The following is a 1,153,433-nucleotide window of genomic DNA, read 5'->3' as shown; positions in this document are numbered from 1 at the left end:
GGCAGCCAATCAATCAGGGCGCAGAAACCTTCCACAACGTCATGAAACTATTTATGTAATTGGCTGGTGAAGTCACATGTCCCTGGCCATATAAAAAGTGGACATCTTGTTTTTTTGGCGCCATTTTCTCAGTGTTACAGTGCAGAGAAGCTGCTCCTGCTAGTGCTGTAAGTGAACTTGGCTGTTAGATAGGATCTTGTCCTGTGTGAAATCAATCTTCCAGCATCTAACTAGATTGTGCAAAAACTGTGTTGCAGTCTCAGGAGGCCCCATTTGCTAATCCAAATCATTTGAGATAAAACTATGTTTCAGTGAGAAATCAGAAGGCCAGATTTCCACTTAAAAATCATTAGGCCTAATATTGGGGTGCAGCCAGGAGGCCCAATTTGCTAATCCAAACAGTTTGTGATAAAACTATGTTTCAATGAGAAATCAGAAGGCCAGATTTCCACTTAAAAATTGTTAGGACTAGTATAGGGGTTCAGCCAGGAGGCACTTTTTGCTAATCCAAATCATTTGGGGTAAAACAATCTTCCAGTGAGGAATCAGGGAGCTACCTTTGCTTAGCAAAATTGTCAGGAATAAGAGTTTTGTTCAGACAGAGTACCTAAGAAAATAAATATTGATTGTTCATTTAATAACAGCTGACTGGCAGGTGTGGCCTTAAGTTTGTGAAACAGCAGGTTAAAAGAGGGGAATGGTACATACAACGTGTGGGAAAAAGCGATGTTGTGGTGGAAGGGTGAATAGGATTGGAGATAGACATGTACATTGCTGAGGTGTTAATTAAATGAAACATCAACTGAACAAACACCATCTCGTCCTATACAAAGACCATTGAAAACATCTATTACTGGAAGGGCTACTGGACTCCCTTTCTTTGGCAGCTACACTGTGGTACACCTGGTAGATGAGGCTCGGAAAGAGCATGTGCTCCAGTGAATGGCAAACGCTGCATAAAATGGCCTCTACTCCTCTTCCTCCACCTTAACATCGCACACAGTACAATCCTCAGGGGATCACCATTGTTTCCCCAATATCACAAATCTCCAAATGCCCAACTAGCTGCAGGGAACTGCAGATGGGCCTTTCTGCTGAGCTGTTCACTCATTCTGTTCCATGGGCATCAGAGGTCTGCTCCAAAGACTAACAGAATCCAGAGGTGAAAAGCATCTGTGCTGATGGCCCAAATATTTTCATGTTCGATCCAGGGCTGGATGAAGTAGGGTCAGAATCCAGACCCTCATCACCAGACGTTTACCACTGGGGGTGGAGGTGATCCTGATGAGACTCAGATACCAAAGGTGCATGTGGACTGTACTGTGGTGCCAGAGCAGGAAGAGGAGGGTGACTCTCTGGGTGAGGAGTGTGAAAACAGAGAGGATGACGATGAGGTTGTAGATCCCACTTGGTATGAGCCCAGAGGTGTGCAGCTGAGCAGATCAGCAAAGGAGGTGGAGGAGGAGGAAGAAGGGGAGGTTACGTTGCGGCTTCCCACACAGAGATGAAGTGATGCAACCATGACAAGCACTGCATTCTCAGTCTCAACTCTGGCTGTGTGCAGCACCGGTCACAAGTGTGCCTTGCCTAGGCCTTTTTTGAGACTGCAAAAGATGACCCAACTCATGTTATCTGCCAAATTTGCAAATAAAAACTTAGTAGAGGCAAAAATTGCAACATATTGACAACTACATGCATGACACGGCACATGCAGGATCAACATGCCTTAGTGTGTGAATCTCATTGAGCTAAAATGCCTACTAGCGGGCTTCAACAACACCAGCTGTCCCATTAACCACACCTGCTGCTTTTTCCTCCTCTGTCACCATGCCAAGTCTTCTCACATAGATCTCAGGCCACAGAATCTAAACTTCTTTACCTCCTACAGCTATGGTGAGTGAGAGCCCGTCAGCTGTTAAGGAAGTGGACATGCCTGCTGTATTTGTATCACCTAGCACAAAACATCTTTCTGAAACCACCATAACAACTCTGTCTGAACCTCATTCACAGTCCAGTAGTTTTTACTGTTCTCTGTACTCCACCCTCTCTCAGCATAGCAACCAGCCCTCGGTCCTGCAGCTGTGGTGACATAAAATAATGTTTCCTCCTACACATGCCAAAGCTAAGAGCTTAAACTCCACCTTTTCCAATCTGTTGGCCACGGAAAAACTGCCTTTCTACATGATGGGTAGAGACAGTTTCAGAAAGCTGATGGCTGTCGCAGTTCCCCGATGCAGTTGCCCAGTCGCCATTACTTCTATAAGAAAGCTGTGCTTGCCCTACACCAGCATGTTGCAGATAACCTCTGTTTTCCCTGAAAACATCACCCGTTCCCAGTGCCCAGTCAGAGTTACATCTCGCTGACTGGGCACTGGGTGACTCTGGTGGCTGTGAGGGCAGGTGGTCATGGAGCTGTTCCACAAGTCTTTAAATTCCCAAGGCTTGCAAGACAAACCTCTGTATCTAACACTTCCTACAGTGCTTCTACTCCTCCACCCCCTCTAGGGCCTCCACCTGTGCCCTCAACCTCTCCCTTAATCAGACACTCATTCCAGCAGTACATATAGAATCCCCCCACCTCCATACTGTGCTGCTATAGCTCACCATGGACAGCTATCCAGGCCAAGTCAGAGCAATGGCTGTCACCACTGAACCTGGAGCCAAGGAAAGCCATGTGCGATAACAGTGCAAACCTGATGGTAGCCCTATGCCAGGGCAACTTTACTCATGTGCCTTGGATGGCTCACATCCTCAACCAGGTGGTACAGCAATTTCTCCGCCACTATCCTGGCCTAGATGCGCTGCTGCAGAAACCACGATCACTGTGTGCTCACTTCTGACGATCGCACTCCTAAAGTCATCGACTTGCATCTCTAGAAATGTCTTTCAGCCTATCGGTTAAGTGTTGGATTTGCGATGTTCTGACATGGTGGAACTCCATGCTGCACATGTTGCAGTGACTGTGGATGTAGTGACAAGCCCTGGTGCAGTAAGTCTTTTTGCATAGCCTGGGCCAATGTAGTATGGACTTGGTACAAACCACGCTTGCGGAGTGGGCACATATGAAGGACCTCTTACCCTTCTGCACAGTTCGAAATGGCTACTAAGATGGTTAGCACTGATGATGCCATCATCAGCATCACTATTCTGGTCATCTACTTGCTGGAGCACACTTTGGATAGTCTGCATGAGTAGGCTGGTCCCAGAAGAAGAGGTGGAAGCAGAAGAGGATGCAGAAGGGATAACAATATCTCAAATCTCTGGACTTTCGTTGCACGGGCGTGTGCCATGGGAGGGTGGCCTACAATGATTGAGGGGGATTCATGGTACCAGACAAACCGTTAGTGAAGGTGCAGGAGCCGAGGAACAAATGGAGGACTATGAGGAGGCAGAGGTGATGGACACACAACAGCCAGGAGATGAAGAGGATAATAATCACCTCTCCGTTGGCCATGGTTGGCGGGAGGGGACAGAGGAAGCAACCTTGAGTGTTACACCGCCACCAACACACCATGGACTTGGATTTCATAGAAGAGCCAAACACATGAGTGCCTTCTTGCTGCACTATCTTCAACATACACATACAGGAACATCAGCCATGTATTGTACTACCAGAAAATGGCGACTCAACCATAGATATAGCACTAATAGGAGAATCATGAGTCAAAAAAGTTGCCAAAAATAATTAGAGCAAAAATAAAAAATGTATTAAAGATACAATCGATATCAGGATAAAATATTACCAGTTACAGTAAAGTGACTAAATCCGTGGATACAGTGGTGAGCTGAGAACACCAGGACGAGACATAGAAATCCTAAGGTATATGAATATGTAATACATATGCTATTACGATCGTATGTACTGAAGGCAAACTGCCAAAAGCAGGCAGCCCAGCACAGAAATGTGATGGTAACATAAGGTGCAGACGTACTAAAACACTTAGCCGGGAGCTACAGCACACACAAAATAAGTAAGGCAGTTAATTACCCATGTGGGATGATATGGAGGTCCCGTCCGGCGCCCAGTCACATACCCCAACGCGCGTTTCGCGTTTGAACGTTGCCGCTTCCTCAGGGGGCGTGGCTTAATTGAGATCTCAGTCCCATATAAATAGCGGTCACATCCGATCATGTGACCGAGTGAAGCAGGTGAAAAACTGCGCATGCGTGAACCGCAAGTCCAGCGCTGTGCATCCCAAGCCTCATTCCCATGACGTCGACGCCGGTCATGTGAGCGGGCAGGCGCCACGCCCACAACACATGACACGGGACCGCGGCATAGGAAGAGGTCGAGAGATAACACAGGCCAGATTATGCGGTATATTAAGAAGTGACAGTGCGAAAAACAGTGCCAAAGTACTAAATAGTAAGATACCAATATATTGGAAATAATTAAATTGAGTTATATAATGCTAAAACATGCGCTTGCGCACATGGTAATAAAAGTGATAGGTTCTCCAAAATCCAGTTTCAAGGATCCCATGATGGATGTCGATACTGAGATCCACTCATATACAAGATCAATGAGGCACATGGCTTTTCCTCTTATCTTTGAAATATATAAGCTTGTGTTTCCCGTTCCTTCGGTTTTTCCTGCTGTCCCCACCATACCATATCAGTTTTTAATTGTGTGTCTCTGTCTCATATTTTAGTGTGTAATTTTTTCTCGACGGTGTCCATGTGATGTCTGCTATCTGGGGACATTAATCTGAGGTTGGAGCGGAACTGAAGATCTACAAGCTTCAACATTGAGCATCACGTAGAGTTTAGAATGAACATTATAACTGTGAATAATGGCCTCTGCAGATATGAAGATTTGTCATATATGGTTTATGGCCAATTGCTCTACATCATACATTGGAGAATGTGCTCTTTTTTAGATGTCCTTAATTGTGGACTCGTTCATGTACACCGCTGGGATATTTTATCTTTGTTATTGTTGTTAATGTTGTTATTACCATTTACTGTTATAATGTTTGTTTATCGCACACAACATTTTCTCCTGTCCAGTCCCCCCTGTATTTTTTGATCTTGTATATGGGTGGATCTCAGTATCGACATCCATCATGGGATCCTTGAAACTGGATTTTGGGGAACCTATCACTTTTATTACCATGTGCGCAAGCGCATGTTTTAGCGTTATATAACTCAATTTAATTATTTCCAATATATTGGTATCTTACTATTTAGTACTTTGGCACTGTTTTTCGCACTGTCACTTCTTAATATACCGCATAATCTGGCCTGTGTTATCTCTCGACCTCTTCCTGTGCCGCGGTCCCGTGTCATGTGTTGTGGGCGTGGCGCCTGCCCGCTCACATGACCGGCGTCGACGTCATGGGAATGAGGCTTGGGATGCACAGCGCTGGACTTGCGGTTCACGCATGCGCAGTTTTTCACCTGCTTCACTCGGTCACATGATCGGATGTGACCGCTATTTATATGGGACTGAGATCTCAATTAAGCCACGCCCCCTGAGGAAGCGGCAACGTTCAAACGCGAAACGCGCGTTGGGGTATGTGACTGGGCGCCGGACGGGACCTCCATATCATCCCACATGGGTAATTAACTGCCTTACTTATTTTGTGTGTGCTGTAGCTCCCGGCTAAGTGTTTTAGTACGTCTGCACCTTATGTTACCATCACATTTCTGTGCCGGGCTGCCTGCTTTTGGCAGTTTGCCTTCAGTACATACGATCGTAATAGCATATGTATTACATATTCATATACCTTAGGATTTCTATGTCTCGTCCTGGTGTTCTCAGCTCACCACTGTATCCACGGATTTAGTCACTTTACTGTAACTGGTAATATTTTATCCTGATATCGATTGTATCTTTAATAAATTTTGTATTTTTGCTCTAATTATTTTTGGCAACTTTTTTGACTCATGATTCTCCTATTAGTGCACTATCTTCAACATGATGCCCATATTCTTATGGTTAGAAATACTAACTGGGTTTCCACTCTGTTAGATTCATGGTACAAGAGTAATTTTAGCAAGACGCTGCCCCCCCTGGAAAGAGACGCGCATGCTGAAGAGTAGAGACACTCTAAAGAGTGGTTTTCCCCAGAAAGTCAAGGTGTCATCGCTAAAACATTAGCAACAGCAGCAATGTAAGTGGCATAACTAATTTCTGTGAGTCGTTTCACACATTTTTTAGACCAGCCCGTGCACCAGCAGAACAGAGTACAAGTCTGACACATTGTGAATGACTGGAGGAAATGGGGCTGGAGTATCTGGAGGTCAATATCAACTGAGCCTTGCAGAGAGAGACCCCTGCTTTCACTGCCGTGGTCTGGAGTCATAAAGTGGTCACCCCTGAGTCAACGCGTACTGATCCCAACTGAGTGCAGGAGATACACCAAGACATTCATTACATTCGAGGTAAGCTGTGCAGCATCAGAGGATCCCTTACGCCAACTGTCTGGTTGATCCCTGACCTCACGTGAGAGGAGGTCAGAATGGGAAAGTCGCTCATTCCAGACCACACATAGCCCATCAGCGGAACGTGAGTAAGAGTCTTGGGCCTGCGGTGGATGGGGGCTTATTTCAAGAGACTGTGCGAATCGTGAATGGAGGATGTTAGGAGTCGAGTTTCCTCTGCTGCACAGGGGGAATCTCGATCCGTGTCTGCTGCGGTCTCCCATTCTGCATCGGCCACAGTGGAGCCTGCTCAGCGGAGATGTCGGTCCCAGTGTCTCACTAAGACTGATACTGTGCAAAGGGTTACTGCTGCCTCTCCAGGCTCTGTTATTGTACCCTGCACTGATCTGCGGCGAGCAGGCTTTTCTGGGACTAAGTCCTACTTTGCACACACTGAGCATGCCCAGGGTAAGATCTCTCAGTAGAGATCAAGGGTCACATGCTCAGGTACTGCAGCCAGATCTATTGGTCCTTCTAGGAAGGTCCTGTAGGTGCGCAGGCTCTGTAGCAGCCTCTCATTGGTCCTTCTAGGAAGGTCCTGTACGTGCTGCAGCTATTTAAGGCTCGCATGGCCGCACGGCCATGAACTAGTATCTTCCTAAGTTATGTGCTTTGCGCTAGTGTGGTCATGTGTTTGCATGTGTTCAGGGACCCGGCTGAAATAAGCCCCTAAAATGCTGGCACCTCCGGCGAGGAGATTGTGTTTGTGTATATTCAGGGACCTGGCTGAAATAAGCCCCTAGAATGCTGGCACCTCCGGCGAGGAGTTTTGTGTGCATGCATGACCACTGACTGCTCTCATTTGGGTAGTTAGCCTGTGCCTCTGTGAAAGTCTAAAAGGGCACAGAGCTTTGCTTTCTCGGCCGCTCTGTGAAGCTAACAGAGCTGGTTCATACCGCCATATAGTGCCGCCAATTACTTAGCAGCAGGTTCTTTCCTGCACGGTGGATCCCGGGTTGCGAACGCACCAATCCCATCTAATAAATATATTCGGTGCGTTCCGCCAACCCTAACAGAGGAGACGGGGCGCCCGTTAAGCTAACGCGCCCACAGTCTTGGAGCATACTGTGGGGTTTCGAGGCTCAGAAGTTGGAAGATAGAATTCTGAGGATATTATCTCTGAGAGATCCATTACCTGGGCTGAATTCAATGGGCAATGCATTCACTGCTTGATGGACATGGGGTCTCAGGTGACCACAATGGATGAGGTGTATTTCCAGAGTCATTGTCCCAAAGTTGCTCACTCCAAAAAAGAACACATCATCCAACTGGTGGCAGCTAATCAACTGCCTATCCCAGTAGCACGAGTAGTGTGGATGTCCGCTCTGGTGTGAGGAAAGGATCTGGGCCGAAAATGAATAGTGTTGACAAAGGGGTCCGGATGCAGAGGACCCATTTTAACCCTGAGCATGAATGTGCTTAAAGAAGTGGGACAATTCTTAGCAGAGATCCCCGATAAAACAATTGGACCCATGCCACGCGTGACCCAGCCAGTAAGAAGGTGTTCCAGCAACTAGTGCGAGTCAGCCAAATTCAAAAGTTACCCGCTGCCTCCCAGTATCTCGGCAAGGTACTGATACCACCCTAAGCCACAGTAACACTGCTGGTGGGACAGACTGTACTAACTATGCTGGTACTGGCCCATGTATCCTTAGAGGGTGTGAATGTCCAAATTTAGCCTATAGAGGGAGAAGAAGCAAGTCCTGGATTATTGGTTGCCTGCACCATGGCCACCGTGCGGCAGGGGCCAGTACCTGTGTGCTGTATAAACTTAAGTGAAGCAAGTCTGCAGTTGATGTCATGACAAGAAGTGGCTCGAATTTGCATAATGCCGGAAGATCTCCCCAGAACTGATGCTATAGGACTAACACCTATGGGACGAGACCCATGGACCATAGCAGTGTTGCTCAATAGTCAGGAAAACTGAAGTGAACACTGGCTGGATGTCACCTCTTAGAACAGATGGAGGCCAACCTCACAGAGTTTTCATTGAAGCAAGTTGTACAGGTTGAACAGTTATTACAGAGATTTCAAGGTTGTGATAGCACAGCATGAAGATGACTTTGGGTGCACACAGGCTATTCAGCACGAGATCCCTACAGGAACCACTGGTCCTATTTGAGAGAGGTATCAGTTGATTATACCTCAGATGTACCAGGAGGTGAAAAAACTGTTGGCCCACATGAAGCGCAATGGCATGATCCATGAGAGCCAGAGTCCCTGGGCCAGCCCCCATCAAGTTAGTTTGGAAAAAGGACTGTACCCTGAAGTTCTGCATGGCCTACCGGAGGCTGAAATGCGTGCACCGTACTCCAGAACTGAGAAGTTTCTATCTGCATTAGGAAAAGCCAAATTTTTTTCCTCACTTGATTTAGCCAGTGGCTACTGGCAAGTACTGGTGGCTGAAAAGGACCGCCGAAAACAGTCTTTGTCCTCCCTATTGACCTGTTCAAGTTCAACCGGATGCCTTTCGGACTGACAAATGCACCAGGAACCTTTCAGTGGTTGATAGAGAGACGCTTGGGGGATCTGAACTTAAAGGTCACTTTGATCTATTTGGATGACTTAATCATCTATTCTGCCACATTTGAAGAGCATCTTCACTGGCTGGAGCAAGTGCTGGAGCGGTTTAAAAGACATGGCTTAAAAATTAAGCCCTGGAAGTGTCACCTATTCAAGTGGGAAACTGAATACCTGAGACAAACCATGTCTAGTGCGAGAGTTTACCCCACTGCAGAGAAGGTGGCTATGGTACTGAAGTAGCCCACTCCCACGGACCTGAGAGAACTGAGAGCAATCCTAGGGCTAGGCGGATACTACCGATAGTTCTTAAGGGACTCTGCCAAGATTGCGGTACCACTCAATGAGTTGTTGCGGGGCACGGCTGGGGGAATCAAATGTCAACCCATTCAATGGGGCCCACGATGAGAAGAAGCACTTCAGGCATTGAAGTTGGCATTGACGGATGCCCCAATCTCGGCCTACGCTGACTTCTCGCTCCCTTCATGCTGTACACTGATGGAAGCCTATACAGACAGTAGGCAGTATTAGCTCAGGTACAAGAAGGAAGAGAGTGGGTGATCACATATGCCAGTAGGTCACTGAGAGACACGGAGAAGAAAATGGACATCAATTGGAGTGGCCGGTGCTGGTATGGGCCATAACTGAGAAATTTGCAGAGCATTTGTTGGGGTCAGAAATACATGTGTGGATGGATAACAACCTCCTGGTCAACCTAAAAAACGCAAAGCTGGGAGCGCTAGAACAGTGGTGGGTTGCAAGAATGTCTAAATACCACAAGATCTCCTATCAATCTAGGTCCCAGAATACGCATGCAGACGCCTTGTCCCGGGTCACCCAAGCAGGACCAAAGATAGACATGGATGAATAGCTAGAGGATGATGAGTTCCTAGGCTAGGAGCCTAGAGAAAAGCAGAGACACACCCAGATTCTTAGCCGATCAAGAGACGAGTGGATACACCTACAACAGTCCGATCCAGAGAAGGTGAAGCTGAGGAAATGGGTCTCTCTTGGGCAATGGCCTGATCAGGAAGCTAGGGCTTTTTCACCCCAAGTACCCTGCAGTGGGAAAGGTTCTTCCCGAAAAATAGCCTGCTGTGCCAAAGGATTTAACTCCCTTGAGAGTTCAATGTTACCTGGCAAGTAGTGGTTCCAGAAGAACTGATAGTGCAGCTATCCAAAGAATCTCATGAGAGGGGTGCCCACTTCGGTGTAGAGGAGACCTAAAGGAAGCTGGTTAAGCAGAAGTTTTGGGAAGTGGAACATTCAAGTCGGTCCCCAATGTCAAGTGGACAACTTCAGCCAGGGGACTGTGTGTTGGTGAGAGGTAAACGACCCAGGAACAAGTTGGATCATCATTGGGAGGCAGTACCCTACCGAGCGGTGAGGAAGATTCACCCAAATAACCCAGTCTACAAGGTTAGACCTGAGGGAGAAGACGCCGTGGCACATTGGGTATTGCATAAGAATATGCCGTGAGTCCGTGACCCTAATCTTCTGAAGCAACACAGTGTACCGAGGCAGGGCCCCCAACATAAGTGGTTTAGGTCCCTTAAAGGGCAGTCTTAGTGGAAAAAGAAGAATAGCCTAAGGGCTTATGAGTTCACTGGAGATGCTGTTGCCACTCTCGAATGGGACAGAAAACGAACTCAGAGTCAACTTACCACGTCCACCTTACCACCTTACCACCTTGAGTCTCCAAATACCCCAGACGCGCTTTTGCAGGAAGAGCTCCGCAGGACTGAGTGGGCCAATGCCGGGATTCCCCCTAATCGGTATGCTCAGGATTCATCATATGAATTCATCTGGTCCCAGATATGGCAGAAGACACAGGAGAGTGTTGGCTGAACTCGGCTACCTGTGGGGAAACTTTGAACTCAAAAGAATTCCACTTGCCCGAGGACTGGCGAGCAAACAGGGGGAAGGAATGTAACAAAATGCTAAAGGCTGCTGGAAAATTAGTGCAGGATGTGCCATTAATGAGGCAACACTGCCATCTGCTGGCCAGCAGAAATCATGCGGAGCCATAGTGTGCTAGAAGATTTGCAAGGGGAAGTACCTATTGTGCTGGACTGGATCAGGTGACCCTCAGTAAGGACTTACCTGATATAAAACCATTGCACGCCCAACCACAAGGAGATTTGGCACCAGGGAAGAGAGCAGCATGGACATGCTCCAGAGACACCTCTGAAACCAGCGTGACAAGCATCAACGGGGAATCTGTGCTACTCAGATGTCAGTCACCACTTAGCAAGGTCCGGATTCCCCTGGAAGATATTCTCAAGTAAGGCATAGGCTGGTCAGAGCTGGAATCTGTAACCTGTGCTAGTTAAGCCTTCAAGGTCCAACTACGTCTGTCTAGAGCTGAATCCCAGTTCTCTCTGCCTGGAGCCTGAGAGACTTCTACTGATGGTCAAGCCGAGAATAGCCATGCTGCGACTGCGACAGGAGATGCAAAACTGAGAGAAATGAGGAACATTGCTAATGAACACGGCTGTCACTTCCAGCTATCAACTACGGTACTGGGTTGGCTTGGACTAGGATTACAGGTTGGGGGGGCCGGTTGGTGTGTGGGAGGCTCAACGGGCTTTAATAGACTGCGTCAGGAAGAGAGTTGTGGCCTAGCGGGAAAACCCGATAACCCCCGCTAGGGCTAGAGCTTTGGGCGAGAACTCACTTGGTGACTCCCAAGACTGGGCACACCACTAACATTAAGTAGTGAGAGACCTTCTTGCTTATTCAAAATCTGTTGAGATTCCCTATACTGTTAAATAGCATATCTACTAACCCTATTTGTTTAAAAGCTGTTGTTGTATATACTGTAAATACCAATACATCAACCCCTGCCTGTTTCCACCTCATGGTTTCTGCTTGTTGCATCCAGACACCTGCATTGCAAGAGCACAACAGATAAGATTAGTTTGTGATTGGCTGCTGCACTCTGCGTAGGTACTGACCTAGATGGCAAAGCTCATTTCATTATACTGATAGCTTTGTCATCTCAGACGCTGCCTATGCAGAGTGGAGAAACTAATAACAAGCTCATTTCCACTGCTGTGCTTTGATTAGGCAACACATTACATACACTTTGTGTAAGGCCTCCTTTACATGTCCTGGTGAATCCTGTACTGGAAAAAATAGTTCAGGTGAGATCTGTGGTTTGTGTCCATGTGCCATCCGTGTGCACGTATGTGACATCTGTGTGTCATCCGTGTGACATCCATGTATCCGTGTGTAGAGATGGACAAACTCGAACAGGAAATTTCTGGGTCCATACCGAACACCTATTGTTCGGGCACGGACCCTGAACATGGACTTCACCAGGAAGTCAGTGTTACTGTTTGGGTTTGGCACCCCAAACACGGCTTGTTTCTGGTGCTGTTATCTGAGTCTGTAAGACGCCTTTCCATTACTAATCCTATAGTTGTATAGTAAATAAACACACTGCCAGAATAAAGTATTTTACTTGAAATAGAAAAACACACTTTTGCTTTTTTATTTAAAAATAACAAACACAGTTATATCACCTAATGCCCAATTCAACTGAAGCCAACGTCTTCTGTAAAAAAAACAAAAAAAAAACATCCATATCCCACACTTATCCATCGTTCTGTCCCTCACCGCAATCCATGTCTTGGATAAACAGGTTTCAACCTGAACAGGGCCAAGATGTAACCGTCCAGTCTGAGAACCACTGCGCAGCCTCAGTGACTAGCGGTGATATCATCAAGGTTACCGCAAGTCACTGAGGTTGCGTTCCCAGCTGGGACCCTGAACTGCGGTGACCTCGGTGAAATCACCACTAGCACAGTAAAAGTCTCACTACAATTCACCAGGAGATATGAAATGTCATCCGTGTGTCATCAGTGTGCATGTGTGCAGCATGCATTTCGCATGTAGTACATCATTAAAAAAAAGTACACGTCTTCGAGTTTTTCACATGGACATGTGGTCTGTGTAAAAAAAACCTGACATGTGCACATCACCATTGAACACAATGGGTGTGCATATGTCGGTATTTGAGGTCCTTAAAAAACGGACTGCATATTGGCATAAAAACGGAGGTGTGAAGAAGGTTCCCATAGACTTTGGTTTTAGGAAAACCCCACTTCAAGCATTGCCGCTAAAACTAAACATTGCCTGACATATGTGCATAGCTGTTTCATCCCAATAAGCTTCAATGGAGCAATAAGGAAAAGTGTCCACAAGTCTGACTCTGGAATAAAGCCATATGCATGTGAACCCATTTTTGTTTTTAAGATGAAAATTCCTGATGAACTTTTTCTATAACACAAAAAAGTAGAAGAAAATACAGCTTTTTAAAGAATTTGCATTCTGAAGACATTAACTAAAAAGCTCTTACAATAAATATTGGCCATGAACAGCTAAAAGCTTCTTGAATATGCAATAAAGATACCTAGTGACCTTACTTTTACTTTGCTGTGCCAGGTGAATTTTTTCTGTAATAAATTTCTTACAATCTAATTTTCCATACCGACAGGCATAGAGGGAAAAAAGGAATCCAGTCTAGTTCACCGAATGCTGCCCTTGAAAGAGGGACTTTCAGTTCATAATTCAGCCCCTACATCCCACTTTATATATTTCCTGGTAAATTCATTGACTTACAATTTCCTGCATGGCTTGAAATGTAATGTAAAATTTCTATTTAAAATCATATAATATTATACGGTAGCATATAAAACGTGTGAAGTCAAAAACCGATAGTTAATTTTTATTTTGTACCACTAAATTAATAAATCATCTAACCTTTTTAAACTCGGCCTTGAACAGGTCACATTTCTACAAGTAGAAAAGAACATAAATAAAGATAACACATTATACATAAATGATAAGCAAAACAGAATTTTCATTACAGCTTTTAGGATTTTTATTTTAATAATTTGTATTTTTTATATCAGCACTTTAAATCTAAACTTTTATGCAGGAAAATGTGTTCTTTTTTTCCTGAAACTTTTCATGATGTAATGTGCAGTGCACTTATTAACAGACTTAGGCTACTGTCACACTAGCAGTATTTGATCAGTATTTTACCTCAGTATTTGTAAGCCAAAACCAGGAGTGGAACAATTAGAGGAAAAGTATAATAGAAACATATGCACCACTTCTGCATTTATCACCCACTCCTGGTTTTGGCTTACAAATACTGATGTAAAATACTGACCAAATACTGCTAGTGTGACGGCAGCCTTACACCCCTCAACATTGAAATTATAACACCAAGTAAGAAAACTCATGGTAATATTTAAATCACAAGATTGACAGAAATGGTAATGATATGCAAATAATTAAAAGATGGAAACAAAATTTTCAAAACATCCCGATTTATTTATTATCGTGGTTATCCATTGTTGGAAGCTCCCTTTGCAATTGCCGACCAATGATGTCCCAGATGTGTGCAATGAGAGACAAGTCTGAAGACCCTGCAGGTAGCACATTTGGGCCATGTAGCTTGCTGACCGTGGCATTAGCAACATGTGACTTGGCGTTATTGTGTTGAAAAGTGGCCCTGGTACACTTTGATTGTCTTGTGGAGCCTGTCTTACAGACATTTTTCTCCAATGTAAGACTCTATTGTTGATATATCTGAGATAAAGACTAAAAAAGTTCCATCATCATACATCATGCCATGACCCTGAGTATGGACCCAATCACCCACTGCGCCACAGGCCTGGTTTACCCTGGGCTGCCGGTAGACATCAGGTACAACTTCAGGGCAGTCCCCGGTACTGCAGCAGCTGACCGGATGGTCAGAAGTGCAGGTAGAGGTACAGGAGGGTAAAGACAAAGACGTGGTAAGATGGCCAAGGTCAGGGTAGTCAGCATAGGTTCAGGATACTATAGTGCAATGGGGTGGGTGCAGTGCGACAGATAGGCAGGGACCACAGAAAGCTCAACAAAAATGGTGTCTATATTTTTAGAACTCCCACATAGGAGTGTTGTCCTCCGGATCACAGACAGGTTTCCATAAACACAGCCCAGAACTCAGAACCCATTGCCGTGGACAATGCCACCGCCATGTCTTCTAGGTGTGTCACCCGTCTGGAAGTCCCTGGCACTGTGTTGGCTCCACACAGACCTGGGTTGCACAGAGCCACCTGACCTGCACCTTGCAAACTCCAACATTGACATACCCAAGGCGAAACTGACATATTTAAATGGAATCGTGGCCATAGAGCTACTACCAAAACCCAGAGTGGAGAGAGGGATTTGCCCCACTACCAAATATGCAAATTCCTCTAAAAATAAAAGCCCTCAATGGGTTTTCCTAAAAGTCTGACTGAGTCACTGCTCGCACCCAATCCATACTTTCTTTTATTTTGCCTTGTGAATCAAAGGCGTCCTGCCGTGAACACAAGGCACTCCAGCGGGTTTAATAGGACTCCATCTGCATCCTGGGAGACACATATCGACCTTTGCATATAATCCCCCTCACTTCCTCACAATACGTAGCCGAGGTCAGGAGCAGAAAGTCAGACAGGATGGGTATATGAGCCGAATCAATAATGGGAGAAACAAAACACACACGCAAAAACAGAACACTAGCAAAACAAACTAATTAGGAACCAATGTTCAGGTTAGGAGTGGTGGGAGTAGCTGCCTAGTTAAGAGCCTGCTGGCATGGGAAAACTATTCACTGTAGGACACAGCAGGGTTAAATTCTTTCAAAGATCATCCATTCCTCCTAAAGTGAAATGGAAACACATTCAGATACAGTAGTGCTGAGGAGGGCTGCAAGAGGCAAAACTCAGCAAGTGGGCCTGACAAGATGAAAAGTCACATGGTTACCATGGTGAGTAGGGTGGCACTGAGGAGGCATGTAAGTTACCACTGTGACACATGCCACCCTTCACTGTAATCCCAGGAGTAATAATGATGTATTATTTCCTCATGAACGCCTCTTCATAATGTTGCCCATGTGGTCTTGTCAAATTTGAAAAATGGTGCATAGTGATCCATTCTATACTGAAAGAATAATGAGACATCATATACTATGCATAACGAGTCAGACAATGTTTACATAAAACAGCAGAAAGCATTTGTATGACAGGGTTATGAGCCAGACTACCAGCTACAGGTATGTCAATGACCTCACGCTAACACTCTTAAAGGCCATCATCGTGCAGAGCAATGTGGTAATTGAGACTGGAATAGATATCTAACCTGTTTCTGATGAGTCTTGGATGCAATGATTGCCAGAGATTAGTCTGGAAGCCATGTGGGCAATGCCTATATGGCCTAAATGTGCTACCATTGCCTGAAGCATTGCCGCATTTGTCTCCCACCAAGCTCATCTGGGAAGTAATTGGTTGGCAATTGCAAAGGGAGCTGACAGCAGTGGATATTGATTATTTATGTGCTAAGGAGCCTTCAGAGTGGCAGAACATACTTCTGATAACCGTTAATAACTTCTTTCATCACAGCCAAGCCATAAATGCGCAGATATTTCTGAGGATGGTGCTCATACTTGATACTGAATAAATAAAAATGTTTCCATACTTTTACAATTTTCATACCATTAACATATCTTTGGAATTTCATAACTTTATAAGAAAAATAGCTATTATAACTATGATTAATATATCATTTTAGGTACAAAAGTTTACATATACATAGTATATTTTTTAAATATAGCCCCTTCCTCTGCCACTAGCTTCTTATGTAGAAGCTTATGGAGCACAGATTGGAGCCTCATTCACACATCTGTTTTAAAACCTATGTGAAAAGATGGCACCGTGTCATCACTGTGTCATCTGTGTCCGTTTTTGTCATCTGTGTCTGGTTTTACCGTTTTAACGTTTTCTCACCACAAGCAATTTTTTTTCCTCCCACTTTTCTAATAAATATAACATTTTAGTTTTCTGTCAACATAGTCATATGAGGGCTTGTTATTGAAGTTTTGAATGACAGCATTCATCTTACCATACACCATACAATGTACTGGAAAACGGACCAAAAGTTCAATGCAATGGTGAAAATAAACGCGATTGTGTACTGGGCTTCTCTTTTAATGATGTTCATTGTGCAGTAAAAATAACCTGGCAACATGATGCTTTAGGTCAATACAATTATGTTGATATGAAAAGTGTACAATTTTTTATTTTTTTAAATGATCAAAAAATTCTGATTTTTTTAAAAAAATGCTTCCTTCTATCGACATTTTTTTCCATACCTTGTTATGTTTTGTCAATAGAGCTGTGTGAGGGTTTATTTTTCACATATTGAATTTATGTCTTTATTGATACCATTTTGATGTACCCATGACATTTTGGCAGCATTTAGTTGCATTTTGTTAGGGAGGTACAATGACCGAAAAATGCAATTCTGGTGTTTCAATTTTGTTACTCATTTTCGCATTTAATTAATTTTATGTTTTGATAGACCGGACTTTTACATGAGTCAATAGCATGTTTTTTTTTTCTTTATTTGCAAACTGTAAAATGGGATTGATTCAAACTTTTATATTTTATTATATTTTTAAAAACGTTTTTAAAAACTTATTTTTTTTCATTTATATGCTAGCCTTCTTTGGATTTCATAGGAAGACAAGCATGTCAGGCATTGGCTACCAGGACAACTCCTTAGCACCTGTTGAGTCCTGGGAAGGCAATGGGAGCAGATGCATACACTGGCAAGCTAATCCATTTAAATGTATATGAGAAGAAAAAATAGTGGCGCTCATCGGTCCTGTAAAATCCAATGTATTTATTCAGAAAAACATGTTTAAAACTGGCTTCAGTGAGGGAAGGAGTACATAGCTTCTACATATAGATAATGATCCTAAACACAAGTCAAAGTCCACAACAGACTACCTCAAAAACACAAACTACCTCAGCACAAGCTGAAGATTTTACAATTGCCCTCACAGCCCCCTGATCTGAACATCATTGAAAATCTGTGGCTAGACCTCAAAATAGCAGTGCATGCAAGATGACCCAGGTTACAGATCTGGAAGAAGTTTCCAAGGAAGAATGGATGAAAATCCTTCAAGAATTGAAAGACTCTTGGCTGACTAAAAAAAAAAAAAGCATTTACAAGGTGTGATAATTTCAAAAGGATGTGCAACTAGGTACTAACCATAACTACACAACTGAACCCATAACAACTCATATGGCACAAAAAACTGCATATAATATCAACCACAAAAGAAAGAAACAGTATATAGTGCCAGTATATCAAATTTTTATTGAATCCATAAAAATTACACAAACATATATAAGGTGGCTACTTTAAAAGAGCAGGGACAGCCACTGCCGGTGTACTAGACCAGCTATACAATCATAGTAATGCCTGCGTACTTATATATTAAATGATGCTAGTAATTTACATGCACACCAACTATCCAGTATAGGGGCATATCGCCCAGTAAAAATCACCGATGGCAATGCAAAAGGTACAACCAGTAATAAGCAGCACTTACATGAAAGAGATGTCTTTGTAGTGTGGCGTCCCCGCCGCCCCAACGCACGTTTCGCTTCTTCGTCAGGAGGCGTGTGTTGGGGAGGGGTGAGGCTGTATTTAAAGTGTGACTAACCAATCAAATGCTAACATTGCGGAGGCACGTCTAAGCGCAACAGGTGGTATAAGGCAGCTGATGTATTAGTTCCGGAATCATTGCTGCGCAGGCGCGGCCGACGTCACTCTTCTATGAGACGCATAGACCCGCGGCCGTGAAGCGCAAGCTAACATGGGCCGTCATAGAGACGGCGCATGCGCAAGTCTTCTGATGGCCACTCGTATAAGCGTCAGAGAGTGAGGCAGCCGGGCCCGCGCTGATTGCGGTAACTATAAAGAAAAAGGAAAGAAAGAGTACACCAATGTGTCATACTAGAAGATGTGAGAAATATATATGTAAAAACTAACGTATGCTATATAAACGGACTACCTAAAAATTAATAATTAAAAAGTGAAAGTGCTATGTGCTAAATTACAAAGATATATAACTATATCAGCTTAAAAACTAAAAAGGTTTAAGCCCGAAATTGTGTGTCCTATGTTTACATAATAATATAAGGCTTATAAATATAAGACTAAAAAAGTGCAAAGTGCAGGTGAATAACCACATAGTACAATATAACCATATGGATCAAAACAGAACAAAGAATACATAATTTGTATATATACATATATTTACTACAGACTTGCTATACATAGCTTGCTAAAATATTAAACAATAAAGTGCAGAGTGCTAAATGGGCAATAGGCATCGCCCAGGGTACAAAAAATTGAAAAAAATACATTAAGAAATATATATAGCGCGCACACTTCATAGGACTACATGATGCTATTGTGATCTTGCCATAGTACACACAGGCAACAGTGCTACACATTGAGTTACTTTCTTCCTATCTTCTTATTGCACGATGTCCCTTGCATTGGAATGGCCTCCGGAAATATGTCCATAACACCAATGATAGAAAAGATGATTTGATGGTAGTCATTTGCTAAAAAACCCACAGAGGTTTTCAGGTCGCGCTAGGTCCATATGCCCAATAACAATAAGAACTTAATATGTATCTAGAAAAAGACAATACAAATTAATACCGAACACCAGAAAAAACAGCACAATTAAAAACATATAATGTATATCCTATAATAAATACCCCCCCTCCCCATAACCCAAATAAAATTGCTAATTCAGAGAAAAGAACTAAACCCAAAGTTCTCATTAAGACCCTGAGGGGCCACTGTTTGTAGTCGGTAAATCCACCGACTTTCTACTTGTGAAAGTCTTTTAAACAGATTCCCACCCCTCTGACCCATTGAGACCTGATCAATTGCCCTTAAAATAAGCTTACTGGAGTCTGAGTTGTGAAACTCCCTAAAATGTTTAGGTAAGGTTTTAAGGGGTTCATCAAGATTCTTGTTCTTAGATTTTTCGATGTCCCTTATATGCTCCCTTACCCTTACTTTAAATTCTCTGGTAGTCATGCCGATATATATTTTCTCACATGGGCATTGAGCATAATAAATCACCCCAGAAGATGAACAGGTAAGTCTATGCAAAATCTTGAAAACACGTGTCCCTCCTGAGTTGCTAAACTCTTTGCATTTAACTAGATTTTTACAGGCTTTGCACAAACCACAAGGAAAAAAACCTTGTGAAAAGACAGGAACCACAGGGTTATTTTTGACAATTTTGGGGGCATAATGGCTATCAACTAGGAGATCTCGTAGATTTTTACTCCTTTTTGCTGTTATTGCAGGTTTTGCTAAGATGAATTTTCGCAAAATTGGATCAGTTTCCAGCACTTTCCAGTGTCTATTGAGAATCTCAATGAGTTGGTTCCACTGGTTATTGTATGTTGTTATTAGTCTAACCTGTTGGCCTTCCCCATTCTGCTGTCCTGATGGTTTATATAGCAGTGCATTCCTAGAAGCCCCTTCCGCTCTATGATAGCCACGGCGAATTGACCTATGACTGTAGCCCCTTTCTCGAAACCTAGAATAAAGTTCTCTTGCCTGTTTATGAAAATTCTCTTCCGTAGAGCATATCCGTTTAATTCTCAAATGTTGTCCAATAGGGATCCCTTGGATTGTTGATCGTGGATGGGAAGATTGAGCATGGAGTAGCGAGTTGGTAGCAGTCGGTTTGCGGTATACGTCTGTATTCAGCATACCCTCTGGAGTCACCTGAATGTCAACATCCAGAAAACTAAGGTGACGACTGTATGTATATGTCAATTTAATGTTTAGATCATTTGTATTTAGATCATCCATCAAGCATTTCAACTCATCTACGGAACCCTCCCAGATAAACCATATATCGTCTATATAACGAATCCAGTGATGTATTTTGTCGGTATATCTGAGAGGGTTAACCAAGAATATATCACGCTCCCAAGCTCCAAGGAACAAGTTGGCATATGAGGGGGCACATGTGGCCCCCATGGCGGTCCCTTGGAGCTGGAGATATACCTGGTTATTAAATGTAAAGCAATTATGCTTCAATATGAATTCCAAAAGACTAAGAACAAAATCAGTCAACGACCTGTCAAGACTGCTTGTTTGAAGAAACCAAGACGTTGCCCTTAGTCCATCATCATGTCTAATTGATGTGTATAGACTTTCTACATCGGCTGTTACCATGATCATATTCTCTTGTAGTACTAGCCCATCAAAGTGGCCAAGAGCCGATGTAGTGTCTTTAATATATGATGGTAAAGAAGAGACAAGTGGTTTGAGATAAAAATCTATAACCTGGCAAGCTACTTCACACGGGCCCCCAATCCCTGATACTATGGGTCTCCCAGGGGGGTCCATACTGTTCTTATGAACTTTAGGGATCAAATAGAATGTAGGCATACGTGGTTTAACTGTTATAATTGCCTCCATCATTTTTTGGGGGATAACACTATCCTCAAATGCCCTGGTTACAATTATCGATAGCTCTTCATGGAATCTTTCAATAGGATTATAGGATAATTTTTTGTAGCAATTTTTGTCTGATAGTAACTTATGTGCCTGTTTTTCGTAAAGTATATTGGGCCAAATTACAAGGTTACCACCCTTGTCGGCAGGTTTAAAGGACACATCCGTCCACGTTTGCATGTCTCTAATTGCCGCCATCATTTGTTTATTAGAGTGGTCCCTGTTCCTTTGACCAAGGTTCTCAATCTCATTTGTTACCAATTTGACAAAAATTTCCACTGCCGGACATGAGTTGAGGCTAGGGAAATTTTTGGATTTAGCATAAAGGTGTGTAGGAAAATTACTCACCGAGGTCGGTTGTTCACCTTCAGCAAGAGATTCTAATATATCCAAAACTTCTTGATCATCAATTTGAGCAGAGGGGGTTTGTATATCGTTTTTTTCATAAAATCGTTTTAGTATCAATTTTCTCGCAAAAAGATGTACATCCTTTACTGCTGTGAAAACATCCAAAGGAGTACCAGGAGAAAAAGTTAATCCTTTTTCAAGAATACTTACTTGTAAATTTGTCAACACATGAGTAGAAAGATTCAATACCTTAGCTTGATCATTTTTCTTGCGGTACGGGTGAAAAAAGTTTCTATTATTTCCATTTCCTCCGGATCTTGTTTTCATTGTTCCATAATTGGAAACTCCTGAACCAGAGGACATATTACTAGCCACTGATGATAGTGATGAGTTGGATGGATTCCTGGAAAGAGGTTTATCATGTTGTACCATCCTTCGCTGCCAGCGATAGATCTTTTTAGTCTCATAGTCATTAACATCTCTCTGATATTTTTTCAACTTTGTTGCACTTATCTCCTGCTCCCACTTTCCCAGCTCACCATCCAATTCTTTGAGAAAATTTTCAAGCATATCGGTTTTGAAATTTTGGCTCATATGTATCTGAGATTGGCTAATTTGTATATCAATATCCTCCAACATTTTGCCGTTTTTCTCATTAATAATCTGCATAAATGATAGAGAGCATATAGTAGCCGCCTCCTCCCATTTCTGTGTCAAATGTTCATCTTCCAGAGGGAATGTAGGGTACAGCTGAATCCGAAGGCCTCTAGGTATGATTTTCTGTTTGAGGTAATTGTCAATAGATGTTTTGGTCCACCATAATTTAGTTTTCTTGTGAACCAAATTCTTATATTTTTTCGTAGTTTCTTTAAAATCTGAGTTAGCATCATTAAAATTCAAAGCAGCACCTTGTTTAAATAAATCGAAGGCTTTATTTTGCCAAGAAAGTTCTCTAGCCTTCAAATCCATTATATTCTTAAAGGGGTTAAATCTGTTAATAAACAGGACAAAAGCCATAACTACACAACTGAACCCATAACAACTCATATGGCACAAAAAACTGCATATAATATCAACCACAAAAGAAAGAAACAGTATATAGTGCCAGTATATCAAATTTTTATTGAATCCATAAAAATTACACAAACATATATAAGGTGGCTACTTTAAAAGAGCAGGGACAGCCACTGCCGGTGTACTAGACCAGCTATACAATCATAGTAATGCCTGCGTACTTATATATTAAATGATGCTAGTAATTTACATGCACACCAACTATCCAGTATAGGGGCATATCGCCCAGTAAAAATCACCGATGGCAATGCAAAAGGTACAACCAGTAATAAGCAGCACTTACATGAAAGAGATGTCTTTGTAGTGTGGCGTCCCCGCCGCCCCAACGCACGTTTCGCTTCTTCGTCAGGAGGCGTGTGTTGGGGAGGGGTGAGGCTGTATTTAAAGTGTGACTAACCAATCAAATGCTAACATTGCGGAGGCACGTCTAAGCGCAACAGGTGGTATAAGGCAGCTGATGTATTAGTTCCGGAATCATTGCTGCGCAGGCGCGGCCGACGTCACTCTTCTATGAGACGCATAGACCCGCGGCCGTGAAGCGCAAGCTAACATGGGCCGTCATAGAGACGGCGCATGCGCAAGTCTTCTGATGGCCACTCGTATAAGCGTCAGAGAGTGAGGCAGCCGGGCCCGCGCTGATTGCGGTAACTATAAAGAAAAAGGAAAGAAAGAGTACACCAATGTGTCATACTAGAAGATGTGAGAAATATATATGTAAAAACTAACGTATGCTATATAAACGGACTACCTAAAAATTAATAATTAAAAAGTGAAAGTGCTATGTGCTAAATTACAAAGATATATAACTATATCAGCTTAAAAACTAAAAAGGTTTAAGCCCGAAATTGTGTGTCCTATGTTTACATAATAATATAAGGCTTATAAATATAAGACTAAAAAAGTGCAAAGTGCAGGTGAATAACCACATAGTACAATATAACCATATGGATCAAAACAGAACAAAGAATACATAATTTGTATATATACATATATTTACTACAGACTTGCTATACATAGCTTGCTAAAATATTAAACAATAAAGTGCAGAGTGCTAAATGGGCAATAGGCATCGCCCAGGGTACAAAAAATTGAAAAAAATACATTAAGAAATATATATAGCGCGCACACTTCATAGGACTACATGATGCTATTGTGATCTTGCCATAGTACACACAGGCAACAGTGCTACACATTGAGTTACTTTCTTCCTATCTTCTTATTGCACGATGTCCCTTGCATTGGAATGGCCTCCGGAAATATGTCCATAACACCAATGATAGAAAAGATGATTTGATGGTAGTCATTTGCTAAAAAACCCACAGAGGTTTTCAGGTCGCGCTAGGTCCATATGCCCAATAACAATAAGAACTTAATATGTATCTAGAAAAAGACAATACAAATTAATACCGAACACCAGAAAAAACAGCACAATTAAAAACATATAATGTATATCCTATAATAAATACCCCCCCTCCCCATAACCCAAATAAAATTGCTAATTCAGAGAAAAGAACTAAACCCAAAGTTCTCATTAAGACCCTGAGGGGCCACTGTTTGTAGTCGGTAAATCCACCGACTTTCTACTTGTGAAAGTCTTTTAAACAGATTCCCACCCCTCTGACCCATTGAGACCTGATCAATTGCCCTTAAAATAAGCTTACTGGAGTCTGAGTTGTGAAACTCCCTAAAATGTTTAGGTAAGGTTTTAAGGGGTTCATCAAGATTCTTGTTCTTAGATTTTTCGATGTCCCTTATATGCTCCCTTACCCTTACTTTAAATTCTCTGGTAGTCATGCCGATATATATTTTCTCACATGGGCATTGAGCATAATAAATCACCCCAGAAGATGAACAGGTAAGTCTATGCAAAATCTTGAAAACACGTGTCCCTCCTGAGTTGCTAAACTCTTTGCATTTAACTAGATTTTTACAGGCTTTGCACAAACCACAAGGAAAAAAACCTTGTTTTTGAATGGGGAAGGCCAACAGGTTAGACTAATAACAACATACAATAACCAGTGGAACCAACTCATTGAGATTCTCAATAGACACTGGAAAGTGCTGGAAACTGATCCAATTTTGCGAAAATTCATCTTAGCAAAACCTGCAATAACAGCAAAAAGGAGTAAAAATCTACGAGATCTCCTAGTTGATAGCCATTATGCCCCCAAAATTGTCAAAAATAACCCTGTGGTTCCTGTCTTTTCACAAGGTTTTTTTCCTTGTGGTTTGTGCAAAGCCTGTAAAAATCTAGTAAACTCAGCCTGTAAAAATCTAGCAACTCAGGAGGGACACGTGTTTTCAAGATTTTGCATAGACTTACCTGTTCATCTTCTGGGGTGATTTATTATGCTCAATGCCCATGTGAGAAAATATACTGTATATCGGCATGACTACCAGAGAATTTAAAGTAAGGGTAAGGGAGCATATAAGGGACATCGAAAAATCTAAGAACAAGAATCTTGATGAACCCCTTAAAACCTTACCTAAACATTTTAGGGAGTTTCACAACTCAGACTCCAGTAAGCTTATTTTAAGGGCAATTGATCAGGTCTCAATGGGTCAGAGGGGTGGGAATCTGTTTAAAAGACTTTCACAAGTAGAAAGTCGGTGGATTTACCGACTACAAACAGTGGCCCCTCAGGGTCTTAATGAGAACTTTGGGTTTAGTTCTTTTCTCTGAATTAGCAATTTTATTTGGGTTATGGGGAGGGGGGGTATTTATTATAGGATATACATTATATGTTTTTAATTGTGCTGTTTTTTCTGGTGTTCGGTATTAATTTGTATTGTCTTTTTCTAGATACATATTAAGTTCTTATTGTTATTGGGCATATGGACCTAGCGCGACCTGAAAACCTCTGTGGGTTTTTTAGCAAATGACTACCATCAAATCATCTTTTCTATCATTGGTGTTATGGACATATTTCCGGAGGCCATTCCAATGCAAGGGACATCGTGCAATAAGAAGATAGGAAGAAAGTAACTCAATGTGTAGCACTGTTGCCTGTGTGTACTATGGCAAGATCACAATAGCATCATGTAGTCCTATGAAGTGTGCGCGCTATATATATTTCTTAATGTATTTTTTTCAATTTTTTGTACCCTGGGCGATGCCTATTGCCCATTTAGCACTCTGCACTTTATTGTTTAATATTTTAGCAAGCTATGTATAGCAAGTCTGTAGTAAATATATGTATATATACAAATTATGTATTCTTTGTTCTGTTTTGATCCATATGGTTATATTGTACTATGTGGTTATTCACCTGCACTTTGCACTTTTTTAGTCTTATATTTATAAGCCTTATATTATTATGTAAACATAGGACACACAATTTCGGGCTTAAACCTTTTTAGTTTTTAAGCTGATATAGTTATATATCTTTGTAATTTAGCACATAGCACTTTCACTTTTTAATTATTAATTTTTAGGTAGTCCGTTTATATAGCATACGTTAGTTTTTACATATATATTTCTCACATCTTCTAGTATGACACATTGGTGTACTCTTTCTTTCCTTTTTCTTTATAGTTACCGCAATCAGCGCGGGCCCGGCTGCCTCACTCTCTGACGCTTATACGAGTGGCCATCAGAAGACTTGCGCATGCGCCGTCTCTATGACGGCCCATGTTAGCTTGCGCTTCACGGCCGCGGGTCTATGCGTCTCATAGAAGAGTGACGTCGGCCGCGCCTGCGCAGCAATGATTCCGGAACTAATACATCAGCTGCCTTATACCACCTGTTGCGCTTAGACGTGCCTCCGCAATGTTAGCATTTGATTGGTTAGTCACACTTTAAATACAGCCTCACCCCTCCCCAACACACGCCTCCTGACGAAGAAGCGAAACGTGCGTTGGGGCGGCGGGGACGCCACACTACAAAGACATCTCTTTCATGTAAGTGCTGCTTATTACTGGTTGTACCTTTTGCATTGCCATCGGTGATTTTTACTGGGCGATATGCCCCTATACTGGATAGTTGGTGTGCATGTAAATTACTAGCATCATTTAATATATAAGTACGCAGGCATTACTATGATTGTATAGCTGGTCTAGTACACCGGCAGTGGCTGTCCCTGCTCTTTTAAAGTAGCCACCTTATATATGTTTGTGTAATTTTTATGGATTCAATAAAAATTTGATATACTGGCACTATATACTGTTTCTTTCTTTTGTGGTTGATAGGTACTAACCATGCAGGGTGCCCAAACTTTTGCGTCTGCCCATTTTCCTTTCTGTAATTGTTAAAATATAAAAGATTACAATTGTTGCCTTAAAATGCAAAGGAAATATGTCATCTTTAACTGTAGGCCTTTTAGAAATCATTTCATATTCAACTTGCTTTACTGTTGACAACAACAATAATTTTGACCACAGGTGCCCAAACTTTTACATGCTGCTGTATACTATATTACTTAGCTCAAAATTCTGGATCTCAAATTAAAATTTTCTATTCATGGTCTTACAGTTATAAGTATCTATATCAATAAATCAAATCAATGTTAGCTATTAGGATATTTTACTTTTACAAAAAAGTTTATGTTCTGTATTACACAAAAAAAATACAGCTGGAAAAAAGGAAACTTTGTTAGATATACAGTAGATACTACATCATATTTAGTGTATAATATCATATCTTCATATTGAGAGGAAACAATGAACTGGGTAATCTCCAGCATTCTTTTTTCTCATTGGCATCTGACAAATGGCTAGATGCAAATCATAATTAATGTTTTATTGTCTGACTTATAGTGGCAAACCGTAGCGCAAAAACAAAATAAACTTTAGTCAATTGTTACTAATTTGCCCATCATTGTTATATTATTATATAATAACTACAATAATAATGTATGCAATATAGATATTATTACTATTTATGGTATCATAATAGAGAAGTGCTTTCTGTTATAAGGCAGAAGTTGAGACATTGCTGAGATAGCAGTCTTTGATGCATTTTAGTCAAGTGCATTCTTTAGTTAAAGGTTGAATATTATTCACGTGGGATGACAGCTGTAAATGGAGGACTTATACTTCTCCTTCCTGTTGGCTCCACTTCTGGCTTTAGCTTAAAAAAATGCATAAAACAACTGCAGTGAAATTTTTCAAAAAACACTGGGGGATATTTCTCAGTACTGTCTAATTGTAAATGCAAGCTTAGTTTAGTCAGATTTATCATAGTGGCTTTTTCATTCTGTTTGGTAAATCTGGGTCATCGTTAGAGTATAAAGTCTCCCATACACAACACATGGTTTGGCCGATCATTCAGATGGCAGCTATCTCACACACAAGAGCAATTGCTTGACCAGACATATCTGGCAGTGGTTTATTCAGACAAGCCGGAATCTTAACGCCCTATAAAATAAATTGTCCAGGGTTCCCATACACCCAAGACTGTTGGCGAAATGCATTATTGACAGGTTCAGCAGACATTAGTCTACTGTGTATGAGGGGCTGTATTTTACACGATCTATGACTTAGCTTACTTTGTTTCAAAGATTTTTACCAATTTTTTTTGGGGGGCGTACTATTAGGTCATGCCCGATTTTTGCTAAACCACTCACATTTTCCATTGTTAGACAAGTTGCATAATTATGGTGCATTTAGCTTTTTAAATCTCCCCCAAGCTGTATGAAACCTCTTTGAATGATACTCTATCAAGACACTGTAGTTCCTTTGACTGGTCAGATCATAAATAAGCTAAAAAGCTACAATATTCCACAAACATGTCCATAGTAACATAGCTTTTATAACATGTATAGAGCTAACGACAAATATACATGTTCAACATGGTCCTTATTAATAAGAGAGGAGGTCAGCTATTTCAGAAATCAAAGAAATTCAGCATGCCACTGAGCATGGCTATGAATAAGTATTAGTGATGAGCGAGTGTGCTCGTTACTCGGGTTTTCCGAGCATGCTCGGGTGGTCTCCAAGTATTTATGGCGTGCTCGATGATTATATTTGAGTCACTGCAGCTGCATGATTTGTGGCTGCTTGAGAGCCTGAATACATATGGGGATTCCCTAACAAATAAGCAACCCCCACATGTATTCAGGCTGTCTAGCAGCCGCAAATCATGCAGCTTGCAGGGACACAAACACAATCTCCGAGCACGCCATAAATACTCGGAGACCACCTGAGCATGCTCAGAAAACCCGAGTAACGAGCACACTCGCTCATCACTAATAAGTATATGTTCGCGCAACCACTATCGTATAAGGGATGAGACTGAACTTGCCCTAATTTTTATATTAATATATACACATCAAGCTACTATATGTTAAATGTTTGACTGAGAAGAAGACTATAATTTACATCAAGGGTCTCAATATATCTATTTCATTTTATAGAGACCTTTTGAACTACTGTAACAAACACATGATAAAAGTGAAGTTCTCAGAGTAAGGTGTTATGAAAGTTGTAATAGTATTCATATTACTAAATAAACATGGCTACCATACTTTGCTATTGGTTCTCAAGTCCATTTGATTATGGTCATCAGACATTTCCCAATACATGTTATATCTACCTGGATTACAAAAATGGGATTTTTTATGTTCTTGCATGAAAAAATGCATGTGTTAATGTGCAATTTGTTTTTTAGTAACCTTTTTATTCTTCTTTTAATTTGCACCTTTTTTTTAAGTCTATCTTATGTGCGTTTGCCCGTGTTTTTTTCTTTTATGTTCACCATTATGGACTAGTTTTGGTGTTTTCAGATGTTTTTAGGTGGTTCAGAAATTGCAACTTTTTAAGAAGTCACAATATTTTTGTGCAAATGTACTAGAAACTTTATGTATGCATGAATTTTTTGTGCAAATTTTGTGACATTTTGACATGACATGTCACTTTTTATTCTAGAAAGGTGCAAAAAAGGTAAAAGATAAAAATGACGAATATGTTTTATGTTGCACAAAATTTATGAATCACCTGACCCATTTTGAAGAGTTTGGCACAAAAAAGTAAAAAAAATACCGCAAGACAAAATAAAGGAATTTAAAAAAAATCTTCAAATTACAAATGTGGTCCATTTAAAAAAAAAATGACACAAAACAACAGTGAAAAAAAACAGTAAACAGAAAAAGGCCCATTAAATGCCACTTTCAATCTCAGACAGTGACATTTAAATGATGTAATAGTGGGGAAACAGCTGAAGGCCTATGTATCAGCCATGCTAGTCCTCCCGTGAAGCTCTGTCACAGAGTAGATTTCATAGAACTGTGATTTTGCTATATATTGCAAATCTGTGTTATTGGAGTATATAGCTTAAGAAATCAAACTATTGCAGGTTCAAGTCCCATAAAAGGAATTAAAAGTAAAGTAAAATAAAAAAAAATTCATAAAGTTGAAGTTACCTTTCTTTACCCACTTAAAAAATGAAGAAGTTAAAAAATTAAACATTTTGAGTATTGCCATGACCAAAAACATCTGACGTATCAAAGAAGACACTTATCCCTTAGTGACGGAGCCAAATTTTTGAAATCTTACCAGTGTCACTTTATGTGGTAATAACTCTGAAATATTTCAACAAATCCCAGTGATTTTGAGACTGTTTTTTCGTGACACATTATACTTTATGATAACGGTAAATTTAGGTTGATATGTTTTGTTTGTTTGTAAAAAATATCAGAAATTTGAGAAAAATGTTAAAAAAATTGCAATTTTCAAACTTTGAATGATTATCCCTTTAATCCAGATAGTCATACCACAGCAAAACATTAATAAATAACATTTCCCTCATGTCGGCTTTACATCAGCACCATTTGTAAAATGTTATTTTATTTTGTTAGCATTTTAGGATGTTTAAAAATGTAGCAGTAATTTTTCATTTTTTCAAGGAAATTTACAAAATTTATTTTTTTAGGGACCTATCCAGGTTTAAGGTGCCTTTAGTGGTCCCATATATTGGGAAACCCCCAAAAGTTATATAATTTTAAAATTTAAAAACAGCACCCCCTGGCATATTGAAAACTGCTGTCAGGTAGTTTATTAACCCTTCAGGTGCATTTCAGGAATTAATGCAAAGTGGCATGACAGAAATGAAAAAGCGCATTTTTACCACCTAAATGGCCCTAACTTCTGAACAGATTACTACAGCCGTTAGATTCTAAGGCCGCTATTTGGTTGTGAATTGCCATGGCAAACATCAGGACCACACAATCATGATCTGAGGGCACCGATTGGGATAAAGAGGAAGCCCCCACACTCTGTTAACCATTTAGGCCATGTGCACACGTTGCGGATTCTGCTGCGGATTTTTCCGCAGCGGATATGGAAAATCCGCAGTGCAAAACCACTGCGGTTTTCACTGCGGATTTTATCGCGGTTTCTTCTGCGTATTCCTCTGCGGGTTGTCAACTGCACTTTCCTATTGGTGCATGTTGAAAACCGCTGCGGAATCCGCAGAAAGAAGTGACATGCTGCGGAAAATAATCCGCTGCGTTTCCGCGCGGAATTTTTCGCAGCATGTGCACAGCGGTTTTTTTCCCCATAGGTTTACATAGTACTGTAAACTTTGGGAAAACTGCTGCGGATCCGCAGCGTCAAATCCGCTGTGGATCCGCAGCAAAATCCGCAGCGTGTGCACATACCCTTATAATGATGTAGTCACTATTGACAGCAGCATCTAAGGGGTTAAACAGATATGGACGGTGCAAACACTGAGCATGGCTGATGCAGCAAGTTATGAAGGAACAGATGAATGACCTCGGGGAGACCAAAACATCCAACACTGCGGAGACACCATCACGTGTTTCTCAACGCAGTGATCCAGAACACTGCCCCCATCCCTTATGGGAAATATGCAAACGCATGTAAAGTAAGCTGCGGAGACACCATCACGTGTTTCTCAACGCAAGCAATGAATAGCCAGGCCTTTCTCTGGGAAGGAACAACCACGGGAAGGGCAGCATCCAATAAAGGAGAATATCCAATAAAGGAAGTCCACCTATGCCAAGCATGGTATCCATCCACAAACAGCTGTTTCGGGGTTTTTGCCCCTCATCAGTGTGGAGTAGGAAACTGGCTATTAGGAGCAGTGCCTGGTGAAAGGCTATGAAGGAACAGATGAATGACCTCGGGGAGACCAAAACATCCAACACTGCGGAGACACCATCACGTGTTTCTCAACGCAGTGATCCAGAACACTGCCCCCATCCCTTGTGGGAAATATGCGAACGCATGTAAAGTAAGCTGCGGAGACACCATCACGTGTTTCTCAACGCAAGCAATGAATAGCCAGAGTTTCCTACTCCACACTGATGAGGGGCAAAAACCCCAAAACAGCTGTTTGTGGATGGATACCATGCTTGGCATAGGTGGTCTTCCTTTATTGGATATTCTCCTTTATTGGATGCTGCCCTTCCCGTGGTTGTTCCTTCCCGGAGAAAGGCCTGGCTATTCATTGCTTGCGTTGAGAAACACGTGATGGTGTCTCCGCAGCTTACTTTACATGTGATGCAGCAAGTTGTCAGCTATAGTGTACAGCCGGCAGCTGCTGGATTGTCACCTGTATGGGGACGCTATTCTCTTATATCTCAGGTCAGTTAAAAGACGTATTGGCGGTCATTAGGGGGTTAAACCACACATTAAACGCCGAAAATGAAAGCTAAGATCAGAATTCCAGAATTACTATCTTAAGTCACCACACATCCAAACAAAATGCAATAAAAAGCTATCAAAATGTGTCATATGTACTCCAAAATGGTATCAATAAAAATGTTAGGTGTGGGTGCTAAAATTGACAAAAAAGTTTTTAAAAAGTTATGACTTTCTGAGAATGGTAACCTAAACAAATATTTTTATTTACAAATTTCAGATTTTTGTTCACTACTAAAATTATATAAAAGCTAGACAAGCTTAATATCACTGTTATCACACCAACTCGGACAATCTCATGCCAGGTCAAAATTATCATACAATGAAGGCAACAAAAAACAAAACTCAAAAATAATAGCAGAATCACAGATATATTTTTCTCAGCTTCATCAGTGTTCGGTCCTCACTACACGTCAACCTGAGTTGTGTGCATAGTCAGATAGGCAGCTAAACCGATGGAACCATAGTCTTATAAGAAGACTGTATATTGAAGTCAATAAAGAACAAGACTAAACTGAATGGCACTAGGAACAAGGTGGATACTCACTGATGAAGCAGGTTAGCTGAGTCGACAACACCCCTTGCAGTAACTCTCCGAGAACTTGGTGTGCTCACTTGAAAAAACATGTGTGATCAATCCAAAAGTAGAAGAAATTAGCCGCACCACACAAATCTTCCTTATCTTTAAAAACCTTTGTCCTTTATTGCAAACATCGTGATGTGGACATGGTTACAAAGGGCAGGATGGTTGCAGATCAAGCTGGTGTGATCAATGGACGACGGCCGTTTCGCGTATTGCACGCTTCAACAGGTCCACTTCTCCCTCCCCTCTGAGCCCTGCCATGCGCCCAAACAGTTGCTTTCCCCCACATATGGGGTATCGGTGTACTCAGGAGAAATTGCACAACAAATTTAGTGGTCCATTTTCTCCTTTTACCCTTGTGAAAATAAAAAAGTTTGGGCTAAATTACATTTTTTGTGAAAAATATAAAATGTTCATTTTTTTCCTTCCACATAGCTTTAGTTTTCGTGAAGCACCTGAAGGGTTAATAAACTTCTTGAGTGTGGTTTTGGGCACCTTGTGGGGTGCAGTTTTTATAATGGTGCCACTTTTGCATATTTTATGTCATATTGACCACCCAAACTCACTTCAAATGTGATGTGGTCCCTAAAAAAATGGCTTTGTAATTTTTTTGGAAAAATTAGAAATCACTGGTCCATTTTAACCCTTATAGCGTGCTAACAAAAAATTATGTTTCCAAAATTGTGCTGATGTAAAGTTGGCATGCTGGAAATTTTACTTATTAACTATTTTGTGACACGACTCTCTGATTTAAGGGTACAAAAATGTAAAGTTTGAAAACTGCAAAATGTTCTAAATTTTTGTCAAATTTCCATTTTTTCATAAATAAACACAATTCATATCAAAGAAATTTTACCACTAACACGAAGTACAATATGTTGTGAAAAAACATTCTCAGAATCAGTGAAATCCATTGAAGCGTTCCAGAGCTATAACCTCATAAATTGACAGTGGTCAGAATTGTAAAAATTGGCTCAGTCACTAAGAGGTTAAAATGATGGATGCTCTCTGAAAACCAGCCTGTGAGCTAATTAGCTTCTTCTTCCCAAAATGCATCACTATAGAGCAAGAGACAGGAAGAGCAGAGGGACAAAAATCTTATGCCGAAAAGTAAATTCAGCCACTAGATGAAGCCTGTGTACTGCAAACAAACTCAACAATGAGACTTAATGCTGAAGGCATGTCAATCTGACTTCTATTTATTTGCCAGTTTTCTAGTACATTGCATGGTAAAATGAATGGTATCATTCAAAACTAGGACGTCCAGGACGAAGCATTTCATTGCGAAACGCGCGTCGGGTGTGGTGGGTTCCCAGGAGTACTCCAAAGGTAACTATGCACATTATTGCTTACGTATACACTTGTATTATGATTTATTTATTATATATTGTTCAGCGTCTATATGTGTCCTCAGTGCATGGTTACATAGTACCATCTTTTGTACCTATAAATTTTCTGCAATGTTAATTATTTGTTCATATGGATGTACACATATTTGGGTAATTTCCTGGGTTGCCCACTGTATTTATCTGTGCTTGTGGTGTTTTTGCCCACTTTTTAATAGGTGTATTTTATTGATTCTAATAAAGAATATGGTTAGTTTTACTGGCCTTGTGTGGAGTTTGGTTCTTTTGGGTTATTTATAATTGTTGACTTCATGGCCCCCTTTTTTTGGTGGATATGCTTAGGTGTTTCTCAATAGCATAACAATCCTAACACAGATATGAAAATAGTGAAATAGTGTTGTGATTCTCATTACTGATGCTGTGATTCAAGTACTCAGTTATTATTACTCTAAGACCCAAATATAATAAAAGAAGCAAATCATCTTCTGTACATAGTCAATTAAAAATGATATTTTTTATTATTATTTGGTCCTTAAATGGACTCATAAAATGGTTGTTTTAATTTGAGGATTATGGCCATTCTGATATAGCACACCAGCCTTATCAGGTCTAGGATATTTAATTTATCAATGTATGTAGTTTGCATTGAGAAATCTGGCAACATATCAGTTTTAAATTAATCATTAAATTAATAAAGAACTTGGCACTTGTTGAGGAATGTGTAGCAAGGTGACTTATTTACAAATGCAATCCACAGTAAATGCATGAAAAGGAAAGTGCCCTATGGATAGCGGATCGCCGCTGTGTGAGTGGCGCCTGTGACGCACCTGTAAATAAAGCACCTTGATACACATTCCTCAACGGATGCCAAGTTCTTCAATACTTTACGTATTTGGGTTGGGTCCCTATATGACTGCTATTGTATAAGTTCCTATTTTATGGAAAACTCCTTTAAGTTTCTTTTTGTTAGATGTGCATGTCTATGATAATGTGCTTTTCTTTGGTACTTACACTTTATGTTGCTCTCTATGTGCCGGATTCTATGTTTTGGTTTTTCCGTTGCTAATGTGCTGTTAGTAGTTAGATTTACATTTGCTTTGTGATCATTATTCTTTTTTAAAAAATTTTAATTTAACTCTTTTTTCAAATTTTCAAAAGAAATTATTGAAATATGATTATGATCCTATGCGTTTCTGCAGATGATGTGTGTGTGCCATATAAGCAAAGATTTAAGCCATTACTTCTTAATCTGTGTTGCAGGCTTCATCAGTGAGGCGCCTCCAGTTGTTGGTAAGCTGAAGCTGGTGGAGCAGTATGTACTAAAGTGATTATAGGCCGCACAACCTCTGTCTGGTTTAGGCACTGTTTAGACGGCCATATTTCACGGTCCGCATACAAATCATAATACGAACTGCTGGGCTCTGGACTCATATGTGTCTATGAGACTGCAAGTTTCTGGTGTAAAAACCCACTGTCAGTCTGTGAATTCTGGTCTATATACAGAACTTGAAATACAGCTGTCTAAACCAGCCTTAGCAATGTCATTCACTTAGTTTTGCACTTATCTTAATGTTATACAGGGTTCAGGAGACAAAGAAAAGATAGCTTGAGTAATAATATTTTGTGTTCATCAGATAGTTAGAAAGATTTAGTAGTAATTTAGTACCAATACTCATAATTTATTTAATTTGACTATAAAAGTAGGAGAAATTACAGATTAAATGTTCTTAGAGGAGTTTCCCAAGAACAAAGTTCATTTTAATCAATAGATCCTGGAATAATAAAAACTTCTGCAGTGCCCCAAGGTCCTGGTCGTCGCAATGGTATTGCTTTCCTCCAGGGGAGAGTGATGCTACGTTTGGAGGCAAGAAAGGATAACTGCATCCAGGTATCACAAACATGCAACACATTCACACTCCAGGCCACCAGGGGGAGCTTTTTTATTTACCGCTACATGCGAGTAGCGGTGGTGTATCGTCCTCCCGGCCCCTCTCATCAGTTCCTGGATCACTTTGCCACCTGGCTTCCACACTTTTTCTTCTGTGACACCCCTGTGATAGAAATATATATATCATGTAGATCTCACTTGCATGTATACTCCTCTATAATCAAATATATACTTATATGCTCACAGCTAATATATATATTATAATCAATGGTTTAAAATGGCTGACACGAACTGAACTGATATAAGCCTGATATAACCCAGACAGATCATATGGGGTTTTCCACCCCTAAAAGCAGAAGAGAGTCAGATGTTTGGTGACTGCTGGTCAGGTGTCTCCACTTTGTCCTAGACAGAGAACTCGAGTTTAGTTGCTTGATCAGCAGTCATATGAGCATTAATCACAATATTCCATAACAGAATGGCGCCCAACGTGGGGCAAAGTTACAGTTAGCTGATGTTAGATTGCTGAATACTAATACATGGTATGAAGTGGCAGCAGAGCTTACATCGTTTAGGTGGTACAGAAAGTTATGTGAGCGAACCAGGAAGTGATTTTTGTGGGTATGAGACGGGAGAATCTGCGCAGTCTGCTTTTAGCAGAATCCATGGTATAGGTAGTTATTTTTGCACAGTATGTGGTGCGCCCCGTCTCTCCCTACAGGGAGAAGGCATAATTGCTCCTCTCTATTATTCTTGTTGTTCTCATCTATCCTCTTTTTTTCTCTGTCAGTCTTTTTCTCTCCGCATTCTCTCTCCTTTCTCTCTCCTCTCTCTCCACATTCTCTCTCTCTCTCCCCCCCTCTCTATCTCTCTCCTCCATACCCTCCATCTTCTCCTCCCTCCTTCTCCACTCCCCCACACCTTTCTCCTTCTTTTCCTTCTCCACACCCATCTCTACTCCCTCTTCTCCTCACCCTCTTTCTCCCCTCCTTCTCTCTCCTCTCTTCTCCTCCCTCTCTCTCCACATTCTCTCTCCCCTCCTACTATTCCTTTGTCTCACTCATCACCCCCTCCTCCTTCTTCTTCCTCTTTTTTCCTCCGTGTTGCCAGCTGGGCCAACGCCCAATTCAAACAATATGGTGCTTACAGCACAAGGTGTCCCTGGCACAGTCCAGCCATTGCCAGTTGTGATATCGGGGAAAGAAGGTGAAAGCCCCCCCTACAGTGGGCAGCCCTAGACACATCAGGTAGCAGACAGCTCAGCCCTGGGTGCAGAGGGGGGAGGAATGATATCAGAACGAGCTCACTGACAGATCCTCCGTTACCTCATTTCACAGTCAACGATATTGTAACCCTTAAGGTTTTACATGAACTTTGATATCACCATGTATTGATAATGTACAGCTTCAGCACCGGTCAGAGCTGCCTACATCCACATTCACACCAACATGAAACTATAATCCTAATCCATCATAGCTTCAGCAAGGGGGGAGACATCCTCACATAAAAAAAAAAAAAAAAAAAAAAGCAACTTCTAAGTCCAAAATCAGTCAGTGTACGACCCCAGTACAAGCTATCACAACTATTCCTCTGATGAAGATGAAGAGGGAACATCATACATGCTGTCTAGTACTAGAAAAGAAACCCACAGGCACCAAGAATGCAGGGGCAGATAGAGGCACCACCATTACACTATGTGCACTGCACTTCAAGTCAGGTGACAATAGTCCAGACCCAGGGATGCATCCCATGCCATTTTACCGAAGAATGTAGCAGAAGCAGCAAACATATGCAGGCAGCTGCAATGATCTCTGGGCCATGAATGAAAATAGAAGCAGGTGATGCACTCTGGCCAATCATGAAGGAACAATTCAAACTTCCAGCAGAATCAGACGTACACGCTTGGGAGTCAGGGCCACAGCTAATTGAACAACTCAGAGAGTGGGCCAAAGGCAGATTGGCAGGAGAAGCCATGACATGAGCCAAGATAAGACAGAGTCTGTAAAGAAGTTTCAGTGCAGAGTAATGCAAGTATTCCAAGACTTGGGCTTCACCATTGATGACCAGATACACAGGCCTTTGTGCATGGACTGAGACAGCCAATCAGGAAACCACTGATAGTGGCTAGGCCTGAGAACAGGTCAATAGCAGTGGACTGACCCAGAAAAAAATGTTTTATGTGCGCCTAGGAGACTGTTCAATGCCAATTGTCACCAAAACTGCCGCTATTATAGCACCACAAAGAGCGTGAAGAAGGAGCAGGTGCCGTGCTGCTGAGAACACCAGAAGGGGAGCCAGAGGTGAAGACGCTACAAAGTGCCGATCGACACACCGGAAGAACCGCTGCAGACTCCAGAGAGGAGACACCGACCTCAATAAGGTTAGCAAAGGGGAGAAGCTATGTCAGACCAGGGGTAAGAAGTGACGGCAGATGCAGCCGCAGCCCCTGTAACGCCCCAAGACCTTGGGTTGGATGCAGCCGCCGGTCTCATGGCACCCCGGGCCTCGTCACGAATGCACCTGCAGGCCCCGTCTTACCACCGCAGCTTCAATCAGCAGGCCGGACCCCGCTGCCGCTGCAGTACCCATCAAGGGATTGAGTCACAACCAGGGGTGCAGAAGACAGCCCCTCTCATGGTGACCACTGACCTGGAAGCCCAACCACCCTACAAAGACAGAAGAAGTGTCAAGGGTTACATCTGTGGCAAGTTTGGCCATTTCCAGAACCAGTGCAAAGCACTCACGCCCCCGAAGAGACTGGACCCATGCAACCCAAGAGTTGGTCCAGAGAAACAGGTCAAGGAGGAAGTGCAGAAAGCAGTGAAGTACCCCATTCATAGGACAGAGGCAAGCAAGCCAGGTCCGCAAGACACTACGCTCCTGACATGTAAAACTTCATCTGCAGGACCAATACCTCAAATTACCTTTAAAAGTGGATGGCGTTGTCAGATCCAAAGTGGTGCAGCCAGAAGTGTGATGACACCTGTGGAACTCGCTGATCCCACCTGCCTATCAGAATCCTCTGTGTCTCGCATGGGCATTGATGGTCAAGTCAGACATTCTCAGCTTACAAAGCCACTGAGCGTGTGCACTCAGCCAGGACACTCTATCCTGTCCCAGTTTGTGGTGTAAAGGACCTGCCACTCAACCTGCTGGGAGCGAACCTACTGCAGAAGCTGAAGGCAACCACAGTGTTCCAGGAAGATGGGACAGTGACACTTTCTTCATCCCTGACCCGAGAAGAGTCATGCTGGCGGCCCTACAAGAACATTAAACAATCGAGGCCTACCCAAGGAGGTACTGGATGTAGTACCAGAAAGTCTATGGTCTAAGGGACCCCAGCACATGAGAAAACCTCAAGTTGCCCCAGTACGGGTGTCACTCAAGCCATGTACCCCGTACCCTCGTAAGGCCCAGGCCAGGCCTAGAGTCAAGCTGCCTCTGACCAACTGAAGGTCTACCTGGAAATAGGAATCATTGTTCCTCGCACATCGCCTTGCAATACCCCGCTTTTCCCCGCCAAGAAAAAGACTGTAAAAGGAGAGCCAGCCAAGTTCAGAATGGTATATAACCTGAGAGCTGTGAATGACGCCACAGTGTTTGAAACTGCAATTATGCCGAATCCGCACACTCTGCTCTCAAATGTGCCTGCCACAGCAAAAGTGTTCACAGTGAACAACCTGGCTAATGTTTTCTTCAGTGTTCCCCCTCATCCGGAAGACCAGTTCCTGTTTGCCTTAATGCACCAGGGGGGACACCACACATGGACAGTGATGCCACAGTGGGCCCAGAACAGCCCTTCACAGTTCACCAAAGCAATGTCCACAGTTCTCACCAACTGAGTCACAGAACAAGCAGAAGTAACCCTGCTACAATACATGGACAATCTACTCCTTTGTGCAGTTGACTTTGACACGTTTAAAGCCCATTCCTTGTATCTCCTACTCTACCTGGCGGAGCAGCACTGCAAGATCTCAAAGAACAAAGTCCAGTGGTGTCTGAAGCAAGTTACGTTCCAGAGACACTGTATTGCTCACCAGGTGAAATACCTGACAGATGACCGGAAGACCACAGTAGAGAAGATGGTCCCTCCGACAACTCCAAAGGTGCTACAGGCCTTCCTTGGTCTAGTTTCATATTGCAGAGCCTGGATCCCTGATGCTTCCGTCCTAATGCAGCCTCAGTGTGAATACGTCAGTGTGACCCCGTTCCTCCAGACAGATGTGGCCTTCAGTTCGTTCAAGAAGTTAAAAGGCTCTGTAGTCTCAGCGCCAGCACTAGGCCTATCCGACTACAAGAAGCCATTCCATCTCTACTTGATGAGAAAAGAAGGCCTTGCTACTGGAGTCCTGACACAGCTTCAGGGGGGAAAGCAGAGACTTTCGGACTACTTTTCAGCTTGCCTGGATCCAGTTGCAAGGGAAGCCTCTTCCTCCCGCATGAAGGCAGCAGTTGCAGCACACGCCCTCCTGGACAGGACTACTGACATCAGTGGAAAAACCATTGGAAATCCTGGCTCTGCATGACATCTCAGCAATCCTCAACCAAACCCAGCCAAAACATCTCTCCACCGCCAGGCATCTTCGCCTCCAGTGCTCTCTACTCCTGCCCGACAATGTCACCATCTCCAGATGCACAGTCCTCAACCCGTCCACTCTACTCCCACTCCCAAGGGGGGATACAGATACGGATCCTCAGATAAAAAGTCTGATCAAAATCTGCATGATACCTTCTGCAGGGATCTGAATTTGCTCCGGACGGATGACCATGATTGCTTCAGCATCATGTAACAGGAAACAGCAGGACTACCCAAGGTGGCAGAAGAGCCACTGACCAACCCAGAGTTGATCCTCTATGTGGATGGCTCCAGATTTGCAGATGATGAAGGAAGATTCCACACGGGAGGTGCAGCGACCAGCAATCAAGAGATCCTGTGGTCCAGAAGTCTGCCGCCCAGTCTGTCAGCCCAGGAAGCAGAACTGATAGCGCTGATGAAGGCCTACCAGATGGCAGAAGACAAGACTGAGAAAATGTATACCGATTCAAGGTACTTGCATGGCATAGCACACGACTTCGGACCCATCTGGGCTGCAAGGGACTTCATAACAGCCAGCGGAACAACCGTGAAGCATCAATGGAGCCATTAAGGACCTGCTGAACACACTTCAACTTCCAAAAGTGGTGACAATGCTAAAAGTCAAGGCGCATGGAAAACTGAACACAGTAGGGGCAGGAGGCAACAACATGGCGGATATGACAGCCAAAGAAACAGTCAAGGGAAGACAATATGGACAAGTGGAAGAGGTCGTAGAGCCGGACGGCTACTACAGGACGGCTGAAGACAGGAAACCTGACAAGATGACATCCTGGGATCTGCTCAAAAAAGTTGCAAGAGCAAGCCCCAAAGGACAAGAAGGAATGCTGGATGCAGAAGTGAGCAACACATGAAGAAGGAAGGGTATACTAAATGGACTACAAACCCTGTTTACCCCGAAGCATGTACCCTATGGTGGTCCAGTGGGCACATGGGCCCACACACAGATTAAAGACACAGATGAATGATCCGATTGGTGCTTACTGGTTCGCTCCAGAAATCTCCACCCTAACAGCCAAGTTCATAAACAGCTGTCTAACCTGTGGCAAATGCAACCCTGGAAGAATGAAGAAAGTTCCCACACATCGTCTTGCCAGACCACTGTACCCCCTTCCAGAGGATCCAGATAGACCACATCCAGACGCCGCCAAGTGGAGGATTCGAATATGCCCTTGTGGTCGCGGACGTGTTCTCAGGATGGCCAGAAGCTTTCCCAGTGAGGAACCAGTCAGCAAAGACTACTGCAAAGAAGCTACTCTCAGAGATGAGATATGCAGCCATGGGGTCCCAGAAGTGATAGAGAGTGACCAGGGACCTGCATTCACAGCAGACCTCACATGAGAGATCTAGTCAGCAGTAGGGTCAGACTTAGGCCTACACACTCCCAATCACACTACTCAGTGTTAGGCACACTCCCAGAGGCCCAGAAAAGCTGTCACCATATGAAATTTTGTTTGTGTCTAGTCCCAGGTTAGGGGTATCCTTTCCCTTAGCAGCTGATTATGCAATATGATACTTTGTCTGCTTATGTAATTGAAATCACCAAGAAACTTGCTAACATCCATTCTCGAGTTTTTTTTTCTTCATTGCCAGATCCAGATTCAGTGTCCGGTATGCACTCCTAGAAGCCAGGAGACTGGGTGTTGGTGAAAAAGCTTGTAAGGAGAACACCACTCGATCCCAGATTTGATGGTCCTGCTCAAGTGCTGCTGATGACACCAAACTCTGTGAAACTGGAGGGAAGACTCGCTTGGATCCACTCATCGCATGGCAAGAAAGCTCCCCTACCAGAAGATGACACCCAAGCCAGAATGATGTCGTGGATGCCCTGCCTGACCGAATAGATGACCTCCCTGATAAAGACTACACATCGCTCACTACACATGCTATTGACTAAGAGACTGATTGCAACGAACCCCCGTTAGGGACAGATCTCCTGACCGCCCATTTGCGAAAAGTCTGTATGGAGTGGGGCACAGGCGTTAGGCTTGTGTCAGTTCGCCAACAGCACAAAAGAGTTGCAGCGCTTTGGGACAGGAGGCTAGGATTAGGGCAAGTGATATCTAAGGGGGGCTTGTGATAGAAATATATATATCATGTAGATCTCACTTGCATGTATACTCCTCTATAATCAAATATATACTTATATGCTCACAGCTAATATATATATTATAATCAATGGTTTAAAATGGCTGACACGAACTGAACTGATATAAGCCTGATATAACCCAGACAGATCATATGGGGTTTTCCACCCCTAAAAGCAGAAGAGAGTCAGATGTTTGGTGACTGCTGGTCAGGTGTCTCCACTTTGTCCTAGACAGAGAACTCGAGTTTAGTTGCTTGATCAGCAGTCATATGAGCATTAATCACAATATTCCATAACACCCCCACCCTTATCATGGGTGATTTGGGTGAACATCCCCATTGCTTCTCCCCTTTCCCCATCTGCTTCTCACCTTTTATCTCTAACCTCCTCTTTCGGCCTCTCGCAGCATACTAACTCTCCAACGCATGAAGATGGAAACTCCCTTGAATTGGTCTTCTCCCGGCTTTGCTCAGTGGACGATTTCACAAACTCCCCTCTCCCGCTCTCTGACCACAACCTTCTTTCATTCTCTATCAAGAACTGCCATCCCACTCAGGTTATCCCCACTTTCCACACTTATAGAAACATACAGGCCATTAACACCCAGAAACTTATGAAGAACTTGCAGTCCTCATTGGCCCCAATCTCCTCCATCTCATGTCCTGATTCTGCTCTGAAGCATTACAATGAAACCCTGCAAAGTGCCCTGGATGAAGCTGCACCTCCTATACATAGAACAACTCAGCACAGATGGCGACAACCGTGGCACACGCTGCAAACACATTTCCTGCAGGGGTGCTCCAGGTGCGCTGAACGTCTGTGGAGAAAATCTAATCTACCCGAAGATTTCATCCATTATAAGTTCATTCTTAAAACATACAACTCTGCCCTTCACCTCTCCAAACAAACCTATTTCAACACCATCATCACCTCACTGTCAAATAACCCTAAATATCTCTTTGACACTTTCCAGTCCCTACTCAACCCAAGAGAGCAAGCCCCAACCACGGATCTCCACGCTGACGATCTGGCCAATTACTTCAAATAAAAAATTGACCACATTCGACAGGAAATCATCTCCCAATCTCTTCATACCATGCACTGTCCTCCCTCCCCCACTGCATCTAGTTCACTCTCTGCCTTTGAACCAGTTACAGAAGAAGTAATCAGGCTCCTTGCATCTTCTCGCCCGACCACTTGCACCAGTGACCCCATTCCGTCACACCTCCTCCAGTCCCTTTCCCCAGCTGTCACCTCTCACCTAACAAAAATATTCAACTTTTCTCTCACTTCCGGTATTTTTCCCTCCTCATTTAAGCATGCCATCATACATCCATTACTTAAAAAACCCTCCCTCGTCAAAACTGTGCCGCTAATTATAGACTTGTCTCTAACCCCTTCATCTCCAAACTCCTGGAACGCCTGGTCCACTCCCGTCTTACCCGCTATCTCTCAGATAACTCTCTTCTCGACCCTCTTCAATCTGGCTTCCGCTCTTTACACTCTACTGAAACTGCCCTCACTAAAGTCTCTAATGACCTACTAACAGCTAAATCTAATGGTAATTACTCTATGCTAATTCTCTTGGATCTCTCCGCAGCATTCGATACTGTGGATCAACAGCTCCTCCTCACTATGCTCCACTCCATAGGCCTCAAGGACACCGTTCTCTCCTGGTTCTCCTCCTATCTCTCTGACCGATGCTTCACTGTATGTTTTGCTGGTTCCTCCTCCTCCTCTCACCTTCCCCTTACTGTTGGGGTTCCTCAAGGATCATTCCTAGGCCCCCTCCTCTTCTCTTTGTATACTGCCCCTATTGGACAAACAATCAGTAGATTTGATTTCCAGTACCATCTCTATGCTGACGACACCCAATTATACACCTCTACTCCTGTTATCACGCCGACCTTTTTAGAAAACACCAGTGATTGTCTTACCGCTGTCTCTAACATCATGTCCTCCCTCTATCTGAAACTGAACCTGTCAAAAACTGAACTCCTCGTGTTCTCTCCCTCTACTAACCTACCTTTGCCTGACATTGCCATCTCCGTGTGCGGTTCCACCATTACTCCAAAGCAACATGCCCGCTGCCTTGGGGTCATCCTTGATTCCGAACTTTCATTCACCCCCCACATCCGATCACTGGCTCGCTCTTCTTATCTGCATCTCAAAAAACATTTCTAGAATTCGCCCTTTTCTTACTTTCGACTCTGCAAAAACTCCTACTGTTTCACTTATTCATTCTCGTCTGGACTATTGTAACTGTCTACTAATCGGCCTCCCTCTTATCAAACTCTCCCCGCTCCAATCTGTCCTGAATGCTGCAGCCAGGATCATATTCCTCACCAACCATTACACCGATGCCTCTACCTTGTGCCAGTCATTACACTGGCTACCCATCCACTCCAGAATCCAGTACAAAACTACTACCCTCATCCACAAAGCACTCCATGGCTCAGCACCACCCTACATCTCCTCTCTGGTCTCAGTCTACCACCCTACCCGTGCCCTCCGCTCCGCTAATGACCTCAGGTTAGCATCCTCAATAATCAGAACCTCCCACTCCCATCTCCAAGACTTTACACGTGCTGCGCCAATTCTTTGGAATGCACTACCCAGGTTAATACGATTAATCCCCAATCCCCACAGTTTTAAGCGTGCCCTAAAAACTCATTTGTTCAGATTGGCCTACCGCCTCAAAGCATTAACCTAACTATCCCTGTGTGGCCTATTAAAAAAAAAAAAAAACATAATCAGGTTCCTCGCATCATGTTCTCATACACTGTATACAGTTAATAGCCCTCTGTGTCTGTACTGATACACACTTAGGCAGTTAACTGGTTCATGCAGCTTTACATGAACACCCGAGCCTTACACTATGGCTGGTCCAAATAATTAAAGCAATTGTTACCATCCACCTCTCGTGTCTCCCCTTTTCCTCATAGTTTGTAAGCTTGAGAGCAGGGCCCTCATTCCTCCTGGTATCTATTTTGAACTGTGATTTCTGTTATGCTGTAATATCTATTGTCTGTACAAGTCCCCTCTATAATTTGTAAAGCGCTGCGGAATATGTTGGCGCTATATAAATAAAAATTATTATTATTTATTTGTTCACTTCCCACATATATATAACTGGTGGTCTGTAGGGAAAGTCAGTCAGTTCCAGACAGAAGTTAGTTGCTGGCTGAGCTCAGCTCAGTTAGTTTCAGACCGGAGTCTGAGGAGGACAGAAGGTTAACGGAGCTGTGCATGCCCTCAGAGCTGCAGCTCCCAGAAAGAGACATTGCAAGGCAGAATTGTATTGCAGCGAGCGTGAAGGAAGTTGAAACAAAGGAGAGGATACCAGAAGGGGACCAACCCTGCACAGGCTGCCTCCTTCTGAGGCACAGAATGTCGGTAGCCGGAACACCGAGGGAGTAAGGACCTCTATGCCTTATTTCAGAGACCGGCAGGACAGTTAATTGCAGGTTACCTGTCCGCACCTACACCCAGGAGGCACGGTGACACCTACAGAGCCGGGTTATCTAAGAGACCCTATAAACAGGCTCAAGTCATCAGTCATACGGGTTTTGTCCTATCCTAAATGGGGGACAGAGAGAGCACATCTGTGAGACCCTTATGTGAAGCCATAGGCAGTAAGGGACTACACCACCGCAGCGCAAGGGTAGGCTACTGATTTCCACCTGGACAAGGGAACTCTTGACTTGCCTCCAAACCGGCCGGACTCTGTCTGCCCTGTGATCTGGTGCCCTGGACTGTGGATGCTGAAGTCTTCAGTAAAGAGAGTAGAGTAAAGACTGCAACCTTGTGTCCTCATTCTTCTCTGCGCCTCTCACCATACCATCATCTACATCGGGAACCCTGGGGACATACTTCACCTCTGGGAAGGTATACCATCTAGCTGCCATAACATCACCCCAGCGGACCCCTTAAAGCAGCGTCAGTCCCTGACCAAATACCACAGGTGGCGTCACGAACATAAACTTTATCCCTTTAAAGACCTTTCCCTTTTATACGGACTTCCCAGGGCCACGGACCGGGTCAGCCACCGCGACATCCCCCAGTGAACATCGGACCCGGTACCGAGTACCCCACGGCCCTTGGGGGGCGATCCACTTCCACATTTGGATGTGTTTTAAAAAAAATGTTCTTGTGCTGAGATAATCTTATAAATGTGTCCCTGCTGTGTACTATGTAATGGCTGTGTCTCACCATACAGGGACATGGTCTGATCATACTGCAACTCCTGGGAAGGGGAGGCAGCAAAAGAGTATGCTGACAGGACAGCACGAGATCACAGCTGATTATTTTTGTGAGGTAAAACATTCACTGCCTGATTTAAATGGACAGGTAAAAATATTTACCTCACAGAAAGCAGCGGTTGCAATCCCATGATGTCCTGTCTATATACTCTTTTCCTTCCTCCCCTGCCCAAGAGATGTGATATGATCAGACCATGTTCCTGCACTTTTTTGATACATGTTCCTGCACTGTCAGACACAGCCATTACACTGTACACAGCAGGAGCACATTTACACATTATCTCAGCACTGGACTTTTTTTAACACATTCAATTGTGGAACTTATTTTTATTCTAATATCTACTGGTCAAAATGAACTTTGTTCTTGGGAAACCCCTGTATGTAAAAAAAAAAAATATATATATATATATATATATATATATATATATATATATATATATATGAGTCCTTGCTTGGATCTGTCATGCCAAGTTTCCATATATCTGTAACATCCAGATCAGTTATCACTTGTCCCTCAACTAATGACAACTGAAGTAAAAATGGCATTAGCTGTAGCCCTACTTTTTCATTAGTTTCTACCACAAAACAAATGAGCAGGATTGAAAAACACAACATGTTATTTGTTCTTGCATCAGTTTCACTTCAGAGTTTAACTGCTATGCTGGAGGGAAATAAAGACCCCTGTCAGATAGATGGAAAATCGGCCTCACATTATTAATAATTGATATTACCTATGTCTGCATAACATTGCTAAGGGTCACCATCTTGCTGTCTTTAACTCCGTTGTGTCTAACCTGGCATTCAAATAACAACTTAATTAGGCTAGACTTTAGGACAGCTGGGTGGTAAATAGGCTATAAGGTTGCCCTCTGTAAAGTTGTGACTTGTGGTCACAAGGCAAAATGTACTACTGTACATGGAGTCCTATGGAGACAGTGTAGTAAGGCGTATTTATCTAAGTGATGACATTTGGAGCAGCATTATAGCGTATTTATTTATTAGAAAGATAGAAAGTTTATAAAACATTTCTAACTTGAATATTGATTTAACATTTTTTTACATGAACATGTGCTGACCCACTCAATGACATAGACTTAACAAAGCGCTGGGGACAGTGCCCAAGATAATGACAATCTACAAAAATCAGATGTTGCTGCAGGGAGTTATCCATATTCCTAGATATACAAGAAAATGGGTCACTCATTTCTCGTCCTTGAGGCAAAGCATAAGCATGCACTATTAGAAAAGTATACTCCTCTAACTTGACATTTTAAACATCGAGCTTTAGATTTAATCACATTCACTTAGAATGCTTTAAATACATTTCAAGACTAAGACACAGAAAATGCTTTTCCCAGTACATCAAATGGAATTCATCTTGTTTAGCGCTTGTATTGTATACATTATGCCTTTTATTGCTGAACTTAGCTCAGTCATTCCTTTCTCATCTTCAGTCCTATACTGGCATCTTGTGTTAAAAAAGAATAACTACAAAGATAGTGACATCATCAAAATGTTATATCATTCAATGAACAAAGAAATCATACTGAATATTACTAGCACTAACTAGAAATGAGCGGATTTGGTAACATTTGAAATCCCCAAATCAAATGGATTTTCATAAGAAGTTAATCAAAGTTATTCTCTTCGAACTGAATGTCTCTTATTATGCTCTAGGATCCCTTTAGACTCCAGAGAGTAATAAAAATAAGATGTAAAAAATATAGAAAAACTACCTATGCTCACATCATCACTCGCCTGCCGGCCCCTCCGCTGCTCGCTGGGCTACATCCGTCCTCAGAGCTGCCTCTTCACTGTCATGAGTTGCATCTCCTGGCATATTCACTCTAGGCCGTGACCAAGCCACAGAGGTCACTGCTCATGAAACGTTATGATGTCATGGACATGTGACACGCGGTGACTTCTGAGGCCTAGTTGTGTTAGGAAATCCTGGCCTAGAGTGAACAGGCTGGAACTACAATAGCAAAAAGAAGAGGCCCTGAGGACCGTCCAGTCCTCTTCTTTCCACTGTCATATCTTCAACATGTTCACTCTAGGCCATGACTTCTAGTCGTAACCAGGTCTCAGAGGTAAATCACACTAATGTGAATTCACGACGTGTAATGTGCAGTGATTTAATAAGCCTGCTCACAGCCTAGAGTGAACAGGTCAGAAGATGTGGTTTGTGATGGAGGAAAGAAGAGGTGGTTCTGATTGCTGGACTGTGGGCTACGAGCAGCATATGGGCCAGACAGGTGAGTGGTGAGGTGAGGACAACTTTTTATTTTATTTTTAAAACTTTTGTTACCTGTGGTTCAACAAAATGGTGAACAGGCACTCACCACTCTCCTGTCTGCCTAGCCGGATGCCAGTTTGCTGAATCCTCACAAAGCAAATTTGCAAAAATCTATATTCTCAAAAATGTGGATTATTTGTATATTCAAGTAGAATTAAATTCTACTAGAATGAATTTGCTCATCTTTAGCACTAACATTTATAATTTAATGAAAAAAACAAATGAAATCTTGCATTTTCACACTGGCCACAGATCCTCACAATAAATTTGCACTTCCTATTCTGTAGAGATCACTAGTCAGCAAATGAAATGTAACATCCATATATGAAAAAACACAGGATCCACCATTCAAAAATAAGTGATGTCACAGCTCACCTTTCCCCCTCCCTGCAGAATTACCTCTGCACATCATAGAGCATGCTGAGAACACTCTCCCATACAATGCAATAAGTTATGTCCAGACTTTTGGTCTGGCTGCTGTAAAACATATTTTTAAATACTGTTAACAGCAGATCATGCAAGATGGCCCAAAGTCATGTTGACCCCAAGCCATGGTTTTTCACATTTTGGAACATTAATTTGTCTTACTTAAATGGGTGTATTTGTTACTAAAAATTAAGCATTTTTGCAATTAAGTAGTTTCTTTACAAATTTTGCTCCATTTGACTTTTATAGCCTCTATAGCCTCTATAGCATTATCTATTGCTGGCTGCAGAATGAGCTAACTGAGAATCCATTAGTCAGTCCACTGTGATTGTCTGAGAGATAGTTTGTAACTCATCTGTCTTTTCTGAGCCCCTCCCAGCTGATTTATGACCACAGACCGCATCAAAGTTAAATTTGCAGGGACACAATGATCATGCGAGCGGCATGAGAGAAGCTGCAGTCACTTCTCTAACACTGTTAATGAAACATAACATCATCAGAGGAAAGCAGTGACAAATTTGCCTCCTGATGATGCTTCATGTCCAAGCGGCAAAAGAAGAAGTTGGAGTGACAGCAGCCCCAGCCTCCTGATGACAATCCATTTCAGAATCAATCACCAGTGCATGCTGGGAGACTCAAACTAATTGTCATCGACAGTAAGAAAAAAAACTCTGGAAGTTAGAGTAGAGAGAGAAGGGTAGAGCATTTCTGGTTAGGTTATTAAATTAAATAGACATATCGTATGAAATTCACTTAGATTCAGACAATCACTTTAACGCAAACACAAGTCTGAGCAATGTCAGAGTGATCTCACCATAGAAACTGATGGAAACCCAGCACCCCATTTGATAACACAATGCACTGAAAATTAAAAAATATTCCAAATCAGGCAGACCATTCTATGCAAAACACTGACTCAAACTGAAGGGGTTGCTATTAGAGGTAATATCATCCTGCTGTGACTGAGATTATATTATCTTTGGGAATTTAACTACAGGTGCAGTGACGATTTTACTTCATGGGTGTTTTCCATGAACAAGCAGCAATTAATATTTCTGAGTATTTCTGAGTGAAAATTGCCACCTGCCACTTTAGTGACCAGTACATTGCAGTCACCAGTACGTTATACCCAGCTCGTGCTTCTGCAGACATGCACCCATAAGTTAGGCGGGCTGTCAAATATGGCATTAACAGATGATGGACCTGAGTGGGGGCTTGCTTTTTTGTGGATTGAGTTGAAGCTTTTATTGGGAACATTCTGCATAAAATTTAGGATCACATTTTTCCGGTGCTCTACCCTGAGTACTTAGTGTTTCCATCTAACTCTCCGAGTGATGTGATTCTGATGAAACCCACAAAGGATCCATTCACTATAAAGAGGCAGCAGAGTTAATCTGGACTCCGTCTGACCTCTATTCACCGTTGTCCTTATTTTCAGAATTGCACAAAACACAACACTTTTAAGATCACCTAAAAAGACAGACACTGCCAAATCACAGGTCCTATGCTTCCAGAGTGCCTCCATCTGCTTCATTATAGGGAATTTTCCGACGGTGTTCTGTCTAAATCATGTATTTCTGAGATTTACATGGAAACCCCGATGGCATCGCTCAGTGCAGAGTGCAGGATAAATGTGCGATCTTTGGGAGGCAGAATAAACAAAACAGCAGGTGAAGAATTGGTTTTATTTTTTTAACATCATTCCTCATGCGGGATAAGTAATTAGACAACTTTATTTTTCAGTTAGGTGCGATTACAGCGATACCAGCGATATGTTTTGCAGCTGCCACACACTAAAAAATGCTTTTCTTTGCAAAAATTAGTTTTTGCATCACCGTATTTTGAGAGCTATAATTTTTCCATATTTTGGCCCAAAGAGTCATGTGAGGGCTTGTTTTTAGGGGGACAAGTTGATGTTTTTGTTGGTACCATTTTCAGACACATGACATATTTTGATTACTTTCAATTCCAATTTTTGGGAGTCAGAATGAACAAAAAACATGAATTCAGGAATTTCTCTTTATGGGGGGTTTATGCGGTTCCGTGTGTGCAGCTTTATTCTTAGGTCAGTATGATTATAGTGATAGCACGTTTATATCTTTTTTTTATGTTTTGTCACTTTTACACAATAAAAACATAAACACAATAAAAAAGATTTATAGAAAAAATAATTATTTTGCTTTGCTTTCTTCTCAGATCTATAGCTTTTTTATTTTCCACTGATGAAGGTGTGTGATGGCTTGTCTTTTACAGGACAGCAGTACCATGTTTATTTACATTTGTCTTTTTTATCGCATCTTATTCCACTTCCTTTGGCAGTATGATGATAAAATATTGTATTTTGCCTTGTTTTTTATTGATTTTTTTATGATGTTCACTAAAGGGGTTAACTAGTGGGACAATTTTATAGGTCCTGTTACACTTTTTTTTATTATTATTATTTTTGGCTTTTACAATTATTTTTTTTTTACTTGTAATACTTTTTTACTTTGTTACACTATGGGACTTTCTTTTTTTGCAGGCTTATCACTTGTATAGCATAGAGATGCAGGAGCACCTTTTTAAATGTCTATAAAGGGCATGTTTTTTGGCTATTTTTCTCTGGGTTTTTTAGAAAGCACCTATTACAAAAGCACTCAATTTCTCTTATCTGAAACTGAAGACAAACTCTATTCAATTTCCACTGAGCCTGTCTTCAGTCACAGGAAAGAGCACAAGTCAGCTGAATGTTTCTGCCCATTTATTTCAGCTATCACTGGGGTTCTCAGCATCCAGACCTGCTGATCAAAGCTGCAAAATTTCTCTAAAACATGTGCAAATTGTCTCTTCAGAGAGAAAGAGGACTAGAACTCTAGTGCCACCTATTGGAAGTAGCAATCCTAACAGTCAATGTCGACCCTTTAACGAGCCTTGTCACATGACTTAGGATGATAGCCAAACCAGAATCTCAATTTGCAGACACTGTGTTTCGGGGTACTGCCCCTCATCAGTGCAAAGTGGAGATCTCGTTTGGCTGATTGAGAGGCGTCTGACCGGGATCCAAGAAGTATCGTTTCTCCTTGTGGAGAGTGACATGATAAGCATGTCGAGGTGAGGAGACTTAAAGCCGCAATGCTTCTCTGGGAAATATGCAAATTGTCTCTTCAGAGAGAAAGAGGATGTAAAACATGTGAAAAGTTTTCTAAAAAAGTACCTAATCCAGAATGATATTTGACCAAAATGCACTGCTCCTTGCATATTTAATTTGAAGGATTAATAAAAGGTATAATTTCAAGAAATAACTTGAGAATGCTGGAAAAATATTTAAACACATACAGTGGGGCAAAAAAGTATTTAGTCAGTCAGCAATAGTGCAAGTTCCACCACTTAAAAAGATGAGAGGCGTCTGTAATTTACATCATAGGTAGACCTCAACTATGGGAGACAAACTGAGAAAAAAAAATCCAGAAAATCACATTGTCTGTTTTTTTATCATTTTATTTGCATATTATGGTGGAAAATAAGTATTTGGTCAGAAACAAAATTTCATCTCAATACTTTGTAATATATCCTTTGTTGGCAATGACAGAGGTCAAACGTTTTCTGTAAGTCTTCACAAGGTTGCCACACACTGTTGTTGGTATGTTGGCCCATTCCTCCATGCAGATCTCCTCTAGAGCAGTGATGTTTTTGGCTTTTCGCTTGGCAACACGGACTTTCAACTCCCTCCAAAGGTTTTCTATAGGGTTGAGATCTGGAGACTGGCTAGGCCACTCCAGGACCTTGAAATGCTTCTTACGAAGCCACTCCTTTGTTGCCCTGGCGGTGTGCTTTGGATCATGTTGAAAGACCCAGCCACGTTTCATCTTCAATGCCCTTGCTGATGGAAGGAGGTTTGCACTCAAAATCTCACGATACATTGCCCCATTCATTCTTTCATGTACCCGGATCAGTCGTCCTGGCCCCTTTGCAGAGAAACAGCCCCAAAGCATGATGTTTCCACCACCATGCTTTACAGTAGGTATGGTGTTTGATGGATGCAACTCAGTATTCTTTTTCCTCCAAACACGACAAGTTGTGTTTCTACCAAACAGTTCCAGTTTGGTTTCATCAGACCATAGGACATTCTCCCAAAACTCCTCTGGATCATCCAAATGCTCTCTAGCAAACTTCAGACGGGCCCGGACATGTACTGGCTTAAGCAGTGGGACACGTCTGGCACTGCAGGATCTGAGTCCATGGTGGCGTAGTGTGTTACTTATGGTAGGCCTTGTTGCATTGGTCCCAGCTCTCTGCAGTTCATTCACTAGGTCCCCCCGCGTGGTTCTGGGATTTTTGCTCACCGTTGTGATCATTCTGACCCCACAGGGTGGGATTTTGCGTGGAGCCCCAGATCGAGGGAGATTATCAGTGGTCTTGAATGTCTTCCATTTTCTAATTATTGCTCCCACTGTTGATTTCTTCACTCCAAGCTGGTTGGCTATTGCAGATTCAGTCTTCCCAGCCTGGTGCAGGGCTACAATTTTGTTTCTGGTGTCCTTTGACAGCTCTTTGGTCTTCACCATAGTGGAGTTTGGAGTCAGACTGTTTGAGGGTGTGCACAGGTGTCTTTTTATACTGATAACAAGTTTAAACAGGTGCCATTACTACAGGTAATGAGTGGAGGAAAGAGGAGACTCTTAAAGAAGAAGTTACAGGTCTGTGAGAGCCAGAAATCTTGATTGTTTGTTTCTGACCAAATACTTATTTTCCACCATAATTAGTGTTGAGCGATACCATCCGATACTTGAAAGTAATCGGTATCGGAAAGTATCGGCCGATACCGGCAAAGTATCGGATCCAATCCGATACCGATACCCGATACCAATACAAGTCAATGGGACTCAAGTATCGGACGGTATTCCTGATGGTTCCCAGGGTCTGAAGGAGAGGAAACTCTCCTTCAGGCCCTGGGATCCATATAAATGTGTAAAAGAAAGAATTAAAATAAAAAATATCGCTATACTCACCCTCCGACGCAGCCTGGACCTCAGCGAGGGAACCGGCAGCGTTGTTTGTTTAAAATTCGCGCTTTTACTTGGTTACGTGAAGTCCCGGCTTGTGATTGGTCAGGGCGGCCATGTTGCCGGGACGCGGACCAATCACAGCAAGCCGTGACGAAATTACGTCACGGCTTGCTGTGATTGGTCCGCGTCCCGGCAACATGGCCGCCATTAACCAATCACAAGCCGGGACGTCACGGGAGGCTGGACACGCGCCCATTTTAAAAAGCGCGCGTGTCCAGCCTCCAGTGACGTCCCAGCTTATGATTGGTCACGGCGCCATGTTGCCGGGACGCGGACCAATCACAGCAAGCCGTGACGAAATTACGTCACGGCTTGCTGTGATTGGTCCGCGTCCCGGCAACATGGCCGCCATTAACCAATCACAAGCCGTGACGTCACGGGAGGCTGGACACGCGCGCTTTTTAAAATGGGCGCGTGTCCAGCCTCCCGTGACGTCCCGGCTTGTGATTGGTTGCGCCGCGGTCAACCAATCACAAGCCGGGAGGCTGGACACGCGCGCATTTTAAAATTTTAAAATGCGCGCGTGTCCAGCCTCCCGGCTTGTGATTGGTTGATCGCGGCGCAACCAATCACAAGCCGGGACGTCACGGGAGGCTGGACACGCGCCCATTTTAAAATGCGCGCGTGTCCAGCCTCCCGTGACGTCACGGCTTGTGATTGGTTGCGTCTCCCATGTGACTGCGACGCAACCAATCACAAAGCCGGGACGTAATTTTAAAATCCTTAAGGACCTGAAATTACGTCACGGCTTGCTGTGATTGGTTGCGTCCCGGTCACATGGGCGGCACGCAACCAATCACAAGCCGGGACTCACGTAAAGGAAAGAAAAGCGCGAATTTTAAACAAAGAACGCTGCCGCTTCCCTCGGTAAGGTGCAGGCTGCGTCGGAGAGGTGAGTATAGCAATATTTTTTATTTTAATTCTCTCTTTTACACATTTTTACATTAATGTTGTTTCGATACCGATACCCGATATCACAAAAATATCGGATCTCGGTATCGGAATTCCGATACAGCAAGTATCGGCCGATACCCGATACTTGCAGTATCGGAATGCTCAACACTAACCATAATATGCAAATAAAATGATAAAAAAACAGACAATGTGATTTTCTGGATTTTTTTGTCTCAGTTTGTCTCCCATAGTTGAGGTCTACCTATGATGTAAATTACAGACGCCTCTCATCTTTTTAAGTGGTGGAACATGCACTATTGCTGACTGACTAAATACTTTTTTGCCCCACTGTACAAGTGCTTCACACTACATTAGAATTAGAATTATGACTGACACATGAATGTATAATAATATCGGCCCAAAGCAGTCTATGGAGGACACACGGGTGTGCTTCTCACAAAATTAGAATATCATAAAAAAGTAAATTTATTTCAGTTGTTCAATACAAGTGAAACTCATATATTCTATAGAGTCATTGCAGAGTGATAATTTCTGTTAATGTTGATGATTATGGCTCACAGCCAGTGAAAACCCAAAAGTCGTTATCTCAGTAAATTAGAATACTTTATAACACCAATTTGAAAAATGATTTTAAAATCCGAAATGTTGGCCTACTGAAATTACTGTATCAATTCGGCGTGGCATGGAGGCGATCAGCCTGTGGCACTGCTGAGGTGTTATGGAAGCCCAGGTTGCTTTGATAGCAGCCTTCAGCTCATCTGCATTGTTGGGTCTGGTGTCTCTCATCTTCCTCTTGACAAAACCCCATAGATTTGCTATGTAGTTAAGGTCAGGTAAGTTTACTGGCCAATCAAGCACAATGATATTGTTGTTTTTAAACCAGGTATTGGTACTTTCGGCAATGTGGACAGGTCCTGCTGTAGAATGAAACTTCCATCTCCAAAAAACTTGTTGGCAGAGGAAAGCATGAAGTGCTCTAAAATTTCCTGGTAGATGGCTGCGCTGACTTTGGTCTCGATAAAACACAGTGGACCTACACCATCAGATAGCACGGCCAGCACTGATTGTAGGAACTTTACACTAGACCTCAAGCAACTGGGATTGTGTGATTCTCCACTCTTCCTCCAGACTCTGGGACCTTGATTTCCAAATAAAATACAAGATTTACTTTCATCTGAAAACAACACCTTGGATCACTGAGCAACAGTCCAGTTCTTTTTCTCCTTGGCCCAGGTAAGATGCTTCTGGCGTTGTCTATTCGTCATGAGTGGCTTGACACAAGGAATGCGACACTTGTAGCCTATGTCCTGGATACGTCTGTGTGTGGTGGCTCTTGGAGCAATGACTCCAGCAGCAGCCTACTTCTTGTAAATCTCCCCCAAACTTTTGAATGGCCTTTGCTTAACAATCCTTTCAAGGCTGCGGTTATCCCAGTTGCTTGTGTACCTTTTTCTACCACACTTTTTCCTTCCACTCATCTTTCCATTAATATGCTTGGATACAGCACTCTGTGAACAGCCAGCTTCTTTAGAAATTACCTTTTGTGGCTTACCCTCCTTGTGGAGTGTGTCAATGACTTCCTGCTGGATATCTGTCAAGTCAGCAGTCTTCTACTGAAAAAAATTAAGGAACCTTTTTAAACACTTAGGAAGGCTTTGCAGGTGATTTTTTGTTAATTATTCTAATTTACTGAGATAATGACTTTTGGGTTTCATTGGCTGTAAGCCGTAATCATCAACATTAACAGAAATAAACACTTAAAATAGATCACTCTGTTTGTAATGACTCTATATAAAATACGAGTTTCACTTTTTGTATTGAAGAACTGAAATAAATTAGCTTTTTGATGATATTCTAATTTAGTGAGAAGCACTTGTATGTGCATCTGAAACATCAAAGTATTGTTCATGGAAAATATGCAACATCTTACAGTTACTGAAAAATAAATGTCATTTCTAAAATTGTATTCACATGATGAATATTTCCTTGAATTTTTTGATCTTCAGAGTTTTTTATAAAAGTGCAGCATGTCAATTTTTTCAAAGGTTTTACTGTAGTTTTTCCCAGTTTAGATAAAATTAGACTAGCAATAAAAAAAACACGCACCAAAATCCCTCCAACAAAAGCATCAAGACTGCACATAATTTATGCAGCTGTTTTTGGGCCTTAGTCTGCATTTTTCATCCAAAAAATGCATCAAGAAAGTTATGAGTGAAATAATTTTAGTGTTCTAAGACAAAAAACTGATAAATGGGAAGAATTGGGGTGTTATTATTTCAGTCTTGAAGAGGACCTGACACCAGGTGGACAGTTTTTGCTGTTATTTTATTCCAGCTGCTCCCCTGTATATTCGTTTTTATTTATTTATTTATTTTTTTAAATCAGCCATATGGTCCCAGAGATATGGGCCTTTTTATGTAGTGCTAATTTCTCTTTACAAGGAGGCATTGCTCACAGGGTAACAATACAGCATAGCCTAAAAATCATGCCCCCTGAGGAAGGAAGTTTGTTACTTCCGAAACGCGCGTCGGGGAGGGTGGGAGTCTGCATGGATCCCTGTCACACACCACTTGGTATGTTATGTCAGCGTGATGTTTTTATAAATCTCTAATTATTGTTATTTGACAACATGTGTTAAGCATCTATTGCTGTGACAATAGGGTATTTGTTGCAGTTCCACACCGTTTTTGCCGTGATATGGTTCACCCCTTGTTCCAGTCCTATCCTTGTCTTTTGCCTTTGTATATTAATAAACATTTTTGATATTTGTAATATTGTTGCGGACATTTTTCCACTGCTTCTGTTGTGGTGTTTCTTGCGATTTCAGTGGGTCCTGATGGTCCTATTTATTTAGCTATGGATTACCTTCATATTTTAATATCCATATATATATATACTTATGACGTACATCCATTATGAGGTATTTCCCTAGCTGTATGTGTTTATCTATCTGCTATTAAAAATAAGACCCTACAGAATCTGTGAGCCGTGAACCCGCATTCAAGACCAGAAAAATTATTACTAAATATGCCTTTTATATTTTAAACTGGATTTTTCCAAATTATGTATCATAATGTTTTTGAATCTGAAGATTAATAGACAATTTCTACTAGTGGCTAAAGGTGCAAATCGCCTCATGTGTCCAAATAAAATCTGTACACACCATATTTGGCATGCACTAAACACATTAGAAATCATCTAACTTACATGCCTTACAATGGCATAAATCCGGGTTTGCTTTCATTCTTCGTCATGGTTTCAGTAGTATGTTCAACAGTTTTTTTCTAACTTTATAATTTTTTTGAAAAGGCTGCAGTGAGATGATACGTTTAATTCTATAGTAAAATGTTATAAAATTTACTTACATAGGACTCAACTCATCAAGCAGTTGTCACCCGAGTTCTCGCCAAAAAGAAGCTGTTAGAAGAGCTACAAAATTTTTGTGCAACTTCTAGTTTTCTGACTTTTACTGTTCTTATAAAAATCTGAGCCAGTTTTGCCCACTTTTTGAACAGTGAGCTAAGCTTGGGCGGGACGGGACACATCCAAATGTTCCCAAAAAACGTTATCTTAAATTACGCCTCAAAAGTGGCATAAGTTACAACATAAATGCATGACAGCTCTTGGAATTTTTAAAGTGCATTACTTGGGGAGGCAGATGGCAATTGAAATAGGCACCAAATTCATTAATGTGTGCATGCCTCTTAACGAATGTGTCAAATCTTACTTATTACTTATGGAATAAAAAATCAGTCTTAATAAACTGGGTCCACGGTGGGGGGGGTTTTTGCCATTATTGTAGAATTACTGTAATTTTTCTGCCTTTGTTTTTTCATATGCTGTACAAGCTGGCTAAAAAGAACACATTGAAAAAAACATTAATGAGGTTGTCCACTACTTTATCATTGATGACCTATCCCTGCGAATAGGTCATCAATGTCCGTTCGGTCAGGGTCCAACACCCTGGCCCAAGTCAAATATGATTTCCAGACGCTAATGTTTACTAAAAGGAGTCTTATGGTCTTTATTAAAATTTGTTAAAATTGCCTTTTTTGTTTCTTTTGTTTTCTCCCTTATCACTCCTAAACCTTACGAAAGATCACAAAACCCCTTTACCGAAAGTATTCTTTTGACTTGCTAATAAAAATATATAAAACAGACAGCGTGCAGCTAAACATACTAGCGTTATAAATAAAACGATCACAAAATGTCAATCTTGTCACAGTGTAATTAACATAAAATACTTAACTATAATGTTTTAATTTGAATAGAGACAAACAATAAAACACAAAAGAAATTAAACCTGACATTAACGTATAAATGTCAGATAAATCCTGGAGCTCCTTTGTCTGCATTGCAACATTAACCAGTTGATGCATCTTTAGAGGTTTTTTATTTTTATTTTCATTTTGTTCAGAAGAACATTTCAGAGATAGACCTTAGGGAAGCCAGAAAAAAGCAGCAACACATTTAGTTTTCTCCTATTAAATGACAGTGATAACAAAATTGAACATAAAAGTTATGATCGCTTACAAATAAAAGATCCTAAAGCAATTGTAATCAATTGTAAAGATTTCAAGTGATGTGCAAGGTGTCATACTACAACCATTTAGAACCACACAATAATTCCACTTTTCTGTATAACTATTATTTTACTCCTGTGCTCTATATGCAGAAAGTTTTCCTTATAATCCTAAAGTAATAGTTCTGCTTACGCTTGAAACTCCATGACACACACCTGACATGCTTAGAAAAGTACTGTCACACTCGCATTTAGGCCCCCTTCACACGTCTGCTTAAAAAACCATACACGCGCGATGGTCTGTTTTTACTCAGTGTGGTTTTTCTGTTGGAAGTCCATGTGTACCATCTGTGTGACATCCCTGTGCCGTCCGTGTGACACGTACCTGAATTCAATGCAGAATAGAAGTTACAGATTTTTAGGTATTAAAGATATGTAAAGATAGAGATAGATAGATAGATAGATAGATAGATAGATAGATAGATAGATAGATAGATAGATAGATAGATAGATAGATAGATACATACATACAGTGGGGAAAAAAGTATTTAGTCAGCCACCAATTGTGCAAGTTCTCCCACTTAAAAAGATGAGAGAGGACTGTAATTGACATCATAGGTAGACCACAACTATGAGAGTCAAAATGAGAAAACTCGCTACTTCCCTGTTTCTCCCCTCTGCAAATCCCTCCACTGGCTCCCAATTCCCCAACGAATCCAGTTCAAACTACTAGCACTGATCTAAAAAGCCATCTATAACCTGTCCCCTCCCTATATCTCTGCACTAATCTCCCAATATATTCCCTCACGCAATCTTCAATCCTCTCAAGACCTCCTACTCTCCTCCACACTTATTCGTTCCTCGCACAGCCGCCTCCAAGATTTCTCCCGAATATCCCCCATCCTCTGGAATTCCACTCCTCAACATGTCCGATTATCCACCACCCTCCTTCAGATGGAACCTGAAAACCCATCTCTTCAGGAAAGCCTACAGCCTGCAATAACCATTCTGCTGCCTCACCACCACCGGAGCTGCCGCCTCACCACCACCCGAGCTGCCGCCTCACCACCAGATCTGCCGCCTCACCACCACCAAAGCTGCTGCACCCCCGACCATCTGTCTCTTCCCCATTATCCCGTAGAATATAAGTCCGCAAGGACAGGGTCCTCTCCCCTCTGTACCAGTCTGTCATTGTAAATTTGTTTACTGTAAATGTAGCGCCCCCACTGTCGCAGGGCCGAGGGGTACCCAGTACCGGGCCTCTGAGTCTCTGTTCTGGGGTTGTCACGGTGGCTAGACCCGGTCCGTGACCCTGCTGAGGGGCGTACAATAAAGGTGGAGGGAATGGTGATGATGTTGTGGTGGTGCGGTGCAGGTCGCAGTAAATAACGAGGACACCAGGTTGCAGTCTCTTTACCTCTTTACTGAAGGTCTCAGGATCCTCAATCCGGAATACGGTTAACCGGGCTGCGCAAGTCCGGCCGGTCCGATGGCACCTCCAGAGTTCCCTTTGCAGGTGGAAATCTGTGCCTACCTTCTAGCGCTTGTGTGTTGTGGTCCTCCCCTGCTGTGCTTACGGGATAGTCCCCACAACTGTTGTGTCTGTTTCTGAAGTTCCCTCACAACTCGATTATGATGTTCTGCTTCGTCCCCCAGATGATATGGCTAGGACGCACCCGTATGACGGGTAGGCTCGGAGTTCTTCCGGGACCCTAGCGTCGCCCCTCTCCTATTGTTGCCCCCTGTGTCTTCGTAGGTGATTTGTGTGAGACAGCCCGCCTATAGCTGACTGTCCTGCCGTAGGTTTGAAGTATTGCTTGGAGCCTAGTACTTCCTCGGCGTTCCGGCCACCGGCTATGCGCCTCAGTAGGATGTTGCCTCGTCTTACAGCACGACTCCTACTGGTATTTCTCCTTGTTGCGTTGATCTCGTTTCTCACTCAGCACAATGAACCTCGCTTCTTGTCCTTTCTTGGGGTACCGCTGCTATCTCGAGCAGGCGCGGTCCCGTAACGTTCTCTCTGTTCGCTAGGCCTCTGTCAGGATCCCACCCCTGACAGGGACCCCCCTGAGTCTCTCCCCGCAACACCCTCTGCCACAGGGTGTTGCCTGTTCGATTCCCAGTCAGCTTCTGACTAACTTTCTGCCTAACCCCCAGTTTTACCATATTGTGAGGAGTGGCCTAATACATAGAACCCTTAGCTCCCCCTGGAGGCCAGACTGTGAAGTGTATTGGTGACTGTGATACCTGGTCAGAAGAACTCCTTCAGTGCCATCAGACGTACCATAGCCCCCCTTAGCGGCAGAGCATCAGTACTGCAACGACCAGGACTCTGGGGCGCTGCATAAACGATATCTATAACTCTGTACGTAACCCCTTTCTCATGTACAGCACCATGGAATTAATAGTGCTATATAAATAAATAATAATAATAAATAAGTATTTGGCCACCTAAAAACATGCACATTTCTGGCTCTCACAGACCTGTAACTTCTTCTTTAAGAGGATCCTCTGTTCTCCACTCATTACCTGTAGTAATGGCACCTGTTTGAACTTGTTATCAGTATAAAAGACACCTGTCCACATCCTCAATCAGTCAAACTCCAAACTCCACTATGGTGAAGACCAAAGAGCTGTCAAAGGATACCAAAAACAAAATTGTAGCACTGCACCAGGCTGGGAAGACTGAATCTGCAATAGGCAAGCAGCTTGGTGTGATGAAATCAACTGTGAGAGCAATAATAAGATAATGGAAGACATACAAGACCACTAATAATCTCCCTCGATCTGGGGCTCAAAATTATCACAAGAACGGTTAGCAAAAATCCCAGAACCACACAGGGGGACCTAGTGAATGACCTGCATAGAGCTGGGACCACCGTAACAAAGGCTACCATCAGTAACACACCAGGGACTCAGATCCTGCAGTGCCAGACATGTCTCCCTGCTTAAGCCAAAACATGTCTGGGCCCGTCTGAAGTTTGCTAGAGAGCATTTTGATTATCCAGAAGAGTATTGGGAGAATGTCATATGGTCTGATGAAACCAAAGGAGAACTGCTTGGTAGAAACAAAACTCATCATGTTTGGAGGAGGCAGAATGCTGAGTTGCATCCAAAGAACACCATACCTACTGTGAAGCATGGTGGTTGCAACATCATGCTTTCGGGATGTTTTTCTGCAAATAGACCAGGATGACTGATCCGTGTACATGAAAGAATGAATGGGACCATGTATCGTAAGATTTTTAGTGCAAATCTCCTTCCAACAGCAAGGGTATTGAAGATGAAACGTGGCTGGGTCTTTCAGCATGATAATGATCCCAAGCACACTGCCAGGGCAACGAAGCAGTGGCTTGGTGAAAAGCATATGTAGATAGATAGATAGATAGATAGATAGATAGATAGATAGGGGTCATGGCCAGCATCTGCCAAGCTACTGCAGTCATTCTATCTGTGCTCTGCCTGCCATACCCTCCCCACTCGCCATCCATGCCTGCTTATTTCTCAGCTTCTTTATGATACTCATAGCTCCATCCATGTTCCTGGACATGTCATAAAAAAGCTGCAAATACAGGCTACCATCAAAAGCAGAACAAGTCATGGCAATGCATAATATGTACTGTCATGTATCAGGCAGGGAGCTTTGCCATTGTTTTGCAAATCCAATTCCAGAATTTTAAAATTCATGGGGACCTCACAATTAGGGTAAGGTCCCATATAGCAGTCACTGATCACCCAGCAGACAGCCAAGAGGTGGCCCTGTCATAAAAGCACAAACAGCATTAACCCCTTACGTCCAATGACGGGCAGAGTGCGTCATGAGACGCCTCCACTTGTTTCGTGCAGGCATCAGCTGTGAGCCCGCATCTTTTCTGGCACATGACAGCTGATCTGATGAACTGACATGTGCCCCTAACAGTCACGGGTGGAATCGCTAGTCATCCGTGGCTGTTAACATGTTAAATGCCGCTGTCAAACTCTGACAGCGGCAATTAACATGCACGCGCAGGAAGCGTGTCATTACCTCCTCCCAGCGGCGCCCGTGTCACATGACAGCGGGGCACCGATGGGTTGGCATGACAACCGGGGGTCAGCAGGAGACCCCTGTGGTTGTTATAGCTGGATAGCTATGTGCACCGCCCAGCAGTAGGCACTCATAGCAAGTGAGCATTTCTGGTACATAAAGCAGGGCTGAAGTCCTGCTCTATGTAGAACAAGCGATCGGCTGATTGCAGCTTCTAGTCTCCCATGGGGACTATTGAAGCAAGTAAAATGTAAAAAAAATGTATTTAAAAATATTAAAATTAAAAAAAAATTAAAGCTCAAATCACCCCCTTTCGCCCCTATTCAAAATAAAACAATAAAAAAAATCAAATATACACATATTTGATATCACTGCGTTCACATTCGCCCGATTTATCAATATAGAAAAACAATCAATTGCATCAATAAACGGCGTAGCGAGAAAAAAATCTAAAAAGGCCATAATTATGTTTTTTTGGTAGCTGCAACATTGCAATGAAATGCAATAACAGGCGATCACAAGATCATATACACATCAAAATGATAACAATAAAAACGTCAGATTGGCACGCAAAAAATAAGCCCTCACCCAGCCCCAGATCCTGAAAAATGGAGACACTATGGGTCTCGGAAAATGTCAACATATTTTTTTCTTTACAGACTTCGGAATTTTTTTTCGCTACTTAAATAAAGAAGAATCTAGGTATGTTTGGTGTCTGTGAACTCGTAATGACCTGGTGCATTATAATGGCAAGTCAGTTTTAGAATTTAGTGAACATGGTAAAAAAAACAATTGTGGAATTGCACTTTTTTTTCAATTTCATCGCATTTGGAATTTGTTTCCCATTTCCAGTACCTGATATGGTAAAATCAATGGTAAAATCAATGATGCCATTCAAAAGTACAACTCGTCCCACAAAAAAGCCCTCACATGGGCATACTGACTGAAAAATAAAAAAATTATGGCCGTGGAAAGAAGGGGAGGGAAAAATGGAAGCACAGAAATGGAAATACCCCTGGTCCCTCAAGGGTGGTTTGCACGTTAATGACCGGGCCAATTTTTACAATTCTGACCACTGTCCCTTTATGAGGTTATAACTCTGCAATGCTTCAACGGATCCTGCTGATTCTGACAATGTTTTCTCGTGACATATTGTACTTCATGATAGTGGTAAAATTTCTTTGATATTACCTGCGTTTATTTGTGAAAAAAATGGAAATTTGGCGAAAATTTTGAAAATTTGGCAATTTTTCAACTTTGAATTTTTATGCCCTTAAATCACAGAGATATATCACACAAAATACTTAATAAGTAACATTTCCCACATGTCTACTTTACATCAGCACAATTTTGGAACCAAAACTTTTTTTTTAGGGAGTTATAAGGGTTGAAAGTTGACCAGCAATTTCTCATTTGTACAACATCATTTTTTTTTAGGGACCACATCACATTTGAAGTCACTTTTGAGGCGTCTATATGATAGAAAATAACCAAGTGTAACACCAATCTAAAAACTGCACCCCTCAAGGTGCTCAAAACCACATTCAATAAGTTTATTAACCCTTCAGGTGTTTCACAGGAATTTTTTTTAATGTTTAAAAAAAATGAACATTTTTCACAAAAAATTTACTTCAGCTCCAATTTGTTTTATTTTACCAAGGGTAACAGGAGAGATTGGACCCCAAACGTTGTTGTAAAATTTGTCCTGAGTACGCTGATACTCCATATTTGGGGATAAACTACTGTTTGGGCGCATGACAGAGCTTGGAAGGGAATGAGTGCCGTTTGACTTTTCAATGCAAAATTGACTGGAATCGAGATCGGATGCCATGTCATGTTTGGATAGCCCCTGATATGACTAAACATTGAAACCCTCAACAAGTGACAACATTTTGGAAAGTAGACCCCCTAAAGAACTTATCTAGATGTGTGGGGAGCACTTTGACCCACAAAGTGCTTCACAGAAGTTGATAATGCAGAGCCGTAAAAATAAAAAAATCATATTTTTTCACTAAAATGATCTTCTCGCCCCCAATTTTTTATTTTCCCAAGTGTAACAGAAGAAATTGGACCACAAAAGTTGTTGTGCAATTTGTCCTGAGTACGATGATACTCCATATGTGTGGGTAAACCATTGTTTGAGCGCATGGCAGAGCTCGGAAGGGAAGGAGCGCAGGTTGACTTTTCAATGCAAAATTGACGGGATTCGAGATGGGATGCCATGTCACGTTTGGAGAGCCCCTGATGTGCCTAAACATTGAAACCCCCCACAAGTGACACCATTTTGGAAAGTAGATCACCTAAGGAACTTATCTGGATGTGTTGTGAGAGCTTTGAACCCCCAAGTGTTTCACTACAGTTTATAATGCAGAGCCATGAAAATAAGAATTCTTTTTTTTCCACAAAAATTTATTTTAGCCCCCAGTTTTCTATTTTCACAAGGGTAACAGGAGAAATTGGACCCCAAAAGTTGTTGTCCAATTTGACTTGAGTGCATTGATACCCCATATGTAGGGGGGAACCACCGTTTGGGCACATGGCAGAGCTCGGAAGGGAAGGAGCGCAGTTTGGAATGCAGACTTAGATGGAATGGCCTGCATGCATCACATTGCATTTGCAGAGCCCCTAATGTACCTAAACAGTAGAAACCCCCCACAAGTGACCCCATATTGGAAACTATACCCCCCAAGGAACTTATCTAGATGTGTTGTGTGAACTTTGAACCCCTAAGTGTTTCACTACAGTTTATAACGCAGAGCCATGAAAATAAAAATCATTTTCTTTCCACAAAAATTATTTTTAGCCCCCCAGTTTTCTATTTTCCCAAGGGTAGCAGGAGAAATTGGACCCCAAAAAGTTGTTGTGCAATTTGTTCTGAGTACGCTGATACCTCATATGTGGGGGAACAACCGTTTCGGCGCATAGCAGAGCTCGGAAGGGAAGGAGCGCCATTTGGAATGCAGACTTAGATGGATTGGTCTGCAGGCGTCACGTTGCATTTGGAGAGCCCCTGATATACCTAAACAGTAGAAACCACCCACAAGTGTCCCCATATTGGAAACTAGACCCCCTAAGGAACTTATCCAGATGTGTTGTGAGAACTTTGAACCCCCAAGTGTTACACTAGTTTATAACGCAGAGCCGTGAAAATAAAAAAAACATTTTTTCCCACAAAAATGTTTTTTTAGCCCCCCGAATGTTTATTTTCCCAAGGGTAACAAGAGAAATTGGACCACAAAAGTTGTAGTCTAATATGTCCTGAGTACGCTGATACCCCATATGTTGGGGTAAACCCCTGTTTGGGTGCACAGGAGAGCTTGGAAGGGAAGGAACACTGCTTTACTTTTTCATTGCAGAATTGTCTGGAATTGAGATCGGATGCCATGTCGCGTTTGAGGAGCCCCTGATGTGCCTAAACACTGGAAACCCCAATTCTAACTGAAACCCTAACCCAAACACACCCCTAACCCTAATCCCAGCCATAACCCTAACCACACCCCTAACCCTAATCCCAACTGTAAATGTAATCCAAAACCTAACTTTAGCCCTAACCCTAACTTTAGCCCCAACCCTAACCCTAACTTTAGCCCCAACCCTAACCCTAATGGGAAAATGGAAATAAATATATTTTTTAAAATTTTATTATTTTTCCCTAACTAAGGGGGTGATTTACTTTTGTAGCATTTTTTTGCGGATTTTTATGATTGGCAGCCGTCTCACACTAAAAGATGCTTTTTATTGCAAAAAATAGTTTTTGCATCTCCACATTTTGAGAGCTATAATTTTTCCATATTTTGGTCCACAGAGTCATGTGAGGTCTTGTTTATTGCAGGACGAGTTGACATTTTTATTGGTACCATTTTCGGGCACATTACATTTTTTGATCGCTTTTTATTCCGATTTTTGTGAGGTAGAATGAACAAAAACCAGCTATTCATGAATTTCTTTTGGGGGGCGTTTATACCGTTCCACATTTGGTAAAATTGATAAAGCAGTTTTATTGTTCAGGTCAGAACGATTACAGCGATACCTCACTTATATAATTTTTTTATGTTTTGGCGCTTTTATACGATAAAAACTATTTTATATAAAAAATAATTATTCTTGCATCGCTTTATTCTGAGGACTATAACTTTTTTATTTTTTTGTTGATGATGCTGTATGGCAGCCCATGTTTTGCGGGACAAGATGAGGTTTTCAGCGGTACCATGGTTATTTATATCCGTCTTTTTGATCACGTGTTATTCCACTTTTTGTTTGGCGGTATGATAATAAAGCCTCTTTTGCCTCTTTTTTTTTTTACGGTGTTCACTGAAGGGGTTAACTAGTGGGACAGTTTTATAGGTCGGGTCATTATGGACGCGGCGATACTAAATATGTGTACTTTTATTGTTTTTTTTTATTTAAAGAAATGTATTTATTGGAACAATATTTTTTCTTCTTTATTTAGGAATTTTTTTATATATTTTTTTTAAACATGTAAATATTATTTTTTTGACTTTTTTACATTGCCCCAGGGGGGGGACATCACTGTATAGTGACAGATCGCTGATCTGACACTTTGCAGTGCACTGTGTCAGATTGGCGATCTGACAGGCACTGCAGGGAGGCTTCCCAGCGCCTGCTCTGAGCAGGCGCTTGAAAGCCACCTCCCTGCAGGACCCAGAAGGCCCCTCCGCGGCCATTTTGGATCCGGGCCTGCAGGGAGGAGGAGGTAGGAGACCCTCGGAGCAATGTGATCACATCGCGTTGCTCCGAGGGTCTCGGGGAAGCACGCAGGGAGCCCCTTCCCTGCGAGATGCTTCCCTATGCTGCCGGAACGCTGAGATCATCTTTGATCGCAATGTTCCACGGGTTAATGTGCCAGGAGTGGTCCGTGACCACTCCTGGCACATAGTGCCGGATGTCAGCTGCGATAGTCAGCTGACACCCGGCCGCGATCGACCACGCTCCCCCCCGTGAGCGAGGCTGATAGCGTTTGATGTATTATCCTGTCGGTGGTCATACAGGCCCACACCACCTCGACGGGAAAGTACGTCTAATGTCAGAAAGGGGTTAATCCTGATCTTGATCTCTTTCTTCTTTTCTTCCATCTTTTCTTCTTTCTGCTCTTCTTCATCTTCATCCAGGTCCATACAGAGTTCTTTAGCCAGCATTGCCCTTGCTTCTTGTTCTGTAATCTGCATCCTCCTGGATGGTGTAGGCTGCTCTTCATATTCATGCCTTGGTAGATATTTCTCCTGAGCTGTTGGGCTTGTCGGCATGAGGCACTAAGAAGTTAATAGATTAAGTTAGTATTTTAATAAGCCATTCCTATACACCACTTTGTCTTTAAAAATGAAGGCGGGGTATAGTCATCTTCTCATTAACCTCCATCTTGTAGAGAGGTGACGGGAGAAGCTTCACACAGAAGGCCAGTCTTCTTAGCGTCTCCTCAGGTGTGCTGATAACTGTAGAAAAAATAACCAAACATTAGAATCAACCATAACTGAACAGAAGGTGTGGCAACGTGGCACTTCTGACCCCAAGACTAGGAATCATCCCACTAAGTACAAAGAGAGGAAATGTCAGCAAACAGAATTGCATAGTGAGCGGTGACTGCACTGCTCTTTGCACTGAAAGCAAAAGGCTGCAGGGGTAATATAAGTTTATTTTCTCCATGTAGCCACTAATTCATTAAGGCAGGCAGATATGATTTTAATTCTATTTACCTGCAGATTAACTGTATATATGAACTTAAGTAGCATTTCTGAACATGATAGATTCCTTTTAAACTTTTTTTTGACAGCAAGACTGAGACAGTCTGCAGTGATTACAATTACTGAAAAATACTGGAAACCTGACATATCCCATAAAAGTAAAAGAAAAGCTGTACAGAGCTAACTGACCAGAGTACAGAGAATGGTTGTTTAACAGAATCTCACTTGATCCAACGCAGGCTGATTGTTCGATATTGATTATTATATATAACATATGTGGTGTATATGGAGCACTTTCTATCATGCATGTATAGTAGGATTAAAGGGAACCTGTCACCCCCAAAATCGAAGGTGAGCTAAGCCCACCGGCATCAGGGGCTTATCTACAGCATTCTGGAATGCTGTAGATAAGCCCCCGATGTAACCTGAAAGATGAGAAAAAGAGGTTAGATTATACTCACCTGGACGGGTGATCCGATTCGATGGGTGTTGCGGTCCGGTGTCTCCCATCTTCTTACGGTGACGTCCTCTTCTTGTCTTCACGCTGCGACTCTGGCGCAGGTGTACTGATTTGCCCTGTTGAAGGCAGAGCAAAGTACTGCAGTGCGCAGGCGCCAGAAAAGGTCAGAGAGGCCCGGCGCCTGCGCACTGCAGTACTTTGCTCTGCCCTCAACAGGGCAAATCAGTACACCTGCGCCAGAGTCGCAGCGTGGACAAGAAGACGTCATCGTAAGAAGATGGGAGGCGCCGGACCACGATGCCCATTGGACTGGACCACAGCGGGAACGCCCCCCCAGGTGAGTATAATCTAACCTCTTTTTCTCATCTTTAAGGATACATCAGGGGCTTATCTACAGCATTACAGAATGCTGTAGATAAGCCCCTGATGCCGGTGGCCTTAGCTCACCTTCGATTTTGACAGGTTGCCTTTAATAGACTTCGGGCCATTCTCCACGCTGCAGGCGCCGTTCCCTATGGAGGATAGAGCTGTTGTTAAATATTGGACTCCCATTACTGGATGCACCAATATGGAAGATATGACAAGTGGTGAGAACTAGGGTTGAGCGACCTTTAGTTTTTTAGGGTCGAGTCGGGTTTTGTGAAACCCGACTGTCTTAAAAGTCGAGTCGAGTGAAATCGGCCGACCACAGTGAAAAGTCGGGTTTCGGCCGAAACACGAAACCCAGTGAAGATATTATTATTTTTTTTTTTCTCTCTCTCACTCTCTCTCTCTCTCTCTCTCTCTCTCTCTCTCTCTCTCTCTCTCTCTCTCTCTCACGATAGGCGTTCACTCCCCTAACACCTATGTCATCACTCTGCCCATGCTCATTCATTGGCTGAAAAAATGGCGCTAATCGCGTCATACGAAACGCGACTTTGGCGCCAAGATCGCGTACCGCATGGCCGACCCCCACAGGGATCGGGTCGGGTTTCATGAGACGCCGACTTTGCCAAAAGTCGGCGACTTTTGAAAATGAACGACCCGTTTCGCTCAACCCTAGTGAGAACTATCAGCCCCAGCCTCTTATCATGGACATGGAAAGTATTGGGGTACATGATAACAATTAGTAACATAACGTCTTGGTTTCTTCTGTACGGACATGTGATGAGATAAATCAGCCGTTACTTGTGTGCTGGTGTCTGTCTTCACTCTCTGCTGAGATCCCACAGACTGAAGATAACTGACTTTTTTTCTTTCAAATTCAAATTCAGCAATCCTATTAGTTTTCTATTGCCACAGTAACAGAAGTCGCTCATAATTTAAAGGGACATGACGCTGTTATTGCACTATAGTGAATTTTACTATATATTTAATATAATACTGGATAAAAACATGTACCTGTAGAGGTAATGTGTGAACATACAGTTGTGCTCAACAGTTTACATACCCAGGCAAAATTTTTGCTTTCTTGTCCTTTTTTCTGAGAATATGAATGCTAACACCAAAACTTTTTATCCACTCATGGTTAGTGGTTGGGTGAAGCCATTTATTGTCAAACTAGTGTGTTTTCTCTTTTTAAATCATAATGACCTCAGTAATTGGAGGTATAAAGTTCACCTCCGGTCACTGGTATCAGCTGATGTGACTACAGCTCCCATCAGACAATGCCTGCTGCCGCTAATAACAGTGCGAGCAGGAGCGGCTGATGGGAGTATTCACCAGCCGGCTCCTGCGCTGTAAATAATAATTTAAAAAAAAACCTGCGTGGGTTCCCCTGTAATTTGGATAACCAGCCATGCAAAACTCACAGTTGGGGGCTGCAACCCTCATCTGTCAGCTTCAGCAAGTCTGGTCGTCAAGAATAGAGGGGTCCCTACTCCCCACCCCGTATTTTTCTTAATTATTTAAATAAATAACTTAAAAAAACGGCATGGGGTCCCTCCCATTTTTGACAACCAGCCCTGCTAAAGCTGACAGCTGGGGGCTGGTATTCTCAGGCTGGTAAGAGGCCATGGATATTGGCTCCCCCAGCCTAAAATAGTATCCCGCAGACACCTATAAAAGGCACATCTATTCGATACACCAATTCTGGCTCTTTGACCGATTCTTCCCACGTGAAGTGTAGAGGTGGTAAGTGGGGTTCATATTTGTGGGGTTGATGTCACCTTTGTATTGTTATTGTTAAGTTGTCAGCTTTAGTGTACAGCCGCCAGCTGCTGAATTGTCACCTGTAAGGGGATCCTTTTCACTTATGTCGCAGGTCAGTAAAAAGATGTATTGGCGGTCATTAAGGGATTTACCTACTAACAAAAGTTTGGAATTTTATCTCCATCTAAGTTGATCCATTCATATATCTTATCTGTTTTTCCTTCATGGAAGTGGTATTTTTCCAACCTACAGAGGACTGACTACACATCGCTTTGGAGAGCTATACGCCTACAACAATACCAAGCCAATACTGCCTGCAGACTTAATTTTGTCACCAACAACTTTTAATAGTCCACAGAGTTATCCTTGCTCTTAACAATTTTCTCCAGAATTCTAATGTAAATCTGGTCAAGACCTTGTAAAATGTTTGTGAAACTTGTAGTTTTGCAAACGTTTAGAGATTTTTACAATTTTTACACTACTCTAGCGAACGTATTGAATTAGTGGAGTTTAGACAACAGGAAGCAAAGTTGAATACGACTGACAAATTCATCATAATGTACACTACAAAAGTGGCGCAAGCGTAGGACACATGTACGAAAGTCCCCAGTAGCTGAGCTGGAAGGATGGGGAAGCTCTGCCCAGTTATTCTTTATGAATGTTTTTGAATAGTGAAGCCATGTTTCTTATCTTATAGATTTGGATTCCACTGTGAAACTATTTTTTTTTTGTTTATATGGCCCCTTAAATTCCCGCAGCTTTTTACAGACATCATCATGACTGTGCCTACAATATAAATTCCTTAGCGGTAGGTTTTGGGGGTGTTCGAGACAACCCACACAAAACACATTAAGAACACACAAACTCCTAGCAGATATTGTCTGAACCCGAAAAGCCGGCGCAGCAAGGCTGCAGTGCTAGCCACTGAGCACTGTGCTACTGATTAGCATTAGATCAGTTTTTTCATTAGGTGCGATTAATAATTATATCTAGTAATATTCTTCATCATAAGAGCTGTACTGCATCTGTTTTGATTCTATGTACAACTTGTTATTTCAGTCGTCAACAAAACAAGATAAAGAAAGGCCTAAGACCAATCACTAACTTTGAACATATTCAGGTTCCAAATATCTTCTTCTTTTCAGCTCTGTGGGGAAAAAATAAGGCCCATTCTTTAGCAAAGAATAGCACTTTAGGTAGTAATCACAACTCACAAAATGAATCCACCATGAGAATATTCCTATGAGTTAAAAGAAAAATAAAAGGTTTTGGTACCAAGTTGAAAAAAGATTGATTGTTCTCAGTTGGAGAAACAAATTAATAATCTTGAAATTATAATAACTTTTAATGGCTAACAAAAAATAAAATAAGTGATGCTACTTAGGTCTCTTCATCAGGCTGGGTATAACAAAGTATCTGAAGAAACACAAGTATATGCACAAAAAGAACAAAGACATGACATGATAAATGGATATTTAAAAAACAAACTTTGTAGTTTTCCTGTGTAAAGAACCTTTCCTAAGTAATATGCTGTCTCCAGAGAGGTCAATGCTAAGCTCTGCCCCTTAGAGGACAAGATTTAACAATGTTTTTTGTGATCCTTGTTTGAATTTGCTGGGATTGACGAAGTTCAGGAAATTCAACTCGATGATGACTCGCAGTGGACTGCTAAATATATACAAAAACCCATCACGCAGCAACACTGATAAGAAAATAAATATTGAGTGATCAATGATCATGCAATGAGAAAATGAAAACAGAGAAATTACAGTTTCTATCCACTAGATGGCAGCATATAGTCAGTGAAAAATATATACTGATTTTAAGTACATCTATTCAAGGCATTTATTCAATGTCTACTGTGAAATGTGCATAGAATTATCACCAAAGTCTGCATGTAACTATAATGCCTCCTTCACATGTGCTGGTGATTCCGGTACTAGAAAAACCAGTACTGGTGAGATCTATGATCTATGTGCCATCTGTGTGCACATGTGTGCTGTCCATATCCGTGAATCCGTGTGCTATCAGTGTGACATGTATGGAATGAAATGCAGCATAGAAATTAAGGAGTGTTTTGCATTAAATATGTTCAAACATAGAGATAGATAGTGATGAAGCACAGAGATTGATAGACATACAGGATGTCAATGTGATATGTAATTATTGCTTTGTGTGTGTAGTTTTCTGTAGAAAGAAGAAATATAAACCAGCTCACCCGTGATGCATAAACCAAACCTCGGGAGCACGGACCCGCTGTGTCCAGGCGTATAAAGTCCAAAAAAAAAAGAATGTCCAGCTTCACCGAGTCCGTAAAAAAGAGTTTTCTTTATTCACAAACTTTAAACATGGAGGATACAAACTTCAGCACGAAGCATATGGGTAAAAATCTCAACGCATTTCTGGAGACTAAGCTCCCTTAACCCCTTTCTGCCATTGGACGTACTATTCCGTCCATGTGGGGTGGGCCCTAATTCCCAAGGACGGAATAGTACGTCCAGCACGATCGGCCGTGCTCACGGGGGGAGCGCGGCCGATCGCGGCCGGGTGTCAGCTGCCTATCGCAGCTGACATCCGGCACTATGTGCCAGGAGCGGTCACGGACCGCCCCCGGCACATTAACCCCCGGCACACCGCGATCAAACATGATCGCGGTGTGCCGGCGGTACAGGGAAGCATCGCGCAGGGAGGGGGCTCCCTGCGGGCTTCCCTGAGACCCCCGGAGCAACGCGATGTGATCGCGTTGCTGCAAGGGTCTCCTACCTCCTATCCCTGCAGGCCCCGGATCCAAAATGGCCGCGGGGCTGCATCCGGGTCCTGCAGGGATTACTTCCGGGTGCCGTGCAGGCACTGGTAAGCCTGCACGGCTGTAAGTGAGATCGGTGATCTGACAGAGTGCTGTGCACACTGTCAGATCACCGATCTGTAATGTCCCCTCCCTGGGACAAAGTAAAAAACTAAAAAAAAAAATTCCCACATGTGTAAAAAAAAAAAAAAAGAAAAAAAAATTCCTAAATAAAGAAAAAAAATATATATATTATTCCCATAAATACATTCCTTTATCTAAATAAAAAAAATCAAACAATAAAAGTACACATATTTAGTATCGCCGCGTCCGTAACGACCGCACCTATAAAACTATATCACTAGTTAACCCCTTCAGTGAACACCGTAAAAAAAAAAAAAAAAAAAGAGGCTAAAAACAACGCTTTATTCTCATACCGCCAAACAAAAAGTAGAATAACACGTAATCAAAAAGACAGATATAAATAACCATGGTACCGCTGCAAACGTCATCTTGTCCCGCAAAAAACGAGCCACCATACAGAATCATCAGCGAAAAAATAAAAAAGTTATAGTCCTCAGAATAAAGCGATGCCAAAATAATTATTTTTTCTATAAAATAGTTTTTATCGTATAAAAGCGCCAAAACATAAAAAAAATGATAGAAATGAGGTATCGCTGTAATCGTACTGACCCGAAGAATAAAACTGCTTTATCAATTTTACCAAACGCGGAACAGTATAAACGCCTCCCCCAAAAGAAATTCATGAATAGCTGGTTTTTGGTAATTCTGCCTCACAAAAATCGGAATAAAAAGCGATCAAAAAATCTCCCGTGCCCGAGCATGTTACCAATAAAAACGTCAACTCGTTCCACCAAAAAACAAGACCTCACATGACTCTGTGGAGTCAAATATGGAAAAATTATAGCTCTCAAAATGTGGTAACGCAAAAAATATTTTTTGCAATAAAAAGCTTCTTTCAGTGTGTGACAGCTGCCAATCATAAAAATCCGCTAAAAAACCCGCTGTAAAAGTAAATCAAACCCCCCTTCATCACTTCCTTAGTTAGGGAAAAATAAAAAAAATTAAAAAATGTATTTATTTCCATTTTACCATTAGGGTTAGGGCTAGGGTTAGGGTTAGGGTTGGGGCTAGGGTTAGGGCTAGGGTTGGGGCTAGGGTTAGGGTTGGGGCTAGGGTTGGGGCTAGGGTTAGGTTGGGGCTAGGGTTAGGGTTGGGGCTAGGGTTAGGGCTAGGGTTAGGGTTGAGGCTACAGTTAGGGTTGGGGCTAAAGTTAGTGTTAGGGTTGGGGCTAAAGTTAGGGTTTGGATCACATCTACGGTTAGGGTTACCGTTGGGATTAGGGTTAGGGGTGTGTTTGGATTAGGGTTTCAGTTATAATTGGGGGGTTTCCACTGTTTAGGCACATCAGGGGCTCTCCAAACGCGACATGGCGTCCGATCTCAATTTCAGCCAATTCTGCGTTGAAAAAGTAAAACAGTGCTCCTTCCCTTCCGAGCTCTCCCGTGCGCCCAAACAGGGGTTTACCCCAACATATGGGGTATCAGCGTACTCGGAACACATTGGAGAACAACTTTTGGGGTCCAATTTCTCCTGTTACCCTTGGGAAAATACAAAACTGGGGGCTAAAAAATAATTTTTGTGGAAAAAAAAATATTTTTTATTTGCATGGCTTTGCGTTATAAACTGTAGTGAAACAATTGGGGGTTCAAAGCTCTCACAACACATCTAGATGAGTTCCTTAGGGGGTCTACTTTCCAAAATGGTGTCACTTGTGGGGGGTTTCTACTGTTTAGGTACATTAGGGCCTCTGCAAACGCAATGTGACGCCTGCAGACCATTCCATCTAAGTCTGCATTCCAAATGGCGCTCCTTCCCTTCCGAGCCCTCCCATGCGCCCAAACAGTGGTTCCCCTCCACATATGGGGTATCAGCGTACTCAAGACAAATTGGACAACAACTTTTGGGGTCCAATTTCTCCTGTTACCCTTGGGAAAATACAAAACTGGGGGCTAAAAAATAATTTTGGGGGGAAATTTTTTTATTTTTATTTTCACGGCTATGCGTTATAAACTGTAGTGAAACACTTGAGGGTTCAAAACTCTCACAACACATCTAGATGAGTTGCTTAGGGGGTCTACTTTCCAAAATGGTGTCACTTGTGTTTTTTTTTTACTGTTTAGGTACATTAGGGCTCTGCAAACGCAATGTGACGCCTGCAGACCATTCCATCTAAGTCTGCATTCAAAATGGCGCTCCTTCCCTTCCGAGCCCTCCCATGCGCCCAAACGGTGGTTCCCCTCCACATGTGGGGTATCAGCGTACTCAAGACAAATTGGACAACAATTTTTGGGGTCCAATTTCTCCTGTTACCCTTGGGAAAATACAAAACTGGGGGCTAAAAAATAATTTTGGGGGGAAATTTTTTTTATTATTATTTTCACGGCTATGCGTTATAAACTGTAGTGAAACACTTGAGGGTTCAAAACTCTCACAACACATCTAGATGAGTTGCTTAGGGGGTCTACTTTCCAAAATGGTGTCACTTGTGGGTTTTTTTTTTACTGTTTAGGTACATTAGGGCTCTGCAAACGCAATGTGACGCCTGCAGACCATTCCATCTAAGTCTGCATTCAAAATGGCACTCCATCCCTTCCGAGCCCTCCCATGCGCCCAAACAGTGGTTCCCCCCCACATATGGGGTATCAGCGTACTCAGGACAAATTGGACAACAACTTTTGGGGTCCAATTTCTCCTGTTACCCTCGGGAAAATACAAAACTGGGGGCTAAAAAATAATTTTTGTGGGAAAAAAATGTTTGTTTTATTTTTACGGCTCTGCATTATAAACTTCTGTGAAGCAGTTGGTGGGTCAAAGTGCTCACTACACCTCTAGATAAGTTCCTTAGGGGGTCTACTTTCCAAAATGGTGTCACTTGTGGGGGGGTTTCAATGTTTAGGCACATCAGTGGCTCTCCAAACGCAACATGGGGTCCCATCTCAATTCCTGTCAATTTTGCAGTGAAAAGTCAAACGGCGCTCCTTCCCTTCCGAGCTCTCCCATGCGCCCAAACAGTGGTTTACACCCACATATGGGGTATCAGCGTACTCAGGACAAACTGTACAACAACTTTTGGGGTCCAATTTCTTCTCTTACCCTTGGGAAAATAAAAAATTGGGGGCGAAAAGATAATTTTTGTGAAAAAATATGATTTTTTATTTTTACGGTTCTGCATTATAAACTTCTGTGAAGCACTTGGTGGTTCAAAGTGCTCACCACACCTCTAGATAAGCTCCTTAGGGGGTCTACTTTCTAAAATGGTGTCACTTGTGGGGGGTTTCAATGTTTAGGCATATCAGGGGCTCTCCAAACGCAACATGGCGTCCCATCTCAATTCCAGTCAATTTTGCATTGAAAAGTCAAATGGCGCTCCTTTGCTTCCGAGCTCTGTCATGCGCCCAAACAGTGGTTTACCCCCACATATGGGGTATCAGCATACTCAGGACAAATTGTACAACAACTTTTGGGGTCCAATTTCTTCTCTTACCCTTGGGAAAATAAAAAATTGGAGGTGAAAAGATAATTTTTGTGAAAAAATATGATTTTTTATTTTTACGGTTCTGCATTATAAACTTCTGTGAAGCACTTGCTGGGTCAAAGTGCTCACCACACCTCTAGATAAGCTCCTTAGGGGGTCTACTTTCCAAAATGGTGTCACTTGTGGGGGGTTTCAATGTTTAGGCATATCAGGGGCTCTCCAAACGCAACATGGCGTCCCATCTCAATTCCAGTCAATTTTGCATTGAAAAGTCAAATGGCGCTCCTTCGCTTCCGAGCTCTGTCATGCGCCCAAACAGTGGTTTACCCCCACATATGGGGTATCGGCGTACTCAGGACAAATTGTACAATATCTTTTGGGGTCCATTTTCTCCTGTTACTTTTGGTAAAATAAAACAAATTGGAGCTGAAGTAAATTTTGTGTGAAAAAAAAGTTAAATGCTCATTTTTATTTAAACATTCCAAAAATTCCTGTGAAACACCTTAAGGGTTAATAAACTTCTTGAATGTGGTTTTGAGCATCTTGAGGGGTGCAGTTTTTAGAATGGTGTCACACTTGAGTATTTTCTATCATATAGACCCCTCAAAATGACTTCAAATGAGATGTGGTCCCTAAAAAAGAAATGGTGTTGTGAAAATGAGAAATTGCTGGTCAAATTTTAACCCTTATAACTCCCTAATAAAAAAAAATTTTGGTTCCAAAATTGTGCTGATGTAAAGGAGACATGTGGGAAATGTTACTTATTAAGTATTTTGTGTGACATATCACTGTGATTTAATTGCATAAAAATTCAAAGTTGGAAAATTGCAAAATTTTTAAAATTTTCGCCAAATTTCCGTTTTTTTCACAAATAAACGCAGGTAATATCAAAGAAATTTTACCACTATCATGAAGTACAATATGTCACGAGAAAACAGTGTCAGAATCACCAGGATCCGTTGAAGCATTCCAGAGTTATAACCTCATAAAGGGAAAGTGGTCAGAATTGTAAAAATTGGCCCGGTCCATAACGTGCAAAACACCCTTGGGGGTGAAGGGGTTAATCATGACATCATGTTGTCATGATTAAGGGAGCTTAGTCTCCAGAAACGTGTTGAGATTCTTACCCATATGGTTCGTGCTGAAGTCTGTATCCTCCATGTTTAAAGTTTGTGAATAAAGAAAACTCTTTTTTACGGACTCGGTGAAGCTGGACATTCTTTTTTTTTTTTTGTAGTTTTCTGTACTTGTATTTATTGAATAAACAAAAAGAATTGCATGGGGTCCCCCTTATTTTTTAATAAACAGATGAGGCTGCCTGCTTAGCCTTTACTGATTATTAAAAAGGGGTGACCCAAAAAAATTTACGTTGAGTCCTCCCTTTTTTAATAACCAGCAAAACATCAACAGACAGCTGCAGACTGATTTTAATATGCAGGAAAGGGGCCACAGATATTGTGCCCCTTCCAAACTAATAACACCAACCCTCAGCCACCCTAGATGACGGTGCACCCACTAGATGCACCAATTCTGGCACTTACCTTGGCTCTTCCCGCTTGCCCTGGGTTAGTAATGGAGCGGCCTCTGTCAGACACCCCCAGTACTTACCCCATAGTCAAAAGTAATAAACACACACAGAGAAAAGTCCTTTATATGTAAAAATCACTCCCAGACAATTACCCACGTTTTAAAAGTAAAAGTAATCTGCAGGTGTGCGCTGTAAATCCATAATAAGTAGGTCCCACAGCAATCCCCTAATCAGCTACATCCGGACGCTGTGGTGAGCAGTGACGACAATAATGTGACCGCTCAGCCGAGCGCTGGAACACACTGAGAGCAGCGTGAGAACCCGAGCGGTAATGTCATTAAGGTTACCGTAGGTCACAGGCGGCGGTTCTCACGGTAACCTCTGTGTGAGTCGGTCTGTGAGCTGCAGTAACCATAGTGATGTCACCGCACACAGCATGAGAACCCGAGCGGTAATGTTAGTAAGGTTACCGCAGGTCACAGGCGGCAGTTCTCACAGTAACCTCTGTGTGAGTCGGTCTGTGAGCTGCAGTAACCATAGTGATGTCACCGCACACAGCATGAGAACCCGAGCGGTAATGTTAGTAAGGTTACCGCAGGTCACAGGTGGCAGTTCTCACGGTAACCTCTGTGTGAGTCGGTCTGTGAACTGCAGTAACCTTAGTGATGTCACCGCACACAGCGTGAGAACCCGAGCAGTAATGTTATTAAGGTTACCGCAGGTCACAGGCGGCAGTTCTCACGGTAACCTCTGTGTGAGTCGGTCTGTGAACTGCAGTAACCATAGTGATGTCACCGCACACAGCATGAGAACCCGAGCGGTAATGTTATTAAGGTTACCGCAGGTCACAAGCGGCAGTTCTCACGGTAACCTCTGTGTGAGTCGGTCTGTGAACTGCAGTAACCTTAGTGATGTCACCGCACACAGCGTGAGAACCCGAACGGTAATGTTATTAAGGTTACCGCAGGTCACAGGCGGCAGTTTTCACGGTAACCTCTGTGTGAGTCGGTCTGTGAACTGCAGTAACCTTAGTGATGTCACCACACACAGCATGAGAACCCGAGCGGTAATGTTAGTAAGGTTACCGCAGGTCACAGGCGGCAGTTCTCACGGTAACCTCTGTGTGAGTCGGTCTGTGAACTGCAGTAACATTAGTGATGTCACCCCACGGAGCGTGAGAGCCCGAGCGGTAATGTCATTAAGGTTACCGCAGGTCACAGGCGGCGGTTCTTACGGTAACCTCTGTGTGAGTCAGTCTGTGAACTTCAGTAACATTAGTGATGTCACCCCACGGAGCGTGAGAACTGCTGCGAGCAGTGACGTCAGTAAGGTAAAAGCAGCAAAAATGACCTGCCAACCTGATTCCTCAGGTTAGTACATTTACAGCAATATTTTATTTAAGTGATGAAAGAAAACTCTTCATCATTCTTATAGAATAGTTTTGCTTCCATTTCCATGTTTCAAGACCCGTAATGTTTTTATTTTTTGATCGATGGAGCTGTGTGAGGGCTCATTTTTGTCCCCCGAGGTGAAATATTTTTATTGATACCATTTTGGATTAGATTCAACCTTGTAATCACTTTTTAATGATTTTTTTACAGTGTTGCGGCGACTGTAAAAGACCAGAATTCTGGTGTTTTGCTTCTGTTTCTTGTTACGCCATTTACCATTCAGGTTAATTAATTTTGATTGACCTGACTTCTACAGTCATGGAGATACCAGACATGCCTATTTTTTTACTTTATAAATGGAAGAAAATGGGGCGATTCCATTTTTATATATTTCTATTTTACATTTTTTTTAGCTCTTTTTTTACTGTTCACTGTAATTTGTAGTCCCCTTAGGGGAAGTAAACCTACATTCATCTGATCTCTTGTACTATAAACTGCAAAACTATAATTCCACTCTAATTGTGTGGGTAATTTCAGTCCATTTTCTACGTTTAAACCATAGTTATAGTCAGTGCCATCCTTATCATTTGGTTATTAGGACACAGATAATGTTTCGCGTCTTGACAAGGACGACTGAAATTAGCACCCACAAAAAGTATACAGTGGGGCAAAAAAGTATTTAGTCAGTCAGCAATAGTGCAAGTTCCACCACTTAAAAAGATGAGAGGCGTCTGTAATTTACATCATAGGTAGACCTCAACTATGGGAGAAAACTGAGAAAAAAAAATCCAGAAAATCACATTGTCTGTTTTTTTATCATTTTATTTGCATATTATGGTGGAAAATAAGTATTTGGTCAGAAACAAAATTTCATCTCAATACTTTGTAATATATCCTTTGTTGGCAATGACAGAGGTCAAACGTTTTCTGTAAGTCTTCACAAGGTTGCCACACACTGTTGTTGGTATGTTGGCCCATTCCTCCATGCAGATCTCCTCTAGAGCAGTGATGTTTTTGGCTTTTCGCTTGGCAACACAGACTTTCAACTCCCTCCAAAGGTTTTCTATAGGGTTGAGATCTGGAGACTGGCTAGGCCACTCCAGGACCTTGAACTGCTTCTTACGAAGCCACTCCTTCGTTGCCCTGGCGGTGTGCTTTGGATCATTGTCATGTTGAAAGACCCAGCCACGTTTCATCTTCAATGCCCTTGCTGATGGAAGGAGGTTTGCACTCAAAATCTCACGATACATGGCCCCATTCATTCTTTCATGTACCCGGATCAGTCGTCCTGGCCCCTTTGCAGAGAAACAGCCCCAAAGCATGATGTTTCCACCACCATGCTTTACAGTAGGTATGGTGTTTGATGGATGCAACTCAGTATTCTTTTTCCTCCAAACACGACAAGTTGTGTTTCTACCAAACAGTTCCAGTTTGGTTTCATCAGACCATGGGACATTCTCCCAAAACTCCTCTGGATCATCCAAATGCTCTCTAGCAAACTTCAGACGGGCCCGGACATGTACTGGCTTAAGCAGTGGGATACGTCTGGCACTGCAGGATCTGAGTCCATGGTGGCGTAGTGTGTTACTTATGGTAGGCCTTGTTACATTGGTCCCAGCTCTCTGCAGTTCATTCACTAGGTCCCCCCGCGTGGTTCTGGGATTTTTGCTCACCGTTCTTGTGATCATTCTGACCCCACGGGGTGGGATTTTGCGTGGAGCCCCAGATCGAGGGAGATTATCAGTGGTCTTGAATGTCTTCCATTTTCTAATTATTGCTCCCACTGTTGATTTCTTCACTCCAAGCTGGTTGGCTATTGCAGATTCAGTCTTCCCAGCCTGGTGCAGGGCTACAATTTTGTTTCTGGTGTCCTTTGACAGCTCTTTGGTCTTCACCATAGTGGAGTTTGGAGTCAGATTGTTTGAGGGTGTGCACAGGTGTCTTTTTATACTGATAACAAGTTTAAACAGGTGCCATTACTACAGGTAATGAGTGGAGGAAAGAGGAGACTCTTAAAGAAGAAGTTACAGGTCTGTGAGAGCCAGAAAACTTGATTGTTTGTTTCTGACCAAATACTTATTTTCCACCATAATATGCAAATAAAATTATAAAAAAACAGACAATGTGATTTTCTGGATTTTTTTTTCTCAGTTTGTCTCCCATAGTTGAGGTCTACCTATGATGTAAATTACAGACGCCTCTCATCTTTTTAAGTGGTGGAACTTGCACTATTGCTGACTGACTAAATACTTTTTTGCCCCACTGTATACCAGGAAGGAGCCCAAGATGGGGTACATTACTACATAGCTGGTAAGGGGGTGCAACTCATATGTCCTTATATGATCTAGGAAGCATCAAGGGCCCATACATCTGACAAACACATGAGGCCCAGGTCCATATTTTTCACCGGAGCCCATCACGCTTTAGTTACACCACTGCTTGTAGACACTCACAGTGAATACAGCTATTGTCTTTGAATCAGTGTTATGGATTATGAACATGCATCACTTAAAGGGAACCTGTCATGTAAAAAAGGCTATTAACCTGCAGATATGGGGTTAATCTGCAGGTTAATATGAATATAAAGAAACGGGGGCACCACCCCTGACGAAGCCACCTGTAGGTGTCGACACGCGTTGGGCATCCGCACAGCCCGCACCACAGCTTGTAAGGGTGTCTCATTTTTTACATGGCTTTCACCATGGCCAGCTAAGGAAGGGTAATTATTATAGGCAGGCAGGCCAGTTCTATAGACTATTCCATCTTGATGCTAGGGTTTATCTTGAGACTGGGCTTTGTACTGGTACCATGCATTCTTTAGTCTAGCCTTCTTCTGTCTGCCCACCCTGTTTGGTGGTCTGGTGTTTCACTGCAGTATATACAGCATTATATTATTGTGGTTACTATATAGCTTACTATAGCGTGGCTGGCTGTCATGTGTTATTATGCCGCCTGAAAATAACCATATGTAAGATTACACACACTGTTTTTCAATTTTGAAATGTTGGTCATGCTGTTTACACTAGCACATTATTGTTAGCCATGTTCATATCATTCCTTCATGTCTTGTGCGGGCTTTAGCCTTATTTGGGGCAGTTTTGTATAGGGCTGTCATGTACTCCCTTTTTAAATGGTTTTAAATGTTTGTGCATTGCCTTTTGTTTATTTGTTGATTTTTTTGTAATAAAGCTGTGTGCATTTTGCTACATCCTCTAGTGTGGTGATCCCCATTCTTAAGACCTACTTTTGCCTTTTGGCACCTTTATATTAATCTGCAGGTTAATAGCGCTCTAAAGCCATGCGACCACTGCACTGAAAGCATGGCTACCGGAAGGAAATGAACTTTATTTCTACTAACAACCTCTAGTTTTTAGTCATAGAGTCACTGCTCTCAGTACTGTAAGCCACGGATGTAACCACGCCTCAGCGATGACTGACAGCTGCTTTGTACTGAAGCATAGCTGAGCCCGATGTCAGTCAGTGCCGGGCCGCTGTATACTGAGCATTAACTGAAGCTGCCACAGCCCCGCCTTTGACTGAAAGCTGGATGTTGCCAGGAGGAAAAAAGTTAATTTCTTCCTGACAGTGAAGATCTCAGTGCGAGCACCAGGCAGCTTTAGAAAGCTATTAGCCCGCAGATTAACCCCATTTTTTTTTACATGACAGGTTATCTTTAACCCCTTTCTGCCATCCAACGTACATTTCCATCCATGTGACCTGGGCCCTAAATCCCATATAGTACATCCCATGAGATCAGCTGCGCTCACGGGGGGGGGAGCACGGCGGATCGTGGTAACAGACTGCTCCTGGCACTTTAACCCCTGGAACACTGCGGTCAAACAAGATTGCAGCGGTCCGGTGGCATAGAGAAGAATCACGCAGGGAGGGGGCTCCCTGCATGCTTCCCTCAGACCCTCAGAACAATGCAATGTGTTCTCGTTGTTCTGAGGTTCTCCATGCCTGCGGACCCCCAGATCCAAGATGACCACGGAGTCCTTACGGGTCCTGCAGGGAGGTGGCTTCTCAGTGCCTCCTGAGAGCAGGACCTGAGAAGCCTCCTTCACTGCCTGTCAGGTCGCTGAACTGACACAGAGCTGTGCAAAGTGTCAGCTCAGCGATCTGACTTTATTCAGTGATTACCCACCCTGGGACAATGTAAAAAAAAATATATTATACTGTGTAAAAATATATTTTTTTAAATTCCTAAATAAAGAAAGAAAAAAAAAAAAAAATATATATATATATATATATATTATTCCAATAAATACATTTCTTTATGTAAATTTAAAAAAATAAATAAAAGTACACATTTAGTATTGCTGCGTCCGTAACGACCTGACCTATAAAATTGTCCCACTAGTTAGCCCCTTCAATGAACAACGTAAAAAAAAAAACTGAGGCAAAAAACTATGCTTTATCATCATACCACCGAACAAAAAGTGGAATAACACGCGATCAAAAAGACGGATATAAATAACCAAGGTAACGCTGAAAACGTCATCTTGTCCCGCAAAAAACGAGCCATCATGCAGTATCATCAGTAAAAAAAATAAAAAAGTTATAGCTCTGAGAATAAAGTGATGCAAAAACAATTATTTTTTATATAAAATAGTTTTTATTGTGTAAAAGCGCCAAAACATAAAAAAATTATATAAATGAGGTATCGCTGGAATTGTACTGACCCGAAGAATAAAACTGCTTGATCAATTTTACCACATGTGGAACGGTATAAACGCCGCACCCAAAAGACGTTCATGAATTGCTGGTTTTTGTTCATTCTGCCTCCCAAAAATCGTAATAAAAAGCGATCAAAAAATGTAATGTGCCCGAAAATGGTACCAATAAAAACATCAACTCGTCCTGAAAAAAAGAAACCTCACATGACTCTGTGGGACAAAATATGGAAAAATTATAGCTCTCAAAATGTGGTGATGCAAAAACTGTTTTTTGCAAAAAAAAAGCATCTTTAGCGTGTGAGAGCTGGCAAAAATAAAAACCCGATATAAAAACCCGCTATAAATAGTAAATCAAACCCCCTTTATCACCCCCTTAGTTAGGGAAAAATAATAAAATTTAAAAAAATTATTTATTTCCATTTTCCCATTAGGTTTAGGGTTAGGGTTGGGGCTAAAGTTAGGGTTAGGGTTGGGGCTAAAGTTAGGATTAGGGTTTGGGTTAAAGTTCATTTTAGGGTTAGGGTTGAGGCTAACCCTAGGGTTAGGGTTTGGATTAGGGTTGGGATTAGGGATTAGGGTTAGGGGTGTGTTAGAGTTATGTTGTGAAATTGGATTTTGGGTTCCCCCGGTGGCCACTGGTGGAATTGAACTTGTGTGCATCATCCCCTCTGTTCACCTGTTCCCATCAGGATGTGGGAGTCGCTATTTAACCTTGCTCCTCTGTCACTTCCATGCCGGTCAACATTGTAATCAGAAGCCTTTCTGTGCATGTTCCTGCTACCAGACAACTTCCAGCTAAGTCGGACTTTTGTCCTTGTTTGTTTTTTGCATTTTGTTCCAGTTCACAGCTGCAGTTTCGTTTCTGTGTCTGGAAAGCTCTTGTGATCTGAAATTGCCACTCTGATGTTATGAGTTAATACTAGAGTCTTAAAGTTATTTCAGGATGGTGTATTGATAGGGTTTTCAGCTGACCATGAAAGTACCCTTTCTGTCTTCCTGCTATCTAGTAAGCGGACCTCGATTTTGCTAAACCTATTTTCATACTACGTTTGTCATTTTCATCTTAAATCACCGCCAATATATGTGGGGGCCTCTGTCTGCCTTTCGGGGAAATTTCTCTAGAGGTGAGCCAGGACTATATTTTCCTCTGCCAGGATTAGTTAGTCCTCCGGCCGGCGCTGGGCGTCTAGGGATAAAACGCAGGCTACGCTACCCGGCTACTGTTAGTTGTGCGGCAGGTTTAGTTCATGGTCAGTTTAAGTTTCCATCCTTCCAAGAGCTAGTTCCTATGTATGCTGGGCTATGTTCTCTTGCCATTGAGAACCATAACAGTTTGACCGGCCCACAAAGGGTTAAATTAATTGGCAGAGAAAGGAGAGAAAAAAGAAGTCTGCTGAAAAATTTTTTTTTTTTTTTCCTTCAGTTCTGAGTGTGCTTTCAATTGAATCACTTGCAAGTCTGCCTATATTGCAGCCTTCCTCTCTCTCTCTCCTTCTAATCCTGGAATGGCTCTGTGTTCACCTGTTTAAAATGGATATTCAGAGTTTAGCTGCAGGTTTGAATAATCTCACCACGAAAGTTCAAAATTTACAAGATTTTGTTGTTCATGTTCCTATATCTGAACCTAGAATTCCTTTGCCTGAATTTTTCTCGGGGAATAGATCTTGCTTTCAAAATTTCAAAAATAATTGCAAGTTGTTTTTGTCCCTGAAATCTCGCTCTGCTGGAGATCCTGCTCAGCAGGTCAGGATTGTGATTTCCTTGCTCCGGGGCGACCCTCAAGATTGGGCTTTTGCATTGGCTCCAGGGGATCCTGCGTTGCTCAATGTGGATGCGTTTTTTCTGGCCTTGGGGTTGCTTTATGAGGAACCTCATTTAGAGCTTCAGGCGGAAAAAGCCTTGATGTCCCTATCTCAGGGGCAAGATGAAGTTGAAATATACTGCCAAAAATTCCGTAAATGGTCTGTGCTTACTCAGTGGAATGAGTGCGCCCTGGCGGCGAATTTCAGAGAGGGTCTCTCTGATGCCGTTAAGGATGTTATGGTGGGGTTCCCTGTGCCTGCGGGTCTGAATGAGTCCATGACAATGGCTATCCAGATCGATAGACGTCTGCGGGAGCGCAAACCTGTGCACCATTTGGCGGTGTCTACTGAGAAGACGCCAGAGAATATGCAATGTGATAGAATTCTGTCCAGAAGCGAACGGCAGAATTTTAGACGAAAAAATGGGTTGTGCTTTTATTGTGGTGATTCAACTCATGTTATATCAGCATGCTCTAAGCGTACTAAGAAGCTTGATAAGTCAGTTTCAATTGGCACTTTTCAGTCTAAGTTTATTCTATCTGTGACCCTGATTTGTTCTTTATCATCTATTACCGCGGACGCCTATGTCGACTCTGGCGCCGCTTTGAGTCTTATGGATTGGTCCTTTGCCAAACGCTGTGGGTATGATTTAGAGCCTCTTGAAACTCCTATACCTCTGAAGGGGATTGACTCCACCCCATTGGCTAGTAATAAACCACAATACTGGACACAAGTAACTATGCGAATTAATCCGGATCATCAGGAGATTATTCGCTTTCTTGTGCTGTATAATCTACATGATGTGTTGGTGCTTGGATTGCCATGGCTGCAATCTCATAACCCAGTCCTCGACTGGAACGCTATGTCTGTGTTAAGCTGGGGATGTAAGGGGATGCATGGGGACGTACCTTTGGTTTCCATTTCGTCATCTATTCCCTCTGAGATTCCTGAATTCTTGTCTGACTATCGTGACGTTTTTGAAGAACCTAAGCTTGGTTCATTACCTCCGCACCGGGAGTGCGATTGTGCCATAGATTTGATTCCGGGTAGTAAATACCCTAAGGGTCGTTTATTTAATCTGTCTGTGCCTGAACATGCTGCTATGCGAGAATATATAAAGGAGTCCTTGGAAAAGGGACATATTCGTCCTTCGTCATCTCCTTTAGGAGCCGGTTTTTTCTTTGTGTCTAAGAAAGATGGCTCTTTGAGGCCGTGTATTGATTATCGGCTTTTGAATAAAATCACGGTTAAATATCAATATCCGTTGCCACTGCTGACTGATTTGTTTGCTCGCATAAAGGGGGCCAAGTGGTTCTCTAAGATAGATCTCCGTGGGGCGTATAATTTGGTGCGAATTAAGCAGGGGGATGAGTGGAAAACCGCATTTAATACGCCCGAGGGCCACTTTGAGTATTTGGTGATGCCTTTTGGCCTTTCAAATGCCCCTTCAGTCTTTCAGTCCTTTATGCATGACATTTTCCGTGATTATTTGGATAAATTTATGATCGTGTATCTGGATGATATTCTGATTTTTTCGGATGACTGGGACTCTCATGTCCAGCAGGTCAGGAGGGTTTTTCAGGTTTTGCGGTCTAATTCCTTGTGTGTGAAGGGTTCTAAGTGCGTTTTTGGGGTTCAAAAGATTTCCTTCTTGGGATACATTTTTTCCCCCTCTTCCATCGAGATGGATCCTGTCAAGGTTCGGGCTATTTGTGATTGGACGCAACCCTCTTCTCTTAAGAGTCTTCAGAAATTTTTGGGCTTTGCTAACTTTTATCGTTGATTTATTGCTGGTTTTTCTGATGTTGTTAAACCATTGACTGATTTGACTAAGAAGGGTGCTGATGTTGCTGATTGGTCCCCTGCTGCTGTGGAGGCCTTTCGGGAGCTTAAGCGCCGCTTTTCTTCCGCCCCTGTGTTGCGTCAGCCTGATGTTGCTCTTCCTTTTCAGGTTGAGGTCGACGCTTCTGAAATCGGAGCTGGGGCGGTTTTGTCGCAAAGAAGTTCCGACTGCTCTGTGATGAAACCTTGTGCTTTTTTTTCTCGTAAATTTTCGCCCGCCGAGCGGAATTATGATATTGGGAATCGGGAGCTTTTGGCCATGAAGTGGGCTTTTGAGGAGTGGCGTCATTGGCTTGAGGGGTCTAGACATCAGGTGGTGGTATTGACCGACCACAAAAATTTAATTTATCTTGAGTCCGCCAGACGCCTGAATCCTAGACAGGCGCGCTGGTCGTTGTTTTTCTCTCGGTTTAATTTTGTGGTGTCATACCTACCGGGTTCTAAGAATGTTAAGGCGGATGCCCTTTCTAGGAGTTTTGAGCCTGACTCCCCTGGTAATTCTGAACCTACAGGTATCCTTAAGGATGGAGTGATATTGTCTGCCGTTTCTCCAGACCTGCGGCGGGCCTTGCAGGATTTTCAGGCGGATAGACCTGATCGTTGCCCACCTGGTAGACTGTTTGTTCCTGATGATTGGACCAGTAGGGTCATTTCTGAGGTTCATTCTTCTGCGTTGGCAGGTCATCCTGGAATCTTTGGTACCAGGGATTTGGTGGCAAGGTCCTTCTGGTGGCCTTCCCTGTCACGAGATGTACGAGGCTTTGTGCAGTCTTGTGACGTTTGTGCTCGGGCCAAGCCTTGTTGTTCTCGGGCTAGTGGATTGTTGTTGCCCTTGCCTATCCCGAAGAGGCCTTGGACGCACATCTCGATGGATTTTATTTCGGATCTTCCTGTTTCTCAGAAGATGTCTGTCATCTGGGTGGTGTGTGACCGTTTCTCTAAGATGGTCCATTTGGTTCCCCTGCCTAAGTTGCCTTCTTCTTCCGAGTTGGTTCCTCTGTTTTTTCAAAATGTGGTTCGTTTGCATGGTATTCCGGAGAATATCGTTTCTGACAGAGGAACCCAATTCGTGTCTAGATTTTGGCGGGCATTCTGTGCTAGGATGGGCATAGATTTGTCTTTCTCGTCTGCTTTCCATCCTCAGACTAATGGCCAGACCGAGCGGACGAATCAGACTTTGGAGACATATTTGAGGTGTTTTGTGTCTGCAGATCAGGATGATTGGGTTGCTTTTTTGCCTTTAGCGGAGTTTGCCCTCAATAATCGGGCCAGCTCTGCCACCTTGCTGTCTCCTTTTTTCTGTAATTCGGGGTTTCATCCTCGATTTTCCTCCGGTCAGGTGGAATCTTCGGATTGTCCTGGAGTGGATGCTGTGGTGGAGAGGTTGCATCAGATTTGGGGGCAGGTGGTGGACAATTTGAAGTTGTCCCAGGAGAAGACTCAGCTTTTTGCCAACCGCCGGCGTCGGGTTGGTCCTCGGCTTTGTGTCGGGGACTTGGTGTGGTTGTCTTCTCGTTTTGTCCCTATGAGGGTTTCTTCTCCTAAGTTTAAGCCTCGGTTCATCGGCCCGTACAAGATATTGGAGATTCTTAACCCTGTGTCCTTCCGTTTGGACCTCCCTGCATCTTTTTCTATTCATAATGTTTTTCATCGGTCATTGTTGCGCAGGTATGAGGTACCGGTTGTGCCTTCCGTTGAGCCTCCTGCTCCGGTGTTGGTTGAGGGCGAGTTGGAGTACGTTGTGGAAAAAATCTTGGACTCCCGTGTTTCCAGACGGAAACTCCAGTATCTGGTCAAATGGAAGGGATACGGTCAGGAGGATAATTCTTGGGTGACTGCCTCTGATGTTCATGCCTCCGATCTGGTCCGTGCCTTTCATAGGGCTCATCCTGATCGCCCTGGTGGTTCTGGTGAGGGTTCGGTGCCCCCTCCTTGAGGGGGGGGTACTGTTGTGAAATTGGATTTTGGGTTCCCCCGGTGGCCACTGGTGGAATTGAACTTGTGTGCATCATCCCCTCTGTTCACCTGTTCCCATCAGGATGTGGGAGTCGCTATTTAACCTTGCTCCTCTGTCACTTCCATGCCGGTCAACATTGTAATCAGAAGCCTTTCTGTGCATGTTCCTGCTACCAGACAACTTCCAGCTAAGTCGGACTTTTGTCCTTGTTTGTTTTTTGCATTTTGTTCCAGTTCACAGCTGCAGTTTCGTTTCTGTGTCTGGAAAGCTCTTGTGATCTGAAATTGCCACTCTGATGTTATGAGTTAATACTAGAGTCTTAAAGTTATTTCAGGATGGTGTATTGATAGGGTTTTCAGCTGACCATGAAAGTACCCTTTCTGTCTTCCTGCTATCTAGTAAGCGGACCTCGATTTTGCTAAACCTATTTTCATACTACGTTTGTCATTTTCATCTTAAATCACCGCCAATATATGTGGGGGCCTCTGTCTGCCTTTCGGGGAAATTTCTCTAGAGGTGAGCCAGGACTATATTTTCCTCTGCCAGGATTAGTTAGTCCTCCGGCCGGCGCTGGGCGTCTAGGGATAAAACGCAGGCTACGCTACCCGGCTACTGTTAGTTGTGCGGCAGGTTTAGTTCATGGTCAGTTTAAGTTTCCATCCTTCCAAGAGCTAGTTCCTATGTATGCTGGGCTATGTTCTCTTGCCATTGAGAACCATAACAGAGTTAGTTTTGTGGTTAGGGTTATGGTTAGGGCTGGGATTAGGGTTAGGAGTGTGTTGGGGTTAGGGTTGGAGTTAGAATTGGGGGGCTTCCACTGCTTAGGCACATCAGGAGCTCTCCAAATGCGAAATGGCATCCGATCCAATTCCAGCCAATTCTGAGTTGAAAAAGTCAAACGGTGCTCCTTCCCTTCCGAGCTCTGCTATGTGCCCAAACAGTGATCTACCCCCACATATACATAGGGTATCAATGTACTTGGGACAAATTGGACAACAACTTTTGGGGTTCAATTTCTCCTGATACCCTTTTGAAAATAAAAAATTGGGGGCGAAAAGATCATTTTTGTGAAAAAAATGTATTTTTTTATTTTAACGGCTCTACGTGATATACTTCTGTGAAGCACCTGGGGGTTCAAAGTGCTCACCACACATCTAGATAAGTTCCTTAAGGGGTCTAGTTTTCGAATTGGGTTCACTTGTGGGGGGTTTCCACTGCTTAGGCACATCAGGGGTTCGCCAAACACGACATGGTGTCCGATCTCAATTCCAGACAATTTTAGTTTGAAAAAGTCAAACCGCGCTCCATCCCTTTCGAGCTCTGCCATGCGCCCAAACAGTGGTCCCCCCCCCCTCCCGTATGGGATATAAGCGTACTCAGGACAAATTGGACAACAACTTTTGAAGTCCAATTTTTCCTGTTACCCTTGGTAAAATAAAAAATTTGGATCTGATGTACATTTTTTTGTGAAAAAAGTTAAATGTTCATTTTTTTTTTTTTAAACATTCCAAAAATTCCTGTGAAGCACCTGAAAGGTTAACACACTTCTTGAATGTGGTTTTGAGCTCCTTCAGCAGTGCAGTTTTTAGAATGGTGTCACTTTTGGGTATTTTCTATCATATAGACCCCTCAAAGTGACTTCAAATGTGATGTGGTCACTAAAAAAAATTAATTTAAGTATGTTTCAACAAAGTAGCCAGAAGATTACATTAAAGTATGAAATTCTATATTGGGAATTGTACAATATGTAGATTTTATATTGTTTACTTAGACCTGGAGAGTATGGTGAAATATCTCGTGCAATTTCCCAATTCAGTCTCAATAAAATGAGTAACCCCTTGACGACAAAAGCATGTGTAAGCACAGACGAGAAATTTTGCAATATTACATGAGAGCCACGTTCCTAGGAAAATGTCTGGGTGGTGACGTTAGTGTGTCTATTACTAGTTGACCACTAGATGGCAATACATACTCAGTTTTTTCATAAAGCTATTTAATAAGTTGTACAATGTCTTCCATTTATCACTTTTCCAGAAAAGGCTTTCCTAAAATGTAGTTATAAAATATACCCTGAAAGGTCCTTAGTAAGTTCTTTCCTAGGCATTCTCATCTACACAGAACTACATCATGAATAATGTAGAGGGGTAACCCTATAGCTAAACACAAGTGCACAGCCTTCTGTTATCATAGCACGTACAAGTACTTCTCCCTAAATTAGAATATCATCAAAAAGTTAATTTATTTCAGTTCTTCAATACAAAAAGTGAAACTCATATATTCTATAGTCATTACAAACAGATTGATCTATTTTAAGTGTTAATGTTGATGATTATGGCTTACAGCCAATGAAAACCCAAAATTCATTATCTCAGTGAATTAGAATACTTTATAACGCCAGCTTGAAAAATGATTTTAAAATCCGAAATGCTGGCCTACTGAAATGTATGTTCAGTAAATGCACTTAATACTTGGTCGGGGCTCAATTACTGCATCAATGTGGCGTAGCATGGAGGCGATCAGCCTGTGGCACTGCTGAGGTGTTATGGAAGCCCAGGTTGTTTTGATAGCAACTTTCAGCTCGTCTGCATTGTGGGGTCTGGTGTCTCTCATCTTCCTCTTGACAATACCACATAGATTCTCTATGGGGTCAAGGTCAGGTGAGTTTGCTGGCCAATCAAGCACAGTCATACTGTTGTTTATAAACCAGGTATTGGTACTTTTGGCAGTGTGGACAGGTGCCAAGGCCTCCTGGAGAATGAAATTTCCATCTCCATAAACCTTGTCAGCAGAGGGAAGCATGAAGTGCTCTAAAATTTCCTGGTAGACGACTGTGCTGAGTTTGGACTTGATAAAGCACAGTGGACAGAAAAAAGGCAAGAAAGACCAAACAAATAGATTGGTGTGCGCACCTAATTCAATAATAGAAATAGGCCCGATGCTATTGCATCGAGAGTGCGGTGAAATGAACATCCCCCTGACGCTCAGCCAATGACCGGCGTGAGATTTAAATCCCCCGCCCCACCGGCTGAGCCAATGAGCAGTGCCACACCGCTTTGGCGGGGAGATTTGAATCCTGCGCTGCTCATTGGCTCAGCCGGCGGTAGCTCAGCCAATGAATCCCACACCAAAGCTGCGCGGCACCGCTCATTGGCTGAGTGGCACGGCTTTGGAGGGGAATTTGAATCCCGCGCTGCTCATTGGCTGAGGCCAGGTGCGCTCAGCCAATGAGAGGTGTCCCCTGGCTTGGCGGGGGATTCAAAACCCGCGTGGCAACGCTCATTGGCTCAGCCGGCAGGGGGAGATTTGAATCCCGCTCCGCTCATTGGCCGCTCATAGAAGCTGAGGGATACAGTGCGGAAGGATACCTTCCGTCATTGTATCGCCGGAGCCCCTGGAGAGTGGTCACATCATCTGATGCGGCAGCTCTCCACGGGAGATCATCGTGGGACACTCGTATTAATTGGATTACTGCGGATCAGGAAGTATACTGTTTGTTTATTATTTTAATATTTTTTACAGGTGATCAATGTATGTTGTATGTACTGTCTGTTGTATTCACTGTATGTAGTATGTACTGTATGTAGTATGCACTGTATGTTGTATGCACTGTATTTAGTATGTACTATGTACTGAATGTAGTATGTACTTTGTGTTGTATGCACTGTATGTAGTATGCACTGTATGTTGTATGCACTGTATGTTGTATGCACTGTATGTACTGTATGTTGTATGTACTGTATGTTGTATGTACTGTATGTTGTAAGAACTGTATGTTTTATGTACTGTATGTTTTATGTACTGTATTTAGTATGTATTGTATGTACTATGTACTGAATGTAGTATGTACTGTATGTACTGTATGTTGCATGTACTGTATGTTGTATGCACTGTATGTAGTATGTACTGTATGTAGTATGTACTGTATGTACTGTATGTAGTATGTACTGTATGTTGTATGTACTGTATGTTCTATGTACAGTATGTACTGTATGCAGTATGTACTGTATGTTGTATGTTCTATGCACTGTATGTACTGGATGTTGTATGTACTGTATGTTTTATGCACTGTATGTTCTATGTACTGTATGTAGTATGCACTGTATGTACTGTATGTAGTATGTACTGTATGTACTGTATGTACTGTATGTTGCATGTACTGTATGTTTATGCACTGTATGTTTATGCACTGTATGTTGCATGTACTGTATGTACTGTATGTAGTATGTACTGTATGTAGTATGTACTGTATGTACTGTATGTTGTATGCACAGTATGTACTGTATGTTGTATGTACTGTATATTGTATGTACTGTATGTTGTACGTACTGTATGTTGTATGCACTGTATGTACTGTATATGTACTGTATGTTGTATGTAATATATCTATATCTATATATATCTGTCTGTCTATATGTATGTACTGTATATGTGTGTATGTGTGGTTTTTTTTACATTCAACACATTAGCTGGATGAAGGGACTACTACTGTCCCATCATTAGCTAATGTGTCAATCACTGTAACTGTAGTAAAAGAAAATTGGCGTGCACTCAGGATATTTAAGGGAGCGAGGTGCTGGTGTAACGGGCTGTAAAAAGCCCAGAATACAATGAGAATATAGTACACCGCACACTCTAGGTATGTATGATGCAACAGTGACAATTTATTAATAACATGAACAAATGTGTGTTTGAAAGCGACCAGAGGTAATTATGACGTTTCGGCTCTACCAGAGCCTTAATCATACAATTGCTAGGAGAAAACAAAAATAAGAATAAACCATTAATATACAATATGTACAATGTTCGAGAGTCAAACAAAATTACAAAAATATAAAACAAAAATATAAAACAATATAGTTCCCATCTTGAATGAAAGGGAGAAAGCAGAGGGAAAGGTTAAACAGAGCAACAGGACAAAAACAAAAATAACTACAGAAATAATAATATATAGCTTATGAAAAACAGTACCCGTATACTGAAAGAAAGCTAACAATAGATTAACATGAAAAAGGGGGGGGGGGGAACAGAAGGCTAAGGAAGCCAGGTCACATGACTATGCTAGTAAGGAGGAAAGAGAGATTTATTACCTTTAATTTGCATAGAGTAGAGGATAGAAACCCATGAGGATTCATAGGTCAAACTGTGAAGAGACAGTGGCTATAAGTAAATGAGTCAATTTAAGGTACATAGATAGTATTACTGTTATGAAAGCCTGACGTATAGTGTACCTTTTTAATGTGATATCCCCGTGGTGGGTCAGTTGAGTACCCTGGTATGGGGTCTGTAAACAAGGAAGGGTATGAATGAATATGGGGAAATGGGGCACGATCAAGTAGCCATAAGAGGTCCTGTTGTGAGCGCCTAGTTACCTGCTATTGTATGCCTGTGAGCGGCGCTCCCACACCCTGCTGCAGGGATGTAGCGTGACCGGTGGTAATGGGGCTTATGTGTACGCTCAAGAGACCGGAAGGAGGACCTTAGGCCCGGAAGTGATGTCATAGAATCGTGTAGCAGTGACTGTGCATGCGCGGCCGGCGCAATAGTAAATGCCTGGTTGCTAGGGAACATAGACGCTGCAATCGAGCAGCTGCTCTGTAAAGGGTTTGGGCAAGCAAAGCGCATGGCGTGTGCACATATAAGATATGGTACAGCAAAGTAATGTTGATGGCAGATGGTGTTGTAGGCATGTGGACAATTTGGTAGTAATGTACACTCACCGGCCACTTTATTAGGTACACCATGCTAGTAACGGGTTGGACCCCCTTTTGCCTTCAGAACTGCCTCAATTCTTCGTGGCATAGATTCAACAAGGTGCTGGAAGCATTCCTCAGAGATTTTGGTCCATATTGACATGATGGCATCACACAGTTGCCGCAGATTTGTCGGCTGCACATCCCAAAGATGCTCCATACAAGGCAGGATGGATCCATGCTTTCATGTTGTTTACGCCAAATTCTGACCCTACCATCCGAATGTCGCAGCAGAAATCGAGACTCATCAGACCAAGCAACGTTTTTCCAATCTTCTACTGTCCAATTTCGATGAGCTTGTACAAATTGTAGCCTCAGTTTCCTGTTCTTAGCTGAAAGGAGTGGTACCCGGTGTGGTCTTCTGCTGCTGTAGCCCATCTGTCTCAAAGTTCGACGCACTGTGCGTTCAGAGATGCTCTTAGGCCTACCTTGGTTGTAACGGGTGGCGATTTGAGTCACTGTTGCCTTTCTATCAGCTCGAACCAGTCTGCCCATTCTCCTCTGACCTCTGGCATCAACAAGGCATTTCCGCCCACAGAACTGCCGCTCACTGGATTTTTTTTCTTTTTCGGACCATTCTCTGTAAACCCTAGAGATGGTTGTGCGTGAAAATCCCAGTAGATCAGCAGTTTCTGAAATACTCAGACCAGCCCTTCTGGCACCAACAACCATGCCACGTTCAAAGGCACTCAAATCACCTTTCTTCCCCATACTAATGCTCAGTTTGAACTGCAGGAGATTGTCTTGACCATGTCTACATGCCTAAATGCACTGAGTTGCCGCCATGTGATTGGCTGATTAGAAATTAAGTGTTAACAAGAAGTTGGACAGGTGTACCTAATAAAGTGGCCGGTGAGTGTATATTAAGGGCGAGGTAACTCAATATAGCATAGAAGGTTATATTAAAATAGTATAGGGAAAATGGGGACACTGGATCAGTACTGAGTGGATTGAGACATTAAACGTGGGGTTTGTAAATATGTGGTAGATGCTGGGGGATGAGAAACTCACCAATGAATTCAGCGTGTCTGTGGAGGAAGAAAAAGAGATAGTTAATATTTGTCTTTCAAAGTAACCAATCGATCTCCCTATTAAGTCCTCTTGGAGAGAGGGTGTCTAACGTATAAATCCAATACGTCTCCTTGGACTTCAGTTGTTTGACATGATTGCCACCCCATCTAGGGCGGGGTACCTGCTCGATAATCTGAAATTTCAATTGCGCCACGGAGTGTCTGGCTTTGGAGAAATGATCTGGGAGAGGAAGCCAAGTTTTGTTACAGCGAATGGTAGATTTGTGGCTAGCAATCCGGTCTCTTATGTGTTGGGTGGTCTTATATTTGAAAAAACTGACCGTCACATCCATACATAGACTAAGTGTGAACAGGTGCTGAACCTAGAGTAACCAACTCATATACAGTCAAGTAAAAAAGGCAGCACACTGCAGCGCTAAGACATGCAAACATGAAACATGAAAACTGAACTGCAATACTGCACTAGAAATATGAAAAATGAGAGCGTTTAGCGCATAAAAATGGCCAATTTTATGTGTACCTGATAGCCCCTTTACGGCATCTCTCGTATATCAGGTCCTACGCTTGCCTACCTCGCTGAGAATAAACGTCTCCATGTGAATGGGTACCTGTGAAAACCTCTTCCTAGACTCATATTCTCTCTCTCTGTGGAGGGGTACTGGACCTACTGCGATTAAAACACCTGGGCTAGGAGGTGGAGTGCTCAGTCAGAAGGCTAAATAATATATTTGAAAAAACTGACCGTCACATCCATACATAGACTAAGTGTGAACAGGTGCTGAACCTAGAGTAACCAACTCATATACAGTCAAGTAAAAAAGGCAGCACACTGCAGCGCTAAGACATGCAAACATGAAACATGAAAACTGAACTGCAATACTGCACTAGAAATATGAAAAATGAGAGCGTTTAGCGCATAAAAATGGCCAATTTTATGTGTACCTGATAGCCCCTTTACGGCATCTCTCGTATATCAGGTCCTACGCTTGCCTACCTCGCTGAGAATAAACGTCTCCATGTGAATGGGTACCTGTGAAAACCTCTTCCTAGACTCATATTCTCTCTCTCTGTGGAGGGGTACTGGACCTACTGCGATTAAAACACCTGGGCTAGGAGGCGGAGTGCTCAGTCAGAAGGCTAAATAATATATTTGAAAAAACTGACCGTCACATCCATACATAGACTAAGTGTGAACAGGTGCTGAACCTAGAGTAACCAACTCATATACAGTCAAGTAAAAAAGGCAGCACACTGCAGCGCTAAGACATGCAAACATGAAACATGAAAACTGAACTGCAATACTGCACTAGAAATATGAAAAATGAGAGCGTTTAGCGCATAAAAATGGCCAATTTTATGTGTACCTGATAGCCCCTTTACGGCATCTCTCGTATATCAGGTCCTACGCTTGCCTACCTCGCTGAGAATAAACGTCTCCATGTGAATGGGTACCTGTGAAAACCTCTTCCTAGACTCATATTCTCTCTCTCTGTGGAGGGGTACTGGACCTACTGCGATTAAAACACCTGGGCTAGGAGGCGGAGTGCTCAGTCAGAAGGCTAAATAATATATTTGAAAAAACTGACCGTCACATCCATACATAGACTAAGTGTGAACAGGTGCTGAACCTAGAGTAACCAACTCATATACAGTCAAGTAAAAAAGGCAGCACACTGCAGCGCTAAGACATGCAAACATGAAACATGAAAACTGAACTGCAATACTGCACTAGAAATATGAAAAATGAGAGCGTTTAGCGCATAAAAATGGCCAATTTTATGTGTACCTGATAGCCCCTTTACGGCATCTCTCGTATATCAGGTCCTACGCTTGCCTACCTCGCTGAGAATAAACGTCTCCATGTGAATGGGTACCTGTGAAAACCTCTTCCTAGACTCATATTCTCTCTCTCTGTGGAGGGGTACTGGACCTACTGCGATTAAAACACCTGGGCTAGGAGGCGGAGTGCTCAGTCAGAAGGCTAAATAATATATTTGAAAAAACTGACCGTCACATCCATACATAGACTAAGTGTGAACAGGTGCTGAACCTAGAGTAACCAACTCATATACAGTCAAGTAAAAAAGGCAGCACACTGCAGCGCTAAGACATGCAAACATGAAACATGAAAACTGAACTGCAATACTGCACTAGAAATATGAAAAATGAGAGCGTTTAGCGCATAAAAATGGCCAATTTTATGTGTACCTGATAGCCCCTTTACGGCATCTCTCGTATATCAGGTCCTACGCTTGCCTACCTCGCTGAGAATAAACGTCTCCATGTGAATGGGTACCTGTGAAAACCTCTTCCTAGACTCATATTCTCTCTCTCTGTGGAGGGGTACTGGACCTACTGCGATTAAAACACCTGGGCTAGGAGGCGGAGTGCTCAGTCAGAAGGCTAAATAATATATTTGAAAAAACTGACCGTCACATCCATACATAGACTAAGTGTGAACAGGTGCTGAACCTAGAGTAACCAACTCATATACAGTCAAGTAAAAAAGGCAGCACACTGCAGCGCTAAGACATGCAAACATGAAACATGAAAACTGAACTGCAATACTGCACTAGAAATATGAAAAATGAGAGCGTTTAGCGCATAAAAATGGCCAATTTTATGTGTACCTGATAGCCCCTTTACGGCATCTCTCGTATATCAGGTCCTACGCTTGCCTACCTCGCTGAGAATAAACGTCTCCATGTGAATGGGTACCTGTGAAAACCTCTTCCTAGACTCATATTCTCTCTCTCTGTGGAGGGGTACTGGACCTACTGCGATTAAAACACCTGGGCTAGGAGGCGGAGTGCTCAGTCAGAAGGCTAAATAATATATTTGAAAAAACTGACCGTCACATCCATACATAGACTAAGTGTGAACAGGTGCTGAACCTAGAGTAACCAACTCATATACAGTCAAGTAAAAAAGGCAGCACACTGCAGCGCTAAGACATGCAAACATGAAACATGAAAACTGAACTGCAATACTGCACTAGAAATATGAAAAATGAGAGCGTTTAGCGCATAAAAATGGCCAATTTTATGTGTACCTGATAGCCCCTTTACGGCATCTCTCGTATATCAGGTCCTACGCTTGCCTACCTCGCTGAGAATAAACGTCTCCATGTGAATGGGTACCTGTGAAAACCTCTTCCTAGACTCATATTCTCTCTCTCTGTGGAGGGGTACTGGACCTACTGCGATTAAAACACCTGGGCTAGGAGGCGGAGTGCTCAGTCAGAAGGCTAAATAATATATTTGAAAAAACTGACCGTCACATCCATACATAGACTAAGTGTGAACAGGTGCTGAACCTAGAGTAACCAACTCATATACAGTCAAGTAAAAAAGGCAGCACACTGCAGCGCTAAGACATGCAAACATGAAACATGAAAACTGAACTGCAATACTGCACTAGAAATATGAAAAATGAGAGCGTTTAGCGCATAAAAACTACTTGACTGTATATGAGTTGGTTACTCTAGGTTCAGCACCTGTTCACACTTAGTCTATGTATGGATGTGACGGTCAGTTTTTTCAAATATATTATTTAGCCTTCTGACTGAGCACTCCGCCTCCTAGCCCAGGTGTTTTAATCGCAGTAGGTCCAGTACCCCTCCACAGAGAGAGAGAATATGAGTCTAGGAAGAGGTTTTCACAGGTACCCATTCACATGGAGACGTTTATTCTCAGCGAGGTAGGCAAGCGTAGGACCTGATATACGAGAGATGCCGTAAAGGGGCTATCAGGTACACATAAAATTGGCCATTTTTATGCGCTAAACGCTCTCATTTTTCATATTTCTAGTGCAGTATTGCAGTTCAGTTTTCATGTTTCATGTTTGCATGTCTTAGCGCTGCAGTGTGCTGCCTTTTTTACTTGACTGTATATGAGTTGGTTACTCTAGGTTCAGCACCTGTTCACACTTAGTCTATGTATGGATGTGACGGTCAGTTTTTTCAAATATATTATTTAGCCTTCTGACTGAGCACTCCGCCTCCTAGCCCAGGTGTTTTAATCGCAGTAGGTCCAGTACCCCTCCACAGAGAGAGAGAATATGAGTCTAGGAAGAGGTTTTCACAGGTACCCATTCACATGGAGACGTTTATTCTCAGCGAGGTAGGCAAGCGTAGGACCTGATATACGAGAGATGCCGTAAAGGGGCTATCAGGTACACATAAAATTGGCCATTTTTATGCGCTAAACGCTCTCATTTTTCATATTTCTAGTGCAGTATTGCAGTTCAGTTTTCATGTTTCATGTTTGCATGTCTTAGCGCTGCAGTGTGCTGCCTTTTTTACTTGACTGTATATGAGTTGGTTACTCTAGGTTCAGCACCTGTTCACACTTAGTCTATGTATGGATGTGACGGTCAGTTTTTTCAAATATATTATTTAGCCTTCTGACTGAGCACTCCGCCTCCTAGCCCAGGTGTTTTAATCGCAGTAGGTCCAGTACCCCTCCACAGAGAGAGAGAATATGAGTCTAGGAAGAGGTTTTCACAGGTACCCATTCACATGGAGACGTTTATTCTCAGCGAGGTAGGCAAGCGTAGGACCTGATATACGAGAGATGCCGTAAAGGGGCTATCAGGTACACATAAAATTGGCCATTTTTATGCGCTAAACGCTCTCATTTTTCATATTTCTAGTGCAGTATTGCAGTTCAGTTTTCATGTTTCATGTTTGCATGTCTTAGCGCTGCAGTGTGCTGCCTTTTTTACTTGACTGTATATGAGTTGGTTACTCTAGGTTCAGCACCTGTTCACACTTAGTCTATGTATGGATGTGACGGTCAGTTTTTTCAAATATATTATTTAGCCTTCTGACTGAGCACTCCGCCTCCTAGCCCAGGTGTTTTAATCGCAGTAGGTCCAGTACCCCTCCACAGAGAGAGAGAATATGAGTCTAGGAAGAGGTTTTCACAGGTACCCATTCACATGGAGACGTTTATTCTCAGCGAGGTAGGCAAGCGTAGGACCTGATATACGAGAGATGCCGTAAAGGGGCTATCAGGTACACATAAAATTGGCCATTTTTATGCGCTAAACGCTCTCATTTTTCATATTTCTAGTGCAGTATTGCAGTTCAGTTTTCATGTTTCATGTTTGCATGTCTTAGCGCTGCAGTGTGCTGCCTTTTTTACTTGACTGTATATGAGTTGGTTACTCTAGGTTCAGCACCTGTTCACACTTAGTCTATGTATGGATGTGACGGTCAGTTTTTTCAAATATATTATTTAGCCTTCTGACTGAGCACTCCGCCTCCTAGCCCAGGTGTTTTAATCGCAGTAGGTCCAGTACCCCTCCACAGAGAGAGAGAATATGAGTCTAGGAAGAGGTTTTCACAGGTACCCATTCACATGGAGACGTTTATTCTCAGCGAGGTAGGCAAGCGTAGGACCTGATATACGAGAGATGCCGTAAAGGGGCTATCAGGTACACATAAAATTGGCCATTTTTATGCGCTAAACGCTCTCATTTTTCATATTTCTAGTGCAGTATTGCAGTTCAGTTTTCATGTTTCATGTTTGCATGTCTTAGCACTGCAGTGTGCTGCCTTTTTTACTTGACTGTATATGAGTTGGTTACTCTAGGTTCAGCACCTGTTCACACTTAGTCTATGTATGGATGTGACGGTCAGTTTTTTCAAATATATTATTTAGCCTTCTGACTGAGCACTCCGCCTCCTAGCCCAGGTGTTTTAATCGCAGTAGGTCCAGTACCCCTCCACAGAGAGAGAGAATATGAGTCTAGGAAGAGGTTTTCACAGGTACCCATTCACATGGAGACGTTTATTCTCAGCGAGGTAGGCAAGCGTAGGACCTGATATACGAGAGATGCCGTAAAGGGGCTATCAGGTACACATAAAATTGGCCATTTTTATGCGCTAAACGCTCTCATTTTTCATATTTCTAGTGCAGTATTGCAGTTCAGTTTTCATGTTTCATGTTTGCATGTCTTAGCGCTGCAGTGTGCTGCCTTTTTTACTTGACTGTATATGAGTTGGTTACTCTAGGTTCAGCACCTGTTCACACTTAGTCTATGTATGGATGTGACGGTCAGTTTTTTCAAATATATTATTTAGCCTTCTGACTGAGCACTCCGCCTCCTAGCCCAGGTGTTTTAATCGCAGTAGGTCCAGTACCCCTCCACAGAGAGAGAGAATATGAGTCTAGGAAGAGGTTTTCACAGGTACCCATTCACATGGAGACGTTTATTCTCAGCGAGGTAGGCAAGCGTAGGACCTGATATACGAGAGATGCCGTAAAGGGGCTATCAGGTACACATAAAATTGGCCATTTTTATGCGCTAAACGCTCTCATTTTTCATATTTCTAGTGCAGTATTGCAGTTCAGTTTTCATGTTTCATGTTTGCATGTCTTAGCGCTGCAGTGTGCTGCCTTTTTTACTTGACTGTATATGAGTTGGTTACTCTAGGTTCAGCACCTGTTCACACTTAGTCTATGTATGGATGTGACGGTCAGTTTTTTCAAATATATTATTTAGCCTTCTGACTGAGCACTCCGCCTCCTAGCCCAGGTGTTTTAATCGCAGTAGGTCCAGTACCCCTCCACAGAGAGAGAGAATATGAGTCTAGGAAGAGGTTTTCACAGGTACCCATTCACATGGAGACGTTTATTCTCAGCGAGGTAGGCAAGCGTAGGACCTGATATACGAGAGATGCCGTAAAGGGGCTATCAGGTACACATAAAATTGGCCATTTTTATGCGCTAAACGCTCTCATTTTTCATATTTCTAGTGCAGTATTGCAGTTCAGTTTTCATGTTTCATGTTTGCATGTCTTAGCGCTGCAGTGTGCTGCCTTTTTTACTTGACTGTATATGAGTTGGTTACTCTAGGTTCAGCACCTGTTCACACTTAGTCTATGTATGGATGTGACGGTCAGTTTTTTCAAATATATTATTTAGCCTTCTGACTGAGCACTCCGCCTCCTAGCCCAGGTGTTTTAATCGCAGTAGGTCCAGTACCCCTCCACAGAGAGAGAGAATATGAGTCTAGGAAGAGGTTTTCACAGGTACCCATTCACATGGAGACGTTTATTCTCAGCGAGGTAGGCAAGCGTAGGACCTGATATACGAGAGATGCCGTAAAGGGGCTATCAGGTACACATAAAATTGGCCATTTTTATGCGCTAAACGCTCTCATTTTTCATATTTCTAGTGCAGTATTGCAGTTCAGTTTTCATGTTTCATGTTTGCATGTCTTAGCGCTGCAGTGTGCTGCCTTTTTTACTTGATTGGGTGGTCTTATGACGTAAATCACAAAATTTGATTCACACGTGTAAAACCCATGGATGGGAAAAGATTTCCCGGTCCTAGGGTGGGTCACATTGTCGGATTTAATCACATTGGAACAAGCAGCACAATTCAAACAAGGAAAGGTGCCATTACGGCGTGAGCCGAGGAATCTCTGAGTGGGCTCTCTGCGTATGCTGCCTATATCGGCCCTGACTACTTGGTCATGGATATTCAGGGGTCTCCTAGTGCTCATGAATGCAGGTACTTTAAAGGATGCAATCTCTGGGTAGGCCCTGCCTAGCAGTGGCCAGTGTCTCTTAATGACAGAGTAGATTTTATTCATGAATGGGTGGTGCGTGTGCACGAATGGTATCCTTTCTTGAGGTTGACGTGGGGCTGGCGTGGTAACTGTATTGGAGGATCTCATGAGCTCCTGTTCCAGAAGGACAGAAGGGTAGTTTCTATCGCTGAATTTTTGTGCCATAGACTCTAATCTATCCTGCCGTGTCCCTGGGTCTGTGACAATGCGGGAAACTCTCTTAAATTGGGAGCGAGGTAAACTGTTCTTGGTGGTACTCGGATGGCAGCTGGAATAGAGTAGTAAACTGTTGCAGTCCGTGGGTTTAGTGTATAAATCCGTTGTAAGGAGTCCATCGGTGTCTTTTAGTACTAAAGTGTCCAGGAAGGCAATCTGTGTCTCATTTGAATGGATGGTGAATTGGAGTTCATGGAAAATTGAATTCAGAGTAGAAAAAAGGATTCCAGGGTACTGGGTGTCCCGGTCCAGACAAGGAAGATGTCATCTATGTACCGGCAATAATTAAGGACATATTGTACAAATAGCTCATTGGTATAGACATGGTGTGTTTCAAAATGGTTCATGTACGCATTAGCGTAGGCCGGGGCTACATTTGAGCCCATCGCGGTCCCGCACGCTTGGACATAGTAGGTGTCCTCATATAGAAAGAAATTCTCATAAAGGACTGTTCTCAAGAGATCAAGACAAAAGGAAATGGCGTTCTGGGACATATCGGTCTGCTCGAGGAGTTCTCTGGTGGCAAGAATGCCTTTCTCGTGAGTTATTGACGTATACAAGCTATTTACGTCCAATGTGACAAGAAGACTATGTGGGGGCACCTGATGGATCTGTTTTATTGTTTCCAAGAACTGGCTAGTATCCAATATAAAGGACCTGGTGGTCTCAGTTAGAGGTGTCAAGATTTTTTCCAAGAAGACGGAGAGGGGTGAGAGAACTGAATCGGTGGAGGCCACAATCGGCCTCCCTGGAGGGATTCATGAATTTTATGTAAAATGTAAAAGACAGGGGTGATGGGATGGGGGTTCTGTAGGAAATTGGCTGTTTTGTTATCAATGGTACTGTTGTCAAGGTACAATTTGATGAGATCATTAATTTTTTGGGTGATTGCTAGGGTAGGAAGGATCCCTAGGGATAACCTTATAGGTGTTAGTGTCAGAGAGTTGTCTTAGTACCTCGCCACGATATTGTGACCGGTCCATGATGACAGTTGCGCCCCCTTTGTCCGCCGGTTTAATTATGATGGTCTTGTTGGACCGTAGTGAGGAAAGGGCCGGTTTTTCCTCTAATGTCAAGTTAGTGTGTGTTGGAAAAAAACCTAGTCTCTGCTGATGTGACAAAGATTTGATATCGCGGTCCACAAGAGAAATAAAGGTTTCAGTGGCATGATGTGAGTGAGGAGGTGAGAAAGTACTAGTGTTCCGAAGCCCCAGAGAGGAAATGGATAATTCAGGAGCAGTACTTGTACATATGGAGGATACCGCAGTAGTTGCCGGCAAAGGCATGACGCCAAAGTGGGTTTTGAGTCTAATCATCCTGTAAAAATCGATGTAAGTCCTTTTCCAACTGGAATGGATCCCGGTGTGGTGTTGGACAGAAAGATAATCCTTTCTGTAATACTGACAGTTCGGCAGGAGACAGGGAATAGCTGGAGATGTTTACCACCTGATTCGATGGCTTACCTGGCTGCGGGTCACCATTCTTTCTCCGCGCTCGTCGGGTTGGTCTGTTGGTTGAGGTCCCCCTCTGCGGCCTTTGGCTAAAAAATGCTGTCTGGTGGAGCCGGTAGAAGAGTCGCTGCCAGAACTGAATGACCCTGGTCTTCTGTAGTTGTTGCGACGTCGCCAAGGCGTACTGTTGGTGTATTCTTCCATTTATATACTTTGTTGCTGGAATAGTTCTCACTGTCGCGCTAGAACTTTTGTCTTTTACGATCCTGGAGGGTTGATTGGAACTCTGTGATGGCTTTGTCCGTCTTGTTCTTGAGAGCAGTCCAATCCGTGGACGAAAGGGTAGTGGTTAACTGGGTCTCAATGGCTAGAATGTTTTTTTTTTTTAACATCAGTAATTTCCTTCTGGAGGTATTCAATCGTGAGGATGATAATGTCTAATGAGCATTTGTTAAGAATTTGTTTGTACTTTTCACAAAATTCTGGATTGTCTGAGAATACTGTAGGACGCAGATTACATCTCAATCCTCTAGGAATTTTGTTCTGACGGTAATACTCAGCGAGTGTGGTACAGTGTAAGTCATATGAGACTAGCTTACGCTTAGTCTTCTCATAGTCCCTGGTTTTCAAGTCAACAACGGGTGTTTTGAGAAACTCAGTGGAACCAGTTACTGTAGAGATAATATTAGCGCTAGTGGCTGTGTCATAGGAAAAGGTAGTAGTTGACATTAGGGCAACCTGGTGCTGCGGCCAAGTATAAAGCCAAATAGTAAAAGAAAATTGGCGCGCAATCAGGATATTTAAGGGAGCGAGGTGCTGGTGTAACGGGCTGTAAAAAGCCCCGAATACAATGAGAATATAGTACACCGCACACTCTAGGTATGTATGATGCAATAGTGACAATTTATTAATAACATGAACAATGTGTGTTTGAAAGCGACCAGAGGTAATTATGAAGTTTCGGCTCTACCAGAGCCTTAATCATACAATTGCTAGGAGAAAACAAAAATAAGAATAAACCATAAATATACAATATGTACAATGTTCGAGAGTCAAACAAAATTACAAAAATATAAAACAAAAATATAAAACAATATAGTTCCCATCTTGAATGAAGGGGAGAAAGCAGAGGGAAAGGTAAAACAGAGCAACAGGACAAAAACAAAAATAACTACAGAAATAATAATATATACCGTATATACTCGAGTATAAGCCGAGATTTTCAGCCCACTTTTTTGGGCTGAAAGTCCCCCTCTCGGCGTATACTCGAGTCATACCCAGAGGTCGGTGTGGGAGGGGGAGCGGGGGCTGTGTAAAAATACTCACCTAGTCCAGGCGCGGTCCCTGCAGGTCCCTGGCTTCCCCGGCGCCGGCAGCAGCAGCTTGAGCTTCTTCCTGTACTGAGCGGTCACATGGTACCGCTCATTACAGTAAATGAATATGCGGCTCCACCTCCCATAGGGGTGGAGCCGCATATTCATTACTGTATTGAGCGGTACCATGTGACCGCTCAGTACAGTTAGAAGCTGCGGCGTCGGGGAAGCAGGGACTGCACAGCGCCAGGACCAGGTGAGTACACGGGGAGGGGAGCGCAGCGCTGCGCGATAGTCACCTTTCCTCGTTCCGGGCGCCGATCTGTCTTCAGCAATGACGCTCAGGTCAGAGGGCGCGGTGACGTAGTTAGTGTGCGCCCTCTGCTGAACGTCGGTGCTGAACATGGAGTGGCGCCGGAACGAGGTGCGGGTGACTATTGAAAGTGCCGGGGGCCTGACCGACGGAGAGGTGAGTATGTGATTTTTTTTATCGCAGCAAAAGGGGCAAATTGTTGTGAATTCCGTTCTCGGGCTCCCTCCTGTGGTCATGAGTGGTACTTTCTGAGTTCTGTTCATGGGTTCCCTCTGGTGGCTTTTAGTGTTACGGCTGGTCTGTAGCTGGACTCCAGCTGCCTCGTTTCCTGCTAGGCCTGCTGCCTATTTAACTCCATCTGGACCTTTACTTGTGGCCTGCTGTCGTTGTATTCAGTACTGTTCAGATCTCTCTGGGACTTCCCTTGTGACCTGTCTCCTCGTGGAGAAGCTAAGTTCATGCTAGTCCATTTTTGCTCATTGCTATTTGAAAATGTGTCTCAGTATGTTATGAGTTCAGTCCAGCTTGCTTATATGCTATTTGATTGCTAGCTGGAAGCTCTGGGGTGCGGAGTTGCGCCCCTCACATCGTGAGTCGGTGTGGGGGTCTTTTTGTATTCTCTGCGTGGATACTTTTGTAGTATTTTATACTGACCGCACAGATTCCTTGCTATCTTCTGACTATTTAGTTATTAGCCGGCCTCATTTGCTAAAACCTATTTTCATTTCTATGTTTGTGTTTTCCCCTTAAACTCACCGTTATTATTTGTGGGGGGCTGCTTACACTTTGGGGAAAATTTCTCTGAGGCAAGTGAGGCTTTGTTTCTCTCTAGGGGTAGCTAGTTTCTCAGGCTGTGAACGAGGCGTCTAGGCCGAGTTAGGAACGCTCCACGGCTGCCTATAGTGTGTGTTGATAGGATCAGGATTGCGGTCAGTAAAGTTCCCACATTCCCGGAGATTGTCCTTATGTTTGGTTTCCCCATCAGGTCAGTTCATGTGTTCCTTACCACCAGGATCATAACAGCAAATATCTGTATGGGGCATCTATGGGGCCATAATGTTTGTGCAGCACTATATGGGGCCATAACGTTTGTGCAGCACTATATGGGGGCCATAACGTTTGTGCAGCACTATATGGGGCCATAACGTTTGTGTAGCACTATATGGGGGCCATAACGTTTGTGCAGCACTATATGGGGGCCATAATGTTTGTGCAGCACTATATGGGGCCATAACGTTTGTGCAGCACTATATGGGGCCATAATGTTTGTGCAGCACTATATGGGGCCATAACGTTTGTGCAGCACTATATAGGGTGTTGTGAAATTGGATTTTGGGCTCCCCCGGTGGCCACTGGTGGAATTGAACTGGTGTGCATCATCCCCTGTTCACCTGTTTCCATCAGGATGTGGGAGTCGCTATTTAACCTTGCTCCTCTGTCACTTCCATGCCGGTCAACATTGTAATCAGAAGCCTTTCTGTGCATGTTCCTGCTGCTAGACAACTCCCAGCTAAGTTGGACTTTAGTCCTCGTTTGTTTTTGCATTTTGTTCCAGTTCACAGCTGTAGTTTCGTTTCTGTGTCTGGAAAGCTCTTGTGATCTGAAATTGCCACTCTGATGTTATGAGTTAATACTAGAGTCTTAAAGTAATTTCAGGATGGCGTTTTGATAGGGTTTTCAGCTGACCATGAAAGTGCCCTTTCTGTCTTCCTGCTATCTAGTAAGCGGACCTCAATTTTGCTAAACCTATTTTCATACTACGTTTGTCATTTCATCTAAAATCACCGCCAATATATGTGGGGGCCTCTGTCTGCCTATCGGGGAAATTTCTCTAGAGGTGAGCCAGGACTATATTTTCCTCTGCCAGGATTAGTTAGTCCTCCGGCCGGCGCTGGGCGTCTAGGGATAAAAAACGTAGGCAACGCTACCCGGCTACTGTTAGTTGTGCGGCAGGTTTAGTTCATGGTCAGTTTAGTTTCCATCCTTCCAAGAGCTAGTTCGTATGTTTGCTGGGCTATGTTCTCTTGCCATTGAGAACCATAACAGTTTGACCGGCCCCAAAGGGTTAAATTAATTAACAGAGAAAGGAGAGAAAAGAGAAGTCTGCTGAAGATTTTTTTTTTTTTTTTCCCTTCCCTTCAGTTCTGAGTGTGCTTGTAATTGAATCTCTTGCAAGTCTGCCTATATTGCAGCCTTTCTCTCTCTCTCTCTCCTTCTAATCCTGGAATGGCTCTGTGTTCACCTGTTTAAAATGGATATTCAGAGTTTAGCTGCAGGTTTGAATAATCTCACCACGAAAGTTCAAAATTTACAAGATTTTGTTGTTCATGTTCCTATATCTGAACCTAGAATTCCTTTGCCTGAATTTTTCTCGGGGAATAGATCTTGCTTTCAAAATTTCAAAAATAATTGCAAGTTGTTTTTGTCCCTGAAATCTCGCTCTGCTGGAGATCCTGCTCAGCAGGTCAGGATTGTGATTTCCTTGCTCCGGGGCGACCCTCAGGATTGGGCTTTTGCATTGGCTCCAGGGGATCCTGCGTTGCTCAATGTGGATGCGTTTTTTCTGGCCTTGGGGTTGCTTTATGAGGAACCTCAGTTAGAGCTTCAGGCGGAAAAGGCCTTGATGTCCCTATCTCAGGGGCAAGACGAAGCTGAAATATACTGCCAGAAATTCCGTAAATGGGCTGTGCTTACTCAGTGGAATGAGTGCGCCCTGGCGGCGAATTTCAGAGAGGGTCTCTCTGATGCCATTAAGGATGTTATGGTGGGGTTCCCTGTGCCTGCGAGTCTGAATGAGTCCATGACAATGGCTATCCAGATCGATAGGCGTCTGCGGGAGCGCAAACCTGTGCACCATTTGGCGGTGTCTACTGAGAAGACGCCAGAGAATATGCAATGTGATAGAATTCTGTCCAGAAGTGAACGGCAGAATTTAAGACGAAAAAATGGGTTGTGCTTCTATTGCGGTGATTCAACTCATGTTATATCAGCATGCTCTAAGCGTACTAAGAAGCTTGATAAGTCTGTTTCAATTGGCACTTTACAGTCTAAGTTTATTCTATCTGTGACCCTGATTTGTTCTTTATCATCTATTACTGCGGATGCCTATGTCGACTCTGGCGCCGCTTTGAGTCTTATGGATTGGTCCTTTGCCAAACGCTGTGGGTATGATTTGGAGCCTCTTGAAACTCCTATACCCCTGAAGGGGATTGACTCCACCCCATTGGCTAGTAATAAACCACAATACTGGACACAAGTAACTATGCGGATTAATCCGGATCATCAGGAGATTATTCGCTTTCTTGTGCTGTATAACCTACATGATGTGTTGGTGCTTGGATTGCCATGGCTGCAATCTCATAACCCAGTCCTTGACTGGAAAGCTATGTCTGTGTTAAGCTGGGGATGTAAGGGGACGCATGGGGACGTACCTGTGGTTTCCATTTCATCATCTATTCCCTCTGAGATTCCTGAATTCTTGACTGAATATCGTGACGTTTTTGAAGAACCTAAGCTTGGTTCATTACCTCCGCACCGGGAGTGCGATTGTGCCATAGATTTGATTCCGGGTAGTAAATACCCTAAGGGTCGTTTATTTAATCTGTCTGTGCCTGAACATGCTGCTATGCGAGAATATATAAAGGAGTCCTTGGAAAAGGGACATATTCGTCCTTCGTCATCTCCCTTAGGAGCCGGTTTTTTCTTTGTGGCTAAGAAAGATGGCTCTTTGAGGCCGTGTATTGATTATCGGCTTTTGAATAAAATCACGGTTAAATATCAATATCCGTTGCCACTGCTGACTGATTTGTTTGCTCGCATAAAGGGGGCCAAGTGGTTCTCTAAGATAGATCTCCGTGGGGCGTATAATTTGGTGCGAATTAAGCAGGGGGATGAGTGGAAGACCGCATTTAATACGCCCGAGGGCCACTTTGAGTATTTGGTGATGCCTTTTGGTCTTTCAAATGCCCCTTCAGTCTTTCAGTCCTTTATGCATGACATTTTCCGTGATTATTTGGATAAATTTATGATTGTGTATCTGGATGATATTTTGATTTTTTCGGATGACTGGGACTCTCATGTCCAGCAGGTCAGGAGGGTTTTTCAGGTTTTGCGGTCTAATTCCTTGTGTGTGAAGGGTTCTAAGTGCGTTTTTGGGGTTCAAAAGATTTCCTTTTTGGGATATATTTTTTCCCCCTCTTCCATCGAGATGGATCCTGTCAAGGTTCAGGCTATTTGTGATTGGACGCAACCTTCTTCTCTTAAGAGTCTTCAGAAATTTTTGGGCTTTGCTAACTTTTATCGTCGATTTATTGCTGGTTTTTCTGATGTTGTTAAACCATTGACTGATTTGACTAAGAAGGGTGCTGATGTTGCTGATTGGTCCCCTGCTGCTGTGGAGGCCTTTCGGGAGCTTAAGCGCCGCTTTTCTTCCGCCCCTGTGTTGCGTCAGCCTGATGTTGCTCTTCCTTTTCAGGTTGAGGTCGACGCTTCTGAAATCGGAGCTGGGGCGGTTTTGTCGCAGAGAAGTTCCGATTGTTCCGTGATGAGACCTTGTGCCTTTTTCTCGCGTAAATTTTCGCCCGCCGAGCGGAATTATGATGTTGGGAATCGGGAGCTTTTGGCCATGAAGTGGGCTTTTGAGGAGTGGCGTCATTGGCTTGAGGGGGCTAGACATCAGGTGGTGGTATTGACTGACCACAAAAATCTAATTTATCTTGAGTCCGCCAGACGCCTGAATCCTAGACAGGCGCGCTGGTCGTTGTTTTTCTCTCGGTTTAATTTTGTGGTGTCCTACCTGCCGGGTTCTAAGAATGTTAAGGCGGATGCCCTTTCTAGGAGTTTTGAGCCTGACTCCCCTGGTAACTCTGAACCTACAGGTATCCTTAAGGATGGAGTGATATTGTCTGCCGTTTCTCCAGACCTGCGGCGGGCCTTGCAGGAGTTTCAGGCGGATAGACCTGATCGTTGCCCACCTGGTAGACTGTTTGTTCCTGATGATTGGACCAGTAAAGTCATTTCTGAGGTTCATTCTTCTGCGTTGACAGGTCATCCTGGAATCTTTGGTACCAGGGATTTGGTGGCAAGGTCCTTCTGGTGGCCTTCCCTGTCTCGAGATGTGCGAGGCTTTGTGCAGTCTTGTGACGTTTGTGCTCGGGCCAAGCCTTGTTGTTCTCGGGCTAGTGGATTGTTGTTGCCCTTGCCTATCCCGAAGAGGCCCTGGACGCACATCTCGATGGATTTTATTTCGGATCTTCCTGTTTCTCAGAAGATGTCTGTCATCTGGGTGGTGTGTGACCGTTTCTCTAAGATGGTCCATTTGGTTCCCCTGCCTAAGTTGCCTTCTTCTTCCGAGTTGGTTCCTCTGTTTTTTCAAAATGTGGTCCGTTTGCATGGTATTCCGGAGAATATCGTTTCTGACAGAGGAACCCAATTCGTGTCTAGATTTTGGCGAGCATTCTGTGCTAGGATGGGCATAGATTTGTCTTTCTCGTCTGCTTTCCATCCTCAGACTAATGGCCAGACCGAGCGGACGAATCAGACCTTGGAGACATATTTGAGGTGTTTTGTGTCTGCAGATCAGGATGATTGGGTTGCTTTTTTGCCTTTAGCGGAGTTTGCCCTCAATAATCGGGCCAGCTCTGCCACCTTGGTGTCTCCTTTTTTCTGTAATTCAGGGTTTCATCCTCGATTTTCTTCTGGTCAGGTGGAATCTTCGGATTGTCCTGGAGTGGATGCTGTGGTGGAGAGGTTGCATCAGATTTGGGGGCAGGTAGTGGACAATTTGAAGTTGTCCCAGGAGAAGACTCAGCTTTTTGCCAACCGCCGGCGTCGGGTTGGTCCTCGGCTTTGTGTTGGGGACTTGGTGTGGTTGTCTTCTCGTTTTGTCCCTATGAGGGTTTCTTCTCCTAAGTTTAAGCCTCGGTTCATCGGCCCGTACAAGATATTGGAGATTCTTAACCCTGTGTCCTTCCGTTTGGACCTCCCTGCATCTTTTTCTATTCATAATGTTTTTCATCGGTCATTGTTGCGCAGGTATGAGGTACCGGTTGTGCCTTCCGTTGAGCCTCCTGCTCCGGTGTTGGTTGAGGGCGAGTTGGAGTACGTTGTGGAAAAAATCTTGGACTCCCGGGTTTCCAGACGGAAACTCCAGTATCTGGTCAAATGGAAGGGATACGGTCAGGAGGATAATTCTTGGGTGACTGCCTCTGATGTTCATGCCTCCGATCTGGTCCGTGCCTTTCATAGGGCTCATCCTGATCGCCCTGGTGGTTCTGGTGAGGGTTCGGTGCCCCCTCCTTGAGGGGGGGGTACTGTTGTGAAATTGGATTTTGGGCTCCCCCGGTGGCCACTGGTGGAATTGAACTGGTGTGCATCATCCCCTCTGTTCACCTGTTTCCATCAGGATGTGGGAGTCGCTATTTAACCTTGCTCCTCTGTCACTTCCATGCCGGTCAGCATTGTAATCAGAAGCCTTTCTGTGCATGTTCCTGCTGCTAGACAACTCCCAGCTAAGTTGGACTTTAGTCCTCGTTTGTTTTTGCATTTTGTTCCAGTTCACAGCTGTAGTTTCGTTTCTGTGTCTGGAAAGCTCTTGTGATCTGAAATTGCCACTCTGATGTTATGAGTTAATACTAGAGTCTTAAAGTAATTTCAGGATGGCGTTTTGATAGGGTTTTCAGCTGACCATGAAAGTGCCTTTTCTGTCTTCCTGCTATCTAGTAAGCGGACCTCAATTTTGCTAAACCTATTTTCATACTACGTTTGTCATTTCATCTAAAATCACCGCCAATATATGTGGGGGCCTCTGTCTGCCTATCGGGGAAATTTCTCTAGAGGTGAGCCAGGACTATATTTTCCTCTGCCAGGATTAGTTAGTCCTCCGGCCGGCGCTGGGCGTCTAGGGATAAAAAACGTAGGCAACGCTACCCGGCTACTGTTAGTTGTGCGGCAGGTTTAGTTCATGGTCAGTTTAGTTTCCATCCTTCCAAGAGCTAGTTCGTATGTTTGCTGGGCTATGTTCTCTTGCCATTGAGAACCATAACAATAGGGGCCATAACGTTTGTGCAGCACTATATGGGGCAAGTGTCTGTATGGGGCCATAATTAACGTTTGTAGGGCACTACAGTATTTGGGGCAAGTGTCTGTATGGAGCATCTTATAGGGCCATAATCAAGGTTTGTGCAGCACTATATGGGGCAAATATCTTTATGGAGCATCTTATGGGTCCATAATCAGCATTTGTGCAGTATTATATTGGGCAAATGTGTCTATGGAGCATCTTATGGGGCCTTTATTAACCTTTATGCAGGATTATATGTGGCATTTTTTAATATGGAACATCTTATGGGGCCATCATAAACTGCATGGAGCATTATATGGGGCTCCTGATTCAATATGGATATTCAAAAACACTTAACCTACTGATGTCTCAATTAATTTTACTTTTATTGGTATCTATTTTTTCTTTTGACATTTACCGGTAGCTGCTGCATTTCCCACCCTAGGCTTATACGCGAGTCATTAAGTTTTCCCAGTTTTTTGTGGCAAAATTAGGGGGGTCGTCTTATACTCGGGTCGGCTTATACTTGAGTATATACGGTAGCTTATGAAAAACAGTACCCGTATACTGAAAGAAAGCTAACAATAGATTAACATGATAACATGAAAAAGGGGGGGGGAACAGAAGGCTAAGGAAGCCAGGTCACATGACTATGCTAGTAAGGAGGAAAGAGAGATCTATTACCTTTAATTTGCATAGAGTAGAGGATAGAAACCCATGAGGATTCATAGGTCAAACTGTGAAGAGATAGTGGCTATAAGTAAATGAGTCAATTTAAGGTACATAGATAGTATTATTGTTATGAAAGCCTGACGTATAGTGTACCTTTTTAGTGTGATATCCCCGTGGTGGGTCAGTTGAGTACCCTGGTATGGGGTCTGTAAACAAGGAAGGGTATGAATGAATATGGGGAAATGGGGCACAATCACTGTCACTGTAGCAGGCATAGCCGGATGGGGCTTGTAGTCCCATCGGATGATGCCTGCACACACACACGGACACCCCCGGCAGATACCCGCACACCCATGGGATTTGAATCCCCCGCCAGGGGCACTCAGCCAATGAGCGGTGCCGCGTGGCTTGGCGGAGGATATGAATCCCGGCCGCCATTTCAGAATACCAATAACTTGGGTGTTCCAATATGGCGGTCGGCGTAGTTCTGATGCAAGCAGCCAGGAGATGAGCGGCTAGCGCCGCTCATCTCCCGGCTGCGTCACCACTGACCTCCCTGCAGCGGGAGATGTGCGTTTTTTGTCACAGCTTCCGGTCGCAGTGGATTGTTGTAGCAACACAATCACCGGAAGCTGTGACAGAGTCGATTAGCAATTATATATTAGATAGTATAAAATGTATAATTTTAAAGGAACACTGGAACATACAAAACCACAAACATAACCTGTATACAGGGATTTATGTGGTCCAATCATTCCCCATATTTGTGGCGCAATATATGTACCTTACAGAAATATTTTGTGGACTGTTTTTTGTAGGGAGTGTGAGATTGCTCTCACTGAGTGTATTGGGGGACACTCGCTTGGCACGGGATTAACGTAGTCAGGCACGATTTTTCACACAAAACAGTCAATACAGTTTATTAAAGTGTCATAAACCGGGTTTGCATAGTTCATATTATACATTTCATGAAACACAACAGGCACCAACTGGTGATATTAACTTGCAGCTTTATCTTAAACACTTCATATACGGCTTTGTCTCACAGACAGTAAACATGCTGGACCTCTCACTTTGTCCAGTTCCCATGGGTGTCCGTACGCCGAACAGTTCACCAATGTCCCTAGTCATGTAGCGCACATGACATTGGGTCGCGGTCTCTAAACATGCTGAACCTCACTTCGTTCAGTTGCCGTGGGAGACCACACAGTTCATAGACTCTCACAAGCACCAACAGTCAATGGTACCTTATGGGAGCTCCTGCTCCACCTGCTGACTCCTCGTCAGTCCTCTCTCCTGGGGAAACTGCCTTTATGGGGTTCACCAACTTGCCTGGCCGGCACACAACAGTCAGTCCAGAGCCACCAAAGGACAATAACTTCCCCAACACAGACCATCCAGAATCATAGTCTTACTGTGTGCTATTCAGGACGTCCATCCCACATGGGACCGTCCAACACACTGTCATGTGCTCTTCAGGATTCCTACTCCCAGGAAATCCAACACAGGTTGTGCTCTTCAGGAAGCCTACTCCCAGGTCTTCCAACACAGGTTGCCCAGTGTGCTATTCAGGACATCCATCCCACATGGGACCGTCCAACGCACTGGCATCTGCTCCTCAGGATTCCTACTCCCAGGAAATCCAACACAGGAACCGCACATGTGACCTGCCCAGGTGCTATTCAGGACCTCGTCCAACACCCCAGGCATATGACCTGTCCGGTGCTATTCAGGACCTCGGTCCAACACCCCAGGCATATGACCTGTCCGGTGCTATTCAGGACCTCGGTCCAACACCCCAGGCATATGACCTGTCCAGGTGCTATTCAGGACGTCAGTCCAACACCCCAGGCCACCAGGTCTGAAGCCCCACCATGTGCTATTCAGGACTCCTACTCCCAGGAAATCCAACACATACTTCCAGGACCTTCACCACTCAGGTCCAAACACTGGAACCACACAGGACCATGTGACCCTCACCCTGGTCACATTATATACCCTTAACCACTCCCCTGGGTGGGAGTGTGGATATGTGGCTAGTTTGTCCCGCCCATCTCACATAACTAGCCTAGTAAGTCTCCCTTACAACTACATCATACATATACACACTCTTGAGGGACTACAGGTCCCAGAACAACAACATTGCATCAGACTTACCACGCAGACTCCCTCTGCGACACATATCGGCCACTCACAATTCTGCCAATCACTGTTTTACCACCATTATAACAACAAATACGCCTCCATGCATATCCCAAGGAGCACACACAGCGCCCCCTAGCTGCCACAGGGGTCACTGCATCACAGGAGGTTATTTTTGCTTACTCTGGGTTTAACCTCACATATCAGTCCCTGACTCTGTTTGCATTTATTACTGATTGTTAATTATTTATTGTTGGCTCATGCTTCATATGTGTATTTTGATAAGGGATGCCACGTCTCGATCGTTAGGGGTGTTGGCAGATCACCATGTTGTATATGTGTTTTAATTGTTTTTATGTGTTTGTGGTATTGTATTTTCCAGTGTTCCAATAAAATCAATTTCTATTAGTCTATGCCTGATGAAGAGACCTGTGTAGTCTCAAAAGCTTTCAATTTGTTACCATCTTTTCAGTTAGCCATTAAAAGGTATCAACCACTGAGGACTCTCAATTCTAAATATTTTTCCAATAAAATCATATATTTTATACTATCTATTTATATTATTGAATTAGGTGTGCACATCAATCAATGTGTTTGGTCTTTCTTGCCTTTTTTCTGTCCACTGTGCTTTATCAAGTCCAAACTTAACGCAATGAAATGCAAAATTTATTTTCATCTGAAAACAACACCTTGGACCACTGAGCAACAGTCCAGTTCTTTTTCTCCTTGGCCCAGGTAAGATGCTTCTGGCGTTGTCTATTCGTCATCATGAGTGGCTGGACACAAGGAATGCGCCACTTGTAGCCCATATCCTGGATACGACTGTGTGTGGCAGCTCTTGAAGCAATGACTCCAGCAGCAGTCCACTCCTTGTGAATCTCCCCCAAATTTTTGAAAGGTATTTTCTTAACATTCCTTTCAAGGCTGCGGTTATCCCGGTTGCTTGTGCACCTTTTTCTACCACAATTTTTCCTTCCACTCAACTTTCTATTAATATTCTTGGATACAGCACTCTGTGATCAGCCAGCTTCTTTAGCAATGACCTTTTGTGGCTTACCCTCCTTGTGGAGTGTGTCAATGACTGCCTTCTGGACATCTGTCATGTCAGCAGTCTTCCCCATGATTGTAGAGCCTACTGAAGCAGACTAAGGGACGTTTTTAAATGCCTAGGAATCCTTTGCAGGTGTTTTTGTTAATTATAACTTAGACTAGATGGTAGCCCGATTCTAACGCATCGGGTATTCTAGAATATGTATGTAGTTTATTTATGAAGATTTTAGAATAATACATTGAATACACAGGATTCGGCCGGACTGCGCCTGTCGCTGATTGTTCGCGAACGGCCATGTAGTATATAACAGCCCACGTAGTAAATAGCACAGCCACGTAATATATTGCACAGCCACGTAGTATATAGCACAGCCCATGGAGTATATAGCACAGCCCACGGAGTATATAGCACAGCCCACATAGCATATAACACAGCCACGTAGTGTATAACACAGGCCACATAGTGTATAACACAGGCCATGTAGTGTATAACACAGGCCACGTAGTGTATAACACAGGCCACGTAGTGTATAACACAGGCCACATAGTGTATAACACAGCCCTTGTAGTGCATAACACAGCCCACATAGTGTATAACACAGCCCATGTAGTGTATAACACAGGCCACGTAGTATATTGCACAGCCCACGTAGTATATAGCACAGCCCACGCAGCAGTATATTACACAGCCCACGTAGTACATTGCACAGCCCACATAGTACATTGCACAGCCAACATAGTATATTGCACAGCCAACATAGTATATTGCACAGCCCACTGTTATGATTTTCCCAATGGCATGGAAATCTAAATAACAACGGACTAGCTCTCGGGTGATGGGAACTAAAGTGACCGTGACCTGAACCTGACACGACACTGGAAGTAGCCGGGGAGTGTTTCCTACGATGCCCTAGACACCACGCGCCAGCCGGAGATCTAACTACCCCTATCAGAGGAATATACAGGCCTGCCTTACCTCCAGAGATGAACCCCAAAAGGAGATAGCAGTCCCCCACAGATATTGACGGTGAGTCAAGAGGAAAAGACATACGTAGGATGAACAGCAGATTTAGCACAGTGAGGTCCGCTTACTAGATAGCAGAAGTACAGGAAAGAGTCACTTCACGGTCAACTTCAAAACACTACTCAAAAACTCCATCCTGAAATTACTTTAAAACTCCAGTGACAACTCATGCCACTGGAGTGGCAATTTCAGTCCACGAGAGCTTCCAGCTACAGAGAGTCACATTGCAAATAGCTGGACAAAAATAGCATTAACTAGAAACAAAATACAACTTAGCTGAACAGGATCTTGAGGCAGGAGAATGCAACAGAATGCTACTGATACATTGTTGGCCGGCATCGGACCAGCAGCCAAGCAGCCTTAAATAGGAAACTCCCCTAATGGGTGTCAACAGGTGATCAAGGATAGAAGAAGGCAAATAAGTGGCAATACCATAAAACACCACCGGGGGAGCCCACAAACAGAATTCACAACAGTACCCCCCCCTTAAGGAGGGGGCACCGAACCCTCACCAGAACCACCAGGGCGATCTGGATGAGCACTATGGAATGCACGAACCAAATCAGGAGCATGAACATCAGATGCTGTCACCCAAGAATTATCCTCCTGACCATAGCCTTTCCACTTAACCAGATATTGAAGTTTCCGTCTGGAAACACGGGAGTCCAAGATCTTTTCCACCACATACTCCAACTCACCCTCAACCAGCACAGGAGCAGGAGGATCAGCAGACGGAACAACCGGCATCTCATACCTCCGCAATAATGACCGATGAAAAACATTATGAATAGTAAAAGATGCTGGGAGGTCCAAACGAAAGGACACAGGATTGAGAACCTCCAGAATCCTATAAGGGCCGATAAACCGAGGCTTAAACTTAGGAGACGAGACCTTCATAGGAACAAATCGAGAAGACAACCAAACCAGGTCCCCAACACAAAGACGAGGACCGACACGCCGATGACGATTAGTGAACTGTTGAGTCTTCTCCTGGGACAACTTCAGATTGTCCACAACCTGTCCCCAAATCTGATGCATTCTATCAACCACAGCATCTACTCCAGGACAATCCGAAGACTCCAATTGACCGGACGAAAAGCGAGGGTGAAACCCTGAATTACAAAAAAATGGAGAAACCAAAGTGGCAGAACTGGCCCGATTGTTAAGGGCAAACTCTGCCAATGGCAAAAAATCAAGCCAATCGTCCTGATCAGCGGACACAAAACACCTCAAGTAAGTCTCCAAGGTCTGATTAGTACGCTCAGTCTGGCCATTAGTCTGAGGATGGAATGCAGACGAAAAAGACAAGTCGATGCCCATCCTGGCACAGAACGCCCGCCAAAATCTAGACACAAACTGAGTACCCCTGTCAGACACTATATTCTCAGGAATACCATGCAAACGCACAACATTCTGAAAAAATAGAGGGACCAGCTCAGAGGAGGAGGGCAATTTGGGCAAAGGTACCAAGTGAACCATCTTGGAAAAACGGTCACACACCACCCAGATGACGGACATCCTACGAGAAACAGGAAGGTCAGAAATAAAGTCCATAGAGATGTGCGTCCAAGGCCTCTTAGGAATAGGCAAGGGCAACAACAACCCGCTGGCCCGGGAACAGCAGGGCTTAGCCCGAGCACAAACATCACAAGACTGCACAAAAATACGTACATCTCGAGACAAAGAAGGCCACCAGAAGGACCTAGACACCAGATCCCTGGTGCCAAAAATTCCAGGATGACCTGCCAACGCGGAAGAGTGAACCTCCGAAATAACTCTACTGGTCCAGTCATCAGGGACAAACAGTCTACCAGGCGGACAGCGATCAGGCCTATCCACCTGAAACTCCTGCAAAGAGCGCCGCAGGTCTGGGGAGACAGCTGACAATATCACCCCATCCTTCAGGATGCCAGTAGGTTCGGAATCACCAGGCGAGTCAGGCTCAAAACTCCTAGAGAGGGCATCCGCCCTCACATTCTTAGACCCAGGCAGATATGAGACCACAAAGTTAAATCGAGAGAAAAACAACGACCAGCGCGCCTGTCTAGGATTCAGACGCCTGGCTGACTCAAGATAAATTAGATTTTTGTGGTCAGTCAAGACCACCACCTGGTGTCTAGCACCCTCAAGCCAATGACGCCACTCCTCAAATGCCCACTTCATGGCCAAGAGCTCCCGATTTCCAACATCATAATTTCGCTCAGCGGGCGAAAACTTTCGAGAGAAAAACGCACATGGTCTCATCACTGAGCAGTCAGGACCTTTCTGCGACAAAACTGCACCTGCTCCGATCTCGGAAGCATCTACTTCAACCTGGAACGGGAGCGAAACATCAGGCTGGCGCAACACAGGAGCAGAAGAAAAGCGGCGCTTAAGCTCCCGAAAGGCCTCCACAGCCGCAGAGGACCAATTAGCAACATCAGCACCCTTCTTGGTCAAATCAGTCAAAGGTTTAGCAATGGCAGAAAAACCCGCTATGAATCGGCGATAGAAATTAGCAAATCCCAAGAATTTCTGAAGACTCTTTAGAGAAGTAGGTTGTATCCAATCACAAATAGCCTGAACCTTAACAGGGTCCATCTCCATAGATGAAGGGGAAAAAATATATCCCAGAAAGGAAATTCTCTGAACCCCAAAAATACACTTTGAGCCCTTCACAAATAGAGAATTAGCTCGTAAAACCTGAAAAACTCTCCTGACCTGTTGAACATGAGATTCCCAGTCCTCAGAAAAAATCAAAATATCATCCAAATACACAATCATAAATTTATCCAGATATTCACGGAAAATATCGTGCATAAAGGACTGAAAAACGGAAGGGGCATTCGCGAGACCGAAAGGCATTACCAAATACTCAAAATGGCCTTCAGGCGTATTAAATGCGGTCTTCCACTCATCCCCCTGCTTAATCCGCACCAAATTATACGCACCACGTAGATCGATCTTAGTGAACCACTTCGCCCCCTTTATGCGAGCAAAAAGATCAGTCAGTAAAGGTAACGGGTACTGGTATTTAACTGTAATCTTATTCAGAAGTCGATAGTCGATACAAGGTCTCAATGAACCATCCTTTTTACCCACAAAGAAAAACCCTGCCCCCAATGGAGACAAAGAGGGGCGAATATGACCCTTTTCCAAAGATTCTCTGATATACTCCCGCATAGCAGTATGTTCAGGTACAGACAAATTAAACAAGCGACCCTTAGGAAATTTACTACCGGGAATCAACTCAATAGCGCAGTCACACTCTCTGTGAGGGGGGAGAGAATCAGTTTTAGGCTCCTGAAAGACATCATAAAAATCTGACAGAAATGCTGGGATCTCAGAGGGAGTAGATGAAGAAATGGGAACCAAAGGTGCATCCCCATGAATCCCCCGACATCCCCAGCTCAGCACAGACATTGATCTCCAGTCCAAGACTGGATTATGAATTTGTAACCATGGTAATCCAAGTACTAATACGTCATGTAGATTATATAACACAAGGAAACGAATAATCTCCTGATGGTCTGGGGAAAGATGCATAGTCACTTGTGTCCAATATTGTGGTTTATTGCTAGCCAAAGGTGTAGAATCAATACCCTTTAAGGGAATAGAAACCTCCAGAGGCTCTAAATCAAACCCACAACGCTTGGCAAAGGACCAATCCATGAGACTCAGAGCGGCGCCAGAATCCACATAAGCATCCACAGTAACAGATGATAAAGTACAAATCAATGTCACGGACAAAAGGAATTTAGACTGCAAGGTACCCATAGAAAAAGATTTATCAACCTTTTTATCAACCTTCTTTATGCGTTTAGAGCATGCTGATATAACATGAGCTGGATCTCCACAATAGAAGCACAACCCATTTTTGCGCCTGTAATTCTGTCGTTCGCCTCTAGACAATACACTATCGCATTGCACATGCTCTGGTGCCTTTTCAGAGGTCACCGCCAAATGATGCACAGGTTTTTGCTCAGAAGATACCGCCATATGGTGCACAGGTTTTTGCTCAGAAGATACCGCCATATGGTGCACAGGTTTTTGCTCAAAAGATACCGCCATATGGTGCACAGATTTGCGCTCCCGTAAACGCCGATCAATCTGGATAGCCAATTTCATGGCATCATTCAGACCTGTAGGCACAGGGAACCCCACCATGACATCCTTCACGGCATCAGAGAGACCTTCTCTGAAATTAGCTACTAGAGCGCACTCATTCCATTTAGTAAGCACCGACCATTTACGAAATTTCTGGCAGTATATCTCAGCTTCATCTTGCCCTTGGGAAAGAGCTATCAAGGCTTTCTCAGCCAAAATCTCTAAATTAGGTTCTTCATAAAGCAACCCCAAAGCCAGAAAAAACGCATCTACATTTAATAACGCAGGATCCCCTGGCGACAATGCAAATGCCCAACTTTGTCGGTCACCCCTCAATAGAGAAATAACAATTTTAACCTGTTGCGCAGGATCACCAGCAGAGCGAGATTTCAGAGACAAAAACAATTTACAATTCTCTCTGAAATTCAAAAAACGGGATCTGTCTCCGGTAAAAAATTCAGGCATAGGGATCTTAGGTTCAGACATTGGAGCACGTATAACAAAATCTTGTAAGTTCTGGACCTTTGAAGCCAGGTTATTCAGACCTGCAACCAAACTCTGTGGATCCATGATTCAAACAGGTGTAACCAAAGCCATTCAGAGATTAAGAGGAGAGGAGAAAAAAAAAAAAGGCTGAAGACTGCAGTTTAAGCAAGGAGTACAAATAAGCACTAAGGTGCACTTTCCAAACACAGAAGGAGAAAAAAAAAAACCTTTTCATATCCTTTCCTGCTTTAGTGCATAGTTTTAACACATAGGGCCGGCCAAACTGTTATGATTTTCCCAATGGCAGGGAAATCTAAATAACAACGGACTAGCTCTCGGGTGATGGGAACTAAAGTGACCGTGACCTGAACCTGACACGACACTGGAAGTAGCCGGGGAGTGTTTCCTACGATGCCCTAGACACCACGCGCCAGCCGGAGACCTAACTACCCCTATCAGAGGAATATACAGGCCTGCCTTACCTCCAGAGATGAACCCCAAAAGGAGATAGCAGTCCCCCACAGATATTGACGGTGAGTCAAGAGGAAAAGACATACGTAGGATGAACAGCAGATTTAGCACAGTGAGGTCCGCTTACTAGATAGCAGAAGTACAGGAAAGAGTCACTTCACGGTCAACTTCAAAACACTACTCAAAAACTCCATCCTGAAATTACTTTAAAACTCCAGTGACAACTCATGCCACTGGAGTGGCAATTTCAGTCCACGAGAGCTTCCAGCTACAGAGAGTCACATTGCAAATAGCTGGACAAAAATAGCATTAACTAGAAACAAAATACAACTTAGCTGAACAGGATCTTGAGGCAGGAGAATGCAACAGAATGCTACTGATACATTGTTGGCCGGCATCGGACCAGCAGCCAAGCAGCCTTAAATAGGAAACTCCCCTAATGGGTGTCAACAGGTGATCAAGGATAGAAGAAGGCAAATAAGTGGCAATACCATAAAACACCACCGGGGGAGCCCACAAACAGAATTCACAACAGCCCACGCAGTATATTGCACAGCCCACGCAGTATATTGCACAGCCCACCTAGTATATTACAGCCCACGCAGTATATTGCACATCCCACGCAGTATATAGCACAGCCCACGCAGTATATAGCACAGCCCACGCAGTATATAGCACAGCCCACGCAGTATATAGCACAGCCCACGCAGTATATTGCACAGCCCACGCAGTATATTGCACAGCCACGTAGTATATAGCACAGCCCTTGCAGTATATCGCACAGCCCCAGCAGTATATTGCACAGCCCACGCAGTACATTGCACAGCCCACATAGTATATCGCACAGCCCACGCAGTATATAGCAATGTGGGCATCATATCCCTGTTAAAAAAAGAATTAAAATAAAAAATAGTTATATATTCACCTTCCGTTGGCCCCGGATCCAGGCAAAGCGTTTACTGATGCTCCTCACGCGCTCCGGTCCCAAGAGTGCATTGCGATCTCGCGAGATGATGACGTAGCAGTCTCGCGAGACCGCTACGTCATCATCGCGCGAGAGCGCAATGCATTGAGCGGTCACCGGGGCGTCGCGAGGAGCGGGAAATGCCGGTTCTGGATCCGAGGGGCCGACGGACGGTGAGTATATAACTATTATTTATTTTTTTATTATTTTTAACATTAGATCTTTTTACTATTGATGCTGCATAGGCAGCATCAATAGTAAAAAGTTGGTTACACAGGGTTAATAGTAGCGATAACGGAGTGCGTTACCCGCGGCAAAACGCGGTCCGTTACCGCTGCCATTAACCCTGTGTGAGCGCTGAGTGGAGGGGAGTATGGAGCGGGCACTGACTGCGGGGAGGAAGGAGCGGCCATTTTGCCGCCGGACTGTGCCCGTCGCTGATTGGTCATGGCAATGGTTGTGGGCGTTTTGCCACAGCCAATCAGTGACTTGGATTTCCATGACAGACAGAGGCCGCGACCAATGAATATCCGTGACAGACAGAAAGAAAGAAAGAAAGAATGAAAGACAGAAGGACAGACGGAAGTGACCCTTAGACAATTATATAGTAGATGGTTAGTGGCACTAGTACAAAAAGGGGGGGGGAGGATAGAGCTGCAAGTAAGTCAATAATCACACAATTGTCAGATAGGAACAGTCTACAGAAGCTTAAAGTAATAAATTTGCGCCTTCCCTAATGGGAGATAAAAAGAATGTGGACTGGCAACGCAAGCTGTATGACCATAGAGGAGCCCATGCCATGGTTTAAATTCAGCCCCTAAATTGCCATCGGGTGCCAGCTAAATAATTAGTACTCTAGGGAGTCTATACATACCCAAGATAAATAGCCTAAATATCCAATGTCTCTAGTGGTGATCATTCACATAGGGTACAAGTGTGCCCCAATGAACTGATAATGGGTGTTGCAGATCGTTTAAAATAAATAGGATACAACACAAACCTTGTGCACATAAAAGTAATTATAGTCTTGCACACATGTGTGTGATAACTACGGTATTGGGGAAAAGTTGTTTAACTTTCCCGTGTAAGAGGCCAAATCTGTAGTCCGATATCTCTGGATGAAAATCTTCCGTGCCGACTCTAGTAAATATGGGGGCAAATTGTGAGCAGATGGAATCAGAGCGCTGACAAGCTCTCCGTGCGACTCTTCCGCCCAACCGCAGGAGTGCGGGCGCTTCAATGGAATTTTGCGTGCTGGTAAAGTCCTGATGGTTCAGGACCTGTGTGACGTAGGTGGTCACGTGGGGCCCACATGACTTTTGTATGTTAAGAGGCGCTGAGAGGACCAATTCTTCCTATGCGTTTCTGAAAACTCCGGTTTCCTTCCTCAGGGCTGGTCCTGCTACTGGCAAAGATGCTTTAAAAGCATTCAATAATGTCAATCAGGTGTGGGTTAGTAGAATCTGAATAATTCTACCTCGCTGTTTAACCATTTAGGTTTTAAGGAGTCCAACTGAAATATCCACTGTTTTTCAGCCTGTGACATCTGTTGTATAAAATCCCCTTTCCTCCAGTGTTTGTGGACAGTTTTGTGGACAATTTCTATGCTAGTTACAACTATACCATGCATCGAACCTCCATGGTGTTCTGCAAAGTGTTTGAACAAGGGACGGCCCTCAAAATTCTTCTTGATGTTCATAAGATGTTCATTAATTCTTACATTCGTGGGGCATTTGGTGTGCCCTACATACACTTTATTACAGGGACATTTGAGAGTATATATAACCCCTGAGGTGGTGCAAGTAATGTATTCCCGGATATAGTATTCTGTCCCTCCTTTGTTAATTGTGGTTTGTTTTTTATTGTGTAACATTTGGCAGGTTTTACATTTGCCACAAGGAAAAAAAACTGCCAGATTGCTCTGAAAAAATGAGGAGGATTTTTAGTATGATTTTCCTGGACTGAGGGAGCAATGATGTTTCTCAGATTGCCAGCTTTTTTGGATACAAACTTGGGGAATGTGGGCAATTGTTCCCTCAGGATTTTGCCATCTTTTAATATGTCCCAATGTTTTATTACAATTATAGTATATGAGCATTAGAATTGTATTGGGTGATAATAAGCATAGCAACAGAGTCCTTAGGGATTTTAGTTCTTTTGTTACCGTCGAGGAGTTCTGACCGAGATTTCTCCTCCACCGACTTCCTGGCTTTTAAAAGGAGGTGGCCCTCATACCCTTTGTTTAACATTTTTTTTAGTTAGTGTCACCGCCTCTTGGTCAAAGTCTTGGGGTTTAGAGCAGTTCCGGTAGGCTCGAATGAATAGGCTTTTGGGAACATTGATTAGCCAGCAAGGTAAATGACAACTGTCAACAGAGATGTAACTATTGGCGTCGGTAGGTTTGTTGAAAGTCCGAATGTGTATAATTCCCTCCTCTATAAATATATGCAGGTCGACAAAATTGATTTTTTCAGTACTCGTGATTGATGTAAATTTTTTTAAAAATTCATTTTTATTAATGTCATATGAATATGACGCTGTCTATGAAGCGTTGCCAGAGGACCAGATTCGCATGCAGCACACCCCTGGGATAGATGGTCTCCTCTTCCCATCTCTCCACATAGAGTTTGGCATAACTGGGCATAAAACATTGCTTTAAAACAGGCAGGGAAATGTTTTACCTCACAAAAAGAATCAGCTGTGATCAAATGCTGTAATGTCTGTTACTGTATACTTTTTTGCTTCCCCCTCCCCCTGCCCAGGAATTTTGGTATGATCAGACCATGTTCTTGCATGGCCAGACTCAGCTATTACACAGTGCACAGCAGGGGCACATTTATAAGATTATCTCAGCATTTTAATTAAATACATCTGGATCGCCCCCATGGGGCCGTGGGGTACTCGGTACCGGGTCCTTTGGTTCACAGGGGGATGTCACGGTGGCTGACCCGGTTCGTGGCCCTGGGGCGTCCGTGTAAAAGAGAAAGGACTTTAAGGGGAATGTTTGTGGTATTCGGTCAGGGTGACCGATGCTGCTTTAGGGGTCCGCTGGGGTGATGTTATGGCAGCTAGATGGTATACCTTCCCACAGGTGAAGTATGTGCCCAGGGATTCCCAGTGTGTAGATGGTAGTATGGTGAGAGGCGCAGTGAAGAATGAGGACACAAGGTTGCAGTCTCTTTACCTTTACTGAAGACTTCAGCATCCACAGTCCAAGGCACCAGATCACAGGGCAGGCAGAGTCCGGCCGCTTTGAAGGCATGTCCAGAGTTCCCTTATCCAGGTGGAAATCAGTAGCCTTCTTCCCTTGCTCTGCGGTGGTGTAGTCCCTTACTGCCAATGGCTTCACATAAAGGTACCATCACACTCAGCGACGCTGCGGCGATCTAGACAACGAGCTGACCTAAACTAGATCGCTGGAGCGTCGCTGTTTAGGTCGCTGTAGAGACGTCAAACACAGCAACTCCAGAGCGATGCAGGAGCGATCCAGTGACGTAACGGCGACTCACTTATCGTTCTCGCTGGTTGATAGCTCCATGTCTGGCATTGCTGGTGTCGTTGCTTTTGATGTCAAACATGACGATACACGCTGACCTAGCAACGAAATAAAGTTCTGGACTTCTAGCTCCGACCAGCGATGGCACAGCGGGATCCAGATCGCTGCTGCGTGTCAAACACAACGAGATCGCTATCCAGGACGCTGCAACGTCACGGATTGTTGTCGTTCTCGTTGCAAAGTTGCTGAGTGTGACGGTACCTTAAGGGTCTCACAGATGCGATTTTTCACTCTCTCTGTCCCTCATATAGGATAGGACAATACCCGTATGACTGGTGACTTGAGCCTGTTTATAGGGTCTCTTAGATAACCCGGCTCTGTAGGTGTCACCGTGCCTCCTGGGTGTAGGTGCAGACAGGTAACTTGCAATTAGCTGTTCTGCCGGTCTCTGAAGTAAAGCATAAAGGTCCTTACTCCCTCGGTGTTCTGGCTACCGGGATTCTGCGCCTCAGGAGGCAGCTTGTGCAGGGCTGGTCCCCTTCTGGTATCCTCTCCTTTGCTTTGCTTTCCTTCACGCTCTCTGCAATACAGTTCTGCTTTTCAATGTCTCTTTCTAGGAGCTGCAGCTCTGAGGGCATGCACAGCTCCTTTGACCCTCTGTCCTCCTCAGACTCTGGTCTGGAACTGACTGAGCAGAGTCCAGCCAGCAACTGACTACTGTCTGGAACTAACTACTTTCCCTACAGACTACCAGTTATCTATATATATGGGGAGTGACCTAATAAATAGTAGAAGCTCCCCCTGGTGGTCTGGAGTGTGAAATGTGTTGCATGTTTGTGATACCTGGATGCAGTTTTCCTTCCTTGCCTCCAAACGTAGCATCACTCTCACCGAGCAATATCACTGCGACGACCAGGACCCTGGGGCGCCGCACATCCATCCGTGGAAGTTATTATTATTTCAAAATCTACTGATTAAAATGAACTTTTGTTCATGGGAAAACCCTTTTAAATAGGAGCTGATCTGCAAAACCCAGTTGCGACTGCTACATATTGAGCAAGCTGTCAACATTTACATCTAGCTGCTGTGAGAGCTACAATCAGCTAATCATTGGGGGTGCTGGATGTCGAACCCCATTAACACAATACTGATTACTTTTCCTGCACTATATTGTAATTTCAATGTTATTCATAATAGGGCCCAGTCTGCCTGAGTATGAGGCGTTCTTACATGCTATTACACAGTGGCCCTCACTTATAAAGGTGTACAGTCAGGGCTGCCACAAGGAATTTCGGGGCCCCATACTGGCAAAATTTTTGGGCCCCCTTGAGACTCCACCCAGGCTCCACAACTCCGCCTCCACCCTTCGAACCTTCCACAGTCCCACCGCTCACTCTTGGAAAAACTCAACTTCTCCACCACGTCCTCATCAATCAGATATTAACAGTTCCCATCAAACACCAGATCACATTCATAACCAACAGCTTTTGTTCTGTCCAAAAGAATTTTAAACCGCCACCACGACATGGTAGACTCTTTTGGCCAGACCCTACTCTACTCTAACCTATTAAATATAAATATATTTTTTATATATTTTTCTTTAAGAGAATAAGTCACATACATTTTTTTAAATGACCATTAATACAACATACAAGGGACAAATACCGTCACACAATGACCAGACCACATATTACCACCACATAATGACCGATAATACCACATACAAGGGAGAACTACAGCCACACTATGGCCGGACCACATATTACTACCACAGAGCGACCTATAATACCACATACAAGGAACAAATACCGCCATACCATGGCCGGACCATATATTACCACTACATAGTGACTGAATAATACAACATACATGGAACAAATACCGCCACACCATGACCAGACCACATATTACCACCACATAGTGACTGAATACTACAATACTGATCATTAATAAAAAAAAATACAATACTAAGTGACATTATGCACAGGAACTCTGTATTTACTGTGAGTGTACAGGTAATACAGTGATAACCAGTAACATTATACACAGGACCTCTGTATACAGTGTCAGTGTACAGATAATATAGTGATCACTGACACTATACACTATATACTCTGTACAGAGACCCTGTGTATAATGTCATCAATGTACAGGTAACACACTGACTCATGCCAGTAACGTCTCTAGCTGAAGTCCTTCATCTTTGCTTTTCTTTTACATGAAGCGCAGATCGCCATCACTTTTCCAGCCACGACTCATCCCTACATAAAATAGCACAGTTACCTACAGCACGGCTTCCAGAGCATATTCCCCTCTTTTTCCCTTTCTTCTACACTACACATCTGAATATAGCTATGCACCCAACATTAATATATAATTGGTTATTATGCAACCCACCATTCCAAATATAAATTATAATATGCCACTGAGCCCCTTCTAGCTATTCATAGCCACTTTCCCCACCTAATAAATATATAAATTAATTAGCACGTGTTCTCTTTGCGCCAATTCATCACCAGTCACTGCATACTCAAGCCCCCCACTATGTACTTCCCGCTCCCCTGACTCATTATATTTACATGCCCCTTCTGCCCCAATTCATTGTCATGTCTTCTCCCTCCCAGCCTCTATTCATTATCAACTTTTCAACAGCTCTACCCTCACATTCAATACATCATTTACTCCCCCACCCTCAAAATTCATTATTATTTACTCTCTCCTGATCATCATTTGCTCTCCCCACCCCTCACCTTCAATTCAATTGCTGTCCCTCTTCCCTCACTCTCAATTCATCATTTGCAGTCTCCCGTCCCCTCCCCCACTTTATCATGTGCAGTCTCCCTCTCCCACTTCATCATGTGCAGTCCCCTTCCCCCCACTTCATCATGTGCAGTCCCCCTTTAACCCCCCTCCCCACATCATGTGCAGTCCCCCTTTAACCTCCCACATCATCATGTGCAGTCCCCTTTACTCCCATCTCATCCTTTGCAGTTCCTTTTAACACCCCACTTCATGTACAGTCCCCCTTTAACCCCCCACATCATGTGCAGTCTCCCTTTAAACCCCCTCCCCACATCATCATGTGCAGTCCCCCTTAAAACCCCCTCCCCACATCATCATGTGAAGTCCCCCTTTAACCCCCACATCATCATGTGCAGTCCCCCTTTAATCCCCCTCTCCACATCATCATGTGCAGTCCCCCTTACTCCTTCCCCCATCATCATGTGCAGTCCCCCTTCCTCCTCCTCCCCTCACCCATTTAATTCATTTTGTACAGAAAACAAAACGGTTTTGCATACTTACCTCACAGTCGCTCCCCAGCAGCGCGACTCCAGCGTCTGGTACATGTCGCATACGTGCCATCTCCTGACATAGAAGATGGAGGGAGCAGGAGCTGCATAGCCGTCAAGCTCCCGGGCCCCAGTGCCGACGTGTGTGCCGCAGCGCACACCACTTTGCTGCAGGATGGGGCCCGATGAACAGTAGCACATAAGCGGGGCCCTGGACCTGCGGACCCCTTTGTGTACTGCTGTTCACCAGGCCCCATACAGCAGTAAGGACAGTAATGCCCTGATGGTGGCCCTGTGTACAGTACATTCATGGTACAAATCTGTGCCTGTTTATGTTTGCCAGCACAGACCATTCCAACTACCTCTTTTGCTTAGGGCAGAGTCAGATGACCGTATAAATGGGAGAGATAGAAATGCAGTGCACAGACTGGCTGGCGGATCTCCTGACAGAAATTGATGCAGCTGTCACACTCGGGTCGGGAGAGCTGCCAGCCAGTCCGTGCACTGCATTCCAAGCATGCCGATTTATATGGTCTTCAGACTCTGCCCTTAGACTGACATAAAAAAGAACTGATCTTGTGATATAGTAGGTACAGATTAGAGGATGTATGCCAAGGCTTCCGTCCACCATAGGGACCCATTGTAAAAAAATGTATACTGCATGGTACTGTATACATTTTCTTGCAGTTGACGACCTCTGTAATGTCTGCCTTCCTGTTCTAAACAGTAAAACAAAATGGTCTGCCGATGCATAACAGCCTCTGTCTGGTGAATGGCAGTCTATAGCAATGTTAAAGAATATTTCAGGAAAAGCTCCGCTTGTATACTGTAGTCTAACTGCACAGACACCATGTGCATCTAGACTAAGTAAATGTTATTCAAGGAGTTCAATGATAAGTAGCCTTGTTGGTCGCACACCCCCAGTCTCCACTAGCCTCCCCCTGGGCCCTGTTGGACACAGACCCCCACTCCCCACTAGCCGCCCCCTGGGTCCTGTTGGACGCAGACTCCCAGTCCCCACTAGCAGTGGCGTAACTTGAAACTCGTGGGCCCCGATGCGAAAGCTCCAACGGGGCCCCCAAATATTTTAATTCTTTTATAGTAATAGTCTTTTTCTATAGGCCAAGGGGCTTTTAGGGCCCCCTAGGCTCCAGGGCCCAGGTGTGATTGCAACCCCTGCACCTGTTGTAGTTACACCTCTGCCCACTAGCTTCCCCCTAGGTCCTGTGGGACACAGACCACCAGACCCCTCCCTAGCTTCCCCCTGGGCCCTGTTGGATGCAGATCTCCAGTCCCTTCACTAGCCTCCACCTGGGCCGTATTGGACGCAGACTCCCAATCCCCTCACTAGCCACCCCATGGGCCCTGTTGGATGCAGACCCCAGTCCCCACTAGCCTCCCCTGGACCCTGTTGGGCGCACACCCCCCAGTCCCCACTAGCCCCCCGGGCCCTGTTTCACGCAGATCCCCAGTCCCCACTAGCCTTCCCCCATCAGCAACATGCTGCCAGACGCAGCCACCTGAAGCGTCTTCTCACCAAACACAGTCTCCTCACTTTCAGCTGCTCGCTGCCTCAGCCTGCCCCCCAAAAATACATGTGGCACACCGCAAGCTGCTCTGCTCTGGAATGAGGAAGACCACACAGCGTGTCACATGATGTCAGGACCATGGTGCACCTGGGCTGGCCTCAGCTTATAGGTAGAGTGCCTATTTCCATCCGCCGGATGCATTAACAACACTCTGGGTATATCATTAAATCACTACAGTGTTATGCAGCAGGTGTGAGACAGCCTTGAACAAAATGACCCTGGGGCCCGGTGAGCAGAAGCAAAGAGAGGGAGGCCCACCCGGAGCAGGCTGCCAGCGTGTTTGGGCCCCCCTATTTGCTTTTGCTCACCAGGCCCTATACAGTATTAAGGGCAGTGATGCCCTGATGGCGGCCCTGCAGAAAAATAGCTAAAACTTCAACAGATGAGAAAATCATAAATATACATTTTCTCATAATGAAATTTGTGCTCTTTAACCAGGAATATAGTAGAGTATTTGTTAGGCAGATGACTAGCAGTTTCACAATTTCCTTCCTAGCAGTGACTAAACCTTTATGTGGCACATTCTCCTTCAAAGCAAGCTGCTATGGTATGTTATCTCTATACTGCCACCTCTGCATCATGGGTTGTATGCTCTAATTAATGTTCACCTACATGTAAAAGCATGAAATGTGTACATGAAACGTTGTGGAACTATGTAAAGAATTCTCTGTTACATCTAAATATATGCTGTCCCCATACAGTAGATCTTATAGAACTTATGAATATATATTGAGCACCAGTAATAATTAGACTACAGTGCCGAAAAGAAAGGATATAAAGGGTTCTTTATCCTTAAGATGTATGATCAATATGAGATCACTAAAGGTCTGACTGGTGATACGCATGCCAGTCAGCTGATTAAAGTGGTCGCCTATTTACTGAAGATTAAGCTGCAATAATAGGCGCAGTCTCTACAAAACTGTAAGACTACATTCACACGATGAGCTTTTGGTGCGTTTTTGGCACTTCATGTTTTTGCTGTGTCAAAAACGCAGCGTCCTACATTTCTAGCAAAGTGGATGGGATTTATAGACATCTCACGCCCACTTTGCTTCTTTTTAACGCTGCATAAACTCCCCTGCTCTGCACATTTCAGATCTGCAGCACGTCAATTTCTCTGGCTGGTACGTTATGTTTTCTGTTCTGATTTTCCCCATAGACTTACCTTAGCTGCAGAAAATCCACAGTAAAATACACACATTATTCATTTTTAGTATATTTCCACTGAGGAAATGAGTCAAAAACGCGAAAAGAACTATGTTAAAAAATTCACATAAAAATGCCATGAAAAAATGCAAGTAACCTAATTTAAATAACAGGTGCAGTAATTCAAAAACATCAAAAACTCACTAAAATCTCAATGTGGGAACATAGCCTAAGGGTATGTGTCCACTTTCAGGATGGCCGGCGGTTTGGACGGAGCGGCAAACTTGCTCCGCCCAAAGCTCCGCCCCCTTCTGGAGACGCGATGATGCCGGATGTGTTCATTGCACACATCCGGCATCATCGCACCCCACACATCGGGCCCTGTGTTTTACCTTGCGGCAGCGCAGCGTCGCCGCAAGGTAAACGGACATGCTGCGATCTAAAAAGACGCGCAGCATGTCCGGAATCGCAGGGCCGATGTTTTTATGTGTTTAAAATAGACTTTAGGGCATCCTCCCCCCTCCCACCCCCTGTGAGCCCGGCCGCCGGCATTAAAATACTCACCCGCCTCCCTCGACGCTTGCTCTCCGCCCAGCAGCTTCTCCTGCACTGAGCGGTCACGTGGTGTCGTCCATTACAGTTGATGAATATGCGGCTCCACCTCCCATAGGGGTGGAGCCGCATATTCATCAACTGTAATAGGTGGCACCACGTGACCGCTCATACAGGAGAAGCTGCGGGGCGGAGAGCAAGCGTCGAGGGAGGCGGGTGAGTATTTTAATGCCGGCGGCCGGGCGCACAGGGGGTGGGAGGGGGGAGGATGCCCTAAAGTTTATTTTAAACACATAAAAAAATTAAAAAAAAAGATTTTTCATCCCTTCTCCCCAGCGAGCGCTGGAGAGAACGGATGAATGGCGGCTTCAGCACCATGCGGGGGGGACAGCACTTACTGTAAGCGCTGTCTCCAGCACGGCACACGGACTGCACACGGAAAACATCCGTGTGCGGTACGTGTTTTACATGGACCCATTGACTTTAATGGGTCCGTGTAATACGTGCGCTCCCACGAACACTGACATGTCTCCGTGTTTGGCACACGGAGACACGGTCCGCAAAAAATCAATGACATCTGCACAGATGCATTGATTTCAATGTGTCTACGTGTGTCAGTGGCTCCGGTACGTGAGGAAACTGTCACCTCACGCACTGGAGCCACTGACGTGTGAAACCGGCTTTACACTGAGAAGTAATGGTGCACCCATAGGTGGCTATGAATGGCTATTGTAGTGCAGCAGCAGTGGGTCACTTATACTCAAATAACTCCAATCTGTAAAGATAAGGAGAAATAGATATATGTCAGACAACTTATGAGTACACAGCTTTTAATACATTTAACTGTTCTCCAAGGAGGAGTTTTTAATACAGCCAGTGCTACATGCACTCTGTGGCGATACAACTTTATGATTGCAAATGTGGCCACATTCGTAATCATTATTTTAGATCAATGGGGTCCGACACCCTACATCCCCCCGATCCGCTGTTGGCATGTCCTGCAGACCCTGGTGGTAGACAGTGTACAGAGCTGGAGCACCAGAGTACATTGCACTGTGTAGTGGCCATGTGCCGGTACTGCAGCTTAGGTCTCAAAGTAAATGGGAGCTGCAGTACCCAAGAATGGGCAGTGCACAGTGTACGGAGCTGTGTTGTTCCACTGTAAACATCCGGCTGCCACAAAACCTGCAGACAGATGATTGGTGGGAGGACCGAGTGCATCACCCCCACCAACATGACATCGATGACCCATCCTAAGGGCTTACATATAAGACCATAACAACTGGACAGATACTATCCGTTGTTTTGACAGCACTCAACCCATGTTATTCTATGGGGCCGTGCACATGTCTGTGCACGTTTCCTTGGTCTGAGGAAAAGATCGCAGCACGCACAATGTGCCTCCGAGAATAGGATGGCACTTGACAATTCAACTTTATGGGTCTGTGGAAAAAATGTTCACGGACTGATAATAAAGAGGTGGAGAAACTTTATTTTTCTCCACCTCCAAGAAAATCAGATCACACTCTTATCAAAATCTTATCAAACTCTGATCAGAGTGTGATTGGCATAATCGGACTGATTTTTCTGGATCAAAAAAAAAATGATCATATGACCCTGGCCGAAAGTTGGATCATCACTATCTACTGGGCAAACCCTTTAGCTTCCACATTCTGACACATGACAGATTTAATGCATTCTTTATATCGGAAATGGCTTTCTACACCGAACCATCCAAATAGTTCTAAGAACTGCAATGGAGACAACTGCATCCCTCACACAATGCAATGCCCAGGTATAAAGTCTGTCCTCTGAGCTGAGAGTCAGTCACCACCAATACATACACAGACTGATACATAAAGCCCGGCTGATTACACAGCCAGGACACACTGAGCACAGTTGTCTTTCTCATCATGTGATGCTCCATTTAGCTTCCTGTCTCAGAGGAAAGGGAAGCAAGTTCTTTCAAGACGCTATAATCATTTTCAGGAAAGCAGAAAAACTCTGGAGAGTATTTATAGGATACAACACTGAACAGACTTCGTTAAAGAAGCAAGATGAATAAAGGATAACGTTCTGAACTCATATTTATTGCATTAAACAAATCATTCAAGACTAATGAGAATATAACAAAAGAAAAACATCACTAATTATCATGGTATATGGGGCATAGCTATCCAGCCATTGTGCCACGGCATGGCCATGAACGCAATGTATGTCAAACCCGCAAACCTCTGCAAGTGTCAGAATCAATTCAGTGCGGCTACCAGGTTATTTGCAATGCAACGTCTTTACTAAAAAAGAAAAGAAAATGTCATTTTTTTTTTAAAGACAATTACATGTATTATATGTTTTTGAAAACAAAGAGGTCAGTAATCTGTAATACTTACTGTCTAGTAGCCTTAGACAAGCTCTTTTTGTACCAAGGGCATGTGCTGCACTCGGCTTTTCCATAGGAAATGAATGGAGCAGCAGTCGAGCGTCCCACCTGCCACTCCATTTTATAATAGAGATAAAAATTCCTCTTTCAGCTGATCAGTGCGGGTCCCAGCTGTCGGACATCCAGTGATCAGCAGTTATCACTTATCTTGTGGATGGGGACAACCTGTTTTAATTGAACAACCAATGAAAAACCCAACACATCTCCACTTTCATATTTATTAGTGTGTCATCTGGGGTCTATAAGTTGTAACAATCAACATCTGGAGTGCCGCAGGCATCAATAAGAGAGCAGCATTATTGGATTGTATCTCAGGCTTCTACCTGACAAACTGCTAATAAATAAGAACTGGGAAACTCTTTGAGTCTTTATTAAATACAATAAGTCGTATGTTTATTTCACTATAGGGTCTCAATAAGGAAAGATAGTGTTAAATAAGGAAAGAAAGAGGGACAGTGCTGGACTCCCATAAACAAACATGGAGCAGGTTACAGAATAAGAACAGAACATGGAGCCACTTGGGGGACAATGACTTCTGGTTATGTATGTGAGTCGGGCAGACATATCTTTGGTGCTACCTGCACAGCTGCATAAGGGCATGATAAATAAGGGGGCTCATCTCCACTTCCAAAAAGTGGAATTGTGTATTATGATTTGTGGACGACTGCAAAAAACCCATATACACTATGCACAAAGGCCCTTTTCTGTGTCCTCCAGTGATGCGAGTGCCCCATTGTAGAGCTCTGTTAGGCAGAAGTCACACTACTATATAGCATGGCCGAGTGCTATGCCATAAAACATCCCATAGCACTCGTCCCAGTGTTATTATTCTATGGGGCAGCTCAGATCTGCGATATTTTCTCAGACCGATTCGGCATCAGAGAGCAATCATACCATTCTGTGATTGGCATCGAGACTCGGCTCACACACTCCCATACAAGTCTATGTGGGTTGTCACCCTGTGCAGTCCGATATACGCCAAGTTAGGCCATGGAGGAGATGGAGAAATTACTTTCTCCGCCTCCTCCGCAGCTGTGCTATGATTTCCTGTCATGCGAGAGGCTCGGACCGAGAGGTCTGTGCAAAATCACAGAGATAAGTCTGATATTGATTTATTAGTTTTGGATCAAAATTGGCAATGAAAGTCTAGGGATCAGTGAACAAAATCTGACAGCATTTGGATGCTATCCATGTACTGTCTATTTTCCATTAATTGATAAATAGGGGAAGGTGGAGAAACTTTATTTTTCTCATCGGGAAAAAAAACTGATGAAAATCTGATGACAATCTGATGAAACGCGAATGAAAATCAGTGATGAAACTCGGTTCTTTTTTTCTCCTACATCAAAAAACTGACATCTGGATGAAGCCTTATTTTTTTGTACATTTTAATTGGCATAAGGTGAGGGACTAGCAACTAAAGATACAAAAGTTAAAAAGAAACCCAAAAATCCCTTACATGTACATGAGAGCGCACAAAAACAGTAACATTTTGCATAAAATTGTGAAGTTTAGAGAGCCAGTCAAAGCTGCCAGCAACTGTGGTGATCAACCGTGAGTCATACCCACTGTTCTCCTCCCTAATGATGTAACTCGTAGAAATGTCATTCTTTTGTTATGTGAATTGTAGACTTGTCCTGCTTATATATACACCCTCCAGTATATTTGGATAGGTTCACACGAATGTATGAAAAAATCATTCAAGGTTTCATCCAGCAAAGTGGGATTATTTTTGTCTCACTTTTCTCAAATGTCTGCATTCCATTTTTTACAGCACCTATTAATCAATTATAAGACCATTTACAGTTTACTATGTTGCAGAAAATGCATCCTTAAAAATCAAATGGTTTATTTTGCCTCTGTATAGCATCCAATGTTTTTCACGCACCCATAGACTTAAATGGATGAGCTTCATCCGGTTTATGGAGGACAGTATTGTATACTGCAATATTTTTTCAAGGGCAGATTTGATCAGTGAAAAAAATTGCTCATCTGCCCTGTCCATTTAGAGCTCCATCTATCTTCCCACCAATTCTAATCATCTTCCTCGTCTCTGCTGAAAAAAACAATTCCCAAAGTATGATGCTGCCACCACCATGTTTGACGATGGGGATAGTGTTTTCAGGTTTATGTGCAGTGTTAGTTTTCTGACACACATAGTCTTTTGAATTTAGTGAAGAAAGTTCTACTTTGGTCTCATCTGACAAGAGCACCATCATCCACATATTAGCTGTGTCCCCTACATGGCTTTTTGCAAACTACATACGGAACTTCTTTTGGTTTGCTTTTAAAAATGGCTTATTGCCACTCTTCCATAAAGGCCAGATTTCTGGAGTACACAACTAATAGTTGTCCTGTGGTCAGATTCTCACACCTGAGCTGTGCATCTCTGCAGCTCCTCCAGATTGACCATGGTCCTCTTGTCTGCTTCTCTAATTAATGCTCTCCTTGCTTGGGATGTCAGTTTAAATGTCAGGATTTTATTTAGGGGTATCAGACTAGAGAAGGCTAGATACAAATGCACATAACGATTTTCACATTTATATTTTTAAAATATTTAGAAAACTATGTATAATTTCCTTTATGCTTCACAAATGCTTGCTACTTTGAGTTGTTGTCTAACATAAAATTCTACTGAAATACATTTAGTTTGTGGATGTAACATAAAAAATAGGGAAAAGTTTATGGGGTATGAATAATTTTTCAAAGCACTGTAACTGCCTGTTTTGACTAGCGCTGATCTCTGTCTGTTAAGAGCAGTCATGAACCGCTCCTGCCTGTGATTCTGCGTCTTCTGGTGATGTCACTTTGACAGAGCAGCTTCTCTACCGCTCTGAATTGTTCATGGGGCATTTCTGCCAATGTCATGCTGATTGATAGCCAGCTCCCCGATGCCTATCTGCAGGGAGTTGGCTGTCAATCAGCTGTATGCTGACAGTGAGACCAAAAGCAGAATAGGCCAAAAGAGGAAGACTTGCTTTGTTGACGAGAGGTCATCTGAAGCAGCAGAATCGCTGGCAGGAGCGGTCCGTGACCACTACTCTGAGCCAACAGAGATCAGTGCTGGGCAGAAGAGGCAGGTATTTAACAACTACCTGCCTGTAAGTTGTTAGCCCCATTAAAAAAAAATACAAAAGTCACAGATAGCCCCTTTATAACCTATTTAAAGTAAAACTGCAACAGATGTCATATATTGACTTCCATAATAAAAAAAGATGTATACCGCACAGTATTTGTTTTTTAGGGTACACAGTTTTTACCAGAATCCACAGGATGGATTGCACAGTCTGGTACGCTATTTATTACCTTTTTTTTGCAGTATTATGAAATATATTGGCTAATGTAACCCTATGAACACATTTACCATATACAGCACAAATATGAAATGAACCTAGGCCTAATTCACACGTCATTGTTTGTCGTACACACGCTGTCAGTGTTTTTCCCTGACAGCACACTGACACATTATATTCTATGGCCCCCTTCACACTTGCTTTGATGTAACGCACATTTTTTATGTTAAAGAAAATCTCTAAATCTTGCCAAGCACTGTATTGTTCCTCTATGTATGTTTTGAAAAGATGTATCCCAAATAATTTCATACTCTGCATACATCACTCAATTAATAATTGGTAACATGAGTTACAGTCCAGGAAGAGGCCCGCACTCAGTTCATCCATAAAAAGGTTTTTATTCCAATAAAGTTAACACAATTCACATAGCACTACTCCAAGAGGGAAACCATAGAAAGGCAACATGTTTCTGACCTTTGTGGTCCTTAATCACCTCCTAGGCTTTGAGTTTTCTGCTTTGAGCTTTTTTGCCCGTGCACTAAGCAGGTGAGCTGAGCTTCTAATTTTTTTCTCTTTAACAATTATCATTATTATCCTTCAACATAGGGATTTTCACTTTACCAAACTTCTTAATTTAAGGCAAACAACAATTAAAAAAAAATTTCAAAGGATATAGGCAAGCAAATCTATTATTATTTTGTCTGCAAAATATCAGTTATAAACCTCCTAGAAGCCATCATTCCTTGTTTTAACCCACGCATCTCTGTGTGTGTGCAAATATGAGGTTCCTTGTAGACACCATGGTGATTATGGCTGTAATCTGCTGAATTATGAATATTGCAGTACAGGTGTTCGACCACAAGGTGGCAGTAAATCTATAACATAAATCAATGGTTGGAAATTCAAGTGGTCATCTGAAAAAAGAAAGGAGACTATGATGAAGCTCATGTGCAGGAGGCAAGCAGGGCAGGACTCTGGGGACCTTGGAACTCAAGCTGGCACTTCAGCAATTTTGTCTGTGACTTGCACTATATCAGCCAATCTAAAAAGAGAACACTTGTGCCAGCTTACCTAAGAAATCTCTATGGCTAGCAGGGAACATATCTGTGCAAAGCAGATTGGGGGTTAGCTGAGATGGATGCACTCATGTGGGGCATCTTAAGCCTAAAGGGGTTTTCTGTTCAGTTTTCTGACGATTGAGTGTGTGTGAGGACCATCACTGATCCTGAAAATTCTGATTTAATGCTGCAGCCCTTATATAAATTTTCCCTGCTCATTGACGCTGGTAATAAACAATTACTTTAAATTAGAAAGACATTTTAAGGTATTATTGTTTACCTGCTCGAAGGCTTCTGATGGTTTTTAATGTAATTTGCTTTGTTTTTAGCAAAGAGAATACCCTTTTCATTGAAATTTTGTTTTCATGCTATTCGGTCCTTTCTTACTCTCTCTGCAGCAGATGTCTTCTCAACTATACCGCCATGCTATACAGACCGTGAGAGCATGTGTGACCCCCAGCACTCAGCTGATCAGGTGGACGTGCACATTGCTACAGTGGTTACAGAAAGTATTCAGACCCCTTTACATTTTTCACTCTTTGTTTCATTGCAGCCATTTTGTAAATTCAAAAAAGTTCATTTTTTTCACATTAATGTACACTCTGCACCCCATCTTGACTGAAAAAATTGAAATGTAGAAATGTTTGCAAATTTATTAAAAAAGAAAAACTGAAATATCACATGGTCATAAGTATTCAGACCCTTTGCTGAGACACTCATATTTAAGTCACATACTGTCCATTTCCTTGTGATCCTCCTTGAGATGGTTCTACTCCTTCATTGGAGTCCAATTGTGTTTAATTAAACTGATAGGACTTGATTTGGAAAGGCACAAACCTGTCTATATAAGACCTCACAGCTCACAGTGTATGTCAGCTCAAATGAGAATCATGAGGTCAAAGGAACTGGCCAAGGAGCTCAGAGACAGAATTGTGGCAAGGCACAGATCTGGCCAAGGTTACAACATAATTTCTGCAGTACTCAAGGTTCCTAAGAGCACAGTGGCCTCCATAATCCCTAAATGGAAGAAGTTTGGGACCACCAGAAGTCTTCCTAGACCTGGCCATCCAGCCAAACTGAGTAATCATGGGAGAAGAGCCTTGGTGAGAGTGGTAAAGAAGAACCCCAAGATCACTGTGGCTGAGCTCCAGAGATGCAGTAGGGAGACGGGAGAAAGTTCCACAGAGTCAACTATCACTGCAGCCCTCCACCAGTCAGGCGTTTATGGCAGAGTGGCCAGACGGAAGCCTCTCCTCAGTGCAAGACATACGAAAACTCACATAGAGTTTGCTAAAGAACACAAGAAGGACTCCCAGACTATGAGAAATAAGATTCTCTGGTCTGATGAGACGAAGATTGACCTTTTTGGGGATAATTCTAAGCGGTATGTGTGGAGAAAACCAGGCAATGCTCATCACCTGCCCAATACAATCCCAACAGTGAAACGTGGTGGCAGCATTATGCTATGGGGGGTGTTTTTCAGCTGCAGGGACAGGATGACCGGTTGCCATTGAAGGAAACATGAATGCGGCCAAGTACAGAGATATCCTGGATCAAATCCTCTTCCAGAGTGCTCTGGGCCTCAGACTTGGCCGAAGGTTCACCTTCCACCAAGACAATGACCCTAAGCAAACAGCTAAAATAACATAGGAGTGGCTTCAGAACAACTCTGTGACCATTCTTGACTGGCCCAGCCAGAGCGCTGACCTAAATAAACCCAACTGAGCATCTCTGGAGAGACCTGAAAATGTCTGTCCACCAACGATCACCATCCAACCTTATAGAACTGGAGAGGATCTCTAAGGAAGAATGGCAGAGGATCCCCAAATCCAGGTGTGAAAAACTTGTTGCATCGTTCCCAAGAAGACTCATGGCTGTACTAGCTCAAAAGGGTGCTTCTACTCAATAGCGAGCAAAGGGTCTGAATACTTATGACCATGTGATATTTCAGTTTTTCTTTTTTAATACATTTACAAAAATTTCTACATTTCTGGGGGGTTTTTCAGTCAAGATGGGGTGGAGAGTCTACATTAATGAGAAAAAAAATATGAACTTTTTGGAATTTACCAAAAGGCTGCAATTAATCAAAGAGTGAAAAATTTTAAGGGGTCTGAATACTTTCTGTACCCACTGTATACACTTGTAACATGTAAAGAGCAAGCATTGCGGGTGAGACTTTGAGGAGGACTTTCCAGAGTGAAGCATACCCATGAAAACTTTCTAGTAGGCCCAGCAAAGTCTTAAAAAGGAAATAAAAACAAGAAGAATGAGTATCCAATAAACAAATACCAATATATAAATTTTATTGAATAATAACATTTACAAGACATGATTGTGCAACATTGTTAAAAAGCATGAAAAACATGCTGAAACAAGACATAGAAGATAAAATCAAATGATGGAAAAATATGTGAGGGATGGGTGTGTCAAACGGCCAGCAGAAGTAATTAATAAAAAAGGTATAAATTTAATATTTGAATAAATAATCACAGAAATCATCAAGAATAATAGTAATGAATATCGATTATACTGGGTAGGTATAAATTATATTTTGATGTATGGAAAAATTCATATATAAATATATATCTGATGGAAACAAATTCATATCTCAATGCATAGTGCATATATGAAGTAATTAATTATAAAAATTGATAATAACTATGCCACCAGACAATATGAAGTTGAATAGATATCAAATAAAAACATCAAATTACCCAGTGCATGATGAAAACATATAGAACATGATTACAGAAAAGCATATAATAACTATAACATAAGATGGTAATAGATTAAATAAATATCAAATACATATGTACAACATGGTAAAGATGCATAATGCAAACCATGATACCATCAAATAACAAGGTAATCAAATGCAATAGGTAGGGTATGAAATCCAAATGTTATTCCATGTTCCAATACTGACCAGGATGCACAAGCCACCCCCTCACTGCACTCCAAGGCGCGTTTCGCTACCGCTTCGTCAGGGAGTGCAAAGTCTTAAAAAGGCCCTGCCCTAAACATGTAAAATGATCATACAAAATAGTTTCCAAAATACTTGGGATTGGAATATCCTGCCCATCCCAGGAACAACTCCAGACTGCCTTGAAAGCCCACTTTTAGGTGGGCTATGCATCAACTGCCCCCACTAAAAATACCTGGGAAAGACATACTGTACATGGTTTTAAACTGTATGAATTATTCTTTACTGTGACCTCCAACTACAAGTAACAACAGCTACTACAATTTAAGTAATGGACAAGGCTGTGTTTCCGCCATGTTTTCTATATGCATTTGTACAGTACTGTGCAAATATTTTAAGCAGCTGTGGAAAAAACGCCGCAAAGTAAGAATGCGTTTGAAAATAGAAGGGTTAATACATTATTTGTATAAACGAACAAAATATGAAGTGAATGAACAAAAGAGAAATCTAAATCAAATCAATATTTGGTGTGACCACAGCTTTTCATCCAAAACACCATCAATTTTTTCTTTACACTTGCACATAGTCAGGGATTTTGTAAGATTATAGTCAGGTGTATGAGTGAGCAGCTATACTAAATAAGTAATAATGATCAGAATTATCATATGTAGGATAAAACAAAGTTATTAACTGAAACAAAAACTGATATATAGGATGCTTAAAACTGGATGAATAACTGTCAAACTTTGCTACATATGTGAGCTTGTGGAAGACAGTTTCATGTCATAGGTCACACACCATGGCAAGACTGAGCACAGCAACAAGACACAAGGTAGTTATACTGCATCAGTAAGGTGTCTCCCAGGCAAAGATTTCAAATTACACTGGGGTTTCAAGTTGTACTGCTCAAGCTCTATTGAAGAAGCACCAAAAAATGGACAATAATGAGGATGTACAGTATATGCAGTTATTAGCAAAGGAAACTTAACGCAACGGATGAAAGACACATCATGCTGACTTCCATTTGAAATTGGAAGATGCCCAGCAATGCCATCAGCTCAGAACTGGCAGGAACTACTATAATCCAGCTACATCTGTCTACTCTTCAGAGAAACCAGTCCAGAAATTGTCTTCATAGAACAAATGCAAACAAAAGCCATATCATCAGCATGAAAACGAGGCTAAGCGACTCAGCTATGTAGTAAAACATAGGAACTGAGGCAAAGAAACATCGCAACAGGTGCTCTGGACTGATGAGTCAAAATATGAAATATTTGGCTGTGACTAAATATGGTTTGTTCACTGAAGAGATGGAGAGCGGTACAATTAGTGTCTGCAGGCAACAGCAAAGCATGGTGGAGGTTCCTTGCAAGTTTGGGGCTATAGTTCAGCAAATGGAGTTGGTAATTTGATCAGGATTGTGTCTTCACTGTTGAGAAATACTGGCAGATACTTATCCATCATACAGTACCTCATGGAGGCATCTGGTTAACTCCAAATTTATTTTGCTGCAGGAGATCACAAAATATACAACTTAGGCTACTTTCACACTAGCGTCGGGCACTGCACGTCGCAATGCGTCGGATAAAAAACGCATCCTGCAAAGTTGCCCGCAGGATGCGTTTTTTCTCCATAGACTTTTATTAGCGACGCATTGTGACGCAGTGCCACACGTTGCAACCGTCGTGCGACGGTTGCGTCGTGTTTTGGTGCACCGCCGCCACAAAAAAAGTTACATGTAACGTTTTTTTGTGCGTCGAGACCGCCATTTTCGACCGTGCATGCACGGCCGAAACTCCTCCCCCTCCTCCTCGGACCTTACAATGGGGCAGCGGAAGCGTCATAAGACTGCTTCCGCTGCCCACGTCGGGCATTTTTTGCACAGTATGCGTCGGTACGTTGGGCCGACGCAGTGCGACGGCCCCGTACTGACGCTAGCGTGAAAGCAGCCTTATGGGTCCAGTGCATCAAGCCTGGTGTTGTTCACATGCTCAAGTCAGACACTCCTGATTCATGATGAGGCTTCATGAATCCGGAGTGGCTGATTAGTGGCGTACACCTCGGTGTGCCATGCCACAAATCCTACTCCAGCCTCCGCTGGAGTTAGATTTGTGTCGTAGCGAACAATGCCATTCATCACGAATTTGACAAGTGGTGGTCGCTATGCCCCCCTGTTCCTGGCCCAGCTCTAGCCATTTTGTTGAAGCTGGGTGAAACTGGTCAAAACTTTGCTAAAAGCCACAAATTTGTACCTACATTTTTCTACCTTTCAAAGCTTTTATGCCAGAATTCTGGGGCAAAGCTTTGATGCCTAAGGCCCAATGTCTTTAAGAACTATCTTCAACAAAAAAAAGAACAAGGAGTCCCGGAAGTGATGATGTCCTGTTAGTTGAATCTATGCACTATAGTTATGAGTTCATCCATATTCATAGACTTCTCTGAGCTCCAATGATTTCAAAGGAGCCGAAAGAAAGCAATAGAAAGTTGAGCGAGCATAATGTCAGTCAGATCACACATGACAGCAAAATACAAAATGCTGGGCTGGGGAATTGTTGAATTATCACATGATTTTCAGTACCAACATATGAAGTAAATGGCAGCAATGGGCTATAAAAGACATTCAAATGTTTTAGTTTTTTCTTTAAAAATAGCCACCAATTTTTATTAGACTTTATTGTAGATGTGGTCCCAATATTCCAAATGTTGATAACAATATGAGGTGGCGGTGTACTTATATATGTCTGAGCACCATATAAAGGCTCTAAGCCCGAAGGCTCAACAACAATGGAATAGTTTGCGGAGATAAAACCTTACTTGCAGAGCTGGCATGCAAAATGCATTCTCCCCTTTGTGTTAACGCATGTTCAATGTATGGCTCCGATGCCGTGTCACATTTCCTGAACAGAGCTGAATGGGGCTTACAGCTAGGTCATGTCCCTAGAAATTTCAGTTCATGCAAGAGAGTCCCAGCAATTGTGTTAATTAAGCTTTGTCTCGAGAGGTTCTGATAATAATGTAAAGATCCAATCCAACAATGGTAGAAAAAACTGAAGCTGGTAAACTTTAAGGGAACATATCAAATACAAAAAAAAGATATTTACCTTCAGATGTATTGGTAATTTGTAGAGAAATAGCATCCAAATCATGTCTGACTCATTTTAAAGCTTAAAAACCTACATAACATGGAGTGTGAGGCACAATATCTTTAGAAAATGTATTAAGTTTAATCTGATATAGAAAAGTTAAAAAATACACACAATGTAACGACATAAAAAGAACTAAAAACCAGTGAGTATTAACATAATCCACAGACAAATAGGTACAAGGAAGCAAAAACCAATACAAAGTGTGTACAGTCAATGTATACATAGTCAACAATATCGAGAACAAATTCTTCAATGAGGACTAGGTCAAAAATGGTAAGTGTTAGTAATATACAGTTTAAATGTAGATAAGGAGAGAAAGAAGATGTAAAATATAACCGAAATTACATCTTTGTAGAAGTGTAAACAAAGCTAAAGTTGCATAAAGCACACCTCATCAATCCGAGAGAACGCACCCGACGCTTATTTCTCACCTTGCTTCGTCAGGAAGTGCTTCCCTATATTTGTCAGTGGAATGTCAATACTTCACAGGTTAGTAGTTCTTTTTAGGTCGTTACATTATATGTATTTTTTAACTTTTCTACATCAGATAAAAATTAATAAATACATTTCTTAAAGACATTGTGTCTCACACTCCATCTTATGTAGGTTTTTGTTGTAATACTCTGCTCAGTGTATTTTACTTGTTGACCATCATACAAATATAAATTTGCTCATTTGGAAGCACAGCTGCAGTGTAAACAAGAAGTTATATTCTCCCTGCGACCATTTGCTTCTAGTCATTGGAGTGCGAAAAACTGACTGACTGATCACTCCACACACACACCCCGCCCCCCACCCCCTGAAAACTGGAAGTGACCAGCTGTTGGGAGAGGTTGACTTAATTTTCTCCCTGAAGCCATGCTTTCAGTAAATTTGCCTAACATGATTTAAATACCATTTACCTGTAGATTACCACTATATATTCAGGTAGATAGCTTTTTTTGGAGCTCACAGTTTCCCTTTAAATCTTCTAAATCACTGAAAGGGAATCTGTCACCCCAAAAATGGCCTATAAACTAAGGCCACCAACATCAGGGACTTATCTACAGCATTCTGTAATGCTGTAGATAAGCCCCCAATTGTAATAATTATAGGGGATAACTCAGGAGACTCTTTGCGCGGAACAGGACAACTACAGGACACAGTTTTATAAGGCTACTTTCACACTAGCGTTTTTTGCAATCCGTCGCAATGCGTCGTTTGGCCGAAAAAACGCATCCTGCAAAAGTGCTTGCAGGATGCGCTTTTTCCCCATAGACTAACATTAAGCAACGTATTGCGACGGATTGACACACGTCGCAACCGTCGTGCGACGGTTGCGCTGTGTTGTGGCGGACCGTCGGCTCAAAAAAAACGCTACATGTAACGTTTTTTGCCGCCGACGTTCCGCTTTTTCCGACCGCGCATGCACGGCTGGAACTCCGCCCCCACCTCCCCGCACTTCCCCGCACCTCACAATGCATCCGCTGCCCCCGTTGTGTGGCGCAGAGAACGCTAGCGTCGGTAACCTCGGCCCGACGCACTGCGACGGGCCGAGCCCGACGCTAGTGTGAAAGTAGCCTTAGTGGTAAAATCTATATTATCACACGGTGATTCAAACAGGTGCAGAAAGAAACTCAAGTCCACAACTCTTGGAGTAAATATTAAATGCAGCTTAGCAGTCTATAGGAAACTTCAGAGGAAAATGCAATCACGCAGAAAGTCTATGAAGCACAATTATTCTTGAGGATACTTGACACGAATAAGTCCTTGCTTAGTCCAAAACACAGATAGATATGCTTTTAAGGCAGTTCAAATAATATCTTAGCTCAACCAGGGAGGCCTGGGTAATAGTCTCAGGTTCTTGCAGAGCAGCAACAGCTTACATCTCCAGCAAATGCAGATGGAAGTAAACACGAGCAGCAGATGAAGGAGGATTACTGGAACTGGTGTATGCAGCAGGAACTCAGAGCAGAGTAGCAGGATAACCCCACAGGTTCACAGGAGCAGGTATATAGCCAGGGAGTAACCAGAGGTCAGGAGCTGGATGCAAGGCAGAATACTCTAGCACAGACTGAAGGCTGGGGTGGAGTTTCATAGCAGGAAGACACGGTGCACATGAGACCAAAGATGCCATCTTGGAAAAGGGCAGTAATGCACAAAAGGTAATAAAAAATGTTCAGAGTCCTGACATTACTCCCTCCTTAGAAGCGGCCTCAGGACAATCCTGGACCTGGTTTCTCATGGAATCTCTAATGAAAATGAGAAATCTTCTGTTGGGCATTGATGTTTTCCACAGGTTCCCAAGAGTCTTCCTCAGGGGGATATCCCTGCCATCTTATCAGATATTGGAGCCGATTCCTGCGAATCCTGGAATCAACAATTTTCTCCACCACAAATTGTTCTTGCCCATCAATCACCACAGGCTGTGAAGGTGGCACAACACGTCCCTGGAAGGTATTAGGAGAGACAGGCTTTAGTAAAGATACATGAAAAACTGGGTGTACCTTCATAGTCCTAGGCAGCTTCAGCCAGCAGGCCACAGAGCTCACAATACCGTTGATCCTGAAAGAGCCAATGAATTTCTGTTCAAGTTTTTGTGAAGGAACGTTTAACTTCAGATTCTTAGTTGCTAACCACACGAAATCTCCTACCTTGAACATGGGTGCAGGTTTACGGAATCTATCAGCCGATCTCTTATAACGTTCTTGAGCTGTGGTCAGGGATTCCTTCAGAACCTCCAGATTTTGCCTCATCGCAGTCAGCCTTTCCTCCACTGCCGGAACCGGAGAATTAATTGGAGACCTAGGTAAGATACACGGATGATAACCCAGATTGGCAAAGAAAGGTGTAAATTTAGTGGAGGCACTCTGAGAATTGTTATATGAAAATTCGGCTAACGGCAGCAACTCCAACCAATCATCCTGGAGATGGCTGACATAGCATCTTAGATATTGTTCCAGCATCTGGTTGGTACGCTCAGTCTGACCATTTGTCTGGGGATGGTAAGCGGAAGAGAGACAGACATTAATATTGAGTGCAGAGCAAAACCCCTTCCAGAATCTTGAAGTGAACTGCACTCCACGGTCAGAGATGATCTCATCCGGAACCCCATGCAACCGAAAGACATTCTGTATAACCAAGTTCACTGTATCTTTAGCTGAGGGGAGGCCGGTGCACGGATCAAAATGAGCAGCTTTAGTCAGGGGATCAACTACCACCATGATTGTATTCATGCCCCCCGATGTAGGCAGCTCCACAATAAAGTCCATTGATAAAGACCCCCAAGGACGGAACAGGTAATGGTTGTAGAAGACCCATAGGTGCCACATGAGGAGTCTTGTAAAGAGCACATACCTCGCAAGAGAGAACATAGTCCTTGGTATCGTTCAGGCAAGTTGGCCACCAGAAGAATCGGCTCAGGAACTCTTGTGTCTTCTGTACCCCCCTGTGACCAGCCAACTTGGAGTCATGTACCAACTTGAGGATCTGCAGACGGTTGACCTCAGGGATGTAGATACGTCGATCTCTGAACCACATGCCACCCTTAAAGACAAGATTAATATCCACAGGTGGGTTGGCCAGAAATACATCACCGTCATAGGCCTCCCTGCACTCCTTCCACAAGTCCTGATCGTGGATAACTCTGATAAAATTGGCGTCAGATAGAATGGTTTTGGACGGGGCTCCAGGTACGGAATCCGCAGCATGGATTCGGGATAAAGCATCAGCCTTCCCATTACGAGAACCTGGACGGTACGAGATAACAAAGTTAAATTGATTTAAAAATAAGTTCCAACGAGCCTGACGAGGAGAAAGACATCTAGCGGATCTAAGGAAATCTAAATTGCAAAGGTCAGTTAGCACTATGATCTGTTGTGCAGCTCCTTGCAGATGATGCCTCCATTCTTTGAAAGCCGCAATAATAGCCAGCAATTCTTTGTCTCCCACGTCGTAATTCTTCTCTGCTGAGGTTAGTTTCTGGTGATCTTTTTAATCATAGACCTGAGACAGGGACAAGGGGGCATCCTCTACGTCTGGAGGAAAGAAGGTTTAAGCATAATAACAGACGCGGATTCTTTACTGTAAGAGCAGTGAGACTATGGAACTCTCTGCCGTATGATGTTGTAATGAGTGATTCATTAATTAAATTTAAGAGGGGACTGGATACCTTTCTGGAAAAGTATAATGTTACAGGGTATATACACTAGATTCCTTGATAAGGCGTTGATCCAGGGAACTAGTCTGATTGCCATATGTGGAGTCGGGAAGGAATTTTTTTCCCCATGGTGGAGTTACTCTTTGCCACATGGGGTTTTTTTTGCCTTCCCCTGGATCAACATGTTAGGGCATGTTAGGTTAGGCTATGGGTTGAACTAGATGGACTTACAGTCTTCCTTCAACCTTAATAACTATGTAACTATGTAACTATGTAACTATGTAGTCTACGGGAAAAGAAAGCACAAGGATGTAGCAGACCCTTCTCTCCAGTTCTTTGGGAGAGAATAGCCCCCAAAGCATTATCAGAAGCGTCCACCTCTACAATGAAAGAAAGTGTTGGATCTGGGTGTATCAACAGCGGTGCTGATGTGAAAAAGATCTTAAGCCGATCAAAAGCTTCTTGAGCCTGTGATGACCACTTAAAGGGCTTTTCCTTCTTTGTCAAGGAAGTAATGGGACGGACAATATCAGAAAAATTTCGAATGAAGCTTCTGTAGAAATTTGCAAAACCAATAATACGTTGGACCTCCTTAACGTTCTTGGGTACCGGCCAGTCAAGGATAGCCTGAATCTTACCAGATTCCATGTTCAGCCCCTGGAGAGAGATGATATAACCTAAGAACTGTATCTCAGAATGATGGAACTCGCATTTCTCCGGCTTAATATATAGGTGGTTCTCTTTCAGACGTCTTAAAACAGTTTTGACATGTTCTTCATGTTCCTGTAGAGAGTCAGAAAAGATTAGTATATCGTCCAAATAGATCACTACAAACTGGTCCAACAAATCTTTGAAAATGTCATTAGCAAGGTGTTGAAATGTTGCAGGGGCGTTACAAAGCCCGAAGGGCATCACAAGAGATTCAAAGTGTCCATACCGGCATCTGAATGCTGTCTTCCACTCATCCCCTGGACGAATACGCACCAAATTATAAGCCCCACTAAGATCCAGTTTAGAGAACAACTTAGCATGGGGGACTTTTTTCAGTAATTCGGGAATCAGAGGCAAAGGGTAACGGTTTCGTACGGTTACCTTATTGAGTTCCCGATAGTCAACACAGGGTCTCAGGGTCCCATCCTTCTTCTTTACAAAAAATATAGGTGCCCCTGCTGGTAAGGAAGAAGGACGTATGAAGCCTTTGGCCAGATTTTCATCAATATACTCCTTTAAGGCTAGAAGCTCAGGTGCCGCCAAAGGGTATACGTTACCAAAAGGAATAGCTACCCCAGGAAGCAACTCAATGGGACAGTCATAATGCCTGTGTGGAGGAAGCTGATCTGCATTCTTCTTGTCACAGATGTCAGAGAACTCTTTATATGCTGGAGGTAAAGAAAATACCTGTACATGTGGTTCCGTAGCTGTGGACTCAGGGACAGCTTCTGTTAATGCTGAGTTGCTCCTTGTTGGAAAGATAATCTCCTTGGTCTCCCAGTTGATAATTGGGTTTTGAGAATGCAACCAAGGAATGCCTAAAATCACAGGAAAATGAGAAGAAATTAGCAAGAAAGAAAGTTGCTCCTGATGATTAGGCTCCAACAAAATTTCAAGGGGTACGGTCTCCTGATCCACAGACCCAGAGATTAAAGGTGACCCATCCACTGTTTCCATGGTAATTGGAGAGGCTCTTTGCTGAATTTCAATACCATGTTCTTTGGCAAATGCGATATCCATGAAATTGCCACCTGCACCAGAGTCAATCATAGCTGCACTGGAAATCCACTGACCTGAACACAGGATCTTAATAGGGAGAGAACAGTGAGAGTTCTTTTCCTTAAGCTCCTTGGGGGCTGAAGTCATAGAAAGTGAATGGAATACAGCGTTTAAAGGCAGGCTACATTCAGAGATGTCAGATTCATCATCACAGTTGTCATACTCCCCTACTGCTAGCACCTTGTTAGGCCGTCTAGGACAGTTAGGACAATTGATCAAGAAGTGGTCAGACTGGCCGCAGTAGAAACAGAGTTTCACGAAGGCGATGCTCCTGGCGCTCATTGATCTCGCGCCTCTGAACGGAATCAATTTGCATGGGCACCTCCTCCACCTCCCGAGATGTTTTACCTGCAGGCTCTTTGGAAGGAAGGGAAAAGTTAGAAATACGGTTATATGCAGCAAACTTCTCCTGCCTACACTCAGTAAGGCGAATGGCAATGCGCACACAATGCTGTATAAATGTCTCTAGCTCTTGTGGTGACTCAAAGCGAGCTAGTTCATCTTTTACAATACTAGACAGACCCCTTTTAAAAATAGGCAATTGTGCATAACTGTCCCAATTGGTATCTACCACTAATCTCCTGAATTCAGTAGCATACTCAATAACAGAACGTTTTGCCTGGCGTAAAGACAATAAAGCAGATTCAGCGGTTGCACGGCGATTAGGAACATCAAATATTCATGCCATAGCAGCCAAGAAATCATCCAAGTTATTTAACCATGGGTCACGAGACTCAATCATTGGATTCGCCCAGGCGAGCGCTCGTGCAGTCAGCAGCATTATCACACACAATACTTTGGATCTATCATTAGGAAAACAGTCAGCATGCACATCAAAATATAGCATACATTGATTCACAAAGCCACAAAATTTGTCGCGATCACCATTAAATCTGAATGGGGGCAACTCAGGTGGGCTAGCTGGTGGCGGTTGCCCAGAGGGAAAAGTCGCTTGTGCAGCTATTTGCGTGCTTATGTCCTGAAAAGCCCGTTCATACTGGGACTCTATGCCAGCAAGTTTGTTTTCCTGGGCTGCCATGCGGGTGCTTAAGTCCTGCAAAGTCTGTCCAAACACTTGTTGATTGTGTTCAAAGCTTCCAAACTTCTTTTGCAGACCTTCCACATCTTTCTGCAGTGATCTAATTATGGAAAACACCTGCTCTAGTCTGCTTTCTGCAGTCATTGTTCCAGCAGTCTCCTTTTTTTTTTAGGCTAGAGTATCCTGTAATAATTATAGGGGATAACTCAGGAGACTCTTTGCGTGGAACAAGACAACTAAAGGACACAGATTTATAAGTGGTAAAGTCTATATTATCACACGGTGATTCAAACAGGTGCAGAGAGAAACTCAAGTCCACAACACTTGGAGTAAATATTAAATGCAGCTTAGCAGTCTATAGGAAACTTCAGAGGAAAATGCAATCAAGCAGAAAGTCTATAAAGCACAATTATTCTTGAGGATACTTGACTAGAATAAGTCCTTGCTTAGTCCAAAACACAGATAGATATGCTTATAAGGCAGTTCAAATAATATCTTAGCTCAACCAGGGAGGCCTGGGTAATAGTCTCAGGTTCTTGCAGAGCAGCAACAGCTTACATGTTGTCAGTATTCCGGGTTTTCCAAGTTACCTTGTGAATGATTTTGCCCTTTGTTAAGATGGAGTTTGCTGTTTTTGTCTGCCCTACTTCCTGTTCATTTGTTTAAAACCCGAGTCAGGTGTCAGCCTCTCTGCTGGAGTATTCTGCTTGGTTTCTCCATCAGCTCAGCTGCTTGTCTGCTGCACTTCTACCCATGGCTCTGGACATTCTCTGCCTATGTAAGTTACGCTCTCAGTCTGTTGGCCTGGGAACTTAACCCTTGGTTCTCTCCTCCGGGTAAGGACTCTGTTTGGGAACTGTGTTTGGAGCTTGCTGCTGGACTTAGACTGTGTTTGCTACTTAATCCTTATTTGCTCCCCCCGGTGGGAGCTACTGGAAATTACACCAGTATAATTCTTTATGTGAACTTGTTTCTGGACTTACCCGTGTTTATGCCACAACTGAGATAAACTTGAGAACTTGTTTCAGGACTTACCCGTGTTCATCCCACACCTGGGATTAACCTGAGGACTTGTTTCTGGACTTCCCTGTGTTTACTTCATACCCGGATTTGACTCTTTCTGCACCAGCTGTGTTTGGATCTGCACGTCACCCGTCTCACTCACCTTGCCAAGGACTTTGGCCTAAGAACTCTTCTGTTTTGCTGTATATGATTAAGGGACTTGTTTCATTGCGAGTTATCAGTATATTGTTTGTGTGTTTTTGCTGTGTTACAAATACACTATTTGCACTAAGGAAACCCGTCTCTGTCTGTTCATTGCCCCATGCAACCAGAATCTTAGAGTTCCTACAATAGTATTACACATGTCCAGCAAATGCAGATGGAAGTAAACACGAGCAGCAGATGAAGGAGGATTACTGGAACTGGTGTATGCAGCAGGGACTCAGAGCAGAGTAGCAGGATAACCCCACAGGTTCACAGGAGCAGGCATATAGCCAGGGAGTAACCAGAGGTCAGGAGCTGGATGCAAGGCAGAATACTCTAGCACAGACTGAAGGCTGGGGTGGAGTTTTATAGCAGGAAGACACGGTGCACATGAGACCAAAGATGCCATCTTGGAAAAGGGCAGTAATGCACAAAAGGTAATAAAAAATGTTCAGAGTCCTGACACCAATGTATCCTGAAAGATAAGAAAAACAGATTAGATTATACTCACCCAGGGGCGGTCCCGCTGCGGTCCGGTCCGATGGGCATCGCAGTCCGGGTCCGGCGCCTCCCATCTTCATACGATCACGTTGTCTTCTTGTCGCAGCTCCTGCGCAGGCGTACTTTGTCTGCCCTGCTGAGGGCAGAGCAAAGTACTGCAGTGCACAGGCGCCGGGCCTCTCTGACCTTTCTTTCCCAGATTTATTAGAGCCATTTGCTTCAAATACGCTTTGGTGAGTCTTTTGTTAATTTCTTCTGAATTTGTGACATGCTTTTGAGGTTACTCACTGAATGATTCGCTGCACTACTAAGCTATGGACATGAAGATAAGTTAGCACAAAACTTCACTGTTGAGTCACAATCATTCACATTTATGCAAAAATTAAAGCACTGGCTTGTTTAGGAGCAGAATGGGATTGCTCCAGGGCAAGACAGTCCCACTCCTAACATTCTAAGGCCCATGCAAGTAATCAAGTGATATGACGATATGCTATGTCACCACTGAGTCATAAGTCGAGGCTTTAGGATATTTATATGATCACATGTAGGTTAATGGGTTATTCAATTTCAGATTTGTATTGTTGAGACGAGCACAGGCTGATATATCATTGGTGCAACCTGTGCAGCTGCACACGGCTTATTTCCACTTTCGAAAACATGTGGAATATCTATTGGACTGTAAATGGCCCATATATTGTTCCTGTAAAGGGGCCCATTTATGTCTGTGTCAGCCAATGGAGACAGGATATACTCTGTCCAGGCGCAGGCAACAGAAGATGATGCACCGAAAGCAGACAATTGAAGCCGAGCTAAGCTGTGTCAGTAACTCCCATTCATTTCTGGAGTTAGGCGAGGTGCACATTGCATCTGAGCACTTATCCTTCGGTATATGTCCAGAGCTTTTCCTCATATATACTGCAATATCACCAATTCAGCAGACAGAGCCTGACAGTGTGTGTGTTGAGCGCGTCTGTCGAGTGCATACCACCTGAGCACATCAGCTTGACAATGGGCACAGACACAATGTGGACCTGGTCTTACAGAAAAAATGTTGTTCAGTCAAGCTTTTTTGTAGCCCCACCACATGTGACTAGGGCCTGGATGGACACATTCCCATTTCAGACCTTTAACTGGACTGGATGGTAACACTTTTGAGTATGTTGTTCCCATGTAGCTCAAATGCTTCATAGTTTCCACCTTGGATTCGATTGTGGTAAATCCACTGCATATTAAACTATCAGTGTTGTGAACGAGATTTAAATAAATCTCAGTCGTTTGCTGCTGAAAAAATCCTTTGTGAAAATTGTCATGGGATATGGATTTCAAACCCACAGTATGTCATGGCTTGGGACTGGGCAATAATATATACATATGCATCGTATCCACTCTTTTTTACAAGGTGCATTAAGTGTGCTGCCCTTGGGCCAAGTTCACATACTACTGGTCTAATTCAACTTTTGTGATGTGGTTTAAAGGGGTTGGCCACCTTTATGGGCTATTGTTTTCTACTTAAATGCAAAATGTTTAGAATTGAGAGTCCTCAGTGGTTGATACCTTTTAATGGCTAACTGAAAAGAGTTAGCCATTAAAAGGTATCAACCACTGAGGACTCTCAATTCTAAACATTTTTCTATCTACTGGCTAACACGGTACCAAGATATATATCTTTCCTGTACTTAAATGCATGTATTTGGGGCTAAAAAAATCATTTTTGCAATCGCGTTTCATTAAAAATGTTGCACCATTTTGCTTCTACAGGCTCTTTGGTTCTCCACATGTTCAACTTTTATATAGTCTGTGGGCATAAATCAGCTGAGAGGAGCACAGTAAAGACAGATAAAAGAGTGATAAATTTCCTGTTTTAGGGTACCGTCACACAGTGCCATTTTCATCGCTACGACGGCACAATTCGTGACGTTGCAGCGTCGTATGATTATCGCTCCAGCGTCGTAGACTGCGGTCACACGTTGCAATACACGGCGCTGGAGCGATAATTTCATGACGTATTTGCGATGTAGAAGCCGTTGGTTACTGTGCGCACATCGTATACAACCTGTGTCACACGATGCAATCATGCCGCCACAGCGGGACACTAGACGACGAAAGAAAGTTTCAAACGATCTGCTACGACGTACGATTCTCAGCGGGGATCCGGATCGCAGTAGCGTGTCAGACACAACGATATCGTAACGATATCGCTAGAACGTCACAAATCGTGCCGTCGCAGCGATGAAAATGGCACTGTGACCCTTAGACTGTCAGAATGAGCTTAGTAGCAGATTCTCTGGTGAAAAGGTCAGCCACTTTCTCTTTTTAGTGTAGTTTTCCTCACAGACTGACCAGCACTTCTGTTCATACAATGGCTGCTGTGGAGGAGAATATGACCAGGCCTGTCCATCAGCCTCCTCCAAGTGGCCAGAGCTCATAGCTATCGCAGCTTCTAGTCTCCCATGGAGACTATTGAAAAAATGTTTGTTTGTTTTTTTTAATGTAAATATATATATATATATATATATATATATATATATATATATATATATATATATATATATATATATATTAGATATGTTTAAATTACCCCCCCCCCCTTTCGCCCTATTCAAAATAAAACAATTGTAAGAAAACTGTGACTGTAAGCCAGGTTGCTCAGAAGAGCGGGGGCTGCATTTTAAGTGCAGGGCTGCAGTTAAGTGCTTAGTTAAACACAATATCAAAGTTTAACATAAGAGCATCATTTGATGTTTTCCTTAATAGTTTTCCATAGTTTTTTTCTGCTTATATCTGTATTGTTTATCCTCATTTAATATGTGCTCCATGGACAATGCTACCAGGTGTGCGTCTTGTGAGATGTTTGCATTCCTTGAACAGCCGTTTGAGGATGAATATATCTGCACTCAATATCAGCATGTTACATGTTTGGAAGCCCAGGTAATGGATCTAAATGTGCAGCTGGCAACACTCAGGAGTATTGTGAATCTGGAGAGGCGTTTAGAGATCACTGAGCATGTGCTGCCTGGGGCCAGTAATATAGAGGAGGGTGGAGCTAGGGAAGATCACGACTCAGAAGTACGTAGATGGGTAACAGTTAAAAAAAAAAGTGCCAGGGAGCTCAGTCCTTATTTGCCACAACCTTTCAATATACCTGTTTGGCTGATATCAGGAATGCAAGACCAGGACTGGGATCACTGCAGCAGGACGTTGCTCCTAGAAACCAGGAAAGAAGGCGATAGGAGCACAGCAAAGGGCAGACAGATGGTGGTAGGGGACTCTATAATTAGGGGGACAAACAGGGTCATCTGCTCCTGAGTGTTGTCTGCTGGGTGCTCGGGTTTGGCATATTGAGGATCGGATATATTGCTGGATGGGGCTGGTGAAAACCCAGCAATAATGGTACACATCATTACCAATGACAAAGTTTGAGGGAGGTGGAAGGTCCTTAAGAATGTTTACAGGGAACTAGGAGAGAAGCTGAAGGCCAGGACCTCCAAGGTGTTGTTTTCAGAAATACTGCCAGCGCCATGAGCTTCACTAGATTACAGTGGGAGCTTAGGGAGATAAATTGAATGAATTGGGGACTCTTATGTCTGCCACAGAATACGATTTGGTTGGCATTACGGAAACCTGAAATAATGAAAGCCATGACTGGGTGACAAACGTAGAGGGTTACACTACATTTAGAAAGGACAGGAAAGGCAAAAAGGGGAGGGGTGTGTATTTTTGTTAAATCCAACTTAACCACTTTCTGACCTTGGACGTAATATTCCGTCCATGTGAGCTGGGCCTATTTGACCATGGACGGAATATTATGTCATTTTTTTAATGCGACACTGCGACTGAAGTTGCGGTGATCACATTAAAATTCTGGTGCCATCTTACGTCAGGGAGAGTTCAGCAGGGTGAGCCAGGTGCTCCGCACCCCGAACGTCAGTTCCGCAACATGCGGTGGCCAACTTCTCCTGGACACTCGGGCGGGACGTGAGATTGGAGAGCGCCATGCGCTCGGCTGAAAGCAAGACCACGCTAGCGCAGGGAAACGAGAGACGGCTGCAAGACAATAAGTTGCAATTCCCTCTGCCGACCAGAGCGCAGCAGCCCCCGCTTGACACCAGGATTTCAGCAGCTCTCTTTGCTTTAGCTGCACAGGCTTATTGACTAGGGGCTCAGCAGGTAAAACCGATGACCGCCCTCTGCCACCAGAAGTTGGACCGTAATCTGTGGGACCCCATCTCAGGACACTCCACCGGCCGTTGCCGGTACTACAACCCCCGACGGATCACCTGCTGCTGAGGACCTTAAAGACACAATAAGTTTGATTACTGGATTGTTGTTACATTGCAATTTCTCCATTTCAATTTAACTGGTTTCTCTATTGTTCCAATTAAATTGTTACTTTGTTAACCCTTGCTCTGCCTCCCTTGCGTCACTGCATCCGGCAACCTGCTTACACACTTAAGTCAGGATTTACGTGTAAGTTTACCAAAACCATAATTCAGAGAAATTCCCGAGGGAACCACTCACCTATGAAGCAGACTTTGGAATGGTCTCTGTTCCGGCAATATCCCATCATTTTTAAGTGTCTTTTTAAAGAACAAGTGTAGGTGTCCACAGATCTGTGCACACCTAAAAAGATGGATATCAGTGGAGACACGGGGGCAGATTGGAGCCACGGGGCAGAATGGAGACAAGGGGCAGATTGGAGACAGGGGGCAGATTGGAGACACGGGGCAGAATGGAGACAAGGGGACAGAATGGAGACACGGGGGCAGAATGGAGACATGGGGCAGACTGAAGACACGGGGGCAGATTGGATGCACAGGGGCAGAATGGAGACATGGGGGCAGATTGGAGACACGGGGCAGAATGGAGACACGGGGCAGAATGGAGACACGGGGGCAGAATGGAGACATGGGGGAAGAATGGAGACAGGTGGCAGAATGGAGACACCGGGGCAGGATTGGAGACATTGGGGCAGAATGGAGACTCGGGGCAGGATGGGGACACGGGGGGCAGAATGGAGACAAGGGGGGCAGAATGGAGACACAGGGGCAGTATGGAGACAGGTAGCAGAATGGAGACACGGGGCAGACTGGAGACACGGGGGGGGGCAGAATGGAGACATGGGGGCAGAATGGAGACACGGGGCAGAATGGAGACATGGGCAGAATGGAGACAGGGGGCAGAATGGAGAAACGGGGCAGATGTGAGACATGGGGGCAGGATAGAGACATGGTGTAGGATGGAGACAGATGGGGCAGGAATCTGGGGCAGGATGGAGACAGGTGGTGCAGGATCATGGGACAGATGGGCAGGATGGAAACAGTTGGTGTAGGATCATGGGGTAGGATGGATACGATGGAGACAGATGGGGCAGGATCATGGGACATGATGGGAGATCATATGGAGTAGGATGGGACATCACATGGGGGCAGGATAGGAGAACATATGGCTGGAGCCAGGAATGAGACACACGGGGGCCAGGATGGGGGATATTGTTACCATAGGGGCTAATTAAGGGAAATTATTACTCCAGTGATGCATTTATTTTATTTTTTGAGGATACTGTTTTAAATGGGGGGGGGGGGGTCCTGTTACTGTGCAGAATAACACTGTCACTTTTTTTCTTCATCTGTTGTAGTTTAGAATTTGGGAAAAAAAATAAGTAATGTTTTCTGCAAGCGGTGCTCTAGATAACTGTTATTTCCTGCAGAAACAAGCCCTGTGTCACAATTGGACTGGCGAGTAAACTGGGACCTGGGGCACCTTTCCTGGCCCTAGCTCTAGGGGGTGCCCTAACTCGCCCTGTTCCCCGGGATACCTCAGATGGTGAGGATGCCGGGGCCTCCGCCCTTGCCCTGTCTCCTGACTGCCGCCCTGCGTCTGTCCCCCTCCCCACCCGGGGAAGAGAGGCGCTCTACCGTGTACAACAGTACACCAACCCAACAAACGGGAACGAAGACAAGGGTAAAAAGAAAACTCCACTCACACAAAATATGCTCTCACAAATAACAGAGGTAACCACCAGGGTGTGAAGGACGGGGAGAGTAAATAAAGCAGGTAAGGATGAGGAATTTTCCAAGCGTACAAACCATACAACTGTCGCACAATAAATTCCTCCAGCTGTCCAAACACCAGCTCCTCACTACTCCAGGTCTATCAAGCAAGTACTATCTCAGACAAAGGTCTGACCAAAAGGCCTAGCTTTTATAGGAGAGAGGAGTGGCTAACCGAGCACAGCTGAAAGCAGGAATTTCCACATGGCCTATTAACCCCTGTTCTGCTGAAAGAAAACAAAACACCATTAATACACAGGAGAAGTGCTTCTTCTCAGAGATGAAGCAGAAGCCATCAGACGCCGTGGTCTTCTGGTACTGCTCTGTCGCGGTAACTCCGTGACACCCTGGCTGGATGAAGTGACGGCGGTATGTGCTGGATGAAGAGTAAAAGCAAAGATGAAGGACTTCACCTAGAGACGTCACTGGTGAGTCAGTGTGCTACCTGTACACTGATGCTATACACTGTATACTATATTCAGCGGTCCTGTGTACAATATCACCAGTGATCACTGTATTACCTTTACATTATACACTATATACAGAGCTCCTGTGTATATTGTCACTGTTGATCACTGTATTACCTGTACACTGACATGATATACAGAGCTCCTGTGTATAATGTCACCGGTGATCACTGTATTACCTGTACACAGACACTGCATGCTAAGTACAGATCTCCTGTGAATACTGGCACTTATGGTGATATTAGTATTGTGTTTTTTTTTATTACTGATCAGTATTGTAGTATTCAGTCACTACGTGGTGGTAATATGTTGTCCAGCCATGGTGTGACGGAATGTTCCTTGTATGTGCTATTATTTGGTCACTATGTGGTGGTAATAGTGGTCTGGTCATGGTGTGGTGGTATTTGTTCCTTGTATGTGGCTTTATTGGTGATCATATGGTGGTAATATGTGGTCTGGACATGGTGCGGTGGTATTTGTTCCTTGTATGTGCTATTATTTGGTCACTATGTGGTGGTAATATGGTGTCTGGTCATGGTGTGGTGGTATTTGTCCCCTGTATGTGGTATTGGTCATTTTAAAAATTGAAAAATAAACAAAAATATACCTAAATTGTATTGGATATTCAAAAAAAATGTTTAGTTGGTTAGAGTAGGGTAGGGCCCGACCTTGTCGTGGTGGCGGCTTTAAAAATCTTTTGACTGTGGACAGTTTGAGGGGTGGAGGCGGGGCTGGGGTGGAGCCTGGGTGGAGTCTCAAGGGGGCCCTGAAACTTTTGTCAGCATGGGGCCCCAAAATTCCTACTGGCAGCCCTGGGCGTGGATGTTACAAAATAGTCACTGCAGCCATACATGAATTCATTTAGAGGTGCAGTTTCTACAATGGGGTCAATTTAGTTTTTTTTTCTGCTGTTTTGGCACCTTTAGGGCTCCTCAAATGTCACCAGTAAAATATTCTAGCAAACAGTAACTTCTGACAACATATGGGGCAGCACCGTCTTTGACAGAAATTGTGCAATACATTGTGGGGGTCTAGTTTCACCTAGTAACTCTTGTGTACCTTCAAATGCAACATGGCATTCACAATCTATCCAAGGCAAAAAGCACTTTTTCCTTTCGTAGCCCTGCCATGTGCCCAAGCAGAAGTTTTTGACCATATATTGGGTAAGGTCGCATTCAGGACAAAGTGCGCAATAAATTATGAGGTCCGTTTTCTCTTATTATCTATTGTGAAAAACACAAATTTGGAGCTTAAACATTTCCATGAAAAAAATTAAAATTTTCAGTATGACGACCTAATGTTATTAAATTCAGTGTAGTACCTGTGGGTTCAAAATGCTCACTATACCCCTGGATAAGATCTCTGAAGGGTGTAGTTTCCAAAATGGGATAACTTGTGGGGGGTTTCACTGTTTAGGCACATAAGGGACTCGCCAAATGTGACATTCTATCAAAGTCTGCATTCCAAAACACCCTGCCGTGCGCCCAAACAGTGGTTTTCCTCCACATATGGGGTATCGGCATGCTCAGGAGAAATTGCACAACAGATTGTGTGGACCATTTTCTCTTGTTACCCTTGTGAAAATAAAAAAGGGGGGAATACATTTTTGTGAGTTTAAATTTGATTTTGTATTATCACAGCTGTACATTATATACTTCTGTGAAGCATTTAAGGGTTTAAAGGGAACCTGTCACCCCGTTTTTTCCGTATGAGATAAAAATACTGTTAAATAGGGCCTGAGCTGTGCATTACAATAGTGTATTTTGTGGACCCCGATTCCCCACCTATTCTGGATTCTGGACTTGGGCATGCACACACCACTACGCCACCAACGGAAAAATAAGCAAGATCTGGGGGAAGACACCATGCCCATCTGACCAGACCAGCCTGATTGACAGGTGAAAACGGCTACTTTGGTAACGTATTTCGGCAGCATAGGTGGGGAATCGGGGTCCACAAAATACACTATTGTAACGCACAGCTCAGGCCCTATTTAACAGTATTTTTATCTCATACGGAAAAAACGGGGTGACAGGTTCCCTTTAAGATGGTCATGAAACATCTAGATAAGTTCCTTGAGGGGTCTAGTTTCCAAAATTGGGTCACTTGTGGGGGGTTACCACTGTTTAAGCACATCAGGGGCTTTCCAAATGCGACATGGCGTCTGCTCTCAATTCCAGATGGTTTTGCATTCAAAAAGTTAAACGGTGCTCCTTCCCTTCCCAGCCCTGTCAAAATAGTAGCATTCCCCCACATATGGGGTGTCAGCGAACTCAGTAGAAAATGTACAACACATTTTAGAGTCCATTTTCTCCTGTTACTCTTGTGAAAATAACAAATTTAGAGCTAAAGTAAAATTTTTGTGAAAAAAGTTAAATGTTTTTTATTTCCTTCCACATTGCTTTAGATCCTATGAAGCAACAAAAGGGTTAATAAACTTCTTGAATATGGTTTTGAGGATTTTGAGGGGTGCAGTTTTTAGAATGGTGTCACTTTTAGGTATTTTCTGTTATATAGACACTTGAAAGGTGTGAAGATATTTTTGTACATTTTTGGGGAAAAACGAGAAATTGCTCATTAACTTTTAACCCTTGTAACTTTCTAACAAAAATATGTTTAAAAAATGATACAGATGTAAAGTAAAACATGTGGGAAATGTTATTTATTAACTGTTTTGTGTGACATGATATTTTCACAAATAAACGCAAGTCATATCGAAGAAATGTTAACACTATTATGAAGCACAATATGTCATGAAAAATCTATCTCAGAATCACTGGGATCCATTGCAGCATTTCAGAGTTATAACCACATAAAGTGACATTGGTCAGATTTTAAAAATTTGGCCTGGTCATTAAGATCAAAACTGGCTTGATCATTAATGGGTTAAGGATATACTACTCTAATCCTTTAGAAAACTTATATCCTCTGGTAATAAAATATCCAGAAATAAAAAGAAATAGTTAAATAAGACAGTACAAAGTTTAATTAGACAAAAACAAAGGGTATTCAAAATCTTGAAGGTCGAGAATACAGAAAAAGCATTTCAGGAGTATAAAGATCTCAATAAGAAATGTAAATAAAAATCAAGCTAGCATAGTTATCTACTGAAACACAAATTGCCAGTTACATTAAAATAAATCCCCAAAAAATTCATAAATACATCAATGCCAAAAAAAAAAAAGGATGGTGTCGACCCCCTAAAATATGTTAATAAGATAATTAAAGGGAACCTGTCACCCTCAAAATCGATGTTGAGGTAAGCTCACCGTCATCAGGGGCTTATCTACAGCATTCTGTAATGCTGTAGATAAGCCCCTGATGTTACCTGAAAGAGGAGAAAAAGAGGTTATATTATACTCACCCAGGGGCGGTCCCGCTGCGGTCTGGTCCGATGGGTGTCTCAGGTCCCCTCCGGCGCCTCCTATCTTCATTCCATGACGTCATCTTCTGGTCTTCACGCCGCGGCTCCGGCGCAGGCGTACTTTGTCTGCCCTGTTACTGACACTATTGGGGGCCGAACCTGAACAAGGATATTGCAAATTTCGTCTCTGCCTGTTCCTCTTGAGCCGAAAACAAAACTCAGAAACAGCTTACAATCAGTCGGTTACTTCCTTTGCCCATATCATCTGCTCCCTGGCAGCATAGTGCAATGGATTTCATCACCGATCTTCCAGTCAGTATCGGCTGGATGTACCGTCATCTGGGTGGTTGTGGATCACTTGTCCAAGATGGCTCACTTCACTCCACTGCCCGTTCTTCCATCTGCTCCAGTGCTTGCAGAGAAGTTTATTCTACATATTTTCCACCTCTATGGTCTACTGCTCCATATTTTCTTGGATAGAGGCATCCAGTTTACTTATCGCTTCTGGAGGGCCACCTGCAAGTTAATGAATATCACTTTGGATTTCTTATTGGCCTACCATCCTCAGTCCAATGGCCAGGTTAGTCCAGTCAAAATACGAAAAAAAAAATACTTTACCCTGAACAAATTCCAAGAAAGCGTTTTATTGTTTTTTTAGTAGTATTACATGTAGGGAAAAACATACTAAAAGTTTACCAAGATAGGGTTACCACAAAGGGTCCAAATGTGACGTCAAAAAATATGGCCGCCAAAGCTGTAAAATGTTAAATGCGACTCACCTTTCAGTGTCTATCATATTTCTTTTACAATTGCTACTATTATTATATTTATTATTTAACGATTTATTTATCTTCCTTTACAGAGCTGAGAATGATGGAAAGTCAAGAAACTTGCCCCTCATGCAGCCATGAAGTAGAAGATGACGGAGAAAGAGTGGTGATTGGTGCGAAAGGAGCTGAAGGGATCAATAAAGCCAGTATTGAGAGGGGCGTTAGCACTGTGGTAGCTGCTGGAGCAGTGGTGCACAAGAGATGTCATATGAACTACATAAACAAGAAGCAAATAGACTTGCATAAGAAAGCTACTTTCGTTCAGCGTTCACCTGCCAAGAGAGGTACACGGGTGTCTACTGGATCCTATGATAGCACGACGCAGTGTTTGTTCTGTGGACATGAAGTGGTAAAGACAAGATCTAGTAGTGATTTTGATGACTATAGCTTTGTAAAACGGATGGATTTGTAAGGTCCATCATGTCACATTGCAAACAGCGTAATGATGACTGGGCAATCACCATTCAAGGGAGAATCGCGTACTTTGGGCAGGACTTACATGCTGCAGACTGTCTGTATCATCATTCATGTGACATTAACTTTTGGACAAATTACGGAATTCCTGTGCGTCATGGTGGTGAATCTACTACAAAGAAACTGCGAAAGGTAGGCAGGCCGATGAACATGGACCAAGATCAAGCGTTCTTGAGAATGTGTGCATTTCTTGAGGACAACGATGAAGAGCAACTGACTGTCACAGATCTTGCAAAGAAATTGATGGAGTATCTTGTAGAAGGAGACAGTGCTGCCTATAGTAATAGATGGCTGAGGTATAGGCTGGAGGAGAGGTATGACGATTCGCTATTCATAGCAGTGTGTGAAGAGTTGCCTAACATTGTAACGTTCCGTGAAAAGACCAGAATAATCCTGAGGGACTATTTCCATAGTCAGGAAGCGGATGAAGAAGCCCAGAAGAGAGCCATCATAGAGACTGCGGACAAACTAATAAAGAACGATATCAAGTCTAAGATCCCATCTTCAACCGATGAATATCCGAAGACTTCTTCCCTTGAATGTCAGTCTGCCTTAGATTATCTCCCCCTGAGTTTGCTTTTCTTGCTTGAAACCCTCTTCGTTGGAAAGGACATTCACAGGAAGGTCGCAAGCATTGGACAATCAGTTGTTCAGGCTGTACGTCCCAGGGCTGTAGTAGCTTCATTGCAGCTTGGGTTAGCAGTCCAGCTCCATCATCATTTCAGGTCTCGATTTCTTGTAGACAGTCTCTCAGCATGGCATACTGTTCATCATATTGGGAAGTTCAGCGATTTGAGGAAACCGCTGCCGCTTCTGTTGGCCAGGATGTACTCGGTGGTACCATAGACAGACTGGATACGGCACTGCTGTTCACTACGGACAACATCGATCATAATATCATCACATTAGATGGGAATGGGACTTTCCACGGCATGAGGATGGTCGCTACTGTGACTCCAGGAAGGAAGGTCAGTTGCACTGTTCTCAGACGGAAGACTGCGGACTTGGAGATAGTTGAACAAAGCAGAGTTGATGTAAGGGAATACCGTTTCGCAAAACACACTCGCCGAAACATAAAATTCAAGCCCTTGCCATTTCTCGACACCATTGACCATCGTGTTGATGTATTGTGGGAGATGTCTTTACGCTTCAAACAGCCTGCACAGAGCTGGAATGGAATGATGCACATGCTACATAAAGACTGTGATCATGCAGGGACGTCTTCGGTAATCTTCCTGCCCATCATTGACATGTATTCCGGAGACAAGTCATGCATCTTCTCTACTCTTGAGTATCTGTGCAACCTTGCTGATAAACACCGATCCGCTGCAGTTGTTACATTTGATCAGCCACTCTACTGGAAACCTTCAGAAATCAAACACGAGGTGCCTGAAGACAGCCCGGATCGAGATGTTGTCCTGATGCTCGGGAGCTTCCACACATTGATGAATCATATGGGTGCCATAGGAACGTTGATGGATGGGAGTGGAATCAAAGAGATCTTGGGAACAATTTACGGTGACAATGCTGTGCAACACATCATGACTGGAAAGGCAGTTCAGCGTGCAGTTCATGGCCATCTCCTCCTTGATCAGTGTCTTACTCAGCAAGTTGCAGACAAAGTACTTTGCGACCATCCTAGTTTTGCAGACCTGTTGCAAGAACTTGAGCAGTTGTATGCTCGGACACTGACAGGGAAGAGTGACTTGAATTCGGCCATCACTTCTACCTGCCTTAGTGAAATTGTCCACCTCTTGTCCACCAAAAGAAACGGATTATCCACTCACTCTCGCACCAGTAAACTATGGCTGAATTACCAACAGATGGTTGGAATTGCAAGGGAGCTTATCGAGGCCGATCGTACAGGATCCTGGCTGATGCACCTTCATGCTGTAGCCGAATGTTTGCCCGTTCTTGCAGCTGCTGGGCATGGGAACTATGTGAAGGCCGCCTACCTTTACCTCCAATCTATGACCACTCTGGAAGATGATATGCCATCAGTCTTCCATAGATTTATGAATGGCTTGCATGTTGTAAGGCGGACTGATCAGTACTGGGCAGGCCTGGGTTGCGACCTAGTCATCGAGCAATCTCTGATGCGCTCCCTAAAAACTGCAGGACTCACCAGAAGAAGTGGAATGTCCGAACATCAGAGGGCCGTGTGGATTCTGTCTGTGCCAGTGTCCTCTTCCTACAGTGATGCAATGCAGGGTTTCACTCGCCAGAGCTTTGTCACCAGTGAACAATACAAGGAGGCAAGTATGTCAAGGACGAGAAGAGATCGTGAAGACCTGGAGAAAATTGCAGATAAACTCAAGACCTTTTCACCTTTCTCTGATGATCTTTTGGAATCGGAAAAAAAACTCGGTCTACACAAAGTTTTGAAGGGAGACTCGGTCTTAAATAGCTGTGCTAAAATCTTTTCCACACCTAACAAAAACAGAGCTGAGATTGCAGACGCTGGGTGTAAAGCGATGGTGGCATTGTTCGGGGGCAAACCTGGAGACAATCTGTCTGCAATGAGGTATTCTCCTCTCTGCAAAAAAGTTGGTTCAGCCAAAATCTTTGTTACACCTGAACGACTGCCACCGACCTCCTCTGCAACGAAGTATCATGCCCTTCGGAGTTACCTCCAAGTGATGCTTTGGATGGACAATGGTGAGGCCATGGACACTACTGAATGCGGATGGGAATTGCAGAACAACAGTCTAGTTCCAGTGATGATGGATACTTCACCCGCGCCAGAAACACTTCTGAAAATAATTCACTGCAATTGTTCTCGTGGTTGTAGTACACTTTGGTGCACTTGCAAAAGACACGGACTTACCTGTTCACGGGTATGTGGACCATGTCAAGAAGGGCATTGTGACAATATGAGTGAGGAAGCAGTGTCTGATGATGAAAATAGTGACTATTGACCTGACACGCTTATTCAATGATGAAGTAGGTCTTAAAATGCACTGTGTATTAATTCTATAATTTATAGAAATGTACATATATGTCATGACGTCATTGATGACATCATGACCTCGCTTGTCCATGTAGTTAGTATAAAACTTTGTATAAAAATTGTTATAAGAAAATACATAGTATACAAAATGCAAACTCTTCTGTAACCTAAAGCTACAGCTTTGAAATAGGGAAATATTCGTTATTTTTAGTGCGATGGCTGTCATCGTCTTATGATGTCATAGTTAGGAACTTTGTGGTGATCAATTTTTGGAAAACTTTCAATATGTTGTTCCCCACATATAATAGTAATAAAAAAAATCATAAAACGCTTTCTTGGAATTTGTTCCGGGTCAAACCATATTTTGACTGGACTATCTGTCATGCAGATGACAGCGTGGGAAACACCCGATGTTCAGGGTGCCGAACCCAAACAGTAACATGGACTTTCTGGAGAAGTTCATGTTCGGGTCCGTGCCCGAACAGTAGGTGTTCAGTACGGACCCTGAACTTTACTGTTCGGGTTTGCCCATCACTACTTTTTACTACTATGTAATTTCTTCCATGCCTCTTTCTGTTTCTCTCTGTGTGGTACTGAACAAAAGAAGTGCAGGAATCCTTCTTTCTGTGCAGAAGCCATAATGTCAACTAGTCTACCCTCACTAGCCCAGAAGGAACTGAAAATTTGAGAATCACCTGAAGAAGAGAAAATTATTGAAAAACAAAGTATATAAGCCAGATAATAACCAGAAATAGTGATATTCTTGATGTAAACACACATTGCAACCTATTTAGAAACATTAGATAAACGTTTTGTTGCCTTTTTGAGGGCATTAAAATTTCTACTTGTTCTTATCGAAACTCCTTCATTATAGAAATTATATCAAATAAATAATTACATCAGAAGGACAATAATGTACACCTAAGGACAGGGCCGGCGTCAGCACCCGGCGTACCTGGGCAAGTGCCGAGGCCCTGGCGAGACAGGGGGGCCCATTCAGGGCCGGCGTTAGTGGTAGGCAGCTGCCAGTGCCTAGGGCCCCCGCTCCCCCAGGGGCCCTCAGCTACCGGCACATCATGCAGCTGCTATGGGGCCCTTGTGAGGCAGGGGGGCCACCTGTCGCAAGCGCCAACTCCCCCGCCGCCGCTTTGAACTTTACCGGCGTCTGCCGGTAAAGTTCAAAGCAAATGATGGAGGAGAGAGCATCACCTGATGCTCCCTCTCCCATCATTCCCCACTCTGCCTCTGACACTGCCGCTGTGGGTGCGCGATGACGTCATCGCGCACTCGCTGTGTGTCAGGCATTGCAGTGGCAGCCACCGAGACCGGAGCAGGGAGGGAGCAGCACAGCACGGGAACGTTGAGAGATGAGGAGTGGTTTTTTTGTAACAGTGAGTACTGGACTATGGGGCCATTCTTGGGGGGAGGGAGTCTGTGCTGTATACTACATGGCTGTTCTATAAACTACGTGGGCCGTGTTATATATTATGTGGCTGTGATATATACTATATGGGCTGTTATATGCTACGTCGGCTGTGCTATGCTACGTGAGCCGTGTTATATACTATGTGGCTGTGCTATATACTATATGGGCTGTTATATGCTACATGGGCTGTGCTATATACATGGCTGTTCTATATACTATGTGGGCTGTGTTATATAATATGTGGCTACGACCCCCAGGAAGAAGCTACGTTGCGAAACGCGCGTCGGGGTTCATTTCCACACGGCAGTCCTCCCACTAGCAGGTAGTCACATGGTATCTCATGCCTTGCTTTGTCTCCCTCTTTGTTATCCTATTATTGCGCATAGGCTTTTGCTTATTAATGTAATGTACACGCAGTACTTGCACATTATTTACATACACCAGTATATCGGCACTACAACTTGTAACTAATTCCGTGCCTGCATTGACACTTTACTAGTTTTCCACCTATTTCAGGTGTAACTATACACTAAGAGTCCCTAGTACATTTTAGCATATGTATGCGCTTTGTATATATTATATATTTTTTTTCTATGGGACTGACATATACACTTCTATGGGCTATTATATTTATATACAAAAGATCTTTCTGATACCATTTGAGCTTATACTGACACACGTTACTATAATTCCTGAGCCTGCTGGTGCATGTAGTCTTACTATTTACTTAAATATAACTCAAACTTTTTTGTATATGTTTGGTTGTTTAACCCCTTCCTGACATCGGACGTACTATCCAGTCGAGGTGGGGTGGGCCCCCATGACCACGGACGGGATAATACGTCCAGCGCGATCGGCGGCGCTCACGGGGGGAGCGCGGCCGATCGCGGCCGGGTGTCAGCTGCCTATCGCAGCTGACATCCGGCACTATGTGCCAGGAGCGGTCACGGACCGCTCCCGGCACATTAACCCCCGGCACACCGCGATCAAACATGATCGCGATGTGCCGGCGGTGCAGGGAAGCATCGCGCAGGGAGGGGGCTCCCTGCGGGCTTCCCTGAGCCCCCCGCAGCAACGCGATGTGATCGCGTTGCTGCGAGGGTCTTACCTCCCTCCCTGCCTGCTCCAGACCTGGATCCAAGATGGCCGCGGATCCGGGTCCTGCAGGGAGGGAGGTGGCTTCACAGAAGCCTGCTCAGAGCAGGCACTGTGAAGCAGCCTGCACTTCTCTCAGATCGGTGATCTGTCAGAGTGCTATGCAAACTGGCAGATCACCGATCTGTATTGTCCCCCCCTGGGGCAAAGTAAAAAAGTAAAAAAAAAAATTTCCAAATGTGTAAAAAAAAATAAAAAAAAATATTCCAAAATAATGAAAAAATATATATATATATTATTCCCATAAATACATTTCTTTATCTAAATAATAATAAAAAACAATAAAAGTACACATATTTAGTATCGCCGCGTCCGTAACGACCCGACCTATAAAACTGGCCCACTAGTTAACCCCTTCAGTAAACACCGTAAGAAAAAAAAAAAAAACGAGGCAAAAAACAACGCTTTATTATCATACCGCCGAACAAAAAGTGGAATAACACGCGATCAAAAAGACAGATATAAATAAACATGGTACCGCTGAAAGCGTCATCTTGTCCCGCAAATAACGAGCCGCCATACAGCATGATCAGCAAAAAAATAAAAAAGTTATAGTCCTGAGAATAAAGCGATGCAAAAATAATTATTTTTTCCATAAAATAGTTTTTATCGTATAAAAGCGCCAAAACATAAAAAAATAATATAAATGAGGTATCGCTGTAATCGTACTGACCCAACGAATAAAACTGCTTTATCAATTTTACCAAACGCGGAACGGTATAAACGCCTCCACCAAAAGAAATTCATGAATAGCTGGTTTTTGGTCATTCTGCCTCACAAAAATCGGAATAAAAAGCGATCAAAAAATGTGACGTGCCCAAAAATGTTACCAATAAAAACGTCAACTCGTCCCGCAAAAAACAAGACCTCACATGACTCTGTGGACCAAAATATGGAAAATTTATAGCTCTCAAAATGTGGTAACGCAAAAAATATTTTTTGCAATAAAAAGCGTCTTTCAGTGTGTGACGGCTGCCAATCATAAAAATCCGCTAAAAAACTCGCTATAAAAGTATATCAAACCCCCCATCATCACCCCCTTAGTTAGGGAAAAATAAAAAAAATGTATTTATTTCCATTTTCCCATTAGGGCTAGGGTTAGGGTTAGGGTTGGGGCTAGGGTTAGGGCTAGGGTTAGGGCTAGGTCTAGGGTTAGGGCTAGGGTTAGGGCTAGGGTTGGGGCTAGGGTTAGGGCTAGGGTTAGGGCTAGGGTTAGGGCTAAGGTTAGGGCTAGGTCTAGGGTTAGGGCTAGGGTTAGGGCTACGGTTAGGGTTGGGGCTAGGGTTAGGGCAAGGGTTGGGGCTAGGGTTAAGGCTACAGTTAGAATTGGGGCTAAAGTTAGGGTTAGGGTTGGGGCTAAAGTTACGGTTAGGGTTTAGATTACATTTACGGTTGGGAATAGGGTTGGGATTAGGGTTAGGGGTGTGTCAGGGTTAGAGGTGTGGTTAGGGTTACTGTTGGGATTAGGGTTAGGGGTGTGTTTGGATTAGGGTTTCAGTTATAATTGGGGGTTTTCCACTGTTTCGGCACATCAGGGGCTCTCCAAACGCGACATGGCGTCCGATCTCAATTCCAGCCAATTCTGCGTTGAAAAAGTAAAACAGTGCTCCTTCCCTTCCAAGCTCTCCCGTGTGCCCAAACAGGGGTTTACCCCAACATATGGGGTATCAGCGTACTCAGGACAAATAGGACAACAACCTTTGGGGTCCAATTTCTCCTGTTACCCCTGGGAAAATACAAAACTGGGGGCTAAAAAATAATTTTTGTGGGGAAAAAAAAAAGATTTTTTATTTTCACGGCTCTGCGTTATAAACTGTAGTGAAACACTTGGGGGTTCAAAGTTCTTACAACACATCTAGATAAGTTCCTTGGGGGGTCTAGTTTCCAAAATGGGGTCACTAGTGCGGGGCTTCTATTGTTTAGGTACATTAGGGGCTCTGCAAACGCAATGTGACGCCTGCAGACCATTCCATCTAAGTCTGCATTCCAAATGGCGCTCCTTCCCTTCCGAGCCCTTCCATGCGTCCAAACGGTGGTTCCCCCCACATATGGGGTATCAGCGCACTCAGGACAAATTGGACAACAACTTTGGGTGTCCAATTTCTCCTGTTACCCTCGGGAAAATACAAAACTGGGGGCTAAAAAATAATTTTGGTGGGAAAAAATTTTTGTTTTATTTTTACGGCTCTGCATTATAAACTTCTGTGAAGCCCTTGGTGGGTCAAAGCGCTCACCACACATCTAGATAAGTTCCTTAGGGGATCTACTTTCCAACATGGTGTCACTTGTGGGGGGTTTCTACTGTTTAGGTACATTAGGGGCTCTGCAAACGCAATGTGACGCCTGCAGACCATTCCATCTAAGTCTGCATTCCAAATGGCGCTCCTTCCCTTCCGAGCCCTTCCATGCGTCCAAACGGTGGTTCCCCCCCACATATGGAGTATCAGCGCACTCAGGACAAATTGGACAAAAACTTTGGGCATCCAATTTCTCCTGTTACCCTCAGGAAAATACAAAACTGGGGGCTAAAAAATAATTTTGGTGGGAAAAAATTTTTGTTTTATTTTTACGGCTCTGCATTATAAACTTCTGTGAAGCCCTTGGTGGGTCAAAGCGCTCACCACACATCTAGATAAGTTCCTTAGGGGGTCTACTTTCCAACATGGTGTCACTTGTGGGGGGTTTCTACTGTTTAGGTACATTAGGGGCTCTGCAAACGCAATGTGACGCCTGCAGACCATTCCATCTAAGTCTGCATTCCAAATGGCGCTCCTTCCCTTCCGAGCCCTTCCATGCGTCCAAACGGTGGTTCCCCCCCACATATGGGGTATCAGCGCACTCAGGACAAATTGGACAACAACTTTTGGGGTCCAATTTCTCCTGTTACCCTCAGGAAAATACAAAACTGGGGGCTAAAAAATAATTTTGGTGGGAAAAAATTTTTGTTTTATTTTTACGGCTCTGCATTATAAACTTCTGTGAAGCCCTTGGTGGGTCAAAGCGCTCACCACACATCTAGATAAGTTCCTTAGGGGGTCTACTTTCCAAAATTGTGTCACTTGTGGGGGGTTTCTACTGTTTAGGTACATTAGGGGCTCTGCAAATGCAATGTGACACCTGCAGACCATTCCATCTAAGTCTGCATTCCAAATGATGCTCCTTCCTTTCCGAGCCCTCCCATGCGCCCAAACAGTGGTTCTCCCCACATATGGTGTATCATCGCACTCAGGACAACTTGGACAACAAATTTTGGGGTCCAATTTCTCCTGCTACCCTCGGGAAAATACAAAACTGGGGGCTAAAAAAATAATTTTTGTGGGAAAAAATTTTTGTTTTATTTTTACGGCTCTGCATTATAAACTTCTGTGAAGCCCTTGGTGGGTCAAAGCGCTCAAAACACATCTAGATAAGTTCCTTAGGGGGTCTACTTTCCAAAATGGTGTCACTTGTGGGGGGTTTCAATGTTTAGGCACATCAGTGGCTCTCCAAACGCAACATGGCGTCCCATCTCAATTCCTGTCAATTTTGCATTGAAAAGTCAAACGGCGCTCCTTCCCTTCCGAGGTCTCCCATGCGCCCAAACAGTGGTTTACCCCCACATATGGGGTACCAGCATACTCAGGACAAATTGTACAACAACTTTTGGGTCCAATTTCTTCTCTTACCCTTGGGAAAATAAAAAATTGGGGGTGAAAAGATAATTTTTGTGAAAAAATATGATTTTTTATTTTTACGGTTCTGCATTATAAACTTCTGTGAAGCACTTGGTGGGTCAAAGTGCTCACCACACCTCTAGATAAGTTCCTTAGGGGGTCTACTTTCCAAAATGGTGTCACTTGTGGGGGGTTTCAATGTTTAGGCACATCAGGGGCTCCCCAAACGCAACATGGCGTCCCATCTCAATTCCAGTCAATTTTGCATTGAAAAGTCAAATGGCGCTCCTTCGCTTCCGAGCTCTGTCATGCGTCCAAACAGTGGTTTACCCCCACATATGGGGTATCAGCGTACTCAGGACAAATTGTACAACAACTTTTGGGGTCCAATTTCTTCTCTTACCCTTGGGAAAATAAAAAATTGGGGGTGAAAAGATAATTTTTGTGAAAAAATATGATTTTTTATTTTTACGGTTCTGCATTATAAACTTCTGTGAAGCACTTGGTGGGTCAAAGTGCTCACCACACCTCTAGATAAGTTCCTTAGGGGGTCTACTTTCCAAAATGGTGTCACTTGTGGGGGGTTTCAATGTTTAGGCACATCAGGGGCTCCCCAAACGCAACATGGCGTCCCATCTCAATTCCAGTCAATTTTGCATTGAAAAGTCAAATGGCGCTCCTTCGCTTCCGAGCTCTGTCATGCGCCCAAACAGTGGTTTACCCCCACATATGGGGTATCGGCGTACTCAGGACAAATTGTACAACAACCTTTGGGGTCCATTTTCTCCTGTTACCCTTGGTAAAATAAAACAAATTGGAGCTGAAGTAAATTTTTTGTGAAAAAAAGTTAAATGTTCATTTTTATTTAAACATTCCAAAAATTCCTGTGAAGCACCAGAAGGGTTAATAAACTTCTTGAATATGGTTTTGAGCACCTTGAGGGGTGCAGTTTTTAGAATGGTGTCACACTTGGGTATTTTCTATCATATAGACCCCTCAAAATGACTTCAAATGAGATGTGGTCCCTAAAAAAAAATGGTGTTGTAAAAATGAGAAATTGCTGGTCAACTTTTAACCCTTATAACTCCCTAACAAAAAAAAATTTTGGTTCCAAAATTGTGCTGATGTAAAGTAGACATGTGGGAAATGTTACTTATTAAGTTTTTTATGTGACATATCTCTGTGATTTAATTGCATAAAAATTCAAAGTTGGAAAATTGCGAAATTTTCGAAATTTTCGCCAAATTTCCGTTTTTTTCACAAATAAACGCAGGTACTATCACAGAATTTTTACCACTATCATGAAGTACAATATGTCACGAGAAAACAATGTCAGAATCACTGGGATCTGTTGAAGCGTTCCAGAGTTATAACCTCATAAAGGGACAGTGGTCAGAATTGTAAAAATTGGCCCGGTCATTAACGTGCAAACCACCCTTGGGGGTGAAGGGGTTAACCTATATTTGGACTGCTGTGGGGTCACTCTGCCTTGTTCATTCCCGTGTTCTGTAAAAATGTTTTTGCTATTTTTCTGGTTTTAATTGTTCACAATAAAATATTTCATATTTTATTCTTGAGTGGCACTCCCCTTTTCTTTTGGATATATGTGATTGTGGTAGTACACCATATATAATCATTGGTCGAATTTATCTTGGTATATGGGCTGTTATATGCTACATGGGCTGTGCTATATACATGGCTGTTCTATATACTATGTGTGCTGTGTTATATAATATGTGGCTGTGCTATATACTATATGGCCTGTTATATGCTACGTGGACTGTGCTATATACTATGTGGGCTGTGTTATATGCTACATGGCTATGTTTATATGCGATCATGAATCGCGGTATGTGTTAAAGGGGGGACCCACTGAGACTCTTTCGCCCGGGGCCCTCAAAAACCTGGAGCCGGCCCTGCCTAAGGAAGTAGGAGACCTCTCATATGTGATGGGTTGCTCTTTAAATATTTGATATAGGGGAGTGGAAGGTAAGGATCCATCCACAAGTTCTCGATCTTCATTGCATTTCATCTTCATTATGTTGGACAAGGATCCCAGTGATCCGTACTGCTTGTCCCATATGCTTAGTCTGAGACTGAAATGGCAAGATGTGCATGCATAATCTTGCAGGACCAATACAACCATTTGTCACACTCTGAGCCATGTCAACAAAAATCTAATCGATTTACAACCTTGTGTTCTAAAGCTGTAGAAATCGTGATAGTGAAGGATTTTGCTGCCAGCATCCTTTTAGCTGAAGCCAGCATTACAGAGGTTAAATTCAATAAGAGCAGGTACTTGCTGACAGAACTTCCAGTCCTTCATAGACTCTCCACAAATGACCCTGGCATTTCATGTGTCTTCGCACCTAACGTTCTGTCCAAAAGCTGAGTGCTTAGTCATGAGAAATGTAACCTTAGCATCTTGTACTTCCATATTTCATGACAAATCTTTTCCTATTTGCTTCTGACCCTGCTGAAGGAAGTACATTATGGCTGACGATATCAGTACAACATGGAGAGGTTTCTAAGTATTTGTACTTAGGAGGTGAATGAATCCAAATACATTTTATACTACAGATTGATTATAATATAAATGCCTTATAGTGTCTGTCATTACTACTTCTTGCGGTAGGGCATTACACAGTCTGACTGCTCTAACTGTAAAGAACCCTTCCCTATTTAGGTGCCGGAATGGCTTTTCTTTCACCCGTAATGAGTGCCCCCTGGTCCTTAGTATGGTCTTTGGAAGGAATAAAAAATTAATCAGAACAGTTAACGCTGTAATGAGAAAAATAAATAAATGCAAGAATTGAGGTTCTTTGGCTGTTTCATTCACTTATATAGTGCAATTAAATTTCCCAGCCCTCTACAGACATCATCACTGTCCTCATTGGGATCAAAAGCTAGATTCTCTACCACTGTCTTTTGGAATGTGGAAGGAAATCGGAGGAAACCCACACAAACACAGGGAGAAAATCCAAACTCATTGCAGATGTTGTCCTTGGTAGGATTTGAGCCCATGTCCCCAGTTATGCTAAACACTGAGCCACGATGTTTGCCGCACATCCCTACAAATTGCAATAAAAAAAACAATCAAAATGTTATATATAATGTAAGATGGCCATTGGATGAGTCCTTGAGGGGAGATATGTGTCATTGCGGCTATTAGCTGCGGTGATGTGAGCTCGGAAGCATGCTCCAGAACATATAGTGCTGAGAGTGTTATTTGGGCCATTCCAGGGCTGGGTTTTACGAGCAGTCATAAGAGATGGGTGGGAATGGCTGCTCACATATCCCAACCCCCCAGGCGCGTGGTTTGGCAGATAAAATGGAGGCCAAATCTCTCCTTTAGAGTCTGTGGCTGGAGCTGTGGAGACCTCCGGTATGTGTTGATAAAGGCACTGACCTGAGCAGGCGTACCCATAGTACTATATGGACTATATATTGCAGTTTGTTTTCACTTTATGCCAGAAAAGGCTCTGTTTTGTCTTGCCATCCGGAGGGATTTATGAACTTTGAATAAACTTGCCGGAACATTGCAGCAATACTGTTTCCTGTGCTTACCTCAAGCAGCTGAGTGAGTACAAACCCCTACAATAGACAAAAAAAGTACATTAAAAAAGCCCTCATACTGGTTCACAGACAGAAAAATCAAATCATTATGGATTTCAAAAACATTGACAGAGACCTATTTCCTTTTTTAACAAATATCAAATTTTTTCACACTACTTAAATAAAAAAAAAATGTAGACGTTTGGTATTGGCGTAATTATAGTTGCCAAGTTATTTTTCCCACAATAAAATAAACGTTGTCATTAGAGATGGACGGACATCTGAACGTTCGGGTCCGGCGAGTTCGGCCGAAAATTAACAAAAAGTTAAGGTTTGTGTACCAGAACAGTATCCGGACCTGAACCCGAACCAGGACCCCATTCACTTGAATGGGGGGGCCTGAACATCCTGTGTTTGCCACGCTGTAATTTGCATGACAGCGCAGCAAACACTGCTTCTGATCGGCGGTAAAATCATCATCGCTGGTCAGATACCTATCAAAAGACAGCTAGAGCCAGCTGTGATCGGAAGTATAAAGTTTACTTCTGGTAATTAGTGCAGGCTGATGGGGCTACTATGCCCATCAGCTAACGCCTGCTGCTGCTAATAACAGCGAGAGCAGGAGCGGCTGATGGGAGTATTCATCAGTCGGCATCTGCGCTGTAAATAAATATATATTTTTTTAAACGGCGTGGGTTCCCCTGTATTTTTAATAACCAGCCAGGCAAAACTCACAGCTGGGGGCTTCAACCCTCAGCTGTCAGCTTCAGCAAGGCTGGTTATCAAGAACAGCGGGATCCCCAGCCATATTTTTTAATTATGTAAATAAATCATTTTAAAAAAATGGTGTGGGGTCTACCCCATTTTTGACCACCAGCCAAGCTAAAGCAGACAGCTGGGGACTGGTATTCTCAAGCTCGTAAGGGGCCATAGGTATTGCCCCCCCAGCCTAAAAATAGATGCACCAACTCTGGCGCTTTGCCTGGCTCTTCCCACTTGCCCTGTAGTGGTGGCAAGTGGGGTTCATATTTGTGGGGTTGATGTCACCTTTGTATTGTCAGGTGACATCAAGCCCATGGATTACTAATGGAGAGGTATCTATAAGGCCTCTTTCACACTTCAGTCTTTTTGTTTCCATCAAAATCTGTTTTTTTGTGAAAAAAAACGGATCCAGCAAATGTTGCTGCTGGATCCGTTTTTTTCTCATAGACTTGTATTAGCGACGGATTGTGACAGATGGCCTTCCGTTTCATCCATTGACGGATCCGTTGTAAAGTCCTTGTCCGTCGGCCAGAGACATAGGACAAGAACAGGACATAGAAATGTTTTTTGCGTACGTCGAAAAGTCGGAGAGCGAGGGATCCAGCGCAGTCCGTCATTGGCAATAATGGAAGCCTATGGGATCCATCGCTGTCTGTCAAAAGACGGAATCCAGCGTCGGTTTCCGTTTTTTGAAACTGAGCATGCCTGGAAGAATTTGTACTCCTTTAATTTAACCCATTTTTCCATTCCGGGGAGGAAGAAAAAAAAATCTCTCTCTCTCTCTCTCATTTTGTTCCTTTAAATTCCGGCAGCAGCTGCTTCAACAGATCCATAAAAAAAATGGATCCAGTGCATCAGTTTTTTACAATCTGCACACGATCCATCTTTTCAACACTGACAGATTGTGACTGATTCTAAAAAAACAGATGTGTGAAAGAGGCCTAAGACATCTATCCTTTACTAATCCTATAGTTAAATGATAAAAAAGACACAGCAGAATAAAGACTTTTATTTGAATTAAAACAAAATACTTTTACTTTTTTACTTAAAAATAACAAACACAGTTATACTCACCTAATGCCTAATTCCACTGAATAAATAAATAAATAATAAAACAGGGTTGCAGCCCCCAGCTATGAGTTTTGGCTGGTTATCAAAAATACAGGGAACCCACGCCATTTTTTTATTATTATTATTTATTTAGAGCCTACACCAATGACAGCTGCTGGCTCACTCTGTTATTTGACAGCATGGGACCCACGGCTGTCTGACCAGCGGTGATGATTTTACCACCGATCAAAAGCAGTGTTTGCCTCGCTGTCAAGTATAAGCACAAAAATGGAAAACTACCCTGTAGGTTATGGTGTAAACGGTTGTCTGGGCAAAAACAAATTAATCTGTAAAGATTAACAAACTACTTAACACTGCCCTTGACACAGGAAGTGGTGGCGCCACAATTCCACCATAAGCAGAAACGCTGTCATTGGCTGCAGCAATCAGGTGAGAAACATCCAAAGACATGCTGCTCAAGTCACCTGACCCCTCCAGCCAATCACAGGCCGCAGCAGTTCTGATGCTTGTGGAACTGAGTGACTTCTCCTTTTCCTGTGTCCGTACAGGTCACTCCATGGTCTTCATGGGTGTCGGCTGGTGAGAGTCAGTTAGGATGGAGTTAAATGGCCAAATGGCCACTGGAGAGAAGCTCTCCCGACCTGAGTATGATTGCTGAACAGAAATACAGGAAGCTGTAGCCGTCTTTAAAGGGGATGTCTGGTCAAAACCGTCAAGTCTGTGGGCATGGCCTCGTTCTCCATATACTTGTATGGAGCAAGGCCGCGCCCTCTAGTCGGATATACCCACTGATGGCCGCATCCCTAGATGGGAGGTGGCCGCGGCTCCATACAAGTGTATGGAGCGAGGCCACGCCCACTAACCGGGGATATGTACAGTATAACTCACACATACCCTCTGGTCCCAGGTCTGAAACCGGCATATCCCTGCAGCGCACAGTTCGTTGGTTTGTGGGATTCATAAATCTGCAGTCACACAGAGTGATAAGTAATTTTTTACAGATTTCAGTCCCTGTGGAAACTTTTCTTTTTGCTCACACAGATTCTTTAACTTTCACTTTTAAAAGGTCTTTTTGTAAATAAACTGTAAACTTAACAGTTTAGCTCAAAAAGGAAGTCCATGGGTATTCTGAACATTAAGGAATTCAAATTCATAATGAATAAGAATCCAAGTAGGGCTTTATTTTATCATATTCCTAAGCTTCATAAAAGCCTAACTTGTCCTCCTGGTAGACCAATAATATCGGGCATTAACAGTCTAACATCTAATTTGTCCCAATACGTCAATGTGCACCTACAAAAATGTATGACACTCATACCATCATATCTTAAAGACACAGGTCATACCCTACAGATCCTGGACACCATAAAGTGGGAAAAAAACTATAAAATAGGCACATTAGACATTAGGTCATTATACACAGTCATCGACCAGGACAAAGGCTGTCAAGCGGCCGAATACTTTCTTATGGCCCTTGATACATATACAAGGAAACGTACTCTCTTTATTGTGGACTGTATTAGGTTCATTTTGCAACATAACTATTTTATTTACGATGGCCAATATTACCTTCAAACATGGGGCACCGCCATGGGCACGCGGTTTGCCCCAAGTTATGCTTACATCTATGTTGCCAAGTGGGAGGAGTCCCATATATATAATGAGGGCAAACTACGTCCAGGTCTGGTGTTATGGCATCGTTTTATTGACGACATTTTGTTTATTTGGGAAGGTCCTCAAATTGAGCTGAATGCCTTTCTCTTGGGACTTAACAACAATTCCTATGGCTTGGAATTTACATCCCATACAAGTCCTGTAGAGGTGAATTTTCTGGATCTTACCATTTATGTGGGGAACAACCAATTACGTACTAAATGCCACCAAAAAACTGTGGATTCTAATAGTTTTATACATCTTACCAGCTGCCACCTCCCGGTTTGGCTTACAAACATACCAAAAGGACAATTCATGAGGATTAGACGTAATTGTTCAACGATGGAGGACTATAATATGGAATCCAATTTTTTAACAAAGAAATTTCTGGAAAAAGGGTATCCCAGACTATTGCTGGAAAAAACAAAAAACGAGCTGGCCCAAATAGATAGAGGCTCTCTCCTTAAATCAATATCCAAAAAGGACTTAAGTAATAGTAATCTACTGGAACAAGTTCACAGCCTGCCATTTGTGACACAGTTCCACGCGGGATACAATAAATTTGTTCGTATTATCCGCAAGCATTGGCCGGTCCTACAGCAAGATAAAGTGGTAGGCGAACTTCTTCCTACCCACCCTAGGTTCGTATACAGGAGAGCACAGACAAAAGGCAATCTTATAGCCCCTACCACGGCAATCGACAATAATAAGTGTTCCCAAACATCGAACCATTCGAACGCTGGCTTTTTGCCGTGCAGGAGATGTTTTGGTTGTTTGCACACCTCTTTTAAAAAAATTCGACAAGTTACATTCTATGATACAGATGGTACTAAGGAGTTCCAAATTAGAGAAAACATCTCCTGTTTTTCTTCGGGGGTCATTTATTTTATTAGGTGCTCATGTAGGAAGTTATACATTGGCCGCACTAAACGCCGCCTAATGGAGCGCATTAAGGAACATTTCAAAAATATACAGAAAGGTTTTTTAGGTCACCCCCTTTCTCGTCATTTTAAGGACAAACACAATCAGTCCCTGAGGGATGTCCTTTTTTGTGGTATACAGATTGTTCCTCAAAACAAGAGGGGTGGGAACTACCTGAAGAAAATGTCCAGGGTTGAATCCCAATGGATTTTCAATTTAAATAGTCTGGCCCCTATGGACCTTAACCATGAGTTAGAGTTATATGCGTTTTAATTATGTAAATAAATAGATGGATATGAGTTAATTCCTCTTTTAGTTTTTTTATATAATTAAATTATTATCCTTATCCATAACACTGTTTTTAGGTCGTTTTTATATTGCCTCACCCGTGTAATTCACACAAGCAGTATATATTTTTATTTTTATATACAATTATTAGTGGCATTGGTTGATACCTGCCTCTATTTTTAGCTCTAATTGTAGTTTTATTAATAAAGGTAATGCTATTCCATTTTGAAGTATTTGTAGTTGTGTTTACTGTCCTTGGTAATTTTGCTTTCTACAACTTCACACATCTATGGCGAATGTGAGCGACTGGTTCTTTGACCAAATGGGCTATTATAAGGAGTACAAGATTAAAACGATTTAATAACCTTTGGCCAGTATAACCAATTGGTTTCCAATCATAAGTGGTGCACATTTGCATTCCTTCTATGATCCAGTATTCTGGGTGTTAATTTGCTATTTACCTTGGACAGCTATATATAGCAAGCGGCAGGAAGGGGGCGGTAACCCTGACGAAGAGGGACGGTGTCCCTCGAAACGCGTTGGTTAGCTTTTTTGCCCCATCCAGGCTCCGTAGTTTTGTGACGTCACACGCTGCAGAGCAGCGTCGGCCATTTTTTTTCAACCGCGCATCCAGGATCGCCACCGGCCGGGGTGCTTCTGGCTCTGCGCGTCCTTCAGCCATCCCAGCTACCACCACTTCTCCTGCCGTCTGGTGTCCAGAGCCCCCAGTAACATTCGCCGGCTCTTACCCCTAGCGTCATCATCCTACACATCTTGCACGACCTAGGTAAGGAGCGGAGTCGCTTTCACTAACTCTGCATACGGTTGCTATCCACATTGTTATCTCTATTATTAACAGTCTGTGAATGTGGTAGGATTGTGGTATACCCATATTTCCAATCTGCTTTAGCGCGATACCTTATTCCTTTGATCGTCTCTTGTGCACCAGTGTGTGTGAGAGGTGCGGCACGGCACCTGTCTGGTATCAGCAGCTTTCCTTTGTTTACTCACCATTAGCACCAGTGTGTTTATTTTCATTTTTGTAAATTTAACTACTGTGTAAGCTTTCCATATTTCTAATGCACTTTATGCTTTAATATCTCAGTATTTTCAAGCTATTAGTTTTCCGCAAAGGAATGAGAACATATATAGTATTTATATTCAGTGGCTATTACAAAGCCATTCCGGTTCAGGACGCAGGTGAGATACCAGGTCAGAGGAGGGACTACGTATACATGACACTCCGACTAACTGCAGCGATCAACGGGGAATACCTGATGTACCACTCCCTCTGTTCTTCACTCACAAGCCCTAGGACATTTCCGAGCTACAGTATAAGATCCTTTGAACATCCTGAATATACCACTCCTGATTGCGGTCGGTACACTGATGAAGGTCGTTGTATGACCGAAACGTCTGTATCATATGTACTAATCTTAGACTACATTAAAATAATTTCCTATTCATCCGTGCCAAGTTTTATTCAGCTAAGTATAAAGGGACCCTACCTGAGCACCAACAACGGTTGTGCCACATAACATATTTGCACTACTGAACCCTCAGTGACCTGCCCCCTAGTTTACATAATGAATATTATATATACATATTATAAAAAAAAACCTTCTGCAAGCAGGCGCCGGTGGTGGCACCTGCTCTGCAGCATAATCGCATGTGTACTGTGTATATAATTAATATGTTTGAGGTTATCCGATACGTATGCGATTATGATGCAGCACAGGTGCCACGGCCGCCTGCCTGCCTGCAGAAGGGTTTTTCTTTTCCCAATATGTATATATAATTTTCATTATGTAAACTAGGGGGCAGGCCAGTGAGGGATCAGTGACCTGTCAGCAGTCTGCATTATGAATATATAATCAGAGCACCACATGAAGACCCCCCACCGGCCGCCCCGGAGAACGAGCATATCATTAATTCAAAACTGAAAATAAAGATTAAAAAACAACCACAAGACGGATTTCATCAACCATGATATCATTTTAATCAGTATAAATAACGGCGCCCACCTGACACTGTCTGTAGGTTATTGTGCACAATCCTGCTGACAGGTTCCCTCTAATAAAATTGCCTAATATCTCGGAGTTAAGCTGAAGGTGAAGCAATACTGTATAAAGTAATGGGGGGAATGCAATATGCGATCAGCCATTTACTAAGTGTGACCTTACAGTAACGCTGTGACTCACAAACCGCTGCTGCTATCCTAATACTACCCTCTTTGTTTGAGCAGAGGTGACACTTAAATTCTGTGTGTGCTATATGAATCATGAAACAAAATTGCCAATGAGATGCTAATTAATAATTAAATTCAGTTATTAATGGCAGAAAAATTATACAACAACGAATGATGAGAAATGTAGAAAATGTCAGGAAAGGCAAATTAAAAGCAGGAAGACTAGTCATGGGCAAATGTAACAGATTGTACAAAATGCAGAAAATGGATTCCATCTGATATCATATTCACTAGCGTTTTCTACTCCCAAGTTAGAGATAATAAAAGAGGCCTATCTCATATTTGTTTTAGGTGTGTTCGGAGCGCTATCATAATAGTATTATTTATAGATGTGACCTCTGTATGTGAAGTGAATAATTTTATTATTACACAGTCAGTATAATTGTCTGCATTCACTTCAATGTCTACAATGTTAGGGTATGTGCCCACGACTGCTTTTTCAGGGGAGTCCGCTCCGAAACCTGCCTGCCTGAAAAAGCTCTAAAAAATGCTACATGTGCAGTGCAACGCATCTTAGGACATCAATAAATGGGGGCCCAAGAGAGAGGAGTTGTTGGGGGAGAGGTCAGCCGGGGTTTGGAGGAGAAGACCGGATTGGAGAGGGCTGTTGGGATATGAGGTAGAGGATAGGGAAGGGCAGTTGGTGGGGGATAGCAGACAGTAGAGTGCAGGTGTGTGGGGGGCTTAAAACCAGAAGCCTTTGCATTTGATCCCTGCACAGTTGATTGCTGCAGAGAGACGCTCTGCATGTTCAGCAGGTGCAGGTGCTATGCTATGTCTTTGGCTCAAACCTTCCCCCCTTGATAATTGTGCCGGAGCACATTCTTCACCTTCCCCCACTAGTTATATATCTCTCATGCTCGGTGGAATATGCGCCACTTTTATTACTTACCAGGCCGTACAAGTTACACAGATGTCTGAATGTGGCTTTATCCTGGGAAATACCTGGTAAGGTTACAGGCAATAGTTAATTGATATCTCTAGTCACACCACATTTATGAACAAAATTGGAGAAATAATTTGGACAGCAGGAAAAAAAATATTCTGAAACATTCAGGTGTCAATGGGCCAGACATATCAGTATAAAAGTAGAAGAAATAATGTTCATAAAATACCATAGATAATTAAAACGTCTTAGCCTAGAGAATATTACCCACCCAAATGCCCCACATGTCACTCTATTTATCAGATTAGTAAAGTGACCCCACAACCATCATCCAAAATTCCTTAAAGGCGCTCCTCAGATAAACCTGTTCCTAGCTTTGTCCATCCCCATGTGTATAATGGTTACAGGAGACAGTTTGATTGTTATGAGTCTGGTATAAATATGTGAGGCATGTTCTACTCCAACCAAAAACTATGACCAGCTCGCACCAGGTCAGTCCTGACGTACATGGAAGGGTTTTGCTAAAGGGTGAAATTCCACACTGTTTGCAGATTTGTGTGAACTTTTATTATGCACTAAATAAGTTTTGCTCCAACGTGTACACTTACAGGAAGTGTTCATATGTACCTGTCATACTTTCTGGAACATTTACTTGATAGCTATGTGTGTTAGTCATGACCTTCTTATGTCATCCAATTTTTGACGTTATTTAGTACATGCATTAGATATACTCACACACCCTTTTTGAGAATATAATGATATACATGGAACTTTTAATAGAAACATATTTATTCCTCAATTCTGTGCTGTGTATCTGCAGTTGTCTCTCCTGTGTACTCATCTGTAGAATAGGCTGGCTGCATGTTAGCTCAGGTTCTTGTTTGCTTTCCTATCACTGTAAATGTACCTCCTTGGATAATAATTGTTCTCATTGTTTTATGTCTTACATAATATTTCAAACTTATAAGGTTTCATTGTTTGTCTGAGTTCTCTGACTAAAGTTGGCACTATTTTTTTTTTAAATCCCACCCACTAGATAAAGAATCAGCAGCAATTGTCTGTCTATGGAGTCTGGCAAGACTTTGGCAAAGAGTTGAATTTAGGTATGTAATAGGATGGCTCTTCGAATCTAATCTTTTTGCTCTCAAAGGAGATCTCAGGCACTATTAATGGCTGTATGTAACTTTAAGCTATGAGTGTAATAGATTGGACAAGGAGAGTAAATGACATATCGTTTATAGTGATGAGCGAATATACTCGTTACTCGAGATTTCCTGAACACGCTCGGGTGTCCTCTGAGTATTTTTTAGTGCTCGGAGATTTAGTTTTTATTACCGCAGCTGAATGATTTACATCTGATAGCCAGCATAAGTACATGTGGGGACTCCCTAGCAACCAGGCAACCCCCACATGTACTTATGCTGGCTAACAGATGGAAATCATTCAGCTGCAGCGATAAATTAAATCTCCGAGCACTAAAAAATACTCGGAGGACACCCAAGTGTGCTCGGGAAATCTTGAGTAACGAGTATATTCGCTCATCACTAATCGTTTAAGGAGTAACCGTTGTTTCATGTTTATTTCAGAAATCAATACTGAGTCAGGGCTGTGAAGTCGGTAAACCAAACCACAGACTCTGACTCCTCAATTTCTCTGACTCACGACTCCGACTCCACAGCACTGGTTACTACTGAGCATGTACATAAAGTGCAGCACAGATTCATCTCCACTAAAAGCCGAGACCCTTAGATCAGGAACAGAACAGACAATTATAGGACGCTTAATAACTTTCCCAAATTATTATGAAAACATTTACAGCAAATCTTGCATTGTACTACTGTACACAGTTTATTATATATTTTAGGAGTCGGAGTAGTTCCATTTTATACTGACTGCAACTCCACCAAAATGGACACTGACTCCGACTCTACAGCCCCGCTGAGCATGAAAATAAGAAACTTTCCAAGGTATCTTATCAGATAAATCTGCTTCTTGCTCTGGACTAATGATTATTTTTTTATTTTCTCAATTCATGGGTACAATCTGTATTCAGTAAGGATAGATTGGTACAGTACGAGCTCCGTCCTCTCCCCTCATTTCATCCCATCTACATAGAATCTTATCAGTTCCAACTGCCAACTCCTATCTCAGTAATGTAACATTCTGTCTTCACTGAATACAGTTTAAAATTCAAATGATGGTTACACTTTAAATATTGTTTTATGTCAAATGTCTTTTTTGCTTTTTATATTCAATATAACATTGTATATATATTTTAAAAAAATCAGAAATCTTGCCACTTCCTGTTCCCTTCGGCTGTAATAGGTTGGCTATTGACATTTTAGTTTTAGGCAGGAGTGGAAAGAATACTGCAGAGTAAGAATGCTTTCAGAAATAGAAAGGTTAATAGTTTTTTGTATCACTTAATAAAATGGAATGTTAATGTACAAAAGAGAAATCTAAATCAAATCAATATTCGGTGTGATTGCCCTTTGCCTTCCAAACAGCATCAATTTTTCTAGATACACTTGCACACTGGATTTGAAGGAACTGGCAGGAAGGTTGTTCCAAACATCTACATGTTGCATTCGTCGGGCACGTCAAAACGACGCACGGGGACGCATCCGCATACAACATATGTCCCTGCATACACAATGTTAAAGATAGGTACGCAAGATGCATGCGGATCTTAAGGTAAGAAGTAAGCAGGCCTACGCTGCGCACAGAAACGCTAATGTGAAACCGGCCTTAGAGAACTATCTATATCTACAGATCTTCTGTGGCTGAAGACTTCCACAAATCCTTCTTTCACTTCATGAAATATTAAGAACAGGGTTCTGTGGGAACATATCACTTCTGGGACCCCTTGTTCTTCTTTATGCCGAAGATAGTTCTTAACCCCTTTCTGACATCTGACGTACTATCCCGTCGAGGTGGGGTGGGCCCGTATGACCACCGACGGGATAGTACGTCATACGCGATCGGCCACGCTCACGGGGGGAGCGCGGCCGATCGCGGCCGGGTGTCAGCTGCCTATCGCAGCTGACATCCGGCACTATGTGCCAGGAGCGGTCATGGACCGCCCCCGGCACATTAACCCCCGGCACACCGCGATTAAACATGATTGCGGTGTACCGGCGTTATAGGGAAGCATCGCGCAGGGAGGGGGCTCCCTGCGTGCTTCCCTGAGACCCCCGCAGCAACGCGATGTGATCGCGTTGCTCCGAGGGTCTCCTACCTCCCTCCTCGCTGCAGGTCCCGGATCCAAGATGGCCGCGGCATCCGGGTCCTGCAGGGAGGGAGGTGGCTTACCGAGTGCCTGCTCAGAGCAGGCGCTGGTAAGACTGCAGCCCTGTAAGTGAGATCGGTGATCTGACAGAGTGCTGTGCACACTGTCAGATCACCGATCTGTAATGTCCCCCCCTGGGACAAAGTAAAAAAATAAAAAAAAAACTTTTCCACATGTGTAAAAAAATAAATAAAAAATAAATTCCTAAATAAAGAAAAAAAAAATGTATTCCCATAAATACATTTCTTTATCTAAATAAAAAAAAACAAAACAATAAAAGTACACATATTTAGTATCGCCGCGTCCGTAACGACCCAACCTATAAAACTGCCCCACTAGTTAACCCCTTCAGTAAACACCGTAAGAAAAAAAAAAAAAAAAACGAGGCAAAAAAACAACGCTTTATTACCATACCGCCGAACAAAAAGTGGAATAATACGCGATCAAAAAGACAGATATAAATAACCATGGTACCGCTGAAAACGTCATCTTGTCCCGCAAAAAACGAGCCACCATACAGCATCATCAGCAAAAAAAGAAAAAAATTATAGTCCTGAGAATAAAGCGATACCAAAATAATTATTTTTTCTATAAAATAGCTTTTATCGTATAAAAGCGCCAAAACATAAAAAAATGATATAAATGAGGTATCGCTGTAATCGTACTGACCCGAAGAATAAAACTGCTTTATCAATTTTACCAAACGCGGAGCGGTATAAACGCCTCCCCCAAAAGAAATTCATGAATAGCTGGTTTTTGATCATTCTGCCTCACAAAAATCGGAATAAAAAGTGATCAAAAAATGTCATGTGCCCGAAAATGTTAACAATAAAAACGTCAACTCGTCCCGCAAAAAACAAGACCTCACATGACTCTGTGGACTCAAATATGGAAAAATTATAGCTCTCAAAATGTGGTAACGCAAAAAATATTTTTTGCAATAAAAAGCGTCTTTCAGTGTGTGACGGCTGCCAATCATAAAAATCCGCTAAAACACCCACTATAAAAGTAAATCAAACCCCCCTTCATCACCCCCTTAGTTAGGGAAAAATAAAAAAAATTTAAAAAATGTATTTATTTCCATTTTCCCATTAGGGTTAGGGTTAGGTTTAGGGCTAGGGTTATTGCTAGGGTTAGGGTTAGGGCTAGGGTTATTGCTAGGGTTAGGGCTAGGGTTAGGGCTAGGGTTATTGCTAGGGTTAGGGCTAGGGTTATTGCTAGGGTTAGGGTTAGGGCTAGGGTTGGGGCTAGGGTTAAGGCTACAGTTAGGATTGGGGCTAAAGTTAGGGTTAGGGTTTGGATTACATTTACGGTTGGGAATAGGGTTGGGATTAGGGTTAGGGGTGTGTCAGGGTTAGGGGTGTGGTTAGGGTTACCGTTGGGATTAGGGTAAGGGGTGTGTTTGGATTAGGGTTTCAGTTATAATTGGGGGGTTTCCACTGTTTAGGCACATCAGGGGCTCTCCAAACGGGACATGGCATCCGATCTCAATTCCAGACAATTCTGCATTGAAAAAGTAAAACAGTGCTCCTTCCCTTCAGAGCTCTCCCGTGTGCCCAAACAGGGGTTTACCCCAACATATGGGGTATCGGCGTACTCAGGACAAATTGGACAACATCTTTTGGGGTCCAATTTCTCCTGTTACCCTTGGGAAAATACAAAACTGGGGGCTAAAAAATAAGTTTTGTGGGAAAAAAAAGGATTTTTTATTTTCACGGCTCTGCGTTGTAAACTGTAGTGAAACACTTGGGGGTTCAAAGTTTTCACAACACATCTAGATAAGTTCCTTGGGGGGTCTAATTTCCAATATGGGGTCACTTGTGGGGGGTTTCTACTGTTTAGATACATCAGGGGCTCTGCAAATGCAACGTGACGCCTGCAGACCAATCCATCTAAGTCTGCATTCCAAACAGCGCTCCTTCCCTTCCAAGCTCTGCCATGCGCCCAAACAGTGGTTTACCCCCACATATGGAGTATCAGCGTACACAGGACAAATTGGACAACAACTTTTGGGGTCCAATTTATCCTGTTACCCTTGTGAAAATATAAAACTGGGGGCTAAAAATCATTTTTGTGAAAAAAATAATTTTTATTTTCACGGCTCTGCGTTATAAACTGTAGTGAAACACTTGGGGGTTCAAAGTTCTCACAACACACCTAGATAAGTTCCTTGGGAGGTCTAGTTTCCAATTTGGGGTCACTTGTGGGGGGTTTCTACTGTTTGGGTACATCAGGGGCTCTGCAAATGCAACGTGACGCCTGCAGACCAATCCATTTAAGTCTGCATTCCAAATGGCGCTCCTTCCCTTCCGAGCTCTGTCATGCGCCCAAACAGTGGTCCCCCCCCACATATGGGGTATCAGCGTACTCAGGACAAATTGGACAACAACTTTTGGGGTCCAATTTATTATGTTACCCTTGCAAAAATGCAAAGCTGGGGGCTAAAATATAATTTCTGTGAAAAAAAAGAGGAATTTTTATTTTCACGGCTCTGCGTTATAAACTGTAGTGAAACACTTGGGGGTTCAAAGCTCTCAAAACATCTAGATAAGTTCCTTAGGGGGTCTACTTTCCAAAATGGTGTCACTTGTGGGGGGTTTTAATGTTTAGGCACATCAGGGGCTCTCCAAACGCAACATGGCGTCCCATCTTAATTCCAGTCAATTTTGCATTGAAAAGTAAAATAGCGCTCCTTCCCTTCCGAGCTCTGCTATGCGCCCAAAAAGTGGTTTACCCCCACATATGGGGTATCGTCGTACTCAGGACAAATTGCACAACAACTTTTGTGGTCTAATTTCTTTTCGTACCCTTGGGAAAATAAATAAATGGGGGCGAAAAGATCATTTTTGTGAAAAAATATGATTTTTTTCTTTTTACGGCTCTGCATTATAAACTTCTGTGAAGCACTTGTTGGGTCAAAGTGCTCAACACACATCTAGATAAGTTCCTTAAGGGGTCTACTTTCCAAAATGGTGTCACTTGTGGGGGGTTTCAATGTTTAGGCACATCAGGGGCTCTCCAAATGCAACATGGCGTCCCATGTCAATTCCAGTCAATTTTGCATTGAAAAGTCAAATGGCGCTCCTTTACTTCCGAGCTCTGCCATGCGCCCAAACAGTGGTTTACCCTCACATATGGGGTATCAGCGTACTCAGGACAAATTGTACAACAACTTTTGGTGTCCATTTTCTCCTGTTACCCTTAGTAAAATAAAACAAATTGGAGCTGAAATAAAGTTTGTGTGAAAAAAAGTTAAATGTTCATTTTTATTTAAACATTTCAAAAATTCCTGTGAAACACCTGAAGGGTTAATACATTTCTTGAATGTGGTTTTGAGCACCTTGAGGGGTGCAGTTTTTAGAATGGTGTCACACTTGGGTATTTTCTGTCATATAGACCCCTCAAAATGACTTCAAATGAGATGTGGTCCCTAAAAAAAATGGTGCTGTAAAAATGAGAAATTTCTGGTTAACTTTTAACCCTTATAACTCCCTAACAAAAAAAAATTTGGTTCCAAAATTGTGCTGATGTAAAGTAGACATGTGGGAAATGTTACTTATTAAGTATTTTGCGTGACATATGTCTGTGATTTAAGGGCATAAAAATTCAAAGTTGGAAAATTGCGAAATTTTCTAAATTTTCGCCAAATATCCGTTTTTTTCACAAATAAGCACAAGTTATATCAAAGAAATTTTACCACTATCATGAAGTACAATATGTCACGAGAAAACAATGTTCAGAATCGCCAAGATCCGTTGAAGCGTTCCAGAGTTATAACCTCATAAAGGGACAGTGGTCAGAATTGTAAAAATTGGCCTGGTCATTAACGTGCAAACCACCCTTGGGGGTGAAGGGGTTAATGACATTGGTTATAAGATTGTGGTCGTTGTTTTACTGCAGAATATATATGGAGATGATCAGACTCCTTCCTGATGGTGCTGCATGATGGATAAATATATGCCCTTATGCCCGTATCAAGAATGAGGATGCCATTCATCCTGACTAAATCCCCAACTTGCTGAACTGTAGCTCCAAACTTGCAAAGAACCTCCACCATGTTTCACTGTTGCCTACAGACACCAATTATTGTACCATTCTTCAACCGATCGAGAATAAATTGCCTTCTATAGACAAATATTTCTCATCAGTCCAGAAGATCTGTTGCTAATTTAGATGACCCCAATTCCTATGTTTTCATGCATACTTGAGTTACTAGGCCTTGTTTTTATGTCAAAGGTATGGTTTTTGGCCACAATTCTGCCATGAATTCTGCTGGCCATACTTCTCCAAACAGTAGATAGTTGTAGCTTGTTCCCACTAGTTGAAGTCAATTTGAAACTGATGGCACTGCTGAAAATCTTCCGATTTTGAAAGTCAGTAAGCTTGATGTATCTTTCCTCTGCTGCACTAAATTTCCTTGACTGACTACTGCTTCTATGGCCCTCCACATTGACCATTCCTTGGTGTCCTCAATGTTTGCAAATACAGGTAGTTAATTAGCCATCATGAAATACCATCGTGGAAACATCTGATTGGCTCCAAATTTATTCTGCAACAGGACAGCCAAGCCCCCAAACTTACAGAAATTGTCATTAAGAACTATAGTCAGCGTAAAAGACAAGGAGTTCTTGAAGTAATAAAATGGCTCCCACATAGCCCTGATCTCAACACAGGGCCGGACTGGCCATCGGGTAATTCTGGCAAATGCCAGAAGGGCCTGTCTGGTGTAGGCTGCCTTGTCTGCTACGTTGTTAACAGAATTCATGTTCTCAAGACACCCATACTGTTAAAGTCGCTGACTCCGTCACTTACCCCAGCTGACCACGGGTATCATTAGAAATATTGGTCTTGCTTTCCTCCGTCCAGGGTAATATTAGTAATATATTTCATCTGGTGCTTGGGCCTGTGTGATTTCAAATGCCAGGACTGAATTTCAGCCCCAGTCCATACCTGTCTCAACTAGTGTTGAGCGATACCGTCCGATACTTGAAAGTATCGGTATCGGAAAGTATCGGCCGATACCGGCAAAGTATCGGATCTAATCCGATACCGATACCCTATACCAATACAAGTCAATGGGACTCAAGTATCGGACGGTATCCTGATGGTTCCCAGGGTCTGAAGGAGAGGAAACTCTCCTTCAGGCCCTGGGATCCATATTAATGTGTAAAATAAAGAATTAAAATAAAAAATATTGCTATACTCACCTCTCCGACGCAGCCTGGACCTTACCGAGGGAACCGGGAGCCTTCTTTGCTTAAAATGCGCGCTTTTACTTCCTTCCGCGACGTCACGGCTTCTGATTGGTCGCGTGCCGCCCATGTGGCCGCGACGCGACCAATCACAGCAAGCCGTGACGTAATTTCAGGTCCTGAATGCAGAAATAGGCATCAGGACCTGAAATTACGTCACGGCTTGCTGTGATTGGTCGCGTCGCGGTCACATGGGCGGCACGCAACCAATCACAAGCCGTGACATAATTTTAAAAATGCGCGCGTTTCCTGCCTCCCGTGACGTCACGGCTTGTGATTGGTCGCGTCGCCCATGTGACCGCGACGCGACCAATCACAAGCTGGATCGTAATTTTAAAATCCTGAATGCCTAGAATTAGGCATTGAGGACCTGAAAATTACGTCACGGCTTGCTGTGATTGGTCGCGTCGCGGCCACATGGGCGGCACGCGACCAATCAGAAGCCGTGACGTCGCGGAAGGAAGTAAAAGCGCGCATTTTAAGCAAAGAAGGCTCCCGGTTCCCTCGGTAAGGTCCAGGCTGCGTCGGAGAGGTGAGTATAGCAATATTTTTTATTTTAATTCTTTGTTTTACACATTAATGTTGTTTCGATACCGATACCCGATACCACAAAAGTATCGGATCTCGGTATCGGAATTCCGATACCTGCAAGTATCGGCCGATACCCGATACTTGCGGTATCGGAATGCTCAACACTAGTCTCAACATCATCAAGTCTGTGTCGAATTAAATGAAGAGACAGAAGGATTTGCGAAAGCGACATCCACAGAAAATTTGTGGTTAGTTCTCCAACCTCTCTGCTGAATTGGTTCAAAAAGTAAGTGTAAGTTTACTGAAGCTTTTATGATGTTTTTAAGGCAAAGGATGGTCACACCAAATATTGATTTGATTTAGATTTCTCTTTTGTTCATTTACTTTGCACTTTGCTAATTGATACAAATAAACTATTTAACATTCTTATTCTTCAAAGCATTCTTAATGTGCAGCATTTTTCCACACCTGCCTAAAACTTTTGCACAGTACGGTATAGTTAACGTATGTTATATATTTCACATTAACCAAATGTTTAATGTTTAAAAAATTATATTTCACATAAAACCCTGATTTAAACAATAAATGTTTTCTAAAGACACATTCTACTTAACCCCTCCATGACCTATGATGTATAGGTACGTCATAGGTTGTGTCCCTGCATTCCAAGCGGGCTCTGGTGCTGAGCCTGCATGTTTTCTCGCACCTAACAGCTGATTTAATCAGTTGACATGTACCCCTAACAGTCGCGGGTGGAATCACTATCTACCCGCTGCTGTTAATCTCCGACAGAGGCATTTAACATGACCACATGACTAATTACACCCATCGGCTCCCCTGTTAAATGATTGCAGGGCGTAGATGGGTTGACATGCCAACCCGGGGTCTGCTAGAAACCACAGTGATTGTCATTTCCGCTCAGGTGATCAACTTTGCTACACATAGCAGACCTGAAGCCCTGCTATGTGTAGCACAGGCAATCGGAGTATCACAGCTTCATGTCTCCTAAGGAGAATATTGAAGCAAGCAATAAGTAGAAAAAAGTGTATTTAAAAAATTAGAAAGATATAAAAGTTCAAATTACCCCCCTTTTGCCCCATTCAAAATAAAACAATAACAAATAAATAAAAATACACATATTTGGTATCGCTGTGTTCAGAATCTCCCAATCTATCAAAATATAAAAAGAATATGATCAGTAAACGGCGTAACAATCAAAAAATCAAACCGCCAGAATTATGTTTTTTTTGGTCGCCGCAACATTGAAATAAAATGCAATAACAGGCGATCAAAAGATCGTATCTAAACCAAAATTGTATCAATAAAAATCCAGAATAATGAAGATGCTACGGGTCTCGGAAAATAGCGCCATTTTTTTTTCACCACCTAATTTAATACTAACCTATACACGTTTGGTATCTGCGAACTCATAATGACCTGGAGAAACATAAAGACAGGTCAGATTTAGCACTTAGTGAATATGGTAAAAAAAATGTGAAATTGCACTTTTTTTTGCAATTTCACTGCACTTTGAATTCTTTTCCCGTTTTCTAGTACACAATATGTTCAAAGGTATGACTCATCACACAAAAACCAAGCCCTCACATGGCCATTTTGACCCAAAAATAAGAAAGTTATGGCTTTGTGAAGAAGGGGAGCAAAAACCAGAAACGCAGAAACGGAAAATCCTAAGGTCGTGAAAGGGTTAAAAGACCATTATGAAAGAGACTTATAAATGTTTCAAGGTACTGTATATGCTACAGTAGGTGCCATATGTGTATATCATTTTAAGTAAAAGGGGTTTTCTCAGAAATGACATACAGTATATTATTATTATTATTATTATTATTTATTGTTATAGCGCCATTTATTCCATGGCGCTTTACAAGTGAGGAGGGGTATACATAATAAAAACAAGTACAATAATCTTGAACAATACAAGTCATAACTGGTACAGTAGGAGAGAGGACCCTGCCCGCGAAGGCTCACAATCTACAAGGGATGGGTGAGAATACAGTAGGTGAGGATAGAGCTGGTCATGCAGCAGTTTGGTTGATTGGTGGTTACTGCAGGTTGTAGGCTTGTCGGAAGAGGTGGGTCTTCAGATTCTTTTTGAAGGTTTCGATGGTAGGCGAGAGTCTGATGTGTTGTGGTAGAGGGTTCCAGAGTAGGGGTGATACGCGAGAGAAGTCTTGTATACGATTGTGGGAAGAGGAGATAAGAGGGTAGTAGAGAAGGAGATCTTGTGAGGATCGGAGGTTGCGTGTAGGAAAGTACCGGGAGATGAGGTCACAGATGTAAGGAGGAGACAGGTTGTGGATGGCTTTGTACGTCATGGTTAGGGTTTTGTACTGGAGTCTCTGGGCAATGGGGAGCCAGTGAAGGGATTGACAGAGGGGAGAGGCCGGAGAATAGCGGGGGGACAGATGGATTAGTCGGGCAGCAGAGTTTAGAATAGATTGGAGGGGTGCGAGAGTGTTTGAGGGGAGGCCACAGAGCAGGAGGTTGCAGTAGTCAAGGCGAGAGATGATGAGGGCATGGACTAGGGTTTTTGCAGATTCTTGGTTGAGGAATGAACGGATTCGTGAAATATTTTTGAGTTGAAGTCGGCAGGAAGTGGAAAGGGCTTGGATATGTGGTTTGAAGGAGAGATCAGCATCAAGGATAACCCCGAGGCAGCGAGCTTGTGGGACTGGGGAGAGTGGGCAGCCATTTACTGTAATGGATAGGTTCGTTGGGGGCGTCACGTGAGATGGGGGAAAGATGATGAATTCTGTTTTGTCCATGTTAAGTTTCAGAAATCTAGCGGAGAAGAAGGATGAAATAGTGGACAGACATTGAGGGATTCTGGTTAGTAGGGAGGTGATATCTGGTCCAGAGATGTAGATCTGTGTGTCATCAGCGTAGAGGTGATACTGAAAGCCATGAGATTCTATGAGCTGTCCCAGGCCAAAGGTGTAAATGGAGAAGAGCAGGGGCCCAAGGACTGAACCTTGTGGGACTCCGACAGATAGGGGGCGAGGTGAGGAGGTGGTGTGTGAGTGGGAGACGCTGAATGTCCGGTCCGGTATATCACCTATCATTTCTGAGTACATTTTTGATCAGTGGGGTCCTCACCGATTACCAGAAAAGTGTCCGACATCTACCTCTGCTCCTACTCGCTGTACAACCATAGTGACAGGCAGTGTGAATGAAGCTGTGGTCAAGCACGTGCCTTGCCACTTTACTCAAAATTTGTTGGATTGATGAAAACAGCTGTACCCAGGTTCATTATTATTATTTATTGTTATAGCGCCATTTATTCCATGGCGCTTTACATGTGAGGAGGGGTATACATAATAAAAACAAGTACAATAATCTTTAACAATACAGGTCACAACTGGTACAGGAGGAGAGAGGACCCTGCCCGCGAGGGCTCACAATCTACAAGGGATGGGTGAGGATACAGTAGGCGAGGGTAGAGCTGGTCGTGCAGCGGTTTGGTCGATCAGTGGTTACTGCAGGTTGTAGGCTTGTCGGAAGACGTGGATCTTCAAGTTCTTTTTGAAGGTTTCGATGGTAGGCGAGAGTCTGATATGTTGTGGTAGAGGGTTCCAGAGTAGGGGGGATGCGCAAGAGAAATCTTGTATGCGATTGCGGGAAGAGGAGATAAGAGGGGAGTAGAGAAGGAGATCTTGTGAGGATCGGAGGTTGCGTGCAGTAAAGTACCAGGAGACGAGGTCAAATATGTATGGAGGAGACAGGTTGTGGATGGCTTTGTATGTCATGGTTAGGGATTTGTACTGGAGTCTCTGGGTAATGGGGAGCCAGTGAAGGGATTGACAAAGGGGAGAGGCCAGGGAATAGCGGGGGATAGGTGGATTAGTCGGGCAGCTGAGTTTAGAATAGATTGGAGGGGTGCGAGAGTGTTAGAGGGGAGGCCACAGAGCAGGTTACAGTAGTCAAGGCGGGAGATGATGAGGGCATGGACTAGGGTTTTTGCAGATTCTTGGTTTAGGAATGTACGGATCCGTGAAATATTTTTGAGTTGAATGTGACAGGAAGTGTAAAGGGCTTGGCTATGTGGTTTAAAGGAGAGATCAGTGTCAAGGATTACCCCGAGATAGCGAGCTTGTGGGACTGGGGAGAGTGGGCAGCCGTTTACTGTAATGGATAGGTTTTTTGAGGGGGTCGCGTGAGATGGGGGAAAGATGATGAATTCTGTTTTGTCCATGTTAAGTTTTAGAAATCTAGCGGAGAAGGATGAAATAGCAAACAGACATTGAGGAATTCTGGTTAGTAGGGAGGTGATATCAGGTCCAGAGATGTAGATCTGCGTGTGGTCAGCATAGAGATGAAACTGAAAGCCGTGAGATTCATTGAGTGAATACTGTAGAAACAGGGTGATTGGGTCTATTGTTTGAAGCTGGGGTCACACTAGCGTATAATACGGACGAGTGCTATGCGAGAAAACATCGCATAGCACTCGGACCAGTGTTAATCTATGGGGCAGCTCCCATTACGTTTTTTTTTCTCGGGCGTATTCAGCGTGTGAGAGAAATTACAGCATGCTGCGAATGTACACGTATATCGCCCGAATCTCACCAATGCAAGTCTATGGGTGTGAGAAAAACTTGGATGCCACAAGGACCATCTGTGTTGCTTGCGACCAATACGCACACATTTTCCTCATATCAGCCCATTGAGCCATAAAATTCAATGGGGAAAGTCAGTGAGAAATGTAAAGCCATACGGATGTCATACAGACAAATAGGTGCAAGAAAATCGCATCATCACATTACAATCGCATTACACACAGATGACCATACGGAGAACACTTGTTTGACTCTCGGCAGGGAGACTCGGACCAATTTTCCATATGTTAAGTGACCCCGGCCTTAGTCAGAAATCAGACAATCTACAGAATAAGTGATAAATGTCAAATATTGGAAAATTCCTTTAAACATACAGTATGTATAGCTGCACTATTACCAAAAGCAATGTGAAGATCAATGAGGTTTTATACAGTCTCTTGGTTGCATTCTATGGGGAATATTTATCAATATTGTCTAATTTTTAGATTGAGCACATTTAGGCTACACAGTCTATCAAACCAGTTTTCTAACATAAAAATACCTTGAAAAGTCACAAAATTTTGTAGTAATGAGCAGTTTTGTATCATTTTGTGACTTTTACCATTTTCATGCCAATACCACTTTGGTGGCATAACTTATGCCTGAAGTGATACTACAGTCCCTGACTGGAGTTGCATTTTTTTATGAGGCTCATGGAGGCACAAATTGCTGAGATGTGCAAAATTTATTAAGTGGTGTGTGCCTCTCAATAAATTTGGCGCATCTTAGGCTACTTTCACATTAGCGTCGTGCACTGCACGTCGCAATGCGACGTAGCAGTGCACCGACGCATACTGTGCAAGCGCAGCACAACGGGGGCAGCGGATGCTGTTTTTCAACGCATCCGCTGCCCCATTGTGAGGCGCGGGGAGGCGGGGGCGGAGTTCCGGCCGCGCATGCGCGGTCGGAAATGCTGCAGACGACGCACCAAAAAACGTTACATGCAACGTTTTTTGGTGGCGACGGTCCGACGCAACACAACGCAACCGTCGCACGACGGTTGCGACGTGTGGCAATGCGTCGCACTGCGTCACTAATAAAAGTCTATGGAGAAAAAACGCATCCTGCAAGCAATTTTGCAGGATGCGTTTTTTCTGCAAAACGACGCATAGCGACGTGCAGTGCACGACGCTAGTGTGAAAGAGGCCTTAGCCCAACACTCCTCTTCATTAAGACGAATGTTTACATGTCAGTCTTAATGAATCAGCCCCTAAGTGGCTCACGCTGGATTATAATTCTGGTTCATCATTAGATTGTCTAGTCTATTGTCATGTCGGACGCTGTTCAGACCAGGTCGTTCGACAGACAGCGGTAATTCCGCTTTTGACCACTATTTGCTCATTGGCGTCGGCTAGATTTTATCTAGCTGTTCCGGGGTTAATTTACCTGATCCTCGGATTGGAATCTGGGCCATGCCCATTGCCTTTAAATAGTTCTCCTGATCATTGGGCGTCGCCGATTATAGCTTCTGTCTTGTGCGTTGTTATCTCGGTCTGGAGTGGAAAGCTGGTTGTTGGAGATTCGTTGCGGGTGGTGTATTTTCCTTTGTCTTATTTACTCCTTCCTATATTTGTATTTATTTTGCCCTGCACATTTAGGGCTCATTTCCACTGGCGAGGAAAACGGACGAGTGCAATCCGATAAAAAATCGGATTGCACTCGGACCAATGTTATTCAATAGGTGTCTTTTCACTTGCGATTTTTTTCTCTGCCGAAATCGGACTGAGAAAAAAATCGCACTGAGAAAAAAATCGCAGCATGCTGCGATTTGCTGCGAGTCTCGGACGAGACTCGCCAATGCAAGTCAATGGGTGCGAGAAAAAAAATGGACGGAATACGGACCATCCGTATTCCGTCCGTTTTTTACGGATACATCACCATTCTGTGGCCTAGAACACTGTCCATGGTCCTGTAAATGACTGTATAAAAATAGTTGCAGAGAAAAAAAACGGATTGCATACGGATGTCATACGGATGTAAAACGGATGGTGCGATTAAAAATCGCATTGCACTCGCATTACACTCGCATGACAATCGCATGACAATCGCATACGCTACATCCCTTTTTTCGGTCCAGATTACGGACCGATTTGTCTCTTGCCAGTGGAAATGAGCCCTTATAGTGTATTCCTGAGTGACTGCAGCGTGGTGTATATTTTCCTTTATCCTTGTCTGTGCTAACTGTGGGTATTGGTGTATTACCAACACTGGGTGGTGTGTGGAGGTTTCAGCCTAGGGTTGAAACAGGAGACAGGGTGAGGTTCGAGGCCTGGACATGCACACCATCAGTGTAAACTTCAGGTAGACGGTCAGTCAGGGTTTCCCTAGTCTGAGGGAAATTGCAGGGGCCCGGGTTATTAGCTCTCGCTCACCTAGTCTCCCCGTGACATTATAATCGGCCCAACAACAACAACAACAAAAAAAAGGGGTTTCTTTTTTTCTTTTGTCATGGATCCCATGACTTCCATAACCCGCCAGTTGAGGGCGCTGTTATTACAGGTCACTGAGTTGAGGGGGGCAGTGCAGCAACAGGGACTAGCAGTATCTAATGTGCAAGCTGGAGCGACAGGAAGAGTTGCTGAGCCTAAATTTCCTTTGCCTGAAAAATTTGCTGGGGAACGCAGTAAATTTGTTTCTTTTCGAGAAGCTTGCAAACTATATTTCCGCATGTGCCCGATCTCCTCGGGTACTGAGGCTCAGCGTGTGGGCCTGGTGTTGTCATTGTTAAGCGGGGATCCCCAAGCATGGGCATTTTCTTTGCCATCTGATTCTGCTGCATTTGACTCTGTGGAGAGTTTTTTTTCCTCTCTTGGAAAAATCTACGATGAGCCAGACAGAATGGCTCTAGCAGAATCTAAGATACGCACTATTCGCCAGGGGGAGCGAGTTGCAGAGGATTACTGTTCTGAATTTCGTCGCTGGGTGATCGATACACAATGGAATGATCCAGCATTGCGGAGTCAGTTTATACATGGGATTTCTGGAAGGGTTAAAAAAGCCCTTCTGATGCACGAGACTCCTACTTCTCTAGATTCCGCTATGAGTCTGGTTGTCTGCATTGATCGCCGTTTGCGTCAGGGGGAGCATGAGACACCGCCTATGGGAGAGGGTTTAGGTTCACGTGAGGTTGCTGCAGGTGAGCCCATGGAGTCTATGCAAATCGCAGGGGTGTCACATGTGAAGCGTCGAGCCCCTGAGCTCAGGAAGCAGGGAGCCTGTTTTTACTGTGGTAAAACTGGTCATTTTATTAACATCTGTCCTCTGCTGTCTAAGAAAAACGCAACGGCGGAAAACTTCTAAGCTCAGAGGGTGTGGAGGAGACCAATCTGAGCTTATGTATATCCTCCATGGTGGTTTCTCAATGCATGCTCCCTGCTAAGGTTATAATTGCTGGCAGTGAGCGGCCAATTACTGTTTTTGTGGATAGTGGTTCAGCCACAAATCTCATTGATGAGGAGTTTGCGCGCACAGCAGGTTTTAGGACTGAAAAACTGTCGCATCCTATCCGCGTGGTCACCATCAATGCTGCTCCTCTCTCTCAGGGGGAGATTACTGTATTTGTGGCTGAGGTGAAACTCCACATTGGGGTTCTACATTCCAAGCAGGTTACATGTAAGGTGCTCAGGAATCTTCCTGCTCAGGTGGTTTTGGGTTTTTCTTGGTTGTCTATGCACAACCCGGTAATTGACTGGAAAACTCAGGACATAATTCAGTGGAGCGAGTTCTGCCAGCAGAACTGCCTGGCCACATATGTGGCTGCAGTGACTTCAAGCGTTCCGGAGTCACTTCTGGATTTTGTGGATATGTTCTCTGAGAAGGGTTGTTCAGAGTTGCCGCCACATCGTCCCTATGACTGTTCTATCAGGTTTAAACCAGGGGCCAAATTGCCTAAAGCAAGGATGTTTAACATCTCCGGTCCGGAGAGACAAGCGTTAAAAGATTATGTTGCTGAAAGCTTGAGCAAAGGGCACATCAGGCCGTCATCCTCGCCGGTGGCAGCAGGGTTCTTCTTCGTGAAGAAGAAAGATGGCGGATTACGCCCGTGTTTGGATTTCAGGGAGTTGAACCAGATTACGGTTTGTGATCCATACCCTATGCCACTGATACCAAATTTGTTCAACCAGGTGGCAGGTGCTAAGTGGTTTACCAAGCTTGACCTCAGGGGGGCGTACAACCTCATAAGAGTCCGTCAAGGTGATGAGTGGAAGACGGCTTTTAATACCCCTGAGGGTCATTTTGAAAATTTGGTGATGCCATTTGGGTTGACTAACGCACCTGCAGTGTTCCAACATTTCATCAATGATGTGTTCTCGCATGTTTTGGGGAAGTTCGTTATCGTGTACCTAGATGACATTCTCATATATTCTTGCGACCGTGATGATCATTTAGATCATGTCAGGCAGGTGTTACAGCTTCTCAGAGAGAATAAGCTGTATGCTAAACTTGAGAAATGTGTATTTTTTGTTCAAGAGTTGCCGTTCTTGGGTTATATTGTGTCTGCTTCTGGTTTTAAAATGGACGCCGCTAAGGTGCAAGCGGTGCTGCATTGGGAACGTCCTGATAACCTGAAAGCACTTCAGCGGTTCCTTGGGTTTTCTAACTACTATAGAAAATTTATCAAGGATTTTTCCATCATTGCTAAACCACTAACTGACATGACTAAAAAGGGTACCAATTTCTCCGTTTGGCCTGAGGCTGCTGTGCGCGCATTTGAATTTCTTAAGAACAGTTTTGTTTCAGCCCCCATTCTTGTGCAGCCAGACGTATCAAAACCCTTTGTTGTGGAAGTCGATGCGTCTGAGGTTGGTGTGGGGGCTGCACTGTTGTGAATTAGACTTTTTTGGCTCCCTCTTGTGGTCACTAGTGATATGACTCTGGGATTGTCTTTCCTCAGTTTGGCACCCACCTGGGTCGTTAGTCCAGGGGTGTTGCTATATAAACTTCCTGGTTTCTCAGTCCAGTGCCTGGCATCGTTGTAATCAGTTCCTTTCTGTTTGCTCCTGTCTGCTGGTCTTGGATCTTGCAAAATTAAGCTTCTGAATAAAATCACTGTTAAATTTCAGTATCCTTTGCCTCTGTTGTCGGACTTGTTTGCCCGGATTAAAGGTGCCAAGTGGTTCACCAAGATAGATCTTCGTGGTGCGTACAACCTTGTGCGCATTAAGCAAGGAGATGAATGGAAAACTGCATTTAATACGCCCGAAGGTCATTTTGAGTACTTGGTGATGCCTTTCGGGCTCTCTAATGCTCCTTCAGTGTTTCAGTCCTTTATGCATGATATTTTCCGGAAGTATCTGGATAAATTTATGATTGTTTATCTGGATGATATTCTGTTTTTTTCTGATGATTGGGACTCGCATGTAGAGCAGGTCAGGATGGTGTTTCAGGTTTTGCATGAGAATGCTTTGTTTGTTAAGGGCTCAAAGTGTCTCTTTGGAGTACAGAAGGTTCCCTTTTTGGGTTTTATTTTTTCCCCTTCTGCGGTGGAGATGGACCCAGTCAAGGTCCGAGCTATTCATGATTGGACTCAACCCACGTCAGTTAAGAGTCTTCAGAAGTTCTTGGGTTTTGCTAACTTCTACCGTCGTTTTATCGCTAATTTTTCTAGCGTTGTTAAACCTTTGACGGATATGACCAAGAAAGGTTCTGATGTTGCTAACTGGGCTCCTGCAGCCGTGGAAGCCTTTCAAGAGTTGAAGCGCCGGTTTACTTCGGCGCCTGTTTTGTGCCAGCCTGATGTCTCACTTCCCTTTCAGGTTGAAGTGGATGCTTCTGAGATTGGGGCAGGGGCCGTTTTGTCGCAGAGAGGCCTTGGACACACATTTCCATGGATTTCATTTCAGATCTTCCGGTGTCTCAGGGCATGTCTGTCATCTGGGTGGTATGTGATCGCTTTTCCAAGATGGTCCATTTGGTATCTTTGCCTAAGCTGCCTTCCTCTTCCGATCTGGTTCCTTTGTTCTTTCAGAATGTGGTTCGTTTACACGGCATTCCTGAGAATATTGTGTCTGACAGAGGATCCCAGTTTGTTTCCAGGTTCTGGCGATCCTTTTGTGCTAAGATGGGCATTGATTTGTCGTTTTCGTCTGCCTTTCATCCTCAGACTAATGGACAAACGGAGCGAACTAATCAGACTCTGGAGGCTTATTTGAGGTGTTTTGTTTCTGCAGATCAGGATGATTGGGTGACCTTCTTGCCATTGGCTGAGTTTGCCCTTAATAATCGGGCTAGTTCCGCTACTTTGGTTTCGCCATTTTTCTGCAACTCTGGTTTCCATCCTCGTTTTTCCTCGGGACATGTGGAGCCTTCTGACTGTCCTGGGGTAGATTCCGTGGTGGATAGGTTGCAGCGGATCTGGAATCATGTGGTGGACAACTTGAAGTTGTCACAGGAGAAGGCTCAGCGTTTTGCCAACCGCCGCCGCGGTGTGGGTCCCCGACTTCGTGTTGGGGATTTGGTATGGCTGTCTTCTCGATTTGTTCCTATGAAGGTCTCCTCTCCTAAATTTAAGCCTCGCTTCATCGGTCCTTACAAGATATTGGAAATCCTTAATCCTGTGTCCTTTCGCTTGGATCTTCCGGTGTCGTTTGCCATTCACAACGTGTTCCATAGGTCTTTGTTGCGGTGGTACGTTGTACCTGTGGTTCCTTCTGTTGAGCCTCCTGCTCTGGTATTGGTTGAGGGCGAGTTGGAGTACGTGGTGGAGAAGATCTTGGATTCTCGTCTCTCCAGGCGGAGGCTTCAGTATCTGGTCAAGTGGAAGGGCTATGGTCAGGAGGATAATTCCTGGGTGGTTGCCTCTGATGTGCATGCGGACGATTTAGTTCGTGCCTTTCACGCTGCTCATCCTGATCGCCCTGGTGGTCTTGGTGAGGGTTCGGTGACCCCTCCTTAAAGGGGGGGTACTGTTGTGAATTAGACTTTTTTGGCTCCCTCTTGTGGTCACTAGTGATATGACTCTGGGATTGTCTTTCCTCAGTTTGGCCCCCACCTGGGTCGTTAGTCCAGGGCTGTTGCTATATAAACTTCCTGGTTTCTCAGTCCAGTGCCTGGCATCGTTGTAATCAGTTCCTTTCTGTTTGCTCCTGTCTGCTGGTCTTGGATCTTGCAAAATTAAGCTAAGTCCTGCTTCCTTGTTTTTTGGTTATTTGCTTTGCTCTTATTTTTTGTCCAGCTTGTACTAAATTTGATTCCTGATTTTGCTGGAAGCTCTAGGGGGCTGGTGTTCTCCCCCAGGGCCGTTAGACGGTTCGGGGGTTCTTGAATATCCAGCGTGGAAATTTTGATAGGGTTTTTGCTGACCATATAAGTCATCTTACTATATTCTGCTATTAGTCAGTGGGCCTCTCTTTGCTAAATATCTAGTTAATTCTTACGTTTGTCTTTTCTCCTTACCTCACCGTTATTATTTGTTGGGGGCTTGTATCCAACTTTTGGGTTCTTTTCTCTGGAGGCAAGAAAGGTCTATCTTTTCCCTTCTAGGGTTAGTTAGTTCTCCGGCTGGCGCGAGACGTCTAGAACCAACGTAGGCACGTTCCCCGGCTGCTGCTATTTGTGGTGCTAGGATTAGATATATGGTCAGCCCAGTTACCACTGCCCTATGAGCTGTTTTTTTGTGTTTGCAGACTTGGTATGTACTTTTGAGACCCTCTGCCATTGGGGTCATAAAACTGCACTATCTCAAGGCTCATCTTTGAGTGGTTTGCGTCCGTGCGCCTATTTCTCTAAGAAACTGTCGTCCGCCGAACGTAACTATGATATCGGCAACAGGGAGTTGTTGGCTATCAAGTTGGCCTTTGAGGAATGGCGACACTTCTTGGAGGGGTCTGTTCATCAGGTAACTGTTATTACCGATCATAAGAATCTGCTGTATTTGGAGTCTGCCAAGCGTCTGTCCCCCAGGCAGGCTCGCTGGGCATTGTTTTTCACGCGGATCAATTTTGTTGTCACTTACAGACCGGGGTCTAAAAACACTAAGGCGGATGCTCTGTCCAGGTGTTTTCCGGGGGGAGAACCTCGGGAGGATCCAGTACCCATCCTCCAAAAGGGTGTTGTGGTTTCGGCTCTCACTACCGAGGTTGAGGCTGAGATTGCCAAGGCTCAGGAGGAGGTACCATCTGAGCTTCCTATCAACAAATCTTTTGTACCGCTTCATCTCCGCTTAAAGGTTTTGGCGGAGCATCATGATGCTGTCCTGGCTGGCCACCCAGGGGTTAGAGGCACCTTGGAGTTGTTGTCACGTCGGTTTTGGTGGCCCAAGATCCAACAGGACATGGTCTCATACGTGTCAGCTTGTACCATGTGCGCTAGGGCTAAGACGCCCCGCTCCCGTCCTGTTGGCACACTACTTCCTCTTGAGGTACCTAGTAAGCCATGGACGGAAATCTCCATGGATTTCATCACTGATTTGCCCTCATCAGCTGGGAACACGGTCATCTTGGTGATTGTTGATCGGTTTTCAAAAATGTCGCACTTTGTGTCTTTGCCTTCGTTGCCTAACGCTAAGACTCTGGCTCAGGTATTTGTGCAGGAGGTGGTCAGACTTCATGGGGTTCCGTCTGACATCGTGTCTGATAGGGGGTCTCAGTTTGTGGCAAAATTTTGGAAAGCATTTTGCTCACGGCTGGGGATCAAGTTGTCTGATTCTTCGGCGTTTCATCCTCAGTCAAATGGTCAGACTGAGCGTATGAACCAAAATTTGGAACAGTACCTACGCTGCTTTGTCTCTGATAACCAGGAGGAGTGGTCTACCTTTCTTCCTTTGGCTGAGTTTGCCATCAATAATCACCGCCAGGAGTCATCTGGGGAGTCTCCGTTTTTTTGTGTTTACGGGCTACATCCTCAATTTTGTACTTTGAGTCAGAGGGGCTCTTCTGGCGTTACGGAGGAGGACCAGTTAGGAGCACAATTGTCGTCAGTCTGGAGGAGAGTTAAACAGCGCCTGTTGAGTGTGGGTGCTAGGTAAAAATGTGTGGCTGACAGTAGGCGTGTGCCAGGTCCGGACCTGAGTGTGGATGACTGGGTGTGGTTATCCACAAAAAACATAAGATTCAAAATACCGTCCCTTAAATTGGGTCCACGGTTTATTGGTCCATTTAGGGTCACCGCTGTCATTAACCCAGTAGCGTACCGACTGGAGCTCCCTACGGTGTATAAGATACACAACGTGTTCCACAGGTCTCTTCTGAAGAAGGTGGTGGGTTCTGTGGACGTGGCGCCTATGCCACCTCCAGTCTTGGTGGATGGTAACCTGGAATTTGAAGTCTCCAAGGTGGTTGACTCTCGTGTAGTGCGCCGCACTTTACAGTACTTGGTACACTGGCGTGGTTATGGGCCTGAGGAGAGGTCCTGGGTACCAGCCTCAGACATTCATGCGGATCGGCTAGTCAGGTTTTTTCATCGTCGCCATCCAGTCAAGCCGGGTCCTATAAGCCGTGAGGGCCCTGGGGTTCCTCGTAGAAGGCGGGGTACTGTCATGTCGGATGCTGTTCAGACCAGGTCGTTCGACAGACAGTGGTAATTCCACTTTTGACCACTATTTGCTCATTGGCGTCGGCTAGATTTTATCTAGCTGTTCCGGGGTTAATTTACCTGATCCTCGGATTGGAAGCTGGGCCAAGCCCATTGCCTTTAAATAGTTCTCCTGATCATTGGGCATCGCCGATTATAGCTTCTGTCTTGTGCGTTGTTATCTCGGTCTGGAGTGGAGAGCTGGTTGTTGGAGATTCGTTGCTGGTGGTGTATTTTCCTTTGTCTTATTTACTCCTTCCTATATTTGTATTTATTTTGCCCTGCACATTTATAGTGTATTCCTGAGTGACTGCGGCGTGGTGTATATTTTCCTTTATCCTTGTCTGTGCTAACTGTGGGTATTGGTGTATTACCAACACTGGGTGGTGGGCGGAGGTTTCAGCCTAGGGTTGAAACAGGAGACAGGGTGAGGTTCGAGGCCTGGACATGCACACCATCAGTGTAAACTTCAGGTAGAGGGTCAGTCAGGGTTTCTCTAGTCTGAGAGAAATTGCAGGGGCCCGGGTTATTAGCTCTCGCTCACCTAGTCTCCCCGTGACATCTATTTACACCATCAATTAATTTCCTTACTCTGTGCCAGAAACTTGCATCAAAATTTTGGGCCACGGCATCACGTTAAGCCTTTCAAAGCCATTCTCCTTTTATTGAAAGCCACACTGCACTGTCTGTCAAGAACGTGTCTAATAAATAAGTTGGAAATTATAAAGGACAGTTTGCACAAATTACTCCAGAATTCTGGTGCATTTAGATTAATATATCTCCCCCTATAAGTTTATGCTAACAATAAGGGAATCATTACAGAATAACTATGTCAGGAGTGTTTAGGAAAGAGGTCCAACATATCACAAGTCACATTCAATACATTAGAGGTTGTGAATAGTGGACATTGTAGGTTTCATTCTATCACCAAGCACTAAAAGATAGACTGAGGTTGATGAAAGAAAAGGAAATCACATTGACAATGCTTAATATATGGGCGGTATGAGGTTTTGTCTAATGAGTGTGTAATATTTAAAGCACATGGATGAATAATACTATACTAGTGTTACATGTGTTACCTAGTTAGTACTTACATCATGAGTGACTGCTACATATGTGAAATATTACTTTAAAAAATAAAGCTTTTCAATATTAAATTGGCTTCCCTAAAGGGATTTTGTAATTTCCCAAAACCCTCCTAAACTGAAGTAAAAAATATAAAAGGATGTTGAGTCCTAGCCATTATCTTTCCCTTGCGCATAAATGAGCTCTAGAGTCCTTCCAAAGCATCAGCATGCAGCACATGTAGACAGCAGGGCAATGCAAGTTAGCAAACATAGCAGATTCGCAATCAAAAGATTTTCTAGGCTTATTATATTGATGACATATCCTGTAAATAATAATAAATCAATATCAGATCAGTAGATCAATATCAGATCGGTGGTGATCACCTGTTTGTATCCCCTGCGGTGGCCAGATGTAACGGCAAAGAGAGACAATAAAGGACTGCTCTGTCCTCTGTATAGGATCTCTTCTCTGTGTTTTGCAGCTCAGATCCTTTTCACTTCCAAATGTTCTGAAATGTGGTACCTGAGAACAGCCATTAAACCGTGGTGCTCAAGCTCCATTCATTGATTACAGTACTGTTCTGTGTATCGGACACCACCAATCTGATATTGATGACCTATCTTAATGATAGCTCATCAACAGCATAAACCTAGAAACATCCTTAATGTTGGATGCACACATGAGTGTTTCATGATCCAAGTGTAGATTGTGCTGTAAGGACCATTCTCGAGTCTTATGACCAGAACTCGGCAGACTTATATATGCCTATAAGTACGGACTACTGCACATGGATGTGTGAATCCAGCCTTAAGCTTTTCTACTGAACACTGTAGTTTCGGGAAATTTTTGGATGTGCAAAGAGTCTCTTTAAGGTAGAGACAGATGACTCACCAAGATCAACTTCCACTTAGACACACCTGCCTATCCGGAAATCAACCGAGAGCTCAGAGATCAACAAAGGATAGCAGATACATTTTTGTGATGGATTGCACAAATAGCTTAGTCTCCAGTGATACCACAGTGAGTGTTCATGTTATGTGTGCATGTCAGGAAGGTTACTTATATGCATGCTAAAATTGTCTATAGAAACCTAGTAATTCCACAGGGGGCTTTGGTTGGCATGATGTATACATCAGTATTCTGTAAAAAAAAAAAAAAAAAGTGTAAAATATAGTAGACTATGATATATCATCCTTGCAGGGTCCGTTAAAAAAGTAGCCTATGGTAGACAAAAAGTTTCAGATCCCAGTGGATGGCATCTGATAGACGAACATGTCATAAGGTTTTCAAGGCATATACATTAAAGAGGTTGTCCAGTACTCTTATATTAATATCCTATCCTTAGGATATCATGAATATCAGATTATTGGGGCTCGACACCTACCCCCCGCAGATCAAGTGTTCCTGGCTGGATGTGATCAGTAGTGAAGCTGCACAGCACAGCTCTGTCAAATGTATAGCGGCTGGGGACTTCACATCTGCCTCTATGTGAATGAGTACATGTGAGTCTTCAGTAGCCGCCGTGGCCACCATACAGGTGACAGAGCTATGTTGTTCCGCTCTGTAACTGATCACATCTGGCCAGAGCCAGGAGCAGCTGATCGGCTGGTGTTGCCGGTGTGGCACCCCCACCAACCTGATATTTATGACTTATCCTGAAGGCAGGTGCATACGAGCGTATTTTTGCTCTGAGTGCCATACAACAAAACATTGGATGTTATACTCTAGGGCCGTGTATACGTTAACATTTTTCCTCAGACGAGTCTGTCCTAGGCAAGAAATCACTGCATGCCCGAGTTTAATCCAATATTCGGATCACACTCAGCCATGCAAGTCATTAAGTGCGTGGAAAACATCGGATTGTACTCAAATGACATTTGAATGTAGTCTGATTTCGGCAGCCTCACAGAATGGAGAAGATGGAGAATTTTTGTTCTCTATTTTATCCTCATTCAGGAGAATCAGATCACACTATGCTCACACTCTGATCACAGCTTGATTCAGCCCAATTCTCTCGGATGAGTGACTCTACAGTCATCTACACCTAGTCCAACCATAAGGCTGGAGTCACACTTGGCGTAAGACAATACGCCACGTATTATACGTCCGTACTACGGCCGTAATACGGAGAAATGTTCCCAAAATATTGATCCGTTGTCAGGGTGTTTCAGCGTATTTTGCGCATGGCATCCTCCGTATGTAATCCGTATGGCATCCGTACTGCGAGATTTTCGCGCAGGCTTGCAAAACCGACATCTAATGGATTTATGTGCTCAAATGTTAGGGAAAACATATATACAGTATATATATATATATGTCATTGAGACACATATATATATATATTCTGTATTTAGATTTCATTCAGCGCGATATCTGTGAACAGCCGGTAATTCAATTGCCGGCTTTTCATTTCTCCTGCACAAACCCGACAGGATATGAGACATGGTTTACATACAGTAAACCATCTCATATCCCCTTTTTTTTGCATATTCCACACTACTAATGTTAGTAGTGTGTATGTGCAAAATTTGGTCGCTGTAGCTGCTAAAATAAAGGGTTAAATGGCGGACAAAATTGGCGTGGGCTCCCGCGCAATTTTCTCCGCCAGAATGGTAAAGCCAGTGACTGAGGGCAGATATTAATAGCCAGGAGAGGGTCCATGGTTATTGGCCCCCCCGTGGCTACAAACATCTGCCCCCAGCCACCCCAGAAAAGGCACATCTGGAAGATGCGCCTATTCTGGCACTTGGCCACTCTCTTCCCACTCCCTGTAGCGGTGGGATATGGGGTAATGAAGGGTTAATGTCACCTTGCTATTGTAAGGTGACATTAAGCCAGATTAATAATGGAGAGGCGTCAATTATGACACCTATCCATTATTAATCCAATTGTTTGAAAGGGTTAAAAAAACACACACACACATGATTAAAAAGGATTTTAATGAAATAAACACAGCGGTTGTTGTAATAAATTATTGTTCTCTCAATCCATTTCCAGGCCCTCGCTTGGCAAAATAATAAACGCACAAGATACATACCTTCTGCTGAAACGTCACGTCCCACGAAGTAATCCATCTGAAGGGGTTAATTAATATTACAGGCACGAGCTGCGATAAACCACTCGCTCGTGCCTGTAATCCCCCGGGTGCTGAAAGGAAAGCAGTGATCTATACTTACATTGAGTCGCGGTGAGGCGCCCTCTGGTGGATGTTCTCATGAACTGCAGTCTGGGAACTTTTTCCCACGCTCCAGGTCATATGAGGACATCCACCAGGGGGCGCATCACCGCGACTGAAGGAAATGTAGGTCAATGACCTACGTTTCATTCATTCACCGGGGGATTACAGACACGAGCGAGTGGTTTATCGCAGCTCGTGCCTGTAATATTAATTAACCCCTTCAGATGGATTACTTCGTGGGACGTGACGTTTCACCAGAAGGTATGTATCTTGTGCGTTTATTATTTTGCCAAGCGAGGGTCTGCAAATGGATTGAGAGAACAATAAATTATTACAACAACCGCTGTGTTTATTTCATTAAAATACTTTTAAATCATGTGTGTGTGTGTTTTTTTAACCCTTTCAAACAATTGGATTAATAATGGATAGGTGTCATAATTGACGCCTCTCCATTATTAATCTGGCTTAATGTCACCTTACAATAGCAAGGTGGCATTAACCCTTCATTACCCCATATCCCACCGCTACAGGGAGTGGGAAGAGAGTGGCCAAGTGCCAGAATAGGCGCATCTTCCAGATGTGCCTTTTCTGGGGTGGCTGGGGGCAGATGTTTTTAGCCACGGGGGGGCCAATAACCATGGACCCTCTCCTGGCTATTAATATCTGCCCTCAGTCACTGGCTTTACCATTCTGGCGGAGAAAATTGCGCGGGAGCCCACGCCAATTTTTTCCGCCATTTAACTCTTTATTTCAGCAGCTACAGCGCTGAAAGTTTGCACATACACACTACTAACATTAGTAGTGTGGAATATGCAAAAAAAAAAAGGGATATGAGATGGTTTACTGTATGTAAACCATGTCTCATATCCTGTCGGGTTTGTGCAGGAGAAATGAAAAGCCGGCAATTGAATTACCGACTTTTCACTAACACCGCTGCGTATTTCTCGCAAGTCACACTGCTGGTCCGTGTGGAATCCGTATTTTTCTCGCCCCCATAGACTTTCATTGGCGATTTTTTTGCGCAATACGCTGACAAACGCAGCATGCTGCGATTTTGTACGGCTGTAGAAAGCCGTATAATACTGAACCGTAATATACGGCTAATAGGAGCAGCCCCATATAGAATAATTGTGCCGTATGTTATGCGAGTTTTACGGACGTAGTTTCTGCGCTCTTACGTCCGTAAAACTCGCATGTGTGACCCCGGCCTCAGACGAAACCTAATGATGAGCTTGCTGTCAGTCAGCGCCGAGCACGCAGTTACAGCCGCCGCTCTCTATACAGAGAGCAGTGACCGATCCCTCGCCGGCACGGCCCCTGTGACTGAATTATGAAGGCTGTTGGGAGGAATAAAGATAGAGCCCCGCTGCCGGGAGGAAATTAAGTGAGGGCGCAAGAAGGTTCAGAACGTTATTAACCTGCAGATTAAACCCATATCTGCACGTTAATAGCGTTATTTTCACATGACAGGTTCCTTTTAATATAAAAGTACAGGACAACCCCTATAAAACTGTTAAACATCCTGGTAAATATACAAAGGAAATGCAAATTGCTAGAATAAATGAAAAACGGTTCGTACATTCTGCTTAGTACTTATTCTAAATGTGACGTACCTCCGTGCTGGTAGAGTATTAAGGTGTGCTGGTCCTGTGCTCACTTGGCAGAAGATCATTGTGTTTGCAATTCTGATGTAAGACATTTGAAATGGTAGAACACAAAGGTACAATATATGACATGTCATGTTAATTCCAGCAAGTCACGTGCCGGTAGCCTGATAATAAGACACCTAGTATTAGGACGGGGCACATTCTAGTTCTTGTCTACTTGTAGCATAAATGCGAGTACAAATTCACAACGTATTCATTAAACGGGGGCTAGGATGGATGCTTAACGACTTCACACAAACCTGAAACAGAGCCCATATATGAAAACCAGGCTGCACATCTGAAAATAATCAATCTCATAATCACTGTATTATACACAAATCATATGAATACACAAAATATGAAAAAATGGGCGAAAAAGGTCAAAATAAAAACATTTAAAAGCACAATTTAATGCTGAACCATGGTGCCAACCCAAGTCAAGGCTCATGGACTTAAATTACCCATCAGGAAAGTGCAAATGAGTTTGATCACAAATTGGCTAAGGTTTACACGATTATAAGTCCAATTAGCATCCAGAAAAAACAAGATTTTTCATCCATATTGTCATTCATAGGACATTTGTTTTTAAAACATCAGCAGATGATAACATTTATAAAACACAGTTTCCTATGCTAAGAATTTCAATGTATCCATAAAAATCAGATGCGATACGGTTGATCCGTATGGGATCCAATTATTTTGAACACCCACAGACTTTAATAGATGAGTTTCATCCAGAAGACACTATTAGCTTTCACACAGACATTCAGTCCATGTGGAAAACTGTCACCTGAACAGCCTAATTGAATAAAATTGGTCCGTGTGATGTCAGGTTTTTTTTTACCGACAACGGTTGGACCGACACATTCCTGTGAACATATCCATAAAGTGCTAAAAGTGTCCCTGACATATACACTATATGGAAACCTGCACATTACACCTACAGAAACTTCTATGACTTGATAATACCTTCTAAATCCACAGGCCTTAAGGCTAAGTGCAGGCAAGCGTACTTTTGCCATCCACACGACAGCTGATACCCGGGATTCACTGCCAAGAGCGGTGCCCGCACCGCTCCCAGCAGGTTAACCCTTCAAATGCTGCGATCGATATCGATTGCAGCATTTAGAAGGCAGGGAGAGGGAGGAAGCTCCCTCTGCCCTCCGATCAGCGCCCCATGATGTCATCGCAAGAGCCCAATAGTTGCTATGGTGACCCGATGTCATCCTGATGATATCTGGGTCACCAGGGCTAGCAAGTTAGTTGAATCATGTACAGTGCATGCTGAATCCGGACAAATTGAGGAAATCCCAAAAGAACCCTTAATAATAAACCCCAAAACTTAACTTTCATTAATATTTTAAAAGTGGGGTATTTAGATATTTGGAAATTTTTGTCTCTACACTGCCTAAATCATTATAATTATATAGAGAGGTATGAGCCAAGATTATCTGATAGTAGCATCTCAGGTGTCACCTCTATTGGCAAGATAAGACACATTACTAGAACAGCACAAGTCCCCCCAACATGTTTCACTGCAAAAGCGGCATCATCAGGGGTTGGGACAATAGCTAGTTGTAGGGCACATCAGGGGCTCTCCAAACACAACATGGGGTTTACTAATGATTCCAGCAAATTTTGCGTTCAAAAAGTCAAATGGCGCTCCTTCTCTTCTGAACCTTCCCGTGCACCCGAACAGCAGCTTTCCCTCACATATGGGGTATCGGCGTACGCAGGAGAAATTGCACAACAAATTGTATGGTGCAATTTCTCCGGTTACCCTTGTGAAAAGAAAAAAATTGGGGCTCGAAGAACATTTTTATGGAAATGTTTTTTTATATTTTTACAGCTTCTACTATATAATTGTCTAAGGGTCACTTCCGTCTTTCTGTCTGTCACAGAAATGCCGCGTCGCTGATTGGTCACGGCAAAAACAGCCACAACCAATCAGCGACGGGCACAGTCCGGCGGCAAAATGGCCGCTCCTTACTCCCCACATTCAGTGCCCGCTCCATGCTCCCCGCAGTCAGCGCTCATAAAGGGTTAATGGCAGCGTTAACGGACCGCGTTATGCCGCGGTGTAACGCAGTCCGTTAACGCTGCTATTAACCCTGTGTGACCAACTTTTTACTACTGATGCTGCCTATGCAGAAAGGATAGGATAGAATTTGCACAATATATTTTGAAGTCCATTTTTCTCCTGTTACCCTTGTGAGAATAAAAATTGGGGTCTAAAATAACATTTATGGTTCTGAGACCTTAAGGGGTGTAGTTTTTAGAATGGTGTCGATTTTGGGTATTTTCTGTCATATAGGCCCCTCAAAGTCACTTCAAATGGGATGTGGTCCATAAAAAATGGTATTGTAAATTTTGTTCGAAAAATGTGAAATTGCTGGTTAACTTTTAACCCTTCTAACTAAAAAAATGTATGTTTCAAAAATTGTGCTGATGTAAAGTAGACATTTGGGATATATTATTTATTAACTATTTTGTGTGATATAACTCTGATTTAAGGATATACTAATTAAAAGTTTGAAAATTGCAAAATATTCAACATTTTTGCCAAACTTCCAATTTTTCCACAAATAAACGCAAGTCATATCGAACAAATTTTACCACTAACATGAAGTACAATATGTCACTAAAAAGTCTCAGAAAAAGTGGGATCCGTTGAAGCGTTCCAGAGCTATTACCACAAAAAGTGACACTGATCCGAATTGTAAAATTAGGCCTAGACATGCAGGTGAAAACAGGCTTGGGGGTGAAGGGGTTAATGTATACATTGTAGCTATCACCAGCGTTTTCACTACAAGTATCAAAAACTAGATAGTTACAAGTTCTGATGCTCAGTACTTTATTATCAGGCTACTGACATGACTTATTGGAATTACCCTAACATGTATTGTACCTGTGTGTTCTACCATTTTCACATCTCTTGCATCAAAATGCAAACACTATGATCTCATGCCTCATGGTAAACCAATATAAATGTAGCAGAGACAGGTCCAACACACCTTAGTATTCTTGTATCAGCAGAGAGACACTTATAGAAATAGGAGCTAAACAGAAGCTACGGCCCCATCTGTCACTGTGAGATCTACTATCAAACCTTGACTCTGATTATTAATATCAAAGGGTCTCATTTCATAAAACTTTATGCAAGTATTTGTAAAAAAAAGCAACTATTAGTTACTCTCCATGCATCGCCACTGCTGCAGCGTCACATCATTAGCACTGCAGTCAGTCACTATGCTCAGCATCTCTGCTCTTGTAAATGGCATGAACCAATAAGCTAAGTGACAATAGAGACCAGGGCAGCGGAGGAGATCCTGCTCTGGTAACGGTAACTAATACTAATTTTTTTATAACTAAATCAGTTATGTCATGATGAAGTTTATGCAAGGAGACAATCCCTTTAATTAAATTTTTACCAGTAAAACATTACTTATACTGTAAGTGTATGTGTCTGCATGGAGCATCTGAGAAAATAAAGCAACTACCACATGATAATACTGCTTTGATACTGAATATTATTTACCGTAATCGATATTAACTCAATAGCGCTGCTGTTTGGTGATCACAGATTGATTTTTATGTACGGTTTTCCCTGACACATATTTCCTCACTGACATCTATAGTCCCTATATAGTATATAGGGTAAAGACAATAAGAAGCCACAAGAACTAATAAGGGATAGGGGATAATTTAATGATCACTGGGGGTCTGACTCTCAGCGATCCCAAGATTGGGACTTTGGAACTACGAGAATCAGGCTCTGCAGCCCTGACCTGAATGGACTGGAGTTGCACATGTATAGTCATCGCTCCTTTCATTGTGTATAGTATTGCCAGAAATAGCCAAGTGCTGTATTCAGCAGACCTATGGACATTGAGTGGAGCAGAGGGTAATCATGCGCACCTCCACTCCATTCAGGACAGGACTGTAGAGTCCTGTTCTCAGGGTTTCAAAGCCTTGATCACTAAGGATCCCAATGGTTGGACCCCAGCGATCAAAAAAGTTATCCTATGCATGATTTTTTGAGACTAAACCTTCAAGCCAATACATAGTGTTTCAATAATTTATAATAAGAGAAAAATGGTGTTCACTCAGGTCTAGAACGTGAGGTGCATGTGGAACAGACAATGATAGTTCCAGAAATAGTAGTTATCATTCACCGCACACTCTCTTAGATAAGTTGCAAACGTGTTCAAAAATGTATTCCAAAATATAAGTCAAAAAAAGCCACATGCAGTAAAGTAATACAATCTGATTGAAACCCAACGTTTCGACCCTTCCGGGTCTTATTCATGGGGTTACTTGGTTTCAGATGTGAAGGTAACAAGAGGTAGAAGAAAAGGGTGTGTGAGGAAAGACCCCTGATGTATAGTTTCCAGATGCTGTCTGTGCATCAAATGGTAGTTGTAGAGCGGCGCTCCTGCGCCCTGCTTGGTGTGCAGCTGATAGGCATAATTTATACACACACTAAAACCCAAATATAAAGTTCAAATGATGGCAGTATATTCCTGAGAATCCTTCTATATTATTTCAAAACACTCTTTTTCGGTGATTACTTTGTATCTCCGTTCATACTGCACCCACACACACATTAATGATACACTATTTGAAAGGTAAATTTGCCCCCTTCAGCAAGAAAATAGCCAAACAAACCACACATCCACGATGTGATCACAAGATACACTTTAAATATTAATTTTCATAAAACTGCAGTAAGGAAAAATGACCTGCAGGTGGCACCACACTACCCTAAAGCATACTAATACAAAGCTGAAACAAATCCTAACATTTGCGTGGGGGCTTTCCAGCTTGCCGAACTCCTTGCCCAGCCGATGTCAGGAAGGTATATATAAAATATTTGCGACATATGTGGAAGTAGAATAAAAGTAAAGCTTTACCTGTTTAAGACTTCAGCTTTAAAACCGAAGATATAAATGAATGCAGCCTAAAAGGGACCACACAGGTTCTGAACCATCAGATTTTCTGTATTATTGGACAGTCATTGAAAAGTCTATCTTCCTTCTAAGGTTGCAGCGTATTGGTGACCTGGAGTCACCTCTGGTTCCAAGTAAAAAAACTGCAGCGTTGACATAACCCAGACTGTACATTGTTTCCCGATGGGAGAGATTGGTGGAAACAACCTTGCAAAAACTGGGGAAAAAAATCCAACCGTAGGGAAAAAAAAAGGTAAAATAATATGGAGATATTACTTTTTTTTTCTTTTAAAGGGGTATTCCCAATTATTATACAATGGTGTAAATACGCTCAGTTATGGGGTCAGTCCTCCTTCATTATTTTTACTGTCAAAGTGTCACTGTTTTACAGGGAGCTGCTCCGTTCACATACATAGGGCTGTGTTGCACTTCCCTACACTGCAGATAGATGGCAGTGCTGATGTGGAGAGGAAAAAATGCTGCTGACCCTGTTCTGTTGCAAGGTCCTGACAATCAGACCCCTTCTGATCAGTAAGTAAAATACCATTATGTTTAATGTTGGGGGATCTTCTTTAGGCTGGAGTCAGACACAACGTATAAAAAATCGGTCATCGCAGAAATGTTCCCTGAACAGTGATCCGTATGTCATCCGTGTGCAGTGCAAGGATGTGATTTTCTCGCATATAAGCATCTGTGTGACATCTGTATGGCATCCGTATGGCTTGCAAAATGGACATATATTTGACCAGCTTAATTTTCCTGAAATTGCCTGCACCCCCCACAACCAATGTGTGAAAATTTGGCACAGGCCAACTAGTATAGATTAATTTTGAAAAAGCTTAAACTACATGTTAAAAAATAAAATTAAGCCACAGTCAACCTTAGTGATGCCTGGCAGCAACTGTTTTCAGGTCCCTTCCTGGACACACTTGAAGTGTGTGGAGATGCCCGCTTACCCAATCCCTGATTGAATTGGGTGATGGCTGCGTCTCATGAATGGCAGACTGGATATTTTCAGGCATTTTGAGCATGGGAACAGGTGGAGACCGCTGTATCTATTTCCTGATGTGTGTAATCCACTTTCATCTGGCAGAACCAATAATATTGTTATCACGGAGACACTGTTCGTTGAAACAAACCAACACTACTAACTTCTGGACTGGGTCTAAGCATAGTCTTAAAAAAGCTTTGGAATTCAAGCAGCAGAGACAAAACTTATTAAATATGTTATTAACCTCTTAATGGAGTGGCTGCATCCCCCTGTGATGTCCCTCGGGCTGCTGCCATCTTCTTCAAGGAGAAAATGGCGGGCGCATGCACAGTGCACCCGCCAAGATCTGCAAGTCAGCACTCAGCAACAATAGGAAAATATTCCCATGTTAGGGCTGGCGGAACGCACCGAGTAAATATAGATGTTATTATTGGTGCGTTCGCAGCCTGGGGTCCACCATGCAGGAGGAGAACCTACTGCTAGCAAATGGCACTATGTGGTGGTATAAGTGACCTCTGTTACTTCACAGAGTCGCCGTGATAGAAAAGCACTGTGTCCTGTTAAGCTCACAGGAGTACACAGCTAACTGCTGAGCTGATAGCAGTCAGTGGTCATGCAGTCAGAGAAGCACACAAACAATTCCTCACCGGAGGTGCCGGTATTCTAGTGGCTTATTTCAGCTGGGCCCTGACCACAAGCATACATGACCACACTGGCGCAAAGCTCATAACAAAGATTGATACTAGCGCATGGCCGTGCGGCCATGTGAACTTTTTATACAGTAGTTGCAGCAACTTCAGGACCTTCCTAGAGGACCAATGGGAGTTGCTTCAGGACCTGAGCGTGTGACCCCTGACCTCCAATGAGAGGTCTTCCTTTGGGCATGCTCAGAAGGGAGAAAGCAGGACTTAGTCCCAGAATCGAGTCCCCGCCGCTGACCAGTACTAGCTATAATGGCAGAGCCTGGAAGAACAGCAGTAGCCAGGCACAGACTATCTGCCTGAGCCAGACGCTGGAACCAACGTCTCTGCTGAGCAGGCTCCACTGCGGCTGGAAAAGAATGGGAGACCGCAGTGGAGATTGCTTGAGATTCCCCCTGTGCAGAGGCGGGAACTTGAGCCCTAACATCCTATTGGTTCATTTTGATCACTGTGATAGACACTATCACAGTGATCAAAATAAAAAAATAGTAAATAAAACCCTCTTTTATCATCCACTTAGATAGGGAAAAATAATGAAGTATAAAAAATATATTTATTTCCATTTTTCCATTAAGGTTAGAGTTGGCTAAAGTTAGGGTTAGGGATAATATTAGGGTTAGGGCTAGGGTTAAGGTTAGGTTTAGGATTGGGATTAGAGGTGTGTTAGGGTTAGGTTTGTAGTTAAGAGTTATGGTTAGGGTTGGGATTAAGGTTAGGGGTGTGTTGGGGTTAGGTTTGTGGTCAGGGTTATGGTTAGTGTTGGGATTAGGGTTAGGGGTATGTTGTGGTGAGGGTTGTGGTTTGGGTTGGGATTAGGGGTGTGTTGTCGTTAGAGTTTTGGCTAGGGTTGGGATTAGGGTTAGGGGTTTGTTGGGGTTAGGGTTGTGGTTAGGGCTGGGATTAGGGTTAGGGGAGTGTTGGAGTTAGGGTTGGAATTAGATTTGGGGGATTTCCACTGTTTAGGTACATCAGGGGATCTCCAAACGTGATATGGCGCCACCATTGATTCCAGCCAATTTTGCGTTCAAAAAGTCAAATGGTGCTCCCTCCCTTCTGAGCCCTGCCATGCACCGAAACAGTAGCTTTCCCCCACATATGGGGTATCAGCGTACTCAGGATTGCACAACAAATTTTGTGGTCCATTTTCTCCTGAGACCCTTGTGAAAATATAAACTACATTTCAGTGCAAGAAAATGCAAGTTCTCATACAATTCTATTGAAGAAATATTAAATAAAACTTATTGGTCTCCGAAGTGGAGACACAGAAAATTTTGTATTAAAGTTCTACTTTGTTATAACTACTAAAATAAAAAAATAACCTACAAAATTGGTATTGCCGTAATTTCACTGACCTGAAGAATCCTATTGCCAGATCATCTTTACCGCACAATGAATTCCTTAAAAAGAAAGCCAATAAACAATGGCGTAATTATGCTTTATTTCACCATTTCACTGCACTAGAATTTGTTTTGCCTTTTTTAGCACATTATATAGTAATTGAATGGTGTCATTCAAAATTACAACTTATACAGCAAAAAAGGAGTCCTATGGAAAATTTTTTTATAAAAAATGTATTACTCTTGGAAGAAAGTAAAAAAAAAAAAGGCCGGGTTCTGATGGTCCTAAACTGTAATGAATAATGAATAACATTCTCATGGCGTCTGTGTGCTATCCGTTTTTTTCACAGACCCAATTGTGACTTGAATAAAAAACAGACATGTCTTTTTTTTTCCTGGGGCATAGACTTGTTTTGCAAAAATCCACGGACATGTGAACCGCTCCATAAAGTATAATGGCTGAGTGTCCAGGCTGTGAAAAACAGCCAGAACACGCACATGAACATCAGACGTCTGAATGACAACTTAGGGAAGAGTCAGAAGGCCGTATAACTCAGACAGGGATAGCAACGCAATGCTCGGACTGACCGTCGGCTCTCCTGACCTGACAGTGACAGCAAATATTTGTGTGCTGCTGTCATGCTGGGGATGGGAGAGCCGACGACTAATCTGAGCATTGCGTTGTGATCCTTGTACGAGTTGAGTGTTGTGATGAGCGAATATACTCGTTACTCGAGATTTCTCGAGCACGCTCGGGTGTCCTCCGAGTATTTTTTAGTGCTCGGAGATTTAGTTTTTCTTGCCGCAGCTGAATGATTTACATCTGTTAGCCAGCATAAGTACATGTGGGGATTTCCTAGCAACCAGGCAACCCCCACATGTACTTATGCTGGCTAACAGATGTAAATCATTCAGCTGCGGAAAGAAAAACTAAATCTCCGAGCACTAAAAAATACTCGGAGGACACCCGAGCGTGCTCAGGAAATCTCGAGTAACGAGTATATTCGCTCATCACTAGTTGAGGACTCTATCTTTAGGCCACATGCACACATTGAGTATTTGATGAGTTTTTTACCTCAGTATTTGTAATCTAAAACCAGGAGTGGAAAAGTCAAAGGAAAAGTATAATAGAAACACAAGTACCACGTCTCCATTTCTTACTCACTCCTGATTTAGGCTTACAAATACTGAGGTAAAATACTGACCAAATACTAAACGTGACCTTATAGAAATCTCATGACCATTGTTCTTTTTTAACTCTTTATTTTTTTATTATGTTTTGCATGAACTGACCTGCGATGCAAATCTGTAACATGTCAATTTTTCTTGTGGGTACGCTGTTTTATGAGCAGATTTTTCCCATAGACTTGGGTTAAATGTGGAAAATCCATAGGTAAAAAACGCTTATATGTTTTTAGTGCATTTCCACAGCGATATGATCTTTATTCTCCCCGCCTATATTTGGTATTTAGTCATATGGGCGGGGGCGGCACAGGTTCAGTCACCGCTGTGAGTATACAGAATGGCCACTGTAACCGCGGCCCTGGCCCTGACCGACAGCCGGCCTCAATGTAGAGCCAGTGTCAGTCAGGGCTGGGGCCGCGGTTACAGCGGCTGTTCTGTATACTCAGAGCCGTGACTGAACCCGCGGCACCCCCATGACTGAACACCGAATGCTGGAGGGAAAAATAACGATAATTTTCTCCCCACTGCATTTGGTCATGTGCAGGTGCTGGACAGCATTATAACACTGCTAACCTGCAGATTAACCCCATATCTGCAGATTAAGGGCTCATACTCACTTGTGTGAGACTCGGATAAGTCTATACCCAGCGCTGCTGCCCGCACTCAGATCGGGGCGTGCGGCCACATAGTAATACATGCAGCTGCACGCTCCGCTCCTCTATGCCAAGTGCAGCGCCGGATATTGCCGTGCGAGACTCATCCGAGTCTCACGCAAGTATGAGACCTTACAGTGTCATTTCTGCTGACAGGTTCCCTTTAAAGCATGACATACCAACAAGAGAACAAAACAACGCAGCATCAAAAACGCGATAAAAAAAATGTAAAAACATTCAAAAATGCAATGAAAAACACAAGTAGCCTAATTTATGTAAAGCTGGGGCCCACGATCTGGAAGTAGCAGCGCTTTGGAAGCGGTGCATGTGTGCTGCATCCAAAGCGCTGCCGACTATTGAACGCAGGTGAATCTGCATGTGCTCACTGAACCGTGCGGAATCACCACGTCCAATACATTCGATGGGTGAAATTTGACATGCTGCGGTCTGGAAAGATGCGCCCTAGGTCAGCCTCCGTGGGTGATCCGTGGGCGTCTCTGGACAAGTAGTGGACATGGGGTTTCTTGAAATCCCATCCACTATGCTGTAACATCCGCCACTTCGACTTTGATGCTGTATAAGCACGCAGGGTCCAACCCGCAGCAACTCCGGATCCTGGGCACGTACCCTAATAGGTGCAGAAAACCCGCACCATAAAAAATTACCACTCATTGTGGGGAGGTAGGTTTAAGGAGAAACGCAAATGAACCTTTTTTTTATTTTTTATGGATAGTACAGCCGTCATATACAATCCCCATGCAGGCTCTTTAGTAACTAAGCACACATATATCTTGATAATATATTACTTCCAAAGCAAGTAGAAAAAAAACAATGAATTATTCTTAACCCCTGTAAATACAAGAAAGTTGTCTCTGATGTGTGCTTTATAATGAGGCCGACTGCAGCAGATGACTCTGCACCCTGGGGCTCCACACATAGAGCAGCCATCCACTTGCAGACCGTGCGGGACTGCTCCGGCCCTGATCATACACCCTGCTCTCTATAGTAGCACGGTGCAGTGGAGTTGATGGCTTCCCCTTTGTTATATGCAGCACTATGGCTCTATTCGCTTTTCATGCCTTACAACTATAATATTAACTCAGTTGCAGACATGTAAGTAACTGAAATTCCTGATTTAGTATAGGAAATAAACAAGCGCAGATTAAAACGACACGTCCTGCAAAGTTTTCTAGAAGAAGGAATAAAGGGCTAGGAGGAGTGGAAGTGTCAGAGGCTGGCGCCTGCGCAGAGAGGTTGTTTTTCACAGAGCTGTCCATAAAGTGAGCCGGCACACTGCAGACAGCCGTCTTTGTGAGGAGACCGCTGAGCGGAGCACTGTGACGGCAGCACTGCTGTTACCTCTCCTACCCACTGATCCCAATGACCTGCCTGCACAGCCAGCACTGACCCAGCAGTGCAACACAAGATCACATTTTATATGAGATCTTCCATTTTTACTCTTTCCTCCCCCATTTTTCCACCATTACACCGCATCTATTTTTCTACATTTTCTTACAATCATGGTGCTAGGGAAGGTGAAGAGTTTAACCATAAGCTTTGACTGTCTGAATGGCAGCCATGTCCCCGTGTATTCCAGTGGGGACACCGTCTCAGGGAAGGTAAATCTGGAAGTTACAGGGGAGATCCGAGTCAAATCCCTGAAGATCCATGCAAGAGGACATGCCAAAGTGAGGTGGACGGAATCTAGGAATGCTGGATCTAACACTGCCTACACCCAGAACTACACCGAGGAGGTGGAGTACTTCACCCACAAGGACCTCCTGATCGGCCATGAGAGAGGTGAGTGCAACAGTCTGGGGTGCCATTACTGTGTGCCCTGCTAATGGGGGAGCCTCAGTGGGCACTGGTGTATGCTCTGCTAATGGGGGACCCTCAGTGGGCACTGGTGTATGCTCTGCTAATGGGGGACCCTCAGTGGGCACTGGTGTATGCTCTGCTAATGGGGGACCCTCAGTGGGCACTGGTGTATGCTCTGCTAATGGGGGACCCTCAGTGGGCACTGGTGTATGCTCTGCTAATGGGGGACCCTCAGTGGGCACTGGTGTATGCTCTGCTAATGGGGGACCCTCAGTGGGCACTGGTGTATGCTCTGCTAATGGGGGACCCTCAGTGGGCACTGTGTGATGTGTGTGCCCTGCTAATGGGGGACCCTCAGTGGGCACTGGTGTATGCTCTGCTAATGGGGGACCCTCAGTGGGCACTGGTGTATGCTCTGCTAATGGGGGACCCTCAGTGGGCACTGGTGTATGCTCTGCTAATGGGGGACCCTCAGTGAGCACTGCTAATGGAGGACCCTCAGTGGGCACTGTGTGGTGTGTGCCCTGCTAATGGGGGACCCTCTGGGCACTGTGTGGGGTGCTGGCAGGCAGGAGTGCGGGCACTGCCCTGGTGTGCAGGCTTGTTAGGGGTCAGGCAGGGCTCCTGCACAGCTGATCTCCGCTCCAGCCCAACTTTCGGAGCTTTCTGCCGCACTATCTGCTGCGCTGCAGGGACGTTCTTGGTTGTGTGGAGATTGAATGGGAGAAGTCGTTGCCCGGGGGGAGGGGGGGAATCATCTTGTTTTTCTGAAGTTTCCAGCAGCCTTTGTTAGAAGCGGTTCAATCCTGTTTTGGGCTAGTGGTGTCGGTGGAGAGAGCAGTGAGTGGGAGGGGGCCTCCTCTGCTCTCCGGGCATTGGCTGCTTGGCGGTCAGGTGGTGCCAATGACTTCATAGCTTCCTCCACCGGAGACAGACTAGCACATCGAGAACATTACCCAACAAATGCCATTACTGCAGCCCTGTCCTCGCCTGCCTGGGCGTGTGGAGTTGCTTTATTTGGGGGGATCCTGCCTGTTGATTTGCTTTCTCTGGGTGCTGCCGATCTATGAGGACCCAGCATGTTACAGATCTGTGCCTGGTGCCAGCCACAATCCATCATGGGCGTATAATGGCAGCCCGATTACATAGTGTTACTATTCCCCGGTACTAGATGTGCAGTAGTCTGGATTCTATACGGTCACATAATGACGGATGTGAGCCGTGTGCTGCACTTTACACGCCGGAGTTTAGTTGCCGTGAGCGGCAGTGCACGGGTTAATCTTGCCCTTCTGTTACGTGCGGTTTGGCAATCCGCTCTCACACAAGCTTGGTTCTGGGAAAGGACTGGGTAGCAGCGCAAGCCGCACCTAGCAGGCTGGTGATTGGATGGCGAGCTTTTGTTAGGCTGTTGCTATGGAGATGACAGCGCGCTGTGATTGGCTGATGCTGTTGCTTAGGGCACACGGGAGCAGGTGGGGAGATGGGCGTGGTGATGACGCTGTTAACCCTCTGAGGTAGCGGCGGCTTCTGTCAGTCCTGTTGCTCTGCAGTGGGGGCACTGAGGGGATGGGGGCGCTGGGTGAGAAGGCTGCGGGGTGACGTGCTGGGTGTCAGCAGCGGCCGAATAAGTGTAGGACCTAAAGCTGCCAATATAGGTAGTGTCTGTAATGGGTCTCCATGGAGACTCCCAGACTAACTGTCACTAACCCCATTGGTGAGCACTACAGTCAGGCTGCAATGGGGACATCTGTAGGAAACCAGTGCCGCCGTCTGGAGAAACCCACCCAAACATGGCGAGAACATACAACCCCTTACAGAAGTTCCCCTTGGAGGGATATATACCCAGTGCTGCAAGTCTACGGTGCTTGCCACCATTGTGGACAGGTAGGACTGAGGCGCCGTGCAGCAGGGAGGACAGGTAGGACTGAGGCGCCGTGCAGCAGTGAGGACAGGTAGAGCTGAGGCGCCGTGCAGCAGTGAGGACAGGTAGGGCTGAGGCGCCGTGCAGCAGTGAGGACAGGTAGGGCTGAGGCGCCGTGCAGCAGGGAGGACAGGTAGGGCTGAGGCGCCGTGCAGCAGGGAGGACAGGTAGGGCTGAGGCGCCGTGCAGCAGTGAGGACAGGTAGGGCTGAGGCGCCGTGCAGCAGGGAGGACAGGTAGGGCTGAGGTGCAGCAGTGAGGACAGGTAGGGCTGAGGCGCCGTGCAGCAGTGAGGACAGGTAGGGCTGAGGCGCCGTGCAGCAGTGAGGACAGGTAGGGCTGAGGCGCCGTGCAGCAGGGAGGACAGGTAGGACTGAGGCGCCGTGCAGCAGTGAGGACAGGTAGAGCTGAGGCGCCGTGCAGCAGTGAGGACAGGTAGGGCTGAGGCGCCGTGCAGCAGGGAGGACAGGTAGGACTGAGGCGCCGTGCAGCAGTGAGGACAGGTAGGTAGGGCTGAGGCGCCGTGCAGCAGTGAGGACAGGTAGGGCTGAGGCGCCGTGCAGCAGTGAGGACAGGTAGGGCTGAGGCGCCGTGCAGCAGGGAGGACAGGTAGGACTGAGGCGCCGTGCAGCAGTGAGGACAGGTGGGGCTGAGGCGCCGTGCAGCAGTGAGGACAGGTAGGGCTGAGGTGCCGTGCAGCAGTGAGGACAGGTACGGCTGAGGCGCCGTGCAGCAGTGAGGACAGGTAGGGCTGAGGCGCCGTGCAGCAGTGAGGACAGGTAGGGCTGAGGCGCCGTGCAGCAGTGAGGACAGGTAGGGCTGAGGCGCCGTGCAGCAGTGAGGACAGGTAGGGCTGAGGCGCCGTGCAGCAGTGAGGACAGGTAGGGCTGAGGCGCCGTGCAGCAGTGAGGACAGGTAGGGCTGAGGCGCCGTGCAGCAGTGAGGACAGGTAGGGCTGAGGCGCCGTGCAGCAGTGAGGACAGGTAGGGCTGAGGCGCCGTGCAGCAGTGAGGACAGGTAGGGCTGAGGCGCCGTGCAGCAGTGAGGACAGGTAGGGCTGAGGCGCCGTGCAGCAGTGAGGACAGGTAGGGCTGAGGCGCCGTGCAGCAGGGAGGACAGGTAGGGCTGAGGCGCCGTGCAGCAGTGAGGACAGGTAGGGCTGAGGCGCCGTGCAGCAGGGAGGACAGGTAGGGCTGAGGCGCCGTGCAGCAGGGAGGACAGGTAGGGCTGAGGCGCCGTGCAGCAGTGAGGACAGGTAGGGCTGAGGCGCCGTGCAGCAGGGAGGACAGGTAGGGCTGAGGCGCCGTGCAGCAGTGAGGACAGGTAGGGCTGAGGCGCCGTGCAGCAGGGAGGACAGGTAGGGCTGAGGCGCCGTGCAGCAGTGAGGACAGGTAGGGCTGAGGCGCCGTGCAGCAGGGAGGACAGGTAGGGCTGAGGCGCCGTGCAGCAGGGAGGACAGGTAGGGCTGAGGCGCCGTGCAGCAGGGAGGACAGGTAGGGCTGAGGCGCCGTGCAGCAGTGAGGACAGGTAGGGCTGAGGCGCCGTGCAGCAGGGAGGACAGGTAGGGCTGAGGCGCCGTGCAGCAGTGAGGACAGGTAGGGCTGAGGCGCCGTGCAGCAGTGAGGACAGGTAGGGCTGAGGCGCCGTGCAGCAGGGAGGACAGGTAGGGCTGAGGCGCCGTGCAGCAGTGAGGACAGGTAGGGCTGAGGCGCCGTGCAGCAGGGAGGACAGGTAGGGCTGAGGCGCCGTGCAGCAGGGAGGACAGGTAGGGCTGAGGCGCCGTGCAGCAGGGAGGACAGGTAGGGCTGAGGCGCCGTGCAGTAGTGAGGACAGGTAGGGCTGAGGCGCCGTGCAGCAGGGAGGACAGGTAGGGCTGAGGCGCCGTGCAGCAGGGAGGACAGGTAGGGCTGAGGTGCAGTATGGAGGACAGTGCACTGGTTTGACTCCATTCACATTTGTTTAGGAGGCTCCATCAGGAACCGCCATTAGGAATTCCTCACATTTGGAGAACAAATGACGGAGTCTGACCCCGTTTTAAGGCCAGAATGGGAGCTGGGCCTCACCACCGCCACTATACACAGTGCACTGCAGGCGGCCATCCCCCTCCTTGCAGCCGGTGCCCCCGTTGGCCATGGCCCTCTGTCTCCTCACACACGGCTGTAATTAGTGATTGGACAGGAATCCGCAGCCACGGGGGCAGAACATTGCCCAATAATCCAGCGTGCTGTACAGTAGACCCGGAAGCGGTGGGCGGGCCTGAGTCACAGTGCAGCAGGTTAGGCTGCGCTCCAGCAGGTTAGTCTGTGCACGAGCTGTCTCCGCAGCGCGCCTACGTCATGTCTATGCATATGAGAGACTGGCTGAGGATCTGCTCGCACCGGTTCAGGCCGGTCCTCTCCTGCTGGAGTCTGCCTGTGATTGACAGCTCAGCACTTGTTTACCACACTGCTGCTAGTGCTGTCTTCCCGGAGACTGCTGAGCTGGCAGAGGAAAAACTTAGCAGCGTAGAAAAGAGAGTGCAGTGTGTACAGATAGGGGAAAGGACCAACATTAGTGGGACAAGCCTGACACTGCACGGATCACTCCCTCAGGGCTTCACTAGAGAAATCCTTCTCCTGTGACAGTAAACGGGCATATTGTTCTGTCCTAGAACTGGTTGTGCCGGATTTCTGCAGTATTGTCCTCTCCGGACTCCCAGAATCCGATGTCTAGTCCTTGTGATAATGGTGCACAGGTAGAGCGTGAAGGTCACCGTGCTTACTGCCAATAGGCGCCGCTCCTTAGTGTCTGGGTGGGGTGTCCCCTCCTGCCCTGGACTAGACCTCATTGTGTCATCCTATTGTTCGTTCTCGGTATTTGGGTCAGCCTCTCGGCTGCTGTTATCCCTAATAAATGCTGGTTATTTATGTAACCTTCACATCTGGACTTTCTGGGGTTAACCCTTAAATGTGGTTCTTTATGGGGGCGACTAGATGTGATAATGGGGGAATCGGCAAGGGTTGTTCACCTCGGGGGACATTATTTTCACATTTTTCAATGTATTCATAGTTTAGCAACTGGTTTTCATAAACAATTGCACTGTTTTTTTGGCTTTAACAGTCTGATTTCCTGTCCATTCAACTTTGTTCATAAATCAGCTGATGGAGGAGCTCTAAAAAGCCAACAGAGCGAGAAACTCACTGGACCATCAGAAAGAGCTCACTAACTGACTCTCAGTTGACCTATTCTGCAGTCAGTAGTTTATACTACTTTTGAAGACTAATATTTTTTAATTGACCCGAATGCCTCCCAAAAATTGGTTCATAGCCAAAAATATCATCATTTAAATAAGAAGTGTCTCCAAAGGTGGCCAACCCCGGCTGCACTGGTCATGGAGAGAAATACAGGTCCAGAGCCCGATCCAATAGTCAAATCAACAGGCAGGAGTTGGCGGCAGCTTTCCAAATGCTGATCTATACTACATCTGCTTTTTTTTCCAGATGACGATAATTCTGAAGAAGGACTGACCACTATTCTTTCAGGACGCCATGAATATGCATTCAGTTTTGAGCTTCCACAGACGTAAGTATCTTGTCCATATGATGAAACCCCCACACTCTGATCTAGAAACCCCTCACCAGACATCCAGTCCAGGGGCGGGTAGCGTAATGTAATATATACCGGGCACGGGTCTCCTCTCTAACGTCCTTCGTTAGCGACTGGCCAGGATAATGATGCCCCCAGCTAATTGTTCGGTTTGCTGAACCTAGGCCTCTGCTGCAGGCGGCGATGGGCTGTACTGATGAGCCTGTAATGAGCACTGTCACTAATTTGCCTTCCTTCCTCGCGCAGACCACTCGCTACCTCATTTGAAGGCAGACACGGCAGTGTGCGTTATTGGGTGAAAGCAGAGTTGCACAGAGCCTGGCTGCTACCAGTAAAATTAAAGAAGGAATTCACCGTGTTTGAGCATATAGATATCAACACTCCTTCATTACTGGTAAGGAATTTTGGATTTTTCTTTGACAGTAAAATTTCCCAAGCCTTAAATGGTTTTTAAAATCTAAAAATCCAATTTTTATCTACCACGCATGGCTTTTAAAGTAATAGTGAAGCTTGTACAAGCCGATGCACATAATGCTTTCTACGGCATACTGGAACCTATTGTTAACCTTTGCCTGGCCAGATTATATACTACTAGATAGATACCGGTAGATTTTTTTTTTTTTTTTCAAACGCCAGTAAAATATTGAATGGGGGAAAAAAATGTTGATTTTTTTTTTTTTTTTTTTAATATATTTAACTAGAAATAATTTTTTACCACACCCTATTTTTAGTGGCAGGACCATTTTCCGGTCCTGTGTCCCATACATCTACCTAGTTGGGGACTTGTCCTGATTCATTTTAGTAGTCTTCCCCTAAATATAAATTATTTTTTTCACTACAATGGTGTCTTGTGTATGGAGTTCTTTATATTATTACAACTAAATTTGGCCTTTTCTCTTTCAGTCACCACAGGCGGGCACAAAAGAGAAAACTCTGTGTTGCTGGTTTTGTACCTCAGGTCCAATCTCCCTAAGTGCCAAAATTGAAAGGAAGGGCTATACACCAGGTATGTGTGAAGAGAGGGTTATTTTTTATTTTTTTCTTATTACATATATTGATCGTAAAGCCTTCAAGATTAGGTAGGGAATGAAATTATCTCTTCAGCTTCTTGGTTGCTCGAAGCGAAGATAAACGTTAGTGTCGCGTAGTGGTTTGGCTTTTTATATATTACGGTGTCACTGCGGATTCCTTAAAGCCTGTGTTTTATCTCTTTCTTGAAGGTGAATCAATTCAAATCTTTGCCGAGATTGAGAATTGCTCTTCCAGAATGGTTGTGCCTAAGGCGGCCATTTATCAAACACAGACTTTCTATGCCAAAGGGAAAATGAAGGAGGTGAAGCAGCTCGTTGCCAACTTGCGGGGAGAATCCCTTTCTTCTGGAAAAACGGAGACCTGGAATGGCAAGCTGCTTAAAATTCCACCAGTATCCCCCTCAATCATTGACTGCAGCATCATCCGCGTAGAATATTCGCTCATGGTAAGTATGACCGGGTGATGCCAAATGCCCAATTAGCTGACTGCTCTAAGCCCCTGCTTGAAAGGGCAATTCAGTAACAATCTAATATTGTCATCCAAGGGGGAATATTCAATCTGATCTTAGTATAGTAATTGGTGAACCAAAGCGGGAAAAGTGTAAGCCATATACAGTGCCAGTAGGGGGCACTAAAGATCTCTAGTCTAGTAATTGGTCCACTGCTACTATGACTAGATTGCCACCAGCAAAGACTTGTAATATGGTCATTAGGTGGTCTGCGTCACTGCTGCACCCCGGGTGTGATTACTCCCTAAGAACACAGCCAGTTGTTTTCTACATAAAGGGACGATGCATAGTTTGATGCATATTTCACCTGCTTCTTTCACACTACTAACCATTTTACTTCTTTTTAGGTGTATGTGGATATTCCAGGCGCTATGGACTTATTTCTTAATTTACCTCTTGTCATTGGAACAATTCCTTTGCACCCATTTGGCAGTCGGACATCTAGTGTAAGCAGTCAGTACAGCATGAATAACTGGCTGGGTTTAGTTCTACCGGAGCGACCTGAAGGTAATTTTGCAATCCTTCTATTTAATCTTTCCAGGTGTTGCAATCACAGCGTGTTCTTCCACGTGCTGATGGCTATTAAAATGCCTGTGCAGGATCATGCGGTACTATGGAAGCATTGCTTAAAAATCTATTATCTGACGGCGATTTACAATATTTATTTTGTTCCTTTATTTTTTAGCACCTCCAAGCTATGCAGAAATTGTCACAGAAGAGCAAAGGCAAAATATGGTGACATCCAATATGTGTGATCACTTTGAGTTGGCACTTCAAGGACCACTGTTTGCTTATATCCAAGAATTTCGTTACCTGCCTCCACCTCTTTACTCAGAGGTAAGCTAGTGCTAGATATATGAATTAATATGACGGAGTCTGAACAGCTAGCCTTGTGTGAAAAGGGGTATGGTATTGATTAAGGTATCCACTCTTAGTAGGAGCATTAACTATATTGCATCTAGAACAGACGTATTGAATGTCGAGGAAAGCACCTTAGGGTACCGTCACACAGTACCATTTTAATCGCTACGACGGCACGATCGTGACGTCGCAGCGATCGTATGAGTATCGCTCCAGCGTCGTAGACTGCGGTCACACGTTGCAATCACGGCGCTGGAGCGATGCCGAAGTCCCCGGGTAACCAGGGTAAACATCGGGTAACTAAGCGCAGGGCCGCGCTTAGTAACCCGATGTTTACCCTGGTTACCAGCGTAAACGTAAAAAAAAACAAACAGTACATACTTACATTCCGGTGTCTGTCCCCCGGCATTCTGCTTCTCTCCACTGTGTAAGCAGCAGAGCCGGAAAGCACAGCGGTGACGTCAGACGTCACCGCTGTGCTCGCTTTCTGGCTGGCCGGCGCTCACAGTGCAGAGAAGCTGAGACGCCGGAGGACAGACACCGGAATGTAAGTATGTACTGTTTTTTTTTTTTACTTTTACGCTGGTAACCACGGTAAACATCGGGTTACTAAGCGCGGCCCTGCGCTTAGTTACCCGATGTTTACCCTGGTTACAAGCGAACACATCGCTGGATCGCTGTCACACACAACGATCCAGCGATGTCAGCGGGTGATCAAGCGACGAAAGAAAGTTCCATACGATCTGCTACGACGTACGATTCTCAGCAGGATCCCTGATCGCTGCTGCGTGTCAGACACAGCGATATCGTATGGATATCGCTGGAACGTCACGGATCGTACGGTCGTAGCGATCAAAGTGTGACTGTGTGACGGTACCCTTAGATGGCTCATGTCATGGAATTTCTTCAGGCCCCTTGATACGTTTCTTGATAGTGAATTCATCCTCTCTTTAGAGCTTGCTTGTGTTTGAGGTTCATGTGAAATTCTGACCTGTGTACATCTAAATTTTCATTTTTTTTTTTTTTTTATTTTCTCCTTTAGGTTGATCCAAACCCTGATCAGCCGGTAGAAGACCATCCCTCCTGTCCATCTCGCTGAAGTAATCTGCAATATTCAGCCGATGAGACTTAAGTTAACTGCCGACAATGAGACATGGCAGCCATAATGGAAGACTTTCGGAAAATACAGTTTGAGTCTCCCCTTGGAAGCTGCAAACTGAATCCACCTGTGGTCATGATTATGGCGCTTACAGCTTTGTAATACGTTTTGTGCTCCATACTTTTGGAAGTCAGACTGCCGGGCTGTCGGCACACAAAGATGCTGCGCTCTTACAGCACAGTCGAGCGGCAAGATGCCCGGCGCGTAGTGAACAGAGGATCTGGATTCCTCTCCCGCTGATCGCCACACATTCAGTGTGTATGTAGAGCAGAGTGGAATCACTACAGCTTTCCTCCTTAAATTTGGTTGTGTTGTGCACACCAAGACGCAAGCAAAAGAGACAATGCAGTGACAAATGCACTAATATATATATATTTTTGTTTGTTTTCTTGTAGCCTGGGCTCTACGTGCTTAGTATTGTCCATTATGGCTGCATGTGCACCATCTTCAGCTTGCATACAGCAATGGATTTCTTTACACCCATCAAATGCCTTCATGCCAGTTTATTGCTGTTATGGTTTACGACCTACTGTTGTAGAATAGCGACACTTCCAGTGGGTTTAGGAAAAATATACAAAAGAGCGAAAAATACAACATGAGGAAATCAGACTTTCTTTAAGATTGTATGCTTAGTTTCTAAAACATTTTGCCTTTATACTGTCACCCCAAGCAGGATTTTTGTTACAGACTTCTACAAATCACTTAATCTCAGGAGATTTCATCACTTGCCAAACTTCAATATTCTGTTTGTGTCTTTACTTTGCACTGTACAATGTGGGGAGTTATAAGGTGGTGTTGGCTAATATGCACAAGAAAGCAAAACGAAAAAAGTTAGCAAAATAAAAAAAAAAAACTCCTAGAATAATTTTTTTTTCTGCACATAAATTTAGGGCATTAATGTGGGCTGTGTTTAGCATAAATATCCAAGCGCTACTCAAATTTCAAATTTGGCCCACGGTAGATAGAAATATTATTATAATTTTTTTTTTTTTTTTTTCTAAATAACAGTGTTACTGAATCGTTTCTATACACTGAAGCTTTTTCTTGGGCTAATGTATTAATGCATTCATCACTTTCCCTACAAGATATAGCACATGTGGTGAGTGCTTGCATCAAACCAAGTCGTCCGCACAGCACTGTCTGCTGGACCCCATAGCGGAATAGTCCCGCCATTGTGTTGCGAATGTTGAAACAAAGTTACTCTTCTGACAAGGAAGCTGAACCATGAAAACTTTTGACATCCACTTTAATCCATGCTTTTTGCAAGTGTCCTTTTTTAAGCTAACTTAGTGAAGTTTCAGTTAAAAAAAAAAAATAACAAAATAAAAACAACTTCCACAGTGAAGATATAACAACTATTGGTCACGTTTTAAGTGATTTATCTGACGTCTTGGTTTTCTCTTTCTGACATAAGAGGATATAACAGTAGTTTTGACCTATTATTTTTCCTCCTTCACTGATTCACTATTCTGTTTTAAATGCTGATTTAGTTCTCATGTAATCAGCAGTAAAACATTTTTATTTTTTTTTTCTCAAAACTATTGTTCCATTTTTCCATAGATTAGAAAAAAAATGGGGAACAATTCCTGGCTTGCCTGTAAAGCTATAGGCAACGTTTATGTCTGAATAGGGTCGACCAATATTAATAGCCACTGCAAATGTATGTGAGGTTAATTAGCATTAAGGCCACTGGCACTGTATCGCATGAAATGTGGTAAATCAAAAAAAAAAAAATGCTTAAAACTTCTGCAAGGTTTGTGAAGATATTTATTTACTCTGTTTAGAGGCATTATGGTTGTGTTTTTTTTTTTTTTTTCTTTTTTATACATGTATAGGGCAGATTCTTAAAGGAAGAAAAAAAAAAAAAGTTGGCAAATAAAGCCCAGTATTCAAGATGGTTTCCTAACTAGAAACGAATGAATCCAAATTTCTAAAGAAATAAAGTGCAATATTACGTGTATGCTTATAGATACTAATCTATGGCTGTTTGTATAATTTTTTTTTTTTTTTTTTTTTTTATATAGTTTTGGTGCTGAGAAAAAAAATGTTGTTGTAAGCTCCAGTTCAAAACAAACTTCTGTGGGAAATGTTACTTTTTCCTATTTGTTCTTCCTTGTTTCAAAATAAAGTTCCTTTTTTTTTTAATAACAATGTTTGTTTTATTTCTTGAAAATACTAAGCCGATCAATTAAAAAAAATGGGTACCTAAACAAAAATTCTTGAAGTTGTAAGACTGGAACTAGACGGTGATGTTGTGTGATGGCAATTCTCAGACCGGACACGTGACCGTAAACACTTGTGCAGCTTGATGGTGCACGATTGCTTAACAGCTAAAGTTTCCACTCGTGGAGAGTCCCAAGTCGGCCTATGGAGACCTAGCAGCCATGCAATCTTATTTTAGAGCAGTAATTTTGCCATAAGACAAAAAACCCTGCATGCAATCTGCATCTAGTGACAGAAGATCAAATATATTTGGAAAGTGTCACCATGCTACACCATAGGAAATTGGTAGCCGCTATGCAACACTGATCTCCTGTCCACAAACCGTGTAACCCTAGAAGTGACACATCCTCAAACTTCTGATATGGAAAGAAACAAAGTAAAAAACAAGTAAATTTTAAAGCCCATCATGAAATCTTAGACTATTGGAGGATGACCCGTGTGAAGTTTGGTTGGACAGACTATTACTTGGCTGCAGTGAGCAACAGCGTACAATGCAGATCCGGTACTTCATTCTGAGTACATAGGTGCCTGATTGTCAATCTCTTGTTTCACAGAAAAGGGAAAACAATACAAATGTATGAAATATCAAATATTTTTAAAAGCAGTTCAATTTTTATGTAGGTCCATTATTTTCTTTCTTGTAGGTACAAATGTGTGCATTCTACTTTACAGTAGAATAACGCATGGACCACACATCCAAATATTATACATTAATTTACTCTTGACTCAGTGTTGTGTGGTTAGGCTGGGTCCACATCCGCATGGCCCCATTGAATATCATTGGTCGATGTGCGGTTCACTTTTCCCATGAACAGCGCTCCAATAATATGGTCATGTGAACCTATCAAAGTTGTTATGGGGGCTCGGCCTGGAGGCATTAGTGCTGTAGGACACGTTCGTTACCGCACTGACCCTGATTATGGACCCACTGTTCCATGGCAGTGGGCTTATACATTACAATCAAAATGTTAATTGAGAACGTTGTGTTCAGTTTCATACATTTTTACTTATCCACAATAGATACATGGGATGCACCTCCGGATGGCCACTTTCAGTGGGTCTTTCTTTACCCAAATTGTACAAAAATAAAACAAGAATAGTGCATGTCAATTGACAGCGTTCAGTGTTCCAGGTATCGTTAAGGTGTGTGTATATTTTAAATATCTCAGATTAAAACTGTTTAGTTTTAGATACCGCAGTGCAGGGTTTTGAGAATACACAATCTGTCAACGAGGAGCATGTCTAAAACTACAGCAAAAAGCAGTCATATACATGAAATAACATTTCCAATTTGTCAACTTTTGTCAGTATCATTTTTTTTATTTAAACATCCTTTAGTTGGGATGTTAAACAATTTTTTATTTTTTTTTAAACATTCAATTTTTACAGCCTTATCCAATTTTAGTGACCTTTTGAGGAGTCTATATATTGGAAAACCACCAGAAGTGATATTTTGTAAAAAAAAGCAAGCAAAAAAAAAAAAAAAGGCGCCCCTCAAATTATTCTAAACAACTGTCAGGAAACCTGTTAACTCTACAAGTTTTTCAAGTGAAATGTTTTATTAGCTGAAATTTGAAAATGTTTACACAGGGGTAAAAGATAAAAAAAATAAAAAAAACGGACCCATAATTTGTTGCATATTTCTCCCTAATATGGTGTTACCCCATATGTGATGAAAAGCTAATATTTGGGCTAGGGCAGGGGTGTCAAACTGCATTCCTCGAGGGCCTCAAACCATGAGTGTTTTCAAGATTTCCTTAGCATTCCACAAGGTGCTGGAATCATTCTGTGCAGGTGATTAAATTATCACCTGTGCAATACAAGGAAATCCTGAAAACATGACCTGTTTGCGGCCCTCGAGGAATGCAGTTTGACACCTCTGGGCTAGGGGCAGTGCTTGGAAAGCACAAACACAATTTAATTTTTGGAGTGCAAATTTGGACACCATGTGGAATTAGTAGAGGCCCAAAAGCATCTAAAAAGCCGAAACTTCCACAAGTGATCCCATTTGGGAAATTAAATCCCTTCAGAAGTTCAGCTATAGGACTGGTGAGCATTTTTAACCCTCGTCACAGACTTGTAGAATCTTGGACAAGGAAAAATGTAAAACGTAAGTTTTGTTTTTTCCACTAAAATTTTACTTTAGCCTCAAAAGTTTCACATGAGGGATAAAAGGGGAAAAATGAAGACCACAATTTAAGCAATTTTTACCGAACATGGCAATACAGGTGGCAGAACGGCAAAAAAACATAAGTGACCCTATTTTGGAAATGTCATTGCTCATGGAATTCGTCATTCATTCTAGGGGTACAGTGAGTACTTTAAATGCACATGAAACTCACAGAATTTTACAACTGAGGGTATGTTTCCACGGTCAGTAAACGCTGCTTGTTTGACGCTGCAGCGTCAAACAAGCAGCGTCCAGATGTTCCAGCATAGTGGAGGGGATTTTATGAAATCCCGTCTCCACTATGCGTGGAAACCCGCACGCGGCGGCCCTGCGACTCCGGACATGCTGCGCGTCTTTTCAGAACGCAGCATGTCCGTACACCTTGCGGGGACGCAGCGTCCCCGCAAGGCATATCACAGGGCCCTATGGCGAGGGGTGCGATGATCCCGGATGTGTACTGTACACATCCGGCACCATCGCGTCCCATTAAGGGGGCGGGGCTTAGCGCCGAGCGGCTTCGCCGCTGCGGCGATACCGCCGCGTAGCCTTAACGTGGAGACATAGCCTTACACATTTTTAGGCACACTGTGGGACTCGGAAAGAGGGGAAGGTCATTTGGATTTGGGAGCTCAGATTTCACTGGACCTTTTTTTTTTTTTTTTTTTTTTTAAGGGGGGTATCTTGCTTCAGAGCATTTGTCCTTCACGAAACATGGGGACCCTCTATATTTTCATAGACAGATGATGGATCTGAGTGGTGACATGTTTTTAAGGGATAAATTGACGCTTTTATTGCAACTCACCGAAAAGGACATAAAATTAAAAAATGGTAGCCATATTTACAAATACCAGGACCTAATATTAAGTGCAGTACAGGATGCAGCAGGTTCCCATGATAAAGGTGGAGGTAGCACAGCTGCAAAATACTCATGTGACAACCACTCACACACCTGCAATTCATGGAGAGGATGTTGCCCAGTAATACAAATGCAGATGAATAAGGCTTGTATAGGGCGCCAGTCACACCGACCAGTACAGTGTCTTGTCTTACAGCCCATTAGATCAGGCGGACTGCCCAGCACCATGTAAGTGCACCCCACAAGGACAGACACCCCATTTCCCTAAGCCAGCATAAAAAGGCCTGGCTGAACACTGAAAAAGATAAAACGTGACATTAAAAATATGTATAAAATGCATGCAGTATTGATCGTATTTTGGCCAAAATATGCATGATGGCAACCCATCTATTAATAATAATAATAATAATTTTTTTTATATAGCGCCAACATATTCCGCAGCGCTTTACAAATTATAGAGGAGACTTGTACAGACAATAGACATTACAGCATAACAGAAATCACAGTTCAAAACAGATACCAGGAGGAATGAGGGCCCTGCTCGCAAGCTTACAATCTATGAGGAAAAGGGGAGACACGAGAGGTGGATGATAACAATTGCTTTAGTTATTTGGACCAGCCATAGTGTAAGGCTCGGGTGTTCATGTAAAGCTGCATGAACCAGTTAACAGCCTAAGTATGTAGCAGTACAGACACAGAGGCTATTGACTGCATAAAGTGTATGAGAACATTATGTGAGGAACCTGATTATGTTTTGTTTTTTTTATATATTTTTTTTTATTTTTTTTATTTTTTTTTTATTAGGCCACACAGGGATAGTTAGGTTAATGCGTTGAGGCGGTAGGCCAATCTGAACAAATGAGTTTTTAGGGCGCGCTTAAAACTGTGGGGATTGGGGATTAATCGTATTAACCTAGGTAGTGCATTCCAAAGAATCGGCGCAGCACGTGTAAAGTCTTGGAGACGGGAATGGGAGGTTCTGATTATTGAGGATGCTAACCTGAGGTCATTAGCGGAGCGGAGGGCACGGGTGGGGTGGTAGACTGAGACCAGAGAGGAGATGTAGGGTGGTGCTGAGCCATGGAGTGCTTTGTGGATGAGGGTAGTAGTTTTGTACTGGATTCTGGAGTGGATGGGTAGCCAGTGTAATGACTGGCACAAGGTAGAGGCATCGGTGTAACGGTTGGTGAGGAATATGATCCTGGCAGCAGCATTCAGGACAGATTGGAGCGGGGAGAGTTTGGTAAGAGGGAGGCCGATTAGTAGAGAGTTACAATAGTCCAGACGAGAATGAATAAGTGAGACAGGAAGAGTTTTTGCAGAGTCGAACGTAAGAAAAGGGCGAATTCTAGAAATATTTTTGAGATGCAGATAAGAAGAGCGAGCCAGTGATCGGATGTGGGGGGTGAATGAAAGCTCAGAATCAAGGATGACCCCAAGGCACCACCACCCCAATGGTGGAACCGCACACGGAGATGGCAATGTCAGGCAAAGGTAGGTTAGTAGAGGGAGAGAACACGAGGAGTTCAGTTTTTGACAGGTTCAGTTTCAGATAGAGGGAGGACATGATGTTAGAGACAGCGGTAAGACAATCACTGGTGTTTTCTAAGAAGGTCGGAGTGAAAGCAGGAGAAGAGGTGTATAATTGGGTGTCGTCAGCATAGAGATGGTACTGGAAACCAAATCTACTGATTGTTTGTCCAATAGGGGCAGTATACAAAGAGAAGAGGAGGGGGCCTAGGACTGATCCTTGAGGAACCCCAACAGTAAGGGGAAGGTGAGAGGAGGAGGAACCAGCAAAACATACAGTGAAGGATCGGTCAGAGAGATAGGAGGAGAACCAAGAGAGAACGGTGTCCTTGATGCCGATGGAGCGGAGCATGGTGAGGAGGAGCTGATGATCCACAGTGTCGAATGCTGCGGAAAGATCCAAGAGAATTAGCATGGAGTAGTGACCATTAGATTTAGCTGTTAGTAGGTCATTAGAGACTTTAGTGAGGGCAGTTTCAGTAGAGTGTAAAGAGCGGAAGCCAGATTGAAGAGGGTCGAGAAGAGAGTTATCTGAGAGATAGCGGGTAAGACGGGAGTGGACCAGGCGTTCGAGGAGTTTAGAGATGAAGGGAAGATTAGAGACAGGTCTATAATTAGTGGCACAATTTTGGTCGAGGGAGGGTTTTTTAAGTAATGGATGTATGATGGCATGCTTAAATGAGGAGGGAAAAATACCGGAAGTGAGGGAAAGGTTGAATATTTTTGTTATGTGAGAGGTGACAGCCGGGGAAAGGGACTGGAGGAGATGTGACTGAATGGGGTCACTGGTGCAAGTGGTCGGGCGAAAAGATGCAAGGAGCCTGCTTACTTCTTCTGTAACTGGTTCAAAGTCAGAGAGTGAACTAGATGCAGTGGGGGAGGGAGGACAGTGCCTGGTATGAAGAGATTGGGAGATGATTTCCTGTCGAATGTGGTCAATTTTTTCTTTGAAGTAATTGGCCAGATCGTCAGCGCGGAGATCTGTGGTTGGGGCCTGCTCTCTTGGGTTGAGTAGGGACTGGAAAGTGTCAAAGAGACGTTTAGGGTTATTGGACAGTGAGGTGATGAGGGTGTTGAAATAAGTTTGTTTGGAGAGGTGAAGGGCAGAGTTGTATGTTTTTAGCATGAACTTATAATGGATGAAATCTTCGGGTAGATTAGATTTTCTCCACAGACATTCGGCACACCTGGAGCACCGCTGCAGGAAACGTGTTTGCAGCGTGTGCCATGGTTGTCGCCGTCTGTGTCAAGTTGCTCTATGTATAGGAGGAGCAGCTTCATCCAGGGCACTTTGCAGGGTTTCATTGTAATGCTTCAGAGCAGAATCAGGACATGAGATGGAGGAGATTGGGGTCAATGAGGACTGCAAGTGGGTGTTAATGGCCTGTATGTTTCTATAAGTGTGGAAAGTGGGGGTGACCTGAGCGGGATGGCAGTTCTTGATAGAGAATGAAAGAAGGTTGTGGTCAGAGAGCGGGAGAGGGGAGTTTGTGAAGTCGTCCACTGAGCAAAGCCGGGAGAAGACCAAGTCAAGGGAGTTTCCATCTTCATGCGTTGGAGAGTTAGTATGCTGCGAGAGGCCGAAAGAGGAGGTTTGTTGTGAATTCCGCTCTTGGGCTCCCTCCGGTGGTTATAAGTAGCATTTTTGTGAGTTCTGCTCTTGGGCTCCCTCCTGTGGTTTTGAGTGGTATGGCTGCTTCTTGGATTTAGCATCAGCAGCTGTTTTCACTGATCGTCTTTCTGGCTCTGCTATATTAGTCTGGCCTTTTCCCTAATTCAATGCCAGTTGTCAATTGTTGAGCTTGGAGTCATGGCTCTCTGAGGATTTCCCTGTCACTCTGACCATTTCAGCAAAGCTAAGTCCTTGCTTGTCTTTTTGCAGTTCACTTGTTGTGGACTTTGTTGTTTAGCACTTTCTATGTTTTGCTCATTTGTCCAGCTTATCAGTATGTATCTAGTCAGCTAAGCTGGAAGCTCTGGGCAGCAGAGTTTGCCCTCCACACCTTTAGTCAGGTGTGGAGATTTTTGCATTTCTCTGCGGTGGACTTTTTCTAGTTTTTATTACTGACCGCACAGTGTTCTGTCCTGTACTAATTCTTTCTAGCTAGTAGTGGCCTCCTTTGCTAAATCTTGTTTCATACTACGTATGTCATTTCCTTCTCCTCTCACAGTCATTATTTGTGGGGGGCTGTCCTATCCTTTGGGGATTTTCTCTGAGGCAAGATAGCTTTCCTGCTTCTACCTTTAGGGGTAGCTAGATCTCCGGCTGTGACGAGGTGCCAGGGAGTGACAGGAACATCCCACGGCTACTGCTAGTGTCTGTGTTAAGATCAGGAACTGCGGACGGTATAGTTACCACCTGACCAGAGCTAGTCGCATGTCGCTCCTTAATCACCAGACCATAACAGTACAACTGGCCAAAAATGAGCTGAATGCATCTCAAAAGAAGGAAAAGAAAAAGAGTTCTGAGCCATTTTTTTTTTCTTTAGTCTGTTTTGTCTTTTTCCTTCCTCTTAATCTCTGGGTGATTCAGGATTTGGATGCGGGCATGGATGTTCAGGGGTTGTTTTCTCGTGTGGATCAGCTTGCTGCAAGAGTACAGAGTATTCAAGATTATGTTGTTCAGATTCCGGCCTTAGAGCCTAGAATTCCTACTCCAGATTTGTTTTACGGGGATAGATCTAAGTTTTTGAACTTTAAAAATAACTGCAAATTGTTTTTTGCTCTGAAACCCCTTTCCTCTGGTGACCCCATTCAGCAAGTAAAAATAGTTATTTCTCTGCTGCGTGGTGACCCTCAGGACTGGGCATTCTCCCTTGAGTCAGGGGATCCGGCATTGCTTAATGTAGATGCATTTTTTCAATCGCTTGGATTATTGTATGACGAACCTAACTCTGTAGAGCATGCTGAGAAAACACTGTTGGCCCTGTGTCAGGGTCAGGAAGCGGCAGAATTATACTGCCAGAAATTTAGAAAATGGTCTGTGCTCACTAAATGGAATGAGGACGCTCTGGCAGCAATTTTCAGAAAGGGTCTTTCTGAAGCCCTTAAAGATGTTATGGTGGGGTTTCCCACGCCTGTTGGTTTGAGCGAATCTATGTCTCTGGCCATTCAGATTGATCGGCGCCTGCGCGAACGCAAAGTGGTGCACCATATGGCAGCGTCCTCGGAGCAGAGTCCTGAGCCCATGCAATGTGATAGGATTTTGACTAGAGCGGAACAGAGGGGATACAGACGTCAGAATGGGCTGTGTTTTTACTGTGGGGATTCTGCTCATGCTATTTCTGATTGCCCTAAGCGTATTAAGAGGGTCGCTAGATCTGTTACCATTAGTACTGTGCAGCCTAAGTTTCTCCTGTCTGTGACCCTGATTTGCTCATTGTCATCTTTTTCTGTCATGGCATTTGTGGATTCGGGCGCTGCTCTGAACTTAATGGACTTAGAATTCGCTAGGCGCTGTGGTTTTTCTTTGCAGCCTTTGCAGAGTCCCATACCCTTAAGGGGTATTGATGCTACACCGTTGGCCAAGAATAAACCTCAGTATTGGACTCAGCTGACTATGTGCATGGCTCCAGCACATCAGGAAGATTGCCGTTTTCTGGTGTTGCATAATTTACATGATGTTGTTGTACTGGGTTTTCCATGGTTACAAGTACACAATCCAGTGCTGGATTGGAAATCAATGTCTGTGACTAGTTGGGGTTGTCAAGGGGTACATAGTGACGTTCCTTTAATGTCAGTTTCCTCTTCCCCCTCTTCTGATGTTCCTGAATTTTTGTCAGATTTCCAGGATGTATTTGATGAGCCCAAGTCCAGTTCCCTTCCTCCACATAGGGACTGTGATTGTGCTATTGACTTGATTCCTGGCTGTAAGTTCCCTAAGTGCCGACTTTTCAACCTGTCTGTGCCTGAACATACCGCCATGCGGAGCTATGTAAAGGAGTCTTTAGAGAAGGGGCATATTCGGCCGTCTTCGTCACCATTGGGAGCGGGATTCTTTTTTGTTGCCAAGAAGGATGGCTCCTTGAGACCCTGTATTGATTATCGCCTTCTTAATAAGATCACGGTCAAATTCCAATACCCTTTACCTTTGTTCTCTGATTTGTTTGCTCGGATTAAGGGGGCTAGTTGGTTTACCAAGATTGACCTTCGAGGGGCATATAATCTTGTTCGTATTAAACAGGGTGACGAATGGAAAACTGCATTTAATACGCCCGAAGGCCATTTTGAATACCTGGTGATGCCTTTCGGGCTTTCTAATGCTCCTTCTGTATATCAGTCCTTTATGCATGATATTTTCCGCAATTATCTTGACAAATTCTTGATTGTGTATTTGGATGATATTTAGATTTTTTCCAATGATTGGGAGTCTCATGTGAAGCAGGTCAGGATGGTATTCCAGATCCTTCGTGATAATGCTCTATTTGTGAAGGGGTCTAAGTGCCTATTTGGAGTTCAGAAGGTCTCTTTTTTGGGGTTTATTTTTTCTCCTTCGTCTATAGAAATGGATCCTGTTAAGGTCCAAGCCATTCATGACTGGATTCAACCCGCATCTGTGAAGAGCATTCAGAAATTTTTGGGCTTTGCTAATTTTTATCGCCGTTTCATTGCCAACTTCTCTAGTGTGGTTAAACCCCTGACCGATTTGACGAAGAAAGGCGCTGATGTGACTAATTGGTCCTCTGAGGCTGTTGAGGCCTTTCAGGAGCTTAAACGCCGATTTATTTCTGCCCCTGTCTTGCGTCAGCCGGATGTTTCTCTTCCTTTTCAGGTTGAGGTTGACGCTTCTGAGATTGGGGCAGGGGCCGTTTTGTCACAGAGGAATTCTGATGGTTCCTTGATGAAGCCATGTGCCTTCTTTTCCCAAAAGTTTTCGCCTGCGGAATGCAATTATGATGTCGGCAATCGGGAGTTGTTGGCTATGAAGTGGGCATTTGAGGAGTGGCGACATTGGCTTGAGGGAGCCAAGCACCGCATTGTGGTCTTGACCGATCATAAGAATCTGATTTACCTCGAGTCGGCCAAGCGGCTGAACCCTAGACAGGCTCGGTGGTCCCTGTTTTTCTCCCGTTTTGATTTTGTGGTCTCATATCTTCCAGGATCTAAGAATGTTAAAGCGGATGCCCTCTCTAGGAGTTTTTTGCCTGATTCTCCTGGAGTCCTTGAGCCGGTTGGCATTCTTAGGGAAGGGGTGATTCTGTCTGCCATCTCCCCTGATTTGCGGCGGGCGCTTCAGGAATTTCAGGCTGATAAACCTGACCGCTGTCCTGTGGGGAAGCTGTTTGTTCCTGATAGATGGACAAGTAAGGTAATTTCTGAGGTCCATTGTTCTGTGTTGGCCGGTCATCCTGGGATTTTTGGTACCAGAGATTTGGTTGCTAGGTCCTTTTGGTGGCCTTCCTTGTCGCGGGATTTGCGTTCTTTTGTGCAGTCCTGTGGGACTTGTGCCCGGGCTAAGCCTTGCTGTTCCCACGCTAGTGGGTTGCTTTTGCCTTTGCCTGTCCCGGAGAGGCCTTGGACGCATATTTCCATGGATTTTATTTCGGATCTACCTGTGTCTCAGAGGATGTCTGTTATCTGGGTGGTTTGTGACCGGTTCTCTAAAATGGTCCATTTGGTACCTTTGCCTAAATTGCCTTCCTCCTCTGATTTGGTTCCATTATTTTTTCAGCATGTGGTTCGTTTGCATGGCATTCCAGAGAATATTGTGTCTGACAGAGGTTCCCAGTTTGTTTCCAGGTTTTGGCGGGCCTTTTGTGCTAAGATGGGCATTAATTTGTCTTTTTCTTCGGCGTTCCATCCTCAGACAAATGGCCAAACTGAGCGAACTAACCAAACCTTGGAAACCTATTTGAGATGCTTTGTGTCTGCTGATCAGGATGATTGGGTGGCTTTCTTGCCGTTGGCCGAGTTTGCCCTTAATAATCGGGCCAGTTCGGCTACTTTGGTTTTGCCTTTCTTTTGTAATTTTGGTTTCCATCCTCGTTTTTCTTCAGGGCAGGTTGAGCCTTCTGATTGTCCTGGTGTGGATTCTGTGATGGACAGGTTGCAGCAGATTTGGACTCATGTGGTAGACAATTTGACGTTGTCTCAGGAAAAGGCTCAGCGTTTTGCTAACCGCCGTCGGTGTGTTGGTCCTCGGCTTCGTGTGGGGGATTTGGTCTGGTTATCCTCTCGTCATGTTCATATGAAGGTTTCTTCCCCTAAGTTCAAGCCTCAGTTTATTGGTCCTTAAAAGATTTCTGAGATTATCAATCCAGTGTCTTTTCGTTTGGCCCTTCCAGCCTCTTTTGCCATCCACAATGTTTTCCATAGATCTTTGTTGCGGAGATATGTGGTACCCGTTGTTCCATCTGTTGATCCTCCTGCCCCGGTGTTGGTTGAGGGGGAGTTGGAATATGTGGTTGAGAAAATTTTGGATTCTCGTTTTTCGAGGCGGAGGCTTCAGTATCTTGTCAAGTGGAAGGGTTATGGCCAGGAGGATAATTCTTGGGTGGTTGCCTCCGATGTCCATGCCGCTGATTTGATTCGTGCTTTTCATTTGGCTCGTCCTGATCGGCCTGGGGGCTCTGGTGAGGGTTTGGTGACCCCTCCTCAAGGGGGGGGTACTGTTGTGAATTCCGCTCTTGGGCTCCCTCCGGTGGTTATAAGTAGCATTTTTGTGAGTTCTGCTCTTGGGCTCCCTCCTGTGGTTTTGAGTGGTATGGCTGCTTCTTGGATTTAGCATCAGCAGCTGTTTTCACTGATCTTCTTTCTGGCTCTGCAATATTAGTCTGGCCTTTTCCCTAATTCAATGCCAGTTGTCAATTGTTGAGCTTGGAGTCATGGCTCTCTGAGGATTTCCCTGTCACTCTGACCATTTCAGCAAAGCTAAGTCCTTGCTTGTCTTTTTGCAGTTCACTTGTTGTGGACTTTGTTGTTTAGCACTTTCTATGTTTTGCTCATTTGTCCAGCTTATCAGTATGTATCTAGTCAGCTAAGCTGGAAGCTCTGGGCAGCAGAGTTTGCCCTCCACACCTTTAGTCAGGTGTGGAGATTTTTGCATTTCTCTGCGGTGGACTTTTTCTAGTTTTTATTACTGACCGCACAGTGTTCTGTCCTGTACTTATTCTTTCTAGCTAGTAGTGGCCTCCTTTGCTAAATCTTGTTTCATACTACGTATGTCATTTCCTTCTCCTCTCACAGTCATTATTTGTGGGGGGCTGTCCTATCCTTTGGTGATTTTCTCTGAGGCAAGATAGCTTTTCTGCTTCTACCTTTAGGGGTAGCTAGATCTCCAGCTGTGACGAGGTGTCCAGGGAGTGACAGGAACATCCCACAGCTACTACTAGTGTCTGTGTTAAGATCAGGAACTGCGGTCGATATAGTTACCACCTGCCCAGAGCTAGTCGCATGTCGCTCCTTAATCACCAGATCATAACAGAGGTTAGATAAAAGGTGAGAAGCAGATGGGGAGAGGGGAGATGCAATGGGGATGTTGAAATCACCCATGATAAGGGTGGGGGTGTCACAGGAGAGAAAGTGTGGAAGCCAGGTGGCAAATTATCCAGGAACTGATGAGAGGGGCCGGGAGGACGATACACCACCGCCACTCGCATGGAGAAGGGGACGTAGAGTCTGACAGCATGGACCTCAAAGGAAGGGAATACAAGTGAGGGTACTTGGGGGATAATTTGGAAGGTACATTTGGGTGAAAGGAGCAGACCAACGCCTCCACCTGCTCTGTTGTCTGATCTTGGGGTATGAGAAAAGTGTAGTCCACCATATGAGAGAGCAGCAGCTGCAGTGGTGTCTGACTGCTGGATCCAAGTTTCAGTAAGAGCCAGCAGATTAAGAGAATTAGAAAGGAAGAAGTCATGAATGAAGGAGAGTTTATTACACACAGAGCGAGAATTCCAAAGAGCACAATTGAAAGAGACAGAAGGCATGCATGGAATATTAATAAGGTTAGAGGGGTTTCTGGGTGTAGCAGTTGGGAGATTTGACTGGCTATAACATGGGGGGCCGGGGATTGGAGAGATGTCTCCAGCGACTAGGAGAAGGAGGATAGAAAGAGTGAGCAGATGGTTAAGTGATTTGTGAGAGCGTCTCTTGTGTTGGATGGTGGGACTGAATGGATCTGCGCTGTTAAGCAATGTGAACAGAGCATGAGTGCTATACATAGGAGAGGAGAGGACAGAGGGGCCGATATGGATGGAGTGTAAAGAGTTTATGCAAGGGCAGTGATTGAATGCAGCAGCCAGGATATAGGTTATACAGATACATATGGTGTGTATTTGTTCTGTTTCAAGTGAATAGGGAATAGATTTAGATTGTCTTACCTGTCTCCTGCCCTGTCTAACTGCCATGTTATAACTGCCGCATACTTAGAAAAAAAAATTGCTACCTATTGATAATTGATATCTACCTATTGCTACCTATTGATAATTGATTGATAATTGATATCTATTAATTGCTACCCTCGATGAATGGTAGGAGTGTGAGTTGTTTCATCAGTATTGTGTACCTGTTGGGCTCGTGTCTTTTTTATGAGGGACTGCTGCATCCTGTAGTTCTTTCGTATTGTGACTTACCTTTTCGGTAAGTTGCTCAGAATTTTAGTGTAGGATCTCCCAAGAAAATGAGGACCCTTGGCATGAGTTGCGAGCTTGCGTATTCTGGGCAACTTTTGCACACTAAAAATGTTTTCTTATAAAAAAAAAAATATTAAAATTTTGTTGCCTTCTTTTGAAAGCTTTATTTATTTTGACCAAAAAAGCTATATCAGGGCTTATTTTTTGCAGGACGAATTGAAATGTTTATTGACACCAAAAAAATACCTTTAGGGTATGTGCACACGTAGAATGGTCCTCTGCGGATTTGATAAATCTGCAGGGCAAAAACGTTGCGTTTTTGCTGCAGATTTACCGCGGATTTACCGCGGATTTACCGCAGTTTGTGTGTGGATTTCACTGCGGTTTTACACCTGCGGTTTTCTATTGGAGCAGGTGTAAAACCGCTGCGGAATCCGCATAAAGAAGTGACATGCTGCGGAATGTAAACCGCTGCGTTTCAGCGCGTTTTTTTCCACAGCATGGGCACAGTGTTTTCTGTTTCCCATAGGTTTACATTGTAATGTAAACTCATGGGAAACTGCTGCGGATCCACAGCTGCGGAAACATTGCAGATCCGCAGCAAAATCCGCATCGTGTGCACATAGCCTTACATGGCCAGTGTGTTCTTCCGTTTCTGAAAAATGTGCATTTTAAATTACATGAAAATGAGGCTATAGATCTGAAGCCTTTGTCACTCCAGCTCTATTTCCCGGAGGAAGTCAAGCAGGAGAAAGCAGCATTGGATGGGAAATAGAGCTGGAGTGACAAGAGGCTTCTGATCTACCACCTGATTTGTATATCAATAAAAATACTGATTTCCAAGTAATGAAGGGACAATCTGGCAAAGTAAAGGGATTGCTAGACTTGTATTTGAAAGAGCCACAAACACATGTAAATAGTTTTGGGGGTGAAGTCCTTTTGACAGATTCCCTTTAACCAGCTCTGCTTGATTCTACAATGCATTTGCGGCATGCAGCAGGGTATCACTTTTGCCCGTCGGGGACCACTATTCACTTAATCCTCTACAACATAAAAAAGCACTGTGGATTAAGGCCCCTTAATGACCGCCATTAAAAGGCATATCGGCGGTTGTTGAGGGGTTAAATCAGTTTCGTAGATGGTTTATGGTCGAACTGACAACTACAATTACTTGATGAAAGACATTGCTACAAAGCCTTTGCATTTTCGTATCATATCTGTAATTAGCTTGTCAGTTTGAGTTACTGAATGATTTTCTTAATATAAATGAGAAGTTTGGGTTTGGCCAGTTGGTATATGACAATGATACTTTACGTGCTAGTATGAATTTCACTTACATGGAATACTAGGAATTTGTGCTGCTGCTAGTTCCAGGAATTTTTTTTCACTAAGGAACTATATACACTATGCATAGTTTTCCTGTGCGCAGCTGTGCTCTCTGGACAGCAATATATAAAACCTAAGGTTCAAAACATCTGGATTACTTTACTACGTAGATTATTTTTTTCCAAAGTTCACATTTACTTTGCAATTAAAACTGCTTTTATTTCACTGAATAATGACCGTCTACAATCATAGCAAAACGGTATATTTTATTAGACATTTTCCAATGTAAGGAATTTCATAATTTTTATTGACTTGCAGTATAAGAAATAATAATAATAGTTTTTATTTTTATAGCTCCAACATATTCCGCAGCACTTTACAATTTTAGAGGGGATTTGTACAGACAATAAAGACGTTACAGAATAAACCTAACATAGATACCAAGAGGAATAAGGGCCCTGCTGCTCACAAGCTTACAATCTATGAGGAAATAGGGGAGACATGAAAGGTAAATGCTAAAATGTGCTTATATTATACGATATAGGCATAATATACTAAACAGGGTATGCGCATAACACTGCATGAACCGGTCACCAGTCAGTATGGGTACAGTACAAACACAGAGGGCTATTGAGTGCATGGAGGGTATGATCAGATGCTACGAGGGTCATGATTTTGAAGAAAATTTTGTATGGGCCAAACGAGGATATTTACATAAGTGAGGTGGGGCGATAGGCCAGTCTAAAGAAATGTTTTTTTTAGACCATGCTGAAAACTAATCGAATTGTCCTGGGTAGTGCGTTCTGTATGCCAGAAATGGCGCAGCACGCGAGCAGTCTTTCAGACAGCAATGGGAGGTTCGCATTACTGAGAATTTTAGTTTCATATCACTGACTGAACCGTGAGCATGGAAAGGGTGGTAGACTGAGACAAGGCAGGAGATGTAGAGGGATGCTGAATGAACCATGGAGCAATTTATGGGTGAGATTGATAGGTTTATATTGAACTCTATCGGATGGGCAACTAGTGTAACGACTGGCACAAGCTAGAGGCATCGGTGTAACGGGAGGAAAGGTGTTATGATCCTTAGTGGTTGAGGATCACAAATTACTCCAGCTAAGTAACAAACATAGGACAAGCTCTAGGGAAGTGGCAAACTGGACTGACCGCAAATCTGAACCTTTCCAAACACACTAGAAGTAGCCGGTGAACGTGCCTAAAAATCCTAGACGTCTCGAGCCAGCCTGAGGAACTAACTACCCCTAGAGAGAAAGAAAGATCTGTCTTGCCTCCAGAGAAATAATCCCCAAAGATATAGAAGCCCCCAACAGATAATAACGGTGAGGTAAGAGGAAGGCACATACACAGGGGTGAAAGCAGATTCAGCAAATGAGGCCCACTAATACTAGATAGCAGAAAATAGAAAAGGGAATCTATGCGGTCAGTAAAAAACCCTTACAAAATATCCACTCTGAGATTTCAAGAACCCCCACACCCACTAATGGTGTGGGGGGAGAAACTCAGTCCCCTAGAGCAACCAGCAAGCGAGGAAATCACATTTTAGCGAGCTGGACTAAAAACATAATGAACACTGATAATCAAAAAATGATCAAACAAAAACTTAGCTTGTCTTGGAGAGACTGGGAGCAAGGTAGACACAAGGAATCTGAAGAGCACTGAATACATTGATAGCAGGCAAGGAACTGAGTCTCCAGGTGAGCTAAATAGGAAACCAACCAAGGATAACGAACCAGCTGATGCAGCCAACCTGCAGAAAGACAACACTACACAGTACCAAGTAGAAACAGAAGGTGCTCCAGCTCCAATAAAAAAGATTCTTTATTAATGGTTAAAATCCAGTGACATAATAGATCCTTGCTGTAGTACAAATGTGGGGGTACAGAGCCCATGCAACGCGTTTCGATCGCTGCCGATCTTAATCAATGCATTGCATTGATTAAGATCGGCAGCGATCGAAACGCGTTGCATGGGCTCTGTACCCCCACATTTGTACTACAGCAAGGATCTATTATGTCACTGGATTTTAACCATTAATAAAGAATCTTTTTTATTGGAGCTGGAGCACCTTCTGTTTCTACCTTGTAATTATCCCTCGTCTGGATCCGAGACGAAGCTCCGTGCGCCTGCAAGGATCGGTGAGCTGGCCATGGCTTTTTAGCCATCATCTTATTTTGTTTTGTATACTACACAGTACCGCTTGTGACCACTAGAGGGAGCCCAAATATGGAATTCACAACAGTACCCCCCCCTTGAGGAGGGGTCACCAAACCCTCATCAAGACCCCCAGGGCGATCAGGATGAGCCGCGTGGAAGGCACGAACCAAATCGGCCGCAAGAACATCAGAGGCGACAACCCAGGAATTATCCTCCTGACCATAGCCCTTCCACTTAACCAAATACTGAAGCCTCCGTCTAGAGATACGAGAATCCAAAATCTTCTCCACCACGTACTCCAATTCGCCCTCGACCAGCACCGGAGCAGGAGGCTCAACAGAAGGAACCACAGGTACCACATACCTCCGCAACAAAGACCTATGGAACACATTATGAATGGCAAACGATGCTGGGAGATCCAAACGAAAAGACACCGGGTTAAGGATTTCCAAGATCTTATAAGGACCAATGAAGCGAGGCTTAAATTTAGGAGAGGAGACCTTCATAGGAACATACCGAGAAGACAGCCACACCAAATCCCCAACACTAAGTCGGGGACCCACACCGCGGCGGCGGTTGGCAAAGCGCTGAGCCTTCTCCTGTGACAACCTCAAATTGTCCACCACATGGTTCCAAATCTGCTGCAACCTATCCACCACAGAATCCACCCCAGGACAGTCAGAAGGCTCAACCTGACCCGAGGAAAAACGAGGATGGAAACCAGAATTGAAGAAAAAAGGCGAAACCAAAGTAGCAGAACTAGCCCGATTATTAAGGGCAAACTCGGCCAATGGCAAAAAAGTCACCCAATCATCCTGATCAGCAGAAACAAAACATCTCAAATAAGTTTCCAACGTCTGATTAGTTCGCTCGGTTTGGCCATTAGTCTGAGGATGGAAGGCCGACGAAAAAGACAAATCAATGCCCATCTTAACACAAAAAGTCCGCCAAAACCTGGACACAAACTGGGATCCTCTATCAGACACAATATTTTCAGGAATGCCGTGCAGGCGAACCACATTCTGAAAAAATAGAGGAACCAAATCGGAGGAAGAAGGCAACTTAGGCAAGGGCACCAAATGGACCACCTTGGAAAAACGATCACACACCACCCAGATGACAGACATTTTCTGAGATACTGGAAGATCCGAAATAAAATCCATGGAAATGTGCGTCCAAGGCCTTTTCTGAACAGGCAAAGGCAAAAGCAAACCGCTGGCACGAGAACAGCAAGGCTTAGCCCGAGCACAAATCCCACAAGACTGCACAAAGGAACGCACATCCTGCGACAAGGAAGGCCACCAGAAGGACCTAGCCACCAAATCTCTGGTACCAAAAATCCCAGGATGACCCGCCAACACCGAAGAATGAACCTCGGAAATAACTCTGCTGGTCCATCTATCCGGGACAAACAGTCTCTCTGGTGGACAATGGTCAGGTCTATCCGCCTGAAATTTCTGCAGCACTCGTCGCAAATCTGGGGAAATGGCAGATAAAATCACTCCCTCTCTGAGAATACCAGCCGGCTCAGAAACTCCCGGAGAGTCAGGCACAAAACTCCTAGAAAGTGCATCAGCTTTCACGTTCTTCGAACCAGGCAGGTATGAGACCACGAAGTTGAAACGGGAGAAAAACAACGACCAACGAGCCTGTCTAGGATTCAGGCGCTTGGCAGATTCAAGGTAAATCAGATTTTTGTGATCAGTCAAGACCACCACACGATGTTTAGCTCCTTCGAGCCAATGTCGCCACTCCTCAAATGCCCACTTCATAGCCAACAACTCCCGATTACCAACATCATAATTCCGCTCGGCAGGCGAAAACTTTCTTGAAAAGAAAGCACATGGCTTCATCACAGAGCCATCAGAGCTTCTCTGCGACAAAACAGCCCCTGCTCCAATCTCAGAAGCATCAACCTCGACCTGGAAGGGGAGAGAGACATCTGGCTGACATAAGACTGGAGCTGAAGAAAACCGGTGCTTCAGCTCCCGAAAGGCCTCCACGGCCGCAGGAGACCAATTAGTCACATCAGAACCCTTCTTGGTCAAATCCGTCAAAGGTTTAACCACGCTAGAAAAATTAGCGATGAAACGACGGTAAAAATTAGCAAAACCCAAGAACTTCTGAAGACTCTTAACAGACGTGGGCTGAGTCCAGTCATAAATAGCCTGGACCTTGACTGGGTCCATCTCCACAGTAGAAGGAGAAAAAATAAAACCCAAAAAGGAGACCTTCTGTACTCCGAAGAGGCATTTTGAGCCCTTCACAAATAAAGCATTAGCACGCAGGACCTGAAACACCATCCTGACCTGCTTCACATGGGACTCCCAATCATCAGAAAAGACCAAAATGTCATCCAGATAAACAATCATAAATTTATCCAGATATTCTCGGAAGATGTCATGCATGAAGGACTGAAACACAGAAGGAGCATTAGAGAGTCCAAAAGGCATCACTAAGTACTCAAAATGGCCTTCGGGCGTATTAAATGCTGTTTTCCATTCATCTCCCTGCTTAATGCGCACAAGGTTATACGCACCACGGAGATCTATCTTGGTGAACCAACTGGCACCCTTAATCCGAGCAAACAAATCCGACAATAGTGGCAAAGGATAATGAAATTTGACTGTGATTTTATTCAGAAGACGATAATCTATACAAGGTCTCAAAGAACCGTCCTTCTTGGCCACAAAAAAAAAATCCTGCACCAAGAGGGGAAGAGGATGGGCGAATATGTCCCTTTTCCAAAGACTCCTTTATATAACTCCGCATCGCGGCATGCTCTGGTATAGACAAATTAAAAAGTCGTCCCTTAGGGAATTTACTACCAGGAATTAAATTTATAGCACAGTCACAATCCCTATGAGGAGGCAGGGCACAGGACCTGGGCTCATCAAATACATCCTGGTAGTTAGACAAAAACTCAGGGACCTCAGAAGGAGTGGAAGAAGCAATAGACACCAACGGAGTATCGCAATGAATTCCCTGACAACCCCAACTTGACACAGACATAGCTTTCCAATCTAAAACTGGATTATGAGCTTGCAGCCATGGCAGACCCAAAACGACAACATCATGCAAATTATGCAGAACAAGAAAGCGAATCACCTCCTGATGTACGGGAGTCATGCACATGGTCATTTGCGTCCAATACTGAGGCTTAATCTCAGCCAATGGCGTAGCATCAATTCCCCTCAGAGGAATAGGAAATTCCAAAGGCTCCAGGACAAAACCACAGCGCCTGGCAAACGACAAATCCATCAGATTCAGGGCAGCACCCGAATCCACAAAAGCCATAACCGGGTAGGACGACAAAGAACAAATCAAAGTAACAGACAAAATAAATTTAGGCTGTATAGTACCAATGGTGACAGGTTTAGATTTTTTTCTTAAGCGTTTAGAGCATGCTGAGATAACATGAGTAGAATCACCACAGTAAAAGCACAACCCATTTTGACGTCTATGACTTTGTCGCTCAATTCTGGTCAGAGTTCGGTCACATTGCATAGACTCAGGTCTCTGTTCGGAAAATACCGCCAAAGGATGAGCAGGTTTGCGCTCCCGCAAACGCCCGATCAACCTGAATGGCTAAAGCCATAGAATCACTCAGACTTGCAGGGGTGGGAAACCCCACCATAACATTCTTAACGGCCTCAGAAAGACCTTCTCTGAAATTTGCAGCCAGGGCACACTCATTCCATTGAGTAAGCACCGACCATTTCCGAAATTTTTGACAATACACCTCTGCTTCATCCTGTCCCTGAGAGATAGCCAGCAACGCTTTTTCTGCCTGATTCTAAAGATTAGGCTCCTCATAAAGCAGTCCAAGAGCCAGAAAAAATGCATCTACATTAAGCAATGCAGGATCTCCTGGCGCCAGAGAGAAAGCCCAATCTTGAGGGTCGCCACGCAACAAGGAGATAACAATTTTAACTTGCTGAGCGGAATCACCAGAGGAACGAGGTCTCAGAGATAGAAATAACTTACAATTATTCTTAAAATTTAGAAACCTAGATCTATCTCCAGAAAACAACTCAGGAATGGGTATCTTTGGTTCTGACATAGGGCTATGAATAACAAAATCCTGAATACTTTGCACCCGTGCAGTAAGATGATCCACACTAGAAGTCAGAGTCTGAGCATTCATGTCTGCAGCTGAGCTCAAAATCACCCAGAGTTCAAGGGGATGAAAGAAGCTAAACAGACTGCAGCAAAGGAAAAGCGGGAGGAAAAAAAAAAAAAATGTACTCCGGTCTTCTTTTTATCCCACTTCTGCGATGCATTAAACACTTTTTGGCCTGCTATACTGTTATGATCCTTAGTGGTTGAGGATCACAAATTACTCCAGCTAAGTAACAAACATAGGACAAGCTCTAGGGAGGTGGCAAACTGGACTGACCGCAAATCTGAACCTTTCCAAACACACTAGAAGTAGCCGGTGAACGTGCCTAAAAATCCTAGACGTCTCGAGCCAGCCTGAGGAACTAACTACCCCTAGAGAGAAAGAAAGATCTGTCTTGCCTCCAGAGAAATAATCCCCAAAGATATAGAAGCCCCCAACAGATAATAACGGTGAGGTAAGAGGAAGGCACATACACAGGGGTGAAAGCAGATTCAGCAAATGAGGCCCACTAATACTAGATAGCAGAAAATAGAAAAGGGAATCTATGCGGTCAGTAAAAAACCCTTACAAAATATCCACTCTGAGATTTCAAGAACCCCCACACCCACTAATGGTGTGGGGGGAGAAACTCAGTCCCCTAGAGCAACCAGCAAGCGAGGAAATCACATTTTAGCGAGCTGGACTAAAAACATAATGAACACTGATAATCAAAAAATGATCAAACAAAAACTTAGCTTGTCTTGGAGAGATTGGGAGCAAGGTAGACACAAGGAATCTGAAGAGCACTGAATACATTGATAGCAGGCAAGGAACTGAGTCTCCAGGTGAGCTAAATAGGAAACCAACCAAGGATAACGAACCAGCTGATGCAGCCAACCTGCAGAAAGACAACACTACACAGTACCGCTTGTGACCACTAGAGGGAGCCCAAAAATGGAATTCACAACAGAAAGGAATATGATCCTGGCTGCTTCATTCAGAACAGATTGGAGAGGGGAGAGTTTAGTGAGGGGGAGACCGATTAGTAAAGAGTTACAATAGTCCAGATGAGAATGAATAAGAGCCAACAGTAAGAGTTTTTGCCGAGTCAAAGGTAAGAAAAGGTCTAATTGTAGAGATATTTTGAGGTGTAGGTAACATGAGCGGGCAAGTGATGAGAGATGAGATATGGGGAGTGAAGGAAAGATCTGAATCAAATATGACACAAAGACAGCTGGCATGTTGCTCGGGAGTAACGGTGAAGCCACACACGGAAATGGCAATATCGGGCTTTCATTAGGTTAGAGAAGGGAGGAAGTTCAATTTTTGACAGATTCAGTTTTAGATAGAGGGAGGACATAATGTTAGAGCCAATGGAAAGACAATCACTGGAATTTTGTAGTAATGCAGGGTTAATGTCAGGAGAAGAGGTATATAGTTAATTAAATAAGAAATCTATAACTTGACCCTTACCTCACTCGACTCGAGTTAGTTATGCATACATGGTCATTAGCCCACTTGATTGCCAAGATCCTCTAGTAGGCCCAAGTCATGATAAAATAGTGATCTCCAGAGGCTTTGCAGAAGACTACCACATTTGAAGCTGACTTAGGTCTCATTCAGACACAATTTTTTCTCATATGAGTTTTATTTGTTTTTTTATGCATAGTATTCGTTCCCAGTAGTGTAGTATTCGTTCACATGCACGATTTCTTCCTCTGACCGAGAGGCCCATACAAAATGGCAAAGACATGCCCGATATTGATCCAAGTGTATGATAAAACTCGACAGTGAAAGTCTATGGGTCCATGAAAAAAATCAGACAGCCCTCAGATGCCCATGGACTGATAGATAAAAGATGGAGAACCTTTTTTTTCTCATCAGTAAAAAACTTTTGAAACGCTGATGACACATTGGTGAAAGTCTGAAACTATGATCCAAATCATTGATGAAACTTGGGTCTATGTTCTCATATGTGAAAATGAAAACCAATGACATGTGAATGAGCCCTTTGCAGTGGCACAACGACCATGGTCACAGTCGACGCACATCTAGTTGAAGTGTATTGCAGGACACAGACACATCGGGTCTGCACACCACAATACATGCTGCTGGCCAATCAGAGGCCAGCAGCTGACGTTGGCGTGCACGTGACTGGGCTCATGGCAGTGATGTCACACACTCCCGTCGCACACTGAAGTCAGCTTCAGAAAAGAATGTGCACAGCAGGTGAGCGAAGGAAAGGTCAATATATATATATATATATACTAGCTGTACTACCCGGCTTCGCCCGGGGTAATAACTGCTGTTAGCAAAATAGAATGTGTTAACAAAAATGTATTCTGCACAAAAAAAACACAAAACAAATAGATAGAAATGTAATTATTAAAAGGCAAAAACTAAGCTAATAGAAGCATTTTACAACATATATTTCAACACCAGAGATATTCCACACAGATTTAACTAAATTGGCCAAGTAATGTGAAGTAATCTTCTACTACTTATTCGAGAGCCTTTTGATAAACGACATTCTTAGTTTTTCCTTCAGGTGCAAAGACAAACAGATTTTTAGCTGTTCCAACTCTTGAACAGGCCACATAAAGTTGACCATGAGAAAAGCATGGAGATTGTAAATCTAAGCTAGCTGAAGAGCCCGGCGTTGCCTGGGCATAGTAAATATCTGTGGTTAGTTATAGCACCTCACATCTCTCATTTTCTCCCTCACACCTCTCATTTTCCCCCTCACTCCTCTTATTTTCCCCCTCACTCCTCTCATTCCCCCCTAACACTTGTCATTTCGACCTCACATCTGTCATTTTCCGATCACTCTACTATTTTCCCTCACTCCTCTTATTTTGCACTCACACCTTTTCATTTTCACCTCACACCTCTCATTTTCACCTCAGTATATACAGTACATGTTTGTCATCTCCCTTATATATAGTATACACCTGTATGTCATCTCCTGTATATAGTATATACCTGTATGTCATCTCCCCTGTATATAGTATATACCTGCTGTGTGTCATCTCCCCTGTATATAGTATATACCTGTATGTCGTCATCTCCTATATATAGTATATACCTGTATGTAATCTCCTCCTGTATATAGTATATACCTGTGTGTCATCTCACCTATATATAGTATATATCTGTGTGTCATCTCCTCCTGTATATAGTATATACCTGTATGTCATCTCCTCCTATACATAGCATATACCTGTATGTCATCTCCTCCTGTATATACTATATACCTGTAGGTAATCTGCTCCTGTATATAGTATATACCTGTGTGTCATCTCCTTCTGTATATAGTATACACTCACCGGCCACTTTATTAGGTACACCTGTCCAACTTCTTGTTAACACTTAATTTCTAATCAGCCAATCACATGGCGGCAACTCAGTGCATTTAGGCATGTAGACATGGTCAAGACAATCTCCTGCAGTTCAAACCGAGCATCAGTATGGGGAAGAAAGGTGATTTGAGTGCCTTTGAACGTGGCATGGTTGTTGGTGCCAGAAGGGCTGGTCTGAGTATTTCAGAAACTGCTGATCTACTGGGATTTTCACGCACAACCATCTCTAGGGTTTACAGAGAATGGTCCGAAAAAGAAAAAAAATCCAGTGAGCGGCAGTTCTGTGGGCGGAAATGCCTTGTTGATGCCAGAGGTCAGAGGAGAATGGGCAGACTGGTTCGAGCTGATAGAAAGGCAACAGTGACTCAAATCGCCACCCGTTACAACCAAGGTAGGCCTAAGAGCATCTCTGAACGCACAGTGCGTCGAACTTTGAGGCAGATGGGCTACAGCAGCAGAAGACCACACCGGGTACCACTCCTTTCAGCTAAGAACAGGAAACTGAGGCTACAATTTGTACAAGCTCATCGAAATTGGACAGTAGAAGATTGGAAAAACGCTGCTTGGTCTGATGAGTCTCGATTTCTGCTGCGACATTCGGATGGTAGGGTCAGAATTTGGCGTAAACAACATGAAAGCATGGATCCATCCTGCCTTGTATGGAGCATCTTTGGGATGTGCAGCCGACAAATCTGCGGCAACTGTGTGATGCCATCATGTCAATATGGACCAAAATCTCTGAGGAATGCTTCCAGCACCTTGTTGAATCTATGCCACGAAGAATTGAGGCAGTTCTGAAGGCAAAAGGGGGTCCAACCCGTTACTAGCATGGTGTACCTAATAAAGTGGCCGGTGAGTGTATACCTGTATGTCATCTCCTGCTGTATGTAGTATGCACCTGTATGTAATGTCCTCCTCTATATAGTATATAGCTGTGTGTCATCTCTCCTGTATATAGTATATATCTGTGTGTCATCTCCTCCTGCATATAGTATATACCTGTGTGTCATCTCCCCTGTAAATAGTATATACCTGTATGTCATCTCCTCCTGTATGTAGTATGTACCTGTATGTCATCTCCTCCTCTATATAGTATATACCTGTGTCATCTCTCCTGTATATAGTATATACCTGTGTGTCATCTCCCCTGTAAATAGTATATACCTGTGTCATCTCCTCCTGTATATAGTATATATCTGTATGTCATCTCCTCCTGTATTAGACCTCGTTCACACGTTATTTGGTCAGTATTTTTACCTCAGTATTTGTAAGCTAAATTGGCAGCCTGATAAATCTCCAGCCAACAGTAAGCCCACCCCCTGGCAGTATATATTAGCTCACACATACACATAATAGACTGGTCATGTGACTGACAGCTGCCGGATTCCTATATGGTACATTTGTTGCTCTTGTAGTTTTTCAGCTTATTAATCAGATTTTTATTTTTGAAGGATAATACCAGACTTGTGTGTGTTTTAGGGCGAGTTTCGTGTGTCAAGTTGTGTGTGTTGAGTTGCGTGTGGCGACATGCATGTAGCGACTTTTGTGAGATGAGTTTTGTGTGGCAACATGCGTGTAGCAACTTTTTGTGTGTCGAGTTGCATGTGACAGGTTAGTGTAGCAAGTTGTGTGCAGCGAGTTTTGCGCGTGGCGAGTTTTATGTGTGGTGCCTTTTGAGTATGTGCAAGTTTTGTGTGAGGCAACTTTTGCATGTGTTGCAACTTTTGTGCATGTGGCAATTTTTCCACGTGTGCAAGTTTTGCGTGTGGCGAGTTTTCCATGAGGTGAGTTTTGCACGTGTGGCGAGTTTTGCATGTGGAGAGTTTTGCGTGTGGCGAGTTTTGAGCTGCGACTTTTGTGTTTCAACTTTTATGTGGCGAGGTTGGTGTATGTGTGGTGAAATGTGCGCTGAGGGTGGTATATGTGTTTGAGCACGTGGTAGTGTGTGGCGCATTTTGTGTGTGTGTTCATATCCCCGTGGTGGTGTGGTGATTATCCCATGTCGGGGCCCCACCTTAGCAACTGTACAGTATATACTCTTTGGCGCCATCGCTCTCATTCTTTAAGTCCCCCTTGTTCACATCTGGCAGCTGTTATTTTGCCTCCAACACTTTTCCTTTCATTTTTTCCCCATTATGTACATAGGGGCAAAATTGTTTGGTGAATTGGAAAGCGCGGGGTTAAAATTTCACCTCACAACATAACTTTGACGCTCTCAGGGTCCAGACGTGTGACTGTGCAAAATTTTGTGCCCGTAGCTGCGACACCTCCAACACTTTTCCTTTCACTTTTTCCCCATTATGTAGATAGGGGCAAAATTGTTTGGTGAATTGAAAAGCGCGGGGTTAAAATTTCACCTCACAACATAGCCTATGACGCTCTCGGGGTCCAGACGTGTGACTGTGCAAAATTTTGTGCCTGTAGCTGCGACGCCTCCAACACTTTTCCTTTCACTTTTTCCCCATTATGTAGATAGGGGCAAAATTGTTTGGTGAATTGGAAAGCGCGGGGTTAAAATTTCACCTCACAACATAGCTTTGACGCTCTCAGGGTCCAGACGTGTGACTGTGCAAAATTTTGTGCCCGTAGCTGCGACGCCTCCAACACTTTTCCTTTCACTTTTTCCCCATTATGTAGATAGGGGCAAAATTGTTTGGTGAATTGAAAAGCGCGGGGTTAAAATTTCACCTCACAACATAGCCTATGACGCTCTCGGGGTCCAGATGTGTGACTGTGCAAAATTTTGTGCCTGTAGCTGCGACGCCTCCAACACTTTTCCTTTCACTTTTTCCCCATTATGTAGATAGGGGCAAAATTTTTTGGTGAATTGGAAAGCGCGGGGTTAAAATTTCACCTCACAACATAGCCTATGACGCTCTCGGGGTCCAGACATGTGACTGTGCAAAATTTTGTGGCTGTAGCTGCGACGGTTCAGATGCCAATCCCGGACATACATACACACATACATACACACATTCAGCTTTATATATTAGATATATATATATATATATATATATATATATATATATATATATATATATATATATATATATATATATTTTTTTTTTAAATCAGTGGCCAAATTAGTACATGGAAGACATTGGGGCGCATTATAGTTTATGAACGACTATGGGGTGCAATATACTTATGGATGACTATGGAATGAATTATACACTGCCCAAAAAAATAGGGAAAACTAAAATACCACATCCTAGATATCTCTGAATGAAATATTCCAGTTGCAATTTTTTATTCATTGCATAGTGGAATGTGTTCAGAATAATAAAACATATCAATTATCAATGTAAATCAAAATTAATATCCCATGGAGGTCTGGATTTGGAATGATACTTAAAATCAAAGTGGAAAATCAAATTGCAGGCTGATCCAACTTCAGTGGAAATGCCTTACGACAAGGAAATGATGCTCAGTATTGTGTGTGGCCTCCATGTGCCTGTATGACCTCCCTACTGTACAATGCCTGGGCATGAGGCGGCAGATGGTCTCCTGAGGGATCTCTTTCCAGACCTGGACTAAAGCATCCGCCAACTCTTGGACAGTCTGTGGTGCAACGTGATGTTGGTGGATGGAGCGAGACATGATGTCCAAGATGTGCTCAATCAGATTCAGGTCTGGGGAATGGGAGGGCCAGTCCATAGCTTCAATGCCTTCATCTTGCAGGAACTGGTGACACACTCCAGCCACATGAGGTTTGGCATTGTCCTGCATTAGGAGGAACCCAGGGCCAACCGCACCAGCATATGGTCTCACAAGGGGTCTGAGGATCTCATCTCGGTACCTAATGGCTACCTCTGGTGAGCACATGGAGGGCTGTGCAGCCCTCCAAAGAAATGCCACCCCACACCATTACTGACCCACTGCCTAACCGGTCATGCTGAAGGATGCTGCAGACAGCAGATCGCTCTCCACGGCGTCTCCAGACTCTGTCACATCTGTCACATGTGCTCAGTGTGAACCTGCTTTCATCTGTGAAGAGCACAGAGCACCAGTGGCGAATTTGCCAATCCTGGTGTTCTGTGGCAAATGCCAAGCATCCTGCACTGTGTTGGGCTGTGAGCACAACCCCCATCTGTGGACGTCGGGCTCTCAGACCATCCTCATGGAGTCGGTTTCTAACCGTTTGTGCAGACACATGCACATTTGTGGCCTGCTGGAGGTCATTTTGCAGGGCTCTGGCAGTGCTCCTCCTGTTCCTCCTTGCACAAAGACGGAGGTAGTGGTCCTGCTGCTGGGTTGTTGCCCTCCTATGGCCCCCTCCACATCTCCTGGTGTACTGGCCTGTCTCCTGGTAGCGCCTCCAGCCTCTGGACACTACGCTGACAGGCACAGCAAACCTTGCCACAGCTCGCATTGATGTGCCATCCTGGATGAGCTGCACTACCTGAGCCACTTGTGTGGGTTGTAGAGTCCGTCTCATGCTACCACGAATGTGAAAGCACAACCAACATTCAAAAGTGACCAAAACATCAGCCAGAAAGTATTGGTACTGAGATGTGGTCTGTGGTCCCCACCTGCAGAACCACTCCTTGATTGAGGGTGTCTTGATAATTGCCAATAATTTCCATCTGTTGTCTATTCCATTTGCACAACCGCATGTGCAATTGATTGCCAATCAGTGTTACTTCCTAAGTTGGCAGTTTGATTTCACAGAAGTCTGATTTACTTGGAGTTAGATTCTGTTGTTTAAGTGTTCCCTTTATTTTTTTGAGCAGTATATTTTATGGAAAACTATGGGGCACATTATACTTTATGGATGACTATGGGCTGTGCATCATACTTTATGAATAACTGTACACTGCAGTATATTATATGGAGGACTATGAGGGTGCATTATACTTCTTCTATTGAGCCCTATGACTTCAATGTACGCCTCTGGTGAGTATAATGGTTTATTTTCTTCTATACATTAAAGAACAGCAGTAGAACCGGGGATATATACCATACCAGGATGGGGCCCAGGATGAGGGACATATGTGCCTTGAAGGTAAAAAAGCTATGCCACTTTAAAATCAGAGCAGCCATTACCATTAGGCAGAGTAACAACAGTAACAGTAACAAGGCTGCAGCGTCACGAGACTGTGGAGGCTACAATATCAAAATGACCACAATATGTGAACACAGCCTATTGTCCTATACTTTAACTGGCATTGCATTTTTTTTCCTTAATAAAAAAATAAAAAAGTTCAATAGTACTGCTACTATTAAAATCACCATAAAGTCAGTGGAGAAGTACCCACACAGCATGAGACTTGTAGGAATCTGACGACTATGTCCTCTGCTAATCAATAAAGATCACATGGTGCCATTTTGCTTCTTTTATCTCCAACAGATGGGTTTAAAAAAAGGAGCAGAGCACAAGGTTTCCTAGTGCTTCTGCCACTTTGGTCTTGTGATTATTGGGGATTACCTTTGTCATGCCCCCAGATGAATCATTGTAGCAAAAGGATACCGCCATAAAAACTCCTATTAGAACCAGGGACCTAACAATTGTGGTCTCAGAGGGAGTGACAGGGCCCGTGCGGAAGGGGGACTCGCCAATGCCAATTTTACCTGGATGTGCATACTAGGACGCACATTTGTTATGATCGTGCTCATTCACTCACTCGGGGAACAGAGGAGGGAAAGAACTACCAAAGAGACAAAGCCACACCTGTACCCAACTGGTTCCTAAACATACTAGAAAAGGCCCACCTCCTTGGCCCTTTGCTCCCTAAAAGGACGTCTAGGGGTTTTTCATACCTTCTGAGGAGTCAGAGAGGAGGCCGCAACACAAATCCAACAAAGGTAGAGGAAAGCGTGGAAGGAGACACAAGAACCCAGAAACGAAAGCTTAGTAACAGAAGAAAAGCACTGCTATAACACCTGTGGCTAGCTGGTTTAGCTGACAGTGATTTCCACCATGCCACTGGATGTAGGTTCGGACTGGGGCTGAAATTCAGCCCTGGTATTTGAAATCACACAGGTCCATGCTGTCCAAATCTCCAAGCATCAGATGGGGTATATTACTAATATTACCCTGCGTGAAGGAAAGCAAGATTTACTACAAGACCAATATTTCTAACTAGATGGTGGCCCGATTCTAACGCATCGGGTATTCTAGAATATGTATGTAGTTTATTTATGAAGATTTTAGAATAATACATTGAATACACAGGATTCGGCCGGCCGCGACCGATTAGCGAAGCGTGGTTCAAATCCCGCGCCAATTCGCGGCCGGACTGCGCCTGTCGCTGATTGTTCACGGCCAGCCACGTAGTATATAGCACAGCCACGTAGTATATAACAGCCCACGTAGTAAATAGCACAGCCACGTAGTACATAGCACAGCCACGTAGTATATTGCACAGCCACGTAGTATATAGCACAGCCACGTAGTATATAGCACAGCCCACGGAGTATATAGCACAGCCCAGGGAGTATATAGCACAGCCACATAGTATATAACACAGCCCACGGAGTATATAGCACAGCCCACGGAGTGTATAACAGCCCACATAGCATATAATACAGCCACGTAGTTTATAACAGCCCACGTAGCATATAACACAGCTCACATATATAACAGCCCACGCACGCAGTATATAGCACAGCCCACGTAGTGTATAACACAGCCCACATAGTGTATAACACAGCCCACGTAGTGTATAACACAGCCCATGTAGTGTATAACACAGGCCATGTAGTATATAACAGCCCACGTAGTGTATAACACAGCCCACGTAGTATATAACACAGCCAGGTAGTATATTGCACAGCCACGTAGTATATTGCACAGCCACATAGTATATTGCACAGCCCACATAGTATATTGCACAGCCCACATAGTATATTGCACAGCCCACGTAGTATATTGCACAGCCCACATAGTATATTGCACAGCCCACGTAGTATATTGCACAGCCCACGTAGTATATTGCACAGCCCACGTAGTATATTGCACAACCCACGTAGTATATTGCACAACCCACGAAGTATATAGCACAGCCCACATAGTATATAACACACTCCACATAGTATATTGCACAGCCCACGTAGTATATTGCACAGCCCATGTAGTATATTGCACAGCCCACGTAGTATATTGCACAGCCCACATAGTATATAGCACAGCCCACGTAGTATATTGCACAGCCCACGTAGTATATTGCACAGCCCACTGTCATGGTTCCCAATGGCAAGGGAACGTAAGAAACATATAAATAACGAACGAGCTCTCGGGTGATGGAAACTCGAGTTGACCGTGAGCTAAATCTACCACACAACTAATAGTAGCTAGGGAGCATACCTACGGCTTCCTAAATGCCACGCGCCAGCCGGAGGACTAACTAAGCCTGGTAGAGGAAGAAACAGACCTGGCTTACCTCTAGGGAAATACCCCAAAAGATGATAGCAGCCCCCCACATGTAATAACGGTGAAATAAGAGGAAAAGACATACACAGTATGAAAGTAGATTTAGCAAAGAGAGGTCCACTTACTAGATAGCAGAAGGATACAAAAGAGGACTTCACGGTCAACTGAAAACCCTTTCAAAAAACCATCCTGAAATTACTTTAAGACTCCTGTGTCAACTCATGACACAGGAGTGGCAATTTCAGCCCGCAAGAGCTTCCAGCTACAGAGAATTACAAAAACTGCAAACTGGACTAAAGATACAAAACAAAAGGACAAAGTCCACTTAGCTGATCAGCAGACTAGTAGCAGGAACATGCAACCGAAGGCTCTGGTTACAATGATGACCGGCAAGGAAATGACTGGAGAGCAAGGCTAAATAGGAAACTCCCAAACGCTGATGGAAGCAGGTGAACAGAAGCAGCAAAGTGCAAACAAGTCACCAGTACCACCAGCTACCACCAGGGGAGCCCAAAAAGCGGATACACAACAGTACCCTCCCCTTAAGGAGGGGGCACCGAACCCTCACAAGAACCGCCAGGGCGATCTGGATGAGCCCTATGAAAGGCACGAACCAAATCCGAGGCATGAACATCAGAGGCAGTTACCCAAGAATTATCTTCCTGACCATAGCCCTTCCATTTAACCAGATATTGAAGTCTCCGTCTGGAAATACGGGAGTCCAAGATCTTTTCTACCACGTACTCCAATTCACCCTCCACCAGCACAGGAGCAGGAGGTTCAGTAGAAGGAACCACCGGTACCTCATATCTCCGCAACAGCGACCGATGGAACACATTATGGATAGCGAAAGATGCCGGGAGGTCCAAACGAAAGGAGACAGGGTTAAGAATCTCCAAAATCCTATAAGGACCGATGAACCGAGGCTTAAATTTAGGAGAAGAAACCCTCATAGGGACAAAACGGGAAGACAACCACACCAAGTCCCCAACACGAAGGTGGGGGCCAACACGACGACGGCGGTTAGCAAACTGCTGAGTCCTCTCCTGGGACAATTCCAAATTATCCACCACTTGTCCCCAAATCTGATGCAACCGATCCACTACCGCATCCACTCCAGGACAATCCGAAGATTCAACCTGACCAGATGAAAAACGCGGATGAAACCCTGAATTGCAAAAGAAAGGAGAAACCAAAGTGGCAGAACTAGCCCGATTATTAAGAGCAAACTCCGCCAACGGCAGAAAGGCAACCCAATCATCCTGATCCGCAGACACAAAACACCTCAAATAAGTCTCCAAAGTTTGATTAGTTCGTTCCGTCTGGCCATTGGTCTGAGGATGGAATGCAGACGAAAAAGACAAATCAATGCCCAACCTGGCACAGACTGCTCGCCAAAATCTAGACACGAACTGGATACCCCTGTCAGAAACGATGTTTTCCGGAATACCATGCAGGCGAACCACATTTTGAAAAAACAGAGGGACCAACTCAGATGAGGAAGGCAACTTAGGCAATGGCACCAAATGAACCATTTTAGAAAAACGGTCACACACCACCCAGATGACAGACATCTTCTGAGAAACAGGGAGGTCCGAGATAAAGTCCATAGAGATGTGCGTCCAAGGCCTCTTCGGAATAGGCAAGGGCAACAACAACCCACTAGCCCTAGAACAACAAGGCTTGGCCCGAGCACACACATCGCAAGACTGCACAAAAACACGCACATCTCGAGACAGGGAAGGCCACCAGAAGGATCTAGCCACCAAATCTCTGGTGCCAAAAATTCCCGGATGACCTGCCAGAGTAGAAGAATGAACTTCCGAGATGACTCTAGTGGTCCACTCGTCAGGAACAAACAGTCTACCAGACGGACAACGATCAGGTCTATCCGCCTGAAATTCTTGCAAAGCACGTCGCAAATCAGGAGAGACAGCAGACAAAACCACTCCATCCTTAAGGACACCAGCAGGTTCAGAATTCCCAGGAGAGTCAGGCTCAAAACTCCTAGAAAGAGCATCTGCCTTCACATTCCTAGAACCCGGTAAGTACGAGACCACAAAATTAAAACGGGAAAAGAACAATGACCAACGTGCCTGTCTAGGATTCAGGCGCCTGGCAGACTCCAAATAAATTAAATTCTTGTGATCAGTCAAAACTACCACCTGATGTTTGGCACCCTCAAGCCAATGACGCCACTCCTCAAATGCCCACTTCATGGCCAAAAGCTCCCGATTACCAACATCATAGTTTCGCTCGGCGGCCGAAAATTTTCGCGAAAAGAACGCACAAGGTCTCATCACTGAGCAGTCGGGACTTTTCTGCGACAAAACCGCCCCCGCTCCAATCTCGGAAGCATCGACCTCAACCTGAAAGGGAAGGGAAACATCAGGCTGGCGCAACACAGGGGCAGACAAAAAGCGGCGCTTAAGCTCCCGAAAGGCCTCCACGGCAGCAGGGGACCAATTGGCAACATCAGCACCCTTTTTAGTCAAATCCGTCAGAGGTTTAGCAACGCCAGAAAAACCAGCTATAAATCGACGATAAAAATTAGCAAAGCCCAAGAATTTCTGGAGACTCTTCAGAGAAGTAGGCTGCGTCCAGTCGTAAATAGCCCGAACCTTGACAGGGTCCATCTCAATAGAAGAAGGGGAAAAAATGTACCCCAAAAAGGAAATTTTTTTAACCCCAAAAACACACTTAGAACCCTTTACACACAAAGAATTCTCCCGCAAAACCTGAAAAACCCTCCTGACCTGCTGAACATGAGACTCCCAGTCATCAGAAAAAATCAAAATATCATCCAAGTACACTATCATAAATTTATCCAAATATTCACGGAAAATATCATGCATTAAGGACTGAAAGACAGAAGGTGCATTAGAAAGGCCGAAAGGCATTACCAAATACTCAAAATGGCCCTCAGGCGTATTAAATGCGGTTTTCCACTCATCCCCCTGCTTAATTCGCACCAAATTATACGCCCCACGAAGATCAATCTTAGAGAACCACTTAGCCCCCCTTATGCGAGCAAACAAATCAGTCAGCAAAGGCAACGGATACTGATATTTGACTGTAATCTTATTCAGGAGTCGATAATCAATACAAGGCCTCAGAGAGCCATCCTTTTTAGAGACAAAGAAAAAACCGGCTCCTAAAGGTGATGAAGAAGGACGAATATGTCCCTTTTCCAGGGACTCCTTAATATACTCGCACATAGCAGCATGTTCAGGTACAGATAGGTTAAACAAACGACCCTTTGGAAATTTACTGCCAGGAATCAGATCTATGGCGCAATCACAATCCCTGTGAGGAGGGAGTGAACCAATCTTAGGCTCTTCAAAAATATCACGATAATCAGACAAAAATGCCGGAATCTCAGATGGAATAGATGACGAAATGGGCACCATAGGAGTGTCCCCATGAGCCCCCCGACATCCCCAGCTTAACACAGACATAGCTTTCCAGTCAAGGACTGGGTTATGAGACTGTAACCATGGTAATCCAAGCACCAAAACATCATGTAAATTGTACAACACAAGGAAGCGAATCACCTCCTGATGGTCTGGAGTCATACGCATAGTCACTTGCGTCCAGAACTGTGGTTTATTACAAGCCAAAGGTGTAGAATCAATACCCTTCAGAGGTATAGGGACTTCCAGAGGCTCTAAATCAAACCCACAGCGCCTGGCGAAGGACCAGTCCATAAGACTCAGAGCGGCGCCAGAGTCCACATAGGCATCCACGGTAATAACTGATAATGAACAAATCAAGGTTACAGACAAAATAAATTTGGACTGTAAAGTGCCAATTGAAATAGACTTGTCAACCTTCCTAGTACGTTTAGAGCATGCCGATATAACATGAGCAGAATCACCACAATAGAAGCATAACCCATTTTAAACAGGTGAGCTCAGAGCCATTCAAGGATTATAAGGAGAGAAAGGCAAAGGCAGTAATTAGAGCTGAAATACAACTGATCCAACTATGAAGCAAGCATAGGGAAAAAGAAAAAAAAAAAATTTACAGACTTCCTTTTTCTCTCCTTTCTTCTGCCAATAAGTTTAACACATGGCCGGTCATACTGTCATGGTTCCCAATGGCAAGGGAACGTAAGAAACATATAAATAACGAACGAGCTCTCGGGTGATGGAAACTCGAGTTGACCGTGAGCTAAATCTACCACACGACTAATAGTAGCCAGGGAGCATACCTACGGCTTCCTAAATGCCACGCGCCAGCCGGAGGACTAACTAAGCCTGGTAGAGGAAGAAACAGACCTGGCTTACCTCTAGGGAAATACCCCAAAAGATGATAGCAGCCCCCCACATGTAATAACGGTGAAATAAGAGGAAAAGACATACACAGTATGAAAGTAGATTTAGCAAAGAGAGGTCCACTTACTAGATAGCAGAAGGATACAAAAGAGGACTTCACGGTCAACTGAAAACCCTTTCAAAAAACCATCCTGAAATTACTTTAAGACTCCTGTGTCAACTCATGACACAGGAGTGGCAATTTCAGCCCGCAAGAGCTTCCAGCTACAGAGAATTACAAAAACTGCAAACTGGACTAAAGATACAAAACAAAAGGACAAAGTCCACTTAGCTGATCAGCAGACTAGTAGCAGGAACATGCAACCGAAGGCTCTGGTTACAATGATGACCGGCAAGGAAATGACTGGAGAGCAAGGCTAAATAGGAAACTCCCAAACGCTGATGGAAGCAGGTGAACAGAAGCAGCAAAGTGCAAACAAGTCACCAGTACCACCAGCAACCACCAGGGGAGCCCAAAAAGCGGATACACAACAGCCCACGTAGTATATTGCACAGCCCACATAGTATATTGCACAGCCCACGTAGTATATTGCACAACCCACGTAGCATATTGCAAAGCCCACGTAGTATAACACACCCCACGTAGTATATTGCACAGCCCACGTAGTATATTGCACAGCCCACGTAGTATGTTTCATAGCCCACATAGTATATTGCACAGCCCATGTAGTATATTGCACAGCCCATGTAGTATATTGCACAGCCCACATAGTATATAGCACAGCCCATGTAGTATATTGCACACCCCACATAGTATATTGCACAGCCCACGTAGTATATTGCACAGCCCACGTAGTATATAGCACAGCCCACGTAGTATATTGCATAGCCCATGTAGTATATTGCACAGACCACGTAGTATATAGCACAGCCCACGTAGTATATTGCACACCCCACGTAGTATATTGCACAGCCCACGTAGTATATTGCACAGCCCACGTAGTATATTACACAGCCCACATAGTATATAGCACAGCCCACGTAGTATATAACACACTCCACGTAGTATATTGCACAGCCCATGTAGTATATTGAATAGCCCACATAGTATATTGCACAGCCCACGTAGTACATTGCACAGCCCACGTAGTATATTGCACAGCCCACGTAGTATATAGCAAGGTGGGCATCATATCCCTGTTAAAAAAAATAATTAAAATAAAAAATAGTTATATACTCACCTTCTGTTGGCCCCCGGATGCAGGCAAAGCGTTTACCGATGCTCCTTGCGCGCTCTGGTCCCAAGAGTGCATTGCGGTCTCGCGAGATGATGATGTAGCAGTCTCATGAGACCGCTACGTCATCATCTCGCGAGATCGCAATGCATGGAGCGGTCACCGGAGCGTCGCGAGGAGCGGGAAAGGCCTGTTCTCGATCCGAGGGGCCGACGGACGGTGAGTATATACAGTAACTATTTTTTTTATTATTATTATTTTTAACATTACATCTTTTTACTATTGATGATAGGCAGCATCAATAGTAAAAAGTTGGTCACACAGGGTTAATAGCAGCGTTAACGGAGTGCGTTACACCGCGGCATAAGGCTGCCGTCACATTAGCAGTATTTGGTCAGTATTTTACATCAGTATTTGGTCAGTATTTTACATCAGTATTTGTAAGCTAAAACCAGGAGTGGAACAATTAGAGGAAAAGTATAATAGAAACATATGCACCACTTCTGCATTTATCACCCACTTCTGGCTTTGGCTTACAAATACTAATGTAAAATACCAAATACTGACTGTGTGACGGCAGCCTAATGCGGTCCATTAACGCTGCCATTAACCCTGTGTGAGCGCTGACTGGAGGGGAGTATGGAGCGGGCACTGACTGCGGGGAGTAAGGAGCGGCAATTTTGCTGCCGGACTGTGCCCATTGCTGATTGGTCGTGGCTGTTTTGCCGCGACCAATCAGCGACTTGGGATTTCAGTTGCAGACAGACACAGACAGAAAGATGGAAGTGACCCTTAGACAATTATATAGTAGATGATACCTCTGTCACAACTCTTAACAGTATGGGTGTCTTGAGAACACCGATTCTGTTACTAACGTAGTAGACAAGGTGGCCCATGACCAGACAGGCCCTTCTGGCATTTGCCAGATGGCCAGTCCGGCCCTGCCTGGATGACTGGGTACATACCATGAGAAAGGCTATGCAAATAATGTCCCAAAAAGATAAATGGCTGCACTCACCGGTACTAAGTAAAAACTTCCTTTATTGGTACACTTAATTAAAACATACCAGCAGGAAAGTACTCATGAGATACATTCTGGACGACAGCCGTTTCGCGCCTCCTGCGCTTAGGGCCCGTTGAAGCGCAAGAGTCGCAAAACAGCTGTTTTAATTAAGTGTACCAATAAAGGAAGTTTTTACTTAGTACCGGTGAGTGCAACCAATAATCTTTTTGGGACATGAGAAACTAAAACATGTTCACTAGTGATGAGCAAGTATACTTGTTGCTCAGGTTTTTCCAGCACGCTCAGGTGGTCTCTGAGTATTTGTGACTGCTCAGAGATTTCGTTTTCCTTGCCACAGCTGCATGATTTGCAACTACCAGACAGCTTGAATACATGTGGGGATTCCCTAGCAGCCAGGCAACCCCCACATGTACTCGGGCTGGCTAGTAGCTGTAAATCATGCAGCTGCGGCAAAAAAAACTAAATCTCCGAGCAGTCACAAATACTCTGAGACCACCCGAGCGTGCTCAGGAAAACCCGAGCAACGAGTATACTTGCTCATAACTAATGTTCACATAGGACACATTCTCCCTACTGACTCCTCTTTCAGAGAGGAGAACATACCAGCCCACAGTGTGTGGATGCAGCTCATGCAATGTCACTGTGAATGTGCAGATATGTGGGTTGAGTTCAGGCTGCAGTAATTTTGGGAAAGCGAGCTTGGTCAGCCAGGAGCAACTGAAGTCCCCAAAATGCAGATTGAGGGGGTATAATTGTGAACTGAGCGGCCATGCCAAGTTGCACGAAATTCTCCTCATTTGCATTTTATTTATTTATTTTACCCGCTTATATTATGTCATTAATTTCCACAGACATCAACATTGCTGTCGCCATTGGGGCTCATTTTCTTAATTACCACAGGTCCTCTTTAAAGTGTAACATTCATTTTATTTTTTTTACCATAAATCAATAATACGCGTAAAAATATGAAATTTTGGGCCAAATCCATCATTTGCTGTTTTTTTAAGTCACTTTCCTTTTTTTTTGGCTTTTGGTTTTAGTTTCTGTTTTTGCCTCTGAATACATCAAAATGATGCACATGATTCATAAAAATGGGATTTCTTTCTGTCTTGAACCCTTTTTAGACTCTTGGCATCACAAGTTGCACATTTGTGTCAAAAATTGTAAAAACCATGTGAAATACTGGTTCACTCAAAAATACACCAGTGGGGGGACTGACTGAAGTTGCGCCAAATTTTGCAACTTTTTATAAAGTCACAATTGATGAATCAGTCGAAAACATCTGAAATCGCTGAACTCCACCCACAAAGCAGGAAGGAAAAAACAAGTGAGCACATCCAAACTTCAAAAATTGTGCAAATAGAGTAATGAATTGGGTGCAAACAAAACGGGCACAAAACACACAAAACTAGACAAACATGCACAAAGGCAATGATGAATCGAGGCCTCTGTATTTTATTAGATAAATCTGCTCCTTTCTCACCTTGGAGTGATTATGCAGTCTCAAAGTTCTCAGTTCACAAGAAATATCTGTCTTCAGTGAACATAGACGTTCCCATTCCTGAGATAGGAGATGACAGTTGGTGCTTATAAGCTTCTATGGAGAACTGTAAGTGTCGTTTCAGGGGAACTTGCAGCCAGCAGAATATCTGTCTCTAGATTCTCCCTGGATAGAGTTTTAAAAGAACCAGCTGTTATTGCATTAATGGGAAAAATCTTTTCCCAATGATTTCAGAAATCAGGCCAGGAGAAGAAAGAAGCATATTTTTCTAATAAAGTTATATTGCAAAGTTGTTTCTTTTCATGTGTACTATTGAGTTATAAAAATAAAAACAACGGTTACTCTTTAGTGCTCCTTTCTAAGATTCATGTTGTCTCTTGGTTTGCTGGAATAATTATTCCTTATTAGCTGTTAAATGGATGTATTTAAGGCAATAGGTCCAATAGTGTTTCAGCGTGTTATATTTGGACTAATGGAAGGTAAAATGAGTCATGTCTGGATATAAAAGTTTCTGTTTCATGTGAGTCATCAAGGACCGGCAAAGACCGGCCGGAGCCTCCGTAGCAAGAAGCAGCTGTTTGAAGTGATAATCATTGCAGCTCGCGAGTCTGCTGTGCCTGAAGCCCCCAGACCGACTCGCAGAGCACTACTTGCCCTTAAAAGACCTTTAAATAGAAACCAATGATTACGCCTTATGTAATACCTTAGGTTTTCATTTCCTTTTTTACAAGCAGCTCGTACAAATACAGCTATCCTTTTCATCTGCCTAGCTCTTAAAATTGTGTAGCCCTAGTCTTGGCGGAATGATTACTTTTCAAGACCTTAGAATTTATTCCGGCTTCCTTTTCAGTCAACGCTAAAGATTATTGGACATAATTTGGATGTGTTAGGACTATGGCTGTAGAATAAATATAATATAGATTCTAACTAATACATCTATCCATTGCAGGTTATCCTAAGGGCGCAGTCAGACGGCCGTATAACATGGACGACAATCGCATCGCAGTGCGCGGACTGGCTGGCGGCTCTCCTGACCCGAGAGTGACTGCTTCATGTATTTCTATGCAGCTGTCATGCTCAGGTCATGCACTGCGATGCCGGGTTATAGAGCCGTCCGACTGCGCCCTAAAACCTCTGTAGCCAAAAGCCCCAAATTTATCATTTGCAGGGGGCTTTTTTTGTAAGTCATTTTCCTTTTTTGCCTTATGGTATAAATTGCCTTTTTTGTGCCAAATTCTACAAAATTGCGCACTCAATTCATGAATTTGGCGCAAAGCCAAAAAAATGCTCTTTTTTCAACTTTGAAGTGTTTAGAGCTTTTTTTGTGCAAAAAGTCACTCGTTTCCCATAGGGAGCAAAACAATTGTGACAAAAATACTTACTCACTCAAAAACACACCGAGAGGGGGACCAGAGTGAAATTGTGGCAAATTTTGTGACGTTTTAAAAAGTCACAAATGATGAATCGGGCGAAAACATCTGGAATCACTAAACAGAAAAAAATAATAAAAAAAAAACAGGCGAGCACATTTAAAATAGACTTAAAAAGGCAGAAATAGAATAATGAATTGGGTGGAAACAAAAAAAAAGGCACAAAACACACAAAACTAAATAAAAACAGGCACAAAGACAATGATGAATGGAGGCCAATGTGTTTTTCTCTGATTCTTTCCTACCTGTTCTATATAGTTGGTGGGCTTTAGTTTCAGCTCTAGTAGTGTAGCGTGGTGCTGTGGTAGGCAGATAATGGCACTTATTTTATTCACTGATTTTATTAAGATACTAAAATGACATTTTTATTCTTGCTAGGATTACAGATCTAGCGCCAATCATGGCATCTCTAATGAATAAGTGACATTACTGATCATTAACCAATGAAACCCTTGGGTTTGATATCTTGCAAACGTAATAAAAATTCACAGCTGATATTTTACAGGTAATAAAAGGAGTAAAAGTCAATGAAGGTGTGCAGGGAAATAACTCCTGTTGAAAACATAATTAATAATTAACCATTAATTTCCTTCACTGTATGCATCGTGTTCCCTATTGTCTGCAATTTTCTAAACATGAATATCATATAGTTTGGTCAGTGGATTAGCTAAAAAGGGCAGCAGCTGTCTCGGGCTCACTGACATGGTGGAGCCCACCCATGGCTATAACTGTTGTGTTCACCAAGGCAGAGTGACCCAAGTAGGGGAAAGGGCACCGTTAATCAAGAAAGATCTTGATGGTATTACCTCCTCTGATGTAATGCACATGTATGGTAGCACAGTTTATCTTTGGGAGTATATATTTCAGCAGAGTATACAGTATATTTGTGGGTGCGCATGTGACAGTATGGATGTCTGAGGCACAGCACAATAAATATGGAAAGAATTGTACATACTGTATATCATTGGGCATGATATTGGCTGCCATGTAAGTCTTTAGTGATGCCAACACAAAAACATTCTGGGGTAGAGTATATATATATGTCTCTGGGGCAAAATCTTGTTGGCACAACAGCGTAATATAAGACTGATATGTTATTGTTGAGTATATATGTGTAAAAGTGGAGAGTAACTTGTCTGGGCAGTATACTCTGCAAATACAAATTATAACCGGGAGAAGTTGTCTTAACGGTCTGGGCAAATGATGAAAAAAATTACAGCTATGGATAGAGAAGATGTATCAATATAATTATACATTTTGGATCTGTTTGTACCTGATCAGTACTGGATTCACTTGTGTGATCTATACCCTGATAATGTGTGTCCGCAGTGCATTTCAGACTATTTTGTTAGAAACATAAGCATAAGGGTGCATCTCTGAGTTGTCTTGTGTTTCATCCTATAGACAATAACATGACGAATTATCATTGCATTGTTGCTAATCATATTTTATTGGTGATATAGAGTAAATAGAGAGTAGAGTGACTGGTTCATATTCACAGATTGTATTCAACGTTGTGATCTATCGTCAGGTATCTAAATGTACAATCTATTTTCAGGAGGAACCTAAGGATCTGTACAGAGCAAACACTCCACAGAGCCAGAAATAGCAAGTGAGCAGCAGAAAGGAAACGTTTGTTAAAGTCAAGTCCCCCACAGCGTTGTGCAATGTGAAGAGCAGCTTAGTGAAAGTGTCCGTATGGACGTCAGTGTGGAAAATGAGATACGGCGGACTGAAAATAGGACTGGCAACATAAGAATAATTTTAAATACTGTAAAAAAGAAAAGTAGGTTATTGAGTGACCCCAACCTCCCTTCTTCATGTGTATTTTAGCTACCGGTAATCAGAATAGTTTTCATTTTTTTCCTCCTGACCTCAAAATGTAGTCATTGCAATGCAGGGTTATATTATATATAAAGATGACTATAAGGCAGAATGTTGGCTCAGTGGTTCCTTTGTTGCACTGGGGTCCTTGGTTCAAATCCCACCAAGGCAACATGTACGAGACGTTTGTATGTTCTCCCTGTGTTTGCATGAATTTCTTCTTGGTATTTTAGATTCTTCCCACACACCAAAGATTTACTGATAGGGGATTTAGATTGTGAATCCAAATGGGGCCAATGATGATAATATATGTAATGCGCTGCGCAATATGATGGTGCTATATAAGCAAAGTATAGCAAATAAATACTAGTGTCAGGGTTGTGACGTCATACCGGGCCGGCTCTTACTTTATTACATTTCCATGTGCAATGAAGTCCTGTCGTGACCTTAATCACCCAGGCCAATATTAACTATACATTTTCTCAAGAGTTCTACTCACTCAATAAAAATCTAAAAAAAATTTGGAATAGAATTCATCAGGAGATCCTCAAAATAGATATAGTGCTCTGTATCTCGCCCCAATACCTACTGTACCAGGATCAGGCTATCAGCTGTAGTGCGGTGAAAGATTGAATTCCCCAAGGAGGCCTAAAATATCTCAGAGCCTAGAAGCTGGCCATGGGTTAATTCGGCCCTGCTGCAATGTCACATCCTCATTTGGGTGCACATATTACATAACGAAATTCAAGCCTGTCAAATTGTGACATTGTACACCTAAATAACTGTCTGACTATTTTAGTTCTTATTATGATTTTGCTAGGCTATGTTCACTCAATGTTAATACTGTACATAGGTCTCTGACTAGGGATGAGGGAACCCACAGTAAAGTTCGAGGTTTGTAGCAGACAGTGTTCGGTGCTGAACCCCGAACACAGACTTCTCCCGGAGGTCCATGTTACTGTTCAGGTTCACCAGCCAACTAAAGCTTGTTGAAAGCCTTTAAGGCTGTGGTCAGTTCTGACCCCATCATAGCAATGCCGGCTGTATAACTATGTTAAATAAATATATTTTAAAAAAAGACTTGTGGTCCCCCCTATTTTTTTTACCAGCCAAGGTAAAGCAGACAGCTCTGAGCTTGTCTTATTATGCTGGAAAGGGAACAATATCCATGGACCTTCCCAGACTATTAATATCAGCTCACAGGTGTCTGCTTTGCTTTTACTGGTTATTAAAAATGTTGGGACCCAAAAAAATGGGGTTCCCCCTATTTTTAATAACCAGCAAAGGCAAAGCAGACACAGACTGATATTAATAGGCCTGGAAGATCCATGGATATTGGCCCATTCCCAGCCTAATAAGACCTGCCATCAGCCACCTCAGAAATGGCGCATCCATTAGATGCACCAATTCTGACACTTAGCCTCAGCTCTTCCCGATTGTCCTGGTGCATTGACATTTGGGGTAATGGTTTTGGTGGTGATGTTATCAGCTGGCGCTGACATCAGGCCCAGATGTTAGTAATGGGGGTGTCTGTCAGACATCCCCATTACTAACCCAGTAGTCAAAAGAAATAAAGACACAAACAAAAGTCTTTTATTTAAAAAAAATAGTGCCCAACACTTCCCTCTTTCACTCATTTATTAAAAAACCATGCCGGTCCACCGTAGTGCACACCGAGGTCCCGGCAGCTGCTGCTGCTCCAGCCTATGAAGCTTTGTTCTCTGAACGAGGCTCCATACACTGGACCATGGAGAAAGGGATCACTGAGGGACCTCGATGTGGATTATGGCAGAATGACATGGGTTTTCATTTTTTAGTTTAATAATTGGGCAAATAAATCACTTTTGTGTGTGTATTTCTTTTGACTACTGGGTTAGTAATGGGGGTGTCTGGCAGATGCCACTCAATTACCAACCCCTACACTTGATGTCAGCGCCAGCTGCTGACATGAACGCCAAAACCATTACCCTGATTGCCACCACACCAAGGCAATCAAGAAGAGCCGAGGCTAATCACCAGAATTGGCGCTTTTAATTGATGTGCCATTTCTGGGGCAGCTGATGGCTGGTCTTATTAGGCTGGGAAAGAGTCAATATCCATGGACTTTCCCAGCCTATTAATATCAGCCATAGCTGGATAAGAGGGACCCTAGGTCATTTTTTTTATGGTCCCCCACATTTTTTACAACCAGCAAAGGGAAAGCAGACAGCTGCAGGCTGATATTAATAGGCTGGGAAGGTTCATGGTTATCTGGTCCTTCTCATCCTAAAAATACCAACCTACATCTGTGTGCTTTGCCTTAGCTGATTATTAAAAAAAGGGGGGACCCACATAATTTTTTTACATTTATTTGTTTAATAGGTTAAATAAGGCTAAAAGCACCCTTTAGTGTCAGATGAAAGGCATTAAAAGCTGCAAATTTATTATATGTAAGAGAGTTGTGACAGTAAACTCCATAATTTCCCTATTTACATTTTTTTGTTTTTTGTAATCTCTACTCCCATCACCCCATTAGGCCAAACGACTGTAATTAGTACTCAAAAAAATGAGCTTGGGGAAATAAATAGAAAGAAATACGACACCTCTCATAGCAGTAACTTATAGATGGGTTTGTAACCCAAGGCTAATATCAGCCCAACAGAGAGCCGCTCAGTTTAGGAGGTTATGGAAAGATCAGGCACAATACAGAGGGTCATGGTATGGTATAAGTCTGGGTGCATGAGGAATCAGCTGCAGCAGCGGCTCAGGAGCGTTTGTGATGTCTTAGCATCCACACAAATACTTAAGATGAAGTCCATAGGAAAATACTGAATCTTGGGCTCTTCTGGTTCGGGAGGTCCAGATGAAATACAAAGTAGATCCAGCATGATGTAGACTAAATGAGTATTTTATTTTTAAAGCATTATTCCAAAGTATAAAAAATGACAAACAGGCATAAAGTTAGAGGTGTAAAGTCCATGTAGCTTGTTTCCCTGCCAGATCTCAATGCCTGATGAAGATGGCAGTAGAGCGTTGAAACGCGTTGTATGGACTTTACACGTTTAACCTTATGCCTATTTGTTGTTTTTTATACTTTTGAGTAATTCTGTAACAATAAAATACTCATGTAGTCCACATTTCTCTGGATCTACTTCGTATTCCATCAGGACTAACCCAGCCAGAAGCGCCTAAGACGCAATATTTTCTTCTCAGTACAGATATCAATGAGTGGACCTCGGGAATGGCTAAATTGTCGTCCAATGTTTGGTTTGAGTACCAGAACTGTGCTCGAACTTGAACCAGAACCCCATATAAATCAATGGGGATCCGAATTTTTGAGCTGGAAAATTTTCAAATTGTGCCCTGTTGGGAAACGCTAATCTCAGGTGGCCCAGGTACTGACCACCACTATACACAGAATGATAATCTATAAGATGTAATAGCTGCAGGGCATTATGGGAAAGCCCACGCACAAACACAAAATTAAGTTAGCCCACTCTGATTCTTCTGCAGTGTGGGAAATGGATCTGGGCAAATTTTTTTTTGCTGACCGCAATTTGTACCTCAAAATGTTCGACTTTACGTCAAGCCGCAATTTTCAGGAAATTGGACTCGACCTCGATTCTCCACGGATCGATTCACTTATCTCTATATGCAGCCCTACAGGTCCTTCTCAAAAAATTAGCATATAGTGTTAAATTTCATTATTTACCATAATGTAATGATTACAATTAAACTTTCATATATTATAGATTCATTATCCACCAACTCAAATTTGTCAGGTTTTTTATTGTTTTAATACTGATGATTTTGGCATACAACTCCTGATAACCCAAAAAGCCTGTCTCAATAAATTAGCATATCAAGAAAAGGTTCTCTAAACGACCTATTACCCTAATCTTCTGAATCAACTAATTAACTCTAAACACATGCAAAAGATACCTGAGGCTTTTAAAAACTCCCTGCCTGGTTCATTACTCAAAACCCCCATCATGGGTAAGACTAGCGACCTGACAGATGTCAAGAAGGCCATCATTGACACCCTCAAGCAAGAGGGTAAGACCCAGAAAGAAATTTCTCAACAAATAGGCTGTTCCCAGAGTGCTGTATCAAGGCACCTCAATGGTAAGTCTGTTGGAAGGAAACAATGTGGCAGAAAACGCTGTACAACGAGAAGAGGTGACCGGACCCTGAGGAAGATTGTGGAGAAGGACCGATTCCAGACCTTGGGGAACCTGAGGAAGCAGTGGACTGAGTCTGGTGTGCAGGAAATGGGCTACAGGTGCCGCATTCCCCAGGTAAAGCCACTTTTGAACCATAAACAGCGGCAGAAGCGCCTGACCTGGGCTACAGAGAAGCAGCACTGGACTGTTGCTAAGTGGTCCCAAGTACTTTTTTCTGATGAAAGCAAATTTTGCATGTCATTCGGAAATCAAGGTGCCAGAGTCTGGAGGAAGACTGGAGAGAAGGAAATGCTAAAATGCCTGAAGTCCAGTGTCAAGTACCCACAGTCAGTGATGGTGTGGGGTGCCATGTCAGCTGCTGGTGTTGGTCCACTGTGTTTCATCAAGGGCAGGGTCAATGCAGCTAGCTATCAGGAGATTTTGGAGCACTTCATGCTTCCATCGGCTGAAATGCTTTATGGAGATGAAGATTTCATTTTTCAGCACGACCTGGCACCTGCTCACAGTGCCAAAACCACTGGTAAATGGTTTACTGACCATGGTATTACTGTGCTCAATTGGCCTGCCAACTCTCCTGACCTGAACCCCATAGAGAATCTGTGGGATATTGTGAAGAGAAAGTTGAGAGACGCAAGACCCAACACTCTGGATGAGCTTAAGGCCGCTATTGAAGCATCCTGGGCCTCCATAACATCTCAGCAGTGTCACAGGCTGATTGCCTCCATGTCACGCCGCATTGAAGCAGTCATTTCTGCCAAAGGATTCCCGACCAAGTATTGAGTGCATAACTGAACATTATTATTTGATGGTTTTTTTGTTTGTTATTAAAAAACACTTTTATTTGATTGGACGGGTGAAATATGCTAATTTATTGAGACAGGTTTTTTGGGTTTTCAGGAGTTGTATGCCAAAATCATCAGTATTAAAACAATAAAAGACCTGACAAATTTCAGTTGGTGGATAATGAATCTATAATATATGAAAGTTTAATTGTAATCATTACATTATGGTAAATAATGAAATGTAACACTATATGCTAATTTTTTGAGAAGGACCTGTATATCTTGACATATTTATTTAAAAATGTGCATTGTCTTTGGTTTCAGAATGCATTAAATTTATTTACATATTTCCTTATGGGCAAAATTTGTTTGTGACTCTTCATTTGTGGTACTTATCACGACGACGATTACCAAGGTACTACTTCACTTTTTTTTCTACATAGGATGCTAAAAATTAATTTGTACAGCTAAATACACAGTAATAATAGAATACTGTCACGTCTGTCACGTATGCCTCTCATCATCTCGGTATTGGCACGGTAAGCTTGGCACTACATTAATAACTTACCATGGATCAGCTGCTTTGTGCTTAGGGGAGAGGGCAGCAGATGGACTTTAGGACAATGTTTTGGATTGTTGCAAAACACAGTTTACATCTATGGCCAGTGAGAACATGTCTGGAACAAATATCAAGGCAGAGATTTAAGTCGCATGGTGGTCCATAAAAGACTGTTCACAAATGTAGGAAAGAAAGTTTTATGCAAAAAGGTCACATTTTTTAGCTGAGCAAGTATGTGTAATATAAACAGACTACGGTACTATAAAAAAAAGTACAAACTATCCTATGTGCTGGGAGAAATCCTGTTGCATATGACAAAAGGATCCGTAAACCCCTCAGATACAAAAAAGAAGAAATTTGGCCTCCATTCAATGAAACATTTATTTCAGGGTTTCTTTCGCTTTGGCTGCATGGAATAGCTCATCAGTTTTTATTACAATGGATTCTTATGGGTTTTGGATTCTATAGTATGGAATCTGTCACAACCGTCTATCAACAATTCCAGGAAGTTTCATAGCACTTAAAGGTGCTGTCCATTACTCAGGCAACTCATTCTCAATCACTATGTCCCCCTTGATAAAATCACAACAGCCTATACTCACTGGACACCATTCCACCAGTGTCAGCACTATTTCTCCCTCTGATCCCAGCGGCCAATGCGCTCGCTTCACTCTCCCCTCCTTTGTACAATTCAGGCATCTGGAGGAAGTGAGAAAGCAACCACAGCTCTGACTTCCTCCCAATGTCTCACACAGTCATATATATATTATGTAACTTTATTGAAACTTATTTATATAAAAGCTATGAAACCACATGAGGCATCAACTTCTGCCTCCCACTGCTGGTACTGATTAAGGTGATTTCTGTGTATATATATATATATATATATATATATATATATATATATATATATATATATATATATATATATATATATAACTGTGCCGCTGATGAAGCCATATCCCTAGTGGCGAAACGCATAGGATATTCCTTTTCTGTCTGTATTCCATCGTACAGGTTACCTTAACATGCCTAATATTTGACCTTCTTTTTATTGAAACAGTTCTTACAGTTGTGTTGGCAGTATGCTTTTTGTGCAATTATTATTGCATAATTGTTTCACCTTCACATTCATATTGTTGTATTACTTGTTTATTTAGGGTGTTAATTTATTTAATTCTCTTTTTTAATTATTTTTATTAAATTTTAATAGAAATACAGAAGCAACAACAATAACGGGTATACATCCTTAAAAAGAGTAATAGGTATACATGCAATAATCAGTTTAAGTAAACAGTCCTGCAAAGGGTTATAGGCTACATCTAGAAGCATGACTGTGATCAAACAATTAAACCGTCTAGGGGAGGGGGGAAGGAAGACGAAGGGTTGGGGGGGTAAAGAGACCAAAGAGATTTGCTTATACAAAACTGCTGAAGCAGAGTGAAATACCCTGTTAAAGCAGAGGTGTTATCTCTGAAATAGAGTAAGGGTGTGTGCACATGTCAGGATTTCTTGCAGAAATTTCCTGAAGAAAACCGGAAATTTTCTGCAAGAAATCCGCATTTTTTTTTGCTTTTTTTTCCCGTTTTTTTCTCGGTTTTTTTAGCATTTTGCAAGCGAAATTAGCTTGAAGAATGCTAAAGTTTTCCAAGCGATCTGTAGCATCGCTTGGAAAACTGACTGACAGGTTGGTCACACTTGTCAAACATAGTGTTTGACAAGTGTGACCAACTTTTTACTATAGATGCTGCTTTTGCAGCATCTATAGTAAAAGATAGAATTTTTAAAAGTAATAAAAAAAATAAAAAAATGGTTATACTCACCTGCAGACAGCCGATCTCCTCAGCAGCGTCCGTTCCTATAGATGATGTGTGTGTGCAGGATCTTCGATGACGTCGCAGTCACGTGAGCGGTCACATGACCGGTCTCGCGACCAATCACAAGACCGCGACGTCATCGCAGGTCCTTCACCACACACCAGCTAAAAGAACCGAAGCGGCAGCATGCACCTGAGAGGCAGGAAGACTCCGGGGCCATCGAAGGTGAGTATAGGACTATTTTTTATTTTAATTCTTTTTTTTTTTACCAATTATATGGTGCCCAGTCCGTGGAGGAGAGTCTCCTCTCCTCCACCCTGGATACCAACCGCACATAATCTGCTTACTTCCCGCATGGTGTGCACAGCCCCGTGCGGGAAGTAAGCAGATCAATGCATTCCTAGGTGTGCGGGACTCTGCAATTCCGCAAATTTAATGAACATGTTGTTTTTTTTTCCGCGATGCGATTTTTTCGTGGAAAAAAAATGCAACATTTGCACAAAAAATGCGGAATACCCTGAAAATAATGGTAGGCATATGTTAGCGTTTTTTTGGCGGTTTTTTTCGCGTTTTTATCACGTTCTTATAGTGGAAAAACGCTAAAAATACTGAATGTGTGCACATGGCCTAAGTGTAAGGCGTAAGAGTGTAATCCTAGGAAAGGATTAAAAACAAGTACAGCTATACAGGAGCCAGTATGTTATCAAAGTAACTTGGCTGCCATTTAATGCTGAGTAGTTTTGGTCAACACCCGGCTATTGCTGCTGGGCAAGCAGTCGCCAAGAGGCCCAAATATCCTTAAACTGCTCATGTTTGCTTCAGAGTTCTCCGGGCCTATGTATTTGTTCAACTTTGTGTTTCCATTGGGTGACAGAAGGAGCCAAGCCAGGCTTCACAGTGTTGGAATTAGCATTCTGGCCCATGCAAGCAAGAGTCTAAGGAGGGAAAGTTTGTTTTTAGGAATTGTCTCTGGAAAGATGTATAAGAGAAAGAGACATATTTCCGGGGTTGGGGTAAGAGGGATTTTTAGTGTTCTCCCTATGATACTTGACATCAAACCAATATTTCTTGATTTTGCTACAAGGCCACCACATGTGAAAGTATGTACCAGTATTCAAAAGACACCTCCAACAGAGTGGATTGTAAGTTTTATTATCATTTGTTTATTATTTTTTAAAAATACAGTACAGACCAAAAGTTTGTACACACCTTCTCATTTAAAGATTTTTCATGATTATGAAAATTGTACATTCACACTGAAGGCATCAAAACTATGAATTAACACATGTGGAATTATATACTTAACAAAAAAGTGTGAAACAACTGAAATTATGTCTTAAATTCTAGGTTCTTCAAAGTATCCACCTTTTGTTTGATGACTGCTTTGCACACCCTTGGCATTCTCTTGATGAGCTTCAAGAGGTCGTCACCGGGAATGGTTTTCATTTCACAGGTGTGCCCTGTCAGGTTTAATAAGTGGGATTTCTTGCCTTATAAATGGGGTTGGGACCATCAGTTGTGTTGTGCAGAAGTCTGGTGGATACACAGCTGATAGTCCTTCTGAATAGACTGTTAGAATTTGTATTATGGAAAGAAAAAAGCATCTAAGTAAAGAAAAACAAGTGGCCATCATTACTTTAAGAAATGAAGGTCAGTCAGTCCGAAAAATTGGGAAAACTTTGTAAGTGTCCCCAAGTGCAGTGGCAAAACCATCAAGTGCTACAAAGAAACTGGCTCACATGAGGACCGCCCCAGAAAAGGAAGACCAAGAGTCACCTCTGCTTCTGAGGATAAGTTTATACAAGTCACCAGCCTCAGAAATCACAGGTTAACAGCAGCTCAGATTAGAGACCAGGTCAATGCCACACAGCGTTCTAGCGGCAGACACATATCTACAACAGTCCAAATGACGAAAAAATGAAAGTGCACTCACCGGTCCTGAAAACACCGATCCTTTATTTAGAACATGTGCAGGTGACAACAGGGAGAACGTGGACAGAAAGGACGACGGCCGTTTCGCCCTGCCGCACTTCTACGGGTAAAGCGTAGGTGCACGGGATCCTGTTTAAATAACAGGTGGATCCACCTGTATGGTTCCAGGATAATAACCATTCACACTTTGCTGCTTTCTGGCTGGCACCCCATGCCCCGGGTTTCACCACACCTGTTGTCCTAGGAACTCCCTCTCTCAGGTGCATTATGACTTGCCTCTCTGCATGGTGCAGGGTTGCATTTCTCTCTCCACCCTGACTCATATATATATATTATCAGTAGATTCATCATGTAACAATCTGTTCACATTTCCATTATTCTGCTCTGTCATTATCGAGCTGCATCCATCATAGAAGGGACACAAAGGTGTCCAGCAGGACCTAGGGAATATAGTGGGGTCCATGAGATAAATCTGCTGTAATAATTTCTAAAACAAATAGTTTCTGCTGGAGAGAGGGACTCCATGTAGAAATAGAGCAGTGCTGACAGCGGCGATATGGCAGCTTCTCCTGGCCTGTCAGTGGACTAAATGCGTGCTGAGGCTCGACTGACAAGATGAAATGATGTAGCGTCATGAAGCCCTTTCACCACATATTACTGCACATATATGTTGTCCACCTACGTAATGTCACTGAGGCAGACAGAGCTAAAGGGCACAAAAAACAGAAGGTGGCAAGTTAGCAATGACTGATTATCTTTCGTAACATGCATATTTTTTAATAAATACCAAATGAAAAATGACTAATATTTTGGTGCTGCATCAGTACATTGTGAAAAAGTCATTTTAATGCACCTTTATGCTCTATTATGATAATCACGTATTTACTCTTTCATTCAATGTTTTTCTCAATGAAGACAATATAGATCTGCATCACCAAAGTAAAACCTGATATAGCTGCATAACGTGGAGCTATGTATGGTCAATAGGTGAATACTATAGCTCAGTTGAGTGTCAGGTTCACATGAGTTCATGTCTGTGGTCATTTACCAAGCCCAAGCACTTTTCTGAACACTATAAACATTTCCTGAAAAGGTTGGTCTGGAATCTTCTAGTCAGTGGAATCGTGGACACTTCTAATCCAGTCCCTGCTGCTCTATGCATTCAGCTGTCACGTAGGCCAAGAGATGATTCAGCTCTGACTTACTGAATTCTTTGCCAATGGATTTCCCAGTATGTCAGCTCAGCTGTTGTGCCCAGCCTATCACTGACAGCCAAGAAAAATCCACACATGCATTTACTATAAAAGCCTCATCAGGCCGGTTCAGAGCAGGACAAGATTCACCCAGTTGGAGCTGCATCTTGCTCTTTTCCTTTTTTATTTCTTTGGTCGTATTCTTCTGGAACATTGACACTCAATAGCCTCATTAAGATACTTATCCTTATAATTCATTGCCAAAGTAGTAGTTTACTTTAGACTTACTGGACTGTGAAGGATAACTTGCTAAACCCTTCGAAATAATCATCAAACCTTGTGTGTTAACAATGTTATCTCCACCATGGGCCTGGTGGCAGACCTTAGCACCGGACTACCCTAGCAATGACGCACATGAAGCTTGATCTTGGCACATGTTGCTGGCACTCTGTGACATTGTAAAGGAGAACATTTTCTGCTGCTCTTTTAAATGTGATTTCCCTTTGAAGTTAGCATTTGATTAAAAGTTCATTTTACTACGGCTGTTTTATCTCATGGTTGGGTCTTGTGCTACTTGGAGCAGGTTCAGGTTTAATCTGTGTCATCTAGAAATTGACTTAAATTGTGAACAAATATATGAAATATCCTGGCTACAATATACTGCCTTTATTTTGCGCATATGCTATTCAATCTATTTTGTGCATCAGGTCCATATATTAGGTGGAAATAGCTATCTAGAAAGCAAGGTACACTATCTAACTAGGTTACCCAGAGTAGCATGATATGTTTTGTTTTTTTTTCCAAATAGGACATTTATGAAATGCTGACAGGGTGTCTCAAAATGTCCAATAGATGCAGGTCCATCATTAGAAACTTGGCTCCATTATCGAGATAAATGTAGGCACCAGTGGTGCAATAATGTGACATTTTTGGCATATACATCCGTATGTCATATTTGTCTCAGATGAGAAAACCCCTTTATCTGTAGAAGGATAGCTTACATGGGACTGCAGTTGTACCTTGGCTTCCTAGATGGAAACTTGTGGAATGGGGCATCCAGGAGAACTATGTTACACCTACTGTATGAATAATAGCAAATTACAATTGTTTTATGAAGTGGCAGCAGAAAGGTGATTCAGACTGCACATGCTTATTAAAAATACAGAGTCCACAAAAGTTATTGATGTCCTGATTTGATGTATTGCTGGTATACATCAGCGTAATACCTCCTCAAGCAGTGTGATTATAAGTGTGGTAGATAATAATAAATAATAATGTTTATTTTTATATAGCGCTAACATATTCCGCAGCGCTTTACAGTTTGCACACATTATTGTCGCTGTCCACAATGGGGCTCACAATCTAAATTCCCTATCAGTATGTCTTTGGAGTGTGGGAAGAAACCGGAGTACCTGGAGGAAACCCACGCAAATATGGAGAACATACAAACTCCTTGCAGATGTTGTCCTTGGTGGGATTTGAATCCAGGACTCCAGCGCTGCAGTGCTAACCACTGAGCCACCGTGCTTCCCTATTGGGAAGTATTTCCCTATTAGTGTATAGATCTAATAATGATAGATGGTGTCACATGAGGGTAGGTATTGTTCCATTCCTCCTTTATGCAGGTTATAGTAAATCTGGCTATTACCTTTGTAGGGTACATATTTTTAGTCCTTCCCCATGTGAAACCTATCATTAGCTTTCAGGGCAGCAGTTATTATTATATTTTAGCCCTGGTGGCTGCGGGCCACTCTTATGGCATTTTGCAATGGTGTGGACTGTCTGATCTAAAAACAACCTGCTGCCCCCAGGTCATGCAATGCCATGGAGAGCTGGTGCCTGCACAGCTGGAATGGCACCGGAGGTGAATATAAGCTGTATTGTGTTACGGGGGGGGGGAGAAGGGAAACAGAAGGATTCAGGAGGGCTTTTCCAAGTAGTTGACAACCCCTCTAAATAAGAGAGAGCCATATAATAAAAAGTGTAACCATAATCTTTTAACCCCTTAATGACCTCCAATACATCGTTTTACTGAAGTGAGATATAAGAGACTAGCACCCCCATACAGGTGTCGGCTATACACTCTAGCTGACAACTTGCTGCATTAGCCACGATCAGCGTTGGCACCATCCATATCTGTTTAACCCCTTAGATGCTGCTGTCAAAAGTGACTACATCATATAAATGGTTAACAAAATGTGGGTGCTTCCTACTCAACCCCATCAGCACCCAGAGTTCATGATTGTTTGGTCCTGATGTTTGCCATGGTAATTCATGGACAAATAGCGGCCTTAGAGTCTGCCGGCTACAGCGGCCTGCTCAGAAGTTACCGACATTTAAGTGGTAAAAATACACTTTTCCTTTCCTGTTATGCCATTTTGCATTAATTCCTGAAAATCACCTAAAGGGTTAATAAACTACCTGACAGCCGTTTTCAATATGTTGGGTGGTGCTGTTTTTAAAATGGTGTCACTTTTGGGGGTTTGCCAATATACAGGACCCCCAAAGTCACTTTAAACTTGGATAAGTCCCTAAAAAAAATTGTAAATTTCCTTGAAAAAATGAAAAATTGCTGCTACATTTTTTAACCTCCTAAAATGCTAACAAAATGAAATAGAATTTTACAAATAGTGTTTATTTAAAGCAGACATGATGGAAATGTTAATTATTAATGTTTTCTGTGGTATGACTATCTAGATTAAAGGGATAATCATTCAAAGTTTGAAAATTACACTTTTTTTTATATTTTTGTCAAAGTTTTGATATTTTGTATAAATAAACACAAAACATATCGACCTAAATTTACCATTATCATAAATTATAATGTACGACAAAAAGAAATCTCAAAATCACTGGGATTTGTTGAAGGGTTCCAGACTTATTACCACATAAAGTGACACTGGTCAGATTTCAAAATTTGGTCCTGTCACTAAGTAGTTAATATACATTAATGCAAATTGACCCTTTTATGTAAGAGCTCCCCCTTTAAGGTAAAGCTCATTATACATGACCCTTGATGTTACATTACTAGGTATTTAGTAGAGGTGACTGCACTATTCAACAATAACAATTATTGGGAAATAATAGTCCAAATTCAAGTTCCACCTCATTGTGACCTTATACAAGTCAATTCAACTCCTGATGTCCTCCGGGACAAGTGCAAAGCTCAATGTTTTCTTCCTGGTAAAATAAATTCTAGAGAATCTCAGGTATTATAGGTTGTTACATAGTTTTGTAGGTTTAATACAAATAGGGAAATTAAAGAAGTTGTCCACTACTTTTTCACCGATGACCTATCCTCAGGATAGGTTATCAATGTCTGATCGGTCGGGATCCAACACAACAGCTAATCTTGGTGTTGACAGTGGCGGCTTCTGGCCGGGACCTCCCGATTGCGGAGCAGCTCCGTCTTGTGATAGTGGCCACTGCAGGGTACTACACATCTACTTGCTATTCATATCAATAGGAGTCGGTTGCCCAGTGCCCTGTGAAACAGTTCACAGTAAAAGAAACTTAGCCAGCTTTGTCCTGCAGGGGAAATGTGGAACTGATTGGTGAGATTTTAGATTACTAAAGCAGCCATTTAAAAGTATATACAACCCTATATATTTTCTTTGCTTTGTGCGATACATAGTCACTCAACAGTCTATCTGTGATAATTCTATACTGTGTATTGTCAATATAGAAAGGATAAACTAACTACATATATATTCTGCATATATCCTGCTACGTCTGAGTGTCCTCTTTCAGTATGTATACGTGCCCAAAAATGATGCACCTCAAAGCGCACGTTCACTTTGTCGGCAAATCTCGTTATGTGGGGGGGTTCGGAAGTTTGCCCCAACTGGGCCTCTAAACGAGAGCCTGAATGTGAAAGCACCCTTAGGCATGGTATGTGATGGCCTATTTTAGCCAGTAAAACGGTCATTTCTTGTTGTGTCATTTTTTAAAACATCAGGCCTCACTTTTCTCTTGCTTCTCTGAGCAACCTGTTTGGCCTAAATATGCTAACATGGCCTGCAGTGTCTTCAGACTTGTCTCCCATCGAGCACATCTGGGACGTTGTTGGTCATTTCTTTCTGGGTTTTGCTGTTTCCAGGTTTTGGAGGTTATAACTTATAGGCTTGGTGCTAGAGTCGACAAGTACTGTATATTACCCAGTAGATATCCATTCCCCATCTCCCAACAATCGTCTTTTTTTCACTCCCCATTTGTTCTCAGTACTTCTTGATGAGAACAGTTTTTTTTTACCCTAAACAGATATCTTCATCTTTCTACACTGTTGAGACTGCAAATAAAATTTTCTTCCTCCTAGTCCAACTCGGCACTATCTCATGGATGCATGCGTATATCAGAATCACTTCTATGGAGGCGCCTTTGGATCAAAAGAGGTTATTTCTCACAGCTGCTCTCATCTTTTTTCCAAAGTGTTATTGCAGCCTTATTTTAAATAGCTGTGGATTATAAGGAGATCATACTAGACATAAGGAAGTCAGAATGAAATTTGATGATTTTTTTTCTTTTCCTTTTCATTTTTTCCCCTTTTATTATATTAGTCTTGGCTCAGTTCTAATTGATATCAGATGTGGATGTTTCTGATGTAGACCCTTGAGAAAACCAGATTATGCGAAACTAGTCGAGTTATGTGTAATTGATGCTTTATATGATGGGCAGGTTTTAACTGTGTATACAAGCTTGTATCCATTACATGGTGCTGAGTTGGACTAGGAGGGAAGAAATATTATTAAATATTAATATCTGGTTAGCGTCAAAAGAACTGATGAGAAGAGGTGACGTTGAAAGGCAGCCACCAGTGGAACCCTGCTACAGTATACCCATCTACTGTTTTGAAAAATCTGTCCAAAAGTGGTCATACCTTCCACATGAAATCAAGATCAATTGACTGAACAAAGCACAAAAACATAGGATCTGGGGTGTACAAAAATTATAGTAGGTGCTCTGGACTGTTGCATAAAAATGTAACATATTTGGTTGTAGTAGACAAATAGTTTGTTTTCAAAAGGGCTGGAAAGCGATATAATAATGAGTGTCTGCAGGAAACAGTGACGCATGGTGGAGGTTCATTGCAAGTTTGGGGCTGCATTTCAACCAATGGAGTTGGGCGTTTGATCAGGATTATGGGTGGGTCAATTAAGAGAAATATAAGCAGACTAGATGGTGGCCCAATTCTAACGCATCAGGTATTTTAGAATATGTATGACAGAACTTGTTCAGTAAATGTAAACGTAGCATATAACAGCCCATGCAGCATATAGCACAGCCACGTAGTATATAACACAGCCACATAGCATATAGCACAGCCACTTAGCATATAACAGCCCACGTAGGATATAGCACAACCACGTAGTATATAACACAGCCACGTAGTATATAGCACAGCCACGTGGCATATAACACAGCCCACATAGCATATAGCACAGCCATGTAGTATATAACACAGCCAGATAGTGTATAGCACAGCCATGTAGCATATAACACAACCACATAGCATATAGCATAGCCACGTACCATATAACACAGCCACGTAGCATATAACACAGCCCACATAGCATATAGCACAGCCACGTAGTATATAACACAGCCACGTAGTATATAGCACAGCCACATAGCATATAACACAGCCACGTAGCATATAGCACAGCCACGTAGCATATAACAGCCCACATAGTATATAGCACAGCCACATAGTATATAATACAGCCACGTAGTATATAGCAGGGCCACATAGTATATAGCACAGCCACGTAGCATATAGCACAGCCAGGTAGTATATAACACAGCCCACGTAGCATATAACAGCCCATGTAGTATATAGCACAGCCACGTAGCATATAGCACAGTCACGTAGTATATAGCACAGCCACGTAGCATATAACACAACCACATAGCATATAGCACAGCCCACGTAGCATATAACAACCCATGTAGTATGTAGCACAGCCACGTAGCATACAGCACAGCCACGTAGTATATAGCACAGCCACGTAGAATATAACACAACCACATAGCATATAGCACAGCCACGTAGCATATAACAGCCCACATAGTATATAGCACAGCCACATAGTATAGAACACAGCCACATAGCATATAGCACAGCCACGTAGTATATAACACAGCCCACGTAGCAAATAACAGCCCACGTAGTATATAGCATAGCCACGTAGCATATAGCACAGCCACGTAGCATATAACAGCCAACGCAGTATATAGCACAGCCACATAGCATATAACACAGCCACGTAGCATATAGCACAGCCATGTAGTATCTAACATAGCCCACACAACATATAACACAGCCCACATAGTATATAGTAGTCCACGTAGTATATAGCACAATCCACGTAGTATATAGTACAGTCAATGTAGTATATAGTACAGTCCACGTAGTATATTACACAGCCACGTAGTATATAGCACAGTCCACGTAGTATATAGCACAATCCACATAGTATATAGTACAATCCACGTAGTATATAACACAGCCCAAATAGTATATAGTACAGCCCACATAGTATATAGCACAGTGCACGTAGTATATAGCACAATCCACGTAGTATATAGTACAGTCCACATAGTATATAGCACAGCCACATAGTATATAGCACAGCCACGTAGTATGTAGCACAGCCATGTAGTATACAGCACAGGCACAGCCCATGTAGTGTATAGCACAGCCATGTAGTATATAGTAGCCACGTAGTATGTAACACAGCCCACGTAGTATATAGCACAGTCCACATAGTATATAGCACAGCCACGTAGTATATAGCACAGGCACAGCCCACGTAGTGTATAGCACAGCCACATAGTATATAGCAGCCAAGTAGTATATAGCACAGCTACGGAGTATATAACACAGCCCACGTAGTATATAGCACAGCCCACGTAGTATATAGCAGTGTGGGCACCATATCCCTGTTAAAAAAATAATGAAAATAAAAAATATTTATATGCTCACCTTCTGGCGGCCCCCGGATCCAGCCGAGGAGTTAGCGATGCTCTCGCCAGGTCCGTTCCCAATGATGCTTTGCGGCAATACCCGTGATGATGTAGCGGTCTTGCATGATCCTACATCATCTGGGGTTATTTCGCAAAGCATTACAGTGAACGGAGCTGCCGAGAGCATCACGAGGATGGGGAGGGCTTCAGGGGCCGCCGGAAGGTGAGAATAGCACGTTCTTTAATTTTTTTTATTATTTTTAACATTATATATTTTTACTATTCTTGCTGCATAGGCAGCATCAATAGTAAAGCCTGGCACTGGAGCGACCAATCAGCGACGCGGGATTTCCATTACAGTCTGTTGGTAACGGAATTCCTGCGTCGCTGATTGGTCGCGCCAGCCGGCCGCGACCAATCAGCAATATTGGTGCGGGATTTAAACACCGCTTCGCTTCGTTGCTATCTTTAGTATAAAAAAGAACAAGGAGTCCTGGAAATGATGATATGACCCCCTCAGAGCCCAGATCTCAACATTATCAAGTCTTTTTGGGATTATATAAAAAGACAGAAGCCTATTTTCACAGAAGATCTGTGGTTAGTTCTCCAAGATGTTTTGCACAGCCTCCCTGCTGAGTTCATTCAAAAACTGTGTGAAAATGTAAAATTTACATTTTGATGCTGTGTTGAAGGCAAGGTTAGTCACATTAAATATTGATTTGATTTAGATTTTGCCTTTGTCCATGCACTCAGTAGTTTATTTTTATCAGTTAAAAAAACACAAACACTTTTATTTTTGCAAATGTTGTATCTTTGCAGCTTTTTTATCCATACCTGCTAAAACCTTTGCATAATGCTTCATATTATAATACTTCATATAATTTGAGTACAGTTCATACCAATAGTATCATGCAGGATAGCATGTTCCAACATAGTCCATTGGCAGACACCTGTACAGTACTGGTCAAAAGTTTGGTTCTTATTAGAAAGTGAACATTGTACATTTAGACTGAAGGCAACAAAACCACAAAGAAGCGCATGGAAAAAAGGAGAAAATAAACACTAGTGAAGCAAACCAAAATATGTGTTTAACCTTAGATCCTTTAAAGTATCTTCCTTTCACTCTGATGACAGCTTCACACACTCTTGGCATTCTCTCAAGCAGCTTCATGAGGAAGTCACCTGGAATGGAATTCCAACAGTACTGAAGGAGTTTCCCAGAGGTATAGAGCATGTATTGGCTGCCTTGCCTTCACTCTGTAGGTCAAATCATCCTATTTCATCTCAACTTGGTAAATTTGGTTAATAAATCACCAACAGTGTCACCAGCAAATCACACCCACACCATCACACCTTCATTTCCTTCACACCACATCCATTCTTCACTGTTGGTATCATACATGTAGAAACCATCCGCTCATCTTTTCTATGTCTCATAAAGACCTGGTGGTTGGTAACAAAACATTTTGACTCATCAAACTATAGTAGAAATTTCTTCTAATCTATTGTCTAGTCTTTGTGATGCTTGACCCAAACAAGCCTCTTCTTGTTTGCGATAGTGGATTCTTTGCAGAAATGTAACCATAAAAACCTTCTTGCAGTCTCCTTTGGGCAATTGAGGAATGCTGTCAATTTATGGGTTCAGAGTTTGGTAACTCTGATGAACTTATTCTCTGTAGCAGAGGTAATTTTTGGTCTTAATTTCATGGGGAAGGCATTATGAGAGCCAGTTTCATCATAGCCATTATTCATTTCCATAACTGCATTTGAGGATACCTTCAAGGTTTTAGCAATTTTCCGAATTAACTGATATTCGGGTCTGACTTACCGTATTTTGTTCTTGCCATAATGGCTTGAAACAGTTGTGGAAAAGCCTCAGCAATGTACGATCTGTGTACCAACAATGCCTCTGCAAGACACACCTGATGGTTGCATCCATTTTTGGAATGCCAGTGATTGCATGAAAGAACTCTTGACGAGGCGTACCTGTTCATTATTAGCCATTCCAGTTGACTACATGGTGAAGCTGCTTGAGAGAGTGCCAAGGGTGTGTAAAGCTGTAATCGGAGTAAAAGGGGAATTTTTGAGGATTCCAAAGTTTTACACATATACCAGTTTGTTTCACACGTTTCTTTCTTCCTTTTGGCATATGTGTACCTTCAGGGGTTGGCAGTCTTCAGTCTGAATCCTCAATGTGCACATTTCAATAAGACAAAGGAAAACAACTGCATAAACAGGTGTGTCCAAACTTTTGGCTGGTATTGTTCTTATAACCATCTAGTGCATCTGATGATGATGATGATGATGATGAACATGAACTAAAAGTAACTACTGAGGTTACACAGACAACATGATGTCATCATCTACTGTACATTTGACAACATGATGTCATCATCTACTGTACATATGAGTTCTTCCTCTTTGTGCCACATTTGTCTTACAGACATCACACAGGCCATGAAAATCAGCCAGCTGTGTCTGCATGTCTCCCACTGCAACACATAATTAACCTGTGCGGGTGATAAAATCATCCTAGAAGCTGCAATTAGGATGGTTTGAATGGAGTCTTTTTCTCTCACTGTCTATAATTAGTGCGGTGAACATGACCTTTACTGTCAGAATGTAATGTCCCTTTTCTTATGCAGCACTTTTCTATGTATGGGATGTGTGGGCTTATATGGTTACATCAATTGCCCCGCACACTGGAAATACACTTTCATTTAAGTTCTCCTGTCGTTGTACATGCAATTGTTGGACTATGAACGCACAGCATTTGTGAAACCCAGGCTGGACTCAATTCATCTAAGTTCGGTTGTTTTTTCTTAATTGACAAGATCATCAATAGTTTCCTTGCAGAAAACAAAATGTACATGGAAGAGGAAACGCGATGACCTTAAGGCTATGTTCACACGTTTCCGCAGTTTCCCATGTGTTTACAGTACAATGTAAACCTATGGGAAATGCAATCTGTAGTGCACATGCTGCGGGAAAAAACGTGTGGAAACGCAGCGGTTTACATTCCGCAGCATGTCAATTCTTTGTGCGGAATCCGCAGCGGTTCACACCTGCTCCATAATAGAAAACCGCAGTGGAATCCACACAAAAACCGCGGTAAATCCGCAGGAAAAATGCAGTGTTTTTGCCCTGCGGATTTATCAAATCCGCTGCGGAAAAATCCACAGTGGACCATTTCGACGTGTGCACATACCCTAATAGTGGTGGAACCATGAATAACTTAAATGAGAAGTAATTAACAGATGATCATTAAGGGATTGGTATGTTAGTAACTAATGATTCCTGCAGTATGGCACTGTCCTGTTCTTTTATACTATGCTGAAAACATAAGTTCCAATTTTCTCATTAAATTTTAAAATTTAACTACGTTATGTCAGAGAAGGTAGAATTGTCATTTAACATTTGAAAGTAACACACCTTTTAGTTTGGAGCCACCAGGAGGAGAATTCAATTCGGACAAATTGGGAACCACCCTTTACGAGGTTCATTAGTTCCAACAGGGCAAATAGACAGTGATTGTAATATATAACCCTTTATGTCTTTTACGTCCTACCACATTTTAATTAAAGGGTGAACGGTTATTACTATATTGAAGACAGTCTGTCACCCCAAAATGCAAATTAAACTATTTATATAGGGGACTTTACATATGAAGTACTTTCGCTAACCTTGATTGACAGAGCTTGCTTGCCCAGTGCAAGCTCAATCTGCGATGCTGCATGTGTGCACTGACACTAGAGGAGCCCAGCGGCACACACGGTGTGGGTACAGATGCAAGGATCTGATTCTTGCCTCCTGTTGCATCCACCGCTTGTGTAACACCCCAAGGTCCTGGTTGTTACAGTGGCATTGCTTTCCTCACGGGGAGAGTGATGTCACGCTTGGAAGCGAAGGAAGATCTCTTTCACCAGGTAAGGACAAAGCACACAACACGTTTGCACTCCAGGCCAGAAGGGGGAGCTCTGAACCCAGTTTTCAGGAGAACTTCTCTAGAGATATATTCTGGCTGGAGGGGAAGTGAGTGAATAGTCTGTCAGGAGGACAGAGAAGAGAGCAGTCAGACAGTGAGTGTCGGAAAGACTGAAGGGGCTGTTCAGCCAGAGTTGCAGTAGCTTCTGGGGAAAGAGAATTGAGAAAGAAGAACAGTGTTTAGTGAGCGTGCCGGAGAAGGAAGCACAGGAGAGAGACACAAGGGGAGCATAGCTGCGTTTTGGCTACCACCCTGGCCGAGCGCAGATTCTGGTAGCCAGAAGACTGAGGTTGTTTCGGACTCTAGGAGGCACAGCAGAAACCGGCAGGACAGCTGGATTACACATCACCTGTCTGCCCTAATACCCAGGAGGCACAGTGGCACATAGAGCCCGGGTCGTGATAGAGACCCTATAAAAAGGCTCGAGCCACCTGTCATACAGGTTTGTGTCCTAACCTTCATGGAGGGCAGAGAGAATTGTGAGGACCTTGCCAGAATCCAAAGGCAGTAAGTGACTACAACATCACCGCGCCAATAGGAAGGCTTTTAACTCCACCTGGTATAGGGGACTCTGTATTCGCTTCCAAGCCGGCCGGACCCTGCCTGTACCTGTGATCTGGTGCCCTGGACTGTGGCTGCCTGAAGTCTTCAGTAAACCAGGTAAAAAGACTGCAAACCTGTGTCCTCTGTTCTTTACTGCACCACTCACCGTCCTCATCTACACACCGGGAGCCCTGGAGCCCTGGAAACCTACTTCACCTGTGGGAAGTTATACCATCTAGCTGCCATAACATCCCCCAGCAGACCCCTTTAAGCAGCATCGGTCCCCTCTGACCGAATACCACAGGTGGCGTCATGAACACAAACTTTATTAAACCCTTAAAAGACCTTTCCCCTTTATTTGGGTGCCCAGGGCCACGGACTGGGTCGCAGCCACTGTGACATCCCTTTTAAGTACCGGACCCGGTACCAAGTAGCCCACGGCCCTGTCGGGCGACACAACTTTGGTGTCATGAACAGGATGGACTGACCCATTGAAATGGGTCATGTGCACCATGGACCTTAATGGACTGTGTGAAATTGTTTAATGGCTGCCATTATTGCACCACGAGGCAGATTCAGACCGAGGAGGAAGTGCCAGAAAGCAACATGGCGGAGGGAGGTGAGCAGACACTGGAGCGTGGGGTAGAGCAGGAGGACTCCCCCAGCCAGGACCTGCAAGAGCTGAGCTCGTCACTGATGATGGATCCGGACCTTCTACAGAGAGAGCTAGAGGAACTCACCCGGCAGCTCATGAGGATGCAGGAGACCGTGACCGGGTGGAGGGAGGCCTTCGTTGGGAGCCTTACCGGACGACCATTGGCAGCCTCGTTTGGTCCGGAGCAGGAAAGAAGTTCCAGCGCTCCGGAGGCAGAGGTAAGGGGCTTGACCCTAACGACCCCAGCGGCAGAAGACCCGACGGACATTCCCAACTCACCTCCACCGCTATATACACTCGATTAGGGTTTTGAGGCCCTCGGTGAAATGCCACCGTACGCCAAGGGTACCCTGGCCGCCAGCTCTGCAACGACCCCTGGGCTTGATGGCACCTTGCTGGCCCCCTTCCAATCCCACCGACTCTGAAGCCTGGAGGGGTACATTACCGGCTACCCTGGGACGACAGCAGTTTGAGGCAGATGTCAGCCCCACTGATTCCAGCTTGTGGACCCCTAGCTAGCTCTCCGGAACTTATGCTGTTTGCAGAGGGACCCGCGGAGGAGGACATGATTGTGCTCCAGGGGGAGATCCCCATGATCACCTAGCAGGAGCATTGTAGACATCGGGAGGAACAGGAGAGACAGCAATTCCTGGCTTGGCAAGCATAAGAGAAAATAGAGAATTTCTGAATGTTAATATGACTGTGAATAGTTAAAAGTTAACCTGGCAAGGTTTCTGCATTAAAAGTTCATTTGTTTGAAAAGAAAATGAGGCCATGGACAGTGAATGGTCCACAAACTTTAAAAGACCTTTCCCCTTTATTTGGGCGCCCAGGGCCATGGACCAGGTCGCAGCCATCGTGACATCCCCTTTAAGTACCAGACCCGGTACCGAGTAGCCCACAGCCCTGGCGGGCGACTCACTTGCTACACAGATCACCTGGGAGTGTAGCAAGCAAGCGGCTTGAGAGAGGAGCAAGAGGTGAGAAAGCACTCTCACCCACATTGATGAACGGGCACTGGGTGCACACTGCTGAGCTCCCTCAGTGTCAGTGTGTACCCAAGCACTGTCAATCAAGATCAGGGAAAGTGTTTGGTATGCAAATTGGAGGGTTATCAGTGCACTGAGCTCTTGGTGTCACAAGGGTGTCACATCTCCCTTGGAGACCTGGAGTTAGAAGGTCATGCCAGGTAATGAATTGCAGGTCCTCTTTAGAGATGGTGTGATTCATGTCTTATTCGAAAAATGGATTTCCTTTCCATCAGCGCTGAAAGGGTTAAAGACTTTTTTCCATTCTGGCAGAGAACATACAGTGTGTTTGTTCTCAACTGCAACTGCTAAATATTTACTCTCCCTACATATACTGACTCTAGGCATTTCTTCTGGAAAGAGTTGTCCTGTGTTAGTTGGGAGCAGTAGTTGAGGTTATGTGTGTGCAGTAGTAGCGTGAGTGTTTATCTCCTTGTCCTTATTCCTATTCAGTTTATTTATTCCTCCCTTTCCCTATCCACCTCCTTATTTGTTGGTGAGTGCTTTTGTATGATAGCAGTATTCATTCATCCCTGTTTGTCTTTGTGTCCCCTTTCCCTTACTTTTGTGTCCCATGCCTCGTGGGGTGGGGGAGGGGATTAACAGGAGCATAGTAAGGTTGGAGATCCCTTCCTCTTTACCATCAAGAGTAACCCTGGGACAGAGATAGTTAGGGTCCCAGTTCTAGGGACAGTTTTAGGCCCCTCTCCCTTCAGACCATCACATTGCAACACTTGGCAAAGTGCCCTCACTTGCATGTTAAATAAAAGTAGATCTCTGACACCAAAACACAAAATTGCATGCTGCTGGTATGATTTTTATAGGAGTAACTTCCCTATATCTACGTAATTTGCTTTTTTCACACACTCCATTCACACCTTTTCAACGTATCCATAAATGTCTGACACGAGTGAGATAAAAACAAAAATGACAGAAAGCTCAACAGGGTCTTATCTGATATACAAGAAAAAATAAAAACACAGGGAAATTGCATCTTATCATATTGGTGGTTCTGCAGCAGCCTATTCCTGCAAGCCATCACAGTCACAACCCCTGTGATTGCTTCTGGGAATAGGCTGCTGCAGATCCACCAGTGTGATAAGATGCAAGCTTGGAGGAAGAATGGATTTAAAACTGTGCTGCCAGAGGCCCAACCTACGATCGTCGATGAGACATAAATGGCGTAGATGTGGTTTTTATTTGTCAACACAATAGCTTTCATTGTGGTTTGTCCTGATGAAGAGGTATGAACACCTCGAAACGCCTTGATAAATAAAAACCGCATCTACACCATTTCTGTCTCCCATCGTACTTTGGACCTCTGGCAGCACAGTTTTATATCCACTCTTCCTCCAGGTCCGCATAAATGTCTGACAGGTGCCACCTCTAAGACGCTCCATTGACTGCTCTTTTCACATTTGACGGTATGAACCAGTAGGAACCTCATGTTCTGCTATATGGTGCCTTTGTAAAACAGCATATCGAATCAATGCGGAAAAACTTGTGTAAAGACATGTAAAATTGGAAGTATCACAGTGGTACAACATGGCTATATACTGTAGTATGGTATGGGTGCCTTGTTACAGCGTAGCACAATACAAATTCTGAATGTGACCATGAGGCCAAAAAAAAGAGGTTAATGATTATGATCTTTCCCTTAGTCCCTGCCCTGTGCAGTGACATGCTTACATAAAAAAAACATACCGGTACTTGTCTTTCTCCTTTTCTATTACAGGAAAGAAATATATCTTGGTACCGTGTTAGCCAGTAGATAGAAAAATATTTAGAATTGAGAGTCCTCAGTGGTTGATACCTTTTAATGGCTAACTGAAAAGATGGTAACAAATTGCAAGCTTTCGAGACTACATACGTCTCTTCATCAGGCAAAGACTAAAACAAATTCTGAAGAATCACATATTTATACACAACATAGTATAGGAAAAAAAAAAAAAAAAAAAGGGTGAGGGGAAAAAAAACCATGGATAAGCCAGGTGATGATTACCCATGGTAATTCTGCTTCATGTCACCTGGCTTATCCATGGTTTTTTTTCCCCTCACCCTTTTTTTTTTTTTTTCCTATACTATGTTGTGCATAAATATGTGATTCTTCAGAATTTGTTTTAGTCTTTGCCTGATGAAGAGACGTATGTGCAGCGCCCCAGAGTCCTGGTCGTTGCAGTACTGTGGCTCCGCCACTAAGGGGAGCCATGGTGCGTTCGATGGCACTGAAGGAGTTCCTCCAATCAGGTATCACAGACACCAATATGTTTCACAGCTGGGCCTCCGGGGGGAGCTAAGGGTGCTATTCATTAGGCCACTCCTGTCATGATTCTCAATGGCGAGAGAACATAGCCCAGCATATATGAGAACTAGCTCTTGGAAGATGGAAACTATACTGACCATGAACTAAACCTGCCGCACAACTAGAAGTGGCCGGGTAGCATGCCTACGTTTTTTATCCCTAGATGCCCAGCGCCAGCCGGAGAACTACCTAATCCTAGCAGAGGAAAAGACAGTCCTGGCTCACCTCTAGAGAAATTTTCCCAAAAGGCAGACAGAGGCCCCCACATATATTGGCGGTGATTTTAGATGAAATGACAAACGTAGTATGAAAATAGGTTTAGCAAAATCGAGGTCCGCTTACTAGATAGCATGAAGACAGAAAGGGCACTTTCATGGTCAGCAGAAAACCCTATCAAAACACCATCCAGAAATTACTTTAAGACTCTAGCATTAACTCATAACACCAGAGTGGCAATTTCCGCTCACAAGAGCTTTCCAGACACAGTAACGAAACAGCAGCTGTGAACAGGAACAAAATGCAAAAACACACAAGGACAAAAGTCCAACTTAGCTAGGAGTTGTCTAGTAGCAGGAACATGCACAGAAGGCTTCTGATTACATTGATGACCGGCATGAAACTGACAGAGGAGCAAGGTTATATAGCGACTCCCACATCCTGATAGGAGCAGGTGAACAGAGGGGATGATGCACACAAGTACAATTCCACAAGTGGCCACCGGGGGAGCCCAGAATCCAATTTCACAACAGTACCCCCCCCTCAAGGAGGGGGCACCGAACCCTCACCAGAACCACCAGGGCGATCAGGATGAGCCCTATGAAAGGCACGAACAAGATCGGAGGCATGAACATCAGAGGCAGTGACCCAAGAATTATCCTCCTGACCGTATCCCTTCCATTTGACCAGATACTGGAGTTTCCGTCTGGAAACACGAGAGTCTAAGATCTTTTACACAACGTACTCCAACTCACCCTCAACCAACACCGGAGCAGGAGGCTCAACGGAAGGCACAGCCGGTACCTCATACCTGCGCAACAATGACCGATGAAAAACATTATGAATCGAAAAGGATGCAGGGAGGTCCAAACGGAAGGACACAGGGTTAAGAATCTCCAATATCTTGTACGGGCCGATGAACCGAGGCTTAAACTTAGGAGAAGAAACCCTCATAGGGACAAAACGAGAAGACAACCACACCAAGTCCCCAACACAAAGCCGAGGACCAACACGACGACGGCGGTTGGCAAAAAGCTGAGTCTTCTCCTGGGACAACTTCAAATTGTCCACCACCTGCCCCCAAATCTGATGCAACCTCTCCACCACAGCATCCACTCCAGGACAATCCGAAGATTCCACTTGACCAGAGGAAAATCGAGGATGAAACCCCGAATTACAGAAAAACGGGGACACCAAGGTGGCAGAGCTGGCCCGATTATTGAGGGCGAACTCCGCCAAAGGCAAAAAAGCAACCCAATCATCCTGATCCGCAGACACAAAACACCTCAAATATGTCTCCAAGGTCTGATTAGTCCGCTCGGTCTGGCCATTAGTCTGAGGATGGAAAGCAGACGAAAAAGACAAATCTATGCCCATCCTAGCACAGAATGCCCGCCAAAATCTAGACACGAATTGGGTCCCTCTGTCAGAAACGATATTCTCCGGAATACCATGCAAACGAACAACATTTTGAAAAAACAGAGGAACCAACTCGGAAGAAGAAGGCAACTTAGGCAAGGGAACCAGATGGACCATCTTAGAGAAACGGTCACACACCACCCAGATGACAGACATCTTCTGAGAAACAGGCAGATCCGAAATAAAATCCATCGAGATGTGCGTCCAAGGCCTCTTCGGGATAGGCAAGGGTAACAACAATCCACTAGCCCGAGAACAACAAGGCTTGGCCCGAGCACAAACGTCACAAGACTGCACAAAGCCTCGCACATCTCGTGACAGGGAAGGCCACCAGAAGGACCTTGCCACCAAATCCCTGGTACCAAAGATTCCAGGATGACCTGCCAACGCAGAAGAATGAACCTCAGAGATGACTCTACTGGTCCAATCATCAGGAACAAACAGTCTACCAGGTGGGCAACGATCAGGTCTATCCGCCTGAAACTCCTGCAAGGCCCGCCGCAGGTCTGGAGAAACGGCAGACAATATCACTCCATCTTTAAGGATACCTGTGGGCTCAGAATTACCAGGGGAGTCAGGCTCAAAACTCCTAGAAAGAGCATCCGCCTTAACATTCTTAGAACCCGGCAGGTAAGACACCACAAAATTAAACCGAGAGAAAAACAACGACCAGCGCGCCTGTCTAGGATTCAGGCGCCTGGCAGACTCAAGGTAAATTAAATTTTTGTGGTCAGTCAATACCACCACCTGATGTCTGGCCCCCTCAAGCCAGTGACGCCACTCCTCAAAAGCCCACTTCATGGCCAAAAGCTCCCGATTCCCAATATCATAATTCCGCTCGGCGGGCGAAAATTTACGGGAAAAAAAGGCACAAGGTCTCATCACGGAGCAGTCGGAACTTCTCTGCGACAACACTGCCCCAGCTCCGATTTCAGAAGCGTCGACCTCAACCTGAAAAGGAAGAGCAACATCAGGCTGACGCAACACTGGGGCGGAAGAAAAGCGGCGCTTGAGCTCCCGAAAGGCCTCCACAGCATCAGGGGACCAATCAGCAACATCAGCACCCTTCTTAGTCAAATCAGTCAATGGTTTTACAACATCAGAAAAACCAGCAATAAATCGACGATAAAAGTTAGCAAAGCCCAAAAATTTCTGAAGACTCTTAAGAGAAGAGGGTTGCGTCCAATCACCAATAGCCTGAACCTTGACAGGATCCATCTCGATGGAAGAGGGGGAAAAAATGTATCCCAAGAAGGAAATCTTTTGAACCCCAAAAACACACTTAGAACCCTTCACACACAAGGAATTAGACCGCAAAACCTGAAAAACCCTCCTGACCTGCTGGACGTGAGAGTCCCAGTCATCCGAAAAAATCAGAATATCATCCAGATACACAATCATAAATTTATCCAAATAATCGCGGAAAATGTCATGCATAAAGGACTGGAAGACTGAAGGGGCATTTGAAAGACCAAAAGGCATCACCAAATACTCAAAATGGCCCTCGGGCGTATTAAATGCGGTTTTCCACTCATCCCCCTGCTTGATTCGCACCAAATTATACGCCCCACGGAGATCAATCTTAGAGAACCACTTGGCCCCCTTTATACGAGCAAACAAATCAGTAAGCAGTGGTAACGGATATTGATATTTAACCGTGATTTTATTCAAAAGTCGATAATCAATACACGGCCTCAAAGAGCCGTCTTTCTTAGACACAAAGAAAAAACCGGCTCCTAAGGGAGATGACGAAGGACGAATATGTCCCTTTTCCAAGGACTCCTTTATATATTCTCGCATAGCCGCGTGTTCAGGCACAGACAGATTAAATAAACGACCCTTAGGGTATTTACTACCCGGGATCAAGTCTATGGCACAATCGCACTCCCGGTGCGGAGGTAGTGAACCAACCTTGGGTTCTTCAAAAACGTCACGAAAGTCAGACAAGAATTCAGGAATCTCAGAGGGCATAGATGATGAAATGGAAACCAAAGGTACGTCCCCATGAGTTCCCTTACATCCCCAGCTTAACACAGACATAGCTCTCCAGTCGAGGACTGGGTTATGAGATTGCAGCCATGGCAATCCCAGCACCAAAACATCATGTAGATTATACAGCACCAGAAAGCGAATAACCTCCTGGTGATCCGGATTAACACGCATAGTCACTTGTGTCCAGTATTGTGGTTTATTACTAGCCAATGGGGTGGAGTCAATCCCTTTCAGAGGTATCGGAGCCTCCAATGGCTCCAAATCATACCCACAGCGTTTGGCAAAGGACCAATCCATAAGACTCAAAGCAGCGCCAGAGTCGACATAGGCGTCCGCGGTAATAGATGACAAAGAACAAATCAGGGTCACAGATAGAATAAACTTAGACTGTAAAGTGCTAATTGAAACAGACTTGTCAGGCTTCTTAGTACGCTTAAAGCATGCTGATATAACATGAGTTGAATCACCACAATAGAAGCACAACCCATTTTTTCGTCTAAAATTCTGCCGCTCGCTTCTGGACAGAATTCTATCACATTGCATATTTTCTGGCGTTTTCTCAGTAGACACCGCCAAATGGTGCACAGGTTTGCGCTCCCTCAGACGCCTATCGATCTGAATAGCCATCGTCATGGACTCATTCAGACTCGCAGGCACAGGGAACCCCACCATAACATCCTTAATGGCATCAGAGAGACCTTCTCTGAAAATCGCCGCCAGGGCGCACTCATTCCACTGAGTAAGCACAGACCATTTGCGGAATTTTTGGCAGTATATTTCAGCTTCATCTTGCCCCTGAGACAAGGACATCAAGGCCTTTTCCGCCTGAAGCTCTAAATGAGGTTCCTCATAAAGCAACCCCAAGGCCAGAAAAAACGCATCCACATTGAGCAACGCAGGATCCCCTGGTGCCAATGCAAAAGCCCAGTCCTGAGGGTCGCCCCGGAGCAAGGAAATTACAATCCTGACCTGCTGTGCAGGGTCTCCGGCAGAGCGAGACTTCAGGGACAAAAACAATTTGCAATTGTTTTTAAAATTTTGAAAGTGAGATCTATTCCCCGAGAAGAATTCAGGCAAAGGAATTCTAGGCTCAGATATAGGTGCATGAACAACAAAATCTTGCAAATTTTGTACCTTTGTGGCGAGATTATTCAAACCTGTAGCTACACTCTGAAGATCCATTTGAAACAGGTGAACACAGAGCCATTCAAGGATTAGAAGGAGAGAAAGAGAGGAAGGCTGAAGTATAGGCAGACTAGCAAGTGATTCAATTAAGAGCACACTCAGAACTAGAGGGGAAAAAAAAAAAAAAATTGTAGCAGACTTCTTTTTTCTCTCCTTTCTCAGCCAGTAATTTAACCCTTTTTTGGGCCGGTCAAACTGTCATGATTCTCAATGGCGAGAGAACATAGCCCAGCATATATGAGAACTAGCTCTTGGAAGATGGAAACTATACTGACCATGAACTAAACCTGCCGCACAACTAGAAGTGGCCGGGTAGCATGCCTACGTTTTTTATCCCTAGATGCCCAGCGCCAGCCGGAGAACTACCTAATCCTAGCAGAGGAAAAGACAGTCCTGGCTCACCTCTAGAGAAATTTTCCCAAAAGGCAGACAGAGGCCCCCACATATATTGGCGGTGATTTTAGATGAAATGACAAACGTAGTATGAAAATAGGTTTAGCAAAATCGAGGTCCGCTTACTAGATAGCATGAAGACAGAAAGGGCACTTTCATGGTCAGCAGAAAACCCTATCAAAACACCATCCAGAAATTACTTTAAGACTCTAGCATTAACTCATAACACCAGAGTGGCAATTTCCGCTCACAAGAGCTTTCCAGACACAGTAACGAAACAGCAGCTGTGAACAGGAACAAAATGCAAAAACACACAAGGACAAAAGTCCAACTTAGCTAGGAGTTGTCTAGTAGCAGGAACATGCACAGAAGGCTTCTGATTACATTGATGACCGGCATGAAACTGACAGAGGAGCAAGGTTATATAGCGACTCCCACATCCTGATAGGAGCAGGTGAACAGAGGGGATGATGCACACAAGTACAATTCCACAAGTGGCCACCGGGGGAGCCCAGAATCCAATTTCACAACACACTCCCCACCATAGTGGGTAAACTGGGGGTCAGGCAGGAAGTTAGTAGAGAAAGCTGACTGGATCGAACGAAGCAACACCTAGTGAGAGAGGGTGTTGTGGAGGAAGAGACAGTAGGGTCTCTGCCAGGGGTGGGATCCTGGCAGAGGCTTGGCATTGAAAGAACGTAACGGGACCGTGCCTGCTCAGAATAGCGGCGGTGCCCTAAGAAAGGATTAGAAGCGAGATAGATTGTGCTGAGTGAGAAACGAAATCAAGCAGAAGGAGAATACCAGCAGGGGTTTTGTTGAAAGAGGCAGCACCTTGCTGAGGCGCATTACCGGTGGCCGGAACGCCGAGGGAGTGGAATAATATACAGCTTTAAGCCATACTCCAAACAGCGGCAGGACAGTCAGTCTCAGGTGGGCTGTCTACCACATATCACCTATGAAGTCTTGGGGGGCAATTGCGGGAGAGGGGCGTCTCTAGGGTCCCGGAAGAACTCCAGGCCTACCTGACAAACGGGTGCCGTTCTTACTGTAACATCAGGAAGGGACGGAAGATTAGCAGAAGATCAGTTAATCGAGTTGTGAGGGAACTTAAGAAACAGACACAACAGTTGTGGGGTACTTTCCGTAAGCACAGCAGGGAAGGACTACAACACAAAGCGCTAAGAAGGAAGACACTGATTTCCACCTGTGAGGAGAACTCTGGAGGTGCCATTGGACCGGCCGGACTTGCGCAGCCTGGTGGACCGGATTCCGGACTGAGGACCGAGAGATCTCCAGTAAAGAGGTAAAGAGACTGCAACCTGGTGTCCTCGTTATTTACCGCGACCTGCACCCCACAACTGCACCGCTACACCACCGTTAACAGCACCTATTTGCAACGGACGTCCCCCACTGACAGACAGGGCCACGGACCGGGTCTAGCCACCGTGACAACCCCAGGACTGAGATCCCAGAGGCCCGGCTCCGGGTACCCCTCGGCCCTGCGGCGGTGTGGGGGCGCTCCACAACTTGGCGTCACGAACAGGATCTACTTAAGCCTGAAGAATCAGGTTATGTGTGCCTTGGAACTGTGATTTATTGTGCTTGGACTGTACTTTATTGCAAAGACTGTGCTGCGCTATTTACCGCCAAAAGTTCCCGCCAAAACCGCCGCCATTACAGCGCTGAGGAGAGCGCAGGAGAAGAAGAAGGGCGTGGAAGTGGGCGTGAACAAGCTGAAGAGCGCGAAAGACAATGGCCGCCCAGTCTAAATATCTCGGCCCCTTGAGGACGTGTCCGTCAGCAGCCGAGATCCGCCTCCTGATCCTTAATGGTGGGCAGAGACAACGAAAACGAAACCGCCCACGAAGAAGAGAGCGGGAAAAGGACCAGGAAGAAGGAGCGAGCGACATGGAGGACGCCATGGCGAGCCGCCCGGAGCCGGAGCGTGGGGTCGGAGCAGAGGACTCCCCCAGCCACCCGGAGGGGCACCGCAACCAGGCCTCCACCGCTGATGCTGAATTCCTGCAGGCCGGAGTGGACGAGCTCAGCGACCGACCCCGGCGGACGAAGCTGAGCACCGAGGCCGGGTGGAAGAAGGCCATCATCAGGAGCCTCACCGGACATCTGTCGGCAGCCTCATCTGGTCCGGAGCAGGGAAGAAGTCCCAGCGCTCCGAAGCTGGAAAGCAAGGCCCTGCCGGAAAGCGAGGTGCTGCAAGCAGAGATGACAGCGTCGCAGAACAAGGCCCCGCAGCCAGCGTTCCAGACCCCAGCGGAGACGGAGCAGACCGGCACCGGAGGAACCGCATCTGAAGCAGGTAGGAAGAGCCACCCTGCCCTGACGACCGACACCACCCCAGCGACTGCTAGTGCCACAGCTGCTGACTCCGTTCCAGTGACTGATCTTGCAGCAGCCGCTGCCTCTGCTGCAGCAGATGCCCATACTCAAGCTGCGCAGACCTCCATCGCTGCGCATGATTTAATCGTACATGAAAGACGGATTAACGGCGTTTGTCCAACACTGGGTGTAACCCTGGACCTCACTTTGCCCAGGCCAAGAAGGGTTAAGTGCCAGGTGCAGCCCTGGAAGCCGTCCAACTAAGCCTCGGAAACCTGAAACTGTAAATAGTTAACTGTTTATTTCCTTGCTGTTTTGCTGCTAAAACCCGTCCTGGGTTAACTCTTAAAGGGATCCCTTTGTTTACCCGGGATCCCTATTGCTTTTTATTTTTGCTTTCACTTTCATTTTTGCTTTTTGTTCCACAATGTTATAAAAACTGCGAAATCATGGACTGTGCATGATTTGAACTTTCTTGTAAATAGTTTGCACCTTCTTAAAGGTGCTTCCTACTGATTTTGTTTAAAGACATTTTGCGAAGATACCATTCCGGAGCCTTTGCATGGACTGGTAGGCTGAGAAGAAGAGCTACCTCAGAAAGACTTGATCTCCTCTTAAAGGGGAGGTTAGAATTGAACTTGAAAGTGATACTGTTTTAGAACAGTAATGTCAAGATAATGCTTTGAAGGAAATGTAACTGTTTTTCATGGAAAAGTTATGTGTGTTTAATTTGTTTAAAATGTGAAACCTAGATAATGTTCTTTGAAGAGAAAGATGTAGAAAGCCCGTAGGGGTAGATGTAGAGTTCCGTTTAACTGAAAGTAAAGAAGTAATAACGAAGGTGAGGATAGAAGGTAAACCCTGTGTCCCCATAGAAAGTTAGTTCGTTACTAAGGACAGAAAGTAGACCCGTAGGGGTTAGTGAGTGAGTCCTTATAGGAGCCAAGCAGAGTGGGCTCCATGCTCTCAAATTGAAAGGAATGTTATGTCTATACTATGTATAGTAGAGAAAGGCAGTAGGCCCTGGCTGAACGGGGCGGTCCTGTAAAAGAAAGGAGAGGCAGTAGGTCTGGTGCCATAGGGACAGGCGGTCCTGCAGGTTCAAAGTAGGAGAATGTGAAGTTACCTTGCCCTGTAATGTGATTATAGGAAGGCCTTTGATAAACTAAGAGTGTATGTTTCTTAAAGGCAATGTTAATTTACTGTTCCAGCATTTGCACTTAGTAGAATACCCGGTTGGGTAATGAGAGTTAATTGTAGCCTGTTGCTATGATATTTGATTATGTTTTGTAACGTTAAAAGTGTCCTCACCTCCCATAAAGGGAAGCCTGTTCAAGTATGCTTATTGTTTTGCACTCAACAAATTTGTATGTCTTTTTGCTAACCTGTATTGTTGTTTTCTTCCCAGTCCCGGAGTACTGTGTTTAACCAGGGGGGAGTACAGCGCCCCAGAGTCCTGGTCGTTGCAGTACTGTGGCTCCGCCACTAAGGGGAGCCATGGTGCGTTCGATGGCACTGAAGGAGTTCCTCCAATCAGGTATCACAGACACCAATATGTTTCACAGCTGGGCCTCCGGGGGGAGCTAAGGGTGCTATTCATTAGGCCACTCCCCACCATAGTGGGTAAACTGGGGGTCAGGCAGGAAGTTAGTAGAGAAAGCTGACTGGATCGAACGAAGCAACACCTAGTGAGAGAGGGTGTTGTGGAGGAAGAGACAGTAGGGTCTCTGCCAGGGGTGGGATCCTGGCAGAGGCTTGGCATTGAAAGAACGTAACGGGACCGTGCCTGCTCAGAATAGCGGCGGTGCCCTAAGAAAGGATTAGAAGCGAGATAGATTGTGCTGACTGAGAAACGAAATCAAGCAGAAGGAGAATACCAGCAGGGGTTTTGTTGAAAGAGGCAGCACCTTGCTGAGGCGCATTACCGGTGGCCGGAACGCCGAGGGAGTGGAATAATATACAGCTTTAAGCCATACTCCAAACAGCGGCAGGACAGTCAGTCTCAGGCGGGCTGTCTACCACATATCACCTATGAAGTCTTGGGGGGCAATTGTGGGAGAGGGGCGTCTCTAGGGTCCCGGAAGAACTCCAGGCCTACCTGACAAACGGGTGCCGTTCTTACTGTAACATCAGGAAGGGACGGAAGATTAGCAGAAGATCAGTTAATCGAGTTGTGAGGGAACTTAAGAAACAGACACAACAGTTGTGGGGTACTTTCCGTAAGCACAGCAGGGAAGGACTACAACACAAAGCGCTAAGAAGGAAGGCACTGATTTCCACCTGTGAGGAGAACTCTGGAGGTGCCATTGGACCGGCCGGACTTGCGCAGCCTGTTGGACCGGATTCCGGACTGAGGACCGAGAGATCTCCAGTAAAGAGGTAAAGAGACTGCAACCTGGTGTCCTCGTTATTTACCGCGACCTGCACCCCACAACTGCACCGCTACACCACCGTTAACAGCACCTATTTGCAACGGACGTCCCCCACTGACAGACAGGGCCACGGACCGGGTCTAGCCACCGTGACAACCCCAGGACTGAGATCCCAGAGGCCCGGCTGTTGTGAATTTGCTTTTTGCTCCCTCTAGTGGTTACTAGTTTTTTGACTCTGGTTTTTCTGTCATTCCTTTTATCCGCACCTGGGTCGTTAGTTAGGGGTGTTGCTATATAAGCTCCCTAGACCTTCAGTTCAATGCCTGGCAACGTAGTTATCAGAGCTAGTCTGCTGTGCTCTTGTCTACTGATCCTGGTTCCAGTTATATCAGCTAAGTCTGCCTTTTGCTTTTTGCTATTTGTTTTGGTTTTGTATTTTTGTCCAGCTTGTTCCAAATCTATATCCTGACCTTTGCTGGAAGCTCTAGGGGGCTGGTGTTCTCCCCCCGGACCGTTAGACGGTTCGGGGGTTCTTGAATTTCCAGTGTGGATTTTGATAGGGTTTTTGTTGACCATATAAGTTACCTTTCTTTATTCTGCTATCAGTAAGCGGGCCTCTCTGTGCTATACCTGGTTCATTTCTGTGTTTGTCATTTCCTCTTACCTCACCGTTATTATTTGTGGGGGGCTTCTATCCAGCTTTGGGGTCCCCTGCTCTGGAGGCAAGAAAGGTCTTTTGTTTTCCTCTACTAGGGGTAGCTAGATTCTCCGGCTGGAGCGTGTCATCTAGAATCAACGTAGGAATGATCCCCGGCTACTTCTAGTGTTGGCGTTAGGAGTAGATATATGGTCAACCCAGTTACCACTGCCCTATGAGCTGGATTTTTGTATTCTGCAGACTTCCACGTACCTCTGAGACCCTCGCCATTGGGGTCACAACAGTTTGCCAGGCCAGTATTAAATGTTTAATGCGTTGCAGAAGAGGGATTATAAGAAAGAAGATTCTGAGGTTTTTTTTTTTTTTTTTTTTTTTTTTTCTTTCTTCTTCCCCTTTACCTCAGAGTGGCTATGCTTGCTGCAGACATGAATGTCCAGACCTTGATTACAAGTGTGGACCAGCTGGCTACTCGTGTGCAGGGCATACAAGACTATGTTATCAGAAATCCTAGGTCAGAACCTAAAATACCGATTCCTGAACTGTTTTCCGGAGACAGGTTTAAGTTTAGGAATTTTGTGAATAATTGTAAATTGTTTTTGTCCCTGAGACCCTGTTCATCTGGAGACTCTGCTCAGCAAGTAAAAATAGTTATTTCGTTCTTACGGGGCGACCCTCAGGATTGGGCTTTTTCGCTGGCGCCAGGAGATCCGGCATTGGCTGATATTGATGCGTTTTTTCTGGCGCTCGGTTTACTTTATGAGGAACCCAATCTTGAGATTCAGGCAGAAAAGGCCTTGCTGGCTATGTCTCAGGGGCAGGACGAGGCTGAAGTGTATTGCCAAAAATTTCGGAAATGGTCCGTGCTGACACATTGGAACGAGTGTGCTCTGGCCGCTAATTTTAGGAATGGCCTATCTGAAGCCATTAAGAATGTTATGGTGGGTTTTCCCATTCCCACAGGTCTCAATGATACTATGGCACTGGCTATTTAAATTGACCGGCGGTTGCGGGAGCGCAAAACCGCAAATTCCCTCATGGTGTTGTCTGAACAGACACCTAATTCGGTGCAATGTGATAGAAAAACCGCAAATTCCCTCATGGTGTTGTCTGAACAGACACCTGATTTAATGCAATGTGATAGAATCCTGACTAGAAATGAGCGGAAAATTCATAGACGCCGGAATGGCTTGTGCTACTACTGTGGTGATTCTACACATGTTATCTCAGCATGCTCTAAACGTATAGCTAAGGTTGTTAGTCCTGTCACCGTTGGTAATTTGCAACCTAAATTTATTCTGTCTGTAACTTTGATTTGCTCACTGTCGTCTTATCCTGTCATGGCGTTTGTAGATTCAGGTGCTGCCCTGAGTCTTATGGATCTGTCATTTGCTAAGCACTGTGGTTTTACTCTTGAACCATTAGAAAATCCTATTCCTCTTAGGGGTATTGATGCTACGCCATTGGCAGCAAATAAACCGCAGTATTGGACACAGGTTATCATGTGCATGACTCCTGAACACCGCGAGGTGATACGTTTCCTGGTTTTACATAAAATGCATGATTTGGTTGTTTTAGGGCTGCCATGGTTACAGACCCATAATCCAGTCCTGGACTGGAAGGCTATGTCAGTCTCAAGTTGGGGCTGTCGTGGTATTCATGGGGATTCCCTGCCTGTGTCTATTGCTTCTTCTACGCCTTCGGAAGTTCCGGAGTATTTGTCTGATTATCAGGATGTCTTCAGTGAGTCTGAGTCCAGTGCACTGCCTCCTCATAGGGACTGTGACTGTGCTATAGATTTGATCCCAGGCAGTAAGTTTCCTAAGGGAAGACTGTTTAATCTGTCGGTACCTGAACATACCGCTATGCGTTCATATATCAAGGAGTCTCTGGAGAAAGGACATATTCGTCCGTCTTCTTCCCCCCTTGGTGCGGGATTCTTTTTTGTGGCAAAAAAGGACGGATCTTTGAGACCTTGTATTGATTATCGGCTTTTAAATAAGATCACTGTCAAATTTCAGTATCCTTTACCGCTGTTGTCTGACTTGTTTGCCCGGATTAAAGGTGCCAAGTGGTTCACCAAGATAGACCTTCGTGGTGCGTACAACCTTGTGCGCATTAAGCAAGGTGATGAATGGAAAACCGCATTCAATACGCCCGAAGGTCATTTTGAGTACTTGGTGATGCCTTTTGGGCTCTCCAATGCGCCTTCGGTTTTTCAGTCCTTTATGCATGACATTTTCCGGAAGTATCTGGATAAATTTTTGATTGTTTATCTGGATGATATTTTGGTTTTTTCTGATGATTGGGATTCGCATGTGGAGCAGGTCAGGTTGGTCTTTAAAATTTTGCGTGAAAATTCTTTGTTTGTCAAGGGCTCAAAGTGTCTCTTTGGTGTACAGAAGGTTCCCTTTTTGGGGTTCATTTTTTCCCCTTCTGCTGTGGAGATGGACCCAGTCAAGGTCCGAGCTATTCTTGATTGGACTCAGCCCTCGTCGGTTAAGAGTCTTCAGAAGTTCTTGGGTTTCGCTAACTTCTACCGTCGTTTTATCGCTAATTTTTCTAGCATTGTGAAACCGTTGACGGATATGACCAAGAAGGGCTCCGATGTAGCTAACTGGGCTCCTGCTGCCGTGGAGGCTTTCCAGGAGTTGAAGCGCCGGTTTACTTCGGCGCCTGTTTTGTGCCAGCCCGATGTCTCACTTCCCTTTCAGGTTGAGGTGGATGCTTCAGAGATTGGAGCAGGGGCCGTTTTGTCGCAGAGAGGCCCTGGTTGCTCTGTTATGAAACCTTGTGCCTTTTTCTCCAGGAAGTTTTCGCCTGCCGAGCGAAATTATGATGTGGGCAATCGGGAGTTGTTGGCCATGAAATGGGCATTTGAGGAGTGGCGTCATTGGCTCGAGGGTGCTAAGCATCGTGTGGTGGTCTTGACTGATCACAAAAATCTGATGTATCTCGAGTCTGCTAAACGCCTTAATCCGAGACAGGCCCGCTGGTCATTGTTTTTCTCCCGCTTTGATTTTGTTGTCTCGTATTTACCAGGTTCAAAGAATGTGAAGGCCGATGCTCTTTCTAGGAGCTTTGTGCCTGATGCTCCTGGAGTCGCTGATCCTGTTGGTATTCTTAAAGATGGAGTTATCTTGTCAGCTATTTCTCCGGATCTGCGACGTGTGTTGTAGAGATTTCAGGCTGATAGGCCTGAGTCTTGTCCACCTGACAGACTGTTTGTCCCGGATAAATGGACCAGCAGAGTCATTTCCGAGGTTCATTTCTCGGTGTTGGCAGGTCACCCGGGAATTTTTGGCACCAGAGATCTGGTGGCCAGGTCCTTTTGGTGGCCTTCCTTGTCAAGGGATGTGCGGTCATTTGTGCAGTCCTGTGGGACTTGTGCTCGAGCTAAGCCTTGCTGTTCTCGTGCCAGCGGTTTGCTCTTGCCCTTGCCTGTCCCGAAGAGACCTTGGACACATATCTCCATGGATTTCATTTCTGATCTTCCGCTATCTCAGGGCATGTCCGTTATCTGGGTGATATGTGATCGCTTCTCCAAGATGGTCCATTTGGTTCCTTTGCCTAAGCTGCCTTCCTCTTCCGATCTGGTTCCTGTGTTTTTCCAGAACGTGGTTCGTTTGCACGGCATCCCTGAGAATATTGTGTCAGACAGAGGATCCCAGTTCGTTTCTAGGTTCTGGCGATCCTTTTGTAGTAGGATGGGCATTGATTTGTCGTTTTCGTCTGCTTTCCATCCTCAGACTAATGGACAGACGGAGCGAACCAATCAGACTTTGGAGGCTTATTTGAGGTGTTTTGTCTCTGCTGATCAGGACGATTGGGTGACATTCTTGCCGTTGGCTGAGTTTGCCCTTAATAATCGGGCTAGTTCCGCCACCTTGGTTTCGCCTTTTTTCTGCAACTCTGGTTTCCATCCTCGCTTTTCTTCGGGTCATGTGGAGCCTTCTGACTGTCCTGGGGTGGATTCTGTGGTAGATAGGTTGCAGCGGATCTGGAATCATGTGGTGGACAACTTGAAGTTGTCACAGGAGAGGGCTCAGCGCTTTGCCAACCGCCGCCGCGGTGTGGGTCCCCGACTACGCGTTGGGGATTTGGTATGGCTTTCTTCCCGCTTTGTTCCTATGAAGGTCTCCTCTCCCAAATTTAAACCTCGTTTTATTGGGCCTTACAAGATATTGGAAATCCTTAATCCTGTATCTTTTCGTCTGGATCTTCCTGTGTCGTTTGCTATTCACAATGTATTTCATAGGTCCTTGTTGCGGCGGTACATTGTGCCTGTAGTTCCTTCTGCTGAGCCTCCTGCTCCGGTGTTGGTTGAGGGCGAGTTGGAGTACGTGGTGGAGAAGATCTTGGATTCTCGCCTCTCCAGGCGGAGGCTTCAGTACCTGGTCAAGTGGAAGGGCTATGGTCAGGAGGATAATTCCTGGGTGGTCGCCTCTGATGTTCATGCGGCCGATTTAGTTCGTGCCTTTCATGCCGCTCATCCTGATCGCCCTGGTGGTCGTGGTGAGGGTTCGGTGACCCCTCACTAAGGGGGGGGTACTGTTGTGAATTTGCTTTTTGCTCCCTCTAGTGGTTACTAGTTTTTTGACTCTGGTTTTTCTGTCATTCCTTTTATCCGCACCTGGGTCGTTAGTTAGGGGTGTTGCTATATAAGCTCCCTAGACCTTCAGTTCAATGCCTGGCAACGTAGTTATCAGAGCTAGTCTACTGTGCTCTTGTCTACTGATCCTGGTTCCAGTTATATCAGCTAAGTCTGCCTTTTGCTTTTTGCTATTTGTTTTGGTTTTGTATTTTTGTCCAGCTTGTTCCAAATCTATATCCTGACCTTTGCTGGAAGCTCTAGGGGGCTGGTGTTCTCCCCCCGGACCGTTAGACGGTTCGGGGGTTCTTGAATTTCCAGTGTGGATTTTGATAGGGTTTTTGTTGACCATATAAGTTACCTTTCTTTATTCTGCTATCAGTAAGCGGGCCTCTCTGTGCTATACCTGGTTCATTTCTGTGTTTGTCATTTCCTCTTACCTCACCGTTATTATTTGTGGGGGGCTTCTATCCAGCTTTGGGGTCCCCTTCTCTGGAGGCAAGAAAGGTCTTTTGTTTTCCTCTACTAGGGGTAGCTAGATTCTCCGGCTGGAGCGTGTCATCTAGAATCAACGTAGGAATGATCCCCGGCTACTTCTAGTGTTGGCGTTAGGAGTAGATATATGGTCAACCCAGTTACCACTGCCCTATGAGCTGGATTTTTGTATTCTGCAGACTTCCACGTACCTCTGAGACCCTCGCCATTGGGGTCACAACACCCGGCTCCGGGTACCCCTCGGCCCTGCGGCGGTGTGGGGGCGCTCCACATATGTAGTCTCGAAAGCTTGCAATTTGTTACCATCTTTTCAGTTAGCCATTAAAAGGTATCAACCACTGAGGACTCTCCATTCTAAATATTTTCCTTTTCTATTGTAATTTAACTGAAATTTTGCCTGAGGCCATGTGCACACATTCAGTATTTTTCGCGTTTTTTCGCTATAAAAACGTGATAAAAACGCGAAAAAAACGCTTACATATGCCTTCCATTATTTTCAGTGTATTCCGCATTTTTTGTGCAAATGTAGCCTTTTTTTCCGCGAAAAAATCGCATCGCAGAAAAAAAAGCAACATGTTCATTAAAATGCGGAATTGCAGGGGATTCCACACACCTAGGAGTGCATTGATCTGCTTACTTCCCGCACGGGGCTGTGCACACCATGCGGGAAGTAAGCAGATTATGTGCGGTTGGTACCCAGGGTGGAGGAGAGGAGACTCTCCTCCACAGACTGGGCACCATATAATTGGTCAAAAAATAAGAATTAAAATAAAAAATAGTCATATACTCACCTTTGATGGCCTCCGGAGTCTTCCCGCCTCTCCGCTGCATGCTGCCGCTTCGGTTTCTATAGCTGGTGTGCGGTGAAGGACCTGCGATGACGTCACGGTCTTGTGATTGGTCGAGAACGGTCATGTGACCGCTCACGTGACCGCGACGTCATGGAAGGTCCTGAACCACACCGGCATCTATAGGAACGGACGCCTGCAGGTGAGTATAAACATTTTTTTTATTTTTTTTATTTATTTTAAACATTCTATCTTTTACTATAGATGCTGCATAGGCAGCATCTATAGTAAAAAGATGGTCACGCTTGTCAAACGCTATGTTTGACAAGTGTGACCAACCTGTCAGTCAGTTTTCCAAGCGATGCTACAGATCGCTTGGAAAACTTTAGCATTCTGCAAGCTAATTACGCTTGCAGGATGCTAAAAAAACGCGAAAAAACGGAAAAAAAACGCAAAAAAAAAAATGCGGATTTCTTGCAGAAAATTTCCGGTTTTCTTCAGGAAATTTCTGCAAGAAATCCGGACGTGTGCACATACCCTAAGCGTTAGAAACACCTTTTTCTTTAGAAAGGTGCTACCTATGTGTCATTGATTTTACTCCTGCAGTAGATAACCCCGAATAAGGTGAACAGACACTGACCTCTGATCATAAACCATTTGACATTATCTGCTAATGTCCTGCACAGGAAAAGGTTATATGGAAAGATATGGGAACATGGCACACAGAACATTGGCCTATGGTCATCTCTAAATTGGTAAGTCAATAAAAACTTGCACTCACTGAGAACTTTACTCTACATTTTAAGCTCTTTTGTAATGTGAATGATATAAACAAATCACACTAACTGCACAAAGTAAAAAAAAAATACAACTAAATGTATAAATAATAGATGTGAGCGAACGTACTCGGTGATACTCGGAAATCTCTCGAGTATCTGTGTGCTCAGATGTGCTCTTTACTCAGTGAATATTAGCTGGTTCTCAGTTTCAAACTTGAATGCCTGCCCCGCATGGTTGATGTCTGTTACACAGCCAATAAGCATGCAGGAATCGTCTGCGCATCACTGTAATGCCGTAGCCATCTTGGTAGTGACATTACTGTGATTGGCTGGCCACCTGACATCATCAGGGATTATAAAAGGGCAAGCTCGACACACTTATGCCATTATCCAGCTCCGTGACAGTTGTTATTGCAGGGAGAGAGTGCTCGTCCAGGCGTGTGTGTGCACAATTTAAGGACTCAAGAGTCCTGTAGTGTAGATACTGGTGCTGAAGCTGAACCATGTTACTAACAGTCCTTCTAAGGGCTAATGTTGTGCTTTGTTGTTTGTATACAATCTGCATTTAGCATAGGAAGGGAGCAGGGAGAGTGGCTGAATACAGTCTCTAAGCAGGTATTAGGGCTTTTCAGTCTATAGCTGTGGCAGTTGACCAAATTGTTTTTGTGTGTCAAAAAATGACTATATTGTGATCCATAAAGTATGATGTGCTTTGTGGTACATGTTGGTATTATATAACACTCAAAAAAGTTTTGAACCCATTTTTCTGGATTCAATTACTCGCCCATAGAGTATTCTGTGCTCTGTGGTACATTTCTGTGGCATATAAAATTCCAAAGAAGTGTTGAAATTTGTTTCTGCATAATCTTACTCATCCATAGAGTAATCTGTGCTCTGGCGTACATTTCTGTGGCATATAACACTTCAGGAAAGCTTTGAAAAATTCTTCTGTATTCACTTACTCATCCATACAGCATTCTGTGCTCTGGAATACATTTCTGTGGCATATAATACTTCAATAAAACATTGAAAACTTCTTCTCTATTCACTTACTCATCCATAGAGTCTGTTATGACCCCAGTGGACAGGGTCTCAGAGGAACGTGTAAGTCTGCAAGATACAAAAATCCAGCTCATAGGGCTGTGGTAACTGGGTTGACCAAATAGCTACTCCTAACACCAACACTAGAAGTAGCCGGGGATCATGCCTACGGTGATCGCTAGATGACTCGCGCCAGCCGGAGAATCTAACTACCCCTAGGAGAAGAAAACAAAGACCTCTCTTGCCTCCAGAGAAAGGGACCCCAAAGCAAGATACAAGCCCCCCACAAATAATAACGGTGAGGTAAGAGGAAATGACAAACACAGAAATGAACCAGGTTCAGCAAAGAGAGGCCAGCTTACTAATAGCAGAATATAGCAAGATAACTTATCTGGTCAACAAAAACCCTATAAAAATCCACGCTGGAGATTCAAGAACCCCCGAACCGTCTAACGGTCCGGGGGGAGAACACCAGCCCCCTAGAGCTTCCAGCAAAGGTCAGGATACAGATAGGAACAAGCTGGACAAAAATACCAAACAAAACAAAAGCAAAAAGCAAAGAAGCAGACTTAGCTTGAAAAACAGGAACCAGGATCAGAGGACAAGAGCACAACAGATTAGCTCTGATTTCAACGATGTCAGGCATTGAACTGAAGGTCCAGGGAGCTTATATAGCAACGCCCCTGAACTAACGGCCCAGGTGAGGATATAGGAAAAGACAGACTCTCCAGAGTCAAATCACTAATGACCACTAGAGGGAGCAAAAAGCAAAATCACAACAGTACCCCCCCCTTAGTGAGGGGTCACCGAACCCTCACCACGACCACCAGGGCGATCAGGATGAGTGGCGTGAAAGGCACGAACTAAATCGGCCGCATGAACATCAGAGGCGACCACCCAGGAATTATCTTCCTGACCATAGCCCTTCCACTTGACCAGGTACTGAAGCCTCCGCCTGGAGAGACGAGAATCCAAGATCTTCTCCACCATGTACTCCAACTCGCCCTCAACCAACACCGGAGCAGGAGGCTCAGCAGAAGGAACCACAGGCACAACGTACCGCCGCAACAAGGACCTATGAAACACGTTGTGGATAGCAAACGACACAGGTAGATCCAGGCGAAAGGATACAGGATTAAGAATTTCCAATATCTTGTAAGGACCAATAAAACGAGGTTTAAATTTGGGAGAGGAAACCTTCATAGGAACAAAGCGGGAAGAAAGCCACACCAAATCCCCAACACGTAGTCGGGGACCCACACCGCGGCGGCGGTTGGCAAAGCGCTGAGCCCTCTCCTGTGACAACTTCAAGTTGTCCACCACAAGATTCCAGATCCGCTGCAACCTATCCACCACAGAATCCACCCCAGGGCAGTCAGAAGGCTCCACATGACCCGAAGAAAAACGAGGGTGGAAACCAGAGTTGCAGAAAAACGGCGAAACCAAGGTGGCGGAACTAGCCCGATTATTAAGGGCAAACTCAGCTAACGGCAAGAAGGTCACCCAATCGTCCTGATCAGCAGAGACAAAACACCTCAAATAAGCCTCCAAAGTCTGATTAGTTCGCTCCGTCTGTCCATTAGTCTGAGGATGGAAAGCAGACGAAAACGACAAGTCAATGCCCATCCTACTACAAAAGGATCGCCAGAATCTGGAAACGAACTGGGATCCTCTGTCTGACACAATATTCTCAGGGATGCCGTGCAAACGAACCACGTTCTGGAAAAACACAGGAACCAGATCGGAAGAGGAAGGCAGTTTAGGCAAAGGAACCAAATGGACCATCTTGGAGAAGCGATCACATATCACCCAGATAACAGACATGCCCTGAGACACCGGAAGATCAGAAATGAAATCCATGGAGATATGTGTCCAAGGTCTCTTAGGGACAGGCAAGGGCAAGAGCAACCCGCTGGCACGAGAACAGCAAGGCTTAGCTCGAGCACAAGTCCCACAGGACTGTACAAATGACCGCACATCCCTAGACAAGGAAGGCCACCAAAAGGATCTGGCCACCAGATCTCTGGTGCCAAAAATTCCTGGGTGACCTGCCAACACCGAGGAATGAACCTCGGAAATGACTCTGCTGGTCCACTTATCAGGCACAAACAGTCTGTCAGGTGGACAAGAATCAGGCCTATCAGCCTGAAATCTCTGCAACACACGTCGCAGATCAGGAGAAATAGCTGACAAGATAATACCATCCTTAAGAATACCAACAGGTTCAGCGACTCCAGGAGCATCAGGCACAAAGCTCCTGGAAAGAGCATCGGCCTTCACATTCTTTGAACCTGGTAAATACGAGACAACAAAGTCAAATCGGGAGAAAAACAATGACCAGCGGGCCTGTCTAGGATTCAGGCGTTTAGCAGACTCGAGATACATCAGATTTTTGTGATCAGTCAAGACCACCACACGATGCTTAGCACCCTCGAGCCAATGACGCCACTCCTCAAATGCCCATTTCATGGCCAACAACTCCCGATTGCCCACATCATAATTTCGCTCCGCAGGCGAAAACTTCCCAGAGAAAAAGGCGCAAGGTTTCATAACAGAGCAACCAGGGCCTCTCTGCGACAAAACGGCCCCTGCTCCAATCTCTGAAGCATCCACCTCAACTTGAAAGGGAAGCGAGACATCAGGCTGGCACAAAACAGGCGCCGAAGTAAACCGACGTTTCAACTCCTGGAAAGCCTCCACGGCAGCAGGAGCCCAATTAACCACATCGGAGCCCTTCTTGGTCATATCCGTCAAAGGTTTCACAATGCTAGAAAAGTTAGCGATAAAACGACGGTAGAAGTTAGCGAAACCCAAGAACTTCTGAAGACTCTTAACTGACGAGGGCTGAGTCCAATCAAGAATAGCTCGGACCTTGACTGGGTCCATCTCCACAGCAGAAGGGGAAAAAATGAACCCCAAAAAGGGAACCTTCTGTACACCAAAAAGACACTTTGAGCCCTTGACAAACAAAGAATTTTCACGCAAAATTTTAAAGACCATCCTGACCTGCTCCACATGCGAGTCCCAATTATCAGAAAAAACCAGAATATCATCCAGATAAACGATCAGAAATTTATCCAGATAGTTCCGGAAAATGTCATGCATAAAGGACTGAAAAACTGAAGGGGCATTAGAGAGCCCAAAAGGCATCACCAAGTACTCAAAATGACCTTCGGGCGTATTGAATGCGGTTTTCCATTCATCCCCTTGCTTAATGCGCACAAGGTTGTACGCACCACGAAGGTCTATCTTGGTAAACCACTTGGCACCTTTAATCCGGGCAAACAAGTCAGACAACAGCGGCAAAGGATACTGAAATTTGACAGTGATCTTATTTAAAAGCCGATAGTCAATACAAGGCCTCAAAGATCCGTCCTTTTTAGCCACAAAAAAGAATCCCGCACCAAGAGGGGAAGAAGACGGACGGATGTGTCCTTTCTCCAGAGACTCCTTGATATATGAACGCATAGCGGTATGTTCAGGTATCGACAGATTAAACAGTCTTCCCTTAGGAAATTTACTGCCTGGAATCAAATCTATTGCACAGTCACATTCCCTATGAGGAGGCAATGCACTGGACCTGGACTCGCTAAAGACATCCTGATAATCAGACAAGTACTCCGGAACTTCCGAAGGCGTAGAAGAAGCAATAGACACAGGCAGGGAATCCTCATGAATACCACGACAGCCCCAACTAGACACTGACATAGCCTTCCAGTCAAGGACTGGATTATGGGTCTGTAACCATGGCAGCCCCAAAACAACCAAATCATGCATTTTATGTAGAACGAGAAAACGTATCACCTCGCGGTGTTCAGGAGTCATGCACATGGTAACCTGTGTCCAATACTGCGGCTTATTTACTGCCAATGGCGTAGCATCAATACCCCTAAGAGGGATAGGATTTTCTAATGGTTCAAGAATAAAACCACAGCGCTTAGCAAATGAGAGATCCATAAGACTCAGGGCAGCACCCGAATCTACAAACGCCATGACAGGATAAGATGACAGTGAGCAAATCAAAGTTACAGACAGAATAAACTTAGGATGCAAATTACCAACGGTGACAGGACTAACAACCTTAGATATACGTTTAGAGCATGCTGAGATAACATGTGTAGAATCACCACAGTAGTAGCACAAGCCATTCCGGCGTCTATGAATTTTCCTCTCATTTCTAGTCAGGATTCTATCACATTGCATCAAATCAGGTGTCCGTTCAGACAACACCATGAGGGAATTTGCGGTTTTTCTATCACATTGCATCACATCAGGTGTCTGTTCAGACAACAACATGAGGGAATTTGCGGTTTTGCGCTCCCGCAACCGCCGGTCAATTTGAATAGCCAGGGACATGGTATCATTCAGACCTGTGGGAATGGGAAAACCCACCATAACATTCTTAATGGCCTCAGAAAGGCCATTTCTAAAATTAGCGGCCAGTGCACACTCGTTCCAATGTGTCAGCACGGACCATTTCCGAAATTTTTGGCAATACACCTCAGCCTCGTCCTGGCCCTGAGACATAGCCAGCAAGGCTTTCTCTGCCTGAATCTCAAGATTGGGTTCCTCATAAAGTAAACCGAGCGCCAGAAAAAACGCATCAATATCAGCCAATGCCGGATCTCCTGGCGCCAACGAAAAAGCCCAATCCTGAGGGTCACCCCGTAAGAATGAAATAACAATTTTTACTTGTTGAGCAGAGTCTCCAGACGAACAAGGTTTCAGGGACAAAAATAATTTACAATTATTCCTGAAATTCCTAAACTTAAATCGGTCTCCTGAAAACAGTTCAGGAATCGGAATCTTGGGTTCAGACCTAGGATTTCTGGTAACATAATCTTGTATACCCTGCACACGAGCGGCAAGCTGGTCCACACTTGTAATCAAGGTCTGGACATTCATGTCTGCAGCAAGCTTAAGCCACTCTGAGGTAAAGGGGAAAAAAAAAAAAAAAATGAGAGAGGGAAAAAAAAAACTCAAAATTTTCTTTCTTATAATCCCACTTCTGCAATGCATTAAACATTTAATACTGGCCTGGCATACTGTTATGACCCCAGTGGACAGGGTCTCAGAGGAACGTGTAAGTCTGCAAGATACAAAAATCCAGCTCATAGGGCTGTGGTAACTGGGTTGACCAAATAGCTACTCCTAACGCCAACACTAGAAGTAGCCGGGGATCATGCCTACGGTGATCGCTAGATGACTCGCGCCAGCCGGAGAATCTAACTACCCCTAGGAGAAGAAAACAAAGACCTCTCTTGCCTCCAGAGAAAGGGACCCCAAAGCAAGATACAAGCCCCCCACAAATAATAACGGTGAGGTAAGAGGAAATGACAAACACAGAAATGAACCAGGTTCAGCAAAGAGAGGCCAGCTTACTAATAGCAGAATATAGCAAGATAACTTATCTGGTCAACAAAAACCCTATAAAAATCCACGCTGGAGATTCAAGAACCCCCGAACCGTCTAACGGTCCGGGGGGAGAACACCAGCCCCCTAGAGCTTCCAGCAAAGGTCAGGATACAGATAGGAACAAGCTGGACAAAAATACCAAACAAAACAAAAGCAAAAAGCAAAGAAGCAGACTTAGCTTGAAAAACAGGAACCAGGATCAGAGGACAAGAGCACAACAGATTAGCTCTGATTTCAACGATGCCAGGCATTGAACTGAAGGTCCAGGGAGCTTATATAGCAACGCCCCTGAACTAACGGCCCAGGTGAGGATATAGGAAAAGACAGACTCTCCAGAGTCAAATCACTAATGACCACTAGAGGGAGCAAAAAGCAAAATCACAACAAGAGTCCTACGTAGATGGGCTGAGGAGGGAAATGAAGAGGAAGAGGATAAGGAGAGTAGCTATCATGGTGGATACAGTGAAGTGTTGGCTGTAGGGAACTTGGCACATATGGCAGACTTTATGTACCACTGCCTTTCCCGTGACCCTCTTGTTACATTCATCTTGACCAAAAAACAGTGCTGGTTGTTCACCCTGCTACACCCATCCTGCAAGCAGAACTTTGCATCTCTTTTGTAAAATAGTGCTATGCCAGAAGACCATTGTTGAAAATATGCGTCCAATGACATGTGCCTTTACCAGTCTTCAAAGAGGCACCATGAGGCCATCAGGATTTATACTCAGGTGACTCATTTAATCAACCCTTTTGTGCTAACGGGGTGGATTCAATTTCTGGAAGTTTTGTTGATGACATTTCTGGATCTGTACCATTCATCTGAATTCTATTCAGTAGAATGGAACTGATTTTCAGATGAAGAAAATTCCTGCAATCAGCTAATACATTGGTTTGAAAAATAACTTGAAGCTCCTGGGTCTCAAAGCAAAATCTGTAATATGGACCCTCAAATCTTTTACACAATTTATAGTTCTGGTCTCCCCATATAGAATATTTTTGTGGCCTCTCTCTCCACAGCATTGGTGCAACTTCTGTCACTTCTATATGGCAATTGAAGTAGTTTGCAGAGTTTTTTATAACTTCCTAGACTACTGATAGGTAGCTTTCTTGGTACTGAGGGTGAGGTTTATACAGAGCAGCTGACTACAAGGCACAAGATACCTAGCCCTGTAATGATAATATCCTGCTGATAAAACCTTGATATTATTGAAACAGCAACACAGCCTAATAAGTGACACATCACCGAAATCAAGGTTTCAGTGGTTACTCAACACTTCATGCTCTACCAATGAGAAAGGTGTGTCGTTCAGAAGGAGTCGAAGAGTGATGAGCAAATTTTTTGGAAAACGATTGCCAAACATAAATGCACAAATAAGGCACAGTCGGGTTCGTGATCGGAAGCACGAGCAAAATTTTATAAAATTGGAAACATTTGGTAAAAGTGCGCAAAAATATTTGCGTTGCCACTAAAGTATTTTCAGCACTTTGGCTATGATAATGGTGATGTATGATGAGCGTGGGGCATGTGTTTGATGAGGGGAGGGGGTTTGCAGAGCTCAGAGGTGCTGCGTGTTTGTAAACTGTAATTAGTTTTTTCTTCTAACTTTATGTGTGCACATTGCGGCTAGCTAATCAAGGCGCAGGAAACATCCACAACGTCCTGACACAACGGCTTGTGTCATTGGCTGCAGAAATCACATGTTTCCCTCCATATAAAGAGCAGACATCTTGTTTTAGTGTCATTTTAACATTGTAACAGCGCAGAGAGGCTGTTCCTGACACTGCCACTTTTAGTGGCTAGATTTTAGCTAGTTAGCTAGACGGTCGTTTCTTAGATAGTTTTGCTAGGTAGTGTCCTGTGTGGCTGTGAAACTGACGTTCCAGCAGTTTTTTTTTTTTTTTTACCATTTCTGAGGTCTACAGACAAAGCCAGCAGGGCACATGTCATACAAGTGTGTTTTGCACTGCTTCTATTGTGCTCCATTCACAAGTATAACTTTCTAAATCTTATTTTTTCACTTGCTAAATGTGAAACAGCATGCTGTATCCCACCTTGTCATTTACTGGTGTGACATTATTCTGTGATTTGAAATGTTGTGCATGAAAAAAAATGTTTGTGGGCAGTTGCTACTGTGATTCACCATGCCATATCTCACCTTGTTATTTAGTGGTGGTGAAATTCCACTGTCTGCATAGCTCATGCACATTAATCAAAAATTATATATTTTTTCTATTGCAAAACATGACACAACCCGCCGTATCCCACGTTGTAATTTTGTGGCGGTGATATGAAGCTGTCTGCAGACCTAACGCACATTAAAAAAAAGTTTTTCTGTTGTAAAACGTGATACAGCCTACCGTATTCCATGTTATAATTTTGTGGCGGTGATATGAAGCTCTCTGCAGACCTCACACACAATTAAAAAAAAATTATGTTGCTAAGTATGATAGAATCTGCCGTATCCCACATTGTCATTTAGTGGCGGTGATATGAAGCTGTCTGCAGACCTCACACACATTAAAATAAAATGTTTTTCTGTTGCAAAATGTGATACAGTCCGCCATATCCCACATTTTAATTTTGTGACGGTAATATGAAGCTGTCTGCAGACCTCGCGCACATAAAAAAAAGTTTTTCTGTTGTAAAACATGATACAGCCCACCATATCCCACCTTGTCATTTAGTGGGGTTGAAATTGTTCTGTGTGCAGAGCTGTTGCACATTAAATAATTTTTTTTTTTTACAAATGTGATACAGTAGCCGAGATCAGAATTTGAAATAGTTTTGAGCCTATCCTCTAGATTATACAGGCCTCATCCACACTAAAAACTATTTTTTTCGGTTACTAATGTGATACAGTAGGGGGGATCTCATTTTGAAATTGTTTGAAGCATCTAGTCTATGTTATACAGCCCTCATCCACACTGAAACAATTCTTTAACCCCTTCACCCCGAAGCCGGTTTTCACCTAAGTGACAGGGCCAATTTTTACACTTCTGACCACTGTCACTTTATAAGGTCATAACTCTGAAACGCTTCAACGGATCCTGGTGATTCTGAGATTGTTTTCTCATGACATATTGTACTTTATGATAGTGGTAAAACTTCTTTGATATGACTTGCATTTATTTGTGAAAAAAACGGAAACAATTTTCAAACTTTTAGTTTTTATGCCCTTAAATTAGAGAGTTATATCACATAATATAGTTAATAAACAACATTTCCCACATGTCTGCTTTACATCAGCACAATTTTGGAAACATAATTTTTTTTTGTTAGGGAGTTATAAGGGTTAAAAGTTGACCAGCGATTTCTCATTTTTGCAACAAAATTTGCAAAACCATTTTTTTTAGGGACCACCTCACACTTGAAGTGACTTTGAGGGGTCTATATGACAGAAAATGCCCAAAAGTGACACCATTCTAAAAACTGCACCCCTCAAGGTACTCAAAACCACATTCAAAAAGTTTATTAACCCTTCAGGTGCTTCACAGGTATTTTTGGAATGTTTAAAAAAAAATGAACATTTAACTTTTTTTTCACAAAATTTTTACTTCAGATCCAATTTGTTTTATTTTACCAAGGGTAACAGGAGAAATTGGACCACAAAAGTCATTGTACAATTTGTCCTGAGTACGCCGATACCCCATATGTTGGGGTAAACCGCTGTTTGAGCGCATGGCAGAGCTCAGAAGGGAAGGAGCGCCGTTTGACTTTTCAATGCAAAATTGGCTGGAATTGAGATCGCAACCCATGTCGCATTTGAAGAGCCCCTGACATGCCTAAACAGTGGAAACCCCCCACAAGTGACCCCATTTTGGAAAGAATACCCCCTAAGGAACTTATCTAGATGTGTGGTGAGCACTTTTAACCCCCAATTGTTTCACTAAAGTTTAGAATGTAGCGCCGTGAAAATTATAAAATAATTTTTTCTTTCCACAAAATGATGTTTTAGCCCACAATTTTTTTTCCCAAGGATAACAGGAGAAATTGGACCACAAAAGTTGTTGTCCAATTTGTCCTGAGTACGCTGATACCCCATATATGGGGGGGAACCACTGTTTGGGCACACGGCAGAGCTCGGAAGGGAAGGAGCGCTGTTTGAAATGCAGACTTAGATGGATTGGTCTGCAGGCGTCATGTTGCAATTGCAGAGCCCCTGACAGGGGCGTAACTACCGCGGTCGCAGCGGTCGCCATTGCGACCGGGCCCCGCAGGTCAGGGGCCCCGGGTTGGCAGGTCAGTGCAGGGCCGGACTGGCCATCGGGCACTTCTGGCAAATGCCAGAAGAGCCGGTGCCAGTAGTGGGCCGCTGCACTGTTCCCCCCCGCCCCCTGCCAGTGCCGCCGCCGCATTTAACTATACCGGCGTCTATGACACCGGTATAGTTCAATGCAATGATGGAGGAGAGAGCGTCTGCTGACGCCCCCTCTCCCATCATTCCCCGCTCTGCCTCTGACAGTACACTGCGGGTGCGCGATGACGTCATATCATCGCGCACCTGCAGTGTCCTGGGCAGACTGCAGCCGCCGGGAGCAGCGCGGGCAAAAGGAAAGGTGAGGAGAGTTTTTTTTTTTTTTTCTTTTTAACTGGACTGTGGGGCCATTATCGGGGGGGGGGATGAGATGTGCGGGCTCTGCTGTATATATCCCTGTGCGGGCTGTGCTGTATATATCCCTGTGCGGGCTGTGCTGTATATACCCCTGTGCGGGCTCTGCTGTATATATCCCTGTGCGGGCTGTGCTGTATATATCTCTGTGCGGGCTGTGCTCTATATACCCCTGTGCGGGCTCTGCTGTATATACCCCTGTGCGGGCTCTGCTGTATATATCCCTGTGCGGGCTCTGCTGTATATATCCCTGTGCTGGATATACCACTGTGCGGGCTGTGCTGGATATACCACTGTGCGGGCTGTGCTGGATATACCACTGTGCGGGCTGTGCTGGATATACCACTGTGCGGGCTGTGCTGGATATACCACTGTGCGGGCTGTGCTGTATATACCACTGTGCTGGATATACCACTGTGCGGGCTGTGCTGGCACCCAACACCATGTTGCAGTGCAGGAGATTCCTGCGACAGTCCAAGGCGTATCTAGGGGAAGGTGGGGGGGGGGCGGGGGTGGGTGTGGTTGAGGTGGGGGGACCCGGGGTGGGGTGGGGGGGCCCATTTGGAAGTTCGCACCGGGGCCCATAACTTTGTAGTTACGCCACTGGCCCCTGATGTACCTAAACAGTAGAAACCCCCTTCAAGTGACCCCATATTGGAAACTAGACCCCCCAAGGAACTTATCTAGATGTGTTGTGAGAACTTTGAACCAACAAGTGTTTCACTACAGTTTATAAAGCAGAGCCGTGAAAATAAAAAATATATTTTTTTCCACGAAAATTATATTTTAGCCCCCACATTTTTATTTTCCCAAGGGTAACAGGAGAAATTGGACCCCAAAAGTTGTTGTCCATTTTGTCCTGAGTACGCTGATACCCCGTATGTGGGGGGAACCACTGTTTGGGCGCACGGGAGAGCTCGGAAGGGAAGGAGCACCGTTTGAAATGCAGACTTAGATGGATTGGTCTGCAGGCGTCATGTTGCATTTGCAGAGCCCCTGCTGTACCTAAAGAAGTAGAAACCCCCACAAGTGACCCCATATTGGAAACTAGACCCCCCAAGGAACTTATCTAGATGTGTTGTGAGAACTTTGAACCAACAAGTGTTTCACTACAGTTTATAACGCAGAGCCGTGAAAATAAAAAATATTTTTTTTTCCACGAAAATGATATTTTAGCCCCAAATTTTTATTTTCCCAAGGGTAACAGGAGAAATTGGACCCCAAAAGTTGTTGTCCAATTTGTCCTGAGAACGCTGATACCCCATATGTGGGGGGGAACCACTGTTTGGGCGCACGAGAGAACTCGGAAGGGAAGGAGCACTGTTTTAGTTTTTCAACGCAGAATTGGCTGGAATTGAGATCGGACGCCATGTCGCGTTTGGAGAGCCCCTGATGTGCCTAAACAGTAGAAACCCCCCAATTCTAACTGAAACCCTAACCCCAACCCTAACCCTAGCCCTAACCCCAGCCCTAACCCTAGCCCTAACCCTAGCCCTTACCCTAATGGGAAAATGGAAATAAATACATTTTTTAAAATGTTATTATTTTTCCCTAACTAAGGGGGTGATGAAGGGGGGTTTGATTTACTCTTATAGCGTTTCTTGGCAGATTTTTATGATTGGCAGCCGTCACACACTAAAAGACGCTTTTTATTGCAAAAAATAGTTTTTGCATCACCACATTTTGAGAGCTATAATTTATCCATATTTTGGCCCACAGAGTTATGTGAGGTCTTGTTTTTTAGCGGGACGAGTTGACGTTTTTATTGGTACCATTTTTGGGCACATGACATTTTTTTATCGCTTTTTATTCCGATTTTTGGGAGGCGGAATGAACAAAAACCAGCAATTCCTGAAATTCTTTTAGGGGGGACGTTTATACCGTTCCGTGTGTGGTAAAATTGATAAAGCAGCTTTATTCTTCAGGTCAGTACGATTACAGCGATACCTCATTTATATAATTTTTTTATGTTTTGGCGCTTTTACACAATAAAAACTATTTTATATAAAAAAATAATTGTTTTTGCATCACTTTATTCTGAGAGCTATAACTTTTTTATTTTTCTGCTGATGACGCTGTATGGCAGCTTTTTTTTTGCAGGACAAGATGGCGTTTTCAGCGGTACCATGTTTATTTATATCCGTCTTTTTGATCGCGTGTTATTCCACTTTTTGTTCGCCTGTATGATAATTAAGCGTTGTTTTTTGCCTTGTTTTTTATTTTTATTTTTTGCGGTGTTCACTGAAGGGGTTAACTAGTCGGATAGTTTTATAGAGCGGGTCGTTATGGACGTGGCGATGCCAAATATGTGTACTTTTATTGTTTTTTTTTAATTTACATAAATAAATGGATTTATTGGTAAGTTTTTTTTTTTCCTTTATTTGGGGATTTTTTTTTTTTACTTTCTACCATTGTCCCAGGGTGGGACATCACTATATTAGATCAGATCGCTGATCTGACACTGTGCATAGCACTGTGTCAGATCAGTGATCTGACACGCAGTGCAGGAGGCTTTCCGGCGCCTGCTCTCAGCAGCTCTCAGGAGGCGCCGGCTAGCCACATCACTTCATGACCCGGAAGGAGTCCCGTGGCCATCTTGGATCCGGGGACTCCTTCCGGATCACCGGAACAACGCGATCGCATCGCGTTGCTCCGGTGGGAGAGCGCAGGGAGCCCCCGTCCCTGCGAAATCCCCCTCTATGCCGCTGTCACTACTGACAGCGGCATCAGAGGGGTTAAATGCCTGCGATCGGCGCTAGCGCCGATCGTGGGCCTTGCTGCGGGGTGTCAGCTGTCATATACAGCTGACACCCGCACCCGATCACCACGGCGCTCAGCGCGAGACTGCGGTGATCGGTGCGCCGTACTAGTACTGCGGCTGGCACAAATGCAGTGCCCGCAGCGCAGTACTAGTACGGCGCATGTCACAAAGGGGTTAATCTGTGATTAATGCGACTCAGCGCACCATATTTCACCATCTCTGTAAGAGTTGCTGAAATTCTGCTGTGTGCAGAGGTGGTGCAGAGTAAAAAAATCAAATTTTTAGTTGCTAATCCTGTGCTCTTAGCTCACTTTCCGAGAAACATGACTGGGAAAAAGCGAGGTAGTGGTGGAAGGGGGATTAGGCTTGGTATTCAACGTGTATGTGGGGTAGGTGGTAATGTTTGGGTAAGCATAAGTGAACCAACAATGTCACTTTCTATTCAAAGACAACTGACAAATTCTGTTACTGTATGTTGTATTTTTTAATGTGCTGCATTGCTCTTGCGTAATTGCAGTCTGTGATATCTTTAGTGGGGATTCTGTTATTGCTGTTGTTGTTTAACATCTTTTAAAAACTAACAACTATTCTAATGTACGTCATTTAAAAATTCCCTGCTCTACTCTAAGTTGCCATCTGTGGGGTTTTCTTTTACTACATCCGATGACATTTTGTTTGAGTCTCCCAGCATGCACTGGGGATTATGAATTGAGATGTCAACAGGGGGCGGCGCAGCATTACAGTTGTCGACACCACCCTGAGACATGACGTCATTAGGGATGTCAGTTTCAGGGGCCGATCTAGTCTCTGCTATATTAACCATGCGCCGGTTGTCAATTCCGCCTTATGCTCAATATGCGCTCCCTGCTCACCGCCCGATTACTTTCAGTGCGCGCTCCCCTGTCATCTATAAGGAGAAGGAAGTGACGAAACATCATCCAATGTAAGAAAAACCCCATTGATGGTAGATAACAGGAGAGAGAGAAGAGTAGGAATTTTTTTTCTACATTTAGAAATGATGCTAGTTTTTAAAAATTAAATGATTAGATATTAATATTAAATTAAGTGATAGATTTCAGACAACCCTTTTACCCATTATCTCCTTCTTCCACACTATGTCATATCAGTCCTACATGGCAGCCTGGCATTTAGGGAACCTATTGAATACAGAAAAACATCACAATATTTATAGTCAGCATATGAAGAAATGGATTCAGGCTGAAGAGCGAGTTTTGGGTGCCAGTACAAATACATGTTTGGAACTGCAGAATGGGTGAGCTGTATAATTAGCATTATTTATAAGGCACATGTACACAAACAGGAAGTTTTCTGACACATTGCACAATATTCCAGGATTTCTGATGGAACGTCAAAAGAAAACACGTGAATGAGACTTAAAGATGCTGAAGGATCTTCTTTCCAAAGTAAATTAAGAGAGATCTATTTATTATAATGTGACAATCTATTAATTTAATCTGTACAGATAGGCTTTTATTCCTGTAATCAGGGCCAGCTTGGGGCAGGCAGACCAGGCAGATGCCTGGGGCTCCCACTCACAAAGGGGGCCCCCTTAGTCTGCAGCCCCTTTATAAAGTGCCCAGAAGGTGTACAGCAGTAAATAAGTAGTGAGTCCCTGAGCCTCTCTCCCAAACCTCCTTCCAGCCCCCCTCTCGCTCCCTTTCTCCCTGCCTGTAGTCAGGTTAGAAGTTGCAAGTGAGGGGGAGGGGCCCAATTAAAGCACAGCAGACAGAGGTCATAGCCAGGCCAAGAGGAAGATGCCTGCAGCCCTGTGTGTCTGTGTCCTCTCCCCTTATCATGACTGCTCCTAGCACTGTCCTGGGAATGGGTCTGTACAAGTGAAACCACAGAACCTGGAAAGTATACATGTATATGTGTATCTGTGTGTGTACATGTGCAGTATACAGAGTGTGTCTGTATATGTGTATATAGTATGTGTGTACATATATACAGTATATAGTATGATTGTGTATATCTGTGGTGCATGTGAGTATATATATATATATATATATATATGTATATACATACACTCTATATACTCGAGTATAAGCCGACCCCCCTAATTTTACCACAAAAAAGTGGGAAAACTTAATGACTCGAGTATAAGCCTAGGGTGGAAAATGCAGCAGCTACCGGTAAATTTTTAAAATAAAAATAGATACCAATAAAAGTAAAATTAATTGAGACATCAGTAGGGTAAGTGTTTTTGAATATCCATATTGAATCAGGAGCCCCATGTAATGCTCCATACAGTTCATTATGGCCCCATATGCTCCATATTAAAATATGCCCCATATAATGCTGCACAAATGTTGACTATGGCCCCATAAGATGCTCAATAGACACATTTGCCTTATATAATGCTCCACAAATGCTGATTATGGCCCCATAAGATGCTCTATACAGATATTAGCCCCATATAATGCTGCACATGGCCCCATACAGATATTTGCCCCATATAATGCTGCACATGGCCCCATAAGATGCTCCATACAGATATTTTCCCACATAATGCTGCACATGGCCCCTTAAGATGCTCCATACAGACATTTGCCCCATATGCTGTTGCTGCGATTAAAAAAAAATGACATACTCACCTCTTAGGCCCCCGGCACTTGCTATATTCACCTGGTCCGTTCCACCGTCGGCGCTGCTCCGTCTTCCCCGTCCTCTGCACTGACTGTTCAGGCAGAGGGCGGCGCCCACTAATCGCGTCACCGCGCCCTCTGACTTGAGCGTCACTGCAGAGGACTGCAGCGATGCACCCTAAATTTTGAGGAGAAAAATAGGAAAAAAACTTTTTTTAATAAAATGGTGGTGCTCCTTATAATCCATGTGTCTTATTGCTTATTGCTTACTGGGGTGGTGGCTGCAGGGAAGCGAGGTCCCAGGGTCACTGCTTGAGCAGGCAAGAGTGGGAGGATGCTGCAGGCCACAGGCTGGGATGAGGGGGTGTTCGGATGTGCAGCGCGCTGCTGCGGGTGTTTGGTGCTGCGGGTGTTCGGATGTACGGCTGCGGGTGTTCGGTGCTGCGGGTGTTCGGATGTGCGGCTGCGGGTGTTCGTTGCTGCGGGTGTTCGGATGTGCGGCTGCGGGTGTTCGTTGCTGCGGGTGTTCGGATGTGCGGCTGCGGGTGTTCGTTGCTGCGGGTGTTCGGATGTGCGGCTGCGGGTGTACGGTGCTGTGGGTGTTCGGATGTGCGGCTGCGGATGTTCGGTGCTGCGGGGGCTCTGCCGACATTTCGTGAAAGGCCAGAACCCCAGTTTATTTATTTATTTTTACTCATTTAAATAGCGCTATTAATTCCACAGCGCTTTGCAGACATTAGTGGCACTGTCCCAATGGGGCTCACAATCTAAATTCCCTATCCTTGGAATATAGGAGGAAACTGGAGAGCCCAGAGAAAACCCACACAAACATGGGGATAACATACAATCTCCTTGCAGATGTTGTCCTTGGTGGAATTTGAACCCAGGACCCCAGCGCTGCAAGGCTGCAATGCTAACCACTGAGCCACCATGCTGAGATCTCCATCTGCTCATGCGCTGCCCCCAGCAGCCTTTTTCCCGGAGTCCACCCCATAGGAAACCATGCAACTCTGGGCGGCTCTGGCCTTTCACAATGTCAGCAGAGCCCCCGCAGCACCGAATACTGCAGCAGCGCACCGCACATGCGATCACCCCTTCATCCAAGCCTGCGGCCTGCAGAGACCCTGGACCCTGCTCCACCGCAGCTGGTAAGGTATATCTGCATTATAAGATGCACCCCCCATTTTCTCGCCAAATTTTGGGGAAAAAAGTGCATCTTATAATCCGAATCAGATCACACTGACACTCTAATCTAACTCGGATCAGAGTTTAATCGAAACATCATTAACATAATCAATCCAATCCTCTCAGTAGAGAATATACGCTCGTGTGACCCCAGCCTAACAATTGAACTAGAATGTCCCCAGCTTCTCCTATCAGCCTTATTATGATAGCAATTCTGGATTTTTTTTATATTTTATTGCTTATCTGAACCTGCTGCATTGAGTCTTTTATAGCTTCCAATGTTTGAACTTCTCTAATGATATTTACTCTGTAGCAAACTTTGGAACTAAGTTCATCAAATACGTTTTATTATATCATGAATGTAAGATTAAATTTGTATGCTAAATGTGCTGCACCAGGTTTTCAATTGACGGGTACCCCAATGTATGCTCACGGTTATCCGATCAGCAGTGCTTTACTGCAAGCATTGTGGAAATGAAATGGCTCTAATGTGACAACTGTACAAAGCGTAAGTTAAAGGGTCATCATTTCAAGGAGTCTTTACTAATACAGTAGCTTGTGAAAGTATTCACCCCCATTTTTTGTGTGCTTTGCTACCTCATAACCTGGAATTTCACTGTTGTTTTTTTTTTAGGATTTGCATCATTTCACGTAAAGAACATGACTACATCTGTGAACATTTGTTTTTCTTTTTTTTGTGAGAATGAAACAACAAATAGGACAAAATAACTGAAAACTTCAGTTTGCATAACTATTCACCCCTCTAAATTCAGTACGTTGTAGAGCCTTTTTTTTACAGCTGCAAGTCACTTTGGATAAGTCTCAAATAGAGATGAGTGAGTATGTTCGGAAAACGATCGCTTAATCAGAATTTGCCATATTTGTGCCAAATTTATGTTTGACGATCATTTCCAAACATATTCGCTCATCTGTACTCCGATTGACTCCAATGGCATTCGGCTATGTTCGGTGAATATTGCAAATACGGCGATCGTAATCCAAACCGAATATTGAAATATTTGCTCATTTCTAGTCTCTATGTGATTTCCACATCTTGCCATTGGGAGTTTTGCTCATTCCTCAAGGTAAAACTTCTGCAGCTCCTTCAAGTTAAACGATTGGATTAAGGTCTGTGCTTTGACTAGGCCACTCCAAAACATTTACATGTTTCCCCTTAAACCACTCGAGAGTTGCTTTAGTAGTATACTTTGGGTCATTGTCTTGTTGGAAGGTGAACTGACAGACTGATTTTGCTCAAGAATATCTCTGTATTTCACACCATCCATCTTCTCTTTGACTCAGGTCATTTTCCCTGTGCCTTCTGCAGAAAAACATCCCCATAGCATGATGCTGACACCACCATGCTTCACTGTGGGGATGGTGTTCTTGGAGTGATGAGCTGAATTGGTTTGGCAACAGACATAGCATTTACTTTGGTGGCCAAAAAGTTCAATTTTGGTCTCATTTGACCTCATCAGGGGAGTCTCCCACGTCTTTTGGCATAATCAAAATATGTTTTACAACTTGTGTGTGTAAGTAAAGGCTCTTTTCTACCCACTCTTCAATACAGGCCACCTCTATTGAGTGTACGGCTTCTTGTAGTTGTATGCACAGATACTCCAGCTTCCAGGGTTACCTTTGGTCTCTGTCATGCCATCCTTGCCCGGGCTGAGACTTTTGGCGGGCGGCCCTCTTATAGCAGGTTTGTTGTGGTAGCATGTTCTCTACATTTGATGATAATGGATTTGATGGTGATCATTAGAGATTGGCATATGTATTTATAACCCAGCCCTGACTTGTACTTCTCAACAACATTGTCCCTGATATTTTTTGAGGTCTCCTTGGTCTTCATGGTGTCTCGTTAGTGGTGTCTCTTACTTATTGGTGTTGCAGCCTCTGTGCTCTTTCAGAGAAGGTGTGTATATACTGACAGACGACGTGACACTTAGATTACATACAGGGGGACTTTCATTCACTAGGCATGTGACTTATGAAGGCAATTGCTTTCATCAAAAAATTTTAGGGGTTTCATCGCAAAAGGGGTGAATACATATGCACATGCCAATTTTTAGTTATTTATCCAATAAATGTAATTTATGCCTATATTTTTCTCACTTCACTTCACCAACTTAGACTATTTAGTGCTGATTCATCAAACACAAATTGGATTACAAAAATACTTAAACACAGGTTGTAATGTAACAAATGTAATGTAACAATGCATCTACACCACCAGTGGAATCAATAGATCACATTGATATCAATTCTGTCTGGTTAATGGTGAGCTGGGTCCTCCATGTCTAAAGATGTAGCTACAAAGAGTATTTTACCACTTTTCTGCAAAATACAGGAAATGTACATAATGTTGACTTTAGGTTTATTGTCTGTGTAGATTTTCTAGGATGCATGAAAAAGGTGAAACATTATTGGCCGCATGGAATTTGACCTGCTTGAAGAATTCTGCAAACCAAGATATGTGAACTGTTTACAGGAACATTTACTGTACTTTGTGTACATGTCAATCATTGTGAACGGCCTGCAACATGCAATGTACATGTACCGTGGCGTGTGGCTGTAGCCACAGGCGAGGTGCTCATCTTTTACGCCCCGGCACACTACATGAAGTTGGGGGTCCTGGCTGGGTGTGTGGACTTTCTCTACAGGGGCGCTGCCCTCTTGCATGCCGCGTGATGCCTGTGACTTTGGCTGGACAGGACCAGATAATGAGGGGTTCAGTGAGGGAGACCACCAGTCAACAATAAACAGATGCTGTCCTGTCTGTATACTTTCTTTTGCTTCTCCCCTGCCCAGGAGCTGTGGTATGATCAGACCCTGTCCCTGTATGGTCAGACACAGCCATTACACAGAACACAGCAGGGGCACATTCATAAGATTGTCTCAGCACAGGGACATTTTATTTAAACACATCCAATTGTGGAAGTTATTATTATTGCAAGATCTATTAATTAAAATTACCTTTGTTCGTGGGAAAAACCCTTCAATACATTTCCCTCATCTTACGCTAGTGAAAGGGAAAATAAAACTGGTGTAGTAAACATTGGTCTTGGTAAATCTCCCCTAAAGAGTTAAACATTAAGATTAACATTAAAGGGGTGGTCTGAAACACAAATTACTTTTCAGCCTAAATCACTATCTATTTAATGCCATAATCTAATCTATTTTATAATATACTTTGAATGCGAGTGTTGCTTGTTTGAATGTTGTGAAGTCATCTTGCGAATGCTGCAGAAGTGAGCATAATCATATGGAGAGCATTAATCTGTTTGTTATAATTCTGTGAAAGAGCAATTATTGTATATGATGAAATCAGGGAGTGATCGGCCTTATAGAACATGCAATTACAGGTCATTTCATGGAAAGCTAAGGGTAATCAGTAGAGGTGAAGCGTGAAGCTTGTGGGTCCCAATGCAAAACCTCCAGTGGGACTACCAAATAATACAAAAAGTACATTAGGGCCCCCCTTGGCTCCAGGGCTCGGGTGCGATTGCAACTCCTGCACCTATTATAGTTAAGCCCCTGGTAGTCTGTGGTTCAGTTGTGTAACACATGTCAGGTACTACTGTGTAATAGACAACATCTATTAAGCATAAGTCAGCAGTAAAAAGTCCATGTCTTTTGTTTTCTGTTTCATTAATTCCCATTAAAACTTTATTTCATTTAGCCAGGAACATGCAAATTAATGGGCGACTAACCAAGGGGATATTTTTGTCCCTCAGACTAATTAAACCCTAGGTACGTACACGCAGCTTCAGTGTCCATTGCCAGGGAGGTGTCACTTGTGGGGGTGACACTGGTCTGTGCATGCCAGGTATTCTCATACTGTATACAGGGAGCTGTGTGGGGCTCATACTGTATATAGACAGGCTATGTGTGTGATCATACTGTATACAGAGGATGACAGTATACTGAATTAATTCTGCTCAATATTACATGAAACAATTAATAGTAATATAAAACAATAATTATAAATAATACGTAAATATTAATGTTCATCAGAATTGATTTCAGCCTGTTGGTTCGGGCCTCCAGAACAGTCAAGAAAGGCTGTACTGGGGGGCCCATGGCACTTAAGGGGAGGCCGCCATGACGGGGTTACGTGGGACCTGGGGAGCTGGAGCAGTTTAATTGAGGTAGTGAGGTGAGGGTTAAATGTGATGAGAGGGGAGAGTTATTGGCATTTTTTGAATTGTGAGGAGGTGAGGCTATGGGACTGTGGGGAGGGGGAGCATAAAAGGGGGCACGCTCCTCACGCAGGCATCCATTTTTTGGCTCGGGTAAATGGGGTAAATTCGGCCCGAGAGGGATTTTGGGTAATGTTTTAAGAGGTAACTAACTGTACTTGTTTCGGTGTGTGAATATTAGCAGGGTATTGTCACAGCAGTTTGGCGGGGGTGGAGGTCTTCGAAGTCGGTGGTAATGGTAAATGGCGGTTCAATGGGGGGGATCTTGAGAGGTCCTGGACCCCCCATGAGAGAATTTAACAAGGCGCGGTTCGGTTAGCCCGCGTGAGGTGGATTTCTGGGCCCCTAGCATGGGGGCGGGTTCGGTGGACCAGGATTGGTTGTTATCTATCCCTGAGCTGGTGCTTTACGGCTGGGGGTAAGACTTATCCTGGGCTGAACAATGTGGAATTTGGGATGCTGAGGTTTATAACTTTGGGGCTTCGAGGACCACCCCTCCTATTATGGGTTGTTAAGAAAGTTCTGTTATCATTTATGTTAATAAAATGGCTGCTGTGGCCAATTAAATCCAACACGTCTCAGTCTGTTGAATTGCGTACAAAAGAAGTTTATTCTTTAGGTTGTTAAGTGTAAAAGGGTCTGTATTAAATCAAATGCATAGTGGTTGTTTAAAGCAGACACGCCTCTCAACCAGCCTGGGCTCTTAGTCGGGGCTAGTCTTCAAGCTGTGGATGTCAACAAGAACACTTTTGGTCAGTGGCAGCAAATGGAAGCTTGAAATTATTTAGAAATTTAATCCCTTAGTGACCGAGCCAATTTTTACAATTCTGACCACTGTCCCCTTATGAGATTATAACTCTGGAACGCTTTAACGGATCCTGCTGATTCTGAGTTTGTTTTTTTCGTGACATATTGTACTTCATGTTAGTGGTAACATTTATTCGACATTACTTGCGATTATTTATGAAAAAAATGGAAATATGGCGAAAATTTTTAAAATGTTGCAATTTTCAAACTTTGAATTTTTATGCCCTTAAATTAGAGAGATATGTCACGAAAAAATAGTTAATAAATTTAATAAATAACATTTCCCACATGTCTACTTTACATCAGCACAATTTTGGAAACAATTTTTTTTTTTTAGGTAGTTATAAGGGTTAAAAGTTGACCAGCGATTTCTCATTTTTACAACAAAATTTACAAAACCATTTTTTTTAGGGACCATCTCACATTTAAAGTCACTTTGAGGGCTGTACATGACAGAAAATACCCAAACTTGACACTATTCTAAGAACTGCACCCCTCAAGGTGCTCAAAACCACATTCAAGAAGTTTATTAACCCTTTACATACTTCACAGGAACTGAAACAATGTGGAAGGAAAAAATGAACATTTAACTTTTTTTTGCAAACATTTTAATTCAGAACCAATTTTTTTTATTTTCACAAGTGTAAAAAGAGAAAATGAACCACAAAATGTGTTGTGCAATTTCTCCTGAATACGCCGATACCCCATATGTGTGGGTAAACCACTGTTTGGGCGCACGGCAGGGCTTGGAAGAGAAGGAGCACCGTTTTACTTTTTCAATGCAGAATTGGCTGGAATTGAGATAGGACGCCATGTCGTGTTTGGAGAGCCCCTGATGTGCCTAAACAGTAAAAAAAAAAACACAAGTGACACCATTTTGGAAACTAGACCCTTTAAGGAACCTTTCTAGATGTGTGGTGAGCACTTTAAACCCCACTGGTGCTTCACAGAAGTTTATAACCTAGAGCCGTGAAAAAAAAAAAAAAAAATGTTTCTACAAAAATGATCTTTTTGCCCCCAAATTTTTATTTTCACAAGGGTAACAGGAGAAATTAGACCACGAAAGTTGTTGAGCAATTTGTCTGGAATTGAGATCGGACGCCATGTTGCGTTTGGAGAGCCCCTGATGTGCCTAAACAGTGGAAACCCACCACAAGTGACCCCATTTTGGAAACTAGACCCATTATGGAAATTATCTAGATGTGTAGTGAGCACTTTGAACCACCAAGTGCTTCACAGAAATTTATAACATAGAGCCGTGAAAATAAACAATCCTTTTTTCTTCCTCAAAAATGATTTTTTAGCTCGCAATTTTTTATTTTCTCAAGGGTAACATGAGAAATTGGACCACAAATTTTATTGGGCAATTTATCCTGAGTACGCTGATACCCTATATGTGGGGGGACCACTGTTTGGGTGCATGGCCGGGCATGGCAGAGCTCGGAAGGGAAGGAGCACCGTTTTGGAATGCAGACTTTGATAGAAGGGTCTGCGGAAGTTATGTTGCGTTTGCAGAGCCCCTGATGTACATAAACAGTAGAAACCCCCTACAAGTGACCCAATTCTGGAAACTAGACCCCCCAAGGAACTTATCTAGATGTGTGGTGAGCACTTTGAACGCCCAAGTGCTTCACAGAATTTTATAATGCAGTGTCGTGAAAATAAAAAATATATTTTTTTTACCACAAAAATGATTTTTTTAGCCCCTAATTTTTTATTTTCCCAAGGGTAACAGGAGAAATTGGACCCCAAACGTTGTTGTCCAATTTGTCCTGAGTACGCTGATACCCCATGTGTGGGGGGGACCACTGTTTGGGCACACATCAGAGCTCGTTAGGGAAGTTGTGACGTTTTAAAATGCAGGCTTTGATGGAATGGTCTGCTGGCGTCATGTTGCATTTGCAGAGCTCCTGATGTACCTAAACAGTAGAAACCCCCCACAAGTGACCCCATTTTGGAAACTAGACCCCCCAAAGAGCTTATCTAGATGTGTGGTGAGCACTATGAACCCCCAACGGCTTCACAGAAGTTTATAATGTAGAGCCATAAAAATAAAAAATCATATTTTTTCCACAAAAATGATCTTTTCACCCCCAAATTTTTACTTTCACAAGCATAACAGGAGAAATTGGACCCCAAAATTTATTGGACAATTTAACCTGAGTACGCTGATAGCCCATATGTGGGGGGGACCACTGTTTGGGTGCATGGCAGAGCTCGGAAGGGAAGGAGCGCCGTTTTGGGATGCAGACTTTGATAGAATATTCTGCGGAAGTTATGTTGCGTTTGCAGAGCCCCTGATGTACCTAAACAGTTGAAAACCCCTGCAAGTGACCCCATTTCAGAAACTAGACCCCCCAAGGAACTTGTCTAGATGTGTGGTGAGTATTTTGAACGCCCAAGTGCTTCACAGAAGTTTGACGCAGAGCCGTGAAAATAAAAAATATTTTTTTTTCCCACAAAATGATTTTTTAGCCCCCAATTTTTTTTATTTTTGCAAGGGTAACAGGAGAAACAGGACCCCAAAAGTTGTTGTCCAACTAGTACTTAGTACGCTGATGCCCCATATGTGGGGGTACACCACAGTTTAGGCACACGGCAGAGCTCAGAAGGGAGAGAGCACCATTTGACTTTTTGAGCGCAAAATTGGCTGTCTTGTTTGGAGACCCCCTGATGTACCTAATCAGTTGAAACCCCCAATTCTAACTCCAACCCTAACCCCAACACACCCCTAACCCTAATCCCAACCCGATCCATAATCCTAATCACAACCCTAACCCTAAAACACCTCTAACCCTAATCCCAACCCTAACCACAACCCTAATCAAAACCTTAAACCCAACACACCCCTAATCCTAATCTCAACCCTAACCTCAAACCTTACCCTAATCCCAATACACCCCTAATCCCAAACCTAACCCTATTCCCAAACATAACCCTAATGCCAACCCTAACCCTAATCCAAACCCTATTCCCAACTCTAACCCTAACTTTAGCCCAAACCCTAGCCATAACCCTAACTTTAGCCCCAACCCTAACTTTAGCCCCAACCCTAACCCCAACCCTAACTTTAGCCCTAACCCTAGCCCCAACCCTAACTTTAGCCCCCACCCTAACCCTAACTTTAGCCCCAACCCTAGCCCTAACCCTAACTTTAGCCCCAGCCCTAACCCTAGCCCCAACCCTAACTTTAGCCCCAACCCTAGCCCTAACCTTAGCCCTAACCTTAGCCCTAACCCTAATTGGAAAATGGAAATACATTTTTTTATGTTATTATTTTTTCCTAACTAACGGGGTGATAAAGGGGGGTTATGTATTATTTTTTTTATTTTGATCACTGTGATAGGATCTCACAGTGACCAAAATAAAACAAGAGTAAGAATCTTCCTCTGCCGGCTGTGAGATCACAGCGGGCACACTGCGCATGCGCCCGCCATTTTCTTCCCGGAGGAAGATGCCGGCGGCCAGGAGAAGCAGGAGGACCCATAGACACCGGTAAGTATAACAGGGTCCCCGATCCCCTTATTTCTCTGTCCTCTGATGTGTGATCACGAGAGCACAGAGAATAACACACTGCATTTTTTTTTTGGTTGCCGGTAAACGGTTATTTACCGGCGATCACAAAACAGGGGTCAGTAAAAACCGACCCCGATCATGTTCTTTGGGGTCTCAGCTACCCCCAGCAGCCAAGACCCCAAAGATCTTCCGGGTGCCGGCTGGCGAGCGCACTGCGCCCGCCATTTTTTTGCTGGAAGAAGATGGCGGCGCCCATGGGGAACCACGAGGAGCACCGGGGGAGACGGGTGAGTATCGGGGGGGGGGGGGGGTGATCGGGGACCCCAAATCTCTGTCCTCTGATGTGCGATCACATGGGAGGAGAGAAATTAAATGGCAAATCGCATTTTTTTTGCGACCGCCGGTAAACGTTTAATTACTGGCGATTGCAACTCGGGGGTCGGTAAAAACCAACCCAAATCATGTTCTCTGGGGTCTCGGCCACCCCTGGCAACTGAGACCCCAGAGAAAATCTGACTCTGGGGGGCGCTATACACTTTTTGGTTTAAGTACCCTTAACTGCCGCCGTTAAAAGGGCGTATCGGCGGTCGTTAAGGGGTTAAACAAAGAATTTTAGAAAGTTGCAAACTTTTGAATGTAGTATGGACAAGTGTAAATGGCTGGAAACAACACTGAAGTCAGGGCTCCTCCAGCAGCAAGTCGTTGCCACTTGTCCTATCATTAATACCATTGGGTATGAAGCAGAAATGTAGCTACCAGGGGGGCAGAGAGTGCGGTTGCGAGCAGGTTGCAAGATGCAGTAACGGCTCGGAGGCAGAGCAAGGGTTAACGTGGGGTTTACTAACAGAGATATCCTCGGAGTCAGAAAACGGGAGAGTAAGCATAAACGAACAACGGGTTTGAAACTCAGGGTAAACAGGTATAAAGGTTAAGGTAGCAAGTTCAGGAATAGCAAAACTTATCAGTCAGAATGTGGTTTTCGAGATGTGATCGTTGGCGCCAAGGCCTTGGCGCATAAGAGGTCCGGTATAGTCCTGGAAGAGATGGCGTCCTGGATCCTGGCGGCGGTGGTGATGATTCCTCCTGGTCTGGTTGGTGATCGGCGGGTCTAGAAATCGGGAGCAGGAAAGAACATGGTCCTTTTGTCTTGTCAGAGTCCAGAGACAATAATCGGTCGAAAGCAGGTGTAACGGGAAACCACTCACAGCGGGTGACCCGGCTTCCCCCTCGGTGTGTGCGCGCTTCTATGTCCTGACAGCGGAATTTGTCACTCACGGTCAGCGATGTCAGTGAGGACCGGATGCGTTTTTGTCGGCAGTGTCTGGTCACGGCTCTTAGACCCGTCTGGCTGTGGTCTGCTTTGTCTGGATGCCTAACAGTAGGAGCCCTAACACTGCCCTCCTGCACGCCGTGCATTCCCGCTGACTGACTGATTTCCTGTGCGCTGCAGCTCTTTTAACTTAGCCGTGCCCCCTGCTCCCGAGTGCAAAGGTAGGTCTGGGGCCTTATGCTTCCCCTGTGCAACCTGGGTGACAGCCCCGACAGTTCCGGATCTGTCACGGAGTAGGTATGCCTGATCCGGGTCTTCTCCTTACACAGTCACCACGGGCCATGCGCACAGAGGGGCCACCCGAAACTACACTAACCTTAACTGATCAGTGTGTGCAGTGCACCAGTACCGATGAGCCTGCGGTAAAGCATGGAGACACAATCTCGCGACACTACCGCTCTCCATTCTATAGACCAGAGGTGTCAAACTGCATTCTTCGAGGGCCGCCAACAGGTCATGTTTTCAGGATTTCCTTGTATTGCACAGGTGATAATTTAATCACCTGCACAGAATGATTCCAGCACCTTGTGGAATGCTAAGGAAATCCTGAAAACATGACCTGTTGGCAGCCCTTGAGGAATGCAGTTTGACACCTCTGCTATAGACCACAGACTGCTTTAAGTCAACGGTCTATAGAATGCCGCTGACACATGTGTTGCCTTGCTACTGGACTCGTCAGGATCCTGGCTTGGGTGATTATGTTTTTTTTTTTAACCTTGTGTAATGTGGGGGCATCATGAACAATGGTGTACACTTATACAGAGTGTAGGGGACCCTGAAAGAGTGTGGTGGCCCTCATACATTTTAGGGCCATTATAGTTTGTGGACTAATGTAGGGGCCACTATACAGATTGGGGACTAAGGTAGGGGCTATTATACAGATTGGGGACTAATGCAGGGGCCATTATACAGTTTGGGGACTTATGCGGGGCGATTATACAGATTGGGGACTAATGCAGAAGCCATTATACAGCTTGGGGACTAATGCAGGGCCATTATACAGATTGGGGCCATTATACAGATTGGGGACTAATGAGGGGGGCATTATACAGCTTGTGGACTAATTCAGGGGCCATTATACAGCTTGTGCACTAATGTGGGGCCATTGTACAGCTTGTGCACTAATGTGGAGGCCATTGTACAGCTTGGGGACTAAAGTGGGGGCCATTATACAGTTTGGGGACTAATGCAGGGGCTATTATACAGATTGGGGACTGATGCAGGGGCCATTATACAGCTTGTGCATTAATGTGGGGCCATTGTACAGCTTGTGCACTAATGTGGAGGCCATTGTACAGCTTGGGGACTAAAGTGGGGTCCATTATACAGTTTGGGGACTAATGCAGGGGCTATTATACAGATTGGGGATTAATGCAGGGACCATTATACAGTGTGTGAGGTAATGCAGGGGAGGTTGTACAGTGTGGGAACTAATGTGGTGGCCATTATACAGCTTGGAGACTAATGCAGGGACCATTATACAGTGTGGGAGCTAATGTGGGGGCCATTATACAGCTTATGGACTAATGCAGGGGCCATTATACAGCTTGTGCACTAATGTGGGGCCATTGTACAGCTTGTGCACTAATGTGGAGGCCATTGTACAGCTTGGGGACTAAAGTGGGGGCCATTATACAGTTTGGGGACTAATGCAGGGGCTATTATACAGCTTGGGGACTAATGCAGGGCCATTATACAGATTGGGGACTAATGCAGAAGCCATTATACAGCTTGGGGACTAATGCAGGGCCATTATACATATTGGGGACTAATGCAGAAGCCATTATACAGCTTGGGGACTAATGTAGGGGCCATTGCACAGCTTGTGAACTATTGTAGGGGCCTTTATACAGCTTGTGCACTAATGTAGGGGCCATTATAAAGCTTGTGGACTAATGTAGGAGCCATTATACAGCTTGGGGACTAATGCAGGAGCCATTATACAGCTTAGGGACTAATGCAGAAGCTATTATACTGCTTGTGGACTTATGCAGGGGCAATTATATAGCTTGTGGCTTAATGTGGGGGCCATTTTGCAGCTTGTTGACTAATCCAGGGGTCATTTTACAACTTAGGGACTAATGAGGGGGGCATTATACAGCTTGTGGACTAATTCAGGGGCCATTATACAGCTTGTGCACTAATGTGGGGCCATTGTACAGCTTGTGCACTAATGTGGAGGCCATTGTACAGCTTGGGGACTAAAGTGGGAGCCATTATACAGTTTGGGGACTAAAGCAGGGGATATTATTCAGCTTGGGGACTAATGCAGGGGTCATTATACAGTTTGTGCACTAATGTGCGGGTCATTATACAGCTTGTGGACTAATGCAGCGGCCATTATACAGCTTGGGGACTAACGCTGGGGCTATTATACAGCTTGGGGATTAATGCAGGACCATTATACAGTGTGTGAGGTAATGCAGGGGAGGTTATACAGTGTGGGAGCTAATGTGGTGGCCATTATACAGCTTGGAGACTAATGCAGGGACCATTATACAGTGTGGGTGCTAATGTGGGGGCCATTATACAGCTTATGGACTAATGCAGGGACCATTATACAGTTTGAAGCTAATATGGGGGCCATTATCCAGTTTGGGGGCTAATGCAGGGGCCATTATACAGTCTGAGAGCTACTGTGGGGGTCATTATGCTGTGTTTTAGGGGAGCAGTGGGGACATCATACTATGTATAGGGGAGCTATGGTCCCATCAAACTGTGTATAGCTGAGCTGTGGACCATTATACTGTATACAGGGGAGCTGTGGGCCCATTATACTGTGTAGAGGGCAGATTGTGGGAACATCATATTGTGTATAGGGGTATAGCTGCACCTTGGGACTCAGGGAACATTATAAGATGTTAAGTGGGCACATAAGAAGCATTATTGTTATAGGGGAACTCTTGTTGTGACTGTCAAATGTGCACAAGGGGCAGTGTTACTTTCTAGGGGCAAAATGTGGACACTGTTTTCTAGGGCAATTGCACAGGACATTAATATTTTCTAGGGACAATTTTACCATCTAATGGGCATATAGGAAGTATTATTACTATGTAAGGGCCACAGAAGTGAGCAGGTATTAGGAGCTGTTAGGCTACGTTCACATTTGCGGTCAGCGCCGCAGCGTCGGGCGCCGCAGCGGCGCCGCATGCGTCATGCGCCCCTATATTTAACATGGGGGCGCATGGACATGCGTTGTGCTGCGTTTTGCGCCGCATGGCCGCAAGCGTTGGACGCAAGAAACGCATCAAGTTGCATTTTTTTTGCGTCCAACTTTCGGCCAAAAAGGACGCATGCGGCGCAAAACGCAGCGTTTTAGCGTGCGTTTTGCCGCGTTTTTGTTTGCGTTGTGCGCTGCGGCGCCGACGCTGCGGCGCACAACGCAAATGTGAACGTAGCCTTATTGTACCACACAGCAGGTGCAGTAATAGGGACACATACGGCAGCAGCGGCTCAGTATTGAGGTAGCAGCAGGATGAGGAGTTTGTGCAGGTCGGGAATAGATGGGGACGGTGCTGGAAATGGGAGAAGTCCGATGTGTCTTTGTTGTAATCTCTGCAGATGAGTCCTGCCTGGAGAAGTTGTCATGTCGGTCTAGGCCAGATGGAGAAGATGAAAATAGTGAATGACTCCATAAAAAAGAACGTCGGCTGTAAATTACTATCTATAACTGTACTGTAATCACTTACACTTTCTGCAGCACTGGTATCTACCACTATATAGTCACATGGTCACCATATTGCAGTAATATGGACATTGGTCTTTGTAGATACTTCTGTCCAATAACAGTGCGGTCATCTGCTGTGGTCCTCCTATACCCACGACTAAGTTGGCCACTGTAGTTGTAATCAGGGTTACCTGGTTAGGGCCACTCACATGCTTCGCCCCCACCCTCCCTCTGAACTGAACCCCCAGCTACACCCTAGTACTCTGGCATTAAGGCATGACAGTGTCTGTTGTGCCACAGCCACATTGAATCTCAGCTCTTTGACATTACATCCCTCGTGACAACTGGATCCATCTTTGCTTGGAGCTCCAAAACAAGCTGTAAAATGTTACACCGTGCACGTTATCAGGCTGCACACAAACAATTGTTGTAAAGTAAACCACAAACCAAGAAGAAATATAAAATTGTTTTTATTACATGCTACAAGAAAAGAATTAATCAAAAACAATTTTAAGAGCTTTCACATTCACAATCCTTCAGTACCACCATGTTCAGTCCAAGCCACCCTCTTTAGGGCATTGGTCCTCAAAACTACGTGTTATCTGGCCACTACGTTCTGGAGGGTACGGGACATATTAGTGCAAAATGAAGGATACAAAAAATGGTTGATATTTTTAACAAAATGAGTTATAAATGAGTATCGGCTATGGGGATCCTCCGGAGCTCCACTATTTGTGAATTAGCCATGCTGCCTCCATCTTGACTTCCGTGACATGATTCAGTATCACTGATGTTCAGTCCTGAACCTAAAACATTAAAACTATTTTATTTAAACGCAAATATCAAAAGATGAACTGGGTTTATATTAACATGTACATTTATGAACTAACTCAGAATTTTAATTAATTATAGGACCAGGCCCGATTTTCTATGAGCGGTCTATGAGCAGTCTGTGACTGCTGTAGCCCTAATTCACATTGTATAAGTCAGCGTTCCCCAAGTCCGGTCCTCAAGAGCCACCAACGGATCATGTTTTCAGGATTTCCTTAGTATTGCCCAGGTGAGAATTCCATCATCTAGAAAGGCAACAATTCTTCCATCACCTGGGCCATACTAAGAAAATCCTGAAAACATGACCTGTTGGTGGCTCTTGAGGACTGGAGTTGGGGAACACTGGTATAAGTCATACCACCCATATGAGATCATCATCATCATCATCACCACTACGATGTCCTCAATTCTAACATCTCCATGTGCTCCTAAGGCCTCCGTCACATGTCCGTGCTTCTAGTACGTGAGGTATCCATTTTCTTCCCGCCTCCATTTTAACCTATGGAGCTACTCACATGCCTGTGTTTTTACATGGACCGTGTGTCCGTACAAACCGTCTGAATAACACATGTGCCATCCGTGTGCTGTACGTGTTTAACACTGCAAAGTATAGGAGGAGCTTTGTCATTTATTTCTTTATTCATACTGGAAAAATCACTGACAATAAAAACGGACACACGGATCCAAAACACTGATGACACCGGTACCATTTTTTCACGTGTTTAAACATGGACGTGTGAATGAGGCCTAAGGGTCAGGCAGAATTATAGGTCATAAGGGGAAGCTCGGTCGCATAGTCTCCATACAGAACCTATAAAGAGCGTTTTCTGCTCATTGTCATCTTTGAAGACCAGGGTATTCATAAATGCAATATTCAGGTACAAGAATGGAGGATTTTACTCACATGAAATGAAGATATCGATCATTTCCCTACAGTACAGAATCTAGCACTGTATTAATAGAAATGCCAGAAAAATGCAACAAAATACAATTTAACAAATCACTTGCAATTGTAAACGCTTCTCATGACAGTTTACTTCTGTATTTATCAAAAAAAGATTTTTTTGGGCAACCTTCATTTCCAATAGATAATATATTCCTGGATTATCCATTGTTGTGTGTTGCAGCAGGTGATGATTCTGCCCTTCCGTGGGCGATACATTTAGTCTAATAATGGACACTATTTCCACCTCCTAAGTGGGCTCCGAAACGATGTTAATAGAAAACATGACACTTGTACTTGACCCCTGAGAATAATGTATTATCCATACCGATATAAGATGATTGTGCTCATTAATTGCAGAAACGCTTTAGGTGGAAACAGTATTATAAATAATAAAAATATAAGAGCAATCATCACACAAGTATATACTCACATAAATATATACTCACACAAATATAGCCACACAGGGCAGATGAGACTTTCACCTCAACTCTAGTATGTTACATAGATTGCATGCATGGTTTGTATTAAAGGGAATCTGTCACCAGGCTTTAGTCACCTAATCTGAGAGCAGCATAATATTATGGCAGAGACCCTGAGTCCAGCGATGTGTCACTTACTGGGCTGCTTGTTGTAGTTTTGATGAAATCACTGGTTTATTAGCAATAGATTGGCAGGGCTGGCGTTAGGGGCAGGCAGACCAGGCAGCCGCCTAGGGCCACCGCTGCTCCAGGGGCCCCCAGCCAGTGGCCGCTATGGGGCCCTTGAGAAAGAGAGGCCCAGCTCCGCCCTCTCACCGCATCGCACATTAAACTTATCGGCATCATAGATGGCGATAAAGTTAAAAGCAGTGATGGAGGAGAGAGTGTCATGTCACGCTCCCTCTCTGCCTCTGACTCAGCGTGTTTCAGCAGTGGAGCTGATGAGATACTGAGATACTCTGCAGAAGTCAAAGCAGCTGGGGAACGAGGAGAGGCAAGTATTGTGTGTGCCTGCATTATAGTGTGAGTGTGTCTGCTGCACCATAGTATATGTGGGGTACTGCACTATACTGTGTGTGTGGGGGGACTGTATTATACTGTGTGGGGAGCTACATTATACTGTGTGTGTGGGGCTGCACTACACTGTGTTTGTGGGGGGGCTGCATTACATTGTAAGTAGGGATGCATTATACTCTGAGGGGGCTGCTTTAAACTCTGGGGGCTGTATTATACTCTGAGGGGGCTACTTTATGCTCTGGGGGGCTGCTTTATATTCTGGAGGGCTGCATTATACTGTGTGTTCGTGTGTGGGGCTGCATTATACTGTGTGCGGGGGCTGCACTATACAGTGTGGGGGGCTGCACTATACTGTGTGTGTGTTTGTGGGGGGGAGTTGCATTATACTGTGTGTAAAGCTGCATTGTGCTCTGAGGGGGCTGCTTTATACTCTAGGGGGGCTGCAATGTATTCTGAGGGGGCTGCTTTATACTCTGCAGGCTGCATTATACTGTGTGTGGGGGGTGCTGCATTATACTGTGTGTGGGGCTGCATTATACTGTGTGTGAAGGTGCTGCATTATACTGTGTGTGGGGGCTGCACTGTACTGTGTGTGTTTCTTGGGGGGCTGAATTATACTGTGTGGGGGTGGGGCCTGCATTATACTGAGTTTGGGGCTGCATTATACTGTGTGTGGGGGGGCTGCATTACACTGTGTGTGAAGAGGGCTGCATTATACTGTGATTGTTTGTGGGGGTGGGGCGCACATGGTACTGTGTGTGGGGGCTGCATTATACTCTGAGGGGGCTGCATTATACTCTATGAGGGAGGCTACAGTATCCTCTGAGGGGGCAGCATTATACTCTACCAAGGACCATGGGGTGTACATTCTACTATATGTACTATATGGGACCTGCATTATACTGTATCATACTGTATCATTCTTCCTCAGCTTGGCATAAGGGTAGGTGCACACGGTCAGTAAACGATGTGGGTTGGACACTGCGTACTTGTGCAGTGTCCAGATGTTACAGCATAGTGGATGAGATTTCAAGAAACCCCATGCCCACCATGCGTACACAGATGCCCGCAGCTCACCCATCTTTCGAGACTGCAGCATGTCGATTTATCTTGCGGAGACACTCAGTCTCTGCAAGATAAATATCACCCGTACAATGTCTTGGATGCAGTAAATCCGCACAGTTCAATGAACACATGCAGGACCACCAGCGTTCAAAAGCCGGAAGCACTTTGGACGCAGTGGACATGTGCTGCGTCCAAAGTGTTGCCAATTACTGAACGTGTGCACCTATCCTACAGAGGCCAGGAAACAAGCGTTGAACGACTTCAGTATTATCGATCACGCTCGTTTAGCGGCCTGAACATAGCACTTGTACATACAACAGAAATGTTTCTGTGTGATGGTGCAATATGTGAGCATTTGGGGCCCCACTTTAAACTTTTGCCCAGGGCCCCACTTTGTCGAAAACCGACGCTGACTAGAGGACTAGTAATCCTGCTGCTATGCAGTCCTCCATATTCATGAGCTCTGTATAACACCATCCCACCATTGATTGGCAGCTTTCTGCCTATGCACTGTGCACACAGAAAGCTGTCAGTGGTGTGGACGGGGTTATAGCCGCTTTCAGAGAAGTAGCAGATCAGCAGCAGATAAAACTGTGATTTCATTTTATGAAACTGCAGCAAGCAGCCTCTATATTATGCTGCTCTCAGATGTGGGAGCAGAAATACCTTTAAATACCTAAACGTCTGACATTTTTTAAATAGTTTGTAGTCCTTTAAATTCCCGGAATATGGGTTGTGTCTGGGTTCTAAGACCTAGGCTTCCCGCTCAAAATACAGCTCAGAAATGCACAACTCAAGAGGTGGAAGCCAACAGCTGCTGACTGAGGGCGCAGTGCGGAACGGATTCAATAAAAAGTCAGAGACTTTAAACTTTTGCAAAAAAACATTTGCACAGAGCAGTCACTATTCAAGTTGTGTCTACAGCCACCACAGATGGCTAGAGTATTCCTCCCAACCCTACTTACATAAGCCTGCTCAGAATGTTTGTGTTCTGTGTGTGGAGATTGAAGTAGGCTGCTGACAGTGAGCTCTGATCAGACATGTTGATTTCAGCATGCCCAATCCTTCTTTCCCCTCAACATTATATGAGGATAAAGTCAAAAAGGCCTCTGTGTACTTTAAAGCAGTGTTCCCAAACCTGTGTTATATCATGTACTTTACAATACATCAATGTTCTCCAGCAGTTATAACACTGCAACTACCCTCATTCTCTGACAACCTGCACTGCTATGAGAATGATGGGAGTTGTAGTTTTACAACAGCTCTAGTTACAAAAGTTTGGGAACACGGCTTTAGATCATCAGTCGATCCTGTTGAATTGGGCAGGTTTGACCATATTCATTTAATGCGTGTGGCTGGCTCTACAGGGAGTCTGTCCGTGCGAAATAACTGTACAAACCAAGCTCAGGCACTTGGTGCACCCTTGGAATGGCTAAGCATTTTAGGTCACTGCCCACCTTATTATTTTCCAACAACCTCCACCTGTGCTTGGCTTAAAGGAAATCTGTCAGTAGGATCAACCCTCCTAAACTGTCTATATGGGCATGTAGCAAGGCCGGCGTCAGCACCCGGCGAACCCATGCAAGCGCCGGGGCCCTGAGCAGGCAGGGAGCTCACTCGCCGTCGGGGACACTGCCGTGCTATAGTGCCGGCCCTCGCAAGTGGACCCCCCATCTGCTCCGGGCCCCGGCACTTGCGATACTTACCTCTCCCAGTTCCAGCGCTGCAGCGTCTTCCATCCTCTGACTGACGTTCAGGTCAGAGGGCGCGATGATGTCACTAGTGTGCGCCCTCTGCCTGAGCAGTCGCAGCGCAGAGTAGGAAGACGCCAACGGTGAGGAGTCCAGAGCAGAGCAGCGTCAAGCAACGAGAGGTGACTATTTCATTTTTTTTTTTAAATATTTGGAGCAATATATGGGGACCATCAGAAGAGGCCCATATATGCAGCATTATATGGGGCTAATTCTATAAGGAGCATCTTATGGGGCCAATTCAATATGGAGCAGTATATGGGGCCAATTACATATGGAGCAGTACATGGGGCCAATAATCTATGAAGCATCTTATGGGACTAATTATATATGGAACATTTTATATGGCCAATTATATATGGAGCATTATATGGGGCCCATTATACATGGAGCATCTTATGGGGCCAATTATTTTTGGAGCATTATATGGGACCCATTCTGTAAGGAGTATTATATGGGGCCCATTCTGTGTGGAGCAATATATGGGACTCAGTATACTGTATGGGGCCGATCATATACTGTATGGAGCATTATATGAGGCCCATTATATATGGAGCAATAGATGGGGCCCATCATATACTGTATGGAGAATTATATGTGGCTCACTATACTGTATGGAGCATTATATTGGGTCAATTCCGTATGGAGCAATATATGCGGCTAATTCTGTATGGAGCACTCTGTGGTGCCCATTATACTGTATGGAGCATTATATGAGGCTCATTATTCTGTATTGAGCATAATATTGGGCTCATTATTCTGTATGGAGCATAATATTTGGCTCATTATTCTGTTTGGAGCAATATATGGGGCTCATTATTCTGTATAGAGGACTATGTGGTGCCAATTATACTGTACGGAGCACTATATGGGGCCATTATACTGTATGGGGCAATATATGGGGCTCATTATTCTGTATAGAGGACTATACTGTCCGGTTTCTGAGCTAATTAGAATGTACAATAGATATCACTCATGTAATGTAAGAAGTAAGTGAAATCTTTGGCCTTGTACTACACCTATATTTCTCTGCCATATCCGTGCATTATGAATTGTGGTATGTGTTAAAGGGGCCCGCCGGGACTCTTTCGCCCAGGGCCCATGAAAACCTGGAGCCGGCCCTGGCATGTAGGATCATGGGAAGCTGAATTAAATGATACCTTGCTATCTGTGATCCAATGTCTTGTTCTAGAGAAATCCACGTTTTTCTTATAAGCAAATTATATGCTGTTAAGATACTAACAGCTCATTTACATATAAGAAAAATGCAGGTTTCTTAGAAATAAGACATCAGATCGCAGATATCAAGGTATCAATTTATTCAGCTTCTTAGGACCTAACTGTCGATGTAGACGGCTGAGGAGGGCTGATCCTACTGATAGATTCCCTTTAATCACTCATTTTGTGCTGACAGACTCCCTTTAAGGTAAAACTCAGGCCTAAACCCTCAATTTGACCATAGGTCTAGGGCTAAACCCAGGCATTGAATACTCTAAGCAACATATAAAGGTAACTTTCATGAGACTCTGGTTTAAAGTGAAGCTATATAATGAAAACACTAAAGATTTTATTAAGATTTGATTGGCAATAGTATTGTCTGATATCAGACTCACTCTTTCATAATTTATTACCTGCTGTAGCCTTGAACACAATGTCGGCAGATGTGCAAATAAAGGCAGATTTGGGTAATTCTGAGGCTACTCCTACTTACAGAGATTATATTCTATGTAGGGAGTGCTGGTCATAGCATTAATGCAACGTATCTCACCATAGAGAAAATAATTGCATGGTGCATCAGACCTACAGTGGACTAGGCCTAAGGACACCATGGTGTGCAGTGATGGCCATTCCCTTTAGACAGAAGTAGTATGACATTCATAAGTGGAGACGGGTGATTCTCCTTTATTACTCTTCTTCTGTAGAATCCACCCCTGATTCAGAGCCGCTCAGGTAACACATTCTGAGGAGTAATCTTACACAATGGCCGGGTGTCTACCTTGCCGCTACGGTCGGCCACTCCTGTAAGAAGTTCGGCACTTGGCAGCAATCAAGGAAGGTAGAATGAGGAAAAAAGCTAAAGCAAACAGAAGGGACGTAGTAAATAAGGAAACAAAGATGTGAATGTATTTTACATCCAAGTGAAAGGGAATCAGACCCCAGATTTGTGTTCCTGATCTGAGAGCAGCATGGTGGAGGGACAGAGACTTTAATTCCATTGATTTATCACTTATTGGTCCGATTGGTGCAGTTTTGATAAAATCCCTGTTTTCTCTGCTGCTGGTCTAGCAGTTCTCTGAATGCTGAGCTCTGTATAACCCACTAACGATTGGCAGCTTTTAAGGTATACTGTGCTAATCAGTGTGTGTGTGTGTGTGTGTGTGTGTGCGCGCGCGCGCATGGGGGGAGTGATACTGAGCTTATGACTATGGATGACTAAAGGGCAACAGGTTTACTCTTCTCTACTGATAATCTCCTTGTGATAATAAATTGATTTTATAAAAACTACAGCAATCAGCCCAGTAAGTGTCACATCGCTGGAATCAGGGTCTCTGTCTCTACATTTTGCTCAGATTAGGTGGCAAAAACCTGGTGACAGATTTCCTTTCATGGTGCATTTAGGCGTGTTGATGTGCACTCTTCGATGCACTATCAATGAGGTTCTGATTCACTATACCCATGTACCCATGCCATATAGTGCTTGTTTACACTGGCCAATGGGACTGGATGATAACACTGATACTGTCTTTGTCCCTATACAGTAACGTTATATCGGCAGCACATTTTCTGTTTGCATGGGGAAATATCCTGCTGATACAGTTTTTTTTGTCGGCACAAATGATCCAATCACCGGAGCAGTTTGCGCGTTCATAAGGTCGTTACCTACATATTTACACCAGCAGATAATCGGGAATGAGCAATGCATTCCTACAAAAACGTGTTCTTGTAATATAAGAGCCAGCTTGTTACTTACCAGCTTTTAATACAAATATTAAGTCATCAAATTCTTGCAACTCCTCATCAGCGACCAGCGACCCATTGCTGTACCCCCCAGGCGGGGTATAGGCGGCCCCATTCTGCGGGCTGTGCTTTTCTAGGGTGGCTGGTCGCCCCCATTCTGATGAAATCTGAAGATTATAAAGAAGCAAGAAGTTAGGGAAAGATTAATGACGATCTACATACTGCACCAAGTAACATATTATATTGGTTGCCTGTACCTCCTCCATTGCACTGATCAGATTTTGGGTGGATTTGCTGATTTCTGCCCCAGTGGGCGGCATCCCACTGCTTGGGGTGAAGAAAGCGGAGGCCGCGCTCCTGTGTCCATCCATCTCTATACTGTAACTGGCTTTAACTGGACAGCAGATCTGATTGTGCATAATGAAGTAAACCACAAAGGCGTAAAGACCCTGCAGTAAAAAACAAATATGGAAGCAAAACGTTATAGTCTATAAATAATGAATTGATGAATACTGGAAATTTTAATCATCAACGTAATGTGGTCTATATAGAAGATTACAGGAAGGGAAGAGCTGTCCGGTTAATAAAGCTGATTTACAAATACTGCACTAAGGGTTTCTGAGATAATAGAGGGGTGGTCTTTTGTCAGGACCCTCTTCAGGGTCGACCCTTGTCAGGACAGTCAGTCTGATAAAGTGGTAGGTATAGTACAAGCGATCAGACAATTGCAGCCTCAAGCATTTTAAGGGGACTAACAAATACAGTAAACAATGAAAAAAATAAAGAAAACTCAAAGTTGAAATCACCCCCCATTAAAAATAAAACAATATCAAAATAATTAACCCCTTAGTGACTGAGCCAATGTTGACCTTAATGACCAAGCCAATTTTTACAATTCTGACCAGTCACTTTATGAGGTTATAGCTCTGCAACGCATTAACGGATCCCACGGATTCTGAGATTGTTTTTTTTTTTTAGAGACATATTGTACTTCATAATCGTGGTAAAAATTTATTTGATATGACTTACGTTTATTTATGAAAAAACGCAAATGTGGAAACATTTTGAAAATTTAGCAATTTTCAAACTTTTTAATTTTTTTACCCTTAAATCAGAGAGATGTGTCACACAAAATAGTTAATAAATAACATTTCCCACATGTCTACTTTACATCAGCACAATTTTGGAAACAATCTTTTTTTGTTAGGATGTTATAAGTTAAGGGTTAAAAGTTCAGTGATTTCTCATTTTTCCATCAAAATTTACAAAACCATTTTTTTAGGGACCACCTCATATTTGAAGTGAGTTTGGCGGGTCAATGTAACAGAAAATACCCAAAAGTGACACCATTCTAAAAACTGCACCCCTCAAGGTGCGAAAAAACACATTCAAGAAGTTTATTAACGCTTCAGGTGCTTCACGAGAACTAAAGCAATGTGAAAGGAAAAAATGAACATTTTACTTTACACCCAAACTTTTTTATTTTCACAAGGATATCAAGAGAAAATGGACCACAAAATTTGTTGTGCAAATTCTCCTGAGTATGCCGATACTCCGTATGTGGGGGAAAGCCACTGTTTGGGTGTATGGCAGGGCTCAGAAGGGAGGGAGCATCATTTGACTTTTTGAATGCAAAATTGTCTGGATTCAATGGCGGGCGCTATGTCGGGTTTGGAGACCCCCTGATGTACCTAAACAGTGGAAATCCCCCAATTCTAACTTCAATCCTAATACAGCCCTAACCCCAACCCTAACCCCAACACACCCCTAACCCTAATCCCAACTCTAACCACAACCATAACCCTAACCACCACACAACCATAGCCCCAATCCCAATTCTAACCCTAGCCCCAACCCTAATCATAGCCCCACTTCTAACCCTAGCCCCAACCCTAACCCTAGCCCCAACACTAGCTCTAACCCCAACCTGTTGTGAGTTTGGTTTTTGGGCTCCCCCGGTGGTCACTGGTGGTACTGGACTTGTGTGCTTCACTTTCTCTGTTCACCTGTTTCCATCAGGATATGGGTGTATCCTATTTAGCCTTGCTGCTCAGTTATTCTAGTGCCGGCCATCAATGTAACCAGAGCCTTTCTGTTGCATGTTCCTGCTTCTAGACTACTATCAGCTAAGTTGGACTCTTAGTCCTAAGTTTGTTTTGCATTTTTGTTCCAGTTCACAGTTATGTTATTTTTCTGTAGCTGGAAGCTCTTGTGGGCCGAAATTGCCACTCCGGTGTCATGAGTTGACACATGAGTCTTAAAGTAATTTCGGGATGGTATTTTAATAGGGTTTTCAGCTGACCGTGAAGTTCCCTATTGTATCTTCTTGCTATCTAGTAAGCGGACCTCGCTTTGCTGAACCTACCTTCATACTGCGTATGTCTTTTCCTCTGAACTCACCGTCAATATATGTGGGGGGCTTCTGTCTCCTTTTTGGGGGAATTTCCCTAGAGGTAAGCCAGGTCTGTCTTTTCCTCTATTAGGGTGAGTTAGTTCTCCGGCTGGCGCTAGGCGTCTAGGGATAAAACGTAGGTACGCCACCCGGCCACTGTTAGTTGTGTGGTAGGTTTAGCTCACGGTCAGCTCGAGATTCCATCACCCAAGAGCTGTTCTGTTAGTTATGTTCTCTGACGTTCCCTTGCCATTGGGAACCATGACAGTATGGCCGGACCAGTGTTAAAACCGTTGGCAGAAGAAAGGAGAGAAAAAGAAGTCTGCAGATTTTTTTTTTTTTTTCCTCTGAGCTTGCTCTATAGTTGACTTAGTTGCATTTCTGCTCTAATTGCAGCCTTTGTCTCTCTCTCTCTCCTTCTAATCCTTGAATGGCTCTGATCTCACCTGATTAAAATGGATCCTCAGAGTTTGGCTACAGGTTTGAATAATCTTGCTACGAAGGTTCAAAATTTACAGGATTTTGTTATTCATGCTCCTATATCTGAACCTAGAATTCCTATACCAGAATTTTTCTCCGGGGATAGATCTCGTTTCCTGAATTTCAAAAATAATTGTAAATTATTTCTTTCCCTGAGATCTCGCTCCGCTGGAGATCCCGCACAGCAGGTTAGGATAGTAATTTCCTTGCTGCGGGGTGACCCTCAAGACTGGGCATTTGCATTGGCACCCGGGGATCCTGCGTTGCTCAATGTGGATGCGTTTTTTCTGGCTTTGGGGTTGCTTTATGAGGAACCTAACTTAGAGATTCAGGCGGAAAAAGCCTTGATAGCCCTATCTCAAGGGCAAGATGAAGCTGAAATATACTGCCAAAAATTTCGTAAATGGTCTGTGCTTACTCAGTGGAATGAGTGCGCCCTGGCGGCGAATTTCAGAGAGGGTCTCTCTGATGCCATTAAAGATGTTATGGTGGGGTTCCCTGCACCTACAGGTCTGAATGAGTCCATGACAATGGCTATTCAGATTGATCGGCGTTTGCGGGAGCGCAAACCTGTGCACCATTTGGCGGTGTCTTCTGAGAAGGCTCCAGAAAATATGCAATGTGATAGAATTCTGTCCAGAAGCGAACGGCAGAATTTTAGGCGAAAAAATGGGTTGTGCTTCTATTGTGGTGATTCAACTCATGTTATATCAGCATGCTCTAAACGTACAAAAAAGGTTGATAAGTCTATTTCAATTGGCACTTTGCAGTCTAAGTTTATTCTGTCTGTGACCTTGATTTGTTCATTATCGTCAATTACCGCGGATGCCTATGTCGACTCTGGCGCCGCTTTGAGTCTAATGGATTGGTCCTTTGCCAGGCGCTGTGGGTTTGATCTAGAGCCTCTGGAAGTTCCTATACCTCTGAAGGGTATTGACTCTACACCATTGGCTAGTAATAAACCACAATACTGGACACAAGTGACTATGCGTATGAATCCAGACCATCAGGAGATGATTCGCTTCCTTGTGTTGTATAATCTACATGACGTTTTGGTGCTCGGATTACCATGGTTACAATCTCATAACCCAGTCCTTGACTGGAAAGCAATGTCTGTGTTAAGCTGGGGATGTCAGGGGGCTCATGGGGATGTACCTTTGGTTTCCATTTCGTCATCTATTCCCTCTGAGATTCCGGAATTTTTATCTGATTATCGTGATGTTTTTGAGGAGCCTAAGCTTGGTTCACTACCTCCTCACAGAGATTGCGATTGTACCATAGATCTGATTCCGGGCAGTAAATTTCCAAAGGGTCGTTTATTTAATCTATCTGTACCTGAACATGCTGCTATGCGAGAATATATTAAGGAGTCCCTGGAAAAGGGACATATTCGTCCTTCTTCATCTCCCTTAGGAGCCGGTTTTTTCTTTGTATCTAAAAAAGATGGCTCTTTGAGGCCGTGTATTGATTATCGACTCTTGAATAAAATTACAGTCAAATATCAGTATCCTCTGCCACTGCTGACTGATTTGTTTGCTCGAATAAAAGGGGCTAAGTGGTTCTCTAAGATTGATCTCCGTGGGGCGTATAATTTGGTGCGAATTAAGCAGGGGGATGAGTGGAAAACCGCATTTAATACGCCCGAGGGCCATTTTGAGTATTTAGTAATGCCTTTTGGTCTTTCAAATGCCCCTTCAGTCTTTCAGTCCTTTATGCATGACATTTTCCGTGAATATTTGGATAAATTTATGATCGTGTATCTGGATGATATTTTGATTTTTTCGGATGACTGGGATTCTCATGTCCAACAGGTCAGGAGGGTTTTTCAGGTTTTGCGGGCTAATTCCTTGTGTGTGAAGGGTTCTAAGTGTATTTTTGGGGTTCAAAAGATTTCTTTTTTGGGGTACATTTTTTCCCCCTCTTCCATTGAGATGGATCCTGTCAAGGTTCGGGCTATTTGTGATTGGACGCAACCTTCTTCTCTTAAGAGCCTTCAGAAATTTTTGGGCTTTGCTAATTTTTATCGTCGATTTATAACTGGTTTTTCTGATGTTGCTAAACCTTTGACTGATTTGACCAAAAAGGGTGCTGATGTTGCTGATTGGTCCCCTGCTGCTGTGGAGGCCTTTCGGGAGCTTAAGCGCCGCTTTACTTCCGCCCCTGTGTTGCGTCAGCCTGATGTTACTCTTCCTTTTCAGGTTGAGGTCGATGCTTCCGAGATCGGAGCTGGGGCGGTCTTGTCGCAGAAAAGTTCCGACTGCTCCGTGATGAGACCTTGTGCGTTCTTTTCTCGAAAATTTTCGCCCGCCGAGCGAAATTATGATATTGGTAATCGGGAGCTTTTGGCTATGAAGTGGGCTTTTGAGGAGTGGCGTCATTGGCTTGAGGGGGCTAGACATCAGGTGGTGGTATTGACCGATCACAAGAATTTGATTTATCTTGAGTCTGCCAGGCGCCTGAATCCTAGACAGGCGCGCTGGTCGTTGTTTTTCTCTCGGTTTAATTTTGTGGTCTCATACTTACCAGGTTCTAAAAATGTGAAGGCGGATGCCCTTTCTAGGAGTTTTGAGCCTGATTCCCCTGGTGATTCTGAACCTACAGGTATCCTTAAGGATGGGGTGATATTATCTGCTGTTTCCCCAGACCTGCGACGGGCTTTGCAGGAGTTTCAGGCAGATAGACCTGATCGTTGCCCGCCTGGTAGACTGTTTGTTCCTGATGATTGGACCAGTAGAGTCATCTCGGAGGTTCATTCTTCTGTGTTGGCAGGTCATCCCGGGATCTTTGGTACCAGGGATTTGGTGGCTAGGTCCTTCTGGTGGCCTTCCCTGTCTCGAGATGTACGAGTTTTTGTGCAGTCTTGTGATGTTTGTGCTCGGGCCAAACCTTGTTGTTCTCGGGCTAGCGGATTGTTGTTATCTTTGCCTATTCCGAAGAGGCCTTGGACTCACATCTCTATGGATTTTATTTCTGATCTCCCTGTTTCTCAGAAAATGTCTGTCATCTGGGTGGTGTGTGACCGTTTTTCAAAGATGGTTCATTTGGTGCCCTTGCCTAAGTTGCCTTCCTCATCCGAGTTGGTTCCTCTGTTTTTTCAAAATGTGGTTCGCTTGCATGGTATTCCGGAGAATATCGTTTCTGACAGGGGGACCCAGTTCGTGTCTAGATTTTGGCGGGCGTTCTGTGCTAGGATGGGCATTGATTTGTCTTTTTCGTCTGCGTTCCATCCTCAGACTAATGGCCAGACTGAGCGAACTAATCAGACCTTGGAGACTTATTTGAGGTGTTTTGTGTCTGCGGATCAGGATGACTGGGTTGCCTTTTTGCCGTTGGCGGAGTTTGCCCTCAATAATCGGGCTAGTTCTGCCACTTTGGTTTCTCCTTTCTTTTGCAATTCGGGGTTTCATCCTTGTTTTTCTTCCGGTCAGGTGGAGTCTTCGGATTGTCCTGGAGTGGATACTGTGGTGGATAGGTTGCATTGGATTTGGGGACAGGTGGTGGACAATTTGGAGTTGTCCCAGGAGAAGACTCGGCATTTTGCTAACCGCCGTCGTCGTGTTGGTCCTCGTCTTCGTGTTGGGGACTTGGTGTGGTTGTCTTCTCGTTTTGTCCCTATGAGGGTTTCTTCTCCTAAGTTTAAGCCTCGGTTCATCGGCCCGTATAAGATTTTGGAGATTCTTAACCCCTTGTCCTTTCGATTGGACCTCCCAGCATCTTTTTCTATCCATAATGTCTTCCATCGGTCATTATTGCGCAGGTATGAGGTACCGGTTGTGCCTTCCGTTGAGCCTCCCGCTCCGGTGTTGGTTGAGGGTGAATTGGAGTACGTTGTGGAGAAGATCTTGGACTCCCGTGTTTCCAGACGGAAACTTCAGTATCTGGTCAAGTGGAAGGGCTACGGTCAAGAGGATAATTCTTGGGTGACAGCCTCTGATGTTCATGCCTCTGATTTGGTCCGTGCCTTTCATAGGGCTCGTCCTGATCGCCCTGGTGGTTCTTGTGAGGGTTCGGTGCCCCCTCCTTGAGGGGGGGGTACTGTTGTGAGTTTGGTTTTTGGGCTCCCCCGGTGGTCACTGGTGGTACTGGACTTGTGTGCTTCACTTTCTCTGTTCACCTGTTTCCATCAGGATATGGGTGTATCCTATTTAGCCTTGCTGCTCAGTTATTCTAGTGCCGGCCATCAATGTAACCAGAGCCTTTCTGTTGCATGTTCCTGCTTCTAGACTACTATCAGCTAAGTTGGACTCTTAGTCCTAAGTTTGTTTTGCATTTTTGTTCCAGTTCACAGTTATGTTATTTTTCTGTAGCTGGAAGCTCTTGTGGGCCGAAATTGCCACTCTCCGGTGTCATGAGTTGACACATGAGTCTTAAAGTAATTTCGGGATGGTATTTTAATAGGGTTTTCAGCTGACCGTGAAGTTCCCTATTGTATCTTCTTGCTATCTAGTAAGCGGACCTCGCTTTGCTGAACCTACCTTCATACTGCGTATGTCTTTTCCTCTGAACTCTCCGTCAATATATGTGGGGGGCTTCTGTCTCCTTTTTGGGGGAATTTCCCTAGAGGTAAGCCAGGTCTGTCTTTTCCTCTATTAGGGTGAGTTAGTCCTCCGGCTGGCGCTAGGCGTCTAGGGATAAAACGTAGGTACGCCACCCGGCCACTGTTAGTTGTGTGGTAGGTTTAGCTCACGGTCAGCTCGAGATTCCATCACCCAAGAGCTGTTCTGTTATTTATGTTCTCTGACGTTCCCTTGCCATTGGGAACCATGACACCAACCCTTACGGAAAAAAATACATTTTTTCATTTTATTATTTTTACTTAACTAAGGAGGTGATAAAGGGGGGTTTGATTTACTTTTTATTTTATTTTGATCACTGTGATAGGGTCTATCACAGTGATCAAAATGAACCAATAGGAAAAATCTCCTATTGTTGCCGAGTAATGGCCGGCAGATCTCGGTGGGTGCACTGCGCATGTGCCTGCCATTTTCTTCCAGGAAGATGATGTGGAGGGCCGGGGGACGGAGCAGGAGGGATGCTAGATCATAACAGAGGAGAGAGAAAGAAATGTGAAATCTGACTTTTTTTTTTTGCGATCAACGTTTTTTCGGTGAATAGCGGGGATCACAAGCCTGGGGACGGTAAAAACTGACCCGAATCATTTTCTAACACTGGGGGAGAAATAAGGTCCCCTAACTGCTGCCGTTAAAAGGTGTATCGGCGATCGTTAAGTGGTTAAAAATACACAAATTTGGTATCGCTGCATTCGTAAAAGTTCTATCTATTAAAATATAAAGTAAATTAATCCAATCAGTAAACGGCATAACGAGAAAAGAAATAAAAATGCCAGAATTGCGTTTTTTTGGTCGCCGCATTAAATTGATTTATGTTATGAGTTATCAGTTATGGCTCTACGAAGAAGGGGAGTAAAGAACAAAAAAAACAGAAGGAGTTAAAGAACAATTTAGGTGGGTACGATTTCGACCTATTAATGATCATTAAATCGACTATATCTAAATTGCCTCACTTTTCGTCATATTTTCATGGGCCAACGTTAATACTATCTCAGTGCACATGAATCATCTTTTATAGGCTGCACGTCCCCTGCTCACGGAGTGATGTGGTGCAAATAATGATTGTTATTCTGGCATAAACAATCCATTTTTCATACTACCATGCATTTTGCTTGTTTGCTACGTGATCGCCACCACATTTAGTGGGGAAAAAAGTATTTAGTCAGCCACCAATTGTGCAAGTTCTCCCACTTTAAAAGATGTGAGAGGCCTGTAATTGACATCATAGGTAGACCACAACTATGAGAGTCAGAATTGAGAAAGTAAATCCAGAAACTCACCTTGTCTGATTTGGCAAGATTTATTTTGCACATTATGGTGGAAAATAAGTATTTGGTGGGAGAACTTGCACAATTGGTGGCTGGCTAAACACTTGTTTTCCCCACTGTATATGTGCCAAAAATCAGGAGTTGGCTTGTGGAAATGCAGATTTACTCTGCGGTTAAAGCAAAATATCACTACAATCACTCTGGTTGTTGTGGTCATTAGCTCCAGATTTCCTGGGACTTTAGTTTCCTGTAGGCGTCCCACATAAACAGACACTAAACCTTGCTTTTTGGTACTTTCTTCTTGTTGTTTGCTGTGTGGACAGTTTCCAATAAACCATAAAATCTTAGAGAGAATTTCCCAGAAACTCTTTCCCCCCAGGAGAAGTGCTGCAGGAGACGTGTATATTGCAGGTACTTTCCGCTCTGACATCTAATCTTTGTTAGGATAACGTGACTATATAAACGCCGTGTGGGGCTATAATTGGACACATTATCGCTGTGAAAAGTCTTGTAATAAAATATACAATTAGAATACAAAAATTTATGGGAAGCCATGTCATTATCTCTATGCCAAAATAAGCAGACTGTAAATAGACTCAGTGTGAGCAGAACAATGCGATGGACCTTGAAGTTGAACTTCTTGGAAAATATAACAACCTGCTCGTACATTCCTCCATTCAGCTCAGTGTACAGGGGTAAAGGGGGCTGATGTGTATAGGTAAGCTCACCCTTGGACCGGTAATGTACGGTGCACCAGAGGATATGGATTTATGGATTATAAACGCATCATAAAATTATTCAACAATTATAATCCCATTTGGACAGTTGAGTGGAAAATAAAAAGAAAACATTTATAAAGCACGTGCAGCAAGCTAGACTTGACACATGATAATTGTCACAATTATAAAATAATGATCAAAAAATTATAATAAATTAAAAAAAAAAAAAAAAAATATATATATATATATATATATATATATATATATATATATATATATATATATATAGTTAATGCACTCTGGAAGCCATTTGGAACACAAAGTCACAGGGTTTTTATATAATAAGCTGAATAGTATTTATTTCCACAATAAATAAATGGCTGCACAATATCAATATCAAAACCATGAACATAAAATCTTAGCCTTGTCCAGGTGCTGACTAAACATACAGACCCTGACTACGCAGTCAGGTAACAGTCCGAGGTCAAAATACCAGAAGGATAGCAGAACAGAGCAAATGGGTTAAATACATGCATGGTCAGTATGAGGTCCAAGGTCAGGCAAAGAAAGATCAACAAACAGAACGGTCAGGCAAAGAAAGATCAACAAACAGAACACAAAGCACACAGAGACAAACCACAAAAAAAGCTGAATGTACATCTGGCAGAGGTCTGGGACTAATAGCCAGTTAAGTAGCCTGGCAATCACCTGGGACAATGAGCACTTGAAGACAACCAGCACTTCAGTCTCAGATTGGATGGCTGAACTGTCAAAACACTGACAGCTCAACAAGCCCCTGCACCAGACTGGACTCAGCTGTCAATCAAAGTACTGACAGCTTCAGAAATCCCCTGTACCTAAATGGACAGTTGAACAGTCAATAACTGTATCCTAGACATACTGAGGGATGGAATTATGACATCTATCACCAGGTTTAAGAGATTTCCAGGGAAGCATAACATAGGGGCAGCGAGCCCGATTCCAGCAATGTGTCACTTACTGGGCTTCTTGCTGTACCTTTGATAAAGTCAACATTTGATCTTCTGCTGCTCTGCTAGTCCTCTCAGTGATAAGCTTTGTCTAATCCCACCTGCACCACTTACTGATAGAATTCCATGTACACTGTGCATAGAAAGAAAGCTGCAAATCAGTGACAGGAGCTGAATAGCCTCAGCTTATAAGTATAAAGAAACCATAGAAGAAGCTCATCACTGAGAGGACTAACAGAGCTGCAGCAGATAAAACACTGCTTGTCAAAACTACAGCAAGAAGTCAAGTAAGTTGTATACCGCTGGAAACAGAATTTCTGCCCCTGTTTCAACTGGTCTCAAATGATACTATACCACTCACCTCCATATGACAGTACCGTCATCTTGTGGACTGAGCCATCATCTGTCATTGATGCAACAATGATTTGTGGAATTGTTCACAGTCTAGGAGTCTTACCTGTAAACTATTAAAAATGATGAAGACGACCAACATCCAGAGGTGTCTGTAGCCAACATGTAATCCTCCCCAAAGCCAGGTCACCGATATTACAGCAAAGAGATACAAAATAAGTGGGATTTCTGCAAGAAAAAACATATTACCCTAGGATGTTACTTGTCAAAACTCTGATCGCTTTATATGTTTACAGCTTTGTCAGAGATAATATATAGCAAATGTTAAAAATATATCACAGGGGAGAAAAAACTAAATCGAAGGTTCTATGTCTGAATGTATTTTTTCAATCTGATCTGGGATATGGAAATTCTGAGTAATTTAAAGTGGTTGCTATGGATACACAGCCTTTTATGAGGCCTTGTAAGATTGGTTCTTATGGTCATGCTGTTTTTCTCAGATTACTTATATTCCACAGACATAAAGTTGGCTGAAGCTGCCGATATCGACAGGTTGGGCCGACGGTCTAATGTGTATGGGGAGGTTAGCCGACTGGTGGTTGGGAGAAATGTCGATTACATATATCTGATTTTGGATTTCCAATTGCATGGTTCTCTCTGAGAAAAGCTGTCTTCTGATGAGTCAGCCGGCAGCTTTATCATACAGGACATAGTAGCGCTAGGTCGTCTGAGCGTGCCTGTGTGAGTGTTGGTTCAGACAGTCATTGTTCGGCTGTCAGCCATCTAATATGTATGGCCACCCTTAGGTGTTGATCTGAAGGCACTAATCTGAGGATAAGGAACAAGCAAAGAGCCCTTAAGCACCACTTCAGCGGGTTACTTACCAGCCGCAGTCTTTATCTTTTATCGGTATTGCTCTGGTTGGTTTCCAGCAGTTTGTGACCTGATGGATCGACTGTAAGTCACTAATCATTGTAGGTCTATGAGAGCCAGAACGGGGCCAGAACGAGGCCCTCAGACTTGTACTTAGAGCTTGTGGCTGGTACCTCTGACTTCTGATCAGTCAGGAGCTGGGGTCACAAGATGGCGACGCTGGACCAGAGAAGTGCAGGGAAGAGCTGAAGATGGTGGCTGGTATGTATAATACTAGGGTCAGGAAACTTAGTTAGTAGCACCACTCCAGCGCTGAAATAAGAAAACACATGCTCGAGTGGTGCTTTAAGGCCACTGTATATGCAGCGCCCCAGAGTCCTGGTCGTTGCAGTACTGTGGCTCCGCCACTAAGGGGAGCTATGGTACGTCTGATGGCACTGAAGGAGTTCATCTGACCAGGTATCACAGACACCAATACATTTCACAGCCGGGCCTCCAGGGGGAGCTAAGGGTTCTATTCATTAGGCCACTCCCCACCATTGTGGGTAAACTGGGGGTCAGGCAGAAAGTTAGACAGAAAGCTGACTGGGTTGGAACCAGGCAACACCTTGTGGCAGAGGGTGTTGTGGGAGAAGATTCGGTAGGGTCCCTGTCAGGGGTGGGATCCTGAAAGAGGCTTGGCAACTTGAGCGAACGTAACAGGACCGTGCCTGCTCAGTATAGCGGCGGTACCCAAGGAGGGATTGGAAGCGAGATAGATTGTGCTGAGTGAGAAACGAGATCAAAGCAACAAGGAGAATACCAGTAGGAGTCGTGCTGTAAGACCGAGGCAACATCCTACTGAGGCGCACAACCGGCGGCCGGAACGCCGAGGGAGTATTACAATATTCAGCTTCAAGCAATACTCTAAACCAACGGCAGGACAGTCAGTCTAAGGCGGGCTGTCTCACCTAAATCACCTATGCAGTCTTGGGGGGCAACTTGTGGAGAGGGGCGACTCTAGGGTCCCGGAAGAGCTCCGAGCCTACCCGTCATACGGGTGCCGTCCTAACCGTAACATCAGGGAGGGACGGAGGATTAGCAGGACATCATCTAATCGAGTTGTGAGGGAACTTAAGAAACGGACACAACAGTTGTGGTGACTTTCCGTAAGCACAGCAGGGAAGGACCACAACACATAGCGCTAGCAGGAAGGCGCAGATTTCCACCTGTTAAGAGAACTCTGGAGGTGCCATTGGACCGGCCGGACTTGCGCAGCCTGGTTATCCGGATTCCGGACTGAGGACCCAGAGATCTTCAGTAAAGAGGTAAAGAGACTGCAACCTGGTGTCCTCGTTATTTACTGCACCGCACCACTACGGCATCACCACCACCATCATCTATCCACATCTATTATTGTACGCCCCTCAGCAGGGTCGCGGACCGGGTCTAGCCACCATGACAACCCCAGAGCAGAGACTCAGAGGCCCGGTATCGGGTACCCCTCGGCCCTGCGGCAGTGGGGGCGCTACAACTTGGCGTCACGAACAGGATCTACTTAAGCCTGAAGAATCAGGTCATGTGTGCCTTGGAACTGTGATTTACTGTGCTTGGGACTGTACTTTATTGCAAAGACTGTGCTGTGCCACTTGCCGCCAAAATCCGCCGCCATTACAGCGCTGAGGAGAGCGCAGGAGAAGAAGATTGGCGTGGAGTGGGCGTAGGCAAGCTGGAGAGCACGAACAACAATGACCGCCCAGTCTAAATATTGCTGTGTTCTGAGGACGTGTCCGTCAGCAGTCGAGACCCGCCTTCTGATTTTCTATGCTGGACGGAAACCGAAGAAACGAAACTATGACTCAGGTGAGGTGGAACTGGAGACCAAGGAAGGCTTGCAGAAAAGAATGGCCCCGCATCGACCCCCGTCACCAGCGGATTATTCTGATATGCCCCCGCTGGAGGACTTGCATCCCTGGGAGCTGCCGATGGGGCATCCCGTGCCTGAATGGTCCCCGGTTCGTACGCCTTCCACAGGAGAGGGGAGCGGCGCCGGAGGAGCTACCGCAAGTGAAGGTACCCAGTGCCGCGATCCCCGGGGAGACCACCTCACCCCTGCACACGACCCGGCCACTGCTGCGACCAGTGGCGCCCCGATGTCCCCGCCGTCTGGCACCAATGCACCGGGGGGGCATGACCTCGGGCCCTTCCCCTGGGGGGAATATCGAAACCACCTGATCGCGGAGTTCCAGCGAGAAGTGGAGCGGGAGGCGCGAGGAGAACTGCTGGAGGGCTCCCTGCCGAAATGGGGCGTTGTGGTTGTTTACCTGCCCCAGACAGGAAAGGGCTTCGTGCAGGAGATCGGGACAGCCCTGAGAGTCCGCATCACCCGGGATGAAGTGGAGCCCTGCCTGTGTGGAGATGGCGCCAAGTCCTTCCTGAAGCCGGGGGATGTGGTCACATACTGCCGGCACCTAAAGGGGAGCGGCTGGTGGGCCCGGGATATGCAGCGCTGCACTGCCGTTCTGGCGGTATCCCGCACCGAGGGGGAGGAGCTCGCCGCTGAAGCCGCTGCTGCCGCCGCCGCTGCTGCCAGCATTATCCATCGACCCACGCAGACACTCATCGCAGCGCACGACCTGGTCGTGCAGGAGACCCGAACCCACGGGGTGCACCTGGCCGCGGGAGTGAGCTTGGAGTCCGACCTGCCTGGCCTGCAGAGGGCCACCTGCCAGGTGAAGCCTCGGTGGGGGCTACTGAAAAATGAGTAAGAAACTGCATTACATGTAAATAGTTCCTTAACTGTTTGTTCGTTTCCTGATTTTTTTGCTGCTAGACCCGTCCAGGGTTAACTCTTAAGGGAATCCCTTTGTTGACCCGGGATCCCTATTGTTTTGTTTGCTTTTTCTAAGTTTGCACAAGTTTCCAGAACTGCCGCAATCATGAACAGTGCATGATACAAACTGCTTGTACATAGTTTGCACCTTCTTAAAGGTGCTCCCTACTGGTTTTACTTAACAAGAGACTCTTTGCGAAGATACCGCACCGGAGCCTTTGATGAGTACGGACTGGTAGCTTGAGAAGATATGCTACCTCATAGAGACTTGGTCACCCCTTAAAGGGGACGTTCACCTGTTGCACTTAAAGGGTGATATTGCTTTAAGACAGATAGTAATAATGCCTTGATAGAAGGAAATGATGATGTTTATATGAAGAAGTTATGTGTATTTACCAAGTTAATTGTGAAAAATGTTTAATAATGTTGATAGAAACATGGGGACAGACAGTGAACCCGTATGGGGTTAGTTAGTGAGTCCTCTTAGGAGCCATATAGAGATGGCCCATTGATCCAAAACTGAAAGTAATGTTATGTTCTATACTGTGTATAGTAGTTGAAAAGGCAGTAGGCCCGGGCTGAACGGGGCGGTCCTGTAACAGAAAGGAGAGGCAGAAGGTCTGGTGCCGTTAGGACAGGCGGTCCTGCAGATTTAAAGAGGGAGCATGAAAAAGTTAAATTGCCTTATGATGTGATTATAAGAAGGTCTTTAGTGGATTCAGAGTGTACGTCCTTAAAGGCAAAGTTAAATTATTGTTCGAGCATTTGTACTAAGTAGAATACCCGGTTGGGTAAAGAGAGTTATTTATAGAAAAGTTATTTAAAAGTATTTAACCATGTTTGTAACGTTCAAGTGTCCTCACCTCCCATAAAGGGAAGCTCTGTTCAAGTATACTTATTGTTATTGCACTCAACAAAATTGTATGTCTTTTTGCTAACCTGTATTGTTGTTTTCTTCCCAGTCCAGGAGTACTGGATTTAACCGGGGGGGAGTGCAGCGCCCCAGAGTCCTGGTCGTTGCAGTACTGTGGCTCTGCCACTAAGGGGAGCTATGGTACGTCTGATGGCACTGAAGGAGTTCATCTGACCAGGTATCACAGACACCAATACATTTCACAGCCGGGCCTCCAGGGGGAGCTAAGGGTTCTATTCATTAGGCCACTCCCCACCATTGTGGGTAAACTGGGGGTCAGGCAGGAAGTTAGACAGAAAGCTGACTGGGTTGGAACCAGGCAACACCTTGTGGCAGAGGGTGTTGTGGGAGAAGATTTGGTAGGGTCCCTGTCAGGGGTGGGATCCTGACAGAGGTTTGGCAACTTGAGCGAACGTAACGGGACCGTGCCTGCTCAGTATAGCGGCGGTACCCAAGGAGGGATTGGAAGCGAGATAGATTGTGCTGAGTGAGAAACGAGATCAAAGCAACAAGGAGAATACCAGTAGGAGTCGTGCTGTAAGACCGAGGCAACATCCTACTGAGGCGCACAACCGGCGGCCGGAACGCCGAGGGAGTATTACAATATTCAGCTTCAAGCAATACTCTAAACCAACGGCAGGACAGTCAGTCTAAGGCGGGCTGTCTCACCTAAATCACCTATGCAGTCTTGGGGGGCAACTTGTGGAGAGGGGCAACTCTAGGGTCCCGGAAGAGCTCCGAGCCTACCCGTCATACGGGTGCCGTCCTAACCGTAACATCAGGGAGGGACGGAGGATTAGCAGGACATCATCTAATCGAGTTGTGAGCGAACTTAAGAAACGGACACAACAGTTGTGGGGACTTTCCGTAAGCACAGCAGGGAAAGACCACAACACATAGCGCTAGCAGGAAGGCGCAGATTTCCACCTGTTAAGAGAACTCTGGAGGTGCCATTGGACCGGCCGGACTTGCGCAGCCTGGTTATCCGGATTCCGGACTGAGGACCCAGAGATCTTCAGTAAAGAGGTAAAGAGACTGCAACCTGGTGTCCTCGTTATTTACTGCACCGCACCACTACGGCATCACCACCACCATCATCTATCCACATCTATTATTGTACGCCCCTCAGCAGGGTCACGGACCGGGTCTAGCCACCGTGACAACCCCAGAGCAGAGACTCAGAGGCCCGGTATCGGGTACCCCGCGGCCCTGCGGCAGTGGGGGCGCTACATATACTCTAGAGAAATGTTCTCAGGACCCACAGATTTTGGGGAGACCAGATGATTATCTGAATATTATGGGGTCCCTGTGACTCTACCCTGACAGAAAATGTCAGTGGAGAGAAGGAAGTTTTTTTCCCAGTTGTAAAGCAAGGCAGAATACGTTGGCGCCATAGCAATAAAGACTATGCAGGAAGCCCATGTAGTAGTCACAGGAGGCTTTGTACTGGGAATTATAGTTATACCATGTGAGTTATGCGTGGATATACTGGCTGACAGTATACAGTCTCTTTACTTTTCTTCTGCAGCAGGGAGACAGTATAATATATTTTACAGTCATCACCTTAGGGCATAAAGAACACAAACAATATTTCTGAGAAACAGCACCTGAACTTCAAAGAAAAAATACATTTTGCAGAGTGGAGTTTTCAGGTATAGTTTGTTATGAAAATGGAAAGTTTAGACCCTGGAGAAAGATTAAATTCTGTTTAAATTACTATCTATTATTAGGTGCTTCAGCTGTCGGACTGTCATTCTTAAGACGCTTAAGGTGAGGGGGAACTCATCAAATATGCAATAAAAGTGTGGGCAGGAGGTTACAAAAAATGGGGCAAGAATAAGGTCTGTTCACAAAGTTCAGATTTTCTATCTGGGTTTTCCTGTGCAGAAAACCTGCTGTAGTAACATTGTGGAAAGAGATTTTAAAAATCCTATCCACAGGCAGCACAGAAAATCCACAGCATAAGAAGATCAGCGTTGGCCAATTTATGTTGCACCGTGAACAATCTGTATTGAAATCCGCAGCAGTGTTTGCTGCTTTGGATTTTGCTGCTGATTCTCCGTATTGGAAAGTTAAAGGCTCTGTCCACACTATGTCCACACATTTATTGTTAATGAATGCAAACATGCTCATCTTTATCATCTGTTTCTGCATTGGCTTTTTTCACACTGCATTCTGCAGCGCCCATTCAAGTTTTAGATAAAAGGATTTCTCTAAGGAAACCTCCGACATATCCTTATAATGCACTCAGTGGCATCTGTCTGCCAAAGGCTCCCCTGTTACAGGAATCATTGACGTCATGGCATACTTTTGTTTTTGCTGTAGGTTGTGTAGGGAATAGCACAGTCTGTTATATTTTGCTCACAGAGGCTAAGAGAAGACTCTGGGAGACTATGTGTACCTTGGCCATATATCTCAGGTGCTTTCTTGTTACATACAGCAAACATGTAGGGAAAACACCAAGTGAAAAGAAGCCTTAAATTAAAGCCTCATGCAGACGACCATATTTCCCCCTCAGACCAATGTTATTTTATGGGGCCGTGCACGTCTGATTTTTTCCTCGGACAGATTTGTTCGACCAGACAAATTGCAGCATGCACAATTTTGACTGCACTTGGATGATATCTGAGTGTTGTCTGATTGTCACGGACAGACAAGATGGAGAAAAAATTTTTTCCATCTTCTCATCCGAGAAAATCAGATTACACTATGATCAAAGTCTGATCGAAGTCTGATCAGAGTGTGATCAGCATACTTGGACCGTTTTTCTCGGATCAGAGAAAATACCAGGGATCGCCCCTGTGACCAAGCCTGCCGAGTGAGGGCTCCCAACGCCAGCAAATGCTTCAGCTGGATGTGCGTCCTCGGATGCATATTCAGCTGAAGTGTACTGTGGAGCATAGACCCATCGGCTCCATGCACTGCCAGCCAATCAGAGGCCAGCAGTTGACATTGGTGTGACCGGGTGTACATGGCAGTCATAGAATGCGCTCCCGTCAGTTGCACACTGAGGTCAGCTGATGGGTTCAGAAGAGGACGCTGGGTGGCGGAGGAGCGGATGGGAGGTGAGAATATATATATCAGACTCTAGTTATGACTATGGAAAATACTGCAAAATGTATTAAAAATACATTAACAAATCTATTTCTTTACATTTTTTTGCAAATAAAAGATGAAACCAGAATAGCCAAGAGAGAACCTCAGTGTGAATACTGCCTGATTGCAGATTATATTGTAGCGATAATAGTGTACAAATAATAGTGTACCTGTGGCATTGGGCTTGCCTCTAAACACGTCATCATATGCTTTCCATTGCTGTGTGACTTGGTATGCGTGGATGAAAACTACCAGTACAACTACAAGGCAAACCAATGGCACAAGAGCAGCCGTAAAGAGCGCTGCATAGACATTCGGAATAAAACACCTGTAAAATAAAAACACAAACGTTACTTAATCTGTTATGTTTATTAGTCTTATTTGGCTTACAGTATACATCCGACAATTAACGTCATACTTTTGTGCCCAACATCGTGTGCGTAGCATTACATTACATTGATGTAGTATTGGCAGCTGTTTTCCTGATACAAAGTGCCAACCCTTCTGCATAACCACAAGAGGGTGTGGCTCACAGATCCTCTGGGGCGTGTCTTTAGTCTGCTCTGCATAATTACCCTTGAGCCACGCTCCTTACTGCATAACCACAAGAGGGTGTGGCTCACAGATCCTCTGGGGCGTGTCTTTAGTCTGCTCTGCATAATTACCCTTGAGCCACGCTCCTTACTGCATAACCACAAGAGGGTGTGGCTCACAGATCCTCTGGGGCGTGTCTTTAGTCTGCTCTGCATAATTACCCTTGAGCCACGCTCCTTACTGCATAACCACAAGAGGGTGTGGCTCACAGATCCTCTGGGGCGTGTCTTTAGTCTGCTCTGCATAATTACCCTTGAGCCACGCTCCTTAGACCATAAAAATTAGCACTATATAAAAAGGGTCATGTTAAGGATCCTTTCCCCACTTAGGCTACTTTCACACTAGTGTTCTTTGCAATCTGTCGCAATGTGTCGTTTGGCCGAAAAAACGCATCCTGCAAAAGTGCTTGCAGGATGCATTTTTTCCCCATAGACTAACATTAAGCGACGTATTGCGACGGATTGACACATGTCGCAACCGTCGTGCGACGGTTGCGCCGTGTTGTGGCGGACCGTCGGCACAAAAAAACGCTACATGTAACGTTTTTTGCCGCTGACGGGCCACTTTTTCCGACCGCGCATGCGCGGCCGGAACTCCGCCCCCACCTCCCCGCACTTTCCCGCACCTCACAATGGGGCAGCGGATGTGTTGGAAAAATGCATCTGCTGCCCCCATTGTGTGTCGTATACAACGCTAGCGTCGGGAACGTCGGCCCGACGCACTGCGACGGGCTGAGCCCGACGCTAGTGTGAAAGTAGCCTTATCTGCCCCTCTCCCCTGTCTTCAGCACCGATCATTTACTTTCAGAAACTGCTGAAATCTGCCCTCAGTTCTGTCTTCACTAAGTAAAAAAAATTACTCCTGCTGCCTATACAACTCTATGAAGAAAGGAAAAGGACACAGTTTGGAGGGAGAAAAATTTCATTTTTACAACTTCTATTGAATAAATTCTGCAGAGGGGAAAACCATAAATAATACTTGATACAAGTCATATGATGACCAGAATTAGTGTTATTCCTCCTTCACACAGGACAGCTTATTCTGAAAAGTTAATGGATTTGAGGCACGAGGATAAACCTGAAGAAGTCCAGCATCATGCAGGCGCAATTAAAATCTTTATTAATAAACACCAGGAATCGGCCATGATCTTGATATTTGCACAGGATATACAATCCTCTGAAACAAGTGAGCGATGACACAGGTTTTCAGTGATGTACATTGCCTTGAATAATAATCTTTTTTTTTTTATATATTTTTATATAGCACTAACATATTCCACAGCGCTTTACAGTTTGCACACATTATCATCGCCATCCCAGATGGGGTTCACAATCTAGATTCCCTATCAGTATGTCTTTGGAGTGTGGGAGGAAACTGGAGAACCCGGAGGAAACCCACGACAACACGGGGAGAACATGCAAACTCCTTGCAGATGTTGGACATGGTGGGATTTGAACCCAGGACCACAGCGCTGCAAGGCTGCAGTGCTAACCACTGAGCCACCGTGCTGCCCAGTATGGTTGAATGGTCAACAATAAAAGCCGTGGACTGTACCAAGACCATAGCCCCTTCAGCCTAATCAGTGAGGGTGCGGAGGGCTGGATCGCCAGTGATCTGATAGTGAGGATGGACCATCAGTATCCAATATAACATGGCACTTTACACTAATTTCACCACCTATCAACAACCAGGTAAAAAGAGAAATAAGGTAAATCTTCACAACGCTCCATTTATGACTGCCTAGAAGCATTCTTGCACTGTCCTGGGTATTAATTATTGAGGGTTTTGTTAAGGTCTCTCTGGGAAGTTATGTTATTAAAGGCAAACACGAACATGTTTTATTGTTTTCTTATCTGGTGAACAAGCCGTGCCAACTATTGCTCTCACAGTAATGGACAGTGAGCGCCCTCTTAGCATGATATCAATAGTGAATGCAGCCCATTGACATTACTGCTAAGTATGCGGGAAAAGGAGGACAGCAACGTTGTAACAGATGATTGTTGTGGTCATCTGATCAACAAATGGCTCCATTCATTGTTATGGAGTGGGCTTCATGTTCTACGTCAGTACACAAGACTTACTGAAAGGATGTATCATAGCTCTGTACATTATGTGAGACTCAGAAGCATTACAAATCAGCGAAAGTAGAATTGTTTCATCAAAACCCATATATGACTACTAGTCACATGTATTGTTCCCACTCATTCACACTACACGGTCTGCCCATCGCTATCCGTCTACAGACATCAGTAGTGCTGATTCCACATTAGTTATTTTATACATATCAGATTTAATCATAAAGCCTACCAACATTGCTATTTAAATGGAAATCTGACAGCACAAAATGACTGTTCAAACCTAGCACGGGTGCTCAGTGCCCCCTTGGCGTGACTGAACAATTCAGTGAATCTTCCCACCCATCTATGTCCCCTCTTCTTCTTGGATGACAGTTCTGATTTTACAGGAGCTAGAGGAGGGTGTAGGTAGAAAACAAGTAGCTGGGAAGGTGCACTAACGCCAAGGAGGGCGCAGCGTATTTGTGATTAGTCACATCAGCCAAACCCACTGATTCCCTCTAGATCTAATGTAATTGGGTGTCCTGAGCTCATTCCAAATACAGATGTTTTCCTGGGTGCAAGCATGCTGGATTTAAGCACTACCATCCTTTATGACCTACCCTTAGGATAGGTCATCAATGTCTAATCAGTCAGGATCTCACCCCCAGCTGTTCTCGGTGGCAGCTGTTGCTAGATGGAAATGCCCAATTTTGGAGCTGCTCCGTCTATTGATTGTGGCCACCGCACTGTACTGCACATCCGCCTCCTATTGATTTCAATAGGAGACGGATATGCAGCACCCAGCCGTGGCCACTGTCAGAAGACGGAGCAGCTCCGCAATTAAGGATTTCAGTCGCCGCTGACACCAAGAACAGCTGATCGGTGGAGGCGTGGGGTGTTGGACCCCCTACCTATGATGACCTATTCTGAGGATAGGTCATCAATGATAAAGTACTGGACAACCTCGTTATTGATGGAGTTGATTGAAATAGCTGTTGCCTAAAAGCTTGTCCACCTACTAGTTTTTACATGTGTATGACCAATTTTAGGGTGATATTGAGGGGAAAAAATTATTTTAATATTATACCTCCTGAGACAGGCATCTACCACTCACTTAAAATATGATTTGGCAGAAATGAACTTATTGCCGCCTTTACTGACTGCAGTAATTTGAGTTGGTGTCCTCTAAACTGTTAGATTTTGTGATTTTGTGACATGGCTTTGGGTAGAGAAGATTGGAGTCTACTGATTTTGGGTCGTGACCTGTAAGTCTAGCAGAAAAGTAGTAAAATACTAGTGTACATGGGATCTTTATGGTAGAGCGTATTGACGGAGATAGGACATTATGGCAAAGACAAACAGTGACAAAATTAAACTTTTTTAAAATTGTTTCCATAGTGTGTAACTGGAATTTAGTAATTCTAGAAATGTCATTATCAGACCTACACACAGCCAAGAAAAGTGGGGAAAGTAGTAGAAGCTGCCCTTGCTCATTATCATATCTGACATCTAGTTTTATGCCAGAATTGTTCTAGCTGCAATCTAATTTAGCTATTCAGTTGGCATTTTCCAGCTTATACTCCTTTTTTTCTAAAGAATAAGGGGCCGATTCATCAACGCAGAGTTGCACAAAAAATCTGCGACTCCTGTGATTTTCATGTAACTTTGGATAAACTCTGCTGAAATTGGTGGAGCTGATTAGGAGCTGGGGCGTGGGGTCACGGCTGGCGTCTAAGTCATGAAAAGTGGCAGCATTTTTTATGCCAGAAATGCTATGTCCGTCCTGGACTGGAGCAATAGTTCTGGTGCAGCGCACGTCAATCAGAAGATTCGCCTCTTAGGGTATGTTTCCACGGTACGTAAACGCTGCTTGTTTGACGCTGCAGCGTCAAACAAGCAGCGTCCAGATGTTCCAGCATAGTGGAGGGGATTTTATGAAATCCCGTCTCCACTATGCGTGGAAACCCGCACGCGGCGGCCCTGCGACTCCGGACATGCTGCGCGTCTTTTCAGAACGCAGCATGTCCGTACACCTTGCGGGGACGCAGCGTCCCCGCAAGGCATATCACAGGGCCCTATGGCGAGGGGTGCGATGATCCCGGATGTGTACTGTACACATCCGGCACCATCGCGTCCCAGGAAGGGGGCGGGGCTTAGCGCCGAGCGGCTTCGCCGCTGCGGCGATCCCGCCGGCAAAACGGACCGTGGAAACATACCCTTAAAGTATTTGCCACCTCTTCTATTCCACCAAGACTGGCAGAGCTTGATCTACGCGAGTCTTGATGAAGTCTGCAATTCACAATCATGGAAGTGCTGATAGCTGAAAGGATTTCTGCCTCTGCGGTTTCAGAAACAGAACTTATTTCATTTGTTTGGTTATTTAAGAGTTTTGTATATTGCTTTGTGATAGACACTTTTACATTAATGTAGTGTTTTTCTCTGATTTTCCTTCTACAGGTATTTGAGCTATGGAAATCATGTTTCTAATGTTAAGCTTCATATTTTAGAACTAAGATCTGGGGATTGTGCTAAAATAATGAAAAAAAATCTGCTCTCTTTCGGTGAGGACTACATACATTTTCTGTTGCTCAAAATGAAATTGTGAAAGTCTATGTTACTTTACAATGACGTCACACTGCTCCAAGAAATGTCTGTGTTAAAGCTTGTTCAGGGTTTACCTGGAATGACATTAGTTTGGCACACAGACAGCAAATGTCTAAACTCGCAGAGATAATGTAGCAATCTTCCTCCTTCCTTCAGTTGGATTCCACCCAGTCTTTACCTCACATCATGAATTATTACTGCTTAGGTTCCTTATATTGCGTAACGAATTTGCAAAACTAATAATAGGTTACATAAAATAAGGCAATCCCTGTAAGAGCATGGAGACTGGAGTAATACATTTACCCATTAAACTATCTTTTCTACATAGCTGCTTTATATTCTTAAGTGAGCTTCTAATAAACCTGTTAATGGGTGATTCCCAAAATCATACTATGGTCTTGGTTTCCTGTGTATATGGAATTAGTCATACAGTATGTGCCAATGTCCCAGCTATGCTCTGCATGCAGGCGAGTGCATGATCATACTCAGAAGATCCCCACCACCATCAATGAAATGTGGAAGTCAAATAATGGGTCATCACCGCATCCATGTAAATTAAAAATGGCTTATGCTCCAGCCTTCCCGTGCTATTTACTAAAGGAGGCTAGAACATCCCGGGGCACATTGTAAGTATTATTATTCATTTATATATATAGCACCATTAATTCCATGGTGCTGTACATGAGATTGGGTTACATACAAATTACAGATATCACTTACAGTAAGAAAACTAACAATGACAGACTGATACAGAGGGGCGAGGACCCTGCCCTTGTGGGCTTACATTCTGCAGGATGGTGGGGAAGAGACAATAGGTTGAGGGTTGCAAGAAAACAAATATTTAGGCAATGTTTGTACGCCAACTCAACAGTTTGATTATAGATAGTTTTTTTTATTAAGTAACCTTATGAATTATTTTAGAAAATCATTTTTGCAATATCATCAATAACATAGTACAATAACTAGTATACTACAATATCGCCTTCTCTTTTCTGTGTATTCCTTTCTTTTCTACAACTATCAGTTTTTCTCTCACTTGTCATTGTTTTTCCCACTATCCTCTTTTTTCTGTCTCTCCTATCTACCGTATATATTGATATGTATCTCTATCAGGCAGCACACAAGAGAGCAGATGGAGGGTCCTGCAGCACTGAGGAACAGCAGTGCGCTGCCAGGAAAAGTAGTTTTATCCGATAATAAAAGGATCGCGCATTCAGCTCTGTGAATCTGGATGCACAATTAGGCAGAATGAGATGAAAAAAAGACACCAATGTACAAGAAAGGAACTTTATATTGGGTTTATACTGCGAATTAGCAATAATCGCCGAGTCACACATGTGCTTTGTAAATAGTGGGAATAACCTTTTAATTTCCACTAAATTAAATTTTGATTTCTAATCAGTCATTCATCACATTCAGTTTATAGTTAATGCTAAAATTGTGACAATTGTGGGCTATTTGAGAATCAATCAATGATAACCTCTTTATTGTAATTATCACTGTTGAATCTAGATTACTCGATATGGACTTTTGGCTGAGGTAAGGCGTTACTTAAAAGTATATTGGATTTTATAGAACAACGCCCAAATGCCCAAAAGCAATTAATTTCCAGGCGTTTGAAACTAAAAGAGTAATGCTGCATTCTGACAAGGTGGCTCTTTTAGTTCTTGGTGCTGTAACTGCAGAAATAATCCGTTTTGTAATTTGTCCTAAATACCTTTCTTCAGTCCTGGAGGCAGGCCTTCCCCCCCCTGCTGCAGACGCCACACAGCCGTCACTCAAGTCTTCGCTCTTTTCTCCTGCCTTGGGCAGGCGCAGTGAGCGCTGCCCGTCTGTCCTCATATGTAGTCTAGCTGACTGCACCTGTGCGGCCGCCCATTATAACAGAGCTGTAACAGCGGTGACTACAGTTCAGCTACAGTGTCTACAGAGAGTAGTAGGTGGTCTGAGACACGCCTCCTGCCTCCTCATTGGTCCAGGCTGCTGATGTCACCGTCACACTGAAGCTCAGGCTCCACAGATTGGCTCCTGTCTATAACCCAAATCCCTTACAGGTTCGCCTGAATGTCAGTACATGGAGAGAGATTACTTCTAGTGCAGGAAGGAAAGTAGGATTATAAAGTCCAGATTACTAGACCTCCAGTAAGAAACAGATGTGTCAGATAACTGCCACAGACATAATGAAGGCAGTATGGCTTAATAAAGGAAGATAGGGCTATGTCTGATGATGCACCACATACGGTGGGGTGATACTGACACTCAGCATAATGTTTATTAACCCCTTCACCCCCAAGGGTGGTTTGCACGTTAATGACCGGGCCAATTTTTACATTTCTGACCACTGTCTCTTTATGAGGTTATAACTCTGGAACGCTTCAACGGATCTTGGCGATTCTGAGATTGTTTTCTTGTAACATATTGTTCTTCATGATAGTGGTAAAATTTCTTCGATATAACTTGCGTTTATTTGTGAAAAAAACGGAAATTTGGCGAAAATTTTGAAAATGTCGCAATTTTCCAACTTTGAATTTTTATTCTGTTAAACCAGAGAGTTACCCGTATTTTTTGGCATATAAGACGCACTTTTTCCCCCCAAAAAAAGGGGGGGAAATGGGGGGTGCTTCTTATATTCGCAATGCAGGCTTACCGTGGACCGTGGCGGCAGAGGTGCGGCGGCAGAGGTGTGGAGATGAGGAGGCGCAGTGAGCGGGGTCCCTTTCCCCGGTAATGCAGCAGGGCCAGGTGAATCCTGTTGTTATCGGTGCGCGCGGCCATCTTCCTGAGGCCGCGCGTTCGCAGATGGAGCTCTGCTGCCCGGGGCTTCAGGAAAATGGCCACGGGATGCCGCGCGTGCGCAGATGGGGATTGCGGCGGCCATTTTCCTGAAGCCCCGGGCAGCAGAGCTCCATCTGCGAATGCGCGGCCTCAGGAAGATGGCCGCGCGCACCGATAACAACAGGATTCACCCGGCCCTGCTGCATTACCGGGGCTGCTGCATCACCTCACCGGGGAAAGGGACCCCGCTCACTGCGCCTCCTCATCTCCACACCTCTGCCACCACGGTAACAACAGGATTCACCCGGCTCTGCTGCATTACCGGGCTGCTGCATCACCTCACCGGGGAAAGGGACCCCTCTCACGCCATACCTCTCACTGTGCCTCCTCATCCCAACACCTCTGCCAGTAACCACTGCTGCCACCCTCCCATGGACACCAGGCCGTGGCGTCGCCCACCTAAGCAGGAAGTGACCCTGCTCAGGTGCACGCCGTACCGCCTCACCCCACCTCTGCCGACACCATGCCTCCTGTGACCCTGCTCTGCCACCACCAGCCCACAGGTAAGATACTGTAAATTCGGACAATAAGACGGACCCCCATCTTATAAAAAATCTTTTTTTCTGCAATTTTCACCCCAAATTTGGGGTGCGTCTTATGGTCCGGTGCGTCTTATAGTCCGCGAAATACGGTATGTGACACAAAATAGTTAATAAATAACATTTCCCACATGTCTACTTTACATCAGCACAATTTTGGAAACAAAATTTTTTTTTTCTAGGAAGTTATAAGGGTTAAAATTTGAACAGCAATTTCTCATTTTTACAACAAAAGTTACAAAACCATTTTTTTTAGGGACCACCTCACATTTGAAGTCATTTTAAGGGGTCTATATGGCAACAAATACCCAAAAGTGACACCATTCTGAAAACTGCACCCCTCAAGGTGCCCAAAATCACATTCAAGAAGTTTATTAACCCTTCAGGTGTTTCACAGCAGCAGAAGCAACATGGAAGGAAAAAATGAACATTTTACTTTTTAGTCACAAAAATGATCTTTCAGCAATAATTTTTTAAATTTCCCAAGGGTAAAAAGAGAAAATGGACCTTAAAAGTTGTTGTCCAATTTGTCCTGAGTGCGCTGATACCCCATATGTGGGGGGGAACCACTGTTTGGGCGCATGGCAGGGCTCAGAAGGAAAGGAGCGCCGTTTAACATTTTCAAGCTAAAATTGGCTGGAATTGAGATTGGACGCCATGTCGTGTTTGGCGAGCCCCTGATGTGCCTAAACAGTGGAAACCCCCCACAAGTGACCCCATTTTGGAAACTAAACCCCCTAAGGAACTTATCTAGATGTGTCGTGAGCACTTTTATCCCCCAAGTGCTTCACGAAAGTTTATAACGCCCGGGTGTGAAAATAAAAAATCCTATTTTTTCTATAAACATGATTGTTTAGTCCCCAATTTTTTATTTTCTCAAGGGTAGCAGGAGAAATTGGACCCCAAAAGTTGTCGTCCAATTTGTCCTGAGTACGCTGATACCCCATATGTGGGGGGGATCCACTGTTTGGGCGCATGGCAGGGCTCTGAAGGAAAGGAGCGCCCTTTGACATTTTCAAGCTAAAATTGGCTGGAATTGAGATCGGATGCCATGTCGTGTTTGGCAAGCCCCTGATGTGCCTAAACAGTGGAAACCCCCCACAAGTGACCCCATTTTGGAAACTAGACCCCCTAAGGAACTTATCTAGATGTGTCGTGAGCACTTTTATCCCCCAAGTGCTTCACGAAAGTTTATAACGCCCGGGTGTGAAAATAAAAAATCCTATTTTTTCTATAAACATGATCGTTTAGTCCCCAATTTTTTATTTTCTCAAGGGTAACAGGAGAAATTGGACCCCAAAAGTTGTTGTCCAATTTGTCCTGAGTACGCTGATACCCCATATGTGGGGGGGAACCACTGTTTGGGCGCATGGCAGGGCTCTGAAGGAAAGGAGCGCCCTTTGACATTTTCAAGCTAAAATTGGCTGGAATTGAGATTGGACGCCATGTCGCGTTTAGCGAGCCCCTGATGTGCCTAAACAGTGGAAACCCCCCACAAGTGACCCCATTTTGGAAACTAGACCCCCTATGGAACTTATCTAGATGTGTCGTGAGCACTTTTATCCCCCAAGTGCTTCACGAAAGTTTATAACGCCTGGGTGTGAAAATAAAAAATCCTATTTTTTCTATAAACATGATCGTTTAGTCCCCAATTTTTTATTTTCTCAAGGGTAACAGGAGAAATTGGACCCCAAAAGTTGTTGTCCAATTTGTCCTGAGTGCGCTGGTACCCCATTTGTGGGAGAAAACTACTGTTTGGGCACACTTTGGGGCTCAGAAAAGAAGTAGTGACGTTTTGGAATGCAGACTTTGATGGAATTGTCTGCGGACATCATGTTCCATTTGGTGAGCCCCTGATGTGCCTAAACAGTAGAAACTCCCCACAAGTGACCCCATTTTGGAAACTTGACCCCCTAAGGAACTTATCTAGGTGTTTGTGTTGAGAATTGTGAACCTTCAAGTGCTTCACTAAAGTTTATGACGCCCGGCGTGAAAATAAAAAATTCTATTTTTTCCCCACAAAAATGATCTTTCAGTCCCCAATTTTTTATTTTCCCAAGGGTAACAGGAGAAATTGGACCCCCAAAATTGTTGTCCAATTTGTCCTGAGTATGCTGGTACCCCATTTGTGGGAGAAAACTACTGTTTGGGCACACTTCGGGGCTCGGAAGGGAAGTAGTGACGTTTTGGAATGCAGACTTTGATGGAATTGTCTGCGGGCATCATGTTCCATTTGGTGAGCCCCTGATGTGCCTAGACAGTAGAAACTCCCCACAAGTGACCCCATTTTGGAAACTTGACCCCCTAAGGAACTTATCTAGGTGTGGGGTGAGAATTGTGAACCTTCAAGTGCTTCACTAAAGTTTATGACGCCCGGCCTGAAAATAAAAAATTCTATTTTTTCCCCACAAAAATGATCTTTCAGTCCCCAATTTTTTGTTTTCCCAATTTTTTGTTGTGGGAAAAAACTGTTTGGGCACTTCGGGACTCAGAAGGGAAGCAGTGACGATTTGGAATGCAGACTTTGATGGACTGGTCTGAGGGCGTCATGTTCCGTTTGCAGAGCCCCTGATGTGCCTAAACAGTAAAAAAAAACCACAAGTGACATCATTTTGGAACCTAGACCCCCAAGGAACTTACTTAGATGTGCCCCCTCTTTGGAACTAATCTACTGTTTCCTGTAAAGTAAATTAGTAGTGCATGGAGGTGTGGTACAATTTGAAGCAGTCCTTCATACACAGGCCAGGTTTGTCGGGGCAGGTGTCGCATTGATAGATGGTGTCCTTGCGTACTCCTCGTTTGTAGCACACTCGGCACCTTTTTTGCGGCTTACCTTTTCTATCAGTTGGCGGGACCACCCCCGGAAAATGCTGACCTGGTACAATAAGAGCACCCTCAGTTCCGGAAGTACTGGGGCCCGCTCCTTCCCTCGTGCCAAACATCAGGGCCTTAACCACTACTTGCTGGAACTGAAGGTACGACGTATCGGTGTGGCGTGCACATCGTGACAGCAGGAAAGCGTTGAGCATTGCCATTTGTACGATGTACACAGACAGCTTTTTGTACCACATCTTGGCCTTCCTCAAAGCACTGTACGGTTGGAGGAGTTGATCGGAGAGATCAACGCCCCCCATGTTTTTGTTGTACCCCATTACACAGTCCGGTTTGCAGACCTGTGTAGAGGTACCCCGTACACTGCTGAGGGCACTGCCATCACCATGTATGGTGGTCAAGAGAAGGACATCCCTCTTGTCCTTGTACTTGACCACCAGCAGGTTGCCGCTACATTGGGCTTTGCTCTCACCTTTTCTGAGCATCTGCCCAAGTAGCGTCTTCGGGAGGCCTCTCTGATTTTTGCGGACAGTACCGCAGGCTGCGGCACCTCGCGCAGAGAGAGATTTGTAGAGTGGGATGCTGGAATAAAAGTTATCTGTGTAGAGGTGATAACCGTTATCCAGCAGTGGGTGCACCAAATCCCACACAATTTTCCCACTCACTCCCCGGATAGAAGGACACTCAGGCGGTTCAATCCTGCTGTCCTTCCCTTCGTAAACTCTAAAGCTGTGGGTGTACCCTGAGGTACTCTCACACAGCTTGTAGAGTTCGATTCCGTACCTGGCCCTCTTGCTGGGCAGGTATTGACGGAATCTGAGCCGCCCCTTAAAATGAACCAAGGACTCATCCACGCAGATGTCCCTTTTGGGCACGTACACTTCAGCAAACTTTTTGCTGAAGTGTTCGATGACCGGCCGAACTTTGAACAGACGGTCAAAATTGGGGTCATCTCGTGCGGGACACCGTGCATTATCGTTGTAATGCAGAAACTTATGGATGGCCTCAAAACGCGTCCGAACCATGACCATTCGGAACACTGGAGTGTTATATAAAATATCTACACTCCAGTATTGCCGAATTTCTGGCTTCTTCACGATCCCCATGTGGAGGACCAGGCCCCAAAACTGCATCATTTCAACTGCGTCTACAGGAGACCAGTTAGAAAATGATGAACCGGGGTTTTGCTCCAAAAATTGCCGAGCATATAAATTAGTTTGCTCCACCATGAGGTTAATAAAATCCTCAGAGAAAAAGACTTTAAAAAAGTCTATTTCTGTGAGGCCGGTGGTGTCAAACTTGATTCCTGATTCTGCCACAAAATCAGGAATCAGTGGCTCGTAATTTTCGGGGGGCGAGGTCCATATGGGGTCCGAAGAGGGGCGCGCTGGTTCATCTTCAGGAGTGGGCGCTGCCTGATCTTCTCTCCTGGGGCGTCTGCGTGGCGGTTCCGCAGGACCCGAGGAGGAAGATGAGGAGGAGGAAGAGGATGAAGAATCTGAAGAGTAAAGGAATGTGGGATCCTCTCCCTCGCTATCAGTGTCGGAGGCAAGGAAAGAATATGCCTCCTCCGCTGAATAGCGCTGCTGGGACGAACGGGACATTTTTTTTTGTGAGTATGGTGCTTGGGTGTAATATTTATTGGTAACTGTGTACGTGTGGGGGGGGGTAGTGTTTGGTGCAAACTATTCTGAAAAGAAAAAGCTAAAGAAAAAAAAAAAAATAGGGAAAAAAAATACCTGTGAAAGGAAAAGTCTAAAACAGCAGGCCCTCGCTCTGATAAGTGAACTGTGTCACTTATCAAAGTTCGGCAGCTGCTGGGTGTGTGAACGGGGATGTGAAAAAAAAACGGCAGGCACGAGAGCTCTGATAAGTGAACCGCGTCACTTATCAAAGTTCGGCGGCGGCGGCTGGGTGCGCGGACGGGGATGTGGGAAAAAATAAAAAAAAGAAATGAAAGGCACGGGTTCAGACGCAGCGGTGGGGTGCGCAGACGGGGATGTGAAAAAAAAAAAAAAGAAATGAAAGGCACGGGTTCAGACGCAGCGGCGGGGTGTGCGCAAGGGGATGTGAAAAAAAAGAAACGAAAGGCACGGGTTCAGACGCAGCGGCGGGGTGTGCGCAAGGGGATGTGAAAAAAAAAAAAGAAACGAAAGGCACGGGTTCAGACGCAGCGGCGGGGTGTGCGCAAGGGGATGTGAAAAAGAAGAAAAAGAAACGAAAGGCACGGGTTCAGACGCAGCAGCGGGGTGTGCGCAAGGGGATGTGAAAAAAAAACAAAGCCAAAGGCACGGGATCAGACGCAGCGGCGGGGTGTGCGCAAGGGGATGTGAAAAAAAAAAAAGAAACGAAAGGCACGGGTTCAGACGCAGCGGCGGGGTGTGCGCAAGGTGATGTGAAAAAAAAAAAAAGAAACGAAAGGCACGGGTTCAGACGCAGCGGCGGGGTGCGCAGATGGGGATGTGAAGAAAAAAAAAAAAGAAACGAAAGGCACGGGTTCAGACGCAGCGGCGGGGTGTGCGCAAGGGGATGTGAAAAAAAAGAAAAAAAGAAACAAAAGGCACGGGTTCAGACGCAGCGGCGGGGTGCGCGCAAGGGGATGTGAAAAAAAAGAAAAAGAAACGAAAGGCACGGGTTCAGACGCAGCAGCGGGGTGTGCGCAAGGGGATGTGAAAAAAAAACAAAAACAAAGGCACGGGTTCAGACGCAGCGGCGGGGTGCGCGGACGGGGATGTGGAGAAGAAAAGTGAGCACGAGTGTTGATCGGTGAACTGCGTCACCAATCAACGCTCGGCGGCACTAAGGGGGGTGAAAAAGAAAAGCGAGCACGAGTGTTGATCGGTGACCTGCGTCACCAATCAACGCTCGGCGGCGGCTAAATTTGGGCACGGACGGACGCGGCGCAAAGTGGGGGTGGAGGGGGAAGGTGGGATGGGGGAGAAGGGGGGGATGGAGGGGGGGGGTTAGAAAGATCGGGCCGGGATCGGGGATGAACACTTACGTTTGTAGTCTCGCTTCTTTCTTCTGTCTTCTTTCTTCTCTCTTCTTTTTTTTTTTTCAGCAAGAATTATGGTGTCACAGGCTACTGTGGCACCACAAGTCTCAGCACAGGAGGGGGATCTCGCAGCGTGACCGCTCTGTAGGAACCCTCAACAAGTGTGAGGATTCCTGCAGAGCAGTCAGACAGGTCAGGGGCAGGTGAGACAGGTCACAGAGCGGTCACACCACTGCTGAGACCTGTGATTGGTGGGATCGATGATCACATCGATCCCACCAATCAGAGGAGGCCCTGGTGACACCGGTGTTGCTAGGCACCAGCCTATGATCGGAGCTCACAGCTCCGATCATAGGCAGGTCACCGGCAGGTCACCAGTAAGTGACCGGCAGGTGACCGGTAGGTCACCCCCAGGTCACCATCAGGGCACAGCGCGGGCACACCGCTGCTGTGCCCTCTGATTAGCAGAGGATCCGGAGGTGGCAGGGAGATGAGGCAGGGCTCTGGCTGCATTTATATTCAAGCAGGGCACAGCGCGGTAACACCGCCGCTGTGCCCTGTGATTGGCGCGATCGATGTGATCGTCGATCGCGCCAATCCGGCGGGTCTGTGCCCTGATTGACGCGATCGACGATCACATCGATCGCGCCAATCAGCTGCAGGATCCGGACCCATGGCACAGGAGGCAGGGCAGGGCAGAGGGGGCTCCGTTGCAGGTATTTTCAGGCAGGGCACAGCGCGGTAACACCGCCGCTGTGCCCTGTGATTGGCGCGATCGATGTGATCGTCGATCGCGCCAATCCGGCGGGTCTGTGCCCTGATTGACGCGATCGACGATCACATCGATCGCGCCAATCAGCTGCAGGATCCGGACCCATGGCACAGGAGGCAGGGCAGGGCAGAGGGGGCTCCGTTGCAGGTATTTTCAGGCAGGGCACAGCGCGGTAACACCGCCGCTGTGCCCTGTGATTGGCGCGATCGATGTGATCGTCGATCGCGCCAATCCGGCGGGTCTGTGCCCTGATTGACGCGATCGACGATCACATCGATCGAGCCAATCAGCTGCAGGATCCGGACCCATGGCACAGGAGGCAGGGCAGGGCAGATGGGGCTCCGTTGCAGGTATTTTCAGGCAGGGCACAGCGCGGTAACACCGCCGCTGTGCCCTGCGATTGGCGCGATCGATGTGATCGTCAATCGCGCCAATCCGGGGGGTTTTGGCCGGTGCCTGGCAACGCCAGGCACCGGCCCCATGATCGAGTACATCGGTACTCGATCCTAGCCTGGGACCTCACTGTTTCAGCCAATCTGATTGGCTGAAACAATGAGAAAGGCTGTGATTGGCTGTTCAGAATTAAACAGCCAATTACAGCGATCGGGAGGCCGGGGGGGCGGCGCCATACCCCAAGATGCCGAGGCCATCTTCCCTAAGGTAAGATGGCATCGGAATTTTAATGCGATCACCGCGACTTAAGTCGCGGTGTCGCATTAAAGGGCATGACGTACTATCCCGTCGGTGGTCATACGGGCCCACCCCACCTCGACGGGATAGTACGTCAGATGTCAGAAAGGGGTTAACATAGATAGATTTTATTTCACCTGTGAAACTCAGGGCTGCCACTAGGAATTTCAGGGCCCTATACTGGCAAAAATTTCAGGGCCCCCTTGAGACTCCGCCCAGGCTCCACCCCAGCCCCACCTCCACCCTTCAATCTGTCCACAGTCCCACCGCTCTCTCTTGGAAAAACTACACTTCTCACCAATCACACATTAACAGTTCCTATCACCAGATGACACATATAGCCAGCAGATTTTGTTTTGGCCAAAAGATTTTTGTAATCTGCCACCATGACAAGGTAGACTCTTTTGGCCAGGCCTTTCTCTACGCTAACCTATTAAAAATTTGTTAAAATATGCAATGCAATTTAGGTATATTTTTTATTTATTTTTCAATTTCTAAAATGACCAATAATATCACATCCAAAGGGACAAATACCACCACACCATAACTAGACACCATATTACCACCACAGTGACCTATAATATCACATACAAGAAACAAATACTGCCACATCATGTTCAGATCACATATTACCACCACAGTGACCGAATAATATCACATACAAGGAACAAATACCACTGTACCATGTCAAGATTGCATATTACCACCACATGGTGACCAATAAATCCACATACAGGGAACAAATACCGTAACACCATGACCAGACCACATATTACCACCACAGTGATGAATAATAGCACATACAAGGGACAAATACCGCCACACCATGACTGGACAACATATTACCACCACATAATGACTGAATACTACAATACTGATCATTAATTAAAAAAAACCCTCAATACTATCACCAAAAGTGCCATTATACACAGGAGATCTGTATTTAGTATGTAGTATCTGTGTACAGGTAATACAGTGATCAACGGTGACATTATACACAGGAGCTCTGTATATAGTGCCAGTGTACAGGTAATACAGTGATCACCAGTGCCATTATACACAGGAGCTCTGTATATAGTGCCAGTGTACAGGTAATACAGTGATCACTGGTGACCTTGTACACAGGAACTCTATATAGTGTATAGTGTCAGTGTACAGGTACCACACTGACTCACCAGTGATGTCTCTAGGTGAAGTCCTTCAGCTTCGCTTTTCATCTTCATCCAGCACAGATCACCATCACATCTTCCAGCCAGGACTCGTCTCTGCAGGAAATAACACAGTTATCTAGAGCACCGCTTGCAGAACACATTACTTAATTTTTTCCCAACTTCTACACTACTCCAGATGAAGAAAAAAAGTGTCGCTCTGCACAGTAACAGGACTGCCCCCCCCCATTTAAAATCGTAGCCTAAAAAATAAAATAAATACATCACTGCAGTAATAATATCTTTTAATTAGCCCCTATGGTAATAATATCCCCCATCCTGGCCCTGTGTATCTCATTCCTGGCTCCGGCCATATGTTCTCCCATTCTTCCCTCATGAGTATTCATTCTGCCCCTATATAATTTCCCCATCCTGCCCCATCTGTCCCATGGTCATGCCCCATCTGTCCAATGATCCTGACTCATCTGTCCCACGATCCTACCGCCCCATCTGTCTCCACCGTATCCATCCTACCCCATGTGTCTCCATCCTGCACCATGATCCTGCCCCATCTGTCTCCATCCTGCCCCATATTCCTGTCCCATTCGTCTCCATCCTGCCCCATATTCCTGCCCCATTTGTCTCCATCCTGCCTCGTGTCTCCCATCCTACCCCCGTGTCTCACATTCTGCCCCCCTGGGTCTCACATCCTGCCCCCGTGTTTCACATTCTGCCCCCGTGTCTGACATTTTGCCCCACTGTGTCTCACATCCTGCCCCCCGTGTCTCACATCCTGCCCCCCGTGTCTCACATCCTGTGCCCCGTGTCTCACATCCTGCCCCCCGTGTCTCACATCCTGCCCCCCTGTGTCTCACATTCTGCCCTCCTGTGTCTCACATCCTGCCCCGTGTCTTACATTCTGCCCCCTGTGTCTCACATCCTGCCCCCTGTGTTGTTTCCATTCCTGACCAATGTGTTTCCATTCCTGCCCCCTGTGCTTCCATTCCTGCCCCCTGTGTTTCCATTCCTGCCCCCTTGTCTTCATCCTACCCCGGGCTTGCCGCATTCAATAAAAATAAAAAAAAATCTTTCTCCTTACCTGGCCGCGGTCCAGTGCCGACGTCCATCCCAGGCATTTGAGCGCGGACTCGCCGGCGAATGAGAATGACGTCATACACCAACGACGTGCGCTCTGATATCAGCTGCCAGCCTCCGATTCGCTGGCGGCTTTAACTACTGCCGTGTGGGCCCACAAGGCAATAGAGTATCTGAACCTGCGTCTCAGACGCCTGCCGCTGGGGCCCGGACCCGATGGGCAGATGAGATGGGGCCTGATGCGGGCCCCCTCTTCCCACCGGGCCCCATACGCCAGTCAGGGCAGTAATGCCCTGATGGCGGCCCTGGTGAAACTTATGTGATTCTCATTATGAACATTAAAAAAAAATCTAAAAAAATAACTGTTTCTTTTTTTTTTTAACATTAATGTATGGCAACTGAGAATTAGAAAACATATGGTAATCTGGCTGCTGTTCATCTTGTTGGGAGACATTCAGCTGCTGGGGAAGTGCAAGGAGCCACTTTCTTCTTTGTAAGCTAACCAGGGCCTTGTGAGAAACTTCTGTCTAGATCAGCAAAATAAAAAAGCAGATTTTGTGAGATGAGCTAAATGCCTCAACTCACTGTGTCAATTCTAACATTACAGACTTGGTTCCAATTTGGCTTCTTTTAACATATTCATAGTTGAATACTGTGTATTATGGACTGAAGCTTTGCATTTCTATAGGAGAGCACCAAACCCCCCATTTCCCTTTCATTTACATAGTGTAACAATGCTACTCACTTGGGAGAGATCTGAGGTATCACAGGAACCATTTCAATTTAAAATCCAGCTGGTTTATTCCATTTCTCATAAACCACATCACAGGAAACTCAAACACAGCCCTTGTCATAAAGTAATAAGTTCATGCACCAGTGCTGGTTAGCCTGCCTGGCTTAGAGTCCAAAACATATAAGTCAGACCAAACATGCACCACTGACCAAAAATACCAAGGGTGCACATATGTATATAAATAGTTCAGTGCAACAACCATTGAACATGAAAACCGAAAAGAACACAGCACTAGGAGAACCAAGTAAACATAAAATAACTCTTTATTAAGTTACCATTAAAATAGACAACAACATAGTGTCAAAAGGGGAAACAAGAACAGACAATGATCACCAAACAGTGGCAGTGTGGGTCCCCACAGGTGGATTATATATCAATGACTCATGTTAAACACAAGACATATAGAGTGCGCTGGATAGTGCTGCACAAAACAGATCAGTCTCTAATAGTACACGAGTACATAAATAGTTAAAAAGCATAAGTGCAAAAAATATCTATCACTCAAACATGCACGATAGGACCGATAGACAAGTAGAAAAAGAGGTAGGTAAACTGTTAATCATAATAACTGGAGGGGGAACCACACTGCCACGAGCCCCAACGCGCGTTTCGGCGCGATGCCTTCTTCCGGGGGTGTGGCGTACTACTAACATGTAAAATATTTAAGGACAGTGTCGACCAATGAAAAGACCCCTTGTATCAAGATGCCTTGCTGTATAGAGGCCCACGCATGCGCATAGAGTAACGCAATATAACGCGGCAGAGTGGAGAGAGCCAATCAGGTCCCAGAATACAAAAAATGCAATGGCCGTGCATGCGCCCGGACAACAACAAGCCGGCTGCGCATGCGCAAATCGTCACCCAGGCAACGGTGCAGGCGTCAAGAGAGGAGGACGCAGGGCACTACCCAGGTCACGCCCACCGGTAAGGCGCGAGCCGGGTACGTGAGTGTGTGAGACACACAGCTCTCAATTTACAAAGTGAACCACACCCAGAAGGGGAGATATGGTGAGCAGCCGTCTCTCCCAACTCATCAGCTGCTCACAATCAATCTGTCATGGCCGATTAACCCCTTTTAGTTCTTTTGACTAATTGAGGATTCACATGGACCGTAATTTTTCACACATCAAATCTGCTGCACAATTGTGCACTTCTTCCATGTGGCTTTTGGTGCAGTAATGCCACTAGTAACATGGCTTACAGACCCTTTTATATTCCTGTACACTTGTCGTCTCATTTATTTCAGTGAGAAGAGGCAGATGACGCTGCTTCTCACAGCAGTTTATCAGAGCATGCAGAACAATGGATCTCTTCATGTCCTCACAGGAGGCAGCAATCAAGTATGTTGAATTTCAATGGCCAATCCTCTTTTTCCTCAAACAACAAGCTACTACCATTATTACCTGCCTCCTCTCCTACCAATGAGAACACATGCGCCCTCAGCTGAGCCAGGTGTGCACTGTGTGCTGCAGGGTCAGAGATTACCTCATGGTTGCTGATCACTCTAAATTTGGTGGGATCCACTAACATCTAACGTGTTTGGCAGTTTCACTAGGAAAGAAATAGAAAATCTTTCATCAGGTTTTTGCTGAGAGCCTGATATCAGGATCTGTCACTTGCTGGGCTCCCTGTTGCCATCTTGATACATTCACTGTTTTCTCAGGTGTAGACCTAGCAGTTCTCTGAATGCTGAGCTGTATAACCCCGCCACTGATTGGCTGCTTTCTGTCTACGGGCTGTCCCACACGTCCAGATAATTCCGGTACCGGAATAAATCGGTACCGGAGTTATCCGTGTCCGTGTGCCTGGGAACTCACGTAGGCCATACGTGCGGCACACGTGTGCCGCCCGTATGGCGAGTGGGTACCACACGGAGCGTGTGGTACCCTGCATCGCGCTGAAGCCGCGATTCATATGTTCCCTGCAGCAGCAGAGAAAATATGAATATAGTGTTTAAAATAAAGATCTATGTGTCCGCCGCCCCCCACGCGCGCCCCCACGCGCGCCCCCCCGCTGTTCAGAAAATACTTACCCGCCTCCCTCGCTGCTTCCTGGTCTGGCCGCGGCTTTTAGTGTATGCGGTCACGTGGGGCCGATCATTTACAGTCATGAATAGGTGGCTCCACCTCCCATAGGGGCGGAGCCGACTATTCATGATTGTAAATGAGCGGCCCCACGTGACCGCATACAGTAGGAGGCGCGGGGCAGAGAGGAAGGAGTGACAGCCAACGAGGGACCGGGTGAGTATTTTCTGAACAGCGGGGGGGCGCACAGGGGGTGGGGGGGCGGGGGACACATAGATCTTTATTTTAAACACTATTATTCATATTTTCTCTGCAGCAAACGCTGCTGCAGGGAACATATGAATCGCGGCTTCAGCACCATGTGGGGGGGACAGCGCTTACTGTAGCGCTGTCTCCTGCACGCACACGGACCCCAGAAGGAGAACGTCCGTGTGAGGTCCGTGTTTTACACGGACCCATTGACTCTATTGGGTCCGTGTAATACGTGCGCTCCCACGAACACTGACATGTCTCCGTGTTTGGCACACGGAGACACGGTCCGCAAAAAATCAATGACATCTGAACAGATGCATTGATTTTTATGGGTCTACGTGTGTCAGTGTCTCCGGTACGTGAGGAAACTGTCACCTCACGTACCGGAGCCACTGACGTGTGAAACCGGCCTACAGTGGTGCTAATCAGTAGTTGAGGTAAATAGGAGGCACGAGACACCTAGTCTGGTAGTGATAATCTCTTGCTGATAAAACACTGATTTTATTGAAACAGTAACACACAGTCCAGTAAGTGACATCACTGGAATCAGGGTCTCAGACTCAGTCCCTACATCATACTGCTGTCAGATAACATAGCAAAAGCCTGCTGAAAGATTCTCTTTAGCAATAATGAACACAATCTAGTGATAAGTTAAACCCTGTCATCAATCTGGTTAATGTCTGCTCTTTAAGATGGAGCAAGACTTTTCTACAAGAATCATATGTGCTTCAACAGCCCTGTTAAAATAAAAAGTATTTTGGTAATGTCTCGATAAATCTTCCCAATGTTCACGTGTTACTAGCCTTTTTATTATTCCCATAGACGTTTAAACAAATAACATTTAGACAGAAAAGACCCCAAAATGGGGCATAACAGAGGAGCAGAGGCGGCACATAACGCATCCCGGGGTCCATGACATGTTGCATATTTTCATTACTGGGGTAGATTGTGGTTTACCGGACTACATTGCCTCTGGTGTACTTCCGATACTTCACCTTATGAAGGACGTCTGCGAGTTCTCTGAGCTCTGCTGTGTACCCCTTCTGCAGGTGCCAGCAAGGGTGCACAAATCATTACCTAAAATGAACTGCAGCCCTTGTGGGTCCATGGTGTCTTCAGAGCAGACTGTAGTTACAGGGGTCCTGGTTAGACAACCTCTATCCATTTGTCCGGATACAGAGACCTCATGTAGAAGTGTCATTCTCTTGACTGCAAAAAATACTAACTGAGCTTTCCTCACCCTCCCCAGGTCCAGCGCTGAGTCTCTGTGACTGCTCCTGGTGTCTGTCATTGTTTGCAATGCTAACGTCACATTGATAGCTCTGCAGCCAGTGAGTGCAGTGACTAATGCCGTCTACTCGGGCACAGCCATTGAGCTCACTGTCAGCACTGCAGACAATAACAGTCAACAGGAGCAGCGGCAGAGGCTCAGCGGGAAGGTGGAGTAAAGGATATTTTGGGGTTTTTTTTAAACAAACTTCAGTTGGTGAACTTATGTTTTCCGAAACCAGAAAACCTTTTCAGTAATAATACATTAGGAGATATATACCAACGGTAAGTAGTACAATTGTTACTGTGAATAGGATGCAACATGGAGATTTCAAGATTTCCATACTTCCCTCAGGGTAATAGAAATGTATGGGAATTCCTGCATAAAGGGCATGTGAAAGAACTGCTAAACATCGCAGCACTATATATTGTATTGCGGAGCAAATGATCATTATAATCCATGAGATAGAGAAGGTTATACTCCATTTTTATGTTTACACCACATACAACAGTTTCTGATCACATACAGCTGTGCTCTCGGAGGTTAGGTGGTGTGCCTAGCTATACATTGGGAAGTAGGACTCAACACCTTCAATCCTTCCTCTATATACAGCCATGTTTATTACTGTTCCAACAAGCATGTCAACAACTATGTGATATAATTGTAAAGGTGGAACAAATGGCTAAAACCTCCTTTGAAGACCCCTGTTGTTTTAAAGAGCTTGTCTGGTCTAAAATGATAATCTGTGGTCACTATGTGACTTTGAAATCCCCCCAGTACATGCACTGTTCCCTGAGAGGATTCACCGCTTTCTGAGCCAGGAACGATGGTGATGTATACGTTATGCATACTCCTGAGTAGAAGCCGTCTGGTGGACACAACCTTACTCCATACATTTGCATGGAGCTAGGCAAGGCCGGCGTTAGGGGCAGGCAGACCAGGCAGCCGCCTAGGGCCTCCCACTCCTCAAGGGGCCCCAAGCCAGTGGCATGCCGCTAATAGCAGTACACCACGTGGCCGTTATGGGGCCCCTGAGTATGAGAGGCCCAGCACTGCCCCCTCCTCAAATCGCGTATTTAACTTATTGGCAATAGATGCTGATACAGTTGAAAGCAGTGATGGAGGAGAGAGTGCCATGTGACACTCCCTCTCCCATCACTATCCATCTGCCTGTGACTCAGCATGTGCCAGCAGGGGAGCTGATGAGATGCTGAGATGCTCTGCAGAAGCCAGAGCAGCAGGGGAATGAGGAGAAGAGGTAAGGTATGTGTTGCAGAATACTATGTGTGGGACTGCACTATACTGTGTTGTGTGTCTGTCTGCTGCATTATACTGTGTGTGGGGGGACTGCACTATAAGGTGTGTGGGGAGGCTGCATTATACTGTGTGTGGGGGCTGCACTATACCATGTATGTGGGGTGCTGCATTCTACTGTGTGTGGGGGCTGCACTATACTGTATGTGGGGGCTGCACTGTGTGGGGACTGCACTATACTGTGTGTGGGGGTCTGCATTATACTCTGAAAGGGTTGCATTATACTGTGTGGGGGGCTGCATTATACTCTGAGGGGGCTGCAATATATTCTGAGGGGGGCTGCATTATGCTCTATGAGGGGACTACATTATACTTTATGAGGGGGCTGCATTATACTCTATGAGGGGTCTGTAGTATACTCTCTGAGGGGGGCTGCATTATACTCTATTAAGGACCATGAGGAGTGCATTTTACTATTTGTACTATATGGGACCTGCATTATACTGTATCGAGGACTGTCTGTACCAATTATTCTTCCTCAGCGGAGTAAGGGTAGGTGCGCATGGTCAGTAATCGATGCGATTTGGACGCTGCATACTTGTGCCTGGTCCAGATCTTACAGCAAAGTTCAAAAAATCCAATGTCTACTATGTGTGCACAGATGCCCGCAGCTCACCCGCGGAGACAGACATGCGGCATATCTCTCCAAACCGCAGCATGTCTATTTATCTTGCGAGCCTCTGCAAGATAAATTTCACCCGTACAATGTATTGGATGCTGTGAATCCGCATGGTTCAATGAACACATGCGGATTCACCTGCATTCAATAGCCGGGAGCGCTTTGGATGCAGCGGACATGTGCTGCGTCCAAAGCGCTGCCAATTACTGAACGTGTGCACATACCCTAACAAGCCTGAAAAACAAGCGTCGAACGACTTTATTATTGTCAATCACGTTCATTTAGTGGCCTGAACATAGCACTTGTAAATACAACTAAAATGTTTTTGTGTGATGGTACAATTGTGAGCATTTGAAGCCCCACTTTAAACTTTTGCCTAGGGACCCTCCTCGTCTAAAACTGACCCTGGAGCTGCAGACTAGTGTACATGGCCGTCTAGTGGGCGCATCCTTGTTTCTTACACTTGTACGGAGCTAGGGTGCGGCTGTCCAGTGGGCATAGTCATTTAGTGGGCGCATCCTCGCTCCTTACACTTGTACGGAGCTAGGGTGCGGCCGTCCAGTGGGCATGGCCGTCTAGTGGGCGCATCCTCACACTTGTACGGAGCTAGGGTGTGGCCGTCCAGTGTGCATGGCCGTCTAGTGGGCGCATCCTTGCTTCTTAGGCCGGGGTCACACATGCGTGTTTTACGGACGTAAGAGCGCAGAAACTACGTCCGTAAAACTCGCATTACATACGGCACAATTATTCTCAATGGGGCTGCTCCTATCAGCCGTATATTACGGATCCGTAATATACGGCTTTCTACAGCCGTACAAAATCGCAGCATGCTGCGTTTGTCAGCGTATTGCGCAAAAAAATCGCCAATGAAAGTCTATGGGGGCGAGAAAAATACGGATTCCACACGGACCAGCAGTGTGACTTGCGAGAAATACGCAGCGGTGTTAGTGAAAAGTCGGTAATTCAATTGCCGGCTTTTCATTTCTCCTGCACAAACCCGACAGGATATGAGACATGGTTTACATATAGTGAACCATCTCATATCCCCCTTTTTTTTGCATATTCCACACTACTAATGTTAGTAGTGTGTATGTGCAAAATTTCAGCGCTTTCCCGACCCATGACGCCTATGTGGCGTCATGGAATGATCGCATCCCTGCAGATCGGGTGAAAGGGTTAACTCCTATTTTACCTGATCTGCAGGGAGAGGGGGAGTTGTACTTCAGCCTAGGGGGGGTGGCTTTGCCCCCACGTGGCTACGATCGCTCTGATTGGCTGTTGAAAGTGCAACAGCCAATCAGAGCAATTTGCAATATTTCACCTATGAAAATGGTGAAATATTGCAATCCAGCCATGGCCGATGCTGCAATAGCATCTGCCATGGCTGGAAATCATGTTCTGCACCCCCCCACCGCCCCCGATCTCCTCCCCAGTCCTCCGTTCTGTCCGGTACCCCCCTCCGTCCCCCTGTTCGCTCCCCCGTGCTCCTGTCCGCTCCCCCGTGCTCCTGTCCGCTCCCCCCGTCCTCCGATCCCCCCCCTGTGCTCCGATCCACCCCCCCACCACCCCCTCATACTTACCGAGCCTCCCGAAGTCAGTCCGTCTTCTCCCTGGGCGCCGCCATCTTCCAAGATGGCGGGCGCATGCTCAGTGCGCCCGCCGAATCTGCCGGTTGGCAGATTCGTTACAAGTACATTTTGATCGCTGTGGTAGGTTCTATCACAGCGATCAAAATAAAAAATAATAATAAATAAACCCCCCCCTTTATCACCCCCATAGGTAGGGACAATAATAAAATAAAGAAAATTTTTTTTTTTCTTTTTCCACTAGGGTTAGGGTTAGAACTAGGGTTAGAACTAGGGGTAGGGTTAGGGTTAGGGTTATGGCATGTGCACACAGTGCGGATTTGGCTGCGGATCCGCAGCGGATTGGCCGCGGATCCGCAGCGGATTGGCCACGGATCCGCAGCGGATTGGCCGCGGATCCGCAGCGGATTGGCCGCTGCGAATTCGTAGCAGTTTTACATCAGGTTTACAGTACCATGTACACCTATGGAAAACCAAATCCGCTGTGCCCATGGTGCGGAAAATTCCGTGCAGAAACGCTGCGTTGTATTTTCCGCAGCATGTCAATTCTTTGTGCAGATTCCGCAGCGTTTTACACCTGTTCCTCAATAGGAATCCGCAGGTGAAATCCGCACAAAAAAAACACTGGAAATCTGCTGTAAATCCGCAGGTAAAACGCAGTGCCTTTTACCTGCAGATTTTTCAAAAATTGTGCGGAAAAATCTCACACGAATCCGCAACGTGGGCACATAGCCTTAGGGTTAGGGTTGGAATTAGAGTTAGGGTTGGAATTAGGGCTAGGGTTAGAAATAGGGTTAAGATTAGGCTTGTGGTTAGGGTTACGGATAGGGTTAGGGGTGTGTTGGGGTTACAGTTGTAGTTAGGGTTAGGATTAGGGTTAGGGTTGGGATTAGGGTTAGGATTAGGATTGGAATTAGGGTTACGGGTGTGTTGGGGTTAGGGTTGTGGTTAGGGGTGTGTTGGGGTTAGGGTTGTGATTAGGGTTATGGCTACAGTTGGGATTAGGATTAGGGGTGTGTTGGGGTTAGTGTTGAAGTTAGAATTGAGGGGTTTCCACGGTTTAGGCACATCAGGGGTCTCCAAACGCAACATGGCGCCACCATTGATTCCAGCCAATCTTGCGTTCAAAAAGTCAAATGGTGCTCCCTCCCTTCCAAGCCCCGACGTGCGCCCAAACAGTGGTTTACCCCCACATTTGGGGTACCAGCGTACTCAGGACAAACTGGGCAACAACTGTTGGGGTCCAATTTCTCCTGATACCCTTGCAAAAATAAAAAATTACTTGCTAAAACATAATTTTTGAGGAAAGAACAATTATTTTTTATTTTCATGGCTCTGCGTTATAAACTTCTGTGAAGCACTTGGGGGTTCAAAGTGCTCACCACACATCTAGATAAGTTCCCATGGGGGTCTAGTTTCCAAAATGGAGTCACTTGTGGGGAGTTCCTACTGTTTAAGCACATCAGGGGCTCTGCAAACGCAACCTGACGCCTGCAGAGCATTCCATCAAAGTCTGCATTTTAAAACGTCACTACTTCCCTTCCAAACCCCGACGTGTGCCAAAACAGTGGTTTACCCCCACATATGGGGTATCAGCGTACTCAGGAGAAACTGGACAACAACTTTTGGGGTCCAATTTCTCCTGTTACCCTTGGGAAAATAAAAAATTGTGGGCTAAAAAATCATTTTTGAGAAAAGAAAAATTATTTTTTATTTTCATGGCTCTGCGTTATAAACTTCTGTGAAGCACTTGGGGGTTCAAAGTGCTCACCACACATCTAGATTAGTTCCTTCGGAGGTCTAGTTTCCAAAATGGGGTCACTTGTGTGGGAGCTCCAATGTTTAGGCACACAGGGGCTCTCCAAACGCGACATGGTGTCCGCTAATGATTGGAGCAAATTTTCCATTCAAAAAGCCAAATGGCGTGCCTTCCCTTCCGAGCCCTGCGGTGCGCCCAAACAGTGGTTTACCCCCACATATGGGGTATCATCGTACTCAGTACAAACTGGACAACAACATTTGGGGTCCAATTTCTCCTATTACCCTTGTGAAAATAAAAAATTCTGGGCTAAAAATCATTTTTGAGGAAAGAAAAATTATTTTTTATTTTCACGGCTCTGCGTTATAAACTTCTGTAAAGCACCTGGGGGTTATAAGTGCTCACTATGCATCTAGATAAGTTCCTTGGGGGGTCTAGTTTCCAAAATGGGGTCACTTGTAGGGGAGCTCCAATGTTTAGGCACACAGGGGCTCTCCAAACGCGACATGGTGTCCGCTAATGATTGGAGCTAATTTTCCATTCAAAAAGTCAAATGGCACGCCTCCCCTTCCGAGCCTTGCCGTGCACCCAAACAGTGGTTTACCCCCACATATGAGGTATCGGCGTACTCAGGAGAAATTGCCCAACATATTTTAGGATCCATTTTATCCTGTTGCCCATGTGAAAATGAAAAAATTGAGGCTAAAAGAAATTTTGTGTAAAAAAAAGTACTTTTTCATTTTTACGGATCAATTTGTGAAGCACCTGAGAGTTTAAAGTGCTCACTATGCTTCTAGATAAGTTCCTTGGGGGGTCTAGTTTCCAAAATGGGGTCACTTGTGGGGGAGCTCCAATGTTTAGGCACACAGGGGCTCTCCAAACGTGACATGGTGTCTGCTAGCGATGGAGATAATTTTTCATTGAAAAAGTCAAATGGCGTTCTTTCCCTTCCGAGCCCTGCCGTGCGCCCAAACAGTGGTTTACCCCCACATATGAGGTATCAGCTTACTCAGAACAAATTGGAAAACAACGTTCATGGTCCAGTTTCTCCTTTTACCCTTGGGAAAATAAAAAAAATTTCGCTAAAAGATCATTTTTGTGACTAAAAAGTTAAATGTTCATTTTTTACTTCCATGTTGCTTCTGCTGCTGTGAAACACCTGAAGGGTTAATAAACTTCTTGAATGTGGTTTTGAGCACCTTGAGGGGTGCAGTTTTTAGAATGGTGTCACTTTGGGGTATTTTCAGCCATATAGAACCCTCAAACTGACAAATGTGAGGTGGTCCCTAAAAAAAATGGTTTTGTAAATTTTGTTGTAAAAATGAGAAATCACTGGTCAAATTTTAACCCTTATAACTTTCTAGCAAAAAAAAAAATTTGTTTCCAAAATTGTGCTGATGTAAAGTAGACATGTGGGAAATGTTATTTATTAACTATTTTGTGTCACATATCTCTCTGGTTTAACAGAATAAAAATTCAAAATTTGAAAATTGCGAAATTTTCAAAATTTTTGCCAAATTTCCATTTTTTTCACAAATAAACTCAGAAATTATCGACCTAAATTTACCACTAACATGAAGCCCAATATGTCACGAAAAAACAATCTCAGAATCGCTAGGATCCGTTGAAGCGTTCCTGAGTTATTACCTCATAAAGGGACACTGGTCAGAATTGCAAAAAACGGCAAGGTTATGAAGGGGTTAAATGGCGGAAAAAATTGGCGTGGGCTCCCGCGCAATTTTCTCCGCCAGAATGGTTAAGCCAGTGACTGAGGGCAGATATTAATAGCCAGGAGAGGGTCCATGGTTATTGGCCCCCCCGTGGCTAAAAACATCTGCCCCCAGCCACCCCAGAAAAGGCACATCTGGAAGATGCGCCTATTCTGGCACTTGGCCACTCTCTTCCCATTTTCGGACCCTGACACAAAGACTCCTATTTACCAGTGACTTTAGTATTAGTTTGTAGATGTCTAGATACAGACAAGCACCAGATTTATATTTATTGCCACTGTAAGTATCATGTAAAAGTAGCCTCATATCTCAGATATATTCCAGCAGCGATACCATGTGGCTGTCCTAGGATGACATTCAGGATTTTTAATACGAGAGTGTGATAGTCACATTAATAGCATGACATTTGGCCGGCTGTGGTGGCCATGGCAAAGGCTGAGACAACAAATACCGTAGCACATGGTGCGGCTGATCTCAGGGTCAGGTTATCGGTGCTTTCTGGAATAACTTGCATCTTACGTGAATATCAGACCCGCGTACTGGAGGCAGGTGATTCTGTTTTCCAGAACTGATTTACTATTGTGTTATGCTTACAGGCTTCATTAGGTAATATTCTGGGTACAGGCACATTTATATGATCTCTACATATTTTCGGCACACGGAGAATGCATCCATCTAAGGAATGCTCTTTCCCATTATAGCAGTTGCCTATCCGTAGCGTTACCGGATTATTGTCCTATGGAGATTATCCCTATATCACCTATTACTACTACAGTGGTGTAATATTTAGGGACATTACAACACACATATAAGCCTGGTGATGTCCCTGTTGCATAGGGTGTAATGTAAGCTACGTTTCTATGGGTAATTTGCTGATATTCCTTATTCTCCGCTGACCGTATCCTCATGTCACACACCGCAGACAGCCTTGGTGTCTGTGACATAACTCTGCTGGGCTTTCCAAGACTGTAAACAGGAACTTCCTAAACTGTCGGGCCCGGGACGCTCATTGGCTGCTGCTATTATACTGTTGCTGAGAGAATGTAACTGGAATTGCTGGAGGTGATTTCGGTGTTTTCATTCCGGGACTTGTTTACACCCACACTGACATTTAAGCAGATGCATCCAATATTGTGTAATCCTCCATTGCTGTGTACACACCGTCTGATCTGGGTACAACAGGCGGAGCACTCAGTTATATATGGCTGTTAGATCAACTTTGCATCTTGTTTTCGCAGACTTTAGTTGTTGCGTAAGCCACGTCAATGATTGTCGACAGGTCATTAGTCAATTTTCTGGAGGCCTTCTACCTGCCAACACTTCTAGACAGAGCTGGTGTGAATCTATTTGTAGGACCTGGTCCATTGGTCACATCTACCCTAGTCTAGGTGAGCCCACCTCAAAGCCGCGACATGTCAGCTATTTTGTACAGCTGACATGTGCGCGCTATGATCGCGAGCGGAATCGCGATCCGCCCGCGCCCATTAACTAGTTAAATGCCGCCGTCAAGCTCTGACAGCGGCATTTAACTAGCGCTCCCGTCCGCGCGGCCGGAGGTGCTCGCACCGCTGACCCCCGTCACATGATCGGGGGTCATCGGTGCATTGCCATAACAACCAGAGGTCTCCTTGAGACCTCTATGGTTGTTGATGGCCGATTGCTTTGAGCGCCACCCTGTGGTCGGCGTTCAAAGTACACCTGCATTTCTGCTACATAGAGGTGATCTGTACTTCACCTCTATGTAGCAGAGGCGATCGAGTTGTGCATGCTTCTAGCCTCCTATGGAGGCTATTGAAGCATGCCAAAATTAAAAAAAAAGTGTTTTAAAATATAAAAAAAATAAAAAATATCTAAAAGTTCAAATCACCCCCCTTTCACCCCAATCAAAATAAAACAATAAAAAAAAAATCAAACATACACATATTTGGTATCGCCGCGTTCAGAATCGCCTGATCTATCAAGAAAAACAAAGGATTAACCTGACCGCTAAATGGCGTAGCGAGAAAAAAAATCAAAATTACTTTTTTTGGTCGCCACGACATTGCATTAAAATGCAATAACGGGCGATCAAAAGAAAGTATCTACACCAAAATGGTATCATTAAAAATACCAGCTTGGCACGCAAAAAATAAGCCCTCACCTGGCCCCAGATCACGAAAATTGGAGAAGCTACGGGTATCGGAAAATCGCGCAATATTTATTTATTTTTTTAAGCAAAATTTGGAATTTTTTTTCACCACTTAGATAAAAAATAACCTAGACATGTTAGGTGTCTATGAACTCGTAATGAGCTGGAGAATCATATTGGCAGGTTAGTTTTAGCATTTGGTGAACCTAGCAAAAAAGCCAAACAAAAAACAAGTGTGAGATTGCACTTTTTTTGCAATTTCATCACACTTGGAATTTATTTCCCGTTTTCTGTTACACAGCATAGTAAAACCAATGGTATCTTTCAAAAGTACATCTCGTCCCGCAAAAAATAAGCCCTCACATGGCCATATTGACGGAAAAATAAAAAAGTTATGGCTCTGGGAAGGAGAGGAGCGAAAAACGAAAACGGAAAAAGCTCCGGGGGTGAAGGGGTTAATATTTTTTTAATTATTAATTATTTTTGCAGCCACTGGGCGCCGCCATTTTGCTTTGCAGGAGTGTAAGGGTATGTGTCCACGTTCAGGAAACGCTGCGTGGGGCTTCAGCGTCAAACACGCAGCGTCCAGATGTTACAGCATAGTGGAGGGGATTTTATGAAATCCCGCCTCCACTATGCGTGGTAACACGCATCCGTCGGCCCTGCGACTCCGGACATGCTGCGTGTCTTTTAAGATCGCAGCATGTCCGTGTTCCTTGCGGCGACTCTGCGCCGCCGCAAGGTATATCACAGGGCCCTATGTGTGGGGTGCGATGATCCCGGATGTGTGCAATGAACACATCTGGCATCATCGCGTCCCAGAAGGGGGCGGGGCTTAGCGCTGAGCAGGTTTGCCGCTCCGACAAAACCGCCGGCCATCCTGATCGTGGACACATACCCTTAGAGTCCCAGCATGACACGTACACTCTGCAAATAAGGCAGCCCTGGGCATAGGACTCAGCAGTCGGCGTCCGACCGCATATTGTGCTGCTCCCTGCTGTGATCTGGCCACGCCCCCTGGGCTGTCTCCACATCACAGCAGAGGCAGGAGGTCGGCGCCATCTTTCTTCAGCCCACAGTGTGTGAGCTCCACTCACTGTGACTTGAGAGCTGTGCTGTTGTAGGAGGGACAGCTCCAGCTGCCTCTCCTTTCACACTGTAAGCAGCGGCCGTTCCCTGTCCTTTGGTGTGTGGCTTTAATCTCTAGAATCGCTAGAGAGGGTGAAGTGCTGGGGTCTGATGTCCTCTATCAGGAGCTGCAGAGAGGTAACAGAGGGGGGAGGGGGAGAATCTCTGTGCTGCTCCGACCCTGCCTCTCACTGCAGCTCCTCACAGGACATCAGACCGTGTATCTATCACTATATTGTGCTGAGCCATGTATCTAATCCTATCCTGTGTGATACGGTCTGAGCCATGTATCTAATCCTCTCCTGTATGATTCTGTCTGCTGTGCCGTGTACCTAATCCTCTCCTATATGATACTGTCTGCTGTGCCGTGTACCTAATCCTCTCCTGTGTGAAACTATGCTGAGCCATGCATCTAATCTAATCCTATCCTGTGTGATACTGTCTGCTGAGCCATGCATCTAATCCTATACTGTGTGATACTGTCTGATGAGCCATTCATCTAATCCTCTCCTGTGTGATACTATGCTGAGCTGTGTATCTAATCCTATACTGTGTGATACTGTCTGCTGAGCCGTGTATCTAATCCTATCCTGTGTGATACTATGCTGAGCCGTGTATCTAATCCTATTCTGTGTTATTATGCTGAGCCGTGTATCTAATCCTCTCCTGTGTGATACTGTCTGCTGAGCCGTGTATAATAATAATCTTTATTTTTATATAGCGCTAACATATTCCGCAGCGCTTTACAGTTTGCACACATTATCATCGCTCTCCCCGATGGGGCTCACAATCTAAATCTAATCCTATCCTGTGTGACACTGACTGCTGAGCCGTGTATCTAATCCTATCCTGTGTGATACTATGCTGAGCCGTGTATCTAATCCTCTCCCCCCTGCATATCTTTCCCCATTGCACACACAACTCAATGCGTGCAATAACAGGAGCTGCAGGGGTCATGCTGTATTATGGCATTATGTGAGATCTATATGACGGTATTATGTGATGTGTATGGTGGTATTATGCTTGATCAGTATTGTGAGAATTATATGGTGGTATTGTGTGTGATCTATATGGTGGTATTATGTGAGAACACTAGTAGCATTATGTGTGATCTATATGGCAGTATTATGTGTGATGTATATGGTGGTATTATGTGAGAACACTGGCGGTATTATGTGTGATCTATATGGTGGTATTATGTGAGAACTGTATGACAGTATTGTGTGATCTATTTGATAGTATTGTGTGTGATATATACGGTGGTATTATGTGAGAACACTATGGCAGTATTATCTTCAGAAAGCGGACCCATTCTAGGGTGGTTCTGGCTGAGCACCTGCACACAGGTCTGGGGTAATAGAGGGGGCAGCATGACCTCCAGTTAGGTGCAGTCAGGGCTGGTGAGGCAGCTGAAAAGAGGGGTCTCATTTTTATCGTTACTATATGGCTACATTTCCTTCCCAGCGTCACCCCGGACTGCGCCTGTCGCCTCGCTTTCACACATCACCAGGACAGGATGGAGAAGACAGGATCTGAGGAGGGGAATGGGGTCTGCATGCAAAGTCTGGATCAGAACAGGCCATCAATCCGCAGAAATGTTTCCTGGATTTCTGTGGAGCAGACGGTCCATCCATGTGTATAAAAGACAGCGCTCTATGTACAATCCCTGGCTGCTCCGCGCACCAAACGGGGTGCCCCCCATAGACCAGCACACTGCTCTCCTGAAATACTCTGTGCTGCTGTCACCCTGCTGCCTCCACCACATATCTCCCAGAATCCTTGCTGCCTGCCATCCTCGGTGACTGTCTACTTGTCAGTATAAGGCTGCTTTCACACTAGCATCGGTACGGGCCCGTCGCAGTGCGTCGGGCCGACGTACCGACGCATGCTGTGAAAGAAATGCCCGACGTGGGCATCGGAAGCAGTCTTATGACACCTCCGCTGCCCCATTGCAAGGTCCGGGGAGGAGGGGGCAGAGTTTCGGCCATGCATGCGCGGTCGAAAATGGCGGACTCGACGCACAAAAAACTTTACATGTAACGTTTTTTGTGGTGGCGGTCCGCCAAAACACGATTCCACCGTCGCACGATGCGTCAGTAATGTTAGTCTATGGGGAAAAACGCATCCTGCAGACAACTTTGCAGGATGCGTTTTTTTCTCCTAAACGACGCATTGCGACGTATTGCAAACGACGCTAGTGTGAAAGTAGCCTAACTAGTCATATCCATGCTTGGCAATAATCCTAATTTTATTTCAGAAATCCCACAAATTAAACCAAAAGGGGTTATGGTTTAACAAACCCACAACCAAAACTGGACGTTCCCTGGTGGACCTGTGGTGCTTGTCAGGGCCCCAAATTTTGCATTCCAAGTCCAAGTTCACACAATCAGATATATGGTCTGAGTGCTGTCCGTGAAAAAAAGGACAGCACAGCACTAAGACCAACGTTATTCAGTGCGGCAATGCAGATAATTCTGGTCGCAGACCAAATCTGTGGGTGAAAAATTTCACAGCACGCGCTAGCTTCTTGTGTGTGATAAGACTTGGCCTTCAAGTCTATTGCCCAAAAACAATTTGATTCCAGTACAGCCTCTGATTTTTATGGATAAAGGGCAATTCTGTACCATAAGAAACTGTATTTGGTCTTGTAAAGTTTGTAATAGCCACTGCTGTATAAAAACAAACAGGACAAATGAGAAAAAAATTATCCAAATTTTTCTGGGTGAAACTTGATTTTTATACTCTCATGTGAACTTATGGTTGGTAAGTACAGTTATATAAAAAAGTTTGGGCACCCCTATTAATCTTAAGCTTAATGTTTTATAAAAATTGTTTTTTTGCAACAGCTATTTCAGTTTCATATATCTAATAACTGTTGGACACAGTAATGTTTCTGCCTTGAAATGAGGTTTATTGTACTAACAGAAAATGTGCAATCTGCATTCAAACAAAATTTGACAGGTGCATAAGTATGGGCACCCTTATCATTTTCTTGTTTTAAATACTCCTACCTACTTTTTACTGACTTACTAACGCACTTTTTTTTGGTTTTGTAACCTCATTGAGCTTTGAACTTCATAGCCAGGTGTATGCAATCATGAGAAAAGCTACTTAAAGTGGCCACTTGCAAGTTGTTCTCCTGTTTGAATCTCCTCTGAAGAGTGGCATCATGGGCTCCTCAAAACAACTGTCAAATGATCTGAAAACAAAGATTATTCAACATAGTTGTTCAGGGGAAGGATACAAAAAGCTGTCTCAGAGATTTAACCTGTCAATTTCCACTGTGAGGAACATAGTAAGGAAATGGAAGAACACAGGTACAGTTCTTACCAAACACTGTAAAGTAACACACTGGCGCTATATACTGGCCCGAACCTTCAGCTGCAAACACCTTGGCACGTAGTGTGCAACCCTGCCAACCAATATTAAAATTAGAATAACAAACAACAAACAGGTGCTGCGCTAACAGGAGGAACTGTGACTAGGAATACATCTCAGTCACCTACCTCACTGTTGTGAACTGACGTGTCCACTTGGGACAATGGGCTGCTGTAGACCGTCCTCTGTTATCTTGGAAGATCTGTGATTAGAACAGTGCAGCCACGCATGCGTTGCACTACCATCCGGGGAGCGTCCTCCCGTAGTGCTGAGAACCCCACCAATCTCGCCGCTGTGGTAACCGGCAGGCAGCTGCGGCCGATAGCGCCGCCGTGCAGTAGCTGCACGCTGACGCTCCCCGGATGGTAGTGCAACGCATGCGTGGCTGCACTGTTCTAATCACAGATCTTCCAAGATAACAGAGGACGGTCTACAGCAGCCCATTGTCCCAAGTGGACACGTCAGTTCACAACAGTGAGGTAGGTGACTGAGATGTATTCCTAGTCACAGTTCCTCCTGTTAGCGCAGCACCTGTTTGTTGTTTGTTATTCTAATTTTAATACAGGTACAGTTCTTGTTTAGGCCAGAAGTGGCAGGCCAAGAAAAACATCAGAAAGGCAGAGAAGAAGAATGGTGAGATCAGTCAAGGACAATCCTCAGACCACCTCCAGAGAGCTGCAGCATCAACTTGCTGCAGATGGTGTCACTGTGCATCGGTCAACTATACAACGCATTTTGCACAAGGAGAAGCTGTATGGGAGAGTGATGCGAAAGCATTAAGCTACTTACGGGTAGCGGCATTTCTCGGAGGCCCATGACAGCACGACGAGAGAGGGGATCCGCCCATTAGGAACAGGAAACCTACAGATACAAAAGGGCGGCACCTCTCCCCTGCATCAGTTGTATTTCAGAGCCTTGAGAGGACTACCGCGGTTAGTGGCACACAAAAATATACATTATATACAGTTTATATACAATATTATAACCCATATATTGGAACTGGGTATCATACGTGAGATATATACATTATAGGAGGTGCAACCCCCACGTGAAATAGGGAGGGAACTAAGGGTGCTGTCATGGGCCTCCGAGAAATGCCGCTACCCGTAAGTAGCTTAATGCTTTACTCGGACTCCCATGACAGCACGACGAGAGATTTACAGAGATGTAACACTACCTTAGGGAGGGACTATAGCTTGCAGCACCCTTAACCCGAAGGTGAGATCAGAGGAGGCCCATAAATCCAACCTATAGTGTTTAAAGAAGGTGGACGGGGATGACCATGTGGCCGCCTTACATATCTGGTCGATTGATACTCCAGATTTTTCCGCCCAGGATGTAGCCATGGCCCTGGTGGAATGCGCCCTCAGATTCTGCGGAGTCGGACCCCCACCTGCAGTATAAGCCAAAGAGATAGCCTCCCTAATCCACTTCGCTAGTGTGTACTTTGATACCCTGAGTCCCTTTCTAGGGTTTTGGAAAGATAAAAATAACGCATTATCTTTCTTCCATGTATCAGTAACAGAGATGTATTCTAACAGGCATCTCCTAACGTCTAGTGTATGGAGTAGCTCTTCTTTAGGGTTGGAGGGATTGGGAAGGAAAGATGGTAAAACTATCTCCTGTGACCTGTGAAACCGTGATGACACTTTTGGTAAATAGGCTGGGTCCGGTCTGAGGACTACCCTATCTGGCAGAAACTCTGTGTAAGGGGAAATTCTGGAGAGAGCTTGTATGTCCCCTACCCTACGGGCAGATGTTATCGCTACCAGAAATGCTGTTTTAAGGGATAGGGCCTTGATTGAAGCTGATTGTAATGGTTCAAACGGCTCTCTAGTCAATGCTGACAGGACTAGATTAAGATCCCACGGCATAGATCTATCCTTATGTATGGGTCTAGCCCTGCTAGAAGCTTTTATGAACCTTGAGATCCAATAATTATTGGCGATGTTACAGGAAAACAAGGCCCCTAGGGCCGAGACTTGTACCTTTAGGGTACTAGTGGATAGATCTAGCTCTAAGCCCCTTTGCAGGAATTCTAAGATCTGTTTTATAGGAATTCCCTCTTCTAAATTAAAGTCAGAAGAGGCTAGGAATTTCCGCCAGGTTCTAGCATAGATTGTTGTTGTAATCTGCTTTCTACTTTTCATAAGGGTTTCAATCAAATTTGGGGAGAACCCTTTGTCCCTCAGTAACGCCCTCTCAAACTCCATGCCGTTAAATGGAGATTCTTTACTTGAGGATGGCTGATCGGACCCTGGTGGAGCAAATCTGGGATGTCCGGAAGCACCCAGGGGTCCTCCACTGACATGATCCTGAGCCAGGTGAACCAGGCCCTTCTGGGCCAAAATGGGGCAATCAAAATAACTCTTGCCCGATCCTCTCTTATCTTCCTGATTACCAGAGGTATCAAGGCCAGCGGGGGGAACGCATAAGCCAGCCGAAAGTTCCAACTGATCAGAAAGGCGTCTACCGCTAGAGGATTCTCCCTGGGATTTAGGGAACAGAATTTTACTGTCTTTCGATTGTCCCTGGTGGCAAATAAATCCACCTCTGGATGTCCCCATTTGTGGACAATCTGGTCGAACACAAGACTGTTTAGAGACCACTCCCCTTGTCTCAGGGTGTTGCGGCTTAGAAAGTCCGCTTTTACATTTTCTTTTCCTCTTATGTGCAGTGCGGTTAAAGATAGAAAATGGTCTTCCGCAGTCTGGAATAGACGATCTGTCACCCTCATCAATGATTCGGAATGAGTTCCACCCTGGTGATTTATGTACGCGACCGCCACCTGGTTGTCCGAGAGGATCTTGACGTGGTGACCCTGCAGATATGAGAGTAATTTTTTAACTGACAGTTCAACCGCCATTAATTCTTTTTGGTTGGAGGAGGCTGATGTTAAGGGGTCCCATAGACCCTGAACTATCATGTCGTCCATGTGTGCTCCCCAACCTGAAGGGCTAGCGTCTGTCGTTACAATACGTGTCGCCTGTGTCACCCAGGGAACTCCTGCCGATAAATTGTCAGTGACTAGCCACCATCTAAGAGATGTCAGTGCTTCTGGACCCAAAGTAATCTGACTCTGCAAGGAGCCTTGCAAGATTCTGTCATTAACCAGTACCTCGGATTGTAAGGGTCTGGTGTGAAATTGGGCCCACCGGACAGCAGGAATGCACGAGGTTAGAGATCCTAACAGTGACATAGCCTGTCTAAGTGTCATGGATGGATTATCAGTTGCTCTAGACACCTGTTGTTGGATGTGTAATAACTTGTCGGGCGGAAGACAACACTGTTGGGTCTCTGAATTTAACAACAGTCCTAAGAATCTCTGTATTTTCTGGGGCTGTAATCGGGATTTTTCATAATTCACAATCCACCCCAGATACTCAAGTTTGGTTGTGGTTGTCTGTAGCTGAGAGAGGCAATGGTCTGCTGAATTCCCAACTATAAGGAAATCATCCAAATAGGGGACAATTAAGATATCAGACTCTCGTAAGTGTGCCATGACTTCGGCCACTATCTTGGTAAACACCCTAGGAGCCGCTGATAAGCCAAAGGGAAGAGCTCTAAACTGGAAATGACGAATTTGTCCCCCCATTGACACAGCTACCCTCAGGAATCTCTGGAAGTCTTCATGTATTGGGACATGATAGTATGCGTCCTTTAGATCTACAACTACCATGAAGCAGTGTTTAAACAACATTTTTATTGCTGAACCAATTGATTCCATCTTAAACGATTCATTGGTCAGAAAATATTAAGGCCTTTAAGATTTATGATCGTTCTAAATGATCCGTCTGGCTTCTTGATCAGAAAGAGAGGAGAGTAAAATCCTCTCCCTCTTTCTGATACTGGAATTTCAACCAAAACATTCTTGAAGCATAAGTTTGTGACCTCTGCTTCCAAGGCTGCTTGCTCAAGGGGGGAGGAACGTAAAGGGGTTAAATTAAATTTATCTCGAGGCCAGTGATCAAAGTCAAGTCTTAGACCTTTCGCTATGATGCCTCGGACCCATTTACTGTTTGTAATGTCAAACCAAGCTGATGAGAAAGCTGACAGTCTACCCCCCACGGGGACCGCTAGTCATTGGTCCGGTTTTTTCTGTTCTTTCGAGGAACGGCGAAACATATAGCCCGTACCTCTTCCGCGTCTGTCCTCCCATCTAAAACTCTCTCTAGAGGGTGAGGATCCGCGTTTTTTCCCGCGACCAAATCTCCTTTTAATGAAGGGTCTGCGGTAGGATGCTGAAGATGGATTGGGAAATTTCTTCTTATCATCCCCCGCTTTCTCCAGCAACTCATCCAGAGTTGGTCCAAAGAGATATTCTCCTTTACACGGAATGGCGCAGAGTTTAGTTCTGGATTGAATGTCGCCAGACCAGCACTTCAACCATAAAGCTCTACGAGCCGCGTTGGAGAGTCCTGCCGCTCTAGCCGCCATCCTGACTGAGTCCACAGATGCGTCTGACAGAAAGGCCGCAGCATTCTGCATTGTTGGTAAAGCCTTCAGAATGGAATCTCTGGAAGCGCCGTCCTTGAGCTGGGACTCTAACTGATCCAGCCAGACCATTAAAGACCTGGCTGTACATGTCGCGGCAACAGCTGGTCTTAGAGATCCTGCCGCCGTCTCCCAGGTTCCTTTAAGAAAAGCATCTGCCTTTCTGTCAAGGGGGTCTTTGAGGGTCCCCATATCCTCAAATGGCAATGAGGCCTTCTTCGACGCTTTTGCCACCGCCGCATCCAGCTTAGGGGCTTTATCCCATGTTTCCACAACCGGATCGTCGAAAGGGTACCTGCGTTTCAACGCTGGCAGTAAGGAACCCTTTTTCTCGGGTTTCTTCCATTCTCGGAGAATCAGGTCTTGGATTTTTTCGTTCACCGGGAAAGATCTATGTTTCTTACGATCCAATCCGCTGAACATCATATCCTGCTTTGAGGGCTGCGGTTTGGGCTCTTCTATCCCCATTGTGCCTCTAACAGACTTGACGACTTTGTCAATTCTATCCAGGGGTAGACAGAATCGTCCAGACTCCTCATCTGATGAAGAGGAGGAAGGACTTGAGTGATAGGCACCCTCTTCTCTTTCTTCCTCCGAAGAATTAGAGTCCAGAGGGGTCCTATGTTTGGAACCTCCCGCTTGGGACAGGGACCGTAAGGATTCCCTTACTTCCAAATGGATCATTTCTTTCAGGTTAGCCGCACTCACAGATTCTTCCGCCACCTAGGGGAGGACAATATAGGTGATAAATACTATCTGACCTAATGTCACTTCCACCCAACCACTCCTGTAGACCTCACCGTCTGTTGTATACAGGGGGCACATAATTTTTTGGGGCAAGAATCAGGTAAGGGGACCCCACAGAGGGCACATTCCTTATGCCTTGACTTGTCCGTGCTTTTCTTCCCCTAGAATGATAAAGTATAGGGGGCCTGCGTCACAGAGTGAACTTTCACGTAGATCACTTACCCGTGCGCAAAAGTAAATACCGGAATACGAGGGGGTTCTTTCCTAGCCGAAGCTCTGGATCCTTTTGCGGACGAGCTTCTTCGACTGGACTGGTCGCTTCTGTCTTTGGGCTTCTGACGCACCTCATCCAGCTGCTGCTGCTGCTGCTGCTGCTGCTGCTCACCACCACTCTCCATGATGATTTGCGACCAAAAGCAGGGCTCTGTAGTTGTCACCTGCTTAAATCCCCCTTGGATCCGGTCAGCAGATAGGTCAGACGCTGCCCCATTGGCTCAGGATACCGCAGGGAGGCAGGAACCATGTGGGAGAAAACCGGCATCAGGATGCTATGGGCGCCGCCATCTTGGATCGACTGCGCATGCGCAGACACCCGGCGACCCGGAAGCGGCTGCTAACTCCGCCCCCTCACGTCACTGCACCCGGAAACGCTCCAGCACACGCTGAGAGCGGTGCAGGACGCCGGGAACGGACCGCAGCGCTCCGGGAGTTCACCCAGACAGCCCTGACGCCGGCACCCCACATTCACCGCACCGCTGCACCACCAATGGATATACTTACCGGCGCCGACGCTGATGGAGGCAGGAAATCCTCCGGACTCCGCTCCCTGCTGCCACCGCGTGCAGTCCAGCCAGGACCACCGTGGCATCTCCAGGGTTCTCCGCACCGGCCGAGGTAGGAGACCCCCCCGCTACCAGATTCGGTCCGGCCGGCCTGGGCTCCTTTTCTTAATCTGTAGGCACCCGTCCCTTTAGGAACAGGAAACCAACTGATGCAGGGGAGAGGTGCCGCCCTTTTGTATCTGTAGGTTTCCTGTTCCTAATGGGCGGATCCCCTCTCTCGTCGTGCTGTCATGGGAGTCCGAGTAAAGAAGCCGTTTCTGCAAGCACGCCACAGAGTCGGCTGAGGTATGCAAAAGCACATTTGGAGAAGCCAATTTCTTTTTGGAAGAAGGTCCTGTGGACTGATGAAACCAAGATTGAGTTGTTTGGTCATACAAAAAGGCGTTATGCATGGCGGCCAAAAAACACAGCATTCCAAGAAAAACACTTGCTACCCACAGTAAAATTTGGTGGAGGTTCCATCATGCTTTGGGGCTGTGTGGCCAATGCCGGCACCGGGAATCTTGTTAAAGTTGAGGGACGCATGGATTCCTCTCAGTATCAGCAGATTCTTGACAATAATGTTCATGAATCAGTGACAAAGTTGAACTTACGCAGGGGATGGATCTTTCAGCAAGACAATGATCCAAAACACCACTCCATATCTACTCAGGCATTCATGCAGAGGAACAATTACACTGTTCTGGAATGGCCATCCCAGTCCCCAGACCTGAATATCATTGAACATCTGTGGGATCATTTGAAGAGGGCTGTCCATGCTCGGCGACCATCAAACTTAACTGAACTGGAATTGTTTTGTAAAGAGGAATGGTCAAAAATACCTTCATCCAGGATCCAGAAACTCATTAAAAGCTACAGAGGCTGTTATTTTTGCAAAAGGAGGATCTACTAAATATTAATGTCACTTTTCTGGTGAGGTGCCCATACTTATGCACCTGTCAAATTTTGTTTGAATGCAGATTGCACATTTTCAGTTGGTACAATAAACCTCATTTCAAGGCAGAAACATTACTGTGTCCAACAGTTATTAGATATATGAAACTGAAATAGCTGTTGCAAAAAACAACAACAATTTTTATAAAACATTAAGCTTAAGATTAATAGGGGTGCCCAAACTTTTTCATATAACTGTATGTCCATGTGTTCCTCAGAGGATAACCTGTGTCTACCCCAGCACCCCTCACAGTATTCTCAGTACTACATGCCTGGGTCTAAATTCACTGCTGCAATTAGTCCTCATGGCGTCACACTATCCACATACCGGGGAACATCTCTTCCATTATTGGGATTACTAAAAATAACAGTGTTGGAGTGAGGAAGGACGAATCAATAATTTGTCTTCCTTTCTGTGTCTGGCTATCACCGGGACACAATGAATATTGTCCTTGAGTCGTCAGGATACTATTACTAATAGGCAGTGGTTATAAATATCAGCGCTATACAATGTGCAGTACCAGGGTACTTATCACACGTGGATTGTATCATTGTCTCAGATGTAAATACTTTGTGCCGGGGTTTCCCTGTTCTCTGATAATGCTGAGCTGATGGGGGTTACGTTAGGTCAGTTTGTTACATTAGATAGCCACAAATCTGACGTTCACACTTGGAAGGCTTTGTGCACACGTTATGTATTTGTCAATTTTTTTTTTTACTAAAAAACCTGAAGGATTTCCTAGTCTAAGCAAAGTGAATGAGAATCCTGAAGTCTCATGCACACGTTGCTTATTCTTTATGTGCAGATTTGGTGCAGAATGTCAATTCTTTTTAGTTTTTGCTGCAGATTTCACCCATACTAATGAGTGGGGAAAAAGCTGCAATAAAAAAGGATGTAAAAAAAAGTGACAAAAACATAAAAATGCGGCGTAGTATTTTATGCAGTGTTTTTCCTGCCAAGAGATACAGAAATGGTGCAAAAATGTCTGCAGCAAATACTTACCATGTGCACATACCCATACAGGGCTACATCTCTCCTCTGTATCCAGATTAGCAGGATAATTACTGTACACAGTCACACATAATAATTGCACTACATGTTCTTTCCCCTTGGTATATGTCCCACATGCGATTACATGAACCTGCAATACTTTTCCCCATTAGAGGAAGAATAAACAACTGAAGAATCTTCTCTTCTTGTCATCGATGCCTTCTTCCCGCTGACCCAGACAAGCACTATTATAAGGCACGCCTGCAGAGCTTGACACCTAGGTGTACCCTCCATGACAATCACAGATCGCCCCCCACATGACTACAGCCCTTGTATATTTGGTAGTGGGCCGCTGCAGGCCATATGTGTATTTTTTCCATGCTCCATCCTTTCCCTCTGCCCATACTGCGCTATTACACATGTTTGTTTAGCAGTAAAGTCGTGAAAGGTTCTTTTCAGCCTGTTTTATGTGACATTGTGTGTTTTGAGCACAACCTGCCATTGCTTTGAGTAATGTTGACAGATTGCGGTGACGTCACTCCTTAATATAGCCGAGGTTACTGAGCTTCTACTGATGAACCAGCTCCACTATTTTTAGCTCAGTGTTTAGCTATGGAATAAAATTGTTGGATTGACAAATTGCTAAATCTCAGCTAAATGCCTCCAGATGGTTAGTTACAGTATTAATATTGTGTCTTATGAAGTAAAATACTGATACCATATACTGCAGAAATACTTGTTACCCGCACTGTGAGATACATCCAATCCTACACACTTTTTGTAGAGGGATATTCTCAACTCAGTCATTCATGCGTCATCCATACGGGGGTTTGGGCCCCAGAAAAAAAGAAATGAATAGCTGTGACTACATATATATTATAAAAAGAGAGTAGTGAAGCCACATTGTGCTTTTTCCGGAGCTCCACCTAATGTGGTCGGCCCTTGGACTTGGTGATGGACAGCTCTACTGAGAATAAACCTTTATTTCCTGATGGCACATAGAAGGTATATTAATACAGCCGTGCTACCATTGCTCTAATGATCGGTGAGGAGATAGCTACTAAGGTAACTGCTTTATGGCTTCCACAAGTGAAGATTCAGCTCCTGTGTTAATAATCTCTGATGTCCCTCAGCGTTTCTCATGTGTTTCTCCAGACCAGGCCATCTGTGGAATGATGTACTCCATACATGGAAAACTGTCTTATCTAGAATTTATTATACAAATACAGATGTGTTCATCCCTAAAAGGGTTGTCCACTACTTGGATTTTGATGAGCTATCCTAAGAATGGGTCATCAATATCAGATCGGTGGGGACTAAGACCAGGCATGGGCTTCTTGTAGATCTGGTGGTGACCAGACGTAAACACAAGAAAAGCACAGCTCTGTACACTGGGTAGTGGCCATTCTCAAGCTCTAGGGCTCAGCTCCTACCAAGTGAAACGTATTTAATTAGTGGACAACCATTTTAACTGTTTCCTAACCCTTTGGATATCCGTCACTCTTAGGATACCATGTTAATCATAAGAATATGCTACATATTTTTTTTTTTACTGGATTACTGTGATGGATGCCCCTGATGGATGACACCTGTCAGTCATCTATCACCTACAGGCCCCAGAAGGCCCAGGCTCTGTAACAATAATATGCCCTAAATATTTAGGAGAAGAAACCCATAATCATAACTAACTTCAGCTCGTTTACTTATAAGGTCCATTTCTTAGAGTTGTAATCACAGTTAGCCTTCTAGATCTTATTGATGATTTGTCCTCTGTGTACAGTCATTAGATTACAAAGAAATGAACACACATATTCTATTCAACATAGGAACCTCTATCATGAGCTCTGTAGCAAAATGGTGCAATAAACCATGGTTTTACTACAAAATGTTACATTACAGGAACACAATACCGCAAACCAGAAGAAATGAGGAAATGAAAAGTGATTAAAGGGAACCTGTCACCCCCAAAATCGAGGGTGAGCTAAGCCCACCAGCATCAGGGGCTTATCTACAGGATTCTGTAATGCTGAAGATAAGCCCCCGATGTATCCTGAAAGATAAGAAAAAGAGGTTAGATTATACTCACCCAGGGGCGGTCCCGCTGCGGTCCGGTCCGATGGGTGTCCTGGTCCGGTCCGATGGGTGTCCTGGTCCGGTCCAATGGGTGTCCTGGTCCGGTCCAGTGCCTCCCATCTTCATAGGATGACGTCCTCTTCTTGTCTTCATGCTCCGGCGCAGGCGTACTTTGCCCTGTTGAGGGCAGAGCAAAGTACTGCAGTGTGCAGGCGCCCGGCCTCTCTGACCTTTCCCAACACCTGCGCACTGCAGTACTTTGCTCTGCCCTCAACAGGGCAAAGTACGCCTGCGCCGGAGCATGAAGACAAGAAGAGGACGTCATCCTATGAAGATGGGAGGCCCCGGACCGGACCGCGATGCCCACCGGATCGGACTGCCCTCCCAGGTGAGTATAATTTAACCTCTTTTTCTCATCTTTCAGGATACATCGTGGGCTTATCTACAGCATTACAGAATGCTGTAGATAAGCCCCTGATGCTGGTGGGCTTAGCTCACCCTCGATTTTGGGGGTGACAGGTTCCCTTTAATGGGGTTTTCCAGGTGCAGAATACAGGTGACAGAGTTGATAGCCGAGAGTGCTGAGAGTTGGACCCAGTGATTGGATATTACCGGTCTCAACCTGGAAAAGCCCTTTCATGTTTATATGTGCAGTCATGGACAAAAGTGTTGGCATCCTTGAAATTGAAGTATTTCTCCTAGAAAATTATTGCAATTACATATGTTTTGTTATACACAGGTTTGTTTCCTTTGTGTGTAATGTAATTTTAACCTGTTAGTCCTAACGTCATACCTAACTCCTGGCCTAAGTCTAACACTAACCCTATTATCAATCCATAACTCTAATTAGGGTTAGTAAAAGTGTAAAACTATAAAAGCAGATCTTAGTAATGAATCAAGATTGTACTGAATGATGAGCACTGTAACAAAGTCGTTTCTGTACTGTCTTAACGGTTTACTGTTTTTTTTTTTCATTTTTCATCATTGCTTATGCAAAGTGCAGCAGTGCAGATCAGTTTGTCATTGGTTGCTGCGCTCTGCATAGGCAGTGACTGAGATAACGAAACTCACTTCATTATACTGAGCATTGTCATGTCCATCTCACCTGTTGTGCTCTACATGTTGGTACTTATTTCAGGTCACACTGCAGGTGGCAAGTGAAAGCCGCGGAGGGAGAAAATTTGCACCCCCATACATTGGGGCAGCTGCCTCCCTGTACATGCCCCACAATACTACACTGAATTTATACATTAGTTGCAGCAAAATCAATGCTTGGATGAATGTGTCAGTTGCCAGCAGAGCCAGGCAATTGTTTCTCTGGTTTCTATTACATAAGCTATAAAATGATCATTAGCAGAAATACAGATGTCACCTTGTAACCAGGGGAAGAAGATAACCAGTGTAGACAGGCCAGACGGTCTAGAAGGGCGCAGCAATATCACACAGTGACGAGGGGCTCAGAGTGAGGAGGCTCGCTGCGAAGCATGACGTGACAAACAGCCGAGCGCTCAAAGCAATTTGGACATGCAAATCATTCTTCTCGGTGTCAGCGCCTGCACACAGCCATTCTCACACTATATGAATATACTGCAGGGGAGATAAGCTTGGATTTCTAATCTCAACTTATCTCTTGATTGTGGATTTCCATCCAGTGGTATTGCTAAACCTTACCCATGATTTTTCTAATCATGACTTTTATTTTTAAGCATCTACTTTGGTTCATGTCCTGATAAGTCAGATACACACAGAATAAGCCGAGCAATATTCTGCTTTCATTGTTTGGCTGAGTGCTGTTTGCAAAGTCTAGCGCTGATAGTTCATATATATGTACATTTATGGCATAAATTTAAAGGGAACCTGTCACCCCCAAAATCGATGGTGAGGTAAGCCCACCGGCATCAGGGGCTTATCTACAGCATTCTGTAATGCTGTAGATAAGCCCCCGATGTAACCTGAAAGAGGAGAAAAAGAGGTTAGATTATACTCACCCAGGGGCGGTCCCGCTGCGGTCCGGGTCCGATGGGCGTCTCAGGTCCGGTACAGCGTCTCCCATCTTCATTCCATGACGTCCTCTTCTGGTCTTCACTCTGCGGCGCAGGCGTACTTTGTCTGTCCTGTTGAGGGCAGGGCAAAGTACTGCAGAGCACAGACGCCGGGCCTCTCTGACTTGTCCCGGCGCCTGCGCACTGCAGTACTTTGCTCTGCCTTCAACAGAGCAGACAAAGTACGCCTGTGCCGGAGCTGCGGCGTGAAGACCAGAAGATGACGTCATCGTAAGAAGATAGGAGGCGCCGGACCGGACCGCGACACCCATAGGACCCGGACCGCAGAGGGACCGCCTCTGGGTGAGTATAATCTAACCTCTTTTTCTCCTCTTTTAGGTAACATCGGGGGCTTATCTACAGCATTACAGAATGCTGTAGATAAGCCCCTGATGACGGTGAGCTTACCTCACCACCGATTTTGGGGGTGACAGGTTCCCTTTAAGGCTAATACATAATTAAAAGCAAAACATACATGTTACATTATTTATATTAATGATGTGTATTAAGTTGTGTAATTCATAGTTTCCATGATAGTATTACGCATATTTGTTCTTGTTATTATTACTATTATTATTACTACACATATTAAAAAAAAATACCAGAACACAGGCATGCTTACCTGTTCAGGGCCTCCAACAATTGCACTAACCAGGGTGCACCAGACCCAAGTAGAGATAGCAAATACACAGGTGCAAATAATACTAATGCAGCCAACCTACAACCTACAACCTACTTTTTTGTTTAGTATAGTGGAGGTTTTTCCTCTTATGGTGTTTTTTTTAGATTAGGACTGCCAATATACAAGGACCCTTGACGCGGGTTGGCAGCTTAAATATTGTGGCCATAATATCAACCAATACCTTGCATACATTATGTTTTTGGTGCACTGTATATTTTTCCAGGGTGCGGCTGAGCCCTAGATGGCTCTGTACACTGTGGCCTCTGTTCACACAGGATGCATTATGGTTAGCCCGCTATACATATGGCGTCATTAATAGGCTTTGCACCATATACTTTGCATTCCTGTGTGAACATGCCACATACAGACTATTTTTTGCACGGGTGCTCCAAGCGGCCAATTCCTGATTGTAGGTTGGCTGCATTAGTATTATTTGCACCTGTGTTTTTGCTATCTTTACTTGGGCCTGGTGCACCCTGGTTAGTGCAATTGTTGGAGGCCCTGAACAGGTAAGCATCTCTGCCTGTTTTCTGGTGTGTTTTTTGTTTAGTATAGTGGAGGTTTTTCCTCTTATGGTGTTTTTTTTTACTACACATATTACAATATTAGTAACAACACTGCGAAATGTGTGAGCGAAATTGGTAATAATCTATTGGTTTCACTATGGCTGTATCTACTCCATCTGCTACCCTACGACTCAATCCTGGCAACACCCCATATTAGCTTAGTGGTAATTGTAATACCCCAAGTGTTTGCTCTCCTTAAAACTATCATGACCTAGGCTGAGTGCACACTTTGTCTACACGGTGTGCAGAATTATTAGGCAAGTTGTATTTTGATCACATGACACTTTTTATACATGTTGTCCAACTCCAAGCTGTTCAGGCTTGAGAGCCAACTACCAATTAAGTAAATCAGGTGATGTGCATCTCTGTAATGAGGAGGGGTGTTGTCTAATTACATCAAAACCCTATATAAGGTGTGCTTAATTATTAGGCAACTTCCTTTCCTTTGGCAAAATGGGTCAGAAGAGAGATTTGACGGGCTCTGAAAAGTCCAAAATTGTGAAAAGTCTTGCAGAGGGATGCAGCAGTCTTGAAATTGCCAAACTTTTGCAGCGTGATAACCGAACAATCAAGCGTTTCATGGCAAATAGCTAACAGGGTCGCAAGAAGCGTGCTGGGCAAAAAATAACTGTCCATGAATTGAGGAAAATCAAGCGTGAAGCTGCCAAGATGACATTTGCCACCAGATTTGCCATATTTCAGAGCTGCAACGTTACTGGAGTAACAAAAAGCACAAGGTGTGCGATACTCAGGGACATGGCCAAGGTAAGGAAGGCTGAAAACAACCACCTTTGAACAAGAAACATAAGATAAAACGTCAAGACTGGGCCAAGAAATATCTTAAGACTGACTTTTCAAAGGTTGTATGGACTGATGAAATGAGAGTGACTCTTGATGGGCCAGATGGATGGGCCAGAGGCTGGATCAGTAAAGGGCAGAGAGCTCCACTCCGACTCAGACGCCAGCAAGGTGGAGGTGGGGTACTGGTATGGGCTGGTATCATCAAAGATGAACTTGTGGGACCTTTTCGGGTTGATGATGGAGTGAAGCTCAACTCCCAGACCTACTGCCAGTTTCTGGAAGACAACTTCTTCAAGCAGTGGTACAGGAAGAAGTTGGTATCGTTCAAGAAAAACATGATTTTCATGCAGGACAATGCTCCATCACATGCCTCCAACTACTCCACAGCGTGGCTGGCCAGTAAAGGTCTCAAAGAAGAAAAAATAATGACATGGCCCCCTTGTTCACCTGATGTGAACCCCATAGAGAACCTGTGGTCCCTCATAAAATGTGAGATCTACAGGGAGGCAAAACAGTACACCTCTCGGAACAGTGTCTGGGAGGCTGTGGTGGCTGCAGCATGCAATGTTGATAGTAAACAGATCAAGCAACTGACAGAATCTATGGATGGAAGGCTGCTGAGTGTCATCATAAAGAAAGGTGGCTATATTGGTCACTAATATTTTGGGTTTCTGTTTTTGCATGTCAGAAATGTTTATTTCTAAATTTTGTGCAGTTATATTGGTTTACCTGGTGAAAATAAACAAGTCAGATGGGAATATATTTGGTTTTAATTAAGTTGCCTAATAATTCTGCACAGTAATAGTTACCTGCACAAACAGATATCCTCCTAAGATAGCCAAATCTAAAAACAAAACCACTCCAACTTCCAAAACTATTAAGCTTTGATATTTGTTAGTCTTTTGGGTTGATTGAGAACATAGTTGTTGATCAATAATAAAAATAATCCTCTACAATACAGCTTGCCTAATAATTCTGCACACAGTGTATGCACCTAGCCTGCAGTACATGTTGGGAGCTTTTCCCCGACGTGCATTGTAATATTGCCATAGGCCCGATTAACCAGACGAAGGCCAAAAGTGTATTCATTGAGCCTTTTTCTGCATCTGCAGACCATTTGTTTTACTGTATAGGAAAGTGCAGCAGACTTTGCTTTCCTATACAGAGGGCCACTGCAAAAAATGTGGATCGCCCCCAAGGGCAGTGGGGTACTCGGTATCGGGTCCTTCGGTTCACAGGGGGATGTCACGGTGGCTGACCTGGTCCGTGGCCCTGGGACGTCCGTGTAAAAGGGAAAGGTCTTTAAGGGGAATGTTCATGACGCCACCTGTGGTATTCGGTCAGGGAGACCGATGCTGCTTTAAGGGGTCTGCTGGGGTGATGTTATGGCAGCTAGATGGTATACCTTCCCACAGGTAAAGTGTATCCCCAGGGCTTCCCGGTGTGTAGGTGGTGAATGATGAATGGCGTAGTGAAGAACGAGGACACAGGGTTGCAGTCTCTTTACCTTTACTGAAGACTTCAGCGTCCACAGTCCAGGGTACCAGACCACAGGGCAGGCAGAGTCCGGCCGGTTTGGAGGCCAGTCCAGAGTTCCCTTATCCAGGTGTAAATCAGTAGCTTTCCTTGGTGCTGTGGTGGTGTAGTCCCTTACTGCCTATGGCTTCACATAAGGGTCTCACAGATGTGGTGTTTCGATCTCTCTGTCCCCCATATAGGATAGGACAATACCCGTATGACTGGTGACTTGAGCCTGTTTATAGGGTCTCTTAGATAACCCGGCTCTGTAGGTGTCACCGTGCCTTCTGGGTGTAAGTGCGGACATGTAACCTGCAATTAGCTGTCCTGCCGGTCTCTGAAATAAGGCGTAGAGGTCCTTACTCCCTCGGTGTTCCGGCTACGGGGATGTTGCGCCTCAAAAGGAGACAGCTTGAGTGGGGCTGGTCCCCTTCTGGTATCCTCTCCTTTGCTTCGACTTCCTTCACGCTCGCTGCAATACAGTTCTGCCTTTCAATGTCTCTTTCTGGGAGCTGCGGCTCTGAGGGCATGCACAGCTCCTTTAACCTTCCATCCTCCTCAGACTCTGGTCTGGAACTGACTGAACTCCTGTCTGGAGCTCTGCCAGGAACTGAACTTTCCCTACAGACAACCAGTTATATATATGTATGGGGAGTGTCCTAATAAATAGGAGCAGGAGCTCCCCCTGGTGGTCTCGAGTGTGAAAATGTGTTGCATGTTTGATACCTGGATGCAGTTATTCTTCTTTGCCTCCAAACGTGGCATCACTCTCCCTGAGAGGAAAGCAATACCACTGCGACGACCAGGACCCTGGGGCGCCGCAAATGTATCCCTCACAGAATGGTGGTCAGTGTCTGACGCATACCTCCTAAGTCTTGGCGTCCATCTGTGGCACAGGCGCAGTGTGTACCTAGCTTTACTCTCCTTTGCTTCAGCTCTGTCTGGTCCACTGCCGCTGTTTGTGACAGGCTGCAGCAATGATGTCATGACTACAGCACCTGACTCCTGCAGCCAATCACTGGGCACAGCGTTCTTGTACCATCCACCTAGACATCACCGCTACTCCCAGTACTTGCCTGTATCTCACAAGTGCTGTAGTCGTGACATCAATGCTGCTACCATTTCAACAGAGACCACAAAAGGAGGAAAGTAATTTTTGAGGATTTAGACATCTTTAAGAAGAATGAGCCTTTGGTATATTAAAATGTCAAAAATGGAGAACCCCTTCAAGTATGAATTGAACTATTTTATTGGTCTTAAAATGTTAAAATGTTCATGTATTTCAAATTTATCATGTTACGTGACTATGTATACAGTAATACTCATCTGAACCAATGTTTTATTTTTGCTCTATCCCTTCTATCACCTAGACATTAAGATATGCACTTTGTTTCCATTTATGCAGCCATCCAGTTTTATTTCCATCCTGCATGGTAGAAAAAAAGCCAGATGGAATCTGTTCTGTGAATGAATCCCACATTTTTTATGGGATTGTTACCATTCATCTTGCGCATCAGTTGTTGTGCCGAATTAGTTGTAGAGCTGGATCAAAAAACGCTATGTGCTCTGACATGAAAGAAGAACAAGAAGTAATATATGTAATAATATCCCACAGAGATCTGATCTCAACATCATGAAGTGTGTCTGGGATTACATGAAGAGACAGAAGGATTTGCACAAGCGACATCCACAGAAGATCTGCAGTTAGCTCTCCAAGATGTTTGGAACAATTTTCCTGCTGAGATTCTCAAGAAAAACTGTGTGCAAGTGTAATTAGAAAAATCCATGCTGTTTTGAAGTCAAAGGGGGCTCATACCAAATATTGATTTGAGTTAAATTCTCCTTTTGCTCACTTACTTTGCATTTTGTTACTTGATAAAAATGGAGGCTGGCTGGTCACAAAATCATCTCAACAGTAGGATGTCAGAGGAGACTGGCTGGCCTCATAAAGGCCTAACCAGTAGGATGTCCCATCAGGGGAGGCTGGGCGGCCACATAACCCCCTCATCAGCTGAGCTAGCTGACCACTACACACTGATCCTGCAGACAGATAACCGAGAGATCTTTGAGGTAGCGCAGGGTAGGGTCGTAGCTGGGAATCAGCATGTGGGCTGAGGTGACTAGGCTTCCAGGAGACAAGTGCCGCCGTACCATGGGATGAGCAGCACACAGCCTGGGGTGAGGACCCCTGCTGCAGCAGTTATATACTGTAACATAAGGGAAGAGCAGTGTGCTGATGTTTATAGCATGAACAGCATGCATAAGCTGAGACATGTATTACATTGCATAAGCTCAGATGTGTCTGTGTGCCAGAAGGTGTTTCCTTGCTGCTGACAGATTTTATAACTGACTAGCTGAAGAGCCCGGCGTTGCCTGGGCATAGTAACTATCTGTGGTTAGTTATAGCACCTCACTTCTCTTATTTTCCCATCACGCCTCTCATTTTCCCCATCACATCTTTCATTTTCCCCCTCACATCTCTCATTTTCTCCCTCACACCTCTCATTTTCCCCCTCACTCCTCTTATTTTCCCCCTCACTCCTCTCATTCCCCCCTAACACTTGTCATTTCGACCTCACATCTGTCATTTTCCGATCACTCCACTATTTTCCCTCACTCCTCTCATTTTGCACTCACACCTTTTCATTTTCACCTCACACCTCTCATTTCACCTCAGTATATACATGTTTGTCATCTCCCTTATATATAGTATACACCTGTATGTCATCTCCTGTATATAGTATATACCTGTATGTCATCTCCCCTGTATATAGTATATACCTGCTGTGTGTCATCTCCCCTGTATATAGTATATACCTGTATGTCATCTATATATACCTGTATGTAATCTCCTCCTGTATATAGTATATACCTGTGTGTCATCTCACCTATATATAGTATATATCTGTGTGTCATCTCCTCCTGTATATAGTATATACCTGTATGTCATCTCCTCCTATACATAGCATATACCTGTATGTCATCTCCTCCTGTATATACTATATACCTGTAGGTAATCTGCTCCTGTATATAGTATATACCTGTGTGTCATCTCCTCCTGTATATAGTATATACCTGTATGTCTTCTCCTCCTGTATGTAGTATGTACCTGTATGTCATCTCCTCTATATAGTATATACCTGTGTGTCATCTCTCCTGTATATAGTATATATCTGTGTGTCATCTCCTCCTGTATATAGTATATACCTGTGTGTCATCTCCCCTGTAAATAGTATATACCTGTGTGTCATCTCCTCCTGTATATAGTATATATCTGTATGTCATCTCCTCCTGTATTAGACCTCGTTCACACGTTATTTGGTCAGTATTTTTACCTCAGTATTTGTAAGCTAAATTGGCAGCCTGATAAATCCCCAGCCAACAGTAAGCCCACCCCCTGGCAGTATATATTAGCTCACACATACACATAATAGACAGGTCATGTGACTGACAGCTGCCGGATTCCTATATGGTACATTTGTTGCTCTTGTAGTTTGTCTGCTTATTAATCAGATTTTTATTTTTGAAGAATACCAGACTTGTGTGTGTTTTAGGGCGAGTTTCGTGTGTCAAGTTGTGTGTGTTGAGTTGCGTGTGGCGACATGCATGTAGCGACTTTTGTGAGATGAGTTTTGTGTGGCAACATGCGTGTAGCAACTTTTTGTGTGTCGAGTTGCATGTGACAGGTTAGTGTAGCAAGTTGTGTGCAGCAAGTTTTGCGCATGGCGAGTTTTGCGCGTGGCGAGTTTTATGTGTGGTGCCTTTTGAGTATGTGCAAGTTTTGTGTGAGGCAACTTTTGCATGTGTTGCAACTTTTGTGCATGTGGCAATTTTTCCGCATGTGCAAGTTTTGCGTGCGGCGAGTTTTCCATGAGGTGAGTTTTGCACGTGTGGCGAGTTTTGCATGTGGAGAGTTTTGCGCATGACGAGTTTTGAGCGGCGACTTTTGTGTTTTGACTTTTATGTGGCGAGGTTGGTGTATGTGTGGTGAAATGTGCGCTGAGGGTGGAATATGTGTTCGAGCACGTGGTAGTGTGTGGTGCATTTTGTGTGTGTGTTCATATCCCCGTGGCGGTGTGGTGATTATCCCATGTCGGGGCCCCACCTTAGCAACTGTACAGTATATACTCTTTGGCGCCATCGCTCTCATTCTTTAAGTCCCCCTTGTTCACATCTGGCAGCTGTCAATTTGCCTCCAACACTTTTCCTTTCATTTTTTCCCCATTATGTAGATAGGGGCAAAATTGTTTGGTGAATTGGAAAGCGCGGGGTTAAAATTTCACCTCACAACATAGCTTTGACGCTCTCAGGGTCCAGACGTGTGACTGTGCAAAATTTTGTGCCTGTAGCTGCGACGCCTCCAACACTTTTCCTTTCACTTTTTCCCCATTATGTAGATAGGGGCAAAATTGTTTGGTGAATTGGAAAGCACGGGGTTAAAATTTCACCTCACAACATAGTCTATGACGCTCTCGGGGTCCAGACGTGTGACTGTGTAAAATTTTGTGGCTGTAGCTGCGACGGTTCAGATGCCAATCCCGGACATACACACACACACACATACACACATTCAGCTTTATATATTAGATTTGTGACAGCAGCACTGACATATTAGTGAAAAACAAGCAAAAGAAGAAATGTGCCTCCCTCCTGCCTTCCTAGGCACCTGCCCTCAAGCACCTTATTACAAATACAATTTAAACAGCAGAAAAAAAGGGCAGCAACACGTACCTGCCCAGATCTTGGAAGAAATGCACTACAGGGTGCAGCCAGCCCATAAAGCAAGATGTTAGCAACACAGGTGCAAAATACCAAATCTGGGCAGGTAAGTGTTGCTGCCCTTTTTTTCTGCTGTTGAAAATTTAATTTTTGTAGACCTTGAGTCTCTAGTGGCTTTGCTATTTAGTTTAGTGTAGGACTCATAAACGTTGGGACCCTTGGCGTGGGTTACGAGCTTACGTATTTTGGCCAAAATATCAACCAATACCTCACAATTTTTGTATATATTTTTGCACTATATTTCTCGGGGAGCAGTCGAGCCCAAACACGTTCGGTCTCTCATGAGGGGCGTTCGCACTGGGATGCATTGAGAGTGTGTTGGCCAGTAGTAGGGTCCTGACTAATAGGCTGTGAACCAGACACTAGGCAGTACCAGTGTGTGAACAACGCCCTATGTGGGCCTTCATTGTGCAAATGTATACTGGGCAGTCATCCCCTCCAGGAATGGGTACGTGGAGAGTGGCTTTTGATCTGGTATTTTGCACCTGTGTTGCCAACATCTTGCTTTATGGGCTGGCTGCACCCTGTAGTGCATTTGTTCCAAGATTTGGGCAGGTAAGTGTTGCTGCCCTTTTTTTCTGCTGTTTAAATCGAATTTTTGGAGACTTTGAGTCTTTAGTGGCTTTGCTATTTAGTTTAGTTATTACAAATACAGCCTTGGGTCTCACCATTTCTTAGACCACATCTGTGGATCATCTCCTTTAAACTCTCACCCTGGTAAACGTTAAAATGTTTTTGCGGGACCTTAATGTTGATGACATACCAATACTATGAGGGTCAAACACCCAGGTACCCCACTGATCAGCTGATTGAGGGGGCTGTGGCACCGTACACCTGGTACAGCTCTGTGCACCTCTCTCACATTCACATGATGGTAATATTAGGCTATGTGCGCACGTTGAGTATTTGCTTGCAGCAATTTCTGCAAGATTCCTGCAATTCTTGGCAGGAAAAACACAGCTGCAAAAATGCGCGTTTTTTGCCACTTTTTTGTGCATTTTTGAAACTTTTTTGGTGCGTTTTTGCAGTGTTTTTTGTATGCGTTTTTTGCATGCATTTTTGTACAGCAATGAACGCTTTTTTGAGTTAAAGATATTTAAAAAAAAAAAATTTTGTAATGTAATTTCTTGGTTCAACACCATGTTTTTCATGCTGATGCAGTAGAATCAGGGTAATGGGATTACAGAGCTGGGTGTCAGTAGCTGTCATTGACACCTAAGGGTACCGTCACACAGTGCAATTTTGATCGCTACGACGGCACGATCCGTGACGTCGCAGCGATCGTATGATTATCGCTCCAGCGTCGTAGACTGCGGTCACACGTTGCAATCACGGCGCTGGAGCGATGCCGAAGTCCCAGGGTAACCAGGGTAAACATCGGGTTACTAAGCGCAGGGCCGCGCTTAGTAACCCGATGTTTACCGTGGTTACCAGCGTAAAAGTAAAAAAAAAAAACCCGTACATGCTCACCATCTGATGTCCGTCCGGTCCCTTGCTGTCCGCTTCCTGCTCTGACAGATCCGGCCATACAGTGAGAGCAGAGTGCAGCGGTGACGTCACCGCTGTGATCTGCTCTCACTTTCCGGCCGGCAGACAGTCAGAGCGGGAAGCGGACGGCAAGGGACCGGACGGACATCAGATGGTGAGCATGTACGGTTTTTTTTTTTTTACTTTTACGCTGGTAACCACGGTAAACATCGGGTTACTAAGCGCGGCCCTGCGCTTAGTTACCCGATGTTTACCCTGGTTACCAGCGAACGCATCGCTGGATCGCTGTCACACACAACGATCCAGCGATGTCAGCGGGTGATCAAGCGACGAAAGAAAGTTCCAAACGATCTGCTACGACGTACGATTCTCAGCAGGGTCCCTGATCGCTGCTGCGTGTCAGACACTGCGATATCGTAACGATATCGCTAGAACGTCACGAATCGTACCGTCGTAGCGATCAAAATTGCACTGTGTGACGGTACCCTAACTCTAGGCTTAGTAATGAAAAGGTGTCAGCCTGTCATCCTCATTACTAAGACGGTAAGTAAACACAAGCACACACAAATACACACACATTGTCACCAGCCTATGTAGGAGCATTAGCAGAACAACTGTACATAAGCTGTAACCAAACAGCAACTGTTAATTTTAAAGAAAAAAAATTGCGTAGGCTCCCGCGTAATTTTCATAACCAGCAGAGGGAAAGCTGATGTTAACATTCTGGGAAGGAGCCAATAGCCATAAATGTTCGCAGGCTATTTAACATCAGCTCACAGATATTTGCTTAGCCTTTACTGGCTAGTTTACAGGGGGACGCCATAAAAAAATTGACATAGGGTCCCCCTATAAAATCTAACCAGCAAATGCTAGGCAGAAAGCTGAGGGCTGATATTAATAGCCTAGGAAGGAGCCATGGATATTGGCCCCCTCCCAGACTAAAAACATCTAAAAGATGCTCCAAATATGTCACTTAGCCTCGCTCTTCCCACTTACCCTGTAGCGGTGGCAAGTGGAGTTCATATTTGTGGGGTTGATCTCACTTTTGTATTGTCAGGTGACATCAAGCCCACAGGATAGTAATGGAGAGGTGTCTATAAGACACCTATCCATTAGTAACCCCATAGTAATATTCTATGAAAACACAGACACCCAGAATAAAGTCCTTTACTTGAAATAATGACACAGATTCATTTAATGAATCTGCAACAAAAATAAAATAATAAACCCCAACATTCCTCACCTGTCCGCAGACAAGATAATCCATAATGTCTCTCAACGATCCTGATGGCTTTGAGAGCAGTCACTAATGTGACTGCTCTCAAAGACAGCCGGCGATACACTGACAGGAAGTAATCGCTCCCGCAGTGTATCTTTGAGCTGACATGAGACAGTTCTCATGCAATGGTGCTGTGAGAACACCGGAGCTGATTAGCTGATGTACTCCGGTGAACTCTCTTACGGCACTTTAGTGATACACTGCGGGAGGGAGTACCTCCTGTCAGTGTATCACCGGCGGCCAGGTAGGGCACTCACATCTTCCGATGTGAGTATTCTACACGTGAGATTGCCGTGGGACACTCGGAATTACGTGGACTATGGCGGACAGGTGAGTATATGGTGGTTTATTATTTTACATTTTTCTAGGAGACGAGGGCATCGGGAATTTGGTGTTAGGTGAATATAATGGGTTTATTATTTTTATTTGAATATGTATGTAATTATTTAACTTTTTTTTTCTAACTGTGAGCACAGGCGCCGGCAGATGAGACTACATCTCCCATCAGTGGCACCTGCTTTCACTGTTATCAGTGACAGCAGAGGTAGCCCGATGGGATCAGTAGTCTCGTCAGCCCACGCCTGCTGACCTGTGGTAAGCGTTTTACCGCAGGTCACAGCTGTGGGGTCGCGCTGCCATCTGACAGCATGACCCCACAGTGCTCTCACCGACATTCTTACGGGCGGTAGCGTTACCGCCAATAAGAACCGCCTCACCGATGTTTCCACGCTGTCAAACAGATGACAGCATGGGAAACACCATAGGAAGTATGTGAAAACACAAACAAAAATTCAGCAAATCCGCAAACATTTTTATACCTGCGTTTTTGCTGCGGATTTGATTGATTCAATTGAAGTCAATGGGTGAAAAACGCTGCAGAAACGCACAAAGATTTGACAAGCTGCAGGAAAAAACGCACTGCAAATACTCAAAGGAAGTTTACTGACTATGTGCACAACACTTCAGGATTGTCATTGAATTAGCTTGCATAAGGATTCCATAGCGTTTTTGGCCCATTTCTGAACGGAAAAAATGCCGCAAAAATGCATCAAAAACACACAATGTGCACAAAGGCTAAGGTTTCCATAATGTTTTTGACCCATTTCTGCGTGGAGAAAACGCATCAAAAACGCAGTGTCAGCTGACACTCCCTCTCTCATCATTCTCCGCTCTGCCTCTGACAGACACTGCCGTGCACTCACTGTGTGCCGGCAGGAGCAGGAACTGGAAGCAGCGCGGGCACGAGGAGAGGTGAGGAGTGTGCTGTGTTGTTTTTTTTTTACTCTATAACTGAGTACTGGACTGTGGGGCCATTCTGGGGGGGAGAGCTGCGCTGTATACTATGAGGCAGTGTGCTGTATACTATGAGTCTGCGCTGTATACCATGAGGCTGTGTGCTGTATACCATGAGGCTGTGTGCTGTATACCATGAGGCTGCGCTGTATACTATGAGGCAGTGCTGTATACCATGAGGCTGTGTGCTGTATACCATGAGGCTGCGCTGTATACTATGAGGCTGCGCTGTATACTATGAGGCTGTGCTGTATACTATGAGGCTGCGCTGTATACTATGCGGGCAGTTCTGTATACTATGAGGCTGCGCTGTATACTATGAGGCTGTTCTGTATACTATGAGGCTGCGCTGTATACTATGTGGGCAGTGCTGTATACTATGCGGGCAGTGCTGTATACTATGCGGGCTGTGTTGTATACTAAGGTGGGTACATTATACGTTATCTTCTATGGGGGAGGCTGTGTTATATACTATGGGGGGTGCATTATATTCTATGGGGAAGGCTCTGTTATATACTGTGGGGGGCTGCATTATATTCTATGGGGGCTACATTATATTCTATGGGGAGGTGGGCTGTATTATATTCTATGGGGGCTGTATTAGATTTTATGAGGGAGGATTGCATCATACTCTTTGATGGGGCTACATTATATTCTATGGGGAGGTGGGCTGTATTATATTCTATGGGGCTCTGTATTATATTTATATTCTATGAGGGGTGATTGCACCATACTTTATGGGGGGCTACATTATACTATATGAGGGTGGCTGCATTATATTCCATGGGGGTTACATCATACTCTGTGGGGTGGCTGCATTATGCTCTATGGGGTGGCTGCATTATAATATATGTGGGCTGCATTATACTGTATCAAGGACTATGGGGAATACATTATACTATATGAAGAACTATGGGGTGCATTATACTGTGGGAAGGGAATTATAGGACTGAGGAGTGTATTATACTATATGGAGGATTATGTGGTGTGTATTTTACAATATGGAGGACTGTGGTGCACATTATAATATATTGAGGACTATGAGGTGTATTATACTAAACAAGTAAAATGCTGCCTATTCATCCATTGATTGGATTGGTTATGCCGGAACAGAAATCATTGTTCTCAGCAGCACATCGCCGTTGTAAACTGTAGGTGTGCTGCTGGTAACATGATACTGTATGGTGATCTGTTAGTGATCTATTAGTGATTGTTCTGTTCCCATTATTCTTTCTCAGATGGTGTAAAGAGGCCGGGAAACAAGCGTTGAAAACTTCAGTATTGTCGATCACATTCCTTTAGTGGCCTGAACTCAGCGCTTGTAAATACAACAGAAATGCTTCTGTGTGATGTGCAATATGTTAGGATTTGAGGCCCCATTTTAAACTTTGCCTAGGGCCCCACTTTGCCTAAAACCATCCCTGCCTGCAGGGTGGCTAAAAATGAGGGCAATCTGGCCAGTTTATCCGTCTCCGGGGGGCCCCTGGCCAGATTGCCATCATGGGATTGCAGCTCCGCTGCCTGCAAGAGAAAAAGGCAGTGGAGCGGAGCTGCAGGAAATAGATTCATCCTGCTTCCTGCCACACAGCAGCGGCTGAATGACATCATCATTTAGCGCCACGGCTGTGTGAGACAGGAAGCTGCCAGCGATGGTGCGGCTTCAGGATACTGTGTGAGCAGAGGTGAGGTGTGTGTGTGCAGAGAGGTGAATGGTGATGTGTGTGTGTGTGTAGGTGGAGGAGAGGGCAATGATGGGGGTGATGGGGCCGAAGGCAATGATTGGGTTGATGGAGAGGGCAATGATAGGGGTGGTGGGGCAGGAGGAAATGATGCTGGCAGTGGAAATGACAATGATGGGGGTGGTGGGGAGGAGGCAATGATGGAGGTGGTGGAATGGGCAATGATATGGGGTGGTGGGGGAGAAAGCAATAATGGAGATGGTGAAGAGGTAAACGTGGTGCTAAATCATGGGAGGTGGGGGAGAGGGCAATAATGGGATGCGGGGGATTTATAATGGGTTTAAGATCAGGGGGAGGTGGAGGAAGACAATATTATCGATTATTATGTCTAACAGTCCCTTAGTATAAAGTGTACTCACTTATGTATAGCACAGTCCCTTAGCTTTGTCGCCTTAAAAGGAGGGGGGCCCAGGCACATTTCCTGCACAGGGGCCCCAAGCAGTCTGTGTCCGCCCCTGGTTAAAACCAATCCGTAGTGCTGCAGAAGCCGGTATACAGCCCGGGCCTTGGATTAGAGTGTTTTTAGCAAGAGTTAGACATCAATGCTATAAACAAGGGGATCATGGTACTCTGTCAGGCTACGTTTGCACAATGAGCTTTTTGTGAGTTTTTCATTTTGCAGAAATTCTGCATCGTTTCTGCAAATATTACATAAATTAGGTTACTTGCATTTTTTCATTGCGTTTTTGAATGCTTTTTTTTACATTTGTGTTTATTGCATTTTTGACGCTGCAGTTTTTATATCTTCTTATGTCATGTTTTAAATAAAGCTGCTTTATTTTTGATACTTCCTGGTATTTGGATTTGACAAAACTTTATTGACACAGTCATTGCAGATTTGTTTCCCCTGCAAAATTGCACTAAAAATGCATGTGCGTTTTTTACCTACAGCTCTTCAGCATCTAATGCAAATCTATAGGAAAAATCTGCACATAAAATGCAGCGTATCCATAAGAGAAATTGCTATGTTGCGCATTTGAAACCGCAGGTCAGTTTACACTGAGTAAAAAAGAACTGGAACTGTGAGACGCTATGTTTTTGAAGCAGCAAAAATATGCAGCATCATAAACTCATTGTGGGCACACAGCCTTAACATATGGACATCCCTCCCTTTGATGGAGAGCACAAAACCCATTTCATTGTCATTCTGTTGTAGAAAAATATTTTAGGATTGCATTTAACTGAATACTAGGGAGAAAAATTGATAAATATTTCAAAGAACTTACATGTCTCCATGGACCAATCCATAAATCTCAGTTATGTGCTTATGGTAGATACTTTTGAGAATGACCAGGTGCAGGACAACAACAACTGCAGGAAGCCCCCATCCCACTACAAAGAAGATGAGATGCCGTCGTTCTGCGTGCTCATCGTTCATCACTAGAACATACCAGAAATTAATTGCCTAGAAAATAAAAGTGATAACATGCAGTAAACAATAAAATACATACTGTACATATTGTGTGTGTGTGTGTATATATAACCCCTGTTATGAGCAGCCCAGTCTCCAGACCTGAACCTCATTGAAAACCTCTGGAATGTAATCGGGAGGATGATGGATAGTCACAAGCCATCAAACAAAGAAGAAATGCTTAAATTTCTGTGCCAGAAGCAGTGTGAAAGACTGGTAGAAAGCATGCCAAGACGCATGAAAGCTGTGATTAAAAATCCTGGCTATTCCACAAAATATTGATTTCTGAACTCTTCCTGAGTTAAAACATTAGCATTGTTGTTTCTAAATGATTATGAACTTGTTTTATTTGCATTATTTGAGGTCTGAAAGCAATGTTTTTTTTCTTTAATTTTTTTATTTTGGTCATTTATCTTTGTCAGAAAAAAAATACAAAATTTATTGTTTGGAACTTCGGAGACATGTTCTCAAAAGTTTACAGAATAAAAGAACAATTTAAATTTTACTCAAAAATATACCTATAGAGAAAAATCAGACAAACTGAAAATTTTGCAGTGGTCTCTTAATTTTTGCCAGAGCTGTTAATATACATACAGATGCTTATCACAAAAGTTAATTTATTTCAGTTCTTCAATACAAAAAATGAAACTCATATTATATAGTCATTACAAACAGAGTGATCTATTTCAAGTATTTATTTCTGTTTATGTTGATGATTATGGCTTGCAGCCAATGAAAACCCAAAGGTCATTATCTCAGTAAATTAGAATAATTAACAAAAAAACATGCAAAGGCTTCCTAAGCATTTAAAAAGGTCCCTTAGTCTGTTTCAGTAGGCTCCACAATCATGGGGAAGACTGCTGACTTGACATGTCCAGAAGGCAGTCAATGACACACTCCACAAGGAGGGTAAGCCACAAAAGGTCATTGCTAAAGAAGCTGGCTGTTCACAGAGTGCTGTATCTAAGCATATTAATGGAAAGTTCAGTGGAAGAAAAAAGTGCGGTAGAAAAAGGTGCACAAGCAACCGGATAAACCGCAGCCTTGAAAGGATTGTTAAGAAAAGGACATTCAAAAATTTGGGGGAGATTCACAAGGAGTGGACTCCTGCTGGAGTCATTGCTCCAAGAGCCACCATACACAGACGTATCCAGGACATAGGCTACAAGTGTCACATTCCTTGTGTCAAGCAACTCATGACCAATAGACAATGCCAGAAGTGTCTTACCTGGGCCTAGGAGAAAAAGAACTGGACTGTTGCTCAGTGGTCCAAGGCATTGTTTTCAGATGAAAGCAAACTGTGCATTTCATTTGGAAATCAAGGTCCCAGAGTCTGGAGGAAAAGTGGAGAGGCCACAATCCAAGCTGCTTGAGGTCTAGTGTGAAGTTTCCACAATCAGTGATGGTTTGGGGAGTTGGTCACCTGCCGGTGTAGGTCCACTGTGTTTTACCAAGACCAAAGTCAGTGCAGCTGTCTACCTGGAAATTTTTAGAGCACTTCATGCTTCCCTCTGCCGACAAGCTTTTTGGAGATGAAAATTTCATTCTCCAGCAGGACTTGGCACTTGTCCACACGGCCAAAAGTACCAATACCTGGTTTAAAAACAACAGTATCACTGTGCTTGATTGGTCAGCAAACTCACCTGACCTTATCCCCATACAGAATTTATTGGGTATTGTCAAGAAGATGATGAGAGACACCAGACCCAACAATGCAGACGAGCTGAAGGCTGCTATCAAAGCAACCTGGGCTTCCATAACATCTCAGCAGTGCCACAGGCTGATCGCTTCCATGACACGCCGCATTGATGCAGTAATTGATGCAAAAGGAGCCCCGACCAAGTATTGAGTGCATTTACTGAACATACATTTCAGTAGGCTAACATTTCGGATTTTAAAATAATTTTTCAAGCTGCTGTAATAAAGTATTATAGTTTACTGAGATAATGACTTTTGGGTTTTCATTGGCTGTAAGCCATAATCATCAACTTTAAAAGAAATAAACACTTGAAATAGATCACTCTGTATTGATGCGGCGCCCCAGTGTCCTGGTCGTCGCAGTGATGTCATTATCCTTTCAGGGGAGAAGTGATGTCATGTCTGAAGGCAATGAAAGACAACCACATTCAGGTATTACACACATGCAACATGTTCACACTCCAGACCAGAAGGGGGAGCTCTAAGCCTGTTTAGGGTGAACTCCCCTATTTACATCCTGATTTGGAGGAAAAGGGTTCAGTTCCTGTCAGGCAGAGAGAAGGAGAGGAGCTCTGCTCTCATGACGTGCTGCAACTCCTGGGAAAAGACACTAAAAGGTGAATATACTGCAAAGAGTGTGCAGGAAAGCGGAGCATAGGAGAGAAATACCAGAGGGAGAACAGCCAGGAACAAGCTGCTCCTCTCTGAGGCGCAGAAGCCGGTAGCCAGATACACCGAGGGAGTAACTGTCTCCAAGCCTTGCTCCAGAGACCGGCAGGACAGTCAATTCCAAGTTGGCTGCCCGACCTTAATACCTAAGAAGACACGGAGGCAAATTGTGGAAGAGGGGCGTCTCTAGGGTCCCTATAAATAAGCTCCAGGCCTACCCAGTCATACGGGTTGTCCTATCCATACCATCTGGGGGACAGAGAGAGAGAGAACATCAGAAACATCCACGAAAGTTGTGAGGACTATCCCATGGTGCTCAGCAGGGAGGTACTACAACACACAGGCATTAGTAGGAAGGCTACTGATTTCCACCTGGATAAGGGGACTTTGGAATTGCCTTCAGACCGACCGGACCCTGCCTGCCCTGTCGTCTGGCGCTCCGGGCTGAGGATACCATCCGAAGTCTTCAGTAAACAAGGTAAAAGACTGCAAACCTGTCTCCTCGTTCTTTATTGCACCTTGCCCATATATAAACTCTTTTACTGGACACCCCTGAGGGCCATGGACCGGTCAGCCACCGTGACATCCCCCGAACCGCAGGACCCGGTGCCGAGTACCCCATTGCCCTACACTGGGGGTGATCCATTTTGGCGTCATGAACAGGATCTACTTAAGCCTGGAAAAATCAGGTCATGTGCGCCTAAGAACTGTGCCAGAACTGTATGTGAACTACGATTTGCTTAAAGACTGTGTGTTGCAAATTGCCACCAAAATCTGCCATTGCCGCACCGTGTGGAGCGTGAGGGGAGGTGCCATAGCTTCAAGGGCGGCGCCAGCCGGAAAGAGCGCGAAGCAAGAAGACCGGTGCCGTGCTGCTGCCTGGGAAAGCCGGAAGTGGAGACGCCGTGCAGCAGAGCCGCCAGAAGAGACACTGCAAAGTGCCGATTCCAGAGAGGAGCCCCGACTTCCACCAGGTTAGCAGAGGGGAGGAACGGCCATGTCCAATCCGGGAAGGGAAGTAGAGGCGGTCACAGCCGTAGACTTGGAAGCACCTCCAGGCCCTGCAATAGGTGCAGCCGCAGGCCTTGTACCACCGCCGGGTTCCGCAGAGCTTGCCGCTTCCATCAGCCAGCCGGGCACCACCACGGCTACAGAGGCCATATTGCCCTTCTCCATGCCATACATACCTGGAGCAGCCTGGCTCCCACGATACTCTGGAAAGTCGCATACATTAACTGACTTTAAGGAAGGGATCTGCAGCCTGCTTGAGTTTTATCCCCTGACAGAGCCTCAGAAAGTTCACATGATAACGGGCCATCTGTTTGGAGCAGCTCTGAGAGAAGTGAAGTCCTGTCCCGCTGCGGATAAGAGAACTGCGAAGCAGGTCTTTGCAAAGCTTAAAACCACCTTTGACACCCGCACCGCTACAGAAATTAAATTGACGTTCTATGGGTGCAAGCAGAGGCCGCAGGATAGCTTACGGGACTATGCCCTTAATCTCCAGGAGGCACTGCGGGCAATCAAGCAGGATGATCCAAAGAGCATGCAAGATGAGGTAAACTCTTAAAGGAGCGGTTCATCGAGGGGCTCCTGTGCAGTCACCAAAGGGCCCAACTGCACCTCCTGGCCATGCAGAATCCTGACCTGACCTTTGCGCAATTTAAGGACAAGGCCATCCAAGTGCTACAGAAGCGACAGCCCAGCCGTGCAGTACTTCCCAGGCGTCAAGCCCTCACGTACCACCAGGAGGTGGTGCCAGATGCTCAAGTTTCTGCCGGGTTGTCCCAGGTCCAGGGCAGGGCACAAGAATGCGAATGCCGATGCATTGTCCAGGATGCCCAACTTACCAGAAACAGAAGACTCGGAAGCACTAGAAGAAATAGAGTTGCCAGCTTTCCATCGCCCCAAGGCCACTCAGTATTCCCATCATGTGGGGAACAGGCGCAAGAACAAGCAGGATGCCACGCTGAATCCCCTGCCACACCATGGATGGGCAGAGACTCAGGACAGTGACCCCGCGGTCCATTGGGTGAAAGAGCTCCTGACATAAGCAGGTTCGCACCCTGGCCCAGAGGATCCACAGGAGACGCAACAGCTGTGGAAGGGGAGAGGCAAGCTGTTTATCTACGATGGTAAGCTGTACCGAAGAAGCATCGACCCACGCACCCATGAGTTGGTATGGCAGATAGTAGTCCCAAAGCAAGATGCGCCAATGGTTCTGGAAGTGTACCACGATGGAGCGGGACACTTCGGATGGAGGAAGTTGGAGAGTCTGCTTCGTGGAAGGTTCTACTGGATTGGCATGAAGAAAGCCATCGAAAAGTGGTGCCGAGAGTGTGGCCCATGTAGCCTACGCAGGAAGGACCGTGACAGCCAAAGGGCTCCACTCCAGCCCATTATCACCAAACAACCGCTCGAACTGGTCGCGCTAGATAATGTGAAGCTAACACCCAGCCGGTCAGGCTATGTCTATGCCCTAACCATCATAGATCACTACTCTAGATTCCTGGTAGTTGTGCCTGTCAAAGATCTGACAGCAAGGACAGCAGCCAAAGCCTTCCACCAGTACTTCTGTAGACCACACGGGTACCCGGAAAAGGTACTGACTGATCAAGGACTAGCCTTTGAAGCGGAAGTGTTCCAGGAATTCTGCAACTTATACGGGTGTAAAAAGATTAGGACGACACCGTATCATCCCCAAACCAACGGGATGTGTGAAAAGATGAACCAAGTGGTAATTGACTTACTGAAGACTTTGCCTGTGGAGGAACGGAACTTATGGCCAGCAAGTTGCCCGACTTAGTAGACATGTACAACCACATCCCAGTGAATTCCACCAACTGTACCCCAGCATACCTGATGAGTGGAAGATCCAGCAAGTTACCTGTTGATCTAGACATGGGATCTTAACCCCAGAAGATACCTCGCCAGATGCAGATTGGGATACAGAAAGGCAGCAAAGGTACCGCAAATACAGGAATGCGTGGAAAGAAGTCTAGCCCAAGCCAGACAAAAACAAGAAAGGGACTACAACCAGCATGCTCCTGCAATTCCCTTGTCGCCAGGTGAACAAGTACTCAAAAGGAAGAGGAGACTACACAAACTTGATGACCAATGGGAAGCAGAACCATATACCATCCTGCCATCTGACTTTGACAATACAAAGGTCTGTCTCATCAGCAAAGATGGAGGAGAAACTTCGACAGCAATATCCAGGGACCACCTCAAAGTATGCCCTGACAAGCTGAGAGATAGAGAAACAGATCCAAGAACATCGCCACCTGTGGAAGAGGAGAAGGTGATACACACTGTTCTTGGGGACTTTCCCCAGTCTTGGACTCAAATAAATCAGGCCATCATGGTACCTGTTTTGCCAGATCATCTGGAGCCAAGCGAGACTCTGCACCAACAGATTCCAACAGCCGACGCGATCCCAGCCGTAACTCACCGACAGCAGACTCCAACAGAGGACACCATGCCAACAGTTGAATCGGCAAGTCCACCCTCTGCTGTCGGTGAATCTGCCATGCCTACAAGTAGTAGAAGCAGTCCTGAGAGCTCCAGCATACCAGTGCTACCTAGACTCTCTAGAAGTGTAGCCAAAAGACAGTGCACTACACCAGCGATAGCAAGCACAGTGGACCCCGTTAGGTCACTAGCAACCCCTGCATTGCAGAGGTCTACACGTAGCACTAAAAATCAGACCCCAATTCGCTACAAAACTTGGAAATATTAACGGTTGCTGCTGTTTGGTTGAAAATGTTTGCATATATATCTTTGTTACAGATTTAAAATGGACAATGGAGTAATGGACAGTGAATTGCTCCAAAACTTTCATTATACTTTTAAAAGGGATCCCTTTGTTTACCGGGGATCCCTGCTGTTTCAAGTTTGCACTCACTGAACTGGGAGTCATGAACTGTGCATGACCGAGACTTTCGCAACGTTCAAGTGTCCTCACCTCCCACAAAGGGAAGCAATGTTAAATTAATTTGTTTTACAGCATTTCAAAATTTTGTATGTCTTTTTGCTAATGTATTGTTGTTCTTCTTTTCCCAGTCTCGGAGTACTGGATTTAACAGGGGGGGAGTGCGGCACCCCAGTGTCCTGGTCGTCGCAGTGATGTCATTATCCTTTCAGGGGAGAAGTGATGTCATGTCTGAAGGCAATGAAAGACAACCACATTCAGGTATTACACACATGCAACATGTTCACACTCCAGACCAGAAGGGGGAGCTCTAAGCCTGTTTAGGGTGAACTCCCCTATTTACATCCTGATTTGGAGGAAAAGGGTTCAGTTCCTGTCAGGCAGAGAGAAGGAGAGGAGCTCTGCTCTCATGATGTGCTGCAACTCCTGGGAAAAGACACTAAAAGGTGAATATACTGCAGAGAGTGTGCAGGAAAGCGGAGCATAGGAGAGAAATACCAGAGGGAGAACAGCCAGGAACAAGCTGCTCCTTTCTGAGGCGCAGAAGCCGGTAGCCAGATACACCGAGGGAGTAACTGTCTCCAAGCCTTGCTCCAGAGACCGGCAGGACAGTCAATTCCAAGTTGGGTGCCTGACCTTAATACCTAAGAAGACACGGAGGCAAATTGTGGGAGAGGGGCGTCTTTAGGGTCCCTATAAATAAGCTCCAGGCCTACCCAGTCATAGGGCTTGTCCTATCCATACCATCTGGGGGACAGAGAGAGAGAGAACATCAGAAACATCCACGAAAGTTGTGAGGACTATCCCATGGTGCTCAGCAGGGAGGTACTACAACACACAGGCATTAGTAGGAAGGCTACTGATTTCCACCTGGATAAGGGGACTTTGGAATTGCCTTCAGACCGACCGGACCCTGCCTGCCCTGTCGTCTGGCGCTCCGGGCTGAGGATACCATCCGAAGTCTTCAGTAAACAAGGTAAAAGACTGCAAACCTGTCTCCTCGTTCTTTATTGCACCTTGCCCATATATAAACTCTTTTACTGGACACCCCTGAGGGCCACGGACTGGGTCAGCCACCGTGACATCCCCCGAACCGCAGGACCCGGTGCCGAGTACCCCATTGCCCTACACTGGGGGTGATCCATTGACTCTTTATAATATATGAAAGTAATAAATGTGAATCACCTGCGCTAGTTGATGGTGTAGATAGTGTAGGACCTGTAGTAATAGTTACACTGTAGGAAAACTGGAAAAGGGCTATGTTAAATGGATTGGCAGACCAAATAGTGAATGTTCGTTACACCAGTGCACAAAGATATTAGGATCGGGGTGAATCACAGCTAGAAGTGATTAGTTAGGTCAACCTGCTTATAGGTATAAACACATGCACTTACTAGATACTGTGCCTCAATGGTCCCGAAACAGTAGAAGGTAGCAGTCCTTTTTGCAAGTTGGTGCCTGCAGACTGCACCGTGAGGTTGCGGGGAAATAGCAGGACTGACTGAACTACGAACGTTGTAGATAGCGCGGTGTAGCAGTGAGCAGATGCCGCCAGCTCCTGGCGTGCCCCGGCCGGAAGCTACGCCGGAGCAGTGGCGGAGTGTGTAGGGGGCGTGCTACCTGTTGTGACGTCACAAGGTTGAGAGGCGGGCGCGTGTCAGGGGCAACCAATCCGACGCGTTTCGAAGGATACACTCCTTCTTCGTCAGGGCCCTGACGAAGAAGGAGTGTATCCTTCGAAACGCGTCGGATTGGTTGCCCCTGCTACACCGCGCTATCTACAACGTTCGTAGTTCAGTCAGTCCTGCTATTTCCCCGCAACCTCACGGTGCAGTCTGCAGGCACCAACTTGCAAAAAGGACTGCTACCTTCTACTGTTTCGGGACCATTGAGGCACAGTATCTAGTAAGTGCATGTGTTTATACCTATAAGCAGGTTGACCTAACTAATCACTTCTAGCTGTGATTCACCCCGATCCTAATATCTTTGTGCACTGGTGTAACGAACATTCACTATTTGGTCTGCCAATCCATTTAACATAGCCCTTTTCCAGTTTTCCTACAGTGTAACTATTACTACAGGTCCTACACTATCTACACCATCAACCAGCGCAGGTGATTCACATTTATTACTTTCATTGTTTAACGTTAGACAGAGTTCAGCACAGACTCTGTCACATCACCAGCAGCTTTGTTTTCTCAGCCCCCTCCCCCTATCGTATACATCCATCCATTTTCCCTAATTTTTGTCCTGTTGGTGCAGCGCCAGTGTATATCTTGTTTTCTTTATAATATATGTTTCACTTTTTGTATTGAAGAACTGAAATTAACTTTTTGATGATATTCTAATTTTGTGAGAAGCACCTGTATATAATGAACAAATCAATTCAGAAAATGTACTAATATAAAAAGAATTAATGGGATTTATCAGAGCACATTGATGGCCTATGTTTAGATCAGAATGTTTATCCACTTGCCTTGTCAGACCAGAACTACAGTAACGATCATGGGATACAGAGGTTCTCCAGTGTAGATGACCCCTTATTAGAACATTTTGAGGCATGGTAAGTGGATTCCCAACATAAGAACATCTGGAATTGGCTAAACAAGAGAGATCAATATGGCACAGCTCCCTGTTCTGGAAGACCACCAGTTTATATAAAAGACTGTAGCCTTTAGTCAATTCTGAGTCTTGTTCAAAGAGCTTCTAATAACATTCAATAGGATTGCATTCTGACCCTTAGACACTCATGGAGTTCAATATAGGTTGGAAGTTTCTCCCAATGTAAGTAAGTTGTATGCAAGTCATAAGTCAAGTCTGGAATTTGGACATTGTTTTTACATCAAAAGCCATAAAAGTCACACATTGTTTGACCACATGACTTCTCACCTGTAGCCCTAACCTTATCCACTGACACCAAGCAATAAAAGTCTCAATTCAATGATTGCAAGCAGATCTCGGAAATGATGAGAAATGAATATGCCAATTATATTACAGAATGTTTACCTTTACATTGTGCAATGGATAAGCTTGTTTGCTGAAACTGGAAACCACAAGGCATTTGTGAACTATAGCTCAACTTGTAGGAAACCGGCCTCTTATGACCAATCTATCAGCTCCAACAACCAAACATTCACATTATAGTTCACTCCACATAAACTCTGTTAAACAATCTTATGCAAGAAATACCCAACTTTGTGCAATATATAGCGTATTTCACATTGCAGCATTATACCGTGCCATGAAAAAAGCATATGCACCTGTCCGAATTGGGCCAGACAAAGATAACCCACCTAAGAAAAAAAACGCTGGTCTACATGGTTTATTGAATTAAAAATTCTGTTTAGACCTAACCGCCCCTATATGTAACAGGACCTGCCCCTTTACCTGCCGAATTAATCAGTTGACCAAATTCAATTGTCAATATTGTTCAAGTTCACTTGAAACATCAGTCGTATTACTGCCAGACCCATTGAGTCTAAACATCACTGAAAGAGGACAGTCACAGATCAAAAAAGTGACCAGTTTATGCTTTTAAAGGGAACCTGACAGCGGATACATGCTGCCCAATACAGGGGTGGCATGTATGATTTCAGGCAGATATATTGTTTTTCTCTGAAATGCCACTGCTCCAGAGTCAATCTTTAAAAGGGACCAAGCTGGATGTGAGACTAGCAGGACAGGTGGGTACTTAGAGGCTTCCCCCTGCCTTCCCCCCTTGAGTGTCAGGTCTCGCCCTCCCTGCATAAGTGTATAAGTAGAGTCCTGTTAATTACTGGCAGTTGGTGGGGAGAAGGCGCCGGGGACTTAAAGGGATTAAAATATATCTATTCCATGCATTGGAATCAGACGTGTATATACTATACACTGTTAGTTCCCCGATAACTGTCCTAGTGGTGAAAACAGCCACAGCCTCGTCCATCATTAGTCAGTCAATTTTGTAATTGTCCTGAAGATTGGAGGTGATGGAGCACTGTTTCCTGACAAATTGTTGGCAGCGGTGAGATCTGTGTGATCTCTTGACCGTTATCCTTGACATTATGTATGAAGAAAACCTACATATATTCCACGTTAATCCACAATGAAAGACTTTATAACAGAGAGGTAGTTTGCAAAAATTCACTACCTAATTTCCAGCTTTGGAGTTAAAAATCTGATGTAATGAGTTTCTAGCTAATGTGACAGCACGTTTTCAGGCTACAGTGTAACTTGTGCCACTAAGCGTTTTGTAGAGAAGTCTACTACAGAACTTGTCATATAAATGGCATGGAGATTCTCAGTTCACGTGCAACAATTTTCATAGTTACATAGTTAATAAGGTTGAAAAAAAGACAAATTGCCATCAAGTTCACCTGTCCTTTATGTATCAGACAGTAACAGAAGTTTCTAAATTTTACTAATTGAAAGTCACTTATTATACACATTAGACAAAAGTAATTCGAAAAGGTGATTTTGACAGGATTGGATGACTATCTGATGTGTATAGGAGCCTCCCAGTTGAAATTCAAGTGCCCGATTCTTTTGTCTTCAGGAAAAGTAAACCACTGTCAGAGGTGCCTGGCAATGATATTCTCCACTCTGCCTATAAAAGTGACAGCTTTGGGATACATAGGTGGCAGCTGAATAACCATACAGGCTTGGACTGGTCCACAAGAGAATCCTCCAGTGGGCCTCTGTGCAAGACTGGGCCATCACCCTCTTATATGAGCAGTACTTGGCACTATATACCTGAATCACTATGTACAGACAATGGCAGCATCTTATTCATTTACCAATCTACTCAGGTCATTGCTATATAAATTTGTGATTAAGGATAAAATGTCACATTTGCATGTAGCTGAAAAGTGGGGCCCTGGAGTTGGTTACTGGTGGACCCTTGGCACCCCCGTCCGACACTGTAACTGTATATATGAATTTGTATGTAAGCAGCAGGAGAAGGAGGATAAGAACAGTGGTAACCACTTCATAGTAACATAGTATTTAAGGTTGAAGGAAGATTTTAAGTTAGTCTAGTTCAACCCATAGCCTAACCTAACATGCCTTAACATGTTGATCCAGAGGAAGGCAAAAAAAAAACATGCGGCAACACTAAGCTCCACATTGGGGAAAAAAATTCCTTCCCGACTCCACATACGGCAATCAGACTAGTTCCCTGGATCAACGCCCTATCAAGGAATCTAGTATATATACCCTGTAACATTATACTTTTCAAGAAAGGCATCCAGTCCCCTCTTAAATTTTGGTAATGAATCACTCATTACAACATGGCAGAGAGTTCCATAGTCTCACTGCTCTTACAGTAAAGAATCCACGTCTTATTATGCTTAAACCTTCTTTCCTCCAGACGTAGAGGATGCCCCCTTGTTCCCGTCTCAGGTCTAAGAATAAAAAGATCAGCAGAAAGGTCTTTGTACTGTCCCCTCATATATTTATACATTAACATAAGATCACCCCTTAGCCTTCGTTTTTCCAAACTAAATAGCCCCAAGTGTAATAACCTATCTTGGTATTGCAGACCCCCCAGTCCTCTAATAACCTTGGTCGCTCTTCTCTGCACCCGCTCCAGTTCAGCTATGTCTTTCTTATACACCGGAGACCAGAACTGTGCACAGTATTCTAAGTGTGGTCGCACTAGTGACTTGTATAGAGGTAAAATTATGTTCTCCTCATGTGCATCTATGCCTCTTTTAATGCATCCCATTATTTTATTTGCCTTTGTAGCAGCTGCCTGACACTGGCCACTAAATGTGAGTTTGTCATCCACCCATACACCCAGGTCTTTTTCATTGACGGTTTTGCCCAGAGTTTTAGAATTAAGCACATAGTTATACATCTTATTACTTCTACCCAAGTGCATGACCTTACATTTATCCCCATTAAAGCTCATTTGCCATTTATCAGCCCAAGCTTCCAGTTTACATAAATCATCCTGTAATATAAAATTGTCCTCTTCTGTATTGATTACCCTGCAGAGTTTAGTGTCATCTGCAAATATTGAAATTCTGCTCTGTATGCCCCCTACAAGGTCATTAATAAATGTTAAAAAGAAGGCCCAATACTGACCCCTGTGGTACCCCACTGCTAACCGTGACCCAGTCCGAGTGTGCTCCATTAATAACCACCCTTTGTTTCCTATCCCTGAGCCAGCTCCTAACCCACTTACACATATTTTCCCCTATACTTCATTCTTCTTTACTCATCTGTCCTGGTATAGTTCTTAGTTCCTTCCCCTATGGCTGGTTTCCTTAGTGCAATTCTGTGTGAGGATACAGCAGTATCCAGTCACAACCCTTGACATCATCTCCCAAGGCCTTTTAAGGCCAAATCAGAAAGCAATGTGCTGTTTGAGTATTCAATAAGCAAAGCATTCTGCTGCCACATGTTCTACAGAAGCTTGCTTCATTATTCTCTCAGCTATCTCATCATCTCTTCTAAAAGTTCCTATCTTAGACCTGTCAATTCTGATGCTTTTGTACTCTCACTTTGCAGGTATCTAATACAGAACTCATCTCTCCTGATACTGGTACAACTCTGCTACAGCAGGTGCCTGATCATTAATTCTTTTCTCCTAATACTGTGCCTTTTACGCTTACAACTCTGCTACTGTGTGTAATCTTCTCTGCAAGCATTCAGTTTGCCTATTCATCACTGCTATACTGCTGTTAACCACTTGTGTAATGATTGCATAAGCCTCAGCTATTAACCGTTTGTCTGCTGCAAGTCCCAGATTGACTATACATCTAATGTTTCTGTGTATATCTGCACATCTCACTCAGTTTCTTCTGATGTTTCCTGTTTTGTAGGTCTGACTGTCACTCTGCCAGTGGCATAACACTAATAGCGGCAGAGCCCGCGGCCACTAGGGGGCCCGTGTGTAAAGGGAGGCTTGGTGTCAGCACTGGGCCCCCACCACCTGGCATCACACTATATCTGCATTCTGGATGGAGGGCTGGCTTACATCACTGTATACAGAAAAGACAGTTTGTGCAAATATAATGTTCTTAGAAGGAGAATTTATTACTCTGCTACTTAGCAGCTGCACTATTGGTATGACGACACAGATATAAGCACGGTTACAATATTTTCATTTTTGGAAAGACACAAAACTATAATATGGTAAGTAAAACTATAATAAGGTCTGTTAGCAAACAAGACTGGCACAAAGCGTTCAGTGCGCGGTCACTTCAGAAGCGTCACACCGGCTTCCTGCTGCATTATTACAAATTCATTGCAAAATCCTGTCTAATTGTTAATGCCCGGGTGGTCTCAGCGGCTGCTAATGTATTGTGTCATGCACCTGGGAATAACACAGAACATGCTTATTTTACTGCCTAATTTCTCCACTACTGTACTCGGTGATGGTAGATCTACACTCAGAGGATGTACTTTGTATTTAAGGAGAGCTGTGGGTAAAAATGGGCATATCGGGAGTGGCACAAGAACACAAAACTATGATTCCTATTATACCTTTATTAGTCATTTTGTGTCTTTAAGTTTTAATCATCCCATGCGCTCCATTATTGAGTTTTCCCTTTATAAAGTCCTGGTCACAGGCCTAATATTTGGCCTTTCTTATATACGGTATGTATCCTGTGGAACATGTTTTTTTACTTGACTCCATTGTATAGAATTGCATAGTGCCATAGACTACTATTTCATGCCATTTTTCCCAATATACTGTGTATGGGACACTGTTTTCCTCCTATGAACCCTTTTCGTCCATATGTCAGCAGCTTTCCTGGCGTACACACCAAAAGATGCATCACAAATGTGATATGAACACAGCCTTACTTAAATCGTCCCTATCAACATCCCGTCAGGAAAAGCTCCCACTACTACATTTCTCTGCTACTCTCTTCTCTGGCACTACTCCGGCAGCTGTGAAAGAGAATCTATCAGCAGGATTTATCCCCCAAAACTATTTCTAGGTACATGTAGCTTGTTTAAATAGACATCCAGCAATAACTTTACATGGAGAGTCTGTTTCATTACTAAGAAATCAGCACTTAAATTGATATGCAAATGACTACATTAGATCTGAAGCCTGTCACTCCAGCTCTACCCCCCGCCCAGTACTGCCTCCTCCTGCTCGACTGACAGCTCCTTTGCCTGAAGTCACACAGTCATAGAAGCTATGAGTCAAGCAGGAGGAGGCGGCGCTGGGCAAGGAATAGAGCTGAAGTGACAGAGGCTTCAGATCTACAATAGCACTTCAGCCTCTTTTGCATAACAATTTGCCGATTTCGCAGTAATGTGATCAGCTTCAAGCTGACAATACACATCTGTTGCGGCTATGCCTCGTGACTCCTCCATACATACAGTGGTATGTAATAGTTTGGGCACCCCTGGTCAAAATTACTGTTAGTGTGAACAGTTAAGCAAGTTGAAGATGAAATGATCTCTAAAAGGCCTAAAGTTAAAGATGACACATTTCCTTTGTATTTTAGGCAAAAAATATATAATCATTTTTTAAATTTTAAAAATTACAAAAAGGAAAATGAGCTGATGCAAAGGTTTGGGCCCCCTTGGTGATTTGTGTGCTCAGGTAACTTTGACCAAGGTTTCAGATCTCAATTAGCCTATTAGGCTTATGGCTTTTTCACCACTATCATAAGGAAAGGCCAGGTGATGCAAATTTCCCAGCTTTATAAAAACCCAGCCTCCTCTAACCTTGTGCCGAAAAACAGCAGCCATGGGTTCTTCTAAGCAGCTGCCTAGTATTCTGAAAACGAAAATGGTGGAGGCCCACAAAGCAGAAGAAGGCTATAAGAAGATAGCAAAATGTTCTCAAGATGCGCTTTTCTCAGTTCCAAAAGTAATTAAGAAATGGCAGTTAAATGTATTTTCAAAATGGAGAGAGGAAAAAGCTGCTGCCTCCGACATCAGTGTATCCTCTCTTGAAAACGAGAGTTATTTTAACTGTTCAATTCTTCTCAAGATAGCACGGACGACCACATAGTTATCTGATGGTCGACAGTACTACTGAAATCGGGGCTTCACACAACTTTCTTGTAATGTGCTTGGGGGCCTTTACTCAGGATGCTTGCCACCATAACTAATCAATATAACAGAGCCGATAGTATTGGTCCTGTGACCCGGTTTCTTAGTGAAGGGCATTTGTTCTACACATAAAATCCACCAAAATGTAATTTTCAATTATGTCATAGATACAAGTCATAAGTTATGCAGAGTATGTGTGCTCAGACCTGCACCAATATCCAAAGCTTTAAACCACCCACATTTTTTCAACACTGCTAAGAGATTTTCTCTGCCGCAGATTGCGAACAAATCATACTAAAGGAAAAGTTATCCAAATCTAAGGAGCGTCAACGATTCCAGTAAGTCAAATATCAAGAATTGCCAAAGGGGTTTGGAACAATAGTCTGTTCATTTTGCAAACTACTTTGGTCTGAGCTTGTGGATTCCTTCCATGTGACCTTTTAAGATTGATCTTCACTCCCATAGTAGCTGTCACTCAGACATCTTTGGTTATGCTTGTTTTGTTCCTTGCTATATTTTGATAAATTATTGTTATGTACAGTGCACAGGAATTCAGCGCACAATAAAATAATAATAATTTATTAAGAAGTCATCGTTATATATTTATATTTATACTTTCTTTTTCTTATTCAGCTTAATCTCATCTATATGAAGTTTCTAAAACTCCATAATCTTAATATAATAAAAAGTTTTAGAAGCCCATATAGGTTAATCTTCACTAGTAGGGATGAGCGCACCTATGGAAGTTCAGGTTTGTCGGGTTAGGCAGAACTTTGATCCAAACTTCGGTTTGGGTACCAGGGCTTGACCCTGGACCAGAACTCCATATTGTAACGGCCCCCTGCGCAACCTACCACAGGGGGTTGCACACTGAAATAGGAGAAGTAACTGGGGAACATAGGTGAACTCACTAGTCTGTGCACAGGACCTGTCTCGCATGACTCTGGGGGAGTGGACGGGGAACGGCGGAGAACTTCACTAGACTGTGTGCAGGACATGACCGTGGAAAAGTGGCCGGGGGCAGAGCCAGGCACAGCGGGGACCAAAAAAAACAGAGACAAGTCAATGCGTGCCGAGGTCAGAACCGAGAGATCCGGAAGGTACCGTGGACTGAGACGTAGGGGTAGTCAAGTTGAAGCCAGAGGTCAAAAAACCAGAACAAGCAGTGCGGTACGATAGGGACAAACGTAATGGAATAACAATAGCCAAGCCAGAGGGTCAGAACCGAAGAAGATGACAGTACCAAAACGTGACACAGAGAATAGGGTGAGCGGACAGACCAGGTCATACAAGGCAATCAAGCAATGCAGTCTACAAGCGCAACAGGGGGTCAGACACATAGAACAAAAGTATAACTGACAGAGAATCTTAGCCAGGGAGGGGTATATATGTCCCTCCCAGATCCAAAAAGAGGCACACAACATTAACCCCATAATGGCAGGGATGGAACCCCATCTGTAACCATGACACATACAAGTCAATGGGGCCAATATCCATGAACCTTTCCAGCTTATTAATATCAGCCAACAGATAACTGCTTTGCCTTTGCTGGTTATCAAAAATTGAGGGACCACCAAAAAAATCACATGGTGACCCCCCTATTTTTAATAACCAACTAAGGCAAAGCAGACTGCTGGGGGCTGATATTAATAGGCTGGGAAAGTCCATGGATATTGGCCCTTCCCAGCCTAATAAGACTAGCCCTTAGCCGCCCGAGAAATGGCGAAACTATTAGATGAGCCAATTCTGGAGCTTAGCCTCGGCTCTTACCGACTACCCTAATGCAGTGGCAATTGAGGTTATAGTTTAGCAGTAAAGTGAAAGCGGATACAGTGCCTTGCGAAAGTATTCGGCTCCCTGGAACTTTTCAACCTTTTCCCACATATCATGCTTCAGACATAAAGATACCAATTGTAATTTTTTGGTGAAGAATCAACAACAAGTGGAACATAATTGTGAAGTTGAACGAAATTTATTGGTTATTTTAAATTTTTGTGGAAATTCAAAAACTGAAAAGTGAGGCGTGCAATATTATTTGGCCCCTTTACCTTCAGTGCAGCAAAGTCACTCCAGAAGTTCATTGTGGATCTCTGAATGATCCAATGTTGTCCTAAATGCCTAATGATGATAAATATAATCCACCTGTGTGTAATCAAGTCTCCGTATAAATGCACCTGCTCTGTGATAGTCTCAGGGTTCTGTTTGAAGCAAAGAGGCAGGCAGGTCAGTGATAGTGTTGTGTAGAAGTTTAAAGTCGGATTGGATACAAAATGATTTCCCAAACTTTAAACATCACAAGGAGCACTGTGCAAGCGATCATATTGAAATGGAAGGACTATCAAACCACTGCAAATCTACCAAGACCCAGCCGTCCCTCTAAACTTTCATCTCAAACAAGGAGAAGACTGATCAGAAATGCAGCCAAGAGGCCCATGATCACTCTGGATGAACTGCAGAGATCAACAGCTGAGGTGGGACAGTCTGTCCATAGGACAACAATCAGTCGTACAGTGCACAAATCTGGCCTTTATGGAAGAGTGGCAAGAAGAAAGCAATTTCTCAAAGATATCCATAAAAAATGTTGTTTAACCCCTTCACCCCCAAGGGTGGTTTGCACGTTAATGACCGGGCCAATTTTTACAATTCTGACCACTGTCCCTTTATGAGGCTATAACTCTGGAACGCTTTGACGGATCTTGGCGATTCTGACATTGTTTTCTCGTGACATATTGTACTTCATGTTAGTGGTAAAATTTATTCGATATAACTTGCGTTTATTTGTGAAAAAAATGGAAATTTGGCAAAAATTTTGAAAATTTTGCAATTTTCCAACTTTGAATTTTTATGCCCTTAAATCACAGACATATGTCACGCAAAATACTTAATAAGTAACATTTCCCACATGTCTACTTTACATCAGTACAATTTTGGAACCAAAATTTTTTTTTGTGACGGAGTTATAAGGGTTAAAAGTTGACCAGCAATTTCTCATTTTTACAACACCATTTTTATTTAGGGACCACATCTCATTTGAAGTCATTTTGAGGGGTCTATATGATAGAAAATACCCAAGTGTGACACCATTCTAAAAACTGCACCCCTCAAGGTGCTCAAAACCACATTCAAGAAGTTTATTAACCCTTCAGGTGTTTCACAGGAATTTTTGGAATGTTTAAATGAAAATGAACATTTAACTTTTTTTCACACAAAATTTATTTCAGCTCCAATTTGTTTTATTTTACCAAGGGTAACAGGAGAAAATGGACCCCCAAAGTTGTTGTACAATTTGTCCTGAGTACGCTGATACCCCATATGTGGGGGTAAACCACTGTTTGGGCGTATGGCAGAGCTCGGAAGGAAAGGAGCGCCATTTGACTTTTCAATGCAAAATTGACTGGAATTGAGATGGGACGCCATGTTGCGTTTGGAGAGCCCCTGATGTGCCTAAACACTGAAACCCCCTACAAGTGACACCATTTTGGAAAGTAGACCCCCTAAGGAACTTATCTTGATGTGTGGTGAGCACTTTGACCCACCAAGTGCTTCACAGAAGTTTATAATGCAGAGCCATAAAAATAAAAAATCATATTTTTTCACAAAAATGATCTTTTCGCCCCCAATTTTTTATTTTCCCAAGGGTAAGAGAAGAAATTGGACCCCAAAAATGTTGTGCAATTTGTCCTGAGTACGATGATACCCCATATGTGGGTGTAAACCATTGTTTGGGCGCATGGCAGAGCTTGGAAGGGAAGGAGCGCCATTTGACTTTTCAATGCAAAATTGACTGGAATTGAGATGGGACGCCATGTTGCGTTTGGAGAGCCCCTGATGTGCCTAAACATTGAAACTCCCTACAAGTGACACCATTTTGGAAAGTAGACCCCCTAAGGAACTTATCTAGATGTGTGGTGAGCACTTTGACCCACCAAGTGCTTCACAGAAGTTTATAATGCAGAGCCATAAAAATAAAAAATCATATTTTTTCACAAAAATGATCTTTTTGCCCCCAATTTTTTATTTTCCCAAGGGTAAGAGAAGAAATTGGACCCAAAAAAATGTTGTGCAATTTGTCCTGAGTACGATGATACCCCATATGTGGGTGTAAACCATTGTTTGGGCGCATGGCAGAGCTTGGAAGGGAAGGAGCGCCATTTGACTTTTCAATGCAAAATTGACTGGAATTGAGATGGGACGCCATGTTGCGTTTGGAGAGCCCCTGATGTGCCTAAACATTGAAACTCCCTACAAGTGACACCATTTTGGAAAGTAGACCCCCTAAGGAACTTATCTAGATGTGTTTTGAGAGCTTTGAACCCCCAAGTGTTTCACTACAGATTATAACGCAGAGCCGTGAAAATAATTTTTATTTTTTTTCTCAAAAATGATTTTTTAGCACCCAGCTTTGTATTTTTACAAGGGTAACAGAATAAATTGGACCCCAAAATTTGTTTTCAATTTGTCCTGAGTACGCTGATACCCCATATGTGGGGGGGAACCACTGTTTGGGCGCATGACAGAGCTCGGAAGGGAAGGAGCGCCATTTGGAATGCAGACTTAAATGGATTGGTCAGCAGGCGTAACGTTGCATTTGCAGAGCCCCTGATGTACCCAAACAGTACAAACCCCCCACAAGTGACCCCATATTGGAAACTAGACCTCCCAAGGAACTTATCTAGATGTGTTGTGAGAACTTTGAACCCCCAAGTGTTTCACTACAGTTTATAACGCAGAGCCGTGAAAATAAAACATCTTTTTTTTCCCACAAAAATGATTTTTAGCCCCCCAAATTTTTATTTTCCTAAGGATAACAAGAGAACTTGGACCCCAGAAGTTGTTGTTCAATTTGTCCCGAGTACGCTGATAACACATATGTTGGGGTAAACCCCTTTTTGGGCGCACGGGAGAGCTCGGAAGGGAAGGAGCACTGTTTTACTTTTTCAATGCAGAATTGGCTGGAATTGAGATTGGACGCCATGTCGCGCTTGGAGAGCCCCTGATGTGCCTGGACAGTGGAAACTCCCCAATTCTACCTGAAACCCTAACCCAAACACACCCCTAACCCTAATCCCAACAGTAACCCTAACCACACCCCTAGCCCTGACACACCCATAATTCTAATCCCAACCCTAATCCAAACGTAAATGTAATCCAAACCCTAACCCTAACTTTAGCCCCAACCCTAACTTTAGCCCCAACCCTAACTTTACCTCCAACCCTAGCCCTAACCCTACCCCTAACCGTAACCATGACTGAAATACGTGGCACTGAAATACGTGGCACTGAAATACGTGGCACTGAAATACGTGGCACTGAAATATGTGGCACTGAAATACGTGATACGTGGCACTTAAATACGTGGCACTGAAACACGTGGCACTGAAATACGTGGCACTGAAATACGTGGCACTGAAATACGTGGCACTGAAATACGTGGCACTGAAATACGTGGCACTGAAATACGTGCAACTGAAATACGTGGTACTAAAATATGTGGCACTGAAATACGTGATACGTGGCACTGAAATATGTGGCACTGAAACACGTGGCACTGAAATACATGATACGTGGCACTGAAATACATGGCACTGAAATACGTGGCACTGAAATACGTGGCACTGAAATACGTGGCACTGAAATACGTGGCACTGAAATACGTGGTACTAAAATATGTGGCACTGAAATACGTGATACGTGGCACTGAAATATGTGGCACTGAAACACGTGGCACTGAAATACGTGATACGTGGCACTGAAATACGTGGCACTGAAATACGTGGCACTGAAATACGTGGCACTGAAATACGTGGCACTGAAATACGTGGCACTGAAATACGTGGCACTATGACTGTCAGAAAATGTTCATTAAACGGTTAGGGGTGAGGTTAGGGGTAGAGTTAGGGTTAGGGTTTGGATCCCTTTATCACCTTGATGGTGGTGGGTGGCTTTTCAGTGTGTTTTCTGTTTTTTTTTCGATAAAAATGCATGCGTTTTTAACGCAAACAAACGCATGTGCTTAAAAACGCAAGAAAATACTGCAGGTTGTATTTCTGAAAATGAACGCATGCAGAAAAAAAACGCATGCGTTTGAAAACGCGACCAAACGCGTACAAAAAAACCGCATGCGTTTTCAATGTTAAATATAGGGAAAAAACGCATGCGTTTTTTTGTGCAAAAAACGCTGCAGACAAAAACGCAAGTGTGAAACCAGCGACGCTTTTTATAGCAAAAAAGTTTTTGCGTCTCCACATTTTGAGACCTATAATTTTTCCACATTTTGCTCCACAGAGTCATGTGAGGTCTTGTTTTTTGCGGGACGAGTTGACGTTTTTATTGGTAACATTTTCGGACACGTGACCATTTTTGATCGCTTTTTATTCCGATTTTTGTGAGGCAGAATGACCAAAAACCTGCTATTCATGAATTTCTTTTGGGAGAGGTGTTTATACCGTTCCGCGTTTGGTAAAATTGATAAAGCAGTTTTATTCGTCGGGTCAGTACGATTACAGCGATATCTCATTTATATTATTTTTTTATGTTTTGGCGCTTTTATACGATAAAAACTAAAATATAGAAAAAATAATTATTTTGGTATCGCTTTATTCTCAGGACTATAATTTTTTTATTTTTTTGCTGATGATGCTGTATGGCGGCTTGTTTTTTGCGGGACAAGATGACGTTTTCAGCGGTACCATGGATATTTATATCAGTCTTTTTGATCATGTGTTATTCCACTTTTTGTTCGGCGGTATGGTAATAAAGCGTTGTTTTTTGCCTCGTTTTTTTTTTTTTTTCTTACGGTGTTTACTGAAGGGGTTAACTAGTGGGGCAGTTTTATAGGTTGGGTCGTTACGGACGCGGCGATACTAAATATGTGTACTTTTATTGTTTTGTTTTTTTTATTTAGATAAAGAAATGTATTTATGGGAATAATATACCGTATATTTTTTTATTATTATTTATTTAGGATTTTTTTTTTTTTTTTTTTTTACACATGTGGAAAATTTTTTTTTTTACTTTTTTACTTTGTCCCAGGGGGGGACATCACAGATCATTGATCTGGCAGTGTGCACAGCACTCTGCCAGATCGACGATCTGCTGTGCAGGGCTGCAGGCTTACCAAGTGTCTGCTCTGAGCAGACACTCGGTAAGCCACCTCCTTCCCTGCAGGACCCGGATGCCGCGGCCATCTTGGATCCGGGACCTGCAGCCAGGAAGGAGGTAGGAGACCCTCGCAGCAACGCGATCACATCGCGTTGCTCCGGGGGTCTCAGGGAAGCCCGCAGGGAGCCCCCTCCCTGCGCGATGCTTCCCTATACCGCCGGTACACTGCGATCATGTTTGATCGCGGTGTGCTGGGGGTTAATGTGCCGGGGGCGGTCCATGACCGCTCCTGGCACATAGTGCCGGATGTCAGCTGCGATATGCAGCTGACACCCGGCCGCGATCGGCCGCGCTCCCCCCGTGAGCGCGGCCGATCGCGTATGACGTACTATCCCGTCGGTGGTCATACGGGCCCACCCCACCTCGACGGGATAGTACGTCTGATGTCAGGAAGGGGTTAAAGTTTGCAACAAGCCACCTGCGAGACACATCAAACATCTGGTCAGATGAAACGGAAAGCGAACTTTTTGGCAACAATGCCAAACGATATGTTTGGTGTAAAGGCAACACAGCTCACCACTCTGAACACACCATGCCCACTGTCAAACATGGTGGTGGCAGCATCATGGTTTGGGCCTGCTTTTCTTCAACAGGGACAGGGAAGATGGTTAAAATTGATGGGAAGATGGATGGAGCCAAATACAGGACCATTCTTGAAGAAAACCTGTTGGAGTCTGCAAAAGACCTGAGACTGGGACGGGGATTTGTCTTCCAACAAGACAATGATCCCAAACATAAAGCAAAATCTACAATGGAATGGTTCATAAATAAATGTATCCAGGTGTTAGAATGATCAAGTCTAAGTCCAGACCTCAATCCAATCGAGAATCTATGGAAAGAGCTAAAAACTGCTGTTCACAATTGATCTCCATCAAACCTCACTGAGCTCGAGCTGTTTGCCAAGGAAGAATGGGCAAGAATTTCAGTCTCTCAATGTACAAAACTGATAGAGACATACCCCAAGTGACTTGCAGCTGTAATCGCAGCAAAAGGTGGCACAACAAAGTATTAAGGTAAAGGGGCCGAATAATATTGCACGTCCCTCTTTTCAGCTTTTGAATTTCCACAAAAATTTAAAATAACCTATAAATTTCGTTCAACTTCACAATTGTGTTCCACTTGTTGTTGATTCTTCACCAAAATGTTAGATTTGGTATCTTTATGTTTGAAGCATGATATGTGGGAAAAGAGTGGCAAGAAGACCGGGAAATCAGTGAGGCCCGTCGCCTGCGCACTGCAGTACTTTGCTCTGCCCTCAACAGGACAGACAAAGTATGCCTGCGCCGGAGCCGCAGCGTGAAGACAAGAAGAGGACATCATCGTAAGAAGATGGGAGGCCTTGGACCGGACCACGATGCCCATCGGATCGGACCGCCCGCCCAGGTGAGTATAATCTAACCTCTTTTTCTCATCTTTCAGGATACATCGGGGGCTTATCTACAGCATTACAGAATGCTGTTGATAAGCCCCTGATGCCCGTGGGCTTAGCTCACCTTCGATTTTGGGGGTGTCAGGTTTCCTTTAAGCCATTTTTTATGTATTTTGAACCCATCACGTTCTTCAAAATCTCTGCTTGCAGTCATTCAGTAGGAATGTATCCTAGTTATGTGTTGGTCAGACATGTTGTAGGAAAGTAGGAGGTAAGATCCTGATGGTAGATAAGTGTTAGTAATGTAAGCTGTAATAGTAATACTAGGTTACTGAGAGGGTTTAATGTGACTGACTATATTTTGGGTCTGGGTTTTTTGACTAACCAAAAGAACCTGGCTGGGAAAAGCTGATCCTATGATCCAGCCTGTGGTTTACAGGCCTATTAACAGCACTTTGGTTAGCTCAGCAGAGTGGGGTGTGTTGAGACTGCAGAAAGGCAGGGTTGCTGGTTAGTCTGCTCTGTAAAGAGAGGTGTGCTGGAGCCAAACAGAGATGTTTGTTTGGTGAAAGCATTGAATACAAATGTGAACTGCTGCTGGGAATACCGAGGTTGGTGAGACTGCTAGATTTAGGCTATGTGCACACGTTCAGGATTTCTTGCAGAAATTTCCTGAGCAAAACTGGACATTTTCTGCAAGAAATCCGCATGCGTTTTTTGCGCGTTGTTGACGCGTTTTTTTTGCGCGTTTTTGATGCATTTTTTCCGGAGCTTCCCAATGCATTAAATAGCGGGAAAAACATGAAACATCTGCAAAATTAATGAACATGCGATTCGTTTTTTTAGCTGAAAAAACGCATCATGTGCACAAAAATTGCAGAATGCATTCTAAATGATGGGATGCATAATGTATGCGGTTTTTTATGCATTTTAATAGCGAAAAAACGCAAAAAAAAACGCAACGTGTGCACACAGCCTTATCGTTTCATTCTGCCTGAAGAAAAGGACTGTTTATGTTATCCATTTATACTAAAAGAAAGCTGTTTTCATTTTGCAGCTGTAAAGTTTATGATGGACAATAAACTACGGTATATGCTGTTTTGATATAAAATCCTGTGCCTTGTGTATCCAAGCGGCTATCCGAGAGCCTGAACCCCTACAGTGTGTAAAGCTTGTATTAGATATGACTAATTGTACTGAAGGTTCTCATTTAAAATGACTGTTCAGGCTTCTGCTAAAAGTCTGCAGTCACTCTACATAACTGTAGACTTCTGAATCCTTACAGAGCGCAAATCGCTCGCTGTCAGGATCCTTCAGTATTGTCGGCACAAGCAGGAAGCTCCATAACCACAAGTATGCAATTTCCATACGTCCAGTTTTCATGCAGCTCCTTTTCATATTCAAGACTTTGTCTCCTGCTTTGGAGGCCTGTAGGATGAGGTCTTCATGATTATCGAAAACGTCTGCAAACACGATACATTCATAAATAATATTCTGCAGCACTAAACCTCAAAGTCAGGCTCTGATTGAAGCTGAATGTCTTAGCCACCTTTACAAGGTGAGATACCATTTAACAGCAATATATTATGTGTAGAAATAAAATTATTACAAGATATTCAAATTCAAGAAACTTTATTCTAAAAAAGTATCACCTAGGAGCTGCAATGGGATATGTGTGAGTATAGAGGTCCATATGCCACCCAATCCAAATATTAGGTACCTACCGGTATGTGCTACAATAAACAGATCCTTTTTCCTTACAGAGTATACAAGTATATGCAATAAAGACTCGGAGACATTTGTAGATATAATTTTATCCAAAAATATGATTTCAAACTATGGATATTTTATTTAAAAAAATGCTACTCTGAAGTATGTAGGCTGGGTGTGCACGTTCTGGCCACGGTGAGGTAGTCCGTGCAGCAAAATATCATAGTATACAATGGGATGCTGTGATTTCAGAATTTGCCTAAGGCCTCGTTCACATGAGCGGATAACATGGCCGAGAGCTATCCAATGTTTTATCAGATAGCACGCGACCCAATGTTACACTATGGGGCAGTGCGATTATTTTATCATACCGATTTGGCATGAGAAAACAATTGCACCATGCTGCGATTGGCAGCGAGACTAGGCTCACACAAGCCTATGGGTGCGTGTGAAACATCGAACTGCACTCGGAACTCATCCCGGCACAGTCCGATAGACAGGCAATGCAGGAGATGGAGACGTTACTTTCTCTGTCTCCTCCACATTCTCTGATGTGAGAGCATCGGATCACATTCGCAGCAGAGCAGGAGCCGAGGGTCATCAGCTTATCCCATCCAATGCTCTTTGAATCTTATTCCAGCCTAAAGCTAAGCTCCCATAATGAGTATTTGATGCTTTTTTCCGCTGCATATTACATTTCCATCAAAGTGAATGGGATTTAAGGTACCGTCACACTCAGCGATGCTGCAGCGATATAGACAATGAGCCAATCGCTGCAGCGTCGCTGTTTAGGTCGCTGGGGAGCTGTCACACAGACAGCTCTCTCCAGCGACCAACGATCAGGGGAACGACTTCGGCATCGTTGAAACTGTCTTCAACGATGCCGAAGTCCCCCTGCAGCACCCGGTAACCAGGGTAAACATCGGGTTACTAAGTGCAGGGCCGCTCTGAGCAGCAGCGCGGACGCTGGGGGACGTGACAGACATCAGAAGGTGAGTATGTACTGTTTTTTTTTTTACTTTTACATTGTCAGGTACACACTCATGGTGGGAACACAGCCTAGAATGCCAGGTACACACTCATGGTGGGAACACAGCCTAGACTAGCAGGTACACACTCATGGTGGGAACACAGCCTAGACTGGCAGGTACACATTTATGGTGGGAACACAGCCTAGACTGGCAGGTGCACACTCATGATGGGAACACAGCCTAGACTGCCAGGTACACACCCGTGGTGGGAACACAGCCTAAACTACCAGGTACACACTCATGGTGGGAACACAGACTAGACTGGCAGGTACACACTCATGGTGGGAACACAGCCTAGACTGGCAGGTGCACACTCATGGTGGGAATACAGCCTAGACTGCCAGGTACATACTCATGGTGGGAACACAGCCTAGACTGCCAGCTACACACTCATGGTGGGAACACAGCCTAGACTGCCAGGTAGACACTCATGGTGGGAACACAGCCTAGACTGGCAGGTACACACTCATGGTGGGAACACAGCCTAGACTGGCAGGTGCACACTCATGGTGGGAACACAGCCTAGACTGCCAGGTACATACTCATGGTGGAAACACAGCCTAGACTGGCAGGTGCATACTCATGGTGGGAACACAGCCTAGACTGCCAGGTACATACTCATGGTGGGAACACAGCCTAGACTGCCAGGTACACACTCATGGTGGGAACACAGCCTAAACTACCAGGTACACACTCATGGTGGGAACACAGCCTAGACTGCCAGGTACACACTCATGGTGGGAACACAGCCTAGACTACCAGGTAGACACTCATGGTGGGAACACAGCCTAGACTGCCAGGTACACACTCATGGTGGGAACACAGCCTAGACTGCCAGGTACACACTCATGGTGGGAACACAAAATAGACTGGCAGGTGCAGACTCATTGTGGGAACACAGCCTAGACTGCCAGGTACACACTGATGGTGGGAACACAGCCTAGACTGGCAGGTGCACACTCATGATGGGAACACAGCCTAGACTGCCAGGTACATACTCATGGTGGGAACACAGCCTAGACTGCCAGATACACGCTCATGGTGGGAACACAGCCTAAACTACCAGGTACACACTCATGGTGGGAACACAGCCTAGACTGCCAGGTACACACTCATGGTGGGAACACAAAATAGACTGGCAGGTGCACACTCATGGTGGGAACACAGCCTAGACTGCCAGGTACACACTCATGGTGGGAAAACAGCCTAGACTGCCAAGTACACTCATGGTGGGAACACAGCCTAGACTGCCAGGTACACACTCATGGTGGGAACACAGCCTAGAATGCCAGGTACACACTCATGGTGGGAACACAGCTTAGACTGGCAGGTACACTCATGGTGGGAACACAGCCTAGACTGCCAGGTACACACTCATGGAGGGAACACAGCCTAGACTACCAGGTAGACACTCATGGTGGGAACACAGCCTAGACTGGCAGGTACACACTCATGGTGGGAACACAGCCTAGACTGCCAGGTATATACTCATGGTGGGAACACAGCCTAGACTGGCAGGTGCATACTCATAGTGGGAACACAGCCTAGACTGCCAGGTACATACTCATGGTGGGAACACAGCCTAGACTGGCAGTTGCACTCTCATGGTGGGAACACAGCCTAGACTGCCAGGTACACACTCATGGTGGGAACACAGCTTAGACTGCCAGGTATATACTCATGGTGGGAACACAGCCTAGACTGCCAGGTATATACTCATGGTGGGAACACAGCCTAGACTGCCAGGTACACTCATGGTGGGAACACAGCCTAGACTGCCAGGTACACACTCATGGTGGGAACACAGCCTAGAATGCCAGGTACACACTCATGGTGGGAACACAGCTTAGACTGGCAGGTACACTCATGGTGGGAACACAGCCTAGACTGCCAGGTACACACTCATGGAGGGAACACAGCCTAGACTACCAGGTAGACACTCATGGTGGGAACACAGCCTAGACTGGCAGGTACACACTCATGGTGGGAACACAGCCTAGACTGCCAGGTATATACTCATGGTGGGAACACAGCCTAGACTGGCAGGTGCATACTCATAGTGGGAACACAGCCTAGACTGCCAGGTACATACTCATGGTGGGAACACAGCCTAGACTGGCAGTTGCACACTCATGGTGGGAACACAGCCTAGACTGCCAGGTACACACTCATGGTGGGAACACAGCTTAGACTGCCAGGTATATACTCATGGTGGGAACACAGCCTAGACTGCCAGGTACGCTTACAGGAAGGTTCGCATGCTGACAACAATGACACTAACTGACAACATAAGCTGCACATCAAACATTCTTCTTTCCAAGATGTTTGCTGTCAAAAATAAAACAGGGTCAAGTTTAGAGCGAGGATTTTCACTCACCTGAATAAGCATCCAGACGAATTGAGAGAGGTAGAAATAATGTGTGATAGATGCTAAACCTGCACAGCTTTCATTGGAGAGTTCAGGGCTAATGTAAGCTGAGGCCAGAAATGAGATCTGCAACAGAACACAAGGTCCCATTATAAAAATGTTACACTGTAAGAGTTCATCAACAATGCAATCACACTAAACAGGACGCGGACTTCATTAGGTATTTCCATTATTGGCAAAATGGAAATTATGAGAAACTTTCACTGTAAGGACTAAGGCTAGTTTCACACTAGCATTTTGAGGAGCTGCGGAGGGCTGCAGACTTCCTCCATGAAGCCCTGCCCTCGGCCTCTAGCTCCGCCTACTTCTGCACACGGTCTGCGTACCTATCTTTAACATTAGGTGCGCAGGTTGTGCGGCTCTATGCGGATGCCTCCGCATGCGTCTTTGACGATGCGGAGAAAAAAATAAATTGCAACCAGTTGCGTCCTACGCTGGTCGCTGCATCGTCAAAACTACGCATGCGGAAGCATCCGTATACAGCCGCACGACCTGCGTACCTAATGTTAAAGATAGGTACGTAGGCCGCATGCAGAAGTAGGCGGAGCTAGCGGCGGAGGTGCGGCCGAGGGCGAGGCTTCACTGAGGAAGTCCGCAGCCCTCCACAGCTCTTCAAAACGCTAATGTGAAACTGGCCTAAGGAGATCTAAAATACAGATGCAGTAATCAGGTTCCATTTTAAATGGAATCTACTATCTAATCTGAGAGCAGCATAATATAGAAACAGAGACCTTGATTCCAGCAATGTGTCACTAACTGGGCTGATTGATGTAGTTTTTATAAAATCGCTGCTTTATCAGCAGGAGATTATCACTAGAGGACTAGTAAACCTGCTGCCATGTAGTCCTCCATATTTAAAAGCTCTGTATAACCCGCCCCCCACTAATTGGCATCTTTCTCCCTATGCACAGCGTACACAGAAAGTTGCCATTCAGGAGTGTGGGCGGGGTTATACAGAGCTCAGTATTCCGAGAACTGCTGTATCCGCAGCAGAGAAAAAAGGGATTTTATCAAATATGCAGCAAGCAGCCCAGTATGTGACACATCCCTGGAATCAGGGTCTCTGCTCCTACATCATGCTGCTCTCAGATGGGGTAGCAAAAACCTGGTGGCACATTATGTTTAACTAGATGGTAGCCCGATTCTAATGCATCGGGTATTCTAGAATATGTATGTAGTTTATTTATGAAGATTTTAGAATAATGCAATTTATACACAGGATTCGGACTGCGCCTGTCGCTGATTGTTCGCGGCCGGCCACGTAGTATATAGCACAGCCACGTAGTATATAACAGCCCACGTAGTAAATAGCACAGCCACGTAGTATATTGCACAGCCACGTAGTATATTGCACAGCCACGTAGAATATAGCACAGCCACGTAGTATATAGCACAGCCCACGGAGTATATAGCACAGCCATGTAGTATATAACACAGCCCATGGAGTATATAGCACAGCCACGTAGTATATAGCACAGCCCATGGAGTGTATAACAGCCCACATAGCATATAACACAGCCAATTAGTTTATAACAGCCCATGTAGCATATAACACAGCTCATGTAGTATATAACAGCCCACACACGCAGTATTTAATACAACCCACGTAGTGTATAACACAGCCCACATAGTGTATAACACAGCCCACGTAGTGTATAACACAGCCCACGTAGAGTATAACACAGGCCACGTAGTATATAACAGCCTACGTAGTGTATAACACAGCACACGTAGTATATAGCACAGCCCACGTAGTATATAGCACAGCCCACGTAGTATATAGCACAACCACGTAGTATATTGCACAGCCACGTAGTATATTGCACAGCCACGTAGTATATTGCACAGCCCACATTGTACATTGCACAGCCCACGTAGTACATTGCACAGCCCACGTAGTATATTGCACAGCCCACGTAGTGTATTGCACAGCCCACGTAGTATATTGCACAGCCCACATAGTACATTGCACAGCCCACGTAGTATATTGCACAGCCCACGTAGTATATTGCGCAGCCTACTTAGTACATTGCACAGCCCACATAGTACATTGCACAGCCCACATAGTACATTGCACAGCCCACATAGTACATTGCACAGCCCACGTAGTATATTGCACAGCCCACGTAGTGTATTGCACAGCCCACGTAGTATATTGCACAGCCCACATAGTACATTGCACAGCCCACGTAGTATATTGCGCAGCCTACTTAGTACATTGCACAGCCCACATAGTACATTGCACAGCCCACATAGTACATTGCACAGCCCACATAGTACATTGCACAGCCCACGTAGTATATAGCAATGTGGGCATCATATCCCTGTTAAAAAAAAGAATTAAAATAAAAAATAGTTATATACTCACCCTCCGTTGGCCCCCGGATCCAGGTGAAGCGTTTACAGATGCTCCTCGCGCGCTCCGATCCCAAGAGTGCATTGCGGTCTCGCGAGATGATGACGATGATGACATCATCATCTCACGAGACCGCTAATGCATGGAGCGGTCACCAGAGCATCGCGAGGAGCGGGAAAGGCCGGTTCTGGATCCGAGGGGCCGACGGACGGTGAGTATATAACTATTTTTTTACTTTTTTTATTATTTTTAACATTAGATCTTTTTACTATTGATGCCGCATAGGCAACATCAATAGTAAAAAGTTGGTCATACAGGGTCAATAGCATCGTTAACGGAGTGCGTTACATCGCGGCATAACGCGGTCCGCTAACGCTGATATTAACCCTGTGTGAGCGCTGACTGCGGGGAGTATGGAGTGGCCATTTTTCCGCCGGACTGTGCCTGTCGCTGATTGGTCGTGGCTGTTTTGCCGCGACCATTCAGCGATTTGGGATTTCCGTTACAGACAGACAGACAGACGGAAGTGACCCTTAGACAATTATATAGTAGAAGAGTAACAGCTGCATTTTTCATTTCTTTTTTCAACAAAATAAATAGTACACGTACAGTTTAAACTCTGGTAACAAGAGCTGAAAAAAGGGTAACAAAATATACTTTTTTATGTTTAGGGGCAATATATTCTAATCTTAACTTTGTATTGTTGTTTTTTGCTATAAGAAACTAAAAAAAAGTTAAACTGACATAAAATTCAGATATAATTGAGGCCGACATCCTCTTTCTGCTACCCAGCTATGATTGATTAACTACAATGAAAAACTGTCATCATAGCTGATGGAGAAAGTAGGAAGCACACCCGGGATATACATCATCCAGGCACTGATTATTTCATAGGTAAAATGACATATACGTTTATTAATAAGTGCAGCATGCAAGAGAATGAATGGGATTCACTAATCAGCAGTTACCTTCTGTAGATGATCAATATATGGCCGGCGTCACACTACCGTAGAATACGAACAAGTGCTATGCGAGAAAACATCGCAATGCAAGCCTATCGATGCGAGAAAAAAATCACACAGCACTCGGACCATGCGAGTGCTGTCCGATTTTTATGCACCAGTGTCCTTTGAAAAGCCGGCAATTCATGTGCCGCATACAGTAAAATCACAGAGTGACAGGTTACAATAGAATAGATATACATATAGAATACATATATAGATAGATAGATAGATAGATAGATAGATAGATAGATAGATAGATAGATAGATAGATAGATAGATAGATAGAGATATACATATATGTTCAGTTTGTCTGATCTTTCTCTTTATAGGTATCATTTTGAGTAAAATATACATTTTTCTATAATTCTATAAACTTCTGACGACATGTCTCCGAATTTCCAAGCAATAAATTTTGCATTTTTTTCTGAAAAGAAGAAATGGTCAAAATTTGAAAAAAAAAAACCTAGTGCTTTCAGACCTCAGAAAACAAGTTCATAATCATTTAGAAACAACAATACTAATGATTTAACTCATGGAGAGTTCCAAAATCAATATTTTGTGGAATAACCATGAGTTTTAATCACAGCTTTCATGCGTCTTGGCATGCTTTCCACCAGTTTTCACACTGCTTCTGGCACAAAAATTTAAGCAGTTCTTCTTTGTTTGATGGCTTGTGACTATCCATCATCCTCTTGATTACATTCCAGAGGTTTTCAATAGGGTTCAGGACTGGAGATTGGGCTGCCCATGACAGGGTTTTGATGTGGTGGTCTCTTAATTTTTGCCAGAGCTATATATATATATATATATATATATATATATATATATATATATATATATATATATATATATATATATACACTCACCGGCCACTTTATTAGGTACACCATGCTAGTAACGGGTTGGACCCCTTTTGCCTTCAGAACTGCCTCAATTCTTCGTGGCATAGATTCAACAAGGTGCTGGAAGCATTCCTCAGAGATTTTGGTCCATATTGACATGATGGCATCACACAGTTGCCGCAGATTTGTCGGCTGCACATCCCAAAGATGCTCCATACAAGGCAGGATGGATCCATGCTTTCATGTTGTTTACGCCAAATTCTGACCCTACCATCCGAATGTCGCAGCAGAAATCGAGACTCATCAGACCAAGCAACGTTTTTCCAATCTTCTACTGTCCAATTTCGATGAGCTTGTGCAAATTGTAGCCTCAGTTTCCTGTTCTTAGCTGAAAGGAGTGGTACCCGGTGTGGTCTTCTGCTGCTGTAGCCCATCTGCCTCAAAGTTCGACGCACTGTGCGTTCAGAGATGCTCTTAGGCCTACCTTGGTTGTAACGGGTGGCGATTTGAGTCACTGTTGCCTTTCTATCAGCTCGAACCAGTCTGCCCATTCTCCTCTGACCTCTGGCATCAACAAGGCATTTCCGCCCACAGAACTGCCGCTCACTGGATTTTTTTTCTTTTTCGGGCCATTCTCTGTAAACCCTAGAGATGGTTGTGCGTGAAAATCCCAGTAGATCAGCAGTTTCTGAAATACTCAGACCAGCCCTTCTGGCACCAACAACCATGCCACGTTCAAAGGCACTCAAATCACCTTTCTTCCCCATACTGATGCTCAGTTTGAACTGCAGGAGATTGTCTTGACCATGTCTACATGCCTAAATGCACTGAGTTGCCGCCATGTGATTGGCTGATTAGAAATTAAGTGTTAACAAGAAGTTGGACAGGTGTACCTAATAAAGTGGCCAGTGAGTGTATATATATATATATATATATATATATATATATATATATATATATATATATATATTACATAGATAGATAGACAGATAGAAGAAAAGCCGGTAATTCAGCAGCTGCCTAGTGTAAAATCACTGCAGCATACAATAGATGGATTACATCACTGCAGGAGCCGACAGCATACAATAGATGGATTACATACAGTAAATACATATAGAATAGGTAGATATACAGATGTCTGTGACAAATACAATTAGTACAATGTGTGTGCAGCTTACTGTACATGTATTTACTTAGTAAAAGATTAATTTTTTGAAAAAACTGGCGTAGGCTTCCACGTAATTTTCGTAACCAGCAGTGGAAAACCCAATGGCTGGGAGCCGATTTTTATAGCCTGCGAAGGGGGTAATACCCATGGAGCTTCCCAGGCTATTAATATCAGCTTACAGCTGTATACTTAGCCTTTACTGTCTATTAAAATGGGGAACCCTAAAAAATTACTTCTTTAATAAATCTTAATTAAACCATACTTCTGACCTCGCCCATTGCACCGACGCCATTGTCATCTGCAAAAGAGTTAAAAAAACAAACAACTATATTCTTCACCTTTCCGCAGAGATGATGATAATCCATTTGTCCCATAACGGGTCTAGCTCTGCTACATCTAGATGGCAGGCTGCATGGTTGCATGATGCGGCCACACCGCCTGCCATCCAGCAGAGACTCTGAGCAGCATGTGCTCAGTTTCTCCTTGTGAACTTCTATTCTCTGTCTGAGGGCACAGTGAGCGTGAGAAAGTTCTCCTGCTCGCGGTGCCATCAGACAGGTCCTGCGAGTTCAGAGCCAATGAACTCACTTTACCTTTCTGACGTCAGTGTGAGTGCCGTGGGAACATTTCCCACCGCGCTAGCGCTGACGCCACATAGAAAACTTATGGAGGGAGTTGAAGCTCGGAGTTGCCAAGCGACATCCTCAAAATATTAATGATTTAGAGATGATCTGCAAAGAGGAGTGGACCAAAGACCAAAATTCCTCCTTACCTGTGTTGCAAACCTCATTATTAACTACAAAAATTGTCTGACTGCTGTGCTTTCCAACAAGGGTTTGGCCACCAAGTATTGTCTTGTTTGCCAGAGGGATCAAATACTTATTGCTCACTGAAATGAATGCAAATAAATGTATATAATTTATACAATGTGATTTCCTAGATTTTATTTTTGATACTCTCTCTCTCAATGTTAAAATTAACCTACCTTTAAAATTATAGACTGTTCATGTCTTTGTCAGTGGGTAAACTTACAAAATCAGCAAGGGATCAAATACTTATTTCCCCAATATATATATATATATATATATATATATATATATATATATATATATATATATATATATATATATATATATACACACACACTGTATATATATACACACACACGCATCCTTTGTACATCTGAAACTTGTAAAATAAACACTTTTAAAATAAGAATACTGGTAAGAAGCAGCTAAACGTGTGCCTTTATACGAACAAGAATTTGAATTCTAGTTTTCTTTCTCGATTACGGTAATTAACAATATTGTTATAGGATTTACTATAAAAACCACGAGAAGATCAGAAATCACAGTTGGAGAGTGCAGAGACCACAAGAAACTCATCTGAATAAAAAATGCCATGAACTTGCTTACCCAGAGGTGATTGGATTAATGTAGTCTTACTTTTGATTAGATAAGCCCAGTAACATGTCACGGCATGGTTGTTTTAGAGCTCTCCAAAGTATTCAAGTTCATGTATTAACAAAAACTAAATTTGTCTGTGAAAGCAAAAAGTGAACAATGAGAGGATGGCAGATATATTATTGTGCAACTGAGGGTCTGTTTAACAGATTAGTACTCCAACGACTTTAACGAAGGTGTCACATCAGGCAATGGCTCATATATTGATATTCCATTATGACACAAAGAAAAAAAATGTGTTTGGGAAGAAGAAAAAAACAAACGGCATCCTTTTTTCTTTTACTAGGAACAGGAGTTAGCAGGTCTAATAGTTACTCTAATATCTATCTATCTATCTATCTATCTATCTATCTATCTATCCTTCTATCTACTCTATGTGATAATGCCTGTGTGCACCAAATATCATGGACATGATTAAAAGTTTTATTGGAATGCATGTCGGTAAAGACACACTATATTGGCTGGAGATGCAAAAACCTGTGGGCCAACCAAAAGTTGCGAGACAGTGGTATGGCCTGGTATGGGCCAGTGGAACTACCAATCTCAGATTGGGAACTTGTGGACTGAGGACATTGTAGGTTGGCCATCTACATGGATTTGTTGTACAACCATGGATGTATGGAATAAATATAGTTGCATCATTAACCTGCCTAGGTGATTTTTCTAACCCACAACATCAGATCCTCACACATATATATTGTATGATGAGAAATAATGCAATTTTCAATTATTTTTAAAATAAAACAGTTCTACTGCTTAGCATTTTCAAGATCTCTTCTTGAAGTCTAAATAAAAACCTTAATTGTTCATTTGAAGAGACTTTAAATGTGTCTTGGTCATAGCTGTAGCTTAGCATTTTCTTACCAGAGAAAAAGACTCATCGTAAACTCACATAGACCTAAAACGTAAGTAAAATTGCCCTGCCCCCATAAAATGTAATATAACATGCATACTGCTATTCATACTTACATATAAAGAGTCTTACCACACACACTAACGGTATTGCTACACCATACACAAAAATAGTACCGCCATCCTGTGCATAGTAGCATAGGCGCTGGCTGATTAATACTCCTATCAGCCGGCGCCTGCTCTGTAGCTACATTACACTGCTGGCCCCACTGACTCCCTGGTGACAGAATATCACCTTTCTTGCCTCTTCTGTGCAAGATAACAGTGAAAACGGCCATTGACGGCCGAAACATTGGTTGTTTTTCTATACCAAACTATTGTTTTTTGCCAAGCGTGTGTTAGCAATAAATACATAATATATCTTTGAAATCAACTACGTGCCTTAAGGTTTTTCTTACATTATTGCATCACGTTGTCAACTGACAGCGTGGAATGCATGGCCCTATCACCAGCAGTAATGATCTTACCGCCGATCAGAGGCAGTGTTGCAGCGCTGTTAGATTGCAGCTTGGCAAACAATGGCTTTTCTTTCGGGTCTCCAAGGTTTGGGTACTGTTATGGTACCCAAAGCAAACTTTTTATAACTATTCGACTGAACCTGCCGGACCTGAACATCCACAGGTTCGCCCATCACTACTCATGATGGGTCAAGCCAGTAAGATGTCTCAAGACCTTTGCAACCATATTCTTGCAAAACATACTGATGGCATTGGTTACAGAATAATTTCTAAACCACTGAAGGCTCCAGCGAGCACTGTTGGGGTCATAATTCAGAAGTGCATTTCACCAAAACTCGGCCACAACCAGGTGCTCCAGGCAAAATTTCACACAGAGGAGTGAAAAGAATTATCACAAGCATTGCCTAAGAGCCAAGGATCATCTGTGGAAAGTTATAGAAAAACCTAAAATCAACAGGTACAACTGTTTCAAAGAAAAGAATAAGCAATGCACTAATCCTCCAAGACCTGTATGCACTCTCACCACGCAAGACTCCATTGCTGAACAAAAAGCATGTTCAAGTGTATTTAAAATTTGCTTAACAACATTTAGACAAGACTTTGAAATACAGGGAGAATATAGTCAGGTCAGTTGAGACCAGAGGTGAACGCTTTGAATGCCATAATACACAACATGTATCGAGGACAAAAGCCACTGTATATCACCTAAAAAGCAACATACCAACAGTGAAGTTTAGAAATGGGAACATCCAGATGTGGGACTGTTTTTTAGCATACGGAACTGACAAACTTCATATAATTGACTGAAGTATGTTGTAGCTGTTTGCGTTCTGACCCAATGTCAGATATGCCAGATCACCAGTGAGGCCAAATAAGGAGGTTATGCCCTTCATTGACAAGCGTGCTTGGAGAAAAAGGAAATCGCACACAGAATGTGAGCAAAGTCACTTTTATCTGATGTAATGAAGCAAGGGGCAGTATTTTATACCATTTACAACAAATGTAACTCAATGTAATTCATGTAGCCCCCCCCCCCCCGTTACCCCGGGTCATGCTGACCTTTATTTCTCACGTATCCAAAACATGCTGTTTGCTAAGTATTGAAAACATACGGTATAAGATAAGAAGTGTACAATCCTTGAAGAGGAATGGACAAATATATGGAGACATTCTTGATAAAAATCTGATGACATCTACCTGGATGAAGAAGATGCAACGAGGGTGGCCTTGGCAGCAAGGTAATGATTCCAAACACACAACCAAGGAAACTCAATTGGTTTAACAAAAAGAAAATAAAGCTGCTAGAATGGCCCAGTCAATGACCTGACCAGAATCCTCTAGACAATTAATGGGAGGAACTAAGGCTCAGAGTTCATAGAAGGAGCCCATGGAATCTTCAGGATTTGAAGAGTGTTTGTGTGGAAAATGGGCCAACATCACAACTGAGCAATGCAAGTGATTATTTCCTTCATACTGGAGGCATCTTGAAGCTGTAATCACCAACAAAGGCTTTTGTTTTAGAAATTTTACTAAATTTCAGTAAGCGTGTTCAATACTTTTTCCCTATGACATTTTTCATCATTACAAGTAACTTAATTTATGGACATCTATGGTTTGACAATTTGCCTGTGTGGATTGGATGGGTTGTTACAGATATCTGATAAGAATTTAATGCCAATTGCACCTTTAGAAATACAGTCATGACCGAAGTGTTAGCGCCCTTGAAATTTTTCCTGAAAATTAAGTATTTCTCCCAGAAAATTATTGCAATTAAACATGTTTTGTTATACACATGTTTATTTCCTTTGTGTGTATTGGAAGAACACAAAAAAAACATAGAAAAAAGGCAAATTGGACATAATTTCACACAAAAAAAATGGGCCGGACAAAATTGTTGTCATCCTAAAGTAGTATTTGGTTGCACACTCTTTGGAATAAATAACTGCAATCAATCTGTTCCTATAACCATCAACAAGTTTCTTACACCTCTCAAATGGAATTTTGGGCCACTCTTCTTTTGCAAACTTCTCCATGTCTCTCATATTTTATGGGTGCCTTCTCCCAGCAGCAATGTTAATGTAGCTCTACAGGTGTTCAATGGTATTTAGATCCAGACTCATTGCTGGCCACTTTAGAACACTCCAGCACCTTGTTTCTAACCTTCATTATACTGCTGGAAGACACATGACCTAGGATGCAAACCCAGCTATCTGACACTGGGCACTACATTGCGACTGAAAATCATTTCGTAATCTTCAGATTTCATGATTCATTGTGCACAGTCAAGGCACCCAGTGCAAGAAGCAGCAGAACACTCCCCAAATATCTTTGAACCTCCATCATATTTGACTGGAAGTACTGTGTTCTTTTCTTTGTAGGCCTCATTCTGTTTTGGAAGCACTAGAATTATGTACTTTACCAAAAAGCTGTATCTTGGTCTCATCCGTCCACAAGATGCTTTCCCAGAAGTAACAATCCAGATATTACACGTGAGACAATCTTTTTTTTTTTTTTTTCTTTTTACATTTTAAGGAAGTGCAACCCCCACGTGAATAGGGAGGGAACTAAGGGTGCTGTCATGGGCCTCCGAAAAATGCTGCTACCGGTAAGTAGCTTAATGCTTTATTCGGACTCCCATGACAGCACCACGAGAGATTTACAGAGATGTAAACCACTTTAGGGAGGGACTATAGCCTGCAGCACTCTTAACCCGAAGGTGAGATCTGAGGAGAACCCCAAGTCCAACCGATAGAGCTTGAAAAAGGTGGAAGGGGATGATCATGTGGCCGCCTTACATATCTGGTCGATTGACACTCCAGACCTTTCCGCCCAGGATGCCATGGCTCGGGTAGAATGTGCCCTCTGATTCTGCGGAGCCGGACCCCCACCTGCTGTGTAAGCCAGAGAGATAGCCTCCCCAATCCATTTAGCTAGTGTATATTTTGATGCTCTAACCCCTTTTCTAGGACCTTGGAAGGATAAGAATAGTGCATTACCCTTCTTCCAGTCATTAGTGACCGAAATATATTGTAAAAGGCATCTCCTGACATCCAACGTATGGAGTTCTTTCTCTTTAGGGTTAGAAGGATTAGGGATAAAAGGTAGAACTATCTCCTGTGACCTGTGAAATTGGGATGCTACCTTTGGTAAGTAAGCTGGGTCTGGTCTGAGGATAACTCTATTCTGTAAGAATTCTGTATTCGGGGGAAGTCTGGAAAGCACCTGGATGTCCCCTATTCTGCGAGCCGATGTTATAGCTAACAGAAAAGCTGTTTTTAGAGATAACATTTTGATCGAGGCTTCATGTAAGGGCTCAAAGGGGTCTTTTGTTAGACAAGAAAGGACTAGATGTAAGTCCCACGGTACCATTTTATTTTTATGTAATGGTCTGGCTCTACCGACTGCCTTAATGAATCTCGACACCCAATAGTTGTTGTTGGCAATAGTACACGAGAACAGGGCCCCAAGAGCTGATACCTGTACTCTCAGTGTGCTTGTAGAGAAATTTAACTCTAACCCCCTCTGCAGAAATTCTAATATTTGGCGTATCGGTACCCCTTCTTTGATGTCAAAATCTGAGAAAGTCAGGAACTTTCTCCAGGTTCTAGAGTAGATTTTTGTTGTTATCTGCTTTCTACTTTTTAAAGGGTATCAACCAAATTTGGGGAGAAGCCTTTATCTTTTAATAATGACCGCTCAAACTCCAAGCCGTTAAATGGAGTCCCTTCACTTGTGGATGGAATACTGGCCCCTGGAAAAGAAAATTTGGGATGTCTGGTAGCACCCAGGGATCGCCTACTGACATTGTCCTGAGCCATGCGAACCAGGTTCTCCTGGGCCAGAAAGGAGCAATTAGAATGACCTTTGCACTATCTTCTCTGATTTTCCTCACCACTAGAGGTAACAGGTTCAATGGTGGGAAGGCGTAAGCCAGAGTAAAATCCCATTTTATTAGGAAAGCATCCACTGCCAGTGGATTCTCCCTGGGATTCAAAGAACAAAAGTTTTGTACTTTTTTGTTGTCTCTTGTAGCAAATAGGTCCACCACTGGCCGCCCCCATCGACGGACAATCTGATTGAAGATGTCTCCATTTAGAGACCACTCCCCTTGTTTTAGTACATTGTGGCTGAGAAAGTCTGCTTTTATATTTTCCTTCCCTTTGATGTGGAGCAGTCAAAGATTGAAAATTTGTTTCTGATATCTGGAACAGGCGATCTGTGACCTGCATCAGAGTCTCGGAACGTGTTCCACCTTGATGATTTATATAGGCGACTGCCACCTGGTTGTCCGAGAGGATCCTGATGTGGTGGCCCTTCAGATACATGAGGAGTTTTTTTAACTGCTAACTCAATCGACAATAGTTCCCTCTGATTGGATGAGGACCTTGTGTATGGTTCCCGTTGTCCCTGAACCACAGTGTCATCCATGTGGGCCCCCCACCCTGAGGGGCTGGCATCCGTAGTTACCACCCGGGATATAATTGTTATCCAGGGAACCCCTGCCAATAAATTATCCTTATCCAGCCACCACTTTAGGAATTCAAGGGTTGAGCGACTTTTGCTTTTTTAGGATCGAGTTGGGTTTTGTGAAACCCGACCTTCTCGAAAGTCGGATCGCGTGAAATCGGCCGATTCTACTGTAAAGTCGGGTTCCGGACCGGAACACGAAACCCAAGGCAAGTCAATGTGAATTTTTTTTTTTCTTTTTTTAATATCTCTCTCTCTCTCTCTCTCCCCTCCGTGCAAAGCATATGTTGTGTTTGACTGCGGAAATCACTGCAGCCCAAACGGTAATATGGCTCTATGACGCCGCAGAAACCAGGCCGGAACCTATGTCATCACGCTGCCCACACTCCTTAATTGGCTGGAAAAATGGCGGGGAAGGCGTCATACAAAACGCGACTTTGGCGCCAAGATCGCCGACCACGTGGCCGATCCCACGCTGGAGTCGGGTCGGGTTTCACGAAACCCGACTCTGCCAAAAGACGGCGACTTTTGAAAATGAACGATCCGTTTCGCTCAACCCTAGTTACCGGATTTAAGGTTATTTTTTCCCCTAATACACCCCTCAAGATTTTGTCATTAATCAATACATCTTTTTGAAGGGGTCTCGTATGAAATTGGGCCCATCTGACAACTGGGATGCATGATGTGAGGGACCCTAGCAGGGACATAGCTTGTCGAAGGGTCATAGAGGGTGCATTGATTGCCTTTAATACCTGATTCTGAATTTGATCTAATTTATTTAATGGGAGAAGACACTGTTGTGAAGATGAATCTAACAATAACCCTAAAAACTTTTGAATTTTTAGGGGCTGCAACCGGGATTTCTCATAATTAATTATCCAGCCCAGGTGTTCCAATTTAACTCTAGTTACCTCTAATTGTGACAAACAGTGTTCCATTGAGTTCTCTGCTATGAGGAAATCATCAAGGTAGGGGACAATAAGAATAATAGATTCCCGTAAATGTGCCATAACCTCCGCAATTTTTTTTGTAAATACTCTAGGTGCAGAAGTTATACCGAAGGGAAATGCTCTGTACTGAAAATGGTGAACTACTCTCCCCATTACTACTGCTACCATTAGGAACCGTTGGAAATCTTCATGAATGGGCACATGATAATAGGCATCTTTTAAATCCACTGCTACCATAAAACAATTTTTGAACAGCATCTTTATTGTTGAGTTGATAGATTCCATCTTAAAGGTATGTTTAACTAGGAAAGTATTAAGATGTCTAAGATTTATGATAGTCCTATAAGTCTTATCAGGCTTCTGAATAAGAAATAGGGGAGAATAAAATCCCCTTCCTCTATCAGACTTTGGAACCTCTACAAGGACATTTTTAGAACAAAGAGACCACACCTCTTCTTCTAAAACCGACTGATCCAGGGGGGAAGAGCGTAAAGGAGTCAATTTAAAGGGAACCTGTCACCCCCCCCCCCAAGGCGTTTGAATCTAAAAGAGCCACCTTGTGCAGCAGTAATGCTGCATTCTGACAAGGTGGCTCTTTTAGTTCTGGGTGCTGTAACTGCAGAAATAATCAGTTTTGTAATTTGTCAGAAAATGCCTTTCTTCAGTCAAGGAGGCAGGCCTTTCCCCCCTGCTGCAGATGCCACACGCCCCGACCAAATCTCTTCTTATTGAAGGGACGACGATAGGACCCAAATAGATTAGGGAACTTCTTTTTGTCGTCTCCTGCTTTCTCTAGGAGTTCATCCAAAGTGGGACCAAATAAATATTCTCCTTTACATGGAATGGCACAAAGTTTTGACCTTGTTTGTATATCCCCTGGCCAGCATTTCAACCATAGGGCTCTCCTAGCCACATTAATGAGTCCTGCTGCTCCGCCATTTTAAGAGTCAATGGAAGCGTCCGACAAGAAGGCAGCCGCCTCCTGAATCACTGGCAAAGCAGTTAGAATAGAGTCCCTAGAAGCTCCCTCTTTCAACTGGGTCTCTAACTGGTCCAGCCAAACCATCATTGATCTGGCTGTACAGGTTGAAGCCACCGCAGGTCTTAAGGAACTGGCCGCATTTCCCAGGTACCCTTTAGAAAAGTGTCTGCCTTCCTGTCAAGGGGGTCCTTTAGGGTTCCCATATCCTCTAAGGGAAGAGAGGCCTGTTTTGCCACTTTGGCTATTGCCGCATCCAATTTAGGGCCTTTTTCCCAATTGATGACTGCTGGGTCATCAAAGGGATACCTGCGTTTTTGTGCTGGTGGTAAGGAACCTTTTTTCTCAGGTTTCCTCCACTCCTTAATAAGTTCTTGAATTTTTTCATTTAGCGGAAAAACTCTACGCTTTTTCTGCTCCAATCCACTAAACATGATCTCCTCCTTGGATAGTTGGGGTTTGGGTTCTGTTATGCCCATTGTCCCTCTGACCGCTTTAACTACACTGTGTTCCAAATTATTATGCAAATAATACTTCCTCATATTTTCTCTAAATTACCTATCTGAATTGCAGTCATTGTTATTTTCCAGTCATCTACTATTATAGTATAATTGCAATGTTTTGGAACAAACTGCCTATGAAAACAGTATCTTTTTAAAAAAAATAAACACTCAAAATGCATGTTCCAAATTATTATGCACAGCAGAGTTTTCAACCTTTTTTTTAAATTTTGAACAAAAAAAATGGTGAATTGTGAAGTTATAATCATTATCAGCTTATTACAAAATGAAATCAAACAGTTTTCAAGTGAAAACTTTATTCTAGGTGATGTTACATTTGCACATAGGACCCCTTGTTCGAAAGAAGCTTCTGAACTCTCTTGTCCATTGAATTTGTCAGTTTTTGGATGGTTTCTGCTTCAATTGTTTTGCATGTGGACAGAATACCCTCCCAGAGCTGTTGCTTAGATGTGAACTGCCTCCCGCCATCATAGACACTCCTTTTGATGATTCTCCAGAGGTTCTCAATGGGGTTGAGGTCAGGGGAAGATGGTGGCCACACCATAAGTTTGTCCTCTTTTATGCCCATAGCAGCCAGAGATGCAGAAGTGTTTTTTGCAGCATGAGACGGTGCATTATCATGCATGAAAATGATCTTGCTGCGGAAAGCACGGTTCTTCCTCTTGAACCATGGCAAGAAGTGTTGTTTTAGAAACGCCACATAGATTATGGAGTTCATCTTTACCCCTTCAGGGATCATAAAGGGGCCGACAATCTCTCCCCATGATTCCAGCCCAAAACATTACTCCACCTCCTCCTTGTTGGCGCCTTAGCCGTGTTTTCATGGGGTGACCATCAACCAGCCATCCATCTGGACCATCGAGCGTTGCACGGCACTTATTGGCGAACAAAACCGTTTGGAAGTCAGTTTTCATGTATTGTTTGGCCCACTGGAGCCGTTTCTGCTTGTGTGCAGTGGATAGAGGTGGTCGACAAGATGGCTTATGCACAGCTGCAAACCTCTGAAGGACCCTGCATCTTGTTGTTCTGGGGACGTTGGAGCCACCAGCAGCTTCAAAAACTTGTCTGCTGCTATGACAAGGCATTTTTGCAGCTGCTCTTTTAACCTTACGCAATTGCCTGTTGGAAAGAGTCCTCAATTTTTCCTTATCAGCACGCACACATGTGTGCTGGGAATCAGCTACATACTTCTTGATTGTGCGGTGATCACGATGAAGTGTCTTGGCAATGTTGATTGTAGTCATGCCTTGACCTAAATACTCCACAATTTGTTGCTTCTCAGCAGCCGACACATCCTTTTTCTTTCCCATTTTGGCAAAAAATGTAGGTTGCTAAATAATGTGGAACAGCCTTCTTAAGTAGTCTTGCCTTTATTTGGACACACCTGCCAAACTAATTTGCACAGATATCTGCAATTGTTTTCAATATACAAAAAAAGCAGGCAGCACTCCGTTTTCAGAAAAAATGCAGGACTTTTAATGAACCCACATGTCTCAGGGAAGTTTCGGCTCGACTGAGCCTTTCTCAAGCTGTCTCAGGCTTGAGAAAGGCTCAGTCGAGCCGAAACGTCGCTGAGACATGTGGGTTCATTAAAAGTCCTGCATTTTTTCTGAAAACGGAGTGCTGCCTGCTTTTTTTGTATATTGATTGGAAGACGACCGGTGGACGGGTGGTCTATGGGCATTGCACCCGAAGCTAAGTATGAGGAGTTGTGCTGTTCCATTTTTTTGGGTATTATGCAATTGTTTTCAGTGATATAAAGAGCCCTGACACACATCACCATCAATGAGTTTAAATGACAAACAAATTTTTTTTAACCATATCACTCCTAAACTTATGTAACTTATCTATCCTTTCAAGGGGTAGACAAAAGCGAGCGGTGTCTTCATCCGAGGACGAGGACGATGCTGAACCGCAGGAAATTTCATCCCTATCCTCATCCACTGAAGAATCGGAGACCAATGGAACTTTATGTTTAGAGCTTCCCGCTTGAGATAGGCACTTTATGGATTATCTGACCTCCATTCTGACCATCTCTTTCAAGCTTGCGGCCATAGTAAGGGATTCTTCCGCTACCTGAGGGGGCAAGTAAGGCAATCTAATCTATGTAGATATAATGCCCTCACCCCCTCCCCCTTCCTAAAACCTCACCGTCTGCTGGATACAGGGGGCACATAGCTTTTTAGGGCACGATTCAGGTAAGGGGACTCCGCAGATAGCACACCCCCTGTGTTTCGCCTTACCGATGCATTTCTTCCCCTACAACAAAACATATGAGGGGAATCACGTCACTGGGTGAACTTTCAAGAAGATCACTTACCAGCGGCTGCCCAAAGAAATACCGGAATATGAGGGGGATTCTTCCTGGCTGATGCTCCAGACCCCTGTCTGGAGGAGCTTTTGCGGCCAGATTCACTGCTCCTTCTATCATGTTCCTTTCCTTTGGGCTTCTGGGACACCTCTTCCAGCAGCTGAGGCTGCTGTTCCTGCTCACTCTCCATCCTCACGATATGAGGCCAGAAGCAAGGAACCCAGGACTGGAGCTCTTCATATAACTCCTCCTCCGGTCAGCAGATGTACCAAGCGCTCCCCTGATTTGTTGCCTGCCTCCCCCCAGGTGCAGGAGGTTGTCTCCGGGGCCTGATTGCGAGCGGCGTGCAATTGCCGGTGGGCGCCGCCATCTTGGATGCACCGTGCATGCGCAGGACCCCGAACCCGGAAGTGACTGCCGGCTCTGCCCCCGACGTCACCCCGGCTCCCAGCACTTCCTGTCGGTGCTTCAGAGAAGCATGGGATGCTCGGCTTACCCACAGCACGCCGGGTGGCGCCCCCAAATGCCACCGCAGACCGAGCCCCCAGCCGCACCATCCTACCAGAAGGAGGAGACCCAGGGGACATACCCAGGGGACTCGGAGACAGGACACCACCGGCGACCGCTCCCTGCCGAGAATCTCACCACCGTGCAGCCCTGCCAGGACCACCGTGACATCTCCAGGATCTCCGCACCGGCCAAGGTAGGAGACCCCCCCGCTACCTGAGTCGGCCGGCCGGCCTGGGATCCTTTTGTAAAATCTGTAGGATCCCGTCCCTTTAGGAACAGGAAACCAACTTATACGTGGGAGAGGTGCCACCCTTTTGTATCTGTGGGTTTCCTGTTCCTAAGGGGCGGATCCCCTCTCTCGTGGTACTGTCATGGGAGTCCGAATAAAATACTTAATTTTCTGGAACAATTTCAACACTTTCGGCCATGACTGTGTATTTACTTAGAAAATTTGTGACAAGTTCAATACTTATTTCACTTACTGTGTGTATACTGTATATTACACACTTTCAATTCAACCAGGCAACCCTCACATGTACTTATGCTCGCTAACAGATGTAAATCATTCAGCTGCGGCAAGAAAAACTAAATCTCCGAGCACTAAAAAATACTCAGAGGACACCCAAGCATGCTCGAGAAATCTCAAGCAACGAGTATATTCGCTCATCACTAGTGCTTTTACATTATGGTAAACCAATAAAACCTTACAAAGGGTGAAGTCAATGATAACTGGTGGAGCTAAATGTCGGCATGAGAAAGGGAGTTATTGTAAGTATGATGACAAATAAAAGTAGATCTGGCTTGGCAGAGCGTGTGGACCTCTAGAACCATCTACGGTAATTTACTGGACTGCAGGGGCCAGGTGCACCTTAGCAGCTTCTTTTGTTCTGGTGTGTTGAGTCCAAACATTAACCATTTGTATACATACATATATACAGTTGTGCTGAAAGGTTTACATACCCCGACAGACTGTTTGCTTTCTTGGCCTTTTTTAAGAGAATATGAATGATAACACCAAAACTTTTTCTCCACTCATGGTTAATGGTTGGGTGAAGCCATTTATTCTCAAACTACTGTGTTTTCTCTTTTTAAATCATAATGACAACCTAAAACATCCAAATGACCCTGATCAAAAGTTCACATACCCTGGTGATTTTGGCATGAAAACATGCACAGAAGTTGATACAAATGGGTTTTGACTGGCTACTAAAGGTAACATCCTCACCTGTGACCTGTTTGCTTGTAATCAGTGTTTGTGCATAAAAGCTGAGTGAGTTTCTGGGATCCAGACAGACTCTGGCATCTTTCATCCAGCCACTGATATTTCTGGATTGTAAGTCATGGGCAAAGCAAAAGAATTGTCAACGGATCTATGGTAAAAAGGTATTTGAACTGTATAAAACAGGAAAGGGATACAAAAAAGATATCCAAGGAATTGATAATGCCAGTCAGCAGCTTTCAAACTGTGATTAACAAATGGAAAATCAGTGGCTCTGTAAAAACAAAACCACAGTCAGGTAGACCAACAAAAATATCGTCTACATCTGTCAGGAAAATTGTTCGGGATGAAAAGAAAAACCCACAAATAACATCAGCTGAAATACAGGACTCTCTGAAAATTAGGGGTGTAGCTGTTTCAAGATGCACAATAAGGAAGCACTTGAAAAAAATAGGCTGCATGGTTGAGTCTCCAAAAGAAAGCTATTACTGTGCAAATGCCACAAAGTATCTTGCCTACAATACGCAAAACAGCACAGAGACAAGCCTCACAACTTCTGGAACAAGGTAATTTGGAGTGATGAGACCAAAATTGAACTTTTTGGCCACAACCATAAACATTACATTTGTAGAGAGGTCAACAAGGCCTATGATGAAAGGAACACCAATCCTACTGTAAAGCACGGAGGTGGATCGCTGATGTTTTGGGGATGTGTGAGCTACAAAGGCACAGGAAACTTGGTCAAAGTTGAAGAAAAGATGAATGCAGCACGTTATCAACAAATACTGGAGGCAAATTTGCACTCATGAGCCCGGAAGCTGTGCATAGGACGCACTTGGACATCCCAACATGACAACGATCCAAAACACAAGGCCAAGTTAATCTGTCATTGGCTACAGCAGAACAAAATGATGGTTCTGGAGTAGCCATCTCAGTTTCCTGACCTCAATGTCATTGAGCCACTCTGGGGAGATCTCCAGCGGGCAGTTCATGCTAGACAGCCCAAGAATTTACAGGAACTGGAGGCTTTTTTGCCAAAAAGACTGGGCAGCTTTACCATCTGAGAAAATGAAGAACCTCATCTACAACTAACACAAAAGACTTCAAGCTGTCACTGATGTTAGAAGGGGCAATACACAGTATTAAGTATTAGGAAATGGGATATGTGAACTTTTGATCAGGGTCTTTTGGATGTTTTGGGTTGTCATTATGATTTAAAAAGAGAAAACACAATAGTCTGACAATAAATGGCTTCACCCAACCACTAACCATGAGTGGACAAAATGTTTTGGTGTTATCATTCATATTCTCTGAAAAAAAGGCATAGAAAGCAAAAATTCCGCCGTGGTATGTAAACTTTTGAGCACAACTGTATATATCAAGCACACATATGCATACATAGATACCATTAAATAGGTATTTCTCTTGAGCAGCTCACAGTTCTACAGTCTCTTTATTTCCTGATCTCTGGGAGGGCGGGCACTCCTTTTAGAGTGACATTTCTTAAAAATAGGTGAGGTGTTATATTAGCCGAACTTGTGCTGTGTTTTATAGTTCTATTGTAGCACATTCAGCTATCATTATTCGTTCTGGAATCTACACTGCTAAAATAAACACATGGCTCAGGAAATTGAGAGCCATAAATAGGCCCTACTATGTGTAGCAGAATTTATCATCTGCTATGAGTGCTGGGGATGCTTACAGCAGATCAGCAATGACAACCCCAAGGGTCTCCTGCAAACCCCGGGTTGTCATACCAACCCATCGGTGCCCACTGTCATGTGACAGGGGTGCAGCTGGGCGGAGCTGGTGTCTTGCTTCCGGCACGATCATGTTAAATGCCACTGTGAGAGACTGACAGTGGCATTTAACATGTTAACAGCTGCGAGAAAACACAGATTCCACCACACGGCTGTTAGGGGCACATGTTAACTGATGAAATCAGCTGTCATGTGCCGGAAAAGATGCGGGCTCAGCGCTGTAGCCCGCGTTAAAGGGGAAGACATGACATACAGTTAGGTCCATATATATTTGGACAGAGACAACATTTTTCTCATTTTGGTTATAGACATTACCACAATGAATTTTAAACAAAACAATTCAGATGCAGTTGAAGTTCAGACTTTCAGCTTTCATTTGAGGGTATCCACATTAAAATTGGATGAAGGGTTTAGGAGTTTCAGCTCCTTAATATGTGCCACCCTGTTTTTAAAGGGACCAAAAGTAATTGGACAGATTCAATAATTTTAAATAAAATGTTCATTTTTAATACTTGGCTGAAAACCCTTCGTTGGGAATGACTGCCTGAAGTCTTGAACTCATGGACATCACCAGACGCTGTGTTTCCTTCTTTTTGATGCTCTGCCAGGCCTTGACTGCGGTGGTTTTCAGTTGCTGTTTGTTTATGGGCCTTTCTGTCTGAAGTTTAGTCTTTAACAAGTGAAATGCATGCTGAATTGGGTTGAGATCAGGTGACTGACTTGGCCATTCAATAATATTCCACTTCTTTGCTTTAATAAACTCCTGGGTTGCTTTGGCTTTATGTTTTGGGTCATTGTCCATCTGTAGTATGAAACGACGACCAATCAGTTTGGCTGCATTTGGCTGGATCTGAGCACACAGTGTGGCTCTGAATACCTCAGAATTCATTCGGCTGCTTCTGTCCTGTGTCACATCCTCAATAAACACTAGTGACCCAGTGCCACTGGCAGCCATGCATGCCCAAGCCATCACACTGCCTCCGCCGTGTTTTACAGATGATGTGGTATGCTTTGGATCATGAGCTGTACCACGCCTTCAACATACTTTTCTCTTTCCATCATTCTGGTAGAGGTTGATCTTGGTTTCATCTGTCCATAGAATGTTCTTCCAGAACTGTGCTGGCTTTTTTAGATGTTTTATAGCAAAGTCCAGTCTAGCCTTTTTATTTTTGACACTTATGAGTGGCTTGCACCGTGCAGTGAACCCTCTGTATTTACTTTCATGCAGTTTTCTCTTTATGGTAGATTTGGATATTGATACGCCGACATCCTGGAGAGTGTTATTCACTTGGTTGGCTGTTGTGAAGGGGTTTATCTTCACCATGGAGATAATTCTGCGATCATCCACTACTGTTGTCTTCCGTGGGCGCCCAGGTCTTTTTGCATTGATGAGTTCACCAGTGCTTTCTTTCTTTCTCAGGATGCACCAAACTGTACATTTTGCCACTCCTAATATTGTAGCAATTTCTCGGATGGGTTTTTTCTGTTTTCAGAGCTTAAGGATGGCTTGTTTCTCCTGCATGGAGAGCGCTTTTGACCGCATGTTTACTTCATAGGAAAACCTTCCAAATGCAAGCACCACACCTCAAATCAACTCCAGGCCTTTTATCTGCTTAATTGAGAATGACATAATGAAGGGATTGCCCACACCTGTCCATGAAATAGCCCTGGAGTCAATTGTCCAATTACTTTTGGTCCCTTTAAAAACAGGGTGGCACAGGTTAAGGAGCTGAAACTCCTAAACTCTTCATCCAATTTTAATATGGATACCCTCAAATGAAAGCTGAAAGTCTGAACTTCAACTGCATCTGAATTGTTTTGTTTAAAATTAATTGTGGTAATGTCTATAACCAAAATGAGAAAAATGTTGTCTCTGTCCAAATATATATGGACCTAACTGTATGATGTATCTATACGTCATATGTCGTGAAGGGGTTAAGTTGAGGGTGCCAGCAATGTTGTCCAGCTCATTTTTGGGGTTTTGTGTGAAATTATGTCAACTTTGTGTTCTCTGTTTTGTTTGTGCTGTTCCAATACGCACAAAGCAAATAAACGTGCATAACAAAACATGTGTAATTGCAAAAATGTTCTGGGAGAAATATTTCATTTTGTGGAACAATATCAAGGGTGCCAACACTTTTGGACATGACTGTATCTGCTATTCACATTCAGAGTTTGTTTAGCATTTCTCAACAATTCCTAATTATTCAGCAGAACAAAGAACCTGGTCTCAGCTCCCCCTTGTACAGATCACTGTGTGAAGGAAAGAGCTGTCTGTTGTTGGTACGGTTTGATTTGCTTGGCTCTTTTTTTTATTAAAGGGAACCTATCACCTGAATTTGGCGGGACCAGTTTTGGGTCATATGGGCGGGGTTTTCGGGTGTTTGATTCACCCTTTCCTTACCCGCTGGCTGCATGCTGGCCGCAATATTGGATTGAAGTTCATTCTCTGTCCTCCGGAGTATACACCAGCGCAAGGCAATATTGCCTTACGCAGGCGTGTACGATGGAGGACAGAGAATGAACTTCAATCCAATATTGCGGCCAGCATGCAGCCAGCGGGTAAGGAAAGGGTGAATCAAACACCCGAAAACCCCGCCCATATGACCCCAAACTGGTCCCGCCAAATTCAGGTGATAGGTTCCCTTTAAGAACATATGTTGGTGGGTTTTTTTTTCTATTTATATTATTTCTGTATTTGGTAAATGGTCCATTAATTTCCATTAGAGATTATACTAGTATGTTTGCTACAATTTATTGTTTGTAGGACATCTGTTCCAATAATAACAAACCATATGGGCATGAATTTATAAATCGGAATGTTTTAACTAGAGGTATACTCATGTGTCTATACTTTGAGCATGTTTTTCTTCAGACAGATGAACTTCAACTCCTTAGGCTAGAATCAGACCGTAATTGCCTCCCCCTCCCCCAAAAAAATATTCTGCTGAGTAAGCGAGTTCAGGACATACAGGCGTAATGACAGAACTGCACATTGTGGCACAGTGTCCTCACCCATTACAATACTCCTTTCATAGCCCCCATAGAATATTTATACCACGAGTGTCCCCATGCCAGAATGATGACCTCACAGCAAACTCCACAGTATAATGCCCCTATAATCCCCTCACAATATGAAATCACCACAGTCTAACCACACAGTTTCATTGCCCTAACACAGTATGGAGGCCCCTAAAGTCCCCTAACACAGTATGATAGCCCCACAATCCCCAATTTGGTATGATGGCCACCATAGGCCTCCACACAGTATGATGCCCCCACATAGTATGATGTCCCCACCGGACCCACACAGAATGATGCTCTCACAGTACCCTCAAGTAATAAAAATATTACTTAATCAGAGACTCTGAGCTCAGATGCAGTGGCAAAAAGTTTGTAAAGGGAACTGTTTTCAGTGGTATCTCCATTCTCGGGATGCGCATAGCACTGTACACAGTTCACCCAGACTCCCAGGACCTGATACCTTCATGTGGTTTCAGGTATTGATCTTTGCTTTTGCTGACTGAAATGATTACATGGCTGCTTACAAAATCCTTGGGCTGACTGCCATGCTGTTTAACTAGGTATCTGTTAGTTACAGTAAATTAAGTCCTATAAATCTTACTGTACTTAGTATGGAATGTGTTATGACTTAAAACAAAACCCTATACAAACTACACATTGAAGAGCTACCTGGAAAACTATCTATAACTGCTTATTCAATATTACAGTTATGTCCTGTTATCTCGCTACTTAGCTTTCTATCTTTAGCCTCTCTGACAACAAATGTAAAATAATTGGCCCCCACCTAGCTATTCCTCTCAATTAAATTTGGATTAATATAATACTGGTGAGCTGTCCTTTCCAAACAAATGATATTTCTGCTGTAATTAATAATGAAAAACGGAAGAGAGGCTGAGCTGGAAGCGGATAATGCAAAACATCTCTAACTCTGCAGACCATGTAAAATAGAGAGCAAGTGACTGCACTAGGGAAAGGGTTATTCAACATAAATTGTGCGCACACAATAAACTACAGTTTGTGTTTAATGTAAGAGTTTTTTCATACCGAGTTCTTAACATGGATTTTGTCAGAAATAACAGGTCAACAACCACCACAGGTGGAGCTCCTTTCTACGTGCGGCACTTAGAGGCAGATGATGGCTGTATATCACAGCCATCATCTGTTTGGAAAGATGTGGGTTTTGAGCTCACACCAAAGTCAGGGAGGCTCAATAGAACGTAACTGAACGTAGCTTCTACTGCGGCAAGGGGTTAAAGAATTTGTCTCAAGTTTGGCAGTTATCTCCTAACCATGGATCAGGGAATAAGTTTCTGATTGCTGAGGGTCCAACTTCTACAGTACACACACTATCGTTACAGTGGCAGGAGAGGAATGGTGCTCATTGTTAGCGTGCTAGTTGCATTATGTCTCCCGGATTATCCTCTCATGAATCTCCAGATTTTGAGGGGAACTGCATCCAGACAAGATGCAGGAGATCTTCAATGGATAAGCTATTCTTTTTACTGATGGACTTTTTGCCTCTTTTACCTGTTTAGTGATTTCTGCGTGCATATTTAGGATTAGTTGTATGCTTATTTAGCCCTTGATAATTTATGGATGCTGATACTTGTGCATATTTGCAGTTTTTACACATTCTTTTGTACTAGTCTTTTTGTGGTGGCGAGTCTCATCTCATCAGTCCATAAAACCTTTGAAAAATCCATCTTCAGATATTTCTTGGCCCAGTCTTGACGTTTCACCTCCTGTGTCTTGTTCAGTGGTGGTCGGGTTCCAGCCTCCTTACCTCGGCTGTGTCTCTCAGCACTGTTCCCTTTGTACTTCTATTACGGTTACAGTTCTGGAAAGTGACAGCACTGAAGGATAATGGCTTCCTGGTACCTTCACGTTTGATTCTTCTCACATTTTCCGTCAGTTAATGTGCATCTTTTTTTCTTAACACATTTTTTGCGATCTTGGTGACTATTTGCACAAAACGTTTGATGGTTCTCTGATCACACCCCAGTCTCTTAGCAATATCAACAGTGCTGCATCCCACTAAAAGACTTGTAACAATTTTTAGTTAAATCTCCTTTTGGTCCATTTAACCTGAGGAAAACAAGCTCTTAATAATTCTGCACCTTGATAAAGGGAGTTGTATCCTTAGGCCGCACCCTCCTCATTACACACATACACATCACCTGACCTGCTTCGTCCAATAAGCATTCAAGTTTATACAGCTTGGAGTTGGAAAATCTGCATAAAAATGAGGATGGTCCAAATATTATATCTTCTAAACTCGAGACACCTCTTTAATTACATGGAGATTTACATAGGAATCATTTCGCAAGCATAACTAAAATATGTCCAAGTAACAGGTAAAATGGGAGTGAGGACCCAGCCCGTGAGGGCTTTCAATCGTTAATATTAATGGGAGTGTAAAAAAAAAAAGAACCTTTTCTGTAATTGTGGATACCTCTGTTGTTATTACTATAATCAAGGTCTATTACTGAATGTGCAGATCACTACATGCCTTTTCTTAAAAGTTTGGGACTTATTTTGCGCCAAAGCCTAGGCCTGTTGGATGATCCTTTAACATCTGGGTGGGCTACTGTGACCCTAGAAGATATAATTAAATATTCAGATTTTTTAATTTCAAGCTACTTTTGTTCAGTCTAAGACACAACATATTTTCCTTCTCTCCTTTTTTTATTCTAAATATATGTGTTAAACATATGTGTTAAATAGCATTAAATATGTGTTCAGTCACCGGGGACTCGAATTTTAAATGGATAATTCATTGCAAAGATTAAACCGGCACAACTGAGACCGTCGTCCACACTGCCCTGGGCCATTCATGTTGTTTTCTTTGCTGTAATGATTTACTACTTGCACTATAAATTAAGAGCAAATCCAAGGTTTAGAAAAATAAACATTTACATTTTTATGAGTTTGACCTGTAATTTTCACTATACCTGCCAATAATGCAGAACACAAACATCTAACTGCCCCAGACCGAACCTGCGAATGCACATGGCACACGTCCAGCCGCACCCTCATTAATGGTATCACATGCCCGACTATGGAAGCTGTCTCCTATCTTGAACCCTTCTATTGTGTTCTGTTTACTGTATGATCATATAACCTGTAGGATTATTATTTTTATGTTACTATATAACATACCATTTTAGCTATTTGTATTTTATCAAATTATTACAAATACAGATACGTAATAATCAGGAAAGCTTGACAGTGAACCTTAAGGCTATGTGCACACGTTGCGGAATGGGGTGCAGAATTTAATGCACAAAATCCGCATCTCTGGGCAAATTTGCCGCAGATTGTTTATGGATTTGTGCGGTTTTTATGCGGAATTGATGCAGATTTTGTGCGGCTTTTCTGCGGTTTTTACCACTGCAGATTTCTATAATGGAAGGCTGCAGATCCGCACAAAAGAAGTGACATGCACTTCTTTTAAATCTGCAGCGTTTCCGCGCGGATATTTCAGCACCATGTGCACAGCTTTTTTTTTCACATTGATTTACATTGTACTGTAAATCACCGTGCGGATCTGCAGCGTTTCTGCGTGGAAAAATCCGCTGTGGATCCGCACTAAATCCACATTGTGTGCACATAGCCTAAGACTATGTCCACACTTTGAGTATTTGCAGCAGATTTTTCTGCAGCAAAAAACACTGTTGGCAGAAAAAAACGTTGTGTAAATTAAGCACAATGTCCCTTTTTTGGTTGCGTTTTGTCATGCGTGTTATTTGAATTTTTCCATTCATTTGAAGTGTGAAAAATGGTGAAAAAATGTGTCAAGAATTGACATGCTGCGGATTTGGAAAAAAAAAACCTAAATGCTTGGATGGCTAAAAAATACAAAGAAAAAATAAGCAGCATGTGCATGCGAGTTCAGAAAATCTCATTCACTTTGCTCGTACTGTAAAATGCAGTTTTTCTACTGCGGCAAAAATGAGAAGTGTGAACAAGCCCTAAGCAGGATCCATGAACCTATTGTGGAACTTAACAATAAATTCAGTTGAGACATGGCATTGATTGGGTCTAATGAGAACAATGGTAATCAGCTAATTATCTGGTTGGCCATAAACCCACTCTTCTGTATAATTCCACACAATTCTCCTTTGGTAAAACTCTCTATATACTGTAGCTATTCCAGTGATGCCCTAATGCCCTAACGCATGTCAGTAAGAGTACTGGATGCAGGTCCATGGCGACACATGGGATACAGGTTCCCGGCCTACAGACAATAATGCATATTATAGAAGTGACACCAAGTTAAAAAAAAAGTGTTTTTAGGGACTGGTGCTGAGTTTGTGCAGGTAAAACAGATGAGTATAGGGTATCCTACTGTTGGTGAATGCCCAAGTTACAGGATATACCCCAAAATGTGGTCAAGTACTGTAGCAAATAAGGAACCAGAGTCAGGAAAAACACATATATTCCATAAAAAACACCATCTTTATTCAAAGTACTTAAAAACTATAAATGAGGCCTCAATCAGACTATCGGGATTTTCATGTACGCAGAAAAATGTGTCATCAAAGCTTTGAATCTGATTTTGGTCAGTGTGTAAGCTTTTACCATCAGTTTAATCAGTGATATTGACATATGAAAAAATAAATAAATTACAAATCTTTCCATATACATTACATTTTAATCATGGACAGCATATGGACTGTACACTGATGCTACCCATGTGCTGTACAAGATTTTCATGGATCCATAGATTTGTATGGGTGATTTTCATTAGTGATGCCCATTAAAAAAAACCAGACATTTCTCCCTGACACTTGAAGAGCTCCATAGACTACATTGGGTTCATGTTCTATCCGTGGTAATCATAGATACAACACATGTATGATGAATGGATGTCTGAAAGGAGGATTAGACTGGCATTACGCCTGTGCATTCATCACTGTAAATACCATAAATAAAGGTATATTTATCCACATCATAGAAGCATGAACTATGGTGATGGTATGATGGCCACATCTGATCCCTGGGACAGTGCACTGCAATATGGATACGGTATGCCAGCCTTAGAATACGAATGGCCACGTCTGTAAAGTAAGGCGCTTACCCATATTACGTGCAGTACTGTGTGATCCTCCCAGCCCTAGCGGTGATGACGCATCATTGGGTGTAAGCCTGTCACTATTACATCTCTCTATAATAGATGTGTTTTATGTCAATAATTGTTTTTAAGTTCTTTGAGTAAAAATTGTGTTTTTCATGGGATTGATGGCGTTTTCCTGACTCCAATTCTTTGTAGGTAGTGGCATTTTAGATTTATTACTTCCGATTCACTTAGTATTATGTAAAATGGTAGGATACCTCCTCTCTTCCCCATCCAGTAGTGAATTAGGGAGGATGGGATATTGAAAATGCTCCTAGCCCAAGTAATTAAGTGGTTTCTTGTGAATTTTCAGAATCCAATATGAAATGGATTGGAAACCTAGCGAGGCATATGTGGTAAATTTCAGAAAAAACTTGATTATCAAAAATGAGTAAAATTCGAAAAATAGAGATGGCATCACCATCGGCACACGGACCAACGTGTTTCGGCTAAGAAGTCTTATTCATGGTAGTGAATTAGGGAGGATGGGATATTGGAAATGCTCCTAGCCCAAGTAATTGAGTGGTTTCTTGTGAATTTTGTGATGGCTGGGGTCAAAGATGTGTTCAGAACCGATCTAGCTTCTGGTAGGTCCCAAATGATGAACAGGACATCAGACCAGGGTATGTATATAAAAATTCTGATTAAACCAAAAATGGAAAGTCGATATAAGAAAAACAGGATAAACACAACTAACTAGTGACCATCTACAGAATTACTGTAGCAGTTCCCCTGTATGGTCTCTAGAGGCTGACACAGCAGACTATGCCTGGGATGAAGCAGGGATTACATTGACAACGCTACGCCACAGCTCCGGATGAGACTTCATGGTCCTTGCCTGGTGGAATGAACACTGTTGTGTCTTGAGTTAACCACAATGTTTGACAAAAGCCTTTAATATTCATAAATGTGATCCAGGATTCCAAAGTATCATTATTTTCACACCTCATCCCATCTGCCCTGTGACACACGTTCTTACAGTATACCTGCCATTTCAGGTAAGTTACCAGTTTTCAGAATGAATGATACGTTTTGCAGGCAAGGGGTAGGAGAAAAAGAGGCTCATAAGTGGAGATAAGATATATTACAAAGTTTCTTATACTTTCTTGTTCTATTGTTTAATGCAAAGTTTCTTGAAAAGAAAGTGACCACATAATCAGAGATGAGTGAACCCAAACTTCCACTGGGTTGGTGTTTGTACTGAACAGTTAGTGTCCGGCACTAAACGCCAAACATACACTTCTCTCGGAGAAGTCAGATGAAAAGAGAGAGAACAGGGGAGAGAGAGTATTTCTCCAGATCCAAAGTTCGGGTCAGGTACCAGAACCCCAACCTCCATGGGTCCGTTCATCCTTCCACGTAATCTTTGACATCATCCTTGCCTTAAAATGGCATTTTTTGCAGGCAGTATAGGAGCGCATTATTACTTCTACATAAGTGCCCTATTACGCATAGAGAGGAAGTGTCACACAACATTGCTGCCATATGCTATTTATTGTTATTTTGCTGATGTAGTGCCCATATGCTATTTCTGCAGATTTTTCCCATGCATTTTCAGTAATAACTGATAAACTTTAATGCTTTTACTAAATAAGACGTTTTAAAGACATACTTGAGGAAAACCAGAGTCAAAAATGCATTAAAAACGTAATAAACAAATGCAAGTAAACTAATTTAAATAATAGGTATAGAAATACTGCAACAACAAAAACTCAACAACAGCTCACCATGGAAATGTAAGGGTATGTGCAGACGATCAGGAACTGGCAGCGCTTTGGATGCAGCGCACGTCCGCTATGTCCAAAGCGCTGCTGTCTATCGAATGTAGGTGATTGCACATGTGTTCTTTGAACAGTCACTGCGTCCAACACATTCTATGGGTGAAATTTCTCTTGCGGGGTCTAGCATATCCACAAGAGAATTAGACATGCTGCAGTCTGGAGAGATGCACCGCATGTCCGTCTCCGCAGGCGTCTCTGGATGCACAGTGGACATTGGATTTCTTGAAATCCCATCCACTATGCTATAGCATCTGGACGCTGCGGGTTGGACGCTACAAAAGTACGCAGCGTCCAAACTGCAGCGTTTACTGATCGTCTGCACATACCTTTAGGATATGTGCATATGTTAAGTATTTAGTGCAGAAATTTCTGCAGCATTTCTGCATGTCGTGGAAGGAAAAACACTGCATAAAATAGGCACGTTTTTGGTGCAGATTTTTCCCCATTTATTAGTATGACTGAAACCTGCAGCAAAAATACTGAAAGAATTGACATTCTACAGATTTAAATCTGCACCAAATCTTATTCATTACACTGGAATCAGGAAACTCTTCAGGCTTTGTCTCAAATCTGCACAGAAAAAAAAGCAACAAATCTGCAATGTGTGCTGTAAGAGTCATGTCGGTCTGGTAGTCGGGGGCAGGTATATCTCGCCCAGGTACTTGTCCTATGTGAATTAGGCCGCTCAGTATTTTCAGGATACTCAGGGGTTAATAAGTGTAGGAATAAAGGATGACCAGCTGGGGGTTTTCAGCGTCAGCCTGGGGCACACAGAATGCCTGTCTGTGTGAGACAAACGTGAGTGAGAGCTGTGCTCATGATCTTTGTAATGTTAGCTGGGAGTTGTTAGATAGCAACGTATTTGTTTAGTTAGCGCCGGACAGGCTAGGATTTAATTTTATGTTTTGTTTTCTGTATTTGCTTTCACTTTAATAAACCTGACCTGAGGTCAGTCAACTTGGAAACCTGCTGTCGCCTCAGAGTTCAATGCACAAACCACGTGACCTTTGACCCCAGCAAAGGCGATCCCGGAGTGTTTTGTTACAGTGCACAGACCCTTAAACGAACAGGATTTAATTCTGAGATATAATATATGAAAATTAGAGCAAACAAAAGGTGAAACTGTTAGGCCACATTTACAAGTTCAATATTTGGTCAGTATTTTCAATCTTTCTTTGTTAGGCAAAACTAAGTTTTGGCTTACAAATACTGCTGTAAAATAGCAATCCCGCTCTGCATGTTTCACAGCTGTTTTTCAGCCACTAAACATGCAGGGATTACTTTCCAATCACGGTAATGCCATAGAAATGTTGGTTACCGGCATTACTGTGATTGGTCAGCTGCCTCACTACATCACCACACTGTATCCCAGAAAGAGAGTAGGGATAGCTGATGGCAGGGCCGGTATTAAGGGCAGGCAGACTAGGCATCTGCCTAGGCCCCCGTGCCAGTGGCATACCGCTAACAGCGGCACACCAAGCGGTCTCTATGGGGTCCATGAGACAGAGGGGGTCCGATGCCAGCGCCACCTCCCGCATTCAACTTATCGGCATCATAGTCCAATGCACTCCCCACTATATGGAGGACTATGGAGAGTGTATTATACTATATAGAGGACTGTGGGGAGTGTATTAAAGTATATGGAGGGATATGGGACACATTATACTTAATTTATACTTCATGGGGCACATTATACTATATGGAGGACTATGGTGTGCGCATTATAAAATATGGAGGACTATGGAGTGCATTATACTATGTGGATGACTATGGGGTTTATTATACTATGTTGAAGACTATGGGGTATAATGAAAAAGCAAAATGCTGCCTATAAATCGACTGATTGGATTGTTTATGACAGAACAAAAATCATTGTTCTCGGCAGCACATCCTCTGCACATAACAACTGACAAGTAGGCATGGATGTCTGACATCTGTGCGGTTCTCCAAAACTTTGAGGAATCAACCAAGAAATCTACTCAAATGCTCGCTGCTCACAATTAATAAGGAAGCTTTGCATGTGGATCAGGTGGAGATGGATAAAGAAAGTACACAGGGTGATACTGCTCATCTCATTCTCAGAGCGGATTGGGTGATAATTAGGGGGAGGAAGCTGAAGAGGAGGAACAGGAGATGGTTGCCTGCGCTACAGAGAGTACTACCAACACCAGCTTCTCATCTGTTCAGTGTTGATGGCCAGAAGAGGAGGAGCAGGAGAAGGAGATGGATAGTCCTCCTCCTGGTAGGGACAGGGAAGTTTGCCAGTTGGAAGTCTGGTACACATGTATGTACATTTATGTACCACTGCCTTTCCCGTAACCCTCACGTTATACGCATTTTGTCCAACACTGATTTCTGGTTGTTCAATTCAGATACTGTCCATGCAAGGGTGGACAGTGTTTGCGAAACCTCTCGATCGCACGGGCATGCGCGGGATTACAGCGCTGACAAGATAAGTATGACGATGATGGGGGGAGGGAATAGTATAATGAAGTGAGGAGGCAGTGATTTCTTCCAGGCACCGAATGCCACGAAGCCTGCAAGAAATCATTAACATAAAAGATTATAAATCAATTTCCCATTGTCTACACCACAGCTATGACCAACAATGAAGCTGTAGGCGAAATCAGCGCATATAGGGTTTTATCCAATGGATATTTATAGTATGTACTCAGATTATACTAACCTGATTAATCCTTTGACAAATGGGAAATGTATTGTTGGAAATATCAGATCCACGGGTCAGCAAGTGACCCTATTATACATGTGGTAGTTTCCTGATGAAGATGTAACTATATACTTCGAAATGCGTAGTATAAACCACCATCTTTCCTGTCACTACGTCTGGATTAATGTCTTATTCAGCAGCGTGGATAATATTCACAGATTTATTTTATTCAGGTTCTGATACACCTCAGCTATAAGTCATACAGGTAAGATGGCTTTAACCATTCAATTACCTGTATGCCCATAGAAATAGATAAAAATCATCCAGGGGGTGACAGATTCCCTTAGAGAGGTCCACTCGTTCCAAGAACCTTTTGGCCCCATATAATCTACTTTTAGGATGCTTACTTTGCTGATTATTGAGAATTGAACAGAGGATAATAATCTGGAAATTCAGATTTTAAATTTTATTTTAGAATCTGACACAAATTCGGTCCCAATATTGCCAGAGTAAAATATTTGTATACTTATGTTTCCTTGGAAATTATTGCAACATAATTAAGAAACACTGTACATAAATCTGCAGGACAACACATATTTTTTCGATTGATGAACACAATTCTTTTGATTTGTGAAAAGGAGAATGATTAAATGACGGGAGAATTGTATTACAAAACAATGCTTCCTTTCCTCGAATCTGTTCTCCTCCATCCCACCTCGAATCTGCCTTCCGCTGACAGCTGATGCTGGTTCAAACTGGCTTTCTCTAGGCATAGCATCATCCTCTTTGTGGCTTGTTCTCGCTGTTAAAGCTTTTGTTTCCAGAGCAGAAAGGAAAAAAATATGCCAGGATAAAACAATCCTAAAATGACTGGCTCTGCCACGACACTTACAAATCCTGTGGAGGTTTAGGATTTCTGCATTAGATTGCCACTGGAACACCAGATAATTCCTTTCTAGAAGAATAGTTTCAAATCTCATATCTTATATTTTTCTTCCTTCTACATATTTAATGCAGTTGTATAAAATAATCCACAAGAAAGCGTTCTACAAGGGGATAACAAATAAACAGAATCCGACAATTTGTGCTTCAGATAGCAACATGAAGAAAGATGCCGGCATAAATAACCAAACATTATATTCCTATTTTCTTAATCTTACAATTGACATATTGTTTTCCATTACGTTAATTGTTTCATGATTTTGCAGTGTCTGTTTGCCATATGGACACAGGGAAAGCTTCCAGAGCCTTCATACATCAGATGTATTCATAGACCTCTATTCACCCCAGGGTGGCCAAAAGAGGGTATGTGTCCACATTCAGGATTGCATCAGGATTTGGTCAGGATTTTTCATCAGTATTTGTAAGCCAAAACCAGGAGTGGAACAATCAGAGGAAAAGTATAATAGAAACATATGCACCACTTCTGTATTTATCACCCACTCCTGGTTTTGGCTTACAAATACTGATGAAAAATCCTGACCAAATCCTGATGCAATCCTGAACGTGGACACATACCCTTAGACCTCCGTCGGGCTGGTTTATCTTTCCCCTCTATGTCCATACAATGTCCTCTGTCAAGGGCAGATGTCAGTAAAACATAGTGTGAAAGCTGCTCTACTGACATCCTTGCTCCATGTAACAACTTCTGTTCTCGCTCTAGAGCCAGTTTACCCCACTGTGAGATGCCACCATTTGGATCTTGGGATCGGCGCTAACATCAAAAGGCAAGGCACTAAGCCTCCACATAGTGAGCGGGACACAAGCACTAGAGCCCATTCCTCTGGAATGGCGGGGAACGGTCCAATAGCAGCTAATGAGGGGCCAATGGGGCTCATGGAATCCTACTTACAGTAAATCTCCTAAATACTCACTGGGAGGTGCCAATTATTGTATTTGTAGTACTATTTGCTGGGTTCTGAATTTGATTCACTTGTCTTTGCGACCCAGCTTTGCATCCCACTTGTCCTGCTGAATAACATCTTGGTTGCCCCTTGGGATATGGCTCTTGGAGCACCTGATGGCCCTTTTTTCCTAATGTCCCTGCCTGCTCTTCTGGAATTGAACTTAACTGTCCCCAGAGTATGGACTTGGGGCCCGATTCATGAAGACAGGAATTTTGTACTCCACTCTGGAAGCATACTAGAATCTGTTGGAGTAAAATCGACCAAATTCATTCAGAGGGGGTGCAGAATTTGGCACATCTTTTAGCTACTGTGCATCACTGTCAGAAAACATACTCTAGTCATGGACTGGAGTACAATTCGGCTTCAATTTACACTGCTCTTGTTGAGCAAATAATCACCAATTTGTAGAGTTGCTTTAGGCCATGATCCTCTCACTAGACTCTGTCCCTTTTTTAAAAGGTTGGCTGAGCTGGCAAAGCATAATGTAACAATTTTTGCGCAACATTGTTTTTCGAAAAAAAATTGTGACATTTTCAATAACTTTCCTCCAATTTTCTGGTGCAAACTGTTTAATGTTTCAGGCCCTTGATTACATGTCGCTGTTGTTCTGATCTGGCTTCTTATAAGAATAATAAACTTTTTATTAACTGGTTGCTGTCTAATATATTTGGGCCTGTAGGACCATGTACATTTTAGAACAGGTCAACAACTGTAACGTTTCTAGTTTTTGGAGTAACACAATTCTTGTTGTGCTTTTCTGTTATGCATATTTTTTATAGAAATATCATGCTTACAGTCTGTAATCAATAAATAATATCTATCTATCTATATATATATATATTTTATCATACTTTTAGCTCTGTGCTGAGGACTAGTTTGACCCAAATGTAGACTGGGTGTATGCGTTCCTTGACCATCTTTGACATTAAGGCATCTCAAATCCAGCTACACTACCCAGCTACCGAGGTTCCCACTGATTGCCAAAATGGAGCGATGGTCGCTCATGTGTTCTGCCACTCCCTTTAAAAATATATAGGATTGCTGCAGACTGCCGTACTCGTCCATCTCCGTCAGTCCCACAGACATTGAATATAGCTGCAGTGCATATGCCAGACAGTCACTGCAATCAGACAGGGTCCCCTGTTCTGGTGATCATTGGGGATCTCAATGTTCGGACCCCCAACCATCTAGGACTGAAGTTGTTTTAATACTCAATTTACACCCACTTTGTAAGTGTGTAATGGTATATGGTAATTATTACTTATTTTTGTATTGTTTATTTATTTTTTAATCCCAGAGAATAAACCCTCATCCATCTGTCCAATATATAGTTTAGGTTCTAGCTCCGATTTCCGCTGTATAGCTATTTAGATGTCATCTCTGACTGCAACATTACATGATTTAAATGGTTCAAATATGCAACAAAGCACCCAACGTATTAAAGGGAACCTGTCACCTGAATTTGGCGGGACCAGTTTTGGGTCATATGGGCGTGGTTTTCGGGTGTTTGATTCACCCTTTCCTTACCCGCTGGCTGCATGCTGGCTGCAATATTGGATTGAAGTTCATGCTGTGTCATGCAATATTGCCTTGCGCTGGCGTGTACTCCGGAGGACAGAGAATGAACTTCAATCCAATATTGCGGCCAGCATGCAGCCAGCAGGTAAGGAAAGGGTGAATCAAACACCCGAAAACCCCGCCCATATGACCCAAAACTGGTCCCGCCAAATTCAGGTGACAGGTTCCCTTTAAATAACATTATATAAAGTACTGCAGGAAATAGTACAAGTCCCCTAGAAGGTCTAAAATAGGCAAAAATGAGTTTAAGATAAAAAATAGAAACACAAATGTTTAAGACACCTTTTTTTTTTTTACAAATCCAAAAACATTTGATACAGCCTCATCTTTAAAATCTGAATCATCACAATATGAAATTAATTTATTCATACTGTAAACACCATAATGGAAAACAAATTCAATAAGTCAGAATAACATTTTTCAGTTACCACAGATCCCTCAAATAATGGAAAATAAAGTCATCAAAACATCATATGCACACAAAAATGGTAACAATAAAAACTACAGCTCACCAAGACCTCACACAGCTTCACTGACAAAAGAATAAAACAAAAGTTATGGATTGCATAAAAGGTGACAGTCCCAATTTTTTGTATTTATTTATTTTTAAAACAGCTAAAATAAAAAAAAATAACAATGGATTTAATCCCTTTACGCCGAAGCTTGTTTTCACCTTCCTGACCAGGCCCAATTTTACAATTCTGACCACTGTCACTTTATGTGGTAATAACTCTGGAACACTTCAAGGGATCCCACCGATTAGGAAGTTTTAGGGGTTAAAAGTTGACCAGCGATTTTAAATTTTCCTGAATATGCTGATGAAAACTACTGTTTTGGCACATAACAGAGCTAGGAAGGGAAGAAGTGCCATTTGTCTTTTTGAATGTAAAATTTGCTGGAATAATTAGCGTATGCCATGTTGCGTTTGGAGAGCCCCTGATGTGCCTAAAGAAAGGACACCCCCCACAAGTGGCCCCTGATGTGCCTAAACAGTGGAAATCGTTCACAAGTGACACAATTTTGGAAACTGGACCCCTCAGGGAACTTATCTAGATGTTTGGGGAGCACCTTGATCCCCCATGTGCTTCACAGAATTTTATTAAGTTGAGCCGTAAAAATAAAAAATCCCACAAAAATATTCTTTTAGACCCAATGTTTCTTATTTTCACAAGGGAAACAGGAGAAAATGCACCATACAATTTGTTGTGTAATTTCTCCTGAGTACGCAGATACTCACCATGTGGACGAAAACTACTGTTTGGGGTGAACAATAGGGCTTGGGAGGGAAAGAGGACTATGTGACTTTTTGAATGCAAAATTTGCTAGAATCATTAGCGGACGCCATGTCGCGTTTAGAGAGCCTGATGTGCCTAAAGAAAGAAAACCCTCCCATTTTGGAAACTAGAACCCTCAGGGAACTGATCTAGATGTGTGGTGAGCACCTTGAACACCCAGGTGCTTCACAGAAGTTTATCATGTTGAGCTGTGAAAATTAAAAAAAAAAAAAAATCACAATTTTCCCACAAAAATGTTCTTTTAGCCCCATTTTTTTATTTTCACAAGGGTAACAGGAGAAAATGGACCCCAAAATTTGCAGGTTTTGATGGAATGTTCTGCGGGTGTCATGTCGCATTTGGAGAGCCCCTGATGTGCATAAACAGTGGAAAGCCCCAACTAGTGACCCCATTTTGGAAATTAGACCCCTTAAGGAATTTAGATGTGTGGTGGCCAACTTGAACCCCCAGATGCTTCACAGAAGTTTATAACGTTGAGCTATGAAAATTAAAAAAGTCATTTTTTTCCCATTTTTTTTTATTTTCACAAGGTTAACAGGGGAAATGGACCCCAACATTTGTTGTGCAATTTCTCCTGAGTACACAGATCCCCCATATGTGGTCGAAAATGACTTTTGAGGCACAGTGCAAAGCTCAGAAGGAAAGACGTGCCATATTGGAGTTCAGATTTTGCTGGACTGGTTTGAGGGTGCCATGTCACAGGGGTAGAGCCTTTGAGGAGCCATAAATGCAGAATCCCCTATAAGTGACCCCATTTTTCATACTATACCTCTCAATGAATTAATCTACGGGTGCAGTGATCATATTGACACCACAGGTGTGTCACAAAATTGTATACCATTGGACAGTGAAGAAAAAGTAATTACATTTTTGCCAACAAAATTTTGAATTAGCCCCAGATTTTACATTTTCTGGGAAATGGGTACAAATGGCACCAAAATTTGTCCCACAATTTCTGCTGAATGTAGAAATACCCCATATCTAGCTGTACAGTACTGCTTAGCAATACGGCGAGACTCGGGAGGGACAAAGCGCTATTTGCCTCCTGAAGCACAGATTTTCCTAGAATAGTTTGCGGACTTAATACACAGAGCCCCTTAGTGCTAGAAGAGCAGAATCCCCCCTCAAGTGACCCCATTTTGTAAATTATACCCCTTTGGGAATTTATCTACAGGTGTAGTGATGATTTTGACTCCATGGGTGTTTTCCAGAAACAAGCAGCAGTGGATATTGCTGAGTGAAAATTACAAACTGCCATAACTTCAACCTTTAGTAAGCAGGTAATAATGTATATCGTATTCTACCTGATGTGGTGTTGTCACTGTATACCCGAGAGACAATAAAATAGTGCTGACAACAAAGAATATCTACATTTACACTTCTATAGAATTACTTGGAGAGTAGAAGTGCCTAAGAAATGACTGTACGCTTCTGAAGCCAAGCATAGAGCTCCCCCTTGTGGACTGGATGCTACATGTAGACTCTTTTGACCTACGGTACTTTATTACGAGACATGATTTAAGCATGACACACACAACTTCCCATATCTGATGTGACTCCCCTGGCGTATTTATTCATTATGCGTCATTACAGCAAAAATAAACATGCCGATGTCACCTAACAATGTTACTGGATATTTTTTCCCTTGCAATAATATGTGCAAAGAAACCAAGCACCATTATAAAAGTCCAGGCAAACTGAAAAGCCATGGCTATAGAATCGCCACCCATGGTCCACTTTATAACCCTATAAGCAACTTTATAAGCTATTTAAAGGGGTTGTCCAGTCAAAACAACCACGAGATACATGATAACTTGCTGATGGGTGGGGGTCTACAGCTCTGACAGCACCCATCAGCAGACCTGAGAATTTTTTTCTCTGACGAGAAATTTTTCATCTTCATTACAAAATGGCAATTCAGATGCCAGACTGCTGCTGCATCCTTTATGGGGCTGCCGGAAAAAGCTGAGTACAGCGCTCTGCAGCCCCATAGAGAATGAGTGAAGCAGCGATGGAGGATGAGCACTACCACTCCATTCTAACAGAGATACAAGTGCCACAGTTAGCCAAACCTGCTGATTTTGGCAGAACCTGTTGAATACCCAATGTGATAGGGGGCCTACCGACCTTCCATGGACAGATGACGCCATTGGACAAACACCTGACTGACTGACAGCTAACTCTCCCTCACTCATCACAGCCATACACATGGATGAGCGTGCATCTGTTCTGTGTGGGGTTAGGAGAGAAGGCTGCAGACCCCCTGTCCCCTCCAGACACCGGCAGGCAGCAGCTTATCTGCAGGGAGAGCATAAGGACTGGTGTTTAGATTCAAACTGCCTGATACTTAGTCCCCAGACAGATGATCAGAGCTAGGAGGCCCCCTACAGGTATTGATTGACAACTCTAATTTGTATGGGGGCTGGAAGAAAGCAGGAGGTAAGGTCCTGGATGGCAGGTGATTGGCCTCGGTAATATAAAATGTCAGTACCAATAACACCAAGTTAATGAGAGAGTGTTAGTTTGATTGAATTTTGGTTACAGGATTTAGGAGCAGCCCAAAAAAGTGTGGATGGGAAATTATCAACAGGCAGCTGGGTTAGCTCATGAGGGTGACGCTGAGCAGAACAGAGGTGGGTTTGCTTGGTGAACACGTTTAAACTGCTGGAGCTCATACTGCCTGGAATACCGAGACTGGTGAGGCTGCAACACTTATTGTTCCATTGCGCTTGAAGAAAGGACAGTTTATGTTATTAATTTGTACTAGAAATCGGAAAAGTTATTTTCGTTTTGGAGCTGTAAAGTTTATGATGGATAATAAACTTTGTTTTGATATAAAAACCCTGTGGCGGTGCGCATTCAAGCAGCTACCGGAGAGAGGAAACCCTACAGGGCCTTTACTCCACTCTCCACAGTAAAAACACATGAACAACTGTCCTTTCCAAAAGTCAAATGTGCCTATGTATTGGGGGAGAAAGCTGTCAGCAGAATGGGCACCGTAAAGCGTACTAGCAGCTCTTTAGTCACATGAGAACAGGAGGAGTGATGGTTCTGCTCGCAAGCTTTCAATCTATAAGGAAAAGAAAGACAGGAGCCCGGTGAGGGACAAAGGCAGCATTGCAGTGAACCGGAGATGAGGTGTGGGTCTGGTAGGTGAGTATATGTTTTTTTTCTTGTTATAATACGCCCATAAAAATGTAATGCACAATCCCTTTAAGTTTTTGATTACGTGGTCATTGCACAGCTTTGTTTTCCAAAACAAATCTCATGTAAAAAAATAAATAACTAAAGACCTACATGTTGGTTCTGGTTCCTCAAATTCTTACCCGAATTACCAAAGTATTCAGATACGGTAATTTGACTAATTGGCCAATATACATAATTACATGGCTAGGTACATTTTTAAGCAGATTTGCCCACAGCTTATTTGTCACTGAATTTTACTTAACTTGTTCCATAGGCAAAACCAGAACAATGACAGGGGCCTGGCATACGTCCAATGTACAAGGTGTACTACTTACTATATACAAGTGTAACTGCCGCTTATGTAACAGTCCAGCATCACTGGGAAATAAAGCACAGTGGAAAGTTCCAGTGAAGAACAACTATATCATAATAGATATTAATAATAATAATAATCATTTTTATGTATATAGCGCCAACATATTCCGCAGCGCTTTACAACTTATAGAGGGGAATTGTACAGACAATAGACATTACAGCATAACAGAAATCACAGTTCAAAACAGATACCAGTAGGAATGAGGGCCCTGCTCGCAAGCTTACAAACTATGAGGAAAAGGGGGGACACGAGAGGTGGATGGTAACAATTGCTTTAGTTATTTGGACCAGCCATGGTGTAAGGCTCGGGTGTTCATGTAAAGCTGCATGAACCAGTTAACAGCCTAAGTATGTAGCAGTACAGACACAGAGGGCTATTAACTGCATAAAGTGTATGAGAACATGATACGAGGAACCTGATTATGGTTTTTTTTAATTTTATTTATTTATTTATTTATTTTTTTAATAGGCCACACAGGGATAGTTAGGTTAATGCGTTTAGGCGGTAGGCCAGTCTGAACAAATGCGTTTTTAGGGCACGCTTAAAACTGTGGGGATTGGGGATTAATCGTATTAACCTGGGTAGTGCATTCTAAAGAATCGGCGCAGCACGTGTAAAGTCTTGGAGACGGGAATGGGAGGTTCTGATTATTGAGGATGCTAACATGAGGTCATTAGCGGAGCGGAGGGCACGGGTAGGGTGGTAGACTGAGACCAGAGAGGAGATGTAGGGTGGGGCTGAGCCATGGAGTGCTTTGTGGATGAGGGTAGTAGTTTTGTACTGGATTCTGGAGTGGATGGGTAGCCAGTGTAATGACTGGCACAAGGTAGAGGCATCGGTGTAACGGTTGGTGAGGAATATGATCCTGGCAGCAGCATTCAGGACAGATTAGAGCGGGGAGAGTTTGGTAAGAGGGAGGCCGATTAGTAGAGGGTTACAATAGTCCAGACGAGAATGAATAAGTGAGACAGTAAGAGTTTTTGCAGAGTCGAAAGTAAGAAAAGGGCGAATTCTAGAAATGTTTTTAAGATGCAGATAAGAAGAGCGAGCCAATGATCGGATGTGGGGGGTGAATGAAAGCTCGGAATCAAGGATGACCCCAAGGCAGCGGGCATGTTGCTTTGGAGTAATGATGGAACCGCACACGGAGATGGCAATGTCAGGCAAAGGTAGGTTAGTAGAGGGAGAGAACACGAGGAGTTCAGTTTTTGACAGGTTCAGTTTCAGATAGAGGGAGGACATGATGTTAGAGACAGCGGTAAGACAATCACTGGTGTTTTCTAAGAAGGTCGGAGTGAAAGCAGGAGAAGAGGTGTATAATTGGGTGTCGTCAGCATAGAGATGGTACTGGAAACCAAATCTACTGATTGTTTGTCCAATAGGGGCAGTATACAAAGAGAAGAGGAGGGGGCCTAGGACTGATCCTTGAGGAACCCCAACAGTAAGGGGAAGGTGAGAGGAGGAGGAACCAGCAAAACATACAGTGAAGGATCGGTCAGAGAGATAGGAGGAGAACCAAGAGAGAACGGTGTCCTTGATGACAATGGAGCGGAGCATAGTGAGGAGGAGCTGATGAGCCACAGTGTCGAATGCTGCGGAGAGATCCAAGAGAATTAGCATGGAGTAGTGACCATTAGATTTAGCTGTTAGTAGGTCATTAGAGACTTTAGTGAGGGCAGTTTCAGTAGAGTGTAAAGAGCGGAAGCCAGATTGAAGAGGGTCGAGAAGAGAGTTATCTGAGAGATAGCGGGTAAGACGGGAGTGGACCAGGCGTTCGAGGAGTTTAGAGATGAAGGGAAGATTAGAGACAGGTCTATAATTAGCGGCACAATTTTGGTCGAGGGAGGGTTTTTTAAGTAATGGATGTATGATGGCATGCTTAAATGAGGAGGTAAAAATACCGGAAGTGAGGGAAAGGTTGAATATTTTTGTTAGGTGAGAGGTGACAGCCGGGGAAAGGGACTGGAGGAGATGTGACGGAATGGGGTCACTGGTGCAAGTGGTCGGGCGAGAAGATGCAAGGAGCCTGCTTACTTCTTCTATTAATAAGGTCACACAAATAACTCCCCACATTCATCATGAAATCTCAGCTTTGAGCAGATGCATACCCATCAGTGCTCGTGCTCCATCTGCCCCATATGAGAAGACCTCTGCTAGAAATGATGGGTCATAGCTGGGGGCTGGATTTCTGATTTTGAGCTTGGGTCACAGTATGCAGCGACAGTTTACATGTGGTTTGTGCTGTGTATAGTTTGTATTTGTTAGCATTGTATATGTACATACCGTATTTTGTGTACTGTGATTTTCTAATGTGTCTGACATGTACGGTGAGATTTTCTGATATGTGTACTCAGTGTTTACTAGAATGCAAAGGGCCCAACAGTTACATCGATTTTGGGGGCCCACTGTTAATTTCCTTGCAAATATTACATTACACTCATTCACAAATTACTGTGCTTCCATATAATAATAAACTGAGTACGGTAGTTTGTTAAATGAATGATGAGACATTGGCTTTGTCTCTATATAGTGAATCAAGTGCATTGTGCCAACTGTTATAGTGAGTTGGGGCCCACCGGGGGATTCTACTGTTCCCCTGTCGGTCAGTCAAGCCTGATTGTACTGAAAATTTCTTATGTATGTACATCTTTTTATTACAAGCAATGTGCTACTTAAAGGGAACCTGTCACCCCCAAAATCGAAGGTGAGCTAAGCCCACCAGCATCACCTTCGATTTTGGGGGTGACAGGTTCCCTTGAAGGGAAGAGTTCCCTTACACTATTCTTGCACAAGGGCCCTCTACCTCCGTGTTTGCTCCTAACTAGACCTCGCCTGTGTGATTGGATATTTTTGTGATGCATTTTTTTATTCTCTGTTGATTATGTAGTTTAATGTTTAAAGGGTTTGTCTGTTTGGTGATGATTTATATTTTGTAGACATGGAAGCATATTCATCTTCCGTCAACCTTGTGCATCCAACGCTTCAGCTCCAGAAACAATATGTCCACCATCTGGATGTCAGTGCTTTGCCAGCACTCTCGCTTGCAGTCACCTGACCGCTGCCGCAGATCTCAGGCTTCAGCAGTTCTGCAGACATCTAGACTGCGCGGATAATTCTGCTAGAGCTGATGTCAGGAGCGGCCTGTTCAGGACCCACAGGGGTTATGGTAGGCATGTCTGCTTTTGTTTCTTTAAAGACATTCACATCTTCAAAATTTGCTGGACATTGCATTGCGCACTGCTATTTTTCTTGCAGGTGTGGAATCTCATAATTGGGGCTGTGGGGTTTGTGTCCCAGACCCCCAGGGCTGCTTTTTAGTCTCATCTTTACTCATCTTATTCCTATTGTTATAGTGTACTGTAAGGTATTGTAAGATACTGCTACAAAATCTGCACGGTTTGGTTCCTAAAGGTGGATTCGCATCTAGTAGCGAGCACTTTTGGTCAATAAGGGGCTTACCTGTGGACTCACAGCAATCTTCAGAATGCAGGTACCCCGGATGCTGCACTAGTGGCCCTTTACTGTTTCCCAGCACTGTACGAATTCCAGCACCCTACTATTCACGGAAACACAGTCCCATTAACTTGTATTGAGTTTCCCTGCGCTCGGGGTGGCCAACACCACAATGATGGGAAACAATGTCAAAAGACTGCTGTGCGGACAAGTCATTACTTTATGAGATAGAAATACCCATTGAAAATAAGAAATAAAAGATACCTGATATTCCATATGTCTCACACCATTCTCTATGCCTGTATGACAGGTAGGTTCTGAAACTACTAATGAAAAAAACATAACCGGCCATAAAATATAACTTTTTGGAGATATCGTTGAGACTAAAAAAATATACCAACAAATCTACAATAAATGAATAGCCAACAGGTTCGCTCAGACTCATGACCAATTAAGCCTGCTATACACAGAGATAATACACAGCCCGATGGGAACCCCATAGATCCGGCCATTAGCCACAGTTGGACATTGCCTGCCTCATCCTAGGAGCATACAGAATTTGTGCTTAGAGATAATCTTTGGCAAATCAGCAGATATGTTCTCTGAGGTGCAATGTATGAACTGCAGACTGATATCAGTTATCACAGAAGGACATGACATCTAACCTCTGATATAATGTGGTTAAAATGTAAGCAATATACAACACATCTAATCCCATCCTTTCCAAAGGGTAAATCTGCAGCCAGAATTTACCAACAGCTCACATTTAGCAAATGATTTATGATCATCTTTTATCTAGAAGAAAAGAAAACATAAACAGTAAAGTGATCTGTTTCCATGCCTGATGACTACTAAACAGCACCCTAATGGGACTTAAAGACAGCTTAGTCTAATATGGAGGTCTCAAGGCACATTAAACTGGAGACCGATCTTGCTGATCTCAGCAAATTCAATTGACTTCAGTCTAATGTGAATACATAAGACTGAAGTTGGCTGAACCTGCCAATATAATAAGCAGGATCGGCCAACAGTCTAATATGTATGGGGAACCCCCGACTCTACCCCGACAGAAGGATCTGAGGGAAGAGAAGGGTCTGGTCTGTTGGGCTTCCAGCGGCTGATCCTTTAATTTTCCAGATTAGCCACTTTGAGGATAACAGAACATCATAGGTCCACATCGTAATTTCTCGCACAGATATCTCGGCCAAGCGCTGCTGTGTTCTCCATAGAAGAGCCCTTCTTAGACTACTAAGACCAACTAATCAATTAGCCATCAGTCTAATGTGCATGGAGACATTAAGCCCTAAAAATACATTTATAAGAGTATCTTCTGTGAACATTTGTCACCGTTCAAAGTCTCCTCCAGCCTTTCATAATGTGTCTCACTAGAGTCCCAGTATCTTGGAAATGGGTCTTTACTATTCTCGACACTTCTGAACCCACATAATGGCCTCCGGGAAGTAGAAAATTATCTCTTGTTCCATCTATTGGGCTAACTGCCCCATACATGTAGCTAAATGAATGCCTGATTTGTCTACTACTATAATATTGATGTGCTATCCTTAGGAAACCGGGCGTCAGACCCCTACCTATCTGCTATTATTCATTTCAGCAGTGGCCGGATATAAACAGCAGCTCTGTACACAGTTTTGGGTGCTACAAATCAGCTAGAATTAGCCAAAATCAGAGTCCCCCCAAAAAAGAAAAAGACACCCATCTGCTATCGACCTCTTCCCCCTTGTTATTGCAGTGCAGGGTTCTGGTTTGATGAATGAGAAGCTTTTCGAGTAGTAATTTGTGAAATTTTGTCAAAACAATCAGTGTCACAAATGTAGAATACGAGTAGGGTCTAACATAACAGTCACCATCACACAGCTGAGAAACGGTAAAAATGTGACTCCATTATGAAAGTTGTAGCGGCATTCTACTGCATTATTAAAAATAGAGGGTAAATGGATCATTTATTGATAAAGTCCTTTAAGAATTAACAATCGACTCACACTCAGTTTCTAAGTATTAGTCTGAAAGTAGCTTCAACTGTTACATTGGATTATACCCTTAAAAAACTTTTTATAACACATTCAAAGGATAATTAAATGGGCCCAGATAAAACAATGATAAACATATATGCATCTCTAAGGCTGGGTTTACACTGATCATAGTGCGCCATGCAACAAAAGCATGTGATTGGCTACAGTCAGACGGCCACAGATTCTGTTATCTGATAATGCAATTGACACGCTGATCAAAGTATAGTGTGATCTGACTCTCAGGTAAGAGAATCGGAGCACACTGTGAGGAGAAGATAGAGGACAAAATGTCTCCATCTTTTCCATTCATGGAGCCCGCGGAAATTGGATTGCATTGTAATGTAATCCGAGTGCAGTCCAATGTTTTCCGTGCACCCATAGACATGAATGGGTGAGCGGCATCTGATTTAGGAGGGACACTGCAGAATACTGACATTTTCTATTCGCCACGACAGCACCCACTGAGAGAGGGGATCCGCCCCTAGGAACAGGAAACCTACAGAGAGATAAAAGGGGCGGCCCCCGCTCGCTCCTCAGTTGGTTTCCTGTTCCTAAAGGGGAACCCACAGAGAAGATTCTCTGAATTAATGTCAAGAGGAAAACTTGCCTGGATGCCGCCTGTGCGTCTCTGCTGAGCAACAGGGGCTCCAGAGCGAGTGGACAGAGTCGGGCGTTCCTGCTGGTTCCCCCCTCATCTGTTGTAGTCGGTGGAAAACAACGATCTCCCTGCTGGGACATCGTTGTAAGGGACGACCGGTGATGCGGTGTGCCTGGGCCGACCGAGTTACCTGGATGCAGGTTTCCGGAGCCAGGTGACGATACCCTCCGGAGTGTGTGGAGCGGTCATCAGCTGTTTCCCCAGTCCCTCAGGTATGGCGGTGACATGGGCAGAAGTAGCGCTTGAAGAGCCGGCCGGCCGAGACGCCGGCGCATGCGCAGTGAAGCCGCATCACGGAAGTAGATCCCTGCCCCTAGGAGGTCAGCAGTCTATTTCCGGGGGAACCGCCATATTGGTTTCCTCTGGGCGGTTTACTCCTTATCCCCCTGGCGCTGCACCAATGGATCAGAAGTGAGAAGTACGATGGGGTTGGCTGAATCAAAAGAACCCCAAACGCCACAGGAACTTATGTTCGCTGGTCTTTCTCAGCGGAAGGGCCAGGTATTTCCAGTAAATCAGGCCATAAAAGACCTCGTTAAAAAGGAATGGGGTAAAGGGCAAAAGGGGTTTGTGCCAATACCCTGCAAGAGACGCTACCCCTTTGATGACGAGGATATGGATTCCTGGGCTAAAGTACCGAAAGTCGATGCGGCAGTGGCATCTACATCTCGTCGTTCCTCTCTACCTGTAGAGGATGCAGGTTCCTTATCCGATCCCATGGACAGGAAATCGGATGCGCTCCTTAAAAAATCATGGGAGGCCTGTGTCACTGCTTTCAGGCCAGCAATCTCAACCACATGTACCAGTAGGTCTATGCTGGTTTGGTTAGAGCAGCTGGACCAAAATATCAAAAACGGTGTTTCTAGAGAGAAGTTACGTGCCTCAATACCCTTGATTAAAGGTGCTGCGGCGTTCATATCCGATGCCTCCGTGGATTCTCTCCGCCTGGCGGCCAGGACAGCTAGCCTCTCCAATACTGCTCGCCGAGCTTTATGGCTAAAAAACTGGAAGGGAGATGCCCAGTCGAGATCCAAATTGTGTGCCATACCCTGTCAGGGTGAGTACCTCTTTGGAAGCGTGTTGGATGAAATTCTCACTAAGGCGGGTGAGCGAAAGAAGGGTTTCCCTAATCCCTTTCTTCCTTCTTACAAAAGGGCATTCAGGAAGCCATCATTTGGCAGAAAGGGAGGCTTCAAAGACCAATGGAGGAACAAAGTTCAGGCAAAAGGGCAATTTGTTCAACAAACGTCCCTTCAAACCAGCTGAAAAATTCCGGGAACCCTATTCCACCAGTGGGCGGTAGACTTCTAGGATTTATAAATCAGTGGAATAAAATAACTGTTAATCCATGGGCCATAAAATTAATATCCTCAGGCCTCACCCTAGACTTTATCCGAAAACCTCCGGATTCCTTCCTGCTCACCTCCCTAAAATCTAGACTGCAGCAAGAAGCACTGGAAATAGAAATTAAGTCCCTTCTTACCAAACGGGTTTTAATAGACGTTCCGTCATCTCAAACAGGGAAGGGGTTCTACTCCCCCTTGTTTCTGATTACTAAACCTGACGGATCCTATAGAACTATATTTAATTTGAGAAGACTGAACACGTTCATAAGACCCACAACATTTAAAATGGAATCTATTCGATCAGCCATTAAAAATCTGTTCCCAAACTGTTACATGGTAGTACTGGATCTTAAGGATGCGTATTACCATCTTCCTATACACCAGTCACACCAGCAGTTTCTTCGGGTAGCAGTATTTATAGACGGGCAAATTCGTCATTTACAATATAGGGCAATGCCCTTTGGCCTATCTATGGCCCCTAGGGTCTTTACTAAATTGCTGTTGGAGGTAATGTCCTTTCTGCGATTAAAGGACACTCTGGTCATTCCATATCTGGATGACCTACTAATTGTGGGAAAAAACTCCTTACAGTGTGAACAAAGTTTGGAGGAGGTGGCGTTTTCCTTACAAACGCTAGGCTGGATTGTCAACTGGGAAAAATCCAGACTCCAACCCGTCACTTGTCAGAGATTCCTAGGACTCCTTCTCGATTCAGTGGACCAAATTTGTCGGTTGCCTGATGATAAGAAGTCTTCTATTATTGACAAAGTAGGCCTAGCAATCAAAAGACGTAGTATGTCACTGAGAAATGCCATGTCATTGCTAGGTTCACTGTCATCATGTATCCCTGCGGTTAAATGGGCACAATTCCATACCAGGCGGCTCCAGAAATTCATATTACAGGAGGACATTAAAAATAGGGGACATTTAGACCGAACAATTTATTTAACATCAGAGGTAGTAAACTCTCTTACATGGTGGCTAGATTGGGGAAATCTATCAGAGGGGGTACCATGGGTCATCACCCCTTCTACCATAGTAACCACGGATGCTAGTCCGGAAGGCTGGGGAGCACATTTTGAGGATCAGGTGGTTCAAGGCCTTTGGTCCAGATCAGAATTGGCTAATTCCTCTAATGTAAAAGAATTAAGAGCCATATATTATTCCCTACTCCACTTTCTTCCCCAGCTACGAGGCTCTCACACAAGGGTTCTCTCAGACAACACCTCGGCAGTAGCCTATTTGAATCATCAAGGAGGTACACGGTCAGAAAATCTTATGGAAATCTCATCAAACATCATGACCTTAGCCGAAAGTCATCTGTTGTCCTTATCAGCGGTGCACATCAGAGGCATAGACAACGTGCGTGCCGATTTCCTCAGTCGCCATACCCTTCATCAGGGGGAGTGGATGCTCAGCAGAAAGATTTTCAGGTTGATAACAGACCGATGGGGGGTGCCTCAAATAGACCTATTCGCAACAAGGTCCAACCGTCAGGTCAAAACTTTTGCCTCCCTTTGCAGACTGGACAACCCCGACATATTCGATGCCCTTCAGGTGCCATGGACATACGACCTAGCCTATGCATTCCCTCCATGGAATCTATTACCTATAGTAATAAGAAAAATAAGGGAGGAGGGGGCAAGAGTTCTGTTGGTAGCCCCATTCTGGCCCAAAAGGCCATGGTTCTCCTGGCTCAGGGCGATGTCAACTACAGACCCTTGGATCCTGCCTCAGACCAAGGACCTGTTGTCTCAGGGACCGTTTTTCCATCCTCGGGTAAAAGGCATGAATCTGACGGTATGGAATTTGAGAGGCACTTACTAACTCTAAGGGGTTTTTCCAGTGGGCTTATAGATACTCTTATGAAGAGTAGAAAGCCTTCCACTACCCAAATCTATTTCAGGGTTTGGAAAAAATTCCTTCAATTTCATACTGCACAACTTTCCGCTGAAGTACCTATATTTTCAATATTGGAGTTCTTACAAAAAGGACTTGAATTGGGACTGTCTGTAAATACTCTAAGAGTCCAGGTTTCAGCTCTAGGAGCCCTCTTTAGTTATGATGTGGCGGGAGATAGATGGGTTTCTCGTTTTATATCAGCATGTGAACGATCAAAACCTATTCATATACCACAGGTGCCTCAGTGGGATCTATCTCTAGTCCTAGATGCCTTGACACAAAGCCCGTTTGAGCCTCTACATGCGGCCTCATTAAAGAACATCTCGCTAAAAACAATACTGTTAGTAGCGTTAGTATCCGCTAGAAGAGTGAGTGATCTCCATGCCTTGTCAATTGACCCTCCTTATCTATCCGTGACATCTGATAGAATAATTTTAAAAACGGACCCTTGTTATCTCCCTAAGGTAGCCACTAGTTTTCATAGATCCCAGGAGATCTTGTTACCTACTTTCTATGAAGACCACTCGACTCCAGAAGAAGCCAGGCTTCATACCCTAGATGTTAAAAGAACTATTCTAGCCTACTTAGAGAGGACTAGGGACTGGAGGAAGAGTAGGGCTCTCTTTGTGTCTTTCCAGGGAAAAACTAAGGGTTCCAGAGTCACAAAGAACACGCTATCACGCTGGATAAGAGATGCCATAGTCCTGGCGTATAAAGCTGGAGGAAGAGATCCTCCAATACATGTGGGAGCACACTCTACAAGAGCCGTATCGACCTCCTGGGCAGAAAGGGCGAATGTGCCGATAGACCTTATATGTAAGGCTGCAACTTGGTCTTCACCAAATACCTTCTATAGACACTATAGATTAGATCTATCTGCTGCTTCTGACCTAACCTTTGGGGTTTCGGTTCTTGATTCAGTTAACCCACCCAGTATATAGTCTCTGAAAATCTCTCAGTGGGTGCTGTCGTGGCGAATAGAAAATACCGGATTACTCACCGGTAATGCTCTTTTATAGAGCCCACGACAGCACCCATTCAAATCCCTCCCTTTTCTTTATTTAGTTGCACGTGGTGTCTTAGTAGGGAGTTGTATATAATAGAGTAATATGAGATGAGGTTGTAAATATGTATATATGCCTAAACCTGTTAAACTAAAAAAAACCTGGCGGCGGTTCCTCCTTTTTCTCTGTAAAACAACTGAGGAGCGAGGGGGGGCCGCCCCTTTTATCTCTCTGTAGGTTTCCTGTTCCTAGGGGCGGATCCCCTCTCTCAGTGGGTGCTGTCGTGGGCTCTATAAAAGAGCATTACCGGTGAGTAATCCGGTATTTTTCACTAACAGATTCTGCCAGTGAATAATATCGGTCATCAGCACTGCCCCATTGAATAACGTTGGCCCAAGGGCTATCTGATAAACAATCGGATAGCATTCATGTGATGACTACACTGGTGTGAGCGTGCCCTCTTACTGTGACATGACCTGGTTTTCTGAAGCGACGGGGTTTTTACAGGAAAAACATTTTCAAAAAACGAACGTGTTTTACATGTAAAGAGCATGGAGCCAAAGGCATCATAAGGCACCTGCAAATTTACCGTTGTAACTGGCTGCAAACATGGCAGTCTTACAATTTACCACTAAAAACATGACCTCCGCACAGTTATTCGGGATCTCCTTAGGTGGCTGTTCTTCTTTAAGAATTGCTCTTGTTAGTAAAGGTTACATGATGAGATCAACAAACCAGTAACTTATTTCAGCACAGAAAATTGCTGGGCATGCAGTCATTGTCATTATTTAGCCAAATCAAACAACTAAGTGACCTACAAACAGTAAAATCCACATTTTGCAAATGACCCTCAAATTAAAATGTTATTAAATAGTCAGAAGTGATGGATGGCTGCACTGAGACATACCATAGGTTTGACTCAAAATTCTACTTTTCTCCAAGTCCGAGTGACTTTTGCCAAGTTCCAGCTTCTCCCCTCCGAGATCAGGTGTTGTCGCAACAGTCACCTCTTACACAGTTGGAAGAATTGTCACATTGGAGCTGATTGTGCAAGGAGCTGCACTTCATTTGCCAAATTGGCCCTGTATCTGACCGTTGGCTATGTTTATCAACAGACTAGAAACATTTACAAGCATTTCAAGACAATGAAGACATCAGTTTATTTAAAAGCCATCAGAGTAGTTTTCCATTTCTGAAAACGCATTTTTAGTTGATACACTTGTATGGCCCATTTACACCGTCTTTGGAAGCGCAGTCAGCCTATCTAACCCGATTGCTGGTTGTTTAATGGCCTGTTGAAGTTGTTGACTATACTTCCATGCACACAGAAGGATCATTGAAGGAGTTCTTCACTTTCCTAATGCCGCGCATCAAGGAGCTGCTTGAGAAGTTAGCTGGCGCAAAATACCTCGAAGATACTGGCAGATCCCCCTGAGTCCTGAAGCGCAGGAGATGTCCGCCTTTATCACACCCTTCGGACTGTACGTGTCCATGGTCATGCCCTTCGGCATGAAGAATGCCCCTGCCACTTTCCAGTGGATGGTCAACCACCTGCTTCAAGGACTGGAGAAGTACGGGGTGGCGTACTTGGATGACATTGCCATCTTCAGTTCCTCCTGGAGTGAACACCTGCAGCATCTTGAGGAGGTGCTCAGGCAACTTCACCAAGCCGGTCTGACCATCAAGCTGGGAAAGTGCCAGATGGGCATGAGAGAGGTCCACTACCTGGGGCAGCGGGTAGGTGGGAAGACCATAAAGCCAGAACCTGGGAAAGTGGATGCGATTGTGTCCTGGCCCACCCCCAGGACCAAGAAACAGGTGATGTCCTTTATGGGCACTGCAGGGTACTATAGGTGCTTCGTACAGAACTATAGTAGCCTGGCAAAACTCTTGACGGACCTCAGCAGAAAGAAGTTACCTCACATCGTCAACTGGACCGACGGCTGTGAGGGGGCCTTCCAGGCATTGAAAACAGCACTGTGCAACGCCCCTGTGTTGAAAGCAGTCGACAGCAGTCGACCGTTCTTGGTGCAGACTGACGCAAGTGAGTTTGGCCTCGGGGCTGTGCTCAGCCAGGGTGACTTGGAGGATCAAGAGCACCCTGTGTTGTACCTGAGCCGGAAACTTCTGCCGAGGGAAGTGGCCTACTCCACCATCGAGAAGGAGTGCCTGGCCATATTGTGGGCCCTGCAATGCTTGCAGCCCTACTTGTATGGTCGCACCTTCACTGTGTTGACCTACCACAACCCTCTGCTAAATGCCATGTGTGGAACCAATGGAAGGTTGCTACGCTGGAGCCTTGCCCTCCAGCAGTTTGACTTCACCATCGAACACTAAATGGGCAGGGAGCATGGCAATGCAGATGGGTTATCCCGTCGGGTTGAACCTGCTGAGGTGCACATGGAGGCGTACCGAGAGGTTCTTCCTCCGTAGCACAGTCCAAAAGGAGGAGGTGTCACGTTAATGTATACAATGGAGTATGATTTTTCATTTTCCCTTGTTATCACACACACTGTGGGCTCTGACCCCCCTTCCTCTCTGCTCTTTCCCCCCTCCCATTTGAATGTTAATTAGCCAGGAGTGTGTGCAAGTCTCTTTTGTCTCCAAACCCATGTGCTTGCTGTAAAGGGGGGAGATATTAAATAAGCCATAATGCGCCACCAGTATATGATAGGAATATTGCAGATACATATTCGGAATGTGCTTTGGTATGGCTTCACAATGGGGCCTTTTGCTGGAGTCTGGCACCAAGAGAACCAGAGAAATGGATTTATCCTAAACAGAGTGGAATGGCTAGACCGAGTTTAGATTCATTAGAAAGCTAATGTTAATATAAGATGAATGATGTGTGTGCTGTGACTCTGCTAGGTTCTTGTGCCCATTTAGGAATGTTAGAAGTTTCTTACCAAAATGTGCACCCTGGCAGCTAGGGGAGGGTGCAGGCAAACCAGCCACTTTAGGGATGTCTCAAGCCCAGGAGTATAAGTCACTGCCCACAACCCAGCCTTCATTCTTGCCTGGGACCTCACTGCATCAAGACTCTCTGATGAATTGGGATATATGGCTCCTCCCACCAGCATGGTTAGCTAGGATGATCTAAGCAGCATGTGAGTGATTATCTTCTTTAATCCCTTTTTTATGTAATTGCTTGTACAAACTTTGTCTCATATTGTAAAATCTTTATATACCTTTTGTAAACACTGCCTACTTTTTTGGAGTAAACTATAAAATTACTAGTCATCTCTCCATGTTCTATGCGAATTTTCACGTGCCTGAAGTTAATTACGCTACTAATTTGGGTTGGCTCGAGCCCCTCGGTTGAGAAATCTGAGCTGGTGGCAGCGAAATGTGTTCTGGGCTAGGTGGGTACAGCTGGCAGCGATGGAATGGGGTTTATAAGCTATTGTCTGGCTGTGGCCTGAGCATTTATAATTCCCTCGCTGCAGCTTGCCTGCTAGCCAGTCCACAGTGAAGCGGTCTGTCCAGCGACTAATTACCCTAGGAGTAGTTCCCTGACTGACCTGAGGGTAAGGGGGGCGCCGGAGAGCTGCAAGTTACGAAGCAGAACCGGAAAGCGGGATATACATAACTAAAATAAGCCCCTGCAGTAAATTGATAGGTCTATAGCCTTGTTTGTGTTTTCATCACATTTTAGCAGTGGTGGGATAACTAAGATAAGCCCACTGCACATGTGATAGCCATGTGTCGGCCAAAGGTCACCCCCGGTTCGTGACATATTGTGCTCGTCACAAGCGCTGCGGAATATGTTGGCGCTATATAAATAAAGAATATTATTATTATTTCCTAAAACCGTGGTCCCCAGGTTGCTGTTTATTTTGTTTTTTAAAGAAACTGGGAATTACTGACCCTCCCCGGGTCCAGAGCTGAGTCTCCGTGGCAGCTCCCAGTGTCAGCTTTGCAGCTTTGATGTCATGTGTATAGCGCCACAGCCAATAAGTGAGCTTAGCGCCTCTACCCGAGCTGACGGAACAAACCATCTAGCTCACTGATAGATTGTAGCTCCGTCAATGTGATGACAGCACTGCAGACAATAATAAACACTGAGTTTGGCAATGGAGGCTCAGTGTTAGTCCTGGGGAGGGTGAACATAGTTTTTTTTTTAAAAAACAGGGTCAGACTAGCGTACAATACAGACAAGTGCTATGCGAGAAAACATCGCACAGCACTCGGACCAGTGTTAATCTATGTGGCAGCTCACATCACCGTTTTTTCTCGGGCGTATTCAGCATGCGAGTGAAATCACAGCATGCTGTGATTGTACGTGTATATCGCCCAAGTCTCGCCAATAGTCTATGGGTGTGAGAAAATAATCGGACACCATACGGACCATCAATGTAGCTTGCGAGAAATACGCACACGTTTTCCTCATTTCAGTCCATTGAGCCATAAAATTCAATGGGGAAAAGCAGAGAGAAATGTAAAGCTATACACATGTCATATGGATACATAGGTGCAATAAAAACCGCATCATCACATTGCAAACGCATTACACACGGATGACCATACGGAGAACATTTGTGCGACTCTCGGCAGGGAAACTCGGACTGATTTTCCATACGGTAAGTGCGTCCCCAGCCTAATGTGATCATTCTGCACGCATAGAATGTAATGGACAGCATGGTGGCTCAGTGGTTAGCACTTTTGCTTTGCAGTGCTGGGGTCCTGGGTTCAAATCCTATCAAAGTAATTATCTGCAAGGAGTTTGCATGTTCTCCCAATGTTTTTGTGGGATTCATCCAGGTGCTCCAGTTTCCTCCCCCATGCCAAGGATATACAGGTAGGGAAATTAGGTTGTGAGGCCCAATGGGGACAGTGATGATAATGTCTGTAAAGCACTGTGGAATATGATGGCGCTAAATAAATAAAGTTTTGCCTTGAAATATGATTTTTAAAGGGAAGCTGTCACCTCAGCAAGCACTCTGGGAAGCACTCGAGTTTCAGTCATAGGGTCCGCTCACAGCATGATCGAGCTGTCAATAGAACTGCTTACAGGTGCTGCTCATAGTATAGTGAGTGGTGCTGTGAGTGGTGACTGTAACCGCCTTGTCCTGGCCCCCATGACTGAAAGCCAGCACCTGCTGGGAAGAAACAAACTCATTTTCTTCCTGTAGCCACACTTTCAGTAAGGTGGCCAAACAACATTTTAATACCATTTCCCCTCAGATTAACCATTAGAGATGAGCGAATATTTCAATATTCAGTTCGGATTACGCTCGCCGTGTTTGCCATATTTGACGAACATAGCCAAACACCATTGGAGTCAATGGGAGTACAGGTGAGCTAATATGGTCGGAAACAATCATCAAACATAAATTCGGCAAGGATATGGTAGAAATATGGCACATTTGGATTCGGCGATCGTTTTCTGAACATATTCGCTCATCTCTATTAACCCTATATATGCATTTTCTGGGGTAACAGGTTCCTTTAAGCTTTCTTAAAAATCATTTCAACTGGCAATTGAGAGTTTTACTCATTTGTTGGGTGATTATCAGTCAGTGTAAATGGGCCCTAAATGAAAGCTCTTGGGCTTCAATGAAAAATCTCAGAGAGTGTCCGCACTACTGTGTGCCACTTGTTAACACTTGTACCTTCCTTTGTGGCAGATGAGCATTGGGTGGTCTCTCCAGCCACTGGGGTAGGGCCTTTATACTCCCAATTGCATGTCCATATACCCTTGTGGTCATGCATTTCTTTTGCTGCCCTAATTCCTTGGCTATGAGTATTGCATCACCAGAGTGCACTGTCCTTTGTTTGAGTCTTCTCGCTTTTGTCCCCAAAAAACTTTCAGCCTGATCATTTCGGCTTCAGGATCGGACTAGATTTATTAAAAGAGTCACTTATTATTTTTGTCATCCAGTATTTACACGCATTATACATTTAATAGTCCTCTGTGTCTGTACTTTTACACATACTGGTTGGTTACTGGTTCATGCAGCATTACATGAACACCCAGTTTCTTACATTATGGCTGGTCAGAACAATGAAAGCAGTTGTTACCATCCACCTCTGGTGTCTCCCCATTTCCTCATAGATTGTAAGCTTGCGAGCAGGGCCCTCATTCCTCTTGGTATCTGTTGTTTATGTGATTATCGTTATGCCGTAATTACTTTTATTGTCAGTACAAGTCCCCTCTAAAATGTAAGGGGCGGTGGAATATGTTGGCCCTATATAAATAAAATTATTATTATTATTGGTGAGATATGAGATGGCGGTTACTGGGAAGATTCTATACAGATGGGAGGAGGAAGGAGCTCTGCTTCTAGCTCCTTTCTCCACCTCCACTCTATGCTGAAGATGACAGATGCTACTGATAGGATTCTATCTTTGTTATTTAAAAATCTGTCTTCACTGAATACAGATTTTACCTGGGAACTGAGACCTTTGAGAATTGCTTAACATACACTGTTTCCATCCAATCTCCACTCTGGATAATAAAAAAGGGAACCTGGGGGGGCATCCCTCTACTATATCGATCTGCCTTAAAAAGGGTTGTAGAGGGTTGTCCCATTAACTTGAAGAAATAAACATTCTTTATCTAGAGACGATTATAAACTAATCCACAATCCCAGTGTTCTGTTTGCAAAGTATACAAAAAAGAGTGCAAAGGGCTATCGGCCAGCACTAAACTCACTGACACTTTAGACCGCTAGCACTATTTGAAGACCGTGTCCTTGATATCCCCTGGACTATATCCTCTGTGTGCGAACAACAACATTACAGCTCATCTAATCTAAAGAACATCCATACTGCACCGCAAGCTGCCCCAAGATTAATTATCATATTATTGACACACTGTATTGTATTTAATGGGGTTTATATTTCATTTGTTTTTGTTAGTGAGCAGGTCAAGTCATGTTCTCATTTGCTGTTAAAGTAAAAAAATTAGGGCAAAGGTAAGCTATCCTGACACTATGATCTACAGAGCTGCGGATTTTATTTCAGAGGTATTTTTAACCACATCGCATCAGTGGTTATAAACATATTAGTTATAATGGATACTCTTATTGGATAAATGCCTTTCAATGACATTGGTGAAATGGGAATGTTGGACAGGTACAGTAGCCGGGGCACAGATATCAAATGCTGTGATACTGGAGAGACCATATTTCCATCAGTCTGGTTTAGGCTCTGTATCCAGAAGTTACATAATTTGTCAGAAGGAATAGCACTCTATGCAGTGCTGCTTATTCCTGCTGTAGGACGGACACTTCAAAGTACAAGAAAGTCTCAATATAAGTCAAAAGGGTCTGTCTGCCGCTATTGGTGTCTGTGGTTTGACAGATCACTGCACTCTTATTACTGTTAGAAAAGAAACCATAATGCAAATGATTTACTAACCGCCAAACTAATGACGACTTATGTGGCACCCCAGGAATCCGGTTGCCACAGTGGTATTGCCTGCCTCCCGGGAAAGGTGATACCCTTAGCAGGTAACACATACAACACTTTCCTGACTCCAGGCCAGAAGGGGGAGCTCTAAACCCGGTTTCAGGGTAGCTTCCCTATAAGTTCTGGTCTGGAGGAGGAGTGAGAGGTCAGTCTGTGTGAGGCAGTGAAGGGAGAAGGAGCAAGTGGGAGAGAAACTGGGAGTGGAGCTGCGATTGCGCTCACCCCCAGGATTAAGCACAAGAAACCGGACACCAGAGTCCGAGGCTGTGGGGGAGCTGTATGCCCCACAGCAGAAACCGGAGGGCAGGAGATTGCAGGTCTCCTGGCCACAACTGAACCCAAAGGCACAGCAGCAGACTAGAGACCGGAGTCACCATGAGAGAGGGATACCTGAAAAAGGCTCGAGCAGCCTGCCATGCGGGTAGTGTTCCACCTGAGGGACTGACTGAGAGAGGGACTTGAGGAAACCTAAAGCATCAAGAACCTAGATTTCAGCGCAGAAGGAAGTCTTCCAACCCCACCTGGCTAGGGGGATTCCGAACCACTTCCAGGCTGCTCAGATTTCAAAAATCACCTGTAACCTGTGCCCTGGACTGCAATTTCACCAGTAAAAGGTAAAGAGTCTGCAAATCCTGTGTCCTCCAATTATTTCCTGCACCCCAACATCTACAACCACTCATAGACTATCCTGGTAGCCCTGGGCCTCCGCTCTACCTGTGGGGTGCAAAACCATCTAAGCTGCATTACCATCGGCCCCAGCGGATCCCTTTAAGCAGCGTCAGCCATCTCTGGCTGAGTACCACAGGTGGCATCACAAACATTACTACATTAGAATTTATTTGCCACTACACTTCAAACCCCTTTAATTGGACGCTCAGGGCCATGGAGCGGGTCACTGCCATTGTGACTTCCCCTTGAAGAACTGTGCCGACCCGATACGAGTACCCCACGGTCCTAGTGGGCACTCCATTTTGGCATCATGAACAGGAAGGATCGACACGAAAAATCGGGTCCTGTGTGCCATGTTTTTTTAAAATTGTTCAATTGCTGCCATTGTTGCTCCAGTGTGGTGGGTGAGGAACGGAGAACATATGCTGTCGTGGGTGGAGCCCGAGAAAGGGCGCAAAAGCTGGACCCGCCCACTGTAAGGACTTGATTGTGAAAGGAACTTGTCTGTCAGGAGGACAGATCCACCTCCTGAAATAGCTGGCGGGAAAAGGGAGCAAGGACCGCCCAGGGAAGGAGGAAGAGAAGTGCATTGGAAAGCATGCAGCAAGCATGGCTGAACGCTACCCGGCGTACGGGATGGCGGGCGGCAGTGAAGTGCTGTCGGAGCATACCAAAATAGAAGCAGGCTTCCCCGGTCAGCGAGATGAAACCCCGGACCAGCTGTCAGCGGTGGATCCAGAGCTCCTCGGCACTGAGATGGAGGAGCTGACTCAACAATTCCTGCGGTCGCAGATTGCAAATCATGTGTCCTCCAATTATTTCCTGCACCCCAACATCTACAACCCCTTATAGACTATCCTGGTAGCCCTGGGGACTCCGCTCCACCTGTGGGGAGCAAAACTATCTAAGCTGCATTACCATCTGCCCCAGCGGATCCCTTTAAGCAGCGTCGGCCATCTCTGGCCGAGTACCACAGGTGGCGTCATGGACATTACTACATTAGATTTTATTTACCACTACACTTCAAACCCCTTTAATTGGAAGCCCAGGGCCACTGCCGTTGTGACTTCCCCTTTAAGAACTGTGCCGATCCGGTACCGAGTACCCCACGACCCCAGCGGGCGCTCCACTTACAGTTAAAGATAAACTATATTCTGTACTCCTTCTACTCCCTCCTCCTATAAAACCTCACTTCTATTAGTATTAAAGACCTTGCCCTCTCCTGGATCTCCTCATACCTCACTAACCACACATTTTGCGTCCCCCATTTCCACATTAAGTTCTCATCCCACCTTCTCTCTGTTGGTGTCCTTACAGGCTATTTCCTGGGACCCCTACTCTACCGTTACAATTCTCCATCTATACTTTTGACCTAGGACAACTCATAATGTCCTATGGCTTCCAATACCACATGAATGATGATAACACTCAAATCTACCTCTCTGACCCAGACGTCATCTGTTTGCTGTTAAGAATCCCAGAGTGTCTATCAATGTAGACAAAAAAGGAAGTCATAATCTTTCTTCCATCTACCCTCCTACCTGATCTATCTATTGTAATAAATTATACCATGCTCTTTCCCTTGTATCACAAGTTTTCTACCTCTGAGTAAACCTTGACTCTACTGTCCTTCAAACCACACATTCAAGCCCTTACTACCTCCTGCCATCTCATACTCAAAAGTACCCCAGAACTCATCCTTTCCTTGACTCTAAATTTGTTAAATTATTGGTGCATGGCCTCATCATCTCCCATCTCAACTACTGAAACAGACTCCTCTGTGGACGCCCAACTAAAACTCTTTCCCCCCTACAATCCATCCCTAACTCCGCTGCCTGACCACTCCACCTCTCTTCTCACTACGCCTCTGCCTATTTCCTCTGCCAATCTCTTCACTGGCTTCCAAGTCTCCAAAGTATACAGTTTAAACTACTAACAATAATTTACAAGGCCATCTATAATCTGTATCCTCCATAAATCTCTAAACTAATCTCCAGATACCTCCCCACATGTGATTTTTGGTCCTCACAGATCTCTTTCTCTCCTATGCTCACATACGTTCCTCATCTCACTGAATCCAAGATTTTTCCTGATTGTCCCTGCATATTTGGAACCTTCAGATGTAACCTAAAATCTCATCTCTTCAGTAAGCCTACAGCCTGCAATGACTCTGATGTCATCTCACTACCATTGCAGCTACTGTGACCCCCTAGCCCTGCTAGTTACTTCACCATCACCCTTCATGTTCTATAAATTGTCAGTCCATCAGGGCAGGGTCCTCTTCTCTCAGTCTGTTTACTTTATTCCATGTATGTAATATGTATGTAAACCCATTTCACATGTACAGCAACATAGAATTAATGGTGCTTTAAAAATTATTATTAATAATAATAATGTAAACAGATGTACAATGAAATCAGTGAGGAAGATGTGCAAATAGAAAAAATGACTGCACCATTTCCTTCTATTGAATTTAAAGTAAAGAAAAAAATTAACAATATAAGTTATCCCATTGCATAAAGAAAAAACAGGTTTTTTTTCTTTACGATCTTTTTTTTTTTTTTACTCATATTTGTTTTTCAGTTAAGGTAACTAATGACCCAGCAAATGGAAAATCTGAGGTGATAAATACCAGCTATTCATTACGTTTCCTATTACTGGTTTTTTTTCATACAGAAAAGATATATATCTTGGTACCGTGTTAGCCAGTAGATAGAAAAATATTTAGAATTGAGAGTCCTAAGTGGTTGATACCTTTTAATGGCTAACTGAAAAAATGGTAACAAATTGCCTGACGAAGAGACCTGTGTAGTCTCGAAAGCTTGCAATTTGTTACCATCTTTTCAGTTAGCCATTAACAGGTATCAACCACTGAGGACTCTCAATTCTAAATATTGGTTTTTTTCATGCATTTTCATGTCATAACATGTTGTAAAACATATTGGTCTTATAAAGTGTAAGGTGTTTCTGTGGCTGAGCAGAGGACATTGTCATTTGTCATTAAAATTACCATCATAGCCTATGCAACCTGACAGAAATTAGGCCAAGGAAGGCAGTAGCCCACGGGAAGAGACCTTGGAGAAGAGAAGATAGCCTTGGAGTGAAACAAGTAGAGGAAGTATAGTACACTGAGAATGCTGAGTGGAAGGAATGTGTACACCTGCGAGGAGCTGAACAATTGAAGAAATGGTGAAGTCTTTTATAATGGGCAGAAAATAAACCAGAGATGTTATGTATTATATGTATTTCCTTGTTGTAAAGTCTGTACATAGCTTGCTGTATGAGGATAGGAAAAGAGCCTTTCCGTGAGTAATACGTCTGTCACGCTCACGCCCTGACTGGTGGGCGTGAGCTCGGGGGGTTTGTGGCCCCACTGTGCCACAAACCAGACTACCCTGGAAGGGGCGTGACTATGACAGCTGCCTGGGTTTTCACTGGAGCCTCTGATGGTGAGGTCAGGCTTGTGCAGCAGGCAGCTGCCAGGTGCTACTCCATGGTGGTGTCTGGCTGTGGCTGCTGATCCCACTTGGGAGACAGGAACACCAGGATTGGTGCGGGCATCAGGCACGACTGGCAGAAGAGCACGGCTGAAACTCAGACGAGTAGGCTGGCATGGCTGAGACACAGGGATGGCAGAGAACACAGGGCTGGCAGAGACACGGCAGAGAATGCAGGGCTGGCAGAGACACGGCAGAGAACACAGGGCTGGCTAGGACGGCAGGAAACACAGGACTGGAAGGCACAGCAGGAACACTGGATTGGAAGGCACGGCAGAGAACACAGGACTGGTTGATCTGGTTTATGAAGGAACAGGTAGGGACCTGTTCACACTGGAGGTGCAGGTACGGATATGAAATATGAAGGAACAGGTAGGGACCTGTTCACACAAGAGGTGCAGGAAAGGAAACAAACAGAAAGGTATGAAGGAACAGGTTGGGGCCTTTTCACACAGGAGATGTAGGTACGGAAACAAGCCAGAAGGAAAGAAGAATGAAGGAACAGGTTGGGACCTGTTCACACAGGAAGAGAACCGCAAGGCTGCGGATAGGAATGGAAGAGCAGCAAGAGATAATGTAGCAACAAAAGCTAAGCAGAGCAGAACCGCAAGGAATACGGAGAGGAGCTGCAGCGAGAGGTTACTGCAGCAAAGCAGAGCGGAGCCACAAGGAATGTGGAGAGGAGCTGCAGCAAGGGATAACTGCAGCAGCAGAAGATAAGCAGAGTAGAAAGGAGCAGAACCGCAGGAGTGCGGAGCAGTGGTAAAGCCACAAAAGGTACAGAGCAGGCAGAGCCGCAAGAGTGCGGAGTGTAAGCAGACTGAGAACACGAGGAAAGACACAGCAGGGAAGGAAGCCACAGACAAGGAGACCGAGATAAGACTAAGTTCAGACAAGGAAATGGACAAGACAAGAAACAAGGACAAAGACACAGGGACCAGGATATTCTGCCTCCTGGAGGGCGGACAACAAGACCAAGGCAATAGCATAAAGAAAAGCCTCCAGAGAGGGAATAACACAGAGCAAGGCCTGGCAAACTCAGCAGCTAAACACAAACTGAGCTAACACATTGCACAGGCCCAGTCCACTGGGTGGAGCTGCACTAAATACTGGAGGCCTCCTGGCAATTGGTCAGGAAAAGATTAGACAAATGCACCTGATTCCTATAAGAACCAGAGAGTTCAGGCGCCGCCCCCCTATACACACAGCCATGAAGCATGTAGAGAGCAGAGACACAAAACATGGAGCTGGCATGAAACAGAAACCACATCATGACCTGGAGCAGTGGGTAAGATAGTGTGAGAGATGCAAGGCCATGCCGTGATTCCAGCAGAGTTGTTACAACGTCCAATTTGAATTATTGACTGTATCTGTTGTGGTGTGTTCACACCTTCTCTGTGTGGGAAACCATCCTGTTGTTGATCTGTACATTATGGTGTACTTACAGAGGTACACCACAGTATCCATGCATAGCCCTTGCTGGACAAATCCTCTTTCTGTGTATAGCTATGTCTCACAACTTAGGCTTCTTTTACACATACCGTGTTTTTCCTGGCCCCAATAGATTTCTCGGCCAGCAAAAATTCCAAGGTGTGCCATATGGCCGTGGGGGCCGTATTTGCGGCTGTGAAAAAAGATCGAGCCTGCTCAATCTTTTTCACGGCGTAGGTACACGGCCCCCATTGAAAATCAATTGGTGCCGCAAAAACAACAGAAGTTGTTTTTGCGATGCACCGTCACTTCCGGTTTTGCAGAACTGAAAAACGGCGATCCGCAAATTTTTTGCAGGCCGTTATTGCAGCAGACCGCCTTTTTTTGCGGCGATACGGCCCACAAAAACGGCCCACAATAATGGGCAGCAAAAAAGGCCTGCAATAACGGGCAGCAAAAAACACGGCAAATGGAAGAGCAGCCTTATCTATACACTTTAATGGTAAGTTCACCCAAAAGTTCATGTGTTTTATATAGGGAGAGAGAAGAAACAAGAACACACAGAAAAAACAAAACAACTGGGCTGAGGATGATGAGGTAGATAAATATTAACCACTTTGAGACGAAGCCTGTTTTCACCTTAATGACTGGGCCAATTTGTACAACTCTGAAAACTGTCACTTTATGAGGTAATAACTCTGGAACGCTTCAACGAATCCAGGTGATTCTGAGAAAGTTTTCTTGTGACATATTGTACTTTATGATAGCGTTAAAATTTCTTCAAAATGATTTGCGTTTATTTGTGAAAAAAATGGAAATTTGGCGAAAATGTTGAAAATTTTGCAGTTTCCAAACTTTTAATTTTCATGCCCTTTAACCCCTTCATGACCTTGGGATTTTTCGTTTTTCCGTGTTCGTTTTTCACTCCACTCCTACCCAGAGCCATAACTTTTTTATTTTTCCGTCAATTTGGCCATGTGAGGGCTTATTTTTTGCGGGACGAGTTGTACTTTTGAACAACATCATTGGTTTTAGCATGTCGTGTACTAGAAAACAGGAAAAAAATTCCAAATGCAGTGAAATTGCAAAAAAAGTGCAATCCCACACTTGTTTTTTGCTTGGCTTTTTTGCTAGGTTCACTAAATGCTAAAACTGACCTGCCATTATGATTCTCCAGGTCACCACGAGTTCATAGACACCTATGACTAGGTTATTTTTTCCCTAAATGGTGAAAAAAAATTCCAAACTTTGCTAAAAAAAAAAAAAATTTCCGATACCCGTAGCGTCTCCATTTTTCATGATCTGGGGTCGGTTGAGGGCTTATTTTTGCCTGCCGAGCTGGCGTTTTTAATGATAGCATTTTGGTGCAGATATGTTCTTTTGATCGCCCGTTATTGCATTTTAATGCAATGTCGCAGCAACCAAAAAAACTTAATTCTGGCGTTCTAAATTTTTTTCTCGCTACGCTGTTTAGCGATCAGGTTAATGCTTTTTTTTATTGATAGATCGGGCGATTCTGAATGCGGCGATACCAAATATGTGTGGGTCTGATTTTTTTTTTTATTGATTTATTTTGATTGGGGCGAAAGGGGGGTGATTTAAACTTTTATATATTTTTTTTTTTTTTTCACATTTTTTTAACTTTTTTTTTTGTACTTTTGCCATGCATCAATAGCCTCCATGGGAGGCTAGAAGCAGGCACAGCACGATCGGCTCTGCTACATAGCAGCGATCTGCTGTTCGCTGCTATGTAGCAGAAAAACAGGTGTGCTGTGAGCGCCGACCACAGGGTGGCGCTTACAGCTGCCGGGGATCAGTAACCATAGAGGAATCAAGGACCTCTATGGTTACTATTCTGAAGCATCGCCGACCTCCGATCATGTGACGGGGTCGGCGATGCCATCATTTCCGGCCGCCCGGCCAGATGCGGTAGTTAAATGCCGCTGTCTGCATTTGACAGCGGCATTTAACTAGTTAATAGGCGCGGGCAGATCGCGATTCTGCCCGCGCCTATTGCGGGCACATGTCAGCTGTTCAAAACAGCTGACATGTCCCGGCTTTGATGCGGGCTCACCGCCGAAGCCCGCATCAAAGAGGGGCTTCTGACCTCGGACGTACTATTCTGTATACTATCAGAGAGTAATATCGCACACAAAATAGTTAGTAAATAACATTTCCCACATGTCTACTTTACATCAGCAAAATTTTGGAAACATAATTTTTTTTTTGTTAGGAAGTTATAAGGGTTAAAATTTGACCAGCGATTTCTCAGTTTTACAACAAAATTAGCAAAACCTTTTTTTAGGGACCATCTCACACTTGAAGTGACTTTGAGGGGCCTATATGACAGAAAATACCCAAAAAATGACACCATTCTAAAAACTGCACCCCTCATGGTACTCAAAACCACATTCAAGAAGTTTATTAACCCTTCAGGTGCTTCACAAGAATTTTTGGAATGTGGAAGGAAAAAATAAATATTTACTTTTCTTTCACAAAAATTTTCCATTAGACCTATTTTTTTTTTTACTTTCACAAGGGTAACAGGAGAAAATGGACCATACATTTTGTTGTGCAATTTCTCCTGAGCAAGCTATTCCCCACATGTGGGGGAAATCTACTGTTTGGGCACACGTCAGGGCTCGGAAGGGAAGGAGCACCGTTTGATTTTTTGAATGTAAAATATGTTGGAATAATTAGCGGTTGCCATGTCACGTTTGTAGAGCCCCTTATGTGCCTAAACAGTGGAAACCCCCCACAAGTAACACCATTTTGGAAACTAGACCCCTTATGGAACTTATCTAGATGTGTATTGAGCACCTTGAACCCACAGGTGTTTCACAGAAGTTTATAGCACAGAGCCGTGGAAATAAAAAAAATCTAAATTTTCCCAAATAAATATTTTTTAACTCCATATTTTGCATTTTCAGAAGGGTAACAGGAGAAATTGCTCCATACAATTTGTTGTGCCATTTCTCCTGAGTACGCTGATACCCTTTATGTGGGAGAAAACCACCGTTTGGGTGCACAGCAGGGCTTGGAAGGGAAGGGGCGCCATTTGACTTTTTGAATGCAAAATTTGATGGAATAATTAGCGAACGCCATGTCCTGTTTGAAGACCCCAGATGTGCGTAAACAGTGAAAACTCTGCACAAGTGACAACATTTTGGAAACTAGACCCCTTTGGGATCTTATCTAGATATGTTTTGAGCACCTTGAACCCCCAGATGCTTCACAGAAGTTTATAACGTTAAGCCGTGAAAATAAAAAAATAAAAACATTTTCCCCACAAAAATCTTTTTTAGCTACAAATTTTGTATTTTCACAAGGGCAAAAGGAGAAAATGGACCCCAAAGTTTGTTGTGCAATTTCTCCTGAGTACACCGATACCCCATATGTGGTTGAAAATTACTGTTAAGGCACAGTGCAAAGCTAGAGTTAGAGTTCAGATGTACTCCCCCCATAAGGGACCCAATTTTGGAAATTATAACCCTTTGGGAATTTATCTACAGATGTAGTGATGGTTTTGACTCCATGGGTGTTTTCCAGAAACAGGCAGCAGTGGATGTTGCTGAGTGAAAATTGCAAACTGCCATTGAAGTGACCAGTTCATTATAGTGACCAGTACGCTGTAGTGACCAGTACATTATGCCCAGCCCATGCTTCTGGAGACACACACAATTAGGCGGGCTCTCACTACATAAATACCAAACATTTGGGCGCTAAATGTTGTTTAGGCACACTGGGGTTCAGAAGGGAGGGGGCATTTGGATTTGGGAGCTGAGAATTTGCTGAATTTCTTTTGTAGGATGAGGAGCCATTTCACTTTTCCAGAGCCTTTGTGCTACCAGTAACGTGTAAGCCACCTATATTTCCGTTAACAGATGACAGATCTGAGTGGCGTCTTGCTTTTTTTGTGGATTGAGTGGAAACTTTTATTGGGAACATTTTACATAACGTTTGGGATCACAGTTGACCGGCGCTCTACGCTGGCCACTTACTAGTTTCCATCTAAATCTCAGTGATGTGATTCAGATGAAACTACCGATGGATCCATTAACTATAGTGAGGCAGTAGAGTTACTCTGGCCTCTGTTCCGCAGTTTCCTTTTTTTCAGAAGAGCACAAAACTGTGGCCGACGGCATTTTTATGCAATCCTAAAAAGATGGACACTACCGATTTAAAGGTCCTATGGCGCCCACAGTGCCTCCACTGCCTCATTATAGGGAATCTTCTGCCAGAGGTTCTGTCTGAATCACGTATTTCAGAGATTTACACAGAAACCCTGAAATAAGCACTCCGCACAGAGTGTGGGATAAATGTGCGCCAAGCCTTACTGCGATCTTTGGGAGGCAGAATGTAAAAGTCAACAGCATGTGAAGAATTGATTTTATTTATTTTTTATGCTGTTCTTTGTGCGGTATAAGTGATTAGGCGACTTTATTCTTCGGGTGGGTGAGATTACAGCAATACCAGATTTATAGCGGGTTTTTATGTTTGGCTGCTATAACACACTGAAAGACGCTTTTTATTGCGAAAACTAGTTCTTGCATCACCATATTATGAGAGCTATAATTGTTAAATATTTTGGCTGACAGTCATGTGAGGGCTTGCGGGATGAGCTGACGTTTTTATTGGTACCATTTTCGGGCACATGACATTTTTTTGATCGCTTTCTATTCCGATTTTTGGGACACAGAATGAAAAAAACGAGCAATTCCGGAATTGCTTTTTTTAATATACTGTTCCGCTGTGGTAAAATGGGTAAGACCACTTTATTCTTCGGGTCAGTACAATTACAGCGATACCTCATTTATATAATTTTTTAATGTTTTAGCACTTTTCCACAATAAAAACTATTTTATAGAAAAAATAATTATTTTTGCATCGCTTTATTCTGATAGCTATAACTTTTTTATTTTTCTGCTGATGGAGCTGTATCGCGGTTGTATTTGCGGGATAAGATGACGTTTTCAGCTGTACCATTTTTATTTACATCCTTCTTTTTGATTGCGTTTTATTGCACTTATTGTTCGGCGGTATGATGATAAAGCATTGTTTTTTGCCTTGTTTGTTATTTATTTTTAACGGTGTTCACTGAAGGGGTTAACTAGTGGGACAGTTTTACAGAGCGGGTCGTTACGGACGCAGCGATACCAAATATGCATACTTTTATTGTTTTTTTTTATTTACGTAAATAAATGTATTAGCAAAATACATATTTTTTAATTTCTTTATTTGGGGATTATTTCTAAAAAAATGTATTACACATTATAATATATATATTTTTTTACTTTATTACATTGTCTCAGTATAGGACATCACTATATTACATTATATCACTGATCTGACACTTTGTACAGCAGTGTCAGATCAGGAACTGACAGGCAGGGAAGGAGGGATGCCGGTGCAAGCCACCTTCCCTCCAGGACCTGGAAGGACCACGTGGCCATCATGGTGCCGGAGATTTCCATGGAGACCATCAGAACAACCCGATCGCATTGTGTTGTTCTGAGGGAAGCACGCAGGGAGCCCCCTCCCTGCGCGATGCTTCTCTATGCCAATGTCACTGTTGACAGCGGCATCAGAGGGGTTAAATGTCCACGATCGGTGCTAGCACAGATCGTGGGCGTGTGTCACTGCGGCGCTCAGTGTGAGGCCGCGGCAATCTCGGCGCCATACTAGTACTACTCTGGGCACAAATGCACCTCCCGCAGAGCAGTACTAGTATGGCCATGTAGCGAAAGGGTTAAAATCTCAAAATCTTGATGCAGCATTTCCAAAGGCTGGACACCTCCAATCAAGCAAAACAAAAAGGAGAAGTGGAGAAAAACAGGTGGAGAAATATTGATTTATTAAGTTAAAGGGAATCTGTCAGTTGAATTTAGCCATTTATATGAGTATGTAAGTCATAGGAAGCTGAATTAAATGATACCTTGATATCTGACTTTGATCGATGTCTTGTTCCAGAGAAATTCACATTTTTCTTATATACAAATCAGCAGTTAAGATCATAGATCTACATGAGAATTTGCCTCCAGAGCTTACTTTAAATGAAAGGAACCACCGTATGTAAATACCCTGCCTAATAGTTCATTTATGGACTTACCTAGCGTATGCACGTGGCTTCTTTCCCTCCCTGCATTCATCCTCTGATGCCGGGTGTACGCGTCCCGGCTTCAGAGAAGTGCACTGCACGTGCTCAGAAGTGTTGAAGACTTGCGATCATGCTCAGTGCACATCTCTGAAGCCGGAACGGGTACACCCGGCATCAGAGGATGGATGCAGCCAGGGAAAGAAGTCATGCGCATGTGTGAGGTATGTATAGCGCTAGCAACGACCCTGGCACTTGTATGTTATGTTATCACGCCCAGAGGGGTGTGATAAAATCTAAGTGAGCCGACTAGTCTGGAGACACAAACGCCCCATCGACTAGCCAAAGCCCTCATTTACCTATCATAAACGGACTTTAGAAATACCTTTTCTAAACATGGGTTTATGTGTGTAATGTAATAAAGGGACTGTTAGGCAGGGTATTTGTTTCATTGTGTTGCCATTTTCCAAGACCAATAATATTTTCATTTTTGGGTCAATTGAGCTGTGTTAGGTCTTGTTATTTGCAGGGCTAAAAGATTTTTTTATTGGTACCATACTGGGATAGATATGACAGTATCAGTACCACACTGGGATAGATATGACAGTATCAATACCATACTGGGATAGATATGACAGTATTAATACCATACTGGGATAGATATGACAGTATCAGTACCACACTGGGATAGATATGACAGTATTAATACCATACTGGGATAGATATGACAGTATCGATATCATACTGGGATAGATATGACAGTATCAAAACCATACTGGGATAGATATGACAGTATTAATACCATACTGGGATAGATATGACAGTATCAATACCATACTGGGATAGATATGACAGTATTAATACCATACTGGGATAGATATGACAGTATCAATACCATACTGGGATAGATATGACAGTATTAATACCATACTGGGATAGATATGACAGTATCGATATCATACTGGGATAGATATGACAGTATCAGTACCACACTGGGATAGATATGACAGTATCAATACCATACTGGGATAGATATGACAGTATTAATACTATACTGGGATAGATATGACAGTATCAATACCATACTGGGATAGATATGACAGTATTAATACCATACTGGGATAGATATGACTGTATTAATACTATGCTGGGATAGATATGACAGTATTAATACCATACTGGGATAGATATGACAGTATTAATACTATACTGGGATAGATATGACAGTATCAATACCATACTGGGATAAATATGACAGTATTAATACTATACTGGGATAAATATGACAGTATCGATATTATACTGGGATAGATATGACAGTATCAATACCATACTGGGATAGATATGACAGTATCGATATCATACTGGGATAGATATGACAGTATCAAAACCATACTGGGATAGATATGACAGTATCAAAACCATACTGGGATAGATATGACAGTATCGATACCATACTGGGATAGATATGACCGTATCGATACCATACTGGGATAGATATGACAGTATTAATACTATACTGGGATAGATATGACAGTATTAATACCATACTGGGATAGATATGACAGTATCAATACCATACTGGGATAGATATGACAGTATCAATACCATACTGGGATAGATATGACAGTATTAATACCATACTGGGAAAGATATGACAGTATTAATACTATACTGGGATAGATATGACAGTATGAATACCATTCTGGGATAGATATGACAGTATCGATATCATACTGGGATAGATATGACCGTATTAATACCATACTGGGATAGATATGACAGTATCAGTACCATACTGGGATAGATATGACAGTATCAATACCATACTGGGATAGATATGACAGTATCAATACCATACTGGGATAGATATGACAGTATCAATACCATACTGGGATAGATATGACCGTATTAATACCATACAGGGATAGATATGACAGTATTAATACTATACTGGGATAGATATGACAGTATCGATATCATACTGGGATAGATATGACAGTATCAAAACCATACTGGGATAGATATGACAGTATCGATATCATACTGGGATAGATATGACCGTATCGATACCATACTGGGATAGATATGACAGTATCGATATCATACTGGGATAGATATGACAGTATCGATATCATACTGGGATAGATATGACCGTATTAATACCATACTGGGATAGATATGACAGTATTAATACTATACTGGGATAGATATGACAGTATCAATACCATACTGGGATAGATATGACAGTATCAATACCATACTGGGATAGATATGACAGTATTAATACCATACTGGGATAGATATGACAGTATTAATACTATACTGGGATAGATATGACAGTATGAATACCATTCTGGGATAGATATGACAGCATCGATATCATACTGGGATAGATATGACAGTATTGATACCTTACTGGGATAGATATGACAGTATTAATACTATACTGGGATAGATATGACAGTATTAATACTATACTGGGATAGATATGACAGTATCAATACCATACTGGGATAGATATGACAGTATTAATACCATACTGGGATAGATATGACAGTATTAATACTATACTGGGATAGATATAACAGTATGAATACCATTCTGGGATAGATATGACAGTATCAAAACCATACTGGGATAGATATGACAGTATCGATATCATACTGGGATAGATATGACCGTATCGATACCATACTGGGATAGATATGACAGTATTAATACCATACTGGGATAGATATGACTGTATTAATACTATGCTGGGATAGATATGACAGTATTAATACCATACTGGGATAAATATGACAGTATTAATACTATACTGGGATAGATATGACAGTATGAATACCATTCTGGGATAGATATGACCGTATCAATACCATACTGGGATAGATATGACAGTATTAATACCATACTGGGATAGATATGACAGTATTAATACTATACTTGGATAGATATGACAGTATGAATACCATTCTGGGATAGATATGACAGTATTGATATCATACTGGGATAGATATGACAGTATCAAAAGCATACTGGGATAGATATGACAGTATCGATATCATACTGGGATAGATATGACCGTATCGATACCATACTGGGATAGATATGACAGTATTAATACCATGCTGGGATAGATATGACTGTATTAATACTATGCTGGGATAAATATGACAGTATTAATACCATACTGGGATAAATATGACAGTATTAATACTATACTGGGATAGATATGACAGTATTAATACCATACTGTGATAGATATGACAGTATCAATACAAGATTCAAGATTCAAGATTCAAAGAAGCTTTATTGGCAGGACCAAATACACATCAGTTTTGCCAAAGCAAGTGTATAATGGCAATAGGGATAGGGACTGTGGGGATGTTGGGTAGGAGCTGTAGGGAAGGTGGATGGGGGCAGATCCAGGGTGGGGGCTATAGTCCATAGCATAGGGAAGGTGGATGGGGGCAGATCCAGGGTGGGGGCTATAGTCCATGGCATAGGGGAGGTGGATGGGGGCAGATCCATTGTGGGGGCTATAGTCCATGGCATAGGGGAGGTGGATGGAGGCAGATCTAGGGTGGTGGCTATAGTCCATGGCATAGGGGAGGTGGATGGGGCAGATCAATTATGGGGGCTATAGTCCATGGCATCATGGCTGTCTTTCTCGCAGTCTATGACATTCGCTCACATACCGCGCTGCTATCTCCACTGCTCTCTCTTCTTCTCCCAGCAGGATATATGTTTTCTCTTCCTCCTTCATGGTGATGAAGTCCGGGAAGAGATGTGAGAGTCTCCTGAAGTGAGTGTCCCTCACTGCTGAGTATTTGGAGCAGTGTAGCAGGAAGTGGGTTTCGTCCTCTATGGCCTCTTGATCACAGTGTTGGCACAGTCTTTCCTCCCTGGGCTTGTAGTTCTGCCTGTGTCGGCCACATTCGATGGCCAGACTGTGGGCACTGAGTCTATATCGGCTCAGGATCTTGCGATCTCTGGGGTCCGGGAGTTTCTCCAGATATGGGGCCAGTCTGTAGTCTCTCTGTAGACTCCGGTACATGATCAGTTTCTGTGAGTTGTTGATATTCTTCCAGTCACTGACATATCTCTCCTGGCCTTCTTCTGCCATCTTCCTGATTCCGGCTTTTGTCAGGTTGTTGTGATTGGTGTTCTGGTCCGGTTGGGTTTGGCTGGGCTGTTCCGAGGGTTCTGGTTTTTCTGTTTCACCTACATGTATCAGGGCTTTATGGTGATGGGAGCTTGGATTGCTCCTATGCAGGTGAGCCCGGAATGACAGCGCCCTCTTTAGAACTGTTAGGTGTAGAGGGAATCTGCCCAGCTCGGCCCGACAAGCACTGTTGGAGGTGCTCCGATGGACCTGGAGAAGGTGCTTGCTGAATTCCAGGTGGAATATATCTGTTGGACTGGTATCCCACCTTGACCAGTCTGGGTAGGTGTGAGGACCCCAGACTTCGCTGCCATACAGGAGGATTGGGGCGATGATGGAGTCGAAAATTTTTAGCCAGACCCTCACTGGTGGCTTCAGATGGTAGAGTTTCCTTTGGATGGCATAGAAGGTTTTGCAGGCCTTGTCTTTCAGGGTCTCTATGGCTTGTTTGAAGCTCCCTGACCGGTGAATCTCTAGGCCCAGGTAGGTATATTTGTCCGTTCCTGTGAGGTCGCAGTTGTTGAGGACAAATGATGGGTGTTGGTCTGATTTTCTCTTTCTCCTCTGGAACACCATGGTGTTGGTTTTCTTTAGGTTGACCGGTAGAGCCCAGGTGGAGCTGAATTTCTCTAGGATTTTCAGGTTGTCCTGGAGGCCTTTCTCGGTTGGTGACAGCAGCAGCAGGTCATCTGCATACAGCAGGAATTTCACCTGCGTGTCGTGGAGGGTGAGACCTGGTGCTGAGGAGGATTCCAGGACGGTAGCCAGCTCGTTGATGTAAATGTTGAAGAGTGTTGGACTTAGGCTGCAGCCTTGTCTGACCCCGTGGTTCTGCTGGAAATAAGCTGTTCTTCTGCTGTTCACACTCACGCTGCAGCGGTTCTCGGTGTAGGAGCTTTTGATGACATCATAGGTCTTTCCTCCTATTCCGCTCTCCAGCAGTTTCAGGAATAAGCCCGGGTGCCACACTGAATCAAAGGCCTTTTTAAAGTCCACAAAGCAGGCGTATATCTTCCCATTCTTTGTATTGTAGACGTGTCTCTGAATGAGGCTGTGCAGAGTGTAGATGTGGTCAGTGGTTCGGTGGTTCGGCATGAACCCTGCTTGGCTCTTGCTGAGGACGTTGTGCTCGGTGAGGAAGGTGAGGATCCTCTTGTTCAGGATACTGTTGAACAGTTTTCCCAGGTTGCTGCTGACACATATGCCTCTGTAGTTGGCTGGGTCATACCTGTCCCCACTCTTGTGGATGGGTGTGATGAGGCCTTGGTTCCAGGTACGAGGGAAGTAGCCAGCGCTCAGCACAATATTGAAGAGTTTAACCATTGCAGCCTGTATTTCTGGTGGGCTGTACTTCAGCATTTCTGGTAGGATTCCGTCCAGGCCACTGGCTTTTCTACATCTTACGGAGGAGAGTCTCTCGGCTACTTCCTGTAGTGTTATAGGTGTATCCACCGGGTTTTGGAAGTTTTTGATTTTTTCCTCCATTGCTTTTAGTTTCGCCATTATGTTTTCCTGTTCTTGGCTTAGCTCTTCCTTTGGAATGTCTTTATAGAGGTCTCTGAAGTATTGGAGCCAGAGGTTGCCATTTTGGATATGGGTGTTGTTTTTCTTGTCTTTGGTGCCCATGTGGTTCCATAGTTCCCAGAAGGAGTTGTCTTGGAGGGCGTCTCGGAGTTGGTTAAGCTTGGTAGAGATGTAACTCTGCTTCTTCCTCCTGAGGAGGGTTTTGTACTGCCTTTGTATGGAGTCATAGGCTTCCCTCAGACCCAGGTGGTTGGGGTCTCTGTGTTTCTTGTTGGAGGCTGTTCTCAGGGTCTTCCGTACAGCTTTACATTCTTTGTCAAACCAGCCATTGACCTGTGTTTCTTTTGGTCTCTTGTAGTCGACTTTTTTAAGGTCTGACAGTCTGGCCATTGCGTAGAATATATTGTTGAGGTCCTTTGCGGCTTGGCTCACTCCCTCTGGGTTTGGCTTGTACTCGAGGTTGTAGAAGTGGTGCAGCATCCGCTGTATTTCAGGTCTGCTGGAAGCTTCTTTATACTTTAGTGCCGACATTTTGGACCATTTATAGGATGGAGGCCGGGTGAAGAGGCCGCTCTGCTGTGGCTTCTGAGTGGATGGTTTCTCTGTAGATTTCATGTACAGAAGAAGTTGGCTGTGGTCTGACAGGTGCGTTTGTGGGGTGACTATGAGGGCGCTGACATCTGCCAGGTTCAGATCTGTAATGGCGTAGTCTACTACACTCCTCCCTACATGGGAGTTTAGTGTATACCTTCCTAAGGAGTCACCCTTGCTTCGTCCATTAAGGATATGAAGTCCTAAACTTCTACATACGTTCAGGAGCTTTCTGCCACTTTTGTTGACTGTAGTGTCATAGCTGTTTCTCTCAGTGTGTACAGGGTCTTGGTCGTCATTCTCTGCTCCAAGTATGTAGATGTTTCCATCCGTGGTCAGGAAGTCTCTCTCTCTCCCTGTTCTTGCATTGAGGTCTCCAAAGATGAGAACTTTGCCCAGGGCCTGATAATGGGCGGCTTCTCTTTGTAAGATCTCGAAGCAGTCTGGATTGAAGTAGGGGGACTCTGGCGGTGGTATATAGGTGGCACAGAGGTGAACATCAGACTGGCAGGTGAGGATGGAGCTGCTGATTCTGATCCATATGTGGCTGCCTCCTTTCTTCACCGGTTTGATGTACGGGTGGAGCTCCTCTTTATACCAGATCAATACTCCTCCTGAGCCCCGGCCCTGTTTGGTGTTTTTATTTTTCTGGGCATGGACCGAGAATTCCTTGTATCCAATAGGCACCAGGGATTCGTTTTCGGCTCTGGTCCATGTTTCCAGGAGGATCTGAATGTCTATATTTTTCAGTCTTTGTATAAAATCAGGGTCCTTTGTTTTAGATCCAAAGGTTGAGGCGTTGAGACCCTGAATATTCCAGCTGCTGATTGTAAGTGAAGACATTCTTCAGTGTATTTTGTGTGTATATACCTTGTAATGAGTATGGCTGTGTGGGACAAACTGGATTTCTGACTGTTTTATAGAAGTGCTTGGTTCCATCCAGTCACATTAGAATTCTGCACAGTGCATTGAGCAGGGTCTTTATCTCATCCCTATCTCTGCTCTGCATGTGTCTGTGCGGGCTCGGTGGTCTCCTCCATGGAGGTCTCCTCCTCTGATGGTCTGACACTGGGTGAAGAGCTTTGTTTCCAGCTTCAGGAGGTAGCGTTGGGGTTTTCTGCTCTTTCGTTCTCGGGGGTCTTTCAGTGTGATTATGGCCACTGTTGGATCCAGCCCTGGGGTCTCTGTTTAGCACGATGTCCTTCAGCTCTTTGGCCAGGAGGCTGACCCCTTGTTTGTTGAGATGTTTATTATCGTGCAGGTGACTGGTGTTTATGGAGAGGTGTTGTGCCAGGGTCACGTTTGGCACAGTCTTGATCCATTCAGTCAGTTCTGTATTGATGGTTTGGGTGGTTTGCCTGGGTGTGTCCTTTCTTGGGAGCAGTGATGACAGAATGATTTTACTGTCCGGGAATTTTTGTTTTGCCATCTTTGCCAGGTTGATCAGTTGTTCTGCGATCTGCTGGTGCTGGTCTGGTAGATTGTTTGTACCCGTGTGTATAATAATATGCTTTGGGTTGGTAAACCGTGGTTTACTGATGACCTCGGTCACCTGTTCAATATTCGCACAGCGGATTGTACGGACCTGTTTTCCTGGGAACAGCCGCTGTGTATTTAGGTACTTCCCATTTGAGTCCATTATTAGGACAATATCAGGACTTTGTGATGTCTTGGGTGGGCTACGGTGCTGCTGTCGGGGGTCTGTGATGCTGGTGGCTGGTTCTCTTCTCTCTTCCATCTCTCTGGTTTCAGGATCAGTCATATTGTTGGTTATTATTTTATTGCTAGTAGGTGTCTCTACATTCTGTTCAGTGGTGGCCATGTTGTCTGCTCTCTGGCTGGTTTCCATTGCCCCCTGCGGGTTCAGATGCCCAGGGCTGTGGGCTTTTAATTCTGCAATCTCCATTCTGAGTTTATCATTGTCTTTTTTCAGTTCCCCCATTTCCTGTAGAGCTGCCTGGTGTTGACATTTCAGTTCACACATTTCTTCCCTTATTTTCTGTAGGGCTGTGTCATTTGTTGCTTGGTAATTTGCATTCCCTTGTGCGTTTCTTTCACATTCTAATTTCAGTTGGACCAAGTCTCTTTCTAATTGAGATAAGAAGTCTCTGATGTTATCCTGCGAGAGGTGTGAAGTGTCGGGGGATAGGCGGCTCTGTCTGGGAATCTCTATATGAGCATTAGAGGTAGCATTAGAGGTAGCATTAGAGGTAGCTGCTGGGGCTTGTAGTCCTTTAAAGGTTTGTGCCTGCTCTTTGATATCAGAAAAACAGTTTTCAAATTGCTGCAGAATCTCCTCCGTCCCCTGCACCATGACTGTGCCATTGTTGTACAGGCTTATGGTGAGCACATTGGTGTCGTCATCGGCTTGGCTGGTAATTTTCATCCGCTGGGCATTATTGGTGTTGGATTTAGATACATGTTTATATCGATTGCACAGGGCAGTGTGCCAGGCTGAGAGGTGGTCTGTATAGAATAATACATTGGTTTTTCTTTTTGGTTCTTCCTTTGTGAAATCTGCATAAAGAGTCTCTGGATTCTCTCTAATATAGTCCTTCTTGGGTTTATTGCCCCACTGTGTTATCTCCAGATCTGACCCCAAGCATTCCTGTGTCTCTGGGCTTTGTTCCTTTACTTGTTCCAAATTTGTGTTCTCCATTTTGTAGTTATATGTTAATTATAATCCTTATTTCTAAGAAGATTAATTTGTAACAAGTCTATAGCTTGTGTTGTAGTTAAGGAATTCTCCTACCTTTTATAGGTCCAGGTATCAGGAGGTCAGATGTATGATGCCAGCTGTTTCCAGTCTGCTTCCTCCAGGGGATTCTTGTTTTCTCCTTTAAATCCTCCAATTCTTCCTTTTTTCATAAAATTTAAAGTCCAGTTCGGTCCAGATCACTTTTATGTTCCACGGAGTTGAGTTTTTCCAGGTTTTGTCTTACAGTTGCCTCATTACAAGGTATAAAGTGATGGAAATTCAGGAGCTCATGTTCAGTGCTTCTTACTCCTAGGAATGGTGGGCGGGATATACCATACTGGGATAGATATGACAGTATCAATACCATACTGGGATAGATATGACAGTATTAATACCATACTGGGATAGATATGACAGTATTAATACTATACTGGGATAGATATGACAGTATGAATACCATTCTGGGATAGATATGACAGCATCGATATCATACTGGGATAGATATGACAGTATTGATACCTTACTGGGATAGATATGACAGTATTAATACTATACTGGGATAGATATGACAGTATTAATACCATACTGGGATAGATATGACAGTATTAATACCATACTGGGATAGATATGACAGTATCGATATCATACTGGGATAGATAAGACCGTATTAATACCATACTGGGATAGATATGACAGTATTAATACCATACTGGGATAGATATGACAGTATCAATACCATACTGGGATAGATATGACAGTATTAATACTATACTGGGATAGATATGACAGTATGAATACCATACTGGGATAAATATGACAGTATTAATACTATACTGGGATAGATATGACAGTATTAATACCATACTGGGATAAATATGACAGTATTAATACTATACTGGGATAGATATGACAGTATTAATACCATACTGGGATAGATATGACAGTATCAATACCATACTGGGATAGATATGACAGTATCAATACCATTCTGGGATAGATATGACAGCATCGATATCATACTGGGAAAGATATGACCGTATTAATACCATACTGGGATAGATATGACAGTATTAATACCATACTGGGATAGATATGACAGTATTAATACCATACTGGGATAGATATGACAGTATTAATACTATACTGGGATAGATATGACTGTATTAATACTATACTGGGATAGATATGACAGTATGAATACCATTCTGGGATAGATATGACAGTATCGATATCATACTGGGATAGATATGACAGTATTGATACCTTACTGGGATAGATATGACATTTTGTTGGCTTCGCACAGAATTTTTTGAGGCGACAAAAAAACCCTTCAATTCTGGTGATTCAATTTGCTTCTGTTAACAGTATTTAACGATTGGGTTCATTATTTTTATATTTTGATAGATCGGACTTTCCCGGGCACGGCAATGATTTTAACTTTTACAGTTTTTTTTAAACATTTTTCATATTTTTTAAACTTTGTAAAAAAATGTTTACAGTATTTATTAGTCCCTTTTGGGGACTTGAACCTGAGATAGTCTGATCGCTCGTGCTATGTACAGCAATACCACAGTATTGCTGCATATAGTAAAACTCAATCATGCTCTAGGCTGGTTTTCAAAGAAACTCTATGATGATCAGCATTGAGGTCTTCAACAGGCCCCCGACTATCATAACAACCCATCGATGCCCTGCCATCACATCATGGGGGCGCCAATGGGTGCATAGAATGACTGGCCGCTATGCTAGTACACTGTTAAAGGGAATCTGTCACCTCATTTTTCGCATATAAGCTGCGGACATCGCCTTTAGGGGCTTATCTACATCATTCTGTAATGTTGTAGATAAGCCCCGAAGTAACCTGAAAAAAAAACAAGTTAGATTATACTCACCCGGGGGGCAGTCCGGTGCGGTCTGGTCCGATGGACATCGCAGGTCTAGGTCCGGCGCCTCCCAGTGCGCAGGCGCCGGGAAAGGTCCAAGAAGCCCAGCGCCTGCACACCACAGTACTTTGCGCTGCCCTCAACAGGGCAGATAAAGTACGCCTGCGCAGGAGCCGCGACAGGAAGCAAGGAAGAGAACGTCATCGCATGAAGACGGGAGGCGCCGGACCCGGACCTGCGACGCCATTGGACTGGACCGCATCGGACCGCCCCAGGTGAGTATAATCTAACTTGTTTTTCTTATCTTTCAGGTTACATTGGGGGCTTATCTACAGCATTACAGAAAGCTGTAGATAAGCCCCTAAAGGGGGTGGCCGCAGCTTATATACGAAAAAGTAGGTGACAGATTGCCTTTAATGTAGCTGTCAGAGTTTGACAGCGGCATTTAGCAAGTTAACAATTGCAGGCTTTGCTCTGCTTCACCCGCGACTATTAGAGGCAGATCCTGGCGGTGTGTTACAGTCATTATCTGCTCAGTATAGGGAAGGCCCACACGATGAGCCCGCTCCATACACCCGCTACCAGTTTGCTCCATACAAGTATGGCGGATGTCGGTAACAGGTTAAATTAAGCTCTGGAGGCTGATTCTCAGGGAGATCTATGTCCGGCCCGCAGATCTTAACAGCTCATTTACATATAAGAAAGTGTGGATTTCTCTGGAATAAGACATCGGATCGCAAATAACGTTGCATTCAGCTTCCTATGACCTACATGCCCAGGTAGACGTCTTGGGGGGGGGGGGATTGAACCTACTGACAGAATCTTATCTGTTTAAATCCAAAATACAGCAGGAAATCGAAAGAGATGTATAATCTACAATGGCTGCATTTTACGAGTAATACAGGATGACTTTTTCTAACTTGTAAAATAGATATAAACTTGTATTTAAAAAGGGAAGAAAAATCAAAATAAACCTAACACACAACGTGCACTTTGCACCTTAATGTTGTCATTTCAAAAGTGAATTTGTGGTAGCCAGAACAGATTGTTTCCCTGGAAACTCTAAAGGTACCGTCACACTAAACGATATCGCTAGCGATCCGTGACGTTGCAGCGTCCTGGCTAGCGATATCGTTTAGTTTGACACGCAGCAGCGATCAGGATCCTGCTGTGATGTCGCTGGTCGCTGAATAAAGTCCAGAACTTTATTTGGTCGTCCGATCGCCGTGTATCGTTGTGTTTGACACCAAATGCAACGATACCAGCGATGTTTTACACTGGTAACCAGGGTAAACATCGGGTTACTAAGCGCAGGGCCGCGCTTAGTAACCCGATGTTTACCCTGGTTACCAGCGTAAAAGTAAAAAAAACAAACAGTACATGCTCACCTGCGCGTCCCCTGCAGTCTGCTTCCTGCTCTGACTGAGATCCGGCCCTAAAGAGAAAGTGAAAGCACAGCGGTGACGTCACCGCTCTGCTGTTAGGGCCGGAGCTCAGTCAGTGTCAGGAAGCAGAGGCTGGGAGACGCGCAGGTGAGCATGTGCTGTTTGTTTTTTTTACTTTTAAGCTGGTAACCAGGGTAAACATCGGGTTACTAAGCGCGGCCCTGCGCTTAGCAACCCGATGTTTACCCTGGTTACCCGGAGACCTCGGCATCGTTGGTCGCTGGAGAGCGGTCTGTGTGACAGCTCTCCAGCGATCAAACAGCGACGCTGCAGCGATCGGCATCGTTGTCGCTATCGCTGCAGCGTCGCTTAATGTGACGGTACCTTAGGGAATGAACATAGAAGAGACCTCAGGATGAACCTGGGGAAGAATACAAAGGTAACTGTGAATGCACCCTGCATGCAGCGAGTGAGTGATGAGTGTTTGGGTTTGGAAATGTTGGCATGCTTTTCTGTTTATATAGTAACGAGGGATAAGGTGAAATAGGACATGGGTATACAAAAATGTTTAACAAGATTAACAGAAAAAAATTAATTCTTTACTAAAAAATGTCTACACTGGATAATAAGTAACCATTGTAAAATTACATGACCCCTTGCCACAGCTCGCCTCGCACGGTTCTTTGAAATAAGGAATTGTTTCCTCCCAACTAAAAACCCATAATGTTTACTATTCACCATCATATGGATTCAACATACAACAATAGCACAGTATACACAATATGACCGTCACCGTCATTTCTGGTTCTCAAATGAACAGTAGATAAATGTGGACAACATCTTAGGGGATCATTTTGGCTCAGTTGTTAGCAGTGTTGATTTGCAATGCTGAGGGCCTGGATTAAAATCCCACCAAGGACAACCTCTGCAAGGAGTTTGTATATTTTTGTGAGTTTTCTCCGACACTCCAAAGACATAACGATAGGGAATTAAGACTATGAGTCCCAAAGGGGAGAGGGATGATGTTTGTGAAATTAATGGCGCTATATAAGTGGGGAAAATAAATAATGTTGGCCTAACTTTTGTTGACACCTATCTAATGTTTATGGAGGATCTAAGTAGTTCAAAAAGGAAGGTAATTCCTCAGTTAGCCAGTCATCACACGAAATTACACAGTTAAAATAAATTTAATTTGCTGCTGCAAACCTGACAAAAGAACCCCAAATATACCAGACACAGCCTATTAGTTTGCGTTAGTGTAACATTTAGGCTATGTGCACACGTTGCGGATTTGTTGCGGATCTGCAGCGTTTTTTCTGCGCAGAATTGCACCAAATCTGCAAAGGATTGCTCAAGCAATGTTAATCAGTGGGAATCCAGAATCGGTGTCCTGATTCTCAGCGTTGTATTTTCCGCAGCAGGTCAATTATTTTTGCGGAACTGCAGCGTTTCTGCACCCATTGACTTACATTGAGTCAGTCAAATCTGCAGGTGTAAAAAAGTTTGCGGATTTGCTGCAGATTTGAGTGCCAAAAACGTTGCAGAAAAAAAGGAGGAAGAGTGTGTGGGCGGAGCATAAAATATGTGCGTGTCTGTCTGCGGGTGTCTGTCTGCAGGTGTCTGTCTGTGGGTGTCTGTCTGCGGGTGTCTGTGTGTGTGTAGCCAGGTGTCATCTGATGGGACTACTACTCCCATCAGGCTATGTCTGCTGTCACATATAACAGGGACAGCATGAGCCAATGAAGGGACAGTAGTCCCATGAACCGGCGACTGTGTTCAATTGCAAAACAAAAAAACCATTCATACTCCCCAAACACCTAATCCCCGACGTCCACGTCTCCTGCAACAAAAATAAAATAATAAACCACCATATACTCCCATTCCGCTGTAGTCCAGGTAATCCAGATTTTCCCACGACAATCTCACGTGCAGACGTGTAGAACAGTCACATCGGGAGATGTGACCGCTCTACCCAGCCTCCGGTGATACACTGACAGGAGGTGATCCCTCCTGTAGTGTATCACTGCGCCGCCATGAGATTTCACCTGAGTACATCAGCTGATCAGTTCCAGTTTTCACTTGCGGCACCGCTGCGTGGGAAAGTTCTCACACAGCAGTGCCGTAAGTGAGAGCACAAACTCCGGTGAACTCTCAGTGATACACTGAAGGAGCAATTACCTCCTGCCAGTGTATCACTGGAGGCCAGGTACAGCGGTCACATGTCCCGATGTCGCGTAGAGACTATTACTCCCTCGGTGTTCTGGCTATTGGCTGTTGTGAACTCTGTTTTCAGGCTCCCTCTTGTGGTCACTGGTGGTATGGTGTGACTTTTGCTTTGGGCTCCCCCTGGTGGCTTTGTTTGTTATCCTGCTGGTCTCTGGCTATCAGCTGGTTCGTTATCCTCTGGGAAGTTCCTATATAGCTCTGTTTTACTTCCACTTGTTGCCGGCTGTCGATGTAATCAGTGCTACTCAGATTCCTTCTGACTACCTTGCTCCCAGTCCATCCAGGACAAGCTAAGTTTTGTTTGCTCATTTTTTGATCAGCAGTGTTTATCATGTTTTCTTGTCCAGCTTGCTAAAATGTGATTCCCTCGCTTGCTGGATGCTCTAATGGACTGAGTTTCTCCCCACACACCATTAGTTGGTGCGTGGGTTCTTGAAATCTCAGGATGGATATTTTGTAAGGGTTTTTTATTGATCGCATAGACCCCTGCTCTATTTTCTGCTTTCTAGTACTAGTGGGCCTCTTTTGCTGAATCTGATTTCATCCCTACGTATGTGCCTTCTTCTTACTTCACCGTTAATATTTGTTGGGGGCTTCTATATCTTTGTGGATTATTTCTCTGGAGGCAAGCGAGGTCTTTCTTTCTCTTTAGGGGTAGCTAGTTCCTCAGGCTGGCTCGAGACGTCTAGGAATTTTTTAGGCACGTTCACCGGCTACCTCTAGTTGTGTTGGATAGGTTCAGATTTGCGATCAGTCCAGTTACCATCTCCCTAGAGCTTGTCCTTAGTTTATTCACTTGCTGGTCTATTCGTGATCCTCAGCCACTAAGGATCATAACAATCGGCGTCTGCACCTCAGAAGGAGGCAGCGTTTTACAGGGCAGAACTCCTTCTGGTTTTATCTCCTGGTGCTAAGACTTTGTTTCTCACCAGCTACAATACAATTCTCTTCGTGTCCTTCCTTAGGATGCTGCCGCACGTGGGGCAGGTGCAGCTCCGTGGCCTTCTGTCTAGGCCTCTGACAGCATCCCACCCCTGTCAGGGACCTCTCTGTCTGCAGCTCTGATGTTCCTCCTTTTTCCCTGTCTGCCTGACAGGAACTGCCTGGGAGAAGCCCAGTCAGCATCTAACTTTCTATCCAGCTCACCAGTTTTACCTAACTGTGAGGAGTGCCCTAGTAGATAGGAGCAAGGCTCCCCCTGGTGGTCTGGAGTGTGAAGTGTGGTGTATGGTTTGTGATACCTGGTAGGAAGATCTCCTTTATTGCCATCAGACGTAATATCACTCCCCTTGGTGGAAGAGTGACATTACTGCAACGACCAGGACTCTGGGGCGCTGCACAAGCATTTGGGGCCCCATTTTAAACTTTTGCCCAGGGCCCTACTAAAACCGGCTCAGAGGTGCTGAGGTAAGAAAAGACTGCTCAAATTGCTGTCCACCTTATATGTCGGATCTACACTGCTGCTCACACTGCTTCGACCCTGCCTATCTGATCTAATACATGAGATAACAGGGGTACTGAGGTAAGAAGAGGCGGTTCATACTGTTGTAAACCCTGTTTGGTTGATCTAATACTTCATATATCAGGAATGTTGAGGTATGAAGAGGCTGTTCCCACTGCCATCCACCCTGACTTTCTCATCCAACACTGGAGACCCAAGCAGTGCTGAAGTAAAAAGAGGCTGCTCACACTGCTGTTCACCCATCTTTAAGATTTAATACTTGAGATATTAGTGGGGCTGAGGTAAGAAAAGACTGCTCACACTGCTGCCCACCCTGCCTATCTGATCTAATAACAGAGATACCAGATGTGCTAAGCTTAAAAAAGGCTGCTCACACTGCTATCCACTCTGTTATTCTTAATCACTATACGTGGTACAGTTCACAACAGCTACTGCACATACTAACATTCTAAGACAGGTGTTTACATTTTAAAGTGATTGCCTCCTTAGAGGAAGTGATTGTAATTTATTACTTATCGTATTTATGAATTCATTTATCATATTTCATTTATGAGTTTATTTAATTCTTATTTCTGGAGATGCCCTTTAAATAGGACCTGTCACTAGTGACCAAAGGGGCATAGTTCCCAGGATTTAATGGTGGTGTGTCTTTAGGCTGCTCTGAAAAACTAACATGTGAACAACACCTCCTTGTAACGGTAATAAATATAGCACAATCTAAAAAAGTCCATACTCTGGAACCATATGGCAGATTAAAAAATAATAAATGCAATAATGTGTTTTGCTTTGGATAAATCTCTATGAGCTTTCCACATCTTGCCACTGGGATTTTTGCCCATTCCTCAAGACAAAACTGCTTCAGCTCCTTCAAGCTAGATGGTTTCCTCTGGTAAACAGCAATCTTCAAGTCTGACCACAAATTTTCAATTGGATTAAGGTATAGGCTTTGACTACGCCACTACAAACATTTACACGTTTCCCCTTTAACCACTCGAGTGTTTCTTTAGCAGTATACTGTGGGCCATTGTCTTGTTGGTAGATGAACCTCCATCCCAGTCTCAATCACTGACAGACTGAAACAGGTTTTTGCACAAGAATATCCCTGTATTTCGCACTATCTATCTTCCCCTCAACTCGGACCATTTTCTGTCCCTGCTGCCGAAAAACATCCCCACAGTATGACGCTGCCACCACGTTTCACTGTGGGGATCGTGTTCTTGGGGCGATTAGCTGTGTTGGTTTAGAGACAGACATAGCATTTACCTTGATATCCAAAAAGTTAAGTTTTGGTCTCATCTGACCACAGCACCATCCTCCATACATTTGGGGAGTCTCCCACATGTTTTTTGGCAAACTAAAAACGAGACTTACAATTTTTGTGTGTAAGTAAAGGATTTTTTTGCCCACTCTTCCATAAAGGCCACCTCTATGGAGTATACATTTTATTGTGGCCTTATGGACAAATACTCGATTCTCTGCTTGGGAACTCTGCAGCTCCTTCAGGGAAACCTTTGGTCTCTGTGGTGTCTGCCTGATTAATGCCCTCCTTGCCTGGGCTAAGATTTTTGGTGGGCGGCCTTCTGTTGGCATGTTTGCTGTAGTACCATGCACTTTCTATTTGATTTTAATGGATTTGATGGGAATCATCAGAGATTGAGATATTTTTTTTAGAACACAACCCTGACTTGTACTTCTCAAAAACTTTGTCCCGGACTTGTTTGGAGATCTCCTCGGTCTTCATGATGTTGTTTGGTTAGTAATGTCTCTTGCTTAATGGTTTTTCAGCCTCTGAACCACCAGAAAAGGTGTGTATATACTGACAGACCACGTGATACTTAGATTGCACACAGGTGGATGTCATTTCACTAAGCATGTGACTTATGAAGGTAACTGCTTGTGTTGGGAGGAGAGCCAAACTTGCAATCTCTCTTGCGTGTCTGAACCGGAACTGTCGGGGCTGTCACCAGTGTTTCTGGGGGAAGAGATTTTGGACCGGAGCAGTTCAGCACACCTGACAGATGGGGGCGGGTCTGAGATAAATAGCAGTCTGAGCGGGAAGATGGGACACTTGGCAGGGAACGAGCTTGTGAGTAGTGAGATGGTTGATTCCCTCTTGACGGACCTACGCCAGCTAGCTGTCCCAGTATCCCCTGCTAGCGATATTGCCAACACATATTACCCCCAGCCCAGAGACACATCCGCACCGGGTAGTGACCAGGATAGAGTGCATACCTTGGCTCCGCTGACCACCATGGAGGCACTTCTTAGTCCCATCCTTGCACCGCCTGTGGCTGTGTCCACAGACCTGTGTACTTCAACTGCGGCCTTGTCTATTGAACTTTCCGCTTCTTCCACTGTGCCGCCTACCTTCACCTCTACCCCACCGTATGCCCGGATCAGGAGACAATGTACCGAAGGACCTGGAGGATTCATCATCGCAAGTAGACAGTGCATCGCCCTTCCGCGGGACTGGATCGGAGACATCTCGTGCCACCTTCCTCCAGCACACAAAGACTGATAAGTTAACCTGTTACTTTCTTCTGCATTTGACTTTCCCCCATCCTCAAGTTCACATCCTTTACCCCCTGCATGTACCATTACTGTATACATATATATATATATATATATATACTAGATTGTGGCCCGATTCTAACGCATCGGGTATTCTAGAATATGCATGTCCCCGTAGTATATGGACAATGATGAATCCAGAATTTGCGGCAGACTGTGCCTGTCGCTGATTGGTCGAGGCCTGGCGGCCTCGACCAATCAGAGACACGGGATTTCCATTATGACTTCTATGTCGATACTGTGCCCGTCGCTGATTGGTCGAGGCCTTGCGGCCTCGACCAATCAGAGACGCGGGATTTCCAGGACAGACAGAAAAACCCTTAGACAATTATATATATAGATACCGTATATACTCGAGTATAAGCCGAGATTTTCAGCCCATTTTTTGGGGCTGAAAGTCCCCCTCTCGGCTTATACTCGAGTCATACCCGGGGGTCGGCAGGGGAGGGGGGCGGGGGCTATCTAATTATACTCACCTACTGCCGGTGCGGTCCCTGCGTGTCCCTGCTTCTTCCAGCGCTGCATATTCTTCCTGTACTGAGCGGTCACATGGTCCCGCTCATTACCGTAATGAATATGCGGCTCCACCTCCCATAGAGGTGGAGCTGCATATTCATTTTGGTAATGAGCGGTAACTGTGACCGCTCAATACAGGAAGAAGATGCAGCGCTGGAAGAAGCAGAGACGCGCAGGACCGCGCCGGCAGTAGGTGAGTATACAGCGCTGCGCAGCGTGATATTTACCGCTCCTCGTTCCGGTGCGGCTCCGTCATCAGCGTCCTCTGGCTGTGACGCTCAGGTCAGAGGGCGCGGTGACGTAGTCAGTGCGCGCCATCTGCTGAACATCAGTGCTGAAGACGGAGCCGCACGAGGAGCAGGTAAATGTTGAAAGTGCCGGGGGTCCTGAGCGAAGAGAGGTGAGTATGTGATTTTTTTTTTTTTATCGCAGCAAAAGCATATGGGGCAGTGACTGTATGGAGCATCTGTATGGGGCCATAACGATTGTGCAGCACTATAAGGGGCAGTGACTGTACGGAGCATCTTATGGGGCCATAACGATTGCGCAGCACTATAAGGGGCAGTGACTGTACAGAGCATCTTATGGGGCCATAACGCTTGTGCAGCATTACAAGGGGCAGTGACTGTATGGAGCATGTGTATGGGGCCATAACGATTGTGCAGCACTATAAGGGGCAGTGACTGTATGGATCATCTGTATGGGGCCATAACGCTTGTCCAGCATTATAAGGGGCAGTGACTGTACGGAGCATCTTATGGGGCCATAACGCTTGTGCAGCATTATATGGGGCAAGTGTCTGTATGGAGCATCTTATGGGGTCATAATTACCCTTTATGCAGGATTATATGGGGCATATTTTAATATGGAGCATCTAATGGGGCCCATCAAACTTTATGGAGCATTATATGGGGCTCCTGATTTCAATATGGATATTCAAAAACACTTAACCTACTGATGTCTCAATTAATTTAACTTTTATTGGTATCTATTTTTACTTTTGAAATTTACCGGTAGCTGCTGCATTTTCCACCCTAGGCTTATACTCGAGTCATTAAGTTTTCCCAGTTGTTGTGGCAAAATTAGGGGGGTCGGCTTATACTCGGGTCGGCTTATACTCGAGTATATACGGTATATATATATATGGCTTGACAAAGGATAACACATCCGAAACGTTGCCACGCCGTTCAGGCATTAAAGTCCACTTTTTTCAATTATTTTGTGCTGCTTTTCCTTTTTTTGAGTTTATTACTTTTTGACCATTGGATTGCTGGTCGGAAGAGCTCTGCATGCCTTGTAAGGTAGTAATTTGATGCTGTTCCAATTTTTTCACTATATATATATATATGTATATATATATATATATATATATATATATATATATATATATATATAAAGAACCTGTTGACCCTTGCCCTGCCTCCTGTGTGTCACTGCATCCTACGCACCTGCTAGCATCCTACACTTGCGCAAGAGTTTTTTAGGGGCTTCATAGCAAAAGGGGTGAATACATATGCACATGCCAATTTTTAGTTATTTGATCCCATGAATTTTATTTATGCCTATATTTTTCTCAATTGTCCAACTTAGACTATTTAGTGCTCATGCATCACACACAAATCGGATTACAAAATTATGTAAACACAGGTTGTAAAGTAATAAAATAGGCAAAAATCCAAGGAGGTGAACACTTTCCCAAGCCACTGTATAATCCCTTAGCAGCCCCTTTAGCCAGGATAAACTTTTGCACTGCCATATTGTCATTTTTTACTTGTTCTGTTGCCTGTATGTCAGAGCTGATTACTGGTATTACTTTACCTTTCACCATTGAGCCTCTCAACTGGTATCCATGGCAGAGCAGAAGCTATGGTGCTGACCTGCAAAAAAAACCCTGCAGCAAATGCTGATCACCCTGTAAACAGTCCTATCAAGCACCTGAAGCCACTCTCCAGAGAGGAAAATCATCATTGCCTTGAAGCTGTAAGATAATGCTGAAGAAAAACACCATAAGCAAACAAGTCTTCTGGTAATAACAGCTTCAGTGTTTTATCAATGTTCGTTTGTAATTACTGGTGATGTTTGGTTTACTTCTCCCTATCACACCATACACCATGTTCTATGTATGGTATAATAAGGACAAATTGTGTTTTACTCACTATTCCTCACAATGTAATTTCCTGCTAGTGCCCACTTCACAGCAAACCAAATAACTGATTAATATGTTTCATGTAGATGAGAGGGACCAGGAGTACCAGAAAGATCCCTATGTAAACCTAACTCATTGGCCAACATGTCTTAAAGGGAAAATGTCATGTAGAAAATGCTATTAACCTGCGGATTCGAGGTTAATCTGTAGGTTACTAGAGTTCTGAAGCTGACCAGCGCTGGCACTAAAAGTCCCACTGCCAGGAGAAAATAAACATTATTAACTTGCATTATTCATATTCAACTGAAAGCCCAGCAGTCTCGGTCTCCAAGTCATAATGGTGCGGCCAGCACGGATTCAGTCAGCGATCTGTTTATATTCAGCGGCAGCTGTAACCATGCCCCAGCACTGACTGAGAGCTGGCTCTAATGCTGAGCTAATATTGAGCTGGCTGTTAGTCAGTGCTGTGGCGTGGTTACAGCTGCCGCTCAATATGAACTTAGTGATGAATGAAGCAGCGCTGGCCATGCCTCCATGACTGAAAGCCTGAGATAGGGAGCCGTGACGAAGCCGACGTGAAACACGTGTTGGGGCTACTGGCACATCTCTTTGGCATCTCATGATGGATAAGAGTTTAAGGGTAAGCACTGATATTGAATGGAGTCCTGCCACACTTTTCCTTCCCCCATGGCACCACTAGGATTCATAGCTTTACATATGCACTTCCCTACTATGAGGCGGTAAATAGCTGATTTTTTTGATGCAATATTGACGTCTTGCCATTCTCTACCTGATCTCTTCTCTTTAAAACCTTGTGTAAACGGATTTATTATGCACTACATGGTTTGTTACATGTTATTTGTACTTTGAATAAATTTACCTTTTATCATACCCTGGACATTTTTACTCCGTTATTTCTTCTATTTATACTTTATCATACTGCAGCAAAAGTATGTATACTGATGCCCTCAATTTGGTAAATTGCTTTTTATAGCAGGGCCATGTGCATTTGAGGATAAGTGGATGTTTTTCTCGCATGGGAACACTTTGATCCTTGATAAGAGTGGCTGGAGAAAGGACTATGGGTCACTGGGTGCCTCCAGGGAGCCCCAATGTTTATATTTGCCAATGGACTGAAACAGTGAAGGTAAACAAGACTGAGTCAATTTGTACTTACTAGCAGAACTAACTGGATGCCAATTGTAAGAATAGAAGTAGAATGTGTGAGGGAATCATTTATGAAGAGCGCTTGGCAAGTTAAATGGTAGGACCGTCCCTGACTACACAGGACACAGACCTCCTCCAGTGGTTAAGCTTTGTAATTACTACTTCAACATACAACAAACCTTTAATTGATTGTTATTTTTGACTAGTAAATTAGTACAGGAAACTCACAAAGAATCAAGGTGAACCTTATTATGTACAGTCCAGGGTTACATTGTCTCTCTTGTTATAGGAAAGAGGATTATTGAAGTACAGTACATATAAAGTAACACCCAAGACTAAAGGCCCCGTCTCACTAAGCGATTTACCAACGATCACGACCAGCGATATGACCTGGCCGTGATCGTTGGTAAGTCGCTGTGTGGTCGCTGGGGAGCTGTCACACAGACAGCTCTCTCCAGCGACCAACGATCAGGGGAACGACTTCGGCATCGTTGAAACTGTCTTCAACGATGCCGAAGTCCCCCTGCAGCACCCGGGTAACCAGGGTAAACATCGGGTTACTAAGCGCAGGGCCGCTCTTAGTAACCCGATGTTTACCCTGGTTACCAAAAAAAACAAACAGTACATACTCGCCTTTCGGTGTCCCTTGCCGTCTGCTTCCTGGTCTGACTGAGCCGCCGTACACTGAGAGCAGAGCGCAGCGGTGACGTCACTGCTGCGCTCTCACTTCTCACTGTACGGCCGGCAGTCAGTGAGAGCAGGAAGCAGACGGCAAGGGACACCGAAAGGCGAGTATGTACTGTTTGTTTTTTTTGGTAACCAGGGTAAACATCGGGTTACTAAGCGCGGCCCTGCGCTTAGTAACCCGATGTTTACCCTGGTTACCAGTGAAGACATCGCTGGATCGGTGTCACACACACCGATTCAGCAATGTCAGCGGGGCCTCAACGACCAAAAAAAGGTCCAGGCCATTCCGACACGACCAGCGATCTCGCAGCAGGGGCCTGATCGCTGGTACGTGTCACACATAGCGAGATCGCTATGGAGGTCGCTGTTGCGTCACAAAACTTGTGACTCAGCAGCGATCTCGCTAGCGATCTCGCTATGTGAGACGGGGCCTTAAAGGTGCATTTACACTGCTCGATTATTAGGAAATGAGTGATCCTAGAAATGCTTCTTTGACAATAATCGAGCAGTCTAAAAAGGCTGTGGATCACCTGACAAACAAGAAAAACAGGTGAAATGATTTTTTAGTTGTCACAAAAGATCATTGTTCTTGGCAGCGCATTGTCCTGTGTAAACAGAAGCTGTGCTGCTGAGAATAATGGTAGCCTATGAGCACTGAACGAGCCGATTGCTTAAGGCCCCGTCTCACATAGCGAGATCGCTGCTGAGTCACAAGTTTTGTGACGCAACAGCGACCTCAGTAGCGATCTCACTATGTGTGACACGTACCAGCGATCAGGCCCCTGCTGCGAGATCGCTGGTCGTGTCAGAATGGCCTGGACCTTTTTTTGGTCGTTGAGGTCCCGCTGACATCGCTGAATCGGTGTGTGTGACACTGATCCAGCGATGTCTTCACTGGTAACCAGGGTAAACATCGGGTTACTAAGCGCAGGGCCGCGCTTAGTAACCCGATGTTTACCCTGGTTACCAGCGTAAATGTAAAAAAAACCAAACAGTACATACTCACCATCTGTTGCCTGTCAGGTCCCTTGGCGTCTGCTTCCTGCTCTGAGTGCCGCCGTAAAGTGAGAGCACAGCAGTGACGTCACCGCTGCGCTCTCACTGTACGGCGGCTCAGTCAGAGCAGGAAGCAGATGCCAAGGGACCTGACGGGCAACAGATGGTGAGTATGTACTGTTTGTTTTTTTTTACATTTACGCTGGTAACCAGGGTAAACATCGGGTTACTAAGCGCGGCCCTGCGCTTAGTAACCCGATGTTTACCCTGGTTACCCGGGTGCTGCAGGGGGACTTCGGCATCGTTGAAGACAGTTTCAACGATGCCGAAGTCGTTCCCCTGATCGTTGGTCGCTGGAGAGAGCTGTCTGTGTGACAGCTCCCCAGCGACCACACAGCGACCACACAGCGACGCTGCAGCGATCAGCATCGTTGTCTGTATCGCTGCAGCGTCGCTGTGTGAGACGGGGCCTTTAGTGCGCATCTGTGTAAACAGTCTATTAAACGTCCGCCGATCAGTAAATATTTACCGATCGTCAATTGTTTAATGACACAAAGTCGATTAAAGTAAATGCACTTTATAATTTACTATTGGTGACGTTAACGCTTTAGCACTTGTCATCTAAACAAATCCAATTGGATTTAGTGACAACTAGTGATGAGCGAATATACTCATTGCTTGAGATTTCTCGAGCACGCTCGGGTGTCCTCCGAGTATTTTTTAGTGCTCGGAGATTTAGTTTTTTTTGCCGCAGCTGAATGATTTACATCTGTTGGCCAGCATAAGTACATGTGGGGGTTGCCTGGTTGCTAGGGAATCCCCACATGTACTTATGCTGGCTAACAGATGTAAATCATTCAGCTGCGGCAAAAAAACCTAAATCTCCGAGCACAAAAAAATACTCGGAGGACACCCGAGCGTGCTCAGGAAATCTCGAGTAACGAGTATATTCGCTCATCAGTAGTGACAACAGAAGAATACACAGATTTGTGGTTGTCACCTGGTCCTCTCCTGGATTGTTACTTTGCAAAATGCCCCGGTATATTCAGTCTGCTATTTATTGTCTAGAAACCTACAAAACAGCAAAAGCATCAAACCTCATGAATTCTGACTAAAAATCACATGGAAAATAAGTTCTGGAAAATCCGGTGAATTCAAAGATAATAAACCTGAAGAAAAAGATAATGTGAAGCCAGGTCTCTGGAGTCTTTTCATCCTAGATTTCTGCCATCTCTTTTTCTCTACCAGCTGAGGACACATTGAGATGTCGCCTTCTATTACAGCACATGTAAAGTTTCGGATCAGCGCCACATACAACTCTGGAAGATTTGTCCTTGAAAGTTTTTTCCTACATACCACTTGTAGAAAATATATTGTATCAGCAGCAATGTGCATGTCAAACCAGCATTACCAAATTGTTCATTAAAAAAAACCAAAAACCTTTTCAATTGTTGATATTTCAGTTTTGAATATAAATGGAACGTGTCATCAGGTTTAAGAATACTATAATACTACCAGCCCTTTGTTAGCCCTGTAAATAGCTAATATATAGTTGTGCTCAAAAGTTTACGTACCCCGGCAGAATTTTTGCTTTTTTGGCCTTTTTTCAGAGAATATGAATAACACCAAAACTTTTTCTCCGCTCATGGTTAGTGGTGCATAACTATTGTGCATCTTGAAACAGCCACACCGCTAGTTTTCAGCTGATGTAGTCCAGAGACCTGTATTCCAGCTGATGTTATTTGTGGGTTATTCTTTGCATCCCGAACAATTTTCCTGCCATTTGTCACAGGTCACAGGTGAGGATGTTACCTTTAGTAGCCATTCAAACCCATTTGTGTCAACTTCTCTGCATGTCATCAAGCCAAAATCACCAGGGTATGAAAACTTTTGATCAGGGTCCTTTGGATGTTTTGGGTTGTCATTATGACTTAAAAAGAGAAAACACAGTAGTTTCACAATAAATGGCTTCACCCAACCACTAACCATGAGTGGAGAAAAAGATTTGGTGTTATCATTCATATTCTCTGAAAAAAGGCCAAGAAAGCAAAAATTCTGCCTGGGGTATGTAAACTTTTAAGCACAACTGTAGGTCCTCATATCTCCACTGCAGCCTGGCCCTGGTGTATTGCAGGAAGCTTATGTCCTGTGCCATCTATATGACCATCTATATGATTACTCGCTAATCCCGCCCCCTGCACAGTAGCTCCGCCCCCACACATCGCCACACACAGAAAATTACCACACACAGTCCCGCCCCCACCACATTACCACACAGTCCCACCCCCCCACATTACCACACACAGTCCCGCCCCCCCACCACATTACCACACACAGTCCTGCCCCCCACATTGCCACACACAGTCCCGCCCCCCACATTACCACATTACCACACACAATCCCGCCCCCCACCACATTACCACACACAATCCCACCCCCCCACCACATTACCACACACAATCCCGCCCCCCACCACATTACCACACACAATAGAATTACCACACACAAACCCGCCCCCCCACCACATTACCACACACAATAGAATTACCACACACAAACCCGCCCCCTCACCACATTACCACAGATAATCCCGCCCCCCCACATTACCACACGAGGCTCTGTCCCCACACATTACCACACGAGGCTCCGTCCCCACACATTACCACGAGGCTCCGTACCCACACATTACCACACGAGGCTCCGTCCCCACACATTAACACACGAAGCTCTTTCCCCACACATTACCATACGAGGCTCCGTCCCCCCACATTTCCACACGAGGCTCCGTCTCCAGTCATTACCATATGAGGCTCTGTCCCCACACATTACCATACGAGGCTCCGTCCCTCCACATTACCACACGAGGCTCCGTCCCTCCACATTACCACATGAGGCTCCGTCCCCCCACATTACCGCACGAGGCTCCGTCCCCCCACATTACCGCACGAGGCTCCGTCCCCCCACATTACCACACGAATCCAGTTTGCTTTTGATTTTACACTGTGAATAAAATGTATTAGTATTAGTCTGATTTTTAATTATTATTGTTATCAACTTCATTTTAAGTTAATTTACCACCTGCGTAAGCGCTATTGAATGTTGTCATTATTTACTTTAGTTTAATCACTAGCAGCGTTAATTAGATAGCAATGAGCATGCCAAGAGTTAGCTGGCTGGAAACAGCTAGTATTGGCATAATTCCTGAGAGATCCAAAGGCTCGGGCTGGACTGTCCCCAGCACCTGCTGCTAACCTGACAATCTGGCCCCTTTGCCTGTCAGTGATTCACATCTGGTTGTAAACTTTGTGTTACTGCCATTCACCATAGGCACATATACCCAGAACAGAGCTGTGTGGAATAAAGATGTGCCACCCTACAAGTGAACTTTAAAGGGGTTGTCCATTACTGAACGACCTCTTAATAGTTCTACTTCCCATTATAAAATGAAAACAATGTATATGGTACCTCCGGTACCAACACTATTTCTCCCATCGCAGTGCTGTGTCCTCAGGCACTTATGTAACAAGAAATGGAGGCCGATGCTATCGCATTGGGAGGGCGGTAATGTCACGATGGGGGCAGGCTTTGCAGCATTGAAAATCTCTCCCCCATGTGCTCACCCACCTATCTACTCTTTCTTTCCCCATGTGCTGACTTCTCCTCTGTGCTATCTTCTTTGACCTGTCTGCTGTCTCTCTCCTTCCTGTGCTGTGTTCTCCCCTCATGTGTTGTTCCGTTTGAGCTGTCTCTGTCTCTCTCACCCCTGTGCTCTGTCTCTCTCACCCATCTGCTGTCTTCTCCTCTCATGTCATCTCTTCTTTGACCTGTGTACCCCATGTGCTCTCGTACACGGTCAGACACAGACAATTTTTAAAATGAACTTTCGTTCGCGGGGAAAACCCGTTTAATGTGACCGGCTTCCTCTGCCTGTAGACTCGTCGCGCATCAGCCGAATGATTGACTGCACCTGCGCGGAATTTGCACAGGTGCAGTAAATCAGACTGCCGCCATCTTTGTGCAGATAGCGGCGGTCACATTAAAACTGCGCATGCGCTCCTCCTGTAAAAAGGTGGCAGCAGTCAGTGAATCATTCGGCTGATCCCGGCGGTGGCGTGTTCGTGACAGTGTTCCGCTGGTGGCACCGCGCAAGAGGCTGCTTACAGCGTATACAGTGTGTGTGTGTGTGTGTGTGTGTGTGTTGCGTACGGCATATACAGTGTGTGTGTGGTGAATACGGCGTATACAGTGTGTGTGTGTGTGGTGCGTTCGGCATATACAGTGTGTGTGTGTGTGTGTGTGTGGTGCGACAGTGTTCCGCTGGTGGTACTGCGCAAGAGGCTGGTACCACCAGCAGTTTCCATATTGAGACAACCATCACTTGGGTGTCCCAATATGGCGGTCAGTGAACTTCCACCGCTTGTAATTCTGGGATCCGGACACATCTGGATGGAACAGGATGTAAAGACATTACAAGGTAAGTATATATTAAGATTGTCATGTCACATGACTACTGCAGCCAATCAGTAGCCACTAACTGGGTGCAGCATTCAGTTTTCTACCACATTAAAAGTCCGTCCTGACTGAATAGTAAAGGCTAAATATGTTACAGTAGAAAGTTAATTTTTTATGGCCTGCAGTGATGATATGAACACACATTTATATTTAGAAGACTGGTTATAGGGGTAAACAAAAGGCAGGTTAGCACAGGGAAACATGATGATGATAGGCTCCCTGTGAAGAGCATTTTGTTTGCTCTTTTTTTGCCTAAATTTAATATTCTATTACAGTATTAGGATTGAATGAAATGGTGATTCTATTTTTTAGTGCCCATTTTAGCTTGTTTGTTGTTGTTTTTGATAGTCTTTATCAAAAACCACAGGCAGCGGGCACCTGGCTTGAGAGAAGACCCTTGGGCTTTTTTAGGTGTGGAAACTGCTCCAAGTGCCAATATGTGAGGCAGACTAAACAATTTATGAGTGCAGCCAATGGGAGGTGTTTTGAGATCAGAGACTTCGGCAACTGCAAATCCACAGGAGTAGTCTATAAGATCACTTGCCCCTGCCCCCTTGACTATATTGGCAAAACTAAACGTGAGCTAAGAACAAGATTTGGGGAACATCTCGGGGACATTAGACACGGCAGAGACACTCCGCTTGCCCGCCATGTCAATCAGGTACATGGTGGCAACATACTAGGGATTACTTTCTGTATGATCGAATTATTGAAACCTAAAGTACGAGGGGGCAATTTTGATCAGGCCCTTCTCAAACGCGAAGCGGAGTGGATTTTTCGCATGCAGTCAATGTCGCCGAGAGGTTTGAATGAATCGCTCACCTATACGTGTTTCTTATAATGCAGGGTTTCCATATGTGTTACATTTTTGATTGTGTGTTGTATGTGTGTTCCACGTCGCATTGATCAATTAGGGACTTTATATGTTGACCACCATATCAAGTACTCTACAGTATATCTGTAGCTGTCGATTGTGACTAGCATTTATTTCATTTCAATCATTTCTCCCGGTTATTACTATTTCTGCACATATACTTCTGCACCGTCTTTCAGTGGGTATAGGGGGTGTTTAGGTTTCTAAATTTGCACTGACTGTATATCTTAGTGTGGCGCATGCGCGCTGGGTTATCATTTATCCCTCAGTACGTACATACTGGCAGACTGATTCTTATGAGTTCCGGACGCATGCGTATGGGGAACCTATCATGTTCATTACTGAGACGCCCGGAATCCATTACTTTCGCTTTGGCGATGTATCAGCGCCGCTCTTAGGCGCGCAGGCGCCGTTCTTTGATTTTTTTGATTTTTATGAACGGGCTTTGCGCGTGCGCGTTGGGCTGTTCTCTCCCTGCCCATTGTGCCCCGTACGCAGGCGCCGGCAGTATCATAGCTGTGCGCGTGCGCTTAGGCAATTTGTCACACTCAACATGGCGGCACCCGGTATGTATTTTTCGTGCCTTTGCTTTCTATCAATACCGGCTTCAGATATGCCGACACCGCCCACTCGCCCCTGCATCAGTATCGGGCGCATGCGTGTATGAATTACTATAATGGCGGCACCTATCACCACCATGCGGCTTGTGGGACGGGCGGAAGCTATGTGCGGTATGCTATCTATTTTACTAATGATCCATGTATGTAGGGGATTGGGAGTCCCCCCTAGATATGGATTTTGATCTATGGATCGGCACACATGTTTGTGGGCTCTGCTATACCCGGTGTTTACCGGAACTTTGCTTAGAGGAGGGGTTTTCAGCATTTTGCTAATTGGTTGGCAGATGCTTTATTCTACTATATAAGTCCCTCCTCCTTGGATCCAATCAGGTCTGTCCCGGCATCAGGGCACCTGCATCATTGACCTCCGGTTCATCATATCTGTATGTGCCCCCTGAGGAACCGTATGACGGGGAAACGCGTCGGGGCGTCCGTTGACTAACAGCTAAGTGTTTGGTTTTTTTGGGGGGACAATATCTCCTTCACTGGCTGTTTTTTGGTCAAACTGTTTTTCTTCTGTGTTTGCTTTAGTCCAGTGTTCCATGCATTAATATAGACATTGACTATCGCCCATTATTTGTAGGCATTTGTTTATCATTCTATTCTATGCGCTGCTAGGCGTAAGGATATTGGCTGGATGTTTATGCATTTATTTATTACAACTGTATTTATACTGCCAGCAAGTTGGTCATGCATGGGCCTCAATTAATCTGGACTGAACCAGGTCATTTGTGTTTATGCTTTTTTCCTCCCATTTTTGTTGCATTTATACAGGTCCTTCTCAAAAAATTAGCATATAGTGTAAAATTTCATTATTTACCATAATGTAATGATTACAATTAAACTTTCATATATTATAGATTCATTATCCACCAACTGAAATTTGTCAGGTCTTTTATTGTTTTAATACTGATGATTTTGGCATACAACTCCTGATAACCCAAAAAACCTGTCTCAATAAATTAGCATATTTCATCCGTCCAATCAAATAAAAGTGTTTTTTAATAACAAACAAAAAAACATCAAATAATAATGTTCAGTTATGCACTCAATACTTGGTCGGGAATCCTTTGGCAGAAATGACTGCTTCAATGCGGCGTGGCATGGAGGCAATCAGCCTGTGACACTGCTGAGATGTTATGGAGGCCCAGGATGCTTCAATAGCGGCCTTAAGCTCATCCAGAGTGTTGGGTCTTGCGTCTCTCAACTTTCTCTTCACAATATCCCACAGATTCTCTATGGAGTTCAGGTCAGGAGAGTTGGCAGGCCAATTGAGCACAGTAATACCATGGTCAGTAAACCATTTACCAGTGGTTTTGGCACTGTGAGCAGGTGCCAGGTCGTGCTGAAAAATGAAATCTTCATCTCCATAAAGCATTTCAGCCGATGGAAGCATGAAGTGCTCCAAAATCTCCTGATAGCTAGCTGCATTGACCCTGCCCTTGATGAAACACAGTGGACCAACACCAGCAGCTGACATGGCACCCCACACCATCACTGACTGTGGGTACTTGACACTGGACTTCAGGCATTTTGGCATTTCCTTCTCCCCAGTCTTCCTCCAGACTCTGGCACCTTGATTTCCGAATGACATGCAAAATTTGATTTCATCAGAAAAAAGTACTTGGGACCACTTAGCAACAGTCCAGTGCTGCTTCTCTGTAGCCCAGGTCAGGCGCTTCTGCCGCTGTTTATGGTTCAAAAGTGGCTTGACCTGGGGAAATGCTGAAATGCTTTATGGAGATGAAGATTTCATTTTTCAGCACGACCTGGCACCTGCTCACAGTGCCAAAACCACTGGTAAATGGTTTACTGACATGGTATTACTGTGCTCAATTGGCCTGCCAACTCTCCTGACCTGAACCCCATAGAGAATCTGTGGGATATTGTGAAGAGAAAGTTGAGAGACGCAAGACCCAACACTCTGGATGAGCTTAAGGCCGCTATTGAAGCATCCTGGGCCTCCATAACATCTCAGCAGTGTCACAGGCTGATTGCCTCCATGCCACGCCGCATTGAAGCAGTCATTTCTGCCAAAGGATTCCCGACCAAGTATTGAGTGCATAACTGAACATTATTATTTGATGTTTTTTTTGTTTGTTATTAAAAAACACTTTTATTTGATTGGACGGGTGAAATATGCTAATTTATTGAGACAGGTTTTTTGGGTTATCAGGAGTTGTATGCCAAAATCATCAGTATTAAAACAATAAAAGACCTGACAAATTTCAGTTGGTGGATAATGAATCTATAATATATGAAAGTTTAATTGTAATCATTACATTATGGTAAATAATGAAATTTTACACTATATGCTAATTTTTTGAGAAGGACCTGTATATGGGCTCATCTGAGGCATTGTGTGATAAAATAATTACATATGCATTTTGAGTGATATTGTATATCGTCCTGTGTGGGACGTTATCAAGGGAGGTTATTTGGCATAATTTGTGCACGTAGTCTCTTTTTGCCCTTCCTTCATTTCTTTTATTGCTTTTTGTTTTCTCGCCTTTAGCTGGTTAGAAACTTTATAGGGCCAGCAGGCGAAAGCCGTCGCGGAGTGGGGGCGCCAAAAACATCTATCAGGGTGCCAACCTCCACAGGCTAGGAAGGGACAGCAGAAAAGTGTAGGGTCAGGTTATCAGGACAGGTGCACTTCTAAGGTCCGTTACAATTATTATTTTTGTTTTCACTGGGCAGTGGAATTTTTAAAATATATTTAATAAAATTTATACTTTTAAGGGGTATTTATGATACACAATTCTGGGATCCGGACACATCTGGATGGAACAGGATGTGAAGACATTACAAGGTAAGTATATATTAAGATTGTCATGTCACATGACTACTGCAGCCAATCAGTAGCCACTAACTGGGTGCAGCATTCAGTTTTCTACCACATTAAAAGTCCGTCCTGACTGAATAGTAAAGGCTAAATATGTTACAGTAGAAAGTTAATTTTTTATGGCCTGCAGTGATGATATGAACACACATTTATATTTAGAAGACTGGTTATAGGGGTAAACAAAAGGCAGGTTAGCACAGGGAAACATGATGATGATAGGCTCCCTGTGAAGAGCATTTTGTTTGCTCTTTTTTTGCCTAAATTTAATATTCTATTACAGTATTAGGATTGAATGAAATGGTGATTCTATTTTTTAGTGCCCATTTTAGCTTGTTTGTTGTTGTTTTTGATACATTATGTATACTTACTTGCAGAACTACCTTCATGTCTATCCATGTTCCTATATAGAACGTAGCACTGTGATAATGTAATAGGAAAAGATGAGACTAAAATAATTACATTTCTTATCACATGTAATTCCTAAGGAATAATGTCACCCGCTAATAGAGATATAATGAGAGCCTCTAATTATGTATTGTCTGTCCTACAAATACATCAAAGCAGCCATCACATCCTATCATTTTGAACTAAATTAAGTAGAATTAAAAAAGGCTTCCAAGGTTCTTTTTTTTGCAAATAAAGATAAACCACGATATAAATGAAAAGTTCCACAACTTTCAAATATACTCTGTGTTTCAACTCTTCACCTATTTTCAAGACATTTGTTTTGGAGAACATTGATTTACATTCAGAGGTCACAATCCTGACAAATCTAACCCTACTCTCTGCTCAAATACAATGGCATCAGGTCTAAAGCTACCTTCACACGAAGCGACGCTGCAGCGATAGCGACAACTATGCCGATCGCTGCAGCGTCGCTGTTTGATCGCTGGGGAGCTGTCACACAGACCGCTCTCCAGCGACCAACGATGCCGAGGTCCCCGGGTAACCAGGGTAAACATCGGGTTGCTAAGCGCAGGGCCGCACTTAGTAACCCGATGTTTACCCTGGTTACCAGCGTAAAAGTAAAAAAAACAAACAGTACATACTCACCTGCGCGTCCCCCAGCGTCTGCTTCCTGACACTGACTGAGCTCCGGCCCTAACAGCACAGCGGTGACGTCACCGCTGTGCTTTCACTTTCACTTTAGGGCCGGAGCTCAGTCAGTGTCAGGAAGCAGAGGCTGGGGGACGCGAAGGTGAGCATGTACTGTTTGTTTTTTTTACTTTTACGCTGGTAACCAGGGTAAACATCGGGTTACTAAGCGCGGCCCTGCGCTTAGCAACCCGATGTTTACCCTGGTTACCAGTGTAAAACATCGCTGGTATCGTTGCTTTTGCTTTCAAACACAACGATACACGGCGATCGGACGACCAAATAAAGTTCTGGACTTTATTCAGCGACCAGCGACATCACAGCAGGATCCTGATCGCTGCTGCGTGTCAAACGAAACGATATCGCTAGCCAGGATGCTGCAACGTCACGGATCGCTAGCGATATCGTTTCGTGTGAAGGTACCTTTAGTAATGCTGTCCATTAGGTACTCATGTGTTTTCTCTGAGGAAAGCAGAGTAATGGTGCATTTACACTGCCAACTGCAGCCATAAAACAACCGGAGATCAGTTACATATATGACAATCGGCGGGGGAAGGGGGGGCAGAGGGTGCGGTTGCCTCAGGACCTGCATTCTGAGGGGCCCACCCGGAGCTATAGGGAATGCATTTACTGTATGGAAGAATGTGGGGGTGCATTATACTCTATGGAGGACTATGTGAAATGAATTACACTGCATTGAGGACTATGGGGTGCATTATACTGTATGGAGGGCTATGGGAAATACATTATACTGCATGGAGGACTTTGGGGTGCATTATACAGTATAGATAACTATTCGGACTGCATTATTTTGTATGAAGGACTATGGGGAGTTCATTATGCTGTATGTAGGACTATGGGGGTGCATTATACTGTATGGAGAACTATGGGGAGTGCATTATATTTATAGAGGACTATGGGAGTGCATTATACTATATGAAGGACTATGGGGTGCATTATACTATATGGATGGCTATGTGGGGGCTATTATAATATTTGGAGGGCTAAGTGGGAACCTTTATACTTTATGCAAGCAATTATACCGTGTGAAGGTTTTTGTTGGGTCAATCATACGGTGTGGAGGGCTGTGTGGGGGCCATTATACAGTGTGGAAAGGTGTGGGGCCATTATACTGTATGTAAGCCCATTATACTACATGAGGGGCTGTGTGGGGGTCACATTTGGGGGATCATACAGTGTTGGGGCAACCATACTTTTGTTGACATAGTACTTTATATGAGTGCAATGAAAGGGGAATCTGGGCTCCAATAAGCAGAAAACTACTTTGAAATGACTGCAAGGTTGTGAGATATGCTCTTCTTTGTCCCCACCGAATATAATTTTTTCTTTTGAGGGGGGACCCAAATAGAACTTCTGCTATGGGGCCCCATGATTTCTATGTATGCTCCTGACTGTCACTCACCATTCTGTTGGATGTAGGCCGCTTTAGTTCTGTGCCCAACAGAACGGCAGTTCCAGAGTGGAGTGCCGCAATGAAGTCATGGTTCCGCAACACGCACAGGACGTGAGTCCTGGCACAATGACATCACCGCATTTGTCTGCCCAGGACCTGCCACTGTCTGTTGCTGGACTTGCCGGGGTAAGGTGAGCATATGATGTTTATTTTTTTCTTTTAACTCCTTCACCACCTTGAGGTTTTCAGTTTTTGTTTTTTTGCTCCCTTTCTTTCCGGAGCTATAACTTTTTTATTTATAGGTCAATATGGCCATATGAGGGTTTATTTTTTGTGGGACGAGTTGTAATTTTGAATGATACCATTGGTCTTATATCGTGTACTGGAAAACAGGAAAAAAATTCAAAGTGCAATAAAAAGGCAAAAAAGTGCAAAAAATTGCAAAAAAAATGCAAAAAATTTAATTTTTTATTTTTTTAACCATATTCAATAAATGCTAAAATTGACCTGCCATTAAGATTTTCCAGGTCATTACGAGTTCATAGATGCCACACACATATAGGTTATTCTTTTTTTAAGTGGTGAAAAAAAAAAATCCAAAGTAAAAAAAAAAAAAAAATAGCACCATTGTACAAGACCCGTAGCGTCTCCATTTTTCTAGAACTAGGGGCTGGGTGAGGGCTTAATTTTTGTGCGCCGAGCTGATGTTTTTATTGATACCATTTTGGGGTAGATATGATGTTTTGATAGGCTGTTATGGCATTTTATTGCACTGTTGCGGCAACCAGAAAAAGTTATTCTGGCATTTTTTATTTTTTTTCTCGTTACGCCGTTTATTAGTTAGATTAATTATTTTTATATTTTGATAGATCGGGTGAATATGAATGCGGCGTTACCAAACATGTGTATTTTTTATTGATTATTTTGAAAGGGTCAAAAAGAGGGGTGATTTGAACTTTTATATTTTTTTAATTTTTTAAATATTTTTAAAAACATTTTTTTACTTATTACGGTACTTGCTTCAATAGTCTCCTTAGGAGACGTGAAGCTACGATACTCCAATCGCCTGTGTTACACATACAGTAGCACGGCTTCGGCCCTGCCACTGGGCGGCGCTCATAGCAGAGCGACAATGACAACCCCAGGGATCTCCTGCAGACCCCAGGTTGACATGTCAATCCATCAGTGCCCCGTGCTCATGTGACAGGGGTGTCGATGAGTGAGATTAGAGACACGCTTCCGGCGCGGCCATGTTAAATGCTGCGGTCAGAGATTGATAGCGGTATTTAACATGTTACAAGAAGCGGGTGGATCGCGGCTGTAAGAGGCACATTTTAGCTGACGAAATCAGCTGTCATGTTCCGGAAAACATGCACGCTCATTGCAGGAGCCCGCATGGAGTGCAGAGACATGACCTATGACGTATATATACGTTATAGGTCATGAAGGAGTTAAACTTATGTTATGGTCATAATGTGTAGGGGCCCTGCAAAAATAATGGGGGCTAATAACAGGGCCCACAGCGCAGTCACCTGCTGAAGTTCTCCTACATCCACTATTAGGATATGCCACCATAGTTGTAATGAGGGTTGCCTACTAAAAGGCCCACTCAGATTTATTGCCCCCTGAACCAATCCCCTATCTATACCTCTGCCAAGAAGTTAAAGTGTCTTCTTATTAAGGCCCCGTCTCACATAGCGAGATCGCTAGCGAGATCGCTGCTGAGTCACAAGTTTTGTGACGCAACAGCGACCTCAGTAGCGATCTCGCTATGTGTGACACGTACCAGCGACCAGGCCCCTGCTGCGAGATCGCTGGTCGTGTCGGAATGGCCTGGACCTTTTTTTGGTCGTTGAGGTCCCGCTGACATCGCTGAATCGGTGTGTGTGACACGGATTCAGCGACGTCTTCACTGGTAACCAGGGTAAACATCGGGTTACTAAGCGCAGGGCCGCGCTTAGTAACCCGATGTTTACCCTGGTTACCAGCGTAAATGTAAAAAAAACCAAACACTACATACTTACCTTCCGCTGTCTGTCCCCCGGCGCTGTGCTTCTCTGCACTCTTCTCTGCACTGTGTAAGTGCCACCTGGAAAACACAGCACAGCGGTGACGTCACCCCTCTGCTTTCCGGCCGCTGTGCTTACACAGTGCAGAGAAGCAGAACGCCGGGGGACAGACACCGGAATGTAAGTATGTAGTGTTTGTTTTTTTTTTACTTTTACGCTGGTAACCAGGGTAAACATCGGGTTACTAAGCGCGGCCCTGCGCTTAGTAACCCGATGTTTACCCTGGTTACCAGGGGACCTCGGCATCGTTGGTCGCTGGAGAGCGGTCTGTGTGACAGCTCTCCAGCGACCACACAGCGACAAAACAGCGATGCTGCAGCGATCGGCATCGTTGTCTGTATCGCTGCAGCATCGCTGTGTGTGACGGGGCCTTTATTCACGGGAATGTTTATAGCATGATCTTTAAAATGGTCAGCAGTTTTGGATGAGAAAAATGAGTGTTAATATCTGTTTCCCACACATAATGAGAACCTTGCTTGCTAGAAGACTCAGCAGAAAACACCAGAAAGGCTGATAAGTGACACCTGACCCGGCCACATATCACGCAATCCATGAAGTAATCACTATGCAGCTTGTCCTGGCAGCAGATATTCCCATCGCATCCTAACAAGTTACCTTAGCTGTAACAGCTGTAAAGGTAGAGAATGATAGTAAGGCTAACAGGAAACCATTAATCCACGTCCTGTAGATTGCACGCCACATGTTGTTTCCCAGTTGTTGAGAAATGTTTTTGTGCTGGCAGAGAACATGTATCAAATTATAAACATTATATTTAACATCAGATCACAAATGGATCATTGCAAGATACATAGTTTTGTTTCAGAAGTATTGAAATTTAATCTGTCACCCCCTTGGACGTACCCAAGCTATTAGCCCCTTTACCCCCAAGGGTGGTTTGCACGTTAATGACCAGGCCAATTTTTACAATTCTGACCACTGTCCCTTTATGAGGTTACTAGATGGTGGCCCGATTCTAACGCATCGGGTATTCTAGAATATGTATGTCCACGTAGTATATTGCCCAGCCACGTAGTATATTGCCCAGCCACGTAGTATATTGCCCAGTGACGTAGTATACAGCACAGAGCCGCGTAGTATATTGCCCAGCCACGTAGTATATTGCCCAGTGACGTAGTATATTGCCCAGTTACATTGTATATTGCCCAGTGACGTAGTATACAGCACAGAGCCACATAGTATATTGCCCAGTTACGTAGTATATTGTCCAGCCACGTAGTATATTGCCCAATGACGTAGTATATTGCCCAGTGACGTAGTATACAGCACAGAGCCATGTAGTATATTGCACAGCCCATGTAGTATATTGCCCAGCCGCGTAGTATATTGCCCAGTGACGTAGTATACAGCACAGAGCCATGTATTATATTGCCCAGCCCATGTAGTATATTGCCCAGTGACGTAGTATACAGCACAGAGCCACGTAGTATATTGCCCAGCCACTTAGTATATTGCCCAGCCACGTAGTATATTGCTCAGTGACGTAGTATACAGCACAGAGCCACATAGTATATTGCCCAGTTACGTAGTATATTGCCCAGCCACGTAGTATATTGCCCAGTGACGTAGTATATTGCCCAGTGACGTAGTATACAGCACAGAGCCACGTAGTATATTGCACAGCCCATGTAGTATATTGCCCAGCCACGTATGACACAGGTTAAAAAAATAAAAAATAAACATATACTCACCTTCCGCAGGCGCGTTGTAGCTCTGTCGCCTGTGCGGGGTGCAGGCGGCTGCTTCCGGTCCCAGGGTGTGATGACGTCGCGGTCACGTGACCGTGTCGCGGTCACATGACCGTGACATCACGGCAGGTCCTTGTCGCGCAGGACTTGTGATGACGTAAAGGTCACATGACCGTGGCGTCATGGCAGGTCCTTCTGCCAGACCATCCTTGCCACCGGAACGTTCCGCTTGCATCGCGAGGAGCGGGAAACGCGGCGTAGGTGAGTATATAATCATTTTTTATTTTTTTTATTATTTTTGACATTAGATGTTTTTACTATTGACGCTGCATAGGCTGCGTCAATAGTAAAAAACTTGGTCACACAGGGTTAATAGGAGCGGTAACGGAGTGCGTTACCCACGGCATAACGCGGTCCGTTACCGCCGGCATTAACCCTGTGTGAGAGGTGACCGGAGAGGGTGTATGCGGGCGCCGGGCAGTGAGTGCGGGGAGTAAGGAGCAGCCATTTTCTTCCAGACTGTGCGCGTCGCTGATTGGTCATGGGCGTTTTGCCACGACCAATCAGCGACTTGGATTCCATGACAGACAGAGGCCGCGACCAATGAATATCCGCGACAGACAGACAGAAAAACGGAAGTGAGCCTTAGACAATTATATAGTAGATAACTCGAACGCTTCAACGGATCCCGGTGATTCTGACACTGTTTTCTTGTGACATATTGTGCTTCATGATAGTGGTAAAATTTCTTTGATATTACCTGCGTTTATTTGTGAAAAAAATGGAAATTTGGCGAAAATTTTGAAAATTTCGCAATTTTCCAACTTTGAATTTTTATGCAATTAAATCACAGAGATATGTCACACAAAATACTTAATAAGTAACATTTCCCACATGTCTACTTTACATCAGCACAATTTTGGAACCAAAATTTTTTTTGTTAGGGAGTTATAAGGGTTAAAAGTTGACCAGCAATTTCTCATTTTTACAACACCATTTTTTTTTTAGGGACCACATCTCATTTGAAGTCATTTTGAGGGGTCTATATGATAGAAAATAACCAAGTGTGGCACCATTCCAAAAACTGCACCCCTCAAGGTGCTCAAAACCACATTCAAGAAGTTTATTAACCCTTCAGGTGTTTCACAGGAATTTTTGGAATGTTTAAATAAAAATGAACATTTAACTTTTTTTCACAAAAAATTTACTTCAGCTCCAATTTGTTTTATTTTACCAAAGGTAACAGGAGAAAATGGACCCCAAAAGTTGTTGTACAATTTGTCCTGAGTACGCTGATACCCCATATGTGGGGGTAAACCACTGTTTGGGCGCATGGCAAAGCTCGGAAGGAAAGGAGCGCCATTTGACTTTTCAATGCAAAATTGACTGGAATTGAGATGGGACGCCATGTTGCGTTTGGAGAGCCCCTGATGTGCCTAAACATTGAAACCCCCATAAGTGGCACCATTTTGGAAAGTAGACCCCATAAGGAACTTATCTAGATGTGTGGTGAGCACTTTGACCCATTAAGTGATTCACAGAAGTTTATAATGCTGAGCCGTAAAAATAAAAAATCATATTTTTTCACAAAAATGATATTTCGCCCCCAATTTTTTATTTTCCCAAGGGTAAGAGAAGAAATTAGACCCCAAAAACTGTTGATCAATTTGTCCTGAGTACGCTGATACCTCATATGTGGGGGTAAACCACTGTTTGGGCGCATGGGAGAGCTCGGAAGGGAAGGAGCGCTGTTTGACTTTTCAATGCAAAATTGACAGGAATTGAGATGGGACGCCATGTTGCGTTTGGAGAGCCACTGATGTGCCTAAACATTGAAACCTCCCACAAGTGACACCATTTTGGAAAGTAGACCCCCTAAGGAACTTATCTAGATGTGTTGTGAGAGCTTTGAACCCCCAAGTGTTTCACTACAGTTTATAACGCAGAGCCGTGAAAATAAAAATTATTTTTTTTTCCACAAAAATTATTTTTTAGCCCCCAGTTTTGTATTTTTCCAAGGGTAACAGTTGAAATTGGACCCCAAAAGTTGTTGTCCAATTTGTCCTGAGTACGCTGATACCCCTTATGTGGGGGGGGGGAACCACCGTTTGAGCGCATGGCAGAGCTCGGAAGGGAAGGAGCATCATTTGGAATGCAGACTTAGATGGATTGGTCTGCAGGTGTCACATTGCGTTTGCAGAGCCCCTAATGCACCTAAACAGTAGAAACCCCCACAAGTGACCCCATATTGGAAACTAGACCCCCCAAGGAACTTATCCAGATGTGTTGTGAGAACTTTGAACCCCCCAGTGTTTCACTACAGTTTATAACGCAGAGCTGTGAAAATAAAAAATCTTTTTTTTCCACAAAAATTATTTTTTAGCCCCCAGTTTTGTATTTTCCCAAGGGTAACAGGAGAAAATGGACCCCAAAAGTTATTGTCCAATGTGTCCTGAGTTTGCTGATACCCCATATGTTGGGGTAAACCCCTGTTTGGGCGCACGGGAGAGCTCGGAAGGGAAGGAGCACTGTTTTACTTTTTCAACGCAGAATGGGCTGGAATTGAGATCGGACGCCATGTCGCGTTTGGAGAGCCCCTGATGTGCCTAAACAGTGGAAACCCCCCAATTACAACTGAAACCCTAATCCAAACACATCCCTAACCCTAATCCCAATGGTAACCCTAACCATACCCCTAACCCTGACACACCCCTAACCCTAATCCCAACCCTATTCCCAACCGTAAATGTAATCCAAACCCTAACCCTAACTTTAGCCCCAACCCTAACTGTAGCCTTAACCCTAGCCCCAACCCTAACCCTAGCCCTAACCGTAGCCCTAGCCCTAACCCTAGCCCTAATGGGAAAAGGGAAATAAATTAATTTTTTAATTTTTCCCTAACTAGGGGGTGATGAAGGGGGGTTTGATTCACTTTTATAGCGGGTTTTTTAGCAGATTTTTATGATTGGCAGCCGTCACACACTGAAAGACGCTTTTTATTGCAAAAAATATTTTTTGCGTTACCACATTTTGAGAGCTATAATTTTTCCATATTTTGGTCCACAGAGTCATGTGAGGTCTTGTTTTATGCGGGACGAGTTGACGTTTTTATTAGTAACATTTTCGGGCACGTGAAATTTTTTGATCGCTTTTTATTCCGATTTTTGTGAGGCTGAATGACCAAAAACCAGCTATTCATGAATTTCTTTTGGGGGAGGCGTTTATACCGTTCCGCGTTTGGTAAAATGGATAAAGCAGTTTTATTCTTCGGGTCAGTACGATTACAGCGATACCTCATTTATACAATTTTTTTATGTTTTGGCTCTTTTATACGATAAAAACTATTTTATAGAAAAAATAATTATTTTTGCATCGCTTTATTCTGAGGACTATAACTTTTATTTTTTCTTTGATGATGCTGTATGGCAGCTCGTTTTTTGTGGGACAAGATGACGTTTTCAGCGGTACCATGGTTATTTATATCGGTCTTTTTGATCACGTGTTATTCCACTTTTTGTTTGGCGGTATGATAATAAAGCGTTGTTTTTTGCCTCGTTTTTTTTTTTTTTACGGTGCTCACTGAAGGGGTTAACTAGTGGGACAGTTTTATAGGTCGGGTCGTTACGGACGCGGCGATACTAAATATGTGTACTTTTATTGTTTTTTTTTTATATTTAGACAAAGAAATGTATTTATAGGAACAATATATATATTTTTTTTTACACATGTGAATATTTTTTTTTGTACACTATAACATTGCCCCGGGGGGGGGCATCATGTTATAGTGTAAGATCGCTGATCTGACACTTTGCTGTGCACTGTGTCAGATCAGCGATCTGACGTGCACTCCTGGAGGCTTCCTGGCGCCTGCACTGAGCAGGCGCTGTGAAGCCACCTCCCTGCAGGACCCGGATGCAGCCCCGTGGCCATTTTGGATCCGGGCCTGCTGCAGGGAGGAGGTAAGAGACTTCAGAGCATCGATCACATTGCGTTGCTCCGGGGGTCTCAGGGAAGCACGCAGGGAGCCCCCTCCCTGCGCGATGCTTCCCTATACTGCCGGATCACTGCGATCATGTTTGATCGCAGTGTGCCAGGGGTTAACGTGCCGGGGGCGGTCCGTGACCGCTCCTGGCACATAATGCCGGATGTCAGCTGTGATAGTCAGCTGACACCCGGCCGCGATCGGCCGCGCTCCCCCCGTGAGCGCGGCCGATCGCATATGACGTACTATCCCGTCGGTGGTCATACGGGCCCACCCCACCTCGATGGGATAGTACGTCTAATGTCAGAAAGGGGTTAATATGGGCAGAAAGGTACTAGACTGCTTGAGAGGGCTCTTGCTCATCGGCGTGAAAAACAGACGAGTGCAATCCAATAAAAAATTGGATTGTACTCTGACTAACATTATTCTATGAGTCCTTGCTCATCTGTGATTTTTTTTCTCAGCTAAGATTGGACTGAGAAAAAAATCAAAGCATGTTGCGACTGGCCACGTATATTTGCAGAGTCTCGCCAATGGGTGCGAGAATAAAATCGTCTCCGACGATGGGAAGAAGCACATGGTGAGGCCATGTACCTGGATGCTCTGTGTTGGAAGGTCCTGCGAGTGGTCTGGATTCCTGAAGAGCACGTGGTGACACCATGTACCTGCAGAGCCTGTGACGGCTAACTGTGTTGGGGAAGCTACCGTCCTTCTAAGGGTCTGGAACTGTCGGGTGGGACGTTGCCAAGCAAGTTATCATATGAGACAGTGATCCTAGAAAGGCAGTTTCCCTGGAAGCCAGGACTGACAAAGAGTCAGCAAGTGGAGTGGAACTCCTGGAAGGTAACCTCAGACAAGGGGGTTGTAAGAAAGGCAAAGAGGTGTATCTGCTACACGACCAGACTGGTGGTCATGATATGTTCGTGAATGTAATGAAATGGACTTTACGTTATGCGGTTTATGCTGAGTAAATAAACCAAATAGAAAGTTTTTGTGAGAAACCATTCCTGTGTGCCTTAATCCCATTGCCAAGCGAGTGTCCCCCAACACACTCAGGGAGCACTATCTCACATATGGTGGAGAATGCAGCAAAGCTCAAAGTCGGCTCGGCTTTGTGGGAGACAATCAGCTGGTCGTGGCAGATGACTTGATGGGAATGTCCAAGGCAAAGCAAGAGCCGTCCATCCATGAAGAGAATGAGACTTCGCTCTTCAAGTGCGTGATAGAGGTACCTAAAGACGTGCGAGAAGCGTGTGGCAGTGAGGCTGTGCATGAGGCCTTTAGAAATGCAGTAGAAGCGTGTAGTGTGTATTGGGCACCAGAGACTCAGTAGTTGGTCATACTATCGACTAGGGAAGTCACAGTGAAGCGGGTGGCTATCCTGAGTGACATGCACCTACACGGGCTCCGCACGAAACAGAAGATCCTATTGAGGAATAAGGAAGCAGCTTGCTGTCTGGAGCCAAGTAGGGCTTGGCAGAGCGGTAAGGAGCCGTGTTCCGTGCAAACTAATGGAGTAAAGCTGTGTGTAAGAGACTTTGATACGGCGTGCAGTTGCCCACGGAAACTGGACACAGGGAAGTCCGGCGTGTTTAGGGACTGTGATTTAAAGTCGTGTACTATGTAGAGCTATGGACTGGTGTGAACTGAACACTAATGAGATGCACTTGTGTGAATTTGAACTTTAATGCTGTGAAGATAACACATTAAAGAGACTTTTGTGTTTGAATTCTGTGGGTCATTGCCTATTCATTGCGTAACAGTGCTACCGGTGCACTACAACGTGTGCAGTGATTGCCTAAGGCCGGTTTCACACGTCAGTGATTCCGGTACGTGAGGTGACAGTTTCCTCACGTACCGGAGACACTGACACACGTAGACCCATAAAAATCAATGCATCTGTGCAGATGTCATTGATTTTTTGCGGACCGTGTCTCCGTGTGCCAAACACGGAGACATGTCAGTGTTCGTGGGAGCGCACGTTTTACACGGACCCAATAGAGTCAATGGGTCCGCGTAAAACACGGACCTCACACGGACATTCTCCGTCTGGGGTCCGTGTGCGTGCAGGAGACAGCGCTACAGTAAGCGCTGTCCCCCCCACATGGTGCTGAAGCCGGTATTCATATCTTCCCTGTAGCAGCGTTTGCTATAGAGAAAATATGAAGAATAGTGTTAAAAATAAAGATCCATGTGTCCGCCGCCCCCCCACCCCCTGTGCGCCCCCCCGCTGGTCAGAAAATACTTACCCGCTCCCTCGCTCCTTCCTGGTCTGGCCGCGCCTCCTACTGTATGCGGTCACGTGGGGCCGATCATTTACAATCATGAATAGTCGGCTCTGCCCCTATGGGAGGTGGAGCCACATATTCATGACTGTAAATGATCGGGCCCACGTGACCGCATACACTGGAAGCCGCGGCCAGACCAGGAAGGAGCGACAGCCGACGGGGGACCCGGGTAAGTATTTTCTGACCAGCGGGGGGGCGCACAGGGGGTGGGAGGGCGGCGGACACATGGATCTTTATTTTAAACACTATTATTCATATTTTCTCTGCAGCAAACGCTACTGCAGAGAGGATATGAATCGCGGCTTCAGCATGATGCAGAGTGGGTACCACACGCTCCGTGTGGTACCCACTCGCCATACGGGCGGCACACGTGTGCCGCACGTATGGCCTCCGTGAGTTCCCAGGCACACGGACACGGATAACTCCGGTACCGATTTATTCCGGTACCGGAATTATCTGGACGTGTGGGACAGCCCTAAAAAGGTTGTGCAACAAAATATTAAGTTAAGGGTACCATCATTTCTGTCCAGGCCTATTTCATGAGGTTTTTTTTTTTTTTTTTTAATTCTGTGGAAGCATGGTTGAAAAAGCAATGTCTGACTTTCATTTGTTCATTTTCGTAGATTTTTTATTTATTATTACTTTTGTCAGATTCAAGTTATTTCTGTCACCATTGTGGGTTTTTCTGTCATTAAACGAGGGGTACCAACAATTTTCACCGTGTGTGTATATGTCCTATGGTCCAATTTTATGCAATTTTTGTGTTCCGAGTTTTGTTACTTTGTGTCGGAGCATGACTCAATTTATCCTGTATCATTAAAAGTTAGGTGTTATTATTGCTTCTCTATGTAACTCTATGCTACTCTCCTTGCTTGTTTGTCCTTTAATAGCATATCAAATTAAAAGGACTCTAATGGCATTTTTCACCAGCCTTATCAACTAAACACATCACTAGATATTTCCCTTATATTTATAAAATGTTCAAATAGTAGCATGCCAATAGGTGTAGCTTCACTCCCAAAAGAGCCCCATCATAATGCACACAAAATGAGCAGAGCATAGTATGAGCTGAATGGAGATAAGAATTTTTTTCTGAATTTTTCTCATGGGTTCTCTATAGGACTTGAAAAATGTCAGAATAAATGTTTGTTTTAAATGTAAGTAAAAAATAAAAACATATGAAACTTTTGAAAAAAAGGACTCTGCTAAAAAACGAAAATTCAAGTGATTTTAAATTTTCAATGTTGAAAAGCTATGAGAAAAAAAATCATAGTTCACATTCTCCTTCACTTGATTCAGGTATTGACAGAGGGATCTCTGCACATGGTCAGGTGCACACGGCTGTTGATGCTCTCATCCGAGAGAAATGGAAAGATTATGCAAATTAGACTCTGATCACACTCTGATCAGAGTGTCAGCATAGTGTGATCCAATTCTCTTGGATGAGAGCATTAGAGCTCATTGTGAGGAGAAGACAGAGAACAAAATATCTTCTCTGCTGTGTCAGGATGTCGATATTGGACTGCACTCAAATGTCATCCGAGTGCAGTCTGTTGATTTCCAAGCACTCATTGATTTGCATGGCAAAGAGTGATCTGAATATTGTATCAAACTCGGGTATGCTGCAAATTTTTCCTAGGACCAACCTGGGATGTTCACGGCCCCATAGAATAACATTGGTCTGATGTTTTGTCAGATCACACACGATGGAAAACACAGTGGTGTGAGTGAGCCTTAGGCAAATTTGCCCCTTATAAAAAGTTGAGTGGCAACCGGCAACCCCTGCTGGAAAAAAAGAGGGGAAGAGATTTTGCGGTTTCTAACGCATGTTTTCTGTATACGGGAACGCGGAAACACACCTAAGATAAAAGGTTTGGAAAATGTATTCCTTATAATTTCTTCCATTTTGTCCTTTTGGAGACATTCACAATAACAACACTACTGAAGATTATATTCCTTGCTAAAGTAAATGCAGTAATGCTTGAAGCTTAATCCGACTCTCCTAAAACAGCCAAAGTATATCACCCCGGGGATTTGGCCATCACAGCCAGCCAGTCCATTATCGCTGGCTACTGGCCTGACGCCATGCACACCCCAAGTAAAAACAGATAACATTCTGTGTTTTCTCTTCCATTAAACTGACCGGACTCCATGCAGTTTTATAGAAAAGCTGGCTGCCTGATACTCCCCCTTTGCTGTTCATGTCTCTATATACACATTTCCTCCAAGACAAACAATAGTTATATAATGTATTGCAGAATCCATGACAAAACGATGTTGGCCATTAGAGGGGGCCTCTGACGTCATGGATAAAGTGAATAAGGAGCCCCTGAGGAGATGCACCCTGAACTTGGCAGGAGTATATAAACTGAAAGGGGCGGCTATCTGATAAACCCGATGGACGGCAGGGCCGAGTGTTTCCTCTCCTACTAGTTTCTCACAACACTGTTTACTTTCGACTTCCCCTCTCCGCGCTGCAGCCAGCTCTTGTTTTCTCAGGCTTCAGAGAAGCTGCGCAGGGTATTGGGATACTATTAATATAGATTTGCATCATGATTACATAAATGGCAGGCAGTGGAAAACAAGGAGGGAGCCTTCTGGGACCCAGTGATGTCAAACCTCCCACCGGTCTCAGTCAACATGTTAAAGTATCATTCTACTGCTGCCAATGAGAGAAAATGAAAATGGAAACCAAGTCATTTCTGAGAAATAGAGGATTGTGAGATGCACTGAGGATAACCTTGAGATACTAGATACTTAGAAGGAATTGTGCGGTCTAGAAAACTCATTATACTACACCACATTAGGGAATTCTGAGTATTCGGGGTTCGCTGTTCAGGATCCTCATCTCTTTGGGAGATTGGAAAATGGCTCTAATTCTGGGGAACCTGTCCTGTATTACACACATAACCCACTTGGTTGAATGGGCACTGTGTAATTCTGTAGGGAAACTGACACTGCTGGGCTTCCCCACTGATCACCACTGATCTCTGTGGGTCTTGGCCGGGGGACACCCTCTAATCAGTTTGTCATGCTGGTGGATCATGGACCCACTGCGCCATTGGCTGAGCTTAGCCACGCTACTCCAGGGTAAGTGGCCACCTGGTTTTCACTAGAGCTCTTGATGATGCAGTCAGGCTTGAGATGCAGGTGGTCACCAGGTACCTCTCCAAGGGCAGTCCCCAGTACTGCAGCAGCTGACCCCAACAGTGAGGAATGCAGTCACAGGCACAGATTCTGATTCCTAGACAGGATGGACACTGATACTGGTTCAGACAGTGCGGATTATGAAACAATAAACAGGAGACGGACACTGGTGCTGGTTCAGACAGTGCAGATTCTGGAACACTAGACAGGAGGATGGATACTCATGCTGGTTCAGATGCCACAGGAGCAGTTGCAGGTTCAGGTACCACCAGAGCAGTTACAGGTTTAGGTACCATAGGAGGGGTTCCAATTCAGGCACTGGCAGTGGTTTTCAGGTCCAGGTACCACCAGAGTGGTTTCAGGTTCAGGTACTGCTGGAGCAGTTACAGGTCCAGGTACCACCGGAGTGGTTTCAGGTTCAGGTACTGCTGGAGCAGTTACAGGTTCAGGTACCACTGGAGTGGTTTCAGGTTCAGGTACCGATGGAGCGGTTTCAGGTTCAGGTACTGCTGGAGCATTTATAGGTTTAAGTACCACCAAAGCAGTTTCTGGTTGAAGTACTGCTGGTGTGGTTTCAGTGTCAGGTACCGCCAGAGTGGTTTTCAGGATCAGGTACTGCTGGAGCAGTTACAGGTTCAGGTACCACCGGAGCAGTTTCAGATTCAGGTACCGATGGAGAGGTTTCAGGTTCAGATACTGCCGGAGCAGTTTCAAGCACAGGTACCAACGGGGCAGATTAAGGTTCAGATACCGACAGAGTGGTTTCAGGTTCAGATAACACCAGAGGGGTTTCAAGTTCAGGTACTGCTAGAACATTTACAGGTTTAGGTGTCGCCAAAGCGGTTTCTGGTTCAGGTACTGATGGAGTGGTTTCAGGCTCAGGTACCACCAAAGCGGTTTCAGATTCAGTTACCGCCAGAGGGGTTTTCAGGATCAGGTACCGCTGGAGCAGTTACAGGTTCAGGTACCACCGGAGCGATTTCAGGTTCAGGTACCGATGGAGCAGTTTCAGGTTCAGGTACTGCTGGAGTGGTTTCAGGCTCAGGTACCACCAGTGCAGTTTCAGATTCAGGTACTGCTGGAGCATTTACAGATTTAGGTAACACAGGTAACATGAACAGGTTCTGGTTTAGACAACACACTTAACAAGTTCGAGCACAAGTACCTGGCAACAGACTAGTTGCACTAACACTAACTACCCAAAGAGGAAGCATTGCTCAGGCACTTCCCTACAGAAGAACATGCCTTAAAGGGACTCTGTCACCTGAATTTGGCGGGCTATGTAAATGCCCTGTGTCCAGTCCGATGGGCGGTGTTTCGTCTTCTTTCATTCACCCCTTCCTTTCCTACTGTCTATAATATTTTCTTGAAGTTGAGTAGGTTTCCTCCGTAGTTCACGCGTGCTCAATGCAATCTTTCCTTGCGCACGCGCAGTATGCTTTGCCCAACTGCGGGCAAAGCCGAAAAATATTACTGCGCATGCGCTGCCGCACTATGTCCCGGAAGTATTTTGCTGTGTTCCTTAATATACGGTGTCTGCAAATCACTTATAGGGCATGATAGTTAAGCTGGCCATAGGTAACTGTCAGCGATCTTAGCCGATTCTTTCATACACAGGAGCGTTGGTTCGTCCAAACATACATACTGGCCAGCGGCTCATCTCCGAGAGAGCAATGCGATCGGAAGTCTGAATGTGTCATCTTCATCTGTCCCATCCATCAGTCATCTGAAGCCCCCCATATACATTGGACCGTTGGCCAAACCTGTGGATATAGGCAGGTTTGGCCGACATTAGTCTAGTGTGTATCAGGGCCATAACTCTGGATAGGCTTTTGCGATAGGAGTCAAGCGAGTCTATAATGTATGTATCTACATCCTGGGTGACAAGTTGACCTCACATATCTTGCATTTTGAAATGTTTTGGATGTTTTTATAAGAAATAAATTGTCATGTAGTTTAATCTGTTGTTTAATGTACACGTAAATGAGGTAGCCGTTGAAATAAGTCAGGCAATGAAAATGCTTATAGTAGAATGATTTCTACCAAATGCTTAAAACCTTCCTCAGTAGTGAATATGCCACACAGACGTACCCTTCTTCATGATGACTGAGAACAGCTGGATATCTGAGCAGATCAGAAGGTACAAATAAATCCAATGTCACCAGATTACTGTTCACATGATAAGACGCACGCCATAATCTCGGTATGGACATAAGAACTACACCTTATCTACCAACCTTGCTGCAGAACAGCTTGTGTTTGGAAGAGATAATGAAACATTACAAAAGCAAAGAAACCATAGAAATATGCTGTATGTACAACATCGCTCAGATTACCCTAAAGTGACTCAGCAGTGATCTTTAGCAAGAACAGGAAAATGAGAAATATTAGATATGGCAACCATATTTCCTTTAGATCTTCTTTTTAGGCCTGGGTATACCTTTAGAACGAACGCCACCATTACAGAATACCACTATGGCTACATCACCGAAGCACAGAACCCCTTACCATGGCCCTTGTCAGAAATATCTGGGCATCAAACAGACAATGGATCTATAGCATTATTGGAGAAAAATTTAAAAACAGTATAAATGATTACACTCCATTACTTGCCAACTTCTGCCATCCGTGTGATTTTCACGGAGCTATAGAGTAGCATTGATACTTTTCATCCACGATTCTGATAAAAAAACAGATGTCTCTGTAATTGTTGCAGACCCACGGACAGCAAAAATCACACCATAGACATGTGAAAAGCCCCATAGACTATATTCTACTGGTCAAAATCACAAATAGAACACAGATGTAAAAACGGGATGTCTGAATGAGACCTTATAGGCTGTCCCATCCATTCTGTACCACTTAAGCTTCGGTCCCCCGGTCCCTGAGACACAGAGGCATATGACACCTTCTAATACTACTGGCTATTGGGATGTCATTTTCGGTAATCCTGGTAGATTTTTCAACTTTTCCAGTAGTCCAGGTGGTCTACCTTCTTACCACATGCCTTCCGGACGGTATAGGAAGATTGTAAAGCAAGAATTAAGTGGACACAAACAAGTGTGGACACTCAGCATCTCTCATTGAAAGGTCAGAGAATACACAGCCGTTTTGAGTAACATGTGCACCCCAATTCCATGTATGAGAAGGTCAACATGAAAAACCAGTTTAGTGTTGCATCTAAAAGTCAATGAGAAGATTAAACAGATACAGCACGCTATGCAAAAATAAATAATTCTTTAAATGTGTAATGTCCCTTTATTTCTAAAGGATGGAAAGTGTCTGTACCGGTCAATTAAATTATATCAGTTCTTGACTCTATGGCCATAGAGTCTAGTCATGGCTGCAGACAATTACTCAATTAGGTGAACGGAATGAGTGGATCTAAGCATGAAATAGGTCAGAGAAAAATGTAGTAATGTTTATAGAGCAGAGGGTTTCATTAGGCTGGTAGAGTTGCTTCAGGGGCATCTTAAGTATTGATTGCCAAGTTCTAAGACAGATTATACTTTGGTTATCTAGTTTAGAAAAACACACGTTGTTGGGGGCAATCTGGTTATGAATGGACAGTGCAGAGATTGTTCTAATGATCTATTTATACCTAGGCCTGCAATGTTACCAAGGGGGCATCCTGTACATCAGCATCTGCATAGACAGGGATTCTTTACTGTAAAAGAAGAAGATTCTGCTTGAATTTCAGTAGGGGCTTGTATGTCTTGCTTGAAAGATATGATATTACAGATTATTGGTAGCAAATTTCTGCAGATGGAACATTGATCCAGGAATTTACTCTAATTGCCATATTTGGAGGAAGAAAAGAGCTTTTTATACAAATCTGGGGCAATTTGCAATTTCCTCATGCACTTATTCTCTGCCATTCTATGCAGGTTAACTTGATAGAATTTTGTCTTTTTAAAAACTTAATTATAAAACTATGGAATAAGGCAGGTTTTCTTTAAATCCCATAGAAAAGGGTATTCTTAAGATTGTACGTTATGCCCTATCCATACTTCAAGTGTGGAAGTTATGCCCTATCTATAGGATAAGGGATAAATTCCTGATTATTTCGGGTTCAACAGTTGGGACCCAAACAGAACCAAACCCCCCGAAATCAGGAAGTTATCCCCTAGCATGTGGATAGTGGATGACGTCCAAACTTGAGAATACCCCTTTAAAGCTGAATGTGTTTGGAGCTAACTGTGTTTACATGGCGAGCTATATGCGTAATCTAAGTGTGATTTATATGCCGTGTTCAGACCCTCAGACTATTGAGGACAGATCACTTTGTGCACAAACATCTTATGCAAGTTTGGATTAAGTGTTTCCTGCCTGTGGCAAAACATACCCGAAATATCCGGCTTTGTAACCGTTCCCGGACTACACCTACGGCACTCTCTGCTGTGCTTTCTGATTTGGACGAGTGGCTCTATAAACATTCGCTTTGTCCCAGAGTGTAAGGAGAAACACAAGGACCTGCTTAGCTTATTATGGAAACTAATAGGCTGCAGTGCTTTTACTTTGAAGCCATAGCTCACATATCATCCTGGGAATTCCAGAGATAGACAAAGCCCGCCATGGAGGAGTAATGTGAAAGACAGGAGAAGATTTGCTGACATTTACTATGGGAAGTGCAGAACTTGGCAGACACATGAAGGACAAAAAGCTGGACATCAGTGAGGTTTTCCGAGGCAGCACCTGTGCCCAGCTAATAATGCCAAAACTCACTGTAACTTGAGCTAAAAGAATGTTCATTGCTTGTTTAAATGGAAGAAATGAACGTAACTCACCCTGAGTCACAGTCTTTAATATGTTGATATCATCATTATAAGGGACAGAAAAGGCACGTAAGACGGGCAGGTGTCCAGATCCCAAATGGTGGAAGGTCATGATCAACGATACAAACTGTTTAGGCCCCAGAACAATCATCACATTGGTCAAGAGGATATATGTTTATCATACTCTATATAGTTTTAAATATCTTGGATAAGTTAAAGAGGTAGTCAAATTACATCCAGTAATGGCAAAATATTTAGAATTGAGAGTCCTCAGTGGTTGATACCTTTTAATGGCTAACTGAAAAGATGGTAACAAATTGCAAGCTTTCGAGACTACATACGTCTCTTCATCAGGCAAAGACTAAAACAAATTCTGAAGAATCACATATTTATGCACAACAAAGTATAGAGAAAAAAAAAAAAAGGGGGAAAAAAACCATGGATAAGCCAGGTGACATGAAGCAGAATTACCATGGGTGATAAACAGTTACGTCCATAAATATTGGGCCAATTCTTAGATAAGGATTGTTTTATTGTCCTGTGATTAGGGTCTCTGTTGTGATGACCCCACATGGTCTGATGGGCAAGACCCAAGATATATTTCTTTCCTGTATCCAGTAATGGCATAGCTGTAGAATAACTTATCAATCGCTAAGGCTACGTTCACATTTGCGGTGTGCGCCGCAGCGTCGTCGCCGCAAGAAAACGCATGCGTCGTGCGGCCCTATCTTTAACATTGGCGCCACATGGGGCCGCATGTACATGCGTTGTCATGCGTTGTGGTGTGTTGTACGCCGCATGCGGCGTTAGGGCGCACCTGTCAGGGCGCGGCAAACATGTTGCATTTTTCGGGCGGCGCCGACCTTTTAAAAAACGCATGCGTCGTGTTTGCGTCGTGTTTGCTTCGTCGATGCGCCTTATTCCCCATTGACTTGTATTGACAACGCAGACGACGCAAGTACTTGCGTCGTGGTGCGTTGTACGACGCATGCGTTGTCAAATAAAAAATGCAAAACATTGTCTAGACTTTGTCTAGACACTAAAAAAACACTATATATATATATATAAAAAAAGGGGGGTTGCCATTGTCTTTCACAAGGCTATCACACAAGACAGAGAGAGGAGCAATCTGCTTTCAGAAACTGTAAGTATATATTTTTCTTTGCATTTTTATTCTGTTTCTTGATTTTGATTTAATTTGTGCAATGTTTGGGCCAGGGCCGGACTGGCCATCGGGCAGTTCTGGCAAATGCCAGAAGGGCCGGTGACAGTAGTGGGCCGCTCGAGTGTGCCGCTGTCGGCCCACTCCCCCCACTGTCGGCACACTCCCGGCCCCGCATTCAACTATACCGGCGTCATAGACAGTTGAATGCTGACGCTCTCTCTCCCATCATTCCCTGCTCTGCCTGCCGCTGACACATCGCGCACCTGCTGTGTGACTGGGCGGGCAGACTGCAGCTGCTGAGACCGGAGCCAGGAGCAGCGCGGGGCAAGAGGAGAGGTGAGTAGAGTGTTTTTTTTTTTATTATTATATATCAATGAGTGATAAGTGGATTGTGGGGCTATTGGGGGGGGGCTGCATTACATTCTATGGGGGCTGGCTGCATTACATTCTATGGGGGCTGGCTGCATTACATTCTATGGGTGCTGGCTGCATTACATTCTATGGGGCTGTGCTGCATTACATTCTATGGGGGCTGGCTGCATTACATTCTATGGGGGCTGTGCTGTATTACATTCTATGGAGGCTGTGCTGTATTACATTCTATGGGGGCTGTGCTGTATTACATTCTATGGGGGCTTTGCTGTATTACGTTCTATGGGGGCTGTGCTGTATTACATTCTATGGGGCCTGTGCTGTATTACATTCTATGGGGGCTGGCTGCATTACATTCTATGGGGGCTGTGCTGCATTACATTCTATGGGGGCTGTGCTGTATTACATTCTATGGGGGCTGTGCTGTATTACATTCTATGGGGGCTTTGCTGTATTACATTCTATGGGGGCTGTGCTGTATTACATTCTATGGGGCCTGTGCTGTATTACATTCTATGGGGGCTGTGCTGCATTACATTCTATGGGGGCTGTGCTGCATTACATTCTATGGGGGCTGTGCTGCTTTACATTCTATGGGGGCTGTGCTGTATTACATTCTATGGGGGCTGTGCTGTATTACATTCTATGGGGGCTGTGCTGTATTACATTCTATGGGGCTGGCTGTATTACACTCTATGGGGGCTGTGCTGCATTACATTCTATGGGGGCTGGCTGTATTACATTATATGGGGGCTGGCTGCATTCCATTCTATGGGGGGCTGTGCTGCATTACATTCTATGGGGGCTGTGCTGTATTACATTTTATGGGGGCTGTGCTGTATTATAGTCTATGGGGGCTGTGCTGTATTACATTCTATGGGGACTGAGCTGTAATGCTGGATACAGCTGTAATTATATGTTATATAGTCGTGTTACACTCCCCTCACTTGTAACCTACAAGTGTACAAAGATATTATACAGTCACCATGTGACAAGTGGGCCTGTGTGACTTCAAATGCCAGGGCTGAATTTTAGTCCCAGTCCAGCCCTGGTTTGGTCTGTGCTATTGTACGGTTATGGCACTGTGGGTTGTTTTTGGAAATATTGTTTTTTTTAATCTGGTTCTGATGTACTTCTGGCGTTATATGATGGCGTTTATTGTCTTCGACCTTGCTTGGTTTTGGATTGGTTTTGAATTTTTTTGGGTTGTTCTGGTGTCATGCGGTTGTTCAATGTCTTTTTTTTTTGGATGATTTTTTCTTCTTAAATTTCTGTTGCATGTCTTTTTCTGGTTTCTATTGTTGGGGGTAACCGTATGGCGTTTTCTTGGCTCATGTCTTGCTGTGTTTTATTATGCTGTTGGCATTTTTTTTTCTTTCCTTGAGTGTCTTTTCTTGCTGGTGGGGGGGCTACATTTATGATGTTTCATTTGTATTGTATTGTTCCGTGCGGCTATATGCCATTCTATTTTCAATTGTATTTTTCCTTTTTTTTTATTTTTTTTATCTCTGATGGTTTTACGTCGTTTTCCATATGGCATATATCTCCTCTCTTGAATGTTTGCATTGCCAAGTGTGTAGTATAATGGATGTTTTTGTTTTTTTTTGGGTGGGGCCCTTTGTTTTTAGTTTCATGTGTTTTTTTTTTCTATTTGACTATGGTTTATCTTTTGGGTTGCTGTATATTGTAACAGCGGTTGTCCCGTATGTTTATTGCTTATTATCTAGAATGGTATTTATCGACTTTTTCTGATGTATTTCTGTGGTTATATGTCACCAGATGGTGTTGTTTTGGATCATGTCTTGTTGTAATTGTAAAGTATGGCGTTCATTAGTTTGCTATTTCATTGTGCCTTTTTTTTTCCTGTATAAATAAAGGTGTTTTTTTTGTAAGTTTTTATTTTTAAAAATTTGGACATAGGTGTCTATTTTTGCTTAATTTTGTTTGGGTCTATTCTTGTGTTGTATCTTCTATTGTATTCTCTTGCAATGTATGGCGTTGTGGTGTCGCTTGTTGAGTTTGCATTGTCCTATCAGTCAACAGTCAATTGTGTTTTTGTTTTTTTTTTGCCTATTTTATTGTATGTGGCATTGTTACAGACTGTCCAGGGCCAGAAGGACTGTGGAGTGCGCCTTTTGCATCCTTGTCTCCAAATGGCGTATATTAGGATCCGCCATTAATCTTAAAATTGAAACAGTGGAAATTAAAATTGTTGCCATATAATTTTTGGCCCATATCCGACTCTTTAAATGTGCGTGAGTCATTTGCACGGCCAAACGCACCAATGTCCACTGCGAGAAAACGGCAGTCCGCACCGGCAATTGCCATGAGCACAGTTGAAAAGTATTTTTTATAATTGTAGAAAAGGGATCCACTTTTCGCAGGCTTGGTAATCCGAATGTGCTTTCCATCCACTGCGCCAATACAGTTTGGAAAAGAACACACTTGCTCAAATTTCTGTGCGTTGGCCTCCCAGATTTCACTTGTAGGGACATGTAAAAATTCCTCCCAGAGATTATCCCACAAAGCGCGGCATGTCTCAGCAATAATTCCGGAAAGAGTGGAGACTCCAATCCGGAATTGAAAATGAAGTGATCTCAAGGTCTCTCCGGTAGCCAGGAAACTGCCAAGAAGATAAAGAAATTACACTAAAGTACATTGCAATTTATAAAAGTACATTGACCATACCAAACCCAAAAAAAATTAAAAAAAAAAAAAAAAAAAAGGGAAGAACATATCACAGTCATTCAAACAGCTACGTACCGTAGAGTCACCAGCAGCCATTCCTCTGTGGAAATAGCTCTCCGGAGCTGCGTGTCCTGCCTGCTAATGGATCCTTCCACCCGACGCAGAAGATAGCGGAAGCTGTCCTGAGACATCCTGGTGTATTCGAAATATTTCTCCAGGTTGTCATTGAGTTCGCCAAACAAGCAATGGTATGCTCCACGGCTCTCCCGGACTTCCACGATAGGGTGTATCCAAAAGCGGCGACGACTCCATCTCCGTTTTTCCCTTTCCCTTTGATGAAAACAGGCGAGAGCATAGGCATTAGCCAAGGCAAATTCCATCTCCATATCCATGTAGATACTGTCCATGGGACGCTCCATCATGAATACCAGCAAAATGGGAGGAATTCATCTCTGCCAGGGTATATATACACAATTACATTACACCAACCCTCTTCTAGCCATTGGTGGACCTTATCTAGTGTGTAGACACTTTTTTTTTTTTTTGGGTGATGAAGAATGACTCACTGTAGGAAAACGCATGCGTCGAAAAACGCAGCGTTTTTTGGTCAAAACGCAACTGCGTTTCCAAAAAACGCAGCGTTTTTCGACGCATGCGTTGAACGCATGCGTCGAAAAACCATGCGTTTCTATTGCGTTTTTGTTGCGTTGTGCGTTGCGGCGACGCCGCTGTGGCGCACACCACAAATGTGAACGTAGACTAGTCCATAACAGACTGTAGGGACCCCCATGTTGCTGGAATTAATGGGCCATTCAGTTGCTGTGGAGGTCCAGAACTCAGCCTCATTCACTTGACAAAAGCGACATTGGATAGGAAATGACAAAGGACTTTTTGCTCTTTAATTCTCAAGATGGGTCAGCTGGACCCCAACAATCAGCAAAGGACAAGGACAACATAAATAACCAACCCCTCTGCTGAAAGCGAACACTGATTTCAGTATTTATTCAATACCGGTACTCCCATTTAGTGTACCATTTTAGGAAGTTTTAGCTATTTAGCACATCTGCATAAAGATACATCGCATATTCAAAATGTTTTAGATAATAAATAGGAACACGGAAAATTTCCAGGGTTCCTTGGTGCCATGTATGATAAAAATAGGTTACGGTAGTTTACTTTCTCCAAACCTAGGAAATTGCAGCAATTACATATTTACTTATTTTTTACAACAACATCAAGGCAATCAAAAATAAAAAAACATTGAACCTTTTAAAAACACAAAAAAATAGACGTAAAATAAAAACCTGATTTAAACGACAGGTCATTTTCTGATGACCCTTGAGGAAAAATGCTAAGAGAGACAAAACATTTGTTGTGTGGTCTAGTCCTGTATATTCTATATTTACTATTATTATCTTACACTTTCACCACCGTTATACCTGGACGGTCAGTTTCACAAATCCGGTCCATATAGAGATCGTAATTTCCAGGAGATCTAGAGTTGCTTTGGAAATTGTGAATGAGACTGTTAGTTCAGATCAGGAGCCTCACATTTGTACTTGGACCATGAAAATCAGTCTCACATCTTTTGGCCTGTATTTAAGGTACAGCTCATTTTCATGTACGCTGTATCTATAGCTACAAAGGAGTGTAACCACAGATGATTTTAATAGCTCAGCTTTTTTATAGTAATAAATGATGGAGCATCTTACCTGTGTTCCTAAACAAGCCACCATCATGTGAGTGAGAAGCTTAGCTGCAAACATGGAAGACCTGGTGCAGAATAACTGGGAGAGGATGGCCAACGTGAACCCTGAGGATAAGAAGGATGGAGAATGGTATTCATTGCACATTAAGTAAATTTCATCTTGTTCTTAAATTACAGATCACAAATATCTTATTGTACGGGTTATACTTCCATAATCCGCACTGTCTATTAAGACCTATTGAATGACTACAGTCCAGCATTATCGGTGAGCTCAATCCAGTATTGAGACTGTAACTATTCTCATAGCACATAAAGCCTCTTGTATACGGACATGAGCTGTACTGAGGTTTCCAAAACTTCTGAAAATGCTATGTTCTATCTTTCAAGGATTTTAAAGATCCATTGTTCTCCAATAAATAATGAAATATATGGAATTTCTAAGAAATCAGAGAACTAGGAATCTGTTAGCAACCAAACACTTGGCTCCATAACCAATGAATTTCCAGTTCACGTATCAGAATTCAGATGTAGATGGCAATCGGTGGCCATAGTGGTGAGGATAATCCTGTTGTGTACTGTAGATATTTGCATCTGTGGAGATTATCTCAATAGTCCAGAACAATAAAACTTTGTTCTATTGGTTTCTGATGTTGGGAAAACATTCAACTATCGGAACCTGATGGGAAAACCTTCTTCTGATTGGTGGCAAATCTTTACAAGTTGGTCTAAATTAAGGAATTTTTAGGTTCCTAATTATTGAATTAGATACTGTAGGTCAGATCTGTAGAACAAGAGTTGATCAAGCAGTACCCTTGACAGCTTAGCCTAAGGATGACGCATGGGTGAAGTATTATAAACAATATGGGGCTGAATCATCAAGTAGTTAATGGCAATTTTCTGGTGTGAAACTGCTTGAAAGATATACTGCATGCATAGCTCATGGTTGGCGTATAACTGGTTTCACCCTCAACCCAATTCCAGCTTCCTTGGATTCATTTGATACAAGTATAAAAACTTTTATATAGAAAAAAAAAAAAATACATTCTGTTTTTAGGATTACTTTGCTACTTGAAGGATTATTCCCATTTTATAAACTGATGGGATATTTCTTGGATATGGATACTGGTGTAGATTGGCTCACTTGGCTGCATGTAGAGGTAAACACCAGAACACTGTCTCTTTAAATCTTCCACTGGTTTATTAAACGTACTATATAAACCTGTGCAACATTAGCAAAAACAAACCCAGCCTCCCTGGCCTAACAGGAAAACAAAAACATAACGTATGGCACAGTCCTTGTTACTACGGGAATCCGCTCGCTTCAGGACAAACAACAAAATGTTCAGCTTTCCTTAACATGGATACCCAGCTGCAGAACGTCAACCTCCAGGCCCACCCCACACTGAATGCTCTAGAAGGCTGGGTATTTATCCTCTGTGCTCCTCCCACTCTACAGCTGTTCACTCAACCCAGCACTTAGAGTGCTGGATCATTTTCCAAGGTTGTTATCACTGAAGCTAACACCCTTAGTGAAACATATCTCCCCTTCAGTACTTTACCAGTGACTTTGTCACAATACTATAGCCCATTCCCAATATTATTTCCCATCCCTCGGCTTAACTTGATGGACCTGTGTCTTTTTCCAACCGTATTAACTATGTAATTATGTCCTAACATTATTATAAATGGTGATCTTTGGAACTAAAAGGGAGGCATCGCTAATGAAGCAGAGCGTCCCTTTCTGTGTTTTCCCTCCACAAAGGCCCTCCCGACCACCTTGCTGTGCAGGCCACTGCAGCAATTCCATTCACTTCAATGGAACTATACTATTCACAGGATGAGGCATCACTGTGCAGGAAAACAACAGCAAAGGAGCTGCAGAACTTTTATTTTCAGGATAACTGATGTTCCTGAAGTCAGACCCCCACTGATCATAAAGTGATGGAGCCTATGAGTCATAACCCACTATCAATGGTAATTATAGATGAATCTCCAGTTTACACAACATGATGAAAAGTAGAATAAATGCATCTGTATTACAGTATTAATCCACTAACCAGAAATGCATATAAACCCCGCACAAAAGAAAGCTTCGTTGTAGGAGGACAGCTTGTCAGTATGAGCATACACAGCATAGGAGGACAAGTGCGTACAAGCACACTCCACATACTGGCCTGCGTCTGACACCACTCGGCACAGCTGACCATTTGACAGCCACCTGCAAAGCAAAATGTGCAAAATTATTAACCCGTTAAACAGATGCCATAATTGTGAGTAAAGCATGCGCTCTTAGGTAGTGCTAAATAGTCCAGAACATTTACAAGTCTTCAGATCTCAATGTAAAAGTATGCACTCAACTGAAAAATTCCTTGAAATTAACTATTAGCAGGCGTAGGACCAGACAAAAATAACCCTAAGCACTTTGGACTTGGTGAACCAGCCACATTTTTTGCACGGCACGAATGATGACACGAGAGCATGAAGACGCTGCTGACAGGCCCATTCCCATAGTGCAGGTCACTGAGTTTGCATCTCTGCAGGGTAAGAACTATTTTAGTTCCCTTCAGCTTGTAAGGAATACCTGTGTCTCAGCAAAACGGGGTAAGAATATAATTCACGGAAAGGACTGGATGGCATAAACATGTTATTTACAGTTCTGAAGTCCTTTACATGAGGATATTAGTTATATCGTAAGAAAATATCAAACGTATTTGTGGCCCATCTCCACTGCCAAGAAGAAAAATCTGCTGCCACTTAGGAATGGTCCATATTCAAGGTACATTTAGACGGGGGTATTATGGCCCATTAATGTGCGTGATCAACTATATATCAGTCAATCAGCACTCATATACTGGACAATAAAAACTGATGGGAACAGAATGATAGTTAATACTCTCACTCTCTCCCCATACAGTATCATGTTATCAGCAGCATATCTCCCTTTTACAAGGGGCGATGGGCTGCCCATGAAGATCATTTTTATCCCAGTATAAAGGATCTAATCACCCAATAAACGAGTGATCTCTGGCCTATGCACAGAGGCCGACTGCTCATTCACTAATTCTCATCTAAAGCCCATCCACATTACACTAACATCGGTCGAACCCACCGATATCACCAAGTCTGGCTAACATTTAACTGTGTAACGGGGTAACGATAGTTTCCTGACAGGTGATGTGGTGAAAGACTGGGATCAGGCAAGTGCGAGTTCGCCAGAGATGTCTATCAGTGATTTCCTCGTAGAGAATGCAGGAGCTCTCCTGTGTATGGGAGTCGGGCAAGATAGTGGTCGGCCAACCAATGGTTCAGCTGATCATTCAGACAGTAGATATCTAAAGATCTTATTATGTTATTGTTGAAGGCCTTGTGATAAAATTACGACATGGTTGGCAGCAAAATGGCTCAGTGGTTAGCATTGCAGCCCTGCAGCACTGGGGTCCTGGGTTCAAATCCCACCAAGGACAACATCTGCACGGAGTTTGTATGTTCTCCCCGTATCTGCATGGGTTTCCTCTGGTTTCCTCCCACACTCCACATACTGATAGGGAATTTAGATTGTGAGCCCCAATGGGGACAGTGATGATAATGTGTGTAAAGCACTGTGGAATTAATGGCGTTATATAAGTGAGTAAAATAAATAAATATAACCTATCCTCACTGGATATATGACAAAACAACATCGATTCGTGGCAGGGAACATAAGGAGGAGTATATGTTATGTTGTAACTTTATTAAACTGCCCGCCTTTGGTAATTTTTTTAATATTAAAAAAAAACCTAATTTAATGAAAACTAACTTTTTTTCCTCTTCACATTTCAGCAATCATAATTTTTTCATAAGTTTTTACATTTTTACATTGCTTGTTACACATCTCAATCTGTTAAACAAATCCCTCAGGTAACTATGGTTGTGTGAATACCTAATATATGTAAGATTTTTGTTTTATGTAATGTATGTTTAAGAAAATGTATTTAATATTAAATAATCACATTTGTTGCACTTTTTTTGCAGACTTTTTCCATGTTTGTATTGCATTTCTATATACGGTAATTCTTTTGTATGCGTAAAGGGAACCTGTCAGCAGGATTGTTCATAACCTACACACATTGTCAGTCAGGTCGGCGCCGTTATACTGATTAAAATGATACCTTGGTGTATAAAATCTGTCTTATGGTTGTTCTTTAATCTTTATTTTCAGTTTTGTGCCAATGATATGCTCCCGCTCTGCGGTGGCCAGTCGGGGGGGGGGGGGGGGGGGGGGTTTGGGGTCTCCATGTGGTGCTCTGCTTAGGTATTGAGTAGCTAATGGATCACTGATCCCTCACTGACCTGCCCCCTAGTTTGCATAATGAATGTCTGTATATACTTTAAAAAAAAAACCTTCTGCAGGCAGGAAACATGTAAGGTCCAACAACTGTCCCAAACTGCCACAATAGCGCTAAATTTTTGGATGTCTGATGACACATAGTGAGGTGAACTACAAGAGTAAGGCACTGTTCCAATTGGGCTCGTACCCCTTGCTGGGGTGAGATGGCTTTTACACTTTTTTGATCAAAATAGTATTAACTAAGTACCCCATTTTATTTACATGTAATATTACTATTTACTTACTAATTAGAGGGTATTTGCTCATTTCGCTTTTAACTTGGGTTCTGTCTGTTAAATGGCCACAGTGTGAGTGCAAATCTATGTACTGCACTTTTACCAACATATGCTCTCTAATTGTTTTGGTTTTGTTTCAGTTTTTTGTACTTTGCCCAAATGGGCGTGGCTTCCACTTTTTTGGACATCAATTTTGTTTATATAACTTTCACAGACAGGTGGCTGCATAGTTGGGACTCGGTCATTCTCTGCCCTTACTTACTTGGAGGTCTGCTGACACCTACTTGTCATAGCTTGGTCTGGGGATTCAATCTGCTGACCTATTGCTCCGTGGCTGATTCCTTTGTCTGCTGACATATTGCCTTTTCTTCTCTATCCAAGTGCCTTATAGTTCCAATTATGTTTGTTTCCCCTTCTTGGCTTACTCCTCGACAGGTGTTTTTCATTTTTACATTTTGGTCTGCAGTATCACATTCTGGGTTGGTTTTATGTTTTATATGTTCACCCTTCACTGCAGTTCCTTGCTGGCTATACCTCTAGGTGAATTTGAGTTTAGGAGTTACAGCCCTTCAGCTAAGGAGTTTACGTTGAATAGTAAACACCAATTGAATTTCTTCAGCGAGTCTGTTTGTTTTCATTCCCAGTTCCTCTTTCTTTCACCTCTTTAGGTTTCTGGGAGGTTATTCTTGTTCCCTTTATTAATGTGTTTTCCTTTTCTCATTCAGGGTTTTCATATCTTCCTGCACATTTTCCTCTCCTCTTGTTGGCAGTGTGTTGTAGCCTGCCCACTGGTTCCTCAGGAGTTACAAGAAACCCCCATTAGCCTTACAGGGAGCTAGGTTCGAGATGGCGTCTTCAAGTTGTTCAGCTAGGGATTTTCTAGTCTCTACAAGAACCAGCAGGGTGTGGGTGCGGCGTCTCCCCATAATAGGTCTTCCCTTTTTCTATTACCCATGAGTGAGTCTGTTACATTGATAACAATGGTGAGGTGAGCTACAAGAGTTAGGTATTGTTCCGATTGGGCACACCTTGTCGTGGTGGGCCTTTACACTTTTTTGATCAAAATAATGTTAACTAAGTCCCCTATGATATTTAAATGAACTATTACTATTCACTTACCTATTACAGGGTATTTTCTCATTTTGTTTCTGGGTTCTGTCTGTTAAATGGCCACAATGTGAATGCACATCTATGCATGGCACTTATACCAAAACATACTCTGGCTCATTTTTTTATTTCATCATGGCATCAAATATGCCTATTATTTTATTCTTATGAACTTCTTTATATGTCACACAAACTTTTAAAAATGAGCTTTGAATTTGCTGCTTGCAATATGCTAACTGGCCAGCAATAGTCTAGCATTGCATCACTTCTCCCAGACTAGTCCTGCATTGACCAGAAAGAACAAAAAGACAGCACCACAATGGATGGTGAAAAAAATAAGAGCTTACATTTATTCTGCCTCCTGTCTACAGGAGGCAGAATAAATGTAAGCTCTTATTTTTTTCACCGTCCATTGTGGCGCTGTCTTTTTGTTCTTTGTGGTCTTGGTACTGTCCGGGATGGGCTCCCTGGTTTTGGACGTGCGACCTTGTGTCCACTGAGACCTTAAATCTATATAAGAAAGGGTGCGGTTTTGACTTTCTTTTGTTTTGACTCTGATAGTCCTGCATTGAATCCTCTAATCATACCTCGCAGGGCATGACTGACATCCTGTATGCAATATACAATACATCTTGATAAGACCAGAGAAAATTGTACACATGCGCATGATATCTTTTGTGCCTGGCTGATGCCCCACTGGACTAGTCCTGGCTCATTTGTGTATTCTGAGCTGGACATTCAAAGTTCATTTTCAAAAGTTTTTCTGCCATGCAAAGGAGTTTATTGGAATACAGCAATAAGTATTTAATGTTATGCTGGCTGTTTAGGGCATTTTTGTCAGACACAGGTGGCTGTGATTGCTGGGGGTGGCACTTCGTGCACCCTAGCTGCAGATGTGTGCAGATAGTCCTGGACATCTCTCTGAATGCAATTAAAGGGTTAAGCATATTGGAGGTTTTTAGTATTTGGAGCTAGTGCTAGGATGAGCAGATGGTTACGGACCTACTGTAGGACGGATCAGGACACTCGTGCTGAGATTACTGCATAAAACGGTGTAGCCATGATCACTCAAGGGTGGTATCTGATTTGGAAGCAGGATGTTATAGAGAAAAGGAGCTGATCAGATTGATAGACAGTTTTGTGATAAAACTTGTATTTGATTAATTGAAATCACTGGTGTCAATATACATGCGTGCAATGGGTGAACTTATTCAGTGATTGACAGCCGACAGTCATTCCTGTATGACTGCACATGCAGACAATGCTGTCAACCACCAGGAATATCAGCCAACAAAAGACAACTTATACTTTATCTTCTCCAATATAACTATGTATTATTCTGCTCCGCGTCTCCTTCTCTATACCATGCTGTCCACAGATCAGACCACATGTACTATATGACAGTTTCATTTAAGGGGTTAATGGTCTGTACTACTGAGAGTTTTAGTCTAAAGACCAACAGCTTCGATCCCATTGTATGACATGCATTACCAATGCTTGCACTGAGAATGAGGAATACATTGGTACCTTTCTGATGCCTGGTTCCACAGGAGACAAAGTGACATGCGAGGAATAATCCGGCCACCAGCTGTATTAATTCTGTACACAACCTCATTGTCCTCGGCTAAGTGGTAGGAGCGGTTCACTTTCAGACTCACTGATAAAATCTGCAGTCAAATAAAAATGTGAAACAAGATCTGTCAAATGTGAGCAAAATATAATAATGCATATTGTCTAGTAAAGACACTCAACTGCATTCCATATGGTAAATCGGGATCATAAAACATCTTCTTTAATCTCCTAATCTTCATCAGGTCTTAGCAATGCCAACCTGAGTGCCAAAGCTCGGGTGTTGCTAGGTAGGACTTTTAAAGGTATTGTCCAGCGAAAACAAGTTATCTTCTATCTGCAGGATAGCTGACTACTTGCTGATCGGTGGGTGGCCCACCACTTGGACCTGCACCAATCGGCAGAACAAGGAACTTGTTTTTCCCAACTGGGAACTTCTATCCTAAGTACAAAATGGCACACCAAGTCGGACATCTGACTGCCACTGATTTCATTCTCCATGGAACCGCCAAAAAAGTAAAGTGTAACACTTAGCAGTCCCATAGGAAATGAATGGAGGAGTGGTCGAGCATGCACATTCACTCTCCATTCTAACAGGGGCAAAAGTTCCCCATTTTGCTGATCAGTGCATGTCCCGATAGTTGGATCTTCACCAACCAACAAGTTATTGCCTATTCAATCAATAAGTGATAACTGGTTTTCAAGGGCCAACCATTTAAACTGCGCTACTGCTCTATTTGGCACTGTCATGGGGGTCATTAAGTGGTTGGCAGTGATGCTTGCTGCATAGCTAACAAAATAGTGTCTCTGATGGGTCCGTTTTGTGACTCTGTAAATCTTTAGAGTTGCTAGTGAACACCAACTACCCAACTGTATGACCCCATTGGACGGACCGGCACTACTGAGCAGGCAAATATCTGCCCACATCGACTTCTTACGTCATTTTTAATCTTTTAATAATAAATGGTGTTAGGAGCATAAACCCACAAAAAGTCCATAGAATTTACACAAATATGAATTGCCCTTAATAAATTCCACACAGGGCTCTAATGAATATCTCCGGGCTAAGTAATATCATTTTTGCATTTATTCCCTCAGACATGGAGAACACATGTATCTCACAGACATTTTACTAGCCAAGTGCCTGGCTATAAATAACGCTTGTAACCAATTGCTCTTCTGGAACGGTAAAGTTAATTGTATCACGATTCCAGGAAGAATGCAATGAAGCCGGGGTGTGAGAGTAAAAATAAACATGGAAGGCATCGCAGGCTTCTGCCATGAAGCACATTCGCCGAGAAGGGACAGCATCCATCTGCTAGAATCTGTCATTTACCTTATCATTTAACGCACGTTCTTGTCCTCCAGTGAGGAACCATTGCTGACTGCTATATTCAGTAAAATGCAAATATATACAGCCTTCCTCTGAGGTTGTGTTCTCAGCAAATACTGGCAAAAGTCTTTCAGGGATCTGGATAGAATCACCATTCTTTCCATCAAACTTATGTCCATTGATCTGCTGTGGGTACCAATGATAGGCACTTATGGTGATATGGGGGCAGGTGTCGAAATGGGTCCTCCCTCTGTTGGGACAAGAGATGATTGCGTTACAACGTGGCATCAAATATCAGAACATTTTAGTTGTCTTTTCCATAAAATTATCCACGTTTACTCCTCTGTCAGACAATAATTAGTCATGTTTATTCCTATAAATGACCAACAACTAATATAATTAGTTCACACATTGCCATATACTGACATTTACGGTCCAGTCGGCCAAGAAACGGATGATTAAACATTAAAAAGGGTTTTTGTTTTGTCGTTTACTGCATCTGGAAATTTTTGACTGCTTATACTTCAGATATTTTTAATATTATTCGACAAAAGTACAGTGAGACTTCTAGTATAATATTTATGGCCAGAATTTTACATATGAAATAAAATAAATTAGGGGAGGAACAGTAAAACAAACAGGTAAAAGAATATTTAAAAATGTCATCTGTAGATGGTAAAGATCCAAATATTTAAATTAAAATACAATAGTCCATATTCTCCTATTGCAGCATTGCCACTCCCGTGATGTTGGCGCCATTGTTCCAGGAAAGTGATGTGACATGGCTGCAGCCCCGTCTGCCCCGGTGGAACATTGATGAGCTGCAGATGGCGCATGACACGACACGTGACCCTCCAGTGACAGGGGTGGTAACATTACTAGAAAGTCAGAGCTGCAGAGGGTAAGTATGTACTGTTTTCAGTTTAATTAGTGTCCCGTATTCATTAAGCTGGGGTTGTACAGTAATAGACAACCCCTTTAAGTATTATTTCTATACCATCAATATACAGTATTTCCGTTGATGTTCCCATTGGTTCCTGACACGGTGGATCTTTATTTTGTAATGTCACATTATACACTGATTAGTGGTACCAGGGCCGTATTTAGAGTTTCTGCTGCCCTAGGCACTTTTAGCGCTGCCTCCCCCTTTGGTGAGTATGACACTATCGGCAGTGACTTTGGCAAGAATCGCTGATGTGAAAGTCGCCTTTTGCAGCAGATCGGGCAGTTTTCACATCTGCCGTGTAACGGATCACTTACGGCAACACATGCGTTTGGCTTCATTCATTCCCTATGGGATTTGTGGCACTTGCCGTGATCTGGCAAATGCGGTACCATACCTCCCAACTCTTGAAGGGAAAGAGGTATAAAGGTTGCAGCGCACTACGTGCGCCGCGGCAAATTTTAGGCCACACCTCTGACCACACCCATTTCACAACTAGTCACACCCATATCCAAGTCCCAACCACACCCATTTAGCACTGCTGATCACATTGTTTCATATACAATAATTATAACCAAAAAAAATATGGCCACACAATGCTCCATAATGTATAATGGCCACACATGATGCTCCATATTGTATAATGGCCACACATGATGCTCCATACTGTATAATGACCCCATATGATGTTCAATACTGTATAATGACCGCACATGATGCTCCATACTGTATAATGGCCACACATGATGCTCCATACTGTATAATGACCCCACATGATGCTCCATACTGTATAATGGCCACACATGATGCTCCATACTGTATAATGACCCCACATGATGTTCAATACTGTATAATGACTGTTGTGAATTAGACTTTTTTGCCTCCCTCTAGTGGTTACTAGTGATATGACTCTGGGATTTCCTTCCCTCTGTTTGCACCCAGCTGGGTCGTTACTTCAGGGGTGTTGCTATATAAACCTCCTGGAACCTTAGTCCAGTGCCTGGCATCGGTGTTATCAGACACATTCTGTTTGCTCCTGTTTGCTGGTCCTGGTTCGTGCTAAATTAAGCTAAGTCTTGCTTCTTTGTTTTTTGGGTTATTTGTTTGCTATCATTTTTGTCCAGCTTGTACTAAATGTGATTCCTGACCTTGCTGGAAGCTCTAGGGGGCTGGTGTTCTCCCCCCGGGCCGTTAGACGGTTCGGGGGTTCTTGAATTTCCAGTGTGGATATTTTTGATAGGATTTTTTGCTGACCATATAAGTTATCTTTCTATATTCTGCTATTAGCTAGTGGGCCTCTCTTTGCTAAATTCCTAGCTCATTCTTATGTTTGTCTTTTCCTCTTACCTCACCGTTATTATTTGTGGGGGGCTTCTATCCAACTTTTTGGGGTATTTCCTCTGGAGGCAAGAAAGGTCTTTCTTTTCCCTTCTAGGGGTAGTTAGCTCTCCGGCTGGCGCGAGACGTCTAGGATCAACGTAGGAACGTTCCCCGGCTGCTGGTATTTGTGGTGCTAGGATTAGTTATATGGTCAGCCCAGTTACCACTGCCCTATGAGCTGGTTTTCTGTATTTACTGACTTAGCATTATTCCTGAGACCCTCTGCCATTGGGGTCATAACAGTATGCCAGGCCCATATTGAATGTTTAAAGCATTGCAGAAGTGGGATAATAAGAAAGGAAATTCTGAGTTTTTTTTTTTTTTCCTTCCTTCTCTTCCTCCCCTTTACCTTTGAGTGGCGTGTGCTTGCTGCAGACATGAATGTGCAGACCTTGATTACAAGTGTTAACCAGCTGGCAGCTCGTGTGCAGGGTATACAAGATTTTGTTACCAGTAGTCCTATGTCTGAACCTAAAATACCTATTCCGGAATTGTTTTCTGGAGATCGATTTAGGTTTAGGAATTTCAAGAATAATTGTAAATTGTTTCTTTCTCTGAGACCCCGTTCATCTGGAGATTCTGCTCAGCAAGTTAAAATTGTTATTTCTTTTTTACGGGGCGACCCTCAGGATTGGGCTTTCTCGCTAGCGCCAGGAGATCCGGCATTGGCGAATATTGATGCGTTTTTTCTGGCGCTCGGATTGCTTTACGAGGAACCCAATCTTGAAATTCAGGCAGAAAAAGCCTTGCTGGCTATTTCTCAGGGTCAGGATGAAGCTGAAGTGTATTGCCAAAAATTTCGGAAATGGTCCGTGCTTACTCAGTAGAATGAGTGTGCTCAGGCCGCAAATTTCAGAAATGGCCTTTCTGAAGCCATTAAGAATGTGATGGTGGGTTTCCCCATTCCTACAAGTCTGAATGATTCTATGGCGCTTGCTATTCAAATTGACCGGCGTTTGCGGGAGCGCAAAACCGCTAATCCTCTGGTGGTGTTGTCTGAACAAACACCTGATTTAATGCAATGTGATAGAATTCAGACTAGAAATGAACGGAAAAATCATAGACGTCAGAATGGGTTGTGTTTTTACTGTGGTGATTCTACACATGTTATATCAGCATGCTCTAAACGCCTAACAAGGGTTGTTAGTCCTGTCGCCATTGGTAATTTGCAACCTAAATTTATTTTGTCTGTGACTTTAATTTGCTCTTTGTCTTCTTATCCTGTTATGGCGTTTGTGGATTCAGGTGCCGCCCTGAGTCTTATGGATCTGTCATTTGCCAAGCGCTGTGGTTTTGTTCTTGAACCGTTAGTAAATCCTATTCCTCTTAGAGGTATTGATGCTACGCCATTGGCGGAAAATAAACCGCAGTTTTGGACGCAGGTGACCATGTGCATGACTCCTGAACATCGGGAGGTGATTCGTTTTCTTGTTCTGCATAAAATGCATGATTTGGTCATTTGGGTCTGCCATGGTTACAGACCCACAATCCAGTCCTGGATTGGAAGGCAATGTCTGTGTCAAGTTGGGGCTGTCAGGGAATTCATGCGGATTCCCCGCCGGTGTCTATTGCTTCCTCTACTCCTTCGGAAGTTCCTGAGTATTTGTCTGATTATCAGGATGTATTCAGTGAGTCCAGATCCAGTGCTCTGCCTCCTCATAGGGACTGTGACTGCGCCATAGATTTGATTCCAGGTAGTAAATTTCCTAAGGGAAGATTATTTAATCTGTCAGTACCTGAGCATGCCGCAATGCGTTCATATATCAAGGAGTCTCTGGAGAAGGGGCATATCCGTCCATCCTCTTCCCCTCTTGGTGCGGGATTCTTTTTTGTGGCTAAGAAGGACGGATCTTTGAGACCTTGTATTGACTATCGGCTACTGAATAAAATCACTGTAAAATTTCAGTATCCTTTGCCTCTCTTGTCGGACTTGTTTGCCCGGATTATAGGTGCCAAGTGGTTCACCAAGATAGATCTTCGTGGTGCATACAACCTTGTGCGCATTAAGCAAGGTGATGAATGGAAGACTGCATTTAATACGCTCGAAGGTCATTTTGAGTACTTGGTGATGCCTTTTGGGCTTTCTAATGCTCCCTCAGTATTTCAGTCCTTTATGCATGATATTTTCCGGAAGTATCTGGATAAATTTATGATTGTTTATCTGGACGATATTCTGGTTTTCTCTGAAGATTGGGACTCACATGTGGAGCAGGTCAGGATGGTGTTTCAGGTTTTGCGTGAGAATGCCTTGTTTGTTAAAGGCTCAAAGTGTCTCTTTGGAGTACAGAAAGTTCCCTTTTTGGGGTTTATTTTTTCCCCTTCTGCTGTGGAGATGGACCCAGTCAAGGTCCGAGCTATTCATGAGTGGACTCAACCCACGTCAGTTAAGAGTCTTCAGAAGTTCTTGGGTTTTGCTAACTTCTACCGTCGATTTATCGCTAATTTTTCTAGCGTTGTTAAACCTTGACGGATATGACCAAGAAAGGTTCTGATGTTGCTAACTGGGCTCCTGCAGCCGTGGAGGCGTTCCAGGAGTTGAAGCGCCGGTTTACTTCGGCGCCTGTTTTGTGCCAGCCTGATGTCTCACTTCCCTTTCAGGTCGAGGTGGATGGTTCTGAGATTGGGGCAGGGGCCGTTTTGTCACAGAGAGGCCCTGGTTGCTCGGTAATGAGACCATGTGCTTTCTTCTCTAGGAAGTTTTCGCCTGCTGAGCGGAATTATGATGTGGGCAATCGGGAATTACTGGCCATGAAGTGGGCATTTGAGGAGTGGCGTCATTGGCTCGAGGGTGCTAAGCATCGTGTGGTGGTCTTGACTGATCACAAAAATTTGATGTATCTCGAGTCTGCTAAACGCTTGAATCCTAGACAGGCCCGCTGGTCATTGTTTTTCTCCCGTTTTGACTTTGTGGTCTCGTATTTACCAGGTTCAAAGAATGTGAAAGCTGATGCTCTTTCAAGGAGCTTTGTGCCTGACTCTCCTGGAGTCACAGAACCTGTTGGTATTCTTAAAGAAGGAGTTATTTTGTCAGCCATTTCTCCTGATTTGCGACGTGTGTTGCAGAGATTTCAAGCTGGTAGACCTGACTCTTGTCCACCTGACAGACTGTTTGTTCCTGATAAGTGGACCAGCAGAGTCATTTCCGAGGTTCATTCCTCGGTGTTGGCAGGTCATCCGGGAATTTTTGGCACCAGAGATCTGGTGGCTAGGTCATTTTGGTGGCCTTCCTTGTCACGGGATGTACGGTCATTTGTGCAGTCCTGTGGGACTTGTGCTCGAGCTAAGCCTTGCTGTTCCCGTGCCAGCGGGTTGCTCTTGCCCTTGCCTGTCCCGAAGAGGCCTTGGACACATATTTCCATGGATTTCATTTCTGATCTCCCGGTGTCTCGGGGTATGTCTGTCATCTGGGTGGTATGTGATCGCTTTTCAAAAATGGTCCATTTGGTGCCTTTGCCTAAGCTGCCTTCCTCTTCCGATCTGGTTCCTGTGTTCCTTCAGAATATGGTTCGTTTACACGGCATTCCTGACAATATTGTGTCTGACAGAGGATCCCAGTTTGTTTCTAGGTTCTGGCGATCCTTTTGTGCTAGGATGGGCATTGATTTATCGTTCTCGTCTGCCTTTCATCCTCAGACTAATGGACAAACTGAGCGAACTAATCAGACTCTGGAAGCTTACTTGAGGTGTTTTGTTTCGGCAGATCAGGATGATTGGGTGACCTTCTTGCCGTTGGCTGAGTTTGCCCTAAATAATCGGGCTAGTTCCGCTACTTTGGTTTCGCCATTTTTCTGCAACTCTGGTTTCCATCCTCGTTTTTCCTCGGGACATGTGGAGCCTTCTGACTGTCCTGGAGTAGATTCTGTGGTGGATAGGTTGCAGCAGATCTGGAATCATGTGGTGGACAACTTAAAATTGTCACAGGAGAAGGCTCAGCGTTTTGCCAACCGCCGCCGCGGTGTGGGTCCCCGACTTCGTGTTGGGGATTTGGTGTGGCTGTCTTCTCGATTTGTTCCTATGAAGGTCTCCTCTCCTAAATTTAAGCCTCGCTTCATCGGTCCTTACAAGATATTGGAAATCCTTAATCCTGTGTCCTTTCGCTTGGATCTTCCGGTTTCGTTTGCCATTCACAACGTGTTCCATAGGTCTTTGTTACGACGCTACGTTGTGCCTGTGGTTCCTTCTGCTGAGCCTCCTGCTCCGGTGTTGGTTGAGGGCGAGTTGGAGTACGTGGTGGAGAAGATCTTGGATTCTCGTCTCTCCAGGCGGAGGCTTCAGTATTTGGTCAAGTGGAAGGGTTATGGTCAGGAGGATAATTCCTGGGTGGTTGCCTCTGATGTGCATGCGGCCGATTTGGTTCGTGCCTTTCACGCTGCTCATCCTGATCGCCCTGGTGGTCTTGGTGAGGGTTCGGTGACCCCTCCTTAAGGGGGGGTACTGTTGTGAATTAGACTTTTTTGGCTCCCTCTAGTGGTTACTAGTGATATGACTCTGGGATTTCCTTCCCTCTGTTTGCACCCAGCTGGGTCGTTACTTCAGGGGTGTTGCTATATAAACCTCCTGGAACCTTAGTCCAGTGCCTGGCATCGGTGTTATCAGACACATTCTGTTTGCTCCTGTTTGCTGGTCCTGGTTCGTGCTAAATTAAGCTAAGTCTTGCTTCTTTGTTTTTTGGGTTATTTGTTTGCTATCATTTTTGTCCAGCTTGTACTAAATGTGATTCCTGACCTTGCTGGAAGCTCTAGGGGGCTGGTGTTCTCCCCCCGGGCCGTTAGACGGTTCGGGGGTTCTTGAATTTCCAGTGTGGATATTTTTGATAGGATTTTTTGCTGACCATATAAGTTATCTTTCTATATTCTGCTATTAGCTAGTGGGCCTCTCTTTGCTAAATTCCTAGCTCATTCTTATGTTTGTCTTTTCCTCTTACCTCACCGTTATTATTTGTGGGGGGCTTCTATCCAACTTTTTGGGGTATTTCCTCTGGAGGCAAGAAAGGTCTTTCTTTTCCCTTCTAGGGGTAGTTAGCTCTCCGGCTGGCACGAGACGTCTAGGATCAACGTAGGAACGTTCCCCGGCTGCTGGTATTTGTGGTGCTAGGATTAGTTATATGGTCAGCCCAGTTACCACTGCCCTATGAGCTGGTTTTCTGTATTTACTGACTTAGCATTATTCCTGAGACCCTCTGCCATTGGGGTCATAACAAATGACCCCACATGATGCTCAATAGTGTATAATGCCCCCCTCCCATCTTGTATGCATGGCTCATCTTCCTCCCATCCCATATGCATGGCTCATATTCTCCCCTCCTCCTGTATGCATGGCTCATATTCCCCCCTCCCTCCTGTTTGCATGGCTCATATTCCCCCCCTCCTGTATGCATGGCTCATATCCCCCAGCGTATGCATGGCTCATAATTCCCCCCCCTGTATGCATGGCTCATATCCCCCTATGCATGGCTCATATCCCCCCCAGTATGCATGGCTCATATTCCCCCTCCTCCTGTATACATGGCTCATATCCCCCCACCTCTTGTATACGTGACTCATATTCCCCCCTATGCGTGGCTCATCTCTCCACCCCCCCCCCCCGTATGCATGGCTCATCTCTCCACCCCCCCCTGTATGCATGGCTCATCTCTCCACCCTCCCCCGTATGTATGGCTCATCTCTCCACCACCCCCCTCCGCTCCCGCTCCTTCTCCCATCTTGCATGGCGCGGGCGGCTTACCGTCCTCCTTCATCCCCCTGTCCTCTGTCCCTCATACTCACCTGTCAGCTGTCTCACACCGAGCGGGCGCGCCGACATCCCTCCGGCTCTGTCCCGACTCCCGGCGCACAGGCGCAGCACCTTCTTCCTGCATGAGCGGTCACGTGATACCGCTCATTAAGATCATGAATATGCGCATATTCATGAGCCTCAATGAGCGGTACCACGTGACCGCTCACTCAGGACGCTGTTGTGAATTCTGCTCTTGGGCTCCCTCCGGTGGATGTAAGTGGTAGCGCTGCTGTCTGTGAATCGCAGCATTTATCAGGTGTGTTCACTTTTTGCAAATTCTGACTGGGCTATTTAGTCTTGCTTCACCCTTTAGTAAGTGCAAGTTGTCCATTGTTCCTGGAGGATTCACATCTCTGCCTGGTCTCTCCTGCTTTGCAGTTCATTTCAACAAAGATAAGTTCTGGCCTTGATTTTTGCTGTCCACATGCTGTGGCCTTATTGTTCAAGTTCTTTTCCATGTTTTTGTCTTGTCCAGCTTGGTCTGTATAAGGATTTGTTTAACCAAGCTGGTATCTCTGGAGATGCAGATATACCCTCCATATCTTTAGTTAGCTGTGGAGATTTTGTATTTTCTGTGGTGGATATTTTCTAGTGTTTTAATACTGACCGCATAATACTCTGTCCTATCCTTTCTACTTAGCTAGAAGTGGCCTCCTTTGCTAAATTCTGATTTCAGTCTGTGTATGTTTTTTCCCTCTCCTCTCACAGTCAATATTTGTGGGGGGCTGTCTATCCTTTGGGGATTTTCTCTGAGGCAAGATAGTTTTCCCTTTTCTATCTCTAGGGGTAATTAGTCCTCCGGCTGTGTCGAGATGTCTAGGGAGCACTAGGTACATTCCACGGCTACTTCTAGTTGCGGTGTTAAGTTCAGGGTCTGCGGTCAGTACAGGTACCACCTTCTCCAGAGTACGTCTCATGCTGCTCTTAGGCCACCAGATCATAACAGTACAACTGGCCAACAATGAGTTAACCGCATCTCAGAAGAAGGGAAGGAAAGTGCTGAGCCATTTTTTTTTCTGTAGTCTGTTGTGTGTTTTTTTTTTCTTCCCTCTTTACCTCTGGGTGGCTCAGGAGTTCGGCGCTGGTATGGATGTTCAGGGATTGGCTTCTCGTGTGGATCAACTTGCTGCTAGAGTACAGGGTATTTCCGATTATATCGTTCAGACTCCGGTTTTAGAGCCTAGAATTCCAACTCCTGATTTGTTTTTTGGGGATAGGTCCAAATTTCTGAGCTTTAAAACTAACTGTAAACGTTTTTTTGCTCTGAAACCCCGTTCCTCTGGTGATCCCATCCAGCAGGTTAAAATTGTTATATCTCTGCTGCGTGGACCCCCAGGATTGGGCATTTGCCCTGGAACCTGGGAATCCGGCGTTGCTTAATGTAGACACCTTTTTTCAGGCGCTTGGGTTATTGTATGATGAACCTAATTCAGTGGATCATGCTGAGAAGACCTTGTTGGCCCTGTCTCAGGGTCAAGAAGCGGCAGAATCATATTGCGAGAAGTTTAGAAAATGGTCTGTACTGACTAAATGGAATGAGGATGCCTTGGCGGCAATATTCAGAAAGGGTCTTTCTGAATCCGTTAAAGATGTTATGGTGGGGTTCCCCACGCCTGCTGGTCTGAGTGATTCTATGTCTCTGGCCATTCAGATTGATCGGCGCTTGCGTGAGCGCAGAGTTGTGCACACTATGGCATTGTCTTCCGAGCGGAGTCCTGAGCCTGTGCAGTGTGATAGGATTGTGTCTAGAGCTGAACGACAAGGATTCAGACATCAGAATAGGTTGTGTTTTTACTGTGGCGATTCTGCTCATGTTATTTCTGATTGCCCTAAGCGTACCAAGAGAATCGCTAGTTCTGTTACCATCAGTACTGTACAACCTAAATTTCTGTTATCTGCGACCCTGATCTGCTCATTATCGTCATTTTCTGTCATGGCATTTGTGGATTCAGGCGCCGCTCTAAACTTAATGGACTTAGAATTTGCCAGACGTTGTGGTTTCCCCTTGCAGCCTTTGCAGAGTCCTATTCCTTTGAGGGGCATTGATGCTACACCGTTGGCTAAAAATAAACCTCAGTTTTGGACACAGCTGACCATGTGCATGACGCCAGCCCATCAGGAAGATTGTCGTTTTCTGGTGTTGCATAATTTGCATGATGCTATTGTGCTGGGTTTCCCATGGTTACAGGTGCATAATCCGGTATTAGATTGGAAATCTATGTCTGTGACTAGTTGGGGTTGTCAGGGGGTTCATGGTGACGTTCCTTTGATGTCAATTGCCTCCTCCCCCTCTTCTGAAATTCCTGAGTTTTTGTCAGATTTCCAGGATGTATTCAATGAGCCCAAGTCCAGTTCCCTTCCACCGCATAGGGACTGTGATTGTGCTATTGACTTGATTCCAGGCTGTAAGTTCCCTAAGGGCCGACTTTTCAACCTGTCTGTGCCAGAAAATACCGCCATGCGGAGCTATGTTAAGGAGTCCTTGGAGAAGGGGCATATTCGGCCATCTTCTTCACCATTGGGAGCAGGTTTTTTTTTTGTTGCCAAAAAAGATGGCTCCTTGAGACCCTGTATTGATTATCGCCTCTTGAATAAGATCACGGTCAAATTCCAATACCCTTTGCCTTTGCTTTCTGATCTGTTTGCTAGGATTAAGGGGGCTAGTTGGTTTACTAAGATTGACCTTCGAGGGGCATATAATCTTGTTCGTATTAAGCAGGGTGACGAATGGAAAACTGCGTTTAATATGCCCGAAGGCCATTTTGAATACCTTGTGATGCCATTCGGACTCTCTAATGCTCCATCTGTGTTTCAGTCCTTCATGCATGATATATTTCGGAATTATCTTGATAAATTCATGATTGTATATTTGGATGATATTTTGATTTTTTCAGATGATGGGAAGTCTCATGTGAAACAAGTTAGGATGGTATTTCAGGTCCTTCGTGATAATACCTTGTTTGTGAATTGGTCTAAGTGCCTCTTTGGAGTACAGAAGATTTCTTTTTTGGGCTTCATTATTTCTCCCTCATCTATAGAAATGGATCCGGTTAAGGTTCAGGCCATTCATGATTGGATCCAGCCCACATCCGTGAAGAGCCTTCAGAAATTTTTGGGCTTTGCTAATTTTTATCGCCATTTTATTGCCAACTTCTCCAGTGTGGTTAAACCCCTGACCGATTTGACGAAGAAAGGCGCTGATGTGACGAATTGGTCCTCTGCGGCTGTTTCTGCCTTTCAGGAGCTTAAACGCCGATTTACTTCTGCCCCTGTGTTGCGTTAGCCGGATGTTTCTCTTCCTTTTCAGGTTGAGGTTGACGCTTTTGAGATTGGGGCAGGGGCCGTTTTGTCTCAGAGGAATTCTGATGGTTCCTTGATGAAACCGTGTGCCTTCTTTTCTCGAAGGTTTTCGCCTGCGGAACGCAATTATGATGTCGGCAATCGTGAGTTGTTGGCTATGAAGTGGGCATTTGAGGAGTGGCGACATTGGCTTGAGGGGGCCAAGCACCGTATTATGGTCTTGACCGATCATAAGAATCTGATTTATCTCGAGTCTGCCAAACGGCTGAATCCTAGACAGGCCCGATGGTCCCTGTTTTTCTCCCGTTTTGATTTTGTGGTCTCGTATCTTCCGGGTTCTAAGAATGTTAAGGCTGATGCCCTCTCTAGGAGCTTTTTGCCTGATTCTCCTGGGGTCCTTGAGCCGGTCGGTATTCTGAAGGAAGGGGTGATTCTTTCTGCCATCTCCCCTGATTTACAAACGGGTTCTTCAGGAATTTCAGGCTGATAAACCTGACCGCTGTCCAGTGGGGAAATTGTTAGTTCCTGACAGATGGACTAGTAAAGTGATTTCGGAGGTTCATTGTTCTGTGTTAGCTGGTCATCCTGGGATTTTTGGTACCAGAGAATTGGTTGGTAGGTCCTTTTGGTGGCCTTCTTTGTCACGGGATGTGCGTTCTTTTGTGCAGTCCTGTGGGACTTGTGCGCGGGCCAAGCCTTGCTGTTCCCGCGCTAGTGGGTTGCTTTTGCCTTTTCCGGTCCCTGAGAGGCCTTGGACGCATATTTCTATGGATTTTATTTCGGATCTTCCGGTTTCCCAGAGGATGTCAGTTATCTGGGTGGTTTGTGACCGGTTTTCTAAGATGGTTCATTTGGTACCTTTGCCTAAGTTGCCTTCCTCTTCTGATTTGGTTCCGTTGTTTTTTCAGCATGTGGTTCGTTTGCATGGCATTCCGGAGAATATTGTGTCCGATAGAAGTTCCCAGTTTGTTTCTAGGTTTTGGCAGGCCTTTTGTGCTAGGCTGGGCATTGATTTGTCTTTTTCTTCCGCATTTCATCCTCAGACAAATGGCCAAACCGAGCGAACTAATCAGACTTTTTTGAGATGCTTTGTGTCTGCTGATCAGGATGATTGGGTGGCTTTCTTGCCATTGGCCGAGTTTGCCCTTAACAATCGGGCTAGTTCTGCTATCTTGGTTTCACCCTTCTTTTGTAACTCTGGTTTTCATCCTCGTTTTTCTTCGGGGCAGGTTGAGCCTTCTGATTGTCCTGGGGTGGACTCTGTGGTTGACAGGTTGCAGCAAATTTGGGCTCATGTTGTTGACAATTTGGTGTTGTCTCAGGAGGGGGCTCAGCGTTTTGCTAACCGTCGTTGGTGTGTTGGTTCCCGGCTTCGGGTTGGGGATTTGGTCTGGTTGTCTTCCCGTCATGTCCCTATGAAGGTTTCTTCCCCTAAGTTTAAGCCTCGGTTTATTGGCCCTTATAGGATTTCTGAGATTATCAATCCAGTGTCTTTTCGTTTGGCCCTTCCAGCCTCTTTTTCCATCCATAATGTTTTTCATAGATCTTTGTTGCGGAAATATGTGGTGCCCATTGTTCCCTCTGTTGATCCTCCTGCCCTGGTATTGATTGATGGGGAGTTGGAGTATGTGGTTGAGAAGATTTTGGATTCTCGTTTTTCGAGGCGGAAGCTTCAGTATCTTGTCAAATGGAAGGGTTATGGCCAGGAGGATAATTCTTGGGTTGTTGCCTCCGATGTTCATGCTGATGATTTGGTTCGTGCCTTTCATTTGGCTCGTCCGGATCGGCCTGGGGGCTCTGGTGAGGGTTCGGTGACCCCTCCTCAAGGGGGGGGTACTGTTGTGAATTCTGCTCTTGGGCTCCCTCCGGTGGTTGTAAGTGGTTGCGCTGCTGTCTCTGAATCGCAGCATTTATCAGGTGTGTTCACTTTTTGCAAATTCTGACTGGGCTATTTAGTCTTGCTTCACCCTTTAGTCAGTGCCAGTTGTCCATTGTTCCTGGAGGATTCACATCTCTGCCTGGTCTCTCCTGCTTTGCAGTTCATTTCAACAAAGATAAGTTCTGGCCTTGATTTTTGCTGTCCACATGCTGTGGCCTTATTGTTCAAGTTCTTTTCCATGTTTTTGTCTTGTCCAGCTTGGTCTGTATAAGGATTTGTTTAACCAAGCTGGTATCTCTGGAGATGCAGATATACCCTCCATATCTTTAGTTAGCTGTGGAGATTTTGTATTTTCTGTGGTGGATATTTTCTAGTGTTTTAATACTGACCGCATAGTACTCTGTCCAATCCTTTCTATTTAGCTAGAAGTGGCCTCCTTTGCTAAATTCTGATTTCAGTCTGTGTATGTTTTTTCCCTCTCCTCTCACAGTCAATATTTGTGGGGGGCTGTCTATCCTTTGGGGATTTTCTCTGAGGCAAGATAGTTTTCCCTTTTCTATCTCTAGGGGTAATTAGTCCTCCGGCTGTGTCGAGATGTCTAGGGAGCGCTAGGTACATTCCACGGCTACTTCTAGTTGCGGTGTTAAGTTCAGGGTCTGCGGTCAGTACAGGTACCACCTTCTCCAGAGTACGTCTCATGCTGCTCTTAGGCCACCAGATCATAACAGGACACGCTACAGAAGCTGAGACCAGGCATCGCTGGAGCAGGGTGAGTATCGTCTTCAAGGAGGGCGGGGGGGAGGCGGGAGGCGGGGGCGGCGGTCAGAGGGTGGGTGGGAGGCTGGGCCCGGGGGGGGGGCGGGTTTGGGGAGGTCGGGACTCGGAGGTGAAAAAAAAATCAAAACAAAAAAAAAATCTTGCTCACTTGCTCAGGTGCCGCCCCCCGCATCGTCGCCGCCCTAGGCACGTGCACTCGAGTGCCTAGTGGCACATACGGCCCTGAGTGGTACCGATGTTTTTTCTGTAGACTGTGAGCCCTCGCGGGCAGGGTCCTCTCTCCTTCTGTACTTGTGTGTGCCTTGTATTATTCATGTTTATTGTACTTGTCTATATTTGCCCCTTTTGACATGTAAAGTGCCATGGAATAAATGGCGCTATATAAATGTATAATAATAATAATATTAGCAAGGAACTTGAGGGCGAGGGAAAAAGCAGTTGTAGTGGCCTACTTCAAACTATTAAAGGGAACCTGCAGATATGGGTTTAAATGGGTTTTCCCAAGAACAAAAGTTCATTATAATCAATAGATCTTGGAATAATATAAGTTCCACATTTGGATGTGTTTAAAAAATGTTCCTGTGCTGAGATAATCTTATATATGTGCCCCTGCTGTGTACTGTGTAATGGCCGTGTCTGACCATACAGGGACATGGTCTGATCATACCACAGCTCCTGGGCAGGGGAGGAAGATAGCAAAAGAATATACAGACAGGACAGCAGGGGATTACAAATGATTCTGTGAAGTAAAACATTGTTTAAAAACAGGCAGGGAAATGTTTCATCTCACAAAAAGAATCAGCTGTGATCCCCTGCTGTAATGTCTGTATACGTTTTTTCTTCTTCACATTTAGGCTGCTGTCACACTAGCAGTATTTGGTCAGTATTTTACATCAGTATTTGTAAGCCAAAACCAGGAGTGGAACAAATAGAGGAAAAGTATAATAGAAACATATGCACAACTTCTGCATTTATCACCCACTCCTGGTTTTGGCTGAGAAATACTGATGTAAAATACTGACCAAATACTGCTAGTGTGACGACAGCCTTATAAGATTATCTCCGCACAGGAACATTTTATTTAACCCTTTAAGGACCGCCAATATGCATTAAAGCGGCGGCGATTCCCGTGGACCGTGGATGTCAGCTGTAAGCTGGCTCTCCCAGGCTGTACATTACAGCTGACAACCTGCAGTATCGAACCAACCCCGGGCCGATTAACCCCTTAAATAAAACTGTCAACAATGACAGTGCTATTGTTGCAAGGTGGTCACAAGACCCATCGGACCCCCGCGATGAGAATTGTAGGTCCCGACGGTTACCATGGTACCCTGAGGTCATGTGATGACCCCAGGGTACAGTGGCCTGTGAGATCCAGCAATAAGCTGGCTCTCCCAGGCTCAGTCAGTGAGACACTGCCAGTCTCATACACTGCTGTACATGAGTACAGCAGTGTAAGAGACAAGTGATCAAAATAAAAATTATACGTGTCCCACAGTGGGACTAAGTAAAAAAGTGAAAAAAGTAAAATAAAACAAAAAATAAACAAAAAAAGTACACATAATTTGTATTGCCACATCCGGAACGACCCGCTCTATTTATTCAGTTTGGCAAACACAGTAAAAATAAAAAAAATCATGCAAAAATGACGCTTTTTTATCATACTGACTCACAAAAGAGTGAATAAAAAGCGATCAAAAAGTGAAAATGTAAAAAAAAATAGTACAAATGAAAACGACAAACAGACAAAGTTACAGCTCTCAGAATATGATGATGCAGAAACAAATTAATTTTGCTAAAATATTGTTTTTAGTGTGTAAAAAGAGCAAAGCATAAAAAAAATAGAAATCTCATATCACTGCAATCATACCGACCTGATGAACAAATCGATCTTATCGCTTTTACCGCACGGTGAATGGCGCAAAAAAATAACATAAAAACAGTAACTGAATTGCTGGGTTTTGTTTATTCCGTGTTGGAAAAATATGGATAACAAATATGCACTCCAAAATGGTACCAGAAAAATCAGCAACTTGTTCCGCAAAAAATAAGCCCTCATATAGTTCTGTTTGCCCAAAAATAAAAAAGTTACAGCTCTCAGAATATGGCGACAAAAAAAAAAACACTTTTTATAAAAAAGCATTTTTTATTGTGTGATAGCAGCAAAACCTAAAAAAATATATATAAATCTGGTATCACTAGGATCACACCGACCCGAAGAATAAATCCGCCTTATCACTTGTACCGCACGGTGAACAGGGCAAAAAAAAAAAATTATTATTCTACTACTTCTGTCTATTTGTTCATTCTACCTCCCAAAAATCAGAAAAATGCTTAGCTCACATTTATCCTGCGATCTTCGCTGAGTGCTTACATCGGGGGTCTCTGTGTAAATTCCCCAAAAGCACAATTCAGAAAAAACCCCGGACGGAACCACTCACTTATGAGGCAGAGAGAATCAGTGTGTTCCAGCAGTGTCCTATCACTTTAGGCATCTTTTTAGCGCACAAGTGTGGACGACCACAGATCTGTGCATGCGAAAAAAAGATGAATACCACCAGGAGTAGACGCCAAACGGAGTACAAAGGGTCTCCATCTGCCTCATTATGGTGTGTGGTTCCGTTGGGGGTTTCATATGAATCACATTTTGTGGGCTTTACAAGGAAACCCTGACGTAAGAACCCAGTGTAGAACACAATAATCTGATTCCAGACTTATTCTGGAAGTGATCAAAAATAATAATGTACCCCAAAATGTTACCAAAAAACCCCTAATTTATCTGGCGCAAAACAAGCTCCACTCAGGTCCGTCATCTGTCACTGGAACTATAGGAAGTTCCCCCTCAAATAAAGTCAAGTGAATTCTGGGCTCCAAAATCGAAATACCCCTCTCCTGAGCCCCACTGTGCCTAAACCACAGTAAGCGGCCACATGTTTGTCATTATTGTAATTGAGAATAGGCACTTACAGTAATTTACAGGTGCATATCGTCAGAAGCAGAAGCTGGGTACAATGTATGGGGGTACTACAATATACGGGGCTCTACACTGTATGGGAACACAATGTATGGGTACTAGACTGGCAGATTTGCAATTATGCAGAAAAAAAAGCCTGGTGTGGATGTTAGAAAATGAGGTGCAGTTTCTACAATGGGGTCACTTTTGGGGGTTTTCTGCTGTTCTCGCACCTTCGGGGCTTCACAAATGTCTCCTGTAAATTATTCTAGCAAATCTCTGCTCCAAAAGCCACATAGCACTCGTTCCTTCTCAGCTGTGACGTACGGTCTAATAGTAATTTCTGACAACATATGGGACAGCACCGCATTTGGGAGAAATTGCGCAATAAATTGTGGGGGTCTAGTTTCACCTGTTAACCCTTGTGTACCTGACAAATTTGCAGCAAATGCAAAAATAAAATTTTTACCACTAAAATGTCATATTTCCAAGTCTCAATATTATAAAACTCTGGGAGCACCTATGGCTTAAAAATACCCGTAGATGACTTCCTTGAGTGGTCCAAAATGTGGTCACTTGTGGGGGTTTCTGCTGTTTTCACATGTCAGGGGCTCTTCAAATGCAACATGGCATTAAAAATCAAATAGCGCTCTTTCCTTTCCTAGCCGTGCCATTTGCCCAAGCAGAAGTTTTTGACCACATATGGGGCATAGTTCCGTTCGGGACAAATTGCACAACAAATTATGGGTTCGCTTTTTCCTATTATCCATTGTCAAAATAAGCAACATTTTTGTGAAAAAAATGAAAATGCTCAATATGATAACCTAATGTTATCAAATTTTGTGTAGTAGCTGTGGGATCAAAATGCTCACTATACCCCTGGATAAAATACTTGAGGAATGTAGTTTCCAAAATGCAGTAACTTGTGGCTTTTTTTTACTGTTCAGGCACATCAGGGGTGTCTCCAAACGCGAAATGATGCCTGCAGACATTCCATCAAAGTCTGCGATCCTAAACGTCACTCCTTCCTTTCCGAGCCCTGCCGTGCACCCAAACAGTAGTTTTCCTCTACATATGGGGTATCAGCATACTCAGAAGAAATTGCACAACAAATTTTGTGGTCCACTTTCTCCTGTTAGCCTTGTGAAAATTAAAAAAAATTGAGATAAAAGTACATTTTTGTGGGTAAAATGTGATTATTTATTTTCACAACTCTACATTATAAACTTCTGTTAAACACCTGGGGGTTCAAGGTGCTCAAATCTAGATACATTCCTTAAAGGGTTTTTTTTCCAAAATGGGGTCAGTCGTGGGGGTTTCCACTGCTTAGGCACATCAGTGGCTTTCTAAACGCAACATGGCATCTGCTAATTATTACAGCAAATTTTACATTCAAAAAGTCAATAATCTTCTGATCCCTGATGTGCACCCAAACAGTGGATTTCCCTCACATATGGGGTATCAGCATGCTCAGGAGAAATTGCAGAACAATTTTAGGGGTCATTTTTTCCTGTTATCCTTGTAAAAAAAATATCAAATTTGAAGCTAAAGTAAAATTTTTGTGAAAAAAAGTTAATGTTCATTTTTTTCTTCCAGATTGCTTTACATAGTTACATAGTTATTAAGGTTGAAGGAAGACTGTAAGTCCATCTAGTTCAACCCATAGCCTAACCTAACATGCCCTAACATGTTGATCCAGGGGAAGGCAAAAAAACCCCATGTGGCAAAGAGTAACTCCACCATGGGGAAAAAAATTCCTTCCCGACTCCACATACGGCAATCAGACTAGTTCCCTGGATCAACGCCTTATCAAGGAATCTAATATATATACCCTGTAATATTATACTTTTCCAGAAAGGTATCCAGTCCCCTCTTAAATTGAAGCAATGAGTCACTCATTACAACATCATACGGCAGAGAGTTCCATAGTCTCACTGCTCTTACAGTAAAGAATCCGCGTCTGTTATTATGCTTAAACCTTCTTTCCTCCAGACGTAGAGGATGCCCCCTTGTCCCTGTCTCAGGTCTATGATTAAAAAGATCATCAGAAAGGTCTTTGTACTGTCCCCTCATATATTTATACATTAAAATAAGATCACCCCTTAGTCTTCGTTTTTCCAAACTAAATAGCCCCAAGTGTAATAACCTATCTTGGTATGGCAGACCCCCCAGTCCTCTAATAACCTTGGTCGCTCTTCTCTGCACCCGCTCCAGTTCAGCTATGTCTTTCTTATACACCGGAGACCAGAACTGTGCACAGTATTCTAAGTGTGGTCGAACTAGTGACTTGTATAGAGGTAAAATTATGTTCTCCTCATGAGCATCTATGCCTCTTTTAATACATCCCATTATTTTATTTGCCTTTGTAGCAGCTGCCTGACACTGGCCACTGAATATGAGTTTGTCATCCACCCATACACCCAGGTCTTTTTCATTGACGGTTTTGCCCAGAGTTTTAGAATTAAGCACATAGTTATACATCTTATTACTTCTACCCAAGTGCATGACCTTACATTTATCCCCATTAAAGCTCATTTGCCATTTATCAGCCCAAGCTTCTAGTTTACATAAATCATCCTGTAATATAAAATTGTCCTCCCCTGTATTGATTACCCTGCAGAGTTTAGTGTCATCTGCAAATATTGAAATTCTACTCTGAATGCCCCCTACAAGGTCATTAATAAATATGTTAAAAAGAAGAGGGCCCAATACTGACCCCTGTGGTACCCCACTGCTAACCGTGACCCAGTCCGAGTGTGCTCCATTAATAACCACCCTTTGTTTCCTATCCCTGAGCCAGCTCTCAACCCACTTACACATATTTTCCCCTATCCCCATTACTCTCATTTTATGTAACAACCTTTTGTGTGGCACCGTATCAAAAGCTTTGGAAAAGTCCATATATACTACGTCCACTGGGTTCCCTTGGTCCAGTCCGGAACTTACCTCTTCATAGAAGCTGATCAGATTAGTCTGACATGAACGGTCCCTAGTAAACCCGTGCTGATACTGGGTCATGAGGTTATTCCTCTTCAGATACTCCAGCATAGCATCCCTTAGAATGCCCTCCAGGATTTTACCCACAGTAGAGGTTAAGCTTACTGGCCTATAATTACCGAGTTCAGTTTTTGCCCCTTTTTTGAATATTGGCACCTCATTTGCTATACGCCAGTCCTGTGGTACAGACCCTGTTATTATGGAGTCTTTAAAGATTAAAAATAATGGTCTATCAATGACTGTACTTAGTTCCTGCAGTACTCAGGGATGTATCCCATCCGGGCCCGGAGATTTGTCAATTTTAGTTATTTTTAGCCGCCGCTGTACTTCCTGCTGGGTTAAGCAGGTGACATTTAATGGGGAATTTTTATCACTAGTCATATTGGCTGCCATGGGATTTTCTTTTGTAAATACTGATGAAAAAAAGTCATTTAGCATATTGGCTTTTTCCTCATCCTCATCCACCATTTCACCCAGACTATTTTTAAGGGGGCCAACACTGTCATTTTTTAGTTTCTTACTATTTATATAGTTAAAGAATATTTTGGGATTATTTTTACTCTCTCTGGCAATGAGTCTCTCTGTCTCAATCTTTGCTGCCTTGATTTGCTTTTTACAGAATTTATTTAATTTTCTGTATTTATTTAATGCCTCCTCACTACCTACTTCCTTTAATTCTCTAAATGCTTTCTTTTTGTCCCTTATTGCGCCCCTTACAGCTCTATTTAGCCATATTGGTTTCCTCCTATTTCTAGTATGTTTATTCCCATACGGTATATACTGTGCACAGGTCCTATCCAGGATGCTAATAAATGTCTCCCATTTTCTTTGTGTATTTTTGTGTCTCAGGATATCGTCCCAGTTAATTGCACCAAGATCCTCTCTCATCCGTTGGAAATTTGCCCTCCTGAAGTTTAGTGTCCTTGTCACCCCCCTACTACCCATCTTATTAAAGGTTACATGAAAACTTATTATTTTGTGATCACTATTCCCCAAGTGACCCCCAACCCTTATATTTGATATGCGGTCTGGCCTGTTGGTTAATATTAGGTCTAGCAGTGCCCCCCTCCTTGTTGGGTCCTGAACCAGTCGTGAAAGGTAATTGTCTCTCATAGTTGTCAAAAATCGATTACCTTTACTGGAACTGCAGGTTTCTGTTCCCCAATCTATTTCAGGGTAGTTGAAGTCCCCCATAATAATGACTTCTCCTTGAGTCGCAGCTTCATCTATTTGCTTTACGAGGATATTCTCCATTGCTTCCATTAGTTTTGGAGATTTATAACAAACCCCTATCAGTAATTTATTATTTTTTCCCCCTCCCCTTATCTCCACCCACAGGGACTCTACATTTTCATTAAATTCACCTATATTATCACGCAGGATGGGTTTTAAGGAAGATTTTACATATAGACACACCCCTCCCCCTCGCTTATCTGTACGGTCATTTCTGAACAGGCTATAGCCCTGCAAGTTAACAGCCCAGTCATGGCTCTCATCCAGCCATGTCTCAGATATCCCCACCATGTCATAATTATGCTCCAACAACATTAGTTCTAATTCGTCCATTTTGTTGGCGAGGCTTCTGGCATTAGTATACATGCACTTGATGTTACTCTCTGTACCTCTATTCTTTCTTAAATTTACTTCCTGTGAAGCACCGGAAGGGTTAATAAACTACTTGAATGTGGTTTTGAGCACCTTGATGGGTTCAGTTTTTAGAATGGTGTCACTTTTAGGCATTTGCTGTCATATTGGCCCCTGAAAATCGCTTCAAATTTGATGTGGTCACTAAAAAAATAGTTTGGTAAATTTTGTCGGAAAAATGAGAAATCGCTGATCAAATTTTAACCCTTCTAACGTCCTAACAAAAATAAATTATGTTTGCAAAATTGTGCTGATGTAAAGTAGACATGTGGAAAATGTTATTTATTAAATATTTTTTGTGACATAACTCTCTGATTTAAGAGCACAAACATAAAAAATTTGAAAATTGCAACATTTTCCAAATTTTTGTCAATTTTTTTTTTTCATAAATAAACCTACGTTGTATCAAGTAAATTTTACCACTATAATGAAGTCCAATATCTCTTGAAAAAATAATCTCAGAATCAGTGGGATACGTTGAAGCGTTCCAGAGTTATTTCCACATAAAGTGACACTGGTCAGAATTGTAAAATTTATCTTGGTCATTAAGGTCAAAATTGGCTGGGTCACTAAGGGGTTAAACCAATGCTGTGGAATCTGTAAGCCAAACCTCCGACTCCGACATTTCCCTGACTCTGACTTCAACTCCTGACTCCAACTCCCTCATGCTTCACTACTGAGCATGTACATAATGTGTAGAACAGATTCATATAAACTAAAAGTCTAGAAACTTAGATTAGGAACAGAATAGACATTTATAAGACACTAGATCGTAGCCCGATTCTAACGCATCGGGTATTCTACAATATGTATGTAGTTTATTTATGAAGATTTTAGAATAATACATTGAATACACAGGACTCGGCCAACCGCGACCAATTAGCAAAGCGTGGTTCAAATCACGAGCTAACTCGCGGCCGGACTGCGCCAGTCGCTGATTGTTCGCGGCCGGCCATGTAGTATATAACAGCCCATGCAGTAAATAGCACAGCCACATAGTATATTGCACAGCCACGTAGTATATTGCACAGCCACGTAGTATATAGCACAGCCACGTAGTATATAGCACAGCCACGTAGTATATAGCACAGCCCACGGAGTATGTAGCACAGCCCATGGAGTATATAGCACAGCCATGTAGTATATAACACAGACCACGGAGTATATAGCACAGCCACATAGTATATAGCACAGCCCACGGAGTGTATAACAGCCTACATAGCATATAACACAGCCACATAGTTTATAACAGCCCACGTAGCATATAACACAGCTCACATAGTATATAACAGCCCACGCACGCAGTATATAACACAGCCCACGCAGTATATAATACAGCCCACGTAGTGTATAACACAGGCCACGTAGTGTATAACACAGGCAACGTAGTATATAACACAGGCCACGTAGTGTATAACCCAGCCCACGTAGTGTATAACACAACCCACGTAGTATATTGCACAGCCCACGTAGTATATAGCACAGCCCACGTAGTATATTGCACAGCCCATGCAGTATATAGCACAGCCCACGTAATACATTGCACAGCCCACGTAATACATTGCACAGCCCACGTAGTATATCGCACAGCCCACGTAGTATATCCCACAGCCCACGTAGTATATTGCACAGCCCACGCAGTACATTGCACAGCCCACATAGTACATTACACAGCTCACGTAATATATTGCACAGCCAACGTATTATATTGCACAGCCCACGTAGTATATTGCACAGCCCACGTATTATATTGCACAGCCCACGTATTATATTGCACAGCCCACGTAGTATATAGCAATGTGGGCATCATATCCCTGTTAAAAAAAAGAACTAAAATAAAAAATAGTTATATACTCACCTTCCGTTGGCCCCGGATCCAGGCGAAGCGGTTACCGACGCTCCTCGCGCGTTACGGTCCCAAGAGTGCATTGCGGTCTCGCGAGATGATGACGTAGCGGTAGGGTTGAGCGACTTTCATTTTTTTAAGATCGAGTAGGGTTTTGGGAAACCCGATTTTGTCCAGAGTCGAGTCGAGTGCAGTCGGCCGATTATCGCTAAAAGTCGGGGATCGACCGAAACACGAAACCCAATGCAAGTCAATGGGGAAGCATAGTCGGCAGTGAGTGGAGGCCAGGAAAACACCTACAGTGCCCATTTTAATGCCAAAAACATCCATTCTTGTTTCTGAAGCTTGCCAATCTTAATTAACTGTATAATAATAGTTGGGCATAGGGAATTGGGGGAAAGTTGTGGGGGGAGTAGGGCTGGCTCAAGTTTTTCGTGGGCCCAGGAAATGCGGACTACGTCACGGCGGTGTTGCAGGGAAAGGTAAGTATTTAAAAGTTGCAAGTGCTGTGATCCTGAGCAAGCAGGGGGGGGGGCCCACTCGTTCGCATTGCCACTGGCACAGGGCCCCTCAAAGTACGGCGGTGTGTTTGCATGGCGGGGGCGCCTCCCACCAGCAGCGACACTTTTGCGTACTCTGAGGGGCCCTGTGCCAGTGACGTCGCCAACGAGTATGCCCCCCCACCTGATGAAGGAACCTGTACTTTCATCTGCACCTTCCTCTTTGTCCCTGTGTAAGGTGGTATAACATGCGGGAAGGGGAACCTTACTTTCAGCAGGGACAGATTCTGGCTGTGTAGAGTACAAGGGGAATGTAGTGGTCTAGGTCAATGTACCAGCAGACTCATTTAGCAGTGGCTGGGCAATGGGCAGGATGAGGAGGAAACAGATATAGGGCCAAAGAATAAAGTAGGCTACATGCAGTTCAAAATTGGTAACAGGACTAAACAGGCGGCATTGCTTTGTTCAGTGGAGTAGCAAACCCAAGAGCAGCAGACACTGTTTCAAGGGCCTAACCACACTAGTAGGCCAAATGCAGTTTAATATCTGATAGTATAGGGCGAAAGCCAGAATGTGGAAGCTCAGCTTTGTTCAGTTGAGGACAACACCAGGGAGGGGCAGACACCTTTAGTAGGCCGGAAAAGCCTATTGCATTTTTTAAAATGGTAATTTGGAGCAGAAGGTTGAAGCTCAGCTTTATTTAGTTGAGGGCAACACCAGGCAGGGGCACACAGACAGACACCTTTAGTAGGCCGGAAAAGCCTATTGCATTTTTCAAAATGGTAATTTGGAGCAGAAGGTTGAAGCTCAGCTTTATTTAGTTGAGGGCAACACCAGGGAGGGGCAGAAGCCGTTAGTAGGCCCTAACCACCATTTTTTTTTTAAAACCACTTAATGAGAGCCGGAAGGTTGAAGCTCAGCTTTATTTAGTTGAGGACAACACCAGGGAGGGGCAGAAGCCGTTAGTAGGCCCTAACCACCATTTTTTTTTTTTAAAACCACTTAATGAGAGCCGGAAGGTTGAAGCTCAGCTTTATTTAGTTGAGGACAACACCAGGGAGGGGCAGAAGCCGTTAGTAGGCCCTAACCACCATTTTTTTTTTTAAAACCACATAATGAGAGCCGGAAGGTTGAAGCTCAGCTTTATTTAGTTGAGGACAACACCAGGGAGGGGCAGAAGCCGTTAGTAGGCCCTAACCACCATTTTTTTTTTTAAAACCACATAATGAGAGCCGGAAGGTTGAAGCTCAGCTTTATTTAGTTGAGGACAACACCAGGGAGGGGCACACAGACAGACACCTTTTGTAGGCCTGAAAAGCGTATTGCATTTTTCAAAATGGTAATTTGGAGCAGAAGGTTGAAGCTCAGCTTTATGTAGTTGAGGGCAACACCAGGGAGGGGCAGAAGCCGTTAGTAGGCCCTAACCACCATTTTTTTTTTTAAAACCACATAATGAGAGCCGGAAGGTTGAAGCTCAGCTTTATTTAGTTGAGGACAACACCAGGGAGGGGCAGAAGCCGTTAGTAGGCCCTAACCACCATTTTTTTTTTTAAAACCACATAATGAGAGCCGGAAGGTTGAAGCTCAGCTTTATTTAGTTGAGGACAACACCAGGGAGGGGCAGAAGCCGTTAGTAGGCCCTAACCACCATTTTTTTTTTTAAAACCACATAATGAGAGCCGGAAGGTTGAAGCTCAGCTTTATTTAGTTGAGGACAACACCAGGGAGGGGCACACAGACAGACACCTTTAGTAGGCCTGAAAAGCCTATTGCATTTTTCAAAATGGTAATTTGGAGCAGAAGGTTGAAGCTCAGCTTTATTTAGTTGAGGGCAACACCAGGGAGGGGCAGAAGCCGTTAGTAGGCCCTAACCACCATTTTTTTTTTTTAAAACCACTTAATGAGAGCCGGAAGGTTGAAGCTCAGCTTTATTTAGTTGAGGACAACACCAGGCAGGGGCACACAGACAGACACCTTTAGTAGGCCTGAAAAGCCTATTGCATTTTTCAAAATGGTAATTTGGAGCAGAAGGTTGAAGCTCAGCTTTATTTAGTTGAGGGCAACACCAGGGAGGGGCAGAAGCCGTTAGTAGGCCCTAACCACCATTTTTTTTTTAAAACCACATAATGAGAGCCGGAAGGTTGAAGCTCAGCTTTATTTAGTTGAGGACAACACCAGGGAGGGGCAGAAGCCGTTAGTAGGCCCTAACCACCATTTTTTTTTTTAAAACCACATAATGAGAGCCGGAAGGTTGAAGCTCAGCTTTATTTAGTTGAGGACAACACCAGGGAGGGGCAGAAGCCGTTAGTAGGCCCTAACCACCATTTTTTTTTTTAAAACCACATAATGAGAGCCGGAAGGTTGAAGCTCAGCTTTATTTAGTTGAGGACAACACCAGGGAGGGGCACACAGACAGACACCTTTAGTAGGCCTGAAAAGCCTATTGCATTTTTCAAAATGGTAATTTGGAGCAGAAGGTTGAAGCTCAGCTTTATTTAGTTGAGGGCAACACCAGGGAGGGGCAGAAGCCGTTAGTAGGCCCTAACCACCATTTTTTTTTTTAAAACCACATAATGAGAGCCGGAAGGTTGAAGCTCAGCTTTATTTAGTTGAGGACAACACCAGGGAGGGGCAGAAGCCGTTAGTAGGCCCTAACCACCATTTTTTTTTTTAAAACCACATAATGAGAGCCGGAAGGTTGAAGCTCAGCTTTATTTAGTTGAGGACAACACCAGGGAGGGGCACACAGACAGACACCTTTTGTAGGCCTGAAAAGCCTATTGCATTTTTCAAAATGGTAATTTGGAGCAGAAGGTTGAAGCTCAGCTTTATTTAGTTGAGGGCAACACCAGGGAGGGGCAGAAGCCGTTAGTAGGCCCTAACCACCATTTTTTTTTTAAAACCACATAATGAGAGCCGGAAGGTTGAAGCTCAGCTTTATTTAGTTGAGGGCAACACCAGGGAGGGGCAGAAGCCGTTAGTAGGCCCTAACCACCATTTTTTTTTTTAAAACCACATAATGAGAGCCGGAAGGTTGAAGCTCAGCTTTATTTAGTTGAGGACAACACCAGGGAGGGGCAGAAGCCGTTAGTAGGCCCTAACCACCATTTTTTTTTTTAAAACCACATAATGAGAGCCGGAAGGTTGAAGCTCAGCTTTATTTAGTTGAGGACAACACCAGGGAGGGGCACACAGACAGACACCTTTTGTAGGCCTGAAAAGCCTATTGCATTTTTCAAAATGGTAATTTGGAGCAGAAGGTTGAAGCTCAGCTTTATTTAGTTGAGGGCAACACCAGGGAGGGGCAGAAGCCGTTAGTAGGCCCTAACCACCATTTTTTTTTTAAAACCACATAATGAGAGCCGGAAGGTTGAAGCTCAGCTTTATTTAGTTGAGGACAACACCAGGGAGGGGCAGAAGCCGTTAGTAGGCCCTAACCACCATTTTTTTTTTAAAACCACATAATGAGAGCCGGAAGGTTGAAGCTCAGCTTTATTTAGTTGAGGACAACACCAGGGAGGGGCAGAAGCCGTTAGTAGGCCCTAACCACCATTTTTTTTTTTAAAACCACATAATGAGAGCCGGAAGGTTGAAGCTCAGCTTTATTTAGTTGAGGACAACACCAGGGAGGGGCACACAGACAGACACCTTTAGTAGGCCTGAAAAGCCTATTGCATTTTTCAAAATGGTAATTTGGAGCAGAAGGTTGAAGCTCAGCTTTATTTAGTTGAGGGCAACACCAGGGAGGGGCAGAAGCCGTTAGTAGGCCCTAACCACCATTTTTTTTTTTTAAAACCACTTAATGAGAGCCGGAAGGTTGAAGCTCAGCTTTATTTAGTTGAGGACAACACCAGGCAGGGGCACACAGACAGACACCTTTAGTAGGCCTGAAAAGCCTATTGCATTTTTCAAAATGGTAATTTGGAGCAGAAGGTTGAAGCTCAGCTTTATTTAGTTGAGGGCAACACCAGGGAGGGGCAGAAGCCGTTAGTAGGCCCTAACCAAAGTTGAAGGCCAAATGCAGTTTAATTTCTGATACTATAGGCCGAAAGCCAGAAGGTGGAAGTTCCGATTTAGACAGTGGAGGACAATTTGAATTAGGGACTGCAGACAGACTTAGTAGGCTGTCCCCTGTGGACCATGCATCCACCACATTAACCCATTGCGCCGTAATGGACACGTAATCTTCCGTGGCCATGCCTACAGGTCCATGCGTCTGTTGTCAGGTGCACCTTTGTACTCACAGATTGCCAGAGTGCATGGACAATGCGGTCTTCTACATGCTGGTGGAGGGTTGGGATGGCTTTTCTCGCAAAAGAAGTGTCGACTGGTTAGCTTGTAGCGTGGTACAGCGTAGTCCATCATGGCCTTATTAATAGTAAATAAAATATATAACTAGGCTCTATGAACTTTTAAATAGGTTCCAGGGGTACACGGGCAGCATTGGTGTGGTCAGTGGAGGAGTATTGCAAGTAGGGGCTGCAGACAGGCTATCAAAGGCCTAAAATAACAAACAGTAGGCAGTCATGGCAGTTTTACATCGGTTACATGGATACACAGGCAGGCACTCCAGGCAGCATTGTGGTCAGTGGAGGAGTATTGCAAGTAGGGGCCGCAGACAGGCTATCAAAGGCCTAAAATAACAAACAATAGGCTCATGGCAGTTTTACAGCGGTTACATGGATACACGGGCAGGCAGCTTGGTGGTCAGTGGAGGAGTATTTAAAGTAGGGACCGCAGACAGGCTATCAAAGGCCTAAAATAACAAACAATAGGCTCATGGCAGTTTCACAGCGGTTACATGGATACACGGGCAGGCAGCTTGGTGGTGGTGAGTGGAGGAGTATTTAAAGTAGGGACCGCAGACAGGCTTCAAAGGCCTAACATAAGAAAATGGGCTGGCTGTAGGCACTTTATAATTGGTTCCAGGGGTACACGGGCAGCAGTGGTCTGGTCAGTGGAGGAGTATTTAAAGTAGGGACCGCAGACAGGCTATCAAAGGCCTAACATAACAAACAATAGGCTCATGGCAGTTTCACAGCGGTTACATGGATACACGGGCAGGCAGCTTGGTGGTGGTGAGTGGAGGAGTATTTAAAGTAGGGACCGCAGACAGGCTTCAAAGGCCTAACATAAGAAAATGGGCTGGCTGTAGGCACTTTATAATTGGTTCCAGGGGTACACGGGCAGCAGTGGTCTGGTCAGTGGAGGAGTATTTAAAGTAGGGACCGCAGACAGGCTTCAAAGGCCTAACATAAGAAAATGGGCTGGCTGTAGGCACTTTATAATTGGTTCCAGGGGTACACGGGCAGCAGTGGTCTGGTCAGTGGAGGAGTATTTAAAGTAGGGACCGCAGACAGGCTATCAAAGGCCTAACATAACAAACAATAGGCTCATGGCAGTTTCACAGCTGTTACATGGATACACGGGCAGGCAGCTTGGTGGTGGTGAGTGGAGGAGTATTTAAAGTAGGGACCGCAGACAGGCTTCAAAGGCCTAACATAAGAAAATGGGCTGGCTGTAGGCACTTTATAATTGGTTCCAGGGGTACACGGGCAGCAGTGGTCTGGTCAGTGGAGGAGTATTTAAAGTAGGGACCGCAGACAGGCTATCAAAGGCCTAACATAACAAACAATAGGCTCATGGCAGTTTCACAGCGGTTACATGGATACACGGGCAGGCAGCTTGGTGGTGGTGAGTGGAGGAGTATTTAAAGTAGGGACCGCAGACAGGCTTCAAAGGCCTAACATAAGAAAATGGGCTGGCTGTAGGCACTTTATAATTGGTTCCAGGGGTACACGGGCAGCAGTGGTCTGGTCAGTGGAGGAGTATTTAAAGTAGGGACCGCAGACAGGCTTCAAAGGCCTAACATAAGAAAATGGGCTGGCTGTAGGCACTTTATAATTGGTTCCAGGGGTACACGGGCAGCAGTGGTCTGGTCAGTGGAGGAGTATTTAAAGTAGGGACCGCAGACAGGCTATCAAAGGCCTAACATAACAAACAATAGGCTCATGGCAGTTTCACAGCGGTTACATGGATACACGGGCAGGCAGCTTGGTGGTGGTGAGTGGAGGAGTATTTAAAGTAGGGACCGCAGACAGGCTTCAAAGGCCTAACATAAGAAAATGGGCTGGCTGTAGGCACTTTATAATTGGTTCCAGGGGTACACGGGCAGCAGTGGTCTGGTCAGTGGAGGAGTATTTAAAGTAGGGACCGCAGACAGGCTTCAAAGGCCTAACATAAGAAAATGGGCTGGCTGTAGGCACTTTATAATTGGTTCCAGGGGTACACGGGCAGCAGTGGTCTGGTCAGTGGAGGAGTATTTAAAGTAGGGACCGCAGACAGGCTATCAAAGGCCTAACATAACAAACAATAGGCTCATGGCAGTTTCACAGCGGTTACATGGATACACGGGCAGGCAGCTTGGTGGTGGTGAGTGGAGGAGTATTTAAAGTAGGGACCGCAGACAGGCTTCAAAGGCCTAACATAAGAAAATGGGCTGGCTGTAGGCACTTTATAATTGGTTCCAGGGGTACACGGGCAGCAGTGGTCTGGTCAGTGGAGGAGTATTTAAAGTAGGGACCGCAGACAGGCTATCAAAGGCCTAACGTAACAAACAATAGGCTCATGGCAGTTTCACAGCGGTTACATGGATACACGGGCAGGCAGCTTGGTGGTGGTGAGTGGAGGAGTATTTAAAGTAGGGACCGCAGACAGGCTTCAAAGGCCTAACATAAGAAAATGGGCTGGCTGTAGGCACTTTATAATTGGTTCCAGGGGTACACGGGCAGCAGTGGTCTGGTCAGTGGAGGAGTATTTAAAGTAGGGACCGCAGACAGGCTTCAAAGGCCTAACATAAGAAAATGGGCTGGCTGTAGGCACTTTATAATTGGTTCCAGGGGTACACGGGCAGCAGTGGTCTGGTCAGTGGAGGAGTATTTAAAGTAGGGACCGCAGACAGGCTATCAAAGGCCTAACATAACAAACAATAGGCTCATGGCAGTTTCACAGCGGTTACATGGATACACGGGCAGGCAGCTTGGTGGTGGTGAGTGGAGGAGTATTTAAAGTAGGGACCGCAGACAGGCTTCAAAGGCCTAACATAAGAAAATGGGCTGGCTGTAGGCACTTTATAATTGGTTCCAGGGGTACACGGGCAGCAGTGGTCTGGTCAGTGGAGGAGTATTTAAAGTAGGGACCGCAGACAGGCTATCAAAGGCCTAACATAACAAACATCAGGCTCATGGCAGTTTCACAGCGGTTACATGGATACACGGGCAGGCAGCTTGGTGGTGGTGAGTGGAGGAGTATTTAAAGTAGGGACCGCAGACAGGCTTCAAAGGCCTAACATAAGAAAATGGGCTGGCTGTAGGCACTTTATAATTGGTTCCAGGGGTACACGGGCAGCAGTGGTCTGGTCAGTGGAGGAGTATTTAAAGTAGGGACCGCAGACAGGCTTCAAAGGCCTAACATAAGAAAATGGGCTGGCTGTAGGCACTTTATAATTGGTTCCAGGGGTACACGGGCAGCAGTGGTCTGGTCAGTGGAGGAGTATTTAAAGTAGGGACCGCAGACAGGCTATCAAAGGCCTAACATAACAAACAATAGGCTCATGGCAGTTTCACAGCGGTTACATGGATACACGGGCAGGCAGCTTGGTGGTGGTGAGTGGAGGAGTATTTAAAGTAGGGACCGCAGACAGGCTTCAAAGGCCTAACATAAGAAAATGGGCTGGCTGTAGGCACTTTATAATTGGTTCCAGGGGTACACGGGCAGCAGTGGTCTGGTCAGTGGAGGAGTATTTAAAGTAGGGACCGCAGACAGGCTTCAAAGGCCTAACATAAGAAAATGGGCTGGCTGTAGGCACTTTATAATTGGTTCCAGGGGTACACGGGCAGCAGTGGTCTGGTCAGTGGAGGAGTATTTAAAGTAGGGACCGCAGACAGGCTATCAAAGGCCTAACATAACAAACAATAGGCTCATGGCAGTTTCACAGCGGTTACATGGATACACGGGCAGGCAGCTTGGTGGTGGTGAGTGGAGGAGTATTTAAAGTAGGGACCGCAGACAGGCTTCAAAGGCCTAACATAAGAAAATGGGCTGGCTGTAGGCACTTTATAATTGGTTCCAGGGGTACACGGGCAGCAGTGGTCTGGTCAGTGGAGGAGTATTTAAAGTAGGGACCGCAGACAGGCTTCAAAGGCCTAACATAAGAAAATGGGCTGGCTGTAGGCACTTTATAATTGGTTCCAGGGGTACACGGGCAGCAGTGGTCTGGTCAGTGGAGGAGTATTTAAAGTAGGGACCGCAGACAGGCTTCAAAGGCCTAACATAAGAAAATGGGCTGGCTGTAGGCACTTTATAATTGGTTCCAGGGGTACACGGGCAGCAGTGGTCTGGTCAGTGGAGGAGTATTTAAAGTAGGGACCGCAGACAGGCTATCAAAGGCCTAACATAACAAACAATAGGCTCATGGCAGTTTCACAGCGGTTACATGGATACACGGGCAGGCAGCTTGGTGATGGTGAGTGGAGGAGTATTTAAAGTAGGGACCGCAGACAGGCTTCAAAGGCCTAACATAAGAAAATGGGCTGGCTGTAGGCACTTTATAATTGGTTCCAGGGGTACACGGGCAGCAGTGGTCTGGTCAGTGGAGGAGTATTTAAAGTAGGGACCGCAGACAGGCTTCAAAGGCCTAACATAAGAAAATGGGCTGGCTGTAGGCACTTTATAATTGGTTCCAGGGGTACACGGGCAGCAGTGGTCTGGTCAGTGGAGGAGTATTTAAAGTAGGGACCGCAGACAGGCTATCAAAGGCCTAACATAACAAACAATAGGCTCATGGCAGTTTCACAGCGGTTACATGGATACACGGGCAGGCAGCTTGGTGGTGGTGAGTGGAGGAGTATTTAAAGTAGGGACCGCAGACAGGCTTCAAAGGCCTAACATAAGAAAATGGGCTGGCTGTAGGCACTTTATAATTGGTTCCAGGGGTACACGGGCAGCAGTGGTCTGGTCAGTGGAGGAGTATTTAAAGTAGGGACCGCAGACAGGCTTCAAAGGCCTAACATAAGAAAATGGGCTGGCTGTAGGCACTTTATAATTGGTTCCAGGGGTACACGGGCAGCAGTGGTCTGGTCAGTGGAGGAGTATTTAAAGTAGGGACCGCAGACAGGCTATCAAAGGCCTAACATAACAAACAATAGGCTCATGGCAGTTTCACAGCGGTTACATGGATACACGGGCAGGCAGCTTGGTGGTGGTGAGTGGAGGAGTATTTAAAGTAGGGACCGCAGACAGGCTTCAAAGGCCTAACATAAGAAAATGGGCTGGCTGTAGGCACTTTATAATTGGTTCCAGGGGTACACGGGCAGCAGTGGTCTGGTCAGTGGAGGAGTATTTAAAGTAGGGACCGCAGACAGGCTTCAAAGGCCTAACATAAGAAAATGGGCTGGCTGTAGGCACTTTATAATTGGTTCCAGGGGTACACGGGCAGCAGTGGTCTGGTCAGTGGAGGAGTATTTAAAGTAGGGACCGCAGACAGGCTATCAAAGGCCTAACATAACAAACAATAGGCTCATGGCAGTTTCACAGCGGTTACATGGATACACGGGCAGGCAGCTTGGTGGTGGTGAGTGGAGGAGTATTTAAAGTAGGGACCGCAGACAGGCTTCAAAGGCCTAACATAAGAAAATGGGCTGGCTGTAGGCACTTTATAATTGGTTCCAGGGGTACACGGGCAGCAGTGGTCTGGTCAGTGGAGGAGTATTTAAAGTAGGGACCGCAGACAGGCTTCAAAGGCCTAACATAAGAAAATGGGCTGGCTGTAGGCACTTTATAATTGGTTCCAGGGGTACACGGGCAGCAGTGGTCTGGTCAGTGGAGGAGTATTTAAAGTAGGGACCGCAGACAGGCTATCAAAGGCCTAACATAACAAACAATAGGCTCATGGCAGTTTCACAGCGGTTACATGGATACACGGGCAGGCAGCTTGGTGGTGGTGAGTGGAGGAGTATTTAAAGTAGGGACCGCAGACAGGCTTCAAAGGCCTAACATAAGAAAATGGGCTGGCTGTAGGCACTTTATAATTGGTTCCAGGGGTACACGGGCAGCAGTGGTCTGGTCAGTGGAGGAGTATTTAAAGTAGGGACCGCAGACAGGCTTCAAAGGCCTAACATAAGAAAATGGGCTGGCTGTAGGCACTTTATAATTGGTTCCAGGGGTACACGGGCAGCAGTGGTCTGGTCAGTGGAGGAGTATTTAAAGTAGGGACCGCAGACAGGCTATCAAAGGCCTAACATAACAAACAATAGGCTCATGGCAGTTTCACAGCGGTTACATGGATACACGGGCAGGCAGCTTGGTGGTCAGTGGAGGAGTATTTAAAGTAGGGACCGCAGACAGGCTATCAAAGGCCTAAAATAACAAACAATAGGCTCATGGCAGTTTTACAGCGGTTACATGGATACACGGGCAGGCAGCTTGGTGGTCAGTGGAGGAGTATTGCAAGTAGGGGCCGCAGACAGGCTATCAAAGGCCTAAAATAACAAACAATAGGCTCATGGCAGTTTTACAGCGGTTACATGGATACACAGGCAGCTTGGTGGTGAGTGGAGGAGTAGTGCAAGGAGTGTCTGTCCCAGTACTCCCAAAATATAAATAGATGTTAATGTCTCGCAAAACAACCAAAACAAAAAAAAAAGGTGGCATACTTAGGTACAGGGGTGGGCTCATCTACTGAGTTTCTGACATAGTAATTTGGCAGTAACTATTTAATGGTGCCAATATAGGACACAGACACAGACTACTTTAAGTTGCATCATAGATGTCTACAAATTTGTATTGTCAGTGCCAGACATTGAATGATGTCAGCGAATAGACTAAAGATTGGTGGAGCTGTGCGACATAATTTTGCACGTGGTAGAGCACATTTTGAGCTGGGGTAGGGGGGAACTCTCTTGAGGCCGGCGGGACCGCCCCAGGGCCCCTCATGTTACAACGGTGTGTCTGACGTTGGGTGCGCACCACCACCGCCAGAGACACTACATTGTACTATGAGGGACCCAGTAGCAATGCCGTCAACCAAAAGCGAGCACACCCACCTCTTCAGACAAACAGCAGTCTCACGGGTGCTTGCGCCAAGTCGCGATACCACGGCCCCGTGTGGGGAGTTTTGCCATTTAGGGAGGTGTAAACATGTCGTATGCTGTACAATCAGCTGCAGCAAATTAGACATTAGAAAAGTAATTCACAGGCAAGAGCTTTTCATAGGAAAGCTAGGTGTCGGCCGGGCAAGGTGGGGCAAAAGATTTCGAAATCCAGTTGTGGTTCATTTTAATGAATGTTAGATCGTCAACATTTTGGGTAGCCAGACGAGTCCTTTTTTCGGTTAATATTGAACCTGCAGCACTGAATACTCTTTCTGATAGGACACTTGCTGCCGGGCAAGCAAGCTCCTGCAATGCATATTCTGCCAATTCTGGCCAGGTGTCTAATTTGGAGGCCCAGTAATCAAATGGGAATGACGGTTGAGGGAGAACATCGATAAGGGATGAAAAATAGTTAGTAACCATACTGGACAAATGTTGTCTCCTGTCACTTTCAATTGATGCAGCAGTACCTGTCCTGTCTGCGGTCATAGCAAAATCACTCCACAACCTGGTCAGAAAACCCCTCTGTCCAACGCCACTTCTGATGTGTGCACCCCTAACACTCCTAGTCTGCTGCCCCCTGGAGCTCGTGTGAGAACGATCACGTGCGCTGTGTGCTGGGAATGCCTGAAGCAAACGGTCAACAAGAGTTGATTGTTTGGTTGCTAATATTAGTTCCAAGTTCTCATGTGGCATAATATTTTGCAATTTGCCTTTATAGCGTGGATCAAGGAGGCAGGCCAACCAGTAATCGTCATCGTTCATCATTTTCGTAATGCGTGTGTCCCTTTTTAGGATACGTAAGGCATAATCCGCCATGTGGGCCAAAGTTCCAGTTGTCAAATCTCCGGTTGTGATTGGTTGAGGGGCAGTTGCAGGCAAATCTACGTCACTTGTGTCCCTCAAAAAACCAGAACCCGGCCGTGACACGCAACCAAATTCCTGTGCCCCCGGGAAAGGTTCGGCATTAAAAATATACTCATCCCCATCATCCTCCTCGTCCTCCACCTCCTCTTCGCCCGCTACCTCGTCCTGTACACTGCCCTGACCAGACAATGGCTGACTGTCATCAAGGCTTTCCTCTTCCTCTGGTGCAGACGCCTGCTCCTTTATGTGCGTCAAACTTTGCATCAGCAGACGCATTAGGGGGATGCTCATGCTTATTACGGCGTTGTCTGCACTAACCAGCCGTGTGCATTCCTCAAAGCACTGAAGGACTTGACACATGTCTTGTATCTTAGACCACTGCACACCTGACAACTCCATGTCTGCCATCCTACTGCCTGCCCGTGTATCCTCCCACAAATAAATAACAGCACGCCTCTGTTCGCACAGTCTCTGAAGCATGTGCAGTGTTGAGTTCCACCTTGTTGCAACGTCTATGATTAGGCGATGCTGGGGAAGGTTCAAAGACCGCTGATAGGTCTGCATACGGCTGGCGTGTACAGGCGAACGTCGGATATGTGAGCAAAGTGCACGCACTTTGAGGAGCAGGTCGGAGAACCCAGGATAAGTTTTCAATAAGCACTGCACCACCAGGTTTAAGGTGTGAGCCAGGCAAGGAATGTGTTTCAGTTGGGAAAGGGAGATGGCAGCCATGAAATTCCTTCCGTTATCACTCACTACCTTGCCTGCCTCAAGATCTACTGTGCCCAGCCACGACTGCGTTTCTTGTTGCAAGAACTCGGACAGAACTTCCGCGGTGTGTCTATTGTCGCCCAAGCACTTCATAGCCAATACAGCCTGCTGACGCTTGGCAGTAGCTGGCCCATAATGGGACAACTGGTGTGCAACAGTGTCATCTGCCGATGGAGTGGTTGGCAGACTGCGTTCTGTGGAAGAGCTGTAGCTTCTGCAGGAGGACGAGGAGGAGGAGGAGGAGGGGGTGCGAACGCCTACAGCCAACTGTTTCCTAGACCGTGGGCTAGGCACAACTGTCCCTAAATTGATGTCGCCTGTGGACCCTGCATCCACCACATTCACCCAGTGTGCCGTGATGGACACATAACGTCCCTGGCCATGCCTACTGGTCCATGCATCTGTAGTCAGGTGCACCTTTGTACTCACAGATTGCCTGAGTGCATGGACGATGCGCTGTTTAACATGCTGGTGCAGGGCTGGGATGGCTTTTCTGGAAAAAAAGTGTCGACTGGGTAGCTCGTATCGTGGTTCAGCGTACTCCATCAGGGCTTTGAAAGCTTCGCTTTCAACTAACCGGTAGGGCATCATCTCTAACGAGATTAGTCTAGCTATGTGGGCGTTAAAACCCTGTGTACGCGGATGCGAGGATAAGTACTTCCTTTTTCTAACCAGAGTCTCATGTAGGGTGAGCTGGACTGGAGAGCTGGAGATCGTGGAACTTTCGGGTGTGCCGGTGTACATGGCAGACTGAGAGACGGTTGGAGACGGTATTGTTTCCGCCGGTGCCCTAGATGCAATATTTCCTCCTACAAAACTGGTGATTCCCTGACCCTGACTGCTTTTGGCTGGCAAAGAAACCTGCACAGATACTGCCGGTGGTGCGGAAAATGGTGGCCTTACAGTGACGGAAGGGATGTTGCGTTGCTGACTAGCTTCATTGGCCGAGGGTGCTACAACCTTGAGGGACGTTTGGTAGTTAGTCCAGGCTTGAAAATGCATGGTGGTTAAGTGTCTATGCATGCAACTAGTATTTAGACTTTTCAGATTCTGACCTCTGCTTAAGCTAGTTGAACATTTTTGACAGATGACTTTGCGCTGATCAGTTGGATGTTGTTTAAAAAAATGCCAGACTGCACTCTTCCTAGACTCGGATCCCTTTTCAGGGATTGCAGACTGAGCTTTAACCGGATGGCAACGCTGTGCTCCAACAGGTTTTGGCTTTGACACGCGTTTTGGTCCAGATACGGGCCCGGCAGATGGAACCTGTTGCGATGTTGATGCCTGCTGCGGCCCCTCCTCCACCTCCGCTTCTGAACTACTGCCGCCTGCACCCTGTTCCCCCAATGGCTGCCAATCGGGGTCAATAACTGGGTCATCTATTACCTCCTCTTCGAGCTCGTGTGCAACTTCGTCTGTGTCACTGTGTCGGTCGGTGGTATAGCGTTCGTGGCGGGGCAACATAGTCTCATCAGGGTCTGATTGTGGATCTGTACCCTGAGAGGGCAATGTGGTGGTCTGAGTCAAAGGAGCAGCATAGTACTCTGGCTGTGGCTGTGCATCAGTGCACTCCATGTCAGAATATACTTGTAATGGGCATGGCCTGTTAAATGTTTCACTTTCTAAGCCAGGGACGGTATGTGTAAAGAGCTCCATGGAGTGACCCGTTGTGTCGCCTGCTGCATCCTTCTCTCTTGTTGTAGTTTTTGCTGAGGAGGACAAGGAAGCGACTTGTCCCTGACCGTGAACATCCACAAGCGACGCGCTGCTTTTACATTTACCAGTTTCGGAAGAGGAGGCAAAAGAGCTAGAGGCTGAGTCTGCAATGTAAGCCAAAACTTGCTGTTGCTGCTCCGCCTTTAAAAGCGGTTTTCCTACTCCCAGAAAAGAGAGCGTTCGAGGCCTTGTGTAGCCTGACGACGAAACTGGCTCCACAGCTCCAGACTTAGGTGGAATATTTTTATCCCCACGACCACCTGATGCTCCACTACCACTACCATCATTACCAGCTGACAATGAACGCCCACGACGACCTCTTGCACCAGACTTCCTCATTGTTTTAAAATCTTAACCAAAGTAACTTTATTTGTTGCTGTCAAACAACTTACACGGTGAGCTATAACTTCAGTATGATTTCAATATCCCTTAACAGGTTGGTGAGACCACAAGGAAAATCAGGCACAATGTTACACACTCTGTTTTCTGTGGCACAAAATCACAGAGATGACACACACGCAGGACTGTCACTCAAGCACTAATGTCAATATTAATCTCCCACCTAATTTATTTATTTTTTTTTCTCAGGGAGACTTTAGAAACCAAATAATATTAAAAAAAAAAAAAAAAAAGGCTTTCTATGGCCCACAATTAGAGAGAGAGAGGTGGCACAACCAGGAGTCAAGACTGGCGCACAAGCTGAAAGGGCAATATTACTCTCCCACTGTTTTTTGTGTTTTTTTTGTTTTTTTCAGGGAGACTTTAGAAACCAAATAATATTAAAAAAAACCAAAAAAAAAAAAGGCTTTCTATGGCCCACTGAATGAGAGGGAGAGAGGTGGCACACCCAGGAGTCAAGACTGGCACACAAGCTGAAAGGGCAATATTACTCTCCCACTGTTTTTTTAGGTTTTTTTTTTTTTTTCAGGGAGACTTTAGAAACCAAATAATATTAAAAAAAAAAAAAAAAAAAAAATAGGCTTGCTATAGCCCACTGAATGAGAGATAGCACACACAGCAGTGGCACACAAGCCCTGACTGAGGCCAATATTTTTCTCCCACTGATTGATGTAGTGTTTTTGTGTTGAGGTAGAATTTAGAACACAAATCACGGAAAAAATAAATAGGCTTTCTATGGCCCACTGAATGAAAGGGAGAGAGGTGGCACACCCAGGAGTCAAGACTGGCACACAAGCTGAAAGGGCAATATTACTCTCCCACTGTTTTTTTATGTATTTTTTGTTTTTTCAGGGAGACTTTAGAAACCCAATAATATTTAAAAAAAAAAATAAATAGGCTTTCTATGGCCCACTGAATGAGAGGGAGAGAGGTGGCACACCCAGGAGTCAAGACTGGCACACAAGCTGAAAGGGCAATATTATTCTCCCACTGTTTTTTTAGGTTTTTTTTTTTTTTTTCAGGGAGAATTAGAAACCAAATAATATTAAAAAAAAAAAATAAATAGGCTTTCTATGGCCCACTGAATGAGAGGGAGAGAGGTGGCACACCCAGGAGTCAAGACTGGCACACAAGCTGAAAGGGCAATATTACTCTCCCACTGTTTTTTTAGGTTTTTTTTTTTTTTCAGGGAGACTTTAGAAACCAAATAATATTAAAAAAAAAAATAAAATAAAAAATAGGCTTGCTATAGCCCACTGAATGAGAGATAGCACACACAGCAGTGGCACACAAGCCCTGACTGAGGCCAATATTTTTCTCCCACTGATTGATGTAGTGTTTTTGTGTTGAGGTAGAATTTAGAACACAAATCACGGAAAAAATAAATAGGCTTTCTATGGCCCACTGAATGAAAGGGAGAGAGGTGGCACACCCAGGAGTCAAGACTGGCACACAAGCTGAAAGGGCAATATTACTCTCCCACTGTTTTTTTATGTATTTTTTGTTTTTTCAGGGAGACTTTAGAAACCCAATAATATTTAAAAAAAAAAATAAATAGGCTTTCTATGGCCCACTGAATGAGAGGGAGAGAGGTGGCACACCCAGGAGTCAAGACTGGCACACAAGCTGAAAGGGCAATATTACTCTCCCACTGTTTTTTTAGGTTTTTTTTTTTTTTCAGGGAGACTTTAGAAACCAAATAATATTAAAAAAAAAAAAAAAAAATAGGCTTGCTATAGCCCACTGAATGAGAGATAGCACACACAGCAGTGGCACACAAGCCCTGACTGAGGCCAATATTTTTCTCCCACTGATTGATGTAGTGTTTTTGTGTTGAGGTAGATTTTAGAACACAAATCACGGAAAAAATAAATAGGCTTTCTATGGCCCACTCAGTGAGAGATGGCACACACAGGGATGGCACTGTAGCAGAAATGCCAATCTTAATCTCCCACAAAAAAAAAACAAAAAAAAAAAACTGTCCTACAATTACTATCTCCCTGCAGTAATGTAAGCCAGGTATGGCAGGCAGCAATAGGAGTGGACTGATGCACAAATTAAATAAAAAGTGTGGACAAACAAAAAAGATAGCTGTGCAGAAAGGAAGGAACAAGAGGATATGTGCTTTGAAAAAAGCAGTTGGTTTCCACAGTGGCGTACACACAGCAATACAGCTATCACGGAGCCTTCTAGGGCAGCCCAATGAGCTACAGCGCTGAGGGGAAAAAAAAAAAAAAATAGCTTCCACAGTCCCTGCACACCGAAGGTGGTGTTGGACAGTGGAAATCGCTGCAGCACAAGCGGTTTGGTGGTTAGTGGACCCTGCCTAACGCTCTCCCTGCTTCTGACGAAGCGGCAGCAACCTGTCCCTAAGCTCAGATCAGCAGCAGTAAGATGGCGGTCGGCGGGAACGCCCCTTTATAGCCCCTGTGACGCCGCAGACAGCAAGCCAATCACTGCAATGCCCTTCTCTAAGATGGTGGGGACCAGGATCTATGTCATCACGCTGCCCACACTCTGCGTTCACCTTCATTGGCTGAGAAATGGCGCTTTTCGCGTCATTGAAACGCGACTTTGGCGCGAAAGTCGCGTACCGCATGGCCGACAAGCACAGGGGTCGGATCGGGTTTCATGAGACGCCGACTTAGCCAAAAGTCGGCGACTTTTGAAAATGATCGACCTGTTTCGCTCAACCCTACGTAGCGGTCTCGCGAGACCGCTACGTCATCATCTCGCGAGACCGCAATGCATGGAGCAGTCACCGGAGCGTCGCGAGGAGCGGGAAAGGCTGGTTCTGGATCCAAGGGGCCGACGGACGGTGAGTATATAACGATTTTTTATTTTTTAAATTATTTTTAACATTAGATTTTTTAACTATTGATGCTGCATAGGCAGCATCAATAGTAAAAAGTTGGTCACACAGGGTTAATAGCAGCGGTCACGGAGTGCGTTACCCGTGGCATAACGCGGTCCGTTACCGCTGCCATTAAGCCTGTGTGAGCGCTGACTGGAGGGGATTATGGTGCGGTCACTGACTGCGGGGAGGAAGGAGCGGACATTTTGCCGCCGGACTGTGCCCGTCGCTGATTGGTCATGGCCGTTTTGCAGCGACCAATCAGCGACTTGGATTTCCATGACTGGCAGAGGCCGCGACCAATGAATATCCGTGACAGACAGACAGACAGAAGGACAGACAGAAAGACGGAAGTGACCCTTAGGCAATTATATAGTAGATTTCATAACTTTCCAAAATTTATGAAAAAATATTCAGTAAATACTGCATTGAATTACTGTAAACAATTTATTATATATTTTAGAAGTTGGTCCATTTTATACCGACTCCACCAAAATGGACACCGACTCCAACTCCAAAGCCTTGAGTTAAACATCTAATTGTGGAAGTTATTATTATTGCAAGATCTATTAATTAAAATCAACTTTTAGACTGTGAGCCCTCGTGGGTAGGGTCCTCTCTCCTTCTGTACTTGTGTGTGCCTTGTTTATGGTACTTGTCTATATTTGCTCCGTTCACATGTAAAGCGCCATGGAATAAATGGCGCTATAAAAATGTATAATAATAATAACTTTTGTTCATGGGAAAACACCTTTAATCTGCAGTTTAATAGCATTTTGAAGCTTCATAGCCTCTGCACTCAAAGCCCGGCTGCCAAGAGGAAATTAACTTTATTCGTCCCACCAGCCTCCGGCTTTCAGTCATAGAGGCGGGGCCGGAGAAGTTTCAGTCACCGCTCAGTAGATAGTAATGGGCAGCTATAACCATGTGTAACGGGGTCTGCTGTACTGGAGTACCTCTTTCAGTACCACCCCGTGGTTCAGGAGGTCCACTCTGCTTTGGCTGGATTCTGAATTAAGGACGCTGACTGGAATGGCTTCATTACACGGGCGCATATAAAATATCACTGCTTCTCCACGTATTTCCAGTGTGACAACTCTTTACTCATAGAACACAGAATATATATCACAACAGATACAGAGGGCAGGCCCATTCAAAAGCGGCAGGCCAGACATACATTACAATAGCCGCAGGTGGCCGGAGCCTGCTGATATTTACTGTGGGAATTACAAAGGTAGGGGAGGTCAGAAGGGGGATATCCTGTCTCCTCTGCCCAGGGGCGCAGCCTGTGGGCTGATGCATTAGGGACATATATCTCACATGGAACCTATTATATATACAAATAACTGCATAACATATTCTGGGTGCTGGGGGGGTTCTGTAACACGGCTCCCCCTTTCAGCGACGCGATCGGCATACACAGTCTGATCCTTAACGGATCAGTTTGGGGATGACCGAAGTTTATGGGGTTGGTACAAGTTCCGTTTGTCGACTTAGTCCATCGGCGTTACCGTTTTGTTTGCCGGGTCTGTAGTGGATGGTGAAGTCCAGAGGTTGTAGGGCTAAACTCCACCGCAGTAATCTGGCGTTGTCTCCAGAGACCAGATTAAGCCAGACTATGGGATTATGGTCCGTTAGGAGGGAAAACTGTCGTCCATACAAATATGGTTGTAACTTTTTGAGTGCCCATACTACTGCCAGGCACTCCTTCTCGATGGCCGCATAGCTTACTTCACGGGGCAGTAGTTTCCGACTCAGGTAAGCTACCAGGTGTTCTTGGCTGTCTGGCCTGACTTGGCTCAGTACTGCCCCCAATCCAAACATAGACGCATCTGTGTGAACAAGGAAACGTTTAGTTGGATTGGGTGTGGCCAATACAGGGGTATTGGTGAGGGCGTCCTTTAGCTGGCGGAAGGCTTCCTCACACTTTCGGGTCCAGATTACCTGGCGGAGTTGGTTCTTACGGGTCAGATCAGTGAGGGGCTTGGCTACGCTGCTGTAATTGGGAATTAATTTCCTATAATACCCCGCTGTCCCTAGAAACGCCATGGCCTGGGTTTTAGTGCGTGGGGGGGGCATTTGGCTATGGCCTCAATCTTGGCTGGTTCTGGTCGCTGTTTCCCACTTCCCACCCAATGCCCTAAATACTGAACCTCTGCTTTGCCCACGTGACACTTGTTTGGGTTCAGGGTGATTCCTACCTTGTGGATCCTGTCTAATACTGTCTCTAGGTGATTTATATGCTATTCCCATGTCACGCTGTAGATGGCGATGTCATCCAGGTAGGCACACGCATAGTCCTGGAGACCATCCAGAAGCCGGTCAGCCAGCCTCTGGAAGGTCGCAGGGGCATACTTCATCCCGAATGGCATAACTCGAAACTGGAATAAGCCGAACGGGGTGACAAATGCAGACTTGGGAATAGCGTCAGGACTAAGGGGAATCTGCCAGTAGCCTTTGCATAGATCGATGGTGGTCAAATACTTTGCCCCCGCCAGCCGGTCTAACAGCTCATCCACGCGCGGCATGGGATACGCATCCGTCACCATTTTCTCATTGAGCCTGCGATAGTCTACACAAAACCGTGTAGTCCCATCATTCTTGGGCACTAACACTACGGGGGATGCCCAGGGACTATCTGATTCTTCAATGACTCCTAAACGCAACATCTCTCATATCTCTTGTCGCATCCCTTCTCGTACAGACTCAGGGACGCAGAAGGGTGGTTGTCTCAGGGGGGTCTGATCCTGGGTCTCAACCTTGTGTTGTGCCAGGTGGGTGTACCCCGGTCTCCCTGAAAACATCCTCTGTCGCTGCCTCAACAACGCCTCTGCCTGCTGTCTCTCCCAGGGACCTAGGTCTTCACCCCAGTGTACCTGGTCCCATGTTTTAGACTGAGTCCTCTCCCCTAAGACATCAGGCAAGACATCTGCTTCAGGTGCACAGATGGCCACTACCTCTTCAGGGCGCTCCCGGTAGGGCTTCAGCATGTTCACGTGGAACATGCAGATAACCCTGGGGTCGTCACAATCGGCAACATTATAGGTGGTGTAGGCTATTTACCCCACTACCTGGTAGGACCCCTGCCATGCAGCTTGGAACTTGTTCTGCCTAGTGGGTTCTAACACCAGGACCTTCTGTCCTATCTCAAAGGTGCGTTCTCTGGCCCTCCGATCGTACCATACGTGCTGGCGCCATTGGGCCACCTGCAGGTTCCCACGTACAGCCTGGGTCAGCTCCTGTAGGCTGTAGGTCCCGGAATTCCAGCACATAGGGTACAATAGGTACCCCTTCTATGGTGCCCTCCCCTTCCCAGTGTTCTAGCACTAAGTCTAGGGGTCCCCTTACCCGCCTCCCATATACCAGTTCAAATGGGGAGAACCCTGTGGATTCTTGGGGTACCTCCCAATAGGCAAACAGGAGGTGTGGCAAGAATTTCTCCCAGTCCCTATAGGTCCTGGTAAAAATCCCAATGAGTTGTTTCAACATTCCGTTAAAGCGTTCACACAACCCATTGGTTTGCTGGTGGTAAGGGGCGCTCCTAATGGACTTTACACCGCACAGCTTCCACAGTTGGTTGGTCACTTCTGCTGTAAACTGGGTACCCTGGTCCGAGATAATCTCCTGGGGAAATCCAACCCGTGAGAAAACCTGGAGCAGGGCAGCCGCCACTGTCTCTGCCAGTATGTTAGGTAACGCAACCGCCTCTGGATACCGTGTGGCATAATCTACCACTGTCAATATATACCTTTTCCCTGATGGACTGTGTTTGGCTAAAGGCCCTTTCAGATCGACCGCTACTCGGCTAAATGGTTCCTCCACAATGGGGAGGGGGCGTAATTTGGCCTTGCATCGATCTCCCCTCTTGCCAATGCGCTGGCAACTGTCACAGGTCTGGCAGTACTGACGAACATCATAGGTTACCCCCGGCCAAAAGAAGTTTTGTGTCAGACGATGCCTGGTGTGACTGACGCCGAAGTGCCCGGCCAAGGGTATGTCATGAGAGATTCGCTGTAACTCCTGCCTGTACTTCTTTGGAACTACCAGCTGTCGTTTTATAGTTGGGCTCATCCCTTCTTAAATTCAGCTGGGGTGGCCCAAGAAATGTGTCTGGCTATGGGAATACGTGTAGGGCTGGGGTGTCTTACCTGGGCCTCCTCTGAGTGTAATTCCGCCTCCGCAGCTCGAGCTTGTCTCCGGGTGGTCACAGGATATGTCTCAGCCAGAGGGCCGACCGAGAAGGCAGACAACATAGGCCCCAAGTCATTTCCCAGCAAGATGTCTGCAGGCAATTCCTCCATCAAGCCGACCTCAACCAGGCCATCCCTGACTCCCCAGTTCAGGTGAATCCTGGCAGTGGGCAGTTGATGTATGGCTCCCCGTGCTACACGGACAGCCACTGTCCGGTCCGTCTTCTCTTGGTCCCGGACGAGATGAGACTTCACAAGGGTCAAAGTTGCTCCGTAATCTTAGTCCCTGCATACGTTTCCCATTAACCCACATGACCTGTCGATGCTGTTGTCGATTATCTGCCCGGGCTGCCTGCACGGGGTCTACTTCATGCAGCACTTCCTCCATCTCTTCCATCCCCTGGTTAGTCATAGCCCCCAATGCTGGATCACCTTCGCCTTGGTAGCAGTGTACAGCGGCCCGGCTGAAGGTAGCTGTTCCCGCCTTTGGCCACTGGGTACGCTGAGACCGGTTGGGACATTGTCTTTGCAGGTGTGGCATCGCGCCCCAGGGGGACTGTGGTAGGTCGGGTTTTGAGCTGGTCCCCCGACAATCTTCTGTGGATTGGGGGCTTCCAGACCCATGGGAGGACCCCTAGTGACCATCTTTGATCCGGCCGACTGAGACCTCCTGGCATCATGGTGTTCATCGGCCAGACGAGCGGCCTCATCAAGAGTCGTTGGTTGTCTGTCCCGAAGCCATTCCTGTGTCTTGGGGGTTAGTCCATAAAAGAATCGATCTAACAAGAAGAGCTGGAGGACGTCCTCCTTAGTGGTTGCTTGGCTCCCTTGTACCCACTGTAGCAGTGACCGCTGTAATTTACAGGCCCATTCAGCGAGGGTATCGGTTACCCGTTTTATAAGTCCGCAGAACTTTTGGCGGTATGCCTCTGGTGTCAGCGCATACCATGCCAAGATCACTTCTTTGATCCGCTCATAGTCCATACAGTCCTCATCAGGTACCGTGCGATAGGTGTCCGCTGCCCGGCCTGTCAGCTTGCTGGCCAGAATCTGAACCCGTTCCTCCGGCTTCACTTGATGAAGGGCACACTGCTGCTCAAAGTCCTGCAGAAAGCCATCAATGTCTTCCTCTGCCTCCCCCAACTGTCGGAAGGCATTATACTGGATCTTTTTGTGGCTTACTGTTATTATTATTATTATTATTATTATTATTATTATTATTTATTGTTATAGCGCCATTTATTCCATGGCGCTTTACATGTGAGGAGGGGTATACATAATAAAAACAAGTACAATAATCTTAAACAATACAAGTCATAACTGGTACAGGAGGAGTGAGGACCCTGCCCGCGAAGGCTCACAATCTACAAGGGATGGGTGAGAATACAGTAGGTGAGGATAGAGCTGGTCATGCAGCGGTTTGGTTGATCGGTGGTTACTGCAGGTTGTAGGCTTGTCGGAAGAGGTGGGTCTTCAGGTTCTTTTTGAAGATTTCGATGGTAGGCGAGAGTCTGATGTGTTGTGGTAGAGGGTTCCAGAGTAGGGGTGATACGCGAGAGAAATCTTGTATGCGATTGTGGGAAGAGGAGATAAGAGGGGAGTAGAGAAGGAGATCTTGTGAGGATTGGAGGTTGCGTGTAGGTAAGTACCGGGAGACGAGGTCACAGATGTATGGAGGTACCTGGGCGGAGGCCAGAGCTCCCCCTGCTCGCTGACTCTCCTCTCTCCGCTCTGCCATCTCCATCTTGGCCAGCTCCACTTTGGTCCGCTCTGCCATTTCCATCTTGGCTAGCTCTATCCTGGTCCGCTCGGCCATCTTTTCCTTCAGATCAGTGCGCACATCAGCCATCACCTCTCGTATGATCTCTACTGCAGGGTTTGGGCCATAGAACACCAGTCTGTTCTTTACCTCCCTCTGGAATTCAGTCTCCTCCACGTTCACATTGGGGGGCGCTGCGCTGTCGTGTTCCATGATGGCTGCTATCAAATCTGCTTTTGTTTTGTTGCTGGTGATTAACCCTCGAGCTTCCACCAGGTCTTTTAATGTAGTCCTCTTTAACTTCTGGTAGTTGTTTTCCATTCATTCCTTTCCTCCTGTAGATGGGGTATCACATCCCGCTGTCTGCCACCAGTGTAACGGGGTCTGCTGTGCTGGGGTACCTCTTTCAGTACCACCCCGTGGTTCAGGAGGTCCACTCTGCTTTGGCTGGATTCTGAATGAAGGACGCTGACTGGAATGGCTTCATTACATGGGCGCATATAAAATATCACTGCTTCTCCACGTATTTCCAGTGTGACAACTCTTTACTCATAGAACACAGAATATATATTACAACAGATACAGAGGGCAGGCCCATTCAAAAGTGGCAGGCCAGACATAAATTACAATAGCCGCAGGTGGCCGGAGCCTGCTGATATTTACTGTGGGAATTACAAAGGTGGGGGAGGTCAGAAGGGGGATATCTTGTCTCCTCTGCCCAGGAGCGCAGCCTGTGGGCTGATGCATTAGGGACATATATCTCACATGGAACCTATTATATATACAAATAACTGCATAACATATTCTAGGTGCTGGGGGGTTCTGTAACACCGTGCCTCTGCACTGACTGTCAGCTAGATTTGTAGTGCATTAGGACAGAGCTGGCTGTCAGTCAGTGTAGCACGAGGAATATAGTTAATTTCCTCCAAGTAGCCGGGCTTTCAGTACATCAGCTGCATGGCTTTATAATGCCATTAACCTGCAAATAACCCCATATCTGCAGATAATAGCATTTTTTGACATGACAGGTTCTGTTAAAATCAGTGGACTGAGTGACCGAGATCTGAAAAGTTAGTTACCTTCCAGAAGTCAGGGAATACCAGTCACTTGCTGATATGTTTTACATAGTTTTGAATCAAATGGTTTACACATCACAAAATCTGTAATGTATTACACCAAAAAATGTTTTAAAACATCTTCTATTAATCTTATTAGCTTAGTTAGTTTTACCTTAAAGGACAAATGGGCTTGACAGTAACAATCATCATGATACTATCTGTATAGTCTAAAACAATATAGGGAAGACAACAGACAGACATATTTGCATTTGTTGAAATGTCCTATTAACATCCTGTAACACAGTCAGGAAATTACAAGCTGCAGAATGCTGACTCAAGGAAACGCCCAGAGACCTCGGCCAAGTTCCCTAAAGCTTCAACCGAAATCTTATAAAAGGGCAAACATTTCCATAAATATGGTGCAAGTAGATAATAGCACAGAGTGTCACTTCTAGAGTATTTATCAGTAAGTTATCAGCAGAGGTTGGATAAAGCAGGGAACGTAACTAAATAACGATAATTCTATAATGACATTGTGGAGGCAGCAGAAATATTAATATAAAGGGGTAAAGGCCCATTGAGAAGGTTTGATGATCAGTGAATGGAGCGTTCATAAGAACAGACATTCCTGATAAACCAGCATGGGTAAAAGGAGTAAATGGCGGTACACTGAGCCCCTGACAAACGAGCAAAACACTTACTTATCGGGTGATCGGACTATCAATGTCAGCATAAAAATCAATGCTATTGGCTGCTCAACGTGTAAAGGAGAAATGTGCCACCAACAGCATGATAATATATGGGGAGAGAATGATTGTAATAACAATGGAAACAGGTCAGTAAATGAGCACACATAGTCAATCAGCACTTGTTAACAGGACAAAATAAGTCTATCTAAGATGACTTATTGTCTCCTATATCTCATATGTGCGGTGTTCCTCATACACAATTTAGAGACCATTCTCAGAAATACAGCCAGATGCTTATGGCTCCATAAATCTCCAAGCTGCAGTATGTGATTCATACAATATGCTACACATGGGGCCTTGTGGTACTTCTGTATTCCTCCGATTTCACAAGGAGGCATACGTTTATCTGCCAGATTACTGCCATATCTGATATTCTGCCATGCTCTATCACTTCACTTCTAAGGAGAATATCTCTGTACATACAATGGCCCAATGGAGCAGGCATGTACAGCCTCTATTCACTACTGGACAGGACCTGAGGAATCTTTCCTACCTCGGTATAGGGGAGTCCCAACTCTCCACTGATGTTGGAGGACATAAGAGTCAGGCAGTAGGATTACCACTGCACATTGTTTTGTTTTTAGGGAGGATAAACCATCTTCAGAGCTGTTTGGCAGTAGCCCCTATACCGACTGCGTACACTCAGCTGCACTGAGTGTGCATGTACACAGGAATTTGGTGGGCAAAACTAGTGTTTACTGAAGGCTATCCAATACGTATGGTCTGACTTGGTTCCAGTGTATTTACATTGGAGGTAAGTCTCATAGTCTCATCGTAGACAGACCATGCCATATATTCTGGGAATGCATGTATTTAGCTTTTTCATACATCGAGGAACAAACAAATCAAATAATCAGTTACCTTATGCTTGTCGATCCACAGGTAACTCCAGCAAGGAGGGAGAAGGCGTAAACTTCAGCAACTTCAATCAATGGGCTATATCCACGTGTGTCCAAACGGTCTGGATTAATAAGACTACAGAGTATGTCGTAAAACAGTATGCGGCTTTCTTCACTAAGAACTTGTATTTCCCCATCACTTACTACCTGACAAGGAAAATTATCCAGAATTTAGGCCAGTCCGGTTCAGGTGAAGACAGAAAGACTCAAATTACATAAAAAGAGGAAAGTCAGACTTTAGGACAGATAACCACGGCAGACTCACAAGCATTGAATTACCAATGCCAATATATTGGATTGTGCAGCTGGTAATAGATTTATAAACAGGGTGCAAGCTTAGCCCAAAAACATCAGGACAGACCACATGCACCACTTAGTGGAAATGTTTTTATAATCAGGTTGTGCTTGGTATGAACCTAGATCTCATCAACTTTATCCAACTTGTATTCATTTAGTTTAACAACAATACATTACAATACATTGTATTTATACAATACATTTGTATATCTTCCACTATAGCCGTAATCCATGCTTTCCTTCACAGAGTACATGATAAACACATGAAGTCTGCAGCCATCACTAGTTGGAGCTCTCTGCAAGTGAATGTCTACAAGTTTCAGTAAAGGGTTGACACTGACTTTTAGGAATGCTACATCTAATAGATAGCACTAGAGTTCTAGGCTATTGGCATAAACTCCCACAGAAGCATTGCATAAGTCTCCTTCTCAGACTTGGCACTCTCCACAAGCAGAAACATTACCCCTTAAGCCACTCAGCCAACCTAACCAATACTTTGCACTGATGAGGGTCAAACATCCTGAATCCCATATCTAAAAATGGAGTTCTGCTTTGGCTTCTTAACTGAAGTTATGAGGCCATGCTCAGTAAAGAGTCGATATTGACTTTTAGGACTGCTGCCTCAATAGTTGGCAGTAGCGTCCCTGTCCTCTTTCTTCTCTGACAGCACCATTATGGGGTTTTTTTTATGATTAAATTGCCAGAGTTGTAACACTAGTGTACGTTCCCTTCCTGTTGTAGTATATTTACCAGTCACCATCTTCTGCTGTTCTCGGTGCCGCTCCCGTCCTGTTTTGCTAGTTGCGACTAGACAGATTACTCCAGTGACTACTGATCGGACCAGGAGGATTTCTCACTGTAAGTCTTACATTGAGAGCTTGTGGCTGTTAGCTCTGAGTTCCGGTCAATCGAGTCACAAGAGGGCGAAACAGAAACGATGCTGCGCCAGGAAAAGTAGAAGACAACGGCTGGTGAGAATTTTAAGAAAAGTGTGGTACGTACAGTAAATGTAGATCTATATGAACAGTACAATGAAATCATAAACAAAGTAATACTGGGATCACATTGTACATTTGTATTTTTACCTTTTCCAGGATACTCATAGTGGCACCAAGTTGTTCCTGTGTGAATTCTGCACCGGCCTTATTATTAAGGGTCTGGAGAACCCTGTTCACAATAACCTCGTCGTAGGGTTGATGGAGTTGGTCAACTAATCCCCAGGTAGACTGAGAAGATGAGTCTGACAAAATGGTGACATTGGCGGTCCCATAATGTTTATCTATTTTGGCACCTCCGGTGGGATTCACAAGTAAAACCTGAAATCGCTTTGGATAAGGATTGAGTGAGGCAATTTCTGGTGTAAGAGTGACATCCAGAACAAGGTTTTTTTGTCCTGGCTGAAATGTAAGTTTTCCCTCTGAACCTGTAAAATCCCGTCCTGCAACAGCTGGATAAATCACGGTATGTCCAATCACTTCAGATCTTTGCAGTTCCTTAGGAAATATAAATCAATCAAACATTGTTATGCATCGGACTGAATTCCCATTATACCTCCCATTAGAATAGAATTCCCATTAGATTCCCATTAGTGCACAGCCCTAGGTCATTGTATTAGATAGGATAGTGCTGCATACAGATTTTCATTGCATGAAGTTGCAGCTGCACATCAGGAGCGTCCATGAGAATGCAGAAATTTAACAAATTTGTGAGACTTTCTGCAAATGTGACTACTCATCATAGGAAAGTGGTGGAGATGTTAGTCCCACATTAGAAAATCACTTTTACTACTGCCCCTCTAAGACCATTCATAATTATTCTGAAACTTATTCTGAATAGCTACCTGCCAATTACTTCTTAAACTTAGGAAGCAGGAGCAGTTTGTATTCCAGTGTATGTGAAAATCTCCAAATCTCCTGCGATGCATATGCCTTACAGAAAAGCTAGTGATTATTTTGCACCCGATGACATACTTAGGCTTCACTCCAGCATTATAACAAACCGTTCCAACTCACCATTATAATATATGCAAAAGAAATAGACTGGTAAGAACTAGGCTGTCTGGAGATTTGCAGACTGATTAAAGTTGTCTTCTTGTGTGTAACAGCCACTCGAGACCCCACAGCGAAGAAGATCAGACCACGAGGGGAGTCGCTTTCAATGATTATTATTTTGGCAAATCGAGTGCTGCCATTTATTAATGCACCAGCACTTACATCATATAGCTCAATGAAGAAATATGTCTCAAATTCCGGCACCTGTGCAGCAAACATATAAGGATTATTATTTAGAATAAATATATATAATATATGATAAGCAGTGAGGTCAGAAATGTTAGTTCTGAGGTTCTTCCGTGATTTAGGATTGCATGCCATGCTACAACTTGCTCTCATAGGCATGTGACATATGTTAATGGTCTTAGGTCACTACCATGTGAAACAGCAATGATGGAAGTAGCGGGCCGTTGGAGAGGAAACAGTATTTTCATGGCTAATTAGATTCAATGTAAATATCCTTACTTCCTGACATCTGGAAGAGTAATGAGTCTTTCAAAATCCACCTCTCAAATAAACCTTGGTCACACAGAGTATTTCAAGGAGTTTTTGGATCGGAAACTCCAAATTCTCCTCAAAATCTCAAAATTATACAAAAATGTTGAGTTTCGGCTCAGTTTTGTGCTCCAAAATATCAGCTCTTTGTGCACATAGTCTTCTTTCAGTAGAAGATAAGATTGGCTGTTTAGTGCAGCCTGGTAGCAATGGTCTTTATACAAAACTGCTGTTTTCCATAGAACTTCAAGGAACGCTACTGAGAATACCACATGAACAAAAGGAACAAGTTACCTGACAAGTTCAGCTCAACTGCATATCTAAAGTTGTAACTATGCACAAAAGGGTGTGCTGTGGTTATTGTTATTATTATTATTATTATTATTATAGGCCTTCAGCTCGATCTTGAGCCATGGCGACTTGATGGATGAACGCTCTGTAAGAAGATTGATCTTGTGCAACCTAGATAGATCCACCAGGGTCATCACCATCGTTATTTTGATTGTATCAAGCCATCAGCTTGCTGCTCTTCCTCTTCGCCTTGTTTCCTCTATTCTTCTGACCATGATGTCCTTCTTAAGTGACTGCTTTGCTACTGGTAAGAAATTCACAGGATTTAGATGACTAGAAATAGATTGTAGTTTCTTCCCAACATGTTTCTAGGTTGAACAGGTCTTCTCCTCAGGGGAAAATCAATAAATTGGGGAATTGTGGTTCTCTTGAGGAAGAGGTCCGTTCAACCTAGAAATGCGTTGGGAATAAACTACAATCTTTTTCTGTTCGTCTAAACCTGTGAAGTCCTTCCCGATAGCACAGCAAACCTGCATTTCTCCATTTGGGACATATCAACAGTCTATCCAACCAGTGGAGCAGCAGTAGCTGGAGTATTGTTATCTAAAGCTATTCAAGTCCTGTGGCTTCACAAGGTGAGCGCAAAAAAACACATAATAAAACTTATGCTATTTGGTTAATGCCCTATGTGTGCTTTTTTTCTATCCCCAGTCTTAAAGTTGTAAATAGATATCCAGTTCTGTTACCAACAAATATGGGGCCTCAGTTTTCCATACTGTGCAATTTTACCATCAGCTTTTAGAGAAACAAAAAGATAAACTGCTTACAATGACCAAGATCTCCGTTTTGATACATGGGGCATACTATGAAAATATTGTCCTCTAAAAGTAGGAGGTTTGGGTGCTGGCATTGATATGAACAAACTTCTGAAGGAAATTTGCTACCACTACAATTTTCTTTACTTTAGTAAATTAGCAAAATGCAGTCACAGCTAAGATTCTATCAACCCAGGATGAAGATTAAAAGGAATCTGTGAGCTGATTCCTACTGCCTGTACCATGAGAAGCATGAATCAGACACTGGCTGTTATTCCACCATGCATGTTTCATTCTGAAATGTTGAAAAGGCGACCGACCGGGGACAATGCAACTGGAATGACTAGCTCAAGTGGTTGGCTTCCTGCCAACCCTCTTCCCTAGACAGACAGGTCTCTCCCTATGTGTAAGAAATATAGATAAAGAAAAATATATATAAGAAAAAAAACTGTCAGTCAGATGGAGATGGGTTGGGAAATGCCACCAGGGATTGACTTCTTGGACTATTCATCTGAGTCCGATCGTCTCCAGACAAATTTTCAACATACAGTGCCTACAAGTAGTATTCAACCCCCTGCAGATTTAGCAGGTTTACACATTTGGAATTAACTTGGCATTGTGACATTTGGACTGTAGATCAGCCTGGAAGTGTGAAATGCACTGCAGCAAAAAAGAATGTTATTTCTTTGTTTATTTTTTTTTTAAATTGTGAAAAGTCTTTTCAGAGGGTCATTTAGTATTCAACCCCTCAACCCACCAGAATTCTGTTTGGTTCCCCTATAGTATTAAGAAGTAGTTCAGGCACAAAGAACAATGAGCTTCACATGTTTGGATTAATTATCTCTTTTTCCAGCCTTTTCTGACTATTTAAGACCCTCCCCAAATTGTGAACAGCACTCAAACATGGTCAACATGAGAAAGACAAAGGAGCATTCCAAGGCCATCAGAGACAAGATCGTGGAGGGTCACAAGGCTGGCAAGGGGTACAAAACCCTTTCAAAGGAGTTGGGCCTACCTGTCTCCACTGTTGGGAGCATCATCCGGAAGTGGAAGGCTTATGGAACTACTGTTAGCCTTCCATGGCCTGGACAGCCTTTGAAAGTTTCCTCCCGTGCCGAGGCCAGGCCTGTCCGAAGAGTCAAGGCTAACCCAAGGACAACAAGGAAGGAGCTCCAGGAAGATCTCATGGCAGTGGGGACATTGGTTTCAGTCAATACCATAAGTAACATACTCCACCGCAATGGTCTCTGTTCCAGACGAGCCCGTAAGGTACCTTTACTTTCAAAGCGTCATGTCAAGGCTCGTCTACAGTTTGCTCATGATCACTTGGAGGACTCTGAGACTGACTGGTTCAAGGTTCTCTGGTCTGATGAGACCAAGATCGAGATCTTTGGTGCCAACCACACACGTGAAGTTTGGAGACTGTATGGCACTGCATACGACCCCAAGAATACCATCCCTACAGTCAAGCATGGTGGTGGCAGCATCATGCTGTGGGGCTGTTTCTCAGCCAAGGGGCCTGGCCATCTGGTCCGCATCCATGGGAAGATGGATAGCACGGCCTACCGTAGATTTTGGCCAAGAACCTCCGCTCCTCCATCAAGGATCTTAAGATGGGTCGTCATTTCATCTTCCAACAAGACAACAACCCAAAGCACACAGCCAAGAAAACCAAGGCCTGGTTCAAGAGGCAAAAAAATTAAGGTGTTGCAGTGGCCTAGTCAGTCTCCTGACCTTAACCCAATTGAAAACTTATGGAAGGAGCTCAAGATTAAAGTCCACATGAGACACCCAAAGAACCTAGATAACTTGGAGAAGATCTGCATGGAGGAGTGGGCCAAGATAACTCCAGAGACCTGTGCCGGCCTGATCAGGTCTTATAAAAGACGATTATTAGCTGTAATTGCAAACAAAGGTTATTCCACAAAATATTAAACCTAGGGGTTGAATAATAATTGACCCACACTTTTATGTTTAAAATTTATAAAAATTTAACTGAGCAACAAAACTTTTTGGTTTGTAAGATTTATGCATCTGTTAATAAATCCTGCTCTTGTTTGAAGTTTGAAGGCTCTAACTTATTTGCATCTTATTAAACCTGCTAAATCTGCAGGGGGTTGAGTACTACTTGTAGGCATTGTACATAGCTACAAAAATGTAGCTGCAGCGCCCCAGAGTCCTGGTCATTGCAGTACTGATGCTCCGCCATGAAGGGGGGCTATGGTACGTCTGATGGCACTGAAGGAGTTCTTCTGACCAGGTATCACAGTCACCAATACACTTCACAGTCTGGCCTCTAGGGGGAGCTAAGGGTTCTATGTATTAGGCCACTCCTCACAATCTGGTAAAACTGGGGGTTAGGCAGAAAGTTAGTCAGAAGCTGACTGGGAATTGAACAGGCAACACCCTGTGGCAGAGGGTGTTGTGGGGAGAGACTCAGGGGGGTCCCTGTCAGGGGTGGGATCCTGACAGAGGCCTAGCGAACAGAGAGAACGTTACGGGACCGCGCCTGCACGAGATAGCGGCGGTACCCCAAGAAAGGACAAGAAGCGAGGTTCATTGTGCTGAGTGAGAAACGAGATCAACGCAACAAGGAGAAATACCAGTAGGAGTCGTGCTGTAAGACGAGGCAACATCCTACTGAGGCGCGTAGCCGGTGGCCGGAACGCCGAGGAAGTACTAGGCTCCAAGCAATACTTCAAACCTACGGCAGGACAGTCAGCTATAGGCGGGCTGTCTCACACAAATCACCTACGAAGACACAGGGGGCAACAATAGGAGAGGGGCGACGCTAGGGTCCCGGAAGAACTCCGAGCCTACCCGTCATACAGGTGCGTCCTAGCCATATCATCTGGGGGACGAAGAAGAACATCATAATCGAGTTGTGAGGGAACTTCAGAAACAGACACAACAGTTGTGGGGACTATCCCGTAAGCACAGCAGGGGAGGACCACAACACACAAGCGCTAGAAGGTAGGCACAGATTTCCACCTGCAAAGGGAACTCTGGAGGTACCATTACATAGTTACATAGTTATTAAGGTTGATGGAAGACTTTAAGTCCATCTAGTTCAACCCATAGCCTAGCATGCCCTAACATGTTGATCCAGGGGAAGGCAAAAAAACCCCATGTGGTAAGAGTAAGCTCCATCATGGGGAAAAAAATTCCTTCCCGACCCCACATACGGCAATCAGACTAGTTCCCTGGATCAACGCCTTATCAAGGAATCTAATATATATACCCTGTAATATTATACTTTTCCAGAAAGGTATCCAGTCCCCTCTTAAATTGAAGCAATGAGTCACTCATTACAACATCATACGGCAGAGAGTTCCATAGTCTCACTGCTCTTACAGTAAAGAATCCGCGTCTGTTATTATGCTTAAACCTTTTTTCCTCCAGACATAGAGGATGTCCCCTTGTCCCTGTCACCGGTCTATGATTAAAAAGATCAGCAGAAAGGTCTTTGTACTGTCCCCTCATATATTTATACATTAACATAAGATCACCCCTTAGTCTTCGTTTTTCCAAACTAAATAGCCCCAAGTGTAATAACCTATCTTGGTATTGCAGACCCCCCAGTCCTCTAATAACCTTGGTTGCTCTTCTCTGCACCCGCTCCAGTTCAGCTATGTCTTTCTTATACACCGGAGACCAGAACTGTGCACAGTATTCTAAGTGTGGTCGAACTAGTGACTTGTATAGAGGTAAAATTATGTTCTCCTCATGAGCATCTATGCCTCTTTTAATGCATCCCATTATTTTATTTGCCTTTGTAGCAGCTGCCTGACACTGGCCACTGAATATGAGTTTGTCATCCACCCATACACCCAGGTCTTTTTCATTGACGGTTTTGCCCAGAGTTTTAGAATTAAGCACATAGTTATACATCTTATTACTTCTACCCAAGTGCATGACCTTACATTTATCCCCATTAAAGCTCATTTGCCATTTATCAGCCCAAGCTTCTAGCTTACATAAATCATCCTGTAATATAAAATTGTCCTCCCCTGTATTGATTACCCTGCAGAGTTTAGTGTCATCTGCAAATATTGAAATTCTACTCTGAATGCCCCCTACAAGGTCATTAATAAATATGTTAAAAATAAGAGGGCCCAATACTGAGCCCTGTGGTACCCCACTACTAACCGTGACCCAGTCCGAGTGTGCTCCATTAATAACCACCCTTTGTTTCCTATCCCTGAGCCAACTCTCAACCCACTTGCACATATTTTCCCCTATCCCCATTATTCTCATTTTATGTAACAACCTTTTGTGTGGCACCGTATCAAAAGCTTTTGAAAAGTCCATATACACTACATCTACTGGGCTCCCTTGGTCCAGACCGGAACTTACTTCTTCATAGAAGCTGATCAAATTAGTCTGACATGATCGGTCCCTAGTAAACCCATGCTGATACTGGGTCATGAGGTTATTTCTCCTCAGATACTCCAGTATAGCATCCCTTAGAATGCCCTCCAGGATTTTACCCACAGTAGAGGTTAAACTTACTGGCATATAATTTCCGAGTTCAGTTTTTGTCCCCTTTTTGAATATTGGCACCACATTTGCTATACGCCAGTCCTGTGGTACAGACCCTGTTATTATGGACTCTTTAAAGATTAAAAATAATGGTCTATCAATGACTGTACTTAATTCCTGCAGTACTCGGGGGTGTATCCCATCCGGGCCCGGAGATTTGTCAATTTTTGTGATTTTTAGACACCGCCGTACTTCCTGCTGGGTTAAGCAGGTAACATTAAATTGGGAATTATTATCACTAGTCATATTGGCTGCCATGGGATTTTCTTTTGTAAATACTGATGAAAAAAAGTCATTTAGCATATTGGCTTTTTCCTCATCCTCATCCACCATTTCACCCAAACTATTTTTAAGGGGGCCAACACTATCATTTTTTAGTTTCTTACTATTTATGTAGTTAAAGAATATTTTGGGGTTATTTTTGCTCTCTCTAGCAATGAGTCTGTCTGTCTTTGCTGCCTTGATTTGCTTTTTACATAATTTATTTAATTTTTTGTATTTATTTAATGCCTCCTCACTACCTACTTCCTTTAATTCTCTAAATGCTTTCTTTTTGTCACTTATTGCGCCCCTTACAGCTTTATTTAGCCATATTGGTTTCCTCCTATTTCTAGTATGTTTATTCCCATACGGTATATACTGTGCACAGGTCCTATCCAGGATGCTAATAAAGGTCTCCCATTTTCTTTGTGTACTTTTATGTCTTAGGATATCGTCCCAGTTAATTGCACCAAGATCCTCTCTCATCCGTTGGAAATTTGCCCTCCTGAAGTTTAGTGTCCTTGTCACCCCTCTACTACACATCTTATTAAAGGAGACATGAAAACTTATTATTTTGTGATCACTATTCCCCAAGTGACCCCCAACCCTTATATTTGATATGCGGTCTGGCCTGTTGGTTAATATTAGGTCTAGCAGTGCCCCCCTTCTTGTTGGGTCCTGAACCAGTTGTGAAAGGTAATTATCTCTCATAGTTGTCAAAAAACGATTACCTTTACTGGAACTGCAGGTTCCTGTTCCCCAATCTATTTCAGGGTAGTTGAAGTCCCCCATAATAATGACTTCTCCTTGAGTCGCAGCTTCATCTATTTGCTTTACAAGGATATTCTCCATTGCTTCCATTATTTTTGGAGATTTATAACAAACCCCTATCAGTAATTTATTATTTTTTCCCCCTCCCCTTATTTCCACCCACAGGGACTCTACATTTTCATTAGATTCACCTATATTATCACGCAGGATGGGTTTTAAGGTCGATTTTACAAACAGACACACCCCACCCCCTCGCTTATCTGTACGGTCATTTCTGAAAAGGCTATAGCCCTGCAAGTTAACAGCCCAGTCATGGCTCTCATCCAGCCACGTCTCAGATATCCCCACCATGTCATAATTATGCTCCAACAACATTAGTTCTAATTCGTCCATTTTGTTGGCGAGGCTTCTGGCATTAGTATACATGCACTTGATGTTCCTCTCTGTACCTCTATTCTTTCTTAAATTACTAACTGTTCTAACCCCACCCCCCATGCCTCCGCCACCCCCAACTTCCTTATTTGTGCCCAGGTCTCTATCTGCACTATCTTCCCCACCTATAAAATGAATACCCTCCCCCCCATTCCCTAGTTTAAACACTCCTCCAACCTTCTAACCATTTTCTCCCCCAGCACAGCTGCACCTTCCCCATTGAGGTGCAGCCCATCCCTAGCGTAGAGCCTGTAGCCAACTGAGAAGTCGGCCCAGTTCTGCAGGAACCCAAACCCCTCCTTCCTACACCAATTCTTGAGCCACTTATTAAACTCCCTAATCTCCCGTTGCCTCTCTGGCGTGGCACGTGGTACAGGCAGTATTTCAGAAAATACCACGTTGGAGGTCCTTGCTTTCAGCTTGCAGCCTAATTCCCTGAAATCATCTTTAAGTACCTTCCACCTACCTCTAACTTTGTCATTTGTGCCAATGTGCACCATGACCGCTGGGTCCTCACCAGCCCCTCCCAGTAATCTGTCCACCCGATCAGCGATGTGTCGGACTCGAGCGCCAGGTAGGCAGCACACCGTTCGACCATCCCTGTCTTTGTGACAGATTGCCCTATCTGTTCCCCTGATAATTGAGTCCCCCACTACCAGCACCTGTCTGGCCTGCCCTGCTCTCCTATTTCCCTCCTTACAGGAGCAGTCACTCCTCCGGCTTTCAGAGGACATGCCTGGCTGCAGCAGTGCTACCCCTGTACTGGCACCCCCCTCATCTGCCAACTTAGCAAACTTATTTGGGTGTGAAAGATCAGGACTAGCCTCCCTGGCACTCTTCCCTCTACCCCGCTTTCTGAAAGTCACCCAGCTACCTACTTCACTGTCCTGCAGCTCCATCCTACCATCCCCCTCCTCATCTATCCCATTGAGCGTCTGCTCTGTGAGCAGAAGACTCCTCTCCATATTGTCTATGGATCTCAGTGTTGCCAGCTGCACATTTAGATCCAGTATCTGGGTTTCCAAATGCACAACGTGCTCACATCTCGCACAGCAGTATGCACCCTCGACCGGCTGATCAAGGACTGCATACATGTGGCAAGATGTGCACTGGATGGCATTAACAATTGTGGAGCACATTTCCTAATGGGGATTGCACCAGACAGAAACGTTAAATAAAAATAAATACAAAGTATTAATTAACACTTGGAACAGCAATTCATCCCTTGGAAACTCCCTGATTCCAAAGTCACTGAGTCACAAGTCACACTTACCGCCGTCCACACTTACAATCAGGTCACACTCAGCTCGCTCACACTCGCTATGCTGAAGATTTAAAGATTTTTTATTTTTTTCCTCTATTTCCCTTCAACAACAAGCCACCTTGCTGTTCAAATGCACTTGCGCAGCCCGGTTAACTGTATTCCGGACTGAGGATCCTGAAGCCTTCAGTAAAGAGGTAAAGAGACTGCAACCTGGTGTCCTCGTTATTTACTGCGACCTGCACTGCACCGCACCACCACAATATCATCATCGTTCCATCCACACCCTTCATTGTACGCCCCTCAGCAGGGTCACGGACCGGGCCTAGCCACCGTGACAATCCCAGAGCAGAGACTCAGAGGCCCAGTACCAGGTACCCCTCGGCCCTGCGGCAGTGGGGGCGCTACAACTTGGCGTCACGAACAGGATCTACTTAAGCCTGAAGAATCAGGTCATGTGTGCCTTGGAACTGTGATTTATTGTACTTGGACTGTGACTTATTGCAAGGACTGTGTGTTGCCACTTGCCGCTAAAAGTTCCTGCCAAAAGCCGCCGCCATTGCAGCGCCACAGGGAGCACAGAGGAAGAAGAAGGGCGTGCCATGGGAGGAGACTACCAAAGCGGCACCAAAAGTAGCGACCGCCCCCTCCGACTTCTGCTGCGAGACGACGACCTGCCCAGCAGCAGAGGAGAACCGCCCCCTGATTTGCAATGGCGGGAACGAGGCGAAGAGGGAGCTCGACCTAGGAGAAATGGCGGAGCCAGGTGTATGCGGTGCCGCCGAATGCCTGACAGCGACGATGAGCAGCAAGTGCCCGAGCGACAGCGAAGTATTCCCGGCTTGTCCTCATCCACCGGAGATGGACCCGAATCCACCGCAGCTGAAGGACTCGAACTCCTTGGAGCCGTCAGCGGAGGAGCCGAGCCTACCTATCCTGACCACGGAGCCGGCAGATGCGGAGCCATGGAGAGTGGAGCCACATCGAGAGGCCACCTTGGAGGAGCCGCGGTCCGGGCTGCGGCCGATTCCAGTGTCCTTGTCAGCGGAACGGATCGACATCGGTGGAATCACATCAGGCGCAGGTATGGAAGGCGCCCCTATCCCCCCGGCCGATTCTGCTCCCCCGACCGATCCTGCTCCCCTGCCCGATCCCGCTCCCGCGACCGCTCCTCCCCCCAACAATAACTGTCTCCTCTCGGCGGGGCTGGTGGTGCTCACCCCCAACACGATGGGGAAGCTGGTACCTCCACTACCGACCACGATGGGGGAACCCATAGATGTGAGCCCAGAAGGGTTAACTCTTAAAGGGATCCCTTTGTTTACCCGGGATCCCTTCTTTTGCTTTTTGTTTTTGTTCCTGTCTTATCATTGTTGAAAGAACTGCTGGATCATGAACACTGCATGATTACAAACTCCTTGTAAACAGTTTGCACCTTCTTAAAGGTGCTCTCTACTGGTTTTATAAACGAAAGGACTCTTTGCGAAGAAACTGTTCCTGGAAGCAGTACCGGAGTCCTTGCTGCATACGGACTTGCAGCTTGAGAAGTTGCACTACCTCATAGAGACTTGGTTCCTTCTTAAAGGGAACGTTCATCCATAGCACTTAAAGTATAATGATGCCTTAAGAGAAATAGTGATAATGCTTACATGTAAAGTTATATGTAGTCAGACAGTTGATAGTAAGAAATGTTTAATGATGTGTCAGAAAATGAGGACAGGAAGTGAACCCAGATGGGGTTAATCGGTGAGTCCTCCTAGGAGCCATACAGAGATGGCTCTGTGATCCTGAATTGAGAGATGGAAGATAAGTTCTATACTGTGTATAGTAGCAGAAAGGCAGTAGGCCCGGGCTGAAAGGAGCGGTCCTGCCACAGAACGAGAGGCGGTAGGCCTGGGCAAGTAGACAGGCGGTCCTGCAGATGTAAAAAAGGGAAAATGAAGAAAAAGTTGATTAGCCTTATAATGTTTTATAAGAAGGTCTTTAGTGGATTCAGCGTGTACATCCTTAAAGGCAATGTTAAATTATTGTTCAGAAACTGCACTAAGTAGAATACCCGGTTGGGTAAGAAAAGTTATTTATAGTATGTTATTTAAAGTATTTAACCAGGTTTGTAACGTTCAAGTGTCCTCACCTCCCATAAAGGGAAGCTCTGTTCAAACTTACTTATTGTTATTGCATTTCCAAAATTGTATGTCTTTTTGCTGACATGTATTGTTGTTTTCTTCCCAGTCCAGGAGTACTGGATTTAACCGGGGGGAAGTGCAGCGCCCCAGAGTCCTGGTCGTTGCAGTACTGATGCTCCGCCGCTAAGGGGGGCTATGGTACGTCTGATGGCACTGAAGGAGTTCTTCTGACCAGGTATCACAGTCACCAATACACTTCACAGTCTGGCCTCTAGGGGGAGCTAAGGGTTCTATGTATTAGGCCACTCCTCACAATCTGGTAAAACTGGGGGTTAGGCAGAAAGTTAGTCAGAAGCTGACTGGGAATTGAACAGGCAACACCCTGTGGCAGAGGGTGTTGCGGGGAGAGACTCAGGGGGTCCCTGTCAGGGGTGGGATCCTGACAGAGGCCTAGCGAACAGAGAGAACGTTACGGGACCGCGCCTGCACGAGATAGCGGCGGTACCCCAAGAAAGGACAAGAAGCGAGGTTCATTGTGCTGAGTGAGAAACGAGATCAACGCAACAAGGAGAAATACCAGTAGGAGTCGTGCTGTAAGACGAGGCAACATCCTACTGAGGTGCGTAGCCGGTGGCCGGAACGCCGAGGAAGTTCTAGGCTCCAAGCAATACTTCAAACCTACGGCAGGACAGTCAGCTATAGGCGGGCTGTCTCACACAAATCACCTACGAAGACACAGGGGGCAACAATAGGAGAGGGGCGACGCTAGGGTCCCGGAAGAACTCCGAGCCTACCCGTCATACGGGTGCGTCCTAGCCATATCATCTGGGGGACGAAGAAGAACATCATAATCGAGTTGTGAGGGAACTTCAGAAACAGACACAACAGTTGTGGGGACTATCCCGTAAGCACAGCAGGGGAGGACCACAACACACAAGCGCTAGAAGGTAGGCACAGATTTCCACCTGCAATGGGAACTCTGGAGGTGCCATTGGACCGGCCGGACTTGCGCAGCCCGGTTAACCGTATTCCGGACTGAGGATCCTGAAGCCTTCAGTAAAGAGGTAAAGAGACTGCAACCTGGTGTCCTCGTTATTTACTGCGACCTGCACTGCACCGCACCACCACAATATCATCATCGTTCCATCCACACCCTTCATTGGGCGCCCCTCAGCAGGGTCACGGACCGGGCCTAGCCACCGTGACAATCCCAGAGCAGAGACTCAGAGGCCCGGTACCGGGTACCCCTCGGCCCTGCGGCAGTGGGGGCGCTATATAGCCAGTGTCTCATACGTGCTGTTCGTGGTTCAGGAACCATGAACCTGCTGACAGGTTTCCCTTAAGCTTTATCTTTAGCCCAGTATGCAAATAGTCAGATCAAAGCTGGTTTGTTTCCATCTCCTGGCACCAGCACCAAAATCACATGCCCTGGTAGCCCTCCCTAAATATACGTCTTCATGTTGTCCAAAAAAACTGAATTAAAGAGGGGATGTTTGCCCAATGACCCCCAGTATTAGTCTATAAAAAGCTCTAGCAGACCTGCTAGAAGAGTGGATAGAGGCATGTTTGTCCAAGTACCCTTCTTGGGTACTGCGGCCACAATGATTTCTAGTGGCCTTTTCTAATAAAAAGTTATTTTAAGTCAGTGCTGATCAAATGGATAATTTTTTACAATTCTGACTAGAACAAACTAAACTCATAAAGGAAAGTATTAAAATATTGCAAAAATGACATGTCATCCACTATAAAAGGTGTACAATTGAGGGTTTTATATTTTTATAATTTCTAATGTCTGCCACATTCCAGGAACACGCTTGCTGGGCTGAACACTGTGCTCCCATGAAATCAGCCTTCATCAGTTTCTCAGCACTGACCTTGTCATCTTTTATTTCCACAGTAATTAAGCACTCTGTTTGTCCAGCAGTGCAGATGGTGTATCCTGATACCGCCTGCAGTTCATTAACTAGGCTCACATCATCCCTGGAAAGTTCAACTGAACTTTTATTAAAGGTTGCACGCCAATAGATCTTCACGTCTTCAAATGCCCTGAAGTCAAGAAATACACATTTACCAACAGAACTGGAAAAAGTCAATTTTCTGCAACATGAAAAGAAAAACAAACATGTTCCTAAAAAAAAGAAAATACTGGAGAACTCTAGTGGTATAATAGACTCAGACCAAGCACATTTTAGCACTAAGGCCAAAGAAATGCTTTAGTTTTCATAAAACCTGGGGTTTACAGAAGAAGTTTTACAAAGTTTGAAGCATAATTAGGTCGGTGGAGGTGTAACTTGTCATCTGCACTGATTAGTTAGAGGAGACATCCACTTCTGAATAACCACTGGTAAATGCCCAAAGTTTGTCACAGAAGATATAAAAAAGTGCACTTATCTCCTACGCCGGCACTGCTCCTCCTCTCTGTGCACTGCATCCCCCAGCAAACTTGCACTGTTTATGTCAAATAAACGCTGCAGACTATCAGCGGTCATTGATGGGTTGTGGCTTTTACGGTTACATCAGATGACACAGTGACGGCTGCTGCCCATCAGCAGTTGTTGGTCGTTGGCTTGTCTGAAGCAATCACGGGACAAAAACAGCGCCCTTAAATTGCCAAGGGACACGGCACTCAGAGTGGAGGAACCGTGCCCGCTGGTGCTTTTTTCTTAGTTTATTCAGAACACTGATGGAATTCACAAGAGGTTGTCCGATAGTGGCTGTATCCCCCCTCCATCGCTTACTAGGTACAGCTCTGTATATTTCGCAGTGGTTGTTCTGAATACACAGTGTGTGAACGTGTACATAGCAAAGAGCCTCACATGCATTAGATTTTTTACCCATTGCAAACAGGAGCATAGAATAAAGCACACAGCCAGGTGATCTGCATAGACAAACATTAGCAGTACGGTTTGTGAAGAGCAAACCAACGACTTTGAAAATGTCACCACTCTAGGATCCACCTTTGTCACTTAGTGAAACTTCTGATGTGACCGATGCCTCAATCAAATGTAAGTGCTATTATTGTGAAGGGAAAGCACTGGATGAAGTGGTGTAAAGCTGACCACAACTAACGTCAGGAGCAGGTGAAACATGGTCCTTTCTATAAGGAAATCTGACAAGTGAATCTGGGGTTGGAGGTTAAAGACCCCCCCATGAACCTTTTCCTTTTTAATAAATTTGTGTAAAGTAGTGTCAGTGTATTAACGTACTCACCTACTTCGGTCTTGTCCAATATCCAGCGCCATTCTTGTCCTCTTTCGAGTGACGTTGTTGTTCTTCAGACTCTTCAGGTCATTTTGCATGACCCGAAAGTGACTTTTACAATGTAAGTCTATGAAGCGTCAGAACAAGGCCCTATAGACTTACACTGTAACAGACACTTCCGGCTCACATATAGAGCACAAAGTGAGCCAGAAAGTGTGAAAAGCAGCATCATCACTGAGAGGAGGAGCAGAACGGCACTGGATCCCGGAGAAGATGGCGGCAATATTAGCACACTGACTCTACAATACATGTACATATACACAGATTTAGGGGGAAAAAGTTCATGGGAGGCTTTTTTTAACTTTGTACTTCCTACCAGACTGTATAGTACCTGCTTTAAAATTTGGTTACAGGGAATAGTGGTGCGAGGCTGTTTTGTGGGTTTTTTGGGAGGTTCTTTCTTCCAGTGAGGGGAAATGTTAAGGGTATGTGCACACGTTGTGGATTCCATTGTGGATTTTTCCACGCAGATTCTGCAGAATCTGCAGGTAAAATGCCCTGCTTTTACCTGCGGATTCCCCGCAGATTGTCAGTGGATTTTGTGCAGAATTGACATGCTGCAAAAAATAAACAACTGCGTTTTCGCGCTGAACTTTCCGCAGCATGTGCACTGCGGTTTTGGTTTTCCATAGGTTTACATGGTACTGTACAATGTATGGAAAACTGCGGCGGATCCGCAGCCAAATCCGTAACGTGTGCACATACCCTAAAGCCTAAGTCACACTAAACGACTTACCAACGATCACGACCAGCGATACGACCTGGCAGTGATCGTTGGTAAGTCGTTGTGTGGTCGCTGGGGAGCTGTCACACAGACAGCTCTCTCCAGCGACCAACGATCAGGGGAATGACTCAGTTGAACGACTCGTTGAAACTGTCTTCAATGATGCCGAAGTACCCTGCAGCACCCGGGTAACCAGGGTAAACATCGGGTTACTAAGTGCAGGGCCGCGCTTAGTAACCCAATACTTACCCTGGTTACCATTGTAAAAGTTAAAAAAAAAAACAGTACATACTCACATTCTGATGTCTGTCACGGCCCCCGCCGGCATCCACAGGGTTAAAATTGCTTTCGGCAGGAGCGCTGCTAATGCACGCGCTGCTGCCGAGAGCTTCCCTGCACTGAATGTGTCAGCGCCGGCAGTAACAGCGGTGACGTCACCGCTGTGCTCTGCTTTACGGCCGGTGCTGACACAGTCAGTGCAGGGAAGCTCTCGGCCGGAGCGCATGCATTAGCAGCACTCCAGCCGAAAGCAGTTTTATCCCTGTGGACGCCGGGGGACGTGACAGACATCAGAATGTGAGTATGTACTGGTTTTTTTTTTACTTTTACACTTTTACAAAAGGAACTGTTATGATCTGGTGGCCTAAGAGCAGCATGAGACGTACTCTGGAGAAGGTGGTACCTGTACTGACCGCAGACCCTGAACTTAACACCACAACTAGAAGTAGCCGTGGAATGTACCTTTCACTCCCTAGACATCTCGACACAGCCGGAGGACTAATTACCCCTAGAGATAGAAAAGGGAAAACTATCTTGCCTCAGAGAAAATCCCCAAAGGATAGACAGCCCCCCACAAATATTGACTGTGAGAGGAGAGGGAAAAAACATACACAGACTGAAATCAGAATTTAGCAAAGGAGGCCACTTCTAGCTAAATAGAAAGGATAGGACAGAGTACTATGCGGTCAGTATTAAAACACTAGAAAATATCCACCACAGAAAATACAAAATCTCCACATCTAACTAAAGATATGGAGGGTATATCTGCATCTCCAGAGATACCAGCTTGGCTAAACAAATCCTTATACAGACCAAGCTGGACAAGACAAAAACATGGAAAAGAACTGAACAATAAGGCCCACAGCATGTGGACAGCAAAAATCAAGGCCAGAACTTATCTTTGTTAAAATGAACAGCAAAGCAGGAGAGACCAGGCAGGGATGTGAATCCTCCAGGAACAATGGACAACTGGCACTGACTAAAAGGTCAAGCAAGACTAAATAGCCCAGTCAGAATTGCAAAAAGTGAACACACCTGATGAATGCTGCGATCCAGAGACAGCAGCGCTACCACTTATAACCACCGGAGGGAGCCCAAGAGCAGAATTCACAACAGGGAACCAGGGTAAATATCGGGTTACTAAACGCGGCCCTGTGCTTAGTAACCCGATATTTACCCTGGTTACAAGTGAACACATCGCTGGATCGGCGTCACACACGCCGATCCAGCGACGACAGCGGGTGATCAGCGACCAAAAAATGGTCCTGATCATTCCCCAACGACCAACGATCTCCCAGCAGGGGCCTGATCGTTGGTCGCTGTCACACATAACGAGATCGTTAGCGGGATCGTTGCTACGTCACCAAAAGCGTGACGTTGCAACGATATCGTTATGTGTGACTCAGCCTTAAGACTGCAGCATGCAAAGCCATTTTGGACAATTATGAACCAGATCTTATCATGTAACATCAGTGCCTGGTCTTATAAATGCTCTTAAGACTGAATGGAGTTCTTCACAGAAAATTATGATATAAATGCCCTCTTTTTATTACACAGTAAATAACACAGAGTATGTCACTGCTCTGTCTACTCACAATACATAAAGGACAACAAACCCCTATATTCCAGAATATAATTTTAGGGTTTTCTTTGGATTAAAAGAACAGTCAGCAGCATTTTAAAGGGGGAAACCAGAGGTAGTGAAGTGATAGGTCACTAATCAGCAATTAAATGATATCTAAATTGCACTGATTTGTTGTTCATTGCAGAGAAATCAATACTTGGGAGTGAACTTATGGTCCATGGCTTCAGTTCTTCTCGCCAAGCTGTTTGATTGACAACTGAGAAAGAAACTGTTCTTTGTAGATAATGTCACACAAAGAGAAAGAAGAGCCATGGTTTCAATGCCCAGTGCACGCACAGTCTAATTTAGAAATGGATAAAAGTGCAGTAAGTAAAGGATCGGGGCGATATAGGTATTGTTTCTGTTGTGGAACAATGGCATATACATTACCACCTCTGGTTGCTGACATGTTCTCTTTATCTGACACTTCAAGAAAGGGACAAATATTGTATATCGCTGTGTAGTATAGCAAATATCTCTAACCTGTTTACTTGTCTGGATACTCTTAACTGAGTTGTCCTATCCAACGAATCTTCATCAAGCACAAGGCCATCTATTGACTCTACAGAAAATCCCAGGATGCCATTTTGTATGTCATTTCCTGAAATATGAAGCAGAACTGTCACTTACAAAGTATCACCCTTCAGGCTTCATTCAGATGTCCGTTGTTTTTGCATAACAGAATAAAGTATCAGTTTTGATCAATGTTCTTTTTGTTATTGGTCCATTTGGTTTTCCTTCCGTCAGAATGTAAAATAAACTATAGAAGTCTTCACTGAGCTGCGGCAGCGCCACGAGCCTTTATACATGGCCTGTAGAGGCTGTAATGTGAACGAAGGCTTTAACTGATGATGTAAAATGCCTTAGCTAATGAAAAACATGAATATCACTTTATCATTGTTTGATATGGTTGCAAAACCTGTAGTCTGGCGGGCAAGAACCACAATTGAAGCAGACAAATTTAATTAATTCTTCATGTATTCACCTAAAACAGTCTCCGTCTTTGTGGTCAAATTCATCACAGATAAGCAGATTTCTTACTGCAAAGTCATGCGGTGAAGTAAGTGCGTATTAGTCCTTAGCAATCATCTGAGTACAGATAATAATAGCGGCCACTTTAGATAAACTGACTGCTACATGTCAGCGTGCTGAGACAGCAGACCACAAAACTGGGCCTGCCTCTATTAAACTCATGATAAAAATGGACATCAGAGTATTCCTTGCATGCTTGAGTAAAGCGTATGAGTAGAGGTTCGGTGAGTCTCGGTTACATGGAGAATTCAGTTATTGGGTATATTTGTTTAGGTGAACTCAAGAAAGTGTCGCTGTGATTCTGGAACCAAACAGTTACATGCCGTACTGGCTGTGACCTGTAAAGGAATCTTACACATGTGCATAGCCCAATGGATTATTCCTGGGAGAGCTTTCTTTCTAATTTAAGATGTATTGGGAAGAAGCAAATACTCAAAAGAAGTTGAAGATCTAGACATGATTTTAAGTATGGGAAAATTTCAGAACAAATTCAATGTAAGCTTCCACTTCCCATACACAATTTGGTACCTTGAGCATGAACTAGGAGTTGATCCTATTGAGGTACTAGGCCAGCGCTTCCCAAACCCCAGTCCTCATAGCCCCAACAGGTCATGTTTTCAGAATATTTAGTGTTGCACAGGTGATGGAATTGTTATTAAGGCGTCAGATATTGCCACAGGTTCCCTCACCTGTGCTATACTAAGGAATTCCTGCATGCTCAGACATTATCTGAGTACCATGGGCATGCTCGGATAATATGATCGAGTCCCCCCGGCAGCTATGAGATAGCGTTTCCGGTTATTCCAAGATAAATCAACAGGTTGTCATCATGAATGATGTTAAAAAAACTAAGTTTTATTAAAAAGTTTTTAGGCTGGTGTACTAGTGGTACCACAGCTGACAATCATAAAATATGGTAAAATTGTAAAGAAGGAAAACACAGCGAGTTTCAGCTTATATAGCCTTCATCAGGTGTCTAAGGATATATAGCCTCTAAAGATATATATCCTTTAGGCCGGCGTCACACTCCGCATATGTAAATACGGTCCGTTTTTTACGGCCGTAATACGCAGAAAAGTCCCCAAAATAGTGATCCGTATGTCATCCGTAGGCAGGGTGTGTCAGCGTATTTTGCGCATGGCATCCTCCGTATGTAATCCGTATGGCATCCGTACTGCGATATTTTCTCGCAGGCTTGCAAAACCGACATCTAATGGATTTATGTGCTCAAATGTTCGTTAAAACATATATACAGTATATATATATATATATGTCATTGAGACACATATATATATATATATATTCTGTACTTATATTTAATTCAGCGCGAGATATGTGAAAAGCCGGTAATTCAATTGCCGGCTTTTCATTTCTCCTTCCCAAACCCGACATGATATGAGACATGGTTTACATACAGTAAACCATCTCATATCCCTTTTTTTTTGCATATTCCACACTACTAATGTTAGTAGTGTGTATGTGCAAAATTTGGGCACTGTAGCTTGTAAAATAAAGGGTTAAATCGCGGCAAAAATTGGCGTGGGCTCCCGCGCAATTTTCTCCGCCAGAGTGGTAAAGCCAGTGACTGAGGGCAGATATTAATAGCCTAGAGAGGCTATGGAAATGGAAAGCAGGGTGATCTGTAGTTACCTTGAGTTGCGGTGAGGCGCCCTCTGCTGGATGTCCTCATGAACTGGAGCCTTGGAAAAGTTCCCACGCTCGAGTTCATGTGAGGACCTCCAGCAGAGGGTACATCACCGCAACTTAAGGTAACTACAGATCAAACTGCTTTCCATTCAGTACCCGGGGTTTTACAGGCAGGAGCGAGTGCTTTAGCACAGCTCCTGGCTGTAAAATGATTTAACCCCTTCAGATGGATTTACATCGTGGGACATAACGACGGAAGGTATGGAATATTGTTGTTTGTTTTTTTAACTTTGTTGCAGGACGATGGTCTTCAGGTGGATTAAGAGAATAATAAAATATTACAACAACATGTGTCTTTATTTCATTAAAGGACTTTGTAATAATGTGTGTGTGTGTTTTATTAACCATTTCGTACTATTGGATTAATAATGGATAGGTGTCATAATTGACGCCTCTCCATTATTAATCTGGCTTAATGTCACCTTACAATAGCAAGGTGACATTAACCCTTCATTACCCCATATCCCACCGCTACACGGGAGTGGGAAGAGAGTGGCCAAGTGCCAGAATAGGCGCATCTTCCAGATGTGCTTTTTCTGGGGTGGCTGGGGGCAGATGTTTGTAGCCAGGGGGGCCAATAACCATGGACCCTCTCTAGGCTATTAATATCTGCCCTCAGTCACTGGCTTTACCACTCTGGTGGAGAAAATTGCGCGGGAGCCCACGCCAATTTGTTTCCGCCATTTAACCCTTTATTTTAGCAGCTACAGCGGCCAAATTTTGCACATACACACTACTAACATTAGTAGTGTGGAATATGCAAAAAAATAAGGGATATGAGATGGTTTACTGTATGTAAACCATGTCTCATATCCTGTCGGGTTTGGGAAGGAGAAATGAAAAGCCGGCAATTGAATTACCGGCTTTTCTCTCAAACACCGGTGCGTATTTCTCGCAGGTCACACTGCTGGTCCGTGTGTAATCCGTATTTTTCTCGCCCCCATAGACTTTCAGTGGCGATTTTTTTTTGCGCAATACGGTGACAAACGCAGCATGTTGCGATTTTGTACGGTCGTACAAGACCGTATAATACGGATCAGTAAAATACGGCTGATAGGAGCTGGGACATAGAGAATCATTGGGCCGTGTGTTATGCGTATTTTACGGACGTAATTTATGCGCTCATACGTCCGTAAAACTCTCTAGTGTGAGGCCGGCCTTAGGGGGTATATATCCTCAGACACCTGATGAAGGCTTTATTAGCCAAAACGTGTTGTGTTTTCCTTCTTTTCTTTTTTAGCATATTTTATAATTGTCAGCTGTGGCACCATCAGTACACCACGCTAACAACTTATTAATAAAACTTTTGTTTTTTATCATCATTCATGATGACAACCTGTTGATTTATCTTGCAATATCCTTCTGACAACTGGAGCGCCCCCTAGAATCTCTATCACATAACAATTTTTACATGGGAACAATTTTCTTTGGAAAGGAAAAATTTCCTCCATGGCCCACTGGAAAGGCAGCATACTGGTGAAGAATTCATGTGTTACTCAAGCGGCATCTAGTGTTGGGCCTAATTGCAAAACCAATACAGGAGAATGAAACAGTTTTCATTCTCCTTGACATCAATACACACTTACTACACTTAGATAGCTTTCGTTTTTCTCCCCCTCATTTTCCCTTTCCAGACTTCTAGTGATTGACATTTGGAAAAATAAATTATAAATACTACCTGGAATAACAATGGCTGAAAATGAAGAATATCCACTTTCATCTTTTCCCTCAATTATGTGAGCCCCTCCTTGGGGATCTGTGAGGAATACATAGAACATCTCTATACCCTCAGGTTCTTCATCATCTATAATCCTGAGGGACACTTCTGTTTCACTCTGTCCATCCAGCAGTGTGATGATCATAACCTGATCATCAAAGTCTAAGCCTTCAGTAGCCCATGAATAATTTCTGGACCCATGGCTATGCTCAAAAGGAAGTCCTTGTAGACCATGTTGTGCCTTTTGAGCTCCAAAAGTTCTAAGCAAGACTTGGACAATGCCACTAGCACCATGGGTGCGCTTGATGTGAATGGTGACGATATTTAGAGCACTATGATTTGAGTCTTCATCAATATATGTAATGGCAGGTCCGATGCTTAACATCCCAGACATGAAATCATTTGCTAAAATTCGTATAGTTGAAAGACTAAAATCAGGATGTAATCGTGGTCTCTTATGGTACACATCAATATCTTCTACAGATGTAAGGTTAACGTAAAATAGTTCATCCAATTCATACATTTTGTCATCAATTATGGAAACTTGTACTACAGAACTTGTCTGATATTTGCCAAATATCACTTCTCCGTTAATAATGGGCACATAATCTTCCTGTGGTTTGGCACTTCCTGAAATGGTCTGGAAAGTAACCCTTGTGTTGTTGCCATGGAAACCATACAAGCGTTGGACGTGGAGTGACACTGTCCGGTTGTCTTCTTGCACTACAATGTACTTTGAGTTAGGCGAAAATTGGAAAACTCCCATTGGTTCAAATTCTGCAAATGTGAACCCCTGTCTACAAAAAAAGAGAATAAAAGTATAAGTGAGATAAATGGTAAACAAAAAGAACATTTATATTCTAGAAATATTCCATTACAGGAAATCTGTTAATTGTGAGAGCCCCATGATATAGAGACAGAAACCCTGCTTCCAACAATGCGTCACTTTCTGGACTGACTGCTGTAGTTTTGATAAAATTACTGAGATTATTGAGATTGGAGGACTAGTAAAGCTGCTGCCATGTTGTCCTCCGTATTCATGAGCTCATATAACCCCGCCCCCATCACTGGTTGGCAGCTTTCTGCCTATGCACGGTGTACACAGAAAGCTGCCAATCAGTGGTGTGGGCGGGGTTATACAGAGCTCAGCATTCAGAGAACTGGCAGATCTGCAGCATATAAAACAGGGATTTTACGAAAACGTCAGCAAACAGCCCAGTAAGTGACACATAGCTGTAATCAGGGTCTTAGCCCCTACATTATGCTGCTGTTAGATGGTGTAGCAAAAAAATGGCGGCAGATTAACTTTAAAAAGTAAGAAAGATCTCAGAACTACAGTATATAAAGCATAAAGGGGTAATAAGGAGAATACAAGGGCTCATAGTAAGATTAAGAAGGAGCCGCCTTTCTCTAACACATAGCACCAAATCTCCTGCCTCTCAATACATGTGATGGAGTTAAAATGTAAAATGCAGAAGAAATTCAAAGAGGCAGCAAAAATTATGGGCCAGAATGCACAAACAGGTGGATCGGGCGGGGAGACATGAATACAGACAGATAAAGGAGAGAAAAAGATGGATAGCTGACATGCAAAGAGGGGAAGAGTAGCAGGGGAGCTAGACAGACCCATGATTAGACAACCGGGGTATCTAGCAATACTGTGTGGGCCTGTCACATACCATAGCGCACATGAAGCCTGACTAAGGTGTTTCCTCCTCAGCTCTCTACCTAATAGGTCGCCTGCGTGCAACAGATGAGACTCACAGCCTACAAGTGTATCTCAGATTATGGTAGATGGGGTAACCTTGGTATCTGACAATACTTTACACTTAGGTCCACCATTTTCTTCAGTGACCTTCCTGCTATCTGTTTCCTTTGTCCACATACCTTGCCTGTTTCATTTCAAGGAATAATAAAGTCTATTAGGGCACATTAGACATTATTTTAGCCCACATAATGGCAAAGCTAGTATACAAAGCTAATACTGCCATATATAGCACAGAATGCCCAAACAGTATCCACTATTCCACATAATACTGCCCCATAGTTCACATGCAATATTACAATTCAATGACCAAATAATACCTTCAGTCACTGCTAACTACTGTAGTCACATTCGTTGTACTAAAGGGTGGTTTGCCTTTGGGGCTCTCTTCCCTGGAGGACCCCTAAAAATGGGGGCACTGAGAATGTTGGAGAGGCTTGAGGTAAAAGGGAGACCTCCGGAACTTCTGGAGAAGTTGGCCAATCTCATGGACAAACAGCATTATGATAAAACAGGGAGCCACCATCTCTGTGCTGCCACTTCCTCTGGCAAGGCACATACTGCTTTACCTGCGACCTGCTATAGGTCTGGAGCACGAGGAGAATCAGCACTTCATCTCACCAGACAGAGGGAGAAATAAGGGAGGAGTAGACTGTTATTACCGCTGGAGCGGGGTGAGGTGAGTTTATGTTTATTTTTTTAGTACAAATGGGGCAGAAGAGGACGTTTGTAAGGGGGGTATGTGTACTGTGGAGTGTGGGAGGCACATACTTTAGACGGGCTCCACTAGGAACACTGCTATTCAATCCCGTTAGTTGCAAAGCAAAACCTTCTGGCCCACTAGTGTTTGCCTCCAAGTGGAGTGGGAGTGATATCCGGTCTTCTCCATGCTTAATGACAACAGCCCCTAGCAAAGAATAAAATGACGTTAAGTCGTATTCACTAAATATAAGGAAGCTGAAACACATTCTGAATCATGTATTCTATAACTTTAGTGGAACGCAGACAATAGTTATTATATGATTTAAAAATGTGCTTAAATAACGTTTAATTTCCTAAAATAATGCTGTGCTTCGGAACTAATAGTTCTATCATTGCGAATACCTAACACATGTACCAAAATGGAAGTGAAATGACTTACCATATTCTGGTGTAAGTTTGCCGAGCCTGATGTTCTTTGGCATGAGACCAGTGGGATATCCAGTTTTCCAATTTACAGTGACAGCACCATAAGACCCTTCTCTGCAGATAACAGCATGGCCCACGCCAGATGTGATATTTGTAAGTCGAAACGCAACGGACTCAAAACCGATCTGGAGAGAGAATGACATTACTGAATTCTTCACCATTAACTGTACCCCAATGCACCTAATGATCTGCTCTGCACAATGCCCCACAGCAGATGTAGTTAGGAGAGGTCAAATCAACAGTTTTGGAGAACTTGGCAACTCAAAAAGGCCTGGACGTTGATGGAAGACAACAGTGATGGGTGATTGCAGAATCCTTTCCATGGAGAAGAAAAACCCCACCACAACATCCACCTGAGTGATGAGCAATCTCCAGGAAGTAGGTGTTCAGTATCGAAGCCTACATTAAAGAGAAGCCTTCATGAGCGCAAATACAGACGGTTCACCAGAAGGTGTAAGCCATTAATCAGCCAGATTAGACGTTTCTGGAAAAGCATTCCTTGGACAAATGAAACTAAGATCAACCTGTAACAGATAGATGGTAAAAAAGAAGACAAATACACCCAGCAGTAATTTGTCACAAACACGGCCTTTTTAAGGGAAATCTGTGAACATGTTTTGTAATGTATTAAGCGCAAACTTTCCTCATGTTTACACACAATAAAGTATTTTTTAATGAAAAAATAGAGCGCTGTTGTAGAAGTAGACATTTATCTATATTACATGTGCCCTATCCAGAAAATGAGCTAGCTATAAAAGATTTGTCCTTGCTCTGGTGTTATGTAGCAGTTAGAGCCAGCACAGAGAGGCTTAATGGTTTTATTCTCTGAGTAGCGCTTTCCCAGTCTTACCTCACGCACAGACTGAGATGTGGTCTTCTTCCAACTGCTCATACTCCACAGCATTCATTGGCGTCTATTGGCTTCACTGACTTCAGGAGGTAGCCGACTATGCCCCGTGTGAGTCAGATTAGATTTCAGCTTACAAATACTGATGTGCGACACTAAAATACTGCTGTGGCCTTAGGAGTATTTCCTTCTAGTCCATTTGACCAAAACAGGACATACAGAAACTGGCTCTGTACATCTATTTCCTGTCCAATGAATATGTGACCACTGCAGCCAATCGTTGGCCAGTAGTGATGCCACCTTGGTCACCATTGTGGCCTGTGATTGTCTGCAGCAGTCATATGCCTGTCTGCCTTGAAGAGGAAGCACTGGAAGAGGATCAATGGGGGATCAGTAAGGTGAGTCTAGTTTTATTTTAAAGCAAGCTAGACTAGTTTTAAAATAATAACTGAGTGAAGGACATCCTCTTTAATTATTGTTACTATACCTCTGAGTTGGCAGCATCTTTTGGTACTGGTACTGGGGTTGGCTTCTGACCTTTAAATATTTGGGGATTTCCTAAAGTGTCTTCACCCATTAATGTGACATTTGTCAACTCAAGAGTAAAATTAAAACCAGGTAAAAGGAAAACCTACAAATAAAAAATATAATTAATACATCCACATAATGCACCATTATTTTAATAATGACATATATGCTATAGTGGGAAATGACCTGGTTGTTGATTGGCACTGTACTAACTCCATAGCTCGCACCATCTTTAATCAGCACAATCCCCTCAATTGTTCCTGTCAGATTAACTCCTTCTGATTTTCCAAAGGAAATCTGATACTGCACAGTGACATTACCAAACGTTCCAGCGAGCCGGGTAACATTAACCTGTACGTAGCGTCCCATGTCACTGTTCACAATAATATGCTGACTTGTAGGATCCAAAAGGAAAACACCATAAGGATCGTCATTTGCCATGACGGTGAACCAAACCATGCTTTTGCCTTTATCCAAGTCTGCCCCTCCATCCACAGAGGTCAACTGAACCGTGTAGGTCTCGTCTAGTTCAGGTACATCATCTGGTAGGAGCTGAAGATGTATCTCTGCAATATTCTGACCATCCAGAATGACCACCCATCCAGAAGTCACTGTGAAATCACCATGAATGTCTGAGGCACTAGTCAGTTGCCAATACACCTAAGAAAGCAAGAAAGGAGTAGATTTGTCTTCATTTCATACATATTTTGAAATGAATCTCATTTAAATTTTAAACTACTATTTTATATGGAGAACCAAAGGAAACCACTGAACATGGATAACCAACGGAAAAAAGTCATGGGGCACATATATGAATACAAAATTGCCCGCACTATCGTGATAGATAAAAGTAACAATATTTACACTAGATTCCTTGATAGGGCGTTGATCCAGGGAACTAGTCTGATTGCCGTATGTGGAGTCGGGAAGGAATTTTTTGGCGCTTACTCTTTGCCACATGGGTTTTTTTTTTGCCTTCCTCTGGATCAACATGTTAGGGTGTAAGAGGGTGGTGCTGTTATGGACAGTAACACTCTGCCACTTTAAGAGGCAGCGCCCCCTTGTTTGGTGTGATGGAATGTTCTGCTTCCCCCCTGCTATAGACTGTGAAGATGAACTGCGCTAGAATAAGGGGAGGAGTTGAGCCTGAACTGTGTGTGTGAGCTGAAGCTGCGACAGAGAGAACTGTGTGCTGTTTGCTACAAGAAAGGTCCCACGGCCTGGGACGGAGTGTACTTGTGAAATTTGCAAGACTTTTCCAGGTACAGCAAAGGTGGCTGTTCTGTGCTAGTTTGTGAAGCCACAAGTTACTGAGAAATGGACTTGCAGTTTCCAGGAGCATCCCTAGGACCCAGAAGCAAGGAGAAGACCACGTTTCACAGAGCTGACAGAAAGCCATGTGCACCACCATATTAGACTGGTGGGGGCCCCCCTGGGACTGGACCTGAGCCCCAACATCACCGTGAGTCTGTTCCTGTTTGGTGCACCTGTTAGGGCCTAGTGTAGGCTTCAGTAGTCAGTACACGGGAGCTGTGTGGCCTGCTTAGTAAAGGCCAGGGAGGTTATATGTAGAGTAGCATCGTTATTTGTTTATTGTTTAAATTTGCTTGTGAGACATACTCTGAGTCTGTAATAGTTGTAGCACCGTGCTATTTTACGGACAAGATAAAGTTCATAACTCTTGTAAAGTGTCTCTTGCCATTGCATACCCCTGTTTGCATCTTCCTCACCCACTTCATTACTTGCCTCCCAATAAATCTACCCTTTGTTGTTTGCACCTCATCTTGTGTACAGTAGTCTTCCTGCACCGTGGTGGTCCCCCGGCCATCGCTTCAAGGGCATGTTAGGTTAGGCTATGGGTTTAACTAGATGGACTTAAAGTCTTCCTTCAACCTTAAAGGGCCACTGTCACCCCCCTCCAGCCGTTATAAACTAAAAGAGCCACCTTGTGCAGCAGTAATGCTGCAGTCTAACAAGGTGGCTCTTTTAGTTTTTGATTCAGTTATTCCCTCAATAAAGCGTTTTAAAATTTGTAGAAAATAACCTGTCCTTAGACCTGGAGGCGGTCCGAAGCTTCCTTGGTGAATCTCCCAACGGCCGTTACTCTTCTCTTCTGGGGATGTGGTCGCCGCCCCCTGAGCGCTGTTTCTTCTTAAATCCGGCGCCTGCGCTGTGCGTGCCTGCCTGGGGCAGGCGCAGTCTTCATTGTCGGTCATTGGTCAGATGCAGGGTGCCTGACTGCGCCTGTGCGGGCAGTGCGGCCACCCTGTTGCTGATTACAGCAAGCCTCTGCCGTCTGTTCTGCACCAGCTGCAGGAAAACTACATTTCCTAGCGTCCCCCGATAGACCTGGCAGTCAGGGCATGCTGGGAGTTGTAGTTTTCCAGCTGCTGGAGCGCAGTGACGTCCATGGAGCCTGTACAGCGCTGGATAACACCGTACAGCGCTGGATAACACCGCACCGCGCCCGGAGGAGCCTGAAGACAGCGGCCACCACTGGGGTAACAGCTCCGCCGCCGCTGCTGTCAGGAGCCCGAGCGCAGAGCGGTGACGTCACTCATTGAGAAGCCTGCAGGAAAAACTACGTAAAGTGCGCAGAGTGCTGCTGTGAATACCAACTGACAATAGGGAATGCCGCGATGACAGGCGGTGCCGGCACATCTTACCGGCCTACGAAGTTTTCCAGCACGGAACTCTTGCCGGCGCTCTGCCCTCCAACCACTGCTATCTGGGGCTGGGGTTCAGACGCTCCCCCGCCTTCCAGCGTTGTTATTTGCGGCTGCTTCATTCCAAATGCTGGCAAGGAAACCTGTATATTACGGCAACGCTGGAAGGCGGGGGACCGGGGGAGCGTCTGAACAGCGCAGTGCGCATGCCCAGGAACCCCAGCCCCGCACTGTGCATAATGAATAACACAGTGCGGGGCGGGGATTCAGCAACAGGGTGGCCACACTGCCCGCACCTGCGCAGTCAGGCACCCTGCATCTGACCTATGACGGACAATGAAGACTGCGCCTGTCACAGGCAGGCACGCACAGCGCAGGCGCCGAATTTAAGAAGAAACAGCGCTCAGGGGGCGGCGACCACATCCCCAGAAGAGAAGAGTGATGGCCGTTGGGAGATTCACCGAGGAAGCTTCGGACCGCCTCCAGGTCTAAGGACAGGTTATTTTCTACAAATTTTAAAACGCTTTATTGAGGGAATAACTGAATCAAAAACTAAAAGAGCCACCAAGGTGGCTCTTTTAGTTTATAACGGCTGGAGGGGGGTGACAGTGGCCCTTTAATAACTATGTTACTATGTAATAAAAGAAAAACATATATACATATAAACAACTGGGGCCCACCAAAGAGAAAAAAGAAATGCATAAAGGTTCTATGAGAATTTTAAATGACCTCATCATAGTAAAAACAATTGACATGCTACTGTCCAAAAATATATCAATTGAGCCAGGCAAAAGCGGCACCACAATTCATAATTGCAATATAATAGATCAATAGACCTTATCATAGTGAACGACAATTAACATGCTACTGAGCCAGGCTAAAGTAGCTCAACGATAATCCAGTATGATATAACATGTCGAGCACACATATGAAAAGGTCCTTCCAAAGAAGACATAGTTAAAGTATCACTGCATGATGCACATTTGCAAAATAAAAGTGAACTGTATCTATCAATAATTACCTGGTGAATGTCCCCCTGACGAAGGACTTAGTTTCGAAATGCGTGTCAGTGTGTGCGCCGCACGTGGGACCACCACTAGACTATCACTAGTTAATTATTGATAGATACAGTTCACTTTTATTTTGCAAATGCGCCAGGAAACCATGGAACTGTGGGGGGCTCTGTCATTTCACAAAATGTCAGGAGAGCCCCCTGCAGCACCGGAGACACCAGCAGCAGCACCGGACACCCCCGCAGCACCGCCGGGCACCCCCGCAGAACCGCTGGGCACCAGCAACAGAACCACCGGACACCCGCAGCAGCACCGCACATCGGAACTCCCCCTCATCCCAGACTGCGGTCCACAGCATCATCCCACTCCTGCCTCCTCCAGCAGCGACCCTAGGACCCCGCTTCACCGCAGCCACCACCCCCGGTAAGCAATAAGACACATGGATTATAAGAAGCACCACCATTTTATTAAAAAAACTTTTTTTCCTATTGGGGGTGCGTTTTATAATCCAGAGCGTCTTATAATCCGAAAAGTACGGTACATTTTTAATACAGTGTCAATAATGCAAACAAGATAATGGGGAGGATGATTAAACGAAGATCAGGCTGATTTAGATTTTTTTTTAGAAATATTTGATTATGTGCCTCTACAGTCAGTCATCCCTTACATTTTTTGGTCATCGTGTTCCAATGAGGGCTTGTATTTTGCGGAATGCATTATATTTATTTACATTGATCATCATAAATAATGTTACAAATTTATTATTCAGGTTGTTGCGATTGTCAAGATACAAATTATTTTTTGTTTTATCTTGGACCTTACTTAAATTATATGATGTAATATAAAACATAGGTTTGTGTGATTACATTTTAAGTATTATCTTTCTCACATTACTTTTCTAGTATTCAGTATTAAATGTATCACTTAATATTGAGCAGCATCAAGTATGCTGAAACCGCCCTATATACCACACATATCCTGCAATATACAGTATGAGCACCCACACAGCCCCTGTATACCCCCTATGTGTATGCAATGTGAGCCCACCTCAAGCCCTCCTACATACTGACACACATAGCGCACACATACATAAACACAAACAAACCACATACACATCATGCTCATATTCCCCTGACACTCTGCCCTGGTCTTTGCTGTGTGCACTGAAGCTTATATTATATAGAGAAACAAAGAGTCAAATTAAGTCATTAATCTCAAACAGAGAGCACGACTATGAAAAATAAATATGCAGAGTTGCCCATTTATAGGTATTTGCCCATAGTTGATGTCCCGTCCCAGCGTTGGTCCCGTGTCCCAACGCACGTTTCGCTAATGTAGCTTCTTCAGGAGCGCCTGAAGAACCCTGACTCTTTGTTTCTCCGTATGATATCAATCATTATGAGTAACCAATTCATGAATTTATTCCTTGAAAGGAACTGGTACATTTTTTGCACTTTGCCCGGGTCTGTTGTGTGTAGTGGTTAGGACCAAACTTTAGTAGAGCACTAGTATACCCTAACATTCAATATGATCAAACAGCCATAGGGTTCTTTAACAGATTCTTCTTAAAATTACAAGATATTCCCAAAGGGATAGCTTACCCAATGCTGGGGATCCATCTGCAAAAACCTCCAGCGATTTCAAGAACAGGACTTTAGAACCCCAAGAACAAGCTTTGTAGAGACCTGTCCTGAACATAGTGGAGAATCGTATGCTTGCCTCTACTTTCATTGTCTAAGGAACTGCAGAAGAAAGCTAAGTACAGCATTCTGCTACTTCTGCAAGTCTCATAGAGTAGACAATGAAGGAAGTGGAGATTAAGCATGGTCACCTCCATTTCATTCAACATGGGACATACACGACCCCTGTTTTCAGAATGTCGGGAGTAGGGAGTGTCCCAGCAGTCGGACCCCGGGCAATCAACAGCTTGTAATTACCCCTAATGCAGTCAAAAGGAGGTGAAACTTTGCCTTTGAATGCTACAAAAGGTACAGTAGAATACAATGGGTTAAACAGCAGAGTATTGCTGGAGCTTTGTTTCACAGCCTTTGAACCCTTAGGGAACCTGTGACCACAACAGCAGCATGATGCTTATTATGTACTGTACATTAGTGGTGGACACAGACAGAAGAGGGCTCCTGTACAAGAATAGTATATGGGCCCTTTGCAGTCCAATGGCTCATCATAGTGCACAATTCCAACTGCTTTGGAGGTAGAATTGGGCCCTCTTAACTCTTGGGCCGCTGTGCAACTGCACAGGTTACACCAATGGTACGTCCGCCCCTGATAAGTATACTCATCATTCGACATCAACTGGTTGAGCACATATACTTTCTAAATCATACTTGTGTTTTTTCTTATTATTTGCATTAAAGCAGAATCCCGGACTCCCATAGGAGTAATCTTAGCATATGATTGTGAAAGGTTTGCTGCAAAAACTGGTGATTGTTGTAGGCATCAGAATGGGGATTGTTAAAATGTTACGCACATTCAGAGACAGTTCAGATGGATGAATGTGCCCTTACAATGCCAACCGATGGCCAGGGGTCCAAGTAATATACAGTGGGTACAGAAAGTATTCAGACCCCTTTAAATTTTTCACTCTTTGTTTCATTGCAGCCATTTGGTACATTCAAAAAAGTTCAGTTCATCTTGACTGAAAAAAAACAGAAATGTAGTAATTTTTGAAAATTTATTAAATTTATTAAAAAAGGAAAACTGAAATACCACATGGTCATAAGTATTCAGACCCTTTTCAGTATTGAGTAGAAGCACCCTTTTGAGCTAGTACAGCCATGGGTCTTCTTGGGAATGATGCAACAAGTTTTTCACATCTGGATTTGGGGATCCATTCTTCCTTGCAGATCCTCTACATTTCCGTCAGGTTGGATGGTGAACATTGGTGGACAGACATTTTTAAGGTCTCTCCGGAGATGCTCAATTGGGTTTAAATCAGGGCTCTGAATGAGCCAGTCAAGAATTGTCACAGAGTTGCTCTGAAGCCACTCCTTTGTTATTTTAGCTGTGTGCTTAGGGTCATTGTCTTGTTGGAAGGTGAACCTTTGGCCAAGTCTGAGGTCCAGAGCACTCTGGAAGAGGTTTCCATCCAGGATATCTTTGTACTTGGCCACATTCATTATTCCTTCAATGACAACTAGTTCTCCTGTCCCTGCAGCAAAAATACACCCCCATAGCATGATGCTGCCACCACCATGTTTCACTGTTGGGATTGTATTGGGCAGGTGATGAGCAGTGCCTGGTTGTCTCCACACATACCACTTAGAATTATCACCAAAAAGGTCTATCTTCTACTCATCAGACCAGAGAATCTTATTTCTCATAGTCTAGGAGTCCTTCCTGTGTTTTTTAGCAAACTCTATGCAGGCTTTCATATGTCTTGCACTGAGGAGAGGCTTCCATTGGGCCACTCTGCCATAAAAGTCCAACTGGTGGAGGGCTGCAGTGATTGTTGACTTTGTGGATCTTGAGCCCATCTCCCTACTGCATCTCTGGAGCTCAGCCACAGTGATCTTGGGATTTTTCTTTACCTCTCTCACCAAGGCTCTTCTCCCATGATTGCACAGTTTGGCTGGACGGCCAGGTCTAGGAAGAATTCTGGTGGTCCCAAACATCTTCCATTTAAGGATTATGGAGGTCACTGTGCTCTTAGGAACCTTGAGTACTGCAGAAATTCTGTTGTAACCTTGGTCAGATCTGTGCCTTGCCACAATTCTGTCTCTGAGCTCCTTGGCCATTTCTTTTGACCTCATAATTCTCATTTGGTCTGACAAGCACTGTGAGCTGTGAAGTCTTATATAGACAGGTGTGTGGCTTTCGAAATCAAGCCCTATCAGTTTCATTAAACTCAGCTGGACTCCAATGAAGGAGCAGAACCATCTCAAGGAGGATCACAAGGAAACGGACAGCATGTGACTTAATTATAAGCGTCTGAGCAAAGGATCTGAATAATTATGACCATGTGACATTTCATTTTTTCTTTGTTATTAAATTTGCAAAAATTACTACAATTTTGTTTTTTTCAGTCAAGATGGGGTGCAGAGTGTACATTAATGAGAAAAAAAATGAACATTTTTGAATTTACCAAATGGCTGCAATGAAACAAAGAGTGAAAAATTTAAAGGGGTCAAAATACTTTACGCACCCACTGTATATTAGTAAGATATGCAGCAGAATGAGCTTAGACACAGACTGGTCTTCTAAATATATTGGTTCTGCTCACAATGCTGCAGAAGGTCTGACAGGTGGCACTGATATGAGACACCAACTTCTAGTCCATGTCGGTAATAAAGGTCCCAACTGCTGATGCAATATCTACGTGATTTCTTGTTTTTTGGTTACTTATGAGGCTAAAGAGCTGCCGCTGTATTAGATTTACCAAAGAGTATAAAGCTTATGTTTTACTGAATCAATAACTGTTTTTTGTATATAGAGCTCTTTGTAGAATTTGTTACATGTAGTGGCCAAAATATAACAGACAGCAGAAAATTAATACCGTAAGGTTTCCAAGCGTCCCTTGAATTCTTTTGATAGTAAAAGTTATATTTAAAGGGCCCTCTGTGGTTTCTGGCTCTGTGTAGTTCTTCTTTACAAGTGACTCAGCTGCAAACTGCACAATCCCATTTGGATCTCCAAATTTTTGTATCTAAGATTAGAAAATGTATAGTGAAAAAGAAACAATTAATAACACATAGGAGATTGGAACTGCAACAGTCTTCTCCCCTTTTACCTCTTACGAATAACCATAGTTTTATATATATATATATATATATATATATATATATATATATATATATATATATATATATATATATACATACAGTATATATATATATATATATATATATCTCCATATATAGTATGCGTAATAATATATATTTTTTTATATATTTTATTAGATAAATCTGCTTCTTTCTACTTCTGGGATGATCAGAAACTCTCAATTCACAAGTAAAACTTGTCTTCAGTGAACACAGACTATTTATTACTGAGATATAGGATGACAGTTGGTGCTCATAAAGTTCTATGGAGAATTGTAATGGTCGTTTCTGCGGAAGAATGTCTGTGTCTGCCTATAGCGCCTCCACTTTCACTCTCCATAGAATCTGAAAAGCGCCAACTGTCATCTCTTATTTCAGTAGTGGGAAAATTTGTCTTCAATAAATACAGATTTTACCAGAGAACTTACAAATTTGAGAATCAATGATCAGTGCAGGAGGAGAAAGAAGCCGATTTCTCTGATAGTATACATTACATAGTTTATTATTTTCACATGTACTATTGATTTATGCAATAAAAATTAAAACGACGGTTACTCTTTTATTAATCTATGTTTAATTTTTTTCACTATTAAAAGCAATTCCAATGTACTACCATTTTATGTTACTGAGAATGAGATTTCATGAAGATTTAGGGTTCGTGGTTGAATATTAAATACAAGACAAGGTATAATTTTGATAAATAACAACAACATGTCCTGTCCCTTCTGGCCAACTAATATGAGTATTGAAGAGCTTCTTCACAAGAAGACAATTTTCTATGATTTGGGAAATTTGTAGGAATTGGTGAATTTCAAAGTATAAATAATTATCTAAAAAAGCAAAATTGCACATTAAATTGTAGCCGGTAAAATTAAACTTAAAAGAGAGGTTTAGTTTAATATTTTTTTCCGATTAAATTGGCTTTTGAATAGGAATAATATTCCTACATGAATAATAATCTAATACATCCTTACTGTTAGAGTCACATTTCCGGCTTTCGGATCAATCTCGGTAGTCCCGCTTGCAACACTTAATACAACGATGAATTTTTCTTGGACTTCAATTTCTCCATGAGGCAGAAAACTTAACGTAATAATCCTTACTCCTCCTTCTCCATCATTATAATGAAAAGATCCATTCAAAGGTTCACTGAAGTCATCATTACCTGAGGTCAAGATGACTTTAGAGTTAGGTCCTAATATGTGCCATACAATCTACAAAAAAGGAGAAAAAACAGTACAATGAAAAACAATTTAGAACAATTTCCTTTTCATACATGGATTAGATGCAGAAGAACAATATAATACATTACGGATATAGCCATATTTGGCTATGTTTGTCAGATATGCAGCACAAAGCTTAACAATTAATGTACCGTTAGAAAATTACCTATTGATTAAATTAAGTTTTATATTAAAAAAAAAAATAGCGATTTTTAAAATGCTCTAATATTGAAATTTATATTATAAAAATATCCTGACATTTTGCAATTTTCACTCTAGCAGGATATCATAGGCAGAATAATGATAGATAACCCCTACATATACAGTAGGTACGGAAAGTATTCAGACCCCTTTACATTTTTCTCTCTTTGTTTCTTTGCAGCCATTTGGTAAATTCAAAAAAGTTCATTTCACTCTGCACCACATCTTGACTGAAAAAAGTGTAGAAATTTTAGCAAATTTAATAAAAAAGAAAAACTGAAATATCACATGGTCATAAGTATTCAGACTCTTTGCTCAGACACTCATATTTAAGTCATATGCTGTCCATTTCCTTGTGATCCTCCTTGAGATGGCTCTACTCCTTCATTGGAGTCCAGCTGTGTTTAATTAAACTGATAGGACTTGATTTGGAAAGGCACAAACCTGTCTATATAAGATCTCACAGCTCACAGTGCATGTCAGACCAAATGAGAATCATGAGGTCAAAGGAACTGGCCAAGGAGCTCAGAGACAGAATTGTAGCAAGGCACAGATCTGACCAAGGTTACAACAGAATTTCTGCAGTACCCAAGGTTCCTAAGAGCACAGTGGCCTCCATAATCCTTAAATGGAAGAAGTTTGGGACCACCAGAATTCTTCCTAGACTTGGCTGTTCAGCCAAACTGAGCAATCGTGGGAGAAGAGCCTTGGTGACAGATGTAAAGTAGAACCCCAAGATCACTGTGGCTGAGCTCCAGAGATGCAGTAGGGAGATGGGAGAAAGTTCCACAAAGTCAACTATCACTGCAGCCCTCCACCAGTAGGGCCTTTAAAGCAGAGTGGCCAGACTGAAGCCTCTCCTCAGTGCAAGACATATGAAAGCCCGCATAGAGTTTGCTAAAAAAACACATGAAAGACTCCCAGACTATAAGATTCTCTGGTCTAATGAGAAGCATATAGACCTTTTTGGTGATAATTCTAAGAGGTATATGTGGAGCAAACCAGGCACTGCTCATCACCTGACCAATACAATCCATGAAACATGGTGGTGGCAGCACCATGCTATGGGGTGTTTTTCTGCTGCACGGACAGGACAACTGCCTGTCATTGAAGGAAACATGAATGTGGCCAAGTAGAGAGATATCCTGGATGAAAACCTCTTCCAGAGTACTCTGGACCTCAGGCTTGGCCAAAGGTTCACCTTCAAACAAGACACTGACCCTAAGCACACAGCTAAAACAACAAAAGGAGTGGCTTCAGAACAACTCTGTAACCTTTCTTGACTGACCCAGCCAGAGCCCTGACTTAAACCCAACTGAGCATCTCTGGTAAGACCTGAAAATGGTTGTCCACCAACGTTCACCATCCAACTCAACGGAACTGGAGAGGATCTGCAAGGAAGAATGGCAGAGGATCCCCAAATCCTGGTGTGAAAACTTGTTGCATCATTCCCAAGACTCATGGCTGTACTAGCTCAAAAGGGTGCTTCTACTCAATACTGAGCAGAGGGTCTGAATACTTATGACCATGTGATATTTCTGTTTTTCTTTTTTAACAAATTTGCAAACAATTCTACATTTCTGTTATTTTCAGTCAAGATGGAGTGCAGATTGTACATTAATGAGAAAAAAATGTGAACTTTTTTGAATTTACCAAATGGCTTCAATGAAACAAAGAGTGAAAAATTTAAAGGGGTCTGAATACTTTCCGTACCCACTGTACAGCAGCCATAGATTCCAACATTCACAACAGGTGATAGTCACAGCTCACCTCCTCCCCCCATCCCTGCACAATGACCTTTACATTTGACATGTCAAATGGCAGGCTGGCTATGGCCCATGTGGCTAAAATATATCTCTAAATGCTGCAGGATGACTGATTCAGTCATGTACATGTTACAAGCACGCCGCTAGGTTTCAGATAGGGGTGTGACAGGTCTCATGAAATCTTTGGAATTCTGGGGGAATCATTACTCAGGGCGACCATGTACTGCAGCTCTGTCAGGCACAAGATGGATCCACTTGTTCACACAGATACAATTGATAGAGTCCTCATGCCACCTTGTGCGGCACAAATGCTGCATTCTGACAAGGTGACTCGTTTAGTTATGATGCCTGCACATGCTGAAATAAACGTTTATAAAATGTGCCCCCTCATACCGTGAAACCGTCCCGGAGGCGGGACTTTCCTTCCTAATCAGACGCAGCACAGCCGTCACTCCGGGCCTGTGCATGCGAAGCGCTGCCTCCTCTTGCTGCATTATCGTCCCCGGCGCCTATGCTGTAAATACAAAGGGCAGCGCAACTGCGCACGCCTGAAAAAAAAACTTAATGCGCAGGCGCCGGGGACAATAATGCTGCAAGAGGCGGCGGCGCCCGGCGTGACCTAATTAGGAAGGAAAGTCCCGCCTCCGGGACGGTTTCACGGTATGAGGGGGCACATTTTATAAACGTTTATTTCAGCATGTGCAGGCATCATAACTAAACGAGTCACCTTGTCAGAATGCAGCATTTGTGCTGCACAAGGTGGCTCTTTTAGCTGGAAACACCTGAGGGGGGTGACAGGTTCCCTTTAATCTCAAAACACATTCAGTACAATTCAAGTCTCTTAAGCACAGGCTTCATAAACAGGACAGCTGCTTCACAGAGGCACATAGACTAACAGTCTTTTGATAGCACAGTTCAGCACAGATCAAAACTCTTTACAAAAGCACAGTAGTACACAGCATTCCTTCCAGCACAGTGTAATGGAGGAGGGGGGATTGCTGAGGGACCTTATCCCTGTACACAACTTCCTCCAGTCCTTATCTTCCTGGCATGACAGACTTTCTCAACTAGTAGTATAGGAGTAGCCCAACTCCACTCTGTAATGAAATCCTGTGTCCCTATGGTTCACTTGCCTGAACTTTTGTGAGAGAGATCACACACAGCCCTTTGGCTGCTGCCAGAACAGTAAACACGTTTCCCATAATCCCCCTGGGGCTCTGGTAACCACTCCCTTTCTCCCATGATGGGGTTAACCCCTCTAGTTGCTGGATGCTTTTGAAGCAACAACAGCACTATTTCTGCATGTCATACAGAAAACAGAATACACATCTATAGAAATAAAATACAAGAAACAAAAACTGATTAAACAAAATGTTTAATTATCTATATTTAATTATTGAAAGATGCTAAAGGTGACATGTATTTAAGAGTCAGATAACTTATACATATGCAAAGACAGAGCTATTCTTCTTCTAACTCAGCATCTCCTTTAACCCCTTCCCGACCTGTGACGCCACGTAGGCGTCATGAAAGTCGGTGCCAATCCGACCTGTGACGCCTATGTGGCGTCATGGAGGGATCGCGTCCCTGCAGATCGGGTGAAAGGGTTAACTCCAATTTCACCCGATCTGCAGGGACTGGGGGAGTGGTACTTCAGCCCAGGGGGGGCGGCTTCACCCCCTCGTGGCTACGATCGCTCTGATTGGCTGTTGAAAGTGAAACAGCCAATCAGAGCGATTTGTAATATTTCAGCTATGAAAATGGTGAAATATTACAATCCAGCCATGGCCGATGCTACAATATCATCGGCCATGGCTGAAAACCCAGATCTGCCCCCCCCCCCACCACCAGCGATCGCCTCCCCAGTCCTCCGTTCTGTGCTCCGCTCCCCTCCGTCCGCTCCCCCGTCCTCCTATCGGCTCCCCCCGTGCTCCGATCCCACCCCCGTGCTCCGATCCCACCCCCGTGCTCCGATCCCCCCGTGCTCTGATCCCCCCTCATACTTACCGAGCCTTCCGGTGTCCATCCGTCTGCTCCATAGGCGCCGCCATCTTCCAAAATGGCGGGCGTATGCGCAGTGCGCCCGCTGAATCTGCCGGCCGGCAGATTCATTCAAGGTACATTTTGATCACTGTGATAAAACCTATCACAGTGATCAAAATAAAAAAAATAGTAAATGGACCTCCCCTTTATCACCCCCATAGGTAGGGACAATAATAAAAATAAAGAAAATATATTTACTTTTATTTTTATACTAGGGTTAGGGTTAGAACTAAGGTTAGGGTTAGGGTTAAGGTTAGGGTTAGGATTAGGGTTAGAATTAGGGTATGTGCACACGCTGCGGATTTCACTGTGGAACAGCAGAGTTTCCGCAGCTGCGGGTCCGCAGCGGTTTCCCATAAGTTTACAGTACAATGTAAACCTATGGGAAACGAAATCCGCAGTGCACATGTTCCGCAGCATGTCAATTCTTTGTGCGGATTCCGCTGCGGGTTTACACCTGCTTCAATAGAAAACTGCAGGTGTAAAGCCGCAGCGGAAACCGCAGTAGAAACCGCGATAAATCCAAAGTAAAAACCGCAGCGGTTTTGCACTGTGGATTTATCAATTCCGCTGCGGAAAATTCCGCAATGGAATCCGCAGCGTGGGCACATACCCAAAGGCTATGTGCACACGGTGCGGATTTGGCTGCGGATCCGTGGCGGATTGGCCGCTGCGGATTCGTAGCAGTTTTCCATCAGGTTTACAGTACCATGTAAACCTATGGAAAACCAAATCCGCTGTGCCCATGGTGTGGAAAATACCGCGCGGAAACGCTGCATTGTATTTTCCGCAGCATGTCAATTCATGGTGCGGATTCCGCAGAGTTTTACACCTGTTCCTCAACAAGAATCCGCAGGTGAAATCCGCACAAAAAAACGCTGGAAATCCGCGGTAAATCCGCAGGTAAAACGCAGTGCATTTTACCTGCGGATTTTTCAAAAATGGTGCGGAAAAATCTCACACGAATCCGCAAAGTGGGCACATAGCCTTAGGGTTAGGGTTGGAATTAGAGTTAGGGCTGGAATTAGGGCTAGGGTTGGAAATAGGGTTAAGATTAGGCTTGTGGTTAGGGTTATGGTTAGGGGTGTGTTGGGGTTAGGGTTGGGGTTAGGGATAGGATTAGGGTTAGGATTAGGGTTTGGATTAGGGTTGGGATTAGGGTTAGGGGTGTGTCGGGGTTAGGGTTGTGGTTAGGGGTGTGTTGGGGTTAGGGTTGTGATTAGGGTTATGGCTAGAGTTGGGATTAGGGTTAGGGGTGTGTTGGGGTTAGTGTTGGAGTTAGAATTGAGGGGTTTCCACTGTTTAGGCACGTCAGGGGTCTCTAAACGCAACATGGCGCCACCATTGATTCCAGCCAATCTTGCGTTCAAAAAGTCAAATGGTGCTCCCTCCCTTCCGAGCCCTGACGTGCACCCAAACAGTGGTTTACCCCCACATATGGGGTACCAGCATACTCAGGACAAACTGGGCAACAACTATTGGGGTCCAATTTCTCCTGTTACCCTTGCGAAAATAAAAAATTGCTTGCTAAAACATAATTTTTGAGGAAAGAAAAATGATTTTTTATTTTCATGGCTCTGCGTTATAAACTTCTGTGAAGCACTTGGGGGTTCAAAGTCCTCACCACACATCTGGATAAGTTCCTTGGGGGGTCTAGTTTCCAAAATGGGGTCACTTGTGGGGGGTTTCTACTGTTTAGGCCCATCAGGGGCTCTGCAAACGCAACGTGATGCCCGCAGACCATTCCATCAAAGTCTGCATTTCAAAACGTCACTACCTCCCTTCTGAGCCCCGACGTGTGCCCAAACAGTGATTTACCCCCACATGTGGGGTACCAGCATACTCAGGACAAACTTGGCAGCAACTATTGGGGTCTAATTTCTCCTGTTTCCCTTGTGAAAATAAAAAATTGCTTGCTGAAGCATAATTTTTGAGGAAAGAAAAAAGATTTTTTATTTTCACGGCTCTGCGTTATAAACTTCTGTGAAGCATTTGGGGGTTTAAAGTGGTCACCGCACATCTAGATTAGTTCCGTGGGAGGTCTAGTTTCCAAAATGGGGACACATGTGGGGGAGCTCCAATGTTTAGGCACACAGGGGCTCTCCAAACACGACATACATGGTGTCCGCTAATGATTGGAGCTAATTTTTCATTCAAAAAGTCAAATGCGCTCCTTCCCTTCCAAGCCCTGCCGTGTGCCCAAACAGTGGTTTACCCCCACATGTGAGGAATCAGTGTACTCAGGAGAAATTGACCAATACATTTTAGGATCCATTTTATCATGTTGCCCATGTGGAAATTAACAAATTGAGGCTAAAAGAAATTTTTTGTGAAAAAAAAGTACTTTTTCATTTTTACGGATCAATTTGTGAAGCACCTGGGGGTTCAAAGTGCTCACTATGCATCTAGATAAGTTCCTTGAGGGGTCTAGTTTTCAAAATGGGATCACTTGTGGGGGAGCTCCAATCTTTAGGTACACAGGGGCTCTCGAAACGCGACATGGTGTCCGCTAACGATTAGAGCTAATTTTTCATTCAAAAGTCAAATGGCGCTCCTTCCCTTCTGAGCCTTGCCGTGTGCACAAACAGTGGTTTGTGACCACATATGAGGTATCAGTGTACTCAGGAGAAATTGCCCAACACATTTAAGGATTCATTTTATCCTGTTGCCCATGTGAAAATTAAAAAATTGAGGCTAAAAGAAATTTTGTGTGAAAAAAAAGTACTTTTTCATTTTTACGGATCAATTTGTGAATCACCTGGGGGTTCAAAGTGCTCACTATGCATCTAGATAAGCTCCTTGGGGGGTCTAGTTTCCAAAATGGGGTCATTTGTGGGGGAGCTCCAATGTTTAGGCACACAGGGGCTCTCCAAACGCAACAAGATTGGAGCCAATTTTTCATTGAAAAAGTCAAGTGGCGCTCCTTCCCTTTCCGAGCCCTGTTGTGCGCCCAAACAGTGGTTCCCCCCCCATATGGGGTATTGGCGTACTCAGGACATATTGTACAATAACTTTTAGGTTCCAGTTTCTCGTTTTACCCTTGGAAAAATAAAAAAATTGTTGTTAAAAGATCATTTTTGTGACTAAAAAGTTAAATGTTCATTTTTTCCTTCCATGTTGCTTCTGCTGCTGTGAAGCACCTGAAGGGTTAATAAACTTTTTGAATGTGGTTTTGAGCACCTTGAGGGGTGCAGTTTTTAGAATGGTGTCACTTTTGGGTATTTTCAGCCATATAGACCCTTCAAACTGACTTTAAATGTGAGATGGTCCCTAAAAAAATGGTTTTGTAAATTTCGTTGTAAAAATGAGAAAACGCTGGTCAAATTTTAACCCTTATAACTTCCTAGTAAAAAAAAATTTTGTTTCCAAAATTGTGCTGATGTAAAGTAGACATGTGGGCAATGTTATTTATTAACTATTTTGTGTCACATAACTCTCTCATTTAACAGAATAAAAATTCAAAATTTGAAAATTGCGAAATTTTCAAATTTTTCGCTAAATTTCCATTTTTTTCACAAATAAATGCAAAAATTATCAACCTAAATTTACCACTTACATGAAGCCCAATATGTCACGAAAAAACAATCTCAGAATCGCTAGCATCCGTTGAAGAATTCCTGAGTTATTACCTCATAAATGTACACTGGTCAGAATTGCAGGTCATTAAGGTCAAAATAGGCTGGGTCATGAAGGGGTTAAAGAAGACATGTTGCCACTTGGAAAGTGGCTAGTTTTTGTCCTTATCTTTAAGCCCATTGCTCACCTGATTACTCCATTTTTTTTTTAACACGCTATATGGTCTAAGAGTACCGTCTCACAGTGGCACTTTGATCGCTACGACGGTACGATCCGTGACGTTCCAGCGATATTCATACGATATCGCTGTGTCTGACACGCTACTGCGATCAGGGACCCCGCTGAGAATCGTACGTCGTAGCAGATCGTTTGAAACTTTATTTCGTTGCTGGATCACCCGCTGTAATCACTGGATCGGTGTGTGTGACAGCGATGTGTTCGCTTGTAACTAGGGTAAACATCGGGTTACTAAGCGCAGGGCCGCGCTTAGTAACCTGATATTTACCCTGGTTACCATTGTAAATGTAAAAAAACCCCACTACATACTCACATTCTGATGTCTGTCACGTCCCCCGCCGGCGGCTTCCCGCACTGACAGTGAGCGCCGGCCGTAAAGTAAAAGCAGAGCACAGCGGTGACATCACCGCTGTGCTGTGCTTTACGGCCGGCACTGACACAGTCAGTGCGGGAAGCTGACGGCGAGGGACGTGACAGTCCCCGGAATGTAAGTATGTAGTGTTTTTTTTTTTTTTACATTTACAATGGTAACCAGGATAAACATCGGGTTACTAAGCGCGGCCCTGCGCTTAGTAACCCGATGTTTACCCTGGTTACCCGGGGACTTCGGCATCGTTGGTCGCTGGAGAGCTGTCTGTGTGACAGCTCTCCAGCGACCACACAACGACTTAGGCTACATTCACACTAGCGTTAACTGCAATACGTCGCAAATGCATCGTTTTGCCGAAAATACGCATCCAGCAAAAGTTCTTGCTGGAAACGTTGCGTCCGTTTTGCGACGCTTGGGCATGTGGTAGCGGACCGTCGGGAAAAAAAACCGTTACATGTAACGTTTTTTGCTCCCGACGGTCCGCTTTTTCCGACCGCGCATGCGCGGCCGGAACTCCGCCCCCACCTCCCCGCACTTCCCCGCACCTCACAATGGGGCAGCGGATGCGTGGGAAAAATGCATCCGCTGCCCCCGTTGTGCGGCGGAGACCACGCTAGCGTCGGGAACGTCGGCCCGACGCACAGCGACGGGTTGTTCCCGACGCTAGTGTGAAAGTAGCCTAACCAACGATCACGGCCAGGTCGTATCGCTGGTCGTGATCGTTGGTAAATCGTTTAGTGTAACGGTACCCTAAGATATATGGGTCTTTTTTTAGTGCTAACAGGGCAATGCAGAGTAACCTAAAGACATGAGCAATAAGTGACCAATGACAGTGCATCCATGCCGTGATAGCAGAAAAAAAATATTTTTTTAGAGGTATCTGATTATATTGTTGTAGAGCAATTGTTTAAAGCTTTGGCATCTGCTAAATACAGGGATACAAATTGTTACACTAACAGTATTGGGACATTCCTCTTAATCTGGAGGCTTTATGACATTGGTTTTCATGGCCGAGCATCTGCATACAAGTCTTACATCACCAGGCACAATGCAAACCGTCAGATGGAGTGGTGTAAGGCAGATGTCACTGGACTCTACAGCAGTGTAAAAGTCCATAGAGTAGATAACGCAGTATCCAGCATACATAATAGGTGATGTCACATCTCACCTTCTCCCATCCCTGCACAATGACCTCTGTGCAGATGTCAGAGCATGCCTAAAAAACTCGATAGTACAATCAATAATATTAATCTTGCTATGGCGCAGCTGGCTGCTGTAAAGCACAGCTCTAAATACTGTTAACAGAAACTCGGGCAAAGAAAAGGAAAACAAATGAGAAAAAAAAAAAGAATATGTTCCACCACCTGGCTTTAATTATGAAAAATCTAATATGGAGAGGATAACGTTTGCTCACGGCAGTGTATGGTCGGTAAGAGATATCGAGGTCCAGTAACAACGGCCAATGTTTGTTTTTGCTGAGCACATTCTGTGTTTATTTGCAGATCGTTAGTAATTAGCGCTCACGCAGGATAGTGACACTATGGTAAGTGGCGGTGACAGACCCTTCTAGGATGATTAAATTACAAGCGACCACAAACAACAGCTGAAATTGTGCAGTCTGCTCCATGTTGTGCTGTATTCAATACTGTCCACAACACTTCTGACTGTGGATATTCTCAGACACTGATAGCGTCGGTGTCATCACACAATAATGGTAAGAGCAGCATGTTACATGCAATAGATGGAGTACTGACTCATATTCTGTACACATCCTATGCTGGGGAGAAAACTCCTACTGATTTTCCGCATCATTACTCATCTCGTTAACACCATGCAATTCATGGGGCTTTGGATTTATAAGCCTTTTAATTAATATATCATCATTGGATAAAAATGCAAGATACTGGATGCATTGGTTCTGTCATATTGTAAAAAGTAAGAAGATGTGAATTACGGCAGCTATTGAAGAACTATCTCCTACTGCAATGTACCTGCAAGCAATCTTAGCTTTAAAAAACATGTTCTCTGTTTCAAGCCCGAATTTCACTAACTTTTATAAAATAAAAACTTTCTTAATGCCTCCATTCACATTAGAGGTGCTTGGCACCGGCTTTCAGCTCTCTAGTCTCTACCCATTAAAACCACAAATATTTGGCCAAGCAGAGAACTCCTGTGTATGGGGTGTCAGGAGACCAAACAGCCATGCAGGCTACAGCTACCTCCCATGTATTGCCAGCATAGTTATCAGGAGCTCAGGCATGTGTTCCCTCCATCATGCTTTACACTGCAGCTCTGCAGGCTCAGGCCTGTTTCACACAGGTGGCTCCAGTACGTGTGGTTACAGTTTTCTCACGTACCAGAGACACTGACTCACGTAGACACATTAAAATCAATGTGTCTCTGCACATGTCAGCGTGTTTTCATAGGGGTGGAGCCGCATACTCATCACTGTAATGAGCGGTACCACGTGACCGCTCATACAGGACTAGCTGCGGCGCTGAGAGGAAGCATCGAGGGAGCTAAGTGAGTATTTTATTTCCAGCGGGCGGGCGCACAGGGGGTGGGAGGGGGGAGGTGACAAGGATCTTGATTTTAAAGGGAACCTGTCACCTGAATTTGGCGGGACCAGTTTTGGGTCACATGGGCGGGATTTTGGGGTGTTTGATTCACCCTTTCCTTACCCACTGGCTGCATGCTGGCCGCAATATTGGATTGAAGTTCATTCTCTGTCCTCCGGAGTACACGCCTGCGCAAGGCAATATTGCCACTTCTGGCAGGGGTTCTGCCCTCAGACGTACTATTCCATCCAAGGGCAGAAAGGGGTTAAAGGGAACCTGTCACCATGACAATGCAGTTCAATGTGCAGGAACCCTATTATAGAGCAGCAGAAGCAGAGTAGATTGATCTATAGCTTGTAAGAAATGATTCAGTATAACTTGTATCTGTAAGGGATTGGCCACTACTTGGACAAGTCATTCTTGATCTAATTGTTTAGTCCCAATAAAATAAAAAAGCCTGTACTCGCCTCCTATGTCGGCTCCAGCGGTGTCAGAACTCGTGGTCCCAGGGCTCCAGTGAAGTAGTTGTGACACGTGACCCCAGTGCCCAATCCCTATCACTGTCTTCGCCTTCGGACAAATCGAACATGAAGAGGAAGTCCGGGTGCAGCTGCTCTCTCACTTCCTCTTCATGTTCAATTTGACAGGAAGCGGAAACAGTGACGCCAGCGCTGATTGGGCCCCAGGGTCACATGTCATAACCACAGCACAAGAGCACCGGGAGAGCGAGTGTCGACACCGCGAGATCGGCCTCAGCACGGGAGGGGAGTATAGATTTTTATTTTATCGGGGCCAAGCGTAGGGAACGAGACGGAGTTGTCCAGGTAGTGGACAACTTCTTTACTTAAAGCTCTGCTGTTTCTGGGATTTTCGGCCCAGTGGGTGGTCCTATCGGTGACTGACAGCTACCTCAGAATGCATACTTATACATAGAAAGCTGTCAATTACTTATAGAACCACCATAGTATCACCATAATTGGACTGATGAGCAGAGTCATATTGCGAGGTCGTTTTCACCACAAAATGTACATTGTGAAAAAAATTCCCAAAAAACAAAGTCAGAATTGAGTTTTTTTCCACTAATTCTACCAACTTGGAAAAAAAATTTGCACTATGTGAATGGTGTAATTCAAAAGTATAAATCGTCCCATTAAAAAAACAAGCCTTCATATGTCTCTGTGGGCCAAAAAATGTAAGCTATGGCTCTGGGAAAAAAACAAAAAGAAATGGGCTGCGTCGCGAAGGGTTAAAAAAATACATGGAACAGAAAAACATCATTTAAACAATTGGTTTGTTTCTGATGATGGCTTCCCTGTAACCCATACACAATATACAGTATATATAATATAAAGCATAAGGATTACAATCTACAGGATGTCTATCTGGCAGCTAGTTCTTTACAGTATGTGATGGACACACGGACACATTTCCAGGTAGAGCAGGGATTCCACATAAATGAAACCAGCACAGAAAATATTTCCCGGCAGACATGGAACATAGCCGTGATTTCATCTGTTTGCTTGATGAGAGGTGTAGAGTGTCGCACTTCCTGAGCACTGGGTATATTTATAGGACACCAGACTACCCAGGAGGTATTCACTTCCCATTGGTGTTCTTGGCACAACATGAACGTTATGTCCTTCACAGCGTGGTGTATTCAAAGCATATATTAAACAACACATTATGTACTGTTCTTATATTCTAACAATGCAAATAGTTCTGGAAAAAAACACGTTTTGTTTTTATTTTCAAGAAAATATTGGACCGGAAAAAAATGCAATGATTTACAAAGTAAGAGGACGTACAAAGAATTGTAAGACTGCAAGCCCTGCATATACCGGTACATATATACACTGCACTTGTCCTCCCATCAAAGTTTTTATCCTCTTAATATATTGCAGACATCATATTATAGCGCTGTGTACCGACAATTGATCATTTTGTCTTTCTACCAAGCTCATTCTTCTCTTTTCTCTGCTCTATGTAAAAACAGGAAGTCTCATTTCTAGTGCTGTGTCGTTTGCAACGATCCTTTAAAAAAATCCGGCTCCCGGCTGTGAATGATGGGAGCCGGCACCCCAGTCAGAGCCACTGAATTCTCTGAATGGCTCTCACTGGGCAGAAAAATTCCCGTGTTTGGCGGATGTAATTCCGCTCACCTGACCCAAACTCCGCCCATTCCTCAATTTAATTGGCTGACTGCAAGTAGGTGGGGTTTCGCACATGGGTGGGCGGAGTTTCAGTCACATTCACGTCATTTTAAATTTGTGTTCACATATTGTGAACACATATTTAATAGGGATCCATTGAGGATCCAAAAAAGCTGTCTCTTCTTGGTGAGTGGAGTCAAAAGAGCCCTATCACCAAAAAGAGCAGGACAGCTCATGACTACTCTTTTCCCCACATAAATCATTCCCCTCTTAAACTCCTGACCCAGCTACTGCCTCCTCCCTCTGAACTCCAATATGGGGCTTCTTCCCTTCTGACCTTTGAACTGTACCCTATTATAAGACTGTCCTATACTACAATTGACTTGTACATAATTTTGTTTATCTTATGCCTGTTATAAATTTACTTTGGGGCCACTGATATAAAATGAATTTTTATGCTTTATTTAGGTAAACCTTGATAAAGGCCAGCATACACCAAAACGTTGGTCCTTGTGCTCATGCCAAAGTGTGCCTGCTACTGTATATCTACTATATAATTGTCTAAGCGTCACTTCCATCTTTCTGTCTGTCCTGTCTGTCTGTCTTTCTTTCTTTCTGTCACGGAAATCCCAAGTCGCTGATTGGTCGCGGCAAAACGGCCACGACCAATCAGCGACGGGCACAGTCCAGCGGCAAAATGGCTGCTCCTTACTCCCCTGCTGTCAGTGCCCGCTCCATAATCCCCTCCAGTCAGCGCTCACAAAGGGTTAATGTCAACATTAACGGACCGCGTTATACCACGGTGTAACGCAGTCCGTTAATGCTGCTATTGTAGCGCCCCCCACCGCTGCAGGGCCGAGGGGTACCCGGTACCGGGCCTCTGAGTCTCTGCTTCTGGGGTTGTCACGGCGGCTAGGCCCCGGTCCGTGACCCTGCCGTGGGGCGCACAGTGAATGATAGGTGTGGATGTTGGTGGTGCAGTTGTGGGGGTGCAGGTCGCGGTAAATAACGAGGACACCAGGTTGCAGTCTCTTTACCTCTTTACTGGAGATCTCTGAGTCCTCAGTCCAGAATATGGTTCACCAGGCTGCGCAAGTCCGGCCGGTCCAATGGCACCTACAGAGTTCACTTCACAGGTGGAAATCGGTGCCTTCCTTCTTAGCGCTATGTGTTGTAGTCCTTCCCTGCTATGCTTACGGAAAGTACCCCACAACCGTTGTGTCTGTTTCTCGTGTTCCCTCACAACTCGATTAACTGATCTTCTGCTAATCTTCTGTCCCTTCCTGATGTTACAGTTAGAACGGCACCCGTTTGTCGGGTAGGCCTGGAGTTCTTCCGGGACCCTAGAGACGCCCCTCTCCCGCAATTGCCTCCCAAGACTTCATAGGTGATTTAGGTGAGACAGCCCGCCTGAGACTGACTGTCCTGCCGCTGTTTAGAGTATTGCTTGAAGCTGTCTAATGAAATACTCCCTCGGCGTTCCGGCCACCGGTAATGCGCCTCAGTAGGGTGTTGCTCCGGTCTTACAGCATGACCCCTACTGGTATTCTCCTATTGCTTGATCTCGTTTCTCACTCAGCACAATCTATCTCGCTTCTAGTCCTTTCTTGGGTCCCGCCGCTTCCCGGAGCTGGCGCGGACCCGTTACGTTCTTTTTCAATGCCAAGCCTCTGTCAGGATCCCACCCCTGACAGAGACCCTACTGTCTCTTCCTCCACAACACCCTCTGCCACCAGGTGTTGCTTCGTTCAATCCAGTCAGCTTTCTGATCTAACTTCCTGCCTGACCCCCAGTTTACCCACTATGGTGGGGAGTGGCCTAATGAATAGCACCCTTAGCTCCCCCCGGAGGCCTGGCTGTGAAATGTATTGGTGTCTGTGATACCTGATCAGATGAACTACTTCAGTGCCATCGGACGCACCATAGCTCCCCATAGTGGCGGAGCCACAGTACTGCAATGACCAGGACTCTGGGGCGCTGCACTATTAACCTATGCAGCATCAATAGTAAAAAGATCTAATGTTAAAAATGATAAAAAAAAATAAAAAATCATTATATACTCACCTTTCGGCGCCTTTCCCGCTCCTCGCGACGCTCCGGTGACCGGTCCATGCATTGCGGTCTCGCGAGATGATGACGTAGCAAACTCGCGAGACCGCTACATCATCATCTCGCGAGACCGCAATGCACTCTTGGGACCGGAGCATCGCGAGGAGTATCGGTAAACGCTTGGGCTGGATCCGAGGGGCCGACGTAAGGTGAGTATATAACTATTTTTTATTTTAATTCTTTTTTTTTAACAGGGATATGGTGCCCACATTGCTATATACTAAGTGGGCTGTGTTAGATACTGCATGGGCTGTGCTATATACCACATCTCTGTGCTGTATACTATGTGGGCTGTGCTATATACTACGTGTATGTGCTATATACTACGTGTCTGTGCTATATACTATGTGTCTGTGCTATATACTACGTGGCTGAGCAATATACTACCTGGCTGGGCAATATACTATGTGGCTGGGCAATATACTACGTGTCTGTGCAATATACTACGTGGCTGGGCAATATACTATTTGGGTGGGCAATATACTACGTGGCTGGGCAATATAATATGTGTCTGTGCTATATACTACGTGGCGCCCGGCCGCGAACAATCAGCAACAGGCGCAGTCCGGCCGAATCCTGTGTATAAATTGCATTCTTCTGAAAACTTCATAAATAAACTACATTTATATTCTAGAATACCCGATGCGTTAGAATCGGGCCACATCTAGTATATAAATAAATACACATTATTTTCTTCAAGACTACTTGTTGGCCCGAAGGCTCTTCCTCTACTATAATGAAGTACAATAATGAAGTACAATATGTCATGAAAAAAACAATTTAAGAATCAGTGAGATCCGTTGAAGCGTTTCAGAGTTATTACCACATAAATTGACACTGGTCAGAATTGTAACATTTGGCCTGGTCATGAAGGTGCAAACAGCCTTGGGAGATAAAGGAGTTAAGTAGATCTGAGTTTCTCAACTACTGTGATTTGCCATGTCATAATACGTTATTATAAGTAAATTAAAGTTTAATATTGGGGCAGCAAGGTGGCTCAGTGGTTAGCACTGCAGCTTTGCAGCGCTGGAGTCCTGGGTTTAAATCTCACGAAGGACAACATCTGCAAGGAGTTTGTATGTTCTCCCCGTGTTTGCGTGGCTTTCCTCCCACGCTCCAAAGATTCCCTGCTAGGGAATTTAGATTGTGAGCCCCATTGGGGACAGCGATGATAATGTCTGTAAAGTGCTGCGGAATATGACAGTGCTATATAAGCAAAGCATAATAATAATAATATCTCCTATAACTCTATGATGCAAAGATCTCCAAATAAACATGTTTTTGATGGAAGTTAAATTACTGACACCCACCAATGATATCTTGTGATATATGACATCAGTATATATATATATACATATATATATATATACAGGAACCTTGACTTTTAAGGGAACGAGAAAGGTCCTCTATCAGTTATAAACTGCCACAATAACATTATATATGTCAATTTTTTTATTCTAAGGCCTTTTTTTGTGCCACACTAACATTACTGTCTTTCAAAAATGGCAGCTCGTTTTATGTAGTTAAGTCAGGATTAGCCAGGCAGGGTGATGCTTTCCTCAGACGTGTTCTCCTCAGGTCCTCTAATCACATCCATGGGATGTGGTTTACATTCACCTTACAATCTCAGTTAAGGTAGGATTGATGGTACATTGGTGGGAACTGGCTCCACCCAGATTAATCATGCCTTGTATCCTCAAACCATACCCTCTGGGCATGACTGACATCCTCCGTACAATCCAGGGGGCATACCATTCAAAGCGGTAGACCACACTGCCACTTTGAGGCCCAGCCTCCCCACCATCACAATTTCAACAGTATCTTCATTCTCAGGATGTAGATAACGTTGAATAGAACTGTGCAGCAGGAAGCAGCCTGCAATACATGGGGTGAGTGCAGCTAGGTGAGTGGACTTTATTCATTGATTTTTTAATTGTCGGTACTTAAGAGCTGTAGGAGACATGATACCGTTTAGGGGGCTGCATATGACATGATGTGGGGGCATCATACTCTTTGGAGACTGGGGGGTATCATACTGTATGGGGGGCTGTGAGGGACATTATATTGTGCTGCCGGCTGTAGGGTACATGATGATGTTGGTGGGGCTGTAAATTCAAGTCCTCTTCCTTTCTGAAGAAGTTATTTGCATTTTTGAAAGAGAGCAACATTATTTTGGCAGAAGAAAAGACCAATTAGAATTCAGAAATTGGCATATACAGTATATCGCTATAGTGGTGGTTTGGGACAGGGAATTTATATCAAACTTACTATGCCTCTGGTGGGCTTGTCCTCTCCTAATAAGCACCAAAAAAGTGAGTGTCAGAAAAACAAAAAAACTTACAAATTATGGCACAGATATCAGGTGCTCCATAATTTGTGATTTTTCTTACGAAAGAAATCTGGCTATGAGGGAATGATAAATGTGTTACATTGGTAGGACGTTGCAGTTTCAATACAGTACCTGAGCTTCTCCCATAAGTCCGCCGACTCTCTCCACCATCAATGATACGGTGAGTGTTACATTAGGGTTAGGGAGAGTTATCTGGCTTTGATTGAGGAACCTCACAGCTCCATTGGGGGAGTCACTTTTAGCTATTGTAATTACTGACACAATGCGCTGACCCAGAATTGCTCCTCCACTCGCACCCACTAGGCGAACCTCAAACTGTTCCGCGAACTCACTGTAAAAGGAATATAAAAAAAGCAATTGTTCTGATAATAAAGCAATATCATTGATGGACTAATAATAGATCATTTCTCATTACTGCTTAATGTTTATTGAATTGCCGAAATTAAGATTATTGCAAAATAGAAAGAGTGACAAATCATTTTTATATCAAAATAGCTTTAATGCGTATTGATAGCTACATGTCTGTACTTTTTCATGTTTAATTCTCTGAGCTCCCTGACAGCTAAGCTGTGTTGTCACGATACTACAGAGTGTGTATATTGGCAGGCTGCACTCTGGGGCTCAGTGGTTAGCACTGTAGTAGTAATAGTATATTATAATATATATTATATATAGTAATCCTATGAAGGACAACATCTGCAAGGAGTTTGTATGTTCTCCCCGTGTTTGCGTGGGTTTCCTCCGGGTACTCCGGTTTCACACTCCAAAGACATAGGGATAGGGAGTTTAAATTGTGAACCCCAATGGGGACAGTGATGATAATGTGTGTAAAGCGCTGCGGAATATGATGGCGATATAAATGTGAGAATAAATAGTGGTGATTTTTTGCAAGTATTTAGAGGCTGTGTTGTGATGATGACACACTGTCTTCATGGTATATCTCTACCCTGATGTCACAATATAGATGACTTTATAGGCTTAGCCTTATCGTAATGATGCTACAATTTTTATATATTCTACAGACTACGTTCTACTGTTTCCTGTGTTGCATTGCCACAATGTCACAACAGTGTAGACTTAGCTCTGTTGTGGTGATGTTCCAATAAGTGTGTGTGCGCATTGATATGTGGTGCTCTATTGGCATGTTGTCTAATCGGACATCTCCATAGGCTATGCGGTATCTCTTTGATGTAAAAAAAATACACAATGCAATAAAATGCAAATTATGTAAAAATCATACAATGTGATCTTCTGTTTTTTCATGTTTAGATTCTGTCTCTCACAGTTGAAGTGTACCTCCGATAAAAATTGCAGACCTCTCTATTCTTTGTAGGTGAGAGAACTTGCAAAATCGGCAGTGTATCAAATACTTTTTTCCCCACTGTATATATATATATATAATTGTCCAAGCGGTACTTCCGTCTTTCTGTCTGCAACTTCCGTAACGGAAATCCCGCGTCGCTAATTGGTCTCGCCAGCTGCCTGTCATGGCTGCCGCGACCAATCAGCGACGGGCACAGTCCGATTAGTCCCTCCCTACTCCACTGCAGTCAGTGCCCGGCGCCCGCTCCATACTCCCCTCTTGTCACCGCTAACACAGGGTTAATGCCAGCGGTAACGGACCTCGTTATGCCGCGGGTAACGCACTCCGTTATCGCTGCTATTAACCCGCCGGATAGTACGGGTTGACACTGTTGGATCCTCGGACTGCAGGGCAGCTTGAACTTGTTTGGATGTTAGTCGAGGTTCTTTATCCAACATCCGCACAATCTTGTGTTGAAATCTCTTGTCAATTTTTCTTTTCCGTCCACATCTAGGGAGGTTAGCCACAGTGCCATGGGCTTTAAACTTCTTGATGACACTGCGCAAGGTAGACACAGGAACATTCAGGTCTTTGGAGATGGACTTGTAGCCTTGAGATTGCTCATGCTTCCTCACAATTTGGTTTCTCAAGTCCTCTGACAGTTCTTTGGTCTTCTTTCTTTTCTCCATGCTCAATGTGGTACACACAAGGACACAGGACAGAGGTTGAGTCAACTTTAATCCATGTCAACTGGCTGCAAGTGTGATTTAGTTATTGCCAACACCTGTTAGGTGCCACAGGTAAGTTACAGGTGCTGTTAATTACACAAATTAGAGAAGCATCACATGATTTTTCCAACAGTGCCAAGACTTTTGTCCACCCCCTTTTTTATGTTTGGTGTGGAATTATATCCAATTTGGCTTTTTGTGTTTTTTCATTTAAGACAAATTAAATGAAGATAATAATGTGTTTGCAATCATTTTCAGGAAGAAACTGAGTATTATCTGACAGAATTGCAGGGGTGTCAATACTTTTGGCCATGACTGTACATAAAGTGGGGAAGCAAGTATTTGATCCCCTGCTGATTTCGTAAGTTTGCCCACTGACAAAGACATGAACAGTCTATCATTTTAAGGGGGAAAACTTACACAATCAGCAAGGGCTCACGTTCTTATTTCCCCTACTGTACAATATACATACTGTGTATACACACACCTCATCAGTGAAATGCAACAATAAGGAAAAGTTGTGGAATCATACAATGGATAGACATGTTACTGATATGCAAATGATATAAGATGGTAAGAAAATTTTCAAAACATCTCGAATTATTCAGTATTGAGTATGAGCACCATGCGCAGAAATATCTATGCTTAGACACCTTGGCTGCTATCAATGAAGTTATATGTGATTGTCTGAGGAATGTTCTGCCACGTCGATTGCAATTGGGCATGTAAAGCATCAAGATCAACTGCTGGCAGCTCCTTTGCATTTGCAAACCAATGAGGTCCCAGATGTGCTCGATGGGAAAGAAGTCTGGAGATGCTGCAGGCCAATGGTAGCATGTTTAGGCCTAGCAGGATGCTCACAGTAGCACAAGCACCATGTATCCTGGGAGAAATGGTAATTTAGAGAAAATGCTGTACCACTTGATCTAAACCAACTCAATGTAACACCCTGCTTTTAGTGACCCTTGAATGAAGACTGGAGGGATCCGGCTACTGTGCATTATGCCACTCCACGCCAGAATCCTCTAATCCTGGCAGTAGGACCTCTGTGACGTTCCTTTGTGAAGGCCCCATAACCCCTGGAGAACCTTGGGATTTTCCATTTTTGTGTGTTCGTTTCTTGCTCCCCTTCTTCCTAAAGCCATAACTTTTTTTTATTTATCCATCAATATGGCCGTGCGAGAGCTTGTTTTTTGAACAACATAATTGATTTTACCATATAGGGTATGTGCACACGTTCAGGATTTTTCACGTTTTTTCACGATAAAAACGCATAAAAAACGCATACAAATGCAACCTATCATTTAGAATGCATTCTGCAATATTTGTGCACATGATGCGTTTTTTCCCTGCGAAAAAACGCATCGCGGTAAAAAAAGCAGCATGTTAATTAATTTTGCTGAATTTTCGAGGTTTTCCCGCTATTTAATGCATTGGGAAAGCTCCAGAAAAAAACGCGCAAAAAACACGAAAAAAAACTCGAAAAAACGCATGCAGATTTATGGCAGAAAAGTCCGGTTTTTGTCAGGAAATTTCTGCAAGAAATCCTGAACGTGTGCACATACCCATAGTGTATCAGAAAACTGGTGAAATTGCAAAAAAGTGAAATTCCACAATTTTTTTTTATACCATGTTCACTAACTGCTAAAAATGTCCTGCCATTTTGATTCTGCAGATCATTACGAGTTTGCAGATACCAAATATGCATAGGTTCCTTTTTTATTTACCGTATATACTCGAGTATAAGCCGAGATTTTCAGCCCAAATTTTTGGGCTGAAAGTGCCCCTCTCGGCTTATACTCGAGTCACAGTCTGTGGCAGGGTCGGCGGGTGAGGGGGAGAGGGCGCTGAGGCATACTTACCTAGTCCCGGCGATCCTGACGCTCCCCCTGCCCGTCACAGTCTCCGGGTGCCGCAGCTCTTCCCCTGTACAGCGGTCACGTGGGACCGCTCATTAACCCCTTCCCGACCCATGACGCCTATGTGGCGTCATGGAATGATCGCATCCCTGCAGATCGGGTGAAAGGGTTAACTCCTATTTTACCCGATCTGCAGGGAGAGGGGGAGTTGTACTTCAGCCTAGGGGGGTGGCTTTGCCCCCACGTGGCTACGATCGCTCTGATTGGCTGTTGAAAGTGCAACAGCCAATCAGAGCAATTTGCAATATTTCACCTATGAAAATGGTGAAATATTGCAATCCAGCCATGGCCGATGCTGCAATAGCATCTGCCATGGCTGGAAATCATGTTCTGGCCCCCCCCACCGCCCCCGATCTCCTCCCCAGTCCTCCGTTCTGTCCGGTACCCCCCTCCGTCCCCCTGTTCGCTCCCCCGTGCTCCTGTCCGCTCCCCCGTGCTCCTGTCCGCTCCCCCCGTCCTCCGATCCCCCCCCTGTGCTCCGATCCACCCCCCCACCACCCCCTCATACTTACCGAGCTTCCCGAAGTCGGTCCGTCTTCTCCCTGGGCGCCGCCATCTTCCAAGATGGCGGGCGCATGCTCAGTGCGCCCGCCGAATCTGCCGGCTAGCAGATTCGTTACAAGTACATTTTGATCGCTGTGGTAGGTTCTATCACAGCGATCAAAATAAAAAAAATAATAAATAAAAACCCCCTTTATCACCCCCATAGGTAGGGACAATAATAAAATTAAGAAAATATTTTTTTTTCTTTTTCCACTAGGGTTAGGGTTAGAACTAGGGTTAGAACTAGGGGTAGGGTTAGGGTTAGTGGTAGGGTTAGGGGTAGGGTTAGGGTTATGGCATGTGCACACAGTGCGGATTTGGCTGTGGATCCGCAGCGGATTGGCCGCGGATCCGCAGCGGATTGGCCGCGGATCCGCAGCGGATTGGCCGCGGATCCGCAGCGAATTGGCCGCGGATCCGCAGCGGATTGGCCGCTGCGAATTCGTAGCAGTTTTACATCAGGTTTACAGTACCATGTACACCTATGGAAAACCAAATCCGCTGTGCCCATGGTGCGGAAAATTCCGTGCAGAAACGCTGCGTTGTATTTTCCGCAGCATGTCAATTCTTTGTGCAGATTCCGCAGCGTTTTACACCTGTTCCTCAATAGGAATCCGCAGGTGAAATCCGCACAAAAAAAACACTGGAAATCTGCTGTAAATCCGCAGGTAAAACGCAGTGCCTTTTACCTGCAGATTTTTCAAAAATCGTGCGGTAAAATCTCACACGAATCCGCAACGTGGGCACATAGCCTTAGGGTTAGGGTTGGAATTAGAGTTAGGGTTGGAATTAGGGCTAGGGTTAGAAATAGGGTTAAGATTAGGCTTGTGGTTAGGGTTACGGATAGGGTTAGGGGTGTGTTGGGGTTACAGTTGTGGTTAGGGTTGGGATTAGGGTTAGGGTTGGGATTAGGGTTAGGATTAGGATTGGAATTAGGGTTACGGGTGTGTTGGGGTTAGGGTTGTGGTTAGGGGTGTGTTGGGGTTAGGGTTGTGATTAGGGTTATGGCTACAGTTGGGATTAGGATTAGGGGTGTGTTGGGGTTAGTGTTGAAGTTAGAATTGAGGGGTTTCCACTGTTTAGGCACATCAGGGGTCTCCAAACGCAACATGGCGCCACCATTGATTCCAGCCAATCTTGCGTTCAAAAAGTCAAATGGTGCTCCCTCCCTTGCAATGTGACGCCCGCAGACCATTCCATCAAAGTCTGCATTTCAAATGTCACTACTTCCCTTCCGAGCCCTGTCGTGTGCCCAAACAGTGGTTTACCCCCACATATGGGGTATCAGCGTACTCACAACAAACTGGGCAACAAATATTGGGGTCCAATTTCTCCTGTTACCCTTGTGAAAATAAAAAATTACTTGCTAAAACATCTTTTATGAGGAAAGAAAAATTATTTTTTATTTTCACGGCTCTGCATTGTAAACGTCTGTGAAGCACTTGGGGCTTGAATGTGCTCACCACACATCTAGATAAGTTCCTTGGGGGGTCTAGTTTCCAAAATGGGGTCATTTGTGGGGTGTTTCTACTGTTTAGGCACATCAGGGGCTCTGCAAATGCAATGTGACGCCCGCAGACCATTCCATCAAAGTCTGCATTTCAAATGTCACTACTTCCATTCCAAGCCCTGTCGTGTGCCCAAACAGTGGTTTACCCCCACATATGGGGTATCAGCGTACTCACAACAAACTGGGCAATAAATATTGGGGTCCAATTTCTCCTGTTACCCTTGTGAAAATAAAAAATTGCTTGCTAAAACATCTTTTATGAGGAAAGAAAAATGATTTTTTATTTTCACGGCTCTGCATTGTAAACGTCTGTGAAGCACTTGGGGGTTGAACGTGCTCACCACACATCTAGATAAGTTCCTTGGGGGGTCTAGTTTCCAAAATGGGGTCACTTGTGGGGGGTTTCTACTGTTTAGGCATATCAGGGGCTCTGCAAACATAACATGATGCCCGCAGACCATTCCATCAAAGTCTGCATTTCAAAACGTCACTACTTCCCTTCCGAGCCCCGGCATGTGCCCAAACAGTGGTTTACCCCCACATATGGGGTATCAGCGTACTCAGGAGAAACTGGAAAACAACTTTTGGGGTCAAATTTCTCCTGTTACCCTTGCAAAAATAAAAAATTCTGGGCTAAAAAAATATTTTTGAGGAAAGGAAACACATTTATTAATTTCACGGCTCTGCGTTATAAACTTCTGTGAAGCACTTGGGGGTTCAAAGTGCTCACCACACATCTAGATAAGTTCCCTTGGGGGTCTAGTTTCCAAAATGGAGTCACTTGTGGGGAGTTCCTACTGTTTAAGCACATCAGGGGCTCTGCAAACGCAACCTGACGCCCGCAGAGCATTCCATCAAAGTCTGCATTTTAAAACGTCACTACTTCCCTTCCAAACCCCGACGTGTGCCAAAACAGTGGTTTACCCCCACATATGGGGTATCAGCGTACTCAGGAGAAACTGGACAACAACTTTTGGGGTCCAATTTCTCCTGTTACCCTTGGGAAAATAAAAAATTGTGGGCTAAAAAATCATTTTTGAGAAAAGAAAAATTATTTTTTATTTTCATGGCTCTGCGTTATAAACTTCTGTGAAGCACTTGGGGGTTCAAAGTGCTCACCACACATCTAGATTAGTTCCTTCGGAGGTCTAGTTTCCAAAATGGGGTCACTTGTGCGGGAGCTCCAATGTTTAGGCACACAGGGGCTCTCCAAACGCGACATGGTGTCCGCTAATGATTGGAGCTAATTTTCCATTCAAAAAGCCAAATGGCGTGCCTTCCCTTCCGAGCCCTGCGGTGCGCCCAAACAGTGGTTTACCCCCACATATGGGGTATCATCGTACTCAGGACAAACTGGACAACAACATTTGGGGTCCAATTTCTCCTATTACCCTTGGGAAAATAAAAAATTCTGGGCTAAAAATAATTTTTGAGGAAAGAAAAATTATTTTTTATTTTCACGGCTCTGCGTTATAAACTTCTGTAAAGCACCTGGGGGTTATAAGTGCTCACTATGCATCTAGATAAGTTCCTTGGGGGGTCTAGTTTCCAAAATGGGGTCACTTGTAGGGGAGCTCCAATGTTTAGGCACACAGGGGCTCTCCAAACGCGACATGGTGTCCGCTAATGATTGGAGCTAATTTTCCATTCAAAAAGTCAAATGGCACGCCTCCCCTTCCGAGCCTTGCCGTGCACCCAAACAGTGGTTTACCCCCACATATGAGGTATCGGCGTACTCAGGAGAAATTGCCCAACAAATTTTAGGATCCATTTTATCCTGTTGCCCATGTGGAAATGAAAAAATTGAGGCTAAAAGAAATTTTGTGTGAAAAAAAAGTACTTTTTCATTTTTACGGATCAATTTGTGAAGCACCTGAGAGTTTAAAGTGCTCACTATGCTTCTAGATAAGTTCCTTGGGGGGTCTAGTTTCCAAAATGGGGTCACTCGTGGGGGAGCTCCAATGTTTAGGCACACAGGGGCTCTCCAAACGTGACATGGTGTCTGCTAGCGATGGAGATAATTTTTCATTGAAAAAGTCAAATGGCGTTGCTTCCCTTCCGAGCCCTGCCGTGCGCCCAAACAGTGGTTTACCCCCACATATGAGGTATCAGCGTACTCAGAACAAATTGGACAACAACGTTCGTGGTCCAGTTTCTCCTTTTACCCTTGGGAAAATAAAAAAAATTTCGCTAAAAGATAATTTTTGTGACTAAAAAGTTAAATGTTCATTTTTTACTTCCATGTTGCTTCTGCTGCTGTGAAACACCTGAAGGGTTAATAAACTTCTTGAATGTGGTTTTGAGCACCTTGAGAGGTGCAGTTTTTAGAATGGTGTCACTTTGGGGTATTTTCAGCCATATAGAACCCTCAAACTGACTTCAAATGTGAGGTGGTCCCTAAAAAAAATGGTTTTGTAAATTTTGTTGTAAAAATGAGAAATCACTGGTCAAATTTTAACCCTTATAACTTCCTAGCAAAAAAAAAAATTGTTTCCAAAATTGTGCTGATGTAAAGTAGACATGTGGGAAATGTTATTTATTAACTATTTTGTGTCACATAACTCTCTAGTTTAACAGAATAAAAATTCAAAATGTGAAAATTGCAAAATTTTCAAAATTTTTGCCAAATTTCCATTTTTTTCACAAATAAACTCAGAAATTATCGACCTAAATTTACCACTAACATGAAGCCCAATATGTCACGAAAAAACAATCTCAGAATCGCTAGGATCCGTTGAAGCGTTCCTGAGTTATTACCTCATAAAGGGACACTGGTCAGAATTGCAAAAAACGGCAAGGTCATGAAGGGGACTTATGAATATGTACTCCACTCCCATAGGGGCGGAGCCCCATATTCATTTCTCTAATCAGCGGTGCCGGTGACCGCTGATAGAGGAAGAGGCTGCGGCACCCGGAGACCAGCTGTCCGGGGGAAGGAGCGGGACGCCGGGAGCAGGTAAGTATCGCATATTTACCTGTCCTCGTTCCACACGCCGGGCGCCGCTCTGTCTTCCTGGCGTCTCTCCGCTCTGACTGTGCAGGTCAGAGGGCGCGATGACGCATATAGTGTGCACGGCGCCCTCTGCCAGTGATCAGTCAGTGCGGAGAGACGCCGGGACGGGACGCTGAGGAGCTGCAAGCAAGAGAGGTGAGTATGTGTTGTTTTTTTTTATTGCAGCAGCAGCACCAGCGTTATATATGGCACAGATTTATGTGGAGCATCTATGGGGCCAAACTGAACGGTGCAGAGCATATAGGGCACAGCTATATAAGGAGCATCTATGGGGCCAAACTGAACGGTGCAGAGCATATAGGGCACATCTTTATAATGAGCATCTATGGGGCAAAACTGAACGGTGCAGAGCATATATGGCACAGCTTTATATGGAGCATCTATAGGGCCATAATGAACGGTGCAGAGCATATAGGGCACAGCTTTATGTGGAGCATCTATAGGGCCATAATGAACGGTGCAGAGCATATATGGCACAGCTTTATGTGGAGCATCTATAGGGCCATAATGAAAGGTGCAGAGCATATATGGCACAGCTTTATGTGGAGCATCTATGGGGCCATAATGAACGGTGCAGAGCATATATGGCACAGCTTTATATGGAGCATCTATAGGGCCATAATGAACGGTGCAGAGCATTGTATATGTGGCACAGCTTTATATGGAGCATCTATGGGGCCATAATGAACGGTGCAGAGCATTCTATATGGCACAGCTATATATGGATAATATATGGGGCAATAATCAATGGTATGGAGCATTATATATGGCACAGCTTTATATGGAGCATCTATGGGGCAATAATGAATGGTATGGAGCATCTATTTTTATTTTTGAAATTCACCGGTAGCTGCTGGATTTTCCACCCTAGGCTTATACTCGAGTCAATAAGTTTTCCCAGTTTTTTGTGGCAAAATTAGGGGGGTCAGCTTATACTCGGGTCGGCTTATACTCGAGTATATACGGTAAGTGGTGAAAAAAAATTCCAAAGCCCCGTAGCACGCCAAGCCGACGTTTCTCTTGATACCATTTTGGGATACATACGATATTTTAATCGCCTCTTATTGCATTTTTTTGCAATGTTATTGCGACCAAAAAAACACAATTCTGGTGTTTTGATTTTTTTTCTTGTTACACAGTTTACCGATCGGATTAATTCTTTATATATTTTGATAGATCAGGCGTTTCTGAACGTGGCAATGCAAAAATGTGTATTTTTTTTAATTATTGTTTCATTTTTAATGGGGCAAAAGGGGGGTGATTTGAACTTTTATATTTTTGAATATTTTTAAAAACATTTTTTTTTTAGTCTTCACTTGCTTCAATAGTCTCTTCTTAGGAGACATTAAGCTGTGACCTTCTGATCACTCGTGGTACACACAGCAGGGCTGAAGCCCTGCTATGTGTAGCAGAATTGATCATCTGCTATGAACGTCGGCCACGGGGCGACGCTCATAGCAGATCAGCAATGACAACAACGGGGGTCTCCTGCAGACTCTGGGTTGTCATGCCAAATCAATCGGCACCGTGTGATCATGTGACAGGGATGCCAATGGGCAGAGTAAGTGATGTGCAGCTGGTTTACGCGAGTTAAATGCTGCTATCAGAGGTTGACAGCGGCATTTAACATGTTAACAGCTGCGGATGGATCGTGATTTCACATGCGGCTGTAAGGGCACATGACAGCTGATTAGATCAGCTGTCATTGTACCTGAAAACATACGGGTTCAGTGCCGGAGCCCGAATCAAATGCCGAGACACAACCTACAACGTACCTTTTACTTCATAGGTCGTGAAGGGGTTAATGGCGTTGCCCCCATGGTATCCAATTTCTAGCTATCACTGCATCCAATGCAAAAGCGGGATTTATCGCTGAGGAGGAAAGACCCTCATTGTAGCCTTCAGTGCCATCTTGCTCAGTACCATGATAATATTGTGGTAGGCAGGAGTCAATGAACAGGCCTTCATGAGGATATGTCACATTGCCACCCAGCTACCATACATATTATCACCCTACACCATAATCTCAGGAGTAGGACTGTTGTGATATTCTCCGGTGAAAGCCTCTTCATCGCTTTGCCCATGTTGTCTCCAGATGGAGACTGGAGGCTGGGAGAGAGCAATGAAGATTAGAATGGCAGTCTAGCTTCATCAGTGATGAGTCACGCTTTTGTATTGGATGCATTGGTAGCCGGAGATTGGTCTTGAGACCACATGGGTATCGTCATGATGAGGCCTTCACGAAGGAACATCACACTGGTCCTTCTCCTGGAATTATGGTGTGTGGTGGCATAATGTACGGTAGACAGTGATATGGAAATTTCTCAAAAGTGTTCCAGGAGTCATTTTTCAACACAATAACGCCACGCTTCATGTTACTCATGCTACTATGAGAAACATATTTGGTGGGCAATTGCAAAGGGAGCTGCCAGCAGCGGATCTTGATGGGTTTCTGTGCACAAGTGCATTTAGTGTGGCAGAACATTCCTTGGACATCCATCTCATTGATAACATGGCAAGTTGTGTAAGAGTGTATTTCTCATACTTGATACTGAATAAATTGAGATTTTTTTTATTTATTTTTTTTACATTTTTTCATCATTTGCATATCATTAACATGTCTCTCAATCCTGTGATAATTCCACATAATTTCCTTCTTGGTGTTGCAATTTCAATATTGAGGAAAGTAGAAAGTGATATTACAAATTAAAGAAATATACAGTATATATTTTTTTCAAATGCATTTAACATGCTGGAATTGTTTGTGTATAAAGAGGCAGCCCCCATGGTGTTCTGTGTGAGATGTCACAAAAGTGACTGAGCCTTATAATGGAGGTCACAATACTGAGTGTCCTATTACCGTATTTATAGGCTCAGCTCTATCATGTCATAATAATCTGTATATTGTATTAGTGTATATTTTGATTAGGTCCATTGTTAGAGCCGAGGTGTTAAAGGAGTGTGGCCAGCACAGGGGCTTGTGAGTCCCACCAATATTGTGTCCTAATAGTCTGTGTATTCATGTGTGTATTGGTAGATGCATACCTTTCTTCATCATCGATAATCCAGATGTTGATAAAGCTCTTATTCTGTCCATGCTGAAAGGTCAATGAAGTATTAGAGACTGTGTAGTCAACACCATCGGGTGAAGCAGAAATACCCCGGGAGATAAAATGAGCCATCACATGTCCATATGTTCCATGTAGTCTCAGAACTGGTATCAGTAATGACCCGACATCTTCTTCCACTAAGAAAAGAAATTTTAATTATGCAAAAGTGACTTACTCAGATCTGAAACTTACATGTATAACATTGTGTGAAATGGAAGTATGGAGACGATTCTGGAACCAGTAAAGTTTTTTTTGTTTTATTTCTTTATCGACCTACTCCTGGCCAAATATGATCAACAGGATTATTTTCAGCCATTTTGATAGGATGTGCAACCCAATGCTCCTAATAAATGTCCATTACAAGGCTCTATGAATATCCCCTCCTCAATTTTAGTAACAGAAAACTATTGCATTATATAGGCCCCTATGCACACTAGACTAAAGTTGGCCAAACCCCTGATTATTGGCGGAATCAGCAGTCTAATGGGTATGAGGCCTCCTGTCTCAACAAATGAAGTTGGAGGAGAGCAGGATCTGGCCCTCTGGATATCTAATAGCCGATCCATTTGTTTCCCGGATATGTCTGGCTCTCTCAGAGAGAACGCTGGAGCGGTCAGACGAGCGTTCATGTGTATGCGATTGTCAGTATAGACAGCTGTCAGACGAGTGATGGTTCGGCCAACAGATTTCTAATGTGCATGGCGACCTTAAGTGATGAATTCTGTAACGTGATTTTGCCTTTTTGACTATGAATGATAATTGAGCATAAGGCTGGTCTCACTAACACCTTTCTCCATTTTTCATGGCATTTTTGTTGATGTTTTACACTGTTTTTGGATTTTATTCCAAAAAAACGGTAGGGGAAGATGTTACTTTAAATTTTATAGCAAAATATTTTCTGTATAGTGTTTTTCTTTTTTTATTCTGTTTCTTTGGTCAGTATCATTTTTTACAAAATGCAAACTGCATTAACCCATTAGGGTGTTTTTTAAGCTTCTCTGTAGGTCTTAGGCTGCCGTCACACTAGCAGTGTTTGGTCAGTATTTTACCTCAGTATTTGTAAGCCAAAACCAGGAGTGGGTGATAAATGCAGAAGTGGAGCATATGTTTCTGTTATACTTTTCCTCTGATTGCTCCACTCCTGGTTTTGGCTTACAAATACTGATGTAAAATACTGACCTAATACTGATAGTGTGATGGCAGCCTTAGGCTAAGTACACATTAGCGTTTCTGGGAGCAGCGTATCATCTGCATGTCCAAACGCATGCCAAACGCATGCAGACGCATGCTTACGCTGAGGTTTTACTCCGCATCATCTTACGCATGACGCAAAATAAACCCCCTGCGTGTGCATGCGTTTAAGTGCGTTTTGGCATGTGTTTGCGTTGTTTATGCGCATGGTGGAGGTGGTGAAATCATTTCCTGGACATGCGCAGTTTGAAGTACGCATGCGTATCGAACGCATGCATAAGCATGTCCTTGCGTACCAATGCGTTCCCATAGACAGTAATGCATTGTTTTGACGCACTCATCCGCATGTGCATGCCTGCGCATAATTGTTGCGTTCGTCGCACACCGCGAAACGATGTATGGGTACGCATCCACATGCGAACTGATGCAAACTCATGTCCCTGCGTACACAATGTTAAATATATGTACACAAGACACATGCGGATCTATGTGGATCTGTACGCAGGTATACGCTGCACACACATACGCTAATGTGAACCCGGCCTTAAAGGGGTTGTACAGGACTTTTATATTGATGGTCTATTGATTCAAATAGGGGACAGATGTGCAGTACTCGGCTGCGTCCACTTGGCGGTTGACAGAGCGGTGCTTACAGCTTCACATCTCAGCACGTACACTCACTGCCGGCACTAGGAACAGCTGATTGGCCGGGATGCTGGCCGTCACACCCCCATAGATCAGATTTTGATGACCTATACGAAGGTTAGGCCATCAATATTAAAGTCCTGGACAAACCTTTTGAAAAAATGCCATATGTACAATTCCTGGAGTATTATTTTTTTTACACCTATGTATATAAGAGGCATCATGATTACTCGCTAATCCTGCCCCCTGCACAGTAACTCTGCCCCCCACACATCACCACACATAATCCTGCCCCCCACCACATTACCACACACAGTCCCGCCCCCACACCACATTACCACACACAATCCCGCCCCCCACCCCATTACCACACATAATCCTGCCCCCACCACATTACAACACACAGTCCCGCCCCCCCACCCCATTACCACACATAATCCCGCCCCCACATCCCATTACCACACATAATCCCGCCCCCCACCACATTACCACACAGTCCCGCCCCCCACAACATTACCACACATAATCCCGCCCCCCCACCACATTACCACACAGTCCCGCCCCCCCATCACATTACCACACACAATAGCCCCCCCACCCCATTACCACACATAATCCCGCCCCCCACCACATTACCACACACAATCCCGCCCCGCCACTACATTACCACACACAATCCTGCCCCCCCACCACAATACCACACACAATCCTGCCCCCACCTCATTACCACACACAATCCTGCCCCCCACCAGATTACCACACATAATCCCACGCCCCACCACATTACCACACATAATCCCACCCCCCACCACATTACCACACATAATCCCACCCCCATCACATTAACACACATAATCCCGCCCCCCACATTACCACACATAATCCCACCCCCCACCACATTACCACACACAATCCTGCCCCCCCACAACATTACCACACATAATCCCGCCCCCCACCACATTACCAGTCATAATCCTGCCCCCCACCACATTACCACACACAATCCCGCCCCCCACCACATTACCACACATAATCCCGCCCCCCTCCACATTACCACACATAATCCCGCCCCCCACCACATTACCACACAATCCCGCCCCCACCACATTACCACACATAATCCCGCCCCCCACCACATTACCACACAATCCCGCCCCCACCACATTACCACACATAATCCCGCCCCCCCACCATATTACCACACATAATCCTGCCCCCCACATTACCAAACGAGGCTCCATCCCCACACATTACCACACGAGGCTCCATACACATACATTACCATACGAGGCTCCGTCCTCACACATTACCACACGAGGCTCTGTCCCCACACATTACCACACGAGGCTCCATCCCTCCACATTACCACACGTGGCTCCGCCCCCCACATTACCACACAAGGCTCCATCCTCACACATTACAACATGAGGCTCCGTCCTCACACATTATCACACGAGGCTCCATCCCCACACATTACCACATGAGGCTGCGTCCCCACACATTACCACACGAGGCTCTGTACCCACACATTACCACATGACGCTCCGTCCTCACACATTACCACACGAGGCTCCGTCCCCACACATTACCACATGAGTCTGCGTCCCCACACATTACAACACGAGGCTCTGTCCCCACACATTACCACACGAGGCTCTGTCCCCACACATTTACACACGAGGCTCTGTCCCCACACATTACCACATGAGGCTCCGTCCTCACACATTACCACACGAGGCTCCGTCCCCACACATTACCACATGAGTCTGCGTCCCCACACATTACAACACAAGGCTCTGTCCCCACACATTACCACACGAGGCTCTGTCCCCACACATTACCACATGAGGCTCCGTCCTCACACATTACCACACGAGGCTCCGTCCCCATACATTACCACATGAGTCTGCGTCCCCACACATTACAACACGAGGCTCTGTCCCCACACATTACTACACGAGGCTCTGTCCCCACACATTACCACATGAGGCTCCGTCCTCACACATTACCACACGAGGCTCCGTCCCCACACATTACCACATGAGTCTGCGTCCCCACACATTACAACACAAGGCTCTGTCCCCACACATTACCACACGAGGCTCTGTCCCCACACATTACCACATGAGGCTCCGTCCTCACACATTACCACACGAGGCTCCGTCCCCACACATTACCACACGAGGCTCCGTCCCCACACATTACAACACGAGGCTCTGTCCCCACACATTACTACACAAATCCAGTTTGCTTTTGATTTTACACTGTGAATAAAATGTATTAGCATTATTCTGATTTTTAATTATTATTATTAACTTAATTTTAAGTTAGTTTACCACCTGAGTAAGCGCTATTGAATGTTGTCCTTATTTACTTTAGTTTAATCACTAGCATTGTTAATTAGATAGCAATGAGCATGCCGAGCGTTAGCTGGCTGGAAACAGCTAGTATTTTAAGTATATATATAAAAAAAATAGTGTGAAAGAGGTTGCAGGAAGAATAAAGTAAGTATGGATTTTAGGTAGATGTCAAAATAAGGCTCTATTCATATTGTATATATAGTGATAGTTTATAACAGAGGCTACAATGCTCTGCTGGATCTTATATATTACAAAATACGTGGCACAATAACTTACAATAGGGCTCAAAAGGGTGACACAACAGTGGCCCTTGTTTTATAGAGCAGAATAGCAAAGCACCAAGCGCTCTTTTTCTGAAGGAATCTGTTGGCTTCTGACACAAAGTGTAAACAGAGTGCAATGTAAAACTTTAGAATTCCTTTTTTTTCTACTTTTTTATTCATTTGGCATTTGGCATGGCTTTAAATCAGTTTCAATGCTGCAAACTTAAATTCTGGATCAGTAGTCTAACTCTATTAGATGACTGATGTGTGAGAATATGCACAATATTTTTTATTTATCCCTTACATTTGTATATAATGTATCACTGAAACATCAGAGTCCCCAGAATCCGTTTGCATGATCGGCTTCAGCACTTTGTGAAGGCAGAGAATACCCGTTTACATCTAGGAATAAATATTCATGATATACTAGTATACAAATAAAACTAAATTACCTTGTAGGGAAACAAACTCTGGATCAAACTCTATCACCCCTTCCGCATTATCATTTATTAGGATAATGACTCGAATAACAGAATTGTTCCCGATGACAGGAGGTTCATCAATCAGGAGTCCATTCTCTCTAACAGCATGATCATAGCCACTGAGAAAAAAAACAATAAACATTGTAATAATTATATATAAATACAATTAGAATAAATATAATTAGCGATGCGTATTGGGACAAAGCAATTTGCATTAGAAACAAAGTAAAATATCTACAGAGTAGACCTGTGAGGACTTCACATACTGTAAGATCGGTGCAGTGTTTGTCCCAATAATAAGAGTTCTTCCCTTGTCTTTTATCAACAGTGCATCACAATTTCATAATATGAACAGGGATTAGCTCATATATTGCAGTTGGGTTACTTTTTTATTTTAGCTAAATCCAGTTCTTAATCCAAAAGAACATTAACACATTGTGATATCAGCGCATCTTAACCTCAGAAGCACATTTTTATGATAAGACATATTGCACAGTTTCTTAATTGGATCTAAACTATTGATTTCTGAAATCAAAATTAAAACAATGGCTGCTCTGTAAGCTAAATACATGCATGTTTGCTTATTGTCCTAGTGAACAGTTTACACTCTGTGAGAAGGATTGACAAGGTTATCAGTTTCTCGCATTCTACTGTAAGTAAGGAACAAATACTAATTAGAAGGTTTCTCTTACCTTCCAAGAAGGGACACTTCTGTGATGATGATGAAAAAATCTTCAGGCCCTTCTGGTAAAAGATCGTTTTTAATCCCTACAGAAATACTTTTCATAGTTTCATTTGCTCTGAACACGAGTTGTCCTTTCGTGTCTGTGTAATCCAAATCACTCAAGGCAGAGCCACTCTTGGTTTGGTAATTGAGCTGAACCTCTCCAAAACTACCACCGGAACGACCGATGGTGACATTCACCTTTTATAAATAATAGGGAGAAGTTACAAAACGTTTAGATTTGGTGAATAACTTAGATGTGCATGTTCTGAAAATCAGCTGTGCTTGGGTAAAGAAGAATGCACTAGACCCAAACACAACTAGAAGGTTCCTTTGTGACATACCAATAACTACTGAGCTACAAGTTGTGTCACCATCATTGGTATCATATTTGCACAGAAATATTTTTCATAAAATTACATTTTAGTTGACACCAAAAAGGAATTCCTACTTCTAATTCAACAAGAGTGTTTGGTATGGGAATTGGTAATGGATTCTTTGATAACTAGGAATCACTGAAACATCATGTATACTATGCATATAAACAAACGTATATACTCGAGTGTAAGCTGAGTTTTTCAGCCCTTTCTTTTTGTGCTGAAAAGGCCCCTTTCGGCTTATACTCGAGTGAGGTGTCCAGAACATGGAGGGGGAGGGGCATCAGCGGAGCAGCGGGTCACAGGAGGCAGGAACCGGCTGCTGCGGCTAACTCCGGTGCCCGCTGCTAAAGAGAAATGAATATTCACTGCACTGGCAATGAAGATTCATTTCTCTCTAATAGCGCGCACAGTTACAGCCGCCGCAGCCGGCTCCTGCAGCTGTCAGGCGGTCACATGTGCTGCTACTTAAGAGAAATTAATATTCACCTCTCTCCACGCCCATGAGCGTCTGAGAGGTGAATATTCATTACTCTTGAGTAGCGGCACACGTGACCGCCCCACGGCTGACACTGTGCACGCTACTTAATACTCACTGCACTTCCGGCGTGGGAAGTTTAGCACTCCAAGATCAGGAGCAGTGCACTTCAGAGCTGTTTTTATGTGATCAGCAGTATGTGTAATAACATGTTAAAAAAGAAAAATAATACTCGCACATGAAAATTAATTTTCCCACTAGAATTGATTAAAAAGTTAGTAAAATAGAAATAGTAATAAAGGGATTATCTACTACTTTAAAACTGATGTCTTTTCCTCAGGATTGGCCTTCAAAATCAGATTGGTGGGAGTCTGAAGCCACGTTCATACGTTCAGTGTTTGATCAGTATTTTACACCAATCCTAAGACAAGTATAATAGAAACACATCACCACTTCTGTTTTTATTACCAACTCCAGGTTTTGGTTTACAAATACTAATGTAAAATACTGACCACATATTGAATGTGTGAATATGCTTTATCTCCCAGAATCTCCTACAATCAGGTGTTTAAAGTAAGATACAGCAAGAATCGCTTTCCCATCAATATTTACACTGATCCATACAGCGTAGTGCTGGATTACAGCATACGTAGTGACTGTGCTGAATTACAGCATACGTAGTGACTGTGCTGGATTACAGCATACATAGTGACTGTGCTGGATTACAGCATATGTAGTGACTGTGCTGGATTACAGCATACATAGTGACTGTACTGGATTACAGCATACATAGTGACTGTGCTGGATTACAGCATACGTAGTGACTGTGCTGGATTACAACATATGTAGTGACTGTGCTGGATTACAGCATACATAGTGAGTGTACTGGATTACAGCATACATAGTGACTGTGCTGGATTACAGCATACGTAGTGACTGTGTTGGATTACAGCATACATAGTGACTGTGCTGGATTACAGCATACGTAGTGACTGTGCTGGATTACAGCATACATAGTGACTGTGCTGGATTACAGCATACATAGTGACTGTGCTGGATTACAGCATACCTACTGACTGTGCTGGATTACAGCATACCTACTGACAGTGCTGGATTACAGCATACCTACTGACTGTGCTGGATTACAGCATACCTACTGACTGTGCTGGATTACAGCATACCTACTGACTGTGCTGGATTACAGCATACCTACTGACTGTACTGGATTACAGCATACCTACTGACTGTGCTGGATTACAGCATACCTACTGACTGTGCTGGATTACAGCATACCTACTGACTGTGCTGGATTACAGCATACCTACTGACTGTGCTCGGCAGTCAAACAAATAAGACAAGGCTGCAATATAAAACACAGCTGCTACTATAAAGTAGCTGTTTGATATCACAGAGTATTGATGGGTACATGGCGCTCACAGGAGCAGCGCAGCCCTTATCAAACAGCTGATAAGTGAAAGTACCGAAAGATGATCCCTCACCGATCTAATGTTGATAGTCTATACTGCAGATAAAACATGAATGTATAGGAAACAAATAGCTAATTCGCTACAGAAAAGCCACAAATCATATTAATATGTTTGGTCATTACCCATCTCACATCTTCAGAAATTTGCAGCAGCGTTTGTGAAAACTGAAATTTTCCATATGGAAGATCGCTGGAAACCATGGTGACATTGGCAAATCTAGCCGATTCATTTATTAATCCTCCTTCACTGACTTTACTGAGATGAAATTGATAGTAGCTCTTTTCTTCCGGAACACTGTCGTCAAGAGCCTAAATGTGACAAAGTGACATAAAGCAGAATTCTGTAGGTGTAGTAATTACCGTATGCTCTGCAGTGACAAGAACACTTGCAGGGACAGTTTGACACAGTTTTTTGAGTGGGTCGGATGACACATAAAGAAGAGCACATAACATATTTATTTAGGGTCTGGATTCCAGTTTTAATTTTCTTCAGTTTTCAGTTTTAGTGTGTGGAGCAATTAACAGAAATCATGCAAGACAATCAAATATTTCTTACAGACAAAATAGTAACTAACCGCCCCGTTATTTTACATCTGCGGAGACTGATGACGTTGTTCGGTCATTATATTGGACAAGTATGAAAGTGAATATGAAGAATGCTGTATATAAGGCCATATTCAGAGGGGCTGATTCAAGGGCTTACAACTACAGAATACACATCAGTGTGCCATAGACCGGCATCAAAAATATATAGCGTTCTGTGTGCACTGGAAAAAAGAAGGGAGCGCTCCTGTTTCCACTGAAGCAAAATACAGTATATTAAGGACCAAGTCATCATTTGCATTTTATTTTTTAAACGGAGTTATTTTTTTGTGATATTCATTACCAGTTGTTGTTCCAAATTCCTCAAAATGGAGGATGCGGGTTCAAATATTTAGATATAGTTTTGTTTTTGTCTTTTGCAGGTTTTGTTGCTTTAGAGAGTAAAAAGTCCTACAATCTATTGGTTTTTAACTGCGCAAACAAAAATATGCAGACAGAATTTGTACTCCTTTAGGGTGCTGGAGTACAATTACAAAATAAGTTTGAAATATTTTCTAAAGTTGTAAATGATGAAATAGACTAAAACATCTGGATAACATTAAAAAAAAGTGCATAATTCTGAATGGAAAAAAAAACCCTGAAGAAAACATAACATAACGTTAACTTGAAAAAATGTAATTAAATTAAAGAATGAATAAGCTGTAAACAAAAATGCAACTAATAAAGCAAATTTTACTCCAGTAAAAAGGTGCAAAGACAATAATGAGTCAGGGCCAACGTTCTCATTTATCCACCTGTAACAAGAAGCAGAACTGATGAATATGGATATGTGAATACTATGAATCTGAATATAGTTCTAGGTGCAGGATCCAACTATAGTCCAAAGCTCACACTTACTGTATAACATACACTGGGCTATTTAAGGCTGCTTTATATATATATATTCTTCCGGAGATTTTCCAGGTATTTATTTCGTCCGTACACTACAAGAGTATGGAATAAACCCTAAAAAATAAACAGGTTGCCTGCTTCCTAAAAAATATACAATTAAAATACCCTGTTATGCCGGTTTCACACGTCCTGATATTTCCGGAGATATCAGTGTCCGTGTGTCTGTCTGTGTACTACATGCGGCACACGTGTGGCAACCGTCTGCCACATCAGCACCACACGGATGGCTGCCGGGGAAGCAGCGCTACAGTAAGCGCTGTCCCTCTGCGTGTGGTGCTGAAGCTGGCTGTCATCCCTTCTCCCCTGCTCTGCCGGCGAGCAAGGGAGAATGAATGAATGATACACAGTGGGCACAGGCTCACTAACTAGCACTGACGTCACTGAGTCTGTGCTCGCTCGCTGACATGAACTCCTGTGACCTCAGGACCGTGGAAGAGTGCAAGTCATGAGGTCACTGTGACAGAGCTTGATCTGCCATGACCTCAACACTGACATTCTCCCACAGTCCTGAGGTCACAGAAGTTCATGCCGGCGAGCGAGCACAGACTCAGTGACATCACTTCTAGTTACTGAGCCTGTGTCCGCTGCCTATCATTCATTCCCCAGTAGTTTACAGCCGGAGGAGGTCGTATTAGCACCACTCCTGGTTGTAAACTGTCTATGCCCCAGATATGGATTATGCCGTGGGACTGACTGTACGCCAGACAGGTATGGGAATATTGTTGGTTTATTATTTTTACAGGAGATCGAGGGCTTAGCTTGGATTGGCAGACTAATAAAGATGGGAAACTTTGTGGTGTATAATTTCATTAAAAGACTTTATTCTTACTGTGTGGTGTTTTATTAACCCTTTAACAACTATAGGATTAGTAATGGAGAGGTGTCTTATTGATACCTCTCCATTACTAAGCCAGCTTAACCTCTTCAAGACGCAGCCCTTTTTCATTTTTGCGTTTTCGTTTTTCGCTCCCCTCCTTCCCAGAGCCATAACTTTTTTATGTTTCCGTCAATATGGCCAGGTGAGGGCTTATTTTTTGCAGGACGAGTTTTACTTTTCAAAGACTCCATTGGTTTTACCATGTCTTGTACTAAAAAACAGGAAAAAAATTCCAAGTGTGGTGAAATTGCAAAAAAAGTGCAACACTTGTTTTTTGTTTGCCTTTTTTGCTAGGTTCGCTAAATGCTAAAACTGACCTGCCATTATGATTCTCCAGGTCATTACGAGTTCATAGACACCAAACATGTCTAGGTTATTTTTTACCTAAGTGGTGAAAAAAAATTCCAAACTTTGCTAAAAAAAATACTAAAAAATTGTGCCATTTTCCGATACCCGTAGCGTCTCCATTTTTTGGGATCTCAGGTCGGTTGAGGGCTTATTTTTTGCCTGCCGAGCTGGCATTTTTAATGCACTTTTGTGCAGATACATTCTTTTGATCACCCGTTATTGCATTTTAATGCAATGTCGCGGCAACCAAAAAAAGTAATTCTGGCGTTGTGAATTTTTTCTCGCTACTCCATATAGCGATCGGGTTAATCCTTTTTTTTATTGATAGATCGGGCGATTCTGAACGCAGCGATACCAAATATGTGTATGTTTGATTGTTTTTTACTGTTTTATTTTGAATGGGGCGAAAGGGGGGGTGATTGAAACTTTTATATTTTTTTATTTTTTTCATATTTTTTAAAACATTTTTTTTTAACTTTTGCCATGCTTCAATAGCCTCCATGGGTGGCTAGAAGCTGGCACCACTGGATCGGCTCTGCTACATAGCAGCGATCATCAGATCGTTCCTATGCAGCTGAATTACAGGCTTGCTATGAGCGCCGACCACAGGGTGGCGCTCACAGCAAGCCGGTATCAACAACCACGGAGGTCTCAAGAAGACCTCAGGTTGTTACGCCGATGCATTGCTGACCCCCAATCACATGAAGGGGTCAGTGATACGCGCATTTCCGGGCCGATGGCTGGAAGCGGTAGTTAAATGCCGCTGTCAGCGTTTGACAGCAGCATTTAACTAGTTAATAGCGGCGGGTGGATCGCGATTCCACCTGCCGCTATTGCGTGCACATGTCAGCTGTACAAAAAAGCTGACATGTCGCAACTTTGATGTGGGCTCAGCGCCGGAGCCCACATCAAAGGGGGAGACACGACAAGCGCAGTACCTGTACGGCGTATGTTGTGAAGGGGTTAATGTAAACTTACAATAGGAAGGTGAGATTAACCCCTCATTACTCCACTTGCCATCGCTACAGGGCAAGTGGGAAGAACCGTGCAAAGCTCGGTTAAACCCCCCAGGTATGAACAGGGGGGAGGATATGTGAGGCAGTGACCCCTGTTACAGCTAGGGGGCGCTGTTTATGCTCTCCAGAATGGGCACGGAGGCATAGTGAGGCCATGAGGGCGTACTGCAGACACAGGTGTGACTGTAATTAGAATAGTGAAGCAGTGACTGATTAAAAGCCCTGTACTAGAGGGGGGAGGTGTGTCAGTGTTGGTTTGGAGGCAGACAGAAGCAATCAAATTCAACCCGAGAGTAAAAAAAAACAAAAATACAAGAAAATATAGGATACCCAGACATAAATAACATGCTTCAAGGGCAGAGGACGAAAAAAAGTGGAAGCCTGATCTGGCTCGCCCTCCACTCACCCTGAAATGATTGTCCCTGCCTTGCAGCGGAGGTTGGCTCCCTAGATTTATTTTGCAGAATGGCACCCCCGCTCCCGCCGGCTCACTCTCACTTTCCCTTCACACTTACCCTCTTAACTCTCCAAACAGATAGATAAAGATAAATAGGAGAGAATAAGGGAAACCACATGTGTAGGGGATGCACAACAGGGGTGAGTGTTTGGGACAATCAATGAACCCAGATCCCACAGTTATATATTAGTGCGCTCAAGGATTATAGTGGGGTGCCATGACTTTCTGGTGTCCATATTGAAACAAAACCAGCAGCAAGTATAACACAGAGTTCATGCATAGGGTGAACAATAAGTGCCAAACCGCTAGACTTCTTGCTTTAACAGGTGCGGGGTCATATCACCCCCAAACCAACTAGGAAAAAAGAATCATGGTCCGTGGACTAAGTGATAATATTTAGCACAATATAGGAGACGATGTATAATTAGTTATTCCACTGAACATTACCCTACCTGTATAGTGACTACGGCAGCGGACTGCCGGTCTCTCAATGTCAACATTCCGGACGTCTCTAGGAACACGTTCGGGTATGCAGGGGTTATGTTCCAGTACACTGTTACGTCACCAAAAATTCCTGGACCACGGATCAAACTATGGGAAAGATATTAAATATCACAACCAGTTATTCCATTCCGTAAACCAGTCTGGCCAAGCGTGCGTCTGCACTGTAAACACACGAACTGCGCGGAATCTGGACACTGGAATGCTCTCATTATCCCACGGAAAACAAGATTTATGTTGCCAAGATTTATATTGTGCTCTAATGTAACAGTGGAAAAATACGCTTTTACATTGTCGTAAATATTGTCTGGAAATGTCCCAAAAGAAGAAGGCTGAAATGATTTTAGGTGTAAACAACAATTAGAAGTATTAACTTTTGCATTTTCTCTGTTTTGAATGACAGGTGCGGGGGCCGATACAGCAGAATTGTACAACTGGTATTAAAGGGGTTGTCCATAACTGGTGAGACCTATCTATAGGATCGGTGAGAGCCCAACAGCCAGCACCCCCACGATCAGCTGAAATCTGAAAGAAAATATGGAATTAGGTGCAGTACTCAGCAGGGGTACTCCCATCTCCAATATACAATCCCAATATGTAGCAGGTGTAATAATGATAATATTAGCAAATACATCCAATTAGAAATGTAGTATAGTTCTTCTGATTCACTATGTCTCTTTCCTCAAGTGCAAGCATTGCAGGACTTAAGGTATCCATGGGTACGACCACTGATATAGTGACAGTTCGTTAACTAGTTGCTAGTGGTCGTAACCATGGATACCTAAGGTCGTGTAATGCTCTGCACGTTGGGTAAGCGACATAGCGAATCAGAAAAACTATACTACATTTCTAATTGCAGGTATTTGCTAATATTATTATACCTACTACATATTGGGATAGGGTTTAGGAGATGAGAATACCCATTTAAGCAATGTACCGGGCTGCCGTGTTACAGTACATACATTACAATCGCTGGAGTAGATTTCAGCTGATGCGTTGGGGTAACGGGTATCATCATTTGATAAGCCAGGACAATCCATTTAATGTTTTTTCAGTACATAAAGCATAGCTCCACAGGGCACCTAGCTCATGTAGAGTTTCCGGTCAGGTACATTTACAACCCCTTTTACAGCGGGTCCCTTACACTGCCCAGCACATCCATTACACAGCATCTTTTCACTGTCATATCATACAGACATCTTAGAAGTTGTAATAGCAGAAGGCTTAAGTGCTGAGACCCCACCAATTCCTAGACTAAAGTGGTGCTAGTGCTGCACAAAGTCCTCAGTTCCTTTGGTTCCCAGCAGTTCTCCTTGGATATGGTCTCTGACAACATCACATATCTCTCCGGTAATTTGTGCTCACTGGAATTGATGTGAATCGATTTTCAGGACCCGGTCCAGCAGCCACGTCGATAAACTGGGTCCACCTCTTACCTGACGCCATCCGCTGCTGTTAGTTTGATTAGTTAGCCTGGCGCAACGTCACATATGAGTCACATTGCCAGATGACGTCGCGCCAGGCCGGCTACTCAGAAGAAGAGCCAGAAATAACAGGTGGTAGGAGGCAGTTCTTGTTGCTCCATCCAGTGGCCACAGGTTACAGACATGGCTGATGGACCAGGTCCTATGGATCAATTTGCACCAACTCACTAGAGCCCTGTACTTGCTTTTCCTAGTGATTGCTCCAGAACTTCTACTGATAACTATTGACATTTGTTTCTATGAGATTTGAGGATTTTAAAAAGATACTAGTGACAGCCTTAACACTAAGGACCATCTTGTAATCCCCTTGACTCCATTCTTGGGTATGAAATAAATAGTTGGTATTATTTATTGACCTCCGCAAACCTATTCATTGTAGTTGGAAATGGCAACTGTATAATGTGTAAGTGGGTGTCCTGACGCTCCCTTGACATGTTAGGGCAAAGGAGGTCAGACACACTGGATTATAAAATGCCTGATCCTTTTGTTCTCAAAGGAGATAAACTGCTGTCAGAGACGTCTTATGACCTCCAGGAGGACACATGCAAACAGGGCTAAGCGTACATGTACATGGAGGAGGGGCAGGAGCTGACGGAAAACAAGCATCCAGCATATTGCTATATAAATTCTACGGCCAGCTATAGGTTTCTTCACGAAGGATGGCACTAAGATGCAACCATACAATACCTGATATGGGCAGTCCCATTATAGTTTCCAAATGGTTCACCGATGAGAACATAAAGTGACGATGGTGCTATCCCAACGACGCCAGACGCCCCAACATCTCCAGAGATGATAATCGTAGCTGCTCCTAAAATGCAGTATTAGAGATTTCTAAAAAAAAATGTATTGGAAAAAGGGAACAAATCTGGCACCAACATCAAATATTATTATACAAGTTCCTGTGCAGTCAAATAGATCCGCACCTGTACGTGCTCACCAAGAAATACATGATACTAGTACACGAAAAAGAGAAAAAGAAGGTGGCACTCACCGCTCTTGTTAAAAGACTTTTATTTCATCTGCTAGCAAATATGGGGCTAGAGGAAGTGTGGAGAGCAGGATGATCGGATGATGGACAAACAGTACTCAGTCAGGACCCGTTGAAGAGCAATCATATATAAACTGCCATTCCGGCATTCTGCTCTCCACACTTCTCCCCAGCTCCATGTTTTTTAACAGATGAAATAAAAGTCTTTTAACGGTGAGTGCCACCTTCTTTTTCAAGATCCGAAGCGAAATGTATTTATTATATAATATTTTTCTGCAAGAAATTTAGATTGATCTTTATAATTTTAGGGTGAATTTTATGGGAACTCTCAACAGAATATTTAGCACTTCACAAGCCATGACTTGTAAGTCTACATTGTCATGCCTGCATGTGAACATACCGCAGGCACGTCTGTATGGCCGCCTGTGCCAGTGTATAAATGGTATCTTACTGTCTATTGATCAGTCAAGAAAATACTCTAAAATTCTTTCTGCAGCACAGAAAAATGGTTGTTCACCTTGTGAAGCAGTGACAGGTGTTATGTGCGTGGGTCGCTATGTGTCCCCCAGGATGTGTACAGAAGCGTATTGAGGCCGCGAGAGGGCATTGTAGTCACAGACAGAGCTGTGGTTGCAGTGAAAAATAAAAGTAAATTTGGTCTTGGGCAGGCTATTTGCCCAAGGCAGATTTAAGAAAACTTGATATGGGCTTTTATTTTTGGAGCGAACTACAGTATGGTGGCAGTTCGCTCCCTCCAGGCCGGGTCTTACAAGTGGCCCATGGCGACAGATTCCATTTAAAAACCCTGCAATAAGGGTTTGGGTGGGTCAGCCTTGGTTTGCAAACTGCAGAGCAGGTGACTCTGCAAAACTCATCCTGTGTGACATAACATGGAGCCAAGCAGAGCCAAAAGGCCTAGCACCCCTCAGCGTGACATACTGGTGCAGCTGTTCACGGCCACCGGTCTCGGATTAGGTCTGTTTTGACACCCAGCTGCGATCTGGAGGATCCCGAGTGCTGTTTCTTTTGTGAGTTTTTGGACATAAAAAGATATTTGCTTTGAACTTTCCTGTGGTCCCTGCCTATCTGTCACACTGCACCAACCCCGCTGTACTACAACCTGGAAACACTTATTGCAGCTATCCCATAATGTACACATACGTGTACTCTAAACAGTTTGCCTTATTATTGAATTAAAGGGGATGTCTGGAGAAGACAACTCATGACAATGTATATATTGGTGAAGGTTTGACTGCTTGGACCCAGAATGATCAGCAGAATGGGAAACTTTTACCGACATTAGAAAGGCGGCTGCAGCTCTATTCATTCTTTATGGGACTGCTGAGCACAGTACTTGACTTTTCCCAGCAGTCCTGTATGGAAGCAATCGAGCGGCATTCGGGAATGTGCACTCCTGCACCACTCTAACAGGGGTAAAAGTACCCTGTTCTGACAATCAGTGGGGGTACAAGCGGTCAGACGCCCACCAATCTATAAGTTATCCTGCAGATAGGTGATAACTTAACTGAAAACCCCCTCTAAAGGGAATCTGTCAGCAGGTGTTTGCTATGTAATATGAGAGCAGCATGACCTCCTGATCACGTACTGGGCTGTGTTTAACTAATTCAATACAATCAGTGTTTTATCAGCAGGAGATTATCACTACAGGACATATATAAAGAACAAGGCTCTCCAGTGCTATTCGTGCACAACTAGGGTCCCGCCCCTTATATAACAAGTAATGAAGAACTTGGCACTCATTTAAAGAAAAATATAATTATGATATAGTAAATGGAATCCCACAGAAAACCACATAACATTTTGGTCACATTGATCTTGTTCAGATGCATATAATGCATGCAGCGGCATAATACATGCAGTGGCATGTAAACGTTTGGGCACCCCTGGTCAAAATTACTGTTATTGTGAACAGTTAAGCAAGTTGAAGATGAAATGATCTCTAAAAAGTGCTAAAGTTAAAGATGGCACATTTCCTTTGTATTTTGTTAAAAAAAATAGTCATTTTTTACATTTTAAAAATTACAAAAAGGAAAATGGGCAGTTGCAAAAGTTTGGGCACCCTTGGAGATTTGTGTGCAGAGATAACTTTGATTTATAAAAACCCAACCTCCTCTAACCTTGTGCCAAAAACCAGCAGCCACGAGTTCTTTTAAGCAGCTGCCTAGGACTCTAAAAATGAGAATTGTGGAGGCTCACAAAGCAGGAGAAGGCTATAAGAAGATAGCAAAGCGTTTTCAAGTTGCGCTTTTCTCAGCTAGAAATGTAATTAAGAAATGGCTATTATCAGGAACAGTGGAAGTCAAGATAAGGTCTGGAAGACCAAGAAAAATTTCAGTGAGAGCTGCTTGTAGGGTTGCTAGAAAGGCAAATCAGAATCACAGCTTGACTGCAAGAGGCCTTCACAAAGCTTTAGCAGAGTCTGGAGTTGTGGTGCATTGTTCTACTGTTCTGAGACACCTGCACAAATATGGCCTTAATAGAAAAGTCATCAGAAGAAAACCTCTCCTGCATTCTCACCATAAAATTCAGCATCAGAAGTATGCAAAGCAACATTTAAACAATCCTTATGCATTTTTGAAACAAGTCCTGTGGAGCAATGAGGGTGAAATAGAACTCTTTGACCACAATGATCATAGGTATGTGTGGAGAACAAAGGGTACAGAGTTTCAGAAATAGAACATCTCGTCAACCATTAAGCATGGTTGTGGATCAATCATGCTTTGGGGTTCTGTTGTAGCCGATGGCACGGGGAACATTTCACGGGTAGCGGGAAGAATGTATTCAATTAAATTTTAACAAATTCTTGATGCAAACATAACACCATCTGTAAAAAAGATAAAGTTTAAAAGATAACGGCTTCTACAAATGGATAATGATTAGTGATGAGAGAATATACTCGTTACTCGAGATTTCCCGAGCACGCCCGGGTGTCCTCCAAGTATTTTTTAGTGCTCGGAGATTTTGTTTTCTTCACCGCAGCTGAATGATTTACATCTGTTAGCCAGCATAAGTACATGTGGGGGTTCACTAGCAACCAGGCAACTCCCACATGTACATATGCTAGCTAACAGATGTAAATCATTCAGCTATGGCGAAGAAAACTAAATCTCCGAGCACTAAAAAATACTCGGAGGACACCCGAGCATGCTCGAGAAATCTCGAGTAACGAGTATATTCGCTCATCACTAATAATGATCCTAAATACACGTTAAAATCTACAATAGACTACCTCAAAAGGCACAAGCTGAAGGTTTTACAATGGCCCTCGCAGTCCCCTGATCTGAACATCATTGAAAATATGTGGCTAGACATCAAAATAGCAGTGCATGCAAGACGACCCAGGAATCTCACAGAACTGGAAGAATTTTCCAAGGAAGAATGGATGAAAATCCCTCAAACAGGAATTGAAACACTTTTGTCTGGCTACAAAAAGAGTTTACAATCTGATACTTTTAAAAGGGGGTGCTACTTTGTACTAAGCATATGGGGTGACCAAACGTTTGCATTGGCCCATGTTTCTTTTTGTAATTTTTAAAATGTAAAAAGATGAAAATATATACATTTTTTTGCTTTAAATGCTTTAACTTTAGGCCTTTTAGAGATCATTTGATCTTCAAATTACTTAAAGAGTTGTGAATAGATGTATGGCGCCTCTGTACAGTGTGCTGCAGTGTATAGGAAGTTCAGACAGGTCGTTAGAAGCTATATTACAGCTCCATACACCTCAGCAGTGTGAATGAGCCATACCATCTACTGGAGAGATGACGGAGTACTCTACTGACACCAGCTGAACTGTGAAGGTCTCTTCTCCCTCAAGTAGGCCATCTTGTACAGCTTGGATCGTGAATGTCTTTTTTATATCACTCTGGAAATAAAATATGAATAATATAACAATTGAAGAGAAGAGAAAATATATTAATAGAACATAAATTATAACAAATTAAAAATGTAGTAAAGCTTGAAGTTTTAATCCCAAATCAATCTCGGGACCAGGGCCCCAAACCCTGAAATATAATAATTAGATGTTTCTTTGTAGTCTTGGCCTTAGAGGATTTTTAGCATAGCAACCATTTTTAATGAATATGGACACCTTTGGGACATTTTTTTCTCTTTTACATGCATGTATTTAGGTCTAAAAATAACTTTTGCAATTGAGCGTAATCAAAAATGTTAATATTTTGCACCATTTGGGTTTTATAGGCTTTTTATTTCCCTTCACACTGCTATCTGCACAGTTACCTAAGACTCTGTCAGTGATCTCATTCTGATGGGGAGTTTGTATGACTTTTATCAGCTTCTTACTGAACTCTTCTCACCGGATTTATGATGACAAACCCCATCAAAGTTGAGCTGAAGGTTGATTTGGGTCATAAATCAGCAAAAGACAGATACCATTATTTTTCACATGTCCAACATTTTACCACTACTTATATTGGCTGAGTACGGGCCACAATGTCCGGATTGGCTGTGGAGCTACTGAACCAACTTTAACAGACTCGTATACAGTTATACCTATACGGCATCACGGGGGCCGAGGCAACCACAGGGGTGACACCTGCACGGTTGCCGAACGTGCGCAACGTTGACGGAAAAAGTCCCTCCTAGATGCATCTGTCATAATCACGGGGGGGGGGGGGGGTCGAGGCAACCACAGGAGTGACATCTACATGGTTGCCAAACATCTGTAGCATTGATGGAAAAATTCCCATCACAACCCTAAACCCAACTCTAACTCTAGACCCAACCCAAATCCTAGCCCCAACCCTAACCCTTGCCCCAACCCTAACCCTACTGTAACCCTAGCCCCAACCCTAACCCTAGCCCCCATTATCATCCCCCTAGTTAGGTAAAAATAATGAAATAAAAATATATATTTAATTCCATCTATCCATTAGGGTTAGAGTTGGACTAAAAATAGAGTTGGGCTAAAGTTAGGGTTGGGCTAAAGCTAGGGTTAGGGTTGGGCTAAAGCTAGGGTTAGGGTTGGGCTAGGGTTGTGGCTAGGGTCAGGGTTGGGCTAAAGTTAGGGTTGGGCTAAAGTTAGGGTTGGGCTAGGGTTGTGATTACGGTTAGGGTTGGGATTACGGTTAGGTGTGTGTTAGGGTTGTGGTTTGGGTTATGGTTAGGGTTGGGATTAGGGTTAGGCATGTCTTGAAGTTAGGGTTGTGGCTAGGGTTGGGATTAGGGTTAGGTGTGTGTTGGGGTTAGAATTGGGGGTGTTCCACTGTTTAGGTACATCAGGGGGTCTCCAAACGTGCATGGTGCCACCACTGTTTCCAGATAATTTTGCATTCAAAAAGGCAAATGGAAAAACTTCCTCCTAGATGCATCTGTCATAATCACGGGGGAAGGGGGGGTCGAGGCAACCACAGGAGTGAAATCTACATGGTTGCCAAACATCTGTAGCGTTGATGGAAAAATCCTCAACACAACCATAACCCCAACCCTAACTCTAGACCCAACCCTAATCCTAGCCCCAACCCTTGCCCCAACCCTAACCCTACTGTAACCCTAGCTGTAACCCTAGCCCCACCCCTAACCCTAGCCCCCATTATCACCCTCTTAGTTAGGTAAAAATAATGACATAAAAAATATATATGTAATTCCATTTATCCATTAGGGTTAGAGTTGGACTAAAAATAGAGTTGGGCTAAAGTTAGGGTTGGGCTAAAGTTAGGGTTAGGCTAAAGTTAGAGTTAGGGTTGGGCTAAAGCTAGGGTTAGGGTTGGGCTAGGGTTGTGGCTAGGGTTAGGGTTGGGCTAAAGTTAGGCTTGGGCTAAAGTTAGGGTTGAGCTAGGGTTATGGTTATGGTTGGGATTATGGTTAGGGGTGTGTTAGGGTTGTGGTTTGGGTTATGGTTAGGGTTGGGATTAGGGTTAGGTGTGTGTTGGGGTTAGAATTGGGGGTGTTCCACTGTTTAGGTACATCAGGGAGTCTCCAAGCGTGACATGGTGCCACCATAGTTTCCAGACAATTCTGCATTAAAAAAGTCACACGGTGCTCCCTACCTTCTGAGCCCAGCCATGCACCCAAACAGTGGCTTTCCCCCACATACTCGTTATCGGCATACTCAGAAGAAATTGCACAACAAATTTTGTGGTACATTTTCTCCTGATACCCTTGTGAAAATAAAAAAATTGGTTGCAAAGTAAATTTTTTGTGTGAAAAAAGTAAAATGTTCATTTATTCCTTTCAGATTGCTTTAGTTCTCGTGAAGCACTTGAAGGGTTAATAAACTTCCTGAATGTGGTTTTGCGCACCTTGAGGGGTGCAGTTTTTACAATAGTGTAACTTTTGGGTATTTTCTGTTATATTGACCCCCCAAACGCACTACAAATATGAGGTGGTCCCTAAAAAAAATGGTTTTGTAAATTCTGTTGGAAAAATGAGAAATTGCTGGTCAACTTTTAACCCTTAACGTCCTAACAAAAAAAAATATGTCTCTAAAATTGTGCTGATGTAAAGTAGACATGTGGAAAATGTTATTTATTAACTATTTTGTGTGACATATATCTCTGATTTAAGGGTACAAAAATTAAAAGTTTGAAAAGCTTGAAGCGTTCCAGAGCTATAACCTCATAAGGTGACAGTGGTCAGAATTGTAAAAATTGGCTTGGTCATTAACTATCAAATTGGCTCTGTCATTAAGGGGTTACATTTGTTTGGTGATTTGAAACATATAAGTGTCACAAACATGCAATAGAATAGGAAATCAGGAAGGAGACAAACACTTTTTCACACAACTGTATGCCTATGAGATCCATGGGGGGGGGACCTGTGTTCTGACGGACTCTCTTCTGTCTATATCCTTCCTCTGTGCATTAAACCATTAGCTCTGGAGGGCCATAAGAGCAATGGATTCATTTCAACAATTCTGATATCAATCAACACCCTGGAAGAGTTGTTTTCAGCGCAGCGCTGCTCCCAGCAGTTATGCACTTATAGTCTCTGGGGCAGCCACAACCGAAAATCAGAAATAAGCCGTTCTGTGCTAGAGGCTGTATTTTATTAAATTTGCTCATGATGACTAGTTGAACAAACTAATTGGAACAAGTTTTCAGAACAGACTGACCGGCAGCAGATTTCTACACGTCATCATTTCCATTCTAAAATAAGTGGGGTACAGTGAATAAAGACTGAAAGGAAATGTATTATGCAGGTTTCACTTTATATAACAAGGAGTGAAAGCACAAAGTGTTACATGAACTATTAAGTGCTTATGCAATCGTATTGTGCGACAATAGAGGCTGTGTGAGAAGGAGCCTCGTCCTCTCATTCATCATTTTTTCTCTGCCAGGCGGATCAGTGCATTAGGAGTCTGTAACATCACATCTCATACAGTGAGAGCAGTATTTACAATGCCTACAAATTGCTCACCTCATTAAAGATAAGAGTGCCATTTAATGGGCTCAGGTCATATTGTGCGGCTTCTTCTACAATCCAAATGATTTTGACGGCCCCATGACCGCCTAGACTCCGCACCACGGTCAGAGACACTTCAGCAGCTGGATCTCCTATTTTCTGGGGTTCAGAAACCAAAACCTTAAAAATGAGAAAAAAACATGAATATGTAGCATAATGTTTGATGTATAGTTAGTGCTGAAATCCCTACACCATTTACAGTAGTATACTTCTGAAATGTATATTTCATGTTATGGTCATGCACTAGGAGACCAATTTGAGCCACTATATTTTGGTTCAGTGTAACCTCAAAGGTGTTGTAGAATAGACTTCTTTTTTTACAGTTGTTCAGTTGTTGAGTTATTCAAAGTGTCTTTCGTTTTCTGCATGCATGCATTTATATGTACCGTATATACACTGCTCAAAAAAATAAAGGGAACACTTAAACAACAGAATATAACTCCAAGTAAATCAAACTTCTGTGAAATCAAACTGTCCACTTAGGAAGCAGCACTGTTTGACAATCAATTTCACATGCTGTTGTGCAAATGGAATAGACAACAGATGGAAATTATTGGCAATTATCAAGACACCCTCAATAAAGGAGTGGTTCTGCAGATGGGGACCACAGACCACATCTCAGTACCAATGCTTTCTGGCTGATGCTTTGGTCACTTTTGAATGTCGGTTGTGCTTTCACAGACGTGGTAGCATGAGACGGACTCTACAACCCACACAAGTGGCTCAGGTAGGGCAGCTCATTCAGGATGGCATATCAATGCGAGCTGTGGCAAGAAGGTTTGCTGTGTCTGTCAGCGTAGTGTCTAGAGGCTGGACGTACTACCAGGAGACAGGCCAGAACACCAGGAGACATGGAGGGAGCCATAGGAGGGCAACAACCCAGCAGCAGGACCGCTACCTCAGCCTTTGTGCAAGAAGAAACAGGAGGAGCACTACCAGACACCTGCAAAATGACCTTCAGCAGGCAACAAATGTGCATGTGTCTGCACAAACTGTTAGAAACCGACTCCATGAGGATGGTCTGAGCGCCCGACGTCCACAGATGGGGGTTGTGCTCATAGCCCAACACCGTGCTGGATGCATGGCATTTTCCACAGAACACCAGGTTTGGCAAATTCGCCACTGGCGCCCTGTGCTCTTCACAGATGAAAGCAAGTTCACACTGAGTACATGTGACAGACATGACAGAGTCTGGAGATGCCGTGGAGAGCGATCTGCTGCCTGCAACATCCTTCAGCATGACTGATTTGGCAGTGGGTCAGTAATGGTGTGGGGTGGCATTTCTTTGGAGGGCCGCACAGCCCTACATGTGCTCGCCAGAGGTAGCCTGACTGCCATTAGGTACCGAGATGAGATCCTCAGACCCCTTGTGAGACCATATGCTAGTGCAGTTGGCCTTGGGTTCCTCCTAATGCAGGACAATGACAGACCTCATGTGGCTGGAGTGTGTCAGCAGTTCCTGCAAGATGAAGGCATTGAAGCTATCTACTGGCCCACCCATTCCCCAGACCTGAATCCGATTTAACACATCTGGGACATCATGTCTTGCTCCATCCACCAATGTCACGTTGCACCACAGACTGTCCAGGAGTTGGTGGATGCTTTAGTCCAGGTCTGGGAGGAGATCCCTCAGGAGACCATCCGCCGCCTCATCAGGAGCATGCCCAGGTGTTGTACAGTAGGGAGGTCATACAGGCACGTGGAGGGCACATACAATACTGAGCATCTTTTCCTTGTCATGAGGCATTTCCACTGAAGTTGGATCAGCCTGTAATTTGATTTTCCACTTTGATTTTGAATATCATTCCAAATCCAGACCTCCATGGGATATTCATTTTGATTTACATTGATAATTGTTATGTTTTATTGTCTACTATGCAATGAATGAAAATTTGCAACTGGAATATTTCATTCAGAGATATCTAGGATGTGGTATTTTAGTGTTCCCTTTATTTTTTTGAGCAGTGCAATATATATGTGCACAGATAGTGGCACAACACTTGGCCGCTATGGGGCCTGCCCGGTGCCAGCGCTTCTACCCCCCGTGCACTGCATTAAACTGTATTGGCAACATGCGCGATGATGTCACTTTATCATGCACCCATTGTGTTTCGGGCAGTACAGCTTCTCAGACTGGAGTAGAGCCTGGAGCAGCGTGGGAATGAGGAGGAGAAGTGAATATTGTGGGTTTTTTTAATATATCAGTGAGTGACTACTGGACTGTGGGGCTGGATTATATTCTATGGAGGGGAGAGGGGAGGAGCTGTATTATATTCCATGAGGTGGGCTGCAGTATATTCTATGGGTGGGAGGGTGGGGGGCTGCATTATATTCTATTGGGGGGAGTGTGGGGAGCTGCATTATATTCTATGGGGGGAGATGGGGAGCTGTATTATATTCTATTAGGGGGCTGCATTATACTATATGAGGGGGCTACATTACATTCTATGAGGAGAGCTGCATTATACTATATGAGATGGGCTACATTATATGTTATGGGGGTGCATTATACTTTATGAGGGAGCTACATTATATTTTATGGGGGCTGCATTATACCAAATGAGGGGGCTACATTATATTCTATGGGGAGAGCTGCAGTAAACTATATGAGGGGGTTATATTATATTTTATGGGGGGCTGCATTATACTATATGAGGGGGCTACATTATATTCTATGAGGGGGCTGAATTATACTATATGAGAGGAGCTGCAATATACTATCTGAGGGGGGCTGCATTATACTCTATGAGGGGCACTGCATTATATTCTATGAGGGGCTTAATTATACCCTATGAGGGGGCTACATTATATTCTATGGGGGGCTGCATTATGTTCTATGGGGGGATACATTATACTCTATGAGAGCACTACATTATATTCTATGGAGGGGCTACATTATATTCTATGGGGCGCCTACATTATATTCTGTAGGGTGGCTGCATTATACTCTATGGGGTGGCTGCTTTATGCTCTATGGGGTGGCTTCATTATACTGTATGGGGGCTATTGGGAAGACATTATACTATATGAAGAACTATTGGGTGGATTATACTATGGGAAGTTAATTCTACTATATGGAGGACTATGAGGGGTGCATTATACTATATGGAGGACCATGAGGAGTGTATTATACTATATGGAGGACTGAGGAGTGTATTTTAATATATGGAGGACTATGAGGAGTGTATTATACTATATGGAGGACTATGGTGAGTGTATTATACTATATGGAGGACTGAGGATATTACTATACTATATGGAGAACAGAGGAGTGTATTTGAATATATGGAGGACTATGGGTAGTGTATTATACTATATGGAGGACTATGTGGAGTGTATTATACTATATGGAGGACTATGGGAAGGGTATTATACTATATGGAGCACGATGGGGTGAGTATTATACTATATGGAGGACTATGGTGAGTGTATTATATTACATGGAGGACTATGGGAAGTGTATTATACTATATGGAGGACTATGGGGAGTGTATTATACTACATTGAGCACAATAAGGCACATTATATTATATGGAGGACTATGGAGCACATTATATTATATGGAGGACTATGGGGTGTGCATTACACAATATAGAGGACTGTGGTGCACATTATACTATATAGAGGACTGTGGTGTGCATTATACTATGTGGAGGACTATGGGGTGTATAATTCTAAAAAAGCAAAATGCTGCCTATTTATTGTTCTCAGCAGCACATCGCCAGGTGAAAACTGCAGATATGCTGCTTATAACATGATATTGTATTTGGACAGATTGATCAATTAGTGATCGTTCTGTCCCCATCATTATTCCTCAGCTGGTGGAAAAAGGCTGGGAAACAAGTATCAAACGACTTCAGTATTGTCGATCACAGTTGTTTAAAGGCCTGAACTCAGCACATGTAAATACAACCAATATGCTTCTGTGTGATCTGCAATATGTTAGCATTTGGGGCCCCATTTTAAATTTTGCCCAAGGCTCCACTTTGCATAAAACCGGTCCTGACAAGAAGGAGTAGTGGGGGATAATTATTTCATGTGTTCTAAACTCTATGTTTCTCTTAATACATCCCAGAATTGTATTTGGCTTTTTTTGCTGCTGCATCACACTGTTGACTCATGTGCAGTCTGTGATCTATTAGTATACCCAATTCTTTTTCACACATGCTGTTGCTTAGTTATATTCCTCCCATTCTCTGGATGTAATTTTCATTTTCTTGCCCAAATGTAGAATCTTGCATTTTTCCCTATTAAGTACCATTCTATTAGTCACTGCCCATTGTTCAAGCTTATCTAGATCCTTCCGAATCCATTCTGTCTTCTCTAGTGTTAAGGTACCTTCACACTAAGCGACTTTGCAGCGAGAATGACGACGATCCGTGACGTTGCAGCGTCCTGGATAGCGATCTCGTTGTGTTTGACACGCAGCAGCAATCTGGATCCCGCTGTGATATCGCTGGTCGGAGCTAGAAGTCCAGAACTTTATTTCGTCGCTTATCACCCGCTGTCATCGCTGGATCGGCGTGTGTGACGCCGATCCAGCGATGTGTTCACTTGTAACCAGGGTAAATATCGGGTTACTAAGCGCAGGGCCGTGCTTAGTAACCCGATATTTACCCTGGTTACCATTGTAAAAGTACCAGTGACGTCACCGCTGTGCTCTGCTTTACTGCCGGCGCTGACACATTCAGTGCAGGAAGCTCTGAGCAGCAGCGCATAACCCTGTGGACGCCGGGGGACGTGACAGACATCAGAATGTGAGTATGTACTGTTTTTTTTTTTAACTTTTACAATGGAAACCAGGGTAAATATCGGGTTACTAAGCGCGGCCCTGCACTTAGTAACCCGATGTTTACCCTGGTTACCCGGGTGCTGCAGGGGGACTTCGGCATCGTTGAAGACAGTTTCAACGATGCCGAAGTCGTTCCCCTGATTGTTGGTTGCTGGAGAGAGCTGTCTGTGTGACAGCTCCCCAGCGACCACACAGCGACTTACCAACGATCACGGCCAGGTCGTATCGCTGGTCGTGATCGTTGGTAAGTCGTTTAGTGTAACGGTACCTTTAGCTATCCCACCTAGCTTTGCATAATATGCAAATTTGATTAGTTTACCTTCAGGTCCCTTATCTAGATCATTTATAAAAATGCTGAACAACACTGGGGTCAGGACAGCCAGGACCATCCCAGGGCCAGGACCAGCCTTGTGGTACCCAACTTGAAACACTCTTCCAATTGGATGTGCAATCATTTATTACCACTCTTTGAGTATGATCAATGAGCAAGTTATGAATCCACCTAACTCTAGCCTCGTCAATCCCATACTTGGTCATTTTTCAATAAGGATAGTATGAGATACTTTAACAAATACTTTAGTGAAATCAAGATATACTATATCTACCATATTTCCTTGATTTATCCAGTCAATGTTTCCATCATAGAAGGAAATTAGAACATAACTTGTTTACTACAAACCTATTCCGACTATGGCTAATTACTGTATTCTTATCCAAGTATTTACATACATGATGTTTTTAATAAATTGATCAATATCTTTCCTGATATAGAAGTAAGGCTCATTGATCTGTAATTTTCTGGCTCCGTCTTCTTTATTTTTTTTAAGATAGGGACAGCATTTGCCCTTCTCCAATCTTCTGGGACTTCTGTTCTCCAGGATTTTTCAAAGATTACAGCTAGTGGTTCTGCAATTTCCTCTACTAACTCTGTCAGTACCCTAGGATGTAATTCATCTGGACCAGGAGATTTAAATTCCTTTAAATTAGCTCTAAGTGTTCCCTCACCATCTCTATGTCTATAGATAGTGTGAACATTTTTATTCTTATGATAGCACCGTGAAGATCAGTAGCTGTTACAATTGATTTCTTAGAGAACACGGATGCAAAATAGGAATTTAAAAGTTTGGGCTTCTCAACATTATTTTTGACCACTTCATCATTTTCATCCTGTAAAAATCCTATGGCATCTTTGGACTTTTCTTTTGTTTTTGACACACTCAAAATATTCTTTTAAAATTACCTTTGGTCTCCCTTCCAAGCCTCACTTCATTACTGGCTTTAGCTCTTCTAATGTTTGCCCTGCATTCCCTGCAGACAGCATTATATTCTCCTTAAGCTATGCACCCCTCTTTTCCAGTTGATAAACATTTTTTTTCCTTATTAGCAAGTGTTTAACTTCTGTGTTCATCCATCCTGGTCTTTTTAAATGCTTCCAATTCTTCCTTCTTTTCGGGATTGTTACTGATTGTGCAGTGAGAATTTCATTTAGCAAAAGATCCCATCTTTCTTGCACATTTATGTCCTTTAGAACAACCAGCCATTGGACCTTTCCTACCCCCTTTCTGAGTCCATTAAAATCTGCCTTTCATAATCGCACTCATTTCAGCTCCAATGCCTCTTCCACACTGACTGCTGGGAGATGAAAGCTGAATGTGTTTGTAACCAAACTCAACTCTAGCGGTAGGTGCACAGTAGGTTCACCAACTCAGAGTGTAATTACATCTCACAGGAGAAGGCATATTCCTCTGACCTTGTGAATATGTATTTTTTGCCCCTGCATGATGACTTCTCGTTATGATTATTTAACCTAATGCAGGGAAAAAAGTACAAGACCCTAGTAATCTCTGGTAACGCCTCTTTGGGCTTATCATAAATTGTAACATAAACTTTACAAGTTAATATGTCCAGAATAGAGAAAAAAAAAAAAAAAATTGACTTAGCTATGCAGCCACTATTCCACGATATGTCTTGTTTATCATGCTCCAACAGATGAAAGGTAATCTTTAAAGGGTGTATCCGGAACTATGTGAAAAACAAAAAATGTGCCTAAGCACTAACAGGCAGGTAGTTGCAACCTACCTGCCTGTTGTGCCTGGTGCCGTTATCCGCTGACGTCACGGGATTACTAGTGTCATGCAGATTAACAGCTGACTCCCCGCTGCCTAATTGGGGGAAGTCGTCTGTCAATCAGCATGATGCCAGTAGTCCCGCCCTGTCAACAGGAGTAGAAACCACTGCTCTGTTGAAAGGGAGCAGCTGAATGAAGCAGGAGTGGTCAATGACCGGCGCCAGGTACAGTTGCCTCTGTTAGCAAGTACATGCCTGTTAGTGTTTAGGTACATTATTTTTTTAAGTCCCGGATATATCGTTTAAGGATACATTCAAATGTTTGTTGCCAGATTAAAGGGAATCTGTCAGTAGGATTTACACTACTAAATCATCTATATGGGCATGTAGGTTATAGAAAGTTGAATGATAAATTGATATATGTGATCTGATGTCTTTTTTTAGAAAAATACATATTTTTCTTAATATCTAAATGAGCTGCTAAGATCTATGGGCCGAATACAGATCTCCCTGAGAATCTGCCTCTAGAGCTCATTTTATATAAAAAGGAGGCATTACCAGCAGGAGACATGCAGATCAGGAGAGCAGACTGTCAGTCATTACATGTCTCACACTGGTAACGCTGCCTATCATTTAAAATAAGCTCTGGAGGCAGATTCTCATGGAGATCTTTGTCTTTGTCAGATAGTAGATATCAAGGTATCATTATAATCTACTCTCTTTACCTACATGACGGTTTAGGAGGGTTGATCTTACTGACAGATTTCCTGTAACACGCTGGTGAAAGGTCCTCTTTATGGTTCCCTTTCTAGTTATAAGAAAAATACATACATATTGCAATATTCCCATAACTGTGTAGAGTGAACCTAAGTTAATAACATCCTTCAACTAATCCAATTTCTCTCTGCCGGATCTGCAGTTTTGCAGTGTGGTTTTTGTATAATCACAGAATATCACACAGACACAGCAAAACGGAAGTTAACTCTGTAGAGCTGCATCTCTTGTATATAGTGATGTGATGTACGGCAATGCTACAGGTCAACCGGTAAAGTCATGAAATAATACATCGCAATATTACATTATGTTATGCCACCTATATAATTAAATAAAGTATACGTTTTCAATGGCGTTGAGACTTTTTTGGGGGGAGGTGAGGGCAGAAATAATATCCTATAAATACTTACCACTTTTTTCTCAAAACTGAACAATCCTATTGGAGAGTCATTGGGGGGAATGTTAACCATGATGGTAGTTTCTTTACCAAGTTTGGCCCCATTTGTCACTTCTTTTAAGGAGACATTGAATGTTTCTAAAAACTCGATAATAGCGTCATCCAATATAAAGATCTCAATGACGCCCAGAGACTGTAAAGGGAAACGACATGTTACTTTCATATTGGCTAAAATTCGCATTATATAACTTTCATAGAAACATATTTCTCCATGTTTTCATGCCAAAAGTTACTCAAGTCTGAAAGCTTTTCAGTTTGGTAAGAACTTTTGGATTGTAGTCGCCCCCTGGTGGATTGAGCCAAGGCGATCCCATGTTCTGTTATGATGAACAGAAGGTAAAAGAGTATTTTTTAGTATTTTATATCCTTCATTTTTTCGCATAACAATTTACACCAAGAGGCACAGATTCTTACACTACACATGTTTTTACCGTGCTTAGACTAAAATATGGACAAATATAAACTTTAGTGAACGGAACAGTGAGACTGGTCATCAATGTATAAATATATATATATATATATATATATACACGTATATGTGTAATTGTGTGTAATTGTGTATTTTCCTACTACACAGACCTGTCCATCAGAAAATGTCAGATTCCCTGAGGATGGAGTAAAATCTTCATGACTTGCGGTGACAGGTATTGCTTCCCAAAAAACAGTGACGCGGCCAAATTTTCCAGCTTGTCTCACGACAGGGAGTCTCAGTACATTTTGCGGAGGAGGAACCTCGTAGCCTATCACAGCTCCACTTACACCCTGGAACAGAAAAGGTATAAGCTTATGGTCACAGGAAGATCGCAGCGTGGGTCCACAGACCTGCAAAAGTAGCACAGGATATGTCCAGTATTTCATAGTATCCCATGGTTAGGTTGTAGACGTTATGCATCTCCCCTATATAGTATATATTCACTTTATGGACATAAGTATCAGGTCACCTACACCTTACACCTACAAGCGCTTTTATGACCTCTCATTCTAAAGCTGGAGGTATTAATATGATGTTGCAGCTAAACAGCTCCCACTCTTCAGGGAAGGTTTTCAACAAGATTTTGCAGGGATTTTTTCCCTATTCATGAACAAGAGGGACTGTCTCACAATCTCTGTTCTTTGTGATCGTCACTCCATAGAGCCCATTTCCAGAGTCCAGTGGTGACATGCCTTACCCCACTCAATCCGACGGTTGCCATTGTGCTAGGTGATATAAGGCTTGCATGGAAACCAAAGCTTATGAGGCTCCTGGAGAACTGTTTTTGTGGCGATGTTAATGTCAGAGGAGGTTTGCAGATAATAAGTCAGGAGAGAGTTACTTTTGTGTGCTACGCGACTCTGCATACAGTAACTGTAATTTTATACAGTCTGTGTCTCCATGACTTAGGTGCCGTCGTTCCTACACGCGTCCACATCTCAATAATGTTACTCACAGGTGATTGTAGAATATGGAGGAGAGAAAACGTAATGTCTGACTTGTTACGACATCGGTATCTCATTACAGGACCACGCTGGGATCAGTGAGCTCTTGGGAACGGCCAATTGTCATTTACTGGGCAGCTTACTGCAGTTTTCATAAAATCACAGTTTTATCAGCAGAAGATTATCACTAGAGGACTAGTAAACCAGCTGCCGTGTAGTCCTCCATATTCATGAACTCTGTAATCTCAATACTGATTGGAAGATTTCTGCCTATGCACAGTATACACAGAAAGCGGCTACTCAGTTGTGTGGGTTATATCTGCAGCAGATAAAACAGTTATTTTATTAAAAAGAACACAACAACAAGAAACTCTAAGTGATACGTCGCTGGAATCAGGGTCTGTGTCTCTACATTATTCCGCTCTCAGATGGGGTAGTGAAAACCCGGTGACATGTATCCTCATAGGGGAAACAAAATGACTTTGGTTGGACGTAATAAAGATTGTAATGTCGCAATGTGGTCACACAACACATCGCAAGGCAACTGCAATGGAACTGTTGCAAGACAATGAAAGCCTACTGGACTTTTGGTTGTAGGTTACAAGTAGCGAGTAACTTTGCCTTTATAAGCCAAATTATAAAAGTTGCAGACAATTTGCATGAATTTTTCAGTCACATGTACGAGCCTAACACAAGAAAACTCTCCATGGAGCCGTGGCGGAGTACATCTGTAACTTCACAGTCTCTTCCCGTCCCACATTTTGTTGGCTAGACCTGGGAGCCTGAAGTCGGGTTCCTTGGGGTGTTTTGCACCCATATATATTACATGTTGCTCCTGCGCTGCTCTGTCCTCTAGTCGAGTATTTTCTGATATTATGGGACACGTTTTTTCTGAAGCACAGCACACATTAGCACCAATTAGTGCATGGTCTTATGGTACGGTACATGTCCCCCGGTGGCCACAGTCGTCATATATGTGGGGCACCCATCCACAATAGGGTCCTATTGTAATAAGTGCGTATAATAAATACCTCATGGTATACATTGTTGTGGTGTATATCGATATACAACTCTCTATATATAATAGAGCTTTTCTGTACAGTGGAATAAATGATATGCAGATGGACAGATGAATACCAACCAAACAGTGGCCGTAAGGACACACTTTTGGCCTCCATGTGGTAAATACGGGTCTATGAAAAACATTTTTTCCAGTGTATGCATTGAATTAGGTCTCTGCGTATTTTAATGGGCTTCATTAGGCATTGTGTTAATGTATAGCAATTAAAATGTTTATTTTTTTCAAGAAAAAAAAATAGTTTCCACACATAGAACCGCTATTGGACGGACACAGAAATCATCATCATTGTAAAATATCTGTTTTCTAGGCAAGTACTAATCATGTGCTGCCACCTAGTGAATCATCACTCAATTACATGCTTCAGAATTGGATTTTGGGTGAATAACGGCAACCCAAAAAAGAAGATGTAACCTGTTACCAGGTATGGACTGAGGTTGAAATTCGGCCGTGGCATTTGAAATCACACAGGCCCATGTTGTCCCTATCCTAAACATCAGATGGGATATATTACTAATATTACTCTGGATGGAGGAAAGGAAGATTTACTACAAGACTAATATTTTTAATGATACCCGTGGCCTGCTGGGGTAAGTGATGGAGTCTTGAGAACACCGATTCTGTTAGTAATGTAGCAGACAAGGCAGCCCATGACCAGACAGGCCCTTCTGGCATTCGCCAGAATTGCCAGATGGTCAGTCCGGCCCTGCCTGTTACCCTAATATGCCTCTGTATTTTCAAAATTTCATAACATCTGCAGCAGAAATCTATCTGAGCACTAGCTAACTAGATAGTATGCAGTCTGGTGTCTGGGACTATTTGAAAGTGCATGGTGTCCTTAACAATTCCTGGTATCAAATGAATTATAGGTGCTACTCATAAAATTAGAATATCATCAAAAAGTTAATTTATTTCAGCTCTTCAATACAAAAAGTTAAACTCATAAAATATATAGGGTCATTACAAACAGAGTGATTTATTTCAAGTGTTTATTTCTGTTACAGTTGATGATTATGGCTTACAGCCAATGAAAACCCAAAAATCATTATCTCAGTAAATTAGAATACTTTATAACACCGGCATGAAAAATGGTTTTAAAATCTGAAATGTTGGCCTACTGAAATGTATGTTCAGTAAATGAACAATTACTGGATCAATGTGGCGTGGTATGGAGGTGATCAGCCTGTGGCACTGCTGAGGTGTTATGGAAGCCCAGGTTGCTTTGATAGCAGCCTTCAGCTCATCTGCATTGTTGGGTCTGGTGTCTCTCATCTTCTTCTTGACAATACTCCTCCAGACTCTGGGACCTTGATTTCCAAATGAAATGCAAAATTTACTTTCATTTGAAAACACCTTGGACCACTGAGCCACAGTCCAGTTATTTTCCTCCTTGGCCCAGATAAGACACTTCCGGCATTGTCTATTGGTCATGAGAGGCTTAACACAAGGAATGCGACACTTGTAGCCCATGTCCTGGTTACATCTGTGTGTGGTGGCTTTTGAAGCAATAACCCCAGCAGCAGTCCACTCCTTGTGAATCTCCCCCAAATCCTTGAATGGCCTTTTCTTAACAATCCTTTCAAGGCTGCAGTTATCCCGGTTGCTCGTTCCACTCAACTTTCCATTATTATGCTTGGATACAGCACTCTGTGAACAGCCAGATTCTTTAGCAATTACCTTTTGTGGCTTACCCTCCTTGTGGAGTATGTCATTGACTGCCTTCTGGACATCGGTCAAGGCAGCTGTCTTCCCCATGATTGTGGAGCCTACTGAAACAGACTAAGGAACCTTTGCAGGTGTTTTTTTATTAACTTTTCTAAATTACTGAGATAATGACTTAGGGGGTTTTCATTGGCTGTAAGCCATAATCATCAACATTAACAGAAACAAACACTTGAAATAGATCACTCTGTTTGTAATGACTCTATATAATATGAGTTTCACTTTTTGTATTGAAGAACTGAAATCAATTAACTTTTTGATGATATTCTAATTTTGTGAGACGCATCTGTACATTTGTACTGGTCCAGAATTACAGCCTATATAATTGTACAGAGATGTGTTCATATTTTGTAGATTAAATCTCTCATCATTCCAAGCTTTAAAGGGGTACTCTGGGGTCATAAAAATGCCTATCAATCTACAATCTGTATGAAATTAAGGCTCGCGCCCCTCTGCCTCTTCTTGTATGTAACTCCAAGTGATTTTAGTATTTTTCCCTGTGTCCTCACATCACAGCACTGCTGCTGCTCCTGAGTGCCTCCCGCCCTTATGAGATAGCTAGGTCAGAGATGAGGGTGTGTGACTTTTGTCGTCTTGCTGCAAGCACCATCCTTTGATCTGACTCTTGTTCTTCACTACCTGCCTGTTCCTTTACAGCTTGTATATGATCTGTCAAGTAGAGTAAAGGCCCCGTCTCACTAAGCGATTTACCAACGATCACGACCAGCGATATGACCTGGCCGTGATCGTTGGTAAGTCGCTGTGTGGTCGCTGGGGAGCTGTCACACAGACAGCTCTCTCCAGCGACCAACGATCAGGGGAACGACTTCGGCATCGTTGAAACTGTCTTCAACGATGCCGAAGTCCCCCTGCAGCACCCGGGTAACCAGGGTAAACATCGGGTTACTAAGCGCAGGGCCGCTCTTAGTAACCCGATGTTTACCCTGGTTACCAAAAAAAACAAACAGTACATACTCGCCTTTCGGTGTCCCTTGCCGTCTGCTTCCTGGTCTGACTGAGCCGCCGTACACTGAGAGCAGAGCGCAGCGGTGACGTCACTGCTGCGCTCTCACTTCTCACTGTACGGCCGGCAGTCAGTGAGAGCAGGAAGCAGACGGCAAGGGACACCGAAAGGCGAGTATGTACTGTTTGTTTTTTTTGGTAACCAGGGTAAACATCGGGTTACTAAGCGCGGCCCTGCGCTTAGTAACCCGATGTTTACCCTGGTTACCAGTGAAGACATCGCTGGATCGGTGTCACACACACCGATTCAGCAATGTCAGCGGGGCCTCAACGACCAAAAAAAGGTCCAGGCCATTCCGACACGACCAGCGATCTCGCAGCAGGGGCCTGATCGCTGGTACGTGTCACACATAGCGAGATCGCTATGGAGGTCGCTGTTGCGTCACAAAACTTGTGACTCAGCAGCGATCTCGCTAGCGATCTCGCTATGTGAGACGGGGCCTTAAGAGCCATGAAAGCAGGGAGAGGTAAAGGACATGTCACAGATAAGCTGTGGAGGTGCAGGCAGTGTAGAATGAGAATGAAGGGAAGGGAGATATCAAACCCACATGCAGAGTTTGTTAAGCCTTGATAAGTGTACATGGCTTGTATAAGCTGTGGGATGAAGCCATATCCTTGATGTCTGACAAACTTTAAGGAGGAAGGTGGAGAACTCAGGAGCAGCAGAAGTGCTGTGAGGTGAGGTCACAGTGAGAAGTAGTAAAATCACATGAAGAAGGGTATGACCCCATATATTTTTCCACAGAATGCTGATGCTTATCTCGCTGGAGTACACCTTTATAGTATCCACAGAACCGGTTGATAGTGATTTGCTCTTCCATCATAGATTCATCTGTTAACAAGCAGAATTGTGACTGCACTACAATCAAGGTTGTATCAGAATAAATGATGTATCCAGCATATGTACCTTAGTGGCATTGAACTGAAATACACCTCTTGGCTCATCATTCTCCAGGATGATGACTTCACAGATTTCTTCGCCGGGCTTCTTCACAAGAGGCATTCCACTTGAAATGGACGAGTTCACAAACTGGACGTCAGCGATGTTCAAGACAAAGCTTTCATCTAACTCTGGAGTCTCATCCTGAAATGAGATTTCTAATGAGAAATCCAAATGTGGTACAAACCCATCCATGTATTAATATCCACGCTCCACTATGGATTGGAGACGTCAGAGCACGCTGCCCGGGAACTGCATCGGGACATGGACCTTAATTACTATTCAACAACTGCACTGTATTGTTAACGCCCAGAAAATTCACAAATAAATATTTAGTTCTATTTTGATTTGGTTTGATTTCCACCTTTACCCTTAGCAAATTTGATATACTAGTTATGGAAGTGCAATATCCCAAAATATATCTTAATACAAATTCTTTAAAATCTTCTTTCCAAAATATAGAAATTCTACGGTAATATAATACAATTGTCATCACGATTCGGGCCAGATGTAGATGGACGCCCTACTCTGCGGCCTATCAGCGGTTGGGAGTGTGCGGAGGGTATCAGGCACTGCCATGATGCCACTTCTTTCCAGTGCCTTCACCCACCCTGCCACAGACTCTTGGGTTCAGATCTAGGCTAGTTTGTTTTTCTTTTTTCTCTGAAACTCATATACTTATTGTATGGCAGCACAATAAGGGACAATCGTCATTGTATGTACAGATACACTTTTGGGATTTACAGGCTGCTCTGATGGCAACAAACGAGTGGCCAGAAGTGTAAAGATAAATATTTGTTGGACAGTAAAGCTTCAAGGGCTTTATTGCTTATTACTTTAAAAAAAACAAAAAAACATTTTACTACTTTTTAGAAATAAATGCCTAACCAGACTACACTATAATATCGACTTGTGCATTTCAAATAAAAGCTTTTTGTATCGTTTTTGTTTATCTTTTATTTATTATTTATTTATTTACAATCAAACAAGGACCACTGTTTTCTACATCTCTAGTCTGACCCAGACACGTGTAGCGTTTTACTATCCAATAAATATTTATCGTCACGCTACTGACCATTGGATCATCCTTGACCAGCAACGCAGCCTGTAAATCCCGGCTTCACCAAAGACTTCTATCTGTCCTCATATTAGGCACATTCGTTGCCAACTAATCTCCATGGTTTGTCCTGTACACTACATCCAAAGGCGAGCGTAGTTATGAGACAGATAAATCCCCCATCTGAGCAGACGCGCTATCCTATCAGCCTTTTTTTCTATGTATGGAGACATAAAATGAGGCCAAATGCCAAAATTATTTTATGGGGATACAAAGGGGGACCTCATTATTGTATAAGGGCACAAAGAGAGACATCCTAATTAAATGGAGGCACAAAGGGGGCGTTGTGTAGAGGGACAAAAGGGGTCATAATTATTTTGTACAGCTACACAGGGGGGCAATATTATTGTGTGGTGGCACAAGGGGTGCATTTTAGTGCAATGGGACACAAAAGTGGGTTAACTCCACTCCAGAGTGGAGTGGGATTAGTAATGGCTGGTGTTTATGGAGTTTGCATAAAGATGGGGAAGTACTTGCCTGATTTTACAGAATTTTCTAATTGAATTTGCTAAAATATATTCACTAAGCACCTTTTGCCATCACAATGTATCACAATCTGTCACTTTGGAAATACAAGCAATCTAGTTATTAGCTTGGAGGGATATAGGAAATGTATCATTTATCATTTACTTACAGGCAGGATAGTAATATTAACTTGTCCAATCGCTTTGTTTTCTCTCATAATTATGACTTTATCTTTGATTAAATAGTCTTCATATTCTGTAGCTCTGTTTAAAAGCGGCAAGGATATATTTGGCGCAGACTGAAGATAAATGGCAATGTCACCCGCGAAGCCTTGTTCCCTTGTAATCTGCAGAGTTATGATCATAGGATTCCCTGTATATCGAAAAGATAATAAATCCATATTACAGCAAAACATGTGTAACATTCAATACCTATATCACATCAGCTGCAAGGAGGCCGAGTACATATGAGAAATGATATACCATACTTCACTAATAACTGTCAGATCAGCCAATACAATATTGCTAGAGGTCAAGTATGCACGACAGTCTGCTAGAAATATAATACATATATCACATGGTTCTTTACTTCTTACTCAAAAACCTATGAAATAGCACTAGAGGTGCAATGCTGAGCCAACCAACGTGGCGCGATGTTCTCACAGAGGGGTTAGGCTAGCTTGAGATGAGAATTCATAATTAGTTAATAATTGTTCAAGAAGCAGATTAATACAATTCTCATTAAAACAGATCTGTGCTGGCTTTGAAAAGAGCAGCATTGCAATCTGGAATGCTACAGTTGAAACCAGAAGTTTACATACACTATATAAAAAGGCACATATGTATGTTTTTCTCAGAATCTGACATGAAATCAAAATAAACCTTTCCCGTTTTAGGTCAATTAGGATTACCATCATCTATCTATATAATTGTCTAAGGGGTACTTCCGTCTGTTTGTCTGTCACAGAAATCCCAAGTCACTGATTGGTCGCGGCCGGCCGGCCGCGACCAATGAGCGATGGGCACAGTCCGGCCGCGAATTCGCCCTTCCCTACTCCCCTCCAGCCAGTACCCCCTCCCTACTCCCCTCCAGTCAGTGCCAGTGTGTCGCCCCATCCCAGACCAACTTTTTACTATTGATGCTGCCTATGCCTCCTATATCCTGGCCACGACCAATCAGTGATATTGGCATGGGATTTAAACACAGCTTCGGTGATTGGTCGTGCCCGGCCGGCTGCGACCAATGAGCGATGGGCACAGTCCGGCCGCCAATTCGCCCTTCCCTACTCCCCTCCAGCCAGTACCCCCTCCCTACTCCCCTCCAGTCAATGCCAGTGTGTCGCTCCATCCCGGACTAACTTTTTACTATTGATGCTGCCTATGCCTCCTATATCCTGGCCACGACCAATCAGTGATATTGGCATGGGATTTAAACACAGCTTCGGTGATTGGTCGTGCCCGGCCGGCCACGACCAATTAGCGACAGGCGCAGTCTGGCCACGAATTGGCACGGGATTTGAACCACGCTTCGCTGATCGGCCAGCCTGTCGCGACCAATCAGCGATAGTGGCGCGGATTTGAACCCCCACTCACAGCGCGACGTACATACATACATACATATTCTATAATACCTGATGCGTTAGAATCGGGCCACCATCTAGTTATTAATATTTGCCAAATGCAAGAATAATGAGAGAGAATGTTTTAAGGCATTTTTATTAATTACTGCAAAGTCCAAAGTTTACATACATTTCATTAATGTTTGGTACCATCGCCCATAAACTGAATGACTTGGGTCAAAGGTTTGGGATATCCTTCCACAAGCTTCTCACAATAGTTGGTCGTAATTTGGGCCCATTCCTCCAGACAAAACTGGAATAACTGATCCAGGTATGTAGGTCGCCTTGCTTGCAGCGGCCTTTCCAGCTTTGCCCATATATTTTCAATAGGATTGAAAACCATACATATGTGTCTTTTTATATAGTGTATGTAAATTTCTAGTTTCAACTGCATGTGTGCAGCTATACCTAGGAGCCAGGCGCCAAACACCTCTCTGAGAAGTGTGAGCTGCCTTCTACCATTGAATAAACAGGATTCAGGAATTATGTGTCCACTGTACTCTTTGATCACCTATTTATATGAGGAAGGATAGTCTGATGACAGATTTACTTTAAAATGACATACGCACAGTGAATAGCTAAGGCTGAACAGTACTGTGAGTGTTAGGTCTTAAAATTTGACAAATTATAAAGGGCTATACTATGAGGATCTTAAAACAGTCTTTTCTAAATAATCTGTCGTGTACAGGAGGAATAACACTATTCCATTACATGACTTGTATCTAGCATTTCTCACCCATTGTTCCTTTTGTTGGCTTTCTCACTAAATTTTCAGTTGTCTCTGAGTTAGTGGATGACTTTCTGCTGTGATGTCTCTAATACACAAAACCCAGAGACATGAGAGATTCCTGCTCTCCTGTATCTATGTAACACATTTAGAAGCAGCAGCATTGAGGCATGATACAGCCGTACTGAGCAGTGTAGCTGTGAATCCAGTTCTTGGATCATGTAAATGCTTACTAGAAAACTACAGCATGAGTTGCCTGTTTCTCTCTTCTTGTTCTCTCACTGTGTTCATCTTCTCCCTATTCTCCCAGCTCTGTACATTTTTAACCAAGATGTGTTTGGCTGTTTTTCACAGTGAATTTTGAGTTTACGAGGCAGCGAGAGGAGAAGCATATTTCTTTGCTAAGATTTACTGAAATGTTTGTTATGGTTCCTTCCATTATCAATTTATGCAAAGTGTGTTGAACAAACAGTGACCTTTTATAGAAATAAACTGTGTTTAACAATCCACATTCAGAAGTGATGGAAAGCCATGTATGATAGTAAAGGCTGCTGCAGCGCCCCAGAGTCCTGGTCGTTGCAGTACTGTGGCTCCGCCGCTAAGGGGGGCTATGGTACATCTGATGGCACTGAAGGAGTTCATCTGACCAGGTATCACATACACCAATACATTTCACAGTCGGGCCTCCAGGGGGAGCTAAGGGTACTATTCATTAGGCCACTCCTCACATACTGGTAAAACTGGGGGTCAGGCAGGAAGTGAGAGAGAACGCTGACTGGGTTGGAACCAGGCAACACCTTGTGGCAGAGGGTGTTGCAGGGGAAGATTCGGTAGGGTCCCTGTCAGGGGTGGGATCCTGACAGAGGCCTGGCAAACAGAGAGAAAGCTACGGGACCGCGCCTGCACTTCATAGCGGCGGTGCCCTAAGAAAGGACAAGAAGCGAGATTTATTGTGCTGAGTGAGAAACGAGATCAAAGCAAGAAGGAGAATACCAGTAGGAGTCGTGCTGTAAGATCGAGGCAACATTCTACTGAGGCGTAAACAACCGGCGGCCGGAACGCCGAGGAGGTACAGAGCTCTAAGCCATACTTCAAACCAACGGCAGGACAGTCAGTCACAGGTGGGCTGTCTCACTTAAATCACCTACGCAGACATAGGGGGCAACCTTTGGAGAGGGGCGACTCTAGGGTCCCGGAAGAGCTCCGAGCCTACCCGTCATACGGGTGCGTCCCAACCATAACACCTGGGAGGGACGGAAGATTAGCAGAAGATCATCTAATCGAGTTGTGAGGGAACACGAGAAACAGACACAACAGTTGTGGGGACTATCCCGTAAGCACAGCAGGGGAGGACCACAACACATAGCGCTAGCAGGAAGGCACAGATTTCCACCTGCAAGGAGAACTCTGGAGGTGCCATTGGACCGGCCGGACTTGCGCAGCCTGGTGAACCGTATTCCGGACTGAGGACCCAGAGACCTTCAGTAAAGAGGTAAAGAGACTGCAACCTGGTGTCCTCGTTATTTACTGCACCGCACCACCACCACTATCCACATCTATAACTGTACGCCCCTCAGCAGGGTCACGGACCGGGTCTAGCCACCGTGACAACCCCAGAGCAGAGACACAGAGGCCTGGTACCGGGTACCCCTCGGCCCTGCGGCAGTGGGGGCGCTACACTGCCATACATTGTTGTCACCTTTGGAAATCCAGCATTTGTCAAGGTATGTTCACCTAAGGCCTTTTTGTGAAAGCAGTTGTTTTCTGCAGCATTGACGTGGATTTTTCAGATGTATGGAAGAGTTGCAGGAAATAATTTAACAAATCTGCCCTGTGTGAACATACTCTTAGATATAAGGGCATCTACTGTTGCAAGTACACAACCTTCAAATTTGTAACACATAAGTGTAAATCTAATCCTTAATTATTGGGTTTACCAATTTGGACAAAAGTTACAACAACAAACAACACATTAAGCTGTAAATATTGATTCACAGTAATCACATGAGAAAGTTTTGGAACTGAAGAAAGAAATATTTGACATGTACGGTATTTCTAATCCTAGCTGTTAGCTGTACAGATTACCTACCTACAGGTTCATTCACTTTAACAGAAAGCGAATTGATGTGCCAACCAATCACACCATGTGGAGAGTCATTGGGCAGGATGGTCAGCACAGCTGTCGATCTTCTAGGATCCAGTACAGCTCCCCTTCGAGAATCCTGAATATTCACAGTTGTCACCTTTGTAAGGACAACCGTGACAGTCTCTGCAAGCTCAGCTACACTGTCTGCAACAACTGTAATAGTGATTGTGGTGAGGGCCTGGCCTTCGGAGAAGGTAACCTGCACAAAGGAGGGAAAGTGATAGAAGAAACACTGTTTAACTGGCATCTATAATACAAAAATAAATCTGTCACTCCACACTCCAGTGCAGACAATTCTCCTGTCTCCTGATATTCTTTAGTAAAAAAAAGGTGCACTAAGCTTCAGGCTGCAATCTTCATTCCTTCATTATATACAAGTCCGAGCCTGCTTTTGTTTTCAGAGTTTTCTCTTGTGGAAGTGTCCCTCTCAGTAATACATGCTGGATGCGTGTCGGTGTCCATGATGCTTCACTAGCTCTCATTCCTGTATTCATTTTTCGCTCAAGCTCATAAGGAACCTCCCATTCCTCATGCTGACAGACAATGGGGCTGAGATTTGTAGCCCTCCACCCCTCCCTGCAGAGTCTGCTGTGGGTGGTCAATGTCAGAAGCAGATGGACAGCCACCTACAAATCAATCCACCATTATATTTTCTTGAATTTGGGTAAGAACTGAAATTTCTCGAGACAATGCCATGTAATGACCTGTGAGCAAAAAACCCGATAGGGTGCAATTCACATTACAACTACTAGGTGGCCATACATAGCAAATACATTTTGTTTTTAATCTTGAGCCACACATCTTTGGATATGTTGAACCATAACAAAGGTAACAGGGTACATATATACACTGCTCAAAAAAATAAAGGGAACACTAAAATACCACATCCTAGATATCACTGAATGAAATATTTCAATTTCAAATCTTTATTCATTACATAGTTCCAAGAAGTATTGTTTCTCCTTGCGGAGAGTGACATGATAAGCATGTCGAGGTGAGGAGACTTAAAGCCGCAATGCTCCTCTGGGAAATATGCAAATTGTGTCTTCAGAGAGGAAGAGGACTAGAACTCTAGTGCCACCTATTGGAAGTAGCAATCCTAACAGTCAATATCGACCCTTTAAAGGGTCGACATTGACTGTTAGGATTGCTACTTCCAATAGGTGGCACTAGAGTTCTAGTCCTCTTCCTCTCTGAAGAGACAATTTGTTCATTACATAGTGGAATGTGTTTAGAACAATAAAACATAAAAATGATCAATGTAAATCAAAATGAATATCCCATGGAGGTCTGGATTTGGAATGATACTCAAAATCAAAGTGGAAAATCAAATTACAGGCTGATCCAACATCAGTGGAAATGCCTCATGACAAGGAAATGATGCTCAGTAGTGTGTGTGGCCTCCATGTGCCTGAATGATCTCCCTACAATGCCTGGGCATGCTCCTGCTGAGGCGGCGGATGGTCTCCTGAGGGATCTCCTCCCAGACCTGGACTACAGCATCCGCCAACTCCTGGAAAGTCTTTGGTGCAACGTGACGTTGGTGGGTGGTGCGAGACATGATGTCCCAGATGTGTTCAATCGGATTCAGGTCTGGGGAATAGGTGGCCCAGTCCATAGCTTCCATGCCTTCATATTGCAGGAACTGCTGACACACTCCAGCCACATGAAGTCTGGCATTGTCCTGCATTAGGAGGAACCCAGGGCCAACCGCACCAGCATATGGTCTCACAAGGGGTCTGAGCATCTCATCTCGGTACCTAATGGCAGTCAGGCTACCTCTGGCAAGCACATGGAGGGCTGTGCGGCCCTCCAAAGAAATGACACCCCACACCATTACTGAGCCACTGCCAAACCAGTCATGCTGAAGGGTGTTGCAGGCAGCAGATCACTCTTCATGGCGTCTCCAGACTCTGTCACATCTGTCACATGTGCTCAGTGTGAACCTGCTTTCATCTGTAAAGAGCACAGGGTGCCAGTGGCATATTTGCCAATCCTGGTGTTCTGTGGCAAATGCCAATCGTCCTGCACGGTGTTGGGCTGTGAGCACAACCCCCATCTGTGGACGTCGGGCTCTCAGACCATCCTCATGGAGTCTGTTTCTAACCGTTTGTGCAGACACATGCACATTTGTGGCCTGCTGGATGTCATTTTGTAGGGCTCTGGCAGTGCTCTTCCTATTCCACCTTTTACAAAGGCTGAGGGGTAGCAGTCCTGCTGCTGGGTTGTTGCCCTCCTACGGCCCCCTCCATGTCTCCTGGTGTACTGGCCTGTCTCCTGGTATTGCCTCCAGCCTCTGGACACTACGCTGACAGACACAGCAAACCTTCTTGCCACAGCTCGCATTGACGTGCCATCCTGGATGAGCTGCACTACCTGAGCCACTTGTGTGGGTTGTAGAGTCCGTCTCATGCTACCACGAGTGTGAAAGCACAACCAACATTCAAAGGTGACCAAAACATCAGCCAGAAAGCATTGGTACTGAGATGTGGTCTGTGGTCCCCACCTGCAGAACCACTCCTTTATTGAATGTGTCTTGATAATTGCCAATAATTTCCATCTATTGACTATTCCATTTGCACAACAGCATGTGAAATTGATTGTCAAACAGTGCTGCTTCCTAAGTGGACAGTTTGATTTCACAGAAGTTTGATTTAGTTGGAGTTATATTCTGTTGTTTAAGTGTTCAATTTATTTTTTTGAGCAGTGTATACACAAAACAGCTGGCCCATTTTAAAACAGACCATTAAAAATGTTGCCTAATTTTGCATTTAGGAAGCAATGGAATATAAAAAAAATAGTACAAAGAAATCCACAACATTTAACAATTTCAGAAACACTGTAATTTATAGGTGAAATATCATATTTAAAGAGGATGTCCCACAAAAACACATTCCTTTTTCATGAATAGATCTTGGAATAATAATAAGTTCCACAATTGCATTTGTTAAAAAGAAATGTTCCTGTGGTGCGATAAATTATTAATATGTTTCTGCTGTGTACTGTGCAATGGCTGTGTCAGACCATGCATAGCTTCTCCAGTTGACGGTCAGCACAAACCACAGCTCTTGGCCAAGAAAGAGAAGCATAAGTAATTTATAATACTAAGTTAGCACATAGCTGAAAATTTCTGAGGTAACACATTTCCTTGTTTTATCACAGGAAGGAGTGCTTCTGCCAAGTCACCAGTCCTGTGAGCTCATTATACATCAGTCAGTCAATCAGAGGCATTGAAGCTGAGCAGCTGTTGGAGCTCCTCCATCACTGACTTGATTTATGATTAGATCACGAGACTGGTGACGGGGCAAAAACACTAGCTCCTGTCCTAAAACAATGAAATGTGTTACCTCAGGCAATGAAATGTGTTGTCTCAGAAAACAGCAGCTGTATACTCCGCTATAATGAGTGACTTCTGCTTTCCACCCAGACAAGTAGCTGTGGTATGTGCCAACCATGAACTGGAGCAGTCTGTATGGTCGGACACAGCCACTACACAGTACAGCAGTGTAATATTTATAAGATTATCTCAGCACAGGAACCTTTTTTAACCCATCCAATTGAGAAACTTATTATTATTCCACGATCTATTGATTAAAGTTGAGATTACAATGGTCATGGGAAAACCCCTTTAATCACTTCATGACCTTTGACGCACACTTACATCAAAGGTCGTGTCCCTGCCTTTGAGGTGGACTCACACACAAATGTAACATAATGCCTGACTGGAGTACATTTATTTTGCTGGTGACAGATGCACTGAATAAGAATGGCATGCAAAACGTTAGTCCTGATGAATGAGGGTCTTCATCTCCTCTCACATGGATATATAATATGAAATTTTGCAGTATACTAAACACATACCACTCCTGATGCTGGAAATATATCACTAACACTGCCATTGGCAAACCATTCCACCACAACTCGGCCATAGGTTCCATAAAGACGCTCAATGCTAAAGCTGATGAGATTGTCCTGCTCCATCTCCTCTGCTTGCTTCAACAATGAGCTCTAAAATTGACACATAGATATGTTTGGTGAATAAGCTACTGGCTTCATATACAGAGTGTCATAGTAATAATATCATTAGAAAGGTAAATAAAATCACATTATCACCTGAGAAAAGGCAATAACTCCATGGGCGTAGTCATTGGTAGGAATGATTATGGTGACATAGGAATGTAAACCGATCTCTGCTCCTCCTTTCGGGCTTTTCAGCCTTACTCTGAAAGTTTCATCCTCTTCAGGGATTGAATCATCTAGAATATTAACTGCGAATATGGCTTCACTCTGACCAGGCTCAAACTTCAACTCACCTGAACTAGCGGAAAGGTAAAAACAAGGCAACATTAATACAACCAAGCAGAATGGGCTTCACAAGCAAAAAAAGAATAATTTCTAATAGGTATACTTCCAAAAATAAAATGAGGTTTTAGCGTAATGCAGGTAATCTGAATGCAACAGCTGAGACAGCAGGAGAGATCAAGAATCTACTTCTATTTTATTACGGTAACTTAAGAGGGTTAAATGCGAGAAAGATTATCACAGAAAAATTGCAATATGCACAGACAAATATTGGTTAGTACATTACAAGAAATATGTCCTCAAGATAAATTTGGGGTCTACAGTTCAACCTTGGTCTAACCGGGAAGGGTGCAAAAGCTGTATTTGGAGTGTCTAGGGCAACCTTGCGGCTTTCCAGGTCTTGACAAAGTCTAATAGCACTCTCAGTGCCATTTTAACATCAGCCAGGCCCCGTCTCATCTGCAGACTCCCCTCTGCCACACCCGGTACCGTGAGTCTGTGCTGAAAGCAATGGCCCTGCTCACTCATGTCCTCCAATCACCAGCCTAGGTGAGAGTCTCTGGTCATGTATTCTCCAGATGTTTTCAGTAGTTGATCGCCAACGGGTGTTTCCTCGTTCTGGTAAAGTGACTGGCATTGTCTGAGTTTCAGATCTTGACCGGGGTTGCTCTGGTCTTCGGTACATGCCAGCATAGTCTGGATCCCAGGCCTTGACTGGAGTTGTCTGAATCTCGCTCACTGGGTCACGATGTCCCACCTGTCTCGCTCTCCAAGCATATCCCAGTAACTTGGCTGTAGCCTTCCACTGGAGCAGAGCACGGATCTTTCATGCAACTCAGACCTTCTTTGGCACCTGACCGCTCCCGGAGTCTTCTTTGGTGATGGTGGCTGCAAGTCCACCTCGCAGGCATACAACCTGCCCTGGTGCAGGTTCTGGCGCCAACTGCTCTTCTCATTCTGGTCAGGCCTTTTATGTTCAGGAAGTCCTTCCTGTGTGTCACCTGATCAGGTTCAGCAGGCAAATTCACTTCTTATTCAAATCTCCCAGCACAATATGGTTGCTGCTGGGTCATTCCATGTCAAGTGGACCAGTGGTCCCCACTCGACCTTCTCCGATTTTGCTGAAAATTTATAAGGATGTACATGTATGTTTGAAAAGAGGTTCTGTAAATTTTTAGGGCCAGATCTCAAATACATTGGGCACTGTTGACCTTTCACTGGAGGTTCCACCAAGCCTGCGGCTTCAGCTAAGAGGATTTTGCAAACTTTGGCACATAGCCATTAGAGTTCTATACTGGCTATGATGCTGAAATTTGGCATACTAGCTCAACTTTTGCTGCTAAACACGATAAAATTATTACCGGCTATGACAAAACAATATTTGGGCCGCAAGTTTGTGTCAAAGTAGATTGAAAAACGCATCGCATAAAATTTATGCCAAACTTTGCCCATATATAACTCAAGACCAAAAACCAATAGTAACTGGTGCTTTGCCCTGTACACCAAACATCTACATGACTTTGCATTGCTGCAATATCACGGTCAAAGCATATGTATTTGTGGAAATATTCACACCCACATATGATGAAAAACTTAAAAAAAACGAATTTTACCTATTTTTAGGTCAAATTTCTCAAAAAGGGTACCCCTAAAATATATTAATTCTGATATCATTAGAAAGAGCACATTTTTCTCTACAAGAATCATTGTTTTCTTTTTTGGAGTCTCTCAGTTTAAGAAATGAAAAATGCCACTGAACATGGTGTTATTTATTAATACGCAATGAATGGTAACTGCACTATTCAAACCCTTGCGTTGGTCCATGGTGGTTATACCACAACCAATTCCCTAAGAATTGGTATTATAATCCTATTAAGAATTGTAATAATGCTGTCTTTCGAGAATTGGCAGCCCCATCGCCTAGGAGCCATGGCCGATAGCCGTGCAAGGCGAGCCTCGGGCGGTCTCTTTATCGCAGGTTCCGAAGCCTGAGGGTGGGTGTCTTTGCCTAGGATCCCAAGCCTAATATTGGGTATCTTTTGTTGGTTCCCAAGCCATAATGCTCAGTCTAAGTGGTCTGGAATTGTTGCTGAATTTGCAACATAATCGGTTCAGAGAAGCTGTATTGTCGGCCCATTGCTGTTGCAGCTGGTGCTGGAATTATTGCAATGATTGACAGCTCGGGAATCCAGCATGTATCATTTCTCCCAGGCCAGTGAAAGAAGCTAGCTGGTCCATGGATGCATAAAATTTATTAATGCATCATGCTCGTCGACTGAAATTTCAGAAATATTTCCAATCCACCAGTTCCTATCGTAAATGCAGGCAATGTATTGCCCTGGCTGGAGGTTTGCAATTGGCACAAAAGCACATTTCTGATCTGACAGATCTATCTACATGGGCAATGAAAGATGATGGGTCATTTGACACCCTTGAAATGTGAATCTTTTTGTCATCAATTGGCACAAACTGGTGATTTTCTCTTGTTCCAGCAATTGTATGTCCATCTTACCTAGAATCAAGTGTGGCAAGAAGGTTTCTGAGGAAGTGAAGAAAAAGGTGCAGGCATTTTTTTGAGGATGATGAATTCAGTCGAATGTGCCCTGGTAAAAAAGACTATGTATCAGTGCGAATAGCAGGAGACAAAAAGCAGATGCAAAAGCGACTATTACTGAGCAATATGAGGGAAATGTTTGTTGCCTATCGGGATCGGAATGGCCCTGAAATTGGATTTTCCAAGTTTTGTGAGCTTCGGCCAAAGTGGTGCGTAACCGTTGGATCTGCTAGAACACATTCCGTTTGTGTGTGTACCATTCACCAAAATGTCAAACTAATGCTTGCAGCAATGCAAGCTTGCAAGTCAATGATGACTACAAAGAGCTCATATGCAAAATTGTCTGTGGAATTGAATCCAAGGACTGTATGCTTGGCCGTTGTGATAAATGCCCGGGTCCTGAAGTTTTAAAAGAATTTCTAGTCAATGTGTTTGTCAACAGTGACCCTGAAGATATTATTGAGTTCCAACAATGGATTCACACTGATCGAGACACGCTTGATACCAAACTGACTATAGAAGATTTCATTGAAGAATTGATTTTGAAAATTTCTAAACTTTGTAGCCATCACTACATCGCCAAGCATCAAAGTTGCTATCTGAAATCGTTGAAGGAAAATCTGAGACCTGGAGCGCTTGTGATCCTTATGGACTTTGCTGAAAATTACTCATTTATTGTTCAAGATGCCATTCAAGGTTTCCACTGGGAAAATAGTCAAGCTACAGTACACCCATTTGTAATTTACTTCAAGGAGTTAAATGGTGAAGCTGCGCAGAACATCAGCTTGTGCATAATCAGTGATTGCTCACGACATGACACAGTTGCAGTCCACACTTTCTTAACAGTAATTGTGGAGTATCTCAAGACTCATCTATGGGATTCGTCATATCCACTACTTCAGCGATGGATCTGCAGCCCAGTACAAAAATTTCAAACATTTTCTCAACTTGTGCCACCACAATGCTGATTTCAATATCAGCGCTGAATGGAATTTTTTGGTACCAGTCATGGAAAGTCACCCTGTGATGGGATTGGAGGGACAGCAAAGAGGTTGGCAGCTCGTGCCAGTCTTCAACGCCCAACTGAAAACCAAATACTGACCCCGGTGGATTTATTCAACTTTTGCAACGAGCAACTGCATGGAATCAAGTTTTTATTTTTTATTCCAAAAGAAAAAAAATTGACGAAATACGGGTAGTTCAAGAGGAAAGGTTCAAAGATAGACATACGATTGCTGGAACAAGAGAAAAATCACCAGTTTGTGCCAATTGATGACAAAAAGATTCGCATTTCAAGGGTGTCAAATGACCCATCATCTTTCATTGCTCATGTAGATAGATCTGTCAGATCAGAAATGCCTTTTGTGCCAATTGTAAACCTCCAGCCAGGGCAATACATTGCCTGCATTTACGATAGGAACTGGTGGATTGGAAATATTTCTGAAATTTCAGTCGACGAGCATGATGCATTAATAAATTTTATGCATCCTCATGGACCAGCTAGCTTCTTTCACTGGCCTGTGAGAAATGATACATGCTGGATTCCCGAGCAGTCAATCATTGCAATAATTCCAGCACCAGCTGCAACAGCAATGGGCCGACAATGCAGCTTCTCTGAACCGATTATGTTGCAAATTCAGCAACAATTCCAGACCACCTAGACTGAACATTATGGCTTGGGAACCAACAAAAGATACCCAATATTAGGCTTGGGATCCTAGGCAAAGACACCCACCCTCAGGCTTCGGAACCTGCGATAAAGAGACCGCCCGAGGCTCGCCTTGCACGGCTATCGGCCATGGCTCCTAGGCGATGGGGCTGCCAATTCTCGAAAGACAGCATTATTACAATTCTTAATAGGATTATAATACCAATTCTTAGGGAATTGGTTGTGGTATAACCACCATGGACCAAAGCAAGGGTTTGAATAGTGCAGTTACCATTCATTGCGTATTAATAAATAACACCATGTTCAGTGGCATTTTTCATTTCTTAAACTGAGAGACTCCAAAAAAGAAAACAATGATCCTTGTAGAGAAAAATGTGATCTTTCTAATGATATCAGAATTAATATATTTTAGGGGTACCCTTTTTGAGAAATTTGACCTAAAAATAGGTAAAATTCGTTTTTTTTTAAGTTTTTCATCATATGTGGGTGTGAATATTTCCACAAATACATATGCTTTGACCGTGATGTTGCAGCAATGCAAAGTCATGCAGATGTTTGGTGTACAGGGCAAAGCACCAGTTACTATTGGTTTTTGGTCTTGAGTTATATATGGGCAAAGTTTGGCATAAATTTTATGCGACGCGTTTTTCAAGCTACTTTGACACAAAATTGCGGCCGAAATATTGTTTTGTCATAGCCGGTAATAATTTTATCGTGTTTAGCAGCAAAAGTTGAGCTAGTATGCCAAATTTCAGCATCATAGCCAGTATAGAACTCTAATGGCTATGTGCCAAAGTTTGCAAAATCCTCTTAGCTGAAGCCGCAGGCTTGGTGGAACCTCCAGTGAAAGGTCAACAGTGCCCAATGTATTTGAGATCTGGCCCTAAAAATTTACAGAACCTCTTTTCAAACATACATGTACATCCTTATAAATTTTCAGCAAAATCGGAGAAGGTCGAGTGGGGATGATTTTTAAAACTGGTCCACTTGATGTGGAATGACCCTGCTAACACAATTCTTACTTTTTCACTTTCGCTTTCAGTTTGGTCCAGCAGATGGCGGTGTTCACTTGGAGTTACTCAGTCTCTCTTGTCCACCTCTCTACATAAGGTCGGGTTGCACACCTTTATGTGTAGGAGAAACGGAAACACGGCCTCCACCAAAATAATTATGCAAATTCATTATAGCCATATGCAATATAGACATGGATGTGCACACTGTAGAATACTCAGTATAAAAGCATGTTTCCTCCTTATGGACAGGTCTACTATATTCATAAAGTTATAAAACAGTATCTCAGTCCCATTACTGAGTGACTAAATTGTCCCATTCTTTCCATGTTTTAATTTTTAGGCTTTACCATAAGATATCTAGAATTTACCTTGGAATGAAATCAGATTGATTAGACACTGAGATTAGCTCAAAGATCTGTGTGTTGACATCTCCGGCCGAGGCAATGATGGTTTTGGACACATTTAGTGAGATGACTGTAGATGAGATCAACTGCTTAGATGCTGGAGCCAGCAGCAATGGAGAAAACTGTCCCCTTTCAGAGCTCAAGCGATACAATTCTGATACATTTCCACCAGCTATTAGAAAGTGAGCTTGAAAAAAAGAAACAAAAAATATGAATTTACATGTTCCATCTCCACGCCCTAGATTTGATCTGTGTGTCCTATAATTTGAATGTCAAGGAAGAACTTCAACCCACTTATTAGAGGGAAACTATCAGTAAGATCAACTCCCTTAAACCTCATATACGGACATGCAGAACTTTTTAAAGTAAATCCATCGACTCCTTTATATTTTCTATATGTTGCTGCATTCCTGAGGAACTGGCATTTTAATTCACATGAGAATAAGTGATTATATTCTTGGAAGACTTATCGTAAATGTGTTGGATTTATATTGCAAAGACCGTATGCTCATGTAGGTGGATGGGTACGTTGCCCACGCCCCTTGAGAAGCTTTCATGTGATGTCGTGTCATGTGACGTTAAGCATAATGGCCACAAGATGGCAATAACATTGTTATAGTCTACCCAGCAACAGACAGTCGGGTAAAATAGAGTTAAGTCCAGAGTTTAGACCTGAGAGTGAACATCTATGCAGCAGGATCAGAAAGGACTTCCTGGTAGTTAGTCAGAAGGAGCCCAGAGTGTGCAGAGTAAAGACCTCAGGTCTGGGGTGAGCAATGCTGCATGCAATGGGTGTCTATGTGGCAAGAGAGGAACTACCGGAGCAGATAGTAAGAGCCGGAGCAGATAGTAAGAGCCGGAACAGATAGCCTGCAAGAGAAGAGTAGCAAGTAGCAGTCTGGAATCATGACAGAATGAGTGAGAGAAAAAATATGGGGCCTGGGGCAGGAAGCCTAGCAAAACAGTATGAAGTCTTCATCAGAGAGGTAATGGAAGGTTAAAGTAAAGGGGAGCAAAAGAAAGTAAATAGATATAGCATTGTAGCTACTAAGCGTCTACAGTAAAGAAAGTCAAGTGTGGCCATATTGGGACACAGCCTCACCTACAGAGAAATCAGAGGAAACGTTGCTACAGGATTGGCATCTATGACTCTTTTGGACTGCAGTAGCTGTGAGGGGTCAGAGCGTAACACCTCGACCCGTGCAGACCCCACAGAGGAAAAGGGAACGTAGCGTTATACCTCAACACGTGCAGTCCCTGCAGAGGAAAAGGTGCAGTTGCGATATACCTCAACACGTGCAGTCGCCACAAAGGAAAACTGAAGCTCCCAAGATAATGTGCTGGGCTGTGCAAAGCGTAGAGGAAGTCAGCGGAGAAGATAGAGTGTTTTCAGGGAAGAAAAAGATGTGTGTGTTCATGTTATGTGGTTAAAGAAACGTCCTTAAAGAAAAATGCCTACTATCTGCTGTATCTAGTTATTCTTCAGTAAAGATAAGCTTAATTGTAAATGGTGGTCTCCTCTCATGAACTGGTTAACATCAGGTCCTGACAAACCAGCGTCATCAGTTACATGCAGCCTGTATGGGCGTAGCGCCCTTACAGCACAAGTCCACACACCCAGATAGGACCCCCACTTTCATGTAACGTGCAGGGGCGTACGAGAACAATACCTCGCCCATGGTTACCGTCCCGTGAGACGTTACACTCAAATATGTGGTTTGGGGGGCTTGATCTTACAGATTCCCATTAAAGTTTTTCAGGCCAAAAGAGATACAGTCTCCATCCCTGCATCACTCATCCTCTCTAATGGCTTCCTGTTTTCCTTGGCTGCAGAGGTGACATCTCGTTTACCCCAATGTGAAAGCTGAAGCCTGCAGTCTCATGTTGTCAACCACTGAGGCTAGTGATTGGCTGCAGCTGACACATGGGTTATACAGGATGTTACTGTTGCAGTTATGGTAAATAAAAGACCAATCGGGAAGATGGCAGAAATGGAACTTCAGGGATGAAAAAATGACTATTAGTGATGAGCGAAGGTGATCAGATAACGGGCATGCTCGGGTGTTATCCAAATATCTGTGCTTGTATATTATGTTCGAGTCCTTGCGGCTGCAGAATTTGCGGCTGTTGGACAGACACAACACATGGAGGGATTCCCTAACAAACAGGCAACTCCCACGTGTTGAGGTTGTCTAAAGCCACAAATCATGCAGCCGCAAGGACTCGAACATAACATACGAGCACTCGCAGATGTTCGGATACCACCTGAGCATGCTCGGATAAGGCGTTACCTGAGCTCGTTTGCTCATCACTAATGACTATTTTATTCCCTTATTTTAGCTGTATGCAGCTTTTTCATTAACTTGGACACCCCCTTTAACCGCTTTTAACTACATGTTGGCCATGTGTTACAAATTACAATTCTTGCAACTGTTATTTTGGGTTTGCACAACAATCATAAAGGTCTGTGATTTTAACCATTTTGTAGCCAAAACTCTCTGTAGCTTTTTGATGAAATTTCATGATGTTCTTTGTAAGATCCAAACTAATGCAAAATTAGAGCTCCACAATTACATAATATCTTACCCAGCCCAGATGAAGGCATAAATGCATGAATCATGTGTGCAGCTTTGAGTGGAATAACTTGTAATTTTTTCAAGGCTGTCTGTCCTGATTCCCACAGGAAAATATGAATAAAATCTGTTTCTGCCGCTGTAAGAGAAAAAAATAGAATACAAACTGAAAGGTGCTAATTTTATCTGACAATGTTCTTGTACCATTTTTAGTACTTGCCGCATCGTTCATCAGATTTGTACTTGTCAGAAAAGTTCTAAATGCAAATGATTTATTTAATCTCTGTCATCTACTACTTGACAATATGCTGATAATAAATACAGAAAAAGACATTTTGTAACCCCATTTTGACCATTGACAGAAAAAACTATGCCGGTCAGGTAATCCCACCAAGGACAACATTTGCAAGGATTTTGCCTGTTTGTATAAGTTTGTATGTTCTCCCCATGTTTGCGTGGGTTTCCTCCCACTCAAGACATACAGATAGGGAATTTAGATTGTGAGCCCCAATGGGGACAGGGATGATGATGTCCGTAAAGTGCTAGGGAATTAATGGCGCTATATAAGTGAGTTAAATAAAGAAAAAAAGTGGTAGTATTGAAATATATACATCATGATAATCCTGTGGGCGCTGCCACTGTGCCAACAAGATCGGGTGCAAGATCATATACAGTCAGTGATCCCATGAATAAGGAGAAACAATCAAATAGGAATTCAATATACAGTTGGTATGGAAAGTATTCAGACCCCTTTTAATTTTTCACTCTTTGTTTCATTGCATGCATTTGGTGAATTCAAAAAAGTTCTTTTTTTCACATTAATGTACACTCTGCACCTCATCTTGACAAAAAAACAGAAATGTAGAAATTTTTGCAAATTTATTAAAAAAGAAAAACTGAAATATCACATGGTCATAATTATTCAGACCCTTTGCTCAGACACTCATATCTAAGTCACATGCTGCCCATTCCCTTGTGATCCCCCTTGAGATGGTTCTACTCCTTCATTGGAGTCCAATTGTGTTTAATTAAACTGATAGGACTTGATTTGGAAAGCCACACACCTGTCTATATAAGACCTCACAGCTCACAGTGCATGTCAGACCAAATGAGAATCATGAGGTCAAAGGAACTGGCCAAGGAGCTCAGAGACAGAATTGTGGCAAGGCACAGATCTGGCCAAGGTTACAACAGAATTTCTGCAGTACTCAAGGTTCCTAAGAGCACAGTGGCCTCCATAATCCTTAAATGGAAAAACTTTGGGACCACCAGAAGTATTCCTAGACCTGGCCATCCAGCCAAACTGAGAAAACTGACTGGTTGTCATTGAAGGAAACATGAATGCGGCCAAGGACAAAGATATCCTGAATGAAAACCTCTTCCAGAGTGCTCTGGACCTAAGACTTGGCCGAAGGTTCACCTTCCAACAAGACAATGACCCTAAACACACAGCTAAAATAACAAAGAAGTGGCTTCAGAACAACTCTGTGGCCCTGACCTAAACCCAACTGAGCATCTCTGGAGAGACCTGAAATTGGCTGTCCACCAACGTTCACCATCCAATCTGATGGAACTGGAAAGGATCTGCATGGAAGAATGGCAGAGGATCCCCAAATCCAGGTGTGAAAAAACTTGTTGTATCATTCCCAATAAGACACATGGCTGTACTAGCTCAAAAGGGTGCTTCTACTCAATACTGAGCAAAGGGTCTGAATACTTATGACCATGTGATATTTCAGTTTTTCTTTTGTAATAAATTTGCAAAAATTACTAAATTTCTGTTTTTCTCAGTCAAGATGGGGTGCAGTGTACATTAATGTGAAAAAAAAACTTTTTTGAATTTACCAAATGGCTGCAGTGAAACAAAAACTGAAAATTTTAAAGGGGTCTGAATACTTTCCGTACCCTCTGTAAATTATCACTGACATATTGTCATTCCAATACATATAGGTAGCCATGTCACAGAAAGGAAATTAAATTTATTACAAGCGTACCTTGTATAAATACAATGTAGATGTCTCCGCCAACAGAAAGAGCTTCCACATCCTTAGTTCCAGTAATTGGCACATTTTGTGAATTTCCAAACCGGTTATTAGACCATAAGAACATCAACGAATTCTGGTCATCACCTCCAAGAGAAAGCACCATGTAGACAGCTCCCCCACGCGTGAATACTGTGAGCCCTGTAACACCAGGGCTGGAGAGATTTTGAAATTGTAAAAATATACCATTGTTCCATTTAAAGACCTAGAGAAGACAAGAAAACATTTACATTATTGTAAAATAATGTCACCCCCACCTGCCAGAACTTTTTACATATAAGACTGTAACTCTTTGAAGGTTTTCAACTCATGGTCAAACGTACTTGGAGAAATAATAAGGCCCTATTCACATTGTTACTGTAGTGCATTCATTGGTTCCTGAAAGCCCCTAAAACAGGGGTGGGGAACCTCTTTTTTGCTGAGGGCCATTTGGATATTCATCCCATCATTTGGGGCCATACAAATCATGCTCTAACTCTGCCCACAAAGTCCTGACGTTGGCACTGGTGTAAAATTTTGTTGCACACACCTCAGTGCTCAGTAGTGAATGCTATGTGTGCCTGCTCACAGAGCAAGAAGAAACTAATGGGCAGGTGGCCATCAAATTACAGCTGTCGGCCCAAGCACTGCGGTCCTCAGAATTCTGCACAGGGCCCAGAGAAAAGATAATCGCGGGCCGGAAATGGCCCACAGGCCTGAGGTTCCCCACCCCTGCCCTAAAAGAAGGACACAGACAAATCCCCATTGAGGTTATAGATCTCTATGACATGAACTGAGTTCAAATAAACTGTGTGCAATTTATTTACTTTGAAAAGTGTCCATCTTTCAAACCAGCACAGAAATGCAGCCTGCTAAATTTGTGCCCCCATATGAAATAACAGACACTTTCACAAAAAAGAACAAATGGAGTTAATCTGAACTCTGTTCGTGTCAAAGCAGTCTACAGCCCTGTCGGGGGTTCGTCTGTATCCCATTTTTAGAGGGATTCAGGAGGAAACTTCAAACGCACTGCAAAAATACACTGTGAACAGGGCCTAAGGCATTTGCTTAAAATAGCTTTGTGATAGACAGTTTTGGCACAAATTATGGTAGTTGGTGAGGTATTTGATCTGCTAGATGTTCCCCAGTCACTGTCAGTGCGCCCAGTACTAAGCTCTTACAAATTTGCAATGACAAGCACATAGTGTAGAGTGTACTGTCCAGTGAAAAATTTGGTGGATGACAAATATTAGCATAGTGCCGTTCACCATATACATACATTCTAGGCATGTGTATGAGTCTACTCTTGTTGCAACAATTCTTGCAAAGCCCTCCATACTTTTTGGTGATATTGCAAAGCTAAATAAATGAGAGATAGATGGATGGATGGATTCATAGACAGACAGACAGACAAGATAGATGAAATCAGAATAAAACCTTTCCTGCTTGAGGCCAATTAGGGTTACAATAATTATTAATTTTTGCCAAATGTCAGAATAATGAGAGAGATAATGTTTTAAGGCATTTTTATTACTTACTGCAAAGTCAAAAGTGTACATGCACTAAGATTACTATGCCTTTAAACAATTCTGGACTTCCCATATAATGATGTCACGTGTTTGGAAGCTTCTGATTTATTTATTTTTGGCAACATCTGAGTTAATTAGAGACACTCCTGTGGATGTCTTTTAATGCACACCTGAAACACACTGCTTCTTTTTGTAGCATCATGGGAAAATCTAAAGAAATCAGACAAGATATCAGGAAGAGAATTGTCGACTTGCACAAGTCTGGCTCATCCTTGGGTACAATTTCAAGGTACCTGAAGGTGCCTCGTTCATCTGTACAAACAATAATACGCAAGTACAAACAAGATGGGAATGTCCAGCCATCATACCGCTCAGGAAGGAGACGGGTTTTGTGTCTCAGAGATGAACATGCTTTGGTCCAACAGGTGCATATCAAACCAAGGACAAAAGCAAAAGACCTTGTAAAGATGATGGCGGAAGCTGGTAAGATTGTGTCATTATCCACCGTGAAAGTATCAACATGGGCTGGAAGGCCACTCTGCCAAAAAGAAGCCATTACTCCAAAAGAAACATAAAAAGCCAGATTAATGTTTGCACATGCACACAGGAACAAAGACCTTAATTTTTGGAGACATGTCCTGTGGTCCGATGAAACTAAAATTGAACTTTTTGGGTGTAATGACCATCGTTAAATTTGGATGAAAAAGGAAGAAGCATGGAAGCCTAAGAACACTATCCCAACTGTGAAACACAGGGGTGGAAGTATCATGTTGTTGGGTTGTTTTGCTGCAGGAGGGACTGGTGCACTTCACAAAATAGATGGCATCATAAGAAAAGAAGATTATGTGGCAATACTGAAGCAACATCTCAAGACATCAGCCAGGAAATTAAAGCTTTGTCGGTAATGGGTCTTCCAAATGGACAATGACCGGAAGCATACTGCCAAAATGGTAGCAAAGTGGCTTAAGGATAACAAAGCCAATATTTTGGAGTGGCCATCACAAAGTCCTGATCTCAATCCTATTGAAAATTTATGGGCAAAGCTGAAAAAGCTGGTGCGAGCAAGGCGACTTACAAACCTGGATCTATTGCATCAGTTTTGTCAGGAGGAATGGGCCCAAATTCCTACCAACTATTGTGAGAAGCTTGTGAAAGGATTTCTCAAATGTTTGAGCCAAGTCATTCAGTTTAAGGCCAATGACACTAAATACTAATGAAATGTATGTAAACTTTTGACTTTGCAGTACGTCTATCTCCCTCATTATCCTGGCCTTTGGTAAATATTAATAATTATGGTAAATCTAACTGACCTAAAACGGGAAAGGTTTATTCTGATGATTTCATGTGATTTATTGAGAAAAACATGCATATGTGTCTTTTTATATAGTGTATGTAAATTTCTGGTTTCAACTGTAGAAAGATAGATAGATAGATAGATAGATAGATAGATAGATAGATAGATAGATAGATAGATAGATAGATAGATAGATAGATAGATACAGACTCTTTCTCTTAACGTTTTCCTTACACTGTTCAGACTTGACAACATATAAAACAAAAGACAACAAAACTCAGACAACTAACCTGGGAATTGCTTGTATTACTCCCAATGACCAGGTAATCTTCCTGACTTCCCAGTGAGAAATGTGTTATACTGGTTGTTCCTGTGACTTGAAGAGTCTGTTTCTAATTTGGGGAGCATAAAGATAATATTGGAAGTCATAGATGTACCATGAAACACTTGAAACGCGTAATTCTGTGTTTAATGTGTTTGCCTAATCTTAGAACAATCAATATGAAATTGTTGAACCTTTGCTCCAACACACAAATTAATGGAACCTGTCACAATGAAGATCAATGTAAGTAATATACACCGCACACTCAGTGAGTATATGATGCAAAAAAGGGAAGTACAATTTATTTGTATAACATTAGACAAGGTAATCAATAGTGCAGAGGGCGACCAGAAGAATAAGCTGACGTTTCGACTCTTCCTGAGTCTTTATCAAAATTGGTCGCTTTAAGAATACAAATTCTTAAGACTTGCCACATGCAGCTAGGCGCAGGAGCGCTGCTAGGACCACAAACTCCATACAGACCTATGCCCGTTGGGAAGGCTACCTATACCCCCACCCCATGCCAACAGGATTTCTCTATCCCTACACGGGATCCTCCCATTGTTACTTCTATTTGTATTCTTAAAGCGACCAATTTTGATAAAGACTCAGGAAGAGTCGAAACGTCAGCTTATTCTTCTGGTCGCCCTCTGCACTATTGATTACCTTGTCTAATGTTATACAAATAAATTGTACTTCCCTTTTTTGCATCATATACTCACTGAGTGTGCGGTGTATATTACTTACATTGATGTTTATGGGCTTATTTAGTCCCTTACACCAGTACCTCGCCTAGTTCTATTTCCTAGTGCGCTCCAATTTTTTTCTTATTGTCACAATGAAGATGCAGTCCAATCTGCAGGCACCATGCTATAGAGCAGGGGGAGCGGAGCAGATTGATATATACTTTTGTGGGAAAAAATTCAGTATAATCTGTGATTTAAACATTGTAACCTCTGCTTTTTCTGGGATTTCTAGCGATCAGTCCTATCAGTGACTGACAGCTTTCTTTGTATAAGTTGACATACATAATATATGTCAATCATTGAAAGGACCAACTACTGGGCCAAGACCCCCCCAGACAGATCAGATGATTAAATGAATAAAACACAGGTTATACTGAATGTTTTCTCACAAATCTGTCTATCACTTTGCTCTATAACCTGCACCTGCAGATTGGATTGCGTCTTCATGGTGACAGGTTCTCTTTAATCCGCTGATTGACGATTCTGTGATGGAACTGGAAATGGCCCAGCTCCTTACATTGTGCAATGGCCCTGGACGGTACTGTAAGCGCTCTCCCATTCACTTGTATGAAATAAGCCTGCAGCTCCAGTCATGGCCATGATACAAAGAATGGAGCTCTGCCACTTCATTGTGCACCATACCTACAATCAGCCAATAAACAGGATGCTGGTAATTTGCCCCCCACAGACCTGAGATTGATGACCTATCCTAAGAATAGACCATCAATATTAAAATCTTAAAAAATCCCTTTAACTTACTAGAAATGTATAAATCTTCATACCTTACAAATGTGATTAAATAAAGCATACATATAGAATATCAACTTTTACATAACCAAAAGGCCATTACTATGTCATATGATCTCCCTTGCATTGTATGGCTTGAAAACGAAAAGACAGCCAAAAATATCACTGTAACAGAAAAAAATTGGGCCACTGGATTTCCTGGTGTATCAGAATGTGGTAGAGTGAATGGGAGGTTTTACACACAACATATTGCTGCATAATAAAAAATTGGGAAAAGGTTGTGGACTTTTCTAAGTTAGTATAAGATACCCTGTTCACTGACCAAAGTATATAAGAGCACACTTCAAATAGTAAATAGATGGGAAAGGAGCTGCGTGTGGCAGTGCCATATTAATTAGAGAAGAGCGTATCACTTCATACAACCCCAGCTCACCATCTGGGTCGATGCTCTTTGGTCTTGGAGAGGACCTTCGTCAATTTCTTGAGCTTTTGGGTTCCCCAGCGCAGCGGTTGATTTGCGAGGCTGGTGTGACCTAATCTGTGCAGTGTGCAGTGCAAGGGTGACATCTCGCCAGCCTGGCTACTCCTGAGCCAAGCCTGAGATGCTGTAGGGTAGGTAAATTAAAGCAGCCCCTGTCCATCATGGACAGAGGGCACTGACCTGGACCATGGTTGTCTCTGCTCTTAACATACCCAAGAAAAACCTTCACACAAGCACGGTGGCTCAGTGGTTAGCACTGTAGCCTTGCAGCACTGGGATCCTGGGTTCAAATCCCACCAAGGACAACATCTGCAAGGAGTTTGTATGTTCTCTCCGTGTTTGCGTGGGTTTTCTCTGTGTTCTCTGGTTTCCTCCCACACTCCAAAGACATACTGATAGGGAATCTAGACTGTGAGCCCCAATGGGGACAGCGATGATAATGTATGTAAAAGTGCTGCAGAATATGATAGCGCTATATAAGCAAAGCATAATAAATATTCCTAAAAATACAGAAATTGAAGTATTTATGGAGCGCCCCCACACCGCCGCAGGGCCGAGGGGTATCCGGAGCCGGGCCTCTGAGTCTCAGTTCTGGGGTTGTCATGGTGGCTAGACCCGGTCCGTGGCCCTGTCTGTCAGTGGGGGACGTCCGGTGCAATAAGTGGTGTTGTAACGGTGCAGTTGTGGGGTGCAGGTCGCGGTAAATAATGAGGACACCAGGTTGCAGTCTCTTTACCTCTTTACTGAAGGTTTTGGAGACCTCAGTCCAGAGCGCTGTTAACTGGGTTGTCAGAGACCGGCCGGTCCAAAGGCACATCAGGAGTTCTCTTTACAGGTGGGAATCAGTGTCTACCTTCTAGCGCTATGTGTTGTAGTTCTTCCCTGCTGAGCTCCCGGGATAGTCCTCACAACTGTTTCTGTCTGTCTCTGATGTTCGCTTTCTCCGTCCCCCAGATGATATGGTAGGACGCACCCGTATGACGGGGTAGGCCTGGAGTTCTTCCGGGACCCTAGAGTCGCCCCTCTCCCACAGCTGCCTCCGTTGTCTGCTTAGGTGTTAAGTGAGACAGCCAACCTGTAATTAGCTGTCCGGCCGTGGTTTGCAGTAGTACTTAAAGTCTCTTACTTGCTCGGCGTTCCGGCCACCGACTGTTTGCGCCTCAGAAGGATGTTGCCTCTGTCTAACAGCACGACTCCTTCTGGTTCTAATTCCTCTTTACTGTATTCCCGTTGTTCACTGGTTTGTTCTGCTCTGAGGAGTCTGCCAGGATCCCATCCCTGACAGGTCCTCTCACTAGCTCTTCCCAGCTACTTCTCCCTGTCTTCCTGTCCAACCCCCAGTTTTACCAGAGTTGTGAGGAGTGGCCTACTAGATAGGACCACCCCCCCTGGTGGCCGGAGTGTGAAGTGTGGTGTGAGTGTACCTGGTCAGAGAAACTCCTTAGTGCAATCAGACGTACCATAGCTCCCCATAGTGGCGGAGCCACAGTACTGCAACAACCAGGACTCTGGGGTGCTGCACTCCCCCCCGGTTAAATCCAGTACTCCGGGACTGGGAAAACAAGAACAATAATACATGTTAACAGGAAACACACAAATTTTTGAAATAGCATAACAATTGAACATAACTATGCTTCCCTTTACGGGAGGTGAGGATTCTTGAACGTTGCAAAAGTTAGGTCATGCACAGTTTATGACTCTCAGTTCAGTGGTTGAAACAGCGGGGACCCCGGGTAAACAAAGGGGTCCCCCTTATGAAAGTTTTTGAGCAATTCACCGTCCATTACTCTAGTGTCCATTTAAAAACCTGTAACAAAAAGATATGCATACAAACATTTTCAATTAAATAGCAGCCCTTATCAATACCTCCAAGTTTTGTAGCGGAGGGGAGTTTGATTTTGAGTGCTGCGTGTGGACCTTCGCAGCGCAGGGTGTTGTGATCCACTTTTTGGGCTCCCCTAGTGGTGGCTGGTGGTACTGGAGACTTGTGTGTTCTTTTCTGCCTCAGCTCACCTGCTTCCATCAGTTTTGGGAGTTCCCTATTTAGCCTTGCTCTCCAGTCACTTCCTTGCCGGTCATCATTGTAACCTGAGTCTTTCAGTTGCATGTTCCTGCTACCAGTCTGCTGATCAGCTAAGTGGACTCTTGTCCTTTTTGTTTTGTATTTTTTGTCCAGTTTACAGTTTGTCATTTCCTGTTACTGGAAGCTCTTGTGGACTGAAATTGCCACTCCTGTGTCATGAGTTGACACAGGAGTCTTAAAGTAATTTCAGGATGGGTTTTTGAAAGGGTTTTTCAGCTGACCGTGAAGTCCTCTTTTGTATCCTTCCTCTATCTAGTAAGTGGACCTCGCTTTGCTAAATCTACCTTCATACTGTGTATGTCTTTTCCTCTGAACTCACCGTTAATATATGTGGGGGCTACTATCATCTTTGGGGAATTTCACTAGAGGTAAGCCAGGTCTGTTCCTTCCTCTTCCAGGCGTAGTTAGTTCTCCGGCTGGCGCATGGCATCTAGGCAGCCGTAGGAATGCTTCCTGGCTACTGTTAGTTGTGTGGTAGATTTAGGTCACGGTCAGCTTGAGTTTCCATCACCCGAGGGCTAGTCTGTTATTTTGTGTTTCTGATGTTCCCATGCCATTGGGGAATCATGACAGCAGGGGTTGCTATTGGCCTAACAGGGCCCGCTATGCTTGCTACCGCTGGTGTAGTGCACTGTCTTCTAACTACACTTCTAGTGAGTCTGGGTAGCACTGGCAGGTTGGGGCTCTCAGAGCTGCGGTTATCAACAGTGGGTACAGCAGATTCACTGATAGCAGAGGGAGGATTTGCCGGCTCAATGGTTGGCATGGCTTCATCAGGTAAGGCTTGTTGAGGTAGCGGGGCCAGATGATCTGGTACCACCATCGTTTCTGGCGGGTCCGGCTGTTGAAACATTATGACAGGTACCACGACGGCTTGGTTTATCTGAGTCCAGGACTGGGGAAAGTCACCAAGGACAGTATGGAAGATCTTCTCCTTTTCCACCGGCGGGGAGATTTCTGGGGCCGTGCCCCTCTCTTTTAACTTATCGGGGCAGACTTTAAGGTGATCCCTGGATACCGCTGTCGAGGTCTCCCCTCTGTCCTTGCTGATGAGACAGACCTTTGTGTTGTCGAAGTCGGATGGCAGGATGGTATACGGTTCTGCTTCCCATTGGTCATCGAGCTTGTGTAATCTCCTCTTTCGTTTAAGTACTTGCTCACCAGGTGACAGGGGAATCGCAGGAGCGTGTTGGTTGTAGTCCCTTTCTTGCTTCTGCCTAGCCTGGGCGAGACTTCTCTCTACACACTCCTGTACTTCGCGGTACCTTCGCTGCCTTTCTGCATCCCAATCTGCATCCGGCGAGGTATCTTCGGGTACTAGGACCCCCATGTCCAGATCAACGGGTAACCGACTAGACCTTCCTCGCATCAGGTACGCTGGAGTACAGTTGGTGGAACTTACTGGGATGTGGTTGTACATATCCACCAAGTCAGGCAACTTTGTCGGCCACAGGTTCCGTTCCTCCACAGGCAAGGTCTTCAATAAATCGATTACTACCTGGTTCATCTTCTCGCACATCCCGTTGGTTTGAGGGTGGTACGGTGTAGTTCTGATCTTCTTACACCCGTACAACTGGCAGAATTCTTGGAACACTTCCGCTTCGAATGCAGGCCCCTGATCGGTCAGTACTTTCTCTGGGTAGCCATGGGGCCTACAAAAGTGCTGCTGGAAGGCCCTGGCGGCAGTCCTAGCTGTTAGATCCTTGACAGGCACAACCACCAAAAACCTGGAGTAGTGGTCCACGATGGTAAGGGCGTAGATATAGCCCGACCGGCTAGGTGTCAGCTTCACATGATCCAGCGCGACCAGTTCGAGCGGCCGTTTGGTGATGATAGGCCGCAGGGGAGCCCGTTGACTGTCACGGTCCTTCCTGCGCAGACTACATGGACCACACTCCCGACACCACTTCTCAATGGTTCTCTTCATGCCAATCCAATAGAACCTCCCTCGGAGCAGCTTCTCCAGCTTCCTCCATCCGAAGTGTCCGGCTCCATCATGGTAGGCTCCCAGAACCATGGGCGCATCTCGCCTTGGCACCACTATCTGCCACACCAATTCATGAGTACGTGGGTCGATGCTCCTCCTGCACAACTTGCCATCATGGATAAACAGTTTGCTTCTCCCCTTCCACAGCTGTTGGGTTTCTTGTGGATCATCTGGGCCAGGGTGCAACCCAGCCTGCGTCAAGAGTTCCTTCACCTGACGGACCGCGGGGTCACTATCCTGGGTTTCTGCCCATCCGTGGTGGGGCAGGGGATTCAGCGTGGCATCCGGTTGGTTCTTGTGCCTGTTCTTCACATGGTGAGAGTTCTGAGTGGCTTTGGGGCGATGGAAGGCAGGCAGCTCCACCTCTTCAAGTGCCTCTGGGTCTTCTCCCACTTCTGGTAAATTGGGCATTCGGGACAGAGCATCGGCATTGACATTCTGGTGTCCTGCCCGATATTTGATGGTGAAATCATAGTTGGACAGCCGGGCCATCCACCGCTGTTCCAAAGCCCCGAGTTTGGCAGTATCCAGATGCGTTAGCGGATTGTTGTCCGTGAAGACGGTGAATTTCGCGGAGGCCAGGTAGTGCTTAAACCTCTCTGTCACTGCCCAGACAAGGGCAAGGAATTCCAGTTTGAAGGAACTGTAGTTGTCAGGGTTCCTTTCCGTGGGACGGAGTTTCCTGCTGGCGTAAGCGATCACTCTTTCTTTGCCTTTCTGGACTTGAGACAGCACGGCTCCTAGTCCCACATTACTGGCATCTGTGTACAGCACAAACGGTTGGTCGTATTCGGGGTAAGCCAGTACCTCTTCTCCCGTCAGCGCCGACTTCAAGCAGGTGAAGGATTCCTCCAGCTCCCCGTTCCAGTCAAAGGGGGTGTTCTTCCCCTTGGTCTTCTTTGGTTGGCCCACCAACAGGTTTTGCAAGGGTGCGGCCTTCTTGGTGAAGTCTTTAATGAACCTCCGGTAATAGCCTACCAGCCCGAGGAACTGCCGGACTTCGTGGAGGTCACTGGGCTTTGGCCAGTCCTTGATCACTGTGACCTTGTCGGGGTCTGGGGCCACTCCTTCAGCGCTCACCACATGGCCCAGGTACTGCACTTTAGGTTTCAGCAGATGACACTTGGACGGTTTCACTTTTAGGCCGAAGTTGGACAAGGCTTCAAACACCTCGGCCAGGTGCTTCAGATTGTCTTCGTAGGTTTTAGAGAAGACTATGACGTCATCCAGATATAGCAGCACGGTTTCAAAGTTCAGGTGTCCCAGGCAGCACTCCATCATCCTCTGGATCGTTCCGGGAGCATTGCACAATCCGAAGGGCATGTAGTTGAACTCACAGAGACCCATTGGCGTCGTGAAGGCCGTCTTCTCTTTGTCCGCCTCCGCTACAGGAACCTGCCAGTACCCACTGGTGAGATCTAAGGTAGAGAAGTAGTTAGCAGATTTTAAGGCAGCCAGAGACTCCTCTATCCTGGGCAGTGGGTATGCGTCCTTATGTGTAATGCGATTCAACTGCCTGTAATCAACACACATCCTCATTGTACCATCTTTCTTTTTAACAAGGACTAACGGAGCTGCCCAGGGGCTACAGCTGTCTCTCACCACCCCAGCCTCCTTCATTTCCCGTAACATGTCCTTGGCACACTGGTAATGAGCTGGGGGTACAGGGCGATATCTCTCTTTTATGGGTCGGTGATCTCCCGTGGGGATGTGATGTTGGATCCCTTTCACCTGCCCAAAATCTGAGGGGTGTTTGCTGAATACCTGCTCGTACTCGTGTACCACCCTGTAAGCCCCCTGTATTTGATGAGATGGGGTAGAGTCAGTGCCCACATGCAATTCCCGACACCAGTCTTTCGAGTGCTCTGCAGAACCTTTGTTCTCCGCCACGTTTGACGGGACCAAGGGTTCAGGTGTCTGTATTACACTATTATTGACAGTGAACAGTTTGGCGAGCGTGGTATACTTGGTTAGGTGGACCTCTTCCTCCCCACAATTGAGGACACGTACGGGCACTCTCCCCTGTCGGACGTCGACCACCCCCCGGGCTGTCAGAACAGTAGGCCTATTGTCTGAATATACGGGTTCTACCAAGGCCTGGTAGTCCTTACCCCTGAGGCCTATGGCTGCTCGACACCATATTAACATTTCACTCTTGGGGGGTATCGCGATGGGGTTTGAATCACTCACAGTGACACGACCAATCTCACCACCAGTCAGCTCTACCTGCTGTCTCTGCATCAGAGCTCTGATTTCCTTCTGCAGGGCACGTTGCTCACTGTGGCCAGCGGTTTCTGCCACCTGTTGCAACAAAACAATCACTTCTGCAAGACAATTTTCTATAACATTAGTACCAAGAGTCATCATGGGATTACATTCTCGACGATCAATATCTACAATCACAAACCCTTGGGCTTTCAATTCCACCCGCCCCACTTTGATGGTGACCTCCTTATACCCCACTTGTGGCAACGGCTGACCATTACTGGCGATTATGGTGAAATCATCGTCAGGGCCACGAGTAATATCAGCTTCCTCCCAATACCGTTTGTAGAGCACGTAAGGTATAGTCGTCACCTGAGAACCGGTGTCCAGCAAAGCATTCAAGGGGATTCCATCAATCACTACAGGGAGAACTGGTCGTCCTCCAATATACTTGGTTCTCCAATGCTGCGGGCCTGACCGTCCTACTCCTGGGGGTTGGCCCTTTGCCCCAGGGGTTGCTCGTTTAAAGGACAGTACCTTGCAAGATGGCCCACCTGGTGACAGCGGCGGCAGATGGGTCGTCCATCCTGGTGGAAGCGATCGTCGGGCCGGCTCCTGGTCGGCGGAGTCCTCCTCTGTCGCATCCAAGGGACATCCTCCGGGCTGGAAGCCAACTGGATCTTCTCTTTGGGGGCCTCCTGTAGGGACTGCACCGTCCGGGCCAGGGCAGCAACGCTCTTGGTTAGCTCTTGCATCTGGAGACGGAGTCCTGCAGGGGAGTCGTCCTCGAAGCTCTGGGCGTCGGCCTCCGCGGCAACTGGGGTATCCGATGCCACCTCCTGGTGGTATGTGAGAGCGGGGCGCCTGGGTGGTACTGCGCGGCTGGGCTGTCGCTCCTGCAATGCCTGGATAGCTTTATCTTTAAACTGCGCAAAAGTCAAGTCTGGATTTTGCATGGCCAGGAAGTGCAATTGGCCCCGCTGGTGACTGCACAGGAGCCCCTCAATGAACCGCTCCTTCAGGATTTTATCCTCATCCTGCATGCTGCCGGGGTCACTCTGCTTAATGGCCCGCATCGCTTCCTGGAGATTAAGGGCATAGTCCCGTAAGCTATCCTGTGGCCTTTGTTTGCATCCATAAAAAGTCAGTTTAATTTCTGTAGCAGTGCGAGTATCAAAGGTGGCTTTAAGCTTGGCAAAAATCTGTTGTGCAGTTTCTTTATCCTCAGCGGGCCAGGATTTCAATTCTCTCAGAGCCGCCTCAAAGAGTTGGCCGGTTATCATATGGACCTTCTGAGGCTCGGTTAGGGGATAGAACTCGAGCAGGCTGCAGAGCCCCTCTTTAAAGTCAGTGAACGTATGCGACTCCCCAGAGTATCGCGGAAGCCAAGCCGCTCCGGGCAGGTACGGCATAGAGAAGGGCATTATGGCTTTTGTGTTAGCGGCAGCGTCCGGCTGGTTGGGAGGAACAGCGGGTTCTGCGGCTACCGGTGGTGGTATTAGGGCCGCGGCTCCGTCCGCTGCGGGGACCGGAGCTGCCCCTGCGTCCGCGGCTGCGACCGCCACCTCCTCTCCTCCCGACTCAGACATGGCTGTCCCTTCCTCCCACGAACCTGCTGGAGGTCGGAGTTCCTCTTCCGGGATTGGCGCCTTACTGCGCTTTCCGTTCCGCGCTTCTTTTGGCTGATTCCGCCCACGTAGCTAAGGCTCCTCCCTCCGTGCGCGGCAATGGCGAATTTTGGCGGTAAATGGCAATACACAGTCTTTTCAATAAAGTACAATTCAAGCGCAATAAATCACAGTTCCAAGGCACACATGACCTGATTCTTCAGGCTTAAGTAGATCCTGTTCGTGACGCCAAGTTGGAGCGCCCCCACACCGCCGCAGGGCCGAGGGGTACCCGGAGCCGGGCCTCTGAGTCTCAGTTCTGGGGTTGTCACGGTGGCTAGACCCGGTCCGTGGCCCTGTCTGTCAGTGGGGGACGTCCGGTGCAATAAGTGGTGTTGTAACGGTGCAGTTGTGGGGTGCAGGTCGCGGTAAATAATGAGGACACCAGGTTGCAGTCTCTTTACCTCTTTACTGAAGGTTTTGGAGACCTCAGTCCAGAGCGCTGTTAACTGGGTTGTCAGAGACCGGCCGGTCCAAAGGCACATCAGGAGTTCTCTTTACAGGTGGGAATCAGTGTCTACCTTCTAGCGCTATGTGTTGTAGTTCTTCCCTGCTGAGCTCCCGGGATAGTCCTCACAACTGTTTCTGTCTGTCTCTGATGTTCGCTTTCTCCATCCCCCAGATGATATGGTAGGACGCACCCGTATGACGGGGTAGGCCTGGAGTTCTTCCGGGACCCTAGAGTCGCCCCTCTCCCACAGCTGCCTCCGTTGTCTGCTTAGGTGTTAAGTGAGACAGCCAACCTGTAATTAGCTGTCCGGCCGTGGTTTGCAGTAGTACTTAAAGTCTCTTACTTGCTCGGCGTTCCGGCCACCGACTGTTTGCGCCTCAGAAGGATGTTGCCTCGGTCTAACAGCACGACTCCTTCTGGTTCTAATTCCTCTTTACTGTATTCCCGTTGTTCACTGGTTTGTTCTGCTCTGAGGAGTCTGCCAGGATCCCATCCCTGACAGGTCCTCTCACTAGCTCTTCCCAGCTACTTCTCCCTGTCTTCCTGTCCAACCCCCAGTTTTACCACAGTTGTGAGGAGTGGCCTACTAGATAGGACCACCCCCCCTGGTGGCCGGAGTGTGAAGTGTGGTGTGAGTGTACCTGGTCAGAGAAACTCCTTAGTGCAATCAGACGTACCATAGCTCCCCATAGTGGCGGAGCCACAGTACTGCAACAACCAGGACTCTGGGGTGCTGCATTTACACCTCTCTGCACTGACAAAGCTTATTCAATGCAAACATATTTGTGGTAAAAATGTAATTACTTTTTCTTCACTGCCCAATGGTATGAAATTCTGTGACACACCCATGGTGTCAATATGATAACTGCACCCTTAGATTAATTGAGAGGTGTAGTATGTAAAATGGGGTCATTTATGGGGAGTTCTGCTGTTCTGGCACCTAAGGGGTTCTGCCAATGAGACATGGCACCCGCAACCCATAACAACAATATCTGTCCTATAATACGGTGCTCCTTCCCTTCTGAGCTTTCCACTGTGCCTGAAGAGTATTTCCCAATCACATATAGGGTATTGGCACAATCAGGAGAAGTTGTACAACAAACTGTGAGGTCCATTTTTTCCTATTAGCCCTTATAAAAATTAACAACTTGGAGCTAAAACAACATGTTAGTGGTAAAAACATAATTATTCTTTCTTCACCATCCAATGGTATAAAATTCTGTGAGGCACATGTGGGGTCAACATGCTCACTGCTCCCCAAGATGAATTAATTGAGGGGTGTCGTTTGTAAAATGCTGCTACTTATGTTGGGGTCTACTTTTTTGGCTTGAGCTGGGCTCTGGCAATGTGACATGGCACCCTCAAACCATTCCAGCAAAATCTGCACTCCAATATGGCGCTCCTTCCCTTCTGAGCTGTGCACTGTGTCTCAAAAGTAGTTTTTGATCACATATAAGGTATTAGCGTACTCAGGAGAAATTGTGTAACAAATTGTATTGTTTGATTTTTCCTATTATTCCTTCTGAAAATTAAAAACTTGGGGCCAAAGCAACATATTAATGGAAAAAAATTGTAATTATCCATTTACTTAGCCCAATGTTATACAATTATGTGAACTGCATGAGGTTTAAAAATGCTCACTACACCCCTAGAGGAATTCCTCAAGAGGTGTTGTTTCCAAACAGGGGTGACTTGTGTTTTTTTTGCTGTTTTTGCACGTTACGGGCTCTTCAAATTTGACATGGCATCTGCAAACCTTTTCCAGACAAAATCGCACTTCAAAATTCAAAGGGCGCTCCTGCTCTTCCAAGCCCTGCCGTGCGCTTAAACAGTAGTTTTCCATAATATATGGGCTACCATCGTACTCAGGAGAATTTCTTCTGTTACCCTTGTGAAAATATGTGTAGAAAATGTGGGGCAAAACCATTTTGTGGGAAATTTTGTTTCATTTTCACAGCTCAATGTTATAAAATTCTGACCCTCTGTGGGTTATATCACTTTCTATCTGCCCTCCATGTGGGGTCTGTCAGTATCTAACTACCCTCCGTGCATAGTGCAGGGGTCTGTCACTCCCTACCTGCTTTCCATGTGTAGTGCAGGGGTCTGTCACTCCCTACCTGCTCTCCATGTGTAGTGCAGGGGTCTGTCACTCCCTACCTGCTCTACATGTGTAGTGCAGGGGTCTGTCACTAGCTATCTGTCCTCCATCTGTAGTACAGGGTCTGTTACTCTCTACCTGCCCTCTATGTGTAATGCAATGGTCTATCACTCTCTACCTGCCCTCTATGTGTAGTGCAGGGGTCGGTCACTAGCTACCTGCCCTCTATGTGTAGTGCAGGGTCTGTCACTAGCTACCTGTCCTCCATCTGTAGTGCAGGGTCTATCACTCTCTACCTGCTGTCTAAGTGTAGTGCAGGGGTCTGTCACTCTCTACCTGCCCTCTATATGTAATGCAGTTGGTCCATCACTCTCTACCTGCCCTCTATATGTAATACAGTGGTCCAACACGCTCTACCTACCCTCTATGTGTAGTGCAGGGGTCTGTCAGTATCTACCTACCCTCCGTGCATAGTGCAAGGGTCTGTCACTCTCTACCTGCCCTCCATGTGTAGTGCAGGGTCTGTCACTCTCTACCTGCCTTCTATGTATAGTGCAGGGGTCTCTGACTCCATACCTGCCTGCCTGTGTAGTGCGGTGATTGTGGAGTGTGCCTATGGAGTCCCTCGAACCTCAAAGTGTAGGATCTTGCAGAGGCTTGCTGTGGTGCATAAACCTACTATTCGGCTGCCCCTAAACAGTGCTCACAAGCTGAAATGGTTGCAGTGGGCCCAGAGACACATGAAGACTAATTTTCAAACAGTCTTGTTTATTGACAAGTGTTTTGTAACCCCGGATGGTTCAGATAGATGGAGTAGTGGATAGTAGGTGGATGGCCTCCATGGCCCGACAAGGCTGCAACGTCAGTAAGGAGGTGGCAAAATCATGTTTTGGGCCGAAAACACGTGGAGGGAGCTGGTATGCTCCTTTTAGGTCCCCGAAGGTGTGAAAATTACTTCGGCAAAGTACATAGTTTCTGATTTTCTTCTATGGTACAAAAAGAAGAACCATTCCATCTGTAGCAAAATCATATTCATGCATGACAATGCACCATCTCATGTTGCAAATAATACCTCTGAGTCATTGACTGTTATGGGCAAAAAATGAGAAAAAGTCATTGGGTGGCCACCATCTTCCCCTGACCTTAACCTTATTGAGAACCTTTGAGGTTTCCCCAAGCAACAGATCTATGAGGGTGGGAGGCAGATCACATAAAAGCAGCAGCTCTGGGAGGCTATTCTGACGTCATGCAAAGAAAATTCAAGCATAAACTAACCAAAAACTCACAAGTTCAATGGATGCAAGAATTGTTAAGATGTTTTTGAATTAAAAAGCTTTTGATTCCAGTAAATGTGACCTCTTAATGCCGCAAATTCAGCATATGACCATTTTTAGTTCTTTACAACGAATACAATGTTTGGAAACTGAGCTGAGCATAATAATTTGGAACAGTGCATTTTGACTTTTTTTTTAGTTTATTGGGAGGTTTGCATTATTGCACTGACTCATTTGCATTGGCCATTTAGGAAAATCAGATAAAAATAGCATTTGCATAATAATTTGAAACGTGGTGTATAGTGTAATCATCTTTTCCTTTCCAGCTAAGCTTATTTCAGTCTACATGCTAAAATACATGAAATACTACAAATAATGTAACTGATGCTCTGTTATGTGTGAATAGAATAATAGGCATATTTACCAGTAATAATCCATTTTTCTGTGTGAATGTATAGACCTTGTTATTTGAAGGAAGATTACCATTTCCGCTCGTAATAACAACAACCTGAGAGTCATTGGTTGAAAAGGCGACGCAACGCATGGGGCTTTCAATGACAAACTCCTGTAAGAATGAAGAAAGCAGACAATGATATTTAATAATTCACATATTGTTATGTTTTTTTTTACATTCAAGGGATCAATTGGCTTGGTATAATTTATGTTGAACCTAACCTAATGACTTTTAAATGGGGTTTCTATCTCACAAAAATTGAAACAAAGGGTGTGGGGGATTACTTACATTTTGGAAGACAAAGTACAGTACTTACCCACCAGTATACCACTGAGGCCAGTGACTGGCTGTAGTGGTCAAACGGATGCCTTTTAAATATGTATATATACAGGATAAAGTAATATTAAAGCACAGCCAGTGAAATGATAAGCCAACCATGAAATACTACAGCCAGCCTCGTTCAGTAGGAACTACTCTTAGCTTGTGGTTCTCCGCTCTGGATTGTGCTAGGGGTCATGAGCATGGGATGCCCCCACCCCCCGTGACATCACATAGTGGTTCATTTACGTTCGCATCGTTGACAATGCAACTCTCTGTCCGCATGTTACGTTCTGTTACAGTCAGGTAAGCAATGTAACATCATCATCATCGGGTTAGCTAACGTGGCATAAAAACTGGTCACTTAACATATGTACCATCAACTTAGTATCAAAAATACCTACCTGAATGGGTACAAATACTCCCCGCCATTCATAGACTGTGCAAGTAGAGTTTGTGGCCGAATTTGTTTTCAGTAATACAGCATATTGCAGATCATCACCAGAGAAGAAACACCAAGAGGAAGAAGACTCGTTGGGGAAAGTTTGCACGACGGACAGCACAGTGTTGGGACCCTCTGTAAAAATGGAAAAGGAGTGCATGTAGTTACTATATATCTAACACTGAGTCTTTACAACTCTACAGGATGCTGTGTGGACTAGTTATGTGGACTTTAAATGACTATTTATGGATTTAAGTTCTTTGCAATCAGTATATTAAAAATTGATGTTTGGGCTTAATATATGAAGACTTTTATGCCACTTTTCATGACACATGATGGGAAAAGGTGTTAGGGCATTACAGATGCTTTGAGCTTGACATTGAAAGGGGTTTTCCAACCCCCAAACATACATTTTTTTAATTATAAGCTAATCTGTATTGTATTATAGAGAAAAAGCCCCCAGTATGTTTTTCTTTGGTTTCCACCTTTCTGCAGTTTTTGGTTTAGTGTCGCCATGTTGGCTATGCGCATGCTCCTCTTCCTGGTCAGTCAGCTTCCTGTGCAGTATTCAACCTCACAGTCAGTGCAAGCCCCGCCCTCTGTACGCCTCTCTGCCCGCCCACTCCTCTCTTATTGGCCAGGACTCTGCTCCTGCACTGTTCTGTGCTGTCACTGTTTCAGTGAAGGAACATGGTCAGAGAAGCCTTCCTGGGCATTCTTGTCCTCCTCATCCTCAACAATACAGCACATTTATCACTGGCAATGCTACCGGTGCTTCTCACTAAAGTAGAATATCATAAAAAAATTAATTTATTTCAGTTCTTCAATACAAAAAGTGAAACTCATATATTATATAAAGGCATTACAAACAGAGTGTTTCAAGTGTTTATTTCTGTTAATGTTGATGTTAATGATTATGGTTTACAGCCAATGAAAACCCAAAAGTCATTATCTCAGTAAATTAGAATAATTAGCAAAAAACACCTTCAAAGGCTTCCTAGGGAGTTAAGTGACATACACCGATGCTATCTCCTGGAAGACAGGACCCGGAGAGAGCCACAGACTCTCAGGAATGCGGGGCAAGCGAGACGGGAGAGAGATTGCTTCAGGCCTGACAGGACCTGAATCACCTGACTGCTGAGGGGCATGGCTTAAACTCCAGGGAGCTAGGAGCTGAAGGAAAACTGCTAGAAAGGTAACTAAAGAACAGAGCTACCAGGGGGCACAGACAGAGACGTAAACAGATCAGGCCGGGGTCAGAGCACGGGATAGCCTAATGGTACCAAGGGACTAGACAGAAAGGATAGTAGGGGCCAAGCATAGGTCAATATGAAATGGACAGAGAAAGTACAGAGACGGAATCCAACATACAGTATCCAGAGAACAGACCGAGTCAAAAGCCAAGGAATCAAGCAAACCAGCACACAGCACAAAACACACTCAGGTGTCAATACACTTAGCTAAGGGCGGAAGTATCACTGACAAAGGAAACTCCCAGATGAAGGCTATAAAAAGACCACCCAGGATCTGTGTGAGGCTACAGGATTTAACCCTAGAAGAACCAACCCAGACAAACCATGACACTTCCTAAGCATTTAAAAAGGTCCCTTAGTCTGTTTCAGTAGGCTCCACAATCATGGGGAAGACTCCTCACTTGAAAGATGTCCAGAAGGCAGTCATTGACATACTCCACAAGGAAAGGAAAGTTTGCATTTCATTTGGAAATCAAGGTGCCAGCGTCTGGAGGAAGAGTGGAGAGGCACACAATCCAAGCTGCTGGAGGTCTAGTGCGAAGTTTTCACAATCAGTGATGGTTTGGGGAGCCATGTCATCTGCTGGTGTAGGTCCACTGTGTTTTATCAAGACCAAAGTCAGCGCAGCCGTCTACCAGGAAATTTTAGAGCACTTCATGCTTCCCTCTGCCGAAAAGCTTTTTGGAGATGGAAATTTCATTCTCCAGCAGGACTTGGCACCTGTCCACACTGCCAAATGTACCAATACCTGGTTTAAAAACAACAGTATCACTGTGCTTGATTGGCCAGCAAACTCACCTGACCTTAGCCCCATAGAGAATCTATGGGGTACTGTCAAGAGCAAGATGAGAGACACCAGACCCAACAATGCCGACGAGCTAAAGGCTGCTATCAAAGCAACCTGGGCTTCCATAACACCTCAGCATTGACACAGGCTGATCGCATGTATGCCATGCCACATTGATGCAGTACATTTCAGTAGGCCAGAATTTCAAATTTCAAAATAATTTTTCAATCTGGTGTTATAAAGTATTCTAATTTTCTGAGATAATGACTTTTGGGTTTTCATTGGCTGTAAGCCATAATCATCAACATTAACAGAAATAAACACTTGAAATACAGTAGATCACTCTGTTTGTAATGACTCTATATGATATATGAGTTTCACTTTTTGTACTGAAGAACTGAAATAAATTCACATTTTGATGATATTCTAATTTTGTGAGAAGCACCTGTAATAAAGTTGTTTTGTTTTGTTACAGGTCCCTCTATATTACCCTCTTTAGGTTATTGTGACGACACAGCATTTTATCTTAATTAACCAGACGTCTATTTTCAGCAAGCCAGGAGGAATAGATTGTTATCTACATGTTAACTTTTGAATTTATGTGTTTCTTTCTGGTTGATCAAGAAAACAGACTTTTGTTTGTATAAGCCTGTAATATTGACTTGTAAGTTGACAATTTGTTGTAACATATTGTGCTGTTATCCTGGGTAAAGGGTCATTGAATAATGATGTTTGCTGATACGTTGCTTACACATTGTCCAGACAAGCCAGTTTGTTGACTTGCAAAATAGAGGAGGTAAAACTATGCAAATAGATTAAATAATTAAAAAATGCGAGTTGATCTTGTCACCATTCTTTGCCTGGACTTGAAGGACAGTTGCTAACTATAAAATGAAAATATATATGCTTCTGTAATATATACCTCGATATACAGAAATACATCCAGCCATCCAAACATCCAAAGAACCAGAGACTCAACAGGATGTCAACTTTGGGGACCATGGCCCCAGCTGGAAGAACACAGAACTGCTTCTTTGACCATCACTGAACCCTCAGTGATGTCTTGCAGAGTCCAGATTATGACAATCAGGTCACTTGGCCACATACCTCCTTGCTCACAGTTAGCTTCCTAAGCTTGTCGTTACCTCCTCTCTGTGGGGACCCGCCAAAAGTGTGGTGCCACTAGTGGGGGTAATCGGCCCTGGAATCAGCTCCAATCATGGCAAGTTAGCGGAAGGGTGACACTGTGATTTGCACCATCTTGGGTATTTGCTGGGACTGTCCTATATGCTATTGCGTGTTGGTGGTTCAATAAATCATTGCCACACTGTTGTACCCTCACCCTGTTTTGTCTGAGTAGTGTTCTGCTCACGGGAAGAGAGAGCGTGTGTTCAGTGATATGAGCCCTGGTCTAGGCATTCTTTCTAAAGATAGTAGGGCCAGTGGACTACAGCACCCACTGACCCCTTGTCTCCACAATTATCTCCATGCATTATAGTACCACCCCTATATCCATATAAGATAGTACTGCCCTATAGCACTATCCCCATTTATTATAGTACTCCTCCAATCCCACTGTATTATAGTACTGCTTCTATCCCCATGTGTTATAGCACCGCTCCTATCTCCATATATAATAGTACTGTTCATATCCCCGTGTATTATATTACTGCTTCTATTTCCCTGCATTATAGTACCGCTTCTATCCTCCTGTATTATAATACTGCTACTATCCCCCTGTATTACAGTACTTCTATCCCCCTGTATTACAGTACTTCTATCACCTCTGTGTTATAGTACTGCTCCTATCCCCGTGTATTATAGTACTGCTCCTAACCCCCTGTATTACAGTACTGTCACAAGTATTTCACGCCCTCCTGGGAGATCTGGGGTTTATAGTACGGCTCCTATCTCCATGTATAATAGTCATGCTCCTATCCCCCTGTATTATAGTACTGCTCTTATTCCCCTGTACTTCCTTTCCTCCTGTATTATAGTACTGCTCCCACCCCAATGTATTACAGTTCTTCTATCACCCCTGTATTATAATACTGCTCCTATCCCCCTGTATTATAGTACTGTTCCTATCCCCCTGTATTATAGCACTGTCACGAGTGTGTCACGTCCTCCTGGGAGATCTGGGGTTAGGTGGTCACTGTGTACTATGAATCGCAGATCTTCAATTTACCCTGTGTGGTTTGTTCCTCATATTAAATGGAATTTGTTTCCTTTGGCGCTGAAGAGGTTAATGTCTCTTTGTATGCTGGTTAGAGACATGTCGCTGCTGTTGACCTGCTCATGTATTTTCTCTCTATATAAAATATGGCCATACTTTCTCATCCCTGCCAGTGAAAGTTTACCTCCTGGCTTGCTGGAATTGGCGTGCTGAAGTAGGAGTTTGTAGTTGAAGCTGGAGATTGTTGTTGAAGCTGGAGATTGTTGTATGATGTTTTTGGGTGCATGCTTTCTCCATTATCCTATTAGCATTTGGTTTATACATTCCTATCCTTCCATTTATTCCTGTCTACCCTTGGTGAGTGTTTTTTTTATGTAAGTTGCTTTTTGTTATCCCTGTTTGTCTTGCGTGTATATACACTATCATATCCATGCCTCCTGGGGGGGGTGAGGTGACAGCTTAGGACATTATCAGGAGCACAGTAAGGTCGGAGACTTGGGCCTTTCTACCTTTAAGAGTGCCAGTGGGACAGCAATAGTTAGGGCTCAAGCTCCAGGGATAGTTGAGTCCCCCTTCCTTCCCGAAGTTCATCATAGCATGATAAGTACAGCTCCTATCCCCATGTATTATAGTACTGCTCCTATCCCCATGTATTATAGTACTGCTCCTATCCCCATGTATTATAGTACCACTCCTATCCCCATGTATTATAGTACTGCTTCTATCCCCATGCATTATAGTGCCACTCCATACCTCTGTATTATAGCACCACTCCTATTCCCCTGTATTATAGTACTGCTCCTATCCCCATTTATTATAGTACCGCTCCTATCCCCATGTATTATAGTACTGCTCCTATCCCCATGTATTATAGTACTGCTTCTATCCCCATGTATTATAGTACTGGTATTATAGTACTGCTCCTATCCCCATGTATTATATTACTGCTCCTATAACCATGCATTATAGCACTGCTCCTATCCCCTTGTATTATAGTACTGCTCCTATCCCCATGTATTATAGTACTGCTCCTATCCCCATGTATTATAGTACCACTCCTATCCCCCTGTATTATAGCACAACTCCTATTCCCCTGTATTATAGTACCGCTCCTATCCCCATATATTATAGTACCGCTCCTATCCCCATGTATTATAGTACAGCTCCTATCCCTATGTATTATAGTACTGCTCCTATCCCCATGTATTATAGTACTGCTTCTATCCCCATGTATTATAGTACTGGTATTATAGTACTGCTCCTATCCCCATGTATTATAGTACTGCTCCTATAACCATGCATTATAGCACTGCTCCTATCCCCTTGTATTATAGTACTGCTCCTATCCCCATGTATTATAGTACTGCTCCTATCCCCATGTATTATAGTACCACTCCTATCCCCCTGTATTATAGTACCACTCCTATCCCCCTGTATTATAGCACCACTCCTATTCCCCTGTATTATAGTACCGCTCCTATCCCCATATATTATAGTACCGCTCCTATCCCCATGTATTATAGTACAGCTCCTATCCCTATGTATTATAGTACTGCTCCTATCCCCATGTATTATAGTACTGCTTCTATCCCCATGTATTATAGTACTGGTATTATAGTACTGCTCCTATCCCCATGTATTATAGTACTGCTCCTATAACCATGCATTATAGCACTGCTCCTATCCCCTTGTATTATAGTACTGCTCCTATCCCCATGTATTATAGTACTGCTCCTATCCCCATGTATTATAGTACCACTCCTATCCCCCTGTATTATAGTACCACTCCTATCCCCCTTTAATATAATACTGCTCATATCCCCCTGTATTATAGTACAGTGCCAATCTTCATGTATTATAGTACAACTCCTATCCTCATGTATTATAGTACTGCTCCTATCCTCTTGTATTATAGTACTGCTCCTATACCCATGTATTATAGTACTGCTCCTATCCACTTGTATTATAATACCGCTTGCAAATGATGAGTCAGGGAATATGTCTGTGTCTGAATTCTGAGTTATGTCACAGTCCTTGACATTTCTGCAATATGTCTATGGAAAAAACTTCTACATCAGCTGCAACTGAATACCTTGACTTAAAAGTAATCTGTTAGCCGGTTTTTGCTATGCAATCTGACAACAGCATGAGGAAGAGACAGAAACCTTGATTCCTGCAATGTATTACTTAGATTACTGGGTACCAGTGATGAGCGAGTATATTTGGGTTTTAACAGATTCTATTAATCACTGATCTGAATGAAATATCGGGATCCAAAATAATCTATATATATATAATCGTCTAAGGTCCACTTCCGTCTGTTTGTCTCTCTGTCCTGGAAATCTCTCGTCGCCGATTGGCCGCGGCCAGCTGGGCGTGACCAATTAGCGACAGGCAGTCTGCCCGCGAATTGGCCCCTCCCTACTCCCCTCCAGTCAGTGCCCCCTCCATACTCCCTCCAGTCAGTGCCCACATAGCATTTTAATAGCCCGTTAAACGGACTGCGTTACACCGTGGCATAACGTGGTGTAACGCAGTCTGTTAACGCTGCTATTAACCCTATAAGTGTGACCAACTTTTTACTATTGATGCTGCGAATGCAGCATCAATAGTAAAAACATATAATGTTAATAATAATAATTTTAAAAAAATCATTATATTCTCACCTTCCAGCGTCCGCGGCAGCCTTTCCCGCTCCTCGGGACGCTCCGGTCCCAAGAATGCATTGTGGCAATGACCCCAGATGACGTAGCGGTCTTGCGAGACAGCTACATCATCACGAGTTATTGCCGCAAGGCATTACTGGGAACGGAGCGTCGCGAGGAGCATCGCTGAAGGCCTGGGCTGGATTCGGGGGCCGCCGGAAGGTGAGCATATAACTATTTTTTATTTTAATTATTTTTTAAACAGGGATATGGTGCCCACATTGCTATATACTATGTGGGCTGTGTTATATACTACATGGCTGTGTTATATACTGCGTGGGCTGTGTTATATACTGCGGGGGCTGTGTTATATACTGCGTGGGCTGTGTTATATACTGCGTGGGCTGTTATATACTACGTCGCTGTGCTATATACAGAAGAGAATATAATGGGCACACTGTAAAGTTCAATGATGGTGCTGGCTAAACATCCAACTTCAAATATACAAAAAGTAGCCGCACTCAAGTCTTGATTTCAAATGTGAAGAATTTTCTTAGTTTTTATTCTTTTAATTCAAGTGCACAGGCACCACCACATAATTTTACAGAGAAAGCAAGTGATTGCGGACAATATGGTGACGTTTCGACCTGATACGGTCTTTTTCAAAATCTCACTTAAGTAAGAAGTGTAGTTTAGGAAGAAGGGAAATAGGAAGAGAGTCCCCAAGGACAGCTCAAGGTAGAATTCAGGAGTAAGGTGTCCGTCTCATTGGTGGTGCAGTGCTATATACTACGTGGGCTGTGCTATATACTACGTGGCTGTGCTTTATACTACGTGGCTGTGCTTTATACTACGTGGGCTGTATTATATACTGCGTGGGCAGTGCTATATACTACGTGGGCTGTGTTATACACTGCGTGGGCTATGTTATATACTACGTAGCTGTGCTATATACTACGTGGCTGTACAATATATTACGTGGGCTGTGCAATATACTACGTGGCTGTGTTATATACTACGTGGGCTGTGTTATATACTGCATGGCCTGTGCTATATACTACGTGGGCTGTCTTATATACTGCGTGGGCTGTGTTATATACTGCGTGGGCTGTGTTATATACTATGTCGCTGTGCAATATACTACATGGGCTGTGCAATATACTACGTGGCTGTGTTATATACTATGTGGGCTGTGTGATATACTCCGTGGGCTGTGTTACATACTGCGTGGGCTGTGCTATATCCTACGTGGGCTGTGCTATATGCTAGGTGGCTGTGCAATATACTACGTGGCTGTGCAATATACTACTTGGCTGTGCTATATACTACATGGCTGTGCAATATACTACGTGGTTGTGCAATATACTACGTGGCTGTGTTATGTACTACGTAGCTGTGCTATATACTACGTGGCTGTGGTATATACTACTTGGGCTGTGTTATATACTGCGTGGCATGTGATATATACTACGTGGGCTGTGCTATATACTACGTAGGCTATGTTATATACTGCGTGGGCTGTGTTATATACTGCGTGGGCTGTGCTATATGCTACGTGGGCTGTGCTATATAAAACGTGGCTGTGAAATATACTACATGGCTGTGCAATATACTACTTTGCTGTGCTATATACTACGTGGCTGTGCAATATACTACGTGGTTGTGCTATATACTACGTGGCTGTGTTATGTACTATGTAGCTGTGCTATATACTACGTGGTTGTGCTATATACTACGTGGATGTGCTATATACTATGTGGGCTGTGTTATATGCTACGTGGGCTGTGAGACTCTTTCACCCAGGGTCCTCAAAAACCTGGAGCTGGCCCTGGCTTCACTGATTAGTCGCGCCCATCCGGCCGCGAACAATCAGCGACAGACGGCCGAATCCTGTGTATTCATTGCATTTTTCTGAAATCTTCATAAATAAACTACATACATATTCTAGAATACCCGATGAGTTAGAATCGGACCACCATCTAGTGTACAAATATCCAGGATAGTGAACTTAAATACAGGAATAAAATATTCTGTAGTTATAATGGTTTACCTTTCATATAATAAATAGCAATAAATTCATTAGGTATATTATTATGTATCAATCTAAGCCATATTGTATAGGGACAAGTCAAGTGTGCGGTATTTATGCCCATAGTGATGTTTACAATTTATATTATTATAAGTCCTGCATATTCTGACGGACATACACAGGTAATGGTAGATATGTCACTGCTCTGAGGAGATTGTGAAATAATAGATATACTGCATACAGTATCTTACTTATGCCAAACGCGCTCCCCGATACCGTCTCCCACTCCACGCTCACAGACATGTTCAGGCCGTTGCTGCGGGACACTTTCAGATAGACCGTTGCATTGCTCTCTTCAACTGTTATGGAGCTTGTTCTACATCATCCAGATTGGGAGGTGGAGAGAGAGAAAAGCATACACAAATAATTAACATTGACAGGGCGTCTGTATCTCAATCTTTTCTTGTTAATTTTAAAACCCTAGTACTATTCCTAATATATGTGCCATTTTATTTAGTGATAATTTTATGGTCTTTACATGGAGGTGGTGCTCACAGGAAAATAATGCAGAACGGCCTAAAGACAAGCCCCCAAAGAAACCTGTGAGCACTGCCCCCTTGGTAAAGACCATACACATTAGCACTAAATGAAAAGGCTCATATCTCTGGAATGATATGGAGAATTGAAAAAAAGAGCAGTGCAAATAAAATCAAGGAAAACTGGCCACTTTCGACCTGGTGGCAAATGCTCTTTAAGCTTTAAAACTTATATTACCTGTTATTTGAGGGGAAGATGCTGAACAGTCCTTGGGGTGCTTGGTTTTGGAGGACAGTTATCTCTATGTGGATTCTAGTGCCCAGTCTAGCACCCCCTGTGGGATTAAGCAGCGTGACAGTAAAATGTTCATCCATCTCTGGCTCTTCATCCAGCACTGCAGCAATCTCCAAAGTCTGTTTAGAAAAAAAATGAAGGAATCAAAATCTCCATCATGGTCCCATGGATTAAAGTCAATTACCCTCTCTTAAATTAATTATAACTTTATAACGATTCAGCTCATGATACAGTAGCTCATAGGCTTCATCATCCTCCCAATTTCAAGCATAGAGTTGGTTATATTAACTCATCAAAATGCCCTAAATGTGTGTTCCCCCAAGTTCGCTGGTCTTTTTCATATGTACTGGTCCTGCCTGAGAATCCTCTCATTCGGTAAGGAATGTATAAATTCTAAATGGTGCTGTTTTTTGTCACTTAATCCCTTGCTATGTGTAGTGACACGGGGATAGTGTCACTGGGGTAAAGGCCAGTGGCGCTAGCTGGGAACGCGAGCCGATACACATGTAGCAAGGAGACCAAGATGTGCAGAGCGCACAGGACCTGAGCTAAGCTGGTCATGTAATCACAGGGGCGGAGCTAAGCCAATCACGTGACCACAGGGGCGGAGCTACCCCACAAGCGGACAGAGAGCCGACTGTGGTGCGGAGAAAGGTGCTCAAACCAAATAACATGGTCGAAGCAAAGCCTATGGTCAGAAGCCAGACAAGTACAAGGTAACCAAGGGCAAAACAGACGAGTAAACAGGGACGAGCCAAGGGGTCAGAACACCAGGAGGGGCAAAGCAGTACCGAGTGGGAAGACAGAGACAGTAGTAAAGGGACAAACCGGGTCATACACAGCGAAACTCACACACACAGAGGAACAGCGATTACAAACAAGTAACCTGGGTCAGCAATCTCTAGCCGAGTAAACAGAAGTTTCACCGACACCAAACCCAGGAATTACTAGCATTAAATAGCCGCCCCAGAACCAAAGAGAGGCGGACAAACTTAACCCAGACGGAGCCGAACCGCCCTGTCCTGAGTCATGACACTATGTATTTTTTGAGTTGTTTGGAACACACCAATAAATTTTACTCTAATAAAAGAAGCTACAGCTAATCTCTTGCTTTTGAGAAAAATAAGTAATAGTAAAAATTGGTTGTCTAAGCATATTGGGGGTGATTCATCGAAGTGTTTTTAACCAGAAAACTGATGTCATATACTCAGAAAAGTTGTACATTTTTTGTGCAAAACAGAGTTGCGCAACAATTTTGACATTATTGCCATTTTCAAGGAGCTCTTACAAAATGGGAGGAGCTAAGCAGGAGGCAGGATGTGGTGTGGCTACGCCCATCCATCAAATTAATCAATAGTGATGGTATATCTTACACCAGAAATGTTATTCCAGTCAGGTGCTGGAGTAACATTTCTAATGAGGTGCATGGATGTGCAAGCAACTAATAAGATGTGCTGAATTATTAAGTGTTGTGTGCCTTTTAAAGAATTCAATGCATCTTATTCCTGCATGACCCTCATTAAGACATACGAAATGCCAGTCTTACTGAATGAAGGCCATTGTGTTTGAAACATGCTGCGGAATATGTTGGCGCTATAGCATTAAAAAATAATAATTATTATTATTATAAAACTTGTTAGCAGAATCCACAAGAAAAAAAAGCCGATTACAGATTTGGTGAAATGTGTATAAGTAACTGTTATTTTTATTTACCTATTTATTACTTTATTTTTATTATTTTGCTCTCCTTATTTCTGGGGTTAAAGGGCATGGCCCGGTTGGGTTATCTTTGTATTTTTTGTTATTCTTTTTGTTTGTATTGTTAATTTTGATATTGGCTGAAGGAATTTTTTTTAAAAATATGCACATAAATATCAAGTAAAATGTTAGATGGATGGTAATTATTTTTTCCATTCTAAAACATATATAGACATTAGGCTGTCCATACACAGTGCTACAGTTCTCTCCCAGTGTCCTTTTATGAGAAGAGTGTAGCACGTTGCCACCAGACACTTCTGGTAGCAACTTATCTGCCTGGGTGGCAAAAGAATGAGGTGTTGGAATTTAAACTACCCGAATCTTTTTTCCCTAGACATCATCTCTCAAGGAGGAGTCAGAAGACCCCCCTACCCAGCGACCACTCACTTTAGATTGTAGGCCAATCTCACTGAAATTGGTACATTTTCCCAACTGTAATCTAATGTGATTTGAGGACTTTATATATTGAAATAAAAGATGGGTTTTCCAGTTCGATCTAAATGGGTAAAAATTAGCACTTTATTTAAATCATCTAAAATTCCTAGAAGAGTGGTGACTGGATACTGATCATCAACGTGTCAAACGCTACATGCGTTCTTAATTGTGATGAAACTTTATGCTCATGGTATTTCATCATGACTAAGAACGCATAGAGCGAATGAAACAAGTTGATGATCAGCATCCTTTCACCATTCTTCTATGAATTTTACATTTATGAAATAAAGAGCCAATTTTAAGCCATTTGAATCGAGCTGAACAAACCCAACTCGTTTTTCCATCAATCATCGCCTTCGAACAGCTTCTGCTCCAGGATCTCCAAAATCCTAAATTGGAAATAAAGGTGAGCTTGTGATTTCCTTTTACACTTCATATATTGGCCATGGATTGTTGTAAAAATTGGATTGGTAATATGAGAAAAAAAGTGTTTATCAGACCAACACCACTATAGTTTATGGCCTGAGTACTGCAATCCAGCCCAGCTAAAGTGAGTAAGGATGATCTCCAGTACCAGATACAGCCCTTGGATAGGAGAAGAGCTGCTTCTACAAAAAATAAAGCCATTGTTCAGGATCAGATTTCCTTAAGAGTGAATAATAAATCTGAACAATGCCCTTTTATATAGTTTAATATATAACTTATTGGGCACCATCTACCCAACCTACTCCAGCTACTATGTGGTAAAGCCGTTTCTTTCTTCACACAGTAAAGCCTATGTAAGTTGGTCATTTCCAAGCTTTGATGCTTACAATGCCATGAATAACCCAATGCAGTTACACAGTCCATGCTGGGCTGAGGAGTTACCTTGAACCTCACTCCTTCTTCTAGGATGACATAGCCTTCTACTGGATTCAGATCACCAGAAGCATCCGAGCCATTCTCTCCAGTGATAAAATACTGCACAGTGACAGTCCCAAATATTCCTTGTGGAGGGTCCCTGATAATACAGAGCATTGCAACGCTCTCTGTCAAGTACAGAGCTGTGGGCTCCCGCAGGAAGAAGTGCTCAGTGTTGTTAAAAGATATAACCCCATGACCATCGTCATTGGCCAGAATTGTAACAGTAGCTGTCATAAAAGAGATACAAGATATCAGACATAGCACATTAATATATGCACAACAACTTGGTGCAATATGTTGCGTAATGGACTGTATCACCTGTTGTATTCTTGCCCAACTCCAGTCCATGAGAAGGATTTGCAAGTATCAGCTGAAATTTTTCATCGCCTTCTGGGAGATCATCATCATTGATAATTACATCAATAAATTTATATCTTTCTCCATCAGCAAATGCTAAAATCTAAAAAAAAATCTGTTTACTTCACTTGACTCAAGAATGATGACTTTACAGATAATACAGGATTATTCACAAAGGATAGTGCAAAATTACAGCCCCAGCATTCATAACTGAGAGAACACAACACAAATTTATTAACATGAAAATACACACTATCAATCCAAGTTTTATCTAAACACTACAAGTATTCAAAATGATTTCCATTGGTGCCACGACAGAGGTCTAGGCTGTGGTCCGGTTCTGTCTAGATGCGTACAACATATCCTGAGATAAGGACTCGATTGGGTCACCCAATCTAACACCCTTTATATGGGGTTAGACCAAGAACTCAGTCTATCTGACCACTTCATCCCCCCCACATCCATTGGATTTGAACAACCTGGGACAATTCATCACTGAAACACAAGAGTCCATATATGAGGATATACTGGCACATGTCAGGACAGAACCAGACTACATCATAGACATCTGACATGTCACCAATGGAAATCACTTGGAACATTTGTAGTGTATAGATAAAACTTGGATAAATAATGAGTCTTGTTATATTCATAACTTTGTGCTATGTTCTCTCCTTCATATTGCACTATCCTTTTTTAATCACCCTGTAGTTTAATGGTCACAGTCATTTCAACAAACTTTGTATAAATCAATAATAAAAGCAAACATAAGAAGTATATCTTATCCGCAAGGCAGCCTACCATCTCACTGACAGATCAGATTACAACTGTTTATTAAGGTGGCAAGATGGCCGGTGGACACATCATTGAAGGAAGATATCTATCACAGAGATGGTTATTCTCAGTGATGTAAGCCTGGAAGCAAGCTCCAGCTCGTACAGTGCTGAGAGAGTTAATAGAGAGTGGCGAAGGCAGTCAGAGAGATGGGTGCAACTGGGTGCTCATAGATCTGTAGCGCCCCCACTGCCGCAGGGCCGAGGGGTACCCGGTACCAGGCCTCTGAGTCTCTGCTCTGGGGTTGTCACGGTGGCTAGACCCAGTCCGTGACCCTGCTGAGGGGCGTACAATAATAGATAGCACCCACAACTGTTGTGTCTGTTTCTCGTGTTCCCTCACAACTCGATTCTGATGTTCTTCCTCTAAATCCCCCTGATCTTACGGTTAGGATGCACCCGTATGACAGGGAGGCTCGGAGCTTTTCCGGGACTCCAGCGTCGCCCCACTCCTGTTGTTACCCCCATGTGTCTTCCTGGGTCTGGGTGAGACAGCCCGCCTGTAACTGACTGTCCTGCTGTAGGTCTGAAGTTTGGCTTGGAGCTCTATACTTCCTCGGCATTCCGGCCACCGGTGATGCGCCTCAATAGGATGTTGCCTCGTCTTACAGCACGACTCCTACTGGTATTCTCCTTGTTGCGTTGATCTCGTTTCTCACTCAGCACAATAAACTTCGCTTCTTATCCTTTCTTGGGGTACCGCCGCTATATCGTGCAGGCGCGGTCCCGTAACGTTCTCTCTGTTCGCTAGGCCTCTGTCAGGATCCCACCCCTGACAGGGACCCCTCTGAATCTTCCCCTACAACACCCCCTGCCACAAGGTGTTGCCTGGTTCCAACCCAGTCAGCTTTCTCTCTAACTTCCTGCCTAACCCCCAGTTTTACCAGACTGTGAGGAGTGGCCTAATGAATAGTGCCCTTAGCTCCCCCTGGAGGCCAGACTATGAAATGTATTGGTGTCTGTGATACCTGGTCAGATGAACTCCTTCAGTGCCATCAGACGTACCATAGCCCCCCTTAGCGGCGGAGCCACAGTACTGCAACGACCAGGACTCTGGGGCGCTGCAGATCCCCACCCCGGGACGTGGTATGGCACATACAAGGAAGTTCTGCTAAATCAATATTGCACAGAGTGTGGATGTAAGAAGGCCTTTTGTGTGATATCTCCAGACTGAGTTTGTGTACTGCATGATATCCAGCAAGGGTGTATCATAACAACACCATAGTGCCATTATTTGGACTGTTTACTTTGGTTTTGTCTTCACTGAAAGCTGTTTATTTCTTTTGTTTGAGGAATGGTTTATGAAGTCTTAATAAACCAGCCTGGACATTTTTACTTTAATGGCTTCCCGTACCCAGCTCAAACTCAGAAGAGTGAGCAGAAACCTTACAAAGCATATGAAGTGGTAAAGTAAAAGAGGAAAGAGGGGCAGAGAGACACACGGACAGGTACTGCTGCTTTCTGGTAAGTGTATATCTATCCCAGAACTGGATTCACAGCTTGACTGCTCAGCACTGCTGCGTAATGTCCTCCATGATACTGCAGTTCTGAAGATGTGCTACACAAAGACAGAGGAGTGTCTCATGCACTGTGAATGGCAGACATCACAGCAGCTAGTCTCCAACCACTAACTCAGAGAGAACTTAAAATTGAAAATGGGAAAGAAACTAGTGAAAAACTAAAAATATCATGCTGAATTCAGGTGTCCATGAAACATGGTGGTGTACAGACCATGGTGTATAGATTGGCCACAGGTTTCCTGACCCGAACTTGACACCATCTTAAGCATATAATAAGCTGCTAAGTCCAGATTGCAAGGCCCGCAGCCAGTATGTACCTCACTACCGTGATAAAAATTCATTTAATGGTCAGAAATAGCATTGTTAATCTAAAATCTATAACCAATAGTTACACTTTATTGACTTTTTCTTGCTTTTTCAGACACTTGATTGCGACTCCAATAATTTGCATTACATAAACAATTGATAACAAAGAATGCCACAACTTCAATCAGGTTTATAAGACATCCACTATGGATAAAGATACTTGTTCATAATCTTGCAAGTATTAAAGCAATTGATTGAAGAAGCAATTAAGCAGCAATATCCTACCATTGATGAAACATTATAATCCACTCCTAGTTGGGCCCCTATATTCTGTGCGTAGAAAAATAACGACACGTTTCCGTAGGCTCCTTTGTTCCGATAAGCAACAAGCGTCAAAATACCATGGGTTTCATTGACTTCAAAGCTGAAAGTGAAAACATTGTAAATTAATTGACGAAGTGAGAATTTATTGTTATATCTACAGATAATAGCTTACACTTTATGTTTCTATGTAATTCAAGAATCACAAAAATCAATACCTACAGCTTCACTTTTATTGAATATGTATTACAAAGAGCGATTTAAGCTGTTAACAAAGGTATTGCCATAATGTCCCTGTTATATCTGTTATACTGATCTAGTGGATACCTGTATTGAAAAAATGCATAGACTGCTTCTTATATAATTCACTTTAGAAGTTATAGTGCAATAGCCTCTTCATGCATCGAGCCGAGATTGTGGGTAGGGTCTTCAGTGACCCTCTTCATTTGTATGAGTCTCCTTTTTTAATTTTCGTGCTAGTGCCACTCAGAAAAATAGCAGCGCATGCCCATATTAACCTCCAGCAGTCTCCAGCAAAATGTCTCCAGTGGCCGGAAATCTCGATCTGCGCATGCGACACCAGCAGCCCCATTTTGCTGGAGACCATAAGGTTAATCTGAGCATGTGCCGCCTCCGGCCCCAACTTGCTGGTGACCGCATGAGGTTAAAGTGAGCATGTGCCACCTCCGGCACCATTTTGCTGGAGAATGGAGGGACATGAATGTACGAAAGTGTCACCCGCGACAAGGGCGGCATTAGTGCGAAGGTTAATAAAGGAGGCTCATACAAATGCTGAGGGGCCACGGCAAAGTAGCTGTTTTTTGGTATGCACCTGTTCAGACTAGTTTTTGATGTGCCGGTCAGCTTTCTGTTATTTGTATGCTAGCTTTCTGACTGATCACTTCACCCTTCACCATGACGTGATTTTAATTACAGCTGGTTCCTGCCAACCCATAAATGTAGGCTTTACTGAGAGAGGTGTCCATATTCACCCATGCATTCAGACATTAGCCTTAGAGAGATGTGTTCACACTGGTCAGGGCCCCATCAGACTTATGAGGCCGTCTTGACGTTGGTTGATGGGCCGGCATTATTTGGCCAAATTTTGTGCAAAGCGTCTCATGTATTTTTCATGTATTTTTCCTAATATTCAAAAGCTATTTTTGCTATTCACATTTCATATATTTCACGTTGACATGCCTTAACACGATTGAGTGCAACCATTTTCGTATACTGTACATGTAAGTAGCTGTTTTTGGTATGCATCTGTTCAGACTGGTTTTTGATGTGCCGGTCAGTTTTCTGTTATTTGAATGCTGAAGACCCTACCCAAATTCCTGTCTTGATGCACAGAGAAAATATTGCACTAAAACTTTTAAGTTGAATTAAAAAACCACGATGCGGATTTTTTTTTCACTACAGGTATCCATTAAATCATTATAACAGGGCTATTAAGGCCATATCGTTATACTTTATATATGTAAACTCAAAATAGATACCGCGCTTAGGTGTATAAAATGGACTGCCTATGATAACCAGGATAAACCACAAAAGTGTGAAATGATAAAATCCAATGATGGTGGGCCCGAAGGTGCCCACCAAAATACCTGTAGGTGATTATGAGGACGCACTAAACAGCAGGATACCTGTCAGCTGCCCTATACGGATATCAGTGCACAAAAAAATTCCCTCAGAATATAAGTGTTGGTTCAAAGAACCCTTACCGTATAATGTCACTAGTTTCACGCTGAGCTCTTCCTGGTGTATGTCCAAGGGGGCGTGCAGGCTACCGTAGGTGGTTGCGACGGGCGCAAAGTAATCCTGCAGCTGACGGGCGACAGATGGACACACAGGTAGTAGTCCTGCGCGAGCTGCGTGGGGTGTAGCTAGTAAGTGCAGAGCCAGAGAGCGCCCCGGCCGAAGGCGTCCCTGGTTGCACTTAGAAACAAAGATGGCCGGCGCTGCTAAGCAGCGTGTGACGTCACAGGCACTAAGGAGCCCTGCTGGGACCAAAAAGCAAACCAACGCGTTTCAAAGGGTAATCGCCCTTCTTCGTCAGGGTTCGTCGCTAACCCTGACGAAGAAGGGCGATTACCCTTTGAAACGCGTTGGTTTGCTTTTTGGTCCCAGCAGGGCTCCTTAGTGCCTGTGACGTCACACGCTGCTTAGCAGCGCCGGCCATCTTTGTTTCTAAGTGCAACCAGGGACGCCTTCGGCCGGGGCGCTCTCTGGCTCTGCACTTACTAGCTACACCCCACGCAGCTCGCGCAGGACTACTACCTGTGTGTCCATCTGTCGCCCGTCAGCTGCAGGATTACTTTGCGCCCGTCGCAACCACCTACGGTAGCCTGCACGCCCCCTTGGACATACACCAGGAAGAGCTCAGCGTGAAACTAGTGACATTATACGGTAAGGGTTCTTTGAACCAACACTTATATTCTGAGGGAATTTTTTTGTGCACTGATATCCGTATAGGGCAGCTGACAGGTATCCTGCTGTTTAGTGCGTCCTCATAATCACCTACAGGTATTTTGGTGGGCACCTTCGGGCCCACCATCATTGGATTTTATCATTTCACACTTTTGTGGTTTATCCTGGTTATCATAGGCAGTCCATTTTATACACCTAAGCGCGGTATCTATTTTGAGTTTTCCTTTTTGGTCTTTCAGAAGTGGCACATATTCTGGAGATACCAGCAGCTGGGCGTTTTTACAGAGCAGTCCCACAGTCCTTAGTGGGAAGAAGTGTTGAGCGCCAGTGTATTTGTATTTGTACTTTATATATGTACTTTAACAGGGTAAATTGTGATGACAGGTTCTCTATAAAAGAAGTGCACTGTCAGTTACCTGTCACAATGAATGCAGAAAACTGCTACATGTGAAAAAGCAGGTGTCTAATAATCCTTCTTAGCTTTTATTAAATGGAGCATTTGCATTTTGATTCCATCTCTTAAAATTATATCCTTTATTTCAGACTCTGATGCTCTGTTTCCCACTAATGAAGTTAGTTATACCACCAATGGAAATGCTTCTGAGAAGAATGAAGTTACAAGATCTAGGGTGTTAGGCTAAGTTCACATTTGCGTACGGGGGCTTTGTGGAGGGCTACGTATGTCCTCCGTTAAGCCCCGCCTACTTATGCATACTTCTGCATGTGCCCTGCGTACCTATTTTTAATATTGGGTACGCAGGACATGCAGATGCATGCGGATGTAACAGAATTCTAACAAAGTAGCTTTTAAAGAAAATTTAACAAGTGAATAATATTATTTAAACATACCTTGTCCTCTGCCACTCAATAACTCCTTGGACCCCATCATTGGCATCAATAATAATCTGGGCTGTCAATCCTTCAGCATCTACACAATATATGCATTGTAAATAATGTCTAAAAAAAGTGTTGTCAATGTACATTAAGCACTTTAATATCTGTTACCATACAATCATTATAGCCTAAAGCAACCTCACCCCAAGTCTCACTGGTTAAAGAAGCACTCCTCCCAAAGTTTTTATCCCCTAAATTCATTGCAATCATCATATTATATGTCACTGTGTACTTACAATTGCTCATTTTGCCTTTCTACCCAGCTAATTCTTCTCTTTTCCATTAGGTCTACATTATGTGGTGTAAAACTGACCAGCTGAATCCTTCTAAGCTCTATGTAGAAACAGGAGGTCTATTTTCCCTGCATGAGTCATCCCTCCTTCATCTCCTGACCCAGCTGCTCTGCTCCCTCTCCTGCCAGGGACTTTGCTGTGAGTAGAATTGTAGTTCTAATGATGACTTCTTTGAGAAATATGAGATCTATAACTGCAGCAATCATTAAACAACCATTTTTGGGCCACAAACTGTAATGCGGCCCACCGAATGTTTGTCCACAATTTGTGTACAGCAGACTCTCTACTACAAAGGAAATAATTATCCTACGCAATAGCATATGTGCGCTCCGCTATCACTGTCGTGTGCCACCATGTCAGTTAGTGACATCTGTAAATGCTCTTCCAGCTTCCTTTCAAGCAAATGCTCCTTTACCTATGTGATGCAAGTTATAGAAAATGACACTTTGTCCTCATCAAAACTGAACGTAAAGAAGGGCAGTCATGTCAATAATTTTCTTTTGATTTTCTAACAAGTGCTTTGTTTTTTCCTAATACTCACATGTGAATGATTAAATAGTCACTTACATTCATTCTGGCTACACACTAGGACGAACAGCATTTTTGCCTTTTGTCCCTACGACTTCTGAGCAATCGCACAGGATGGGCTCGGTCATCATTTATAAACTGTGTTTGATTGAAATGATGTCTCAGGAGTGCTTACTTTTATAACTAAGCTCTACTACATGGTGGTAATGTCATAGTAGTGTTGTGCACAGTACCAGTCAAAAGTTTGGACACACTTGTTCATGCAACGGTTTTCCTTGTTCTTATTGGAAAGTGCACATTGTAGATTTAGACTGAAGTCAGCAAAACCACAAAGAAACACATGGAAACAAGAAGAAAAGCAACACGTGAAGCAAACTAGAATTTGTGTTAACAAAATTTGGATCTCGGCCTCACCTAAATGTTGGTCACATATATGGTCCTTGTAGTGTTCTAGATCCTATAAAGAGATATGTTTTCATTCCCCACGTAGTGATGTCCTTCCTGGGCCCCTTCTGGTATAATGTCTCCTCATCATGGGCTAACTCCTGTAATAATGTCCTCATTCTCGGCCCCTAATAATAATAATGTCCTCCATTCTGTGCCATTTCTAGTAATAATGTCCCCCATCCAGAGCCCTTTCCTGGTATGATGTCCCCCATCCTGGACTCTTCAAGTAATAAAGTCCCTTGTCCTGCCCCCGCCTGTTATAGTGTCCCCCATCCTTGCACCTTCCAGTAATAATCTTCCCCAAGATGGCCACCTTCCTAGTATAAGGTCCCCCATCATAGATCTCTTCCGGTAATAACACCCGCATCCTGGGCTTACTTCCTGTAATAATGTCCCCATCCTGGGCCCCTTTCCTGGTTGAATGTCCTCCACCCTGAGTCCATTCTAGTAATAATAATGTCCCCATCCTGTGCTCTTCCTGGTATAATGTCCTCCTTCCTGGACACATGTTGTAATAATGTCCTTTATCCTGGGGCTCCTTCCAGGAATAATGTCCCCCATCCAGGATCCCTTCCTGTAGTATAATGCCCTCCATCCTGTGCCCCTTCCTGGTATAATGTCCTCTATCCTGTGCCCCTTCCAGGAATAATGTCCCACACTGTGAGCCCATTCCAGAAATAATGTCACCCATCCTGATCCCTTCCAGTAATAATATCCTCTGTTCTGCTGCTCTTCTCCAACACATTTAAAGAAAAAATTAAGCATCTTCTATATCCAGCGCAGAAACCAGCAGCTGTATTTGACGTGCTCACCACGGGACGTGCATGACGTCACTGCCATGCGCTGTCAGCTGCCGGCCTCTGATTATCCGGCGGGATGTATTGCAGTGCAGGGAACCCACAGGTTTCCGTGCCACAATAAATTTCAGCTGAATGTATCTCCTTGGACGCACATCCAGTTGAAATAGGTGATAGTTTTTTGGGGTCGAATTCCTGCATGGGTCCAGTCGCACCCTCTGTGACCGCGATCATTATGCCCCTGTGTGTTAAACCGTAGATTCCTAAAAGTAACCTTTTTACACCGATGACAGCTTTACAAAATCTTCGCATTCTCTCAAGCAGCTTCATCAGGTAAAACCTGGAATGGCTTCGACCAGTGCAACCATAAGGTATGTTTTACAGAGGCAGAGTTGATATAGTTTCATATAGTGTTGAGCCCTACTCAACCAGAATATAGCAAGAACCACTAAGTATGAGAAATGACAGTCCATCCTTACTTTAAGACACGAAGGTCAATCAATGCGAAGATTTTTTATAGCCTTGTAGGTATCTCAAATGCAGTCATGAAAACCATTAATTGCTATGATGAAACTGAATGCTAGGAAGTATATAAATAATATTAAGGAATTGCATATGTGAACATATAACAATTAAAAAGTATGTTTATTACAAAAAAATAAGAAAAAAACACCACAAAAGAAAAAAAAAAGTGCAAAAAAAATGATAGACTCACTGATAATACAAACAATATGTTTCATATGTGACTGTTTTGATGCACTATAAACCGAATATACTCGTGTATAAGCCGAGTTTTTCAGCACTTTTCTTGTGCTGAAAATGCCCCCCCCCCCCTCGGCTTATACACAAGTCAATGTCCCAGTTTACAGAGGGGGAGTGGCGGAGCAGCAGGTCACAGGAGGCAGTAGCCGGCGGCTGTGGCTAAAGCCTGTGCCCATTGCTAAAGAGAAATGAATATTCACTGCACTGGCAATACATAGACATTTCTCTTATAGCGCGCACACAGTTACAGCCGGCTTCCAGGAGCTGCTGGGCTCTCATGGGTGCCCACTCAATAAGGTAATGAATATTCACCTCTCTCCACACCCATCAGCGTGGAGAAAGGTGAATATTCATTACATTAATGAGCAGGGACGCGTGATCGCCCAGCTGAAGGAACTGCTGGCACTGGAACGAGATGCTGCAAGGGCGCGCAGCGAAGGTAAGTAAGATGGGGATGAGGATCCATGCAGACAAGGATGGGAATAAGGAGCCGTGCATAAAAGGATGGGAATAAGGAGTCGTGCAGACAAGGATGGGGATAAGGAGCCATGCATACAAGGATGGGGATAAGGAGCCATGCATACAAGGATGGGGATAAGGAGCCATGCATACCAGGATGGGAATAAGGAGCCATGAATACAAGGATGGGAATAAGGAGCTATGCATACAAGGATGGGGATGAGGAGCCATGCAGACAAGGATGGGAATAAGGAGCCATGCAGACAAGGATGGGAATAAGGAGCCATGAATACAAGGATGGGAATAAGGAGCCATGCATACAAGGATGGGGATGAGGAGCCATGCATACAAGGATGGGGATGAGGAACCATGCATACCAGAACAGGGATTAAGGGACAATGCATACCCGGCTTATTCTCAAGTCAATAAGTTTTCCCAGTTTTTGAGGCAAAATTAGGTACTTCGGCTTATACACGAGTATTTACTCGTGTACAAGGATGGGAATAAGGAGCCATGAATACAAGGATGGGAATAAGGAGCTATGCATACAAGGATGGGGATGAGGAGCCATGCATACAAGGATGGGGATGAGGAACCATGCATACCAGAACTGGGATTAAGGGACAATGCATACCCGGCTTATTCTCAAGTCAATAAGTTTTCCCAGTTTTTTGAGGCAAAATTTGGTCCCTCGGCTTATACACGAGTATTTACTGTATGTTCCAAGCAGGGGTGGACACAGACAGCTTGAGGCCCCTGTGCAGGAAATGTGCCTAGGCCCCCCTCCTTTTAAGGCAACAAAGCTCTCTCTCTCTCTCTCTCTCTATATATATATATATATATATATATATATATATATATATATATATACACTAGGGGACTGTGTTATACATCAATGAGAACACTTTATACTAAGGGACTGTGTTAGACATAATAATCGATAATAACATCTTCCTCCACCTCCCTGTTCTTAAATCCATTATAAATCCCCTTCTTTCCATCCCAATCCCCCAAACCCCTCATTATCCTCCTCCCATTATTGCCCTCTCCCCCACCCCCATCATTGCCTTTTCCCCCACCACCCCATCATTGCCCATTATACCACCTCCATCATTTCCTCCTCCCCACCATCCCTATCATTGCCCTCTCCGTCAACCCAATCATTGCCTTCTGCCCCATCACGCCCATATTTGCCCTCTCTGTCAACCCAGTTATTGCCTTCTGCCCCATCATTGCCCTCTCTGTCAACCCAATCATTGCCTTCTGCCCCATCACCGCCATCATTGCCCTCTCTGTCAACCCATTCATTGCCTTCTGCCCCATCACCCCCATCATTGTCCTCTCCTCCACCTACACACACAGAAAGACACACAGCACTATTCACCTCTCTGAATACACATACACACACACATGCACACACACCTCACCTCTGTGCACGTATCCTGAAGCCGCACCTCACCGGCAGCTTACTGTCTCACACAGCCGCAGCGCTGAATGATGATGTCATTGAGCCACTGCTGTGTGAGACAGGAGGCGCGGGTAGGAAGCAGGACGGATCCCTGCAGCTCCGCTGCCATTTTCTCTTGCAGGCAGCGGAGCTGCAGGGATTGCTCCATGCCAGTCGCACATGAGGGCAATCTGGCCAAGGGCCCCCTGGAGCCTCAGGGACGGATAAACTGGCCAGATTGCCCTGATTATTAGCTGCTCTGCAGGGGCACCCAGAAGCCTTCGGGCCCGGATGTAGCCACACTGGTTGAACGAGTGGTATGTCCGCCCTTGGTTCCAAGAGAAAATCACTATGTTGTTTTCACCTCCTTGCACCAAGCCAAGATTGGGGGATCCTATAGGAATGCAAGAGGGATAAACGGACTGAATAGACTATTGGAACAAATCCCAGGTACAACTACATATGGCGTAGGAAGCCCTACGTGTCCACTAACATCCCTACCTACCAACAGAGGTTGGCATCCTAAAATGCGATATTTGGTGCCCCCGCTCCATGGTGGCTGTCCCTCACTTACACTGCAGGCCCTGTGCTGATAAGCAGGGAGCCTAGACCAGACAGTAAACAACTAGGCTAAAAGTGGGAGGGATGTTATACAGCACGTGGTAGATACAGATAGAGGGTACCGGTACTTATCATTCTGATGTAAATTTGTATAAGATGCTTTTATGCCTCTGGCACTCATGAGGACCGGTTTTTGTTTCAGTTGTTTTGTGCAAGTAAGGGTGTGGCCTCCATTTTCCTTATATTGGAGATACCATTCATTTAGTTCCCAATGGCTGGATATCCATTAGTTGGGTTTCAGTCCTTCTCAGCCCTTATTCACATTGAAATATGGTAAGTTTTTAATACCAGAGGTTAGGACCATCTCTGGGTCACCTTAACGTGGTGGGATTTACTTTTTTTAAAATCAAAATTATGTTAACTAAGCATCTTATATTATTTTAATGCATTATTGCCATTTATGTATTTACTGCAGGATGCTTGCTTGTTTTTATCTTAGGTTATGTCTGTTTAGTGGCTAGTGTGAACATGCATCTACACTTTGCATGCACACAAATTTATATTCCAGTTCATCTCATTAGGTTTTTGTACCAGCTTTAGCAAACTGCAGATTGACAGCACCTCAGATGACAGCCCTCCAAATGATGAACATACAACAAGTAACTGACAAATTTCAACATAAACTTCCCAAATGAGACTATGAGAAGCAGGTATTTATGGTTGAATTGATGCAAAGAAAGTAATTATTTCAAGCAAGCAACACAAGCACGGCACATCAGATTAGTTGAAATCTGTGCTGCAGTCTGATGAGTTAAAATGTGAGTTTTTGGTATCACCTGGCATGTCTTTGTGAGATACAAAAAAGTGGTTGGGTCCTCTATCCTCTGTGCCACAGCAGATATACCTTTTCTACGGGTGGTTATTGTCTGTTATCCTGTTTTCATTTATTCATTTGTCTGCCCAGCCATCTTTTGGGTGCGGCTATATATACTTCCCCCCCTGTGGGGATTTGCTGCTGGTGATAGTCTCATTTGGATGTCCAGTCATACTGCCGTTGTTTATGCCAGTCAGTGAAAGACCAGCTAGGGTCTGTCTTTCTCCTGAATATGCTTTTTACCCTGCATCTATCTCCTGTTTAGGAAATAGGAGGTATACTCCCTAGCAGTATACAACTTATAATCTCATTTTGTATTCTGTGGTTTATTTTAACTCACTCTGCAATTTCTTTCTATCTCAGCACTCCTTCCCTTCTGTAGGTAAATCGCACTCTAATCTGCCCTCTGGTTCTTAAGGAGGAATGTGAAGCACTTGATGGCTTTTCAGGCAGCATACGTCTGAGTTGTTCTCGTTTAGGCTAAGTTCACACTTGCGTGTGGATGGTTTGCGGATGGCTGCATACATCCTCCCTTAAGCTCTGCCTACTTCCGCAAGCTTCCTGCGTCATCCTGCATACCTATCTTTAACATTGGGTATTGGGCGGGCACGTCAAAACGCTGTATCCGCACTCATCAGCATACAACGCATGTCCCTGCGTACCCAATGTTAAAGATGGGTATGCAGGACGATGCAGGATGCCTGAGGAAGTAGGCAGAGCGTAGGCGAAGCTTAAGGGAGGGCGTACGCAGCCATCCGCAAACCATCCATACGCAAGTCTGTTTTTAGGGCTATTCCTGCCCATTGGCCTTCTGACTGAGCACTCCGCCCCTCAGCCTCAGGCGTTTTTAATTGCAGCAGGATTCTACCCCTCCACAGAGATATAGACTTCAGTCCAAGAGAGGATTCACATTAGGTTCCCAGAGAAATGTAGACTGTGTAAGAGAGGATTGGCATTAGGTCCTGGCAACGAGAAACGCCTTAACGTGGCTGCCAGGTACACATTAATTGGCCAATTTGTGCGCTAAGCATTCTCAATTTTTCAGATTTCTAATGCAGTAATGCAATTTAATTTTCATATTTTATGTTTGCATGCTATAGCGCTACAGAGTGCTGCCTTATCTGTTTCATTGTATATGAGTTGGTGACTCTAGGTAAGCACCTGAACAGACCTGATTTATGTTTGGATGTTACAGTCAGTTTTTTTTTATATTTCTATTCCTGCCCATGTAGGAACCACTAGGGACTGCGGGGTCAGTATTTCTAGTCTACATAGGAACCTGCTGGGTCAGTTGCAGTTTCTACAGTAGTTTTACCTATTTTCCAGTGGAGTTGTTACACAATTATAACAGCAGTAGTTTTACCTATTTTCCAGTGGAGTTGTTACACAATTATAACAGCTAAGAGGGTGTATAGTAGCCATCAGAGTAAAAGGGGGGTATTTTGAGAAATCTGAGATTTAACACATATTTGGTTTGTTTCACACGTGTTTCTTTACTCTTTGCTTCCATATATTTCTAGTATGCAAATTCCAATAAAAGCAAGGAAAACAATTGCATAAACAAATGTGTCCATATTTTTGACTTGTACTGTATAGCTGCTACTCACATACATAAAACACACAATAAAGAGCTTACTGCTTTTTTTTCCTTCAGTATACAGACAGAAGTAGCAGAAACATGAAAGTAATTATATAGAACTACAATACTGAGCAGTGTGGCTGTGAATGAAGCACTTAATAATCTAGCTAGGGCAAGTATTATACCCTCACAGTTATCCACCCCACACAATTCCACACAGTATTTGGCTCCCACAGTCACCCACAATATATAATGGCCCCTTAAGTCCCCACATACAGCATAATAGCCCCCAAAATGCCAAGTACCGATAACATTGAAAAATTTAATATAAACCACTGATCTAGTCCCATCCCCTTGATGTGCTGCTCTGCTCTGTGCACTGTGCAGACTGAGAATCTGTGCAGCATGTGCGATCAAGTTAACTCCATAGCACCTCCTGTACTGCAACTCACTGAATTTTGTTTCTTATTTTATGCGTTTTTTACTTATTATGTGCTTTGTCACAATAGTGACTATGTAAAAATAGTGGCTCTATCTATTGCTGACTGTATCCTTGGGATTGATGTCAGAATGGTTTTTGTCTTTATTCTTAAACTGTGTTCTTTGTTAACATTTCCCAATAGTATTTGTCTTTATTCCTAAGCTGCGGTCATTTGTTATGATGGCACAGAAGCCCGTGTCTTCATTTCTAAGATGTTTTCTATTATAACAACCTCATGATAGACTGTGTCATCTATTCTGATCATGTTACATAATGTTTGTCATGATTTCTAAGTCGTATTCTATTGCGAGGACATAATTATGTTTCTCTTCATTCATAGTCTGCCCTTTTTGCACTGACTGATGTCCCAACAGTGTTTGTCTTTTATCCTAAGTCATGTTCTATTGCGGTTGCTGTCACAGTAATTTGTGTCCTCATTTATAACGTGTTTTAATGTGATGGTGTCACGGTAGAATATTTTTGTATTGTGGTGATGTCTTACTAGTGTTTGTTTTTATTCCTTTGCTGTGTTGTATATTGTGAAGGTCACAAGAACAATTTTATTTTTTTTATTGTCAAGATGTCAAAAAAAGCTTCCTAGGATGTATTCTATATTACTAAGGGCATTGTAGTGTTTTTCTCTGTTTATAGTCTGTTTTCATTTGAAATAGTATCACAACTTTTAGGTTTAGCTAGCACTGTTCAGTTTAATATATGAAGGAAACCCTGTGATCACCAGCGACAATGTTTCCCAGTCTCTCATTGTGGTAAGAGTAGGATCTTTGAAGAATGGGAAGATCAGTGATAATTACAATGTTCGTTCCATGTCACTGATGCGTAAAGAAACCCTTTTGTTTGGATATAGCCTGGATCCCATAAGTATCCAATAAGAGAGAAATTGGCTATTGGCATAATGGCAGTCAAATATTAATAAAACTCAGACTCACATTTTAAAAACATGTACACAATCTCAGCATATGAGCTATACGTGGACCAGTGTATTTAAAGTTTAACTTTTCAGAATAAGTTGTCCTGTATGTACATTAGAACTAACACTATTTCTGGCCATTATATTACTTGCATCCTGCATTTTCTCCAGTTTTTGCCTTTGCAGGCTCTGTCTGTTTTTTTGGCAATTATCTCTTAGGTAGTCGAAGGAGACTACTTGCAATTATGTCTTCCTTACACAGCACAACACAATGGGAAGGATTCCTTAGTTAGCACACAGACAGAACCATCAGTGAGAATAGAGGCTGGAAGTACTGAGCAATATAGATGTAAATCTTGCTCTGGAATGAGGTAAAAGACTCGTTAGAAAGCTCAGATACTACAAGTGTCTCCCTCTGTCTGTTTTCTCATTCTGCTAACAACTCTTTCTCCTGTGCCCCTCACAATTGAGTATAATAGAAGGTATAACCTGACACTTCAGTGGGCTGGAAGTCCATCTTGTCTTTAGCAAGAGGTTGTTGAGCTGATTTTTTAGAGTGAATGATGAGTTCAGGAGCCAGGGAGAGGGGAAGGAGAAAGAAGCACAATTCTCAAAGATATGTTCCAAAGTTTAAGATATGCACTTGTACTATTGTACCATTGTTTTATGCAAAGTTTGAAGAAAGTACAGTTCCATTTCAATGTATTTCTGCTACTTTATTTGGCTCTAAGGACGATATAAATTCTCTATCTACTTACACCAAACATACAGTAGAGATGCAGCGCCCCAGAGTCCTGGTCGTTGCAGTACTGTGGCTCCGCCACTAAGGGGAGCTATGGTACGTCTGATGGCACTGAAGGAGTTCATCTGACCAGGTATCACAGACACCAATACATTTCACAGTCGGGCCTCCAGGGGGAGCTAAGGGTTCTATTCACTAGGCCACTCCACACATAGTGGTAAAACTGGGGGTCAGGCAGGAAGTTAGATGAGAAAGCTGACTGGGTTGGAACCAGGCAACACCTTGTGGCAGAGGGTGTTGTGGGGGAAGATTCGGTAGGGCCCCTGTCAGGGGTGGGATCCTGACAGAGGCCTGGCAACTTGAGAGAACGTCACGGGACCGTGCCTGCTCAGCATAGCAGCGGTGCCCAAGGAAGGATTAGAAGCGAGATAGATTGTGCTGAGTGAGAAACAAGATCAAAGCAACAAGGAGAATACCAGTAGGAGTCGTGCTGTGAGACCGAGGCAACATCCTACTGAGGCGCACAACCGGCGGCCGGAACGCCGAGGAAGTATTTGTAAATCTAGCTTCAAGCAATACTTCAAACCAACGGCAGGACAGTCAGTCATAGGCGGGCTGTCTCACCTAAATCACCTACGAAGACATAGGGGGCAACCTGTGGAGAGGGGCGACTCTAGGGTCCCGGAAGAGCTCCGAGCCTACCCGTCATACGGGTGCCGTCCTAACCGTAACATCAGGGAGGGACGGAAGATTAGCAGAACATCATCTAATCGAGTTGTGAGGGAACTTAAGAAACAGACACAACAGTTGTGGGGACTTTCTGTAAGCACAGCAGGGAAGGACCACAACACATAGTGCTAGCAGGAAGGCACAGATTTCCACCTGCAAAGAGAACTCTGGAGGTGCCATCGGACCGGCCGGACTTGCGCCGCCTGGTTAACCGTATTCCGGATTGAGGACCCAGAAATCTTCAGTAAAGAGGTAAAGAGACTGCAACCTGGTGTCCTCGTTATTTACTGCGACCTACACTGCACCGCAATATCACCACCATTTACCACCACCTTTCACTGGACGCCCCTCAGCAGGGTCACGGACCGGGTCTAGCCACCGTGACAACCCCAGAACAGAGACTCAGAGGCCCGGTACCGGGTACCCCTCGGCCCTGCAGCAGTGGGGGCGCTCCATTTTGGCGTCACGAACAGGATCTACTTAAGCCTGAAGAATCGGGTCATGTGTGCCTTGGAACTGTGATTTATTGTGCTTGGACTGTGCTTTATTGAGAGGACTGTGTGTTGTCATTACTACAAGGATTACCGCCAAAACCGCTGCCATTGCAGCGCTAAGGAGAAGCGCAGGAGAAGAAGAAGGGCGTGGAGTGGGCGTAAACAAGCTGAAGAGCGCGAAGGACAATGGCCGCCCAGTCTAAATATTTCTGTGTCCTGAGGACGTGTCCGTCAGCAGTCGAGACCCGCCTTCTGATTTTCTATGCCGGGCAGAAACCGAAGAAACGAAACTATGACTCAGATGAGGTGGAACTGGAGACCAGTGAAGGCCTGTGGAAAAGGATGGCCCCGCACCGACCCCCGTCGCCGGAGAACTACTCCGATATGCCCACCGCTGGAAGATTTGGATCCTTGGGAGCTGCCGATGGGGCATCCCGTGCCTGAATGGTCCCCAGTTCGTACGCCTTCCGCAGGAGGGGGGAGCGGCGCCGGAGGAGCTACCGCGAGTGAAGGTACCCAATGCCGCGACCACCGGGGAGGCCACCTCACCTCTGCACACGACCCGGCCACTGCTGCGACCAGTGGCGCCCCAATGTCCCCGCCGTCTGGCACCAATGCACCGGGGGGGCATGACCTCGGGCCCTTCCCCTGGGGGGAATATCGGAACCGTCTGATCGCGGAGTTCCAGCGAGAAGTGGAGCGGGAGGCGCGACGCGAACTGCCGGAGGGCTCCCTGCCGAAGTGGGGCGTTGTGATTGTTTACCTGCCCCAGACAGGAAAAGGCTTCGTGCAGGAGATTGGGACAGCCTTAAGAGTCCGCATCACTCTGGAGGAAGTGGAACCCTGCTTGTCTGGAGATGGCGCCAAGTCCTTCCTGAAGCCAGGGGATGTGGTCACATACCGCCGGCACCTAAAGGGGAACAGCTGGTGGGCCCGGGATATGCAGCGCTGCACCGCCGTTCTGGAGGTATCCCGAACCGAGGGGGAGGAGCTTGCCGCTGAAGCCGCTGCTGCTGCCGCCGCCGCTGCCAGCATCATCCATCGGCCCACGCAGACCCTCATCGCAGCGCACGACCTGGTCGTGCAGAAGACCCGAACCCACGGGGTACACCTGGCCGCGGGAGTAAACTTGGAGTCCAGCTTATCCGGTCCGCAGAAAGCCACTTGCCAGGTAAAACCTCGGTGGGGGCTGCCTCCTGAGTAAGAAAGAATACTGCATCAAATGTAAATAGTTAACTGTTTGTTTCCTGACTTTGCTGCTAAACCCGTCTAGGGTTAACTCTTAAAGGGATCCCTTTGTTGACCCGGGATCCCTACTGCTTTTTGGTTATTTTCTGTTTTCTTCTTCGTTATCAAGAACTGCCGCAATCATGAACAGTGCATGATACAAACTGCTTGTAAATAGTTTGCACCTTCTTAAAGGTGCTCCCTACTGGTTTTACTTAAAGAAGGACTCTTTGCGAAGATACCGCACCGGAGCCTTTGCTGAGTACGGACTGGTAGCTTGAGAAGATGTGCTACCTCATAAAGACTTGGTCCTCTCTTAAAGGGGATGTTCACTTGTTGCATTTAAAGAATGGTATTGCTTTAAGACAGATAGATAGCAATAATGTCTTGACAAAAGAAAGTGATGATGATGCTTACATGTAAAAGTTATATGTAGAAAATTAGTTTATTGTAAAGAGATGTTGATAATGTTGCTAGAAGACTGAGGACAGAAAAGTGAACCCGTGCGGGGTTAGTCAGCGAGTCCTCTTAGGAGCCATGAAGGGATGGCTCAGTGATTTCAAACTGAAAGTAAATGTTATGTTCTATACTGTGTATAGTAGTTGAAAAGGCAGTAGGCCCGGGCTGAAAGGGGTGGTCCTGTATAGAAAGGAGAGGCAGTAGGCCTGGAGCGGTTAGGACAGGCGGTCCTGCAGACTTAAAGTAGGAGAATAAAAGAGACAAGTTAATTGGTATTATAATGTTTTTATAAGTAAGTCTTTAGTGGATAGGAAGTGTACGTCCTTAAAGACAATGTTAACTTATTATTCAAAAGTTTGCACTGAGTAGAATACCCGGTTGGGTAACAGGAGTTATTTATAGCCTGTAATTTATAATGTTTAACCATGTTTGTAACGTTCAAGTGTCCTCACCTCCCATAAAGGGAAGCTCTGTTCAAGCTTACTTATTGTTATTGCATTTTCAAAATTGTATGTCTTTTTGCTAACCTGTATTGTTGTTTTCTTCCCAGTCCAGGAGTACTGGTTTTAACCGGGGGGGAGTGCAGCGCCCCAGAGTCCTGGTCGTTGCAGTACTGTGGCTCCACCACTAAGGGGAGCTATGGTACGTCTGATGGCACTGAAGGAGTTCATCTGACCAGGTATCACAGACACCAATACATTTCACAGTCGGGCCTCCAGGGGGAGCTAAGGGTTCTATTCACTAGGCCACTCCACACATACTGGTAAAACTGGGGGTCAGGCAGGAAGTTAGATGAGAAAGCTGACTGGGTTGGAACCAGGCAACACCTTGTGGCAGAGGGTGTTGTGGGGGAAGATTCGGTAGGGCCCCTGTCAGGGGTGGGATCCTGACAGAGGCCTGGCAACTTGAGAGAACGTCACGGGACCGTGCCTGCTCAGCATAGCGGCGGTGCCCAAGGAAGGATTAGAAGCGAGATAGATTGTGCTGAGTGATAAACGAGATCAAAGCAACAAGGAGAATACCAGTAGGAGTCGTGCTGTGAGACTGAGGCAACATCCTACTGAGGCGCACAACCGGTGGCCGGAACGCCGAGGAAGTATTTATAAATCTAGCTTCAAGCAATACTTCAAACCAAGGGCAGGACAGTCAGTCATAGGCGGGCTGTCTCACCTAAATCACCTACGAAGACATAGGGGGCAACCTGTGGAGAGGGGCGACTCTAGGGTCCCGGAAGAGCTCCGAGCCTACCCGTCATATGGGTGCCGTCCTAACTGTAACATCAGGGAGGGACGGAAGATTAGCAGAACATCATCTAATCGAGTTGTGAGGGAACTTAAGAAACAGACACAACAGTTGTGGGGACTTTCCGTAAGCACAGCAGGGAAGGACCACAACACATAGCGCTAGCAGGAAGGCACAGATTTCCACCTGCAAAGAGAACTCTGGAGGTGCCATTAGACCGGCCGGACTTGCGCCGCCTGGTTAACTGTATTCCGGATTGAGGACCCAGAGATCTTCAGTAAAGAGGTAAAGAGACTGCAACCTGGTGTCCTCGTTATTTACTGCGACCTACACTGCACCGCAATATCACCACCATTTACCACCACCTTTCACTGGACGCCCCTCAGCAGGGTCACGGACCGGGTCTAGCCACCGTGACAACCCCAGAACAGAGACTCAGAGGCCCGGTACCGGGTACCCCTCGGCCCTGCGGCAGTGGGGGCGCTCCAGAGACATATTTAGATTATTAAAATCCTGCAGCCAAATTTGGTGGCAATCACTGCAAATAATATCTGAATGACTTCATTAAATTACTGTATAAGCCTGGACTCATAATCTCTTTGTATGTATTTACTGGAGATAGGCAGAAGAGACTGTTAGACAGCTAGTAAGTTACAGTACCTTTTATCCTGTAAGATATAAATTCTATGAGCATGCACAGAAGAAAACAAGAAATAACCATTAACGTTTACAGAAAATAGGAAATGAGGTAAATTACAAGTTATTGAGAGACAGAATAAAGTGCTCATAGCCCTTGTTCTAAAATAAAGGACACAAATATTGTGAAATAAACAAAATTCTTTTAAAAAAACTTCCTGTTGAAATCAGTCAGTCAAACCTTTGGGGTAAAGTGCAAACACCACTCAGCGTGGTATATAAGATGGCTTCTGGGAGGGCACATAGTTTTTTAAAGGTAGATGATAAAGAAAAAAATGGAAAGTGTAATTCAAATGTAACTTTTATTTCCATATTAATTTAAGATTATTTAAACAATTTTCAAACATCCTCTTAGGAATGTATACTGGATCACAGTTATAAAGTTAGTTGCTTACAATTATAACCACTGCGATCCACTAGATCCCGGTTGTTGCTAGATGTAGAGGTTATAATATAAATCAAATGGGATGCTAGAATCTGTAAGACCATAATATTGCAATATACAGTGAAAATCACTGCCTCTTTTGAAGTTCAGCATACAGCCAAGCTTCAAAGGAGGACCAAGATGGCAGCAAAGGAGGTCTTCAGCAGGCCCCCGGCTGCAATGGTAATCCACCAGAGCCCAGCGATTGAGTTACATCTAAGCTGGGTACCCTTAAACGATGCTGTCAGAGACTGACGGCGGCTTTTAAATAGTTAACACCCTGGTGGGAGCTTAGCTCCAACCTCCGCTGCTAGAGACATATGCTGACAGTGTAATATAGCTGGTATCTGCCTGGTGTGGAGAAAGCTCAGCTCCTGAGTCCTCTGGCAATCACATATATGTAAGTGATATTGTGCTAAGAGGGTATTGGGGGGACCAAACAATCATACATGCCAAAGCTGAGACCTTATAACTAAGAGGGCAAGGATACTACAATTTCTGATATCTCAGATAATCACTGCTGCGATTGGCTGTGCGGACATTTCCAGCCATGTGTGACAAAGATGGAAGCAGGAAGCACAGGTCAACAGAGACTGGATAATGGCCAGAACAGAACCTTTGGGGGATGGGTGCAGGGGAGCATTATTTCTTTTATTATATTTAACCACCTGTGAAATATATTTTATTAGCTGACAAACCTCTGCAATGGGGTAATGCAGCATCAGAAAATCCCTGTTCTTATAAATTCTGGATAAAGGACGCTACCAGATGAAGTTAGGCTTCATTATGCTGAGCATTATGCTGAGCACTGTATAGTACTTAGTTTTGGGGAAATATATTTGCTCTTTAATTTGCTGTTTTTTCCCACTCCAGGACACTCTGTTAGGATATGGCTCTGTGACAACTCGCACACTTACGGTCAGTACTGACTAGTGTCTCATCCGCTTCTCTCCAAGTTCTATTGAGACATGTTGATGAGAAGCTAGAGGGCTCATGACCGTAAGAACGCAAATTGCATGACAACTGCTTGGACCGGCTAGCAGAGCTGAATCTTAACATCTTACATATTACACAATGATAGTAAAGTTTTAAAAGCTTCCTGAGTTAATACTGCTTGCTGAGAATGAAAAAGGAGAAGTAAATTAATTGATTCATTCAGGGGTGTTCCAGAGGGGTTTCCACCAAACCAGTAATACTTGGAAAGGAATGTGTTTTATTTTCATCACACACAAGTTATACACAGGTCTAAACAATGAAATCTCTAATATAAAGTGATCTAAAGCAATACCTAAACGCGGAGGAGAAGAGGTCGCTAACTTCACAGTCAGTTCCACAGACACTAGAGTGACTGAGATGTATTCCTGGAGCTCCGGTATATCGTCCTGAAGGGAAAAAAATACAATCTAGAACATTTTTCATCAATTTGCCTATAACAGGTCAGATTTATAAATTAAATTAAAGATGTTAGTTATACAGTGAAAATCAAAAGTAATAATATATAAATAGCAAATGTGAACAGAAAATTTACCTCTAAAAGAGTCACATTAATGGTACCAGTTGTTTCCCCATCTAAAATGATCAAAGATCCAGTTGTGCCAATATAGTCAAGGCCTGGTGCTGCTGGGCTCATACTGGTGTCATTCAGCAGATGTGCCACAGATGTGGTGTAAGTGATATTAATATCTCCTAATAAATGCACACATAAATCACAGATATTTTACACTATAAAAACATGGTCATGACATTTTATAGCTCTGGAAATGAATATTATCCATCTATCTAGAAAAACATAACATGTGGTCAGCGCTCCAGAAAGCTCAGATGCAAAAACTGAGCTTGACCACATTGTATGTTTTTTCAATGTCCTAAGTATTATTTTGGGTCACAACTGGTGGGCATGCACCAAATTGCTATATTGAACTTGTACTGCTTTGTTCTACCTATCTATCTATCTATCTATCTATCTATCTATCTATCTATCTATCTATCTATTATCTATCTACTTTTTTATCTTCACAATATCACCCAAAAATGTGTACACCACAAATTGCACTTATATGAAATTATTTTTGGTTATCTCATTTTAAAGGCAATTAATTAAAAGTTTAGACCACGTTTGCAGCAATAACTGTCTCCCTTCTGAAATGGCTTTTCACAAAATTTGTACTATGTCTGGAACTCTGTTCTTTTATAGCCAAAACAGCATTTGTGAAGTCAGATACTGATGTTGAACAGAAGGGTTGGCTTGTAGTCAGTTTAAGTTCATGTCAATGGTGTTATTGGGTTATGGTAACGAGTCTGTGCAGAACTATTGAGCTCCTCCACACCAAACTCATCAAATCAACCTCACTTTATACAAAGGGGCAAAGTCATGCTGGAATGGGAAAGGGCTTTGCCCAAATTTTTGCATAAGAAATTGAATCTTACACATGTCTAGAATGTATCTACAGCTGCTTTTCACAAAATTAGAATATCATGAAAAGTTAATTTATTTCAGTTCTTCAATACAAAAAGTGAAACTCATATATTATATAGAGCCATTACAGGGTAGCTAGAAGGAATATAGAGCGCAAATAGGGTCTTATCCGAGAAAAAAGGGAATATTCGTGAGAGATAGTATGAATTCACTCACCTATTATGGTTGTGTAAGACACAACCACTGCACTTAGCATTGGCGGCTGCTGCAAGCCCCGGTGTGATGATCCTTTGCTAGTTGAAGAGAATGGGGCATCAGACTGCGCTGCTCGCCTGTCAGGATAATGTACCAGAGAAGTCCAAGTAGATGTAATAGAAAATAGACTTTATTTCTACGCGTTTTGTGGTGATCACACCACTTCCTCAGGACCTGAGGAAGTGGTGTGATCACCACGAAACACGTAGAAATAAAGTCTATTTTCTATTACATCTACTTGGACTTCTCTGGTACATTATCCTGACAGGCGAGCAGCGCAGTCTGATGCCCCATTCTCTTCAACTAGCAAAGGATAGAGCCATTACAAACAGAGTGATCTATTTCAAGTGTTTATTTCTGTTAATGTTGATGATTATGGCTTACAGCCAATGAAAACACAAAAATCATTATCTCAGTAAATTAGAATATTTTATAACACCAGCTTGAAAAATTATTTTAAAATTCGAAATGTTGGCATAATGAAATGTATGTTCAGTAAATGCACTCAATACTTGGTCGGGGCTCCTTTTGCATCAATTACTGCATCAATGTGGCTTGGCATGGAGGCGATCAGCCTGAGGTACTGCTGAGGTGTTACGGAAGCCCAGGTTGCTTTGATAGCAGCCTTCAGCTAGTCTGCATTGTTGGGTCTGGTGTCTCTCATCTACCTCTTGACAATACCACATAGATGCTCTATGGGGTTAAGGTCAGGCGAGTTTGCTGACCAATCAAGCACAGTGATATTGTTGTTTTTAAACCAGGTATTGGTACTTTTGGCAGTGTGGACAGGTGCCAAGTCCTGCTGGAGAATGATATTTCCATCTCCATAAAGTTTGTCGGCAGAGGGGAGCATGAAGTGCTCTAAAATTTCCTGGTAGACGGCTGCGCTTACTTTGGTCTTGATAAAACACAGTGGACCTACACCAGCAGATGACATGGCTCACCAAACCATCACTGATTGTGGAAACTTCACACTAGACCTGCAGCAGCTGGGATTCTATGCCTCTCCACTCTTCTTCCAAACTCTGTGACCTTGATTTACAAATGAAATGCAACATTTACTTTCATCTGAAAACAACACCTTGGACTACTGAGCAACAGTCCAGTCCTTTTTCTCCTTGGCCCAGGTAAGACGGTTCTGGCATTGTCTATTGGTCAATAGTGGCTTGACACAAGGAATGCGACACTTGTAGCCCATGTCCTGGATACGTCTGTGTGTGGCAGCTCTTGAACTAATGACTCCAGTAGCAGTCCACTCCTTGTGAATCTCCCCCTAATTTTTGAATGGCCTTTTCTTAACATTTCTTTCAAGGCTGCAGTTATCCCAGTTGCTTGTGCACCTTTTTCTACAACACTTTTTCCTTCCACTCAGCTTTCCATTAATATTCTTGGATACAGCAGTCTTGTGAACAGCCAACTTTTTTAGCAATGACCTTTTGTGGCTTACCCTCCTTGTGGGATGTGTCAATGACTGCCTTCTGGCCATCTGTCAAGTCAGCAGTCTTCCCCATGATTGTGGAGCCTACTGAAACAGACTAAGGGACCTTTTTAAATGCTTAGGAAACCTTTGCAGGTATTTTTGTTAATTATTATAATTTACTGAGATGACGTTTTCACTGGCTGTAAGCCATAGTCATCAATATTAACAGAAATAAACATTTGAAATAGATCTGTTATGATCCTGGTGGTTAGGATCACAAAACTGACCTGATGGGTAAACCGAAATATTAGGACGAGCTCTGGGAATGTGGGAAACTTTACTGACCGCAACCTGATCCTATCGACACACACTATAGGCAGCCGTGGAACATTCCTAAAATCCTAGACATCTCTTCACAGCTTGAGAAACTAGCTACCCCTAGAGAGAAAGCAAAGCCTCACTTGCCTCAGAGAAATTACCCCAAAGTTTAGAAAGCCCCCCACAAATAATAACGGTGAGATAAGGGGAAAACACAAACGTAGAAATGAAAACAGGATTTAGCAAATGAGGCCCGCTAACACTAAATAGTAAGAAGATAACAAGGAATCTGTGCGGTCAGTATAAAATACTATCAAAAACCATCCACGCAGAGAATGCAAGAACCCCCACACCGACTACGATATGAGGGGAGCAACTCTGCGCCCCAGAGCCTCTAGCAAGCGAGAAAATCACATATAAGCAAGCTGGACTAAACTCATCATATACTGAGAAATATTTTCAAAAGAATAATGAGCAAACATGAACTAGTAAGACTTAGCTTCTCCAGGAGAAGACAGGTCACAAGTGAAGTCCAAGAGAAATCAGAACCAGTACTGAGTACAACGACAGCAGGCAACCAGTAAAGGTCCAGGTGGAATTAAATAGGAGGCCAGACCAGCAGATTACGAGGCAGCTGGGCCCAGCTACCAACCAGCCGTATCGCTAAGAGCCACCAGAGGGAGCCCAAGAACAGAACTCACACAATACCACTTGCGACCACAGGAGGGAGCCTGAGAACGGAATTCACAGCAGTACCCCCCCTTGAGGAGGGGTCACCGAACCCTCACCAGAGCTCACAGGCCGATCAGGATGAGCCAAATGAAAGGCACGCACCAAATCGGCCACATGGACATCAGAAGCGACAACCCAGGAATTATCCTCCTGACCATAGCCCTTCCATTTAACCAAGTATTGAAGCCTCCGTCTCGAAATACGAGAATCCAAGATCTTCTCCACCACATACTCCAATTCTCCCTTGACCAACACCGGAGCAGGAGGATCCACAGAAGGAACCACAGGCACCACATACCTCCGCAACAATGACCTATGGAACACATTATGAATGGCAAACGATGCTGGGAGGTCCAAACAAAATGACACAGGGTTGAGGATTTCTAAAATCTTATAAGGACCGATGAAACGAGGCTTGAATTTAGGAGAGGAGACCTTCGTAGGGACATAACGAGAAGACAACCATACCAGTCCCCCACACGAAGTCGGGGACCCACACAGCGACGGCGGTTAGCAAAGCGCTGAGCCTTCTCTTGTGCCAACGTCAAATTGTCCACTACGTGGTTCCAAATCTGCTGCAACCTATCCACCACAGAATCCACCCCAGGACAGTCAGAAGGCTCAACCTGACCTGAGGAAAAACGAGGATGAAAACCAGAATTACAAAAAAAAAGGCTAAACCAAAGTAGCGGAACTAGCCCGATTGTTGAGGGTGAACTCAGCCAATGGCAAAAAAGTCACCCAATCATCCTGATCAGCAGACACAAAACATCTCAGATAGGTTTCCAAGGTCTGATTAGTTCGTTCGGTTTGGCCATTCGTCTGAGGATGGAAGGCCGACGAAAAAGATAAATCAATGCCCATCTTGGCACAAAAGGACCGCCAAAATCTGGACACAAACTGGGATCCTCTGTCAGACACAATGTTCTCCGGAATACCATGCAAACGAACCACATTCTGAAAAAACAGCGGAACCAAATCGTAGGAGGAAGGCAACTTAGGCAAGGGCACCAAATGGACCATTTTAGAAAAACGATCACAAACCACCCAGATGACAGACATCCTTTGAGAGACTGGAAGATCCGAAATAAAATCCATGGAAATATGCGTCCAGGGCCTCTTCGGGACAGGCAAAAGCAATCCACTGGCATGAGAACAGCAAGGCTTGGCTCGAGCACAAATCCCACAGGACTGCACAAAGGAACGCACATCCCGCGACAAGGACGGCCACCAAAAGGACCTAGCCACCAAATCCCTGGTACCAAAAATCCCAGGATGACCTGCCAACACCGAAGAATGAACCTCGGAAATAACTCTACTGGTCCATCTGTCCGGGACAAACAGTCTCTCCGGTGGACAACGGTCCGGTCTATTGGCCTGAAATTCTTGCTGCACCCGTCGCAAATCAAGGGAGATGGCAGACAAAATCACCCCCTCTTTGAGGATACCAGCCGGTTCAGAAACTCCCGGAGAGTCAGGCACAAAACTCCTAGAAAGGGCATCAGCCTTCACGTTTTTCGAACCCGGAAGGTAAGAAACCACGAAATCAAAACGGGAGAAAAACAGCGACCATCGGGCCTGTCTAGGATTTAACCGTTTGGCAGACTCGAGATAAGTCAAATTCTTGTGATCCGTCAAGACCACCACACGATGTTTGGCCCCCTCAAGCCAATGACGCCACTCCTCAAATGCCCACTTCATAGCCAACAGCTCCCGATTACCGACATCATAATTCCGCTCGGCAGGCGAAAATTTTCTTGAAAAGAAAGCACATGGCTTCATCACAGAGCCATCGGAACTTCTCTGCGACAAAACAGCCCCCGCTCCAATCTCGGAAGCATCAACCTCCACCTGGAAGGGAAGTGAGACATCTGGCTGACATAAGACCGGAGCCGAAGAAAACCGACGCTTCAGCTCCTGAAAGGCCTCCACAGCCGCAGAGGACCAATTAGTCACATCAGAACCTTTCTTGGTCAAATCCGTCAAAGAGTTAACAACACCAGAAAAATTAGCTATGAAGCGACGGTAAAAATTAGCAAAACCCAAGAACTTCTGAAGACTCTTAACAGATGTAGGCTGCGTCCAGTCATGAATAGCCTGAACCTTGACTGGGTCCATCTCAATAGTAGAAGGAGAAAAATTGAAACCCAAAAAAGAAATCTTCTGGACTCCAAAAAGACATTTTGAGCCCTTCACAAATAAAGCATTGTCACGCAGGACCTGAAAGACCATCCTGACCTGCTTAACATGAGACTCCCAATCATCCGAAAAAAACAGAATATCATCCAGATACACAATCATAAACTTATCCAGATATTCACGGAAGATGTCATGCATAAAGGACTGAAAGACTGAAGGAGCATTAGAAAGTCCAAAAGGCATCACCAAGTACTCAAAATGGCCTTCAGGCGTATTAAATGCAGTTTTCCATTCATCACCCTGTTTTATACGCACAAGGTTATACGCACCACGAAGATCTATCTTGGTGAACCAACTATACCCCCTAATGCGAGCAAACAAATCAGTTAACAATGGCAAAGGATACTGAAATTTGACTGTGATTTTATTCAAAAGGCAATAATCAACACAAGGTCTCAGGGAACCATCCTTCTTAGCCACAAAAAATAATCCTGCACCAAGAGGGGATGAGGACGGGGGAATATGTCCCTTCTCCAAAGACTCCTTTATATAACTCTGCATGGCAGAATGCTCCGGCACAGATAAATTGAAAAGTCGTCCCTTAGGAAACTTACTACCAGGAATCAAATCTATAGCACAATCACAGTCCCTATGAGGAGGTAGAGAATTTTGTTTGGGCTCCTCAAATACATCCTGGTAGTCTGACAAAAACGTAGGGACTTCAGAAGGGGTGGACGAAGCAATTGACACCACAGGAGCATCACCATGAATTCCCTGACAACCCCAACTTGACACAGACATAGCTTTCCAATCCAGGACTGGATTATGAGTCTGCAACCATGGTAGACCCAACACGACAACATCATGCAAATTATGCAATACAAGAAAGCGAATCCCCTCCTGATGAACAGGAGTCATGCACATGGTCACTTGTGTCCAGTACTGAGGTCTATTCGTAGCCAATGGTGTAGAATCAATTCCCCTTAGTGGAATAGGGAATTTTAAAGGCTCCAAATCAAAACCACAGCGCCTGGCAAATGACCAATCCATCAGACTCAGGGCAGCACCTGAATCTACAAAAGCATTAACCGGGTAAGATGACAGGGAACAAATCAGGGTAACAGACAAAATGAACTTAGGCTGTAAAGTACCAATGGTGACAGATTTATCAACCTTTTTTTTGCGCATAGAGCATGCTGAGATAACATGAGCTGAGTCACCACAGTAAAAGCACAACCCATTTTGCCGTCTACAATTTTGCCGTTCACTTCTGGTCAGAATTCTGTCACATTGCATAGATTCAGGTGTCTGTTCAGAAGACACCGCCAAATGGTGCACAGGTTTGCGCTCCCGCAAATGCCGATCAATCTGAATGGCCAGAGTCATTGACTCATTCAGACCTGCAGGCGTAGGGAACCCCACCATGACATTCTTAATGGCTTCAGAAAGACCTTCTCTGAAATTTGCAGCCAGGGCACACTCATTCCACTGAGTAAGCACCGACCATTTCCGAAATTTCTGGCAGTACACCTCTGCTTCATCTTGCCCCTGCGAGAGGGCCAATAATGCTTTTTCAGCCTGGTTCTCAAGATTAGGTTCCTCATAGAGCAAACCAAGGGCCAGAAAAAACGCATCTACACTAAGTAATGCAGGATCCCCTGGCGCCAATGCGAAGGCCCAATCTTGAGGGTCACCACGCAAAAAAGAAATGATAATCTTAACTTGCTGAATGGCATCACCAGAGGAACGAGGTTTCAAAGAAAGAAACAACTTACAATTGTTCTTAAAATTCAGGAACCTAGATCTATCTCCAGAAAACAACTCCGGAATAGGTATTCTAGGCTCAGACATAGGACTGTGAACAACAAAATCCTGAATACTTTGAACCCTAGCAGCAAGATGATCCAGACTGGAAGCCAAGCTCTGGACATCCATGTCAGCAGCTGAACTCAGAGCCACACCAATATTAAGAGGAGGAGAGAAGCTAGCCACAGCAGCTAGACACACGGCAACAAAAAAAAAAAAAAAAAATTCTCAAGGCTTCTTTTCTCCTGCTTCTGCCATGCAATTAACACTTTGTAGGCCGGCTGTACTGTTATGATCCTTAGTGGCTGAGGATCACAAATAGACCAGCAAGTGAATAAACTTAGGACTAGTTCTAGGGAGATGGTAACTGGACTGATCGCAAATCTGAACCTATCCAACACAACTAGAGGTAGCCGGTGAACGTGCCTAAAAAATTCCTAGACGTCTCGAGCCAGCCTGAGGAACTAGCTACCCCTAAAGAGAAAAAAAGACCTCGCTTGCCTCCAGAGAAATAATCCCCAAAGATATAGAAGCCCCCAACAAATATTAACGGTGAAGTAAGAGGAAGGCACATACATAGGGATGAAATCAGATTCAGCAAAAGAGGCCCACTAATACTAGAAAGCAGAAAATAGAGCAGGGGTCTATGCGATCAATAAAAAACCCTTACAAAATATCCATCCTGAGATTTCAAGAACCCACGCACCGACTAACGGTGTGTGGGGAGAAACTCAGTCCACTAGAGCAACCAGCAAGTGAGGGAATCACATTTTAGCAAGCTGGACAAGAAAACATGATAAACACTGCTGATCAAAAATGAGCAAACAAAACTTAGCTTGTCCTGGATGGACTGGGAGCAAGGTAGTCAGAAGGAATCTGAGTAGCACTGATTACATCGACAGCCGGCAACAAGTGGAAGTAAAACAGAGCTATATAGGAACCTCCCAGAGGATAACGTACCAGCTGATAGCCAGAGACCAGCAGGATAACAAACAAAGCCACCAGGGGGAGCCCAAAGCAAAAGTCACACCATACCACCAGTGACCACTAGAGGGAGCCTGAAAACAGAGTTCACAACAGGTGAGGTTGTGGTGCAGTGCAGGTCGCAGTAAATAACGAGGACACCAGGTTGCAGTCTCTTTACCTCTTTACTGAAGGCTTCAGGATCCTCAGTCCGAAATAAGGTTAACCGGGCTACGCAAGTCCGGCCGGTCCGATGGCACCTCCAGAGTTCCCTTTGCAGGTGGAAATCTGTGCCTACCTTCTAGCGCTTGTGTGTTGTGGTCCTCCCCTGCTGTGCTTACGGGATAGTCCCCACAACTGTTGTGTCTGTTTCTCGTGTTCCCTCACAACTCGATAATGATGTTCTTCTTCGTCCCCAGATGATATGGCTAGGACGCACCCGTATGACGGGTAGGCTCGGAGCTCTTCTGCGACCCTAGTGTCGCCCCTCTCCTGTTGTTGCCCCCTATGTCTTCTTAGGTGAATTGGGTGAGACAGCCCGCCTATAACTGACTGTCCTGCCGTAGGTTTGAAATTAGGCCTGGAGCTCTATACTTCCTCGGCGTTCCGGCCACCGGTTGCGCGCCTCAGTAGGATGTTGCCTCGTCTTACAGCACGACTCCTACTGGTATTCTCCTTGTTGCGTTGATCTCGTTTCTCACTCAGCACAATAAACCTCGCTTCTTGTCCTTTCTTAGGGCACCGCCGCAATGACGTGCAGGTGCGGTCCCGTAACGTTCTCTCTGTTCGCTAGGCCTCTGTCAGGATCCCACCCCTGACAGGGACCCCTCTGAATCTTCCCCCTGCAACACCCTCTGCCACAGGATGTTGCCTGGTTCCAACCCAGTCAGCTTTCTGTCTAACTTCCTATCTAACCCCCAGTTTTACCAGACTGTGAGGAGTGGCCTAATACATAGCACCCTTAGCTCCCCCTGGAGGCCAGACTGTGAAATGTATTGGTGTCTGTGATACCTGGTCAGGTGAACTCCTTCAGTGCCATCAGACGTACCATAGCCCCCCATAGCGGCGGAGCAACAGTACTGCGATGACCAGGACTCTGGGGTGCTGCACTCCCCCCCCCCGGTTAAATCCAGTACTCCTGGACTGGGAAGAAAACAACAATACATGTCAGCAAAAAGATATACAATTTTTGAAATGCAATAACTTTTAACAGAGCTTCCCTTTACGGGAGGTGAGGACACTTGAACGTTACAAACATGGTTAAATACTTTAAATACCTACTATAAATAACTTTTCTTACCCAACCGGGTATTCTACTAAGTGCAAATTTTTGAACAATAATTCAACATTGCCTTTAAGGACGTACACGCTAAATCCACTAAAGACCTTCTTATAAAACATTATAAGGCTTATCAACTTTTTCTTCATTTTCCATCTTTACATCTGCAGGACCGCCTGTCTCTCTGCCCCAGGCCTACTGCCTCTCGTTCTGTTACAGGACCGCCCCTTTCTGCCCGGGCCTACTGCCTTTCTGCTGCTATACACAGTATAGAACTTATCATCCATCTCACAATTTAGGACCGCGGAGCCATCTCTGTATGACTCCTAGGAGGACTATTATCTCATGCAGGACCGCCTGTCTATCTGCCCAGGCCTACTGCCTTCCTTCTCATGCGAACGTAATTCTTCTCTCATTTACTAAACCAATCAACCATCTCTTATGGTTCTCTGGAGGACTCACTATCTAACCCCTACGGGTTCATTTCCTGTCCTCAGTTTCTAACAACCACATCAAACATTTCTTACAGTCAGTCAAGTAACTATTCATATCTTATTCAGGAAAGCATTATTACTATTTCTTCTTTTAAAGCATCATCATTCTTTAAGTGCTATCGATGAACCTTCCCTTTAAGAAGGAACCAAGTCTCTATGAGGTAGTGCAACTTCTCAAGCTGCAAGTCTGTATGCAGTAAGGACTCCGGTGCTGTTCCAGGAACAGTTTCTTCGCAAAGAGTCCTTTCTTTTGTAAAACCAGTAGAGGACACCTTTAAGAAGGTGCAAACTATTTACAATGAGTTTGTAATCATGCAGTGTTCATGATCCAGCAGTTCTTTTCAACAATGATAAAACAGGAAACAAAAGCAAAAAGGCAAAAATAGGGATCCCGGGTAAACTAAGGGATCCCTTTAAGAATAACCCTAGTCGGGTATTAGCAGCAAGAACACAAAGGCGGACAGATAACTATTTACATGTTCAGAAGATTAGGACATTTACTTGAACCACTCAGGAGGCAGCACCGGCGGAGGCAACCCCTTTGGATATTGACTGCCGCCTGGTACTGCGTAAGGGGGAGTGTTGTCCCATCTGGGTGTCTGCGTACCCACTGTCTTCAGTTCTGGGGCAGCAGGGGCACCGACCACCTGAGGAGGCGCCTCCTTGGCCACAACGGTGGTTGAGGTGACGATGCTGCAGGTCGTGGTTTTGACGATGGTACACGTTGGAGTGACCACGGTGGTCTTGGTGATGATTGTGGGCTGACCACAAGGGGGCACCTTCGCTACGGGGGACAGCTTCACCGGCACCTTAGTTGGGGGTGTCACGGGGTTCCGCTTCTTACGGACATTCAGGGCGAACCACCCCTTCTCCCCAAAGTGCCGGGTGTAAGTGACGTCGTCCCCTGTGTAGAGATCCCGGTCTGGGTAGCCTTCCCTGAGATGAGACTCCACATCCCGCCAGTTGATGAAGACTTCGGCGTATAGGCCCGGCTCTTTTATAAAGCCCCAGCCTCCGTGGAGCTTGAAGGCGACGACGGTGCCCTGCCTGCGCGGGGCCTGGTGAGCGGTGGGGTCCTTGCGGGCCCGGTCCTTGACCACCAAGTCCTTTTGGTGGTAGGCCTCTAGCCCGGCCTGGTACACCTTTTCCCTCTTCTCCCACTGCTGTTCCAGCTGGGTCTGGTATTCCTCCCAGCTCAGGGCCTGCACCATCTCCCCCTTCTGCGTCTTCACCCCGGGGAACCCCATGAGGTTGGACCCTGGGTTCACCCAGCGGCACACTGTGCGCTCCGCATGGACCTCACACAGCGGGGTAGTTGGTGGAATCGGGGCTTTCAGGAGGTGTTCCATACCCGTTGCCTCCTCCCATGGTAACAGGCGCTGGAGTCTATGGGTCCCAGGCCGAGGGGGTGCCACGACGGGGCCTATCAACAGACCCTCAGCCAGCGGGACAGGGTCGGCGGACTCACCAGTCAGTGTAGGCCCCTCCTCCGTGGTCGGCTCCGCTGGCGGTATGGTCGATGGGAACGTCGGCTGGAGTTCCGGCAGCGACGCAGGGTCAGACGTTGGAAGGTCCTCCACCGGCGCCTCCATCCGCAGCTGGAGGAGTTGTTCGAGCAGGCCCTCCATTTCAATCTGCAGAAGGCCGGTTCCAATCGCGGAGGGCTGACCACTGTGCTCGTCCGGGTGGCTGGGGGAGTCCTCGGCTTCGACCCCGCATTCCTGATCTGAGCGACTGGTCATGGCGTCCTCCACGTGGGTCGCTTCCTGGTCTTTTTCCCGCTCTCTTCTTCGTGGGCGGTTTCGTTTTCTCTGCCTCCGCCCACCATTGAGAATCAGGAGGCGGATCTCGGCTGCTGACGGACACGTCCTCAAGGTACAGAAATATTTAGACTGGGCGGCCATTGTCCCTCGCGCTCTTCAGCTCAGTAACGCCCACTTCCATGCCCTTCTTCTTTCTCCTGCGCTCCTCACGGCGCTGTAATGGCAGATTTTGGCGGTAAATGGCAATACACAGTCTTTGCAATAAGGCACAGTCCAAGCATAATAAATCACAGTTCCAAGGCACACATGACCTGATTCTTCAGGCTTAAGTACATCCTGTTCGTGACGCCAAGTTTTGCTGCGCCCCCACCACCGCAGGGTCGAGGGGTACCCGGTACCGGGTCTCTGAGTCTCTGCTCTGAGGTTGTCACGGTGGCTAGACCCGGTCCGTGACCCTGCCGAGGGGCGTACAATGAAAGGTGTAGATGGTGGTGAGGTTGTGGTGCAGTGCAGGTCGCAGTAAATAACGAGGACACCAGGTTGCAGTCTCTTTACCTCTTTACTGAAGGCTTCAGGATCCTCAGTCCGAAATAAGGTTAACCGGGCTACGCAAGTCCGGCCGGTCCGATGGCACCTCCAGAGTTCCCTTTGCAGGTGGAAATCTGTGCCTACCTTCTAGCGCTTGTGTGTTGTGGTCCTCCCCTGCTGTGCTTACGGGATAGTCCCCACAACTGTTGTGTCTGTTTCTCGTGTTCCCTCACAACTCGATAATGATGTTCTTCTTCGTCCCCCAGATGATATGGCTAGGACGCACCCGTATGACGGGTAGGCTCGGAGCTCTTCCAGGACCCTAGCGTCGCCCCTCTCCTGTTGTTGCCCCCTATGTCTTCTTAGGTGAATTGGGTGAGACAGCCTGCCTATAACTGACTGTCCTGCCGTAGGTTTGAAGTTAGGCCTGGAGCTCTATACTTCCTCGGCGTTCCGGCCACCGGTTGCGCGCCTCAGTAGGATGTTGCCTCGTCTTACAGCACGACTCCTACTGGTATTCTCCTTGTTGCGTTGATCTCGTTTCTCACTCAGCACAATAAACCTCGCTTCTTGTCCTTTCTTAGGGCACCGCCGCAATGACGTGCAGGCGCGGTCCCGTAACGTTCTCTCTGTTCGCTAGGCCTCTGTCAGGATCCCACCCCTGACAGGGACCCCTCTGAATCTTCCCCCTGCAACACCCTCTGCCACAGGATGTTGCCTGGTTCCAACCCAGTCAGCTTTCTGTCTAACTTCCTATCCAACCCCCAGTTTTACCAGACTGTGAGGAGTGGCCTAATACATAGCACCCTTAGCTCCCCGTGAAGGCTAGACTGTGAAATGTATTGGTGTCTGTGATACCTGGTCAGGTGAACTCCTTCAGTGCCATCAGACGTACCATAGCCCCCCATAGCGGCGGAGCAACAGTACTGCAACGACCAGGACTCTGGGGCGCTGCACAAAGGCTCCAAGATAAAACCACAGCGCCTGGCAAATGACAAATCCATCAAATTCAGGGCAGCGCCTGAATCCACAAGGGCCATAACTGAGTAGGATGACAAAGAGCAAATCAAAGTAACAGACAAAATGAATTTAGGCTGTACAGTTCTAATGGTGACTGATTTAGTGAACCTTTTTGTGCGCTTAGAACAATCTGATATAACATGAGCAGAATCACCACAGTAAAAGCACAACCCATTCTGACGTCTGTGATTTTGCCATTCAATTCTGGTCAGAATCCTGTCACACTGCATAGACTCAGGCTTCTGCTCAGAAAATACCGCCAGATGGTGCACAGGTTTGCGCTCCCGCAAATGCCGATCAATCTGAATGGCCAAAGACATGGACTAATTCAGACCCGCAGGCGTGGGGAACCCCACCATAACATCCTTAAGGGCTTCAGAAAGACCCTTTCTAAAAATCGCTGCCAGGGCACACTCATTCTATTGAGTGAGCACAGACCATTTCCTAAACTTTTGACAGTAAACCTCAGCTTCATTCTGACCCTGAGAAAGAGCCAGCAAAACCTTTTCTGCTTGGTCTACCAGATTAGGTTCCTCATAAAGCAATCCAAGCGCCAGAAAAAACGCATCCACATTTAGCAATGCAGGATCTCCTGGCGCCAGGGAGAATGCCCAATCTTGAGGGTCACCACGCAACAAAGAAATAATAATTTTAACTTGCTGAACAGGATCACCAGAGGAACGAGGTCTCAGAGAAAGGAATAATTTGCAATTATTTTTAAAGTTCAAAAACCTTGATCTATCACCAGAGAACAACTCAGGAATTGGTATTTTAGTCTCTGACATAGGACTGTGAATTACATAATCCTGAATGCCTTGCACCCTTGCAGTGAGATGATCCACACTAGAGGACAGACTCTGAATGTCCATGTCTGCAGCTGAATTCTGAACCACACAGAGATTAAGGGGAGGAGAGAGGCTAGACACACTGCAGAGGAAAAAAAAAAAATGAACTCAAGATTTCTCTTATCCCTCTTTTGCGATACATTAACTCTTTCTTGGCCTGCTGTACTGTTATGATCCTGGTGGTTAGGATCACAAAACTGACCTGATGGGTAAACCGAAATATTAGGACGAGCTCTGGGAATGTGGGAAACTTTACTGACCGCAACCTGATCCTATCGACACACACTATAGGCAGCCGTGGAACGTTCCTAAAATCCTAGACGTCTCTTCACAGCCTGAGAAACTAGCTACCCCTAGAAAGAAAGCAAAGCCTCACTTGCCTCAGAGAAATTACCCCAAAGTTTAGAAAGCCCCCCACAAATAATAACGGTGAGATAAGGGGAAAACACAAACGTAGAAATGAAAACAGGATTTAGCAAATGAGGCCCGCTAACACTAAATAGTAAGAAGATAGCAAGGAATCTGTGCGGTCAGTATAAAATACTATAAAAAACCATCCACGCAGAGAATGCAAGAACCCCCACACCGACTACGATATGAGGGGAGCAACTCTGCGCCCCAGAGCTTCCAGCAAGCGAGAAAATCACATATAAGCAAGCTGGACTAAACTGCTCATTATTCTTTTGAAAATATTTCTCAGTATATGATGAAACATGAACTAGTAAGACTTCGCTTCTCCAGGAGAAGACAGGTCACAAGTGAAGTCCAAGAGAAATCAGAACCAGTACTGAGTACAACGACAGCAGGCAACCAGTAAAGGTCCAGGTGGAATTAAATAGGAGGCCAGACCAGCAGATTACGAGGCAGCTGGGCCCAGCTACCAACCAGCCGTATCGCTAAGAGCCACCAGAGGGAGCCCAAGAACAGAACTCACACAATACCACTTGCGACCACAGGAGGGAGCCTGAGAACGGAATTCACAACATAGATCACTCTGTTTGTAATGACTCTATATAATATATCAGTTTTACTTTTTGTATTGAAGAACTGAAATAAATTAACTTTTTGATGATATTCTAATTTTGTGTGACACACCTGTATATGATAAACAGCCCAATACTAATATTCAGCCTCCACCAAATTTTACACTGGACACTAAACTCTACACTGTGTGCTTGTCATTGCAAATTGGTGAGCTTAGTGAGCTTACTGGGTGAACTGACAGTGACCGGGGAACATATAGCAGATCAAATACTTCACAGTCTACCTATCTATCTATCTATCTATCTATCTATCTATCTATCTATCTATCTGTCTGTCTGTCTATCTATCTATCATCTATCTATCTATCTATCTATCTATCTATCAGTCTGTCTGTCTGTCTGTCTGTCTGTCTATCTATCTATCTATCTATCTATCTGTCTTTTTATGTGTTTCTTAATACTAGAAGTATTTTTGTCACTAACCTAAGGATCCATATTCTCGGTTGATAAAGAGTTGAACAGTTTTATTAGCTTCCTGAGTTATCATGGTCCTTGAAGAAGGAGCAAAACTCAACAGTCCATGTGGCTCATCACTGGCTTCTACAGTGAGAACTGCTTCATATCCTTGTTCATCAAGAATGGCTGCACCAGGCCCTGAAATCCCTGTTAAAATATGTAAACAATCCAAGAACATAAATTGCTGAAGACATCTATTGTTCTCTTACAAGTACCTAAGTCAATAAAACCCTTATAACATTATGGACAGTAAAAATGTAACTCTAAAATTCTTGAAGCTGAATTCTACTGTATATTCTCATTGTTAAATATTACGGCTCATGACACCATGTGTGTAAGAAACTTCAAATTGTAATGAACCTAAGAGAGATCGCATGAACTATATAAAACAGGTTTATAGCTATTTAAATTCCCACTAAACAGCTTTTTTGTATTTCGACATTTGTTAGCTATCGGTATGTATGTACATTATGTACATTAAAATACTTACCAGTCTCCATCTTCTGCCGTTTGCAGCGCTACTTCCTTTCTTAATGTAAGTCTTTGAGAGTCTTGTTCTGTGTCTCATAGACTTACATTGAAAAAGTGACTTCCACTCCAAGCAGAAATACTATCTGCTAGTAGTATTTCTAATACTAGAAATACTACCAGCCAGCTGGTCCAGGAGAGGACAGTAGAGGACCAGAGCAGCAAAAAGAGACTTGAGTATTCTAATGCATGCACTGAACATACTGTACGTAACCGAGCACTAACAAATGGTAAAATAAAAGAAAAAACTTCCCAGGATTGGTACTTTAAAAAGGGGATCTGTCGCCAGATTTCACAATACAACATGCATATATTATTCAATAGATCCATTGGACCTAAAATCCAGAAACTCTATAATAAATATCGAAAGTTTTATGGCGTGTATATTAAAATGAGCATTTTCTAAGTACATCTCTAACTGGACTCACTAAAGGGATTCTCCAGTGAAAATACGTTATTAGTGGTTTTCCAATCTATAAGTCTGGGTGGTCTGTTCTATAAGTTATCCCATTTTTACCTTGAGTTATGACATTGTGTAGAAGAATTTGGTACTCTTCTCTTTCCTCGGGAATCAGATCGTCTAGCAGATGAACAGTAAAACTTGAGTTCAGTAACCCCTAGTCATAAGAGATAACATACACGTCATCTAATTTTCAACTTGTACGGTGAATATAGAATTAATTATTTTCCTACGGCAAATGTAGCAGAAAATGTCACTTCAAATCTGTGTCAGACTGAGGTAAAATCCACATACTGTATGTAGCATGCAGATTTTGCTGCAAATTTGTGATGGTTTTCCTCTTTTTACATTGAAAAAAGTAAAATCTGTGCTGAGAATCAGCAGTAAGAAATTGACATGCTGATTATCTTTTTTGTGAAAATTTCTGCAGTGTATACATAAGATTTGCTACAATCTGACCACACGATTGGTACTGAAAGATGTTAAAGAATATGAAGACTTTTAGGGACATTTTGTTCTCATTTTATGCACATATTTTGAACTATAAGAATTTTTGCAATTAGGTTTCAACGGAAAATTTAGACCATTTGACTTGTTTCTCTGCATTGTCATTGAGCTTATGACCAAGAGCTTGTAACGCTTTTATCAGTCTCCTACTGAATTTCTCTGTACTGATTTATAACTAAAAAACCATACCAAAGTTAAGCTGAACTTTGTAGAGATCCTCGATCTGTGGCAGCATTACACGTACACAAAGGCCTTATGGTAAACAGGAAGGTTCATTACGGTTTATTCCAGCAACTGAACAGAAAACAGCCTCTTGTCTGGCATAAAAGTTGGGAAGAAACAAAACAGTCCATGCAGTAGTACAGTTTGCAGTGCGGGCTCACTGGTATAAACTACAGTCCACACTTCTGTCTCTGGCTGAAACAAAACTAACCACCCCTGGACGAAGCTTTCCTAGCGAAACGCGCGTTGGGTGTGGTCGGGTCCCTGGCTGGTGGCATCTATTAGGTAAATAAGTTCCTCCTGGTATGTACTAATGGATGTATGATATACTTTCCGATATGCTGACTGATGCTTTTTACATACTTCTTATAATATATAATATATAGTATACCACTTGGTACTACCTCACATTTGTGAATATTTATTAATTTATTGTCTGATTGATTGCACTGTTGCACTTTTTCAGTCACCATATCGGTAGTTATATTTTGGAACTGGTTGAGTGCTATTACTATCTGCTTTGATATCGTACTGGGAGGTAGTTGTTCTATGTTAGCCACTTATTTTCCAGCCATCCCTTCCAGTTGTGTCTGTTCTCTGTGGTGTCTCATTTTTTATGTATTCGGTTTTACCTGTTCTTTAATAAAGTTGACATTATATTATTAGTGCAGTCTAGCATCCCTTTTTGGTGTGTATGAAACAAAACTAAGTAAAAATCTGTCCACCTCCCACACAAAGGCACTGAATGAGGAAACTGCACAGCCTTAAATAGGTATTTCCCGGGCCTGGGACAGAAAGTATGGGAATGTCCATGTCCCACCTAGCTCTTCTGGCCATTCCTCAAACCTGGACCCAAAATCCAGGCTCATTAGAAAAACCCTCTCAGCACTACCGATGCTTTATCCTGCTTCTCCGGGTCCTACATTACCGTGGCTGGCCACTTCAGTGACACATACCTCACATTCAGGACCTGTCCAGCTGCAACTTTACATATCCCCATACTGTGCCCATAGCCAGGGGGCTGGGCATATTATGCCAGAAAATAATGTAGATTTAACAAGGCATCCATATTCCTGTGTTGTTTCACGGGTTTATGCTCCACCTGAGAAAAAACCTGCAGAGCCAGAACCACCTGGTCACCCGGGCATTATTCCCCTTTTTCTACCCACATCCATCTCAGTGAGGCATGGTCAAACACTAGCTTAAACTTCTGGCTCAGCAGGTAATATGTTAAAGTCTCCAGTGCAGATTTAATGGCCAAGCCCTCTTTTTCCACAATAAACTAATTTCTGTCACAAAGGGACAACTTACTACTCAGATAGATAATGGAGTGCTTCTCCCTGTTTAATTCCTGTGACATGACAGCGCTCAGCTCGACATCTAATGCATCCATCTGGACAATGAATTATTTTGTAAAGTCTGGCACTACCAATATTAGTTGCAAAGAGAGGTCTAGCTTTGGTTCCTGAAACGCCCCCTTTGTCTCCGGTGACCATTTAGCCATGGCTGACTTTGTACCCTTCAGGGGGTCCATCAGTGGGACTGCTTTCAGTGCAAAGTTGGGGACAAACCTCTGGTAATAGCCCACGATGCGTAGGAAGGCTCTGACCTGCTTCTTTGAGAGAGGTTGTGGCCAGCTCTGTATTGCATCTAAATTATTTATCTGAGGTTTATCATGCCCCTGCCTACCACATATCCCAAATATTTTGCTTCTTCCATCCCCATGGCACATTTCTTCGGGTTGATGGTATAACCTGTTATGATCCCAGTGGCTGGGGATCACAGAACTACTAGCTAAGTACTAAGTATAGAACAAGCTCTAGGGAGGTGGTAACTGGACTGACCGCAAACCTGATCCTAACCAAGCACACTAAAGGTAGCCGGTGAACGTGCCTAAAATCCTGGACGTCTCGACGCAGCCTGAGGAACTAGCTACCCCTAGAGAGAAAGCAAGACCTCACTTGCCTCAAGAGAAATAACCCCAAAGATATAGGAAGCCCCCAACAAATAATAATGGTGAGGTAAGGGGAAAAGACACACGTAGGAATGAAAACAGATTCAGCAAATGAGGCCCGCTAAAACTAGATAGCAGAAGACAGACAGAGAACTGTGCGGTCAGCAGAAAACCCTACAAAATATCCACGCTGAGAATTCAAGAACCCCCACACCAACTAACGGTGTGGGGGGAGAAACTCAGCCCCCTAGAGCTACCAGCAAGCAAGGAATCACATATTAGCAAGCTGGACAAGAAACATATAGAACACCGATGATCAAAAAATGCACAAACGGAAACTTAGCTCCTCTTGAAGAGACTGGGAGCAAGGAAGTCAGAAGGAATCAGAATAGCACTGAACACATTGACAGCAGGCATTGAACTGAGAGTTCCAGTGAGCTAAATAGGAAACCACCCACATATAATGAGACAGCTGATGCCAGCCACAAACCTGCAGAAAGACAGCACTACACAGTACCACTTGTGACCACAAGAGGGAGCCCAGAAATAGAGTTCACAACAGTACCCCCCCCTTGAGGAGGGGGCACCGAACCCTCATCAAGACCCCCAGGGCGATCAGGATGAGCAGTATGGAAGGCATGAACCAAATCAGCCGCATGAACATCAGAGGCGACAACCCAGGAATTATCCTCCTGACCATAGCCCTTCCACTTAACCAAATACTGAAGCCTCCGTCTAGAAATACGAGAATCCAAGATCTTCTCCACCACATACTCCAATTCGCCCTCAACCAGCACCGGAGCAGGAGGCTCAACAGAAGGAACTACAGGCACCACATACCTCCGCAACAAAGACCTATGGAACACATTATGAATGGCAAACGATGCTGGGAGGTCCAAATGAAAAGACACTGGATTAAGGATTTCCAAAATCTTATAAGGACCGATGAAGCGAGGCTTGAATTTAGGAGAGGAGACCTTCATAGGAACAAACCGAGAAGACAGCCATACCAAATCCCCAACACAAAGTCGGGGACCCACACCGCGACGGCGGTTGGCAAAGCGTTGAGCCTTCTCCTGTGACAACTTCAAATTGTCCACCACATGGTTCCAAATCTGCTGTAACCTATCCACCACAGAATCCACCCCCGGACAGGCAGAAGGCTCAACCTGACCCGAGGAAAAACGAGGATGAAAACCAGAATTGCAGAAAAAAGGCGAAACCAAAGTAGCAGAACTAGCCAGATTATTAAGGGCAAACTCGGCCAATGGCAAAAAAGTCACCCAATCATCCTGATCAGCAGAAACAAAACATCTTAAATAAGTTTCCAACGTCTGATTAGTTCGCTCGGTTTGGCCATTCGTCTGAGGATGGAAGGCCGACGAAAAAGACAAATCAATGCCCATCTTAGCACAAAAACTCCGCCAAAATCTGGACACAAACTGGGATCCTCTGTCCGACACAATATTTTCAGGGATGCCGTGCAAGCGAACCACATTCTGAAAAAATAAAGGAACCAAATCGGAAGAGGAAGGCAATTTAGGCAAGGGCCCCAAATGGACCATTTTGGAAAAACGATCACACACCACCCAGATGACAGACATTCTCTGAGATACTGGAAGATCCGAAATAAAATCCATGGAAATGTGCATCCAAGGCCTCTTCAGGACAGGCAAAGGCAAAAGCAAACCGCTGGCACGAGAACAGCAAGGCTTAGCCCGAGCACAAATCCCACAGGACTGCACAAAGGAACGCACATCCCGCGACAAGGAAGGCCACCAGAAGGACCTAGCCACCAAATCTCTGGTACCAAAAATCCCAGGATGACCCGCCAACACCGAAGAATGGACCTCGGAAATAACTCTGCTGGTCCATCTATCTGGGACAAACAGTCTCTCTGGTGGGCAACGGTCAGGTCTATCCGCCTGAAATTTCTGCAACACACGTCGCAAATCTGGGGAAATGGCAGACAAAATCACTCCCTCTCTGAGAATACCAGCCGGCTCTGAAACTCCCGGAGAGTCAGGCACAAAACTCCTAGAAAGAGCATCGGCCTTCACATTCTTCGAACCAGGCAGGTATGAGACCACGAAATCGAAACGGGAGAAAAACAACGACCAACGAGCCTGTCTAGGATTCAGGCGCTTGGCAGACTCGAGATAAATCAGATTTTTGTGATCAGTCAAGACCACCACACGATGCTTAGCTCCCTCGAGCCAATGTCGCCACTCCTCAAATGCCCACTTCATAGCCAACAGCTCCCGATTACCAACATCATAATTCCGCTCGGCAGGCGAAAACTTTCTTGAAAAGAAGGCACAAGGCTTCATCACAGAGGAATCAGAGCTTCTCTGCGACAAAACAGCCCCCGCTCCAATCTCAGAAGCATCTACCTCGACCTGGAAGGAAAGACAGATATCAGGCTGACATAAGACTGGAGCTGAAGAAAACCGGCGCTTCAGCTCCCGAAAAGGCTTCCACGGCCGCAGGAGACCAATTAGTCACATCAGAACCTTTCTTGGTCAAATCCGTCAAGGGCTTAACCGCGCCAGGAAAATTAGCGATGAAGCGACGGTAAAAATTAGCAAAACCCCAAAACTTCTGAAGACTCTTAACAGATGTAGGCTGAGTCCAGTCATGAATAGCCTGGACCTTGACTGGGTCCATCTCAATAGTAGAAGGAGAAAAAATAAAACCCAAAAAGGAAACCTTCTGTACTCCGAAGAGACACTTTGAGCCCTTCACAAATAAAGCATTAGCACGCAGGACCTGAAACACCATCCTGACCTGCTTCACATGGGACTCCCAATCATCCGAAAAGACCAAAATGTCATCCAGATACACAATCATAAATTTATCCAGATATTCTCGGAATATGTCATGCATGAAGGACTGAAACACAGAAGGCGCATTAGAGAGTCCAAAAGGCATCACCAAGTACTCAAAATCGCCTTCAGGCGTATTAAATGCTGTTTTCCATTCATCCCCCTGCTTAATACGCACAAGGTTATACGCACCACGAAGATCTATCTTGGTGAACCAACTGGAACCCTTAATCCGAGCAAACAAATCAGACAATAATGGCAAAGGATACTGAAACTTGACCGTGATTTTATTTAGAAGACGATAATCTATACAAGGTCTCAGAGAACGATCCTTCTTGGCCACAAAGAAAAAACCTGCACCAAGAGGGGAGGAGGATGGGCGAATATGTCCCTTCTCCAAAGACTCCTTTATATAACTCCGCATCGCGGCATGTTCTGGTATAGACAAATTAAAAAGTCGTCCCTTAGGGAACTTACTACCAGGGATCAAATTTATAGCACAATCACAATCCCTATGAGGAGGCAGGGCACCGGATCTGGGCTCATCAAATACATCCTGGTAGTCCGACAAAAACTCAGGGACCTCAGAAGGAGTAGAAGAAGCAATTGACACCAAAGGAGTATCGCCATGAATCCCCTGACAACCCCAACTTGACACAGACATAGCTTTCCAATCCAAAACTGGATTATGGGCCTGCAGACATGGCAGACCCAAAACAACAACATCATGCAGATTATGCAGCACGAGAAAGCGAATCACCTCCTGATGTACAGGAGTCATGCACATGGTCACTTGAGTCCAATACTGAGGCTTATTCTCAGCCAATGGTGTAGCATCAATTCCCCTCAGTGGAATAGGAAATTCCAAAGGCTCCAGGACAAAACCACAGCGCTCAGCAAACGACAAATCCATCAGACTCAGGGCAGCACCTGAATCCACAAAAGCCATAGCCGAGTAGGATGACAAAGAACAAATTAAAGTAACAGACAAAATGAACTTAGGCTGTATAGTACCAATGGTGACAGGTTTAGCGATTTTTTTTAAGCGCTTAGAGCATGCTGAGATAACATGAGTAGAATCACCACAGTAAAAACACAACCCATTTTGACGTCTATGACTTTGCCGCTCATTTCTAGTCAGAATTCTGTCACATTGCATTGACTCAGGTCTCTGTTCAGAAAACACCGCCAGAGGATGCGCAGATTTGCGCTCCCGCAAACGCCGATCAATCTGAATGGCCAAAGCCATTGAATCACTCAGACCTGTAGGCATGGGGAACCCCACCATAACATTCTTAATGGCTTCAGAAAGACCTTCTCTAAAATTTGCAGCTAGGGCACACTCATTCCATTGAGTAAGCACCAACCATTTCCTAAATTTTTGACAATAAATCTCTACTTCATCCTGACCTTGAGAGAGGGTCAGCAAAGCCTTTTCTGCCTGACTCTCAAGATTAGGTTCCTCATTAAGCAGTCCAAGCGCCAGAAAAAACGCATCCACATTCAGCAATGCAGGATTTCCTGGCGCCAAAGAGAAAGCCCAATCTTGAGGGTCGCCGCGTAACAAGGAGATAACAATTTTAACTTGCTGAGCGGAATCACCAGAGGAGCGAGGTCTCAAGGATAGAAATAAGTTACAATTATTCTTAAAATTCAGAAACCTAGATCTATCTCCAGACAACAACTCAGGAATAGGTATCTTTGGCTCAGACATAGGGCTATGAACAACAAAATCCTGAATGTTTTGCACCCTTGCAGCAAGATGATCCACACTAGAAGTCAGACTCTGAATATCCATGTCTGCAGCTGAGCTCAGAACCACCCAGAGATTAAGGGGATGAGAGAAGCTGGACAGACTGCAGCAAAGGAAGAGAAAATAAATTGTACTCAGGACTTCTTTTATCCCACTTCTGCGAAGCATTAAACAGCTTTTTGGCCTGCTGTACTGTTATGATCCCAGTGGCTGGGGATCACAGAACTACTAGCTAAGTACTAAGTATAGAACAAGCTCTAGGGAGGTGGTAACTGGACTGACCGCAAACCTGATCCTAACCAAACACACTAAAGGTAGCCGGTGAACATGCCTAAAATCCTGGACGTCTCGACGCAGCCTGAGGAACTAGCTACCCCTAGAGAGAAAGCAAGACCTCACTTGCCTCAAGAGAAATAACCCCAAAGATATAGGAAGCCCTCAACAAATAATAATGGTGAGGTAAGGGGAAAAGACACACGTAGGAATGAAAACAGATTCAGCAAATGAGGCCCGCTAAAACTAGATAGCAGAAGACAGACAGAGATCTGTGCGGTCAGCAGAAAACCCTACAAAATATCCACGCTGAGAATTCAAGAACCCCCACACCAACTAACGGTGTGGGGGGAGAAACTCAGCACCCTAGAGCTACCAGCAAGCAAGGAATCACATATTAGCAAGCTGGACAAGAAACATATAGAACACCGATGATCAAAAAATGCACAAACGGAAACTTAGCTTCTCTTGAAGAGACTGGGAGCAAGGAAGTCAGAAGGAATCAGAATAGCACTGAACACATTGTTCCTCAGGTGTCAAGTATGGCTTGAATTTGTTCAGATGACTTCCCCAATCCTGGCTGATCACGGCGATGTCTCTCTGGCTCTCTGAAAGGCGTATGGAGCCCTCTACAACCGAAATACCATCTTGGTGTATTGATAGCACCCACACAGTGTTGAATTTGCTATTTTTTTCCTTGGTCTCCTTGGACAGGGGGATCTGACAATAATCCTTTGTGAGGTCAATGGTGGAGATGTACCTAGCCGTTTCAATGAGCCCATCCACACAGAGCAGCAGGTAGGCATCAGACTTAGAGACCTCATTTAGCTTCCCGTAGTCTATACAGAACCACCACGGCACTCTCCAGATGGCTTTGGCACTAACACTATGAGACTGGACCAGCCACTCTTGGACTCCTTATTGACTCCTAGGCTGAGTATCTGTTTCACCTTTTTTTAGATCACCTCTGAAGGCTTAAGGAGTTTGATAGTGTCACAAGTTGACACTAACATGAGGCTCTGTGAGAACCTAATGCTCTATTCCGCCAAGGTTTGATCAGGTTAAAACGGTAAACCATGTAAGGCTTCCACTTCCCTGGTTGCTAAACTTTATAATTAACTTCAACAACCCTTTGCACGATTTCACATGGTCCCTGCCAATTAACTATCAGCTTGCCCTCCATGGGTACCAGCACAAGAACCCGATTCCCAGGGTGTTCTTTCGCAATGGGCATCACATTGGCAATCCTCTCTTGCATCTGGGCCACATGTTCTATTACACTCCTGTACAGTGAAAACTCAGCTTTCCAGGTCTCGTTCGCTACATAAAAGAGTCCACGGGAGTGGAACAGTTCAAAGGCTTTTAGAACTTCCCTGGTGGAGAATAATAGTTACTCTAGAAGACAGTCCCAGTCTCAGCTGTCCTTCTCTTCCACCTTCTGCAACATTGCCTTTACGGTTTTAATTAACCTTACCACCAGACTGTCCATCTGTGGATGGTAAACTGAGGTCCTGAGTTGGAAAATTTGCAGTGTTTTGTACAACTCTATCATGGTCCCTTGTGTTATGATCTGGTGGCCTAGGAGCAGCATGAGACGTACTCTGGAGAAGGTGGTACCTGTACTAACCGCAGACCCTGAACTTAACACCGCAACTAGAAGTAGCCTTGGAATGTACCTAACACTCCCTAGACATCTCGACACAGCCGGAGGACTAAATACCCCTAGAGATAGAAAAGGGAAAACTATGTTGCCTCAGAGAAAATCCCCAAAGGATAGACAGCCCCCCACAAATATTGACTGTGAGAGGAGAGGGAAATAACATACGCAGACTGAAATCAGGATTTAGCAAAGGAGGCCACTCTAGCTAAATAGAAAGGATAGGACAGAGAACTATGCGGTCAGTATTAAAACACTAGAAAATATCCACCACAGAAAATACAAAATCTCCACATCTAACTAAAGATATGGAGGGTATATCTGCATCTGCAGAGATACCAGCTTGGCTGAACAAATCCTTATACAGAATAAGCTGGACAAGACAAAACATGGAAAAGAACAGAACAATAAGGCCCACAGCATGTGGACTGCAAAAAACAAGGCCAGAACTTATCTTTGATGAAATGAACAGCAAAGCCGGAGAGACCAGGCAGGGATGTGAATCCTCCAGGAACAATGGACAACTGGCACTGACTAAAGGGTCAAGCAAGACTAAATAGCCCAGTCAGAATTGCAATAAGTGGACACACCTGATGAATGCAGCGATCCAAAGACAGCAGCGCTACCACTTATAACCACCGGAGGGAGCCCAAGAGCAGAATTCACAACAGTACCCCCCCTTGAGGAGGGGTAACCGAACCCTCACCAGAGCCCCCAGGCCGATCAGGACGAGCCAAATGAAAGGCACGAACCAAATCGTCAGCATGAACATCGGAGGCAACAACCCAAGAATTATCCTCCTGGCCATAACTCTTCCATTTGACAAGATACTGAAGCTTCCACCTCGAAAAACGAGAATGCAAAATCTTCTCAACCACATACTCCAACTCCCCATCAATCAACACCGGGGCAGGAGGATCAACGGAGGGAACAACGGGCACCACATATTTCCGCAACAAAGATCTTTCAAAAACATTATGGATGGAAAAAGAGGCTGGAAGGGCCAAACGAAAAGACACTGGATTGATAATCTGAGAAATCCTATAAGGACCAATAAACCGAGGCTTGAACTTAGGGGAAGAAACCTTCATAAGAACATGACGGGAAGACAACCAGACCAAATCCCCAACCTGAAGCCGGGAACCAACACACCGACGACGGTTAGCAAAACGCTGAGCCTCCTCCTGAGACAACACCAAATTGTCCACAACATGAGCCCAAATTTGTTGCAACCTGTCAACCACAGAGTCCACCCCAGGACAATCAGAAGGCTCAACCTGCCCTGAAGAAAAACGAGGATGAAAACCAGAATTATAAAAGAAGGGCGAAACCAAAGTAGCAGAACTAGCCCGATTATTAAGGGCAAACTCGGCCAATGGCAAGAAAGCCACCCAATCATCCTGATCAGCAGACACAAAGCATCTCAAATAAGTTTCCAAAGTCTGATTAGTTCGCTTGGTTTGGCCATTTGTCTGAGGATGAAATGCGGAAGAAAAAGACAAATCAATGCCCAGCCTAGCACAAAAGGCCTGCCAAAACCTAGAAACAAACTGGCAACCTCTATCGGACACAATATTCTCCGGAATGCCATGCACACGGACCACATGTTGAAAAAACAACGGAACCAAATCAGAAGAGGAAGGCAATTTAGGCAAAGGTACCAAATGAACCATCTTAGAAAACCGGTCACAAACCACCCAGATAACCGACATCCTCTGGGAAACCGGAAGATCTGAAATAAAATCCATAGATATATGCGTCCAAGGCCTCTCAGGGACCAGCAAAGGCAAAAGCAACCCACTAGCGCGGGAACAGCAAGGCTTGGCCCACGCACAAGTCCCACAGGACTGCACAAAAGAACGCACATCCCGTGACAAAGAAGGCCATCAAAAGGACCTACCAACCAAATCTCTGGTACCAAAAATCCCAGGATGGCCAGCCAACACAGAACAATGAACCTCAGAAATCACTTTACTAGTCCATTTGTCAGGAACAAACAGTTTCCCCACTGGACAGCGGTCAGGTTTATCAGCCTGAAATTCCTGAAGAACCCGTCATAAATCAGGGGAGATGGCAGAAAGAATCACCCCTTCCTTCAAAATGCCGACCGGCTCAAGGACCCCAGGAGAATCAGGCAAAAAGCTCCTAGAGAGGGCATCAGCCTTAACATTCTTAGAACCCGGAAGATACGAGACCACAAATTCAAAACAGGAGAAAAACAGGGACCATCGGGCCTGTCTAGGATTCAGCCGCTTGGCAGACTCGAGGTAAATCAGATTCTTATGATCGGTCAAGACCACAATACGGTGCTTGGCCCCCTCAAGCCAATGTCGCCACTCCTCAAATGCCCACTTCATAGCCAACAACTCACGATTGCCGACATCATAATTGCGTTCCGCAGGCGAAAACTTTCGAGAAAAGAAGGCACATGGTTTCATCAAGGAACCATCAGAATTCCTCTGAGACAAAATGGCCCCTGCCCCAATCTCAGAAGCGTCAACCTCAACCTGAAATGGAAGAGAAACATCCGGCTGACGCAACACAGGGGCAGAAGTAAATCGGCGTTTAAGCTCCTGAAAGGCAGAAATAGCCGCAGAGGACCAATTCGTCACATCAGCACCTTTCTTCGTCAAATCGGTCAGGGGTTTAACCACACTGGAGAAGTTGGCAATGAAACGGCGATAAAAATTAGCAAAGCCCAAAAATTTCTGAAGGCTCTTCACGGATGTGGGCTGGATCCAATCATGAATGGCCTGAACCTTAACCGGATTCATTTCTATAGATGAGGGAGAAAAAATGAAGCCCAAAAAAGAAACCTTCTGTACTCCGAAAAGGCACTTAGACCCCTTCACAAACAAAGCATTATCACGAAGGATCTGAAATACCATCCTGACTTGCTTCACATGAGACTCCCAATCATCTGAAAAAATCAAAATATCATCCAAATATACAATCATGAATTTATCAAGATAATTCCGAAATATATCATGCATGAAGGACTGAAACACAGATGGAGCACTAGAGAGCCCGAATGGCATCACAAGGCATTCAAAATGGCCTTCGGGCGTATTAAACGCAGTTTTCCATTCATCACCCTGCTTAATACGAACAAGATTATATGCCCCTCGAAGGTCAATCTTAGTAAACCAACTAGCCCCCTTAATCCTAGCAAACAAATCAGAAAGAAAAGGCAAAGGGTATTGGAATTTGACCGTGATCTTATTCAAGAGGCGATAATCAATACAGGGTCTCAAGGAGCCATCCTTCTTGGCAACAAAAAAACCTGCTCCCAATGGTGAAGAAGATGGCCGAATATGCCCCTTTTCCAAAGACTGCTTCACATAACTCCGCATGGCGGCATTTTCTGGCACAGACAGGTTGAAAAGTCGGCCCTTAGGGAACTTACAGCCTGGAATCAAGTCAATAGCACAATCACAGTCCCTATGCGGTGGAAGGGAACTGGATTTGGGTTCATCGAATACATCCTGGAAATCTGACAAAAACTCAAGAATTTCAGAAGAGGGGGAGGAGGAAATTGACATCAAAGGAACGTCACCATGAACCCTCTGACAACCCCAACTAGTCACAGACATAGATTTCCAATCTAATACCGGATTATGCACCTGTAACCATGGGAAACCCAGTACAATAGCATCATGCAAATTATGCAACACCAGAAAATGACAATCTTCCTTATGGGCTGGCGCCATGCACATGGTCAGCTGTGTCCAAAACTGAGGTTTATTTTTAGCCAACAGTGTAGCATCAATGCCCCTCAAAGGAATAGGACTCTGCAAAGGCTGCAAGGGGAAACCACAACGTCTGGCAAATTCCATTAAGTTTAAAGCGACGCCTGAATCCACAAATGCCATGACAGAAAATGACGATAATGAGCAGATCAGGGTCACAGATAACAGAAATTTAGGTTGTACAGTACTGATGGTAACGGAACTAGCAATTCTCTAGGTACGCTTAGGGCAATCAGAAATAACATGAGCAGAATCGCCGCAATAAAAACACAACCTTTTCTGACATCTGAATCCTTGTCGTTCAGCTCTAGACACAATCCTATCACACTGCATAGGCTCAGGACTCCGCTCGGAAGACAACGCCATAGTGTGCACAACTCTGCGCTCGCGCAAGCGCCGATCAATCTGAATGGCCAGAGACATAGAATCACTCAGACCAGCAGGCGTGGGGAACCCCACCATAACATCTTTAACGGATTCAGAAAGACCCTTTCTGAAAATTGCCGCAGGCATCCTCATTCCATTTAGTCAGCACAGACCATTTTCTAAATTTCTGGCAATACGATTCTGCCGCTTCTTGACCCTGACACAGGGCCAACAAGGTCTTCTCCGCTTGATCCACAGAATTAGGTTCATCATACAATAACCCTAGCACCTGAAAAAAGGTGTCTACATTAAGCAAAGCCGGATTCCCAGATTCCAGGGAAAATGCCCAATCATGAGGATCACCACGCAGCAGAGAGATGACAATTTTAACCTGCTGGATGGAATCACCAGAGGAACTGGGTATCAGAGCAAAAAACAGTTTACAGTTATTTTTAAAGCTCAAAAATTTGGACCTGTCCCCAAAAAACAAATCAGGAGTTGGAATTCTAGGCTCTAAAACCGGAGTCTGAACTATATAATCGGAAATACCCTGTACTCTAGCAGCAAGTTGATCCACACGAGAAGCCAATCCCTGAACATCCATGCCAGCGCCAAACTCCTGAGCCACCCAGAGGTAAAGAGGGAAGAAAAGACACAACAGACTACAGAAAAAAAATGGCTCAGCACTTTCCTTCCCTTCTTCTGAGATGCGATTAACACATTGTTGGCCAGTTGTACTGTTATGATCTGGTGGCCTAGGAGCAGCATGAGACGTACTCTGGAGAAGGTGGTACCTGTACTAACCGCAGACCCTGAACTTAACACCGCAACTAGAAGTAGCCGTGGAATGTACCTAACACTCCCTAGACATCTCGACACAGCCGGAGGACTAAATACCCCTAGAGATAGAAAAGGGAAAACTATCTTGCCTCAGAGAAAATCCCCAAAGGATAGACAGTCCCCCACAAATATTGACTGTGAGAGGAGAGGGAAATAACATACGCAGACTGAAATCAGGATTTAGCAAAGGAGGCCGCTCTAGCTAAATAGAAAGGATAGGACAGAGTACTATGCGGTCAGTATTAAAACAATAGAAAATATCCACCACAGAAAATACAAAATCTCCACATCTAACTAAAGATATGGAGGGTATATCTGCATCTCCAGAGATACCAGCTTGGCTGAACAAATCCTTATACAGACCAAGCTGGACAAGACAAAACATGGAAAAGAACTGAACAATAAGGCCCACAGCATGTGGACTGCAAAAAACAAGGCCAGAACTTATCTTTGATGAAATGAACAGCAAAGCAGGAGAGACCAGGCAGGGATGTGAATCCTCCAGGAACAATGGACAACTGGCACTGACTAAAGGGTCAAGCAAGACTAAATAGCCCAGTCAGAATTGCAATAAGTGGACACACCTGATGAATGCAGCGATCCAAAGACAGCAGTGCTACCACTTATAACCACCGGAGGGAGCCCAAGGGCAGAATTCACAACAACCTTGATCCATTAGGATCTTCTAAGGCAGACCCATTCAAGAAAAGATATGGGCTAAGGGTACCGTCTCACAGTGTACTTTGGTCGCTACGACGGCACGATCCGTGACGTTCCAGCGATATACTTACGATCTCGCTGTGTCTGACATGCTACTGCGATCAAGGACCCCGCTGAGAATCGTACGTCGTAGCAGATCGTTTGAAACTTTCTTTCGTCGTCAAGTGTCCCGCTGTGGCGGCATGATCGCATCGTGTAACAAAGGTGTGCACGATATTGTATACGATGTGCGCACAGTAACCAACTGCTTCTACATCGCAAATACGTCATGAAATTATCGCTCCAGCGCCGTGCATTGCGAAGTGTGACCGCAGTCTACGACGCTGGAGCGATAATGGAGCGACGCTGGAGCGTCACGGATCGTGCCGTCGTAGCGACCAAAGTGCCACTGTTAGACGGTACCTTAAATAACTCCTGAGCTATATGCTTAGCAGAGGAGTTACTTAATGGCACCCCTTCGGGAACTTTGTAGCATAATACACGACCACCAAGATATATTGATGTCCCCTGGCAGACTTTGCCAGGGGTCTCACTAAATCCATAGCTATATGATTGAATGGGAGATACGATGATGGGCAATGGTAGTAACAAAATGTGTAAGTTTGTTTCCGGGGGTGGGGGTGGTGTGGGGGTTGGCTGGCAGGTGGGACAGGAATGACAATAGGTAATGATTTCTCGGTGACACCAGGGCCAGGAGAATTTCTAGAGGATCCACTCCTGGGTCTTGTCTATCCCTAATTCATGTATTTGAGTCATGTCTAACATCCTGGGTCTGTAGGTTCCAGTAACTTTCCTTATTACCTCATCAGTTTGCTTAATCACTTGGTACAATAAATCCAGTCATGGTAAAATATGGGAACCAAGTATTGACTCCTGGCTCCTAAGGAACCCCATTCAACACTGTCATATTCTCCAGAGCACATTTTAAAGTTAAGTACGTGAGTTGGGTGGTTCCAAAGTTTCCCATGAACACCTGCAGCTCAGGAACATTGGCTTAAAGGAATGCTTGCTCATCCCCATTGCCAGCCAGCTCAAAAAAAGGGAAACTCGTCAGCACAGCATGCAGCAAATTTTCTTTAATTGTAACTTAGTTGCCAGAAGAGCTACCAGGTGACACTGTTTCCCCCAAACATCCCAATTTAGAGAAATATCACGTCCCACATTTATAGGGTGCAACAAATCCTTGACTACTCCTCCTTCATGGGAGACTGAACCACAGTCCGTACTCAGGTTGACCGGGGCAACAGTTCTTCACATCATCAAGGATACACCTTATTTCCGAAGCCCGCTAAGATGTAATCCCGAAGGAGGTGAAGTGAGTGTCATTGAAGAGTCCAAGTGCAGCTGGTCCAGTCCCATAGTCTTGGTACCAAAACTAGATGGAGAATGGAAATTCAGCAATGACTACCAGAAGCTAAATTGAGTCACTAAATTTTACACATTTGCACACTGAAAGGCTAAGGCCGGCGCGGTAGGTACATTACCACTATGGACCGTACGGAAGGGTATTGGCAGATTCCGCTCTCCAAGGATGCCAAGGAGAACACTGCCATTTCAACATCAGATAGTTGTTTCCAGTATGTCAGGATGCCATTTGGGTTGCAAGGAGCTCCATCCACCTCCCAGAGAGCCATGGACCGAATCCTAGCTCCCCACAAGAAGTACACATCAGCCTACCTTGATGACATTATGATCTTCAGACATGATTGACGAAGCAATTTAGACAAAGTACAGGTCATAGTTGTTGCTTTAAAGAAGGCACGGTTTTCTATCACCCTGAAGAATTGTGCCATGGGAATAAAAGGAGCCAAGTTCTTGGGACATGTCGGAGGCAGGTGCAAAATCAAACCTCAAGTGAATAAAGTCCAGGATTGGCCACAACCACTCTCAAAAGAGCATTTCTGGGGATTGTGGGTTACAACTGTTGGTTTATCCCTTACTTTATCATAATAGCGGCACCTCTGATGAACCTTCTAAAAGGTATGAAGTCAGTTAAGACCAAGTGGTCCCCAGAAGCTGAGACAGCACTTCAGAAACTGAAGCTAGCTTTGTGTAAACAACCAATGTTGGTGGCTCTGGAGTTCTCCAAAGGGTCTGTGGTCCAGACGGATGCATTAGATGACGTATGAAGTGCCATCTTGTCTCACGAAGTGAATGGCGAAGAACACCCGATAATGTACCTGAGTCGTCGAAGACTATCTTATTGCAAAAAAAACCCCTACTCCATCCCGGAGAAGGAGTATTTGGCTATCAAGTGGGCATTGGACACTTTAACATGCTATATTTTAGGCAGGAAGTTGTGGTTAGTGTCAGACCATACCCCACTGAGGTGGTTGCCGGAGATGAAGGGGAGCAATACCTAAGAAACCAGGTGGTTCCCAGCTCTTCAGGATTTTAGCTTCAGTGTAGAGCATAGGCCCAGAAAACTACATGGCAATGCTGATACTCTGTCGTGGGTCCACTGTATGCTGGCAGAAGGTGCCATGCACCCTGGCTTTGGGCAGAGGGGGGTATGTAAGATGGCCACTGGACACATCATTGAGAGGAGATATGTATCACAGAGGTGGTTATCCTCAGTGGTGTTAGACAGGAATCAAGTTTCAGCATGTATAGTGCTTTGAGTGTTAATAAGGGGTGGCCAGGGCCAGGTTTACGAGCAATCAGAAAGAAAGGTGGGACTGGCTGTCACATATCCCCACCACAGTGCATAATATGGCAGATATAAAGAACTGGTGTATCATTATTTCACATTGTGTGAAGTTAGGCTACGTTCACATTTGCGTTGTGCGCCGCAGCGTCGGCGCCGCAACGCACAACGCAAACAAAAACACAGCAAAACGCATGCACAACGCTGCGTTTTACGCCGCATGCGTCCTTTTTTTCATTGATTTTGGACGCAGCAAAAATGCAACTTGCTGCATCCTCTGCGCCCGGACGCGTGCGCCGCAGTGACGCATGCGGCGCAAAACGCAAGTGCGACGCACGTCCATGCGCCCCCATGTTAAATATAGGGGCGCATGACGCATGCGGCGACGCTGCGGCGCAGACCGCAAATGTGAACGTAGACTTAAGAAGGCCTCCTGTGAGATGTCTTCAGACTGAGTTTGTGTCCTGGATGCTACCCAGCATGAGTGTGCCAAACCAAAACCAAAGAGCTGTTATTTGGACTGTTTAGGTTTTTTGTCTGCACTGAAAGATAGTTTATTTCCTTTGTTTTTGGCATGGTTTATGGAGTTTTCATAAACTACTCTGAACGTTTTTACTTAAACTGCTTCCTTATATTACCATATAATTGCAGAGATCAAAATAATGAAGTGAGTTAGTACTCACCTTCCCTGGGTCAGCAATGCCTCTTTTTTGCTGGTCTGGTCCTTGATGATTGGCTACAGAGGTGAGGCCACGTCTACATCACCTTTAACTTCTCAAGCCAATCACTGAGCCCAGTGATTAGCTGCAGTCATTGTGAGCACTATATATATTGGGGCTTCTCACAAAATTAGAATATCATCAAAAAGTTAATTTATTTCTGTTCTTCAGTACAAAAGCTATATATTATATAGAGTCATTACAAACAGAGTGATCTATTTCAAGTGTTTATTTCTGTTAATGTTGATGATTATGGCTTACAGCCAATGAAAACCCAAAAGTCATTATCTCAGTAAATTAGAATAATTAACAAAAAACACCAGCAAAGGCTTCATAATTGTTTAAAAAGGTCCCTTAGTCTGTTTCAGTAAGCTTCACAATCATAGGAAAGAGCTGACTTGACAGATGCCCTGAAGGCAGTCAGTGGCACACTCCACAAGCCACAAAAGGTCATTGCTAAAGTAGCTGGCTGTTCACAGAGTGCTGTATCCAAGCATATTAATGGAAAGTTGAGTGGAAGGAAAAAGTGTGGTAGAAAAAGGTGCACAAGCAACCTGGATAACCGCAGCCTTGAAAGGATTGTTAAGAAAAGGCCATTCAAAAATTTGGGGGAGATTCACAAGGAGTGGACTGCTGCTGGAGTCATTGTTTCAAGAGCCACCACACACAGACGTATCCAGGACATGGGCTACAAGTGTCGCATTCCTAGTGTCAAGCCACTCATGACCAATAGACAATGCCGGATGCATTTTACCTGGGCCAAGGAGAAAAAGAACTGGACTGTTGCTCAGTGGTCCAATGAGTTGTTTTCAGATTAAAGTAAATTTTGCATTTCATTTGTAAATCAAAGTCCCAGAGTCTGGAGGAAGAACAGAGAGGCCACAATCCAAGCTGCTTGAGGTCTAGTGTGAAGTTTCCACAATCAGTGATGGTTTGGGGAGCCATGTCATCTGCTGGTGTAGGTTCATTGTGTTTTATCAAGACCAAAGTCAGAGCAGCCGTCTACCAGGAAATTTTAGAGCACTTCATGCTTCCCTCTGTCAACAAGGTTTTTGGAGATGGAAATTTTATTCTCCAGCAGGACTTGGCACCTGTCCACACTGCCAAAAGTACCAACACCTGGCTTAAAAACAACAGTATCACTGTGGTGGATTGCCCAGCAGACTCGCCTGACCTTATCCCCATAGAGGAATCTATGATGAATTGTCAAGAAGAAGATGAGACACCAGACCCAACAATGCAGACGAGCTGAAGGCTGCTATCAAAGCAACCTGGGCTTCCACAACACCTCAGCAGTGCCACAGGCTGATCACCTCCATGCCACGCTGCACTGATGCAGTAATTGATGCAAAAGGAGCCCAGACCAAGTATTGAGTGCATTTACTGAACATACATTTCAGTAGGCACATTTCGGATTTTAAAATCTTTTTTCAAGATGGTGTTATAAAGTATTCTAATTTACTGAAATAATGACTTTGGGGTTTTCATTGGCTGTAAGCCATAATCATCAACATTAACAGAAATAAACACTTGAAAAAGATCACTCTGTTTGTGATGACTCTATATAATATGTGAGTTTCACTTTTTGTATTGAAGAAGTGAACTAAATTAATTTTGATGATATTCTAATTTTGTGAGAAGCACCTGTATATGACAGATGGTCAATTAAAAAAGACCGCCACATTGGTGCAGCAGTAGTTCCAGGGAAGGTGAGTGACAGTCCTATAGGTTATTTTAGACATCTGCAACACTATGGTGCCATAGCAATTTGAAAGGTACTACCCCTTTAGGGTCTCATTCACCCATTTTTATCGATCACAAATGTTTCATATCAAAATAGAATATAATGAGAAACCTTTCAATATAAATATATGAAAATAGATGTATCTCCCAAAAAATGTAATATACAAAGCGTTTAAGAGAAAAAACACTATTGTGTTTTTAGTTTATTCTGTACTGGTCTCAGGGTGTTTGTAATAGATGTTTCAATCACTACTCAATATAGAAATGAGAACACAGCAATCAATACAATAAGATTTACTGCAGAGTTTTCAATATGTAATTAATAGATAAATGTGGTTACATTCACATGTATTATACTTATGTTATGCCATAAAACAATATGCATTACTGCAATAATTCATTAACACACAGTAAATTTACAAATATTCTGCTGTGTCACTAAAATAGGCATAAAAGTCCACTTACATCTGGGAAGAAAATAAATCCGGTGCTGTTTTCAAAGTTCAGTCCTATATGGTGTCCAACAATTTTCCAGTGAACAGTCACGTTGCCTCGGCCAGGAGGCGTCCGTATTACACTGAACTGCAGTTTTTCACCTACATTAAACACAATAAATATAAGATGCATTTAACACTCTAGCATCATAAGATAATAAACAGAAAAATGTTGACATGACTGAGGATACGTTAATAGTAGACTAAAGTAGAAAGATAGGTTTACATCATGGTTGCAAAATCTTTTAACCCATATGCCGTGTTAACATTAAATAAGGATCAGATAAAACCAAAAGATAGGGGAAGCATTCAACAAAATATCAATGAAATATTCCCCTTTTCCACAATTTAATTCTCCTCCTGAGTCCTGATGTATAGATGCATGGGAGATTAAATATTCTAAAAAAGATGTAAGCCTAACCTTTAAGAGTAGCTAAACAATTTTTTAATCTAATTATTGATAAACCTTTGCAAAACTATAAGGTTGTGTAAAATGCTGTACATCATTACCTTATATTGCTTTCTTTCTTCTAAAAACACTAGGCTGCAGTGCTGTTTCAAAGTCCAGTGTAAGCTCCTTTAGAAGATCCTTTCAGCTGCTGCTCAGCGAGATCCATGCACAAATAATTTGTGTACAGGCCTTTCCTCCTCTGAGCCTCTATGTTCCCCACTCCAGTACTAAAAAAGGGGAATTTACAAAATCTGTATGAATACAGTGTACAGATGTTGCTGAGCAGCAGTTGAAAGGATCTTCTAAAAGAGGCACTGAGATCTTCTAAAAGAGGCACTGAAACAGCTGTCCTGTATAGTGTTGGGAAAAAGAGGCAAAATAAGTTATTTAAGTACTGCATAACACAAAGATATAGAACTTTGCTAAGGCTGATCAATAAAAATGCAGAAATAAAAAAGTGTATTTTCTCTTTAAAGGATATGGGCACGTTTTAGGACTGTAGGAGATAACAGTCCCAATTGTTTAATGGAATCCTACTGTGAAAATTATGTCTAACCAAAAGTATATGCATTTATGTTAAAAAATGTCCTCAAAAGTGTCCATATCTTGTCTTGGTGTCCCAGAAACTTCTGATTGTGCACATATCCTTTCTCCTACACACATATCTAAAAAAGCAAACAGAACGTACCTTCCCGACCAATGACCGATCTTGAAGTTGTCAGAAAACCAATCTTTCCAGCAACATTATCATTTGCTGAAATGACTATGGTAACCGTGTTGGCGCTAGGAAGAATGCGGCTCCCTCCTTCAGTATATGTCAGCCCAACTACAATACTCTCATCATCCTCAGGGTCGGTATCATCCAGTATGAGAACTGCTACCTCTTTGCTTGTTTCACCTACCAAAACAACAAAATGATCTGGATGAATTGACCAATTTCTGACTTGTTCGCAAAATCCAAGAGTGAAAATATATTCCTGCCAGAGATCTGTTACTTTTTGAAACTTTTAACCAACCATAGTGATTAACATTACATTACATTCATAGGGATGTACACTACTTTGACAACCCCCTTCCTAAATATTGAATTTTCCAGTATAAAATAAAAAGCAAAAATAAAGTGAGGAAAGGGGGGAGGAATGGCAGATAGGGCACGGTGCACAGATATGCATGAGAAAAGGATTTTCATCCAGCAACCGCTGTATCGAAATCTAAGACTTCACAGCGCTGAATAGATTAACAGGGTTTTGCTTGAAACACGTAGACCAGATGCCTGGACACTTACTGCCATGGATTATATATTTTTGCCTAGTTTTTAACAGTAATCCAAATAAATGTGATTTTTTTTATGTAGTGGTTGCTGGATGAAAACCCCTTTTCTCCTACAATAAATAGTACAGATACTCATCTCCCTTTTCGGTGCCAATCCAGCCACATCGGCGCTGGGCTTCCTATAGGTCGAATAACACAATTTTATGCCATTTTGCATAAACACGTTCTATAAACATCTGGGATTCGTTCACAAAAAGTGTGAGTGAAGCAGTCCATCAGCCACGGCTAATTGGCCATGGTCCATGTGGCATAAAAATGTCACGCGAGCCCCAGGATAGCTGTCACCGAGATGGTTAGTGTCGTGCTGCAGGCAGAGGGTAGGATCTGTTATTTTTTATTTTACATTATTAAAGGACTGGTCCAAAAAATGAACAACCCCTTTAACACTATTACAAACAGGGCTCAAGACAAAAGCATCAATTCATTATATTTGGTAAATTATTACATTTAAAGATCAAATCATCTCAAACAGAATGTCAACCCTGGTGATAACTTCGGCAAGCACCACAAATTGCTTAATCCTAACAGTGAGTTTTGAACACACCATTAGGACTTGGCCCCACTTGCCGGATGCAGCAGTCATTAGACGAGAGCAACTATGTGATTTTTATAGTTGCGGTTACATGCCGAGAAGATGTCAGCCGTGTTTCACAATGCTCTATTGAGAGATGCGGTTGAGAATCTGGTCAACATGTGACTGGAAGTATGAAAATCACATACCTATGGTTGTGTGATCACTGCTAGAACAGGCAATTGGAGCTGAATCCTAACAGTGTGTGCATTACATCTCATTTGGACTCAGCAAACTGCTGCGCTTGCCGAAGGTTTTGCCAAGGTTGGCCAACCCCATTAAAAGGACAGACATGTTAACCCTTACTCTTTTTCTTGAATCGAGTTAATGCCTCTCAAAAGATAAAAAATTCAACTGACAGACTGCAAATCACATCACAGCCACTAGGTGGCTACACATGGACACATTTAGCATAGGCGACTTGCAACAGAATACCATGAAATAAGGAAAGGTAAGAAGGGACATTTTATTTATTGACAAAACTGTCATCAAGGTGCAGGTGAATCGCCTGATTTCTTATAGAACCATGATGTACAATAAGTTATATTGTGGTACCGTGTTAGCCAGAAAAATCGATGTAAATACTTTTATGCCCAACAATTCTTGGAGTGATACCTTTATTGGCTAACCAGAAAATAATATACCGTATGTCTGCAAGCTTTCAGAGCACAGAGGCAGTGGGAATAATGTTCTTAACCCCTTCCCGACCTTTGACGCCACGTAGGCGTCATGAAAACCCGTGCCAATGCGACCCATGACGCCTTTGTGGCGTCATGGAATGATCGCGTCCCTGCAGATCGGGTGAAAGAGTTAACTCCAATTTTACCCGATCTGCAGGAACAGGGAGAGTGGTACTTCAGCCCAGGGGGGTGGCTTCACCCCCCCGTGGCTATGATCGCTCTGATTGGCTGTTGAAAGTGAAACTGCCAATCAGAGCGATTTGTAATATTTCACCTAAAAAACTGGTGAAATATTACAATCCAGCCATGGCCGATGCTGCAATATCATCGGCCATGGCTGGAAACACTTATGTGAGCCCCCCCACCCCACTGATTGCCCCCCCAAGCCACCGATCTGTCCCGTAGTCCCCTCCGTCCTGTGCTCCACTCCCCCGTCCTCCTGTCCGCTCCCCCCGTGCTCCTATGTCACCCCCCCGTGCTCCGACGCCCCCCCCGTGCCCCGATCTCCCCCCCTTATACTTAGCGAGGCTCCCGGTGTCGGTCCGTCTGCTCCATGGGCGCCGCCATCTTCCAAAATGGCGGGCGCATGCTCAGTGCGCCCGCCGAATCTGCCGTTCGGCAGATTCGTTACAAGTACATTTTGATCGCTGTGGTAGGTTCTATCACAGCGATCAAAATAAAAAAAAATAATAAATAAACCCCCCCTTTATCACCCCCATAGGTAGGGACAATAATAAAATAAAGAAAATATATTTTTTTCTTTTTCCACTAGGGTTAGGGTTAGAACTAGGGTTAGGGTTAGGGTTATGGCATGTGCACACAGTGCGGATTTGGCTGCGGATCTGCAGCGGATTGGCCGCGGATCCGCAGCGGATTGGCCGCGGATCCGCAGCGGATTGGCCGCTGCGAATTCATAGCAGTTTTCCATCAGGTTTACAGTACCATGTATACCTATGGAAAACCAAATCCGCTGTGCCGATGGTGCGGAAAATTCCGTGCAGAAACGCTGCGTTGTATTTTCCGCAGCATTCTTTGTGCGGATTCCGCAGCGTTTTACACCTGTTCCTCAATAGGAATCCGCAGGTGAAATCCGCACAAAAAAACACTGGAAATCTGCTCTAAATCCGCAGGTAAAACGCAGTGCCTTTTACCTGCAGATTTTTCAAAAATCGTGCAGAAAAATCTCACACGAATCCGCAACGTGGGCACATAGCCTTAGGGTTAGGGTTGGAATTAGAGTTAGGGTTGGAATTAGGGCTAGGGTTGGAAATAGGGTTAAGATTAGGCTTGTGGTTAGGGTTACGGATAGGGTTAGGGGTGTGTTGGGGTTACAGTTGTGGTTAGGGTTGGGATTAGGGTTAGGATTAGGGTTAGGGTTGGAATTAGGGTTACGGGTGTGTTGGGGTTAGGGTTGTGGTTAGGGGTGTGTTGGGGTTAGGGTTGTGATTAGGGTTATGGCTACAGTTGGAATTAGGATTAGGGGTGTGTTGGGGTTAGTGTTGAAGTTAGAGGGGTTTCCACTGTTTAGGCACATCAGGGGTCTCCAAGCGCAACATGGCGCCACCATTGATTCCAGCCAATCTTGCGTTCAAAAAGTCAAATGGTGCTCCCTCCCTTCCAAGCCCCGACGTGCGCCCAAACAGTGGTTTACCCCCACATTTGGGGTACTAGCGTACTCAGGACAAACTGGGCAACAACTGTTGGGGTCCAATTTCTCCTGTTACCCTTGCAAAAATAAAAAATTACTTGCTAAAACATAATTTTTGAGGAAAGAACAATTATTTTTTATTTTCACGGCTCTGCGTTATAAACTTCTGTGAAGCACTTGGGTGTTGAAAGTGCTCACCACACATCTAGATAAGTTCCTTCGGGGGTCTAGTTTCCAAAATGGGGTCACTTGTGGGGTGTTTCTACTGTTTAGGCACATCAGGGGCTCTGCAAATGCAATGTGATGCCCGCAGACCATTCCATCAAAGTCTGCATTTCAAATGTCACTACTTCCCTTCCGAGCCCTGACGTGTACCCAAACAGTGGTTTACCCCCACATATGGGGTATCAGCGTACTCACAACAAACTGGGCAACAAATATTGCGGTCCAATTTCTCGTGTTACCCTTGTGAAAATAAAAAATTGCTTGCTAAAACATCTTTTTTGAGGAAAGAAAAATTATTTTTTATTTTCATGGCTCTGCGTTGTAAACTTCTGTGAAGCACTTAGGGGTTGAACGTGCTCATCACACATCTAGATAAGTTCCTTGGGGGGTCTAGGTTCCAAAATGGGGTCACTTGTGGGGTGTTTCTACTGTTTAGGCACATCAGGGGCTCTGCAAATGCAATGTGACGCCCGCAGACCATTCCATCAAAGTCTGCATTTCAAATGTCACTACTTCCCTTCCGAGCCCTGACGTGTGCCCAAACAGTGGTTTACCCCCACATATGGGGTATCAGCGTACTCACAACAAACTGGGCAACAAATATTAGGGTCCAATTTCTCCTGTTACCCTTGTGAAAATAAAAAATTGCTTGCTAAAACATCTTTTTTGAGGAAAGAAAAATGATTTTTTATTTTCACAGCTCTGCGTTGTAAACTTCTGTGAAGCACTTGGGGGTTGAACGTGCTCACCACACATCTAGATAAGTTCCTTGGGGGGTCTAGTTTCCAAAATGGGGTCACTTGTGGGGGGTTTCTACTGTTTAGGCATATCAGGGGCTCTGCAAACGTAACATGATGCCCGCAGACCATTCCATCAAAGTCTGCATTCCAAAACGTCACTACTTCCCTTCCGAGCCCCGGCATGTGCCCAAACAGTGGTTTACCCCCACATATGGGGTATCAGCGTACTCAGGAGAAACTGGACAACAACTTTTGCAGTCAAATTTCTCCTGTTACCCTTGCAAAAATAAAAAATTCTGGGCTAAAAAAATATTTTTGAGGAAAGGAAACACATTTATTATTTTCACGGCTCTGCGTTATAAACTTCTGTGAAGCACTTGGGGGTTCAAAGTGCTCACCACACATCTAGATAAGTTCCCTTGGGGGTCTAGTTTCCAAAATAGAGTCACTTGTGGGGAGTTCCTACTGTTTAGGCACATCAGGGGCTCTTGCAAACGCAACCTGACGCCCGCAGAGCATTCCATCAAAGTCTGCATTTCAAAACGTCACTACTTGCCTTCCAAACCCCGACGTGTGCCAAAACAGTGGTTTACCCCCACATATGGGGTATCAGCATACTCAGAAGAAACTGGACAACAACTTTTGGGGTCCAATTTCTCCTGTTACTCTTGGGAAAATAAAAATTGTGGGCTAAAAAATCATTTTTGAGAAAAGAAAAATTATTTTTTATTTTCAAGGCTCTGCGTTATAAACTTCTGTGAAGCACCTGGAGGTTATAAGTGCTCACTATGCATTTAGATAAGTTCCTTGGGGGATCTAGTTTCCAAAATGGGGTCACTTGTAGGGGAGCTCCAATGTTTAGGCAAACAGGGGCTCTCCAAACGCGACATGGTGTCTGCTAACGATTGGAGCTAATTTTCCATTCAAAAAGTCAAATGGCACGCCTCCCCTTCCGAGCCTTGCCGTGCACACAAACAGTAGTTTACCCCCACATATGAGGTATTGGCGTACTCAGGAGAAATTGCCCAACAAATTTTAGTATCCATTTTATCCTGTTGCCCATGTGAAAATGAAAAAATTGAGGCTAAAAAAATTGTGTGTGAAAAAAAAAGTACTTTTTCATTTTTACGGATCAATTTGTGAAGCACCTGAGGGTTTAAAGTGCTCACTATGCTTCTAGATAAGTTCCTTGGGGGGTCTAATTTCCAAAATGGGGTCACTTGTGGGGGAGCTCCAATGTTTAGGCACACAGGGGCTCTCCAAACGTGACATGGTGTCTGCTAGCGATGGAGATAATTTTTCATTCAAAAAGTCAAATGGCGCTCCTTCCCTTCCGAGCCTTACCATGTGCCCAAACAGTGGTTTACCCCCACATGTGAGGTATCGGTGTACACAGGAGAAATTGTCCAACAAATTTTAGGATCCATTTTATCCTGTTGCCCATGTGAAAATGAAAAAATTGAGGCTAAAATAATTTTTTTGTGAAAAAAAAGTACTGTTTCATTTTTACGGATCAATTTGTGAAGCACCTGGGGGTTTAAAGTGCTCACTATGCTTCTAGATAAGTTCCTTGGGGGGTCTAGTTTCCAAAATGGGGTCACTTGTGGGGGAGCTCCAATGTTTAGGCACACGGGGGCTCTCCAAACGCGACATGGTGTCCGCTAAAGATTGGAGCCAATTTTTCATTGAAAAAGTCAAATGGCGCTCCTTCCCTTCCGAGCCCTGCCGTGCGCCCAAACAGTGGTTTACCCCCACATATGAGGTATCAGCGTACTCAGGACAAATTGAACAACAATGTTCGTGGTCCAGTTTCTCCTTTTACCCTTGGGAAAAAAAAAAAAGTTCGCTAAAAGATCATTTTTGTGACTAAAAAGTTAAATGTTCATTTTTTACTTCCATGTTGCTTCTGCTGCTGTGAAACACCTGAAGGGTTAATAAACTTCTTGAATGTGGTTTTGAGCACCTTGAGGGGTGCAGTTTTTAGAATGGTGTCACTTTTGGGTATTTTCAGCCATATAGAATCCTCAAACTGACTTCAAATGTGAGGTGGTCCCTAAAAAAAATGGTTTTGTAAATTTTGTTGTAAAAATGAGAAATCACTGGTCAAATTTTAACCCTTATAACTTCCTTGCAAAAAAAAAAATTGGTTTCCAAAATTGTGCTGATGTAAAGTAGACATGTGGGAAATGTTATTTATTAACTATTTTGTGTCACATAACTCTCTGGTTCAACAGAATAAAAATTCAAAATGTGAAAATTGCGAAATTTTCAAAATTTTTGCCAAATTTCTGTTTTTTTCACAAATAAACTCAGAAATTATCGACCTAAATTTACCACTATCATGAAGCCCAATATGTCACGAAAAAACAGTCTCAGAATCGCTAGGATCCGTTGAAGCGTTCCTGAGTTATTACCTCATAAAGGGACACTGGTCAGAATTGCAAAAAACGGCAAGGTCATTAAGGCCAAAATAGGCTGGGTTATGAAGGGGTTAATTATCTGGAGTCCCTCTGGTAGAGGTGTGTCCATGTAGGGAGTCATATGTCCAGGTGCTAAATTGAGTCCTAGTGTTAAAGAATTGAACGACAGAGAGAGAAATTTGGGAATTCAAACTGATAAAGATGTTCAATCTTTGACGCTAGGACTCAATTTAGCTCTCATACTGTATGTTGCACAAATCAAATGTAGATTTATTTACAGTATATTTTATTGCTTTTAATAATCAATACACTGCCTGAAAATAAAATGTTTCGCAATATTCTGAGAGCCGTAAGTTTCACATTTTCCACCATCTGAGCTATATGATGGTTTATTCTTTGCCTGACATGATGAATAGTAGTTTCCATTGGTTCCATTTTGGGGAACATATGACTTTTTTGCCAACTTATTATTATTTTTTTTATTTTATTTTTACATGGACAGAGTAGTTTGCTGAGTTTTAGTGGAACAAACTGTAATTTTCCCTGGTATCATTTTTAGGTACATTATGCTTTATTCACTTTTTATTCCATCATGTGATAGGAGGAAAGAGTAAAACCAACTATTTTGTCATTGTTTTTCTGTATTTTCTTTTTCTGGTATTCACCATGCAGTGTTTAATATGATTACAGTGACTTTTATCCAGTCAGTGTTAAGGTACCGTCACATTAAGCGACGCTGCAGCGATAGCGACAACGATGCAGATCGCTGCAGCGTCGCTGTTTGATCGCTGGAGAGCTGTCACACAGACCGCTCTCCAGCGACCAACGATGCCGAGGTCCCCGGGTAACCAGGGTAAACATCGGGTTGCTAAGCGCAGGGCCGCGCTTAGTAACCCGATGTTTACCCTGGTTACCAGCGTAAAAGTAAAAAAAACAGTTGCTAAGCGCAGGGCCGCGCTTAGTAACCCGATGTTTACCCTGGTTACCAGCGTAAAAGTAAAAAAAACAAACAGTACATGCTCACCTGCGCGTCCCCTGCCGTCCGCTTCCTGACACTGACTGAGCTCCGGCCCTAACAGCAGAGCGGTGACGTCACCGCTCTGCTTTCACTTTCACTTTAGGGCCGGCGATCAGTCAGAGCAGGAAGCGGACGGCAGGGGACGCGCAGGTGAGCATGTACTGTTTGTTTTTTTTACTTTTACGCTGGTAACCAGGGTAAACATCGGGTTACTAAGCGCGGCCCTGCGCTTAGTAACCCGATGTTTACCCTGGTTACCAGTGTAAAATATCGCTGGTATCGTTGCTTTTGGTGTCAAACACAACGATACACGGCGATCGGACGACCAAATAAAGTTCTGGACTTTATTCAGCGACCAGCGACATCACAGCAGGATCCTGATCGCTGCTGCGTGTCAAACTAAACGATATCGCTAGCCAGGACGCTGCAACGTCACGGATCGCTAGCGATGTCGTTTAGTGTGACGGTACCTTTATCCTAACAGGCAGCCTAGTAAACAATGACTCCCGTGATTGTGTTGCGGGGAGCTGATGGCATTTAACGAGTTTATTGAGAAGGTGCAAACACTGATAGCACTCATGCTCCATAGACCTATGTGCTAAGAACAGGGAGTTCACACCTGCATCTTCACACCATTATGGAAATTGTCACGGTACATAGGACGTGAAAAGCAATATAGTGAGGGCCCCTTCACACTGGTCGATTCTGCTACGATTACGACGCATTTGCGTCATATTCGACATCGCAGTACGAGCTCGTAGCCAGCGGTCACACTCTACGATGTTAACGCTTTTTCTGACGTAGTTGCGATGTGAACGTCACGCGTCGCAATCGTACGCTACCCTTCACACCGCCATAGTCCTACGACTCCGAGCGTGACGTATTACCAGCATGGGCGTGCTAAAACGTCACGCCCAATCAGGAGACAGGTATGCGGAAGCCCAACCCACGTAGTCGCATTACGAGCTCGTATGACCGCCGTCACATACTACGATTTCGACCGCCACAGCGAGACATTTACGACGAAAGAAAGTTCTGCTCTTTCTTTCACATCGTACGATGCTGGGCTGCGTCGCAAATCGTAACGCCATGTCACACTTTGCAACCTCGGAACGAGGACGGATAAACGTCACAAATCGAACGCTCGTTCAGACTTTGATTGCACAGTGTGAAGGGGCCCTGACATGAAGAAAGAAGACCTATTTTTCCAATCATGGATATATCCTTTTTCAGCAATTTCTGCAGTTGTAGTAAATAGAAATGCAGTACAAAGCAGCAAAACATTCTCTGGCCATGACAGTAGATCTATATAAAAATAGATAATAACTTAAAGCAATACAATCAAAACTGCAAGGAGTATGATACAGAGCAGGAAATTTTGAACAGACTGAGATCTAGTTTTATGAGCAAATATTCAACACATCTATATTTTATTCATTATCATCTCTGCTCATTTTGGGCTTTTCAGGCTAGTGACTGACAGCTATCTCTGTGTTCACACCTATACAAGAAGGCTGTCAGTCACTGAGTATGTTCCCCTATTTGCCCAGAATAAGTAAACATATAAATGACTAAGGGTACCGTCACACATTGAAATTTTCATCGCTGCGACGGCACGATTCGTGACGTCGCAGCGTCGTATAATCATCGCTCCAGCGTCGTAGACTGCGGTCACACGTTGCAATCACGGCGCTGGAGCGATGCCGAAGTCCCCGGGTAACCAGGGTAAACATCGGGTAACTAAGCGCAGGGCCGCGCTTAGTAACCCGATGTTTACCCTGGTTACCAGCGTAAACGTAAAAAAACAAACAGTACATACTCACCCGTCGGTGTCCTTCAGGTCCCTTGCCGTCTGCTTCCTGCTCTGAGTGCAGCCGTACAGTGAGCAGAGCGCAGCACCGCTGTGATCTGCTCTCACTTTCCGGCCGGCACTCAGAGCAGGAAGCAGACGGCAAGGGACCTGAAGGACACCGACGGGTGAGTATGTACGGTTTGTTTTTTTACGTTTACGCTTGTAACCAGGGTAAACATCGGGTTACTAAGCGCGGCCCTGCGCTTAGTTACCCGATGTTTACCCTGGTTACAAGCGAACACATCGCTGGATCGCTGTCACACACAACGATCCAGCGATGTCAGCGGGTGATCAAGCGACGAAAGAAAGTTCCAAACGATCTGCTACGACGTACGATTCTCAGCAGGGTGTCTGATCGCAGTAGCGTGTCAGACACAGCGATATCGTAACGATATCGCTAGAACGTCATGAATCGTAACGTCGTAGTGATGGAAATTTCAATGTGTGACGGTACCCTAAGACAGTGAAATCCCACTGTCAGTATTCCGGGTTTTTCAAGTCACCTTGAGAATGATTTTGCCCTTTGTTAAGATGGAGTTTGCTGTTTTTGTCTGCCCTACTTCCTGTTTGTTTGTTTAAAACCCGGGTCAGGTGTCAGCCTCTTTGCTGGAGTATTCTGATTCTGTTCTCCTTCAGCTCAGCTGCTGGTTCTGAGTGTGTCTCTACCTCTGGCTCTGGACATTCCCTGCATATGTAAGCTACACTCTCTCTGTTATCATTAGTCTGCTGACTTGGAACTTAACCCTTGGTTCATTCCTCCTGGTAAGAACTGTGTTTTTGGAACTTTGTTTATGGACCTGTTTCTGGACTGTGTGTTGCTACTTAATCCTTCATTTATTCTCCCCGGTAGGAGCTGTTGGAAACAACACCAGTAAAATACTTATGTGAACCTGTTTCTGAACTTACCTGTGTTTATGCCAAATCTGGGATCAACTTGTGAACTAGTTTCTGGACTTACCAGTGTTCATGCCACACCTGGGATGAACTTGTGGACTTGTTCTGGACTTCCCTGTGTTTACTTCATACCTGGATTTGACTCTTTCGGCACCGACAGTGTTTGGATCTGCACCACGTCACCTGTCACTCACCTTTTGATCACCGTGCTGAGGACTCTGCCTTAAGAACTCAGCCAATTTGCTGTATATGTTTCAAGGACTTGTTTCATTCCAGGACACTGTGGGTTATCAGTATATTGTTTTGGGTGTTATTGCTGTTGTACAAATACACTATTTGCACTAAAGAAACCCGTCTCTGTCTGTTCATTGCCCCATGCTATCAGAATCCTTGAGTTCCTACAATAGTATTACACCCACAAAACTTATGCATCACAGTGCTCAGCTCCTCTTTCTCTATGACATGCTGCTTGCGGTTTGGATTGCATCTCAAATGTGACAAGTTCACTTTAAATACCCTACTTGAAAACAGATAATGACATAGTTAAGTAGCATCCAAAAGAATGAGAAAGTTACCTTCAGCGAAAATTAACAGTTCTCCATCTGCTATGAAATCTTCATTTCTGGATGCTGTTCCTCCGACGGTGCCCCATTCAACTATCACTTGACCTAGACTGCCCTCTCGGCGCTCTATTACCAGCTGGACCATTGTCTGAGGCTGCTCTTGCACTTCTACATGGTGGCCTCCATCAGTGGCATTCGGACTTCGGATGTAAATGACAAACACCCCAAAAGCATCTCCATTCATCATGATCACGACCACTGATGTGTTTGGCTGACCTATTGTTGGCTTATTCTGTAAACTGGCAGAAATGTTTAGTAGTCTGACATCAAGCAGGGACACGATGAATTTCTCGTCTAATTCTGGAAAACTGTCAGTTAGTATGGAAACTTTGATATTAGCAAATTCTTCTCCCTCTGGCATTGTGAACCACTGCCCCGTAACCGTTTCGTAATCACTGCCGGCAGTGGCTTGTGAGCTAAACAGCACAGACACACTGGTACTGTTCTTCTTATATGTCCGGAACTGTGTACTGTTTGCAAGCTGATACGATAGCGCAGTAATCCAGAAACACTGAAGATTGTCGGAGACATTACTAAAAGAAAAAGATGAGCATACTTGATTTTTAAGACATGCAATGGCACAGGCCTGAAGTGGGTTTCTGGCTAAAGAAACATTGACAGCAGTTCTTGATGATACTAATGGGATTGCAGAGAATGGAGTTTCATAGTATAATAACATGTCCTGTCCTTCTCCAACCGCAAGACCAACCACATCCATCTCAGTGGTACTGTATAGCAACTGTAAAAGGCCAAATCGCCCTCCACTGAAGAGGAAAAGAAATACCAAAATATTAAAAAGCAGTGCACACCAGATAAAACAGCATCACAACATTAAATGGGCTACAAAAGGTGCAGTAAATGAAACTGCAACAGTATAACAATCAAAACAGAAATACAATTATGGTAAGTCATCTGTGTAGAAAAAAGGAGGCTTTCCTACATTAGCCCAATAACATGAGAACATTACAGAAAAAAACACATGCTAAATTAATTCCTATCTTCACTTGTAAGCGAGGATGATAACAAGAAGAAAAGCTTCTGGATAACCCACCTACAGTGTACAAATGATCTTTCTTCCCAATATCACCTCCAGTTTTAGCTCTCCCACTCTTCCCCGACGCAAACATCATACAGAACCATGAAGAACAACTTTTAATGCTGTTCCCTGAGTACAAGTGAGAAAGCTAAGCTCTAGTCCTTATATTCCAGCCACACCAAGCACTTATCAATAATAGAGAACCTGAACAGACCTCCTCCTGATGGTAATATTTGCAAAAGAACTTTTCTCCAATGGTTCTTGAATCTTGTACATGGTTTTGTAAAATGAAATGGTTCCGTAGGGATTGTCATTGGGTGAAATAATGATTTTAGCTACTCCTTCTTGTCCAATGGTACCTCCATTTGAAGCTCCAGTGAGCTGTATTAAAATTACCTAGTGGGATAGAGACAGTGGGTAAAGTAATAATTTAACATTTTTTTTCCCCAGAATGATTTTCTCTTGGAACATCTTTCAGATTGTTCTAAAATATGTCATCATTTAAATAATATCCGCCAGCAACACTTATTTTATTATTGATTTTTTTATTAATTTATTCATTTTTATTATTTTTGTTATTGTTGCTGCATTTATATTTCCTCACCTCTTCAATTTCAGGGACATTGTCGGGCATGATTTCTAATAACAGGGTCCGAATAGTTTGCCCAGCGGCAAAGCTAATATTACCAGATGCCACTCGGAGGTCATCCGTGGCAAGCTTTCCATTGATGGTTGCGATCCACTGAACAACAACATTGCCGAGCGTGCCAGCATTCCTGATAACTGGCAGATTTACAGGAACAGCATTGAAGTCAGGCTCGTCTACAGAGACAGATGTCACCTGAAAAACTAATAGAAGAATAGTTATCCACTACTAGCAAAGGAAGTATAGTGTAAGACATACAGTATCTACAAACTCCTTTTCATATGTAGATGGAGAAAATATTTTCCAATCCAGCCTTGCACAAATGTGTGGCCAATGCAATATTTTAAAATATCCATATATTTCTAGTGTATTCTTTCATTACCATCAAAAATGTGCATGAAATATATACACTGCTCAAAAAAATAAAGGGAACATTAAAATCCCCCATCCTAGATATCACTGAATGAAATATTTCAGTTGCAAATCTTTATTCATTACATAGTGGAATGTGTTGAGAACAATAAAACATAAAAATGTACTTGGAGTTATATTCTGTTGTTTAAGCGTTCCCTTTATTTTTTTGAGCAGTGTATATAATTCCAGAATTTTGTTAAGCTCTGTTGAAGTACTGTATATAAAAAATAAGCTACAATTACAAGTAGAGGTAAGCTGTGTATTTGATATATCTGGGTACAAAAATATAAAAATAACTGCATTGACCAATATTGGCTCCATAGTTTGGCCTTACCAAACACAGAACTAATATTGTCATGAAATATGGCGGAAATGAGTCTGTACATTTTGAAATGGCCAAGAAATATCTCTAATATTCAAATATGTGGTATCTTACAGTTTCACTTAATGGGAAGCTATTATCTGAAAATAATCTATTGTTTAAAACAGGTTTTTATGTTACATTTTTTTTTTAATGTGGGCAACTTTTGTTATCACTTTTTTTACACATCACAATTTGTATTAACCCCTTTACCCCCTCAAGCCTGTTTTCACCTTCATGACCAGGTCAAATTTTAAAATTCTGACCATTGTCGCCTTATGTGGTAAAACAGATGCCACTGCTTCTGAGATGTTTTTTTTGCGACATATTGCACTTCATGAAAGTGGCAGCGATAGTGAGCAAACAAAAACGTATCCATATATCCAAGGTTGGTAAGTACTTAGCAACCTGGACGTATGAATACGTCCAAGGTCGTAAAGGGGTTAAAAATTGAAAAATCAAAATCTTGCCATTTTTACACTGGCCACTAAGTTTTTTTTTTTAGATTTATACTTTCTGTTTCAGGAAATAACACATGTCCATAGCCACAACGGTCAGACCTCAACCTTATCTTTTACACTGAAATATCTAAGTGTGAAGGGGGAAAGAGCATGGGACTCTGTGACATTACCTATTGGGTATGGTGGCTCCTATTATATCAGCTGTATAGAGAGGTGTTATAAGTCTTTTTTTTCAATAAAGATCATGATTTAAAAAAAAAAAACAAACATTGCCAACATTTTTCTTACATACATGTTACAAAAAAAACTAATTTATACAATAGGCTATTTTCTGAAGCTAGCTTCCCTTTAGAGTTCTATGCAGCAGCCGCTGACCCTACTAAACAATCACTATTATGAAGTTAGTGTGTTACAATGTCGGGGGAGTTGTTTTTGGCAGCCAAAACTTTTTATGGCCAAATTGGAAAACCTAATGACATCATAGCTGCAGATTAACAATCCATACATTCGATTGCATTACGCTGTCTGTAAACCTTTTTTGGAGGTAAAATCTTATTAACTTTTTTGCTATTGTTAAATTCTTTGACATTTCCGTTCACAATTCTACAATGCCAAATGTGCAGCATATTTGCAACATGTGATAATACCTTTATTATTATAAAAATGTTATGGTGAATTTATCATGAAAAAGTGTTGCTTGTGGCTGACTTGTCATTTGTGCTAAATGTATAAATGTGTTGCATGACGTTTGATAAATGTGGCACCTCTGTAAATGTAATCCTCCTGTCTGGAGCTAATTTTTTACGTTTTTATGTCACTTCACTACTGGAGTTTTACAATAAAAAAAATGTGGTTTAAACTTATTTGTATAGCTAATGACGCCAGGATGACAAATACAGTAGTTCTTAAAAGTGGAGGGAGGTGCATAAATAGGAAAAAATTGCTATTTTTTGTGCCTTTATGTGCACTGATATCAGTATGTGGTCAGTTGGAGCACAGACGATGACATTATATGGTCAGCCCTTGTCTCCACTGAGTGTTGTGTTTATCAGGACAATCTCCTGCAGTAGCTCATCCCCTCCTTTCACTGCAATCATCTGTACTGCAAATAAGTACTTTCTGGTATCAATGCAGCTGGAAGCAAGAAATAGACTGGAAAAAAAGGGAGTTTGGAAGCCTCTTTCATATACAATTGAAACCAAAATTTGACACACCCTATATAAAAAGACACATCTGCATATTTTTCTCAATATCTGACATGAAATCAGAATAAACCTTTCCCATTTTAGGTCAGTTAGGATTACCATAATAATTAATATTTGCCAAATGCTGGAATAATGAGAGAGAATGTTTTAAGGCATTTTTATTACTTACTGAAAAGTCAAAAGTTTAGATACATTTCATTAGTATTTGGTACCATCGCTGTTATGGACTAATTTAGGAGCGACATGCGACTAGCTCTGAGCAGGTGGTAACTATACAGACCGCAGTTCCTGATCTTAACACAACACTAGCAGTAGCCGTGGGATGTTCCTGTCACTCCCTGGACACCTCGCCACAGCCGGAGAACTAGCTACCCCTAAAGGTAGAAACAGGAAAGCTATCTTGCCTCAGAGAAAATCCCCAAAGGATAGGACAGCCCCCCACAAATATTGACTGTGAGAGGAGAAGGAAATGACATACGTAGTATGAAACAAGATTTAGCAAAGGAGGCCACTTCTAGCTATATACATAGTAAGGAAAGAACACTGTGCGGTCAGTAATAAAAACTAGAAAAAGTCCACCGCAGAGATATGCAAAAATCTCCACACCTGACTAAAGGTGTGGAGGGCAAAATCTGCAGCCCAGAGCTTCCAGCTTAGCTGAAAAGATCCATACTGATAAGCTGGACAAATGAGCAAAACATAGAATGTGCTGAACAATAAAGTCCACAACAAATGGACTGCAAAAGGACAAGCAAGGACTTATCTTTGCTGAACTGGACAGAGTGTCAGGGAAATCCAAAAGAGCAGTGGCTCCAAGCAGGAACAATTGACAACTGGCATTGATTGAGGAATAAGGCCAGACTAAAATAGCCGAGCCAGAAAGACGATCAGTGGGAGCAGCTGCTGATGCTAAATCCAAGAAGCAGCTATACCACTCAAAACCACAGGAGGGAGCCCACGAGCAGAATTCACAAAAGTGCTACTTACAACCACCGGAGGGAGCCCAAGAACGGAATTCACAACACATCGCCCTTAAACTGAATGACTTGGGTCAAACGTTTGGGATATCCTTCCACGAGCTTCTCACAATAGTTGATTGGAATTTAGGCCCATTCCTCCTGACAAAACTGGTGCAACTGATCCAGGTTTGTAGGTCGCTTTGTTCGCACCTGCCTTTTCAGCTTTGCCCATAAATTTTCAATAGGATTGGGATCAGGGCTTTGTGATGGCCTCTCCAAAACATTGACTTTGTTATCCTTTAGCCACTTTGTTTCCATTTTGGCAGTATGCTTGGGGTCATTGTCCATTTGGAAGACCCATTTCCACCCAAGCTTTAACTTCCTGGCTGATGTATAAAGATGTTGCTTCAGTATTGCCACATAATCTTCTTTTCTCATGATGCCATCTGTTGTGAACTCTGTGTTCAGGCTCCCTCTTGTGGTCACTGGTGGTATGGTGTGACTTTTGCTTTGGGCTCCCCCTGGTGGCTTTGCCTGTTATCCTGCTGGTCTCTGGCTATCAGCTGGTTCGTTATCCTCTGGGAGGTTCCTATATAGCACTGTTTTACTTTCACTTGTTGCCGGCTGTCGATGTAATCAGTGCTACTCAGATTCCTTCTGACTACCTTGCTCCCAGTCCATCCAGGATAAGCTAAGTTTTGTTTGCTCATTTTTTGATCAGCAGTGTTTATCATGTTTTCTGTTCCAGCTTGCTAAAATGTAATTCCCTCGCTTGCTGGTTGCTCTAGTGGGCTGAGTTTCTCCCCACACACCGTTAGTTGGTGTGTGGGTTCTTGAAATCTCAGGATGGATATTTTGTAAGGGTTTTTTATTGATTGCATAGACCCCTGCTCTATTTTCTGCTTTCTAGTACTAGTGGGCCTCTTTTGCTGAATCTGATTTCATCCCTATGTATGTGCCTTCTTCTTACTTCACCGTTAATATTTGTTGGGGGCTTCTATATCTTTGGGGATTATTTCTCTGGAGGCAAGCGAGGTCTTTCTTTCTCTTTAGGGGTAGCTAGTTCCTCAGGCTGGCTCGGGACGTCTAGGAATTTTTTAGGCACGTTCACCGGCTACCTCTAGTTGTTTTGGATAGGTTCAGATTTGCGATCAGTCCAGTTACCATCTCCCTAGAGCTCGTCCTTAGTTTAATCACTTGCTGATCTATTTGTGATCCTCAGCCACTCGGGATCATAACAGTACAGCCGGCCTGCAAAGTGTTAATTGCATGGCAGAAGCAGGAGAAAAGAAGCCTTGAGAATTTTTTTTTTTTTTTCTTGTTGTTGCCGTGTGTCTAGCTTCTGTGCTAGCTTCTCTCCTCCTCTTAATCTTGGTGTGGCTCTGAGTTCAGCTGCTGACATGGATGTCCAGAGCCTGGCTTCCAGTCTGGATCATCTTGCTGCTAGAGTTCAAAGTATTCAGGATTTTGTTGTTCACAGTCCTATGTCTGAGCCTAGGATACCTATTCTGGAGTTGTTTTCTGGAGATAGATCTAGGTTCCTGAATTGTAAGAACAATTGTAAGTTGTTTCTTTCTTTGAAACCTCGTTCCTCTGGTGATGCCGTTCAGCAAGTTAGGATAATTATTTCCTTTTTGCGCGGTGACCCTCAAGATTGGGCCTTCGCATTGGCGCCAGGGGATCCTGCATTGCTCAGTGTGGATGCGTTTTTTCTGGCCCTTGGATTGCTCTATGAGGAACCTAATCTTGAGAACCAGGCTGAAAAAGCGTTATTGGCCCTCTCGCAGGAGCAAGATGAAGCAGAGGTGTACTGCCAGAAATTTCGGAAATGGTCGGTGCTTACTCAGTGGAATGAGTGTTCCCTGGCTGCAAATTTCAGAGAAGGTCTTTCTGAAGCCATTAAGAATGTCATGGTGGGGTTCCCTACACCTGCAGGTCTGAATGAGTCAATGACTCTGGCCATTCAGATTGATCGGCGGTTGCGGGAGCGCAAACCTGTGCACCATTTGGCAGTGTCTTCTGAACAGACACCTGAATCTATGCAATGTGACAGAATTCTGACCAGAAGTGAACGGCAAAATTATAGACGGCAAAATGGGTTGTGCTTTTACTGTGGTGACTCAGCTCATGTTATCTCAGCATGCTCTAAGCGCAAAAAAAAGGTTGATAAATCTGTCACCATTGGTACTTTACAGCCTAAGTTCATTTTGTCTGTTACCCTGATTTGTTCCCTGTCATCTTACCCGGTTAATGCCTTTGTAGATTCAGGTGCTGCCCTGAGTCTGATGGATTGGTCATTTGCCAGGAGCTGTGGTTTTGATTTGGAGCCTTTAAAATCCCCTATTCCACTAAGGGGAATTGACTCTACGCCATTGGCTACGAACAGACCTCAGTACTGGACACAAGTGACCATGTGCATGACTCCTGTTCATCAGGAGGTTATTCGCTTTCTTGTATTGCATAATTTGCATGATGTTGTCGTGTTGGGTCTACCATGGTTGCAGACTCATAATCCAGTCCTGGATTGGAAAGCTATGTCTGTGTCAAGTTGGGGTTGTCAGGGAATTCATGGTGACGCTCCTGTGGTGTCAATTGCTTCGTCCACTCCTTCTGAAGTCCCTACGTTTTTGTCAGACTACCAGGATGTATTTGAGGAGCCCAAACTCAATTCTCTACCTCCTCATAGGGACTGTGATTGTGCTATAAATTTGATTCCTGGTAGTAAGTTTCCTAAGGGACGACTTTTCAATTTATCTGTGCCGGAGCATGCTGCCATGCGAAGTTATATAAAGGAGTCTTTGGAGAAGGGACATATTCGCCCGTCCTCTTCCCCTCTTGGTGCGGGATTCTTTTTTGTGGCTAAGAAGGATGGTTCCCTGAGACCTTGTATTGATTATCGCCTTTTGAATAAAATCACGGTCAAATTTCAGTATCCTTTGCCATTGTTAACTGATTTGTTTGCTCGCATTAGGGGGTCTAGTTGGTTCACCAAGATAGATCTTCGTGATGCGTATAACCTTGTGCGTATAAAACAGGGTGATGAATGGAAAACTGCATTTAATATGCCTGAAGGCCATTTTGAGCACCTGGTGATGCCTTTTGGACTTTCTAATGCTCCTTCAGTCTTTCAGTCCTTTATGCACGACATCTTCCGTGAATATCTGGATAAGTTTATGATTGTGTATCTGGATGATATTCTGGTTTTTTCGGATGATTGGGAGTCTCATGTTAAGCAGGTCAGGATGGTCTTTCAGGACCTGCGTGACAATGCTTTATTTGTGAAGGGCTCAAAATGTCTTTTTGGAGTCCAGAAGATTTCTTTTTTGGGTTTCATTTTTTCTCCTTCTACTATTGAGATGGACCCAGTCAAGGTACAGGCTATTCATGACTGGACGCAGCCTACATCGGTTAAGAGTCTTCAGAAGTTCTTGGGTTTTGCTAATTTTTACCGTCGCTTCATAGCTTTTTTTTTTTTTCTGGTGTTGTTAAGCCTTTGACGGATTTGACCAAGAAAGGTTCTGATGTGACTAATTGGTCCTCTGCGGCTGTGGAGGCCTTTCGGGAGCTGAAGCGCCGGTTTTCTTCGGCTCCGGTCTTATGTCAGCCAGATGTCTCACTTCCCTTCCAGGTGGAGGTTGATGCTTCCGAGATTGGAGCGGGGGCTGTTTTGTCGCAGAGAAGCTCCGATGACTCTGTGATGAAGCCGTGTGCTTTCTTTTCAAGAAAATTTTCGCCTGCCGAGCGGAATTATGATGTCGGTAATCGGGAGTTGTTGGCTATGAAGTGGGCATTTGAGGAGTGGCGACATTGACTCGAGGGAGCTAAGCATCGTGTGGTGGTCTTGACTGATCACAAGAATTTGATTTATCTCGAGTCGGCCAAGCGGCTGAATCCCAGACAGGCTCGTTGGTCGTTGTTTTTCTCTCGTTTTGATTTCGTGGTTTCGTGTTATGATCCCAATGGCAAGGGATCCCAGAGATTAAGCAAAGTCTGCAAACATAAATACCAGCTCATAGGGAAGTGGTAACTAGGCTGACCATATAGCTGATCCTAGCACAAACACTAACAGTAGCCGGGGAACGTGCCTACGTTGATCCTAGACGTCTCGCGCCAGCCGGAGAACTAACTAACCCTATCAGGGAAAATAAGACCTCTCTTGCCTCCAGAGAAAAGACCCCAAAGAAATACAAGCCCCCAACAAATAATAACGGTGAGGCAAGAAGAAAAGACAAACGTAAGAATGAACTAGATTTTAGCAAAGAGAGGCCCACTGACTAAATAGCAGAAGATAGTAAGATGACTTATATGGTCAGCAAAAAACCCTGCAAAATATCCACGCTGAATATCCAAGAACCCCCAAACCGACTAATGGTGAGGGGGGAGAATATCAGCCCCCTAGAGCTTCCAGCGATATCAGGAATCACATTTTGTACAAGCTGGACAAAAATAAGAACAATGCAAATAAACAAAAGTAAGAAAGCAGGACTTAGCTTATCTTGCAAAGAACCAGGACCTGAAGACAGGAGCAAACAGAAATGAACTGATTACAACGATGCCAGGCACTGGACTGAGAATCCAGGAAGTTTAAATAGCAACACCTGTCATGATCTCAATGGCAAGAGATCATAGCATCAGCATATATAGGAACTAGCTCTTGGAAGATGGAAACTGAGCTGACCATGAACTAAACCTAACGCACAACTAGCAGTGGCCGGGTAGCATGCCTACGTTGATTCTAGATGCCCAGCACCAGCCGGAGGACTAAATAAAGCTAGCAGAGGAAAATATTAGTCCTAGCTCACCTCTAGAGAAATACCCCGAAAGGAGACAGAGGCCCCCCACATGTATTGGCGGTGAATCAAGATGAAATAACAAACGTAGTATGAAAATAGGTTTAGCAAATTTGAGGTCCACTTACTACATAGCAGAAGACAGAAAGGACACTTTCATGGTCAGCTAAAAAACTCTATAAAAACACCATCCAGAAATTACTTTAAAACTCTGGCATTAACTCATAACACCAGAGTGGCAATTCCTGTTCACAAGAGCTTTCCAGACACAGTAACGAAACTACAGCTGTGAACTGGAACAAAAATGCAAAAACAAACATGGACAAGAGTCCAACTTATCTAGTAGTTGTCTAGGAGCAGGAACAAGCACAGAGAGGCTTCTGATAACATTGTTGACCGGCAAGCAACTAACAGAGCAGCAAGGTTATATAGCGACTCCCACATCTTGATGGGAACAGGTGAACAGAGAAGATGAAGACACCAGTTCAATTCCACCAGTAGCCACCGGGGGAGCCCAGAATCCAAATTCACAACAAACACCCCAGGCCTAACGAGGCAGGTGAGTACCAACCTGGTAAAAGACAATCCAAGTGCCAAATCACTAGTGACCACAAGAGGGAGCCAAGAACTATAGTTCACAACAGTACCCCCCCTTTAAGGAGGGGTCACCGAACCCTCACCAAGACCACCAGGGCGACCAGGATGAGCAGCGTGGAAGGCACGAACCAAATCGTGCCGCATGAACATCAGAGGCGGCCACCCAGGAATTATCCTCCTGACCATAGCCCTTCCATTTGACCAAATACTGAAGCCTCCGTCTAGAGAGACAAGAATCCAAGATCTTCTCTACCACGTACTCCAACTCGCCCTCAACCAACACCGGAGCAGGAGGCTCAACAGCAGGAACCACAGGCACAACGTACCGCCGCAACAAAGACCTATGGAACACGTTGTGAATGGCAAACGACACCAGAAGATCCAAACGAAAAGAAACCGGGTTAAGAACTTCCAAAATTTTATAAGGACCAATAAAGCGAGGCTTAAACTTAGGAGAGGAAACCTTCAGAGGGACATACCGAGAAGACAACCAAACCAAATCCCCAACACGAAGTCGGGGGCCCACACCGCGGCGGCGGTTGGCAAAACGCTGAGCCTTCTCCTGTGACAACTTCAAGTTGTCCACCACATGATTCCAAATCCGCTGCAACCTATCCACCACGGAATCCACCCCAGGACAGTCAGAAGACTCAACATGACCCGAGGAGAAACGAGGATGAAAACCAGAGTTGCAGAAGAATGGCGAAACCAAAGTAGCGGAACTAGCCCGATTATTAAGGGCAAACTCCGCCAATGGCAAAAAGGTCACCCAATCATCCTGGTCCGCAGAAACAAAACATCTCAAATAAGCCTCCAGTGTCTGATTAGTTCGCTCCGTTTGACCATTAGTCTGAGGATGGAAGGCAGATGAAAACGACAAATCAATGCCCATTTTAGCACAAAAAGATCGCCAGAATCTGGACACAAACTGGGATCCTCTGTCGGACACGATATTCTCCGGAATGCCGTGTAAACGAACCACATTCTGAAAAAACAAAGGAACCAGATCGGAAGAGGAAGGCAACTTAGGCAAGGGTACCAAATGGACCATCTTGGAAAAACGATCACACACCACCCAGATGACAGACATTCCTTGAGATACCGGAAGATCAGAAATGAAATCCATGGAAATGTGTGTCCAAGGCCTTTTCGGGACGGGCAAGGGCAGAAGCAACCCGCTAGCACGAGAACAACAAGGCTTAGCCCGAGCACAAGTCCCACAGGACTGCACAAATGACCGCACATCCCGTGACAAGGAAGGCCACCAAAAGGACCTAGCCACCAAATCTCGGGTACCAAAAATTCCCGGATGCCCTGCCAACACCGAGGAATGAACCTCGGAAATGACTTTGCTGGTCCATTTATCAGGAACAAACAGTCTGTCGGGTGGACAAGAGTCAGGTCTACCAGCCTGAAATCTCTGCAACACACGTCGCAAATCAGGAGATATGGCCGACACGATTACTCCCTCTTTAAGAATACCAGCTGGCGCCGAGACTCCAGGAGAGTCAGGCACAAAGCTCCTAGAAAGAGCATCAGCCTTAACATTCTTCGAACCAGGCAGGTACGAGACTACAAAGTCAAAACGAGAGAAAAACAATGACCAACGAGCCTGTCTAGGATTCAGGCGCTTAGCAGACTCGAGATACATCAGATTTTTGTGATCAGTCAAGACCACCACACGATGCTTAGCACCCTCGAGCCAATGACGCCACTCCTCAAATGCCCACTTCATGGCCAACAACTCCCGATTACCAACATCATAGTTCCGCTCAGCAGGCGAAAACTTCCTAGAGAAAAAGGCACATGGTCTCATCACAGAGCAACCAGAGCCTCTCTGCGACAAAACAGCCCCAGCACCGATCTCAGAAGCATCCACTTCAACCTGAAAGGGAAGTGAGACATCAGGCTGGCACAAAACAGGCGCCGAAGTAAACCGGCGCTTCAGCTCCTGGAAGGCCTCCACGGCTGCAGGGGCCCAATTAGCCACATCAGAACCTTTCTTGGTCATATCCGTCAAAGGTTTAACAATGCTAGAAAAATTTGCGATAAAGCGACGGTAGAAATTAGCAAACCCCAAGAACTTCTGAAGACTCTTAACAGACGTGGGCTGAGTCCAATCATGAATAGCTCGGACCTTGACTGGGTCCATTTCCACAGCAGAAGGGGAGAAAATAAAACCCAAAAAGAAAACCTTCTGCACTCCAAAGAGACACTTTGAGCCCTTCACAAACAAAGGATTATCACGCAAAACCTGAAACACCATCCTGACCTGCTTTACATGAGAATCCCAATCATCCGAGAAAACCAGAATATCATCCAGATAAACAATCATAAATTTATCCAGATACTTCCGGAAGATATCATGCATAAAGGACTGAAACACTGAAGGAGCATTAGAGAGCCCAAAAGGCATCACCAAGTATTCAAAATGACCTTCGGGCGTATTGAATGCAGTTTTCCATTCATCTCCCTGCCTAATGCGCACAAGGTTGTACGCACCACGAAGATCTATCTTGGTGAACCACTTGGCACCCTTAATCCGAGCAAACAAGTCTGACAATAGTGGCAAAGGATACTGAAACTTAACAGTGATTTTATTCAGAAGCCGATAGTCTATACAAGGTCTCAAAGACCCGTATTTCTTGGCCACAAAAAAGAATCCCGCACCAAGAGGGGAAGAGGATGGGCGAATATGCCCCTTCTCCAAAGACTCCTTGACATAAGAACGCATCGCGGCATGCTCGGGTACAGACAAATTAAATAATCGTCCCTTAGGAAATTTACTGCCAGGAATCAAATCTATAGCGCAGTCACAGTCCCTATGAGGAGGAAGATCACTGGACCTGGACTCACTGAATACATCCTGATAGTCACACAAATACTCAGGAACCTCTGAAGGAGTAGAAGTAGCAATAGACACCGGCGGAGAATCGCAATGAATTCCCTGACAACCCCAACTCGACACAGACATAGCCTTCCAATCCAAAACAGGATTATGGGTCTGTAACCATGGCAGACCTAACATGACCAAATCATTCATTTTATGCAGAACAAGAAAACGAATCACCTCCCGATGTTCAGGAGTCATGCACATGGTCACTTGTGTCCAAAACTGCGGTTTATTTTCTGCCAGTGGCGTAGCATCAATTCCTCTGAGAGGAATAGGAATTTTTAAAGGCTCCAAGACAAAACCGCAGCGCTTGGCAAACGACAAGTCCATAAGACTCAGGGCAGCACCTGAATCCACAAATGCCATAACAGGGTAGGAAGACAATGAACAAATTAAAGTCACAGACAAAATAAATTTAGGCTGCAAATTACCAATGGTGACAGGACTGATAACCTTGGTTAGGCGTTTAGAGCATGCTGATATAACATGTGTAGAATCACCACAGTAAAAACACAACCCATTCTGACGTCTATGATTTTGTCGTTCGGTTCTAGTCAGGATTCTGTCGCATTGCATTGAGACAGGTGTCCGTTCAGACAACACCGCGAGAGGATTAGTGGATTTGCGCTCCCGCAAACGCCGATCAATCTGAATAGCCAGCGCCATAGAATCATTCAGACTTGTAGGAATTGGAAAACCCACCATCACATTCATAATGGCTTCAGAAAGGCCATTTCTGAAATTTGCGGCCAGAGCACATTCATTCCATTGAGTAAGCACGGACCATTTCCGAAATTTTTGGCAGTACACCTCAGCTTCATCCTGGCCCTGAGAGATAGCCAGTAGAGCTTTTTCTGCCTGAATTTCAAGATTAGGCTCCTCATAAAGCAATCCGAGTGCCAGAAAAAACGCATCAACATCCGCCAATGCTGGATCTCCTGGCGCCAACGAGAAAGCCCAATCCTGAGGGTCGCCACGCAAAAAGGAGATAACAATTTTAACTTGCTGAGCTGAATCTCCAGATGAACGAGGTTTCAAAGATAGAAACAATTTACAATTATTCCTAAAATTCCCAAATTTAAATCGATCTCCAGAGAACAGCTCAGGAATAGGTATCTTAGGCTCTGACATAGGACTGCTAACAACAAAATCCTGAATGCTCTGCACTCGTGCAGCAAGCTGATCCACACTAGTAATCAAGGTCTGAACATTCATGTCTGCAGCAAGCTTACAGCCACTCTGAGAAAAAGGGGAAGGAAGAAAGAGGAGAAAAAAAAAACCTCAGAACTCCTTTTCTTTTAATCCCACTTCTGCAATGCATTAACTATTCATGGCCTGGCATACTGTTATGATCCCAATGGCAAGGGATCCCAGAGATTAAGCAAAGTCTGCAAACATAAATACCAGCTCATAGGGAAGTGGTAACTAGGCTGACCATATAGCTGATCCTAGCACAAACACTAACAGTAGCCGGGGAACGTGCCTACGTTGATCCTAGACGTCTCGCGCCAGCCGGAGAACTAACTAACCCTATCAGGGAAAATAAGACCTCTCTTGCCTCCAGAGAAAAGACCCCAAAGAAATACAAGCCCCCAACAAATAATAACGGTGAGGCAAGAAGAAAAGACAAACGTAAGAATGAACTAGATTTTAGCAAAGAGAGGCCCACTGACTAAATAGCAGAAGATAGTAAGATGACTTATATGGTCAGCAAAAAACCCTGCAAAATATCCACGCTGAATATCCAAGAACCCCCAAACCGACTAACGGTGAGGGGGGAGAATATCAGCCCCCTAGAGCTTCCAGCGATATCAGGAATCACATTTTGTACAAGCTGGACAAAAATAAGAACAATGCAAATAAACAAAAGTAAGAAAGCAGGACTTAGCTTATCTTGCAAAGAACCAGGACCTGAAGACAGGAGCAAACAGAAATGAACTGATTACAACGATGCCAGGCACTGGACTGAGAATCCAGGAAGTTTAAATAGCAACACCCCAGGCCTAACGAGGCAGGTGAGTACCAACCTGGTAAAAGACAATCCAAGTGCCAAATCACTAGTGACCACAAGAGGGAGCCAAGAAGTATAGTTCACAACAGTTTCGTACCTGCCTGGTTCGAAGAATGTGAAGGCTGATGCTCTTTCTAGGAGTTTTGTGCCTGACTCTCCTGGAGATTCAGAGCCGGCTGGTATTCTTAGAGAAGGGGTGATTTTGTCTGCCATCTCCCCAGATTTGCGACGTGTGCTGCAAGAGTTTCAGGCGGATAGACCTGATCGCTGTCCACCGGAGAGACTGTTTGTCCCGGATAGATGGACCAACAGAGTCATCTCCGAGGTTCATTCTTCGGTGTTGGCGGGCCATCCTGGAATATTTGGTACCAGAGACTTGGTGGCCAGGTCTTTTTGGTGGCTTTCCTTGTCGCGGGATGTGCGTTCCTTTGTGCAGTCTTGTGGAATTTGTGCTCGGGCTAAGCCTTGCTGTTCTCGAGCCAGTGGTTTTCTGTTACCTTTGCCTGTCCCGAAGAGGCCTTGGACGCACATTTCCATGGATTTTATTTCAGATCTCCCTGTCTCTCAGAGAATGTCTGTCATCTGGGTGGTGTGTGATCATTTTTCTAAGATGGTCCATTTGGTGCCCTTGCCTAAGTTGCCTTCCTCCTCCGAGTTGGTTCCACTGTTTTTTCAAAATGTGGTTCGTTTGCACGGGATTCCTGAGAACATTGTTTCTGACAGAGGATCCCAGTTCGTGTCTAGATTTTGGCGGACCTTTTGTGCTAAATTGGGCATTGATTTGTCTTTTTCGTCGGCCTTCCATCCTCAGACGAATGGCCAAACCGAGCGAACTAATCAGACCTTGGAGACTTATTTAAGATGTTTTGTTTCTGCTGATCAGGACGACTGGGTTACTTTTTTGCCGTTGGCCGAGTTTGCCCTTAATAATCGGGCTAGTTCTGCTACTTTGGTTTCTCCTTTCTTTTGTAATTCGGGGTTTCATCTTCGTTTTTCCTCGGGTCAGGTGGAGCCTTCTGACTGTCCTGGAGTGGATGTTGTGGTTGATAGGTTGTATCAGATTTGGAATCATGTGGTGGACAATTTGAAGCTGTCTCAAGAGAAGGCTCAGCTCTTTGCCAACCGCCGTCGCTGTGTGGGTCCCCGACTTCGCGTTGGGGACTTGGTGTGGTTGTCTTCTCGCTTCGTTCCTATGAAGGTCTCCTCTCCTAAGTTCAAGCCTCGGTTTATCGGTCCTTATAAGATTCTGGAAGTCCTTGGCCCTGTGTCATTTCGTCTGGACCTCCCAGCATCATTTGCTATTCATAATGTGTTCCATCGCTCGTTGTTGCGGAGGTATGTGGTGCCTGTGGTTCCTCCGGTTGAGCCTCCTGCCCCGGTGCTGGTTGAGGGAGAATTGGAATACGTGGTGGAGAAGATCTTGGATTCTCGTATTTCTAGACGGAGGCTCCAGTATTTGGTTAAATGGAAGGGCTATGGTCAGGAGGATAATTCTTGGGTTGTCGCCTCTGATGTTCATGCAGCCGATTTGGTTCGTGCCTTCCATGTGGCTCATCCTGATCGCCCTGGTGGTTTTCATGAGGGTTCGGTGACCCCTCCTCAAGGGGGGGGTACTGTTGTGAACTCTGTGTTCAGGCTCCCTCTTGTGGTCACTGGTGGTATGGTGTGACTTTTGCTTTGGGCTCCCCCTGGTGGCTTTTCCTGTTATCCTGCTGGTCTCTGGCTATCAGCTGGTTCGTTATCCTCTGGGAGGTTCCTATATAGCTCTGTTTTACTTTCACTTGTTGCCGGCTGTCGATGTAATCAGTGCTACTCAGATTCCTTCTGACTACCTTGCTCCAAGTCCATCCAGGATAAGCTAAGTTTTGTTTGCTCATTTTTTGATCAGCAGTGTTTATCATGTTTTCTGTTCCAGCTTGCTAAAATGTAATTCCCTCGCTTGCTGGTTGCTCTAGTGGGCTGAGTTTCTCCCCACACACCGTTAGTTGGTGTGTGGGTTCTTGAAATCTCAGGATGGATATTTTGTAAGGGTTTTTCATTGATCGCATAGACCCCTGCTCTATTTTCTGCTTTCTAGTACTAGTGGGCCTCTTTTGCTGAATCTGATTTCATCCCTATGTATGTGCCTTCTTCTTACTTCACCGTTAATATTTGTTGGGGGCTTCTATATCTTTGGGGATTATTTCTCTGGAGGCAAGCGAGGTCTTTCTTTCTCTTTAGGGGTAGCTAGTTCCTCAGGCTGGCTCGGGACGTCTAGGAATTTTTTAGGCACGTTCACCAGCTACCTCTAGTTGTTTTGGATAGGTTCAGATTTGCGATCAGTCCAGTTACCATCTCCCTAGAGCTCGTCCTTAGTTTAATCACTTGCTGATCTATTTGTGATCCTCAGCCACTCGGGATCATAACAGCCATCTATTTTGTGAAGTGCACCAGTCCCTACTGCAGCAAAACAACCCCACAACATGATGCTGCCACCCCGTGTTTCACAGTTGGGATGGTGTTCTTAGTCTTTCAAGCTGCCCCTTTTTTCCTCCAAATGTAACAATGGTCATTATGCCCAAAAAGTTCAATTTTAGTTTCATCAGACCACAGGACATGACTCAAAAAATGAAGTCTTTGTTCCAGTCTGCATGTGCAAACATTAATCTGGCTTTTTTATGTTTCTTTTGGAGTAATGGCTTCTTCCTGGCAGAGTGGCCTTTTAGACCATGTTGATACAGTACTCGTTTCACTGTGGATATTGACACAATCTTACCAGCTTCCGCCATCATCTTCACAAGTCTTTTGCTTTTGTCCTTGGGTTGATATGCACATGTTGGACTAAAGCACGATCATCTCTGGGACCCAGAACTCGTCTCCTTCCAGAGCGGTATGATGGCTGGACATTCCCATCTTCTTTGTACTTGCGTATAATTGTTTGTACAGGTGAATGAGGCACCTTCAGGTATGTTGAAATTGTACCCAATGATGAGCCAGACTTGTGCAAGTTCACAATTCTCTTCCTGATATCTTGGCTGATTTCTTGAGACTTTTCTATGATTCTATACAAAGAAGCAGTGTGTTTCAGGTGTGCATTAAAATACATCCACAGGTGTGTCTCTAATTAACTCAGATGTTGTCAAAAAACTTATCAGAAGCTTCCAAACACATGACATCATCATATGGGCAGTCCAGAATTGTTTAAAGGCATAGTAATCTGAGTGTAAATAAACTTTTGACTTTGCAGTAAGTAATAAAAATGCTTTAAAACATTTTCTCTCATAATTTGACATTTGGCAAATATTAATAATGATGGTAATCCTAATTGACCTAAAACGGGAAAGGTTTATTCTGATCATATGTCAGCTATTGAGAAAAACATGCACATGTGTCTTTTTAAATAGTGCATGGAAAATTCTGGCTTCAACTGTATTTGTTTTTGCAAGAATTAAGACAATTCCCCTAATAAAGTACTTTGCAAAGTTTCATGACTTATCATGTTGTAAAAAAATATATAAAATTCAAAAATAAAAGTTTAATTACTCTTTAACCTAAAAAAAAGTGAAAGATGTATTATTCTTACCAAAAGAGCCATAGGGATCATCTGACGCTTCAATAATTATGACTGCTTCTAGTATGTCTCCTACTAATGCTCCGCCAGTGGTCTGGTTTAACAGCTGGACCTGGAAAGACTCTTCCACTTCAGGATTGATGTCATTGATTATATATATTGGCACAGCTTTGCTTGTTTCACCTTCAAGCAAAACTACATCTGAAGAAGCTACGCTGTAATCTTCACCTGAAAGATTAAATGAGATAACATAATGTAGGCATAAAACAACTATACCCATAGCATACATTACAGTCTAATGCTAACACTAAAGTAAATAGAGTACGGTACATGGAGTTTGACTTTTTTATACAATAGTAGTTATGTTTTTTGTTACTGTGAGCACAGAGCTATAAGAATTACCTCCAAAATTATTATATGTGAAATTGGACTTAACTGGGACAAGATTGCTATCTGAGACTGCAACAACCATGACATTACAGTGGTCTACATTTTATCTACATAGAACTAGTTAAAGTCTTAAACTGTACTTTGTATGTGTATATCTATATATGGCCTGTATGGGTAGGGATTAGTGATGAGCAAACGTTCTCGGACAAGGTGTTATTGGAGCATGCTTGGGTCCTTACCGAGTGGCTTCTGGGTTTCTCAAAAAATATGTTCTAGCCCCCAGGGCTGCATGTCTCTTGGCTGTTAGACCGCCGCAACACATGTAGGGATTACCTGTTTGTTAGGCAATCCCTGCATGTGTTGCGGCTGTAGAACAAGACATACAGGTGCGGGGACTCGAACATATCTTTCGAGCAAAGCAGAGACACTCGGTTAGCACCAGAACTTGGTTAAAACCAAATCTAAGCATTTTCGCTCATCACTAAGTAGGGTTTCAAGGCAGAGCAGAAAAAATGGCAATTACTGCAATGATTAAGAAGCTCAATTTTCCCCAAGTATTAATTGATTTTAACATTGTCAGTATTCTAACGAGTGTGACAAATGACTTCCAGCATTGTCCCCTGTAGGGAGCCTCGTCTATAACCTGTAACCTGGTGGACAGAAATCAGGGACCAATAGTATCCAGACAGTGCTGTTTATTCATATTTTCGATACTCAATATATTACAAAAAGCTGAAATCAGATATTGTAGAAAAAAGTAAAAAGGTATTAATTTATTTGCACTTCATTAAAAAATTATGTATAAAAGAACTCAGGACAACTATGGCTGGCTTACGCATTTCAAGCTCTCCTTAGTCATTAACCATAGGAATGTTACAGTACAGAGGCAGTAGCTGCTATGGCAGATGTAATGCAGCACTATGAAAAAAAGGGAATGAGAACGGACGCGCTGTGACATAATGCATCTATTAACTTAGTGTGTCGCCACTGCTGGCTGGTAATACATCCGTACCTGTTTGGGAGTTTTGGGAACAAAACTAAAGCATTAAGAACAGCTTCTTTTGATCAGCCAGCTCCATCTAAATATTCAAAGACACTGAGTATTGAAAATATTTGTGCATTTAAACTGCAAAAAAAAAGTCTCAGAAGAACTGAATCAGGTTGGACTTACCAGCTGTAGCGGTTATTGGCACTGCTTTAAATTTTACTGAGACATCACCAAACATCCCGCCAGTTCTAATGACATTGATTATTGGCCCAACATAACTCTCTGCTATGCGCACAGAGGTGGTAGACAGCTGGAGAACACCAAATGCATCGTCACTGGCATTTATAATGACATGAGCCACTGTATCAGCCCTAGATCCCAGCCGTGGAGAACTAGAGACTGAAGAAAAGAGTGAGCAAGAAAAAACACAGTGATAGAGCGATTATGGTATCAGTCATCTCATAAAAAGCACAATAAGCAATTTTGGTAAAGACAGATCTCTCAATTCTACATCAAATATGACATCAAATAAAGTGCAACTCTCAGCAAATTTCAGGCCAATTACAGTAATATTAGTAAAATGGACCACTATCACACCAAGCCTGCCGTTTTCTCAAATGCAAGTTTCCGAAATGCTCTCAACATTAAAGGTTTTCAATACCAACAACACATGAAATAACAAAACTGATGTATGTTAGTGGCTATACATGGATATTTGCTAGAAAGACAACTCCTATGAAACATATTTGACAAGTTTTCTAAATTTTTTCTCAGGAGGCTATGGATAGAGGCACGCATGCAAGCTGCTGAGTATTTATGAAAGCACATAACCTTTCGGGAAGGTCAAACTTGGTTCCTGCCTCTTGAATGTGAGTTTAGATGCAGGAGCTGAGTCTGATGATGAAGTATCTCAGTATCACAATGATGTGTTGAGGAAGCACTACCTTGCAGAGGCTGGTACAGCACCTAGGAGGCTTGCTATCTACTGTCACGAGATTGTCATGTCCACCTGGAAGACCAGGAGTTAGATGGTCACGTTGGGTAATTAACTTCTTGTGGATACTGATAGGTCATATGAGTGATGGTGTGATTCATGTCCTATTTTAAATAGATTGCCATTACTTCAGTACTGAGAGGGTTAAGGACTCTTTCCATGCTGCCTGAGACCATACAGCCTGGTTGTTCTCAGCTGCAGCCACTTATCATTTTCTACCTCTTTATATACTTGCTCTGGGCGTTTAGTCCCTGCCGGTGATAGATTTGTCTTCCTGTGCTGAGTGCTAAAGCTAAGTGGCTGGAGTGCAGCTGTTGTAGTAGTGATCTGAAGTTTGCTGGTGTACGTGTGTCCCTTTTCCCATTTAGTTTATTCCTCCCTGTCCCTATCCTGAGCCCTATTGTTGGCTTGTTCTTTTCTATGAAAGAAGTTTTTTGTTATCCCGGTTTTGTTTTGTGTCTTGTTTACCTCACTTTTCTGTCCCATGCCTCATAGGGCCGAGGGGACAGATTAGGGTTTAACAGGAGTATAGCAAGGCCAGAGACCCAGGCCTCTCTACCTTCAAGAGTACCCCCCAGACAGGGATAGTTAAAGTCCCAGTTGCAGGGACAGTTTGATGCCCCTCTCACTTACTGAAGACCGTTACAGTGTGACACCTACTTAGGGAGTACAAGAGGTCTCCTTTTTTCCGGAAAGATCACAGTCATTCCAGAGAGTATGCACTCACACCATTTTTGGTTGTAGTGATGTATTTCACAAGCTGCCTCTTGCATTCACCCTATCCTTTATGCTACATCCTCCCTCATTGGGACAAGGACGTCTGAAAGGTGCAACTCTAGCTGATAGCTGCAGAGTACTGAAGAGGTCGTCATTTTGACATGTTATACTGGTCAGTAACATTCAGCATTTTGGTGCAAAAAGTGATATTGATGAACACCTGCTGGCAAAATGTAATAATGTGACTACTTTGCTATAGCATACAAACAAACAAATAAATCACACTGGGTAATTTTTGTTTGTATTATTTGTAATTTTGTTTAGCATGACTGTATCCGATTTATCCAAAACATCAGCGTCAATCCCATTCAATCCTGCCATTATAAATCACTTCTTATATAACTATTTTAATTCAAAATATTTAAACTTTTTTTAACCATGACAATAGTTTGGCTTCTGAGTACATTTCATACTATCTAAAGAAAAATGCTAAATATTCAGCATATGCAAAGATATAAAACATATATTAAAATATAGCTTACCAGGATGACTTTGCGCTTTTTCTACCAATGTAACATTGAATAATTCAACAAAAAGGGACTCAGATCTCTCCGGATCATTGTCATCCAAAATGGGGAGAAAGATGTTGACTTCACTAATATTTGATGTGAAGAGGACACTCCCGTAGATGGGCCAGTAGTCTTTCCATCGAGTGGCTCTTGCAATATTTGTAGGGAAAAATGAAAGTGTTTCAGAATCCATCATAGTTTGGTAGGTAACCATGACCGATCCCATCAGTCCACTTAATCTTTTAATTGTTAAAGAAACATTTTGATTTTTTTCCTCAACTTTTATGGGTCGATTAAGTTCAGAAAATATAAAAAGACCATATGGGTCATCATTAGCAAAAATGGTAAGTGATGCATTGGTAAAATTCCCCAGTCTTCCACTGGAAACATGAGTGATTATAATGGAAAAATCTTTATCCAATTCTGGTACATCATCAGGAGACACCAATACAGTTATATTTCCATCCATTTGCCCCATTTGAAAAGTTACATTGCCAGATGTAAAAGCCAAATCTCCAAATGGGTCATAATCTATTTTCCAGAACACATGCACTAATGACAAAGCGCCGTGATGACGCAAAACCTATAAAAGTAAGATAAAAATAGTTAAAGTTAGTTGTCTTTAAAGGCTACTAACACTTTAGAAATGTAAAAAAAATATTTTTACATATGTTAGTGGTTACATTTAGTTAATAAAATTGCAATAAGCTTCAATCTGTAATTTTCATTCCTTTATTTATTTTTAGGCCCTATGATATGCAGTTTGCTCCAAGTTTCCCATTTTTCTCTTGTGGAACTTTCTCTCCAGTAACATAGTCTGTATGTATATAGAGCACTGCTGTCTTCATATATGAGCACAGCTTCTATCCTGCACTTATTTCCTGATCTGTAGCCTGTTTTCTCTGCACTCACGGAGACTACACATGCTTTCTTCCCTGCCCATACTCTTGAGATAAGTGTATAAACACCTCCTTTTCCTTGCTGACATCTTTAATATGGAGAGAAAGGAGGCAAAGAGCAGAGAGGGACCTCAGAACTGAGCAGTGTTGTGTAATTTGTAAGTGACCTATAGCTATGAAATGTAAATTCACAACCTTCAGATATAATCCAGTGTGAACAACCTTGGTTCTTTTCTGACAGATTTGTAACATGTTTGCAAACACTCAGTTAGCTATAAGTCTTCCAGATACTCCACAGCAGAAAAATGGTAGGATATGCTTAATTAAGTCTATGTAAAAATTGCTTAAAGGGGTTGTGTGCTACTTTTATAGTGATGGCCTATCCTTAGGATAGTTCATCAATACCAGATTGGTGGGGGTGCAACATCTGGCACCCCTGTCGATCAGCTGCTCTTGGTGCCGCTGGCATCCAGATGAGTTCCGCAGTGGAGTGGAATAGGACAGCTCCATCAACTGTATAGTGGCCGCAACGGGGTACTGCATATCCACTCCTTTTCATTTGAATAGGGAAGGATGTGCAGTACCCGGCTGTGGCCACTATACAACTGACAGAGCTATGCAGCGCAAAAAACTGATCACATCTGGTCACCGCCGGCACCGGGGACAGCTGAAAGGGAGTGGACATATGATGTACAAGTATGTCATACTGTATGTCAGTAAGGGGCTAAGAGATGAATTGTGTCACTAAACAATATGCTAAAATCCAGCAAACTATGTTCTAAAGGCATTAAAATACAATAAGGAGGCATGTGGACAGGAGACCAAGGGCCAACAGGGCTGTAGAGGTGCCAATACAGGAGGTGAAAATCTGTTATTTTCATTTTACCCTGTGAAATCGAGTACTCCAGACGGGGGTTGTCCAACGAGTGCACAGACCCTTTAGAAAAGAGAGTAACTCTGTATCGCCCTCCAGAGGATGAAGTGTAAATGACATTTTGGAGACAGATTTATAGCTTTTCATGCCAGTTGTAATGTTACCCGTAACATTGAAAAAAAACATTAAACAGAACAAAGTTAAGGGATAAAACGACCAAAAGCTAAAGATGATTACCACCTATCCAATAAATGGGACATAAATGTCTAATCGCCGGGGGCCACGCCGCAGCAGTGGGATGCACCATTAATTACTAGAACAGTGGATTCGAGCCTCCCATTCCTTCCCTTTTAATATTTATCATATGGCTGACAGAAGCAGCCAGGCGGAGCAGTCGGCTATATCGTTCACTCCCATAGATATTGAATAGAGTGGCGGGGAGGAGAAGACTCGGGACACTGTGTGGTCAGACAAGATGTGGCCCTCAGCAATGAGACACTTATTCTATGGAGAGGCGAACAATGATTTTAGTGAGATAATCAGATAACGCATGTAGGACTGGACAGTTTGCACTCGCCTGAAATGAAACAGCGTTGTATCCAGATTCGGGCTCAGTTGTGTTCAGGAACAAAGAATCACGTCTGAATTCAAAGACACCATGAGCATCATCAGAGTCTTCAATGGTCACAATGATGTGGGAGGCAATACCCAGACTAGCTGTTCAAGAGACAACCAACAAAACAGTCAGTATTATACAGCAAAAATCAGTCTTCTAACTAGATGAGATAATAAAACTAGCAGTATGATTAACAATGTACAAGCTGGTTATTTCATTTTAGGAAAAACAATACAAAAAAAATCTGTATTTTATTTTTATTTTTTTTACAACTTTATGATAAAATTGCAATTGGATCTATGACTACATTAACTAAATAAATTTCATTAAAAGCCTCACTTATCCATGGAATAAGTGTTGATCTAAGGGGTCCGACCACTGCTGGGTCCCTTACTGATCCCAGAAACGGGGCTCTTCAAATGCCTCATATGAAACGAAAAGTGGCCAGAGATGAGCAGCACTGCTCCATTTATTCTCTATGAGTCTGCTACAGATAGCCGAGCTCAACTTTTTCTGGCAGTCCCACAATGAATGAACGGAGCCGTAGCCACCACACCAGATGGGACAATTCAGTGCCATGTTCTTTAGATCAGCTGGGATACCAGCAGTTGGACTTTCAGGTGAAACCAAAATCTGGCGTTATTTCCCACAATAAGAGCCTTCTTTATTCCTGGAGGCCTCCATTAAGAGGATCACTGATGATAGAGGCAATAACATTCGTTTCTCCAAAACTGACACTCTGCAATTGTACGAATGCAAAAGGTACATACTCTAATAAGATTTGCTGTTAATCACTAAGATCTATCCAGTCCAAGCAATGCAGATCTGTACAAGATGAGTTTTATATCGTGTCTAGCCGTATAATTACAAAACTTCCTCGAAGTAGTCTTAAAACAGGAAGAACCTGCACTGTGATCCAAAGTGAGATAAAAAAAAAAAAAAAAACAAAGCAGAAAAACTGTCCCTGAAATTGACTGTACTTCTGGATAAAGCTACGCCATGACATTACATAGAGAGGAAGGCGTGAGAGCGAAGTGCTTACCCCTCTGGTGGACGGCTGGAAGGAACAGTTCCATGTCACCATCACCACTAGCAAAGGCATCGTCCCTAAAGAGTTCAGCCACTTCAGGAAGAGACACACAGAAGACACGTATACATATATACATATAAAAGAGATAGACAGGAGACTGAGAGCACAATTACTGACAAGTAGAGCAGTGGAAGAAGATTTCCTTTAAAGAATAACTAAAGTTTCATTTTTTTTAACAATTTTGTCCATCGTGGAAAGTTATGAAACATTGCAAATCACTTTATTAGGGGATTTGTCTCCATTCCTGTAAAAACAAATTCCATGTAAGTGGCTTCCAAACCCTGGCTTCTCCCTAGTCTAGTTCCCTGCCTCAGCTGCAATGATATCAGAACCTAATCATAGAGTATAGATGATGGCAGTGATGGGTCAACACCTGCCCCCTTTTCTGAGTGTTGTCCTTACCATATAATCTCCAGCAGCAGCTTATCCCCAGCGTTAGTGAGGCGCCGGTGCTGAGCTGACTGTTTCACTGCCATCATCTGTACTCCAAATGAGAACATATTGATAACAACCCAGCTATAGGCAGGTGAACAGACTGGGGAAAAGAAGGAGGTTGGAAACCACTGAATTGTTTTACAGGAATTCATAAAAAATCCCCTAATAATGTGATTTTCAATATTTCATAACCTTTGTTGCTGGACAAAATTATTACAAAAAAAATGAATTACTCTTGAAGTGATAGATTTCAACAGTAGAGTAAGCGTAAGGTTACTGTAGAATAATCTTACAAAATGCATCAGCTATACTGGGTAAAGGTGATAAACATGTAAAGCGCCATGGAATAAATGGTGCTATAACAATAAATAATAATAATAATAATAATAAACGTATGATCACTTGGGTTCCATCTACTGGGACCACCACTAATCACAAGAGGGGGATTTTTGTAAACATTTCATGACTCTTGGACTGACGGAGATAGCCAAGTACAAGAACTTTGCAATATGTGTTAATTTTCCAATCACTTGGCTTGTATAGCTACTATGTTGACTACGCATCTCCATGGTAACAAACACTAAATAAGTTCTGTAGACTGAATTCCTAAAATCTCAGACCGATATCAGACTACACAAAGTTTGTTGTCTGTTACCATGGAGACACTTATTCTGCTTGGGAGATATAACAAAGAAAATGGCATGAAATTCTCTATTAAGATCAATTGCAAAACTTAGGAAAATGGAAATAACTTGGGCGAGGATCTTGTCATGCACAAACAAAATGCACCAAATCTAGAAATGTGATTAATAGAGATGAGCAAATCAACTCCCAGGACCCTTGTCCAGCGGCCACATCCGTATTCTGTGGTCAACGGACGGGGCCCTGAGAACTGCCCCCTACCTCACGGCATCTCTGGCCCCTCTTTTGATTAGGAAGCCTGGCACAATGTCATCACTGTGGTGTGATGTGCATATGACATTGTACAAGGTTGGATAATCAAAGGAGGAGCTTGGGCTTTTGGGAGGTATGAGGAAGTTCTCAGGGATCCCATTCAGCAGCTGTGGAATACCGATGTGACCAGAGTCCTGTGAGACTATTAGATCATCTCTGGTGATTAAGTGAGAAAATGAAAATAAACTCAGATTTATCAGTTTTCGCAAGAATTTAAGGGCAAAATTGGAATGTCACAGAATATTTACACTATTTCTAGTTTTCACACCAGTCCTGGACACTTTTTAAAAAGTGTTTGGAACTTAACAGGGGGTGGAGTGTACATGGCCAAGCATGGCTGACAAATTCATAATAACGTAAGCTACAAAGGTAATTTAGTACATTTTTGCAGTGGAGCATGGCAGACGAATTTGGCTCTGCTTACTCCAGCGCACACTTAAAGGGAATCTGTCATCAGGTTGTTGCTACCCAATCTGAGAACAGCCTGATGTAAGCGAAGAGAACCTGAATCCAACCATGTATCACTCAGATTAATGGGTGCAGCCATCCTGACACAATCAGAGTTTTAAGATTTAGCAATGCAGCAGAGCTCAGGAAGCTGCCCCCACCCACTCCAGGCTCTCTTTATACAGTGTTAATAGAAAATGAGATGCTTATCACAGGAAGGGGGTGTGTCGGACTACCATGTTGGTGCTACTGTGACATAGCAATGATAAGCTCTTGGTGCTAAAACAATCAATGCAAGTAAACAAAACCATAGAGAGTGATAAGAGAGACATTGCTGAAATCTGTGTTTTAACCCCTACATCATGCTATCTTCAGATAACATAGCAAAAACCTGATGACATATTGCCCTTAATCAAGACTGGTGTACAAAATTCCTATATTGATCAAGTAGGGCCTAGGTGTCACTGTATCAGACAAGTGAACATGGAAGGCTTTATCACACTTACCACTTGCGTCAGCATTCCAAAGTTCAACTTTAAAGGATTTGGCCAGCTCAGGTACAGAATTATCAGTGATGCTAACATAAATGAATTTATATCGCTCTCCGGGCTGGAATTCCAAAAAATCTGCTGTTTCCTTTAGGTACAAAAAAAGAGTAAAAATATGTATGAGCTTGTTACCCAACCCTGGACTAGGCATGCAATATATGTCCTTCTCAACTAGTCACCTGATAGTCCTGTGGACTGAGAGCAGTCATTGGAGAAGTCCTATATTCAACTCTTATACGTCCCAAGAGTCCTTGGGCCCGAACCACAAGCAGCTTAACTTGTCCAATTTCTTCTTTTATTTTTATAGTAGGAACAGATTTTGCAGGAATAGTCATGTTATCACCTGGTTTTGGAGGAGGCTCCACAGAGAACTGAAGTAGTCCTGCAGAAAACATATATTATCAACATGTATACATTGTAACCATTGTAACCATCAAAGGGGTTGTCCGTACCCACACAATGCCTGCTTAATCACTTAAATGCCCCATAGAGAATGAAAACAATCTACACTCGCCTCCTGCAGTTGCTGTTCCCAGCGGCTGCTGATTGGCTGCAGCGGTCACGTTGCACAACAATATCCCACGGCCCATCAGGAATAGCAGAGCTGTCATGGGTAGAACGTTGCAACTGAGGGAGGTAAGTGTAGATTATTTTTATTCTCAAGTGATTGAGCAGGAGTTTTCCACCGGTTAACAACCCCTTTAAACAGAACAGTACACCAATTGTATCACAATTCTCACTTACCATAAGGGTGATCACTTGCATTAATTGTAATATCTTCTGATTTCATATTAGGGTCTATACTGGCTCCACTGGTGGGAGTGGACCCGGCTTTCCCATCAGCAGATATGGCATGTGTCAGAGTTACTTGGAAATGTTCCATAAGTTCTGGGATATCATCATCCAGAACATCCAGATTTAACACCTATTTAAAATAAATTGCAAATGAATAATAATCCTCTACTAATACAGGGTGAGAAAATAAAATGTCCTGTATACACAATATTGTGGAAAGGTGGGCTACCAGTGGCCCCGCAGGCCATGCTTTTTTTTTTATCATGCATGGCCCTCTGAAGACTCAAATTCCTGGCCAATGCCGCAGATTATTCATGTTTTCCTTAGAAGTATCACTCTGCCATCTCTTTACCCAATGGTTAGTGAGGGGAACCCCTGACATATCTGCATTAGTATCCCAGATGAAGAATCTATTGGGAATTAACTTAGTAGAGGCTGGCAAGCATCGATAGAGAAACGCAAAAAAGGCTGTCTCCAAAGCCAAGGAGCTAACATTTGTTTTCCTTATACCAAAGAGGAAACAGAAAAGATGTTACTGCCTATGCGATATAATGAATGTTACAGCCTGGAAGAGCTCAGGGGCACACTTGGCATCTTTGAACTCACCCGGCATAGTGTCTATGTAGCCTGAAGGAAATATATGAGATTATGGGGCATCAGAGTGGCAGCTGATTCATTATGACAGATGGGAGGCGTTGTGTCTGCAAGATGGCGCTCGCAGTCACTCTCAGTCCTGTTTTAGTCATTTCTTCTTTCACTCATGAATTCTTGAATTTACTTTTTTTTTTTTTATTTAGTGCTCTTTTCTTATAGGTGCTCAATTTATGTGTTGTTTCCCCAAAGCATTGTACTTATTAGGTTTATGTACTATAACATGGGAGCTTCGTAAAGAAGTGCTAATTTACTTTCATGCAACCATGACTGTAAATGTGTGCTCTTATACCCATCACTTGGACCCTTATTGTTGAAAATCAAAATAAAAAAAAATCTTTAAAAAAGAAAAGATGTCAGAAACACTATTCAACTGGTCATCTGCTTACAGCAAAGGTGCCATAAAGAGCTACGTACCTGAAATAATTAAACGTCTAATGTGCAGATATACAGTATATATACACCGTATATTCTGTTACCTTTGATCTCTGAGATGGTAGGAAGGTGATATTGCCACTACTTGTAGTAAAATCGACTACTGGCTCATCACTGGCTCCAGGGTCAGTCTGACGAATGTTGTAGAAGAGATACACCGTGTCCAGTGCTCCTCGTGTGCGTTCCACCACACATGAGATGATAGCTCCTTCTTCTGAAGACTAAAAACACAAGAAATCCAACACTTATCACTTTTGCTATTATGAATAAGGCATTGTATTTCATGTTTGTCTTTCTCTTCTTACCTGGGGAATACATGGTCCAGTAAAGCCAAACAAGCCATTGGCGTTATCACTTTTCAGGATGCTTATTAAGGCTGTTGTGTTTTCCTTTGGGATCCTTGCTCCACCAAACACAGATACTAGCTTTAGCATGAAGAGTTCTTCTCCTTCTTCCTCATTGTCATCCCTGGCAGATACAACAAACGACTTGTGTATTTCTCCTTGTCTGTATTCTAAATAGCCAGAAATTGGGTGCAGGTCGCTTTTGGCTGGAGTGGAATGAAGTTCACTAATCTCTTCTCGAGAAAGTCTTTGATCGTATATTCTCACATCTTGGAGAAAGCCGGTGTACCTGCTGCCTCCATTTGCTCCTGCACCAACCCGCAGGGTTCCTGGATCTAAAAAATAAAACAGATACATTGATCTACAAACGGGTTGGTTTCATTTTGTTTTGTTATTGTTGTTGTGAGGTGGAGCCCCTTTATCAAAGAGATGACAGATGGTATGCCACTTAAATGTAATATACTGTATGATGTAGTGGCTATTGATGGTAGAGGGGCTTTTCACTCAGGGGTGATGGAAGACTGAATGGGCATATAGTAGTCAGTTGAGTAGCTTTAATCATTGGGAGGCAAATAGCTTGATGGTTTTAAGGCCGGTGTCACACTTGCAACTGCAATGTGAGAAACTTGCACGAGTCTCTCGCCTCAATACCCGGCACTGCTGCTGGCACTCGGGACTGGAGCGTGCGGCTGCATAGAAATACATGCAGGTGCACACTCCGGTATGAGTGCCGACGGCAGTGCCGGGTGTTGAGGCGAGAGACTCGTGCAAGTTTCTCACATTGCAGTTGCAAGTGTGACACTGGCCTAACAGTGTTACATGAGACAACAGTTGGACTTGAAAATATTTAGTTGTTTACAATCATGACAATTTGTGGCACTTCCATCTCACCAAATCTATCACTCCCTGACAGTCCCTGTACCCCTATTTCAAAAGAGCATAGACTTTCCCAGTACGGATCACAATATTTACCTTTTTTTGGCAGCAATCCCCTGCAGTAGTTGTTTGCCACTTTGCACTAACTTCAGGTCTACCCTTTTCAGGTATCGTGGCTCAGTCTCTCAAACACAGAATTCAGTTTCTGATTTGTCTCTGGCGTGGCACTCCTCTACACCGACTCCTCTGGTAGGGCAAGTCCTGGCCTCTCACAGGTGGCTATCTTTTTGCCTCTTACAGAAGGTTGCACCATTCACAGTTAGGAATAAGTCTCTTTGCTCCCCTCTGCTGCAGCAACTCTCAGCTTTTAGTGATGGCTTTAGTGATGGTATGCCGCTCTCCTCAAAAAAACACTTTACTTTGGCCTCTAGCCATGATGTGTCATCACAAGTGACTGCTGCAATCAATCACTGGCTTCAGCGGTCACATGTGATATTTCATTGCTGGAGGCCAGATGCACAGAGGTTAGAAAACGCCCAGAGAAGTGTTGCAGCAAGGGCACCAGGGGAAGTGAATATAGAGGGCTTTTTTATTTTATTCCAACAGTAGCTAGTTGTTGAACTGAATGCTTCAGATTCATGTGGATTGGACAATATTGGGCAAATATAAATATTGGGCAAAGATTGGGCAAATTGGGCAATATTTCTCTTCCATCAGACATGATGCACATTGCGGCTTTTTCATTTTTCACAAAAGCTGACCTTAGAACATATTAGAATGAATGATTAAGATATTTACAATCTAACACATTTATTTATGCAAAGTAGAAATTAATGGTTAACATACCGTTAATTATGGCTTCTCCTTTCAGACTTTTTACTCCTCCAGGGACAAGATTTCCATCAATATAAAACTCTATAAATCCATCATCTAATGTAATCAGTATATGGGTCCATGCATTTTGTTCCATGAATTTCGAGACTCCGGCTTTAGTCAGAAAAGTAGTATTAGATCCGAAGGTTACATAGTATAGGAGGACCATGATATACGAGTCATTTGTTTCAACTTTCACACCATAATACATTGTTCCATTATCATTTTCCTTTGAAATGACAAACCCATTAGTGTTTATCTGTGGTATGGTCCACGCCGAGAAAGTAAAGTTGGTCAGAGTAGTATTTAAGCTATGATAATACTGTGACTCAATCACTCCAAATGCACCTTCACTGCCGCTGAAGAATAAGGCGTCTGTTCCGCTGTGGTGTCGGCGCATATGTGGTTGTAGCTCCACATAAGAGGGGAAATCAGCAATAAGCAACAGGTCCACCATAGGAGGAAGGCCGGTTTTGAATCCTGTGGAATAAATTTCCCATCCAACGCGCACATCTCCAAATGTTCCCTGACGTCTCCAAATAGAAATGTTGGTCACATATCTGATGTCATCTACTGACAAGACATCTTCAGCCACTACCTGATTCTGTGTCTCTGGACCAATTACAAATACTCCAAATGGGTCATCATTGAAAGGAATCAGCACAGTAACATTTAGATTTGTTTTTGCCAGCTGACCACCGGGCCCTGGAAATCCACCTACAAGTATAATAATTAACAAAAGAATTATCAACAACTGAAAAATGGGGTTAAAGGGGTTTTCTAGTTTAGGAAAAACAGTTTTATAGACCCTAAAGGGAATTCAGAGCTAATAGAGAATGATTTTTTAGGATCTACATCACTTGGCAGAGTGGAAAGCTGTTGCAAAATGCATCTGGGACATTCCCTGCCCAGCATTACATGGCCAACAAAATGAATTGAACTGAAATGTTATAATATTTTATTGTGAACGTTCAATTAAATCAATCACTTAGGCTAGGTTCACATTGTGTTAATGGGTTAACGCTAATGGACTGCGTTGCTCGGCGAAATTGTCGCAATTAACGCCGTGCAACGGGTCCGTTAGCGCACCCATTGACAGCAATGTGATTTGTCTCTGTAGCGAATCGCTAGCGCATGCCATTTTCGGCACGCGCTAGCGATGTGCCGTTCTTTTGTGACGGACCTCGGACGCTGCTTGCAGCGTCCGAAGTGCGTCCGATGTCCGGTCCTCACTAGCGCAGATCGGGGATCTGCGCTAGCGGGAATGATGAACGCGAACCCTAAAGAAACATTGCGTTAGCGCAATCCGCTAGCGCTATGCGCTTAACGGATTGCCCTAACGCAATGTGAACCTAGCCTTAGTGTCAGGTTTCCCTACAGACTATGGTCGGTCACCGGGCGATCCAAGTGAGGACAATTTTGATCAATTTATTTTCAAGGAACCAGTCTAAGGCCTTCTTTACATCTACGTGTCTCCAGTATGTGAGGCATCTGATTTTTTTTTCATGAATACCACATGTACCCATTATAACCTACGCTGCAGCACAAATGTAGGTGTGTTTGCATGGACCGGGTATCCATGAAAACCACAAGGAGATATGTCCGTTTTTTAACAGCAGCACCAATGACAAGGGCCAATACAAGTCTATGAGTCCTTGGAAATGACGTACAGCACATGTATGGCATGTTTAACATTGCACAGTATAGGAGAAGCTTTGTAATTGATTTTTCTTAAGCCATACCGGAAAAAAAAAAACAGAAGAAGCACTGATGACACACTGATCCAAAACCCTGATGATACTGGTACCGGTATTATAAGGACGTGTGAAAGAGGTCTAACAAGTAGAAACTGTCCAAAGCCGAGAATCATTTTTTACATCTCCATGTCTCCATGTCAGTCAGTAAATGCTCTGTATATAGACCAAGCTGGGCATCAGATAGTTGGGTCAGTATATGTCTTGTTCGCTTACAACGGCCTCTCTCCACGGCCAATATAAGGTCGGGTAGAAGAGACAGGCATCACACAACCTCCTTAAAAATTTACTTTTGCATTTATTTGGTACCATTCTTAATTATATTATTATTTTTTTCTTTTTACAGTATATAGTAAATAACAATTTGTTTAAATTCTTCTTATTCTTAAGGTGTTGCACACAAAATAAAGATACGCACCAGAAATATTCAACAGTTTTAAAACGTAGACCTCGTTAAACTCTGGAATTTGATCAGAAACAGCATGGAGGGTAATATATTTAAAAGCGTCTTTGTCATTAAACCAAAGAATGCCCCATGTTTCTTCAAATTCCTGGCCTGGCTGTAAAACCGATCCATTCTGCATAATCTGCCAGTGCAGGAAAACATTGCCAAAATGTCCTCGGTCTCGCAGCACCCTGAAAAGATAATTTGTTTTAATGGGATGTAACATAAATAATAATAATAATTGTGCAATAAACAGTATGCATCAATGCAGACATATTAGTAATACAAAAGCATGCAATCATTCATCTAATCGCAAACATTGCAAGCATAATATTCTTAGAAAGTAACATCCTGGGCAGCAAAGTCATGTAATTGCTAACATTATGGTTATGTTCATTTTCGGAAGTGTAGTATTTACACCAAGCACTGTCAAATTAGGTTAAGGCTATGTTCATATGTTGCATTTTTCTGTAGAAAAAAAGCTGCAAAAATGCTGAAAAAAATGCACACAAAAAAAAGCTGCAAAAACGCAGCAAAACCTGCTTTTAAGAAGCTTTTTGACAGCCAAAAGAGCAGGTTTTAGCTGCACAAAAGAAATGCTGCAAAACACAATGTGTGACCATAGACTTAGGGTATATTTGTCAATTGTTTCAATTAGGAACCAGCAGAACCGTGTGTGTAATTTTGGATTATTAGTGTAGGTTACACGGTAGAATTTTTGGTACTGAAAACTGATCTCATGCTTGTGAATGAGATTGTTTCTGCTGCAGTTGTATTGATTCTTGCAACCCATCTACTAAGTCTGGGACATATGCTTACATTTCTGAAAGAAATCATTCACATGTGAACATGCCATAAGGTAGGCTGTAATGCAGATAACCAGTTAAGGCATGCAATATATTCAAAAGTTTTATTATATTTACTATATTAGTCAATATTTGGTGTAGATTATTTTTAAAATAAAACTGCAAAATATACTGTTTAAATTACAAGTTCCATTCATAGCTAATTTCTTTTTGGAATTATAATTATTTAATTATAATCAAATCCATGGACTCACTTGAATTGATTCCTTCCACCTTCTTCTACAGTTTTATCGATGGGTTCAATGTAGAATATTCCATTCGGGTCGTCATTAGCCTTGATGATTATTGTAGCATTTCCATTTCCACTCACCACTGTGTCTCCTGCATAACAAGTAAATATTTCTATAAAATGTATGATGTTTAAAGAAAAAAACTCCACTATGAGGACACTAGTTTAAAAGTTGTGCTTTCTTTATCCATTCTGGATTTTGGTTAGAAGTATAAAAATGCAAAAAATGTCTGAAAAATGAGAAATTAAAATTAAACTAGTATCTGATTGGCAGAAATATATGTAATTTATATAAATTATTAATAGATATTTTAAAAAAGGGGGCTAACTAAAATATAATATTTTACTAGTGGAGGAATCATTAGTGAAAAAAGATGATTCCTAATTTCATTGTGATTTACAAAATATTCTAGCTCATACTTTATTTTCATGTAGCCAGAATAACATGAGAACATGTTCTAGATCTCAGCTAGAAGGGCTGAAACTTCAAGAAGCCTGGGAGAGAAAATATTGATGGACACTTTGCTGATCAAGATCCGACCAGTGGACACTTCTTATTTAATTTGCATAAGGCAAAGAAGAGAAAAATGTATTTTTATTTCTTTTTCTGGGGTAAACTCTACTACTGGTAAAACAGAGGGATATATCCACAAAAATTTCTCCAATACAGGCTGTATGCCTAAGTTACAGGTATTTAAAGGGCAAAAAACTACTAAGATGGCAGCTCAGGTGGGGCTGCTGGAAGAGGTCCACTTTCTGCCTGATTTTTTTTTCTCTAACCCATTGGTTTACAAGCTACAGTCCTTACGGCCCCCAAAAGATCATATTTTCAGGGTTTCCTTAGCATTGAGATAACCTGTTGCAAATTCTGATACTTTGATAAATTCTATTACCTGTGCAATGCTAAGGAATCCTGAAATCATTGTCTGTTCGGAGCCGCAAGGACTGGAGTTTGGGAAACACTTCTCTAACCCATCTCTGTATTTTTCTCCCTAAATTAGTAAGAATTCCTGGACGCCGGTTGACGTAGTATGGACCAACGTGAGATGTGTACATGAAAGTGATGGCATTGGAAAGCACACACTGGTGATGAAATGTTCACATTCAATATAAAGAATTGATGGGTTATTCCTTGCTGTACGTATTCTGGTATGGTGATGGCAGCGCTAACCTGTACAGTTGAAAAGTTGTATATAAAAATATTCATCTGTCTCCGGTAGATCATCTTCACTTGTCCTCACTGATATATTCAGCATCCTTTGGCCAATCTGAAACACCAGTATATCTCCAGAAATGTGAGTAAAATCTCTTTCCTCTGCAGTGGCCGTTCCACTCACAGTTGCATAGGTGACAGAAGACACAAAATCAGCAGACCCATTCCGCATAATGATGAGGTTTGCTACCTCGCCTTCATCAACCCAAAAAATGACTGGTTCTGAGGGAGAAATGAAGAAGCATTCACCATTACGAACATTTGGGGTGAATGATGGAGAAAACAGGCACACAGAGCAAAACTAGGGATCAGATGTTATGAAGCATTTGTTTCTAGGCTGCTCATAAGAAAACTCAGAAAAGAAGAAAAAAATGCACACATAAACACATAAGCACAACAACCCCAAAGAGAGAAAGCTTCCAAAGGAAGGAGGAGATAAAGGGGTTGTCCACTACTCGGCCAACATAACAATGTCACACGATCCCCGGGAGAGCTAGTGCCGACACCACAGGAAATGCACAGCACCAGGAGGTGAGTATAAGGCCGGTGTCACATTAGCGTATAGCATCGGATGTGATATGCTAATGACCCGCGGGACACCGAGTGTCAGTGCTCTGTACTCCTCTCACATGACAGGATCGGAGCACAGCTGCGGAGGAGACGGAGAAAGTAATTTCTCCATCTCCTCTACTGCTGGTGTCGGTGGGAATCGCACTGCGATTACCTGATACCTGAGTGCAGTACGATGTTTCGCTCCCACCCAAAGACTTGTATGGGTGCGAGTAAGCAGAGTCTCGCTGACAATCATAACACGCTGCGATTGTTCTACCATGCTGAACTGGCATGAGAAAATAATCGCAGATCTGAGCTGCCCCATAGTATAACAATGATGTTTTATCACATAGCCCTCAGCCATGTTATATGGTAGTGTGAACCCGGCCTAAATGTTATTATGTTACAAGGGAGAAACATAGAGATTGAGAACAACCTCTATATACCTGTCACACTGCACAGAGATTTAATAATGGCTCTCTGATTACGGCTAATGCTAAATAACGCCTAGACTCCCTTTAACTTCTACTGAGTCAGATCCCGATAATAATTGAACCCTGTTGTGATTCATGACTAGTTCATATCCAGAAATCATGTTTTTTACGTACATACTGTCTTTTTTTCTAAGTATTTTTACACTGTTTGCAGTGTGATTGGTGTAGACTGACCTGTGGGATTCATTTTTTCCCCACTGACCTTATTGTACAAAATTGTGTTACTAAAACTTCAGGCAAAAACTACAATCATGGCTTTTACATGCAGCACACCTCTGTTTTCTATAGATGACGCTCTAAAAGAAGTTTAGTAGGGGTTATTGGCCAAAGCAGTTCATGAAAATAAACAGAGAACCGTGTTGGTAAGTCCATCACAGACAACCCTCAGATACAAGCGGCTCGGTGCTGTCAAGCTACACGTCACAACAACTTTTCAGAGTAATATATTACCTGCAAAGAAAATGGCATCATCATTCTTATTAATCTCCAGTGTGGCTGTGGTAACATTTCCCATCCTGGCACCACCCGTGGCATCAATAATGGTTATAGTATATACTTCCTTCTCTTCTGGAATCTAGGAGTTTGCAGACATTTTTAGCAGTTTTCAATAAAGTACATTAAGAGGTACAGTAGAATATAGCCAGTGAAATCAATGTTTTATGCTGCAGAAAGCTAGTTTGTGTTAGTCAATGGGATGGTAGACTTTTTTTAAAGCAAAAGTGAAGTGACATTTTTAATTATCATTGTTTTTTTTTTTTAATCTGCAAGTATAAACAACAAAATGTTATGTTCTCCTTTTACTTCATTTTACAGTTCAGATTTACAATGTAGAAACTGTCTTCTATTGCTATTTAGCAGTATTATTTTAACAGGTCTGCATAGTTGGGGGTGGCCCAGGCAGAAAGACAAAAAAAATGTCAAGTTGGCGCAAGATGCAGATCTTACTCCTTCCTCCGCACATCCTCTTCTTTCAGGACAAGAAGAGATCCTGCCATCCTGCTCCCTCTACAGCAAAGTACAACAGTCGAGCTCATGATCAGCTGTTGTAACTTAATATTTAGGATAGACAGTATCTTGGGAAAAGCAAAGCAGACCGTGTCCTCAACTCACCACAATTCCTTTCTAACTGCCTGATTGTACACAGAAGTAAAAAGTATGAGTGTAAAGTGATATTTGTGTGCATGTGTGCACATGCCTTTGACACAGTGGACCATTCCCTATTATTACAGACCCTCTCATCCCTTGGAATCACAGACTTGGCTCTATCCTGGATCTCGTCATACCTAACAGACCGGACATTCAGCGTCTCCCACTCACACACCACCTCCTCACCTCGCCCCCTATCTGTCGGAGTCCCACAAGGTTCAGTCCTTGGGCCCCTACTCTTCTCCATTTACACCTTTGGCCTGGGACAGCTCATAAAATCTCATGGTTTTCAGTATCATCTCTATGCTGATGACACACAGATCTACATCTCTGGACCAGATATCACCACCCTACTAACCAGAATCCCTCAATGTCTGTCCACTATTTCATCCTTCTTCTCCGCTAGATTTCTGAAACTTAACATGGACAAAACAGAATTAATCATCTTTCCCCCATCTCACGTAACCCCCCCAATGAATCTATCCAAACGGCTGCCCACTGTCCCCAGTCCCACAAGCTCGCTGCCTCGGGGTAATCCTTGACGCTGATCTCTCCTTCAAACCACATATCCAAGCCCTTTCCACTTCCTGCTGACTTCAACTCAAAAATATTTCATGAATCCGTTCATTCCTCAACCAAGAATCTGCAAAAACCCTAGTCCATGCCCTCATCATCTCTCGCCTTGACTACTGCAACCTCCTGCTCTGTGGCCTCCCCTCAAACACTCTCACACCCCTCCAATCTATTCTAAACTCTGCTGCCCGACTAATCCACCTGTCCCCCCGCTATTCCCCAGCTTCTCCCCTCTGTCAATCCCTTCACTGGCTCCCCATTGCCCAAAGACTCCAGTACAAAACCCTAACCATGACGTACAAAGCCATCCACAACCTGTCTCCTCCATACATCTGTAACCTCGTCTCCCGGTACTTTCCTGCATGCAACCTCCGATCCTCACAAGATCTCCTTCTCTACTCCCCTCTTATCTCCTCTTCCCACAATCGCATACAAGATTTCTCTCGCGTATCACCCCTACTCTGGAACCCTCTACCACAACACATCAGACTCTCGCCTACCATCTAAACCTTCAAAAAGAACCTGAAGACCCACCTCTTCCTACAAGCCTACAACCTGCTGTAACCACAGATCGACCAAACCACTGCACGACCAGCTCTATCCTCGCCTGCTGTATTCTCACCCATCCCTTGTAGATTGTGAGCCTTCGCGGGCAGGGTCCTCTCTCCTCCTGTACCAGTTATGACTTGTATTGTTTAAGATGATTGTACTTGTTTTTATTATGTGTACCCCTCCTCACATGTAAAGCGCCATGGAATAAATGGCGCTATAACAATAAATAATAATAATAATAACAATGTGTGTAGCATGTGGATGTTTTTATGTAATGTTTGTAAATATTTACAATCATACATTTATGAATATATTATACTATGTCTACTTATATATACAATATAGAGGTTATTATTTATGTGTACGGTTTTTATGTGTGTGGTATTGTAGCACTATATACAGTATCTATAGATTAAAATAGAAATATAAATGTGTACAGTACAGCACGAGTTACACGAGGTACATTGTACCGCTATTTATATGTTAATTTCAACTAAAGCAATAACTTTGGGGCTACCCCTGGAAATAAGTACCCACCACCTCAATACTCTTCTTTAATGTGATTTTGCATTACGTACTAGATATGAGCGAATTGTTCTATGGGCTCCAAGTCTAGAGGCGACTGACAGTAGCCCTGCAAATCTACACCTACCTGCTGGCAACCGAGGTGGTACTTTTATCTAGAAGACGTGCATGAAACCACCCTGGGCCGAATAATTAGAAGAGGTGCTGAGGATTGCGGCAGGAAGGAAGAGGTTCGCAGGGCACTTGTCTGGCAGCCACCGAATAATGATGCGGCTGCAGGACCAGGATCTTGTAAATTTATTCACTCATTTCTAATTACTACCACAAAAATATATATATAGGTGGAAAGGGCCGGGAAGAATAGAGATGTGTTATGTGCAAGCAAGATTGGGATGGGAGGTGAGTACACGGAATCTATTGCCCATGTGAAGGATACTCTAGCTATAACACTGTTCAATTACGAAAGATTATCCAAATTGGATTATGACTACCTAGGGTGCACATTAAATACCATGCCATTTAAAGAAAAACAAACCATTAGTAATTAATAAAGAGACTTTTAACAATAATGTCCTCTCAACATCAGATGTTGGCTGCTTCTATTTCTGCTCTGCAAAACTGAAAACAGGAGTAAGACCAAACCAAAAAATGTAAGAAAGAAATTAGCTTGGTACATTGTACATTAAATTGCTATATAACAAATGTCACTCAAAGGTAAAGCTTTACTTGGCAAAAGCAAACTGCTACAACAAACCACAGTGTGCAAGATCACAAAGTCAAGGAAACATACACTAAAGTAATATAAAAATATAAAAAGGGAGGCTAACAAAATGGTGACAACAATTCTAGAATTTTCAACAAATGAAAATCACAAATCAGACAGTTTCACTGTTGTGTATGTGATAGTTTAACAATTGGCCTCACTTATTAAAACTGTCTGAAAAACAAGCAATCAGAGAGCAGATACAATTTGATAAATGAGGCCGAGTGCACAGATCCTTTTATGACAGATGCAGCGCCCCAGAGTCCTGGTCGTTGCAGTACTGTAGCTCCGCCACTAAGGGCACTAAAGGAGTTCATCTGACCAGGTATCACAGACACCAATACATTTTACAGTCTGGCCTCCAGGGGGAGCTAAGGGTTCTATTTAGTAGGCCACTCCTCACAATCTGGTAAAACTGGGGGTTAGGCAGGAAGTTAGAAGAGAAAGCTGACTGGGTTGGAACTATGCAACACCTTGTGGCAGAGGGTGTTGTAGGGAAAGATTCGGAGGGGTCCCTGTCAGGGGTGGGATCCTGACAGAGGCCTAGCAAACAGAGAAGAACGTTACGGGACCGCGCCTGCACGATATAGCGGCGGTACCCCAAGAAAGGACAAGAAGCGAGGTATATTGTGCTGAGTGAGAAACGAGACCAACGCAACAAGGAGAATACCAGTAGGAGTCGTGCTGTAAGACGAGGCAACATCCTATTGAGGCGCATAACCGGTGGCCGGAACGCCGAGGAAGTATAGAGCTCCAAGCCAAACTTCAAACCTACGGCAGGACAGTCAGTTATAGGCGGGCTGTCTCACCCAATTGACCTAGGAAGACACAGGGGGGTAACAACAGGAGTGGGGCGACGCTAGAGTCCCGGAAGAGCTCCGAGCCTCCCCGTCATACGGGTGCGTCCTATCCATAAGATCTGGGGGACGTGGAAGAACATCAGAATCGAGTTGTGAGGGAACACGAGAAACAGATACAACAGTTGTGAGGACTATCCCGTGGTGCTCAGCAGGGAAGGACTACAACACACTAGCGCTAGCAGGTAGGCACAGATTTCCACCTGCAAAGGGAACTCTGGATGTGCCATCGGACCGACCAGGCTTGCGCAGCCCGGTGAACCGTATTCCGGATTGAGGACCCTGAAGCCTTCAGTAAAGAGGTAAAGAGACTGCAACCTGGTGTCCTCGTTATTTACTGCAACCTGCACCGCACCACCACAACATCATCACCATTCCCTCACACCTATCATTGTACGCCCCTCAGCAGGGTCACGGACCGGGCCTAGCCACCGTGACAACCCCAGAACAGAGACTCAGAGGCCCGGTACTGGGTACCCCTCGGCCCAACTTGGCGTCATGAACAGGATCTACTTAAGCCTGAAGAATCAGGTCATGTGTGCCTTGGAACTGTGATTTATTATACTTGGAACTGTGCCTTATTGCAAAGACTGTGTATTGCCATTTGCCGCCAAAAAACGCCGCCATTACAGCGCTGAGGAGAGCGCAGGAAAAGAAGAGGGGCGTGGAAGTGGGCGTAGACAAGCTGGAGAGCGCGAAAGACAATGGCCGCCCAGTCTAAATATTTCTGCACCGTGAGGACGTGTCCGTCAGTAGCCGAGATCCGCCTCCTGATTCTCAATGGTGGGCGGAGGCAGAGGAAACGAAACCGCCCACGGAGGAGAGAGCGGGAAAAGGATCAGGAAGCGACCCACGTGGAGGACGCCATGGCCAGCAGCTCGGAACCCGAATGTGGGGTTGAAGCAGGAGACTCCCCCGACTTCCCGGACGAGCACCGCAGCCAATTCTCCATGGACAGCGCTGAACTCTTGCAGGCTGAGATGGGAGACTTGATCCACCAGCTCCTTCAGCTGAACATGAAGGCCCAGGCTCCGCACCAGGTAGCGCCAGAAGGAAGTCCTCTGGCATCGGGTCTTGTACCACTACCGGAGTTGCTGCTGAGACCCTCGCCGACACAGCCAGCGGAACCCGCCGCGGTGGAGGAGCCTGCATTGGCTGGTGAGTCCGCCGACCCCGTCCCGCTGGCAGAGGGCTTGTTAGTGGGCCCCGTTGCGGCACCCCCTCTCCCTGGGACCCATAGACTCCAACGCCTGCTACCATGGGAGGAAGCCACGGGCATGGAACACCTCCTGAAAGCCCCGATTACGCCAACTACCCTGCTGTGTGAGACCCATGCGGAACGCACGGTCTGCCGCTGGGTGAACCCAGGATCCAACCTCATGGGGTTCCCCGGGGTGAAGACACGGGAAGGGGAGATGGTGCAGGCCCTGAGCTGGGAGGAATACCAGACCCAGCTGGAACAGCAACGGGAGGAAAATGAAAAGGTGTACCAGGCCAGGCTCGAGACCCACCATCAAAAAGACCTGGCGGTCAAAGACCGGGCCCGCAAGGACGCTGCCGCTCACCAGGCCCCGCGCAGGCAGGGCACCATCACCACCTTCAAGCTCCGCGGAGGCTGGGGCTTCATTAAAGAGCCGGGCCTGTATGTGGAGGTGTTTGTCAACCGAAGAGATGTGGAGTCTCACCTCAGAGAGGGCCACCCAGACCGGGATCTCTATCCGGGGGACGAAGTTAGTTACACCAGGCACTTTGGGGAAAAGGGGTGGTTTGCCCTGAATGTCCACAAGAGGCAGAACCCTGTGACGCCCCCGATTAAGGTGCCAGTGAAGCTGACCCCTGTAGCAAAGGTACCCCCTTGTGGCCAGCCCATGGTCATCACCAGGACCACCGAGGTCACTCCAACGTGCACTATGGTCAAGACCACGACATGCAGCATCGTCACCTCAACCACCCTCGTGGCCAAGGAGGCACCTCTTCAGGTGGGTGGTGCTCCTGCTGCTCCAGAACTGAAGACAGTGGGTACGCAGACCCCCAGGTGGGACAACACTCCCCCTTATGCAGTACCAGGCAGTGGGCAATACCCACAGGGGTTGCCTCCGCCGGTGCTGCCTCCTGAGTGGTTCCAGTAAATATCCTAACACTCTGCAAATGTAAATAGTTCATTGTTTCCTTTGCTGTTTTGCTGCTAAAACCCGTCCAGGGATAACTTAACTCTTAAAGGGATCCCTTTGTTGACCCGGGATCTCTATTGCTTTTTGTTTGTTACCCACTTTTGCTTCAGTTATCAAGAGACTGCCGAATCATGGACGGTGAATGATTCAAAAACTGATGTTGTAAATAGTTTGCACCTTCTTAAAGGTGCTCTCTACTGGTTTTATACAAGGAAAGGACTCTTTGCGAAGACACTGGTCTGGGAACCAGCATAGGAGTCCTTACTGAGAACAGACTTGCAGCTTGAGAAGTTGCACTACCTAATAGAGACTTGGTTCCCTCTTAAAGGGAATGTTCACATATTGCACTTATGAACAGTGTTGCCTTAAGATGGTTAAATGGCAATAGTGTTTTGAAAGAAGAAGTTAAATGTAACCAACTAGTTGATTGTAAGAAATGTTGGTAATGTGCTCTGAAATAACGTCCTGTAAAGGTGAAAGCTAAAAGAAAGATGCAGCAGACCCGTAGGGGTAGACCTAGCGTCCTGCATACATGTCAGTAAGAAAGTAATGAAGGAAGTTTAATGTCTTATTTAATAGAGAATGTTTAATAATGTGCTAGAAAATGAGGACAGGAAGTGAACCCGTAGGGGTTAGTGGTGAGTCCTCTTAGGAGCCATACAGAGATGGCTCAGTAATCCAAACTGAAAGATGGATGATATGTTCTATACTGTGTATAGTAGTAGAAAGACAGTAGGCCCGGGCGGAAAGGGGCGGTCCTGTAACAGAAAGGAAAGGCAGTAGGTCTGGAGCAGTTAGGACAGGCGGTCCTGTCAATGTAAAGAAGGAGAATGCATAAAAGTTAATTAGCCTTATATGTGATATAAGAAGGTCTTTAGTGGATCCAGCGAGTACGTCCTTAAAGGCAATGTTAAATTATTGTTCAAAGATTTTGCACTTAGTAGAATACCCGGTTGGGTAAGAAAAGTTATTTAAAATATTTAACCATGTTTGTAACGTTCAAGTGTCCTCACCTCCCATAAAGGGAAGCTCTGTTAAAAAGTTTACTTGTACTTGCATTTTCAAAATTGTATGTCTTTTTGCTGACATGTATTGTTGTTTTCTTCCCAGTCCAGGAGTACTGGATTTAACCGGGGGGGAGTGCAGCGCCCCAGAGTCCTGGTCGTTGCAGTACTGTAGCTCCGCCACTAAGGGGGGCTATGGTACGTCTGATGGCACTGAAGGAGTTCATCTGACCAGGTATCACAGACACCAATACATTTCACAGTCTGGCCTCCAGGGGGAGCTAAGGGTTCTATTTAGTAGGCCACTCCTCACAATCTGGTAAAACTGGGGGTTAGGCAGGAAGTTAGAAGAGAAAGCTGACTGGGTTGGAACCAGGCAACACCTTGTGGCAGAGGGTGTTGTAGGGAAAGATTCGGAGGGGTCCCTGTCAGGGGTGGGATCCTGACAGAGGCCTAGCAAACAGAGAAGAACGTTACGGGACCGCGCCTGCACGATATAGCGGCGGTACCCCAAGAAAGGACAAGAAGCGAGGTATATTGTGCTGAGTGAGAAACGAGATCAACGCAACAAGGAGAATACCAGTAGGAGTCGTGCTGTAAGACGAGGCAACATCCTATTGAGGCGCATAACCGGTGGCCGGAACGCCGAGGAAGTATAGAGCTCCAAGCCAAACTTCAAACCTACGGCAGGACAGTCAGTTATAGGCGGGCTGTCTCACCCAATTGACCTAGGAAGACACAGGGGGGTAACAACAGGAGTGGGGCGATGCTAGAGTCCCGGAAGAGCTCCGAGCCTCCCCGTCATACGGGTGCGTCCTATCCATAAGATCTGGGGGACGTGGAAGAACATCAGAATCGAGTTGTGAGGGAACACGAGAAACAGACACAACAGTTGTATCCCGTGGTGCTCAGCAGGGAAGGACTACAACACACTAGCGCTAGCAGGTAGGCACAGATTTCCACCTGCAAAGGGAACTCTGGATGTGCCATCGGACCGACCAGGCTTGCGCAGCCCAGTTAACCATATTCTGGATTGAGGACCCTGAAGCCTTCAGTAAAGAGGTAAAGAGACTGCAACCTGGTGTCCTCGTTATTTACTGCAACCTGCACCGCACCACCACAACATCATCACCATTCCCTCACACCTATCATTGTACGCCCCTCAGCAGGGTCACGGACCGGGCTGTTATGATCCCAGTGGCTGGGGATCACAGGAAATACTAGCTAAGTAACTAAACATAGACACGAGCTCTAGGGAGATGGTAACTGGACTGACCGCAAAACCTGATCCTATCCAAACACACTAAAGGTAGCTGGTGAACTTGCCTAAAATCCTGGACGTCTCGACGCAGCCTGAGAAACTGACTACCCCTAAAGAGAAAGCAAGACCTCACTTGCCTCAAGAGAAATAACCCCAAAGATATAGGAAGCCCCCAACAAATAATAACGGTGAGGTAAGGAGAAAAGACACACGTAGGAATGAAAACAGATTCAGCAAATGAGGCCCGCTAACACTAGATAGGAGAAGACAGATAGTGAACTGTGCGGTCAGCAAAAAACCCTACCAAAAGATCCACGCTGAGAATTCAAGAACCCCCACACCAACTAACGGTGTGGGGGGAGAAACTCAGCCCCCTAGAGCTACCAGCAAGCTGGGAAATCACATATTAGCAAGCTGGACAAGAAACAAATAAAACACTGATGATCAAAAAATGAACAAAACGGAAACTTAGCTTCTCTTGAAGAGACTGGGAGCAAGGTAGTCAGAAGGAATCAGAATAGCACTGAATACATTGACAGCAGGCATAGACTGAGAGTCCAAGTGAGCTTAAATAGAAAACCAGCCCACAGATAACGAGACAGCTGATGCCAGTCACAAACCTGCAGAAAGACAGCACTCACACAGTACCACTTGTGACCACAAGAGGGAGCCCAGAAATAGAGTTCACAACACCGGGCCTAGCCACCGTGACAACCCCAGAACAGAGACTCAGAGGCCCGGTACCGGGTACCCCTCGGCCCTGCGACAGTGGGGGCGCTACACAGACACTCACAGTCCATGGGACTAATTCATGGGTCATATGCTAGATCTGTGGTTTTTCCAGCAATTTTATAAAAAAATGGGGGCAGAACACCAGTATCTGAAATGTTGTGGCAAAAATGTTATGGATTTTCTGTGATTCTGGGCAAAACAAATAAACCCCATGGCCCTATGGGGCCTCTGTGATGGTTCAGAAAGAATCCATGACAATAATGATCTTGCATTCATACCATCCATACATGACACAAGTTAGCAGAAAGAAAGTAGAATGCCAGAAAATTGGAAGTCAGTCGAATATATTACCGTGTAACCTCTGTGAGAACCATGACCTTCTGTAGTTTATAAGACAGTAGAAAGTTGGTTCTGTTAGTACAGAGAAAAGATGACTCCCTTACCTCATCTGGACTGGATGAAACAGTTATAGTCTTCATAGTTTCCCCATCTCTAAACTGAATCACTCCATGGGCTGGGTAAACATCGGGGGTAGAATCTGGGCTCACAGACCAGCTCACATTAATGTTGCCAAAGCTGCCTTGTCGCCTTATGACTTCAAACTCAGCTAGAAAAATAAACAGTAACAGATGCTTATCCACAGTCACATCATGACATTTCATGGTTAAAGAAGCACTCCTATCAAAGTGTTTATCCTCTTAATATATTGCAGTCATCATATTATATGGCACTCTGTACTTACAGTTGTTCATTTTTTCTTCTACCCAGCTAATTCTTTTGTTTTCTATTAGGTCTATGACATCATGTGATTAAAAACTGCCTAGCTGAATCCTAGTAAATGCGATGTAGGAACAGGAAGTCTCATTTCCTGCATGAGTCATCATTAGAACTACAATTCTACATCACTGCAAAATCCCAGGCAGCCCGGCTTCATCTCTTTTTCAAGTTGTGACCCAGCTGCTCCACTCCTCCCCCTTGCCAGGGACTTTGCAGTGATGTTGAATTGTAGCTCTAATGATGACTCCTGCAGGGAAAATAGACTTCCTTTTTCTACATCGAACTTAGAAGGACTCAGCTAGTCTGTTTTTAATCACGTGATGTCATACACCTAATGGGAACGTGAAAAATTAAGTGGGTATAAAGGCAAAATGAGCAACTGTAAGTACACAGTGCTATATATTGTATGATGACTGCAATACATTAAGAGGATAAAACTTGGATGGAAGGAGTGCTTCTATAAGAAAAAGAAGGAGAACACAGACATTTAACTAAGGCCTCATTCAGACACCAGTTTTATTTTGATAAAGAGAAAAAAATGGACTGTTTTTGATCAGTGAGCTGCAATTTTCATCCATTATTTATCCGTGTGTCCATTTTCACAATCAGTATGGCATCCGTTTTTCTTATATGCAAAAAAAAATAATAATTTGAGAGCTTTTCCTACCCATTTAACAGTATAAAATGGACAGTACTCGGCTGACACACAGATATTATCGGTGTGCTGTTCACTTTTTTCACAGATCTATTTTTTTTGTGAACACTCACTCTGAAAAATAACATTGAAATGTGAACATGGCCATACAGTGTAATGGGTAAGTGATCTATCTGTGCTAAACAAGGATAAAATAGGCGCATTAAAAATGAACATTACGAAAAAACTGATTTTATATTGTAACTGATATTGTCATTCTTCCAGAAAAACAATCAATGTGGTATGACCTATGCCCCTGACTGCCCTAATACGCAAATCTGATTAACACGTTTTCATCTGATGTAGACACTTCTGACTGCCCAGTAAGGGCAGACACTGCTGACTGCCCAGTAAGGGCAGACACTGCTGACTGCCCAGTAAGGGCAGGCACTGCAGGTCTCCACACGTTGCCAGTCAGCACATTTCTCTAGGGGGCAGCTTTGTCTTTTGCCAGACATGCCATTTCTTTTTATTTGTGACAACATATATAATACTTTGGCACACATATGCGGAGATCAGCATTCCACAACACTCCCCAAGACGTGTTGAAAAAGTATTTTATTTCATCAGCGGTATAATAATATGGTAAAAAGAGCTTAAGGCTGTGTCACATAATAAAGTGCCGCGTCAATGACCTGACTAGGTGCTGTATAGTACTATGGGCTAAAGCAGCGCCACTTTGCTTCCTTCTATTGTGTTAATATACAGGGTGGACCAAAAGTAGGTGGACAGAAAATAATAACATTTATTTTGATTTATATATAAAATTATATTTACTAACATAAGCATAATATTGACAATTACATTTTATTCTGAACAATAATACAAAAGCCCTTAAATGTTATCAACGCAGGTGCTCCAACTGTTTTCCATCACAATTTGCACAGCTTTGAAGTCTGCCTCTTACGCTTCGACAAACATTTCTGCACAAGTCTCTTTGGGTATTAATTTCTTGAAATGCATCTCTTATGTAATTTTTCAAATCACTGACACTTTTTGGTTTTTGACTATAAACTTTGTCCTTGAGTACTCCCCAAAAGAAAAAATCCATTGGGATCAAGTCTGGTGAACGTGCCGGCCAATCAAGTGGGCCTCTTCGGCCAATCCATTTATAAGAAATGTTTCATCAAGATATTCGCGGACTACTCTTGAATAATGTGGAGGGGCCCCATCTTGTTAGAAATAAAGGTCATTTGAATTAGGCTGTTGCTGTAACTGGGGAACAACTTGATTCATTAGAATTTCGAGATACTTCTCTCCTGTGACTGTTCCATAAAAAAAAGGTCCAAAAACACCAAAACCCTATTACACATACTGTCCACCTACTTTTGGACCACCCTGTATAATAATTTGGCATGCTATACTGGCAGTGAGTGCTGACAGATATCTATGATTACAGCTTGTTTCATCTGAATTACTAACCTAATTGTAGAAAATAGCAATACACCATGACCAGTGCATCATTGTCTCCTTTTACCACCCGTTAGGTTAGCGAGTGCCCTTCTGACTGTTGTCATGCCCTGGGGAATCTCTATGAGTAGTTGGGCATTACTGGTTCACCTTTGTAACAACTTCAGCAGAATAAAATATACCAACTCTCACTGTCTTATTCTTACCATTATGAATGCTATTTCCTTTGCTTTCATTTATGGTTCTTACTATTCCCGGAGAGATGAATTCAATAACTCCATGTGGGTCGTCATTTTTTAAAATAGTTATGTTGACTCTTATGGCTTCCCCCATTGTGCTGGGAAACTCTCCGTGACTGCTCAGCACCACCGAGTACATCTCATCCAACTGTGAACCAAACAGAACAAAGTGATGTCTCTGTAGGCATTTACAGGACAAGTATCTAAAGATGATGAGCAACTTCACATTACGGATTGTTTCCAACAATCACAATCATAATGTATACAATAGAAATTGGGCACATTTACTCCAATGTTCTTCGTAGGTTATGGTAATATCCCTGGAGGTTTGGGGAACTGGATGGGTTTTCCAATCTCTATTGAGGGCCAGGTTATGCCATCACTTTATCAGTGAGAGTCTGACCCCTGGGACCTTCATAGACCCTGACATTGAAGGGGCCTCAGTGCTGGTGTCGCCCTGTTTCCCCACAGTTGCACCCCAGTCTTGTGCTGTGCAGTTAACAATGGCTGGCACGCATTCACGGCACAGAGTGTGCCTGCACAGTTGTTGACCAGGAGTCTGCTGTGCAGGGGAAAATTAGTAAAGGGGATTCAGAGCTAAACCAGTCCCTTCATTGTTTCATAAATGTATTAAATATTAACGCCCTCATTAATTATAAGACGCTAGCATTTCCTAGGAGAATTACAACACTTTATTAGGTTGGAAAACCCCTTTACTGTCTTAGTTTTTGATAGTCTAAGGCAGTAAAGTGGTTTTCTCAACTTCTTAAAAGAGAAAAACTGCAAAGTTTGAATAAAATCTGGCAACTTTGTAATTTACCTCTAGTTAAAAAATCCACTCTGTCCTCAAGAAGCAAAATATTTTTACTTGTACTTTGAAGAGTTCTGAACTTAGGTTACAGGTCCCTTCTGCTCTCTATCAAAGGGGCCAGTCTCCTAGGCAAGGAGCGCAGCACATGCATGCTCTATAGTCTCTCGCCAGCAAGCAGTGCTCCGAAGCTGACCAGATCGCTGCATCCAACTAGCCTCAGTGTCCCTGTGCTCCTCCAACGCTGCAAGGCATGGGAGTGTGCGCAACCACGTCACTGGTACAACCTGTCCATCTTCAGGAGAGGACCACATCCTGGCAAGCATGAAGACAGGAGGCAGGAGAGCATAGTGCTATTGCAGAAAGAGCAGTAGACATCCCTTATAAGATCAGTATTACTAGTGGTCTAGAGTGGTGAATGGATTATTATTGTGGTTAAACAGCAGACCAGTTCTCGCAGACCGTCAGAGTGCTTTATAAGTGCTCTCTCCCAAAGAATAGGAAAATTATGTGAGTGCAGGTTCTGAGGGAGCGTTTCAAATGTGTATCCAGCAGTGTCAGGGGAACAGCAACTGTGGTTTAAGAGAATTTGGACTATTAAAGGGAACTATTTTAGTATAGCTTCTGCAATGTTAAAAAAGTGCATTTTCATAAAAACACAATATGTCATAAAATATCCTATTAGGGAATTATAAAGTAAGAGGAGGCTTCCAACATTCAGGACTCATTTCTTTTAGCAATTGGGTTGAAACAGCATCTCTAATTCTCGATTATTTTGAAATCAATGGGAAAGAGAAAACTAAATTCCATGCATCACAGGAAAACAGTATAAGGGTACGTTCACACAGGACTTTTTTGCTGCTTTTTTTTGCTGCTTTTTTTTATGCTAATTTAGGTGCGTTTTTTTGGTGCGTTTTTGGTGCGTTTTTTGGGTACGTTCACACAGGACTTTTTTGCTGCAGATTTTTGCTGCAGATTTTTGCTGCTTTTTTTATGCCAATTTTCAGCTGCTAGGACACCTCACAATGGCTCTTCACACCTTACTACCAGGAACTCCCTCACAATAGATCACAATCAGGACACCTCACAATGGCTCTTCACACCTCACAATGGCTCACAATGGCTCTTCACACCTCACTACCAGGAACTCCCTCACAATAGATCACAATCAGGACACCTCACAATGGCTCTTCACACCTCACAATGGCTCACAATGGCTCTTCACACATCACTACCAGGAACTCCCTCACAATAGATCACAATCAGGACACCTCACAATGGCTCTTCACACCTCACAATGGCTCACAATGGCTCTTCACACCTCACTACCAGGAACTCCCTCACAATAGATCACAAACAGGACACCTCACAATGGCTCTTCACACCTCACAATGACTCACAATGGCTCTTCACACCTCACTAACCACACCCCTAAGCTCTTGGCTGTGAGATCCCTTCCTGCTGGCCATGATTTTCTGCACAAAAAACGCAGCAAATAATGCTACATGCGTTTTTACAGCGTTTTTGCAGCGTTTTTTCCATCACCCATTCAAGTCAATGGGTGAAAAAACGCTGCAAAAACGCAGCAAAAACGCTGAAAGAAGTGACATGCCCTATGTCCAAAAAAGCAGCAAAGCAGAAAAAACTGATCAAACAAAAAACCAACGTGTGTGCATGAGATTTCTGAAATCTCATAGGCTTTACTGGTACTGTAAAAAGCAGCTGAAAATTAGCATTAAAAAAAGCAGCAAAAAAAAGCAGCAAAAAAGTCCTGTGTGAACGTACCCTAAGGCTACGTGCACACGTTGCGGTTTTTGCTGCGGATCCGCAGCAGTTTTCCATGCAGGGTACAGTACAATGTTACCCTATGGAAAACAAAAACCGCTGTGCCCACGATGCGGAAATTTGCGGAAAAAGCAGCGCGGATTTGCTGCGGAAAAAAAGAAGGAGCATGTCACTTCTTTCTGCGGATTCCGCAGCGGTTTTCAACATGCACCAATAGGAAAGTGCTGTTGAAAACCCGCAGAGGAATCCGCAGAAGAAACCGCAGGAAAATCCGCTGTGAAAACTGCAGCGGTTTTGCACTGCAGATTTTCCAAATCCGCAGCGGAAAAAAACGCAGCAGAATCCGCAACATGTGCACGTAGCCTAATGCTGCCTCTGGAATACTCTTTGCCGATGCAGGTGATGTCTAGCTCCGGGAGGCAGAGAAAGGGGCACCAAGCAACCAACCTAGCTTACAACCCACAGATCACATACCATGATAAGTCAATGTTTAGTCCTTATAGTTTCTGCATAACTTACTGAATCATAGTATACAACGTCACCTCAAATCCTTAAATCATGTTCTTCTACAATTGTATAATTGGAATAGTGTATATATACAGTATATATATATACACACACTGTATATGGTCTTTTAGCTTCACTACATGTTCTAGCAGCTAATAGAGGCACAGTTAGTATGGTTCATTGTCTCATACTTCCTTACCATACGAGTTTGTCCTTAACGACAACTTCACTGTGGCTGAAATTCACATGCATCTCACATGTTCCACCAGAATCCAGGAACAAAAGAGCCAAGAGCCCTGGTCCCAGCTCTGTGCATAGCAAGCTGGTGTAATTGGCAAATGATTGGTTCTTTATGCTAACTAGGTGTCAGGGGATTTTCACACCATTATCAATCCTTTGTGATCTGAATGGTGGTTCACAGGTTCTTAATAACTACTTAATCATGTATTGCTCCCTTTGTAGCATGTGGCAGTGTATACAACCTTTCCTTGAGCTCTGTAAGTGTTAGTTGTGGACAACATTAACCTCTGCACAAAGAGATCAGGAAAGAAGTGCAGCCAGGGAGTGGAAAGAAATCATAAATTCCAAACCAACAGCAACACCCACATCAATATGTTACAAGGGCGTCAGGATAAGTGGTGGTTCAGTGCACATAGCATAGGAAAAGCCAAAGAGAAGGATATAAAGCACCAAAGGAACCAAATAATCATGAAAAATCTTTATTAATTAAAAAGAGTAACACAATAATATAAAAGCACAGGAAATGGCAGGGACACATCACAGAAAGGGTGGCAAGGTGGACACCACCAGGCAACCAGATGTCAGTGAATAAGTGTTAATAGGCATGGACAGGCATACAAATGTAACCAAGGGCAAATCAGAATCAACACACCGTGTACCAAATAGAATATGCCCACAAGTAGAAGGCAGAGAAACTGCCGATTAATAAACCAAGTGCACAGCCATGACACACAGCACAGTATCACAAGTTACCTGTAGCGCCACGATACCCCCGGAAGAAGGCACAGCGCCGAAACGCGCGTAGGGGTGGGTGGCATCGTGGCGCTACAGGTAACTTGTGATACTGTGCTGTGTGTCATGGCTGTGCACTTGGTTTATTAATCGGCAGTTTCTCTGCCTTCTACTTGTGGGCATATTCTATTTGGTACACGGTGTGTTGATTCTGATTTGCCCTTGGTTACATTTGTATGCCTGTCCATGCCTATTAACACTTATTCACTGACATCTGGTTGCCTGGTGGTGTCCACCTTGCCACCCTTTCTGTGATGTGTCCCTGCCATTTCCTGTGCTTTTATATTATTGTGTTACTCTTTTTAATTAATAAAGATTTTTCATGATTATTTGGTTCCTTTGGTGCTTTATATCCTTCTCTTTGGCTTTTCCTAGGGAGTGGAAAGAGTCTAATACCTCTGGTATCCCATCCATCCTTGTTAACAATGTAATTACAATCTCCTTTTCACCGGTCTTAAACTCCAGGATCCCAGTATTTCCATAGAATTCATTGCTGTCCTTCGGTTCAATGGTGTAACGCAGAAACTGTTGAACGAGGAGTCCCCTGGATCGAGCAATTCTGAGTTCAACAGAATCTCCCTCCTGAGCAAAAAAATATTATTTACTTAGAATAAAAAAAACGATCAGTGTTAAAATTAATAAATGACCACCCACCTGACACGAGACCCTCTCAGTAACTGATGATGTTTGCTATTACCATTGCCATTTCTCCAATGATCGATAGTGATGCTCTTATTGTGTTTTAGAGCTATAAACTAGCAATTTAGCAAAGATTTTAGGAATTCAGACAATTATCAGATTCCAGACACTGAAGTTACACATTAAAGGGAATCTGTCACCTTATGTTGGCCCTATAAACTGCAGCCACCGCCATTCTGTAATGCTGTAGATAAGCCCCCCGATGTAATCTGAAAGATAATAAAAACAAGTTAGATTATAGTCACCCAGGGGCGGTCCCGGTTCGGGTCCGATGGGCATCGCGGTCCTTGTCCGGCGCCTCCCATCTTCATACGATGACGTCCTCTTCCTTGCTGCTGTCACAGCTCTAGAGCAGGCATAATACTCTGCCCTGTTGTAGGCAGCGTAAAGTACTGCAGTGCACAGGCGCTGGGCCTCTCTGACCTTTCCAGGCGCCTGCGCACTGTAGTACTTTGCTCTGCCCTCAGCAGGGGAGAGTATTACGCCCGCTCAGGAGCCGCGACAGCAGCAAGGAAGAGGACGTCATTGTATGAAGATGGGAGGCGCAGAAGGGAAGACAAGGACCGCAACGCCCACCGGACTGGACCGCACCGGACTGCCCCCCAGGTGAGTCTAATATACAGTGCTATGCAAATTAATTGGGACATAGCAAAAAAATAAAATGTTATAATGCACTGTTACATACTAATTCTGAAAATTACCTTTTTCCACTGGCTAGTTGAACAAGATTTATTTATTATATACTAGCTGAAGAGCCCGGCGTTGCCCAGGCATAGTAACTAACTGTTAGTTATAGCACCTCACGTCTCTCATTTTCCCCTCACTTCTCTCATTTTCCCCCACACACCTCTCATTTTCTCCCCTCACTTCTCTCATTCCCCCCTAACACCTGTCATTTTGACCTCACACCTGTCTTTTTCCAATCACGCCACTATTTTCCCCTCACTCCTCTCCTTTTGCACTACCACCTCTTCATTTTCACCTCACACCTCTTATTTTCCCCTCAGTATATACCTGTATGTCATCTGCTCCTGTATATAGTATATACCTGTATGTCATCTCCTCCTGTATATAGTATATACCTGTATGTAATTTCCCCTGTGTATAGTATATCTGTATGTCATCTCCTCCTGTATAGAGTATATACCTGTAAGACATCTCCTCCTGTATATAGTATATACCTGTATGTCATCCCCTTGTATATAGTATATAACTGTACGTCACCTCTTTATATAGTATATACCTGTATGTCACCTCCTGTATATAGTATATACCTGTATGTCATCTATCATGTATATAGTATATACCTGTATGTCATCCCCCTGTATATCGTATATACCTGTATGTCACCTCCTGCATATAGTATATACCTGTATGTCACCTGCTGTATATAGTATATACCTGTATGTCATCTATCCTGTATATAGTATATACCTGTCTGTCATCCCCTGTATAAAGTATATACCTGTATGTCACCTCCTGTATATAGTATATACCTGGATGTTATTTTCCCTGTATATAGTATATAACTGTATGTCATCTCCTCCTGTATAGAGTATATACCTTTATGTCATCTCCCCTGTATATAGTATATACATGTATGTAATCCCCCTGTATATAGTATATACCTGTATGTCACCTCTTGTATATAGTATATACCTGTATGTCATCTATCCTGTATATAGGATATACCTGTTTGTCATCTCCTGTATATATCTGTACATCATCTGCCCTATATATAGTATATACCTGTATGTCATCTCCTGTATATAGTATATACCTGTATGTCATCTCCTGTATATAGTATATACCTGTAAGTCATCTCCCCGTATATAGTATATACCTGTATGTCATCTCCCCTGTATATAGTATATACCTGTATGTCATCTCCCCTGTATATATTATATACCTGTATGTCATCTCCTCCTGTATAGCTGTATGTCATCTCCTCCTGTATATAGTATATACATGTATGTCATCTCCCCTGTATATAGTATATACCTGTATGTCATCTCCTGCATATAGTATATAGCTGTATGTCATCTATCCTGTATATAGCATATACCTGTATGTCATCTCCTGTATATACCTGTACGTCATCTCCCCTGTATATAGTATATACCTGTATGTCATCTCCTGTATATAGTATATACCTGTATGTCACCTCCTGTATATAGTATATACCTGTATGTCATCTATCCTGTATATAGCATATACCTGTATGTCATCTCCTGTATATACCTGTATGTCATCTCCCCTGTATATAGTATATACCTGTATGTCATCTCCTATATATAGTATATACCTGTATGTCATCTCCTGTATATAGTATATACCTGTATGTCATCTCCTGTATATAGTATATACCTGTATGTCATCTCCCCTGTATATAATATATACCTGTATGTCATCTCCCCTGTATATAGTATATACCTGTATGTCATCTCCCCTGTATATAGTATATACCGGTATGTCATCTCCTCCTGTATATAATATATAGCTGTATGTCATCTCCTCCTGTATCTACTATATAATTGTCTAAGGGTCACTTCCGTCTTTCTGTCTGTCCTTCTGTCGGCAACTTCCGTCACGGATATTCATTCGCTGATTGGTCTCGCCAGCTGCCTGTCATGGCTGCCAAGACCAATCAGCGATGGCCACAGTCCGATTAGTCCCTCTCTACTCCCCGCAGTCAGCGCCCGCTCCATACTCCCTGCAGTCAATGCTCACACAGGGTTAATGCCAGCGGTAACGGACCGCGTTATGCCGCGGGTAACTCACTCCGTTACCGCCGCTATTAACCCTGTGTGACCAAGTTTTTACTATTAACGCTGCCTATGCAGCGTCAATAGTAAAAGGATCTAATGTTAAAAATAATAATAATAAAAAAAAATCATTATATACTCACCTTCCGCCGCCTTTCCCGCAACTCGCGACCCTCCGGTAACCGCTCCGTGCAAGCGGCAGGTTTTGGTAGCAAGGATCGTATGGTAGAAGGACCTGCCATGATGTCACGGTCATGTGACCGCGACGTCATCACAGGCCCTGCGCGCCTGCGCGAGAAGGACCTGCCATGACGTCACGGTCATGTGACCGCGACGTCATCACACCCTGGGACCGGAAGCTGCCGCCTGTACCGCGCACAGGCGACAGAACTACAAGTATGGTGAGTATGTTAGAACTACAAGGGGCCCTTGGATCGGAAGGTGAGTATGTTTATTTTTTATTTTTTAACCTGTGACATACGTGGCTGGGCAATATAGTACGTGGCTGGGCAATATACTACGTGGCTGGGCAATATAGTACGTCGCTGTATACTACGTCACTGGGCAATATACTACGTCACTGGGCAATATACTACGTCACTGGGCAATATACTACATGGCTGGGCAATATACTACGTGGCTGGGGTATATACTACGTGGCTGGGCAATACACTACGTCGCTGTGCAATATACTACATGGCTGGGCAATATACTACGTCACTGGGCAATATACTACGTGGCTGGGCAATATACTACGTGGCTGGGCAATATACTACGTCACTGGGCAATATACTACGTCACTGGGCAATATACTACGTCACTGGGCAATATACTATGTGGCTGGGCAATATACTACGTGGCTGGGCAATATACTACGTCACTGGGCAATATACTACGTCACTGGGCAATATACTACGTCACTGGGCAATATACTGCGTGGCTGGGCAATATACTACGTGGCTGGGCTATATACTACGTCACTGGGCAATATACTACGTCGCTGTGCAATATACTACATGGCTGGGCAATATACTATGTCACTGGGCAATATACTACGTCACTGGGCAATATACTACGTCACTGGGCAATATACTACGTCACTGGGCAATATACTACGTGGCTGGGCAATATACTACGTGGCTGGGCAATATACTACGTGGCCGGGCAATATACTACATGGCTGGGCTATATACTACATGGCTGGGCAATATACTACGTGGCTGGGCAATATACTACGTCACTGGGCAATATACTACGTGTCTGGCCAATATACTACGTGGCTGGGCAATATACTACGTGGGCTGTGCAATATACTACTTGGACATGCATATTCTAGAATACCCGATGCGTTAGAATCGGGCCACCATCTAGTATAGTATATACGTGTATGTCATCTCCCCTGTATATAGTATATAACTGTATGTCATCTCCTCCTGTATATAGTATATACGTGTATATCATCTCCCCTGTATATAGTATATACCTGTATGCCACCTTCTCCTGGCTGTCAATTTGCCTCCAACACTTTTCCTTTTTGGTGAATTGGAACGCGCGGAGTTAAAATTTTGCCTCACAATATAGCCTATGAAGCTCTCGGGGTCCAGACGTGTGACTGTGCAAAATTTTGTGGATGTAGCTGCGACGGTGCAGATGCCAATCCCGGACATACACACATACACACATACACACACACATTCAGCTTTATATATTAGATTAAAACTGGTTTGAATCACTGACTGGTAACCAACAATTTTACTTAAAAAATGCTTTGTCCCAATTAATTTGCACAGCACTGTAACTTGTTTTTCTTATCTTTCAGGTTACATCGGGGGGGCTTATCTTCAGCATTACAGAATGCTATAGCTAAGCCCCTGATGGCGGTGGCCACAGTTTATAGGGCCAAAATTAGGTGACAGGTTCCCTTTAATTTAAATTCCAGAACTGTGGAGCATCTGGAATCCTATATCAGACAAGAATGGGACAACATTCTTCTCCCAAAACTCCAGCAATTGGTGTCCTCACTTCTCATATGACTGTGGTACAAAAAGGCAGACATGGCCCAGTGTTGCTGTCACCAATTTGTAAATGAGTTCATTTTTTCAAATAAAATGGAAAAACTTTTAACCTTGTCTGTTCTGATGAGTATAACATATGGCTTTAAGAGATTTCCAAATCATTACATTCTTGTCTTCTTTACATTTTACACAGCATCTCAACTTTTTCAGAATTGGAGTTGTAAATGAGTATAACAAGTCACCATGGTACCCTGTATAGAAACAAAAAGGCAACCTGACAGCTGGTATATGATGCCCCCACGTTCAGCATGTAGTAGGAGTTAGCTTTAAGATTTCAGCCATGTGTATTAACTTTGAAATACTCTGTGCTTCAGAGAAAAATGTAGTTTAATAGCCGCCGGGGACTGAGCTGCCCAGGAGACTAGTCACAAAGGCAGGTCCTTGCTGCCATGGAGTCCCTATACACACATGCAGGGGGGGACAGTTTTTCTTTGAAACATTGCAACATTTAAGTAATGGAAAAGAAAAACAAAATCCAAACACCAGCACTTTTAAGGAATACGTTATTTATTACAGGTCTAAAATAATGAATTTTGAGGGTTAAACTTACTGCATTAGGTAAAAAGACCGAGAGTTGCCTTCTGCTTTTCATCTAAACAGTTTTGCCATATCAATGCTTGATCATAGCCACTTTGGGGAGGACTCAAACACAAACACCAGCCCATGGAGATGCCATGAGCAGCAACATAATATGAGCCCTTTCCTCATTATATAGTTTCCTTTGGTGGGGTAATGTGAGGCAAGGAACTATACCCCCCACTCTTCAACTGGACAACCAGGATCCTATACTTATGGCATATTGGAACATGATCTGGTCCAACTCTTGAACACTACTGGGTAAGATTGTTCCTTATATTATTTGTGAACCGCACTATTGTATATCAGGACACAGGTCTATCTGTTCTAGCATTTTTTTGACTTGGACATCAAGTGTTCTACAGAAAGACATTACTCCTTTTAGGCTCCTATTATACAATGTCGTTGGAATTTATATGAACTTATACTGGATTTGATACTACTCTGTCATCCAAACTCTTTTTGGTGCAGGAAGCTATCCTCTTCCAAGCTACATATCACTATACATCAGTAATTGTCTCTATGTGACTTGATATACAATCTAGAAAGAATAAATGGTTAGATACACCGGCGCTCCTGAAAATGATTGGTGTAAGCTGAGGCTGCTGGTGCCTAGACAGCTTCTGTACCTAATCTGCCAATCTATAGAATGAAAAATCAAAAGAAAAAAAGTACACCGTGCTAGAAACAAATTGTCCTAACAAAGGAATTTGTACCTGTTTGAATGTAGATGCTTAGAGACTCAACCTAAAGAGCCGTTACTGTATTGCTCTTAATGCCCTAATGGTTAGGTAATACTGCAAGTAGTTGTTGCTCAACACCCGGGTACATGGGTATAAACATTACTGGTATATGGCTAAACCTTATATGACCCACCAGCATCCATATGGATAAAGAAATATTGTGAAGGAATAAGAAGATCTTACTTGTGATAAGCTGGAGTGCAGGTGCTGTGTCCGAACTGCGGAGCAGTAAGTGGGCAAGGAGAGCAGGTACGAAATGCAGGTACTGAGTCCAAGATACAAAAGACAGCAGGTGATCAGAGACAGCAGGTATGCTCATAAATCCACTACTGCATGAGCTGCGCTGCCACAAGTTTCCTCCATGGGTCCTGCTGCGGGGGATCAGAGCGGTGGAGGGAGGATAAGATCCGGGGAGATCCGAAGTCACCCAGACCATGCCCCCTCCAAACACCACTGCTGCTAGGTGGCGCCTTTCGGCCGAGGCCCGCCGCCTGCCAGGACTCTTGGTAAGTGTGTTTAGTTGTATTTCCTCTAGGGGGAGACGCTCCCCGGATCTCATCCTCCCTCCACCGCTCTGAACCCCGCACCAAAACCCACGGAGCAAACAGGTACAAATTCTTTCATTAGGATAATTTGTTTCTTCTAGCTTTAGCACGGTGTCCTTTTTTTCTTTTGATATACTCTCTGTTTTTTGTTTGGTATGTCACTTGTCTCATTAGTCTGAGGGCTTTTTACATTTTAAGATATATATATGTATTGTGAGGCAGTGACCCCTGTTACAGCTAGGGGGCACTGTATGTTCTCCTCAGAATATGCACGGAGGCGTAATGAGGCCATGGGAATGCATGGCAGTCGCAGGAGTAACTGTGATGGTGAGACAGTGACCAGCATTATTGTAAATGTTCGGTAGGTGTCGCAGAGGAGGTCCTCTGCGCTGTAAGCCCAGAATGTTGTTGTTCTGGGACTTGTAGTTTCAAAAGTGTTTGTTTAGTCTATAAAAGGGGGCTTACAGAATTAGTCGCAGAGCTGGGCGGGACAGACTAACCACACAAACCTCCCACCTATGGGGGGTGGCTACAGTGATATAATGTGACTGAGGTCTGGTCACATGGACCGTGTGTAAGGTCCTGGATGACCTGTGTGTTGGAAGGTCCTAGGAGTAGGACTGGATTCCTGAAGAGCACATGGAGAGACCATGGACCTGAGTTCCTGTTACCTATGTGTTGGGCGATCCTATGAGTGGACGGACGTCCTGAATAGCACATGGAGAGGCCTTGGACCTGCATGGTCGCTGTGTTGGAAGGTCCCACGTGGGGACTGGATTCCTGAAGAGCACATTGGGAGACCGTGTGTGTGTGTGCAGAGTCAGTGACAGCACTGCGTTGAGGAAGCTACGGACCTTCTGATGGTCTGGACTGTCGGGAGTGCCCTTGTAACAAGGCATCTGCGGAGACGGTGATCCAAGTAAGGCAGTTTTCCAGGAGAGAGGACTGATGAGGGGTCAGCGTGTGGAGCAGGAGCTCCTGGAAGGTAACCCAGAGTATGGGGGACTATTTGCACTGACAAGTGTCAGTTAATGAACTGTGCGGTCACCAACGGTAACAGGACGGAGTATGGTCCGGCGTGTTTAGAGGCTGCAATCTAATATCGAGGAATGCTATGTGAGTAGAGACATTGATACGGCGCACGGACAACCCCGGGAACTGGTCAGAAGAGGACTGGCGGGTGTAGTGTCGGTCACATAAAGGAAGCTGTGCACTATGAACTATATGTGTGTGATGTGTAAAATGGCGGTTTATGATGTGTAATTAAACCGCATGGACTGTTTAATGAAGAAAATCGTGCTTGTGTGACTGAATTCCGTTGCTAAGCAAGTGTCCCCAACACATGCAGTAAGAGCTATCTCACATAATATACAGTGGGGCAAAAAAGTATTTAGTCATTCAGCAATAGTGCAAGTTCCACCACTTAAAAAGATGAGAGGCGTCTGTAATTTACATCATAGGTAGACCTCAACTATGGGAGACAAACTGAGAAAAAAAAATCCAGAAAATCACATTGTCTGTTTTTTTATCATTTTATTTGCATATTATGGTGGAAAATAAGTATTTGGTCAGAAACAAACAATCAAGATTTCTGGCTCTAACAGACCTGTAACTTCTTCTTTAAGAGTCTCCTCTTTCCTCCACTCATTACCTGTAGTAATGGCACCTGTTTAAGCTTGTTATCAGTATAAAAAGACACCTGTGCACACCCTCAAACAGTCTGACTCCAAACTCCACTATGGTGAAGACCAAAGAGCTGTCAAAGGACACCAGAAACAAAATTGTAGCCCTGCACCAGGCTGGGAAGACTGAATCTGCAATAGCCAACCAGCTTGGAGTGAAGAAATCAACAGTGGGAGCAAAAATTAGAAAATGGAAGACATTCAAGACCACTGATAATCTCCCTCGATCTGGGGCTCCACGCAAAATCCCACCCCGTGGGGTCAGAATGATCACAAGAACGGTGAGCAAAAATCCCAGAACCACGCGGGGGGACCTAGTGAATGAACTGCAGAGAGCTGGGACCAATGTAACAAGGCCTACCATAAGTAACACACTACGCCACCATGGACTCAGATCCTGCAGTGCCAGACGTGTCCCACTGCTTAAGCCAGTACATGTCCGGGCCCGTCTGAAGTTTGCTAGAGAGCATTTGGATGATCCAGAGGAGTTTTGGGAGAATATCCTATGGTCTGATGAAACCAAACTGGAACTGTTTGGTAGAAACACAACTTGTCGTGTTTGAAGGAAAAAGAATACTGAGTTGCATCCATCAAACACCATACCTACTGTAAAGCATGGTGGTGGAAACATCATGCTTTGGGGCTGTTTCTCTGCAAAGGGGCCAGGACGACTGATCCGGGTACATGAAAGAATGAATGGGGCCATGTATCGTGAGATTTTGAGTGCAAACCTCCTTCCATCAGCAAGGGCATTGAAGATGAAACGTGGCTGGGTCTTTCAACATGACAATGATCCAAAGCACACCGTCAGGGCAACGAAGGAGTGGCTTCGTAAGAAGCATTTCAAGGTCCTGGAGTGGCCTAGCCAGTCTCCAGATCTCAACCCTATAGAAAACCTTTGGAGGGAGTTGAAAGTCCGTGTTGCCAAGCGACAAGCCAAAAACATCACTGCTCTAGAGGAGATCTGCATGGAGGAATGGGCCAACATACCAACAACAGTGTGTGGCAACCTTGTGAAGACTTACAGAAAACGTTTGACCTCTGTCATTGCCAACAAAGGATATATTACAAAGTATTGAGATGAAATTTTGTTTCTGACCAAATACTTATTTTCCACCATAATATGCAAATAAAATGATAAAAAAACACACAATGTGATTTTCTGGATTTTTTTTTCTCAGTTTGTCTCCCATAGTTGAGGTCTACCTATGATGTAAATTACAGACGCCTCTCATCTTTTTAAGTGGTGGAACTTGCACTATTGCTGAATGACTAAATACTTTTTTGCCCCACTGTATATATATTAACACAACGTGTTCCAGATTATTATGTAAATTGGATTTAAGTGTCAAAGATTTAATTGTTCTGTTTTTCAAATAAACTCATGGATGGTATTGTGTCTCAGGGCTCAATGGATCACTGAAATCAATCTTAAACACATGTGATAATTAGTTTTCCAGGTAATTCTAATTAAAGGAAAACTACTTAAAATGATGTTCCACATTATTAAGCAGGCCACAAGTTTCAAGCAATATGGGAAATAAAAAGGATCTCCCTGCTGCTGAAAAGCGTTAAATAGTGCAATGCCTTGGAAGATGTATGAAAACATTAGTTATTTCACGAAAACTTCAGAGTGGTCATCATACTGTGAAGAGATTTGCGACTGAAACAGAGCACAGACAGAGTTCATGCAGATAAAGGCATAATGAGGAAGGTTTCTGCCAGACAAATTCATTGGATTAAGAGAGCAGCTGCCAAAATACCATTACAAAGCAGCAAACAGTTATTTGAAGCTGCTGGTGCCTCTGGAGTCCCTCGAACCTCAAGGTGTAGGATTCTTCAAAGGCTTGCTGTGGTGCATAATCCTACTATTCGGCCACCCCTAAACAGTGTTCACAAGCAGAAACGGTAGCAGTGGGCCCAGACATACATGAAGACTAATTTTCAAACAGTCCTGTTTGCTGATGAGTTTTGAGCAACCCTGGATGGTCCAGATGGATGGAGTAGTAGATGGTTGGTGGATGGCTACCATGTCCCAACAAGGCTGCGACGTCAGCAAGGAGGTGGAGGAGTCATGTCTTCAGCCGGAATCATGGGGAAACAGCTGGTAAGGCCCTTTAAGGTTCCTGAAGGTATGAAAATCACCTCTGCAAAGTATATAGAGTTTCTGACTGACAACTTTCTTCCATGGTATGAAAAGCAGAAACGTGCCTTCAGGAGCAAAATCATCTTCATGAATGACAATGCACTATGGCTACGTTCACATTTGCGGTCAGCGCCGCAGCGTCGGGCGCCGCAGCGGCGCCGCATGCGTCATGCGCCCCTATATTTAACATGGGGGCGCATGGACATGCGTTGTGCTGCGTTTTGCGCCGCATGGCCGCAAGCGTTGGACGCAAGAAACGCATCAAGTTGCATTTTTTTTGCGTCCAACTTGCGGCCAAAAACGACGCATGCGGCGCAAAACGCAGCGTTTTAGCGTGCGTTTTGCCGCGTTTTCGGTTGCGTTGTGCGCTGCGGCGCCGACGCTGCGGCGCACAACGCAAATGTGAACGTAGCCTATCTCATGCTGTAAAGAATACCTCTGAGTCATTGGCTGCTATAGGCATAAAAGGACTCATGGTGTGCCACCATCTTCCCCTGAGCTCAACCCTATAGAGAATCTTTGGAGTATCATCAAGCAAAAGATCTATGAGGGTGGGAGGCAGTTCACATCAAAACAGCAGCTCTTGGAGGCTATTCTGACTTCATGCAAATAAATACAAGCAGAAACTCTCCAAAAACTTACAAGTTCAATGGATGCAAGAATTGTGAAGGTGATATCAAAGAAGGGTTCCTATGTTAACATGTAACGTGGCCTGTTAGGCTGTTCTGAAGTTAAATAGCTTTTTTGTTCAGTGAATGTGACCTCCTATTGCTGCAAATTCCACAAATGAGAATTTTCAGTTCTTTAAAACATATCAAATGTTTAGAAATTCTACTGTGCTTAATAATTTGGAACAGTGCATTTTGACCGTTTATTCATTTTGGAGATTATACTATTATTATTCGATGTACAATCTAACGGGTGATGACTTTTATTAGACTGACTGCCAGTTGCAGCGACCATTTAGGAAAATCCGCGAAAAATATAATTTGCTTAATAATTTGCAACATGGTGTATATATATATATATATATATATATATATATATATATATATATATATATATATATATATATATATATATATATATAAATAAATATATATACCGGTATATATATATATAACATGGTGTGTATATATATATATATATATATATATATATATATATATATATATATATATATATATATATAGACACAGAGCCTTGCGAAAGTATTCGGCTCCCTGGAACTTTTCAACCTTTTCCCACATATCATGCTTCAAACATAAAGTTACCAAATGTAAATTTTGGGTGAAGAATCAACAACAAGTGGAACACAATTGTGAAGTTGAACGAAATTTATTGGTTATTTTAAAGTTTTGTGGAAAATCAAAAACTGAAAAGTGGGGCGTGCAATATTAGTCGGCCCCTTTTACTTTCAGTGCAGCAAACTCACTCCAGAAGTTCATTGTGGATCTCTGAATGATCCAATGTTGTCCTAAATGCCTAATGATGATAAATATAATCCACCTGTGTGTAATCAAGTCTCCGTATAAATGCACCTGCTCTGTGATAGTCTCAGGGTTCTGTTTGAAGCTGTTTGAGTGCATCATGAAGACCAAGGAACACAACAGGCAGGTCCGTGATACTGTTGTGGAGAAGTTTAAAGCCGGATTTGGATGCAAAATGATTTCCAAAACTTTAAACATCCCAAGGAGCACAGTGCAAGCGATCATATTGAAATGGAAGGAGTATCATACCATATTTATTATTCCAAGATCTATTGATTAAAATTAACTTTTGTTGGTGAGAAAACCCCTTTAACCCTTTCGTGCCTGGGCTTGTTTTTGCCTTCGTGGCCGAGCCAATTTTTACAATTCTGACCACTGTCACTCTATGAGGTCATAACTATGGAACGCTTCAACAAATCCTGGTGATTCTGAGAACATTTTCTCGTGACATATTGTACTTCATGTTAGAGGTAGAAAGTTTTTGATATTTTCAAATTTTAATTTTTATGCCCTTAAATCAGAGTGTCATATCACACAAAATAGTTAAAAAATGACATTTCCCACATGTCTACTTTACATCAGCACAATTTTGTAACCAAATTTTTTTTTGTTAGGACGTTATAAGGGTTAAAAGTTGACCAGTGATTTTTTATTTTTTCACCAAATTTTACAAAACCATTTTTTTAGGGCCCACCTCACATTTGAAGTCACTTTGAGGGGTCTATATGAAATAAAAAACCCCAAAATGACACTATTCTAAAAACTGCACCCCTCAAGGGGCTCAAAACCACATTCAAGAAGTTTATTAACCCTTCACAGGAATGAATGGAATGTGGAAGGAAAAAATAAAGTTACTTTTCTTGCACAAAAATTCTCCTTTAGACCTAATTTTTTTTTTACTTTCGCAAGGGTAACAGAAGAAAATGGACCATACATTTTGTTTTGCAATTACTGCTGAGCATGGCAATACCCCATATGTGGGAGAAATCTACTGTTTGGGCGCATGGCAGAGCTCGGAAGGGAAAGAGCGCTATTTGACTTTTTGAATGTAAAATATGCTGCAATAATTAGCGGTTGCCATATTGCGTTTGAAGAGCCCCTGATGTGCATAAATAGTGGAAAACCCCAACAAGTGACACCATTTTGGAAACTAGACCCCTTAGGGAACTTATCTAGATGTGTATTGGGCACCTTGACCCAACAGGTGCTTCACAAAAGTTTATAACATAGAGCAGTGGAAATAAAAAAATAACATTTTTATGAAATAAATCTTTTAGCTCCATATTTTGCATTTTCATAAAGGTAATAGGAGAAATTGCACCATACAGTTTGTTGTGCAATTTCTCCTGAGCATGCCGATACCCCATTTGTGGGGGAATACTACTGTTTGGGCGCACGGCAGGGCTCAGAAGGGAAGGAGCACCATTTGACTTTTGGAATGCAAAATTGGCTGGAATCGATAGCGGATGCCATGTTGCGTTTGGAGAGCCCCTGACGAGCCTAAACAGTGGAAACCCCCAACACGTGACCCCATTTTGGAAACTAGACCTCTCAAGGAATTTATCTAGATGTCTGGTGAGCACCTTGAACTTTGAACTCCAGGGGCTTCACAGAATTTTATAATATTGAGCCGCCAAAATAAAAAAAAACATTTTTACCACACTTTTTTATTTTCACAAGGGTAGCAAGAAAAAATGGACTCCAAAGTTTGTTGTGCAATTTCTCCTGAGTATGCCAATACCCAGTATGTGGTGGAAAACTTCTGTCTGGGAGCATGGCAGGGCATGAAAGGGAAGGAGCTCCATATTACAGTGCAGGTTTTGCTGCATTGGTTTGAGGGGGCCATGTCACATTGGCAGAGCCCCTGAGGTGCCAGAACAGCAGAAACCCCTGCAAGTGACCCCATTTTATAAACTACACCTCTCTATGAGTTCATCTAGGGGTGCAGTGATCATATTGACACCACAAGTGTGTCACAGAATTTCATACCATTGGGCAGTGAAGAAAAAATAATTACATTTTTGACGCAAAAAATTGTTTTAACCCTAGATTTTACATTTTCACACTGGGAAATAGGTAAAAATGGTGCCAAAATGTGTTACACAATTTCTTCTGAACTTGGCAATACCCCATAGGTGTCCATACAGTATTGCTTAGCCACACAGCAAGAGTCTGGAGGGACGGAGCGCTATTTGTTTCTTGGAGAACAAATTAGTACAGAATAGTATCCAGACTCTATATAAAGAGGCCCTAAATGCCAAAAAAGCAGAATCCCCCCTCAAGTGACCCCAGTTTGGAAATTATACCCCTTTTGGAATTTATCTACAAGTGTAGTGATGATTTTGACTCCATAGATGTTTTCCAGAAACCAGCAGCAGTGGATGTTGCTGAGTGAAAATTGTAAACTGCCGTTGTAGTGACCAGTACGCTGTAGTGACCAGTATGTTGCAGTCACCAGTACCAGTTATGCCCAGCCCGTGCTTCTGCATACATGCACCCATAAATTAGGCGGGCTCTCATCACTGCAGAAATGTAGATGATATACGTGGTTTAGGTACACTGTGGGGCTCAGAAGGGAGGGGGGCATTTGAATTTGGCAGCGCAGAATTTATTTTAGGAGGGTGAGTAGCCATAACGCTTTTCCAGAGCCTTTGTACTACCAGTAACGTGGGAGCCACCTATATTTCCATTAACAAATGATGGACCTGAGTGAGGACTTGCTTTTTTTGTGGATTTGGATTGAGTGGAAGCTTTTATTGGGAACATTTTACATAACGTTTGGGATCACATTTATCTGGCGCTCTACACTGAGCACGTACTTTGGGGTTTCTATCTAAATCTCTGAGTGACATGACAGATGAAACTCCTGATCAATTCACTTTAAAGGGAACCTATCACCCCGTTTTTTTCGGTATGAGATAAAAATACTGTTAAATAGGGCCTGAGCTGTGCATTACAATAGTGTAGTTTGTGGACCCCGATTCCCCACCTATGCTGCCGAAATACGTTACCAAAGTAGTCGTTTTCACCTGTCAATCAGGCTGGTCAGGTCGGATGGGCGTGGTTTCTTCCCCCAGATATTGCGTAGTTTTCCGTTGGTGGCGTAGTGGTGTGCGCATGTCCAAGGTCCCGAATCCTGCACAGGGGTGTGAAAATAGCAGCGATGTCCGTTATTCCATTGGTGATCGGTGGGCGCGGCCATCTTTCTTTGGCCGCGCGTGCGCAGAAGCGGCGCTCTGCTGGCCGCGGCTTCAGGAAAATGGCCGCCGCGATATCCATCTGCGCACGCGCGGCATCCCGCGGCCATTTTCCTGAAGCCGCGGCCAGCAGAGCGCCGCTTCTGCGCATGCGCGGCCAAAGCAAGATGGCCGCGCCCACCGATCACCAATGGAATAACGGACATCGCTGCTATTTTCACACCCCTGTGCAGGATTCGGGACCTTGGACATGCGCACACCACTACGCCACCAACGGAAAACTACGCAATATCTGGGGGAAGAAACCACGCCCATCCGACCTGACCAGCCTGATTGACAGGCGAAAACGACTACTTTGGTAACGTATTTCGGCAGCTTAGGTGGGGAATCGGGGTCCACAAACTACACTATTGTAATGCACAGCTCAGGCCCTATTTAACAGTATTTTTATCTCATACCGAAAAAAACGGGGTGATAGGTTCCCTTTAATGAGGCAGCAGAGTTACTCTGAACTCTGTCTCGCCTCTGTTCAGCGTTGTCCTTCTTTTCAGAGGTGCACAAAATTGTCTGACTGCACTTTTATGTATAACTAAAAAGATGGACACAGCCGGATCACAGGTCTTATGGCGTTCACAGTGCCTCCATCTGCCTCATTATGGGGAATCTTCCGCCGGGGGTTCCGTCTGAATCACCTATTTCAGAGATTTACACGGTAACTCCGATGCAAGAGCTCAACGCAGTGCGCAGGATAATTGTGCACCGAGCCTTACTGGGATCTTTAGGAGACAGAATGAAAAAATCAACAGCATGTGAAGAATTGGTTTTATTTATTTTTTATGACATTTGTCATGCAGTAGAAGTGATTAGGCGACTTTATTCTTCGGGTCAGTGCGATTACAGCGATACCAGATTTATATTGCGTTTTTTTATGTTTGGCTGCTGTCACACACTAAAAGACTCTTTTTATTGCAAAAACTTGCATCACCATATTTTGAGAGCTATAATTTTTCCATATTTCGTCCGACAGAGTCATGTGACAGCTTGTTTTTTGCAGGTCGAGCTGACGTTTTTATTGGTTCCATTTTCGGGCACATGACATTTTTTGATCGCTTTCTATTCTGATTTTTGGGAGACAATGATCAAACACCAGGAATTCAGGATTTTTTTTTTTTTTATGACGTTCCATGTGTAGTAAAATTGATAAGTGATCTTTATTTTTTGGGTCAGTACGATTACAGCGATACCACATTTATATATTTTCTTTACATTTTGCCACTTTTTCACAATAAAAACTATTTTATAGAAAAAATAATTGTTTTTGCATCGCTTTATTCTGAAAGCTATAACTTTTTATTTTTCTGTTGTTGGAGTAGTATTGTGGCTTGTTTTTTGAGGAACAAGATGACGTTTTCATCGCTACTATTTTTATTTTCATATGACTTTTTGATCGCGTTTTATTCTACGTTTTGTTTGGAGGCATGATGAAAAAGCAAAGGTTTTTGTCCCGTTTTTTTGTTTTTTACGGTGTGACTATTTTGTTGGTTGGCTCATTCAGGACGAGGCAATACCAAATATGTGTATCTTTTAGTTTATATATATTTATATGTTTATTGGTTTAATATTTTTTCTTTTCCTTTACTTATTTTGTGATTTATTTTTTTTTTAACAGTTTTAGAACATTCTTTTTACTTTTTTTTAAACTTTTTTATTGAGTCCCTGTATGGGACATCAATTTTTATTTGTCTGATCACAGGTCTCTAAGGGTATGTGTCCACGTTCAGGATTGCATCAGGATTTGGTCAGGATTTTTCATCAGTATTTGTAAGCCAAAACCAGGAGTGGAACAATTAGGGTATGTTTCCACGGTCAGGAAACGCTGCTTGTTTGACGCTGCGCAGAGCTGCAGTGTCAAACACGCAGCGTCCAGATGTTCCAGCATAGTGGAGGGGATTTTATGAAATCCCGTCTCCACTATGCGTGGAAACCTGCACGCGGTGGCCCTGCGACTACGGACATGCTGCGCGTCTTTTCAGATCGCAGCATGTCCGTACACCTTGCGGGGACGCAGCGTCCCCGCAAGGCATATCACAGGGCCCTATGGGAGAGACCGATCATCCCGGATGTGAAGAGTTAACACATCCGGCATGATCGCGTCCCAGAAAGGGGGCGGGGCTTAGCGCCGAGCGGCTTCGCCGCTGCGGCGATACCGCCGGCCATCCTGACCATGGAAACATACCCTTAGAGGAAAAGTATAATAGAAACATATGCACAACTTCTGCATTTATCACCCACTCCTGGTTTTGGCTTACAAATACTGATGAAAAATCCTGACCAAATCCTGATGCAATCCTGAACGTGGACACATACCCTAAGGGTATGTGTCCACGTTCAGGATTGCTTCAGGATTTGGTCAGGATTTTATGCAGGTAAAATCCAGACCAAACCTGCACCTGAGGTCACTGGCAGGTCACCTGCGTTGTCCTTGAGTTTTTTCTGCAATGTAAGGACATGCTGCGTTCTTAAAAGACGCGCCGCATGTGAGTTTTCTCGGGTCTGCCGCATGCGTCTTTTACTGCATAGTGGAGACAGGATTTCATGAAATCCCCTCCACTATGCTGTAACATCTGGACGCTGCGTTTTTTATGCATGCTGCTCAACGCTGCGTCAAAAACTCAGCGTTTCCTGAACGTGGACATATACCCTTACAATGCAATACACAAGTATTGCATTGCAAGAGACCTGTCAGTGATACACTGTGAGGCACCGTACAAGGCACAGTAGCTGGAATTCATCAAGTGACTTCCAGCTGCCATGGCAATGCGGGCGTCAGAGAGGTGAGTATAGCAGGGGTTTCCCTCTGCTATCTTCTAGATGCCGTGATCACGGCATCTAGAAAATAGCAAAGGGTTAACATCATTGGGACCTGATCTAATCAGGTCCCGATGATGTCTCCTGGCAGAGACCACCAACCGTAGAGAAACGTCAGCGCTGCACAAAGCCCTGCTAGCGCCGACGTATATCTACTGTTGGCGGTCACGAAGCGGTTAAGTGCTGAAGATGAATTAAACAGATGAATGAAAGAAAATACTTACTTTTACACTATAAGGTCCTCTGTAAAATGGGGAGAACTCAAACACACCTCCAGGGTCATCATTTTCCAATATAGTAAGTTCACAACTGGTAAATCCAGACTTAAGTACTTGATTTTCCACGTTGACCCTTAAGTGTTTGGAACAGGTAAAAAATAATTACATAGCGTAATAATGCACAATGTTTGGTACTTACAGTGGCATGTAAAAGTTTGGGCACCTCTGGTCAAAATTACAGTTATTGTGAATAGTTAAGCAAGTTGAAGGTGAAATGTTCTCTAAAAGACCTAAAGTTAAAGATGACACATTTCCTTTGTATGTAAGGCAATATATATATTTTCATCTTTTACATTTTAAAAATTACAAAAATGAAAATGGGCCGGTGCAGATTTGTGTGCTCAGATAACTTTGACCAAGGTTTCAGACCTTAATTAGCCCGTTATGGTGATGGCTGGTTCACTATCATCGTTGGGAAAGGCCAGCTGATGCAAATTTCCCAGCTTTATAAAAACCCAGCCTCCTCAAACTTTGTGCCAAAAATCAGCAGCCATGAGTTCTTCCAAGCAGCTGCCTATCACTCTGAAAATTAAAATGGTGGAGGCCCACAAAGCAGGAGAAGGTTATAAGAAGAAAGCAAAACATTTTCAAGTTGCTCTTTCCTCAGTTCAAAATGTAATTAAGAAATGGCAAATAACAGGAACACTGGGGGTCAAGATAAACAGGAACAGTGGAGGTCAAGATAAAGACTGAAAAAACAAGCAACATTTCAATGAGAGCTCCTCGAAGGATTACTAGAGAGGCAAATCAGAAACCCTTCTTGACCGCAAAAGATCTTCAGAAAGATTTAACTGTATCCAATGAGCGGTGCACATTTGTAATTATATGCTATATGTTTAACATCTAAAGTCTAATGGAACAGCATTGTATATCTAATCTATATTCAGATAATTTCTAACTTTATACATCATAGACTTTGTAAAAGTTAGGTAAAGTACTATTATCCTTGAATATAATACGTCTTAGGGCGAATGGAGGTGAAGGTAAGCTAACTTGTGGTCTAAGAGCAATAAAACTTAGCTGATGACAATTATACATCCAAAATAAGCAAAAAACTATTTTAGAAACCAGTTGCTAGTGGTCATATCAGTCAGCACAATATGTGAAAATGCACTGTGCAGGAATAATGAAACAACTTAGACAAGACAAAAGCAAGAAATATGGTCCTTTACAGAACTTTAAAAACAGGCATTAAAGCTTGAGTGAAACCCTTATCAAACTATTTAGTTCTGTGGATTTAAATGAAATTTAAAGGGGTCTGAATACTTTCTGTACCCACTGTAGGAGTACGCCACTGCTTTGTTTTCTCTCTCTTTACACCTTAAAACATTGTGTGAGTGTTCTCATCCTGGATATATGAAGTGTGAACGGAGCTTTAGATGAGGAAAAGCAAGATACTGTATGTTTCCCCTTGTTTTAAAAGAAATCTGTCAGCAGGATTTCACCCCCAAACTATTTATATGTGCATGTAGTGCTTTCAAAGATAAGTCCAGCAATGCCCTTACATGACCGGTCTGTTCCTCCATTACTGAGAAATTAAGACTTTAAATTTAAAGCACCTGTCCAGCATTTTTTTTATTTCATAGCTGGAGTGGGGGCACTAATTTTAATTCCTTGCCTCTAACATACTGTCATCAGCTGTTCGTAGCAGTGCTCCGGTCCCAATCTGCCCTCTTGTGACAGCTACGTCTGACTGACAGTAAGTCAGAGGTAATGGTCAAAAGCTTTCAATGTATGTCTACGAGATCCTCATTCTGGCTTCGTCCTGGCGCTCACAGGCTTACATTGAGAAGTGCCTTCGGCTCACACAGCAAACACTGGAGTGATCCAGCAGGTCACAAATAGCAGAAAACAACCAGAGCAGCGTCAATAACAGATGAACACGGAGGCTGGTAAGTTACTGGGGTCATGGAAATAACATTAGTGATACCACTCAAGCACTAAGATAAAAAAAATGCTGGAGTGGTACTTGAAGAGCTATTGGTAGATCTGAGGCCTCTGTCACTCCAGCTCTGTTTCACACCCAGTGCTGCCTCCTACTGCTTGACTAATAGCTTCTATGCAGTGTGACCTCAGGGAAAGGAGCTGTCAGTCAGGAGGGAGGAGGCAGTGCTGGGTGGGAAATAGAGCTGGAGTAACAGAGGCTTCAGATCTACTATACTTCTTCAGCCTCATTTACATACACATTTAAACATTGCTTTCTCAGTGACAAAGAACCGACTAGCTATATAAAGATATTTGCTGGACTTGTCTTTGAAAGAGATAAATGAACATATGAATAGTTTAGGGTGTGAAATCCTGCTGACAGATTCCCTTTAAGTTTGCCTTCACCCTTGCACGCTGTATCTATATTTTCTCTTATGCTGATGTTCGTGCTAAAGCTAATAAAATGCATCTTTCTGCTATTTTTCTTATAAAGCATGTGCTTTCACAAACACACTGTCACGCCAGAGTCTCTGCACTCTGCCTCCCTCCTCCGGCAGAGACACCGACTCACTCAAAGTCGAGGCCCCTAATTCCTTCCTCCGTCTACTGCTTCTACATTCTGGGGTCTGAGCAGTGCTCGCAGATCCCCGGGCACTGTGCTTAGGGCGCATGCCGTCATGCCCTCTTAAAGGTCCAGCTTGTGCCATCGTAAAGTGTTCCAGGCCAATAGATGGGAGACATATGTTATTTAAGGCACCTCCACTTAACAGGAGGTGCCTGTGCAACATTGTTAGTCTGTGTCTAAAACACTCTTGCTAGTTCTCAGGTCCCACTGCTCGTATCCCAGTATAGGCTTCTTTCCCACTGCCGTCTTCCAAATCTGCACAGGATCCTTCAAGACGTTGAAATGACGGATCCTGTACTGATTGTGTAAAACGTGTGCACTGGGCATGTCTTTCTGACGGACCCGTCGAGGCTATGTGCACCTGTTGTGTATGCGTCTTCGCAGAGGTTTTCCGCTGCGAAAACTTATACACAACACAAACCAGGTTAAAAAAAAATCAAAAAAATCGCAGTATTCTCACCTACCGACGTCCCGTGCAGCGATGCTCCCGGCAGCTAGCGTTCCTAGTAATACATTGCGAAATCTCCCGAGAAGTCGCGGTCTCGCGAGACCGCGACTTCTCACGCGATTTCGCAATGTATTACTAGGTATGCTAGCTGCCGGACCATCGGTGACGCTGCGCGGGAACGCCGGTAGGTGAGAATATTGCGATTTTTTTTTTTTTTTTATTATTTTTAACATTATATCTTGTTACTATTGATGCTGCATAAGCAGCATCAATAGTAAGAAGAGAAAGAGAGCGAGCGAGAGAGAATTCCCTGACGGAAAATTCTTCCACGCATGCTCAGTTAGAAAAGACGGGACCCGTCGCTGGATTCTTGCTTTTCACAGTCAGCGACGCATAGGCTTCCATTGTAGCCAGTGACGGGCAGCGCAGGATGCGTCGCTGACCGATTTTCCGACGTGCAGAAAAAACGTTCCTCTGAACGTTTTCTCTGCCCGATGGACCGTTTTTTTACGCAGGATCCAGTGCACAACAGATGAAACGGATGGCCATCCGTCACAATCCGTCGCTAATACAAGTCTATGAAAAAATGCATGACCCTGCAAATTTCTCAAAAATCGACGGATTGTGACGGGAGCTGAAAGATGGAAATGTGAAAGAGGCCATACCTGCCTGCCTATCAGCCGTGCCTGCTTGCCTGCCTGTCAATCAACTGTGCCCACCTGCCTGTCTATCAGCCATGCCTGCCTGCTATCAGCTGAGCCCGCCTGCCTGTCTATCAGACATGTGCCCGCCTGCACATGTCTGAAAAGTTGCCAGTCTTGCCAGCCAGTCCCTGCCTGCCTGTGTGCCTTTCGTGCCAGTTTCTATACCAGCCGTGCCAGCCAGTACTTGTGAAGACTACCAGTCCAGGCTGCTCCTGCCTCCTGTTCCCTGGGGTGAGCTGCTATCTACCCAAGGTCTGTCCTGGAGTAGCATCTAGTTCCACCATCCTGAGATCACAGTATCATCAGCACCCGAGGTCAGACTTGGTGACCCACCTAGTCACGCCCCTTCAGGCTCTCCTCGGTTCACGGCAAAGTGGTTCCACCACCCAGTCTGTTACACACAAAAAGATAAACTACATCTGGGCTCTCATCAATATCATCTTGTCTTCTATTTAAGGCATCACTGTAGAAAATATTTTTTTAAACAGAAATATTTCCTTAGACATCAGAATGCCACTCCATGCCCACACATCACACCACAAGAGCCATGCACAGGGCTGGAGGTTATCACTTCTCGCTGGCACTGAGAATAAGACCAGAGACTTTATATAATACATTATTCATGCAAGTCACACATATATATCACTTACCCAAAGTAAACCACAAATCTTTCTGTCTCAACCCTGGCAAAACAGGAAGGAATCAGGGATAAAGAGAACAGAATGAAAGACACTGCCAACCCCTCAATACCATGGGGTAAGAAGTAAAAGGCACTTTTATTCCTTGAGCACACATAATGTTGCTGGCTTTAGGGGAGTTATTTGTTGGGGGCTGCCCTGTTTACAAAGCCTAGAAAGAAAACTGTCAGTGCTTTCTAATGAGAGACGAAACAGCATGTCAGCCCATTTTATACATCCCTGGCCAGCCCTATGCCCAGGACTGATGCCAAGATACAAGCCAAGGCTGCTGAACAAATTCACTTTGGCTTCTCTGGAAGGAAGTGAAGTGTTTGTTTTACCTAATATTGTTCACTGATGATGAATAATATTTATACAGCCGTTACTTTCCAGCAAATATCCTCCCCACACATTGCCATGGAACTATGGTGGACTAATGTACAGTCGCTTCATTACAGTCTTCAGTGATTAGTAATTGTACCGTAGTCATCAGTGTCTTGTATGGATTACTTCAACTAATAGAGCCAATGTACTGGACCTCCTTCCCAGAGTAAAGTCGCCCCAGCTGTAAGAACCAGTGAAAGCTGTGGGAGGACTGGCATTACTCCTGCAGTGGCAACTTTATGGGAAATGTAGTATTATATGGGCCCCGGTTAAAGGAATGACTATGAAATACAAAGTGTGCCAGGTGGTAGAGAGAGCCTGTTCCTCTTCCGTGTAAGACTCTGACATAGAGGTGAACAAGTGACCCCCTTTTATGATGTCCACATGCCCTAACAGGGCTGAAATAACCTCTTTGGCACCGGTCGGTCCATTTAAAAGGACCTTTAATCACTAAACTTTTACCGATCAGCAGTTGTTTGAATGCCTGTTTACACGGGTAGACCAAAGTAGATGATGCGCACTGAGCGATCTATGCTAGATCTATACTAGGGGCACAGAGGCGGCCATAGTTCTTGGGAGTGTGAGTCCTAATTTTGCTAATTTATCAGGTGATAAGCAGCCTGTTTGCATGGTAAGATAATCATTAAGTTAGCATTTTTATCCATACTTATTCATAATGATCATGTAGTATGAATGACCCTTAAAGGGGTTCTCCAGCCATAGGCTACTTGTCTGCAATCACTCTACGTGACTGCCAACTTTTGAATCCTCACATCATGCATGTAAGTTTTCTCCGGTATCGGCAGCGGGATTGGGTAGGCAGTAATGCTATGTACATACTTTTGGCCACATTCCAACTAGATGTGTCCAACCTCAGTCAATACACTTACATTGAGTAAGGCCATGCATGTCTAGTCAGCACGTGACCGCATGAATGCAAATCGCACACTTGCCCATCGTTCCCGACGCTGACATCAGAGAATTTACAAGTATCATAGTGTGGTTAAGCCATGCAGCTCACCCATCTGTGGTAACATTTGCAGCATAAATTAAACTGTGTATTACAAATTTTCAATGGCAGCAGATATTCTCCGCAGCTTGTAAGTGAGATTTCCACACAATAGAGGAAAAAACGTTTGTACTGTAAATGTTAGGAAATGGTCAGTCTGGAAAATCTGCTATGTTTGCGTTCCATATGTACAGTTGAAACCAGTTCTTGTGAGTTATTGAGAAAATCATGAATATGTGTCATTATTTATATAGTGTATATAAGCTTCTGGTTTAAACTGCACGTACCCTAAGACTGGTCTCTGCATCAGCATATTTAAGACTGGCCACTTGTTGGATGAAAGCTCTGAAGGCCAAAAAACTTTTCTCGTAACCCCTTCCCTGCACACATGCAGGTACAGATCTGAATGGTGAGAGTGGAGTAAGCCTCTGAGATACACCTCTGTTTGGTGGCTTTACTCCCTTAAAAACAAAAGGATCAAGCATGCATTGGCTGTTATGTGAATGGATCAGATCATATATAAAAAAAAACCTTGGGTGAACAAGGTACCTGTCTGAACATACCCTGGTATCTGCATCAGTGTACTTAAGACTGCCATAAACATTAGGTACTGTACTTGTGGCATGGGAAGGAACCATATGAAAATATATAACCTACAGTGGGGGAAAAAAGGATTTAGTCAGCCACCAATTGTGCAAGTTCTCCCACTTAAAAAGATGAGAGAGGCCTGTAACTGACATCATAGGTAGACCACAACTATGAGAGTCAAAATGAGAAAACAAATCCAGAAAATCACCATGTCTAATTTGGCAAAATTTATTTAGCAAATTATGGTGGAAAATAAGTATTTGGTCACCTATAATCATGCAAGATTTCTGGCTCTCACAGACCAGTAACTTTTTCTTTAAGATGCTCCTCTGTCCTCCACTCATTGCCTGTAGTAATGGCACCTGTTTGAACTTGTTATCAGTATAAAAGACACCTGTCCACAACCTCAAACAGTCACACTCCAAACTCCACTATGGTGAAGGATAAAGAGCTGCCGATGGACACCAGAAACAAAATTGTAGCCCTGCACTGGGCTAGAAAGACTGAATCTGCAATAGGCAAGCAGCTTGGTGTGATTAAATCAACTGTGGGTGCAATAATAAGAAAATGGAAGACATACAAGACCACTGATAATCTCCCTCGATCTAGGGCTCCACGCAAGATCTCACCCGGTGGGGTCAAAATGATCACAAGAACGGTGGGCAAAAATCCCAGAACCACATGGGGGGAACTAGTGAATGACCTGCATAGAGCTGGGACCACCGTAACAAAGGCTACCATCAGTAACACACTACACCACCAGGGACTCAAATCCTGCAGCGCCAGACATGTCCCCCTGCTTAAGCCAGTACATGTCCGGGCCCGTCTGAAGTTTGCTAGAGAATTTGGATTATTCAGAAGAGTACAGTAGAAACAAAACTCGTCGTGTTTGTGGGAGACAGAATGCTGAGTTGCATCTAAAAAACACCATACCTACTGTGAAGCATGGGAGTGGCAAAGGGACCAGGGTGACTGATCCGTGTACATGAAAGAATGAATGGGGACATATATTGTGAGATTTTGAGTGCAAACCTCCTTCAATCAGCAAGGGCATTGAAGATGAAATGTGGATGGGTCTTTCAGCATGATAATGATCCCAAGCACACCGCCAGGGCAATGAAGGAGTGGCTTTGTAAGAAGCATATGAAGGTCCTGGGGTGGCCTAGCCAGTCTCCAGATCTCAACCCCATAGAAAACTTTTGGAGGGGGTTGAAAGTCCATGTTGCCCAGCAACAGGCCCAAGACATCACTGCTCTAGAGGAAATCTGCATGGAGGAATGGGCCAACATACCACCAACAGTGTGTGCCAACCTTGTAAAGACTTACAGAAAAGGTTTGACCTCTGTCATTGCCAACAAAGGATATATAACAAAATATTGAGATTAACTTTTGTTAATGACCAAATACTTATTTTCCACCACAATTTGCAAAATAAATCTTGCCAAATCAGAGAAGATGATTTTCTGGATTTGTTTTCTCATTTTGACTGTCATAGTTGTGGACTGCCTATGATGTCAGTTACAGGCCTCTCTCATCTTTTTAAGTGGGAGAACTTGCACAATTGGTGGCTGACTAAATACTTTTTTTCCCCACTGTATGTGAACAATAGCCACAACTCCATGCTGTTGTTGCCTCGGCTGATTTAAATGGTCTGTATGTCTATGGAGGCAATTTTGAGCGATTTGTCAGAAAACTGGTGTTCAATATAAAAAATAAATATTGGTACTAAAAATGTCATTACGATAAAAGGTGGACTGTGGATGAGCACTTTAAACCATTCTACTAAACAATTAAATATGTTTCTACAGTTTTTAGGAACTGTACATAAACCTTCAATAGCAAAAAGTGTACTATATTAGATGCTAACTACATAGTAATGAGTGCGTACCTGTCCAAGGATATGATCACGGTTTCATTGACTTCAGGGATATCATCTGCTTTAATGGTGATATTTATCTCTGTGTTACTTTGTCCAGATAAGAAAGTCACAGATCCATTGAAGGGACTCAAATCATCAAGAGTGATGGAATTCTTATTGAATCCATAGGGTTTCATGCTCCAATATACAACTGCATCATCGCCTGTCCCATCACGATGTAACGTAACTGACACCTGAAGACAGTATTAAGTAAGATCAAAATAGAAGAGTAAACTGTTAATGGTTCTGAATGGCTAAACGTTCATTATGGAAATAAATTAAAAAAAAAATAGAAATCTTGCAATATTCACACTGACCAGTGGGGCTATTTTACACTCATACTTGCTGAAGACGTTTCAGTAGTCTCATTATTATCAGAGATGGGATTACAATGACAGATTTCACATCTACACACAGTTGATAACACAAGATCCACTAATCACGATAGGCGAAGTCATAGCTCCCCCAGCTTCATCTCCCTTCACAATGACCATGCACACACTCATTAGATGCTTAAATGCAAAAAAAAATGGTCTGAGTCAGTCTAATGCTGCTGATGTACATGTGCATTTGCTGAAACAACAGCAAGTGTAAGTCTAGAGCAGCCTCAGTGGCCAGTGTGACAACTGCAAGATTTTTTTTAAGTACAGATCATTATATGAAAGCTAACAAAAAAAATTGTAGGCCATATTGTGATGAAACATTCCCTTTAAAGCTAATCGTCACCACAATCTAGTGCGCTCCAATGCAATATCTTCAGCTGGGCCCCCAACTATTGTGTTTATCATATGAGCTAAAGGAACCTTTTGTGCCCCCTAGGGTCCAAGGCCTGGGTGTGACCACATTCCCTGCACCCACTTTGATTACATGCCTGGTTGTCACTAGTTCTTAGGCATAGGTATTCTAGAGTTTCATATACAGTGGCATGTAAAAGTTTGGGCACCCCTGGTCAAAATAACTGTTATTGTGAACAATTATGTAAGTTGAAGATAAAATGATCTCTAAAAGGCCTAACATTAAAGATGACACATTTCCTTTGCATTTTAGGCAAAACAAATATTTTACATTTTAAAAACTACAAAAATAAAAATGGGCCAATGCAAAAGTTTGGGCATCCTGCATGGTTAGTACCTAGCAACACTCCTCTTTTCAAAGTATCACAGTCTGTAAACACTTTTTGTAGCCAGCCCAGAGTCTTTCAATTCCTGTTTGAGGGATTTTCATCCATTCTTCCTTGAAAATTCTTCCAGTTCTGTGAGATTCCTGGGTCGTCTTTAATGCACTGCTATTTTGAGGTCTAGTCACAGATTTTCAATGATGCTCAGATCAGGGGACTGTGAGGGCCATTATAAAACCTTCAGCTTGTACCTTTTGAGGTTGTCTATTCTGGATTTTGACATGTGTTTAGGATCATTATCCATTTGTAGAAGCCATCCTCTTTTCAACTTCCGCTTTTTTAAAGATGGTGAGAAATGTATAAATCCCCAGACAAGGGCGTGCACTCATGACAAAGAGTCCTGACAAATGGTTCAAAATGGGAACATAATTCACATGATAAAGTTATTCATATTTTGCCTCCTTCTTGGAACATCATGTTACTTACCACACTATGGGACACATTCTCTGGCTCAGACACTAGTATTGGCAGATTACTTGTAAATCCAATTTCTCCATTTGCAATGTCAGGAGTGACTTTCAATGAAACATTCTGCAGAGTTCCTAGTCTTGGGCTCAATGGTGGCACTAAGGGGCTTGGTCTCAGCAATTCAGTGGATTCCAGCTAGAAATAAAGGAGCAAAATTAATTTCACGAATACCCAAATCCAGAATTAACACATAAGTGACATATTCAGCAAATGCAATCAACATTACAAATTCTGCACTCAGAAGTGACAATTACTAAAAACTAACTAAAAATTACTTATTTAACCTTTTGCGAATTTTTTTTAGATTTGCATGAAGCCTTGTACCCTGTGTAATAAAGGAGAAGTTTCATGGGTTCCATTCTTGAATACATATTAGATTGTTGTTAGCTACATCATGATGAGGAGGATTTCACCACTTTATCTTTTTCCATGTTACCTCTACTGCACGATTTACCATAACCAGGCCACATTATGTAGCACTATTGTTCCTACTTTTATTTTATATAATACTGACCCTGGAACAGTTTTTCTTTTTCGTATCTGCCCCTTTGTTCCAAAGTTATGCCCCTCAGTATTAATAGTGAAAATTTTCCCTTCAACCAACTGGGCGTATACCACAGGACTTCTCTGTGGGCTTTTGCTTTTTCTCCCCTGACACTAACCAATCAAAACATGGCCACACCTACAGAGAATTTCTGTGATATACGCCCTGTTGGTTGAAGGGAAACTATGCATCATTATTACCAGGGGAAGAGAGTGGAGGGGTCATTGTTTCGTAACGGAGGGACACAGAAAAAAAACAAAACCTGTTCTAGAACCAGTGGAGCAGCATATGTTGATAGAGGTAATCTGTTTATATGAAAACATCTAGAGAAATGTCCATTTAAACTGATCCACAAGCTGCTCTGTTTTGAGTGCAGGTTCCGAGCAGAAATAGACTTTTGTTTAATTTTTAAAATCTGCTACATGTCAATCTCTTTTTGGTGCAGATTTTACCCATTCATTGAAATAGGGAGTCTCTATGAATTGCTTTCTTGATTTTAGATGAATTTCTACAACAAAAAGGCCTGAATAAGTGTGTAAAATACACACTAAATATGTAACCTATGAACCTACTTAGGTGCTGAATTAAAGCAAACCTGTCACCTGTTTTGGCCGCTATAAGATACAGCCATCGCCTTTCAGGACTTATCTATAGTATTCTATAATGCTGTAGAAAAGCCCCCGATTCGACCTGAAAGAGAAGAAAAATAAGTTTATTATACTCGCACGGGGGGGTGGTCCAGTCCGATGGGTGTCGCAGGTCCAGGTCCGGTGCCTCCCATCTTCTTGCGACGCCGCCCTCCTGTTTCTTCATCACTTCCCGGCATCGCGCTCCGACACAGGCGTACTTATATGCCCCGTTGTGGGCAGTGCAAAGTATTGCAGTGCGCAGGAACCGGGAAAGGTCAGAGAGGCCCAGCACCTGCACACTGAGGGAATTTGCTCTACCCTCAACAGGGCATATAAGTACGCCTGCGCCGGAGTGCTATGCCAGGGAGTGATGAAGAAGCAGGATATTGGCGTCGCAAGAAGATGGGAGGCGCCGGACCCGGACATGCGACACCGATCGGACCAGACTGCCCCCCAGGTGAGTATGATAAAACTTACTTTTCTTCTCTTTCAGGTTGGATCGGGGGCTTATCTACAGCATTATAGAATACTGTAGATAAGCCCTGAAAGGCGGTGGCTGTATCTTATAGTGGCCAAAACAGGTGACAGGTTCCCTTTAAGTGTGGTTGGTATGGATCAATAAATGATCATTTACTTAGGCAGTGTTCACATGTTGTGACTGTAGTGCAATAAAACCGCAACCTTGGCTGCAATTTAAAAAAAACAGCAAAAATATTGCAGTTTTAGTGGAATTGTGGAACAAAAAATGCACTGAAGCGGCAACATGGAGCCTAATGTGCTGTCTTTGATTTCCATTTTACAAAGTCAGATGCGGAGCCTTAGGCCACGTTCACACGTTGAGTAAGATATCAACCAGTTTTAACTTGAGTATTCCTGCGGGGAAGTTTAGACAGTTGTAAAGTTTATCTATTTGTGCTTAAGTAAAAAAACTGTATACAACGATGTTCGTTTTTAATGAGCTCACTGACTAAAAGGTTCATAAGTACAAGTCTACCACATTAATAATTTAACACATACTATGTAGGTCATATAAAATAATTCTCCATAAACAGTAAGCTACTGCCTATTATATCACTGAGCAGAAGATGTTTGACATCCTAATTAAAAGTAGTAGTCCATTAGCAGCACTTATGAATCTTTTAGTCAGTAAACTAATTAAAAACGCACATTGTTGTATACATTTTTTACTTAGGTGCAAATCGATAAACTTAGCTATAGAAATCTAAACTTAGACAAATAGCGGCATTTTTGTCTCTATCAGCTGCTCAGTAAAATGAATGGGTACTAATGCCGCTGTGATATTTTGTATTCCATAAGATCAGACGGTTGGGACTTTCAGGTTGCGGTCCTCAGAATAATCATTGGTTGGCAATGGGACACAGCAGTAATAACACAACTAGAGCATAGTGACACAAACAATGGGTCAGAACCAGAAGATCCACCGGGACAGACCAATACAAAGACACAAAGTGCATGACAGGGTTGTGCAATAAATGGAATGTTTTTCATCTGTATGACGGTCAATTTTTCTTTGATCTAATTTTAGTCTGTTCATTTTTCAAGTGTGGTAAAAAACCCAAGATGAGGCTCAAAATGTGGTTTATAATATGTCCCCCAACATTCAGTCCATGGTAAATAGACAGCACACCAAATGTCATGTCGTAGTCACAGACCGACTCACTTTATTGGGCGAGTTGGGCCTATAGATCGGGCCAGTGGAGGACATCTCAGTTTCCTTCATGCCATCGGCAGATTTAATAGTGTCTTTAGTGACTTAGTAATTACGATATGAAGCGCCATCATTTCAATAAGACTTATCCCTTCAATTGAATATTTGAGGAGCGACAGGACTGCAGATTGAATGAAGACTCCTTTGTGTGTATTGTACAAGTATATTGGAAGTTTTTCCAAATCTCTTGTTCTAAACCATGTAGCAAAACAAAAGTCCGGGCTTTTCTTGTTAACACTTTGGCAGCGTTTTTCATGTGCACTGATCTTTTGGCTCATTTGTCCAAGAAAGAGAAGTTGGATAAATAGAAATCTTTTAATATAAAGCGGTGGGTCACTGCTTTTTTTCCTTATTACACAAAAGTAAGGCTTTTCTGGGAGGACTGCCAGACACCTACTTTGAGGATGACATAACACCGCGATTTTCATTGGGGTTATATTACGTAATCTTTGCAGGCTTACTTACTGTTGCTGTATATTGTGGGATTTTAATAAAACCCACGGCTCCTAAACAAAAAAAAAGATTCTCCTGGTTTCCATGGCTGAAATGGTATCCATAGGTAAATGTCAAGAAAAAAAAAGTACGGTATGTATTGTATGGTATGTCAGAACTACAAATCTCAGACATTAATAAGCCATAGAGGAGAAGGATCCGGTCAATCCTTGGGTGTTTTCATTTACTTTTCATTCAATGGATGATGAAGTAGAGATGAGTGAATTTATTTAAGTAGAATAGAATTTTTCTCAAATTTTACAAAATTTATATTCTCCAACATCCGTATGGTTTTCAATTCGCTACATGTGAATTCAGCAAAATGGTGACCATGTTGCACTGCCATTTTGCTGAACCATAGTCTGCCAGGCAAACAGATAAAAAAAAATAACAATACTCTTGTGACTGTTCACCCGTCCCGATGTCCCCAAAGCCTGCTGTCTGTTGCTCTGTGCCTCTTCTTTTTCCCTTCTGTCATTGTGGCGTCCTGTGTCTGTGTCACCACAAAATGGTCAAATACGTACTATTTTATATGTGTATTGTAAATAATGGGAGTTATGCTTTCTCTTCTGGCGACAACTGCACACACGATTTACCCCGCTCCCTTACTCTGTCAGAAGCTTAGAGCTTTGCAGAGATATCCTAACTGCAAGGGGCATAGTTAGTCTGTGAGGAGACAGTGTGTGAAAAGAAAATGGAGAATGTTCATGGAGGAGAGACATGTGCTCTCTCCAGGGATAGTGCTGTGAAGAATCAGGACATCAGCCCCTAGGCCATCCAGGCTTCCAGAGTAAGGCCTGTTTCACACGTCAGTGGCTCCGGTATGTGTGGTGACAGTTTTCTCACATACCGGAGACACTGACTCACGTAGACACATTAAAATCAATGTGTCTCTGCACATGTCAGCGTGTTTTCACGGACCGTGTGTCCGTTTGAAAAACACGGAGACATGTCAGTGTTCGTGGGAGCGCACGTATCACACGGACCCATTAAAGTCAATGGGTCCGTGTAAAACAAGTACCGCACACGGATGCTGTCCGTGTGCTGTCCGTGTGCCGTGCAGGAGACAGCGCTACAGTAAGCGCTGTCCCCCCAGCTTGTGGGCTGAAGCCACCATTCATTTCTTCTCTCCAGCAGCGTTCGCTGGAGAGAAGGAATGAAAAATCATTGTTTTTTTATTTTTTTGTGTTTAAAATAAAGATCCTTGTCACCACCCCCCTCCCTCCCATAGGGGTGGAGCCGCATATTTATCACTGTAATGAGTGGTACCACGTGACCGCTCATACAGGAAGAAGCTGCGGCGCTGAGAGGAAGCATCGAGGGAGCTGGGTATTTTATTTCCAACTGGCGGGTGCACAGGGGGTGGGAGGGGGGTGGTGACAAGGATCTTTATTTTCAACACAAAAAAAATAAAAAAACAATGATTTTTCATTCCTTCTCTCCAGCGAACGCTGCTGGGAAGAAGGAATGAATTCCGGCTTCAGCACCAGATGCAGGGGACAGCGCTTATCTCTAGCGCTGTCTCCTGCACGGTCCATGTAGTACCCAGTTGGCACACGGGCGGCACACGGCTGCCGCACATGTGCCACACTGATGTGCCATGTGAGCACACGGACACGGATAACTCCGGTACCGATTTTTCCGGTACCGGAATTATCTGTATGTGTGAGACTGGCCTAAGGTGGTAAGCTGAGATGCTGTGTGGTTTTTGATAACCAGCAGTGACGTGTTTTTTCCCAGGAACCCCATAGTAACAGAGAATCAGTGAGGGATTGTGCAAGAACAAACACTTGCTTCACATAGGATTCACGCTCCGGGCTGCCGGGGGAGAAAACACAGTGTCTGTGGCTGTACTGGAAGTTTCAGACTCCAGGAAACCTTTGTCCCAGAAGAGATTAGAGCAGCAGGGAGTTCATACTGAATCACAGCAGAGAGACATAATTCCCATCGTGCAGAGCAGACTCTATACCTGGTAAGAGTTGTATTCCATCCTCTGAAACTGTACCTGGACTTCATTAAATGGTAAAGTGACTTTCCCTGTCTCCTGCCTTATTACTCTGCACGATCTACTTCCTTCACTATCCCTGGGAGCCAGCCCTAGTTGGAGGGGGTTAAACACCTGCACTGCCATCATCACCTATTCCCCAGGGATCATCTGCAGTGCCGGCCATCTTACAGTCGAACACTCCAACTGGCGTCACAAACTCTTCTTTTTAAATTTTTCTTTTCCTTGTTAACTTTTTATTTTCAATTCCTATTTCACTGTCCCCGGAGCACAGGCAACGAGCAACGCTGCCATCCCTGTGACACTCTAAATCGAACGCTGCCCGGCTACCGGAGCGATACACCATCACAAATATTCTCTTTGGCTTCTTCATTCCAAACCCTGGCCTCCAGCTAGACCAGGCCTCGGAAGTCACAGTGCGCTTTGATATTGTTTCGGCTGAGTAACAGCAAGGTGCGCAGTGATAGTCGAGGCCTAGTTGAGCCAGAAGTCAAAGCCTAGAATGAAGAGGATGTATGTGATGGAGGAGGAGGTAAAGGAGAGACCAAAGAACCAGATGCTGACTGTGGGGGCAGCGGGAGTGGTGAGGTATTATTTTTTTTTTTTCTATATGCTACTTTTATTATGTTCTGAGGTCTGAAGAGAGAACATAATAATGAATATTTAATTTGCAGAGAATAACTTTCCGTGATCCGATTTTCCCTGGAAAATCCTCATAATTTTGGCAGATTCGGCAATCTCTGTGTCTTACCTTTATAGGTTTTCTTCCCTAAAACATCATAACTAATGTGCATTAAGCATCAATTTTATCCTCAAACTACATATCAGATAGATATGGAAAATATATATTCAATACAAAAATGAACAGCGCTCCACCCAGGTGTAGAAATCTTCAAGCAACGCTTTATTAAGCCATAGTGTGAACAGCGACGTTTCGACCAAAAACTGGTCTTTATTCCAAGACCATTTATTGAATGGTCTTGGAATATCCAGGAAGGTTCCCTGGACGTGGAACGGGCGCCCCAGAGAAGTGAGTGCTGTCAGCCCCCTTTTTTATTCTATGGAAAATATATATGTCCGGCTATATATTGTTGATGAGACAGTAATGCAGACAGTGATCCCTCATAGATTTTCGGATGTAAGATTTGGAGCACTTACATTTTATAGAGTGTTTTTTTCCGAGTGGGTAAACTATCGGGATTCTGAATTTTTATATAAATGGCATGTAAATGACGAGAATACAATTACTATAGTGATGCAAGCTGACAGCATTAATCAATTTTTTTCTTCAAAATGTTGACTTATTCACTTTTTCATCATTGGTCCTTTTGCTTCAAATAAGTTTTCCATCAGTCCTTTTTTTCTTAGAAGGTTGATCTTCACAGAATTTTCTTCTACTTTGATGCCAAGTTCATGAAGCAATTCTTATGCAGCTATTTACTCTTATATAGGCCGTCTTTAAATGGGTTGCCCAAGAAAGTCTGAATCACTCTATCACTCTATGTGACTACAAACTCAGGAAATCCTCGCATCACATGCAGTGCTCACTGTGAGGATTCACTGGTGTTGGTGGTGAGACAGAGCAGTCATGTGACAGTGAATATGTCATACTCCCTGCCACATTCAGACTAGTTGTGAGTGGTCTCGCTCAATTCACTTGTATAGCATGAGGCCAGACATGTCTAGTAGGGATGTGGCCAGGAGTATGCATATCGGATAGTTGTAGTCACATGACAGCTCGGTCTGTGAGCAATGTGACAATTCTCAAGTCTGCAATCATATAGACTTGACTGCAGACCTTCGTGAAAAACCTGGATAACCCCTTCAAAGATTTTTTAGGATAATTCCCCTTCTGAAATCTTTACAACCTACCTAGAATATATCCTCAGTTTTGGTATGTGCACACATCAAGTCAAACTCTGCATAAAAAAGTGCAATTTTAGAAGCGTTTTTGAAATGCTTTTTTCACCTTCACTAGAATGGGTGAAAAGTGCTTTAAAAAAGATGAAAGAATTGATATGCTGCAGATTTAAAACTGCTTCACATCTGCAAGGAAAAAATAAGCAGCATGTGAATGAGATGTGATTAATCTCATTCCTTTTTAGGACAGTAAATGCTGTGTTTTTCACTGCAAAAAGGAAAAAAAATACAGGGAAAAATGCAGTGTGTGAACAAACCCTTAAAACTGCTACTTCTACCCTAAATGTACTGGTCCATTATTATACATCGCTTTAATTAAGATGGATGCCGCCTTTCCCAACGTAACAAATTAGCGTAGCATTCTAGCCAACTGTAATTTTTCATTCCATAAAGTTTATCTCTTTGTCACAAATCTAAAACTTGAATTTCAAATAAATTTCAATCATATCCTACAAATTAAATTCTTGAACATCCCAAAACAAATACAATGTCGACTACAGAATAGATATATTTCTTCCCTGTCACTTAGTTTTTGTCAAGTCTGAGTTAGGAGATCTACCAGGGGACAGGCACACCTCCCATACTCCTATACTACGCAGAGGATTCTGCAGATCTATATCCATTATAAAGTATAAAAGTGAGTGATAAATTATGGTATTTATATAAAATGATGAGATCGGTACGACATTAAACATAATTGTTCATATCCAAACTGAAATGTAACAAATATATTTTCTTTTTTTTTTTTGCCTGTGCCATGTTGAGATGCTTTCTCAGTTTAATAAGCAAATTAATGAAAGACATAAAAATCAAATATATTATATAAAACAAATATATTTTCTATTGTTTTCAGGAACATGGTAAAAGAGCCCACTAATGATGTTTAAAGTGTTTTTCCCAAAATTATAGGTTATCCCCTATGATTGGGGATAACTTGCTAATCTCAGGGGGACAAACTGCAGAGAAACCCACTGGTCCACAAAAAAGGGCTCCAGAACCCCAAGAACGTGGCTCTGTAGAAACCCCTCTTAAATGGAGTGGAATTGCATATTCTCAGCCTAAGCTCCATTTATTGTCCATGGGACTGCCAGAGAAAGCCAAGTTCGGTGCTCGGCTATTACCAGCAATACCATTGACAATGTATGGAGCCGATGTTGAGTGTGCACACCTCCAAAGTCCCTATTATTGGCCTTCCAGAGCCCTGATCTCAAGATTGATGAGTGTCCCAATGGTTGGACTTCAGCTATCAGAAAGCTTCTCCTATTATGTGGATTTTTTTTTAAAAAAGGGTCCAATAAACAGAGGCATTTAAAATGACCATCATTGTATTGTACAGAATTTAACAAAGTTTGTAAATCCATTTTCATGATACTCTACCTGTACAAGAAAATGAGCCCCATTCTGTAGAAATGCGTCATTTCTTATTGATAGTTTTACTTTAAGAACTGTTTTTGACTCTTCAAATATAAGACTGTTCCTTGACGAAACATTAAGGACTCCGTCTTTTGCTCTTATTGGATCCACTGGTCCAGCTGGTATATACAGTGCATTATAAATTAATTTCACATCCCCTTTGGTTCCACCTTGTCTCACAAAACTCAAGGTCAAGCCTCGACCCTGAGGACTGCTCTCAATTTTCTGCTCATCAATAGCGAGAAATTGAATCAAACCATATACATCATCACTGTCCTGGATGTAGAAGAGAAGCTGCAAAATAAGTAGAGGATGGTCAGGTCAATGGAAATAGGAATTCATATTATATTTACATCTCTGTGGATGAAATATAAGAACAATATTTTTTCTGGATTACAAACCTCTGTTGGAGAGCCAAGCTCTGCACCACCTTGAGCTGACAAGATCTGTAACAGATATGCCTCAGCTTCTTCAGGAACATCATCTGATACAATTGTGAGGGGAATTGTTGCCATCATCTGCCCCTGCAGGAACTGAAGAACTCCAGCATCTGGCAAGATATCGGCGGTCACAGGTGATGTATCACTGCTATTCCGCCTGATGACCCATCTTAATGAAACATTGCCGTGTGTCCCTCCATTTCTTACTATAGTTATTCCATCATATCTAGGCAGAGAACAAGTCATCTATATTGTTACTTCTGTATTATGGCTTTTAATTTACATACATCTCACCAGCTTCACATATCACTTTTACAGTAAAGAAAAATATTTAGAATTGAGAGTCCTCAGTGGTTGATACCTTTTAATGGCTAACTGAAAAGATGGTAACAAATTGCAAGCTTTCGAGACTACACAGGTCTCTTCATCAGGCAAAGACTAAAAGAAATTCTGAAGAATCACATATTTATGCATAACATAGCACAGAAAAAAACAAAACAAAACATGGATAAGACAGGTGACATGAAGCAGAATTACCATGAGTGATAAACAGTTATGTCCATAAATATTGGGCCAGTTCTTAGATAAGGAATGTTTTATTGTCCTTTGATTGGGGTCTGGTTCTGTTGTGATGACCCCTCATAGTCTGAGGGGCAAGTCCCTTAGTTGCTGTAAAAAGACATAAATCCATGCGACACATTCATTCCTGCAGTGAGACTGTCAAAGGTCTGGAGGTGCTAAGGGGAGATGCACGCAAATTACAACCTTTACTACAAAAAGATGCCCGCTTACAATCCATTTTTCCAGACCCCCCACTACTGTGTTTTAGGCAGCCCCCAAATCTAAGAAGCATCATTGTCAGAAGCTCGCTGTCCTCTCCAACAGCTGCAGGTACCTTTCCTTGCAATCAGAAAAAATGTAAAACCTGTCCATTTATAATGACCACGGACAAGATAAAGATCCCCAATTCACATCAGGACTACAAGATACCAGGTACTTTCAGCTGCGACACTTCTAATGTGGTGTACCTAATTATTTGTACTAAATGTCCAACTGGGGGTCTGTATGTGGGGGAGACAGGGCAGAAACTGAGAACAAGGATGAACTCTCACCGCCACACAATAAGAAAAAAAAGAATGGATATACCTGTGGCAATACATTTTTGTCTCCCAAATCATAACATTATGGACATGAAATTACTTGTGTTAAAAGGTAGCTTCAAATCTAAGATAGACAGAAGAGTCTGGGAATATAAACTGATGACGACCTTTGACAGTCTCACGGCAGGAATGAATGTGTTGCATGGATTTATGTCTTATTACATCAACTAAGGAACTTGCCCCTAAGATCATGTGGGGTCATCACAACAGAACCAGACCCCAATCAAAGGACAATAAAACATTCCTTATGTAAGAACTGGCCCAATATTTATGGACATAACTGTTTATCACTCATGGTAATTCTGCTTCATGTCACCTGTCTTATCCATGTTTTTTTTTTCTGTGCTATGTTGTGCATAAATATGTGATTCTTCAGAATTTCTTTTAGTCTTTGCCTGATGAAGAGACCTGTGTAGTCTCGAAAGCTTGCAATTTGTTATCATCTTTCCAGTTAGCCATTAAAAGGTATCAACCACTGAGGACTCTCAATTCTAAATATTTTTCTATCTACTGGCTAACACGGTACCAAGATATATATCTTTCCTGTATCACTTTTACAGTGGCATGGAAAAGTTTGGGCAAGTTGAAGATGAAATGATCCATAAAAGGTCTAAAGTAAAAAGATGACACATTTCCTTTGTACTTTATGCAATATATATATACAGTATATATACTAGATGGTAGCCCGATTCTAACGCATCGGGTATTCTAGAATATGTATGTAGTTTATTTATGAAGATTTTAGAATAATACATTGAATACACAGGGTTCAGACTGTGCCTGTCGCTGATTGTTCGAGGCCGGCCATGTAGTATATATAGCACAGCCACGTAGTATATAACAGCCCATGTAGTAAATAGCACAGCCACGTAGTATATTGCACAGCCACATAATATATTGCACAGCCACGTAGTGTAATAATTATAGGGGATAACTCAGGAGACTCTTTGCGTGGAACAAGACAACTACAGGACACAGTTTTATAAGTGGTAAAGTCTATATTATCACACGGTGATTCAAACAGGTGAAGAGAGAAACTCAAGTCCACAACACTTGGTGCAAATAATAAACGCAGCTTAGCAGTCTATAGGAAACTTCAGAGGAAAATGCAATCAAGCAGAAAGTCTATGAAGCACAGTTATTCTTGAGGATACTTGACACAAATAAATCCTTGTCTTAGTCCAGGCACAGATAGATAATGCTTATAAGGCAGTTCAAATCATATCTTAGCTCAACCAGGGAGGCCTAATTAATAGTCTCAGGTTATTGCAAAGCAGAAACAGCTTACATGTCCAGCAAATGCAGATGGAAGTAAACACGAACAGCAGATGAAGGAGGATTACTGGAAACTTGTGTATGCAGCAGGAACTCAGAGCTGAGTAGCAGGATCACCACACAGGTTCACAGGAGCAGGTGTATAGCCAGGGAGTAATCAGAGGTCAGGAGCTGGATGCAAGGCAGAATACTCTAGCACAGACTGAAGGCTGGGGTGGAGTTTTATAGCAGGAAGACACAGTGCACATGAGACCAAAGACGCCATCTTGGAAAAGGGCAGTAATGCACAAAAGGTAAAAAACGTTCAGAGTCCTGACACGTAGTATACAGCACAGCCCACGGAGTATATAGCACAGCCCACGGAGTATATAACACATCCCACGGAGTACATAGCACAGCCATGTAGTATATAGCACAGCCCACGGAGTGTATAACAGCCCACATAGCATATAACACAGCCACATAGTTTATAACAGCCCACATAGCATATAACACAGCTCACACAGTATATAACAGCCCACGCATGCAGTATATAACACAGCCCACGCAGTGTATAACACAGCCCACGTAGTGTATAACACAGGCCACGTAGTGTATAACAGACCACGTAGTATATAACAGCCCACATAGTGTATAACACAGCCCACGTAGTATATAGCACAGCCCACGTAGTATATAGCACAGCCACGTAGAATATTGCACAGCCACGTAGTATATTGCACAGCCACATAGTATATTGCACAGCCGATGTAGTATATTGCACGGCCCACGTAGTATATAGCACACCCCACATAGTATATAGCACAGCCATGTAGTATATTGCATAGCCCACGTAGTACATTGCACAGCCTACGTAGTACATTGCACAGCCCACGTAGTATATTGCACAGCCCACATAGTATATAACAATGTGGGCATCATATCCCTGTTAAAAAAAAATAATTAAAATAAAAAATAGTTATATACTCACCTTCCGTTGGCCCCCGGATCCAGGCAAAGCATTTATCGATGCTCCTCGCGTGCTACGGTCCCAAGAGTGCATTGCGATCTTGCGAGATGATGGCGTAGCGCTCGCGAGACCGCTACGTCATCATCTCGCGAGATCACAATGCATGGACCGGTCAGCGGAGCGTCGCGAGGAGCGGGAAAGGCCTGTTCTGGATCCGAGGGGCTGACGGACAGTGAGTATATAACTATTTTTTTTTTATTATTATTTTTAACATTAGATCTTTTTACTATTGATGCTGCATAGGCAGCATCAATAGTAAAAAGTTGGTCACACAGGGTTAATAGCAGCAGTAACGGAGTGTGTTACACCACGGCATAACGCGGTCCATTAACCCTGTGTGAGCGCTGACTGGAGGGGAGTATGGAGCGGGCACTGACTGCGGGGAGTAGGAGCGGCCATTTTGTCGCCGGACTGTGCCCGTCGCTGATTGGTCGTGGCTGTTTTGCCACGACCAATCAGCGACTTGGGATTTCCGTTACAGACAGACAGAAGGACAGACAGAAAGACGGAAGTGACCCTTAGACAATTATATAGTAGATATATATATATATATATATATATATATAATTTTTTACATTTTAAAAATTACAAAAAGAAAAATGGGCAGGTGCAAAAGTTTGAGCACCCTTGTAGATTTGTGTGCTCATATAACTTTGACTAAGGTTCCAGACCTTAATTAGCCTGTTAGAGTTATGACTTGTTCACTAATTGTTATCATTGTCAGAAAAGGCCAGGTGATGCAAATTTACCAACTTTATAAAACCCCATTCTCCTCTAACCTTGTGCCAAAAACAACAGCCACGGGTTGTTCTAAGCAGCTGCCTAGGACTCTAAAAATGAGAATGGTGGAGACCCACAAAGCAGGAGAAGGGTATAAGATAGCTGTCACGGCTCCCGGGTAATACTGCTGTGGGAAACGCTGCACACAGCAGCAAGGGAGCTGAGCAAAGTGCCGGGTTACTAACCAGGTGCAAACAGGACCTGAACATGTGACAGAGTGGGAGGTGATCGGGGGCAGAGACAGATGCCGGGGAACAGAGAAAAGGATAAACACAAGAGAGTAGTCGAGCAAGCTAAGATCGGAGCTAGGAGATCATGAAGTACCAAAAGGGTGAGACAGGGGATTGTCAGAAGTGAAGCCAGAGGTCAGAAATCCAGAAGAACAAACAGAGTAATGCACGGAGAGCAAGGAAAACAATTGCACACCAGGCACACACTCCAGGGGTCAGGCACACAGACTAGAACAGAAAGTATAGCTGACAGTTAGGGTGTAAATACCCCTCCGAGATCGAAAGGGAGGCCAGCAAAATTAACCCTGAGCGAACAGGACATTAACCATGTCCTAACCCTAACAATAGCAAAGCATTTTCAAGTGGCCCTTTCCTCAGATCAAAATGCAATTAACAAAAGGCAGTTAACAGGAAAAGTGGAGGTCAAGATAAGGTCTGGAAGACCAAGCAAAATTTCAGGGAGAGCTGCTTTTAGGATTTCTAGAGAGGCAAATCAGAACCCCCGCTTGACTACAAGAGGCCTTCAGAAAGATTTAACAGACTCTGGAGTTGTGGTACATTGTTCTACTGCTCAGAGACACCTGCACAAATATGGCCTTCATGGAAGAGTTATCTGAAGAGAACCTCTCCGTAAAATTCAGCGTCAGAAGTATGCAAAAGAACATATAAACAATCATGATGCATTATGGAAAAACGTCCTGTGGACAGATGAGGTTAAAATAGAATTCTTTGTCCTCAAAAATTGAAGGTATATGCAGAGCCCCAGAGTCCTGGTCGTTGCAGTAATGTTATTCTTCCACTAGGGTGAGTGATATTACGTCTGAAGGCAATAAAGGAGATCTCTTTACCAGGTATCACAACCACACAACACACTTCACACTCCAGGCCGCCAGGGGGAGCTATGCTCCTATCTATTAGGGCACTCCTCACAGTTGGGTAAAACTGGTGGTTTGGATAGGAAGTCAGTGAGAGTCAGAAGTCAGCAACAGAGAGAAGCTGGCTGGAGTGAGCTCCAGTCAGATCCAGACTGCGGTCTGAGGAGGACGAGGGTCCACGGAGCTGCGCCTGCCCCACGTGCGGCAGCATCCAAAGAAAGAGACATTGAAGGGATTTGTGTTGCAGTGAGTGAGAAACGAAGTCATAGCAAAAAGGAGAGGAAACCAGAAGGAGTTCTGCCCTGTGAAAGGCTGCCTCCTTCTGAGGCGTGGTAATCCGGTAGCCAGAACACCGAGGGTGTAAGGATCTTTGTTATGTTGGGCTGGTGGTTAGGAGCACTAGAAATGACCAGATGAGCAAACTAGCAATACAGGACGAGCTCTGGGAAGTGGGAGCTCTGCTGACCGCAACCCCTAATCCTATCACAACAACTAGAAATAGCCGTGGAGCGTTCCTGACTCTGCCTAGATGCCTCTTCACAGCCTAAGAGCTAACTACCCCTAAAGATAGAAAATACAGCCTACCTTGCCTCAGAGAAATTCCCCAAAGAAATAGGCAGCCCCCACATATATTGACTGTGAGTTAAGATGGAAGTCACAAACACAGGAATTAAATAGGTTTCAGCATAGGAGGCCAGACTGAACTAAACAGACTGAGGATAGAAAAGGTATCTTTGCGGTCAGCATAAAAAACTAACAAAAAAACACGCAGAGTGTACAAAAGAAACCACCGCACCGACTCACGGCGCGGTGGTGCCACTCTGCATCCCAGAGCTTCCAGCTAACAAGATAAATATGATAGCAAGCTGGACAAAAACACAGTGCAATAAGCAGAGACTTAGCTTTTGCTGAAGTAGACAGGTCATCTGAAAGATCCAAGAGAACTGAACCAGTACTAGGACATTGACAGCTGGCATCAAGTAACAATCTGAGTGGAGTTAAATAGAGCAGCCAGCCAAGGGCTGAACGAGATCAGCTGGAGAAGGAATCTCAGAACCAGCAGCTCCACTCATAGCCACCAGAGGGAGTCCATGAACAGAACTCGCCGAAGTACCATTCATAACCACAGGAGGGAGCTCGAGAACAGAATTCACAACAGATCTCTACGCTTTACTTCAGAGACTGGCAGGACAGTTAATTCCACGTTGGCTGCCCGACCTTATACCCAGGAGGCACGGTGGCAACTTGTGGGGGTCGGGGCGTGGTAGTGTCCCTGTAAAATGCCTCAGGCCACCAGTCATACGGGTTTGTCCTATCCTATCCATCAGGGGGACAGAGAGAAAGAGACAAACACGAACACGAACACTATTCCCATAGAAACTCTTCCTTTTATTGGACCCCCCTCAAAGGGCCACGGACCGGGTCTGGCCACCGTTACATCCCCTGAACCGAAGGACCCGGTACCGAGTACTCCATTGCCCTTACGTGGGGGCGCTCCATATAGATAGAGAAAAAAGCACACAAATTCAGGAAAATAACATCTCGCCAACCATTAAGCATGGGGGTGGATCAATCATGCTTTGGGGTTGTGTTGCATCCAATGGCATGAGGATCATTTCAGGGGCAGAGGGAAGAATGGATTCAATGAAATTTCAACAAATTCTTGATGCAAACATAACACCATCTATTAAAAAGCTGAGGTTGAAAATCCCTCAAACAAGAATTGAAAGACTCTTGGCTGGATACAAAAAGAATTTATAAGCTGTGATACTTTCATAAGGGGGTGCTACTAGGTACCAACCATGCAGGGTTACCAAAATTTGCATTCACCCATTTTTCATTTAGTAATTTTTAAATTGTAAAAGATGAATATATATATATATATATATATATATATATATATATATATATATATATATATACACTCACCGGCCACTTTATTAGGTACAACATGCTAGTAACGGGTTGGACCCCCTTTTGCCTTCTGAACTGCCTCAATTCTTCGTGGCATAGATTCAACAAGGTGCTGGAAGCATTCCTCAGAGATTTTGGTCCATATTGACATGATGGCATCACACAGTTGCCGCAGATTTGTCGGCTGCACATCCCAAAGATGCTCCATACAAGGCAGGATGGATCCATGCTTTCATGTTGTTTACGCCAAATTCTGACCCTACCATCCGAATGTCGCAGCAGAAATCGAGACTCATCAGACCAAGCAACGTTTTTCCAATCTTCTACTGTCCAATTTCGATGAGCTTGTACAAATTGTAACCTCAGTTTCCTGTTCTTAGCTGAAAGGAGTGGTACCCGGTGTGGTCTTCTGCTGCTGTAGCCCATCTGCCTCAAAGTTCGACGCACTGTGCGTTCAGAGATGCTCTTAGGCCTACCTTGGTTGTAACGGGTGGCGATTTGAGTCACTGTTGCCTTTCTATCAGCTCGAACCAGTCTGCCCATTCTCTTCTGACCTCTAGCATCAACAAGGCATTTCCGCCCACAGAACTGCCGCTCACTGGATTTTTTTTCTTTTTCGGACCATTCTCTGTAAACCCTAGAGATGGTTGTGCGTGAAAATCCCAGTAGATCAGCAGTTTCTGAAATACTCAGACCAGCCCTTCTGGCACCAACAACCATGCCACGTTCAAAGGCACTCAAATCACCTTTCTTCCCCATACTGATGCTCGGTTTGAACTGCAGGAATTGTCTTGACCATGTCTACATGCCTAAATGCACTGAGTTGCCGCCATGTGATTGGCTGATTACAAATTAAGTGTTAACAAGAAGTTGGACAGGTGTACCTAATAAAGTGGCCAGTGAGTGTATATACAGTGGGGCAAAAAAGTATTTAGTCAGTCAGCAATAGTGCAAGTTCCACCACTTAAAAAGATGAGAGGCGTCTGTAATTTACATCATAGGTAGACCTCAACTATGGGAGACAAACTGAGAAAAAAAAATCCAGAAAATCACATTGTCTGTTTTTTTATCATTTTATTTGCATATTATGGTGGAAAATAAGTATTTGGTCAGAAATAAACAATCAAGATTTCTGGCTCTCACAGACCTGTAACTTCTTCTTTGAGAGGCTCCTCTTTCCTCCCCTCATTACCTGCAGTAATGGCACCTGTTTAAACTTGTTATCAGTATAAAAAGACACCTGTGCACACCCTCAAACAGTCTGACTCCAAACTCCACTATGGTGAAGACCAAAGAGCTGTCAAAGGACACCAGAAACAAAATTGTAGCCCTGCACCAGGCTGGGAAGACTGAATCTGCAATAGCCAACCAGCTTGGAGTGAAGAAATCAACAGTGGGAGCAATAATTAGAAAATGGAAGACATACAAGACCACTGATAATCTCCCTCGATCTGGGGCTCCACGCAAAATCCCACCCCGTGGGGTCAGAATGATCACAAGAACGGTGAGCATAAATTCCAGAACCACGCGGGGGGACCTAGTGAATGAACTGCAGAGAGCTGGGACCAATGTAACAAGGCCTACCATAAGTAACACACTACGCCACCATGGACTCAGATCCTGCAGTGCCAGACGTGTCCCACTGCTTAAGCCAGTACATGTCCGGACCCGTCTGAAGTTTGCTAGAGAGCATTTGGATGATCCAGAGGAGTTTTGGGAGAATGTCCTATGGTCTGATGAAACCAAACTGGAACTGTTTGGTAGAAACACAACTTGTCGTGTTTGGAGGAAAAAGAATACTGAGTTGCATCCATCAAACACCATACCTACTGTAAAGCATGGTGGTGGAAACATCATGCTTTGGGGCTGTTTCTCTGCAAAGGGGCCAGGACGACTGATCCGGGTACATGAAAGAATGAATGGGGCCATGTATCGTGAGATTTTGAGTGCAAACCTCCTTCCATCAGCAAGGGCATTGAAGATGAAACGTGGCTGAGTCTTTCAACATGACAATGATCCAAAGCACACCGCCAGGGCAACGAAGGAGTGGCTTCGTAAGAAGCATTTCAAGGTCCTGGAGTGGCCTAGCCAGTCTCCAGATCTCAACCCTATAGAAAACCTTTGGAGGGAGTTGAAAGTCCGTGTTGCCAAGCGAAAAGCCAAAAACATCACTGCTCTAGAGGAGATCTGCATGGAGGAATGGGCCAACATACCAACAACAGTGTGTGGCAACCTTGTGAAGACTTACAGAAAACGTTTGACCTCTGTCATTGCCAACAAAGGATATATTACAAAGTATTGAGATGAAATTTTGTTTCTGACCAAATACTTATTTTCCACCATAATATGCAAATAAAATGATAAAAAAACAGACAATGTGATTTTCTGGATTTTTTTTCCTCAGTTTGTCTCCCATAGTTGAGGTCTACCTATGATGTAAATTACAGACGCCTCTCATCGTTTTAAGTGGTGGAACTTGCACTATTGCTGACTGACTAAATACTTTTTTGCCCCACTGTATATATATATACCGTATATATATTTATTTATTTTTTTACCAAAATACAAAGGAAATGTGTCATTTTTAATTTCAGGTCCCTTTAGAGATCATTTCATCTTCAACTTGCTTAACTGTTCACAATAACAATAATTTTGACCAAGGGTGCGCAAACCTTTACATGTCAATGTATATTTATTTTAGTATGATTCAATGTTTTTTCCCAATGGCCCATAAGATTATCACAAAATATTGACTGAGTGTAACATTTGCTAAAATAAAACAAATCGTTCAGATTCCTTAAAATACAAGACCCTCAGTTCACCAAAACTGACTTTTCACGAGTCTTGAAAAGAGCACTTAATGAATTTGGTGCACCTTTAAGCCACTGTGCGCCATCACATCAAATGTACTCCGGTCTTGGACTCAAGAACATTTGTTGTGATTTACACCACTTTTGTAAATTATGATGAATCTGTCAGTCGGGCTCGACCATTTCCTCTCCCAACAAAGCTCAGCCTAATTTTAAAAAGGTAACAGTTGTCTGGGACCGGTTGTAAAACTTTTGTGCAGCTATGAGCAAAATATTTGCAACATTTCAGCTCCTTGTGACATGAAAGTGCTGAATCACAGAACAGCGTCAGCTCAGATTTCATGTTCTATCTGCTGAAGTGTCTATAGACAGTACAAATTATTTTTCATAGGCAGATCTAGGAATATGATATTTTACTGTCCGGAAGGTAGAGATTTGATCACTCAATTTGATACAAATTCCACACAATCCCACACTAGCCACTAAAAAAACGCATCCTGGATCTGTCACCTGCTTTCACAATACAATCTGTCTACATGAGTAAACAGATCTCTAGAACCTAGAGAAGCTGGTGTAATTACTTTGACAATTCATGTCAAAAAGGCTATATAATCCTGAACTTAGCTCAACTCATAAAACGGCCATTTTTATATAGGATAAGAATTATACAGCCATTCTGACTTACAGTAGATTTTCAATGTAAGTACACTAGCCTCATCTAGTCTAAATAAATATTTTAGAGTATGCTGAATGTATTGTGAAATCTGTAGAGAGATCTGTTTAAAGGGAACCTGTAACCAGTGACCACTGACCAAACACTAATGACACACGGTTCCAATGCACTGATAATGATGTTACAATTCTTTTTGCTTACGTGAAAAACACTGAGGTCTGAATTAACCATAAGTTTTATTTTTCAATATGGGGCATCCTAAATGCTGAGTGGCATCCACTAGAGAACTCCATCACAGCCATCCAGTAAAATAGGTATGCTTTACACGTAGAAGTTGTCATTAACATGGAAGCCTATGGGTGATGAATGGCATCCTTCGGATGTAGTTTTTTCTTTTTCATTTAATGCAAATAGTAGCACGGTCAATAACATCTGTGTAAGAAGAAATCAGTGCACATCGTTGTAAGATGCACACAGAGATCTTTCACATTAGTGCCACCAGTTTCAATAACGTGAGGAGCAGAGTAAAAAGATATCAAGCTGAAACAATCTGCCAACCAAAGAGAGACACATCTCCTGGACACATGGTGTGAGTATATTGATCAGCTTCTAGTAATGGACCTAACATGACATAGTTCGGATACATATAGGAGAGAACTTCTTGAGTCGGCGCTTGACTAGTGATGTTTATGAAGGTGTCGGGCAGACTGGCTGTTTTCAATACTTAAGCCAGCCCCCTTACCTTTCACAGCTGAATCACAGACAAAGAAAGCGGTTGGTTCAGCTATTCCGATTATCCAGTTAGCCAGCCCCTTAACTCACACCACGTGTCAAATATAAGACTTTCCCTCCCGTGTTGAACCCAATGTAGAAGTGGAGCTACCAAGTCCCAGAATCTGCACTTAGTGGAGATTTGATAATTAATCTATACTAGTATGTTGTATGCATTGGCTCTTGAAAGTTTGTGAACCCTTAAATTTGACCGAAAACAAAAACAGATGTTCCCACAAGTCCTATGAACCTTTGCTTTCAGTATCTGATGTGACTCTTTTGCTGAGAACCACAGAATGGTTCATTTGCTCATGATACACTTTCCGAAATGTGTGTTGTGAAGATCAGACCTTGATAGAACCCAGCCACTCATTCATACCCGATTGTAATGCCATTGGCTGAAATCACCATACTCTAATTTCACCTTCAAATTATCTATTAGTTCTAAAGGTTCACATACTTTTGCCACTCACACACATGCGATATTGGATCATTTTCATTGGATAATATTTTTAACTTATTTGTTTTTCTTTACCTACTTTTGGGACTTGTGGGAAAAATCTGATGAAGTTTCAGGTCAAAGTTAGTAAGAAATGTGAAATATTTTGAAGGGTTCACAAATTTTAATCACATAGAAAACCTTTATTTTCTAACTGGACAACCATTCATAGATGAGTTGAATATTTTTTTTCTTAGAAAGATGGCCTCCGTAGTGGCAGGGCAGCACAGTGGTAAGACTGAACAACTCATGTTCTGCCTTGTCTGTGCTGTGGAGGCATGGTTCAGACTTAACACTCTCTCTGTGCCACTGTGGAGGCCATGTTGGATGCTGGAGGACCAGAACATCAGTCTCAACAAAGGAGGCAGCAAAAGGAAGATGTGAAACACCAGGTATGGTGAATATACATGAAAAATGTAACATCACTTCAATGCCAGGGTGAAGGGCCACTTAAATTCTGTCATAAAGCATGTTGTTCCTTAAATAAAAACCTTAAAACTTTACCTTGATACTTTATCTTCATCAATAGCTACTATCTGTGCAAGAATGGCACTGTTTATGGACAAAACACCATAGGGTTTATCATTGGGTTCAATGGTGACGTAGACAATACTTGGATATTGTAAAACAGCGTCCCCTTGTAGGGATTCTTCCATCAAAACAATTTGAAAGGACTCTGCTATTTCTGGGATCGCATCATCAATAATTTGAAATTTGAGGGCAATTTCCTGAACCTTTGGAGGAAATATAATTGTATTATTTGGCTGAAGGTCTATGAAGTCATATTTGAGCTGTGCGCTAGACGATGAGTTCCCAGTGATGATTCTGTATTTGATGGAGACTTCAGAGTCATCAGAACCAACAACAGTATCAGTAAGAGTCTTTCCACGGATCACAGGAATAAGGATCACATCGTCTGTCTCGGGTACCAAGTAAGAGCTCTGACTGAATCGCACCGGGCTATCATTTTTTTTAATATGTATCTGCAATGTGCTCTTTGTAGTGTTAATTTCTGCACCGTCATATACGTTTGTAAGTCTCAAAGTAAAGTTTTCATCATTTTCAGGTATCTATAATATAAAAGCAAAACTATTTTAGAGAACTTTGGAAATAAACCTTTAAAGACAGAGCATTGTTTTATTTCTCCCATAAATCAATAGTACGCAGTAAAATAAGAAATTGTGGAATATATCTTATTAGAGAAATCTGCTTCTTTCTCCGCCAGGACTGATCGTCCATTCTCAAAATCCTCAATTCATGGTTAAAAACGGTCTTCTTTGAAATATAGATTTCCTATTATTAGGTAGAAAGCAGTTGATGCTTATACAGTTCTATGGAATTTGCAGCAGAATGCCTGTCTGTCTCTAGCTCCTTCCTTCTCCATAGAATTTTAAAAGCACCAACTGTCATCTCCTATGTCAGTAATGTGAATATCTCTCTTCAATTAATACAGATTTTACACATTTTGCTCATGAATTGAGAGTGAAAGATCAGTCCTGGAGGATAAAAAAGTACTTTTTTTGATAAGATATATTACAAAGGTGTTTTTGTTCATACAGTGCCTTGCGAAAGTATTCGGTCCCCTGGAACTTTTCAACCTTTTCCCACATATCATGCTTCAAACATAAAGATACCAAATGTAAATTTTGGTGAAGAATCAAGAAGTGGAACACAATTGTGAAGTTGAACGAAATTTATTGGTTATTTTAAATTTTTGTGGAAATTCAAAAACTGAAAAGTGGGGCGTGCAATATTATTCGGCCCCTTTACTTTCAGTGCAGCAAACTCACTCCAGAAGTTCATTTTGGATCTCTGAATGATCCAATGTTGTCCTAAATGCCTAATGATGATAAATATAATCCACCTGTGTGCAATCAAGTCTCCGCATAAATGCACCTGCTCTGTGATAGTCTCAGGGTTCTGTTTGAAGCACAGAGAGCATCATGAAGACCAAGGAACACAACAGGCAGGTCCGTGATACTGTTGTGGAGAAGTTCAAAGCCGGATTTGGATACAAAATGATTTCCAAAACTTTAAACATCCCAAGGAGCACTGTGCAAGTGATCATACTGAAATGGAAGGAGTATCATACCACTGCAAATCTACCAAGACCCGGCCGTCCCTCTAAACTTTCATCTCAAACAAGGAGAAGACTGATCAGAGATGCAGCCAAGAGGCCCGTGGATGAACTGCAGAGGTCTACAGCTGAGGTGGGACAGTCTGTCCATAGGACAACAATCAGTTGTACACTGCACAAATCTGGCCTTTATGGAAGAGTGGCAAGAAGAAAGCCATTTCTCAAAGATATCCATAAAAAGTGTTGTTTAAAGTTTGCAACAAGCCACCTGGGAGACACACCAAACATGTGGAAAAAGATGCTCTGGTCAGATGAAACCAAAATCAAACTTTTTGACAACAATGCCAAATGATATTTTTGGCGTAAGGGCAACACAGCGCATCACCCTGAACACACCATCCCCACTGTCAAACGTGGTGGTAGCAGCATCATGGTTTGGGCCTGCTTTTGTTCAGCAGGGACAGGAAAATGGTTAAAATTGATGGGAAGATGGATGGAGCCAAATACAGGACCATTCTTGAAGAAAACCTGCTTGAGTCTGCAAAAGACCTGAGACTGGGACGGAGATTTGTCTTCCAACAAGACAATGATCCCAAACATAAAGCAAAATCTACAATGGAATGGTTCACAAATAAATGTATCCAGGTGTTAGAATGGCCAAGTCAAAGTCTAGACCTCAATCCAATCAAGAATCTGTGGAAAGAGCTGAAAACTGCTGATCACAAATGATCTCCATCAAACCTCACTGAGCTCGAGCTGTTTGCCAAGGAAGAATGGGCAAGAATTTCAGTCTCTCGATGTACAAAACTGTTAGAGACATACTCCAAGCGACTTGCAGCTAGAATCGCAGCAAAAGGTGGCGCAACAAAGTATTAATATTAAGTTAAAGAGGCCGAATAATATTGCACGCCCCACTTTTCAGTTTTTGAATTTCCACAAAAATTTAAAATAACCAATAAATTTTGTTCAACTTCACAATTGTGTTCCACTTGTTGTTGATTCTTCACCAAAAATTTACATTTGGTATCTTTATGTTTGAAGCATGATATGTGGGAAAAGGTTGAAAAGTTCCAGGGGGCCAAATACTTTCGCAAGGCACTGTATATAATATTATTAAATTGGAAAAAAAACTTTTAAGTAAATGCAAATAAATGTGACTGAGCATCGTCATCAATTACCTGCTCACATATTCTAAAATATCAAAATAACACAAATTTCATACAGTTAGCATTGTATGTGTCAGACTCCATTCACACCATGTTTGTCGTGTGTTTTCAGTGTATACATCAATGTGCCCAAAAAGTTTAATGGACAAACAAATGGCCTAAGAAATGAGTAGACTAAATGACAGAAATTGTTAAAGATATGTCAATAGAATCAACCCTCCTAAGCTGTCTATATGGGCATGTAGGTCTTAGGAAATTGAATAAAATGATACCTTGACATATGTGATCCAATGACTCATTCCAGAGAAATTCATATTTTTTTTTAATATGTAAATGAACGGTTAAGATCTATGGGCCGGATATAGATCTCCCTGAGAATCTGCCTACAGAGCTTATTTTATATGAAAGGGTGAGTTACCAGTGTGAGACATGTAGATCAGGAGAGCAGACTGTCAGTCATTACATGTCTCACACTGATAACGCTGCCTCTCATTTAAAATAAGCTCTAGAGGCAGATTCTCTGGGAGATCTATGTCTGGCCCATAGAACTTAACCCCTTCACCACCTTGGGATTTTCCATTTTTGAGTTTTCATTTTTTGCTCCCATTCTTCCCAGAGCCATAACTTTTTTATTTTTCCATGAATTTTTTCATGTGCGGGCTTGTTTTTGTGGAACGAGTTGTACGTTTGAACTACACAATTGGTTTTAACATATAGTGTACTGGAAAATGTGAAAAATAGTGCTGTGAAATTGCAAAAAAAGTGCACTTTGACAATTGTTTTTTTTAACCATATTCACTAAATGCTAAAACTGACCTGCCATTATGATTCTCCAAGTCACTATGAGTTCGTAGTTACCAAATATGTATAGGTTCTTTATAGTTTAAGTGGTGAAAAAAATCCAAAGTTTGTGAAAAAAAAGTCGCCATTTTCCGAGGTTTGTAGAATCTCCATTTTTCGGGATCTGGGTCTGGGTGAGGGCTCATTTTTTGTGTGCCGAGTTGATATTTTTTTTATACCATTTTGGTACAGACACGATCTTTTGATCTCCCATTATTGCATTTTAATGAAATGTTGCAGCGACCAAAAAAACGTAATCCTGGCATTTTGATTTTTTCTCGGTACACCGTTTAGCAATCAGATTAATTCTTTTTATATATTGATAGATCAGGCATTTCTGAATGTGGCGATACCAACTATGTGTATTTTTTATTAATTTTTTTTTTAATGGGGCAAATGAGAGGTGATTTAACCCCTTCGTGACATGCGCCGTACTAGTACGGCGCTGCCGGCACTGCATTAGTGCCAGCCGCAGTACTAGTACGGCGCCCCGATCACCGCGGTCTCACGCTGAGCGCCGCGGTGATCGGGTGCGGGTGTCAGCTGTATATGACAGCTGACACCCCGCAGCAATGCCCACGATCGGCGCTGTCGCCGATCGCGGGCATTTAACCCCTCTGATGCCGCTGTCAATAGTGACAGCGGCATAGAGGGGGATCGCGCAGGGACGGGGGCTCCCTGCGCTCTCCCACCGGAGCAGCGCGATGAGATCGCGCTGCTCCGGTGACCTGGAAGGAGTCCCCGGATCCAAGATGGCCGCGGGACTCCTTCCGGGTCATAAGATGACCCTGCTTGCCGGCGTCTGCTGAGAATCCTCATAGCAGGCGCCGGCAAGCCTCTGTTACGTGCCTGTCACATCGGTGATCAGACCGAGTGCTATGCACACGGTCTGATCACCGATCTGTGATGTCCCCTCCTGGGACAAAGTAAAAAAGTAAAAAAAAAATTTTTCCAAATGTGTAAAAAAAAAAAAAAAAAAAAAAAAAAATTCCTAAATAAAGAAAAAAAAAAAAATATATTCCCATAAATACATTTCTTTATCTAAATAAAAAAAACACCACACAATAAAAGTACACATATTTAGTATCGCCGCGTCCGTAACAACCCCACCTATAAAACTATATCACTAGTTAACCCCTTCAGTGAACACCGTAAAAAAAAAAAAAAAAAAACGAGGCAAAAAACAACGCTTTATTCTCATACCGCCAAACAAAAAGTGGAATAACACGCGATCAAAAAGACGGATATAAATAACCATGGTACCGCTGAAAACGTCATCTTGTCCCGCAAAAAAAAAGCCGCCATACAGCATCATCAGCAGAAAAATAAAAAAGTTATAGCTCTCAGAATAAAGCGATGCAAAAACAATTATTTTTTTATATAAAATAGTTTTTATTGTGTAAAAGCGCCAAAACATAAAAAAATTATATAAATGAGGTATCGCTGTAATCGTACTGACCCGAAGAATAAAACTGCTTTATCCTTTTTACCAAACGCGGAACGGTATAAACGCCCCCCCTAAAAGAATTTCAGGAATTGCTGGTTTTTGTTCATTCCGCCTCCCAAAAATCGGAATAAAAAGCGATCAAAAAATGTCATGTACCCGAAAATGGTACCAGCAAAAACGTCAACTCGTCCCGCAAAAAACAAGATCTCACATGACTCTGTGGACCAAAATATGGAAAAATTATAGCTCTCAAAATGTGGTGATGCAAAAACTATTGTTTGCAATAAAAAGCGTCTTTTAGTGTGTGACGGCTGCCAACCATAAAAATCCGCCCAAAAAACGCTATATAAGTAAATCAAATCCCCCTTCATCACCCCCTTAGTTAGGAAAAATAATAAAATTTTAAAAAATATATTTATTTCCATTTTCCCGTTAGGCTACTTTCACACTAGCGTCGGTACGGGGCCGTCGCGCTGCATCGGCCCGACATACCGACGCATACTGTGCAAGCGCCGCACAACGGGGGCAGCGGATGCTGTTTTTCCACGCATCCGCTGCCCCATTGTGAGGTGCGGGGAGGTGGGGGCGGAGTTCCAGCCGCGCATGCGCGGTCGGAAATGGTGGACCGTCGGCACAAAAAAAGTTACATGTAACGTTTGTTGCTGCCGGCTGTCCGCCACAACACGACGCAACCGTCGCACGACGCTTGCGACGTGTGTCAATACGTCGCTAATGTTAGTCTATGGGGAAAAAACGCATCCTGCAGATGACTTTGCAGGATGCGTTTTTTCGCCAAAACGACGCATTGCGACGTATGCAAAAAAACGCTAGTGTGAAAGTAGCGCTAGGGTTAGGACTAGGGTTAGGGTTGGGGTTAGGGTTTCAGTTAGAATTGGGGAGTTTTCACTGTTTAGGCACATCAGGGGCTTTCCAAACGCGACATGGCGTCCGATCTCAACGCGTTTGTTTGCGTTAAAAACGCATGCGTTTTTATAGAAAAAAAAACAGAACACACTGAAAAGTCACCCACCACCATCAAGGTGATAAAGGGATCCAAACCCTAACCCTACCCCTAAACTCATCCCTAACCGTTTAATGAACATTTTCTGACAGTCATAGTGCCACGTATTTCAGTGCCACGTATTTCAGTGCCACGTATTTCAGTGCCACGTATTTCAGTGCCACGTATTTCAGTGCCACGATATTTCAGTGCCACGATATTTCAGTGCCACGATATTTCAGTGCCACGTATTTAAGTGCCACGGTATTTCAGTGAAATACGTGGCACTGAAATATCGTGGCATTTACGTGAAATACGTGGCACTTAAATACGTGGCACTTAAATACGTGGCACTTAAATACGTGGCACTTAAATACGTGGCACTTAAATACGTGGCACTTAAATATCGTGGCATGTACATGAAATACGTGGCACTTATATACGTGGCACTTATATACGTGGCACTTATATACGTGGCACTTATATACGTGGCCACTGAAATATCGTGGCACTTATATACGTATATACGTATATACGTATATAAACGTATTTCAGTGCCACGTATTTCAGTGCCACGTATTTCAGGTTAGGGGTAGGGGTAGGGTTAGGGGTAGGGTTAGGGTTTTTTTGTTTTTTCTTGTTTTCTTGTGTTTTTCTATAAAAACGCATGCGTCTAAAAAAACGCATGCGTTTTACCGCGATTACATGCGTTTTTTCACACATGCGTTTTTTAAAAAAACGCAAGTGTGAAACCAGCCTTATCCTTGGAAAAATAAAAACATGGGGGCTAAAATATAATTTTCGTGGAAAAAAATATATTTTTTATTTTCGCGGCTCTGCGTTATAAACTGTAGTGAAGCACTTGGGGGTTCAAAGTTCTCACAACACATCTAGATAAGTTCCGTGGGGGGTCTAGTTTCCAATATGGGGTCACTTGTGGGGGGTTTCTACTGTTTAGGTACATCAGGGGCTCTGCAAATGCAACATGACACCTGCAGACCAATCCATCTAAGTCTGCATTTCAAACGGCGCTCCTTCCCTTCCGAGCTCTGCCGTGCGCCCAAACAGTGGTTTATCCCCATATATGAAGTATCAGCGTACTCAGGACAAATTGGACAACAACTTTTGTTGTCCAATTTCTCCTGTTACCCTTGGGAAAATAAAAATGTGGGGGCTAAAATATAATTTTCGTGGAAAAAAAAAAAATTTTTATTTTCATGGCTCTGCGTGATAAACTGTAGTGAAACACTTGTTGGTTCAAAGTTCTCACAACACATCTAGATAAGTTCCGTGGGGGGTCTAGTTTCCAATATGGGGTCACTTGTGGGGGGTTTCTACTGTTTAGGTACATCAGGGGCTCTGCAAATGCAACATGACACCTGCAGACCAATCCATCTAAGTCTGCATTTCAAACGGCGCTCCTTCCCTTCCGAGCTCTGCCGTGCGCCCAAACAGTGGTTTATCCCCATATATGAAGTATCAGCGTACTCAGGACAAATTGGACAACAACTTTTGTTGTCCAATTTCTCCTGTTACCCTTGGGAAAATAAAAATGTGGGGGCTAAAATATAATTTTCGTGGAAAAAAAAAAAAAATTTATTTTCATGGCTCTGCGTGATAAACTGTAGTGAAACACTTGTTGGTTCAAAGTTCTCACAACACATCTAGATAAGTTCCGTGGGGGGTCTAGTTTCCAATATGGGGTCACTTGTGGGGGGTTTCTACTGTTTAGGTACATCAGGGGCTCTGCAAATGCAACATGACACCTGCAGACCAATCCATCTAAGTCTGCATTTCAAACGGCGCTCCTTCCCTTCCGAGCTCTGCCGTGCGCCCAAACAGTGGTTCCCCCCAATGTATGGGGTATCAGCGTACTCAGGACAAATTGGACAATAACTTTTGTGGTCCAATTTCTCCTGTTACCCTTGGGGGAAAAAAAATTGCGGGCTAAAACATCATTTTGTGGAAAGAAAAAATGATTTTTTGATTTTCACAGCGCTACATTCTAAACTTTAGTGAAACAACTGGGGGTTAAAAGTGCTCACCACACATCTAAATAAGTTCCTTAGGGGGTCTTCTTTCCAAAATGGTGTCACTTGTGGGGGTTTCCACTGTTTAGGCACGTCAGGGGCTCTCCAAACACGACATGGGTTCCGATCTCAATTCCAGCCAATTTTGCATTGAAAAGTCAAATGGCGCTCCTTCCCTTCCGAGCTCTGCCATGCGCCCAAACAGTGGTTTATCCCCATATATGAAGTATCAGCGTACTCAGGACAAATTGCACAACAACTTTTGGCATCCAATTTATCCTGCTACCCTTGGGAAAATAAAAAATTTGGGGCAAAAAGATCATTTTTTGTGAAAATTAATATTAATTTTTTTTTACGGCTCTACATTATAAACTTCTGTGAAGCACTTGGAGGTTCAAAGTGCTCACCACACATCTAGATAAGTTCCTTAGGGGGTCTTCTTTCCAAAATGGTGTCACTTGTGGGGGTTTCCACTGTTTAGGCACGTCAGGGGCTCTCCAAACATGACATGGGTTCCGATCTCAATTCCAGCCAATTTTGCATTGAAAAGTCAAATGGCGCTCCTTCCCTTCCGAGCTCTGCCATGCGCCCAAACAGTGGTTTATCCCCATATATGAAGTATCAGCGTACTCAGGACAAATTGCACAACAACTTTTGGCATCCAATTTATCCTGCTACCCTTGGGAAAATAAAAAATTTGGGGCAAAAAGATCATTTTTTGTGAAAATTAATATTAATTTTTTTTTACGGCTCTACATTATAAACTTCTGTGAAGCACTTGGAGGTTCAAAGTGCTCACCACACATCTAGATAAGTTCCTTAGGGGGTCTTCTTTCCAAAATGGTGTCACTTGTGGGGGTTTCCACTGTTTAGGCACGTCAGGGGCTCTCCAAACACGACATGGGTTCCGATCTCAATTCCAGCCAATTTTGCATTGAAAAGTCAAATGGCGCTCCTTCCCTTCCGAGCTCTGCCATGCGCCCAAACAGTGGTTTACCCCCACATATGGGGTATCAGCGTACTCAGGACAAATTGCACAACAACTTTTGGGGTCCAATTTATCCTGCTACCCTTGGGAAAATAAAAAATTTGGGGCAAAAAGATCATTTTTTGTGAAAATTAATATTAATTTTTTTTACGGCTCTACATTATAAACTTCTGTGAAGCACTTGGAGGTTCAAAGTGCTCACCACACATCTAGATTAGTTCCTTAGAGGGTCTACTTTCCAAAATGGTGTCACTTGTGGGGGTTTCCACTGTTTAGGCACGTCAGGGGCTCTCCAATCGCGACATGGGCTCCGATCTCAATTCCAGCAAATCTTGCATTGAAAAGTCAAATGGCGCTCCTTCCCTTCCGAGCTCTGCCATGTGCCCAATCAATGGTTTACCCCAACATGTGGGGTATCGGCGTACTCAGGACAAATTGTACAACGACTTTTTTGGTCCAATTTCTCCTGTTACCCTTGGTAAAATAAAACAAATTGGATCTGAAGTAAAAATTTTGTGAAAAAAAAGTTAAATATTCAATTTTTTTTAAACATTCCAAAAATTCCTGTGAAGCACCTGAAGGGTTAATAAACTTTTTGAATGTGGTTTAGAGTACCTTGAGGGGTGCAGTTTTTAGAATGGTGTCACTTTTGGACATTTTCTGTCATATAGACCCCTCAAAGTCACTTCAAGTGTGAGGTGGTCCGTAAAAAAAATGGTTTTGCAAATTTTGTTGCAAAAATGAGAAATCGCTGGTCAACTTTTAACCCTTATAACTCCCTAACAAAAAAAAATTATGTTTCCAAAATTGTGCTGATGTAAAGCAGACATGTGGGAAATGTTGTTTATTAACTATATTATGTGATATAACTCTCTAATTTAAGGGCATAAAAACGAAAAATTTGAAAATTGCTAAATTTTCATAATTTTCGACAAATTTCTGTTTTTTTCACAAATAAATGCAAGTCATATCGAAGAAGTTTTACCACTATCATAAAGTACAATATGTCACGAGAAAACAATCTCAGAATCACCAGGATCCGTTGAAGCGTTTCAGAGTTATGACCTCATAAAGTGACAGTGGTCAGAATTGTAAAAATTGGCCGTGTCACTTAGGTGAAAACAGGCTTTGGGGTGAAGGGGTTAAACTTTTTTGTAATTATATTCTTCAAAACATTTTTTTTCACTTTTTACTGACTTCAATATTATCCATAGGAGACTAGAAGCTGCGATCTTCTTATCACTTGTGCTAGTGTAGCTAAAATGCGCATCAGCTATGAGCGCCAGCCACTGGGAGGCGCTCATAGCTATCTGGCAATGACAACCACAAAGGGTCTCGTGCAGACCCCGAGTTGTCAAGCCAACACATCAGCAACCCGCGGTTATGTGACATGGGCACCGACCAGTGGGGTTTGTAACGCGGTTTTGGCGTGGGCATGTTAAATACCACTGTCCGAGATTGACAGCGGCATTTAACATTTTAACAGCTGCGGGTGGATCTCAATTCCACCTGTGGCTGTTAGGGTCCAGAAAAGTTGTGGCTTCATCGCCGGAGTCTGCAGCAAACAGGGGGAGGCGACCTTTAACGTACTTATACGTTCAATGTCATAAAGGTTTTAACAGCTCATTTAGATATTAAGGAAAATAGAAATTTCTCTGCAATAAGACATAGAACAGCAGATATCAAAGTATCATTTTATTCAGCTTTCCATGGCCTACATACCCATATAAGTGACTTAGGAGGCTTCTTACTAATAACAAATGCCCTTTAAGAAATTGGCGAATAAGGAAATCAGTACTTTGATACAATGGAACTAAGAAGATTGAGAAACATGCTGGAAATGTTTAAACAAAGCAGTGAGGGCAGCTGTTTTGTGGATCAATGAATATTCATGTGATGGATATCAATTACATTAGGAAGCTCATGAATAAAACAAAAATCTAATGCATTTCAATATGAGAATATCTCTCGTTATTAACAAGTCAAGTGTGCTGATACTGGACACATCTACACCGATTTCAAATCTAAGTAGAAAATAAGTAAGAATACTGTTTTTATAATTGTTTAGTCTGTTACTGTTATATTGCTGCTTAAACTGTACTTTCATGTTAGACATCTATGGAATGAGCACAATGTATGTCATATATGTCTGATAAATGTGAGTAGTGAGTCATTTAGAGAAACTGATATCATCCCAACGTGCCGGTGATCATCAACTGATCAAATAAAACACTTATTTATCGAGTAATTGGATCATTTATGATGACTTTAAAATAATTATTATCTGCAACACATCGCTCCATGTAATCAGGGCTCGTGCTGATAATCAAATGACGGTGCATGGGACAAAACGATTCTATCCTATCAGTACTTGTCGGCCTGTGTAAACAGCAGTACAAGGGTGCTGTTGACTTGTATATAGCTGATTGGTGCTTACTAATGACACAAATCGGCCCGTCTGAGGTTGTCTGCTAATGCACTAATCTCTTCATTTTATTGGAAATCTGTATTCAGCAAAGCACACATAGAAGACCCCTGTTCTGGAGACAGGTGTCGGTCTTAGGCTACTTTCACACTAGCGTCGGGCTCGGCCCGTCGCTGTGCGTCGGGCCGACGTTCCCGACGCTAGCGTTGTCTCCGCCGCACAACGGGGGCAGCGGATGCATTTTTACAGCGCATCCGCTGCCCCATTGTGAGGTGCGGGGAAGTTCGGGGAGGTGGGGGCGGAGTTCCGGCCGCGCATGTGCGGTCGGAAAAAGCGGACCGTCGTGAGCAAAAAACGTTACATGTAGCGTTTTTTGCTCCCGACGGTCCGCCACTGCACGACGCATCCGTCGCACGACGGGTGCGACGTGTGGCAATCCGTCACAATGCGTCGCTTAATGTTAATCAATGGTAAAAAACCGCATCCTGCAAACACTTTTGCAGGATGCGTTTTTTCGGCAAAACGACGCATTGTGACGGAATGCAGTTAACGCTAGTGTGAAAGTAGCCTTAGACACGGGACTTGAATTTTTTAGATCTATTCTGTGGATATGCCATAAATGTCTAAGATGAGGATACATCCTGAAGTTGAATAGTGATATAGTAAAGGAGTGGTCCAAAACACAAATTAATTTTCCTCCTAAATCCCTATCTATTTAATGGCATAATCTAATATATTTTCTAATATACTTTAAGTAAAAAATCCTTATCCTTCCCTAACTACATTATCCAACTGCTTTTTTTTCTTACAACTTCTGTTGGGATAATGCTTCACTTGAGACTAACCCAGTGTTTGCTGGATACTCAAGCGAAGCTTCATCAGGGTGCAAAGGCTGCAGCCACTGTTATAATACCCGGAGTGAAGACCTGCAAGTTATGTCACTCGCAGGGATGGATCTGATCTTTGTAAGCTGCGTATTTGTGTTACAACAAGCACTGACAGTGCGCTCTGTTGCCTGCTTGTTACAACTGATCTGAGTCAGTGAGAGAGTTCAGTATCATTGTGCACATCGCCCAGTGACAGAGCAGGGACTAGCCCAGCCCCTGAAAGGAAGGGCCTTCATTTCAGGTAGGGGGCAGAGGCTGCGGCAGTGATGGCAGTCTCTGCCCCTGATGAAGCTTCGTTTGAGTGCACCAACATGCACTGGCGATACTCAAATAAAGTGTCAACAAAAAGGAATTAAAAACAAAATAGTGTAGTTATGGATTGATATGGAATTTTTAATTACAGTATATTAGAAATTAGTTTAGAGTATGGCATTAAATAGATAGGCATTTAGGATGTAAATTAATTTGCATGTAACTTTTGAGGCCAGTGATTGACTGCAGAGGACACATGGATGCATAGCACATCATTGCTGCTAAAAAGGTAAATTAAGGCAGGTGGAGACCACCAGATTGTATCACCGAAGCAGCAAGGGATTTATCAGGTGAGTACATTTGTGGTTCTCCAACGATAACTTCAGCCTATTTTGAATACCGTATTTAGAATTTACAGCCATTCTTTATATGCTTTCAATAAGCACTTTCCCCGGGTCTCTACATCAGCAACTTCCAGAGACAAATACTTATACAAAATCCAAATCCAATATCCGCAGTATTCTTCTCAACATTGAGGTTTGACGATCTATTTCGTAATATTAAATTTAATATTGTTACTACAGAAAATAACATCCTCACCTGCACTGATCACTATGCAAATATCAAGGGATTCATTCTTTATCTTACCTGATCGTCTAAGACTGTCAGGTTGTAAATGAAGATTGACCTCCCACTGAGGAATGTAATGTTTCCTTTAGCTGGAATTAGATCTTCCTCAGCTGGATTTGGCCCTCCATCTATCTGCAAAAAAACAGCAAATGTGAAATGATCAAATATTGTTCATGTAGATTTACCTAAGAAATGTGGCATGAATTCAAAATACCATGAAATATGAGGACTTTAGCTAAAAAGGGATGTTTGGGAAAAAGTAAGTTTGCCCAGCCGCTTAGAGCTGCTAATAATAACAAACCAAGTGACAGTCACCGACCCACACCAACTTGGATACAGCGCAGGCGGCTCTGTGGTCTGCACTGACACAGGAAGGCAAAAAACAAGAAGGTCTATATAAAGACAAAACTACACATCCAAAAGTATAGAACTTTATTACAACATAACTGGTGTATACAGCTCAACGTACCGAAGGGGAACGCAGAGGACACAAGGTCTACCACGTCCTCAAACAATAATTCACAAACACAAACACAGATGCATCCCAATAATTAATAAATGGGTAATATGAACACAATATACATGTAATGAAAAAGTAAACCTACAAATAGTGTATAAGTACACATACCGTGTGTTATAGTATAAGTCTGCAAGGGGTGAGCGGTTCTATAGGGGCTCCATCCCCACCGCCTCTGCCTGGATACGGTAGGCTTACATATGCTCTGAATATCATTGTTTTATTTGACGTCATATTTGCGCATTTATTTTCTTTACCTGTTTGTTTAGAATTTTGTTTCTGCTAATTCCTATTGAATCGCTTACCACTTGCAGGTTACTTTATAACCTCATATGGTATGTGTGCTCTACACTATTTATAGGCTTACATTGTACTTTTATATTACACTAGATGGTGGCCCGATTCTAACGCATCGGGTATTCTAGAATATGTATGTATGTACGTCGCGCTGTGAGTGGGGGTTAAATTCTGCGCCAATATCGCTGATTGGTCGCGCCTGGCTGGCTGATCAGCGAAGCGTGGTTCAAATCTGGTGCCAATTCGTGGCTGGACTGCCCCTGTCGCTGATTGGCCGCGGCTGGCCGGGCACGACCAATGACTGAAGCGGTGTTTAAATAACTTGCCAATATCGCTGATTGGTCGCGGCCGGCCGTGAGCTACCAATCACTGAAGCGGTGTTTAAATCCCGCGCCAATATCGCTGATTGGACGCGGCTGGCCGGGCGCAACCAATCAGCGAAGCGTGGTTTAAATCCCACGTCAATTTGTGCCTGGACTGCATCTGTCGCTGATTGGTTGCAGGATGTCGGGGGTTCGGGGCACTGGATGTCGGGGGTTCAGGGTGCAGGATATAGTACAGCCACGTAGTATATAGCACAGCCACGTAGTATATAGCACAGCCACATAGTATGTAGTATATAGCACAGCCACGTAGTATATAGCACAGCCATGTAGTATCTAGCAGCCACGTAGTATATAGCACAGCCACATAGTATATAGCAGCCACGTAGTATATAGCACAACTACGAAGTATATAGCAGCCATGTAGTATATAGCACAGCCACGTAGTATATAGTACAGCCACGTAGTATATAACACAGGCCATGTACTATATAACACAGACAGTCACGTAGTATATAGCAGAGCCACGTAGTATATAGCACAGCCACGTAGTATATAGCAGCCACATAGTATGTAGCAGCCACATAGTATATAGCACAGCCACGTGGTATATAGCAGCCACGTAGTATATAGCAGCCACGTAGTATATAGCAGCCACGTAGTATATAACACAGCCCATGCAGTAAATAACACAGCCCACACAGTATATAACACAGCCCATGTAGTATACAGCAGTGTGGGCACCATTTCTCTGTTAAAAAAAAGAATTAAAATAAAAAATAGTTATATACTCACCCTCCGACGTCCACCGAAGTTGTCCCGATATGTGCGAGGCTGTCACCAGCTTCCGTTCCCAGTGATGCATTGCGAAATTACCCAGATGACTTAGCGGTCTCGCGAGACCGCTAAGTCATCTGGGTAATTTTGCAATGCATCTCTGGGAACGGAAGCTGGCGGCAGCCTCGCCGCTTGCGCGCATCGGTGGACGGCGGAAGGTGAGAACAGCACCATTTTTTTTTTTTTTTAATTATTTTTAACATTATATCTTTTTACTATTGATGCTGCATAGAAGACTGGTGTGAGTGGATGTAGAAAAGGATGGTGCTTGAGAAAAAGAAGAAATAAATAGATTTACTTGTTAATTTTGTAGTTTTGTCACTCATTAAAATACAGTGTAGCTGAGCTTTTAATATTTTGAATGGATGATACAGCTAAAACTGAATTGGTGGCTCAGTGGCTAACACTGGATTCTTACAGCGCTGGGGTCCTGGGTTCAAATCTCATCAAATACAAGATCTGCAAGGAGTTTGTATGTTCTCCCTGTGTTTGTCTGGATTTTTTCCGGGTTATCCGGTTTCTTCCCACACTCCAATGATATACTGATAGGGAATCTAGATTATGAACCCCAATGGGGACAGTGATAATGATTATGTTTGTAAAGTACTGTGTATTTAATGGCGCTATATAAATAATTTTTAATAAATAAATGCTGGTAAATTGTGGAAAAATACTCCGGACCCTCTAAGCAGGAAAACAGTTTGAATGAAGAGAAGGATGTTTTAGCATTTAACGATATTGCTGAGTTGTCAAAACAAATCCTCAGACCAATGAAGCTGATCTTACCTCAAAAGTCACAGTCACACTTCCATAAGTGCCTTTCTCCCTCAGAAGTATGACAGGCAATGACTGGTTTCTTCCCCGTGGCTCATTCACTGTGATGAAGGACGACTGATGCACAAAAAAGCAGAACAGAATATTAGAAACTGTTCAACCATATAACAAGAAGACCCAAGAAAGCTTTAGAAACGTAAATTGAGGAATCATACGAGGCTTCAGGGCCAATGACTGAAAACGTTCCCATTGTAAATGAGTGTCACGATAAATGTTTGGATATGTGGCAGATCTGGTTTTCCTTTGATTAAAACCTTTTTTCCTTTCTGGTCATTGGGGGTTAATACAGTCCCCCCCCCCAGTGGCCGCTGGTGTTATTCCATTGCATTGCTTCTGGGTCAGCTGATGTTGGTGGTAACCACTCCCATCATCCTTCTTAAGGTCACCTGATGCAACAGCTGACTGTTGATTATACAGGTCCTTCTGGAGATCAACCAAGCAGGTGGAAGAAGTTTTCTGAGTGCAGTGGCTCTCTGCTGAATATTCATACCTGGTGCACTGCTCTGCTGTACTGTGCATTGCAGCAGAGAAAGCTAAGTGTTGTTTGCTTATACCTTGTTTGTCTAAACTTTCCCTTTATGTTTTATTAGTGCAACGGTGGGACCAGTGCTCTCACTAGCCAATTCCCTACCGAGGGATAGGTGCAGAGCAAGCGAGGGCTAAGGTATCCTGCTCGGCAACAGGTTGAAAGAACCTGTATAGGGATGTCAGGAACATTAGGGCACATCCCTAGAAGAGTGCAGGAGGTGTCCATTTCCCCATTCCCCATTGCAGGGCCCACCGTTGTTATTGTGTCCCCGGTGTTCCCTTGTGAGTCTCGCCGCTTTGAGACCGACCACCTGTTGGGTCGTGTCACGCTTGGACAGTCACTCCGTGACAATGAGAAAGTGAATCAACAATGGAATGCTGTACCCCCGGGATGTGAGATGCCGAAACACATGCATTTAAAGACAAACAAGACAAACAACTGTACGCAACACTGGAGGTGATGATGCAGTGAGACTATTAATTGCACACACCACCTCCATGTCGTCACAATTAAAATGCACCCTCCTGTCCTGAAACTCAAGCCTCCATAAATGAACCACAACTAAACTGGGAAAAATCTCCAACAATGCACCCAATTCTCATGCCTTTTTGATGGGTACCACTGCCCCTAAAGTATGCTCCAAACCAATCCCACCTGCCGCATCCGTAAACAAATCCAAAGTACAATTATCTGCCGCCTTCTCCATAAGCAATGAACAGCCGTTATGTCGCTTCAAAAATTTTCCCCAAATCACCAAATTCGCTCTGTGCTCAGAAGACAGCTGAACAAAGTGGTGAGGAGCTCAAAATCGGTATAGAAATTTTGCCAAAAACTCCAATGTTTCTCCTTTTTGAATCCAACCTCCACACTGCCTAACCAGCACCACAGATGAAGTGTGAGACAGGCACACAGGTGCACAATCAAACAGAGCCTAGGGCAGGGCAGAGCTGCTGTATGTGTGTACAGCAGCCTAGATCAATCACAATGAACACAGAAAGAATGTGGACTTTATGTATTGCATTCTGACCATAAGCAGCGCTGGCTTCTCCCCTTTTTATTCAGGGAAAAAAATCTCCACATATTAATCCTTCCAGATTTTTTCACTAACTTTCTTTTTAAGATGAGTCCCCAATGGAGCCTCAAAATACACATACACCTCTCCATGCGCCCTGTCATCCAAATGTATCCTACACTCCTTCTTTTCCGACTGCACTGACACAGAGACGGGATCAGAAATTCTACCTGGTGGCCCTCATGCCCTACCCATGCCGCTAAATGTCCAGGAGCTTCCCCTCCCCCTTCCAAATGGGTAAGCAACTCTCTGACATTTACCAGGATATCCCTAACCCCTTCATTAGCCAAACCCGACGTAACACTGACCCCATGACCTACACCTACTGGTTCAACTACCTGACTCCCACCCAACCTGGGAGACATTAGAATCAGAGGAAACAGACATGACATAGAGTAATATTCATCAGCCTGTGAGGGAGCTGCGACCCCTCCAGCCGGAAATCCAGAATCCCGATGTCCATCCACTGCACCAATCCGTCCAACTGAACCCTCAGGAGCCTGAGGTCTGAAGCCAGGTGTCGCTGCAGATGCTGATGCCATAGCCCTAGCAAGCCACACCATGCTGTTAAGAGGCGATCTGGATAATCCTCATGGACCAGCAGGCTGCATCTGGGATGGGGACCCTGCAGCACACAGCCCACTGTCCGATCCAGTCATGAGCAGCAGAGTTGGGGTGGCCACTAGTGATAAGCGAATATACTCGTTACTCAAGATCTCCCGAGCACGCTCGGGTGTCCTCCAAGTATTTTTTCGTGCTCAAAGATTTAGTTTTTATATTGCCCCAGCTGAATGTTTTACATCTGTTAGCCAGCATATGTACATGTGGGGATTCCCTAGCAACCAGGCAACCTTGAACCCCATTGAAAACCTCTGGAATGTAATCAAGAGGATGATGGATAGTCACAAGCCATCAAACAAAGAAGAACTGCTTACATTTTTGCACCAAAAGCAGTGTGAAAGACTGGTGGAAAGCATGCCAAGACGCATGAAAGCTGAGATTAAATATCATGGTTATTCCACAAAATATTGAATTCTGAACCGTCCCGGAGTTAAAACCTTAGTATTGTTGTTTCCAAATGATTATGAACTTGTTTTCTTTGCATTATTTGAGGTCTGAAAGCACTGTTTGCTTTTTTTAATTTTGACCATTTTTCTTTTTCAGAAAAAAAATACAAAATTTATTGCTTGGAAATTCGCAGACATGTTGTCAGAAGTTTAAAGAATAAATGAACAATTTACATTTTACTCAAAAATATACCTATAAAGAGAAAAATCTTTCGCCCCATTCAAAAAAAAAAAAAAATAAATAAAATCAAACATGGACATATTTGGTATTGCCGCGTTCAGAATTGCCCAATCTATCAATAAAAAAAAAGGATTAACCTTATCGCTAAACAGCCTAGCGAGAAAAAAATGTGAAACTCCAGAATTACTTTTTTTTGGTTGCCGCGACATTGCATTAAAATGCAATAATGGGCGATCAAAAGATTGTATATGCACCAAAATGGTATCATTAGAAATGTCAACTCGGCACGCGAAAAATAAGCCCTCACCCGACCCCAGATCACGAAAAATGGAGACGCTACAGGTATCGGAAAATTGCGCAATTTTTTTTTTTCACCACTTAGATAAAAAATAACCTGTTTGGTGTCTATGAACTCATAATGACCTGGAGGCATTTAGTGAACCTAGCAAAAAAGCCAAACAAAAAACAAGTGTGCGATTGCACTTTTTTTGCAGTTTCACAGCACTTAGAATTTTTTTCCCATTTTCTAGTACATGGTAAAACCAGTGGTGTAGTTCAAAAGTACAGCTCGTCCCGCAAAAATAAGCCCTCACATGGCCATATTGACAGGAAAATAAAAAAGTTATGGCTCTGGGAAGGAGGGGAGCAAAAAACGAAAATGCAAAACCGATAAAAGCTGGGGTTAATGTTATTGATTTCTTCTAGGCTCTGGGGCGTGCAGTGCCTGGAAGAAATCTCTGCCTCCGGACGTCATTATAATACTAGCCCCCCACCTCCCTCACATACACGTCACACTGACCTGTGACGTGCAGCTGTGGCGCGTGATCCCGCATCGGCGCCCTGCACTTGCACTATTATCTGAATCTTCTCCGCCCTTCTATGGGCAGTGTCTTCATCCTTCTTCTGCGCAGGCACAGGTGCGTCACTGCGCAGTATCATTTCCTTTACACTTCAGAAATACTAGCTACTTTGTGTTGGTATATCATATAAAATTCCAATAAAATACATTTAAGTTTGTGGGTTTTGGCAGATGTACTCACTCGGCTGTTGTGAACTCTATTTTTGGGCTCCCTCTAGTGGTCACAAGCGGTACTGTGTAGTGTTGTCTTTCTGCAGGTTGGCAGCATCAGCTGGTTCGTTATCCTTGGTTGGTTTCCTATTTAGCTCACCTGGATACTCAGTTCCTTGCCTGCTATCAATGTATTCAGTGCTCTTCAGATTCCTTGTGACTACCTTGCTCCCAGTCTCTCCAAGACAAGCTAAGTTTTTGTTTGTTTATTTTTTGATTATCAGCATTTATCATGTTTCTTGTCCAGCTTGCTAAAATGTGATTTCCTCGCTTGCTGGTTGCTCTAGGGGACTGAGTTTCTCCCCCCACACCGTTAGTTGTGGGGTTCTTGAAATCTCAGTGTGGATATTTTGTAAGGGTTTTTTACTGACCGCATAGATTCCCTTTTCTATTTTCTGCTATCTAGTATTAGTGGGCCTCATTTGCTGAATCTGCTTTCACCCCTGTGTATGTGCCTTCCTCTTACCTCACCGTTATTATTTGTTGGGGGCTTCTATAGCTTTGGGGATTATTTCTCTGGAGGCAAGAGAGGTCTTTCCTTCTCTCTAGGGGTAGTTAGTTCCTCAGGCTGGCTCGGGACGTCTAGGATTTTTAGGCACGTTCACCGGCTACTTTTAGTGTGTTTGGATAGGTTCAGATTTGCGGTCAGTCCAGTTTGCCACCTCCCTAGAGCTTGTCCTATGTTTGTTACTTAGCTGGAGTAATTTGTGATCCTCAACCACTAAGGATCATAACAGTATAGCAGGCCCAAAAAGTGTTTAATGCATCGCAGAAGTGGGATAAAAAGAAGACCTGAGTACATTTTTCTTTTTTTTTCTCCTCCCGCTTTTCCTTTGCTGCAGTCTGTTTAGCTTCTTTCATCCCCTTGAACTCTGGGTGGTTTTGAGCTCAGCTGCAGACATGAATGTTCAGACTCTGACTTCTAGTGTGGATCATCTTGCTGCACGGGTGCAAAGTATTCAGGATCTTGTTATTTATAGCCCTATGTCAGAACCAAAGATACCCATTCCTGAGTTGTTTTCTGGAGATAGATCTAGGTTTCTAAATTTTAAGAATAATTGTAAGTTATTTCTATCTCTGAGACCTCGTTCCTCTGGTGATTCCGCTCAGCAAGTTAAAATTGTTATCTCCTTGTTGCGTGGCGACCCTCAAGATTGGGCTTTCTCTCTGGCGCCAGGAGATCCTGCATTGCTTAATGTAGATGCATTTTTTCTGGCTCTTGAACTGCTTATGAGGAGCCTAATCTTGAGAAAAAGCGTTGCTGGTTATCTCTCAAGGTCAGGATGAAGCAGAGGTGTATTGTCAAAAATTTCGGAAATGGTCGGTGCTTACTCAATGGAATGAGTGTGCCCTGGCTGCAAATTTCAGAGAAGGTCTTTCTGAGGCCGTTAAGAATGTTATGGTGGGGTTTCCCACTCCTACAAGTCTGAGTGATTCTATGGCTTTAGCCATTCAGGTTGATCGGCGTTTGGGGGAGCGCAAATCTGCTCATCCTTTGGCGGTGTTTTCTGAACAGAGACCTGAGGCTATGCAATGTGACCGAACTCTGACCAGAATTGAGCGACAAAGTCATAGACGTCAAAATGGGTTGTGCTTTTACTGTGGTGATTCTACTCATGTTAACTCAGCATGCTCTAAACGCTTAAAAAAGATCGCTAAACCTGTCACCATTGGTACTATACAGCCTAAATTTATTTTGTCTGTTACTTTGATTTGTTCTTTGTCGTCCTACCCGGTTATGGCTTTTGAGGATTCGGGTGCTGCCCTGAATCTGATGGATTTGTCATTTGCCAGGCGCTGTGGTTTTGTCCTGGAGCCTTTGGAATTTCCTATTCCTCTGAGGGGAATTGATGCTACGCCATTGGCTGAGAATAAGCCTCAGTATTGGACGCAAATGACCATGTGCTTGACTCCTGTACATCAGGAGGTGATTCGCTTTCTTGTTCTGCATAATTTGCATGATGTTGTCGTTTTGGGTCTGCCATGGCTGCAGGCTCATAATCCAGTTTTAGATTGGAAAGCTATGTCTGTGTCAAGTTGGGGTTGTCAGGGAATTCATGGCGATGCTCCGTTGGTGTCTATTGCTTCTTCCACTCCTTCTGAGGTCCCTGAGTTTTTGTCTGACTACCAGGATGTATTTGATGAGCCCAGGTCCTGTGCCCTGCCCCCTCATAGGGATTGTGACTGTGCTATAAATTTAATTCCTGGTAGTAAATTCCCTAAGGGACGACTTTTTAATTTGTCTATACCAGAGCATGCCGCGATGCGGAGTTATATAAAGGAGTCTTTGGAGAAGGGACATATTCGCCCATCCTCTTCCCCTCTTGGTGCAGGATTTTTTTTTGTGGCCAAGAAGGACGGTTCTTTGAGACCTTGTATAGATTATCGTCTTCTGAATAAAATCACAGTCAAATTTCAGTATCCTTTACCACTATTGTCTGATTTGTTTGCTCAGATTAAGGGTGCCAGTTGGTTCACCAAGATAGATCTCCGTGGTGCGTATAACCTTGTGCGCATTAAGCAGGGAGATGAATGGAAAACAGCATTTAATACGCCTGAAGGCCATTTTGAGTACTTGGTGATGTATTTTGGACTCACTAATGCTCCTTCTGTGTTTCAGTCCTTCATGCATGACATCTTCCGAGAATATCTGGATAAATTTATGATTGTTTATCTGGATGACATTTTGGTCTTTTCTGATGATTGGGAGTCCTATGTGAAGCAGGTCAGGATGGTGTTTCAGGTCCTGCGTGCTAATGCTTTATTTGTGAAGGGCTCAAAATGCCTCTTCGGAGTACAGAAGGTTTCCTTTTTGGGTTTTATTTTTTCTCCTTCTACTGTGGAGATGGACCCAGTCAAGGTCCAGGCTATTCATGACTGGACTCAGCCCACGTCTGTTAAGAGTCTTCAGAAGTTCTTGGGTTTTGCTAATTTTTACCGTCGTTTCATCGCTAATTTTTCTGGCGTGGTTAAACCTTTGACGGATTTGACCAAGAAGGGTTCTGATGTGACTAAATGGTCTCCTGCGGCCGTGGAGGCCTTTCGGGAGCTGAAGCATCGGTTTTCTTCAGCTCCAGTCTTATGTCAGCCAGATGTCTCTCTCCCCTTCCAGGTCGAGGTTGATGCTTCTGAGATTGGAGCAGGGGCTGTTTTGTCGCCCCTCTGCTGGCTCTGTGATGAAGCCATGTGCTTTCTTTTCAAGAAAGTTTTCACCTGCCGAGCGGAATTATGATGTTGGTAATCGGGAGTTGTTGGCTATGAAGTGGGCATTTGAGGAGTGGCGACATTGGCTCGAAGGAGCTAAACATTGTGTGGTGGTCTTGACTGATCACAAAAATCTGATTTTCCTTGAATCTGCCAAGCGCCTGAATCCTAGACAGGCTCGTTGGTCGTTGTTTTTCTCCCGTTTCAACTTCGTGGTCTCATACCTGCCTGGTTCAAAGAACGTGAAAGCTGATGCACTTTCTAGGAGTTTTGTGCCTGACTCTCCGGGAGTTTCTGAGCCGGCTGGTATTCTCAGAGAGGGAGTGATTTTGTCTGCCATTTCCCCAGATTTGCGACGAGTGCTGCAGAAATTTCAGGCGGATAGACCTGACCGTTGTCCACCAGAGAGACTGTTTGTCCCGGATAGATGGACCAGCAGAGTTATTTCCGAGGTTCATTCTTCGGTGTTGGCGGGTCATCCTGGGATTTTTGGTACCAGAGATTTGGTGGCTAGGTCCTTCTGGTGGCCTTCCTTGTCGCGGGATGTGCGTTCCTTTGTGCAGTCTTGTGGGATTTGTGCTCGGGCTAAGCCTTGCTGTTCTCGTGCCAGCGGTTTGCTTTTGCCTTTGCCTATTCCGAAAAGGCCTTGGATGCACATTTCCATGGATTTTATTTCGGATCTTCCAGTATCTCAGAAAATGTCTGTCATCTGGGTGGTGTGTGATCGTTTTTCCAAGATGGCCCATTTGGTGCCCTTGCCTAAGTTGCCTTCTTCCTCCGATTTGGTTCCTCTATTTTTTCAGAATGTGGTTCGCTTGCACGGCATTCCTGAAAATATTGTGTCTGATAGAGGATCCCAGTTTGTGTCCAGGTTTTGGCGGACTTTTTGTGCTAAGATGGGCATTGATTTGTCTTTTTCTTCGGCCTTCCATCCTCAGACTAATGGCCAAACCGAGCGAACTAATCAGACGTTGGAAACTTATTTGAGATGTTTTGTTTCTGCTGATCAGGATGATTGGGTGACTTTTTTGCCATTGGCCGAGTTTGCCCTTAATAATCGGGCTAGTTCTGCTACTTTGGTTTCGCCTTTTTTCTGCAATTCTGGTTTCCATCCTCGTTTTTCCTCGGGTCAGGTTGAGCCTTCTGACTGTCCTGGGGTGGATTCTGTGGTGGATAGGTTGCAGCAGATTTGGAACCATGTGGTGGACAATTTGAGGTTGTCACAGGAGAAGGCTCAGCGCTTAGCCAACCGCCGCCGCGGTGTGGGTCCCCGACTTCGTGTTGGGGATTTGGTGTGGCTGTCTTCTCGGTATGTTCCTATGAAGGTCTCCTCTCCTAAATTCAAGCCTCGCTTCATCGGTCCTTATAAGATCTTGGAAATCCTTAACCCGGTGTCTTTTCGTTTGGATCTCCCAGCATCGTTTGCCATTCATAATGTGTTCCATAGGTCTTTGTTGCGGAGGTATGTGGTACCTGTGGTTCCTTCTGTTGAGCCTCCTGCTCCGGTGCTGGTCGAGGGCGAATTGGAGTACGTGGTGGAGAAGATTTTGGATTCTCGTATCTCTAGACGGAGGCTTCAGTATTTGGTTAAGTGGAAGGGCTATGGTCAGGAGGATAATTCCTGGGTTGTCGCCTCTGATGTTCATGCGGCCGATTTGGTTTGTGCCTTCCACGCGGCTCATCCTGATCGCCCTGGGGGTCTTGATGAGGGTTCGGTGACCCCTCCTCAAGGGGGAGGTACTGTTGTGAACTCTATTTTTGGGCTCCCTCTAGTGGTCACAAGCGGTACTGTGTAGTGTTGTCTTTCTGCAGGTTGGCAGCATCAGCTGGTTCGTTATCCTTGGTTGGTTTCTTATTTAGCTCACCTGGATACTCAGTTCCTTGCCTGCTATCAATGTATTCAGTGCTCTTCAGATTCCTTGTGACTACCTTGCTCCCAGTCTCTCCAAGACAAGCTAAGTTTTTGTTTGTTTATTTTTTGATTATCAGCATTTATCATGTTTCTTGTCCAGCTTGCTAAAATGTGATTTCCTTGCTTGCTGGTTGCTCTAGGGGACTGAGTTTCTCCCCCCACACCGTTAGTTGGTGCGGGGGTTCTTGAAATCTCAGTGTGGATATTTTGTAAGGGTTTTTTACTGACCGCATAGATTCCCTTTTCTATTTTCTGCTATCTAGTATTAGTGGGCCTCATTTGCTGAATCTGCTTTCACCCCTGTGTATGTGCCTTCCTCTTACCTCACCGTTATTATTTGTTGGGGGCTTCTATAGCTTTGGGGATTATTTCTCTGGAGGCAAGAGAGGTCTTTCCTTCTCTCTAGGGGTAGTTAGTTCCTCAGGCTGGCTCGGGACGTCTAGGATTTTTAGGCACGTTCACCGGCTACTTCTAGTGTGTTTGGATAGGTTCAGATTTGCGGTCAGTCCAGTTTGCCACCTCCCTAGAGCTTGTCCTATGTTTGTTACTTAGCTGGAGTAATTTGTGATCCTCAACCACTAAGGATCATAACAGTATAGCAGGCCCAAAAAGTGTTTAATGCATCCCACTAAGGATCATAACACTCGGCTGCTTAAACAGATTGACACAGGAACACTTTCCGTTTAAGTTTTCAACTGGATTATTAAAAATGTACTGCATAAGCCAGTCCAAAACTAGGTAACTTCTGGCATAACGGGAAAAACAAAATAGCATACAGTACAGTCTGTGTGGCTGCGGGGATTTGCCCATTGAGGGAAACAAAAGCAAGATTCAGTTCTCTTTAACAGGAGCACAGCTCTGGAGATCTCATCTCCAGACACACTGAACACTGAATGTGTTCAAAGGCTCCACCTTTACCTTCTGGACCACACCCTGGGGGTAGAGATATGGTGAACAGTCTCCCACCCACTCTTCACTGTCAACAAAAACCTAGCTCTTAATATGGCCGACCAACCCATCTCAGCACATGGTGTGTTGGAGCATTTTTCCGGATTCATATCACTGTGGCTAACATCCTCACTGACACATTTCTCTTCTTCAGTATTTAACCAGTGACCTTGTCACAGGGTGTAACAGAAAAAATGTGGAAAAGTTCATAGGGTATGAATACTTTTTCAAGGCAATGTACCTGCAATGTGGCTGATAAATGCAATGTATACAGAGCCTTAGGTCTTCCCATAAACTGTGTCACTCTTGAGATTAATGTATAAACAGTAATAGCTTCTAGTCTCCCCTGGTGGTGGCTGCAGGCAGCCAAAATATAACTAATATCTAACTAAAGGTAAGGTTATGTGCACAAGCTTTTTTTTTCCACTTTGTTCTGGAAACCTACTGATATGAAAATTGTGACTCTTTTTGCGATTGTTTTAGAAAGTCTGGCTTAAACCTTATTTGCGTCACTAACCATTCATGCATGATACCCACTTTTAAAAAGTGGTAAGAGAGACGTAAAAAAGCATAAAGTTGCACATTGCAACAATTTTTCCAAAAATACTAAAACTGTTGCGTATTCCTTGATGCATTCTCCCAATGAGCCTGATTTCTTGCAATCAAAGGCTTTTGACTACTTCAACAAAACTTAAAGGCAATGTTAGGAATCCCAGCATCTGGTTTATAATGTATACTGTAGATCAGGATTTCTCATGTACTCCATCTAACAATAATATAGCCTGCCTACCATATTGATAGAGATAATTCCGAAGGCATTGTCATTGGATAGTATGGTGACAGTGGCGACTTTCTGAGCTCCGAGGTTCGTGTTCGGTGGAGGATTCTGGAAACAAAAGAACAACAAATAATTAGTTCATGTACAAAGCATGCTTCACTTTTCCCATGTCAAGTAATGTTCCCAAGTGAGCGAAGAAAGGAGACACAATGCAAACAGTCCAGGGTAACAGTATGGAGTAGTGTCATGCACCCATGGGAAGATGTGCATGAGTGTATTTAGGAGACCATTAATCACAGACTGACAGTCTATTACTGACACCAAAGAAATAAGGAATAAAATATTCAGGGGCCGTAAAATGTTAAACGTTTCTAGTTTATTTGTGACATATTATACTTCATGATAGTGGTAAAATTTATTCGATATGACTTGCATTTATTTGTGAAAAAAAACCAGAAATTTGGCAAAAATTTCATAATTTTCAAACGTTTAATTCTTATGCTCTTAAATCAGAGAGATATGTCACACAAAATAGTTAACACATAACATTTTCCCACATGTCTACTTTACATCAGCACAATTTTGAAAACAATTTTTTTTTTTTAGTAAATTATAAGGGTTAAAAGTTGACCAGCGATTTCTCATTTTTCCAACAAAATGTACAAAATTTTTTTAGGGACAAAATCACATTTGAAGTGATTTTGAGGGGTCTATTTGACAGAAATTACCCAAAAGTGACACCATTCTAAAAACTTCACCCCTCAAGGTGCTCAAAACCACATTCAAGAAGTTTATTAACCCTTCAGGTGCTTCACAGGAACTCAAGCAATGTGGAAGGAAAAAATGAACATTTAATTTTTTTCACTTTAGACCCAAACTTTTCATTTTCACAAGGGTAACAGGAGAAACTGCACTACTAAATTTGTTGTGCAATTTCTACCGAATGCGCCGATACCTTATTTGTGGGGGAAATATACTGTTTGGGTGCCCATCAGGACTGGGAAGTGAAGGAGTGCCATTTGACTTTTTCAATGTAAATTTTGCTGGAATAATTAGCGGACGCCACGTCGCGTTCAGAGAACCTTTGTTGTGCCTAAACAGTGGAAACCCCACACAAGTGACCCCATTTTGGAAACAACACCTCTCAAGGATTTTATTCAGGGGTATAATTAGCATTTTGAACCTACAAGTACGACACAGAATTTGATAATACTAGATTGTCATATTGAATATGTCGTCATTAGTGTTGAGCGCAAGTGCTCGCTGCTTCAGTTTGTATCAGGTGATCGGATATGCACTGAATATCGTGGGTGCCTGATCCGCATGTTTCGAGGTTATAAGACACACAAAATAAAACATGGGGATCCGCGATACTCCGTGCATACTTGAGAACTCGATGCAAAATTGAATAGAGCGCACTTGCACTCAAAACTAGCTCTCATATCATCATTTTTTTTACTTTAGAAAAAAGAAAAAATTCTAACTTCAACCCAAACCCACCCCTAACCTTAACCGCAACTCTAACCATAACACCCCTAACCCTAACATAGCCCAAACCCAAACCCTAACCCCCAACTGCAAAAAATGGAAAAAATATATATATATTTTATCATTTTTATCTAACTAAGGTGGCGACAACGGGGGGTTTGGTTTACTATTTTTTTTAATTTTGATCACTATGATAGGGTCTATTACAGTGATCAAAAGGAACCAATAGGAAAAATGTCCTATTGTTGCCGGGTACCGGCCGGCAGATCTCAGCGGGTGCACCGCGCATGTGCCTGCCATTTTTTTTCCAGTTTCCAGGAAGATCACTCTGGGCGAGGGACTGATCAGGATGGACCAAGGGATGGCGGAGATACTGACGGGTTCAGGGGGGCATCATTTCTCTCATATATATCATGCCAGAAGAGAGAGAAATCATTGAAACAGTCAAGATAACTTGATGTGCATGTTCCATCTATTGTCACTTCTATTTGCTTCAGGCTTTGAAAGCAATGAAGCAATTAAAAGAAGTGATCGTTACCGTCTTCTGCTACCACTGTTTTATATATAAGATGTTAAAAAAAAAGAAGAAGGCGGCAAAATCTCTAAAGATTTAAGAAAAGAAGCTTCAGGTAAGACACCATCGGCCTGTATAATGAAGGGTCTTCCTATAGCAAAAACAATGCAGGTACATCAGTGTCTAAAAGAGGCCATGTTGTCACAAGTGTCCGTGTGCTGTACATGGTTCACATTGCAAAGTCTAGGAGATTCTTTGTAATTTAATTCTTTCTCTACCCATACCGGAAAAATACTGATGGTAAACACATTGATTTCACACAGATGACACACTAATGGCACACTGATGACACACATGACACACATGGATGACACACAGATGACACACACACGTCACACAGATGACACATTGATGACACACATATGACACACATATGACACACATGACACGCAGATGACACACAGATGATACACTGATGGCACACGTGGATGACACATGGATGACACACAGATGATACACTGATGGCACACGTGGATGACACATGGATGACACACAGATGATACACATGACACACAAATGACAAGCAGATGACACACATGACACACACATGACACACGAGTGACACAGGTGACACACACATGACACGCAGATGACACACAGATGACACACATGACACACAAATGACACACATGGATGACACACATATGACACACACATGACACAGATGATACACTGATGGCACACGTGGATGACACGCAGATGACACACATATGACACACATGACACACAGATGACACACATGGATGACACACATATGACACACACATGACACAGATGATACACTGATGGCACACGTGGATGACACGCAGATGACACACAGATGACACACATGACACACAGATGACACATGGATGACACACATATGACACACACATGACACACAGATGATACACTGATGGCACACGTGGATGACACATGGATGACACAAAGATGATACACATGACACACAGATGACACACAGATGACACACGAGTGACACACAGGTGACACACACATGACACGCAGATGACGCACAGATGATACACTGATGGCACACATGGGTGACACATGGATGACACACAGATGATACACATGACACGCAGATGACAAGCAGATGACAGATGACACACATGACACACTGATGACACACAGGTGACACACTGATGACACACATGGATGACACACGGATGACACAGATGACACATAGGTGACACACATGGCACACATATGACACACAGATGACACACAGATGATACACTGATGACACACATGGATGACACACAGGACACGCAAATGACAGATGACACACATGACACACAGATGACACATGAATGACACAGGGATGGAAAACACTGATGACACCCATACCATTTTTTCACATATGTGTTTTATACGGAATTCTTAAGGGGGCCATAAAGGGTTAAATACGTGCCATTTTTCTGCAATGCCATGCAAGTTAATGTATTGCATCTTTTCACATGCAACAGAAAATTTCCACCTGAATTTTTGCTGCTGCTGCAGATCATAATCTGCAGCAGAAATCTGAAGTACACTACTTATTCCCATGGATTCTGCACAGAAAAAAGGAGGATTAGCTCGTCTGAATAACAGTAGGGCTAATCCCCCGGAAGATCTGCGGTACTTCATACTACGGGAGGCAGATATCTGGGGGTTGTCCAGAGCTCCAGTGGGGTCACATAATCGATCAATCAACTGCCAAATCCTGTGTTCTGAGGATATGCATTTTTATTAAGCTTTCTATTCATTTCAATAAACCCCATTGATGTTTATGCAACAAGCTTTTTTTTCCAATGAGGTTTTAAAAAATTGCGCAGCAAATAAATGAAGTGAAGCGCCTCTTTAATACAGATTCCACATCAAAGTTGACACTAAAGTCAACAGGCTTAAAAAAAAAGCTTCAAAAACCACATCACACCTGAAAACCATGCAAATTTCTGACATGGATTTCTCTTGATGAAACTCCATGTGCACATACCCCTTTGGGGACCGGACAAAGGCGGAAACCGTACTGAATATTCATCAGCAGCCATTGTTATCACAGCCCCAGAATGAAGGCTATTTATCATATTATTCTACAATAACTGCTCCAAAGACTCAGAAAAGCTGCAGTTTGATGACAGATTGGAGGCACTTCAGAAATTCCAGGGACCCAAAGTGCAAAGATAAATAAATGACTTTGATGGATCTGACAACCTACATGTAAATGTTGATATTTGTGTGGTGATAGCCCCTGATGCCAGCAGACCATTGTATAGAGCATCTCTTGGCTGTATGTGTGCTAAGCATAACTCAATATTTTATTTCTACTAACCTGTAATATCAGAAGGAAATGAAATAACTCGTCCGCCTCTGGCAAGTCATCATCGCACACAGAAATGTAGACGGTCCGATTTCTCTCCCAGTCGGGTATGAATGCAGCAGTAGCAATAGCTATAAAGTCTCCAGTATTTTCTTCTTGTAGCTATGCGTAAGTAAAAGAAATATGTTTACAAGGAGAGACATAGTATTCACAATAGCTTATAATATATCACACAGATGGAAAAGAAAGATCACCTAAAAACTGCACCCTGGTCACAATGCGACCACACGTGTGAATACAGTCCTAGGTCTGTAGTGAACAGAGACTTTTTACTAGCGCTACTGATTAATTTCAACTATTGATAAAAAGCTGCTTAAAGGGGAATTCTCAAGTTGTCTCTTGAGCAGCTCACAGCTCTGTAATTTTCCTATTTCCTGGTTTCTGGGGGTAGGCACTCCTCCTCGGTGACGTTTTCACCAGTAGCAGAGCTGTCACATTAGCAGAACTTGTATTGTAGAAACAAAGGGGGGATACACTGGCGCTCGGAGAATGGAAGGTGAGGAGGAGGAGGAGCGGGGAATAAGGAATAGCTGCTGGTGATAAAAACAGGGTCTGTGCGTACCCTGTAAGCTGAGAGAAAAAGGAGAAACGATAGTGTATCACCTGCGCTTGTGTATGGAAGCTAAATAATCCCCTGAGAATAATAATAGGCAAATAAGGCTAAGAGGACGCGGGAGTCAGGTGGAAGCTGCCAGCTTCTAGCGTGCCCCGGCCGGAAGCAACGCTGAAGCGGTGGCGGCGTTGAGAAGGGGCGTAGTAACAGTGTGACGTCACAGCTAGTGGGCGGGCGCGTATGACTCCCGCGTCCTCTTACCAGACCCGACTCACGCGTAGTGAGTCTAGCTCCCCTGATCTCACTATTGTGCAGCGGTGAACCGGACTCTCAGCGATCTCACCACCCTGCAGCGGTAAACCGGACTCCCAGTACATGAAAGATCTGCAGCCACAACACTGTATTGGTACCTAGTAAGTACTTATGTACAACTATTGAAAGCCTTATTTGCCTATTATTATTCTCAGGGGATTATTTAGCTTCCATACACAAGCGCAGGTGATACACTATCGTTTCTCCTTTTTCTCAGAACTTGTATTGTGATTTAGCATTCTACTGTATCACATTCTGCTATCAGTGGTTTGTGACTATACTGCTATCACTGTATTTTGAGCAAGTGCAGGGCTCAGGAAAGTTAGAGCTGTGAATAGAAGAACTGCTCTAACAAGTGCTGATGGTGGGAGCTGGTCTTTTTGCAAGATTTATAACAGCAGCTTGTCAGGAGCCGAAAGGTTGAGGGAGGGAGGTGAGCAGCTATCTACTATGTAGAAATGATAAGAAAGAAGTTACACACTGAGCAAGGCTATAGAAAAAACATATATCACGTGATATTAGCACAAGAGTATAGGTATGCTATGGTGTAGAAATGAACGGAATGGAGAGAGGTGGATGATATCTTAGGAGTTATCTTCTATCCAGGAATGTAACTTCTGTGCACAGTCAGCCAGGCTCTGGTTACCGAGCTCCTTGGAAACAAGCTGTACACTATCTAAGATAAAAGCTCTTATAGCAGGAGAATGACAACAGATAGAACATTTACAAACGTGCTTATTTTCATGCTAACTAAATCAATTTGATAACATGAAAATACCCTTTTAAGATTACGCTCAACTCAGTGGGGTTGATTGACTTAGCTATATGGGTCAGAATTACTGGTTAATATAAAAAATTGTCTAAAATGTATGTGATTTAAATTAGATCGAGGCACATTTTTCCATGCTCAGGAAGGGGGCATGGCCTTTCAGAACAGAAAGTGGATATTAACTATTGTAGATTAACTGTGATTCCGTGTGCCCCAATTGCACCAAAAAAGTATTGCAACTTTGTGGACCAAAGTAAGACAACTAAAAAACGATGTACACTTAGGGGGAATTAATAATAATTTTTGAAGCCAGTATTGTCTGCCACTGCGTATCTGTTTGTTGCACCAAATTTATCAAAGTGACATTCAGTATTTGATACATTTGGATGTAACACTTCTGTCCAGAACCGATTTTTCACAATTCCAGAATGTGATAACATTTACAACTTTTTGAAGCCAAAAAATGGAATATCATGGATAATTTTCTCCTTTAGTCCAAACATACTAAAGATGCGCCAAGTTGCAATATTAAGATTGTCTATTTTAAGTCTGCATTTAGAAGAGACAGCTTTACTAAATGAGCCCCACTGTATTCAGCTGGACTGCAGCTGTAGCTCCATTATACTCTTGCACTTCAAAAACTTTCCATATAGCCCTAGCGAGAGGTCAGGGTCACAAGAGCATATACAGGTGCATCTCACAAAATTAGAATATTATCAAAAAGTTAATTTGTTTCAATTCTTCAATACAAAAAGTGAAACTTATGTATTAGATAGAGTCATTACAGAGTGATCTATATCAAGTGTTTATTTCTGTAAATGATGATTATGGCTTGCAGCGTGGCATGTAGGCGATCAGCCTGTGGCACTGCTGAGGTGTTATGGAAGCCCAGGTTGCTTTGATAGCAGCCTTCAGCTCATCTGCATTGTTGGGTCTGGTGTCGCTCATCTTCCTCTTGACAGTACCTCATAGATTCTCTATTTGGTTAAGGTCAGGCGAGTTTGCTGGCCAATCAAGCACAGTGATACTGTTGTTTTTAAACCAGGAATTGGTACTTTTGGCAGTGTGGACAGGTGCCAATTCCTGATGGAGAATGCAATTTCCATCTCCAAAAAGCTTGTCGGCAGAGGGAAGCATGAAAATTTCCTGGTAGACGGTTGCGCTGACTTTGGTCTTGATAAACACAGTGGACCTACACTAGCAGATGACATGGCTCCCCAAACCATCAACGATTGCCTCTATGCCACGCTGCATTGATGCAGTAATTGATGCAAAAGGAGCCCCGACCAAGTACTGAGTGCGTTTACTGAGCATACATTTCAGTAGGCAAACTTTTCGGATTTTAAAATCATTTTTCAAGCTGTGTTATAAAGTATTCTAATTTACTAAGATAATGACTTTTGGGTTTTCATTGGCTGTAGGCCATAATCATCAACATTAAGAGAAAGAAACAGTTGAAATAGATCACTCTGTTTGTAATGACTATATAATATATGAGTTTCACTTTTTGTATTGAAGAACTGAAATAAATTAACTTTTTGATGATATTCTAATTTTGTGAGATGAATTGGGTTGATTATGTAATGTCATCAAATTCAATCAAAGTATGATCAGAGTGTGAGAATAGGGTGATCCGATTCTCACCATCTTCTCCATTCTCTTATTCCGCAGAAATCAGACTGCACTCAGATGACATCCGAGTGCAGTCCAATGTTTCCCATGGACTCATTGACTTTCACGGCCAACTGGGATCCAATAATGGATCCAATTTGGTCAGAGGAAAAATTTCAACATGGTGAATGCTTCTTAGAATAACACTGGTCTGAATGCGTTCTGGTGTTTTGTCGGATTGAAACTGATCTCTACATCTTTATACCAGAGTCCATATGCACCTCAAAAACATGTCTGCATAGTTTGATTGTTAAATGGCTGCACTGTTATGCAGGTACACAATAATTTTAACTGTAAAACCAAGTGGCCATTAAAGAGTTATTTCCATCTTCACAGAAGTATATTACAGGATAGTGCAGTACAAACACATACATATTACTGCTTACAAACCCCTTACTAGGGGCATAAATAGAATAAAAAATCTAACTGGGTCACAGCAGAGCATATCTCAGAGCTTTGCAGCCCTAACAAAGTCATTTTACTACTATTAAAGCCCCGAGATTCCCCTCTCATTGCCCCATAAAGTAGGATGCCAACAAAAGTGCCACACTATGATCTCAACAGTGAATTCCTCCACAGTACTCTCCACACACACAGTAAGGTGACTCTACCCCCTGGCAAGGTAAGGTGACCCAACACTGCATGATACCCCAACTGTGAAAACTGTGGCCCCAACACATCCCTCCAAACAGTATAATGGCACCAAAACAACCCTCCACACAGTATGACAACCTTAACACATGATCCACATAGTATGATGGTCACAACACAACCCTCCACACTGTATGATGGCCCCACTAGCCCTCCAAACAGTATAATAGCCCCCAAACAGCCCTCCAAACAGCATAATGGCCCCGCACAACCCTCCACACAGCATAATAGCCCCCAAACAGCCCTCCAAACAGCATAAAGGCCCCACACAAGCGTAGCCACAGAGTATGATAGACCGAAACCTTCACACGGTATGAATGCTCGCATACAGTATAATGGCCCCACTAATCCTCCAAACAGTATAACGGCACCCACAAAAGCCTTCTATCACAGCAGAATAATAGACACCCACATAGCCCTGCAAACAGTAAAATGGCCCCACATAGCCTAGCAAATAGTATAATGGCCCCACATAGCCCTGCAAACAGTATAATAGCCCCCCATATAGCCCTGCAAACAGTATAATAGCCCCCAGATAGCCCTCCATAAAGTATAAAGGCTACCACATAGCCCTCCAAATATTACAATGGCCCCAGATAGCCCTCCATAAAGTATAAAGGCTCCCACGTAGCCCTCCAAATATTACAATGGCCCCACACTTAGCCTTCTAATAGTACAATGGCCCCCACATAGCCTTCCATATAGTATAATGGGCCCCATATAGCCCTCCATATAGTATAATGAGTCCCCATATAGCCCTCCATATAGTATAACACCCAAAAAGCCCTCCAAATATTAAAATGACCCCATATTGCCTTCAATATACTATAATGGGCCCCACATTGCTCTCGATGTAATATAATGAACCCCCATTGCCCTCCATATAGTATAATGCATCCCCATTGCACTTCATATAGTATAATATGCCTCCATATAATATAATGCTCCCCCATTGCCCTCCATACAGTATAATGCGGCCCCAATGCCCTCCATATAGTATAATGCGCTCCCAATGCACTTCATATAGCATAATGAACTTCCATTTAAATAATAGGCTTCCATATAGTATAATGCAGCACACAATGTAGTCATTGATTTAAAAGAAATAATAAATACTTACCTTCTCTCTGTCCCTAGCTTCTACGGTCTCCTCAGCGTGTGATCTGAAGAGCTGCATATCCCCACACAGTGAGCATCATCTAGTGACGCCATCACTCCCACTGCGCTGAGGCATCAGATATCAGACGTCCAGGGATACTGATGAGGGAGGGAGTGGATGGCTTCCCTCCTCCATCATTGCTTTCAACTGTATCAGCATCCAAATCTTTTTCTGTTTTTAAACAGTGCTTACAAGCTCCATGGAAAAGTGCTTGAAAGCACTATGCATGTTCTGCTGTCTAGCAGCGGTGGTCGGTCGCCAAGGGAACGAGCTATAAACAAGTGTTAATATTTCAAGAACAGATGAAAATTGTCATAAGCAGTAAATTGTAGAAATTGCTTGTATTTACAATCACTACTCCAACCATATCCATTTATAAAGATGGGAATAACAATTTAATAATCACTTTTAGGACATGTTCACATGTTGCATATTTGAATGGCCTTTTTCTTGTGGATTTGTGTGCATAAAATCAGCAGCTTTATCCAGCATTAGCTAAATAAAGGAATATACAAACATATTTCATCAACGTGCTGCAGAAAAATTTGGTCAGAAAATCTGCGGCACAGATTTTAAAACCCTCCCTTTGTGCAGAATTCCTTGAGGTTTTAACCCTCTGAGAAGCAATAGGTGAAATCTGCTGCAAAATTGCAACAAAAAAGGCAGCATGTAATAGGTATACACATTGCAGTGGATTTTGCAGCTGAAACATGATGTCCATGATGTCCCCACGTAGTGAAATACTGTGCTTTTAATGTTTCCATTCATTATGCAAATAACCTGCTGCATTTAAAGGAGTTGTCCATGACTTTATTTTTTTTTTTACAATGAGCCTAAAAAATGCTAATAGAGGCAACTACCCAAATGCCAGGTCAGAGAGATCACAGACCACTCCTGCCGGCAATTCAGCTTCTCCACATCAGCATAGCAGCTCTTCTTCTTCGCGATGTTCTGTTAACGGGGCATGACTGCCGTTATCATGCTGATTTACAGCCGGCTTCCCCCAGTTAGGCAGCGGGCAGCCAGCTGACAACCAGCATGACATCGACAGTCACACCCCGGCAACAGAGCAGAGCAGAAGAGAACCCACGGCTCTGGCGATGTGATGTCAGCGGAAGCCGCTGAGTCACTGGCAGAAGCGGTCTATGACCTCACTGAGATCGGCACCGGGAAAAACAGTCATGTTGTTATCAACTACCTGCCTGTGAGTTCTTAGGGCAATATTCAAAAAAACCTGCTAAGTTAAAAAACACCATTAATCTCGCTCTAAAGCTATGCGACCACTGCACCAACACCCCGGCTACTGGGAGAAAATGAACTTTATTCCTCCCAGCAACTTACGGCTTTCAGTCACAGAGGTGCGCAGCTTCAGTCAGGACATAGTGAGCGACGCCCCGGCTCGGACTGACTGCCGGCTCAGCAGTGAATCAGTGTGTAGAAAGCCTAGATGATGATGACAGGTCTTTGGTTATATTACTATAATGAGCCTTAATTGTGTATTTAACCTAAAAGTAAGTGATATGTCAATATTGATTAAATAGAGATTAGTGGCGCTGGCCTGCTTCAGCAGAGATTATGCCAATTTCCTGCAATAAATTGCAGACACATTTCCTGCACTTTCAGCATTAGAAGCGCTATACGGTAATGCTCGGAAAAATAAATGTGCACGGTCACCGAAAAGAAAATGAAAAAAGTCAGACTGGTAATTGTATCCATATATAATAATATACCGTACATACCGTATGTATCACTTCTTACAAATAAATGCTATAAAGTGGTCACAATGAACAGACACCTGGTGCAATCTCTTCTCTTACCAGGACGATTGCAGTGATGTTAACAGGGGCTCCCGTCCTTTCAATCACCAGACGTATGACTGTAGTCGCAGTTTCATTTACAAAAAATTCAGTTTGTCCAGCAAATTGCACTTGTGTTTCTCCTGATACGACAGTGACTAATAATGCTAAGAAGATAAGTGCAGAGGAAGGAGCAGAGGGCATCCCTGTAAGGAAAAGAAAGCAGACATTGAAAACACTCATTTTAAACTTGGGTAAATAGGTATTAACACCCCTTAATGACCGCCAATACGTCTTTAACTGACCTGAGATATAAGAGACTAGCCTCCCCATACAGGTGACAATCCAGCAGCTGTCGGCTGTACACTATAACTGACAACTTGCTGAATCAGCCACGGTCAGTGTTAGCACCGTCCATATCTGTTTAACCCCTCAGATGCTGCTGTCAATAGTGACTACGTCATATAAATGGTCATCAGAGTGTGGAGGCTCCCTCTTTATCCTCATTGGCTCCCTCAGATCATGATTGTGTGGTCCTGATGTTTGTCATGGCAATTCACGACCAAATAGCGGCCTTAGAGTTTGCTGGCTGTTGTAACCTGTTCAGAAGTTAGCAACATTTTAGTGGTGTAAATACACTTTTTCATTCCCGTCATGCCAATTTGTATTAATTCCAGAAAATCACCTGAAGGGTTAATAAACTATCTGACAGCAGTTTTCAATATGTGGAGCGGTGATGTTTTTAAAATGGTGTCACTTTTGGGGGTTTACCAATACATAGGACCCCCAAAGTCACTTCAAACCTGGATAAATCCCTAACAAAAAAATGTAAATTTCCTTGAAAAAAATGGAAAATTGCTGCAACATTTTAAACCTCCTAAAATGCTAACAAAATAAAAGAACATTTTACAAATGGTGCTGATGTAAAGCAAACATGAGGGAAAAGTTATTTATTAATGTTTTTCTAAGGTATGACTATCTGGATTAAAGGGATAATCAATCAAAGTGTTAAAATTGCTAATCTGTTATCATTTTTGTCAAATTTCTGATAATTTTTGTAAATAAACACAAAACATATCAACCTAAATTTACCATTATCATAAAGTATAATGTGCCACAAAATAATAATCTCAAAATCACTGGGATATGTTGAAACGTTCCAGAGTTATTACCACATAAAGTGCCACTGGTCAGATTTTTAAAGAATTGGCCCAGTAACTAAGGGGTTAAACCAAATGTCTCCCACCTTATATGATCTTGTAATTGACAATATGGCGGAGGCAAAAAGGTAACTTGTTGTGTGGCAGCAGTTGTCCAACAAGCCACGCAACCAAAAGCATTTGTGTGGTTTATTTTCTGCGACTTGAGGCTACAATAACTATTTTAGAGCTGTGATTTTGTTAAAAAAAAAAAAAAAAAAAAAACATTTCACCAATAAATTACATGCAAATCACAGTCACATTCAACTTGTATTTAAAGAGGTTTTCCCACGAATAAAAGTTGATTTTAATCAATAGATCTTGAAATGATATGTTTCACAATTGTATGTGTTAAACAACATGTTCCTGTCCTGAGACAATCTTATAAATGTGCCCCTGCTGTGTACTGTGTATGGCTGTGACTGACCGTGCTGGAACACATCATGTGGATCATACCACAGCTCCTGGGCACGGGAGGAAACAAAAGACTATACTGACAAGACAGCATGGGATCACAGCTGATTCTTTTTGTGAGATAAAACATATCCCTGCCTGTTTTACTTCACAGAAACAATCAGCTGTGATCCCCTGCTGTAATGTCAGTATACTCTTTTGTTTCCTCCCCTGCCCAGGAGCTGTGGTATGATCAGACCATGTTCCTGCACGGTCAGACACAGCCATTACACAGTACACAGCAGGGGCACATGTATAAGATTATCTCGGCACAGGAACATTTTATTTAAACACATCCAATCGTGAAAGTTATTATTATTCCACGATCTATTGATTAAAAACAACTTTTGTTGAAAACCCCTTCAAGTCTAAAGCAACTGAGTCACATGTGACCAACGGCAGAGAACAGAACATTTGGAAACATGTGACTCCGTGTTACAGTCGCATTAGGTCACAGGTCACAATACAAACCCATAAGAAAGTATTAGATGTGCATACGCCTCAACAAAAAAAGGATCAGACGTGTTAAACATATTTTCCCCAATAGAAAACAATGAGAAAGTAAAAGAAATGCTGCAAAAAATGCAATGACATTTTCCCATTGCTGGTTGAAGATTAAAACTAACGTTATTACAGGGAATCTATCACCACTTTTTTGGCATATCATGTAAAAATATGATTCAATTCAGTGTTACCTATGCATTATAACAGTACTTTTGATACCCCTTGACTCCACACAGTTGATCAATAAATACCATTTATATTCCTCCCGCGGTGTATGTTAATTTGCTCGGTCCGGTCTGATGGGCAGAGCTTATTGTTCGTCTCTTCCCCCCTTCTTGGCTTGCTGTACATATTCGTTTCTGTGAATATCACAGATCACGTAGCATTACAGCGCGTGCGCAATCAAATGGGCTTTTGCGCGTGTGCAGTATGCTTTGCCGCAATACTTCCGGGCCAATGGGCCTAAAGGTAATGGCGTATGCCGGCGCATGCACAATAATGATTTTATGCTTTGCCCATTGTTGGGCAAAGCATACTACGCATACACGAAAGACCATTTGAATGCGCACGCGCGGTAACAGTACGTGAACACAGGAATTACCCGAAAGAAATGCGTAGAGCAAGACAGGAGGGGGAAAGAGATGGACAATAAGCCCCACCCATTGGACCGGACAGAGCAGATTTACATACACCGCCGGAGGAATATAAATGGTATCTATTGATCAAAGGTGGGGAGTCAAGGGGTATCAAAAGTACTGTTATAATGCATAGGTAACACAGAATTGAATGATATTTTTACATGATATGCCAAAAAAGTGGTGACAGATTCCCTTTAAACATGTACTGTACTTAGAGCATACATGTATTTCGCACCTCTAAAAAATGCTGGAAATAAACGCAACAAAAATGCCACGAAAATAGGAGTTTTGAATGCAGTGTTCTTACTGCCAAGAGAGCAGTCTGAACAAAGCCTTATAGGAGTTTTTCATTTACTGAAGCAGTTTTGAAGATATTTTTAAGTGGCTTTGCAGAGTTTTTTTTTCCTGAGCCTTTTTTTAAGCCTTTTGATTGGACAGTGTCTAATTTGGAGCATTTTCCATCTGGATCAGCTACAAAGAAGTGAAATGCACTTTCTTTTTTGGCACCAAGCATTTTTCCAAACCTGAAGAGGAAAAAAAGGCTCAGATGATGGAACATATGAAAAGCAAGCGGATTTACAATATAAATGAATATGAAGAGTGTTTCAAGCATTTTTGTGAGTGAATTTTCCGGTCTCTTTCGGAGAGGACCTCCAAAAGACTCCTCAAATAATTCTGTGTGCACATACCATAAAACTGTCCATTTCCTAGTGTAGCCTAATGCTACCTTAATGCTAAAATTTGCATGCACAAAATGTTGCTCTGAATCTCAAGAGCCCAGTATGTACAGTTTGTACAATAATTCCATCTACAAGTGATACAGCAGTAGCAATAAGGAGAAATACATAGACTTTGGGTGCACTTACTACTGTATGTGCCGGAGTCTTCCCTGAGTGAGCAGAGCAAGTAATCAATACCAGCCGCAGAACCTATTCCAGGGATGCTAACAATGTCTTACGTTACAAGTCTTCTATTTCTAAGACTAATGGATGTAGAAGACTATGCAATTACCGTACTCCAGTTCTAAGAGAGGTTTCATAATTATTATCAATAATTCAGTAAAACCTTCTCCTCCTTAGCGGCCACTCATGGTCTCTGCCGTCACATTTTTTGCAGCTCAGTTATATAATTAGGTCTTGATAATATTACAATTATTTTGTATGAATACCTTTATATAATCCAGTATTTCTGGGCAGGGTATGGTTGCTGGTACATATTTTATCCCAATGAATATTCTATGCCGGGCCATGAACAACCATAAGCTAGAGTTTTCTTAATGAAACTACATGAAGATATAAGGAGATTGCCAGAACTTTATAGAATAATTTCATATATGATATTATTTATTTAGACTAAGGATAATCCAAAACCAGTCTTAATACATATTTATACATACATCCATGTTCTGCTGCATGAGGTCCAGACAGGTGCAGAAACTGCCTATCACTACACGCAATATTCTCAACCCTTAGTACATTTATGGTGAAGAGTAAAACACTAGGGACCGTTTATAATCTGTTTCCTATAATACTCATATTGGAATTTATTTTTTGCAACATAATAAATAAGAAAAAGTATTTTTTTTCTAAATCAAAGAACTCAACTTCTTTATTTGACACAAGTCAACACTTGTCAGTTAAAATAAATAAATGACCTACAATGTATGTATCTGTAGCATACAGTAGTATAACATAGTATAAAACGGAGTAAATAAATATCACAAATATGCCCATGTTAAAGAGGACTAAAGCAAAAGCTGATTCTTCTATTTTTTTAATATACTTTTGTCTTTGGATTTAAAACTGTTTCTAAATACCTGAACATGTAAACACATCCCCTAAGACTAATTTAGAAGTCCATGATAATTTAGAAGTCCATCCATCGCCAAAGTCCATCACCAAATGAATACCATACCAACAGTGATGAATGGTGGCAGCATTATGCTTTAGGTTGACTTTTCAGGAGCTAAAACTAGAACTTTAGTCAATGCGGAGGGAATTATGAACAGATCCAAATTTCAGTCAATTTTGCAACAAAACCTTCAGGCCTCTGCTAAAAACTGAAGACGATGACTGTAAGCATACCTCTAAATCAAAAAAATAATGGTTTTGCCAGAAGAAGATCAAAGTTTAGCCAGAGCCCAGACCTAAATTCAATTAACAATCTGTGGCTGAGCTGAACAGGGTATTGTTCACAGGAGATGCTCTCACAATCTGACAGATTTGGAGCACTACTGCAAGGATGAGAGGACAAAGATTGCCACTTCTAGATGTGCCATGCTGATAGATTTCTACCCAAACAGACTGAAAGCTGTCATGAATTCAAAGGTTACTTCAGCAAACTATTAATTTACAGGTGTGCATATTTATGCAAACACATTATTTTATAGTTCTTTATTTTTATTTTTCCACCCCACTGTTCTACAGCCAAATTGTTTCAGAGACTAAAACAGTTAGGCCATGTGCACACGTTCAGTATTTTTCGCGTTTTTTTCGCGTTTTTTCGCTATAAAAACGTGATAAAAACGCGAAAAAAACGCTTACATATGCCTCCTATTATTTTAAGTGTATTCCGCATTTTTTGTGCAAATGTAGCCTTTTTTTCCGCGAAAAAATCGCATCGCGGAAAAAAAAGCAACATGTTCATTAAAATGCGGAATTGCAGGGGATTCCGCACACCTAGGGGTCCATTGATCTGCTTACTTCCCGCACGGGTCTGTGCACACCATGCGGGAAGTATGCAGATTATGTGCGGTTGGTACCCAGGGTGGAGGAGAGGAGACTCTCCTCCACGCACTGGGCACCATATAAGTGGTCAAAAAATAAGAATTAAAATAAAAAACAGTCCTATACTCACCCTCGATGTCTTCCCGCCTCCACTGCATGCTGCCGTTCGGTTCCTGTAGCTGGTGTGCGGCGAAAGACCTGCCGATGACGTCACTGTCCTGTGATTGGTCGTGAGCGGTCATGTGACCGCTCACGTGACCGTGACGTCACGGAAGGTCCTGTGCGCACAGACCAGCTATAGGAAGAGGAGCCGGACGCCGGTGAGGAGATGTCTGGGTGAGTATAAGCATTTTTTTATTTTTTTTATTATTTTTAAACATTCTATCTTTTACTATAGATGCTGCATAAGCTGCATCTATAGTAAAAAGTTGGTCACACTTGTCAAACGCTATGTTTGACAAGTGTGACCAACCTGTCAGTCAGTTTTCCAAGCGATGCTACAGATCGCTTGGAAAACTTTAGCATTCTGCAAGCTAATTACGCTTGCAGAATGCTAAAAAAACGCGAAAAAAACGGAAAAAAAACGCAAAAAAAAAAATGCGGATTTCTTGTTCTTGCAGAAAATTTCCGGTTTTCTTCAGGAAATTTCTGCAAGAAATCCTGAACGTGTGCACATACCCTAAAACTCAACTAATTTTGTAGTTCTGAAAACGAATATGATGCTTACATTTGCTGATTGGCTCTAATTTTCAGGATCCAGAAGAGGTTGAATTACTTATGACCTTTCAAGCAGGCTTATAGGAAAATTGCTTCTTTATTATTTCATCATCGTTATTGAATTGTTATCTATTACATCATCTATTTAACCCCTTTCTGACATCAGATGTATTATCCCGTCGAGGTGACCTGGGCCCATATGACCATCGATGGGATAGTACATCATATGCGACCAGCCTCGCTCACAGGGGGAGCGCGGCCGGGTGTCAACTGATTATCACAGCTGACATCAGGCACTATGTGCCAGGAGAGGTCACTGCTCCCGGCACTTTTACCCCGGAACACTGAGATCAAACAAGATTGCAGCATTTCGGCGGCATAGGGAAGCATTGCACAGGGAGGGGGCTCCCTGTGTGCTTCCCTGAGACCCTCAGAACAACGCGATATGATCGCATTGTTCAAAGGGTCTCCTCCCTGCAGTCCCAAGGATCCAAGATGGCCGCGGGGTCCTTCCGGGTCCTGCAGGGAAGTGGCTTGTCAGTGCCTGCTGAGAGCAGGCACCGGCAAGCCTCCTGCACTGCCTGTCAGATCGCTGATCTGACACAGTGCTGTGCAAAGTGTCAGATCAGCGATCTGACACTATATAGTGATGTCCCACCCTGGGACAAAGTAAAAAAGTTAAAAAAAATAATATTATACTGTGTAAAAATATTTTTTTTTAAATTCCTAAATAAAGAAAAAAATATATACAGTATATTGTTCCAATAAATACATTTCTTTATGTAAATAAAAAAAACAATAACAGTACACATATTTGGTATCCCCGCGACCGTAACGCCCGACCTATAAAACTGTCCCACTAGTTAACCCCTTCAGTGAACATTGTAAAAAAATAAATAAAAAACGAAGCAAAAACAATGCTTTATCATCATACCGCCGAACAAAAAGTGGAATAACACGCGATCAAAAAGACAGATATAAACAAACATGGTACCGCTGAAAACATCATCTTGTCCTGCAAAAAAAGAGCTGCATATAGGCAATTAGCAAAAAAATAAAAAAGTTATAACTCTCAGAATAAAGCGATGCAAAAACAATTATTTTTTATATAAAATAGTTTTTATTATATAAAAGAGCTAAAACATAAAAAAATTATATAAATGAGGTATCGCTGTAATCGTACTGACCTGAAGAATAAAACTGCCTTATCAATTTTACCACACGCCGAACGGCATAAACGCCCCACCCAAAAGAAATTCATGAATTGCTGGTTGTCGTTCATTCTGCCTCCCAAAAATCGTAATAAAAAGCGATAAAAAAATGTCATGTGCCCAAATATGGTACCAATAGAAACATCAACTCGTCCCACAAAAAACAAGACCTCACATGACTCCGTGAGCCAAAATATGGAAAAATTATAGCTCTCAAAATGTGGTGATGCAAAAACTATTTTTTTGCAATAAAAAGCATCTTTTAGCATGTGACAGCTGCCAAACATAAAAAACACTATAAATAGTAAATCAAGCCCCCCTTTATCACCCCCTTAGTTAGAGAAAAATAATAAAATAAAAAATGTATTTACTTCCATTTTCCCATTAGGGTTAGGGTTGGGGCTAACATTAGGGCTAAAGTTATGGTTAGGGTTGGGGATAAAGTTAGGGTTACGGTTGGGGATAAAGTTAGGGTTAGGGTTGTGGCTAAAGTTAGGGTTGGGGCTAGAGTTGGACTTAGGGTTTGGATTACGTTTATGGCTGGGATAAGGGTTGGGATTAGGATTAGGGGTGTGTTCAATTTAGGGGTGTGTTGGGGTTGGGGTTGGAGTTAGAATTGGAGGGTTTCCACTGTTTAGGCACATCAGGGACTTTCCAAACGTGACATAGTGTCCGATCTCAATTCCAGCCAATTCTGTGCTAAAAAAAGTAAAACAGTGCTCCTTCCCTTCTGAGCTCTGCTGTGCGCACAAACAGTGGTTTACCCCCACATATGGGGTTTCAGCGTACTCAGGACAAATCAGACAACAACATTTGAAGTCCAATTTCTCTTGTTACTCTTGGGAAAATAAAAAATTGGGGGGGAAAAGATCATTTTTGTGAAACAAATATGATTTTTTTATTTTTACGGCTCTACATTATAAACTTCTGTGAAGCACTTGGGGGTTCAAAGTGCTCCCCACACATCTAGATAAGTTCCTTAGGGTGCCTATGTTCCAAAATGGTGTCACTTGTGGGGGGTTTCCACTGTTTAGGCACATCAGGGGCTCTCTAAGCGTGACATGGCGTCCGATCTCAATTCCAGCCAATTTTGCACTGAAAAGTCAAACGACACTCCTTCCCTTCTAAGCTCTGCCATGCGCTCAAACAGTGGTTTACCCCCACATATGGGGTATCTCCATACTCAGGACTAGTTGTACAACAACTTTTGGTGTTCAATTTCTCCTGTTACCCTGGGTAGAATAAAACAAATTGGATCTGAAATAAATTTTTTGTGAAAAAGTTAAATGTTCATTTTTTTTTAAATATTCCAAAAATTCCTGTGAAGCACCTGAAGGGTTAATAACCTTCTTGAATGTGGTTTTGAGCACCATGAGGGGTGTGCAGTTTTTAGAATGGTGTCATTTTTGGATATTTTCTATCATATAGAACCCTCAAAGTGACTTCAAATGTAATGTGGTCCCTAAAAAAATGGTTTTGCAAATATTATTGTAAAAATTAGAAAATCGCTGGTCAACTTTTAACCCTTATAACTTCCTAACAAAAAACATTATGATTCCAAAATTGTGCTGATGTAAAGCAGACATGTGGGAAATGTTATTTATTAACTATTTTTTGTGATATGACTAATAATTTAAGGGCATAAAAACCAAAAGTTTGAAAATTGTAAAATGTTCGCCAAATTTCCGCTTTTTCCACAAATAAACGCAAGTCATAACGAAGACATTTTACCAATATCATAAAGTACAATATGTCACGAGAAAACAGTCTCAGAATCACCAGGATCCATTGAAGCATTTCAGAGTTATGACCTCATAAAGTGACAGTGGTCAGGATTGCAAAAAATGGCCCGGTCAGGATTGCAAAAAATGGCCCGGTCAGGATTGCAAAAAATGGCCTGGTCAGGAAGTTGAAAACAGGCCTCGGGGTGAAGGGGTGAAAGTGTTTTAAAGACATAGGGTGGTTACATTTAATAATAAGTTGATTTAGATTTTTCCTTTGTGCACTTACGTTGCATTTTGAAAATTTATAAAAATAATTTTAGCATTTCCATTTTTTTTAATATTCTTTCCACACCTGTCTAAAACTTTTGTACAGTACCAGTACACTTTCTTTTACTACATTTTAGAAATAAGCCTTTTCATCTACAAGTACTATGTCCTTAAAGGTAAAAATATTATTTGAATAAAAAAGAAATGTAATTGATCTACTTGCTACACAGTAAGTTTAATTTATCCTTACCTTTACTCTAACCATATACTATAAATATCTAAAATACTGTTTATGGTGACACTCTCAATTTTTTTTTTTTTATACATGATTGAAAACATGCTAGGTCTTAACAAACCGTCATTATATTTGTCCTATGTTGTTATATGTAAAAAAATCTTTAATCCCTTAAGGACCATGGGTATTTCCGTTTTTGCTTCTCTGTTTTTTGCTCCCCTTCTTACCAGAGCCATAACTTTTTTATTTTTCTGTCAAAGTGGCCATGAGAGGACTTTTTTTTGTGAGACAAGTTGTACTTTTGAATGTTAAATGCCGATGTTAGAGATTGACAGCGGCATTTAACATATTAACAGCCGTGGGTGGATCACTGAGTTTTGTATCATTGCAAATCATCTCAGTTTTCATTTTACAGCAGTCAGTGTGGGGGAAGGGGGGAGTCAGAGCTCACAGAACTGCAAGATGAGATCTGGAAGTGTTTGTAATGATGCATAACTCTGCAGCTGCTGTATAGAGCCAAGCCGACTTACTCATCATTACAAACACTTCCAGATCTCATCTCACAGCAATTAGTTAGTGTGGGGGGAGTATAAGAGCTGACAGCACTGTGAGATTCAATCTGGAACGGTGTGTAATAATACATAACTCAGATAAGTATTGCACAGCTACATATGGGGATTTGCCACATTCAACAGAAATTGTGTGACAAATATTGGTGCCATTTTTACCCATTTCCCCATGTGAAAATGTAAAATCTTAAGCTAAAACAACATTTTAGTGGTAAAAACATAATTATTGTTTCTTCTCCGCCAAATGGTACAAAATTCTGTGAGGCACATGTGGTGTCAATATGCTCACTGCACACCTAGATGAATACATTGAGAGGTGTAGTTTGTAAAATGGGGCACCTATGGGGGTCTGTTTTTCTGGCATGTCAGGGTCTCGGTCAATGTGACATGGCACCCTCGAAATATTCAAGCAAAATGTGCAATCCATCCTTTCTAAGCTTTGTACTATGCCTCAAAAGTAGTTTTCAACCACAGATGGGGTATTGGCACACTCAGGAAAAAGTATATAACAAACTGTAATGTTCATTTTCTTGTATTACCCTTTCTGAAAATTTAAAAACTTGGTGCAAAAGGAACATTTTAATGGAAAAAAATTATAATTTTCCTTTGATTCAGCCCAATGTTATACAATTCTATGAATTCACTTATGGGTCACTGGTGGTGGTTTTTGTTGTTTTGGCCTGTCAGGGGCTCTTCAAATGCAACATGGCATCCGCAATCTATTAGAGCGAATTTTGTTCTCCAAAAATCAAATGGTGCTCCTTCTCTTGCAAGCCCTGAGGTGCACCCAAACGGTAGTTTTCCATTACATATGGGATATCAGTGTACTCTGTAGAAATTGCTCAACAAATTATATGGTATATTTTCTCCTGTCATCCTTGTGAAAATTAAAAATATGGGTCAAAAACTTCATTTTTGTGAAAAAAATGTATTTTTTCATTTTCACTGCTCAATTTTTTTAAATACTATGAAGCACCTGCTCACGACTCTTCTAAATGCATTCTTTGAGGTTTAATTTTAAAAATGGCGTCACTTGTTGGGGTTTCCACTGTTTAGGCACATCAGGGGCTCTTCAAACGTGACATGGCATCCACTATCTTTTCCAGCCAATTTTGCATTCCAAAAGTCAAATGGCGCTCCTTCCCATCTTCCAAGCCCCGCCGTCCGCCCAAACAGTAGTTTTCACCACATAAGGGGTTTTACTGTACACAAGAGAAATTGCACATCAAATTTTGTGGGTCCATATCCTCCTGTTACCATTGTGAAAATTAAAAAAATGGTGCTAAAACAACATTTTGTGGGAAAAATTACATTTTTTTATTTTCACGGAGCAACTTTCTAAATTTCTGTGCAACAACTACGGGTTCAAGGTGCTTACCACACAGCTAGATAAATTCCATGAGGAAAAAACAAGATATTGCTGATCAACTTTTAACCCTTCCAACTTCCTAACATAAAAAATGTTTAAAAAATGATGCTGATATAAAGTAGTCATGTGGTAAATGTTATTTATTAATTAATTAATTTATTATTCTTTGTTTTGTGTGCTATAACTATCTGGTTTAAAGGCATAAAAATTGAAAATTTAAAATTGAGAAATCTGTGACAAAATTACAATATTTTCACAAATAAATGCAAAAAATATCGGCCTACATTTACCACCAATATGAAGTACAAAGTGTGATGAAAAAACAATCTCATAATTACTGGGAACGTTGAAGAGTTCAAGAGTTATTACTACATAAAGTGACATTGGTCAGAATTGTAAAATTTGACCTGGTCAGGAAGGTTAAAACAGGCCCGGGGCTGAAGGTACAGATGTTCTTGCTGATTCATAATGGTTGGGGCTGTACAATGACTTTGGTCTTTTGACACAAATATCATACAGTGTTGTATTGCAAAATTCAAGAAAGGTCTTTGTAGTTTTGTACTACATGCAATGCAATACACATGCAATATAACATTTACCGGTATGCTAAATCTAATTTTGGGTTGGAAAATGGCAGAAAAAAGATTGTTATAAGATGAGGGTCCATCTTATTGTCCGAATTTATGGTATATTACCTGAGAGCCGGTGGTGGTACAGTGGGGTCACAGAAGGCAGGGTCCCTTCCTCAGGAAGCTGGCGGTGGCAGAAGTGGGGCAATACTGCAGTCCTGGGGTGCGATGCTGTGGATCATGGAGCAGGGTCCCTTCTTCAGGATGCCGGCAGCAGAAATGTGGCGACGCCACGTCCCGGTGTCCACGGTGAGCACAGCTGAGTGCATCACCGGTTTCGGCCATCTTCCTGGGCCACCTTCGGCTTCAGCAAAATGGCCACCATAGGCCACGCGTGCTCAGATTGAGATCTCGGCAGCCATTTTCCTGAAGCCGAGGACAGCCGAGATTTCAATCTGCACACACACGGCCTCCAGCAGCCATTTTCCTGAAGCCTCTGGCGGCCCATGGCTTCAGGAAGATGGCTGCAGGGAAACCGCTGATGCACTCTGCTCACCGTGGACACCAGGCTTTGGCGCTGCCACATTTCTACCGCCAGCATCCTGAAGGGACCCTATTCAAGTGTACTCTGCACTGCCCACTGCCGCAGCAACGCCACACCTCTGCCGCAACCCCCCAGTAAGTCTGCGTTCGCACTATGAGATGCACCCCCCATTTTCCTCCCAAATTTTTTTTGGGAAAAGTGCGTCTTATAGTCCGAAAAATACGATACCGGACAAGACATGCTTCCGGAAATATACAACACATTGTATGAGATAATAGGGATAAAAGAATCATCCCTATACAGGCAAAAAGACCTACAACATGGAGTCCAAAGACTGTCATGTTCTGCTTGAGTGAAACGGTCAGGTTTGCTTAGTAAAAATATTATTCTCATTCACTGATAGACTACAGTATCCATAATAACACTGACAAGCCTGAATGTAAAACAAGTATATAGCTAGAAACTCTTCACAGCTCCTTCCACTAGTTTATGCATTTCCACTTCAACACTATATAAAAGCCAGACTGGGTAAAGGGCAGCAGCTGAACTAGGTTAATGGAAATAATGCATTAAATCCTTGGACTAATTACACTAGACATGGTCACACTGTTTTGTGGCCATTATCATTACTGTCATTTAATAATTATTAATAAGTCGCTGCTTCTCCTCTCCTTCCCCATGGCGTGATGTACAGCGATGTCTTTGTTGATTTATGCTGTAGGACCTCAGACAATTGTGACTATGCTGGAAACTGAGCTACTTTGGCAGGACAGCACAATGGTGAGTTCTCAGCAGCATCAAGCAGAGAGCAGCAAATTACACACCCATGCACTTCATTGCATCCAACCAAATTGGCTAGTTGAAATGCTAATTGCCTTTCAGCCATGGGGATAGCCAGCTAGGAGATCTTGTGCTTCAGAGAATGACGCACATTTTTTTTTCCACTCCTGGTCTATTGTCTATATTAGAATTATTCAAAATCCATTCATAAAGGTAGCTCCTTGTCTAACCTTTAAAAATGTGGGAAATTTCTAAAGACCAGACGGGCATCACAAATCGGATGGCTTGAACAAGCCTAAACCAGATGGCTGGATTAAGTCCCTGTTAATGCTATAATAAAATAATGCTGGAAGCTGGTAAAGAAAAAAAAGGTTTCTGTGGAAAAACAGATGAGTAGTCTATACGGGAACAGATTGTGTCTCTGAAAAATATTCCCCTTAGTCAATGTTTCCAATTGACTTAAATTTTGAGTTTACAAACAATCCTATATAGCCATTTTATAAAACAGTGAACATAAATGTAAGTACATAAGTTTTTGTTTTAGACTACAAAGAAAAAAAAAGAACTAAAACACTCTGGAAAAGTCACGCCTTCATAGAATTAAAGTGTTTTGTAAGATATCAGGCAGGCAGGAAGATTAATACATCTAGGTCTTATAGACTGTAAGCTCCAGTGAGCAGAAGCCTCGCACCTTCTGTTCCATTGTATTTTCCTTTACCAGCAAGAATAAAGTCTCAATGTGTGTTCCGACTGAGAAAAGCCGAGCAAAAACTCAGTCAGATATACCGATGCTTTTCACAAAATTAGAATATCATCAAAAAAAGTTCATTTATTTCAGTTCTTCAATATAAAAAGTAAAACTCATTTATTATATAGAGTCATTACAAAGAGAGTGTCTATTTCAAGTGTTTATTTCTGTTAATGTTGATGATTATGGCTTACAGCCAATGAAAACCCAAAAGTCAGTATCTCAGCAAATTAGAATACTTTATAACACCACCTTGAAAAATGATTTTAGAATCAGAAATGTTGGACTACTGAAATGTATGTTCAGTAAATGCACTCAATACTTGATTGCGGCTCCTTTTGCATCAATTACTGCATCAAAGCGGCGTGGCATGGAGGCTATCAGCCTGTGGCACTGCTGAGGTGTTATGGAAGCCCAGGTTGCTTTGATAGCAGCGTTCACCTCGTCTGCATTGTTGGGTCTGGTGTTTCTCATCTTCTTCTTGACAATACCCCATAGATTCTCTATGGGGTTAAGGTCAAGCGAGTTTGCTGGCCAATCAAGCACAGTGATACTGTTGTTTTTAAACCAGGTATTGGTACTTTTGGCCGTGTGGACAGGTGCCAAGTCCTGCTGGAGAATGAAATTTCCATCTCCAAAAATCTTGTCGGCAGAGGGAAGCATGAAGTGCTCTAAAATTTCCTGGTAGACAGCTGCGCTGACTTTGGTCTTGATAAAACACAGTGGACCTACACCAGCTGATGACATGGCTCCCCAAACCATTACTGATTTTGGAAACTTCACACTAGACCTCAAGCAGCTTGGATTGTGTGCCTCTACACTCTTCCTCCAGACTCTGGAGCCTTGAATTCCAAATGAAATGTAAAATTCAGTTTAATCTGAAAACAAAATCTTGGACCACTGAGCAAAAGTCCAGTTCTTTTTCTCATTGGCCCAGATAAGACGCTTCCGGCATTGTCTATTGGTCATGAGTGGCTTGACATAAGGAATGTGACACTTGTAGCCCATGTCCTGGATACGTCTGTGTGTGGTGGCTCTTGAAGCAATGACTGCAGCAGCAGTCCACTCCTTGTTAATCTCCCCCAAATATTTGAATGACCTTTTCTTAACAATCCTTTCAAGGCTAAGGTTATCCCGGTTGCTTGTGCACCTCTATCTATCACACTTTTTCCATCCACTCAACTTTCCATTAACACATTTGGATACACCACTCTGTGAACAGCCAGCTTCTTTAACAATGACCTTTTGTGGCTTACCCTCCTTGTGGAGTGTGTCACTGACTGCCTTCTGGACATCAGTCAAGTCAGCTGTCTTCCTCGATAATGACTTTTGGGTTTTCATTGGCTCTAAGCCATAATCATCAGCCAGCTTCTTTAGCCATGACATTTTGTGGCTTAGGCCCCTTTCACACATCAGTTTTTTGCTGTCAGTCACAATCCGTTGGCTCAACGGATCCAGTTTTTGGACGGATCCGACTAGTGCATCAGTCGCCGAATTTGTTTTTTTCAAAATTCAACGGATTGCGACTGATGGCAAAAAACTGATGTGTGAAAGGGGCCTTACCCTCCTTGTGTAGTGTGTCGATGACTGCCTTCTGGACATTTCTCAAGTCAGCAGTCTTTCCCATGATTGTGGAGCCTACTGAAACAGACTTAAGGACCTTTTAAATGCTTAGAAAGCCTTTGCAGGTATTTTTTCATAATTATTCTAATTTACTGAGATAATAACTTTTGGGTCTTCATTGGCTGTAAGCCATAATCATCAACATTAACACAAATAAATGCTTGAAATAGATCACTCTGTTTGTAATGACTCTATATAATATATATGTTTGACTTTTTGTATTGAAGAACTGAAATAAGTTAACTTTTTGATTACATTCTAATTTTTTAAGAAGTACCTGTAAGAAAATATATTAAAAACTAAGATTCTAAAATATTATGTAATGTCAAAAATATTTTTTGTCCAGAAACTGGTTTATCATCTCCTGAAAGTGATTTTTATTTTTTGTTCTATGATGCATCTAGATTAACTTCATTTTCCTTATTTTTGTAAGACCAGAATATAACTTAGACCCCATTTAGACATCTGCTTTTGATTTTTGGATGTTAAAATGGGTACTAGAAAAGAAGTATTGTTTCTTAACCAGTGTGCTTGATTAATTTTTTTTTTATCAACTTTGGGTGCATGAGTCTGTTTTTATTATCATTTTGGCATCTCGTATACATGACATGTATGCGGCACAAGTATTTGAATCCAAGACATGAAAGACATACAAATCTTTCCATAATCCATTTTTGCTTTTGCTGCTTACAGTCGATTCCTGAAACAACAAACAATCAAAATTTGCAAGTGTAAATGAAATCTAACTGGCAGCATTTCTGTAACCCCTATTCTACAGCAAGCCATAAACTTGAGAAGTTAGCCAAATCTGATAATATCAACTAGATCAGATGAAAATCTTATGTGTGTTAAGGCCGCCATAACACATATGACGTTGTCAGCTGATCTAGTTGAAATCAGCAGGTTTGGGCGACCTCTAGAATAATGTTGCCAAGCCCGCTGATATCAGAGGCATCACTTGACAGTCTAAAGTGTATGCAAGCCTCCCAACTGTCCCCCGACATGCCATGTTACGGGAGAGAAGGATCCGGCATGTCAGATTTTTGACAGCCGATCCTTTTGTTTTATGGGACATAAGTCACCATTTGAGGAGTCAGCTAAGAACACAGTAGGGCTAGGCTGGGCTGAGCGTTCCTGTGTATGAGAGACTTGGGAGAGATAGATATCGGGCAAATGACTGGCTGAAGCATCATTCGAACAATAGCTATCTATTGGGAATGGGGGTCTTAAGAGCCTCCCGATTGTCGATTGTTCCTTTATGACAGATATCAGAAGCAAGATTATTGGATTGTGAACCCTGTCTATCCCCACAGGCCGTAAGCTACAGTCTGAGGAGTCTGGCAATGACTTGTTGCCCTCTCCTAACCTTAATAAACAAGATCTATCAAGTCAATCATGTAGGTTTGTGATTAACTACAAAAATATAGCTGCCTAAATTATATGGGCAGCTAAGCATCAGGAACGGTGACAATCAGAATTTTGATCAAATAGCAAAATCTACTAACATAGAAATAAAGAAAAACAAACTATGCCAGAAACAATTACTAGTCACTTTGCTTTCGGCCTCCAAGGATATGTCTAACCTTGAGCCTTGTCCTACATAAGTAAGTAAATGTTCTTCTCAAAAAACAGATTCATATTTCCCACAAAACATTTGTGAACTAATTTAGTAACAAACTGTAGTTCCCGTTCTTGTATAGTTTTATTACACCGGCACAGCAAGATGTCTTCCTCCTTTGTCCCTATACATCTAATTCAGCCAATTATTTTTTTTAGAATCTGCGGTATTTCAGCCAATTTGTGTTCCTCCTGGCTAATTCTGAATAGAATGCGCACAGCAAGAAGGTATAACAATGCCCCCACCTGGATTATTCTGAATGATCAGACACAACACAGCTCAGTATTTATCCCCAGTCTATGCTTTCTATTCATCAGGACTAACTCAAGTTGCCGTGACCAAAGGGAAACCTTTCTAATTTGCCCACTTTAGTCCTACATGCTGGAGCAGCAATCCACTAAGCTATGTATTGACAATGCAAGAGAGTTGTCACATAAAAGCCCTGCTCCTCCAGCTACTTCAAAAAGCAAAGTTGCCAAGATTGCTTTTAATAAAGAAAAGCTCTCCCAGCAGCAACACAGCTCCGGAAAAATGGAAAAGTGTACTGCAAGAGTATGAAAGGTTTCCCATCAATGAAACTTTTACCACTTACTGGGTTTAATTATTCCCGATTCTGATTATTCTATTTTTTTTTGGTCTTTATATATAAACAGATATAAAAAATGTGCCCACAACAACTCACCAAAGAAATCCTTAGCTAATAAAATCAGGAATCAACAATCACTTTTTATAGCAACATCAAGTTACTTGCTACAGTTCAAGTTCAGACGCGAGTAAGTAAAATCATTTGTTCTTCATCGAGAAAATTTAATTGATATTAGAGACCATCCAAAATTAGGTTACTTAACTATGGCTGGATGGATTACACCTTGAGAAAAAAATGTTACTTAAATACTTGACTTTTTTTGCGCACAGAGCAACAGTGGAGCTTATGTATTCACTAAAGGGTTTAATCAGGATTTTTTTTACTATAGGCCTAAAAACTAATAGGCAGGTAATTGGTTACTAACTACCTGCCTGTTCTATCTGGCTACACGACTGCTGGCAGCGCTAAGAGCGCGTTGTACCTCATTTAGCTGGCTTTTTGGACTTAGCGATGTTTGAAAAAGATCCTGGCTGGGTCAAAACGTAACCTATCGCTTTACCTATTGTTATTTGTCATTATATTATCCAGCATTGTGGTGAATGAATCTTGAAATAAAAATAAGCATCATTTGAAACAAACTTGTGAGTGCGGCTGATGACCTACATTGACTCTTTGGATTCTCCAGTCCAGCCGGCACCCGTATACTGAGTGCGCAATATCACATCCCGTCAACAGAGCAAAGCGCTGAAGAGAAGCATTTTAAGCATGGACCATCAGTTCATAAAGAAGCAAAATGCAGCATGGTGGCTCTGTGGTTAGCACTGCTACCTGGCAGCTCTGGGTTCCTGGGTTCAATTCTCAGCAATGACAACATCTGCAAGGAGTTTGCAAGTTCTCCATGTGTTTGTGTGGTTGTCCTCTCACACCACAATCACGTACTAATAGGGAGTATAGATTGTAAACCCCACGGGGAGGCAATATTGGTAAAGTGATGCAGAATATTTGGCAGATACATACATTTCGCTTGGTCCCCATACTCATAACCACACTGCTACAATAACAAAAAGGGACAGTTAAAGGGACAGGATGACTGTTCAAACTAAGTCCCGCTCCTCGGTGCTTCATGGCGGTCAATCATTTATATACACCATCCCACTTGCCTGTTTTCCCGCTATCTCCACCCCTTCCTTTTCTTTGATTGACATCTCTGGCTTCATAGAGCCAGAGAAGGGTGGAAACCAAGCAGGTGGGAAGATTGGCCATGCTGTAAAGCTGTGAGCGCCTATACTTGGTTTGAACAGTCATTCTGTGCTGACATAGTTCCTTTAAAGCTCTGACGAAAGAGACTCATGACAGTTTCTCCCATAACTATTACATTTCTCTCTTGGGTCAAACATAACAAAACAAATCATTAAAAAAAATGTTTATATGCTCCAGATATTGCTCTGACATACTTGTTATGGGCCCATCAGTGTTCTTTTGATTAGGACGGTAGGTGGATCTGCAGCACCCCAGAGTCCTGGTTGTGGCAGTACTGTGGCTCCGCCACTATGGGGAGCTATGGTACGTCTGATTGCACTAAGGAGTTTCTCTGACCAGGTACACTCACACCACACTTCACACTCCGGCCACCAGGGGGGTGGTCCTATCTAGTAGGCCACTCCTCACAACTCTGGTAAAACTGGGGGTTGGACAGGAAGACAGGGAGAAGTAGCTGGGAAGAGCTAGTGAGAGGACCTGTCAGGGATGGGGTCCTGGCAGACTCCTCAGAGCAGAACTAACCAGTGCACAACGGGAATACAGTAAAGAAGTATTGGGACCAGAAGGAGTCGTGCTGTTAGACCGAGGCAACATCCTTCTGAGGCGCAAACAGTCGGTGGCCGGAACGCCGAGCAAGTAAGAGACTTTAAGTACACTGCAAACCACGGCCGGACAGCTAATTACAGGTTGGCTGTCTCACTTAACACCTAAGCAGACAACGGAGGCAGCTGTGGGAGAGGGGCGACTCTAGGGTCCCGGAAGAACTCCAGGCCTACCCCGTCATACGGGTGCGTCCTACCATATCACCTGGAGGACGAAGAGAACGAACAATAGAGACAGACAGAAACAGTTGTGAGGTCTATCCCGGGAGCTCAGCAGGGAAGAACTACAACACCCAGCGCTAGCAGGTAGACACTGATTCCCACCTGTAAAGAGAACTCCTGATGTGCCTTTGGACCGGCCGGTCTCTGACAACCCAGTTAACAGCGCTCTGGACTGAGGTCTCCAAAAACCTTCAGTAAAGAGGTAAAGAGACTGCAACCTGGTGTCCTTGTTATTTACCGCGACCTGCACCTCACAACTGCACCGTTACAACACCACTTATTGCACCGGACGTCCCCCACTGACAGACAGGGCCACGGACCGGGTCTAGCCACCGTGACAACCCCAGGACTGAGACCCAGAGGCCCGGCTCCGGGTACCCCTCGGCCCTGCGGCGGTGTGGGGGCGCTCCAACTTGGCGTCACGAACAGGATCTACTTAAGCCTGAAGAATCAGGTCATGTGTGCCTTGGAACTGTGATTTATTGCGCTTGAATTGTACTTTATTGAAAAGACTGTGTATTGCCATTTACCGCCAAAATTCGCCATTGCCGCGCACGGAGGGAGGAGCCTTAGCTACGTGGGCGGAATCAGCCAAATGAAGCGCGGAACGGAAAGCGCGGTAAGGCGCCAATCCCGGAAGAGGAACTCCGACCTCCAGCAGGTTCGTGGGAGGAAGGGACAGCCATGTCTGAGTCGGGAGGAGAGGAGGTGGCGGTCGCAGCCGCGGACGCAGGGGCAGCTCCGGTCCCCGCAGCGGACGGAGCCGCGGCCCTAATACCACCACCGGTAGCCGCAGAACCCGCTGTTCCTCCCAACCAGCCGGACGCTGCCGCTAACACAAAAGCCATAATGCCCTTCTCTATGCCGTACCTGCCCGGAGCGGCTTGGCTTCCGCGATACTCTGGGGAGTCGCATACGTTCACTGACTTTAAAGAGGGGCTCTGCAGCCTGCTCGAGTTCTATCCCCTAACCGAGCCTCAGAAGGTCCATATGATAGCCGGCCAACTCTTTGGGGCGGCTCTGAGAGAATTGAAATCCTGGCCCGCTGAGGATAAAGAAACTGCACAACAGATTTTTGCCAAGCTTAAAGCCACCTTTGATACTCGCACTGCTACAGAAATTAAACTGACTTTTTATGGATGCAAACAAAGGCCACAGGATAGCTTACGGGACTATGCCCTTAATCTCCAGGAAGCGATGCGGGCCATTAAGCAGAGTGACCCCGGCAGCATGCAGGATGAGGATAAAATCCTGAAGGAGCGGTTCATTGAGGGGCTCCTGTGCAGTCACCAGCGGGGCCAATTGCACTTCCTGGCCATGCAAAATCCAGACTTGACTTTTGCGCAGTTTAAAGATAAAGCTATCCAGGCATTGCAGGAGCGACAGCCCAGCCACGCAGTACCACCCAGGCGCCCCGCTCTCACATACCACCAGGAGGTGGCATCGGATACCCCAGTTGCCGCGGAGGCCGACGCCCAGAGCTTCGAGGACGACTCCCCTGCAGGACTCCGTCTCCAGATGCAAGAGCTAACCAAGAGCGTTGCTGCCCTGGCCCGGACGGTGCAGTCCCTACAGGAGGCCCCCAAAGAGAAGATCCAGTTGGCTTCCAGCCCGGAGGATGTCCCTTGGATGCGACAGAGGAGGACTCCGCCGACCAGGAGCCGGCCCGACGATCGCTTCCACCAGGATGGACGACCCATCTGCCGCCGCTGTCACCAGGTGGGCCATCTTGCAAGGTACTGTTCTTTAAACGAGCAACCCCTGGGGCAAAGGGCCAACCCCCAGGAGTAGGACGGTCAGGCCCGCAGCATTGGAGAACCAAGTATATTGGAGGACGACCAGTTCTCCCTGTAGTGATTGATGGAATCCCCTTGAATGCTTTGCTGGACACCGGTTCTCAGGTGACGACTATACCTTACGTGCTCTACAAACGGTATTGGGAGGACGCTGATATTACTCGTGGCCCTGACGATGATTTCACCATAATCGCCAGTAATGGTCAGCCGTTGCCACAAGTGGGGTATAAGGAGGTCACCATCAAAGTGGGGCGGGTGGAATTGAAAGCCCAAGGGATTGTGATTGTTGATATTGATCGTCGAGAATGTAATCCCATGATGACTCTTGGTACTAATGTTATAGAAAATTGTCTTGCAGAAGTGATTGTTTTGTTGCAACAGGTGGCAGAAACCGCTGGCCACAGTGAGCAACGTGCCCTGCAGAAGGAAATCAGAGCTCTGATGCAGAGACAGCAGGTAGAGCTGACTGGTGGTGAGATTGGTCGTGTCACTGTGAGTGATTCAAACCCCATCGCGATACCCCCCAAGAGTGAAATGTTAATATGGTGTCGAGCAGCCATAGGCCTCAGGGGTAGGGACTACCAGGCCTTGGTAGAACCCGTATATTCAGACCATAGGCCTACTGTTCTGACAGCCCGGGGGGTGGTCGACGTCCGTCAGGGGAGAGTGCCCGTACGTGTCCTCAATTGTGGGGAGGAAGAGGTTCACCTCACCAAGTATACCACGATCGCCAAATTGTTCACTGTCAATAATAATGTGATACAGACACCTGAACCCTTGGTCCCGTCAAACTTGGCGGAGAACAAAGGTTCTGCAGAGCCCTCGAAGGACTGGTGTCGGGAATTGCATGTGGGCACTGACTCTACCCCATCCCATCCAAAACAGGGGGCCTACAGGGTGGTACACGAGTACGAGCAGATATTCAGCAAACACCCCTCAGATTTTGGGCAGGTGAAAGGGATCCAACATCACATCCCCACGGGAGATCACCGACCCATAAAAGAGAGATATCGCCCTGTACCCCCAGCTCATTACCAGTGTGCCAAGGACATGTTGCGGGAAATGAAGGAGGCTGGGGTGGTGAGAGACAGCTGGAGCCCCTGGGCAGCTCCGTTAGTCCTTGTTAAAAAGAAAGATGGTACAATGAGGATGTGCGTTGATTACAGGCAGTTGAATCGCATTACACATAAGGACGCATACCCACTGCCTAGGATAGAGGAGTCTCTGGCTGCCTTAAAATCTGCTAATTACTTCTCTACCTTAGATCTCACCAGTGGGTACTGGCAGGTTCCTGTAGCGGAGGCGGACAAAGAGAAGACGGCCTTCACGACGCCAATGGGTCTCTGTGAGTTCAACTACATGCCCTTCGGATTGTGCAATGCTCCCGGAACGTTCCAGAGGATGATGGAGTGCTGCCTGGGACACCTGAACTTTGAAACTGTGCTGCTATATTTGGATGATGTCATTGTCTTCTCTAAGACCTACGAAGACCACCTGAAGCACCTGGCCGAGGTGTTTGAAGCCCTATCCAACTTCGGCTTAAAGGTGAAACCGTCCAAGTGTCATCTGCTGAAACCTAAGGTGCAGTACCTGGGCCATGTGGTGAGCGCTGAAGGAGTGGCCCCAGACCCCGACAAGGTCACAGTGATTAAGGACTGGCCAAAGCCCAGTGACCTCCACGAAGTCCGGCAGTTCCTCGGGCTGGAAGGCTATTACCGGAGGTTCATTAAGGACTTCACCAAGAAGGCCGCACCCTTGCAAAACCTGTTGGTGGGCCAACCAAAGAAGACCAAGGGGAGGAACACCCCCTTTGATTGGAACGAAGAGCTGGAGGAATCCTTCACCTGTTTGAAGTCGGCACTGACGGGAGAAGAGGTACTGGCTTACCCCGAATACGACCAACCGTTTGTGCTGTACACAGATGCCAGTAATGTGGGACTAGGAGCCGTGCTGTCTCAAGTCCAGAAAGGCAAGGAAAGAGTGATCGCTTACGCCAGCAGGAAACTCCGTCCCACGGAAAGGAACCCTGACAACTACAGTTCCTTCAAACTGGAATTCCTTGCCCTTGTCTGGGCAGTGACAGAGAGGTTTAAGCACTACCTGGCCTCCGCGAAATTCACCGTCTTCACGGACAACAATCCGCTAACGCATCTGGGTACTGCCAAACTCGGGGCTTTGGAACAGCGGTGGATGGCCCGGCTGTCCAACTATGATTTCACCATCAAATACCGGGCAGGACACCAGAATGCCAATGCCGATGCTCTGTCCCGAATGCCCAATTTACCAGAAGTGGGAGAAGACCCAGAGGCACTTGAAGAGGTGGAGCTGCCTGCCTTCCATCGCCCCAAAGCCACTCAGAACTCTCACCATGTGAAGAACAGGCACAAGAACCAACCGGATGCCACGCTGAATCCCCTGCCCCACCACGGATGGGCAGAAACCCAGGATAGTGACCCCGCGGTCCGTCAGGTGAAGGAGCTCTTGACGCAGGCTGGGTTGCACCCTGGCCCAGATGATCCACAAGAAACCCAACAGCTGTGGAAGGGGAGAAGCAAGCTGTTTATCCATGATGGCAAGCTGTGCAGGAGGAGCATCGACCCACGTACTCATGAATTGGTGTGGCAGATAGTGGTGCCAAGGCGAGATGCGCCCATGGTTCTGGGAGCCTACCATGATGGAGCCGGACACTTCGGATGGAGGAAGCTGGAGAAGCTACTCCGAGGGAGGTTCTATTGGATTGGCATGAAGAGAACCATTGAGAAGTGGTGTCGGGAGTGTGGTCCATGTAGTCTGCGCAGAAAGGACCGTGACAGTCAACGGGCTCCCCTGCGGCCTATCATCACCAAACGGCCGCTTGAACTGGTCGCGCTGGATCATGTGAAGCTGACACCTAGCCGGTCGGGCTATATCTACGCCCTTACCATCGTGGACCACTACTCCAGGTTTTTGGTGGTTGTGCCTGTTAAAGATCTAACGGCCAGGACTGCCGCCAGGGCCTTCCAGCAGCACTTTTGTAGACCCCATGGCTACCCAGAGAAGGTACTGACCGACCAGGGACCTGCCTTTGAAGCAGAAGTGTTCCAAGAATTCTGCCAGCTGTACGGGTGTAAGAAGATCAGAACCACCCCGTACCACCCTCAAACCAACGGGATGTGCGAGAAGATGAACCAGGTAGTGATCGATTTATTGAAGACCTTGCCTGTGGAGGAACGGAACCTGTGGCCGACAAAGTTGCCTGACCTGGTGGATATGTACAACCACATCCCAGTAAGTTCCACCAACTGTACTCCAGCGTACCTGATGCGAGGAAGGTCTAGTCGGTTACCCGTTGATCTGGACATGGGGGTCCTAGTACCCGAAGATACCTCGCCGGAGGCAGATTGGGATACAGAAAGGCAGCGAAGGTACCGTGAAGTACAGGAGTGTGTAGAGAGAAGTCTCGCCCAGGCTAGGCAGAAACAAGAAAAGGACTACAATCAACACGCTCCTGCGATTCCCCTGTCACCTGGTGAGCAAGTACTTAAACGAAAGAGGAGATTACATAAGCTCGATGACCAATGGGAAGCGGAACCGTATACCATCCTGCCATCCGACTTCGACAACACAAAGGTCTGTCTCATCAGCAAGGACAGAGGGGAGACCTCGACAGCGGTATCCAGGGATCACCTTAAGGTCTGCCCTGATAAGTTGAAAGAGAGGGGCACGGCCCCAGAAATCTCCCCGCCGGTGGAAAAGGAGAAAATGTTCCATACCGTCCTTGGTGACTTTCCCCAATCCTGGACTCAGATAAACCAAGCCATCGCGGTGCCTGTTCTAATGTTCCAACAGCTGGACCCACCAGAAACAATGGTGGTATCAGATCAGCCGGCCCCGCTACCTCAACAAGCCTTAACTGATGACACCATGCCGACCGCTGAACCAGCAAATCCTCCCTCTGCTGTCAGTGAATCTGCTGTACCCACTGTTGATAGCAGCAGCTCTGAGAGCCCCAACCTGCCAGTGCTACCCAGACTCACTAGAAGTGTAGCTAGAAGACAGGGCACTACACCAGCGGTAGCAAGCATAGCGGGCCCTGTTAGGCCAATAGCAACCCCTGCGCTGCGAAGGTCCACACGCAGCACTCAAAATCAAACTCCCCTCTGCTACAAAACTTGGAGGTATTGATAAGGGCTGCTATTTAATTGAAAATGTTTGTATGCATATCTGTTGTGAAATTGGATTTTGGGCTCCCCCGGTGGCCACTGGTGGAATTGAACTGGTGTGCATCATCCTCTCTGTTCACCTGTTTCCATCAGGATGTGGGAGTCGCTATTTAGCCTTGCTCCTCTGTCACTTCCATGCCGGTCAACATTGTAATCAGAAGCCTTTCTGTGCATGTTCCTGCTGCTAGACAACTCCCAGCTAAGTTGGACTTAGTCATTGTTTGTTTTTGCATTTTGTTCCAGTTCACAGCTGTAGTTTCGTTTCTGTGTCTGGAAAGCTCTTGTGATCTGAAATTGCCACTCTGATGTTATGAGTTAATACTAGAGTCTTAAAGTAATTTCAGGATGGTATTTTGATAGGGTTTTCAGCTGACCATGAAAGTGCCCTTTCTGTCTTCCTGCTATCTAGTAAGCGGACCTCAATTTTGCTAAACCTATTTTCATACTACGTTTGTCATTTCATCTAAAATCACCGCCAATATTTGTGGGGGCCTCTGTCTGCCTTTCGGGGAAATTTCTCTAGAGGTGAGCCAGGACTATATTTTCCTCTGCCAGGATTAGTTAGTCCTCCGGCCGGCGCTGGGCGTCTAGGGATAAAACGCAGGCTACGCTACCCGGCTACTGTTAGTTGTGCGGCAGGTTTAGTTCATGGTCAGTTTAGTTTCCATCCTTCCAAGAGCTAGTTCTTATGTTTGCTGGGCTATGTTCTCTTGCCATTGAGAACCATAACAGTTTGACCGGCCTAAAAGGGTTAAATTAATTGACAGAGAAAGGAGAGAAAAGAGAAGTCTGCTGAAGATTTTTTTTTTTTTTTTTTCCTCAGTTCTGAGTGTGCTTGTAATTGAATCTCTTGCAAGTCTGCCTATATTGCAGCCTTTCTCTCTCTCCTTCTAATCCTGGAATGGCTCTGTGTTCACCTGTTTAAAATGGATATTCAGAGTTTAGCTGCAGGTTTGAATAATCTCACCACGAAAGTTCAAAACTTACAAGATTTTGTTGTTCATGTTCCTATATCTGAACCTAGAATTCCTTTGCCTGAATTTTTCTCGGGGAATAGATCTTGCTTTCAAAATTTCAAAAATAATTGCAAGTTGTTTTTGTCCCTGAAATCTCGCTCTGCTGGAGATCCTGCTCAGCAGGTCAGGATTGTGATTTCTTTGCTCCGGGGCGACCCTCAGGATTGGGCTTTTGCATTGGCTCCAGGGGATCCTGCGTTGCTCAATGTGGATGCGTTTTTTCTGGCCTTGGGGTTGCTTTATGAGGAACCTCAGTTAGAACTTCAGGCGGAAAAGGCCTTGATGTCCCTATCTCAGGGGCAAGACGAAGCTGAAATATACTGCCAGAAATTCCGTAAATGGGCTGTGCTTACTCAGTGGAATGAGTGCGCCCTGGCGGCGAATTTCAGAGAGGGTCTCTCTGATGCCATTAAGGATGTTATGGTGGGGTTCCCTGTGCCTGCGGGTCTGAATGAGTCCATGACAATGGCTATCCAGATCGATAGGCGTCTGCGGGAGCACAAACCTGTGCACCATTTGGCGGTGTCTACTGAGAAGACGCCAGAGAATATGCAATGTGATAGAATTCTGTCCAGAAGTGAACGGCAGAATTTTAGACGAAAAAATGGGTTGTGCTTCTATTGCGGTGATTCAACTCATGTTATATCAGCATGCTCTAAGCGTACTAAGAAGCTTGATAAGTCTGTTTCAATTGGCACTTTACAGTCTAAGTTTATTCTATCTGTGACCCTGATTTGTTCTTTATCATCTATTACCGCGGATGCCTATGTCGACTCTGGCGCCGCTTTGAGTCTTATGGATTGGTCCTTTGCCAAACGCTGTGGGTATGATTTGGAGCCTCTTGAAACTCCTATACCCCTGAAGGGGATTGACTCCACCCCATTGGCTAGCAATAAACCACAATACTGGACACAAGTAACTATGCGGATTAATCCGGATCACCAGGAGATTATTCGCTTTCTTGTGCTGTATAACCTACATGATATGTTGGTGCTTGGATTGCCATGGCTGCAATCTCATAACCCAGTCCTTGACTGGAAAGCTATGTCTGTGTTAAGCTGGGGATGTAAGGGGACGCATGGGGATGTACCTGTGGTTTCCATTTCATCATCTATTCCCTCTGAGATTCCTGAATTCTTGACTGAATATCGTGACGTTTTTGAAGAACCTAAGCTTGGTTCATTACCTCCGCACCGGGAGTGCGATTGTGCCATAGATTTGATTCCGGGTAGTAAATACCCTAAGGGTCGTTTATTTAATCTGTCTGTGCCTGAACATGCTGCTATGCGAGAATATATAAAGGAGTCCTTGGAAAAGGGACATATTCGTCCTTCGTCATCTCCCTTAGGAGCCGGTTTTTTCTTTGTGGCTAAGAAAGATGGCTCTTTGAGGCCGTGCATTGATTATCGGCTTTTGAATAAAATCACGGTTAAATATCAATATCCGTTGCCACTGCTGACTGATTTGTTTGCTCGCATAAAGGGGGCCAAGTGGTTCTCTAAGATAGATCTTCGTGGGGCGTATAATTTGGTGCGAATTAAGCAGGGGGATGAGTGGAAAACCGCATTTAATACGCCCGAGGGCCACTTTGAGTATTTGGTGATGTCTTTTGGTCTTTCAAATGCCCCTTCAGTCTTTCAGTCCTTTATGCATGACATTTTCCGTGATTATTTGGATAAATTTATGATTGTGTATCTGGATGATATTTTGATTTTTTCGGATGACTGGGACTCTCATGTCCAGCAGGTCAGGAGGGTTTTTCAGGTTTTGCGGTCTAATTCCTTGTGTGTGAAGGGTTCTAAGTGCGTTTTTGGGGTTCAAAAGATTTCCTTTTTGGGATATATTTTTTCCCCCTCTTCCATCGAGATGGATCCTGTCAAGGTTCAGGCTATTTGTGATTGGACGCAACCCTCTTCTCTTAAGAGTCTTCAGAAATTTTTGGGCTTTGCTAACTTTTATCGTCGATTTATTGCTGGTTTTTCTGATGTTGTTAAACCATTGACTGATTTGACTAAGAAGGGTGCTGATGTTGCTGATTGGTCCCCTGCTGCTGTGGAGGCCTTTCGGGAGCTTAAGTGCCGCTTTTCTTCCGCCCCTGTGTTGCGTCAGCCTGATGTTGCTCTTCCTTTTCAGGTTGAGGTCGACGCTTCTGAAATCGGAGCTGGGGCGGTTTTGTCGCAGAGAAGTTCCGATTGCTCCGTGATGAGACCTTGTGCTTTTTTCTCGCGTAAATTTTCGCCCGCCGAGCGGAATTATGATGTTGGGAATCGGGAGCTTTTGGCCATGAAGTGGGCTTTTGAGGAGTGGCGTCATTGGCTTGAGGGGGCTAGACATCAGGTGGTGGTATTGACTGACCACAAAAATCTAATTTATCTTGAGTCCGCCAGACGCCTGAATCCTAGACAGGCGCGCTGGTCGTTGTTTTTCTCTCGGTTTAATATTGTGGTGTCCTACCTGCCGGGTTCTAAGAATGTTAAGGCGGATGCCCTTTCTAGGAGTTTTGAGCCTGACTCCCCTGGTAATTCTGAACCTACAGGTATCCTTAAGGATGGAGTGATATTGTCTGCCGTTTCTCCAGACCTGCGGCGGGCCTTGCAGGAGTTTCAGGCGGATAGACCTGATCGTTGCCCACCTGGTAGACTGTTTGTTCCTGATGATTGGACCAGTAAAGTCATTTCTGAGGTTCATTCTTCTGCGTTGGCAGGTCATCCTGGAATCTTTGGTACCAGGGATTTGGTGGCAAGGTCCTTCTGGTGGCCTTCCCTGTCTCGAGATGTGCGAGGCTTCATGCAGTCTTGTGACGTTTGTGCTCGGGCCAAGCCTTGTTGTTCTCGGGCTAGTGGATTGTTGTTGCCCTTGCCTATCCCGAAGAGGCCCTGGACGCACATCTCGATGGATTTTATTTCGGATCTTCCTGTTTCTCAGAAGATGTCTGTCATCTGGGTGGTGTGTGATCGTTTCTCTAAGATGGTCCATTTGGTTCCCCTGCCTAAGTTGCCTTCTTCTTCCGAGTTAATTCCTCTGTTTTTTCAAAATGTGGTCCGTTTGCATGGTATTCCGGAGAATATCGTTTCTGACAGAGGTACCCAATTCGTGTCTAGATTTTGGCGAGCATTCTGTGCTAGGATGGGCATAGATTTGTCTTTCTCGTCTGCTTTCCATCCTCAGACTAATGGCCAGACCGAGCGGACGAATCAGACCTTGGAGACATATTTGAGGTGTTTTGTGTCTGCAGATCAGGATGATTGGGTTGCTTTTTTGCCTTTAGCGGAGTTTGCCCTCAATAATCGGGCCAGTTCTGCCACCTTGGTGTCTCCCTTTTTCTGTAATTCGGGGTTTCATCCTCGATTTTCTTCTGGTCAGGTGGAATCTTCGGATTGTCCTGGAGTGGATGCTGTGGTGGAGAGGTTGCATCAGATTTGGGGGCAGGTAGTGGACAATTTGAAGTTGTCCCAGGAGAAGACTCAGCTTTTTGCCAACCGCCGGCGTCGGGTTGGTCCTCGGCTTTGTGTTGGGGACTTGGTGTGGTTGTCTTCTCGTTTTGTCCCTATGAGGGTTTCTTCTCCCAAGTTTAAGCCTCGGTTCATCGGCCCGTACAAGATATTGGAGATTCTTAACCCTGTGTCCTTCCGTTTGGACCTCCCTGCATCTTTTTCTATTCATAATGTTTTTCATCGGTCATTATTGCGCAGGTATGAGGTACCGGTTGTGCCTTCCGTTGAGCCTCCTGCTCCGGTGTTGGTTGAGGGCGAGTTGGAGTACGTTGTGGAAAAAATCTTGGACTCCCGTGTTTCCAGACGGAAACTCCAGTATCTGGTCAAATGGAAGGGATACGGTCAGGAGGATAATTCTTGGGTGACTGCCTCTGATGTTCATGCCTCCGATTTGGTCCGTGCCTTTCATAGGGCTCATCCTGATCGCCCTGGTGGTTCTGGTGAGGGTTCGGTGCCCCCTCCTTGAGGGGGGGGGTACTGTTGTGAAATTGGATTTTGGGCTCCCCCGGTGGCCACTGGTGGAATTGAACTGGTGTGCATCATCCTCTCTGTTCACCTGTTTCCATCAGGATGTGGGAGTCGCTATTTAGCCTTGCTCCTCTGTCACTTCCATGCCGGTCAACATTGTAATCAGAAGCCTTTCTGTGCATGTTCCTGCTGCTAGACAACTCCCAGCTAAGTTGGACTTTAGTCCTTGTTTGTTTTTGCATTTTGTTCCAGTTCACAGCTGTAGTTTCGTTTCTGTGTCTGGAAAGCTCTTGTGATCTGAAATTGCCACTCTGATGTTATGAGTTAATACTAGAGTCTTAAAGTAATTTCAGGATGGTATTTTGATAGGGTTTTCAGCTGACCATGAAAGTGCCCTTTCTGTCTTCCTGCTATCTAGTAAGCGGACCTCAATTTTGCTAAACCTATTTTCATACTACGTTTGTCATTTCATCTAAAATCACCGCCAATATTTGTGGGGGCCTCTGTCTGCCTTTCGGGGAAATTTCTCTAGAGGTGAGCCAGGACTATATTTTCCTCTGCCAGGATTAGTTAGTCCTCCGGCCGGCGCTGGGCGTCTAGGGATAAAACGCAGGCTACGCTACCCGGCTACTGTTAGTTGTGCGGCAGGTTTAGTTCATGGTCAGTTTAGTTTCCATCCTTCCAAGAGCTAGTTCTTATGTTTGCTGGGCTATGTTCTCTTGCCATTGAGAACCATAACACATATCTTTTTGTTACAGGTTTTTAAATGGACACTAGAGTAATGGACGGTGAATTGCTCAAAAACTTTCATAAGGGGGACCCCTTTGTTTACCCGGGGTCCCCGCTGTTTCAACCACTGAACTGAGAGTCATAAACTGTGCATGACCTAACTTTTGCAACGTTCAAGAATCCTCACCTCCCGTAAAGGGAAGCATAGTTATGTTCAATTGGTATGCTATTTCAAAAATTTGTGTGTTTCCTGTTAACATGTATTATTGTTCTTGTTTTCCCAGTCCCGGAGTACTGGATTTAACCGGGGGGGAGTGCAGCACCCCAGAGTCCTGGTTGTTGCAGTACTGTGGCTCCGCCACTATGGGGAGCTATGGTACGTCTGATTGCACTAAGGAGTTTCTCTGACCAGGTACACTCACACCACACTTCACACTCCAGCCACCAGGGGGGGTGGTCCTATCTAGTAGGCCACTCCTCACAACTCTGGTAAAACTGGGGCTTGGACAGGAAGACAGGGAGAAGTAGCTGGGAAGAGCTAGTGAGAGGACCTGTCAGGGATGGGATCCTGGCAGACTCCTCAGAGCAGAACTAACCAGTGCACAACGGGAATACAGTAAAGAAGTATTGGGACCAGAAGGAGTCGTGCTGTTAGACCGAGGCAACATCCTTCTGAGGCGCAAACAGTCGGTGGCCGGAACGCCGAGCAAGTAAGAGACTTTAAGTACACTGCAAACCACGGCCAGACAGCTAATTACAGGTTGGCTGTCTCACTTAACACCTAAGCAGACAACGGAGGCAGCTGTGGGAGAGGGGCGACTCTAGGGTCCCGGAAGAACTCCAGGCCTACCCCGTCATACGGGTGCGTCCTACCATATCACCTGGAGGACGAAGAGAACGAACAATAGAGACAGACAGAAACAGTTGTGAGGTCTATCCCGGGAGCTCAGCAGGGAAGAACTACAACACCCAGCGCTAGCAGGTAGACACTGATTCCCACCTGTAAAGAGAACTCCTGATGTGCCTTTGGACCGGCCGGTCTCTGACAACCCAGTTAACAGCGCTCTGGACTGAGGTCTCCAAAAACCTTCAGTAAAGAGGTAAAGAGACTGCAACCTGGTGTCCTTGTTATTTACCGCGACCTGCACCCCACAACTGCACCGTTACAACACCACTTATTGCACCGGACGTCCCCCACTGACAGACAGGGCCACGGACCGGGTCTAGCCACCGTGACAACCCCAGGACTGAGACCCAGAGGCCCGGCTCCGGGTACCCCTCGGCCCTGCGGCGGTGTGGGGGCGCTCCAGATCCGGGTGGTGGGACTGACCTGTTGATGGCCACATTAGTGGACAATGTAATATTTAGAAATATGACAACCTGACCATTACTGTATTACAGCGGCACTGATCGATAATACTGATCATGTTTCTATGGAACTTGTATTGTTTTTGATTTGTGACTTTTATTCCCCAATTCACAATGCTCTAGGTATGATGTTTTTCAGCCATGTTGCCTTTTTATCTCTCATAGCTTTTTCCCCCACAATAATAACAAAACAAAATATTTGCACTAACACTCATTAATTAATAGTGATGATGAGCGTATATACTCGTTACTCGAGATTTCTCGAGCACGCTCGGGTGTCCTCCGAGTATTTTTTAGTGCTCAGAGTTTTAGTTTTTCTTGCCGCAGCTGAATGATTTACATCTGTTAGCCAGCATAAGTACATGTGGGTGTTGCCTGGTTGCTAGGGAATCCCCACATGTACTTATGCTGGCTAACAGATGTAAATCATTCAGCTGCGGCAAGAAAAACTAAATCCGAGCACTAAAAAATACTCAGAGGACACCCGAGCATGCTCAAGAAATCTCGAGTAACGAGTATATTCGCTCATCACTATTAATTAACCAATCACTAATAAAGCTAAAAGCAACCCAAAATAACATGTAAAAATGTCAGCATTTTTTTGCATCACTGCAGCACTCTACCACTTGCTGTGCTGAAAAGCTCCTGTTGTCTTAGATAAAGCTGAAAACTTTAAATTATTTAATATTGACACCTGACTGCAGCTCATTGTAAAAGAATGCAACTCGCTCAACAATGCAAAGCTGGAATATGGTAACACAATCCTGGTATGGGCTCAGATGAACTGCCAGGGTACTCTCTGACTGTCAGATACATGTCTGACTCGGATATACAGGAAAACACTCATAGGCATAGCAGATGGAGCACATGTCGGGATGTAGTCTGCAAACTGCAACATTTCTGGTTATCAACATGACTATCAGTATAATAAGGCAATGAGATGAGATATAGCAGATCCCAAAAGGTCTAAATCTAATAATAATAATAATAACTTTCCTGAATACAGTTTTGCAAAAACAATCAATATATAACAGATCCCACTATGCACTTAGTAAACATTACAGTCACACTAGATTGCAGTAGTTTTTATATCGTGTGTATTATGTTGTGATGACTACACGGAATATATCCTAGATGAAAGAAGTGGAGCCTGCAGAAGATGAATAACTGGCAGCACATGGCAATACTGTTGTAGCACTATCCTTCCCTTCTCTTCCCAGGAATTAGGGATTTCCTAGGCACTGAAGATAGGGGTGATCTGGAATTAGTGTTTGCACAGTAGTAATCCTTCCTGAAGCGGATCCTCACGTCTACATGTAAAAGTTGCTGAGATGGATCATGCCACTTACCTGAACCATGGGGCTGATATCATAGGCAGTGTAGGTGGCTGATGAGATGGGTCAGGGTGACATGCCTTGCTGTGTTTTGCTTCTTGAGTGTATCACATTATCAGTGTCTTACTCAGAGAAGATGGAGGAGGGAGGAGCTGTACTGCCTGCTACTAAGCCAGACATCATCACTGAAAACTATCAGTGCCCTCCTGCCCTGGGCACTGAGATCATGGACACAGGTCATATAGTCGCAGGTTATCACACAGACTACAGCTATGCCACATCTCCGCACCGAACATATACAAGTCTGACATATGGCAGGTGGGAGATGTAATGTGCAGTAACTCAATCCTATATCTATAGTGCGTAGGAATGGACACGATGACACACACAGGTTTATCATTACATCTCAGACTCAATTAGTTTTAAGCTTAGACGACGTGAAGATTTTCAGCTATTTAAGAATCACCTTCTGTAATTGGGATGTGTTGAGGTAAGTATCAAAACCTAAAGGCAGGCTGAGGTGGAGAATAAACCCTGAGCAAGAAAAATGGTTGTGGATACCATATGACCTCTGGAAACTGGACCCTTCCTGACTCCATATCGCTGCCACATAGAGAAGAGGTAGTGATGCCCTCTGCACAAGATATCAAAGACGTTTATACTGTCATCCAATGGCTTAAAGGGGTATTATAATTAATAAAAATATATCTAAATGTTCATTCAATAGTAAGATATATAACTTACAAATATAGTCCTATTATCTCCAGGGCACTGATCCTCTCATAGCCATTGTGATCATGTATACATATATATGTCGGCACGTGAGTGCAGCAGTGCATGAAGTGGGATGGCTGACTGCTAAGCAAGACCACTAGTCAGCCTATAAATTGAAAAATTATGTTGGCTAAACTACTGGAAAAAAAATAGCCAGCCCCCTTCACATACTGCTTAAGCCATGTGCTGATATAGGAATTACTGACCTGTGTGGAGCACAAAACCGAAACAAGGACCTGGGACTAGAGATGCTATGGGATAGTAAGGGAACAATAGCTAACTTAATATTTAAGAAGGACTTTCACAAAGTGTTTCATGTTGAACTAAAAACACAGAAAGTAATAAAGGCTGCAAAGTTGATTACAACTTTTTCATTTTTTTTTAATTTCATTTCTCCATTGCAGAAATGTTAGCAATCAAAATATTTGTCCCCTAATGAGTTAACACACACTGAACTAAACAAAAGTTATCAGATAGTTTTCACTGGGGTGTGTGCTTCCTCCCCTTGTATAATGCTGACCAATCATAAGCAGGCAGCAACACACTGGAGAAAAAACACGCCCCCACCATAGCTTAGAGCAAGTTTCTCAGTGTGTGATCAATAATTAAATAAATTATATATGTAAAAAAATAATTTATGTAAAATGTAACACTAGTCAGCACCACCTAACAAAGTGAATTAAATGACCAATGATGGTAAATTCATTATATAATATGGTAGCCCATTTAATGCAGACCCCTACATATTTAATATCAAATTGAAGGGAAGAAAACAATTCTGATAATTTTAGGGATCTGCTTCAAATGTATAAATAAATCATTGGTAAACTCATTTCATAAATTGTTGAAATCAATGCTACATCCACTTTTAATATTATAAATAGTGTTGAGCGATACCGTCCGATACTTGAAAGTATCGGTATCGGAAAGTATCGGCCGATACCGGCAAAGTATCGGATCCAATCCGATACCGATACCCGATACCAATACAAGTCAATGGGACTCAAGTATCGGACGGTATTCCTGATGGTTCCCAGGGTCTGAAGGAGAGGAAACTCTCCTTCAGGCCCTGGGAACCATATTAATGTGTAAAATAAAGAATTAAAATAAAAAATATCGCTATACTCACCTGTCCGACGCAGCCGGGACCTCAGCGAGGGAACCGGCAGCGTTGTTTGTTTAAATTTCGCGCTTTTACTTGGTTACGTGAAGTCCCGGCTTGTGATTGGTCAGGGCGGCCATGTTGCCGGGACGCGGACCAATCACAGCAAGCCGTGACGAAATTACGTCACGGCTTGCTGTGATTGGTCCGCGTCCCGGCAACATGGCCGCCATTAACCAATCACAAGCCGTGACGTCACGGGAGGCTGGACATGCGCGTATTTTGAAAAGCGCGCGTGTCCAGCCTCCAGTGACGTCCCGGCTTGTGATTGGTTAATGGCGGCCATGTTGCCGGGACGTCACTGGAGGCTGGACACGCGCGCTTTTCAAAATACGCGCATGTCCAGCCTCCCGTGACGTCCCGGCTTGTGATTGGTTAATGGCGGCCATGTTGCCGGGATGTCACTGGAGGCTGGACACGCGCGCTTTTCAAAATACGCGCATGTCCAGCCTCCCGTGACGTCCCGGCTTGTGATTGGTTAATGGCGGCCATGTTGCCGGGACGTCACTGGAGGCTGGACACGCGCGCTTTTCAAAATACGCGCATGTCCAGCCTCCCGTGACGTCCCGGCTTGTGATTGGTTAATGGCGGCCATGTTGCCGGGACGTCACTGGAGGCTGGACACGCGCGCTTTTCAAAATACGCGTATGTCCAGCCTCCCGTGACGTCACGGCTTGTGATTGGTTAATGGCGGCCATGTTGCCGGGACGCGGACCAATCACAGCAAGCCGTGACGTAATTTCGTCACGGCTTGCTGTGATTGGTCCGCGTCCCGGCAACATGGCCGCCCTGACCAATCACAAGCCGGGACTTCACGTAACCAAGTAAAAGCGCGAAATTTAAACAAACAACGCTGCTGGTTCCCTCGCTGAGGTCCCGGCTGCGTCGGACAGGTGAGTATAGCGATATTTTTTATTTTAATTCTCTTTTTTACACATTATTACATTAATGTTGTTGCGATACCCGATACCCGATACCACAAAAGTATCGGATCTCGGTATCGGAAATTCCGATACAGCAAGTATCGGCCGATACCCGATACTTGCAGTATCGGAATGCTCAACACTAATTATAAATACTTTTTGTAAAGTTCAAAGACTTAAACCAGTCAGATGTGTTGTTACTTGTTATTATTGCACAACATTCAACTTACACCAAAACTGTGTAATGTGTATGAAACCAAAGCTATCTGGTACAGCACCTGTGCCTCTTTGTAGATACAGATGTAATGCTCTTCCCATGGTTCTCTTCCACATCCAAGAACTGAACCTGCTTCAGGAAGCTTACATTGCACAATGCTGGAAAAAGAACATGAAAAGAAATGTTATAAATTGTGCAAAATATAATAAAAATAAATAATGTAATAAATAATGAATACACAAGAACATTTTCTGTATTTACCAGAATTTGCCTTTGCCTCATTCCAGAGAACACATTAATAACTAATAACTGTTCCTGTACATCCAACAGTCCAGAATTAGCGTTAGCATAATAAACATAATAAAAGTTCACTAAAATTCCTTTCATTTGGCATTGAAGAAACTTAATAGGTAACATTTTCACCAAAGCTACATTTTTAGGGTTTGAAAAGTCTGCTTGCTATAGGTCAAGTGTCAAAAGATCCTAAGAAGGACAACGGCAGATATTAGGCACAAACATCACCCTATTCCTATTCTGTTGTCTCTCAAGTAATACTCAAGCAATCTCCTACACATTCTATAAGACTTAAAGGCTATGGAACAAATTAACATATAAATAGGTGCAAACCGCATTCCTTCATTTTCAGACATGATATGCAGTTTGCAACCTGATCTACAAGTGCTTCTCACTAAATTAGAATATCATCAAAAAGTCAATTTATTGCAGTACTTCAATACAAAATGTGAAACTCATATATTATATAGAGTCATTACAAACAGAGTGATTTATTTCAAGTATTTGTTTTTGTTATTGTTGATGATTATGGCTTACAGCCAATGAAAACACAAAAGTCATTATCGGGGAAGACTGCTGACTTGACTGATGTCCAGAAGGCTGTCAGTGACACACTCCACAAGGAGGGTAAGCCACAAAAGGTCATTGCTAAAGAAGTTGGCTGTTCACAGAGTGCTGAATCCAAGCTTAATAATGGAAAGTTGAGTGGAAGGAAAAAGTGTGGTAGAAAAAGGAGCACAAGCACCTGGGATATCCGCAGCCTTGAAAGGATTGTTAAGAAAAGTCCACTCAAAAATTTTGGGGAAATTGACAAGGAGTGGACTGCTGCTGGAGTCATTGCTTCAAGAGCCACCACACACAGACGTATCCAGGACATGGGCTACAAGTGTTGCATTCCTTGTGTCAAGCCACTCATGACCAATAGACAGTGCCAGAAGCGTCTTACATGGGCCAGGGAGAAAAATAACTGGACTGTTGCTCAGTGGTCCAAGGATTTGTTTTCAGATGAAAGTAAATTTTGCATTTCATTTGGAAATCAAGGTCCCAGAGTCTGGAGGAAGAGTGGAGAGGCCACAATCCAAGCTGCTTGAGGTCTAGTGTGAAGTTTCCACAATCAGTGATGGTTTGGGGAGACATGTCATCTGCTGGTGTAGGTCCACTGTGTTTTATCAAGACCAAAGTCAGCACAGCCTTCTACCAGGAAATTTTAGAGCATTTCATGCTTCCCTCTGCTGACAAGCTTTTTCGATATGAAAATTTCATTCTCCAGCCGGACTTGGCATCTGTCCACGCAAATGTACCAATACCTGGTTTAAAAACAACATTATCACTGTGCTTGATTGGTCAGTAAACTCGCATGACCTTAACCCCATAGAGAATCTATGGGGTATTGTCAAGAGGAAGATGAGAGACACCTGACCCAACAATGCAAATGAGCTGAAGGCTGCTATCAAAGCAACCTGGGCTTCCATAACACCTCAGCAGTGCTACAGGATGATCACCTCCATGCCACGCTGTATTGATGGCTGCATTGATGCAGTAATTGATGCAAAAGGAGCCCTGACCAAGTATTGAGTGTATTTAATGAACAGGCATTTCAGGAAGCCAACATTTCTGATTTTAAAATCACTTTTTAACCCTTTTCTGCCATTGGATGTACTATTCCGTCCATGTGAGGGTGGGCCCTAATTCCCAAGGATGGAATAGTACGTCCAGCGCGATCGGCCGCGCTCACGGGGGGGAGCGCGGCCGATCGTGGCTGGGTGTCAGCTGCCTATCGCAGCTGACATCCGGCACTATGTGCAAGGAGCGGTCACGGACCGCCCCCGGCACATTAACCCCCGGCACACCGCGATCAAACATGATCGCGGTGTGCCGGCGATACAGGGAAGCATCGCGCAGGGAGGGGGCTCCCTGCGGGCTTCCCTGAGACCCCCGGAGCAATGCGATGTGATCGCGTTGCTGCGAGGGTCTCTTACCTCCTATCCCTGCAGGCCCCGGATCCAAAATGGCCACGGGGCTGCATCCGGGTCCTGCAGGGATTACTTCCGGGTGCAGACCAGGCTCTGGTAAGCCTGCAGCGCTCTAAGACAGATCGCCGAGTGCTGTGCAAACTGTCAGATCAGCGATCTGTGATGTCCCCCTCTGGGACAAAGTAAAAAAGTTAAAAAAAACATTTCCACATGTGTGAAAAAAAAAATCCTAAATAAAGAAAAAAAAAATATTATTCCCATAAATACATTTCTTTATCTAAATAAAAAAAAAATCAAACAATAAAAGTACACATATTTAGTATCGCCACGTCCGTAACGACCCCACCTATAAAACTATATCACTAGTTAACCCCTTCAGTGAACACCGTAAAAAAAAAAAAAGTGGCAAAAAACAACGCTTTATTCTCATACCGCCAAACGAAAAGTGGAATAACACGCGATCAAAAAGACGGATATAAATAACCATGGTACCGCTGAAAACGTCATCTTGTCCCACAAAAAACGAGCTGCCATACAGCATCATCAGCGAAAAAATAAAAAAGTTATAGTCCTCAGAATAAAGCGATGCCAAAATAATTATTTTTTCTATAAAATAGTTTTTATCGTATAAAAGCGCCAAAACATAAAAAAAAATGATATAAATGAGGTATCGCTGTAATCGTACTGATCCGAAGAATAAAACTGCTTTATCAATTTTACCAAATGCGGAACGGTATAAACGCCTCCCCCAAAAGAAATTCATGAATAGCTGTTTTTTGGTCATTCTGCCTCACAAAAATCAGAATAAAAAGCGATCAAAAAATCACCCGTGCCCGAACATGTTACCAATAAAAACGTCAACTCGTCCTGCAAAAAACAAGACAAGAAAAAAGAAAAATTGAAAAATTATAGCTCTCAAAATGTGGTAACGCAAAAAATATTTTTTGCAATAAAAAGCGTCTTTCAGTGTGTGACGGCTGCCAATCATAAAAATCCGCTAAAAAACCCGCTATAAAAGTAAATCAAAACCCCCTTCATCACCCACTTAGTTAGGGAAAAATTAAAAAATTTAAAAAATGTATTTATTTCCATTTTCCCATTAGGGTTAGGGTTAGGGCTAGGGTTAGGGTTAGGGCTAGGGCTAGGGTTAGGGCTAGGGTTAGGGTTGGGGCTAAAGTTAGGGTTAGGGTTTGGATTACATTTACGGTTGGGAATAGGGTTGGGATTAGGGTTAGGGGTAGGGCCGGACTGGCCATCGGGCTCTTCTGGCAAATGCCAGAAGGGCCGGTGCCAGAAGTGGGCCGCTGCACTGTTCCTCCCCCTCCCTCCCCCGCCAGTGCCGCCGCCGCCGCATTTAACTATACCGGCGTCTATGACGCCGGTATAGTTGAATGCAATGATGGAGGAGAGAGAGTCCGCGCTGACGCCCCCTCTCCCATCATTCCCCGCTCTGCCTCTGACACTGCGGGTGCGCGATGACGTCATATCATCGCGCACCTGCTGTGTCCCGGGCAGACTGCAGCCGCCGAGACAGGAGACAGGAGCCAGGAGGAGCGTGGGCAAAAGGAAAGGTGAGGAGAGTGTTTTTTTTTTTAAACTGGACTGTGGGGCCATTATCGGGGGGGGGGGGGGGTGACGAGATGTGGGCTCTGCTGTAAATACCCCTGTGTGGGATCTGCTGTATACTGTGTGGGCTCTGCTGTATATACCCCTGTGTGGGCTCTGCTGTAAATACCCCTGTGTGGGATCTGCTGTATACTGTGTGGGCTCTGCTGTATATACCCCTGTGTGGGCTCTGCTGTAAATACCCCTGTGTGGGATCTGCTGTATACTGTGTGGGCTCTGCTGTATATACCCCTGTGTTGGCTCTGCTGTAAATACCCCTGTGTGGGATCTGCTGTATACTGTGTGGGCTCTGCTGTATATACCCCTGTGTGGGCTCTGCTGTATACACCCCTGTATGGGCTCTGCTGTATACTGTGTGGGCTCTGCTGTATATACCCCTGTGTGGGCTCTGCTGTATATACCCCTGTGGGCTCTGCTGTATATACCCCTGTGTGGGCTCTGCTGTATATACCCGTGTGGGCTCTGCTGTATATACCCCTGTGTGGGCTTGGCTGTATATACCCCTGTGTGGGCTTGGCTGTATATACCCCTGTGCGGGCTGTGCTGTATATACCCCTGTGCGGGCTGTGCTGTATATACCCCTGTGCGGGCTGTGCTCTATATACCCCTGTGTGGGCTGTGCTCTATATACCCCTGTGCGGGCTGTGCTCTATATACCCCTGTGCGGGCTGTGCTCTATATACCCCTGTGCGGGCTGTGCTCTATATACCCCTGTGTGGGCTGTGCTGTATACTACGCGGGCTGTGCTATATTATGCATGCTGTGCCGTATACTATGCAAGTTGTGCTATATACTATGCGGGATTTGCTATATACTATAGGGGGTATATTATATTCTATGGGGGAGGCCATGTTATATACTATGTGGCTGTGTTATATACTATTGCGGGGTTATATTATATTCTGTAGGGGAGGCTGTCTTATACTATGGGGGGCTGCATTATATATTATGGGGAGGTGGGCTGTATTATATTCTATGGGGGGCTGTATTAGATTTTATGAGGGATGATTGCATCATACTCTGATGGGGCTGCATTATATTCTATGGGGAGGTGGGCTGTATTCTATTCTATTTGGGGCTACATTAAATTCTATGGGGGGGCTGTATTATATGTATATTCTATGAGGGGTGATTTTATCATACTCTATTGGGGGGGCTGCATTATATTCTATGGGGGTACATTATACTCTGTAGGGTGGTGGCTGGATTATACTCTGTAGGGTGGTGGCTGCATTATACTGTACTGTCCAAAGTCCCGAATCCACTGCACAGGGGAGTGGAAAGAGCGCGATGTGCACGATTTCATTGGTGATGGGTGGGCGCGGCCATCTTCCTTTGGCCGCGCGTGCGCAGAAGCGGCGCTCTGCTGGCCGCGGCTTCAGGAAAATGGCCGCGGGATGCCGCGCGTGAGCAGATGGAGATCGCGGCGGCCATTTTCCTGAAGCAGAGATGCGAACTCTGCTTCAGGAAAATGGCCGCCGCGATCTCCATCTGCGCACGCGCGGCATCCCGCGGCCACTTTCCTGAAGCCGTGGCCAGCAGAGCGCCGCTTCTGCGCACCCATCACCAATGAAATCGTGCACATCGCGCTCTTTCCACTCCCCTGTGCAGTGGATTCGGGACCTTGGGCATGCGCACACCACTACGCCACCAACGGAAAACTAAGCAAAATCTGGGGGAAGACACCACGCCCTTTTGACCAGACCAGCCTGATTGACAGGCGAAAACGACTACTTTGGTAACGTATTTCGGCAGCATAGGTGGGAAATCGGGGTACACAAACTACACTATTGCAATGCACAGCTCAGGCCCTATTTAACAGTATTTTTATCTCATACGGAAAAAATGGGGTGACAGGTTCCTTTTAAACTTTGCCTGGGGCCCCACTTTGCCTAAAACCGGCCCTGCCTAAAAGTGTACAAAGATATTATACAGTCACCGTGTGACAAGTGGGCCTGTGTAACGTCAAATGCCAGGGCTGAATTTTAGTCCCAGTCCGGCCCTGGTTAGGGGTGTGTCTGGGTTAGAGGTGTGGTTAGGGTTACCGTTGGGATTAGGGTTAGGGGTGTGTTTGGATTAGGGTTTCAGTTATAATTGGGGGGTTTCCACTGTTTAGGAACATCAGGGGCTCTCCAAACGTGACATGGCGTCCGATCTCAATTCCAGCCAATTCTGCGTTGAAAAAGTAAAACAGTGCTCCTTCCCTTCCAAGCTCTCCCGTGCGCCCAAACAGGGGTTTACCCAACATATGGGGTATCAGCGTACTTGGAACACATTGGAGAACAACTTTTGGGGTCCAATTTCTCCTGTTACCCTTGGGAAAATACAAAACTGGGGGCTAAAAAATAATTTTTGTGGAAAAAAAAATATTTTTTATTTTCACGGCTCTGTGTTATAAACTGTAGTGAAACACTTGGGGGTTCAAAGCTCTCACAACACATCTATATGAGTTCCATAGGGGGTCTACTTTCCAAAATGGTGTCACTTGTGGGGGGTTTCTACTGTTTAGGTACATTAGGGGCTCTGCAAACGCAATGTGACGCCTGCAGACCATTCCATCTAAGTCTGCACTCCAAATGGTGCTCCATCCCTTCCGAGCCCTCCCATGTGCCCAAACAGTGGTTCCCCCCCACATATGGGGAATCAGCGTACTCAGGACAAATTGGACAACAACTTTTGGGGTCCAATTTCTCCTGTTACCCTCGGGAAAATACAAAACTGGGGGCTAAAAAATAATTTTTGTGGGAAAAAATGTTTGTTTTATTTTTTCGGCTCTGCATTATAAACTTCTGTGAAGCACTTGGTGGGTCCAAGTGCTCACCACACCTCTAGATAAGTTCCTTAGGGGGTCTACTTTCCAAAATGGTGTCACTTGTGGGGGGTTTTAATGTTTAGGCACATCAGTGGCTCTCCAAACACAACATGGCGTCCCATCTCAATTCCTGTCAATTTTGCATTGAAAAGTCAAACCGCGCTCCTTCCCTTCCGAGCTCTCCCATGCGCCCAAACAGTGGTTTACCCCCACATATGGGGTATCAGCGTACTCAGGACAAATTGTACAACAACTTTTGGAGTCCAATTTCTTCTCTTACCCTTGGGAAAATAAAAAATTGAGGGCGAAAAGATAATTTTTGTGAAAAAATATGATTTTTTATTTTTACGGCTCTGCATTATAAAACTTCTGTTAAGCACTTGGTGGGTCAAAGTGCTCACCACACCTCTAGATAAGTTCCTTAGGGGGTCTACTTTCCAAAATGGTGTCACTTGTGGGGGGTTTTAATGTTTAGGCACATCAGTGGCTCTCCAAACACAACATGGCGTCCCATCTGAATTCCTGTCAATTTTGCATTGAAAAGTCAAATGGCGCTCCTTCGCTTCCGAGCTCTGTCATGCGCCCAAACAGTGGTTTACCCCCACATATGGGGTATCGGCGTACTCAGGACAAATTGTACAACATCTTTTGGGGTCCATTTTCTCCTGTTACCCTTGGTAAAATAAAACAAATTGGAGCTGAAGTAAATTTTGTGTGAAAAAAGTTAAATGTTCATTTTTATTTAAACATTCCAAAAATTCCTGTGAAACACCTGAAGGGTTAATAAACTCATTGAATGTGGTTTTGAGCACCTTGAGGGGTGCAGTTTTTAGAATGGTGTCACACTTGGGTATTTTCTATCATATAGACCCCTCAAAATGACTTCAAATGAGATGTGGTCCCTAAAAAAAAATGGTGTTGTAAAAATGAGAAATTGCTGGTCAACTTTTAACCCTTATAACTCCCTAACAAAAAAAAATTTTGGTTCCAAAATTGTGCTGATGTAAAGTAGACATGTGGGAAATGTTACTTATTAAGTATTTTGTGTGACATATCTCTGTGATTTAATTACATAATAATTCAAATTTGGAAAATTGCGAAATGTTCAAAATTTTCGCCAAATTTCTGTTTTTTTCACAAATAAACGCAGGTAATATCAAATAAATTTTACCACTATCATTAAGTACAGTATGTCATGAGAAAACATTGTCAGAATCACCAGGATCCGTTGAAGCATTCCAGAGTTATAACCTCATAAAGGGACAGTGGTCAGAATTGTAAAAATTGGCCTGGTCATTAACGTGCAAACCACCCTTGGGGGTGAAGGGGTTAAGCTGGTGTTATAAAGTATTCTAATTTACTGAGATAATGACTTTTGTTTTTTCATTGTCTGTAAGCCATAAAAATCAACGTTAACAGAAATGAACACTTAAAATAGATCACTGTTTGTAATGACTCTATATATGAGTTTAACTTTTTGTATTGAAGAACTGAAATAAATTAACTTTTTGATGATATTCTAATTCTGCGAGAAGCACTTGTAAGTTTCCAATTGCTGAACACCACTTCCAGTGATATTGGATGGATGTGACCTCTCTGTATATCCAGGGAACTGCTGCCTTCTGTGGCTCATATATCAGCACTGTAAGGTCTCGGAATAAGGAGAGAAACTCCTAAAGTGAACCCACAGGACCGCAACAACGAACCTCCCAAGGGTGAGCTGGCCTGGTGGACCACCCCCTATACAGGGAGCGTCAGGGGCAGGCCCAGGGGTGACTATTGCCGCAGAAGCTGATACCTGGGGACAGGAGGTAGGAGTTGCAGGAAAAGGCGGACAAGGAAGCGGGTAGCGGAGAGTGGAGACTAGGATAGGGCTACTGATAGTCTGAGAGGGGATATAGGTAGCAGGGCACGGAGGGGACATGAAGCAGAAAAGAGACAAACGGAGATGGTGCAAGGTGGGCACGCTGGGAGGTAACGGGGTGAGTTAGCACAGGAAACAGGACAAGACAAAATACAGGACTGACAGGCAGTTAGACAGAGAAACGCTGGAAAGCGAGGGACCTGAATCAAGCACAAGGTACAATTGACAATCAGGCAAGGAGCAGGTGGAGAGGCAACCTGATTTATAGGAGGAGTACCGTAGAACTTCCGGGTCAGCGTGAGGTGAACTGGACTCCTCTCTCTGAAACCATATGTTGAGGAAAGCCGTGTATCCGAAAAATATGATTGATGAAGACTTTTGCCAATTCGGGAGCAGAAGGTAATCCAGGAAGAGGGACAAAATGAGCCATCTTGGAAAATCGATCCACGACTACAAAAATAACAGTATGACCAGAAGAGAGAGGTAGATCAGTAATAAAGTCCATTGCAATATGTCGCCAAGGAGCCGAAGGAATAGGAAGCGGATGCAGAAGACCTGAGGGAGGATGCCTAGGAACCTTGTTCTTGGTGCACGAGGGACAGGAAGTGACAAAACTTCAGACGTCGAGAGGAAGAGCTGGCCACCAGTAGTATCGCGATTCCAAAGTAAGGGTCTTCTTGAAACCGACATGACCTGCCAACTTGAAAGCATGAGCCCAATGTAAAACTTGCCTCCTGTAGTTCTCTTGAACAAAAGTCTTCCCCGGAGGAAACAAAGTCAAACTACGGAAGCAACCAGGATAACCTTGTTCGGATCCACGACATGTGAAGGCCTCCTCGACATCGGTAGTAAGAAAGGATCTGGATAAAGTGTCAGCTTTGAAGTTCTTGTCACCAGGACGGAAAGGTAACTCAAAATCAAATCGGGTCAAAGAACAACGACTACCTGGCCTGCCGAGGGTTAAGTCTTTTCGCTGATCGGATGTATGCCAGTTTCTTGTGATCTGTGTAGATCTTGAAAGGATGTACTGTTCCCTCCAACAAATACCGCCATTCCACCAATGCTAATTTGATAGCCAGCAGTTCTCTGTCACCAATAGTATAGTTCTTCTTGAAGGCGGAGAAGGTCTTAGAAAAGACCTCTGAGAAAGAACCGCTCCAGCTCCGATGGCAGAAGCATCCACCTCCAGAATGAACGGCTTGTTAATCTCAGGCCGATGGAGAACGGGAGCTGTAGCAAAGCCTTGTTTTGAGGACCGGAAGGCATTCTCGGCCTCAGGAGGCCAGGAGTGAGAGTTTGCCCCCTTGCGGATCAGAACGGAGATAGAACCAGACAGGGTGAAAAAGTGTGGAATGAACTGCCGGTAGTAATTGGCGAAATCAAGGAACCGTTGAATTGCCTTGGTCCCCTGAGGACGTGGCCAGTTGAGTACGGCGGACATTTTTACCGGATCCATATGTAGACCAGAGTCAGATATGATATACCCTAAGAACGGTAGAGAAGACTGTTCGAAGGCACATTTCTCGAGCTTGGCATACAGACGATTCGCTCTAAGACGAAGAAGAACTTGACGGATGTCTTTTCGGTGGGTAGAGAGATCTGGAGAAAATATAAGAATATCATCTAAGTACACCACCACACAGGAATATAATAGATCACGGAACACATCATTCACAAACTCCTGGAATACTGCGGGAGCGTTGCACAAGCTGAATGGCATAACCAAATACTCATAATGGCCGTCTCGGGTGTTGAATGCAGTCTTCCACTCATCACCAGGACGGATACGGATGAGATTGTAGGCTCCACGTAGATCCAATTTTATGAAGATTCGCGCACCCCGGAGACAACTCTGGAATGAGAGGAAGTGGGTACTTGTTCTTGATCGTGATATTGTTGAGACCTCAGTAGTCGATGCAGGGACGGAGGGAACCATCTTTCTTCTTAACAAAAAAATACCTGCACCCGCGGGAGAAGATTTATGAATAAAGCCTCTGGCTAAATTCTCCTGGATATATTTGGACATAGTTGGGTCTCGGAAGTGGACAAGGGGTAAATCCGGCCCCTAGGTGGAGTGGAACCAGGAACAAGATTAATCGGGCAATTATATGGACGATGCAGAGGCTGGATCTCCGCCTCCTTCTTATTGAAGACATCAGCAAAGGCCCAATAAGCAGATGGTAAATCAGGAGACACCGAAGTCGACCGCGAAGAGATCTTCATCTGGATGGGAAGCAAGTATTTATTTTGGCAGAATTGTCCCCAACGCAGAATGTCCCCAGACCGCCAGACGAGAGTAGGCTCGTGTGTTCTCAACCAAGGAAGGCCAAGAAGAATCGTATGAGACAGCGAGGGAAGCACGTAGAAGACAATCCTCTCACGGTATCAGATTCCGATCTGAAGTTCCAACTCTTCAGTGACCAGAGTAACGGACTCCTGCAGGGGTTGACCCTCGACCGAAGCAATCTGCCGAGGACTCTCCAGGGATCTGACAGGAATCTGAAGTCTTCTGACCGCATCGAGCTGGATGAAACCTGAATTGACATAAGCTACTTCAGAAGAACACTTGGAACCCAAGTGCAAAAGAACAGAAAGAGTCAAGGGTAGAAAGGAATCAGAATCACCTAGGGAGACCTCTCTTACCTTTCCTAGGCGGAGGTGTTTCCCGGTCTCAGGGGGCAGGAACGCAGAAAATGAGATGCACTACCGCAGTAGAAACAGAGACCCTGTGTGAGTCTTTCTTTTCGGCGCTGCTCCACAGGCTTGAGTCGGTCCACTTGCATGGGATCCGAGGCAGGAACAGCCGAACTCGACACAGGGCTTGAGCGAGGAGGTGTCATGTCGGACGCTGTTCAGACCAGGTCGTCCGAAAGACAGCGGCAATTCTGCTTTTGACCACTATTTGCTCATTGGCGTCTGCTAGATTTTATCTAGCTGTTCCGGGGCTAATTTATCTAATCCTTGGATTGGAAGCTGGGCCATTCCCATTGCCTTTAAATAGTTCTCCTGATCATTGGGCGTCGCCGATTATAGCTTCTGTCTTGTGCGTTGTTATCTCGGTCTGGTGAGGAGAGCTGGTGGTTGGAGATTCATTGCTGGTGGTATATTTTCCTTTGTCTTATTTACTCCTTCCTATATTTGTGTTTATTTTGCCCTGCACATTTATAGTGTATTCCTGAGTGTCTGCAGCGTGGTGTATGGGTGGATGACAAACTCATATTCAGTGGCCAGTGTCAGGCAGCTGCTACAAAGGCAAATAAAATAATGGGATGCATTAAAAGAGGCATAGATGCTCATGAGGAGAACATAATTTTACCTCTATACAAGTCACTAGTGCGACCACACTTAGAATACTGTGCACAGTTCTGGTCTCCGGTGTATAAGAAAGACATAGCTGAACTGGAGCGGGTGCAGAGAAGAGCAACCAAGGTTATTAGAGGACTGGGGGGTCTGCAATACCAAGATAGGTTATTACACTTGGGGCTATTTAGTTTGGAAAAACGAAGACTAAGGGGTGATCTTATGTTAATGTATAAATATATGAGGGGACAGTACAAAGACCTTTCTGCTGATCTTTTTAATCATAGACCGCTGACAGGGACAAGGGGGCATCCTCTACGTCTGGAGGAAAAAAGGTTTAAGCATAATAACAGACGCGGATTCCTTACTGTAAGAGCAGTGAGACTATGGAACTCTCTGCCGTATGATGTTGTAATGAGTGACTCATTGCTTCAATTTAAGAGGGGACTGGATACCTTTCTGGAAAAGTATAATATTACAGGGTATATATATTAGATTCCTTGATAAGGCGTTGATCCAGGGAACTAGTCTGATTGCCGTATGTGGGGTCGGGAAGGAATTTTTTTCCCCATGATGGAGCTTACTCTTACCACATGAAGTTTTTTTGCCTTCCCCTGGATCAACATGTTAGGGCATGCTAGGCTATGGGTTGAACTAGATGGACTTAAAGTCTTCCTTCAACCTTAATAACTATGTAACTATGTAACTATGTATATTTTCCTTTATCCTTGTCTGTGCTAACTGTGGGTATTGGAGTATTAGCTTTTCACTGGGTGGTGGGCGGAGGTTTCAGCCTAGGGCTAAGCTCAGGAGGCAGGGTGAGGTTCGAGGCCTGGACATGCACACCATCAGTGTAAACTCCAGGTAGAGGGTCAGTCAGGATTTCCCTAGTCTGAGGGAAATTGCAGGGGCCCGGGTTATTAGCTCTCGTTCACCTAGTCTCTCCCTGACAGGAGGACTATGGATAGCTGAAGGAAGTCAAGGAAATCTCTCCCTAGCGACCTCACGGGAACGCTCCTGAAAGCGTAAGTCAATGCGAGTCGCCAAGGAGATCAGCTCCTCCAAAGATGTCGGAGTATCTCGACCCACCAGTTCATCCTTAATCCGAGCTGAAAGACCACGCCAAAAAGCTCCTACCAAGGCTTCATTGTTCCAACCTAACTCGGAAGATAATGTGCGAAACCGAATGGCGTATTGACCCACAGAGAGCGTACTCTGGTGGAGGTTAAAGAGCGACTCCGTAGCGGAAACCAAGCAACCAGGCCCATCGAATATCTTACGGAAGGTGTCGAGAAAGATGGAGAACTGTGAGACTAAAGTATCGTCCCTGCTTCCAAAGGGGATTGACCCATGCTAAAGCCTCTCCCTCCAGATGGGACACCACGAAGGCCACCTTGGCTCGATCTGTGGGGTATTGCTGTGGTAGCAACTCAAAATGTAGTTGGCACTGATTAAGAAACCCCCTACATAACTTGGGATCTCCACTGCACCGCTGCGGTTTTGCCAGGCGGGGCGGCGGGTGGGGAATTGCAGCCTGGAACAAGGCAGAGGCAGCGGACTGAAGGGCAAGAAGATGGTCATCCACAGACGCCATATAATTGAGGATGTGGGCCTGGGTATCACGCTGCTGAGCAAGCTCCTGTTGGAGACTGGCCAGCTGGGTTGCGAAGCCCGGATCGGATGTCTGAAAGGCCGACAGGCGAGACTCCATAGTTTTAAGGAAGGACATTATCCTAGTCTGATTCTCCCGCAGAAATAAAAGTTCCTTTTGGGTTGGGGATGGAGTACCAGCGGGGTCCATGGCCTGATTGTACTGTAAGGTCTCGGAATAAGGAGAGAAACTCCTAAAGTGAACCCACAGGACCGCAACAACGAACCTCCCAAGGGTGAGCTGGCCTGGTGGACCACCCCTATACAAGGACCGTCAGGGGCAGGCCCAGGGGAGACTATTGCCGCGGAAGTTGATACCTGGGGACAGGAGGTAGGAGTCACAGGAAAAGGCGGACGAGGAAGCGGGTAGCTAAGAGTGGAGACTAGGATAGGGCTACTAATAGTCTGAGAGGGGATATAGGTAGCAGGACACGGTGGGGACACAAAACAGAAAAGAGACAAATGGAGATGGCGCAAGGTGGGCACGCCGTTAGGTAACGGGGTGAGTTAGCACAGGAAACAGGGCAAGACAAAATACAGGACTTACAGGCAGTTAGACAGAGAAACGCTGGAAAGCGAGGGACCTGAATCAAGCACAAGGTACAATTGACAATCAGGCAAGGAGCAGGGGGAGAAGCAACCTGATTTATAGGAGGAGTACCGTAGAACTTCTGGGTCAGGATCCTTCAGGATCAAGGGAAGGAGGAACGGAGCAACCGGGAACCAATCCGTGGCGATGCATGTGCGCCGCAGAAGTCAGGAGGTGAAGCGCGCATGCGCGCCGGCGGGAGCCGGGAGAGGGTGAAGAGACCGGAAGCGAGGAGGATGATGGATGCGCACACAGGCTGGGCGCGCGCGAAGAGGAACGCCAAGAGCCAGAGGATGACCTGGAATACGCTGCAGCAGCAGGAGCGCGCAATGCCAGGTAAGTATGTAGGCGGATAGGAGGGGAAGTGGCAGATGTGACAAGCATAGCTCCAATACTCTACTTATTTCCAGCTTGTGTGCTTTCCTCTTTTTCTGTAGCCTGTTAGTATCTGAGCACATTATTCTAGCCTTTAACATTGTCCCATACAATAACTGAAGATCTCCCCAATTACATGCTGCCTAGTACTTAGACAAAACCTCAGGCCTTGTTTTTATTGTGAACTGAGGTACCAATAGCCAAAAGTATCCACTACTTACAACAGCAGCTTCATGAATGTATTTATTGAAGTGTTCCCTCATACTAACAACGTCCCTTATCCATTTTCCATTTTTGGACCGTATTTATGGCTTTAATCCCAACATCCACAACATGTTATACGGCTAAATGTATGTTATACAACCCCTGGCAAAAATTATGTAATCACCGGCCTTGGAGGATGTTCATTCAGTTGTTTAATTTTGTAGAAAAAAAGCAGATCACAGACATGGCACAAAACTAGAGTCATTTCAAATAGCAACTTTCTGGCTTTAAGAACACTAAAATAAATCAGGAACAAAAATTGAGGTAGTCAGTAATGGTTACTTTTTTTAACCAAGCATAGGGAAAAAATTATGGAGTCATTCAATTCTGAGGAAAAAATTATGGAATCACCCTGTAAATTTTCATTCCCAAAACTAACACCTGCATCAAATTAGATCTGCTCGTTAGTCTGCATCTAAAAAGGAGTGATCACAGCTTGAAGAGCTGTTGCACCAAGTGGACTGACATGAATCATGGCTCCAACACGAGAGATGTCAATTGAAACAAAGGAGAGGATTATCAAACTCTTAAAAGAGGGTAAATCATCATGCAATGTTGCAAAAGATGTTGGTTGTTCACAGTCAGCTGTGTCTAAAATCTGGACCAAATACAAACAACATGGAAAGGTTCACAAAGTCTGTAAACTAGCAACAAAAGTCCCCCAACACGGCGTAACGAATCAATAATGTCTTTATTCAAAATACAAATTTTAAAATGTTTTAAGAATATAATAGCAAACTGAAAAAACAGGAAGGAAAGAGACATACATTGGACAGAACACGTATGATGACAATATCCTGGGTATAAATATACCACATGTATTACATCCAAGATAAAGAATTTAATATCATCGGCTTTAGGCACAGTTCAATATTGCATATAGGTAAATACGGAATAAAGTGCATGGTGCTCATAACCAAAAGAGTCTCAAGACAGATATAAAATACTTAATACATCACACACATGTATCTGGGAGTTCCTCTCTCCCTGATTAGCCTCAGGAAAAAACGTGTAATAAATCATAAACTGCATAATCCCCTAAGGGCAATCAGGGACAATGTCATGCATATCAAAGATCAAGGGAACTAATTAGAGTAGCAAAAGTAAAAACCACAGATAAATATAAATACCCAGTTCCGTCCAGCGTACCCCTTCACACCCGTTTTGATGGCAGTCATCCTCAGAAGGGGTGCACCACCACATTATGGGTGTCAGTTCTGAGCATTCCTACATGAACAGTTTCCTGGAAAGTGGATTGGTCGACGTGGGCCAGTTGAATGGCCACCCAGGTCTCCCGATCTGACCCCGTTAGACTTTTATCTTTGGGGTCATCTGAAGGCAATTGTCTATGCTGTGAAGACAAGAGATGTGCAGCATCTGAAACAACGGATACTGGAAGCCTGCGCTAGCATTTCTTCTGCGGTGTTGCTATCAGTGTGTCAAGATTGGGAGAAGAGAGTTGCATTGACAATCCAATACAATGGTCAGCACTTTCAACAAATTTTATAAGTGGTCATAAACTTGTAAATAACTAATGAAAGAATAAATTTATGTTAAAACCAAGCACACCAATGTTTTTCTTGTGAAATTCTCAATAAGTTTGATGTGTCACATGACCCTCTTCCCATTGGAAAAAATAAAGTTGGATCCAAAATGGCTGACTTCAAAATGGCCGCCATGGTCACCACCCATCTTGAAAAGTTTTCCCCCTTCCATATACTAATGTGCCACACACAGGAAGTTGATATCACCAACCATTCCCATTTTATTTAGGTGTATCCATATAAATGGCCCACCCTGTATTTGTGGCATGAAATCAATAACACCACTAGGTTTAAATGAAAATCTGACCTTCAGTTATTTCCTGTAACGTACTTGTATCTGCATATGTCTCTGTGTCCTGGACAATGGAATGGATGTTGGAATTTAAAGAATTGAAATCCTGGTTAGGGTCCGTTAATTTAATAACCTCCACAGTATATTGTTTATTGGCCATTTATCACTTAAAGGCTGCAATGAATAGCGACTGCGGAATCTAAAGTGTTTGACAGAGGAAGGAGACTTCATCTGTCAAACCACTGAACCTCAACAACAAAATTATTGGGAGTCAATCTTTTCTTATAGCAATGGGAGATATGAAAAATATCTCCAGGTCTGCCATCTGTAGCTGCCTATTAGTCTATCGAGAAGTGTACCTGTCACCAAGAGCAAGAGGTATAGAGATATACACTGACTTACAGAAAGCAAGTCATTTGGACTGATGTAAGATGTATAATTTAAAAAAGACCATCCTACAGTGGTCCTAGTTACATGTTTTCTATTATTCAGTGTACAGTGCTATATTTCTTGGTGTTTTACACAAGTCTGATGCCAACAGAATATGAGCAGTGCACAGTGTACACTCAACTGTAGTGATGGTTGAAGCCTTGGATGTTCGGGTCTGGCAGATTTGGCCAAACAGTTATAAAAAGTTTGGTTTGGGTACCAGAACAGTCCCAAACCCGGATCTCATTCACATGAATGAGGATCCCAAATATCAACTGTTTGCCACGCTGTCATGTGCATGACAGAGCAGCAAACCCTACCTCTGGTCTGTGGTAAGATCATTACAGCTGGTCTGAGCGCTGCGGCACCAAAGTTGTCAGATGACAGCATGAGCCCAATGTCATGATCCAGGTCGGGGTTTGCTTTTGCTTTTCCTTCCCTGGCCTGGTTATGGTGGGGTTAGCCTTTCCTGCCTCTCTTTGGTTCATGGGTGACTATTTATTGGTGACACTCCCTGTAACATTTATCAGTGATAGTTCCAGTCCCTGGCTTGAGCAGCTGACCCATATACCCTAGTGATCCTTCTGCCTCTGATTACCCGTATTTGTGCCTGACCCGTTCCCTATGCCTGACTTAGTGTGTGTTTGGTGGTTTCCTACAGTGTATGAGTTGGCTTGAATTCTGATCCCTACCGCCTGCTTTCCGTCTCTGTTACTACGTTTCCCGTCTGGCTTTGACTCTTTTGTTCGTACCCCAACTATGTCTTTTGTCTCACGTTTTAGATCCTGCGCTCCCGTCTGGTTGATTTCTGGCTTGTCTCTGACCACGTACATTGCTGTGACTTCTGGTACTTCGTCTTCCTCTTTGTTGCTGACCGGCCTGTCTGCCTACTCTACGCCTCCTGGTGGCGCTTCTCGCTTTCCAATGTTGTGCTACATGGTGAGTGCTACCTTTTTCCCCTTACCTGCGCCCCCTGGTGGAAGTTGCGTGCAACTGCCTTGCAGTTGCATTACACCCGTAGCTGTGATCGGGGGTAAAAAGTTTACCTCCGTTTACAGGAGTCGGCTGATGGAAATATTCATCAGCCTGCGCCTGCACTATAAATAAATAAAAAAAAGCTGTGGATTTCCCTGTATTTTTGATAACCAGCCAGGCAAAACTGACAGCTGCAGGCTGCAAACCCTCAGCGGTCAGCTTTAGCACAGTTGGTTATCAAGAATAGAGGGTTCTCCACACCATTTTTTAAAATTTAAATAAATATTTTTAAAAAATACCATGGTTTCCTCCTCATTTTTGATGACTAGACAAGCTAAACCAGACAACTGGGGGCTGGTATTCTTAGGCTGGTAAGTGGCCATGGATATTGGCCCCCAGACTAAAAAGAGCAGCCCGCAGCTAAAAAGGCTCATCTATAAGATGTGCTAATTCTGGTGCTTTGCCTGCCTCTTCTCACTTGCCCTGTGGCTGTGGCATGCGGGGTTAATATTTGTGGGGCTGATATCACCTTTTGTACTGTCCGGTGACATCAAGCCCACAAGTTAGTAAGGAAGAGGCATATGACCTCTGGTGAACACACTGAGCTCAGAACTGCACCGTGAAACTTTTTGTCACGGTGCTAGCAGTGATCTCACTGACGTCACCGTAGTTCAGTGGCCCAGCTGGGAATGCAGACTCAGTGACCTGTGGTAATCTCAATGACATCACCGCTGGTCACTGATGCTGCGTTCACAGCAGCTCATTCTTCAGTGGTTTCCAGCCTGGATGGTCGCATTTTGGCACCATCCAGGTTGAAAATTATTTATTGCAGACATAGATTACGGCGTGGGACAGAATGTCGGACAGGTGAGGGATATGGTTGTTTTTTATTTTTGTTATTTTACAAGAAATTACTACTTCAATGGAATGGGCTTTAAGTGAGTAATATTGTTGTTTATTATTTTCTTTTTCAATTTTTTTACAGGAGATGATGGCTTCAATGGATTGTGCGTTATGTGAGTAAAACTGTGCTTGTTATTTTCAGATTAAAAAAAGTAGTTTTTTTTATTTCAAATAAACTACTTTATACTGGCTGTGTGTTTATTAAGAATATAACTATAGGATTAGTAATGGAGAGGCGTCTTACAGACGCCACTACATTACTAAACCGTGGGCTTGATGTCACCTGACAATACAAAGAGGACATCAACCAGACAAATAATAACTCCACTTGCCACCACCACAGGGCAAGTGGGAAGAGCCAGGCAACGTGCCAGAACTGACACATGTACTGCATACACCTTTTTTGGGGCGGCTTCAGGCTGCTATTTTTAGGCTGGGGCAATATCCATGGCACCTTACCAGCCTGAAAATACTAGCCCCCAACTGTCTGCTTTAGCTTGGTTGCTTATCAAAAGTGTGGGGGACCCAACCACGTTTTTTAATTATTTATTTAAATAATTTTAAAAAAAATGGTATGCGACCCCTCTAATCTTGATATTCAGCCTTGCTAAAGCTTACAGCTGAGGGTTGCAGCCCGCAGCTGTCAGTTTTGCCTGTTTGGTTATCAAAAATACAGGGTAGCCCACACCTTTTTTTATTGTATTTATTTATTTATAGTGCAGGCACCGGCTGATGAATACAGCCATCAACGGCACCTGAGCTCGCTGTGATCAGCGACAGCAGGTGTAGGCTGATGGGAGTAGTAGTCCAATCAGCTGACGCCTGTGACTGGATGTAAACTGACAGTGTGGGAACCGCAGTGCTCTGACCAGTTGTAATGATCTTACCTCCGATCAGAGCCGCCTGTGTTTCTCGCGCTGTCATGCAGATGACAGCGGGAGAAACATCCGGTGTTAGGGGTGGCAAAACCGAACAGTAACACGGACTTCCTGGTGAAGTCCATGTTCAGGGTCTGTGCCCGAACAGTAGGTTTGCAGTATGGACCCTGAACTTTACCGTTTGGGTTCGCCAATCTCTACGCAACTCAGTGAGGAAGGAAATCGTAGGACCTGGTATAAGAGAGATGCCGTAAAGTGGCTACCAGGTACACATAAAATTGGCCTTTTTTATGCGCTAAACGCTCTCATTTTTCATATTTCTAGTGCAGTAATGCAGTTAAATTTTCATGTTTCATGCTTGCATGTTTCAGCGCTACAGTGTGCTACCTTATTTGCTTGAATCTCTACGCAACTGTCACAGTGGAATCAGACTCCACATAATCCAAGATAATTGATTAGAGTTTTACTTGAGGTGGAATACTATAATGTAACGTTATTTTAGCTGAAAGTTGACTGAGGGTTCAAAGGATGATGTCCTTTAGGAAGAGGTGGAAGGTAAAGGTCACTGTAACCAAGCTCTTTCAACTAAGAGCATGGCTAGGTGATTAAAGGGAAAAATGTTTTGAGAAATAAAGGAATAGGAATATTGTGAGGAACGAGCTTGGTATCTAGGGTCATCCTTCTTTGGGTATTTGCTCTAAAAAAATATACCACTGTTAGGAGTCAGATTTTCCAATATTTATGAGTTCAAAGGGGCTAAGTAGGCTCTATTGTCTTGCAGGAAATATATATATAATTCTTCTAATTAGCTTTGTAGCCTCATTGACTATATGTGACAATCATTTTAAGAAGATTGTTTTCATGCTCTATATTTATTTATAAACAAAAGCAAACTTTTAAACAAGCATCCTTTTTTTCTGTATATGTAAGTCTACAGTATATTTAATGCTTAATACCAACAACAGAAAAGATGATAAAACCATATCCTAATGAATATTGAAGAGACCATCACAGATGCACATACTGCTTACAGAAATATATTCAGCAATTAACATGTTCTTAATATGTGCAGAATCCAGTAAATATAAGCAATTGTATATAAATACAGAAATACAAAACATGAGTTCGATAAACAAATAATTTATATGACAAACCTTTACAGTTATGTAATAGTGTAATACATGTGTAGTGATTTCAGCTTCTAAAACAAATAGTTAAAAATGCAATAGTAAATAACTGCTATGTAACTACTTTCTGCACTGCACAACTTTTTTTTCTCACTGGCTTCTAAGTATTCCCCCTTTTTCTGAATATGTTCCCATGTATTAAACTATGTGCTACCTCAGAAATGGGAGATAAACATTATAATTTAAACCTTTTTAAAGATCCAATGATAATAATAAACCAAGGTGTAATATTAAACCCTATTCACATTTGCAGCAATATTTGGAATACAGTAATGTAATAATCTTTATAATGTTGCAGAAACTAATAGGTAATGCACCTACAAGCAATCTCCATTTATGATAGGTGTAACTTTAATCTGGTTAGGATTTATTATTTATTACATCTATACTACTAAAAGATATATTAGATGTACTGGATAATCATATATATAAGAAATAGAAAAATAGAGCAGCACATTCAGCATGGAAAGAATCTGGGTGGAAAAGAGCTTCCGCAGGCATATACCAAACCTTGCATGTAGTAGTCCTTTTTTGGACTAATATATATCATTTCAAATACATTTCTTATTGAGAGAGAACAACAGATGCCATCATAAATAATACAGTCATGTTCTGAACTTTCAAGCGAGAGGCAAAGTACATTAAGTCGCTTGCCTATAATCTGGCCCAATCTTCAGGGGCAACCACCTGCACCTAAATCTGCTTACTCCTGCCAATAAAAATGGCCACCATTATTGGCTAAGCATTTTATTACTTTCATCAGTGTATTATGGCAGATAATGGGGTGTAAAAGCAGGAGAGACAATTCAATTTATACTATACTCAAAATTACAGTGACTGTATATATCAGTCTACATCATTCATTATATTTTACCTTTTATTACACTATATTTTTTAGACACTGCATAATTTATAAAAAGGCCCAGAATGATGACACTTTTTTTATCTAAAACTAAACTTTTCTTGAAACAAATAAAAATGTGCAATTTATATTACTTTCTCTATCAGTTTCCTACTGAATTCAAATCTTTTTTTTTTTTTTTTTTTTTTTAGCAATCTCTCATGTCACAGACTATTAGGAGTGCAATTAATGCTACAGATGTTACCATGATTCTCAGAAAATCCCGCCATTTCAATCCTTATTTGTATTCCTCAACTATCAAAGAAAAAAGCAAATTACAGGGACAGTGCGACCAAAGTTACTTTCCATGCTACCTGATTGATTCAATCTTCTAAAAAAGAGTTCCCTCTGCTTTCCTGACAACATATCATGAAAAAGTCTCCATCCTCCCTCTGCAACAGAAATACATCACCGCCAACACATTGAGGAACTCGTAGCAAAAACATCTGTCTGGGATTTACGTCACTACATGACAAAACTAATCTGGATGGTCTATCCTTTATCTTCTACATAAAGGTCATACCTATGATTAGGTAAAAAGATAGTCTCTCCCATCTCTTCCGCATGTTCCCTTTCCCTCCTGCTGTATTTCATTATCTCTACACCAGATTCTACTTTACTGTGATCAAAATTGTAATTGTTTTTTTTTCCCATTTTATTTATATTGTTTACATGTTTATATTATTTTTCTCATCTTCTACGCCAGGTAATTTGCAACAAAGATCTGATAACGAAGCTCTTTTGCATCCAGTATTACCTTCTCCTAACTTTTTTTTTGTATTCCTTGTCTATAAAGAAAACGTCCTCGAAGACGGGAGATTATTTATTGATTTATTTCAAATTACTCGTATGTAAAATACAAATTGAAACTTTGCTCTTACAGTCCGACTGCAAATTGTCAGGTTTATTAGAAATCAAAAATGTAAAATACAAATGGATACTTTGCACATGTGGCACAAACTCCAGACTTATATGTAGCTTGCAATCAGAATATATTCCCATATAAAAGTCCCAAATTCATATAACCCAGAAGTAAAGACATTACCTTCAGATGTTCAGGATGCTGGAAACGTAAAAGCAATTGATGTAGCCGTCCCACTTGTTACGCTCACACTCCTCTCCAGACTACAGGGAGCATGAAATGCCCGCTACAGCTTTATTCTGGTGCATGATATAACGTGTCTATCCATCAAAACCCAATGTGTGCAGCAAGATTTTTTTTCTCTCCCCGTTTCAAAAGTCCCAGTCAAGAAGAAGGCTTATTTCTGACCAGTCAGCTTGGTCTTTTTAAGTTGCTCCAGGATGATGCTCACCATGTGTGGCGGGGTCTCCTGTGGTTTGTTATTTTACATCAATGGAGGGGGGAGGAACCCAACAAAGCACACTGACCACACTGCATATCAAAATGTAACCATGGAAGCAATTGTCCACTTGTCAGAGCCTCCCAGAAATGATCCGGCCATTCTCTTCATTGAATCAATATTGAAGCTTTTAAGATTTATTAGACTTGGGAATGCTCAGTGCAATGTTTTCCACTCCAGCCTTTAGGAATGTTGTTTAAACAAATTATTTCCTTATTATTATGTAGTTGATACGTAATGTAGACTTGGCCTCATCCCTTTGTTGTCCTGATATTGATAAGCTGCCATACAAATGTATCCTGCAGGCCCTGAAGTAATTATCATTAATTATCATTAATTCAACAAAAATGCGAGAAAAATGACAATATAATTGTAATTAAAATGAGTTATGTCAGAATGTAAATATTTAATAGTGAAATATGAAAAGTAAGTATTCCAAATATTTTGTCAAATTAAAGCTTCATTTCACTAAATATATCAAAGAACTAAACAGAATATTATTTATTTTTCTTTCATATTCCACCGAGTAGTATATTAGGGTATTTCAACCACATAAAAAACACATAAAGCACAACACATTTTTTTTTTTTTAAAGTCAATCAACCTTTCGGCATGTTTTTGGTGTATCTGTAACATCATTCATACACAGAGAACATACACGTGCCAAGCAGATGTTAACCTTCGTGTGATTTGAATCAAGGACCCTAGGACTAAATACTGAATAGTAATAATCCTAAACACTGAGACATAGGTTACCAATACATTTTCAAACAAGATATTTCCCATTTGTCCCTTTACGCTAATGTTCATTCTCCTGATGAAGCTGATATAGCGGTGAAACATGTTGGGGACAGAAGTACTGCATAACTGAATTTTACAAATGTAATATTTGCCTTACTGTCTGCTGTTGGTACCCCGGGGTGATATCTTAATATAAAGAAATGAGCTATTGCTAGTCAGCAAATACTAAACAATTAAATATTAATTATTTTAACCATCACCTCATTATATGAATTTTTAAACGAATACACTAAAGGTTGAATTTGATTGACCTGCTGGAGAGGGGTTTTCTTTTATGGGGCTCCACCCTTTAGGTTTTGGCTTTTACAGAATTTGACTGTCCCTTTCGTAGAGTTACGGCCTGGAGCCCCTGCAGCTTTACATTTTGCAGTTCTGCATAGCAAAGAAGGTGTCAGCAATTATTATCTGTCTTTGTCGCGTACTGTTCTTATTTTCCTTCCACTTTATTCTACTTTTCATTTCTTACTTGGAAACTATTTAGCATTAAGGTAAAGTTAATGTCATGTAACTGTACTATAACCTATGAAATTTCATGTCTTGGGATGTTAACAACTTCTAAAACAAAAGGGTAACAGCTGGACAGCTGCCCTCCAGTTACTAAGTCACAGTGGGGGCTTGTATAAAACGTGTGCAGAATGAAAACCTTGATGTTACTGGTTGCTTTTATTTTGCATCCTTCACAGGAAAGTCGATTTTATGTAACTGATTGCAGTGATAAAAAGTAGAGGCTCATTTACTGTACGGTCAAAAAGGGATCATGAGTCCAGGAGGTACTTTGTTTCTTGCAGACATTGAGGTGTTGCAGACAAGGAGTTGTATAAAAAATGAATAAGGGTTAATCGTTTGTTTTATCCCTACCACCATGCTGTGCCTGTGAACTAGACACCTCAAACACAAAGGACAAGCTGCTATTGTCCAAAGTGTTGCATTATTAGGGGAGCACTGCAAGGTAACGTCATCATCTCCAACCTTGGCCATTCTGCAGGTATGACACGCTAGTCTGGCTGTTGTCTGCCAGTCTCTGTTGTCTCCGTATTCCAGCATGGCAGTCCTGTGAGTGCCACTAAACAGTAACGACCACTGCTCACCAAAAGCTAGCCTCATTATTAGCTTCTCAACCGCTTACATCACTATGTCCCAGTTATGGGACGATATCAACGAACAGCTTTCACATCACACAAGCTGTGATGTTTTGTTAAGGATATGCACTTTATTAAAGGTATACAAAATGAATGAATATATACAATATGGACACTTATATTAACATATAAGATTCAGAGACTGAATATGTGCCTACGTGCTAGAAATCATACCTGTCAGCAGGTTTAGAACACTTATGTGGAATTTGATATGATAGCGTGCCTGTAGCGCCTCCGTCCCGTTCTGCTTCCCGGTCCTCACCTGTGGCCTCGGGGTCGCCGCTTCCGCGTGGTGCCCGGCGGGGACGCCGGTCTCCTGGGGCTCCCGTCCCATGTCCCGTGCTGCTCCTAGGACGTTGCCTGAACTCCCTGCACCAGTTCTTACCCACTCCAGCTGACTACCTGACTTTTCTGCCTGCCGTCAGCAGAGTGCTTCGCTACCCACAATACCTGCCAGTCCACCTGTTCCTCTGGGTCAGCTTCCACGTGTCTGGGGTCTACTAAAGGTAGCACCTGCATCCCTCGGCATTCCAATCCGACCCTGTTTGAGGGGTCTTACTACGGGTGTCTGGGGCTCGCAAAGTCACGCCCCCTTCGGAGCCCCCGGAGAGTGGTCCCGTGGTTCCACAAAAATTGCAATAAAGGAATGTACACTGCAACATCTGTGCCCCCGTTTCCACTCGTTACAGTGTCCACTTCTGCTTATAAAGACTGAAGTATTGCTAAGAAAGAAAACAGAGTCATAAAAGCTAATGAATATTGATTAAACCACTTCTGAGTGAACAGAAATTAGAAGGTTTTACCAATGTTCAATATGATAAGTGATAACCTATATAAGGATGTACATTATTCTCAATAAATTGGATTTACTGCTCGTGGCTTTGTGGTCAATCAGAAGTAGTCTTTCTCCATGTACACGTAAATCTCTCGGATATATAATTTGGCAACTGACAATAAAGATGATCACACAGCTTGAGTGTGACTCTAACAGTTTGTACTTGTTCCTTTTAATTATGATCACCTTGGACCTGTTCACATATATATAATTTTACAATGGTTTTAAGGTGAATTCTTGGCCAAAACCTGTGTCAAAACTGAGCAGAATCTGCATCCCAAAACAGGAGGTTTCTACAGCCCTTCTTACATGCAGTGGAAAACAACCGTAGGTGTAAGCATAGGTGTAACTGTGGAAAAGATTGTTACACTCACAATAGATATAATGGGGCATTGTGGATGATGCATCTCCTTATATTATTATATTTCAGCTAATATTTTACAGCACTCTGGAGCAGTTTAAACTCAATGTAATCCCTACTCAAACTTCACTTAAAATATCAAAGAACCTCTAAAGCTATGGAATAAAGAAGCACGCCTCCCATCAAAGATTTTATCACCTTAACCCCTTCATGCCGCGGCCCTTTTTCGTTTTTGTGTTTTCGTTTTTTGCTCCCCTCCTTCCCAGAGCCATAACTTTTTTATTTTTCCGTAAATATGGCCATGTGAGGGCTTATTTTTTGCGGGACGAGTTGTACTTTTGAACGACATCATTGGTTTTACCATGTCGTGTACTAGAAAACGGGAAAAAAATTCCAAGTGCGGTGAAATTGCAAAAAAAGTGCAATCCCACACTTGTTTTTTGTTTGGCTTTTTTGCTAGGTTCACTAAATGCTAACACTAACCTGCCATTATGATTCTTTAGGTCATTACGAGTTCATAGACACCTAACATGTCTAGGTTATTTTTTATCCAAGTGGTGAAAAAAAATTCCAAACTTTGCTTAAAAAAAAAAAAAAAAAGTGCCATTTTCCGATACCCGTAGCGTCTCCAATTTTCGTGATCTGGGGTCGGGTGAGGGCTTATTTTTTGCATGCCGAGCTGATGTTTTTAATGATACCATTTCGGTGCAGATACGTTCTTTTGATCGCCCGTTATTGCATTTTAACGCAATGTCGCGGCGACCAAAAAACGTAATTCTGGCGTTTCGGAATTTTTTCTCGCTACGCTGTTTAGCGATCATGTTAATGCTTTTTTTAATTGATAGATCGGGCGATTCTGAATGCGGCGATACCAAATATGTGTAGGTTTTTTTTTTTATTTATTGTTTTATTTAGGATGGGGCGAAAGGGGGGTGATTTAAACTTTTATATTTTTAATATTTTTTTCACATTTTTAAAAACTTTTTTTTTCACTTTTGCCATGCTTCAATAGCCTCCAAGGGAGGCTAGAAGCAGGCACAGCCCGATCGGCTCTGCTACATAACAGCGATCATCAGATCGCTGCTATGCAGCAGAAATGCAGGTGTGCTGTGAGCGCCGACCACAGGGGGGCGCTCACAGCTACCGGCGATCAGTAACCATAGAGGTCTCAAGGACCTCTATGGTTACCTTCCTGATGCATCGCCGACCCCCGATCATGTGACGGGGGTCGGCAATGACGTCATTTCCGGCCGCCCGGCCGGATGCGGTAGTTAAATGCCGCTGTTTGCATTTGACAGCGGCATTTAACAGGTTAATAGCGGCGGGTGAATAGCGATCTCACCCGCCGCTATTGCGCGCACATGTCAGCTGTACAAAACAGCTGACATGTCGCGACTTTGATGTGCGCTCACCGCCGGAGCGCACATCAAAGCAGGGGACCCGTACATGTACGGCGCATGTCGCGAAAGGGTTAATATATTGCAGTCATCATCATATTATATTGTGTACTTACAATTGCCTGTTTTGACCTTCTACCAGTTAATTCTTCTCTTTGCTCTATGTAAAAACAAGAAGTCTCTTGTCCCTGCATGAGTCATCCCACTCTTCAACTCCTGATCCAAATGCTCAGCTCGTCCACCTCAGGGACTTTTGCAGTGATCACTCATGCAGGTAATCAAGACTTCCTGTTTCTACATAGAACCTAGAAGGATTCAGCTAGTCAGTTTTTTTATCACCTGATGTCATAGACCTGATGGGAAAGAGAACAATTAACTGAGTAGAAAGGCAAAATGAGCAATTTTAAGTACGGTACACAGTATAATATGTATAATATGATGAAGGCAATTTATTAAGAAGATAAAAAATGTGATGAAAGTGCTTCTTTAAATACATCCTGCTAAGTGTATTGTAGCACCTAAAATCATGGTGCGTACCCACTAAAGTACATGTAACACAGGGTGAGAACATAGGCCCTAGGGTACTACAGCTGCCATACAGTCTAATGTAGGGATCTGTTACCACCCCTTATGTCTACCTTTCTAAAAACCTATTATAAAACATAAAATAATAATGAAACTTAGATTTTTGCTAATTAAGAACCTGAGAAAATGTGTGCAGTCTATTTCCCTGCATTGTTCTAATACTCTGCTGCTGCACTTGGATGACGATGAAAGGGATGCCATAGTGGATTAACCAAATTAATAACAAGCTGCTGCTTTCTAGTGAGAATGAAAGACGACCCAAGATACATGAATGAAACAAGTATGGTTTAGAAAACGTAGAGTCATCTATTTCATTCTCTTATAAAACAGTACATAAAGGTATCATTCAGGCTGCTCGGTGTGCACTACATTACGTGCCGATTAGAAAATCACTAGGAAGCTGTAATATAGGGTCGATATTTCAGCTCTCTCCTCTACTTGTTAAAGAGTGTTCTAATATAGTTGAAGCCTTTCTTGTTGAGATCCTTAGAATTGAGGACAACTGGTCTCCGCTGAATTTAGTAGATACTCTATTTGTTTAATTGAGAAACAATTCGTAATTTCTACCCCTTCTATGGTAGAAATTAGAGATGATTGAATCGATCCACAGAGAACTCACTTTCATTCGAATTTCCTGAAATGTGCAGGTCCCTACAAATTTTAACAGTTTGTGATAAGATTTTGAGATGATTGGCAAAAAGTACAATATAAATGGCCAGCACCATTTTACACACTGCTGAAGAGTCACAGAAAGGGCTAATGATGTAATGATGTTACCTCTTGTGCATTGAAAATCCTTTCATACTTAACCCCTTAATCCCATTGGACGTACTATCCCATCACGATGACCTGGGACTTAATTCCCAATGACGGGATAGTACGTCCAGCGCGATCAGCTGCGCTCACGGTGGGAGCGTGGCCGATCGTGGCCGGGTGTCAGCTGACTATCGCAGCTGACATTCGGCACTGGCACATTAACCCCCGGTACACTGCGATCAAATATGATCGCAGCGTTCCAGGGGCATAGGGAAGTATCGCGCAGGGAGGGGGCTCCCTGCGGGATTCCCTGAGACCCTTGGAGCAACGCGATGTGATCGCGTTACTCTGAGGGTCTCTTACCTCCTCCTCCCTGCAGGCCTGGATCCAAAATGGCCGTGGGGCTACATCCGGGTCCTGCAGGGAGGTGGCTTACCAGCGCCTGCTCAGAGGAAGCGCCTGGAAGCCTCCCTGCTGTGCCTGTGTGATCGCTGATCTGACACAGTGCACAGCAAAGTGTCAGATCAGCGATCTGTCACTTTACTGTGATGACCCCCTGGGGCAAAGTAAAAAAAAAAAATCCTAAATAAATAAAAATATATATATATTGTTCCAATAAATACATTCCTTTATCCAAATAAAAACAAACAAACAACAAAAGTACAAATATTTAGTATCGCCAAGTCCATAACGACCCGACCTATAAAACTGGCCCACTAGTTAACCCCTTCAGTGAACACCGTAAAAAAAATAAAAAAAAAATGAGGCAAAAAACGCTTTATTATCATACCGCTGAACAAAAAGTAGAATAGCACGCGATCAAAAAGACAGATATAAATAACCATGGTACTGCTGAAAACGTCATCTTGTCCCGCAAAAAACGAGCTGCCAAACAGCATCATCAGTGAAAAAATAAAAAAGTTATAGTCCTCAGAATAAAGCGATGCAAAAATAATTTTTTCTATAAAATATTTTTTATCGTATAAAAGCGCCAAAACATTAAAAAGTGATATAAATGAGGTATCGCTGTAATCGTACTGACCCGAAGAATAAAACTGCTTTATCCATTTTACAAAACGTGGAACGGTATAAACGCCCCCCCCCAAAAAAAGAAATTCATGAATAGATGTTTTTTGGTCATACTGCCTCACAAAAATCAAAATAAAAAGCGATCAAAAAATGTCACGTGCCCGAAAATGTTACCAATAAAAACGTCAACTCGTCCCGCAAAAAACAAGGCCACACATGACTCTGTGGACCAAAATATGGAAAAATTATAGCTCTCAAAATGTGGTACGCAAAAAAATATTTTTTGCAATAAAAAATCTTTTAGTGTGTGACGGCTGCCAGTCATAACAATCCGCTAAAAAACCCGCTATAAAAGTAAATCAAACCCCCCTTAGTTAGAGAAAAATAAAAAAAATAAAAAAAAATGTATTTATTTCCATTTTCCCATTAGGGTTAGTGTTGTGAATTAGACTTTTTGGCTCCCTCTTGTGGTTACTAGTGATATGACTCTGGGATTTTCTTCCCTCAGTTTGCACCCAGCTGGGTCGTTAGTTCAGGGGTGTTGCTATATAAACCTCCTGGAACCTGAGTCCAGTGCCTGGCATCGTTGTAATCAGACACATTCTGTTTGCTCCTATCTGCTGGTCCTGGTTTGTGCAAAATTAAGCTAAGTCCTGCTTCTTTGTCTTTTGGGTTTTTTGCTTGCTTTCATTTTTGTCCAGCTTGTACTAAATGTGATTCCTGTCCTTGCTGGAAGCTCTAGGGGGCTGGTCTTCTCCCCCCGGGCCGTTAGACGGTTCGGGGGTTCTTGAATTTCCAGTGTGGATATTTTTGATAGGGGTTTCGCTGACCATATACGTTATCTTTCTATATTCTGCTATTAGCTAGTGGGCCTCTCTTTGCTAAATACCTAGCTCATTCTTATGTTTGTCTTTTCCTCTTACCTCACCGTTATTATTTGTTGGGGGCTTCTATCCAACTTTTGGGGTATTTTCTCTGGAGGCAAGAAAGGTCTTTCTTTTCCTTTCTAGGGTTAGTTAGTTCTCCGGCTGGCGCGAGACGTCTAGGATCAACGTAGGAACGTTCCCCGGCTGCTGGTATTTGTGGTGCTAGGATTAGATATATGGTCAGCCCAGTTACCACTGCCCTATGAGCTGGTTTTCTGTGTTATTATTATTATTTATTGTTATAGCGCCATTTATTCCATGGCGCTTTACAAGTGAGGAGGGGTATACATAATAAAAACAAGTACAATAATCTTGAACAATACAAGTCATAACTGGTACAGGAGGAGTGAGGAACCTGCCCGCGAGGGCTCACAATCTACAAGGGATGGGATTTGCAGACTTAGCAATTATTCCTGAGACCCTCTGCCATTGGGGTCATAACAGTATGCCAGGCCAACTTTGAATGTTTAATGCATTGCAGAAGTGGGATAATAAGAAAGGAAATTCTGAGTTTTTTTTTTTTCTTTCCTCTCTTCCTCCCCTTTACCTTTGAGTGGCTTGTGCTTGCTGCAGACATGAATGTCCAGACCTTGATTACAAGTGTAGACCAGCTGGCAGCTCGTGTGCAGGGCATACAAGATTTTGTTACCAGTAGTCCTATGTCTGAACCTAAAATACCTATTCCGGAATTGTTTTCTGGAGACCGATTTAGGTTTAGGAATTTCAAGAATAATTGTAAATTGTTTCTTTCTCTGAGACCCCGTTCATCTGGAGATTCAGCTCAGCAAGTTAGAATTGTTATTTCTTTTTTGCGGGGCGACCCTCAGGATTGGGCTTTCTCGCTGGCGCCAGGAGATCTGGCATTGGCAAATATTGATGCGTTTTTTCTGGCGCTCGGATTGCTTTACGAGGAACCCAATCTTGAAATTCAGGCAGAAAAAGCCTTGCTGGCTATTTCTCAAGGTCAGGATGAAGCTGAAGTGTATTGCCAAAAATTTCGGAAATGGTCCGTGCTTACTCAGTGGAATGAGTGTGCTCTGGCCGCAAATTTCAGAAATGGCCTTTCTGAAGCCATTAAGAATGTGATGGTGGGTTTCCCCATTCCTACAAGTCTGAATGATTCTATGGCGCTTGCTATTCAGATTGACCGGCGTTTGCGGGAGCGCAAAACCGCTAATCCTCTGGTGGTGTTGTCTGATCAAACACCTGATTTAATGCAATGTGATAGAATTCAGACTAGAAATGAGCGGAAAAATCATAGACGTCAGAATGGGTTGTGTTTTTACTGTGGTGATTCTACACATGTTATATCAGCATGCTCTAAACGCCTAACAAGGGTTGTTAGTCCTGTCGCCATTGGTAATTTGCAACCTAAATTTATTTTGTCTGTGACTTTAATTTGCTCTTTGTCTTCTTACCCTGTTATGGCGTTTGTGGATTCAGGTGCTGCCCTGAGTCTTATGGATCTGTCATTTGCCAAGCGCTGTGGTTTTGTTCTTGAACCGTTAGTGAATCCTATTCCTCTTAGAGGTATTGATGCTACGCCACTGTCGGAAAATAAACCGCAGTTTTAGACGCAGGTGACCATGTGCATGACTCCTGAACATCGGGAGGTGATTCGTTTTCTTGTTCTGCATAAAATGCATGATTTGGTCGTTTTGGGTCTGCCATGGTTACAGACCCACAATCCAGTCTTGGATTGGAAGGCAATGTCTGTGTCAAGTTGGGGCTGTCAGGGAATTCATGCTGATTCCCCGCCGGTGTCTATTGCTTCCTCTACTCCTTCGGAAGTTCCTGAGTATTTGTCTGATTATCAGGATGTATTCAGCGAGTCCAGATCCAGTGCTCTGCCTCCTCATAGGGACTGTGACTGCGCCATAGATTTGATCCCAGGTAGTAAATTTCCTAAGGGAAGATTATTTAATCTGTCTGTACCTGAGCATGCCGCAATGCGTTCGTATATCAAGGAGTCTCTGGAGAAGGGACATATCCGTCCATCCTCTTCCCCTCTTGGTGCGGGATTCTTTTTTGTGGCCAAGAAGGACGGATTTTTGAGACCTTGTATTGACTATCGGCTTCTGAATAAAATCACTGTAAAATTTCAGTATCCTTTGCCTCTGTTGTCGGACTTGTTTGCCTGGATTAAAGGTGCCAAGTGGTTCACCAAGATAGATCTTCGTGGTGCGTACAACCTTGTGCGCATTAAGCAAGGTGATGAATGGAAGACTGCATTTAATACACCCGAAGGTCATTTTGAGTACTTGGTGATGCCTTTTGGGCTCTCTAATGCTCCCTCAGTGTTTCAGTCCTTTATGCATGATATTTTCCGGAAGTATCTGGATAAATTTATGATTGTTTATCTGGATGATATTCTGGTTTTCTCTGAAGATTGGGACTCACATGTGGAGCAGGTCAGGATGGTGTTTCAGGTTTTGCGTGAGAATGCCTTGTTTGTTAAAGGCTCAAAGTGTCTCTTTGGAGTGCAGAAGGTTCCCTTTTTGGGGTTTATTTTTTCCCCTTCTGCTGTGGAGATGGACCCAGTCAAGGTCCGAGCTATTCATGATTGGACTCAGCCCTCGTCAGTTAAGAGTCTTCAGAAGTTCTTGGGTTTTGCTAACTTCTACCGTCGTTTTATCGCTAATTTTTCTAGCGTTGTTAAACCTTTGACGGATATGACCAAGAAAGGTTCTGATGTTGCTAACTGGGCTCCTGCAGCCGTGGAGGCGTTCCAGGAGTTGAAGCGCCGGTTTACTTCGGCGCCTGTTTTGTGCCAGCCTGATGTCTCACTTCCCTTTCAGGTCGAGGTGGATGCTTCTGAGATTGGGGCAGGGGCCGTTTTGTCACAGAGAGGCCCTGGTTGCTCGGTAATGAGACCATGTGCTTTCTTCTCTAGGAAGTTTTCGCCTGCTGAGCGGAATTATGATGTTGGCAATCGGGAGTTACTGGCCATGAAGTGGGCATTTGAGGAGTGGCGTCATTGGCTCGAGGGTGCTAAGCATCGTGTGGTGGTCTTGACTGATCACAAAAATTTGATGTATCTCGAGTCTGCTAAACGCCTGAATCCTAGACAGGCCCGCTGGTCATTGTTTTTCTCCCGTTTTGACTTTGTGGTCTCATATTTACTAGGTTCAAAGAATGTGAAAGCTGATGCTCTTTCAAGGAGCTTTGTGCCTGACTCTCCTGGAGTCACAGAACCTGTTGGTATTCTTAAAGAGGGAGTTATCTTGTCAGCCATTTCTCCTGATTTGCGACGTGTGTTGCAGAGATTTCAGGCTGGTAGACCTGACTCTTGTCCACCTGACAGACTGTTTGTTCCTGATAAGTGGACCAGTAGAGTCATTTCCGAGGTTCATTCCTCGGTGTTGGCAGGTCATCCGGGAATTTTTGGCACCAGAGATCTGGTGGCTAGGTCTTTTTGGTGGCCTTCCTTGTCACGGGATGTACGGTCATTTGTGCAGTCCTGTGGGACTTGTGCTCAAGCTAAGCCTTGCTGTTCTCGTGCCAGCGGGTTGCTCTTGCCCTTGCCTGCCCCGAAGAGGCCTTGGACACACATTTCCATTTATTTCATTTCTGATCTCCCGGTGTCTCAGGGTATGTCTGTTATCTGGGTGGTATGTGATCGCTTTTCAAAAATGGTCCATTTGGTGCCTTTGCCTAAGCTGCCTTCCTCTTCCGATCTGGTTCCTGTGTTCCTTCAGAATGTGGTTCGTTTACACGGCATTCCTGAGAATATTGTGTCTGACAGAGGATCCCAGTTTGTTTCCAGGTTCTGGCGATCCTTTTGTGCTAGGATGGGCATTGATTTGTCGTTCTCGTCTGCCTTTCATCCTCAGACTAATGGACAAACTGAGCGAACTAATCAGACTCTGGAGGCTTACTTGAGGTGTTTTGTTTCGGCAGATCAGGATGATTGGGTGACCTTCTTGCCGTTGGCTGAGTTTGCCCTTAATAATCGGGCTAGTTCCGCTACTTTGGTTTCGCCATTTTTCTGCAACTCTGGTTTCCATCCTCGTTTTTCCTCGGGACATGTGGAGCCTTCTGACTGCCCTGGGGTGGATTCTGTGGTGGATAGGTTGCAGCTGATCTGGAATCATGTGGTGGACAACTTAAAATTGTCACAGGAGAAGGCTCAGCGTTTTGCCAACCGCCGCCGCGGTGTGGGTCCCCGACTTCGTGTTGGGGATTTGGTGTGGCTGTCTTCTCGATTTGTTCCTATGAAGGTCTCCTCTCCTAAATTTAAGCCTCGCTTCATCGGTCCTTACAAGATATTGGAAATCCTTAATCCAGTGTCCTTTCGCTTGGATCTTCCGGTTTCGTTTGCCATTCACAACGTGTTCCATAGGTCTTTGTTACGACACTACGTTGTGCCTGTGGTTCCTTCTGCTGAGCCTCCTGCTCCGGTGTTGGTTGAGGGCGAGTTGGAGTACGTGGTGGAGAAGATCTTGGATTCTCGTCTCTCCAGACGGAGGCTTCAGTATTTGGTCAAGTGGAAGGGCTATGGTCAGGAGGATAATTCCTGGGTGGTTGCCTCTGATGTGCATGCGGCCGATTTAGTTCGTGCCTTTCACGCTGCTCATCCTGATCGCCCTGGTGGTCTTGGTGAGGGTTCGGTGACCCCTCCTTAAGGGGGGGGTACTGTTGTGAATTAGACTTTTTGGCTCCCTCTTGTGGTTACTAGTGATATGACTCTGGGATTTTCTTCCCTCAGTTTGCACCCAGCTGGGTCGTTAGTTCAGGGGTGTTGCTATATAAACCTCCTGGAACCTTAGTCCAGTGCCTGGCATCGTTGTAATCAGACACATTCTGTTTGCTCCTATCTGCTGGTCCTGGTTCGTGCAAAATTAAGCTAAGTACTGCTTCTTTGTCTTTTGGGTTATTTGCTTGCTTTCATTTTTGTCCAGCTTGTACTAAATGTGATTCCTGTCCTTGCTGGAAGCTCTAGGGGGCTGGTGTTCTCCCCCCGGGCCGTTAGACGGTTCGGAGGTTCTTGAATTTCCAGTGTGGATATTTTTGATAGGGGTTTCGCTGACCATATAAGTTATCTTTCTATATTCTGCTATTAGCTAGTGGGCCTCTCTTTGCTAAATACCTAGCTCATTCTTATGTTTGTCTTTTCCTCTTACCTCACCGTTATTATTTGTTGGGGGCTTCTATCCAACTTTTGGGGTATTTTCTCTGGAGGCAAGAAAGGTCTTTCTTTTCCTTTCTAGGGTTAGTTAGTTCTCCGGCTGGCGCGAGACGTCTAGGATCAACGTAGGAACGTTCCCCGGCTGCTGGTATTTGTGGTGCTAGGATTAGATATATGGTCAGCCCAGTTACCACTGCCGTATGAGCTGGTTTTCTGTGTTTGCAGACTTAGCAATTATTCCTGAGACCCTCTGCCATTGGGGTCATAACAGGTTAGGGCTAGGGTTAGGGCTAGGGTTAGGGCTAGGGTTAGGGTTGGGGCTAGGGTTTGGATTACATATACGGTTGGGAATTGGGTTAGGGGTGTGGTTAGGGTTATGGTTGGAATTAGGGCTAGGGGTGTGTTGGAGTTGGGGTTAGGGGTGTGGTTGGGATTAGGGTTGTGTTTGGTTTAGGGTTTCAGTTAGACTTGGGGGTTTCCACTGTTTAGGCACATCAGGGCTCTCCAAACGCGACATGGCGTCCGATCTCAATTCCAGCCAATTCTGTGTTGAAAAAGTAAAACAGTGTTCCTTCCCTTCTGAGCTCTCCCGTGCGCCCAAACAGGGGTTTACCCCAACATATGGGGTATCAGTGTACTCAGGACAAATTGGACAACAACTTCTGGGGTGCAATTTCTCTTGTTACCCTTGGGAAAATACAAATTTGGGGGGGCAAAAAAAACATTTTTATAGGAAAAAAATATTTTTTATTTTCACGGCTCTGCGTTATAAACTGTAGTGAAATACTTGGGGGTTCAAAGTTCTCACAACACATCTAGATAAGTTTCTTGGGGGGTCTAGGTTCCAAAATGGGGTCACTTGTGGGGGGTTTCTACTGTTTAGGTACATCAGGGGCTCTGCAAATGCAACGTGATGCCTGCAGACCAATCCATCTAAGTCTGCATTCCAAATGGCGCTCCTTCCCTTCCAAGCTCTGCCATGCACCCAAACTGTGGTTCCCCCCACATATGGGGTATCAGCGTACTCAGGACAAATTGGACAACAACTTTTGGGGACCAATTTCTCCTGTTACCCTTGGGAAAATACAAAACTGGGTGCTAAAGATAATTTTTGTGGAAAAAAAAGAATTTTTATTTTCACGGCTCTGCGTCATAAACTGTAGTGAAACACTTGGGGGTTCAAAGGTCTCCCAACACACCTAGATAAGATCCTTAGGGGGTCTACTTTCCAGAATGGTGTCACTTGTGGGGGGTTTCAATGTTTAGGCATATCAGGGGCTCCCCAACCCAACATGGAGTCCCATCTCAATTCCAGCCAATTTTGCATTGAAAAGTCAAATGGCGCTCCTTCCCTTCCGAGCTCTGCCATGCGCCCAAACAGTGGTTTACCCCCACATATGGGGTATTGCGGTACTCAGGACAAATTGTACAACAACTTTTGGGGTCCATTTTCTCCTGTTACCCTTGGTAAAATAAAACAAATTGGAGCTGAAGTAAATTTTTTGTGAAAAAAATTAAATGTTCATTTTTTTTTAAACATTCCAAAAATTCCTGTGAAGCACCAGAAGGGTTAATAAACTTCTTGAATGTGGTTTTGAGCACCTTGAGGGGTGCAGTTTTTAGAATGGTGTCACACTTGGTTATTTTCTATCATATAGACCCCTCAAAATGACTTCAAATGTGATGTGGTCCCTAAAAAAAATGGTGTTGTAAAAATGAGAAATTGTCAACTTTTAACCCTTATAACTCCCTAACGAAAAAAAAAAAATTTCCAAAATTGTGCTGATGTAAAGTAGACATGTGGGAAATGTTACTTATTAAGTATTTTGTGTGACATATCTCTGTGATTTAAGGGCATAAAAATTCAAATTTGGAAAATTTTTCAAAATTTTTTTCACAAATAAACGCAGGTAAAATCAAAGAAATTTTACCACTATCATAAAGTACAATATGTCACGAGAAATCATGTCAGAATCACCGGGATCCGTTGAAGCGTTCCAGAGTTATAACCTCATAAAGGGACAGTGGTCAGAATTGTAAAAATAGGCCCGGTCATTAACGTGCAAACCACCCTCGGGGCTTAAGGGGTTAAAGTGAACCTGTCAGCTGGATTGTGCACAGTAACCTACTGACAGTGTCAGGTCGGCGCCGTTATACAGATTAGGCTACTTTCACATATCAGGTTTTCGCTGTCAGGCAAAATACGGATAAATAAAAAAAAAACGGATCCAAAGAATGTTGCGGCCGGATCCATTTTTTTCCCATATACTTGAATTAGTGCCGGATTGCGCCGGATGACATTGCGTTTCGTCCGTTTTTTGCCGGATCCGGAAAATCTGCCGTTTCCAGTTTCTGGAAAAAAAGATCTATAGCTACAATTTTTGTCTCCGGCGTAAAAACCGGAAGCGCCGCTTCCGGCTGTTTGCTAGAATGGAAGCCTATGGGAGCCAGAAGGTGCCGGATCCCGTTTTTTTAAACTGAGCATGCTCCAATTTTTTTTTTTTCTAGATATGCTAGCCGGATCTGTCGAAAAACCGGATCCGTCGCATTCGTTTTTCACAATCTGCGCCGGATCCGGTTTTTCCAACATTCACCGGATTGTGCCTGATGCAAAAAACCTGATGTGTGAAAGTAGCCTTACAATGATACTTTGGTTGATGAAATCCGTCTTGTGGTTGTTGTTTAAAGTGTACCTGTCAGCAGGATTGTGCATAGTAAACTACATACAGTGTCAAGTCGGCACCGTTATACTGAATAAAATGATACCTTGGTTGATGAAATTCGCCTTATGGTTCTTCTTTAATCTTTACTTTTAGTTTTGTCTTAATGATATGCTCGTGTCCTAAGGCGGGGCTCATGTATGAGGTACTCTGATTAGGTATTCATAATGCAGACTGCTGACAGGTCACTGATCCCTCACTGACCCGCCCCCTAGTTTGCATAATGAATACCTAACATACTGAATAAAAAAAAAACGCTTCTCCAGGCAGGTGTCGGCTGTGGCACCTGCGATGCAGCATAATCGCATGGTTACTGTGCACTTAATCCCTTTTGCTTATTTAACTGAGGAAAAACAAAAAAAGTCAATTTGAAAATGGCGCCCGCAGTTATCGGTGTGTATAGAGATCCGATAGCTGCTATTGCGCAGGCGCTAGCAGCGCCATCTTGCTGCAGAAGTGGCTCTTTAAGTGTATGTCCTTTGGGTAAAGGGCACTTTGGGGGATAGCAGTTACATTCCAATTTAGTGGGGGGCGTGGGTCCTGCACGGTCAAGGGTATCAATACTATTACTTCCTGGGCTGGTGTGGTGCGGCCAGGAAAAAAGGTTATTGGTAGTGGGGTTTGCCTGTGGCCTAGATCTATTAGCCTGTATGTAAATGTAAATAAATGTTTACTGTATTTATTTGTTGTGGGGTCGCCATTTGTTGCCGGCATCCGTTTGGTTATGCACATATTTAGTAAAAGGCTGCTGTGGCCATTTAATCCAAGTCACAAGCAGTCATGTGTATTATTTCCGCATGTAGTGGGCTAGAGGGGAGGGTATTTATGGGTGGAAGGTATAATGAGGAGGACCAAAACCCTCTTAACTTGTCATGACCTTCCCTGATAGCATTGACCACCTGCGCAATGCAGGGAACAAATGGCAAAACTGTTGTAACTTATCAACCCCAAATTTTTGGAATTCCATTTTCTTTGGTAAAATTCAAATTTTTAAAAAAATTGTTCATAATTTTGGGGGTCGTGAGAATTGGTGTATTACCAAGATAATTGTGTTCTCTGCTGAAGCTGTGGGAAAGTGAAAACAGTTGCCAACCACATGTCTTAACAAGAAAATCCTTTCTGTTCTCTTCAGAGTCTACACTTCTTCGCCCAGTGGGCAACGACACGAGGGCAAACCTTTTGTAAATTATCAAACTAAAATTCTTGAATTCTTGGAATTCTTTAATACCATTTCTTTTACCAAATGTTACATTTTTGTTGAAATTGTGAATTTTTTTTGGGGTAACTCTGGCTCATGTATGCCAACGCTACAGCTACAACAAATAACTAAGCAAGCAGCAATTACAGTATGTATTACATTATACTGTCCCCTCCCTATATCTCTGAACTAATCTCCCAATATATTCCCTCACGTAGTCTTTGATCCTCCCAAGACCTCCTACTCTCTTCCACACGTCCGATTATCCACCACCCTCGGATCTTTCAGACGGAACCTGAAAACCCATCTCTTCAGGAAAGCCTACAGCCTGCAATAACCATTCTGCCGCCTCACCAACCACCCGAGCTGCTGCCGCCTCACCAACCACCCGAGCTGCCACCTCACCAACCACCCGAGCTGCCGCCTCACCACCACCAGAGCTGCCGCCTCACCACCACCAGTGCTGCAGCACCCCGACCTCCTGTCTCTTCCCCATTATCCCGAAGAACGTAAGTCCGCAAGGACAGGGTCCTCTCCCCTCTGTACCAGTCTGTCATGGTAAATTTGTTTACTGTTAACGATATCTATAACCCTGTATATAACCCCTTTTCTCATGTACAACACCATGGAATTAATGGTGCTATATAAATAAATAATGATAATAATAACATTATGGACCAGATCAGTCGCACCATCTTAAAAACTAGGTTCAGTCATGCCTGCACTGTGTCCTTCCTGTGGTAAATACCCTGAAACCCAATCCCATGGACACATGTGTCAGCAGATTGGACCAGTGGCAAGACCTGGTCCAGTTTGCTATCGGCATAATTTCATGTCCAGCCTCCAGTGTAATGTCAGAGTCTATAAATCTGTCTTGCTATGTCCCTGCCTGTCAATTGTGTGTCTTCTGTACCCTTCTGTTGCTGCCATTGCCGATGACTCAGGCTCACAGGTGGCACGTTCAGACATGCAGTTTATCAGGGAAATGATTCAGGTAACGCCTGCGCGGTTTCCGATTCAGTTACCGCTGCAGCAGGATCGGATTCAGGTACCGCAGGAGCGGTTTCAGGATCACGTACACACTATACTAGACTACTGAGATGACACAGGATAAGTGAATAACTATAACAGACTAAGCACGCGGCACTTAGCAACATACAGTTGCACCCCCTCCACTACAAACTAACTATAGTGGTTGCTCAGGCACCTCCCTATTGAGGAGGGTGCTATATATACAAGATGCCTCCAGAAATTGTCTGGGAGTCATCTTGCAGCCGTACCCAAATACTAAATGCCTCCCAGCTATTGGATGGGGACATTTTACTATGTGCGAGCACTGCCCCTTTAAGAACAGGGAGCGCGTACGTGCACACTAGGTCTGCCACCAGGAAGTGCAGCATGCACAAGTAGGAGGCACGCCAGCAAACGGGGAGGTGACTGCATGGCCATGGCGGTGTGCATGTCAGCATCCCTGCATGGAGGAAGGAGGAGAGCCATGCAGGGACGCCGGCATAAATGTTACAGTACCACTCTCTCTTCTTCAAGCACGCAAAGACTCTCTGCAGAGAAGTTGGAGGTCGACAACTCTTCACAGACTCCCAAGACGTCTCTTCAAGACCACGACTTCTTCTGTCCACTAGAAGTGACACCTCTAACCACCTTCTAACTAGGATGCTTCTTTCCATCAAGCCATCCTCAGCATAGAACGAAGCGGGTGTAGTACCAAGAACTTGGCATTGGGAAGTCTCTCTCCGTTCTTTCAGATCAGCTACCGCACTGGAGGATTCAAGGACCAATTGGAGTTCCTCAGCTAGGTTGGTGGATTGCAGAGACTTGGAAGATGCCACCACCTGTAAGTTCTCTTTATCAGACCACCTGGAAACTGAAGATACCTTCTCAGGGTCCCTCTTCAGCCTAGTCTCCAAAAAGGACAAGTCCACTGGGTGGGGAGGTTCCTGGGGACAGATAATTGGTACAATTGTCGAGACTGTGTGGGGACATCGATCCCGCTTCCACCCCTTCGGAAACCACAGAACACAGCGAGTCGGCGACTAGCAGGCCTGGTGGAGAAAATGGCAAAACTGATAACTAACCTTGAGGTATGGGGACCAGACATCATTTGTGACACGACTGTCCGCAACGGAGCCCCACACGAAGTCTCAAGATTAGAACAGGCACTTGAGTTCTCATATCTGGACAACCTGACAACGCCGTCACCGGATTTTGGAGCTGTCGGAGGGAAATCTGACACCAACTCTTCACGGCTTCAGGTAACCACTCTCCCACCAAACTGGAGCCTCCACTTGCCACGGACACAGCCAATGTCAAAGGTGGACAGGTAATACTCTCACCAAGGGCAGTTTCTCCTACTGGTCCAAGGCATTGGAGTTCTTTAGACTTCTCAGGACTGAGACTGTCAGGATGTTCCACACAACTGCAGTGATACCGAAATCTCTTCTCACGCCAGCCATACACAGTCTACCTTTAAAGATTCCATACAGGTAGTGACTCTATAGGCTGAGAAACAGGTGGTCTCTGGAAGGACAGAGCCAGACGCGTCACCTGTCTGCTCTGCTCCTGGAAGCTGGGAAGGGTAGTTGTCACAGAAGATTCCGGATTCGGCTTGTCAAAGACCTTTTAGAAGGCCTCCAGGAAGGCCTGTAGGTCCAAGATCACAGGGCCCCCTCTCTCCCACAAGGGGTTAAGCCATGTTAGGGCATCTAGCAAGATTGGACATCAGTAACCCACTTTAACCTGATCCCACGGCACTGCTTCAGATCCCCATTGTATTGTGGCGGATTACACAGGATGGGTTCCACTCCAAGAGAACATGTTGCCTATTGTGTGAGCACAGCCACTGGTTCTGAAACTCGGACTGGCGCAGCTAATGTCAGGATTTACAATCTAGTATCCAGTGTCTCCAGAAAAAACAATATTTTCTCCTGGTGTTCACGCTGGTAAGGCAACTGTCGGTACATCTCTGAGTGTTGAGGCCTGGAGATTAGCAGGAACTATGGCCTGAGCAAACTGTCATGCTTGCAGGTGGCACACATGGTTCGTGGACCCACTTTGTCACGGAGCCAGACTTGCCTGGGAGGGGCATAGCTAAGTGGCTACCTGGTGTTCACCAAAATTCCTGAAGGTGAGTCAGGCTTGAGCTGCAGGTAGCTGCCAGGTAGCATTACCAGGTAGTCCCCGGTACCACAGCTGCCGATCTCAAGGGGTCGGGGAGACATGACAGGAGTCACTAGCGAGAAGCATTCGGAGACTGATGGACAATCTGGATAACTTGGATCTGGGAGATAGGTTCTCATTCAGACACGCAATATATCGGGAAAAGGTTCAGGTACCACCGACTTGGTGTCAGATTCAGGTACTGTTGGAGTGGTTTCAGGGTCATCTAACACACTATACTAGACTAACAGGATGACCCAGGATATGGTAATAACTATAACAGACTGAGGATGGGAGACCTGGTAACATACAGTTGCACACAGTACCACTAAGAAATAACTACAGGGGTTGCTCAGGTACCTTCCTATTGGTGCCTTATATACAAGATGCATCCCAGCAATTGGCTGGAAGCCATCTTGCAGATGTACTTAGATAATAAATGCCTCCAAGATATAGACTGGGGGCATTTTACTATGTGCGAGTGCTGCCTCTTTAAGAACAGGGGAGCAGAAGTGAGAGCACACTAGGAGCGCCACCAGGAACCATGGTGTGCAGCAAACTGGGAGGTAACTGCACAGCCATGGCGGTAAGTCTACGTCCCTGCATGGGGAAAGAGGAGAGCCATGCGGAGACACCGGCAAAAAGGTTACATCATCTATATTGTGGTACTGCTACTGAGGATGCCATTGCTGGCTTTATTTCCTTGCGTGCCTCATCCCAATTCTTCCCTGTGCGGTTTCGGTCGTTGCCACTGCACCACCACACCAGCCACACATCTACTGCATGCCAACCAGGCCCAAACTGCTAATCTCCCCTTTTGGCCATTTGCTAGAGGAAAAAAAGCAGTCATAGGGTGACTGGAGCAATTCACTTTGAAAATAGCGGCTAAGAAGAGGGTATGTATGGGACACTGTGGCTGTGATGATATCACTGCATGCAGCGCCCCAGAGTCCTGGTCGTTGCAGTACTGTTGCTCTGCCACTAAGGGGAGTGGTGGTACGTCTGATTGCACTAAAGGAGTTCACCTGACCAGGTAACACACACCTACAATACACTCACACTCTGGCCACCAGGGGGGGTGGTTCTATCTATTAGACCACTCCTCACACTTGGGTAAAACTGGGGGGTTGGACAGGAAGTCAGGGAGAAAGGAGCTGGGAAGAGCTCGAGAGAGGACCTGTCAGAGGTGGGATCCTGGCAGAGCCCTAGTGAACAAGAAAGAACGTTACGGAGCCGTGCCTGTGCTATCAGCGGCAGTCTCCTAGGAAAGGACAAGAAGCGAGGGGTATTGTGAAGGAGTGAGAAACAGGAATACAGCGCAGAGGTGATAGGACCAGAAGGAGTCGTGCTGTAAGATCGAGGCAACATTCTTCTGAAGCGCAAAGTCGGTGGCCGGAACGCCGAGAAAGTAAGAGACTTTAAGCATTACTTTAAACCATGGCAGGACAGCCAATTATAGGTTGGCTGTCTCACTTAAACACCTAAGCAGACAACGGAGGCAGCTGTGGGAGAGGGGCGACTCTAGGGTCCCGGAAGAACTCCAGGCCTACCCAGTCATACGGGTGCGTCCTAACCATATCATCTGGGGGACGTAGAGAACGAACATCAGAGACAGACAGAATCAGTTGTGAGGACTATCCCGGGGTGCTCAGCAGGGAAGGACTACAACACACAAGCGCTAGAAGGTAGACACTGAATCCCACCTGCTAAGGGAACTCCGGATGTGCCTTTGGACCGGCCGGTCTCAGCCAGCCCTGTTAACAGTGCTCTGGATTGAGTATCTCGAAACCTTCAGTAAAAAGGCAAAGAGACTGCAACCCTGTGTCCTCGTTATTCATCGCACCCTGAGCTACACATCATCACTCTCAACTTCTACTGGACGCCCCTTAGCAGGGTCAAGGACCGGGTCTAGCCACCGTGACAATCCCAGAACCGAGACAGAGAGGCCCGGTACCGGGTACCCCTCGGCCCTGCGACAGTGGGGGAGCTCCAACTTGGCGTCACGAACAGGATTCTACTTAAGCCTGAAGACTCAGGTCATGTGTGCCTTGGAACTGTGACTTATTGTGCTTGGACTGTGACTTATTGCAAAGACTGTGCATTGCTATTGCCGCCAAGAGTTCCCGCCACAATTCGCCATCGCCGCGCACGGAGGGAGGAGCCTTAGCTTCGTGGGCGGAACCGGTCAAAAGGAGCGCGGAACGAGAAAGCGCGGTAAAGCGCCAACCCCCAGAAGAGGAACCCCGACCTCCAGCAGGTTAGTAGGAGGGACAGCCATGTCTGAGTCGGGAGGAGCGGAGGTGGTGGTTGCAGCCGTGGACACAGAGGCAGCTCCGGTCCCCGCAGCGGATGTAGCCGCGGCCCTAATACCACCACCGGTTGCCGCAGAGCCCTCTGCCCCCACCAGCCGGTCGGAGACTGCCGCCACCACAACGGCCATAATGCCCTTCTCTATGCCGTACCTGCCCGGAGCGGCCTGGCTCCCGCGATACTCCGGGGAGTCGCATACATTAACTGACTTTAAAGAAGGGATCTGCAGCCTGCTCGAGTTCTACCCCTTGACAGAGCCTCAGAAAGTTCATATGATAACAGGCCAACTCTTTGGAGCGGCTTTGAGAGAAGTGAAGTCTTGGCCCGCTGCGGATAAGGGAACTGCACAGCAGGTTTTTGCAAAGCTTAAAGCCACCTTCGATACCCGTACTGCTACAGAAATTAAATTGACTTTCTATGGATGCAAACAGAGACCGCAGGATAGCTTATGGGACTATGCCCTTAATCTCCAGGAGGCGCTGCGGGCCATTAAGCAGAGTGACCCCGGCAGCATGCAAGATGAGGATAAACTCCTGAAAGAGCGGTTCATTGAGGGGCTCCTGTGCAGTCACCAAAGGGGCCAATTGCACTTACTGGCCATGCAAAATCCAGACCTGACTTTTGCGCAATTCAAGGATAAAGCCATCCAGGCGCTGCAGGAGCGACAGTCCAGCCGTGCGGTACCCCCCAGGCGTCAAGCCCTCACGTACCACCAGGAGGTGGCGCCAGATGCTCCAGTCGCCGCCGAGGCCGATGCCCAGAGCTTAGAGGACGACTCCCCCGCAGGACTCCGCCTCCAGATGCAGGAGCTGACCAAGAGCGTTGCTGCCCTAGCCCGGACTGTGCAGTCCCTACAGGAGGCCCCCAAGGAGAAGATCCAGCTGGCCTCCAGACCAGAGGATGTCTCCTGGATGCGACAGAGGAGGACTCCGCCGACCAGAGGCCGGGACGACGATCGCTTCCATCTGGACGGACGACCTATCTGCCGCAGCTGTCACCAGGTGGGCCACCTTGCAAGGTACTGTCCTTTAAACGAGCAACCCCTGGGGAAAAGGGCCAACCCCCAGGAGTAGGACGATCAGGCCCACAGCATTGGAGAGCCAAGTACGTTGGAGGGCGACCAGTTCTTCCTGTTGTGATCGACGGTATCCCCATGAACGCTCTGCTGGACACCGGTTCTCAGGTGACGACTATGCCTTACGTGATTTATAAACGGTATTGGGAGGACACTGATATTACTCGTGGCCCCGATGACGATTTCACCATAATAGCCAGTAATGGTCAGCCATTGCCACAAGTGGGGTATAAAGAGGTCACCATCAAGGTGGGGCGGGTGGAATTGAAGGCCCAGGGGATTGTAATTGTTGATATTGACCGCCGTGAATGTAATCCCATGATGACTATCGGTACCAATGTTATAGAAAATTGTCTTGCAGAAGTTATTGTCTTGTTACAACAGGTAGCAGAAACCGCTGGCTACAGTGAACAACACGCCCTGCAAAAAGAAATCAGAGCTCTGATGCAGAGACAGCAGGTAGAGCTGACTGGTGGTGAAATTGGTCGTGTCACTGTGAGTGATTCAAACCCTATCGCGATACCCCCCAGGAGTGAGATGTTAATATGGTGTCGGGAAGCCATAGGCCTCAGGGGTAAGGACTACCAGGCACTGGTAGAACCCGTATATTCAGACAATAGGCCTACTCTCCTAACAGCCAGGGGGGTGGTCGATGTCCTCCAGGGGAGGGAGCCAGTACATGTCCTTAATTGTGGGGAGGAAGAGGTCCATCTCACCAAGTATGCCACGCTCGCCAAACTGTTCGCTGTCAATAATAGTGTGATACAGACACCTGGACCCTTGGCCCCGTCTAACCTGACGGAGGACAACGGTTCTGCAGGGCACTCGAAATATTGGTGTCGGGAATTGCATGTAGGCACTGACTCTACCCCATCCCACCAGAAACAGGGGGCCTACAGGGTGGTCCACGAGTACGAGCGGGTATTTAGCAAACACCCCTTAGATTTTGGACAGGTGAAAGGGATCCAACATCATATCCCCACAGGAGATCATCGGCCCATAAAAGAGAGATACCGCCCTGTACCCCCAGCTCATCACCAGTGTGCCAAGTGTTGTGAATTCTGTTCTTGGGCTCCCTCCGGTGGTTATAAGTGGTAGCGCTGCTGTCTGTCCTTCACAGCAGTTATCAGGTGTGTACACTCTGGACTGGGCTATTTAGTCTGGCCTCACCCTTTAGTCAGTGCCAGTTGTCCATTGTATTCTGGAGGATTCACATCCCTTCATGGTTTCTCCTGCTTCCTGGTCTTTTCACCAAGATAAGTTCTGCTTGTTTTTGCAGCCCACATTTTGTGGGCCTCATTGTTCAGTGCTTTTCATGTTTTTTCTTGTCTAGCTTAATCTGTGTAAGGATTTATGCAGTCAAGCTGGAATCTCTGGAGAGGCAGATATACCCTCCATATCTTTAGTTAGATGTGGAGTTTTGTATTTTCTGTGGTGGATATTTTCCTAGTATTTTAATACTGACTGCATAGTTCTCTGTCCTATCTTTCCTATTTAGCTAGATTGGCCTCCTTTGCTAAATCCTGTTTTCAGCCTGTGTATGTTTCTTCCTCTCCTCTCACAGTCAATATTTGTGGGGGGCTGCCTATCCCTTGGGAATTTTCTCTGAGGCGAGATAGCTTTCCGTTTTCTATCTATAGGGTTAATTAGTCCTCTGGCTGTGTCGAGGTGTCTAGGATCCCACGGATACTTCTAGTTGCGGTGTTGAGTTCAGGGTCCGCGGTCAGTATAGATACCACCTTCTCCAGAGTACGTCCAATGTTACTCCTGGGCCACCAGATTATAACAGTACAACTGGCCAACAATGAGTTAACTGCATCTCAGAAGAAGGGAAAGAAAGTGCTGAGCCATTTTTTTTTTCTGTACTCTGTTGTTTTTTTTCTCTCTTTACCTCTGGGTGGTTCAGGAGTTTGGCGCTGACATGGATGTTCAGGGACTTGCTTCTCGTGTGGATCAACTTGCTGCTAGAGTACAGGGTATTTCTGATTATATCGTTCAGACTCCAGCTTTAGAGCCTAGAATTCCAACTCCTGATCTGTTTTTTGGGGACAGGTCTAAATTTCTGAGCTTTAAAAATAACTGTAAACTGTTTTTTGCTGTTAAGCCCCGTTCCTCTGGTGATCCCATCCAGCAGGTTAAAATTGTCATATCTCTGTTGCGTGGCGACCCCCAGGATTGGGCATTTGCCCTGGAACCTGGGAATCCGGCGTTGCTTAATGTAGACACCTTTTTTCAGGCACTTGGGTTATTGTATGATGAACCTAACTCGGTAGAGCATGCTGAGAAAACCTTGTTGGCCCTGTGTCAGGGTCAAGAAGTGGCAGAATCATATTGCCAGAAATTTAGAAAATGGTCTGTGTGTTGACTAATTGGAATGAGGATGCTTTGGCGGCAATTTTCAGAAAGGGTCTTCCTGAATCCGTTAAAGATGTTATGGTGGGGTTCCCCATGCCTGCTGGTTTGAGTGATTCTATGTCTCTGGCCATTCAAATTGATCGGCGCTTGCGTGAGCGCAGAGTTGTGCACACTATGGCGTTGTCTTCCGAGCGGAGTCCTGAGCCTATGCAGTGTGATAGGATTGTGTCTAGAGCTGAACGACAAGGATTCAGACGTCAGAATAGGTTGTGTTTTTACTGCAGCGATTCTGCTCATGTTATTTCTGATTGCCCTAAGCGTGTCAAGAGAATCGCTAGTTCTGTTACTATCAGTACTGTACAACCTAAATTTCTGTTATCTGTGACCCTGATCTGCTCATTATCGTCATTTTCTGTCATGGCATTTGTGGATTCAGGTGCCGCTTTAAATTTAATGGACTTAGAATTTGCCAGACGTTGTGGGTATCCCTTACAGCCTTTGCAGAGTCCTATCCCTTTGAGGGGTATTGATGCTACACCATTGGCTAAAAATAAACCTCAGTTTTGGACACAGTTAACCATGTGCATGGCGCCAGCCCATCAGGAAGATTGTCGTTTTCTGGTGTTGCATAATCTGCATGATGTTATTGTGCTGGGTTTCCCATGGTTACAGGTGCATAATCCGGAATTAGATTGGAAATCTATGTCTGTGACTAGTTGGGGTTATCAGGGGGTTCATGGTGACGTTCCTTTGATGTCAATTTCCTCCTCCCCCTCTTCTGAAGTTCCTGAGTTTTTGTCAGATTTCCAGGATGTATTTGATGAGCCCAAGTCCAGTTCCCTTCCACCGCATAGGGACTGTGATTGTGCTATTGACTTGATTCCAGGCTGTAAGTTCCCTAAGGGCCGACTTTTCAACCTGTCTGTGCCAGAACATACCGCCATGCGGAGTTATTTTAAGAAGTCTTTGGAGAAGGGGCATATTCGGCCATCTTCTTCTCCATTGGGAGCAGGTTTCTTTTTTGTTGCCAAGAAGGATGGCTCCTTGAGACCCTGTATTGATTATCGCCTCTTGAATAAGATCACGGTCAAATTCCAATACACATTGCCCTTGCTCTCTGCTTTGTTTGCCAGGATTAAGGGTGCTAGTTGGTTTACTAAGATTGACCTTCGAGGGGCATATAATCTTGTTCATATTAAGCAGGGCGACGAATGGAAAACTGCGTTCAATACGCCCGAGGGCCATTTTGAATATCTTGTGATGCCATTCGGACTGTCTAATGCTCCATCTGTGTTTCAGTCCTTCATGCATGATATATTTCGGAATTATCTTGATAAATTCATGATTGTATATTTGGATGATATTTTGATTTTTTCGGATTGGGAGTCTCATGTGTAACAAGTCAGGATGGTATTTCAGATCCTTCGTGATAATGCCTTGTTTGTGAAGGGGTCTAAGTGCCTCTTTGGAGTACAGAAGGTTTCTTTTTTGGGCTTCATTTTTTCTCCCTCATCTATAGAAATGGATCCGGTTAAGGTTCAGGCCATTCATGATTGGATCCAGCCCACATCCGTGAAGAGCCTTCAGAAATTTTTGGGCTTTGCTAATTTTTATCGCCGTTTCATTGCCAACTTCTCCAGTGTGGTTAAACCCCTGACCGATTTGACGAAGAAAGGCGCTGATGTGACGAATTGGTCCTCTGTGGCCGTTTCTGCCTTTCAGGAGCTTAGACGCCGATTTACTTCTTCCCCTGTGTTGCGTCAGCCGGATGTTTCTCTTCCTTTTCAGGTTGAGGTTGACGCTTCTGAGATTGGGGCAGGGGCCGTTTTGTCTCAGAGGAATTCTGATGGTTCCTTGATGAAACCGTGTGCCTTCTTCTCTTGAAAATTTTCGCCTGCGGAACGCAATTATGATGTCGGTAATCGTGAGTTGTTGGCTATGAAGTGGGCATTTGAGGAGTGGCGACATTGGCTTGAGGGGGCTAAACACCGTATTGTGGTCTTAACCGATCATAAGAATCTGATTTACCTCGAGTCTGCCAAACGGCTGAATCCTAGACAGGCTCGATGGTCCCTGTTTTTCTCCCGTTTTGATTTTGTTGTTTCGTATCTTCCGGGTTCTAAGAATGTTAAGGCTGATGCCCTCTCTAGGAGTTTTTTACCTGATTCCCCTGGTGTCCGTGAGCCGGTCGGCATTCTGAAGGAGGGGGTGGTTCTTTCTGCCATCTTCCCTGATCTACGACGGGTTCTTCAGGAATTTCAGGCTGATAAACCTGACCGCTGTCCAGTGGGGAAACTGTTTGTTCCTGATAGATGGACTAGCAAAGTGATTTCTGAGGTTCACTGTTCTGTGTTGGCTGGCCATCCTGGGATTTTTGGTACCAGAGATTTGGTTAGTAGGTCATTTTGGTGGCCTTGTTTGTCACGGGATGTGCGCTCCTTTGTGCAGTCCTGTGGGACTTGTGCGCGGGCCAAACCTTGCTGCTCACGCGCCAGTGGGTTGCTTTTGCCTTTGCCGGTCTCTGAGAGGCCTTGGACAAATATTTCTATGGATTTTATTTCAGATCTTCCGGTTTCCCAGAGGATGTCGGTTATCTGGGTGGTTTGTGACCGGTTTTCTAAGATGGTTCAATTGGTACCTTTGCCTAAATTGCCTTCCTCTTCTGAGTTGGTTCCGTTGTTTTTTCAGCATGTGGTTCGTTTGCATGGCATTCCGGAGAATATTGTGTCCGATAGAGGTTCCCAGCTTGTTTCCAGGTTTTGGCGGGCCTTGATTTGTCTTTTTCTTCCGCATTTCATCCTCAGACAAATGGCCAAACCGAGCGAACTAACCAGACTTTGGAAACTTATTTGAGATGCTTCGTGTCTGCCGATCAGGATGATTGGGTGGCTTTCTTGCCATTGGCCGAGTTTGCCCTTAATAATCGGGCTAGTTCTGCTACCTTGGTTTCACCTTTTTTTTGTAATTCTGGATTTCATCCTCGTTTTTCTTCGGGGCAGGTTGAGCCTTCTGATTGTCCTGGGGTGGACTCTGTGGTTGACAGGTTGCAGCAAATTTGGGCTCATGTTGTGGACAATTTGGTCTTGTCTCAGGAGGAGGCTCAGCGTTTTGCTAACCGTCGGCGGCATGTGGGTTCCCGGCTTCGGGTTGGGGATTTGGTCTGGTTGTCTTCCCGTCATGTTCCTATAAAGGTTTCTTCCCCTAAGTTCAAGCCTCGGTTTATTGGTCCTTATAGGATTTCTGAGATTATCAATCCAGTGTCTTTTCGTTTAGCCCTTCCAGCCTCTTTTTCCATCCACAATGTTTTTCATAGATCTTTGTTGCGGAAATATGTGGTACCCGTTGTTCCCTCTGTTGATCCTCCTGCCCCGGTGTTGATTGATGGGGAGTTGGAGTATGTTGTTGAGAAGATCTTGGATTCTCGTTTTTCAAGGCGGAGGCTTCAGTATCTTGTCAAGTGGAAGGGTTATGGCCAGGAGGATAATTCTTGGATTGTTGCCTCTGATGTTCATGCTGACGATTTGGTTCGTGCCTTTCATTTGGCTCGTCCTGATCAGCCTGGGGGCTCTGGTGAGGGTTCGGTGACCCCTCCTCAAGGGGGGGGTACTGTTGTGAATTCTGTTCTTGGGCTCCCTCCGGTGGTTATAAGTGGTAGCGCTGCTGTCTGTCCTTCACAGCAGTTATCAGGTGTGTACACTCTGGACTGGGCTATTTAGTCTGGCCTCACCCTTTAGTTAGTGCCAGTTGTCCATTGTATTCTGGAGGATTCACATCCCTTCATGGTTTCTCCTGCTTCCTGGTCTTTTCACCAAGATAAGTTCTGCTTGTTTTTGCAGCCCACATTTTGTGGGCCTCATTGTTCAGTGCTTTTCATGTTTTTTCTTGTCTAGCTTAATCTGTGTAAGGATTTATGCAGTCAAGCTGGAATCTTTGGAGAGGCAGATATACCCTCCATATCTTTAGTTAGATGTGGAGTTTTGTATTTTCTGTGGTGGATATTTTCCTAGTATTTTAATACTGACCGCATAGTTCTCTGTCCTATCTTTCCTATTTAGCTAGATTGGTCTCCTTTGCTAAATCCTGTTTTCAGCCTGTGTATGTTTCTTCCTCTCCTCTCACAGTCAATATTTGTGGGGGGCTGCCTATCCTTTGGGAATTTTCTCTGAGGCGAGATAGTTTTCCCTTTTCTATCTATAGGGTTAATTAGTCCTCCGGCTGTGTCGAGGTGTCTAGGATCAGTAGGTACATCCCACGGATACTTCTAGTTGCGGTGTTGAGTTCAGGGTCCGCGGTCAGTATAGATACCACCTTCTCCAGAGTACGTCCAATGTTACTCCTGGGCCACCAGATCATAACAGCCAAGGACATGTTACGAGAAATGAAGGAGGCTGGGGTGGTGAGAGACAGTTGTAGCCCCTGGGCAGCTGTTATGATCTGGTGGCCTAAGAGCAGCATGAGACGTACTCTGGAGAAGGTGGTACCTGTACTGACCGCAGACCCTGAACTTAACACCGCAACTAGAAGTAGCCGTGGAATGTACCTAGCACTCCCTGGACATCTCGACACAGCCAGAGGACTAATTACCCCTAGAGATAGAAAAGGGAAAACTATCTTGCCTCAGAGAAAATTCCCAAAGGATAGGCAGCCCCCCACAAATATTGACTGTGAGAGGAGAGGGAAAAAACATACACAGACTGAAATCAGAATTTAGCAAAGGAGGCCACTTCTAGCTAAATAGAAAGGATAGGACAGAGTACTATGCGGTCAGTATTAAAACACTAGAAAATATCCACCACAGAAAATACAAAAACTCCACAGCTAACTAAAGATATGGAGGGTACATCTGCATCTCCAGAGATACCAGCTTGGCTAAACAAATCCTTATACAGACCAAGCTGGACAAGACAAAAAACATGGAAAAGAACTGAACAATAAGGCCACAGCATGTGGACAGCAAAAAATAAAGGCCAGAACTTATCTTTGATGAAAAGAACTGCAAAGCAGGAGAGACCAGGCAGAGATGTGAATCCTCCAGGAACAATGGACAACTGGCACTGACTAAAGGGTGAAGCAAGACTAAATAGCCAAGTCACAATTGCAGAAAGTGAACACACCTGATAAATGCTGTGATTCAGAGACAGCAGCGCTACCACTTACAACCACCGGAGGGAGCCCAAAAGCAGAATTCACAACAGGCAGCTCCCTTAGTCCTTGTTAAAAAGAAAGATGGCACAATGAGAATGTGTGTTGACTACAGGCAATTGAATCGCATTACACATAAGGATGCATACCCACTGCCCAGGATAGAGGAGTCTCTGGCTGCCTTAAAATCTGCTAACTATTTCTCTACCTTAGATCTCACCAGAGGGTACTGGCAGGTTCCCGTGGCGGAGGCGGACAAAGAGAAGACGGCCTTCACGACACCGATGGGTCTCTGTGAATTCAACTACATGCCCTTCAGATTGTGCAATGCCCCGGGGACGTTCCAGAGGATGATGGAGTGCTGTCTGGGGCACAAGAACTTTGAAACTGTACTGCTGTATTTGGATGATGTCACTGTCTTCTCTAAGACCTACGAAAACCATCTGAAGCACCTGGCTGAGGTGTTTGAAGCCCTGTCCAACTTTTGCTTAAAGGTGAAACCATCCAAATGCCATCTGCTGAAACCCAAAGTGCAGTGCCTGGGTCATGTGGTGAGTGCTGAAGGAGTGGCCCCAGACCCCGACAAGGTCACGGTGACCCAGGACTGGCCGAAGACCAGCAACCTCCACGAAGTCCGGCAGTTCTTTGGGCTGGTAGGCTATTACCGAAGGTTCATTAAGGACTTCACCAAGAAGGCCGCGCCCTTGCAAGACCTGTTGGTGGGCCAATCAAAGAAGACCAAGGGGAAGAACGCCCCATTTGATTGGAACGAGGGGCTGGAAGGATCCTTCACTTGCTTGAAGTCGGCACTGACGGGAGAAGAGGTACTGGCCTACTGTTATGGTTTCCAATGGCAAGTAAACATCAGAAGCATAGAATAAACGAACAAGCTCTCGGGTGATGGAAACTAGAGCTGACCGCGATGCTAAACCTACACACCACACTAGAAGTAGCCAGGGGGCATTCCTGCGTTGTCTCTAGATGCCGCGCGCCAGCCGGAGAACTAACTACCCCTGGTAGAAGAAAACACAGTCCTGGCTTGCCTCCAGAGAATGTCCCCACAGGAGATAGCAGCCCCCCACATATAATAACGGTGAGAGCAGATGAAAAGACACACGTAGTATGAAAGCAGATTTAGCACAGAGAGGCCCGCTAACTAAATAGCAGAAAGATACAACAGAGGACTTCGCGGTCAGCTGCAAAACCCTTCAAGACACCATCCTGAAATTACCTTAACTCATGTGACAACTCATGCCACTGGAGTGGTAATTTCAGCCCAACAAGAGCTTCCAGCTGCAGAGATTCACATAAGTGCAAACTGGACAAAACATACAAAAATAGACTTAAGGACTAAAGTGTCCAACTTAGCTGAGCAGAAAACTGGGAGCAGGAACATGCAACAGAATCACTCTGGATACATTGATGGCCAGCATTAGAATGACTGAGGAGCAAGGTTAAATAGGATACTCCCACATCCTGATAGGAACAGGTGAACTGAGAAGGCAAAGCTTGCAGGACACCAGTACCACAAGAGACCACCGGGGGAGCCCACGAACCGAATCACAACAGTACCCCCCCCTTAAGGAGGGGGCACCGAACCCTCACAAGAACCACCAGGGCGATCTGGATGAGCCCTATGAAAGGCACGGACCAAATCAGAAGCATGAACATCAGAAGCTGTAACCCAAGAATTATCCTCTTGACCGTAGCCCTTCCATTTCACCAGATATTGAAGTCTCCGTCTGGAAACACGGGAGTCCAAGATTTTCTCCACCACGTACTCCAATTCACCCTCAACCAGCACAGGAGCAGGAGGCTCAACAGAAGGCACAAGTGGTACCTCATACCTCCGCAATAATGACCGATGGAAGACATTATGGATAGCAAAGGATGCTGGGAGGTCCAAACGAAAAGACACAGGGTTAAGAATTTCCAAAATCGTATAAGGACCGATGAACCGAGGCTTAAACTTAGGAGAAGAGACCCTCATAGGGACAAAACGGGAGGACAACCACACCAAGTCCCCAACACGAAGACGAGGACCAACACGACGATGGCGATTAGCAAAACGTTGAGTCCTCTCCTGGGACAACTCCAAATTGTCCACCACCTGCCCCCAAATACGATGCAACCTATCCACCATGGTATCCACTCCAGGACAATCCGAAGACTCCACCTGACCAGATGAAAAACGAGGATGGAACCCTGAATTGCAAAAGAAAGGGGAGACCAAAGTGGCAGAACTGGCCCGATTATTAAGGGCAAACTCAGCCAACGGCAAAAAGGAGACCCAGTCATCCTGATCAGCAGACACGAAACACCTCAAATAAGTCTCCAAGGTCTGATTAGTACGTTCCGTCTGGCCATTAGTCTGGGGATGAAATGCAGACGAAAAAGACAAATCAATGCCCATCCTGGCACAAAACGCCCGCCAAAATCTGGACACAAACTGGGATCCCCTGTCGGAAACGATATTCTCCGGAATACCATGCAGCCGAACCACATTCTGAAAAAACAGGGGCACCAACTCAGATGAGGAAGGCAGCTTGGGCAAGGGCACCAAATGAACCATCTTAGAAAAGCGGTCACACACCACCCAAATGACGGACATCTTCTGAGAAACAGGGAGATCAGAAATAAAATCCATAGAGATGTGTGTCCAAGGCCTCTTAGGAACAGGCAAGGGCAACGACAACCCACTAGCCCGAGAACAACAAGGCTTGGCCCGAGCACAAACATCGCAAGACTGCACAAAAGTACGCACGTCCCGAGACAGGGAAGGCCACCAGAAGGACCTAGCCACCAAATCTCTGGTACCAAAAATTCCCGGATGACCTGCCAACGCAGAAGAATGAACCTCCGAGATGACTCTATTGGTCCACTCATCCGGCACAAACAATCTACCAGGCGGACAACGATCAGGCCGATCCGCCTGAAACTCTTGTAAAGCACGTCGCAGGTCTGGGAAGACAGCAGACAATATCACCCCATCCTTAAGTATACCCGTAGGTTTAGAATCACCAGGGGAATCAGGTTCAAAACTCCTAGAAAGGGCATCCGCCTTCACATTCTTAGTACCTGGCAGATACGAAACCACAAAATTAAACCGGGAGAAAAACAACGACCAGCGCACCTGTCTAGGATTCAGACGTCTGGCCGACTCAAGATAAATCAAATTTTTGTGATCAGTCAAGACCACCACCTGATGTTTAGCACCCTCAAGCCAATGACGCCACTCCTCGAATGCCCACTTCATCGCCAAAAGCTCCCGATTACCGACGTCATAATTTCGCTCGGCGGGCGAAAATTTTCGAGAAAAGAACGCACAAGGTCTCATCACTGAACAATCTGAACTTTTCTGCGACAAAACCGCCCCCGCTCCGATCTCGGAAGCATCAACTTCCACCTGAAAAGGAAGAGAAACATCAGGCTGGCACAACACCGGAGCAGAAGAAAAACGGCGCTTAAGCTCCCGAAAGGCCTCCACAGCAGCAGGAGACCAATCTGCAACATCAGCACCCTTTTTAGTCAAATCAGTCAAAGGCCTGACAACGCTAGAAAAACCAGTTATGAATCGACGATAAAAGTTAGCAAAGCCCAAAAATTTCTGAAGGCCCTTAAGAGAAGTCGGTTGCGTCCAGTCACAAATAGCCCGAACCTTCACAGGATCCATCTCAATAGAAGAGGGGGAAAAAATGTACCCCAAAAAAGAAATCTTCTGAACCCCAAAAACACACTTTGAACCTTTAACAAACAGAGAATTGGTCCGCAAAACCTGAAAAACCCTCCTAACTTGTTGAACATGAGATTCCCAGTCATCCGAAAAAATCAAGATATCGTCCAAATACACAATCATAAATTTATCCAGATATTCACGGAAAATATTGTGCATAAAAGACTGAAAGACCGAAGGGGCATTTGACAGACCAAAAGGCATCACCAAATACTCAAAATGGCCCTCGGGCGTATTAAATGCGGTTTTCCACTCATCCCCCTGCTTAATTCGCACCAAATTATACGCACCGCGAAGATCAATCTTAGAGAACCACTTCGCCCCCTCAATGCGAGCAAATAAATCTGTCAGCAATGGCAAAGGATACTGATACTTGACTGTGATCTTATTCAAGAGTCTATAATCAATACAAGGTCTCAAAGAACCATCGCTTTTAGCTACGAAAAAGAACCCCGCTCCAAGAGGAGACGAAGAAGGACGAATATGTCCCTTTTCCAAGGACTCCCTAATATACTCTCGCATGGCAGCATGTTCAGGTACAGGCAGATTGAATAGACGACCCTTAGGAAATTTACTGCCAGGGATCAAATCTATGGCGCAATCGCAATCTCTGTGAGGAGGAAGAGAATTAAGAGTAGATTCCTCAAAAACCTCACGATAATCAGACAAAAACTCAGGAATTTCAGAGGGAATAGATGAAGCAATGGAGACCAAAGATGTGTCCCCATGATTTCCCTGACATCCCCAGCTTAGTACAGACATTGTTTTCCAGTCAAGGACTGGGTTATGAGTTTGCAACCATGGCAATCCCAGCACCAACACATCATGTAGATTATACAGTACAAGGAAGCGAATCACCTCTTGATGGTCTGGAGTCATACGCATAGTCACTTGTGTCCAGTATTGTGGTTTATTACTAGCCAATGGTGTAGAATCAATACCCTTTAAAGGTATAGGAACTTCCAGAGGCTCTAGATCAAACCCACAGCGCCTGGCAAAGGACCAATCCATAAGACTCAAAGCGGCGCCAGAATCCACATACGCATCCGCAACAATAGAAGATAACGAACAAATTAGAGTTACAGACAAAATAAACTTGGACTGCAAAGTGCCAATAGCAGAGGATTTATCAACTTTCTTTGTTCGTTTAGAGCATGCTGATATAACATGAGTAGAATTTCCACAATAGAAGCACAAATGATTTTTGCGCCTATAAATCTGTCGTTCGCTTCTGGACAGAAAGCTATCACATTGCATACTCTGTGGTGCCTCTTCAGAAGACACCGCCAACTGGTGCACAGGTTTGCGTTCCCGTAAACGCCGATCAATCTGAATTGCCATTGTCATGGACTCATTCAGACCAGTAGGCGCAGGAAACCCCACCATGACGTCTTTTACAGCATCAGAGAGACCTTCTCTGAAAATTGCCGCCAGAGCGCACTCATTCCACTGAGTAAGCACAGACCATTTTCGAAATTTTTGGCAATATATTTCGGCTTCATCTTGCCCCTGAGAGAGGGCTATTAGGGCTTTCTCAGCCTGAATCTCCAAATTTGGTTCCTCATAAAGCAACCCCAAAGCCAGAAAAAACGCATCCACATTGAGCAACGCAGGATCCCCTGGTGCCAATGAAAATGCCCAATTTTGGGGGTCACCCCGCAGTAAAGAAATAACAATTTTTACTTGCTGGGCAGGATCTCCAGCAGAATGAGATCTCAGCGAAAGAAACAATTTACAATTGTATTTAAAATTTAGAAAACAAGATCGATCTCCAGAAAAAAACTCCGGTATAGGAATTTTAGGTTCAGACCGAGGAGCATGTAACAAAAAATCTTGTATATTCTGAACTTTAGAGGCAAGATTATTCAAATTGGTAGCCAGACTCTGGGGATCCATATTTCAACAGATAAAGTCTGAGCCATTCAGGGGTTAAGAGGAGAGGAAAACAGGAGACTGCAATTAGAGCTGGAGTGCAACTTCAGAGGAAGGGGAAAAAAAAAAAAAAAAGGTTTCACACAGTTCCTTTTCTCTCCTGCTTCAGCCTATAGATTAAACATTTGGGCTGGCCATACTGTTATGGTTTCCAATGGCAAGGAAACATCAGAAGCATAGAATAAACGAACAAGCTCTCGGGTGATGGAAACTAGAGCTGACCGCGATGCTAAACCTACACACCACACTAGAAGTAGCCAGGGGGCATTCCTGCGTTGTCTCTAGATGCCGCGCGCCAGCCGGAGAACTAACTACCCCTGGTAGAAGAAAACACAGTCCTGGCTTGCCTCCAGAGAATGTCCCCACAGGAGATAGCAGCCCCCCACATATAATAACGGTGAGAGCAGATGAAAAGACACACGTAGTATGAAAGCAGATTTAGCACAGAGAGGCCCGCTAACTAAATAGCAGAAAGATACAACAGAGGACTTCGCGGTCAGCTGCAAAACCCTTCAAAACACCATCCTGAAATTACCTTAACTCATGTGACAACTCATGCCACTGGAGTGGTAATTTCAGCCCAACAAGAGCTTCCAGCTGCAGAGATTCACATAAGTGCAAACTGGACAAAACATACAAAAATAGACTTAAGGACTAAAGTGTCCAACTTAGCTGAGCAGAAAACTGGGAGCAGGAACATGCAACAGAATCACTCTGGATACATTGATGGCCAGCATTAGAATGACTGAGGAGCAAGGTTAAATAGGATACTCCCACATCCTGATAGGAACAGGTGAACTGAGAAGGCAAAGCTTGCAGGACACCAGTACCACAAGAGACCACCGGGGGAGCCCACGAACCGAATCACAACAGCCTACCCTGAATACGACCAACCGTTTGTGCTGTATACGGATGCCAGCAATGTAGGATTGGGGGCCGTGCTGTCCCAGGTCCAGAAAGGCAAGGAGAGGGTGATCGCTTACGCCAGCAGGAAGCTTCGTCCCACGGAAAGGAACCCTGACAACTACAGTTCCTTTAAGCTGGAGTTCCTTGCCATCGTCTGGGCAGTGACAGAGGTTCAAACACTACCTGGCCTCGGCGAAATTCACCATCTTCACGGATAACAATCCACTGACGCACTTGGATACAGCCAAACTCGGGGCCTTGGAACAGCGGTGGATGGCCCGGCTGTCCAACTACGACTTCACCATCAAGTACCGGGCAGGACGCAAGAATGCGAATGCCGATGCCTTGTCCCGGATACCCAATTTGCCGGAAACAGGGAAGGACCCGGAGGCACTTGAAGAGGTAGAGCTGCCCGCATTCCATCGCCCCAAAGCCGCTCAGTACTCCCATCATGTGAAGAACAGGCACAAGAACCAACAGGATGCCACGCTGAATCCCCTGCCCCATCACGGATGGGCGGAGACCCAGGATGGTGACCCCGCGGTCCGTCGGGTGAAAGAGCTCTTGACGCAGGCAGGGTTGCATCCCGGCCCAGATGATCCACAGGAGGCACGACAGCTGTGGAAGGGGAGAAGCAAACTGTTTATTCACGATGGTAAGCTGTGCCGGAGGAGCATCGACCCACGTACTCATGAATTGGTATGGCAGATAGTGGTGCCAAGGCGAGATGCGCCCATGGTTCTGGGAGCCTACCACGATGGAGCCGGACACTTCGGATGGAGGAAGCTGGAGAGGCTACTCCGAGGGAGGTTCTATTGGATTGGCATGAAGAGAGCCATTGAGAAGTGGTGTCGGGAGTGCGGTCCATGTAGCCTACGCAGGAAGGACCGTGACAGCCAACGGGCCCCCTTGCAGCCCATCATCACCAAACGGCCGCTTGAACTGGTCGCGCTGGATCATGTGAAGCTGACGCCTAGCCGGTCAAGCTACATCTACGCTCTTACCATCGTAGATCACTACTCCAGATTTTTGGTGGTTGTACCTGTCAAGGATCTAACGGCCAGGACGGCCGCCAAGGCCTTCCAGCAGTACTTTTGTAGGCCCCATGGGTACCCGGAGAAGGTACTGACCGATCAGGGACCAGCATTCGAAGCAGAGGTGTTCCAAGAGTTCTGCCGTCTGTACGGGTGTAAGAAGATCAGAACCACACCGTACCATCCCCAAACAAACGGGATGTGTGAAAAGGTGAACCAAGTGGTGATCGACTTACTGAAGACCTGGCCCGTAGAGGAAAGGAACCTGTGGCCAACAAAGTTGCCTGACTTAGTGGACATATACAATCACATCCCAGTAAATTCCACCAACTGCACTCCAGCGTACCTGATGCGAGGAAGGTCTAGCCAGTTACCCGTTGATCTGAACATGGGGGTCCTAATCCCCGAAGATACCTCGCCGGATGCAGATTGGGATGCAGAAAGACAGCGAAGGTACCGCAAAGTACAGGAATGCGTGGAAAGAAGTCTCACCCAGGCTAGACAAAAACAAGAAAGAGACTACAACCAGCACGCTCCTGAGATTCCCTTGTCACCCGGTGAGCAAGTACTCAAGCGAAAGAGGAGGCTACACAAACTCGATGACCAATGGGAAGCAGAACCGTATACCATCCTGCCATCCGATTTCGACAACACGAAGGTCTGTCTCATCAGCAAAGATGGAGGAGAAACCTCAATGGCAATATCCAGAGATCACCTAAAAGTATGCCCCGATAAGTTGAGAGAGAGGGAAACAGGTCCAGGAACCTCCTCACCTGTAGAAGAGAAGATGATACACACTGTTCTTGGCGATTTTCCCCAGTCCTGGACTCAGATAAATCAGGCCATCGTGGTACCTGTCCTAACGTTCCGTCAACCGAACCCACCAGAACTAACAGTGGTACCAGATCATCCAGGCCCGCAATCTCAGCAGATCCCGCCTGAAGATGCCATGCCAACCGTTGATCCAGCAAGTCCTCCCTCTGCTAGCGGCGAATCTGCCGTACCCACTGTTGGTAGCAGCAGCCCTGAGAGCTCCAGCATGCCAGTGCTACCCAGATTCACTAGAAGCGTAGCTAGAAGACAGTGCACTACACCAGCGGTAGCCAGCATAGCGGGCCCTATTAGGCCAATAGCAACCCCTGCACTGCGGAGATCGACACGCAGCACCAAGAATCAAACTCCACTCCGCCACAAAACTTGGAGGTATTAATGAGGGCAGCTATTCAGTTGAAAATGTTTGTGTGCATATCTTTTGTTACAGGTTTAAAAAAAATGGACAACGGATTAATGGACAGTGAATTGCTCCAAAAACTTCCAAAAGGGGACCCCTTTGTTTACCCGGGGTCCCCGCTGTTTCAACCACTGGACTGGGAATCATAAACTGTGCATGACCCAAGATTTGCATAACGTTCAAGTGTCCTCACCTCCCATAAAGGGAATCATTGTTATATAGTTACTGTTTCATAGCATTTACTTATTTAATAGTGTTTCAAAGTTTTGTGTGTTTCCTGCTAACATGTAATGTTGTTTTTCTTTTCCCAGTCCGGGAGTACTGGATTTAACAGGGGGGAGTGCAGCGCCCCAGAGTCCTGGTCATTGCAGTACTGTTGCTCTGCCACTAAGGGGAGTGGTGGTACGTCTGATTGCACTAAAGGAGTTCACCTGACCAGGTAACACACACCCACAATACACTCACACTCCGGCCACCAGGGGGGGGGTGGTTCTATCTATTAGACCACTCCTCACACTTGGGTAAAACTGGGGGGTTGGACAGGAAGTCAGGGAGAAAGGAGCTGGGAAGAGCTCGAGAGAGGACCTGTCAGAGGTGGGATCCTGGCAGAGCCCTAGTGAACAAGAAAGAACGTTACGGAGCCGTGCCTGTGCTATCAGCGGCAGTCTCCTAGGAAAGGACAAGAAGCGAGGGGTTTTGTGAAGGAGTGAGAAACAGGAATACAGCTCAGAGGTGATAGGACCAGAAGGAGTCGTGCTGTAAGATCGAGGCAACATCATTCTGAAGCGCAAAGTCGGTGGCCGGAACGCCGAGAAAGTAAGAGACTTTAAGCATTACTTCAAACTACGGCAGGACAGCCAATTATAGGTTGGCTGTCTCACTTAAACACCTAAGCAGACAACGGAGGCAGCTGTGGGAGAGGGACGACTCTAGGGTCCCAGAAGAACTCCAGGCCTACCCCGTCATATGGGTGCGTCCTAACCATATCATCTGGGGACGTAGAGAACGAACATCAGAGACAGACAGAATCAGTTGTGAGGACTATCCCGGGGTGCTCAGCAGGGAAGGACTACAACACACAAGCGCTAGAAGGTAGACACTGATTCCCACCTGCTAAGGGAACTCCGGATGTGCCTTTGGACCGGCCGGTCTCAGCCAGCCCTGTTAACAGTGCTCTGGATTGAGTATCTCGAAACCTTCAGTAAAAAGGTAAAGAGACTGCAACCCTGTGTCCTCGTTATTCATCGCACCCTACACATCATCACTCTCAACTTCTACTGGACGCCCCTTAGCAGGGTCACGGACCGGGTCTAGCCACCGTGACAATCCTAGAACCGAGACAGAGAGGCCCGGTACCGAGTACCCCTCGGCCCTGCGATAGTGGGGGCGCTCCATGTACATATCTGATCACCCCACTAGCTAGCACCCGGTGTACCCCAGCATGTATGAAACAAGCAATAACAACAGCATGTGTAGAGTAATGACTGATCATTTCTTTCCAGTAATCTGCACAGAAGGAAACATGAAGAACTGTTTTTTCTGCCATCACTGTGATCATAAGTTACTTTTACGTTATACTGTTCTTTATTCACTATTGGCAATACAGTGAACTCTCTTATTCTTATATATTTATATATAAATTCTTATATGCTTGACATGCTATTGTCTTTCACACACATAATAACACACTACTGACTGTGGACACTGTACACAAATACAGGTTTTCTTTATACATAGTTAGCTTCTTCCAACAACACACAGAGACACAACCTGTCCCATCAGATCAGAGGTCTCATTATGTAAGAACTAACTGATGGTATAATGATGTAAAATCTGTATGGGATTATAATATGGTAAGGAAATGATTGTACTTATTGGAATTAAGGTTGTGATTTTTCCGCTCAGTGTACACTTACATCAGGAGACTAAAAATCCTATACTTTTAAATATTGATATTAAAAAGGTTATAGCAACTGAATACATAAGTGTTGTGAATTCTGCTCTTGGGCTCCCTCCGGTGGTTGTAAGTGGTAGCGCTGCTGTCTCTGAATCGCAGCATTTATCAGGTGTGTTCACTTTGTGCAATTTTGACTGGGCTATTTAGTCTTGCTTCACCCTTTAGTCAGTGCCAGTTGTCCATTGTTCCTGGAGGATTCACATCTCTGCCTGGTCTCTCCTGCTTTGCAGTTCTTTTCAACAAAGATAAGTTCTGGCCTTGTTTTTTTTGCTGTCCACATGCTGTGGCCTTATTGTTCAGTTCTTTTCCATGTTTTTGTCTTGTCCAGCTTGGTCTGTATAAGGATTTGTTTAGCCAAGCTGGTATCTCTGGAGATGCAGATATACCCTCCATATCTTTAGTTAGCTGTGGAGTTTTTGTATTTTCTATGGTGGATATTTTCTAGTGTTTTAATACTGACCGCATAGTACTCTGTCCTATCCTTTCTATTTAGCTAGAAGTGGCCTCCTTTGCTAAATTCTGTTTTCAGTCTGTGTATGTTTTTTCCCTCTCCTCTCACAGTCAATATTTGTGGGGGGCTGCCTATCCTTTGGGGATTTTCTCTGAGGCAAGATAGTTTTCCCTTTTCTATCTAGAGGGGTAATTAGTCCTCCGGCTGTGTCGAAATGTCTAGGGAGCGCTAGGTACATTCCACGGCTACTTCTAGTTGCGGTGTTAGGTTCAGGGTCTGCGGTCAGTACAGGTACCACCTTCTCCAGAGTACGTCTCATGCTGGTCCTAGGCCACCAGATCATAACAGTACAACTGGCCAACAATGAGTTAACCGCATCTCAGAAGAAGGGAAGGAAAGTGCTGAGCCATTTTTTTTTCTGTAGTCTGTTGTGTGTTTTTTTTCTCTTCCCTCTTTACCTCTGGGTGGCTCAGGAGTTCGGCGCTGGTATGGATGTTCAGGGATTGGCTTCCCGTGTGGATCAACTTGCTGCTAGAGTACAGGGTATTTCTGATTATATCGTTCAGACTCCAGTTTTAGAGCCTAGAATTCCAACTCCTGATTTGTTTTTTGGGGATAGGTAATTATTTCTGAGCTTTAAAAATAACTGTAAACTATTTTTTGCTCTGAAACCCCGTTCCTCTGGTGATCCCATCCAGCAGGTTAAAATTATTATATCTCTGCTGCGTGGTGACCCCCAGGATTGGGCATTTGCCCTGGAACCTGGGAATCCGGCGTTGTTTAATGTAGACACCTTTTTTCAGGCGCTTGGGTTATTGTATGACGAACCTAATTCAGTGGATCATGCTGAGAAGACCTTGTTGGCCCTGTCTCAGGGTCAAGAAGTGGCAGAATCATATTGCCAGAAGTTTAGAAAATGGTCTGTACTGACTAAATGGAATGAGGATGCCTTGGCGGCAATCTTCAGAAAGGGTCTTTCTGAATCCGTTAAAGATGTTATGGTGGGGTTCCCCATGCTTGCTGGTCTGAGTGATTCTATGTCTCTGGCCATTCAGATTGATCGGCGCTTGCGCAAGCGCAGAGTTGTGCACACTATGGCATTGTCTTCCGAGCGGAGTCCTGAGCCTATGCAGTGTGATAGGATTGTATCTAGAGCTGAACGACAAGGATTCAGACGTCAGAATAGGTTGTGTTTTTACTGTGGCGATTCTGCTCATGTTATTTCTGATTGCCCTAAGCGAACCAAGAGAATCGCTAGTTCTGTTACCATCAGTACTGTACAACCTAAATTTCTGTTATCTGTGACCCTGATCTGCTCATTATCGTCATTTTCTGTCATGGCATTTGTGCATTCAGGTGCCGCTCTGAACTTAATGGACTTAGAATTTGCCAGACGTTGTGGTTTCCCCTTGCAGCCTTTGCAGAGTCCTATTTCTTTGAGGGGCATTGATGCTACACCGTTGGCTAAAAATAAACCTCAGTTTTGGACACAGCTGACCATGTGCATGGCGCCAGCCCATCAGGAAGATTGTCGTTTTCTGGTGTTGCATAATTTGCATGATGCTATTGTGCTGGGTTTCCCATGGTTACAGGTGCATAATCCGGTATTAGATTGGAAATCTATGTCTGTGACTAGTTGGGGTTGTCAGGGGGTTCATGGTGATGTTCCTGTGATGTCAATTGTCTCCTCCCCCTCTTCTGAAATTCCTGAGTTTTTGTCAGATTTCCAGGATGTATTCAATGAGCCCAAGTCCAGTTCCCTTCCACTGAATTGGGACTGTGATTGTGCTATTGACTTGATTCCAGGCCGTAAGTTCCCTAAGGGCCGACTTTTCAACCTGTCTGTGCCAGAACATACCGCCATGCGGAGCTATGTTAAGGAGTCCTTGGAGAAGGGGCATATTCGGCCATCTTCTTCACCATTGGGAGCAGGTTTTTTTTTTGTTACCAAAAAAGATGGCTCCTTGAGACCCTGTATTGATTATCGCCTCTTGAATAAGATCACGGTCAAATTCCAATACCCTTTGCCTTTGCTTTCTGATCTGTTTGCTAGGATTAAGGGGGCTAGTTGGTTTTCTAAGATTGACCTTCGAGGGGCATATAATCTTGTTCGTATTAAGCAGGGTGACAAATGGAAAACTGCGTTTAATACGCCCGAAGGCCATTTTGAATACCTTGTGATGCCATTCGGACTCTCTAATGCTCCATCTGTGTTTCAGTCCTTCATGCATGATATATTTCGGAATTATCTTGATAAATTCATGATTGTATATTTGGATGATATTTTGATTTTTTCAGATGATTGGGAGTCTCATGTGAAACAAGTCAGGATGGTATTTCAGATCCTTCGTGATAATGCCTTGTTTGTGAAGGGGTCTAAGTGCCTCTTTGGAGTACAGAAGATTTCTTTTTTGGGTTTCATTTTTTCTCCCTCATCTATAGAAATGGATCCGGTTAAGGTTCAGGCCATTCATGATTGGATCCAGCCCACATCCGTGAAGAGCCTTCAGAAATTTTTGGGCTTTGCTAATTTTTATCACCGTTTCATTGCCAACTTCTCCAGTGTGGTTAAACCCCTGACCGATTTGACGAAGAAAGGCGCTGATGTGACGAATTGGTCCTCTGCGGCTGTTTCTGCCTTTCAGGAGCTTAAACGCCGATTTACTTCTGCCCCTGTGTTGCGTCAGCCGGATGTTTCTCTTCCTTTTCAGGTTGAGGTTGACGCTTCTGAGATTGGGGCAGGGGCCGTTTTGTCTCAGAGGAATTCTGATGGTTCCTTGATGAAACCGTGTGCCTTCTTTTCTCGAAAGTTTTCGCCTGCGGAACGCAATTATGATGTCGGCAATCGTGAGTTGTTGGCTATGAAGTGGGCATTTGAGGAGTGGCGACATTGGCTTGAGGGGGCCAAGCACCGTATTGTGGTCTTGACCGATCATAAGAATCTGATTTATCTCGAGTCTGCCAAACGGCTGTTTTTCTCCTGTTTTGATTTTGTGGTCTCGTATCTTCCGGGTTCTAAGAATGTTAAGGCTGATGCCCTCTCTAGGAGCTTTTTGCCTGATTCTCCTGGGATTCTTGAGCCGGTCGGTATTCTGAATGAAGGGGTGATTCTTTCTGCCATCTCCCCTGATTTACGACGGGTTCTTCAGAAATTTCAGGCTGATAAACCTGACCGCTGTCCAGTGCGGAAATTGTTTGTTCCTGACAGATGGACTAGTAAAGTGATTTCGGAGGTTCATTGTTCTGTGTTAGCCGGTCATCCTGGGATTTTTGGTACCAGAGATTTGGTTGGTAGGTCCTTTTGGTGGCCTTCTTTGTCACGGGATGTGCGTTCTTTTGTGCAGTCCTGTGGCACTTGTGCGCGGGCCAAGCCTTGCTGTTCCCGCGCTAGTGGGTTGCTTTTGCCTTTGCCGGTCCCTGAGAGGCCTTGGACGCATATTTCTATGGATTTTATTTCGGATTTTCCGGTTTCCCAGAGGATGTCAGTTATCTGGGTGGTTTGTTACCGGTTTTCTAAGATGGTTCATTTGGTACCTTTGCCTAAGTTGCCTTCCTCTTCTGATTTGGTTCCGTTGTTTTTTCAGCATGTGGTTCGTTTGCATGGCATTCCGGAGAACATTGTGTCCGATAGAGGTTCCCAGTTTGTTTCTAGGTTTTGGCGGGCCTTTTGTGCTAGGCTGGGCATTGATTTGTCTTTTTCTTCCGCATTTCATCCTCAGACAAATGGCAAAAACCGAGCGAACTAATCAGACTTTGGAAACTTATTTGAGATGCTTTGTGTCTGCTCATCAGGATGATTGGGTGGCTTTCTTGCCATTGGCCAAGTTTGCCCTTAATAATCGGGCTAGTTCTGCTACCTTGGTTTCACCCTTCTTTTGTAACTCTGGTTTTCATCCTCGTTTTTCTTCAGGGCAGGTTGAGCCTTCTGATTGTCCTGGGGTGGACTCTGTGGTTGACAGGTTGCAGCAAATTTGGGCTCATGTTGTTGACAATTTGGTGTTGTCTCAGGAGGGGGCTCAGCGTTTTGCTAACCGTCGTCGGTGTGTTGGTTCCCGGCTTCGGGTTGGGGATTTGGTCTGGTTGTCTTCCCGTCATGTCCCTATGAAGGTTTCTTCCCCTAAGTTTAAGCCTCGGTTTATCTGAGATTATCAATGCAGTGTCTTTTCGTTTGGCCCTTCCAGCCTCTTTTTCCATCAATAATGTTTTTCATAGATCTTTGTTGCGGAAATATGTGGTGCCCGTTGTTCCCTCTGTTGATCCTCCTGCCCCGGTGTTGATTGATTGGGAGTTGGAGTATGTGGTTGAGAAGATTTTGGATTCTCGTTTTTCAAGGCGGAGGCTTCAGTATCTTGTCAAATGGAAGGGTTATGGCCAGGAGGATAATTCTTGGGTTGTTGCCTCCGATGTTCATGCAGATGATTTGGTTCGTGCCTTTCATTTGGCTCGTCCGGATCGGCCTGGGGGCTCTGGTGAGGGTTCGGTGACCCCTCCTCAAGGGGGGGTACTGTTGTGAATTCTGCTCTTGGGCTCCCTCCGGTGGTTGTAAGTGGTAGCGCTGCTGTCTCTGAATCGCAGCATTTATCAGGTGTGTTCACTTTGTGCAAATTTGACTGGGCTATTTAGTCTTGCTTCACCCTTTAGTCAGTGCCAGTTGTCCATTGTTCCTGCAGGATTCACATCTCTGCCTGGTCTCTCCTGCTTTGCAGTTCTTTTCAACAAAGATAAGTTCTGGCCTTTTTTTTTTTGCTGTCCACATGCTGTGGCCTTATTGTTCAGTTCTTTTCCATGTTTTTGTCTTGTCCAGCTTGGTCTGTATAAGGATTTGTTTAGCCAAGCTGGTATCTCTGGAGATGCAGATATACCCTCCATATCTTTAGTTAGCTGTGGAGTTTTTGTATTTTCTATGGTGGATATTTTCTAGTGTTTTAATACTGACCGCATAGTACTCTGTCCTATCCTTTCTATTTAGCTAGAAGTGGCCTCCTTTGCTAAATTCTGTTTTCAGTCTGTGTATGTTTTTTCCCTCTCCTCTCACAGTCAATATTTGTGGGGGGCTGCCTATCCTTTGGGGATTTTCTCTGAGGCAAGATAGTTTTCCCTTTTCTATCTCTAGGGGTAATTAGTCCTCCGGCTGTGTCGAGATGTCTAGGGAGCGCTAGGTACATTCCACGGCTACTTCTAGTTGCGGTGTTAGGTTCAGGGTCTGCGGTCAGTACAGGTACCACCTTCTCCAGAGTACGTCTCATGCTGGTCCTAGGCCACCAGATCATAACACATAAGTAATTGTATGATCACTGCCAACCCCACCGAGCCAGATGCTTTGCATTCCTTGTGTGAACACGCCACATACAGAGTATGTATCTCAGTGCATTGGTGTACCACACGGCCAAACCCTGATTGAAGGCTGGCTGTTTCATTAGGTATTGTGTTATGAACTATACTTTTGGGCTCCCTCTTGTGGTCACTCGCGGTATGGCTCTTGGATACTCTTTCCCCAGGTTGTTAGTCACCTGGTTCGTTAAGACTCTGGGTGTTTCTATTTAAACTTCCTGGAGTCTTAGTCCATTGCCTGGCATCCATGTAATCAGTCCTTGTCTGGTTGCTCTTGTCTACTGGTCCGGATTTTTGCAACATAAGCTAAGTCCTGTTTTCTTGTTTTTTGTTTATTTGGATTATTCTGTTTTTTTGTCCAGCTTGTTCATAATGTGATTCCTGATTTTGCTGGAAGCTCTTAGGGGGCTGATATTCTCCCCCCATACCGTTAGTCGGTACGGGGGTTCTTGGATATTCAGCATGGATATTTTTGTAGGGTTTTTCGCTGACCACATAAGTCCGCTTTCTATATTTCTGCTATTATTTAGTGGTCCTCTCTTTGCTGAATCTAGTTCATACTTACGTTTGTCCTTTCCTCTTACCTCACCGTTATTATTTGTTGGGGGCCTGTATCTACTTTGGGGTACCTTTCTCTGGAGGCAAGTGAGGTCTGTATTTTCTCTGAAAGGGTTAGTTAGATCTCCGGCTGGCGCGAGACGTCTAGAACCAACGTAGGTACGTTCCCCGGCTGCTATTAGTTGTGGGCTAGGATCAGGTATGTGGTCAGCTCAGTTACCACCTCCCTAAGAGCTAGTTTTTATGTTTGCAGACTTTGCTGAAGACCCTGAGATCCTCTGCCATTAGGATCACAACAGTATGCCAGGCCACTGAATAGTTAATGCATTGCAGAAGTGGGATTAAAAGAAAAAGAAGTTCTGAGTTTTTTTTGTTTTTTTTTCTTCCTTCCCCTTTATCTCTGAATGGCTTGAAACTCTGCTGCAGACATGAATGTGCAAACTCTGATTAATAGTGTAGATCAGCTTGCTGCTCGTGTGCAGGGCATTCAGGATTTTGTTGTTAGCAGTCCTATGTCAGAGCCTAAGATTCCTATTCCTGAGCTGTTCTCTGGAGATCGATTTAAATTTAGGAATTTTAGGAATAATTGTAAATTGTTTCTATCTTTGAGACCTCGTTCGTCTGGAGACTCAGCTCAGCAAGTTAAAATTGTTATCTCCTTCTTGCGGGGCGACCCTCAGGATTGGGCTTTCTCATTGGCGCCAGGAGATCCGGCATTGGCGAATATTGATGCGTTTTTTCTGGCGCTCGGATTGCTTTATGAGGAGCCCAATCTTGAAATTCAGGCAGAGAAGGCTTTGCTGGCTATTTCTCAGGGCCAGGATGAAGCCGAAGTGTATTGCCAAAAATTTCGGAAATGGTCCGTGCTTACTCAGTGGAATGAGTGTGCTCTGGCCGCAAATTTCAGAAATGGCCTTTCTGAAACCATTAAGAATGTGATGGTGGGCTTTCCCATTCGTACAAGTCTGAATGATTCTATGACGCTGGCCATTCAGATTGATCGGCGTTTGCGGGAGCGCAAATCCGCTAATCCTTTGGCGGTGTTGTCTGAACAGACGCCTGATTTAAGGCAATGTGATAGAATTCAGACTAGAACTGAACGGCAAAATCAAAGACGTCAGAATGGGTTGTGTTTTTACTGTGGTGATCCTACACATGTTATATCAGCATGCTCTAAACGCCTAACAAAGTTTGTTAGTCCTGTCGCCGTTGGTAACTTGCAGCCTAAATTTATTTTGTCTGTGACTTTAATTTGCTCATTGTCTTCCTACCCTGTTATGGCGTTTGTGGATTCCGGCGCTGCCCTGAGTCTTATGGACTTGTCGTTTGCCAGGCGCTGTGGTTTTGTCCTGGAGCCTTTAGAAAATCCTATTCCTCTTAGAGGAATTGATGCTACGCCATTGGCGGAGAATAAAGCGCAGTATTGGACACAAGTGACCATGTGCATGACTCCTGAACATCGGGAGGTGATTCGTTTTCTTGTTCTGCATAAAATGCATGATTTGGTCGTTTTGGGTCTGCCATGGTTACAGGCTCATAATCCTGTTCTGGATTGGAGGGCTATGTCTGTGTCAAGTTGGGGTTGTCAGGGAATTCATTGCGATTCCCCGTCGGTGTCTATTGCTTCCTCCACTCCTTCAGAAGTTCCTGAGTATTTGCTTGACTATCAGGATGTGTTCAGTGAGTCCAGGTCCAGTGCTCTTCCTCCTCATAGGGACTGTGACTGCGCTATAGATTTGATTCCTGGTAGTAAGTTTCCTAAGGGACGATTATTTAATCTGTCGGTACCTGAGCATGCCGCGATGCGTTCTTATATAAAGGAGTCTTTGGAGAAAGGACATATTCGTCCATCCTCTTCCCCTCTTGGTGCGGGATTCTTTTTTGTGGCCAAGAAAGACGGATCTTTGAGACCTTGTATAGACTACCGGCTTCTGAATAAAATCACGGTTAAATTTCAATACCCTTTGCCACTATTGTCGGACTTGTTTGCTCGGATTAAGGGTGCCTGTTGGTTCACCAAGATAGATCTTCGTGGTGCGTACAACCTTGTGCGCATTAGGCAGGGAGATGAATGGAAAACTGCATTTAATACGCCCGAAGGTCATTTTGAGTACTTGGTGATGCCTTTTGGGCTCTCTAATGCTCCTTCAGTGTTTCAATCCTTTATGCATGACATCTTCCGGAAGTATCTAGATAAATTTGTGATTGTTTATCTGGACGACATTTTAGTTTTTTCTGATGATTGGGATTCTCATGTAAAGCAGGTCAGGATGGTGTTTCAGGTTTTGCGTGATAATGCTTTGTTTGTGAAGGGCTCAAAGTGTCTCTTTGGAGTGCAGAAGGTTTCCTTTTTGGGTTTTATTTTTTCCCCTTCTGCTGTGGAGATGGACCCAGTCAAGGTCCAAGCTATTCATGATTGGACTCAACCCACGTCTGTTAAGAGTCT

General features: G+C 43.9%; 2 protein-coding genes and 1 long non-coding RNA gene across 5 annotated transcripts; 2 read left to right on the top strand and 1 right to left on the bottom strand.

Moving 5' to 3' along the window:
• Nucleotides 1-231,335: 231,335 nt before the first annotated feature.
• Nucleotides 231,336-243,064, top strand: ARRDC3 (arrestin domain containing 3). Of its 3 annotated transcripts, none has more exons than XM_077289041.1 (8): nucleotides 231,336-231,830; nucleotides 237,248-237,329; nucleotides 237,600-237,747; nucleotides 238,257-238,359; nucleotides 238,574-238,830; nucleotides 239,241-239,400; nucleotides 239,579-239,730; nucleotides 240,797-243,064. In XM_077289041.1, exons 1-8 carry the CDS (start codon nucleotides 231,551-231,553, stop codon nucleotides 240,851-240,853), a joined length of 1,239 nt encoding a protein of 412 aa, XP_077145156.1. In that variant the 5' UTR covers nucleotides 231,336-231,550; the 3' UTR covers nucleotides 240,854-243,064. The 3 variants fall into 3 exon arrangements, with proteins under 3 accessions (XP_077145156.1, XP_077145165.1, XP_077145175.1); XM_077289050.1 differs by lacking the exon at nucleotides 231,336-231,830 and adding an exon at nucleotides 233,333-233,362; XM_077289060.1 differs by lacking the exon at nucleotides 231,336-231,830 and adding an exon at nucleotides 236,484-236,502.
• A 117,563-nt stretch (nucleotides 243,065-360,627) lies between these two features.
• Nucleotides 360,628-1,102,844, bottom strand: ADGRV1 (adhesion G protein-coupled receptor V1). Its single transcript, XM_077289021.1, has 91 exons — nucleotides 1,102,608-1,102,844; nucleotides 1,079,768-1,079,864; nucleotides 1,042,081-1,042,265; nucleotides 1,035,101-1,035,250; nucleotides 1,030,740-1,030,835; nucleotides 1,019,920-1,020,024; nucleotides 1,017,178-1,017,291; nucleotides 1,003,922-1,004,487; nucleotides 991,383-991,647; nucleotides 990,946-991,275; nucleotides 982,208-982,384; nucleotides 980,575-980,798; nucleotides 972,272-972,398; nucleotides 953,658-953,843; nucleotides 949,097-949,277; nucleotides 946,453-946,616; nucleotides 936,876-936,999; nucleotides 935,338-935,601; nucleotides 934,132-934,258; nucleotides 933,045-933,262; nucleotides 930,846-931,589; nucleotides 929,085-929,458; nucleotides 928,824-929,000; nucleotides 927,643-927,823; nucleotides 927,078-927,280; nucleotides 926,857-926,986; nucleotides 924,467-924,547; nucleotides 923,386-923,525; nucleotides 921,009-921,618; nucleotides 918,939-919,154; nucleotides 917,390-917,605; nucleotides 900,095-900,339; nucleotides 899,705-899,886; nucleotides 898,407-899,218; nucleotides 887,140-887,349; nucleotides 885,972-886,102; nucleotides 865,589-865,688; nucleotides 864,511-864,690; nucleotides 848,595-848,752; nucleotides 848,355-848,448; nucleotides 831,853-831,931; nucleotides 828,538-828,676; nucleotides 825,555-825,696; nucleotides 825,201-825,463; nucleotides 822,084-822,259; nucleotides 821,561-821,685; nucleotides 812,382-812,554; nucleotides 811,630-811,770; nucleotides 797,435-797,536; nucleotides 794,295-794,547; nucleotides 792,314-792,439; nucleotides 789,692-789,914; nucleotides 783,899-784,103; nucleotides 783,647-783,793; nucleotides 779,729-779,984; nucleotides 775,464-775,666; nucleotides 773,680-773,856; nucleotides 768,113-768,295; nucleotides 767,487-767,666; nucleotides 759,399-759,563; nucleotides 755,769-755,886; nucleotides 751,697-751,820; nucleotides 749,477-749,615; nucleotides 744,956-745,141; nucleotides 742,460-742,692; nucleotides 741,738-741,886; nucleotides 736,762-736,963; nucleotides 724,812-725,031; nucleotides 707,092-707,331; nucleotides 705,853-706,002; nucleotides 697,847-698,320; nucleotides 697,620-697,763; nucleotides 696,239-696,410; nucleotides 695,869-696,004; nucleotides 693,294-694,129; nucleotides 689,360-689,477; nucleotides 684,863-685,034; nucleotides 671,956-672,198; nucleotides 671,029-671,436; nucleotides 669,609-669,793; nucleotides 619,244-619,490; nucleotides 617,866-618,005; nucleotides 612,687-612,847; nucleotides 610,634-610,734; nucleotides 479,951-480,067; nucleotides 450,823-451,001; nucleotides 387,358-387,515; nucleotides 379,600-379,721; nucleotides 368,981-369,172; nucleotides 368,737-368,890; nucleotides 360,628-360,983 (listed from the first exon to the last, which is right to left on the bottom strand). The coding sequence occupies exons 2-91, from the start codon at nucleotides 1,079,820-1,079,822 to the stop codon at nucleotides 360,865-360,867; spliced, it is 18,639 nt and encodes a 6,212-aa protein (XP_077145136.1). The 5' UTR covers nucleotides 1,079,823-1,079,864; nucleotides 1,102,608-1,102,844; the 3' UTR covers nucleotides 360,628-360,864.
• LOC143807463 (uncharacterized) lies at nucleotides 613,305-671,164 on the top strand. Its single transcript, XR_013221736.1, has 4 exons — nucleotides 613,305-613,405; nucleotides 619,971-620,141; nucleotides 669,630-669,729; nucleotides 671,038-671,164. It is a non-coding gene; the product is annotated as an uncharacterized LOC143807463 (long non-coding RNA).
• Nucleotides 1,102,845-1,153,433: the final 50,589 nt, after the last annotated feature.

Source organism: Ranitomeya variabilis, chromosome 1, assembly GCF_051348905.1.
Source record: "Ranitomeya variabilis isolate aRanVar5 chromosome 1, aRanVar5.hap1, whole genome shotgun sequence".
Classification (NCBI taxonomy): Eukaryota; Metazoa; Chordata; class Amphibia; order Anura; family Dendrobatidae; genus Ranitomeya; species Ranitomeya variabilis.
Note: the sequence above shows the minus strand (reverse complement) of the source record. Positions and strands in the feature narration are given on the sequence as shown.

Bases quoted from the DNA above. Each gene is read 5' to 3' on its own strand.
- ARRDC3 (XM_077289041.1), top strand. From the start codon at position 231,551: ATGGTGCTAGGGAAGGTGAAGAGTTTAACCATAAGCTTTGACTGTCTG. The intron at 238,831-239,240 runs GTAAGTATGACC...ACTTCTTTTTAG, and splicing joins GCGTAGAATATTCGCTCATG to GTGTATGTGGATATTCCAGG. The intron at 239,401-239,578 runs GTAATTTTGCAA...TTTATTTTTTAG, and splicing joins TCTACCGGAGCGACCTGAAG to CACCTCCAAGCTATGCAGAA.
- ADGRV1 (XM_077289021.1), bottom strand. From the start codon at position 1,079,822: ATGTGGAAGAGAACCATGGGAAGAGCATTACATCTGTATCTACAAAGA. The intron at 1,004,488-1,017,177 runs GTAAGATAAAGA...TTTATATTATAG, and splicing joins TGACAGTCTTAGACGATCAG to ATACCTGAAAATGATGAAAA. The intron at 886,103-887,139 runs GTACGTTCTGTT...TGTTTAATGTAG, and splicing joins ATCGGTCATTGGTCGGGAAG to GTGAAAAACTGCAGTTCAGT.